This window comes from Canis lupus, chromosome 11, assembly GCF_011100685.1.
Source record: "Canis lupus familiaris isolate Mischka breed German Shepherd chromosome 11, alternate assembly UU_Cfam_GSD_1.0, whole genome shotgun sequence".
Taxonomy (NCBI): domain Eukaryota; kingdom Metazoa; phylum Chordata; class Mammalia; order Carnivora; family Canidae; genus Canis; species Canis lupus.
This window is the reverse complement of record NC_049232.1, coordinates 37,963,175-39,022,020: the sequence shown is the minus strand read 5'-3', so window position 1 is coordinate 39,022,020 and position 1,058,846 is coordinate 37,963,175. Positions and strand designations below refer to the sequence as shown.

General features: G+C 39.0%; 5 protein-coding genes, 5 long non-coding RNA genes, 1 other non-coding gene and 2 pseudogenes across 19 annotated transcripts; 9 read left to right on the top strand and 4 right to left on the bottom strand.

Annotated features, from left to right (window-relative positions):
- Positions 1–4,699: 4,699 nt before the first annotated feature.
- PLIN2 (perilipin 2) lies at positions 4,700–23,583 on the top strand. Of its 3 annotated transcripts, XM_038552494.1 has the most exons (11): positions 4,700–4,824; positions 6,036–6,138; positions 6,281–6,338; positions 6,455–6,650; positions 9,118–9,200; positions 10,286–10,571; positions 10,942–11,123; positions 12,343–12,477; positions 13,157–13,447; positions 14,071–14,160; positions 23,173–23,583. In XM_038552494.1, the coding sequence occupies exons 3-10, from the start codon at positions 6,309–6,311 to the stop codon at positions 14,110–14,112; spliced, it is 1,245 nt and encodes a 414-aa protein (XP_038408422.1). In that variant the 5' UTR covers positions 4,700–4,824; positions 6,036–6,138; positions 6,281–6,308; the 3' UTR covers positions 14,113–14,160; positions 23,173–23,583. The 3 variants fall into 3 exon arrangements, with proteins under 3 accessions (XP_038408422.1, XP_038408420.1, XP_038408421.1); XM_038552492.1 differs by lacking the exon at positions 14,071–14,160 and having other exon boundaries at positions 23,173–23,576; XM_038552493.1 differs by lacking the exons at positions 14,071–14,160; positions 23,173–23,583 and having other exon boundaries at positions 13,157–14,018.
- A 4,626-nt stretch (positions 23,584–28,209) lies between these two features.
- HAUS6 (HAUS augmin like complex subunit 6) lies at positions 28,210–73,734 on the top strand. Of its 5 annotated transcripts, none has more exons than XM_038552486.1 (17): positions 28,210–28,657; positions 33,316–33,411; positions 35,326–35,404; positions 36,222–36,354; positions 38,944–39,091; positions 41,155–41,220; positions 41,492–41,540; positions 44,349–44,519; positions 46,588–46,781; positions 47,646–47,772; positions 48,245–48,347; positions 57,993–58,074; positions 63,887–63,953; positions 64,215–64,397; positions 66,421–66,556; positions 67,663–68,703; positions 69,995–73,734. In XM_038552486.1, the coding sequence occupies exons 1-17, from the start codon at positions 28,530–28,532 to the stop codon at positions 70,054–70,056; spliced, it is 2,865 nt and encodes a 954-aa protein (XP_038408414.1). In that variant the 5' UTR covers positions 28,210–28,529; the 3' UTR covers positions 70,057–73,734. The 5 variants fall into 5 exon arrangements, with proteins under 5 accessions (XP_038408414.1, XP_038408418.1, XP_038408417.1 ...); XM_038552490.1 differs by lacking the exon at positions 28,210–28,657 and adding an exon at positions 28,785–28,810; XM_038552489.1 differs by lacking the exon at positions 28,210–28,657 and adding an exon at positions 28,785–28,813.
- On the top strand, positions 63,666–63,796 carry LOC119874085. The gene has a single exon (XR_005367306.1).
- A 1,347-nt stretch (positions 73,735–75,081) lies between the features above and the next one.
- RRAGA (Ras related GTP binding A) lies at positions 75,082–76,579 on the bottom strand. The gene has a single exon (XM_038552491.1). The coding sequence runs from the start codon at positions 76,477–76,479 to the stop codon at positions 75,538–75,540; it is 942 nt and encodes a 313-aa protein (XP_038408419.1). The 5' UTR covers positions 76,480–76,579; the 3' UTR covers positions 75,082–75,537.
- Positions 76,580–84,664: 8,085 nt separating this feature from the next.
- Positions 84,665–91,639, bottom strand: LOC111098060. Its single transcript, XR_005366802.1, has 2 exons — positions 91,274–91,639; positions 84,665–85,501 (listed from the first exon to the last, which is right to left on the bottom strand). It is a non-coding gene; the product is annotated as an uncharacterized LOC111098060 (long non-coding RNA).
- On the top strand, positions 90,288–192,593 carry SAXO1 (stabilizer of axonemal microtubules 1). 3 transcript variants are annotated; one of them, XM_038552484.1, is made up of 4 exons: positions 90,288–90,418; positions 164,393–164,572; positions 174,598–174,800; positions 191,451–192,593. In XM_038552484.1, the coding sequence occupies exons 2-4, from the start codon at positions 164,550–164,552 to the stop codon at positions 192,452–192,454; spliced, it is 1,230 nt and encodes a 409-aa protein (XP_038408412.1). In that variant the 5' UTR covers positions 90,288–90,418; positions 164,393–164,549; the 3' UTR covers positions 192,455–192,593. The 3 variants fall into 3 exon arrangements, with proteins under 3 accessions (XP_038408412.1, XP_038408413.1, XP_038408411.1); XM_038552485.1 differs by lacking the exon at positions 90,288–90,418 and adding an exon at positions 91,713–92,068; XM_038552483.1 differs by lacking the exon at positions 90,288–90,418 and adding an exon at positions 123,694–123,743.
- LOC106559480 lies at positions 159,140–159,884 on the bottom strand (annotated as a pseudogene).
- LOC119873917 lies at positions 165,903–167,632 on the top strand. The gene is made up of 3 exons (XR_005366805.1): positions 165,903–166,014; positions 166,743–166,802; positions 167,537–167,632. It is a non-coding gene; the product is annotated as an uncharacterized LOC119873917 (long non-coding RNA).
- A 16,856-nt stretch (positions 192,594–209,449) lies between the features above and the next one.
- Positions 209,450–589,656, bottom strand: ADAMTSL1 (ADAMTS like 1). The gene is given in 30 exon segments (XM_038552482.1): positions 209,450–212,020; positions 213,371–213,591; positions 214,581–214,690; positions 239,310–239,517; positions 242,149–242,329; positions 244,173–244,385; positions 283,158–283,292; positions 287,742–287,921; positions 296,402–296,530; positions 314,558–314,685; positions 335,760–336,816; positions 336,819–336,887; positions 337,783–337,936; positions 343,829–344,008; positions 358,949–359,159; positions 391,577–391,706; positions 397,464–397,765; positions 414,835–414,919; positions 417,390–417,537; positions 418,735–418,939; positions 423,462–423,512; positions 436,662–436,800; positions 440,808–440,919; positions 446,388–446,545; positions 449,840–449,914; positions 463,772–463,898; positions 501,823–502,059; positions 533,996–534,041; positions 556,999–557,126; positions 589,456–589,656. Coding segments are annotated over 30 exon segments (5,289 nt in total). The 5' UTR covers positions 589,519–589,656; the 3' UTR covers positions 209,450–211,913.
- Positions 223,309–225,806, top strand: LOC102156079 (annotated as a pseudogene).
- LOC119873916 lies at positions 347,182–355,497 on the top strand. The gene is made up of 3 exons (XR_005366804.1): positions 347,182–347,506; positions 353,240–353,285; positions 355,349–355,497. It is a non-coding gene; the product is annotated as an uncharacterized LOC119873916 (long non-coding RNA).
- Positions 589,657–726,085: 136,429 nt separating the features above from the next.
- On the top strand, positions 726,086–755,986 carry LOC119873915. The gene is made up of 8 exons (XR_005366803.1): positions 726,086–726,260; positions 744,106–744,194; positions 745,387–745,473; positions 746,081–746,405; positions 749,613–749,687; positions 750,371–750,536; positions 752,526–752,681; positions 754,989–755,986. It is a non-coding gene; the product is annotated as an uncharacterized LOC119873915 (long non-coding RNA).
- Positions 755,987–947,710: 191,724 nt separating this feature from the next.
- On the top strand, positions 947,711–952,086 carry LOC111098059. The gene is made up of 4 exons (XR_005366405.1): positions 947,711–947,874; positions 949,224–949,304; positions 950,641–950,796; positions 951,825–952,086. It is a non-coding gene; the product is annotated as an uncharacterized LOC111098059 (long non-coding RNA).
- The last annotated feature ends 106,760 nt before the right edge of the window (positions 952,087–1,058,846 follow it).

Here is a 1,058,846-nt window from a genome sequence, read left to right as displayed (position 1 = left end):
TATTTTAGGAGCTGTTTCTTCATCCTTGTTGAATCACCAAGCTTCTATTGTGAACATTAATTACCTGAGGTGATGATGATAATATAAAAACAGTAAGCTTCATCTTACTTTTTGCCTTATTTTTCTTACTTTTAAAAATGTATTTTTTTTAATACTTTATTTATTCATGAGAAACACAGAGAGAGAGGCAGAGGGAGAAGCAGGCTCCATGCGGGGAGCCCGACGTGGGACTCGATCCCGGGTCTCCAGGCTCATGCCCTGGGCCGAAGGCAGGTGCTAAACCCCTGAGCCACCCGGGCCACCCTAAAAAATGTATTCTTATATTCTATGCATTTTGTGAGGCAATTTAAGTCCTTTGTGTGTGATAGGGAATAAATTGGATATACATAAATAACAAAAACAAGCTATATTATGAATTCATTTAATAATTACATTCGCTTAGGGGTGCCTGGGTGGCTCAGTGGGTTAAGCATACAATTCTTGGTTTCAGCTCAGGTTGTGATTTTTTTTCCTCTTATTTTTTTTAATTAAAAAAAATTTTTTTTTCAGTTTGTGATCTTGAGGTCATGGAATTGAGCCGTATGTGGGGCTCCACACTGAGCATGGAGTCTGCTTGAGGGGAGTAAAAGAAGAATGGCAGAGGATCAAGTTTGGGCATGATTAGGAAAGTAGATTAATTGGGTCATCCAAGAAATTCTTCCTACAAGGGACCAGTTTGCATGGAGTTTGAACTGGTCAAAAGAGAAATCATCTGGCCTCCTGATTCATTACTTGTGAATCATTATTTTTATCTCTGGTCCATGATAAAAGCAGTTCAAGCTCAACTGAAAAGGAGAAATAAACATAGTATATTTCTCCTGTGTTTGGGTGGGGCTGTCTCATGAAAAGGCATCGGCCTAGTTTGGGACAGAGTTTATAGAAAAACACTCTGATGTCATAAAAAAATGTAAAGTATTGTTATTTTTTGGAAGGAACCCTAGATACCTTCTAACTCCCTCATAGAGGCATTGAGGCCTACAAAGGATCAAGTATATTTACTACCTAAGAGCACATACCAAGTAGTGGTGAACAGTACAGATTCTGAAGCCAGACATACGTGGTTTGAGGCTCAGCTCCGCCATTTCCAAGTTTGTGGCCCTGGGGCTGAGGAAGGCCTCACAGAGGAGAGCTGTACTGCACAGAGTGAGTAGAGTTTTCCAGATGGGCAGGTATGCCAGACAGACTGAAGGTATGTCCAAAGAGAGAGGGATGGGAGGGAGAGAAGGCTGCATGGAGGAGTCAATGCAGGTGGAAACAGCTGGAGCACACAGTGCTTACCTCAGAGTTAAGAGAAATAAGCCAGAGAGAAAACTTGTTTCCCTGCCTCTGGAAGAGGAAACTTCATTGCAATTTTTTTTTTTTTTTGCTATTTATTATTACTTTGTATCAGTTATATACTCAAAGGGGGCAGAGTTGCTACTAACTCTAGGATAAGTATCTTTGTCAACAGGGTCTCCCATACTTTGTAGTCCAGGAAGGAAGACTAGGCAGGGCTTGGGATGCTGGTCCCTTGGAACCCCTTCTACTTCCCCTGTGAGCTGAGCTCTCTTCAGCAGTCCAATGCTCAGCATGGCCCTCTTGAACAAAAAGCTCTGGTTATAAAACATTAAGAATAGCTACCATTTCTATGTACCTGGCATTATTCTGTTGAGTGAATGGATTCATTTAGTTTTTGCCAAAATCTTACGAAGTAAGCACAACTATGCCTTTTTCTTTGCTTGACTTTTCAAATCTTATCTAGGGAAGTATAAGATACATGCAAAAAATGTTTAATATATCTTATATATATTAATATTTAAGTTTATATATATAAGTTTAATAAATTTTCACAAATAAGAGCACAAACATGTCACTAGATCTCAGCACAAGAAAAGATTAGCAGTGGGGCACCTGGGTGGTTCAGTTGGTTAAGTGACTCTTGATTTCAGCTCAGGTCATGGTCTCAGGGTCATAAGATTGAGCCCTGGGTCAGGCTCCACACTGTGTGGAGCCCACTTAGGATTCTCTTTCCCTCTCCCTCTGCCCCCCAGGCTTGTGTGCACTCTCAGAAAGAAAGAGAGAGAGAGAGAGAGAGAGAGAGAGAGAGAGAGAGAGAGAGAGAGAGAGAGAGAGAAGAAAGAAAGAAAGAAAGAAAGAAAGAAAGAAAGAAAGAGAAAAAGAAAAATTAGCAGCCATCCAAGGGGCCTTTCATTGCCATATCCAGTCACTAGTCCTCCTTAGCTCTAAAAGCAATTGCCATCTTTACTTCTAGTAGCAGAGCTTAGTTTGTTTTGTACAGTATTACTTGTCTGCAGTTTCTTTCATTTACATTATATTGCATATAATTACAGGTCCATTCATTTTCTTTTATCACTACATTATTTACTCTACCTTGTATCTTGAAACATTTTAAGCCCCAGAAAAGTTGAGAAATGAACAAAGTGAACATCCATATGTCCTTTATTTAAAGCATGAAGGACTATTATTATTTCCACTTGCTAGGTGAGGGAACTAAGGCAAAGAGAAATTAGGTAACCAGCCCAGGTCATGCCTCTAGGATGTAGTGTTATGTAGCTTGCTGCTTAGTCGGCTGTAAGGCTGTGGGCCAATCCTGAAATTTGTCTGAAGCTGTTCCTTCATTAATAAGATGGGTTTCCAGGCTGTTGCAGGCTCAAACATGAAGAAGACGTGAAAGTGCTATGCGCAGACTAAAAGTTCGAATGCTCACTCCCGGGCCTCACTCCCTACAGATCCTGGCTCAGTAGGTCTGGGGTAGGAGGCAAAATGTTTAAGGAGCACCCTAGGCAATTCTGATTGAGGCATGAATTCTCTACCACAGTATGAAAAAAAACGCTTCTGTAAAAACGACTCTCAAATTTCAGAGACCATCAGAATCACCTGGAAAACTTCCTGCAGCTGGTTCCCGGTTCACTGACTCAGGAAGACAAAAGAGGGTTGTAAATGCCGGCTGCTCCATCCTCTTTTGGGCTTAGCCTCAAGATTAGCCCCAGGAGCCCTCTCCCTTACAGGCTGAGAGAAATAAAAGGAAGCTTGCTCCTCCTTAAGGAAGACCAATAACTCAAAAGAAAAAATTGGAGCCCTTTGTAGGTGAAAGGGCAAGAGTGTTCTGTTGCAAAATGAGAGGTCAGATTGGAGGGAAGTAAAAAAAGACCCAACTCCTCCTTATTCAAAATTCAATACATTCCTGACATCTTACATCAGAGCAGGGGTTAGATTAACAACTGGCACACCAAACCTCTGCTTAGAGCCCTAACAAAGCTGGAACACAAAAAAAGAAAAAGAAAAAGAAAAAAAAGAATTTGATCGCTTGAAGTACTGAAAATGTCAACACATTGGGGGGAAACCGAAAAACAAACTCATGACCTTTTTGGACTTTCTAACACTTATCTTATGGTTTGGCATGTGTTTTATTTTGAATCAGATGGTACGAGAGGAAGAAGTACTGTACTTTCTTGCTTAGGGCCTCTAGTTGTATGAATTCGGTCTTGTATAAGGGATACGTTTTTAATGGATCAATTTGGAGCTTTAGATATGATAAACAGTATCTACGTGCACGCGACGTTAGTGAAGTAATTGAGGTCAATGTCTTTGCGGGCTTTCCACCGTTCTAACGCCGCTGCTAGACAAAGCCAGCCTCCAGGCTCCAGCGTCCTCGGGGCCTCCCCGAGATCCGCGCGCGGGAGGCCGAGGGCCAGCGGCTGCCAGCAACCCTGCCACCTGTCCCTTGTTTACCTTCCCTGTGAGAGCGAGAGGGGGCGAAGGCCGGCGGCAGCAGCACGTGGAGATCCCCTGCCGTGGGTCGGGTCGGGGTCAAGCCCACGGAGCCGCCGCCGTTGCACAACTCGTCGTTGGCTCAGATAATCTGGTGCAAGTCCTTGCATTTTATTTTATTTATTTATATTTATTCACGAGACAGAGAGAGAGAGAAAGAGAGACAGCAGAGAAGCAGGCTCCAAGCAGGGAGCCCGACGCGGGACTCGATCCCGGGTCTCCAGGATCACGCCCCGGGCTGAAGGCGGCGCTAAACCGCTGAGCCACCCGGGCTGCCCAAGTCCTTGTATTTTAAGCGAGAAAACGGGCTCACATGTTGGCGATTTAACTTCCTAACGCCCTCGCTTCTAAAAAGCATAACCTACAATTAAAAAAAAAAAAAAAAGGTCATCTTGCATAATAAGCCTAGACAGCTACCATCCTGGAATGGTTTGGGTTTAAGTGTCCCTGAGGAAAAAAGAAGGGGGCCAACGGACCGCATTCCAAGGCACTTCTTGGGGCCACGCGACTCAGCTTGCTCGAAATGCGAACTACATCTGGATGACTTTTAAGACAAGGGAGCAATAAAATCATCTCTACGGGTCCATCACCGGGCTAGAATTTCACAAAACTTTAGAAATGATTTCCTTGCTAAAAAAAAAAAAATAGGTCGAAAAGCCCTGGTTTTCCCTTTTTTACAGGCAGTTCTCCTCTGAGGACTGACGGGAATCAACAGGTCACAGTGGCTCGGTCGTGCGCGCAACTCTGCCGCCGCCTTTTGCAAACCCCGGCTCGCGGCACCCCCCGCCCCCCGCACCTACGGTGCAGCCCGCCCACCTCCGCGGGAGCGCGGCCCCGGGGCGGGGGCGGGGCGGGGCGGGGCCTGGGGCTGCTCCGCGTCCCGGGGGCGGTCACGTGGTGCGGGGCGCGGGGGGCGGGGCGGGGCGGGAGGGCTATATAGCCGGGTCGCGGGTCCGGCTCCTGGAGCGCCGCGCAGGACTCCCGGGACCTTGGCTTCGGCGCCGCGGACGGCAGGTGGGTGCGCGCCGCCTCCGTGCTGGGCGGGGCCGGGGCCGGGCCCGGGGGCGGGCGGGGGCGGGCGGGGGCGGGCTCGGGCTCCTGGGCCTGCGCTTGCCACCTTCGCTGTGGGTGTGGGGTCGGGGTCGGGGTCTCTTCCGCCGGCAGCTTCAGGGCTTGCTGCGGGGTAACAGTATCCATTTGTCCCGAAAGTACGTTCCTGAAAGGGGAATGCGCCAGCAGGTCGGCTCCGGGCGGAATCCTGTTGCGCGGTTCCCAGCCACAGCGAGGCAGTGGGGGCTGCGCCCGACCCGCGCCCGACCTGCGCCTGCGGGGGCCCTTCCTCCCGGCCTGTGGCGCGGGGACCCCGGGCGGCGGGGGGAGGGGGCGGACTCCCCGGGCGGCGGGGGCGGGCCGCGAGCGGACGGTGCGGGTCCGCCCTTCTGGGCCCCGCGGCGCAGCAGCCAGGCCGCCTGCTGTGCGCGCTAGGTCGTGGGGGCCGCTGCGTTTACGTTTCAAAGCCTCCTGGAGGGATCCCCGGGGGCGCAGCGGTTTAGCGCCGCCTTCAGCCCGGGGCCTGATCCTGGGGACCCGGGATCGAGTCCCGCGTCGGGCTCCCTGCCTGGAGCCTGCTTCTCCCTCTGCCTGTGTCTCCGCCTGCCCCCCCTCCCCGTCTCTCTCGTCTCTCATGAATAAATAAGTAAAATATTTTAAGAAGAAAAAGCCTCCTGGAGTACTCGATTCCTCCCAAGGAATAAATCCCCCCAAAGTGCTTCCCCTTGAGAGTCCTGATTGTTAAACATGTATTCGACTTGAAATCTCTTCTAAAAGAAGATTATATATTCGTGAGAGACCCAGAGAGAGGGGCAGGGACTTAAGAGGGAGAGCAGGCGCCTCATAGGGGGCCCGAGGGTGGGAGCCGAGCCCCTACCCGGGTCACGCCCCGAGCGGAAGGCAGATGCTCCACCGCCGAGCCACCGGGCGTCCCGGAAGTGTCTCGTTTTTTAAAGATTTAACTTTTACGTAATTTGTACACCCAACATAGGGCTTAAACTCCCAACTCTCTCCTGCTCCGGCACCCCGGCTCTTTTAGTTTTTAACAGGGATTTTAACTTGGTTTCGATGTTTTTTGTGAACGGATGTTTCTCTACTAAAAGCACTTCTATTATCCGGTGGACAAATAAGACAAATATCTGGATAACACAGCCTCTTTACTTTTCCCCCCACAGACCCTCTTTTCTGTTGGAACTTTACCCATTATTTCTGAAAGGCCGCCTCAGAACGAGTTTGCCTGAAAACTGAAAATTCAGCTGAAAAGCTGAGACTGAGAAGGTATGGGGGAGGGTGGAGAGAAGTGCAGAAAACTATGCTTTACCTCATCTTGAATTTTTCTTTTCTTGAAATTCACATTTACTTGGATGGGGAATGAATCTGAGAGCCTTCTGGCATCCTGAAATAAGTTTCTCTTCCACAGATCTCTTTCTCTTTCTCCAAGAAGAAAAATGGCATCTGTTGCAGTTGATCCACAACCGGTATGAATTTTATTTTATTTTTTATTTTATTTATTTTATTTTATTATTTCATGGTCTTGATTCCTTTCCTTCCACCGTGTGTTTTGAAGGAGTTAACATTTTCTTCTTGATTGCAGAGTGTGGTGACTCGGGTTGCCAACCTGCCCTTGGTGAGCTCCACATACGACCTTGTTTCTGCGGCTTATATCAGTACAAAGGATCAGTATCCGTACTTGAAGTCTGTGTGCGAGATGGCAGAGAAGGGTGTGAAGACCCTCACTTCCGTGGCTGTGATGAGCGCTCTGCCCATCATCCAGAAGCTAGAGCCACAAAGTGAGTTCTGGTTTCTTCCTTGAGATGCAGCCCAAGGGATTGGGTAGGGGTGAGCCAGGAACTGTCTGGAATATGTGGATGCCAGCCTTATGCCCCTGGTACATAGAGGCAATGTCAGGGAATCCTTAATCATTCCTGAGGCACATGCTGCCTTGACTTAGAAACTGCCACATGGCCCTCATTGTCCTAGAAGGCCTGCCTCCTAACAGTAGATGTTCTGTAGAGTTTAAATGTTCCCCCAGAGATGCCCCTGTGGTGACAGCTGAGATCACAAGGGGAGTGAGTGGTGAACTGAAATAAGGACTTCATGAACTATTTTCAAAAGTAACAGTGCTGAGATGTAATTAACACCATGTAGTCCACTCACTTAAGTGGTTTTAAGTTTCTTCACAGAGTTGTGTAAGTATCTCTACAATTGATTTTAAAACCTTGTCATCAAAAATAAATAAATAAATAAAACCTTGTCATCACCTGAGAAAGGAACCTCCTACCAATTCCTGTTTTGGAATTACTGGAAATAATATGATAATTGCACATCTTTGTGAATGAACTTCATGCCACTGAATTATGCATTTAAAAAGGTAAGGTGTAGGGACACCTGAGTGGCTTAGGGCGTGATCCCAGGATCTGGGATGGAGTCCCACATCAGGTTCCCTGTGGGGAGCCTGCTTCTCCCTCTGCCTATGTCTCTGCCCCCCCCACCCCCCCCCCCCCCCCCCCCAATGAATAAATCAAATGAATCATGAGAGAGACAGAGAGGTGGAGAAGCAGGCTCCACGCAGGAAACCTGATGCAGGATCACGTCCTGGGCCGAAGGCAGGCACTAAACCACTGAGCCACCCAGGGATCCCAAATAAAATGAATCTTAAAAAAAAAAAAAAAGAAAAAGAAAAAATGAAGAAGGTAAGGTGTAAAAAAGAACCGGGCAGCCCCGGTAGTGCAGCGCTTTGGCGCCGCCTGTAGAATGGGGTGTGATCCTGGAGACCCGGGATCGAGTCCCACATTGGGCTCCCTGCATGGAGCCTGCTTCTCCTTCTGCCTTTGTCTCTGGCACTCTCTCTCTCTGAATGAATAAAAAAAAAAAAAAAAAAACCATCCCCCCCCCCCGCCCCCCCAAAAGGAAGAAACCTTATATCCATTGGCAATCTCTTCCCCATTCCTTCCAACCCTCTTAGGCAACTACTAATCTCTTTTCTGTTTTTATAGATTTCTCTCTTGGACATTTAATATAAATGGAACCATAAAGAATGTCTCTTCATGACTGGCTTCTTTCACTTAGTGTAATGTGTTCAAGGTTTATTCATATTGTAGTGTCACATCAGTACCTCATTCCTTTTTATTGTGGAATCCTACTCTGTTGTGTGGATAGATAATACTTTATTCATTCATCAAATGATGGACATTTGAGTTGCTTCCATTTTGGAGGATGATGGATAACGAATGCTACTGTGAACATCTGTGTACAAGTTGTTTTTTTTTTTTTTTTTTTTTTTTTTAAGATTTTATTTATTCATGAGAGAGGAGAGGCAGAGACACAGGCAGAGGGAGAAGCAGGCTTCATGCAGGGAGCCTGATGCGGGACTCAATCCCGGGACCCCAGGACCACTCCCTGGGCTGAAGGCAGGTGCTAAACCACTGAGCCACCCAGGGATCCCCTGTGTACAAGTTTTTGTGTGGACATAGGTTCTCAGTTGTCCTGGGTAAAAACCTAGAGGATTGCTGGGAGCTCTAATAACTAAGCTTTGGAGGAACTGCCAGACTGCAAAGCAGCTGCACCATTTTGCATTCCCACCAGCAGCTTTTGAAGGGTCCTATTTCTTTGTGTTATTAACCACCTTTGAATAAAGGTTTAAATCATTCCTCTAAATGGTTAGATCATGGACTTTTGGGACTATAAGGAACCTTTAAAAACTGGTTTTCCAGCTCTGCTCTTTCCCAGATAAATTTGTTATTAGTGCTTGGGTAGGTCACCATTGGAAGGAAAGCTTAGACTAACATCTGGGCTTTGTTGGGCAGATCTGGGGTGCTGTTAGCATAGTTTCCTGGTGATAAGCCAAAATACGCTGTCATTTACTGGATTAAGTGTAGGTGGGGATTAAGTGGAGTGGAAATAATTCTGAGAGTTTTCAAGTTACTTCACTCCTGGAATGAGAGTTCAGGTGAAGCTTGGCTTCTCTTGGCATTAACCCTAGGTGTCAGTTGATGAGGAAGAAGCTTCTTAGCCAGCTTCCTACCTGGCAGGTCACTGCCTCTGCCTGCTTTCCCTTCCACCCCCTTATTTCCCTGTCAGTAGAAGACCATTGTCAGCAACCTGCTGCTGAGCTAGAAACACTAAGCGGTGCATTGTATAATAAATGAAGATCAGCATTCTTGCTATGTTTTGTAATAAAGCCTAAAGTTCAAGGTATAATACTATATATTCATTCTTATGTACACTTAACATTTTCTCCGTTTGTCATTCTTCTAGTTGCGGTTGCCAATACCTATGCTTGTAAGGGGCTAGACAGGATTGAGGAGAAACTGCCTATTCTGAATCAGCCAACAAACCAGGTGAGCTCGGGCAGGAGTGCTAAGGCTTGCTACCTCCTACGTCTTCTGTTTAACACCGGCTGTGCATATCTTAAACAGGAAATATTCTCTCCTCATGGATGTATTTTTGAAAGGCCACTCTTTTCCTGAATTATTGTCAGGTTACGTCTAAAGCAGAGATGAACTAGCCACCTTTGGACTACAGTGCTTTTAGTTTGATCTTTGTTGATTTGTGATTTTTGCCTCTAGGTGATAACGCTCTCACAAATAACTGATTCCCACATAGTATTAGATAAGTGCAGACATGGTGTTTAGACCTTTTTCTCGGGATCCCTGGGTGGCGCAGCGGTTTGGCGCCTGCCTTTGGCCCAGGGCGCGATCCTGGAGACCCGGGATCGAATCCCACGTCGGGCTCCCGGTGCATGGAGTCTGCTTCTCCCTCTGCCTGTGTCTCTGCCTCATTCTCTCTCTCTCTCTCTCTCTCTCTATCACAAATAAATAAAAATTAAAAAAAAAAAAAAAGAAAAGATGAAGAGCGAGTCAAAGCATTTTTTCTAAAGAAAAAAAAAAAAAAAAAAGACCTTTTTCTCATTCAGTGTCTGTGAGCACATCCAGTAGAATGGAGAATGACATCTCTGCCCCTGTGTTGGCCTTCTGGGGCTGTGTGCATAGGGCCAGGTGGGCATGGTATATTTGTCTCCACTCACAGGCATGTGTGAGCTGCTCTCACTAAGCACGTCAATGTGGAAAATACCATTCTTCTCTACAGTACTCTTTGTGCCTTATTACACATTCATCTAGTTTTGTTTTTTTTAAATTCCTTAACAGATTTTGTATCATTTTACCTCCTTTGCTCTTCCAACAACCTTTAACTGATGGCAGATAAGGCAGGTATAACCTGATAAGGAGATTGAGGCTTATTGACTCTTAGAGGATTATTAAAACCTAGAGGATTGCTGGGTCCTCTAATAACACTTAGCAAGTTGCCTAAGACCTAAAGAGAATGAAAAGGCCAGATTCCTTCATTAGCACTTCAGTGGGCTGCCTTACTGAATATTTATGCCTCTGCTTCTGCTCAGCCAAGCAATCTCTTTTTCTATTTGTAGGTTGTTGCCAATGCCAGAGGTGCTATGACTGGGGCAAAAGATGCTGTGACTACTACTGTGACCGGGGCCAAGGACTCCATGGCAAGCACTATCAGTGGGGTGATGGACAAGACCAAAGGAGCGATGACTGGCAGCGTGGAGAAGACTAAGTCTGTGGTCAATGGCAGCATTAACACAGTCTTGGAAAGTCGGATGATGCAGCTGGTGAGCAGCGGAGTAGAAAATGCACTCACCAAATCAGAGTTGCTGGTGGACCAGTACCTCCCTCTCACTGAGAAAGAACTAGGTAATTGGAGTTTTGTCTTGAACTAATGGTTTATATCTTAAAAGCAGTCTTTTAAAACTGCTTCACTGAATTTACATCATATACCATAAAAGTCACCTGTTTGATTCTGAGTTAAGAGTTGCCCAACCATCACCACAATCAAGTGGTACAACCTTTATCACACCAATGTCAGATGCAGTAATATGTATATTTTGGGTGGTCAAGCCCAGCAGCAGACAGGAGCTGTGTTGGGAAAATGAGAGAATAATTGCTTGGTAGGTGGGTAGAATGGACTAAGTGAGATCCAGGTTAGAGGCCAGGCTTCATCAATTTTAGCTGTGATCTCTTATGTTTTTTGTACCCCCCTCCTTTTTTTCCCCCCTAATTTCAGAAAAAGAAGCAAAAAAAGTTGAAGGGTTTGATACAGTTCAGAAACCAAGTTATTACATTAGACTGGGCTCCCTGTCTACCAAGCTCCGCTCACGTGCCTACCAACAGGCTCTCAGCAGGGTTAAAGAAGCCAAGCAAAAAGGCCAAGAGACCATTTCTCAGCTCCATTCCACTGTTAATCTGGTGAGTAAAACTTCATTTAAAGGTAGCTGAAAGTGGGACGCCTGGGTGGCTCAGTGGTTGAATGTCTGCCTTCGATCCCACGGTGTGACCCTGGGATCTGGGGATTGCGTCCCGCATCCGGCTCCCTACAGGGAGCCTGCTTCTCCCCTCTGCCTGTGTCTCTGCCTCTCTCTGTGTGTCTGTTGTGAACAAATAAATAAAAATCTTTAAAAAATCAAGGTAGGTAAAGTGAGTTCATTTATGTCAAGGGATGAGAGTAAATGTCATGAAATCCAAGAAATTTTTTTTTTTTTTTTTAAGATCTTTTTATTCATGAAAGCGAGAAAGAGAGAGGCAGAGACACAGGCAGAGGGAGAAGCAGGTTCCAGACAGGGAGCCTGCTTGGTACTCGATCCGGGGTCTCCAGAATCAGGCCCTGGGCTGAAGGCGGCGCTAAACCGCTGAGCCACCTGGGCTGCCCAAAATCCAATAATTTTAATCTTAATGAAAAACCCGATAGAAAATGGGCAGAGTACAAACAACTCGCAGAAAAGCAAGTTATAAGTAGCTGAATTCTATGAAGCAATGTTAATCTTACTGTGAGGGACCCAATTACAGATGCTTCTCTTGGCCTATCACATTGGCAAAGCTTGACGCCCTGAGTAATGAGGTAGGGAAGAAGGTATGCTTGCACTTATGCACTTCTGGGGGATACAGGGACTATTCTGAGCAAGCCACAAACACCTCTATGCCTTAAGTGGTTTCACTTTTGGAAATGTTTCCTATATCAGCTAGTAGGAAACTAAATTGCTACATCATAAAAGACTATTGTGTAGCCATTGAAAGTTGCCAAATTACGGAACAGTATGTATTGTATTGCCATTAGATTCTGGTTTCTTGAAAGGGGAAAAAGATAGCTGGCAACAGGGAAGAGGATGTTTTAATTATTTTTCCTTTTGTAATTTCATCTTTTATGTATGTACATATTAAGTTTGAGTTACCTATGCTAAACTGGAGGTAAATTTGGAGGCAGTGGTTTAATAGTTAAATAGAGGCAGCGAAGAGCTACAGTTACTTGTTTGATTTACAAAAACCAATAATTAACAAGATAGCAGGGGTCTCTCCTTAAACTCTCATGGGAGTTCTTGTTTTTTATATTGTCTGATATTCTATATCTGAGAACCGGCTAACATGAATACCTGACAAGTTTGTTCCTTTGTGTTATTTCAATGTGCTCCAGATTGAATTTGCCAGAAAGAATGTGCATAGTGCCAACCAGAAAATTCAAGGTGCTCAGGATAAGTTCTACCTCTCCTGGGTGGAGTGGAAAAGAAGCATTGGCTATGATGATACAGATGAATCCCACTGTGCTGAGGTAAGACACTAGGGACAGAGTCTTCCACTACAGTTTCTGAAGATGTTCTTACCAAATTTTCACTTTCCATTTTCCCATTGTTCCTTAGAATACTCTTCTTTATCAAAAGTTTGAAAAATGCTGTGTACATAGGTCAAGTGACAGAAAAGGAAAACACGTAGTAACTTAACCTATAGACACATGTGTTGGCCATAACAGTACTACTAAATGAGAAACATGGCCTTACACTCTTACTGGGTGTAGACAGGACTAACGGGGAATATAAGCATTTTTACTGCTACAGTGCTTTTGGACAGCATAAACAGAGGTGCCATGAGAATACATAAGAAAGGAACCTAACTCAGCCTTTGAGTGAGGATGGTTGAGTCAGATGGCTTCCGGGAAGAGCTTGATGCTAAGCTGCAATCTCCTGGGTGAATAAACTAGGTGAAAGGGCACTAATGTTCCAGACAGAACACTAGCATGCTGTGGTCCTATGAGGTGGTTCTTTGGGTTCCAGAAGTTAGTACGAGTATCCCTGAAAAGTGAATAATACTGCTCTATTCAGGATTCTCAGGATTTTTAAAAGTCAAAGAATCCATGTATGTGCTAGGCGTATAACCAGTTTACTGTAATTGAACTGATTCATAAATAGCACTATGGGATCTATTGCTAATTTTTCAACTTGTTTTGTTTTTAGCTCATTGAGTCACGTACTCTGGCTATTGCCGGCAACCTGACTCAGCAGCTCCAGACCACGTGCCACACCCTGCTGTCCAATATCCAAGGGTTACCACAGAACATCCAAGATCAGGCCAGTCACTTGGGGGTGATGGCTGGTGACATGTACTCAGTGTTCCGCAATGCTGCCTCCTTTAAGGAAGTGTCTGACAGCCTCCTCACTTCCAGCAAGGGGCAGCTGCAGAAAATGAAGGAGTCTTTAGATGATGTGATGGATTATCTTGTTAACAACACACCTCTCAACTGGCTGGTAGGTCCCTTTTATCCTCAGCTGACCGAGTCTCAGAATGCTCAAGACCAAGGTGCACAGAAGGACACAACCAGTCAGGAGGTCCAGCAGCCTAAGAACAGAACACATTAAAGCTGTTCTTGGTGCAGCAGGCCACATGATACTTTTGTTATGTTGAAATTAACCTGCTAGGCAACTCTGAATTGGGGAAGCAGCTAAAGATCCTCAGTTGTAGTCATTTCTAACTGGATTAAGAGCTTTACAATTTTTGGCATTAGCAGATGAATTCTTGTTTACCTGGCTGGTAAGAAAAGAGTGATAGGTTGGTCAGCCTAGCCAGGACTCCCAGAAAGTTTCAATGAATTTATGGCCTCATCCTGTTAACATTGTTGCTGTTTGTTTGTATTGAATAAAAACACCCTCATGTGAGCTGTGGTGTAAACTGGTATCTGTTCCTGTCTGGTCTGAGCAGGCTTCATCTCACTGGTTTGTCTCACAAAGCATGCCTGTATGACTTTAGGGGTTTTGTTTTGTTTTTTTTTTTTTATGAAGGAATGTGCCCTATGAATTCAATAAAATTCACTGCAGAATAGATCAAGTCTATGCTTGTGTGTTCCATGTGCTTTTGTGTGTTGCTTTCATAGAGCTGCTTGGCCTGCATGACGGGTATGAATACACATACATGAATTCCAGTCGACCCTCTGGGGAATTTGGCAGGGTAATAACATTGGAAGGTGAGTGCTAAGAATGGAGTGTTTGATAACAGGTTTTAAACAAAATAAAGCTAATGTGCATACAGGAATTTTTACAAGGTGACAATTAACTACCTTTGTGTCTCCCTATTTACTCAACCTCTGAGAGGGGATTTTTAAGCCAGTGGAAGGCTGCTCATGGCTGACTGCCTTGCTGAAAAGGAAACAAAACTGAAAAAGGAAGCCAGTGAGTGACTCTTGGCATCAGTTTCACGTAAAGGCAGCAGGCATTTCTTGTTAAAGGGCTGTTGAAAGTGTGAGCCCTGAACTGAGACTGGTTGGTATCCATTTTCAACTGGACTGGACTTGCTGTATTGTCACTTTGACAAAAAGTCACTAACACTAGTTGCTGAGATACCTTTTAGAAGAGCCTGTGAAAGTACTTAGACTTTAGACCCTCTGCGGGAAAGGCTGCTTACATCCTCCCTAGGATATTCAGCCCCTCGATGTTGGTCAACTGGGGGAGGAAATCTCATGAGCTGCCTTATAACAAAGCTGCAGGATGCCACACTATTTCAAAAATAACTTAGGACTTGTGAAATAGAGCTACATGCTTCTGTCTTCCTGCTAAAAGGTTAGTAAGGCTGTCCTTTGGCAGAACTGGAGTCTAAGATTATTTGTCTCCCCTTTTCTACCCTGAACAAGGAAGCAGTGCTTACCTACATACATCTTTGATGTGAGACCTCAAAGTTTACAAAGTTACAGAACTAAATTTTCCCCCTTGTAATGCCAGGAATCAGTAACAGGTGAGTTCAATTGAAAGGGAGGGACTCACTGAGATACTTGAAGCCAAGGAGCACCTGGTTTCTGGGAAGGTGGACTGCCAGGTTCCATCCCAGAAGCACATGCCTGCCTGCTCCCAGTAACACATTCTAGAGCAACTGCCTCTTTTTCACTTTCCCTTAAAACTTTTTTTTTAAACTTAATTCAGTTTGGACATGACTTTGCTCCTTTGACCCAAGCCTCCTATCTTGTGGTTTATTCTTATTGGTTGGAAAATTATATACCCACCTTATCCTGAACAAACTTCTGTTTCCCATCATATAAGTTATAGTGCCAACTGAATTGCTTATGAAAATGAGACCATTCTCAAAGCGATTCTTCATGAGCAAGACAATATAAAGACTACTCTTAGCTTCCAGAAGAACACCACTAGCCCTCGTTTTTTGCCATGTGCTGTGCGTACTTGTGGTTTTGTCTGTTCTTGTGTCTCAAGTTTGTGACTACGTGCATTCCCTTCCGTTGTCAACATGTCTCAAAGTTGTGTTCTTGCATCTTACAGCTTTATTGTTGCATAAACTGGCAGTTTTGGTTTAAACAGACTTCCCCCAAGGAGGACAATTCTTGTGAGGAAAAAAAAGTTGACTAAGCATAGTAACTTTGGAATGTTTTTAAACATTTGGCTGCATGAAGGCTGGCGTGGCATGTTTGTTCAAAGATGTTTTTTTCCTTTGCATGTAATAATAATACAGATTCTGGTTAGTTCTGGGTAAAAAAAAAAATCAAAGGAATATGGTGTCCTAGCCATTAATCTCTTAGCCTTAGCTTTCTATCCTGCAATGTAAAATTAGTGATGCTTTCACAGATGGAAGTGAAGTATTTGAGGGTGGGGTGTCTTTTTGTGTTTTGCGCTAGAGGCATGAGGACACCATCTGTAGGGTAGTGACCTACAGTATGTTTAACTTGCCAGTCCAGATGTAAGTATGTAGTAGTATCAGGCCATGATTAGGGAAATATAGCCACTTTGATGAGGCATTATAGATATGGAAAATCTAATGAGTTGAAAAAGGAAAAACAAATTTGATCTAAACTATCCTCTTTATTTTGTTTTTATTTTTTAAAGATTTTTATTTATTTGGCATACGGAGTGAGAATATGGAGCAGGGAGGGGAGAAGCAGGATCCCCACCCAGGAAGGAGCTGCATAGAAGGCTCAATCCCAGAACCCTGGGATTATGACCGAGCTAAAGGCAGATGCTTAAATAACTGAGCCACCCAGGACCCCCTGAGCTCTCTCTTTTAGAATACCATTTAGTTCATGGAGGTGGCTGGTGAGGGAGGAAGGAATACAGAGCAGGGTAGATATTTGTGCATAAATCTTTAAGAAATGAGTCTAAAGAATGAAGAAATGAAGTCTAAATAATGCCTCGGAGAGGAAATGGGGTATGGAAAGGAGGGTCCCTGGCCAGTCTGATCTCCCTGGGTTTTCATGGACTTTGGACTGTGGCCAGCTCCAGGAGGTGACCTAGCACTTAGGTCTGCGTGGATGATGATATTGTGAGATATGTAGGTAGCTACATTATTCTGGATATGTAGCTACATTAAAAAACGATTTAATTCAGTATTTGAGTTTTGTTTTTTTTTTAAAGATTTTATTTATTTATTCATGAGAGATAGAAGCAGAGACACAGACAGAGGGAGAAGCAGGCTCCATGCAGGGAGCCTGATGTGGGACTCGATCCAGGGTCTCCAGGATCACGCCCTGGGCTGAAGGCAGGCGCTAAACCACTGAGCCACCCAGGGATCCCTGTTTTTTTTTTTTTTTTTTAAGATTTTATTTATTCACAAGAGACCTAGGCAGAGGGAGGAGACACAGGCTCCATGCAGGGAGCCTGATGGTGGGACTCAATCCCAGGACTCCAGAATCATACCCTGAGTGGAAGGCAGATGCTTAACCGCTAAGCCACCCAGGTATCCCAGTATTTAAGTTTCTAATGGTATAAGACATGAAGTGTTCCTTGATGAGAATGGAAAGACCAGAAACTTTCCTCAAGAGATGCTTATAGTCTTAGGGGAAGCTTGTTGATGAATATTCAAATGTATCCTAGTTTAGAACACTGTTTGTTCTTTACTCTGGCCCCAGGCTGTTAATTTAAAAATTCTCTACCTTTATTACAAAATTAACCTATGAAATATTACATTTAAGCATAAAGCAGTATAGGAATGGCAGGGTACCTGACTCCCTACTCAGTGGAAAATCTTTCTCCCTTTGCCCCTCTCTCCTGCCCTTCCCCCCCCAACCCCCCACCCTTCTCTTGCTCTCTCTCAAATAAATAAAATCTTAAAAAACAAAACAAAAAACAGTACCCTGTTAAAATGAATGGCAGGGCAACAATTTGGGTTTTCAGTTTTATTGGTCAAAGCAAAAAAGAAACCTAATTTAGGTGAGAATTCCTGTGAGGGGAAGGAAAAGTTCTAATGCCTTCTAGAACTTAAGTGAGGAAAGTAGTGGACAGCATTGTTAACTGACACTTTACAAAAGTCAAGAATAGATTAAATGGTACTTTTATGTAGATAATGATGGAGAAGTAGTTACCAATGTTTTCATTTCTCTTGGGTATATACATGGGAGTGGAACTGTGAGTGGGTCATATAGCCACTGTGTCTAATTGTTTGTGGAACTGCCAAACTTTTGAAAGTGGCTGCACCATCTTGCATGCCCACCAGCAAGGTATGGGGATTCTGGTTTCTCCACACCTTCACCAACAGCTGTTATCTGGCTTTTATTCTAGCCAACCAGTTAAGTCGAAACTTAGCATTAGAAAGAGTAGATGTTGAATAGTGTGAATCAAACACTTGTCCTTTTGTTTTGTCTACTCCACACAGGCTAGAGCACAGGAAAACTTATTAACTAAGGTCGCTGATATCTATCAGACTGACTTTTTTTTTTTTTTTAGATTTATTTATTCATGAGAACCAGAGGTAGAGACATAGGCAGAAAGAAGCAGGTTCCTCTCAGGGGGCCCAATGTGGGACTCAATCCTAGATCCCCGGATCACGCCCTGAGCCAAAAAGGCAGATGCTCTACCACTGAGCTACCCAGGTGTCCCCAGACCAACTTCTTGTATAAAATAGCTCTAGTGAACTCTCTGCACGAATAACATATCTCCTGCCTTCTCTGTCTATGCCAGAGATTATCAACTGTGAAGACTGGTAAAATGCAGATTCCTGGGTTTCACATCCAGTGAATCTATTTGTTAGGATTGGTGGTAATACCAGGCATCTGCACTTTATAAAAGCATCCTTTAAAAACAAACACAAACCAACCTAAAAGCATCCCTTAAAAATAAAAGCATCATCCCTAGTGATTCTACTTCAGGTGATCCACTGAGTATTCTTAGAGAACCAAAGGAAACAAGAAACAGGGATCCCTGGGTGGCGCAGCGGTTTGGCGCCTGCCTTTGGCCCAGGGCATGATCCTGGAGACCCAGGATCGAATCCCACATCAGGCTACCGGTGCATGGAGCCTGCTTCTCCCTCTGCCTATGTCTCTGCCTGTCTCTCTCTCTCTGACTATCATAAATAAAAATTATTAAAAAAAAAAAGGAAACAAATTATTCTAATCAGAGACACAAATAGGACTAAGGTTACCTCTAGGCTCTTTTCTTCAAATAAGACTCTTAGTGTGGGTTCCATTAAGTGTCCTAAGATCTACTCTTGGGTTTCCTGCTCAAATGAATTGAATACATAGGAGCTAACAGTGACTAGTTGAATGTTGTGCCAGGGATACCAAGAATCGCTTTAATTTTGGTGGGATCACTGGCACCCGGCTTCTTACTCTGAGAGTTCTAGTCATTTCCACAGACTTGTTAGCTATGGATAAAGCATCAGGGTGTGAGAGGGTGTTTCCACAGCAGGGAAGGGGATATGTACCAGGGGATAGTACTGTATCAAACTATTCAAGTAAAGCAGAACCAAGATGCTCCCAGCTCCCTAGCCTACAAGCACTTCAACAAGCTACATATGCAATCTGTTATGGATGGTGACATGCTTCTAAATCCAACCCTGAACAGGGTTTTCCTTATGTGTTTGGTGTTAGATCTAATCATTACCTCTTGTAAGACCCTTTCATAGCCCTATTTATCAAATTATTTTTATACAAACAACTTTCAGGTTTTTTTTTTTTTTTTTTTAAGGTTTATCTATTTATTCATGACAGACACAGAGAGGCAGAGACATAGGCAGAGGGAGAAGCAGGCCCCTTGCAGGAAGCCTGATGCGGGACTTCATCCCGGATCCCAGGATCACGCCCTGATCAAAGGCAGACGCTCAACTGCTGAGCCACCCAGGCATCCCTCAAAGTTTAGGTTCCTAAAAAAGATTTTCTTTATTAGAGAGAGAGTGAGCTTGAGAGCATGAGCAGGGGGGAGGAGCAAAAGGAGGGGAAGAAGCAGACTCCCTGATCAGCAGGGAGCCCAATGCAGAACTCAATCCTGGGACTCCAGGATCATGACCTGAGTCGAAGACAGACACAAGTTAAATTCCCAGAGATTTTTTTTTTTCAAGATTTATTTATTTTAAGAGAGAGAAAGAGAGCACAGTGGGGAGGAGCAGAGGGAGGAGGAGAGAGAGAATTTCTAACAGACTCCTGGCTGAGCAGGAAGCTGACCCAGGGCTCAATCCCATTACCCTGAGATCATGACCTGAGCTGAAATCAAGTCAGATGCTTAACTGAGCCACCCAGATGCCCCCATGTTTTTATTTCTGTAATGGTCTCACCTGTACAGGGCCCCAGGCCACCAGCAGCCATCTTTAGGCAAATTAGAAAATGGCATGTATCCTCAATATGTGTAGCACCACCTTCTGGAAAGTTGTTATAGTAAATATGAGAATCATATAGTAAATATGAAAAATATACAAAATATGAAGTCTGTGATATGAAAGATGCCCCCTGAGGTCATATGGTAAGCAACCTGCAAAAGGTACATAGGGTCACAGAAATCCTAGCATGGTCACTTGGTTTTCTTGAGAAGAATGTGTATCTGGTTTCCTGTCTTTTCAGGGAGGGACTATGGTTATCTCATTAATTTCATAATTGGCCTCTATCCCTGAGGGGCATTCTCTGCAAGAGACTCCTTACACTCTATCAGTGGTCCAGGCTACACTTTTCGTGTCAATGAAAAAGGGATTTATTCTATAGATGTGTGAAGTGATTTATCTTGTGCCACATTTGTAAAAACCTTGTGTATATGGTCAGGTACAACCACAACATTTTACATTAAACTCACCGTGGAAACCCGATGGACTGTGACTACCTCTTCGTTGCCCCACCTATTTTTTTTTTAAATTTAATTGTTTATTCATGAGAGATACCGAGAGATAGAGAAGTAGAGACATAGGCAGAGGGAGAAGCAGGCTCCATGCAGGGACCTGATGTGGGACTTCATCCCCAAACTCCAGGATCATGCCCTGGGCTGAAGGCAGAGGCTCAACCCCTGAGCCACCCAGGTGTCCCTCCCCACCCTCTATTTTATTCACAGCCCCCAAGTAGGTTTTGCAGATAGCCAAGAATTTAATGGGAAGGAGACACTCTGGATCTTTCTGGATATATGAAAGGGGAATTATTCATGTGGCTCTTCTAAAGCATCTCAGGTACTAGAGGCATTTTTGTGTGTTTTTGATGATTGCATTGAAAATTTTTCTCCTAAATTTTTCTCCTAAAATTTTGAGTGTGGGATCATCAACCTTCTGCAAAGAATTCTGCTTTAGACCAATAGTTACCTAGCCTATAGGTGACTTTGGGGGTTGTGTGTGTGTGTGTGTGTGTCTTGGCCTTTAGGGAACTAAAGAAAATAAAAGCTACTGTTGAGCACCTTTTACAAGTTAGGCTCATTTTAACCTTCATTCTTCGCCTGTAACCAAATCAGTTAGGTCTTTTCCTCACATGAAAGTTGAGGAAACAGGTTGAAAAAATAGGTAGTATGGTGGGGGTTTAGTTTGATGTCTACTGATGTCAAAGGGCATGTATTTTTTTCTGTTCTAGCACTCTCTAATAGAAGAAAACTACTGCTTGCCTCCTTTTTTGGGGCCCAAAAGATTTCTCTGCCTGAATCTTCTTGTATTGTAGCTTCTTCTATTTTATAGTTGTTTTTTTTTTTTAAAGATTTTATTTATTTATTCATGATAGACATAGAGGGAGAAAGAGGCAGAGACACAAGCAGGCTCCATGCAGGGAGCCTGATGTGGGACTTGATCCTGGGACTCCAGGATCGTGCCCTGGGCCAAAGGCAGGCGCTAAACCGCTGAGCCACCCAGGGATCCCCTATTTTATAGTTGTTAAAAACAAAGTGATATTGGATGTTGAAACATCCAACTAGTAGAGAGAGTTCAGAAGAGAGAGCTAAATAAGATGTATCTTTAATGAATAAAGCTAACATTGCAATAGTTGCTTGCCTGGTTGATGTTCTGAATGAATTTGTATAAGCATTGCTGGCTTTTGTGGGTATCAGGTTGGATCTAATCTTTGCAAAGTGAGCATTTATAAATAGCTAGAAAGCAGTTAGCTCTGCCCAAACTGAGAGCTTCAACAACAAACAGTAGAAGTTCATGCCTCAGACCAGGCAGTTCTCTGAGCACCTGAGTTCTTAGTGGAAAATATGATAAACAAGATTCCCTCTTCTTGTCTGTTTTTCCTCTTGATTTGTTTTTACTATTTCTTAATTGTAAAATATACACAACATCAAATTTACCATTTTAGCCATTAAAAAGAAAGATTTGTTTATTTTGGACAGAGAGAGTGGAGAGTGGTAGTGGCGGTGGGGTGTCCTGAAACAAACATTTCACTGAGCAGAGAGCCCAACTCGAGGCTTGATCCCAGGACCCCGAGATCATGACCTGAGCTAAGATGACCTGAGCTAAAATCAAGCTTAACTGACTGAAGAACCCAAGTGATCCATACTTCAGCCATTCTTGCCACCCACTTTAGCCATTCTTAAGTGCACAGATTCAATGGCCTTAGGTATATTCACCATGTTGTGCCATCATTACCACTTTCTGTTTCTAGAACTTTATCATCCCAAGCATAAACTATACCTATTAGACAAAGACTCCTCTTTTCTTCCTCCCCATCTATCTGTGTTTTGATGGATTTTTGTTGTTAGTGGATTGTGTTAGGATTTTTGTCCCTGTTAGGTGATTAGCTAGCTTTTTTATACCTTACTACTTTTCTGCTTCTAATCTGCTATTGGCCAAGAAACATCACTTAGCTTATCAAAATTGCATGTAAAGTAAGAGTTAATAGAACTTCTTATTCCTAAAAGCCTTTCCTGTGCAGAGATGTACTAGAACTTTGTGATGGTTATTTCAACTATTAAAAGACCTTTTCCTTTCTGAGTTCTTAGGCATTTCTCAAAGGGTTTATATTTGTAAATCAGATTTATGGGAAGGTGGAGCATTACTGTTTTTAAGAGAATAGTAGATTAGGGATGCCTGGGTGGCTCAGTGGTTGAGCACCTCTGCCTTTGGCTCAGGTAGTGATCCTGGGGTCCTGGGATCAAGTCCCACATCAGTCTCTTCTCAGGGAGCCTCTTCTTCCTCTGCCTATGTCTATGCCTCTCTCTGTGTGTCTCTCTGAATAAATAAAATCTTTTAAAAAGAGAGAATAGTAGATTAATAGATGAATAACCAGAAAGGCTTTATATTTTGTATTTTTCAGAAAAAAAAAACTTTCACTCTGTAAGTTCTGCGAGACAGAGAGAGAGAGAGAGAGAGAGAGGCAGAGGGAGAAGCAGGCTCCATGCAGGGAGCCCGACGTGGGACTCGATCCCAGGTCTCCAGGACCACACCCTGGGCCAAAGGTGGCACTAAACCACTGAGCCACCCGGGCTGCCCATTTTTTTTCATTTTTTGAAAAGATTTTATTTATGTATTTGAGAGACCAAGTGGGGGAGAGAGTACAGCAGGGGGAGGGGCAGTGGGAATAGGAGAAGCAGGAGCCCCCGGATTTGGGACTCAATCCCAGGACCCTGGGATCACGACCTGAGATGAAAGCAGACACTTAGCCAATTGAGCCACACAGGTGCCCCTAATTGTTTCCTTTTAAAGAGAAATTTCCTCAGTACTTTTATAATATAAGTGAATTGTGGGTATAAGGCTAGAAGGCATGTCTATGGGGAAAGTAAGGTTCATTCATATGTATTCATGTTTCCATGAGTCCTGGACCTGACAGCGCACTTCATTAGTGTTTGTTTTAATATCCAAGATTCTTCTTTTTCAGGTATTTGACTTCACTGCCATAGACTTGACATCTGAGACTGATGAAATTCCAGATATTATAGCTTTGGAAGAGGAGGATGGATCAGATCATTCACATGATAATGGCCCTGAGTTTTCTCAGGGCAAAATGTTGAATAATTAAAAAGAAAATACTCCTTTTGGCTGAATACACAACTTGTGTCACATTAAACTTCATGCTTGCTCATGTGTTTATTCCTGAGGCTTTGGGGATTAATCTCTTATGGGTTTATCTTTTTTTGTTTGTTTTTGGCTACTTGGTCATAATTGTAATGAAACTGATTGGTTTAAACTTTTGTAAGAGAACTCAGTTCTGTAGCATTTATTATTTCATATAATTCTTCAAAATTTAATCATTGAAATGCCTATAAAGATTATGCTGTATAATCTTGAATCAGAGTGGGGTTTTTTTTCCTTTTGATGTGTGGACGTTTTTCTTTTTGTTTTTGGCCTCCCAGGATGGGGATGTCTCAGTAGGTCTGTAGGTCAGGGTTTTATATATATATTATACCTTTACTTCCTCATCTGTAAAATGGGCATAGTAGTAGGTTTGTTATTTAGAAAAAGCAAATTAGTATTTGTGAAAAGCTTAGAGCAATGCCTGGCATTGAATAAGTATTAAAGAAGTTGGGATGCTTGGGTAGCTCAGCAGTTGATCTTCCTTTGGCTCAGGGCATGATCCTGGGGTTTGGGATCAAGTCCCACCATCAGGCTCCTTGCAGGGAGCCTGCTTCTCCCTCTACCTATGTCTCTGCCTCTCTCTGTGTGTCTCTCATGAATAAATAAAATCTTTTTTAAAAAAAGTATTAAATAAATTGTAGAAACAATGGTTGACCCAGTAATTGTGAGCATCCCTAGTGTCCGAATAGTCATTTTGAAATACCCTTCTCTCTCAAAGAAGTCAGGGCTTCTTGGAGAAATGGCTGATTCCAGATTTTTTTTTTAAGATTTTATTTATTTATTCATGAGAGACAGAGAGAGAGAGAGAGAGAGAGAGAGAGGCAGAAACATAGGCAGAGGGAGAAGCAGGCACCATGCAGGGAGCTCGACGTGGGACTCGATCCTGGGCCTCCAGGATCATGCCCTGGGCCAAAGATGACACTAAACTGCTGAGCCAGCTGGGCTGCCCTGATTCCAGATTTAAGGCAGAAAATATACAAGATAATCCTTGAACTTCTTGCTGTTCCAGATAGCAAAGGAACAAATTTGAAGAGTTTCCCAATGACTACAGATAGGACAATTTGAACTTCAATAATAATAATAATTGCAATAGACTGAACCCCATCAAATATGAACCCTCTTGAATATCCAAATATATCATTACACATACAAAGATTTTTTAAAAAAGTTTATTTGACAGAGAGTAGAGCACATAAGCATGGGGAGCGGCAGGCAAAGGGAGAGAGAGAAGCAGCCTCCCTGCTGAGCAGAGAGCCCCATGTGGGGCTCAATCCCAGGACCCAGGGGCCATGACTTGAGGCAAAGGCAGACACTTAACCTACTGAGCCACGCTGGTGCCCCCATTATACATATAAACAATTTAATTGGTTACCTTCAGGGGATGATAGCAAACCAATTAACCGTAAAAGGGAAAGAATCATCTATCTATCTATCTATCTATCTATCTATCTATCTATCTATCTATCTAAATTTTTTAAGATCTTATTTTAGAGAGGGAGAAAGAGTCTCAAGCAGATTTTACACTGAGTGCGCAGCCCCATGCTGAGCTCCATCTCACAACCCTGAGATCTGACCAGAGCCAAAAACCAAAAGTCAGATGCCTTAAACGATTGAGCCACCCAGGCTCCCTATCCTTCCTTATATTTTTACCACTAGATAAAAGAGTAAATGAGGGAAAATTCCTATTCTAAAAAGAGGAAAAAGAAATAATATTTTGGTCAATTTGGACTTCCATAATAAGTTACCTTAGACTGAGTGGTTTAAACAACACTTCTTTCTCACAGTTTGTTTTTTTTTAAAGATTTTATTTATTTATTCATGAGAGACACAGAGAGAGGCAGAGACACAGGCAGAGGGAGAAGCAGGCTCCATGCGGGGAACTCGATGTGGGACTCGATCCAGAACTCCAGGATCACATCCTGGGCTGAAGGCAGGCGCTAAACTGCTGAGCCACCCAGGCTACCCACATTTCTCATAGTTCTGGAGACTGGGAGTTTGCAATCAGGGTGTCAGTCTGGTTGGGTGAAGACACTTGCAGGTTGCAGAGTCCACTTCCCTTTGGATCCTCAAATGGTGGAAAGAGCAGAGAGTAAGGGCATTAATCTTATTCAGGAAGGTTCCACCCTTAGGACCTCATCTAATCCTAATTACCTTCCAAAGGCTCTACTTTCTAATACCATCACTTTGAGGAGTAGGACTTCAACATAGGAATTGGGAGGGAGGCACAAACATTCAGTTCATAACAAATAATAAATTAGAATTTTAACATTTTAAGATCCCCAGTAAATTACTAGATCTAGGCATTTAGCATCAATCCTTGTTAATGGCATAAACAAAGCTATGTACAGCCTGATGAAACAACATATGCCAACCATCATCTAGACTTGCCAAAGGGATCATAACTGAATCTCATCAATTCTCTGAATCCAGGTGCCAATTTGAAGGAAATACAGAGGACAGAGACAGAAGAACATGTTGAACTATAGCAAAGGTACAATCAGTAAAACCCAGAATAAGGGAAGTTATTCAAGTCAAATAGCCTCAGATCCTCAACAGGAAAGTTGTAAGAAAAAAAGGAGTGGAGGGGGATGGAGGAAAGCCTGTATATTAAATATTATTATTTGAGAAAACAAATCTGGGAAAGACTGAAAAAAACTAATGAAGAAGGCAAGGCAAGTATAAAAAGGGTAAGACTCATAGTGTCTAGAGCAGCACAGATGGTGAAATTATGACAACACAAAGAAGTGATTACTATAAAAGTGAGAATGGTGATTATTTTTTTTTTGGGGGGGGGGATGAGGGATTCCTGGAGTGCTGAAAAAGTTTTATTTCTTGTCCTTGGTGGTAATTATAAGGGCATTCACCTACAATAATATATTAAGCTATTTTTCATTTTATTTTTTAAAATTTTATTTATTCATGAGAGACACACAAAGAGAGAGGCAGAGACACTGGCAGAGGGAGAAGCAGGCTCCCTGCCGGATGTGGGACTAGATCCCTGGCCTCTGGGATCACACCCTGGGCTAAAGGTGGCGCTAAACCGCTGAGACACCTGGGCTGCTCTATTAAGCTATTTTTTAAACTGTAAATTGGATTGCTGGCATATAAATCTTGAGTGGAGTGGCACATGAATTTGGCATTTTCTGAATCTTATTCTCTGGCCTTTCCATTCTTTCTTTATGCTTCTCAATACCCATCAAATAAACCCCGCTTAGAGGCAGTTTTGCTGTTTGCTACTAAAGAACACTAATTGATGTAAGTGGCCTTGGCAAGTTACTATTAGTGGTGGGGTAGGTATAGAACATTTTTGAGAGAAGTTTTTTTTTTTTTTTAAGATTTTATTTATTCATGAAAGAGAGAGAGAGAGAGAGAGGCAGAGACATAGGCAGAGGGTGAAGCAGGCTCCCCATGGGGAGTCTGATGTGGGACACGATCCGGGACTCCAGCATCATGCCCTGGGCCAAAAGCAGGTGCTAAAACGCTGAGCCACCTAGGGATCCCCAAGAGAAGCTTTTTTGCAGTAAGAAATGGAGTAGTAGCTAGAAAGGCATTGGGGTCAAAGAAAATTTTTTTTTTTAAACAATGGGTGATAGCATCGCATGTTTGTGTATTTATGGGAAGAACTGGTGATGGAAGGGAGAATATAGGATAAGCGCTGGAGCAAACTCTTTGAGTAGGAGAAAAGGAATATGACCCATCGAATAAGTCAAAGGACCAATCTTAGGGAGGCATATTTTGACTCACCCAGATAATAGAGAGAGAGGAGGGAAGACTATATGGGCAAAGGTATAGGCAGGTTGGTAAATTGTTGGTAGACAGTCTGTTCTGGAAGCATCCATTAACAAGGATGCAAGACACTGAGAGGAGGGGAAAGAAGTATTGGAATAAGGATGAAAAGATGTATCACTGTATCACTTTTTGGGAAAAACAGAGGGGAGAGGGCAGGCCTAAAAGCCTATTTGATTTGTCATGAATTTTGAGCTACCACAGGCTTCATGATCGTGTTTATGGGCTAAGTTGTAGGCGTGAGTAGGCCGAAAACTGGATTTAACAGAGATTTGGGTTCTGCCAGAGAAATCTGGCAATGAGAGAAAAGGAGCAGAGAGCTGAGAAGAGGTGGAGTAACTGGGAGACCAGGGCACTGAAAGGTCACCTATGGATATAGAAATTACCAAAAATTATCCCAAGAGTAACATCCGGGAACAAGTCTAAGTTTTCTAAAAATGAAGTCCAGCGCCCCACCTTCACCCCTGACCCCCAAAAGCAAGAGTCGTGGGTGAAAGCATAAAATTCAAAGGAGCTGGTTTTAGTGAGGCAGTAACTGCCAGAGGAGGCAATGGGAACTAAGTTAGGATACCCACCACATTTCCAGGCCCTATTGTCTACGGGGTGTGAAAGAGGAAACAGTCGTCAGTGGAGGGGGCCCCAGGGGAAAGCTGCTTAGGGGAGAGCCAGGTTTCTTACAGCCAGAGGATGAAAGAACATTGAGCAGTTGAGGGCTCACAGCAGACCTGGAGCTTAGTGGTTAGTTGTGGGTACATCTCACAGCTACTGAGACAGGTGAGGATGGAACCCGATGCTTTTTCTACTACACTGGGCCACAGTCCTAAATCTACATATTTTTTTTAATCTGACGAAATAGACCTACAAGAGCAAAAGGAACCACAGACACAAAAGACCAGAAAGCGCGAAGCCGTGGGACTACTGCAAGGGGGTGCTGAAGTTACGCGCAAGCGCGAAAGAGCTCGCCGGCAACGCAATGCACTGTGGGTCTTGTAGTTTTTCGGCTGGACCTGACGGGAAGAGATGGAGAACAGGGCGCATTGCACGGCGGGAAACATAGTCGGCCTTGGAAATCCGTCCTCTGCCGGAAGCCAGGCAGCGCCAGCGCTCGCCGCTTTTCCGGAAGCGCGGGAGCCTTGGTTTTTGTTGGCTGGGCTTAGGCGAGTCCGCTGTACCGTAATACCATTAAAGGCTCCATTTCCCCCGAGACTTTACGGTCATTTGAGGCGAAATGGCTCCGGGCGAGAGAGGAAGGTGCGGTGGCGACGGAGGGGCCGCCGCTACCTCCGGCTGCGCGTAGGGAGGGAGCATGAAGGCGCTCTGAGCCGTTGGGGCCTGCGCTGGTTCCCTTTGCAGTGATAACCGCCTGCGGCAAAGATGAGCTCGGCGTGGGTCACCTCTTTCGAGAAGGAGCATCTCTGGATGTATCTGCAGGCGCTCGGGTTCGAGCCAGGCCCGGCCACCGTTGCCTGTGGCAAGATTGTGTCGCACACGCACCTCGGAGTGTAAGGACCGGGGCCGACGGGGCGGGGGTGCCCCAGCCGGGCGCGGACCTCGCGGGCTGGGGAATCGAGTGTCCGGCCGTCACTGTGCGCCAGCACCGTACCAGGCCCCGCGGCCCGAGCCTGCCAGCCTGGCGCTAGTTGGATGCCGCTTCCGTGGTGATGCCGGGGGTGGACTGTGGGGTCGAGGGAGGGGTGGCGAGTGGGCCGTGGAAGGATGTGACGGCGGTATCTTCAACGGCTTTCGGACTCGGGGGAGTCCTGTCTTGTCTTGTCTTTTCTTTCTTTCTTTTCTTTTCTTTCTTTCTTTTCTTTGTCTTGTCTTTTTCTCTTTCTTTCTTTCTTTCTTTCTTTCTTTCTTTCTTTCTTTCTTTCTTTCTTTCTTTTCTTTGTCTTGTCTTTTCTTTTTCTTTCTTTTCTTTCTTTCCTCTTTCTCTTTTCTCTTTTTTCTTTCCTCTTTTCTTTTTTCTTTTCTTTTCTTTTTCTTTTTCTTCTTTTTCTTTTTCTTCTTTCTTTTGATCTTATTTAATTCGTGAGAGACCCAGAAAGGCAGAGACAGAGGCCGAGGGAGACGAGGCTCCCCGCCCCAGGCGGGGCTCCTCCCCGTCCCCCTCCGCCCCCCTCCGAGCCTGGGATCACGACCTGAGGCGGAGGCTGACGCTCAACCGCCAGCCACCCAGGCGGCCTTGAGGGAGCCTTTCAAGGGGGTGGCTCTCCGGATGATGATTTTTACCTTATGAATTTGTAGACCGAGCCGTTCTGTAGTTCGCAAGAAATAGTAGAAAAGGGTACTAAAGTGGAAAGTAAAACCCCCTTCCCTATTTTTGTCACTGATATGATAGTTATGATTCTGAGTCTAAATATTTTGATTGTATTTCTGTGTTCTAAACTTACTTTATTATTATTTTTTTAAAGATCTTATTCATTCGTTCATGAGAGATACAGAGAGGCAGAGACACAGGCGGAGGGAGCCCGCTGTGGGACTCGATCCCGGGTCTCCAGGACCACGCCCCCGGCTGAAGGCAGGGCTACACCGCTGAGCCACCCAGGGATCCGCTAAACTCATCAGCTTTAGAGCATTATCTTTGAGAAATTTGAGATACATTGGCTATTTCCTGTTCTCAGTCTTTAGACTTTTCCAATTGTTATTTAAGTGTTCACTTTGAGTGGCAAGTGTTTTAATAATGTGCTTTAAGACCTCAGTTTCTTGCTGTATCAGTCTCAAAGGATCTCTTGATTCCCCACCAAGTAATTTCACAATGAAGGTAGATGTTATTTATAAGGTAATTAATCAGCTCATCCACACTTCCCTGCCCTCCTCTGCCTTCTTGACTTTTTTCAGATGTATTATAGCTCTTTTACTGACAAGGGTTAGAGCCATGAGTTTTGCTGGTTAACTATTTGTTTTGAAGTTACTATTATTTACGTATAGAAGTGCTTTGTCTCAAAAATTGACAACCAGAGGATAGCATTTATAAGATTATATTTATGTATTAATAAATACTCCAGTTATCTCACATGATTTGATGTCCCATAGTACAGTTTCATTTTCTCCGTTAGTGGCAGAGAAGCTTGAAGCTTCTCCAGGCTTCCACTGAGAATGGTTACTATTGCCACCACATCCTTCTCTCCAGTATTTATTTAGCAGCTTTAGTTTTCTCTACAGTTCCAGTCTGTTTTCTGCCTTTGAAAATTAGTTAAAAATCTGTTAAGTGCTGGTCCAGTGAGAACAGGGCTCCCTCCCTCCCCGTCACTGCCATAGAATATTTTACTCCCTGTCTTTAGAGTCATTTTGGTCGCTTGTTAGGAGGGATCTATCATTTTGAAGCAGATGTCCTCTTTAAAATGCTTCAAGCAGGAACGTACCATCAAAGATACTTAAATTTCAAAAAAATTTTGACTTATGTTTACATATGACAAAGTTTATTCTTTTTTTGAGTGAAGTCCTATGGTTTTCTAATTTCTCTGAGCATGTAGTTCTGTAACCACTTATAAAGTTAAACATACACTTAACATATGTGATCCAGCAATTTCATTCCTATTTGCCCAGAAGATTTGCACTTTGGAAAAACCACTCTGGTTGCAGAATGGGGAAACAGGGCGTTGCAGTTAGGTAGGCCTAAACTAAGGTGGGAGTGGGATGGAAAGAAAAGGTGATTCATTCATTTGCTTATTCAACAGATAACTATTTGAACCCAGTATTGGATCTGGGTAGGCAGTGGTGAACAGAATAGACAAAGTTTTCTCTTGCAGAATTTCAGTCTAGTGGATGAACAGACCTTCAACAAATATCTTATTTAAAATTATAATAAGTGTCAAAGTGAAGACAACAGGATACTATGTGAAAAAATAACAGGTTTGAGAGATAAGAAGGTAGGGACTTCATTTGTGTTTGTTGAGGAATAGAAACATTTCAAGGACAAGAGTTGTTTGACATATGGATAAGCATAGGAACCTTAATCTTAACTCTTTTTCCAACTTGAGAACATAGCTTTATGTTTATAGGGGTACTCACGTATGTTTGTCATGAATTCCAGGGCCTCACAGCTCCTTTTGTAATTGCCTAATTCCTAAGCCAATTTCTTTTTAGAGTCTGAAAATAAGGAATCACCCAATTGAAATATCCCTTCAGATTATTGTTGAAAATGTATTGAACGTGGAAATACCTCAGATCACTGTTCTAAGTATTAAAAATATTTTATATTAGCATATAGAATGTCCTTAGATATAGTCTATTATGTTCTAGTGAGTGTTTTTTCCCTTCTTTTTGATAATGTCTTCAGATTCTTCTGAGACCTTTTGTTTATAGTTGCTGGTTTCTTTTGCTTTTAACTTTTTTTTTGTTTTTTTTAAGATTTTATTTATTTATTCATGACAGACACAGAGAGAGAAGCAGAGACACAGGCAGAGGGAGAAGCAGGCTACATGCAGGGAGCCTGACGGACTCGATCCTGGATCTTCAGGATCACACCCTGGGCTGAAGGGCTGAAGGTGGTGTTAAACCGCTGGGCCACTGGTGCTGCCCTTAACTTCTTTTGATAATCGAGTGGCAAACTATTCCCTTTTGCACCCATACAAATGCCTTTTTATACTACAGTAATGGAAGATTCTCATAATTTTTTATCTGATAACTTTGACAGGTTATTTCTTTTTCCTTCTTGAGTGTAAACTTTAACCTCTTTTGGGATATGTGTTCCATTTTTATTCACTTTTCACTTACCCAGAGAACTTAAATTGCTTTTTTTTTTTTTTTTTTTGCTTCTCATGCTACTCATACTTTACTGCCAGGACTTTGAAAAATGGTTGCTATATCTCTGTGCCAAATTTGACTTGTTTTACCTTGGGAGTTACCAAAGTGTAGTTTAAAATCTTGCAGGTGGGCCATGCGGTGGAACATGATATCTGTGGTGGATCCTTTCCATCAGCCGTTTGTTGCTGTAGATGAAATTCAGAAAACTCTTCTCCTTATGGCTCTGGTAGTCCCAGAAGCCTGAATTTTCTGTGTCTTACCAGACACTAAGGTTTGGGATAGGGTAATGAGGAGTAGACATCCATCTTAGAACAGTGGCTGATGACTGGCCCCATGGTTCCTATACTGCTCTTATGTTAACTCTTGATTCCTCATAGCCTGTGCTGTGGCATTCTTGTGAGGTTTAGTTTGTTGTTGTTGCTGTTATTCTTAACATAATTTTTTTTTTTTTTTTTTTACGCTTTGTCTTGATTAGTTAGGAAAATCAGGACAATCAAAAACTTTAGAACACCTGCTAGAATTATATAAGGGTGGTTCTGTGATTAAAATGTAATAGTAAAGACCCTGGACTCTGGGGTCAGATGACATATTTCAAATCACTGCTCTTCTACTTCCTGATTGTATGATTTTGGATAGTTTTGGCAATTAAGCTAACCTCTCTAAATTTAAAAATTTCTCATCTGTATAATGAGAACAATCAAATTACAATCTAATGTCATTAGAATTAAATAATCCATGGTAAAGCAACTAGCACAGTATTTAATTTCATGATTGTTGAAAATTAGATGAGGGGATCCCACCTGCGGGTGGCGCAGCGGTTTAGCGCCTGCCTTTGGCCCAGGGCGCGATCCTGGAGACCCAGGATCGAATCCCACGTCCGGCTCCCGGTGCATGGAGCCTGCTTCTCCCTCTGCCTATGTCTCTGCCTCTCTCTCTCTCTCTCTATCATAAATAAATAAAAATTTAAAAAAAAAGAAAATTAGATGAGTTATTACCTGTAAAAGACCTAAAATAGTACCTGGGAAATGATAAACTATTAGTAGCTATTTTTATTGTTACTCAGTAAATGTTGGTATATATCATCTTTAGCCCATCATAGGCCATGGTTTTCTCTCAATCTAATTAGGCTTTCCTTTTCTTTATGTGTCCTATTCTCATTGCAGTAAAAAAAAGTTCTACCAGTTTTCTATGTGATCAGTATTTTCAGAATCAGAAAATAAAGGCTTATTGCTTTTCTTATTTATAAAAATGTACATAAATGAGAAATTAGTTTGCCTTGACCTCTTGAAGAGAATGAAAAATACTAATTTGTGTTAAATTGTTACACAGCTTTTGATGATACTTAGTTTTATTAACCATATTCCTTTTTTGTTTTTTTCCCCCCTGCTTCTATTTCTTTTTAAACCACTAGGAACATGTTTGATAAATTGAACCGTGATGCCTTCCAAATCGTTTCTTATTTTTTGTTTCAAACACTGGACCAGTCACTCACCAAAGAAGTTTTCAAGTGAGTCAAGTTACTTTATTTACTTTCTTTTTTTAAATTTATTTCCTTTTTTGTAAGTGGTCAGTCTCAAATTTAAAAGGGGAATATACTCTGATGTAAGCCAGAATCTCAACTTTGGCCTTTGACTATTGTTTTGAATGGTTGTCACAAAAATCAGGTTTGAGTCTTAAAAATTTAGTGCTTAACTTTTATAAATCTGAGTGATTTTTCTTTGGTACTTACCTTAAAATCACTGATTATGTCATAGATAAGATAGATTTTGTTTATAAAATTAGTTCCTAACATTCTTTATAGTCACAGTTGTTGGGCAAAACAGTTAATTGGTACCAATCTGTCTATACAGTTTTGCCTTACTTTTTTAAAATATTTTTTTGCTCATTACTCCCTGCCTTACTCCTTTTCGTATAGGCAATATCACTTGTTTTGTCTATTTTTAATTTTTAGGTCTCTAAATCCTTATTAGTTTAGTCGGTGATATATAAAAGTGTCAAATGCTATAGGTGAAAATCATTTCTATTTAGTTTAATGGTAGATAGTGTGGAATATTGAATAGTTTAAGGAGGAGATAAGAATATGAATAGCACTAAACCTTGGTTCCAAGTTATTTTCCACATCACTTGGGTTTCTACCACCAGAAAAAGTGTTAAAATTTGTTTTAATATTTATATTGTGCTATTATCCTTTTAAATAGAAAAAGTAGAGGGTCTGTTCGAGGATTCTCTTCCCCCCCTTTCCCTCCCACTACTTGTGTGCACCATGTGCACACTCTGTCTCCAAAAGTAAATAAATAAATCTTAAAAAAAAAAAAAAAAAAGAAAAGCAACAAGTAAATCCATTGTTTAGGCATTGTTATTTTTGATAATTTTTTTTTTAAAGATTTTATTTATTTGAGACAGAGAGAATGAGCAGTGGGGAGGGGCAGAGAGAGAAAAGCAGACTCCTTGCTGAGCAGGAAGCCCTATGCAGGGTCCCAACAAGATATAAAAATACTAAAAAGAAAAGTTTTGGGGTGCTTGAGTGGCTCAGTCTGTAAGCGCCTGCTTTCCACTAGGCTATGCTCCCAAGGTCCTGGGTTTGAGCCCCATTTTGGGCTGCCTGCTCAGCAGAGTCTGCTTCTTTCTTTGCCCCTCATGCCACTTGTGCGCTCTCTCTCTCTCTCTCAAATAAATAAACTCTGAAAATTATTTTATGTCTTGTTTATCCACAAAACAGTAGCACATATTGACTGTGTTATGGATTATCTCTAGGAGTCCAAAGCTTTCATGTCATTCCTTCTGTGCTCTTCCTGAGCAGTTATTTATGTTTCTCTCTCTCTCTCTTTCTCTCTCTCTTTCTTTCTTCCAGGCTTAACATACTAATTTATTTATACCATTTTTTTTTGGCATTAGTCCAGTGAATCCATTGAGAGCGTTGTCTTCTTTAGCTGATTTGTAGTAATTTTACTGGTGATTAATTGCTTCATTTAACATATGTATTCACTGATGTGGTAAACTGAACTCAGCCTTTAATTTATAAAGAAAAAGATCCAATTTCTCACAGGTTGGTATCCTTGTTTAGTTGAAATCTACAAATGTTAGTCTTGGTTCATTTAGCATTAATGTTTCTAGTATAGGATGTAAGTTTCGTGTTTTAAAATTTTTATTTTATTTTATTTTTTATTTTTTTAAAGATTTTATTTATTTATTCATAGAGACACAGAGAGAGAGAGAGAGAGAGAGAGAGGCAGAGACACAGGCAGAGGGAGAAGCAGGCTCCATGCAGAGAGCCTGACGTGGGACTCTATCCAGGGTCTCCAGGATCACGCCCTGGGCTGCAGGCGGTTCTATCACTGCGCCACTGGGGCTGCCCTCGTGTTTTAAAATTTTGCTGAGTTTTTAAATTCATGATTCTAATGCTTCTATATATGTTTCTAAGGCTTTGTTGGCCTCCATTTGACCAAAAGAGTGACACTGAATTCCGGAAACATTGCTGTGATTGGTTAAAAAAGATTTCTGTAAGTATTCTCTTTCTGGAAGATACAAACTTTAAGAAGTTAAAAAACTACATTAAATTTTTTTTGGCTTTATTGAAGTATAATTTTACCTTAATTTTTTGGAGGTGAAATCTTTTTAGTGCTTTTATCCTAACAGTATAATAGCAAGGAAATATTTGTTAGGAATAATACTTTTTAATGGTTTTTGGTAAGGATTCTGCATATATCTAGGAAACCAGCTTTGCTGCCTAGATGCATTGGAAATAGGTTACTGAGTTCCTGGGAGGTTATATCATGGTTTTCATTTAAAGAAACCTTTTTTTTTTTCTTATGAAAACATTTTTGATGATAATTTACTTTAGCTTGTGTCCCCAAGTAGTATCAATAATTGTGGCTTTATATTATAATTATTTTTTCTGGCCAAGTCCACCAAGAGTTTACAGGGATTCAAATATTCAACTTCTGGTTCAAATGGAATAATCCTGATCATTCCTGCTATGCTACATAATAGGAATTTTGTCTATTATTATTATTATTATTATTATTATTAGATCTATTATATGGGAGAGAGAAAGAGCATACGCGCTTGCATCTGTGAGTGTGGGGCATGGGAGGGAGGGGCAGAGGAGAAGGAGAGACATATGCTAAGCAGACTCCTAAGCAGACTGCCTGCTGAGCGCTGAGCCAAAAGCCAGGCTGGATCTCAATACCCAGAGCCAAAATCAAGAGTCAGATGTTTAACTAAATACACCAGCCAGATGCCCCAGAATTACGGTTATTATTAATAAGATTATTGTTGATAAGGTCTTCAAATCATCTTATTTCTTTTTTTCCTTAGGCTGAATGTGGAAGTAGTTTTCCTCAAGTTGTTGGATCATTGTTTCTTTCTCCTGGTGGTCCTAAGTTTATTCATCTGATGTATCATTTCGCAAGATTTGTTGCAATAAAATATATAAAAACCCATTCTAAAAGTAAGTTTAATTTTTAGTAGGAATTTTTTTGTTTTGAGTTTTAAATTTTCATTGTTTTTTTATAATTTATAAGTCAAAGAGATTTTAATAAAGCAAGATAAGATAAAAACATTAACTTACCTTACAAGGCATATAGTTAATATTCTACTGGAACTGTAAGTTTGAAAGCCTCTAATGAACATAAGTAACTATTCAGATAATTTTATTACATTCTAATACAGGGGTTGGGAAACATTTTCTATATAAGGCCAGATAGTGAATATCTTAAGCTTTGTGGACTACACAAGATCTCTTTCACATACACATCTCTATGGTTTTTTTTTTTTTTTTTTTTAATACAACCCTTTCAAACCCTGGAAAGGATACCTAGCTTGCTGACCTCACAAAACTATCCAGAGGGCTAAATTAAATTAGACTTGGAGGTTATATGCCTCTACTATATTGTATTAAATGTATTGTGTTAAATGTTGTGTCATGCAAGGTTTACTTTGGCTACTGTCAGTTGGGATTTTTTTGTTAGAAATAGCTGTTTTAAAGGGATTTGATCTGTTTCTTAACTCATAGAAACAATATTTGATTTTAAAGCTAAGACGTAAAAAAAAAATGTTATTTGTAGTTTATTAAATATCCTGTTTTGTTTAATTGGTTTATGCTCATAAAACATGGGCAGCAAATACAGAAAGTCGATGCAGGAAGGTCCCATCCATCTTCCAGTTTCTAGAAACAACCATTGCTGACATTTTGCTTTATTTTCTTTTAGATTTTTTTTTTACACGTAACTATATCCATACTTTTTTAAGTAGGTAATTTTCATGATTCAAAAATCAAAAAGTGAAAAAAATCTTTCACTTCTATTCTCTACTGAGTTTCCTTTTGTAGAAGTAACCAATGTAATTAAGAATACAGGCAAATATATATATATATATTTTTTTCTTTTTTTAAAACCCTAAATGGTGACATACATCAAGTTTCAGATCTTGTGTTTTTCGCACTGGTGTATATTGGAGATCATCTCATATCAGTTCATAGAGCTTTTTTATTTTCTCTCTTTAGAACTGCATATTTGAATTTTTTAACCAGTTTTCTGTTGACAGACATTTGGCTTTCCCCCCACCTTTTTTTTTTTTTTTTTTTGGCTACAAATACAATGCTACAGTGACAAGCTTTATACATGTATGATTTTGTATGTTCAAGTATACATATGTGTGTGTGTGTGTGTATAACTGCTTGGTCAAAGGAATTGTGCAGTTGTAATTTACTAATTATTTTCAGATTATTTCCCGTAGAGATTGAACAATTTATACCTCTGTCATCAGTGTATGGAGAGTTTTGTTTTTCCACAGGCTCAACAACATTGCATGTCAGATATTTTTATCTTTTCAGTCTGATAGGTTAATACAGAATCTCAGGGTAGTTTTAATTTGTATTCCTCTTAATTAGTTAGATTGAAAATTGTTTCATATATTAAAGAGCAGTTTGTATTCTTTTGTACTCTATAACTTTTTCTGTTAAGTTATTGCTCTTTCATTTGTAGCCCTTATTTTTTAGTATACTTTCTCTGTGATGTGATATGTAAACCTTTTTTTCCAGTTTATATTCTGTGCATGGTGTTTAAAAACTTATACATGTGCTCTAGCTGTATAAGTATTTGCATATTTAAAATTTAGTGCAACATAAGCATTGTTACCAGTTTTTCTTTTTGTGGATGGTCTACTTTAACTATGTGTAGCCTAAAATTTATTATATGAAATCTATATGTTTGGATTTAACAGTTTATTGTGCATAAGACTTCTAAGCATGGGTTGTCGTAGTTGTTGTTTAAAGCAATTCCAGTCAACGCATTCAGTCTCTAGATGACTTCTGCATTCAGCAGACTTATCCCCTGTTAAATATTTAGAATCTGTGGTTTCTTTGGGGGTATCACTAGAACCTGGATTAGTAATGTTAAGTGTAGTGGGGTGGTCCCTGTTTTCCAGAATATCCATTTTTATTGTGTTGAGCCATCTTAAAGTAGGACTTATTACAGCTAAAAATCCGGACTCTGAAATGTTGGATGGATTATTCTCAGGGTCTACTTTGATCATTAGTAACACAGCTAAGAATTATTTGGGAAATGGAGACTGGTTTTAATTTGGTTGTCCTATTGGTCTTACTAGGTAGAACAATAAACTGATTGGAGCAAAGGAGGTATTGTGATCTCACCTCATCTCTTTAAATTGGTTTTCTTCTTTTGTTTGTGTTACTATGTATAACAATTTGTTCATGGATGTATCAAGCTGTGATAAGAATTATTTGGGGCATATGGACTCTCAAAAGTTTTTTAGTATGTAAAACAACTCAACTTTAGATACCCTTTTTTAGTTACCTACTTAAAAAAAGGTTTCCTTTCTTTTGTTAAAATTAGTTGTATGTGTTTATGCGACATACCGGTTTTTAAGGAGTTGTTAATCTCTTAAAATTAATAGATTTCAACATTTTTGATATTTATTAGCTGTAAATCTAAGTTTTCTATGATCTTTTTTTTTTTTTATTTTTTTTATCCCCCCCCCCCCCATTCGTTTTCTATGATCTTATTTGTGTTGCATGTAGATTCTTCTATACGTTTTACGGAGACATTTAATGTAAAGCCACAAGATATGCACAAATGCATTGCCAGATGCCATGTAGCACGTAATCGATTTTTACACGTTTTGCAAAGAGAAGATTGTGTTATTCAAAAGTATCAGGAAAATGCACAGTAAGTAATACATTAATAGAAAATGAAAATTCCACGGGTGCCTGAGTGGTGCAGTTAGACATCTGACTCTTGGTTTTGGCTTAGGTCATGATTTCTCAGTCCTTGAGATCAAGCCTACATTGTGGGGCTCTGCACTGGGTGTGGAGCCTGCTTGAGATTCTCTCTCCCTCTCTTTCTGCCCCTCCCTCGCATATGTGTATGTTCTTTCCCTACACCCCCCAAAAAGGAAACAGAAATTCCTTTCTTTTTGAATAAATGTCATCAATGTGCCTTCATTGGCAGTAATCCATGCTTACCTAAAAACTCCTTAGTGTTCGCTTTCCATTTTAAAGCCAGATAACTTCTGGATAAGATATTTTAAAACTATGCATACTAAATGAAATTTCAGAACAAAGGAAAGTATTACTTTGATTTAAAAGTTCAGTACTGGGCAGCCCCGGTGGCGCAGCGGTTTAGCGCCGCATGCAGCCCAGGGCGTGATCCGGTATCGAGTCCCACGTCAGGCTTTCTGTGTGGTGCCTGCTTCTCCCTCTGCCTGTGTCTCTGCCTCTGCCCCCCCTCTCTCTCTCTCTCTCTCTCTCTGTCTCTATGAATAAATAAAATAAAATCTTTTTTTTTTTTTTAAACAAATGTTTTTTTAAATTATTTTATTTATTTATGATAGGCACACAGTGAGAGAGAGAGAGAGAGAGAGAGAGGGGCAGAGGCAGGCTCCATGCACCGGGAGCCCGACGTGGGATTCGATCCCGGGTCTCCAGGATCGCGCCCTGGGCCAAAGGCAGGCGCTAAACCGCTGCGCCACCCAGGGAATCCCCCCATAAAATAAAATCTTTAAAATAAATAAATAAATTAATTAAAAAAAAGTTCAGTACTGGGGCAGCCCGGGGTGGCTCAGCGGTTTAGCTCTGCCTTTGGCCCAGGGTGTGATCCTGGAGACCTGGGATCGAGTCCCACATCGGGCTCCCTGTGTGGAGCAGCTTGCTTCTCCCTCTGCATGTGTCTCTGCCTCTCTCTCTCTCTCTCTCTGTCTCTCCTGAATAAATAAATAAAATCTTAAAAAAAAAAAAAAGTTCAGTACTGGGATGCCTGGGTAGCTCAGTGATTGGGCATCTGCCTTCAGCTCAGGGTGTGATCCTGGAGTTTCAGGATTGAGTCCCGCATTGGGCTCCCTGCATGGAGCCTGCTTCTCCCTCTGCCTGTGTCTCTGCCTCTCACGAGTAAATAAAAATCTTAAATAAAAAAATCAAAAAAATTCAGTATTTTAGAGATTTTTCTTTGATATGGATTTACATTTTTAAGATATAATTATAGTGCTCATTCTATTTTGTATCCTTTTTTCTCATTTCATTCTGTAAGTTTTTCCATATTGCCATAGTATGTTGCTTTTATTTATTTAAAAATTTGAAAATTATTTTTATTTTTAAAATTTTAACATTTTCAAAGTATATTGCTTCTGAAATCTACTTGATAGTCTTTGAGTATCCATTAAATAGATACTGTGAAGTGGGTATTCCATAGTCTTTTTAACCACTTCATATTATGTTATATTTAAGTTTATCTTGTCAGCAAATTTTTATTTGGTTACTTCTATGTGCCAGATATTGTTTAGGCACTGGTCCTACAGCATTAAATAAGATAGGCAAGGTTCCTACTCTCAAGAAATAGCATATTTTTTTTTTTAATCTATTGTGAAAGTTAGAATATCCTTTGAAATCACCTTGAAAATACAACATTGCCTAAGTGTCCTAGGTAACATTTAAATTTATCCCTTAAGTATTTGTGACAAGGATGAGAGCAGAGTAGTCTTACTTCCAACATTTTTATTTGAAGACAGTGTATATGAGCCAAGAAGTCCTGGTCCATCCTAATAGCAATCTATATGTTAGATCACTCCTGTAACTCTTAAAGGAAGTCTAGAGCCCATTACCTGGCTGCTGGGTCTATTTGGAAGAGTAGTTTTCAGTGGCCTTGAGCAAAGATAAGATATGGGGGAAAGCATCAAAGTGGTCCTTATCAGTTAATTGTAATGGAATTATAGTTGTCATTTATATGTTTTCTTACAGATTGTCAGTTAAACAAGTAAGAAATTTGAGATCAGAATGTATGGAACATCAAAACCAAATAAAGAAGTAAGTGACTTTTAAATTAGAGCTGAAAGTTGCCTTAGTTCAACTCCTGCATTTTACCAGTAAGGAAATTGAGAGTCCCATAAGATTAGAACATAATTCTGATTCCTAGTCCAATTCTTCCAATACATTTATTGCTGAGGTAGAATTTTATTTTTGTTTTTAATTAGGATAGTTTTTAATTGGTGGGTTTATAGATCAGTTAGCTCTTTTGGTGGTAAATTATCAGACAATTAAAAAAAATAACTAATGAAATCATTTAATTTTTGACTAGAGTGGAATCCTCTGATGACGAAAGTAATATACAAGAGAAAATCCAGAAGGTAACTTTTTAAGGAACAAATTTAATCTTTCTTACTTTTGTGATGTGCAGTTGGCTTACTTATTTGGACTTTTATTCTCTCTTTTTGTCATTTCTTTTTGTAAATTTTTTTTTTTAACTCAGTAAGTAATATATAAGGGTGCCTCTAAAAAGCATGAATATAATGGAAAAAATTAACTTAAAATTTATTAAGACTAAAAAATACAAAAGCAGGTTTAAATTAATGATAGAAAGTTCAGTTTGTAACTAATAGTATTTATGTAAATAAAGTATGTTAACTGAAGGGAGATGGTAAGCATGGAAGAAAAATGAGAAGTCAGCATTGAGGCTGGCTTGGCAGTTAGGAAGAATCTGGCAGACATAATCTGAGGTTTTCAGAGGTTGGATTTGATGTGAGATTGGAGTGTTTTCTTAGGCCTTTGTGTTGAGATGAAATCTTTCTCAAGCTCTTTGTTCTGATTTTATGATCACTGAGCTGCTTTGCATGTTAACTTGGCGTCCCCAGCAGTTTGTCACTGGAAAAAGTCAGTGCTCTCCTCAGGGAATAATTATTCATCCATCAGTGAATTTTTATTAATCACCTGCCATGTGCTAGGCTTTTTTCTTGATAGTAGAGCTACAGTAGTGAAGGAAAGAGGCAAAGTCATTTCCTTCATGGATCTTCCAACTTTGTGAATATGAATGGATATTCCTATTACTGAACACAGTATCTTTGATTGTAATTTTAATAGGTTGATGTGAAACCTGTTAAAAGTTTTCACATTGATCCCTCCTGAGTTTGGTTAAGGTTCACTTTCCCTGAGCCCTTTACCTTTGGTCAGTTTTTTAGTCATTGACAAGATTAAAGTAAAAATCTGAGAACTTAAAAAAAGAAAAAGAAAAAGAAAAAAAAAATCTGAGAATGAGATCCTGGATCTTTGTCCACCAAGGAAATGCCATCCTGTGAAATCTCTAGATTGCCAATGAGTCCTCTTTGGGGACAACTTTACCTTGTACCATGGGAAGACATAAGCACAAACATGGGTATAATTATTGTATTTCCCTGCCTGCCTCCCACTTTTATAAATTCTTTGAAGGCATAATATATGTACAAAAAGTGATAAAGTCACAAGTGTGTAGCCTGACAAAATTTCACAAAGTGAGTATACCCATGTAACCAGCATACAGTATAAGGAACAGAACATTACCCCAGAAGCTTCAGGTCCCCTTTCATTTAAAACCATTTTCCCCAAGAGTAAATACTCACTTCTTACATTAAAGATTAGTTTGCCTCTTCTTGAACTTTATATACAGGGGACTATATAGAATACATTCCTTTGTGTTTGTCTTTGATGACTCATGCTGTTTTATACATGCTGTTGTGTGTAGGTTGTAGTGTGTTCATTCACAATGTTATGTAGTGTTTTGTTTTATGAATATAGCACAACATACTTTTTTTCTTTACTCTCAGTAGACCTTTGGGTTAATTGCAGTTTTTGACTATTAAAATAGAAATGCTATGAACATTCTTTAAAATTTTTTTTATTATCTTAATTGAAATATAGTTGGCACATAATGTTATGTAAGTTTCAGGTATACAGCGTAGTGATTGGACAATTCTCTTATTTATGCTATGCTCACCACAAGTGTAGCTACCACCTATAAACATTCTTTTTTTTTTTTTTTTTTTTTTTTATTTATGATAGTCACAGAGAGAGAGAGAGAGAGAGGCAGAGACATAGGCAGAGGGAGAAGCAGGCTCCATGCACCGGGAGCCCGATGTGGGATTCGATCCCGGGTCTCCAGGATCGCGCCCTGGGCCAAAGGCAGGCGCCAAACCGCTGCGCCACCCAGGGATCCCACCTATAAACATTCTTACATCTGCATTTTACCGAACATAGATGGATTAGTATATGCCTAAGATTCTTTGCTTTTAAAGAAGCATGGTTTTTCATATTTTAATCTTTTGAAAGAAACTTAAATGGCTCTTAGAATTGATGTGGTTTTTTTTTTTTCCCTTCCTGAAAATCTTTTATTGTTACTCCCTGAAAAGTTTCTGTTTTCTTTGTTTTTAAAGATTTTATTTATTTATTTGAGAAAGCATGAGCAGAGTAGAGGAGCAGAGGGAGAGGGAGAAGCAGACTCTTCTCTGAGCAGGGAGCCCAGTGTGGGGCTTGATCCCAGGACCCTGGGACCATGAACTGAACCGAAGACAGACACTTAACTTAGCTACCCTGGGCCCCATTTTCCTGAAAAGTTTCATTTAGATTCATGGCATGTTTTGAAATGCTAACAATAGATTTTTTTTTTTAATTCATTTTTATAAAATCTGAGCTGGCTGGGAGCATCAGGGAACAGCAACAGCTCAGGGAGGGATGGTATTATCTGCTGGTCCTAGCTTTCCCACATCAGGGAGTAGGTGGTTTCATGGCAACAGTTGCAACTCCTCTTAGCTCCTAATGGATGCTCAGGGCTCAAGCTGGGGAGGGGGTGGACACAGGAAATGCTAATTGCATCTTTGTAGAATGAAGTTTCTTGGATTTGTTTTGAAAATCATGGTGGGCTAAATTAAATTCTCCTGAGAAATTCTTTTTATTTTTTTTAAACTCCTGAGAAATTTTTTAGTTTTATTTATTTTAGATTTTGAAATTCTTTAGTTTTAAAACCCCTTTGGAAGTAATATTAGTGCTTTTAGGCAGTTAATTAATTTTCTCACCAGAAATCATTACAAGAATACTTCATTTGTTCCTGACAGTGAGGATATATTTGTGTTTTACATTTCTTTGATATACATACAAATTACATATAGGCTTGGTCTCTGTTTTCAAAGGTCCGGTCTTTGTGGGCTTCAGTGAATGAAACACTAATATATTTGGAAAAAGAAAAAGAAGTTGTTAATGCAGTCCTTAGTCTTGTTAACCAATATACTTTAGATGGAACTAATGTTGCTATCAACATTCCAAGGCTCTTACTTGACAAAATTGAGAAACAGAGGTGTCAGGTAAGCATCTGATATTAAGTAAACTGCTGAAAGAACTCTGTTCGTGAATTATTATATATAATAATAATAATACATGCCTGTTTAATATACAGTTAATGTATATGTGATATGTAAATAATGTATATTCTTACAATGTCTTCAGAATTTATTTTTGTGAATAAATCTAGTAAAACATTCTTTTGTTAACCATGTATATATTCACATATGTTAGCTTTTATTAATTGTTCATTCCTTTTGTGTGCTGCATACATCATGCAGTGTAGAGAAATGGAGGAGGTTACTTAGTAGGAAGATAATATGGTACTAGTTCTTTATAAATTCTGAAGGAGAGCAGCAGTGATCTAGTTGGCTGAATGTCTTTTTAAAATGTCTGTATCCTATGGTTTCTCTTTCATTTTAATGCTGTTAAGTATTTTAGTCTTTTCTTTCCTTAGCTTTTGTGACCTCAGTATCTTTCGTTTTTTAGACTGCTATTGTCAGTTTTTTATACTGGCTCCTTTCTCTCGAATTTTTAAAAAGATTTTATTTATTTATTTGACAAAGAGAGAGAGAGAGAGCACACAAGCAGGGGAGCAGCAGGCAGAGAGAGGGAGAAGCCTGCTCCCTAGAAGCAGGCTCCTTGCTGAGTAGAGAGCCTGATGTGGAGTTTGATTCCAGGGTCCTGGGATCATGACCTGAGCTGAAGGAAGATCATTGACCCACTGAGCCATCCAGGCACATCGTTTTTCTCTAAATTTCAAATGAAAGTATTTTCCATGGTTCCTTTAATGACTACTTTTCTTTCCCACATTACAGTCATCTTTATTTACTTACTCAATTCTATATTTTCATCAGTAATCCTATACCTAGGATTGGTATTTCCAGTCTCTCTCCTTCAACCCAGACTCCATCAAATTATTTCCAATTGCTTATATGGCATTTTCATCTGGATAGCTTACTTTTTTTTTTTTTCCGTGAACTCCTAATCTATGAAGTATCTCCTATATGCCAGGCATTAATTACAATATAGGGGAATACAAAGGTAAAATAGTGTTGTGACACTGAAGAGCTTTCACTGTAATAGGTAAACCTACCACGCACTTCAAATTCCTAGTACAGAAATATCAAGAGTCTGCAAATTCAGATTCCTACAGAGGCTAGGTAGATAATATTTGCTAATTGTGTGTAACAAAAGGGGTAATGTAGGTAGTGATGAGGTCTTTGGAGAAATAGTAATTTTTATGTGAAATCTAAGATTTTTAGTTGATTGGCAACTAATTCTTTTTTTTTTTTTAAAGATTTTATTTATTCATAGAGACAGAGAGAGGGGCAGAGACACAGGCAGAGGGAGAAGCAGGCTCCATACAGGAAGCCTGATGTGGGACTCGATCCCGGGTCTCCAGGATCACACCCAGGCTGCAGGCGGCGCTAAACCCCTGTGCCACTGGGGCTGCCCGATTGGCAACTAATTCAAATGATTTTAAAGTACTTGAATTGTGCAGGTCAAATAAACGTGTCTAAGTTTGGATTCATCAGTTTGCAACTTCTTTAAAACATGAATTCAGGATCTTTCACTAAACCTGCTCTTTCTCCTCAGTCTTTATTTTGCTTCTCATTTATTTGCTTTCCTTTTATTCTAGTTTGCAATTTTTTTGCATAACATAAAAATATAGCACAGCCGGATAATTCTTTCACAGTAGTTTTCTTTGGACCAAAATTATTTACTTGGTTTCATTTTTGGGTAGACTTTTGGCTTTTTATTTTATTTTATTTATTTTTATTTTTATTTTTTTAAGATTTTAATTATTTATTCATGAGAGACACACACAGAGAGAGAGGCAGAGACACAGGCAGAGGGAGAAGCAGGCTCTATGCATGGAGCCTGATATGGGATTTGATCCTGGGTCTCCAGGATCAGGCCCTGGGCTGAAGGCGGTGCTAAACTGCTGAGCCACCTGGGCTGCCCAACTTGTGGCTTTTTTCACTCTTCTTTAAGGTAACTTTTTATATAATAGTAAAAAAAAAAAAAACACCTATTTATGTAATAGTTTATCTTAAGAACCACTTTTTTTCCCCTCTGAATCCTTAGTTGCACATAGGAAGTGTTTATGAGGCTGGAGAATTGAACCTCTTAACAGTTATTCGGTTATTAAATGAAGCCTTAAAAGTAGTGAAATATGAACGTTGTCAGGCTGACCCAGCAAAACTGAAAATAGATCTTCATTTCCTTGAAAAAGAGACCAAACTTCAGAGAGAAAGATTATCAGATCTGAAGCATATAAGGTACTGTAAAAAGATCTTTTGTTATATTATTGGGGAGGAATAGGGTGGTTTTGATAATTTCTCAGCACAGCTCATATATTTGATAACTCTTTAGCTTTAGCAAACAAATGTGAACATTTCATTAGAACTCAAAAACCTTGTCATTGACTCCCAGAGAGACACATGAAGAAACTACAATTAATGTAGTTTTCTTTTTTGACTAGAATAAATTATTTACCATGAGTGATAATTCTTTGGGAAATAATTTTAACTTTTCTCAAGCTTTTCTTTTGTGGAGTCTACTTAATAAAACTAAGCCTTATTTGTTATTTATTTAGTTTTTAAAATATTTTATTTATTTCAGAGAGAGAGAGAGAGAGAGAGCGCACAGAGCATGAGCAAAGGGAGGGGCAGAGGGAGCAGCAGATGCTCCACTGAGCAGGGAGCCTGATGTGGGGCTTGATCCCAGGATCCCTGGGATCATGACCTTAGCCAGAGGCCGATGTCTAACTGACTGAGCCAACCAGGCACCCCAACCTTATTTGTTATTTGAATGGAGTAACTGGAAGCTATGGGCTGCCTTTAGGAGTGGACAGAGTAGGAGTAGAATTTGGATTCTAGTTTAGAACTAGGAAAAAGTAATAAAGATAAATGGAATAATAGATGCATGACTGCTTTCTGGTCCTAAAAGGAAAAAAAGTACTTTAGGTTCTGAATGTTCATTCACTGTGAGAGTTTATTCGGTGTATATGTGCTATATTGGTTGAACTTCCAGTTACATTTTCTTCCCTTTCTCTACAAACTGTTGTATTCTTAAGTTTTACTCAGTACTCATTTTATATATTCATATTTTGAGTGAAGTTCTTTTTTTTTATGCTATCATAGGTGTAAAATAAAAGAAGATCTCACCAATATAAAACATTCTGTTGTTGAAAAACAAGGAGAATGGTTTAAAAAGTGGAAAGAATTTCTTAGTCTGTCTCCTTTCAGTCTAATTAAAGGTTGCACTCCAGTAAGTAATGTTGACTTGCCTTTTGGAGAGTAGTTTAATATAAGGCAGTCTTTTGATTTATCATGTTATGAATGATCTAGGAATGCTATGCATGTGTAAGTTGTCATCTTTGCATCTGAGTCTAAAGTTTAAATGTTTTGGTTTCTGTAAGTTTTCTAAATACATATAGAGTATTGATCAGGCTGCTTTGTGATTTATAGTTAATATTTTTAGATTCAGAGGATTGTATTAAGAAAATGAGAAATTTCTTTTGCTGTTAGGTAGTATGTTTGAGACACAGTTGGAGGACAGAGTAGTCCCCTTGTTCTAGTATTGTAATCCTTGGTTTAAAATAGTTATAGGATAATTTATATGCTTGGTAATTCTATCTTCATGGGGGGGGGGATCATCCATTCATAGATTAATTTAGTAGTGTTATTGTGGTAAAGAAGTAAATGTGTATATTTCAAAATGATAAATTCTGTGTTTTAAGGCTGTGGATCTTTTACCACCAATGTCTCCTCTTTCATTTGATCCCGCCTCAGAAGAAGTATATGCAAGGAGTATTCTTTTGCAGTATCCTGCTTCACTTCCAGGTTGGTTATTTATTTTTCTCTCTCTTTTTTTTTTTTTTTTTTTTTTAAGATTTTATTTATTTATTCATGAGAGACACAGAGAGAGGCAGAGACACAGGCAGAGGGCGAAGCAGGCTCCTTGCAGGGAGCCCGATGTGGGACTCGATCCCAGGACTCCAGGATCATGCCCTGGGCCGAAGGCAGACGCTCAACTGCTGAGCCACCCAGGCTGCCCTATTTTTCTCTCTTAAACTTTCTCTCATCAGTATTTCTCCCTATGATAGCAGTTTCTTTACATTTTTGTTTTTTTCCCCCAGTTATTTTTTATTGTGATGAAATTGCACATAGCATTTTAGTCATCAAAGTGTACAACTCAGTAGCATTTGGTAAATTCACAAAATTGTGCAACCGTCACTGCTTTTTAGCTCCAGAATATTTTTATGATCTCAAAAGGAAATCCTAGGGTGGCTCAGTTGATTAAGCATTTGACTTTTATTTTTGGCTTAGGTTATGATATCAGGGTCCTGCATCTGTGTCCAGCCTTGGACTCCACACTCAGCACAGAGTTAGTTTGTTCTTCTCCTTCCCCTTTTGCCCCCTCCCCCACACTCTCTTGCTGGATATTTCATATAAATGGAGTCTTATGAGACTTTTTTTTTTTTTTTTTTTAATATGAGGGTTTTTGTCTCTGGTTTCTTTCACTTACAGAATTTTTCACTTTGCATAATATTTTCAAGGTTCATCCAAGTTGTAGCATGTACTTCATTACTTTTTATGATTACATTCTATTGTATGCCTAAACCATATTTTGTTTATCCATTCATCCACCGAGGGACATTTGGGTTGTTTCCACCATTTCACTATTAAGAGTAATGCTGCTATAAACATTTGTTTACAAGTTTTTGTACAGAAGTCCACAACTGTTTAACATGAAAGTACAGTACAATAATTACCTGAATACCACCTGTTTTAACATTAACATCTACTACATTGCTTTATATGTGTATGCATGTATTTTTGCTAAACCAAGTTAGTACTAGACATAGTAACATGTCATTCTTTCAGCATGCATTCCCATAAAAATACTTTTCCTATATAACTACCATAGTAATGCCACATCTAAAAAATTAATAATACTATAATATCTCATTCAGTTTCCTTAACTACTATGCCACTATCACACCTGAAAAATTAATTTCTCTACGATATCTGATAATCCATCTAGTTTTCAGTTTCCTTAGTTGCAGTATTCGTGTATAAGAAATTGTTATTAATTTCAGTAAATGTTAGATAAGAGGAGGAATAAATGCGTTAAAAAAACCTATGAATTATGTAGTGAGACTGGAGCAGGTGATAGATGTAGGCCACAGTGGAGTTCATGGCTGCCAACAGTCATGGCAGTCGTTAGCATAGGACTTAGGAAGAAAAGGGTGAACACAACGGGAATGAATGATTGATTTGGGAGTCAGGTGTACATGGGGAAGACACTAGATAGGAAAGGTCATAGATTAGAGAGCAAGGCTCATTATAGGCACTAGCAAAAGAGTAGACACAGAAAAGACTGCATGGTTTGGTGAATGACCGAGAGCTTCAGATAGAGCATTATTTAGGATGATAGAATGACTCTTAGGGCTCTTGGCATATTTGATTGGCATATGTTTTCACTTCAACTTGGAAAGGGTCGTTGGCATCTAGAAAGACTTAGTTTAGGCCCTGTGAAACCTTGAAATCTGTCTGCATGTCCGTTCGGTGATTTCTATCTGCCTTGAAAATGAGGACATATTTGTAAGTAGGAAGTTCACATTTTAGAAGTGTTTGATAGGTTCTTTGAGGTAATGCTCTCCTTCATATGTTGTAGAATTTGTACTCTTTGAGATTCCCTTTTTTTCCCTAAAGAGGTAGAGAGAGCCTTGATGCTAGCTGGGGAATGTTAACATTATTTTATGCTTTTTTGTAGTAAAACAACTTTTTTTCCTCCCTACACTTTATATATTACATCTTACTTGAAGAAATTTTCTTTTAAATTGTTTTCTTTTTTTTTCTCTTACATTTTTTATTCGTGAGAGACACACACACACACACACACACACACACACACAGACACAGACACAGGCAGAGGGAGAAGCAGGCTCCGTACAGGGAGCCTGATGTGGGACTTGATCTCAGGTCGTCAGGATCATGTCCTGGGCTGAAGGTGGCGCTAAACTGCTGAGCCATCCAGACTGCCCTCTGTTAAATTGTTTTTTAAAAAATATTTCAGTATATTGAAAAGTACAGGGAATAGTAATATAAATAACCTCTTCATCAAACACTCTTGTCAAAGCTTTGCAATAATTTAGATTTTTAAAAAAATATTTTATTTATTTATTAGAGAAAGAGGGAGCATGTGCAGAGTAAGGGGCAGAGGGAGAGACTCAAGCTGACTCTGGGCTGAATGTGGAAACTGTCATGGGGCTCAGTCTTAGGACTCTGAGATCCTGACCTGAGCCGAAGTCAGATGTTTAATTGACTGAGCCTACCCAGGTGTCCCACAATATTTAGATATATATTTTTTAAGTATATATGTCATTAATCCTTGGGGATCTACCTTTCCTTGACTCCATTCTTTCTGCAATTGCAAATGTAACCACTATTCTGAATCTTGTTTCAGCTAGTATATGTTTATAAAAATAATTCTAGGGATGCTTGGGTGGCTCAGAGGTTGAGTGTCTGCCTTCGGCTCAGGTTGTGGTCCCGGGATCCGGGATCAAGTCCCGCATCAGGCTCCCTGCGAGGAGTCTGCTTCTTTCTCTCTCTCAGGGCTGTGTCTCTCATGAATAAATAAATAAATCTTAAAAAAAAAAATTCTAGTACATGTGTATGGATCTAACTGTGTATAAGACTGTTCTGGCATACGAATAAATTCTCTTCTTATACTTCAAAATGTCCTGTATAAATGTTTATATTTTGAACTAGGATCTAAGGAGGGTTCATTCATTGCATTTGGTTGTTTTGTCTTCTTACTTTTATTCTAGAATAATGCCTCTGTCCCCCTTTCTATTATTTTATTTTTTAAAGATTTTATTAATTTATTCATGAGAGTCACAGAGAAAGAGGCAGAGACACAGGCAGAGGGAGAAGCAGGCTCCCCATAGGGAAACCGACATAGGACTCGATCCCTGGACTTATCGTGCCCCAAGCGGAAGGCAGATGCTCAACCGCTGAGCCACCCAGGTGTTCCCCCTTTTTAAATGACATTGTTAGAAATTGTTTTTAACAGTCATTGTGTGTTTAGATTTACCAACACATTTACAGATTTTTTTTTTAATTTTAATTTTTATTTATTTATGATAGTCACACACAGAGAGAGAGAGAGAGAGAGGGGCAGAGACACAGGCAGAGGGAGAAGCAGACTCCATGCACCGGGAGCCTGACGTGGGATTCGATCCCGGGTCTCCAGGATCGCGCCCTGGGCCAAAGGCAGGCGCCAAACCACTGCTCCACCCCAGGGATCCCCCATTTACAGATTTTCTTGTCAAGATTACTACTTGTATTCTCCTTTTCAGAAGTATATTCTTTAATTCTTTTTGTCATGGACGCTGGATAGTCAAATCTCTTAGTTTTTCTGTGAAAATGTCTTTAGTTTCACTAGTTTGTGAATGATAGTTTGAATATAGGATTCTAGATCAATGCTCAGTTTTCTTCTGGCTTTGATGATATAATCTCATTGTTTTCTGCCTTCTATTTCTGAAATCTCTGTTGTCAGCCTTATGGTCATTCATTTGTAGGTAATTTTTAGTCTCTGGTTGCTTTTAAGACTTGTATTTATTTAGTTTTGTATTATGCAGGTTCATTTAGATGTATCTAAATGTGGGTTTATTTTTATTTAACTTTTGGGCCTGTGTGTGCTTATTTAATGTGAAGGCTCACATTTTCTGTTTTGGAAACTTACTAATAGATCTCTTCTAACACTTTCGCAGTCATCCTTTTTTTTTTTTTTTTTTAAAGGATTTTGTTTATTTGAGAGAGTTCACCAGTAGGGGGAGCAGCAAAGGGAGAGGGAGAAGCAGACACCCCGCTGAGCAGGGAGCCCAATGTGGGGCTTGATCCCAGGGTTCTGGGATCATGACCTGAGCTAAAAGCAGACTCCTAGCTGACTGTACCACCCAGGTGTGCAGGTCTCAGTCATTCTTCTGATGCTTTCCTTTTAGAGCTCCTGTTGTTGGGACTTGTAATTCTGTCCTCTATATCTCTTAAACTTTTAATTTGTATTTATAAACTTTTCATTTATGGTTCACTGGCTACCTCTTTAGATGTATTTAATCTTTTTTTTTGACATGTCCAATTAATCTTTAGCTTTTTCGTGGATGTGTTTTTCATTTTTTTTTTTTTTCTTTTGCTTCTCTTTTCAAAAATTGCCTGTTCTTGTTCCTGGTATCATCTTCTTTCATTATAGCTCCTGTTGTTTCTTTGCCAAATATTTTAAACATACTGATTTGATCTTATTCAATTTTTAAAATATCCCTGTGTTTCAGATACTTCTGGTTCTGTGTGTTTTGCGTGGTCATTTTTTATCCTTTTTTTTTTTTTTAAAGATTTTATTTCTTTATTCATGAGAGACACAGAGAGAGAGGCAGACACATAGGCAGAGAGAGAAGTAGGCTCCCTTTGGGGAACTGGACCTCGGGGTCACTCCCTGAGCCAAAGGCAGACACTCAATCGCTGAGCCACCTAGGTGTCCTTGCCTGTTCATTTTCATAGTTGTTTGTTTCCTATTAAAATATTTGATTGTGAGGGTGCCTGACTGGCTCTTTTGGAAAAGTATGTGACTCATAATCTCGGAGTTGTGAGTTCAAGTCCCATGCTGAGTGTAGAGATTATTTAATAATAAAATCTTAAAGGGCTATTTGGGTGGCTCAGTCAGTTGTCTGCCTTTGGCTCATGTCCTGATCAAGCCCTGCATTGGGTTCCCTGCTCAGCAGGGAGCCTGCTTCTCTTTCTTTGCTGCTCCTCATGCTTGTGTTCTTTCTCTTTCTGTCAAACAAACAAACAACAAACAAACAAACTTAAAAAAAAAAAAGACAGAATCTTAAAAAAAAAATTGTTTTTGATTGTGACTTCAGTGGACCCACCCCTGAAGGCATCACATGGGCCCTGGGTTGTAGAATGGTCTCTACATGGTGGCCTAGGGTTCCAGGTATTTCCCTTGCACTAGGCAGTTAATATTTTTGGTTTGGGGTTCCCACAAGTAGCCAATATAATATTGAATTTCATACTTCCCTTTCAGTAGGCTAGGTAGGCTTAAAATTTCTTTTCTCTCCACCTTAAAATTTTTTTTATTTTTATTTTTTAAACCCAAGACTCCAGGTAGACAGCAGACTTCCTTGTTACTTTCCTGGTCCAGTTGTCCAAATATTTATAATATCTTCAGGGGCTGAGTAGCCTTTGCAATGTCCTGGTCTTAGGGCAGTTTCTCAGATCTTAGTCTGAGTGGACCAAGATTTTATTCTTACTTAGGCAGTAAATCCCTATTGTTCAGCCCCAGGAACCCACCATTTAGCCTTTGTGTCTTGATTTGAGCTTAAATGCTTTCTGTCTTTAGTCCTGTCATGTAATGATTTTTATCTGTTCTTCTGGGCATTCCTTTCTCTTAAATTTTATTTTGCAGTTCTAGTGTATTATGGTAAGAGTCATTGTCTGCTACAGCTTTGTTTGCTTTGTTCAAGTGAGTTATTTTGTCTTTACCTCCTTATTACCTTGTTGTGTCTGTCCCCTCTGTTCTCTTCACATCTTAAGTGCTATAGTTTGATTTTCTGTTTCTTGCCTTTAATTGTATTCTAACTAGGTACTTTGCCTCTATAGTCTACCTATTCCATGTTGCAAATGATTATCAGTGATCCTTCTGTAATGCAAATACAAAAATCTGATCCTTTTTATCTCCTGGTGTAATACACATCAGTGACTTCCTGTCACCTTTAGGGAAAAAAAAAGCTTTAGATGACTTTCACTAAGCAACTTTTACCTTAAAAACATTCTTACATACTGGAACACATGTACATCATCGTCTCTACCAATTACCACCAGTGTTTATGGTTGTGCCTAATTATTTTAGTTTATTATTGCCTATTCGTTTTTTGATAAAATTTTTGTACTTATGCTCATTTTTAGAATGTTTTATGAATACCAGTAATTCCATTATCATTAGTAAGTGCAAAAGCATAGAGTACTGAAAATGTTTATAATATAGCATACTATAATGATGGATTAAAAGGAAAAGTTCACATAATATACACATTGGTTTCCAGTAACGCTTTGGACACATGTATAAATTGGAGAAAGTCCTTTAGAAGCTAACATGTTGAGAGAAAAGTTCCTGGAATATCCAGTCCTCTGTAATGGAGCCATGACTTTCTTCACCAATCTTGTTTCCTGCCATGCTTCCACTCAATACACACTATGCTCTAGCATACTGAATTTGTTCCCTGTTCTCTCAGTACCTTTATGTCCTCTTCACATTTCCATCTGGACCAGGTACCTTTTTCCCTCCTTGGATTCTGTGCATATTTCTCTAATAACTATAGCAACATGCCGTAAGTCTCTACTCATCAATAGTCTCTTCCCTAGACTGACTCCTTGAAGCCAACATCTCCAACTTTTTTTTCTCATTGTTACTATAGCAGTGGCATATAATTATTGATGCACTGAGGAATAAATATGTATATTGACTGATGTCATAGATGCTGGGCTGAAATATGCTAAATACATAATTTTTGACCTTGCTGATTTATGTAGTAATTGCATGGTGTGTGTACGAAAACTAGAAGCACAGCTAATATTATGCTGGAGAACTATGTACTGTCACCTTTTTGGAAATTTGGTTTAGTATAAATCTATCATTTAAAAAAATTTTTTAAAACATTTTATTTATTCATGAGAGACACAGAGAGAGGGAGAGAGAGAGTGAGAGAGAGGCAGAGACATAGGCAGAGGGAGGAGAAACAGGCTCCATGCAGGGAGCCCGATGTGGGACTCAATCCCGGGGCTCCGGGATTATGCCCTGAGCCGAAGGCAGATGCTCAATGACTGAGCTACTCAGGCATCCCAAATTTTTTAAAATTTAAATTCAATTTAGTTACATATAGTGTATTATTAGTTTTAGGGGTAGAATTTAGTGATTCATCAGTTGCATATAACACCCAGTGCTCATTATATCAAGTGCCCTCCTTTAATGCTCATCACCTAGTTACCCCCATTCCCCGCCTACCTCTCATCCAGCAACCCCCAGTTTCCTGTAGTTAAATAGTCTCTTATGGTTTGCCTCCTTCTGTTTTTATTTTATTTTTCCTTTCCTTCCCCTATGTTCATCTGTTTTGTTTCTTAAATTGCACCTATGAGTGAAATCATATGGTATTTGTCTTTGATTGACTTATTTCACTTAGCATAATACCCTCTAGTTCCATCCATGTTGTTGCAAATGGCAAGATTTCATTATTTTGATGGCTGAATAATACTCTATTGAATATATATACCACATCTTCTTTATCCATTTATCTGTTGATGGACATCTGGGCTCTTTCCATAATTTGGCAATTCTGGACATTACTGCTATAAAATTGGGGTGCATGTGCCCCTTCAACTCACTGTATCCTTTGGATAAATACCTAGTAGTGCAATTGCTGGGTCATAGGGTAGCTCTGTTTTTAATTTTTTTAAAAAAATTTTATTTATTTATTCATGAGAGACAGAGAGAGAGAGAGGCAGAGACATAGGCAGACAGAGAAGCAGGCTCCATGCAGGGAGCCCGAAACAGGACTTGATCCCGGGTCTCCAGGATCACACTCCGGGCTGCAGGCAGTGCTAAACTGCTGTGCCACCGGGGCTTGCCCTGTTTTTAATTTTTTGAGGAATCTCCATATTGTTTTCCAGAGTAGCTGTACCAGCTTGCATTCCCACAAACAGTATAAGAGGGTTCCCCTTTTTCTGCATCCTCACCAACATCTGTTGTTTCCTGACTTGTAATTTTAGCCATTCTGACTGGTGTGAGGTGGTATAATTGTGGATTTGATTTGTATTTCCCTGATGCCAAGTGATGTGGAGAATTTTTTTCATGTGTTTGTCAGCCATTTGTATATTTTCTTTGGAGAAATGTCTGTTCATGTCTTCTGCCCGTTTCTTGACTGGGCTTTTTTTTTTTTTTTTGGATGTTGTTTGATAAGTTCTTTATAGATTTTGGATACTAGCCCTTTCTCTGATATGTCGTTTGTGAATATCTTCTCCCATTCCATAAGTTGCCTTTTAGTTTTTTTTTTAAATTAAATTAAATTAAATTTTTTAAAAAGATTTTATTTATTTATTCACGAGAGATACAGAGAAAGAGGCAGAGACACAGGCAAAGGGAGAAGCAGGCTCTGTGCAGGGAGCCCAACGAGGGACTCGATCCTGGGACTCCAGGGCCATGCTCTGGGCCGAAGGGAGGCACTAAACCGCTGAGCCATCCGGGGATCCCTTAGTTTTTTTTTTTTTTTTTTAAGATTTGTTTATTTACTTACTTGATTAAAAAAAAGATTTATTATTTATTTGACAGAGTGCACAAGCAGGGAGAGCAGTAGAGGGAAAGGGAGAAGCAGGCTCCCCACAGAGCAGGGAGCCTGATGCAGTGCTCTCTATCTTAGGACCCTGGGATCATGACCTGAGCCAAAGCCAGACACTTAACTGACTGAACCACCCAGGCATCCCTATTTATTTGAGAGAGAGAATGAGCAGAGGAGAGAGAACATGAGCAGGGGGAGGGGCAGAAGAAGAGGGAGAAGCTGACTCCCTGCAGTGCAGGGAGCCTGATGCAGGGCTCCATCCTTTAACTCCAGGATCATGAGCTGAGCCATATGTGGCTGTACCTGCCTTTTAGTTTGTTGATTGTTTCCTTTGCTGTGCAAAACCTTTTTATCTTGATGAAGTTCCAATAGTTCAGTTTTGCCTTTGTTTCCCTTACCTTTGGACCTGTGTCTAGCAAGAAGTTGTTGCGGGCAAGGTCGAAGAGGTTGCTGCCTATGTTTTCTGGGATTTTGATGGATTCCTGTCTCACATTTAGGTCTTTCATCCATTTTGAATTTACTTTTCTGTATGGCATAAGAAAGTGGTCTAGTTTATTCTTCGGCCTGTGGCTGGCCAATTTTCCCAACATCCATTTGTTGAAGAGACTTTTTTCTGTTGGATATTCTTTTCTGCTTTGTTGAGATGAGTTGACCATAGAGTTGAGGGTCCTTTTCTGGGTTCTTTGTTCTGTTCCATTGATCCATGTGTCTGTTTTTGTGCCAGTAACATACTGTCTTGATGATCACAGCTTTGTAATACAGCTGGAAGTCCGGAATTGTGATGCCTCCAGCTTTGATTTTCTTTTTCAACATTCTTCTAGCTATTTGGGATCTTTTCTGGTTCCATACAAATTTTAGAATTGTTTGTTCCAGCTCTGTAACTTATCACTCTTTATATAAGAGCTTATTACTAGATATTCTCTATTTGTCCTGTTTATACACCTAATTGAATAATTGTCTTTTCCTGTTAGCATTCATATTGGTCTGAATTTTCTGTTTTCTTCCTTTTAGAAATCTTTCTAGAATTTCAAGAGATCACTGGATATTAGAATTTGCAAACATAATTAAAGAGTAATTACTATTTATGTTCCTTTAGATACACCTAAGCAACATAACCAAGAAAATGATTGCAGGAGAGCCAGTGATATACCGGAAACTATACATGGTCTAGCCAACAGGTAAAACAAAGGGAATTTTCATACTGATTTTTTCCCCTCCTTCATTAATTTAGTTTCATCTTTACCTAATTCCAAGCTTCCCTACAATGAGGTTGTCTGTAATTTTCTCATAACCAGAGAATATTTTCCCACTGTAGATCCACATTTTCAGGAAAGATATACTACATTTTTTAAAAAAGAAGTTTTAAATTTTTATTTATTTATGATAGTCACAGAGAGAGAGAGAGAGAGAGAGAGAGAGAGGCAGAGACATAGGCAGAGGGAGAAGCAGGCTCCATGCACCGGGAGCCCAATGTGGGATTCAATCCTGGGTCTCCAGGATCGCGCCCTGGGCCAAAGGCAGGCGCTAAACCGCTGCGCCACCCAGGGATCCCAATATACTACATTTTTGATACATAGGCATTTTCCCCCCTTCTTTTGTGTATTTAAATGTTGGGATTCATAGGGGATTATCTAATATCTGAAGATAAAAAGCATGTTTGGAAATTACCTAATGTAGGCTTGGGAATTTTTGCCTTTTTGTGTCTCTGAACTTCTTTGAAACTGCTTGTGCCTGTTGACTAAATCCAAGAGTTTAAGAGCTTTTGATATCATCTACTCTCCTAGTTTTCAGACTGTTCTGCAGCACCCCCTGGTGCTGTGGATGCATCTGATTTAGCCTGTTGCTGCCTCTAGCTTTTTTCCACTTCAACCTGACCAGCTAGTTCTTTTATCTGTGATATATGTTGGGGATTTTGTATGCCATTTGATAAAAAGAGTTCCATGCTTTAAAAAAGAAAAAAGAGAAGACTTCCTGATTTAATCTAATCCCCTAATTTTTAACATATGAGAAAACCAAACCTTAGTTTACTATGATATCCTTCAGGAGTGTTCTTATTTTCTTTATTGTCTGTTTTCTTTATTATCATTTTTTGGCTCTTAGAACAGATGGCTTATTTTGTAAACAGAAATCTCTAGGGGATCCTTGGGTGGCTCAGCAGTTTAGCGCCTGCCTTTGGCCCAGAGCATGGTCCTGGAGTCCAGGGATTGAGTCCTGCGTCGGGCTACCTGCATGGAGCCTGCTTCTCTCTCTCTGCCTGTGTGTCTGCCTCTCTCTCTTTCATGAATAAATAAATAAAATCTTTAAAAACAAAACAAAACAAAAAACCCCCCAAAATCTCTAAATGTATGTAATCTATTTGGGGAATATATATATTCTTTCTTGAAAAGTATTATTAAGTAGCAATCAAGTACAGACATACCGAACAAGGTGTTTTTTTGTTTTTTGTTTTCTGACTACTCTGACCTTATAAATAAGGGTCTTTCAGTCCAACTTCTCCATGTAATTCAGGCACAGATATGGAAATAAATTACTTAAGTAATTCTTTTTTTTTAAGATTTTATTTATTCATGAGAGACCCACAGAGAGAGGCAGAGACATAGGCAGAGGCAGAAGCAGGCTCCCTGTGGGGAGCCTGATGTGGGACTCGATCCTAGGGCCCCGGGATCACGACCTGAGCCATAGCAGATGCTCAACCACTGAGCAACCTAGGTGTCCTACTTGTGGAAGATTTATATTTTTATTCTTATATCTGGATGTTATGTTGATTTTTGGAGTCCCTAAAGAAAAATAGTGAAATCTATTGTGAAAACTTGACATTGAAGAGATAGTGAAGTTACTGGGTTTCACTGTTTATCCTATTATTACTGTTCTTAAAGCATGCTAGAGGGTAATAGTTGATGCTTCCCAACTTCAGTTGTGGTTTTGGTTTGTCTTTCCTTGAGAGAGCAAATGAAATATTTGATTAAGGTCTGCTGCTGGACTAAAGATTGATGGAGGTAGTAGCTTGATTCATAGATCATAGATCAGGTTTTATTTATGAACTTCATTGAGCTTGAAGATTTTTGAAGTAAAATTCTATACTAAGATACACTATCAGAATTCTTTTTTTTTTTTTAAGATTTTATTTATCCATGAGAGACAGAGAGAGAGAGAGAGGGAGAGAGGCAGAGACACAGGCCGAGGGAGAAGCAGGCTCCATGCAGGGAGCCCGACGTGGGATGTGGGACTGGATCCCAGGTCTCCAGGATCACGCCCTGGGTTGAAGGCGGCGCTAATCCACTTAGCCACCCGGGCTGCCCGATGCTATCAGAATTCTACCAGTTTCAGATACTTAGCCCCTAAGAATTTAGCTCAGGTGGAATTTTCTTAGTATAGGAAAACGAAGGTTGTATTAATTATAATTTGATTTCCAGATTTATACTTCTAAGCTTTTAGATCTTTTAATTATTTTCTGATACTTTAATTGTAGGTTTGGGATTTTGAAGAGGGACAGTTTAGCGGAAGGCTGTCGGTGGTGAGGGATAAATAAATGCTCATGGGATATGAATGATTATTGCTGCTTTATAGCAAAACAGAAGAAAGGTGAAGAATTGAGTCATGTGGAAATAAGGTTTTTTCCTCAGAATTCTTTACTGTAAAGATATTTTGTAATAAAATGTTTCATTAGTAATGTGTAATATAGATAGACTATACTGAAAATAATACCTCTTTTTTTAAACATGTAGTTCAGCTGTTATTTGTAATGGTATCTTATATCAGTATCAGTGTAGTTAATTTGGAAATTCGTATGTGGATATGATCAGGACCGCTGTTCACTTAAGAAACATAGAAATAATGTGGTTTTTACAGTGTGTTATTAGCCCTTTCATATGCACTTGTCACTCATAGGTACCAAAATAGAAGTAGTCTTCTCCTTTAGTCTCATGGCAGTTTTTTTTTTTTTTTTTTTTTAAGATTTTATTTATTTATTCATGAGAGATGCAGAGAGAGAGAGAGGGAGAGAGAGGCAGAAACACAGAGGGAGGAGCAGGCTCCACGCAGGGAGCCCGATGTGGGACTCGATCCTTGGACTCCAGGATCACACTCTGGGCCAAAGGCAGGCACTAAACCGCTGAGCCACCCAGGGATCCCCCTCATGGCAGTTTTTGATCAGAGTGAGCTGATGGAGGCTTCACCGCACTTTATGAGACTGACGCGCTGCCTACTGCGCTAACGAGGCACCTTTCACCGCACTTTAAACGAGAATTCAGTGATTGGTGATGCCTTTGCTGTGCACTGTGGGCACTACCCTTCTTTGCAGTGGTTTCTGGCAGGGAGGATTCCCTGATATTTGTAGTGTGGGCGATGCAGTTCTAGACCTTTACCCTTCACAGTTTCTCCTTTATTGTGTTTCAGAGATTGGGCAGTATTATCTTGAGTGCATGCCAACTTAATTTCTTTAGCCTTAGAAATTCTAATCTCATATCTTACTCAAAATTTTTTATAATTTCTGTTTGTTACTTCTTTGTTAATTTTAGGTATATTGGAACAACAAAATAAAAATGAAGAATAATTAGTTAAAATTTCTAGGGCAGCCCAGTGGCCCAGCGGTTTAGCGCCCCTTTGGCCTGGGCCTGATCTCTTGCATGGAGCAAGATCCATGCAAGATCCTCCCTGCATGGAGCCAGATCCCTGCAAGATCCTCCCTGCATTGAGCCTGCTTCTCCCTCTGCCTGTGTCTCTGCCTCTGTCTCTCTCTCTCTCTCTCTGCCTCTCATGAATAAATAAAATAAAACATTAAAAAAAATTTCTAACAAATCACTTATTAGACTTTGCAAGTTGTCTTTTTGGGCTTTATTTACAAACATGTAAATTTAATCCACTTAAAATTTTCTAGACGTCAATATTCGTAAGTACAGTTTTTTGTGTGTGTATGTTTTCTTAACATTATATTACTGATTTTTCCTGATAATGGTTTATGACATTTATTTTTAGATTTTTATGTTTTCCTCAATTTTTTTACTGCTATAAAAAAGTGTTGTTTCTTATTTTATTTTGGATATACTCTTTCCTTAGTGTAAATTTCCATTGTGGGATCAACACCCTCTGTCTTTATCTTTCACAGTGCTAGGATTTTATGGGACTCAATTCTGACATAGTAAGTGGGTAGAGAGTAAGGACTGAGTCAAGGCTGCTTTAAAGTTGGCTTAGATTGAGATGTTAGCAGGGCTAATACCATGTTGCCAATTCAGAAAAGGGAGAGAGGAAGGTAGAGAATATGTTCCCATTTTTTTCTTTTAAAAATGATCTGTAAGGGGATCCCTGGATGGCTCAGCGGTTTAGTGCCTGCCTTCGGCCCCGGGCATGATCCTGGAGTCCCGGGATTGATCGGCTCCCTGCATGGAGCCTGCTTCTCCCTCTGCCTGTGTCTTTGCCTCTCTCCCTCTCTCTGTGTCTCTCATGAATAAATAAATAAGATCTTTAAAAAAAAAAAAAGAAAAAAAGAATGATCTATAAGAATGATCCAAATAGAAAAATTTGGAGCATCCATCTTTTGAACCTCATGCTCAGGTGATGTCTATTTGTTGATTCAGTCAATCCATCAGTTGGTTATAAACATGTATTGCACTGCCAGTACCAGGCACTGAGTTCCTGGTAATAACTAGGAAGTTCAGTCTTTGTTCTCCAGGAACTCACAATCTGATGGTGGCATCATAGATTGCTAGCCCTGTTTCAGAGGGCGCGCTTGCTTTGCTTGCTTGCTTGCTTGCTTGTTTGTTTGTTTGTTTGTTTATTTATTTATTTATTTATTTATTTATTTATTTATTTATTTATTTATTTATTTCAGAGAGAGAGAGGTAGAGACACAGGCAGAGGGAGAAGCAGGCTCCATGCAGGGAGCCCAATGTGGGATTCGATCCCGGGTCTCGATCCCAGGTCTCTAGGATCAGGCCCTGGGCTGAAGGCGGCGCTAAACTGTTAAGCCATCTGGGCTGCCCTGATCATTTTAATGTTACTTTTTGGAGAAATTAAGATAAAGTCAACTAGATGATTAATTTTTTCCTTTGACATCTAAATTATATCCTGTCAAGGCAAAGTTGAGCTTGAGCAGTTTTAGTGATCTTGCATTGTATTTGGAAGGTAGATGATGATTCCAAGGAGTGTGTATTTGAAAAAGTTTGAAAAAGCCTATTTGCTGTTACATAAATGTTTTAAGGCTATTAATTTTATACTTCTGGTTATGAACAGAAAGCAAAGCACCAACATGCTTGATACTGAAAGTGATCTCTGTGGTAATCTTGCCTTTTGTATTACCTGGAGTAGAAAAGCTTTGACCAGTGATAGACCTCATCCATCTATGATTGAATTTGAAAGCTCTTTCAAGATGAAGCTGAAGTTTCATCACTTTGAGGGCTTTAAAAATTTAACCACTTGCTTTGTAATTGATGTGTAAGGTTTTTCTGTTTATCCACAGGAGACAGAGAATCTAAAAGAGTAATGAATGCTATGTGTAGAATGCAGCAGACTTAAACTAAACAACCTTATGACTTTTAACTAACATATGTGCTATTGTGCAAGATTCAGAATAAGAGAAATTGATTTTGAACATGAAAGATCAAAATCTTAAAGTCTCTGTTACAGTTAAATTCTGTGATCTGAAAAGCCTAAGGATGATAAAATTTTAGTTAATTGAATTTGTGTTTACTATGTACTCAAGTTCATCAAGTCATTCAACTTTGTAAAAAAAGTTGTCTTAAAATATATAGTGGTCAAGAAAATATTTACTGTTCGGGAGGCTGATACACAAATGGAGCTGAAGTACTGCTCTGATTGTCACCATACCTCCCTAGAATAAACTGCCTTTTGATGACCGGGACGAATTGAGGGAAATCGTAACGGACAGATACGGGGCAGACAGGTTTTTTTTTTTGTTTTTTGTTATTCAGATATAGCAAGTGAATAGAATTCTTTACTGTATGTAACTCGGATTTGTGATTTTTTTCCTTTTAGAAATGCTTCTTTCCTGTCACAGCCAGTTTCATCGTCAGATAGAAACAGCGTTAGATTACTTGAAAAGGTATATTTTAAAACCATTTTTAATCTTGATCACATTAACTTATGTTAAACTGTTATTTTTGCTGATATCCTAATTAATTTGTATTTACATATTTCCTATTGCTTCTAAACAGAAATATTGGAATTATTTAATTGTTCCAGTGAACATAGAATTTCATAATAATGTTAGCTTTTTATAGGTTTGTGATAACTCAAGAACCTCTAATGAAGATCAGCTACAATGCAATCATTAGTTTTAACATTACATGTTTGTCTTCTTCAGGACATGAAGATAAGAACTCCTAGAAAAGGAAATGAAACACTTTCTAACAAGACACCAAAATTTGAAATGAAAAATTCTACATCGTCAGATACTGCAAGTACAGAGAATACTACATTTGGAGGGTCTCTGCCACCTAAAAATAGGGATCCATTTCAAAAAGAGCAGGATCATTTGGTAGAAGAGGTTAGAAAAATATTGTAATACATACACTGAAATATCTTTTATTTTCTCATTGGCATTGGGATTGTAAGTGAAGTTACAGTTAATTATTGATTAACTGGGGTTAATTTGGGAAAGGAGAGCACAGAAAATGAAAATCATGGTTAAAGCAAAACTGGACTTCCCAGAAAGTAGAAATAGATTTAATATAGATCATGATTTAGAACCGATGTCTGATTCTATAAATATCCAAAAGTATAAAAATAATACTAGTATGATATTTTTGGAATTAACGATTATATAAATTGTTAGATAAATACACCCAGTGATTATGTTCTATTAAAATAATCTTTTTTTTTTTTTTAAGATTTTATTTATTTATTCATGAAAGAGAGAGAGAGAGAGAGAGGCAGAGACACAGGCAGAGGGAGAAGTAGGCTCCATGCAGGGAGCCCAATGCAGGACTCGATCCTGGGACTCCAGGACCACGCCCTGGGCCGAAGGCAGGTGCCAAATTGCTGAGCCACCCAGGGATCCCCAAATAATCTGCTTTTAAAAAAATAATAATGTTTGTTACTTAGCCAAACTTCCTCTTTTTTTGAATATTAAGGACAAAGACTATGTAATATCATATTATCACTAAGCATAGTGTTTGTCCTCCTTTCTAAATATTTAAAAAGCCATTAAATGCATCATTGTTCGTGATTTTGGTTTTCCTGACAAGAGACTTTACACTGGCAAGTAACTACATAATGCTACTATTGCTCGATAGTCAAATTGTACTATTTACTGCAGAAGTGTATACAAATACTCAAGCCATTCTCTAATGTTATTTTTATTAGTCTCCCATAACATCCCTTAGCATTGTTTGAATTTGGGTAAGGAGCCTGAAAATAAATCAGCTACTTCATATTCTTGAGAGACTGAAAGAAAAATTTGGTTTAGTACATACTGATTCAGGTATTGGAGTTCCCTCCTTTATTTCAATCTTGATCAAAGTAAGTGAAAAATGTCCAAATATGAGGGCTGGATATCAGTCATTTTCTTGTTTGTTAACATGAGGAGGTTGGACCCTTTTCTTGGTCTATAAATACTTTAAAATCTCTCAGGTTTATATTATTTCTCTTTATTGGTTGATGGAATCCACGTAAGAGATGGTCAGTCATTCTGTTTTCTTTCCTGATGTGGAAAGAGAGACATTTTCAATTAGAAGAATTTATATTAGCAGTAAAATTGGATGGATTAGAAGAAGAGAGTCATAAAATCTCATATAGCTCTGAAAGTGAAGTGAAATTAATTTTCTTTAATAGTGTCTGTGACAAGAAATATTTAGTGTTTGAATTATAAGAAATCCTATTTTCATAGGGGAGGGTAAGTGGGGGGTCATTTGATTATGGTTGTAGGAAGGTTTTTTTAGTGCTCTTGGGGCAGTTTTTTTTGGGGGGGCAGTTTTTTAAATGTGTATGTTTTTTGTCTTTCAGTTTTATTGAAATTTAATTAATGAAGTTGTTTTTTTGATATTGTATACTTTATCTATTTTAGAATGTATTCCTATGCCTTGTTTACTAATTTTTGTCTGATAATGAGGTTTCTGGCAAAGATATAATGTTGTCAGAGTGTATTTCATTTGTTAATAGAGGTTACTGTGCAAATAGGTTATATTTAAGAGGAATCTGCTTTAAAAGTAGTTATTTTAGCAGATATAGAATTATCAAGTTCACAGATGTGGCGTATAGTAGCTTATGTCACTGTGTCATCAGGACTACCTCTGAATCTTCTCAAGTATTAAGATTTTTACCTTTCCTCTATAATGGGATATCCAGTTAAGATAAGAAGGGAGGAAACAGTTTTGTGTTTAATTTTCCTTCAGAAAATTGTGCCTAGATAGACTATATGGAGTGACTGGGAGCTGTGTTTTTGAGCGGCTTTTTGTGCCATTTGCTGTGGTAGGGACTGCTGACCATCAGGTGCTGATTTGTTCTTATCAGGGCTTTTGTTGCATTCTACCAAGGAGGATGGTAATTTTTGCTTACCTTTTCTATTTTAGGTTGCAAGGGCAGTTTTATCGGATTCACCACAGCCCTCTAATGGAAAAGAAGTAAAATTAGAGGAAATATTTGATTCTCTAGTTTCTAACCCATTCTTAACAAGGAAACAAATTCCCCGAACGCCAGAAAACTTGAGTAAGTTAATGATTTCTATCACTTATTTTTTCTTAGACATTACTACTGTTAGATCTGTGGCCTGACATATCTTCTGGAAACTCAGTTTAAAATTCTTTTTCTCCATCTTTCACTTTAGTGGCAATGTTTTGTTTTGATGTAAGGGACTTTTACTGAAGTATTAATTGTGGGTGTTCTCATAGCTATTGCAGTGTTTAAGCAGTATTATTTTGCCCTGATACTCTGCAATTTTGTTGTTGTTTTACTTGGCTCTTTCTTAGAAAATACTTGAGTTGAGCACTTTTAAGACCCCCTCTGCCTCCACATCTGACCTGTGATCAACATTTATAGAGTATATAGTCTGTGTCCTTACAGTCAGCAGCCAGCAACATTAGCCAAAAATTGTGTGTATAGAAATCTTTTCTACCCCTCCCAAGCTAGCTAGACTGCCCAGTACTTTTTTCTTACAACCTTTAATCTGTGTTGGCAAAATTCTGAAATTGTCCATGTGGCACATCATCCTGGTTTAATTAAATATAATTTCCATTTTGCTGCTAGAAACAACGTATTTGAAGTTAAATTGATTAAATTCAGGTTGAACCTAGCCACAGACTAGATCAGTGGTCAGCAGACAACAGGCTATGAACCAAATCTACCTTGCCCTGTGTGTTTTTGTAAATAAAGTTGTATTGAACATAGCCTTGCTGATTTGTCAGTATATTGTTTATGATTGCTTTCATGTTCCAATGGCAGAGTTGAGTAGTTGCCACAGACTAGTGGCCTGCAAAACCTAAAATATTACCATCTGCTCTTTAGAGAAAAAGTTTGCTGAACTCTGGCTTAGATGAATAAGAAAACATCTTTTCTTGTTCATGTAATTTGTATGTATTGTGTGAAAGTATATGCACATTTCAGGGACAGCTTTTGTTATTTGTGATCAGTTGGAGAAGGAGTTCTTTGATGTTGGTCTTTTGGTTTGTTGTAGAGTCTTGTCATCCAGGGGACATATCTGTGGAACATGTATTGAGTCAGTAGCTTTATGTTGAGCACTTGAAATTAAACTTTTAATTGCATGCTCTGTTTGGGAATATTAGTAAATTGTGTTTTCCTCCCCTTTATTTAATCAGTAAGTGAAATTAGGAGTTCATGGAGAAAAGCTGTTGAATTGGAAGATAACAGAAGTACAGAATCAATTCAGATGGATACTCAACATAGAGAAGTATTGCCAGAATCCTTACCTGTGTTGCATAATCCAAGAGAATTTAGCAAAACCAGCTTTCTCTCAGCAAGCACTGTATCGAATTCTAGCCATTCCCATTTGCCGGAAGAGAAAGTTGTTTCAGATTGCCTCAAGTGTGTGCCTCAGAAACATACAGTGACCAGTCATACAGGTGGACCATCAATACAAAATCAGTCAGATTTGTTAAGTAAGAAAGTAATGTGCAAGCAAGATTTGGAGGGTGCAGCGTTACAGAACAAGCTTTTAGAAACTAGCCGAATAGAGACATTCTCCCCTGCTACAGGTAATAGGAGAGTTGTGATGGGTAGCAGTGAGGAGGAGACTTCCCTTGACCACTTGCAAGCTTCTTATAAGGAACCTTTCATGCATAAAAGTATGTTATGGGACTCTTTTCAAGTATCAAGTGGAATTAGTTCCAGGAGTTTAAAGGATATTGATTTTGGCATATTACATGAAACTCTTCCAGAAGAAGTTGGTAACCTAAGTCTTAATAGCTCCAGTAGTACAGAGGCCAATTTTAAACTGGAACCAAGTAGTCCTTTGCACAGTAGCATTTTTCCAGAAGATGTGGGAGAAAGACCAGCTACTCCAGGATCAGACTGTAATTTACAGGCTATTTGCCGTAGATATGAAGCTCTGAAAAAATCTCTCTCCAAGAAAAGGGAAGAAAGTGGCCTTTCCAATCCTGAAACACTTGGAAGACACAAACCAGAATTGAGTCCTACTCCCACAAACATGCAAACAGATGATATGCTTGACTTTTTAGACAGTCATGATATGCATGTTGACTATACAAAACCATCTTTATGCATGTCCCTTGGTGAAAGAAAACGGTCTCTTTCACCACTAATTAAGTTTTCTCCAGTGGAACAAAGATTGAAAACTATAATACCATGTAGTCTTGGAGAACTTCTACCTAATTTAAAAGGTAAGATTGAATCAGACCTGTGTGTATTGACCTATTGAATTTTTCTCTTAGCCTCTTTTAACAGTAGTATGCTTAAATGCTACATGGTTTTTATTGTTAATGTGACAAAATGTGCTCTTCCTTGACTAAGATGAGAAGAGTGAACCTATCACTTATGTGGGTACTTTTAGAATCTCAAGTGATGATGGCTATATAGTTTACAGTTAGTGTGGGATGGGTAGAAAACAACCAAACCCCTGAAACCTACTGTTTTTATAAATACAGACTATCAAAAGTAAACCTCATCAAAATCTTGGCTAGTGGAAGATGGTTCTAAAAATGGGTTGAGTAACACTATGCATGTTAAATATCATTCTTGTGATAATATTTGTAATTTTTTTTTGAAATAAATTTGAGCATGTTGGGTGACAAAACAAGATAGGTTAGTGTATTAGTTTCCTGGGGCTGCCATACAAAGTATCACAAACCAGGTAGCTTAACACAACAGAAATTTGTTGTCCCTGGAGGCAAGTTCTGAAGGCTAGAATCTAGAATCAAGGTTTTGGCAGGACTGTGGTCCCTCTGAAGCCACCAGAGGAAGATCTTTTTTGCCTTTCCCAGTTTCTAGTAGCCCTAGGTGTTCCTTTGCTTGTAGCACAGCTCTGATTTGTCTCCATCTTCATGTGGCTTTCTCCTCTTGTGTGTCTATATGGTTTCTTTATAAAGCCACCAGTCATACAGGATTAAGTGCCCACCCTAGTTCAGAATGACCTCATCTTAACGGATTATATCTTTAGTGACCCTCTTTCCAAATAAGGCCATATTCTGAGGTACTGGGGTTGGAACTTCACAATATCTTACAGGGGGACCCAGTTCACAGAACAGCATTAATAATTATTATAGCTGGATAATGGATACATTGGGTTAATGATAATTCTCTTTACTTTTCTATGTTGAAAATTTTCATCATAGAGATGAAAAAAAAACCCCTGCTGTTAATGCATGTTAGAGCAAATAAAGATCTGGTGATAAAATTAATTATATATCACTCTGGTTTGCCCATGATAATTAAACACTGGTATGTTGAAAAGTATTCTAAGAGGGGTATATTCTTTGGAGAAAAGATACCTCAGTGAGAATAATGGTAATTTTTATTATAGTTTTATTACAGGTATTTTTCTTATAAATATATAATTGCATGTGAACATTTTTAAGAAGACTGAAATTTGCTACTATTTGGAATCTGTCCTATTTAATTTTTTCTTTGTAATGTTTGATTATCTTTTTCTCTTTTTTAAAATCACCCTTGCAGAAGAAGAAATCTTGAATAAGACCCTTGATGCAAATGAATTTCAGTCGGACTTGAAAAGATGAAGCAGAAACCCAGATAATTTAATGACTATGATGTACTTAAATTTCAAGCAGTGTCACAGGATAAAAACAGACTTATAATTTAAATAAATGTTGAAAGTAAAACTTTTTTTCAAGGTCTAAAATATCCTAAATAATGCCTTTTAGCAAACATTAGTTTTTACGTAGAGAGTATGTTTGGATTTTTTTTTGTATGGATCTGAGGTTAAAATGTGAAGTATTTGGGAAGCAGACATTAGGTTTTGTGAAGACATTTTGATTCCTTGAATAATTTGTAAGCATTAAGTAAATAGCAAAGTATTAGTTTAATTTATTACATTATAATTTCAGTTAACATAAATATAAGTGGTTTTTGATGTACTTTTATTAATTGGTTAACATAATAACCATTGAATACTGATCTTTCATTTTAGGGAAATAATGTAACTTATTGTTTCTTTATGAAACATTATAGTACTAACCAAAAAAAGTGAGGAGAGTAGTACCTTGGGATGTGTAGTCAGGGTGAGTAAGTTTAAGTTTAGGAAAGCTCTATGCAGGCTTAATTATTATTTAAGTATTAAGTTAGTCCTGGAAAATGTGTAATTGAATATGTATGTGATGATAGGTGAAGGACTGGCGCAGAATGAATTTAGAAGAAAGGAAAAAAATGGAAGATGTCTAGATACTTTTAAAAGGAACACTGTCAAACTATAAATCCATTCAATGGGTTGTACAGGTTTATATTTAGTCTAATTTAGACTTTGAGAATTTAACCCTAGTTTTATATTTTAACGAAAAAAAAAGTAAAAATTTATTAGTCTCTTGTTGGTTTAAGGGGGGGGGTTAGGAAAAGCAGTGAATTTTGATTGTTTTACTTTCCTTCTCAAAAAACATCAGTATGCCACTATGAATAGCCTCAAAGTAAGTTGGAGAAAACTGAATTCAGGGTACTTGTTCAGTGTCACAGTTATGTCAGTGGTGAAGCTAGGATTCAATCCTATTTTCCTTCTTTACTATATCACAAGACCTTCTCGAAGTTACTAATAGGCTAGGATAAAGGATATGGCCACAGGAATTGGCCCCCTGTTGACCTTCTGGACTATGTGGAAGTCAGATGTGAGGCCTCACTCTCATGATCCTCGAAGAGAGCTTGTCTCTACCATCCCAGTGTATGCCATTGCTCTGTGTGAACCAGGAGCAATGAGCATGGACTGGAATGGTGGTAGCACCTATGGTACCCCTCTGTCTAGTCCCAGTTTTTACCACCAAAACCTTGTCTGTTTGTCAAGAAACTGGTAAAGAGAGGAGAAAAGTTGAAGGGAAGGGTTCTGGAGGTGGATGGGCTTGATCTTTCTTCACTCCTTTTGGGCTTTTTAAGTTGTCTGATCCCAATTTGAAGGCCAGTCTTCTTGTGAGAAAAAAACAAGAAGAGCACATACACTAACTACCTTATTTGCAGTGGAAAACAAAGAGGACGAACAGTTTCTCCTAGGGGGCTATGTTCGTTTATTAGTTAATACAACAAATCACGAACTGTAGATCTATCTCCTGTAGAAACTATCCTGTACTGTACCATAAGAAAACCCACTAAACCTGTAAATCCAAATTTAATGTATTAGGGAGGAGGTAGGGTTATTAGCATCTACAACGTGTTGGGGCCATTCCTAGAAATTAATACATATTGTTTCATTTAATTGTCCTAACTTTTAAGATAGTGATTATTATATCTATTCTTCAGACAATGATACTGAAGCTAGGGAGGGAGCTTAAATGACTTGTCTAAGAGGGACTCAAGGAATCATTGGAGATATATCCTAAAAACTGTAGATTCTGTAGGTCTAAAATGGGGATTAAAAAATCTATATTTTAAATATGTTTCCCTGATAATTCTTAGGCTCACTTAAGATATTTAGAAACACTGCTAGGGAATACAGTCACATTTAGCTCTGGGGTACCTTAAAGAAGCAAGTATATTATTACATATGTACTGCTTTAGAGGTTAATTGAAAAGGAAGTGCAAGTTCACCATTAAGGGTGGGAAGCCCTTAATTACTGAGAATCAAAAGATCAAAATGTCTATGGACAGTATAGATTTACAAAAACCACATTGTTAAGTGAGTTGTACCTGTGATAGGTTGGGAGTTTTGGCATTCTTTCCTGTCCTTTATATGCCAGTGGTATAAACAAAAATATCTCCTATCTATCATTTTCTCCCAAACCATCATGATTATGACTTAACTGCCTTCTGGCTCTTCCCTCTCCAGTATTGCCTGCATAGTTACCTTTTGACTCTAAGGGACTGTTTTGATCACTTAGTTTAAAAAATTCCAGTAATGGTTTATTGCTAATTCTAGAACAGAGTTAAAATTTAAAGACATACATCGTCCCCTACGTGGAGTCCTCTATTTCTCCTTATACTATTGTCCCCTGCCACCTTTTTAAAACTCAACTGCTTTGGTGAGCGTGGCTCCTTAGAAATCGTAATTCACAATTATAGCTCTTTAGGGCTCAGACCTAATGTTACTTTCTCCTTTTTTTTTCATTCAAAATCAGCAAAAATAAAATTTAATTGTGCGCCGCAGGTGTGGGCAGTCCGTCCTTCCTTGGGAAGGTCCGCCAGCCGTCTTGAGGGAAAGCATCCCTGTTCTTCCTGCAGACGGGCGGGCGCCTCCAGGACCGGGATGGCTGGCCCCTGGGGTGGGCCACCTCAGCCCCCGGGAGGGGGTTGGATCCGAAGAGGCGAGGTGCGCAGTGGGGCCCCGGCACTTTCCTAGGCCCTTGGCTCGCTCCTCGCCGCGGAGGGCTCCAACCTAATCTATCCCTTCCAAACCCATGGACTTACCCCTTCTCTAAGATCTGTAGTTTATCTTTTATTCATTTAGTATTTTTTTCACTTAATGCTTTTACCATATTTTTTCTTGATTGTATGTAATCTTTGCAGTCATACTGATATACATATGGATATATGTGCCTATGTAGATGTGGGAGGTGTGTATCTACCCAACATATTCTCAAAGGTCATGGATCATCTTTAGCAAATACTTAAGTATTGGAATTGTTTTCTTTGACTCCTATGTGATGGGATTAAAATAATGGTAAAGAGTGCTCCTTCATTGCTGTAAATATATTTTTCTCATTACATTCATAGCAGATTATACAGAATGTACCTTGTTTTATTCACTATTTGTTAGATAAAGGTGTGTAAACTGACTTCTGTGTCAACTTGAATGACAAAATGTCCTAATTTTTTGTCCTAATTGTTTTATGTGTTTAAAGAGGACAAGCATGGAATGTTTAACATGAAAAATGTTATCAAGTGGAATAAAGAGTATTTGAGGCTAAAAAAACATTTTGGGGGAATTTAATTGAAAAAAATACAGTATTTTGAAACCATGATCTATGAAATCCATTTTCTCTAAGGGAAAAAAACAGGAATTCTTGAGACCTTTATAAAGGAAACCTTATTTTTTTCCTACTCTTGGAATACTAAATTAAAATGTTTTAAGGACATTTTCCTTAATGTAGAAATACTTGCAAAGGTAAAATTCTCTTTATGTTGCAGATACACAGTTGCTCTTTCTCCTCACACACTGTGCAAGTCAAGTCCACATGCCAACTTTAAAATATTTGTGAGTCCTTTATGGGACTATTTGTAAATATGTTCTATTCACCATAGTCTTGAATAAACATTCAATATTATACCACCTGGCTTTGGAATTTCCTATATAGTATCATAAAGAACCATGCCTTGTAATTTGTAAAATGATCACATATAAAGGTCTACCAGTAACTTGATCAACAAAAGAAATTTGAGAGGTTAAGTGATTCAGGTAAATGTATTTTGTTACTGCTGTTTTAATTAGGTTTACTAAATATGGTATTTTAAAGTGATTTTAAAAAGGAAATCTATCCTTAAGAGTCGTTTTTTTTTTTTTTTTTTTTTATCTGGAGCCTTTAATTTACTGCCAAAGGCCGTGTTTAGGAGAAGTTAATAACTTACATGTGAATAGCTTCTTGCTCTTCAGGGGTAAGGACTTTGTCAATCCATAGCTGCTGCTATAAAAGCCTTGGAAATGCTTAAGCTCTGTTATATTTAATGTCTGTATACAAAGGGGAATTATGTGAAGGATTATACACCTGAAAAGCTAAGGTTTTTATTTTTTTTAATTTTTATTTATTTTTTTAAAATTTATTTATGATAGTCACAGAGAGAGAGAGAGAGGGAGAGACACAGGCAGAGGGAGAAGCAGGCTCCATGCACCAGGAGCCCGATGTGGGACTCGATCCCGGGTCTCCAGGATCGCGCCCTGGGCCAAAGGCAGGTGCTAAACCGCTGCGCCACCCAGGGATCTCCAGCTAAGGTTTTTATGATTAAATTTCCTGTCAATGTTAGAAGTAGTAGGGAGAAGGGAGTAAGGTTAGGAGAGGGGTAGGTCTGTAATTCTACTGCTTAGGTTTAGCTGTAGGACCTTAATAAGGTTTTCTTACCTATTAAAAAATAAAAGTAATCTACTTCAGGTTGTGTGAATTAAATAAGAAAATACACATGAAGCATTTAAGAGTACCTGGCATTTAGTGAGGGTTCAACAGGTTTCAGTCTAGTAATTTGGGAGTAAGCACTTGCAGAGGTGGTGGTGGGAGTTGGGGTGGGGGTGGGTGGGTAGAGGGTGGCGAATGGCTCAGGTAGTGGTATTGATAGCTGATATATAGTACTGAGTATGTGTCAGGCACCATTCTAAATGCTTTCCATTTTTTAATTAAAAAAAAAAAACTGTAGGTAGAGCTACTCTTACTACATTTCATGAATGAGGAAACCATGAAATGAAGTACCTTGCTCAGTTCACAGAGCTAGCAAATGAAGGAAGAATAACTCAGCTCGTCTAGCCTCAGAGCCCTTACTCTTAATCGCTCTGCTTACAGCTGCTGTGAACTATCCATAAGGTGATGGGGGCTAGATCACAAAACTGAAATTTATCAGCTAAGCAATACTTGTGGGCAGAGTCTTTAGGTATTAACCACCTTCAAATCATTTCAAATAAGACCATATTTTAAATTGCTAACAGCAAATGTTTATTCATGATTGAAGCCAAGAAGGATTTATAAATGCATTTTAATACCTTGCTGATAAAATAGTAACATTCCATCTTTGCAATCTTGTAAGGAATACAGGAAGAGACTGTAAAGGCTTTAATGTGTATATCTATTATAACCAGGTCATCAGAACACACACACACACACATACACACACACACACACCACCTACTTTAGTGTTACACCATACCAACTTTTCAGAAAGGCCATCCTGAAGCTCTACTGGATAACTGAGTAAATAGGTTTAAAGTCGGGGGAGGGGGGAGTAGGGAAGAAAGATGGAAGGTAGTAAGCAGCACACATTTCAAAGCTCACTTTTAAGCACACGACATTATTGAAAAAAAAAAAAACAAACAAACGCGGGGGTGGGGAAGGCAATTGAGCATCTTCAGAAAGAGTATTTGGCAATATTCAACGCATCAGGAGGCTGTGCTTGGGGCCATCCACTCTCTCCAGCTTCTCAAAGTGTTTCCTGGCATTGCGAATGTTGATCAGAGTAGCTGCGGAAGGGATCGACGGGTCAGACATAACCACCATCACGTACGTGTTTGAGGTGAAGATGTCGATGAAGGCCGCGAAGTTAGAATTTCGAACTTCCATGCTCTGGAAAGAAGCGGCTAATTTACTGCAGCTCAGCTTGAACTGCTTAATGATGTTGCTGATCTTCTCGAACCGGTGGACATCACGCTGCTCCTTGCACTGGTAATGGGAAATGACCAAGAACGTAGCCCTCTCGAACAGCAGGACTTCGTCGGCCTCAATAATTTGGGCAAAATTCCTGAGGTTCATCTCCAGCTGCTGCACATTGGGAATGAGCTGGTAGACAATACTGGACCAGGCTTTGTAGAGCGTTTCGTCCCAGATGGAGGTTCGAAAACAAGCGCATTCCAGGGGGCGAGACAGACGCCGCAGGTCTTCCTCTCGCTCTTTAAAAATCAGGTCACGCTGATCCTCCTGAACCAGATCCATTTTGTGCACCAGGCAGAAGATTTTGGCATCCGGAGAGTTCTGGAGGATGGCCTCCAGACACGACTGGTAATAATGCATGTCCTTTTCCAGTTCGCGGCTCTCCACGTCAAACACGTAGATCAGCACCTCCACGTTACGGAAGATGTTGTCTCGCTGGCTGGTGAAGTAGTTCTCCATGAAGGTGTCCTGACCGCCGCAGTCCCACAGGTTGAGCACCAGGTTGCCCAGGAATCGGACGTGGGAGTGCTCCACATCGATGGTGGCCCCCAGGCGCCGGGTGTCGCGAGCGATATAGTTCGCAAAGATAATGGACCGCATGCTGGTCTTCCCCGACCCGCTCTTCCCCATCAGCAGCACCTTCTTCTTCATGGCCGTGTTGGGCATCACCCGCCGGGGCCGCCGCGGAATGGGCCTCAGGGCGCGGCCTACCTGCGGCGCGGACGGAGGGCGGGGTCGGGGCGCAGGGGCTCCGCAGGCCCGGCCGTGCAGCCGTGCGGTGCCGGCAGCCGACGGCGGGAGGGCTGGGCCGGAGAGGGCGCGGCGGCGGGAGCTCTCCCTCGGAGGCGAGCGCCCTGGGCGAGGCGGCTGCGAGGCTCCGGGGAACAGCTCGCCTTCCGGGGAGCGCGGCCGCGGCGTCCCGGCTACCACCCACTTCCGGCGGCGGTCTCGCGAGAGCGGCGGGGCCCGGCCCTCGGCCCTCGGCCCTCGGCCGCGCGGGCCCTGAGGAGCTGCCGCTTCGGGGCGCCCGGGGCGGGGCGGGGGCGCCCGAGGGATGGAGCGGAGGGGGACCCGCACCGGGCGGCCCGTTGCCCTCTTCGCGCCGGGGGTGCCGTTGCTAGGTGCACGCGCGCGCTCGCTCGGTTACGAGAATGCTGCCATCTCGTGGCCAGATCCGGCTCCCGCCCCAGCCCGGCCCGGGACGGCCCCGGACAGGACGGGACGGGACAGGACGGGACGGGACGGGACAGGACGGGACGGGACAGGACGGGACGGGACGGGACAGGACGGGACAGGACGGGACGGAACAGGACGGGACGGGACAGCCCAGCCCAGGACAGGACGGGACAGGATGGGACAGTCCGGGACAGGACGGGACGGCACAGCCCGGGACAGGATGGGACAGTCCGGGAACAGGACGGGACGGGACAGGATGGGACGGGACGGGACGGGACAGCCCAGCCCAGGACAGGACAGGACGGGACAGGACAGCCCGGGACAGGACGGGACAGGGACGGGACGGGCCGGGACAGGCCGGGACAGGACAGGACGGGACGGACGGGACAGGACAGGACGGGACAGGACGGGACGGGACAGCCCGGGACAGGCCGGGACAGGACGGGACGGACAGGACGGGACGGACGGGACAGGACGGGACAGGACGGGACGGGACAGCCCGGGGCAACCCAGCCCAGGACAGCCCAGCCCGGGTCGCTTTCAGAGTGCAGTGCACTTAGGTGGGTCTAGGCCGGGCTGCAGGCAGGTGAAGTGGAGGAAGGCCAGGCTCCGCAGCCCGTGAGGCCTCCCCAGATTCCCAGGTGTGCTGCGCGCAAGCACAGCACACAGAGCACTGCAGATGAGGAAGTGAGACTTGGGGAAGTTAAGTGACTGCCCCGTGCTACACAGTGAGATGGTAGTAAACCCCTACTGGGGGATGCACTGACACCGCCCCCCCTTTTCCCCCCCCGCCCCCCCCCCCCCCCCCCCCGTGCTTTCTCCATTTGGAAGCAAGCTCCTTTTCCTTTTCTCAGGCTTTGGAATTTATTGTTGGAATCCCAAAGCTCGAGGAAACTGGTATGGAGCTGTGCTGGAGATCCATCCTCATGATAACTCCATGAATAAATAAATGACCTTATGAATAAATAATCTTATTTTCAAGTGAATAAATCAAAGCTTAGAGGGATTAAGTAATTTTACCAAGTTACACATCTATTAAACAATGCAATGCAATTTGTCTTTTTAAAAATATAAATTATATATATTTAAGGTGTACAACGTGATTTGATAACACACAGTGAAATGATTACCGCAGACTAACCTCATAGTTACTTCTCTGTGTGGTGAGAGCACCTGAAATCCACTCCCAGCAGATTTTCTGTATTCGATATACAGTATTGACTACACTCATCCTGTGGTAGGCTAGCTCTCTACACTTATCCTGCATAACTGCAACTTTATACCCTCTGATTAACATCTCCCCATGACCTCCACCTCCTTGTGCCTGGGAACCCCCATTCTGTTCTCTGCTACTATGGATTTGACTTTTAAAGATTCCACATAAATGAGATCCTGCAAGCTTTTTTCTTTCTTTGTCTAGCTTATTCACTCAGCATAATGTCATCCGGGTTCATTCATGTTGTTGGAAATGACACAATCTCCTTTTAAAAGGCAAGAAAATACTCTACTGTATATATAAATCACCATTTCTTAAAAAATTTTTTTAAAAATTTATTTGAGAGAGAGAGTGAAAGTGTGTGTGTGTGAGAGAGAGAGAGAGAGAGCAGGAGCAGGGAGGAGAGGGAGAAGCAGGCTCCCTGGATCCCAGGACCCTGTGATCCTGACCTAAGCCAAGGGCAGACCGCTTAACAGACTGAGCCACCCAGATGCCTCTCTTTCTTTTAATGGTAAAATTTTATTTTAATTTTATGTTTAAAACTTAAAAAAAAAAAGATTTTATTTATGTATTCATGAGAGACACAGAGAGGCAGAGGCATAGGCAGAGGGAGAAGCAGGCTCCCCATGAGGAGCCAGATGCAGGACTCAATCCCAAAACACCAGGATCCCGCCCTGAGCTGAAGGCAGACCCAGCCAGATGCCCCTAATTTTGTGTTTAAAACTTAACACACTTTCAGTTTATTTGATTTTATTCATGAGAAACACACAGAGAGAGGCAGAGACAAAGAGGAAAAAGTAGGTTCCCTGTGGGGAGCCTGACGCAGGACTCGATCCCAGGACCCCAGGATCATGCCCTGAGCTGAAGGCAGACGCTCAACCAGTGAGCCACCCAGGCATCCCCACACACTTGCAGTTTTATGAGCCACCAAGCATGTTCTCTAACATTATTCAACAAGTAGTTAATTTACATAGATTTTAGCTAAAATATATCAATAGTAGATATTCCTGCCATGCCTTAGGGAAGTTGAACACTCTTTATTTTTAGCATTCATTTTATTTAAATTCTTCTAGTATTTATGTTGGTTGTAGTGATGTTTTTTCCCCATTTTACTGATATGTAACACTGTATTAGTTTTAGGTGTATGACACCTAAAAATTTGATATATTTGATATATGTGTATATTGCCAAATGATTACCACAATAAGTTTAGTTAACATCCATCACCTCAGGTAGTTACAACTTTTTTTCCCCTTTGGCCATGAGAACTATTAAGATCTATACTCTTGGTAAATTTCAAACATATAGTACCGTACCGCTAACTATTGGCACCATGTTGTACATTACATCCCCAGAATTTATCTTATGATTCAAAGTTTGTACCTTGTGACTACCTTCACCCATTTCCCAATCCCTGGCAACCATCCATCTATTCTCTGTATCTCTGTTTGGTTTTTTAGATTCCACATACAAAGGAGATCATACAGTATTTGTCCTTGACTTAGTTCACTTGGCATGCCTTCAAGATCCATTCATGTTGTTGCAAATGGCAGGATTTCCTTCCTTTTTAAATGGGTGAATAATATATATTCTATAATCATAATATAAAAATATATATCATATTTTCTTTCTTCATGTATCCATTGATGGAGACTTAGGTTGTTTCCCTCTCTTGGCTACTGTAAACAATCCTGCAATGAACTGGGTGTGGGTGGGGTGGGAGGAGGACAGATTATCTTTTCCAGATAGTGTTTTCATTTCCTTTGAATATATATATACCCGGAAGTGGGATCATTGAATCATATAGTAACTTCTATTTTTAATTTTTTGAGGAATCTCCATACTGTTTTCCATAGTGGCTGCACCAGTTTACATTCCAACCAACAGTGCACAAAGTTGCCCTCTCTCCCACATGCTCACCAAAGCTTATCTCTTGTCTTTTTGATGACGACAGGCGTGAGGTGATATCTCCTGGTTTGGATACACATTCCCCTGATGTGTAGTGATGGCAAGCGCCTCTTTTCACGTACCTGTTGGCTATTTGTTATGTCTTCTTTGGAAAAATGTCTATTTAGGTCCTCTGCCCATTTTTAAAATCTGATTTTTTCCCTATTGAATTTCAGAAATGTTTATACATTTTGGATATTAATCCCTTATCAGATAAATGATTTGCAAACGTCTTCTCCCATTCCATAGGTTACTTTTTTTGTTCTGTTGGTGTTTTTTTTTCCTTCTATGCAGAAGGTTTTTAGTTTGATGTAGCTCCATTTGTTTATTTTTGATTTTTGTTGCTTGCACATTTGGTGACATATCCAAAAAAACTTTTCCAAGACCAATGTCAAGAACCATTTCCCTATGCTTTTTTCTAGGAGTTTTATGGCTTTAGGTCTTATATTCACATCTTTAATCCATTTTTTAAAAAGATTTATTTATTTATTTATTTATTCATGATAGACATAGGGAGAGAGAGAGGCAGAGACACAGGCAGAGGGAGAAGCAGGCTCCATGCGGGGAGCCCGACGCGGGACTCGATTCCGGGACTCCAGGATCGCGCCCTGGGCCAAAGGCAGGCGCTAAACTGCTGAGCCATCCAGGGATCCCCTTTAATCCATTTTTGAATTGATTTTTGCGTATAGTGTAAGTTAGGGCTCCAGTTTCATTCTTTTGCATGTGGATATCCAGTTTTCCCAGCACCATTTATTAAAGAAACTATCCATTCTCCATTGTTTATTTTTGGCTCTTGTCAAAAATTAGTTGACTATATAAACTTAGATTTATTTCTGGGGTCTCTAGTCTGTCCCATTAGTTTGTATGTCTGTTTTTATGCCATTACCGTACTATTTGATTATACAGCTTTGCAGTATAATTTGAAATCTGGGAGTGTGATACCTTCAGCTTTGTTCTTTTTCAGATTTGCTTTGACCATTCAGAGCCTCTTGTGGTTTCATAAAAATTTTATAGTTGGTTTTCTATTTCTTTGAAAAATGTCATCAGAATTTTGGGTAATATGAACATTTAAACAGTATTAATTCTTTTAATCCATGAACACAGGGTATCCTTCCATTTATTTGTGTCTTCTTTAGTTTCTTCCATCATTGAGTTCTAGCTTTCAGTGTACAGGCTTTCACCTTGTTCAAATTCATTCCTAAATATTTTATTCTTTCTGACACTATTGTAAATGGGATTGTTTTCTTGATTTCCCTTTTGGATGGATTGTTGTTAGTGTAAAGAAGTGCAACTTATTTTTGTAAGTTGATTTTGTATCTTGCAACTTTACTGAATTCATTAGTCCTATTTTTTTTTTGTGTGTGTGTGAAGTCTTTAGGGTTTTCTACATATAGAGAATACTGTCATCTGCAAAGTGATAATTTCACTTCTTCCTTTCTGATTTAGATGCCTTTTATTCCACACCCCTGCCTTTTTTTTCCTTTTTCTTTTTTTTCTGATTGCTCTTGCTAGTACTTGTAATATGTTGAATAGAAGGAGCAAGAGTGAGCATCCTTGCCTTGTACCAGATCTTAGAGGAAAAGCTTTCAGTTTTTCCCTATTGATTATGATGTTAGGTCTGGCTTTTCATAAGTGACCTTTATTGTGTTGAGGAAGTTTCTTCTTGTACCTATTTTGTTGACAGTTTATATCCTGTTTTTTTTTTTTTTTTAAGATGTTATTTATTTATTCATAGAGACACAGAGAGAGAGCGGGGCAGAGGCACAGGCAGAGGGAGAAGCAGGCTCCATGCAGGGAGCCCAACGTGGGACTGGATCCAGCCAGGGTCCTCAGGATCACACCCCAGGCTGTAGGCGGCACTAAACCGCTGTGCCACTGGGGCTGCCCTGTTTTTTTTTTTTTTTTTAAGGTTTATTTATTTATTCATGAGAGACACACACAGAGAGAGGCAGAGACACAGGCAGAGGGAGAAGCAGGCTCCATGCAGGGAGCCTGACATGGGACTCGATCCCAGATTCCAGGATCACACCCTGAGCCAAAGACAGACACTCAACCGCTGAGCCACTCAGGTGTCCCTTATCATAAATTGATGTTGAACTTTATCACATGCTTTTTTGGCACCTATTGAGATGATCATGTGGGTTTACCTTTTATTCTGTTAATGTGTTACCTTTTATTCTGTACTTTGCATCCCAGTAATAAGTCACAGTTGGTTATGGTATATGATTTTTTTTTTAAGATTTTATTTATTTGAGAGAGAGAGACTGAGAGACAGAGAGAGAGACAGAGACAGAGCTTGAGCTGGAGGAGGGGCAGAGGGATAGAGAAAAGCAGACTCCCTGCCAAGCAGAGAGCCCGATGTGAGGGCCCCATCTTAGGACCCTGAGTTCATGACCTGAGCTGACAGCCAGTGCTCAACCAACCAAGCCACCCAGCTGCCCCATCATTTATAATCTTTTTGGTATGTTTTTGAATTTGGTTTGCTAGTATTTTATTGAAGATTTTTGCATCTATGTTTATCAGAGATAATGACTTATAGTTTTTGTTTGTTTGTTTTTCGTAGTTTCCAACTCTAATTTTGTTTTTCCCCCCTATTCTCTATGTGAGTTACTTCTGATCTCTATTATTTCTTTCCTTCTGCTAACTTTGGGCTTAGTTTATTCTTTTTTCTAGTTCCTTGAGGTGTAAAGTTAGGTTATTTCAGATCTTCTTTTTTTTTTTTTTTTTTTTAATTTTTTTTTTTTTATTTATTCATGATAGTTACAGAGAGAGAGAGAGGCAGAGACACAGGCAGAGGGAGAAGCAGGCTCCATGCACCGGGAGCCCGATGTGGGATTCGATCCCGGGTCTCCAGGATCGCGCCCTGGGCCAAAGGCAGGCGCCAAACCGCTGCGCCACCCAGGGATCCCCAGATCTTCTTTTTAAATATAGGTGTTTATCACTATAAACTTCCCTTTTAGTACTGCTTTTGCTGCATTCCATAAGTTTTGGTAAATTGTGTTTTTGCTTTTGTTTGTTTCAAGATAATTTTTGAATTCCCTTTTGATTTCCTGTTTGATCCAGTGTTTATTCAAGAGTGTCTTAGTTTCCATATATTTGTGAATTTTCTGTTTTCTTGCTGTTATTGACGCTTAGTTTCATCTTATTGTGATAAAAAAGATACTTAATTTGATTTTGTTTTTTTGTTTTTGTTTTTTTGTTTTTTATTTGATTTTGATCTTAAATTTATTAAGACTTACTTGTGACCTAACATGTGATCTATCCCAGAAAATGTTCTCTGTGTACTTGAGAAGCATGTGTATTCTTCTGCTGTTGGGAGAACATGTAATACGTATATGTCTGTTATGTCCATAGTGTATATGTCTGTTTGGTCTATAGTGTTGTTCAAGTCCACCGTTTATTGATTTCCTGTCTGGATGTTCTGTTATTACAAGTAGGGTATGAAGCCTACTCATATTGTATTGCTGTCAATTTATCCTTTCAGGTCCACCCATACTTCTTTTACATATTTAGGTGCTTTGATGTTGGATGTGTATGTATTTGTAATTGTTTTACCTACCTGCCTTTTGAGTTGACCCTTTTAGCATTATGTAATAACCTTTGTCTCTAGAAATAGTTTTTTTCTTCTTTTTTTTAAGGGCGGAAGGGGCAGAGGGAGACGGAGAGAGAGAATTTCAAGCAGGCTCCACGCCCAGTGCAGAGCCAATGTGGGGCTTGATCTCACAACCCTGAGATCATGACCTGAGCTGAAACCAACAGTCCCATGCTTAACTGATTGAGCCACCCAGGTGCCCCTCTAGAAAGTTTTTAAATTTTTAACATTAAAAAATATTTTTATTCATTTATTTGAGAGAGAACGAGAGAGAGAGTGAGAGCGCAAGAAAGTACAAGCAGGGGGAGTGGCAGAGGAAAAAGGAGAAGCAGGCTCTCTGGGAGTCTGATGCAAGGCTCGATCTCAGAACCCTGGGACCATGACCTGAGCCAAAGGCATATGCTTAACCGACTGAGCCACCCAGGCACCCTAGAGACAGTTTTTCACCTAAAATCTACTTTGTCTAAGTATAACCATTCCTACTTTCTTTTGACTACCAATTGCATTGAATAGCTTCTTCCATCCTTTCACTTTTAGCTTCTGTGTGTTCTTGAATTTAAAGTGGGTTTCTTAGAGACAGCATACATGATTTTTTATTCTCTTGGCTACTCTTTTTTTGTTCCCTTTTATTAAGGAGTTTAGTTTATTTACATCTAAAGTAATTATTGATAGGGTTCATACATATTGTAGAATGTATCAGTACTTTATTTTTATTGGTAAGTAATAGTCCATTGTACAAATATCCATGACAACATTTTGTTTGTTCATTCTCCAGTTGATGGGAATTGGGGTTGTTTTCACTTTTTACACTGTCACTGTTACGAAAAATGCTACATGAACGTTCATATCAAATTTTTTGTGTAGATATATATTTTCATTTCTCTTGAGTAAATATTGTTAAATAACAAAATTCAACCAAGTAAATGTGAAAATTAATTGGTTTTATTAAACAACTCATGAATTAGGCAGCATCCCATCTAGCAAGTTAGACAGGCACTAACTTGTCTGGAATGGAAGGTTTTTATAGATGGAAGGTGGGGGCCAGAAGATTATTAGCAAAAGAAAAGGATTGTTCCAGATTAGGCTGTTTGTGGGGTTGGGGTGGGGAACAACCTCATCTTTCTTTTTTTTTAATAATAAATTTATTTTTTATTGGTGTTCAATTTGCCAACATACAGAATAACACCAGTGCTCATCCCGTCAAGTGCCCCCCTCAGTGCCCGCCACCCAGTCACCCCCACCCCCCGCCCTCCTCCCCTTCCACCACCTCTAGTTTGTTTCCCAGAGTTAGGAGTCTTCATGTTCTGTCTCCCTCATCTTTCTTTGGGGGATGGAGAGGATCCAGGTGACAGGCTCATTGGTGCTGACAGAAAATTTTTCCTCACTGACCAGTTAAGCCTGCATTTCTGGAGGAGGTTGAAACTGCAGTTAGAATGTGTGGAAAGCCCAGATTTGGGAACTTGGTTTAAGTGATCCTATTTTGAGCCTATGGTTTTCTCTTAACAATTCCCCCCTTTAATCAGGCTCTTAGTTTAACTGAAAGTTGTGATCAAATATGAAGGCATTGATGCCACTCTCAGCTGGGGCTTTCGCAGATCACAGAATTTTGTGCTCCTCTGTGTGGTATTCCTAGGTCATGCCGTTTTTTACTTAGCCTCTGTGATATTCATAGGTCACAGCTTCTGGTTCACATTCTTTGAGTTGGTTATTTTCCTCATTCCAGTCTTAGGGAGATCATTTGCTTGGTTGGTTAGTGGCTGCAAACATACATTTAAAAAGCATTTTAAAAAACGTGCCAGGGAGATTATTATGATTACTATAAGCAGAATAATTCCCAGGTACTTCCCAATAGTTTGAGAATTCCCAACACTTTGGAGCCATCCAATCAAAATAAAAAAAGTCAAAGTCAAAAGACCCTGTGGAAGCAGTCACCCTTTTAAGCCAAGCAGTTTGTACTTATGTAATTGGGTTTTAGCTTCCTCAAAAAGGTTAATCCAGGCATAGCAGGTGGTTTGAACACAGCATAGACACTTCCTTGCTCAGCTAAAAGATAAGCAAAAGCTAATCTATTATTAAGGACAAATTTGGCCTGAGAGTCTACACATTTTTGTTGGGCTGCTATTGTTTTAGCAGATTTTGTAATAAAATAAAAAGTTTACCTTTAATTATAACCTTATTTACATTTATCTTTAATCAAGAAAATAGGGCCTTGCCAAAAGAAGTGTCCATTTTAACTCAACAATGTGAATTTAGGGAAATGACTGATGACATGTCTTATTTTGCTTGTGAAAAGTTAGGGGTACAATGAAGTTTATTTTTTTTATTTTTTAAGCCTGAAATAAGAGAGGTTGACTCCCCACCTCCCCGTAGCAGTGGCCTGGGAGATACAGATGAGGGTGCCATCCTTCTAGGACAGTGCCATAGTAAAGAAAAGGAAAAGAAGGAGAAAGAGTTTTATGGTCAAGTGTGAAGACATGATCTGCCATCTATGTCAGCTACTTCTCTTCCACCTTAATCTGACTTACAGGTCTAGTTAGCAAGGATGCAACAGGAAGTTGCTCTGATCATAGAGCTGAAAGTTATCAGCAAAAGGGAGAAGGGGAAGGAATGTGTTTTGTTTTGCCAAGAAGACATCCAATTAAGTGTTGCATTTTATAGCCCTATGCAAGCTGCGTCTCACTTGATAGCCCCTTACATGAGCTAGTTTGAGCCAGATCAGTGGAACTGAGGACCTGCGTAGAAGGCCCCCTGGGTTGTCCTAAGTTGCCTCTAACGCATTATAATACAAGATCACCTCCTAGGGACAGAGTTTTCTGCCACTTTTTGAATTTATGATGTGTTGGGGAATAAGAATTCCTGTCCCATTCAAGGTCCTTCTAGCTGGCTAAGGATCCATTTGACATGAGACAGATTATCAAGAGGAAATCAAATATAATAGTGTACACATGGGGAACACAGAAACATGGAAATTCCAAAGACAATCAGGAAAAATGATGTATATATGTCATCTAGAGTTAAGGAGAAGTGGGTAGTGGTCTTGGACTTTAGAGGAAACGAATACAGTTTACAGGAAGATGAAAAAGAGTAAATATTTGGTAAATAGATGTTTGCTGGGCCACTCAAACAATGAGGCAAAGAGACTGTGATCCAAGTGGCCTTGCTAGGTTCCCTCTGTCTACCATACCTAGTTCATAGTGTAATGTTAGCAATGGTGATAGTTCTCTTCCGGAGCAGGTCCTCTATCTAAATTCTAAAATTCTTTTTAGGCAGTTGAGGGGGAAGTAAAGAGCTTTTTCTGAAACTACCGAGTTATGAATGCTTTTATAACTCAAAATATTCTTGTGCCAAAGTGGCCCATGTTGAGGTGGCCTGCCCTTGGCCCCTAAAGAGCTATGTACTGGCATGTTGACATGGTAGGTATACCCAACTGAACTGAAATGCTTATTCAAGCTCCCTGCCTTGGCCCCTAATACACCAAATAAAAGCTTTCCATATTAACCCTTTGGAGAGAGAGGGCTTTGGGAGATATCTGTTTCATTACTTATAACAGGGAATAAAAAATTCCTTGCTTTCAATACTTCTTTAGGTCATGTCATGTTCAATTTGGTGCACCCCCAGCAGTGAACACCTTGAGTTTGAAGAGACTTCTAGCCTCTTTTTGTTTTGTAGCAGTGTCTGTAGTCAGGGAGCATTTGGTTAGGATCCTTTTAATGGCATGAGGGCTGTCTTTCTCTGATCATGTTTTAGATACCAAATCACCAGGTTCTAGACTGTCATCAACAGGTTTTTTTGAATTAGGATCCAGGAGATCTTCTTTCAGTTGTTGATAGGTTTGAGCATAAAACTTGGGGATTTATCGTAGTGGTCACACTAGTGTAACCTAACTCCACTCAAATGGGCTCAGGAGGTAGCCTATCTTTAATTAATTAACTTATTAATTTTTTTTATTTTTTAAAGATTTTATTTATTTGAGAGAGAGTGCACATGCATGAGAGCACTAGCAGGGAGAGAGGCAGAAGGAGAGGGAGAAGCAGACTCCCCGCTGAGTGCAGAGCCTGACATGAGGCATGATCTATCTTATCATGACCATCATGAGCTGAGACAGAGTCAGATGCTTAACCAACTGAGCCACCCAGGCACCCCAATAGATAAAATCTTAAAAAAATATAAAATAAAAATTGGACTGTATTATCATGAGTTATGAGTTCTTTGTGTATCCTGGATGCAAGTCCTTTATGAAATAATTGAGATGCAAGTTTTTCTCCCAATCTGTACTGTCTTTTCATTTTCTTAACAGTGTCTTTTGAAGTGTAAATTCTAAGTGTGATGGCATTTGTAGCTTTTTGGCAAAATTTTATTAGGTTGAGGAAATTCCCTTCTTTCCCGAATTTGTTGAGGATTTTTGTCAAGAATGAGTGTTGATTTTATAAAATGCTTTTTCTGAAATTATTAAGAAGGTCAGTTCGTTTTAGTCCTTTATTCAATTGAAGTGGTGCAGGATATTGCTTTTCCCTGTTAAAGTGACTTTGTATTCCTAGGATAGATTGCTCTTGGTCATGTTAAATAATCATTACAGTTTTTTTTCTTAAAAAGATTTTAGTTATCTGAGAGAGTGAGATTGCATATGTGTGGGGTGGAGAGGGACAGAGGGAGAAGAGAATCTTAAGCAGACTCCACGCAGAGCATGGGGCCCCAATGGGAGCTCAATCGCAGGACCCTGCAATCACCATCTGAGCTGAAACCAAGAGTCAAACACTCAACCGTCTGCGCTATCCAGGTGCCCCTATAATCCTTTTTATATGTTGCTGGTTTCAGTTTGCTAATGTAAAAGATTTTTACGTTTATATTCATGAGAGATGATGGTCTGCAGTTTTGTGTGGCAGTTTTGTCTGGCTCTAGAATTAGAGTCATACTGGCCTCACTGAATCCTCTATTTTTTTAAGAGTATGTGTAGAACTGGTTTTCTTTCTTCCTCAAAAAATTGACAGAATTCACCAGGCCCTTCTATTTTTGCTTCCTCACCTTTTGATAGTTTACTGTCATACACTTGAGTGGTATTTTAGTTGCCTGTTCCTTCCTCTATGTTAAGCCGCCATGAGAGCACTGTCCCTGTCTCCAGTACTCAGCACAGTGCCTGGCTTGATGAGCCAGGGGACCAGTACATGTTTGTGATGTTTCTTGTCAATGGCAACATGGAGTAACTAAGTGGCAGGGTGGTAGAGGTTTATGTGTTACAATGGGCTAGTCTTCTGTTAGTGCCAATGACATTTAGCAATTTTAAATATTTAAGGATGTTGAAACAACGTTTTACGAATGTGCTGTGCATTCAAAGGACTAGCCATAGATTTTTTTTCTTTTTTTTAGACAGGGACAGGGAGAGAGAGAGTGCATAGGATTGGAGGGGCAGAGGTAAAGGGAGAGAGAGAATCCCAAGTGCGCATGGAGCCCAACACGGGAGTCGATCTCACAACTCTGAGATCACGACCTGAGCTAAAATCAAGAGTCGGACGCTTACCTGACTGAACCACCCAGGAGCCCCGTAAGCATACCTTTTTAAACAGTGTTCTACAAAGAGTAGGTTTTCAGATGATACAGAATGAGTTTGGGGTTGGGTAAGTTAGTTATAAGGCTACAGAATAAAAAATGTGCAGCTTCACTGAGTGTTAATTTTACAAAAAGATTGTGGGGAAATAGTAAATAAAAATGGTCCTATTAAGGAGCAAATGTAAAATTTTAAGAGAAAATATTGTTTGCAGTGGCCTTTAAGATCTCCAGGTTCCCCATTCGTTCTTTTCCTTTGTCCTTTTCTTGGGTGGAAAAATTTGAAAAGAAAGAGCTAGGTGAGTCTGAATCCCAGTTCTAGTACTTAGCAGCTGTGTAATCTTGCGTTTACCCCCTAGGCTCAGTGTTTTGATTCACAATATGAGTATGATAGATTCTGTCAGTTTTAAGAGAGAGATGAGAGAACTTGTGGGAAAGTATGCAGAAGTGTTTAGTAGATAGCAAGTGATGGTAAATTCTTCACAAGCAAGGGCATTTTGGATCTGGGTTAGGAAGGTATTTAGATGGGGCAGTGTAGAGTTGGCCGGGAACTAACAGAACATGGGCAGTAAGTGTAGACAGCAGGGGCAGGTTGTCCTGTCCTGCACCAGCTCTACAGAAGCACCGGTGTTGAGGCCGTATTATCCACACCACCTTCATCTTTCAAGATCTCCACTCTGTTGAAGGCAGAGATGGGAGAAGTTGGGAGTACTATGGGTTGTTGACAAGATCCATTCACAAGGGTGGTTTGAATGGGAGGTGGTTCTCATTAAAGTCTGGGGGCATGAATGGGGCATCCTTCTTCTGGAAGATTCATGGATAATGTTTAGGCAGCTATTAAGAGATGGCTGGGTCCAGCACTTCAGTTTCTCTGGAAGGATTATGTGCTATTCCCTGTCAATGGCAAGGGAGGCCATGCAGGCTTTGCCTTGGCTTTCAATAGATCCCACCTCTTCATCTGGTCTCTCCCTCACCTCAAAATATTTCTCTCTTTCCCATTAGGGCCCTGACTTCCTACAGGAAGACAAGGAGCAGCTTCACCCTCTACTGTTGAGAAAGAGCATGCTTTCCTTTGGATCTACCTTTTTGTCTTTCAAGATCCAGGGTCGGCAAACTTTGTAAAAAGCCAGATGGTAAATATTTAGTTCTTTTGTGGGCCAATGAGCAAAATCAGGAATATTTCTACAAATTTTTTGCCAAATTTAAAATTTTCCTTATAGACACTGAAATTTGAATTTTATGTTTTGTGGGTCATGTAATAGTCTTAATTTTTCCACTCATTAAAAAATGTAAAAACCATTCTTAGCTTGCTAGCCGTACAGATGGCGAGCTGAATTTGGCCTGCAGGCATTAGTTATCTGACCTTTGTTCAGGAGCCTAACCTGGAAGAACGTAAATCCCCAGAACTTGTGATATTAAGTGTCCTGCAGTTGAAGATGCTCTGATTCACTCACTCATTTACTAGAACGAATGGGAAGAGGTAGCAAGCATGGGAAAGAAGAGCAACATAGGACTGCCCATACTTGAAGCTATTTCCCCTAACCAGGTAGTGATGTCTGATTCCAAACAACTCACCAGAGCAGTGTCTCCTGAGCTTGCTTTATGATCAGAATCACCTGGCTTCCTGCTAAAACTAGAGTCCCAGACCAGAGATGCTGATGCAGGTGGCTCCTGGGCAGGATCTGTAGTGATTCTGGGGATCAGGTTAGCCACGTGCTTGGGGGCGGCTGTTAAAGAGAGCAAAGGAAGGCTCCAAAGCTCTGCTTCGGAAAGTGTGCCCCCCGGCTGGGCAGCATCAGCAGCACTCACACACTTGCTAGGCATACAGATTCTCTACTCACCCCAGACCTACTGAATCAGAAACTCCGGGGTGGGGGTTGGCAATCTGGTGTTTATTAAGCCAGGTGATTCTGATGCCTAGACTTGATCTCTAAAATTGAGAACCACCGCATCACTACTAGCATCTGGAGAAGTGATTAAGCACCCACCTGAGCACTAAAGTCGGAGGCATCATGAAACCGCTTTGTTCTCAGAATGCGAAGTTGATGGGTGGGTGGAGCCAAAGGTATTGATTTCTACAAGGAAGATCTGGAAATGGTATTTGACATTAGCCGTCAGAAAGTGAAAGGATGCCTTTCTATAAGTAGGGGGAGCATCATAGGTCCTAGAGATAGAACATGACGCCGGATGGCACGACCGTGGCGTTTTAGCTCTTTGCACATGTGATCATGGTGTTTGCTGACTTGCACACCAGCAGGTATTCCAAAGGCGTCATGACCTTCACTCTGTTGTTTTTCCTCGGTCCAATAGGAGACCTTTGTCCTGGGCCTGCCAGGTGAGACTCTGGGAGCTTCCTGACCTCACAAGCGGCCCTTGTGACATCACTCCACCCCGAGGTGCCGCTCCCGTCCCTGGTGACGTCACAGAGGCCCCGCAGGTCCCGGGGCAGCTGCTCCAGGCGCGTGGGTCGGCGCCTGCAGAGGCCAGGGCAGCGCGCGCAGGGGGAGGTCACCCGGGCTGGCGCGCAGTCCGCGCTCACTGCTGCTCTTGTGCAAGGCCAGCTCCCGGAAGGGAACACATGACCGGCCTTTGCAAAAGGGCCACTTAAGTTTGCTTTGGAGGAACTATTCGGAGCACTTGCCAAGGCCCTCGAGACTGGTGCACCCGGGAGAGGAGTGTGGGGCCCAGGAGGCGGCGGCTGCAGGGGATGCTCTGCGCGGACATCCAGGCGGCGGGATGGCCCCGCTGAAGAGGAAGTGCATCTGTGACCTGTGCACCTGCGGGTAAGGGGGCCGCGCCCTGGCCCAGGACCCAGGCGCCTGGCTTTTCAGATCCTGAGAGCTGGGCTGAGCCCCCAGCCCATGCTGCGTGATGTAGAAGCACCCCGGTGGGGTCGCCCATTTGTCAACCCTTCTTAGGCTGCAATTTTGGCAGCTAGAGTTTAGTGCAGCCGTGTTGACTCCGTCTGGGTGAGCAGGTCTGTATCCTCAGGACTGTAAATGTGCTCCTTCACCCGGAGCTGCAACAGAGGTTGAAAACCCACCAGGCCCCACCTGTGTGTCCTTCTTTCCTTGCAGCCCAGAAAGGGTCAAAGATAGAAACCCTTGGCCAGGTTGGGAGGCATCTGGCTGCTTTGGTTGGACTCATTTGGAAGGGGATAGAATGGGGCAGAGGAGTCCTTTACTATAACAGACTTCCTCTGAGTGAAATCACTGCCACTTTGTCAGAGAAACATAAGGTATTTAGAAAACCTGTTTCCCACTGGTGCAGAGTTGAACAAGAAGAAGGAAGGGAAATCATTTTGGCACTCTCCTGCTGGCCAGTTCCCTTTAAGGACCAATCCTGGGTGAAGTTCCACAAAGGCAGGTGGTCCCAGGGAGGACCTGAGAGCTTCCCTTAACCTTCTGTGGCTGACCCCTCCTGTGTTTCAAGGGATCTGGCCTGTTCCTTCCACTTGCTTCCCGGACGCAGCTGATAAAAGGCTAGGCCTAGGGCCGGTTCTCCTGGGCTGTGGCTAACGGCGGGATCTTAGCCAGGTGGCTGAACTCCTCTAGGATCCTTAGAGGAGGATTAAATGAGATGACTTGTATGAGTCTCCTGCTACTAGACTCACTTGATCTAGTGTCACATCTTGAAATACCAGAAAGTGCTTGCCCGCTGCAGAGTGCTACATGAATTTGGAGAGGGCTCTGGTAGTGGGGAGAATTAAGGGGAACTCTAAGGACAGGGTTTGAAACCTTCCACATCTCTGGAATCACTAGATGGTCCTCAATTTTGGCTGCTCGTGAGTGTCCCCTGGGGAGCTTGAACACTAGATCAATTGCCCAAGCTGTTAAGCCATCCTCCCTGAGGGTGGGCCCCACGGGCAGTCTTCAGGGAATTCCAATCATTTCTGGGACTGGGAAACACTGATCTGGATCACATCTGTGCATGAGCCTTGCTTGGAAGCATCGTTAGGTGGGACGAGAGCAGTATTTTAGTCTAGGGCTACTTTTGCACATGCCTGAGGCAAAGTCTCTATGGCTCCCCCTCCTCTGGGGGCCCTTGACATCACCCTCCTGCCTCGTCTTGAGGTAGTGAGATCTTCAGGTAGGATTCTTACTGGGGTCTAATGTGCAATGTTGTGGGCATAGGGAATGAAGGTTTATTTTCCTTCTTTGCACAGTACCTCATTGGTTAGGAAGGCAGGAATACTTCTCTAAGAGGTGCAAAGTGCATGCAGTGAGAAGTCTCCCCGTCCCATCCCTGTTGGAGAAGTGCTTCTCTGGATGGTGCTGATGACTCTGTGCTTCTTTTATCCCTGCCAGGGGGCTGTTTGCCATCTGGGGCGGAGTCTGTCCTTGGTTCTCTGCTTCCTCCTCATCCTGTGTCTACCCCTCCACTCTATGGTTTCAGTTGGGGTCTCTTGTCTGCCTCCTGTCTTTCAGTCCCTCTGCTTTTTCCTGTCTTATTTCACTTTGCAGAGTTCTTGTTGACTTACCTGGCTAGCTCATTAACTTCAGTCCTTGAGCATTCCCTGTTGCTCCATTGTCCCAGTATCTGCCCCATTAATGGTGTCAGCAACCTTCCATTTACCCTGGATTGAAAAAATTGGAATCTTCTTCCTCATCCCCAACATTTCATCATTTCCAAAGTCTGGTTTCCTTGTCCTTTGTGGTCTTTAATTGGTCCCTTCTTTTTCTTCCCATTGTTCCCTCCTTGGGTCTCCCATTTTTATGTTTGGAAACTGATCCTGACACACCTTCTCACTTTGTCTTCCATGATTGCCTTACATAAAACCACTCCTCGAATTGGATAGAGCTTCCTGACATTTCCTGAATGGACTTCATGGCCTCCTGCCTCTGTTTCTTGCCCTAGCCTGCCCTCCTCCAAATGCCTGTGTCCCTTCTTCTGGCTGTGTGGCCTTTTATTTATTTATTTTTATTTTATTTTATTTTTTTGTGTGGCCTTTTAAAGTCCTATTTTGGTTGCAAGTCTCCATTAACCCAGCCCTGTAGCTCCTGATCTTGGTTTTAGTTATATGTCTGAATGCTTTATCCCTACTCATTTGATTGTATATACCTGGGAAGCAGAGACCATGTTTACTTTTTGTGTGTGCTATATAATATTAACACAACATTCTCCATTTGATGGTCAAAACATAGCTGTTTCGAGTGACATGATTTTTTGTTTGTTTGTTTGTTTGGATATGCTGAAATGGACCAGGAAGACAAAATCTATAGCTGTGCTGTCCAGTAGGGAAGCCACTAGTCACATGTATACTTTCACCAAAATTAATGAAATAAAATGAAAACTTCAGTTCCTCATTGCACTAGCATAATCTCAAGTGCTCAGTAGCTACCTGTGTGTTGTGGCTACTTTACTGGACAATGCAGATGGGGGTCCTTTTCATCCTTGCAGAAAGTTCTTGGACAGTATTGATGGAACCTCATTATTTGGAAGTCCTCATCCTCCTCACCACCAATTAAATCTGCTCAGAGGTGGGTTGGGATGAAATGAGAGGAATTTTCTAGGTGTTCTCTAAGCTCTAGATTTGATAATTTTTGACTTCCAGCCTGGAGTGATGGGAAAAAATCATGAGAAATCTGGAGGAAAAATGTGTGTGAAGAACAATTCTAGTTGCCGGAGGAGAGAGAGTCTTTAAGTGGGAGAGGAAGACTGGGGTTTCTGACGGAGTCATTTGGTTTCTCTGGGCTCCTATTCTTCCAATTCTTCTGCTTCTCCTCCTCCTCTTCTTTTTTTAAAGACTTACTTATTTGAGAGAGCAAGTGCGTGTGAGAGAGCATGAGCTGGGTGAGGCGCAGAGGGAGAAACAGACTCCCCGCTGAGCAGGGAGCCCAACACGAGGCTCAATCCCGGGGTTCTGGGATCATGACCTGAGCTGAAGGCAGACACCCAACTGACTGAGCCACCCAGACACCCTCCTCCAATTCTTTAAACCAGACTTAGTGAGGTTCTTGTACAGCTAGGGAGGCCCACACCTCTCCTTCCTCTCCCACTTCATCTTCTCCCAAAGACTAGGTTTATGCAGAGAGTTAATTCTTCTTTCAACTGAAATTTCTGAAGACGTGGTTCTTGTTAGTGGGGAGGCTTGAGATGCACAGGGAGCTGGAGAGGAAGGCTTCCTTGCTGCAGGAGCAGCTGTCAGAGGCTCTGGGCGTGGACAGAGCTCTTGAACAAGTTCTTCCTCTTGGCCACAAGATGGCAGCCTTCTCCCAACCAACTTCCACAGCTCCTTCAACCAGAGACCAGCCTAAAAAGGAAAACGAAACCTTGGAGCTTTGGGTTTTCCTTTAATTTTTTATAGATTTACCATATTGTCTTCTAAAATGAGCAGTTAGATTTTAGGGCCAACAGAGCTCAGGAAGTGGTATACCTTGAGGAGTAGATCACAGATTACAAAGTGATTGTGTTTCAAATATCTAAATCTAAAAATTCTAACCACTCAAAAAAAAAAAAAAAATCTTAATGAGCCTTGCTGGGTTTAACAAAGCAGACCTATTTTACTGTATCAAGCTCAAGGCTCTCCACAACAGTCTGCTTGATAGTCAAAATCTGGCAATTGGAATTATTACCCTGAAATTGTATTTTCTTTTCAATACCATCAGTCCCAAATAAATCAAACTGTTGATGAGTTGAAGAAATACAGTAAGGTGAGGAGTTAACATTTTTTCCCCCATCATCCTACAACTTAATTATGCGGACAACAAAGCTCTATTGGGATTGGAGTGATTTTGTATATGAGAGAATAGTATTTCCAATTACATCTGAGTATCGCCAGCGTTTCATGTTATGGAAAAGATGCTACTCTTTACCACCTTACATTTATATAGTGTTTAAAAATTGTAAAAGCACTTTCTCATAAATTATTATCTTTCTAGGGGTCCCTCTACGAGGGAAGTATTGCTTAGTTTGGAAGTTAGATTCCCCGATCTTAGCTTCTGTTCTCCCTGTGGATGCTTTTGGTTTACTGAGCTATGCTCATTCCAAATTATTAAATTTGAAACTGGAGTTGGGGAGGGCTGCAGATGAAGTAAAATGTCAGCTTTTTAAGATTGAATGGGATCTTAATGGTTACTAGCTCTTTTATTTTACAGATAACACAACTGAAGTCTTGCGATTCATCTTAATGAACCAGAACACATTTTGTTGAGTTTTAGACACAATTTAGGTCAATTAAATTTTATTTATCTAGTGTGTATCAGACAGTGTAATAGATATTACAGTTCACAGGGGTGTTCAGCAGTTGAGCATCTGCCTTTGGCTCAGGGCGTTGATCCCAGGATCTGGGATCGAGTCCCCACATCAGGCTCCTTGCAGGGAGCCTGCTTCTCCCTCTGCCTGTGTCCCTGCCTGTGTCCCTGCCTGTGTCCCTGCCTGTGTCCCTGCCTGTGTCTCTGCCTGTGTCTCTGTGTCTCTCATGAATAAATAAATAAAATCTTAAAAAAAAAAGATATTACAGTTCACAGGCCATGGTCTGTTTTCAAGTCACACACTGACACACACACACACACATATATATATAAGAGAGGGAGTGTGTGCGCCTGAGTGTGGAGACCGGAGGAGGGGCAGAGGGAGAGAGAGAGATTCTCAAGCTTGGGTGTGGAACCTGATGCAGGACTCCATCTCACTACCCTAAGATTGTGACCTAAGCAAAAGCCAAGAGCCAGACACTCAAGTACCCCCAGGTCCCCCTCACATTGGGCTATTCTTGACTACAGATTGTAGTATGAAGGCTCCTGTAGAGTTGAGAAATGTTATCTGATATAAAAAGGGTGTAATTCTTAAAGCCATTTAGTCAAGTAATAAAAATAGCGAATCTCTCTCCTGAGATTAAAATGTAATAACGTTTTTTTTCTGAAATTCATGTTAAAAAAAGTTAATCAAGGGGTTGATATAGCTTGCTTTTATATCTGATTATTTTATGGCTTGCCGTGTGCTATTTTAAAAACTTTGTGCAATCTTGCAGAAAATTCCAGGACTGGGTAATGTATCAGGAAATATTTATGTAGCATTGGTAGTATGTGCAGCATTTCATAAAAAAGGTAGTCCCGTAGAGGACTTGTGAGTTGTTGAAAAGGATGTGGATTTGGCCCTTTCACAGAGCTTGGGGAGGAAGGGGATCTCAGGGGCAGTCATGTATCTGCAACTTAACTCAGTTATGTTAACCAGGGAGGAACTTGTTATTTTAATTTTGGAAAATATTTTCTTCACATTGATGGAAATTTCCTTAACCTTAGATTTTATTTTCTTAGAGTCTCTGTTACAAATTAAGAGGAAGGAAAAAAAAATCAAGGAATTGGTTTGATATTACATGTTTCAAGAAGAATTCTTGTTTTTAATTTAAATAAAATTGACTTCATAAATTCTGATTAAGAAAAAAAGGACAAAGAGCAGCTTTTAATAGATGCTTGCTGGTGACTTTTTATCTTTGGCAGAATCCAGATAGAGGAGCCAAGGTGGGGGGGGGGGGGCGGAGAAGAAAAACCTCTTTAACGTTGCTCTAGCATTGAATTATTTTTATTATAGAATTTATGTGCTTTTCATGTAATATGCTCTTTAAAAAGTATGGCATCTTTGTGGTATCAGAATTAATGTTTAATCATCAAAATACAGCTTTTATCTTATGAGTATAATTATGTATAATGAGTCAAATTTCTGATAGGAAATTAGAGCGCAACTTCATAGTAATTCAAATTACAGCAGTTAAAACGATCTACTCAGTCTTACAGTCTACAAATGGATCAGTTTAGAGTTTCGAGTACCCCTGCTCTAATTCCATCTGCTTTGGGCAGTTTTAGACTCCCTTCCCTTTATTGATATTTTGGACTGACCTTCTGATTTATAGTTCATTCATTTAGATGACCTCTCTCCTGGGGCGAAGAGTAGCTAAGCTTCCAATAAGACCAATAAAATAAGTGCTGTAGGATTTCAGAGAGGGGAGAGCTCCCTTTGAGAAGGAGTAGCAGGGGAGGCTGTAGGAAGAGGAAATTACTTGCCCAGGGCATTGGGAAAGCGTTACTTAGTTTCAAGCCCTGGTCCTGCCACTTTGAGCTTGTGCAGGTAGTTTAATCTATGTGTAAAATAGGGATGATGACAACGCCTTATTTGTAGGGTAGGTGTGAGGACTAGTGGGGAGGAGAGCACATACAAGCACTTAGGAGCTCTGAAGGAAAGCTTTGGGGGCAGGACTGTCTATACCAGCTGCAGGGGCATGGCGGCATAGAGATGTGGAATATATCCTATCCACACGCACACTGAAGCCTTGAGAGGGAGGTCATGCCAGAAGCTCCATGGAAGTAATTGCACAGGCCTCCTAAATGTCTAAGAATGTGACCTGGGGCAGCAAGGCAGTCACCGATGGATTTGAGCAGGTGAATAACATAGATAAAACCTTTTTCTCAAAAGAGCAACATCCCTTCTCTCTCCTCCCTGGCGTCTTCGTCTTAAATACCCAATATCTGAAAGTCTGCTGTTTGGTTAAAACTCCCAAATAGGGGCAACCTGGGTGGCTCAGCGGTTTAGTGCTGCCTTCAACCCGGGGCGTAATCCTAGAGACCTGGGATCGAGTCCCATGTCAGGCTCCCTGCATGGAGCCCGCTTCTCCCTCTGCCTGTGTCTCTGCCTCTCTCTCTCTTTATTCATATTTCTCATGAATAAATAAATCTTAAAAAACCCCAAAAACTCCCAAATAGATTTGTAGTTTGCTAATATTTCCTTCAAGGTATCTTCATTCGATTCTTGTCATTTTTCTTTATTCAACAACGTGCTGATGGTTTACTCTGAGTGGGAGGCAGCTGAGTGTAGGAGTTAGGAGCACAGGTCCTGAACCAGACCACCTGGGTTCAAATCCCAGCCTTTGTTCTCCCCAGCTGTGTCTTGTGGGGTCATTTTACTGCAGAGTCTTACCTTCTGTGTGCCCCTTTGTTCCCCCTGATCTGTAAAATGAAGATAATAGACCCTCATGGCGTTCTTGTGCGGTTGGAGTCAGTACCAAATACACAAATAGAATAGTGCCTGGCAGAGGCAGTAAGGCATAGATAAAAGTTATTAAATCACCACAAAGATGCCGGTCTGCGCTCTAGATAATGAGGTCCTGGGAGGAGAGAGCTTGAACACTAGGGAGGGGTATTAATTCTGTTTATTAACTGGCAGGTAATGAAAAATGCTCTGCAGAGAATTCAGACAGGGTGATGTGCTTAAGTGCTTGGGGAATTTGATTAAATTCGGAGGAGAGACATGGTTTGCATTAGACCATCTGCTCCTTACACAAGTGGGAAGGCCCTCTGCCTTCTCAGGGATGCCTCCACTTTAGTCAAGCAATGGTTCTACTTCTCAAGTTCAGACCTTAACATTAAGGTAATGTTTCTAATTCAGTTCAGAGCTTCCAAGTCTTCGGGTGCCTAAGGCATTAAAGGCATCCTCACTGCCTAGCATATATTACTGTTCCATTCTATCCTCTTCCTTCCTGGTTCCTGCAAAATGACTTTGAAGCATCTGTGATGGTCCTTCCCTCTTATTTTTTTTTTTTTTTATTTATGATAGTCACACAGAGAGAGAGAGGCAGAGACACAGGCAGAGGGAGAAGCAGGCTCCATGCACCGGGAGCCTGACGTGGGATTCGATCCCAGGTCTCCAGGATCGCGCCCTGGGCCAAAGGCAGATGCTAAACCGCTGTGCCACCCAGGGATCCCTGGTCCTTCCCTCTTAAAGGGAGGCTGCCAAGTTAGCCACATACCCAGAATGTATGGATCTGTTTGGGTCTCCAGAATATCCCAAAGCCACTCATTCTAATGTTAACAAATTGAGTTAGTGATGTAAGGAAAAAGTTAAATTTCTGCCTGTGCTGTTCAGTTATTTAATTTTAGAAGCCTTGTCCTGTATGTGATTATTAAAAAAAATCGACCCTTTTCCTCCTTGCTGTCCATTTTTTTTCTTTAAGGTAGGATGTATTTCAACTCTGTTCTTCAGATACAGACAATCTATATAATATCTGAATAAGAGCTCAAAATGGAAAGCAGAAGATTAATTGAACATCTTGTTCTCTCTTGCCTCAAATGAATAATGTCTGGGAAAGAACGTGGGACAAGGAGTTAGAATGTTTGAATTCTGGTCCTGGTTTTGATTATTAGGTTTGTGACTTCATTTAGGTTCTTTAACATCTATGGACTTTTAGAAATTATTGATCATCGCTTGTCATTTGTTTTTTTGAGAACAGCCATGATGATAGGTATAAGGTGATATCTTGTGGTTTTAGTTTGCATTTCCCTGATGATTAGTGGCATTGAACAGTTTTTCATGTTCCTGCTGCTGTCTATTTAAGTCCTCAGCTCATTTTATTTTATTTTATTTTATTTTTTTCTCAGCTCATTTTAAACTAGAATTCTTAAGTTATAGGAATTCCTTATATTCCTATATTCTATATATAGGAAGTCTATATTCTAGAGATTAACCTATTATCACATACATAGCTTACAAATATTTTCTGCCACTCTGCAGGTTGCCTTGGGAATTGAGAATGCAAAATGGTATAGCCACTATGGAAAACCATATGGGGATTCCATAAAAAATTGAAAATAGAACTACTCCTATGATCAGATAATTCTGGCTCTGGGTATTTATCTAAAGGAATTCATATAAGGATCCTAAAGAGAAATTAACACCCCCTTGTTTATTGCAGCACTACTTCCAATAGCCAAGGTTTGGAAGAAGGCTAAATATCCATTGATGGATGAATAGATAAATATCCTACATACAATGGAAGGAAATTCTGCAATATGACTGCATGGATAAAACCTTAGGACATTCTGCTAAGGAAAATAAGCCAGTCACAGAAAGATATATATGCATGATTCTACTTACCAGAGTTATCTAAAAAGTTCATAAAATTGATGAGTAGAATGGTGGCTGCCAGGGACGGAGGGGAGGGGTTAAGTGGGGAGTTACTAATGAATAGGCCTAAAATTTCAGTTAAGCAAGAGAGTAAGTTCTAGAGCTCTGCTGTACAATATTGTACCTATCAGCAATACTGTATTGTGTGCTGAATTTTAAGAGGGTAGATCTTTTAAGTATTACCACAATATACAGGGAATGGAGTCAATGGTACTGTAATTAGTGTTGAATGGTGGTAGAGGTAGGTACACTTGTGATGAGCATAGCATAACGTATAGACTTGTTGAATCACTATGTTGAATATCTGACACTAATATAACATTGTGCGCCAAGTAGAATTTTAAAAAAAATCTCACAGGCTCTAAATTTTGAAAGAGGATCCCAGTTTTAAGACCTTCATTGCAGGGAGAAATAGGGGAACGCTTGTCAACCAGGGTCCAGGCACTAGCTTATCAACTTCTTAACACACTAATTTACATGCAGGCTTTCTTATGTCCCCGGGTATATCTAAGACTCACCCTTACACAACATTCCAGTAATTGCTTTGTGGTACATGGGGAACAGAGGCCCAGCACTCACAAATAAACTCAAGAAAGAAACCTATAACTTAAATTTGCAAACAGATCAAAGACACATTTGAAAACAAGGGGAGTCAGGCATCTTTGAGCTCGCTAAGTGAACACTTGGAGCAAAGCTTTACCCTCCCGAGTTAAAAAAATTTATGGACAAAAAATTATCATTAAAATTAAATTGTGGCAGACATGCCCAAGGAATATTGTTTATGAATCTTGTGATAGATGAATGTGCGGAGATGCAGCCAGTGGGCAACAGAACAATATTGGGATGGTGGTAATACGAGGAGCTAGTATCATGTTAGAAGCTTAGAGTATAAACAATGGGTGTGTTCATCAGAAGAAATCAACTGCTTCTACATGTCCCCTGTCCATAGTATCTGATTTACTATGATATCAAAATTAGGTCCTGTGCATTTTCATATTGAAGTTTTTGTTAAATAAACTTTTAGAATAGTAAAAACAAAACAAAACAAAAAACAAACAAACAAAAAAACCAAGAGGAGTCAAGATATCCCAAAGAAGTAAGGGTGGGAGGAATGTTGAAGATGTGTCCAGTAGTCATGATGGTGAGTCAGAGGAATAAAATTCTAAGGATCAAAAAGTTCTTACCACAATAAAGTTAAAATAAAAAATTGATGCTCATCAGACAATGAGATAACCCCTATTCTCTGTAATGGAGCTTTCTGAGCCTAGTAATTTTCATCTCCGGTCTCTGAGATCTTCTAGAACCTCTGTTGGTGACCCTAGAGAAGGGAAGGAAAAGTGGAGATGTGTTGCAGGGGTGAGGAAGGATAGGTGTTCTATTGATTTTTTTTTTTTTCCAAAAATATTGAATGGGTAGTTAGAATGAATGTCTGTCTTAGGCCTCCTAGATTCTTGGGGACTTGGCTGATCCAGTTTCCTCTTGCTGTGCTGAATTTCTCTGCACATCAGCTGTGTGTGGCTGCCCTAGTTCTAACTTTATGCCACTATTTAGGATAACCAAAGAGACTAATATACTATTTTCAAATTTCAAAAGGAAGAGGGGAGCCTATGATGTGGTTCCCCTGGCAGCTAGGGTCCTTTGCCTTGGCTGAGTCAGCTGAGATCTGGAGTCATGAGGTTCCACAGTACAGACTGAGCAGGTGGGGAGGGGGTTATTTGGAATAATAGGAGTTTGGGTAGAAAAAAAATTAGAAGAAGAAACAAAAACAGATATTTGGGGCCCCTTGAGGACTCTTGCCAAGATATTCTTATAGCTGAAGTTCATGAATGATGGATTTGGTGATAATGTAACTAGGTAGATTCCAGCTCCTTGAACAAGTTTGCCCATAGAGCCATCAGTTGATTGGCTTTTTGCCTGCTTGGAACAACATCACTAGCACCATGACACTGGACCCCACCATTAACTTTGTCTTGTTCAATGTTTTTAGCAAAACTTGGATGAAGATGTAGAAGTCCTCCTTATCAAATATACTGAAAACATAAAATGGGAAGAATATAGCAAGTGTGGTAGATGACAGAATCAAGATTCAAAATTATCTTGATAGGCTGGAATGCTGGGCCCCAAACCAAGCTGAAATTTAACAAGAGTAAACATGAAGTTCTACATTGGGATGAAAAATCAATTATACATATTCGTAATGGGAGAAGTTTGTCTTGGCCATAGTTCATGAGAAGGTCTTCGGGTTTTACTTAACCACAATCCTGATGTGATCTGATGATGTGATGTGGCTACTAAGAGACATTAACGTGATTTCGGGCTGAATGGAAGTAGGGTGTCCAGGTCAGAAGAAATAATTATTCATTGAGCTTTGGCTTGGTCATACCACAATGAAGGATGCTTTTCCATTTGAACACTTAATTTTTTTAGAAGGTTTTATTTATTTGAGAGAGCATATAAACTGGGGGAGGGCCAAAGAGAGAGAGAGAGAGACAGACAGACAGACAGACAGACAGGCAGAACCTCAAGCAGTCTCTGAGTGCAGAGCCTGGCTTGGGATTCATTCTTAATGACCCTGAGATCATGACCTGAGCCAAAATCAAAGTTGGACACTTAACTGACTGAGCCACCCAGGTGCCACTGGACACTTCACTTTTTAAAGGCTAACAAGTGACCAGGAGGGCTAGGTTGTGGGGGATGTACTCTGGAAGTGAGGAAAAAATGACAAGATGAGGGGCTGGATAGATAGTTGCCTAGTAACTGAAAGGCTGAATTCTGCAGGGGACGATCTGTACTTGTTATGAGTCAAGAGGGTAGAACTAAGATCACTGAGTGGTCACTTCATGAAAGATGGTGTGAGGTCAATACAAATTAAGAATTCTGCAGCAGGACACTAGAGACTTGAAGTGGACGGCCTTTGGTCCCTGAGCCAGGCATGTGCCTGTTGGGATGCTGTGGAAAGAATTCCTGCATTGGACAGGAGGTTTGACAAAATGATCTCCAGGGTCTCTTTCAACACTGAAAACCCAGATTTCTAAAAAAGGAGAAGAGCATTTATTTTAATATGATGATTGAACTTGAAAGACTATTGCAGAGCAAGGAACTATGGGTGCATGTGATATGAAGGATAAGCTGAGATCCATATGTGCCTGAAAAACCCAGGAAGTTAAGAGGGTTCTAAGGCATTTATAGGTAATGCATTAAGCACATGTGCGGACTCCAGCCTCCCGTCTCCATCCACTGCTCCTACGGAACTGTCTTTTCACTTGGTGCCCCTGCTTTTCTGAGAGCCCTTTAATAGCCTTTGGGTAATGAATAAAAATGCTTCATCTCTTGCTTCCATGACTTTCCCTGATAATGTCCACACGTAGCAGTTTGTGTTTAGGAGGCTTTGGTGGGCTAGCCTGAGATACTAGGCACCACGTGAAGCAATGCTTTTCTGGGAAATGTATTTCACAGTTCCCGCAACCAGTGTATGACTTTTGAAACTGATTCCACTCTAATACAGGGATGACCCATGATGCTCTTTCCTTACAACATTCTACTTCACACCACCTTGGAGCCTTTCTCAACTAGGCTCTGGGCTTGGAAGCCCTACTTGCTGCCAACATGGCAGTTGCTGAAATTCTGACGCTTCCACGAATCAAGGCTTCCTATTTCTCTTCCACTGCTTGCTCTAGAAATGAATTTTATTAAGATGCTTTCTTCTCTAAAAGGAATTTGAGAAATCTTAAATAACATGATACAAGGATGAAAAATCTGGGGCATTGTTTCCGTGTTTTCTTTTTCTTTAACATTTTTTTAAAATTTAAATTCAATTTGCCAACATACAGTATAACATCCAGTGCTCATCCCATCAAGTGCCCTCCTTAGTTCCTGTCACCCAGTTACTCTATCATCCCACCCACTTCCCCTTCTGCAACCCTTTGTTTCCCAGAGTTAGGAGTTTCTCGTGGACAATCATCAATAGTTCTGTGTTTTCTGTCCCAATAGTGTACATGCTCTGAGTCCCCACCACGTGTGGATTGAGGGCTGCTATTTTGCTCTCCCTGCCTTTTCAAGTTTCCAGTCTCTGTATGAGAAGGTGCAGGAACCAACTGCGGATATTTTTCAATGATGATGCTGGTACTTAGGAAAGCTCCCAGAATGGTTCTATTATTCAGAATTCTTGGTTCAAGCAACTGAAATGGACCCTGGCTGGCTTAAGTAGATTTAAACAAATGAAGCAATAGGACGGTTGACAGAATTAGTAGGAAGGCTGGAGAAGCAAGGATGGAGGATGAGAAGCCAGAGCCACAGTCCAGATGACTCTCTGGAGACCATCTGGTGAGGCTCTTGCTAATGGCCCCTTGGGGACTGAGCATGCTACACCTGCAGCTACTACCACTGGACCTGCCAGGGTCCCTGCCCATGAAACAACTTCTTCACTGTTGTCCTAGTTATCTTATTTTTGCAACATTTATTCTACATTAGCATTTCTAGAGCTTCAGGTTTGCTAGGATTTGGTCACATGCTGAGGCCTCGCTGTGGAGCTGGGTGTTGGCTTCTCCAGCGGGAGATGGGCTGTGCCTCTCATAAGGTTGGCATGGTTGGGAATTCCTCAAACAAAGGAAGGGCTTGAGAGGTTAAGCAGCTAAAAAACAAAACAAAACAAAAAAAGGCTTAAAACTAGTGTTTAATTTTCTGTATTCATTTATGAAAATAAAACACTGAACTTAGGTTAGAGCAGTTTCTCAACTGTGGCATAATTTGATGTTTTTGTTTTAGAAGCCTGTCTTGTGCGCTGTGGGATGTTAAGTAGCATTCCTGGCCTCTATTCACTAGATGTCCACGGCACCTATACAGTTCCCTGGAAACATTTTTTATTGTCCTGTTGCCAAAAGTCCTGTGGGTTGTGGGGAGAGCCCTAGTCGGAGAATCACTGGGCTAGAGGCTTTCTCAAACCATGGATTATAATTTGATAGCCTTGCAATAATGGATTTATCACAAGAATGGACCTTATACTCTTGTCCTTGTAGAGAGACCATGCTTTCCCCATGACTGTGCCCTTCCCCTGAATACAGACATCTGAAATTCTAGTATTAAGAATCACCTGGAGAGCTATTTCAAAGATGCAAATCCTGGGCTCTGCCCCCATATAGTTTGACTCTGTGGGTCCTGGGGCCCAGGAATCTGCAAATGTTAACAACCCTGGTGATTCTTTTTTTTTTTTTTAATTTTATATATTTATTAATGAGAGAGACAGAGAGCGGCAGAGACCTAGGCAGTGGGAGAAGCAGGGAGCCTGATGCGGGACTTGATCTCAGGACCCCAGGATCATGACCTGAGTCAAAGACAGATGCTCAACCACTGAGCCACCCAGGCACCCAACCCTGGTGATTCTGATGCAAGGTGGACTATGGACCACATTTTGAAAAAACATGAAGCTACTTCATTGAGTATCAACGCCAGATACTAAAGGCGTATGTTTCTTCAAGGAGAAGAGATGCAATTTTAAGGCTTTCAAACTTTCCAGTCGTTGATGGAAAAAGAAGCCATGTAAAGATGCAGTCTGTTTTACAGGAATTTTTTTGGCCAGGGTTGTTTGGAAGCAACCTTGACAAGTGATGCCGGCGCTCACCAGGGACTCACTCAGGGACTCCTTAACCTCGACAGGTGCAGGGAACACGGTCCCTCAGCCTCACTGCTCTGTATCCTTGTGAGAACCTCCGAGGCTAAGTCCCATGTTCTAACTGCACGAGGCAGAGGAGGCATCTGGCAACATTTGCGGCAAAGTTGCGGCCCTCCTGGGTCTCTCCACCCCTCTCTCAGGAAGGCTGAAATCTAAACAAGCAGGTTCTGTCCACTGACCAAGCATCTTGTAATTTTGTACCGTATTTCAGGGGGCTCACTTGAGCTACAGGGTCCTGTTTTCCTTTCTGCTCTAGCGGGCACTAGTCACAGTGCTAGTTCTGGCAGCCACTACTCTGAACAGCAGATCATGTGGCTTTAATTCAAAGCCTTTGGTAGTTGTCTACTGATCAAAGAACAAACTATACTTGTTTAAGCCCCCACCCTGCCTTTCCAGCTATTTCCTACCATGCATCCTAAAAGTCAGGCTCCCCAAACCGTCCTGACACCATGTAGACTAATTCTACTTGGTATGTGAAGTAGACTAACAGCCTGTATTCCAGACTCACCAGAAGATTCTATGAATCTTCTGATGAATATAAGGTACCCTTATATATAATATATATAAATATATAACTATTTATTTCCTAAAAGATAAAAATGATTGCTCACATTCTGTGAACTCTCCTGATTTTTAAAAGCGTGGGCTTTATTTCTCTTGAAAAACTAAACAATGTGCCGGTACCATGCCCATGTTCCTAAATGGTATTTTCACTCCATAGTGACCTTGGATAAAGTTAAGGGGAAATACCGTGAAACTTCACCTTCCTAGTTCCCACAAGAGGGCAATATAATCTCTAAAAAAAGTAAATGGAACTGAAATTGCCAAAGCTGCTAGCTTGACTTTGTTGCTGAAGTCAACATGTTTGGGAGCCTACCTGCATTTCGCAGGCCAAATGGGCTTCGGGCTCACTGGGAGCTACTGTTATGCACACTTTCACAAACTCCTTCCCTTTGGGCTGGCTCCTCTCCAGCGTCTTAATTCGGTTCCTCTGAAAGCCAGTTTGAGCTAAATGTGTGCAAACAGGGCCTCCAGTTAGTTTCTGGAGCCACCTTTGAGCTTCGATGGAGGTTGTGGAAATGTGGAGGCCTGAGGAGGCAAGGTGCTTGCCAGGGGAATGCTCCATTGATGGGGACAACCTCGCAACCTGCTGCTCCTTGGTTGTGCTTCTTGTTGGCCAGGATCATACTTTGTGTCAGCACCCTGAGCCCAGAGCAGTCACCCTTGGGTGTGCCTTGATACTAACCAGGCCCACAGAGCCAGTGTGTTAACCCCCGTGCCTATTTATTAATTTAGAATGTGACATATCTGCAGAGGGGGCCTAAAGCCTTATTTTTGCTGGCTAGTGTATACTTTCCTTTTAGAAAAATTAACAGTAGAAGCCAAAATATAATCACAGAGTAGCTTGTCTGAGTTCTGAGCAAGGGGAGTGTTAGGATTTGCACATTTGGAGGTCCCACTGTGATTTTCTGGTGCTGCCTCTTGCGGTGAGGGGCTGACTGGGGCACCTTTGTTGGCCCTCCTTATAGAGGGTCAGTGCTGTGGGTGCCTTGACGTGTTTCTTAACTTCAGATCTTGTTGGTAATGCTACTATTTTGGTTTTAGTAATTTTTTTTTTTTTTTTTTTTTTTTGGTTTTAGTAATTTAAGTCAAAGTATTTGGGGAGGGCTAGGGGTAAGGTACCTTAGCACTTCTACTTCTCCCACCCTAAGAAGTCTGAGACATTAGTGAACATAGTGAACAACACTAGCTCTTAAGCCCCATTAGATAACTGAGTGCAGATAAGTGAAAACAAAGTTGCCAAGTCTTACTTTCTCTATTGGTTTTCTTCTCTTGCCTTTGGTTAAGACAACAAAGTAACTCTTCTGCCTCTCACCTTGTGTCCCTCATTGCTTCTTCATCCCTCTTTATGCTGCTAAGATTTGAAATGGTTCAGGAGGCATGTGGAAATACGGAAAATGAGGAAGAGAAAGCAGAAATGGTATAATTGGGTCTTGGGTTTTTGAAAAATTTTTTGTAAATTTTTTTCTGCATCAGTTTGGGTTGAATAATCTATCTATATTCCATTATGGAAAGCCAATACTGAAATATATATACAGTTGATCCTTGAACACGGGTCCACTGACACAGATTTTTTATTTCAATACATAGGTATATTACTATGAATTTTCTCTGATTTTCTTAACATTTTCTTTTCTCTAGCTTTATTGTAAGAATACAGTATACGATACATATAACATACAAAATGTGTTGACTTATCCATAGGGCTTCTGGTCAACAGTCGGTGATTAAGTTTTAGGGGAGTCAAAGTTCCATGTGGATTTTTGACTGCGTGGGGGTTGGCAACCCAAACCCTGCCTTGTTCAAGGATCACTTGAACAAAAGAATCCTTTTTTTTTTTTTTAATTTTTATTTATTTTTTAGTAATGAGAGATACAGAGAGAGAGGCAGAGAGAAGCAGGCTCCATGCAGGAAGCCTGATGTAGGACTCGATCCCGGGTCTCCAGGATTGCGCCCTGGGCCGAAGGCAGGTGCCAAACTGCTGAGCCACCCAGGCATCCCAAGAATCCTTTTTTTTTTTTTTTTAATTTTCTTTTTTTAAAATTTTTATTTATTTATGATAGTCACACACACACACACACACACAGAGGCAGAGACACAGGCAGAGGGAGAAGCAGGCTCCATGCACCGGGAGCCCGACGTGGGATTCGATCCCGGGTCTCCAGGATCGCGCCCTGGGCCAAAGGCAGGCGCCAAACCGCTGCGCCACCCAGGGATCCCCCAAGAGCCCTATTTTTGAAAGGATTTAGGTTCCACTAATTTGTTTATAGTAAAGGATATGGACTCAGACTTGGGTCCTAAAATCTAAGTCTTCACTCTGGGCACACAAGAAATTTAAGGCTTGTCAGGCAAAATTTTTGGTACCTTTTTTTTTTTTTTAAGATTTTATTTATTCATTTATGATAGACATAGAGAGGGGAGGGGCAGAGACACAGGCGGAAGGAGAAGCAGGCTCCATGCCGGGAACCCGATGCGGGACTCGATCCCGGGGCCCCAGGATCACGCCCCGAGCCAAAGGCAGGCGCTAAACCGCTGAGCCACCCAGGGATCCCCAATTTTTGGTAACTTTTAAAATGTACTCCGTTTAGTTGAAAGGGAATCTCCATGTGTTCCAAGGTGTGCCTCCTTCGGTTATATTTTGTTGGTAACATCACCCATGGCGGTGGGGTTCCTAGTGCAGAGCCAAGGAAGTGACACTGTGGTTGAACCCATTTCTGCCTCTCCCACCAGAGAGGGTGGCAATGGGCTCAAATGCCTCATTAGGTAGTTTTATAGGGTTTGGAGAAATAGGATAGTTAAAAAGTTATTTGGTACTGCTGTCTAGTCAGCATGTATTTCAATGCCTTTTTAATACTCTGAACTTCACTTAGATTTCCTGGTGTTATTATAAGTGGAAGACTTAATCCCTATTTTTAAGGAGTTTAAAATCCATGCAGTTGGAATGTGGAGTAACACAATTAGAAAGCAATGCAGGACACCATATTGTAGTGCCTAGGTTAGAGATTCTGGGGTTAGACCTGAATCCTTTTTACCCTTTTGTGTCTTAGTTCCTTTATGTAAAATGGGGAGAGTGTAAAGATTTTATGGGATAATGTATGTAAAATACTTAGCCTAGAGTCTTGGTATGTGGTTGAAAGTTCAGTATTTGGTTAGATGATCATAAATTTAAGTTTCCTTTATACAGTTTTATTGAGAAAGGATTTCCCATCTCACTGCTCAAGTAAATCCCTTTGAAAGAAAATTTCCTAGACTACTACTATATAATATCTTGATTTCTTTAATAAGCTATTTTTTTTTCTTTTTAAAAAGATGTTATCTATTCATGAGACACAGAGAGAGAGAGAGAGAGAGAGAGAGAGAGGCAGAGACATAGGCAGAGGGAGAAGCAGGCTCCCTGTACAGGTAAGACTTACTGTTTTAGAGAGCAAGAAGGGGGGGCGGGGGAGAGCGTGAGCACGTGAGTGAGTGAGCAGGGGTGAGGAGCAGGGGGAGAGGGAGAGAGAGTCTTAAGCAGGCTCTGTGCTCAGCTGGAGCCCTGAAGTGGGCTCCATGTCATTGCCCTCAGATCAGGACCTGAGCTGAAACCAAGAGTCAGATCCTTAACCAATTGCGTCACCCAGGCACCACTGAAGGTATTTTTCTCACAATCAGCGTGCCTGCCTGGAACTGCCCCCCCCCCCCCCCTTTTTTGACTCCTGTTATTTATCAGCTGCTTCTATTCTGGAAAATCAGCTAACTAGATATACATAAAGGGGAAAAGGATCTGCACTTAGGTTAATAATAAGTAAGTGACAACTTCAGTGTTTTGGGTGCTTAGAATCCTTTTGCTCTCATCTTCTTGGCCATATTCTAAAAGATTGGGGTTTCTAGGAATGTGAAACCTGGATATTGCAGTGTTTGTTTAGTAGGACCAGAGGTAGAAACAAACCAAACCAGTGACTAGTGTCTGGCTTATCTTTTTTTTTTTTTTTTAAAGATTTTATTTATTTATTCATGAGAGACACACAGACAGAGAGAGAGAGGCAGAGACACAGGCAGAGGGAGAAGCAGGCTCCATGTAGGGAGCCCGATGTGGGACTGGATCCCCGGTCTCCAGGACCAGGCCCTGAGCCGAAGGCAGGGCCTAAACCACTGAGCCACCCAGGAATCCCCATGGATTATCTTTATTTCCCATCAAAAGAGAACTTGATGAAAAACCCGATTCCTAAGCAGGTGGGAAATGTGGGTTCCAGCCCTGAGAGTGTCGGGGCTGCCCCTGGGTGCCTCAGGGGTCTTCAGAGTCACCGAAGCACTTTAGACCCTCCCAGGAAGAGTAAGGTGCACAACGTGTACCAATGAACTTCGAATTCATGGAAGATTTTTTTCTATGGTGCATAATGTTTATTTGGGTAAAACAAAAACAAAACCTTAAATGGATTTTTGCCTCTTCAGAGAGTATTCTTTTTTGAGGTGATGGAAATTGCATGAGTAAAGGAAAATCTGACTGGCTTTGGTAATGAAAGAGTGTAAGCACGTCGGGATTTCTCACAGCTGTTTTAGTAGGCAGAGTGCTTCCACTTGGGGAATAACACCATGAGAAATCTCCATTTTCCCTGATGTTTGTTCCATTTCATTCTGTGTACTCCTCTCCTCGCAGATTTAAATACCAAATTGCTTCTATTACTTCACAGTTTCCACCTGGGGTCTCAGGAGTTCACACAGAGCCAAAAAAGCATCTGCAGTTTCCCCCTTTTTGCCACATCTTATAGCTGGGGGCTGCTTTTTTAGACTGTTTATGTCATCAGCGCTGTATCTCCGGGTATTCCTGGTTGAGTTTTTAGTTTCAACTGAAACTGTAATCTCAGAAGGGGCATGTCTCCCCCTGCCGAAAAGCCAACACCGCCGTGGAGAGTTTTCTGCTGTGAGGGTTTGGGGTGATTTAATTCTGAAAAATCCTTCCGTACCTCACTCATCTCTGCTGGGATTTTTTTTTTCTTTTAATTTTTAAATTTGGCAGATTGAAAAAAAAAAAAAAACTCTGTAAAGATGATTATTTTTTTGCCCATAGATACAGAAAATAACTTCAGGATCATCTTGTCAGCATTAGGCTTTGATTCTCTAACAGAGGGGAAAAGGTACAGGCCATCCAGAGTCAATTCTGTCTGCCGTTGCTGGCGTGGCACTGATTAAAATGGGGGCATCGTTGTTTATTTGAAGGCAAAATATGGATTTTTGTTTGCAAATAACAGTTGGCTGCATGTATGAATGAATTTAGCCATTTTGACTAGATTGATCCATCAGTGAGCTGGATGATGAATTGCTTTCAGTTCGGGGGTTAATAAATTTTGTGTGCTGTGCTCAGCATTCGCTTAGCTGAGTAACTACGTTGCACAAATGCTCAAAAGTGCTCCAAGAGAACATGCATGTCCTTGCAAAAGTCCCCAGCAGTGGCTGGAACACCAACCCTCTTTTCCTCCTTCGTTTCCCCCACCATGTGTGGGGAAGTTTTTTTTTTTTTTCCTCTCTCTAGCTTTATTGAAGTATAATTGACAAAACTGTGGGATATTTAAGGTGTACATCACAATGGTTTGATAAACATTGTGAACAGATTCTTCCCCTTAACACATCCATCACCTCACATTTATCTTTTCTTACGTGTGTGAGGCATTTAAGTTCTTCTCTGAACAAATTTCAATTCTACAATATCGTGTTCTCAACTATTAGTCACCCTGTCATACATTAGATCCTAGACCTTATTCATATTGTAGCTGAACGTTTGTACCCTTTTACCAGCCTGTCCCTGTTTTTCCCACCTCCAGTATTGTTGAAAATGGTGTAGTTTGCTTCTTTCTCATGGCTGAATAATATTTCATTGTGTGTGTGTATGTGTGTATTTATATAAATATATACATATATATGTATGATTCATCTCTGGTGGACACTTAGGTAATTTGTATATCTTGGCTATTATGAATAATGTTGTAGTGAACATGGAAGTATAACTATCTCTTAAAGATCTGGTTTTCATTTCCTTTTGGTATATACCTCGGAGTGGAGTTGCTGGATCATAGAGTAACTGTATTTTTAACTTTTTGAGGAGCCTCCATACTGTTTTCCACGGTGGCTGTGCCAATTTTCTTTCCCTCTACCCTCACCGCCCCTTCTTGATTTATCCTGCTCTTCACCCTGTGACCTCATGCATGGCCTGAGTGGGGCTGGAGTGACAGCCTGGTGAGAGGTTAAAAGGTCAGCTTGCTGGCATCTCAAGTTGGATGTGAGACTTGGGAAAATCTGTCCCAGATCCCTTTTGGTACTTGTTTCTCTTAAGAAAGCATATCAGCTTTGTACTTCCCATTTCTCCAGAGTTCAGTGTCCTATGACTGACTAAACACCCCCATTGAGACCCCTACTCCTGTGTCCCATACTTCATGATTGCTTCTCCTTCTTTTCCTGACTTTCATACTCCCTTGTGCTGTTGGTAGTTTGGATTTTAGTCATTTGGCTGAATATTTAGGACAGTGGCACCTGGTAGGGTCTTAATACATTTTTGAATGAATAATTTGTCTATTGATGGAAAGCAATCTGACTAAATGAATTAATCCATATGAAAATACAAGGTCCCAAACCTTTCATCATTGCCATTTCAAGTATTACAGGGGATTTAGGCTTGAGCATTTGTACTAGTACTTTATTATTTTTATTTCGGCAAGAGTTGTTTTTTTTTTTAATTTTATTTATTGATTTACTTGATAGAGGATGCACAAGCAGGGGCAAGGGCAGAGATAGAGCCAAGCCCCGAGTCAGGCCCCAACCACACAACCCATGAGATCATGACCTAAGTCGAAACCATGAGTCTGTTGTTTAACTGACTGAGCCACCCAGGTGCCCTCCCTACTTTTTTTTTTTTTTTTTTTAAATGTAGGCTCCATGTCTAGCATGGAGCCCATTGCAGAGCTTGAACTCATTATCAACCCTGAGATCAAGACCTGAACTGAGATCGAAAGTTGGATGCTTAACCAACTGAGCCACCCAGGCACCCCAGCAAGAAAAAACTTTGAGAGGAGATGGCAGTTTATGGTTAAAAAGGTTTAGATAGTCTTCCAGGTTTCTTTACCAAAGACAATCACCGTTCCTGATTTCTTTTTTTTTTCTTTTTTTTTTTTTTTTTTACCGTTCCTGATTTCTTATGTATCTTTTTTGAGACTTTCCATAAGTATACAAATGTATATTTACATATTACACCCCGCTAACATATAAGAGACATGCCTCTTCCTTTTTCTTCCTTTTTTTTTTTTTTTTTTTTACTTTTTGTTAAGATAAGGCCCTAACCAAATGGATCACCTCCCTCTCCCCCCTTAGCTATTCCCAAATAGGCTATATATTTGTCTTAAAAAAAAAAAATCTCATTCCAAATTGTGTATTTCACATTATTTTTTTTACACCACTTTGGTATTTGGATAAAGATTTGACTGTCTATGCCAGAAAATCTAAAATAACAGTGGCTTACACAGGATAAATTTTTTCTTTCACCTAAGACAAGTCTAGGGATGATAGGGCAGCTCACAATGTCAGGGACTCAGGCTCTTTCTAGTGCTTTGCCTCATGATCCAAGATGGCTGCTGAACCTCTAGTCATTCTGTCCATATTCTAGGCAGCAGGAAAGAATGGTTTCTCCTAAGCCCCAAACCATGTGCTCTCTTTGTGGAGACCTCACCAGCAGTATCATACAAGACTTCCTAGCTGGCCCAGCTAAAAATTGGGGATTCTATGGCCACCAAAGAAGAGGAATATAGATATTGGGGTAGATAGCTAGTATTTTCTGCCACCATTACTCACCTCTTCAAATATGACAACCTCCCCTCCCCCATGGACTTTAACAGGACTTTTTGCTTCTCTCAGAAATCTTCAATTGTGCCAACTTGATTTGGTGGGGGGGCGGGGGGAGACAGGTCAGTCCAGTGTGAGAATGGCCATGTTATTCAGAACTTTAAAAAAGTAAGGGTTGTTTTAGCTCAGAGGAAAGTTCAGTGTGGTTTGACACTGCAGTTTAGCCCTTTCTGAGCTGATCATTTAGATCAGGGCTTGGCAAAGCTTTTCTATAAAGGACCAGAGAGTAGGTGTTTTAGGCTTTGCTGGCCATATCCTCTGTGCTATAGCTACTCTAGTCTGCCTTGTGCTGCAAGAGCAGCTGCCGATGATATATAGAAGGATGAGCATGGCCGTGTTCTGATGAAATTTTATTATCATTTTGAAATTAAAGTTACAGATACTTTTATGGTCCTGAAATATTTATCTTGGTTTTTTCAACTATTTTAAAATGTAAGCGCTGTTCTTATAAGCTACACAAAAACATAGGGCCATGGTTTGCTGACTCTGAGTTTAGATGATGCTTGTAGAAATGATAAGCTCTAAGAAAAGAAAGTAATATTTTGCTGCTCTAAGAACAAGTTAGTCAACTAGGCTGAGACTCTGGGCAGAGGGAAGGAGAATCTAAAAATGTTTCAAAGAGTTGACTGTTTTGAGGTCACATACTTTAAAATGCATAGGGATCCCTGGGTGGCGCAGCGGTTTGGCGCCTGCCTTTGGCCCAGGGCGCGATCCTGGAGACCCGGGATCGAATCCCACATCGGGCTCCTGGTGCATGGAGCCTGCTTCTCCCTCTGCCTGTGTCTCTGCCTCTCTCTCTCTCTCTGTGACTATCATAAATAAATAAAAATTAAAAAAAATTTAAAATGCATAAAAATACATTACTAGAAAATACACATTTTTCTTAGTGATACATTTAGTTTTTAAATATGATACAAAATTTACCATTTTAACTAATCTTTAAAAGTACAATTCAGTGCCATTAAGTTCTTTCACAGTATGTGTAGCCATTACCATGATCCATTTCCTAAATGATTTTCTATCATCTGAAACAGAAGCTCTTCCTGTTAAACAGCAGCTCTCCACTACCCCCTCCCCCTACCTCATAGAAACCGCTATTGTCTTTTCTATAAATTTGCCTATTCTCGGTACCACGTAAGTGGAACCATACAGTATTTATCATTTTTAGTCTGGTTTATTCACTTAGCATAATATCGTCCAGGTTCATCAATATTTTGTAGCAGGTGTCAGAATTTTTCCTTTTTAAGGCTGAATAATATTCTATCATTTGTGTATATCATATCCATTTTGTTTATCCATCCATTCATCTGTTGGCAGACATCTGGCTTGTTTGCATCTTTCTGCTACTGTGAATAATGCTGCTTGAGTCCTGCTTTTAATTCTTTTGTGTATATACCTGGAATTACAGCATATGGTAATTCTAGCTTTTTAAGGAACCACCATACTGTTTTCTGCAGAGGCTGCACCATTTTACGTTCCCATGAGCAATGCCCAGAGGTTTCACTTTGAATATGGAATTTAGAGTATGTGGACTGAGAATGTACTCCGTTTTTCTAAACATTTTTAGATTCCTCTTCCCTCTGTTCCTTTCCATAGTCTTACTCTACTTCACCAACATTTAAATAAATACATAAATACATAAATAAATTACTTAATTCTATTTATGAGCGTGTGCAGGGGGAGGGGCAGAGGGTGGGAGAGACTCTCAAGTAAACTCTGGGCTGAATGTGGAGCCTGTCATGAGACTCAATCTCAGGACACTGATATCATGACCTGAGCCAGAAGCAAGAGTTGGCTGCTCAACCGATTGAGCCACTCAGGAACTCCACTACCTGACCAACTTCTATTTAGAAGAGCAAATCATTCCTTTCCTCATTCCTCACCAACACTTACTTAAAAAACCTTTTTTTTTTTTTTGAGATTTTATTTATTTGTTTGAGAGAGAGCGAGAACGAGTGGGAGAGACAGCATGAGTACAGGGACGGAAGGGCAGAGGGAGAGGGGGAAGCAGGCTCCCTACTAAGGAGAAAGCCTGATGTGGGGCTTGATCCTGGAACTCTGGGATCATGACCTGAGCCAAAGGCAGATGCTTAACCAACTGAGCCACCCAAGTGCCCCAATTTTATTAAGTTTTTTAAATATATATTTTTTAATTTTTATTTATTTATGATAGTCACAGAGAGAGAGAGAGAGAGAGAGAGAGAGAGAGAGGCAGAGACACAGGCAGATGGAGAAGCAGGCTCCATGCACCGGGAGCCCGATGTGGGATTCGATCCCAGGCCTCCAGGATCGCGCCCTGGGCTAAAGGCAGGCGCTAAACCGCTGCGCCACCCAGGGATCCCTTATTAAGTTTTTTAAAAGTTTATTTAATTCCTATACTCATAGTGGGACTCAAACTCACAATCCCAAGATCAAGAGTCACATGTTCCTCCAACAGAGCCAGCAAGGTGCCCCAATTTTATTAACTTTTAAAATTTTAATTCCAGTATAGTTAACATACAGTGCTATATTAGTTTCAGGTACAGTGATTCAGTATTTCTATACATTACTCAGTGCTCATCAGGATAAGTGTACTCTTCAATCCCCATCATCCATTTCCCCCCTCACCCCAACCTCACCTCTGGTAACCATCAGTTCTCTATAGTTAAGAGTCTGTTTCTTGGTTTGTCTCTGTTTTTTTTTTTTTTTTTTTTTTCTCCTTTGTTCATTTGTTTTGTTTCTTAAATTCCACATGGGAGTGAAACCATATGTTGTCTTCTAGCTGATTTTGCTTAGCTGCTTAGCTATTATACTCTAATTCCAACCATGTTATTGCAAATGGCAATATTTCATTCTTTTTTATGGCCAAATAATATTCTATTGTGTGTGTGTGTGTGTATATATATATATATCACTTCTTCTTTATTCATTCATCTGTTGATGGACAGTTAAGCTACTTCCATAGTTTGGCTATTGTAAATAATGTTGCAGTAAACATAGGGGTGCACATATCCTTTCAAATTAGTGTTTTTGTATTCTTTGGGTAAACACCCAGTAGTGGGATTACTGGATTATAGGGTAGCTCTATTTATAACTTTTTGAGGAATCTCCGTACTGTTTTCCACAGTGGCTGCACCAGTTTGCATTCCTACCAGCAGTGCAGTCTTCCTCCTTCTCCACATCCTCCACCAGCACTTGTTTCTTGTGTTTTTGATTTTAGTCATTTTGACAAGTGTGAAGGGATATCTTCTTGTAGTTTTGATTTCCATTTCCCTGATGATGAGTGATGTTGAACATCTTTTCATTGTCTGTTGGCCATCTGGATGTCTTCTTTGGAGAAATATCTGCTCATGCCTTCTGCCCATTTTTAAAATTGGCTTATTTGTTACTTATTTGGTAAGTTGTATCAGTTCTTTATGTATTTTGGATACTAACCCTTTATTAGAGATGTTATTTGTAAACACCTTTATCCATTCAGTAGGTTGTCTTAGTTTTGTTGATGGTTCCCTCTTTTGTGCAGAAGCTTTTTATTTTGATATAGTCCTAATAGTTTGTTTGCTTTTGTTTTCCTTGCCTCAGGGAATATTCTAAAAAATGTTGCTATGGCTGCTGTTAGAGAAATTATTGCCTGTGATGTCTTCTAGGATTTTTATGGTTTTAGGTTTCACATTTATGTCTTTAATCCATATTGAGTTTATTTTTGTGTATGGTGTGAGAAAGTGGTCCAGAGTCATTCTTTTGCATGTTGCTATCTAGTTTCCTCAGCACCATTTGTTGAAGAGACTTTTCCCCATAACATATTCTTGCCTTTTTTGTTGAAGATTAATTGACCATATAATTGTGAGTTTGTTTCTGGGCTTAATTCCTGGATTGTTTCTGGATTTTGTCTTCTGTTCTATTGATCTATGTGTCTGTTTTTGTGTCAGTACCATACTGTTTTGATCACTATAGCTCTGTGATATAAGTTGAAGTCCAGAGTTGTGATGCTTCCAGCTTTGATTTTCCTTTTCAAGATTGCATTGGCAATTTGGGATTTTTTTGTGGTTCCACAGATGTGAGAATTGACTGTTCTAGTTCTGTGAAAAATGCTGTTGATATTTTGGTAGGGATTGCATTAAATGTGTAGATTGGTTTGGGTAGTATAGATAGACATTTCTTTTTTTTTTTTTTTTTTTTTTTTAGATAGACATTTCTTAACAGTGTTTTTTCTGCCAGTCCAGGAGCATGGAATGCCTTTCCATTTCTTTGTGTCCTCTTAAACTTCTTTCATCAGTGTTTTGTAGTTTTCAAAATACAGGTCTTTTACCTCTTTGGTTAGGTTTCTTCCTAGATATATTATTATTTTTGATGCAATTGTAAAATGGATTATTTTCTTTTTTAAGATTTTATTTATTCATTCGAGAGAGAGTCAGAGACGTAAGCAGAGGGAGAAGCAGGATTCATGCAGGGAGCCCGATGTGGGACTCGATCCCGAGACTCCAGGATCACACCTTGGGCCAAAGTCAGGCACTAAACTGCTGAGCCACCTAGGTGTCCCTTGGATTGTTGTCTTAATTTCTCTTTCTGTTGCTTCATTTTTGGTGTACGAAATGCAACAGATTTCTGTACATTGATTTTTGTATCCTGTGATGTTACTGAATTTATCAGTTCTAGCTGTTCTTTGATGGAGTCTTTCAGGTTTTTACAGAGAGTGTCATGTCACCTAAAAATAGAGAAAGTTTGATTTCTTCCTTGCTGATTTGGATGCCTTTTATTTCTGTTGTCTGATTGCTGTGACTAAGACTTCTAGTACTGTGTTGAATAAAAGTGGTGAAAGTGGACATCCTTGTCTTGTTCCTCACCTTAGGGAAGAGGCCCTGGAATTTTTCCCCCATTGAGGATGATGCCAGCTGTTGGGTTTTTCACAGAGGGCCTTTCTTATGTTGAGGTGTGTTCCCTCTAAACCTACTTTTTGACGGTTTTTAGCATGAATGAATGTTGTGCCTTGTCAAAAATGCTTTTTCTGTGTCTATTGAAACTGCTCACATGGTTCTTATCCTTTCTCTTATTGAAGTTACGTAACACACGGATTCATTTGTGAATATTAAATTACTCTTACAACCCAGGCATAAATCCCACTTGATTGTGGTAAATGATTTTTTTTTTTAATGTATTGTTGTATTTGGTTTGCTAGTATTTTGTTGAGGAACTTTGCATCTGTGTTCATCAGAGATACTGGCTATAGTTCTCCTTTTTGGTGGTTAGGGTAATGCTGGACTTAGAATGAATTTGGAAGTTTCCCTTTCTTTTCTATTTTTGGTAGCAGTTTGAGAAGAGTAGGTATTAACTCTTTTTTAAATGTTTGGTGGAATTCACCTGTGAAGCTATCTGGTCCTGGACTTTGGTTAATTGGGAGCTTTTTGATTACTGATTCAGCTTCATTGTTCAAATTGTCTAGCTCTTCCTGTTTCAGTTTTGATTGTTTATGTTTCTAGGAATGTATTCATTTCTTTTAGGTTGTCCAATTTGTTGACAGATAATTTTTATAACATTTTATAATATATTATAATTATATTATAATATATAATTATAATTATATTATATATATTATATTTATATTTTATAATTTTTATAATATTCTCTCATAATTGTTAGTATCATAATTGTTTGTATTGTCTATGGTGTTGGTTTTTATTTCTCCTCTCTTGTGATTTTATTAGGATCCTTTCTCTTTTTTTTTGTCTTGATAGATCTTGCTAGAGGTTTATCAATTTTATTGATTTTTTTTTTTTTTTTCGAAGAATCAGCTCCTGGTTTCATTTATCTCTTCTATTGTCTTTTTAGTTTCTATATCACTTATTTCTGCTCTAGTTTTTATTATTTCCTTGTTTCTGCTGGTTTTAGGTTTTGTTTGTTCTTTTTCTAGCTCCTTTAGGTATTAGGTTAAGTTGTTTGAGACTGTTCTTGCTTCTTGAGGTAGGCCTGTACCTGCATTGCTATAAACTTCTCTCTTAGAACCACTTTTGCTGTATCCTAAAGATTTTGAACTATTGTGTTTTTCTTTTTATTTATTTCCATGTACTTTTAAATTTTATTTCCTGGTGACCCATTCATTGTTCAGTAGCATGTTACGTAACTTCTATGTATTTGTGTTCTTTCCAGATTTTTTTCTTGTGGTTGACTTCTAGTTTCATAATGTTGTGGCCAGAAAAGATGCATGGTGTGACTTTGATCTTTTTGTACTTGTTGAGGCTTGTTTTGTGGCATAACATGTGATCTATTCTGGAGAATGTTCCATGTGTACTTGAAAAGAATATGTATTCTGCTGTTTTAGGATGGAATGTTCTGTTCCAGTGTGTCATTCAAAGGCATGATTTCCTTGATGAATTTCTGTTTAGATTATGTGTCTGTTGATATAAGTGGGGTGTTAAAGTCCCCAACTATTATTGTATTATTATCAATGAGTTCCTTTATTTTTATCATTAACTGTTTTACATATCTGTGTGCTCCGGTGTTGGGTGCATAAATATTTATAATTGTATATCTTCTTATTGGAGTGTTCCTTTTATGATTATACTGTGTTCTTCGTCTTTTGTTACAGTCTTGGTTTTAAAGTCTGTTTTGTCCAATATAAGTATTATTACTCCAGCTGTCTTTTGACATCCATTTGCATGATAAATACTTCTCCATTTCCTCACTTTGAGTCTGCAGTTGTCTTAAGGTCTAAAATGAGTGTCTTGTAGGCAGCATATCAATGGCCCTCTTTTTTTTTTTTTTTATCCATCTGTCACCCTATGTCTTTTGATTGGAGTGTTTAGTCCATTTACATTCAAAGTAGTTATTGCTATATATGTATCCTTTGCCATTACTTGTTTTGTGATTGTTTATGAAGATTTTCTCTGATCCTTTCTTGTCTTTCTTTCATGCTTTATTGGCTTTCTTTAGTGATATATTTGGATTTCTTTCTCTTTATTTTTTGCATATTAGTGGTTTTTGATTTGTGGTTAGGTTTGTATATAACATCTTCTGCATATAGCAGTCTATATTAAGTTGATGGTCATTTAAGTTAGGATCCATTCTTTATTCCTCTCCTCCCCATGTTTTAGGCATATGGTATCATATTTTTTTCTATTTTTATTTTAAATTTTTATTTATTTTATTTGAGAGCGTGTGAGCATAAGTGGGGGGAGGGGCAGAGGGAGAAGTAGACTCCCCACTGAGCAGAGAGCCTGACGGTGGGGCTCAATCCCAGAACCCTGAGATTGTGACCTGAGCTGAAGGCAGACACTTAACCAACTGAGCCACTGAGGTGCCTGTATGGTGTCATATTTTATATCCTTTTATTCTGCAAGTTCTTTTTTTTTTTTTTTTTTAGTTCTTTGATTTTTTTTAATAGAAATATTAATTTTTGATGCTTTGTGTTTCCTACTTTTATAATGTCATTTTGATTTTTCCTTTCCACTCAGAGTCCCCTTTAATATTTCTTGCAGGGTTGGTTTAGTGGTCATGAACTCTTTAGTTTTTGTTTGTCTGGGAAACTCTTTATTCTATCCTATCCTGAATGAATGCCTGGCTGGATAGAGTATTCTTGGCTGCAGATTTTTCCCATTTGCACTTTGAATATGTCATGCCACTTCTTTCTGGTTTGGAAAGTTTCTGTTGAAAAAAATCACTGATAGCTTTATAAGGTTTCCTTTGTATGTAACTGTCTTCCTTTGTCTTGCTGCTTTTAATATTTTTTAATCACTATATTTTGCCATTTTATTTTTTTATTTTTTAAAATTTTTATTTATTTATGATAGTCACACACACACACACACACACACACACAGAGAGAGAGAGAGAGAGAGAGAGAGAGAGAGAGGCAGAGACATAGGCAGAGGGAGAAGCAGGCTCCATGCACCGGGAGCCCGATGTGGGATTCGATCCCGGGTCTCCAGGATCGCGCTCTGGGCCAAAGGCAGGCGCCAAACCGCTGCCCCACCCAGGGATCCCTATTTTGCCATTTAAAAGATGTCAGTTTGACACAGAGAGAGCACAAGCAGGGGAGCAACAGGGAGAGGGAGAGGAAGCTTGAAGTGGGGCTCGATTGCAGGACTCCGGGATCATGACCTGAGCTGGAAGGAAGATGCTTAACCTACCAAGCCACCCAGGTGCCCCTATTTTGCCATTTTGATTATAATATGTCTTGGTGTGGATCTGCTTTTGTCAAGTTTGTTGGGGGTTCTCTGTGCCTCCTGGATCTGGATATCTGTTTCCTCAGATTAGGGAAGTTTTCAGCTATTATTCCTTCAAATACATTTTCTGCTCCCTTTTCACTCTTTTCTTTTCTGGAACTCCTATAATATGAATATTATTATGTTTGATGGAGTCACTAATTTCCTTAAATCTATTCTCATGTTGCATAATTCTTGTTTCTCTTTTTTGTTCAGCTTGATTACTTTCCATTACTCTATCTTCTAGGTCATGAATTCAATCCTCTGCTTCTTCCAGCCTGCTGTTTATTCCTTCAGGTATGTTTCTCCTTTTGTTTATTGAGTCCTTTATCTTTGTTATGTTATTATTATTTTTTATCTCTCTGTTAAGGATCTCATTGATATCTTCCACTCTTTTCTCAAGTCCAGTGACTGTCCTTAGGATCATTGCTTTAAATTCTCCATCAGGCATGTGATTTATTTATTTTTTATTTTTTATTTTTTATTTTTTTATTTTTTCAGGCATGTGATTTAAACATCTGTTTCACTTAGATCCTGGCTGTGGCCTTGTCCTGGTCTTTCATTTGGAACATATTCCTCTGTCTTCTCATTTTGTTTAAGTCTCTGTTAGGAAAGTTAGATATGTCTCCTGTTCTTGAGGGTAATGGCTTTCTGAAGAAGAGGTCCTATAGTACCCTGCAACACAGAGTCCCCTGGTCTCCAGGACCTGCTACTTCTGAGAGTGTCTCCAGTGTGTGCTATGTATGGTCTGCTGTTGTGTCCTGACTGCTTTATCCTTCAGGCTGGTTCTCTTCAGGAGCTCTCTTTACCTTTGGTGGGCAGTGTTTGGTCCCTGGCCTGAACATGGTATATTTTAACTAGGTGTGCTCTGATCTCTTTGTGAATGAGACCTATTGCTGCTGCCACTGGAGCTGAGGCCTTGCAAAACTCCTGGATTGGGAGACACAGTGCTGGCAGGGGATTTGGCCAGTCTTCTGCGGGAGAGGGCCCTCTGCACTGGGACTGGGGCCAGCATGACTGGGAGTGTTGGTTCCACCAGAGCATGGGGGGGAGTGGGGCTTGGTGTAAGCAACTTAATGAGTGAGTGTCAGTGCTGGGCTGGTTCCTGCAGGTGGCACTGTGCTTATGCTGAGGGGTGGGGGATAGAACTGGTGTGGCCAGTTCCTTTGTTCCTGGAAGAGGATCTCTGTAAAGGCTGCCTCTCTGGGATGTGCGCTGAAATGACCAAATAATCTCCCCAGTATGTGCACCCGAGGCTCTACAGTTTGCTGTTTCTATGCTGGTCTTTGGATTGTTTGCCTGCCTGTTTTCCAAGAGCAGCCCCAATGTCTCCAGGCTCTCCCCAAGCCAAGCACGCTGACCTTTAAACCACCAGGCTTTCAGCCCCACTGGTTGTAAGAACTCAAGAAATTTGGTCCCTCTTGCTTTCCAAGCCAGCTGCTATGGGGATTCATTGCTCCTTGTGCTCCCCTATGTGTTAGGCTTCTTTCTCCTGTGATCTCTGGGATGACTGCCTCCCCACCACAGTGGCCACCATCTGTTTCTTGTCCAAACCACATCTCTGCACTTCCTATCTTCAATGTGGCCTCTTCTCTGCCTTCAGTTATGGAGTTTGTTCTGCTAGTCTTCAAGTCAATTTCTGGGGGTACTTAGGATGATTTGATAGTTGTCTAATTATATTCATGGGACTAGGTGAGCCTAGTGTCCTACTTTGTAGTCATCTTTTGTCCCTCTCTATTCTTAATTTGAGTTTTTTTTTTTTTTTTTTTAAGATTTTGTTTATTTGACAGAGAGCACAAGTAGGTAGAGCAGCAGGTAGAAGGAGACTGAGGCTGAGCAGGGAGCCCAGTGTGGGGCTCCATCCCAGGAATTCGGGATACATGACCTGAGCCCAAGGCAGATGCTTACTTGTCTGAGCCACCCAGGTGCCCCAAGGCTTTTCTTGTTTTTCTTTTTAACCAAGAAAGGATGTTGAATTTTGTCAAGTGCTGCTTCTGTAGTGATGCATATTAAGAATATACAATGTGATTTCTGAGGTTTATTTTAAACTACTTCAGCAAAGAGAAAAAGGAGGTTTTATGAAGCAAGTATGACAAAATCTGGGTAATTGTGTAGAATGGATGATGCTTTGGGGATTTACTAAACTATTAATGATACTTAATATTAACTATAATAAAAGGAAAAGCTGTCGTTAAAGTATGAATTTTTTTAAATTGTTCTTAAAAATGTCTGATTTAAGTTATTAAGTTATTATTTTGATTACTGTCATTTATTTTCTCTTTGTTACAGGGAATATTGTGCTCATTTGCAACAGCCAACTCTATTATGCTTTTGCTTTTTCCTAAGATAGAAGAAGAATCTGTTTATGATCTTTAAGAGTTTGACTCTGGCCTTCAGTTCTCTTCTTGCCTCTAGAAGTTGGTAAAGTTGATTCTTGTCAATTCTTGAGTGTTGAGTATAAATGTGCAGTAAGTTCTCAGCCTGAATTACTTGAAGGAGCTTTGAGAAAAGTACAGAAATGTAGACAGATTCCCTAGGCCTAGGTAGGGTAGGACTTGCTCCCCAGAAGTGACTAGGATGTGGTCAGATTTGGGAGTCACTAAGTAGGAGCCTTGCACCAGGAAGGGCATGGCAGCCCAATGCTCCCTCCTACCAGCCTGGAGAACATCCTGGATCAGTGGGAGGAGAGCAGAACTTGGAATCAGATGTTCCAGGCCAGGTAGTAGACTTAGAAGACCCTGGTTGAACAGGTGACTTTGCTGTCAGAAAAACGAGACTGAGCTGTGCTACCAGTGAGCTCCCTGAATGAGTTGGTTATTCCATGATGAGATTTTGGTCAGAGTCAGTCTGGGAGAGAGACATTGATGACCAGAATGAGGGGATTAATGTGGCATCCTCCTGTGTCCTGAAGGAGAAGATATTTATGTATCTGTATTAGGTTGATTATGTTTTCAGAAGAATCACCCAAAGAGAATAACCACAAATTCCTGAAGATTGCATGTGTGTGCGTGTGTATGCATGCATGCATAGGTGCGTGCATGTGTATGTGCTGAGGGAGGTAGAGGGGAAAAGTTTGCTTTATTTTTCTGCTTATTTATTTAAGTTAGCGTAAGACATACTATAATTACCTTCTATATTTCTAAAAGAAAAACTCAATCTCCTCTTGGATGGTCTAGTGGAACAGCAACCTTGACAAATTTAATAAAATTAAGCGTTGTATAATGAGCTTTTCTTTTGAGGCCTTTAAGTGTTCAAATATGTCTTGTTAGCTTACTCAAGCCAAATTGGGAGGGTCAAAAAGATGTTGGCAGCCTGAGACTCCAGGCACTGAGATTTAGCCCCAGATCACGTCCAGGGGTTAGTGGGCAACTGCTAACAGATTCTGGTCTTCTAAAAAAAAAATTAAATAAATAAAAAAATCCAGGATTCAGAAGAGATTTGAGGGATTTTTGGTGCTGCCCGCCCTTTTACAGATGACAGAACAGAGCCGGCTCCTGCTGAGCCCAGGCGTTTCCCATTTACTTGGTCTCTCCAAGGATGGCAGCACCTTCAAAACATAGAACACACTTCCCTGCCGGAAGCCACATCTTGCCGTGGTGACACCCGAAAGCAACCCCTGTGGTCTTAGGCTTGTTTTGGAGAGATGCAGCATGACTGCTTTTGTTGTTACAACACTGGGTGGTCTGCCAGTAAGCACGTAGTATAAATAACAACTAATAAATAATTTTACAGCAGGGGTCCTAAATCTTTCCAGATAGTGCACTGGTGCGTGGCTGTCAAATGCCAGACAGATCCTAAGAAAACAGTAACTTTAGCCCATCCATTTTTTACATACATGGCACATTGTTGTCATAAAATTTTCCTGAGGTTTTAATGGCTCAAGGGCAAAAATGTACACATAAAAACACATGTACACAAACACGCCACATATGCATAGCTACCCTAGCCAGCTACATGATGACTTCTGTTTTTAGAAATTGCCACTTTTAATATACATTTCTGGGCTTTTCTTCTAGTTTGGCTACAGTGCATTATTTTATACTGTGATGAATATGAGCAGACTTGATTTCTTTCTTTTTTTTTTAGTAAAATACCTGTGATTTTTGCATGCTGGACCACACTCTTAGAATTGTGTTTGTGTCCAAAATGATGAGAAGGTGAAATGGTTTCACTCATTTTATAGTTTCCTACCTCTTGAGAGCCAGCTACCTGAGTCCTGTGCCGTCTAGAACTTTGGGGTTTCCTTGTGAGCTGGAGTTAGGATTTTGGTCTCTTAATCCCCCTCCCTTCCTCCCACCCTCACTGCAAAATTTCCAGGCTTCAGCTTCTTCACCTGCATATTGGGGATGATAGTACCTATGGTTGGGGTTATTTTAAGGATCGAGTGTGGTGGCTTCCACATGAGCCCTCAGATAGGTTTTCAGTAGGTGTGGATTCACTTCACCTTCTGTATTTACATCTTATACCCTCTTCTGTTGAAATTCTGTCCACGGCAAAACCTGTGCTCTCATGAAGTCCTCTTGTATTGGAAGGAAAGTCACACTGCTCTGTATTTTCATAGTGACTGCTAAGCCTCTCTCCTATTGTCTTTTGGTGTGATGTCCTTCGCTGTGGCGATGACAGCAGCCCATCTGTGTACGGCCTCACCCCCATTCTGGTCAAGCTACTGGGCAGAAGGCAGAGGACAGAGGCTGATGGAGCCCTGCATTTCCTGTGGGACGTTAGCACGTGCTGTGCACACAGCAGGTGCGATTACGGTTAGGCTCTCAACAGATGTGTGGGGCGGTTCTTAAAATAAATCTGTAGAACTGTACGTGCTCATGAGGTGCTTATCTCCCTCATCCTTCTGCTGCCTGGGCCTCTCTCAAACCCTCTGGCTTGGAGGCTCTCCTCTGTCACCGGAGCAGGCTTGGCTTCCCAGGGAGGTCAGGTTCATAGAGTGGTGGTTAATTGGATCCAGCTTGTCTACTTAATAGTTGTGTGTTATGGGTATAATTGTGTCTCCCAAAAGACATTGGAAGTCCTGACCCAGTATCTCAGAATGTGACCTTATTTGGAAGTAGGGTCTTGACAAGGTAGTCACAGTTGCATGAGGTTATTAGAGTGGGTCTTAATCCAACACGACCGATGTCCTTATTAGAAGGGACAGATGCATAGAGGCTGGAGACTATGTGGAGGCACAGAGAAAGCAACTTTTACAAGCCAGGGAATACTTGAGACTTCCCCAAACTAGAAGGAACGTATTCTGCTGACACCTTGATTTTGGACTTCTATCCTCTAAAACTGTCAGGTAATACATTTCCAGTGTGTGATGCTTTGTTATGACAGCCCCAGGGAAATGTAGGTTGTGTGAAGCAGGCAAGTCTGTTCATCTTCTCAGCTTTATTATTTTTTTAAATCTCTGGGATGATATGACCAATCATAACTATCTCCTAGGGTTCTTCCGAGGTTTAAATAGTGACTGGAATTTTGGGAAGACTTTTATTAATGGTGTCCCTTTATGCTTGTTCTGTAGACTCCCAGCCTTCCTCAGCCTGGACCACTTTTAAATTTAGCAATCCCGTTGTTGTGTTTCTCCAGAAGCTGTTCAGCCAGGCTCTGATTTCTGTGACCATGAGATCTAGAAGCCTTAGCCTGAAGTGAATTATCTTTTCCAGCAGGAATCCCGTTCGGTTGGGATTTTCATGTCTTGATGAAGCGCTAAGCCAGTCAAGTAACCTGCAAAGCCGTCCCATCCTATTAGTACTTATTATTATTATTATTTATTATTAATTATTATTAAAGACTATTCACGAGAGAGAGAGAGAGAGAGAGAGAGAGAGAGCAGGGAGCCCAACGTGGGACTCGATCCCGGAACTCTAGGATCACGCCCTGGGCTGAAGGCAGCGCTAAACCGCTGAGCCACCCGGGCTGCCCAGTTAGTACACATTAATAGGCTGAGGCCCCCACCATTTTAACTGAGAGCCTTTGTTATATATGATAACCTTTAAGTACCTATTGATTTCCTTACTTTTTTTTTTTTTTATCTCCTTACTTTTGTTTATTTCAGTTAAGTATAGTTGACAATCCAGTATTAGTTTCAGGCACACAACATGGTAATTTGACACATCTACACATTATAGACTGCTCACCATGATGAGTGTGATACCATCTGTCACCTTACAAAGTTATTACAATACTATCTACATAGTCATCATACTGTAATTTACATCCCTTTGATTTAGGACTAGAAGTTTCCTCTTAATCTCCTTTCCCTATTTTACTCATCCTCCCAATCCCTTCCTTCTGGCATTCTGGCAATCACCAGTTTGTTCTCTATTTCTGAGCCTGTTTTATGTTTTTTTAAATTAAAAAATTTTTTTTTTTAGATTCCACATGTAAGTGAAACAATATAGCATTTGTCTTCCTCTGACTTATCTCACTCAGCACAGTCACATCTAGGTCAGTCCATGTTGTTGCACATGGCAAGATTTCATTACCTTTAATGGCTGAGTAATATTCCATTGTATATTTATACCACATCCTTATCCATTTATCTATTGATGGACACTTACATTGCTTCCAAATCTTAGCCTTATAAATAATGCTGCAGCAAACAGAGGGGTGTGTATATCTTTTCAAATTAATGTTTTTGTTTTCTTTGGGTAATTACCCAGAATAAGAATTGCTGGATCATATGGTGTTTTTATTTTTAATTTTTTGAGAAACCTCCATACAATTTTCCATGGAGATTGCTTTGGTTTGTATTCCCACCATCCAGTACATAAGGGTTCCCTTTTACCCATATCCTTGCCAATGCTTGTTATCTCTTGTCTTTTTGATTTTTTAGCACTCTTCATGTCTTTGGAAAAATGACTGTTCAGGTTTTCTGCCTATTTTTTAACAGAAGTGTGTGTGTGTGTGTGTGTGTGTGTTTTGGTGTGTTGAGTTGTATGAGGTTTTTAAAAACATTTTGGATATTAACCCCTTATGGGAGATACCATTTACAAATATCTCCTCCTATTCAGTAGATTACCTTTCATTTTGTTGGTTTCCTTTGCTGAGCAAACATATTTCAGTTTGACGTAGTCCCAATTATTTATTTTCGCTTTTGCTGCCCTTGTGTGAGGAGACTGAGCCAAAAAAATATTGCTAAGACCGATGTTCAAGAGATTCTGCCCATGGGGGCACCTGGGGGGCTCAGCTGGTTGAGCATCTGACTCTTGATTTCTGCTCAGGTCATGAGGTTGAGCCCCACTCCCCACTGAGTGTGGAGCCTGTTTGAGATTCTCTCTCTCCCTTTCCCTCTGCCCCTCCCCCTGCTCATGCTCTCTCTCAAAAATAAATATGTAAATTTAAATGGAAAAGGTTACTGACTATGTTTTCTTTCAGGATTTTTATGGTTTCAGGTCTTACATTTAGATCTCTAATCCATTTTGAATTTATGGTATAAGAAAGTGGTCCAGTTTAATTCTTTTGTATGCAGCTGTCCAGTTTTTCCAGAGCTATTTATTGAAGAGACTCGCTTTTCCCCATTGTATATTCTTGCCTCTTTTGTTTTTGATTAGTTAATGATATAATCGTGGATTTATTTCTAGACTTTTGATTCTGTTCCCTTGATCTATGCTGTCTATTTTTGTGCCAGTACTATACTGCTTCAATTACTAAAGCTTTGTAGTGTATTTTGAAATTGGCTTTGTTTGTCTTAAGATTGCTTTGGCTCTTTGGGGTCTTTTATGGTTCCCTATAAATTGTAAGGTTGTTTATTGTAGTTCAATGAACAAATGCTATTGGTATTTTGATAGGGATTACATTGAGTCTCTAGTTTGCTTTGGGTAATGCCGACATTTTAATAGTATTGATTCTTCCCAACTCTAAACCTAGAATATCTTTCCATTTATTTGTGTCCTCTCCAATATCTTTCATCAATGTCTTATGTTTTCCAGGGTACAGGCCTTTCATCTCCTTGGTTAAATTTGTTCTTCGGTATTTTAATATTTTTGATGCAGTTGTCAATGGGATTATTGTTCAATTTTCTTTCTATTGGTTATTGTTCAAATTTCTTTCTATTGGTTTGTTATTAGTTATTAGTGATTTCACTTTTTAAAAATTCCTGTTACTAAGGCTACAGGAGGTAGGGCCTGGGTTATTTGGTGGTGGTTAGAAGAAAAATAAAAATCTTTGAATTTACAACTCTGAGTCCTTCTTTGTGGGAGGTGGGTGTCATCTGGAATCAGCTGTGGGTCTCAGTCTGACACTGTACCTGTGTGGCCTTAGGCCAGTTTCTTAATCTTTTTGAGTCCTCTGCTATCTTCTCTGTATAACAAAGATAATGATACCTTCCCATGTGGCTTTTTTAAGGTTTAAATGAGGTAACTTAGGTAAAGCAATGCCTTTTCTGTGTGCTACATACTTGAAAGTTCCTTTTCTCCCATTTCTCTATCTCCCAGCCGTTAAATGGTGGGTGGTTTACGTGTTGGCTTCTTTAGGCATGATGTGGAGGTTACTTTATGATAGGTAAGAGCTTATTGTGCCTCTTAAATTATACTCTGTAGAAAGCTACATGCCACCTGCATGCTGAAAACCTTTGAGTGACATAGTTCAGATTCATAACCTTTTCTCAACATGCTCCAAAGTGAATTTGATAGGCTACTTAAGGTTCTTTTGGTGATAGTGTAGCTTCTGAGTTGTTTAGTACTTTTAGACTTTAAAAAATTTTTTTAAAATAAACATTTGAAGAATGAGATGGGTGTATGTGTGCATGATGGCCAAAAAAGTAAATTTTCCTTTAGCTAATGTTCTTTAATTATAAGTAGGGCATCTCTATAAGTTAAATGTATATTTTTGAAGGTCTTGAAGATAAATCTGCTTTAATAACTATGGTTATTTGAGCACTTAGGGTTCAGATAATATCAATAACCTAAAAATCTCTAAGCTTTTTATAAACATCAACGTAGACTGTATTAATATATAAAACAGGACTGCAGTTTGGGCTTAATTGAATTAGTCATTTGGTATCAGATGAGGAGTCTGCTCTCTAGTTACACTTGAAAAGAATAGAGTAGCAAAGGAAACAGGCATATAATGTTATGTTTCTGCATGAGTTTACTTGTTTTATTAATTTTCTCATTTCAAAGCCATTCTCAGATGATTCCATTAAAAAGAGGGTGGTGGGATATTTGTCATTTTCCATGAAAGTAATGATAGATATTGGGAGAGATTATTCATGCCTTATTGTAATCAGTATAACTTCATTCTATAACTACTTTTGTGTACTTAAAGTCAAATGATCTTATTCCCTTTTAAAAATAAAAAACTTATGAATTCCATAGGGGAAGAGTTCAAAATACCAGAGGTTTTTATACCTTCCTTTAATAATTATTTTCATAAACTATGTTCAGGTCGGACACAAGTCTGAAGGGCTATATGATCTGGAAACCAGCATAAAGTGAATCATCATAAAACAAATCCTATTTTCCCATAGGAGTCTAGTTTTAATTAGGGGTTTTATTCTTGACAAAGTGCTCACCATCATATAAATCATAAATATGGCCATGGATATGTTATAAAAGTAAAGATACAGCAATATACATCATGTAATAATTTAAATAATATCGTACTCCTAGTTATATACAATGAGCATGCATGTAGTGTATACATTATTATCCAAAACCCAAGTGCTTTATAAAATATACATTCAGCATATAAAAATGCACAGCTCTGCCATGGTTTAATGTAAATGGAAGAACTTAATAAAGTATAGATTGCTATACAGATGTAAGCTGAAGTTTTATTAGTCTTGTGCATATAGTCTAACATAATGCATGTGCAATAAGACATTCCTACATGTCTAGTTAGGAATATTTTTGCTGTCCTTAGAATTTGGAAAGACATCTGGGGGTCTGGGTGACTCAGTGACTCATGAGGGTAAGATAGGTAGGGAGGTTTGAACGGGTGCTTTTCTTGTGTTAATACTTCTTTGTGTTTCTATGCTTTGTTTCACAATGTTTTTACATGTGTTTGGTGGCCTTTTAAGATAAGACACCATCATTTGCATTTTGAAGAAGAGGACACTGATGAGCACAGAAGATAAATGACACTTTCAGAGTCACTTTATCACCACAAAGTTGAAAAATGAAACTAAAACCCATTCCTTCTGACTGCTCATTCTGTGTTCCTTCAAATACACCACAAGGACCTGACATTTGTCTCTGTAGTAAGCAGATGCTATCAAAATGTCAGAGAACTTAGGACCAATTGCCTAGAGTAAATTTAAATTTGAGGTCGTTCTCAAGGGAAATTGTTAGAGCATCTGAAAGTGTGGAGTCTCACGGAGGACCTCAGCTGAGATGGTTCACAAAGAAAGAGACTCTTGAATCTGCTCTTCCTTCAGAGAGCCCTGCAGCATTACTGAATGCAGGTGGTCATGGCAGGCTGGGCAGGTGGGCGACCTGAGGAGAGAGAGTGGCAAGGGCAGAAGTTCCCTCCTCTTTGCCTTAGGATATCTGTCAAGTAATTCCCATCAGTGCTGTGGTGGCCAACCCTAAAATCTCACTAGTTATGATGAAGGTGTATCAGTCATATCAGGTCAGAGGCTCTTGGTGTTGCTACAATCCTGCAAATGGGCCACCCTGGAGTTCATTTCTTTCTGGGCGTGAGGAAGAAGGGGTGAAAACATGGGGCCAGCCCTGAGTTTAAGGGTATGGTGTGTGGTCTCATGGTCCCGTTTCTTCTTTGAGCTGAAAATGTCAGCTTCTATAGTGATGGGATTGTGACACTGTCTTTGGTAACATCCTGGTTAGTCACCTGAGCTGAGCACACACCTGGCAATCATCTTGGTGGCTTTTTGCTTATTTAATAAACATTTATGGAGTGCTTGTGTGCAAGACATTGGTTTGGAAATTTGATTCAAAGTAGCAATTCATCCCAATGAATCACTTGAATTGTGTTTCACCCAGTAATCATATGTTCTGTGCCACCGCCACCATTAGCCCATATGAATCCTTCTTGCAAATTAAAAACAGGCAGCCCTTCCCCGATATGTTCTACTTCCATCTGTCAGAAAACTGTCCTGCTAAGCTTATTAGAACAATACCTTCACTACTGTCTCCTGAGAAATTGTCAAAATATACAAATTGACAATATCTCTAAAATGAACAGTTCCCCCTTAGATGGGTCAGTCTGTCATCCTTGTGCAGTACACAACCTGCATAACCGTATGTGGCAACTTCGTTCCCCTTACTTCCTACTACTGAATCTTACTGAATTTTGCAGATATTCCCAGGTAAATTTTTTTTCCAATCTTTATAAACATGGTTGAGAATTCTTTTTTGGAGAAGATGATGCCAGTTCTGTTAAGCCACAGGAAAAAAAAAGTGTCGCTTCTTTTCATAAGGTCGTTTCTATGCCATTTTTCTAAGGCAGATATCAACCATTTACAGTCTGATTTGTTTTAAAATTATATCTGCCTTCCTTCGTTGCTTCTCTGTTCTTTGACCATTTGCTACATTTTGAAAATATGGAGTCACCCTGGTATTACAGTTCTTTTTTTTTAAAGATTTATTTATTTATTTATTATTTATTTATTTATTTATTTATTTATGATAGACAGAGAGAGAGAGAGAGGCAGAGACACAGGAGGAGGGAGAAGGCAGGCTCCATGCCGGGAGCCCGACTTGGGATTCGATCCCAGGACTCCAGGATTGTGCCCTGGGCCAAAGGCAGGCGCTAAACCGCTGAGCCACCCAGGGATCCCCGGTATTACAGTTCTTATTTAAAAATCTTTCATTCAAATAGGACCTTGATAGAATATCCTCAAAGTAGTAAGTTCCTGCCCCAGGGCTAAAAATTAATGCCATTATTAGGAAAGTGGATTTTCTGTTTACCAGCATTTGAAATAGAGCAAACCAACAGGCAATGCTATTATTTGTTAAATGGACAGATGAATGGATTCATTGTGAGGGACATTTATTCTGAACTGTAAACCAGTTGCCTTAAAAAAACCAAAAAAACCTCTTTTATGACTGCATGTTATCACAGAAGGACCCAACAAGCCCAGAGAAGCCTGTTACTATTTCTAGGAGTTAAGGACCCTTGCTAAAAATGAAGGAGCAATCATGTGTGAAGAAAGGATAGTATGTTTTAAAAAAAAAATTCCAGAACTGGTCTAATTGCGCTTTGATTACTCTCTCTAGGGAGTAATTCTTATTCCTTGGTAGGAAACCACGAGCAAGTCTGACCATTTGGTTTTGTGAAAATAAACGTAGTTTAATTTATTGACACGTTACACATACCTGCCAAATTTTCTCATTCTTTTAAGCTGACATGTGTCTTGCCTGATGGAGTCACTGTAATGCAGTCTATGTGTTTTTAAAGAAATTATGTTTTGTTAAGGAATGTATCAAAATTGTTAAACCATGTTGCACCTTGTTCTCATTAGTCTTTGGAATGCGGCTGCCGGAACAGAAAGGGCAAGGGAGACAGAGACAGAGTGTGGTGGCTGAGTACCCCCACCTCCACTGCTCTCAGGAGGCTCTGTGGGCTGCACGTGGAGCTGCAAGGTCTCAGCCTTTCCTTGGGCAGCTGTGCCAAGAGGTGCAGTCAGGGGAGCCCTTGATGCAAGCCCACTGCAGCTCTGTTAGCTGATGAACCAACAAACAAAATGAATCTCGCTTCAGTCTGCAATCCAGCTATAATCACACGGCCGTATGTAATTAAATTTCCAACATCCAGGTTTCCATTGGAAATACTTGCTAAGTGGAGGCTTGCCTGGGTTCGTTAACAGCAGTGAACACCGAAGAGTGGGTAGATGTTCCAAGTCCGGGCAATGTTACCTGCAAACATCTCTCTCATCAGGCCCCATTATCTTCTCCTGACACCCTAACCTGCGTTAGGATCCCATGAATCTTCCTGGAACTGGTACAATACTTACTAACAGCAACCCTGCCCCCCCCCCCCCCCCCCCCCCCACACACACACACCTCTTTCCTCCTTTCTCCAGTCTACCCTTCACATCGTGGCTGGAGTGATCTTTAAAGATGCTTGGTCTTCTCTTCCCTGCTGGGAGCTCATCTGGGGTTCCAGTCACCTATAGCATCCAGTGCAAACTCCTTTGCATGTTGTTGAAGGCCTTTCCAGGCCTGGCCTGTGCCGCCTCGCCTAGCCTAATCTGCAGCTCTTCTCACCTGTTGTTTTATGTGCCAGATATTCTTGTAATTATGGAAGTATACCTCGATCCCTCACGCTTCTGTACCTTTGTTCTTATTTCTTCCTTGGATGTCTTCTCCATCTGGCTAATGGTCCAACTGGCCAGCTCTTAGCCCGAATACCACCTCTTCCTTGGAGCCCTCTCTGATTTCCACCTAATTTAGGCGTTCTGTGTTCCTACTGAGCTTTATATAAAAACAGCCATCAAAGCAGTGGTTGAAGAGCATAAATACTTGTCGATCTTGACTGGACTCTGAGTGCCTTGAGGTTGAGGATCATAGATTTAATTTGTATCTCCATAAACTATCATGGAGTTGGCATATAGAAGGTCAATGAATGAATCAAGGAAAGAATGCCAAGGCACTGCTCAGTGAATGTTCAAAGGCAGTTGTTTGTTTGTTTTTTTAAAGGCCGACCTCTTTAAATCTGTCAAGTTAATGTAACGGAATGGCATGGCTTTGGTGAAAAAAGTTACCTCAGTAGAAAGTCAGCCTTATCCACCTCTGTGCTTATTGCTTTCTCTCCTATGTTGATGTCAGATACTCTTAACTTTAAAAATAAAACTGCCAGTTGTTTTATCAGCAAAATGGGTTTATTTGGGATTAGCAGAGAATTGCAATTCAGGACACACGGGCTATGGTAAAACCATAGATGAGTTCAGAGAACAAAGAGGAAGACTAGCTGTATGTATGTATGTATTTGAGAGACCATGCATGAGTGGAAGGAGGGGCTGAGGGAGAAAGAGAATCTGAAGCAGACTCCATGCTCAGCTTGGAACTCCATCCCAGGACCCCGAGACCATGGCCTGAGCTAAAATCCAGAGTTGGCCACTTAACCAACTGACCTATGCCCACACCCGGAGGAAGGCTGTTTTAGACAGGAAAGAGGGACATTGGAAAGGCTGTTATAAACAAAAAGTCCGTTGGAGTAAACTGGGAGTTTGTTTGAAATGTGGCTTTTCATTGGCCAAGTGTTGTTAGTCTCTCATTGGCTGGGCTGTTGCCAGGCAAGGAGAAAGTCTTTCTTCCTCTTGCTGGGGTAGTAACGATTAGGCTTCTCTCTGTTGGGAATGCAAGCTACTTCTCTTTCTGTTGGTTCTGGAAAGGGCTACAAAGAGTGGTGTGGTGCCAGAGCTTCCCCCTTTTGATTTCTCAACTCTGATGAATTATTATTATTATTATTACTATTATTTTAAAAATTTTTATTTATTTATTTATTCATGAGAGACACAGAGAGGCAGAAACAGGTTGATGGAGAAGCAGGCACACTGTGGGGAGCCTGAGGCGCACTCGATCCCAGGACCTCAGGATCATGACCTGAGTGGAAGGCAGATGATCAACCACTGAGCTACCCAGGTGCCCCACAACTCTAGTGAATTAATTAAGTAAACTCTAAACCCAATATGGGACTCAAATTCATGGTCCTGAGATCAAGACCTGCATGTTCTATGGACTGAGCCAGCAGAGTGCCCCTCAACTCCATTTTAAATGAGGTTTCCTTTAATTCATGGTTTTGTCTTGGTGTATCACGTTACAAGGTTTGTATTTTCTCCTGATTTGGGGGCAGGTTGTATTTTCATCACTAGGACATCTTCCTTTTGTGGCCTGTTTGGGCTGAGCTGGGTGGACAGGGCTCTGTGTCTCCACCCTGCAGGTTGCCCTTGGGAGGGAGAATCTTGAGTCCTCAGAATGCGGCCCTGCCTGCCTCCGTGAGGGTGTAAGGCATGAAGCATGAGGAGGTTTGTCATGCATACTAGCCCCCTGATGGGTTCTCAGAGCCTCAGGGAGCAGGGAGTCTGATGGGGTGGGTATACCCCTCCCCTCATTAGAACAGTCCAGCTTACTCAGCCGTCAGGAGCCAAAGGCCTCTCAACTTTGAGTGTAGCAAAATGTAGAGGCAAGGGTTTGAGAGTCAGGCAAGGCTGGATGAGACTCCTGATTCCAGCACTTGTATAGGAGCCTGGGCCAGCTGCTCAGTTGTTCTTTTAAAACAAATTCTTATAAAAAGAGCCTGTGCTCCTTGCTGTGAGGTTGCTGTGAGGATTAGGTGTGTAGCATTTTGGTGGAGTTCCTGATACATACCGGGTGCTCAAGACTTAGTACTCCCATGCGTGACTATCATTTCTGACAATACATTTGAGGAATACAGGGAGGCAAGAAAGAGAGAAGGGATTTTGTTTTTGTTTGGCAGCCTAGTGAAATGGCTGAAATGACTGAAATGACTGGCCTCCCACTGACTCAGACGGCTCCAGACTCTGTGTGAGGACCTTGAGTCTGGTCCCTTCTTCAGATGGTATGCTCTGGGGGCCCCTTGGGAAAGGGCATAGGGGAGGACACCTGAGTTCCAGTCCTGGCTTTGCCAGCAACTACCTTTATGACCTTAGATGAGTCCCTTGCTTTATATTGCCTCAGTTTCCAGACTTGCTGGGAAATTGGTGTGGACTAGCCTTGCTCACCAGCTAAAGTGGTTGTAGAAATACAATCATCATGTAGATGTGAAAGTGCTGTTAGGAAAATAGTCTAGGGTATTTTATGACTGTGAATGGGGGTGAGGGGATGCTGTCGTCTTTGCTCTTTCCCTGTTTTTCCATTAGCAAGCTATTTAATTATCACAGTCACAAAGAACCGAGAGCATGGAGGAGAAGCATTTCTGTTAAAGTGATTTCTTGTAGATGTCATCATATCCATTTACCAAGGTTCTTGGGAAAGACTTTGAAGTTGGTTTTACACTTTACACCTGCTCTGCTGTCAGGTGTTGGGCTAGCGGCTGGTCAGATTTGAATTTCACGAGTCCATAAGTCCATTTATTCCTCAGCTGTTAGACAATGCTCTACTGGGATAACCACATTTTACAGGTGAAAATCTCTCAACTGTGTTAAAAATGCAGGTGGAAAAAGACTGGAAGGTAATATACCAAAATGTTAACCAATGGATGTGTCATGGAGTCCTGATTTTTTTCTCTTTATACACTTCTGTACTTTCCAACCTTTCAAAAATGGGTTTGGCTTTTGGAATAAAAAGTATACATATACCTCCTCCTACAAATCAAATGTAGTGCTATTAATATTAGAAAAATATGGATTTTAAAAGTTAGTGACTTGCCAGTAAGCTGAAGAGCAGTAGTGTATCTGGAAAATCTTAAAAGGCAAGCTTGGGCCAGCCAGAGTGGAAGCTTTCCTGAGTTCTAGCACAGTGTACCCGTTGCTCTCTTTGCAGCTCAGAGCTGAGAAGCTGGGATCAGACTGGCCTTTACGCCAGGGCTTCCTTGCAAGCTGGATGTTTAGTGAGCCACACATACCAGTTTTGGTGGGTCTGGAGGATTAATGAGCTGTTAAGCCCGACTTTTTCATCTCCTGAAGCTTCCTTTCAAACTACAGATTCCAAATGTGACCTACCACAGCCATGTGCCATGTCCCCCTGTACTCATGATTTGTATGCTTACACTTACTCCCAAGCAAAGCCTCAGTTCCTCCTGTTGATTCTAAAAATTTAAGCCAAAAGGTGCCAGAAAGCAGCTTTATGAATGAGCTCAGCAACCCCAGAACATGAACATGACTCTAGAATAACTCAGTATTGAGGCCTCCCTGAAAATTTGGCTTCATGATTATTCTAATTTGTTAATCCTAAAGTGTAAACGCTTGAGCTGATCAGAATCCATCAATTCAAAAAAACTGACATCCTTCCCTTTCTCAGATTGACCTACCCCCACCCCCACCCCCCTTCAGATACCTTGCCTGGTGAGGTATTTGCTTGCTTTTGTTCCTCTGATCCAGTGTATCACTGAGTCTTGGTGAGATGGCTCTTGAGTTAACCCTTGATTGTCTCCGCGCCTTGTTCAGCATTTCATGACCAGACAATGGCCATTGCTTTCCCTACCTCTAGACTCTTTTCTTCTCTAGGCTGCACATTATTGCCAGATTAATCTTCGTGGAAATAAAGCGGATCAGGTCATTCTGTGAATCCAAAATCCTTCTTTGAGCTCCCCCCATTGCTTTGACTGAACTAAGCAGATAGCTCAGGCCTTCCTAGTGCAATCGCCAGGCCAAGTGCTCTAGCCCACAGAGCAGTAGATTCTCCCATCATGTGCCCTGTCTTGTTCCTCCCTGAGCCTTTGCTCAGATTCCTCTGTTTCCTGTAGATAGCCCTCTTCACTTTTGCCCATCCCTGACATGCCCCAGCCTGCCCATTCTCAGCTCACATGCTGTCTTCTCATGAAGTAGGATCTCAGGCCCCCACCTGCAAAATGTTTATAATATCTGTCTAGGCTGTTGTGTAGACTGTTGGATGATGGGTTGAAGTGTCTAGAACAGTGCCAGGTACCCAGTGGACATGCCCAAAGTGGAATAATGATTATTTTCATAGCCACTGCACATGGTTCAGTTAGAAAGTGGAGCATCTGTAAGTGCAGCTGCAGACAGAAAACCAGCCTGTGTATTTCAAAAGCTCACCTTGCACAATCGCCTTTATTAAAATGTGTGGCTGTTTGTACAGCAGAGGGTTCCTTGCCAGCTGACCCTGAAAATAGAGCTTGTGCTCAGGAAGGGCCAGGTGTGCTTTGCCAGGCCGAGCAGTGCATCTCCTTCCTCCTCAGCTGGCTGGATCTTTAAGCCAGAACAAGCAGATGTCTGGTTTTCTGGGATGAGAAGGCAGGATGAGGTCCCAGTTGCTCTTTCATCACATGTGGCTGTGAAGTGCAATAGTGGGAAAAGCTGGGCTCTGAAGCCATGCTAATGGAGCTCTCATATGTGCCTGGCTTAAGAACAGAGCTTCAGAAAACTTCATCACTCCCATTGCATCCCTATGGGAGGACCAGAGAAGGACCAAGGAAGGACCAGAGAGAACAATTGGGTCGTTTGGATAACCCGTAGTTCAATACCTGTCATGTGCTCAACATGGCTTTTTGGTGCTGGAGACAAGAATGCTAGTGGTGGGGTGCCTGGGTGCCTTAGTTGGTTAAGCGTCTGCCTTTGGCTCAGGTCATGATCCTGGGATCAAGTCCTGGAGTCAGGCTCCCTGCTCAGTGGGGAGCCTGCTTCTTCCTCTGCCTCTCCCCCTGCTTGTGTTTTTTCTCTGTCTCTCAAATAAAATCTTTTTTAAAAAAAGGATGCTAGTGGTGGTACAAAATCTAAAGGTGATAAAAAAAAAAAAAGAACAGATTCTAATAAGTCTTGGACTCTTTTGAGAATATGGTTAAAAGGTTTGGACTTTCTCCAAGGAGAACGTGTACATGCACACACCACATTCAACAACTTCTGGGGGCTCAAGGATCCCCTAAAGTTCATTTACGGACCCTGCAGTTAAGAACCCTTTATTTAGTAACTATAATCTAGTGGAAAATATTAACATGGACATTGGATTCAGAAACAGCTGGTTTAAGTTTGCATTCCATCCCTTACCAGCTATGTATCTCCTGAAATGAGTGAATGACCTTGGATAGCTTACCCTTGCTAAGCCTCAGACACCTCACACAGATGATGAGGTGGAAATAGCAGCAGGGGCATCTCATAGGGCTGTAGAGAAGATGAAGTAAGTTCACAAACATAAAAGCTATTAGCACTCTGCCTGGCATGTGGTAAGTGATCAATAAATGATAACACATTTTTATTAGCCTGCTATAAGGGAGCTGTGGAAGTATAGCAGGAGATTAATTCCTATTAGCAGCTGGGAAGAAAGTATGAACCATAGTTCCCAGTTGAGATCTTGTATATCAAAGAATTGTCAAAAACAACGCAGTGGGGTTTTCCATCTGTATAGACAACAAATTTATGCTGTCTCACTTCTGTTTTTAAAAGAAGGCAACCACAGCGGCATTCATAAATTGCTTCATATATTCCGCTGGAGGGAATAAATCTCTCTCAATGAGTGCTAAACACTAACAAGAGTTAGAATTCATCAACAATAATAAATTATTTCTTCCTTTAATAATAAAGAAAAAGGATAAGATGGTGATAACAATTCAGAGCTCTTGTGGGATTACTGTGTGCCAGGCATTGAGCTAAGTGCTTCACATTGGTGTGGGTTTGTGGTGTCCCTTCTGGTGAAGCTTGAGCACTTCGGAGAGCAGAAGTCTGAGAGATAAAGGGCTTTCCCTGGGTGTAGTTGGAGGTCAGTGGGCTGAGTGGGCGTGCGCATGCGTGTGGGCTAGCAACCAGAGCGTGTCTTATCACCTTGTGCTCATTTGACTGCTTTCTGAGCCATAAGTTTTAACATTTTGGAATGTGCCTGCTGAAAAAAGGTTTATCATGCAGAGTGTAAGATTACAACCACAAGCTTCAGAAAAGTGTTTCTGAGCTTGGGGGAGAGTTACAATTAACCTCGTAAAGAGTGCAGATGAAAGTCTTTCCCACAGTTACAATCAAAGACACTTCAGGCCACTCTTTCCCCAGAGGAATAGTTGCTTTTTATGACACGTTTTAAAGTTTTATTTCAAAAACAGTCTGCATCTTAAAGCAGAATGTTGTCCACTCCCCAGGCTGCCACTCACAATGTGTTTTCAGTTTTCACAATCGTATTACCAAGGGTCTGGATATGATGTGAGTTGCTACCCTCATTGGATCCACTCGGGGAAGGATCTAGCCTGACTTAAATTGTGCTCATTGCAAGATCTCTTGCCCACATCTCCTGATATTTTCCTCTGAGAGGCAAGTTTAGAGTCCTCTCTGTTATGTTGGAAGAGATTGTCTTCAGTCCTCTCCTTTTCGTCAAGGAAACAGAGGCCTGGCAAAGAGGTGGAAACCCATTCTGTGCAGTGCCCCTTATTTCTGCCCAGTGCTCAACAGCTCCTCAAACCAGGTTTCTGCCCAAGTCCTGGGTTAGAAGGCTTCCTAATTGTGTCTCATGTCCCTGTGCACACAGGGCTCTATCTGTGTTTGTGTGTTTGAACTACTTAAATATCACGTATCTTTTCCTAAGATGTGGAAACTGAGACTAATCACCTTTCAATAATCTTTCATTGAGCACCTACTGTTGCGGGGGAAGGACTAGTAGTCAGAGGGCACCTAGGTATTACAGTCCTGCCAGGGATCATTATGCAACCTGTTGACATGGAGTTTCAAGGTTCGTGAAATTCACATCTCTCTCAATTTTAGTATATGTGCTGCCGAAGTGAGCACAGCTTACCTCTCTCTCCGTCTGCTTGCCTCACCCCTGCTCCAGACCGCTCTCCCAGGTCTCACTGGCCCTTCGGCACCGCCTTCAGCTGGCCCTTGGCCCTTGGATTTTATTGTTTGAAGAATGCTTACTTCTATATTAGACAGCATAAGCAGGGGAGAGGGAGAAGCAGATTCTTCACTGAGCAGAGAGCCCGACAGGGCCTTGATCCCAGGACGCCTGGGATCATGACCTGAGCCAAAGGCAGCTGCTTAACCAACTGGGCCGCCCAGGCGCCCAAGAGGAGTGCTTTAAGTGCCCTCTCCACCATCATATGACAGTGACTAGACCAAACTTGGAGTTTGACCCAATTCTAACTTCCTTGGGATGTGTGCCTCCCGTTTATACAGTGGACAGGACTACTGCAGTGGCCTTAACACTGTCGGGGTGCCTGCTGTCTCCTTCTTGATCAACACTCACTGACTGCTTTGCTGGTTGAGCCTGGTCCAGCACGCAGCCACCTGTCACAAACGTTGTGAGCTTCTCACTGCCTGGAGTCGGGAAGGCAAACGATTCCATTTCCAGGTGGTTGGCAGCGAATGACTGAAGTGCATGCCTTAAGTGCTGTGATTGGTAATGTCAGACCCTTGTGGGGAGAAGTGGGGTGTGGGGAATAGGGAGTGGGTGAGGGTGGAGGGGTAGCTGTGGTGTGTCATCTCTAGTCAAAAGGATAAGGTATAAACTTCTAAACCTGGCACACCAGACTCTTCATGATGTGGTTTCTGGCCAGAATCATTTACCGCTCCCAGCCTTCACTTCCCTCCCTGCACTTTCCCCCAGCACCCCTGCCATCACACCACCATGGTTTTGTATCTGCTGAATGTCCACCTGAAATCCCTCGCTTCACGTTTCCCCATTGCCTCCTCATCCTTCAACACTGACACAAGTATTCCTGCCTTTGAAGCCTCCTCACCTTTTTGTCCCCAAGCCAGATTGTACAAAATCACCTCTTTCTCTAGGTTCCCGTGGCATTCGGTATACACATGATATTATTAGCACATTACAATCATTTAATTGTATGTCTGCTCTCCTGCTACACTACTTGGTGGGAAAGTCAATATTGATTGAGCTCCTTCCCAGTGTCCCAGGCACGTTGGGAATTACTGCCCATGCTGGAAGCCCAGCGGAGTAGAAAGAGGGTAGGGTTTTGAAGCAGATTTTCTGGTTTGAGTCTTTCTCTTCTACTACCTGAGAGATGTCCTTTTTTTGAACCTCAGGCTATTCATATGGTAAATTGGGGATCATAATACTTATGCCAGGTTATTGAGTGGTTTAATAGTATTTCTAAAATGTTAGCACATAATACGTCCTCAATAAATGGTTATTACTCTTATTGGTTATCTCTAGACCAATTCTGTAAGGTGCAGTAGGAATTAACTTTTTTTTTTTTTTTAATGCTACAACTGAGACTCAAATTATTTCCGTAGGGTTGTAGATCAAATAAATTACTGGGTTAAGAATTTAAGCTCAGATCAGTATGACTTCAGGGGCATTGGCCTCTTACTATTTTTTTGTAAAAAAAAAAAAAAAAAAAAAAAAAAAGAAATGGTGTAAAACCTACAAAGAAGTTGTCAAAACAGTACAAAGAATTCTGTATATCCTCTTCACCTCACCAAGGTTATTCAATTGTTTTTTAAAAATTTATTTAAGTTCAATTAACGTATAATGTATTATTGGTTTCAGAGGTAGAATCCAGTGACTCATCAGTCTTAAATAATACCCCATGCTCATTACATCACATGACCTCTTTAATGTCCATCACCCCCTTGCCCCATCCCTCTACCATCTCCCTGCCAGCCACTCTCAGTTTGTCTCCTGTGATTAAGAGTCTATTATGATTTGTCTCCCTCTCTGATTTCATCGTTTTATTTTTTCCTCTCTTGCCCTATGATCCTTTGTTTTGTTTTTTAAATATTTTATTTCTTTATGCATGAGAGAGAGAGAGAGACACACACACACACACACACAGGCAGAGGGAGAAGCAGGCTCCATGCAGGGAGCTGGACATGGGACTCGATCCCGGGTCTCCAGGATCCCACCCTGGGCTGAAGGCTGCACTGAACCTCTGAGCCACGGGGGCTGCCTTGTTTTGTTTCTTAAATTCCTCATGGGAGTGAGGTCATATGATAATTATCTTTCTCTGATTGACTTATTTCACTTAGCATGATACTCTCTAGTTCCATCCATTCTGCTACAAATGCAAGATTTCACTTGTTTTGTTTTGTTTTTGCTGTCTGAATAGTATACTGTTGTGTGTGTATACTGCATCTTCTTTATCCATTCATCTGTTGATGGACATCTTGGCTCTTTCCATAGTTTGGCTATTGGGGATGGCTGCTTTAAACATTGGGTGCAGGTGCCCCTTCGGATCACTACATTTGCATCTTTGGGGAAATACCTAGTAGTGCAATTGCTGGGTTGTAAGGTAGCTCTATTTTCAACTTTTTGGGGAATCTTCCAATTGTTAACATTTCACCTCAATGTCTGGTCCTCCTCTCTTTCCCTCTGGGTATGCATGTGGACACCTACCCAACACACATCTTTTTCTGACATGATGACTCATCACCCCTAATACCGCCCCAACCAGGGGCTCTCCTCTTGCATTATGGTACAGCTCTCCCAGTCAGGAGGTTGTGTTTGATAAAATAAACCTATGGCAACTGCCAGTCCCCATTCTGATTCCTCAAGTAGTCAAACAATACCTCTTATTCATTTCTGGTCCAGGATCCTATCTAGGAACATGTTCTGCTTGTAGTTACCACGTTTCATTGGTGTCCTTTAATCTGGAATTGTTTTTCCTCTTTGCCCTGTGTTTCATCCCCTTGATGGGACTTTCATCCTGCAGGCTGTCCTGCCTGAGTCCATCCAGTATCTTCTCATGAGTTGACTTAGTCGAGGCATTTTTGGGAGGAAACCACAGAAATGCTGCTGAGTTCTTCCTGATGCATCTCATCAAGAGACACACAATGACCTATCTTATCACCGGTGGGGATAACCTTGATCATCTGGGATCTGCTAGATGTCTCCACTGAAATCACCATTTTTCCCTTGTAGTTGATGACTATGGGGAGGTATTTTGGTAATATATCACTATCCTGTTCCTCATCAAAACATCACCTATTAGCTTCAGTATCCATGATTACATGGCTATACATGGTAATGTATACATGGTAATGACCCCCACCTGCATCCACCACCACCATGGTTACCACCTAGGGATGATCAGTTTCCCTCATTTCTGTCGTATATATTACTTTCTACTGTAAGAAAGAATATACCTTTCTCAATTTCTATGTATATTTATTTCAAATGGACTCATGGTTCTATTTAATTCAATGGATTATATCATTAACTATCATTTTAATTCCCAAATTTTTCTCAAGTTGAGCTCCCTCAAGCTGGCCCTTTATATAGTCTTGATATATATAATATCATCTGTTAAGTATTTTCTTACTTTCTGATACAAGTTGTTCTAGGTTTATCTTGTATTTTCCTGCCCCAATCCTGAAATCAACTTTTCTTCAAACAGTTGATTCCTTTTAGTGGAGGATGATCTTGAGAAACTGATTGCTGACTGTGTTCATTGCTTCACATACACGTGCCTGCCTGTAAAATGTATGTGTATTATACACATACCCAGAATTAGAGAAAAATAAGCATTTCTATATCTATATATTAAAAACCCATCAGTTCATGCCAATACTTCCAATTCAATCCGACATCTCAGGCATTTTTACAAATTCCTACTCAGTGAAAGAGCAGGTTTCTTTTATTCTCATATATTTACTTATTAGTTCAATGTGACTAGTCTTCCTAACTATTCTGGTGGCCTCTTCTGTCTGCCACCTCCATACACATGGTCACTAATATCGGCACGAGGGGCCCCTTCTCCTGAGCACCAGTGTCAAGAAGTAGACATAGGAAGTAATACATGTGTGTTTTATTAAGAAATATGTACTTTCTCTTTCTAACCTGAACACCCAACACCGTACATGGCATGCAACAGGAGCTTTGTGAATGCGGTATGAATGAATAAATACACAGGAAAATGAACAAATGAAGTAAGTGTACTAACTGTTGTGCAGTGTTTAGTTTGTGAATGTTACGTCAGGATCATTAGAGGATGAGGATAGGATAGGTAAGACCCAATGATCTACTCTATCTAGGAAGTTTCTGTGTTTTTTGTGTCCTTGAAAGGAGTTGTGGAAGGCTTCACAGGGAAGGGACCAGCGTGGGGAAATCAACTCAAGCAGTCAGAGGCACTGAAGAAAACTCTGGTTTTGAGTCAGTTTACAGGATGAGGCTTGTCTGCCTTCAGCACACTGGGCACATGAGGACCCTTCAATCAGCAGGTGAAATGATGAGAACAAGGGCAAGGCACAGTCTGGGCTTTGGCTCCTTCATTTTGTTTGAGGTGTGTGTGTGTGTGTGTGTGTGTGTGTGTGTGTGTTAGAGCTAATACAATGCAATAATCCAGACTAATTAGTTCCCACACATCTATGTGTATTCTGAAATTCCATTTAGCTTGCAGTTTTCCATGACATCCTGCCCAACTCTACTGGAATGTACAACTTTGTGGCAATGATGTTGATTGTTAGTCTAAAGGTGTCAGTGCTTTAGAATCAGTGATTCCTCTTTAATAGTGTAAATACACAGGCATGGTTTTAGTTCGGTGGATACTTAAAAACCTGTTATCCTCCCCATTAGAGTTTTCCATAACCCTTAGCATGGTAACTGCCTGTACTATGGGGACAATACATAAATATACCTTATTTTGTTAGAATCATTTTGAGAACAGATTCTGTTGGGTAGCCCTCAAATTACTGTCCAAACCCCATCTCTCTTGCCTGGTGCCTACCATGGTGTCTGAGAAGCCAGACTCTTTACCTTGCAGCAACCCTTGCCGCTGAGGGGTGGCTTTATGACCTGGTTGCAGTCTGTGAGAAGGCTCCTGGACTGGAATTTTCACTTTTTCTTTGGTTGCGGAGAGCAAAATTACCAGCACCCAGGACTGCTGATACTGTGTTCTCTAGTGAGCTTTGCCTTCTAGAGTGTCCTCTGGGTTGGAAATGGTCTCCACCTTGGATCCTGAAGGCCTCAAGGCTTAGTGTAACGTGAAAACAAAAGGGAGAAAAAGAAACGGAGAAAAGTAGAGGCTGGAGAATATGAGGAAGGATGGAATTTGGTAGAAGCTGGGGGAGGCCTAGCTTTGACCCCTCAGGCTGCTTAGAGGGTCAGAGATGGAGACACAGGTCCTCTTCCTTGGGAATACCCTCGTGTGGCTCTCACATCTGGTCTTCTGTGGCCTCCAGGATCTTTGTGCAGCATTACTCACAACCTCAGGTCTGAAGTGTTTTCTATGCCTTTTGGTCATTGTGAAGATTAAGTGAGATGATATGCATAAAGAGTTAAGATCTGTGCCCAGCACGTAGTGCTTTAACAAATGATAGTGCTTTCTAAATGTTAATGACTCATCTTGTTCTCTTTGAAAGTGCACAAATCTAGTACACATTTTATATGTCTAGGAACAAAAAGCAAAGGTCCCGTGGAGAACATTTGTCAGCTGGTCTGATAGAACTGTATGGTGTTTGTTTCTTCTGTGATGGGAGATGAAAAAAAGATGATTATTGAGAGCCAAGAGTTTTATTTTTGTGAATTTTCTTTTTCTGTAAAGAAGGGGTATCTTCTACCAGAAATCAAGAAGGGACTTAACACCCATCATGTGTGTATATCTGTCTGTTCTCTCCTAACACCTCCTCATTCCCTAGACCTTTGCCAGCATCTGGGAGGTCCACTAAGAAATGCTCTTTAAATCCTCTACATTCTTCCAAAAGCCCAAGGGGTTTAACAAGTTCTGATTTTAGCTAAAACGTATAAATTAAAAAAAAATGATTTCTGCAACTTGGTTCTTTATGCTAGAGATCTTTGTTTGTCAAGTAACAAAGCATAACCTGCATTTTCTGTTATTGTTTATTGGGCAATCGATATAAAGCAAGATATTTCTTCAGAGATAAGCAGGTTGTTGTTAACACATCTGATAACATCGGATTTTATTGAATGAGTGTGTTTCACACAATCCATATAAAGTTCCTAGTAGTAAACTTTAATTGCTGGAGAGAAGAATATATTGAGAGAGTACAGTTGGAAAGAGGCGATTTAAAAATTTTCCCTTTAAGCTAAACATGAGAAATAGAGAAACATCATTAACAAAATCAGAGACCACTTTGACATAATGAATTATGAACACAGCGCAGTGAAATAATTTTGTTGCAGCTGTTCAGTGGTAATAATTAAACTCAAAATTCAGCCTCCTGCTTTTTTTTTTTTTTTTTGGCAGGAGCGGGGTGGGGGTGTCTAGAATAGTGACTTCAGTCTCTAAGAATCAAATGCTTATTTAAAAATATTTATGGTACATGGAGGAATAAATTTAGTGCAATGAGGCAGTTTTTCTACAATCATTCCACTCATTGTTTAAATTACGTTTCTTTCACTTTAATGACATTATAGAAGATTTGGCTCACATTTTGAAAAGCTCCTTAGAGGCAGAGAGAAAAAATGTAGATTAGCAATGTAAATCTTTTTTGATGGAAGATATAACAGCTGTTGAAATTTTGGTATCAGTTGAAATTCCAAAGGTTTTGAGAATTCAAGCAAGCAGCAGTGGGGTGTGGGGAATATGAAGTTAGTGATCAAGTTGGTAGCTAATGAGTGAGTGGTGGAGAAAATCCTCACTGTCGGAAGGAGGCAACAGCTACTAGATTCAGATCTGTGTGCATGTCTTGCTCTGCCACTTGCTGCTTTGAAGGACCAAAGTGTTCCTTTCTGTGGCTACTCAGGTGGAAAGCCTGAGGTTAGGAGAGAACTGATGGAAGCCATCTCTTCTCCATTATCCATAACATGAGACCTGTCCATGTTTAGAGAAAGAAAAGCCCCCAGAGACTTTGACAGAGGGAGCCTTGAGCCTTTGGCGTTGAAAATCTGATGTGGAGGCTAAAGATACCTCAGTTCCAAGTTTTGGGGCTCAAGGCTGTGGGACATCTATAAATACTGTGAAGTACCTGGTAATTCACAGCAATTCATAAGGCACTTGACAGCTCCTAGCCATTTTATAACTTTGTGTAGGACATAAAAACATGATTGTAGCCCAGAGATGGGATGTTGGGGTGCTGTTCTGAAGGAAATGGAAGACAGCTGGGCCTGGAGTCCTGCTCCATGGACCTTTGCTCAAGCTGTTGCCAGTTCACCTGCTGAAACTCAAAGCTAAAATCCAGGGCTGGGGTAGATGCCCATGTCCATAGGTTTAGGTAAAGAGTAGTGGCAGTACACTTCTGCTGATGGCTGGTGTTTTATTTATAGACTCATGCAGGACTTTCAGTTCTTTCCCCAAACTTGAAGCTGAGAGAAAAACAGGAGTCTTTTATGATCTACTGTAGTGTTGGGTAATCTGACCTCGAAGATGACTGCTTCCAAGTAATCCTAGCCAGCCCCTGATCATCTCTAAGAAAGGGGCTGTGAAAACATAGCCCTTCATTGCTATTTATGCAAAATGAAGAAAAGGGCATGTGTGGAGGGAGAAAGTATGATACAAATTAATACATGCATGGTGGTGGATGTCAGCTGGCTAGTGGAAACTGACATAGCGTATAGTAGTAGAACTATTGTCTTTCTACCTTAATTAATTATATGAGACATTTAACATGTTGAAACATCAAGCCAAACATCTGGGGTTTTATGGGTGGTGGCATTTATCCAACTTTAGACTCTCCCTGCTTTCTGAGTAAGATCTGTGCTCACTGGGTACCATTCACTCTTAAACATTGTAAGTCAGAGGCCACCCAACCTCTAACTCTGAGCTCTGCGATTGTGGGAGCAAAAGGGTCCTGGATTCTGAATGATTAATTTGAATTTTCTTCAGAAAGGAACTGGATATGATAAAAGAGCATCTCTTGAGAAGTCAGCAAAACTGGTACTTGTCCTGGTTTTACCACTGATTGTTCTGTGAGATTGACCAAGTCTTGAGCCCCCTGGCATCACTCCCTCATCTGGGAAGTTGCAAGGGGGCTAGTAATTTCTGTCCTGCTTAGCTTGTAGGGCTGTAGGAAGAATAAGACCACGGGGAATAGTTGTTTGAACTCTATGCGTTTTATAAATTGCTCATCTAGTCATCCAAAAACATTTTCGTCAGCATGTAGGTGTTACAAGTCTTGTGCTTAGCTGGTTATAAAATAGTGAACAAGATACCCCTTCTCACCACCCTCTCAAAAAAGGGGAGCCTACTCTGGGCAGCAAATAAACAAGCAGTTTTTATTTTTTTTTAAGACTTTATTTATTTATTAATGAAAGACACACACACAGAGAGAGGCAGAGACACAGGCAGAGGGAGAAGCAGGCTCCATGCAGGGAATCTGATGTGGGACTCGATCCCACGTCTCCAGGATCATGCCCTGGGCCAAAGGCAGTGCTAAACTGCTGAGCTATCTGTGCAGCCCAATAAGCAGTTTTTAATGTTGTGGGACAAATGATATGATAAGAGTGACCACAGAGTGCCAGGCAAGCAAAGTAGTCTTGGGTAGGGGTGAGGTGGTGGTGGGTTGAAGTTGTCATTCTGAGATAGAGATTAAAGAGGCTTTGGTTGTTTTTGCAATGCCTGAAAGAGAGCCTTGGGAAGATTTTTTAAAGCACAGCTGTCTGGTTTCATCCAAAATTCACAGGGTACTTAATAGATTTCTTAAGAAGACAGTGAAACTCCAGTTAAGTATGCGAGCTTGCTGCTTTTTGGCTGGAGGACACTGAAAGGCCATGTGGGAACAAGCCCAGTGCAGCTGACACAAACTTCAGAGTGTGAGAAGGGAAGCTTCCTTTGGTTGTTGGCTCTGCACTTATCATCAGCTTAAATCAAAATCCTGTTTTGTCCCAGGTGGTTGGACTAAAGCCCTATTAGCCTCAAGGGAACTCTTGCTTAAGCAGATACACACTTGTTTCGTGTAGGCTGTACCTCTTAGGGATTTGTTCTAATATTTCTTTAATTAGAAGAATTTAAATCTGAAAAAAAAGAGGAAAAAAAGAAAAAGGATGATCAACCGAACTCTATGTATATATTTCCCAGCATCAGTAATTATCAAGGTTTTGCCACATTTGGTTCATCCAGTTAACAGACATCTTGTCATTTCACCCCTACAGGCTTTATTCACCTCTGAAAGTATGGGTGTTTCTTTATAACCACAATGTTGTGATCACATCTAGAAATCAGGGAATTTGGGGCACCTGGGTGACTCAGTGGTTGGATATTTGCCTTTGGCTTATCATGATCCTGGGGTCCTGGAATCGAGTTCTGCATCACTCCCTCTGCCTATGTCTCTGCCTCTCTCTCTGTGTCTCTCATGAGTAAATAAATAACATCTTTAAAAAAGAATTAGGGAGTTTTAGGGATACCTGGGTGACTCAGTCTGTTGAGCATCTGACTCTTGGTTTTTGGCTCAGGTTGTGAGATTGAGCTCTGCATTGGCTCTGTGCTCAGTGTGGAGTCTGTTTGAGATTCTCTCCCTCTCCCTCCGCCCTCTCCATGCTTTCTCACTCTCAAATATAAATAAATAAAATCTTAAAAAAAAATCAGGTAATTTCAGAAACTTTTCCTTCCCTAACATTTCATTATGAAAAATTTCAATCATCCAACAAAGTTAAAAAGGTTTTAAAGTGAATGGCTATATATCCACTGCCTGGATTCTATCATTAACGTTGACGTAACTTTCCATCTATTCATCTTACTCATCCAGTCATCAATTCATCTTTTTTGATGTATTTCAAAGTAAATCACAGAAATCAGCAAAGTTCTCTCCTATAGTTCAGCATTCCTATCATTAACAGCAGTATTAATATTTTTGTCCTTTTTCTTCCTTTGAGGTAAATTTACAATGAAATTCACAAATCTTGATGTGGTATTTGTTGAGTTTTGACAAATTCCAGTGCCTGTGTAACCCAAATCCAGATCAAATATGAAATACTACCAACACCTCAGAAAATTCCTACATTTCTCTTCCCAGTCAGTTCCTTCTCTTGCTCCCAGTAGTAATCACAGTCTACTGTGATTTTTTTTTTTCCCCCACTAAAGATCAGTTCATCCTGCTCTGGAATTTCACTTAAATGGAATTGTAAAGTTTGTGCTCTTCCGATTGGTTCTTCTTTCACTGAAAATGTTTTTGAGATTTATCTCTGCTGTTCTGTGACTGCAAGTAGTTTGTTCCTTTTTATTGCTCAGTACTATTCCATCAAATGACCGTAACATAGTTTACTTCTATTCCCATCGATGGATGCCTGGACTGTTTCTAGTTTTGGTGAAGTGAGTATACTTCTATGAACATTCTTGACTAACTTTTTGTTTTTTTGTGGATGAGAGATTTTTATTTCTCTCATCCATTTATTTATAAATGCCTAGGAATTGCATTGCTGGATGAGGAGGTAGCCCTACACATAGAAACAACCATACATTAAAAAAAAAGATTTAGTTATTTATTTGAGATAGAGATAGAGATAGATAGAGCTAGAGAGCAAGCAAGCATGAATGAGCACAGGCCAGGGAGGGAGGCAGAGTGAGAGGGAGAGAGAATCCCAAGTAGACTCTATGCCTAGTATGGAGCTTGATGCAAGGATAGATCTCACGTCCTTAAGATCATGACCCAGGTGGAAACCAAGAGTTGGAGGCGCAACCAACTGAACCACCCAGGTGCCCTGAAATTGCTGTACATTTTGCCAAATAGACTTGGCATTCCTACCAACAATGCATGGCAATTCCGGTTGTTTCATTTTTGTCAGTCTGTAATTCCAGCCATTCTGTGTGTGTGTAGTAATATCTAACTGTGGTTTAATGTTTCCTGATGATGTTTTTTCCTGATGATGCATGTTTTCCCTGATGATGCATGATTTTAAGCACTTTTATATAGGTTTATTATCCATTTGCATATCCCTTTATGATGTGCCTGTTCAAATGTTTGGTTGTTGTTTTTGTCTTTATTATTGGGTTATGGTTAATCTTTATATATCCTGGATCTCAGTCTTTTGCTGGATAGCTGTTTTGCAAATATTGTTTCCAAGTATGTGACTTGCTTACTTTTCTAATGATATCTTTGAGTAGGTTTTGACTTTGACAAATATCTAACCAATTCCTTCTTTTATAATTACTACTTTCTTGACTTCTCCAGGAAATCTTTGCGTTCCCTTAAGTTACAAAGATATTCTCTTGTGTGTTCCTCTGAAACCTTTATAATTCTAGATTTCACATCTGGGTTTGTAATTCCGCTCAAAATATGGTGTGTGTGTGTGTGTGTGTGTGTGTGTGTGTGTGTGTGAGAGAGAGAGAGAGAGAGAGAGAGAGAGAGAGAGAGAGAGAGAGAGAGATTTGCCACAGGGCTCAAAGATTTTTTTTAAAAAAGATTTTGTTTATTTATTTGACAGAGAGAACATAAGCAGGGGGAGCAGCAGAGGGAGAGGGAGAAGCAGATTCCCTGCTAAGCAGACAGCCCAACACGGGGCTCAGTCCCAAGACCCTGAGATCATGACCTGACCTGAAAGCAGATGCTTAACTGACTGAGCCACCCAGGTGCCCCCAAAGATTTGTTTTTTAAAACCAATTTCTAGGCTTTGTTTATAGTTTCTCCCAAGGACCACTGGCCCTTGCTGCCTTCCCTTCCGTCCACTGAGCCTGAGTGCTCTTGTCCTGCTAGGGCTCCTTTCCTGCTGTCCCGTAGTTCCTTAGCTTCTCATCTACCAAGCCAGAGCTACCCCCAGAGAGCTGAGCACTGTTCCGGAGAGTCCTGACAGTGACATGGGCCGGCTGGGCCTAGTGTGCCCTGTCTTCAGCTGCACAACTTCTGGAAGCAAGTCTGCATTGTTCTCTAGTGGCTTCTCTGCACACTCAGAGTGTCCAGTGCACACTTTGACTCTCTTCTGGCTGCCATCCCACCTCATCTACTTTCCTTCTCTCTGTGCCCTTGTACTCTGGGTAGAAGCCATCAGACTGATGCTGCTGATTTGCTTCTCATCTTGCCTCTTGAACCTCGTCCACTTTCCTTCCTCAGTCACATCCTCTTTGTAGCCTAGATTCTGGCTCCATCAATTATTTGTGCTCATCAAAGAATCCCTGTCTGCTAATCTGTTCCCTTACCTACAAAGATGATTGGACTTCTAGCCACTGCCTCCTGGTGATGATCACATAGTTCACAGTTCTTATGTACTTCCTGGGTAGTTTCTTGAGCTCAACTTTTCTTGTTACTTTTGCTACCAGATTTTTCAGTGTGGTGGCTTCCCTCCCTCTACTTCCGCAGCTTCAATTCCGTGGCTCCAGTCCCATCACTCTACTAAAGCTGCTTTCTGGTCAACATAGGAGATGTCCTTTTCTCTGCCCTCAGACCTTTTGATTTTTTTCTGTGGCATATAACTTTTGAACACTTAAATCTTTTCTTCATTTGACCTTTATGTCTTTTCTTTTTCTGCCCTGAAACTTTTTTTGTCTTGCTTCCTAAACCTCTGCATTCTTCAAGATTTTGTCCTTGTTTTTATTACTTTCTCTTCTCAGGACTTCATTTATACATTTAAGGCTTTGTTGTCATGCCAGATGTTTTCCAAATGTCTCATTCCAGCAAGGCACCATTTTCAAAGGTGTGTGGGCATTTCCACCAGAATGCCCTTCCTCTCTTTCCTTCCCTTTTGTTGATTGATTGACCCGCTCATCCCCACTTCCCTAGCCTGGCGTCCTTGACAGACATAGGCTACTCAATCAAGATGATCTTTCTCCCTAAACTTGGTTGTGATCTCAGGATCTCTTCACTGTGGCCCCCAAGGTGATGCTGGTTGGTTCATCATTTGCATCTGTCATATTTGTACCAAATGGTCTTCAGGTTGCTTATTCTCCCTCATATATTTAAGGTTTTGGCCTTTCTTTCTGCCATGCAGAATCTGATCCGCTAAAAGATGAGTTGCCACCAAAAAGGTCTAGTTTATAATCCCTGCTCACTTCCCTAGCACCGTGGGCAGAATATAAGCTGAAGTTACTCATACTTTTCACAATGTTGATTCTTTTTTTTCCTTAAGGATATTTATTTATTTATTTATTTTAGAGCATGTGCGTGAGTGAGGCGGAGGTGAGGGAGAGAGAGAAAAATCTCAGGCAGACTCTGCACTGAGCATGGAGCCTGTCACGGGGCTTGATCTCACAACCCTGAGATTGTGACCTGAGCTGAAATCATGAGTCGGAAGCTTAACTAAGCCACTCAGGTGTCCCTGCTCTGATTCTTTTTAAGATCTATAGAGAAGAAGTAGGTAGGGAATATGAATCCTTTGGTCTCAAGATTGGAATGAAATATAAATGGTCCTATGTATCAGTTAATAAAAGCCTTATCCTTTGTCTATTTGCCTCTCTGGGTATATTATAAATACAAGGGAAGAAATTTTGGTAAAAATTTTGAAAGTTTATAAATTACTGCAGATAGATAATATGCGCTTCAGGAAAAGCACTGGCTAGGGAACCCTGGGTGGCGCAGCGGTTTAGCGCCTGCCTTTGGCCCAGAGCGTGATCCTGGAGACCCGGGATCGAATCCCACGTCGGGCTCCCGGTGCATGGAGCCTGCTTCTCCCTCTGCCTATGTCTCTGCCTCTCTCTCTCTCTCTGTGTGACTATCATAAATAAATAAAAATTAAAAAAAAAAAAAGAAAAGAAAGCACTGGCTATATTCTTTCCCAGAAGCTACTTGGTTTGACTTTGTGAGCTGTTCATGTTTGGGGAGAAGACCATTCTAGGAACATGGGTTCTTCTCTGAGAAGACCCTGCCTCTCGGAACTTACAGTTTTTGTTATTCTAGACACTCTGGGCTCTTTATTTCTTTCCTTTTTTAAAATTCCCTGGACTCTTTCTTAACTGTCAGCATGGAATGACTTTTATGACTGGAGGTTTGGTGATCCCTGGCAGCTTCCTCTCTCCTAGACCAAGAATGCATTTTCTGCTCTGTTTTCTTCCCTCACACAGCAGCTGTTACAGGTCACAGGCTCCTAACTACTGGGGAAAAAGGAAAAATGGGCTGCAAATCCTTTAAGAGTGTGAACTTTGAGTGTTAGATTGGATGGTAGCTGGAAGTCCATTACGTGGGAGGTGATGTGGGACCTGGGGTGCAGGCTGCTGCTGACCAGCTGTGTGACCTTAGGCAGTAGTAGCTCAGCATCTCTTGGTCTCAGTGGCCACATCTGCATGATGAAGCTGTGGAGTTGGCTGCTCTCGTGGGGCCTTCTGGATCCGGTGTCTCACATTCTTTGTTTTTCCTGGTTGTTACTGTTATTACTTAAGTGATTTGTTCTTCTTCAGACAATATCGAAGTTCCGTGGGAAGGTCAGAGTTTTACCCTTGATCTTAGCTAAAAGGCCAAGAAGCCATGGAAAGGTCAGAATTTTAAAGCGCATTCGGAATTGTATGTATTTGTTGGTTTGTATTAGGATAGTTTCAGAGTCCTTGGGAGAGAGAGCATATTCTGTCCTGGAAGATTCTGAGTCTAGCGAAGGGGAAGGGGCATGTGTAAGCCCTGCCTGTTAACTGCCTGCCCTTACATCTCCCAGAAGAGCCAGGAAACCGAGGTGTTTGGTGCCGGCTGGCATCCCTGGAAACCACAGAGTATATGTACATGACTAAGGGCATGTGCTTTGGAATCAGGCGGAGGACCTGGGGCATTCGCCCTGATTTCACTGCAGCCTGGCTATGTGGCCTTGAGCAAAAGAACACCTCGTATGTCTCAGTGCCATGTTTCTAAAATGAGGATAATAGTGTCTTGCTCACAGCATTGCTGTGAGGATTAGATGGGATAATATAGAAAACTCTTAGCCCATGTGGTGGATAGTAATTGTTCAATAAACAGCCCATTAATTTCAGTCTGCTTGCCTTGGACTGGGCTAGGCATTTTACCTCCAGTATTTGATTTAATCCACATAATCCTACTAAGTAGAAGTTATCTCCAGATCTGGAAGAAATTGAAGTTCAGAAGGGTTAAGTAACTAAGGGAAAAAAAAATCCTTAACATTATATAAGCAGTCAGCAATAGAGCTAGAGGTGGAAACCAGACCTTCCCGCCTCCAAAGTCCCTCTCTGCCATGTGTGCTGCCTCCCAGAGTGAAAGAGAGCCTTCTTCATTGGCCATGCCAGGCTAGGCTCGGGGGAGCCTGGATAGCCACGGTAGAGGCAAGAGAAGTCCTTGAAATCCATAGATGCTATTCTCTTTACAAACACGTCATGATCTTTTTGTTTTGTTTTGTTTTGTTTTTTGTTTCCCATTTCAAAGTAGTCATTTATTAAGTGACCAGATTACAAAAATAATCATGGTAGTTACCTTAGTTCATCTTTCTAATAAGCCTATTGATCTGGTCTTCCTTGTTGCCAGCATCTCCACCTTCTACAGAATGGGTGGTTTTTTCTTCATTCCCCCGCATGGAGAAGATAATTTGAAGGGCCATAAAAAGTTCTTTGCTTCTTTGAAATGTCTTCCAACAGTATAGATCTTGTGAATCAGATCCTCCACGCGGATGATGCCATATTTACCTAGAGATCGGACAATCAATGTGTTATCTGTCAGGGCAATTCGCTTCTTGTTGATCTTGCTATAATCATGCTTGTAGATCAGTTCATTCACCGACTTCACGTTTAGGTATCCCCATGCTATATACGGTTCCACAATCCTTAGCATGTTAGCTGAAGCCTTGTTGAGCTTAACAAAGGTGCCATAGAGGATCTGGTGAAGGCCAAGAAGCTGCAACACCTTTCGAACCTTTGGGTTCACGCCACTGATAACTCTGATCCTGATGACAAATGCCAACATGGGTTCTGCAGGCACATATAAGTTGGCACCTTTTCTTACCATCCTTGCTGTTCGAATCTCAGTTCTGTACATCTGCCTGTATTCCTTGTAGTAATGCTTAGCTTTTTCATATGTAAGCTTCCTCCTTGCCTTTCAAAGCATCTTCTGGGCAAACTTTTTTCTCAGATGCTTGATCTTCAACTCTGTAAAATTCCTTCACTTTTCTTAAGGGTTTCTGACACAGCAGCAACCTTCTTTTTCTTCTCTTCTGTATCCTCCATGGTTCCAGCCAGACCAAACAGGTTTTGATCTAAAAGACTATTAGAAGTTTCTTTATTTGAGAAGTCCTAAGTTATATTACACTAGCTATTATTCATGCTGCTTGTCAGTGGCAGGAAGAATTGTCCTGCTTTTCAACATGGTAAATATCTGTGTTTGTAGCAATGAGAATTCTTGACCTGAGAGTACATAAGATAGATGCCTGTGCAAGGCAGTATAGAAAGTGTCCTAAAAGAGGGAGGGACACAAAGCCATTCACACTCAGAAGAGAATGAGTCATAGCTGGTGACAGTGCAGTGACATTTTTAGTAGTTTCCTGGGGTGGTGGTAGTGGTGGGTAGGGATGGCTTTCAAGATGAGCCTCAAAGAAGGAGAAGCATTTTGCAAAAGTAGAAGTGGCAGGAAAGAGAGCAGCTCCAGAGAGCATCACAGGTGCATGAAACTGAAGGTTGGCTCTCTGGCGTGAGAAGAATTAGGGAAAATTAAATTTTTCATGTCTTTTAAGGCCTTTGTTTATGTCATAGAAAGGCAGGTCAGAGAGTCCAAGGAGGAGATAAATACAGTATTAATCAAGAAAAATATTTCTAGGTATCTTGTCAAGGTATCCACTTGCAGGGAAAATCAGCAGCCAAGTGCTGGCAGTTCTTTTGTGTGTACCTTCAAATTCTAGATTGTGATCTCCAAATAGAGAATCCATCACCACATGTGGCTATTGAGCTCTTGAAATGTGATATTCTTTTTTTTTTTTTTTCAAAGATCACACACACACACACACACACACACACACACACACACACACCATGCAAGTGTGTGAGCCCAGGGAGGGAAATGGGGGTAGGAGAGGGAGGGAGAGAATCTCAAGCAGACTCTGCACTGAGTGGGGAACTGGATGCGGGGCTTGATCTCAGGACTCTGAGATCATGACTTGGGCTGAAATTAAAAGTTGGATGCTTAACTGACTGGGTCATCCAGGGCCCCAAAATGTGGTATTCCTAATTAAGATATGTTGTCAATGGAAAACACCTGTTGGATTTTAAAGATGTAGTATGAAAGTAAAATATTTTAATTTTTATATTATATGTTGAAATTGAGCATATTAGATTAAATAAAATGTTAAAAATAATTTTACCTCTTTTTACCATTTTAATGTGGCTACTAGAACTTTTAAAATGATGCATGTGGCTCTCCTACATGGCTTGCATTCTATCTCTATCAGGTGGTGCTATGCTAGAGGTACTTGTCATATTTTTAAAAATTCTTTTTTTTTTTTTTTAAAGATTTTATTTATTTATTCATGATAGACACAGAGAGAGAGAGAGGCAGAGACACAGGCAGAGGGAGAAGCAGGCTCCATGCACCGGGAGCCTGATGTGGGATTCGATCCCGGGTCTCCAGGACCGTGCCCTGGGTCAAAGGCAGGCGCTAAACCGCTGCACCACCCAGGGATCCCTATTTTTAAAAATTCTTTCATCCATTCTAGTGTTCCTTGAGACCTAGAGTCAAGAAATGAATCCGGTCATTCAGATATGAAAGAAAACTAGGTTTTGTCCATGGCTGGGCTGTGTACGTCGTTCTCTGGGCTTCTGATTTTTTTCATCAGCATTGTGAGGACATTGGATCAGATATTCTCCACCCTTTTAATTTTAATTTTTAAAACTCTGTGGCTCTAGCTTGGAGCCAATGTTCCGAGTTCAACTATTATTAACCTTTTCTGTATTCTCTTGAAATGTCTCCACTATTCTCTTTACCAAATATCAAAAAAAGTCAGGATTATTTCCTTTTTCTGTGATCCTTTTGTAAATTCTGGAGTGCAAAGACTTGAGGGAAGAGAGTTCTGATAAAGAAACCTCCTCCCCTTTGCCTTCTCTGCCTAGCAGGCCCCATCCACGCTGATCCCAGTATGCACTCCTGGGCAAAGTGACCCCAGCAGCATCTAAAACAATACAAGTATCAGAGATTTTGAGGAGGTCTCCTTTCTTTGGTTCATGACTGTCAGGTCTACTTTCAAATACCCCAAGCATGGTGATTCCACACACGTTCTTTAATCGCTGATTAGGGCCGCTAAAAATTAAGAATTGAAGTGTTTTCCCTTTTAAGAAAGTGGTGGGCAGACCAACAAGGAGATACAGTGCTTGGTGACTTGGTAACCTTTGGGTTACAGGTAAGGAAAAGGAGGTGACCCTAGGAGCAGACAGGTAGTGAAACATTTACTTCCAAATAAGAGTCTTTGATATTCAAAGTGAGATAGATTTTCGTTAACTAGCAGTAAGTCAAATAAAACCCGCCCCTCTCCCCATAGATAGATAACATTGCATTGGAACATCTGTGTCTGGGTGGAAGCTTGTTGCTATATTGAAATCCCCTCTCATGATACCAATCACAATGTAGTATTTTGCCATTAAATTTATTTTTCTTTAGGAATAAGTCTTTTTACTGTAAAGTAAAAGTAACATTATGGAAAGGAGGGGTTATATAAAAACAAAGTTTTACTGGTTTGAAAAACAAGAGTACTGGAGAAAGGGAAAATATTGCTTTGCCTGTGGAGTCGATTTTATTGCAAGTGCCTGAACCGAAGTTATTCTTAATAAAATCTTGACTTTTTTCTCAGGGTGTGGGTGAAAAAATATATCTGCAGGGGTATTTTTGGTAGCCAGTAGTTCTTGGCTTTTGATGTGAGGTTTGTAGGAATCCCAAGATGATAAGGTGCTAATTGGTTCAGATTGAAAACTCAGATAATTGGACTGATTGTGATCATAGAAATGGTAATAATATCTAATGTTTACAGAGCAAGGGGTATGATTATTTTATTTACTATGCAAACATTTGTCTCTTGAGTGGACGGAAGATTAAAGCACTCATCAACTTACATACCTATGATTAGGGCATATTTTATTAAATATATAAAATGTGAAATACATAATCATCTTGGTCCATGAAATGCCAATGATGTGCATTTTAAAAAAGGACAACTCAAGTTTTATGAAATGTTGCCTGGAAAACAGCTTTAGATTAAAACAGTGATGAGTTCTCTCTTTGTTCCTTTCTCTCCATGTGCTGCCCCAGAATACCATGTATTTTAGTTTCTCTAATTAAAATTAGTATAAAAAAGCTAAAAATATGTCATCTTATGCCATTCCTCAATAGAAGGAAGTTGGAAATCACTAATATGCAGTTTTGTTAATGTGTTGGTACCTGAAGACAAGAGACACTCCAGCTGGTTTGTAAGAATTGTATATGGGGGGCAGCCCCTGTGGTGCAGCAGTTTAGCGCCGCTTGCAGCCCAGGGCGTGATCCTGGAGACCCTGGATCGAGTCCCACGTCAGGCTCTCTGTATAATGTCTGCTTCTCCCTCTGCCTGTGTCTCTGCCTCTCTCTCTCTCTCTGTCTCTATGAATAAAAATAAAAAAAAATCTTAAAAAAATTGTATGTGGGCATATGAATGATTGATATACTGCTCAGGTTTTGAAAGCTCAAATAGTTACCCTTTGTCCAGTGTTAAGTATAATAATAAGGTTTATTTATTACCATGTGTGTAAAATCAGAAAGCTCACCATAGATTATAACTTCAAATTATTTTCTATCATCTATTTGTGTAATGAGGCATAACACTTATTTAATAATTTATGCATTTCATCATTTGTTCAGTAATTGTTTATTGATAGCTTGTGGTATATGAGGAGGATAAGGGGCTGTAGCAGTAGGCAAGATAGAAAAGGTACTAAGCTTGATAGGTAAGTCAGACCATGAACAAACTCCCCAACAAACCTGCCAATGACAGCAGTCAGTGATGGGAAAGGCACACATTGGGATGAGAGATCCTCTGTGCTGTGGAGGGCTGGTGGGTGTGCCTTAGGTAGAAGATAGCCAGTGAAGTCTTCCTATGGAGGCAATAGTCGAGGTGAGATCTGAAAGATGAGCCAGGCTTTCAAAGTGAAACAGGTTCACATAGTCAATGGTGTGTAGTGTACTCAGAATTGAGGTAGTTTTGCTCTGTGTGATGCCACTTGTATGGAAGGGTGACATTCTGAATTGACACAGGAACCAGCCACTTAGGAAAGGGTTAGTGCACAGCTGTGCAGCACACTGTCAGGTCAGGTGTTGAACCCTAACTAGTTGGGTGATTGGGAAACCAGCTGGGAGTATCACTCAAAAGGGGTCGTGGCCACAGTGATTTACCCACTATGGTCCAGAAGTATTTCCTGTTTAAACAGGCAGTATGGCATCTATAATGGTTGAACATCAGGCATGCTGGTGTGCAATTTTATGAATTTTATGATTTAAGGAATTCTGATGATTAACCAATTGCCATTATACATCATAAAAAAAAATTCTGGCCACTTCATAGTTTAGTAGAGAAAAGGAAAGTTAAGTTCCTATTTTCATGGCCAGCAGTCTTGAATTTAAAGCCTGGGGTCCCATTTTTGAGGAGGTGGCATTGTCTTATTGGATGTATTCTTCCCAAGAAGGTAGCAGACCTAACTTCATGTCTTCTTTTTTTTTTTTTTTTTAGACGGCATCACTGTCCACATCTCCCTACCAAGATTTATGATAAAATAGAGAAACCATGTCTTCTCTCCGAATATACCGAGAACTACCCTCTCTATCACTCTTACCTGCCCAGAGAATCCTTCAAGCCCAAGCTGGAGTACCAGAAAGGGTCCATCCCCATGGAAGGCCTGACCACATCAAGGTGAGTGCAAGTAGAATAAATATAAGAATATATTGAATAAATATATGCATATGTATATATCCATGTCCAGCGCTAATGTATGAACAATATTAATATAGTATACAGGATTAGTGCATCAATGTACAGTGTCAATGTATGGTGTCAAAGCCTTTTTAAAAAAAAAAAACCATTTTATTCATCAGAGACCCAGAGATATAGATAGGCAGAGGGAGAAGCAGACTCCTTGTGGGGAGCCTGATGTAGGACTTGATCCTGGAATTCTGGGATCACAACCTGAGCCAAAGGCAGATGCTCAACCACTGAGCCACTCAGATGCCCCTGGTACCAAAGCCTTTAATGTCAATATACTGTACCTCAGAAAGGAAATCATGCATTTGTTAGCCTGCTCAGTTTTTCCCAACCTCTTCTTACAGAGAAAAAATGGTTACTTAATAGTCTAGGGGTGAGGAAGGCTAAAATGATCTACATAGCAAAGAGTTGGAGGTTAAGTATAGAGGGATGAAATGGTGACTGGGCTGCTGCTGAAAAGGGAGTTTTGGACTTTGACATCTAAGCTCCAGGTCAGCTTGGGTAGCATAGTGATGGTGGTAGGGGTGAATGGAAACTTGATGATAAAGAGGGAGCTGTTTGGAAATTATGCTGCAGACTTTGAATTGAGATCCCCTTGAATGTTACCCAAGAATGAACAAAGACTAGAGTTGACCTTTAAACAATATGGTTTTGAACTGCATGGGTCCATTTACATGTGGATTTTTTTTGAATAAATATGGTACAGTACTGTAAATATGTTTTCTCTTATGATTTGCTTTATAACATTTTTAGCTTATTTTTTTGTAAGCCTACGGTATATAATACATATCACATATAATATTTGTTAATTGATTGTTATTGGTAAAGCTTCTGGTCAATAGTAGACTATTAGCAGTTTGTCTTGGGGAGTCAAAGTTATATGTGATTTTTGACTGCCTAGGAGGTTAGCATCCCTAACCTCTGCATTGTTCAAGGGTCAGTGGTATTTCCTTTTAAATTGCTCTTGATATGCAAACTCAGATTTCTTTAGAGATTTTAGTTTAGAGACTGAACTACCTGGCTTAGTGTAATAGGGTTGCAGAGGTATCCATATTTAGAGGGTGGGGGAAACTAATCAATTTCGGGTCTGCCCTACGTGTTGCAAGACTAGCAGAATCTGCCACTGACAACTTGGTTAGTGACCTCTGGGTGGTGACCTGTGATTGGTGACTCGGTGGAGTGGAAACATCTTTGAGGCAGTTGAGCGGTGTGCGGGATTGTATACTTAGTCCTCAGATGAGACCTGAGAAGGATGCCTTCTCTGCCTCCACATTCCTCATCCCTACAGGGCTGGATTTCTGGGAGATGGAGATCTTAGAGTATGTAAATTGCTGCAGCACAGCCCTGCACAGCCTTACAGGACTCAAGACCTGGTAAATTTTCTTCCTATTGCTCCCCCTTTGCTCATAATTTTGTGCTTTCCTAGTAAAGGTCCCAGATGATTCAGGTGAAGCAGACCAGCTCTAACTCATTCTGCCTCCAGGGTTTCCCATGATGGGCCTGGATACGTCCTCTTTTGAGATTGTAGGTTGAGGGCATGAAGTATTCCTACAAAAAAGCTGCTATGTTCTAGATCCAAAGGAAGTCCATGTATGAGTTATGAAGCAGAAAGACCGATGAAGAGATAAATGAAGCCAAAGGATTCCTGATTGTGGTGGGAAGCGGTGGGCAGGGACAGCTTGAGGCTGGGGGGTAGTCAAGGGCCTTGTTTGATGCATGACTTGAATCAGATCACTTTTATGCTAGACAGATATCTTACATGATTTGGTTTAAACACATTGTTTCTGAGTATTAAAAACATATTTTATGTAACCTGTTTTCAACCTATAGCTTATAAAATAATATGAGTTTGGGCTTCATGTTACCAAGAAAACAGCACTCTTAGATCCTAAGGTCTGAAGACCACAGGGAGAGACTCCTACCATTCCCAAGCATTGCTTTTCCTTGTAGGATACCATGGTCATTGTTGATGAAGAGTCCACAGCATATGTATAAGAGACATATAATGGGTAGAAAAAGATGAGAGTAGCATTGAGGAATGGCTAGCAAATATCATATTTCAGCCTCTAGGTGCTGGTCTTCTCCTCTCTTCAATTTGCAGGAAATTGAGAGCCACACATGAAATGTGAAGTACAGGACAGCTTCAGATGTCATATTAGGGGTATGTTCTCTGTTCCAGAAATGCAGAAAAGGATGCTTTGAGGGTTGGATGCTGAAGGTTGCTCTTTATTTCTTGCCCACAAGCTTAGGAGTTTGAGGACAAATCCTCTCTGCAGCAGAAGCCCTGCACCGTCACCTAGCTCTGAGGTCCCCAGATGGAGCCCCACATGCCTGCCTGCCTGCCTTCTGATGGTGCTTTGTGAAAACAAAAACTTCCCCTCCGACCTGTCCTCAGTTACCCTTGCCTCATGTCACTTAAAGCCATAAACCTATCACCCAGAAGTTCCCTCTGTCCCTGCCAGAGCCAGGGTAACAATATCATTCATGTCAAAATGTGGCCAGAGTGGAGGACTGCAGACACAAAAAGAATTTCCAAAACAAGTTGTTCGTGACCATAAGCGCCTTAAAAGAAAATGCATAGCAGGATCAAGATCGCCCATGGGAAGGAAGATGAGCAGAAATGCTTCTCTCTTCTCCTTTATGTTCTTCCCCAGAGAGAGAACCCAGGGGGAAAATGAACAGAGGGCATCTCTTCCCTCACCTGTGACAGGTACCTCAGGTTCATCATATCTCAGCCCTATGCCTGCCATTGCAGGCACTAGTTGTCATAGACTGAGAACAAAACTATGTCCCTCTCAGGATTCATTTTTAAAAAAAGTTCTAGTGAGGTTTTATTGAGATAAGTAACAAATACACGATTTTACCAACCATGTTTTTTGAACTGTATAAATTTAGCAGGGACTCTGGCTGGTATACTTGCATATACAGCAGAACTACTCCATATAAAGAAGTCCTCATCTGAGTGCTCCATCAGAGGCTTCTGGGGGAAGGTATGGGTCAGCCCTGTGTTTGCACACTGCCCTAACTGCATGGATTGTCACTTCTCTGCCCTTAGAACCCTTATTACCTGAATATCCCACCCACTTCTATATGTAAAGGGACCCAACTTCGTTTCTGAAATTGGACATGGGGCTGCCACCTGGCGAATGAAAGTCATGTGGCTCAGGGCTTGGCTGGGTCTGGTGATTAAGCTCATACACAAATAACACCTGGTTTCTGGAAAGGTTATCATCCCAGCATGAGGCAGGGATACAGCTGCACACAACTCTTACTGACTGTAAATCTTAGGGATTTACAGCAGGTGCCATGAGGGGAATGCTTGTGATTTTCAGCCCTTCTTCGTATGAAGCAGTTTCTTGCAGCCCTTGTCGATTCTCTTCCATAGGATCTGCCTTTAGTTAGGATAGATGGGAGATCAATTTATGAATAAGAGGTTTGCACCTCAAGCCTCATTTCCCCTTAGGCATGTCACCATGCAAAACACGTGGGCCCCATTCTGGGACATTATTTTGTTAGCTAAGGAAGATCCCTAAGATGGCGGAATGGATAACCTGAGAGGAAAGAAGTAAGTCTTCAAGATGATGTTACATCTTTTTTCTAAGGGGAGTGGGACCATGTGGAGAGTGAACAGGAGGCATTGGAAGCAAGATGGAATGGGGTTCTGATTTGATAGGTTTGGCTCAAAGGCAAAGGGCAGCAAGTTGGCAGCATAGATTTTTCATTTATTGACAAAACTTGTAGTTAAACTATGGAATTGGGGGGCAGAAGGAAGAGCTAAAAGGGAAAAGGCACTTGGAATCCTCTCAAATGCCAGGAATAAAGAAGGAAGGTTGGTAGTGGGCCTACATCTTTCCCTACTCATGAATTTTACACATTTTCTGTTTAAATACATACTTCTCTACCCAGAGCTACACCCCCGGGGGATATATCTACTCCCCTCCTGTAGATTTGGTCCAAGAATCACGAAAAAAATACAGAAAGAAATCTCAGCACTAGACTTGCCTGGGCAATTTCAGAGTCTTTGATATTGTGTATCTTTGATTAAATTTGGAAACATTTTGACCATTATTTCTTCAAATACTTTTTCTGTCTCTGAGACTGTTCATTTCTTTCTGCCAGTCCCTTTTCCTGTTTTTCAAATTGGATAGTTTTTATTCATCTGTCTTCAAGCTCATAGAGTCTTTCCTTCAACTCCATTCTGATATCAAGCCCGCCCAGTGACTATCTTATTTCAGATATTGTATTTTTCAGTTTTAAAAGTTATATTTAGTTATTTTTAGACAGTTTCTATTTCTCTTATGAATTTCCTACATTTTAATTGATTATGACCTTATTTTGCTTTTTATAATTTAGCATAGTTAGAATGGCTGCTTTAAAATTTTTGTTTGCTAATTGTAACATCTGGATCTGCTTGAAGTTGATCTTTAGGATTATTATTATTATTATTAATTTTTTTATTGAGACTGGGTCACATTTTCCTGTATGTATGTCAGTGATTTTAGATTGATCCTGTACATTGTTGAAGTTATGTTGTAACGACTCTGGATTTTTTTTTTTTTACATTCCTCCAAAGACTTTATTAATATTACTATTTTTTTTTAAGGCAGATAGGTGGTAATTTGATTTGATTCAAGATGCAAACTTGTGTCATAGGTGGCAGCTCCAATCTCAGTTCAGGTTTGTTTGTTTATTTATTTATTTATTTATTTTTAATTTCTCTCTCTTTTTCTTTTCTTTTAAGAGAGCACATGAGCAGGGAGAGGAAGAGGGAGAGAGAATCTTAAGTAGGTATTGAGTCCAACCCGGCGCCTGATCTCACAACTCTGAGATCATGACCTGAGCTGAATTCAAGAGTCAGATGCTTAACTGACTGAGCCACCCAGATGCCCCATCATTTCAGTTCTTTATCTTTAGCATGATTGCTTGAAGTCACCTCACACATATAAGGTCAGTGGGAGACCTGGGCCCAGTTTATGTACAGAAGCTAGAGCTTCTTGTCTTGGATTTTTTCCTTTCCAGGATTTCTTCCTTATTTTCCAGCACCTGTGGTTGCCTCAAACTTGGTCCTATGGTTCTTCAGTCAAACATGAGAGGTATTCTGTTCACATTATGGCTGCTTGGATTGGCACAGACTGGAGCCTGCTGCCAGACTAGAAGCTTTTGGAAAAACAATGATTCCACCACAAAATGGAAATTTATACAGAGGCTCATGCAGTACCATTCCCTTCTTCTACTTGTTGGCTTTCCTCCAGAATATGCCTATCTTGGTTGCTCTTTAGTGCTCACAGGTAGTTGTTCTTCATATTTTTGTGCAGAGCCAAAGTGAAGTGGTGACAGATGTTAGTATCAGCTCTAGTGGGCATAGAGTTGATGAGAGAGTAGAGCAGGAGTTAGATACTGTAGTATTTAATTCCTGGAGGCAAGTCCTTAGAATCCTGTCTGTCACAGCACAGACAAGGAGGGCTCAGTGTCCTGATCAGGATCAGGGGCATGAATTAAGCCCTGTGAATCAGCCTTGGGATCTTTCTCAGTGTGCTGGGCTGGGATCCCAGCCTGCCTGTGATGACATAATGGTTTTCTTAGAGGGTGCCTTATAACCTTGGGAAATGTTGGAATTATGTGTGGAAGACATGAAATCAAATCAACTGACAAAAAAAAAAAAAAAAAAAAAACAAATTCTGCAGTGGAGATTGAGAGAGGAGAAATAATGAGGAGGAGAATCACAGAAATTAAGATGAGTCAGAGGATCGTTGTTTTAGGACAGTTCAGAAAGATAATGGCCTGAAGAGCAGTAGACTGGATTTGGAAGCCCAGTGGGACTTAGGGGTCCTGGGCTAGAGTGAAGGGTTAGCAGAACCACATTTGATGGGGGGAGTGGGAGGTGAGGAAGGCAAGTCTGTGTGTAGACAACCCTGTGTGGAAGAGAGAGGAGAGAGGAGTGGGCTCCAGTGAGGGTTGTGTCACTTTGTCACTTTATTTTTTTCCTTTAAAATTGGGAAAAACTGAAGAATGTTTAACTACTGAGAAAAAGGAACCAGGGCAGCCCAGGTGGCCCAGCGGTTTAGTGCCACCTTCAGCCCAGGGGGCCTGATCCTGGAGACCTGGGATCGAGTCCCACGTTGGGCTCCCTGCATGGAGCCTGTCTCTCCCTCTGCCTGTGTCTCTGCCTCTCTCTCTCTCTCTCTCTGTCTGTCTCATGACTAAATAAAATCTTTAAAAAACAAAACAAAACAAAACAAAACAAAAAGGAACCAGTAGGAGGAAAAGGCTAACACATAGACTAGTATACAGACAGGTCCCCGAGAAAGAGGGAGAGAATTTAGGATAAGGGTGAAGACAATGGCATTGGGCAAGAGGAGCAACTCTTTTTATTTTATTTTTTATTTTTTTAGATTTTATTTATTTATTCATGGAGAGACACACCGAGAGAGAGAGAGGCAGAGACATAGCAGAGGGAGAAGCAAGCTCCCTGTGGGGAGCCCAATGCAGGACTCGATCACAGGACCCTGGGATCATGCCTTGAGCCAAAGGCAGACACTCAACCACTGAGCCACCCAAACATCCCACAACTCTTTTTATTTTATTTTATTTTTCACAACTCTTTTTAAAATGGATTTCATTTAATTGATTGATTAATTGGACACACTAACAAGTACTGAACTTTTTGGGGATAAACATTAATAGTTTAAAAAAAAGTATTACCTGGCCTCTTTATCACAGTGAAAATCTGCATTTCCCACTTCCAGTCTCAGGACCCTAGTTGGCCGTTACGTTATTTCTTCATTTGTCAGACTCTGGTCAAACATCTTCCTTCAGCTTCGCCTAACTCTTGGAAGTTAAGTTGTTATGACTTTCCCAGCAGGGCCACTTTAACCTTTGCTTAACTTGAAGTTTAACTCTTGGCCTTCCAGACTAATATAACTTTTATGGCTATGCATCTATAAGAGACTTAACATCTTTGACCAATTTTTTTTCTTGGTTCATAGTCGCAAGGGGTATAGGGACTAGGTAGGGAATGTAACACAGGGAGACAAGGGAGTGTTCTTAAAAAAAAAAAAAGCTACTAAATTTGAGCAATTTCTGGGAAGAATAAAATACTTTTCTCTTACATGACCTTAAAGGCTGTAAGATTATGTGAGATTGGGGACATGCAGTTATGTTGTGGTTAATGGTCGATTTCAGTGAATGTTCTCAGCATAAAAACATAATGAGGAAACATATATTCTGATCAAATTCACTCTTAAGCCACAGTAAATACTTTGGGTGGGGTATAAATGAATTACACTTTTATTTTTTAAAGAGATTTTATTTATTTACTTGACAGAGAGAGAGGGAGAAGACAAGTGGGGGGGGGGGGTGGCAGGCAGAAGAAGAGGGAGAAGCAAGCTCCCCACTCAGCAGGGACCCTTGATTCCAGGGCCCTGGGATCATAACCTGAGCCAAAGGCAGACACTTAACTGACTGAGCCATCCAGGTGCCCCATGAATTACACTTTAAATTTAAAACTTTACCACTCTAGAAATAGATCACCCCCCTACCCCGACCCCAACTCCCACAAAGATCATTTGCTTAATTTGTTGATCAGTAAATACAACCATAAGTGTACTTTCACAAAGAAACTTGAATTTTGTACCAGAAAGGGAGATTTAGTTAACAGTTTCACTTTTTAAACACAGTGAGCAAGGGTTTTGCTTTATCAGTTCTTGTCTTTGAATAACCAACTTCAGGATAGCCCACGGGGCTGGTGAGTTTGGTTGGCATTTACCTACTCTTTTCCTATGGAGATGGCAGGAAATGCATTAAGCAGGTTTTTGTTGTCATTGAGCTTGGTGGGCCTTGTAGAAAGGTTCTTACATCCTCTCTGAGGGGGAATTAGATTCCCTTACTAGCAATAATGGCAGAAAAGGAGGTCTCTGTGCGAAGGGTCCCAAAGCATGGCAGGCCTGTGACTGGAAGGCACTACTGGCCGTTTTGGGGTTGGGAGTACTCTGTAGGGCAGCTTGGACGTTCAACTCTGTTCTTCTTTGCTTGCCTTAGATATCTGTTGATAATCCTCGGAAATGAAGAGGGCTGAACCCTTGAGTTGCCATCAGCGAACACAGGTTTATATGGGGATGTGTGGTCCCAGGCTGTCTCCACCCCTTTTTGGAGTGAGGAGAGCTCACCTCTCCTTGGGAGCACACTTTCTGAGGAAGGCCACCTTGCAGCTCTGCAGCCTACGGCTGTCAGTTCCTAGTTCTCTGCTGCAACTTGTTAAGTATTAAACAGATACCAGCATGAGGCACTTGTACACTCAAAAAGAGTAGAAATATGGAACTGACCCTTGGATTCTTGTTTAGCCTGTTCCCTCCATAAGCCCCAGTTTATACAGAGTCAGCTTCCAGATGTGTCAGGTCACTCAGCTTCCTCTTGCTATTTGCCAACACGGGGCCCATGGGAAGGGAGCCCAGGCCGAAGACCCTATAACTGCTGCTGAGATATATTTTTAAATCTACTCAGAGGGAGTTACTGGGAGTTCAACTGAAGCATCTCCCATTTCCCCCTTAGAGCCCTAGAGAGACCAATTCTCCTGCTTCCTAACTCCCCCCTCCCATCCCACCAAATACTTTGGGCCCTGGTTTGGGTTTATTCACAACCACGTGTATAATTCATGCAAGACAGGTTACAGTGGAGCGTGTTACCTTTGTTAGTCAAGCATGGCTCAGTAATGCTGCTCCAGATTTTGGCAGGGAAGTAGGTTTTATTGGTGTTTGGGCCTGATGTTTTCCTGTCCGGAAACCTCCCCCTTCTCTTGGCGAGGTTGTTTTGGCAAGCACCATCAGGGAAAATCTCCCTTCCACTTGTCCAGTTGGATGAATGGGTTCCAAGCAAAAACAGGCTGTTGTGTAAATCAGAAGCCCTTGAGGGGAAATGTTTGCTTAAAAGAGTTTGCATTTGAACAGTGGGGAGTCAAGACTGCCTTGGGAGACAGTGCAAGCCCAAGCTGAGCCCTGGCTCTACCAGCATCGATGCTGGTGATAGTGCAGTTAGTAGCTTGGAATTTCTGTAACTGTAGGATGTTCTGGGAAGGGAGTACTTCTTGTCTAGTTGAAGACCATCATGCTTTTTTCTGATCTATTGTTTTCATATTCCCTGAAATAATGGGAGCACTGATACCAGAGAGCTGAGACGTGAAAGACTCTGTGTCTTCATCTATTGTGCTGCCCGCTAGGTTTTCTCTAGGATCAAGTAGAGGAAGGCAATCATTATCCACAGGAGAAGCTATTGGGAGTGCAGAAGAGGAGGTGGTAGTACCTTAAAAATAAAAGTTAGCCCCCCAGTCAAGTGACTGGGTGGGGGGGAGAAGGTGGAGAGAGCAGGCACAGACAAGAGGCCTTCTGAGTGGTTCAGTATGTTTGGAGTGGAGTGTAGGCTGGGACGGAGGTGGGAGATGAGGCTGGGGAGGAAGGCAGAGGCAGGTCCAGGAAAGCTTATATACCATGATAGAAAGTCTGGCTTTATCTGGGAGATGTTTTTCAGCTGGAGAGTAAGATGATTTCATTTTGTGATCTCTCTTCAGAGAGTTTATTCTGGCTACGTTATATGGGGATTAATGTAGAAGTGGTGGGAAATGCAGCAGGAAGTCCAGGTAGTAAATTGTCACATGATTCAAGTGAGAAATGGTCAGAGTCTGGACTGAGGGGGAAAGACAAACCAATGAGATGGAGTGGGGGCTGCACTTAGTGAGTGATTATCTGGAGCAGCAACAGGACAGGTCCAGGGTGGCATCTAGGTGTCTGACTTGGGTGAGAGGGGAATGGTGGTACCCTTTGTGAAAGTGGGAAACAGAGGAGGAAGAGCAGTTAGGGGGATAGAGTAGAAGGTGAATTCTCAGCAAACGTCTGTAGAATTGGATTAAATGGAAACCCTTAAGAGCCTTCTCCTGGGTCAATGGTGTGTATTTATTTTCCTTTTAGGAGAGATTTTGGACCTCACAAAGTGTTACCTGTGAAGATCTACCAGCCTGACAAGTTCATCCCAAGTGAAGAGAACATGGATCTGCTCACAACATATAAACAGGATTATAACCCCTACCCTGTCTGTAGAATGGGCTCCATCAAGCCTCGGGACAGTAAATATCCATGTGGTGACAAGATGGAGTGTCTGCCTACTTACAAAGGTGGGGGAGAGTGCTTGAGGGGCAGCTTGGGGAAGGATAGGCTGAGCCTGTGTGCAGGTCAGGAAATGGGTTTTACAGGCACACCCTCTGAGCACAGGGGTTGGGCAAACTGCATCCTGTGGGCCAAATCTGGTCTACAAGCCTGTTTTTTTAGAGCTGGAGAGCTAAGAATGGTTTTTAAATTTTCAAATGATTAAAAAAAAATCAGACTATTATTTTAGGAAATGTGAAAATTACATGAAATCCAAACTTCGGCATTCATAAGTACATTCTGTTGGAGCACAGCCACACTCATTTGTTTACACATTATCCATGGCTGCTTCTGTGCTATAGCAGTGAATCTGAGTGGTTGTGCTGGAGTCTGTATGGCCTTAGACATTTAATATCTGGGTCTTTTATAGAAAAGATGTGCCAACCCCTGCCTTAACTTGCTGTTGGAATTCTACATTGGGGAAGTGTTTCAAGTTTAAGTTAGGTTCCAATTCTGATTGAGTGACTGATTCATTCATCCATTTCAGAAATTATGGAAACATAATGTACATATAGGAAAACATACAGATCTTAATTTTACAGACCAGTGAATTTTGAGTGAACACATTTCTTTAAACAGTGCCTAGATCAAGAAATACAACATTGATCCCATGTAGGATAGAAGGATTATGCTAATAGGCACCATGAATTAGTTTTACCTGTTTTGTATTTCATATTAATGTGGTCAATTCATTCTTTTAAAAAAAGATTTATTTATTTGGGGTGGGGAGGAAGAAAGAGAGAGAGAGAGAGAGAGAGAGAGAGAGAGATGAGAGGAGAGAGAAGATCTCAAGAGACTCCATGCTGTGTGAGGAGCCTGATGCAGGGCTCCATGAGATCATGACCTGAGTGGAAACCAAGAGTTGGATGCTTAACCCGAGCCACCAGGTGTTCCTAATTCGTTCTTTATTGAGCATCTGTTACATCACAGGCCTGGTATTAGGAGCTGTGAAGGAAGCATAATGGCCTGTGCCCTGACTTAATAGTCCTATAGGAGAGATGAGATATGGAGTGGTAGGTACAGTGAAAGCAGTGTGGCAGTCACTCTGTGGAGCACAAGCCACAGGCTGAGACCATGGGAATGGAGGCCAGTTTGTAATCCCCAACTCTTCTGCAATAGGATGCACGAGGGCACATGGTAGCCCTAGGAGTGTATGCTCAACTGCTCATGTAACGTGTTTGTGGATTTCCAAATGACTGTGCTAGTAGTTGCTTTTATTTTGTCAAGCCACACGTTTAGGCAGGTGGAGGTGGGGAGGCATGGGAGGATGTGGGCATCCTCCTGAAGCCCTCCTAGGGGCTCTGAATCCATCATTCCGAAGACACCACACATGGCCGAGCTTCTCTGCTTCTTCCAAGAACTTGGACTCTTGTCATTTTTCCACTGCATCTTTCATATTGTTCTCTTCCATTCTTCCACTGTTACCTTCTGTCAAGCTGCGTTTTGGACATTGTCATACCCTGAAATGGCTCCTCCTTTATGTACCCCAACATCCAGTGCTCCCAGTTTTCTCTCTTAACTATTCCCATCAAGACAGTTTTTGGCCTCATTGGGATCCCCTGTCCACTGGTGCCTCAGCCTCCATCTCCCCGTCAACCCCTCCTGTGTCTGTGCCTCATGTAGCCTATTCTCTGATATATCAGTGCAGCCCGGATTTTACTCCGTCTCTCCTCTGTCCTTTTGTTGCTTCCTGCCAGCGAAGCCCCAAACCTGCCTTCTCCATGTCCACACCTGGCATATACCTGAGCAAGTCTCCAATCCTGTCTGCTTTTATCCATTTTCCACAGAAAGGAACCGAGGAGGTCTTTAAAAAATGGCAGTATGATCTGACCTCTTCTCTGCTTAAAATGCAAATAATTACTATGGTTCTTAGGATAAAATCCCCAATCTTTTCCACCTTCTCTGGTACCTCGCAGATTCTGGTATATCCTCCAGGTGCCCCTCTGCTCTGGCCACAGGACCTTCTCTCACTTTCTTTTCTGCATTTCTTTTCTGTCTCCAGGCACATTGCACATGCTACTCCTCTTTATAGAGACCTCTGCCCTTCCCTTGTCTAGCACTCATCCTTCAATGGACAGCAGAAATATCACACCATTTGAAGCCTTTCTAGATCTTATCCTTTATCAGACTATGTCATCCTTTTAGATGCTCTAAGAGTGCCTTGTACTCCTCTGTTTTGTAATCCATTTTGTAACTTTTTGTTGCTGTTTTGCTTAATGTTTGTCTCCTTGGCCAGGCTGTAATCTCTAGGGTGGCAGGGATCTGTCTTTTTCTTTGCTAGCTACCAGCAATAAGGCAGCTTTACAAAGGAGTCATTGCAACCAGGAGCATGGTGGGGTGGCGTTCTGGCCTCTACAGGACTTCTGCAACTCCCTTTCCATCCAGTGTTTAATGGGAGGCAAGAAAGGGAGTACTGTGGAACCTAAGAAATGGAGGAAGGAGGCACAAACTAGAATGAACCCTTACCTCTGACGGGAAAGGGAGCAGGGACTCTGGTAGGGTTTGTTCAGCTACAAACTCCCCTTTCCTTTACATACTCCTTTGGGTCCCCTTGATTTTATGAATCATGGTGGAGTTTGAGCCTCTTCAGTACAAGTGCTTGCTCAGCTCATTTCCCCCTCTCACCTTGTTCTAGGTGAAGAGAGAGGTCTGGGAGTGAGAAATGCTCTTTGTTTACTTTAGGGTTTGGCAAAGATGGAGTAGCCCAGTGCCATTATTGAAAGAAAACTCCTCTCTATTCCTCCTGACAAAATGCTTACCACTCAAACACACAGAATATAACCCAAAACAATAATTGGATATATTTTATGTTTTAATCTGTCTCCTATTCCTCCCCTTCTCTAAATAGTTACATCTCACATTGCTCCCTGCAAACCAGAGAGTAGTATTCTGCTAAAGCGGAATCATAGTTAACTTTTCCCTACTGATAAAGTTAAAATTGAGAAAATTCAATTTTCTTTTCCATTAAGAAAATTGACAGCTATTAACTGCTTACCTACTTATACAGAATTAATGAACAAATACTAGTTAGTATCAGCAGGACTGCTCAGAACCAGGCATACTCAGATGAGGGAGGAGGTTTGTTCTGGCTACATATGCACTTGGGGTTGGAATTCATAGTTCTCCTCTGAAATTCAGATTTTAAAGCAAGTCAGTATTTACCCAAAGGAAATGCTTCTGTAGTTAGATTTGACCAATAGGCACCAGTTTGCTGTCTTGATAGTCTTTTAGAATAATACTTATCATATTCAATTAATGTACATAGTTTATTTGTTGCATCTCTTCCCTATGATATGATGGCTTCCAAAAGTGGGCTGTGACTGCTCAACATTCCTATCATTTTGCACAGGTGAGAGCACAACAAAGGCATGTTTAGTGAGGAAATAAATGAATGAATAGTCTGGATGGTTGTTTACAAGGCTCCAGGTGACACAGTTTGGCATTAGATTTATACAAATACCCATCCAGTCTATTACTCTGGGTCTTGGCTAGTAGCAGGAGTGAAGCTCAGGGAAGACTCGGGACATTTACTCTGCTCTTGGGTTAGTCCTATAAAACCTCATGCATGTGTGAGGGGGCCTCACCCTTGCCTTATCACTTGGTGTATCACCTCTAAGGAAGTCTTTTTCCATAGCAACCTTCATGGTTTTATGGACATACATTGATTCTCCTTCCAAAGGAGAAGAAACACCAAAGCCCAAGGTCGTTAAATATGTGTATTTCAATGGGTGCCACCTATGTCTCTATGTTCCACTTACTGTAGTTCTACAGGAAAAATATGCAAACTTTTTTCTTCTCTTATGGCCAGCACCTTTACTGGAGTCCAGAAAACCACCATTAAATATGCTCCAGCAGCACAGCAGCATTTGGTTGTAATTTTGACATTTTCAAAACACAGTGCAATTGGAAAGATTGAAAGTGTAATTACTTGATGCTCAGCTTTAGGTTTAGCTAAGCTTTTTTTAAAGACACATTATTGAATGGAATCCCTTCTAAAGAGATTCTTGCCAATTACCCACATGACACCCTGGCCCTGAAGGGCTTTACTGATGGCTTTTCAGGCGTGTACATAGTTTGTCATGTGGAATTCTGAGGTTTTCAGGGTCCTATGGAGGTTTTTTTTGTAATACATGTTGGGTGGAGGAAGTTAGGAGGTTGGATAATTATGTGGTTTTGACTGTATTGTTGGGTATCAGAAATCACATGAGACAACTTCCAGCCTAGGAACCTGTTTTCTTAACACTTCATCCATCACAGAAGAGGGCCAGAAAAGCCCTGTCCTACCCACCCCCACACACCTTGAGGCAGTGTGTAGGCATCTACAGGTAGATGCCCCCATTTTAGTGAGGTCTGAAGTCTGAAAGGGAAACATGTGGTTTATATTCAGCAAGATGGTTCCCTCTAAGGCCCCCTAATGCTTTCAAGATGCTGATAGAGCCATTAATGGCTCTCAGAGAAAGATTAGATTTTCAATTAAAATGAGGCCAATTTAAAATAAATAGTTGGTAGTATTATTGGCCTAAAATAAACTTAAGAGTGTGCCTGGGGGTGGGGATGTCAGGACCTCTGGAGTGGTGGTGGAGTGAGGAGCTTAGTAAATCCTCTTCCTAAAAAGCAACAATAAAACTGGACAAAACAATAAAACCCAACCATTTTAGGGCTCTGGAAATCAACTAAAGGCACACAACATATTGAGAAGCATTTATTCAAGAAAAACTGCTAAACCATCATTATAAAAAGTGGGAGTTTGTGGTGTTTTATCCTAGGGCTGCTTCCATCATGCCACCTCCTAAGTTTGATCTGTGTGGTGGTTCTACCTGGGAAGGCTGGGCTGTAAAAACTAATAGGTCTGCTGCGAGTTGGGAGTAGTGTGCATACCCAGAGGTTTCAGTAAAACAATTGTGATCTCAGTAGCAAAAAAACAAAAAACAAACAAAAAAAACCAGTGAAGACAACTTCTGCAGCTAGTCTGGGGTTGTGGAATTAGTTGGGGAAAACAGCAGACCAGCTAGAAATCTAACAAGGAAATCCAGAGAATGGGAAAGGCCTTGATAAGCTCATACATATTCCTTGTGGTCTAGAAGACTGCATATGGGCCAGGCAGTATATAGGCTCAAGAGAGCTAAGAGACAGGGCCTAGTTATCTACTCATCTTCCCTGGCTGAAGTCCATGCCTGGTGCAGGTACAGAGGAGACACGAGAAATCCCAGAAGAAACTAAAAGCCAAGGCAGAGCTGTAAACTGTTTGATCTTTCACTGTGTTCCCTAACCCACACACAGATTCGTTAGCAAAGGGTGAAAGCCTTTCTGGATTAAGGCGTTTAAACATAACTTGATAATCATTGGCTAATTACTAAACAGTGCTAACACAGGGTGACTTTCAGGAATTTTGGCTTAAAAACAATTAAAAAGAGAACCTAAGCAAAACATCAGTGGCCATACACGGTTGGGGAGACAAGACTCCATTGAATTAGTGCAAGCAAGTCACGAAACAGCAAAAACTGCTCCCAGTGGGGTTGGAATCCAGAGTTGCTATAGCATATTATCTGAGATGCTGAATTTTTTTTTAAAGATTTTATTTATTTATTCATGAGAGAGAGACACAGAGAGGCAGAGAGGTTGACATGGGGAGAAGCAGGCTCCTCACAGGGGGCCTGATGTGGGACTCGATCCCCGGACCAGGATCACGCCCTGAGCCAAAGGCAGAAGCTCAACCACAGAGTCACCCAGGTGTCCCTGTTGAGGTTTTTTAAAAATTTTTTATTTTTAAAATATTTTATTTATTTATTCATGAGAGAGAGAGAGACACAGGCAGAGGGAGAAGCAGGCTCCATGCAGGGAGCCCGATGTGGGACTTGATCCCGGGACTCCAGGATCCTGGGCCTAAGGCAGGCACCAAACCCCTGAGCCACCCAGGGATACCCCCTGTTGAGGTTTTAACAAAAAATTATAAGGCATAAAAAGAAACAGGGAAATATAATCTATGAATAGGGTAAAAAAAGCAGCAATAAAAACTACCTCTGAAAAGGCCCAGATATTAGACCTAGCAGACAATATTTTAAAGTACTTATTATAAATAAAGAACAATAGGAAACCACGTTTATTTTTAATTCTCATTTTTTTAGAGGGAGAGAGAGCATGTACACCTGTGTGAGACTGAGTGGGGATGGATGCTAAGTGATGGAGGCAGAGGGAGAGGCAGAGAATATACTTATTATAAATAAAGAACAATAGGAAACCACGTTTATTTTTAATTCTCATTTTTTTTTAGAGGGAGAGAGAGCATGTACACCTGTGTGAGACTGAGTGGGGATGGATGTTAAGGGATGGAGGCAGAGGGAGAGGCAGAGAGAATCTTAAGGAGGTTTCATGCACAGCACAGAGCCCAGCGCAGGGCTTTATCTCATGACCCTGTGAGATCATGACCTGAGCAGAAATCAACACTCGGACGCTTAACTGATTGAGCCACCCAGGTGCCCCAGGAAACCATGTTTAAAGAAATAAAAATATTATAACAATTTTCCTATCAGAGAATACCAATAAAAGGAAGCCATAAAAATCAAGTGAAAACACTGGAGTTGAAAGGACAAAATAAAAGAATTATAGGGACTTAACACCAGATTTGAACTGGCAGAAGAAAGAATCAGTAAAATTGGGCATAAATCAACGAATATTATCCAATCTGAAGAACTGGAAAAAATTTAAGAAAAATAAAAACTCAGACTTGTGGGATATCATCAGCTATACCAACATACTCATGATGAGAACCCCAGAAGAAGAAAAGGGCAGAAGAAATATTAATCTACATATCCAAGAAGCCTAGTCCAAATAGAATAAATAGAGACCTATATTTAGTCATATAATAGTCAAACTGTTGGAAACCATTCCCAGATAAAGACTAGGAGAATTTGTAGCTAGCTGACTTGTCTTACAAGAAATAAAAAGGAAGTCTTTTGGCCTGGATTAAGTCTGAATGGTAACACAAATCCACATAAAGAAATAAAGAGCACTAGTAAAGGTAATTATGTAGGTAAACATATACTCTTTTTCTATTTTAAAAAATAATGAAAGAACAATCATAAAACCATAGTAAAGGTAATTACGTAGGTAAGCATCTACTTTTTCTATTTTAAAAAACAATGAAAGAACAGATAATTATAAAACCATAAGGATTATACCAGGAATGCAAGGTAGTTTTCACATCAGAAAACCAATTAATATAACACATTAATAAAGGATAAAACAACATGATTAATAGACACATAGAAAATATTTGACAGTATCTGATAACCATACAATCTCTCAACAAGCTAGCATTAGAAGGAAACTTCCTCAGCCTGCTAAAGGGCATCCACAGGAAACCCGATAGTCTATATCATACTTAATGCAGAAAGACTGAATGCTTCCCCCCACCCCAAGACTGGGATCAGTCTAGATGTCAGCTTTCACCCCTTCCATTCAACATTGTACTAGAGATCATAGACAGTTACATAGTGCAAGAAAAATAAATCAATGCATCTAAATTAGGAAGAAACAAAACTGTCTTTATTCTCAGGCAATATAATCCTGTATGCAGATAATCCTAAGGATTAATGTATGTAATGTATTTCTGTATATTAATATTTGCCACCTGAATATGAAACTAAGAAGAAAAAAGTTCTCTTCACAATAGCTTCAAAATTAATAAAATATTTGGGATATTTTTTTGAAAAAGAAGTGTAAGACTCATACAGTGAACTTCAAAAACATTGCTGAGAGAAATACGTAACTAGATGGTGAGACAATCCATGTATATGGGTTAGAAGATACAATACTATTAAAATAGAGTTGCTCCCAAGTTGATCTAAAAATTCAATGCTATTCCTATCAAAGTCCCAACACTGTTCCCACCGCTCAGAAATTGGCAAGCTGATCCTAAAATTTATATATTAAATTGAAATAAACCAATTGCTAGAATTTTGTCTTTTTGCACAAATGATACTGGGACAATTGAATGTCCACATGCAAATAGATGAACTTAGACTTTTATCTCACATCATACTCAAGAATCAGAAATGATCAGAGACCTGAAAATAAGAGCCAAAACTATAAACCTTTTAGACTAAGACAGGAAAAACAATTTCATCTTATAAAAATTTAAAACTTCTGTGTGCTTCAAAAGACACCATTAAGAAAATAAGGCCATAAGTGATAAATGGGGGAAAATACTTATAAATCACTTATCTAGTATAAGATGTGTATCCAGAATATGCAAATAAGACATAACTTAATAGTAAGATGACAATTTAAAAAAATGGGCAAATAACTTGAGAAGACATTTTACCAAAAAAGAACATATGAATGGCTAATAAACACATGCAGAGGTATTCAACATTGTTACTTAAAAATTTTTTTAATGTTAATTGAAGTATACAGTTGATATATAATAAATTAATTTCAGGTGTATAATATAGTGATTCAATAATTATATACATTATAAAATTCTCATCATGGTAAGTATATTATATTATGAACTATATTCCCTACACTATACTTTGCATCCCTGTGACTTATAACTGGAAGTTTGTATTTCTTAATCTCCTTCACCCATTTTCCCAAGTCACTACCCTTTTGGCAACCCACCAGTTCTCTGTATTTAAGAGTCTGGTTTTTGTTGTTTGTTTTGTTTTTCAGATTCCATGTACATGCAAAATCGTATAGTATTGTCTTTGACTTATTTCACTTAGTGAAATATCCTCTAGGTTAATCCATGTTTTCACACGTGGCAGGATTTCATGCTTTTTCATGGGTAGTATTCCACTGTATATATACCCCTGGTATCTTTATTCATTCATCTATAAGCAGACACTTGGGTTGCTTCCATATTTTGGCTATTGTAAGTAAAGCAATAAACATAGGGATGCACATGTCTTTTCAAATTAGTGTTTTTATTTTCTTTGGGTGAATACCCAGGAATGGAATTATTGGATCATGTAATATTTCTATTTAAAAATTTTTGAGGAACCTCCATAATGTTTTCCAGAGTGACTGCATCAATTCACTTAATTTGGTTGAGTTTCCACCAACAGTATACAAAGATACCTTTTTTTCTTTATATCCTCACCAACGTTTGGTTTTTCTTGTATTTTTGATACTAGCCATTCTGACTGGTGTGAGGTAATATCTTATTATGGTTTTGATTTGCGTTTCCCTAATGATTGGTGATGTTGAACAACTTTTCATGTGTCTCTTGGCCATCTATATGTCTTCTTTGGAAAAATGACTATTTAGGTCCTCTGCCCATTTTAAAAATTGAGTTTATTTTGCTATTGAGTTGTATGAGTTCTTTATATATTTTGGATAATAATCTCTTATCAGAAATATGATTTGCAAATATCTTCCCCTATTCTGTATGTCACCATTTCATCTTATTGATGGTCTTCTTTGCTGTACAAAAGCTTTTTAGTTTGATTTTGTCTCAAGAGATTATTTTTGATTTTGTTTCCCTTGCTTGAGGAGACAGATCCAGGAAAATCGTCCTTAATTTGTTCAAGAGATTGCTGCCTATATTTTAGTAGTTCGATGGTTTGAGGTGTCACATTTTGGTGTTTAATCCATTTTGATTTATTTTTGTATATGATTTAAGAAAGTGGTCCAGTTTCATTGTTTTGCATGTAGCTATCCAGGTTTTCCAGAACCATTTATTGGAAAGAGTCTTTTTCCAATTGCATTTTCTTGCCTCCTTTGCCATAGATTAATTCATCATGTATATATATGTCTGGGCTCTGAATTCTGTCTATTGATTTGTGAGTCTATTTTTGTGCAAGTACCAAAATGTTTTGAACACTATAGTGTTGTAGTAATCTTGAAATCTAGAATTGTGATAGATTTAGCCTTTTGTGTGTGTGTGTGTGTGTGTATAAGCAATGAACTTTTTATTTTCAAGTCTTTTCATGTTTCTCTTTTAGCCTTGTGTGTGTGTGTGTGTGTATAAGCAATGAACTTTTTATTTTGTTCAAGTCTTTTCATGTTTCTCTTTTAGCCTTGTGTGTGTGTGTGTGTGTGTGTGTGTGTGTGTGTGTGTGTATAAGCAATGAACTTTTTATTTTGTTCAAGTCTTTTCGTGTTTCTCTGTTTACTAAATGGCATTCGAGTCTGCCTAAGACAAAAATAGTCAATCCAAAGGCAGGCTTAATCACAAACTGTTAACACTATTAAGGGGATCTTGCAATTGTGCTGGATGCAAGATCAGTTATAATAATACATCGCTCAAAATAGAAACAAAAGCTATGAAATATCTGAAAATTAACTATACAAGAATAAAAATACTTGGGATTTCCAAAGACAAAACTTTAAAACTCAAAGGATATTTGAAATCATATGAATAACAGAGAGACAGTCCATGCTTGTAGATTATAACTTAATATGACTATGTTTGTTTTTTTTCCCTAAACTATTCTAAAAATTCATTTCATTCCCAATCAATATTTTGTTAGGTTGAAGATGTCTGATAAGTAAAGGACATTATGGTAAGTTAGTAGACAGCTGACAGAACTGGAGGATATTTGCCATTCCCCAAAACAACAATAAACTAATATTGTCAATGTGTATGCAGATAAGCAGCAAGAAAATATAAGGTAAACCAACAGGAAAATAGGCAGACTGTGGTTTTATACAAGAAAGATAAAGACTAATTAGCATAAGAAAGATGTTCAAAACCTCATGAGTAACCAAACAAGTTCAAATTGAAACAAGAGAACAATTTGTACTTGTTATATTAGCAAACATCAGAAAGCTGGGTCATGTCCAATGCTGTAGCTTCATAACATGTGGTAACAGTGAAGACTGTTACAGCCACTCTTGAAGACTAATCTACCACTTCTTAGGCAAAGTAATAAATTACCTACCTGCATATCTCCTGGGACAGCATTACCAAACCTAGGAAATCACAAAGCAATTCTCTCATAACTTTGTAAAGTGACATACATGTTTACTGCAATGTCATTCATGGCGGCAAGTGGTAGGTTTGGGGGGCAGCCTGGGTGAGACTAGTCCAGAAATCAACTAGTAAACTGTGGAAGGTGTCTTCATGGAGTTCCATACAGCTCTCATAATAAATCAGATGTACATTCAGCAGTGTGAGTAGATCTCAAAATAATAGGCATCTTCATCTTTAGCTCGCCTCTTCTCTTCCCATGTCCACTCTGTCCACTCTGTGCTCTTGTTCTTCGCTCCAACAAGTACTGGGCAGCAACCACGAGCCAGGCACTACCCTCACACACCATGCCTCCACTTCTGGCTGGGTCCCTAGCCTTTTTCTTTCTCAAGATTGCTTTGGCTGTTTGGGTTTGCATTGTGGTTCCCCACAAATTGTGGGATTATTTGTTCTAGTTCTGTGAAAAACGCTATTGGTATTTTGATAGAGATTGTGTTGAATCTGTAGATTACTTTGTGTAATATGGACATCTTAACAATATTCTTCCAATCCATGGAATATCTTTCCATTTGTGTCATTAATTTTTTTCATCAGTATTTTATACTTTTCAGGGTACAGGTCTTTTGTTAAAAGACCTCCTTAGTTAATTTTGTTCCTAGGAATTTTTAAAAAAAGATTTTATTTATTCATGAGAGATAGACGGAGGGAGAAGCAGGCTCCATGCAGGGAGCCCAACATGGGACTTGATCCCGGGTTTCCAGGATCAGGCCCTGGGCTGAAGGTGGCGCTAAACCGCTGAGCCACCCAGGCTGCCCAGGAATTTTATTTGTTTTGGCACACTTGTAAATAATGTTGTTTTAATTTTTCTTTTTCGCTACTTTGTTATTACTGTATAGAAACACAACTGATTTCTGTGTATTAATTTTGTTTTCTCTAACTCTACTGAATTCATTTATTCTAGTAGTTTTGGTGGAATCTAGGATTTTTTTATGTATAGTATTATGTCATCTGCAAATAATGACAATTTAACTTCTTCCTTGCTAATCTGGATACCCTTTATTTCTTTCTCTTGTCTGATTGCTGGGACTAGGGTTTCTAGTACAATGCTGAATAAAAGTGAAAGAGTGGACATCCTTCTCTTATTCCTGGTCTTAGAGGAAAATCTCTCAGGTTTTCACCATTGAAGATGATGTTAACTGTGGATTTTTCATATATAGGCTTTATATATGTATGTATTTATGAGGGAAGTATGTTCCTTCTAAACCCACTTTGTTGAGGTATTTTTTTTTATCATGAATGGATGTTGAATACTGTCAAACGCTTTTTTTAAAAAAAAATCTTTTGAGATGATTATATGGTTTTTATTCTTTTTGTTGATATGGTGTTTCATGTTGATTGATTAGTGAATATTGAATCATCCTTGCATCCTTGGAATAAGTCCCAGTTGATTATGGCAAATGATCCTTTTAACGTATTTTTGAATGTGGCTTGCTAATATTTTGTTCAGGATATTTGTACCTGTGTTCATCAGGGTTTTTTCATAGTGTCTTTGTCTGGTTTTGGTATCAGGGTAATGCTTCATAGAATGTGTTTAGACACTTTTCTTCCTCTTCTATTTTTTTGGAATAGTTTGAGAATAGGTATTAGCTCTTCTTAACTGGTGGAATTCACCTGTGAATCCACTGGTGGTCCTGGGATCTACTTATTGCCATTTTGTTAATTGTTTTCTGGTTGTTTTTGTAATTCCATTCCTTTCTTCTTCTCTTGTGGTTTGTTCTCTTCCCTTGTGGCATGATGGCTTTCTTTCTTTAGTGCTATGCTTGGATTCCTTACTCCTTATTTTTTTTGTGTTATAAGTTTTTGGCTTATGGTTATTATTGGGTCCATATACAACCTCCTCTGTGTATGGCTGGCTATACACCAATTTTAAATTGGTGATCACTTAAGTTTGAATACATTCTAAAAGCACTAAATTTTGCTTCCCCACCTACATTTTATGTACTTGATGTCGTATTTTACACCTTTTTATTTTGTGTATCCCTTGACTAGTATTTTGTGGATATAATTGGTCTTACTACTTTTGTGTTTTAACCTCCATACTGGCATCATAGGTGATTAATATACTACCTTTACTATGTTTCCTTTTACTTGTGAATTTTTTTCCTTTCATAATTTTCTTCTAGTTGTAGCACTTTCTTTCCACTTAAAGAAGTCACTTCAACCTTTCTTGTTAGTCTAGGTTAGTGGTGATGAACTCTTACCTTTTGTTTGTTTGGGAAATTCTTTCTCTCCTTCAGTTCTGAATGATAGCCTTGCTAGGTGGAGTGTTCCTGATTATAGGTTTTATCCCTTTTAGTACTTTGAATATATCATGCCATGCTGGCCTGCAAAGTTTCTGCTGAAAAATCAGCTCACAATCTTATGGGGTTTCCCTGGTATATAACTGATTTCTCTTGCTGCTCTTAAGATTTTTTATCTTTAATCTTTGAGATTTTAACTGTTATATGTCTAGATGTGGACCTCATTGGGTTCATCTCGTTAGGGGCTCTCAGTGCCTCCTGAACCTGGGATGTCTATTTCATCCCCTTGATTAGGAAAACCTTCAGCTATTATTTCTTCAAATAGATTTTCCACCCCCTTATCTCTCTCCCCTTCTCTTGGGACTTCAGTAGTGTTAACTTTATTATGCTCGATGATGTTGCAGATGTTCCTTAACTTATCCTCATTTTTAAATATTCTCTTTTCTCTTTGCGTTTTGCTTTGTTGCTTTCATTACCCTACCTCCCAGATTATTGACCTATAAGAATAAGATACTTATTCTATTGTTGATTACTAATCTGTTGTTGATTACTTTGTGGTATATATATTTTTTAATCTTTTTTTAAAAAAAGATTTTATTTATTCATGAGAGACAGAGAGAGAGAGGCAGAGACATAGGCAGAGGGAGAAGTAGGCTCCCTGTGGGAGCCTGATGTAGGACTCAATCCTAGGACCCTGGGAACACCACCTGGGCCGAAGGCAGATGCTGAATCACTGAGCTGCCCAGGTGCCCCCATGGTATATTTTTAATTTCAGTTATGTATTCAGCTGTGATTGTTTCTTTTTAGTTTTTTAAAAAATATTTTCTGTCTCTTTACTTAAGTTCTCACTGAAAACTCTTCTCTAGGGTCCAGTGAATATCTTTATGACTTCTACTTTGAATTCTCTATCTGACATGTTGCTTATCTCTGTTTTGTTTAGTTCTTTTTTTTTTTTGTGGTTTTTGTCTAGTTCTTTCTTTTGGGACATATTCCTGTGTTTCTTTCTATTACCATCATGAATTATTGGGGAAATGTAAATTAAGCTGCAGTGGGATACCACTAAATGCCTACTATAGTGTCTCTAATGAAAAAAAAAAGTGTTGATAAAGATGTGGAGGAATTAGAACCTTCACAAATTGCTGATGAGAATGTAAAACGGTACATCCACTTTGGAAAAGTTTGTACAATCTTAAAAAGTTAAAAATAGTTTTGCCATATAACCTAGCAATTCTTCTCTTGGTATATACCTAAGAAAAATGAAATATATATTCATACAAAGACCTGGCTATGACTGTTCAGAACAGAAATTTTCCCAATAGCCAACAAGTAGAAACAACCCAAATATTCATCAGTTGTTGAATAAATAAACAAAATTTGGTATATCCATATGATGTAATATGATTCAGCAATAAAAGGAGTGAACTATTACATGCTGCAACAAGGATGAATCTTGATTGTTATGTTACATGAAAAAAGCCAAATGCAAAACACTATATATTGTGCCATTATATTTATATAAAATGTCCAGAAAAGACACACCTATGGAGACCAATAGCAGATTGTGTGGTTGCTGGTGATGGCCCTAAAGATTAACTGTAGGTGGGCTTGGTTGATATTTTTGGGGTAGAAATGTTCTATAACTGGATTTTGGTGATTGTACAACTCTGTAAAAGTTACTGAATAATTAAAAAAATGTAAGATGGTGCATTTTGTGTTATACAGATTAGATCTCAGTAAAGGTGTTTTTTTTAAAAAGTGTACCTATGGACTCCACTGATATTGGCTATATATAACCAAGGCTCCTTAGAAGCTGCTTTTGTTTCTAATGTTTGTAAAGCTGTAAGCAGGAGAACTCCCTTCAGATTCAGAGTGTTTACTAGAATTTCATATTGGTTACTTTTTAGATCTGGTAATTTATGGACACAATGGGGGCAATGTAGGACCTGGGTGGGAGCCCAGCATTATGGAACCAGTATCGAGGTGTTTGGATGGTACAGTTTGCTGATTTTTAGTTTCAAAGCTGTCCTTGGATTTGTGTGGGGAAGTTACTTTAAAAGGATCCTAGTGCAATTTGAAGACAAAACCTCCAGGATTCATGGAGATCATCTTTAGGGAAGATTTTTATTTGGGTACAGGTCTCACATTATCTTGGCCATGCCAGTCCCACAGCAAAGGTTCCCCTCGAGACAGATATCCTCTAGATACATGGACCGATTCTTTACATTCTTTAAATATTCTGAAATTATTCTTCTGCAAAAATTCTCTGATTATTTTTCATTAGTCTTTATTAGTCTTTATTCTCTCTAAATGTATGGTGCTCCTAACTGTATTATAGGCTGCCAGAAGAGCATGACTTTGGAGTCAATCATGTGGTTTAAATCCCAATTCTTAAGTTCCTAGCCATGTGACTTTAAGAAAAATTTCTTAGCCTCTCTGAGTCCTGCTCTTTAAAATCTGTAGAATAGAGATAATTATACTCATCACAAAGGGTTATGGTAAGATGAAACAAGGTCATGTATGGAAATCCCTTAGCACAGTTAGCTGGTATATAGTGTTCTCTGATTGTCAGAATCAGATAGTGGAGTGGGTACAGAGTATGGATTTTGGATCCTGATTTGTAGCCCTTCTTTTTCACTTCTAGCCAAGTGACCTTGGGCAAGTTCCCTAAGTTCTCTGTGTCTCTGCTTCTGCATCTATAAAATGGGCATATTGAAAGCACCTGATTAGACCTGTCCACAGGTTAAATGAGTTAATATAGGAAGTATTAAGAATATTAAGATATTAAGATATCACATGATAATCTCTATGCAGGTGGCAGCTGCTGTTCTCTCACCAGCCAATGCAATGCCTTATTCCCTTGGGGCCAGCATGTTTGATTTATGTGGGTTAAATGTGTGGGTTATAGGGATACAATCATGGTCACCCCAAGGTTGAAAAGAGAGGTCTACTTGGTCTGGCTGGTGGCCCACCAGTGGTGGCTTGTGAATCCCCTTTCTCACTACACCATGTGCATCTTCTCTTTCTGTGCTGATTCAGAGTGGGCACCTCCCCCATAGAGGAACAGAACTATTCTTGGATCAAGGTACACTGGTGGTTGACTCCTCAGCTGGAATCAAATCCTTAGATCCTCCCATAGCTGTGGACTCTCTAAAATCCCTGCATGCAGCATTGTGGGTTATGATGAGACTCCTATAAATATATCTGTTCTGCATACTCACTTGCAAATCCTATAAAGTTGAAGTATGAAGCCCAGTGTTGAGGCAGTGAAGGGATCTACTCTAGTCTTCCTTTGTTTCAAGGACCATCTCCCTGGAGACTGGCTTAAGGCTTTGGGGACCTTTAGAATACATGTAGGTTAAGTGGCCTTGATTTATAAGTAATTACCACTTCTGCTTTATTTTCAGCTGATTACTTACCTTGGAACCAACCAAGACGAGAGCTGCTTCGTCCAGAACACCATTACCGGCCAGCATCAACCAGGTTTGATAGTAGAACTACACACCAGGATGACTATTCTGTAAAGGGCCTAGTGAACACCATGAGCTGTAAGCCTCTGGCCATGCCCAAGCTCTGTAACATACCGCTGGAGGATCTGACTAATTACAAGATGAGCTATGTGGCCCACCCTATGGAGAAGCGCTTTGTGTATGAAGCAGAGAAGTTCAGACCCTGTGAAATCCCCTTTGAAAGCCTTACCACCCACAAAGAATCCTACCGGGGCCTGATGGGAGAGCCAACCAAGAGCTTGAAACCTCCAGCCAGGTCCTGTGGTTTAGACACGACTTTCTCTAACACCACCGAGTTTCGAGATAAGTACCAAGCGTGGCCCACACCCCAGATATTCTCCAAAGTTCCTGTCACTTATGTCCCTCCTGAAGAAAAGATGGACCTTCTGACAACAGTGCAGGCCCATTACACATACCCTAAAGGTGCCCCAGCTCAGTCCTGCCGACCGGTGCTCTCAGTCAAGAAGGGTGGCCACTTTGAAGGCTCCACTACCACCAAGGACGACTACAAGCAGTGGCCTGGCATGCGCACAGAGCTAGTCAAGCCCGTTCCCCAGTTGAACATTCCCACTGAGCCCTTGGATTGTCTGACCACTATGCGGGCCCACTATGTGCCCCACCCACCCATCAATACCAAAAGCTGTAAGCCTTCCTGGGTGGGCCCCCGAGGAAATATCCCTGTGGAGGGCCAGACCACATACACCATCAGCTTTACTCCCAAGGATGTGAGCAGGTGCCTGGCTTCATACGCTGAGCCCCCTGGCTACATCTTTGAGGAAACAGATGCTTTGGGGCACAGGATATACAGGCCAGTTTCCCAGACAGGCTCTCAGCAGGACAGCCGTCTTTCTGTAGATGATTCAGAAAACCCTAACCAGCGGGAATTGGCAGTGTCAGCCTGATATTTAAAAATGGTTACTTAGAAATTGCACAATACTTTTAAAAGCAGGTGATTGAGAGTTATTCATTGGCCAAAAAAGAATTCCCCAAAATGGAAAAAAAAAAAAAAAAAAAAAAAAAAAAGAGTCTTCTTCATCATTTCCAGGACACTTGAATAAAATGAGAATCGCTTGACTCAACGAAAATGACATTTAATCACGGGCTAAGTATTCCCCTTAACCCTCCCTTGGCTTCTTCCCCCACTTTGGTCCCTTACCTTGTGTTGATGGAATCAAAGTTGGTCCCAAGGGTTCTTCTCTGAACCAGAAATATTTTATTGATGTAATCACTGTATGAATTGACATGATAATTAACCCTTGCCAAGTATGAAGTGCTAAAGAATAAATTTTATTTTTGGGGGAATGAATCTTCAGGTCTATGTGTTCACCCTTAAGTGCTGTCTATGGAGGGAAGGGGCTGTGTTCCTTGGGACCTTTGGGGAGATTTCAGACTATAGCCCCCATTGCATCCCAATACTGGTGGGAGTGCCTTGGACCCATTCTGGATTTTGTGTTCTCTCTGCCCAGGGTTGCTTTGTTTGGCTTCTTCCTACCTTTTCACACCATGACATATGAGCAAGATAGTGCTGTCTGAATGAGACTTGAGTTTCTTTAGTCACAGGAAGTGGAGAGAGGAGAAAGAGATCCTACAGCAGTTCCAGGGGAGCATGGATCTATTGGGTCTCTTTACACCCAAACCAGTGCTGGCTCTGATTTCAGGGTGAGGAAGAGGAAAAGGGACCCTTGGCAACTGGGTAGTTGGCAGGCTCCTCCTGGCTATGAGCTCCTCCACCCCTGTGGGTTCTTCTAAGTGTCTGGAGCTGGGAAAAATTGCCCTATACTTCTTCTAAGGCTAGATCTGCTTTTCCTAAAAAGACAGCTGTGACCAGACTTGTGACAAAACTTGATGCAGTGATGAGTTGGACCCCGCCCTGGAGGAAGGGCCGGAAATTTCTCTTTTGGGTCTAAGGCTTGATTCTGAGCCAAAGTAATTTGGTGTGTTTTTTTTTTTTTTTTTTTCCTAATTGGAAAGAATTGAGGAAAGGTTTTGTCCAAGAGGACCTATGCTAGGGTCAGATGGGCTCATGATGTGGGTGAGCCTCACTCAGAGGGGTGCAGCCTGATATCAGGATCACTTACCTCATTTCTGAGTCCACAGAACCCCAAACATACTCCATGGTCTAAAGAAACTTGGGAATGGTGTATAGGGGAGGGAGGAGATTTCAGCTCAAGTCTGGAGACTTGGGTTTAGGCTCAGTGCCTGGTTCATGGGCGAGAAACCTGTATCATTTATTTAGGTCCCATATTTCCAGGACTCTTATTTACCTGGCCCAAACCTCTCAGGTCCCTCTGCCTTGCAGCCTCTCTATGAGGTTGGTTTGTATCACTGGGTTGCGATAAAAATCATTTAATCCTCTTGTTGCTTCTATGGGGTCTGGATACCTGCCTCTATGGGGTAGAGAGGCTCAGAGAGATAACGCACCTTGTCCAAGACCACAGAGCATGGAGAACCAAGGTCAAGATTGGAACCCAGGCCTTCTGATTCAAGATCCAGTGCTCTTCCCATGGCACCAGGTACCTCCCATCTGCTGTCCCAAGTTGCATGGCTCCATAAGCCACATGACACCACATTTTCTCTGAGCTTCTTCCTGGAGTACATTAAGCTAAAGGAGAGCACTAAGGAGGGTAGGTTTTATTACTTTCATTTTGTAATTTTTTTTTCACAAATCAGAGAAATAATGGCAGTTGACTTGAAAAGCCACACAGTGCTAAATGTTTATAAAAATGCCACAGTCTCTTCTATTCTAGCTCTTGGCCTCCCCCATCATTGCTTCCCAGAGAAGAATTTAAAATTATTATATCTGTTTCTGTTACTATTTTCCTTCATATTTCAAAATCATATGCATATACTATTGTCCATTGACTTATTGATTTTAGACATGGTCTGATTTGGTAGATTGGGAATTTTAATTCCCTTACACTGCCTGCTTTTCTCTCCTTCTTCTCAGTGTAGTTATAGGACAGTGCTTGGTATATCAGGACCAATAAGCTTTTCTAATATTTCTGATGAGTGCAAAGAACCTGAAGAAGGATGGATGGACCTGGCTGATTAGAGTGCTAGTTCTCTTGGGGTGAGGAATTTCTTCTGAGTCTTTCCTTTAGGACATGTGTAGGGGTTACTCCATGGTGACCCTGGGCCAGATGAGCCACTTAGAACATCCCTGCCTGCCAACTTCTCCCAGAATTAAGGAATCTACTCTCTCCTCCTATCTGTCCTTTTTGGGTCTCAAAATATCCGTATTATGAAAGTGATAAATGCAGTAAAAAATCCAGAAAACACAGAAACTATATAAAGCTATTATGGGGACTAGTGGAGCCCAGTGGTGAGCAACATGTAAGGAGAAAGTCCAGCAGACCTGGGCTCACTTCCCGGCCCTTGTCACCCACTAACTAGGAGACCTTGGTCAAGTTCTTTAAAATGTGACTAATAACAATATTGGCTCCATGGCTTCATTGTTTGTGTCGAATGATAGAATATATGTCAATCGCTTAGCCCTGGCTTATGGTTAACTCTAATTAAACATAGATGAGGGTGATGGTGATAATGATGATGAAGAAGAAGAGGGAGAAGAAGGAGGAGGAGGAGGAGGACGACGGGGCTGACTTCTGTCTACCTGGATCTATTCATGATTTTATTGGCCATGGTTTACAAGTGTGAAGGTAAGCAGGATTGCTCATTTAATTTACAAAGGAAAAATATTCACTTTTCCCCCATATAGTTATATAATTGTTGTGAGTTGGGGTTGTTCCCTTGTGCTTCCTGGAAATGTCATTTTAGGAAGTAATGGGGGTTGGGAGGAGGGAAACAGGGTGAGCTGAGCAGATGGGGCCTTGGCTCCCCTTCCTTGCTCTGCCACGGCAGCTTCTTGCTAATGAGTTCTGCATATCCGGCTTCCATGTAAGAGTTCGTTGGAAACACCTCTGTTAAAACACTTGTACACATGTGCATATACTACTCTAACACCTGATAGGATTGTGTTTGACAAACCCTAGAGATGAAAGGCTTCAAACACGTGGTCTTCTTTCAGAAATATGGAAGAATTTATAGTTTATATCGTATAATTTTTCACTTGTGATAATGAACTGGGAGCTTCATAATCTACCATGGCCCAGCGTCTCAAGGCTTTATGCATATTAGAAAGAAAAATTACTGGAGAACAAAGAATTTGGAAAAATCTAATGGCCAAGCAGGGAACCTGCTCCAGTGGAGAGCCCAGTATGCTCTAAGGATGAGATTCTCGGGAAGAAAACAGGGACAGGACTTTTGAAGCCAAAGATGGCAAGCTCTGTCTTATCAGAGGAAAGCAGAGTCTCCCAGTGTGGCTGATGGGCTGTGGCTAGTGAGATTTGTTGGTGTGGAAGCCCTGGGCTGGTTGGACAGGCTCTGCTGGTTTGGCGTATGGTGCCCAAACCATGTGGTGTGATGGATATGGCATCTGCTGGGATGAGGACCTCTTGATCACAACGGTGACTTCCTGCCTGTACTGTGCATAGGCAGGTCCTATCCTGTGGTTCACTGGACGGTAGGCTGCCTGCATGAGTCAAGACCCAGCACAGTACTCTCATTTTTTTGGTGATTAGGAACCCCTCTCTAGTTTGCCCTCCAATTATGGTATAAACACAGCACTAAGAACAGGTTAAGGGACCCGGCATTCTGATACTTGTTGCATGTTCACAAGGGCCAATGTCTTTAAGGGCGAGCCTTTTTTCTTTTTTTTTTTTTGGCTTGGCTCTAAGATCTTAGACCAGGTAGGGGCTGGAGGATGGAGATGGTGGGCCCATCCCAAGTGGTTCTTTCTGCCATCCCCATTGTTAGCACCATTTGTCACCCTACTTTCTATGGTAGCTGGTGTTTATGGCTTCAAGCCCCAGCCAGGCTCTGCCATGAAGACCTGCTCCCTATCAGCTCTAGCTGTCCAGGGACAGTTTTGTTTGAAGCTGGGGCTTCCCCTTCTGTGCTTGCAGGTCTTTGTTCCCCATCCACCTCTTGTCTCCTTCAAGTTTCTTGAAGCCCCTTGCCCATGGACGACTGCCCTCCTGTCGTCTTCACTACGGCATCTGATAATTTCCTTATTGCTTTATTACAGCTTAACATGGTGTGTGTGAGTGGGGCAGGAAGGAGACCAGTCCAGGTAGGCCGACTTGACCTCACATAGGTGGAGCTGGGCGAAGGTGATAAAGCATGAATGGGATTTTGATGGCATTTCCTTAACCACAAAGTGTATCTGGAGGGTGACCTTCCCCCTTAACCTAGACAGAAGGGCAAACGTGGGCAGAGTGGGATAAGTACTAGGTCAACTGGTGTGTACAGGTGGAGGGGACCCTGCTGTGAGCCATTAGCTTCAGAACCACAGGCTGTCTCTAAGCCTGTGCAGACGGCATCAGACTGTGCTCCATGCCTCCCTCCCACCCCTACATCCTTGGCCTCACCTATTCTCCCTCCTACCCTTCTCAGATATCACCAGCAGCTTCAGAGAGGGAGGGCCCTGGGGGCTCAGACCCAGCCCTCCACTGAGCAGAGACTGAGCCCAGTTGCGACAGGAGGAGCATCAGTGCTGGGGTGGCTGGGGAAGCAAGCACCGTCTCCTGGTTTTGCTTCCATGCTGTGTCCTCTGAATACCTTTCACTGTAGTCTCCTTGCCATAAACATTTTGGAAATAACATACAGCGTTAGAATAACTGTCCTGCCTGCCCCACTCCAAGCTTTTGCCTCTAAAGCAGAAGCCAAACCTACAGCCCAACTGTACCTTTCCACAAGGACGCACCCTCCTGGGATCTGGTCCCTCAGGGCATAAAGATGACCTGAGAGATCTGTTTCCTCTCAAAGTGCTTTTCTGTTGTGCAGTTGCCAAGAGGAAGTAAGCGGGCCAGGCGGGGGTGTGCACAGGTTTCTAGCAGCAGATTAAATGGCCCCCTGGCTCCTCAGGCCTGCCCTGCCATCCCTCTAGCCCACATCTGGTCAGCAGCCTGGAGGTGGGAAGACATAGGCCCTTCTGGGCAAAAATCCTGGGGGTGGCGGGCAGGCAGGCGTGTTTTCTTTGGCAGGGCAGGCTCAGAATTTCCATGCGGCTGGCTGAGCAGGTGCTTGGCTCCTCCCCACTTTGGGGGTGCAACACGAGCCCTGGAGCCTGTAAACCTTCCAGAACATATGCTCTGGATTCTGGAAAAGGCATCAGGATAGGGCTGGGCTGGGCTGGGCTTTAAGTCCTGCTTCTGCATCACAGGTGCCCCTGGTCCCTGTCTCTGGATCTTTGGACACTGACAAGAGAAGTTCGGATGGCTTTTTCTTGTCAAGACTCTCAGTGTGGCAGCAAACCCAGGTTGATGTTAATCAAAAGGATTCAGCAACTTTCCATTTCCGTGATTGAGTTTAACACTGATGTTCTTGCGCTTTTACCGCCCAGACCAGCCTGCCTGCCTGCCCACCTGCACTCTGCCTACCTGCCCAGGGCCAGGGCTGTGCTTTCACTGGCACAGGGGTAGCTTGGTTACTCCCTCGTCATCCCAATCCCTGTCCATTTCATGTCACAGGATCGTAAACTAGGGGAGCCCACAAATGCCCTTGAAGCAGGCAAGTAGCTACTAGAGAAACACAGGCAGACAGAATGCCTGAAAAATGACTAAAATTTGGCATCTCTGCCAGTGAATGACTTATAAACTAAGAAATGGAATTTTTGGGATGATAGGCTCTCCCAGACTTAAAAAAAAAAAAAAAAAAAAAAAAAAAAAAAGAAAAACCCACAACCCAAACCAACCCACTTTTCATTTTAAAGTTTCTAAGCAGAGTTCAGTGCTTACTATCAATTTGGAGAGGCTCTCTGCTTGGCTCAGCAAAGTTGTAACACCTCCCATATTCGAAGGCCAGTTATTTGGAAACTTCTATGTCCAAAACTGAGGCCAGAGTCTGGACACATGCTGCCTTTAAGTTGCCAAAATCCCTGACAGCCGTTTCATGTATGGAAACTCAGGTACTTTATGCAGTGAACACCCCCTATCCTGGCACTCACTATGCTCATATTGGCTCCTGTCCCTCATTTATTCTTTTTCTTTTCCTTTTCCTTTCTTTTCCTTTTTCTTTTCTTTTCTTTCTTTTCTTTTCTCTTTTCCTTTCTTTTCTCTTTTCTCCTTTCCTTTCCTTTCCCCTTTCCTTTTTTTCTTTTCTTTTCTTTTCTCTCTTTTCTTTCTTTCCTTCCTTCCCCCTTCCCTCAGTACAGTTCCAATGAGCTTCTGAGCTTCAGTACAGTTCCAATGCTGCTTCTCAGAACAGCAGCAGGGGCTTCTGCTAGAACCAGACATCTAAACAGAAGGGAGTGGCTGCTGACAGCTTGGCAGTGGGGCTGGAGACCAAAAAATGGTTTAAAAATGTAGAACTCCAAAGTATGGCAGCTCAGGAATTGTGACCCCAATGTACTAATTAAAAAAAAAAAAAACAGTGTAGGTACACACACATTTGCACATACACACATTTTATTAAGTCTGGAAAAATATGCCATGGTTTATGCTTATGGCCCCAGTTTAATACAAATGATGAATTCTACACTTACATTTTTAAAGTCTGGACAAATGCATGAACAGTGTTGGATAAATGAATTCCCATTTGTCTCATTTATCTATAATTATAAGGGAATGGAGTTTTGGAGTATCTGAATATGAGGTTAACCGACAAACCGACAGGTAACAACTATTAGCTTTTCTGAAGGTGTTTTCTATGGAATAGAAACTGTGATATGGTGTTTTCAAAAAAAGTTCATTGGACATAGAAGTTTGGGAGAGGCTGCAGATTATATCACCCTGTTTGAGATTTGTCCTGCATAATAATATTTTGAAGGCTCTGTGAAACCCTAGAGTAAAGGAACTATGTTACACTTTGTATAGCCTAGTATGTGAATCAGTATGCTAGCAATTATAAGGGCTCAAGCAAAAAAGGGGAATTTTTTGGTTCAGACAGTTGAACAGTCTAGGGCTTTATCTATGGGATTCAGGGCTTTATCTATGGGATTCAGGCAAAGCTGAGTCCAGAGACTCGGAGAAGATGCAATGGGTGCTTGGTCTTTATCTTTTGGCTTTATTTTCTTCTGTCCTGCCTTCTTGGGCAGGCTCTGCCCATGTGGGGGTTTCTAGTGATTTTAAGCATATGATATCCTTCAGTTAAAGAGCTTCTCCTTCCCAGTGGCTCCAATAAAAATCCCTGAAATGAATCTCTCTTGAGTCTTCCTGCTGATCCCTGAACTGATGGCCACGTCCAGGGAGGAAAAAAAAACAAATCCTCCTTGTCCAATACTGAATCAGGGGTCCTCCCCATGGACTGAGTAGTGTGTATGGGTGGGGTCAACCCCATGCAGACTACGTGAGCCCTGGAAGGCTTGGGGTGGGGCGGGTCCCCAAAGGAAGCGGAGGTGTAGTTTCCAGGCAAGGGGAGGGATGAATGCTGAACAGGCAGGAACAACAGTTTCCAATGCTGAAAATAGAGCCCTTTTATTGTGTAAAACCTGTTGGAACACACACGAAGAAAGCCTGCCAAGTGCTCATCATACATTTTTTTGGGAATACGTTTAGAATACAATAAAATTTGCACGCATGCACACATGTGGTTGAACTTTTCTTTGATGATTTAAAAACCTCAGCGGGTCCTGCCCTGCCTCAGGGTCAGCTCTGAGTGTTGAAACATCCTGGTCACTGACTGTTGAAATGGTTTGGCTTCTTGATAAATGGGAGGTTCTTGGCACAGCTAGAGTGCCGGGCACAGGGGGCCTGGGAGAGTTCATTTCCCGGAGAGCGGCCCCGAGTGTTGTTATCTCCAGGGTGGAGCTCCCTTGAGTCCTGACAGCAACAGCACATCACTCCTCAGGGCCTCCACGTGCCTCCTGCTCTGTTGTCTCCCTTTTGGGGCAGGGAATTGAGGCTGAGACAGGTTAAGGAACTGGGGGCAGTGGAGGAAATGATGCTCATAGAAGGAGCTCAGGGAGCGGTGAGATGACACCGTGGATTTGCAAGGGAAGGCTGGAGAGAGGCAGGGGACTGTTGATGTGAAGAGAAAAAACTGAATTTTCAAATGCCTTTGTGGGATCATGCAGTGTGCAGGTGTATGAGCTCCCGAATGGTGACTGTATGTCTGTGAATGACTCTCCACCTTGTGCTCAGCACTCAGACTTAGGAGTTGCTTCTGGATGTGAGCAAATAGATGCAAACACGCTGATTGGGTTGCAACAGGACTTCTTACACAATGCTTGCTTACTGACAGGGCTAATATATAGGAGGGAATGATTATATCCAGAAACTGAAGGTAATTTAAAGGGATCGATCGATCTATCTAAAATATATATTTTGAGAGAGAGAGGGAGAGAGAGTGTAAGCACAAGTGATGGGGGAGGGACAGGGAGAGAGAGAGAGAGAGAGAGAGAGAGAATCTTAAGCAGACTCCACGCCCTGCATGAGCCTTACATGGGGCTCGACCCCATGACCCTGAGATCATGACCAGAGCGCCAAGATCAAGAGTTGGAGATTCAACTGACTGAGCCACTAGGCACCCCTGAAGGGATTTAAAATTTTTTTAAGTTCTTTGTTGGAAAGAGTTAATCACATTAAGAATAGATTCTCTTCATCGTAGAAAAAGATCCTTTGGGCTTTTTCAAGGAAAAAGGCATTTTCATCTTATGATTTGGTAACATGCAGTCACATCTATTATGTTTGTTTCACTATAGTCTCTCAAACAGTGGAATTTAGGGAGGTTTTGCCTCTTGGTTAGCAAGCTCTTGAGGATTCCACAGCTCAGAAGCATGGTATCTCTTACCTTTGCCATCTGCCTTGGGGGCCCATGTGACTCGAGGCTATTGTGGGGTCTTTTCTCAGACTCCTGGGCCTGTGCAGTTCTCACTAACATCTTGCTCTGGGGGTGCCTCCAGAACCTTGGGTCGCAGAGATGAGGCCTGAGTTTGGGGAGGGCTGGCATGGACATCTGAATGCTGGGTGGCCAGCAGGCTGCTGCTGAGAAAGTGGGATGGAGCAGGTCTCTGAGCAGGCTCTGCAGTCAGACTGGCCTGGCACTTCCGCTTACTGCCTTGGTCCCCATTCGTCCCCGGGAAGGGATGCCCAGAGCATCCTGCGATTTCTAGGAACTTTTCCTTTTTCTGTTTCCCCTTTCTGCACTGTGACTCATAGGGAGAAAGGGGTCTTCTCTGAAGTGCATAAGGATTTCCTGAAGTCAGGGTTTCCAGGAACCAGGATTAGACAAGTAGCTGTAATTATGCTGAGTGCCGTGAGGGAGAAGGAGGGCAGGTATCTGCTTGGAGGGTGAGCATGGCTTCCTTGAGACTGTGACCTGCCTCCCCTTTCCTACCTCCATCCCCCTAGTGTCTCCAGCCACAGTCATCTAGGTCTTGTCCCTTAGGATCTCTCATCCTTTTATCACATCATGCAGTTTAGTCTTTTATTGGTCACTTTCTTTTGTATTCCACCCACCATCATCTTTTCAGCAGAACGAAGGTCACTTTTTTGGGATCTAGTTAGAAGAGTGGATATTGTATATATCTTTTCAAATTAGTGTTTCTGTTTTCTTTGGTAAATACCCAGTAGTGAAATTATTGAATCATATAGTGTTTCTTTCTTTAATTTTTTGAGGGATCTCCATACTCTTTTCACAGTGATTGCACTAATCTGTATTCCCACCAGCAGTGCATGAGAATTCTCTTTTCTCCACATCCTCACCAACACTTGTTATTTCTTGTCTTTTTTGGGTAAGATTTTATTTATTTGAGAGAGAGAGAGAAAGAGAGAGAGAAAGAGCATGAGCGGGGGTGAGGAGGAGGGGCAGATGGAGAGAGAGAAGCAGACTCCTCACTGAATAGGGAGCCTGACGTGAGGCTCGATTCCAGGACCCTGAGACTATGACCTGCGCCAAAGGTAGACACTTAACCAACTGAGCCACCCAAGTGCCCCTATTTCTTGTCTTTTTAATACTAGCCATTCTGACAGGTGTGAGGTGATCTCTCCTTGTGGTTTTGATGTGCATTTCCCCAATGACTTGTGGTGTTGAGCATCTTTTCACGTGTCTGTTGGCCATTGGGATATCATCTTTGGAAAAATATCTATTCAGGTCCTCTGACCATTTTTAAATCAGATTTTTGTGTGTGTTGTCCAATTTTATAAAATATTTTGGATATTAACCTCTTATAGGATATAATTTGGAAAATATCTTCTCTCATTTACTATGTTGCCTTTTTGTTTTGTTGACAATTTCCTTTGCTGTGCAAAAGTTTTTTATTTTGGTCTCAATAGTTTGATTTTGCTTTTGTTCCCTTGCCTTAGGAGACATATCCATAAATATTTTGCTAAGCCCAAGAGATTACTGCTTATGTTTTCTTTTATGAGTTTTATGGTTTCAGGTCTCAAATTTAGGTCTTTCATCCATTTTGATTTATTTTTGTGTGGGGTTTAGGAATGTGGCTCAGTTTTATTCTTTTGTGTATAGCTATCCAGGTATTCCCGCACCATTTATGAAAAGACTATCTCTTCCACATTGTATATGCTTGTCTCCTTTGACATAGATTAATTGACCATATATGCACCCCTGTGTCTATTGTGGGATTATTTACAGTAGTCAAAATATGGAAGCAACCCAAGTGTCCAAAGATGAAGATGTGGGGTACGTGTGTATGTGTGTGTGTGTGTGTTTGTATGTGTACACACACATTATGGGTGAATATTACTCAGCCATAAAAAAGAATGAGATCTTGTCATTTGCAACAACTTGGATGGACCTAGAAGGTATTATGCTATGAGAAAATAAGTCAGTCAGAGAAAAACAAATACTGTATGATTTAACTCAAATGTGGGATCTAAAAAACAACCCAACAAACAGATCCTTAAATACAGAGGAAAAACTAGTGGTTGCCAGAGGTAGGTGGTTGGGGGGATGAGTGGAATAAAGGAGACTAATAGGTACAAACTTCCAGTTATAAATTAAATAGGTTACAGAGATGAGAACAGCATTGGGTAATATAGTCAATAATATTGTGATAACATTGTACAGTGACAGATGGTGACTGCATGTAACATGGTGAGCACTAATATATAGAATTGTTGAGTCACTATGTTGTACCCTTGAAACTAATAAACGTTGTATGTCAATTATAGTCTAGTAATAAAAGATGAGGGGATGTTGTAAATAATTGTATTTCTATTTTTCTGCCACAAATCCAAACCTGGCCTTGCAATAAGTGAATATGTGCTACGAGGGAAGAAAAGAGGACCAGAGAGGGAGAGATAGCTTTGTGAACACAGGATTCCCTGCTTTTGCCTTTGCCTTTGGGTCTCAGACTGTATCCATCTCTGTGGGCTGTCAAAGGGCTGAGAGGCCCAGCTTTCCAGTTTTGCTGCAGGGCAGTGAGGGGAAAAAGTTCTAAAATGCAGCAATCTGGAGGAAGCATTATGTTATAAACTTTTTATTTATTTATTTATTTATTTATTTATTTATTTATTGGGTTGCAATTTATAGCTTCCATATTTGCCTGTCCTGGGTTCCAAGAAAGACGTCACAATGGGAGAGTAGGTGGTGGTGCGTGTGGTGGTTAGTATTCCAGGGCTTCTGGGAAGGTAAGAAGGGGAAGGGGAATGGATCATGGAGCTTTCAAGGAACTGAGGCCAGTCACCCAGAGACAGTGACCAGAGATGAGGTTGCAGGGCACCTCAGGACATATTAAGGAGTCCATTCCTTATCTTGACAACAGTGGGACGGTGGAGCAGGTTTTAAAACAGAGGACCGGTATAACCCAAACCATCTTTTGATATGATCTCTTTGTGAATGGATTTAAGCCACTTTGGCTTATCACTGATTTCTGGGTTATCTTGGTAAAATGAGTAGCTCTATCCAGAGAGCCTGGAGCTCTGTGTCTCCACCTATGCAACGTCATTCCCTAAGGTGGTATGTTTCACTGAAAACAATCCCAGCCCACTTTGTGGCATACATGCTAGCAAACTGGCCCAACACAGTCTTATAACCTGCTCTTTGAACTCATTAATAAGTCCTAGTGTCGAACCCTAGACACTCTGACAGTTAGTCCAAGGCAAATGTCCCTATGGTGAGATCAACCCAAAACTTCTCTAGTCAAATTAAACTAAGCATGATGGGGGTGGGGGTGGGACAGAACCAAAGACAATTCTAGACTTTGGGCTCTAGGCTATTGGATTTGCTGGATTCTTAGATTGTTGGTACAGGGGCAGTGGTGCTGTGTACCCTTTCCAGGCCCTTTAGAACCTTTCATTTCATTGGTGTGTAATTAATGAACTTTATTGTAATGAACAAACCCTCTGTGGCAGATTTAGATAACAGTATTTGAAAGGCTTGCAGTGGTCAGTTTTGGAGGGTGGATTTATGATTGGGTAATTAAATGTGAGCTAACTGCCTCTAGGGTGTAGATTTAAGTTAATTTCACATGTGCATCAGCTTACACTGGTATATTTGTAGGCAGTATAATGATAGTTCTAGCTGCTGTGTGGGGAGTGGGTTTATTCCAACAGGATACCTTTGCGAAGTCCCGGTGAGAGACGATTAGGAATAAAAGGAGCAATCCCTGGGTGCTGAGCTGGAGATTTCCCCCAAGCTTGGGATGTCATAGTTAGAGTAGGACATGTTGGCATTTGTGGTGAGAATATGACTACTTTCCTGACTTGACTCTGAGCTCCCTGAAAATGAGGACTTGGCTTTCAGCCCCGTGTCCCCAGGGCCCAGCCTGGGCCCAGCACAGAGTTGGTGCTTAGCAAGAGGTTCTCAGACTGAGGGAAGGGGAAGGTAAGTGATAGGAGAAGAAATCAGGGAGGAGATGAGAAGAAATAAAGGCTTAACTGGCAGGGTGGGGGGTGGGAAGTGAGATGTAGGATGAGGTCCACCAGGACCAGATGAGGATTTGGTGGTTTTCCATCTCAGCAAGACCCTGGTGTAGAGTCTAGACCTTCCCATTGCAGAGGGAATGGAGGGTTGAAATTATGGTGGTTTTGCTCTCCGGTGGTTCCTGTGAGTATCTCCATTCCGATAGGAAGGGCCTCGGAGGTGAAGAAATTCAGCTCAGGAATGGCTGGCCCATCGACCTGGCACCTGCTCTTTGCCCTGGTACTGTGACATGCTGAGCTTTAGCTCTAGGACAGAACGACCTGCATGACCGACCAAACAACCTCACTATTCTTCAAGTGACCTCAGCTAAGTCATTTCCTGGCCTTCATTGTTGTTTAAAAAAATGATGGGGAGGATTGGAGAGCAGAAAATCAAGCCTGTGACACATTTCATCACCATGCTCCTTGCCTTGACCATTAAATATTTCCTGGAGTTGCTCACCTGGTAACTAAGCTGTTCACAGCTTGTCTTCTATCCTTTATGGGATTTGTAACAAGGTCAGCCTTGGCCATCACAAAGACCCGGACGAGGGCTGTTTATGTCATTTTGGAGAAGGAGGCAGGTTTTCCCAGGCATGCTTTCTGGTCTGGATGCTGACCATGCAATCTCTCAGGCCCTCCTAAGCATTCTGCTTAAACAAACATTATTTATGTTCAGCAGGAGAACCATTCCCCACCGTCTGCTTTCTCTTCACTCATATAAAACTGCACATTTAATTTCTGTTTACACATATAAAAACTCCATCTTTAGGAGCAGCCTGGGAAATCTTTGGTTGAAGATGGATTTTGCTTTTGGAAAACACAGAAGTGAGTGACATCTGTATATTGTGTTATCAGAAGCGTGACACATGTGGTTGATTGGGACCAGGTGCTTCACAGAATCCATCTGAGTAAAGCTATAAACCTCTAGTTGACAGGCAAGGTGACAGCCCAGGTCTTGCGAGCAAAGTCTCTGCCTTCCATATTAGAGGTAGCAACAAACAGTTGAAAACCTTGGGGTGCTATGAATTAGAAGCTAGGTTTCAGCCAAAGATAACAATCTCTGAATGGCTTGTATACCTTTGACCTGTAAAAGCATCTCCAAGTGGACAGCACAAGTAGGTGGGGACAGACAATAATTTTGGGTTCATCTTAGTTTTACAGGATAGGTAGATTCATTGAGCATTCAATTCTGTACTGATTAAGGCTTGAGTCCATACCAGTATTTTCCTACTTGGCAGTATGTGATATGGGTAGATAACCTTCCCTGATTTGATTCACATTCAGTGTATTGTGAGTTTGAATCCTGAAGTCCTTAAATCATGGCTTGTTCATTGAACAAAATGAGGGACAGAGAGAGACCAAACCAAGGGGATCTCACCTTGTTTTCCTGATTTATCCTTTCTTGGGTAATTCACCCAACATGTCAGTTTTCATTGGATTATTTCCAAGAGCTTCATCCTTCTCTTCACCCCACAATCTCCTTATCCTTTGTGGATAAATTTGCCTATTTTTTTTTTTGAATTTGCCTATTTTAGGGAGGCCCACAAATAGATTATTGAGCTCTAGCTTGTCTCATTCTAGCTGAGAACTGTTAGTAAATTAGATTATTTTCTTTGAATTTATTGGTAGAAGGAGGTAAGGGGATAGTAGCATGTTGTTTGTGAGGAAGGCTACCACTTGGTAAGTAAAATATCTGTAATTTTAGCTTTTACATTACACGTATGTTTGCTCTTGAATGAACATCCCTCTGTGATTTTTAGTAAATCAAAGGAAATGGCAGCTATGTGTAAATTTGGGTATTCTGAACCAAAACTAAACTGTACATTGGGATTACAAAATGATGTCTGTCCTGGGAAGTATTTCTGAATGTATGTGAACATTTTGGTGAGTTGCTAACATGGGTGGTTCACTAATGCTGCTCTTATTTATGCTATTGTGTAGTATTGGACTTTGAAGGAATGACTGATGTCCTTCTCAGTCAAAAATGGAAATAGAGGCACAGTCTTTCAAAGCTGACAATGAGAACACGAAAGAGGCCAGGCCACCTGGATGGCTCAGTGGTTGAGCGTCTGCCTTAGGCTCAGGTCATGATCCTGGGGTCCTGGGATCGAGTCCCACATTGGGTTCCCCTTAGGGAGCCTGCTTCTCCTTCTGGCTCTCTCTCTCTCTCTCTCTCTCTCTGTCTCTCATGAATAAATACATCTTAAAAAAATATTATAGAGCACAAATGCTGCCGGCTCTGGCTCTCATCTCCCTGTCTTCAAGGTAGCTTGGATGACAATAGTGGCTAACATTTAGTGACACATCAACAATCACAGATTTCCTCAATGTAAATTAACCACTAGTTTTCTTACAGAAACCCTATCCTGTGAGGTATCCTCTTTTTAAATTTATTTATTTATTTAATTTAATTAATTACTTTATTTATTCATGAGAGACACAGAGAGAGGCACAGACCCAGGCAGAGGGAGAAGCAGGCTCCCCACAAGTAGCCTGATGTGGGACTCGATGCTCTATCCTGGGATTAGGACCTGAGCCAAAGGCAGATGCTCAACTGCTGAGCCATCCAGGCATCCCAGTATCCTCTTTTTAAAGGTGAGGAAACTGAGGCATGGATAAGTGTTGGTGATTATTGATCATTCTGGTCTAGATGGGCCCCAGATTCCCCAGGCTCATCTTGTCAAAGGCCTGGAAACTTCAGAGGCCAAGAAGGGGCCACTGGGATGGGGATTTCTAACCCCAGGCCTGGCCTGTGATTGAGATTCCAAACTTTTACACTGTGGTTGGTGGCATCCTTCTAGGAATCTCTCTTTTTCTCCCTTGCTGAGCTCTCTGATTTTGGCTGGAAAAATTTCCATATGTTCTATTTGAGCCCTTCCCACCATTTGAAACTTCCTGGGTTTTTGCTCTGGCATCTCTGACTCATCTCCCCCCCACTCCACCCCCTTCCTCCCCTGGGGTCTCTGTAGGATATTATTTGGTTGTTGGTATGTGAGTATTTATAGTTCTAGTATTGGCTTTTTCTTTAAAGCAAAACCTTAAACTCCTTAGAAAATAATTGGAATTTCAGGAAGAGTTTTCTGGTTTATTTTTATACTGCTTAACAGACTGTGATGATTTGCTAGAAAACTGGCTGGAGTTGGGCTTTGGGGCTGGGGGTCCTCTGAAATGCCTCCCACAAAGGTCCTTGTGTGGACATCCTCTGGGCCTGGGGACCCACTGCCCTTCCACTGGAGCCAGATGATGAAGAACTCTACAATACTACTCAAAGGGCCACAGGCCAGATGGTGCTTTTTTCTGTACTGTAGCTTTGTTTCTATTAAAATGCTTTAAAAATAGGGAGCTTGGGGCCCTACAATGCCATGAGAATTGATTTTAGGGGATGAGAAAGTGACAACTACAAAGCCTCCAAGCAGTAGGAAAGAATGGTGCACATGAAGATAGCCGTGCGTGGTTGGCTCTTATACAGAAGAGCTGGAAACAGCATAGTGGGTAAGAAAAAGGCTCTGGCTAAAAAGCCAGGCTTCTAGGAGTTTGATCCCTCTTCACTGGCTGGCTGGTGCTGGGCTTCTCTGGGCCTCTGTCTATCCATATCCAAATGGCAATAATCCTGGGGCTCATGTGAGGATGAAATGTAGTAATGAGCTATAAATGTCAGCTCCTACTAATGGTGTCCACCCCGAATTGCAGCACACAGCTGCTTTGTACTGTCGCCAGGGAACCTGGCCTGGAGCCACCTGCCCCCAGAGATGCCTATTCTTTTTGAAGGTACCGTGGCTCCCATCTTCCTACTGTGCACGGCCGTAAATGAGATGACGGTCAAGGGCCATACTCAGCCCACATATGTGCACATCCACAAATGTAGCACCTTTGGGTTTCCTTATAGAGCACAGGGCCCCTCAGCTTCCCAGGCAGAGCTGAAAACTGCAATTCTTCTGTGTCAGCCGAGCACACGCAGGTGGCTTGGAACCATCTTCACCCCCTGCGCAGAACAAGACAGGAAGGCCGGGCTTAACAGAGACGCGGACAAGATTTAAATAAATAAGCTGTATTATCTGTACAAAAAATATAAATACAGTTTTGTGTTTTTAGAGGAGGAAGTGCCTCCTGCCACATTGTTCAGCCGCTCTAATAATCTTGTGCTGCCGCTGAGTCACGATTCACAGAACAAACAGTAAATGTACATTCACCTCATGCAAGGAGCGCGCTACTTCCCACCCCAAACCTAGGTCCTCCAGGCTCGCTCTGACACCCACTCCAACCTCTGCAGCCCCCCACGAGGCAGCGCTGGAGGACACCTGCTATTTAGGAAACGTAAATATTGGCCACTGGTTTTCCATGGCTATTGAACTAGAAAAATAACCACATCAGTTAGTAGGATGGAATCTGTCGTCTTCATCCCATGCATAACTATTGTGTCACAAGTGAATCTCCTCTTACTGCCCTGTCCTCCCACGTTAGCTTTACAACCTATTCTGTACACAGTGAATGGATCTGGAATTAAACATCAGGTTCTGTTAAAAATAGGAACAATACAATAATTACCACTGAGTTTACAGGAACATAACCGCAGGAAGTTAATAAAAAGTCCCCCAAATATTCTGTTTTCTGGATGACAATGTACAATTATTAATATTGCACTTTTTTATACAAGAAATCCTAATAAATATTCACAAAAGATATACAGACATAGAAAACATTCTCTTTTATTTTAAATAAAATGACACCGATTTTTAGGAACATGATTTCGTGAGCCCATTGTGGTGAGGAAGAAAGAGTCCCAACCTTAATTGTCCATAGCTCGCCTGGGGAGGACACAGCTTAATACTGTCTTTCCCCCTCTCTCTGACTTCCAGGTGGGCTGGAAAACACAGCCCGGGTATCAGTGGCAGCCCCGGGGTGAGTGGCATTTTGCGAGTTGGTATGGGGGGCACAATTTATCCAAGGGGTGAGTGATGGTGACTATGTTGCCCTGGCTATTGAGTGGTGTTCACTCAGGGGGAGGTGGCCAAAACCACTCACCCAAAGCCCCTCTGTTGAAAGAGCAATTTGCCAAATAGTTCCAGAAATTCAGCTTTGCCACTATACTTGGCTACAGCTGTTTTACTCTAGCTGATGGGCATTTCTAGAAGAGTGTGTGCTGCCTTGCTCACCGAATTACCGAAACTCGTGGATATTAATTCTTAGAATGTTCATAGTATTTCATTATGTGGGGGAAACAGGTTGAAAAGCCTTTGGGGACCCTTTGCAAGCTTTAGTTATCCTATGGCTTTGCCACCACACCCCATCACCCTGCCCCGAGCTGCTGTGTAAATAGGAGGGCAGCTCTCACTGTGCTCCTAGAAAGGCCCACACAAGCCGGCCATCCCACCCCGTGTCCTTGGAAGTGGCTACTAAGACCTGATGGATACTCTGGCAAATTGACCCGAATCCCTGGCCCTTGAGTGGAGTAGCATAGGCCATACAGGCTGAAAACCCAGCCTATTCAAGCCCCAAATCCCCCTGGCCCACATCAGTGGTTATTAATTCTGAGTTGGGGCAGAGGGAGGAGTGGAACTCTTGATTTAGGGAGAGACGCCAGGGTGGCCTGACTGCATAACTAGACCGTGATGTCTTGCTAGCTTTGCTATGGGTGTACAGGCAGAGAGTTAACTGAGACGGCATGGGGAGTGGGGACTCCCCTGCACCCCAAGGAGGGTTTGTCTTCTCCCACGTAGCATGGGCCCCCAGGGCCTGTGCCCTCGGTGATGGTGCGGCGCAGTTCCGAGTGCCCCTTCCCTGAGCCTCCTGCCTGCTCCCTCCTCTTCATCTACCTGTACTTGCCCACTGCGGAGCGTGCACAGGGTTCTTTTTGCTTCTGTCCCCTTCCCCACCCGCAGCTGGCTTTCTGAAGCAGGGTGCTTGCGGCCCACCTGGTTGTCTCCTCCTGACTGCTGGTGTCCATGCTTTGAGTTCCCATTGCTCCCCCACCAGAAGAGCGGAGTCCTGGCCTGGGCACTGCCTCGCTGTGGCGTCCCCCCCTCCCTGCCCGCTCGTCCCAAGGCCGAGGCACAGGACGACCGAATTGGAAGCACGCTCCTTTGTCAACCGTGTGCTGCCGGCAAAGACACGGTTGGCTGTCCCCAGTCTGTATCAGTGGTGCCTTGCGAACGCGGCGGCCCCCCTGCCCTCTCCGCCTGCTCCGGCCTCTGACTCCCCGTTGTCCCCAGGAGCTGGCTTCCCTCTTCCTCGGTCTGTCTGGGACCTGGGTTTGGGACGGCGTCCGCTCTGCAAGCTCCTTTCGGCCTCTTTCCTGGTCTTTCCCCGACCTTCTGTCCTCCAGCTAACTGGGAGAGAGGACGAGGTCCTCACGTCTGGGGGCGGGGGGAGAGGGTGGACGGGTGTGGGGGGGGCGGGGAGGGAAATAAATAAATAAACGAAGAAAGCTTAAGTTCTGTCCGAGGTGGTGGCGGGAGTCCTCTGCGTGGCCAGCGTGGAGCTCTTCCCCGGCGCGTCTTCACGCTTTGCCACAGGTCCCACAGCAGCGAGATTTGAACTGGCTCAGTTGGCAGAGCTTCAGCTGCTTCACCTTCTCGCAGTACCTGGTGGTGTCTCTGCACTCCACTGGGAAACGGACACAGGAAGGGGTGAGCCGGGGCCTTGGGGGGGCTCCCGCGCCGGAGGGGCCGCTGCCATCTAGCACTGGGCCTGCTCTTGCTCTCGGGAACTCCGCCACGTGCCTCCCGGGCTGCCCCCGGCCCCCGCCCCGCTGCCTTGGGGGTGCTGCTCATCCCCCTCTCCTCGGGGCCGCCTTTATCCCTGACGCCTTGGGGCCGCTCCTCGCCCCGCCCCGGAGGACTGAATTCTGTTCCACCGGCATGAGGCGTGCAAGCGCGGCCGGGGTGACGGCCTCATGCCACGCAGTGCCCGCCGCCTGTGCCCCGGGAAGCTTGGCACTCGCGGGCACCTGCGCCAGTCCCCCCCGCCCCCCAGCAGGCTGCACCGGAGCCTGGGCATGCCGCTTCAGAGGGCCACGGGCCAGACGGTGCTTAGATGCTGGTGCTGAGTCGGGCGGTGCGCATCTGCGATTAACATCGTGAGTCGGGGATATTTTGATGGACTGTTAGGATGGATGGTGGTGGGCTCCTGACACAAAGGTGGGTGGGCACCACCCAGAGAACAAAGATCACCTCTCCCCAGTGTATAAGCAAAGGGACAAGGTGCCCCCAGGGCATCTTGGGCAATCCCATGATCGGAGAGGCCCCGGTTAGCGGATAGCTGCATTGCAACATCTTAACATTTCTTACTCTTTGCCTATACTTTCTCTCCTTCCCTTTCCTGCCTTTGTCTCCCCTCCAATTTGTTTTGGGTCCAGAGGAAGGAAAAATACCCAACTGGGATATAAATGCCTGTGTGGGGCGGAGGAGGATCCCGACTGAGGGAGGAGAGAGGGCATGAGTGTCAGATCTGGAGGGCACGGGCTCCTGCACGGTCCCGGTGGGTGCCCGTGCGGCGGGAAGGAGGAGGCGCGGAGGTCCTTGTTCCGTGAGAAGCGGAGCCACGCGGCTGCAGGGCCGGCGGGGCAGGAGGCACTCTGCGTGCTCCTATCGTGCGGACAGCACTTTGTCTCGTGGCCTGGGCCCCAGGAGGCACTGGTGGTCCTCTCCCGGGTACCAGCCAAGTACGGCGGGTGAGCCCGAGGCTGATTTCATTTAGGACTTGGCCAGTAGCACCTGGCTTTGCTCGGTGCCTTGGGGCACACTCAGCCCTCTTTTGTGGCCTGGACACACGTCCTTGTACACGTCTTGGCTTACCTGCATGCACCCTTCTGAAAATACCCAACCCTGGCCCTGGCTCACAATCCTAGGGAAACCCGATCTAGTGCCCTAGGTACAGGGTCGACCCGAGGCATGGCCTTCTGCACCTGATGCCCTGCGGGGACCTGGCAGAAAGCTCCCTGGGGTCGGAACATACTGTTTTCGCATGGGGTGATGTTGCAGCGCTGCCAGTTGGCGGGCCGGGGCCCCCAGGAGCACAGGTGCTCGGGCACCGCCTTGTTGGTGTGGGCATGCACACACTCCACGCGCCGGGCCTGGAAGCCGTAGTTGCCACATGTCGCCGTGCACAGGCTCCACAGGCTGACCCTCCAGTGTACGCTGCAGGCTTCTGACCAGCAGTTCTGAGTGCTCACGGGCCTGCAGGAGGAGGGTGGCAGGGTTAGGGTCTGCCCCTGTGGGCATGGGATCGGGGAACAGATGGGAAAACAGTGTTGCAAACCCAAGGCCGGGCAGCTCCTCAAGAACTGCTGGTGCTCCCAGAGGTGGCTTCTGATCTCTGTTCTGAGATCTCAGAAGGCCGCTTGCTCTAACTGGGCCTCTGTGTGCTCCTCTCCACAAAGTCTGTATCACTGCATGATCCGAGAATGAACTCTCTCCAGGATGGAGGCTGGCAGAGGCTGGGGCCTTGGGTGGGGATGGTAGGCCTGCACCCCAGGGGAACCTCTACAGACAAGTATGACAGGGAATGGGGACAGCCATCTAGCCTGGGCCTGCTCAGTGTATTTTATTTTTTATTTTTAAAATTTTTAAGAAAGATTTTATTTAATTATTCATCAGAGACACAGAGAGAGGCAGAGACATAGGCAGAGGGAGAAGCAGGCTCCCCTGCAGGGAGCCTAATGTGGGTCTCCGATCCCAGGACCCCAGGATCATGACCCGAGCCAAAGGCAGATGCTCAACCACTGAGCCACCTGGGTGCCCCGGAATGATAGGTTTAGACCCAGGGATCAGGGCCTTCACTTCAGCATAACTTTTGTAGAAGGCCAACAAGTGTGAGGGGCTGCTGGAGCCCTTAAGGTGTGATGTCCACCACGTGGACCTCACTTCCTGCCCACCTTGGGGCTCGTGCCAATCTCCTGTGGTATCAGGCCACCCTCGGAGGCACAGCACCGTCTGTACTCTTTATCTCCGAAAGAGGAGAGGTCAGCCTGCCCCATTCACTAAGTGCAAGGCCACCACAAAGCATCTATCTCTAGGGAGAACAGTGGCCTGGGAGAAGGAGGGGAAAGGGAAGGGTATCTGACCACAAGGACCTTGGGATGTTGGAGGAGAAACATCCACTCATGCTATCTTTCCATGCCACTGACCCAGGGGCTTGGGAAAGGAAGTCCATAGCTTTCTCTTACCTCGGAAGAGCGCTGCACTGCTCTGATGGTAAGGTGATGCCATCCCGCGTCTGGCAAAACACTTGTCTGTGTTGCACGGCTAGGTGAGGCCCGATGCAAGGCCCATTGCACTGGGGGGCAGATAAAGGCGACATGGGTAATGTTAGCCAAGTTGGAGGGGGTTGTGTGTGGCTGCAATGCTCAGGCTGCATGGGATGCAGAGTCCTTCTGAGCATTTTGAGGCCTTCAGATCATTCATCTCACCCCTCTTTGTGTTAACTGAAGGACATTCATTGGCACATTTCTCTGTTCTCTGTGCCATGGCGGAATGGTTAGCTTTTCTAGAAGCATTCTGCTAGCAAATGGCTAATGGTAGTAAAGAGCCAGTCAGAGAAGGTCCACTCCCTCCCCAGATGAACCATATCAAAGGTTTCTTGGCATAATGCACAAGAATGTGGCGTGGTAAGCTTTATTTATTTTTTTTTTAATTTTTATTTATTTATTTTATGATAGTCACAGAGAGAGAGAGAGAGAGAGGCAGAGACACAGGCAGAGGGAGAAGCAGGCTCCATGCACCGGGAGCCCGACATGGGATTCGATCCCGGGTCTCCAGGATCCCGCCCTGGGCCAAAGGCAGGTGCCAAACCGCTGCGCCACCCAGGGATCCCCGTGGTAAGCTTTAGAGCAGAAGAACTCTAGGTGCTCCTTCAGTCTACAGGGCAATTTGGTTTGTTTTCTTGCTAAATTCAGGCAAATTAACAAGTCCATCATTTCTTTCCTTTCTTTGGCTTCGTTTTTTTCCAGGTTAAACCCGACACAGCTGAACAGAAGTAGACTGAGGTATGTATAGTTTAGTCCCTGTTCATATTCTCCTGCTAGGTGCTCAGAGATTGTTCAGCTTCTTCCAGAGTTGCCAGAGCCAAACTGTCATGGGAAATCCCATACCAACAACATGTCCGTAAAGCACAAAGGCAGCAGGCCCTTAACCAACATTTGCTATTTGGGTAGAGTAAGGGAACAGACATGCCTTAGAGGTCACTTTGGAGAAAAAGCTCTTGGGGATCTTTGGACTCCAAGGGTCTGCAGGGGGGCTGTTAACCTTCAAAATTATAAGCAGAAATCTTTAAAAAAGCTTTTATTTTTTTCTTTTTGACCCCCTTTACCCATTTCTCTCATCTTCTAATTGCCTGCCTCTGGCAACTACTACCAATCTATTCTGTGCATTGTGTGTGTGTCTGTGTGTATTAGATTCTACATACATATCACATGAAATCTATATATATAATCTATATATTATCTATATACCATACTACATCCATCCATTGTTGGACATTTTGATTTTTTACATTTCTTGTTTATTGTAAATAATGCAAAGAATATAGGAGTATATATGTCTTTTTGAGTTTGTGTTTCCACTTTCTTTGGAGAAATTCTACCCAGAAGTGGAATTGTTGGTTCATATGGTGGTTCTATTTTCCATTTTTTGAGGAACATCCCTACTGTTTTCCATAGTGGCTGCACCAATTTCTATTTTCACCAATGGTGTACAAGGGTTTTCTTTTCTCCATATCCTTGCCAATAATTGTTGTCTTTTTGATAATAGCCATCTTAACAGGTGTGAAGTAATATCTCATTGTGGTTTTGCTGATGATTTGAGATTATGTACCAAGATACATTTTCATGTACCTGTTGGCCATCTGTATATCTTCTTGGGAAAAAGATATTTTCAGAGCTTCTTCTCATTTTAAAAATTGGATTTTTTTTTTTTTTTTTGCTATTGAGTTGCATGAGTTCTTTATATATTTTGGACAGTAGGCCCTTATTAGATTTATGATTAGCAGGTATTTTCTCCTATTTTCATTCTCCCTTTGCATTTTGTTGATGATTTCCTTTGCTGTACAGAAGCTTTTTAGTATGACGTAGTACTGCTTATTTTTACTTTTGTAGCTTTTGCTTTTGGTATCAATAAAAAAAAAAACCCAAACACTGTCAATGCCTATGTCAAAGGACCTTGCTGCTTATGTTTTTGTTTTGTTTTGTTCTGTTTTTGTTTTTTGAGAGAGAGAGCAAGGGAGCATGGGTGAGGGGTGGGGAAAGGGATTGAGAGAGAGAGAGAGAGACAGACAGACAACAGACAGAAACCACTCAGCACGGAGCTCAACACAGGGTTTGATCTCACGACCCTGAGATCATGACCTGAACCCAAATCAAGAGTCGGATGCTTAACTGAGCCACTTAGGTGCCCCTGCCTATGTTTTATGATTTCAGGTTTTATATTCAAGTCTTTAATCTATTTTGAGTTAATTTTTGTGATGAAGATTCTGGTTAATTTTCATTCTTTTGTATGTGGCTGTCTAGTTTTCCCAACCTCATTTATTAAAGAGACAGTCCTTTCCTTACCATATATTCTTGGCTCCTTTGTAGTAAATTAATTGACCATATATACATGAGTTTAATTCTGGGTTTTTATTTTGTTCTATTGACAGATGTCTGTTTTTATGCCAATAGCTTACTCTTTTGATTACTATAGCTTTTTAAAATAGTTTGAAATTAGAGATCATGAGGCCTCCAGCTTTGTTGTTCTTTGCCAAGTTATTTTTTTTTTTGTAGTTCCATACAAATTTTAGGATTATTTATTCTAGTTCTGTGAAAAATGTCATTGGAATTTTGATAGGGATTATATTTAATCCATATATTGCTTTGGGCAATGTGGGCCTTTTATCAATATTTATTCTTCCAATCCATAAGCACAGCATAGCTTTCTATTTATTTGTGTCTTCTTCAATTTCTTTCATAAATGTCTGCTAGTTTTCAATAATCACTTTCTTAAACTTTTTCATAATTTTTCATTTTGATGTAATTATAAATGGGATCATTTTCTTCATTTCTCTTTCTGATAGTTTGGTGCTGGTTTTTGTATATTGATGTTGTATCCTGCAACTTTCTGAATTTGTTTATTATAACAGTTTTTGATAGAGTCCTTAGAGTTTTCTATACATAATAGCGTGTCCACCTGCAAACTATGACACTTTTACTTTTTCTTTTAAATTTGGATGCCTTTTATTTCTTATCTAATTACTTTAGCTAGGACATCTGACACTATGTTAAATAAAGATGGGGAGAGTGGCCATCCTTCTCTCATTTCTGAGCTTAGAAGAAAGGCTTTCATCTTTGTACCACTGAGAATGATGTTAGCTGTGGGCTTTATCATATATGGCCTTTATTATGCTGAGGTACATTCATTCTATGCCCACTTTGTTAAGAGTTTTTTATCATGAATGGGTATTAAATTTTGTTAGATGCTTTTTCTGCATCTATTGAGATAGGATTTTTATTTTTCATTTTGTTGATGTAGTGTATCATGTTGATAATTTGTGGATGTTGAATCATCCTTGCATCTGAGGTAAATTTCATTTATTCATGGTGTGTGATTTTTTTAAGTATGCGCTGTTGAATTTGGTTAGTGAAAATTTTGTTGAGGGCTTTTGCATCTATGTTCAGCAGATATTAGCCTGTAATTTTCTTATGCCTGGCTTCTTTTAGCTAGTGTTTTCATGGCTCATTTATATTGTAGCATGTAGAGAATTTCATTCCTTTTGAAGGCTGGGTAATTTTCTCTTGTGAGTCTATACTAAATTCTGTTTATCCATCCATCTGTCAATGGATATGTTGGTTCTTTGCACCTTTTGGCCACTGTGATGCTCTGTGAACATTAGTGTACATATATTTGTTCATATCTTTTCAATTGTTTTGAGTGTGTACTCAGAGTGGAGTTGCTGGATCATATGGTGATTCCATGTTCAGTATTTTGAGAAACTGCTATACTGTTTTCCATTCCCATCAACAGTGCACAGAGTCCAGTTTTTCCATATTTCCACCAACATTTGTTATCTACTTTTTATTTTTTATTTTTATTTATTTTTTGTTATCTAATTTTTAAATTTAAATTCAATTTGCTAATATATAGAACATCATTAGTTTCAGATATAGTTTCTAATAATTTATTAGTTGCGTATAACATCCTAATGGGTGTGAAGTGGTATCACATTGTGGTTTTATTTTGCATTTCCCTAATTGCTAGTGATGTTGGACATCTTTTCCTGTGTGTATTGTCCATTCATATATCTTCTTTGGAGAAATGTGTATTCTAGGCATTGTGTTTTGTTGGTTAGTTCTAGTTCTCTCTATATTTTGGGTTATTAATCCTTTATCAGATTTATGATCTGCAAGTATTTTCTCCCGTTCTGTGGGTTGTCTCCTCACTCTGGTGATGGTGTCCTTTGATGAAGAAAAGCTTTCAAATTTTTTTTTTAATTAGAAAAGCTTTCAATTTTGATGACATCCAGTTTATCTAATTTTTCTTTGGTTAACTGTGAGTTTAGTGTCCTACCCAAAAAATTACTGCCAATCCAATATTATGAAGCTTTTTCTTTTTGTTTCTTCTAGGAGTTTATACTCTTAAATGTAAGGATAAAGTCTTTGATCCATTTTGAGTTAATTTTCATATATAGTTAAAATAAGGATCCAGCTTCATTCTCTTGCATGTGGTTATCCAGTTTTCCCAGCACCATTTGTTGAAAAGACTATTCTTTCCTCATTGTATAATCTTGGCACACTTCATCTGATATATACAAAAGTTTATTTCTGGGCTCTCTATTCCATTCTTTTGGACCATATGCCAGAATTATACTGTTTTGAATACTGTAGCTTTGTAGTAAGTTTTGGTATCAGGAAGTGTGAAGCCTCCAATTTTGTTCTTTTTCAAGAATTTTTGTGGCTATTCATGATCTCTTGATATGCCATTTGAATTTTAGGTTGGATTTTCTTATTTCTGCAAAAAAGTCCATGGGATTTTGAATCTCTAGATCAATTTGAGCCCTACTAACATTTTAATAATAAGTTTTCTGATCCATGAACACAGGATGTCATTTCATTTTTTTCTTCTTTAATTTCTTTTAGTAATGGTTTATAGTTTTCAATGTACAAGGCTTTCACCTCCGTGGTTAAGTTTATAACTATTTTTTGGTGCTATTATGATATTCTTTTTTTTTTTTTGTTTCTGGCACTTTAGAGTCAAATTTATTCTTTTAAATTTAAATTCTAGTTAGTTGACATACAGCTCAATATTGGTTTCAAGAGTAGAGTTCAGTGGTTCATCATTTACATATAACCACCTTGTTTATCGTAACAAATGTCTTCCTTAATATCCATCACCCATCTATCCCATCCCCCACCCACCTCTATCAACCCTCAGTTTGTTCTCTACAGTTAAGAGTCTCTCATGATTTGTTTCCCTCTCTCTCTCTCCACCACCCCCCGAATGTTCACCTGTTTCTTGAATTCCACATATGAGTGAAATCATATGGTATTTGTCTTTCTCTGATTAACTTATTTCACTTAGCATAATGCACTCTAGCTCCATCCAAATCATTGCAAATGACAACATTTTTCTTTTTGATAGCTGAGTAGTATGATTTTCTTAATTTCCTTTCCAGATTATTTATAATTCATGTATGGGTATGCAACTGATTTCTATTGATTTTTGTACCTTGCAACTATATTGAATCCATTTATTAGCTATAAGAGGTTTATTCTGGTAGTGGTATTGGGATCTTTAGGGTTTTTACATATGAAGTCATGTCCTCTATGAACAGGGATAATTTTACATCTTCCTTTTCAACTTGAATGGCTTTTCTTTTTCTTGACTAATTGAACTTCCAATAGTATGTTAAATGGAAGTGGTGGACATTGCATTCTTGTCATGTACTTCATCTTAGCGAAAAGTTTTCAGTCTTCACTGTTGATTATGGTAGCTATGGGTTCTTTTAGCTGTGGGGTTTTCATATGTGGTCTTTATTATTTTGAGGTAGTTTCTTTTTATTGCTAGTTTGTTGAGTTTTTATCCTAAAAGGATTTTGAATTTCATCAAGTGCTTTTTCCTCATCATTTGAGATCATGTGTATTTTTCCTTTTTTTCTGCTAACATGGTACATTATAGTGGTTAAAAATTATATGTTGAACCATCCTTATAAAAATAAATCCTACCTGAATGTTTATAATCCTTTTAATATGCTGCTATGTTTCATTTGCTAGTATTTTGTTGAGGATTCTGCAGTAATGGAAGGAATGGAGGAGGGGGGCAGGAAGGAAGCCATAAGACATACCAAAGTTGCAAAAGTTAGTCCTTCCTTATCAGTAATTATTTCAAGTGGGGAAAAACTTCCCCAATTAAAGGGCAAATATTAGCTTAATAGGTGAAGAAAATAATCAAACTCTTTGCTATCTACAAGAGACACTGAAAGTAAAAGGATGGAAAAGATACTTCATGCAAAAGTGGTAACCAAAAGAGGGTTGTGGCTATCCTAATATCAGATGAAATAAATTTTAAGTCAAAACTGTTGTAAGAGACAAAGAAGAAAATTATGTATTGATAAAGGCCAAGATATAACAACTACTAGTTGACATATATGCAGAAGCACCAAACCCCCAAAATGCATGAATCAAACACTGACAACAGAAATAGACAGTTCTACAATAATAATTGGCCACTAAAATACTCTACTTTCAATAATGGCTAGGACAACCAAACAAAAGATCAATAAAAAAGAATTTAGCAAGACTAAGTCCAGTTGGATCTAAGGGACCTATACAGAACACTCAACCCAGCCAAAGCAGAAACATTTTTTTTCATGTTAGGCCACAAAACAAGTATTAATAAATTAAAAAAAATGAAATCATACAGAGTATCTTTTCACTACATGAATTTCTGCATCAATAATTAAAAGGGATGTTGGTTTTTAGTTTTCTTGTACTGTCTTCCTCTGGCTTTGCTATCAGGGTAATCTTGGCCTCATGGGATGATTTAGGGAGTGTTAGTATTCTTTCTCTTTCAATTTTTAGGAAGAATAAACTTAGGCATAAATTCTTCTTTAAGTATTAGGTAGAATTCACGAGTGAGGACATCTGGGCCAGGGCTTCTCTTTTATGAGGTCTTTGATTACTGAACAAATCTCCTTATTAGTTATAGGTCTATGCATATTTTTACTTCTTCATGATTTGATCTTGATGGGTTGTATGTTTCTAGGAAATTGTCTATTACATCTAAGTTATCCAATTTGTTGGTGTACAATTGTTCATAGTACAGATTTGGTGTTATCACTTTATTTCAGATTTTAATAATTTGAGTTTTTTGTTTATTTCTCAGGTAGCTAAAAGTTGGTCCATTTTGGAGAAGAAACCAACGTATAGTTTCATAGATTTCTTTTTTTTAAAGGTTTTATTTATTCATGAGAGACACACACACACAGAGGCAGACACATAGGCAGAGGGAGAAGGGAGCCTGATGTGGGACTGGATCCCAGGACCCCGGGATCACAACCTGAGCCAAAGGCAGACACTCAAACACTGAGCCACCCATGTGCCCCGGATTTTTCTGTTTCATTTATCTATAAATAATATATTTATCCACTTTTCTCTTTATTATTTCCTTTCTTCTACTAGCTTTGGGTTTAGTTTGCTCTTGTTGTTTTAGTTCCTTAAGGCCTAAAGTCAGGTTGCTTTTTGAAGTCTTTCTTTTTTAATGTAAGCATTTATAAATATAAATTTTGCTCTGACCACTGTGTTCTCTGCTTCCCCTATTTTCACTTATCTCAGGTATTTTCCAATATTCCAATATTTGTGAATTTTCCTGCTTTTCTCCTTAAATAACATTTGAAAAAACATCTTGCTCAGTTTTTGTATAGGTCTTTCTGCTTGGGCACTCCTTCCCTGATTAGCTGGGTGTGCTCTGAGCCTAAGGATCAGCCTGCAATGAAAACTTAGGCTATGCTCAGGTCTTTTCTGAGTATATATCTTGCCTGGGCCTGCATGTAGCTTTCTCAATTTCCCTGTCCATATATCTGCTTCCTAATGTCTTAATTTCCTAAGGCATCTCATTCCCAAGTTCTCAGGGCCTTTGATGGCCTTTTTAATATCCTTATCTGTAATCTCTTGCCCCAGATGTCTACAGGTCTGTAGTCCCCCTACAACTTTCAGAAGCAGTGGCTGCCTTTCTTCCCCCCAGCTTGAGATCTTAGTTGAGACAGACTATTCATTCAGGTAGTTCCCTGACATGGATTGAAGAGGGGAAATGGACTGCCGATGCCTCTATGCCAAGACTGTGCCATCTGGGGAGAGGGTGGGAAAGCATGAGTGAAAGTGCCACAAAATTTCCTACTTTTTAAAAGGTGGATTTTTATGTGGGTGTTTGCTTTGTCGTTGTAAGCTTTTACTCCTATAGGATTAGTTCAGCCAATTTCTGGTTGTTCTTTGATGTTTCCGTAGGGGAATGGGAACTTAGGGCTACCTAGTCTGTCATTTTACTGATGTCACTGCCCCTTGACCACAGTGGAAATTACTCACTGCTGATTTAAGTGCCCATTGACATACTAACACTGCCCTTCACAGGTCACCAGTAACTGTCTGTCACTCAAGTTCCCCTGGGTACTGGCTAATGTTTACTTTTCCTTGCTTGTTTTTTCTGATACATTTTGATACCTCCGATCCTTCCTTCTTTCTGGAAACTCCTTTGTTACCTTCTGTGAATATACTTTCTTTTTCTACTCATTAGGTTATCTTTTCCCCCCTCCTGTTTCTGCAGATTAATTAGTGCTCCTGAAGGTTCTAACCTGTGCCTTTCTTTATCTCATGCTTTCCCCCTCCTTGAGTTATACTACCCTTTTAAGTGCCAGGTCTACATCCAACAGCTTATTGAAAATATCTAAACAGACTAAACATGTTCAAAAGAATTTCTTAATTAATTCTCTTATTTCTGCATCCCTAATTGTTGAGTCCATTTATAAATGTATCATCTTAGCTTCCTCCTCATCTGTGATAACCAAGCACCACTGAAGCCATGCCATTGCCTTCATTTATATCAGCACCATTTCTCTGTTACGTTAGGTTTCTTTCTCTAGTCTTTCAGTTCTAGTTCTTTCTCTAGTTTTAGTTCAGTACTATACTGCTGAATATATACTCTTAAAAGTGTGAGTTCTCTCCCCCTCCAAACAAGGTGGCATTCATAATAAAATCCAAATTTCTCATAGAGCATACAAGACTCCTCATGATCTAGCACCTGTTTTCATGCAAACATTCTGGGGCTGCTTTCAGTTTCATTCCTTCACACATGCTTTTATGGAACATAGTTGCCACCCAAGACAGGTGCCTCATAAACGTATGTTGGGTTAAAAAAAGAAAGTTGAATTATTACATGAAGCCAGGTTGTTAGAGCTGAGAAAGTGGTCTTAGTTCTACTTAGACTAAAATCAGCATGGTTTCCATAGACTTCAAAGAGGTAGGAACATGAAAGACAGATATCTGCATGACACTGTTCCAAAAGGATTTTCTTGTAAGAAATAATTACCATTTTCATTCTCACAAGAGTGGAATGTGGAGGTGTAGAGGGCATCCATAATTTGAAGCACATTTCAGCACTGTCACCAATAGGAAAATAACAATAGGATTGTGAGATCAAGCAGTACCCTATAATTTGTAATGCCCCAAGTCTTGATACTCTTTAAAGGGTGGCAGTTGGACCAGTAACATTGGTATCACCTTAAAGCTTATAGAAATTCAGCATGGATGACTATAGATAAACATTGTGAGAAACTTCAAAAAGAGATAGAAAGTATAAGAAAGTGCCAGATAGAAGTGAAAGAGCTGAAAGACACAGTAACTGAAACTTATAAAAATACTAGAGGGATTCAACAACAAACTACATGAAGCAGAAGGTTCTGTCACCTCAAAAATAGGGCTCATCCAATTTTAGAGGAACTCATCCAATCAGAGAAAAAAAGGATGAAATAACTGAAGATAGCTTGCAGGATTTACAGGACAGCAACAAATGGACCAACATTTGCATTATAGAGGTCTCAGAAGGAGCAGAGAGAAAAAGGAACAAAAAACTTATTTTAAGAAACAATAGCTAAAAACCTCCCTAATCTGGAGAAGGAAACAGATAATCAGATTCAGGAAACTGAGAAAATGCCAAAGATGAATCCAAAGAGACCCATACCAAAACACATTATAATTAACATGTCAAAAGTTAGAGATAAGGAGAAAATATTAAAAGCAGTAAGAAAAAACCCCAACAACCTGCTACATACAAGGGAACCCTGATAAGACTATCAGCAGATTTTTCTTTGCAAAAACATTGAATATACTGTGTCATTGTCTTCTCACCTGCAACTTTAGCTAGTCACCAACTAAGCTGGAAAACTTCCAACTAGGAATACTCTACCTGGCAAAGTTGTTATTCAGAAGTGAAGGAGAGAGTTTTTTTAGACAGGCAAAAGCTAAAGAATTCACTATCAATTAACAATTAACCAGCCTTAAAACAAATGTTAGGGGAAAGCAGCAGCACCAGATCCAAGATGATGGCCAGCAGGAGGCTGATGAAGGAGCTTGAAGAAATCTGCAAATGTGGAATGAAAAACTTCTGTAACATCAGGTTGATGAAGCTAATTTATTGACTTGGCCAGGGCTTATTGTTCCTGACAACCCTCCGTATGATAAGGGGGCCTTCAGAATTGAAATCAACTTTCCAGCAGAGTACCCATTCAAACCACTGAAGATCACATTTAATTTTTTTAATTTTTATTTATTTATGATAGTCACAGAGAGAGAGAGAGAGAGAGGCAGAGACACAGGCAGAGGGAGAAGCAGGCTCCATGCACCGGGAGCCTGATGTGGGATTCGATCCCGGGTCTCCAGGATCGCGCCCTGGGCCAAAGGCAGGCGCCAAACCGCTGCGCCACCCAGGGATCCCCCGAAGATCACATTTAAAACAAAGATCTATCACCCGAATATCGATGAAAAGGGGCAGGTCTGTCTGCCAGTAATTAGTGCTGAAAACTGGAAACCAGCAACCCTAACCGACCAGGTAATCCAGTCCCTCATAGCACCGGAGCACCCACTTTGGGCTGGCCTAGCTGAAGAATAAAAAATTAGGACCATAAAAAATTCTGTAAGAACACTGAAGAGTTTACAAAGAAATACAGGGAGAAGCAACCTGTGGACTAAACTGCCACCACTCCAGCGACCGTGAGCGTAGACCCCAAGCAGTGCATTCAGACACCCGGCAAAGCAGGACTCTGGAAAATTGACATGTGCTGCCGCCTGGCATTTGCTTGTGTCAGTTACTAACTTTCTACAGTTTTCTTAATCAAAAGTCGTCTAGGTAACCTGTAAAGAAAGGATTAAAAATTTAAGATGTACTAAAAAAAAACCAAAAACAAAACAAAAACAAAACCACAAACAAATGTTAAAAGAGGATATGTTAATTATATTTGAATTAGAAAATAAAAACATCTTCAGTAGCAAAAGAAATCTCACAAGATGATGTTCAATTTTAAAGACATGAAAGAATCTTATGTAAAAAAATATGAACAAAAAATATTAAAGGGTCAGCTTTAAACTAAAAGGGCACTAATTAGTAACTAGGAAACATGAAAGAATAAGCTCATTGGCAAAGCTAAATATATGGAAATAACTCTAACTTTGATAATGGAATGGAATCAAACTTAAGTTGATTAAGTTGATTTCAATTTAGAATAGATTGTTATAGATAGAAGTTGTTATATGATATGTACACCTTATGGTAACCACAAAGCAAGAGCCTATGGTGGATACACAAAAGATAAAGGAATTTAAGCATATCATCAAAGTCATCAAACCAGAAAGGAAGAAGAGATAGGAACTATAAAAAAGTAGTAAGTATACACCTATCAATAATTATGTTAAGTGTAAATCAATTATAAATGCTCTAATCAAAAGACTTAGGGTGACTGAATAGATTAAAAACAAAACAAAACACTACCAAGGCCCATCTAAATGCTTCCTGTAAGAGCCTCATTTCAGATGTAAAGACATACGCTGAAAGTGAAGGGATGGAAAAGATAATACATGTAAATGGAAAGCAAAAGAAAGCAGGGGTAGCTATACTTGTATCAGACAACATACATTTAAGTCTTAAAGACTATAAAAAGTGACAAAGATTAATATTACATAATGATAAAGAGGTCAATCCAACAAGAGGATATGTCATTTGTAAATACTTATACCCCCAAATAGGAGTACCTAAATATTTAAAGCAAATAGTAACAGATCTAAAGGGAGAAATTGACAGTAATACAGTTAATAATAGTAGGGGAAATAGTAAAGTCCCCTATACCAACCCACTTACATTAATGGATAGATAATCCAGACAGAAAATCAATAATGAAACATTGACTTTAAACATGTTAGACCAAATGGACTTAATAAGTATGTGTGTGTGTGTACACACATTCTTCTGAAGTACCCATGAAACATTCTCTAGGATAGATCATATACTAGACCATGAAACAAATTTTAAGAAGGCTACAATTAAATCAAGCACCTTTTCTGACTACAGTGGAATTAAATTAGAAAGTAATTATAAGAAGAAAACTGGAAAATTCACAAATATGTGAAGATTAAACAGTGTGCTTTTGAATAACCAAGGGGTCAAAGAAGAAATTAAAAGAATAAATACTTTTAATGGATGTAGCAGTTTTAAGAGGAAATTTCATAGCAACATAAGCCAACCTCAAGAACCAAAAATCTCAGACAACCTAACTTTACAGTTAACAGAAAAAGAACAAGGGAAGCCCGCAGTTAGCAGGTTGAAGGAAATAACAATGAGCAGAGCAGAAATGGAAAAAATTAATACAAGAGTTGGTTCTTTGAAAAAAATAAAACTGACAAAACTTTAGCTAGAGTCACCAAAAAACAAAGGACTCAAATCAGAAATGAAACCTGTTACAATTGATAACACAAAAAATATAAAGGATCATAAGAGTCTACTATTATTATAGAACTTCAACAAATTGACAATCTAGAAGAAATAAATTTCTAGAAACCAAGACTGATTCATGAAAAAAAGAGAAAAAGCCTGAACAGATTGATTACTAGTAAGGAGACTGAACTAATAATCAAAACCTCCCAATAAGGAAAAGTCCAGGACCAAATAGCTTCATTGGTGAATTCTATCAGACATTCAAAGGAAAATTAATAACAGTCCTCTTCAAACACTTACTAAAAGCATAAGAAAAGGGAATGCTTCCAAACTCATTTTACGAGACCAATACTAATACCAGAAAAGGATACAAGAAAGGAAAATTCAAGGCCAATAGCTCTGTTGAATATAGATGCCAAAATTTTCAACAAGATATTAGTAAATCAAATTCAGCAGTACACTGAAAAGATGATGCCCCACAATCAACTGGGATTTATTCCAAGGATGTAAGTATGGTTCAACATCCACAAATGAATCAGTGAGATACACTATATTGATACACTATATTAACAGAATAAAGGATCAAAATCATATGATCATCTCAATAGAAGCAGAAAAAGTATCTGACAAAATTCAACTTCCCATTTATGATAAAAAGTCTCAACAAAGTGGGCAGAGAAGGGAGAAACACCTGGGCTATAGAGGCTCTTTGTCCTGACTTATCCACAAGGAGTCTGGCTCATGTTCCCTAACAGCAAACCAATGGCTTTGCTACTCTTTTAACTTACTCAGAGTCACAATACAGCAGCGTCTCTTCCCAGGGGGCTTGCCAGATTTGCACCTTTATGAGGACCTGCTGTGTGTCTTGTTTACAAGGCACTCTTGATTTGGAGGTGGTGGAGCAGGAGGATCCTGAGCTCATCTCCTCCCATGGACACATGGGGATTACAACTGCATTTATGCAACTAACTCTGAAAACAACCTGAAGACTGCTCCCACAGCTAGTCATAGAGAGAAGGGCACATCAAAAAGGGTAGGATGGATGATCAGTACCCAAACTCCTAGGGTGACTAACCACAAATGGGGAGGCTATCACAAGCATGGAGAAGTGAGGGGGATCAGACCAGCACTGGAAAGACAAGTTTTCCTTTGAAAATCATCAGGGCTTAGCTCCAGGAGAGCAGGAGGGTGACAGGAAACTGAGCCCCTGTCTTTAAAGAGCCAGCATGCTAAATAATGGCCTAAGACACAGCACAGAAGCAGCAGTTTGAAAAGCACCTGAAGATTTGTTGACTAATCCTAGAACGTGTGCTGGAAGGGTAGGGAATTGCAGGAGATTTAACTGGGAACAAAAGTGCTTGTGGGCACCATTTTTCTTGACATCTTCTAACTGGATGTTTGGGGTCTCCAGCTAACATCCTCTTTACCTTGCTAGCACCAAATGCCCCCACCTTAGCATTCTTCTGCACACCCAACCCACTTGCCAAGACAGGTGTCCTTCTAAAGAGCTTCTGCCCTATTTCACCTGGCAGAGGCAGGGACTGATGCAACTCTAAAGTGAGTTCTATCCTGGAGGAGGGTGGATAGACTACACCAGTGTAGTTTGTGCAGCTGGGGCTCTTAGCTGGTTGCATAGGGAGAAAGCCCGGTCCTGTGGTGTGCCTGTAGCTGTGGCTAAATGCAAAGAGCCAGGCTGAGCATCAGCCCCAGCCACCAGCATGGTCACAGTGACTGCAGCTGAACAGCTTTAATCCTGCCCAGTGGGCTCACATCAGGCAAAGCAGATCATTGTAGATGGCTGACCTGAAGGCCAGTCCTACCCACCAACATGCCCAAAACAATCACAGCTCAGCCACAAGGAGAGGGTGCACACAGCCCCCACAGAGGGGACACACCTGGAATAACTGGTTCTGGTTAGCTGGGGGAATAGTCTTATAGGGCACCACAGTATCTCTTTTATAGAACACCACTACTCTCAAGACCAGGAGATGTAGGTGACCTACCTAATACACAGAAATAAACACAGAGTTAGATAAAATGAGAAGATTATGTGCTAAATGAAAGAACAAGACAAAACCACAGACAAAAAGCTAAATGAAACAGAAATGGGCAGCCCTGGTGGCCCAGTGGTTTAGCGCTGCCTTCGGCCCAGGGTGTGATCCTGGAGACTCGGGATCAAGTCCCACGTTGGGCTCCCTGCATGGAGCCTGCTTCTCCCTCTGCCTGTGTCTCTGCCCTTCTCTCTCTGTGTCTGTCATGAATAAATAAATAAAATCTTAAAAAAAAAAGAAACAGAGATAAGCAATATGTCTGATAAAGATACTTATTAGACATGAGAAAACAGATGAGCTTAGTGGGAATTTCAACAGAGACAGAAAATATAAAAAGAATCCTCAATCACTGAAATGAAAAATACACTAAAGAGAATCAATAGATTAGAATGGTCCAGAGATCTGGAAGAAAGGGTAATGGAAGCAACCAAGCTGAAGAGCAAAAATTATATTTATATATATAAAAGAATAGGTTAAGGATATGAAGAGAGGACAGAAAACTTCCTACACAGCCAGATCTAGGAAGCAGAGAGATCTCCAAATAGGATGAGCCTAAGAAGTTTCACACCCAAGATATGCAATAATTAAAATGGCCAAGATTAGAGAATCTTAAAAGCAGTAAGAGAAAAGCAAACTATTACATACAAGGGAAATCTTATAAGGCTATCAGATGATCTTTTAGCAGAAACTTCATATATTCAAAGTGCTGAAAGGAAAAAATCCACATCAAAGAATACTTGGCAAAGTTATTGTTAAGAATTGAAGGAGAGAAAAATAGTTTTCCAGGCAAAATGTACAAGAGTTCATCACCACTAAGCCAGCCTTACAAGAATTATTTATTTATTTATTTATTTATTTATTTATTTATTTATTTATTTATTTATGATAGTCACAAAGAGAGAGGCAGAGACACAGGCAGAGGGAGAAGCAGGCTCCATGCACCGGGAGCCCGACGTGGGTTTCGATCCCGGGTCCCCAGGATCGCGCCCGGGGCCAAAGGCAGGCGCTAAACCACTGCACCACTCAGGGATCCCCTACAAGAAATATTAAAGAGAATTTTTTAAGTGGGAATAAGGGGTCATACTAGAAAAAAAACTTCACTGGTAAAAATGAACAGATAGTAAAGGTAATAGATAATTACTTAAAAAGCCAGTGTGGAGGTTAAAACAGAAAAGGACAAAATTATAAGTACAAAAATTAGTCAAGGGCTACCCAAAATAAGAAGAGGTAAAATATGACATACATAAAATGTAGAGGAGGAGTAAAGATTTAGTGTTTAGGCTGTGTTTGACCTTAAGTGATCATCAAATTAATAAAGACTACTCTACACCGAGGATGTTATATATGAATTCAATGGTAACTACAAATTAAAAATCTATAATATATATACAAAAATAAAGAGAAAGGAATCTAAGTATAACACTGAAGAAAGCCATCAAATTATAAAGAAAGAGAGCAGAGATGAAGGGAACAGGAAAGAGAAAAACAAAATGGTAGGAAGTACATACCTATCAATAATCACATGTAAAGGGACCAAATGCTCCAATCAAAAGATATAGTGTGATTGAATGGATTGAAAAAAAGTTCCATCTATATGTTGCCTATAAGAGACTCCCTTCAGACCAAAAAACATGGACTGAAAGTGAAGGAATGGAAAAATATATATCAGACAAAATGACTAAAATAAAGAGTGTAGCCAGAGACAAATAAGGGCATCACATAATGATAAAAGGATCAATCCAACAAGAAGATGTGACAATTGTAAATATCTATTCACCCAATATAGGAGCACCTGAATATACAAAGCAAATATTAACAGACATAACAAGAGAAATTGACAGTAATATAATAATAAATAGTAGGGCTCTTTAATACTGCATTACATCAATGGATAGATCATCCAGACCAAAAATCAACAAGGAAACAATGGCTTTGAATGACACATTAGACCAGATGGACCTAACAGATATACAGAACATTCCATTCAAAAACAGAATACACATTCCTTTCAAGTGCACATGGAACATTCTCTGGGACAGATCACATGTTAGGCCACAAAACAAGTCTCAATAAATTTAAAAAGATTAAAATCATATCAAATATCTTTGCCAACCAGAATGGTATGAAGCTAGAAATCGGTATGATAAAAAACCAGAAAAAACACAAACACATCAAGGCTAGACAACATGTTACTAAACATCTAATAGGTCAATGAATAAAGAGAAAAATCAAACGATACATGGAGGTGTATGAAAATGGAAACACAATAGTCCAAAATCTTTGGGACACAGTAAATGCAGTTGTAAGAGGGAAGTTTATAGCAATACTAGCCTATCATAAGAAACAAGAAAAATCTCAATTTAACCTTATACCTCAGGAAACTGGGCTTTGATCTTTTTCTAAAGTTAATAGAGATAAGAATATAATAAACATTGGAGTGGAAATAAGTGGAAACTAATAAAAAAAAAGCAAAACATCTCAACCCCCCCAAACCTAAAAAATCCCCCAAGAGCTGGTTCTTTGAAAAGATAAATGAAATTGATAAACTTTTACTCAGACTCATCAAGAAATAAAAGGACTCAAAATTAGAAACAAAAAAGGAGAAACAACCACTGACACCACCAAAATGCAAAGAATTATAGAGAATACTATGAAAAAGTAGATGCCAACAAATTGGACAACCTAGAAGAAATAAATGGGTAAATTCCCCAAAACATACTGTCTTCCAAAACTGAAACAGGAAGAAATAGAAAATTTGAACAGACTAATTAATAGTAATGAAATTGATCCCCAAAACATACTGTCTTCCAAAACTGAAGCAGAAAGAAATAGAAAATTTGAACAGACCAATTACTAGTAATGAAATTGAATTTGGTAATCAAAAATTCCCCCCCCAAAATTTTCCAGGACCAGAAGGCTTCATAGATGAATTCTACCAAACTTTTAAAGAAGAATTAGTACCTATTCTTCTCATATTATTCCAAAAAATAGAAAGGAAAGCTTCCAAATTTATTTTACAAGGCCAGCATTACTCTGATACCAAAAATAGACAAAAGACACTACAAAAAAAGAAAACTGTAGGCGAACATTCCTGGGAAACATAGATGCAAAAATCCTCAAAATATTAGCAAATTGAATTTAAAACTGTATTAAAAAAGGATCATTCACTATACTCCAGAGGAATTTATTTCAAAGATGCAAGGGTAGTTCAATATTTGCAAATCACCTATGTGATACATCACATTAAAAAGAGGAAGAATAAAAACCATATGATAATCTCAATAGATACAGGAAAAACATTTCATAAAATACAACATCCATGCATGATAAAAGTTTTCAAAGTGCGTTTAGAAGGAATATATGGAACATAGTTCAACATATTAAAGGCTATGTATGAAAAACCCAGTTATCATCATACTCAATGGTAAAAAAATGAAGGCTTTCCCTCTAAGATAAGGAAAAGACAAAAAGTCCACTTTCACCACTTTTATTCAACATAGTATTGGAAGTTCTGGCTATAAGCAATCAGAGAAGAGAAAGAAATAAAATTGGTAAAGAAAAAATAAAACTCTCTATTCACAGATGACATATAATGCTGTATGTAGAAAACCACAAAGACTCCACCAAAAACTCTTAGAATAAATTCAGTAAAGTTGTAGGATATAAAATGAATACTCAGAAATTGGCTGCATTTCTATACACTGTTAATAAAGTAGGAGAAAGAAAAATTAAGAAAACAATAACATTTACAACTTCACCAAAAAAACACCTTGGAATAAATTTAAGGAAGTGAAAGATCTGTACTCTAAAAACTATGATATTGATCAAAGAAATTGAAGATGACATGAACAATTTGAAAGGTATACCATGCTCATAGATTGTAAGAATATTGTTAAAATATCCATACCACCCAAAGCAATCTCCTTATTAAATGCAATCCCTATCAAAATATCAATAGCATTTTTCACAAAACTAGAATATTCCTAAAATTTGTATGGAACCAAAAAAGATCTTGAATATTCAAAGAATACCCAAATCTTAAAAAACAAAAACACACACACACACAAAAATACCCCAAAGAATACCCAAATCTTGAGAGAGAAGAACAAAGCTGGAGGTATTACAATTCCTGATTTCAAGATATGCTACAAAGCTATAATAATCAAAACAATAATCAAAACAGCACTGGCACAAAAACAGACACAAAGATCAGTGGAACAGATAGATTGGAAAGTTTACCACATCTATATAGGTTAATTTACAGAAAGGATGTAATAATATACAACGAGGGAAAGATAGTCTTTTCAATAAATGGTGCTGGAAAAAGTGGACAGCTACGTGAAAAGATTGAAACTGGGCCACTTTCTTATACATAAAAATAAATTCAAAAGGGATTAAAGGCCTAAATTTGAGACTTGAAACTATAAGACTCTTTAAAGAAAACATAGGCAGTAATCTCTTGGACTTCAGCCTTAGGAATGTATTTATGACTAGGTGTCCTTATTCAAAGAAAGGAAAGTAAAAATAAACTACTGAGATTACATCAAAGTAAAAAAGCTTTGTACAGCCGAGGAAACCATCAACAAAATAAAAAGGCAACCTAGTGAATGGAGAAAATATTTGCAAATAATATATCCAATAAGGGTTTATATCCAAAATAACTTATACAATTCAATACATACACACAAAACACATGAAAAAATGGCAGAGAAGCTGAACAGACATTTTGCCAAAGAAGGCATACAGATGCCAACAGACATATGAAAAGATGTTCAACATCATTAATCAGGGACATGCAAATTAAAACCATAATGAGATATCACCTCACACTGGTCAGAATGACTAGTATGAAAAAAGTAAGAAATAACAAGTGTTGGCAAAGATGTGGAGAAAAGGGAGCCCTTGTGCACTGCTGGTGAGAATGTAAATTAGTCTAACTCTTGTAGAAAACAGTATAGGAGATATAAAAAAATTAAAAATAGAAATGCCATATGATCCAGTAATTGCACTACTAGGTATTTACCCAAAGATCAAGAAAACACAAATTCAAAAAGATATATGCACCTCTATATTTATTGCAACATTATTTATGGTAGCTAAAATATGGAGTTAACTCAAGTGTCCACTGATTGATGAATGGATAAAGAAGGTGTGGTATATATCTATACAATGAAATATTACTCAGCCATAAAAAACAACAAAATCTTGCCATTTGCAACAACACAGCCAGACCTAGAGGATATTATGCTAAGTGAAATAAGTGAGAGAAAGACAAATACCATATGATTCAACTTAAATGTGGAATCTAAAAAACAAAACAAAAACCAGACACTTAAATACAGAGAACAAACTATTGGTTGCTTGAGGGGAGGTGAGTGGAATGATGGGCAAAATAGTGAAGGGGATTAAGAAGTACAAACTTTCACTTGTAAAATATAAAAATCATGGACATGAAAAGTTAATCATAAAGAAATATAGTAAATAATACTGTAATGTATGGTGACAGCTGGTAACTATACTTATTGTGGTGAGACTGAGTCATGTATAAAATTGTGGAATCACTATGTTGTACACTTGAAACTCATATAACATTGTGTGTCTTCTATACTTCAATAATAAAAAATAAAGTAGCAAAAAATAGTGGGCATAGAGGGAATGTACCTCAACATAATAAATAATTCCTATGACAAGCCCCTAGGAAACATCATACTCAACGGCGAAGAGCTGAATGCCTTTCCTCCAAGATCAGAAACAAGGCAAGAATGCCCAGTTTTGCCACTTTTATTCAACATAGCATAGGAAGTCCTAGTCAGAGTAACTAGTCAAGAGAAAGAAATAAAAGGCATCCAAATTAGAAGGGAAGAAGTAAAACTGTCACTATGTGCCGATGACATTTTGTATAGAAAATGCTAATGAGCACCAAAAACCTGTTAGAACTAATAAACCAAAGTTATAGGACACACAATCAATACAAAAAGTCTGTTGTATTTCTAGACTAATAATAAACTATAAGAGAAATTAAAGCAATTCTATTTATAATTGTATCAGAAAGAACAAAATATCTAGGAATAAATTTGTTTTATAAACTGAAAACTATGACATTAGTGAAAGAAATTGAGGATTATGCAAGTAGATATTCTGTGTTCATGGATTGGATGAATCAATATTGTTAAAATGTTCACACTACTCAGCAATCTACAGATTAAATGCAATCCCTGTAAAAACTCCAATGGTGTTTTTCACAGAAATAGAAAAATCAATCTTAAAATTGGTATATAACTGCAAGAGATCCCAAATAGCCAAAACAATTGCCAAAAGCTGGAGGTATTATGTACCCTGCTTACAAACTATTAAAAAATTATAGTAATCAAAACAGAGTGGTTTGGCATAAAACTAGACACACAGTTGGAACAGAATAGAGAGCCCAGAATCAGACCCATGCATATATGATTAATTAATTTATGACAAAGGAGCCAAAAATATACAATGGGGAAAGGACAATCTCTTCAATAAATTGTGCTGGGAAAACTGGACAGCCATATGCAAAACAATGAAATTGGCCTACTCTTAAACCATACACAAAATTTAACTCAAAATAGATTAAGGACTTGAACATAATTCTTGAAATCCTAGAAATCAAAGAAAACATAGGCAGTAAGCTCTTGGACATCTTTCTTGGCAATTACATTTTGAATCTGACATGAAAAGCATATGGCAAATCATATTTGGGCTAATATCTAAAATACGAAAAGAACTTTTGCATCTCAATTTCAGAAAACCAAACAATGCAATTTTAAAAAGGCACAGGATCTGAATAGACATTTTCCTCAAGAAGATATACAGATGGCCAACAGGTACATGAAAATGTGCTCAAGACCACCAGGCATCAGTGAAATGCAAATCAAAACCGCAAGGAGATATTACCTCGTACCTATTAGAATAGCTAGTACCAAAAAAAGAAGAAATAACACGTGTTGGTGAGGATGTGGCAAAAAGGGAACCCTTGTGCACTATTGGTGAGCATGTAAAGTGATGCAGCCACTATAAAAAACAGTATGTAGGTTCCTCAAAAATTAAAAATTGAACTACTCTATTAGCCAGCAATTCCATCTCTGAGTATTTACCCAAAAAAATGAAAACACTAACTTCAAAGGATATATGCATCTCCATGTTCATTGCAGCATTATTTTCAAGAGTCAAGATATGGAAACAACCTAAGTATCCATCAGTGGATGAATGTATAAAACGTGGTACATACACACACAAAGGAATATCATTTATCCATAAAAAGGAATGACATCTTGCCATTATTGATAACATGTGTAGACCTTGAAGGCATAAAAGTCAAATAAAGCAGACAAGGACAAGTACTGTGTGATTTCATATGTGGAATCTAAGCAATGACTCCTCCTCCTGGTTAAAGAGGTGGGGGCTGGGGATTGGTGAAATATGTGGAGGGGGTCAAAGGGTAAAAACTTCCAGTTATAAAATAAATATGTCATGGAGATGTAATATATAGTATGGTGACTACAGGTAATAATACCGTATTAACTATTTTAAAGTTAAGAGTCGATCTTAAAATCTTATCACAAGAAAAAATTTATTTCTAATTATGCATAGTAACAGATGTTAATTAGGCTTGTTGTGGGGAATCATTTTGCAGATGTCAAATTATATGTTGTACACCTGAAATTAATATAATGGGTATATGTCAATTATACCTCAATAAAAAAAAATTCATTATCCAAAGCTCTGCTCAAGTCCTGCCATGTCAGATTTTGCATTTTTAACAACATGATTCACATTAAAGCATGAGACATACTTGCCTAGAGGGTTATAGAAGAAAGGAGATAAGAGTGTTATTTGAGGGGAAGGAAGGGAGAAGGACCTTTTTTTTTTTCTCTTTTAGAAAAAGTAATCACTGAGAAATGATCAGCGTGCACAATGTATGTCCCCTTTAGTGACCTCAGTGGTACAACATAGAAACATCTCCCGTGTGTAGCCAGATCTGTTCCCAATTGTAATTTCACAAACTGTCAGTAAGCCTTGAGGGCCTAGAAGCAAAGCTGCCTTGGGCTGAATGAAAGCTAGCAGAAGTGGGCTTTTCCAGGTAAGGGAAAGATGATATCCCCCAGGCATCAGAGCAAAAAGCAGCTCATGCCTCTTTGATTATGAAGCACATACATTAGGTCACTGGAAATAAAGGCGGGGGGAGGGGGGTGGGGGTCGGTGAAGGTGCCAAAAAGGAGCTGGCTGTTGATTGGCCAGCTTTGAGCATTATATCCCCAGACTCACCTGAGACACAAATGGCTTATGGATTGCAAGTGAATTCTGTGGCCAGAGTTCCTCCAAATAACATTTAATCTTCATTAGAGATGGCCACAGTATATTAACCTAACGGGAAAGTTCCAAGTGATTGTTTTCCAAAGAACATACCTCAGGGTGGGGACAGAGGAACGTGAGTGCAGTAATGTGTGGATAGCCAGTTCCAACAAGTTTCGAGTTGCTAGCTGCCCAAAACATCCAGTCACATTAGTTCATATGGTCACACAAAGAATTAAGAGCCTTGTGGTGGTTTTGGGCTGTCCCAGCAGGCCAAGCTTAATGGCATGTTTCAGACACCAATCACACACTCTGCCTGACTGATCAGAATGATCAGCCTACCAATCAGTGCCAGCCTCTGACAAACAAGAGTTGCTACCATATAGCTGGTGGGCTGGGTACTAGCTGGTCATCAGCCCTGGCAGGCAGCTCATAGATGCTGAGTAGGTCCCCAGTAGGTTTTGAACACAGACTTTGAAAGGAATGGAGCATACACAATTATGTCATTTCCCCTAAGCACCACATTGAATTTTTTTTTTTTAAGTGACAACAACATTCTAAAACAGAGAAGTGGTCAGATGAGTAATAAAACTTCTCTTTGTCTAAATAGAGGGTCTATGTATGGGCACTGGGGAAAGCCTAGACCTCTAATTGCAATGTAGATTCCTACCTGGTGCTACCTGGCCCAGAAATGACATGAGAACAACGGGAAGATGCTTCAGTGCCTCCCATCCCTCTGACGCTGCTTTGTCGTGGCATAGTGTCTGTCATTGCTCAGGTTTGCTCTTCCCAGGGAGAATCTTCAGTTTGTGTTAATTCTTAAAATCACAACTAAACAAAATTTCCTTTCCAAATGGAGAGAGTCCTATATACCAAAGAGGCTCCCTCCCTACTGGGGTCTAAGGAGCCCCCATTTCTGCTGTGTATTGAGCTAACCTGGGACTTTTTTGGCTGTCCTCTGGTTGAGAATTGAGAAAGGATTTGGTGGTTTCAAAGTGATCTAGCTAGGTTTCAACTCTTCTTGACTTGGAATAGTGGTTTCTCTCCTCTGGCTGCACACCAGAATCTTCTGTGTAGTTTCTAAAACTTGCCCATGCCCTGATCCCACCCCTGAGCAACTGACTTAGAATCTCAGGGAGGTGCAGCCTTGACATTGGCCTTTTAAAGAAGTTTCTCCAGTGATTCTAATTGTGTAGCCCAGTTGAGAACCCCTCACTCAGCCCCCAAATGGATCTCATCAGAGCTTTAAATCATCAACCATAGGACAGCCAGTGAGAAGAAGTGGCCTTACAGAAAATGAGTCTGAAGAAGGGGTTGTTGAGGATTTGCTGATGATCTGAAAAAGGGATGAGCTTGGGAGGAAGGAAATCAATAGGGAAAGTATAATGGCTGTGGGAGGTAGGTTTGTCTTAGAGAATGATCAGAAACTCTAAGCTTTGGGATGAATACTGGACAGGTGAGTTGATTGACAGATGGGATGTGAAGCATGTGAGATCACAGAGGATTTGGCAGTGGTGGCATTTTACTTCCTACTGCGGCAGGGTCTGTACCTTTAGATTTACCTTTCAAATAAAATCCACTCACCTGGCCCCAGCTGGAGAAGGCCCACTCTACACAGAGCTGTTGGTTACAGGCCTGGGTGTCTACTGGCCGTTTGGCGAGTTGTGTACACAGATCATTGGACACAGGGGTGGAGATCCCAGAGGCTTTTAGCTTCTGGCAGGTCACCCGGCGGGTCTGGACACCTCCCCCACAGCTCCGGGTACAGGCAGACCAGGAGGTCACCATCCACCTGGGGAGAGGAAGAAGAATCAGGGCAGGTGCAAAGGTTCAGGCATACACTCTCAGAAAAAAGAACCTGTGCATCCCCTTGTTCTCACCACACAGGTACTAATTCTGGGGCATGGCCCTTTTCATGGTATACATGGAGTGGAAGGCTGAAAATGGTCCCCCAAAAGATCTACATCAGATCCCCAGAACCTAAGAATGTTACCGTATTTGGACAAATGATCTTTGCTGATATAATTAAGGATTCTGAGATAAGATTATTCTACATTATCTGCCTTCACAAATGTCCTTGTAAGAGAAAGAGAAATTGGAAAAGAGGAGGGGACAGTGTGACCACAGAGGCAGAGGCTAGATTAACATGGCTGCAAGTTGAGGGATGCCTGGAACCAACAGAAGTTGCAGGGTTTGAGAAAGTTGCAAGGGGTGCAGCCCTGCTGACATCATGATTTTGGACTTCCAGCCTTCAAAACTGTGAGAAAATAAATTATCTATTCTTTTCAGCCACCATGTTTGTGGTAATTTGTAATGGTGGCCACAGGAAAAAAATACTCTTTGGAAATTGACTGCACAGGTGCATCTTGAAAAAGCAGTCTGAAGAGGGCCAAGTTCCCTCCGGCTCTGTGGAGCAGTGTCCCACCTCCATGAGTCACAGTGCACAGGTCTGATGCCTCCTAGAGGGCTGCATATGTGGAAAATGTCGTTCTCAGGATGTTAGGTTCCAACTACAAATTTGGATGCTCAGAAGTGAGACTGACCAAGGCTGTGCAAATGGCTTTTCTCATAAAGCCAGGCTGGAACTGGGGAAACACTCCTAAATCCTTGGTCCAGATACAAACCCGGAGGAGTTCCCTGTGCATATCTGCACTGTGGGCTAGTTCTCAAAGAGAAGGGGAAAGGGGGACAGTTTGGGGGAGATAGAAGAGCTTTAGGGCTTTCCAGACATTTTATGCAATCTAGGGAAAAAGATAATTCTTGGGTTTTAATACTTGAGACAAGGTTGATCTAAATGAAATGATTGAATGGCCAGCTGGGTCAAAGCAGGACTTCTCAGACTATTCAGAGACAACCAGGGTGACACCTGTTTGTGTTCAGATAAGGCTGCTGAGGTGCCTGAGAAGCCTGGCAGGGACACACCAGTCAAAGATGAACCTGTGGCCACTTCCCGGTCCAGGAGCACCACATCTGGCTCTTGGGAGAGACAAGTAGCAGAGCCAGGGAGCGAATTCCTTTTGGATCTGGATCTGTGACTTATTTAGTTTGGTGGAACTTCCCTGCTGCATTTGCCCTGGAGAGAGATGACTGCATGCAGATCTCCAACCCACAGGAGCAGAGCCACTTAGGAAGCAGGCATGAGGTGTTACAAAGCTCCTGGGGGCACTGAAATCCAAGCAGACATGGCCATTATTTCATTTGCAGAAGTAAATGAGGCTGATTGACTCTGACCATCACCACGGCAAATCAAAAAGTCCTTGGCATGTCCAAGACTTCGTCTTCATTTCAAATAGCTTGGCGAGGGCAGTCTTCCAGCCCCATATATCCCCGGTGAATGTCAGGCCTGCATTTCAATCAACTTTTATTTCCAAATATACATTTCAGCAATTTTTCAGGAGCTGGGGTGGGGGGTTTGAGAAAGGAGAGGTATGGCTATGTTACAGTTCAGGAAGGGTATAAAAGGACATTAATCATTCCCATGGAAACCTTCCCGTCAGCAAGTCAAACTGCTGATATTAATGAGCGTGTTTCATATTTCATTGAGTCTCTCCTGGTTTCAGCTGCTCCTTATGACTCAGCTGGCAAAACACAAAGCGGTTGCCTAAGTAGTGTAGGAAAGTCCCACGGATGGGTAGGAAGGGGGCACTGCAAGGCCCAGCCAAGTCCCCCCAGGCTCTGGATGCCATACCGGTGCCAACTCTAAGTCCATCCATTATCCCTTTAGCTACTGTCTGCAAAGTGGGGGTAGGGTGCTCTATGGGACACCCGGCTTCTCAAAGCTACAAGAGGCAGACACGGCGGTGGGTGTCACTCTGGGGCCAGAGGCAGAGAATGCATATCCAACATGGAGGCAACTATGGAAAATGAAGATTTATTTTGACTTTAGCAGGATGCAACCCTTTGAAGAAAAAAATTGGACAAGACTTCCTCACCTCAACCAGAGTACCGATTAGCACAATTTTTGAAGTTAGAAGAAAGAGGAGGGACTGGGGTAGAGGCCAGGAACCCCTATCCCCTCAGGACCTCAACTACAAACACAGTTGTCATCTCACAAACAAATCAGAGAGCAAGCTTCTTACTGCAGGATGCGAGCTAGGGCTGGCCAGGGCCTGGGATGCCCCTGCTCCCTGAACAGAACCTCTCAGGCACTTGGGATGCCCCGGGGAAGCCCTTAGCCTGAGTGGTGAGGACAAAAACTGCCCAGGGAGGAGAGCCATTCTGAGGGGTATCTTCTGTAGGGTGGAGAGACCTGACAAGTCTGTGCCTAGAAAAAAGTGCCTTGGATGGCAGGCCCCCTTGCTGGCACAACATGTCTCTTCCTGTGCAGTGCTGGACCAAGGCTAGCCACTGACTTGGCTAAAGGTTGGGGCCAACTTTGGGGCCCAGCTTTGGGGAGGCCTAAGCCAGCATCTGCTACACTCACCGAGAAGGGCAGTCTCTCCGGTTGCAGGCGATGGGCTGCACAGCAGGGCGCACCTTCCCTGCGCAGTGAGTGGGGTTGACCTCTGTGCTGTTCAGGAGACACCTCAGGCGGGGCTGCTGAATGCCCCTGTTACCACAGGAGGCCGAGCAGGTTGCCAGTCTGTCCACAGACCACCAGTAATCTGTCATAGAAGGAGAATCAGAGGTGAAAAGAAGATTGCATTATTGCCTATGTTCTGTGGGCATGAGGAGCTCTTATGAATGAGACTCTGTCCTTGAGTGGGCTTCATTCCCAGCTTAGGCAGGCAAGTGGTATGGTGTCCAGGAGCCTCTGGTGGCTTATCCATAAAGCGAGTACAAAACCCCTACCTTGCAAAGTCGTGAGGGCTGGGTATAATGAAAGCAAGGGCCTAGCCCGGTGCTGGCACATAGAGAGTACTTAATCAGTGGCTGTAGTCCCTATTTTTAAATACATTTCTAAAGTATTTTTTCTTTCTAGTGGGTCACCAGTTGGACTTTCTTTTCCAACAAAGAGCTACAAAAATATCAGATACTTAACAGTCATATTTATATGTGTACATTTGAGTTGGACTTTGTAAATGTTACCAAAAAAAAATAACCAAAAAAACAAAAAACAAAAAACCAAAAACCCCAGCCTACCCAGAGAGTCCTCATTTATATGAGATTATGACGTCAGGAAGAAATTCAATTTCTTAGAATTTTCTATTTGGGGGTCTGGGACTCACTGGTAGGAAAGCTGTTAAAAATAACTGTGGGCTGGTAAACTGGGAGTGCTTATTTGCAAGGTCGTATATTACAAATCTTGCAGATAGGCACTGGCTTCTGGTTTTCAGCAGAGAATGGCTGGTTGGCAAGAAAATGGAACATTTACTTTCCTGTCTGGAAAGCCAAATGGCAGGGGAGGATGCTTAAAGGGAAAATCCATTTGCTCAGAAAAATCTCCCTTCTCATGTGCTACATTGGTGCAAAATTCTGTCCCTTCCCAAAGAATCCTTCATTTTAGAATGCATGCAATAGAATTTTGCTTTCCCTAAAAATAATCATAAATAGGCCACAGGTAGAAATAGCTCATGGAGCGCTTGAAAGCCTCACTTAATTTCTGAAGGAAGGCCCAGTTTGGGTTTGTTTCTTACTGTTTTAGGCCCATTCACAACTCTTTCTTGGTATAGCTAAAGCCAAGTCTCTGCCAAGGGCTTTTTAAAAAATTTTTTTTTTAAATTTAAATTCAATTTGCCAACATACAGTATAATACCCAGTGCTTGTCTCATCCTCTGCCCTCCCTAATGGCTGTCACCCAGTCACCCCATCTCCCACCCACTCTCCTTCTGCAATCCTTTGTTTGTTCCCAGAGTTAGGAGTCTCTCATGGTTTGTCTTCCTTGCTTATTTTTCCTCCCAAGGGCTTTCTCACCTGCCCGTGTTCCTAGAAAGTTAATGCACGAGCCACACAGTCTGTTTTTTGATGGGGTCACAGAAAGGTGCCTGCAAAACACTTAAGCACGTGACTGCAGCTGAAGACTCTTTAGCACGATAAGGAGGTACTGGTACCAGCTTGATTCTCCGGTAGAGGAGGCAATAACCAAGCAATTCAGATCAAGAGGTTTTTTGTTTTTTTTTAGTCAAGCCAACAGAGAAAATGTGTATGCATTAGTTTAATAGGCTACTTTGCACACATGCGTACGTGAAATTCTTATTAAACAAACAAAAATGAAACTCTTTTGGCTTTGATATATCAGTGTTTCCTTGGTCCTCAGTGGCAGCAATGTTATGAAGTAGAAGGAACTGTTTATGAAAGCAGCTCTGATTTTTCCAGAGTCTGCTGGGATGGTGCCTGGTGGCTCTTCTGAAGGGCCTCATCATATGGAAACATGGTTCAGCTTTGATTTTCATGCCCTAGGAACCACTGAAATCAGAAATCACTTTGTTTCATTTGAGAATTAGATTCTCAGGTGGACTTTCTCATTCAAGAAATAAACCCGGCAGCAGAGCCTGAAGGATTTCTTACCTTGGATCACTAAAGAGGCCTTCTGTACGAGTATTCCTGCCTCATTCTGAGCAAGGCAGCTGAATTCCCCTTGAGACCCGCCACTAAGATTTGCAACCTGGAGAATCTGTCCAGCTGCCAAGATATGATGTGTCAGTCCTGGGACAGTGGCAACTGGCTGACCACCATGGAACCAGGTGATATTGGGGGTAGGGTGGCCTTTGATGGGACAGCCTAGAAGGAGAGGAAGAGAGAGAGAAGACATTAATAAAGTGAAACGGGATATACACCTGATGAGTTGTTTTAGTCTCTGTGGCTTAGAAGCCATGCATACAGTGTAGTCTCTACCTATGGCACTTTTTGTATGCTTGCCATTTCCAAGCCAAAGGATGTTTCTACCCAGGAATTTTGGGAAGGTGACTATTATTCATTCAGTTAAGTAAAAATTCTTAGAGTACACAAAGTACCTATTTCTATATCCTCGTACTAACATTTTTAAAAATGAAGGAATTAATATTCACTCACTGAACATTTTTCAAGTTAATTAGTTCCTATACTGTTTTTATACTAAGAGAAATCAGTTCTTCAAATGCAGTGAGTTGGAAAAAAATTCTATGTAGTAATAGTTAAGAATCAAACTTTAATTGGTTAAGGTCTAATATTTGCCACTATTTTACTGTTTATGTGATTTTCAAGCCTAAGTTTTTCAACAGAATCTAGGAAAATACTTGTAAACATTGATTTCATTTTTCTGTCAGTTAAGAACCTTGGCCTTCTAACAACTCTTACCAAGCATTGGACATATACTTATCTTCATAGTCACTGAACATATTTTGATATATTAAAATTCTAAAATATTAAACTTACATACTATGTCTACCCAGGCTTTTTTTTTTTTTTAAGATTTTATTTATTTATTCATGAGAGACACAGAAAGAGAGGGACAGAGACACACACAGGCAGAGGGAGAAGCAGGCTCCATGCAGGGAGCCTGATGTGGGTGGGACTCGATCCCAGTACTCTGGAATCACGCCCTGAGCAAAGGCAGATGCTCAACCACTAAGCCACCTAGGCATCCCTCTACCCAGAATTATTAAAGTAAACTAATTGCAATTGTGAGAAAAAAGTAATTTTCTCTAAATTCAGAGTACTTGCTGAATTTGCTGTTGTGTCTTCCACAACTTATCTTCCACAGAAAATTTATTTGGATGTTTACTTTTTATTTTTTTTTATTTTAAATTTTAGGTAGTTAACATACAGTGCAATATTGGTTTCAGGAGTAGAATTCAGTAATCCATCACTTACATACAATACACAGTGCTCATCATAACAAGTGCCCTCTTTAATACCCATCACTCATCTAGCACATCCCCCACCCACTCCCTCCATCAACCCTCAGTTTGTTCTCTATCATTAAAAGTGTCTTATGGCTTATTTCCCTCTCTCCTTTTTTTCTTCCTCCCTTCTCATATGTTCATCTATTTTCTTTATTAAGTTTCACATGAGTGAGATCATATGGTATTTGTCTTTCTCTGACTTATTTCACTTAGCGTAATATACTCTAGCTCCATCCAAGTCATTGCAAATGGCAAGATTTCATTCCTTTTAATGGCTGAGCAATATTCCATTGTATATATATCACCTCTTCTTTATCCATTCATCAGTAGATAGGCATTTGGGCTCTCTCCATCGTTTGGCTATTGTTGATAATGTTACTATAAACATCGGGGTGTGTTGCCTCCCTTCGAATCTGTATTTTTTGTATCCTTTGGGTAAATACCTATTAAGTAGTGCAATTGCTGGATCATTGGATAGTTCTATTTTTAATATTTTATTTTTTTATTTTTTTTATTTTTAATATTTTGAAGAACCTCTACATTGTTCTCTATAGTGGTTGCACCAGCTTGCACTCCTACAGCAGTGCAAGACGGTTCCTCTTTCTCTGCATCCTTGCCAACACCTGTTTCTTGTGTTGTTAATTTTAGTCATCCTGACAGGTGTAAGATGGTATCTCATAGTGGTTTTGATTTGTATTTCTCTGATGATGAGTGATGTTGTATCTGATAGCCATGTGGATGTCTTTTTTGGAAGTGTCTATTCATGTCTTCTTCTCATTTATTAACTGAGTTATTTATTTTTTGGGTGTTGAGTTTGATAAGTAGCTTTTGGATACTTACTCTTTATCAGATATGTCATTTGCAAATATCTTCTCCCTTTCTGTAGGCTGCCTTTTAGTTTGGTTGATTGTCCTTTTCTGTGCAGAAGGTTTTTATCTTGATGAAGTCCCAATGGTTTATTTTTGCTTATGTTTCCCTTGCCTCTGGAAATGTGTCTAGCAAGAAATTGCTATGGATGAGGTCAAAGAGGTTTCTGCCTTTGTTCTCCTCTAGGATTTTGATGGTTTCCTATCTCACATTAAGGTCTTTCATCCATTTTGAATTTATTTTTGTGCATGGTGTAAGACAGTGGTCCAGTTTTATTCTTCTGCATGTGGCTGTCCAGTTTTCCCAGCACCATTTGTTGAAAAGACTTTTTTCTATTGGATATTCTTTCCTGCTTTGTCAAAGATTAGTTGAACATATAGTTGTGGGTCCATTTCTGGGTTCTTTATTCTGCTCCATTGATCTTTATGTCTTTTTGTGCCAGTACCATACTGTCTTGATGACTACAGCTTTGTAATATAGATTGAAATCTGGAATCATGATGCCTCCACTTTTGTTTTTCTTTTTCAGAATTACTTTGGCTATTCAGGATCTTTTGTGGTTCCACACAAATTTTAGAGTTATTTGTTCTAGCTCTGTGAAAACTGCTGGTGGCATTTTGATTGGGATTGCATTAAATGTGTAAATTGCTTTGGGTGGTACAGACACTGTAGCAATGTTTGCTTTTCTAATCCATGAGCATTTGTGTCCTCTTTAATTTCTTTCCTAGGTATCTTATTATTTTTGGTGCAATTGTAAATGGGATCAATTCCTTTCCTTGATTTCTTTTGCTGCAGCTTTGTTACTGGTGTATAGAAATGCAACAGATTTCTGCACATGGATTTTATATCCTATGACTTTGCTTAATTTATGTATGTGTTCTAGCAATTTTTTGGTGGAGTCTTGGGTTTTCTACATAGAGTGTCATGTCATCTTCAAATAGTGAAAATTTGACTTCTTCCTTGTCAATTCAGTGACCTTTACTTCTTTTTGTTGTCTGATTGCTGAGGCTAAGCCTTCCAGTACTATGTTAAGTAGTAATGGTAAGAGTGGACATTCTTCTTGTCTTGTTCCTGACCATAGGGGAAAGGTTCCTGACCACAGGGGAAGTATCACTGAGGATGGTATTAGCTATGGGTCTTTTGAATATTGGGGGAGACACTGTTAGAATTTGTATAGGATGCAGAATTAACACAGGAAAGGTCCTTAGATATTGTCTAGCCTTGTGAGAAAGGAGGAAACGGAGGCCTTGAGATGTTAAGACACTTCAAGATCAAGTGACATGCCTTCTGATTCCTTACCATGTGTTCTTTTCCTCATGCCTGCTACCTGTTCAGCTGGGCATCAGCAGTTTTACCTAGGCACCTTGTTATCTTCTTCCTTTGTCTGCTCATTCTTTTTGCCCCCCCCCCCCGCCCCGTCTATCCCCCTCCCTTTTTACATTTTCATAGCAATTGTTTCGTTGAAGTGCTTATAGCAGACTACTTTGAAGAAGGGCCCTGGAAAAATAATGCTAAAACTGACTATAAGAAGTTCAGTATGGAATATCATTGTTACAGAACCCTGTTCTTTATTCCTCCCTGTATTTTTTTTTTTTATTCCTCCCTGTATTGACTCACTTTGCCATGTAACTTTGCAGTGGCCTTTGATGATAGGTGGGCTGTACTTTCCCACCTCCTGATTTTGGGTTTGGCCATGTGACTACTTTGGCCAATAAAATAAGTCAGATGTTATACTAATAATATGAAAGAGAAATTAAGAAAACAATTCCATTTATAATAGTATAAAAAAGAATAAAATACTTAAGAATAAATTTAACTGAGGATGGAAAACGTGTACACTGAAAACTATAAAATGTTGCGGAGACTATGTTATATTCATGGATTAGAAAAATTAATATAGTGAAGATGTCAATACCCCAAATGAACTATAGATTCAGTATAATCCCTATTAAAATCTCAATGACTTTTTCCTTTTTTTTTTTCAGAGATAGAATAATCCATCTGTAAGTTTATATGGAATCTCAAGGGATACTGAATAGCCAAAATAATCTTGAAAAAGAAGAACAAACTTGGAGGTTTCATACTTCCTGATTTCAAAACTTAGTATAAATCTACAGTAATTGAAACATTACAGTACTGGCATAAAGACAGATAGACCAATGGAATAAAAGAGCCCTCAAATAAAGTCTTGCTTATATGCTCAAACAACTTCTAACATGGATGCCAGGACCACTTAATGTGCTGGGAAAATGAGATATCTACATGCAAGAAAATGAAGTTGTAGACTTACCTCACACCATTAGGGATCAAAAATTAACTCAAAGTGATCAAAAACTTAAATCTTAGAGTTAAATGTATAAAACTCTTTTTTTAAAAAAATATTTATTTATTCATGAGAGAGAGAGAGAGAGAGAGAGAGGCTGAGACACAGGCAGAGGGCGAAGCAGGGCTCCATGCAGGGAGCCTGATGCGGGACTCATTCCCGGGACTCCAGGATCATGCCCTGGGCAGAAGGCAGGCGCTAAACTGCTGAGCCACCCAGGGATCCCCCAAAACTCTTAAAAGGAAACATAAGCAGAAGCTTCATGATATTGGATTTGGCAATGAGTTCTGGGATATGATAATAAAAGCACAGGGCAACAAAAGACAAACTGGACATCATCAAAATTGAAAGATTTTGTGCATCCAAGGACACTATCACCAGGGTGAAAAGGCAACCCACAGAATGGGAGAAAATATTTGCAAATCATAGATTTGGTAATGGATTAATGTCCAGAATATATAAAGAATTCCTACAACTCAGTAATAAATATAAACAGCCAAACTAAAAAATGGGCAAAAGACTTGAATAGACATTTCTCCAAAGATATAAAAATGGCCAATAAGCACATGAACAGATGCTTAACATCACTAATTGTTATAGAAATGCAAATCAAAACCACAATGAGATATATATCACATCCAGTAGAATGGTTATTTAAAAAAATAAAAATGACAACAGAAAATAACCAGTATTGGTGAAGATGTGGGGAAATTAGAATTCTTGTGCATTGCTGGCGGGAACGTAAAAGGGTGCAGCCACTGTGGGAAACAGTATAGAGGTTCCTCAAAAAATTAAATTACAATTACCATAATGATTCAGTAATTCCACTTCTGGGTATATACCCAAAGGAATTGAAAGCAGGGACTTGAATAGCTATTTGTACAGTAATGTTCATAGCATTATTCACAATGGCCAAAAGGTGAAAACAACCTGAATGTCTATCAGTAGATGGATACATGGATGAACAAATGTGACATGTATGTATGATGGAATATTATTTAGCCTTAAAAAGGAATGAAAGCATGATATGTATGACAACCTGGATGAACCTTGAACCATTAAGTGAAAGAAGCCAGATGCAAAAGGACAACTACTGTATGATTTCACTTATATGAGGTACCTCGTATAGTCCAATTCATAGAAGAAAGAAACCAGAATAGTGATTACCAGGGGCTGGAGGAAGGGGAGCATGGGTAATTTTTTTTTTTTTTTAATGGGTACAGAGTTTCAGTTTGAGATAAAAAGTTCTGGAGATGGAAAGCGTGATGGTTGCACAATGATATGAATATAATTAATGCCATTGAACACTTAAAAATATTGAAAATAGTAAATTTTATGTTATGAGTATTTAACCACAATAAAAGAAATGAGGCAGATGTGCTAGTATACCAGTTCCAAACCTAAACCTCAAGAGGCTGTGTATTTTTGCTTGTGATCATGTGCCTTTGCTATCACTGATAGAATATGCTTGGACTGGCCTGATGATCCCAAGAGGGAGTTGAAAGAAATGTGGAGAACAGCCAAATTCACCCCAGCCAAACTCAGTTTAGATCAGCTAAACTTAAGATCAGTAAGAATAAATTACTGCTATTTTAAGCCACTGAGTCTTATTATTGTTATTATTTCTTAATGTGGTGATAGCTAACTGATATATTTAGGGAGAAGAAATTTCCACAATTCCCGTAGGCCATGGATCCAAGGCTTGGGGTAGGGCAGACTTTCTACCTGTGTGCTGATCACCTGTATCTTCCTATTCAGATACATAGGAGGAGCAGGTTCCCTGCATGCTCCTGGTGGCATCTAGGCATCTCTGTGGTATAAGGTCCATGGTGGTATCATTTTACTCCTGTCACAAAATCGGATAAGAATGACCTTAGGGAGAAGTGTATAGAAATCAGTCGAGGATTTCTTGGGAGCAGCAGTATCCAGCCCCCTCCAAATGTACCAAATGTAGTCTGGAATCAGATGCTGAAATCATTTTCTAATAAGAGGCAGGAAAGCTACATTTATTTAGGCAAATAGCATGATTTAAAAAGTGTAGCTTGAAACCAGTATAGCTTTTCAGACTTACTTAAATAGGCCAATGTATGTCTCAATCACATCTGCTTTGAAGGAAAAAAAAAGGTGTCATATACTGTTAAGATGTTGGTTCCAGGAATCATTCTGTTTGGTCAATGGGGACAAGAACCCTGGTGAGGCTATATTCTAAATTGATAAATAAGAATCTTGCTATTTCCAAGGAAACATGAGATATTTGGCAAGGAAATCTCTTATATTTAGCCCTAATCTTCAATTTTCCAACTCCATTAGGATTGATTTTCTGACAGAGTTTTTAAGCAGAAAAAAGAGCAGTAGCAGCCTCAGGCTGTTTTATATGGCGGATGAAGTTACTTACTGGGAGCCAGGAATCCTAGTCAGCTAAATAAGAGGTTCATTTGCATAACAATTTACATTTATAATCCTCCCTCCTTCTTGGAATCAGAGGCAATAGTAAGCAGCCAGGACATCTCTCTTGGCCTATCTGGATCTTAGGTCTTGGACATGTTCCTAGGGCCTTCCAGCCTGGTGCTCCCAGTGTGAATGAGATGGGGCAGAGTTCCTTCCAAAGCTAGGCATGAGGGCTGCCATGACACGAAATTCCTAAAACTCAACTTGAAAAAGATCTGCGAGGAGCAGTCACTGAAGTGGATGTCTGATCAGCGACCTTCCCAGTAATGCCTCTCATTCTGAAACCTATCGGGATCAAGATCACTTTTGTAGAAAGTTTTAAAAAGAAAAGCAATTTTGTTACTTTCAAATGCATTGACTCAGATTCATTACTCTCAAAGAGAATGCTAGATTTTGATAGGGTTTTCTGGTTTCAGTTTTCTAATCTGTAAGTGAGAGTATTAAATTAGTCAGTGGTTTTGTAACTGATAGTTCTCTGAGGCCCTAAGTGTCTGCAGAAGTATCTGAGGAGGGGCCTTTGAGAGGGAACCTGCATGAAGTAAGGGCTTGGGGGCCTCTCTTACCATTTCAATCACAAAAGAATATATTGGGCTTCTGTGTGAGGAGATTCCACAATTGATAATCACTGAATTAGATGATCTTTAATGTGCTTTTAAGATTCCTAGATTTCTCAATATCATCTTAGACTCATTATCCTCATCCCTCTTCTTCCTGCCCTGAGATAGCCAAATTGCCAAGGGTAAAATAGACCAATCTATATTGCTTTGATCAATGTGTAGTGAAACTGAACTATGCCAATGCAAAGCTCATGGAAGAGATGTTATATATGAAGGCTATTTAGGACTAAGGTAAACTGAGACCAGGCATAGAGAGTAGGAAGGGGAGGGCAGCCTAGAGGAAGCAGTGTGAACAAAGGTACAAAGACAAGAAAACTTGTGTGGCTAGAAGAAAAGACTAGTTGACTTGGCTGAAACATAGAAAACATAATGAGGTTGGCATGGTATGTGGGAGTTGCAATAAAGAGGATCTTGACAGCCAGAATCTAGTCTTTTGGGAGCTCCTGTAGGTTTCTGAAGAGAGGGAGTGATCTAATCTAGGTTGGCTTTAGAAAGGATATTAAGGTAGTTCTTTACAAGATACACTGGCTTGAGAAAAAGATATATAATTCAGTTCAGATGTGGTAAGAAATGAAATATATTTGCAGAGGTAGCTCTGACAGGATGTGAGGAGGAGAGAGATGAAGAAAATGAGGAAAAGCCTTTAAGATTGGAACACTAGTGAGACTATTAACAGAAATAGGTAAGCCAGGAAGAGAAGCTATTGCTTATCTTCACCCCTGGAGATAGAGGAGTTTAGTTTTAAGCATACTGACTTAAAGGTTGTGATGGAACCACAGTATAGAAAAAATCCATCAAGATGGCAAAGATAAAAATGTAAGTAAGTCAGAGATATTAACTAGAAACAAAATTTGGGAACCATTTTCATAGATTTGTATGGATGAAGTCTTCAATGAAAAGAGATCAGGAAAGTCTCAGGACAAAACAGTGGGGGAACTCCAGCATTCAGTGATTAAAGGAGGTATTAAAGTAGTCTGAAAAGAAATGGCCTAAAAGATAAGAGGAAAATTGAGACTATGTGATTTCATGGAAATCCAGAAAGGGGACAGATGAAAGAAACTAGTTGTTAAGAAATAAGCAATTAGTAAGAATTTGTATGTAATGAATGAATAGCTTCATTTGTTTATGAAAATAACTGAATAAACAAACATTTTTCCCACAATCCTCCCAACTCCCTGCTCAGGCAATAGGTAAACTCATTCTAACTAATTAAAGCTAATTAATAAAATCAGAAATAGAATCAATATATCATTCAATGCTATGCACACCCATTTGTTGAATTTAAGAGAAGATTTATCTCTGGGTGTTGAATATTTTTTTTATTATTTTTTTATTTTTTGGTGTTGAATCTTTAGAAGTGAACCAACATCCACAACCTGATAACATGGGTTATTAAGAAGATAAAAAAATTAAAGAGGGTGAATAAGAATGCTTCAAATGTCACAAGAACGGAGTAGATCATGACCAGAAAACTCTTAAAACAACTTGACTGGGATTCTAGCTTCCAGTAATGGTGAATAACTTGGTTGGACTAACCTTCCTACAAATAACAATCATAAAATCTAAACAACAAGCCTCATTAAACATTATAAAAGCACTGAAAAGTGACCAAAACCAGTGACAGAAACAGGAGGGGAGTCTATCCTAGAAACTCAGGAACTGCAACAAGTGTCATTTGCCAGCTTGTAGCTTTCTACCCGAGGAAATTCCTCAAAGCCCACTCAGGGAGTTGGCTTAAAAGGCCAGAGGAGAGTCTGGAGGGTCTTAGAACAGCTGAAAAGTTAAGGGGGAAAATCCTGGAAGAGTCACAGGGAGAATAAACCTCAAAATCTGTATCAATCCTGCCCAAACTGTTAGTAGACAAAATGCAGGGGACCCAGCAAAAGAAGCAGCTAAAAGCTGAAAGAACAGAGTAGAAAATACACTTGTGTTCACTGCAGGGAAGACACAGGTTGGACTTTGAGTTCAGCTAAGTTAACTGTCCACTTGAACAAGAATAAACACTCTTAGGGAACATAACAGAATCCTGAGTCTCTACAATAGACCATTTATAATGTTCTGTATACAATAAACATTAGACAAGAAGAAATGTGACCCATGAATTCTCTGGTGCAAATGTTTCAATGAGTAGAGTGATTTTAAAGCAACTGTGATAAATATGTTAACAGGCTTAAAGGAAAATACACTCATAATAAATGAACAGATAGAGTATTTCAGTGGAGAAGTGGAAACTACAAAGACAAATGCTGGGGCTGAAATGTACAAGAATGAAAAATTCACCAGATGGGCTTAACAGAGAATTGGAGATGGCATGACCGTTAGTGAACTTACAGCCTTTAAGGGTATATTAGTTTCCTAGGGTTGCCATAACAAAGTATCACAAACTAGGTGACAAAACAAATTTATTGTCTCACAGTTTTGGAGGCTAGAAGTCTGAGATCAAAGTGTCAGCAGTGTTAGTTCCTTCTGAGGGCTGTGAGGCATAATCTGTTTTATTCCTCTTTTCTAGCTTCTTGTGCTTTGCTGGCAACCTTTGGTATTCCATGGCTTATAGATGCATCACTCCAATCTCTGCTTTCATGTTCACACGGAGTTCTCTCTTGAGCATCTCTGTGTATAAATTTCCCCTTCTTGTAAGAACACCAGTTAGATTAGAACCCACCCTCATGACCTCATCTTAACACCATCATCTACAAAGACCTTATTTTCTAAAAAAGATTTTATTTATTCATGAGACACACACACACACACAGGCGCAGAGACACAGGCAGAGGAAGAAGCAGGCTCCATGAAGGGAGCCCGACACAGGACTCCATGATCATGCCCTGGGCCGAAGTCGGCACTAAACCGCTGAGCCACCCGGGCTGCCCTACAAAGACTTTATTTCTAAATAAGGTCCCATTTATAGGTTTACAGGCACAGAGGGTTTGGAATTTCAATATCTTTGGGGGGGACATAATTCAAGTCCTAGCAGAGGACTATCCCAAGCAGAGCACAGCAGTCTGGATGAATTGATGAGATAAAGAACAGAGTTGAAGAGGCTGAGGCAGCTGGAAGTTGTTGAGAATTTTGGAGATAAGAGTGCTACATAGAAGAAGTCTGCATATCCAGAAGTCTGCATAAATTCATGCTGATAATTTGCTCAATGAAAGATGTAATGCACAGAGTGAAACTCTCTAAGACTGAACAAAGACCAACTAAGTAGGTAAGCTTAATATTTCCCAAAGCTCAAATAGGGCTGGGAGACCTTCAAGTTCAAGACCAGCTAGATTGGAATATCCTTGATCATCTGGGGCATGCAATAGAGGCCCTAGAAGGGCCCTAGAATAAACACTACTTCAGAGCTGCCCTAATCATGCTTAAATAAGAATCCTCAAAATGATAAAATTAAACGTTGAATAACTTGACCGCTTAACAGAACAATATCCAGCAATCTATAGAAGACAACAAAATCCAGACACTTAATTACACAAATTTACAGTGTCCATCACTGAATCAAATATTACTTGATAAGTCTAGAAGCAGAAAAATGTGATTTATAACCAAGATAAAATTCAATCAGAGGAAACATATCTAGAAATTACAGGGATGACAATTAGTAGAGAAGGATATTAGAGACTTTATTTATTTGAGAGACAGACATAGACAGTGAGAGAGAAAGAGAGCATGAGTGGGGGACAGAGGGTGGGAGGCAGAGGGAGAGAGAGAAGCAGACTCCTCACCGAGCAGGGAGGCTGACACACGGCTTGATCTCCAGATCCTGAGATCATGACCTGAGCCTCAGGCAGACGCTTCATCAACTGAGCCACCCAGGTGCCCCAAGATTTGGGCATTTTAATGTGTATAAGTAAATTATTCCTTTTTTAAAAAAAGATTTTATTTATTAATGAGAGACACAGAGAGAGAGGCAGAGACACAGGCAGAGGGAGAAACAGGCTTCCCATGGGGAGCCCGATGTGGGACTCGATTCCGGAACTCTGGGATCATGCCCTGGATAATTAATTGGGGAGGAGGTGGCGAGGAGGTGGAAGTACAAGAGAAATAGAAATGGCAGCATGTTTATTGAAGCTGGGTGATTTATGCTACTCTGTTTACTTTGCATATATGCAAAATTATCCATAATAAAAAGGAAGATACATATTTGCATTGTCTAAATCATGGATCATCATGAACAACTCAGAGTCTAAAGAGTTGCTTTTCACATATTCTGCTTATTCAGGTTATGCTTTCTTTTTTTCTTTTTCTTTAGAGAAGGAGTCGGGCAGAGAGATAGAGGAAGAGGGAAAGGGAGAGGGAGAGAGAAAACCCTGAGCATGCTTCACACTCAGTGCAGAGCCTGACACAGGGCTTGATGTCATGACCTTGAGATCATGACTTGAGCTGAAATCAAGAGGTGGACACGTAACTGATGAGCCACCCAGGCGTCCCTGTATGCTTTTTCTTTTTTTTTTCCTGTATGCTTTTTCTATGAGTGTTTGGCAAATTTAAAAAAAAAAATTGCTGTTCCAGCCTGCTACTTTCAGATATTTCCTCAAATGCTTTATAATCTGCCCAACTTACAAATTCCTACTGCTGGGTTCACCTTCATTCATTTAGCCCCATTGAAGTCAGAGATCACTTTCATTTGTACTTCTATCACCCCTGATTCCAACCTTTAGTTCAGTTGTTCTGTATGGCTGAAACTGCTAGTGATCCCATCATAAGTGTCCTCTCCTTCCTGGAGTAAAAGAACCCTGAAGTTTGGTTAGGTACATAGCTGCCCAGAATAGAGACTTTTCCCATCACCCCTTGAAATAAGATATAGGACAGACATATGATTGCATTCAGTGAAATGAGAGGGATAGTGATACGTATACTGCCTGGGACATGCTTTTAAAGGAACAAACTTTCTCTTTTTCCTCCTTCCTCCATCCTGTTATTGAGAATATGTATGTAGAACAAACCATCTTGGCCTAGTTGGATAAGGGCAATACTCCAGGATGTCAGAATGATAGGATTTTAAATATTTTTTTGCCTGGGTCCTTAGATGGCGTGGTGGATTGTTAGACCAAGCTTGGAATGCCTTCTGGAACTTTGGTTCTCTGTTTTAGGTTGTTGAATGTATATCCTAACTATGACGATCCTAATTATTCTTTCCTTACTGGGACTGTGTCCTGCTATATGGGTTATTGCATTTTCCTTCACGCCTATATAGGGACCAGAGAGAATGTATTTCTAGTAAGTGTGACTACTCATCTTGAAAATGCTGTTAGGAAAGTCTGCTTTCAATAGTTAAAGTCAAGACCAAAATAAACTAGCTATAACTAAAACAAATGAACAAAATTACTGGCCACCTACCTTTTCTATCACTAAACTTTCAATGCTTTTAACTCAATATATAGCTCCTTCTCCTTAAAAACTTCCTTTGTATCCAGAAATGGTATCTTCCTCTGCACACATGTAGTATAGGCCTCTGTGCTTTTATGTATGTATTTATGTGCATGGCTCTATGTGTACACAGTGGTCTCTGAGGTTTGCCCACCGTGATAGTCAAAATAAGAAATCTAACATGAATTCCCACAGCATATGTTCCCAGTGAATAATTATCCATGTTTCACTGCTAATGAGAAAACCTGGCTTGTAACGGGGGTTCTTTTCTGTCACGGACATTTCTCATTTGTTAAAGTAAAAGAAGTATCAATCATTTCTTGAAGGTGAGCAATCTCTCTGTGTTCCATTTACAAGGACACCCAAATCAAGGGCAAACGTGTTCTACACCTTCTGAGAGACTCAATAATGAACCACTTCCCTGTCCCCTCTGCTTTAGTGAGGACGTTAAACAACGTCTCATGCAGGGGCTAGCATCTCCTTTTATGTTTCTCTCCCAGCTATGTCAATGTTGACCATTTCCAACCTCCCAACTTCAATGCCTACCCAAGGAAACAGTCAATCAGCATGGAATGGCAGTGCTCTCCTTCCTCAGACCTCAGTTATGACAGGTCTTGAGGTGGTTAGGTGTCTGAGGAGGAAGCAGTGCTTGGGAAGCCTGCCTAGCTAATGAGAGTTCTGGCAGCAGAAAGCATCTATCAATCCTTTATAATCAGTGAAAGAAAATATTGCCTTTAGGCCTCCATTCCTTGGTGTACCGTGGCTCTAAATTGAGTCAAAGCCAGGTGTGATTCATACATGTGTGAGGGTTTTTTCTCCCAGTTTCACCTACTTTTTTTTTTTTTTTTAATACATTGACTGGAGAGTGATAAAAGTTTAGAATGAGGGAGATGTGCACAATAAGAAAATCAAATTAAATATGAAATGGCATCCTCTGGGAGTTGTTTAGCTGTAACCCGCCACTAGTTGACATCGCTGATTAAGTCAAATTGACCTCACTGACATTCTTCATCTTTGTCTGTTTCACATTGGTTTCTGTAACCAAAGGAGCCTCACTCAGGAAAACAGGCTGATTCAACAGATGAGGGAAACATGGGGGTAGAAAACGGAGTCCTGGTGGTCCTGGCATCCACTGCCTTGCACCCTTTGGAAGATGCTGGTTTGCTTTAAAGATGGTGAGATAGGGCTGCCTTGGAGGCACCCTGTGGAAAGTGAAAGCGGCTCTGAGCTCACAATGGTCATTAATTAGTGGTATTTTTGTTAAACAGAAGGGCTGAAAATCAGCAGGAGAGCTGGTCTGCTGAGAGGGGCAAGCAGCTTATTTATGTGCTTCTTTGTAGGGTAGATCAAGCCAACTCAGGCATTCATTAGCTGCTCATCACCTGAGGGTGCCACACATCCAGAGTTGAATTCCATGAGCTCTTAGATTCCATGAGAAGATGACAAGAGTTCAGGGTCCATATTATCCCTCTTCTCCTCCCTTTCCAGCCAAATAGCTCAGAAAAAGGCACCTGAGCTTGATAAACCAATTGTACAGAACAAAAAATGTAAATAGACGGACAGAGGCCCATAAGGAAGAATGGTTTGAAAGTGGGGATACGCGATCTAAAAGAGGAGGAGAAAAAAGTAGTTCTGTGGAGGGTTTCACTTATTTAACTGCTATCTAAAGGAAAAGAAAGCCGTGGCAGATCAGGACGTGCTGTGTAAAAATATTAAAGACGTGGCATTATTACTTCATGAGCTGGCTCCAGGCCTGTCAGCATTTCCATTATAATCCTGTATTTTTCACGGAGTTAAAACTTACTATAAAAATGATGTGTGCTGGGATGAAACTTGGCACTTGGTGTAGTCAGTCTGGGAGTCCTTAATTTAATTTTACAAAACTGGAAAACACTCAGCCATTTACATTTATGGAGGGATCTCCATGCTGCGCATGGTACATAGTTTGTACTGGCCTCACTAGAAGGCTGTGGGGTGACGGGCAAGGACAGGGAGGCTGCCCCCACTGCATTTTCTGGGTGCTTCCCCTGATCTAGTCAGGTTCGGTGTCCCCCTGATTTGGAGAGATGGTCTCTAAAGCAGCATGGAACTGGCACTAGGCAGCAGGCTGAGAGACATAATTAATTCATATCGGAAAAAACTCAGTTCCTTACTCCCCATTTGTCAGCTGGACCCCAGAAGGCTGTGGGAGAAGACACACAACTTTAATTTTCACTCCGATCTTTGGGACCTCCCAAAAAGCTGGTCAAATAACCAGGCCAAGACTATTCCCGTGTACATTTGCCCAAAGAAAACGAACTTTAAAACATTCCTGGAAAAAAGGAACTAGACAAGCCCAGTTTCCATTCCCCAAATGTCTTTTTACCCCTAGGGCAAGCTTTGGGTTTCCACTGGCAGGGGGTATGCTAATGTCTCCATGCTCCTGGGCATCTGGTGTAAGAACCTGATCTATTTCTCAGCATGAAAAGTAGCTCCATCCAGATTTATGACTTGATTAAAGACTTGCTTTATCCAAAATAGTTTGGTTATTGCTTGGCTACTGCCCTCATCCATAACCTTAGAATCGGATTATTCTCTTACAGGTAAGGAAGGTAGGTGAATGCTACTTAGAATGTCCTGTCACACACAGTCTTGGCTATAAACATATAATTGCATTGTCTAACTTAGAGTTTGGACAACATGCTTATCCGGGGCTGACTGGGCTACCTGGGGCCCTGGGGGGTGGTGCTCTCAGAAGCCGGTCTAATTTCTTTAAATTCACATTAGTGTTGATGGGGATTGAAACTATCTCAAGTGGATAATACACAGAGTTCCCATGTGTCTGTCTCTGCCAGCAGGCTCTTGGCATAAAACACACCTTTAAAAACACATCAGCATTTTTTTTAAGTTTCAAATTTCTGGGTTTATAAGTCCCTGGTTGACTCTACCCTCAGGCTGCTGGCAGGTGCTACCCGGCCTGCAGGAGGAAAGACTGGGGTGACCCCAGCGGAGGCCTGGCTGGAGGCTGTCTGGAGCAGAGGAAGGGAGTTTCAGTCCACTAGTGAGATGGCCTTTTAATGAACCTCAGAATGTGGATCACGCTTGGGCCATACTATACATTTGTGCAGGGTCCCAAGTCAGAACTCTCCTCTCTGTGTATGTTTATAGGTTACACCCACGAAGTAAAAAATCTGTAAGGAATGAGACTGATGTTAAACCTTTGGTCCAAAAGGGGACAGTATTTCAGGGCTTTTAAGAAGTATTCTGTAATAATCAAGGTGCTACCTGCTGTGACAAAGAAAAGGCAGTTTCAGACTCTGTATATTCTCTTCCCTTGAGGAATATAGCCTTCCTCACCCCCTGGCTCCAGCCAGTGGCGAGGCCAGCTAGAAAACATCCAGATTAGGGAAAAAACAAAAGCCAGGGGCAGCTCAGAGCCAACATGCCTTCATGAACTCAGCCTAGGTTTGGCTCGTTTATGGGCCAGAGCCTTTGCAAAATAAATAAAAACCCACACACGCAAAAAAAAAAAAAAAAAAAAAAAAAAAAGAGCCTTCGCTTGCAGCCCTGTACACACCCCATTTCAGTTCTCCTCTGCTGAACCAAAGCCACAGAACAGCAGTGGATGTGAAGAATGGCTAATATTCATAGCAGGTATCCTTAGAGGCCCGACTGGGGCACGCCACAGAGTTCAGCAGCAAGTCACAGGAAGGAGCAAGGAATTCCAGAGTGAGCGGTAGGGGTGGAGCTGCTAGGGGAGCGGGAGGACTTTGCCTGAATTTATTATTCCCATATAAGCCTCCTGGGTCTTGAGGCTCCAGAAACTCCTCAACAAAGTAAAGAAAATAATAAACAATGTGGGTGAGGTGAATAAGGGGAGGGTTAAGCAGGCAGGCTGAAGCGGGGCTGTGTGCCATGGGGAGGGAGAAAGTAGAGAGAGGGGAGGGGGTCAGTGGAGAGTGTTTGCAAGGACACTGCTGGCTAGCTCTGCTGGTGTCATAATGTGTTCTGGCAGGTGATGTCTGGCCTTTGGCAGCCAGGCCGGAAGAATGTGTAGTTTGCAAAGGGTCCATAAATGGAGATGTCCTATGAAGAGGAGGTCAGACACCTACAACTCTGACTGGAAAGGCCATGACAGCAGTGGGACATGGATCTGAAGGGCAGAGGTGGCTATCCAAATGCCTGCTCTTTGTCTTGCAACATACATTTCTGGTACTGATTTGTTTCGGATTCTAGTCCTTATTGCATTCGGTTCTCAGATCTGCCTTGGTCCTATATAGTCCAGAGACTCCCTTGAAACAGTTAGTGGGCTCCTTGATGGTTTAAGGGAGAAGTGGGGTTCAGATCCTCGGGGCCAATTCTGACCTTGGAAGGAATCATCTGGACTCAGAGTCCCTAAAACCAATGCAATCTCCTTAGGAAACTGGGGATTTTGGGTATACTAGCCCTGGATGAGGCAGAGTGCATGGTGCTTTGCTAGGAACAGACAACTTCTTGATTGAATTCATTATTTATGGGCTTTGCTATTCTCCAAGCACTCACACCAGGTGAAGGTAGAGGGTCTAGACTGAAAGATGCATTTTGAAACAGGGCTGTTTACCTAATCTCTGTACAATTGATGGAAGTGAGAACTAATGTTCCTACTATGCTTTTCAAAGGCATTCCAAGGACATAGATATATGAAATACTAAAGGTCTGTGCTTGAGCAGAGCAAAAACACACAGCATGGGGACAGGTTATGCCTATTATTCTGTATCCTCACTGGGTACCTACACTCCACATTAAAATGTGCATATCCCTAGAGTTTTGTTCCTGGAGCTTTCTAAAGACTAAACCTGCAAAGTTCCAGGAAATGGGAAAAGAATGAACTTTCCATATAGTAATGAGACTTTTTTCCTCCTACAATGCATTTTTGGATTATGTTCTTGCAGGGATGGCATGAAAGAAAAGTGTTACCAATTAGGTGTTCACATGCTGCTATCTCTTTGTCAAAATAATTTCTTAAAAACTGAGCGGCAGAAAGATTCTTTTGTCAATGTTGATAAGAAAATCCAGAGCAAGAGTTGGCAAACTTTTTTTTGTAAAAGGCCACATAATAAATATTTTGGACTTCGTGGGTCATATGGTCTCTGTCCCAACTACTCTAGTCTGCCATTATAAATTGAAAGCAGCCAGAGCCAACATATAAACGAAAAGGGAATGAATTGAGTGTGGCTGTGCCCAACTAAAACCTTATTTACAAATAGGTGGTAATCTAGACTTGGCCCTAGGGCCAACCCCAGTCTAGGCTATGAGATCATTAGAGTTTCTATACACTAAGAACACACAGTGTAGTAAAACTATTAAACAAACACTTATGCAGGATGTATTTTTACCTCCAAAGGCAAAGGCCATTTTCACAAGAGAAGAAAGATGAATTCAATACCTTCTTTGCTAAGTAATTTGTTGTTTTAAAAACATCTAGTGCATGTTCATTATAGATTAGAAGTTCAGAAAAATATGAGAATAAAACAATCCTAATCACTATGAATGTTATTCCTGCCATCTAATCATATATGTGTACAAATATCACTGGATAGGTTGATAAATCTTGCATAGTCTCACCAATAAAGATATAGGTCTACATCATTCTTTTAAATTGCTGCTCAAGATTCTGTATGTGGATGCATGAGAACTTTTTTTTTTTAAGATTTTATTTATTCATGAGACACACGCAGAGAGAGGCAGAGACATAGGCAGAAGGAGAAGCAGGCTCCACCTCGGGAGCCTGATGTGGGGTTTGATCCCAGAACCCTGGGATCACAACCTGAGCTAAAAGCAGATGCTCAACCACTGAGCCACCCAGGTATCCCCAGAACTTTTATTTAATCAATTCTCCATTTATAGATAATTATGTTGTCTCCAATATTTACTAGTATAAACTATGTTATAGTAACTCTCTTAGTATATATAATCTTTGTATCCAAATATCTCCTTAGGTTACATTACTAGGGTGGCATTGCTGGATCAATAAGCATCATTTAAAAATACTGGTATGCATTGCCAAATTGCCCCCCAGAAATGTTATACTAATTTATGTTTTGGGCAACAATGCATGGCAGTACATGCCAACTCATTCTTAGATATTGTGGTTGGTAGGCAGAATAGTGGTCTCCCTAAAGATAACCACATTCTAATTCCTGAAACCTGTGAATTTGTTACCTTGCATGGCAAAAGAGACTTTATGGATGTGATTAAGAAAGGATCTTGAGATGGAACATTATCCTGGATTATCCAGATGGGTACAATGTAATCATAAGAGTCCTTATAATGGGAAAGGCAGAGGGGTCAAAGTCAGAGAGAGATGTAAAGAAGTTGTTAGATGTCAGCCTTGCAGATGGAAGAAGGGCCAAGAGATGTAGGTAGCTTCTAGGTTATGGAATAGGCAAGGAAATAGATTTCCCCATAAAGACTCCAGAAATAACACAGGTTGGCCAACCTTGATTTTAGCCAAATAAGACTTGTTTCAGACTTCTGACTTCTATAACCATAAGAGAGCAAATTTGTGTTGTTTTAAGCCACTAAACTTGTAGAAACTTGTTATAGCAGCAATAGGAAATTAATACACATTTTGTAAATGTTTTTCATCTTTATCAATCCCATCATATTCAATAAATATTATCTAATTTTTATTTGCATTTCTTTATTAGTAAGATTGAATGTTTTTGAGTTTTTATTTTATTTTTTAACGATTTTATTTATTCATATATATATATGAATATATATATATATATATATATATATATATATATAGAGAGAGAGAGAGAGAGAGAGAGAGAGAGAGAGAGAGGCGCAGAGACACAGGCAGAGAGAGAAGCAGGTTCCATGCAGGGAGCCCAACATGGGACTCGATTCCGGGTCTCCAGGATCACACCCCCAGGCTGCAGGCGGCGCTAAACTGCTGTGCCACTGGGGCTGTCCTGTTTTTGAGTTTTTAATGTAAAGCAAATTGTCAATGCTGCTGGGTCATGGATCTCTTTGGGAACCAGAAGAAAATTGTAAGTTCTTACATTCGAGAAAAGTACATTTACACATATGCTAGGGAGCTTATAGCCTCAAAGCTCAAGGGCTCCAGGTTAAGAGCTCCATAAAAAAAGAAGAATAAAAAAGAGCTCCTGTGTTAGACAGCAGGGCTGGAAAGTGTACCAATGATAGATAACACTGTTTTATTCAAAGTCAGAAACATAAAGCATGCTAGCACTCCCCAACCATATAAGACTTGATGTTGTCAAAAGTGCCTTGCTCAGAGGGCAATAAGCAGTGATCTGGCCATGCAGATCTTTCCTGCAACACAGAATACAGAGACCGGATACTGTCCAGAGCCCACTTTTGTTCTCTGGCTCTTTTACCCTCTATCTTCTAAACCTGGAAGCAATTTGGTTTCTGTTCAGAAATTCTTACACCAGCCATTTCTTTCCCTTTTCCCTTCTTTACATAAACAATTCAGTCTAAAAGCCAACAGGTGAAGTGAAAGGCAGCAGCATTCATAGGCAGAGGGTTTTGGGGAGGGTAGTCTTGGTAGACCCTACTGGGGCATTGGGCCTGAGCAGGGTGAAGAGGGTGTCTACATGAGGGTTGTGGTGATGGCTTGGTGAAGGTATTAGAACCAAAATGGGGAGACTGCAACTGCAACTGTGGGGGGTAGAGACAGTAGTGACAGGAGATTAGTTATATTGAGAGGGTCTGATTAAATAAGTAAATATATATATGAGGGTATGGGAGCCAGATTTGCAATAATTGGAAATATTGAAAGGGTAAAATACAGGGTGAATTCTGTAGTGTTGGATAATAATTGGAGATGCAAGGGAGGACTCATGGATCCCAGTGTATAGACATAGAAATACAACAAGTGTGTTTTCACAGGTGTGTATGCATATATGTAAACAGAAGGTCTTTATTTCTCTGCAGTGAAAGGGAATGAGAGCAGTGATACTCCAATAGCAACAGATCTGGGCTATAGAGATCTTGGCTTCTAAATATACTATTCTCCAAGACAAAGTTCAAGATGAGCCAGAGAGTAATGAAGTTATCAAAGATTAATATGGACATATCAATAGGTATAGGAATCACCTTAAAGGAGCTCTAATGGCTGAACCTGGGAAATTTCTTACATCAAAATAAAAGAGGATAGTACTAGATTGTAGCCCATTCAACAAGATAGGAATCTCTGAGTCCATGCATGCAGATATAAATAAGTCAATGAATAAATTGAAAGTTAAATGAGGAATGGAATATTTACCATAGTCTCAAAGAATCTCTTCTCAAAATAAATATTACAAGGGAAGAAAGGAAAACTTTACAATGAAAAAGACTAGCAGATACAACTTTAATCAAGTGATTGGAAGTAACATCAACTGTAATGGTACGATGGCAATCATGATCACGTGATCAGGTATAATGAGAAGAGTCCAGCATCATTTCTGTGATGTTTCTGCCAGAATGCATAACTTGAATCTAATCATGAGGAAGCCTGAGACAAATCCAAATTGAGGAACATATTTTAAAATAACAGGCCCACAGTCTTCAAAAATGGTTAAGGTCATGAAAGTCAAGGAAGCCTGAGGAATGGCTCCACATTGAAGAAGAGTGAACAGACATGAAGGCTAAATGCAGTGTGGGATCTGGGATGGATTCTTTTGCTATTAAGGACATTATTGGAACAACTGGCACAACTTGAAGGAAACGTACCCTGGGTGATGGGGTATTGTGTTGTCAACTCATTTGGATCAGGTAGAAAAAGTTCTTTGTATTTCCAACTTTTTTGTGAAAACAAGATTATGTCAAAGCAAATGTATGGTAATGAAAAAAGCAATTCTTACACCAAACCAAGAAATAAAACATGTGTGAGAGGAAAACCTCTTCCATCTGCCAAGACCTCAGGATTTGGAGGATTGATAAACATGAGTACCCAAAGCAATAAAATTGCCGATGGCTCAGGACATGGGGTCGCTAGAGTTTCACTTCATGTGTGTTTAATCAGATTTTAAGTATTTTTAAAGATTTGAGAAAAAAAATCAGCAGCAGTATTTGAATAAAACAAAGTTACTATGTTCCAGGCTTTGATTTATCTGTAGTGTTTAATGGACAGAATAGACATTTTCAGAGGAGAATCTGGTTGGAGAAAGAGGGAAAATTCTTCAAAAGTTGTGGGACAGGGGCACCTGGGTGGCTCAGTGGTTGAGCGTGTGCCTTTGGCTCAGGTCGTGGTCCCAGGGCCTGGAATCCAGTCCCACATCAGGCTCCCCGCAGGGAGTCTGCTTCTCCCTCTGCTTTTCCCTTTGCCTCTCTGTGTCTCTCATGAACAAATAATAAATAAAATCTCTAAAAAAAAAGTTTTGGGACAGAATGTGGTTTTTGGTTTATTAAATATAAAAAGCTTATATTTAAAACTCTATAAAGCCTTCTTAAGAAAAGTTTTTATTTTACTTCCAATTCAACTTTTCATAATATTTTTTCTCTCGTAACTATACCATTTTGCAAATGATTTCACTGTGTTTCAAAGAAAAATCTTGAGGCCCTTTCTATGTCCCTGACATGCATTCAGAGCTAACTGTGATGAGTCACTCCCTGAATTGTGGCTTCAAGCAAGGATCTGAGATGCCGCAAAAGTTCATTAAAGTTGAGAACAGCAGGATTACAGGAAAAGAATTAATAGGCAGTACAGTCTTTATTGTTCATATAGGAACACTGTGGTCATTTTCTTCTGGGCCTAAATTCTTTTTCTGGGCTCAGGAAGCTGGCAGGACAACAGACAGGCATGTGCTGGCTTATCTCTCTTGATACCATTTCAAAGAGTCACACATTTGATACATGGTCCCTGCCATGTTCCAGAAAGGGCCTTGAATGAATTTTTGGTCTTATCTCCTGGCAACAAAAGTTACAGGGATCTCATTATTTCTGAGCAGGCACTGCCAACAGAGAAATGGAGAATTCCATAATCATAATGGATTTTCACATAAAAAGGTTCTTGACAGAATGATGTTTTTGGAATGAAACTTGTCTTTCTACATACCTTTCAGAGATAAAGTATTAAAGGTGAATGATGAAAGAGTTTGAACTTTTAAATAGATACAGTCATATTACTAGGTTATGCTTCTAGAATAGAGTACAATTATTATTATCATCATCATTTTTTTTTTTGGGGGTGGGGGCTGAACCTACCACTGGCCCAATCTACTTTCTAAGATTTGCTCTGATAGCCTATAGTGGCTGGGGAAGAGTATATGGTCAACAAAATCCTTTTTAAGCTGTATAGGTTTTCAGAGACAGTGCAAATCTTCTTCTGTTTTTAGGAATGTTACTTGCGACGTGGCATGGGGGTATCTTGGCAAAATATCTTTTCCAGGATGCTCATGAAAACAGTGAAACAAAATCAAAACCCAACTATGTACACCTCATTGGGATTTTAAGGGTGTTGAAAGGTTCCAGCTCACTGCCCTGCTCTCCTTTCTATCAGCAAACGGCAGGGTGTTTTCCCAAGTTGTTTGTCCTATGTATCCATAGAATGGGAGACCCAGACCATAAGCTGAGTGATGGTCAAGATATGGAATTCTTGGCAGACAGTAGAGTTGTAAGGAATATTTGTGGAACCAAGCTAGGCTTCCAGTCCAGATTTTATTCATATATTCTTGAATAGTTAGTACATATACTTGATTCAAAATTTAAAGTAACTGAATGGTGTGCTATTCCCCATAAGATACCAATGGTATCTTATCCCCCTTCTGCCTTTCCCCCAGCTACCAGGTTACTCTCCTCACAGGGAACTAGAATTTCCAGTTTCTTGTGTATCTGGAAAGTCTTTTTTTTTTTTTTTTTTTTTGACACACACAAAAAAAGATATTAAAACTGATGCCATGAAAAAAACTGTACTGTCCTCTTTTTTTGTTTTCCTTTCAAGAGCAAAGGGAAATTAAATGGGCTGCTTTAAAAAAAAATGGGTTGCTTTTTTATTTTTAAACTCTAACAGCCTTAAGGTCTAAGGAAACCTTGAAAGTATAAGGTCAAGGCCAACGCCCATGGGCAACCAAGAGAAGTTAAGGAGTGTGTGTGTGTGTGTGTGTGTGTGTGTGTGTGTGTGTGTTGGGAATGAATTCTTATCCAGGAGACAAAAAGGTCTTATAAAGCAGAAGCTGGGTGTTTCTGCTTCACAAAAGATAGAAGAAACTGAAACTAATTCTGGTAAGAGGTTAAACAAACCTGATTTCCATAATATCTGCCAAACTCAGCTTTTCCCAACTTTTCCTGAACTCTCAGCAGGCATAACACATGGGAAGATCAAAGATTGCAAACCTCTACAAGTGGCAACAGGTGACTGATTTAAGACAAGACTCTGGCTCAGTTCTGATTCCATTCCATTTCATTCTGTTTGCACAAAAAACCCACAAGTGAGTCCAGGCATCTGGACTCCATGGGCCAAGCACTGGATGTAGAACGGAACCTTGTCCTCTGCCCCCACGACGGATGCCTAACTCACACCTGTGTTCCTTTCTTGGCCTAATACCATATATCCTTCATGGTGCTGCTCGAGTCCCATTTCTCCATGAAGTCAACTCAGGTGCTGTGAGCCCTCTGTATTTTATGAGCAACACTCTCCAGGAGAGTCCGCATCCTCTCCAAGCTCCCTTAAAAAACCAACAGTGTAATCTACATTCCAGTATGTAGCAAAGAGGAACAAGTAAGGAAACTGCTCTCAGGTGGAAGCAAGGGGTTCACCAATGGTCTAGAATCTCCCCTGAGACTTCACCTTCTCCCTGGGGTCCTAGAAATCCTACCTTTACTACACCACCCTTACCTCTAGCCCCAGGATCAGGCCAGCAACTAGTTTTATAGAGTACTTTAGAGTTTACAAAATGTTTTTACATATTCAATTTCATTTGACTCTCAAATCAGTCCTGAGAGATGGGTTAGCAACCCATTTTACTCATGAGAAAGGAAGAGACAAGGTTATGTGACTCGACCATTGTTCAAGTCCTATTCCAAAGTTCATGCCCTTTTCAAGCTTCTGGTTTGGTAGTGGACACAAACTTTTTCCTCTTTTTGCTTAATTTATCTGAGATAGGTTGAAATTGTCAAAGGCAACTTGACTAAAAAGTATGTTATTTGGTAAATATATAAATTAGCTAGTAAATATATAAAGGAAATATGAATAGCATAAAATGGGTAAGTTAGTGAAAAGGTGGTCCTTGCCTTCAGGACCTGGCTTCCAAGGGCATTTTCTCCCCACTTTTCTGGCTCTTTTGAGATATAATTGACATACACATTGTGTAAGTTTAAGGTGTACAATGTGTTGATTTGACACCCTTATTTATTGCAAAATGACTACCACCATAGCTAACACCTCCACCACCTCACATAATTACCATTTCTGTTTTGTGGAAGACCTGTTAAGATTTATTCTTTTCGCAACTGGCAAGCATATAATACAGTATCCCCAGGGCATCCTTAAGTTTCCTGGTTCCTCCACTTTGAGGAGGGGAGTGTTGGGGCAAGAGCATGTATTGCCAAGATAATAATGACTAGCATTAGCTGAGCATTTACTGTGTGCCAAAGCTCATTCTAAGCACTTTATATGTATTACCTCATTTACTCCTTTCAAAAGCCCTGGAGGTATATGCAGTTATTACCTCCATTTTACAGTCAAAGCCAGAAAGGACTTCCAGAACTTGCTCAGGGTCATACAGCTGTTACCATGTGGCTGAGCCAGGCATTCTGACTCTGGAGTCCGCACTCGGAACCACCGTGCTGTGCAAACTCTAATGTGCATGTGAAGGGTCCCAACAGAAAGCAGGGGATTTCGATGGAGAGATGGGAATAGAGCTTTCAGGAGAAAACTGAAACCTTGGTCTTTTTTTTTTTTGTAAATTCACAGAGCAGCCATTCAGGACTCTTTATTCTTCCTCCTCATCAACTTACACTGCTTTCTTACCATTCTTTCTGTTTTGATGTTTTCTAACTAGATAAGAAGTGCCTTGATGTCAGGGGGCATACATAGTGCTTCTCTCTTCCTACCCAGCGCCTGGCATAGAATGAAGCCTTCAGTAAGGCACCTGTCTCCTGAATGATTTTTAGCCAGTAGTTTACACTTAAAATGGCCACATGTTCTGGTCCTATAAGGAAGAACCTGTGCTAGACAGCACAGTGAAGAAGAGAATAGACTTCTTAGTTCATAGATTCGATGGGGAAGTAAGGGATAGAGGCAAGAACTCAGCATCTCTTAGCATCCACTTTGTACCAAGCACTAACCTGGCCAGGTTGGTTATGATATCTCATCGAACATTTAGTAGAATTAATTCAGCAAGATCGGCATTACTGCTATGGTCTGGATGTTAGGGTCCCCCCAAATCCATATGCTGAAATCCTACTGCATGGTGTGATGGTGTTAGGACAAAGGATCTTTGGGAGGGGTATAGATCATAAAGCAGCACCCTCATGGAAAGGTTAGCGTTCTTATAAAGAGACCCCAGGGAGATCCCTAGCCCTTTCCAGATTGTGAGGACACAGCAAGAAGGTGCTGGCTATGAAACAGGAAGAGGGCCTTCACCAGAATATGACCATGCAGCCACCACGAACCTGGCCTTCCGGTTTCCAGAAATTTGAGAAAGAAATGTCTGTTGTTGGTAAGCCACCCACTCCATAGCATTTGTTATAGCATCCCAAATGGACTGAGATAAATTATTTACAAACAAGGAAGCAGATGCTAAGGATTTAGAAATGGGTCTTCTAGATGAAGTACTAGTATTGTCCTTTCCGCTGAAGGTGGGCTGGGAACCAAGGCAGGGGCCTGTTCCTGTCTTCCCTTCTATCATCTGCCTCTGGGCCCTGGGACCACTGTAGAACTGCCTTTAGTACCACACAGATGCAAGAAGGCGCAGAACCAGAGTTGGTGTTTTCAAAAGCCAGTTCAGGCTGGAGGAAGGATTTATTAGGCAAAGTGTAGAGTTCCTCATTTTCCCACTGATGGACTTTCAATACCTGTCTATTTCTGGGACATCCAATTCATTCACGTCATTCCTGTTAAACATGGCGGGGAGGGCAGATGGGCCTGGGAATTGTGTCCTTGTGCCAGGAAAGGGCAGGGGCAAGTGTAAGTTTCTCAAGGTCCCCTTTTCCTGACTACTTGGAGTCTTAAAATAAGCCTGTGCCTGGATGCTTGCTGTGGCTTGGAACAGTGGCTAGGCAGGGAGATTTACTGCTTTGCTTTCTGTGTCCAACTATTTTAAGTGTCGCTTATGCTCTGGTGTCTTTTTAAATTTATGGATGTTCACTCCAATCTAAAGAACCACAGTACTCTTTCCTGTGGCTTCCTCATAAATGCCCACTGAAATACTGATTTAGTTTTATAGTATATATGCTATAGAGCTTCCTGCCATCCCCATGGGGTCTCTCTTCTCTACTGTGGATTTTATTAAAAAGAAAAGACAAAAGTGCATAAGCATGTGCCATAAACAACCACCAAATACTGACCTTTCTTCTTAATAGCAAAGTATATTCTTTTTGTGGGCAAAGCTATAGCAAATCAAAAGCATTTTCCTTGTGATATAAACCTCAGGCTTTCACTATAAATGAGGAAACAAATGCCAACTTGTGTCCCTTCAAAAAAGGTCAGGGTAAATTTCTCTTCTTTCCTTCTCCTCATCAAGTATGCTAGCCCTCTCCTATTTTTTTTCCCTTTTCTCTGCATCACTTTTCTTGCTGTGTCTGCATTTCTGGTGGGACAGGCTTTCACTGTGGATTCATTTTTACCTAACTGTTGGCCATCAGAACTTGCCATTCCCACAAAGATCTTTAGAGAGGAAACAGTGACGATCTTAGTCTTCCAAACAGTCATATGAAGAGTGGCTTCCCAACAGATGTGGCCTAGGGTACTGACTAACCTTTGGTGTGTAGCTTGTCTCCTAATGGTGGTGCAGGAAGTGCTTGATCCAATCTGTATCAGAATAATCAGGAAGTGTACAGGGTGGGGTGAGGATGGAAGTATGTGGGACAGATGATAAAGTTATAATTATTGTAGAAATGAGATGGAAATGACTCAAGAGGCTTTCTAAGCCAAGGTCCTGCTACGTAATCCTGTTTTAAATAACCTGAGAGTATTTATTCATTTATTTGAGAGAGTGTGAGAGTGAGTGAGTGAGAGAGAGAGAGAGAATGTGTGTGCATATGAGCAAGGGAGGGGCAGAGCAGAGGGAGAGGATCTTAAGCAGACTCCATGCTCAGCATGGGGCCTGATACAGTGCTCAATCTCTACCCTGAGATCATGACATGAACCAAAATCAAGAGTTGGATGCTTAATCGACTGAGCCATCCAGGTATCCCACATCTGAGAATATTTATGTAGCCTCTTTTCTCCTTCTCCCCAGGACCTAAAATCTAGTTGGGAGACATGACACAGATGGGAAATATCTTTAATAATACAAAATGTTGTAGACTTGGTTTCCTATCTGTGGTCTAGAGCATGGGTTGACTAGCTATGGCCTGAGCACCAAACCCAGCCTTGTTTCTGTAAATAAAGTTTTACTGGAGCACAGCTCCACCCCTTTGTTTCTTATTGTCTATGGTTGTTTTACTCTATAACTCAGAGTTGAGTTGCTGCAACAAGTATCTTGCAGCCCTCAACGTGTGAAGTATTTCCTTCCTATATGGTCCTTTACAGAAAAAGATTGTCCAACACTGGTCTGGAGTAGATGTCTCAGGAGGTGAGCAAGGAGGGATCAGTTCAGGCTGGAGCACTGTGAGAAGGCCTCACAGAATGGCTTGAACTGTGCCTTGAGGACTTCCCGGATTTAGCTGGCATTCTAAGCAAGGCAGGCTCAATGCCATGGCGATTACTAGGGAACATTTTAATTGGATTGAGGAATTATTTGAGATAGGAATAAGTTAGAAGGATGAATAGAGAGGCACTTGGGTGGCTCAGTAGTTGAGCATCTGCCTTTGGCTCAGGTCGAGATCCCGGAGTCCTGAGATTGAGTCCCACATGGGGCTCCCCTCAGGGAGCCTGCTTCTCCCTCTGCTTATGTCTCTGCCTCTGTCTCTCATGAATAAATAAATTAAAAAAATAAAATAGCAAGGAGTCTTGAATGTCAGGCTAAAATTTTTTAAATGATAAAGCCTGGGATCCCTGGGTGGCGCAGCGGTTTGGCGCCTGCCTTTGGCCCAGGGCGCGATCCTGGAGACCCCGGATCGAATCCCACGTCAGGCTCCCGGTGCATGGAGCCTGCTTCTCCCTCTGCCTATGTCTCTGCCTCTCTCTCTCTCTCTCTATGTGACTATCATAAATAAAAAAAAAAAAATTAAATGATAAAGCCTACCATTTCCCCACATCAGCCTCAACATGAGAAGAAAAAGATGTCGAAGTGACTTTTAATGCGCATTCAAGCTCTGAGAATCAGTTTTTTAAAGTATTGATGCGGACCTCTACCCCCCAGAGATTCTTAGTTGGCCTCAGGGGGTATTTTTTTAAACTTCTTAGGGGACTCTAGTGCAACTGGGAACCTTTTGCTAGATGAAGGAAATGGCCAGGCACGTGCCTGCAGAAGCCCAGCTCAGGGCCAGGTAGATGTAGCAGGTGCCCAACACATGTGAGTCAAATTAAGTCAGCAATATTGGCTTGTACCAGAGCCAGCCTGATAAACCTCTGTTTTACTAGAGTCAGCTATATAATATTCAGTTGGCCACATGGTTTCCAATAAAAGAAATCACTTCTGCCTGCCGTCGCCTAATCCTGGAAAAGCTCATGATGCTCCATGCGATATTGAGTCTGTTTATAAATTTGGGCATTTATAGTTTTTTTCTCTCAGTGTTATTTTAACATGATCATTTACAAGGCCTTACACAATTTGCCCTCGGCCTTGTTACGCCTCTGATCTTCTCTCTCCCACATACAACCCGAATGACTCCATTCCTACACTAGCTTCTTTGTTGTTCCTTGAACATACTAGGCATGTCCTTGCCATGGCCCTTCCACTGCCTCCTCTCCTCTCCTCTCCTCACCCCTCATACCCCCCTTCTTCTCTTCCTCTAGACACATGCAAGGCCCAACAGCTCATGTTCAAGTTTTTGCTCAAAGACAGCTTTCTTCATGAATCCTGTCTTGCCAGTCGAATTTAAAATTGCATCCTCATTCCCACATAGGCACTATCTATCCTTCCTGCCCTGCTTTATTTTTTCCCGGAACACTTATCTAATATACTATACCTTCCATACCTTCTATACCACTATCATTTACTTCATTGTGTTTACTCTCTATTTCCCTTAGTGCAATGAAAGCTGTGTGAGAGGACGGAATTTTATTTTGTGCTCTGCTGCATCCCTAGCGCCTTCTGTGGTGCCCAGAACAGAGAACAGAACGTGGTGCCCATACTTGCTCAGTATGTGGCTGTTGCATCGGTGCTTGGAATGCTTTTATTCATCACTTCAGACTGAGTTTGCACAGTTCCTCTCCGAAGCCTGCTCTGATTTTCCCTTCACTAGAATAAGGGGTCTTTCCTCCCCTGTTCCCTTTGGCTTTTTCTGCAACTCTTTAGAGCTTTTTCTCACCCGGGACTGTCTTTTCTCTCTCTCCCACTGCTTCTTCTTCTTTTTTTTTTTCTCCCACTGCTTCTGAGCTCCTCCAACGCTGGGAGAGGGCACAGGACCCAGCATCAAGTGGAGACTGGATAGGTGTGTGCTAAGGAAATGAACCAGTACTTAATAACAGAAGCTTTGACTATCCTTTCACAACACTTTCTATAGTTGTACACCTAGGCAGTTCTCCATTTTACTCTACCACATTGACTTGAGTGGTCTGTAATGTGTCATCAGCACATAGGAGGTACATGAGTTTTACAGAAAATTGTATGGGCTACCTTTGCCCCCACCCCAATGTTAAGCTACTTCCTGTTGGTGTTGCAGCCTACACATCCCTGAATTTTTTCACTTCTTTCCATTCTCTCCAGTTCTCTACTCTCACCCATGGTTCTCTCTTACCTGAAATACTTCCTAAATGGTGGACTCTCTCTAGTCTCTTCCCTGGAGCCCATCCCCTGCCCAGTAGCCAGAACAAGACTTTATTTTTTTTTAATTTTAATTTTTTTTTTCAGAACAAGATTTTAAATATACAAATCAAATGATGTCTCTCTCCTGCTTTTAAACCACTTGAAGACTTCCATTTGCAATTAGTGCAAAGTGTGAAAGTCTCACCAGGGCTCACAGAGTGCCAGCTTCTACTTCTCTCTCTACTTTCATCTTAGGCTGTGCTCCCCCTAGCTACTGCTGTGATGCTTCCTTAAATGCTCAAGGCTTTCTTGCTTCCTCTGCCTTCAAAAGCTCTGGGTCTCTGTCTGGAATGCTCTGTCTTCACTTGGGTAACTTCCAGCCTCTCTTTTTATCTCAGCTCAAATATCCCTTCCTCAAGAAACCTTGCCTAAAGTTCAGACCAAGGGTGATGCCCTGTCAGATGTCCCCAAAGCACCAGTTCTTGCTCTTTTGATCACAGTATTCTTGAACAACTCTCTCAACCCGACTCAAAGTGCCTCCACCAGAATTCAAACCACCCAAGGGCAGGGTGCTTGGTCATTATTGTATCTTCAGATCTAGGCCAGTGCCTAATGCATGGTAAGTGCTCAATAATTTTTTTTTTGAGTGAGTGAATGACAGCTAGGTTTGTCTATCTTATTTACTGTTATTCCTGGCCCTAGCATAGTGTCTAGCACATAATAGACACTCAATAAATATTTATTCAATGAGCAAACTGATCTATCTTTGAGGTACTGGCTACTTAGGCCCTTTACTAAGGCTTTCAACTCTGAACATTAATATTTATTCAACTGTTTTCTGAAATATCTTCCTACCCTGAGGGGTTTACATGAGAACAATGATTATAAATTCCACCTTAGACTCCAGACCTGGGTCCTACATATTCTAGCCACAGCTCCTTCATTGGTGTGGTATGATTTGTAGGAACTACATTGATACCAGCCATGCTGTGCAATTCTCAACACTTCAAATGGATAGAGAAAGAAAATGTGCAGGCTGCCCATTTCAGGTGGTCAGAAGGAAAACACCACCACCTGGCTGTGGTGTGTGGGCCTTGGCCTCACTGCCTCGCTTCTCCAGGACTGAAAGGGCTCTGAGAAGTGGAACTGTTACCATGCAGGACTGTGGGGAGCCTGCTGATGCTGCTGAGAGGCTGCTGTGTGTGTTGGCTGTGACCCTTGAGCTCCCGGCTGGGGAGAGGGGCCAGGCACAATAACTTCTTTCATGGAAAAACTTTACTTTGCAAACCCAGCTTTGAATGCCTGAATCTCTCTCTTCTTGGTAAATCACAAGGGACAAGGAAAGGTTTGGGCTGTTTGGTTCTCTGGGGGCACTAGCATGACATGAGGTTCTGATACAGAAGCCAGGAGTCCCTCTGACTGGGGCATCACGGCTTGCTCACTCATGAGGAAGGAGAGTTTGGGACTAAATATAAGGGGGGAGACCAAATCCTGTGGATATATTCTGAGAGACATCCTAATAGGTTCTGGATCTAAATAATATAGGCTGAGATAAGAGACTGAACTGTTTTTTGTAAGCCATATATAATTGTGTGTTTTGTTCCTGGAAGCACCCAAGGTCATCTAATTTTGAAAAAAATCTAGGGATATTTATAATCCAGATTTTCTCTTTCCTGATCTTCCTGAGAAAGATCTCTACTACTATAAATTAGGTTTGTTGCATTGCATTTTTCTTTTAGGCTCTTTTACTTCATGGAGAAAGCCTAATCTGGTGACAGGATAGAGGACAGAGTAGTACGGGGCTGAGTATGGTCCTCCTCAGAAACAGATGTGTGATCACCACTGTAGACCTTGGTATCCTTTTACATAATGAAGTGGATGGATTAGTGATTAGCAAGCATTTTCTGTAAAGGACTAGAAAGGAAATATTTTAGGCTCCTGGGCCATATGGTTTCTGTCACAAGTATTTGACTCTCCCATTATGGAGTGAAAGAAGTCATAGACAATACATAGGTAAATAAATGGGTATGGCTGTATGCCAATAAAATTTTATTTACCAAAATAAGTGGTGATCTAGATTTGGCCCGGGGATTGTAGTTTGCCACCCGGGCATTATCTCTTAAAAGTGTTTATGTAATAATTCTAGAATGTGATTGCCAAATCTGGGTATCAGCTTAGTCTAGGCAAATATAAAACATACACATCATATTTATGTGTGTGTATATATAATTTATATGTATATATACACACATATATATACACATATCTGTATGCCTGTTTCAAAATGGAGTAAGAGACTAAATTTGCTTTTCTGCTTAAAATAATAAAAAAATGAACAAAGTATAAGCAGCAATGGTTTTCAAGACACTGGACATTAGGCAGTGAAGGACACTTCCCTAAGAAATAGGAAACAGAATAATGCTGCTGCAGCTCAGTGCCTTGAGAGCTTCCAGGCTGCAACACAGGGAAACCCAGGTGGTGCCCAGTGGACTCATGAGTTTAGGAGAGGGACCTGAATGCACAGGGAGGACAAGGTGACTCCAGCTTACAGAAAGGAGTATCAGAGAAGAGAGGAATGCACAGAGACAGGAAATGAATAAATGAATTCCTAAAATCTGCAGAAGATCCCCCTTGAGTATTCAGTAAAACGCCCATCTGTGTATGCATGTAAAGGACTATCAGAGGCAGAAAAAAGGGAAAGAATTAGAGGTAGCAGTTTCTGGTGCTCACAGAGGTACAGAATAGCACCTGTTCCTATCAGCCAGGCTGGAAAGCCTCATGATTCATAAGTTGTTGGGCAGAATGTGGTATTGGTGTATAGAGACTATAAATATGTGTGGTATTGGTGTAAAGAGACAAATATATCACTGAAACAGAATGGTCTGGAAATATACCCACACATATAATGACAACTGATTTTCCACAAAGGTGCCAAGGCAATTCAGTGGAGAAAGAATAACCTTTTCAACAAATGGTAGTGGAACACTTTGGGTAACCATATGCATAAGAATGAACTTCAATATATACCTCACATCTTAGGTAAAAACAAACTCAAAGGAAATGATAGCCCTAACTGTTAAACCTAAATCTATACAATATGGATATAAAGCCTCTGGAAGAAAACATGAGAGAAGATCTTTGGTACCTTGGAGTAGGCAAAATTTCCTGAATACAATAGCAAAAGAACCACCTATAAAAGAAAAGAATGAATAGGTTGAACTTCATCAAAATTAAAATATTCTGCTTTTTGAAAGACACTAAAAGAGTAAAAAGACAACCACTGACTGGGACAAAATATTTGGAAATTTATTTATCTGATAAAAGACTTGAATTTAAAGTATATAGAGAACTATCAAAATTCAATATGTAAACAAACAACCCAATTTAAAAAAACAGGGAAAAATTGAATAGACACTTCACCCAACGAGAAATCAGGATGGCAAATAGCACAGGAAAAGATGCTCAACACTATTACTTATCAGGAAAACACAAAATAAAATCACAAAAAGAAACCACTGCAGACCTAACAGAATGTCTAAAATTAAAAAGACTGACTGTAGCAAGTACTTTTGAGAATGTGGAGAAACTAAACTGTCAGACACTGCTGGTGGGAATGTAAAGTAATCCAACTACTTTGGAAAAAGTCTGGAAGACTGTTTGGAAAACAGTCTGGCTGTTTCTTAAAATGTTAAACAAACACCTATTATGTGATCCAGCCATGTCACTTCTAGGTGTTTAATCAAGAGAAATGAAAGTGTAAGTCCATACAAAGATGAGTAGATGAATAACTATAGCAACTTCTTTTGTAACAACCAGAAACTGGAAATGACCATTCTATCCCTCAACAAGTAGGTGATTAAACAAACTGTAGTCCATCTCTACAATGGAACATTAGTTGATAGGAACATGCACTGTTGACGCACGTTACAATATGGATGAATGCCAAAATAATTATCCTGAGTGAAAGAAGCCATTCCTCCCAAAGTATGAGTCCTTGTATAAGACATTCTAGAAATCTAATCTAATTTATCTATGCTGAAAGCAGATTGATGGTTGCTGGGGGGTAGACATGTGGTGGGGCAAGAGTGTGAAGGCATGATTTTTTAAAAAAAGTTATTTATTTATTTATTTATTTATTTATTTATTTATTTATTCATGAAAGACATACAGAGAGAGGCAGAGACATAGGCAGAGGGAGAAGCAGGCTCTCTGTGGGGAGCCTGATGTGGGACTCGATCCCAGGACCTCTGGGATCACGACCTGAGCCAAAGGCAGATGCTCAACCACTGATTCACCCAGTGCCCCAAGGCATGATTTTATAAAAGGGCATTGAGGTAACTTTTGCGGATGATGAATATGTTCATTACATTGACTGTAGTGATGGTTTCATAGGTGTATCCATGTATTAGAACATCAAACTTTAGACTTTAAATATATGTTACTCATTTATGCCAACGCCAATTATTTCTTAGGCTGTTAAAAACCTTTTGTGTCAAATGTATGTCCAACATATATAAATATGTATTGTATCTTATAAATCATTAAAATAAGATAAATACCTATCAATAAATGAACAAAGGAACTGACAGGCAACTCATAAATGAATGCAAATGACTAGCAAACATTAGTTTTTGCATAATACTAATGCTAATGCCCTATAAATGATACTGTGAGTCATTAATTTTGAGTCTTAGAGAACCCCCAAAATTGAACAGAAGGCTGCAAAAGTGTAGGTTTATGGGGAGGCCTGAGATACTGCTGCTCTAAAATTGGAGCCCTGGGACCTAGACTCAGACCATGAAAGGAAGGTGGCATGGACCTTGCCCTCTATAGCAGTTGGCACAGTTCAGGCCTCCCAGCAGGAAGAAAATCTGTAAAATACAGACAGAAAATTAGCACCCATCTTGTCTAGGAAAATGGAAATGGTTAGGTTGGGTCCACTCTGCTTAGTTGAGCCTCCACTGGCTATATTCCATGTCTGTGTCATACAGCAAAGGGTGTGAGAGCAAAAATGGATTCCCTGGTCCCAAGATTTCACTTACAGTTATGGAAAGTGAGGCCTACAGGGCTCTATGCCTGTGTTGCTCGATGTACATTCCTTATTGAAAGTTCCCACAATGGCTTGAAGTGAAATCAATGCCAGAATGTCTGTCAACTAAAACAGTCATTTCTGGAATAAAATCACATAATGGGAATCTCAACACCTGGGTCTTAACAGAGAAGAGTTAGCTTTAATATATGGCTTTAAAAAAATGCCGATCTCCCTTCTTTTCTCTTTTCCACGAAAACATGAGAATCAAGGTCCATGAGTTATTATCCCTACCTGTGCCACAGAATCATGAAGTTCTCTGAATCTGTCACAGCCAACAGATTCCGAGAACTAATCTCATCAATGGGAGAATACACAGGAATGTCACTATTTACTGGCCACAACAGGATTGGCAAATGGCTTTTATCCTATATATTGACTGCCACCATGCTTGGTGGGAATGTTAGAATAAATTCCAAGGCAGCATGTGGGCTAAATGAAAAGATAGTATGATTGATTGGAGATGTATGGGTTGTGGAAGGGGCAATTAACAGTATCATGGCCACCTATTTTCACCCTGGTCTAGAACATCGTTAGGCTCAAAATAGGGCTTCTTCCTTAAATTGCTCCTGCTATTGATTACTCTTACAGAATACCAGATTAATTCTTTCAAATATTACTTTTACTATATCATTCTCCTACTTAAAAACTCCCTAAAGATCTGTCCCACATAGTAAATCTATTTCTCCAGCCTAATAATCAAGGTCCTCCACATTTTGACACTGCTTACCATTCTAAGCTCTCAGCAACCCTACACAGACTTGCCTCCCTGACCTATTTTTGTACCCAGAGCAGGCAACATGGTGTAAAAGGGCTACCAACAGGAGCCAGGCATGGGAACCAGTCCAAAAAGAGCAACCAGACTACCATATCAGGATGAGTCAATAGCTGGGGAGGCTCAAGATGGAGGAGGGTATTAGAATTCTTGGGGTGAGGGTTCAAGCTCAATTGGAGTGGACAAGCTCTGGCCAAGCCTTGTTCCTTCAAATGACTAGTTTCTAACACAGTTTAACTGCCCATCATCACTTTTAAAGCAGTGCTATTTTATAGTTATTTCTGCACAGATGCCTGATATATATCCCACACATTATCAACACCAGGCTGATGGTACCTTCTATTCCCTCAATGCCTATTTCCCTTCCTTGCTGCATATGTGAATCCCACCCAACCTTTTGTGCTCAGCTCCAAAGCATTAGTTAGGCCCTGGTCTGTTTCAAATGACTAACTTCTTAGAGTCTTGATACTTGGCATCATTTCTTAACTCATCTCCACAATTCCATGTAGATCCCTCCTACTTCTACAGTGCTGGTGAAGCATCAACATTTACCACTAGAGTCCATGTTGCCCAAGCAGTTGCATTCAGAGACTTTATGGTTACCGACTCACTGTTGCATTAAAATGGAGCAGTCTGGATGTGAACTAGGGTATTATGATGTCTCTCAACTGTTAGATTTAAATACCAGTCTAAGGTAACAAAGCACTATAAACTAGTGATGGAATGCAGCGGCATAAAGCACAATAAATTCTTATTGCTCATGGCTACAATAAGACAAAATATTATTCCAGAATAAGGGCAAAAGAAAGTAAAACTATCATGGAAAAAATATGAGCAGGTTAATTTTTCCAGCATGCTGAATGGCACCTGAATGACCCAAGAGTTACTGAACTTGAAAATAAACAATTGCTGCACATTCTGTTAGTGACTGGGCTATGATTAATATTTATTACAATTTCTCATAGTGATGAGTCTAAAATAAAAGTTTACAATGCTCACACTTAATTTGGAATAAATTTACCATTTATAAGCCAAAAAAAAAAAACAAACAAACCGCAGTTTGAAACTTCTATGAATTCTGATTAACATGATGTAGAAAAAACTCAACGCCAAGTTTGTTTAAGTTATGGGAGATGGAGTAGGGCTACTTGTCATTATATGTGCCTTATTTTTAGGATCAGATCAGAAATAGAGAAATTATAAGCTTATGCTCATATACTATGAGCATTCTTAATTTTAGATGATAATGAAAACTGAAGTTAATCTTTCTGTTTGTAATCCGAGAGATGCCAATCCTTGTGGCCATGTTGATAAGTATTCACCAGTATGACTAGTACCTTTTTGCCTCTTGCTCTTTGCTGGGTGATGGGGAAGAGAAAAGAGAAACTTTTAGCTTTGAGCCAAGGGAATAATTTTAGTTACCATTACTAACATTTGGCACCACAAAGAGTTAGCATGAAGATTTTCTCCATTTTGTAGACTGGTTTTTGTTTCCAGGCCTTTGAAGGCAGATAATTATTCTCTTTCACCTTGAGGGTTCTGTGGCATCTCCATGATTCTGGTGTGAAGGTATCAGGACATGGATGCTCCTGCAAACCTCTCTCTGCTACCAGTGAGCACCAGCCATGTGGACAATAACTTGGTGAAAGTTCCCATTGACAGATGCCAGGGAAGCTGTACTTGGTAAAGTTATTTAAACACTTGCTTGAGGAGTCCATCTGGGTTGGTTTCAGGCCCTGGATATAGGAAGCTAGCCTAAATCTAGAATTATCTAGCTTTCTCTCGAGAGCTGGTTATAGCTCTAGCTTAGTTGTGAGAAGGTCATGGGGGCATTCTGGGGGTAGGGGTGGCAAGGGGAGAGCAGATAGAGGAGGTATTTTTACTGCTTTGCTCTTTACTTACTGTTCAGTGAGTCAATCTGATTGAGAGGATCTGGACTGTGGCATTAACCCAGGAGGATTCAGAAAGGAGCCATGTTGGAATCTAGACAAACTTGAGTCCAGACTAAGGTCTGCACTCACCTCACATGGAAAGTCAGCCAAGTTTCCACTGGTGAGTCTGGATTCTGTAGGCAATTTAGTGATTTCCTGTTGGCCACCCCCTACTGCTCTCTCCCCCCCACCTGCAAGCAGTCACCCATCCATAAATCCTGTCCAGCCCTGGATTTCTGCCCAATGTTCCAGAGATCTGGACTCACCAACGAGAGCGGAATTCCCAGGATCCAGGACCAGCTGTGCTCCCAGAGGAGATGTCAGCACTGAAGGAAGGTTCGGTCCAGTGGCTGAAAGCAATGCCCTGATGTCTTCCAACTGCGTGGGGACTTGGGGGGGATCTATGGGAAGGCAGATGGGGAGTCAGGCAGATTAAAGCATGAAGGCTGTATTAAGTGGGGAAGGAGAGGTGGGCATGTGTGTAAGGCAGGCATTGTTATGGTTGCCACTCAGCATTGTTTTTTTCCCACAGAGAAGGTGTGCCTATTAAGATGAGTCTGAATTTCAAGCTTAATATTTGATGCCCAAACCAATAAGATCAGTAATAAGAATCAGGCATGTTGATTTTAGGAGTTCCTTACTGTATACCACTTTATACCACAGGACCACTGGGTCCCTATAAATGTGTAGGCAAATTAAACCATATTATAAAAATACTTTTAAAAGCCAATACTTCTTCAGCATTTATTATATGCCAAGTCTTGTGTTAAATAGTTTTCATTTCTTTTTCCATTTAACTCTTATGGCATCCTTTAGAGCACTTTATTATCCCCACAGATATGGATACATCACCATAGGAATTTTTTATTTTAGAGAGAGAGAGCATGTACACGTGTGAGGGTGGAGAGAGAGGCACATGGAAAAAGAGAGGGATAGAGAGAACCTAAAGCAGACTTCATGCCCTGCACAGAGCCCAACATGGGGCTCAATCTCATGACCCCGACTGAGATCATGACCTGAGCCAAAATAAAGAATCAGGTACTTAATCGACTGCACCATCTGGGTGACCCAGAAATTTCTTACTCAATGAGTGGCATTTTCTACAAAGAAAAAGGTTTATTTGTGAAGTTGATGAAGTTAATCTGCTTAGTGGTCTGGATTTTATGCTCAGGTAGGACCAGATAAGCAGGACAGGGATGACTTTTTCTTCCAAATCTTAGAAGGAGTAGTAGGGCTGAAGTCATCAAGGGTCTGGTTAATCAGAGCCCAAAGTGACAAAAATGGGAATTATAGTGGCTTATCATTTTCACTGGACAAATAAAGAGGGAACCTGGTAGTGAGAGGATTCCAGATTCTCTGGGAAAAGGAGAATCCTGTTGCCTGGGCTTCCCATGTCTCACAAGGCAGGCTCCCATCTTTTTCTCTAGAGACTTGTTGGAATCTTAGGGGAAGCAGGAATATTTCTTCAACTGATGGTCATATCATCAGTGTTCAGTGAGGACCTCTTATGTGTCTGTCTCCCTGTCAGATACTTGCAGATACTTGTTAAGGGTGGCAAATAAGTCATGATGACTTCCGAGTCTGCTTCAGAAATATACTTTCTGTTGGGATGCCTGGGTGGCTCAGTGGTTGAATGTCTCCCTTCCGTTTAGGTTGTGATCTTGGGATTCTGGAATCGAATTCCACAGCTGGCTCCCTATGGGGAGCCTGTGTCTTCCTCTGCCTGTGTCTCTGCATCTCTCTGTGTGTCTCTCATGAATAAATAAATAAATCTTAAAAAATATACCTTCCATCTACTCTGCCTTGACTGCAAAAGACCACTGCATACAGAAAACAATGATGAGCTTGAGATTTTAATACATATACGTTTAAAAATTATAAAGACATATATGTTATATATAATTTAAAAATATTCTTTATATGGTATAGGGTGAAAACATCATGTCTGGGCCCAGGGACCCTCTGTTTGAGCTGTGGCTCTGTCATTCATTAGCTTGGGCAAGTCACTTAATTCCTCAGAACCTGTTTCCTTGTCTATAAGAGGATGAGGAAATTCATCATTTCCCAGATCTATTTCTACTCTCAAATACCAAGATTTTAGGAACTGATGGTAGCAGTTTACTCCAACCTAGACTCTCTTCTCATCCTTTTTATTTTTTAAAAACTTAATTAATTAATTTTTAAAATTTAAATTCAAGTTAGCTAACATACAGTGCATTACTGGTTTTAGGAGAATTCTGTGATTCATTACATATACACAAGACCCAGTGCTCATCCCAGTAAGTGCCTTCCTTAATGCCCATCACTCATTTTTTTAATACTGTCTTGAGAATACTGTAATTGAATACAGAATATTCCCTCAAGAATTTTAATTGAAGGGATGCTTGAGTGGTCAGTCGGTTAAGTGTCAGCACTTGTTTCAGTTCAGGTCATGATCTTGGGGTCGTGGGATCCAGCTCCTTGTCAAGCTCCCTGCTCAGTGGGGAGTCTGCTTGAGTTTCTCTCCCTCCCTCTGCCCTTCCCACTTGTGCTCTCTCTCTCTCTCAAATAAATAAAAAATCTTAAAAAAAAGAACATTAAACTCAAGAAAACCTTTGCTTATTTCCTAAAAGCCAAAAAGGGAGGCTATGTCCCATTTTCAAAACCATCAAATCTTCTTGGGCCAAATGTCAGCCTCTCCTAATGCCCTTAGAGCATTAATCATATTGTTTTTCTTTGGTGTATGCCCATTTGATCTTCCAGGGGAAACTGTAAATTCCCCAAGGTCAGAGGTCACCTCTTAAATTTATCCTAATGCTTGAGATGAAACGTAGAGGCAATATGTAATGAATATTCATTCAATGGCTACAGGAATAAAGGAATGAAAGTCTCATTACATTTCAAGTCTCCATGCCACGGGTTAAGTTGGAGAGCTTGGTGTGAAACCTGTTTTATACATGAAGTCCGTCTTTAAAAATTAAGCAACATTTTTGGCTGATTAAAATACAAGAAAAGATTATTTCTGTGTTCATAAGGCATCTAGGAAACTAAAAATACTCGGCTTAATAAACCATGGCTTCTGATGAAGAAAAGCCCTAAACTTAAGAGTCAAACCACAGATTTTTTTTTTTTTTTGCATCACATTTGATGAAAAGGGGAAGGCGTCATGCTCGTCTAGCTCCGTGTTCACAGTCACGCTGTTTTACAGTTGCAGCCCTGCAAGAGCTGGCTGGCAGATCGTGCGCACTTCATTGACAGAGCTACAGTAGCAACTGCACATCCTGGGCTTTCATCTCTGTCAGTGCAGGCACCAAGCAAGGCTTATTATGGAGGAAAAGCCTACAGTAAGCACCATAGCTCAGTGTGGGGCAACAGTGTCCGGGCCCCAGGATCCGGGCTTCAGACTCGCACACAGCTCAGCCAGATGCAACCCAACACAGAACAAATGACGTCCTTCACTGAGCTGCTTTTCTGTGGCTTTCTAAGATGACTGGAGGTTTATGCAGCCACTGGTGAGATGAAAACCCACCTGGGCCTCTCTGAAACCTGAGTGGGCAGGGGCTAGGGACCCTAGGCTTTGGTCTATCATCAATTGGGGGTATAGAAATACAAGTCCAAAGTTTAATTATTTTTCCCCGAGGAGGTCTGTAATGTATGTATGTGTATGTATGTATGGCGTGTGATTCTTCATATTGCTCACAGTTTCCTCTTTTTTTTTTTTTTTCTTAGAATGATAGCTTTCTCTTAGTGAGAAAACTAACATGAGGGATCTAATTGTTGCTTAAAAAAAAAAAAGGTAAGACAAAAACAAGATTTTTTTTACTACATCCCAAAAGTTCCAGACTCTGTGGGGGAAGATAAGCCCAGGGTCCCTATTCCAGGGGATAAAAGGATTACTGTCCCTACACGGCTGAGTCCAGCACTGGGCAACACTGAATACTGGATGGTGTCCCAGTGGTTGTTATTTCTAAAATCTATGTTATGCCAAGAATTGCGTTGGACTCTTTAGTCAAGGGTTCTTATATTTGAGGGTACTATATTTTGAATGTTTATGTCCCTTCAAATTTATATGTGAAGTCCTAACCCCCCAAGGTGATGGGGCCTTTGGGAGATGAAGCAGAGCCTTCACGATTGCAATCAGTGCCCAATAAATGAGACCCCAGGGAGCTGGCTTGTTCCTTCTGCTATGGGAAGACACAGCAAGAAGCCAGCAGTCTGCACCCAGAATAGGGGCTTTACCAGAACTGGCCATGTTGGCATCCTGATCCTGGACTTCTAGCCCTGAGAGTTGCGAGAAATAAAATTCTCTTGTTATAAGCTACCCAGTTTGTGGTATTTGTTTTAGCAGCCTGAATGGACTAAGTCAGGGGAGTGCCTGTGTGGATTTTTATTTTTATTATTTTTTTGAATTTAATTTTAAATTCAATTGCCTGTGTAGACTTTAGGTGGGCTGGACTATGAACTTTATGAAATTATATGAAAAATTTTGTATGTATGAGTTTTTCTGGAGGGGGATGATCTATAACTTTCATCTGATTTTCAAAGAAGTCCCTAACACAGAAGGAATTAAAAATAACTTCTTTAGCTCTAACAACTGCCTCCCCTTAGATAGGGGATCCTTGTCATGCGTCCACATCAAGGCCAGCTTCTAGGGCTTAGTAAAGCTAAGTGAGTCGCCCAAGGTCACGTGGTGAATAAACATTAGAGCCGGTGTTCAAAATGACATCTGCCCGGCCCCCAAGTTTGTGTTTTTCCTACTGGAAGGCCCTCATGTGGGAAGAAGGGAAGGGATATTGCTTTTGTGTACTTCACTGGATTAGGGGAAAAGGGAAGTGGAGTGTGGGTTGGGCAGTGGCCCTCGAGCTGTTTACCTAGGAGCAGCAGCTGCGTGTTCTCGGTCAGCTCTCCATGCAGATTGGCTGCCCTGCAGGAGTACAGGCCCTGATCAGAGGGGGACACATCTGTGAGCAGCAAGGAGCCCTCATGCACATGGTGAGGCGAGCCCAGTTTGCTTTTATTCCTGAACCAAGTGACTTCGGCTTCAGGCACACCTAGGAAGGAAAAAAATATATACATATATTTTTTTATATAAACTCATCAGCTAAACACATTCAGGTGACTCTGGAGAGTTAGAGCCACTCGGCGGACCGTCCCCGGGGCTCCTCTCCAGGAAGCATCTGCCTGGGCATCTCCACCATCCTCTGGCCACACTAAATAATGCCTGTGACGTCTCTGTTGTCTGGAGGTCTTTTACCTTTTAAAACTCACACTGATGAGGTAGGAAGAGAGGCCAATTCACAGCACAGGAAGGGGGCAACTGGTAAAGGGCACTTGCCAAGGTGGAAGGAAAGTACCCAAGTTCTTTGGAGAAAGCTTGGATAAGCCTAAGAACCTGACAACCACATGAAATAAGCACTAAGAAAAGCTAGACACAAAAGACTACATTCTGTATGATCTCATTTCTGTAAGTGAAAAACAAAAACTGATAAGAGAACATCAATCTGTGCTGTTAGCAGCCAGGAAGGTGACTCCTGTGAGAGGGAAGGACAAACAGGGAGGAGTTGTCAGTAGGTGGGGATGAGGCTCTTGGTCTCTGGTAATTCTCTGGTTCTTGACCCGAGGGCTGGTTTGGGGGGGCTTGGCACCTTTATGATATGTATCCTTTTCTATACAGATATTACACTTTAGTAAAAAGTTAAAAGCTACAAACTATTAGTATCTTGTCTAGTATGAACTAGACAAATGAAAGCTGCTGGAACCATACCAGAATTGACATGATACATAGAGAACATGCCTGTATTTTTTGGAGCCTTTGTGCTTTCTTAGAACGAGAGAACAGAGAGCTGTGGTCAGTAGCACCACAGAAAAAGAGACAAAAGAAAGAGACAAAAAGAAAGTAGTCGGCTCTTTCCTCAGTCCATCTTTGTTGTCTGTGGGAGAGAGCTGGGAAGGGTGCGCAGAGTTAGGACTGAGTATCTGTCTTTGGAAGCTGGGCTCTGTCCTCTAGGGGTGTCACTGCTTGAATGTGTTCCTCCCCAAACTCCTGTGTTGAAGTGCTAACCACCTCTAATGGTACAGTATTTGGAGGTAATTAGGTTTAGGTAAGGTCATGAAGGCGGGGTTGTCATGATGGGATCAGTGCCCTCGTAAGAAGAGACCAGAAAGCTAGTGCGCCCTCTCCTCTCTCCTCTCTCCCCTCTCTCCTCCCCTTCTCCTCTCTTTCTCTCTCTCTCTCTCTCTCTCTCTCTCTCAGTCAGTACACATGACTGGCTGCAATCCAGGAAAAGAGCTCTCAGCAGGACCTGCATTGAGCTCGGACTTCTCAGCCTCCAGTAAGATGAGAAATACATTTCAGACATTTAAGCCACCTAGTCCATGGATAATTTGTAATAGCAGCCTCAGTAGGCTAAGACAAGGGGACAGCCTTAATCCTTTAGGTTTCCCTGTGGTTGCCATGCTGGTAAACAAGCCCCGGTTCAGAACAAGCCTTCTAAGAGAGTCTGCATAGGAGGCTCTGTAGCAGGCTGAGCTCTGAGTGAGTTAGGAGACAGAAAATCTGTGGCATCAATTCACAGGTCTCTGGGGAGCAGAAAGCTCCATTCCTCGTACCACCCAGCCTGCTGGTCTAGCTCAAAAAGTTTACTCAGAGCTCTTGGGTGTGTATCCAGGGTATGTTTATAATATCAAATCCTGGCAAATGGGGGTCAAGGCTGGAAGAGTCAAAGGGCTTGGCCTTTGGTCCTGTGCTTTTCTGAACTGGGGCTAGATTCTGTCCTTGGGGCAAGGGCAGTGTTGCCTTTAATGGGCAGCCTGCTGGTGAGGATAGAGCCTGCTGGTGAGGATAGAGGATACTGGTCTCCTACTGGAGACATCTTCAAGGGATTACCTGTGTATCTGTTCCTTTTCTTTGAATCTGATGAACTGAATTTACCAGCAGTCTACTCCGTAACACCCAGCTCAGTAGCAGTTATTATGCCCCCCTGGGCACTTGCTCCTCCTGAGCTCCCAGTAGGAGAAAGTGGGGTGGAGGTGGGAAGGTGGTTTCACACTCCTTCACTAAAGACGAACTGCATTCTGGGAATTCACTGGTTTCCTGGCTGCTCTGCTGCCTCGGGCAGGCCTAGAACAGTGGTGCAACGGGGTGGTGAAAGTGCTTGGCCAATCTGTAGGGCCTTCCTCCCTATTATAAAGAATAGAGGAGTGACTCTCCAGTTTTCTCTTTTATTCCAATTACCAATAATTTAATGAGAATCACTAAGGATCACTAAACTGGCTGGAAGGAGGAGGCAGGGCTACTGAACGGGGTGAAGACTTGGATACTGCGTGCTTGTCACATCGGGGAGAGGCATGTCTCAGGACACCTGTTGCTCAAATGCAGGAGGAGGCCCAGGTTGGCACAGCCTCTGAATATACCTGGACAAAAGATGCAGGTAAGAGGCAGAGAGCTGATTTTTCATTGCAGCACCACTAGGGAGAGCAAGAGCATCACATGCCTGGCCATGCCAGCTTGGACTTAGGAACATGAGCTTAATTTTTATGTAAAAAAAAGAAATCCACAGCATTCAAGAGACAGTCTCTGAAAGGTCAGCTGAAGAAAACACTCCCTGCCATTTCTCTCCTGAAAGCACAAGGAAAAGCGAGGTTCTACAAATTATTTTCCACAAGTATTTCCCTTGCTATGAGTCACTCATGTGCAGCATGTATGTTGGCTCAATCTTTGGAAGAGTGCTGTGGGCAGTGAGCACACAGTCCCCAGTGGGACTGAGGGCTGTTCTAGAGCAAGAGAGGTAGAGTAAGGGAGTTGGACTAAATGGGTCTTCGGTTCCACTAAGCAAACAGGGGATCTAATCTAACACTGTCCACCACTGTGCTGAGGGGGTGGTGTGTGCGTCTCCAGCACCAACACCTGTGAGGATCTCGCAACATGGACATTTCTGCAGCAAGATTTCCTGCTGCTCCCAGCGTGTCCTTCTCTGGAAGGGCCCATGGTCCTGCATGATAGCCAGAGGCAGAGACATGTAGGAGAAGAGAGGAAATGGGGGGGTGGGGGTGGGGGTGGGAAGGTGAGAAACAAGAGGTGGAGGGAGAGAACCCAGGCCCTGAGAGAGACTTGGAGCCATTTCCCAGGAAGTGGGTCCCAGCCTCTTCTGTTCTCTTAATCACTCTGCCTCATGTCCCCCATGAAATAGGAGTGTTTGCCACGGTAAGACAGGGTGCTTACAAAAGGACTGAATTTTCCAGGAGCGGGGTGGGGGGGCTCATGGGAGAAATGCAAACGTTCAGGAGAGCAGAGGGTAGAAGGACATTGCCTCCAGTCTCTGTACAGCTAAAATCAGAGAAATGATGGCAGTGCCAAAGGCAGAGAAATTATGTAGGACTCATTCTTTAATATATTTATTAGCAAACATTTGTCAGGCTCACTCAAGCAGGGACCTGCATCAAAATTCGCTGATGAAGGAGTTGTGTCTGGTGTCACATTTTGGGGGCTTCCTGCTTGGGACTGTGGGCAGAGGATAACACCAACAAGGTGCTTCAGAATAGTTTTAGTCCCTTTCCTGACAGACTCTGACATCTTATAAACATAGAGAAAAGATAGAGGAAAAAGCAGCGAAGCCTCAGAGAGCTCTTTTTTCTTTTTCTCTCAAGAGATGATAATGAGCCTTTAGAAAACATCACCAGCCACTATTTAAGACAGAGTCCCTTGAAAAGGTAGCAGATACCCATGCCCAATGTTGACATTAGAGTACCTGAACCCAGGGAGCACACAAGTCAGGAGCTGTGCAAAATATCCTGAGCATGTCAGGAAAGGAGAAAGAACATTCTGTTATAAGCCAAACATTTTATAAAGATAATTACATTTTTCAAAGAGATTAAAAAAATCTGTCTAAAGTGATGTTAGTTTGGATCCTGGACTGGTGAAGGGGACAGAGCCTCTGTCTCTCCCTACTCCTCATTCCATGGCCAAATCAGTGACCTACAAACGGCAGGGTGGAGATCCAAACTCATATGCCATGGATCTCCATCCTAACCTGTGCCCCACACTGCCTGCCATTGTACCCAACTGCCTCTTCAGAAAAGGTCAGAAAATGCTATACTGTTGTTTCTGAACTGTCAGAGTCTTACTTTCTACTTTGAAAATTAACCTTTCTGCTATAGCTGTAACACCATGATTATTGTTAGGAGGGGTTTCTAGAACCCATATGTGCTGGCTTTGTTAGTTCTTTTCTTGTTGAGAAGCTGGTCAGGGTGTGGGTGGGGTTTTTTTTTTTTTTTTTTTTTTTTTTAGGCTGTTGTGATGTGACCACACATTTTACTGAAAGAAATGTCAGAAAATATACTCTACCAAAGTCCAAAACTGTGCTGTTGACAAGTTACTTGGATAGGCTCCACACTCTGGACTCCCTGGTATGATTTGTGTCTAAAACAGGGGAGGAAAAAACTCTGTTTTTACTTTTCCCCCTTGGTGGCATATCTTATCAACAACACAATGCTCTCTATATTGCTTGAAAGGATCAATAAATGAGTCTGGTCGTAATGGGTTGTAACTTGATAGGATTGTAGGGATTAGTGCCTTTAATCTCCATGGAGCGACCAGGTAGGGTGATGCTATAATATTCTTTTTTAAAATCCCAGACAGGATACTCTTGCTAACCAGCCTGCTTGTTATATTTGGAAGGCTGCTTGCATCCTGGAAGCCTGGCAGCATTTCAAGGTGCAGTATCTTGTGCACCTTGACATGATGCACTTTAGAAGTGTCTTCGATGGCTTGGTGCGAGAAAAGACTATAGTAACTTAAATGTCAGCTTTGGCAATTATTCTAAAGAACCATGGAAGTCTGGAAAGGATGTTTTCAGCTTTCCACATTTCCCCATACTGAATGGGGCAGATACTGATAGCTGTTCACCACCAAACCTGTTTCCTTCTTTTTCCTGGGTGCCCATCTAGGCTACATTGCTCAGTATCCCTTATAGTGGGGAGTGACCATGTGATCAAGAGGGACAGTGAGAAGTGGTAAGTGAGAAACCCCTCCTAACAATAATCATGGTGTTACAGCTATAGCAGAAAGGTTAATTTTCAAAGTAGAAAGTAAGACTCTGACAGTTCAGGAACAACAGTATAGCATTTTCTGACCTTTTCTGAAGTGTGTGTTGCTTCCAGGTGTGGCCCTTAAAAACCTTCCCAACCATCCTCCAAGCTTTATCTTTCCCCTCTTCTGGTTGACAAGTTAGAGATAACCCTTGAGGAGAATTTGGAGGGCACGAGTTTTAAATAATAGATCCACAAGCATTCTGTGACCCTGACTGTGTGGGGCAGCCAGCTCTTTGGACTCTCAGGTAAACAATAATAAACTTCTATTGTGTTTGATCCATGACATATTTGGGGGTCTACTTATTACCATAGTCTAGCCTATGCCAATGAATATACTGCCTGTCACTGATCAACTATTTCTACATCACCAGTCCTGATAATTTTATCTCCTTCCAAAGCTTCCTTCCAAAAGCTTCCTTTGCTCTTAGAACAAAATGTCAAATTGTACCATAATCTATGAGAGTATGCAAGATCTAGCCCTTGTCTGCTCTCCTCCACACTCCAGCCACATGTCATGCTACTTTCTTCTCTGCTATCTATACTACTGCCACCCCAGCCATTTTACTCCTTTAGAGGCAGCCTGCTCTTGCTACCTCAGGCCCTTTGTACATACTGGTCCCAATGACTGAAATACTCCCTCCTCCTCTAACCCTTTATCTCCTACTAGGCCTTTTGAACTCTTCTCAAATAGAGAAAAAGTATGGGAGTGACTGGATTGGATCACCTTTCAAAAAGAATGCTCATCATACTCATGGCTTAATATTTGTTATGTTTAAGGGTTGGGAAGAATTTGTGAGGCTGCATATTACAAGTTGAAAGCACCTATGTACAAAGAGTTATTTAATGAGAAATAGCTAGCAACTCAAATGTATAAGTACATAAGTTACTCTACATAAATTATGTAATATGCTTAATATAGACTATAAAATAGCCAGTAAAATTACACCAAAAGAGAGCAATGAGCCAGTTGTATTTGTAAAAGTAATTCCTACTGCCATTGAGCGTTACAACACTCAGTATTTTGACGGGAGACGTAGCTCAAGGATGATTTCTTTGTTCAGCAAATTCATGACCTACTGTGTAATCAAAAGCAGACTCTTGTCCACCATTTTGAATAAATGTCTTATTTAACAAAAGGCATAATGACAAAGACACCCAGATGTATTTCAGTTAGCCATGATTAACACCAATGATTCTATGAAAAAAAAAAATAAAAATAAAAACTGTACTGTGCATGGCCAGGCCAAAAACTGGGCACGACAACCTGAGATCTCACGAAGCAATCACCAAGAGCAAGTCTCTGGATGAAGTCAAGAAGACAGGGCACCAAATGGCATGAAAGAACTTGGCCAAAGCGAGTTTTAGTGTCCTTGGTTTCCCATGGTAGACACTTTCTCACCTGGATTCTGGGTCTCTCAATCTCCTAATTTAAGTGCCCACTTCCTTGCTCTGCCTCTTGCTCCCCATTCTTTTCCTCCTACCAATCTCAGCACTAAGGAAGAGATCTGGCATGGTCTGTTATACCTCCAGGCAGTGTCTGGTCTCTGAGGCGTGTGTTCACAGTGATTGGGTGGGGAAGGATGGTTCTGCACAAGACGCCTTACCTGTACCAGCAGTCCCTGCACAAAGGGCAGTTCCTTCGAGGGAAGCCCTGTCTGAGGGTTTGTCTGACTCATTATCTGCGAGGGCAGGGCCTGAAGGGATCTGGTGTGGCAGGTTTCACTGATGAGGGTGGATACGCAGGCCAAGGGAAGCTTTACAGAAAGAAGCTAATGTATGATGACAGAGAGAGATTTATGGTTCTGATTTCCTGGAGCTACCAGGATATTTCAGAGAAAACCAGACTGGCAATTCTTTGGAAACAGCGTGCTTTAGATTAAGATCTTCCTCCTATTTATTCTAAACTGAGTTATGTGACCTATAAATCACAAGCAGAGATTTAAGATAAAAGAAAGTCCCAAAGCAGGGGTGCCACTGTCTGTCCACTGGGTATAATCAGGGAAACCAGCTGTGGGTGTGCCACAGGAGGGTATAGCTGATAAGGACAGCAATCAAGGGATTGTAGATGGGCCCTGGCACAATAGCCATTCATTTCTTTGCACTGTGAAAATGAAGACCCTTAGGGTAGATGGCACCCATTAGTGGTCCATAGGAAGGGAGATTTAGCCCCTGGGCTTTGTTTGGCTCTGTGTTGATGACTTTTTGCTTTTTAATTGAAGGTAAATACCTTCTTATTTTTATTTATTTATTTTTAAGATTTTATTTATTTATTCATGAGAGACACACACAGAGAGAGAGAGAGAGAGAGGCAGAGACACAGGCAGAGGGAGAAGCAGGCTCCATGCAGGGAGCCTGATGTGGGACTCGATCCCGGGACTCCAGGATCATGCCCTGGGCCAAAGGCAGGCCCTAAACCACTGAGCCACCCAGGGATCCCCGGTAAATACCCTTTTAAAGAGCATACTACCACCCCCTTTTGTCTACTCCTTCCCCACTTCCCTTTCTGTTCCCTGTAGGCCTCTGAGTTTGCAAGGCCAACTGGGAAGCATTCCTATATCACAACTCCTAATAGCACTGGCTGCTTTTGTTAATGACTCCTACCCACTTCTGATGAGAAGAAGCTCCAGATTCCTGTTGGTCCTATCTCTGTCATCTCTCTGATGTTACTCTACCCTTTACCTTTCCATTACCATTGACCTGAGTTTGGTCCTTCATTATCTCTTCTCTAAACTACTATGACAGGTTTTTTTTTTTTTTTTTTAAGATTTTATTTTTAAGTAATCTCTACACCCAACACGGGGCTTGAGCTCATAACCTTAAGCTCAAGAACATAAAATGTTCTACCCACTGAACCAGGAAGGTGTCCCAACTACTATAACTTCTTAACTGGTCTCTCTGTCCCAGTATTTCCTATTTTCAATCCATTTTACATATTGCTATTGGCTCGCTCTTCTGGAAGGATGGCTCCTCAGTGTCACTCTCTTTCTGCCTTTTTCTGAACTCCTTGGCCAAGCGTTTAAGGTCTTTCATGCCACAGTTGCAACACACCTTACTAAAGTTTAAGCCCCTCCACACCATTTCTATACTCTGGGCTCCTGCCAGACCAAAGCACATACTATTCGCTTACAGTCTTGAGGTTTTCCTACTTCCATGAATTTTTCACATTCTTTTGTCTATTTGGAACACGCTTTGCTTCCACCTTTGCACCTGTAGTATGCAAGGCTGAAATAAGAAACCACCTCTGTCCCAGCCAGAATTTATCTTTCCTCTAAACTTCTGTAGCACTGTCCATTTTCAGGGTGACTGAAATTCTTGGGTTAGCTTTCCTACTACCCCTGAGTCCCGGAGAATAGAATCTATATTTATCTTTGTATCCCCCAGCTTGATACAAGGCTCCATTAATATTTGAACAGATGAATTAACACATGAATATATTTCTCACCTGCAACTTGGCAGTTAATTGTCACATTCACTCCTTGCACTGTTTTGATGGTGCTTCCCACATCAACTGTGATTGCAGGCTCCTCGGTGTTGATCACAGTCGCTCGTGATGTCTTCACTAGTGGTTTTCCTGAAGGTGAGAAGGAATGTGAGATTTTACTAGATGGTGGCTGTGGGCATGAGGTGTTCCCTTGAACCATGGGATGACCCACAATGAACAACTGGTATACCCAGGCTTTTCCCACTAACCATGTTTTCCTTTGAAAAAATTGTTAACTGCATGATATAGAAATCATCCACCTACCCACTCATCCACCATAGAATTGTCAGGAAAAGAACACATATTGAAGAATCTGAGGATGAGCATAGTATATAACAAGCTGGGATGATTTGTGCATTTTATCATTACATTTACAAATGACATTATATCTCCTATTTTTAAGGGCTTATTTTTTAAAAGATTTTATTTATTTATTTTTATTTTTTTAAAAAAGATTTTATTGGGGATCCCTCGGTGGCTCAGCGGTTTGGCGCCTGCCTTTGGCCCAGGGCGCGATCCCGGAGTCTCGGGATCGAATCCCGCGTTGGGCTCCCTGCATGGAGCCTGCTTCTCCCTCCTCCTGTGTCTCTGCCTCTCTCTCTCTCTCTCTATGCCTATCATAAATAAAAATAAGTAAATAAATCTTTAAAAAAATAAAAATAAGAAGTTTTATTCATCCATTCATGAAAGACACACACACACACACACACACACACACACACACACACACAGAGGCAGAGACACCGGCAGAGGGAGAAACAGGCTTGAGGCAAGGAGCCGGACGTGGGACTCTATCCCAGGTCTCTAGGATCATGCCACAGGCTGAAGGCAGGCACCAAACTGCTGAGCCACCTGGGCTGCCCTAAAAGATTTTATTTTTAAATAGTCTCTATACCCACCATGGAATTCAAACTCACAACTCTGAGGTCAAGAAGCACATGCTCCACTGAGCCAGCCAAGCACCCCAGCTTATTATTATTATTTTTAAAGATTTTATTTATTTATTCGAGAGAGAGAGAGAGAGAGAGAGAGAGGCAGGCAGAGACACAGGCAGAGGGAGAAGCAGGCTCCAGGGCAGCCCCGGTGGCGCAGCGGTTTAGTGCCACCTGCAGCCCAGGGTGTGATCCTGGAGACCCTGGATCGAGTCCCACATCGGGCTCTCTGCATGGAGCCTGCTTCTCCCCCTGCTTGTGCTCTTTCTCTCTCTCTCAAATAAATAAAATCTTAAAAAAAAAAAAAAAAAAAGAGAAGCAGGCTCCATGCAGGGAGCCTGATGCGGAACTCGATCCTGGGTCTCCAGGATCATGCCCTGGGCTGAAGGCGGTGCTAAACCGCTGAGCCACCCAGGCTACCCCCGGCTTATTTTTTTAATTAATTTTTTTACTTTGAGATAATTATAGCTTCACATGTGTTTTAAGAAATAACACAGAGCAATCCCGTGTGCTCTCTACCTAGATCCCCCTAATGGTAACATCTTAAAAACTATGGTATCATTATTAGGACACTGACACTGATAAAGTTAAACTACAGAATATTTCCACCACTACAGGAGCCCAAATGCTGTCCCCAACGCTGCCTTAATCCTTTGACAACCATTAATCTCTTCTTGATTTCTATACTTTTGTCATTTTAAGAACATTATAAAAATGGAATCATATAATACTGTAATATTTTTAAAATATTTTTTCCAATCAATAGCTCTCTGGAGATTCTTTGGGGTCACTCATGCTACCATGGTTGTGTCTATCAATAGTTTGTTTCTTTTTATTGCTGAATAGTATTCCATGGTACAGATTGATCATAGTTTCTTTAGCCATTCATTGATTGAAGGATATCTGGGTTGTTTCCAGATTGTATCTATTCAAATAAAACTGCTACAAACATTTTTTGTACAAGTCTTTGTGTGAACATAAGTCTTCATTCTTCTGGGATAATTGCCCAGGAGTGCCACTGCTAGGTCATATTGTAGTTGCATGTTTAATTTTTTAAGAAACTGAACTGTTTTCCAGAGTGGTTGTATCACTTCACATTCTTATCAGTAATATATGTACAATCCAGTTTCTCTTCATCCTTGCCAGCATTTGGTGTTGTCATTAGTTTTAATTTTAGCCATGCTGATAGGTGTATAGCGATACCTCACTGTGGTTTGAGTTCTCATTTCCCTAATGGCTACTGATGTTGGATAGTTTTTCATGTGCTTATTTGCCATCTTTATATCCTCTTGGTTGAAATGTCTCTTCATGTCCTTTGAGGATTTTCTAATTGGATTATTATTTTTTGTTGGGTTTTGAGAATTCTTTATATTCTAGATATTAGTCCTTTGTCAGATATATGGTTTGCAAAAATTTTCTCCCACTTCTGTAGCTTTTCATCATCTTAAACAGGATCTTTCACAGAACAATGGTATTCTTAACTCTGATAAAGTCTCATTTATTAAGTTTTCCTTTCATGGATCTTGCTTTTGATAATAAGTCTAAAAACTATTTATCTAGACCTAGATCATGAAGATTTTCCTATTCCTTTTTGGTAAAAGTTTTATAGTTTTACATTTTACATTGAAGCCTTTGATGCATTTTGAGTTAATTTTTGTACAGGTGTGAGGCTTCAGTCAAACTCCATTTTTTGGCCTATGAGTGTAGTTACTCCACCAAGCTATCTTTCTTCCATCATATTGTTTTGTACCTTTGTCAAAATAGGTTGGGCATATTTTTATGGATCTGTTTCTAGTTCTCTCTTCTGTTCTACTGTTTTGTGCATTTATCCATCTACCAATACCATATAGTCTTAATTATTTTATTTTTTAAAAAGATTTTGTTTATGAGAGAGAGAGAGAGAGAGAGAGAGAGAGAGAGGCAGAGACACAGGCAGAGACAGAAGCAGGCTCCATGCAGGGAGCCTGATGTGGGACTTGATCCCTGGACTACAGGATCACACCCTGAGCCAAAGGCAGATGCTCAACCGCTGAGCCACCCAGGTGTCCCAGTCTAAATTATTTTAACTATATAATTAATCTTACAATTGGGTAGGTTAATTCTTTCCACTTTATTCTTCTTTGCTATTCTAGTTTCTTTGCGCAACGTAGGTTTCCAATAATCTTATTTACAACCATATAAAATCTTGCTGGGATTTTGATAGGAATTAAACTACTATATCAATTTGGGGAGAATTAGTACTTTTTAACTGTGTTGAATATTCCAATTCATGAATACTGTATGTCTATTGATTTAGCTCTCCCTTAATGTCTTTCAGCAGAGTTTTGTGATTTTTAACATATAAGTTCTGTACGCATTTTGTTAGGTTTATATCTATTTTGATTTTATTGAGGGATGGCAAATTATATTGTATTTTCAATATCAGTGTTCAGTGATAGCATATAGATATGCAGTTGATTTTTGTATAAACTGTGGCCTTGTTGAACTTAGATGCTAGTTTTAGGACTTTTTGTGGGTGGATTTTTTGGTATTTTCTAAGTAGGTGATCATTTCATCTGCAAATAGTTTTATTTCTTCCATTCTGATCTGTATGCCTGTCATTTCCTTTTCTTGCATTATTTCACTGGATAGAACTTCCAGCACCAAGTAAGAGTGCTGAAACTGAATAAGAATGTGGAGTAAGAGTGGTGAAAGTGGGTTTGGGGTATGCTGAGTGATTTTCAATTGAAATCTGGACATTTTCAGAGTATGTTATGCAAATCTGGATCTTATTTAAGCCTACTGTTTTAGCTGGCTTACTCTGCAACAGCTAAGGTGGGGGAGCAGGGATGGGCCAACTTATTACCGCCCAGTGGACGTAGATTCTCCACCTGGCCTCCTCTGTTACTCAAGTGGAGGGGCTCCTCATTACTGCCAAGCAGGGGTGGGACTTCTGGCTCCCCACACAGTCTCTAGTGATCCCACCATGGGAGGCACCTTATGGCTACTGGGTGGTAGGTGAAAGTCCTGACCCTCCGAGGGGCCTTCTGTAACACCACCCCAGAGAAAAGGGTAAGGAGGGTGCAGCAGGGTGAGGATGAAATCTGTCTTCTCTGACACCAGGTCTGTGGGGGTACTGCAGAACATCATTTCAGTCTGATGAGGTGGCGTCTAGGTTCCCCATGCAGCTTTTGCTGGTGTGGGTGGCGATGGACTACAGTATATCGTTTTGAAGTAGAGCTTCCCAAAAGTTTTCTGTCTTGTTAGGCCACTCCTTTCCTGGTCCTTGGTTAGCAAGAGCAGTCTCTAGTTGAAACATTCTTTTGTACGTGTTCTTATTACCTTTCCTGATGGCTGGCTTCTTCAGCTACAAGTTTGGGAACTGAAAGGCTAAAAGAAAACCTGAGGAAGGAACAGTTGTGTTGTTACTCAGTTCCCAAAGCCTCTAGCTCTCTTCTCCACTTTTTAGTCTTCTTCAGGTTGTTTCATGTGTAATCTCTGTGGATTTTAGTTGTATTTAGCAAGAAGGATGGGGAAAAGTGGGTCTATGCCATCCTCCCAGGAGTAGAAGTTCTGTATACATTACATTTTAATAGACCTTTATCAGCTGGGGAGAAAAATCCAGCACTTTGTATACATGACCAGAAAATACAATGAAAAGAATCATTTATTGAGCACCCTGGGGAAATAAGGGTCCACATGAAATCATTTTTATATACCTTGTACTTAATTCTTTGTAAGGCAAATGGATTTTGTTTTAACCATTTTATATAAGACACTCTGTGATGGTTTTCATTCTTCTCTGCCTTCATTAACTGTGAAGAAGACCATAATTCAATTCAACCCTTTAACCTGTTTTTTCTACTTTCTACTTTTTGTTTTATCCCTCATCTATTTATCCATTACTCCTGCTTGCACTGTCACACAGCCTCCTGTTACAAGCTGTCCCTCTTTCTTCTCCTCTCCCCTTTTAACTGTGCTCTACGTTATTAGGCTCATTAAAACTATGGTCAAAGGCAGAAACTTGAGTGAGGTTTGACGATGTGCACAGGTTCTCCATATCTGTTTTGACTGTTTAGGGATCTTCCCCTTATTTCACCTATATTCCGTATATTTGAGACTATGTATAACTTGATGTGAAGATGAATGACTTTGTACTACGGTTTCTGAGAGTAATGCAGGGTGATAATAGAGGGACACCGCTGCAATGACACTGATAAATCTTGGGTTTATACCTTACCTCCCTACTGGCAGGAAGCTCTCCAGCTCTAACTGGTAAATATACCCTAAATCTAATCCTGTGATCCCCTCTGTCACTAGGATCTGAAGCTGCTACCTTCTCTGGCTGCACTGCTGCAGAGCCTAATTGGTCTCACTTCCACTTGTCTTTCACTACTTGTGTCAGCTGGAGTGATCCTTCTCAAACACAAATAAGATCATCCATCTAACTGCTTGGGTTCAATTATCTAGTGTGTTATCAGTACAATTAGAACAAAATTTTAAGCTCTTGACCATCTGTGTCCCCTATATGATCATCTGTCAACCTCTTCTACCTCACTGAGGACACAGTCCCTGTCTATCACTGCTCCAGTCACACTGGTCTCTTTTCCCTTCCTCTAAAACATCAGCTCATTTACCATGGCTCTTCCCTTCCCCTGCCATCCTCCAGCTATAGACTTCTACATCACTGTCTTCCTGTGGTTGCTCAGTACAAGTAATACCTCCTAGTGAGGCCTTTCCTAACCACTCCATCTAAAGCACATATCCCCTTATCCCTGGCCAATCATTACGTATCTCACCACCAACTTAATTTTCTTTATAAGCAAAGAATTATCAGAATTTATAATTCATTTGTGTATTTTCTGTCCCCCCATCCCTCATCACGTAGCCTCCATAAAAGATCACATCTCTCTTGTCCTCTTTTTCATTCCTACTACCTAGTCCTGGCAGATGGTAGGCCCTCAATAAATATCTAGTAAGTGAAAATATGTGTGCATATGGTGTGCTACGTGTATTATCTGAATTTGGTTTTGCTCTCATAACAAGGCAGGTAAAATATTTCTTTTATGCAATCAAGAAACTTGGGTTCAGAGAGGCTTCATGGATTGTCCAAAGCCACAGAACTACACTGAGTAGGGCTAAACTTGACCCTAGATTTTTTACCTGAAGTCCAGTGCTTGTTATAGGGGATCTCAAATCATTGCCTGTGGACTGGCTGCCTCAGAACTCCCAGGGTACTTATTAAAAACATAATCTGTCCTGCTCTACTACACATTGCCTCACTGTGTAATAAAAACAACTGTGCCAATGCAGAAAAGTAGGTTAGGGACCAGAGAGTTTCAGACTCACAATTACTAGGTTATTTTTCCTATAGGAATTTTAATAATAATAAAGGTGGTTTTTATAGCTGCAAGTGTATAGCTATAAAATTCAAATGTCATTGAATTAAATCCAGCTCTTAATTAATTATATTGAGCTTTTGCTCAAAAGTAATGGCCTTTTGTCCTATCACTGGAAGGGCTGTCGTTAGCATAGGCTACTTGTATGTTTCTCATTACCTTCATGATCCATTGTTAAGACAAATCACAAAGTTACCCAAGTATTTATAATCAATGGAAATATACAGTGAAAAGAATGCTTTTTAACCACTCAACCTCTTCTATAGATTAGAGAAAACTTGTATCTATTCTTGAGTCCCATTCTGGATCTACTACATTTGAATCTCAGGTGGTTTAAAACCAGTACACAGGGTCACAACTTTGACTTGGGACATGAAGGTTCTCCCTGTCCCAAGAACAAGTCAGCCATGTGAGAGTTTCAAGTGCCTTTTGATTTGCTCCTTCATGGTTGCCAAGAAGATGGTTTCATCCTGTGTATGTAACCATCCCATGCCAGTATGCAGAAGCAGAGGCTTCTCCAGGACAAAGTTCAGACTCCTGATAGAGTCGTCTGTTCTGGGATGGAAGCTACAATCTCTATTTTAAACAAGTTCTTAGGTAATTCTGATACACAGCCAGGTTTGATTATCAACAAATTACACCCTTTTAGTTTTTCTGTAACTGATTTCTCTGATTCCTGGTGAGTTGGAAGATTTCTTCTGAGAGAACACTACTAGTTCTCTATTTGAGATTTCAAGTTGGAGCTCTGATTTTAATGGTCAACTAACAACAACAACAATAACAACAAAAATATGAGCCTATTATAGAACACTTGGATGATGACTTAATAAGTGAATGCTGCTATATGATGCCATGCCTAGGTTTGTGTCTGATTAGAGTCACATTAATGAGTCTGACTTTAATTATGGAGGTTACCTAAGAAGAAAAAAATAGAGATGTAGAGAGAGAGTGAAGTGATAAATTATATGCTTGTGCTGAGGCAGTGCTAAAAAAACACAAAAGGTAATGGCATGCTGTAAGTACCACAAGAGTGGGCTGGGCCTCAAGAGTAGGCTGTGATAGCAGGGCCTCTGCAGTGTGAGCCATACCTGGGCTGTCAGGCCTGTGGGCATGCACTCCTGGTGGCTATTCTCTTCTGCAAGTCAGCTCAGCCTGCAGATTGCATGTGTGCTGCTACCTGATGTGAACTGATAGGGTTTATAGGTGATTATTTCATTTAATCTATGAATTTGTGTTACAGATGAGTAAGAGCTATACAGAAGGAGGTTATGCCTCATTTTATATGCCTAAGAAAAACAAAGAAATGGAAACAGAGGAAAGTGTTTCCATTTATTGGGACTAATATAAGGAATCGAGCCAGGCTGAGAGAGTTGTACCCAGAAATAGAAGCATTAAGAGAATCGTTTTTGTTCAGTTCAGACCTCATACCCCTTAGCTATTGGATTATGGTTCCTGTTAGAAGTAACGTGGAACAGGGGAAATAGAGCCTCACTATTGGTCAGCGAGGGCAGCCCTTGTCCAAAGGGTGAACGTGAGGCGTAGCTAAACCTTGTGTGTCAGTATCCAACAATGTGTTGCATCATGATGCCCTTACAGCAAAGGTGTTTGGGCATCCAGGCACTGTCCTTACCCTGAAGGATGAGACAGGCATGGACAAATGAGCAGCCCAGGAGCAAATGCTCAGAAATACATTCCTGTGTATAATCTGGGCTCTGGCTCATGCCTCTTTCCTGCATGTGTGACTCTGGGTAAAATCAAAACCCAATGGGAAAAAAATCTGAACATATGTGCCTGAAAAATATCTTTGGCCCAGTATAAAGGTGATTGAGAGAGGAGCCAGAGGAGATGGAAGGTTTGTTTTTTGAGTGCAGCCAAGAACAGAGAGCATTGTAAGTAACTTTTTCTCAGGGCCCAAGTCCAGGCCTCTGCTAAGAGGAATTTTGTTTTTAACAGCATGATGCCTTCCATTTTACAATCCATGGCTGATACTGATTTGCTACTAACCAAACTCTTTTCTTCTTCCTGGTCACACAGCTAGGTCATTTCCCAGCCTCTTTGCTGGGAAGGCATAAGCAAGGTACCGAGTTCTAGCTGCTGGGATGTGAGAAGAATGCCACTTCTTGACTCAACCTACAAAATCCCTTTTGAGCACTAATTTACTTAGACTTTATGTGAATAAGAAATAACCTATCATATTTTAGCCATCATTATTTGTGGTTTGATTTGTTATAGTAGTTAGCAAATGTTAATTAACCCCGGCTTAGTGAATATTTATTGACTCATTAAATGAATCAAATGGATTTTCTTTTGATTCTTCTGACATTGAGTCACACATATCACTTGATTGCCATTACTGGCCACTGAAAATGAATCGTGGGACGCCTGGGTGGCTCAGCAGTTAAGCATCTGCCTTTGGCTCAGGGCATGATCCTGGAGTCCCGGGATCGAGTCCCGCATCGGGCTCCCTGCATGAAGCCTGCTTCTTCCTCTGCCTATATCTCTGCCTCGTGCTCTCTCTCTGTGTCTCTCATGAATAAATAAATAAAACCTTAAAAAAAATGAAAATGAATCGTACTTCAAAGACTTGTGATTTTAACTGTGGAGCTGTTAATCTATACTAGGAAGTGTGCACTTGCATGTGTCCCCAGGCAGAGTGAGACATGTCAAGGATGGCTGGGGTACAGGGCTGTAACAAAAACAGGCATAGCAGGTGGCAGGTTTGGAGACTACCAAATAGCAAGGATTGAGATTCTGAAGTGTCAACTAGTGATGTCAGAGTCCTGCTAGGGAACCACTCAGGTACAGATTCTGGGTTACATGCATGAGGACTGGGCAAGTTATTTAATCTCTTCTTGCCTTGGTTTTCTACTTCTGTGGCTGTAGAGAGGAATAAGTACATCCATGCACGTGAAACTGTTAGAGCGATTCCACAGCGCAGTGTGAGGCTGGAATAAATGTTAGTGATCAGTGGTATCAGCTTTGCTAAAACAAAGAAAAAATGTTATGACGGGCGTTGACGAACTAAGAAAACAGAAAGGAAAAATTTAAAGAAAAGAAAGAAGGACAGGAAAAAGGAGAAGGATCAAATCTGTTATTGAGAAGGAGCTCAACTGCTTCTATATCGAAGAACTGTGAAGGTTTCAGGATAATTAGAAGAAGTAAGGATACTCCCGAAACTACCATCAGCATCTGATAGACACAGAGAGCTTAAACATCACCCCAGTGCTGGTCTCATTGGAGATCTCAAGAAAGTAGCTATTTGCAGAGAGGCTGTGAGACCAAGTATGCCAGGCTGACTTGCTGGGGACCTCCACGTCACTATTCAGGAAGCCAGCTGTGATATCCACAGTGGCCCCAAATTTCAACTCAAGAGAAGGTGAATAAGGCAGTGACATCCACTAATGAAAATATTAGAATAAACAGCAATGAGGTGTTACACATTTCACACACTTTCAACATCTAAAACTAAACAAACTGCATTCAATCCAGATTTAATCAACGAATAATGCCTTGTAATAAGTGGGGATATCAAACCAGTTCCTTAAGAGATGCTCACCTATGCAGTTATCATAGGTTTCCCACAATGGCCACTGGCGTTAATCTGCAAAACCCCCCTGAAGTGAGAATTCCCAGTTGAAGAATTTGAGACTCATGAGTTAAATAATGTTTAAGGGATCATGATCAGTGTGATTCCATGAAAGCCTTTATAAAGACCAACAACATCTTATACATCTGAAATGAGTAATGACGATTACTGAGTATTACCAGTCACCATCCCATGCTAGCCAGAAACTTTTCAGGATCTGGCTACCTGGCAATTTTAACAAAAGTTACTTTGTTACAGATAATAGTTATATTGAAATGCATGATTTTTTTTTCTTAGTCTGGTTCTCCTTCCAAATGCCTTTCACATTTTATAGCTCAGGGGTTTTTAACTCCTTTCTATCCTGCTGTCTCTCGTGTAGGGTCTCCTTCACTTCACTTCACTTCGACATCCTGACCTGAGAGTTGGCATCAGACCTTTCAGTCCACTCTGTTGCCTGGTACCCTTTCTCATCACCAGTCCTCTGGGAACCTTTCCTCTTACTTGTTATTTTTCCAAGACATCACTGGCAAAAGCTGTACTTCTTTGCAATTTGGTCATCTAGTCTTCCAAAGATAAAGGAAGTAAATTTGTAAATGTTTGAATTTCAGGTAAGGGGAGTTTATTATAGCTGGTAGTAGTGGTGGCAGAGGGCCTGCTGTTTTTGATTTGTATGTAAGAAATTCATAGAACTTTTAGGTCTTCAAGAGACCTGGTGTGTATCTACTTAAAACCCCTCTGTTTATAATAAGGACATGGATTTATAGTTCTAAATCTGCTTCTAAATTTTGTAATGAGGCAAATACTTTCCTTAGAATCTTACTTGCTCCTTTATTACAATAAGCTTCCTTTTTTGTAATAGTAAAAAATAAATGTTTCTCTTTCATCCAAATCATTACCTGGTTTTAGTTAGTGCAATCTAATAAAATAAATTATTACACTTTGCGTAATACGCTGACTACACTGGGAAATGTGGTGCAATATCTGATCAGAGAATACAGAAAATGGAAGATTTGACCAGAGGGTACTGGCAACCTCCAGGCTATGTTCACAGCACAGACATGTTTAGCCTGAAAATAAGCTTTCACAAGTTTGAATTAGTTGGGCTCAGTTAAAAATGGAGGAATTAAAAATGGTGTGTGTGTGTGTGCGTGCGCGTGCATGTGCGTGCGCCCTTTGGTTTGGCTTCTCTGGAAAAATTAGAAAGTCTATATACATTAAATTTGGATTTTTCTATGGCAACAGTTTGATGAAAATGAGCTGTGCCCTTCAGACAGGGTATGGTAGGCAGAATAATGCTCTGTCCTTCCCAAGATGTCTACAACCTAACTTTTGGAAAAACTGTCTATGTTATGCTACATGGCAAAAAGGAAACTAAGGCTGCTAATCAGCTGACCTTAAAATAGGGAGATTATTTTAAGTATTTAGGTGGGCCCAGCCTATCATATGAGCTCTTAAAATCAGAAGAGGGAGACATAGGAAGTTTGTCAGAAGCAACATGAGAAGGGCTCAGTCCACCATTTCTAGCTTTAAAGATGGATAAAGAGAGCCAAATGCCAAAGAATACAGTAGCCTCTAGAATCTGGGAATGGCACTCAGTTCATAGTCAGTAACGAAACAGGGACCAGAGTCCTAGGTTATAAGGAAGTAAGTATTGCCAACAACCCAACTGAGCAAAAAAAAAAAAAAAAAAAAAAAAAAAAGCATCCTCCCCTAGAGCTTTCAGAAAGGAATGCAAGCTGTTGACATCTTGATTTTATCCTGTGAGACTATACTAACTCTTGACCTAGAGAACTGTCAGATTATATACTTGTGTTGTTTTAACAAAGTTATAACCACAACAAAAAATTATATAAGTGACTAATGAGCACAAAAAAGATACTTGACATCATTAATCATTAGGGAAATATAAATTAAAATCACTGTGAAATATTACTTCTCATTTGTGAGCCTGGTTATAATAGTAATAAAAAAAGGATGATAAGCATTATTGAGGATGTGGAGAAACTGGAACCCTCATACATTGCTAGTGGAAATGTACCATGGTGAAGCTACTTTGGAACACAGTTGGTAATTTCCCAAAAAGTTAAATCCAAATGTGGCCCGTGAGCCAGCAATTCCACTTCCAGGTGGAAGAGGAGGGTATATGGCAGTGGAGGTGGAAGAGAAGGAAAGTATATGTCCATACAAAAACTTGCACATGAATGTTCACTGCAACATTATTCACAATAGCCAAAAAGTAAAAACAATCCAAATATCCATCAAATGATGAATGACTAAAATGTGGTATATTCATACAACAGAATATTATTCCACCATAAAAAATTTAGCATATATGCTACATCGTGGATGATGCTGAAAAACTATGCTAAATGAAAGTTGGTAACAAATGACTAGTGTTGTATGATTCTATTGATGTGAAACATCCAGAACAGGCAGATCAATGGACACATAGTGTATCAGTGGTTGCCTAGAGCAGGGGGAAATGGGAGGATTGGGGACTGATGGCTAAGAGGCTTGGGGTTTATTTTTGGGATAATGAAAATGCTCTAAAAAGAGCATGGTGTTGGATGTACTGGAAGCCATTGAATTGTATACTGTAAACAGCTGACCTGTGTAATATGTGAATTATATCTCAATAAATCTTTTTATCGATTCTTTTTTTATTGATTGATTTTAGAGAGCAGGAGGGGCAGAGGGAGAGGAAGAGAGAATCTCAAGCAGACTCCATGTTTAGCATGGAGCCAGATGTGGGGCTCAATCTCAGGACCCTGAGACCACCATCTGAGCCAAAACCATTGTGACTACTAATTATCTGGCACAAAAAAATGAGAGGGAATTGAAATTTCTTTGGCCTTGCTATCCTTCAGTTGGTGTGACTTTAGCGTAAATATTTCAGGGTCCTTTTGAAAATGGTCATGGCTTAGACTCCTCTTTGGAACATTCCCAGGCTGTATGGCTTCCCTCCCCTCTCTCAATAGTTTTCAATACCATTCTCTAAAGATATCTTTTGCCAATGCCAGCATCCCATGCCACCTCTTCTAATGATTCAGTTGAAGTTGATAATTCCTTGGAAAACTGAGGCAGCAAGTGGTGCTGTCCTCACTTCTTTTACATGTTCCAGTGCAGAATTCTCGACAAAAGGGACCTCATACATAGTACAATCATGTAATGCTGCAGCCTCTCCTAGAAACAACTAACCCAGGATATGCTATATCCCACTATCTCCCCAATCATGCATCCTTCCCTCATTCCTTTGGATAGACATGAGAATCACTTTTTCAGAATCTGAGATGGGCTAGCTTGGATCATTGGTACTTCTTTGTTTCCTTTAGTCTACTGAGGAGCAGAGGAAGTTGGTAGGATTCTCCTGCTATATTCTTATCTATTCTATAAAAGCTAGGGCTCTTTAGTGGGCATGCCTCACATTTGTAGATACTGAACAAAACTTAAGGACATAAAATCCCTTGATGGCAGGCTGGATTAGTCAACGGCCATTACCCTGTTGTTCAGAGCACCATCTGAAATATAGCCAAACTTGTCTACCTTTCCCTTTGATCTAGTGCACTGGAGAAAACCTTCCTTTTTCTGTCTTTGCCACTGGTGACAGGACCCTCTCTGAGTCTAACTGTCTGTGAAGCAAAGTCCACCTCTGGTTAATAGAATTGCTGGATAAAAATTTCAGAAATGCCAATCTGAAATGACTTATGTTATAAGAACCTTAGAAAACTGCTTGCCTTTTATTACAGCTACTAAATCATGATGGGGAGGGTAAAGAAAGAAGAATTTCAAGGACAACTGCCTTTTATTTTTATTTTCCTTTTATTTTATTTTCTGTGATCTCTTTATTAGACACAGTATGTGTCAGCTATTCAACTCATAAAAAAGCAGAAAAGCATGCCAGGAAAGGAGAAATATTTTCTGTCTCTCTCTTCCTGTGAAAACTTCAGATGAGCTCATCTGTATTCTCTCCTTTCAATGAAAGATATGCTCATCCCTCATCTTCTTCTCATTTTCCAGTGATGATGTCAGGCAGGCCTTACAGTATCTCTTTTGTGATCTTATAAAATCAATGACAACCAAAAACGTTTCCCTTATGGCTATGACCTCATCCATGGTCTACACCTGGATAGGACTCATCTGCATTGGTAAGTAGAGCTAACCTCCATGGATCCAGACTGAAACAATTTACCAGGAAACTACTGCTTTCCTTCAAAACCCTGCCTTTGCCATTCAGATGGGAAGGTTTCTGAGCAACCTGGCTGGGTGTTGAATCTGACTAGTCATGATGGCTCTCCCGTCTTTGTGCCCATCTCTGTGCACACCTGAAACCCTCCTTCACCTAGAATCATCTATACCTGGTTTACAGCAATCAATACTTCAAAATGTTAGGGATGTGACATTTTGGGGACATTCTTATACTCCTTCCTACCCCTTATTGCCATCCCATCCACTGTATGTTACTGTCATCTACATTCTGATCAGTGAAAGAGGTATTTAATTAAATCAGTTCAGGACAGGAAGGAATTTTGAGGCCCTGTGTACCTGGGCTGTGAGCTTCCATTCTGAACCAGTGAGGGTGACAAGGAAATGCTGGCCATTTCCAAGCAGAGACACACTAGCAAAATACTTGCAAAGTACTCTCAAATCTCTGAGACTTACAGATAAATCAATATGTAATGGATGAGTGTGGAGGAGAAACAAAAGGATACTAAAGATAATATTTTACAAGCCCAAATATGGAAGACCAAGGAAGGGTTTGGCATGCCTGAAGCTGAATGGTGTTTACATATTTAAAGAAAAATTGTGTACAGAGTAGCGATGGACCTAGAATGAATCTGAGAGGCAGAACTGACAACACAGTCAATCCAGAGGATGGGACAACTCAATGGAAGAGGTCTGGTTGTGGGCCAAGGAGCATACAACAGGGCCATGTGAAATATTCCCTACCACAAGCTGTCCGCCTGGCTCCGAATCCAGGAAGTCTAGCCTTTCACAGATGGTTAATTCAACTTCCCAGGCTGGCATGGAGACATGGAAGGTGAGGCGCTCTACAAAGCGTTTGTGAGCATTCTGGTTTCTGAAAAGGAGTCTCCCCTACTGTAAAAATAACTTGGCTTTTGTTTTGTGCATTATCTTCACAATAATAGTAGCTAACAAATATTGAGTGCACAATTATAAGCATTTTATATGAATGAATGTACTCAAACATCTGAATCAAGTACTACTTCTTTTACCATTTAACAAATGAAGAAGCCAAGTCAGAGAGAGCAAAGAAGTTGCTGGAGATTATACAGTCAGGAAGTGACAGAGCCAGGATTCCAATCCAGACTACAGGCTACTGAGCCCTCAGGCTTAACTGTCTTGCTGTGCCTGCTCTTGTGAATTTTTATGAACAAGTTTCCCCACTTCTGGTCAATCTCAGGCACACTGGAAGACCAAAATTTATACCTTCCTTACAAAATCGTGGAGACACCTGAGTATCTTGAACCTCAAAAAGATTTTTCCCCCTTCTAGTCTAAAATCCATACAGAAGCCAAAGCAAAAACTGCAATGTTTTTGGAAGTACGGAAGCACAGAGATTTACCATGAAGATTAGATTGCAAGTGAGCTGAACTGGTTCCTAAATCCAAACTCGAAAAATTTCAGTGTGAAGACTTCTAATGAAAAATACATGGAAGCCAAGTTGGACTAATGTTTTACACATTTTAGAATTGCTTTCAGGATGTGTTTCATTTTAGAAAAGCTAGAGAAAGAAAACGCAGCGATTATTGAGTGTGAACTACATGCCTGGCATTGGGCTAAGTGCTTTTTTCACACATGCCATCTCATTTAATACACAACAATCCCATAAGATATTATTAATTTCATTTTTATAGATGAGAATGAACACTCAGTGAGGTTATATGGTTTGTTCAAGGGAAGCAGTATAATGGGTAAACAAATTCGGAAATGCTTAACACTCATTTTTCCCTTAAATGTAGTGTATTAAGTGGGTGGTATTTTATACATCACTACACAGGATCTTGAAATATACCTTTGAAGGAAATTATAAGTACCTCCCCATTCTAGGTAGTCCTGTATGCATCTGTTGCCTTCACTAGTCTGTAAGCATCATGGAGCATAAAACTCAGGCCTTAGTTATTGCTAAAGGCCCTTCAGTACTTGGTGGGGGGTGTGTTTAGAATAGGATCTGGGGGCAGCCCCGGTGGCTCAGCGGTTTAGCACCACCTTTGGCCCAGGGTGGGATCCTGGAGACCCGGGATCGAGTTCCACGTCGGGCTCCCTGCATGGAGCCTGCTTCTCACTCTGCCTGTGTCTCTGCCTCCCCCCATCCCCTCTGTCTCTCATGAATAAATATATTAAAAAAAGAAGAAGAAGAATAGGATCTGGTATGCCATGAGTATAGATGATAATCCCAGCTAAAGACACAAATGCAATCTTAAGGCAACTCATTAAAATACATTTTGAAGCTTATTTTTTAGTGGGACTATTAGATTCACCAGCAGACCTAAACAAAGCCCAGCACTGAAATTCAAGGACATAGTCCCATAAGCCCTAAGTGTGGTGGTTGTGATCTACTTCATTGGCCAGCCTCTTCCTCCCATTCCCCAGTGTCTGTTTGGCTGCTCTCTCTTTCTTGGCTTTGAACACTTTGGCAGCCTCCAATAGGGCTTCTTCAAAGAGCTGAAGACAAGTCTGATGTTACAATTGCCTTACTTCATTCCAGACAGGTTTCCATTAATCGTATTAAATTCAGGTGAACAAAGGGTATTTAGTCTGTAATGGAGCTGAACCATATCTGGATAAACATAAACAAGAGACTTAATCCTGTAAAAGCCATTATTTGCCAGCAATTGGAAGGATGTCAGCAGTGCCCCTGCTAAGGCAGGTTGAAGTGTGGAAGGCAGAAGAGATTTTAGGAGATTGGTGCTGAGCATCTGGACTCTGTATAAAGAGGGGAATAAAGACCGTAACTGGAATACATTAGGAGTAAAGCAAATGTTCTACTCACTAAAAAGGGGGGGCATTAATAATATCAGTCTTTAATCCACCCCAGGGTAATCTCAGCTTGCCTTATTCACTGCTGACTTTTATCTTCCCTGGAAAGCCTCCTGCTAAAGGTCCCTTTCCAGAGCAGCCTTAGGTCATGGGGGCAGAAATGCTGTTGCTAAACAGATATGCAAGGGAGTAGCATGTGTGACTAGAGAACAGTGTGACAACATAATCCTAGCATGGACCGATGAGGTCAGTGTGGGGTGACGTTGGCTTTTCTAGCATCTACTGAATCATCTGACGGGAGCAGCAATTGAAAAGAATAAATATGAACACATGCAACATACCGCCAGAAAGACTGTATGGCCCAGATCTGAGTAAAAGGATCGTACTTTGAGAGGATCATTGGGGAAGTGGAGGGAACAATGAGCTGGGATTCAGGAGGCCTCAGTCCCCTTATCTCTACAACTAGCTGAGTGGCTACATGACCTCAGGTGAGCTGGCCTCTAAGAAATGAGGGCACTGGTACAGTTGGTACCTAAGGTCTTTTTTTTAGTTTCAAAGGCAAGGATTGTGTCCTATGTTAAGAGAGGTTTTATAAAGTACATGATGACAAGACCACAACCTCAGGAGGCCCTGTACTCTGCACAGCAGTTTTCTTAAGTCATCATGTGTAGAATGTTTTCTAACCCTATGGATAAAGGGAAAGTATTGGCAGGTGCAGTAGAACAAGAGGTTGAAATAAAACAGAATTGGACAGAACACTCCTGCTCCAATCCTGACCACAGAATTCTAACTACCTGTGAGCCTTAAAGTCTTCTTTGCAACAGGTGTAACACAGAAATGACAGGATCTCAAAAGAGCATTCAATGATCTCAGGTCATGACTCGTGTTCCTTAACATGGAACTTGTACACAACTCCTTTGTTCATGTTGTTCTTCCTGGAATATTTCCCCCATCTCTGCTTATCAAAATCCTCTCATTCTGACTCTAATATATCCCAGATGGAATGAATGTTCTTGCACATTCAGGTTATCATTTATAGTACTTCATTCTCCCTCCTAATATACCTCATCTCCATTTAATTTTAACTATAGGTTATAATCTCTCTGAAGGCAGGGTATGAATCTCATCTATCTATGTGTTCTGGGGCCTGCTGGGCATGTGGTAGGCACACTCTCAATAATGGTTTCATTCTGAATCGAACTACACAAGATTTTCAAGTTACCTGCTAATGTGACGGCAATGGAGACAGAGTCATATCCCAAGGCATTTGTGGCATTACAAGTGTAGAAACCCACATCAGCTTCCACTGGTGCCAGGATCTGTAAGGAATCATCTGGCTGTAGAAGAATCCTGGAGCAACAGAAAAGAAATGGAGACCTGATCAGGTCATTTGACTCCTTTTTGGCATTCAATACTGGTAAGGCGGTAGGCCTTTAAAGCAGGCTCTGTGCCCAGCATGGGGCTTGAACTCATGACCCTTAGATCAAGACCTGAGCTGAGATCAAGAGTCGGACACTTAACGGAGCCACTCAGGTGCTCCTGGAACCCTGTTCTAAAACAGAGACAAACCAGCCACAGTGACACTCAGGAACCCGGGCTTTCTTGCCACTTTGATTGATGTAATTCTGACAGCAACCCCAAATGAGGCTTTTGATTACCTATGCAGCTTGTTGATTATTTTGATCTAAAAATACCAGTTGGAGTCGACAGCATATGTTTGCTGAATATATATAACACCCACATCATGGCTGAGAGGGCACGTTACAATGAATGGTGCAGATGGATTTGGGAAAGGCTTATTAAGGAAAAGGAAAAATCATAAAGGAGGAGTACAGCTTGGTTGGATGGTGGAAAGTAGGCAGGGCTTCCAGACATGGAGTAAGGCATCTGGAGTAAAGGCTTGGAGGTGTGTAAGAGGAAGCCAAGAGTCAAATATTGGTGAGAGGATCCTGGTGTATATATTTGAAGGAAATTGTATGTCTAACTACCTCTCAATTCTCAGTAGTCATATATACATCTATTACCTTCATTAGTCTGTAAACATTATAGGGTATAAAACCCAGATCTTATTGTTTCCCATAATACTTAATAAAGGACCCTTTGTAGAGAAGGTGCCCGATAAAATGAGGGCAAAGCCTGCCCTTCAGGGCAATGGTAGAGAATTCCAGAATAATCACCATCGAGTTCAGACACTTTGCTTTTCCTGAAAAGAATTATAAGAATTACATTGTGAGTAATTCTCATCCTAGCAAGAGCTTCAAAACCTGCTCCAATCTTAGTCTGTTTGTTCTTCTTTGCATGTATGCCATTTCTAAGAACCATCTGCTACATCATGGCAGTTAAGCAGATTAGTGACTAATGATGACTTGAAGCAGATGTTTCAGCGATTTGGTAAGGTTGATGACAACTGGATCGTGTAGGTGGAGGATGACAACTGGATCGTGTAGGTGGAGGATGACAACTGGATCGTGTAGGTGGAGGTGGGAATCCAGAAGGGCAGGGAGGCGGACATGACAGGAAGCTCAGAGATCTAGCGCCCGGACCTGTCAAGGGCCAGCATACGTCAGCAAACCATTCAGTGGCACAGCAATGCCTTACAGGTGGTTTATGGGCTTCTAGAGTCAGTCATTTCCATCTTTGTGATAATTTTCACCTCCCTGGTTTCAAAAGGCCCAAAGATCTGTTCACCTTATATCATGTTAACATCTACCTGCAGGAAGTAAGCTTTAAACAAGGGTCATTTTTTAGGAAAGGTTGGGAGGGAAAGCATGAAAATGTTAGAAGAACTCACGAGACTTGGTGGTAAAATTAAGACTAGGAGTCGGAGCTCCTGCCCCAGCAACATGTTCTCCCCCACTATACAATTCTTTTCTTTCTTCACTATCTCTCCTGTTGGGTCCTCTCCAGACTCTATGGGTATGAGCACTTCGGCAATGCCTCTTGTCAGCTCTTAGTTATTCTCAGGTGGGCAACCAGTCTGGCAATGGACCATGCTTCTCAACTCCATTTTTGGCCTTGGGCCAATTGCATTGCTTATTCTTACCTCTTGTCAGAGGAAAGGCAGGAAAGAGGCAAAGCAAGGCTTATGTGTATCAGTCCTCAATCTACTTCAGTCCTGGTAAAAATGGGGAAGGAAATAGAAAACCTCAGCTAAAGGGAAGTTTCTGGATGGTCTGTGTTTGATTCGGTGCCATTCCACACCATCGCCACAACTGTTGAGGACAGTCACCACAAAAGTGACACTGGACTTTAGCTGGAGTTTTGTGAGGGGTGGGAGGGAGGCCACGAGAGACTGGGGTAGAACACATCCACTCTTTCACTCACACATTCATTAAATGTGAAGTGATTTTTCTCAGATGAGTACATGTTAGTCTGTTTCAAAGAAGCTAATAAGAGAAAGATGACTGTAACACTTCTTATCTTTGATAAACCACATAATATGTAATAACATCACTATCTTAAAAGAGAATCTTAACAGATACAACATATTATGGTCGCTAAATTTCCTCAGGTATTTAGGCTGTTTCAGATTTAAAAAATTAAAAATTTACTTTATGATTTAAATCATTATGATGTCTCAGGAACATGTATGCCTCCATAATGATTTCCAAACAGCAATAATAAAAGCAGGCTTAATAAAATTTCAATAGAACTGACTACTCATAATGATTGAGTTTAGTCCATTGTTATTGTTTTACTGCTCTCAAAAGTCAAGGATTAGAATTTGCTAAATTCCCAAGTCCATTGGGATAGCTGCATCCCTAAAACCATTATCCCCTCTTTCTTCCCTTCAAAAAGGTTTCTTGAATTGAACACTCAGAGCAGGAGGCTAGGACACTGGCCTTCTGAACCTTATTTTGGCCCTGCTATTGTTTAAATAGTCACCACAGGCAAATCCCTTCACCTTCCTACATTTCAGCTTATCAACTTCTAAAATCCAGCTGAAGTAGGTTTTCCCACTCAGCAGTGGAAGCTGTAAAACTAAGGTATATAAGGAAGTTTCAGACCATCTTTTGGCCTTTCCAATGATGCTTTTGTTGGTAATGTTGGACACTCTGAATGAAGAATTAAATGAGAGGAAGGACAGGAGTGGTAAAGATTGTCAGAAAGGGAGGAAAGGGCACATGCTATTAACCAATTCTCTGCAGCCCCCAGACAATTTATTAGATCTTCATATTCAGATCATTTTTTTCCCCATAAAGCTATTCTATCTGCCTGATCTCATGCAGGAGGTACAAAACCCACTGCCAAGCCTGAACCACCCATTTTTAAAGGTGGGTGTACGGGTTAGTAGTTCCTCCAGGCACAGGTACTACTGAGTGAGCCATAATGCTTTCTGAGCAGGTCTGAAGCTTGGAAAATATTCCCACAGAGGTGATGAAGAGGAGGAGAGCCTTCACACCAGGCTAAAAGCCAAACAGGTCTGTATTAGGATGGGAATAGTGGGAGTGGAAAGGAATGAACCTAGACCTTGAGATTTACCATTTGCATGCTTTTTTATTCCATAAAATGTATATACAAAGACAAAGAAGATTAAGTCTTTGCCTTCATAAAAACAGTCTTAAATATTAATTTAAGACAAAACCTACAGGGGACAGAATCTGAACTTATTACATATACTTACAAATTATTTACACTCATAAAACTGAACTCTTTAGCTCAAAGGAGCTACAGAGTTATTTGTTTGCAGAGTTGAATTTGAAATAGAGATTCTTGGTCTAGCACTCTTTTCTTCTTCTTCTTCTTTTTTTTTTTAAATTCAATTTATCAGGTCTTTGGTATGTCCTAAACTTTGGTAGATGGGGGTTTGGAGGCTGCCACCAGGGGGAGCAGCAGTTTTGGAGTGGGTTCCCATAAAGGGCTCTCTAGGAAATACAACAAGGCAAAGGAAAGGGCTTTGCTGTGAAGCCTGAGATCGGTTTTCATCTACTCTATCTAGCCTGGCATCCAGGGAGAGAGATTCCTGGAAAAAAATTTTTTCTTTGTATTTCAGGCGTCTGCTCTATTAATTTAACTTAATTGGTTAGTAGCTGATTTCTGTCAGCTTGAATTTCGTCTTCGGATTTGACAGGCCTGTTTTAGAATGCGCAGACACAGAAACATAGAGCTGCTTTCCAAGCAAAACCAGAAAGATCTCTCTGGGGTTGTTTTGGAATTTAAGGAATCAGAGAATGAGGGGACATGGAATGGGGCATAATTAAGGCCTACACAGAAAATGGTCCTGTGGTCACATTAGGTATATTAATACGAGCTGCTTTTCTCCCATACCCATGCCCCACTTCCCTTTTGGTTTACTGAGCTAAAACTTACTGCTTTATTTCTTTGATCATATAGTTAGCAGGAAAATAAAGGAGTTTTGCTTTTCTGATGGCCTTTACTTGTGAGCCGCTTTGTGACAGCCTGTCTTCCAGAGCATTCTAGCTGCTAAGAGAGTAAAAACAATTGTTTTGTTACATAAGTACGGCCCTTGTCCACCTTGTGAGTAGGACCCAGACAAAGTGTTCATGGGCCAGTCCTACCAAGTCCAAGCTCCTTGAGGTGAGGCTTTCTCCTCTGCATTTGTAATGTACAGTGAGGAAGTGTGCTGAGTTGAAAAAAAGGCAGCTCTGGGTGTCCTAAAGAAAGTCTCTAGCATTCTGTGAGTGAGGCGGCATTGCGATGCCTCCTGAACCCTTGGCTCAACTATGAACACCACTTTCTCGTCTGAGGGCTGTCTCTCAAAGTGACCTCCATGACCAAATGAAGCTGCTGTGGAGAGGAAGGCTTCTGACTTCAATCAGAAGAAACAGAGGCATGTGGAGGTCTTGGGTGAACTTTTCAGCTCTGAGCCTCTGAGTCCTTTCTTCAAATTGAGGATAGTACTGCAGACAGTTTCTATGAGGATCAAATAAAGCAGTAAGACCCATTCTTACTGTTTTCTAAACTAAAAAAAAAAAAAATCAGCTTCAACATCAAATGCAGTGAACAAACTGGTATTTTTTTTTTAATTTTATTTTTTTATTTTTTTTTAAATTTTTATTTATTTATGATAGTCACACAGAGAGAGAGAGGCAGAGACATAGGCAGAGGGAGAAGCAGGCTCCATGCACCGGGAGCCCAACGTGGGACTGGTTCCTGGGTCTCCAGGATCACGCCCTGGGCCAAAGGCAGGCGCTAAACCGCTGCGCCACCCAGGGATCCCCAAACTGGTATTTTTAAAAATGATGTAGGTGGTGCTAACCTATGTTACCATTTTGGAACTCCTCCTTTTCAAGAGGAAATTTTAAAGCTCTGGACACAGAGATACCCATCTGCTACCTGGGTCATCATATTGCACCATCTCAGGCCTTCTGCTCCGACAGGCAAGCATTCTTAAATCCATGTTAGGTCTCAACACAGGACTGGATGCTGGAGATTATAGGAAAATCCTTTCTCTTTAGAATAGTATCTTCCACTCATCTTTGCAAAATTACCTATCCCACATCCCAACACTAACTTGTTTCTCTAGTCAAGATGGCTTCTTTGACTCTCCTTGTCATTAGCTTGGGGATGAATTCATGCTCTTTCTCCTCCCATCTATCCTTCCAAATTCTCCCATTCCATTAAGAATGAGTCAAGTTCTATGTCCTGTGTTACCATGTTCCATGGGATTTCTCCCTTTCCTGATCTTTCAAAGTTGTTCTAAACTGTGCTATAAAACTCTTTCTATTCTATGGCGTTTCTTTAGTTCGATTGGAAATACTGCAAGGGCTGAGACTCTTTTGCTTCTTTCATGATTCCCTCCTCAGTATTCAGTACAGGGCTGGCATGCTGAATAGATACTTGTTGTTATCTTCAGAGAAATGAAGCTAAAAATGTTCCTACTGACAACACAGCATAGTGGTTAAGAGCGCAGATGCTGAAGGCAAACTGCCTAGGTCCCAACTCCAGCTTTACCACTTAGTCACTCTGTAACCTTGGGCAGGTCATGTATCTCTCAGTGTCACAGTTTCTTTATCTGTAGAATGAGGAGAATTATAGCACCTATCTAGGATTGTTGTGTATATGCTACCTGAGCTCAGGTGTTTAAAGAATATAGATGATGGGCTCAGTCACTTAAGCTTCCGACTCTTGGTTTTGGCTCAGGTCATGATTTCAGGGTCATGAGATCGAGCCTGGCTTTAGACTCTGCTCTGGGTGTGGAGCCTGCTTAAGATTCTCTCTCTTTCCCCCTTCTCTTCCCACCACTCCTGCGAGCATTCTCTCTCTCTCTCAAAACATAAATAAAGAATGCAGATGAGTGCCTGATGTGGTAAAACTATTGGAAGCACAGGTTGTGGCTGTTGTGATTGATATGACCATCGCCATTATGATTCATTCTCCAAGTCTGAGCATATGTATTCTGAATGTTGTGATAAACTGTTCTGACAAGGATAAATGACTGAGAAGTGTAGAGCTTTCCAGGAATAAAACATCAATGAGGGGGATCCCTGGGTGGCTCAGCAGTTTAGTGCCTGCCTTCGGCCCAGGGCGTGGTCCTGGAGTCCCAGGATCGAGTCCCACATGGGGCTCCCTGCATGGAGCCTGCTTCTCTCTCTGCCTGTATCTCTCATGAATAAATAAATAAAATCTTAAAAAAAAAAAAAACCATCAATGAGGCGCACAGGGAGGGACAAGGAGTCTGCTGTGTGAGCAAGCAGGGAGTGAGCTGCAGTACCTTTACCTTGGTGGGGGTGGAAAAGAGGAGCAGAGGCTGAGGCCGTATGGCACACTGGGTTGGCAACTGGTTCAGCTTCAGTCTTGACTCAGAAATCTCTAAATAAGTACAACTACATATTTTCATACAGCTATGAACTATATATACTGAAATGTTAGAACATGCAAAAACAAAAAAGATATAGAGAATAAAGGAATGAAATTTGGGAAAAAAGTGAGCTTACAAGCAAATATGTGAGGTGAAAGGCTGTGCAGAGAACATCAGCTCCAAATCCTGGGAGATGCTGCTGAGGACTTTTACTTACCCTGAAATGCAGATTTTTTCCCCCTGCCTTGGAACCTTTAAGATTAGGATCATCAAATCTACCACAAAGGGACAGTAAGGGCTGGTACTTATTACACAGGTATATAAGCTTTCTATAATTTTATTCTCATGGTCATGTGATTAGATTGATATTTTCATCCCTTTTGAGAGAGGAAGCAAAAGCTCAGAGAATTAACTTGTTCAGCTAGTGCATAGTAGAATCAGGAATGAGTAGTGACCTTTGACCTTTTAAAAAAACCATATCCAGGCATCTGCTGGGGCCTAATAGTAAGGCATGTGGTTTGGCTTCATTTTTGGTGGGGGGTAATTTGTGCCAAGGTTTGTAGTTACTCAGGGAAATGGACAATCACTAACAAGAATATTCTGGATTTTAAATAACTGGAAGGCATGTGGTTTGGCCTCATTTTTGGTGGGGGGTAATTTATGCCAAAGTTTGTAGTTACTCAGGGAAATGGATAATCACTAACAAGAATATTCTAGATTTTAAATAGCTTAAAGCTGAAGGAAAAAAAATGCTCTGAGAAGACCTCCTCTGTGAGCAAGAGTTTTTTTTTTTTTTTCCTGAAACCAAAAATTATAGTAGCCTAGAGACTTGCAAGGGAGAGTTTTGATTTGTACAGATATTTTGGGGAACAGATTTGAGGTTCATGAAGAGTTTCATATCACCATTTGGCTAGAGCAGCTTTTTATAACTTTGGTTGTTTTTAATGCAATTGCCAACCAAAATTTATTTGATGCTGGAAGCTTCACGATTGCTCCAGGTGGAAGTATAGAAAATATTCTTGGAATGGGAAAGGCCACCTGACCACACATTCTTTACCCCGTCCTAATACTTTCTGCCAAACTCTTCAACTTCTTTCTCTTTAGCAACTCATGAAATCTTGAATTTGCTAATACTTGCAGTTTTATTTGCTAGCTGGGTAATTCATTTTGAACTATCAACCTCTGCATGAAATGACTCTGACTTGATTTCCTATTTACCTGGGAGAAGGATCAAACTCTGGTCAGCTGCCACCTGCTTTTGTCAATAGAGTTTTATTGGAGCGCCACCATGCCGCTGGAACAGCTTTCTATTACCGCTTTTATGCTACAATGGCAGAAATGAACGGTTGGGACAAAGATAGGATGACCTGCAAAGCCTAAAATGTTTATTATTTGGCCCTTTACAAGAAAAGTTCACTGACCTGGACCTAGAATATGGAAGAATTTTCACTTCTGGTTTGTTTCAGTGCTTCATTTATAGAACAATGTTAACCACCTTTTCAGAACTATGCCTTTTTTTAGGATTGTCTTTTCTTTCTTTCAGGAGGGGGATTTTTCTTCTTTCTAGGGGGGAGGAGGGAGAGGGAGGGAGGGAGGGAGGGAGGAGGGAGGGCGGAGAGGGAGAGAGGAGGGAAGGACAGGAAGGAAGAAGGAAGAAGGAATGAAAGGAAGGAGGCAAGGAAAGGGAAAACCTCCCTCCTCCTCTCTTTAGGTCTTTCTTCTTTCTTTCTTCTTCTTTCTTTCTTTCTTCCTTCCTTCCTTCCTTCATTCCACTTCCTTCCTTCCTTCCTTCCTTCCTTCCTTCCTTCCTTCCTTCCTTCCTTCCTTCCTTTTCTTTTTTTCTTGATTGCTTTTCTAAGAAGAATTAATTAACCACTAGGGGGATCTTTGGAGACCCTCCTAACCTGTAAGGGAATAGTCAGTGCCTCACTTGTGCCACCTGCTTGTCACTGTCTTGTGTCCTCTGATGCTCTGTGACCTTTATATTGACCTTCAACACTCCCCCACCCCAACCCCAGGCCTATGTATTTATTGGGATGGCCCCTTTTCCTCTGACTTGCTATTTGTCCAGTTTTCAACGGGGAAAAACATTTGTCATCCCCACTGCCTTTAGTTCTACAAAGGAAATGAGCCAAACCAAACTGAAACTGATTTCTTCTCTATCTGCCCTGCTTCCAGTTTTTATGGTCATTGCAAACTTGGAAACTGTATTTCATGTGCTTATGACTTTTACATGTAGCGTTATTCACAGCTGTGGTCCTGATATTGACCCTGGAGGCATTTCCCATTTGATTCTCTCTTCCATTCTGAGAAGTTTCCATCTGTAAACACTCTGTGTTGCCCAGGCCGAAGCCTTCCAAATACTCCTTAATTCATCTCCTATTCAACACCACTTTGGAAAGTTGTTCAATACTGTCTGGGAACTATAAGCATAGAGAGCATACAGATTTCTCTCTTTTACCAGAACAGAAACAGTAGCAAAAAAAAAAAAATGTTAGAAGAATATAATAAGCATCCTCTCCTAGTGCTTGGATTTAGGCTAATTATCCATCACACTATGTTTCCTACATACCTTTCTATCTCAACTCCTTGAACAACTGCCAGGTTGTTCCTAGGTTCCTCAAAATGAGAATAAGCCTCCTTATTTTGTGATGTCCTGGAAGATAGTGTGATATAATGACTTTGTATCTATATGCCAACGATTATAGATACTCTATACGAGTGCCTGGCTCTTTATAGATATTATCTGTTCTACACACCATTGCTCTACTGAAGGGCAGGTGTAATTGTCTTAACTTAGCTAATGAGCAAACCAAAGTTCAGAGGGGTTAAAGTGGACTCACATAGACAAGAAGTGGCAGACTGGGAATCCCAGCCTAAGTTGCTCATATCTAGCCCTATTGTCCTTCCGTCACTGTGGGCTGCCCTCTATATGTCATCAGGCTGCTCAGACTGCTCTTCCTAACCAAGAGGGTAGTCAGACATGATGAGCATAAATCAGGCAGACCCAGGATAGAAGGAGAAACAGGGACAGGCTTAGGGGTTAAAAGGCAGAAACTCCCTGGCATTAGCCCTTTCCCTAGGATTCCATGGCTCACAGAATATTACCTGTGAGCCACTTTTCACCCCTAAGAAGGAATCAGTATTTTCTTCAAAGTATCTAGTTTCACACGATTCTTCTTGTTCACCTGCATTTCCTTTGAAAAATCCCATAACCTTTAGGAAAGTCTTGTTTAAATGCTTTAAGCTATTTATTAGCTTATTATTTATTATGCATATTATGTTGACTGGTAGCTCAGTCTTGGGCCAAAGTGTTGAATAGTGAGCCGGGACTTCTCTGCCAGTGTGGGGCTATCAGCAGGATTTAGGTTTTCTTAGGGAAAGGATCGATATTCAACCAGCTTGCCTGCTTGCTTGCTTTTGTTTTTTAAGATTTTATTTTTTTATTTGAGAGCATTAGAAAGACAGAGCAAGCAAAAGTGGGGCGCAGAGGGAGAGGGAAAAGTGGGCTCCCTGCTCAGGAGGGAAATGGGGCTTGATTTCAGGACCCTGGAATCATGATTTGAGCCAAAGACAGATGCTTAACCAACTGAGCCACCCAGGTGCCCCCTCTGCCAACTTTCCTTCCCAATTTGGTAATCTGACTTCCAGTGCCAATTTTAGAGAATTTGGATTTTCTTTTCTATAAGGAAGTCAGCAGGCCCTTACAGGTATTGTTTCTGGACTGGGGTTCAGATGTAGGAATACTGAATGTACACCTGCCCATATTACATGCTAGATGTGGGGAAGAGTTACTTGTGAGACCCTTTGACCAGTGTACATGCAAACCAGAGTTAGCTTCTGCCTGAATCTCAGCTCAGCGTAGTGAAGGGTAGGGGGGCCCAATAAGTGTTCAGTGTTTATGCAGGGTAACTGAAAAGCAAGAAGCAGTTTAGCTTTACCCTGCTTGTGGTGTAGGTCTCTAGATGCACACATGCATGTGTTACAATGCTGTAAACATACACAGAGATGCAAATGCATATGCACAATTACAGGGTTTACTGAGTACCTATTATGTGCCTAGTACTATTCATATTTCTATCTGGGAATGTATGCATAAAGGTAGAGTGATAGAAAATAAAAGAAAGGCTTTCCCTAACACACATGTGCCAAATAAAAACGAAAGCCTCACAGATTGCAAGCCAGCTGGCTAGAAGATAGAATGTTAATTTATGCTAGATCTAGCTGACCCCAGTGACTTCTTTTTAAAACAATGGCCAAGTCCATGGATTCAACTAAGGTTAAAATCAACACAAAGAAATAGTCCCTGGAGCCAGACTTTCTTGAGTTCAAATCCCAGCTCCACTGTTTATTAAGTGTAATACTTTGGGCAAGTTAATCTAACATTTCTGTGTTTCAATTTTAGCATCTGTAAAATTGGGATAGTAACCCCAAAACATTATTGTAAGAATAAACAAACACCTGTAAAACACTTAGAACAGCATCTAGCTCAAAGCAGTTGGTCAATAAATGTTAACAATTATGATGATGATGATTTCTTCATTGGTCTGGATGTGATGGGAGATAGGATACCACAAGGTGTTTATTTTCAGTACTTAGTCATTCTCCAGCAGGGCTTTTCAAATTGTAGTTGTGTGCTACAGAACCTCGGGGTTTCCTGACACTTCTGTAAAGGAGAGTATGTGGGCAGGGCAGGAATGTTTCATTGGGAGTGGGTACCACTCTGGAACTCTGCCATAATTACATGTTAAAGACAAGAAGTTCAGATTATGCAAAATCCATGTAGATTACAGTCTCCAGGAATTAAGAAACTTCCCTGCGAATCACTACAGTTCATTCCTTTATTCATGCATCCCTCAGTTTTATCATCTGTTGAGTGTCTATTGTATTTTTGGAATTGTGGAGAAGTTGACATACATTTTTAAACATTTGCCCTGGAGGAAGATTAACATAATCCAGAAGATTAACATAATCCAGAGTCCAGAAAAACAAATAGTGAATTCTAACACGCAGTGGTAGGATGGGCTGAGATGAGTACAATGTATAAGGGTACTATGTGGGTCGTGGAGGGGGTCATCCTGGGATTCAAATTCTAGCTCTATTATGCCAGTTCAACTGAGCTTTGGGGATATGCTTCTGGTAAGGAAGAGGGTAGGGTGAGGCAGATGTAAGGCCCCGGGCAAATTCATAAACAGCAAATAATTGTGTACTCTGAAAGGCATAGCTCAGAAGGGTGAGGTGGGGGGTATGGTAAGAGATCAAGCAAGTGAGAGAGACAAACGTCAAATGATAGAAGGTATTGCAAGTCATGCTAAGGCACTTGGAACTTATCCTCAAGTGATGGCAAGCCATTAAAAGAATTTTAAGCATGGGAGCAGCATGGACAGGTTTGTTAGAAAGATACTCTGGCAGTAGCATATCAAATGATTCAGAGCAGGAGTCAATACATTTTTTCTATAACAGGACAGATAGTATATATTTTAGTCTTTAGAGGGCCACCTATAGTACCTGTTGTATATTCTATTTCGTGTTTGTTTTAAATAACCCTTCAAATAACCTGGGTTCAAATCCCAGCTCTATCACTTACTGGGTGTGAGACCTCAAGCAAGTTGACTCAATAACTCTGGGCTCAGTTTCAATAGCTCTTACAATAACCCTTTAAAAGCCATTCTTAATAACCCTGTAAAAAATATTAAAGTCACTGACTGTAATTTGCCAACTCCTAATCTAGAAAAGGCAAATACAGAGTTTAGAAGGCTGTTGAAATCATTTAAAGTGAACAAGGGACCAAAGTAGAGGCAAAGAGAACAGAGAAAGGTGGAGGAATGAGAACCACTGAGGGGCAAGAACAGTCTAGAAATATTTTGGTTTGGGAAGCTGGATAGGTGGGAGTACTCTTTCCTGAGATCCTGACTTCAGTTTTAGATATACAGAGTTGACTTCTGTGGGGCATCTGGTAAGGATGTCCTGTAGGCAGCTGTGCAGAAGAGAGGCTTGGGCTGGTGCTGGACACATGAGAATCACTGGCATCTAGGGGAAGTCTGGAATCTTGGGGGTTATTAGTGTATACAGAGTGAGACTCCCAGAGGGTAGATAAGAGGTAGGTAGCAGAAGAGAAATACACAGACTGAGAAAGAATACCAGAGAAGTAGGAAACAAATCAAGTGGGTGGTTTCTAAAGAAGATGTGCTTAGCCTGTATGGGATCCTGATCAGAGTTCAGATTAGGTAAGTGTTTTCAGAGACCATTTTCTTCTTTTGGAACAAACAAGAAACAACTTTTTTATTGGGGGCAGGGAGCTCTTTCCAAGAAAGTATATTGCATGCAGCCTTAGAATATGAGGTGGACAGGATACCATCAAAATCCTAAAGGACAACACAAGGCAGTAACCTCTTTGACATGGGCTGTAGCAACTTCTTATTAGATAGGTCTCCCAAGGCAAGGGAAACAAAAGCAAAAATAAACTATTGGGACTTCATCAAAATAAAAACCTTTTGCACAGCAAAGGAAACAGCAAAACTAAGAGGCAACCTATAGAATGGGAGAAGATACTTGCAAATGACATATCTGATAAAGGATTAATATCCAAAATGCACAAATAACTTATAAAACTCAACACTCAATGGCTCTGTACGTTAAGGGTCTGACTTCAGCTCAGGTCATGATCTCAAGGTTTGGGGATTGAGCCCCATGTGGGGGTTTCATGCTCAGCATGGAGTCTGCTTGTCCCTCTGCCCCTCCCTTGCTCATGCTCACTCTTTCTCTTAAATAAATAAAATCTTAAAAAAACAACACCCCCAAAACAAGTAATCCAGTTAAAAAATGGGCAGAAGACACGAACAAACATTTTTCAAGAAAGACAGAGATGGCTAATAGACACATGAAAAGATACTCAACATCACTCATCATCTGGGAAATATAAATCAAACCACAATGAGGTATCACCTCATACCAGTCAGAATGGCTAAAATTAACAACATGGGAAACAAGAGGTGTTGGCAAGGATTTAGAGAAAGGGGAACCTTCTTATATTTATGATGGGAATGTGAACTGGTGCAGCCACTCTGGAAAACAGTATGGAAGTTCCTCAAAAAGTTAAGAATAAAACTATCCTAAGACCCAGCAACTAGGTATTTACCCAAAGGATACAAAAAATATGGATTCGAAGGGATAATACATGTACCGTGATATTTATAGCAGCACTATCAACAATAGCCAAATTATAGAAAGAACCTAGATGTCCATCAACTGATAAATGAATAAAGATTTTATATATATATATGCATATATGTATATTATATATATATAAATATATAAATACACACATACATACAATGGAATATTACTCAGCTCTAAAAAAGAGTGAAATCTTGGTAGTGTGGATGGAGCTAGAGAATATTATGCTAAATGAAATAAGTCAAAGACAGTGCCATATGATTTCACTCCTATGTGAAATTTAAGAAACAAAACAAATGAGCATAGAGGGAAAAAAAGAGAGGCAACTAAGAAACGGATTCTTACCTATAGAGAACTGAGGGTTACTGGAAGGGAGGTGGCTGGGGGGTGGGTTAAGTGGGTGATGGGAATTAAGGAGTGCACTTGTGATGAGCACTGGACGATGCATGCAAGGGGTGAATCACTCATTTTACATCTGAAACTAATATTACACTGTGTTAACTAACTGGACTTTAAAAATTTGGAGAAAAAAGTAGAGAAGGCACCATATATTTAACTCTTTGAACCACACACACGCACACACACAGACACACACATACACAAAGAGTATGTATGAGGTGGACAGAGAGAAGCCAAATCTATAATAAGCTGAGAGAGAATATTAGGTGGAACTTAAAAAAAATTCATAATTAGCAACCTTGGGGGAGGCAGCTAAAACAGTCTGCTGTATGCAAAATATTTCCAGGGTATGGGCTGGCTACTCTAGGGCTATCGTATTAAGGTTTTCAAGCCACTCAGATACCATTAATGCATGAGACCCCGGAGGTGGGGCTCTAAAATTTCTTTCCTGATGTACTTTGTAGGGCAGCAATATGGTGAAAACAGTCAATTAATTACAGGTTCACAGAGCTATGGGTTCAGCAATGAAGGCAAAGAGAGAAGGAGGCCAAGTTTTCTTGTTTTCTAAATCAAGCGGCATCACAGCCCTGTGAACATAAGTTTCTAACTCACTCCTTTTCTGGCTGAGTTGGAAAGTCTAGTTCTTCTTATTTTCAGGTTGAACCAAGTGGCCGCACTTGCTTATTTTAACCTCTACGCAGTCCAGAATGTTCCCCCCAAACTGACAGATTTGAGGTCTGTTAACTTCCATCATGTCTGCTCTCATCACACCCCAGGCACTTTGTGGTTTGCCTCAAATCCAAGGACCTGTGTGAACTCAATCTAACCCACATGCCGGTGTGTGGGTTGAAGGAAGTATATTAGGGGGAAGGCAGGGAGGAAGGGAAGGTGCCTGGAATTCCTAAGTGTCACCTTCAGGGTGGAGTTCTGTCTCCCACCACTAGGTCTTTTAACAGAACTAATAATAGCAAGTGAGCTTCACTTTCTTCCCCTTTTCTTGCTCAACATGTTTCTTAACAGCAGTCCTCGAATGTCTGGTCTCAGAGTCACCTGTGGTGCTTGTAGGGTGAGAATTATGGGGTACTGCTGTAGAGGGTGTTTCTGGAGTAAGGTAGGATTGTGGGAATCTGCTTTTCTGACAAGTTCCTGGTAATCATTGTGCATACGAGCTTGGGAAGGCCTTTTCTATTCACTTTTAAACGTTTAGAAGTTTTGGGTTTTTTTTTTAAAGGATTTTATTTGTTTATTCATGAGACACAAAGAGAGCCAGAGACATAAGCAGAGGGAGAAGCAGGCTCCCTGCGGGGATGCAGGACTCAATCCTAGGACCCTGGGATCACAACCTAAGCCAAAGGCAGATGCTCAACCACTGAGCCACCCAGGCATCCCTAAACATTTAGAAGTTTTAAGAGAAGTATTTTTTCCACTGGAGTTTAAAAGAAACTCAGGGCTCAAGTTATTTTATTCCATACCAGCCTTTCACTGTTTCTTAGCTTCTAGAGAGCAGAGACTTTGATTTATTGTTTCACGGTCTGGTGCCTACCACTGTCTATAATGCCAAGCATATATTTGTGGAATCGAAGGGGTGATTGCGAAGGATATCTCACTAGACCCCCCACTTCCATTCATGTTCCCCTATAATCCACTTGCCACAAAGTAGACAGTGTGAGTCCGTAAAAATGGAAATTAGATCATTTTACTTTCCTAATATTTTCCAAACTCTCCCTGTGATACTCAGACTAAAAGCTAGATTCCTTCTCTTGGTCTCTATTAACCTCATGGCCTCAGGCCACATCACCTCTACCTTCTACCTACCACAGCCCAGCCAAATGAGTTTCTTTTGGGGTTCCTTCAACACACTGAACTCATTTCACTTTGAGAGTTTCACATTGCTCTTTCCTTATGCAGGAGTGCTCTTCTCCTGATGTCATATTGCTGGACACTGGCCATCATTCCCATCTTGGCTTATAGGTAACCTCCTCAGAATACCCATCTAAAGTGGACACCAAATCATTCCCTATCACCTGTTTCAATTTTCTGTCCAACACTTATCACCACCTGATGCTTGTGCATTTTTCTGTGTTTATTGTCTTGCTTCATTCATTCATTCACTCACTATTTAGTATCTGTTTGGTGCCAGGCACTATTCCCAACAGGGGGATACAGCAATAAAGTCCCTACCCTTATGAACACACAGTCAACAAATAAATATGTATCAGATGGTGGTAAAAGTCTATGAATAAAATAGCAGAGTTAAAGGGATAAAGGGTGATGAGGATTGCTCTTCTAGATAGTGACCAGGGAAGGCCTTTCTGATGCACAAATTTGAGCAGAAATCTAAATGTGTGTAAATTGCATGGGAATACAGACTACTTTTTCATTCACAATAGTCCTTCTTAGTGACTAGGTGTGTGTGTATGGCATATAATAGATAGGTTAATAAATTCTTATGGACTGAATAAATATCCATACTGATTTTTTTTTTAGCGCTTGAACACTGCATTTACTTCTATTGCTTCCACATGAGACTTTGAGTTTCACTGATAGGGAGTGAGTCTTTTTTTCCTCTATCCCCAGTATCTAACTGAGGGTCCGGCTCTGAGGATCCATGGGAATGTTATATGAAATAAAGGAGAAGCAGGGGATTATGATGAACCAGTCTATCATAGTATATTCAATAACATCCCATAAACTATTGCTTGATAAGTTGGCATGTGAATTCATTTCAACTAGTAAATTATATATATGAGGTACACTGGTATTGACTTGATAGTGATTTTTTCATAGAAGCAATTTCTTTCAGATAAAACTTTGGCATACTGAAAAGCCAAAGAAGTAGTAGACTTCTCCTTAGTTACTTTCTTCATCTCTTGACCTATCTGGCTGGCTCAGGTTACTAAGAGTATACTTTAACACATGGCAAAGTCCTACAAACCAATAGCCAGCTGAATCTTGCAGATTCTTTCAGAAAGATGGATTTGGTACTAAGCAAAAACAGACTAACTGAACTACAGCACTGGGCATTTCAGCACATCTCTGTGTGAAAATAAATGAGCATTTCTGAATTGCTACCGGACACAGGAATGATGACAAGCAATGAAACCCAACACAGAGAGGTCACCAATGGCCCATAGCAAAGGAGTCCCAATGGCAGCTCTGTGCTCCTGCATACTCTGTGCAGATATATTCACTCTCTTTTTTTCAACAGGACTTGGAAAACTGTATAGAAAATAAAGCTCCAGTCATATTTCTTTTTGGCTGGCTAAGTTAAATGGAGAAATTATGACATCAGAGATCAGTATCCCAAATCTCATATTTTTCTTTACCGGGTGCCATTAACTTGCATTGGAAAGCTCTGTCAAGGGTAGATCTAGAAAAATCTTGAGAGTGGCAAAAACTGTAAAACTGTTTGCCCATGTGCTTCATGTGCTCTTCCTCTTAATGCTACTCCTAACCCTTGCTGCCACCAATGTCCTTGTGACTGAAGAGCCAGGACTGGCTCTAGTCTAGCACCTTCGGTATCTTTAGCACCTGGCTCCCATGTGTCTTTTTCTAGTAAGATTCCATGGAACCCTCTTCATCTTAAAGACGTTAGAGCTAGACACAGAGTACCCAAGGAGGTGAGAATTAAAAGGTGAAAGTAATGTTTCCTAAGTGGTATTTCAAGAACTCTTGGTATCCTTGAGATGACTAGGGCAAAAAATTGTTCATTGATCAAAGAACTACTTGGAAAATAACGCATACTGCATTATTCACTTGGACAGTCACAACACACATTGGAGTGCTTAAAGGAGTTTAAAAAAATAGAAAAACCAAAATAATTTTCAATTGGGGGATAGTTAAATGCATTCAGGAACAGTAATCAGCCATTAAAAATGGTGACGCAGATCTCTACATACTATAATGAAATGTCTTCTAGACATGTTGTTGAGTAGAAACCACATGAAATTTCTAAACATGAGTAATATTCCATTAAAAAACCCAAGTCATATATGTGTATATGTGTTTTATATATAATGCAATAAAATATATAAAAATTCCAAAAGGATGTATACCAAATTATTAAGAGAGACAGACTCTGGGGAATCGATGTGGGAGGATGAGGGAGACTTACATTTGTACTTTATAGATTTAGGTATTATTTGAATTGCTTTATAGTCCTTTTACTGCTTTTATAATAAAAATGAGAAAAAATATCAAGCACTATATTAAAAAAATAGAAGTAAAATCCAGCAGCAAAGTACATCTGTTCAGCTTTAAGTGAATATGTCCCAAACTCATGCAACTGGTGAACTCCCATTTTGTGGAGGGGGCTCAGAAATAGCTCATGCGACAGAGATTGAAGCTCCTGTGCTCAAGGCTTTCCCCACTCCCCACCAGCATATGGGTTTTTGTCTTCTGTGGCTTTTTGTAAGTGAGTGAAAGAGGTAGAAGGGACCTCAGAGATGAACTGGTACAACCTCCCTGCCACTCCCCTGCTTTTGAAATGAAGGGACTAAGGTCATACCAAGTGAAACAGCATGGGCTAGGGTTGGGCAGACCTGGGTTCGAATCTGCCCTCTTGATTCTGCCTTTTGCGAGCTAACATCATCGAGCTCCCAAACTACTTTGGGCCACAGTTTTCTCATCTCTGAAATCGGGATAGCAGCTCCTATGTTGTACCCTGTGGTGGCCATTAACCAAGGGCGATGGCTATGAAAAAGTTGCTGGCACAGAGCACTGGGTCTGTGGTGAGTCAAGAAACATTAATTCCCATCTTTTCCTGTGTATAGCCAAATGCTATTCCCTTCCATCCCAGTAGCGCAATCCTGGACAAGAGGTCTAGGAATAAAATGGTACCTACACTTGAGAAGCTGACTGGCTGGTGGAGAAGATGACATGATTTGGTCACAGTAGGTAGGACGGTGCACTAATAGGCTTCGAGTGCACCATCCACCCCAGCACCAGGGCACCACTCTTCACCTGCACCCGTCATCCTGGGGGATCTGACACCGGGGCTACCTCTCATCGACTCCGTGACCTCAAGGGGATTTACTCCAACTTCAGCTTGACCCCAAAATCTGTTGTAAAGATTTCTAGGAAGATCTGCAGGAACCCTAGCCATTAGCTGACCAATGAAAGCGTGAGCTGGGGAGAACCAAGCAGCACACAAGAGGAGAGGTTCTTGAGGTGTGCATTTAAAATGCCTGGTGCAATAAATCCTGCATTCAAACCCTGTCTCCGGCACTTCTGTGTGGGTTCCCACATCTGTGTCTCAGCTTTCTCATTGTTGAGAAATATTGTTGTGGTAACAATAATAGTGTTTAAACTATAAGGTTATTTTTGGAGATTAAATAAGATGCCGCCTTTAAAGCACTGATTACCGTGTCTGGCACATAATAAGAGTACGCCGGAAAAATACTACTATTGTTGTTATTAAAGGTATTTGGCCTATAAGTACTAAGGCTGAGAGGCAATATTATTGCCATTTCAAAGGCACAAAAGATGTAGGCAGGCAAGACAAAGTCACATTTGTTCCCCAGTCTCAGAAGAGGAGACCAAATTGGACTCAAACAAACTTGATATGGAATCGTTGGTCTGGCTCTTACTAAAGTGTGATCTTCTTGGGTGAGCTGCTAACCCTTGATTTTCTATGTGAAACTGGAGGATAATGTCAATCTTGTGGACTGTTAGAATAAGAAATGCAGTTACATATAAATATACCTGGCAAAGTGCCTGGCACAATAAATCCTCGCTCCTTTCTTTCCTTTACCCAAAGCTAGCAAGCTAGGTACAAGGATTGCCAAGTAATAGTATTTGGGATTATTCTTAATGAAAATAGCATTCTACATGAATTCAGAGAAGATAAAAATTTAAAACGAGGACTCTATGTGGGAGGACCTTAAAGACCCCTCTCTCATCCAGAGTATATGATTCTTCCCATTGACTGCCTATCTTATTTGTGTCACGTATCTTGGCTCTGCCACCTACTATTAAGATCTTTAGCCAGTTCCTAGGCTTTGTTTTCTCTTCTGTAAAGTGTGGATAAAAACTATACCCACGGGGCACTTGGGTGGCTCAGTGGTTGAGCTCAGGTCATGATCCAGGGGTCCTGGGATCAAGTCCTGCAGACTCCTGGAGGGGAGGCTGCTTCTCCCTCTGCCTATGTCTCTGCCTCTGTGTGTCTCTCATGAATAAATAAAAATAAAATCTTAAAAACAAAAACAAAAACAAAAACCGTACCCACTTCTTAGGGCTTAGTTAGAATTTAACGAAATAAACACACAAAGACCCCATTAGCCTGGCAGATTGTCGCTACTCACTTAATGCTAGCTATTATTGTTGTCAGGGCCACTATAAAGATTAAAAGAGAATATATGCAGGAATTATGGCACGGTTCTTGGCACATAGTGTTCAAAAATATTATTGTTATAACTTCTACCACTACTATTGATTTTACATTATAAATGGCCATGGCCCAAGGAAATCAGTAAGTAATACATGCTGTCATCCTCGTAATGACACATCAAAACAGAGACACCGTGAGATATTAGGATAATTAATCACAGGTCTGACTGGGAATAAAAGCTTTCTGGAACAACCAGCTTTGTCGGGCCCAGACAGAGGATGGGCTCACCCACAGGGAGCAGCAGGTGCTGGCTGCACTCTCTCTCCAGCCCTGAGGGACCACACACGGAGACAGTATTCTGATGGATAAGCTGTTCAGTGGGCCATCTCACAGAGTGGTAATGTAATAATGCCTTGGCCTTGAATGATAGCTTTCTGCCAAAAGTTCAAAGCTATCTGGAGAATATCTCATTAATCTTTGGGACCCTACGGGGACTGGGGTGGATAGGCACTGTTACTGTTACCTTACCAAGAGGACAGCATACAGTTTAGAGAAATCAAGTACTTAGTCTTGGCTCCAGCAGGCCTATTGGTGACTTGCAACTCAGGCTGCCAGGCCCGAGGCCCGGGGTTCTAAGCCCTACCCTTGGAACCACCTGGAAGGAAGAGCCGCGCGAGCACCCCGGCGAGCACCCCGGCGGCGACCTGTGGCCCCTCGCCCGCCCCTCCCCCCCCCAGCCCCGGTGGCTGCCAGGCTCACCTGTCACTGAACTGAACCGCTTCTCCGTTCCTGGCCCAGCTGATGGTAGGCCTCGGGGTGCCTATGGCCTCGCAGTGCAAGAGCACGCTGAGCGTGCCGCTGGCCAGGGCCACCGTCTGCCCGAGGTGCGTGACCACCTCGGAGGCCGACAGCTGCTGGGCGGCCGAGATCTTCCGCAGGATGGTGGGCTTGCGGTGCGGCCGGCGAGGGCCCCCCACGGCCTCCCCCGCGGGGGCCGAGGTCCGCAGCGAGCTGCTGAAGCCGGACACGTGCTTGCGAGGGGGCACGGCCAGCGGGGGGGGCCTCCGCTCCGAGGGCTTGGGCAGCGCGTCCCGGTGCTCCAGGTGGCTGCGGAAGATGTCCTGGGCCAGCTGGGCCACCAGGTGCTTGCGGTGGACGTCCCGGAGCTCCTCGGGCTGCTGGGACAGGTTCCGGAGGATGTCGTCCAGGCGCCTCTGCTCGGTCACCATGGTGAAGGGCAGGGGCCGCGGGGCCTGCTCGGCGTTCTGGTCCTCCTCGGAGGACGCGTTCCTCTCGGCCGAGTCCTGCACCTCCCACGCGGCGAGGAGCTCCCCGGGCCAGCCGCCCTGCTCCAGCAGCCGCGAGACCAGGTCATCGTAGCGGCTCCCCGCGTCCGTGGCGGGGCCGCGCTTCTCGGCCTTGCTGCCGTTGGAGAAGATGCCGTTCTGGTGTTTGTGGGTGTGCAGGGCCTCCTTGGGGCTGGCCTTCCTCCCCGCCGGGGCCTCCTCCTCGCTCCTGGGGCTCAGGGGCCGGGCCACCAGCTTCCGGTTGCCCCCGATGAGCTTGATGACAAACTGCTCCCGGGCGGGCCCCGCCGAGCAGGTGTAGACGCCGGCGTCGGAGGGCTTGAGGCGGTGGATCTTCAGGTAGCCGAACGGGGCCACGGTGACGTGCGCCGAGCTGATGAGGTGGTGGCCGTCCTTCTCCCAGGTGATGAGCGGCTTGCGGAAGCGCCGCGTGGGGCAGCGCAGCACCACCGCCGTCTTGGGGAGCAGGTAGGCGAAGCCCCCCACGACGAAGTGCAGCTTCCTCTGCGGCGGGTCTGGATGTAGACCTTCCTGGCGGCCGCGATGTGGGGGCTGTGCTTGCTGGACGGCCGCCCGGGCCCTGCCGCCGAGGCAGTGGGAGGGGAGCGCACGGAGGGCGGAGGAGAACGAGAGTGAGCGCGGGGCGCGGGCGCGGGCGCGGGCGCGGGGCGCGGGGCGGGGAAGCGAGGGAGCGGGGCGGGGAAGCGAGGGAGCGGACGCACTGGAGCCGAGGAGGGAGACAGGGCTTCAGGGGAGGCGCAAGCCCTAGGCTTTGCGGGGAGGAAGCGGCTGCCAGCTGTGGGCCGTCAGGCTGCCGCCCAGGCTAAGCTCCAACTAATGGGGTGCAGCGGGGGCAACCTGCTATCACCCTGCTGGGGCTTTCTACCCCTAGAAGCTGAGATGCAGGTTCTAGATGGAGGGGGACGCCAGGGGCAGAGGCAGTTCCTCTCATTAGAAGGATTCAAAAAGAAAGAAAACAAGCATCATAAAAACAGGCAGGGGACAAAGGGAAGGGGACTGCTCTCCGTTTCCACATCCCTTCGTGTTCTGCAGAGCACGGGCGGGGGGCGGGGCAGGGTACTTGGGGAGGAGAGCCCAGAGGTGTTACAACTCCAGGGATTAATATTAAACATAACAAATCTGTTTAGGGCATTTTAAAACCCCCGAGTGGACAGCATTAGGCTTCATCGGTAATATGCTGACTCCAGCTTCCAGATCTCTCTGTGCCAGCCAGTGAACTTTGCACTACCCCCTGCAAACTGTTTTTCCAGCAGAGAAGAGAATTCTGCTTGGCCACGTGTAATTAAGATTTCTTTTCCATCTCCAGCTGAGCCCACCAGCCTGCTGCTGTCCTCCAGCCCTACTGCCTGACAGCCTCCCTCTGGTCTTGGGTTTAAGGAAAGCTACCGTGTGGCCACAGCCGCTCCTGGGTGGTGGGTTCGGTCCCCCTGTCCCCAGAGCTCAGACATACTCACGTGCACAGGTTGCCAGCATGCAGGGCCTGATGGATGAAGAGAAGGGCAGGGGAGGGCACAGGGAGGAATTGACAATGGCCGAGACCCCGGTTTTTAGCACCTGCCGGCAAATGGCACTCCGAGTCTGGGTGCCTTCTCCGCAGCTTGTGGAACACTGGTGAGGAAAGAGGGACCACATGTACGTAAATGCAGGAACTAGAGGCTAATGGGTTTTTGTATGGACTCTCAAACTCACCAAAATGCGAGAAAAGTTGCTTAAAAAAGCAACAGTCACTGAAAGAGAGAAACATCAAGTATGCAGCACTTTGGGAAGACACGGCCATATTGTAAACACATCCCAAGATTTCTCTGCTCTCAGGTTTCCTGTAGACACTCTACCTGTTCTACTTATGTGGCCTGGCCTTTAGAGTTACAGAGTCATAGAGCCCTGTGTTCAAATCCCAGCTTGGTATTTTACCAGTTGGCAATTCAGAGTCTGTTTCTACTTTGTACACTTATTTTGCAAGGTAGGGATTTTTTTTTTTTTAAGATTCTATTTATTTATTTGAGTGAGAGAGAGAGCGAGCAAGCATGAGCCGGGGGGAGCTGGAGAAGCAGGCTCCCTGCTGAGCCAGGAGCCCAACGTGGGGCTCAATCCCAGGATCTTGGGACCATGACCTGAGCCAAATGCAGACACTTAACTGACTGAGCCACCCAGGCACCCCAGCAAGGTTGGGAATTAAATGAGATAATATAGTTTGAATTTCACACACAGAAATGACACTCAATGCTAATTATGTTCTTCCTTCCTTCACAAATATAATTTTAATGTTAAGCATCTGATAACTGTCATACATCTACTTTGTCTGAGCTCGGGTGCTAGAAACTCTGGGAAAAAAAGTGCAAGGTGGTTTGTACCTCAAGGGGCTGTCATCAAATGAGTGTGTGGGGGGGAATCTAAATGTGTTTTTAAAATGAAATATCGGGGGATCCCTGGGTGGCGCAGCGGTTTGGCGCCTGCCTTTGGCCCAGGGCGCGATCCTGGAGACCCGGGATCGAGTCCCACGTCAGGCTCCCGGTGCATGGGGCCTGCTTCTCCCTCTGCCTATGTCTCTGCCTCTCTCTCTCTCTCTCTCTGTATGACTATCATAAAAATAAAAAAATAAAAAAAAATGAAATATCGTATTAGGGAGATAGAAATCAAAACCACAATGAGATACCACTTCATATCCCCTGGAATGGCCATAACAAAAACAGACAGTAACAAATGTTATTGTAAATGTAGATGTGTAAAATTAGAACCTTCTTATCTTGTTGGTGGAAATGTAAAATAGTGCAGCCTTCTTGACAACAGCTTGATAGTTTCTTACAAAGATGACCATAAATTTACAGTATGACCCAGCAATTTCACTTGTAGGTATCTACCCAAAAGAAGTGAAAACATCCATTCACACAAAGACTTGAATGAGAATGTTCAACAGAGAAAAATGTGGAAATAACTCAAATGTCCACCAACTGGTAAATGGATAAACAAAAATATGGTATATTTATATAGTGGAATATTATTCTACCATAAAAGGACTGTTGTTCTTTTGGATATGTAGTAAACAGACAAACCTTGAAAACAATGCGAAGTTGAATTTTATAGTATGTACATTATACCTCAATAAAGCTGTTCAGGGTGCCTGGGTGGCTCAGTTGGTTGTGTTTGCCTTTGGCTCAGGTCATGATCCCAGAGTCCTGAGATCAAGTCCCACATCGGGCTCCCCGCTCAGCGGAGAGTGTGCTTCTTCCTCTCCCTCTGCCCCTCTGCTCCTCCTCATGCTCTCTCTCTCACGTGCTCTCTCTTTCTCTCGTATACCCAATCACTCTTGCTCTCTCTCAAATAAATAAATAAAATCTTTTTTTAAATAAAATCTTAAAAAAATAAAGCTGTTCAAAGAATTAGACAGTAATATAAGATTTAGTAGGAATATAAAACTACAAGAGAAGTGAAGTATTACAAAATTAATGCTAACAATGGTTGAATGTTGATGGTGCACAAGTGATTTCCCAGCTGAGGTTCTGAAGGTGAGTAAAGTACAAATGTGTGCAGAAACTAGGGATAAGCACGGGAGGCAGGGGAATATCCAGAGCGACAGTTGAAGAGTTCAGTGCAAGAATCCAAGGCAGGCTTCGAGGAAGAGCTAAACCAGTCTGACTGAACAGAGGGAACAAGTCGAGAGTGTCAGGAGCTCAAGAGGTAGTTTGGGGCCAGACGTTGGAGATTTTTAATTTTCAGACAGAAGGTTTGGAATTGGTCCACTAGGCAGTGAGGAGCCATTGGAGGGAGGAGTGAAATGATGAAAGAGGTGTTTTGAGAAGGTTAATCTGGCAACAGTGTCCGGGAGGGAAGGGAGTAAGAGATGTATGGCAGGCAGGGATGTCAGTTAAGGAGCTGCCACAGTAGTCCAGGCTCGAGATGATAAAGACCTGAACTAGGGTCATGGCAGTGTGCCACGTTAACTTGAAAAATGACACTAAGCCCCAAAATATTATCTTATATTTTCAAGTGTTATATGTTAACCTGCTGAAATGAACTACTCCATGCAATGTGCTGTGATATACGCCACCCTGAAAGACATTTTAGATGCAAAAAAAATGGAGGTAGGAAACCCATTGCTTTTGTTTCCTGATGATGGTGGATTCCAGATTCTACCCATCTCTTATTTTATTGTAAATGACAGCCCCAAATCCTGGGATCAGGTGGGATGGAGGCAAAGAGCCTGGAAAATTTAAAAGCATGGTCAGTTTAGTCCTGCCAAGCAGGAAAATAGACTATATCTCTGAAGATTGGTTTATGATTTTGGTCAAGTCTAGTTCTTTATTGAGGCTCAGTTTCCAGATCTCTAAAAGAAAACTAAGCATGAGGAGGGATTTTCAAACCCTCTTCTATGTTGAGGAAGTGATTCAGAGGCTTTCGGGTGATCTGGAGATCCAACCTATGGAGATCTGGGGCCCTTGACCATACTTCAACCAAAACAGCTCTGATTTTTTTTCTGTTTGAGATTCTTGGCTTTGTAGTAACATTTCAATTGAAAAGAGGCCTCTGTGGCTTTAATTTTTAAAAGAACCACCAGGCTATAGAATCTTCTATGTTCCTTCTAGCTCTAAAATTGACTACTCTGACCTTAATTTCTTTTATATTTTTTGGGGGAAAGTACTTTCATAAAAATATGATTTAAAAATATATGATAGCCATCTCTTTCCAGAGATGCAAGGAATTCTTTTAAAGAAAAGAAGTAAAACCTTTTAAGGGGTCTTATTCTCAGAATAGAATCTGAAAGTAATTTTATTTGAAGTGTCTAAAATTTTGGCTTAATTCTGTCTCTGAGGGATTCTGTGCAGTAACTATAAGATTGAGCCCAGATACTTGAGGATGAAAAACACCCATAGATCATCCAGGTCTTCCTTTCTCCAAGGGGAGTCTTGGGGGCAGGGGATGTGGAATGCGTGTTTCATCTCAATCAGAGCACCAGGGCCAAGGCAAGGGCTGTTGGATGACAGGGCCAATAAGAGCCTCTGTGAACACCCCCGGGAGCACATTTGTATGGCACCAGCTTGAGTTGAATCCCAGTGAACTGGTGATTCCTACCCACCATTCCCAGCCCCTCCCCAATGTTTGGAATTTCTACACATCAGCCCAGATAACCCAGAACCTAAGAACATTCCACGCATAAGGGCTAACCAGTCCTACTTCCCAAAGTGTGACTTTCTCTTCCTAAGAAGACTGGAAGAGCCCGCAGGAAGCCTAGGCCATGACCCTGGGTCTAGCCAGTCCAGGTAAGTGCTTCCTTTTATTTCCTCTCCTCCTGACAATGAGCAGGGATGGAAGAGGACCATAACATTAATAGGGTTAACTTTTACTAAGCACAAAGCTTTATATGCATCATTTATCTAAATCCTCTCAAAAACCATATGAGTGGACATTATTATCTCCAATATTCAGATACACAAAGTGAGGCTCAGACAGGTTAAATAACTAGCCCAAGGTTAGAGAGCCAGTAAGTAGCAGAGTCGGGATGAGAACCTAAATTTGCCTTTGAGTCTCTCTTTCTCTCTCTCTCTCTCTTTTTTGAGAGAGAGAGTGCACACTTGAAAGGCAGAGGGAGAGGGAGAGAGACAATTTTAAGCAGACTTCACATCTGGTGCAGATCTCCACATGGGGCTCAGTCTCATGACCCTGAGATCATGACCTGGGCCGAAATCAAGAGTCAGATGCTTAACCAACTGAGCCACCCAAGTGCCTCTATGAGTCCAACTCCTGAGCACACACGGCAGGGTTCCAAAGGTCTGTGATACTTAAAGGGACTCAGAGCACCTCACTTGAGCAGTCTCCTTTCCTTAGTGCCTAAAAACAAGGGGCCCTGCCTCAAATCTGCAGGCCTGAAAGAATTTTTTCTGAATTCTCTGTGTCCCATGTGCTCAGAGGCCACAAACTCCAGAAACATGGCAGGTCCATGATAATACGCACAAGTCCCTTCCTCAGCATTCCACTCAGGACAACTATCACCGACAGAATTCGTAGAAGGACACCTTTTACCGTATGCCCCTGGAAGGAAGTCTCCATCTAGAGCCACTTACTTCGGTGCACTTTCCTACATGGTTAGTTCTGTTATGATTTTTCTTACATAACACCACACCTCAAATCAACATTCCATGGAAAAACTGGCACTTACATGTTCATGCACATGTGTACACACACACACACACACACACACTTATTTTACATGCTTTTAATCCTTTATCCTATTGAAAGATAATTGTTCTTAAAATTAAAAAAAATAATCATACCTATTTCTCTTCTGGGACATTTGGGGTGAGGCACCAGAAGGCAATTTTATTGCCAAATATAAAACCTGTGGTGAAGTAGGTTACCTCATTCTCGCGATGCCCTTAGTAAACACCACCTGAGTGAACTTTATATCTATAAAGCTCTAGATAAAGCGCAAGAATTCTAAGAACCCAGGTTGAAAGAGGTGGCCTCTTAATCTTCAGAGGCAGCTTTTCCCTCTGTGGAAGCAAGCGTCCTTGTGAGGTGTTTCAACCCCCAGAAGCCCCATCCTGTTGAATACATAGAACATACACATATGCACACAACGATACCAAGAAGGCAATGGGATCAGCAAGCCCAGTGCAAGTGGTTAAATGCAAGAAAGGACAGGGTCTTGAATCTGCTTTTTACACCAAGATTTTCACTTCAGGCCTGGCAATTCTGTTCTTGGTTAAATCTGCATATGAGGCAATACTTTTAGGGGAACTTCTTTATGGAAGACACACATGCCTATGAAGCTGGGAGAGTTGTACACAATTCACAGTAGTGGTAGAGGGGCTGAGAACAAGTCAAAGCTAGGTGTAAATGACTTAATTTAGGCTAGTGTTAGAGTAGGAATTATTTAGAAAAGTTAAGTGAGTTGGGGGTATATCTTAACTTATGAGGTAAGTAAGGAATGGTGGATGCTGATGTAATCATCCCCCCAAATGCAAGCAGCAGGGGAAATCAAGTTCTCTTGCTGGGAAGCTGTTAATGTCCTGGAGCCAGGAAACTGACAGTAAAGAGGCAGGATTTCCCTGGCCTTCTTTTCTTAATAAATCATGTTCCTTATTGTCCAGTAACTTGGAAGGGAATAATGAAAGAGGCTTTGCCCATCCTGAGTAGAGACTAGAAACATCTGGGAGGAGGAGGTGCCGGGAGGTCGGAAAGGTGGGTGTGGATAAAGGTAGAACAACACAGTCTTCTGACAGGAATTCTGGGCCAGACAAAGCTTGGTTTTGTTCCACGAGGAACCTGTTTACAATTCCATGCTTCTGATTGTCGTGTAATGGCTGGCTGCTTACTTCATGTCCATGTAGCCTAGTTAAAAGCTGGTTGCACATTATGGGATAAATGGTTACAAAAATACAGTTCTGAAATGCTAGGAGGATTATTTTGTTCTGTTTTCATCTTCTGTTTGTGTAAATTTGGGGTACCTCCTCTTCTTCCTTATGCTTCTTTTATGATCTCCTTCCAAGGAGCATACATACGTACCTCTGTCCAGTCAGAGAGGAGCCACTCGCTGGGACAGTCATCTTTCTTGCAGGCTTGCTGGGAGGCCAGTTTAGAGGCTGAACAGAAGGTCTCAGGAAGCTCCAGGAAGCTGCCATCAGCCATGCGCTGTTTGCAAAGAACCTCCCGCTTCTGGATGCCCCCTCCACAGGTCCTGGAACACTGGGGAAGGAATAAAAAGTCCATCTAAACGTAGGACAGTGGTATGTTTGTCTGCCAGTACTCATCTTAGCCTTGGGTGAGAAAAGAGTGGGGAAAAAAAAAAACAACAGAAGAAGAAGAAGAAAACTAAGAATCAACCCAAAGGATTTTGCTTCCTTTCTTTGAAATGAAGTTTGTCACAAGATCTACACCCTCCAATCTTAATTTCAAGTATTTAACTAGAGCATCCAGGAATTTCAAGGGCCTTTAAATCATAGAAAGTTGTTCCTAAAGTATATTTGCAGCCACCCAAGACAACTGGTTTAAAAGGTTAGTATAATAGGGTGTTAAACATATTTACGACCCAGTGAAAGTAATCTGTTCAGCCTCCAGAAGGAATAGGAGAGAGCGCCTGCCATCAGTGTAAATCTGCAGGAATTAATCTGCACAGAAGGCAAGACTTTCTCTCCAAGTGTAAACATCCATTCTGCCTCACTACTGGAGGAAGCACATTAGAGGTAAGACCTGGTTTCCTGAAGAACTCCCCTGGAACACTTTTCTTGTAGGACTGTTGATTTCTCAGGGCAGTGGGAACTAGAGTCACTGGAATTGGGATGCAGGAAAATAGTCTTATTTCAGTGGTTTTCAGTGGGATTCCAGTCAAACACACTATTTACATGTAACTGAATAGTTACAATCCAGTCGCATGAGGGGCAAGGGAGGCGATTTCAGGCATAGACTGTTGGCTGTTGTCCCAGTAGTCCCCTCCCTTGCAGTAGCAAAGGAACCCCCAATTTCTAGTTGGGCACATGACTTTCCAGCATACAGACTATATTTGTCAATCTGCTCTGAAGGTGCACCTGGCCTTGTGCCTGAGAGCTGGCCAGTGGGATATACATGGAAGGTGGTGTGCCGTTTCAGGGAAATGACCACAAAATGAGTGTGTGACACCCCACCCCCACCCTGTCCCTTTCTCCTCCTTGCTGGCTGGAATGTGAACATGAAGTCTAAAATTTAAGCCTCCCGTCTTGGACAGTGATAGGCAAACAAATGGAAGTAGCCTATCTTCCCGACTGTGAAGCTACCACATGGACCCTGGATAATCTGGGCTTATACAAGTGAGAAATACTTTTCTCTCTTATTTAAGTCATTGGGTTTTCTGTTATTTTTAGTCGGATCTAAACTTTAGTCATTTTTATTTTTTTTTTATTTTATTTTTTTTGTCTTTTACTTTAGTCATTTTTAGATCAGCAATTGATGACTACTCTGTGCTGGGGATACTTTACTGTCAACATTCTAGAGAGTATTCTGCTTTCTTCCAGAATGGTCCTCTTCTTTCCACCTGCTGCCCTTGGGCTCACTGGGAGGTTAGTGCTGGGTATACAAACCTGAACGTTTTTGCTGAAGGAGTAGCTCCTGCTCTAGCAGTGGTCTCTCAGAGGTGTCTGTGCTCAGTGGGCTTACTTGGACTGCAAGAGGGATTTGTGCTCATGGTCAAGGTTAGGATGGTGATGTAGTGTCCTTGAGTGTGGTCAGAATGCTGCTGTGATCCAACTGTCACTTTCTTTTTGTGTTCCCACCCTGGATGCACTTTAAAATCACTTGGGAGCTTTTAAAATTACTGAAGCCTAGATGAATCCCATCTCAGATCCATTAAATCAGAAATTCTGGGAGGTAGATTTTAGCCCCACTTTACAAATAAAGAAGCTGAAGCTGGAAAGAAGTGATTCAATTAAGGCCACTCAGGGGCAGAAACTGGTTGACTTCCATTCTATGCAACATTCACCTACCTCCTATGGAGCACCTGCTCTGGAGCTAGGGTGGCCCATCCAACTGGAGAGGGAGTCCAAGCACAGCTTCTCTTTCCTGTGGCTATAGGAGCTCCTCTCCCTTTGCAGTGGGAGAGTATTCTGCTGCTGCCTCCTGCTGAGAGCCCCAGGCCCCCTAAGCACCAGCCTGCCAGAACCTGGTCTCAGCCTCTCCTCCACTGGAGGGGTGGTGCTTTGCAATGCAAATTTGCAATTCTAATCCTCAGCCTCCACTCTGTGACTATCTCTGATGGCGTATGTCCATGTTTCAGGTTGGGGACCAACATTCTCAAATAGTTCATCTGGGCACTGTGGTGGCCCTGAAAATGTGTTCTTCCTAGACCTTTTGACTTCGGAGCCAACAGGCTACATTTGAACACAGCTTCTAGGCTATGCCATGAAGCTGAGTGTGTAGGTAGACTGAAGAAGGTGGTCTTCAGCCAGTTGTGACTCATCACAGATCCAAAAAGTTCCTTCCAAGGACTGGTCTAGCTTGCTGTTTAGCCTTATTTGAGGAAAAATCTACAGCCTCAGAGCTAATGCTTCAAGCTGTGAGTGGGCCAGGCCTTTGGCTTCTCTGGCTCATTGTGATGACTCCCTGGCCTTTTCATTTATTGCAGAAGCAAAACTTAATTTTAGCTCTCATTTAGTAGCACTTCAATAAGGTCTCAAAGATTTTATTTCTGCAATGAGTTTTGTACCCACACTGTCTAGCACAGTGCCTTCTGCGAATGTAAATCCTCAATATTTGTAGGAATTGAAGTTGGTGGTTAGGGGAAATTTAAATTGGTGGCTAAGAGTTTCCATATACTTAAAATATGCCTTCTTGTTATACGGACAGCTAAAGGTTTCAATTTGGTTTTATAGTCTTTTGCATGACTTCTTAGGTTTAGCCTTCTTGTCTTTTTATTGAATCCTCACTTCCAACCATCCAGTTATTCTATCATCAGATTAGTTATAACCTTTACTGTTCAGCCTTTCTTCAGGACTCTTTTATAATTATACAACTAACCATGTGCATTACTGATTCCTAAAATCTGCCAAACTTGGGGACTGTGTTTTCCACAATTCTTTCCATTCTATGAATTATTAAAATTCTTCCATGAACTTAATGTAATTTTGTTGAAATTGTACTGTCTAGAAAAAAAAACAAAGCTTGTCCTGGTGAGTCAAAAATTTAAATCTTAGGCTCTGACTTCTCCCCTTTGCTTACTCAGTATGTCCACTTAAATGCAAACAGGTATCTTGACCTAAATATGTCCAAAATGGAACCTGTGATCTTGCCTTCTGTCCTTGCCCCAAATCTTCTCTCCTCTCAGCCTTCCCCCTTTATTTGATGGCTCCATATTCAGGACAGAAATGTCTGAATTCAGTAGGAAACGTCTTGAGTGTTTCCTTTTTCTTGCCATCTCTTCCCTAACACTCAATCTGTGAGCAAATACTTTCAGATATCCCTCCAAAATAAATAAGCTTTACCTCTGCAACAAATAATAAATTATGATATCATCATCTTTGCTTAGACTACCACAAAGCCTCCTAACCAGTCTCTAGTTTTCTCAGTTAGGTCCTAGCAGGATATGGATGGTGTACTCAACTTGAAGACAGCTGCTCTCCTTCTGACAGCCTGCTGAAAATGCCATTGGTTCAACACAACTAGAAGCCAGAAAGTGGAGTCTCTACAGGTCAGCCTCCTGAGACACAGATGGAGAAGGTAAGGTGAATCTACAAGAGCCGTGGAAGATATTTAGCATATCTAAAGTCTACTCTCCACACAGAAGCAAGAATGATGTTTTCAAATCAGATCATATAATTCCCATGGCTTTTCCTTGTGATTAGAATAAAATCCAAACTCTTTTAACCCTGACCTCCAAAGCCTTAAATGTTCTGGTTCCTGCCCTGAAGGAACTTTTGAGACAGCCTGTCTCAAATTTTAACTTCATTTATTCATTTGACAAAAATTTCTTTAGTACCAAGCATGGTTCTAGATTCTTGGTTCTAGCACTGAACAAGAGGAACCTGACACACCTCTGCAATTTCATCTCATACAATTCTCCCTTTTCCCTGCATAAACCAGCCACACTGGTTTTGTGTGTGTATGTGTTGTTCCTCCAACATGCCAAGCTTGTTTTTCCCACAGGACCTTTGCACTTGTTCTTCTCTCCACCCAGCCCCACTCTCCTCTTACTCTTCACATGGCTGAGTGTTTCTAATTATTCAGGTTTAATTTCATTCTTACCTGCATGGAGATTGTATCCTCAACCACCTCGCTAGAATGGCCAAACAGTCTCTAGTCTATTAACCTCTTTTTGTTTATTATTTTTAAATAGCTCTTTTAAATAGCTTTCATCCCTTTGAAAATTATCATCCATTATCCTATTAACTCCATACAGGAAGGAATTTTGGTTCTTGTTGCTCATATTAGTGTTTTAGAATTGCATTCAAAACTTTCCCTCAGGGAAAAATTATGGAAAAGAAGAGAAACCATGAGAGACTCCTTAACTCTGGGAGACAAACAAAAGGTTGCAGAAGGGGAAGTCGGTGGGGGGAATGGGGTAATTGGGTGATGGGCACTGAGGAGGGCACGTGATGAGATGAGCACTGGGTGTTATACTCTATGTGGGCAAATTGAATTTAAATAAAATTTAAAAAAAATTAAAAAAAACCCAAAACCAAAAAACAAAGCCCCAAACTTGCCCCACTGTGATAGTTACATCTCAAATAAGAGACCTTAGGATTGGTTGTCTCCATCTCTAGTTTTCTTCCATACTCTCTCCATTAAAAAAAATATTATTTTTAAAAAATATTTTATTTATTCATGAGACAGAGAGAGAGAGAGAGAGAGAGAGAGAGAGAGGCAGAGGCACAGGCAGAGGGAGAAGCAGGCTCCAAGCAAGAAGCCCGACATGGGACTCCATCCCGGGTCTCCAGGATCATGCCCTGGGCCAAGGCAGGCACTAAACTGCTGAGCCACCCAGGCTGCCCCCATTTTTTTTTTAATTAATGATTTTTTCCTAATAAAAAATGTAATTGTGTATAAGTTAAACAGTAGAGTGACATTTTATAACTGATGCTGGAGGAATGAGACATTTAGGTATGGTGTCTACACTGTAGTGAAAATGCAGTGTATTTTTCTTTGAGAGAAGTAATAGCTGATTCATAAAATCATTATCGCCTAAACCTCAACATTACATCAAACCACTTTTCTTCTACTCCTTTGATTATAATTCACAAATTCCCCATGAGTCCTATTGAGTCTGTGAGGCATAAAAGAACATGCTCTTGAAGTTTCTGTCATCTGGTGACTGACATTTTAGGCACTTCACTAGTGATGTTGGATATTTAGGACTACAGATCTCTTCAATGCTTGATGGCTAAAGTCTTCTTTCCCTAAATATCTAAGAAGGCACATGGGCTTCCATTCAATTTGAATAAATGCTTCCCAAACAGACAGATAGGTGCAACAGAAGAGCTCTCTGATCCAAGCCACTCAGGTAGAGCCTTTTGGTCAATGTGACAATAAGGAGAAATGCAGGTGATTTTTCTCTCTCTTTCAAACTGAGGAAATCTATGGTGAAAACAATTGGTCTTATTTTAAGGGTGGAGATGTAATAAAATTGTGCTCATGAAACATAACCTAGCTGGGTCATCATTTTGCAGATAGCATTGTGATTTAAGGGACAGACCCTCAGGTGATTCCCATCAGTGCTGTGCACAAGTCTGTGACAATATGGTGACAAAGCAGCTACAAGAAAATATAAAGAAAATCAGCTTGTTGTTTGAGAATTTGATCTACACAGAAAACTTTTAGGAAATTCTCAACACCCTGGAGGTTATAAGGCTCAGACTCCTGAGAATGCCCTTGAGAGCCCTTACATTTGGCAGCTCAGCTCAGTCATGTTCTTTGCTGGCCTGCCATGGGGACAATTTGCCCTTCCCTGGGCACATAGATGCCCATTCTGCTCAGGCCTGTGACCACATTGTTCATTCTGTGAGCAATGCCCTTTGCTTCTTTGCCTATCCAGAAACTTTTAAGATACCTTTGAAGGCCCAGTTCAAAGGCTCAAAGAATGAGTCACCTCCTACTCTGCCTTAACCTGGAAGGATACTAAGCGTCTCCTATAAGGGCTAGTTGTTTATGTGCCTGCCAGCTCCTCCCTGCCCCCCCCCACTTCCCGCCTCCCTGCATGCACACAGGATTATGCATCTTTTGAGGAAAGGGAATGCACATCATCCTTCTATTCCCTAGTGCCTAGTGTAGCATCTGGCAAAGAGCATGCACTTCATAAACGTTTGTTGAATTGATGATTAGATGAACAAAAGATCCAAAAATCCAGATGTTTAAAAGACGTGACACAAACAGCCCGCTGATGGGCTGAACATATACCTTTTATCGAACTGTTTTATCATTAACCAGAAGCTGCTTCTAAGTAAGTCAGCAATGGGGGTTTTAGCCAGATGCTGCGTATACTCTGCTGGGTGCTGTGACCTTCCACGTATGGTAGACAACTATCTAGCTAAGTTAATGTTGTCAGGGATTTTGCTCTTAAACAATAGTCCATCTTGGCTCAAAAAATTTCCTTGGTGTGTTTACATTGCCGAAAAGGTGTTCTTAGAAAAATTTAAAAACCATAGATAAAATTTCAAATTATTAAAGTTTCTGAAGTCTGTGACAACTTTGTAAACATGTTGGGATTACCTGATGAGGCTGATAGTTCTGAAGTGAGAAGCAGAATGCAAAGAAAATTTTAAAAATAGAACAGCAAAATAAATTTAATAAAACTAAATGAAAAATGTTTGCTTTTATGAATCATTTAAAATAATATTATGGTATGAAGAGGTAGATCTCTAGTAAGGGGTATTATTTTTAAATATGTGCCATAAATAAAGTACAGAACAAAAAATAGTACTTATGTTGCTTATCTTTGCTGCCATATGTGTTTCACAATTTATGGCCATAGGTTCATTAGTTTTATAAAAAAGTAAAAAATTTACAATGAGGGGAGAACTTATAAGTTATGTTTCTTTTTTTTTTTAATGGTTCATTTATTCTTTTGAGGGGGGGAGGGGCAAGAGAGAGGGAGAGAGAATCCTAAGCTGACTCTGTGCTGAGTATGGATTCCCACCTGAGGCTTGATCTCAAGACTCTGAGATCATGACCTAAACCAAAACCAAGAGTTGGATGATTACTCAACTGAGCCACTCAGGTGGCCCTAAAAGTTATGTTTCTATACAAAATTACAGTGGCCTAAATGTCTTGTATTTTTAAAGATTTTCCCATGATCAGCACACTAATAAATTCTGCCTATATTGACACCTTTGACTTCATGTAGCTCCATTTACGGAGAGGTGAGTTCATTTCCGTGGTCCCTTTAGTCATGTTATTAAGCCCTAACACAAAGTAACATTTATGTTCTTTCTAAGGTCAGCTTCCTAGTTTCAACATAATGTACTCTGCCTGTAGTTTCTAACTCATTACATTCCTTTCTTCATCCACTCATTCATTCTTTCACCAAACACTTACTGAGTACTTCCTGAGTGCCAGGCACCATATTAGGTGCTGGGAGTGTAGGATAACCAAAAACTGGTTACACTAAGCTTCATGTATTTGCAGTCCAGTGAGGGAGAAAAAATTATTATTGAATGTGATCAGTTTTACAAAAGAGGGAATACAGAGGAGAGGTAACTAAAGTCTTCATGGAAAATTGGGGAAGGCTCTACAGAGGGGACACATGAGGGGCTTGCCAGGGAGATAAGGAGTGCTGGCAGAGTCACATTGTGCGTGCACAGACCCTTCATGGTATAAAGGAACATGGCATCTTTGAGGAGACCTGAAAAGGTAGAGCACAGAGTTCATGGGGAAGCTACAGTCAGGAAACCAGACTGAGAAGCCAGGTGAGGGGAACATAGTGAAGGGCCTTGGGTATATTTGGACAAAATCTCAAGACCATAGGGTGTCATTAAAGATTTTACAGTAGAGGGTAACATGATCCAATTTGTAGAAAATGATTCAGGCTATGAAGGCTGATGGGTTCTAAAGAGTACAGCCTTGTGAGATATTAATTGGTATACCAAGGAGAAAAGGTTTCCTGGTCCAGTGAGTCCAAATAACACTCCATACCATCTATTTGGGGGCCCTCAGCATTCATAAATATTTTAAAGGTTCAACAGAGGGCCTGTAGTAAAGAACCACTGATACCAAGTTGGGACACAAAGGATGAGAAATAAGATAATGCAGGGACACCAAGTAAAAGGCTCTTTGCAATGGTTTGGTTTGCCGTGGACTAGAGAACATGCTAGAAGGTGGTGTGACCTAGGAAGGAAGACTGGGTCTGCTGGCAAGGGTGGTGGGTAGCTGTGTTTTGAATTCTGTATCAGATCTTTGTAATTTGAGGTAATTTTGTGATATGTGAGACTGAGAAGATCAAAAGGCAGTTCGAGTCAGTGCTTGGTATACAACAGAGGTCACACTGAGCCCCAGTCAATTAGGGCTCAGAGAAACAAAGAACATGAGGACTGGAATCTCACTCAAAATGATTCAATGAGAACAAAATTTTTACCTTGACCATTTTATGGATTAGAATTACCTTGTTCATCTAATATCAACTGAGCTTCCTCACCCTGAAAGTATAGTGTATCTTCTGGGCTTAATTTTCCTGTTACTCCATGAAACATACGGCTGCACACTCACTAAAATCCAGGGCAATTATTACAAAGAGCGTTCTGCTAATAAGTAAAAATGAAAACACTGCACATGTGAAATTTTACTTCTAATCTCTGTTTTGCTTACATTTATTGTTGGTTCTAAAGGTAGGATCAAGTGTCCATTTCCTTACAAAACACACTACTAAAAATGAGATAAACATCCTAGTAGTTTTTTTTTTTCCTCCTTGGATACAACATGTTAAATAAGCATGGTTTCTAAATTATGAGGATTTATATTTTAGTCACTGGAATGTAACAAAACTGATGACTCAATTGATTGTTTCTGCCAATCTTCAGCCCTCGAATCCAGACCAAAGTCATTCTTTTCTGTGTGTGTGTTTAAATCTAAAAAATGAAAAAAATGAATTGTCAAGCATTTGTAGTTGTCATTAAAATTCCTCTTTTTTCTTCATATTACCAGCAGGGACTGGTAATATACCTTTCTATACAGCTAAACTATAGGCATTTTGTATTGTATCCCTGATTTAGAAAAAAAATTATAAGGAAATGGCCACATAATCAGTATTAAGCAAAGGAGAAAACAGGGACCATGGTGATTGTTTCTCTGCACAGATGTGTGCAATATGTGTGTACAGTTGGGTGGACACAATTCTGATCATAAAACATGCGTAATACAGAGAAATATAAATTATGCTTCAGAGTGGACTCCCTAATTCATTTCAGTTAACCCTTTGAACATCTATCTCTTTTCTTCTTGTTTCTCTTTTCATTTATTTTCTAGAATGAAAATTAATAGAGACTGATGCATACGAAGCTTACAGATAGTGGTGAGTATAGTAGTAGTAGAAGGCAGATTTTAATCTCAAGGATCTTATGCCAATAAAGACTAATGCTTAGTCCACAATCTATGTCCAGACTGTAGTAGGCTGAGCAATGATATCTGTATCAGAATCTCTGGAAACTGTGATATGTTTTCTTACACAGTAAAAGCAATTTAGCAGACGTCATTAAGCATGTAGAGATGGGGGAGATTACCTAGATTATCCAGGTAGGCTCAGTGTTGTCACAATGTTCCTTCTAAGAGGAAAGAAGGAGGATCAGAGTCAGAGAGAATCAGGGGTTGGAGTGAAGTGCTTTGATGATGGAAGATGGGGCCATGAGCCAAGGAAGCAAGCAGCCTCTAGAAGCTGGAAGAAGCAAGGTAACAGATTCTCCCCTAGAGCCTCCAGAAGGAACTTGGGCCTGCCAACCCCTTGATTTTAGCCAAGTAAAACTGATTTCAGACTTCTGACCTCCAAAGCTATAAGATAGTAAATTCTTGTTGTATTAAGCCACTAAAATGTGTGGTAATTTGTTATAGGAGCAACAGGAAACATGCACAGATTAACTGCCCTGGATAAGGCAACAAAGAATGACTTTTATGTAAACTCCTGACTTTAGGGCTGGTGTCAGATTTCCTCACAATTTAATACTTTCAAGCAACTGGTAAAAAAGTCTTAGGGAAGCTGAATTGCAGAGTGGAAAAGAGAATGGGTTTTGAAACTTATAGGCCCCCTTTGCTTTTTATTGGCTATGTGACCTGGGGCAAGGACAACCTCTCTGAGTGTCTTTGCAGGGTTGCTGTAGAGATTAAAAGAGAAAAATGTGGGAAAGAGCTCTGCTATCTGACAATGGAATTCCTGTTAACTTCACGGTGCTCTAAGACCCTCATCTGTGGAATGGGGAGAGCGGTAGGAATCGTCACATAGGATAGTAGGAATGGTCTCATAGAGGATTAAATGAGTTAAATATGTAAAGTACCTAGAACTGTGTTTGAAACATAGTAAGTACTGCTCTTATTAAAATGAGGCGGTCTTGAAATGGGGCAGGTTCTCAATAAATAGACTGGCAGACTTGTCATGCAACTTGCCAGCACCATGTGCTATGCTTTACATACCTGCTCTGATGTTATGGGGTCTCACTGAGACTTGGTCTCCATCTCATTGACCTTATGGTTTAATTCAGAAGTCATGAGAAAGTGCCTGCCTAGGTAGGGTAGTATGTGACTGTACACTGAGCAGCACTGACCATGGATACCATGTGGCTTCAGTGTAGGAGGACAGTGGAGGAGTCCTGGTAAAAGAGGTGCGACTCCCACCCAATTTGACAGAGGGGAAGGGACCTGCCTGTGGGCAGGGAGAAGCACAGGCAGACAGGACTGTACATGCAGGGGTGAGAGAGCAGGGTGGAAGATGGGCAAGAGCAGATGTACAGGGGAACGAAGGCCTGACTAAGCCATTTGGCTTTACTATATGGCAACAGAATGTCACTGAAAAAATTCCAGCAGAATACTGTCATGATCAGTGGCTCAGATTGACTTATGGCATATATAACAATCGTTCTCAGTCATGGTGCTGTAACACACCAGAGGGATATGATCCCTGGTGAGGTGTATATAAAGTAATACATAGCCCATACCAAAGATGATGATGATGATGATGAGTGTGTTTAATAAATCTGAGAAGATCAGGATACCTATGCACTAACTATATGCTTCAAAATTCAAGTAAACACAAACGAACAAGGTACTAAAGCTAAATTGATAAAGATAAATGAGTCGTTCACACAAGATCAGAGATAAAAACCAAGGGATGCAGTGTAAAGTGGTAGCTGAAATAAAGAAGGCCCTCTAAGCCAAAGCTAGAATTAGATTTTTGTTTTGTTTCTACTTATTTCTAATATAAAATTTTAACATATATACCTGGACTGCATGCTAGTCCTCTCCAAACCTGAAGAATGTGTAAATATTGGCTACTTGTCATTTGTCAGGCAAATGCTCTTGCAAAAGACAGAAGAAGTTGCATTTATATCTGGCAATTCATGTCATTTGTGCTTTTTATTTTTTTTCCAGGAAGAAAAGAGGTCAGTGGTCACCCAGGATTCTAAGAGCAAGGAGGAGGAGTTTCTCCTCTCAAAATCCAATGTTCACCAGGTCGTGATGCCTTCCTTTGAATGAAGCATTTGAGACTGTATTTGTTTTTCTTTCATATGAAGGAAGACTATTAGGTGGGTGTTGAAGGATGAGAGACCTCAGAACTATCCTCTAGTAGCTTCAAATAGAAAAAAGCAGATGGGTGCACAGCAGGTTCCTTTGTCCCAACAAGGACTACCCAGGAACCAGAGGGCTAATCAGGCAAATGGACGGTCAACAGCTGGTATCTTTTACTAAGTGGGGTCCTAAGACAATAGCCAATTAGCTTGGAGCCCCCCCAAGTTACTCTTGACTTATTTCACCATATGGCATAAACAATGACTTTCTTTCCTTTAACAAGGGGTTGCCATTAGCTGATTTTATCTAACAAAGCTTAATTAAAGAAGGAGTATTCTAGGAAATCATATAAAAAGAATAGTCTGTGGTTGCTTCTAGGTTTAGAAGGATTCCTAAAAATGACCAAGGATTCTTAAAACAGACCCTGCACATCACTTGCCTAACAAGTTCTCTCTAGAGGATAGAATCACTGGTGGCTCTCACTTTCTATGTTTTTTATTTCTTGTTATGTTTGAATATATTTCATAATTACGATGTATTAGGTATAAAGAAGATACTTCTAAAAGGTCTTAATAAAGTATAGTTAGTAGCTCATTGGATGAACTTCAAAAAGCTGTTTGCTGTTAGTTTCCTGACCTGAAAAATGGACTTAAATCTGACTCAACCTCAAAGGCCTCTCCCTGATGGAAAGAAGTAGAAGTTTCCAAAATAAATTTATATCTTAACAGGCCTAGGAGATGGAAAATGGAAGAATAATTGACTTTTTGGAAATCCACTGTATTAAATAGGGACACTGGGCATGGGGGTGCTGGTGGTAGCAATAGACCAAAAAAGGTCATGTAAATGGATATGCTCAAAAAACTGAAGAAAAAAAAAGTCATAGGTCACTGCTATTATTTAGCAACATGTATGGCTATTAAAAAGACGTTGGGGGCACCTGAGTGTCTCAGTTGCTTGAGCATCTGACTCTTGGTTTCGGCTCAGGTCATGATCTCACAGTTGTGAGATGGAGCACTGCATCGGGCTCTATGTTCAGTGCATAGAGTCTGCTTCAGATTCTCTCTCTCCCTCTCCCTCCTTGCCCTAGTTCCTCCCTCTGCTCTCAGGTGCTTTCCTTTTCTCTAAAATGAATGAATGAATGAATGAATGAATGAATGAATGAATAAGTAAACAAATAAAATCTTAAAAAAATAAAAAAGAAGTTGGTGTTTCATTGAGTTTCACTGCTAGGTCAACATTAGAACCCATAACCATAAAACAAACATATAAGATATAAAGTCAGAATTTTCAGGGGATGTGGATAGTATTCTTGATCTAATTATGCATTTTTTCATTCAATAAACATGTAACCCAGAACTTACTATGTACCTAATAGAGATATGAGTTAATAATACAGTGACTTACTATAGCAGTGGAGGTTGATTTGGGTTGATTCTTCGTCTTGCCTTAGGGTTGGCATTAGTTAGTTAGTGGTGCAGTTTGAGGTCATGGGTTCATTCTGGTTAAAACTAACAGTGTAAGTATACTAGGACCAGGAGACCTTGGGTCTTGACCGGGCTTTATGATCTTGGCAAGGCCATATCTAGGCTGCAGTTACAACGTGTAAAACAAGGGGACTCATATGTAATCCCTGATGGCTCTTTCAGCCATAGTAGTCTCCAACAATGAGGTATGTGGAAATGATCACATAAAACTGGGTTGATGGCCAACCCTAAATTTGCCACCTGTATGAGCCTCAGTTTCCTTAAATCCAAAATGAAGATAATAAAATCTACTTTTCACTGGTTGTTATGAGGATTAACTTCAGTTAGGCGTGTAATAATATTTCTTAACAGAACACTGGTACATAGGCATTCAAAATACATAACATCCTTTGATTTCCACAAACCATCACATAGTAGCATGGTATTTATGAGCTTAGCCACATATATATTTAAGTTCTAATAGGAAACAATTTATTTTTCCAGATGCTTTTATTTTAGAGTTTTTTTTTTTTCACTGATTACTCTTTGATTCTTTGAATGCTTTACTAAATCATAGTCCCAAGATGGGCAGAGAGAAGGAAGGGGCTCTGCCAAGTGACAGTAGAAAAGTGACCTTTGATGCATGGCTGAATAGAAATGGCAGCCCCCTCTCAGCACTAAGGCAAGGGTGTGTAAGCTGCTACGCTCTCTCCTCAATTGGATAATCATATAATTTATCATTTTAATTGAGACACTTAAATTTTTTAAAAAGATTTATTTATTTTGAGAGAGAGAGCGAGCAAGCAAGAACAAATAGAGGGATGGGCAAGGGTAGAGAATCTCCAAGTAGACTCCCCTGAGAGTGGAGCCCAATGTGGAGCTCCATCCCACAACTCATGAGATCATGACCTGAGCTGAAACCAAGAGTCAGACACGTAACTGACTGAGTTACCCAGGCACCCCAATTGGAATAATTTTGAGAGTGAAAAACTGTTTTAGTAAAACTGGGGTGCATGTCCCCCTCACCTTTCAGGATTACTTTTTGTGACCATTGTTGTCACTTTATAGGTACATCTGGTATCCTCATGGAGAAGAAGTGCAAAATAAGTTTCTATCCAAATAATCTAAAATTTCTGGTTTTTTTAGAGGCATGCAAAAAATTATTTAACTGAAGTTTGAGAAATATATATTAATTTGAGATAGAATATTACAAAATGGTTGAGTATTATTATTATGCATGCCTTTCAGTGGAGTCAGTAAAGTTTTTCTGTAAAGGACGGAGTGAATATTTTAGGTATTATAGGCTAAATGGTCTCTGTCACAACCACGTAATTCTGCCCTTCTAGTGCAAAAGCAGCCATGGACAATATATAAAAGAATGGGCATGGCTGTGTTCAAATAAAACTTCATTTACAGTAACTGGTTGTGAGATGGATCTGGCTTTGGGCTGCAGTTTGTCAACCCCTGCTTTAAAACAATAGTTCCTAGACTTTTGGAATTCATAGGACCAGGAAAATTTTTTAAAATTCTGGAATTGATTTGACTTCTAATTTTATTTTGGTAAGTAATAATATTTAAAAGAAAAAAAAAAGAGAGAAAAGTCATTGCCTAGCACCCTGGCCTCTTAGAATCCTAAAACAGCCAAAAACTAGAAAGGGCACAAATTCAGAACAAATTTAGCTATGTGGAAAACCAACCACATTGTCCTTATTTTAACAAATGTTTTCTGAGTTTGGTAAAAACTTTATTATGACTATATTTGGTTTAACAGAAGGATCTTGAATTGCTTTTGGAGGACAATGGTGTGGAACCATAGAAAGAGCACAGTATTTATAATAAAAATATCTGGATTTGAATAAGGTTGAGAGAGTACTAGGAGAGAAGGAGAAGCAGACCTTGAACATTCCTTAAATGGGACAAAACTCCTTGAAGAGAATGTCCCACTGCCTTGAATCAGAGTTATATACACAAACTAGTATTGAGTAACCCCAGAACTCACCGGCTGCCACTGTGCAGGGTACCAGGCAGGGGGGCAGTTGAAGCGGTTACAAGCTTGCACCGTGCTGGGCTTGGGCTGACGACACAGTTCATCAGCCAGGATTACGGTTTCATTCATCTCTCTGGAAAGTAGGTGGGAGCAGAAGACATCTCTGGTCTGTAGGCCTACCCCACAGGTGAGACTGCATGGACTCCACTTGCCAATTTCCCACCTGGGAAGAAATCAGAGAGGACGAGGACATCCTTATACCTGTGCAGAGAACATCATGATGTCAAGTGTTGCTAATAGAGTAGAAACACATACCTTAGGAATGTGGGAATTTTCAGCATACAACTGGCTAGGAATTCTATCCCAAGCCTAGAACACATCCTTTCCAACATGCTTTAGAATTCATTTAGAATGCACAAAGAGGGTGATAAAATACAACCTCCATTTTTACCCACAAGATCACCAAGAATGGTCATAACCATGTCAATTTCGATGAACTATACAAACTTCATCAAAATAAGGCAATATGTTAGATCTGACAGAGGTTTGAGCACAGAAAGGTTTTGGGCACGATGCATTGAATAGTCTTGCTCATAATCTGTCTCGTCCCCATTCTTAGCAAGACTAAAAAATGTGTGCTTGTTTTTCTTTGGCTTCAAAGTGAAAGGTCATTGGCTCCAGCTTCCTTTAAACTTCCAACATAGCATAGAAACGTCTCTGTCTTATGTATAAATATCATCACTGCCTGCGACTGGGGAATGTAACAAAAGTAAAGGTTGCTAAATAGATCAGTCTTCTTGAGGAAAATAAGTGGAGAGAATGGCTCATTATCTGGAAGTAGAAGTCAAATACACAGAGAGGAGTTGAGTGCATAATTGGCCATTCCAAATGGCCAAGTCTTGAGAAGTACATTTACAGTGAGCTGAGAGCCCATAAAATAATACCAGTCCATTTCTCTCTTGATGCAGCCCCCAAAATGGGAATGATAAGGAAAAAGCTCAGTCGCTTGGGCTTCGAGTAGGAAGTATTCTTTAATGATCAGTTTTGGAAAGTTCTATTTACAATGTGAGGCACAAAAATTCTACAAACAGAATTTAGCCAAGAAAAGCATGCCAAGTAGACCCTTCAGTAGCTAGGCCCTCCTAGATTTTGTAGCTAGCCTTGAAAACTGGCCTAAAAATCTTTGGCCTTAACATTTTTCATCAGACCGCAAAACTGAGGACATACTCTTTCAATCTCTTTCTGCTACTCTAATATATAACTACCTTACTAACCCCTATTTCCACTACTTCCTTTTGTCTATCCTGTGTTTAAGTCATATGGGTAGTAAACAACTTCATTATTCTCAACTCATGTCCCCTGGTTCGCCAGCTCTGTTTTCACTCAAGCTGTTACTTGGAATTTGCAATACTTTTTGTCCTTGCCTTATCTATTCTTCAACATGTCTTCTATTCCTACGTATCCAAATTTGATCCATGTTTAAAGGATGTGTACCTGCTCCAGACATGGATCATTTTTTCAATTACATTATAGTTATTCTGCATGTCACGGGCCCCACTGGAACTTATACCTCTTGAAGACAAGCTGTGTCTGTATCTGTTTTGTATCACTCACAATGTTCATTATAGGCCCTTCTAGATAGTTAATGTACATGGTCAATAATTTCCGAATAAATGAGCAAATGGAAGGGACCTACTAGCACAATGGGAGCTTTATACCCATTATCTCATTTAATTACCTCCAGAACAACATGAGATAGGCTCTACTGATTTCACCCACTTCATAACTGAGGAAATTTGAAAATCTAAGAGGTTGACTTGCCCTAAACCCACAATTAGTAAATAGTGAATCCAGGATTCAGACGGGTGTGTTTGGCTCCAAAGGCATTTTCTGTTCTATTGTACCACACTGTCTCCTGGAAATACTTTGAAAATTGTCCTATAAACCTTCACAACATTTTAAGTGAATAGAAGAGGTGAGGCTGGATTGAATATATATTTATTTTAGATCCTTGTGTGAATTTCTATAAACTTATTTTCAGATCCTTAGTTTGAGTAATTCCTAGCTTTAAAATGTCGTGTTTTGAAGTATACCCACACATTCTTTGCCACCTCTCTCTTCTAAAGATGAAGCCTTAAGTCTGGGCTGAACTTAGTTGCTCACTTGTAATGACTAGGATGAGGCAGAAGCAAGGCTACGTGGCCTCTAAGGCTAAATCATTAAAAGGATATAGTTTCCATTTGGCTCTCTCTTTGCCCACTCCAGGGGAAGCCAGCTGTCATGTCGTGAGCACACTCAGACAATCTTCAGGAAAATCCACATGCAAAGAAACTAAAGCTGTTCACCGACAGTTGGCACCAACTCACCAGTCACAGGGCTGAGCTACAGTGCAAGCCGATCTGCCGGACCCAGTCTAGCCTTCAGATGACCGGACCCTCATGAGAGACCTTGAGTCAGAATTGCCTTTCCAAGGAGCTCTCAGATGCCTCACTCATTAAATGGTGAGAGGTAAAAAACATTTATTTTTATTGTGAGCTACTGGGATTTGGGGACATTTGTTACGCAATGACAGACAACTAATACAAGCATACTCTCCCCTCTAAACATGCATATGTTCATCAAAAGATAGATACAAGAATATTCAAAGCAGCACTATTTATAATAGCCCAGATGGGGAACATTCCAAATATCTATCAATAGTTGAGTGGATAAAAAATTATGATATAGTTGTATAAGAACACTGAATGGTGAGAATAAACTATAACAACAAGCAACACAGATGAATCCCACAAACATCAAATTGAGGAAAGCCACAAAAGCAAAAAATTCATCCTGTGCTCTCATTTATATCAAGTTCAAAACCCTAAACTAATCTCTGATGTTAGTAATCAGGATGATGGTTAACTTTGGTGCGCAGTAACTAGAAGAGAGGGACTGAGGGGAAGGGATTCTGGGATGTTATCTTTATCTGGGTGCTAGATCTGGATCCATTTTGTTAAGTCACCAAGCCATATATGTAGGATTTATGCTCTTTTCTCTATGTTTATTGTGCTTCAAAAAAAGGTGTTTCCCCCTAATCCCCGACTTTTAAGTGAAATGTTAAAATGTATGGCTATAAAATAAAATCCAACAACCATGCTCAATGCCGATGACCACAATGTATGTGTCTCATAAAGGAGCTGCCTACACAGTGGATGTTGTCCAAGGTTAAAAGCTGTCACAGTACAGGCTCTGCACTTCCACTGCTCCCACTCCTGCCTCCACCTCTGGCAGAAATTCAGTCACTGGGAACTTGAAGCAGAAGCATTTTGGCAGCCATAAGGTCACTTCAGCACTGTTCATCAAACTCACAAAACAGACATATCTGCTTACCCATGATAAGAGTACATTACCTTCCCAAGGGGGGAGGTCAGCAGAAGCTATCTGAGTATTAAGTACTTTGCTGATTGAAAGTATTTAAATCAACTTAGGCCAAAAGGAAAATAAAAAGGGGGCTAGAAATAGACTTTCCCCTCATTTCCCTGCATAGGGGCTACAACTCTGAGCCTTGGGTCCAGCTGGCTGCTGATAGTACCTTCATACATTCTGTGCCTTTGGCTATTTCTTGAGGCACTGCTGCAGGCCAGGAGGAGTCAGCCTGGGGGCAGGACTGGCTGTGGCTCTCAGCCTGTGAGGCACTTACAGGCCTTCTCTGGAATTCTGGGGGCCTGGCTTCCCCACAAGCTCAGTGATGAGAGCCACATCTCCAAGGAGCTTGGAGAATGCAGGCATTAGTGCTTTTCCCCTACTTTGCCTGGTTGACTTTTACTCATCTTTATGTCTTCATTGACAATGGTACTTCCTCAGGGATGAAGCCCTCAACTGGGTAAAATATACCTACTTTAGGAGTCTCACTAATATATCCCCCTTTGGAAATTCTCAACACTTAAAAAAAAAGTTTATTGTGGTAAGAACATAAGATACCCTCTTAAGTGTACAATATGGTATTGTCATCTATACATACAATGTTGTACAGCAGAGCTCTAGAACTTACTCATCTTGCTTAGCTAGAACTTTATGCCTATTGATGAGTATTCTCATTTCCCTCTCCTTCCAGCCCCTGGCAATCAGCATCCATTCTTTGATTCTATGAATTCGACTCTTTTAGGTATTTCATGTAAGTGGAATCATGCAGTATTTGTTCTTGTATAACTGGCTTATTTCTCTTAGCATAATGTTCTTGAGGTTCATCCATATTGTCAGACATTGTAGACTTATTTTTTAAGGCTGAAGAGTATTCATTGTATGCATATACCACATTTTCTTGATCCATTCAACTGCTCAAGGACATTTAGATTGTTTCCACATGTTGGGTATTGTAAATAGTGCTACACTGAACACACATGGAGTGCTAATATCTCTTTGAGATCCTGACTTCAGTTCCTTTAGATAAATCCTTAGTGCTGGCTCATATGGTAGTTCTATTTTTAATTTTTTGAGGAACCTTCATACTGTTTTCCACAGTGGTTGCACCCACTTTGCATTCCCACCAACAATACACAAGTGTTCCAATTTCTCCACATCCTTGCCAACACTGTATCCTTTTTTGTTTTTTTTTTTTTTAAAAGATTTTATTTATTTATTCATGAGACACACAGAGAGGCAGAAACATAGGCAGAGGAAGAGGCGGGGTCCATGCAGGGAGCCTGATGCAGGACTCAATCCTGGACCACAGAATCACATCCTGAGCTGAAGGCAGATGTTCAACCACTGAGCTACCCAGGTGTCCCTGTAGACCTTTGTTTTATTGATGATAGCCATGCAGACATGAATGAGAGCCATGCAGCAATGAGATAATCTGAGGTGATTATCTCATTGTGGTTTTGATTTGCATTTTCTTTTATTATTTATTATTTAGTTTTTACAGAGAAAGAAGAGAGAGAGCACGAGAAGGGGGAGGTAGAGGGAGAAGGTTAGAGAGAATCTCAAGCAGGCTCTGCCTAGTGTGGAGCCCAATGTGGGGCTCAATCTCGTAACCCTAAGATCATGACCTGAGCCAAAATCAAGAGGCAGATGCTCAACCAACTGAGCCACCCAGGTGCCCCTGATTTGCATTTTCTGATGATTAGTGATGTTAAGCATTTTCTGTATACTGATTGGCCACTGGTATGTCTTTTTTGGAGAAATATCTTTCAAGTCTTGAGCCCATTTTTAAATTGGATTATTAGTTTTTGTTGTTGTTCTTGTTATTGAGTTGTAGGTATTCCTCCTATGTTACGGAGATAAGTTCTTTATCTTTATAAGATAAGTTCTTTATAGATGGTTTACAATTTTTTTTCTTACTGTTACTCTGTTGAGTGTTTTCTTTGCTGTGCTCAATGCATCTGTAATCTGACTACCCTGCTCCACTATTACCTTGATGAGAGCAGGAGGCAATGTTTATTTTGGTTTAGCACTTGTTATGGGTTGAATTATATACCCCTAAAAGGTATGTTGGAGTCTTAACCACCAATAACTTGGAATATGAGTTTATTTGGAATAGGGTCATTGCAGATATAACCATTTAAGGTGAAATCATACTAGAGTAGGGTGGGCCTTTAATCCAGTGTGAATGGTGTTCTCATAAGAAAGGAGATAGACACCCAGGGAGAATGTCATGTAACAACAGAGACAGAGATTGCAGTGATGTATCTATAAGCCAAGGGATGTCAAGAATTGCCAGCATATAGCAGAAGCTAGAAGAGGAAGGAAGGATTTGCTCTCACAGGTTTCAGAAGGAGCATGGCCCTGCTGATACCTTCATGTATGCCTCCAGAACTGTGAGAGAATATGTTTCTATTGTTTTATATTACCCTGTTTGTAGTGCTGTGTTATGGCAGCGCCACGAAACCAGTACATCACTGTAACCTCTGTATGTAGAGTGGTGCCTAGAACATAGATGCTCGGTAAGTTTGAGGTGACTCAAGCCGTGTAGAACCCCAATGAACTGTGTGTGTACCTTTGGTTTAGACACTTGACTGGTCAGTCATTTCAGCTATGTTCACTGAACAACTGCCAGCAGCAATTTCAAAGTCCCTAAATCTCTGAACACCACAAAGTTTTCTTTAGTGTGGTGCAAACTATTTGGTGACAGGACTGAACCTGAATTGACATGATGCCTTTATAGGCTACATCTCACTTAGTGCAAATATTTACACGTTTTACTGCAGGCAATGTTAGACTGCTGGATTATGGCATTTCCCCCTAGAACTTACTAGGGGTAATACATAATTTATGTTACACTAATCCTAACATATTTCTAAAGTATAAAAAATTCTGAATTCCAAAACACATCTGCCCTGATGGTTTTGGCTAAAGAACCCTGGCTCTGTATAAGGAAGATGGTAAACATGATCACTATGTTTTCTTTCAGCTTCCAGGCTTCAGGTGTTTAGCTTCATGGTTAGGCCCTTGGCCAAAATGTTATGGAGACTCTAGTTCTTCCAGCATTCTCTTGCTTTATTGCCTTTTTCACTCTCTGACCTTCTCCATATTCCTGTCCTTTTTGTCAAAACCTGCTTATAGGAAAGGCTCTGGAAGTTGACAGATCACAGCTGATGCCCTGTTGTGTCAGGCTGGACGCTGTCCAACACGTGGTCTCCTGACCAAGGGTAGACAGGAGACAGAGGGTTACCTCCCACCCCTCAAGACTGGGATTAGTCTTCCTGCCCTCTGTCCAACATCAGATGTACTTGGGTAGGCCTGTGTTTATAATTGGATTTAAAATTTTAGCATTGGTTTCTGAATTCCCATTTTGTTTTCCCGTTGGTACTATAGTTCTGCCCAATGTCTAGCCTACTGCATGCTGATCCTGTCACTCTGCCTAGGTCTGGCCAGCCCCTTGCCTTGGCCTGGGCAGATACCCTTTAGCCACAAGCCATAAGCCATGATGTGACAGCCATCTAGCTGACATCACACATTACTGCCAATAACAACAGTAATTCTAACCTTTATACAGAGCTTCAATGAATCAGCTACTGTGCTAGTTGTTGTAAACTCACTGTTTCCTATAATCCTCTCCACAGCTCTGTAAGGGAGGTACTATTATTCTCTGCCTTTTAATAACAAAAAGCTGAGGCCTGGAGAAGTTAAATGATTAATTAGTCGTGGCCTAGAATGCTTATTCTCAGGTCTCCCATAGATGTTAATGCCACATGCATCACATCCAAGTCTACCATGACTTGGACACAAAGGCGCTGAGAATGGAGCTGCTCCCCATCACGGATGCCACCACATGGATTTATAAGCCCCAGCTCTGCATCATCCCAGCTTCTTTCACAGAGGTCCTAGCAGGACTCAGAGATAAGCTCATCCAAGATGTGGGATACATATATGAACTCACTTCTTACTTACATCGACCCTATGAACAAGGTACTATAAGTTCCTCCATTTTACAGGGTGACATAATAGAGATTTTGAAAGGTCAAGTAACTTGTCCAAAGTCACACAGCTAGTAAACAAGAAAATCAAGATTCAAACCCAACTAGCCTGGCTCCTGCATGCTGAAATATTATATTATACTGCCTCAGGGTGAGGATGATGAATAGACCTCTATTACGAATAGACAGTACAACGTTGATCCAAGATGCAAATTCTAGGATCCTTGGTGCTTATAACTTCAGAAATGACAAATGACAGTCTATTCTTAAATAATAGAAACCAACACACTGATGCCAGCCCAGGTTATGAATATATGTGGAGTTGTTATTGCAGTGAAGCAGCAATGGTACTTGGCAACAAATGGGCAAAGGCTGAGTGTGGTCCACTCAAGGATAGGTTTGTTTTTTGTAAAGATGGCCATCAGAGATAATGTGGGCAATCAGAGACCCATAGTGGTTGGCACTTCTTAGCAGTTTATGTTTGTATTAGTTATATAAAAGGAGGAATTTCTTACTTCTTTTGGACAAGGGCTTGTTGTGAGTTGCCAAGGTTTCTCTCCCCTACCCTTTCAGAGAAGGAATTGGCCATTGCCTCCAGCAACTCATTGTTGGTTGCTGGTATAAATGCACATAATTTCTAATGGTAGACTCTCCCCACCCCAACATATGCCCTAAGAACCTTCCCTTACCCTGTTTTTTTGCAGCAAAGTAGGCCTTGTTTCTTTATTCAAAATTTAAAGATGTAGTTATCGAGAGGCAAAACACCATGTAAATTTCAATTATTTGTTAGACGCATTCTTTAAACTTGTGTGCAATCCTTCAACTTGACATTTCTACCTAACATTTCTATCCCATGATTTTTTAAAGTCCCACAAAGATATCTGTTTCCTTTAGAATGTCTCTGAGGTCAGGAGGTAGAAAGCAATTAAGCAATAATAAATCAGACTCCATGGAGCATGGCCAGCTCTGGAAAGCCTAAGGTAGGACAAAGAAAACTCCCTTTCCAACTGGGACCCTGTTTAGGACTAGATGCCCCTTTAAGGTTTTGGGCTATTACTGGTGGCTCCCAGTTTATCTCTATATCTCCCAGTTTCCAATTTATATAGCCCAATGCTTCCAAAATATGAATCTGGCCACTTACTTCCTCCGATTAAAAACCTCAATTGAAGCGTGAGCCAAGCTTCCGTGGGGTGGAGACCAGTATATCCAGGCTCAGCTTTGGTTCAATGTACCCACTGGGGGCGAGGGGACACTATGTGTTTGGAGTTGAATTTTCTAACTGGCTCCCTACCACAACTTTCTTTTTTCTTCCTCTTTTTAGGAACTGAATTTTAGCATGAGGCTTAGTGTGGAGTGGTTCAATGGCATGTGACAGGGCTTAGCACTGGGCCAGGGTCCCTGGAGATCACACATTGAGGGAAGACTGAATGAATACATAAATACATGAAGGAGAATGGGAGGCAGATTTCTTACTGTTGGAGAAAGGAGTTGCAAATATGGCAAGTGGTATGACTAAAATAAGCCTTGTGGAATTGGATTGCTATTGAAAATAGTATGAACTCATAGTTTTTAACAGATGGATTAGTACATAGATGGACACAGTTGTATCAACAGATATAAATGAATGTAAACATACATATATGCATGCAATATTACCTACATCTCTCTGCTGAGAGGCCTAAAACCAAAGACACTTCAGTAAAATCAAGCACACCAAGTGCCCAGATTTTAGATTCTAAACAGCATTCTCTACTGAAGAATCAGTTTCTGTAGAAATGGCTCTGGGGCAGGGGAATTGAAAGTAAAAAGTGAACCGGGAACATCTTGTTGTGCCAGAAAAGTGAGAAGTGCTCAAAGAATGACAGGGTATATGTCAAAAGAATCCAGAAGCCAGTTTGAAGGGGCTCCTACTGGCCATGTCTGGGACAATTTGATAGTAATGGATAAATAAGATGAGAAAGCTCTATCTTCTAGAGTTCCTAGTAATAATCTAGAAGGCCATCAATAATAAAATTAATAAAATTAGATCAATAATCTAAAAGATAGAATTTAGAAGCCTGCTGTTTATCCACTGTAATAATAACTGATTCAGGCAAGAGCCATCAATGAATATAATGCTGGTCAGTAAAAAGGTTGATAAGTAATAGGGTATTTACTTAGTTTCAGGTTATCTCCCCATAAAAACACTTGTTACTTATAATAAGTGCAATGTCCTTATTAAGTTTTTTAAAGATTTTATTTATTTATTCATGAAAGAGAGAGAGAGAGAGAGAGAGAGAGAGAGAGAGAGGCAGAGACACAGGCAGAGGGAGAAGCAGGCTCCATGCAGGGAGCCCAATGTGGGATTCAATCCTGGGTCTCCAGGAATCATGCCCTGGGCTGAAGGCAGGTGCCAAACTGCCAAGCCACCCAGGCTGCCCCTGTCCTTATTAATTTTGCAGTGAAAACCTGGCTGAGATAATCTTAACCAAATAACGAATCAACATCATCAGAAATGAATGGGACACAACATCATTCATGGTCTCTTGATATCATGAACTGAGAAAAATGCAGCATACTTCTGTCAAAAATTTAAAAATCATGAAGAAACATCAAGCAAACTCAAAATGAGTGACATTTTATGAAGTAATTGCACTAGAGTCTTTCAAAAATATCTAGAATATGAAAGACAGGGAAAGACTGTCCCAAATACAGGAAGTCTAAAAAAGACATGACAACCAAATGTAACATGTAGCCCTGGATTGGATCTTGGATCTATAAATATAAAGGACACTGTTGGGACAACTGGTGGATGATGATACCAAATTAATGTCATTCCTTAGTTTGTTTTTTTTTAAGATTTTTTTAAAAATTATTTTTCCATGAGAGACACACAGAGAGAGACAGAAACAGGGAGAAGGAGAAGTAGGCTCCCTGGGGGAAGCCCAATGTGGAACTTGATCCCAGGACCCTGGGATCACACCCTGAGCCAAAGGCAGATGCTCAACCACTGAGCCACCCAGGCATCCCACCATTCCTTAGTTTTGATGGTTATATTGAGGTTATTTAGGAGGGCATCCTTATACTTAGGTAGTAACACTGAAGTTAAAATGCAGTGGTGTATTGCCTGAAATTATTCTCAAATGGTCCCCAAATGTGAATGACTATGGAACCAAGAGAAATGGTAAGAGAGACCTGTCTTCCTATTTTTGTAACTTTTTACAATTTTTATTTATTATTTTTGTAACTTTTTTTAAAAACAAACTATTTTAAAATAAAAGTTATAAAAAACATTTTTTAACTCCCAGTTACTCACAAGCCAGGGTTCAATTCCTTGGCTGGCCTATAGTGTGCTTCACAGGGAGTTTGAATATACCTTTCTGATTAATCTCAGGACGCTGCCAGCTGTTGGGATGCCCCGAACAGAGCCTCAGGCCCCCTGCTCTGCACAGGGTGGTAGGGATCATCTAAGCACAAACGGTCCATCTGGCAGGGCTGGTCCGGGTGAAGCGCTGGAGCAGCATAGAGCAAAAGCACAACTGCCTCGCCCTGCAGGACTGCCATGGGCTTAGGAGAGGTGATGCCACGTGTATATCTACTGCGGGGCCCACGCGCCAAGGCGATCAGAGGGCCAGGGTGTTTGGGGCTGTCCCTGCCCCTTTGTCTGGCCTATAGTGTGCTTCCCAAGGAATTTGAATATACCTTTCTGATTAATCTCAGGTCACCCCTACACTTGGATGAGCACCCATCTTCTCTGGCTGGCAAACTCTTCTGACTCTCAGGTTAGATTCTAAATATCCTCCTCCTCCCAATACTTTTCTGATATGCTTCCTATGAAGCAGAGCTAGACATTTCCTTCTGCAGCATGCTAATGTCTCTTTCCTCCTAAAGGCATTCTTTTCACCCCTTGGACTCACCTTCATTAGGTATTTGTCTACAAGTCCGTCTTTCTAACTAGACTCTGCACTCCACAAAGGTATCAATAGCTGTGTGACCTATAATATCTCCTTAATATCTTCCAGTGCTACGGCAGTGCCCAGCACATCACAGATGCTCAGGGTGGCTTTGTGGCATAATGTAGAAGAGCTTGGGCTCTGTAACTGCATCATCCATGAATGAACTGTACTCTGCCACTCTCTAGTTGTCCAGTGTTGGGTAAGTTACTTAACAGTATGCTCATATTTAAAATAAGAATAATAGCAATATCAACTTCAAATAGTCATCATGAGATTTAAATAAGAACATCTATGGAAAAGGCCTTAAGCACAGTGGCATAGATTAAAGGCTCTCTAAACATTATCTACTGTGAACTGTTTTTATTGGGTGCTCAGCAAATGTTTGTTAAATGCATGGGTGATTATTGTGAGGAGAGAGATTAAATGAGTAGACTGAGGATTCTTCCTGGAGTGAAACAGGTACAGTAGCCATATGTTTTGGACACTGAGGAAAAGGACGTTTGCGACCTGCCCTCATTAACTTACCATTTAAGCCTTCACTGCTCAGCATTATGACAGATCCAGAAGTGGGAAATGTGCTCATGATCTTCAACGTGCTTTCAGCAGAGATGGTGAGAACTGACAAATGCCCAGGAGACATAGCAAACAATGTTGGGTGATATCAATGAGCTAATTGCTAAATGATTTGACTGAACCATGAATACTAGAGAATTTCAGAAGACAGGAAGCATGGAGCTCATAACCACTTACATTTATACGGCTGATTGCAATTCATAAGGTCTGTTCATCTATGTGATCTTGCTTGATCCTCCTACCTTGGAAGTACCCAAAGCAGGCATTACTATCTCCATTTCATAGACAAGCAAGTTGAGGCTCAAAGACACAAGTGATTTCCCCAAAGTTGGGAAGGGAACTCAGCTTAACTTCTACCCTGCTAGAAACAAAGGAGGGTATCGTGAAGGTCACAGACAGGAAGATAGACAGGATTAGAAAAAGTTATACGCCATAGCAGATGGATTTGTATCTGCACATACAACCTCTGTATTTTAGAAAACTCCTTAAAGTGGGCTAGGAAAAGATAAAAGAAAAGATCAAAGGAGGCATTAGGTAATAGGGTGTAAAAATATTTTGAAGGCCAAAAATGAACCAAAAGCATATATGATAAGTAGCACCCTGAGAATCAGGGCTCTCTGTAAAAGAGTAGCTTGCACAGCTCAGGAAACAGGAGATACATCCATGCTTCTCTTGAAGTCAGCTGGTTTGGCATGAGGTTTTGGCTCCATAAAAATATTTATAGTCAGGATTACCAAACACCTGAGATGGCAAAGCACTCATTTCCACTGGAAAATAGTGTGGTCAAAGTGACTACTTAATCTAGGAGGGTTTGCCTTACCTTCCAAATCATGTCTTAAAAGAAAAGGTAAAGAAAAGAAAAAATAGCTGTTAACATTGCAAATAATTCTTGTCAAGTCTTTTTTTTTTAAATTAATGAATAGCCTTAAAAATGCCATTTGCAGCTACATATAGATTTACTATCTCATTACCAGCATGCCATTTGCTTTAAATCTACCTCCTTCATGGAGCATATCAAACAGCAAATGGCACCAAAACGAGGCCCAAATGTATACAGTATCTTCAGCCTTCCCTCCCATACCCCTAACACCTCTATGATATCCCACTGTCAAAGAAATGCCCTTGTGCCTATTTACCTAAAAAGCAGCTTGATTTAGTTAACATCTAAATTCTCCTTCCCATTTTCACCCTGTCTTCTAGGTGATAGCACATTATAATGAGGGAGAATTTCTGCTGGCTGTTTATATAATTCAGATATGAACTTCCTGAGAAACAGGTTGGAAGGGGAGATGATCTGCAAAATCAATTCTGCCCTCGGGAGTTAGAGATTTTAGTTGGCTTGCTTGGAATTCTAGGTGGAAATTTCCTACTAAAAATAATCACAGGGTTGTTGTTCTTCTGGTCAGATCAGAGGAGGATTTACTTAGATCATAAACACAAATGTCATTGTGTTGGTTTTCTTTCTCTTCCTCCAACTATATTTTGGCTTTTATTCCTATTTTTCTCTACTTTATCTTAATTGATTAACATCCTCACACTGAGGGTCTTCTGCTACTAGACGAACTCCCTTCTTTTTTCAGATTACCTCCCTCAGACAGAGTGAGCTTCTGCCAAGCTTAACCATGTGTTGGCTTCCCAATACACCATTTTCCTTTTTTACATCTTTGAATCTGCTTCCATCTTCTGCCTAGAATGCTGTCCATGTTTCTACCCCAAGGTCTGATTCAAGCCCTTCTTTTTCGGGGAAGATTTCTATGCCCATTCCAACCAGTATCAACTGTATTCTCTTTGCCACCTTATCAAATTTACTGTCATTTGACCCATGTCTACATTTCACAACACTGACTACCTGGTGTTGTAAGAAGACTAAGAAGGTAGAGCATCTTATTTGATGTCATTCTATTAGCTTAAATGTTTTTCTCTAGTTATTGTCCCAAGTAGAATATAAGGCTTTTAAGACTTGGGATCAAGGATGTTGGGGTTAAGGGGATTGTTTGACATCCATCAACTCAGGCCATAAAGATCTCCATCTATTTGTTGAGTTGCAGGTGGCATTCCTTACTAAAACTCCTCAATTATGGATTTTCTTCTCCCCAAAAGGTCTGTTGAAATCCTAATTCCCAGTACCTCAGAATGTGACTTTATTTAGAAAGAGAGTATTTATAGAGATAATCATGCTAAAATGAGGTCATAGGGTGAGTCCTAATCCAATATGACTAGTGTCCTTATAACAAGGGGAAATCTGATCACAGAGACAGACAGGTAAATGACCATGTGAAGAAAGTTAGAGATGCATCTACCAGAGGCTGCTGACAAAGTACCCAAAGCTAGAAAGAGGCAAGGCAGGATCCTTCCCCTACAGGATTCAAAGAGACAGAGAGGGAGCTTGGCCCTCCAACACCTTAATTTCAGACTCTAGCCTCCAGAACTGTTGAGAGAATAAATTTCTGCTCTCCTAAGACACTCATCTTGCGGTGCTTTGGTATAGTAGTACAGCAAACTAATACACTCTTTCAAGTCATTTCTTTTGAGCAGTTTAATTTAAAAAATTTTTTTTCAAGACTTTATTTATTCATGAGAGAGAAAGAGAGAGAGAGAGAGAAGGAGAGAGAGAGAGGGAGAGAGAGAGGGAGGCAGAGACACAGGCAGAGGGAGAAGCAGGCTCCATGCAGGGAGCCCAACGTGGGACTCGATCCCGGGTCTTCAGGACCAGGCCCTGGGCTGAAGGTGGCGCTAAACCGCTGAGCCACCCAGGCTGCCCTCTTTTGAGCAGTTTTAATCTATTTATTTATGTTGTAAGCAGAAATTTTTCTGGACCTTTATATTCATGGGCTTGCTCTGCAAGCAAAATGTGGTCAGTCCTTGACATCAGGATCCACAGACCCGATTCTGTTATCCCCAGCAAGATTCGGCCTCTTCTTTCCTCTTATTGTACTTGTTTGGTCAGTTTTATAGACTGAATTTTTTCTTTCACTCACATGTTCAACATTCATGTATGTACGTGTACCTACAGCCACGTATTCACTTGTTGAAAGCATACCGTGTAGTAAGTATTATGCTGAATGATGGGGACACAAAGTTAAAAAAAAATTCTTGATCTTAGGGCTTTCTGAGACAACTACAAGACTCTACCTTATGTGCTATTCATTTAGTTATTCATTCACCTCACGTTTATTAAGCATTTTTTGGGTCCAGGTTCTATGTGAAAGAATAGAACAGTAAACGAGATCAACACAGATTGTATTTCTGCGTGGCTCATGGGAATGAGACAGATAAACATGAGGGATTAAGGAAGTACAATAATAAAGACTGAGAGTCCAGAGGGAAAAGATAGAGTCATCGAAGCTCTTTGGAGGTGGTGATATCTGAGCTGTGGCTTGAAGAGTCAGATGTGGCCAGGCCAAGGCAGAAGTAAAAAGAAGGTACTTTAGGCAGAATGAGGTGTGGGAAAGTACAATGCAGTTGGGAACTCTAATTTATCTACTTCCATGCTTGGGGCTAGAAAGAATATGGAGTAGAAAGTCTAGGAAGTCCTCAGAGAACTTTGGTTCTCACTCCTGTTTTACTTGCTATAAGTATGGGGTGGGTAACAGAGCCTAGGAAACAGAGGCACTGTGGGCAGTCAAAGTCCCAATGACAAAGGTGACTTAAGCTCACTACAGTTCAAACTCACAGCTCCTAGGACACTGCCGAATGATATATGCCTCATCGTGAAGACTGGGTGTCCAGCCTGCTCCCTTCCCATCCACCTTAAGGGTTGCCAGGCTTTGGTGAGAGTTTCAATAGGCCCATGGCACAGGGTAACACAGACACAGTGCTTTAAGCTGGCTCTCCACCATGTTTAATCAGATCACAAATTCAATTCAAACCTAGCTTGGCAGAGGAAAACAAAAGATTGAGCCATTTCCTCTGGAGAGATCTCCCTGTCTCAGTCTCCAGAGTTTGATGTGTGAGGAATCAAGAGAGGATGCAGCTAGCTATTAATGTAGGGTGTGATTAATTCTCTCAGTGCTGGACTGACACAGGGAAAGACAGACAGATGGACAGACACACACACACACACACACACACACACATACAGATGTTCCATCCATAGAACACAGAGAACAGTAGCCCATGCACTTTCCAGCCCTGAAGGCTATTTACTTGAGGAGTAAGAGTGAGGTGTTTCACAAATGTTTTCATAAGAGACCACACAAAAATGACCTAAAATTATTTTTCAAGTTAGGTTCAAAGATCTCTTCACATCAAATGTATGTTTCACTCTTTGATGTTTTGTTATCACAGGGTGAGTTAAAGGGATTATTACCAGGCTAAAGTCTGAATAAATTTAAATCCTCATATTAGGATTTATATTGGCTTATTAAACCCCTCATTTGTTTTTGATTATCCATGATGCTCATTTATTGCTAGCACTTTCATCCCTGGAACACTATTTTTAAACACACTTGGATTTGAATAGCAGTGACGAATTGCCCTAAATCCCTGAGTTATGTTCATCAAGTAGGAGGCACATGAGTATGATGCCAAAGAATCAGTCTGATCCAGACTTTGGATTCCAGCAGACTAGGGTTGGAATGTACTTCCACCTGTGTTTTATAACCCTTTTGCATGTTACCAATTTTGAATGCCAACTGCTTTGTCTGTAAAATGGGACAACAATGACAACAATAGCTTCCAGTAGTAATGGGATGCTTGTTATGTACTATGTACTGTTATAAGAACTTCACATGTTCTAACTCATTTAATCCTCATGGAAACCTGAGACATAGGTACTATTATTATGCATATATGTATATGGATGTATATATGTACTATGTGTATGTGTGTGTATATATACACACACACACACACACATATATATATATGCCAAGATTCCATTCTAAGTGTTCTGTTTCTAGAATTCTTAAGTCTGTTCTTACCTATTAGCCTGTAGTTTGTATAGGTAGTGGGAGCAAAATACCACCTAGCAGCTGCCATCAATATTATTGTTGTCATTATTGTTATAGTATTATTTCTCATACCCAAGAGAGACCAACAGAAAGAATGAGGCTTGTGGTTTCTTGGAATTACTGCTATCACTGTATTCAAACTGGAGGAACTATTTTGCCATTTGGTTGTGCTTGCTTTATCCCACACTTAGAATAATTAAGGGTTTAGCTTCATGCAGCCCAACATTTCCCAGGCCACAGAGAACTTTCTGGCTGCCCTCAGATCCTCAGAGCTTGCCACCCATTTTCCCAGTTAGGAAAAGAGAAATAGTGGGGCAGCCCAGTAACTAAATTCTGAATAGGAACACTGGAATCCATGACTTCCAAAAGACCTTCGAGAGAGTTTCTGCCCCGTGCCACATAGAGGTCAACTGAATTCTTAATTCTTGATTATTATTCATTCATACTAAATTACTAGCAGAATCCTCATGCCCTATGAATGCAGCTATTGTTTTCCTTCTCCATTCATATCCCACCTGAAGCTTTACCTACTGTTCTTCACTCTCAAAGAGGAAGGAATGCTCTTCTTCTTGATTGATATATCTATCTTTGGAAAGGATAAAAGATTTTTTTTACCTGAAGTAACTAGTATCTTCTTAGCTATACATAAAATACTCAATTTATTTCTGTAGTGTTAATGAGATATAGAGAAAAAAAATCTTTCTTAAGAGTATATTATGTCCAATCTGGGTTTCCTATTCTGTCACCTGATTCCATCTCTTCTTTTTTTTAAAGATTTTATTTACATATAAATAAATATAGACACAGAGAGAGAGAGAGAGAGGCAGAGAGATAGGCAGAGGAATAAGCAGGCTCCCGCCAGGGAGCCTGATGTGGAACTCGATCCCAGGACCCTGGGATCACGACCGGAGCCAGACATACACTCAACCATTGAGCCACCCAGGTGCCCCTCTGATTCTATTTCTTTTTTTTTTTTTTTTTTTTTTTGATTCTATTTCTTAGTGCACCTTTAGCACTGGAAAACTCCTAAATGGATGAATCTATTCTTCAATAACCAGGCACTCACATAAGTGCCTTACATATATTAACCTATCAAGGCTGATAGGATATGTCAAGGGTTCTGATACCTCAGAACCCCTGAGGTAGGTATTATTTCATTCCCATCTTACAGGTAAGGAAATGAGAATAGAGAGGGTGTGAAGTGACTTGCTCAAGGACACACAGTTGTTAAGTAGCAGAGTCAGGATTTGAACTTAGGAAATCTGAGTCTAGATCTCAATTATGAGATATACCAATACCAATTTTTGGACTTCACCTGTTTGGAATAAACAATTAAAAGCTGGGAACCATTATTTATCATGCTTTTAGTTTGAGCTCTGCTAGGCATGACTACTTGGTCAAGTCACTTAATATCTTTGGCCTCACTTTCTTCACAGGTAATATAAGGGAATTGGGGCCAAGTTACATTCTGGTATTCTGCAACCCCAGTTACTGAGGGAGACTCATTTATCAAATTTTTAGATTCCAGATGACAAGTTTATCAGCCAATCTCCCTGCCACTCTGTGGCTTTTTTGAGTGTAAAGAACAAAGCCCTATGATATTTGATACTACTAATAGTGCTAATAGAGCAGACTGGGAAGTGATGAGAATTTAATGTCCACCAAGTTCCTCATGTGACCATGATCCTTCAGTCACCAAAAGTGAAAGAATCCAGGTTTCAATAACTGATTGGCAAAATTGGTGGCCATTACAAACATGGATTCCCAATGCTACTTGAAGACTGTGGACTTATGGTGAAGTCTCTTTACCCATCAGCATTACCTGCCAAAGGATTGGAAACCCAACCCATGCTTCATCTTTTCAATTGATTTTTAGATAGAGTTTTTGTGAACAAACGGATACATTTGATGCTCAGAAAATCCATCCACGGGTTTGTCCATTTGGAGGGTTCCAGGTTCTCAAATGTGATAAGTAGCAAACAATTAAACAATTATGGAACTGGCATAAATGTTGGGATAGGCTTAGATTTAGAGTTAACTTATGCTCAGAGAAAAAATTGGAAAGGCAATGTTACACACATGAGTATGAAAAGATGCAGAAAGATATCCTATATCACAGCCAAGTATATAAGATTTCAACACTACCTTTATGTCAAGAGAAAGGAATACAATCCATGGGCCTACATTTTAGACCTAGATAGATACACAGCTGCAGCAAGACCATGTGTGGTGAAAAGTAGTCTACTTCTTGCCAACCTTGCTCTGAAGAACTACCCTCCTGGAGGAGTTAAGTATGCAAGGGTGAGCTGGAAAACAGCACTTTTCTTTTCTAGATCAAGGGAGGGTCAATCCAGCCCACATGTGGTTTCACTTCACTCCACCATGGGTCAGTTATATTGTCAACCTCCATTAAATTAAGGAGAAAGTACATGACAATGCCCATTTTCACATAAGGTGTTTCTAGGTGTGCCTGGGATGTGCCTTCAGAAGGTTCATGGAAGTACCTAACTGGTAACCTAGGATAAAAAGGAGACAAATGGAAGCTTTCCTGGCCCAACTGTCATCTTACTGTCTCCCCCCAGTTGCAAACAAAATGGCCTACCATTAGTGCAAAAAAAAAAAAAAAAATGCCACAAAATTGAGCTTGACAGTGGGGTGCATCTTATGAGGAAGATCTGGCTCCACTATCAGCCTCTCCCCAACATTATAATTCTGGCATCATTTTCCTCACAAAAAGAGCATTGATAAATGGTATCTGTCTAGTTGTGGTGAATTTTACATCAATAAATACCTTGCTCATAACAGTTTCCTTCTGTGATTTTCCATGGCCTAAAAAAGCTTAAAATTGTACACACTGTGGGCATTGCAATCTTTGATTTTTCTGGGTTGCTAGTCTGGGGAAGGAGTCGAGGCAGGATAAGTATGGTGTGGTAGGGGTGGGGGTGCGTAACAGACCACCCGCAGAGATTTTTTTTTAATCCCAGGAAATTTCCCTGGTAAATGCATCAGTGATGTATAAGGTTCGTTTTCTATCATTAGGAACCGCAATTCAACTTCTCAGAGAGCACCCTGGACATATTCAACAATGATCTACAGAGTCCTCCCACATACACTTTTGATTCTAATAAAGGAGAATTCCATATTTGGCATGTGGGCTTTTACCAAGTCCAGGGTATAAATTTCCCTTTTGTTAACTCCTTAAATTGCAAAACAATTTGAGGGTCAGTTCCCAAACTGAGGTTTCTCTGTAATGCTGCTGTCTCTGTGTGCTAAGCAAATCTTCTGATGGCATCTGCACAATAAGCGAGTATTTGGAGGACCGATTGGACAGCGGTGCCCTGAAAACCAACTCTCTGAAATATCTCATATGGCAAGAGATGAAGCAGTGGTTTAAAAGAAGAAATAACAGAGAGTAATAATTTAGTATCTTGTATTTACACAATACCAAGTTGCACAGAACTCAGAGAACTTTGCAAAACTGTCTAATCTAAGGGTTCGTAACCTTGAATTTACAACTGAAAATTGTAATGGGAAATGGCAGGACTATATGAGCCAAACGATACTTCTGTTTTCAAGAGTTCTCCACCACTGCTTGAAGATCCAACACAAATACAATGCCTTATATTCTAGGTCCTTTCTCAGATCTCCTGAGCCATCAAGGCTGTCTGAGGGTAGCATGATACCTAAGAGGACATGGAACTTACAGACAATTAGGCTTCAAGTTGCAGTACTACCCATAGGGACAGTGATTCAATAAAGCTGGTAGTAAATTAATCTGGCCTATTTTAAATAATTGGCTTCATTGCTATTGTATTTTGTGGTTATGGAACATAAATGTATTAGCTCCCTGGTAATTAATTGAGAGCAACTAGAGATACTTTTATAATAGAGAGGAATCAAGCATTTTTAGGCTTATCTGGAAGACTGAAGGGACAGAAAGGCAGGACACAAGATTGCCCCAAAGGCCTTTGAAATACCTGAATTGGGACCTTGGAGGGAGCAGCCAAGTAGTCATGTTTATATCCAAGTACAATTACATGTTTAATTAGAATTTCAGGAAAAAATACTTGAACATCTATTAAGAACAAGAGACTCAGCTCAGAGGTCACCTTTTCTAGGTCCCTTTCCTTGATCTGAATTAGGTAACTCTTATCAATGTTCACAGACAATAACCATTTAATCTCTGCCATGACCATTATGATTGCATAGTAATGATCTGTTTGTATCCTAGCCACCAACAAATGTTAGTGCCTAGCCCCAGGGTCTGTGTCTTAGGTGTGTTTGTTTCTTCAGACCCTACAACACAGCAAGAATTAAACAGATATTTACTGAACTGAGTTGGCTTCTCCCCTAACCAGCAGAAAGTGCCCACTCTCCAGGGGCTAGAGCTTATATAACAAGGTATAATCTGGTATTCTTGGTTTACACTAGGTATCCCCTTGCCTCTGTAACAGAGCTTATCTCTGCATCCTTCAGGAAAAAAGGTGAGAACCCTCATTCTCTAAATATGTACACATATCACCCTCATCCTCCAACCCAAGTACAACTTCTTACAGAGAAAAAAACTCCACAAAAAACATACCTAATACCTGTCACTAATTATTGAGTTCTTAATATGTGCTGAATACTATGCTAAGCACTTAATATACATATCCTCACAACAATTATCCAAGAGTTAAATATACAGTAACTGAAGTTCTGAAAAGTTAAAGCATCTGCCAAGGCCAACGAGTGAGTAAATTGTATGATATTATCTCGGATTTTACACTATCATGTCAATGAGCTTAAAGCTGGAATGAATGACTGGGATCAGTCACTTACACTTCAGGGTGAATTAGCTTAGGTAGTTCTGCTTTCCTAATTCTTAGTTGAGTCGAACTGAATAAATGAGAGGTGGGTGGAAGAAAAAGGGTTAAAAGAACTGAGGCCCTGCACAAGTGGTAGAGAAGAGTCATCTGGGGTTTTGGGTAGTCCAAGGGCAAAGTAATTAGAATTAAGTCTGGGGGAGAGAGAAAAGAGGTGCTAGGAAAGAGTCAGAGAAGACAGTGCTGTAGAAAAGGAGTCAGGGACCAGAGCTGCAGTGAGGAAACAGACGTGTGTGTATGTGCACGAACACACATGTGTAAGAGAGTAATGGTGTTGGTCGTTAACAACATGAACAAACCATCAATTACACATAAACTAACCCAGTGGTTGTTAGTAGCGGCAGAGCAAAAAGGCAAAGCTCTAAGATAGCCACCCAATGGCTTCCAGATTCATGGGCCCAGGCTGCATCTTCCTGGATGACTTAGTATTTCTTCATAAAAATGTTTCTTTGCTTTTTTTGGACCTGAGTGCTTTGCCTAATGACATAGTCTGGATGTTAAGGTATTCACTTTAGGTCTATTCAGTCTCTCTTTTAGCATGGTTCATTTCCTATATATTGGCTTTGATCTGAGAAGCATGTGCCATAATGAATTTTTCACTGTCCCTTAAGCACTGGCGAGTCTACTTCTACCCCAGGCAACTGAGATTATGAGATGAAGGTTATCTGCTGGAGGTAAAGAATGAAGAGCCTGTTAACTTGTTTTGATCTTCACTAGGTTATAAACTTCAGTGGGACTAGAGGACTGGTTCTTTTCACTGTGGTAATTCCCATGCCTAGAAGAGGTAGGGGATGAATGGATGGAGGCATGGAGGGAGGCGTGGTTAAAGGGATGGAGGGGTGGAAGGACAGGATGGAGAATATATAAACATCATTAACAGAGGCAAGGAATGAACCACAAGCTCTTTAGTAATGGCTTTGGAAATAAACAGAGCTTGTTTGAAATCTGAACATGCCACCAGCTAGTTACAGGATCCCTCTTAAGACTCAGTTTCCTCAGGTGTAGTTGGGATAGGAAGAGTAAATCCTCATAAAAATATGAGGAAAATTACATAAAATAATGTATGTAAAGTGATAAACACATTGTGTATTGTAAGCTCCTCAAAATGGAAGCTGTTAGGGAAAGCCTATCTTGCTCAAAGATGGCCTACGAAGGTTAGCAAGGTATGCTCTATACCCTATCTATACCTTGAGTTAGATTTTACTTCTTTCCTTCACTTTTTTTAAAGTTTCTTCCTTCCTCCCTTTCTTTCCTTTCCCACACGTATTTGAGGAGACACTGGTTGGGAATAACATTATTTGTATAAGCTTTCTGATTGCTTCCTGACTCATTAAAGGCTTTTCTGACCATAAGGACACATCTGCTCATTTCCAGTACTCACACCTCCCTTGCCCACAGGTCTTACTTTCTTCACTCATATCATATAGGATATTCACTTTTTAGGAATATTTGGACTCTATCTCCCCTGTTCCCACATCATCGTCATCTTATTATTGCTCTTAGAAAAAACACACCATATTGGATTGGGTGTTAAAGTTAAATGGAATGTCCCAACAACAGCTACCTTTGGTAGGCTTGGTGGAATCCATGAGAACCAGCTGTTCTGATTCTTGTTCCAGAGCTACCTTAGAAACCCAGCAAGGGCTATACAGAAATCTGGCTTGGAGCTAGGTTCTATGTATACCCTCCCCTTTGATCTGCTCTTCTCTAGCTGGTTAAGAAAGTTTAGGAATAAACTGTAACAACTATAAAATAAATACAAAGGCTTTCTTAAATTGTATGGCTTCCTGCATAGGGATCTAAAAGGGATGGAAAACTATTTTTCTGAGTGTCTGTTTCATGAAGTAGGAACTGGCTGAGTTGTTTTACACATATGATCATCTTTACAACCCCTGTCTGTGGTTTGGACAATTATCTTTGTCTTACAGTTAAGGACAAGCCAGCCTTAAAGAGGTTATAGTAGCCAGCCTAATGCCACAAAGCAAATGAGGAGGCCAACAACTGTCTGATCTCAAAAACTTATGATTTCTCCCTTATTCCAGGCAGCCTTCCTCTTCCTGGTGGGGAATACTGAGTTTTGGCATCACCAAGTTTCCTTTTGGTTCTTATCCTGAAATCAAGATCCCATGTGACCAAGATTCCTATTAGGAAAAATATGGTGTCTGATTTAAAAAAAATTATGCTAAGATGATCATGAGCTACCTCTCCCAGAGGCATGTACCAAAGCAAACTATGGCTTTGGTATATAAAACATTATTGATAGTTGAATAAGTATCAGGTTCTACACAGCCAAGGTGAAGGCCCTTTTTGGCTCTTTGAATCACCTGAGGAGCTATCTCTGGCCAGCCAGGAAAGCAGTTATGTCCACCCACTCAGGACCCGCAGTCCATAGCACTGAGTTACAGAGAACACACCACTTTCAGCTGTCCTAGCATGCAGCCTATGGCCTGTGTCCATGTCTGTCTAGGCCTCAAGGACAGTCACTGCACAAGTGAAATAAAAGCTGCATGAGAAAGCAATGAGCATCTTGTGGATCTGGGAGCTCTGTTAATCTAATTCCAATCATTCTAAGCTTCAACGTATCACTAACACAAATATAGAAATTCCTTGAAGCCCTGGTCCTTGAAGACAAAATGATGAAGAAACAAAGGAATGGGAAAATTCAGGTGTTAAGGAAGAACACTGATTCACCACAGGAAAGTTGGCTGGGCTTTGCTCTGTGACAGATCTTTCTGTAACCACGGTAGATAACCTAAGAACTGCCTGACCTTGGGCCAGGGCATGACAAGAATAATGTTTCCAGAAGAATAAACTGTTTTTCAACTATATCCCCCAGGTAATTGGGCACAAACCAGGGCATTCTCTTTTTGGGTCTTTCATTTTTATGTTGCTTAAATATCTTTTTCCTTTTTTAAAAAATATTCCTTTTTTTCTTTATCTGTTTCTTAAGTCTTTTTCCTACTTTGTTTTCCAAGTTTAAGGAACAGAGTAACATAGCAGATTTCTAACACTAAGGTCACAGTAAAGCTCTCCATCTCAAATTGCATATGAGGCCTTCGTTCAAAGTTTCCAAAGAAGGCATCGGGCACACTTAGGCAGCAATAATTCTCATTTCAAAGCATGGGCCAAATTATTGCTTGCCTTTAAATGATTACTTCAGACTTTAGAAACACTGGTTTATAAGAAAAGGCAAAAAAAAAAAAAAACTGAAAAAGATTTACTTTGGGAGTCTCCACTCTACTTCTGTTGATTGATTTGTAAGCTGGAAGGTTTGTGAACTGTAAAACTCCAATGTTTCATCACTATATCTACAACAGGGAGCTATCAGGTGGTGATATTTCCATCCTCATGGTCTTACATGCAATGGGATTGATGACTGGTTCAGATACGTCAGCTCTTGGAGCAGTGAAGAATGTGGGAGGATGTTTAGTTTAATAACTCTGTTTAGAAGGGCAACACTTAAAAGTAGCCATGATAAGAAATATGCAATGGCTTCTTCAGGACCATTACCCAGACTCGGCTTCAGGGAACAAAGTGGGTTTTTTTCATCATTGTATCCTCAGCACAATGCCCAGCACAAAATTGGCATTCAGTAAATTTGCTTAATGGAGGATTGAATAAAGAGAAATTCTAGTTATCTTAAAGGGTACTATAAAATTCTAAACCAAGGGATTCCAATATTTTCTACTCTTTTACACATGGACAGATACCACTGAAATATTTTTAAAATGTTCATCATTTTAGTGTTCTACCATCCTGACTGCCAAGTTTCACTGCTCTTGCCTAATTTTTTCTTATGGAAATCTAAGTCTTATTCCCTATAGACTTCTATGGCTCCTTAATTTATAGTTAAGGCTAGTTCCCCCCGTTTTTATTTATTTATTTATTTATTTTATTTTATTTTATTTTATTTTTGACTAATAGAAGTGTTTTATCTTCAAAACTTAAATTTGACTCAAGGTGTTTTCTTTTTTTTTTTTTTTTTAAAGATTTATTTATTTATGATAGACATAGAGAGAGAGAGAGGCAGAGACACAGGCAGAGGGAGATGGAGAAGCAGGCTCCATGCACCGGGAGCCCGATGTGGGATTCGATCCCTGGTCTCCAGGATCGTGCCCTGGGCCAAAGGCAGGCGCCAAACTGCTGCGCCACCCAGGGATCCCTCAAGATGTTTTCCTAATAGAACTCATCTTTTGGTTTTGAAGAGCTTCAATTCTGTGGATAATTATCATTACCTTCAAAGAATCATACAATGGGGTGCAAGGACTAGGGATCATCCAGCTGCACCTGTCATTGTTTCCTTCATGATACTCTTGCTTGGGGTGTTATCCTCCTGCCAGGAGGATAGGCTGAGTCCACACCATACTGGGCTGATTGTGAGAGTGCTGAAAATGCTAACCTTTTCCAGGCAAGAGATCATTATTACTTTCAGGGAAAATGTAACACTGTGGATCACATAGAACACACTGTTTTGTGACTCTACAGGAAAAAAGGTGCAGATGCCTATCATAAAATACAAGCTAGCCACCGTTAGCACTTCAGTTCTATTGGGTGAGCAGCCAGTCATTTCTTCCAGCACATCTGACTGTTCTGCTCTACCTGTTTAACTCCCTTCAATGGCTCTCCACTGCCTCTAAGATATAAAGTCCAAACAACTTAACCTAGCCTACTGGGATATCCTGGATCTGGCCCCTGCCTACCCTCTAATACCAGCTTCCACTGTTGCCTTTTCTTCCTGCTCATGCCTTCCTTCTGCCTGCAACATCTCTCTTCTTTCTCCTTCACCTTAGGCAACTCCTACTTATGCCTTACGATTCAGCCCAGGCATCGCCTCCTCCAGGAAGCCTTCCCTCAACCTCAGCTTCCACAGAACCGTGTGCTTGCCTCATTTACAGCAGTTATGGTTTGAAATCTTCCTCTTCCACTAACTGGTCACAGATTTTGTTTTCTCTTCATCTCTGAGGGCCAAATACAAGCAGACTGTCGTATCTGATGGTGTACTTTCATTTGTGACTGAATTGAGATATAAAACATTCTCTGCCTTTTTTTTTTTTTTTTTTTTTTTTGTGCAGAAGGTTAACTTCATCAATGGTCTGTATAAGAACTTTCTCAGAGTCCAGGCAGAACTATGTGGTGTAAGGGGCTGTCTAACTATACGGATGTTAAGAAACCAGGGAAATTTCCCTTTCAGGACTTAACTGAAAGGAATTTTCCTAAAGCTGATGTTTCTATCTTTTTAGAATGAGTCATTTGTGTTTTCATGTGACATGATGGGAAGGTAGACTTGATCCCTTGATTTTTTTTTTTTTTTTGCCCCAGATTCATGCAATGACTAAATAAATCTATACACGCAAAAACAATTTCTAATACCATCCAAGCTCACTTCACGGAGGTTGGGGGTTGATGTAACAGGTGATGTGCAAACATGGAAAGGGCTCTCTTCATGAAAAATGGAGATTGAAGCCCTGAGGCAAGCATATATGTGACGTTTATCCTTGTTGATGTCAAAATGCTGCTGGGAATGATTCTGATCACTGGGCCAACACATTCCTGGGGAGAGAAATAAACGAGGCTGCCATTGGGCCAATCAGGTTCAATAGTTAAGAAAAAGGTCTTGGCAGGTTCCTCTATTGTAACTTGTCCATCAATGGAAGAAAAGAGAGACGGTGTAATTATGCATCTGGATTTACCAAGGAGGATGACGATAGTAATAGCATTAACTCTCCAAAGGCGCCTGAATATGGCCCCTAAATCTGGACTCAATTTCTGTGGACGCCAGTGAGCTTTGGTGTGCTTATGCTTGAAGTGCTTAAAAGTTAGCATGGACAGAGCCAAAAGGCAGCATATGGAAACTTTGGGAACACAGCAGAAGATAAACCAATATTTGGAGAGCATGTTGAAACAGTAACCCTTAAAACAAGCTGTCAAAGGGGAAGGTGCCTGCAAAACTTTGAAAGCCCCATCAAATAAATTAAAACGTGGTTGTGTAAAAAGGCAACACCTTCTGCTCTAGCCATTTTAGGCCAATATAAAAGAAAATTAGAAATTGGAAATCATTTGCTGCTAGTACGCATGGATTTTGTTAGTGTATAATAAAATAGGCATTCTGAAGTTTGCTTTTAAAGAGGAGACTCTGTGACCTTTAAGACGTTTTTCTTAACTCTCTCGTCTCAAATAGGGATTCTCAAACTTCTTTTATAGTTCTTGCTGGTTCGAGGTACCACCCTAGGTCTGAGAAAAGAGACTGAGGTTGAGGCGAGGGGCAGAAACCAAGTCCTGTTCCTGGAATTACGGGCTTTTTTTTCCCCCTTCACTGTTTATCTATTCTGCACCACTCAGCTGTTCTCTGTTGCACAGAAATAAAAGTTTAGTTTAAAAAGTATGTTAGAACAAAGCTGCAGAAATTGCCTGGAATTTCCTTCATTTTCAGCCATCTGGCTTTCATTGCTTATTTCTTTCCCCTCCTCCACGTACGTTTACCAAATCTTTTCAACACACACTGGCCAAGCTATCAAATGCTTATAATTAATAACAGTCATGCTCTTTTTTTTTTTTTTTAAAGGTAGTGCTTTCTGGCTCTCTTTGGGCTGTTCATGTCATTGCTAGAATAAACCAGGGAGATAGTCAGTAAAACTTAATAAGACCTAGTTAAATAAGAGAGAAAAATCTAATCAAATTTAAGTCCTAAATACAAAAAATTATGTTTTATTTCAAACTAAAAGTATTGCTCACCAAGAAAGGAAAGAGAGGAAAAAGAGAATTTTTCTGAGTTCCCACTATGATCCTATCTTAGAGATGAAGAATCTGAGGATTCAAAAAGGTATATAGCCTCTTAAAGGTCATGTATGTAGCTAATCATAAGAGAGCAGTATCTGAACACAGATCAAAATTTATCTGCTGGATTTTATTTTGGTGGTCTCAAGGATGGGAGAGATTTTTTTAGTAGACATTATTAAGTGAAAAATCAAGTTTCCAAGTAATATACATAATATGTTCCAATGGGAAGAAAACCTATATATGTATATAAATAGATGTTCATGTTCATATATGTATATAAATTCACAGGAAAAGGTCTGGAAAGGTATATACTAAATCATTAATAGTGGTTTATCTCTGGGGAGAAGAAGGTTCTGGAACTATAGAGTATGGTGGTAAAAAGGGGATATGTGTCTTTCTTCCTTGATTCTGCTGCATTTGACTTTTAAAGAATGAGAATATTCATGTATAATAACTTGCATAATTATAATACTCAGAAAGCTTCCGTATTGGGAAAAGGAGTCCAACCTTTTTCCTAATGACTGATTTTAGTTCCTTTTTGGACATTTCTCCCTTAAACCAGTCTAACTCACCCATGAAGGTGAGCAGGGTGGAGGAGCTTCTCAACACCAATAACTCAGATGGTGGTAAAGGTAACAAAAATAAATTTCCTTCCTTGTAATTATAACCTCTTTGCTATTAACGTTGATGCAATATTCTCATCGTCAGCTCACAAGTAAAAATGGTCCTAATTTCTTCTTACCAATTTTAGGCAAGGTTGTTAAGGGGGGTGTACTACTTTCCGTCTCTCCCAACAATCAAACTATTCCTTGGGTAATGCTAACAATTCACTCAGCCTCCATTATGTCCATTCTTTCCTCTATTAAAGTTTGCTCTCTTATTCTTATCTTGGGGATACTCTGCTATACATGGCTCCTAACATAAAGGATTCCTTATCCTAAGTCTATTTATATATTGAATTGGTATTTAAAGCTTTAAAGTTACAGAAGGGACTCTAATAATAGCACTTTCAGCATCGTCTTGTGGGTGGAAGAGAGGGGATAGGTGGATGGACAGTAGAGATACACAGCACTGGTGTCTTCCCAGCTATCATTAATACTCGGATCTAAATATTACTCCTTATACATTTGGCCCTGTCTGTTATGCCCATGTATTCAATAAACACTAAGCACCTGCTGTGTGTCAGACATAATGCCAACTGCTAGTTTCATAAGAGAGGAAGATTTGGACACAGAGTTGATAGTGAGGACTTTAAAATATAGTCCTCTTTAATAGACAACTACTATTTTTTTTAAAGTGCCCTCAAAATGCTGGCAGTCCATGCTCATGCCCACTCATGTGCGTGCACGCGCGCACGCACACACACACGTATTGGAACTATAAGAAAACCTCCAGCTTGAGAATACCCTTCTTGCTGTGGATAGCTGGGTGTGAGACTGTATTCATCTAAACCTGGAGAAAGTTGGGCACGTGCTTCTGATACCGGCTCTGCTAGCCACACAGACTAAGTCAGGAGAAGGTAAATTTAATCTCAGAAAGACAGCCCAGATGGGACATGCCCTCCAGGTCTATGGCATTCTCTGATCTGATAACTCTGACCACACATAGAGGAAAAGTGGTTCCCTAACCTGCATAGCACTGACAACTGCCTGGGAAAGCTACTTATCTTAACCAGCAGCCACCTCTCAGTGACATAAACCCGGTGAACAAGACTAGAAACATCATTTCTGCATGTCCCAGAGAAAAATGCTACCGTGTTTTGAACACATGGACATCAGTGCAGGCCAAGAGTCCATCAGAGGATACTCTAAAATGTGCAGGGATCACTGATCTGTGCACAAGAAGAATTAAAGATTTAAATGAAACTGAACAGAAGGTGCTCGGGAAAACAACACGCTATTATGTCCCTACCAGACCCATTTTCTCTTCCATGTACGTCTATACCTCTTTTCCGAATGAGAGATTGTTTTCCCCCGACAACATTTTGAAATATCTCATGGGAGATGCATCTCCGTTCATTTCTCCCTTTTTAAGATGAAAATTTGACTTCGGCCCTTTAACACAAGATGAAGAGTGTGAGTCATCTCAGGCCACTGTCTGTTGGCCCTCTCTGTCGTTTTCATTAGCCTCAGTCTTTAAACACTCAACTATGGCTGGTTGGCCCCAAAGCCCCTGGCTGTGCCCTGTAAGAGAGGTCTTGCCTGTCAGTCTGACAATTGGCTGGTAGAAGATCAAAGTACTAAGTTTATCTGGAGCAAATGCAATAAAGTTAAGCCTAACAAGAGTCCTTGTCTGGGAGTCAATATAAAGGTCACAGAGCAAATTAAGCTCATCTAATTTAACCGTGCTCCGTACTTTGAGGATGGGAAGTAACACCTTGTGTCCTATCCCTTCTGCTGCCCGGGGAGGATCGTGTTTAGTGGCTGCAAATCCCACAAGATCTTCAGCTGGGCCCGGGTGCTGACTCCTCAGCCCATCACAGCATTTGGATGTCATTACAGCCCTGGAATGTGGTTAGACACTTAGGCTTGTTTTTAAAGTGACGGTAAATAAGTGGAACAGAAATGACATCAATTACCAGCCCACAGCAGTAGCTGTCCAGTGCGTCTGCCTATAGACTAACAAAGAGTCACGGGATATTTGAGCAGGATGTAGTGACCTCAGATATAGCCTGTTCGTTTTGTAGATGTGGAAACAAAAAGGGCAGACATTTTCCCAATGCCACACAGCTCGTGGGTGACAAAGCTAAGATGAGAACCTCTGGACTTCCTAGCCAAGGCCCTTACAGGCTGTCCATGCCAAAACTACTCTGCTTTTTCCAATTTGGAAAGAATGTAGTCAAATAGAAAGGGTTAATATCCCTTGCCTGTGCAGTTAGGTTTGCCCAACTGGAGAACTGTGAGGTTAGGTTGGAGATGTGTGACTAGGTCGAACAGGGAGAGGAAAGAGGTCTTTCAGGATTTAATGCACTGAATCTAGCTCTTTCTGGGTCTAGCCCTTGAATCTATTTTATTGACTGCTCTTCTTATGGGTGGGGTGCTGCTCCAAGCAATGGCTGACTGCTTTTCTGGTTGCTGTGGAGAAGATGGCACCAGTGGCCCTCCTCACTTTTGTGTTGGAAAAGGGATTGCCAGGTCCCCCATTTAGATCACTATATGAGACATCTCTGTGACCAGAAGAAGTGTCACTATAAGCTTGTGCCCTGATATGACCTATAGTCTGGACCCTTTAAGTTCCAAAGGAAGGCATTTTGCTGAGAAATAAGTCAAGCTGTATCCGCAAATTATCGTCGATTCCTGAAGGCAACACAGTGCTTCTTCCATGTTACTTTGTAGGAAGAGAAGAAATATTGTTCTGAAAAAGCATTCCTCTTTATAGCTAGGATATGACCTTATCTTAGAACATTCTTCATCCCATCAGCAGACCTGAAAATCTGGCTTTGGTTCTTTAAACATCTCTCTTTGAAACCAGAATCATTGATAAAATGGTTTAGCTTCCACAGAGATTTGTTCCAAAGAAGTATCTGCAGGCAAGTCTCTCAAGACACCATAAAATTGTGTGGACTAAACCAGTGATTGGATTGATTAAGACTCAAGGTTGGGTAAAAATGAGACCCAGGCAGGACCGAACAATGAAATGCTTCAATTGATTTTATGCATGTGGAATGACACACATATACTCCAGAGCATGCTATAATGAATCTGCATGCTGTGTGCATACAGATTTCACAGTGGATCAATTATACCACCCAGTCACTTCAGTTTCTTATACTCTGTAATCCATTACTATGGTGTGAGGGTTTGGGACCCAGGCTAAAAATGGCAGAGATCCTGAAGTCTGTGGTTGCTTCAAGTTCCCTTCAGGAGACAACTGCAGTGCAGCACGAGCACATTCCCGTCATGCCATGGGGCTCATTCCAGTGCATAGAGTCTTCTGGACTCTGAGCATGACCACTGGGCTGGAATTCCAAAGTCCTGGTTTCAATTAAATTTAAGTGGATTTGACTAAAAGTTTTAACTGATGCTAATTGGTTTTCAAAACACTGGGTTTTGAACAATAAGCATTCTGGTCTTGCCCACGGACAGATGCACCCTACTCTGAACATGCTCCTGGGTAGCAGGGCAGGCACTGTGCCCCTTACCTGGCGGGGCAGGGATCCAAACTGCAGGATTTGAGGAGCCGTGGGGGCCGGCGGCTGGTCACACACAGGTTCTCATCAGCAGGCTCCCGTGTCTGTTTGTTCAGGCAGCTCACCACAGCCTCCTGGACACCTGCGTACAAATCACACTGTCAGGCCAGAGTGGGCGTGTGTGCAGTGATGAAGTGTAGACAAGGCAGCTGGTGGGAGGCCTCTGTGAATGGTAGGACTCTGGCTGCATGTCAGAGATTGCAGCTTAAAGCCCAGGGCTGCCCATCTTGTCAAGCATCGCTCCATCAGAGAGTAAGGACTCATGAGCTTGTGCCTCTATAAACATGTCTCTTGAGGAGGGCAACCTCCTTAATGGGAAAGCTTGCACCAGTACTGATGAAAAGCTTCAAAAAATGCCACCAAAGTTATAGAGCTGCCAAAGTTGAAATGTGATAATTTAATGCAGGAGAGCAGAGTGACAAGAAAAAATGTCCCTAAGACCTTCACATGTAATATTTTAATCAACTGGCTATTGCTGTATTTGGAAGGGAGGCCAAGAGCTGTGTTTTAATATCTAATATTCTGTAAACTGCTGTTCTCCTGGGGCCTCACACTGGGGACTCCAATCTTTGCTGGTTTCCTTTTGATTCTAGTTCATTTCTTTAGTGACCTGGACAGCTTTGGAAGTTGGAATAGAGAAAGAGAACAAGGTGCACAATGACTAAACCCATGAAATGCAATCTTTTCTACATCTATGGGAAACAATGTTCCCAATGACACTGGCATGTCTCTGACTCGGAGCTAAGAAAACAGGAGTTTGAGCAGTGATTGGCATAGAGTTACTGGCTAGTCTTTCAAGATGGTGTGCAGGACCCCTTATGGAAATCTTCATGGAGCAAGGGAACATTTAGCTTGGTACAGTAATGACCAGAAATTTCATTCTGGTGCCCACAGTCAAAATGAGAGTTGAAATCTATGAGTTGTACATCATGAGCCAGGTGTCAATGCTAAGAGCATGACATGCACCATGCAATTCTCTCCACAACTCCATGAGGTAAGGACTATTTTTATACATGTTTTACAGATAAGGAAACTGAGGCTTAGAAAGCTGGGAAGACTTGCTAAGGTTATGTAGTTGATCAATGGTAGGCAGTTCCTAGACATTTATCTGGGATAATTTCAGCAGAGTCAGTGTAAGGAAGAGGCAAGATAAAAAAAAAAAAAAAAAAAAGAAGAGGCAAGACAACATGTTCTTAATATTCTGCTTTCAGTCATACATAGCTGTGTATATAAAGATATGTGAAACTAAATATATCTATCTGTAGTTAAATATTTGTATATGGTTTTGGCAAAGTATGTCACAACTCACATAGTTTTATATATAAATTTACATTTTCTTGTTCTTATTTCTGTCTTGCTTTATCAATTAGTACCTAATACAGTACCATTGCCTCACACTCACTAGCCTTGCTGCTTCACACTTCCCATCTTCTCCACGTTTCTTCAAGGAATTATGACTCCAGTCAATGGTCTAATGCTTCCTAAGGTGATAGGAGACTGACTGAGGTCATTCAGCAAGACCACCATTTAAAAAGTGACATTTTAGAACCAGAATCTGAATCACCTTTATTTCTTCCCAGAAGTCTGATGAATCAAACATTTTAAAAAATCAGTCACAGTATTTACCTTGAGGCCATGAGGTAAATTTTCTTTTTTCCAATATTTGTATGAGCTTTGAAATGTAATTTAAATCTATCCTGGCCAGTTCAGGGTGGAGCATTTGCGATTTATACTAGACATTTAGGCTGTCCCATCATATTCTGTAATGCTGGTGACAGGGTGTTGCTCTCTTGGTTGCAGCTGGGATGAGCCATTTGAAATTTATGGTATGATGATATAGCAAAACATTTCACAAGAAATTGTTGAAATCATCACTGATACTTCCCTCTGGAATAGTCTGGCATTATTAAGGTAATGACGACAAGGTGCTGGATGAAGCTAACTCTTCCATACAAAACCTAGAGCTGTGGTTATATTAGAAATTAGGTTTTTAGTTCATTTGCCTACCTGGTAATATTCAAGAGATTGTAAATGTTGCTCTAAAATAAAGTATATATATATATTTTTTTTTTTTTTTTTTCCAGCTACGGAACATTTTATGAAACTGAGTCAATGATGTCAGCAGGGAGTGATCATAGGCCTTGTCACCTGTCCTACTTGAAAATGCTTCAGGTGTGGGGATGTGTAGGGGATGTACTCTGTTTCTAGTTTGTGACTTCCTAGTTTGTAGAACTTAGGTTCTTCTAAGACTGCAAAGGACAAGTGTTGCAAGGGCTTGCATTTCTGAAAGGATATCAGTATAGTCCTCTCTTAGATATGTGGAATACCAATTTATATTACCCCAAGCCAATAAATCCTCGCCTAAGATAAAAATCACCTTCGAGGTGGGTAAGTACCAAGATTAATGAGCATTCCAGAGTCACTAAATCTGAATCTAACATTATAAAACAAAATACTAGGCCTCTGACACCATGTTAAATGGCCATTGCCATAGGGGCCAGTTGCCTAGGCATTCTTAGGAGGGGCCTGGGGTGCTGAGGGAAAGTAAGGACAGAGCTCTGTCATAATTAAGGAGTATCTGGGACCAGCCCTGTGGTCAACACACAATACATTTTTGTGGCATGATGAACAAAATGCCTTAAGGGCAGGGCATTCTAAGCATCGTGCTGTTTAGGCCAGAGGAGGTAGTAGAGGCATGCCTGGGGTAAGGAACATGGAGGGAGGGAGCTGCCCTGTAATGGGAGTGTGGGAAGTTGCAGGAGGGAGGGCATGTGAAGACCTCACCTGTGAGATCACAGCATACTTGGCCCAGCGGTGTGGGGCCAGGATGTGAGAAGTTAGCTCATCAAGTGCGTGCTATTTCCAAACAGGCTAGTATATGCACTTAGAGGACATTTTAAACCAACACGGAACACATGTTTAAGTACAGTACTTCACAATTTTGCGTTTTCCTTTCTTGACAGAAGCAAAGGCAGGGGAGCGGCAGGTAGAAGACTTCACCTTTCATTCTTGCTGAAATAAATTTCAAGTTTTCCTTCAGCTCTATTTTAATGTTGATTTTACCATCTAGGAGTTCAACATAGTAAAGCTGTTCAGGTTCAAAGCCACTCTCCTCGACCACACCTATTAGCTGCTCACATACGGGGAAATTAAAATATAACAAGGAGATGATAGTGGGATTCAGGGCACATATCTGAGCAGGTTAGGCTCAATCTTCCAGAAAAAGGGATTTTCAGTGTTTATATCTGCCAGAATAGCATAATTGTTACATGATATTTGATGACAGCTTGGGGAAACACAGCCACCAACTATAGCCTAAATTACTAACTAGTTCCTTCTGGTTGCTACCTCTGCTAGGTGAAAGGTTACTTCTGTGTCTATCCAGTTTCTGCTCTTGAGATAGAGAAGACAATGAAATTAGCTTGACCAGGCTTACAATCCAAAATTGATTTAAAGTCTATCTGTTAATCCTGCATGTTTTTGGTTGGTTTCAGCAAGAATGATTAAAAATATATATAACCTTGTAGGTTGTATTTTGGTGAAAGATCAAAGTTGGTAATACAATGTTACTGCCAAACACTGACTTCAAAATATACATGTCCCACACAGTGAAATGATTTTTTTAGTGCATATGGGCATCATATGGACCATATAACCCAAGCATATTTTCACCACTTTGGAATTTTCAACTCTAACATTTTAGGTGTAAATATATTACCTTGGCACAGTTACATAAGTGTAGGTAAGTGTGCACAGTTGTCGACAGTTAAAGCCATAAGACATTTCAGTAACTTTACCCTGCCTTGGATATAAAGGATGTACAATTTATGTTGTACAAAGATGCTCAGTTCCTACAGGCAGAGATCAATTGTATATCAAATGTCCAAATCTTATTTCCAAATTAGTTATCTTCTGAAAACATTTGAAATGAAAAACATTCCACATGCTCTCTACGCTTTGAGTTTTATACCTCTGGTTGATCAGCAGAGTGTTTAGAATCTCAAAGATAAAGGTATCTGGTTATTTATTATTCCACGACTGTGTCTAGTTTTTCCATCTGCTCATAGAGTTCCAGGCTTGACTTGTAACTGAGAACCATAACTGAGAGACCACAAGTCAATTTTTTTTCCAAAGCACATTCATTTCAGACTAGAGATAATGATCATTCCATTCAGGTGATTGTGGAATTTGGGGATAAACACACACCATCTGAACTCTTGAGTTCCTCATTATATTGGAAAGAAGCCACTGTGGCAATCGGCTGTGGTCCTCCTACCTAACTTCTCAGCTCCTGCCCTGGCTCAGAGATCATCAAAGCTTATTTAACAGTCTCCCTTCGTAAGCATGGAAGAAAAGATGTCCTCAGTGGGCCTGGAGAACCCCTCAAGAACAGAGATTAGCTGAGTTCCAGGAAACTCTTCCAGAATCAGATGGAAAGATTTAGGTTTTAAAAATAACAGGGCCCTCCATTAAAACACTTAAGAATTTCATGGTTTGAAACTGGAAGACTTAGAAACAAACAAGAACCTCAAGGTCAAAACTATTACATGCTTGCTAAAAGATCTGATGGAGAAAAGGGATTCTTTGCTAGTATGTGCTTGTTTCACTATTCATCCCTTTTCAAGTGCTTGTGAACATTTGGGGCACATGTACTTGCACATTCTCTGTAATGACCAAAGACGCCTTTTTAAAAGTTTCCAAAATGTCATGGTTCAAAAAACAGTTTTGGAAAGTAATTTTAATATACTTTTTAAAAAATAACAGTTGAGAAACTTTGCTGGCAATGCAGAACCTTAATGTAGCAAAAGGGGTTACTGATAATCAGTGAGAGGGGTCTGGCAGGAAATTAGCCAGCATTTCCTCACCTATCAAAATCTCTCTTGGGAGTGGATGTGGGAGGCAGTGGCATTATGAACCTGATGTATTTTTTTAGAGTGTAAGAAGGATCATAATCTTAAAGAATTTATTGTTGACTTAGATGCCTTCCTCTTCCCGTATGACCCCTTTATAACACCTGAAATAAAGAATCACTGAGTCTATTGTGATCACCGTGGAATATCCCTAAAGAACCAGGATAATGTACATGGACACATTTATCATTAGTTAAATGATATTCGTGAGGGGAAAGCCTCAGGAATTCTCTAAGTGCTTAAAGAAGTGTCATGCGCTGGAAAGACTCTAGACAGGCGAACAGATCAATAGCAGGCCTAATCGCAGCTGCCCCTCACTAGCTGTGTGATTTCAAGTCACTCAGCTTCTTTAGATCTTCGTTTTCTCATCTGTGAAATGGCAGTGGGGTCAGACTTTAAAGTCCTGTCCGGTTCCAGGTGACCACAGTATTAAGTGCCCTTTGTGGACCCTTTTTTGCTTTGTAAAGGGATATTGCTTTGGGAAATCAGCTGAGTAAATCAGGGGGACTCTAACCTATTCTGGGGAAGAGCAGAATGTTTTGTCATCTTGGGCCTTGGTCCATACCACATGCACTGAAGCAAGGAGATAAATAAAACTGAATGTCGAGAGCACTGCCAGGTCAGTGTCAACTGGGTTCTCAGTCAGATGCACCAGGATACATTGCAAAACATCAGAATGACAAGTGAAAGTAAAAGCATGAGTTGTGTTGGCCACTCACAGCTGACAGCCTGAGCGCCACGCGAGCCCAAAGGGAAATACATCTGGGTTTCATTCCGTGTGCTTTACATTTAGAAGGGCTTCCTCCCCTCCGCCCCCTGCTTATCATTCCTGGGCTAGAGGCAGTCACGTGACACAGTCTCCTGCAGGGAGAGGTTATAGGAAAAGGACAAGAAGATGGAGGGGATCTGGGCCAGAGCCCCCTTCTTACCTCCTCCACACGACTCGGAGCACTTGGTGAAGCCCTCATATTCCCAGTCATACAGCTCGTCGAAGTCCTGTAGGCCACCGAAGAGGCCATCTGTCTCTTCTGGGGTCAACTCAGGAACTTCCCCATGGCATGGTCCTGCGTAACAGGCACGCTGGGAGGCTGGCTTGGGCCCTTCACATTCGTCAACAGGCAGGTCAGCCACGGACTGGGAGAAAGGCAGGAGCACTTGACACCTCACCATTCGCACCTGGGTCCCCACACCACAGGTAACCGTACAGGCCGACCAGGCTTCTGGGATGAACCTGCAGTCAGCAAGCAAGCAAGAGGACAGGATGAGAAGCCCCAGGCAGGAGACCGTGGGGGCTGTGGGGGGCTGCATCCCACCTGTCGCCACTGCCCAGCGCTGTCCTGGGATGTGCTCAGGGCTCTGACACCCTGTCCCGCGATGGGTGCTTCTGTTTAGTTCATGAGCTCGTTTGCCATAGTTTCTGGATTGTTTTTTTTGGGTCATATGAACTCCCAGCTGTAAGACATTCCAGCCACAGACCACCTGTTCTCTCCCTGCTTTGCACCCACAGTGGTAGCTCTTCAAAGCAGGAAATCGGTGGTTTCTTCTCTCTCTCTCTCTTCTCTCTCTCTCTCTCTCTCTCTCTAAATCCCAGCACTTGTGCCTTCCACAAGATGCTGGCTATTCTTACAGCAGACTAATACTGATCCTAAAAACTATCACAAAATAAGCCCTTGGAGATATTTAAGGAAGGTTTTTTAAAAAAAAATTTTTTTTTGGTCTGGATCTCATATTCTGTAACTTTCTTTTGCTTTTCTGTTCAATGTGCTTCCCAAGATTTATTTATATATAGAAAGAGGTTCTTTTTTTGTAAGTTTCCAAGAATGGAGCAGAGTCTTGTTCCTCACACATTCTTTGAATTAGTCTGGACTACAATACTTTTTATATCGTAGAGAAAAGCTGTGCTACAAATTTAAATCCACAGACGTGTCACAGTAAACAAGAAATTCTGCATTCAATTCAAGTTTGTTCAACAGCTTCCTCTCCCCCAACCCCTCAGAGGAGCCACACTAGTGAGAATTTGATTTTCTTCTGAGTTTTCTCTATAATACAGGGCAATATCCAAATTCCAAAAAAAGACTTTCTCTCTCACTAATCTACAATGGCTTTGACTGCAATGACCTTGAGAGAGACCTAGGGAGAAAAGCCCAAGAGGAAACCACTAAGATTTTCAAAAAGTTAGTATAATAATCTGGAAAAAGAACTTTGGAATAAAACGTTTTTATTTTTCCATGATCCTACTGCTTTCTCACAGAGACTCGTGCTGAGGAGGCATGCAAACCTGGTCTCCTAACCTTGACTTTGGCAGAAAACGAAAGAACTGATAAGATTATGGCATTAAATCTTAGCAAGTGCAAATGGTTCATATCTAGTTTAGGGAAATAGAAATTCTAGCAGGAAACCCTATCCAAGTTTTCAAATTGGAAGGATCATAACAAAGATGTTGCCTGAGCCTGGGCTGTGCATGGAGCTGGCCAAGAGAGCCAGACTCCTCCAACCCCCAACAGCTCACGGTGTCGAAGGCCTGGAAGAGCCATCCCCTAGGAGAGAATGAAGGTCACATACAACCTTGTCAGGAAGGTGGATGAGGGAGGAAGAGCCATCCAGAATTATTCCCAAGACATTCTCATTACAATGTTACCTCCCTCTCTTGTTTTTGAATTCTTGATCTATCTTCTGGCACCCAGAGAACTTGGGGGGAAAATAGTATCCTAAAAAACTAAAAAGTCTCCCTCTCTTTAAATAATGCCACCTGTAGGAGCTTTTTATAAATATAAAAGCCAACTCTGCCATCAAAATAATTTTAACCCTCTTATTACACATTCACATATACCTGTCTGTCTGGCTCCTGGAAGAAGAACAGTGAAAAATACACAAACACTGAATGCTACAATCCAGGTGTAGACATAAAGGAAAATGCATATTAAACTATTTTGTGTGTAAGAAAAACCCAAAAGCAAAGGAAAAGTCAGCCAACCTTGATGATAGTGTGTGAATAATGTTTCTTATTTAGTAATGTAGGAATGAATTTTATTTTCAAATAAAAAAGTGACAAGATCTCAAGAAGTACTGCACCCTATTAGCTTTACCTACGCTGGGAAAGTTTCTGTCACCCCCTAATAGCTATCTTCAGAGACCATTATGAGTCAACGAGGATCACCTAGCTTTTTCTGTAAAAGGCCAGATAGAAAATATTTTTGATTTTGTGGGTCATTTCTGGGTCTTTGTTGCTGCAACGACTCTTGCCAACGTGCTGTGAATGCAGTCATAGGCAATATGTATGGAAATGGGTGTGGTTGTGTTCCAATAAAACTTTATTTATTAAAAAAAAGGAGGGAGGAGGCATGCAAACCTAGTCTTGGAACCTGGTTTTTGTTTGTTTGTTTGTTTGTTTGTTTGTTTTAATAAAAAAACCTGGAGGGAGGTTGGTAGGAGAAAGGTATGAATTCGGCCTGTGGACTGTAGTTTCCCAAGTCCTGCTCTAGGACCTTTAGTGGAGATACCAAGCACACTAAGATTCATAAATGATCTTTAAACTTAAGTCTTGGTTTCTCTCTTTTCCACATATATAAGTTTCTAAGAATGAAAAGCAGTTAAATTGATTTATGTTTTATCTTCCAAAGTGAGTTCAAATGAAATCTAGAATCTAAATGATCTACAAACCAAACCCTCTGCTCTCCTTGCCTATCATGTCAATCACTTTGCATTTGGTCTCATTCCAGGATCAGGAAGATAATATACCAAAAGCACACAAAGTAGAAAGGGCACATTTCTGGAGCCTCATGAACCCATTGCAATGCTTGAACCTTATTTTGAAGCAGCATCTAAATGAAAATAAACGTGTGCGTGTGTGGGGCATACACACATGCATTTGTCTGTTTTTTATTATCTGGACCTTTAGGGTTAATAGCAAAAAACAATAAACATCTATTTTATGTCTCCCAAGTGAGAGTCTTATCAAATGTCAAATAGCCTTTCTGGCTTATCTTTCAACCCACTATCCTTAGGTCTTCATCAAGTTCACACCAATTAAAAATGATTTGGCTTTTAAGCAGTGCTGTCTTTTGGCAGGCATCTTAATTTCTCTAGTGCATACACTGTATGATATAATAAATTCCCTCTTGTTGAAGGCAGGAGATCATATTTCAAAAGAAAAATATCTAATAGAGCAAATGGCCAAGTGAATAATAACTGTGTTTCATGCAAAACTTTCCCCCACATCCCTAGATCTCCCAACATTGTGTTTACTATCTTGAGCTTACTGGCCACAAGTGGGAAGAAGCAAGGTCGGTTAGAGGGCAGGCGACTGAGCCAGGAGGTCTCAGTGGAAGGTTTAGGAGACTTGGTTTGATTAGTACTTGCCGAGCTGGAATCCTTAAAGTAGGACCTTTAAGATGGAGTCAGTAGGTTTTTTTTTTTTTTTTTTTAAACAAAGTCATTTTGATGTACAAGTGTTTCATGAAAAAAGCTCTTGTTCTTGAAGTTTAATTTGGGTACTTTTAAATTTCTTTTTGTTAGCAGCACTGTTGTGGGGTGAATGCAGAATCGCTGGATACGTGAGCTCTTGCTGAGATAGGCTCTAACTTCAGAGAAGATCGATAGCATTTCTGCATTCAGTTTTCCCATCTCCAGGAAATTAAAAAAGAAACCTGGCAAATAGATGATTTATGCTTCTGTATGGTCTTCAATTTGCAAGCTTAATCGTTCATGTTTCATTAACAAAAGGCTTACCCTTTAATTGGAGTTATTATCATAGTCCCTTTTATGAAACAGAAAACAGTGATAATCAAATTCACTTGTAAAATCCCAATGTGGTTTAGTTTATATGTGGTTATTATGAAGTCAGAGCATGGACCAAAATAATAAAAACTATCACTTTATTAATGTAGTGCTAAACAGAAACCATCCACTCTTGGTTAATTAATCTCGTGTCACTGCAGATCATAGCCAGCGTTCAGCTCCAGTTTTATGCACATGTGGTCTTTTGACTAAGTTGTTTTTTGTTTTCTTTTAAGTAGGCTCCACACCCAACATAGGGCTTGAACTCACAACCCCAAGATGAAGAGTTGTGTGCTGTACCAAGTAAGCCAGCCAACCACCCCTAGGATTTTTAACTTTATCTTTTCTCTTCTTAGTTTCCTCTCCTCTCTCATATACATGTTTGTTTGTTTAAAAAAATCATTGGGATTCTTCAAAATAAGAATAGCTTTATAGGAGTGTTATCGTAATGCTTCTACCAGCCTCACCTCATTCTCTAGTTTCAAAATGCAAACTAAAACTTGCAGGAAATCACATGAGAAATACTTAATTTTGGTTTTGTTTTCGATCTTACTAAATTTTAGTGAGATGTCTGATAGGCTTTGTGGATTTCTTTGCCGTCTTTCTTTTGGTGTATGCTTGCACATGAGAGTGGTGATACAATTTCAGGGTGAGGAGAGAAGGTGGAATGAACTGAATAGTATAGGCAAAAATCATAAAAGGTGTAACAGTGACCCAAGAGGCTAGTGGGCACCCTGTCCAGTGCATCCTTCCTAGTTATTGCAGTCTCTCATTGACTGGGAGCTATTTTACCACTCTACAAATGACAGAAAATGGATAATGCAAATGATTCTTGCCCACAGAAATGCAGATTAATTGTGGCTAATGGAATGCAATTGAGTGCTGTCCTGTGGACAGACCTATTTTACATCTACTTGTAGATCCATTCCTGCATCTTATTTGCCTAAATATGTATGGTTCTTCGAAATCTCCTTTGAATTGGTCATAACATTTTCCTGATACCCTCATTAATTAATGAGGTAGATGAAATCTTGGACAGAGGTTCAATTTATATATGCACGAGAATCATGGTTTTTCCCTTTCTGAAATTGTATCATTTAACTAGTGGCCACAGAAGGATCTGGAAAATAGTATATTAGAAAAATAAAATACAGTATAAATAATTCTACCCTAAATTAACCGGAGAGTCTTTTACATAAATATATCATTTGGGAGCAAAAAAAGTCACCATACTTTATTGATAAAGATGTTGTTATTCTACATTGCCTCATCTATTTTGAATGCAATCTTCTTTTCTTTATCCTTTTTCTTTAGTTTTGAAAAGTTGGTTCTCCTCCTGGTTCTGAGCAATCCTTGAGACATTAATGGAGTAAGATCTTTAGGAGAAGGTGCAGTTTCCTAAATCAAAGCTTGGCATTTTGACATCTGAACTGAAGAGGTATTTAGAAATGAGAGCGAAAGAAATTGCTGTTGGGTGGGACAAAAACTTGGAAAGTAGAACAGGAGACACCTTCTTTCATCCTTCTCAATTTTATATGAGATCAAAAGACCTCATGTAAACTTCTTTAGTATTTAGTGTCTCTCAAAAAAGTAAAAGATTTTTTTCAAAACCCTCCCAAATAAGTAAACAAACAAAAACCTTTGGAACACTACAAAGGGAAGGTGACTCTTTAATGAATCACTTTAGGGATTTTAGAATTAACTGTAAAGCCCATGACACCAAGACAACTTTCAAAATGATTCTTTAAAAATATAGCTAGGGCAATAAAGTTTTGGGAGAACACTTATCCAAAATAGGCCTCTCCATTCACTTAGAACCACACCTAAATCATTCCAAATAAATAACAATCTAACTTATTGTGAAAGATCTTTAGTCAAGGATACTTGACCTAAATATGGAATTATGAAAATATTTCTCAACTGCTGTTGTTAGCTTACAACTCTCTGGAGCTGCAAGCAATTCATCCTCGTTATGCAACTCATATTAAAGTCTTCAAGCACAATTTTTCAAAGATTTCCAGGACATCGATCCACAAAACATTGATAGCACTGCTTTTTTTCATAGGTTCCTCAAATCCTTAAGTATTATATATGGGTTTTGAGAGTCTTATGTCACTGTAGGGTGATTCATTTGTAAAACCAAGCATAGACGAATTCCAGAAATTAAAATAACAAAACACAATGAGGATTTTGAATCAACCACTAATACATCTATTTGAGAAACAAATTCAGTCACCATCCCATCAGATGTCACTGACCAATAACAAATAAATAAATATGGAGGAAGGACCCAATTTCAAAGAGACTAAGGCAGTGCTGGGAGAACTATATTTAGTGGCCTTTTCCAAGAAGCAAACTTCATTTTCTCATGAGAATGATGCCCTTTTGGGTTCTTTGAGAGGCAGCTGGCCTTTGCAAAAATGCCTCCTTGACTTTCTTGCAGAAACGCACAGTGCTAGAAGTGGGAAAAGAAAGCCTGGCTGCATTAAAGGGCACATTCTCCTTTCAAAGGGACTTTATACTAGAAGGAAATGCTGCGGGGTATCAGAGTTCTCTCAGAGTTCCAATGAGTCAGAGACTAAGGGGCTCTGTCAAAGCTGACAGCCTCATACTTGAGGACTCTGTTAAACTCATCTTGCAGTTCTGACCTATCTTTCTCAACATGGTTCCTGACAAAGTATGACAAAAAGTCTTACTAAAGGAGGTATCTTGTTAACCATCAGGAGTTTGTTCTTCAATAGTAAGAGAAGAGCCAGCAGAAAGACAGGTAATAATCACTTTCTGAAGATCCTGGTCCTAGAGTATCTGCTCTTCCCAACAAATGAGCCCTCAACTATCTTGCTTCCAGTGGCATCCAACACAGCTGACCATGTCATTTTTTCTTGAATTACTTTATCCTCTTGACTTACATGATGACAAACTCTTGGCTTTCTTTTCTTTTCTGGTCAATTCCTTCTCAGTTTCCTTTTCTAGACCTTTCTTCTCTCCTTGAATTCTAAATGTCACAGTGCCTTGGAACTCTGTTGGAGCTGTCTTCTGATGTTTTCAGTGATTCTTGCTTTCACGCACCACCAATGTGTGGGCAACTTCGAAGTATTTCATCTCTAGTCTGGACTTTTTTTTCTGAGCTTTATACCCAAACTCTCTCTCTCTCTCTCTCTTTTTTTTTTTTTTTGGTAAGTTTTGTGCTAGGGAGCCATTATTCTTTCAAAGGAGCAAACACTAATTCAACAAAACTAATTATTTATCAAAAACGTATCTAGTGCTTCTTATGTGCCAGGCACTACTCTAAGTATTTTATAAATAAAAGCTGTTAAGTCCTAATGACAGCTAGATTAAGAACTATTATAATCTCCATTTCATAATTACTATGAATGAGGATATTGAAGTTATTCACACAGCTGGTAGGTTTCATGCTCTTAGCCGTTGCACATTGCTCTCTCTCCTGATTGACATTTTTACTTTGGTATTTCAAAGACATCTCCAACCAAATGACCAAAATGGAACTCTTGATCTCCCTCCTTAGTATCTTATTCCTCTTCCAGTCTTCTCCATCACAGCAAATGACTCTACTGGCCATCCAACTGCTTAAGTACACATTTAGGAGTTATGCTTGACCCCTCGTTTTTCCTTACTTCTCACTACCCAATGGTTCCCCAATTCTTACAATTCTCCCTTAAAAATGTATCTGAAATTCATTTACTTTTCTCCATCTCCACTTGCCACCACCTTGATATAACAACAACAACAGCCAATGTTTACCAATGTACCTTAAGCCTTTCTATACATTAACTCATTATAACATTGCTAGGAGATGGATACTGTCAGAAATGTTGTGAAATGGGCAAAAGAGAACCTTTCAATGGAATGCTGACATTGCCTAGCAGACTTACAGGGTGGGAGGTTGTCTAATTCTATGAGGTATGAGTCTTTGTTTGTCTTTGGCTAGACAGAAGTTTCCTTGTAGAGGGCTGTGATGACACGAATGTTTCCAGTCCATAGTGATGGAAATTTTTTTTTTTTTCCTGTCAATGCAAAGGATTTTTGTCTGGTAGAAAATACACACTTTTTTTTTTTTTTAATACACACTTTTTAAAATCCAATTCTCATTTGAATAAGTTTTAACATCTTACTGGTTCCCTTAATAATTTAGGAGTTAAATAAAAATGTTGACATGCACTCATATGGATCATGATTTTGCCTTTTTGAAAATTATATTTTAACAATACTATTTTCATCCCAATTTCTAGATGGCAAAATTAGGGCACAGAGATTTCTAATACCATATTGCTAAATAAAGGGCAGAATCAGGATTCAAAACCATGACAGGTGACTCCAGAATCCAAGCTCTTCACCATGTCATCATACTGGCTATAGGGTGGCCATATAAGCCAAGATTACTGAAGCTACTGCCTCTCTGCTGGATTACCCCAATAACCATTGGTCTGTTTCCTTTCTCTGTTAGACTTTACCAAGCCATTCTTCACGCTGTAGCTAGGGGGATCTTAAAATGTAAAGTTTTTAACTGTTTCTCAGTACATCCAGAAGTAAAGCCAAACTACTTACAAAGGCTACATTATGTACTTTTCCAGCCAGCTTCATTTCCTGTTCTTCTCCCCCTGGTCACTAGCCTCCAGCCATACTAGTCTATATTCTCTTATTTAAACGTGTGTCATTCTTTCCTGACTCAAGATTTTGGCAGGTGGGTCACTTCCTGGGTGATCTTCCTTGTTTCTCTCAGGTTGGAGTAACTCCCACTCATCCACCAGGCCTCAGTTGACAAGCTCCTTCTCAGAGAAGACTTCCTGACTCCCAGACCTGCTGGGGTTCCTCTTAGACTCTCTTAGAGCACCTCTTCATTTACTCATAGCAGTATCAGTTTCTGAAAATCAAATGTGAGTCTTTAGGTAATAACTATCTTCCTTACTATGCCAAACCTCTGTGAAGGCAGAACTTCATATAGTACATAATCAACAAATATACAATTTTAAATGAGTAAATGAGTAGATACATAGAATGGTGAGAGTTGACATTATGAGTGAGTTGCTTCTGGGTTTGTTCTTGGGTCCAAAGGCTGAAAACAAGCTAAAAAGGCAAGAGTCTTAAAACTCAAAGCAATTAAATCTTACGTCTCCGTTCTAGATATTAGCATGAGCACACAAAAACTTTTTCCTGTTGTGGAAGTTTCTTTTGGTCTTTTAAAAAAAAGTTACTGCGCCCAAATTTAGTAGTTTCTTATAGCTGTACTTAGGCAGTATGTGCTGGTCTTATTTCATCTTGATGGGATATTAGGTTATCATGTAGCTTGAGGCAAGTTTAAATCTTGTGTCTATCACACTTTAATCTCAATAAAAAGGCTGTTTTATAGAAGACTGTTTGGGGGCATCTCTGAGCCAGAGGCTGCCTTCAGTGATTTACACATAATTCTGATCTTATGTTGCCTTATCATACAAGCAGCTACCCCAGGGAAGGCTCTGAGATATTTTGGAGTTGTTCCTATGTCAGGGGAACCCAAAGAAAGCTCCCATTTTTTGTCTCCTCTTTAAAACTCAATATGCACGGAGTTTTAGGAAAAAAAGAAAAGATAGGCCACTAACTGTATGTAGCAGATACAAATGGAGCCAAATTACTCTCTTCACAAATAAAAAATCAGGCTATGACATTTGTTTCAGACCATCTTTCTCTCCTATTGCTTTTCTGACCTATATACACAGAACATAATTTAAAGGTTGGGTCTTCCTTGAGGCAAGTCTGATTATTTAAAAAGTCATGTCCCAGGGACTAACCTACCATTATTGCTTACAATGCTATTAATGCATTTGTAATTCTCAACTTAATACCAGAATGGAGCTTTTAATCCATATCATTTTCCCCGATTTTGATAAAAATCTAAAATATCATAAACTCAGAATACTTTCCGTGAACCATTTTTTTTTCTTCATGTGGAGTGGAATTGGTTTATTTTGCAATTTTGTAAAGGTTTCTTTCCTTTAATTCAACAAGTTTGGCAAGGCTTTCCAATGAAAAGTTCAGTTCATTAAAAATGACCTTAATGGACTTAACATATATTGGTGGTGACAGGGTCCATACTTTATTTTGGCACACACGGATCCCATTAATTTGTCTTTGTCACTCTCTGGGGCTCAGCTGAGCAATAGTTCAGATTTAGCTTTCTGAAAGTAGCTACAGAATGAGCAATAAGTGGAGATGTTGGGAGGGGCTGATAAATTGAGAACTTCTTGGTTTGCAATAAAGGCTTTTCTAATGACTACATAAAAATGGCTCTGTCTGCTCTGTTGAATTTGTTATTGATTTTTCTGTCTTGGTGCACGTTGGGAACAGTCTATGGGGATCGACTGTGTTTAACCTAGAGTTGAGAGAGGATGCTTTTCTACCCAAGCATTTTCTAAACTTTCCTTATTAATTTTTGCAATTCTCTGTAGGTTCCCTTTTTATTCAAATAAAGGTAACTAAGCTTTGTCCTTTAGAATAAATTCTTGGCTACATTCAAAGTGTGATGCTTACAAGTGACTCTGCAAAAAGCCTCAGGAGTACAGAAGAGAGGCAAAATGGTGGTGCTAGCTGGGGAACCACTGGCTGAATTTCAGGTTAAATGGTACTTTTCTCTCACATACCAGTAGATACAACTTCTGCCTCAATTTCTCCATTTGTAAAGAAGTGATTATTACACATTTTTATTAGCTACAGGTTCCCTGGGAAGATGCGTGATGCTGGGAAAAGCCCAATCATAACCCCAGTTAACATGTATGCAGCTTCCTGCATACCAGCTACTTTATATATACTAACTTAATCATTGTAATAACTCTATGATGTAGATGCTGTTATCATGCTCATTTCGCAAATGAGGAAATTGCAGCCAAAAGGTTAAGTGACTTGCCCAGGGTCTCCTGTTACTAGTGCTGGATCCAAGATGAACACCTGGCCAGTCTGTCACTGGAGCCCACAATCCACCACTGCTGGTGCATGTTGCTGCTCTGCATGGAGGGCTGATCAACAATTAAACTACTTTTTTACTTTGATCCCAGCAGGGCTTTGTCCTTGTTTGAGCACACAAATATACAGACTTACCCCTCACCAACTCACATAGTTGACAGCATGGTGTATTGAAAAAAATTTAAATGTTAGGAAATTACCTATGGTTTCTGCACCCTGTTCTCAACGTATAGGTAAGAATCGCTGAGGTACATATGGTGATACAAATATATGATCATTGGCCATATAAAAATATCCAGTAATCCTTCCTCATGAACTGGTTTTTTAGTGAAAGATTCAGATAAGTTCTATCACAATCTGCCAAAGATCCATTCATGTCAACATCCTCCAAATCCTTTCCATGTATATTGCATTCTTCTCTCATTTATGTTCATATTTGTGAATTACCGTGTCCTAGCTTAACCATTGTAGTATTTTAACTCAGAGGAATATACAGTAAGGGAGAGAATTTGGGAATTCAATAAATAATTCCCCTATACTTCTTTTTAAACCAGTAACACTATCACACTGTGCATACTCAGACATCAAATTACATTCTTTAAAATCAAATTGCATTAAAAAAATACAGCTAGCTCATTTGTTCAATCTGTGGATAACTGACCAATATTCAGCATTTTGGACACAATCCTACCATTCCTGTGATAATGAACTTAAGGTTTCTTGAGGGCAAGGACTACCAGGTTTACTTTATCAGTAACTGGCACAAAGTAGGTGACTTATGAGTAAATTTAGCTTCTTTCATTAGGGGGTTTGAACAATTTAGCAGGTCTACTGACTCTCTACAGTCATCTAAAGTACATAAACATCCAGAGAAATTGTATTAAGCATGCTGTTGCAGAGGATATAATGGAGGAGAAGGATCTGGGTATGTGGGAAGGAGGCTAGAGAGGAAGGGGTTACAAGTGAGCAAGGTCATGACCATTGCGGGGTAGGGGCTGATTCAGTCTAGCCAGTATGGGGCTATAGCTTCTCAAAATTAAGAGCTCTTGTGCTTTCTTCATCCTGTAATTCTAATGCTAAACCTTATTCTGCTTGAATATCCCTGAAGTTGGCTTAATGATCTACAGATAGTATTTAAACTGCTTGATCTTAGATGAGATGACTTTTGATTCTTAAGATATATATACATATATATTCCTTTTTATTTTCTGTGGCCTGAGATGCATGAAGAGAAAATAATTCAGGCACCTTGTACTGAGGATATAAACAGCAAAACTATCTGGATCCATTACTGAGGTTTGATTCCTTGAATATTCTTTGGGGGAAAATATAAAAACACATGTCACACAATTAACATTTTAGCCACTTTAAAAAAAATATGAATTCACATTCTTCACCACTGAGTTAAGCCATTCACATTCTCAGACAACTTACTGGGTATAAATATGGACTAATGTAAACAAAAGCTTAAATATTATATATATAAATACTGTTTCCAACAAGGTAAACAAGGCATTTAATGACTACAGGGTCACTATGGCGACTCTTATTGGCTTTTCTTTCTGTATCTAATTCCTTGTGGGTTCTGTTCACACAGATGCATGACAGGAATTTCCCTTTGCTTCTTATTGAATCAGCCCCATCACTAAGCTGATGCCATCTGGCATCCAGATATTACTGCTGCCTTTGGCCTGCTTGCTTTCCTTTTTATTCTTCCTTTTTTAAATGGCTTACACCAAGATTATTTATGGCAATATATTTAAGGCCTGACTATTGTGCTGAAGCACAAAAATGTTTTCTTAACCATGCAATAAAGCTGTTAACTGAATATCTGATGAGATAACCCAAGATTTTTTAAGGGCAAGATCAAGACATAGAGGACCACTCAATCCTGCTTTTGAGAGGATGGCACCATCAAGGCTATCCACCTGGTATGCACCAATGTCTTCAGGAAGGTTGGCTGGTTAAAATAGCTGTGTTGGTCACCTAGTGTCAAAAGTAATCGCCTGTCTCCTAGTGCTTGCTCAGAGCCATCCAAGTACAACTCTTGGCAACTGAAATAAATCTGGGAGAAAACTGGTTTCCCTAGGTACCCAATTAGTTCTTCCTTCCTCTTTCTGGAATGACTTGGTTCAGAGAGCAGAAAGTCTAAAAAGAGAGAGGCCGAGCATCTGGAGCATCTAGGCCATAGCTTTTTCTTATGCCTGCCTCCCTGAAAAGATTACACCTTCCAGAGCATTGAGTGGCCTCTTAGTGGCCTGAAGGAGTTAAGGAAATGAACAATTTCCTTTTCCTTCCTATTCCAAGTTAGGTCAGGCTCATTAGGCAGGCCAACTGATTAACCTCCTGAACAGCAACAGTAGACGGTGCTGCCTTTATGTGTCTTAGAGGACAGTGTAGTATCAAGAAATTAAGCTGTCAAAGTGGTCACTATGTGTACTCGGCTTGAGGTGGTTGTCATGTTTCTGGGTATATATAACTCAACAGAGACTGAAAATAAGCTATATATAGGAGATGGGGAATCAAGTCAGTAATTTACTTAGCTTCCACCTGGTTAATGAACATAATCATACTACCACATTGTAGTTCTGATCCCTTACCAAATAAAAGTAAAATTCTGAGGGCTTAAAAAATACCTAGAAAGCTATTCCTATATATCTGGGGATATACAGGGAAGCAACCAACTGGGCTCAGTCTGACATTTTCAATCCCAGATAAATCAAGAAACAGACCCTTAATTACAGAGAACAAACTGATGGTTCCCAGAGGGGAGGTCGGTGGGAGGATGGGTGAGATAGGTGATGAGGATGAAGGAGTGCACTTGTAATGAGCACTGGGTGTTGTATGGAAGTGTTGAACTGTTGAAACTAATATAACCTGAAACTATTATACACCTGAAACTAATATAGCATTGTAAAAAATAAAAGAAAATGATAAAAGAAAATTCATAACTTATGAAACTTAAGAAAAATAAAATAAATGATGAATCCTAAATGACACTCTCATCAGCTGGAGGCAAATTCAAAAGGACACTTCACATAACAGCAAAAGAGAATTCCATCAGTTATTTTTCCATCTGTCCCTTCCTGGTGCTGGAATGGCATTGCTCTTAACCTCACAAAAATGCAATTCAGACCAGAATCTTATTATTTTTAGAAGTCTCTCTCTAACCATAATGCCTTCTGTGTTAATTGAGTGGCAGGGATTTCTATGATCTGAGCAAGCATCCTCAGAGGCACGTTCACCCTTACTGTATTTATTTATAAGACTGTCTGTGCTTGATCAGCTTTACTGGCTAAAGCCCCACATGACTTAGTACATGGCTGGATCTTGTTCACACTGTCCTGTTCAATGAGGAGAGACAAAGATACCTTGCTTACAGATTCTTGCTGCTGGTTGTCAGAAAAATCTGATAAAAACATGTGCCTGGATCAAGACAAACCATGGCCACTTAGAGGGTATGACTCTCCCAAGTGGGTTAGGAGATACTTTTTTTAATACCACGAAAATATATTCATCACAAAATTCCTACCTTTGCACCATATGAATCAAATACATCATAAATAAACCTGTCTGTTGCTAGAAAAAAAAAAACAACAACAATGTCTAAGAGGATTTCTGAATAAAGCTGCAGCTTTATAGAATGAGTTCAATATATGAAGGGCATTCCCATAAGGTGACCTAATTGCGATACTTATTTTAGGTATTCTATGTGACCGATACCAGCATGTGTATCTTCTGCACGGCATTTGAAAGCTCACTGGCACAGCCATACTGGTACATGCTTCTGTTCTATAAAGTTTTAGTTATTTCTTGGAGGTTCAGTGTTTACTTTTTAATCAGAGTTTTTTTTCTAAACATATGTTAGAGAGGTTACTTTCCACCATATCTTTGGCCAGAGAGCTAACCGATTATTATTATTTTTTTCATTTTGGGGTTACCACAAGCATCTAATATTCAATAACAGTAGCTCCATATGCTAAAGACTTTAAGCTACTGGTTTTCCTATATTATTTAATGAGACAGGCTGTTGATAATACTTTTATATAAGGGGAAATAAATGATATTTACTGTTTTTACTACAAAACTCTATATTAGCTGGGGCCAAAGTGAGAGATAATAGTTCTAGACCACTATTCATGCTTCTCTGAGCAGTTCAGAAGTGATGGCCACAGCTTCTAAACATTACCATTTAATTTAAGCAATGTGAGTCTCTTCGGTTGGGGGGAAGGAAAGACTTGCTGACAGTATATCATTTTTTCATTATACTATGGAGAGTAATTATAGGTTGCTACATACATTTAGGAACTAGTCTATGTGGTTTAAAAAAGAAAGAATTAAGACCATGCAAAATTATGTTTTTTAAATTCAAAATCAATAAAAAAATAATGTGACATGTAGGACCTTTCCTAGGGTTCAGTGCACTAAAGATGTAAAGTGTATTAAGATGTGGAAACCATATACCTTTCATTACATTATTCTACAGCTGTCACTTATTTCATTTTGGTATAAAAGTAATTATTGTTCTGAGCATAATAGTATACATTTCCTTTACCCAGCACCAGTGCTCCAATTACAATCTACTTCAATTCAGATTAATCATGCCAAGATGGCAATTCCATTACACCAAGAGTAAAATTTAATAATCTAATATATGGCTATAGTTTCAATGGTGAAAACTATGTGGTTAACTACTTTAGGGATTTTATTAAGATTAAAGTGAAACATAATGCATCTTAGTCAGACCTTTAGTGCAAGACACTCATTAGAAAACATAGTTAACTATGGTCTATGTAATCCTTCTACACGGGCATTAAACTCCACTTAATACTTTCATTTCAGAGATATCTAATAATGGGAAAGATGTTAAATTATTGATGTAAAATGTTTTGATTTAATTTCAACTTTACCATATTATTTAACATCGGTTATAATGCGATACTGTATGTAGGATTATGCTTTAGACCAAATGACAAAACACTGTGCACCAGAGAGCAGAGTTTATTTAATAAAATAATAGATACCTGGCTTTAAATGTACCTAACCTAAGAATACATATAAGGAACAACCAGCTCCAATTATACAGCATCTTTCTGTGTCTTAAATGGAACCTTAGTAGATAAAGAGTTAATCCCCCTCTAAAATAAACTCCTTACTTCCTCTCCAGCAGCAAGAAGGCCTGTCCAGCCAGGTACTGGCAGGAGACAAACAGAAAGTTTTAAGTCTTCATATACTCATGTAAAGGTTGCACTGTGATATTTAAACACTATCTTTCCTCCAAAGTTCTGCAATGGCTAATTGCTTCTTTAAAAAGTCATTTCTCAAAAAAAGTGGAAAAAAGATACTCTAGTAACTTTATAGTACAAAGATAATTTATGTTTTGCTTATTGTCCTTTAAAGTCAGAAGTGCACTGCCTAATGTGAAACCAAGTGACTGAAAAACAAATTTCATTTTTTTACAAATGAACTTTGGTCATACCAATCTGTATTTAAAAATTTTTTTTTCAATCTTCTGCTGTTTACGTTGTGATTAGGGGTCACAGTTTGTGCTCTGGCACACCATGTCAGATTTAGATTCAAACAGGATGGATCTGAGAAAATTATATATTGCTTTTGAATCTACAGACTACAGTGTTAATTTATACCAATAGTAAAATTTAAACTATGGTTGAATTTGGAAACCTTTTCATATCTACATGCTATACTCTGAGCTCCTGGAGGGTGGGTGATGTGTCTAATGCACCAATATAGAGCCTAGGGCTTCTATTTAACAAATTAACCCAGAAAATCATCACTCTGAGAAACTTCTTTGATTATAAATGAAATAGATCATTAAGGTGCTTTCCCTTATTTTTAAAAATGATGCAGCAGATATACCTATCAGTGTTTTCTAGTACTAAGGATATAGTTACTAATTAATCAATCAGTCTAATCCATGATTGTCTTTAATCCTTGTTTCCTCTTCTGAAGCATCTGGAAAACCTGTGCCTGGTGGTCTTACAAACTTCATGGCCTTGATAAAACTGAGCAGAGGGACTGTGATCAAATGGGGTAATGATTAGTATCCATCTGATCTCAATCGCAGCAAGAAAGGGAAAAGAAAAGCTAATATACTTCTTTTGCCCTCAGATATATTTTGCCTATGCTTTACTTTTTGTGTGTGGCTGTATTGCAAAGCAATATAAGGAATATAAGGATATAAGGAATGTGAAAAGCTGCCCAGACTTTCATATCAAATCTGTATTATATCATCAGAGGGAGTCTGGGCCTTCTCACCTTTAGCCTCTTGGAAAAGAGGAGGTCAGGTTTTGGAGAAGAGGGTAGGCACTTTCCCTTCATTTTCTTACTTTAAAACCAAAAAGTATTTAGAGAGCAAACATGCAATCAAATGTTTTGAGAAACACTTTGAAACTGATAAATCTCTACTTTGACAGCCTGAAAGGCTCATTTGACCCTTGGCAAAAGTATTACACCCAGTTCAAAACCCAGGGAAGCCACATTCAGTGAGAGACTACATTCTTAAGCCCAGTCAGTTTGAAAAGCAAAACATCTTGTGGTTTTAAAACTTACGAGGGCTCTTCTGACACAGCAGCTCCTTCTTCTAGCTCTTGAGCTTGTTTGTACCATGGCAGCTTGGCCTCTACTGGAAGTTTCTCTGAGAATTAAGTGCATGCATACAAAAGAGAAGAGGTTAGAACCAATTTGGAATTTGAGGGAAATTCTTTTATCTCTTCACCAGTTCCTGATTTTGCACTACCTAGAAACTATGTTGATAACTGCAAATGATAAGTTTTTAGGTAAATTTCTGCTTCGAATGATGGTTATATCAAGAAAACAGAATATTTTAGAATATTTAGTAATACCAGTCTACTAGTCTTTATGCTTCACTTTTATCAGTTTGAAGAGCAAAGGAGAGTTTTTTTTAATTAGGAGAGTCATAACTCTAGGAACGCTGGCTCGACATGTACATGAAGAGTCATCAAAGTATTTTTTCACTATTTCCTGTTACAAAGATAGAAAAATATTTATTTTTTAAGACAAACACAAAGTACTATAAATTATACTGTAAGACTTTAATACATTCTGACTTTTCTTTTTCCCTTCGGTGAAGTGTGATCTATGCCATATTGTCAAAAACAAACAAAATTGCCACTCTGAAATTCATAAAATGTTGCTTTAGATCTCTGACTCATTCTGTATCACCCCAAGGCTCACTGACAGTCAGAATATGAGCAGTTTAGGGTCCAGAAGCCATAATTTGACTGTTTTATCTAGCTTTGACCACACGATTCAGGACAAGCTTCCTAACTACTTCCTGGAAAAAAAAAAAAAAACTGTGAAGGAGAAAAAGAAAGAGAGGTTATAACTGCTCCTACAGAAGTAACTGCCAAGATTCCCATTTTGACATATTTATTAGGATCATTTATAGGCATATTTGCCTTTATAGTGTGAGCCAGTGAAGCTCTATCACGATTTTATGACATATAATTGTAAAGATGAAAGAATTATGTCTCTATATGCATACACCATAGAATTATATGGCATTTTAATGATGTTTAGAGAGCCAGATTCACTACTTAGTTGTGAAAATCCAGATTTTATTCTTGATAGTTAACCACAAACTGCTTTTCTTTCTCTGAAGTGGCTTGGTAAAGACAGCTAATAAATAATTGACTATTTTAAGTTAGAGGCATCACTTCTTGTCCTCTACGTGCAGCAATTGTGTCTAGTCAGAAAACGAAGTGAGTGTGAAATATGAAACTGCTAAGACCAGAAGGATTTGCTAACATTTAAACATGGTGACACAGTACCTATGCATATATCATTTTACATTTGGGCCACCTCTTCCAGCTAAGTGATTCAGTCAACAATACCATATCTGACAGTGTGAGCCATTTCTGTTTCAGTGATGAAACATTCAGCCTGGCACTATTAGTAGGCCTGCGATACTTTACTGTCTAATTGAAGTGGTCCTGTCAGAGGTACTGGTGGACATTTCCTCCCATATTTGAGGATGACAAGGATGGTTAGGAGTTGAAGATGACATTTGTGGAGAACTTGCTATATTCCAGGCAGTGAGCTAAGCACCCTGGCTGCACTATATCTCATTTAATACTCACATGATCTCTAAAGTAATTACTACTATTAGCCCCATTCTACAGATGAGGTAACTTAGTCTCAGAAAGAGAAAGAGAAAGAGAGATGTATTTATTACAATTAATCAGGATTTCGGGTATTTTGGGTTTATTTCCATTAAATCATTTAGATTTCATGATGCCATTCACTTCCACCAAGGGCAACCTATAGTATAATAAAGAGCTACACTGTGGCTGATTTTCCAAGAAATGTAATGGTTAAAGAAATAAATTAAGAAGCAAAAGAGAATCATATTTAATATTAATAAATAGGAGGTAGCTTATAATAAGGAGTTCTCTACTTCTGAATGGTTTGCACTTTGGCAGTTTCTATTTTCTTCACACAGATGATGAAAGTATTAGCAAAGGAGTCCAATTAGTCATGCATGCCAATCCGAGAAATTATAATAGGCAATAATAATAAATCTTGCTCACTAAGTAGAATTTTTCTAAAATTTGCTTTTTATAAATTATTTATAGTCTCTGTTAAATCCTGATTCATTCCAGACTTTCATTTCAAATTATGATTCCAGAATCTGGTCTCATATTCATATTTTAATTTTCAGTATAAGCAGCAACACCTTTCTGTTTCAGCAATTTGAAGTATGAAGCCTCCTAATATATTTGATGCTTCACAAAGTAGACATCAAATTCACCACCTTATTTTTAACAGCAAGAAATGTGGCTTGTATATCACACATGTATTTCTCTGATATCTGTATGATAACTCCTTTTAAACAGATGTAGCTGATACTTTTCAGCAACAGTCTTCAAACAGCTTTATGATATATGTAGTACTTACTAACAATTTGCAAGCAAAATGATTTGAAAGATTTTTTGAAAGAGTTAAGCCCATTTAGTAGAGTCTAAGCTACATAAAATAGATAATAGGAACACTTGGGATACTTAAAAATATTCCAAGTAGTTTCAAATGGTTTTCAAAGACACAGAACAATGAAAAGACTGGTGACAGAGCACCTGTTGAGTTACCTTTGGGTTTATAGCAGGGAGTGGGTATGATGCATTCCTCTTTAATGTGGGGCTTGGTTTTGGGGCTACAACCTCCTGTGTGCATTCCGCGATGGTCGATGCAGAGGACCACCCGATACCTGAGGCCCTGGCCACATGTCACCGTGCACTGGAAGGAGAATGCAAGAAAGAAGAGACTCATAGCAAAGCCTTGTTTACTTTGCCTCGTTTCTCACCTGAGACTCTTTAAAGGGCTGTTTCTATATAAGGACTCCCAGTAGATTTGTACCATTTCTTACCATTCATAGAGTCTTTGTTCTATTTGGCTATTTAGGGTGAAGCTGGCTGAAAATTAAATCACTTTCAATTTCTTAGATTTAGATTAGTTAGGCAGCATCCCTTAAGCACCCACTGTGTGCCAAGTCCCAAACCAAGCAGTGAAAAGAAGGAGAAAAGACACTGTAGAATGTGCTCAATTTTGATTACTAACACTGGATTTTAATTTTATTTAGTCACCTTGCTAGCTCCCACATGGACATTAACATTTTGCAAATTGCTATTTTGAATTTATATTGCAGCATGGCTGATCCAATTGATTATACTGACATGGTCAAAAATGTTTCATGGAGCTGGTTGATCCAAAGGTCAGATGCAGATGGCACCTCCAGTGCTTCTAGACACGCCAGGGAGCATAAGTCTAGTCAGAAACATCACAGCTCTGATCCTGCTGCCCCAAAGCCCTATAGTGAAGGGAGAAGTCTTGCCATCTCTTGCTCAGAGCACAGTGGTTTGCCTCCTCAACTTTCTATCTCTTGCCATTTCAAACCTTTTGCATTAGCAGCCGGAAACCCCAAATATCATCTTATTTAAGCTGCTTCAAGTTTCCCTATCATTCTGGAATGTTCTAGGTTTTAATTATCCTACTTTATACCATTCTAATTATTTTGTCATTTCCATTTCATCTTTTTTTTTCAATAAATAGTACATACAGTTCTAATTTAAATATGCTCAGACCCTTTTTGGATATAGACAAAGTATAAGAAATAAAAAATAAAACCAATCTGTGGTCTATCATCAGAGCATCTTCTAGAGATTCAGGATCAGTCATTTGCCTCTCTCTGCCACTTGAAGGAATGTCATAAGTGATAGAGGCTTCTTGCAGTAACTTGAATAAGTTATATATATTTACTCATTTACTTTTGGCTATGCTGTTTTTGGGGCAAGCCTACGTCAGAAGCTAAACTGGTAGGCTTCTAGACACCTCAAGATAAGTGGGAAGCTGCACAGAGTAGCTGGTGGGGTCATGATGATGAGAGGGAAGAGTGGACTTACTCTCCTAACGAACAAAGAAAGAGGGCACAGTTACCGGAGACCACTCCTGTGCCAGCCATTTAGGACAGTCAAAAATGTTGCAGGGCTGCACGATGGGCATCTTAGGGGTGTACATGCATTTCCACTCTTCCACTGAGGTGACATGCCCCTGGATGTCCTCCTCCACACAGGAAACTGCCCGGCTCTGGATGCCCCCCCCACACGAGGAGGAGCACGCGGTCCACGGGGTGGCCTCCCACCTACAGAAGCAAGGGGAGTCATCAGGGCGGACATGCACATTGCCAAACCTCCTCAGTGACCTTTCCGACCAACCCCATTCCCAGTGCCTATTGGGGCAATCAGGTTCTGAGAGGTTCTGGCCAAGAGATCCGAAAGCCACCTAATGCCTAAAATCTGATGAGCAACAGTAAAGTGTTCAATGTTGGCAAAAGTTCTCTGTAAACCCTGAAGCTCTACACAAATGTAAGAAATTACTGTTTTGAGACCTGTCCACAGGGCTATCCGTGCTGTCTGTAACCTACTCAGAAGAGGGGCTGTTCGTCCTTCTCCCTATAGTTTGAATATGTATTCTCTGTATAATATTTGTTACTTTATATTTCATAAATATATATTCTGCATATATATGTCATATATACTTACTAAATCCCATTAAATATCTTTGTCAAGACTAAAACTGGTTATTCAGTTAACACTAATAGTTTGCACCTAGGCTGGTATTTCCTATTTTCAATTCAATACTTTATTACTTAGCTTCTAGATACTTTAATATGAGAAGCTCAAGATAGATCAAGGTAAGTCAAATACTCCCTCTTCCTTGCTTCTATAGTGGATTCAGTACAATTTGGGACTATACAGATTTAGCATAACTCTGATGTTCAAACTATGCCATCATTACACTAAGCAGCAGAAGTAAAAATGTGAGGCATTATCTTCTTTTTCCCTATCGTTTGAGGGTTACTGGCAGTTAGCATTCTCCAAATAAAGCACTGTTGGATTTGGGAAGAAAGTTTGGTTCAGGTTGGAAGGCTGATGGCATTGGAATCTAAAGACAGGATTAAGTAAGAGAAAAAATTACAATATTATCAATAACATTTAAGAGAATTCCATTGATTTTTTAGATCCCTACACAGCTCTGAAGCATTGGGAACCGGATGTAGAGAGAGATCTTTGCCTGATTCTCTTTTCTCCTTCTGCTGATTTAGAGAATGCAGAATTTTTAAAAATTGAAACATTCAGACCAAGCTTGTCTTTCTTACATATATTCTGCTTGTTGATGAGAATTGCTAAGAAACTTTAAGATTTCTCTTAGAATTAGGAGAGATATAATTTTAATGAGAGATAAACAAAATGTCACCAAGTCGATCTACTTGAAAGTTAAATGTAAAAATATTGCATAGGCATACCGTGGAGACATCAATTATTCTATAAGTAGGATTTTATGTACATTGGGAACCTGACTTCTCTTCTGCATGAGGCTGGATAATGTGTGTTTCCCAGTTAATAGAGGATTTCCCTCCACATTTTCTCTGCACTGTTTGAGTCTAGGCAACAATTGTTATCTCTACTGCCAACAGCCTAAACATGCTGCCAAGTACAATATTTCCTATGCATGTTTCCCCAGGAGATGCAAAAGAAAATGGTATTATGGGGAAACTGAGGTTTTTCTGTTTAGCCTGTAGGAGACTTTATGATCCCTTTCAAGAGAACGAAGTAGCTCTGTAGAGGGTCTCTCTTCCAAAAGGGTAAGACCAATTCTCATTTATCTCCATGTAGATCTCTGGAGAGCTTCCCTCTGGATATGGATAAGGGGTCTGATTCAGAATTGAAATTGGGCTGAATATGTAAGTACATATTCACATTAGATTTGATCTGACAGTGAAGTGGGAATATGTTTCTGAATGTATATTTAATCTCTTAGAACATTAAGATGCTCTAAAAAGAGCACACTTTCTAATTGGTACTCTAATGTCCCTAAACTTGACCCTTCTAAAGAAAGAGTGATTAATTTCTGTCTCAACACTTGGTCCTGACCCGTGGTATAATTTGACAAACAGTAATAAGTATCCTTTTCAATGTCAGTGATCACAGAAAGACAAATGATGCTAATATTATTCTAAGAATTTATAGTATGGGCCCATCATACCACTATAGTTCTATATGTGAAAAATTATTGTGTGAATCTTGACATAATAATAGGGTTATGTGGAATTTCAAGGCAAAATATGTCTGAATGCTTTAAAGAAAGTATAATAAAAGCTGAGAAAAAAGCATCAGTTAGAATATCTTAAAACAAGGACCAGGTAAGTGCTTAGGGGAAAAAAAAAACATATCCAAGAATCCTTTCCTTGGAAGAATAAAAAATGAGTTCATATAGCACATATTTTAACTCTGATGGCTTTTCATTTTTTAAATTTAAATTTTTAATTAAAAATTTTTAAACACAGTATTTAAGAGATTGTCAAAATTAAGAGTGATGTGGAAAATTTGTATAAATTAATTCTGAATTAAAGATAATTCATCAGATGACATTCTTATATTAGGTTCAGGTATGTGTTCCAGTCTGAGACTGAAAGCAAGAAAAATAATCTAAAAATTCATTAACTGTGCTTTGTATCTACACTTATGGTCTAAAGCCTATTGAAATAATTTCAATATGTAAAGCCTTCTGCCTTGATCAGAAGGTAGCTGCCATCTGAGAATCATTTTGAGCCTCAGTTCTTAACTATGGGTCATTTTTGAGATTCAATTCTTCTTGTAAAAACATATTTGTAGAAATCGCTTTCATACTAAGACTTTATCAAGTAAGCAGAATCTTTAGCTTTAGAATTAGCTCAGTAACAGAAGTGTAAGGAGGATGAAATGTAGTCTATTTATTTGTGATTGTCCTTTTCCATCGTCATGCATGGACAGGCCAACGCCAATGTGTATATGGGATAACATTAAGGAGGCTTATTTCAATCTGCCTTTGAGAATATGGGGCTTCTGGCATTTGGGGGAAATTAGAACATATAATAAATGAAGTTTATCCTAAGATAGGCATTAGTCATACCAGAGAAATATAAACAAGAGAGATCATAGATATGAAAGAAACTTAGGAGTACTATTACAAGAAAAACATAAACTTGAGTTGCTCAGCCCTGACACCCAACTTTGCTTTTATTGTAAAATATATGGGCTTCACACAAACAGATGTGTGTGTCCTATGGATACTTATTTTACAGATACAGAAACTGAAATTGAATGAAATCTTGGTTCAGTTAATTTAATCTTTTTATATTTTCATTCCATTTTTTAAAGAAGAATTTATTATATAAGTTTGGTTCTGGATCAAATGATAGATCAGTAGCATTCTAAAGTCATTTATCATCTTTATCAATATAGTCATAGAAAAGTGGGAGGGAGCTGACTAATGAGGTAATCCCATAGTGGAAGAACTTTTAAAAAAACCCTTAAACAGCTATATGGAATATAAATCCAATGCCCCTCTCTACATGCTACCATTGGCATGGTGAAAAGCAAATTCTCTACTAGTCAATGGAAGTATTTACGTAGAGGCTGGGTGACAGCTTGCACTGGCGTACATGTATTGTCTAACTATCTGTCTATGTGTACACCCATGTGGGAAGACATATGCACTAAATACACATATATGCATGTTTGTGTAAATATATATGTGTATAATTGTAGGGCGTATGGGTGTGATGGCTGGGAAGGAATAGGACAGGGAAGCATCTCTGGGAACTGAACTCAGTGACCTCAAGGGCTTCTATTTGGATTCCATTTCATGAAGTATTTGGAGATTTTCCATCAAACTTTGTTTTATTTTGCAGTTCAGAATAAAATTATTTTCTGGGATTTGTTTGGTTTGAGATTCAGAAAACTACCATGGATTATTCGCACCATTTGTGATCTGATTGAAACTCTAGGTTCTAAATAGCAGCTGATGCCCTAGAGTCCAAGTGAGCAAAGAGGACAGAGCAGAGTCTTCTCCTAGTCAAGCCCGATTCTACTTTCTGCTGTCTGAGGAGCTGTTTTCAATGTGGCAGACCATACACTTAGTAGCTAGCGTATTTTTCAGCCTCTCCAGTTTTCTTATGAATATATTAATAAAGGGAACAAGTTCTTTTAAAAGTTCATCTGTCAATTTCTTTTTTTTTTCTAGTTAAAAAAAAGACTGTACTTTACAAAAGCAACACAGTATATGGAATTTGATGTTTTGGGGAAAAAAAATGTCCCTGAACAATTATAGGGACAATAAGGATAGGAAAACATTGCCTTTTTGTACATTTGTACAAATTATAATTTCTTTGGAACACAAAGAAGATATTTGAAGCCCCTATGCCGAGTAATACCACATCTGGAATCCCACATTTGCAGTACTGCGATAGTACTTCAGGCAGTGTTTGCTTAACAGTTAGCAACAGGGCTTTAATGATTAGAGTTCAATTGCAGAGAAACAAAAGGACAAAGGGAGTGAAAGAAAGACACAACATAACCCATACACTGTATCTAATCAGAGTGAATTACTGCATCCTCTTCTTCAGTGTAATAGGATCCTATCTTAAAGTGGTTTTTGAATGACAAACTTACAGTCTGAGCAGTCCAGTATTATTCAAAAGCAGAGCTCAGGATGGGTTGCAAAATATACTGTCTACCATCTTACTTTTACAGAAAAATACACAATCTATATCTACATATATATATAAAAGAAGCAGAAGGCTGATTTACTAATTCTAGCATCAGGATGGTTGATTTACGTACCGAGGAAGGGGATGGTAGAGGTCATAAGGCATGATCTGCTTGTATCCGTCACTGTTAGGAACAATAATGCCAACCCTCTGAGTAGAAGGTACACACAATAAAATAAACACTAAATGATTACATTATACAAATTTTGTTAGACAAATGCAAAACAACATTAATAAATTGTCTCTGAAAACAACACTAAAACAGTTCAGTATCTTTATACTAGGGTATACTTGAGGATGGGGCAAGTTCTTCGCAAGGGCACCATTTACTATAATTAGTTCTCTGATCCAAGCAGGAAATACCACTGGAAAGGGTGGTGGCAAGAAAACTTGGCACTTCATCATTAACTATGACACAATAAGCTTGTAAATGTTCTTTAATCCACCAAATTATACATCCTATGAGGTCATTATTATCATCATTATTAATGTTCCTTCCAGATGCTTAGCAAGCAATTACAGTTACTGTCTCACTCCTGATGAAAGAGAGAGCTATGTATTAAGACTATGTACCTGGGAATTGACACAACTCTGTAAAGTACCTTAGCAAATAGGTTTCTTCTCTTAGCATATCTAAAGATTTTAGTTTGTATCTGGAAAGCAGTCACTGAACTATTGTTATAAACGGAGGGAGAACTAGCAGATATAGTAGGCAACTAGCAACAAAAGCAAGTTTCCTACCAAAATAAAGGTAGAGCAGTTAAAATAGATTAAAAAATACAAAAAATTGTTTTTGTGGTCATAAAAATGTAATATTGTGTTAACTGCTATTACAGTGGTGGTTGTGATGGCCATGACTGTTGTTGGTGTACTAGTGCCCTGTTGTTGGTGCTCCTAGTGCCCTGGGAAACATGTGAGATTCAGAGATAGAGCCTAGAGGAGCCATAAGAAATGACATTATAGGCCATATGGCTAAAGGATACATAAGAAATGATATTATAGGCTATTTGAAAGTCCCCAGAGGCCTTACAGACTCTAACAAACTATACTAAATCTACTCCACTGATTTCAACTAAAGCTTCCAATTGGCAAGATTTTCTTGCACAGTCCCCTGGCTTGTAGAAGATTTATGAATAATTGGTCTCAGATAAAAGGGCTAGTGTAATAGACTCTCCATCAAGAGTGGGAGACAGAGAAAGCTTGATACACAGCTGTCGCCCCAGGACAGAATATGGTAGGGCCTGAGCAGAAGATACTTATTCTGCAACTGACAAATGATAGGAAGTCTCTCTTTTGAATACTGAAGGAACTCATTTATTCTCTATGTATCCCTGGGATAGATAGATGCGTGTATATTTATATATCCACATTCACTATAAATGCTGATATTTATATTTAAATAAATACATTAAGGCTTCAGTTTTAATCTCATTCTCTGATATAGGAGGACATAATGCATTCCGTTTAGATGGCTAGCAAATCAAAACTTTTGGGTAAAATGGGTGAGCTTGGTATACTATGGATCAGATAAAAAGCAGCACTGACTATAGATCATCATTAATAAGGAGGAAAGAGGGAGTGATAAAGAAGGTAGTTTCTGAAGAAATTATTGAAAGGTAAGAGGATACACGAGAGAAGTTAACTTTAAAAGATAATGGGAAACAAAGCTCTGAAAGATTTGTTCCCAGGAGAGACAATCATTGGCGTACTAATTCACTTGTTTATCTTACATGACTAAATGCTCTATATTTATCTATATGATTAAAGTTTTCATACTCATTTGCATGGCTAAGTTTTCACTGAATATGGATGTGTATTATCCTAAAATAACAATATTCATGAAACTGGATGCTGCCTTTTCAGGAGGGTCAGAATTCCACAGCTCTAACAGAAAAATGGTGTGAATTCTAACATTAAATTTTTCTCCCTGTTTTTTCAAGTTGGAAAAGAAACTTCCTCTTCTTTCTTGCCTTCTTCTGACAGAAAAATTGAATGTGAAAGACTAATCCTGTCTTTTATTATAATCATATGATCTCTTTCCAATAATTCTTATGTCTAGTAATTAAGAGAATTTTTAAATTTTATTTTTTAATGATTTATTTATTTATTCATGAGAGACAGAGGAAGAGGCAGAGACATAAGCAGAGGGAGAAGCAGGCTACCTGTGGGGAGTCTGATGTGGGACTCAATCTCAGGACCCCGGGATCACACCCTGAGCTGAAGGGAGACGCTCAACCACTGAGCCACCTAGGTGTCCCACGGGAATCTTCTTTTTAAAAAGAGCTATATTTTTAAAGAATTCAACCTTCCAAAGTTCTTCTAGTAACTTTGGATATACATCGAATCATTGAAATTGACTTTGCAGTTATACCTGAGCTAACCCTAGTATTTTTACTCATGCCTACACCACCTTTTTTTTTTTTTACACCACCTTCTAAATAAAAAATAGTTTATCTTCTCTTCTGAAAAATGTTATACTATGATTTATTATCCTCAATCTTGTGAATATCTGCCAATTGATTTATCAGCTGATGATATTTAAAATGGAGGTACTGATATTGAAGAAAACAGGCTAGAAGAGAAGGAGAATAACAGGGGGTGTATACAGTTCAAGATGTTGGGCTTTGCTTTGGACTGATTTTGAAATTGTGTTTTTGTTTGCACAAGGATCTCTAAACCTGGATTCAGCAAAACTATAGCTATATTTGTCTTTCTATGGCATGGGTCATGGTGAAGACTCATAAAATCATTCTATGGCACCTGTGAAAACAGAGATATCAAAACAATGGTGCTCTGTCCAGTCTTATTAATGCATGCTCATGTGCATGAGCTCTGCTCTCTCTAGGGGTTCATGCCATGGCCCTGGTCTTTCACCACACTGTCACAGGAGGGTAGGCACTCTGGCCTAAGTGTAACTTCCTATTGCTTACCTTTAAGACACTTGGTCTTTTTCTTAGGGAAAATGTACATATTGAAGAATGATGAAAAGGATGCCATTTAGGCACTTTAAGAAGCTCTTCCCATGGTTAGGCCCTGGTTTGTGTGTGTCTCTGTGTATGTGTGTATGTGCCTATGCATGCATTCAGACATGACGTGGGGAGTGGTGAAGGAGGCAAAAATAATTTTTAAAAATGATCACAAGGGAAGATGTAAAAAAAAAAAAAGTTGGTTTGGGGTAAAACCACCCATTCTCCATTGCCTTAACTATTCTGATCACTTAATGTACTTCTTACACTGGGCAGTGACCAGACTCCATTGGACTCCCCAACATCAGAGATTGTGGGGAGAAAATGAGAGATGAGGATGAGGTCATTCTGGACTCAAGTGCTGTAAGGAGAAAAAAGACAGTACCTCATTCTCTCACAGTACACACCTGTAGGAGAATGCCTCAATGTTAAGATAGGCTCATGTAATGAAATATTATGTGGTCATAAACATGAAGCCTTTTGAACCATTTTTAATGACATAAAAATGTTCAAATGTAATGTCAAGTGAAAAAACTCAATGCAAAGTAGTTCACATGTCATGTGAGCCACAATACTAAGAAACTTCATGTATTCATTAATCTACATAATCATTTTCATTGTTCATATACATGTGTCTGTGTCAATACATATGTATTTATATATTTATTTATATGTACATTTATTTGCATATTTTATGTATGTTTATAAATACATATATTTATTTATATATATTTACACATACATATGTACACAGAAATATGTTAGGAAAAGACCAAAGACAGTTGTTAGTTCCTGGTGTTTGCCTTTGTATTTTTACATTTTTCTGTTTTCTGAGTTTTGCACAATGTATAATTACAGGAATTAGAATAGTCATGCAAGACAAAATATGAACCTGGGAAAGTATAAGACAGGAACATTTAAAAATACGATATAAATGGATGAAATGAGGCCATCACCTCAAATCCCAGGTGTCGCTTAAAGATTATGGAATCTGTTCTGAAATAACCTCAGAAGCTACTTTAGAACAATATCCCTGACTTTAAATGGCTTTAAGATCAATCCCTATTCAGACTCATACTGTTTAGTAAATCTCTCTCTCCAAGAAAAATCCTAATAGACTCCTAACTCTGGGAAACAAACAAGGGATAGTGGAAGGGGAGGTGGGTGGGGGGATGGGGTGACTGGGTGACAGGCACTGAGTGGGGCACTTGATGGGATGAGCACTGGGTATTATGCTATATGTTGGCAAATCGAACTCCAATAAAAAAATATACGAAAAAAAGAACTAACTCTATAAGAGCCTAATTTGTGGAGTTCTGGGTTCCTTTTATAATGGAAATGAACCACAACAAGTCCTTCTCATAGTGTTAAGGGTCCCTTTCTGTGAGTCTCTAATGACATCTTGCCTCTTCTCCTGAGCTGCAGAGCCTCATTGCTGACTTCCTGACAGCTGGACATGTTCTAGCTTTGTCAAGCTCAATGTGTCCAGATAGTTCATTATCTTCCCCTGAAAACGGTGATCACTGTTAGTGTTCAGAACACGACATTCCTCCCAGCCACCCAGGCTAGACACTCTGGGACATCTATGTTGCTTCTCGATCCCATGCTTCCTACTTGCACACAGCTCTGCCAGTTATGAGGTCTGCCAAGGACATTTCCTTGTGATACAAGTTTTGTTCCTTTTGCAGTGGTCAGCTAACAGATCTCTCTCTGCCTGCAGGCATGGCCTCCTCCAACCCAACTTGCTCCTTGCCATCACAGTAACCAATATTTTACTTCCCAGCTCAAAAGTCTTAAGTGGTTCCATGATGCCCAGTGGAATTTCTTAGTCAAGTGCTATCTCTTCTAAAGCCTGTCTTTTAATTTCCCTCAGGCCAGAAATTCTCTCTTCTTCTTCCAAACATCCATTGCACTAACTCCGCTCATCACTTTTAACTATCTACTAAATTCTAATTATGTTTAAGTTTTCTTTAGTTTAATACCATGGGACAGGATCCATATCAGTTCTCTACTGGATCTCTTAACACCATGCTCTAGGCAGAGGCATTTCATGTATATTCACTCAATGAAGTTATGCTATTGGTATGTAGACACACAGACAAGCAGTACCATCCAGAATCAAAGCAAATAAACCAAACAAGGTCAAAGAAACTCCCAAGCAGACTGTCACTCACTGCACATTTTGAGTCCCACTCCTTGCCCTCCTCTAGCTCTGCCATCTGTGTGAGGAGGCAGATAAATTTGGGAGGGAGTGGAGTTGGCAGTTAAGGAAGGCTACTCTGGTAACAGAGGTGATTGGGCCAACTGAGACGGAGAGATGACAGCTTAATGACACTTGTGCTTCTAGCCTGCTTGGCTTACCTCTGCATCTCTTCCACTGGTTATCTCCCAGAAATAGCCATGACAGCTTGAAAAGATCTTCTCTTTCCTGACTTGTGTGTCTTTCAGATATCATGATGCTCTGTAACTCTGCAAGTCTCTGGCAGTGTTGGGGCCAGATGCTAGTTGATTTTTCTTTGCCTTTGCCATGGTACCAAGCATTGGACCTGGTACAAGTTGGTCAATCAATTAAGAAAAATGAATGAAATTGTGGGTGGTGGAAGGAGCTCTGGCACAGAAGAGAGTATTTCATCTCCTCTTGACAGCTCTGGGGCAACAGAAGCCAATCTTTTCCTAAGTTTTGGATGGGGCAGGAGAAATGTAACTAAAGTTGGAAAAGACTCAAGCTTTCACTTTTTCTTGAGTGGTAGAGCACAAAAGGTCATGGTATAATAAGGAAACACCCCCTGGGGAGCTAGGAGCTGGATAGACAGTTCTCCTCCCTGTCACTCTTTCTCTCTTTCTATGCGATCTTGAGTGCTTCACATTTGAACTTCAACCATATCTAAGTATCAGCTGAAATCAGGAATTTTAAGATGAAGTTACAGTAGGGGCCTGGAAACTCATCTCATGGAGCTCTATCTCACTTGTCTTCTTTCTAGTTACTGCTGAAGGCAGAACTTGCAGCTCTATGGACCACACATTGAAAACTACTGAACTAGGTGATCATCTCAAAATCTTTCCTACTCTGATAATTTGGTGACTTCTTAAAGGACCGTGGGTTCCCCTAAGCAAGATGGGATCCAGCAAATGAGAAACTATTCTGTAAATAGGTCACAATTATTTTGTAAACCACAGCACCTACTAGGCAACATTCATTGACTTTTTGGAACCAGACCAAAAGAATCCTGTTTCATCATCCAGGACTTGAAAACATTTTAAGGCACAGATTCATTTTTTGCTATAAAACCACTGGAGAGTTGTTGATTATTTGACCCCATATATTAATATTTCCTCACATTGATATTTCTGTGGTTAATATTTTTGATATAATTGATACTAATGAATGCAATTTCTGAACTGCTTTTAAGTAAGTGGGACTAATATTTCCTTGGGCTTTGTTTACTCTTCCTCTACTTTCCCGAAGTGATGGGTCACTGTTTGGATTGAGTAAACATCCGTATTTATGCTTATATAAAAGAGGCTTTCTTAACTTGAGTGTGTAGTCATTTTAAAGATGCAGAGGACCAAACATTGCATTGATGTGGTTGTCAGTTCTGTACTGGTTGTGGGGGTCTATGTTGGACTTAAATCAAATATTATGGGGTGCTAAAGGCATCATGAAGAACAAGGTATCCATGACATGAATTGGGTCACTGAGTTTACATAGAAATGGAGGTAACCCTGGAACTAAAAGCACTTAGATTTACAACCCAGCTTTCTTTTGCACAATTTAATCTGGAGCAGATCCTTCAACCTCTTTAGGCCTCAGTTTATTTATCTGGAAATATAGATAGTAATCTCTGTCCTGCTAACCTCCCAGGGATTATAAAACTGAATTGAGATAATGGATGTAAAAGCACTTTATAACTTCATAAAGAAGTAAGGTTGGGCAAGTCATTTTATAGGTTTGGCTCTCAGTTTGATAATGATAGCTGACTTTTGTTGAGTGCTTGGCACTTTGCTGAGAGCTTTATGTGTATTATCTCATTTAATCCTTGCAGCTACTCTCTTACAGGAATATTATACTCATTTTACAAATGGCAAAACTTGAGTCAAAAGAAGCTAAGTAAAGCAGTTACTAGCTAGTAAGCCTAAATGATAGATTGAGGTTAAAATGGAAGAGATGATAATACCTCTTCCATTAACTCACAAGCTAATTAAGAGAATTGCATAAATAATTACACTTTTAAAATGTGTGAGATGTAATATAAAAAGTGATTATCGTTATTAATAGTAATGAGCTGGTTTGGTAGAAGGATTGAATTGCCCCAATAACAGAGTGACAGCTGATTATCTGATGATGATGATGATGATGATGATGATGATGATGTGTGTGTGTGTGTGTGTGTGTGTGTGTGTGTGTGTGTGGCATGACTGTAAACTTAGGAAGGGTATGATCATACATCCTAAGAAGAACCAGAACTCTGCTTTTTTTCCTTCTTATAGATAATAAATGAAAATGGACATGGGGTTTTATAGTAATCTTACTTATTGCTTACTCATTAGCTTCTCAGAGCAATGTATTCAAATGAGGTTGATTAAGAGGAAGTTGTTGCTTTTCTAAATCACTTACCTCTTATACCAAAATAAAAAGACTTCCAAGATTAGGAAAACATTTCATTATACTTTAATTGCTAATGAAGCAAGCATTTTCTAGTCCTTACTTTGAGTTCTCCTTTTTTAGAGACATGGCATTAATCCCATCTAAATTAAATGGCAATGTCTCCCAGTTGGTTATGTGGGGATTATTAGGCAACTGCACACTGCGATTTATGGAGATGCTAATTACCTTAATTTCTCATGGTTGTTGTATTTTAAAAATCTGATACATGTGATTTACTTTGATGAAGATATTTTTTAGGAATTTGTGTCTCTTTCTGTTAACAGCAAACTCTACTTCTAGGCTCATACAGAATTCTGGGGTCCCATCTTTTTCTTTCATGGAGGAGAAAGCTGGTTTCTGGAAACTTTAGCAATTTATCTCTGAGGTAACATCAATATTATCATAATCATGATCTTAGTCATAATAGCTATAGCAACTAACATTCTTGAGTGCTTATCATGTGTCCGACATTCTGCTAAGCTCTTTAAATGTATCAGGGCATTTACTCCTCATGATTACTTCTCATGATGACTCTGTGAGGCAAGTACTGTTATTTTCCTCACTTCACAGGATAAAAAACCGAGACTCATTGAGAACAAGGAACTGGCCAAAGGCTACTCAACTAGAACACAGCTGTAGGACTAGTACAACCAGATTCCCAAGCTGGCCTCTTTGCTCCAAAGCTCCCCTCCTAACCACCAGGCTGTACTGCCATTGAACTAGTTAGTCACCAAGTTAGTGTGACCAGGTTTTTCCATGCCTACTACACATAATGGCTCTCACGATGCAGGTTATTTGTTTCAAGTTGCATTAAGATTCAATCTGAGATTTTGTTCACAATTTGGATCACAGCCAGGGATGACTTAGGCAATTTTCTGTCAAATTAAATGGAGCTGGACAAAATCATCCACTGGAACTCACCAAGCCCTGCCGCTCCAGGCATACAAGTTTGGGCATTTGCTCAGGACTGTTGCTCTGAATTCCTTGAGGGAAGGGGGGAATCTGGATGCAGTTTTGGCTAGAAGAGGATTTGTTTGCTAATGATTGTGACCATGATAGTGTGATGAGTGAGAGCTTTTTTCACTTTTCCAACCCTTGCCAATTTAAGCCCCCTTCATTACTGCCTTGGAGGGAAAACTGGAGATTCATGCCAGAAAAAGTCTGCAAGGTGGTTCTCTGATCTTCTCACAAACAATGTCTTGCACAATTTCCCCCAGACAGCATTAACCGTCATTCCAGTCTCAGAGACTGAGATATATAAGGCCAAATGTAGCATAGTTTACATTTAAAGCTACTCTGGAAATATTAGGTGCTTATTAGCTGAACTAAAACTATGCCTTTTTAGTTGTTGCTGAACCATAGGCATACATTTGGAGGCTTTCTTGCCACATGATGGATCTTACCCTTCACCTGAGAGGCAAAGATCATACAAAGCATTGCACAAACAACAGCGAAAAAGGGATCAAAAAAATTTCTCCGTGGTGTGAGACGGAAGTCATGATTATGGCATGGCAGGCATGAGAGAAGGTTTTACATTTTATTTTATTCTAAATGTTTTAGCTACAAGGGTGATAGGGTTAAATGAACACAGTGGAAAACCAATTAATCATGCAGTAGATCCCTGACTTATAGGAGGGGTATGCCTCTAAACTTCTGGGAGTGCCCAAGTGGGGACTGCCATCAGAACACTGGAGAGAGCATATGATGGGATTCGTGATGTCATAGCTCTGGGTCACCAATGAGAAACATTCTCAATTTTAGCTAAAAGCCATTAAATTTTTAACTTCACTTTCTCTTTCCTTCCATTATAAGTGTTAAGTTTTGGCTTCCTTTTCAAGCCCACTTTTGGCTAGGAAACAAAGTATTTTACCACTTCATAAAAATGACTGCATAAAAGACACCAGCAGAGAGCAACAGAAACTCTCTTGGGATGGAACTTCTGGCAGCCAGGTAGGCTGAAATGTTGGTCTACTAGTACAAGGGACTCATATTCTTGCCTCAGCAAAATGTCAAATTACTACATGTCATGGATATTCAGGCTTCGTTTAGAATAGTGGAAACCAAGAATGCTAAATCACTGAATTACAAGTGTCCATTGCTCACAGTATGATCTCATCTATATAGACTATAGACAAGACTAGAAAGAAATATAGCAAAATCATTAAACTGGTTACCTGTGGGCACTGGAGATTATTAGTGAGGTTTATTGTCTTCATTATAGGCTTTTAACTCATTGACATTTCTTAGTTAGCATTTAAGCATCAGAAAAAAAGGCCGAAAAAACATAAAAATTACTTTGAAGACATGAGCTAGATGCCAACAATCTCTCTGGCTTCAATGAACCAAACCACAACCATGTGAACCAGTGGGTCTTGTCAGTGAGTGAAATGACTAAATAATGTCATTTATTTCACTAGTTCAACTGTAAACATTTAGTTATTAGAAAGTAAATTAGTGCACACAATGAGGCTATTTTGGTAGGCAGAAAAAAATTGGATATCAAGGATTATGGAGAATGGTCACCACAGCCAGGTTATTCTGTTTGTTTTGGTTTTAGATGTGTAGCAATGACAGAATTCCTATTATCACAGAGAAACAGTTGGTAATGGTGGCAGTTTCTATAGCTCACCCTGCAATTTTAGGATGCTTATTTTTCAGTTATGTTGACATGTTGAAGAATTCAAGGATGAGGGCAAAGAGTAGTTACTTTGGTGATATAACATTTTTACAACTGTTACAACAATTCTTCCAATTTAACTGAGCCTGAATAAGTTAAAATTATTTTAATGTGTTTCAGTATATAAACTTCTAGTGAGTTATTGTTTAAAAACACTTCAAAATATATTAAATGAAATTCAGTGAAGCAACTCTGTGGAATAACAGGTTCTGTAGGCAAAGTCTGAAAACCACTAACTTAATGCAACAAACAACCCTCTCATCCCCAATTTGTGGGTGAGAAAACTGAGGTCCAGAAAGGTAAGATAATAAATCTAAGGCTACAGACTAATTATTTAGTGCACTTTTTGCTGTCCATGGTACTTCCCAGCCTTGACAGGCAATAAACTTAGCCATGTGAAAGGGAGTTTGCTTTCAAATAACATATAATAGGCCCCAAATCCTAGTCTCATACAGGTAAAGTAAACCAGTGTCTCAAGGGCTAGATGAAATAAGTTTCTTTTGGAATTCAAAAATATCTGACCCTTGGTACTAAGAACATCTACATTTCTCCCTTTAGGCGGTTTCTAATTTGGGATACAAAGGTGACAGTTTAATGTCATTGTGTCACTCCTGATTTTACAGGCAGTTAAATCTGTAGTCAGAAAGCCATTTCTTAAGGGTTTGCCTCTGCTATGTCTAATGGGAGGGCAGACCTTTGTTATATAGTACCTTCTTCTCTCAGACTATCACTTCTATTTTCTTTCTGAATTTAGAAAAGTTGCCTTGATTCCAGATATGCAAATAAGTGCAATGAATTTCCCAGTGATCCTGAAGTATCTTAACCTTGGAGCAGCAAATCTACATTTCCTAAAGCAGTTTCCTCTTAAATCTCTCCTACTGCAAAGTCTTAATTTTTCCAGCTTTGTTTAATTACCTCTGCAATAAAAAAAAAAAAAAAAACAGCTTCCTGACATTTGCCTCTTACTTTTTCTTTCTCTTTTTCTCCATTTTCTTTCTCTTTTTTTCCATTTTCTTTTTTTTTTTCCTTAATAGCCACCTGTCCCAACATTTATACATGTGCTGTATTAGATGTTTTAAAATAACAAGGATGCAGACAAAGCATAAATTTCACAGGTGAACTTCTTTCATTAGAACATGGCCTTTTGCTTTTGGATAATATGAAATAGGCCACAAATATTACTCCAACAGAGAAGATAGATAAAAATCAGAAGCCAGAAAAAAAAATTGAGTAAATTATCAACATTTTCTTAAAATTGTTAACAAAATGCTTTTGTCTCACAAATGTCTTCCATGGCCATCTCTTTATGGAAGCTTATTCCCCAATTGTGGGAATGAATCCCTCATTTCTCATAGAAATTCACACATAAGTTTTCATGAAAGCATGTAAAGACTTTCAAAGTCTTCCTCCAGCTGAGCGGACCTGTCTGAATTAGGATAACTATGCTTTTCACACACTAGTCTTCTGGTATGGATATAAAGATGTATAATAAGTAAATTAAAAATAGTGTTGAATCACATTGATTATAATTATCTTGGCTAAAAATGCTTCACACTCTTAATATTTTTGAAATTAAAAAAAGTCCAAGCAAAATTTTAATACCTTATTCAGTTTTTATTCCATATCCAATTTTCAATACATAATTTTCTGGTGTAATAGGAACCTAAATTAAACTTCACCTAAATTATATAATTATAAAATATTGATTCTTTGTGTCTTTAATGAAAATTTGTTTAAATTCAGTTTTATGAGCTAAGTATATGAAATAGGCAATATTGCATCACAAGTAGAATTTAGAATTCATGAATGTGAGACAGAGTACAAGAAAATACATTTTAGAAAGTTATCAGCAGAAAACAAAAACTTCAAAAAGAGCAATTTTCATGCACATTGCTCATGTACTATTTCAACTATTTAAATTTGGATTTTATGTTTATATAATTACTAAACTATGATTTAAAAATAATATTGAGGTGCTTCTCAGAAATCCAAGGAGATTGGGAAAGGATTTTTTTTTTAATCTTTTGCTGTTCATGATTAGTTTATAGAAGAATTTTTTGTATCTTCTCTCATATGTTGAGGATAAGGAAGCTAGTAAAGAGATTTACCAGGAAGTGTTGCAACTACAAAGGCAAATGTCCTACCATGAACAGAGACTGCTGACCTGTACTTTTATGACTACTCATCATCTGAGATATTTGTCAGTCTAATTCTCTTCTTTAAAAGATTTTATTTATTCATTTATGAGAGACACACAGAGAGAGGCAGAGACACAGGCAGAGGGAGAAGCAGGCTCCCTATGAGGAGTACAATGTGGGACTTGATCCGAGGACTCTGGGACCATGACCTGAGCCAAAGGCAGATGCTCAATCACTGAGCCATGCAGGTGCCCCATCAGTATGATTCTTAAATCTAATTGAGGGCCAATCATGGTTTCCAAAAAGCAACAATAATGAAAGTGTCAAGTGTCTCTTTAAAGTTCCAAATTTAAAAAGATCTTTTAGAAAAATTTGACCATTGACAATAAATTCTGCTTTCTCTTTAACAAAGGCTAAGTGTGTTAAAATTAGAACTGTTCTAAGTTTCAATTGTAGTTGTTGACCACTCCTGGCTAAAAATGGGTCAGTTGTGATCCTTAAATACGGTCTACTCTGATCATGTCACTGATCAAGGACAGAGTCAAATGGAAAGGATCTTGAGAACATTGTGCCATCGCATGGCCCGGACCTTGTTAAGGAGAGTTAGAAGTACCAGAAGAAAAAGAAATCAGAAGAGAAAATAACTCTGAAGGGTGCTCCACAAGGGGAAAATCTGTAGACCTTGAGAGGGCATCATATAGCTTCAAGAGCAAGGAGCATGGGTACCAAAATGGATGATTAGGAATGGACACTGGACAACAATACTTATTTTTAATTGAAAAATTTAAGAAGCTTGGTTGGAACTCAATTTATGTTTATGATAAATAAACTGGTAAATCTGACTGACCTGGCTGGACAAGGATCCAAGTTGCACTCTTGAAGTTTGGGTTTGGGTTTGATGTTCTCCGGGTAATAGTGACAGTATTGATCAGCAACCACACGATTGCTCCGAAGATCGTAACACTCAGCCGATGTCAGCTGGTAACCTGCAGTGGCAAACCATCCAGGCAAGTTTAAAATGCACATACCACCGTCAAATATAATGCAATATATTTCATTATGCTTTTTGGCCATCCCACATTAATGGAAATTCTTCCCCAACACCTCAGTAATTTCTAGGACAAAAGACAGATAAATGGAAGGCCCATTAAGTTTTACAGACCTCAAATATTATTTTTCCACTCTTATTTTATTTTATTTTATTTTATTTTTTATAGTTTTTTTTTTTAAGACTTTATTTATTCATGAGAGACACACAGAGAGAAGCAGAGAGAGAGAGAGAGAGGCAGAGACACAGGCAGAGGGAGAAGCAGGCTCCATGCAGGAAGCCTGACATGGGACTCCATCCCGGGACTCCAGGATCACACCCTGGGCCGAAGGCAGGCGCTTAACTGCTGAGCCACCCAGGGATCCCCTCCACTCATATTTTAATAATTAAATTATACTATAAGGTTTGAACCACAGAATGGCAGAGCTGGGTGACTAAGACTGTGCTGTAAGTACTATTCTTATTAATTTGCTTTGTATAACCTAAAAGTATAACTCCGATTTCTGTATCCAAAAAAGATGATCAGTATTTATTTGCCAACCATCTCATGCAAGGATGTAAAATTGCCTCCCTTGTATCTAGGGCAAATAAACTCCCAAATCAATCAATAAAATGAACTAAACCCTAATACTGCTCCCCTGGATGAATGGGGGACAATGGAATGCAGCATAAGATCAGGTCTTGCCAGCTGCCTAGGAACATTATTTTTGTCTAAATTAAACCTGAGTTGGTTAGGCTGAGTAAATGGAGAATGAAGATCCTAACAGTAGCCACTAAGGATCCCTCCAGAACAACAACAACAACAACAACAACAACACTCCTCTAATGTTCAATTTCTGCTTCACCTAACATCCTTTGTCATTGCTCCTTAAGTCTCTAGCCGATATTTTTTAGTTTCTGTGCACACATTTCCACTGTTTAGAGAGTTCTTTTAAAAAATAGCATTGCTGAGGACCAAGTCCCACTCATAATGTGTTGTATCTTTCCCATCTGCCTTTCCTGTCCTGTGCATTTTTGGTGAGGTGGTGATGAAGACAGAGATTCTTAGTGTGAAAAATAAATGCACATTGAGAATTTTTTTATTTTAACTTTGGCTTTTATATCATTCTAACCCTAACCAACTTCCAAAATACATTCTCCCTGGCAGGTGGTTGAATATTGCTATTGCTAGATATGGTTAGAAAGTTAGAGTTAGAGTAATTAAAAGACTTGCAAAAGGTTTTAGGAAATCAGAAGGAGGCTTATAAACCAGATTTCCTGGCTTGAGGCTGTGTTCTCAGACCACCCGCAAAAGTTAATTGTTCATTAAAGACCTAAAAAAAGACCTTTTAACAATTTTACTGTAAAGATGAAAAGCATGGAAACTAAGAGGTAAGAACACATGTTCCATTAAGTTTTTTATTTTATAAGAAAATCAAAGAGAAAAATGACATTTTAAATAAGTAAATATACTTTTATTTTTCGATTATACTATACTCTAAAGCAGATAATGTTATGATAAACTAATCATTTTATAATTCAAAATTGTAATTTATAATTTCCATAAAATAATTTCTTTTTTTTTTTTTTAGATTTTATTTATTTATTCATGAGACACACACACACACACACACACACACACACACACAGAGTCAGAGACACAGGCAGAGGGAGAAGCAGGCTCCATGCAGGGGGCCTGATGTGGGACTCGACCCCAGGTCTCCAGGATCACGCCCTGGGTTGAAGGTGGCACTAAACCGCTGGGCGCTAAACAGCTGGGCCACCGGGGCTGCCCTCCATACAATAATTTCTACTCAAGGACAGAATTCTATAGTAGTAGTATTTACTACTAAATATTAAATATTTATTAATGTGGGCATAGGTGATAAGTAAATTATATAACAGATTATGTTTTTTAAAAATCATAATTTGTCAGCTTACAAAGGTTGTTGTCAAGCTATCCAAGAGTGTGTGAAATGAAGGTTTAGAACAAAAATGATATAAATGACCAAAATGGTCAGATAATTGTGTTTTCAAACATTTCACAAAGAAATTGGAATAGCAATTGTTTGTTCACACTTAGCAAAATGGCCAAGCCATTGAATGTGGAACTAGAAACATAAGGAGGAACTTAGAGATCATTTTTTCATTAATATTTTCAAACTGTGGTCCACAAAGTGGGAGGAAGGCTGGTTTCCACATTGCTCATATCTCTATTCTGAGCAATACTCCTTTTATCTGGACTTCCTAGTAAGATTTCCTTTAAAGAAAGGGTTTGATTGCTCAAAACATTTGAAGACCACTAATGCTTCCACTTCTTCACTCAGATGTGAGGAAAATAAGGCTGAGAAGGTTTGGATATATATGAATCCAACATTAGTTGCCTTACTATATAGCAAAGCATCATCAAGATTACTGAAATTATACTCCAAAAGCAGCTCTATGTAAAACTAGCATACAGGGCATAATACTGAATTGTTACTTCTCACAAAATACAGTTTTCATTTAAAAGAAAAGAAGAAAAGTAATTATTTGCTTGGATTTCTTTCTTTGAAACGATTTCTTATGCTAGTCATTAATAGCTGTATCAAAGCAACATATTCTCATGAAACATCAAAGTAATTGGCATTTTATCTTTAAACAAAGTAATTTTCTCTTCAGGACAGATACAGCAAATAGAAACAATATTTTGTTGAAATGCTGAAAATGTTGAATTAATAGTTATTTAACAACCAAGTAAAAGCACTTGAAGGTATTTTTGACTAACTGCTTTTAAGCTAAAATCTAACACTACTCTATAGAATCTCATTTTCAGTGGCTTGTTCACGTTATGCAGATGAAGATGAATTATTTCATATGTTCTTATGGTTTAAAAAATTAATAGATGATAATTTGTCTCATTTTGAGGTGCCATCTTCCTTTTCTCTTGTCAAAATAATCTAGTAATAACCATGTGGATTAGTTATTTAACACCATCCAATTAACAGGCTTCTATGCAGGTGAAGCCAGCATTTATTTAATGTGCTAGTTTTTAAAGGAACATACATACAATTTTATGCTCATTAAATCAGCAAAATTAAACAATTCTTATAATCTGCAAATACTGGTTCAGTTGGCAATGAACTATTCATACACTGCTTATTACATTCTGGAAAGAATTTTGGTAATATATGCCAATAGCCACAAAAATTCTGAAACTCACTCTTGAGAATTTATTCCAAGGAAATAATTTGAAAGGAGAAAAATACTTAGATATTAAGTTATTCATTACATTATAATAGAAAAGTTTAAATGAACTAAATCTTCCATAGGGATATGGCTAAATAAATTATAAAATTATTTAAAGCAATTATTATGTAACCATTGTAATTATTAAAGAAAATGGGGGAAAATATCTTTCCCATGTTCTGCTGTCCATGTTGCCGATGTAATGGAGCAGAGATAGGAATTTGTTTGGTGACTTTTCAGGAAAGATGTGTTTTAATGAATAAAGAAGTCACGTGGCCTTCCATTTACTGCTCAGATGATGGGATAGAACTTCTCAATAACTAAGTTTACAGTGGAGGGGCTTTTTTTTTTTTTTTTTTTTTTTTGTAATAAAGTATTTCCTTTAACTAAATTATTTTCTGATTCTTTTTGGACACATCATGCTTAATAGGCCTGACAAACACTCTCCACTTGACTTCTGAATAGGTAAGTTCTCTTCAACCAGGTGGGAGTAGTTTATTCTCAAAGGAACAGAATAGAGTCAAGACGGTTTCCATTAATGAGACTGAACAGACAGAAAACATTCATGGGGATTCTAGACTGAGGTGTAGGAAGGCTTCAAGATTTGGCCCCTTTGAAAATCAAGAACCTGACCCATCACAGCACTAAATTTCTTCCATGCTGAAGGTACTACTTTCATAAAAGCTAAGTCTTCCTTCACAGAAGCCAACAGTCCATAGGGTAAGTGAACACCATTACCTCCTCCACAGGTTGCTGAGCAAGGAAAGAAATCTGTCTCCCTCCATCGGTGGATGATTGGCTGATAGAAGATGAACTGGACTGTGCTGTCAGCGGGCCCTGAGTTGTGGATCTGCAGGAGATAAAAGAGAGAAACTCAAAAACAACAACAACAACAACAAAAACAAAAACAACCAAAAAACAAAGAGAGAAACTGGTATGACAGGGAGGTGCTTTCTTGGTCTCCTGCAACTTTGGAAAGAATGCACAGTGGTATACATGGTTTTAGAAGATGCATGAAGAACTGTCCTGGGAGAAAAATGGGCATAGCAAATATCATTGATCTTCCCCATCAACCATACACCATCATGACCATCACTTTTCAGTTCTGTTCTCACAGAAGAAGGGATCTCAGTGTCTTTACTTAGGAGTCTAGTAGGATCATTTTCCAGGCCACTTACTCCTTTTCCCTCTTTTATTTCTAACTTCTCTGGTATATAATAGGAAAAATTATGTGGATTTTTATATATATGTATATGGATTTTTTTCTTTATTATTTATTTATTATATTTTAGTTATTTATTGAGAGAGAGAGAGAGCACAAGCAGGGGGAGGGACAGGGAGAAGGAGAGGAAGAAGCATGCTTCTTGCTCAGCAGGGAGCTGGATCTCAGGACCCTGGGATCATGACCTGAGCTGAAGGTAGATGCTCAACCAACTGAGTCACCGAGGAGCCCCTGTATGTGGATTTTTAAATGTAGGTTCAGAAATAGACAATTGGTTCTAAGAAAATTATAAATGGCATACGCTGCAAAAAAGGAAAGATCCTGTCTTCAATTAAGAAAAAAAGAATTAAAGAATTAAATGGCTCTGCCCACTCAGACATGGTGTTTCCTGGCAGTTTAGTGATTCATACATTTTAATGTGCAGAATTACCAATTGGAAGCTTGCTAAAATGCAAATTCCTGGGCTCCTGCAATGCAAGAGCAATGCAAACATTGATAGTCCAAGTACCAAACTTTGAAAAATACCAACTTATTCTATAAAAGCAAGTACTTGGAATACAACAAGTCTTTATGGAAATTACAACTCCTTTGTGTTTTAAGAGAGGGGAAGTGAGGCAATAATCCTTTAATAGTTCTTAAAAGTACAAGGTTGTGAAAACATACTCAATCTAAAAGAGAAGATGAAAATACCCAAACAGGAGCAATGCCTTGATTTCACAAAGACAGAATGACATGTCATATAGCACTGAGACAACTGGACAAGGCTTGGACTATTTATTACATTAACAGAAGTTCCATGAACAACCAAGAGGGCTACCTCTTACTCCAAGACAGTAGGGGAGTATCAGCGCATCATTCGGTCTAAGTTTTTGTTAACATTTTCAAGCCTAACTGTGGTCCCAACTGCCCTCTACCTAGGATATACTGATGGATTTGGCCTTCGGATTTTTTTTTTTTTTTTAAAGACAGCCTATTTTTCTGCTACTGAGTGTAACAACTGGATTAAACATCTAGGAGCACTGGAACACAGGGAGTAAGTGTTAAACTGCAGGCCAGTTTTGGACTTTGGATGAAAATACTGGAAATGTGCCTCAGATAATCTGCAAGAGCTGGAAAAGGAGAAAGAAGGAGAGAGAACTATAGAATATCTTGTATTATGCTGGGATTCTGATCCATGGAACATCAAGATCTTTCCTAATTAGAATAAACGGTGATACAATCCCCTACTTTAAAGCAAAAACAGCTGAAGCAATACAGTGTCTTTCACAAAAGGGGAGCATAGCCTACAGATTAATATTTTTCAATCCTATGTGTCAGATACAGGATACCTAATTGCTTGCTCAGGGATGTAGTATTAATCACATTCTTTGTAAAGGTTTTTTTTTTTTTTTTTTTTTTTTAAGCTTACAAAAGCCTATAGCTCTCTTGGGATGTGTGGTTTCCATGCTGGAAAGGTATTAGAAGAAGACTTTCATTTGAACACTAGCTCCATGAAAAAATAAAAAGACCAGAAGATTTATTTAGGCTTAGAGAGATAGATTCCTTTGCACAGGTCCCTTTTGGGGACCTTGAAATCAGACTAAGTCCTAGGAAAGTGGAGGAAAAAACAAAAAATGAGGAGGATATAACATCAAAATCCTTGGAGAAACTTTGTTCTAGAATATCTGTACAGTGTCTGAGCTTAGTTTTTGATCTGTTAAAAAAGGAAAAAGATGGAACAGTTCAAATTTTCAGCTTGCTAGAAGTTAATGGTAAAAGCACCTTATGCTCTGAGAATAAGGAATGCATGTCAAGAAGTTTTAGTGTTAAGAGGAAGTGTTTGTAAATACTATGTTGAAGAGAAAAAAAAGGAGCTTAGAAAGAATATTGCTCTAAAGAATCCAATGAAATTGATGTACAATGACCGTGAATGCTGAGATTGTATGCCTAAATTTGAAAAGAGATTAGAAATGAACAGTGATATTGTTATTTCAGATAGATAAAAACAGTCATGATGTAGCCAAACTTCTGACCACATAATCTCATTTGATTCTTTCTACACTGATAATATTCCTGGGTCTCTCTTCCCTATAGGCACCTTCTTTTAATAGCAGCCAACAATCACCACAACAACCAGCACTTAATACATTTCTACTGTTTGCAGGGTACATGTTATTTCTAAGAAATCTAATCTTAGAATTACTCTGTATTATCTCCCACATTTACATTACAACGACAGATATAAGTCTCAGAGAGATTAAGTGACTTGCTCAGGGTTGCACAGCAAAGGAATAGCAGAGCTGGGATTTGAATTCAGGTCTGCAGTGGCTTGAAAGCTGCCATTCTTTTCATGATTCCAAGTAATTCTGTTAGTATTAGTGTTGTGAAGACAAAGGTATTTATCTGTAGTAGAGGCCTTTTACTGCTCTTCTTTGTATCTTCTTAATTTTTCATTTTAAAGTAGGAAAACTGTTTAAAATACAGGAGCCAACCTGATGTTCAACTTTGATGGCCTTTGTTGCTTACAGAGATGAGCTGCCATGTTCCTTGTTTCTGGATTTATTAATTCTGGGTGCCTGGGACCTTTGTTATCATTAGCGCTGGAGCTTTATACACCCTAAATCCTCAGACATCAGGTTCTTGTTCTCAAGAGTATGTTGAAAGCTTCAGTTTGACACACTCGAATTTAGTTTTAGGGAGCTAAACACATCTGGCATATGTAATTTTTGCTTCCTTAAGTTAATAAGGAAAAAGAATGTTCTGAAACAAGCTTTTCTTCCTATAATTACAACGATTCAGTGTTTCTAATTTAATATAAGGACTTCTCACACTGAAAAGAAAAGAGAAGACAAAAACTGGTCACTTTCCATAGCAACTGATTGCACTGTCATGATAGAGCCACGGGGCAGGGCAAATGTGTGTGTGGGTAATGGATGAACATTAGGTCCATGCAAAATCACAGGAATCAAGGAGGCATTTCAATTGCATGAAAGATATCAAGTAGCGCCTGCCTTTGGCCCAGGGCGCGATCCTGGAGACCCGGGATCAGATCCCACATCGGGCTCCTGGTGCATGGAGCCTGCTTCTCCCTCTGCCTGTGTCTCTGCCTCTCTCTCTCTCTGTGTGTGACTATCATAAATAAATAAAAATTTTAAAAAATGTTAAAAAAAAAGATATCAAGTACACAAAGTGATCTCCCAGTTGATGCACTACGAAATGCCAATCTTTTTCTTCTCGATTGGGAAAAGGATAATTTGTGAGCCTTAGCTGTTCTTTTCTCTCACTGATGTTGTAGAAACTTTTGCCTCAGACAAGCAGGCATGGGATTGGTAGTCAGGAGGTGTCCTACGTTCCTTGGCTGCTGAATGATGCACAGAATGATGCTCCAGCCTGTTCAGAACAACATATGAACACATTATCTGTGCCTAATACTCTAGTTGATGCAAATGGAAATCACAACCGTTCTACTACTTTGGTGCTTAGGTACTCATTAGTTACTTTTCTCTATGATGTTCTAGATGCTCTAGAGTTCTAGAATGGGCACAAACTGAATAGCTATAGCTATACCTTAGCTGCTTTCAAAAGTAGAGCTAAGCTGGCAGTTCTAGTGAAGGCTGGACCATGACCGAAAAAAGATCCTCTTGTGGCTCAGAAAGTCATTTTCTTTCATTGGGCTGCAGTCTTGGAAGGATGCACATCACATGATCAGGAAAAAAATACAAAGGCCTAATTTAAGATAGTGGAGGCAAGAAGGGACAATAAAAAATGGCCCTGAGATGGCATGAAGGTAGAACTGACAAAGTTTAACAACTATCTAGGGGTGAATAGGAGTACAGGAAATCGGTGTGAATCAAAGCTTTCTGATGTGGCCAGGTCAATAGCATATTATTCCACAAGATAGGAAATGAAGATTTTGTAGGTGTCTGAGGCTAGACAAGTCCAGTTTGGGATACATTGTGCTGGTTGTGCGTATGGGATATCTAAGTGGTGATGTGCAGAAGGCAGCTAGATGTATGAAATGCATTGGTAATGCTGTCAACTCCTGACATGTGAATAATATTACTTGAATTCTAATCTATATATTCAGTATGTATAAGAGTTGCAACTCTAGGGAACTCTTTGCAACTCTAGGGAAATGAATACAAATGGTTTATTCAGCTGCCCTTGAAGGGTTTAAAAAAATAAAGACATCTCTCAGTATTGTACTGGTTTGCATATTTAAATGAAATGATTTAACCACCTATAGCATCATTTCTATTGTGAGCTCTCTCTGCTGGTTTGTAGCTTCTTGTTCATATGAATGTGGCTGGCATCTGGACTGGATTAAAAAGAACTACCATGCAGATGGAGACAGAGAACAGTGTTCTGGAACCCTTCTTCCATCCAACCTCACTGTCGATCCCATTTTCCTATACGCATTCTTACTTCCAGCTGCCATGGGGTCATTGAGTCTTAGCTTAAATCAAATGTCCTCTGGCTCCAGGTCCCATGATGAAAAATTTATGGAGTCCTGGACACATTACAAGTTTTACAGCTTTACAGCTGAAATCCTTCAGGTCCTTCTGACCTACTGAAGGAAAAAATATGTTTTATTTGATTGTGATTCCCAAACATTCTTCTAGTGTGTACATTTCTCCTACAGAATGTATATGTTGCTTCCAGCAGTGTGTTTTATATTACCTTGAAGAGCAGGGAAGCTCTGATAGGAAACAACTTAGTCTTGTTGCCAGGACAAGAGAAAACAGAACTTGCAATTAGAAGTATAACCGAGTGTATGGATCATTCGTTTGTTTTTCTTTTTGACTGAGAACACCTTATATGGGTCAATGACTATATCTTAACTTGTTTTAAAAACAATTTATATCCTCCAACTAATGATGTGTTAGTCTTTGAGTCTTTTTATTAAATGATATATACACACACATAACGATTTTCTTAGGACTTAAAAATATCATATGTTCTTGAAAAGTCCAGGATGTACCTCAACATCCTTGAATTAAACATTTCCAAATCTATGCCCAACCCCTAAGTCTCAGTCTCTCTCTCTCTCTCTCTCCAGGAGATCATAAGTGACAGTTTGGATATGGCTCGAAAACAAGGTACCCAAAGGCACTTACCTTGACAATGAAATCTGCTGTGAGGGGTCCAGTCATTCTCAGTATCTCTTTGTCTGGAAATTTCTGGAAGTCCACACTAGAATTGTCCACAAGAAAGGTTCCTGTCGAGCTGAGAGTGTTTTCACCTTTAGCTCCCTGCAGAGTTTTGGTTTCCAGATCTACACAACCAAACACATGTAAAGGAGAGAAAGATGTTCCCAGGGCTACCAAAGCCCACATACAAGCACATTTCATAAAACGGTCTACAGCTGTGTAAGGGAGAAGTATCGTCCTTTATACTGTTGACACAGTTGAAATTGTGATATAAACAAAATTTATGGGCACCTCTGGATCACAAAGAGTATATGTTGCCCATGAAATTATTTTAAAACTCATTAGCCAAGCATTCAAGGCTCCTGGTCAAAAAATCTTCGACTCCCTGATGGCCTCATTTGGGTATCCCACTTTCCCATAATCCTATTCCTTTAACTAAACTATCTCCAATATCTATCTTATTGATTTCAGCCTCTATGGCTCTCCACCTAGAATAGAATACTCTCTAGTTTTCTTTTTGATCTGTCAGATCCAGGGTGCTTCTCCATTTTCCCTCAGCAGTGTGACTTTATATTCATGCATTACCTTGTGTGTATTTGTACTATCTGGCTTCTTACTGTGTGTCTGTGGCTCTCAATGAAGAAATGATAGTAACGAGGACAAGGAAGTCACTTCTTTTTATCTCTCTTTTAAAATCTTGCAGGGTACCTAATACAGTATTATGTACATATATGATATTTTGTAAGTGCTTAAGAGAGAAAGAAGAACTTCTTGATTCCTGGAGCATTCTGATCTCAATTTGGCCAATGACAAAGGCGATGAAACATCTTTTGTTATAGGAAATCATAGCAAGCAGGAGGTGATGGTAATTATGTCGTGTATCTCAGAGCAGATAAAATTCTCATGTGATTGAGAAACCATTTAGAATAACTCCCCACAGTTGGAAGAGAGATAGACTAGGTCTAATGGCTTCTAAAACTTGCATAAGCACCCTTAGTTTTGCAGTGGTTCTTTAGCAGAAGGACAGAGTGCCAGGTGAGGCTCTGGGTCTCCTATCCCACATTCAATCTGAATCACTCTCCTTTACCACATTTTACAAATTGGGGTTCTGGGACAATTTTAGGACCTCTGGAGGTACTCAAGCACCCATACTAAGTTATTCTAAGTGTTGTCTACTCCAGGTTGGAATACCAACAGGTGAAGCATATTAGTGTCCAATGAAATGGCCACGACCCTCAGACGAAGTCTGTGTGGACTTTTTTCTGGAATGGGTCAGGCTCCATCCCCCTGGCCCTGAGTCCAGAGCTCCTCACAGAAGGACATAAGGCTCATAAGGGAGAACTGGAAGGAAACCACAGCAGTTGTCATCAGGGGAAAGTCAACAGCATGGGCTCTTCTTCTTCTAGCCTTCATTCCTCAAGCTGCCTTCTGTGTATGTGTACTAGTTTGTAGATATATCCCCAACACATAAACCAACTTGGTTTTGGAAAAATCCTGAGGGTCTAAGTCTGATCTGAGCATCTGATTCAATTTTGTCACCAAGCCTCATAGCTTCTGATTGAAGATAAGCTGCAGCTGGACCAGACTGGTCTTGTTCTGGTTTGGCCCTAAACATTTCAGGTTAGTCCCATATCAGACCAGCTTCTGGGAGTTAAGTGGAAAGGATGGCAAGAGAAACAGGATGTCATTTTATTCACATATTAATTTCATATTATATATTACATTGTATTCCACATACACAAACAAAACCAAAAGTTCCTAAGCTACATATATGTTGTCAACAGTATGTCTGTTGTGAAAAAAAAAAAAAAGCAAGTTCCATTTTGCTTTCCATCATTGATAAATATCATCTGCCACTTCATCCATTGAATTCTTGGGACAATTAAACCAAAATGAGGCTCATTCTTTAGCCTCTTTGTGATCACATAATTAGGAAAACTAGGAGACTCAGACATTTATAAAAATCAATTCTTCTTCAATCTATTCCTTTGGGTTCCTTCTTCTGCAATGAGGAGTCAGTACCCTGATCTCTGCCTGGATGTTTTATTCTGAGCAGGCCTGTCACTGCTCAGAAAAATACTGTTTTTGAGTAGGGTTGTTATATGAGCAGTTACCTCTGTCTAATCCTCCAGGGGAAAAGCAAATCATTTGAGTAGTGATAGTGTACACACATACATCATCCCTTGACATGTGAACACTATATTTTGGGGGGTTGTTTAGGGTTAGAAAAGAACTTGGATCCATATAAGGTGCCTTACCAGCATCTTCTGGCTTTGCCTGAACTGTACCTTACTTATTCCTTTCTTTCACATGACCCCTCAAATCCCGCCTCTCCCATGAAACGTATTTATTTTTATTTTTAGAAAGACTATAGCAGGCTATCTGAACTTTCACAGGCTCCAATTTATCTTCCTCTTGTTTGTCTTTCTGGAACTATTTCATTTATAATCCAATTGCCAAAAGATAATGCTTGCTACCTAAATTGGTTTCATAGGCATGTGTGTGGGAGGAGAGAAAGAACAGAAGATGATAGATGGTTCTTTAGGAATCCAGGAACAGTCACAGTGGAGGAGATCCGAAATGCTCAAGGGATCAGCTGAAATGAACTCTTTCAGTGGAACTGAATTTTGTAGAAAATACAATGTATCCTCTTATACCCCTTCCCTGGTTTACAGCCTATAATTTTCTGCTGGTAATTTACAGGTCTACATCTAAACAATACTAAATGCTAAAAATAAAAAAGGAAAGATGTGGCTGTGTACTACAGCCTTGGCATGACTGAAGATATCAATTCTTTCTAAATTCTAGTGGGGCCATGCTCCCATTTGATCTTTGGGGTTTCAATCCTTAACCCTGAGATATTAGGGTTTTAATCCTTAACCGAATTTTCAATATATAAGGGCTTTGTATTGTCTTTAATACATGGGATGTTTAATTATACCGCCATGGTTTTCTTTAAATCCATGGTTAAGGTTGTTTGGTGCTTCTGTGCTCCACTGAATTGATAAAATAATGCAATAAAAGAATAGGAAGAAAGAAAGAATGAAGGACAGGGAGGGAAGGCTGGAAGGAAGAAAGAAAAAAAGAGATGCAAAGCAAGAAAAAGACAGATTATTGGAGAGGATGAAGAGAGAGAATGAGAAATAATAGACACAAAAGCATAAACATATGCTTAACTCATGAAAAACCTATTGGGAGCATCTATTTTGTATTTTTCAGGATGAGTGTGGTTAGAGATAATTACCCTGAGGTTTTTGCTATCTCATCAGGCAGCCAAAAGATAAACAGAAGCACTCAAAATATCATGCTATGACAGAGTAAAAAGATTTGCACTTCTGTATTTGAATCTCTTCTGGGAACAAAAAATAATAATGACTAAAATTCCCAATACCCAAAGGAAAACAACTGAGTTTACTCACACAAGTGATCAGGTCCTTTTAAGACAAGGCGAATATGTCTACTTCCATAGGGAATAGCAACCACAGTATCATCCACTAGAAAGAAACAAGGCGGTATCTTAAAATCACATAATTTGATACAAAATTATTGATTGGTTCCTATGTAAAGGCACTGACTTCTAGACTTCCTCAAATGACAATCTTCTCTTAAGCATCTGAAATAGGAATGCTGATATTTGGGAATCAAAATGTCCATTTTCCTCAGAATAAAGCATGCCAGTGAAGGTGGTCACTAGTTAACTTCTGGGGGATCTGGCCTCTTAAAAATGTATATAAATTTTGATATATTGAGAAATGAAATTTCAAGATTCCATTTCTGATTTTAAAACCTGGTTTCACCTTGCCAAATTTCTCCAGGTTACAAAATGAAAATAAACTCTAATGCTCAAAGGATGACTATATTATATCAAAATCTAAATTTCTTTCTAGCAAAGCAACCATCTTGGATTAGAAGAACAAATAAGAATAGGAGAAAATATGTTTGTTTGCATTTGTTAAATCTCTCAAGGGCAGATATCACGCCTCCCAGTTCTTTAATATCCTTTACTCTATCTACGTCTAATACTATATATAGCAAGTGCCTCCAGAATGGTTAGGAACCTTCCCCTCACCCCATACTCTCTTTGCTTGAAAATTAAAAAAAAAATTATTTTGGGGGTGAATCACGGATAATTTAGAAATGGATTACTTTTATCCTCCTTGCAAACTGAACCTTAATTCATTGGAAGCAGTCCTCAAGCCTACTTTTTTTTTTTTAATTAAGGATATTTTCTATGCATTGCAAACATATCACAGGCATTCTCCCTTGTGACATCTCTGACAGCAATAACTCTCATTTACATGCCACTGAAGTTTCACTTTCTAAATTATACCATTTAAATTCAATTGAATTTAAATTTAAAAAATGAAATAGAAAAATAATGGGGATGAAGAAAAATAAAGAGAACTCAATCAGAATTCATTCTATTCTAAGTCCCTGGGATTTCTTTGGACAGAGTTCTACCTTAGTGATTGATACAGGAGGTAGCTTGCAACAAATGTGTATGTAGTAGTTTGAGCACATCAATACAAAGAAATAGTCTAAAAGTTCAGATTCATTGTTCTGACATTTCACTGATTTGTCATTGCCTTTTGGAGTTTAAATACTACAGACATAAAATATAAATCTTTAAGCTAAAGATTAGCTTTCACCCAAAACTTGTGACATAGGCAAAGAGGATGCTACTATCCCCATTTGATGATGACAAAATGTAGGCTTTGAGAAGTATAATGAGTAGCGTATGGTCAAAAAAGAAGAGGGCATTTCAGAAGACAAGGGAAAAAGCAGGTATTTTTAAAATTCACCAGTATAGTCAGCAGCTCTGTGGGATTCTTTGTTTCACACGTATTTTTAGGATATTATATATTACCATACTCTCATTGGATAAATTTAGTTTCAGTAAGAGTAATCCTAAAAGATACCTGGTGTTTTGAAACTTAACACCATCTTGTCTTTAGGAGAATCTGATTTCAATAAATGAATCTCAGAAGTTCCCTAACCTCTCTGATCCTTAGTTTCCTCATTTGTAAGCCAGGGAAAAACCACACTTACCTCATAATATTGCAATAAAAAGATATAGATATTGGTGTCAATATATAGATGTATAGCCTGGAACACAGGAGGCATTTTGTAAATATCACTTTTGTCCCTCTCTTGCAAATCTCCTTAAGGACAGGAACTGAGAGACTGTTTATTTTTACTATAATTTTAAACCCTCCAAGGCCCCAGCACACAGCCAGTTGAATGAGAAAGAAGAATCATATGCTCTCAATTCTTTCCCTAAAGAAGTTACATTTATCAGGTTCTTTACAATGTTGAATATTCTACTCACACTACAACCTTCTAGCCATTTTTGATGTCATACATTGTTGAAGAAAAGGCTGAATTTCAGATAGCCAAGAGTTTGTGGAATACAAACACAAAGCATGTAAGGGGAATATAGAAAAAGGAACAAAAAAATGTTCAGACTGGGCCCATTGAGTTTTAAATGTCTTGCATAAAGACATGGATTTTTAAGTTTACAAAAGAAACTCAAAGCAGTTAAGACAATGGGATTTCTGGAAATAGAAAGTCTTTGTTTATCCACAGGTCAAATAAAGTGCAAGTAAAGGGGAAGCTTTCTGTTTGGCTCTGCAATGCTCAGCGGCAGACTTCTGACCCACACACTACTCAGGCGGCCTCCCTCTTGTTCTGTTGAGAAGCTACTCACATTCCACATGCTGGGGCATTAACCCTAGCTTCTGGCTGATGCATTAACCTTTGAATGCTCACCAAGGAAGATGGGGAGAAATCCAGAAAGGTGTTAGGGGAAGAAGCTAAGATGGAGACAGTAGATTAGGCAAAAATGGAATGCCTCCTGATGCTCCTCTGCACCTGCTCTGGTCAAAGAGAAATAGGGAGCAACTCAAGCTGGTACAAACTTGAAGAGTCAGCAGCACATGGCACAAGAGGTATGGAGAGTCTTGGTCTGTTCTATGGTTCTGTAAAGGGCTGATGGACAACTGGCAGTCTGCAAATTCATTCCACAAATATTTTTTGAGTGTCTCCTAGTGTCAGGCCCCATCCTAGGTACCAGAGATTCAGTGACAAGAAAGACAAGCAAAGCAGCAGCCCCACAAAATGGTCCAAGAAGAAGAGACCTAAGATAAAATCTGTGTTAAAATATCACATGCTATGTCCATGAAAACTCATAAAGCACACTGGTTTCTTAGAAGCCCTGAACCAAAGAACCTCATTTCATTTGATTTTATCCAGTGTATTCCCCCAAAGTGTTAACCCAGAGAATTTTTTAAAATATATATCATCTGTTAATACCAGATGATACATCTCAAAATATAATTTTAGAAATGGTGACCTTAATTTGACCAAAAAAAGATAAGAAAAAACTAATTTCATATTCTACTTGATAAAAATCCATTCTGAGTTGGATATGTATGGTCTCATTTGGGGATAAATTCTCAATAATTAGGGATGGGCTAGGAGATTCTTCTATTTGGCATCTATTATAGTAGTGAACACAGGATGGTGTTTAAGACATTTGAGAATGTGTAAGCAGGCTTTATCACCTGCCTCCTTGGTGATTAATTCTATAGGTTTGGTTGGTGGGACAGATGGGTACACTGTCTCTCACTGTGCCCTGCCTTCCTCTGGGTGCTCCATTCCACAAAGGCACACTGCTCTATGATCAAATATATCTGGCCTCATCTATTCTGGCTTTTTGAGGAAATCATAATGCCAATCTTCAGGACATATTTCTAGGTTATTAATCAGCAATTCTGAAAGACCTGCTTCAGAGATCAGATAATAACCTCTTTCTCAATTAAATTTATAAACTTTCCATGGAAATCATAAATGCTGTCATTTCACAAATGTGGGTTGGTTACAAATGCCCTTTCTCAAGAAAATTGTTCTAAAGATTGTACCTAAAATATTTCATCAAAAAATCTACAGCTATATGTGTATTCCACAGCTTTCTATTAAAAGTTTTAGATTTATTTTTCAATATCATCATATGTGGACTTCTCCGTGTCATTCACTGCTGTATCAGAGAAAGGTGATAATGATAATTTCTGAGGATTTCCTATTCTGGTATCCAAGTTTGCCTTATTTTTAGACCTGTTGATGTTTATGTTTTTAAGGAGTCTTCCATCTAAGTCTATAAAAGAAACTCAAAGTTTTTAAAACAAAAGAGTCCTCATTAATGTGGTTGGCTACACATAAAAATAGTAGTACATAAAATAGTAGTCTGCTAATCTTGAGGAGGTTTCAGTGGTATATTTTTTATCTTCATGCCAACTTTATTAGTCTTAGAATATAACCAATGAAATAAGGTGAAGCTAAGCATTTGAGCCCTTCACTATCCTCCCTGAGGTTATCAGTAATTACACACTGGAGGACATTCCTGACTGTCAGACAGGTAAAACAAGATGGATCTTTCCTGACTGTTGGGTGAAACAAGATGGATTTTTCCTGACTGTTAGGAACTTCATCCTTACAGTTATTCAGGCCAAAAACTTTAGAGTCATCCTTGACTTCATATATCTAATCAGTTAGAAAGTCCTATTGCCACAGGAGTCAAAATACCATATTTCATGGATTCTAAGAGGAACAATCTCTTACATTTCAATGTATGTGAAATCAGAATGCATCCCACAATCAATAGTGCATGATATTCTTTCTCACCGAGGCAGTAATCCTGCCATAATTATCTTTGCCTGCACACACCAAAACAACCAGTATCAAACTTGCAAAATGGGTGTCAGAAGCTGGGAAGAAAATTCTAAGAAAATAGTGGAACACACTTATTTAGCCTCTTGGAACTAAATAGCTATGGGGGTTGTAGGGAAATGAGAATCCCCACAGTGCTTATAACATTGCCAAAGTAGGAATCAAAAGCTGGCTCTCTGTATGCAGCTGCAAACCTGAGTTAAGAGCCCAGCATCAAGACTTCTGGTGCCTGACAAGATGGAATAAGTGCCCAGACTTAATTATCTGCTTAGAAATCACCAAAACGTCAGAAAGCTACTAAAACACACACACACACACACACACACACACACACACACAACACAACACATGGCTTTTGAGACACTGAATATCAGGTAAAAAGGGCAGCAATCTCGGAGAATCAAGAAACAAGGTAGGTGAGCCTTAGCATTGTCCTGACTTCCTACTTTGAAAGACTTTCCCAGCCGCCTCTCAGGAGGTGAGAACTCCAAGCCTGGAGGATTCCCTGAGTTGAGGAGACCAAGCTAAGAATCCAAGAAGATCAAGGTGGCTAGAGTTTGAATGGCAGATTACCAGAGAGAAAAGGGGATACACAGAGAAACAACTCTAGAGATTTAAGAGCATTCTCCCATCACATTGTACACCTCAAACTTATACAGTGATGTATATCAATCACTTCTCAACAAAACTGGGAAAAATATTTACATTACATAAAAAAATATTTATGTGGCATGCTAATAATATATGCTACTATATAATTAAAAACATTATTCTCTTTGGGTATCCAGCAGCATACCCATGCTAATCAGGACATGCATATAAAGAAACTTGCTGAGGCTGGGGAAATAACCACACAAAAGAATTGTAGAAATGACTACATGGCATGCATATAGGGCTTGGAATTACTATCTTACCCCACCAGCCATCCTAGAAAACTTTATAATTTTGGGACACTGAGCAGTAGAAGGGTCTTGCCTCAGTAGCAGGGGATAATTAGCACCAGCCAGACATGGCTTTGGTCTTGCCAACTAAATTTTAAGACCCAAAAGGATCAAATTTATTCCAAGTAACTTTATTGCCTCTAGAACAAAACTCAAAAACATTTACAGGAATACAAAAATATCTAGTATCCAACAAGATAAAATTTGTAATATCTGGAATCAGGTCAGAAATTACTAGGGATGCAAAGAAGCCAAAAAAATTACAGCCCATGCTGCAGAGAAAAATCCAATCAGTCAAAACACAGGATAGACATTAAAATATTTACTACAACTTTACTCTATGTTCAAAAACTTAAGTACACATACACACAAATTTTCAGGCCCAGAGAATTTTAATGGTGAATGCTACCAAGCATTTAAAGAAGAAATAACAATCTATATGCAGTCTTTTAAAAAAAAACAGAAGAGAAATCATTTCCCAACTCATTGTATGAGGTCAGCATTACACTGCTACCAAAACTAGACAAAGATGGTATAAAAAAAGTATCCTTCAGACAACTATCTCTCATGAATGCAGATGGAAAAAAACCCTCAAACAAAACACTGGTAATTCAAATCCAGTAATCTATATAAAGAATTAATACACTATAACCAAGGAAGGGAAGGCTGGTTCTTTATTTGAAAATCATTAATGTTATCCATCACATAAAAGTCTAAGGAAGAAAAACCATATGATTGTATCACCTTAGGCATAAAAAGCATGACAAAATTCAGTATCAAGTCATTATAACTCTCAGTACATTAGGAATAAAAAAGGACTTCCTTAATGTAATAAAAGGCATTTTCAAAAAAACCTACACCTAACTTCATCCTCAAAGGTGAGAAATTGAATGCTTTTTCTCTTAAGATTGGAAATGAAATAAGGATACCCACTCTTGCCTCTTCTATTCAACATCATATTGGACAACCTTGCCAGTGGAATGGGCCATAAAAATAAATAAGTGGTTTACAATATGAAAAGGAAGAAGTAAAACCATCCTTATTTGTAAAACAAGATGATAGTTTATGTAGGAAATCCAAAAACTCTCAGAACTAGTGAGTTAGCAAGTTTGCAAAATATAGAGCAAACACATAAAAATAAATTAGCAATGTACAGTTGAAAATTAAAATAAAAAATAAAATGCCAATGCAATATGACAAGAAAATAAAGAGGTAAAAATTTAACTAAAATACAAAAAGGCCTAGAAAAGGAATGAGAGAAGACCCAAAGAAATGGATAATCATGCAGTGCTCATAGGTTAAGTGACTTAACATTGTAAAAATGTCAATTTCCCACATATCTATAGAATTAACAAAATTATAAATCACAATTTCAGCAAGATTTTTTATAGATATGGACAAGCAGATTGAAAAATTTACATGGAAAGCAAATAAACTATTATAGAATAGCCAAATGAGTTTGAGAAGAAGGGTAGATTTGGAGGGATCACATTACTTGATTTTAAGAATTCCTTTAAAGCTATAATGACCAAGAGAATGTGGTTTTGGTGAAGGACTGACACATAGATCAGAATAGAGTCCAAGAGACCCATACACAAAGGGCCAGTAGGCTTTTCACATAGTTTTATTTTATTTATTTATTTTTAAAGTATTTATTTATTTATTTATTCATGAAAGAGAGAGAGAGAGAGAGAGAGGCAGAGACACAGGCAGAGGGAGAATCAGGCTCCATGCAGGGAGCCCAATGTGGGACTCGATCCCAGGACTCCAGGATTGCACCCTGGGCCAAAGGCAGGTGCTAAACCGCTGAGCCACCCAGGAATCCCCCCTTCACATAGTTTTAAAGGCAATTCAAGAGAGAAAAAGACATCTTTGTAACAAATGGGGTTGGAAAAGTTAGACATCCTGATAATTTCCCAAATTAAACTATATATATATATATATATATATAATAGTACCAAGATTTAACTTACCATAAATTAACTGAAAATAGGTCATTGATAGTAAAGCTAAAATGTAAAACTTTTAGAAGAAAATATCAGAGAAAATTGGTGACCTGTAATTAGGCAAGGAATTCTTACATACAATGTTAAAGGCATAGTCCTAGTAAGAAAAGAATGGTGACTAGTCTACATCAAAATCAAAAATTTTGGGACACCCGGGTGGCTCAGCAGTTGAGTGTCTGCCTTTGGCTTAGGGTGTGATCCCGGAGTTCCAGAATCTAGTCCCACTTTGGGCTCACTGCATGGAGCCTGCTTCTCCCTCTGCCTATGTCTCTGCCTTTCTCTCTGTGTTTCTCATGAATAAATAAATAAAATCTTTAAAAAAATTAAAAGTTTTGCTCTGTGAAAGCTGATATTAAGCCGTTTTTTTTTGGGGGGGGGAGGTATCTATGGAGAGAAAATATTTTCAAATCACACATCTGACAAAGGACTTGTACCCAGAACTCATAAAGAATTCTCAAAATTAAATGGAAACCAAACCCATTTAAAAACTGGGCAAAGGACTTGAACCCACATGACATCATTTTATTAAAAGATTTATTTATTTATTCATGAGAGACAGAGGTAGAGACACAGGCAGAGGGAGAAGAAGCAGGCTCCTCACAGGGAGCCTGATGTGGGACTTGATCCTGGATCCCAGTATCATGCCCTGAGCGGAAGGCAGACACTGAACTGCTGAGCCACCCAGTACCAGGTGTCCTGAACCCATACCACATGAAAGAAGAAATAAGCACTTCTGTAGTCGGCAGCATAATTTTACCCCCTCGTTCAGTCAAAGATAACCATGTCCTAATTCCCAGAGCCTATGAGTATGTTATGTTACATGGAAAGGGGGAATTAAGATTACTGATGAAATTAAGACGATAATCAGCTGACTTTAAAATAAAGAGATTATCTTGGATTATCTGAATGGGCCCAATGTAATCACAAGGGTTCTTTCTTTCTTTCTTTTTCTTTCTTTCTTTCTTTCTTTCTTTCTTTCTTTCTTTCTTTCTTTCTTTCTTTCTTTCTTTCCTTTCTTTCTTTCTTTCTTTCTTTCTTTCTTTCTTTCTTTCTTTCTTTCTTATTTATTTTTTCACAAGGGTTCTTCAAACTGAGAGAGAGAGAGAGGCAGAAGAGGAGATTGGAGTAGGAGATTTAAAGATTTTACAGGGCAGGCTCTGAAGATAACAAGGAACATAGATAACATAACAGAAGCTAGAAAGGCAAAATCAAAGAAAATGAATTAGCCTCTAGAACTTCCAGAAGGAACATATCCCTGCTTAACATTGTAATTTTATTTTAGCCAGACCCATTTCAGACTTCTGACTCTCCAGAACCATAAAATAATAAATGTATAGCTTTGAGACACTAAATTTATGGTAATCTGATACAGCAGCAACTGGAAACTAATAGAACATGAAAAGACAGTCAACATCATTAGTCATCAGGAAAATGCAAATTAAAACAATGATGGGATATTAATATGAACCAATTAGAATGGCTAAAATAAAAAATACTAACAATATTAAATGATGCCAAGAATGTGGAGCAAATGAAACTCTTACACATTGCTGGTAGAAATGCAAAATAGTGAGCTACTCTGGAAGAAAGTCTAGCAGTTTCTTAAAATGCCAAATATATATCTACCATATGACCTAGCTATTTAGCTACCCAGGAATTTACCCAAGAGATATGAAAGCATATGCCCATATAAAAATGTGAACATGAATGTTCATAGCGGCTTTATTTATAAGACCTCCCAAGTGAAAACAACCCATATGCCTGTCAACAGGTGAATAGATAAACAAACTGTGGTATGTCCATACACCAGAATTACCATACAGCAATAAAATAAAATAAACTATTGATGCATGCTACAATATTAATGAATCTCAATTACGGTGAATGAAAGAAGCTATTTGGACAATAGTTTATATTGTGTAATTCCATTTATGTAAAGTTCTAGAAAATGCAATCAAATCTATAGTGACAAAAAGACCAGTGGTTGCCAGAACACAGGGCCAGGAGAGCAGAAGTAAGGATTATAAGGGGCACAAGAAAACTTTTGGGATAATGGGTATGTTTGGTTTCACAGGTGTATGTGATATGTAAACAAGTTAAAAACTTTAAATATCCAGTTTATTGTGGGTCATTTATACTTCAATATAGCTGCTTTTTTTTTTAAGAGTCCAGTACCAGTGGATTTTATTTCTTTTGCAGATTCATTTTCAAATAGTGTATTACAGGTACCACCATGCCATGTGAAAATTCAGTCCAAAATTATTAAAAAGAAGTTGGAGAAAAAGTTTATTTGAATTTTATTTGCCAATTTATTGATTTATTTCAGGTTCTTTGTATGTATAATACATGGTTTTAAAAAAAAATCTACCTTTAAAGTAGATCTTTTAACTATCATGTAAAAACCCTAAGTGGTCAGGAGGCATTGTGTCATAGTTTCTTAATTTCTATAGCAGGTTTTCTTTCTTTCATAGTTGGGCATAAAATAATGGCACATCTTTCAATCAGTGAGGTCTTAGAGTCAAAGAAATGCAGTAAATTCAGATCAAATCACTCCTTAGCACCTCCACCTCCCTCATGGTCCAAGCCATCATCATTCCAAGGCTGGCTTACTGTAACAGCCTCCTGATTGCTTTTGTACTTCCATAGCTAGATCAATTATAGTCTATTCTCAACACAATAGATAGAGCAATCCTTTTGAAAAAAAAAAAAATCAAGTCATTCCACCGCTCAAAATCCTCCTGTGACTTCTCATCTCATTCTGACTAAAGGCCAAAATCCTTACAAAAGCCTACAATATCTGTGGCATTCTTCATGCCACCTTTCAATCCTCCTGCCTTCATCATCTCCTGTAGGATTTTTTAAACTTACTTTAAGTCACATCAGCTTCTTTGCACTTCAAGAAATATGTCAAGAATGCATTTACCTAAGTAAGGCCTTTGTTCTTGACTTTCTCTATGACTAGAATTCTCTTTCCCTTGACTTTTGCATGGTGACATTAAAACCTGGTACAGATGCCACTTTATCAGTGTGTGCTCTTCTTACTAACCTATCTAGTATTTCAACTCCCTGTAACACTTAATTGGCAGCCCAGCCCTATCTCCTGTTCTTCTTCCCTGCTTTATTTTTTTTTTAAGACTCTTACCACCATATGACAGACAATACATTTTATTTAGTTTTTTGTTTTGTCTGCTTTTTGCTGTCTGCCCCTCAGGAATTTTGGGATATCCAGGTGATTTCAAAACACACAAATTCATACGACAGGTTTGCAAAGCTGGAGACATTAAATTGATAGCAAATAGACTGGCTCTAGTTATAAGTATATTGCATATACTTGGAAAATATGTAATAGGGTACAAGCCAATATAATTTGCAAGAAAGTGAGCCTTTGATTTCAAGAATCAAAAGTTAATGTTAGTTAAATTTATTCTTTTTTTGGGGGGGGCAGGAAGTTGAAAAAAGTGACTAGGAAAAGTGGAAAGATTGAATGCTATCAGTGGACAGCATTTTCCTTTAAAAAGGGAGAAAAATGTGCCTTGATCTAGCTCTCTTTCTTGTCTGTATTTGTATTAGGCAATTACTCTGTCTTTTGATACAAAGATGGTTTCTTTATTATTTGCCAGCAAATGGCAGCCCTTGGATAAGTTCCTCCTACTTCTCGTTTTCCTTCTGGCACTTCCCACCATGGTCTTTCTCCACTCTTCTGTTTTCTCTTTGTTCCCCCAAGGCTTGATAACATTAAAAAAAAAAAGTATTGGATATAAGTTCAGAAGAAAATGAGTTCAATGTGGGGAATCCGACTGCTAGGAGTTTGAAAAGAGCATGTGGCTGGCTTGCAGTGCCTTTTGGCAGAGCGCAGGAGAGAGACCTGGCACCACTCCTCCAGGCCTTCACGGGTGGAGAACTGCTCACCTGGCCAGCACACTGGGCCCCGCAGAGCAGTCTAATCTTCCCTGCCTGTGGGTCACCCCGCAGTCTGTAAATATAGGGTGGAAGGTTCTTCTGGGGTGGAGAAAACATAAACGAGGCAGTTTGTTCAGCATCTGCTATAGATTGTGGTGAGGTGCATGCATATGTTGGGCTTTGTTGATATAAATCATTTTGTCATGAGGCATCATCAGTGCTAAGGTAAATGAATCAATTGCATTTTGTCATTATGGATAATCATCAGGTTGTGTATGATATAATTAACCTATTCTCTGTCTTGAATAGAGCACTTTTCATTGAAATATCTATTTGCAGATCTGGGGATGACTTATGGCTCTTAATTTGCTTCAGTTTGTTCTTTCAGAGCTTCTCCACATTGTTCCAGGGAGTCAAGCCCCAGGGTCCCTGATGACTCCCTAACAGGAGGGTAAGAGGAATATTTATCCAGGCAGACTGTTCAGGCAGAGGGCATGAGTGCGAAAGGAGGGAGGATTCCCTATCCCTAAGCCTGCTATATAGCAGTTGCTACACAAAAGCAGTCATCTCTTTTTTCTGTGCCTAGCAGAAATTCCTAGATTCCTAGATAATGAGCATTGATCAATTACATGACAAATAATTAGCAAGATTTGGGACACCTGGGTGGCTCAGTGGTTGAGCATCCGATGCCTTCGGCTCAGGTTCTAATCCTGGGATCCGGGATCGAGTCCTGCATCAGGCTCCTTGTGGGGAGCCTGCTTCTCCTTTTGCCAATGTCTCTGCCTCTCTCTCTGTATCTCTCATGAATAAATAAATAAAATCTTTAAAAAATAATAATAATTAGCCAGATTTTAGCTCTTCCAGGATTTCTTAGTGTTCTACAAAAGTGTCTTTTTAAATGTAACTTCCTCCCCAAATATCTTACTGTGACTTCAGAAATTTACAAAACAATTGTGCCTCTATCCTCTATTTTTCATCTTCCAAATTTTTAAATTTTTCATCTTATAGAAGAAGCTACCAACACATGAAAGAAAAAAAAATCTCACCTGAATGTACTATATCAATGTCTAACTTACCTCATCCTTCATTCTCTCTGCCAGACTTTCCCCCACCCCCTAATTCACATTTTTCACTGCCAGCAGGGGTGTTAGAATGTAGAGTTCACTAAAGCTGGTACCTCCAATGTTTCTTGTGTTTAAAAGTCCCTAGTCTTTCTTGCTACTACCTCTTCTTCCCAAGAACTGGCTTTGGACAAACTGCCTTTGAACAAACTGCCTTTTCCTAACTTCTGGGAATGTTTCTTTAGTGTATACTGCCTTTCTTCTTGACCTACAAGCCCATTTAAAGCCACAGACTCTGCCAAATGTCAATTGTTTTTTTCCAGCTAGTCAACAAAGAGGGAGAACAAAGCCACATTCAGTAAAAGATATTATTCTCAGTTCCCAAGCTAGGGGAACCATGTGCAAAGACATTCAGTCAAATCTATTAAGGATTCTGGGTAGGGGCAAAATCTGGAGACAGTATGCCAAGCAAGGTCAAATTATTCTAAAAATGTATGTCTTTGAGTACAAGAGTTGCCTTATTTCGATTTTTTTTTTTTCTGATGCAGCACCCAGAGCAGTGATTGTCACAAAGGATAGTGTTTTGTAAAATGATCTGGATCGCTGTGTGACTGCGTGGTTATCTTAGGTATCACCAGAACATGTGCAATCTACCCAAGCAAGACCCAGCTGGGCAGAAATCTGAAGTAACTTGTCTTAATCCATCTAATTGCTTTAAAGTGTCCCACCGTGAAAATAATCAGCAGGGTTGTGGGACAGGCCAGAGAAATGAGTAAGTGCTTAGGCTCTGGAATTGGACTCTGGGCTTGAATCTTGACTCTACTATCTTATAGTTGTGTGACTATGAGCAAGTCACATAATCTGACTAAGCTTCAGTTATCTTATTCATAACATAAGGATAAACAATGCTTTGCAATAAGATTGTTATAAGGATAAAATGATATGATCATGCAAATTTCCCAGCACATATTACAGAGGAAGCATATATTTATTGTGCTAGTATACAGAGTAAGACCTAAGTTAATAAATGGCTTCATATAATCACTGTCCAGGGGATCCCTGGGTGTCGCAGTGGTTTAGCGCCTGCCTTTGGCCCAGGGCGCGATCCTGGAGACCCGGGATCGAATCCCACGTCGGGCTCCCGGTGCATGGAGTCTGCTTCTCCCTCTGCCTGTGTCTCTGCCTCTCTCTCTCTCTCTCTCTCTGTGTGACTATCATAAATAAATAAAAATTTAAAAAAAAATCACCGTCCAATATTAATTCTGAAAGAACCTGTGTTCAGCACCAATCAAAGATCACTCTGTAAATGAAGACAGCATGATTTCATGGTGGTAGAAGTGAATTTGTTTAGATTTACATACTCTCCCTGCTAAATCCCATCAGGCACATCAGACTGAATCAGGCAGAGGCTTGGACTCAGTCTGTCCTCATGTTGGGCAGCAAACTGCATGTCTATGTTTGTAAATAGAGTGTGTTTTGATCCGCGTGTAGTTCACTCCTGCTGCATGACAAAAGAAAGGGTTGCAATGGGTTACCTGACTTGTTCTACCTAAAGTAATACACAAAGCAGGAACATGAAGCTTTCTATAGTATGTTCAGATTCATCTTCATTTTGGTGGTGGCCTCATTCCCAGCTGCTGAGGGGAGCCAGCACTAAACCAGGAGAGATTAATTAGCCAACAAACCCGAAGATGGCCCCATCTCTTGTGGCATCTTACATTTGGTTGCAGAGAGCTGGGATTTATATTGCCCTCGGACCAGCCGGCAGGTGGACCCATCCCCGTTGCAGACTCCACAGTTATCCTCCTTGATGGTGCTTCCCAGCTGGTGATCGCAGCCGACAATCTAATAGGAGAGAGAGATGGGTGATTCAACCAGATGCCTACTGCAGGGATCCATCGCAAGGCCCATCACCACTAAATGACCTCGCTTCATTTTTGAGGAAGCATAAAACATGCTTCCCATAGAGGGGAATGAATTCAGCTGGAATTTCAATCAAGCTAAGGAAGAAAAAGCAGAGCATAGACAAAGATGTTTTTACAGTTCAAATATATAAACAGAAAGAAGGGTGGGGGAGGGAGACAGAGAGAGAGAGAGAATGGAGGCAGGCAGGGGAGAAGGTAAGGGAGAGAGGAAGACCCTGACCTACTGATATCATGGAGCCTTAATTTAAAAGATAACTCCTATGGGACTCGGTTGGTTAAGCGTCTGCTTTTGGCTCAGGTCCTGGGATGGAGCCCCGAGTTGGGCTCCCTGCTCTGTGGGCAGCCTGCTTCTCCCTTTTCCTCTATCCACCTCTCCCCTCCCCACCCCCACTTGTACACTCTCTGTCAAATAAATAAATAAATAAATAAAATCTTGGAAAAAAATCACTCCCACTGTCAATAATTATGTGTCACTAAAATTAAAAAATACACTCATGAAAGGAAAAATTTTGTGGATTATTTTCATGTTCCATATTTTCCCTTAGACTGTAAGCTGTGTAAGAGTAGGGGTTTTGTATGTTAGGTCCACTGATATACCAGGCAACTAGTACAGTGCTTGGCAAACTGTAAGCCCTCAATAGGTATTTGCTGAATGATGATGGCAGGCGAGAATTCTATCACTGAACCACCAATGCTGCTGAATGATAATGAAAATCGCTCCTTTTTTTTTTTTAAGATTTTATTTATTTATTCATGAGAGACACAGAGACAGGCAGAGACACAGGCAGAGGGAGAAGCAGGTTCCCCATGGGGCAGGGAGCCCGTTGTGGGACTCGATCCTGGGATGCCAGGATCAAGCCCTGGGGCGAAGACAGACACTCAACGCTGGGCCACCCAGGCTGCCCTAAAATAGTTCCTTTTCTAGCTAGCACTTCAACTAAGAAAAGAGAAACAATCACAGAATGAGCAAACAGAAGCAAGATTACTGTATGTGTGTGCTGGGGGAGGAGGGTCGATGAGGCAGGCGGCAGAGACCACCAATCCTGAGGCCCTCTTTGCCTGGCTGTGTCCTGCTAGGCACAAGACAAGTACCTTGTTAATTCTGAGAACGATTATGTAAGATAACTCCATTTAAAACCGAGGCCCTAAGTCTTGCCAAGGTCACTTTGATAAAACATGGCTGAGTTCTGAACACATCTAATAAAACATTTATGCTTAGTCCAAATCAGGCTTAACAACAATCACAAGCACTTATCAGGTATGTGGGCCAAGTCTATTTGTACTTTAATCTCTCCTTTCTACTGTTCAAGTTAAAAAAACTCAAATCCAAACTGCATCGGGTTGTACCTCTATAGATGTAGTTAGATCTAATATCGAAAGACTCCACTTGCAAACAACTTCAACTACTGTCTTTGACACAAATAAAATGAGAACTATGGTAACATCTGAAGAGGCTTCTTTCCCAAAAGTCCCTACAATTCACTGTGTCTTTCAAAAATCTAATTGTTAATTGACATTTCTTTGAGGCTTGACTTTCCTTTTTTGTACCTTTAATTAATAATTGCAAATACATGCTTAGGCCAAGGTTTAAAAATTACAATTATTTAGCACTGCATTATATATGTGCTATATTTTTAAATATGGTAATATGTATTTTTTATACACAGGCATATAAGCATTTTTAACATCGATGACAAAGCAGTAACTCCTTCAACAACTATACATTTTTTTGAAATACAAAGATGTCAGGAAAACATAGTACCCAGCTTTTAAGTGGGGAGCAAAGGTGGGCTGGGTCTGTCCTTATGGGCTCATTGTGATCAAGCTGCCATTCACCTCAGTATGCTCACAGGTTGCAGTGAAGTCACTTTAGAATATCACCCAAGTTTCATCCATGCAGAACCAACACATGCTGGCTTAAAATTTCATTGATGTGCTTCTATGTAGCTGTAATAAAATTATTTTCAAAAATTTAATCTGTAGACGAATCCACATACGAGTTGAATAATTCTGCAGTCACTTGTATTCTGAACACAGTGTGAAATGGGGGTGCAGAAGTAACTTATTTACCACCACCAATTATTAAAAAATAATTTAATCCTCTAGCCATCAATGATCAAGATCTGCCATGCGCCAAGCACCGTGCTAGAAGCAAAATCGAAAGGTGAGTTTAAGCACATAAGCACCTACCCTCATGGGACCTAAGAGTCTAGTAGTATCCTCTAGGAGGCATGTATTATTCAAATCATCATACACAAAAAGTGTAAAATGATAATCATGATGCAAACTATAAAGTACAGATAAATGGTACTCTAAGAACATGAAATATGGAGAATTTGGTATAGTTAGAGCCAGAGAAGAGTCTTTTAAGCTGAGATATGGACGAGGTGCCAGAGTTAACTATACAAAAGGGAGGTGTTGCTGTGAGGTGTACTGCACATTTTAGTCAAGTGTGGGTACCAGCTAATTAGAAAGTAATCCAAAACCCAAGTTGACAAAAAACAAAAACAAAAAAAATGTCAGAAGCTAAACCATCTGTTTGGCTTAGCAGGGTCAAGTCCTTTGAAAAAAACATGGTAATATTAGTTTAGGCAGTATGCAAAGAATCAATGACTCATCTGTTGTTCTTTGGGTTTGGAAAGAGATGAATTTAATCTGACAAGATACTCAGCACTATGGAAGGGTGATAGGCAAGGGGCATGGATATTTATACTCTCAGGTATCTCAAATATAACTTGGTTTATTCCTTAAAGAAATTTCGAGTTTCTCAAAGGATTTAACTTTCACTGGAGATTTTTTACTGGTCTCTGATATCTCTAAAGAAGCCAAATAGGAGATTACCATGAAAATCTCTCTAAATCCTAAAGATTTCTTATGGCTCCAAAGCCATTTTAAGAAAAGAACAATCCTGCTTTACAGATCCAAAGTAACAATCTATTAGGGTCAGCTAAATAGAAGGTGACATACTTTAGGGCTCACTTGACCAGACCACCAACTTAGTGCCCTCAATGTAGGTTTATAGACCTCAGGATATGAACCAAGTGGGTTCTAACTAGGCTTTGTTTAACTTCAGAGTTCAAGAGACAAACATCTCCCTGATACACTTTTTTTGCTCCTTTGTATCAATTCCTTTTTAAGATGCCAAAATATTCTAACTCAATTATTTTTAAAACATGGGAATACTTTATCATCAGATAAAATGTTCCTATTTTGGTCTAAATGGAAAACTGTTTGCAGTTATGTCAAGAAAATCCTTATTGACATATCTCAGTCTATCTCAATCTTTTGATCTGGAATAACAGATTAATTAAACTGTTACTTTGAGAGCTATTATTAATAACAAAGAAAAAAAGAAATACAGAAATGGGTTTATTTGGCAGTTATAATGACAGATCTCTGTGCTTTTGCACATACTACTATTTCTGCCTAACGTGCTTTTCCCCAATTCTTTAGTTAGCAAACTCCTATTATTCATCGTTCAAATCCCAAATTAAGTGTCTCCTCCTCAAACATGCCTATCTAGATTCCAGATTTAATGGCTTTATTATTCTGTGCTTCCTCAGCCATTTGTTCAGAACTCCAGAGATTACTGGTTGCCACCCAACATCCATCTTATTTTTCTCAGTAACAGAACTCCAATTTTATTTGGGGTAGCAACATGTCCAGTTAAAAGAATACATTTTTCATTGGCTTTGTGATCAAATTATAATTAGTGAAATAAAAGTGGAAATGTTGTATGCGACTTCTGGGAAAACTACTTAAAAGAAGCTGACTTAGAGGACCCCACCTGCCTGCTACTCTCCTTCCTTCCTGTTGGCTCCAGGTGCTGTTTTGAAAAAGAGACAATCCTGAGAATGGAAGCCCTGCAGTAAGGAGGGCAGAAGAGAAAGAAAGAGCCTGGTTCTTTAACCTTACTTAGACTGATCATATCTTGACTTCTTTTTTTATTTGTGAGAGAGTAATCTTTTATGTGCTTAAACCATTATTGCTTTGGCGTTTCTTTTGTATACACCCAATTCAAATAGTTAAATAACTTATATTGAGTTTAATCTATTAATATGTCTGTTTCTATACCAGATCATGGGCTATTTGAGAGCCCACATTTCATCAATCTTTCCATTTCTGCTGTCTGGCACAGTGTGTGACACTTGACAAGCACGGTGAATGCTGGTGAATCAATGAAACACACAGCAAACATAATGGTTTGTTAACAAAGCCATTGTAGGTTACAGGTAAGCAGCCTTAGACTGCAGTCATTGACACACACGTAGACAAAAATGTGAATATATGTGTATACATGTGCTTGTTTGTATCTGTGTACACAGAGGAACAGGCATATCATAAATGACAACTACTGGTCAAACTGAAACTTCTGTCCTGCTGCATGAACAAGAATTACAGTAAAGGGCTAGTATTTTTAAAAGACTATTTCCCAAGTGCACCTACACTCATTATTAGTGAAATGTCATGGGAGGCAATGTTCAGGTCACTGAGTTCCCAGACCCACCCCGTTCTGGACAAAACATTAAAGTGAGATAATGACCACTCATAACTTTGGCAACTACATAGAATTTTTTTGCAAAGGGTGGAAAACTAGCTGAGTATTTTGGCCTAATGTATTTTATTCATATTCTGCTACTAGGTGTCAACCTGATACAGTGGTCTAACCGCCTCTGTATTCACAGTGATGCTTTTTTTTTTTTTTAAATAAAACTTATCTCAGGTGACATAAAAAGTCAAAGCTCCAAGACATTTTTGCTGCTTAAGCACCACTGCAGACTTCAAGCATGTCATGCAGGTTTTAGGCATCAGGGCTATTCTATGAGCTGATAGGGGGTCTCTCCCTTAGTTTTACAGAACTGACAGCAGGTAAACAGGCAGACTGCAAAACTGAAATTCTCTAGACACTGAAATATGTATAATAAAATGTCTTCACTAGGAGCCACAGGAAAAAGAAAGATTATCATCTGAATAATTTGGAGAATGTAAATAAACATAATGCATGCCCAAACTGACGTGCTTAGATGGGTTCACACTGGCCACATTTCAAATGGTTTCCCAAAAGGACCTCAACTTCTAGCATCAAATACTGAGCCAGTGATGTCAAGCTTTTCTTGATCCAACACCATGAGGTAAGAAACTTTTAAATCCCTTTATTTTCAGCATGGGGAAAGACAAATATGGAAAACTAAATGCTGCAAATCTGATCACAGCTGCTCTTATTTATAATTATTTAATTCAGATAGAACTTTATGGGGAAGAATGTGCTCTTACATGTATTATAACTCATTTACTATTTACATTAATAGGGAAGACAGTGTATCTCCAACCTTATCTTCAAAAGAGTTTACATTGATTGATTTGCTTATGCTTTACCTTTAAAAAAAAAAGATTTTATTTACTTATTCATGAGAGACAGAGAGAGAGAGAGAGAGGCAGAGACACAGGCAGAGGGAGAAGCAGGCTCCATGCAGGGAGCCTGAGGTGGGACTCGATCCTAGGACTCCAGGATCACTCCCTGGGCCGAAGACAGGGGCAAAACCGCTGAGCCACCCAGGGATCCCCATGCTTTACCTTTTTGCAAAAATATTTATAGCACATACATATAATACAAAACAATAAAATAAAAATATGCACAAATGGGAATATGGGGTAAGGAGAAAAATAAGTAAGAAAGATGAGTTAAAGCCAAAAAGGAGAGAATTATACAGAATGCATACCATGAAGTCCTACACATTTGCTAAATGGGGGTTACATATCTGGATATGAGCTTCCTAGAAGAGAGGAAAACATGAACAATTCCAAGAGTTACAGCATTTACTGGATCTTTTAGAAAATGTATAGGATAATGTGTTCCTTGCAGGAGACACTTGATAAATATTTATGTAATGAATAAATGACAAACTGGCTCAGGAGAACCATAATTACTCACAGTATTGAAATCCTAGATATATATCTGCTGTGAGTTTTCTGAAAGACAATGCCATATAACAATGTCCCAATAACAACAGAGCAAATACATACAAGACCTTTCAAAGAACTGGCTCTTCAACAAACTTTGATGGATCCTAATAGTCAGAGAGGATTTGAAAAAAGCAAATTTTAAGTAGCCAAAACAAATCATCCAGATACAGAGCATTGTGACGGTCAGACTTAATCTGCAAATAGACTTTATAACACATAGGGCTGGGTTGACAAAAATTTGGCACGTGTGTAGCTATTTTTCCTGCCAGGACCCATGACAGACATTGCTAATCAACTGTAGCACTCTTTGCCACTGAGATTTTATGTAGCTCCAAATCTTCTACAATACTGTACTCTAGAAGCCAAACTCAATAGACTATGGCTGTCATTGGAGGAGACTATACACCACTTTATTATTCCGGAGTCAGAGAAATGAACTGGCTTTCTTTTGGGTGATGCAATGCAAATATCTCTCTTTTGACCCCTGGATTGACAAAAGGCCACATGTGGCTGCATCCCCACATCCAGGTCCTATATCCTACCGCCACTGCCACCATGCCCAAGAGAAAGGCTGAAGGGGATGCTAAAGGAGATGAAGCCAAGGTGAAGCATGAGCCAAAGAAATCTGCAAGGTTATCTGTTAAACCTGCTCCTCTAAAGCCAGAGCCCAAGCTTAAAAAGACCCCTGCAAAGAAGGGAGAGAAGGTACCCAAAAGGTTAAGAGGAAAGCTGATGCTGGCAAGGATCGGAATAACTCTGTGGAAAACAGAGATGCCAAAACTGATCAGGCACAGAAAGCTGAAGGTGCTGGAGACAGGGATAGTATGAGGATAATATCAGGGATATTTGGAGAATTGAATAATGTTAACTAGTTTACTCTGGTGATCATTTTGAATCTTGATCCAACACCATGAGGTGTGTGTAGTTTTGGTAACTGTGTGACTATACAGTTTGAAATAAGATCTTTTATCAAGTTTTATAAAAATGTAAAACTGTTTTACTTTTTTTCTTAAAGATATGTTGTTAGCACATAGAACATTTAATTGTTGTTTTGGGGGAAGGGCAAATATCACTAATAGAGTATCTCTGAAGCTAGGTTGATACAGGGAAAATACTTTTCCCTTCTAGTTTTGAGGAACTTCCTCATGGTTCCCAGGAGGAGGGATTCCCTGAGGTTGACACATATTAGCCACCTTGGCACAGATACCTTGTGGTATGGAAAAGCTAAAATTCATTTTTATGTCCTCTTCTCCCTCTCTGCCTTCATCATAGCCTTGACTCCCTTAAATCTAGAGACTTATTGGACCCTGACCCCAAGAAGTGGTTCTCAGTATGTCAGGCAATCTAGACTTTAAAGTGTCACCATTGAGACGGCATCCCTCAAAAGAATTCCTTTTTTAGCTTAACAATTCAGATAGATAATTTTGCCATTTTCATTTCATTTCCTGAAAGTCAGGGTTAGCTTATGAAAAGTTGTTAAACAATATGCTAATTATGAAATGTCAACCCTGACTAAACTTTCCTTGTTCAGAGTACCAAATGAAGACTTCATTGGGTTTTGTAGTGCTGTTCTGATTTTGGTAGTCCAATGAAGAAGGGAGTTAGAAAGTTGTTGTATATTGGTAACGATTGCTTGCCAGTGTCCATAATACCATGCTTATGAAAAGTATCTTTAATAAAGCTGAATACTGTATGGCTTGGGAAAAAATTAACATTCTCTTAAGATATGAATGATTTCAAGTACAAATTATAACACTCAGGTTCATAGAAAACAAACAGCTTCCTCCATGGTAACATAGGTAGTAACTAACAAAACCAAAATTCCAACTTGGGATTCCCTACTACAGGTTAAAGTAGGATGTCTTTGAACCATGGAAAGACAAACTATATGATATTTATTATGGCAAAGGTGAATGCTGATAACAAGCTTGACTATTCTTATCAAGATCACTGCCACTAGAGCAGGACTTAGGCACAGGGATGAATAGGTGGCTTCATCTGTGCTATGTGACTTGAAAACACATAAAGGGAGTACGTGAAAAGGTACACCTCCCATCTATACTGTGCTTCACACTTTTTCAGTATGAGAAAACAAAATCCCTGGCCATTCACAAAGGTGCTAATAGTGGTCCATGAGCTATGTTTAGCATTTTCAAAGCCTAATGGAAATATATTTACCTGCAATAAAACCACATAAGGTCCCCCAAACCCCAGCCATCTCATTATACAAATAAGCTGAATCCTGATCTTTATTGCATTTATTTTTCACTTATACTCAGGTCTTTAAGTCATAAAATAGGAAAACAAATTATTATTTAATACATGTAGTGTTTTGAGTAGATGGAAACTTCCAAAACACAAGGCCCATAGGAAAAAAATAATAAAGAACACCTTTGTGTTACAAAGTTGAGAACCATTGGTTTACTCCTTTGTTTGTTGTTCAAATACCCTTGGGAAGAGTAACACATTAAGTTGTTGATTATACTTAAATTAAACCAAACCAACTGAGCATAAGGCATTATGTGGCTCTTATGGTGCTGTGGGGAATACACATAAATAGGCATGGTCCCAATCTAGGGTGAATGGGTTTAATCAGATAATTTCCTCAAAATAGGTGAAACCAGAAAAGGAGTGAGGTCTCTAAGACTGAAGGTCATAGTGATACGGAGGTAGAGAAAGAGGGGAAAGCCACCTAGAGAAGAGAGTAAACTAGTATTTGCCAAACCCTTGCTATATACATCTTGTCACTTAATTCCTTTTTTTATTGAGATATAATTGATACACAAACTTTAGTTTCAGGTATAAAATGTAATGTTTCAATATTTATATATATTTCAAAATGATCACCACAGTAAACTAGTTAACATTATTCAATTCTCCTAATATCCCTGATATTATCCTCATGCTATCCCTGGTTAACTATGGCTATTTTACAAAATAGACGAAACTATTTAATGAAAATAAAACTGAGACTCAGAAAGGTTCAACAACTTGTCCAAGATCACATTATTGGGAATTTGTGTTGCCAGAGTTGAAATCCAAGCTGAGTAACACTATGTCATCAATGAGTGATTCCTCTATTCCATGATGTATTGTGTTCCTCTTGGGGGTTAGAAGGGCAATGAACAGACAGGAAGAATGAGGATGAACACGTCTCTGGCAGCCACAGCTTGTTGCCAAAAGCAACATCAGCCTACAGCCCTAAGTACTAAGATTGAACACCAAGAAAAAAGTAGTGTCTTTGCATTCAGTAGCTTTGAAAATATACTTTCAAGGGGCAGGATTTCTTTTTGGGGGAGAGCAATTGAATTGGTTAAAAAAAATTAGTGCTTTTTTTCAACAGCCACACACATGCCACAGGGAAATACTGGTAAATACCCACAGATTATTAGGCCAAATGGATGAGGTGTAGCACTCTTATGCTCTAATATACCACAATGCAGAAAAAAAATTACATGAAGGCATTAATTCTCTTCTTCCAGGCAAAGATTTTCTGAAGGATCTTCCCAGTACATGACAGTCTCTTCTCTAGGTTTACCAGTCACTGGTGGGATGATTCAATTTCCTCTTGGAATCACCAGAGTCCTTACAATGGCCCACAAGCTCCTGTATTATCTGAGTTACCTCTATGACTTCATCTCCCTCTGGATCATTATCCAGAGTGCTTCGTTGTTCTTCAAACGTAGTAAGCACTTTCTTGTCTTAGGACAGCACTGGTTATTGCCTCTGACTGGAACATTCTTTTGTAGACACCTCTAAAGCCTCCCTTAAGCTGTTGCTGGAAACATTCATCTTCTCAATAAGCCCTACTTTGACCAGACCATCTAAAGCTGCATCCCAGACCCAAGTTCTTAATCCTATGGCACTCTTTTTATAATATAATTTACTTATTAAGTTTATTGTTTATTTTCTATTTCCTACCAGAATATAACACAAGGTCCTATTGTCCAATAATATAACAATTAATAAACATTTGTTGATTTGTTGAATGAATGAATGAATGAATTCTGTATATAGGCAAAGCCACGGGGGAGGAGGATATATTATGGTTTCAAAGAAGCTTCCTCCTTATCCCCTCTAGAACGTAAAAATTGCTTCCACCACTTAAACTCTCTACCACTAATTCCAAAGACCAAAAGAGAGCTCTCTGTCAAAATGAAAAAGATCTTTATGGATGCATCATTATATAGCACTGTAATCTCCACTTTAATTTCCATTTCTTACTTTGCCTGGTATGTCTCTAGTCTTTTATCCACTATTAAAAAATTCAAACTATCCACCCCCAAAATGCCTTGGGGTATAAATGTTTCTTATTTGTGAGTGTGAGTCTCCCTCTTATTTCTTTTCCACCAGGCACAGTGTTCTAGGCTCTATACCACAGCTCTGACACCAACTCTAACCTAGAAGCCCCCTTCATACTTGATCTCCTGAGCACCTGACTTTTTGGTTCTTCTTAAGAGACTTTAGCTTGGATAGTCTTAGGCCTGACTCTTCCCATTACTCTGTGTGGGTTCTAGCCCTTTGGCTGGTCATCTGGCTGGATTAGAACCATAGTCCTTCCCTACCTCCAACCAACCCATCACCCTCATCAAAGGGTAGGGACTTCAACCATCTCTATGGTTAAAGTCTAAAGGAAGACTTACTGCAATTAGATGTGACCAGGTGCTGTTTTTTAAGGGTCCTATTTCTTTCTTTCTTTCTTTCTTTCTTTCTTTCTTTCTTTCTTTCTTTCTTTCTTTCTTTCTTTCTTTCTTTCTTTCGTCTCTCTCTCTCTCTTTCTCTCTTTCTCTCTCTTTCTTTCTTTCTTTCTTTCTTTCTTTCTTTCTTTCTTTCTTTCTTTCTTTCTTTCTTTCTTTCACTATTTGAGCTATAGGTATTTTCCTGTGCTCCTTATCAGCTTGCTTATTCTGTAGTTCTAGAGATGTTGGCAATCACCACTGGTGTTTATCTCTTCATATTATTAAGTAAATGGAAGAAAAAGAACATGTCAATGTTAGAAGTCTGAGACAGCTGATAGAACGAATGGTGAATTTATTAGGTTGCAAATATTTTTAAGAGTTTTCCAGCACTGCCTTTCTTGAGATCAAGAATTTAATCTACTTAATTGCTGGATAAACACACCCTGAAAGGGAAAAAGAGAATGGCTAAGTCTTATTTCCTACATTTATTAAATTTCTTGGGTGCTCCTATCTAATTTATTTTGCTTCTTTCTTATTTATTTCAGGGTCTGGGCCAAATGCTTGTGTAAATTTATTACTAAAAACATCTGGATTTTTTTCTTGCATATCATTTTTAGTTAAATTTGTTTGTCTTGTAGTCCTCAGCAGAAATTCTAGGAATTATCCTAGTACAGACATTTGTGCATACATAGACTAAAATTCATTCTCAGCACATGGTTAGCGGACTTTTCTTTAACAGGCTGTCTTCTTCTCTTCACTGCTTCCAAAATTAGGGTGTCTGGAGAATGTGAAACAAAATTATACAAAGGCGTGACCTCCGGCCTTGCTTCTGTCTCTTAGCCTGTGGAGTACCCAAGAGGGAAAGTGTTGAATTTGGCCTCACTTCACATGGCATTAACTGTAATTCTTTGTGAATTGTGGTGACATCATGGTATACTTTGACATCACTGCTCAGACTCCCTTCTGCTGCTGGGCATACAATACATAGTTTTTGTTCAAACACAAGAGTTCTTTGTTGAGAAAAAAAGATAGCAGCTGGTCTTCTGCCCTGGTACAAATGTGGATCTTACTGGAATGTGTCTGTTCAGTAAGTCGCCACAAAGTAACCATTCTGCTATGATGATTAGAACTTACTCATACACATATTTCTGGAAAACTCTGTGAAATTTTACATCTAAAGAGTTCAACATTTCAGATGTGACCATAATTTAGCAAAATTCTGCATGCAATAAAGTTCTCATTTACATGTTTGGATATTTTATCTGAAGTCAATATTCCCAGAGCAGTAGTATGCTGTTTCTAAGCGTGTGTTAAGAACAGACATGATGGAAAAGGTAAAGAGGGACATATCTTTCTCCCAAAATAGGTCCCTTCCCACTGTCACTTTCCAAGCAACTCAGATCCCCAGCCAGAAAAGCTTCCACCATTCCTTGGTCCTCATATCAATTCCTGGTTACTTCCCAAACTGTATTACTTTATACTAATTTGAAGCTTCTGAATGATACTATTAGTATTCTGATTCAAAGTCAGTAAAAAATGTTCTCAGCTTATATATTTATTTCCTTTTCTTTTCCTGGGTTCTCCATTGCCATTTCTGTCCTAAAATAAAGCCTGATAAAGTTGATCAAAACAGAGTTTATATAAAAACATCATCTGTTAAATACCTCCACATTCTGTCCCATATGGCTGTAATACTTGCACAAGGCAGAAAATTTTCAGATCAGCTTGAGAAACTAAAGGCTGTTAATCTAAGATTATTCCCAGAGGAACAAGTCATATCAGAAAATATTTGGATGGGATAGTAAACTTCTTTTACTGAAAAAAAAAAAAAAAAAGATGATTGTTTTACTCTCTCATGGAACAAATAGGGCCATAACATGATCCTCAGTTCTATCACAAGTTTTATAATTTTTTTTTTTTAAAGATTTTATTTATTTATTCATGAGAGATACAGAGAGAAAGAGAGGCAGAGACACAGGCAGAGGGAGATGCAGGCTCCATGCACCGGGAGCCCGACGTGGGATTCGATCCCGGGTCTCCAGGATCACTCCCTGGGCCAAAGGCAGGCGCTAAACCGCTGCACCACCCAGGGATCCCCAAGTTTTATAATTGTTAAGAGTATTTGTTCCCTCTCTAGAAATTTTATACTTAAGACCAACGGTACCACAGTGCCTCATCTCAGCCTTTTATCCAGACTTTCACCACCCTTCACCATTTCTTACCATGGAACATCATTACTTATATCAAGAATCCACATGTTGTGTACCTCCAAGTCATGAGAGAGGCAGCATGGTATCATCATAGGGGGAATCAAACGACTCAATTTGGATGTGATGATTTATTACCTTTGCTTGAATATATCATACACTCTCAATATGAGATTCAGTTCTCTCTTGACTTATAAGAGGATAATCAGATCTACTTTATATACTTGTTGTAAAGATTTCATACTTATATAAAGAGATTACTAGCCAGTCTGCCATGGAACAACTCTAACTATATATTCTGGAATTTCTGGGACAATTCTATTCTCAAATCTTGTATTTTGTAGTCCTCATAGTTATTGGGCCACATGTGCTAATTACTTTGGGGGGGGTGGATATGTGGTCATTGTGCACATGGGAGGTATTTGCTTCCCTATGTGAAAATGTGTCTGAAGTTGTAAAGGGTACCTTTGTGATCTGAGCACCTGTAGACTGGTTGTCTCACAGCTCTAGGTATAGGGTCAAGGTTGTAAAAGCTCAGGTCCATTTTAGTTCCTCTGGCTTTGAGAAAAGCAAATATAAAGTAAGATAACAACCCCAATCCTGTGGAAGAAATAGACTTGCCTTTAAAGGGCAGACCAGATGAATTTTTTTTTTTAACTTCCCTCTACCTTGTGAAAGTAGCCAATGAAATAGCAGCGAGCTTGGGAGATGAGAATTGGGACTTCTTAAGGATTCTGATAGAAATGTAAAAAGTCTCTCTGGAATTGCTGTGGAGTAGCAAGCCATGTCCTCTACAGCCCACTCAAATGAGAGGAGAATGCTTCAGATTCTTACTGTGAAAATGTGTGCTACCCAGGGCAATTTACACGTTCGATGCAATCCCTATCAAAATACCATGGACTTTCTTCACAAAGTTGGAACAAGTAATCTTAGGATTCTTGAAATATCCTTTCTTAGCTCTCTACTTCTTCACCACTAATCTGGTTTATTTGGGGCCACTTTCAAATATGGATAAGGGAGGGACAATCACTAAATGCATTCAACACAAAGGAGATTTCTCAAGTTTCATCTTCTAAAACCTGAAATCTGGGGAAAATATTTTTTTCAGGGGCTGGAACAAGAGTTGGGGGTCCTGTTTTCTCCATGGGAGCCTGCACCCATATGTTACTGTAACAGCTGAATATAATGAAAGAAAATGAGTACTCAGCAAATCCAATTGTTATAAGAAATACTCAAAATCTGTTTTAATGGGGAACAAACCTGGAATATGAATGTGCAAGCCAAAACAAATCAGTTAAAAAAATCTTTTAAAGGAAAAGTAGCCCACTTGAAACTGGGAATTTGAAGTGTTTCTTCATCAGAATTAGCAATAGACCAATAAAATAGCAGTCATGAAGACCTAAGAGCAGCATGGACTTGCTGATTTTTAATGGGCCCCAAGTTTCCTGAGTCTAATGGAAGGTTAGCTGCTGGGTGTGGTGACTGAATTGGGTGGGAAAAAAGGCTAATGGTTTTGCCCTTGGCCACCCTTTCAAACTCTATCTAGGCTTGTGCATTCATGACAATCAGTTGCATTTTGCTGAATCACTACAGTATGGACTGTGGCAAAAATAAACTGTCCCTTCTTTCATTTTGGACAAAAACAAGTTCACTCAAAGGCCCTGAGATAAAAAAGAAATGACTGCAGACATTTTTTCCCATTAAGAAAATTCCACTAGCCACCCACTCGCACTCATAAAAATGAACTCTTATTCTTTCCTGTAATAGTTCTAGTTTAAAATCAGCTGAAACTATGTATATCAAATTTGCCAGAATTCAATACTCAGTATATGTCTAATTTGAGAATAAACTTAAATTCCCACTTAAATTTAGAAGTATTTTAAAATTCAAGTTTTTGGGTACCTGGGTGGCTCACTGGTTGAGCATCTGCCTGCAGCTCAGGTCATGATCTTGGGGTCCTGGAATCAAGTCTCACAGCAGGCTCCTCCTTTCAGGGAGCCTTCTTCTCCCTCTGCCCATGTCTCTGCCTTTCTCTGTGTGTCTCTCATGAATGAATGAATGAATGAATGAATGAATAATAAATAAAATCTTTTAAAAAATTTCAAGTTTTTATAATGATTATAATTGGTTTTTAGCCAGTATTCTAAAACTACCTGAAAAATAGCACAGAAAGCTTATCTATGTGCTTACCTCCTAACTTCTATAAATATAGCCAATTGCCTGTTTCAGAGTCCTCATCTTATTGCTTCCTGGTACACCATGGGTAAAGAAGAACAGAAATTTTCATGACTCATGCAACAATCACAATTTGGCTATACTAAACAAAATAATGTTTCTTCTGCGTGTATTATGTAGAAGTCACATAAATTTTGGAAAATTGGTTTGTATTTTTAAAATATGCAATGTGTCTTTATCAATTTATCTATGTGAATCTAAAATGAAAAGTCCCTAAATTCTGTAAGGCTGAGTCTATCAAATACCACATTTTCTAGAAAAAACATAATTTAACCACTGATTTTTAAGTTTTTCAAGTCCTATCATGTCAAATGGATCCTTTCCATGGTTTTGACCTCGTTCCATTTTCTGCATTAAAATTCCACTTTTATTAAAGTTAAACTATTTTTCTGTAGGTGCAGGCATGTCACAAGGAATCACTTACTGGATATTTATCAAAGAGTAGACAAAAACAGCTGCTAATATCAGCATGGTAATTTTTAAGAATACAGGGCTGTTCAGAACATGTGGGCATCAAGTTCTCAGATGATCTATAACCTCGATTTTTAAAATTCTTTCTAAGGAAGGTGTCAAGACCATGGACACATGGATTTCCCTTGCTAGCTTGCCTTAGCTAGCTAAAGTCCATGAAGCCTTACATTTTGTAACTAGTGAATGGCAGTTGCATCAGAGTTGACAGGAAGATAGAAAATAAATACTGTTAGCTACCCTTACTCTGAAGAGTGGAAAATTATAGTAAGAAATTGTAGACTGTGGCAAAGGGCACTTTTCACTTATCAAATTTGATGTCAAGAAGAGACAATAATAAATAACTAGTGAAGAGGGAAAGAATCACAATTCCCAGGAAGTGTCTACTATGGGCCAGGTACTGTCAGGTGTTTTGCTGTGTTCACGAATCTTTACACAAACTGACTGCACAGATGACAAATCTGGGCAACTTTCTTTGTGACATTTCTAGAAGATGGCAGACTTGGGGTGCCAACTTTTTTTTTTTTTTAAGATTTTATTCATTTTTTCATGAGACACAGAAAAAGAAAGAGGGAGAGACACAGGCAGAGGGAGAAGCAGGCTCTGCAGGACTTGATCCCAGGACCCCAGTCACAAACTGAGCCAAAGATAGGCGCTCAACCACTGAGTCACCCAGGTGCCCCTCCAACCTCTTTTTAGGACATTATTCCTATCACACTGGGTCACCTAATGCACCAGAGGATGTTTTAAGTCAACAGTGTATATATTCAGAGGGGTAGGGAGGTACCATGTGTATGTGGCAGCAGCTTCCATGAGAATACACTATTTTAAGACCTAGTTTTTCAGCAAAAGTTTGTACCACTCTGTTTTAAAACCTAGCCTACCATGTTATCAATATTCACTCAGTTTATTTCTTAGCCCCAGCTTATTAGGGCATTCAAAAAGGGAAGATGCTTCCCAAGGGCAGTCTCTAGGGAGACCAATAATTCCAAAAAAAGATTCCAAGACTTTTTCCAACAGTATGAAAATAAACCCCCCTGCAAATTTATTTTCAATACTTGCTTGTAGCTTGGCTTTGGCACTAAGTTGGTTATTACCTTAAACAGAGGGTAAAAAAGTCTCCAGTAGCAGTTGGCAAGACAAAGGGGAAGGGGGAAGGTGGGCAGCGAGGAGGGAGAGTATGGAAAGAAACTGAACTCAGCCCAAAACACAGCTCACAGCTGGGCGGCCTAACCCAGCAGAGACCTCACAAGCCCTGCCAGTGACCAGTGAGTATGACCTCCAGGTGAACTTTGGATTTGTACCATGCAGTGTCAGGAAGAAGAAAGCCCAGATGACACACAGGCAATTCTGAGGCACACTGGCTTGAACACCCAGTTCACACAAATGGTAACTGCCTCTGCTTCTTCCACCCAGCCTGGGTCAAAGGCCAACCCATGAGGCAAAAAGGATGCGTTCTGATATCAAAACACTTTGCATGCAGCCCCGACCCTCTCTGTCAAAGGCAAAATAAAAACATTTGAGAAGCATGTGAACAGAGTATTTTCATATTAGTTTTTATTTGACAACCTCATGTAATTCCAAAAAATGGGAACGTTGGCAGCTTTAGCTCCAGAAATGTTCAGGATTCCTGTCGCAGGGGAAGCACAAGTACAAAATGAGGACCATGGGAGGCATTAGTTAGGTGAGAAGCCAGCATCCTCCTTCTGCTTCTGAAAGAGCAGTTCTGTCTCTGGGCCTGAATCAAAAGCTGTCTATCCCATTTCTGTAAAAATTTCCTAAAATGAGGGCAGGATCCCCTACTGAATGGAACCATGCATTGCTTTCAAGTGTGTATATGGTCCAGGTGACATTCCTGGACTTAGTGCTTATCTGATGGTTCCACAAGTCCCCCTTCTCTTGCAATGGGATCAGAACTTCCCTTTAGACGTAACTGCTTCCTCAACTACAATGCTAGTCATTGGGTCTAATTAGATTGCAAGAAAAGGCTCCATTTTTTAAGTGGTCATTTAAATTGCAGACGTGGATTCAGCCTGCCAAACATGTACACACAATCATAAATCAACACCTGCATACACAGCAGGCGGGAGCTCTCTGAAACACCTCATTGGTATGCAAAGAGGCACAGCTCTACTTCTCTTTCTTTCCTGCAAACAGCATCTCACCATTTTCATGGTGATTTTCTGAGCTTGTAAGCTGCAAAGGGAGAAAAGGTAGGGGAAGAACACAGGCTCCGGGAATTCCATGCCCAAACCTTTGTAAATTGCCTAGAGAAGCTGAAGAAGTTTCAGCGCCACGATCTCCATCACAATGAGCAAGTCCTTTACTCCACACCCTTTATGGTACTGTATTGTCCTAGCTGTTGGAAGGTTAACAGCTGAAAAGTCACAGCCATGCTTTAGAGAGCTTTATAAGCTAGAAGCTGGGTGAGAGGGAAGTAGGCAGAGCTGATGAGAATGAAAAGTGGTACAGCTGCTGTGGAAAGCAGTATGGAGATTCCCCAATAAATGGCACACAGAATCACCACATGATCCAGCAGTTCCAGTTCTCGATATAAATACACCTACAAGAACTGAAAGCTAGGACTCGAATAGATATTTGTAGGCATGTGTTTGTAGCAGCATCATTTCCATCCAAGTGACCATCAGCAGATGCATGGATAAACAGAAGTGGTATATATGGTTGAATTAATTAAACGAGGAGGCCATTAGACTGATGGGGCTCTAATGCCATGGGAGCCTACATCAGGAAACCCAAATCTAAGCCTATACATGCCTCAAGGTTACAAAATCAATAATAAGGATAATCAATCACTAAGAGCCAAAGAGGCTTTAAGTTATAGCCAATCAAATAATTTCCTGTCTTTGCTTCTGTACTTTCTTTTTTTATAGCCAATCAAATAATTTCCTGTCTTTGCTTCTATACTTTCTTTAAGTAAGTTTCTTCCCTGGTTCCTGTCGGTGAGTGCTCCCCCTCATGTCCAATGTGCTACCGTTTGATTCTAATCAATAATGCCCAAATAAATGCAATATTTTTAATATGCCTCAGTTTATCTTTTTTCAACAGTTCATACAATGGAACATTATTCAAGCTATAAAAAGTAAGAAATAGGGACGCCTGGGTGGCTCAGTAGTTGAGCGTCTGTCTTCGGCCTAGGGCATGATCCCGGAGTCCCAGGATCGAGTCCCACATCGGGCTCCCTACATGGAGCCTAGTTCTCCCTCTGCCTGTGTCTCTGCCTCTCTCTCTGTGTCTCTCATGAATAACTAAATAAAATCTTTAAAAAAAAGTAAGGAATAGCTGACCCATAATACAATAGGGATGAACCCTGAAGACTTGATGCTAAGTGAACTAAGAGACCAATATTACAAGTATCATATAATTTCTGTTACATGAGAGACCCAGAATAATCAAATTCATAGAGACAGAAAGTGGAAAGATAGTTCTCAGAGACTGAGAGGAGGGGGAATGGAGAATCACTATTTAATGGGTATGGAGTTTCAGCTGGAGAAGATAAAAACATTCAGGGGATGGATGGCGATGATGGTTACACAGCAATGTGTACATACTTAATGTCAATGAACTTGAACTGTAGACCTAAAAATGATCGAAGCACTAAATTTTATGCTATGTATATTTTACCACAGACACACACACACACACACACACACACGAGGTAGAAAAGGACAGGCACAAATACTTAATACAGAGATGAACTGGGTAAATAAATATATGTACATAAGTAAACATATGCTCTGATGTTTGCTTGTAGTTGTTGAGAACACAACTTTGTAGTGGTGTCATTTCTGTAATACCAGCTGGTTCTATTGGTCTTCTTCTATGTGGACATGGACAAAACTCCATGTGTTTGTACTTCCTGTTCTTCCACTGAGCAAGCTTTATATGGACCCTACCATCCCACATTGTTTGGTATAGGATAGTATAATATAATATGGTATCCTATAGGGTAATATGGTACTGTTTAGCGTAGTGTAGTATAGTGCAGTGTAGTGTAGTATAGTGAGGTGTAATGTAGTGTAATATATAGTTACAGGGAAATGTAGTATAGTAATAGGATAGTACAGTATAGTGCAGTATATATACATATGTAACATAGTATAGTACACATACTATAATATGATATAGTATAGGGTAATATAGTATAGTATAGTGTACTCTAGGATAGGACAGTATGATGTGGTGTAGTATAATATAGTATAGGGTAATATAATATGGTGTAGTGTAGTATATAGTACAGAGTATTATAGTGTGGTATAGTGTAGTAGCTTTGGAATCAGAGGGATTTGAATTTGAATGCAAGCTCTGTTACTTATTAGTTGCATGACCTTGCCCATGTTCTCACATCTCTCGATGTCCTGGTTTCTTCTGTAATATGGTTCCAATCACACCTCTACAAGCTTATGAGAATTCATTACAAGAATGTAAAGCTCTTAAAGTTTACCAACAGGAGGAGCTCTCACTACCATAGATTATAACAACAAATATGGCTGTGGAAGCTGAAGAAATGAAAAAGGCCAGAAAGTAGATGTTACTGTGTGTTTTTTAAATGATTCTCTGCTCTTCTTTAAAACTCAAAATGGAGCTCTCATTTTACATAGAAATATTATTATTCATTATTCAAGTGACTTATTTTACTCTCTCTCTATAGTTGCCCACTAGTCTAAGATAAAGAAGGAAGATGGGATTATTCAGAGAGCAGGTATCAAAAACAGAATTCACCACCGTGAACACATTGGTTGTGCCCTTCGTCAACTGCCTATTCTTGCTGTTCTTCAATGTCTGACCTACGTATCTCCATGTGTCAAACACCTCTCTATGAGGAAGAAAAGTCTCGACAGGCTAGATATAATAACAGATTCTCTACAGGAACATACTCCTTTATCAGTGTGGACAACCAAGAATTGTCTGTCTCTATTTGTTTGAATGGGAGAATAAAAGGTCTTATGTACTAGCTTTGGGGTACAGATGGGACTGGTTTCTCATCAGCCTGGGAAGGGTTGATGGAGGAGGTGAGATGTGAGCTGTGAACTAAGGAATGGCAGCACTACTTTGGAACAATAAAGGCAAGCTGCCAAGTCTACCCCCCCACCCCCCCCACCCCCAAATCGGAAGCAGACTAGAAGGCTGGCCTGGGGCTTGAAGCCAGGTGGGTCCTGATTCTAGTGCTGGTACTGTGCTAGACACATTCCTCCAGGCTGCACACCAGAAACTTCTTCCTTAAAGCCCCACAAAAGTCTTGCTGGAATCCATTAAAACATTGTTTGAACCCTGGCGAACTTTTGGCTGAAGAAGAGAGAAGGCTCATGTTTGCAGCAGAAGGTTCATCTTGTCCTAGTACAAAAAGATTTTAGGATGAACCAAGACAGAGGTTTTCCATGGCTTGTCTATCAATATTAACTTCTGAGCATTTCCAGCCCATCAGATTCACCCACTAAAGGATGAAAGATGCACCTCCTGTCCAGGGAACAGAAAAACTCAGGGGGTACCTATTCTCTCACAGGCAGCAGGCAGTAGCAAAATCATATCTATTTATTAACCAGGGAGGACATTTTTTTATGCACGAGCCCACACTGTAGGACCCTGTGAAAATCACTAATAATCATGGAACATGGTAGAATGTTAACGCAACTTACAGAACTATTGCTTTAGTAAATCATTTCCTATTACAGGAAAAGGTCTGGGATATTTCTCAGACTGAATCTCTAAACAACTAAAGTTCTAGACTTTTAACTAAGAGCCTGTGTCAATACTGTCACTATATCTCGCAGAAGCTTCACACACAATAAAATCTACTGTTGTGTAGACTGAATCCCTGACTTAGAGACAAGCAAATAAAAATTTATGAAACTGTCACCACATCCCTAAGAAGCATAGCATCCCTAAGAAGATAGCATCCCTAAGAAGTCCCCAGTGGCCCACGATTGTATTCATTGTTCCATCCCCTAGCCATGGCTTATCTTTTTAATAATAGAATCACCTAGGCTAGACTGGATTGTCTTCCCTGGGATTTAAAAAAAGTGACCAGAACAGAGAAAGACAGAAGTCGTTCTCCAGATCTATGCTGAGGACCTTAAAGCTGCCATAGCTCCTGTGCTTCCTAAAGTCTGGCCCTTGGCTTACCCTTTGATCTTAAATTCTCAGTAACTGGTTTGCAGAATAAATAGTTGATATTTCTATCACTGATCCTATACTTTCAATAATCTCTCTTTTGGATTTTGATTGAACTGAATGCATTTCTATTGCTTGTAACCAAAAGAACAGAGGGATATAGATTTTGCTAGAAGGGGGCATATGTTTTCCTATCCTGAAACTAAGTGTATAGGAGGAAACTTTGTTAAGATGTATATTCGTAACATTTGTAAGAGGGGAGAGAAAAAAAAATCAAAGGAGTTAAAGGTTTTGAGAACTTCCATAGAAAAGAAGTGGAAGTGAAGGAAAATAATGTCAAAGGAAACCAATAGTAAATCAACAACATTCTAGATTTAAAAAGCAGTAAGCTTTAAAGATCATACAAGGGGAAGAAAGAGAACATAAATAAGATATGTAATTTCAAGTATAGGAAATTTCATTTTTTCCTTTTAAAATAACCATCGGAACAGGTTATGTGCGTATTTTCCTATCTTAAGGTTTTAAAACACTTGAGTAGGTCCTCCTTCCTTGTATTCAAATGTTCTTTTTAAAGCCTTTAATGTGGCCTCAAATAAACTTAAAATAAATTTTCCCGAGAGTTCCTTTTATCCAAGAGAATGGCTTCATGCATTAGCATCTGAGCTATTCCTCAGGTGGAGGACAAAAATCAGGGTAGAAGCTTTGCCAGTGAGAACCAAGTTTCTCCCTTTGCCTCTTCCTGACAGAAGCTGGAAAACTAGTGATGCATAGGGCCCCCAATTTTTGGCATCCAGTTGTATATTCTTATAGGTCTGAAATTCAGGAAGGGTTACTTGGGAGGAAGGTATGATTCTGCAAGATGGTTATGATAAAATGAAAAGTACAAGTCTTAAAGTCTGACACATCCCTGTTCAAATCCTAACTCAGCCACTCACAAGTTATATGACCTTAGGGCAGCAAATTAACCCTTTGGGTTATAGATGGTGTCCATGTGAGGTTAAATGGCAGGTCAAGTACTTGGCACAGGGTCTGGCATGGTTTGTGCACAGTATATGGGGTGGATTATTTTATTCTTCTTACAATTACCATGATAATCACTAATTCTTTCCCCTTGCCCTTAGAAACATCTAGACTATGTATCCTTTGGGGGAGAGTCAGAGATACACATAGCTGCAGAGTCTAGCCTATGCAGGTAGAGAAAGGGGATTGGAAATGTCCATGTCATCACAAAGCTGCAGCAACTACTCAGCTTTATCAAATGGTTGTCATGTTGCAGATCTGATTTCTTAAAGGATATGTTGTGAATCAGAAGTTTTATCGGAAATATATTTCCATACTGGCAACGAATTCAAACTTTTACAAAAAAACACGACATGCACTGAATAAAAGTTGTCAGTGGGGGATGTATTTGGCTGAAGGATTGCTAGTTTGCAACCTCTGCTTTAGAGCTACGAAAATCACCTGGGGAGAAAACTAAAACTATACTCCAAATTACAGAGAGAAACCTGGAGAATACTTGGGAAAATACCAGGCTAGATCTACACAGGCCCAATGAAACCATTCTACATACACGCTGCCTAAGAAAGCATGTGTTAAATGATCATAAAAATGTTTCTCTGGATTAAAAAAAAAAAAAGCCTGTGCATGAAGAAACTCAGCGTTCCTCTGATCTGGTAGGATCCTACTTCCTGCTAAGCACATGCCTGTCTCCCCAGGTACATGTGGGGGAAGGAGAGGGCAGAGGCCAGAAGAGCTGCATTCATGTCACCATTGAGTATGTCTTTGCTTTACCAAACCAAATTGTATCCCTTACCCAAGCAAAGCATGCCCTTGCAAACACTCTCCATAAAAAGAAGAAAAAAATCCATCCCTAGCTAGGTCACATAAAAATCTGGAGTGGGGTTCCTGGGTGGCGCAGCGGTTTGGCGCCTGCCTTTGGCCCAGGGCGCGATCCTGGAGACCCGGGATCGAATCCCACATCGGGCTCCCGGTGCATGGAGCCTGCTTCTCTCTCTGCCTGTGTCTCTGCGCCTCTCTCTCCCTCTCTGTGACTATCACAAATAAATAAAATTAAAAAAAAAATCTGGAGTGGAAATGGCTGCACAGACAATGTTACTCAATAAAAAAAACCCTGTTGTATGGATGGGAGAATCAAATTAACAAGTCTTTCTGTTAACCATCAATAATACTGAAGTTTCTGCCTTAGAAGCTGAGAGTCATTCAGAGGAGAGAACTTCTCCCTACCGGGAGAACCCTAGCAGACAAAGAGAAGGACAGTAGTCAAGAATGCAGGAGGTGAGATCTTGGGAAAATGATACACTGGTTACATTCTTTCATTTTAATGTGACTTTGCCACTAGTTCCCAAGCCTCCTTTACCCGCCTGCCCCTCCCCACTCTTACCCTAAAATACTTGTTTCTTTAAATCACCTGTAACTCTGCTGGCAAAAGAAACTAAAGTTGTATTCAAATTAAATCATAAACCTAAGGGCATAAGGGACTAGCCAGTCACCAGGTCCTGGCCACTGTGTGATTGCCATAGCCTGCAGGTGCAGTAGGTTTGCACTTGGCGTTTCTGCAGGAATGGAAGCAGTGTGTGTGAAGTTTTTTTAAAATGTTTATTGTTGGCACGGTTTTCCACTTGTATTTTCTTTTATAGTACAACTATTTTTAAGTGAGTGGAATGTTCTGTGATAATTTGGCCACAAGGGAGAGAAATTTAGCTCAGGGACTGAAATGTACTCAATAATGGTAAAAGAGACCAACAAAATGAATAGTCTAATTCAAAAGAATGCTTTAAACTCTAAAGGTTCTTAAAATCATATGCACAAAAAGAACTTGTACTTAATACGGATTAAAGAGCACTGGACTTGGAGCCAGAAGCCCTCCAAGTTTGAACCACCATCACTTGCCTGTTCGGAGATCTTGGGTAAGTCACATGCCTACTGTGATGCTCGGTATTTTCAAAAACAGAATGAGGAGATTCAGCTGGTGATCTCCAAGCTTCTTTCAAAGCCATTATCACGTGATTAGCTTTTCGTACAGGTTCAAAATATTTCCCAAGGCCTCTGAATTTGTCTTGGCCTCTCTGTTCTATTAACCACACCAATCATTTCTTGCCTTTCTGTCTAGATTTTTCAGATTCTTAAGTGTTCCCTTGGATTGCAAATAGGCATCTCACAGGAAAAACACTTTGTACCTTCTTGATTTGAGCTCCTCAAGGCAGTCTAACCAAAAAGCACTCAAAAGGACAGGTGGGGTATATTACACTAATTTTAGGTGCCTGGGTGGATTTTCCTAATGCTGGCAAGCTGCCCTTCCTAGGAGTGTTCCAAGAGGGTCTTTGGCAACCATGAGTACGTTAAAACTTGGGTAAAATTATGTTCACGGCTCATAATCTGGAAGGTATCTAATGCTTTAAATTGTTTTTATTAAGAATTTTGACAATTAAAGTAGCTACAAGATTTTTTAAAATTATGCCTTTTTCTTGATATTTCCTTGGAAATATGCCAATCAGCCAGCATATAATTACTTACTAATTGCCTTTCATTTTTAAACAATTATAGGAAGTGTCTTCAGACACTCCGTTTCAAAACGGCTTCCTGAATTTTACTTTGCTATTCTGACCTAACTTTTTTTTTTTTTGTAAAACCTAAGGCAAAGTTTCAAATCTTACACATTTCTCATACACTTAAACCTTGCATTTCAAGTTTCTGGGAAGACTAGCATTTTATGACCTAAAACTTATCTATGGAGAGAATTGAACTAATTAAAACTGTGTGTGGAGATCATCTAGCTTAGCCATGGAACATCCTATAGGAGAAAACAATCTCCAGACCTATTTTCTAATATATATCTGGGAAAGAAACTACCTCACACTGGAATCCTGATTGATATTTATGGCCTTTGCATATTGTGAGTTTAATCCCAGGAAAGATCTAAGGGCTTCAGCAATGAGAGTTCATCCAGAGAATCTGGGTGATGTACTAAGCAAATCAACAGTTATGTTGATGGCAAAGGTTCTGGGTAGATATGGGCCATCTCCTAAGCCATGGTAAATAAAGAATGGATGGCAGGAGACCCCAAATTCTAAAGTATTTCTAGCCTAATATCATAAAAAAAATAAACTTACACAAATGGACATTGCTTCACAGCCTGAAGGAAATGAGAACAAGACCCAAATAAATTAAAAGATAAAAAAGACATTTAGAATGAATAATATGTGTGATTTAGGGAGGGTTCGGTCATCAGGAGACAAAAATAGTCAACACAGAGATTTATTGAGTTGTTGATCCGTCCATGCAACTGTCTTATATTGAGCAAATTAATGGCAAAACACAAAGAATGATTTGGATACAGTGTTTGCCAGTCAGTATTGGGGGTGGGGTCTTAATTTAACTGACTAGATGGTCATGATGATTAATATAAAGATAAAGGAAACAAGAGAATAACAGGTGCAAGAGAAGGGAATTAATATTAATTCACCTACAATGTTTCCCTGTAGGACACTGGGTACCAGGGAAGAGGGCAACATGACAAGGGAAATCAAGACCTTCCAACCTCCTCAAAACTGAGATCCACCACTCCTCCTACCTGCTCCCATCGCATTCTGTACACGGAGTATATTGTTTCTAGCAAGATGCCTCACCTTAGATGCTCAATAAATGGAATGAGTCAACAATACTTAATCTCACTAAGCCTCATTTCCTTCCTCCATAAAAATGGTAGCAATATGCACCCCCCACCACCATTGGTTTACGTGAGGATTCAAGGAGATAACATACATAAAGTGCTTGCACAACACAGTGCCCAGCATGTAACTTCCTCAGTAAAAACCAGTTCTTATTAATATTAGGCATTATTATCTCTGTTTTTATGGGTGAGAAAAATGAGGCTTAAAGAACCTAATAAATTACTCCATGATCACACAGATAGTAAAAGTTTAGAAGTCAGACTTCAGACTTGTGTTCGAGTCCAAAACCCAAGTTCTTCCTCCCTCCACATGCTGCTGCTGATTATAATTATTCATGTTTGAGCCTCATCAACTTAAGGCTGTAAGCCTCTTGAAGGCAGGGATCATGAGTGTCTTCATATTCCCATTGAGTATAATTCAGCACCACACGGCAGCCCTAATTAAAAATTTGATTGAACTTCTCTAGATCTCAAATATCTCACACATATAATAGAAGGATCATACTGCAAGATTTTAAATTGTCTTTTCAGTTCCAAACTGCTTTCTGTGAAATCACTCAGTGAATTAAGTAGTAGTGTTAATATCTGATACCCCTAAGCAAACAATGCTTGGTTGAGAATTTACAATGAAAGAAAAAGACCTTAAGTCCAAACTTATTTCCCATAAAAAAGAAAGGAAGGATGTGCAACTTCCAGCTTAAATTTTTTTTAAGATTATATTTATTTATTCATGACAGACAGAGAGAGAGAGAGAGGCAGAGACACAGGCAGAGGCAGAAGCAGGCTCCACACAGGGAGGGAGTCTGATGTGGGACTCCATCCCGGGTCTCCAGGATCACACCCCGGGCCAAAGGTGGCGCTAAACTGCTGGGCCACCAGGGCTGCCCCAACTTCCAGCTTAATATCAGTATCCATTCATTCAGTGTATATTCATTAAAAACCTGTTATGTGCCAGTTTCTAAATCAGTTTTAATACATATAAATACTTAGGGTCAGAAATCACTTCTTAGAACAATAATGAATGAAGGGGACACCCACGTAGACTAATGGATTAGTCATAATAACTCTGCCAAAGAGTTAGATCAGATCACTCTTCAAGATAACAGTCTTTAGATTTAGTCCATAGACTTCTGAATCTTTGTACCATATCTAAAAAACATCTTTCTTGAGGTATAATTCGCATACCATAATATCCATCCATTTAGAGTATACAATTTAATTGTTTTATTTAGTACATTCACAGAATTGTGAAACCATCACTAAAGTCTGTTTAGAACATCCTTATTACCCCCAGAAGAAAGCTCATGCTCATTAGCAGTTGCTCCCCATTATTCTAACCCCCAGCCTTAGGCAACCCCTAATTTAATTTTTGTCTTGATAGAATTGCCTATTCTGGACATTTCATAGAAATGCAATAATAGAATATGTGGCCTTTTGTGACTGGCTTCTTTCACTCAGCATATTGCTCTGAAAGTTCATTCATGTTATAGCATGTATCAGTACTTCATTCCTTTTAACTGTAGAATAATATTCCATATAGACGGACCACATTTAATTTATCCATTCATCAGGTGATGGCCATTTGGGTCGTTTTCTGCTATTTGGCTACTATGAATAATGTTATAAATTACTGAGTACAATTTTTTTGTGTGTTTTTCTCTTGGGTCTGTACCCAAGAGTGGAATTACTTGTTCATATGGTAACTCTGTTGAACATTTTGAGGAACTGCCAGACTGTTTTCCAAGGTAGCTGTACTATTCTTTTGCTGTAACAAACTGTAACTATAACAGCTTTCAATAAGTTCTGTGGGTCTTTACGGTGAATTATCAAACCTGAGGGTAGTCTCAGAGATCCCAAACTTGAAGCTGGTGTGAAAAGTGATGGTAGTCTTGGGGGACCTTGCACTTTATAGTCACTAACAATAGTGAGACACTCTTAAAGATAAGTAGGTAAAATTTAGTACATTTAGTATTTTTGCAAGGAAGTGGTCCAAAGAATCATCTGTGAAACAAGGCATCATAGGATGGATCAAGAAAGTTGCCAGATCCTAGTGGAGCTTTCATTTAATGGAACACAGAATTCCCAGGCCAAAGAGTTCCTTATCTGAGCAATAGACAGTCATACACCTAATAGCAAAGAGGTATCTTTACTGATATTATGCTTCACTGTTAGAATATCTTTTCCCAGAAGATGGAGTGGTATATAATAGAGATGATGGGATTTGAATTGTACCTTTGCCTGTTTCTGGTTGTATGAACTTCTATGAGCCTCAATCCCCTCAGTTATGAAATGGAAATGATAAAGATATCCCAAAGAATTGGCACAAGAAGCACGTGCTGATATGTACAGTGTACTCTGCAGAGTATATAGCACCAAAAAGGATAAAATTTGAATTTTTTTTTTCTACGTTAGATTCACTCTGTCTTCATCTACTTAGCTGAATCTCTTTGGGAAAACAAAATCAATCCTGTCTTTCCCAGCCCATGCTTAATTTCAACGGAAAAATTAAATGGATATAACATTCTAAAAAGCTTTCCTATATATGCTATAGGAAGAAAGGTTTCCCACCTCACAAACTGAATATCAAGATGGAAAAAAATTCCCATATAACAGAGAAATGTTTTCTATGAGTAGACAGGATACATGAATAAAAAAACAGACCTCATTGGGATGGCAGCAAGGAAATATCATGAGATGAATGAGGACCTATGGAATGTTGCTTTAATATCTCTAAGCTCTTCAAAGAGAAAGGATACCTTGAGGAACTTCAAAATGCTACATACACACTAGTTTGACTTCAGTTTTTCCTGAAAGAGACAAACATTTAGTTTGACTAGTCACCTAACTGGTGCATGATCACAGAAAAGGTTAACCTGACAAATTTTTAAACATGCCCAAGTAGGCCGATGACTATACAAACTTAATGGAAACACACCTTTCATTAAGAAAACAGAGTTAAGAGGGAGGGAGGAAGGATGCAAAGTCACTGAGTGAATATCACAGGACAGACAGTACACTGTGCATGCATTTTCTTTGCATCGCTCCTCCCTGTTCTAAACCAATGCGTGACTCTTTTCCTGTGTTTCATTTCAATGAATGGCAGCACCACACGTTGCTCAAACTAGAAAACCAGGCATTATCTTCAGCTCTCAATTTTTCTCTCCTGCTGCATTTAACCAATCACCAAGTCCATGAATTCTAACTCTAATTTGTATTAAAATCTCTCCTCATCCCACTACCAATTTTTGCCCTCTTCCAATCTATTGCTCTCACCAAAGATAGAGTACTCTTTCTGAAATACACATCTTCCCTTATCTTTCACCTGCCTGAATTATTTCAAAGGCACTCTTTTGCACTCAACACTACAAGTCCCCAATCTTCTTACTTTCATGTCTCTTCATGACATAGGCCCTGACATTCTCTTTAGTTCTTTATCCTTTCAGTCTAGGCACTGGTTAGAGCATTTTCAGTTCTCCTCTGGGCATTCTTTGATCTTGTGTCTTGGTTAAATATTCTGCCTATTTACCACAGTCTAAATATCCCTCATTGTGGCTCCTACATGCTATTAAAAATTTATGTATATATGGATATATGTGTATGTATCTATGTAGATGTTTGCACTACTTTCAAATTAACAGGGATGCATGCTATTGTGGGTTGAATTGTGTCTCCCAAAAAGATACATAAGTCTTTCACTGTTCCCTCACCCTGTTACCTGTGAATGTGATCTTATTTGGAAAGAGCCTCTTTGTAGAAACGACCAAATTAAGATGAGGTCATGCTCAATTGGAATGGGCTCTGATCCCATATCTCCGGTGATCTTATAAGAAGCAAAACCAGAGACATCAGGAGAAGGCCATGTAGACAAAGAGGTAGGCAGAGAGAGAAAATGGCCCTGGGAAGATGAAGGCCATCTATTAGAAGCTAGGAAAAGGCAACGAGATTTGACCCAGAGTCTCAGAGGAAGCATGGCTCTGAGGACACATGGATTTTGGAATTCTAGCTTCTAGAACTGTGAGAGACTAAATTTCTGTTGTTGTAAGTGACCCAGTAAAGAAACCCAATATAAGAAATTTGGGTTGGGATGCCTGGGTGGCTCAGTGGTTGAGTATCTATCTTGAGCTCAGGGCATGGTCCCAAGGTCCTTGGATCAAGTCCCACATCAGGCTTCCCGCAGGGAGCCTGCTTCTCCCTCTGCCTATGTCTCTGTCTCTCTTTCTGTGTCTCTCATGAATAAACAAATTAAATATTTTTAAAAAGAAAAGAAAATGTTTTTTTTTTTTTTTTTACCCTGATGCAAAAGAATGCAACTGAAATGATTTGAGCAGATAAGAAATGAAACCAAATCTGTATTTTACAAAGAACACCCTACTTACAGTGAGAATATAGTCTGGTGACTCAAGGGTACTTTTTGTATTCAGAGGACATGTAGTATTGTGATGATAGTGTAATTTTCTGTATTATTTGTCATATCTCTCATCAGAGTGTAAATTCAGAGACTGTTGTTTTTTTTTTTCTCTCTCCATTCATCTATCTTCAGCATCGAGCAAACACACTGGTAATTCCTAAGTAAATATTTGTTAAATTAATGATTTTTTTTTAGAAAAGTAACTGAACTTTTCACAGTAACCCTACAAAGGTATCACTCGGAGAGAAGAGATCTTACTTAACTTTGCATCCTCAGTACCCAACATCTAGTAGTTTTTTGAGAGAAGAAATAAATAATGTTCAGAAACTAAGTAACTTGCCAAAATTTAACTAGTAAGAAGTAAATTTGTATTGTATTCTGCAAAGGGGATAGAAAGAAAGAATGTGCACTTTATCTTTTAAGTAACACCGTGCTTCCACATGGAAGTCGATTTAAAAACACAGAAGGAAAACGGTTAACTCCTTGTTTCTGACATCACCACCTAGAATAACTGGTAGACATTTGATACTAGTGACTTAGGTCACAGACAGAGATGGAGAAATAATCATTCCACTTAATTCACTTCTAACTACTCACCACAGGAGTTATTAAAAATGGAAAGAACTTCTTTGTTAGAAGCACGGCTCATTGTAATGTTGCCATCCATAGTACAGATGTCAAAACTCCATGATCCAATTTACAGCTTATTTTTAAATTGTATTATTCATTTAAAAACAATATTCTATAAGGCATTACTTTAAAAGAAATTATTCTCTTCCTTTTTGAAATGGTTTATTTTCTAACATAGCAATAAGCAATATTATAAATATGTAGATTCATTACAAAAGAGCTGGTTATAATGACATTTTGTCTTTGATATACACATATTAGGTGTCAACTGATGAATTTCATTAATTATAGATATAAAGTACACTTTTATGAATGTGACTTCAAAATAACCTCAAAATTATTTTTAACAGCAGCAGATGTTCTATCTGTAAAGTTATGCTACTCACTTTTATACATTTAAAACAGAAACCAGCTTTGTGCTTTATAGCAAATATAAATGGGGTAATTTGGATAATGAAAATAAATGAATAACAGCAGTACTAATAGAGCTGATCCTATTTGTGATGGCTCATTAACTCTGGACAGGATGCAATTCACTACCCTGGATCAGGAGTTGATAATGGTACAATGTGGAGCTATTAGTAAAAGAAGGTTGCAATAGGAAATTAACAGAAGGTCTGTTCATTCATTGGGAAGTCAGTATCCCCTTTTGTATGTATAACTGCATTAAACCATGCACTCAAAAAGAGAAAAAGTCAATGGCAAGGAGTAATTTGGGTACCACTTACTACTTCTACTACTACTACTACTACTACTACTACTACTACTACTACTACTACTGTGATTACTACACTGCTACTACAGGCTAGGATTTATCAAGCTTATAGTAAGCACTTTAAACATTTGATTACTTAGTCCTCATGGAAGTCCTATCAGGTAGTTACAAATCTTAGCCTCATTTTGCAGATGAGGAAGCTGAGACATAGGAACTTGCTCCAAGTCACATACCGATGAGTTGTGAAGCCTAAATTAGAACCAGGCAGTCTGACTCCAGAGACTTTGCTCCTAACTATTCACAGGATGACAAATGTTGCCCCCCACCGCCCCCCTTCTTGCCCCAGATCTGCCTTATCTCCAACTTCATCTAATTTTGAATGACAACAAGCAAATGAAAATCCCAGTATTTCAGGTGGAGAGGGACAGCAATACGATGATGACCTGTCAGGAACAAGGATCAGATTCTAGGGCAGGAGGGAAAAGGAGAAGTTTGGTTTGAAAAGATATATTCGCTAAACCTGTTTGTTTTCATGTATAAATGATAGTGTTAAAGCTGAACAAAATCTTGGCCCATGGGATATGCTGATGAAATTACACAGGGAGCATAGTCAAAAATGTTGATAAACACTGACATTCTCTGACCTCTAGCCTACCATTAACGGGCTGTAAGATCCTGGGAAAATCATACCTAGTAGCAATATTTCTCTGGGCTGGACTAGATCTCAAAGACAGTGTTTTCCAAATGCTGGTCTGTGAAGCACTGCAACAATTTCTGTGCTCTGGAGGGAAAAAAAAACCTAAGTACAGAGTAGTAACTTTCTCATAAGGCAAAGTATATTCAAATTAAAGTATGGTCCTTGATTCTGAAATCAGGTTCTTACTATGTCCTTGTTAACATTTCAGTTATGAAATGATGATGGTGAAGTACATGATGAAAGTTCTCCTTTGCTTATTTGATGTTCTTAGCAGAGCAAGAATTTGCTTACTTTCTATCCTTCCAGAACCTTTTTGAATTGTTACAGGGTTATGATATATCATAAGGGGAACCACAACTTCAATATATTTTGCAAGTTAAAATGTTCAGGATATTCTGTATTTCCATAGTGCTATACAGTTAAGCATTTTCACATGAATTATCTCAGTGTTCAACAGTCTGCGAGACAATCTTACTTCCCACAGACTGAAAAATAGAATTCAGGAAGGCTGGTCAAGATTATAAAAGAAGAGCCAGATTCTAATCCATGTCCTTTGACTTTAAATCTTGTCTGCTTTTCAACCAATAAGTGGTTCATAAATCTAGTCAAACAAAGGATCATAAGGAGAGTGTTCTATATACAGAAAACTAATAAATCTGAGTTTCTGGGGGATGAGGACTAAGAGTTGGATCTTTTAAGAGCTCTCCAAGTGATTCTGGTATGCAGCCTAGTTTGGGAACCATTGGTGAACATTGGATGGTTCCTGTCCACATAGCTTTATAAGAGGAGCAGGAGCTTTAGAGTCAGACAGAACGTGATGCCTCTGGGCTAGTGCTATAGCAGAGTCTTAGTTCTTTATCTGTGAAATGAAGATGCTGCCTAATATGTAGAGTTGTAAATACAGTTGACCCCGGACAATTCAAACTTTAGAGGTATTCATCCCCTGTGCTGTTGAAAATCCACGTGTAACATTTGACTCTCCAAAAACGTAACTACTTAGAGCCTACTCTTGACTAGAAGCCTTACCAATAATATAAAGTTGATTAACAAATATTTCATGTGTTATATGTATTATGTACTGTATCCCTATAATAAAGTAAGCAAAGGAAAAGGAAATGTTAAAAAAATCATAAGGAAAATCCCTTTTCAGTGCTGTACTGCATTTATCAATATAGTAAGTTTATGTCACCTGTTTATAAGATGAAACGTCTACAACAATATTGCCTTACTGACACAAAACACTGTAGGTGATGTAGGTATTACTAACACTCAACATCAAAAATGAAGAGATATTGTATAATTTGTGTTTGTGTGTATACGTTTTGATAAATTTTAACTTTTATAATAGATTTGTGCCTTAGGTAAGTGATAAAATAGACTTCATTTACAAATATTTCATGCACTCAGGACATAACATTTCCTTAATTTTTTTAATATTTCTAGGCCACCTAATTTATCTGTGAGTTTTTTCAAATGGTTGCAAATCTCCAAAATTTTTCTAATGTATTTATTAGAAAATCCATGTATAAATGGACTCACAGAGTTTGAACCCATGCTGTTTGAGGGTCAATTATATTAGAAAAAAATAGACATAAAATGTCTAGATGTGGTAGTCACTCAAAAATAGAACCTATTTTATGATTAGTATTACCACTACTACTAGAGTGAGTATACTGCCTAATAGGATGCTCTAATATTACTAAGAATAAGATATTATTATAAATGCTGATGATTCTAGAATTTTCCTAATACAAATAACACAACAAAGACAGGCAACCCACTCAATCATGACCTTGGGACAGTTTTCAGTCTCAGTTTTCTTCTCTATGGATTGCTAAGGTATCTCCTGGCTCTAAAGGGCAAGGACCCCACAGTTTTACTTAATAGTTTAATAGTTAAAGGGCAGATTGAGAAAGTGGTTCTTGAGTATTAAGCAATATAACTGAAGTAATTAGTGCTTATAAATGACAAGTCTCTGTTGTTATACAGTCATTTGCTATCAAAGCAAGGCTCTGTCCAAAAGTAGACATTAGCTTCCTTAGAGTTTATAATTTATATCTCTCCAGCATCAAAAATATTTGAAACAGCTTGCCAAAAAAGTTATTTTAAGGCAAAAACATAGCCAGAGAAAGTGCTAAGAATCCCCCAACAAATGTGATAGAAATGGAAGAGAAGGGGAAATAGATCAGAGATGATTTTTTTTTTTTCAGGAAACCAGGAGAAGCTGTTCAATGTGAAAAACTTCACACTTAAGTTAGCAGTGAGACTTGTGACATTTTCAAAAATTAGGAAAATATAGCCTTTTCTTAATGTTTCTTATCAAAGACTGAAAATATGAATCACCAATACATAGATACAAGCTAAATAAAAGAATTTTTTCTAAGTAGAATAGAATGCATGTATTTAAATAGTAATGAGTGCTTTTCTTATCATGACTAACTTTATTCTTGTCCTTTGAAAAATGTATACATTGCATTTAAATATTCCATCTTTATTTCTCTATCATCTTGCTATCATTTGTCCCTTCCTTTTCTTTTTATAAAACTGAAGAAGGCTTTAATCATGAAAATACAGGCTTATCATGGTAATGGCAGCAAGGATCCAGAATTATATCCGTTACAAATTCACATTAAGTTGTAGATTTTGATCCCTTGAGCATGATTAATTTGATTTATTGCTCTCTACCCTCTGTCCTAGTTTTGATCAAAATGAAAACTCCTTCCCGGTTTTAGGCTTAGTTTTCTTACTACTTCCTTGCTGTCACTGCCCTAACCCAGACTCCTACTTCGCCTCACCTTGGCTGCTCTACAGGCCTCCTTTCAGCTGGAGTCCTTGGCTTTAGGACCTACAACTGTAGCTATATTAATCTTTCTAAAGCAGAGCTATGATTATGTCTCTTCTCCTCTAAAACACTTTCTTGGCCACCTACTATTCGCCATAGTCATGTCTGCCATTCAAGCATCCATGATTTTCTCCCAAACTACCTCTCTGTCTTCTTACTGCATTCTGGGGGTGGGGAGTCCCTGATCTCTAGCCAAACTGTGTGTTAGTGCCCAAATGCAACCTGTGTTATTTCATCTCCTGTACCATGCTATTGCTTTTCAGATATTCTTTTCAGATACTCTCTAATTTACATTTATCACCCCACCCCAAATCTAACAAGTCAGACTCCTAAGAATTGAAGTAAAGGAGGTTTGCTTATACTTGTAACCAAATGTCCAGCCTAGTACTCCATATTTACTTATATAAAATTCATTCTTTCACTTCTGAGATACGACTCCCTCTCAGTTGCCAACATATATGAAGCCAGCTGGCAGGATTAGTCTAGGAAAGAAAGAGGCCACGTTGAACTCCCATGCCACAGAAATAAATGAAACCTAATTTGCTGACCTGTCTTGTTTATTTTGGTCCATTCATCAGTGTAATAGAATACAAACAGCTTTGGAGACCAGAAATTTAGTCCCATTTCAAGTTCAATCATGTAACTTTCAGAAAACCATGGAATTACTCTGTTTTGTTTTGTTTTTTTCATTTATAAAATGGAAATCTGTCTGGCTTTACTCCAATAGTAAACACACATAAAGTATTATTATTATCTTATTTGCCATTCCCTACAACACAGCCTCTTTTTTATATGCATTTGCTTTAAATTCTCTATTATTCCCAAAACTTTTACAGATTTCATAATTCCATTTTGATACCACTGAAAATCCCAGAGAAGGAAGCAAGCACCCTATATCACAAGCAATATTCAAATATATGGCTTTTTTAGGATATTGAATAGATAATATCTTAGGCTTTTCCTATATCTAAAATAGTAAGATTCTATATTCATATTTGTATCTGAAATTTACATATCTCTTGTATATAAAGTAATCTGCAGAGATGTATACATTTCTATCCTCCTATCTGAGAAGTGCTTGGACATGCCACAATTTCCCTGTCTCATGATTTTAGATTTTATGAAGGTTTAGCATGTCTGTCTCGTCTCTCATATACATAAAATCATGCAGGACACCTCAAATTTCTTGTAGTAATACACATTACAGTTATTCCTTTTATATCTGAATATAAATATTCAGATAAATAAATATAACATAGGTTTAGGTTTTAAACAAACGTGGATTTGAAACAACAAATTACTGAAATATATTTTATGTTTTTTCTTTTATTGCTAGCTATTAGAGATTCTGAGGAGAGAAAAATTTCAAACAGTATTGTTTTGGGAGAGGCAAAGATCCTCAAAATGTGTACTTAGTGAAATAAAAAAGTATATGGTCAAGTATAGCACACAGGAAATTATAGCAGCTGCTTGCTCCAAAAACTAGGCTAGTCATCCTAATCCAGAGTCGATTTTAATATAAAGCTGGCAAATACATCATATACACCAATTTTCTCTTTTTACTAACCCCACACCTAACTGATAAATTGACACCAGAAATCAAACGTCTTCACTATCCCTATTTTAAAGACTTGCCTGGATGAAATCTGACCTTAACTCACACTGCCATGCCTTTCATTAGTTTGCCCAAGCTTTCAACAAAATTAGAGTTACAATAATGAAGAAATAAGTTTGCCCAGAGTTTACTTGGAGATTTTAGAGTAAATCTTACCCAAGTGATTCAGCAACTCTAAGTAAATGAAAATTGATGCCTCCAATTTCACACAGACACACACATACACCCCACAGGCACATACAAATACATTTCAGTGACAACCAAGGTAGAAGTAATTTCGGAGTCTAATACAAAAGTGACACACATACTCAAGAACTTTTAGCCTTTCATATTCAGCTGAGACTCAAAGGATGAAAAAACAATTCTAGCCCTCTTTTCCTTAACACAAACTATAACATTTATAGTTTCACCTGAAAGTAAACCTCAATTTTCAAATCTATCATCCTTTATAAATTCTAGAAAAAGTAAAGCTGGATGATTGAGATAGCAGGACTATCCAAAGGCTATTTACTCAAAGACACTAGGACCCTCTGGAAAAATAGAATGGAAAGAAGTCAGCACTTACTTGGCACAAACCACTGATACACATATCCAAAGATTCTGTGTAGCAACGAGTCCCATCTAAGACTTTAGGTGCTAGTTCAACAACCAAGGTTGTTCCTTTGGCTTGGCATTTGAGTGAACATGGGTTGTCAGGGTCATTAGACACAGGAAGCCATTCATAAAACTGGCCATGGTGCTTGACATCATTGTGAGCTGAGCATTGCTGAGCTCGGAAATCGCCTGCTTCTGGTGGGCAGTCCTGGAAAAGAAAGGAAGGAGGCACATACAGGTTAAGAGGGTAGCCCAAACAGAAAACTGGAGCAGCTATGTGGGTTGTCAAAATCTTAGACAACAAAACAAATGTCCTGATTGTTACAGATGGACACTCCCATAACATCTGAGAATCAATCATATGATTCTTTGGCTGTGAAAAGTGTAAAGATTTGAGAAAGTAATCACCTTGAAATATATTTTTGGATTGAAATAAATGGAAAAGTCACCAACTTGAGATCGATCTAATTGATATTAGTTGGGAAAGTTGTCAGCCTGAAATATATTTTCTGAAAGATGTTGAATCATCCATGGATCCCTCTACAATGAAATACGATTTTGATTTCCGTGTAACTTAAGCAGAACTTACTGAAGCCAGAGGGTTAGTCGAAAAACATGCCTGTTGCCTTCAGTTCTAATAATGAAACCTATGACAATACTATAGCAACTTGCAGCATAAAGTTATGATAATTTCATTCAAACATTTTTGTAGGACTGTTTGTACAAAACTTTGCACAGCATCTAGAATTAAATATGGGGGGACAAAAAAGAGAAAAGAGCATTTATATCTTAATTTCTTTCGCAACACAGCAGAGCAGAAAGGTTTGGACTTCTCAGATGGGAGCAAGGCTGTGATAGAGGGGTCTCTCTGAGACTAGGTTTCCTTTTGTTCAGATGAGAGGTAATAATACTACTCAGCCCTCAAGGTCACTGTGAGAATTTCCTGGGCTTATGTCAGCTAAATACTGGCATAAGGAAGACAGTACATGGTAGCTATTACTATGATTATTCAATGAAGCCACTGAAGAGAAAAAGCTGGAGAATTATGAGATCCTCTGAATTTAAATTTTAAATCACATTGGCAGAGACCAGTGGAAAATAAAAATGTTTTAAATGTATATTTTATAAAGGGCATTTTAAAATTAAAACTATAACTCATGATGGCTATTATCTAAAGCACATTTTAGTGAAAGCAAATGATACTCAACTTTAAAAAGGCAAGCATCACCTATCCCTCGAAAAGGCTTTTGGATACATTTATTTCATTCTCCACGTGTTCAGATTAGGATTTACTATGGGATATTATAGAATATCTATTTATTGGGACACCTGGATGCCTCAGTCATTTAAGCATTTGCCTTCAGCTCAAGTCATGACCAAGGGTCCTGGGATTGAGCCCCACATAGGGCTCCTTGCTCAGTGGGGATCCTGCTTCTCCCTCTGCCTCTGCCCCTCCTCCTGCTGGTGCTTTCTCTCTCTCTCTCAGATAAATAAATAAAATCTTTTTAAAAAAGAATCCATGTGTTGAAAGGTTTTAACTATAATTTTTAAAAATCTCAAATAGAGGCTTGGATGTGGCCTTTAGCATGTCTTGGTTACTACATCATAATTTTTGAGGGCTCTACATAGAATAAGGTTTCTTTCTCTGAAAACCTCTTTACATTTAAAGAAGCATTGTGAGGATAGTATTACTCTATTTCATAAAATGGAATTCCTGACTTTTTTCCCCCAAACTTTAGTGGTACCATTAAGTAGCATATAAGATTTTAATATTTGGAGCAGCATAAATTCTTTCTAGGCAAGATGGTGGATAAGCACTTAAACACTTACTTAAGATGAACATAAAATAGCTTAAAATATAATATAACATCTCAAAGGTAGTTTACTGCTAGTATCATATATGTTCTTAGAGTGAATGAAAACATAGTATTAAAGAAAAAATAGTTTATAAATATAATACCCATCACTACCCAATGAAGCTTAGGTGATTTCAAATATTGCCTGAGAAAAGTGTAATTAAAATTCATTACTTATTAATTTTGTAAATGATAGGCAACAGTTTAAAATTTTTAAAGATCAATCAATAAGCATGTGTTATACTTTGTCTCTTGTGATAGTTATTCATCATGAGAAATAAAACAAAAACCACACCCTACAAAACTATGTTATGAATCACACAACAGGTTAGTTGTATATTGGTAACACAGATTCTCTGAACTTAAATGTTTTAATACTAGCTCCTTTCAGACCATGTGTTCCAAAATAAGAGTGAAGACAGATTTTTAACAGTCACCTGTCACACGCTCACATTAAAAACAAGACCACAACTTGTTTACAAATCCTACCAGTCTCTGCTTAGACCTCACTTACTTACTTCTGTCTTGAAATAAACCTATGAATGAACATTGTCCGCCAGTCTACACATTCTCTTCCTAAAGTTCCCCCATTTGAGCTACAACAGAGACTGTTAAAATAACCTGCTATCTATGATCAGCATGTTTCCCTGGTGGCCGCTGTATGTGAGCTCCCAGAGCAGAACTGATAGGTTAGTTAATAATGTTTATTTTTTGTTTGTTTTTGAAGGAGAGAAAGCAAGGAAGAGAGAGAGAGAACATGAGTGGGGGAGGCAGGGCAGAGGGAGAAGGAGAGAGGGAATCTCAAGCAGACTCCCCCATGAGTGCAGAATCTGACAGGGAACTTGATCTCATGACCCTGAGATTATGACCTGAGCCAAATTCAAGAGTTGGATGCTCAATCAACTGAGGCACTCCTTATTAATGATGTTGAAGTGTTTTCAGTTGCATCATACCTGTCATCCCAAGAATCACCTGATTTCTCAGTAATACAAAAGAAAGCAGAAAGTTGGGGTAAGTTGTTTAGAATGGTCACCAACCCCTCTCATAATTAACCTTTTCCTCCCTTTTCTAGAAATGAAAGTGAATCAGCTGTAAGGGAATTACAGGGTCAGGCTGAATGATCTCTGCATTAAAGTCATGAGAGTAGTATATAATTAAGAGACCTCTTAGTATGAACCAGAGATCATTTTCTGCATTTATCCAATTCTGAGAGGAGTGTCAGTTATATTTTTAAATTGATGTTACATAGTCTTAGTACAGACATAAAACTGCAGAACCTCTTAGAGTCCCTTCTATTCGACCAAATGTGTTGAGTCTTCCCATCTTTCTAAAATAAATAAGGCTCAAAGGCACTCAAAGGTAAAATAAGTAAAAAGTTAAAATATTAACACTTTTAGGTTTTTTTCTTCTGTGACACAGTCAACAGAGAATCAAGGAGCAGACTGATGGTCCTGTTCTCAACCCACCTTTAGCTAACAGCTGCAAGAATACCTTTTATAGATATTATAAACTTTCACAACTGGAGAAATGTCTCTAAGAAAAATAAATGCTCGGGAATACCTTTATTCATTTTTATCATCACTGTCTTTTCTTCCACCCATATTTTTGTAGAGGTGGGAAAATACATTTTGCTAAATTGAGAATGTACTTAAAACCTGGAGTTCAGAGTTGGAAACTGAACTTGAACCTTTTTAATGTTTTAGTTTATTTGTACTTGGCAAAATGCAACTTCCTGTTTTAAGAAAAAGGACTTAAGAGGACTTATAAAACAGGTTCAGAAAGCTTCTTGGACATCAAATAGCTCTTACAAAATAACATTTTGATGATTTAAGTGTAAATGAATCAGAAACATATGAATCAAATTTCCCTTGAAATACACATGTTTAAAAATTAAGGGAAGAAGGATTTGGCAAAAGCTTCTTTGTTGAACCCAAAACATCTCAAGCATAGTTCAAGACCCTCATTGAACCCCTGATACATCTGGGATCACCCAGCTGCAGGAATGGAAACTCAAGCACAGTCATCACAGCTTCTTGTCCCGCCAGTATGATCATAATAATTGCAACAGAACAGCTCTCATTTGTATAGAGATCCACCGTGTACAAAATTTTTAGTTTTTAATTATAATTTGGTTCAAGAGACCACCATCCTTCCTAATATTCTTAGAAATCAGATTTGGAAACTGATGTCCTAATTGCTTTGGAAAATATTTAATGTCTTATCCTGGTCATCCTCCTTGAAATATTAGCTTCTGGAAATATGCTTTATGATACCATAGGTCATCAGTGCTGCCCATGAGATGTGGTTTTCCTGAATGTAGCATGTATTGGATATATGCAATGTGATTTTGTATATATAAAGCCTTAGTAGTAGAAATCATGAATTTTCAATGGGGATAATTAAAACAAAGAAGAAAACAAATCAATTACTTATATATTTATGCACTGAACCTGGCTTATAGATAGTAATGACACAAACAATGAAAATTACCAAAAATTCTAGTGGCTAACTGAACAAAACACATGCCCCTGGCAAAACACAAGAACCTGGCAAAAAACATGGTGTGAGAAGGATGCACTGGATTAAAGATCCTTCCCTTCCAGCCTCTCTTATGTCTCTAGAAATACCATCTAGTAGAAATGGAGGAAGAAAGAGCAATCGAACACTTTCCCTGGCCTTCTGTCTATTTCCAATTAACTGTCGTATGCTTGTGGATTGACAACTGTGTGTCAGGTTCCTGAGTTAGGACTTCCTCACTCTGAAAAAAGTATATTTTATTTTAAATAGTCAGATGATCCCATGAGTTACTGTATTTAGCCACTAATACAATATAATAGTTTTCCAATTTTTAAGCAGTCACTCTGAACCATAGCAGAGTTTTCTCCTTTAAAAGCACAGAAATATAGTCTGACCTTTTATTTGCTCCCATTATAATTCATAAAGTCCGTGGAGTTCTGCCATAGATGAATCCAATTCAAAACACTTTCTGGTTAATCAACTAGCCAGTGGGAAAGATAAGATGGATCCCAGATGTCCCCTGATGATGATAGGTGGATCAGATTACATTGTGGGATGAAAGAGAGTTAGGCTTTCCAGAGTTTACTCACTGGGTGAAATGTAAAAGATTCTATCTCAGCAGTTAAGGTGGGAACGTCTGAAAGGCCTTTAAAATGGTTTTTGAAAAAATATACAGAAGATATAGATTCAGTGTCAGGAGAAGCATGACTTTTTCTGTATTTTCTCTCTTTTTAAAGAAGACATTTTCTTTCCAGAGGGACATGTCTCTGCTTTACCTCTGTCCTTCATTGGTTGGCCTTCTCTGCTAATTTTTGCTGTTTCAGTGAACATATATGAGTGCCATATTCTGATTCTGTGGTTCTATTTACAGAGACACTATTCATACTTGATAATATCAAGAAAACACTGGAAAGTGTATTTGGGTGGCCACATGAACTGTAGTAATGGAAAAAAAAATCTTTGCTTCCTACTGTACTTCCCTATCTTGCCACTGTTCTTCTGAATCTTTTCTTTCTCCTTCACCCTGCCCTAAGCACTCACTCCTCATGAAAGTTGCTATGCAAGAAAACAGAGTTGCTTAGTTGCATTTGCTCCATTTGCCAGCAATTTGGGACTGCTATTCATGATAAAAACATAGATAGAAATTTCTCAGCTACTTGATGACTTTAGAGAATCTTACTAGTTCTAAGTTTTGCCCTTGAAACATTAGGAATTCTCAAAGTACATGGTAAAATAGAAAAAGATTACAAGTTTCCTTCATAATAAATGGATGGAGGCTCTGGAAAACATACTCCCAAAGCTCTCAAACCTCTTAGCACACTTAAGTAGATGGCAGGCTGCCTCGTTTATATATTTTTGTCTCTATTACTTGGCTTTCTGCTTCTTTTATTCGAAGTTAAGGTGAAAATGGTATCTCCCCTGTCAGGTAAGTATGGAGAGAGCCCAGATGTCTATTGACTGATGAATGGATAAAGGAGTGGTGTGTGTGTGTGTGTGTGTGTACACAATGGAATATTATTCAGCCATGAAAAAGAATGAAATCTTGCCATTTGCAATGATGCAAATGGAGCTAGAGGGTATTATGCTAAGTGAAATAAGTCAGTCAGAGAAAGGCAAATACCATATGACCTCAGTCATGTGTGGAATTTAAGAAAGAAAACAGATGGACATATGGGAAGGGCGGGGAAGGAGAGAGGAAAACAAGTCATAAGTGACTCTTTATGATAGAGAAAAAGCTGAGGGTTGATGGAGAGAGGTGGGTAGGGGATGGGCTAGATGAGTGATAGGTATTAAAGAGGGCACTTATTGTGATGAGCACTGTGTGTTGTATGTAAGTGATAAATCGCTGAATTCTACTCCAGAAACCAATATTGCACTGTATATTAACAAACTTTAAATGAAATAAAATATAAAAATTAAAATTACAAAGATAATCATAAGGAAACACATAAAAAACCCAGAGTTATGATGAAATACCATCAAAAAAAAAAAAAAAGATGAAATACCATCTCACATGGTACTGAAACATAACCAATGTTTCAGTTTTTATTTCCAACTCAGATTCCTCTCCTGAGCTTCAGGCTTTAATATACAAGGGCTTCCTTAGCATCTGGATGTTGAGGACATCACAAACTCCCTATGTCCAAATCTGAACCCCTCATCCTTTTCCTCTGCCCAAATCTGTTCCCTCCCCAGAGCCTGCCCAGTCACAGTCAACTCTACCCTTTTCTCAGGTTCTCAAACTTGAGGATGCATCAGAGTCACCTGGAGGGCTTGTGAAAAACCCAAGATTGCAGAGGCTCACCCTCCAAAGTTTCTGATTTAGTAGATCTCACCCCATGAGGTCCAAGAATATGCATTTCTAACAAGTTCCCTGGTGATTCTGGTGTTACTAGTTTGATGACCACGCTTTATGACCCACTGCCTTAGAGTCAACCTTGACACATCTAATCCATTTGGAAAGATTGGTTATATAGACAAAGTATGAAGAATCTGACCACAACCCAGTGTGAACCACCATCATGTTACCTGCACTACCACCATAGTATCCTAACTAATCACCTGTCTTCTGCCCTTGCTCTCTTAGAGACTTTTGCCAATGCAGCAGCCAGAATGAGCTTATTAAAGCATAAAGCACATTGTGTAAACTTTCTGCTATGACTTTGTAATGGCTCCCCACTTCACTCAGCTAAAAGACAAAATCTTCATCTCGGATGGAGGTGAAGATCTGGCCCCATCACCTCCTATTGTCTTCATTACTCACCTGGCTCCAGCCACACTGGATTCCAGCTCTCTCTTGGACACTACAGGAATGCTCTTACCCTAGGACACAAGCCTTATCTACTCCCTCTGCCTGGCATTTTCTTTGCTCAGATTCCAAATGGATAATTACCTCACCTCCATCAAGTTTTTGCTCACATATCACCTTCTCAAATAGACCTAAACCCAGTACTCTCTGTAAAATTGCAATATCCCCTCCCACTACTGATTCCGATTCCTCTTTCTCCTCTCAACTTTGGTCTTTTTTTTTATCACACTTAATCACATTCAAGTATGCCATATAATTTACTTCTTTATCATGCTCATTTTTAATTGCCTGTCTCATTCCACTAAAGCATAAGTTCCAGAAGGACAGGAATCTTTGACTGGCTCACTCTTATACACGAGGACTCAAGTATATGTTGAAAGAATGAGTGTCTAACATTAAATAAATGGAACAGAGGTGCTATTTTTCATTGTAGAAACTCCACTTCTATTTTTTCAAATCTTGCAGGAAATCTAATTCTTGATAGCTTTCTCATTCATGGGACATCTAATTTTTTTCTTTAAAATACAAATGTACAAGAATACTTGTGCATTTCAGACACTAGGAAAAGTGAGTAGGGATTCTAGCCTGTTTTCTGAATAGGCAGATTGATATTTCCTCCTCCACATAAACAAATTTAACAAGGTAATATTAAGAAACATAAAATGTGCTGAAATTATTTATTATTCAATAAATAGCCAGACATTTGTAAATTTTATATAGCACTCCATGTTATATGCATGCACTATAAAGTGCTAATGTAAAGGTATCAAGCTTTATCCCCCAAATTTTGGCCACCTGCTTATAGTAACATCAACATCGTCATCAAAAGCATTTATTTGTAAAAGACTGTTAGCTGCTACGTAAAATGAAATTAAACAGACATCCCTTCCCTGTCTAGACAGTCTGTATGGAGACAATTCTATTATATTTCAAGAGCATAATATTTAAATCTCTAACACATCATTGTGAGTGCAAAGAACAGAAAATGGGGTCGATTCTGGAGGGTGGTGCTATAGTAGGTAGAGGCCATTCTTGGCTCATTCTTCCTCCTTTTTGAAAATGCCAACAGACTTTCTTGGGACACTAGACTTTCATATATACAAGATATATTTTTAAAGTCCTTGTTTTTGTTCTCTTTTTTTTCCTAGTGTAAAAGATTTGCAGATTTTCTTTATTCTCCTTCCAAACTGTCAACACTCTTGGAAAATCATATATTTAAGGGAAATACATCCCTACAAAAATTAATCATTAACCATTTTAATGCTTTACTATGGATCAGGTTTATGCTCCATAAAATAACATCTTTACAGATTTGTGACCCTGTAAAATAATATGGAACTCTCTAGTTTATTCAAGCTTTGGGTGTGCCCTACTCTATGCCTACTAAGTGAATACTGGTTACAGGTATATAAAATAGCTCTAAACCATTCCAGTGTGTTATTCAGGTCCAGACATAAGAGATTCAAAATGTATGATATAATAAATCATTAACCACACCCTACTTACTTGATTAGAGCTTGTTATCTGAAAACAAATGCTTTGCCTGGCTAGTTTTTAATGACTCCAGGCATCGGAGAGCTGATCTAAGTAAAAACATTTAAAACATTTAGTTTTAAAAGTTCATTTTTTTTCCTTTGGGTAGCTTTTATTTCAGTGCTTTTATTTTTTCTCCTTTGAACAATGCAGACTCTTGGAATCCAATTCCCCAGAGGTATTTGTAGGACTGGTTGTAGTTTGTCATGTTAGACTCTTAAATTCTCTCAATTTTGAAAATATTCATTCCTTGAGGCCTTTTATTATTTTTAGTCCCTTTCTTTGAATTAGCTCCAATTTAGCAGTATCTTTTCTTAAATCAGCATTTCTCCCTTTTTACTATTTTTTATAGTTTAAAATAAATGTCCTCCCCCACCCCTTCTAAATTAGCATATTTGAAGTGGCAATTTGTAATCTTTTTTAGAACATGGCAGACAATTTCATTTTATAAACACACAATTACATAGTTTTTGTTGTTGTTATTTTCAGATGGCATTTACCAAAATATCTGTGGTGGAGAGTCAGATCTAGAGGAAAAACTAGTACAAGGGGAACATTTTAGCAGGTAAATACCTAAACTGTTACTATTGCTCAGGCCTGTTGTGTAACAATTTCACTATGTTTCTATTTATTGCAAAAGGTAATAAAGCTTGACATATTACAAAGGACAAAATATGAAGACCGAAATTGTCTTCTGGAGCATGTGGTGCTTATGCCAGTCACTTGAAAGAAGAATGGAAAAAGACACTGTCTAGAGCAATTCAAAGATAAATTCCATGTTGGACAATTGAGAGGAGACCACCACCCCCCCCCCCCCCCCCACAAAAAAAAAGAGAGGGGAGACCCCAGCATTCTTGCTTCACCTTCTCTTCACAGTCTCTAACAAACCACCTGATGTTGCCTGCCAGCTTTGCTTCATTTTGGCTGTCACTGAATCCTGACAGCTGTCTGGGTTTTCTAGCACTGCATCTAATCATCCAATCCTTTTTGGAGGCAGGTAACACAATACTGTGAACGACTTGATGCCTCTGGGCACTCTTTAGGTAAGGACATAGAAGTTGTTTGCTATCTTTTCCCAGTTCCCTTTCTAAATTTCCTTCCTTTTTCCCTTTCTTTTTTCCTAGGGGCCTAGGACCAACATGTGCCACTAATTATATCTCTGCCCTCTCTCCTATCCCAGGTTCCTTTTTACCCTGCCCAAAAGGACAGGTCCATCATTGCTCTTATAATGATTCTCTTGTCAAATTCCCATTACGGCCATTGATATTGGATTGTTGGGTTCCATTTTTAGAACACAGTGAAAGGAGTCAGCTCCTAAACAAAAGGGAAAGGTTTATCTCTGCCTAGGGTCTCCAGATTTACATTGGTCAAAAGGTGGCTGGTACTGTCATATGATAGTTTTGTGGGTAAATGGGACATAAATGGGTTAATACAAGTAAAACATTTAAATTTATATGGGCTCATAGTAAGTACTCAACAAATGTATGGTATTGCTATTATTCTAATACCACAGAATGAGAAACGATTCATGAGCTACCCAGCTCTGGGGAGCCTTCAGAGGGACCTCAGACTGCTTTTTTTTCATCCAGGTTTGCCTTTCCCATTGTCTTGCTGCCTCTAAAACTACTTTATTCAGTTATTTAAACATCATTTTAATTAAAGTGACTTATCTGAATGCCTTAACATATGAATCTAATCAAACAATATCATGTGCCAAATTTACTGGGTTATAAGTTTAATGGATGACAACACTCAACTTTGTTCCTATGTGCTCATACTTCTTAGTTTGTTGATCTTGGACCATGGACATATTTTAAGAAACCAAAAAGGAATTAGAGAAATATATTTTCTGACCCCTAAAACCTAGTGTTTTCAGGTTGTCCTTTGAAACTTAAAGCATGGTCTCTCAGCACCAGCCTCATCCTGAAGAGCATGTTGCTCCAAAGTGGATTTTCCTGTCCTCTGTCTGTAAAACTTCCATTCTTTCAGTGGGCAGCAATAGGTAAAAGTAAAGAAGGATGCAAATAGATTCAACTTATCTAGAGTAGTTTTGGATGAAAAATGCTGCTTTCTACTTAGTCATTCCCAATGACTATTAATTATGTATATTCAAAAAACATAAAGACACTTGTCAAATACCAGGCTACAGGAAAAAGTCAGATATACTCCCTGCCTTTGTGATGCTTACCATTTAAAGGAGGATGGTAGGTACTGAGGCTATATATCAAGTTATAGGATTACAGGAAGAGTAGCAGACAATTCAGAATTAGAAGATAATTTCTAGACAGAGATGACCACCCTTCCTATTTTGTTTTCCTTTAAAAAAAAAGATTTTATTTATTTATGTGAGAGATGGAGAGAAAGCACCAGCAGGGAAAGAGGGATATGGAAAAGCAGACTCCTTGCTGAGCAGGGAGCCTGATGCAGGGCTCAACCCTGGGACCCCGGGAACAAAGCTTAATTGACTGAGCCACCCAAGTACCCCATATTTTGTTTCCCTTTAAGCCTGAATCTGGACAAGGCAGTGAGGGGAAGAGCCATGGAAATGCTTTCTTACACTGCACACCATCAATATAATTTAGAACTTTTTCAGTCTATTTTTCCTGTTCAGTGTGGTATGGTAATGCCACAAATACCTCAGCAGGTTTCTGCAGGAGCTGACCAAGCTCCACTCTTCTAGAGCTTCAGTTCTACCAATTCTCTCCAACCTCCCAACACTTTACATTTGAATATCCACCATTCCCTCAGTGCTGAGTTCCTTGGCTAAGTTTATTCAATATGGCTTCCATATTCACCTGGCTGACACCTTGAGGCTCAAGTATTGCTTCCTGGTCATCTTCTTCAACAGCTCCCTAATCCTCAGCCTGTGCAAGACAACTCCCTCCGTGATGCTATAGCACCCTGTATGCACTTTCATTCTTGGACTTACCACCTTGTATTTTATTCTTGGTTTACTAAGGGCCTACTGTGAGCCTGGCACAAAATTTATGCCAAATCCCTGATTGGATTAAGGGACTTCTAGATGCAACAACATGGAGTACTAGATACTTTGAGGAAGCTTCCTCCTACAGAACACCTAAAAATACTACAGTTCATAAAAATAAAATTTTAAAAAAATGTCAAATGGACAGCTGAGTTGGCAAGGAGTTTTCCTCAGAGACAAAAACAATGAGAAAGCATGAATCCAGAGAGGAAATTGATGGATATCCTAAAGGGATCTGCTGGTTTCCTGGTGGTTTGGAGCTTTCCACTTCCATAGCCTATAAGAGCAGAGTACAGGGGATAACATCTCTGGACTACAAATTGTGGAAGAGGGTCAAGGTCTCCCTCCAATGCCAAGACCCTAAGACAAAAGCCTCAGAGAAAGAGTAAAGTAGGAAAAGGGGCTGGGGGAACCCATTTAGTTTCTGCAAAAGGCTAAACTATGGAGATAATAAAAAAATCAGTGGTTTCTGGGTTATGAAGAATGGAGTGACGGGTAGAGCATAGGGATTTTTGATGTACTGTAACTTCCCTCTATGATACTACAATGGTAGACATATAAAATTATACATTTGCTCAAACCATAGAATATACAACGTGAAGAGTAAACCATAATGTAAGCTGTGGAACTTTGGGTGATTATATGTCAATGTAGGTAAATTGATTGTAATAAATGCTAAATAAGTAAATAAATAGTAATAAATGCATTCCCACTCCAGTGGAGTATGTTGATAGTTAGGAAGGTTATGCTCATGGTGGGCAGAAGCGCATGGGAAACTTAAGTAATTTCTGCTTAATTTTGCCACAAACCTAAAACTTCTGTGAACAATGGAGTTTATTTTAAAAAAAATAAAATAAAATGGGATGACATCAACAAAACAAAAGCACTCAGCTTCACAGAGAAAAATAATAAGGAATCTTGCCAGTGAGGGATGGGGTAAAGTCTCCTACAGAATTCCTAATAACAGGACTCAAGAGAATTTGGGACACAATTCACACAGAGTGGACCTTGAAGAACTTTGTTTAAAGTTGTCTTGATTCATGCTGATCACCAGCCCATTCCAACTTCATCTCCCTCAAAAGAAAATATAAGTTCTCTCAGGAAGTATACATACTAACCCACACTATAAGAAAAGCTGTCCTAAATTCCAGCAATCATGAAAGCACATAGAAATATCAAAAAACACATGAGGAAACAAGGTGGCAAAAATAGGAGGAGATGAAAAAATAAGAAAGGAGAAAAGGAGATGGTAAAAATAAGAAAACACAAAGAATTCATATGGTAAAATGGTCAGATACAGAATACAAAGTCAAATTTAATATGCTTAAGGAAAATTCTTAAAAAGAATGTTAAAAAGGAATGTACACAAATGAAATATACAGAAAGGCTTTGGAAACTTCATAGATGGAACAAAAAGCGTATTAGAGTAAGGGAGATACATAAGGGAGATACATGTTAAATGAAGGAAGAGTTGAAATGACAGAAGACACAATACAGAGAAGCAAAGATATACAAAGTGTGAGAAAACTACTTTCAAAGAATTTTCTTGGAAAAATAATTTCAAATAACTAAAAATACAAATCCCACACCAGAAAGTCCAATGAAAATCACACAGGATAAATAAGTGGTTATATTAATCAGCTAACTTGAGATTACCAGTGATAAAGGTAAAATTATAAAAGCAGTAACAGAACAGAGGAAGAGCAATTCGAATGACAATTGGCATCTCAACAGCAACTGAAGGTCAACTGAAGGTCACTTCAAAGTGTTAAGGGGAGATCATTATTTTCACAGTAAAAGTAATATTTAAGAGAACTAAATACAGATATTTTACACAAACAACAAGAAAACCAAATTCACTATTTCCATTGAACCCTCTCTGAAAGAACTTATAAAGGATGTACTCCAGACAAAAAAAGATGAGCCTTGAATATCTAGGATTTAAGAAAGAATAGGGATCAAAGAAAATGGAATATTTCAAATATATCTAAATAAACCATGACTATATAAAGCATCTAATCTGTGGTGTTAATAAAGATAGGCTGACTATATAAAGCATTGACTATATAAAACATCTAACCTGTGGGGTTAATAAAAACAGAGCCCAAACATTTGATGACAAAGGCATGGAAATTTGAAGGAGGGTAATTAGAGTTAAAATGTTATAAAAGACCTAAATTGTTTGATAGGCAGGTACAGATACTACTTTAGCCTTTCAGTATGCATATTGAGATTTAGAATAACCACTAAGAATGGCAATGGATATATGACTTTAAAACCAATGGACAGAAAAGTATAATAAAAAAGTCTCAATAGTTCAAAGAAGGCAAAAAAGGAAAAAAAGAAATATTAAAGTGTGGAGGCCGAGAAAAATCAAGGCCATTCCACCTCAAGTTCAGCGTTAGCACTTCCCAGGCCCCTGTGAATAAGAGCTGAAATTTACCTTACTTCAGTTACAGGAAGAAAACAGCTTACAGCTTAACATCCTAGAAAGCCCCATATTAGAATAAGAACAGAGCTCAGTGCCCTTGAAAGCCCCATATCAAAATGTAAACAGAACTTGAGAAATTCCTCCACCCCTTCTGAAAATCCCCTAGACCAGCCTATAAAAAACCCAGCTGTAACCTAGTTCGTGGTCCAAGTCCCTGCTCCTCTGTGTCGGGTATACTTGGACCCAAGCTCGAGCTTGAGATTGCTAATAAACCCTCGTGCGCTTGCATCGGTGTCCGCTCCTTGGTGGTTTCTCAGACTCGCAATCTTGGGCACAACAAAAGTACGAACTAGAGATCCCAAAATCAGTTGATAGAAATAATTCCAATTTTATCAGTAATCATAGTAAATGCAAACAGAGTGAAGAAAGCAAAGATTACCAGATTGCAATAAAAAAAATGTTTGCATGAGATTTTCATAAACTTAACTATAAAGATACATTGAAAGTAAAAGAATAGAAAATGATATATGAAATAAATCTAACATAATGAAAAGTAGACTAGCTGTAACAGTATCAGACAAAACAGATTTTGAGGCAAAAACATTACTACTGATAAATATGGTTACTACATTATGAATAAATGTTAAATTCCCTAGGAAGATAAAACCATTTTAAAATGCTTATATATGTAATAAGACATGTTTGAATTGGTCCAAGCAGATCACAAGGTGAAACTGGCAAATTAACCAATGAAGTAGAATATTACAAAAACCCTTCACTCCAGGTTAAGAAAATCATTAAAATAAAGGATTTGAAAAACACATTCAAAATGCTTGATATATATGGAAGAGATATATATTACATCTCCAGATCAAGGGCTACATATTCTTTCCAACAACACATGGATATTAGTCATAAAGCAAATCTCAACAAACTTCAAAGAAGTTTAGTAAAAAAATTACTTTTAACAAAATTACAATATAATTGTTAGAGAACAATAAAGATGATTTTAAAACTGCCATATATTTGGAAGTAGTAGACTTGTAAATAACTTTCAAATTTCCATTATTTTTGCTTCAGGTTATAAATACCTGGGACTTTATCATGAAATTCCCTTTATTGCACTGTGGGAAGCAACCAGAGCAGTATTTGGTTGAACATTTTATAAAGGAAAAACAAGAGAGTCTGAAACTTAAGATGATGAATATCAAACCTAAGGAATTAGGGAAAATACAATAAAATAAATCCAAAGAAAGCATATGAAATATAAATGATACAAAGATCAATGAAACAGAAAATACAGAAGCCCAACAAAGCCAAAGATTGGCCACTTGAAAAGATGAATAAAATAGATAACTTCTGAAAACTTTATTAAATGGCAAGATGAAGAAAACAGAAATCCCAAACAAACACTATTATAGATCCAAAAAGGGAGAGGGCTGAAGACCCAGTTAAGAGTTAAAAAGATGGTAACAGAAAAGCATGAGCAGCTTCAGGCCACCAAATTTGAAAATTTTGTCTTAGGCAAAAACCATTCAAGAGGGAAAAAAAAAAACATTCAAGAAAAAAGAGAAATAATAACAATAAAAATAAATGCTTATGTAGTATTCACAGTGGACAGAGCACTGTCATATGTGGGTTATGTATATCAACTCATTTAGTCCTCATGACCCTCCTGTGTGTTCCATTTTATAGCTGGGACAACTGAGGCATCCTGAAGTTAAATGTGTTTTACAGAGTTAATAACTCAATGTTGAGACTGATCATGACGAGCATGGCCCCAACGTTCATTCTTTTTACTACCAGGCTCTTCTTCATATACCCTTAAAGAAACTCAATCAATGATTAAAAATCTTCTCACAAAGAAAAAAGTCTTGCTCATGACTTTACAAGCAAAGTCTACTAGACATGAAAGGAACAGACAATCACAGTCTAAAATAAAGTCTTCCAAAGACTAGAAAAAGAGAAAACACTTCCTAATTCATTTTATCAAAACCAGATAAGGATTGTATATGAAAGAAAATTACTCATAAACATACATGCAAAAGACCTGAACAAAACATTAGCAAACCCAAACCAGACGTATGCAAAATGTATAATATATTTGACTGAGTTGGGTATATTCCAGACATACACCCGCAAGATTAGACAAAAGTTAAAGTCATATAATATCAAGCATTGGCAAGGATATGGAACCAAAAGAACATGTGTAATTGTTGTGGGGCTGAGAACTGAAACAATTACTGCAGAAAACTGTGGCATTGCTTTAAGTTTGAACAACCACCATCTTGTTTTGTATTTTCTGCTTACTCTAGCGTTTCTTTACTACCTTTTCCTTTCTTCTCTAATTTAAGTTGGCAGAACTTTATTCTCCTTATTTTCTAGCATTTCTTCTGCTAGTTTGGAAATTATAGATTGTATTTCCATTCTTTTGATGGATTCTTAAATTTTTTTAATAACCAACTTGAATTTTGTAAAATCTCACTTTATTCGGTGTTTCTATCCTCCTTTCAAATACAACAAAGATCTTCATTTATACTAAACACTGCAATGCTGTTAATATAGAAACATTAAATGGAAACAAAGTTGTGTTCAATAGTTGGTTTACTGACTATATTCTCTTTTTTTTTTTTTTAAAGATTTTATGTATTTATTTGAAAAAAAAAAGAGAGCACCAGCAAGGGTGGGAGAGGCAGAGGGAGGAGAGGCACACTTCCTTCTGAGCAGGGAGCTGATGCAGGGCTAGATTCCAGGACCCCAGGATCATGAGGAGACAAAGGCAGATGCTTAACCAACTGAACCACCCAGGCGCTCCATGACTGTATTCAATTTCTATTGCTACCTTAACCATTAACATAAACGTAGGTGTTTTAAAACAGTAATTATCTCACAATTCTGGACAACAGAAGTCCGGGTAGAGTATGGCTGACTGGGCCCCTAGCTTACCTAGAGTTTCTTTCTACAGGCTAAAAAGAAGGTGTTGGAAAGGCTAAATTGCTTTCTGGAGCCAGGAGATGAACCCACTTCTAAGTTCATTCGGGTTTTGAGCCAAATTCAGTTCTTTGGGCTTGTAGGACAGAAGTCCCTCTTTCCTTGCTAGTTGCCAGCTAGAGGCCAACACTCTCCTCGAGGTCTCTCTATGGTCCTTGACCATGGTCCCCTCCATTTCAGAGCCAGTAATAGTGCATGAAAGCCTTCTTCTGCTGGCAGTCTCTCTAACTTCTTTTGTAATATATTTTCTGCCTCCAGATGTTGAAAGTTCTCTGCTTGTAAGGTGTCATGTGATTAGATTAGGCCCACCTGGATAATTCAGGCTACTCTTCTTAAGGTCTATAACCTTAATTACTTTGGTAAATTCCTTTTGCTATTTAATGTAATACATATTCACAAGTTATAGGGATTAGAGCATGGGTCTATTGGGGAACCCTTCTGCCTACCACCACCTTAGTTATAGCTGCCAGGATAGGTTAGATGAATTTTTTTTTTAAGATTTTATTTATTTATTTGAGAAAGAGAGAAAGAATGTGCAAGGGTAAGCACAAGTGGGAGGGGGCAGACGGAATCTCAAGTGGGTTCCTCGCTGAGCAGGGAGCTTGATGCTGGGCTTGTTCCCAGGATCCCGAGATCATGACCTGAGCCAAAGGCAGATGCCTAAATGACTGAGCCACCCAAGTGCCCCAGGTTAGGTGATTCTGAAAATGCAAACTATCTCCAAAATCTATTTGGCTTCCTTCAGCAAAGATTTCCTTCAATATTCATAGAATCTCTGACTCTACACCAGCTGTTATCCATGGGGAGAACTCAATGACCCAAACTGAGAGAGGATGTATTATCTGACAGAACAGTGCTTCTCAAACTTTAATGTACAGACAAGTCATCTGAGGATCCCATTACAATGAAGATTCTGATTCTGCAAACTTGGAATGGAACCTGGGATTCTTCCAGTTCTCACATGAGCCCAGCTGGGGCTGATGCTGCTGATCCCCAAACCACCCTTTGAGAAGAAAGGTTTTGGAACACATGGAAATGACCATGGACACTATGAAACTGACCCTTTATTGCTTCCTCCTGAAAATAATATACATCTCAACTCACATTTCAGTGGCCAAAGCTACTCATATATATGGTCCTGCCTAAATTTGAGGGGTTAGAAAAGTTCAATACTTCCATATGCTCATTAGGAATGGAAAACCAGGAATATTAGTAATGAAACATACATGCATACACAGATGCATTTTCACACCCCTTTGGGCTCATCCCTGTTTTCTTGTATGCTTGTATGATTTCTTAGAGTCCTCCTTTTTCTTTCTGGAATTCATCCTGTAATAATTATTTTAGTGAAAACCCATGGGTAGTGAACTCTCTTGTCTTTGTATTTCAAAACATGTCTTGTTTTTTGCCTATACTCTTGATAGATAGTTGAGGGTACCAAATTCTACACTGACACATCTTTTCCATTAGCACTTTGAAGATATTAACTCATTATATTTTGGACTCCATGTGCTGGAGAAGTTTCTGCCATTAGTCTAATTTTCATCCCTTTATGGGTGATCTGTTTCTCTGATAGCTTTCAATATTTTCCCCTTTCCTTTCATGTCGGACTATTCTTCTGATGTTGGACTATGACATGTGTAGGTGTGTATTTTATTTTTTCTCTTCAGCACTTACATCACAATTCAAGTCTGAGGACTCTTGTCCTCAAAATTTCCTTTCTGGAATATTTGAAATGTCATATCCCCCATTCTCTTCTTTGGAGACTCCTATTACATGTACATAGAGAGTGAATATTTTATCTGTTCTATATCTCTTATCATATCAGGTATCTGGAATTTTGAGCTGTATTTTGGGTAAGTTTCTAACTGTTACCTTCAAATTCACTAGTTATCTCTTTGTGTCCAGTAGGGAATTTATGTCATCTACTGAGATTTTTATTTCAATTACAATATTCTTTTATTGTAAAATTTCTAATAGTTAGTTTCTTTGTTCATCAATCTATTATTTCATTTTTACCTGATTTTCCCTTTCATTTCCTGTTTATTTTCAATAGTTATTTTTTTTAATGTGCTCCTTTTAAACACACACAGTCAATTCTCATTATTCATGGTGTTATTTTCTATCAAGTCAACATAAACACTGAATTAGAAAATACTATCATTGCTCACAGTTCCAATGAATCTTTGGTCACATTTTGGCCAACCAACCAATACATAATCTTGTTATATGTATGTTTCTGTTTAAAGACACCTTATTTAATATCTATTGATTCATTAACATTGAACTCCTAGCCAAGAGCATTATAACTCCTGCCTGAACAAAGCTTATGTAACACATTTTCTCCATAAGGCACATCACAGCCCTCTTATGCTTAGAAATACCAGCACTTCAGCACTATGCTTGGGGGTCATTTTAAAAATCATCATTAAAAAGCACAAAAATGTAAAAAATTTGCATTACGTAGACTGTGAAAAGGACACTTGTTTATAGTATGAGGGCTGAAACAAGAAGGCACCACCTCAGCTGGGAATGTGCTGGCTGGAAAACCGAAATTTTTTGCCACTCTGCACATGTCTGCAAATGACCAGGGATAAACTTTTAAAGAAACGGTGAATTCATGATTATTGGAATCCACAAATAATAAGGATCGGCTCTATCAATTTTAAAGTCTTTGTCAAACTGTTACATTTGTCAACTTTTATTGGGAGGGAATATTAATTTTGTTGACTTTCTTGATATAGTTATCTAATGTGTTTTGGAATTTTCTGAAATTTTGAAATTTGAAATATTTGTAGACTTATTTTTAGGGGAAATATTTTGCTTTTCTTTTTTTCCTCTTTTCTTTGTCTGCTTTAAAAGGTTGTTTGTTTGTTTGTTTTTAAGTTTTTTTATTATCTCCATGTGGTTCATACAGCTCCCAGTTCAGAAGCAGATTGTTCTGCTGGAATTTTGAGTTTTAATCCATAATGAGAAAATTGCAAATCCAGTCAGAGAGCCAAAGTGTCCTTTGGTAGTTTAAGTCCATGATGTCCACTGGCCTCTCTAGATCTACTGTTTCAGATAAAGCTCTCATCCCAGGCAAAATGTCATTCTTTAAAACCAAACCAAAGTTGAGCTTTTGTCCACAAAAGGGGCCATCCAGGCTTCAGACATGAGGTTCTCTACCTGGCTTAGGTGCTCCTTCTCCTGTACAAGTAAATTTAGTCCTGGTTATCCCATAGGAGTTGAGCTAGGGCTAATCTTTGCTTATTTCTAATTATGAAGCCCAAAAGCCTGTGGCATCAGCACTGCTCACCATCTTGCATGTATGTTCCACTTTTGGTCCACGGACATCTTAATCTTGCTTTTGAACTTGGCTATGTCATTGGTTTTATCATTTTATAATTTATCTGACATTGTTACTTGTTTGGAAACAGAGGGAATAATAGCTTGATCTGAAATTCTCTTAGCTGTTTCCCTACATTTTTCTTTCACATTTTATTCTGCATGGATTGTAAATATCTGTATTTTTGTCTTCTTGTCTTCCTGCCTCCAATTTCACTAAAACATTTGAGAATACACTGTCATATACAAATCTTTTTGTTGTCATGTGCTCCTTAGCATAATGCCATGTACAGAGTTAATAACTGAAGTTGAATGAAACTCATAGGAAAGTATATATCAGTTTATAAGAAACTCTTTTGGCAATTAGCTTTGTACACAAATATATATAAGATGGATACATTTCTTCTCTAGAAATAAGCAGAAGCTTGAAGATCTCTTAGGAGGGATATTATGAAGCAGGGGGTTTCATACTCTTATTTTGTGGCAGAGCTATTTTCACTCATCCCCTCCAAGAATCTTATGTAAGATGCTAATCAATAAAGCAAGTAAGAGCAAGTAAGATGCCTTAGGGATGATGTTCATAGAAACCTGGCTGCTTAGCCTTCACCACCCAACAATGAGGTCAAGGTGGCTCCACAGAAAGTCGTCTGAAAATTGTTTCCAAATCCAGTCCTAAGGATCAAGAGGTTTGTCCAAGTTGCATTTCAGGATCTATAACCATTCAAAGTAAATATTTCCTAGCAGTATTTTGAGGAAGAAAAAGAAAAATTAAAAAGTTATAAATTCCACTTTGTGAAATATGGTGATATATGATTTAAAATCTTTGGTTTAGGGGGATACTTGGGTGGTTCAGTGGTTGAACATTTGCCTTTGGCTCAGAGCATGATCCTGGAGTCCCAGGATCGAGTCCTACATTGGGGTCCCTGCATGGAGCCTGCTTCTCCCTCTGCCAATGTCTCTGCTTCTCCCTCTCTCTGTGTCTCTCATGAAGAAGTAAATAAAATCTTTAAAAAAATAAAATCTTCAGTTTGGGGAGGGCAGGAGTTTTGGTAATGAATATATTGCTTGGGCAAAGGACAATGGCACATTATAGGACATTGTTGTTGAATGAGCTCTGAAGCACATTTGTTTGACAACGATGTGAACGCAAAGACACATAATGCTTCCCTTGCCCTTCCTTCTGTGATGACCATATTTCACTCAAGACTTTGAACAGAATTTGAAGCCTCAACTAAATGTATCCTAGGAGCCATGTGTAGCTTTGCTCATTGTAAGATTATAAAGAAAAAATATAGCCAAACCTCCAAGATATCCTCTTTAAATTTCACAATTTCCTTTGAAAAGAAAAGGGATGTTTAAAATGCAGAGAAAAACATATGAAGAAAAGATTCCTAGAAATGCAATACAGTCGGAAAGTGGATTGACTAATTAAATAATGGCCTTAGCTCAGAAGGCTTAGCGCAAAGGTCTGTGAGTGATTTCTCAGAGGAAAGAGTGTAAGAATTTATGTTGCCTGAGTTTCAACACATCTTGGTGTTAATTGGAAGACTTGATGCTGCTTATCATTTCTAGTCTCATGGAAAGCAGGCTGAACACAGACAAGTATTTGCACGTTAGCAACCTATGCATGGCAGCTTGTTTAGTTTCATTCCATGAGGCTCTTTGCCAAGGGAAGAACTGCAGTAGTAATATCTTTCAAAGTCACTGTCAAATCCCTGCTTTGAGCTTCTATCTGGGTCACCAGAGGCCAGCATACATTTTGTGTAATTCAGAAACTAGGACTTGAGAGAGTAGGTTTTGAGAAATATTGACTCAGTAAATTTATATCCTCTTGACAGGAGGAGAAGCTAAAAGAAGAGGGAATTTGGGTTGTTTTCAGTAAGGATACTTAGATTTGCCTTTTCTCTTGCATTTGATTTGCTCATTTAAAATTCTCAACAGTTCATATGCTTCTAGCTTAGAAGAACTATAATTGCTACAGTAAACTTATTTGAGTATCTCTTTTGCTAAAAAAAAAAAAAGCATATGTTGTGAAAATGTTTGAACCTTAACCTTTCTGTATTTTAGTTTTGTTATTTGCTAACCGAGTCACTCTAGATCATTGATTTACCTTCTTGCATTATGCTGAGATAAGCATGGTTTTCAGCATTATACAAACCTAGCAGCATCACTAGATAAAGTATTTTATCTTTTTTAAATTTCAAATTTCTTTATCTTGAAAATCAGGGTAATACTTTTCAAGATGGTGTGAGAATTAAATGAATTAGTCACTAGCACTAGGCCTGGTACCTGGCAGATATCCAAAACGAACACATTCCTTTCTAATTCTAATCTTCTGTAGATCTATGACTTGGCTGGGATCCTTTGAGGTGTATGATCAGTGTTCTAGTCATTTTCTTTTCTTTTTTTTTTTTTTTTTTTTTTTTTTTTGGCTTTTATAATGCAGGGAGCCCGATGCGGGACTCGATCCCTGGTCTCCAGGATCACACCCCAGGCTGTAGGCAGCACCAAACCGCTGCGCTACCGGGGCTGCCCTGTTCTAGTCATTTTCAAAAGAGATGCCAGCACATAGAGGAGAAAGATCTTTGCCAGTGGTTATGGAGCTTGCCGGGAAAGGGACTCATATCAGCTTTTCTGGTCGGATAAATCCCAACAGTAGGAAAATGATAGACAATCCTTCAGTCCCCAGCATCAGGTGAATCAATGAAGGATTTTTCTTCCTTTCAAAAATCTATCAAGCTAGTACTTTACCATGAATAACAAGTCACATACCTGCAAAAGGTCTAGCTGACCTCTTTCCTCAATATGACAAATGATCATGATGATATTGAAGGAAACAAATTCTGGGTTGACCAAAGTAGGCATTCCTGTTCATACCAACAGCCTTAAGAAAGCAGTTGCTTGACATGTAGCTATCAATCCATAGGAAAAAAACATATCTGTTATGTGAGACACTCTGTGTTCTTATCATTTAGCATCATATGTGTGAACTAGAACACATGACTTCAGGGAGTCCAGCTCCTGTCACTAAAAGGCTATTCACAAGTATTGTCAATGCTCCTTCTGACAGTCTCCATGGGATGTCGCTGGCTTAGAATAGACTAACGACGACCAACTTAGGTGGGTAAATCCCCTATGGCCTTTAAATATACCAGAAGGATGCCAATAAGTAGAAATCAGTCATAACAATATATATCCTTTTGTGTTTTCCCCAACGATTTGGAGTTCTTTACGTTATCTTGAGTTAGGAACAAGGGCTAAATCATCCTCCGCTGGGGAATTTAGCTCTTTTGGCAGACCATCACTCACCATCATCTTTGCCATATAAGGTGGCAGAAGGAATGAAAATTCATTGCGTGTCTTCCATGTATTTACATCATTGCATGGATTTTTGTAAAGGAAGCGAACATGCCTCTTATTTCCACTTCATGATTGAGAAAACTGAGGCTGTGAGAAGTCCAAAGAGCTTGCCCAACCACAAAGTGAGCAACAGCAGAACTGCCCAGCCGTGTTCTCTCCATGGAGTCATGTTCCTATCACACCCCTCCCAGAGAGTAAAAAGTTGAGGCAGAGGATAAGAAACACATTAAGAGAACACATTAAGGAGAAAGGAAAAGTAGAGAGACTTCGGAGGGGTCCAATAAAGACATGTCAGAAAAAGCATTAAAAAGAAAAGAAATGTGTGCAGCAGTCAAAAGAAGGCCTAGGGGAGAAGAAAAGCAGAAGGGCCCAATCCACAGGGGAGGAAAAATCCAAAAAAACTTGGCTAGCTGCCTGGCAGCAAGCACTGCAGAGAGATCTATATCCACCAGATCCACCAAATGAAGGAATCTGTGAATCATTAAAAAAATGTTTATTTCTTTATGCCACAAATGATAAAACAGTTAGTCATAAAATATGAGGGCTTTTTTTTCCCCTGGAGTAATTGCTGCAGATATTTTCAACCATTTATTCTAAATGCTTAGTGTTTAACTATTGAAAGAGAAATGATGTGTTTTGAACCAAAATCAACCACGAGTTATCCACATGGCATGCTGTATACTTGCACTTAGAAATTAATTCATTTGCAGGACGGTCAAAGCTTGGTTAGCATTGGTGCTAACAGAGGTCAGACAGGGACTCTGTCTTCAGAGAAATAATACAAGTCACTTATCACTTCTTGCCCCTTAAAAATTATTTTCCTTTGTTACTAATTTCAGCATACATAGAAAGAATTATGGTCCAAGTAAAGAAAATCAAGATGTTCCTGAAAATGCATTCCCTACAGAACATCCCTTTGTTTCAGCAGTAGTTGACTCTCAATACTGAAAGGGAAAACACACACACACACACACACAAACCACAAAGCCCTACAAGTAGTTAAGTTGCCATTCTACATTCATTCTAGCTCTGTGGTAAGTTAGACTTGTTAGGGGGGGGTATTGATTGGTCCCCTGAGATATGTTCCTGAGAATATATAGCAATTCCAACCAAACATTTGTCTGGCCAAAGAAGAGCCAAGCTTTATAGCTGCCAGAGACATAACTGTCCAGCCTAGGGAGTGGGCACTGCATAGAAAGTCTGTTTTCTGGGACGCCTGGGTGGCTCAGTGGGTTAAGCATTAGACTCCTGATTTTGGCTCCGGTCCTGATCTCAGGGTCCTGAGATCGAGCATCGTGTTGTGCTCCCTGCTCAGTAGGGAGTCTGCTGAAGATTCTCCCTCTCTGTCTGCTCCTCCCCTTCCACAGAGCAGTGAATTTTTCATTCCTTCTCCCCCCTTGCTCTCCTCTCTAAAATAAATAAATAAATCTTTTTTTTTTTTTTAAAGGAGGTCTGTTTTCCTATACTTCACCTAAAAGAAGGGGCATTATAAGCCTGCAGTTAGGCCAGAGATGAGGACTAATATTCTTGTTCCAGAGTACCTGGAACCTGTTTATTTGGCAAAAAAAAAAAATCAAGAAAAGTTCTCCATGGCTCCACACAGGCCGACCTTCAGGAATTTAAAGTGATCTAATTTTCACTTTTTATAAATAGTGTATTCTCCTGGAAAGAGTACTTTGCCACAGGAAGGAGGAGTTGAAGAGAAGGACTGAGGGAAGGCAGAGCCAACATTGCTGAGTCAGGCACCATGCTCACTGCTTTTTAGATGCTTCCCCGTCCTCAGAAAAACTCTGTGAGGTGTTTCCTCCTCCCAATGTTTCAAAAATAAATGTATATCCAATGGCTTTCAAAATATTTTGCCCTAACCTTATTTTCTTTTTTATATTTTTAAATTTATACCTGTAAGAGGAGAATCTATGTTTGTTGAAAAAAATCTGAAGTACTACAAAAGTATATAGAGTAAAGAAAAGAAAGTCCTTCTTAAATTACTCAAAATCTCTCTCTGCATAACATACTCACTGTGATCAGTTTGATATGTGCCCTTCAAGACTTCGTGGTATGTCACACACCCAGACGTACCCAATTTGGGGATTTTAAAAACTGACTGAGATCATATTAAAGATATTACTCCGCAATCTGCTTCTTTTACACTTCATATGTCTCAGAGAAGCTTGACAGGCTTATACATACATAAGAGGCTTATTATTTTTTTTTAAGATTTTATTTATTCATGAGAGACACAGAGAGAGAAGCAGAGACATAGGCAGAGGGAGAAGCAGGCTCCCTGCAGGGAGCCCAATGCAGAACTTGATCCCAGGACCCCAGAATTATGACCTGAACCAAAGGCAGACGCTCAATCACCGAGCCAGCCAGGTGCCCCTTGACTTACTCTTCTTAGTGACTATATAGTCTCCATGGTGTGGACATACCACAGTTTATTTAACCAGCCCCCTTCCATTTGTTTCCAATTTTTAAACTACCATAAACATTGTATTAACAAACATTCTTTGGATATATATATGGAGGGTATTTTTATAGGTAAGAACACAGATGAACGAATTTTGTTTCAAAAGCACATAACTACTAAGTGGCTGCCGTACTTAGAGATTACTGTTTTTAATCCTTTGTGTCCACAGGGCTGAAAAATGAAGTGTGTCCTTTAAATCACTCTCACCTCCTAGCCACACATCTTGATGGCCTCTCAGAGACTGCCATTACCAGGCTAAATGCACATGCGTAAGCACAGGAGAGGCTGGCCCCAATTTTGTTATATTAACTTACAATTGGAGACCTAATACAGTTACTTGGAAGAGACATGTGCTGTCAGAGTTTAAAATGAGAGTGCTCTCTTTCTCAAGGAAGATTATAGGAAAAATTCCTGCTTTTCAGCTGGATGGGTCATTAAGAAGGGAATCATGAATGAATCCAGCAGGAAATACCATTCGTAGGTCCGGTGCTACCGAGTCTAGTCAGCCTAGCAGAGGACCACTCTGGATGCCCAGGGAACCCTCTGGAAGCCCCCCTGGAGTAAGGGGAGGGTTTTGAACATTTATTAAGAAGAAATCAACATTCTTTCCCTCAGAATTTCTTTCTCAGGTAAGAAACTTATTACTTGAGGTTAAGAAAACTCCACTTCCTTTCATGTATTTCAGTCTCAGACTAACTGGCTCTGGGCCTAGAAGAGAAATTCACAGAAGGGGTGAGCAACCCCCTTCCTGTCAGCCTTCTGGTCCTCTTGCCAACAATGCCCATCACCCTTACTCAGAGGCTATGAATTCCCCTTGCAGAATAACACTTGGGGGTAAGTTCACATTCCTCAGCACGGGGTGAGTACCTCTTTTTCCAGACCATACCTGGTACCATGCCTCATAAAATGACCTACCAGTGTCTCAGAGAAGCTGGCTTAGAAATGTGGCTTTCCAACCAATTTTAGTCTCATAGATTTTTTTTTTTTTTAAAGAATAGTAAAGTGTGACAGTGAAGCAATAAAACCTTAATAAAGAAGTTAAGAGCACCATCAGCTACCACAGGCACCTTGGCTCTTATGTTGCTCAGTATGGTCTCTGTCTCCTAAACATCAACTCTGGTAAAGATTAAGGATGGTGACAAAGAAACAGTTTATAAGTCATGTGATATTAGTCTAAACACATTGAAAGTCAATTTAAAATGCCTAGTTGAGATCAAGGGTCTCAGATTTGAGATCTAATTTGAATAAACATGAAGATGTGACCTAAGGAAACCTTTTTGAGGGCCCCAGGGAAGACCTGAGACCTAAGTGACCCACTTGAGTGGTTTGCTAATTGACACCTATAGTTTTTCCCATTAGTAGCCTTAGTCTTTCCTTCCAGAAAGAGGCCCCTGCCACTTTTCTAGACAAGAGCAGGGACTGTGAAATCCAAAGTGTTGGATGCACTTTGTCCTTAGAAAAGGAAATAGTCTACTTGGAACAGCTAGAGACAGTAGAAGAAGGTAGCCTGGGGGTGCTTAGTTGGTTAAATGTCTGCCTTCCTCTCAGGTCACAAACTCAGGGTCCTCAGATGGAGCTCCGCATCAGGCTCTCTGCTCAATGGGGAATCTGCTTTTCCCTCTCCCTTTGCCCCCCACCCCAGGCCCCTACTTGTTTGCTCTCTCTCTCATATAAGTAAATAAAATCTTTTAAAAAAAGAAAAGAAGGTAGCATGATTATGAGAACTAGGGAAACGTCATGGGTACTGACACACCCTGTCTGTAGAGTGATGAACAAGAAAACTGTAAAAGGAAGTGAACTGATTTTTCAGGCAATGCAAAAAAACTAGAAAAGTGAGGAGATGCTTTCTCCTCCTCAGCCTCAGATTATAAGAACCCAAAGAAATGTCAGAGGCAGCATTTACAAAGAATAGAAAAAGAGGGTGTATCTTTGGAGAAGTGGTTCAGAAGAGCCCCAAGAAGCTGTCAAAGATTAAGGGCTGACCCTGGAGGCTTAGGTGAAAAGAGATCCTTGAGTTTTTCCAAAACAAGTATTTAAAAGGGGAATATTTAACAACTGAATTGCCCTGAACTTCATAGTTTGAGAAATTGTAATGTGATTATGAAAAGATTCTTTCTTATGAGATTTTTCGTTTATTTTTTTGGCAATGTTGCTTCTGTCGTGGCCAAAAGCCAGAAAAAAAAAATCTTCAAATGATTTGAAGACTTTAGATTCTCATAAAAAACTCAGGGTCAGTTTGATTGTACAAGCTGTAAAGAGTTGGCTCATGTAACGCTATGGGTTTAAAATAAAATTAGGTCAGAGTCTTAGCCTACATCTGTCCACAAAAGTGCTCATAATGATAGCAAAGAAATTGTGGGCTGTTTCTTTTTTTCTTTTTCTTTTTTCTTTTCTTTTCTTTTTTTTTTTTTTTTGTGGGCTGTTTCTGAAGAGCTTTAAGGAAAGGGTAGGCAGACATCTGCTCATGATGCTTTAGGCATTCATCTACTTAGGAGAGTTTGGACCCTTTCCACTCTTTTAAAGGCTATAAAGGACTAGAATGGACATTATGAAGATTTTTAAATAACATCATGGTAGTTAAGAAAAGAACTGATATATAAGATATCACTAAATTAAAAGGGATAGTAAAGAAAATCAATGAGCTAAAGTATATTTCCATTAAACATTTTTTATAAACATTTTTTATACCATTTCTAAAACAAACTCTGTCAGGACCATTTTTTAAAAATTCAAGAACTACAGATTTGATTCTTTTAACCAAACAGCAATTGAACCGTGTGGCACCTAGTGTCCTCAGTGAAAATACAGAAATGAACTAGGCAAAATTTTCCACCAAACCATTACTCTGACTCCCAATGATCATAACTTCTAGTTGCTGGCACTCTCCTTGGTTGTACGTTAAAAATATTTATACTTTTCATTCATCTTGGTTTCTCTCAGCCCATCTCATCTGTACTCTAGTTGTGGGTCATCTCTATACCTGCCCCAGTGCATCACGGTACCACCGGCCTAAGTCCTTATGCCCTTCTGATCTTGTTTGCTGTCAGATCAAGCTTTTTGGCCTCAGCTGAACCGCCTCTTTGCCATCCAACAATTTTTTTATTTTGCTTTGCTGGCTTCCACTTGATTCCCCCAGTAGCTGTTGTAGGTCTTCATGCTGACTACTTCGGGTTCAACTCACCTCCTTCACTTAAATATATATATATATATATATATATATATATATATATATATATATATATATAATTTATTTATTCATGAGAGACACAGAGAGAAAGGCAGAGACATAGGAAGAGGGAGAAGCAGGTTACCCATGGGGAGTCTGATGTGGGACTGGATCACAGGACCCTGGGATCATGATCTGAGCCAAAAGCAGATGCTCAACCACTGAGCCATCCAGGTGTCCCACCAAGATTCCTCTTCTTGTCACCTGCTGTCTCCTTTGGGGCCTGGGACTTCAAGTATCCCTTGACCTCCTCATGTCATCAATCTCTCCTTTTTAGATCAACTTATCTCTCAAGGTCTCCTCAGTACAAACAAACCAACTACCCACCTACCTCTATGTGATTCCCCCGATGATGGAGTCTGTTAATGCTCTGTTAATGTTTCATAAGAATAGCTTATACCCATTAACTCCATGTTCTCATTGATACTTTTTTTTTTTTTTTACCTCCTGTGATCTTGATTTTGTCCCTAGTACACTATAGAAACAGTTGCCCCAGCAGCCCTTTTTTTTGGTGTTCAACCTCTAGGCAACATTCATCCTACTGAACACCTTTAGAAATTCTTATGTCTTCTGCTACTTCTCTCATGATGCCTTGTGTGGTTTACCTGCCTCTCTCGTGTTCTCTCTTTTATTTTTAAGATTTTATTTATTTGTTCATGAGATTGAGAGAGAGAGAGGCAGAGACACAGGCAGAGGGAGAAGCAGGCTCCATGCAGGGAGGGAGCCCTATGTGGGATGCGATCCCAGGTCTCCAGGATCACGCTCTGGGCTGAAGGTGGCGCTAAAACGCTGAGCCACCCGGCTGCCCTCCTGTTCTCTTTCTGTCTGAATACAGACATTCACTGAGGTTCTGCGCTTCTCTCTGGTTAGGATTCTACATGCTCTACCTAAGGAACTATTTCTAAATCTTCAAATGTTATACATCTTATTTGTGTTTTTCTGTGGCTTATGCCTTGATCGCTTTCCTAAGACCAAATCCCCATTGCAATAGTTGAATATACCACCTATACTGGCCTGCAAGTCAAACTCTTTAGTGTTCTTACGTCAAATTGGTCATTTTCCTCTCCCAAACCTCCTACCAACGCTCCTGGTTTTGATAATGGTATCCACCATTCTTCCAGAGGCCCGAGTGTCCATTTTAATTCAGCAAATTTCTATTGTGTGCTTAATATGTGCAAGTCAACATTTCCAGGCATGGGGGATAAAGGGGCGAACATGAGGCATGAGGCTCCTATCCTCATGGAGTTCACATTCTAGAGTGTGGAAACAGAAAACAAGCAAGTAATCAAAGAATATAAACTTTGGTAGAGATTAGTTCTACAAAGAAAGTCAAAGTACTGTAAAGGAGGCAGACTAATTGCTGTGAGAGATGGTGGGACTGGGCAGTGGGACAAGCACATCAGATAAGGTGGTCGAGGAAACTCCTCTGAGGAGCTGGTAGCTGAGCTGAATGGAATGAGGAAAATGTGAATCCCATAGAGGAGAAAAGAGCTCCTCTAACAGAGGATGGGCCAGCCCAAGGGCTCTAAATATGTATACACCTCTCTGTTTCCTTTATTCTCACTTCAACTCATCATTCTAATTTAAATTACTTGTGAAGTCTTGCAAAGTGACCTTAATTTTTATCTGTCAGGTACCTATTTCCTTCTGGTGTAAGCCCTGTTTGTATCTTGCTCCCCACTCATTTCCTGTTCTGGAGTGTCCTTCATATCGTTACAGAATTCATCTGCCTGAAGTGAAATAATATCATTCTCTTGCTCCAAAGCCTCTAGTGATCCCCCATTATTCACTGAATTAATATCAGTTTGGAAGACTAACATTCAAATCTGTTCAAGTTGTAACCTCAGAATATCTTTCAATTATTTTCTTCCATACTGCCAGGCACAATCCTATCCAAATTTGTACACAGAGCACACCTTGAACATTTTCCTCATCCAAAGTTGCCCATTGCGTCCCCTTTACTTGGACTGGCTGTCACCCCCTCACACTCACTGTGGATCATGTCACAGCCCTCTCGGTCCTCTAAGCCCCACCTCAGATCATTTTTCCTTGAAGAGCCTTCAGATGCCTCTCCACTTTTAACCCACAAAGAATTTTATACTTTTCTTATAGCATTTGTCATACTTTGTGCTAGAATGTGGTTATTTGCACATCTATCTTCTCTCTCTGCATCTTACTTTATCACACATGTTTCCAGACAGTGACCACATGTTATTATTCCTTGGACTAGTGTAATGCCTCACACATAGTTGGCACTGAACAGTATTTGTTGAATGAATGAATGAATTTGTCAAATCTGAGTTTGATTAATATCTATTTCACAAGACCCCAGTGGTTTCCCTTTTATCATTCCTCTTCTTGGTTCTCAAGGGACTTAGATGTGAAAAGTCAGAAAGCAGAAAAGAAGTAGAGTCCCTGTTTTGAAATAGTCTAGTTAGTTGAAATCTGGCCAACTCATTGAAAGTTTATATTAAGGAATATTAAAAATATCTATTTTTTTAAGGTTGCATAATCACTATAGTGTGAGATAAATAACTCTTACCGAAACAGTAATTAATTTCTTGTTCAGGATACATAAAACTGCTTAGCATTATTCAGTTGTTTAAAAAATACATGATCACAGTCACAGGAACACAATACTTACCACATTACTGCATGTTCTATATCGGATATTTCTTCCCTCACAGCTCCTACATGACAAAGGAGAAACAAACTCATTACTACCTGTGAAAGGCTCAAAATTGAAACGATTTGCTTATAAAAGCAATTTTCTCTTAATTCTAATGTACAAGTGTTTCTTTCCTTTTCTTCTGAGTAACAATGTTCTTAGAGAAGTTCCTATCAAACACTAAACAGCAGATCTCAAGAAGTTGTACATGCAAACTGATTTTTCCATGAGGGCTGAAACCTAACCTTCGTTTTGCTTCAAAATTTTTTTACAATAAGCACTTACAGTTGGTGCTTATTTAACCAAGTAAGTAAGTCAAGGTTTTCTGAAAGTGAGTCTTCCTAATTATTTCTAGTATAAAACCTGAAGAGATATTTCACTGAAAAAAATGTAGATCTGGAATATGGTAAAAATGAGACTTACTATTCAACATGTCTTAAAATGATACACTTAATACCATGAAAACACATAAATTATTTTTATTTTTAAAATACATGCTCATTGTAGCAGTTTTGGGAAAGAAAGATTATATAAACAAAATCCCCTATAGTTGTGTCATTTAAGGATAATCACTACTATTTTGGTTTTATTGATTTCTTCTCCGTGTGAAGGAAATCACATCACCTATACCATTTTGTAGTTTGGGTTTTTTTTTTCCACTTAAAATTTTTGGAAGCATTTTCCCATACTCTTAAATAACTTTAAAGACATAGCTTTGAGAGCTACATACTATTCCATTAAATAAGGTAACATAATTTGTATAATTATTCTTCCATGACTTGTCATTTAAGTAATTTCCAATTAGGGGCATGATAAATGATAGTGTGATAAACTATGTCCGTGTATATGTTTTATCCAAGTTTCTGACTGTGGCTGTAGGATAGATAAATTTCTAGAAGGGGAATTACTGGACTAAAGGGAATGAACTTTTATAAGGCTTTTGATAAATATTGCCAAATTGCATTCCATAAAAGTTGTACCGTTCCATACTCCCATCAGCACTACATGGGAGTTTCCATTTTACTGAATTTTTGTGAACAAAAACAATTCTTGATTAAATATTCAATGATGACACTTAAAACAAGGACAGCAGTACTTTGCTATTTGCAAAATAAGTCATACTTTTTACAAAACAAGTAAAAATATAACCTAAAATGCTGAGAGAATGGTTATATATAACTAATAGTTATGAAATCCCAGGTACATTTCTAGGTTTGTTATATGTATTAATTTATTTAATCTTAGAAAACTCGGGCAGCCTGGGTAGTTCAGCGGTTTAGCGCCACCTTCAGCCCAAAGCATGATCCTGGAGACCCAGGATCAAGTCCCAGTCAGACTCCCTGCATGGAGCCTGCTTCTTCCTCTGCCTGTGTCTCTGCCTCTCTCTCTCTCTCATTCTCTCTCTCTCTCCCTCCCCACCCACCAGTCTCATGAATAAATAAAATCTTTAAAAATAAATAGAATAAAATAAAATAAAATAAAATAAAATAAAATAAAATAATCTTTTCAAGAACCCTGGGAGATAGGGTACCATTATTATACCTGTTTTATAGATGAGAAAACTACAACTTAGGGATGTTAAGTAACTTGCCAAAATCCCATAAGTATTAAGTAGTAGAGATGAGCTATGAAGTCAGGCAATCCAGCTTCAGAGCTTACACTCATAATCATGATGATTTACTACTTCCTAATTTCCCTGTTTGTTCTGCAAATATCCATTGAGCTTTTATTATGTGCTAGGCTATGCACTTTCTTCTGGAAATACAAAGAAGAATGAATATGATTTTGTCTTTGGTATTAAGAAAACCACTCCTGGAGTTATAATTCAGTGTAGGAAAAACTAGATGGTATTTGTATTAGGTCTTAAGGATTTCATCAAATAGAGAATAGTATCTGAAAATATAATTACACCAAGACTGTCTTAAAGAGATAGAAAGGTCCCAGGCCTCAAGACTTGACTGTGAACAGTCTGACATAATAACACGCATTAGCAATAGAATGTGGGAAAGGAAAGGAAGGGCTGGCCAGGCATTACAATCATAGAAAAGAAGAGAATGACACAGATAAGTGGATGTTAGTGCCCAGCCTAGCAATGTCCCAGGCAAAAGGCCAATGAACTTCATGTCCTCCAGGTCCCATTGGCAAGGCTGTTGCTATCATGATATAGATACCTCATGCTAACTTAGCTGATGCCAATTAATGTTGTATTCATCCCAGGAATACCCCTTGCTACAATGCCACGTTGATCCAGCAACTTGCCAAGTGTGATCTGGTTTCTCGGGACTACTGAGAGGCAGAGTGTGCTTGTTATGCTGACGTGGGTATTTTGGTCCATGTGGTAGTCCTATTTTTCATCATAAGTTAATAAATAAACTAGCATTCTAGTTTGAAACATTAATCTCATGTGTCAAAGCATTGTTGAGTCCACCTTCAAGAAAAGGATCTGTTCTTGGTATGATTGCTGAAAAATACCAGGTTTCTGAGGCTAAAAAGATAACTAGGCTCCAGTTGATGGTAAATTTACAAGGTAATGAATTCTACAACCCACAGGCCTCTGGTCGCATGCCATTTAGACACTGGTCTTGGCTGGATATGATAAGTTTTCAGTTTTGAAATTCTGAGTACATATGTGTCATGGTATAATGGTTAAGAGTACCCACTTTGAAACCAGAATGCTCTTTATGGAATCTTGATTTCTTCTGCAGTTTCAATATCTCAGTTTTATCATCTGTAAAATGGGATAATATTATTTATCTCCTGGGATTATCATGAAGATTAACTGAGTTAATATTTGTGAAGTACTTCCAGTGGTACCTAGCACACAGTAAATATTATGTAGACACTTGATAAATTAATTGCATAATAACTATACAAATATAATAGATATTGAAGAAGTGTTAAGGATATGTGGAGAAGAAACCACAGGCAAAGGCATAGAGGTATAAAAAGATATAGTTTTGCTTTATTGGAATTTGGGGTTTATGTGGGGAATTATAGATGAGAGAAATACCTTCTAATTTTGAACTTGGCAATAGACAAAGGGGAACCACCAAGATTTTAAGACCTTAAAGCTCTATGTTTTTCACCTCCTTTTGTTTTCTTTTCCTAGACTTATCCCCCTGAAAGGAATAATGAAAACAACTCTAAATTAAGAGTTTGAAGATGTAGGTTGTAGACTTTGCATTTCTTGCATAAGCCTGTTGCCCTCTCAGTGTCTAACCCTTCTCAGCTGTCAAATATATGTTGGAATGGTAGGGCACAAAGCTGTGATTACTAGCTGAGATAATTTATAAAAGCTCTGTTCAAATGCCAAGGGGTTATTATCAAGATATCATTTACTAAAAACCAAACCAAAACAAAATAAAAAAGCAGAAAAATACCTGCTTCAATAACTTAAACGAGCCTTTCCCCATGTATTTTCAACTATAAACACATGTTTTAAAAGCATTCTTGAAAAATAGGAGCTATAAGCACATCATAAAAAGATTCTTTAAAATCCTTATTATTTAGAAAAAAAAAAACACAAAAACAAAGAATAACACTTGCTTCAATTTCCAAAAAATATCCTGTAATTGTCTAACACCTCAGATTGATTTGCAAATAATTTTATCTTTCCCCTGAATTAAGCCTTCCCTTTACTATACAGTATTACTTTATTTAGTGAGAGCTTCTTTCTTTGGATTATTTATTTATTTATTTATTTATTTATTTATTTATCTATGAGGGACACAAGGAGAGAGGCAGAGACATAGGCAAAGTGAGAAGCAGGCTCCTGGCGGGGTGCCTGATGCTAGACTGGATTCCAGGATCCCAGGATTAAGATCTGAGCCAAAGGCAGACACTCATCCACTGAGCTACTCAGGTGCTCAAGAGCTTATTTCATTTAACTGACTAACAAATGATATTAAAGCAGTCATGCTGGATTTTGGAAAGGTCCTCATTACCGAAAAACATTATCAAATTGTGGGTAACCACAGTAATTCTAGCCCTTCTGATATATTGAGTGCCTTCTACAGGTATCTGGCCCAGGGTTACATAGTCTGTGTACATTATTAAGAAGCTTCTAACAGCTCTGCAAGTTTTCATCATTCCCATTTAATAGATGAAAAAATTGAGATGAGAGAACCAGGGTCTGGAACCCAGATTTCCCTAACTCTAAAGCATGTAAAACAATAAAAAATGGAACAAGATTTGCTTAAGATGTGTAGAATATTAGTACTAGATGAAATCTGGGAACCAAGATGAGAGTTGGGCGGGGGTTACCTGCACCTAACTGTTACCATATAAATTTATCAGCTGCTCTTCAGTTCTGGTAAATTCACTTCTAGTAAGTAAAGGATACTTAAACACGCATTGTACATCGGGAACATCTCTAAGAGAACCACGGTCCTCTATAAAAAGTAACATGAAAGAGGGGATCCCTGGGTGGCGCAGCGGTTTAGGCGCCTGCCTTTGGCCCAGGGCGCGATCCTGGAGACCCGGGATCAAATCCCACGTCGGGCTCCCGGTGCATGGAGCCTGCTTTTCCCTCTGCCTGTGTCTCTGCCTCTCTCTCTCTCTCTCTCTGTGACTATCATAAATAAATAAAAATTAAAAAAAAAAAAAAGTAACATGAAAGAACTTCGGTGAAGAGAAGCTTATACTTTTTGAAAGTTCAAACTGATTAAACCAAAATATACATTTTATTTAAGTTAATGAAGTCACTATTCCACCACAAGGATTTGATTCATGCCAAGCGTGAATTTCTTCATCCAAGGCATTTATCTAGACACAAAAGCCTCAATTGGGGATCAAGCAGTAAAAAATATTTTCTCCCTTTCTTTAACAGTTTGTTAATATAAAACAGCCAAATGGTTTCCTTCACATTTAAACAAAATAAAATTCACCTCTAGGAATGAAAACAAGCAGAGATTTCAATCCAAAATGGTTTCCGAAGCAAGTTCCATAGCAAGCAATGGGTTCCGAAGCAATCTCTGTTATAACTGATAACAGAGATTTTAAATAAATGCATCCTCTCGATGTAAACTATAGAAGAGTTTCACGACTTAGCTCACCAGTGAGCTAAGAGCTGTGCCAGTTAAGGACTCAGAACTGGTTCAAGTATGAAAGAACAGAACACAAATATTCAAATATATTCCAAACCAGATTTGTATGGAAAGTTCCTTCTATGTGTTTATTTATTTATTTTAGCGCTTTACTTCTAGCCAGTCATGTATTAATTTTGACTTAATTCCTTCTCTCAAAAATGGAAATCATCTCAATGACAAGCTATTCTTTGTGAATTATTCAGACTTTAATTCACTTATAATGAGATTAGTGTAAGCTTGAGGCACACTTTATTGGTCTCTAATTAACACACAACAAACCATCTGAACTCTTCCAGTTCTTAAAATCCTGATATCTTTGTTTCAATTACCATAATTTGACAACCATTGAAGAGATGAATTACCATGGAAAATTAGAAGCTCCCTTTCCAGGCTTTAGCATTTTATTGGCCCCTACTTCCCCATCCTCCCACTTACATAATTTAAGTCTTTAACATAGGGAGGCATATTCAATTTATCCCTCACTAAGAATTTTAAAAATGGGCATAACATCAGTTTTTAAAATTTATTTATTCATGACAATTTTATTTATTTGTTCATGAGAGACAGAGACAGAGACAGAGACAGAGAGACAGGCTCCATGCAGGGATTCTGACACGGGACTCGATCCCAGGTCCCCAGGACCACACCCTGGGCCAAAGGTAGGCACCAAACCACTGAGCCATCCAGGGATCCCATAACATCAATTTTTACCTCAAAATTCTTCTCATCTCCTCCTAAGCCAACAGATTCTTCTGGGGCTATAACCAGACTCATCCTTGGTGTCAGGAAAGTGTTTCAGGAAAGTGTGGTAACCATGTGTTTAAGACTCCAGGATTCTTGGGGCACCTGGGTGGCTCAGTAGTTGAGCATCCACCTTAGGCTCAGGTCGATCCCGGGGTCCCAGGATGGAGTCCTGCATCAAGCTCCCGGCAGGGAGCCTGCTTTTCTCTCTGCTTATGTCTCTGCCTCTCTCTCTCTGTGTCTCTCATGAATAAATAAATAAAATCTTAAAAAAAAAAAGACTCCAGGATTCTTAAATACTGCTCAAGAGTGCTGCTCAGTATGAACCAACCAGGTTATTCTATTTCTTGGAATACATCCTGGTTTTCAATTATGGACACATGGGCAAAGAACTTTAAAATACTACCATTCCTCTGTTCATCTCTCTCTTTTTAGTTATCCAGAAGGAAACCAGAAGCTCTTCACAAGAGGACAGGTATAAAACCACATTGCAGTTGAAGCTGACAGAAGGACTCTGGGGTCCTTCAGACTGTGGATCCTAAAAGGAGCATAGTTGAGACAAGACAAGAAGACTTACAGCTGGAACCAAGGCTCTGGGTAGTATTGGTGCGGGTTTTCCTCCCTTACTTCAATTTGAGCCTCGCAGTATTCACTGGAACTCTCTTGCAGGAGGATGTCCCCAAGGAGCCATTTAAAGCACTTCTACATTTCTGGGATTTTTTTTTTTTTTTAACAAAGTCCTCAAGAGGAATAACAAATTCTGAAAACACTTGAGAAGACCAAGTGCAAATGCACCATTGGGCTGCTTTTCATTTTCCACAGACACATTACTGTAAGAGGAAACAACACTTGATACCAATCAACTTAGCTATTAAAAAGGAAGTTACGTGAACCTCTGGACCCTGTGTGTAAAGCTATCCTCAGATGCTCACTGTCCTCATCCATGGGTCAAACCAGATGATAAAAACTAAGGTTTAGAACGTGGAGTCTATGCATCACAGATGGTTAGTGGTGATCTTGCCTTACAGGGTGTAGAAAAAGGAGTTAGGGGTCATGCCACTGTGGTGGGTTTCCTAAGTCCTGTGTTCTCTTCTTTCCTTTAGCTCTGTTTCACTTGTTTGTTTAAAAAAAGTAATTCTTTAATGCCCTGCATTTTATGTTTATAATATTCATTTATTTAAAAAGATTTTATTTATTTATTCATGAGAGACACACAGAGAGAGGCAGAGACATAGGCAGAGGGAGAAGCAGGCTCCATGCAGGGAGCTGGATGCAGGACTCAATCCCCAGACCCTGGGATTACGCCCTGAGCCAAAGGCAGAGGCTCAACCACTGAGCCACCCAGGCATCCCTATAATAATTATTTAATTCTAATTTAGAATATCTTTCATGAGAATAAAAATGAGCCTTGTTCATGTGGAAATTTTATTTGTGTGGTGCTTAGTCTCAGCAAGAGGAGCAAGTTCAGCACCACCCCTTCTTCAAAACGTATCTACATAAAAACAGAGTAGAATGGTAGCTATCAGGTACTGTGTGTGTGTGTGTGTGTGTGTAGGAATTAGGGAGATGCAGTTTACAAACTTGCAACTAGTAGATAGATAAGTCCTGGAAATCTAATGCACAGTATAGTGATTTAAAAAATACTGTATCATAAGCTTCAAAGTTTCTAAGAGGGATCTTAATTGTTCCAACCATAGAAATGAAATGATTATGTGACATATTAGAGATGTTAGCTAATAAAGAACTAGTAATCATACTGCAATATATAGATGCATCAAATTAACATGTTGTATGCTTTAAAATTTTTATGATATACCTGATATGGAGTTAATATTCAAGATACATAAAGAATTTATACAACAACACCAAAAAAATAAAGGAAAAAGAAAAAAAATCTCACTAAAACATAAGCAGAGAACCCAAATAGCATTTTTCTAAAGAATACATACAGATGGCCCACAGACACATGAAAAGATGCTCAACATTATTAATCATCAGAAAAATGCAAATCAAAACCACCATGAGATATAACCTCATAACCATCAGAATGGCTAAAATAAAAAAGATAAGAAATAACAAGTACTGGTGAGGATGTGGAGAAAAAAGAACTCTTGGGAACATAAATTGGTGTAGCAACTATAGAAAAGAGCAGGAAGTTTCCTCACAAAATTAAAAATAGAAATACCATAAGATCCAATAATTCCACCGCTGGGCATTTACTCAAAGAAAAGGAAAACACCAATTTGAAAAGATATAGGCATCCCTGTGTTTATTGCAGCACTATTTACAATAGCCAAGATACGGAAGCATCCTAAGTATCCACTGATTAGTGAATGGATAAAGAAGATGTGGCATATATATGCAAGGGAATATTATGCAGTCATCACAGAGGATGAAATCTTGCCATTTCGAACAACATGGATGGACCTAGAAGGTATTATGTTAAGAAAAATAAGTCATACCGACAAAGGCAAATACCATATGATTTCACTCATATGTGGAATCTAAAAAACAAAACAAATGAATAAATAGTAGAATCAGACCGATAAATACAGAGAATGAGCTGATGATTGCAAAGGGAAGGGGCTAAGAGATGAGAAAAATGGGAATAAAAACCAACAAATCAACACATCGCATACCTTAAACCTGTACAATGTTATATGTCAGTTATATCTCAATAAAAACCTATCTACAGATAACCATGTTTCTATTATATATTCATTATATACTCCAATTCTGAACAATTGGAGATGTTCTAGTATGCATCGCCAGTGAGTGCTGTATTAATGTTAATAGATTTCAAATAATTTTTTTTTTTTTTTTTTGTGAAAGAGTGAGAAAGAGTGAGAGCAGGGGAGGGGCAAAGAGAGGGGAAGAAAATCTCAAGCTCTGACTCAGGGCTTGATCTCAGGACCCTAAGATCATGACCTGAGCCAAAATCAAGAGTCAAACAATTAACTCTACCCACCTGCAACAGCCATGAGCTCCCAGACCACCACCTAGCTCAAGTAATAAGAAACTTGCTCACTAAATTCTTCATAACAAGTAATGTTTACAGTGCCTGGGTGGCAGTCGTTAAGCAGCTGCCTTTGGCTCAGATCACGATCTCAGGGTCCTGGGATCGAACCCCACATCAGGCTTCCCACTCAGCAGGGAGCCTGCTTTTCCCTCTCCCTCTGCTTCCCCTCCCCTCATGAGCTCTCTCTCTTTATCTCTCTCTCAAATAAATAAATAAAACCTTAAAAAATCAAACAAGTAATACTTAATCTGGTGATACTTGCCAATGAGAAACCAACCTTAAACATTAAAAGGTGTTGGGATGCCTGGGTGGCTCAGTGGTTGAGCATCTACCTTTGGCTCAGGGCAAGATCCTGGGGTCCTGGGATCGAGTCCCACATCTGGCACCCCACAGGAAGCCTGCTTCTCCTTCTGCCTATGTCTCTGCCTCTCTCTGTGTGTCTCTCATGAATAAATAAATAATAAAAACTTTTAAAAAGTTAAAAGATGTCTTTGAAAAAAAAAATAAAAGGTGTCTTTGACCTTTGCAGCAGACAATGTTTTTCCTCTTTGAGGTTAAATCTCCTTCCTTAGACAAAGCCACCAAAATTCTGGAAATAATGCATCTGCAACACATAGAGCCAGCAAGGAAAAGTACCCTTGAAACATGGGAGAGATAGGTCTTTGGTGCTATGGGACTTTCAAAGGCATGCATAAAAAATATCTCTTCTTTTCAGCATTGAGTTGCAAGGTTCCCTAATCTCATGCAGAATGGCCTATTCATTTGGCACTGCCTCTTGTGCATGTGATACATCACGTGGCTCGAACAGATTAGTGCTAAGGGAGAGATTTATTTTTTTTTCTGAGTAGATAGATATACAAGCCAAACTATTATGACAACTTGATAAATGTAGCTTTTGAAAATGCTCTCTGTCGTAATAATACAACAAACAACAAGAAGGCATGCTGCCAGGCATCATCCATCAGTAGGTGAGCTGGCTGGGAATAGACACAGCCCTGGTGTCACACTAGCTCTTCTCAATCTGCCAGAGGCTCTAATGTGGCCTAAGAAGCCAAAAGAATAGTTGGCCTGAAAGCTGAATTTTCTAAGCAATTTTAAACAGAATAGGGGGTAACAGAGGCCCAAATTTTAAAATGGTGCTATAAATGGAGGCCTTGACTTAAAAGTGTTTCTTTGGCATAGGTAACATATTTTTGTAACCTTAGTTTTATAATTCAACACCTCTGCTCTCTACTAATCTCTCATTATAAAAACATTGTGAATGCTGTGCCAGCTTAGAGACCCTGGTTTATGAATATAGAGAGGGGTTACTAAAACTTCATGTAGAGAACAAATTCAGTATGAATGGAAATGATGGAGGTTTGGAGAAAACATTCTGAGAAGACATCCCCTATGTTTGCTTGATCTTCTCTCTACCTTATGAAATTAAGGAAATCTTCATTGACTTTTACAGATTCTCTAGCAGCAGCTAAGAGGCTACAGAATTGTTAAATTAAAATGTAGACTCACATGAGGATATTATACACTGAATTTTGGAGAGTTTCAAGTTGGTTTATTTGTTATTATGAGTGTTTGGGATGTTCTAAATTACAGCTAGAAAAATCTCTGCCAATTTTTTTCCAAACAAGTATGATTTTACATATCTCTGCCTGTTCTTCAAAGACAGACATGCTACAACAAAGCATGAGTTTTCACAAATATGGGCTGAGGTTATGAAAATGAGGAGTACACTCATGCAATCAAAAAAGAAAAAAGCAAGAACAATGACAGTGTAAACCATAATGATCATGCCTAACTTCTAATGAAGCCAGAAACTGCTCCAAGCACGCTGTTCAGAAAATCTAATGAGAAAATGTACAATAAGCAGTCTAACAGTGAAAATGAGCCCCTGTGCAGGGTTTCTGGCTAAGAAGCTTTTGTATAATGCTTTCAGATTTATAGTCATTTAACACATTTATTGAGCCTCTAATCTGAACCAGTACTATGCAAGGTACTGTGGAAAACAAAAATGATGACCTGACTCTTTTGAAGTTATAATTTAGTTGGAAAAAAATACATATGAGTCCACCTAAAACACACAACAGTATACTTCATAGTCAATAGCTAGTGGGTATGATCTGGATACTAAATCCAAAAGGAGCTGGACAAAGGGACAAGCTGGTGAGAGAGAAGGCACCATATTAGGTGCAATGTCCGATATGGGCCATGTGTGTCCCAAGAGTGTGATGCGAGAAGGGGTTACTCAAGAAGGAGCCTACAGTAGGTTCTTGGCCTTAATATTCTATTCAGTAAATTTATCCAACCCTGAACTGGATAGGTACCTACTCTGTGCAAGGCAGGAAGATATAAAGAAAAGAAAGATAAAACCAGTGCCCATAAGCTGATAGTATAGAGGAAGACAGTACTGTCCACATAAACACAACACATGCCAGTTTATGTAATGGTAATTCAAAGTGGTGTGAACAAAAAGGACTTATAAGTATAGCAAAGTGAGACTAAGGGACACTGCTGAGGATGCAACTTTAAAGCACATCAAGAATTTTGTTAGCTGGGCCTGGGCATGGAGGGGCATTGGAGGTAAGTGGCTCATTAGAAGAAGAGGTGGAGAGACTAAAAGCAGTGTGGTCAGCATTTTAAAGGACCAGGACATCCTGCCATTGTCCAGGACCATTTTTCACTTAAAAAAAACCCCATATTTTTGGTTTTTTTAATTTACTCTTCTCCCCCGCACCCTAGATTTTGATCTCTGAACCCCAGTGCCTAGCAAAGTGCTTGGTGTTTGGGTTATACTCCACAAGCATTTCTTGAGAAAAAAAAAAAGAAGGAAGGAGGGAGGGAGAGAGGGAGGGAGGGAGGGAGGGAGGAGGAAGGAAGGAAGGGCAAGTGGGAAGAGAGATGACAGAGAACAGAAGGAAATGCTGTCAGGGGAATTTCAGGCCATGAAGAACTGTTGACTGAGTATTTGCTCTAGGTTTTGAATCTTGAAACCTGATTAGAATCTTTCTACAATAAAATGAAGATGAAAAGTGTAAAATGAAACAAAATAGTTACCAGAGGAAAGAAACTCTGGCTTTTTTCCCCCCAGACTGTTTATTTTCACATATTTACTAAGTTGTATTTGTCACTGCGATGTATTTGCTCCCTCTGGAAGATGGTGGGGTGCAGGGCAGGGGGCTTGCTGCCTTTGGCTCGAGATTCACTAGCAGGAAGGACACGCACTTTATTATACATACACACATGCCATAAGCTTTGCAAATGATCTTACATTTGCTCAGTAGCCAAAAGAGGCGAAGAATGAGAATAAAAACAAATGTGTTTTAGCAACATCAAGTCCAACTTTTCCATCTTCCCCATGAGGAAAATGTATATTATGAAACTCTAGGACTCTCACAACCTCACCCGATACAACCCTGGAGCTGGGAATTTATGAATTATTTTGGCTAGAGACAAAAGTTCTTCAATCCGCCCATATCACCCAGATGTCCATTGCAAGATGGGGGCCTGGAGAATAACAACATTTTTCTTTAAAACCATTCATATTAAGAGCAGCTTTTGTTCCTCTTCCTATCTGGCAGCAAAATGGGTTTTGACTGCATATGTGGAGGAGAAAATCTCTCTGTCTCAGGCTCACACATTCAATTTTAGAGTTGAAGGACATCTTAGACATTTGTTGGATATAAATACTTATTGAACAGCTATTCTGTTCCAGGCACTATCCACTTGACATCATGGATGAACAAACGAAACCCCAGAAAAACTACAAACCCAATCCAGTGTCACATAGCTAGAACATAGTGGCGCTAAGACTCAAAATTATTAGTTTGATAAAAACATAAAGGAGATAGTCTACAAAATAGGTTAAAGGTTCTCAGGGAGGTGGTGAAACACACTATTATGAGAGCCAGGCTCCCAAGCAGTGCCTCTCTCTCACTAGGAAGGGATCTCAATCTTGACCAGTGAGTCCTACCCCAAAACCTAGAGGTAGGATTGGCTGTACAGCTACTTAAGGTTGGCATATGTAGTTATGGGTTGCAGCTAATGATCCCACATGAATATGTGTTACTTAGTATTATATACTTATTCTTTCTGTCTCCAGGTAAAGCATCCTTCCCCCAATGTATGCAATTCTGATGACTCTTATCTTTAGCTCGTCATATCTGGTGTCCCTTTAATTTCTATCAATCTCTCTCTCTCTCCCTTTATCCTTCCTCCCCTTGCCCCTTCCTTCCTGCCAATCCCTTCTGCCCCATTGGTTGAAACTAAACAAAACAGGGTTAGATAAACTCCTCTTTTCTACTGCACAAATTGGGCCCAAGCAGAGATAACAGAACTCAAGTACTCTTAGGGAGCATATTCAGGGTAATGACAGATGCTGATTTGAAGGTAGAAAGTTAAACTCTACTCTATGGATAAGAAATTTCATGAACTGAAGGGAGGTGGATCCCAGAGAATTTGCAAAAAATACTCCAGTCACTGGGCATTAACTTAGTCATTTACTAACAACCTGGAGGCATAAAGGGTCATACTTGTAAGCTTAATAATGGAATGGAAGGCAAGTTGAGAACTTACTTAGTCTATTTGCCAATTTGGGCAGGTTGACCTTGATGAATACTAGACAACTGTGTAACTATTCAGAAAAGGTATTCCCTTGGCTTGCAGAAGGGCAGGAACAATCACTACTTCTATGTCCTGATACGCTGGTGCCCAAGACTTTCCTCCCATGCTACCAATTGGATCATTTCATAGAAACTTGAGTGAGGAATGGAAACAAATACAAATTTATCAGAAAATCCTTCCTCTTCAATAGAGTAGCAGTTTTAACACTGGATATACATTAAAATTATTTGGAGAGCTTTAAAATATTTTATTGTGATTAGGGCTCCACCCCAGAGATTTGAATTTAATTGGTTTTCAGCAGGGCCTAGATTTTTTTTTTTTTTTTTTTTTTTTTAAGATTTCCCAGTGATTCTAAAGTACAGCTAGGGTTAACACCATCGCCACATATGTATTACCTATTTACAGAACTGGGTGAAATTCTCTTCTTAAAATATTTCGCAATTACAATCAGCAGAAACTCAAATAGAAACTTAATAATTTGGTAAATCCCCCAAAGCAGGTGCTGAACCTTTGGGCCTTTTATCCTGAGTTATACCTAGTAACTTGCCTATACAGGGTAGATGTTCAGTAAATATTTATTAGCTGCATGAATGAAAATTGAGAAGATTCACTCTCAGACGGTTTTACATTTTTAAGAATTTACCCATTTCTTCTGGGTTATCCAATTTGTTGGTATGTAATTGTTCATGATAGTCCCTTATGGTCTTCTAACTTATGAGGCATCCACTGTAATGCCTTCTCTTTCATTTCTGATTTTATTTGCATCTTCTCTCTTTTTTTCCCCTTAGTCTAGCCAAAAGTTTGTTGGTTTTGCTTATCACTTCAAAAAAAAACCCAACTCTTAGTTTAGTTGAATTTTTCTAAGCTCTATTTGTTTTTTGTTTTGTTTTGTTTTTAAAGATTTTATTTATTCATGAGAGACACACAGAGAGAGAGAGAGAGAGCGAGAGAGGCAGAGACATAGGCAGAGAGAGAAGCAGGCTCCATGCAGGGAGCCCAATGTGGGACTTGATTCCGGGTCTCCAGGATCACACCCTGGGCCGAAGGCAGGTGCTCAAACCGCTGAGCTACCCAGGCGTCCCTCTAAGCTCTATTTGATTCATTCTGATCTCATCTTTATTATTTCCTTTTTTCTGATAATTGTGGACTTAGTTTGTTCTTCTTTTTCTAGTTCAGCCCAATAAGAAATCAGAAGATTGAATCAAAAATCAAATATTTCCCAACAAAGAAAAGCCAGGACCTAATGGTTTCACCAGTGAATTCTACTAAACATTAAAAAATGATAATACCAATTCTTCTTAAACTTTTCCAAAAAATAGAAGGGGAAACACTTCCAAACTAATCTTATGAAACCAGTATCTCTCTGATACCAAAGCCAGACAAGTATACTGCAAGAAAAGAAAACTATAGGCCAATATCCCTAATGAACATGGTTGCAAAAATCATGAATACAATTCTAGTCACCTGAATTCAATAGCACATTGCAAGGTTTATACACCATGACCAAGTAGGGCTTATCTGTGGGATGTAAGGGTGGTATAACATATATAAATCAGTCAAAGTCATACACCGCCTTAACAGAATGAAATGTAAAAATCATGGTCATCTCAGCAGATGCAGGGAAAAGTTGACAAAATTCAATATCTGCTCATGATAAAAAAAATAAAACCTCTAAAAATAGGTGTAAAAAGAACTTACCTCAACACAATGAAGGTCGTATTTGAACAACCCACAGCTAACATCAAAATAATGGGAAAAAACTGAAAGCTTTTCCTCTAAAATTCAATATACACAAGAATGCCCATTTTAACCACTTCTATTTAATGTAGAGCCAAAAGTCCTAGTTACAGCAATTAGATATGAAATAAGAGGCATCCAAGTCGGAAAAGAAGAAATAAAATATTCTCTGCAGATTACATGGTCATATATGTAGAAAAACTTAAAGATTCAGCAACAACAAAAAACTACGATAAATAATAAATTCAATAAAGCTTCAGGATACAAAGTCAACATAAAAAGTAACAGCATTTCTACACCTTAAGAACAAACTACCAGAAGAGGAAATTAAGAAAATCCCATTTACAACACCATCAAAGAGAATAAAGTGCTTAGAAATAAACTTATCCAATTAGGTGAAAGACTTATACCCTGAAAACTATAAAACAATGATGAAAGAAATTAAAGGCATATATAAATGGAAAGATAACCCATGTTCACAGATTGGAAGAATGTCCGTGATACTCAAAGTGATCAATAGAGTCAATACACTTCCTATCAAAATTCCAATGGCATTATTTACAGAAATAGAGAAACAAAGCTATAATTCATATGGAATTTCAAAAGACCCCAAATAGCCAAAGAAATCCCTAGAGAGAATAAAAAAGTTAGAGGTATCACACTTCCTGATTTCAAACTATATTTCATAAATACAGACATTTAGACCAATGGAGCAAAACAAAGAGCTCAGGGACACCTGGGTGGCTCAGTGATTAAGCGTCCGACGTTGGCTCAGGTTATGATCCTGGAGTCTTGGGATTGAGTCTCACTTCAGGCTCCCTTCATGGAGCCTGCTTCTCTCTCTTCCTATGTCTCTGCCTCTCTCTCTCTCTCTCTGTCTCTCATGAATAAATAAAATCTTTAAAAAAACAAAACAAAACACAAAGAGCTCAGAAGTATATTCACACATATATGGTCAACTAATTTTTGACAAGGGTGCCAAGAACTCACAATGGGGAAAAGATAATCTCTTCAATAGATGATGTTAGGAAAATTGGATATCCACATTTACAAGAATGAAATTGGACACTTATTCTCACAGGAATACAAAAATCAACTCAAAATGGATGAAATACTTAAAAGTAAGACTTGGAACTGTAAAATTGCTAGAAGAAAATAGGAAAAAAGCTTCTTGACATTGGTGTTGGCAATGACTTTTGTCATGACACCAAAACCACATGCAGCAAAAACTAAGGTAAGTGGGACTAGATGAAACTAAAAAGCTTATATACAGCAAAGGAAACAATCAACAACGTTAAAAGGCAATCTACATAATGGGAGAAAATATTTGCAAACTATATACCTGATAAAGGGTTAATATCCAAAATATAAACTCTCACAATCAATTGTTAAAAACCAAATTATCTAACTAAAACTCGGCAAAGAAATTGAACAGACATTTCTCAAAAGAAGATATACAATGGCCAACTGGCACATAAAAAGGTGCTCAACATCACTAATCATCAGGGAACTGCAAATCGAAACCACAGTGAGATATGAGCTCATACCTGTTAGAATGACTATTATCAAAAAGACAAAAGTAACAAGTATTGGTGAGATGTGAAGAAAAGGGAAACTTTGCACATTGTTGATAGGAAGCAAATTGGTAAATTGGTAAAACTATTATGGAAGAATATGGAGATTCCTCAAAAAATAAAAAATACAAACTCTATAGGACACCTGGGTGGCTCAGTGGTTAAGCGTCTGCCTTCAGCTCAGGGCGTGGTCCCGGACTTCCCAGGATCAAGTCCCACATGGGCTCTCTTGGAGGAGCTTGTTTCTCCCTCTGCCTATGTCTCTGCCTCTCTCTCGGAGTCTCTCATCAATAAATAAATAAAATCTTTAAAAAAAAATACAACCACTATATGATTCAGCAATTGCACTTCTAAGTTTATGTATCAAAAGGAAATGAAATCTGGATCTTGAAAAGACAGCCGCACCCATTTTCACTGCAGCATTATTCATAATCACCAAGACATGGGAACAATCTAAATGTCCACTGACAGAGGAATAAGTGGTATACACATGCAATGGAATATTATTTAGTCTTAATAAAGAAGGAAGTTCTGCCATTTGTGACACCATGGAAGAATCTGGAGGATATTATGCTAAGTGAAATAAGCCAGACACAGAAAGACAAACACTGCATGATCTCACTTATAAGTGGAATCTAAAATAGTGAAACTCATAAAAGCAGAGCCTAAGTATAATGGTATTTTACCAGGAGCAGAGGAGAGGGAGAAATGAGGAAGTGTTGGTCAAAGAGTACAAAGTTTCTGTTATGGAAGATGAGTGACTTTGGGAGATTTAATGTATGCATGGTGCTAACAGTTAACAGTTTAGACTGTATTGTATACTTGAAAGTTGAAAGAAGATACCTCTTAAATTTTCTCAGCATATACATGCACATACAGTAATCTATATATTATATAGGTGTGATAGATAAGTTATTTAGCTTCCTTGTGGTGATCTTTTCACAATGTATAAATACATTGAAACATTAAGTTATATACCTTAAATATATGTTCTTTTTATGTCAATGGTATCTTAATAGTTTAAAAAAAAGAAAATTGAAGAGAAATAAAAACTTCCACGGGCTATTGAACTAGCCAAATAAAGAATTTTTAAATAAACAGAAAAAAGACAGCCAAGAGTTACAAATTCCCAATATGGCTAGTAAAGGTTGTGGACATCAAACATAATTGCCAACCATTTTTTATTCTAACAAACAGGTTTATGGGGTAACATAGGCCATAAATTGGTTCCAAACATTCAGTCTTTGGACTTAGTGTATTCTCCTGAAAGGAGATCAGATCTTAGAGAGGGGGGAAAAGCATCCCTCTAAAGATATATGATCTGGATGATTAGAAGTCCTGGTAATACACTGAGATTAGGCTTTAACCTGGAAAGTAAAAGGAAGGCAACCACAAACTCTTAAACATCTGAAGTGTGAAATCTTCCCTAACACAATGAAAAGAGCATCTCATATGAATGACAGAGTAATCAGATCCATTCTGAACTTGTATATCTTTCCTTTAAACAAAAACTCAAGCATTTCCAATGAAAACAAGGCTGATAACATATAACACTAGATGAATAACAGATAAATCTTGCTTTAGGGCTCATTTTAGCTGAAAGTTCTAAAACCTCTTAAAACAAGTACTGTGAACCTTAATTGGATGTTATGATAGAGATGAAATGATTTTAAAAGAAAAAAAATATTTCAGAAGCCAAATCTTAATGTTAAAATTTTTCTTTTGGTATTTATTATTTTATGGTGTAGAAGTTACTTGCTAACTAAAGTTTATATTACTGTAAGTATCAATATTTTTATGGGAGAAAAATTATGTTTGCAATTAAAAATTCTGAGGAGCAGCCCGGGTCGCTCAGCAGTTTAGCACCGCCTTCAGCCCAGGATGTGATCCTGGAGACCCGGGATCGAGTCCCGCGTCGGGCTCCCTGCATGGAGCCTGCTTCTCCCTCTGCCTGTGTCTCTGCCTCTCTCTCTCTCTCTGTGTCTTCATGAATAAATAAATAAAATCTTAAAAAAAAAAATTCTGAGGAGTTAACTTACTTTCCCTTAGCACAATTATGAAATGACAAGTTTGAATGATCTTCCCCATTACTGTGAGATAAGACTCCTTGAGGATGTTTATTTTAATTTTTCCATATTTATATTGACAACATTTTGGCAGCCACATCCCTTTGGAATAATATCATAATCTTCCTTTTTTTAGATACCTCCACAGTGTGATGATATCATAATCTTCTTTTTTTTAGGTACTTCCACAGTGTGATGATTTTTTTTCTTACTCATCTAATAATTTTATTCAGCTCCAAAAATTATATTCAACTAAAAAAATTCAATGCAAAATTTATTAACTCTAAAAAATGCTTTCATCCTTTATAAGCAAGCCATTTTTTTGCTATTTGGATATATATAAATTTGACAAGCCCTTCATTTAATCAGTTGAAATTTAACAAAATATTCTTACTCTTAATATATTAATCTATTAATCCATACTATTTGTTAGTCTGGAGATTAATTTGGCATTTCAGAATGTAAAAAATGTCATAAAAGACCTTTAAGTCTTCTTCAGGCACCAATATAAAGGTTGACACTGCACGTAAGAGCGTCCAGCTATCTGACTCATTGCCATTTCAAATGAACTGCCATTTACCCCTTTGACCTTGGTCTTGGCACAGACGTAGTACAGTGGTACATATGATGTTACACACAGTATTCTTAAGTGCTTTATGCATCTGGAATTCCTTATGGGAAAACTTAAATTAACTGGCTGAAGACAAAGCTAGAGCTCTCAGAGACAGATCTTTAGTATCAAATTTAAAAACTATATGCTTAAGTAATTTAGGCTGAAGAAGGATAGTTTCCACTAAACAAGCCACACTACTAGATCAGTCAGAAAAATGCATTTGTTAAAAATGTTATTTCAGAGTATTTAGTGGGGGAAAGTGAAGAAGTAGAGAAAAGCAGCAGCTTCTCAAGGTAGTTGGTACACTGTTTAATTCACTGAAAATAAAGAACCGTCATAAAGTACAAGTACATATATTCTATTTTCTAATTAGGAAAAAAAAACCCAAACCAGACATTTTGATGCAAAAGTGAAAGCAGAATTAGTGATGTAAGATTAGCGAGAGTCATATATATTCAACTGGGTGTTGAATGTAAGTGATAAATCACTAAATTCTATTCCTGAAACTAATATTACACTACATGTTAACTAACTAGAATTTAAATAAAAATTTGGGGAGAAAAAAAGTTGCATTATCAGAGTTATTCAATGAAACTTAAGTAATCTTATGGAAATTAGTAAAGGTTGTAGAAAGAAAGTTTATATGGTGCCTTCTCTTATTGGTCAAACCAGGGTTGCAAGTAAAGGCAATTATCAATACTCCAATATCAGAGATTGGGGAAATTAAGCCTACCTTATTTTCTGTGAGCCGAGAAAAAGGATAGGGGAAAAGCCAAAGAAAAGATTCTGCTCAGTATCTCCCTGGGTCAAGGCTTTTTCTCCAGCATCAAACACCACCAGTGAGAAGAATGAAGGATTTTATATTTAATGCTTGTCCATATTTTCACTCTGCTTTCCCTCCACTGATTTTTATTTTCCTGAACTCTTCAAAAGATCACTCAGAGAAGATGTTCTCAAACTCAGAAAGTTAACCAAGCCTCTTCACAAGCTCCCCATCCATCACAGAACATAATTAATTCCAGACGTTGAGCAGTTGTCCTTTATTCCATAACATCTGAGTATTTTAACTGCTTTTATAGTTCTATCATATTTGGAATAGAATAATTATTAGCTGATAGACTTAAAAATATCAGAGCTAAAAGAGACCTGTGAGAACATATCACCAGGCTGGAAAATTGGTCTGGCAAATTAATTCAACAGGTGGATAGGATTTATTTGGGCTGAATTTGAATGCTTACCAGTAGACTATAACATGTATTCTACAGGGCCTCTAAGGACATATATATTCATAACCTCTGATCTTTCTCAAGGGTATAAGGTGATCAAATTAAATTTGAATGTCTAAATGTAGAATGGAGATGAAAGAAAATCCATTAAGCTGATTAGCTATTCAAAATGAATATGAAGGCCACAGATGACCATCCACAGAAGGCTGCTGGTCTGCCCTCCCCTCATTGTTTTAGCTTCCTATCCAGCCTAGTATGAGTTTACTTAATATATATATTTTTTCAATATTTGAAAGTCAAATGAAGACATACAGCCTATATGTTTACATTTTTATAATTTACATTTTACTTTTCCAATGCCTTGTGAGTAGATGACAACTGAAATCCTCAATAGTATCTCAATAAAATGCTAACAATTAGAGTATCAATTTACTAGGTGAAAAAGAAGTAATTGTGAATTTCACATAACATCAATATTTGATGCTTTGCTGAATGATAAAATTCTACCTTTTGTTGCACATCAGTCTCTTATTCAGTACAAGAGTCACAATGTGGCATTCACATCAGAGAGCCAGTATGAAAGTTCTCCATACACTCCTTACCAGTTTTGTGAGACACATGTTCTGGATCAACCCTATAGAATATTCAAACATGGCCATTTGAAAAAACTGCATAATAGGAACATTTCAAATTTGTACATTTTGGCTTTGCTGATGTATGTTTGTTATCAGTTATATCTCATGGCACTATCACCATGTAGCATCATGCAGTGCAGATGTAGGAAGTTTCTGATATTTAAGACTAAGAAAAGAGGTGAATCATAAAAGTAAAAGGTCTGTTTTTTCCTAATCAGCTCAGAGATCTGGCTTGATATGAAGCAGGCCTCCAAAGATGACAAACATGCTAGTGGATGCAATCCAATAGCTCCATCTTCTGAGTAGACCCAAACACCAGTGTGGTTAAACAGCAAAATTGATCTGGTTTCTTACAGGATATGCCCTTTGGCCAGGTTTCCCAGGGTACATCATTTCCACTGGGATCTGCCTGGAACCAAAATGGTCTCCAGTTATCAGTGGATTCAGTAAAGGAAGACCTGTCAGATCATGTGCAGGCCTGGATGACACAGAAAGGAATGAGACTCGAACTTTGAATTCAAGAAATTTTTACTCATTAGAGTATGTTAACATTTTTCTGAACCTACATCTTACTACTTTCCACTCTTCATGAAAAATCTAGAAGAATCAGCAGATATATGTATGTTTTTTCCTTCTTCAGTTTCATGTTTTATAATATACGGCAATTTTAATCAAACCTCTTATTTGTCATATATAATACTTTTCAACATCAAATAAAATTCTTTCATTAAAAAATATTACTATTGTGCTTTGTATTTTATAGTTTGGAGAAAAATCTAGTCATAGACCACACAGCTCAAGATACAGTTTTGAATTATTATTCTTCCAAGTACAATGCCTCAGGCCTTTACTTTCAGCTTAGCAACCATTAGCCACTATCCACCTTCACCACTGCTCTCACTCCCATGCCCAATTCCCACAGCAGTTTCTGTTTTTCCAAATCTCCTCATATGCAAAATTCATCATTCACTGAACTGAATAACCTTAGGGAACTTCCACCCATTATGACATCAAAACACCAAACCCACATATCAGTCATTTGCAAAGTGCTTGATAGCAATGGAATCCAACATAAACTCATATGGTGTTAATGTTAAAATGGTTGCTGGTTTTGCCAGTATAATTAAGGCGATTCAATAAGCATAATGTATCATAAAGCTTTAATACATGAGGTCCATTTCTAATTACAAATCCTCTTTCTGGTTCTAACATGACCACAGAGGGACGTCTGGGTGGCTCAGGGGTTAAGCGTCTGCCTTCGGCTCAGGTTGTGATCCTGGGGTCCCAGGATCAAGTCTCATGTCAGACTCCCTGCATGGAGTCTGCTTCTCTCTCTGCCTCTGTCTCTGCCTCTCTCTCTCTCTCTCTCAATTTGTATCTCTCAGGAATAAATAAATAATATCTTTTAAAAAATTAAAAAAAATAACATGACAACAGATAAAATTTGCTTGGTAAATGAGATAAATTCTATATTGCTTAGTACATAGAAGTATATTAATAACTGAGCTATAGATGCATAGATTTAATTCCTGGTAACTTCCTTTCATCTGGATTTATGTGCCACCAAATGCTCTGCATACTCCCAACCACAAAAGTATGCACTGAACCTGTTACTGCTGGGTCTTACAAACTCCCCACTCATCCTAGGGGGGTGCAGGACTTACTTGCTGCTGAGGCAGCGTCTCAAGGAGTAGGAGGCTCCTCCCCCGCAGGTGCGTGAGCACTCACTCCATGGGCCCCACGCATCCCACAGGCCATCCCGGTCCTCTTCAGAGCGTGCTGTCCTGGAGCTCTGTGAGAAAAAAAGGATGGTCAGTATCATGTCCCCAGTGACCCGTGAAATGTGTCCTAAAGTGTGGGTGTTCTGTATGTCTATATATGGTAGCCTTGCTGGAGATGAAAACACTAAGCAGATTCTTTCCAATTTAATAATGTGTGTATGTTTGCAGAGAGGACTATTTGATTTTAAGTTTAAGGACCTAGGGTCATGCCTGAAAGGGACAGAGATTGCATAATGGAGCAACTAAAACAGGGAGCAAGAAATAAGAATCTGGGTAAGGGGTAGATACATCGAAGCCACATTTTGCACTGAAGTCACAATTTTGCCCAAGGAGCATAAGTCTACTCATCTACTACTGCTTCGTGAAAACAGAGAAACTGCTCTCAGAGATGTTTCTGCTCTGAGAAGCTTGAAATGTGTTTATCAGCTTAACCTTCCAAAATTTAACAACTCATACAACTGACACATTTTTTTTTAAGGGAGGAACATCATTTCCAGATTTCAGACTTGTTAATTAGAATAACTACATGAAGTAACCTCAGTAATGCAGGGACTGCCTCTTGACACTCATAGATTTGCTTGTTACTGACAGGCTTCCTAGTGAAATCTGCACCTACTATATAGAAAACTGTTTATGTACCCATCTCCATGTTAAGCCTTACTTTTCTCATAAGAGGCAAAGATAAAATTTGTGCCATAGGCTCTGGAGTTAGAAACTGCCTGGGTTGGTATATGGATTCTGTTTTTACTAAGTGTCCTTGAACAATTAAATTACCACCCGCCTACACTAAAATTTCCCTTTTTATAAAATGGGGATAATATTATAACCATGCTACTACATGCACACACACACACACACACACACACACACACATACATACTCTGTAAGAAGATTGGCTAAATGAACTTAGCCTAGGACTAGTTTCAGAGTAGAACATGAATAAATATTACCCACAATTATGTTATTATAAATCGAGAATGTCATATACATACATGCACAGTCGTATTAGCCTGCTTAAGCTGCCATAGCAAAATACCAGACTGGGTGGATTAAACAATAAAAAATAATTTTCTCATAGTTCTGGATGCCAGCATGGGTGGCTCCTGGTGAGAGCTTTCCCCTTGGGTTGCAGAAGGCAACCTTCTCACTGTGTGCTCACATGGCCTCCACTTTGTATGAGGAGAGAGAGAGAGGAAGAGAGAGAGAGAGAGAACGAGAACAGAGCAAGTTCTCTGGTGTCTCTTCCTCTAAAGACACTAATCCCATCATGAGGATCCCACTTTCATGACCCCCATCCCAACTAATTATCTGCATTGCAATCACACTGGGGATTAGGACTTCAACATATGAATGGTGTGGGGGCCACAATTCAGTCCATAGCAATGGTTCTACAAATAGTGAATGTAAACTGGGGTCAAATTATTTTACTGAGTAAATTAAACATGATATCCAAACATTAAAGATGGCATCTTCTGGTATCAATCAAGGACATAATTATGAAAAACATTAAAGTTCCAAAACTATTTAGATTTGGAAAGATATACATGTTAGACAATATGACAATTTCATCTTCAGTTTTCCCTCTAAGAGAGAGCACAGGCGATGTGCAATAAATACCGTGAAAGGATGGGACATGGAGGCGAAAAGGAGGGTTACCTCTTATGAAGCATTGAGGGAACTTGAGTTAATGTAAGTAAAGTAACCAGGGCATAGTAGGTCTACAAGTGGTAATTCATATTGTTATTGATGTTGTTGTTAATTTTGTTTTTAATCACTCTCTCATGGCCTACCTGTTTATATGCAAAGTGTTATCACACAGAAGAGGCTCCTGAAAAAGGAAAGAACATCCTCTAGCCCCTCAGAAAACTTTATTTTGCAGTAGTAGGCTTCTTTATGGATCAGTTGCTATGGGGCTGCTCTGTTGTCAAATTGACGACTCCTTGGACCTTTTAAAACCTGAACAGGCAAAGCTAGAAACCCCACCTCAGGGTGTTGCATCAAGGCTTGTCTAACTAATATGAGCTTTATTTAGATTCATAGATTCATAAGTCATTTGAAAAGGGCTAGCCCAGGATAGCATGTTGGTTAAGAGCAGGGACTGAAAGACTACTTAGCCCTGTTGCCAGGGCTTCTTATAGGTCACCTCTTTATGCTTCAGATTTTAATCAGCAAATAAGGATAATAAAGACTATTATTATGAGAATTAACAGTTCATATATAAAAGTCACATAAGGCTGAAAACAGCCCGAATGTCCATCAGTGGCTGAGTGCATAACTCAGATATGATATATACACACAAGAGCACATTATTCAGCCTTAAAAGGAAGGACATTCTGACACATGCTACAACATGCATGAGCCCTGAAGGCATCATGCTAAGAGAAATAAGCTTAGCATAAAAGGACAGAAGGAACAAAAATTATATGAGGCACCTCCAGTAGTCGGATGCATAAAGACAAAAAGTGGAATGGTGGTTGCTGGGGGCAGGGGCACGGGAGGCATGGTCAATCGTTTTTTAATGAGCACACAGTTCCAGTTTGGGAAAATGAAGAGAATTCTGGAAATGGACAGTGGTGATGGTTGTACAGCAATGAGAGTACAGCCTTTAGGTGTACCTAATGTCACTGAACAGTGCACCTAAAAATGATTAAAATGGTAAATTTTATACATTTTATCACAATAAAAATACACACATACAGACATCCATCTTTCAGAAGCTAATAGGGCTTAAATTAGCACTGTATACGCATTTGCCCCTTTTATTAACCTTATTTATTGTTAACATTATTTATAAACACATGTGCACTCTGAAAGGTTGTAGAAGGTGCTCTGGGAAGGAACTAGTGTTTTTTTTTTCCTACTAGGTTTAGCTGAGACACTGTACTCCTAAGGCATCAGCTCTCTGAACACCCGGATGTTCCCACAGCAGAACCTCCCAGCCAGCCACCTGCCACATTGGATTTACCTGGTGATATGACCTGTCAGTAGTTCAAGGACCCTATAAAATGTGGAACAGAATGGGCAAAAGAAACACTGGTTACCTCAGAGTCTGTTCTTTCTAAAGGAAGTATTTACTGAGCTCCCAAGCCTGGTTTTTAGGATTAATAAAATCAATCTTTAATCAAGGCAATATGGGGCACTCTGTTTCCAGAACTTAATTATATACTGAGGGAGAAAAGACTCTTTGGCAATGAAGTATACATTGTCCACATATCCATTAAATTCATTCCTCAGATTTTTAACAAGTTTATTGTGCATCTTCTGGCTCCCTTTAAGTTTTCTCTGTGTGACTGGAAGAAGTTCTGTTGAGAGCTATGGTATTTGCTGGATGCAGTAACTATTTGTGACAAACATACATTTGTACAATGTAATGTCCCTCACTTTATTCAAATTAAATAAGTCTGAGATGAAAACCAACATCACAAATGCTAGGATTCATGAAATAATTAAAATGAGTAAGATGAGTGATTACAAATTACGATACTATCCAATGATCACAACTGCATAAAAAGAAAAATCCACACGCAGTATTCACATGTGAACTCCATTTCCATGTGAGATAAGAAAACTAGAATGCCAAAGCCTTGGGAGGTTTCCCTCTGGCCGCTCTCTAAGATGTTTTGGAAATAATGTATAGCTGAGATGTTGTTTTTCTAAAGAAATTGTTTCAAAGTCTATGTTGAGTTGCTTGGTTTATTTTCATGTACCTTGTCCAAAGAAGCACTAAAACGGCTCTCAGGTGAGGTTGTACAGACTAAATCTCTTACCTCATCATAAGTTACAACTTTCAGTACAACTAGACGTACAAACTGCCCATGCTGCTCTGAAACAGATCACACACGAACCCAGAAGTAAGTCATGGGCCTGTTTCTCAAACTGGAAGATTCTCCAAGTTGTCTTTTAGCAAGTGGAATAAACATAATTCATGTCAACTGAATCCATGTTTAATGTTATAGAACGTGGAGTGATTTTACTCCTCTTTAACTGTGCCAGATTTCTACATTTACAACCAGAAACACCAATGCAGCAATGCATTTCAGGTCATTTAAGACCTACCAGCATCAGCTTATTACGGTTTTTAAGAGGGCCTCAGTATAAACAACTTTTGTGCCTGGTCCAGATGGGATTGGAGCTTACTCTCTCTTGTTTGGAAATGTGCGTTCCTCTTTACCACAGTAGCATTTTTTTTTAAGTCTTAACTTTGAATTGCACCTAGCAAGAGAAACTGAGGCAGAAATAATAAGGAACTAGATAATGAGTTGCCTAGAAGCAATGATGGTTGTTTCTGAAACCAAAAGTTTAAGCTTTTAAAATATACCTTGGGCAATCTTTCCAATTGGATTTCTGTCACATAAATATAATATTTTATTTTTTAATTATTTATTTATTTATTTATTTATTTATTTATTTATTTATTTATTTATTTATTATTCATGAGAGACACACAGAGAGAGGCAGAGACACAAGCAGAGGAAGAAGCAGGTTCCCTGTGGGGAGCCCACTGTGGGATCATTACTTGAGCCAAAGGCAGACCCTCAACCACTGAGCTACCCAGGCATCCCTAAATATAATATTTGAATCTCAGTATCTCAGAAACAAGCTCACAGATGCTATACAACACAGTGACCAAGAGATTACTCCTGACCCCACTGCAGGGCATTTCAGCAACAGTGTCAGGTGAGTTGGTGAGCGTTTGCTATGAATTGACCAAGAACGAAATGGCAACCACTAAATTCTGTAAATAAGACTCCAAGTGTCATCAGATTTATCCAAAATGATCAAAACTGCATATGATACTAAACTTGAGGAGAAAATTCATTATAAACCCTACCCTTATTACAGCACTCATTTTACTTTGTAGTGGATGGATGGGTTAAGATGGACAATGGGTGCCTCTTTTGAGCCAGCATTTTAGAAATCCAGCAAATGCTGAGAGAAGAAAGGCCTGCATCTTGGCTCTATAATATTTGAAAATTGAGTATTTGCCTTGAGTTATTCAATTGAGAAAAAATCCAGATCTAGAGTTCTATATCTTTGGTGCCACATGATGACCTTTATATGTAGCATTGATGATGACTGCTAAATCAACTACTTTCTTGTAAGAAAACTCAGCAATCAACTCTCAGCATCCATCCATGCATTGCTCTGGCCAGTTGAGATGTGCTAAGCCTCAGTCAGTGATGACTGCCTAGAATGTAGATCATGTACATCCTAGAAATATTCAAAGATCAGAATAGTTTCTCTGAGTACATTAACCTCAGGATGGTGTCATTTCTTCACCATTGCTGTTTACCCAATCATGATTTTTCAACTGTTTGTTTTGCAGTTGGTTTCAGAGCCAATTGCTTTGAAAGCAATAACCAAGTCTCAGGTGAACAAATTTAAGCCTGATGGCTACAAGTAGTTAAGCACTTGGAGTAACCATGTGAAGTATGCATTCCCTGCATCTCACTGCCCAATAGACACTGAATGGATGTCTATTAGGATGACCTTCTATGGTCATGGGACGGGTTATGCAGGACTTATGAAAAATATTGTAGGATGAAGCACAAATTAGCAGTAAAAAGACTCTGCAGTTCTATTCATGTATATACAGAGGCCTTGGAAAATATTTTTCCCAAATGTTGTAACAAGAGGTCAAGCTATATGGAACGCAATAAAAACAGTGGTAGGAGCTGAGGGAATGGGTGATACAGGTTTTTGTAAAATGGGAGTCACAGAACAGATGAAGTTACATTATAAGCAAAGTGTTTTTCAAACACCAACAGATCTTCAAATGCAGCAAAATGGGTTACGAGACGAGGCAAAGAGCCATTCTTACTATTTCAAGATCAGCAGAAAGGCACCAGAGTCTCTGGTTTTCCTCTCCTCCAAGACAGCATTTAGCTTAAGCCATCTGGAGCTATGCATGTGACTGCACAAATGGATGTCACATTCTTCTAAATTAAAAAGAGGGGGCAACCTCCCCAGTAATGAGAGGACCATTTTTCTGGGGCGAGCCCACGCAAAGTGGAGAAATCTACACACAGAAACATCCTGTCCCTATACCAAGCTTTGAAAATGAATCTGCAGATTCCATTTGTAACTCTCCTACACATATCAGGTCTCTATAAATTTTATCTAATCTGTGGCTTTTTTGACAATTTGGAATACTGGTTCTTTCACCAACTTCACGTGTTAGGGGTTGCGATTCCCTGATTTGAGAGCTCACGGACATTAAGCTGTAACTGGGCTCTTGTAAAAGTCCATTGGCTTTTTGATGTAGTTTCTTAAAGAGCAGAGCATGTGGATACTGAGGCATGCGCTTTCCCAGATATTTGCTGCTGGCTTTGCTTAGGAAATTCAGATCATCTGGTTCTTATCACAGCTGCACTGCTGGGGGATATGATGAACTGCCAGTGACACAGTGCATGGTCTCTCAGAGGCCACTGCATGAAACCTGTCCCCTGCTACTGAGAAGAAAAGTCAATTCTGTAACACGGTGTAAGAGCTATGCAGGCCTCACAAAGACTTTTGGGCACCTGGCTTCCTTTTTCTTCCCCTGTACCTGTTCATGAGTGCACCCTAGCATACACCTTTCCCAATTTTGGGTGGGCACCTAATTGCACCTGAGCCTGGAGGGTTGCTGGTGAGGGGAAAAATGCTGAGATTTACTAAGAACCTATGTGCCAGCAAGTAAGCCAGAATCTACCCAAATTACTGCATTTAATCCTCACAGTGATCCATGTCAGGTTGGATTCCCCCTCCCCTTATTTTACTAACAAGAAGATTGAGGCTCAGAGAGCTTGAACACCCTACATCATCCCACAGGAGAAAGTGCTCAGCTGTGGCTCTCACACTGACCTTACGAGTCATATCCTAGTCGATTTGCCTTCGGATTGTCAGATCTCTTTGACTGAGTTTCTGCAGCTGTAAAAGGGGAACATTGGTACTTCCCGTACTAGGGTGATCACGAAGGTTAACCAAGAGAACATATGTAAAGTACTGGATGTCCTTTCTGGCTTGTTAGTGTTAATTATTTCAACTCTGCTGCGAATATATAAATCCCTCTCGGGACAAGTCACACGGCTAGTATCTGGGTGAGCCAGGTTTTACACCTGTTATCTGATCACCTTTTGTTTTGCTTTGCGTAGCTTGAAATTGTTACCTTTCCATTTGAAGAAGCATTTCTCAGTACATAATTTTTTTAATAGAACTAATGTTTTTCTTTTAAAAAAAATTATTTTTGAGCACAGTAGATTGAGCAGCCAGCTCTAGGTTTCAGCTCAGGTTGTGATCTCTGGGCCATGGGTTTGAGCCCCACATGGAGCTTTGAGTTCAACTCGGAGACTGCTTAGTCAGCAGTAGAGTGTCTGCCTTCAGCTCAGAGCATGATCTCTGGTTCCAGGGATCAAGTGCTGCATCGGGCTCCCTGCATGGAGCCTGCTTCTCCCTCTGCCTGTGTCTCTGCCTCTCTCTGTGTCTCTCATGAACAAATAAATAAAATCTTAAAAAAAAAAAAAGACTCTCTCCCTCTCCCTGCACCCTTCCCCACTAAAATGAATAAATAAATATTTAAAAATTAATTTTGTACTCAGAATTCTTTCTTATTCTGGGAATAACAACTTGGAGATAGAATTGAGACAGCTTTGTTACTTTTTAGGAAACAAAAACCTGCCTCTGCTCAATGTCAAATGCTTCAGTGAGATTTTCATTTCAGAGCTATGGTAACTTGATTTTTTTGTATTCTTTCCAAGGACAAGGCTGGATTACAGCTCATCTAAGAAACTGCTGAGAAACCTCTGGGCATTTTGGAGAGCTCCACCAGAATACAATTTCACAGCCAGCTGAATTAAAATCAGTAATTGCTGATATGAGCAAAGACCAGTATTCAGGAAATTTGCAACTGGTCTGAGTATTTTGAGTCAGCTTATCTTGAGGAAAAGCATAGTAAAATATTCTATCACTGTTGGTTTCTATTCTTCTAAAAGCATACACTTAGCACAGAGAGATACTCTGTTTTAATCCTGATAGAATATTGAAATAAGTATTATTATGCATTCTTTCTAATAGAGATTCCAAATTCTAAGTTTGGATAAAAACTTTTGTATATATACTGCATACATAAACATGTATGTATACAGTGTATGTACATACACGTGTGTGTGTATATATATATATCTTCTAGACTATAATCTTCCAGACCATACATGTGTATAAAGAGATTTTCTACTAGAAAGACCCTGTCAGTCTGGTTTTCTTTTTCCACTATAATAATTTGCTTTAATAGTTTGCTCCTGAACCTCAGGGCTGCGCAATTAGGAGCAGAAGGCTGAAACCAGTAACTCCATTTCTTTCACAAAGGAAAAATGGACAATAGGAGAATTGTATCCTATACAAACTGTAGTAATTTTTAAAAATCATTTATTTCTGGGGTGTCTGGGTGGCTCAGTCAATTAAGCAACCTACTCTTGGTTTCAGGTCAGGTCATGATCTCAAGGTCATGAAATTGAGCTCCATGTCAGACACATGCTCAGTGGGGAGTCTGCTTGTCCCTCTCCCTCTGCTCCTCCCCAGCCCCTGCCCTCCGCTCATGCTCTTTCTAAAATAAATAAATAAAATATTTTAAAAACCCATTTTTCCCCATGTTTGTGCTGACAGTCATCATGTTCTTGGCCCTTTGCACTTGTAGGGATATTTCAAAGCCCTTACGTTATGTCACAAGTGTGAAAAAAGCCATTTTACCTGGAGTTCTGAAAATTAAGCTGCTAATCTTGGTTGATGTTTTTTCTATACTTAGAAAATAAAAAATCCCCAGCGTAAAATAATATGCAGGCCAAGCACCAAGGAAAACAGTGAAGAATCAGCTCTGGGGGCTTCCACACCCTTCCACTCCCCAAAACAGGCATGTTTGAAACACCCCCTGAAATAAAATTCCTTCTCCACTCTTTTTGTGAATTCCTGACTTCCTGGTGAGCCAGTTCGAAGTTTCAGTTTCCGGTTCCATCTCATCTAACTCAAGCCCTGTCCAAACTGTGACTCTAATCAGCCATAGATTCCTTCTGCAGCCCTGGCAAATTCTGTTGGAATGCATTTACAAAACATCTGTAGAACTAACGAAACATCTGAGGCTCTGGAAAGCACATGTTGGGGTTTGGAATCATGGAGAAAGAATTCTTGACAGAAGGCTCACTTTGTGACTTGTTGAGGAAACTAGAAAGTTAGGAAGTTAATATGGCTTGGAGTCCGATGGACAAAAACTCAAACTATAGTTGATAACAGAGAAGCTGCAAAAAAATCACCAGCTAACTTCCTGCCACTATCAAATTTCTGATTTTAGAACTCCCCCAACTCTTCCTGGTTGTTGACCACGGTGTCATCTGGGCCGAGAAAAAAATGTACTGCCTTGATTCTGAATGAAGCTACACATGATTCGGGATGTAATTTAGGTTCCATTCCTATACTCATGATCGGGTGCTTTCTCTCTCAAGAGCCATTTGGATGTTGCAGGATGAATGTTTGGAATTGAAATCCAAAATATTCTCCTTGACTTGATATTATATATTTTTTTCTACTTTTGCTTGCATTCAATTCTTTATGCCCAGAAAAAGTTAAAGAATGATAAACTCTTCATTATCTCAATATCCTGCTTAATCTGCAGTTAGTTGGTATTCCATCCAGGCATTATCAATTTGCAAGAATTAGTATAGAATTAGATTTATTTATTTATTTATTTATTTATTTATTTAATTTTTAAAAAAGATTTTATTTATTCATGACAGAGAGAGAAAGAGAGAGAGAGAGAAAGAGAGAGAGGCAGAGACACAGGCAGAGGGAGAAGCAGGCTCCATGCAGGGAGCCTGACGTGGGACTGCATCCTGGGTCTCCAGAATCAGGCCCTGGGTTGAAGGTGGCACTAAATTGCTGAGCCACCATGGCTGCCCAGAATGAGTTATATTTAAAACAGGACATTGTAGCTCTTTGGGCTTATCATTTTACCCACTAGTTACTGACCAACTGCAATTTTCCCAAGTAGATTGCAAATTCTTCGAAGGCAGGGATTATGCTTGCATTTTTGAGCTACCTCAGTTATCAGTGAAATTATTATACATGTCATTTAGAAGAAAGCGTAAGACATTTGGACATTTAATAGATGGTGAAAGGCTTTGGAAGTATGTTCTGTTTCAAATTCTAGATTACTTGTTTACTTGTTATTTGTTGCTCAAAAATATACATAGGGCATGGCATAAGCATAGGTTGGGGTTGGGAGAGATAAAAGAAGGGGAACAGAGATGGGGGCAGAGGAAGATCTAGTTACTTAAAATTTTCAAGTGATGTGAAATTCTGGGACTTCTTTTCTCCAGTTCAATTATGTGCCCCCCCACACACACAAGGAAATGAATTTTGTCAAAAACACTACACCTGTAGCTCAGAAACATGTTTTAAAAAGCAACTGTTATCTCAACTACCATATCTCTGTATCTTTAGTAGATAAAATTCCCCTCTGGTTTTAACCTGTAGCTAGAGGTAGCAGCTTGAATAACTGGAATAGTTTCACAAGTTCTGCAGTTTGAAAATAAATCAAATTTGAAGAGCTACTTATGGTCCTGAGAATATTTTTCCATAGCCAATGTAAAGCAAACCAACCAAGCGTGCCAGGAATCCAGAAGTATCATAATTGCTTAATATAGACTCATGCTGATAGTCAACAGATCTCTCCTGCATCTATACCCCACTAGAGGCTCTGTGGCAAGGAACTCTTGTAAGGTACAGATGACAACCAGCAAGTTCACTTGCTGCTCTGATATGATGGTTTTCCCTCCCAATTAACAATTTCAGCAGGTCCTTATTTGATTCTCAGTGTCTACTAGCAACTCTCCATCAGCTCCAGAGTCCCACGGACCCTCTGCCTCTTGGTTGGTGGAGGACTTATTTTTCTCTTGAATGTTAAGTCTTAATCCTACGTGCTTATGTCTCTGCTTCTGCTCACTCCTGGGTTGAGCCTGGTACAGCAACACCTTGCAGAGGATTTATAATTTAGTGGGAAGATAAACACAAACAATAACAAAATATTTGATGCTCGACATCCTCTACCATTAATCAGACACCAAGCTATGTCAGTTTCATTTCTGAAATGCTTTTCTTTTCCATTACTACCCTCTCCATCCCTCCTTGCACTGTCTTCATTCTGGGTCTAAGGCCTCATGCCTGGCATTTTGGCTTTTTCATCTGGTGTTTTGACCCCCCACCAGCCTGTCCTACGCACACTGCTGCCAGTTTTTTTTTTCTAGAATACAGAGCTAGACTGTTCAGTCCCTGCTAAGAGACTTTCTATGGTTCCATGTCTACAGCTGGTGGCATCCAGTAATGGATTCCAGATGTGCTATGAGGACTCAGAACTGTATGTGCCATTTTGAGTGTATGTGTGTTATTATCATACTTCTGGAAAGAGGATTCATAGGTTTCATTGGATTCTCGAAAAAAGGGGTAAGAACCACTGGGTATAGGTAAAGGCCAAATTATTAGTGCGGCACACAACACCCTAAATTAACATGCGAGACTCATTTCTGCTGTTTCTGATCACTTTTATCCTCTGTACCCTGGGAACTGGGCACTGTTGCACTGTAAGACAAACTGCTTGGTATTGGTGATATGCTGTTCATGGTCCTGCTATGGCCTAGACCTCCCTCCTCTCTATCTTCCTCACATCTTTTTACTTTCTCCAACTTGTGTATGCATGCTCCTGCTTTGAGATGGAGCCCTGATGCCATCTTCCAGTGAAACGTTCTCTGATCTCCAGTAAAATCAATCACTGCCTTGGTCTGTGTTAACTGGAGCATGCTGCTAGGACTTTATACACACGGCTGTGTTAGCATTTATCAGCCACTGTGCTGTAGTTATTTGTTTACACATCCATCCCCAGGAAGGGACTGTGTGTTTCTTAAGGTCCCTGACAAAGATGAATATGCCTTTGAACTCCCAGTACACAGATATGTAATCAGTCTCAATGCATATTTGTTGAATGAATAATTAACATGAGACAGGCAAGGACAAGTTGTAGTTGAGTGTCTAATTCATAACGGCTGTCAGCTTTTGCACTCATTCATATACATTCAGATTCTTTAAAGACAGAGTGGGAAATGTGTGTGTGTGTGTGTGTGTGTGTGTGTGTGTACACAAAGGCTACAGATAGGCAAGGAAATGGAAGAGGAAAAAAATTAACATGACTCATGTTAAAAAAAGTCAATCACATTTCTGCTGATTCATATGTCTTTTTAGGCCAACTTTAAATGTATCTAAAATGTGTAAAGCTGAAAGATGATGAACCTGTCTCATCTTGCCTTAATCTGGCCAAACCCAAGTCTTAGATATCTATCTGCTAAAGCTGATCATTGAGTACATTATTTTATGGCCCTTCTGCAGGACCTGGACAGCAGTGCTGTGTGAAGGAAGTGTGCCAGGAGGAGGAGGGAATGAGGAATGGTGGGTGAAGGAGTCTTGACTTAAAGGCATAGGCTTTTACCTATAGAAAAGTAAAGGCCATGTATTAAATCATATTTTCAGGAAGGCAAAACTTAGCACACGACAGGTAACCATAGAACTCAGGAAGATTTAATGTTGATGAGAAATAATCAGGCAAAATGATTTCAGAGAAGCAGGTTTTGCTACAATTTTTAAAGTAAGGGTTCCAGACTGCAGAGATCATATTTCCATTAGATTCCATATAATAATAAATCTCAACATTTAGATCATAGAGATCTGATGTTTAAGAGAAATTAATAGAGGCAAATACTGATATGAACCCTTGAAGGCAGGGAATATGTGATATTCAGCCTTACAACCCTAATGTCTAACACAGGGCCAGACACAGATATCCATGTTCAGTGGATGTTTAGTGTTTAACTGTTTTGTTTAGGGTTTTTTTGTTTTTGGTTTTTTTTTTTTTTTTTTTTTTTGGTGAACACTTTTAATTTTAAAATGGTTCAGAGGTTGGATGTGAACAATACTGATGGCAAAACTTCTAAAGAGAGCCACAGGCTGGGATTCAACACTTGGCCATTGTGCTCTTTTGGACATGCTTTGACTTTGCCATTATGGTATTTTAGGCAACTTGGCTCTCTGTGCCACAACCACTTTCACGAGAAATTTTGGTCACTTTCTAAGACATCCAGAGCCTGAAAAAGTCTTTGATTCTAAATTAGACTATCTCATTTAACCATCTTTACAAATCAGTTTTGTAACCTATTAAATGAGACATGAACATTTGCTCCCTTTAACTCATAGGGTTGCTGTCAAGATTAGTTTTTTTCAAGATTAGTTTTAAAGCAAAAGTACTAAAATATGAAAGTGTTGATCAGTACAATTGTTAAACAAAATTAAAGTAGAGATTATCCTACTCCTTCAGCTGTAAGAATTGTTTTATTACAAAGTAACTAATTCTTGAAATAGAGAATCTCTGTTTGGAACTCCTTTTCTTTGCTAATACATTTATTAGCATACGGATCCTCAGCCAAATCCTTAAAGTGATTTCTCGATAATAAAAGAAAAGCTAAATTATACTCTGCACTTTTTAATCATAAATGTATGCTAGTTTTAAAAAAATCAATAAACACATGTAAGCAAAAGTTTCCCAAATGATGAGATAAAAGTTAGCTTTATTTGGCAGTTTGTAGTTTCTGTATTGACTTATCCATCCAAGTGTTAAGGAATGTTTTCTTCTTATAATATTTCTTTACTATAATGACTATTCTTGGCAATTTTCACGACATAGTTTGTATTAGAAGAAAAACTCTCTTATTGTGGTTCTCTACCAGTATAATTCTTAGTGGTTATTATTATTTTTTTAGGTATTTAGATTTACAGATATATTTTCAACATATTAGGTTTTTCATCAAAGCAACAGAGTCAGTTGGTACAGCCTTGGTATGGTTTTGGTTGTAACTACAGCAATCAAGACAAGCATTCTCTAGTTAAATAATCATATATTTTATAAACATAATGGTCTGTAATTTTTCTTTCATATTGTACATAGTAAATTGATTGCAGCAGTGCCTTATTTTAAATCACTGTAAGAAAGACTTGTGTTTTCTAAGAGGCTTTGTCTTTGTCAATTTTAATTTGTCCTTATTATTTGCAAACAGTACAGATCTACTTGTATTGAGATGGAAAATAATATTGGTGATTAGAGACATCTATGCCAGTTGTCTCTTCCTATCTCCTATTCAAGTTCATGACAGGTATTTATAATTTTGAGCTGGCTAAATTCCCTGTCCTGTTAGCATTTTAAAATCATATTTGAAAAATATCATTCAGCATCATACATATGGGAAATAATACAATCTTCCATTCATTTGTAAACTGAGTGACAACATCAAGGAGTCCTTAGCAAAAGCCACTTATTTAAGGTTTATTAGCATATGGGACATAATATATTTTTTTGTGATTCTTGTGAGCCCCTCTCTGACCCTCAAGGCTTAATAAAGCAGAAGCAAACACTGTTTCTCTGAGAATCTGTTAAACTTATTTTTTTGCTTTCAATGTGCAAGCATTTTGAGTCTGTCATGTTTTGGTTTTCGGCAAGGATAATTCTTTCTCCTTCAGCACCATTTATTATTATTTAGTAGTAGAAATACTATGTCTATGTATTGCTTTAGCCATGTTTAGCAATGTGAAAAGTTAATAGACAGATGTCCAAAGAAATGTTCTAATGGCTAAAATGCCTCGGGAATATATTAAAATGGATCTTGGCCACAGACAATACCAAGATTGCTGAGACGCACCACAGGCATCTTTTTTAAAGCCTGTTTTGTAATAAGCACAGAAAGTGAAGGTGCTAAATCATGGTTTACTACCCCATTTGCCTCACAGCCTCCCTGTCTCTGGTGCTGGGCCTCAGAAATCAATTTCACACACGGCTGCTATCAGCATTCTTTGAGCTATAAGACTAAAGCGCTTTCTCTTCTTTTTATTAAAACCAAGCTCACTTTTATCTCACGGCTCCCGCTTTTTGTTTTCTGGCTTTATTTTCCACTGTCAGTGGTGAGAGTTCAACTGTCTCCTGCCTCCTTCTCTTTCACTTCTCAAACTTCTTGAAAGGCTAATCCATGTCCACTGCACCCACTTCCTCAATACCCCCAAATTCCTTAACGCTTTGCAATCTGGCTTCTGCTCCATCACAAGAGTGACGTGGCTCCTCTGAAATTCATCAGGATCCAGGAATTCACCACATCCCCTGGCCCTCTCTCAGACCTTGCTGGGGGATATGCTCCCCTGGCTTCTTTGGCAGTGACTCCTGGCCTGTTCCTCCCCTGCCTTTTCTTACTCATCCTGACTAGTTAATGCTGGAATCCCCACGGTTCTCTCCTCTCTCCTCTCCTGTTGATCTTACCAGCTTCCCTTCTCTTGAACCTTCTTCTCTTTGCACACAGTACAAAAAACCCCTCTACCCTAATCTCCAGGATTGCATTCCCATTTAACCTGGATGCATTATTAGCACCTTAAAGCCAATATGTCCCAAACCAAACTCAGTATCTCAGTCCTCTATCTTCCTCTTAAACACACTTAAATATATAAACCTTTCTATACAACATTTCCCCTCCCTCCAAGCTCTCCGTGCTCTGCCTTGGCCCACACCACCCATGCACACACACACATACCCAGACAATTGCCTGTAGTATATATTTTACTTTGGCAATGTACCTCCTTTCTGATCCCTCTTTCCCATTCCATCAACAGGTACCCTAAATCGGACGTGTCTTACCATCATCTATATGGTACATAGCTGGTGTCTCAGTCAGCTTCCCACTCAGTTCCTCTGTAGCATTGCTCTCAGTGACCCAAAACAGCTAATAGATAAGGTTGGACTGGGAGTCTAGGATGGGGCTTTGAGATCCAGGAGAGGGAATGGTCCTTGAGTAGGCTGACAGCTAAGCCAACGAAGGTTTTCAAGCAGGGCACACTATTATTGGAGTTTTACAGTTTCAAAGTCCTTACACGTATTCATTTGATCTTCATAATAGTCCTATGAGGCACAGAAGATTTGTGGGCATGTTAGGAAAAAACAACTACTAGGGTTGGTGGATGAAAAGTTGCTGTAAAAAGGATTAAAAAGAAATCCACCTAACATCTACTTCCCCAACAGTTAAGAGGCATTTAGAAACTTCATGTCTCATTAAGCAGGATAAGGATGGATAAGTCATCCAGACAGGCGATAAATGTGGCTGTCAGGAGAGCAGTGGAAACAAGATCAAATGCTTACTCTAACATAAAGGGCATCCAGAAAAAGGAAAATAAAGAAAATCAAAAATTAGGTGACTAGTATATGCTGAAGATGAACTGGTATCTGTTTTGTTTCTTCAAATCAGACTCAGGAAGGTTCTAATTTCTAACTTGTATAAAATGTTTATGGTTCCTATTTTTGAATAGTGTATACATTCAAATGGCTGGTAGATGATCCTTCAGATTACACTACATCCTATTACCCAGGAGAGTTCTGGGTCCCTCTATGCATTCTATGTAATGTAACTGGATAATCATCTTCACATTATGCATCACAATTCCCTCTCCCTCTTGCTCTCTCATGCACACATATTTACAACTTATAGAGGGCATTCACATCAATTATATGAATTCTTTGAACTGGTATAGCATCCCTATTTTAGGGAAAAGGGGCTCCTAAGTTTTGTTTTGGGTAAGGAGGTATCCATAAAGCATCTTTTTCTTTAAAAAAAAAAAAAAGATCTTATTTATTTGAGAGAGAGAGAGAACACAAGTGGGGGGAGGGGCAAAGGGAGAAGCAGACTCCCCCCCTGAGCAGGGAGCCCACCATGGGCCTTGATCCCAGGACCTCAGGATCATGACCTGAGCCGAAGGCAGACACTAACCAACTGAGCCACGAAGGCGCCCCAATGCATCTTCAAAGATCAGAGACAAATCCCCTAACAGGTGCAAGGTGTTTAGAGTCTTTAAAATATTCAATTAGATCAGTGGTTATCAAATCTGGTACATTTTAAATTTCCTGGGAACTCAAAAAAACTGCCAATGTCTCTGCCCTTCCTAGACCAATTGAATCTGAATCTCTTCGGGGAGAGAGGCTGGTGGCCCACCCAGCCATTTTTAGGTTCCAAGTTTCCATCGTGACTTTGATGCAGAGGAGGGTTAGAATCCTGAATTAGACAAGTATTTATAGTGAATTCACAGGATGACTTTCTGGAATCAACCTTCATCTTTTTTTCTGTATCAGATTCCCTGGCTTCAGACCACTCATCCTCATCTTTCAACTAAGAGGGACCTTAATTTTTTTCTCAGCCTCTTTCTTTGAGATTGCGAGGGAGATTAGTTACCAGGCAAAGCTATCGGTTGCTTTGGATCCAGGAAAAGAAGAGAATAGTTTCTGGGAGTGAGAGAAAAATTTCAGCCTGTAGGAAGAAAGGAGCCATCACTGCTGATGTTTACTGGGTACTTGCTCTATGTTTGAGGTATTGTGCGAAGTATGTTGCATGAAATGTTTTATTAAACGTCATCATAATCCTTTGAGGTAGATGCTACTGTTGATCACTGTTTTGAGAAGAAAACTAGTATATAAAGTATACTAAATATATAAATATATACTAAATATATAAAGTATATAAGTATAGAAAAAAACAAAACAGAAAGGTCATGATGGTGGAACCAGGATTGATACCAGTTGTCTCAAACTGGTGTATATCAGAATCACCTGGAGAGCTAATAAACTACACGGGCACCCAGACTCACTGGAGGTGGAGGAGTCTGGGCCTTTGTAACTCTAACAAGAGCTCAGCTGCTTCTGGTACTGACCAAACATCAGGAACTGCTACTGCCTTACAGCAGATTGCTTACAGATAAGATCGCTGAGGCCTACCTACACTAGGAAGAAATGAAGACCTAGCCAGGAGATGGTTGTCCTGGTTATGGAATAGAATAGAAGTGAGCTAGCTCAATATGTAAACTCTCAAGTTCTCAGATTGGCAAGCAAAGACAGGAATTATCTGTTTTTGGTGAATGGATGGTGAATGGGAGGAAGGAGGGGAGGGAGGGATCCCTAATCCTATTTCTGCATCTGAGTTCCCAACCTTGCTTTGCTCCCATCAGCTAAGTAGTGGAAAGACCTGAGATGGTATTCCATGGGCTACAATATGATATCGATTGAAGTCACGTGATTGTTTTATGTGCCATTTAGAATAAAACAAGCATTCATGAAACTGTCAACCGCTATCAATTATGAGACGCAACTAAGTTCCTAAAATCAGAAAAGAATTGTGTATCTTAGGATCGATGAAATATGGCACAAGCAATGAACTCTAATGAACTTGGTTCTGAAACTGAAAATCACTCAGCATGTTGGGGGAGGCTCCTGCTGACAGGGTCCAAAAAACAGAGTTCCAACAACATGGAAAATAGTCTGAACTGCAGATTTTATTTATTTACTTATTTTTAAAGTTTGTATTTATTTATTCATGAGAGACACACAGAGGGAGGCAGAGACACAGGCTGAGGGAGAAGCAGGCTCCCTGCAGGGAGCCTGATGCAGGACTTGATCCTAGGACCCCAGGATCGCGATCTGAGCCAAAGGCAGATGCTCAACCACTGAGCCAGCCAGGTGCCTGTGAACTGCAGATTTTAATAGAATTTGCTACAAGAATGAACGTACATACACCAAAAGCAGAGGACTTCAAACCACTCTTTTGGCTTTTATACTCAGATTTCTTATCTGTGACATGAGTTGTGGTAAGGCTTATCTATGTCAACAAATAGCACAGAGCTTGGCACCTAGGAGGAGACTAAAAATCCCCCTTTTCCCCCTTTGCTAAGTCTGAAGAGATTTTTAGCTTGTTTGCAGTCGGTTTTGGGAGGAGGAAGGAAACTAAAAGTGGTAGATGTCCAAAGTTAGAATGAAAGTCAGAAGGGCTGTATGGTCTAAAACAAATACCTGTTTGATGCTATTCCAAAGCAAATCTACTTTATGAGGTGAGGCCAAGCTATAATCAATTTTGTACTAATACTGAGTAAAGAGCTGTGCACACACAGGAGACTCTTCATAATTAGGAAAAGAAGGAATTATAGTCTCATCAGGATTCTAGTGCCTGATTAAAAATCCAATGCCTTAGCAATTGGATTCATAAAGAAAAAAGTATCAAAAATGTACATGACATTTAACTTACACTTTCTTTAATAGAACTTATGGGTTATTTTTTCTCAGTCACAATATGTTTTTGGTGTAAAATGATGAGTTTATGAATTTTAGATATGGCTTATGTTCTGAAGACCACAGTTCATACTTAATCAGGGCAGGTGACTTAAATGTAGATCCCTGGGAACCCTGGATGGCTCAGTGGTTGAGTGTCTGTCTGACTTTGCCTCAGGTTGTGATCCTGAGGTCTTGGTATCGAGTCCCACATCGGGCTCCCCGCAGAGAGCCTGCTCCCTCTGCCTCTCTCTGTGTATCTCATGAATAAATAAAATCTTTAAAAAAATGTACATCCTTAATGCTGCACCTTTTACTGGAATTTCACCTGCTTCCCAAGAGAAGTCCACACGTGGGGCCCACATTCAATAATGTGGAGAGCTACAAGAATTAGGGTGAAGGGATTTGCTGGCTTCCCACAGAGATTTATCATGGTGACATGAATCTGAAGTGTTGAATAGGGCACTGTTTGGTGAGAAAACAGGTAAATACCCACCCACAGGGAAATATTGCTGTCTCTGACTACAAATAATTACCTAAGGTACAAAAGTGATGCCACGTTATTGGCTTCGCACTATGTCAGGGCCACAAAGATTTCAAAAAGCCAGGGGTACCCCTTTTGAAACAGGTTCTACTTATTTGGAAAGGTACACCGAGAACACAGAAAGAGTTGTCAGCACATTGTAGCAATCTCTGCAGAGAGGCTGAGCCTAAATCTCACTCTTTCCTGAGAGAGTGAGGGCAAGTTAACATTTGGGATACTGCTGCATTTGGTGCCTTGGAAGGTCTTCCAGAATCAGGGAGGCCCTGAATGAAATGGTTCACTCTTTCTCGCATTCCTTCAGCACACACTTACGGTGTGTGTGTGGCACACTTACCTATTCAGTGCCAGGCTAAGATCTGTCTGCTGAGCCCTGAGGCCTGAAGAGTCGAGGCACAGCTGAAGCTTTAAGGACCTCTGAGACCTCAAGATGTAAAGCGAAGGGAGACCACAGGTTTTCCTGCCAATACCCAGGCAGCCATACACACCTAGGTGCCTCCACCAACCCTCCCCCGCCCCGACTTTCCTACGGCTGCTGTGGCCTTCACCAGCCTCTCTCCAGGAAAGAAGCAACAGTCTTCCACAGGGGCCAGGCCTCTCTACTCCATGTGTCCACCACACTGCCTTCCTAAAATACAAACTTGAGTCAACGCTCCTGGCCATGGCATTCAAGGCTCTGCATGAACTAGTTATGCTCCAGCCACTGGAATTTACTTCTCCTGTGCCTCTGCCCATGCAGGTCCCTCTGTCTCAAATGCTCCCTTCCCTTCCCTTCCCCTGTCTGCCTGGTGAATTTCCACTGATCCCATAAGACTCACTTTAGATTCCCCTTCTTTTTTTTTAAGTTTTTAAAATTAATTAATTAATTAATTAATTAATGCATTCATTCAGAGAGACTGGGGGGTGCGAGGGGGGAGGGAGAGTGAGAGACAGAATCCCAAGCAGACTCCCCACTGAGAGCAGATCCGACCTATGGCTGGATCCCATGACCCTGAGATCATGACCCGAGCCAAAATCAAGAGTCAGATGCTTGACATGTGTAAAGTGCTTCTCACACTGAAGCAAGTACTCTCTTCATTTATGAAACTCAGGTGACAGAGGTTTATTTTATTGATGGCCTTAACAAAATTAAAAAAAAATAGAAATGTTGTATTAGTTTCCCATACTTCCTATCTACCTGCAAACACATCATTATTTACTTTAGAAATTTTAATGGTCTGCAAAATTCAAAAGTCTGAGAACCACTGTTTTCATTTATCTAGAGCTGAAAAATGGACACAAACCACTGGATGGGTTTCTTAAAATCGAGATCCTGGAGTCCATAGGCAAAACAGTCCCACTGATATGAGTCCCAGCTCCACCAAACTGAAGTTGGCCAAGTAGAACTATCAATGGTAAGAATGCTGCCTTAGATTCATGGTGGGGCTAGTAACAGGAACAGGACAGAAGTATTGGAAAATCAGAACCTCTCCCAGCAGAGAGCTGAGAACTTGCTGATTGGTCACCAGAATGATGCCCAAGGATTTATAAAAGTCCTGCATAACATGGTTTCTGCAGAGCAAGCTAAACCTTTAGAGGAAAAATCTGTCATTAGTGCTCTATATGCTAGTGATTGGCTTTTTATTTACTTGAATGAAGGCCTACTTTAAGCGGAGTTCTAACATGGAGAAGACAATTGATATTTATGTATCAATAAACACAGAGACTAAGTAATATGTGCACTAAGCTTATTTCAGTATGACCAAAAAAAGAGGATTCCAGAAAATAAAAAAAGCATAACTCAAAGAAATGACCTTAAATATAAATCTTTAGAGTTTTAGAGTTTTTCTACACATTCTTTCTGAAATCACAATAAATAATGAATTAATGTGTCTATTTCTTTAGGCAGAGACCCCCTTACATCAGCAATAGTTAAATACACAGTTTAAAGAAAATAATATCATGACAGCAACATAAAACCAATGGAAAGTGCTGGCCAATTCATTCCTGTTCTCCCCGCTCCCCATCTCAATCCTTTCTGACATATTAGGTGGAAAGACCTATCTTTAGAACCATGTTCATTTTGCTCAACACAGTATATATCACCAGGACTTAGCACAGTGCCTGACATACAGCAGGTTCTCAATGAATATGCTAATTTGCACTGAAGGAAGGGAAGGGACCAACATTTTTTGGTGATTTACCATGTGCAAGGTCCCATGTGAAGTTATTTTCACACAGCACCAAATTTTTCACATTTTTTGTTGATACGGAAAGCAAGAGAAATAAAACCCATTGATATGATACAAGTCTAGGGTGAGCAACAAGTTTTACAGACTTCAGTCCCCCACCCCCTTTTTTAAAGATTCTACTTATTTATTCATGAGAGACACACACAGAGAGAGAGAGAGAGAGAGAGAGAGAGAGAGAAGCAGAGACACAGGCAGAGGGAGAAGCAGGCTCCGTGCAGGGAGCCCGATGTTGGACTTGATCCCGGGTCTCTGGGATCATGCCCTGGGCTGAAGGCAGCGCTAAGCTGAGTCACTGGGGCTGCCCTAGTCCCCCCCTTTTCTTGCTAGGTTATCTCAATGTTTATAAACCAACAATGATCCTTAAGTTTTTACTCAAGATTATTTTCCGGCAGCTTCATTGATTGATTACTCAGTTTCTTCTGCATAAGACATTTCAACATTTCAACCCCTTTCTACTATGGCCAGCTTGGCTGACTCCTATCTAAAGGTGCCAGAAGCCATAATAGAAAGAGAATGAACTTTTTTTTCAAAATAGTAAAGACTCTTGGGTGACTCAGTTGGTTAAATGTCTGACTCTTGATTTTGGCTCAAGTTATGATCTCAGGGTTGTGAGATGGAGCCCTGAGTCCAGCTTCACATTGGGCCTCATGCTGAACACTGAGCAAAAAGCATGGAGCCTGCTTAATATTCTCTCTCTCTCTCCCTCTGCCCCCCAATCTCCATTCACATTCTCTTTCTAAAAACAAATCAAAAACAAAGGAGTACAGACTCAAAGGAAAGAGTTCCAGATTCCAGGATCTGGATCCCAGCTTCTAGGTTTTCCTGGCAAATATGTCTCAAATCTCTTTGCAAACATTTATATTTTACATTCAATTATCTGCAAAATCAAAGGGTGGGAATAGGTAGTTAATTCATTCATTCAAACAACAAATTCACATTGAACACTTTGTATATATCAAACTCTTTGGTAAGGGGGATATAAATATATTCCAAGAGAAAATAAAACCAAACTCTTGCCTTCACGATCCCCAGTCAATTAAGATCACATTTTATGCCATCTTAAAGATTTCTTTCAGTTCTAACATGCTACGAATTTGTGTCTTGGGGATGCAAATATCAATGAAATTCACTCTGTAATGGTAATATCAAAGCATGTTTGTTATCTCAGACTGGCTATGAGCCACAAAGTAAGAATAAAAGTGTGGAAATTATATTTGGTCTCAATGACAAACGGTTGTAACAACTATAATGAAAAAACAGACTATTAAAAACAAAAAACCAAAAAAACCTTTCCTCGAAATCTCCCTTCAGCACCTGAACAGTGGGAATTCTCTTATTGTTTCCATTGTGCTTTTTCATTTCTGGATCTGTGCATGAAGTACAATATTTGCACAATACTCTGGCACACTTCATATGGTGACTGAGATGCAGCCGGGAGAGCAGGCTGAGAAACTGGACACCCTACCATACCTTATGATGGGAACCAAGTGAGGTGTATTTATTTTATTGGATACTTTGAATTTATTATAGGTTGCTCATAATTTCCTGTCTCATTTCTTTAGGGCTCTTGGAATTTATGTCAGGATGTCTTAGGTTATCAAACTCCTTCCCTCTTTTGTCCCAACATTTATGCCAACAGACTGAATTGACTTAGAGAAAGTCCCCGGACAAAAATTGAAGGGGAAAAATACCCAAAGCTTTAGTTGGAGAATGGCAGAAGCTTTGGAAAAAAATCTGAAAAAGCAATGAAGATGAAAATGGAAACTCTGTGAAAATTAATGTAGTGTAGAATTGGCGAACATACCACTTATTTCTTTAAACAAATAGAAGAAAGAACCCGCTTATGAGGTGCACCCAAATAATTCACAGGTGGTGAAACTATTAGAGTCTTGCAATTTCTTGCCTCAGAAGTGGAATAAATCTCCTATATTATAAATGGTGTATGCTCACACATGTGATTTTTCTGCTATTCCCTTTATTTCAACTGTCCACCTTTTCCATGCATAAGGCCTTTTTGGTTTTATTATAATTAATCTATTTTTAATAAGACTTATAGAGAAAAATCTGGTGAAGAAGCAAGATACAACCCACTAGAGCAATAGCACTTACAGAAATGTGATCCTAAATGAAATGTTTGTTTTTTACATGGATTTTTTTTTTTTTGGCCATTATAAAGTAAGCACGATGTAGTAGAAATCACATCAGATCGAAGTCTGCCAGCATGATGTCCCCATTATAGTGGGGCAGATAAAAATGCCCTAGATACTGCTCACCTCTAATTAATGGTAATTCTTACGGCTGTAAGAATTTGTTTGGAGGAAAGTTTTTCCCTAAAGAATTTATCTTAACTAAAATCCTGTTCTAGTGTGTTCGGCTACAAAAATTGATATTCTGAACTATGGAAATTGGAAACAAATTTTAATTTCTGAAATCAAATACTGTCTCATAATATCCATACAGATAATATACGTTAATAATCTGTGGGAAGCTATAATTTACAATCAGTGGAAAGCCATAATTTACATTTAATCCTATACATGGATAGAAATAAACAGATAGTGTCTATGCAGGTACAGGAGAGTTCCTTACAAGATGAGGCAATTTGTGGGGCAATTGAAAATAATAGTGCCCATCACAGAACTCTTCCCTACAGAAGACTGTTTTGAACAATTTTAAAAATAACTCTACAACAAAATGTCCAGTGAACTACCAAGCTCCTCATTGCAAAGACTGTATCCCTATCTACCATGGAACCTGGCTCTGTGTTCGGTAGACAGCTGGTGACAGATAAATGCCATGAATGAAAGTAATCACTTGAGGTTTTACAGTACTCTGGAGTTTACAGAACACTTCAACATTTAATGCCGCCTTTGTCTCTCATGACATCCTGGAGAGTTAGGTGAGATAAGCAGGAACAGTTCCTGAATGAGGAAACAGAGCTGAAGTAAATTCTGTGACTAGAGCAAGATCACAGAGATGGAACTGGTGCCACAGCCCAGATGGTAACACTGTAAAACCAATGCTCTTTCATGCCACCTGAGACACCTGCAAGAAAAAAAATCTCCAAGATAGTTGCAACTAGATACATTCAAGAAGTGTGTTTCACACACACACACACACACATACACACAAAGAAGTGTGTTTCACTTTGGATGTTGCTTGTGTGAAACATTTGGGATTTCTGCATTTGTGAGTCTGTTCCCCTTCCTATCACTTGTTCATTCCTTTATCTACTGACATTCTATCTGTAGAGCAGCACTGGTATTATGCCTCAGCTTCTGCTTCTCCATATCTCTTTCTGTTTAATCGACCTTCCCTTTGGGTCTGCATGGTTCTATGTCCTTGGCTGGGTTGATAGGTCCTGCTCTGCTCCAGAAAATTCCAACTATTTACTACAGCCCTGCCTCCATTGGTTCTTTTTCCCATTTTTTATGTGCCACTAATTCCTAAATTCTATGTTTGAAAAATGAGCATGGCTTCATTTTCCTATTTTTCCCACAGTTTTTGTGCTGTACAACTTGTTGCATACCTTAGAGCATGCTAAATACTCGAGGTATGCAGTAGGTTGCACACCACAAAGATTAAATCATCATGAAGATGACATGGCATCTTCTCATTTCAATTTTTCTATATAATCAATGGGAAGTGGAATTAATATTGACTACAAGTGAGTACTAGCATGCATGGCATCTAAATTTGAAGCATATCTTATTTAAAAAGATTTTCAGTATGACAAACAACACCTTGTCTCAAAGGTAAACGAAGGTTTACAAAGGTTTATTTCTTGGTAGTGGGTAAATGAATGTTCAGAAATGGAATTCCGTGAAAGTGACAGTGTGGGGTTCTGCTCCATGAAATAATTCAGGGATCCAGGCCTTCCACTTGGTGGCCCTGTCATTCCCTAATGTCTTGAAGTTCTCTACTGGAGTCTCTGCATCCTGTAGGTGGGTAAAGAGAGACAGTGCTAAGTGCTTGGAGGATTACATGGCAGATGTGAGTCCTAGAAGTCCCACTTGTCACTTCTAACTCTGTTCCACCGACTAAAGTTCAGTCACATGGCATTATCCAATCACAGAGAAGGCTGGGAAGTACAGTTTATCTTTGTGTCCAGTCGTAAAAACGTATGACTTAGTGAATCCATAGTGTTATCTCTGCTAAACTGAGAGTTTATAGCTACCTTCTAGTTTTATAAGACTGTGCCAACTCTAAGCATCATTTTCTAAGAACAAATTTCATAAAAGAAAAAATATTTGAGAACCAAATGGGTTAATGTCCTATCTTTTTTTTTTTTCTTTAAAGATTTTATCTATTTATTCATGAGAGACACAGAGAGAGAGGCAGAGGGAGAAGCAGGCTCCATGCAGGGAGCCTGACGTGGGACTTGATCCAGGGACTCCAGGACCACATCCTGGGCCAAAGGCAGGCACCTCAACCGCTGAGCCACCCAGGGATCCCCGAGAACCAAATGGGTTAAACAAAACATGAAACATGCAAAATTCATTCTATTTATCAACAGCAAAAGAATTGTCATTCACTTGTCCACTATATAGATGTATATGTTTAAGAGAGAGAGAAACAAAATATTTATCTTCTCCTGAGAAATTATTATACTGTTGACTTGGTCTTACCAAAACCAGAACGAGTGGAATGCTTCACTTGTGAAGTGGGTGTTCACATTTTCCCTTCCTATTTGTATTTTACCATCTTCTCACCTTTTCTTGCCAAGTCATTCTTATCCATCCTTTTCTTCATTCACTGAATGACATTCACTGAGATCTAATTTCCAGGCATTCCGACAGAGGTGGGAAGGACAAGTCACTCCTGCTGTCACCCACAATTTTGTGGAGTGAACAGAAATGTAAGCACAGTAGGAGAAGTACAATGACAGAGATAAATGAAAGGAAGCCCAAGAACTAGAAAAAAAATAACATCTTAAAATATTGCAGATTACAATTACTTATTTATGTCTCTGACAAACAATTACTAAATGCTAGCCATACACTGGGAAGATTTGGGGTGGGAGTAGTCAAGTAGAAAATATGGTATTTCTTCTAGAGAACGTTGTAGAAGTTAATGAGATAAGGTATATGTCTATGACTGAAATAGAGACCATTAGTAAATACAGGAAAATATCCAAACTGATTTATAAACACAGCCTCTAGAAATCCAACAAACATCAAGCCAGAGGTCACTGGTGGCCACAGACTACTATCATCAGGACAGCTTTTTGTCATGGCCAGAAAACTCCTAACTGCTCTCTCCATGCTGGGTGCTCCAGTTAGCAAAATCCCCAGGAGGAGAAACCAAAACAGTTAAGCTTTATTCAATGTAGGTTTTAATCTTGAAGTTCGGGAATTGGGGAGATTTAGTCATTTATTTTTGAGCTCATGGAAAGAAGGGGTTGATACCAACAGCTTACCCCAGTTAGCAGGCAGGCTCCCCACACAGCTGTGCTGGCCTATTTCAATTAGGATCCTTTAGGACTTACATCACCTCTGGTATGCCAGTCCTAAGCCGCTCATGAGCCAGTACTGCCAATCAAGCCAAAATTCAACCACATGGTATGGTTTTTATGATGTAGACAGAAAATGACATGAACTTGTCTCATTCTGGTGAAAATACAAAGTTGGAAGCCAGCTCTCTAGAAGAAGAAAATTAGTAAAAACAGCAGGCCTGTAAAACTTGATTTAGACACATTTTCCTGCAATTATCTCAATGCACTTAACTAGTAGGTTATTCATGATGATTCAAGGAATGCTCTTTCTCAAGAAAAGACTAGGGCCCTCATGCTAGGAGAGGTCACTTCTGGGTCGCTCTACTCATGAGACCTCAAGAAATGAGGGAAGGGTAGAATGAAACACTTAGATGAGAGAAATGTAAATAATTAGACCTGGAAACTGAACTAGACCTATTAAAAGCAGAGCTGTCACTTGACCAGAGAAACTGGTCTATACACATGAAGGAAACACCAAGTGTGTGGAGAATCAGCAAACCCAGTAACATCCTCTGTAAGTCCTTTCCTCCCTTAAACTAATTCACAAACAGCTATGATGCCTGTATGCAAAAGGCACTCTAGGGGATCCCTGGGTGGCTCAGCGGTTTAGCGCCTGCCTTTGGCCCAGGGTGCGATCCTGGGGTGCCGGGATCGAGACCCGCGTCAGGCTCCCTATGTGGAGCCCGCTTCTCCCTCTGCCTGTGTCTCTGCCTCTCTCTCTCTATGTCTCTCATGAATGAATAAATAAATAAAATCTTTAAAAAAGGCACTCTACTAGATGCTGCAGGAAATGCAGACATTCAGAGAACACTATATTGTTCCTGAGAGAGTTTAAAATTATATTTTGATTAAGCCATAATAAAGGGGAGAACCAAGTGACCAGGTTGTGTCTCATCCAAATAATTTCTGTGCAAAACGCCAAAACATTAGTGAGGTTTTTTGTTTTGTTTTGTTTTTAATGAGTAACAGGTACAGTGATTAATCATTTTTTACTGATTAAAATTACACAAACCCTGACCTTAATTTTGTTATCATTCGAACTTTGTATAGCATTTAAGTTTGAGTAATAGACTACTCCATGATGTGCTAGGGGACTGCTTTCCACCTTATTCACACATGTAGGTAAAGCAGAATCAATATGTACTAACATTTATATAAATGCACAAATAAATATGCTCACTTATTCACTTTCTATCTTTTTTCTCAAAAGTCTTCAATATCCATGTGGTCTTTGAAGGAAAACTTCCCTGGTGTAATAGAATTCTTTTGTAGTTCACTAGTGACCACTATTGGACACACTTTCCTCAACTTATATGAAGCGATAGAACTGGTTCATATGAAAATAAGAATGGGGGCCAGAAGGTGGTCCTGAATAGACCGAAACACTAAAAACAGGAGTCAGAGGAAGCGAAACTGTAGCTGACTATGTCTAGACAAGAAACTTCACGAAAACATGAAGAAAATCATGTATAAATAAATGTCTCACTGTGTTCTGTAGGTGCAGGTGAAAAATTCTTCAGCTTGATTTAAAGACAATCTAGGCGTGAGAAAAACAAATAGATGTAGAGTGAACAGTTATAGAAAGGTACTTGTGTGTGTGTGTGTGTGTGTGTGTGTGTGCGCGCGCGTGTGCACACCACCCTTTTTGGAGCAGCCCACAATCTGCTGTAAATAAGGGATTTAACATTCATCCCGCAAGTTAATGGTGCTTCTCGCCATCCAAGATAGATCCACTTAGATAATAGTGGAGGACAGTGCCAGAGCGATGAAGGGAATGGGCTATTGTGTTTGACTAGTTTCCATGTATAAATTAGTGCAGAGAAGAAAAAGAAATTCAACAGAAAAACACATGTACTTTATTATAATTCCGAGTGTTACTCTTGCAACTCCCATAATAGCAGGCGAAAGAGCTTAAAACCACTTAAAAGGAACAAAAAGCAAATGCAAATTTGATTAAATGCCTTTCTGACAAGAAGTGATTTGACTTCAAGTTTGGATGGACACATATGTCAATGGCCGGTCATGGTTTTTGCCACATTCCTTTTGAGCTACACAGTTGGGACAAAGGAGGGAGAGTGCAAGAGGGGAACAGGGGGGGAAGAGTGGGGAAGCTGGGTGATGTGATTTAATCTGACCCGAATATCAGGAGGAAATCTCTTGATCATTCATTAGTACTGTCCTGTGCATCCAGAGTAAAAAAGAAGTCTATGATGTATGAGCTTTGCATAAAAATATGATACAGAAGACACAGGGACCTCATTCTCTCAGAAGCAGGCTCCAAGGGGAAAGGATTTTGACAAGACTGAGGGTGAACAGTATTTGCTATTCGCACACCCTCAAGACTCAAGCTGCGATACAGATGATTCAGCGGTCGGTGATAATGAGCGCTGTTTTGAAGTAGAAACTGGACTTGCCACTAAGCAAACAGGATGTTTTCCAATAAAGTTAAAGAGATCTTCAAAAGTTACATGAATTAATTCTAAGAGTGGATAAACTCTTCTAATGTATAAGATGATTATGGGAAAAACAAGCCACCTAGTTCAATTTCTCCATCCAGACCAAAGGTTGAGCAGACACTGTCACACTTCTTGTTCTAAGTCAACTCCAGATGAAGCTCCAGGTCACTTTGTCTTAGGCCAATCATTTAATTTTTGGTTTACGAGCTGAAGGGGGCAGTTAAGGAGCAAACATAACAGGTACCCATAATATTTAACAGGCACGATGAGGCAAAAACCCAAAGTATCTCCAACAAAGACGGTGGACCAATTTACGTCATTGCTTCCATCGCTGCTAAATATTTTACAACCACAGTACAAAGCACACAAGTTATTTTCTCTTCATTATTTGACCTTTGAGTTCAAATATAAGCTTGTTTCCCTCTCTGCGAAATAGGTTTAAAAATGCCTTTTTGCAAGATGATTGTGCAGGTTCCTTGACATGCTTTTCAAACAACTGGCCTGGTGTTTGGCACATGCAGACACATGATCCGTGGAAGGTATGACCATTGCTGTTATTACTCTGCACAGGGATATCTCTTGGCGTGCACCAGTTTTTTTTTCTTGTGACTCTCAGAATCCTAATTCGTTTAAATACAGACCTAAACCAAACCTGGGTTTGATTTTATTTTATTCTCATAATACAATCATTGTGATTTAAACAAAGCATGTTTTGTATTTTAAATCTGATATAAACAAACATTTTTTTTCCCCACATAAGTCTAATTATATGCTCAAGTACATATATGAACATTCAAGATATCAAAGAAGGATATAATGCAGTTACCAAATGGGTAGCAAAACAGTCTATTCCTGAATGGGACAAGTTTTTCCAAAGTATAATGAGATCATATTTCCATATGAAGATACCAAAAAAGAAATGTGTACTGGTAATTGGCTTTATGATGCAATTAAATGGGGGAAGTAACACACACTTTTTAAAAAATCACAAAGAAGGAAAGATGAGGCAAACTAATGGTGTGTATATAAGTAACACGTCCCATATGGAAAAAATGAGACACCTTTCATAAATTGCTTGCTCCCCTAGCCATAAAGCACACCTAAACATTCTGCTTTTCATATTCCTCACAACAGCTAAAACGTGGTCTATTCATGCTTAAAATTCAGTTTGCCTTTAAGTATCTTTGAAAGCCTGAAAATACACTTCTATATTTATAGCATTTGCAGTGCAGCATTATGATTTCTTGGCTACAGTGATGCAAATAAGAAGTGGGAATGTATAAAATATTTAAACATTGTCTGATTACTCTATCTGATGAATCTTTGTGGAGTTTTTCAATTTGTACCAAATGGCTTGCTTCCCTTCTTCAAAATTATAGTGCAGATCAAATTTGTCAGAGTCTAACAGAACAAAACATTCCTTTAGCATCGGCAAATCAATGCAACTTATATATTCATTACGTTTTTACCTTGCGCCCTTCTTGCCTTATTACCTTCTGAGGAAGTGCTGGCATGCCATAAATGTGACAAGGAGAGCTACAATCACATTTGTTTGGAATCGGTGTGTGCAAATTTTGGAACCAAACCTTCAGATGAGGTTTATGAAGCTGCCTGCCCAGAACACTCTGGTTTAAAAAAATGTGCATTGCTATTAATATTTTGAGTGTAGATTTTTTTTGGACAGTAAATGTTCATTTTTTGCCCGTAAAACCAAGTATGAGTCACAACGGAACATTTACTTTGAGTCAAAAATGCAGTGTGTGCTGATGTTAAAGAGCAGAGCATCTTATCACTGTGACTATGGAAAGCAGCCACACAAAAAAGTCAGCATTTTCTTCTTCTTTAAAAGCAGATCTGAGATCAAAGACCATAATCCTCAATTCATAAATACTAGCATTAACTTGTATCCATAGAGGACTTACAGTAATTATGAGCTATAATCTGGGTTGGCTGCAAACAGGCTCTCGTTCCCTCTTTTACCTGGTTCGCTAGCACATGTGCACAGAGGGGGTAGGATTCATAAAAAGGCAGTGGGAGGAAAGCCCCTTACAGCCCACCCTTCAAAAATTCCAGGAACACCACCGTGAGGGAGTTTGATCTCAGGACAACGTCTGTTACCCAAATTCCAAGCATACACACCACCATTTAAATATACAGTCCCCAGCTCACGAACTCTATGCAGCATATCCTAAAGCTCCAGTCTCGATATTATGACATACCTCTCTCTATCCCACGAAGTCCCAAGCAGACTTTATTTTGCTTGGGGCGATGGGGTTAAAGTTCTGAAAGAAGTTTTTCCTTTTTTTTTTTTTTTTTAAATCGGGTAAATTATTTTACCTGGGGTTTGCAGATAAAGATACACATACACACACGAGCCCCCGACAGCACCCAGACTAAGTGGCAATAGCAACGTATTGAAATGAAAAGGCATTTACCAGGAGCAGGAAAGCCAGGAAGAGGAGCGGTGTGCCAGGAGTTGCCCGACGGCAGCATTCCATGCTTGGATCCTTGCCGGAATCCGAATCGGACACTGAATAAGCTGCTAAGTGCTCCTCTGCCTGCTGTCACATCCAGTACTGGTGCTAACACTCCAGCCCTGCCTATCAGCTTCCATCAGCCCCGCTCACATTTCCTGACCGAGGGTGGGTGGGTGGGTGGATGGGTGGGGGGTAAGCTGAATGGAATCTCTCTCGGAGCCGGCAGCCAGCCAATCAGGCTCCTGCTAATCAGACATGCTGAATAACAAAGCCGGGGGGGACAGAGAAAGTGTAACAGTGTGAGCAAAAAAAGAAAAAAGAAAAGAAAAAGAAAATAAAAATAAAAATAAAAATAAAAAAAATAAAAAATAAAAAAGGGGAACGGGACGAAAGAGAAAGGAGAGCAGAGCGCGCACAGCCGAGCCAGAAGAGAAATGCAAAAGATGCAGAGTTGCAAAAGATGAAGCAAAGCCCTCTACTTTTAACTAACCTGGTTGGTTCTTTGTGAGATACCTTTCCATTTGCCATTTGCTTGTGCTGGTGCCTGTTGCTTTGTAAAGTACAGTAGCTGCCTGTGACTCTGTATTGTTCCATTCAGGAGAGAAACTTAATCCCTGTCAATATATAACATATGCCATAAAGGGAAAGAGCCATAGACAAAAACTGACTTAGTGTGCTGTTTCAACGTGTTCTGTACAACTGCTTTATTCCTCTTCTGTAAAGTTCCTCTGTTTTCTCCCCTGACTCGGAAAAGGGAGACTGTGGAAGTTTTTGGGAGTTCCTCACTAAACCTAAATAAGGTGATATAAGTTACTCTGGGTATTAATGACTTGATCTACGGTGGGGGGCGGGAGAGAAAGTTGCTTCTTTGTAAAATGACGATTTAAAATGTCCAGGGTTTACTACACTAAAGGTACAATTAGAAATTTAGATCCCCTGGTTTAAAAAAAAAAAAAATCTGTTTAACAAAGACTCTGGGATGAGTGGGGCTGAAATTTGGGGTTGAGGAACAGCCTGGTTTTGACACACTGCCAACTCTCAACTATCTGCTGTGGCAGGGGGAGGGAAAGACAGGATGAATTAAATCCTCAGTTAATCCCCAAACCTTTTAACCAACCGTTTCAGCCTCCTCCTTATCCGTGTCCTTTATCAGAGCAGCTACAATGCAGCAGCAGAAAGGGCCGAAGTGAGACTACCTCCTCTTCTACTGTTGCAAGAGGCTGGGATGGGAGACACTCTGGAGGAAGTGCTAATGAGCAGTGAAATGAGGACAAGGCCAGCCACAGCAAAGAGAAGGTCAGAAAGCTTCTAAGTCTGGCTAATCCACCAGCAATCAAGATTTGACTCTACTAGAGGAGGATTTTATTACAGTTTTAGGAAAGTGTCAAGTGTCAAACAAGAACGTCTTTCCCCTTATCTGCTAAAAAAACAAAACAAAACAAAACAAAACAAAACAAAAAAAACACTGAGTGTTGGAAAGAATGAACTAGCAAACTTGACCCTCCATTTCCATAGGTGTGTCATGAGGAAGTTTCTCCTTTGTAGATTTCCCGATAGCCCAGAAATACATATGAAGGAGGAAGGAGACGTTCCTCTCATTAATAAAAAATACTAAGAAGAGTCGTGAAACACACAGCTATGGAAAACCTGATCAAGCCATAATGGGCATGTGAATACAGGCAATACAGGCAGGTTTGCCTGTATACATACATACCTGCAGCCCTGCTTTTCAGAAAGGTGAAGAAAAGCAGCTTGTTCAATGTCAGGTTACTTAACTTCCCATGGTATATCATTCAAAGACAAAAGAACTTTAAAATTCCCATTTTTAACCTGTTGGGAAAGTCCGGGAATACAAGGATCCACCTTGTCCCTTACTCAGGAAAATGAATAGTAAAAATTCATAACAAAGAGGTCCTATTTTGAAGTATGTTGTTCCCTTTCAGAGAGACTAGTTTTACAAATCTGAAAAAAAAAAAAAAACAAAACAGCGAATGCTCACAAGCTAAAGAGAACTCATGAGGAGATATAAAAATGCTTGATTGGTGTTACCCGAAATCACAATACTAAAGAAATGGATTGATTGAAATAAACTTTCATTCATAAAGCTATGTTATGTATCTCTCCTTTACACATTGGAGCTTCCTGCTACAGGGTTCTGTCTTCTACCAGTCATTAGCTAAAGAGTTCCAATTAGTTCTATAAAATAGAATATTTTACTGAACATTACTTCCTCCCTCTTCACACATAACCATCACTCAATAGGCAGATCCAAAGGGATAAACAGGTGATGGGAGAAGAAATAGTAGCAACAAGGATAATGATATGATATCATCTGCAGAAGAATAGGGGAAAAAATTGGCATGCTCAGAGAATAACTGGTAGCTACTAGTATACTCATCTAGAATCCTTCCTACCTTGGAAATAGATATTATTTAGATATTTTAAGTCCGAGATGTCTGCCTTGGAGTTTTGATGAACATGTTGATGTATAGCATGATGGGCACTTTCACCTCAGTATAGTCTCTGGATATTATGATATTTTAAAGTCAAGTCCTCAATTATCTGCTGAATGCCTGGAGGATGCCCACCACAATGTCTCATGCTTCTGGTCCCAGTGCTCATAGCATTCCCTTTCCTGTTGGGGATGCCCAGAAAAACTAGGAAAAGCAATTGTAAGGTCAAACATTACACACTGCAGGGTAAACTCCAAGCTCACTGTAATTTTAGGAAAAGGAGAACAAAATCAAGCTGGGTGAAGGTGATTGGGGTGCATTTGGGGGATGAGCTAATTTTGATAATTACTGAAGTTTGTCATATCTTGAAAGGCTGCAAATGGTTTCACATCCACAGTCTCACTTGACCTTTAGGAGTACTCTGTGAAGTTGATTAAGAACTCACCCAATTTTATATATGTGGAAACTGAGGCTCAGGGGGCTTAAATGACTTGCCTCAGGACCCACTGGCTAGTACTGGCCTTCAAATTGGGCCTTCTGACCCTAAATCACTCTCTTTCATATACACACATTTACATATGGATATGCATATCTATGCATATGTTTGTGTGTGTATATCCACCTTCATACTCACACCCTGGCAGTGGTCTCATCTGGGTTGGAGGGTGATGTTTATAGTGAAGGTAAAGGAGCCAAAGGCAGGCTACCCAGCTTTTACTCTGGGTATATGTTACCTGACAACGGAAAGTATCTTATTTTAATCTACAGTTTCTCAGTCTCCCACCTTTGTCATTTCTAAAACTTTTTCCAGTGCCAAGGAAAAATAACATAAAACCCTAGGTGATCTAGATCCTTACTCATGGCGGCCCGGGAAAAGCCCCTTAGCATGGGAGCAGGGCGTTGGCCGAGCTCCTTTTCCCTCTTCAGGTATCTACATTAAAGCCGTCTGCCAGTGTCTGAGCAGCAGCAGTGGCCACAGCTGCCATAATACTGGTTACTGGCTCCCTGTACAATATATTAGGTGAAATGAAAGCAGAAGCAAGAGAGAGAGAGAGTGTCAGGGCTGTCTGAAGCATCATTCCAAATGGTATGGATTTAACAATACTTAATTTAAAAAACACCAGCTTGGACAGGAGCAAGCTGTTAACATTCAGTGTGCTTTATGGCAGGAAAGAGTGAGCTAAACTCTCAGAATTTCTCTCCCTGGGGAGAATGCATTACAGCATTCACGCCAGAACCACCTGTCTCTTCTTGAGGTTGGGCCTCCTCGCTTGGCCCTCCAGTTGCAGTACTTGGAATGGAGAGGGCAGAGAGTCTTCTGGAAAGAACTCAGGGGTGGGGAGCCTTGATGAGCTGGGTAGGACCTCATCTCCCCTTTTGCAGGAGGTGGTAACGGCAGCTCCTGAGCCTTACTATCCTCACAGGCATGCGTGGAAGTTGTTCAATTTCCCTGGCTAATTCTGAAAATTAAAAGGAGGAAAACATGGTGTGGGGATGAATAAGATAAAACTATAGGAAGCCCACTTCTCCTCTCAGGGGCAGAGCGGAATTTGAGCAGGAGTCTGGACCTCTCCAATTTACCTAATATCCATTTAGCACCAAAGCATTTGGAATGTTCGTTATAGCTCCCAATCATCTTTCATGCATGAGCTCATGTGATGTGAGCAGAAACTCCGTAGGGTAGCGAACAGTAATTATCCTCAATTTGTAAGTAGCAAAACTGGAGCTCTTATATGGTAAGTGGATTCATCAACATTGCTTAGTAGCAGGTGGGAATTTGGAGTTATATCTAAAGTCTTCTGTCTGGAACTCGCTGAGATGTTGACTGATGAAAAGAGTTGCATTTACTGAGAGTCTCCTGTGTGCCAGGCACTGTCCTTAAGTACTTTATTATTTCATGTAATCCTCACAACAACCCAATGGGGGAGGTACATTTATTATTCTCAAATGGATAAGATTAACGGTTGATTAGCAGTCAACATTTCTCCCAGTGAGTGCCTTCCTGAAACAGAGAAGCCAGAAACCTAGAAATTACATTTCCCAGACTCCCTTGCAGCTAGGGTACCAGATATAATTTGGATTTGGCAGCCCACAAGATCATGCTCACAAGATTTAAAAGAAGTGAGGCAGAGACCACACTTTGGTTTCTCTGCTTATCAAAATGGCTATAGAGCAATGCAGTTTGCAACCATGCCAACCTGTCACTACCTTTGTGGGTGACAAGAGGCAAACTTGGGCCATGCAGTTCATCAGCTGGATCAGAGAATGTTGTATTTCCAGTCAGCTGGTGATTTACTGGTTATTGAAGAGGCAGCAGCTCCTGTGGCAATCTGTCATTGCAGAGTAGCACAGGAGTCTTCAGAAAGCTCAAACTAGAGTCTTTTTTTCTGTTGTTGGCAATTCCGACTTTTTGGTGAGTTAATTGATTCCTTTATAACATAACACTTGCTGCTTCAATTAGCAAGAGGAAATTATATTCTCTGAATCAGAATCCTTGACTGATATATCCCCTTTACCAGAGTTGAAAACTGAGGCATGGAGAATTCAATAATTTTACACGATCACATATCCTCCAAGGGGAAATGCCAGGATCTCAGAGGCCATCTGTGTTCTTAACCACTAGCTACACTACCTCTTGGTAGAGCAGAGGGCTGCAGGAATTCAGAGAAGGGAGATATTATGGCTAGTTGGAGGACTCCGTAAGGAGGAACAAAAGGGAAAAAACAGAAATCAAAAAAACTCCTTGAGATATACAGAGACTTTAAAGAGATGATAAAAAAGGGGAAAAAGCTTTGCAGGTGAGAAGGACAGAGTAAGCAGAGAGAAAGCAGGAACATGTAAGGCCAAGGCTTTTACTCACTCTGACCCACTATTTTAGGCTGCTTAAAGAGAAAGAAATAAGTTTTTAAATTCTTTGTTCCACAGTCTCAAATCACATTCTCAGCGATCTCTTCCTACAAAGCTTCTAGCACTACATGTTACACAGAGAAAGAACTCAACACATTTTAAAATTTGGTTTGATTCATCTTGAGTTGCCTAATGCCCTAGGAGCCTCAGCTTACATTTCTTTTTATTGTCTATAATGCTTAATTCAGGACTTCTTACACAGTAGATACTCAGCTAGAATCTGTGACCCTGGCCAGTAGCAGAGAGGGGTTTTGGAGGCTACTTAGTACAGTGGAAAGAACCCAGATTTTGGAGCGAGTTCAAGTTTTAGCCATTCCCCTTATTACCAGGAGGGCTTTAAGGATATGTCTTTCAATCTTTCTGTGTGTTTGAAAATTCTAATAATGTTCTGGGAAAAAAATGATAATTTAGATTCTAATTCTAGGACTCTCTTCCCTCACCCCAAGAAAGCAAACAAACATACAAACAAACTCACAGTAGAGCAATGAACCACATTGGGAGGATAGAATTATTCCCCTCCAAACTAGTCACCCTTCTTTCCCCTTTTTCTACATTCCTGGGCTATGTCATGGATCACAGAGCTTTGTTACTGAATTAAATTCAACAAACACTTATTGAGCACCTACTGTGTGCAATGCTTGATAAATATTGTGGAAACAGATAAACTGTCTCTTGTAGCCTTTTTGACATAGAGAGACACCAGTTTAATTGCTGAGGTTTGAATTATGGTTGTAATATCCATGTATTAAACCCAAGTGTAATATATAAATCTGAGGCCCTTGATTCTTAGTTCAGTACTATTTCCATGACATCATTCTTCACAGATAAAATAATTATACCAGAGCCAGACAATAAGGTGAAGGAGTGTTAACAGATTTATAGACAATACAGAAAGAGTAGGAGTAAAAGGCAAAAGCCAAATTCCTCAGCTTGGCATTCAAGGACCTCCCTGATCTGCTTCTAGTCCCAGGATAATAGAAAGTCATGCTCCAGCCCAATTGAAATACCTGATATTATCCCAGCACTCCAAGAGCTTCCACTTCTGCGTATTTGTTCATCCTGTCCCTCCTGCCTGGAAAGTCCTCCCTGCCATCTCTGTCTTGCTGAAATCCTTGTTAACGTTTAAGGTATAGCTCAGATAGCTCCTCTACAAAGCCTTGTACAAAACTGACATTAGATTAATGCTTCTCGAATTAACATGTGAATTGATGAACATATGCTGTCTCTAAAGATATGGCAACAGGAAAAAAAGAAAAGAGAAATAAAAGCAAGCAAGAGAATTGCAAAAGAAATATGATCTCCGAAAACCGAGAAAAATGTAGATTAAAGGCAAAATAAAATCTGAATTTCAGAATAGCGGTAAACCATGGAAAAATCAGTCCTCTTCCTCTAAAATAAAACAAATCATTGTGTAATCTTCAAATTTATTTCCGTTGTATGCTGTTTATATTTGCTAATGCCAACTAGATGAATGGTTTCTCTGTTAAGTTAGAAAGGTTATCTCATATCACAATTGTTTGTTTATTTGTTTGTTTTAATTTTTTATTTATTTATGATAGTCACAGAGAGAGAGAGAGAGAGAGAGGCAGAGACATAGGCAGAGGGAGAAGCAGGCTCCATGCACCGGGAGCCTGATGATATGGGATTCGATCCCGGGTCTCCAGGATGGCGCCCTGGGCCAAAGGCAGGCGCCAAACCGCTGCGCCACCCAGGGATCCCTCACAATTGTTTTTTTAAGATTTTATTTATTTATTCATGAGGGACACAGAGAGAGAGGCAGAGACATGGGCAGAGGGAGAAGCAGGGAGCCCAATGTGGGACTCGATCCCAAGACCCCAGGATCACGCCCAGATGCTCAACCACTGAGCCAAGCAGGTGCCCCTCATACTACAATTGTAAACATAGTCAAAGAAATATCAAAACTATCAAATAACGAAAAGCTGAAAAAGAACCTATAATTTAAAATAATTTATAGTATAGTTTATTTTTTAAGTTTCTGAAAAGGACATGGAGTTTGTGGGTAAAGTTTTATCTTTCCTACTTCAAAATATGGGGGGCCTTTCTTTTTTTATTTAAAATCAATTAATTGACATAGAGTGTACTATTAGTTTCAGAGGTAGAGTTTAGTGATTCCTCAGTTGCATAAAACACCCAGTGCTCATTACATCAAAGCTCTTCCTTAATGCCCATCACCCCATTACCCCATCTTCCCACCCACCTCCTCCAGCAACCCTCAGTTCGTTCCCTAGAGTTAAGCATCTCTTATGGTTTGCCTCCCTCTCTGATTTCATCTTATTTTACTTTTGCCTCCCTTCCCCTATGTTCATCTCTTTTGTTTCTTAAATTTCCCGTATGAGTGAAATCATATATTTGTCTTTCTCTGATTGACTTATTTTGCTTATAGCACAATACACTCTAGTTCTATCCACATCATTGCCAATGGTAAAATTTCATTTTTTGCTGGCTAATATTCCATTATATATATTATATTTATATTTATATATATAAAGCATATCTTCTTTATCCGTTCATCTGTTGATGGACATCTGGGCTCTTTCCATAGTTTGGCTATTGTGGACATTGCTGCTCTAAACATTGGGGTCCAGATGCCCCTTTGAATCACTATATTTATATCCTATGGTGAGCCTTTCTTTTGAAAATACTTTCATGAAGGAGTATGGCAAAAGGAGAAGCATTATTCAGGGTAACAACATAGAGAATTGAATACAAGCCAACAACAACAAAAAATTACCAATCTGCAGGTGCTCTGAGGGGGGAAATGGGATGCAATTAGGAGAAACAGGTAAAAGAAACCAGAGATTTGTCTTTTTTACACGCGTATTTCCTAGGAGTTAAAATCCAACATTGGTTTTCTAGCACAGAAACTAGTAGTTAAAGACTGTGTAGGATTCCAAGGATAATGGAGAGAACCCTATTCCTTAGATATGATTGTAGGGTGGGAGCTAATCACAAAAGCCTTTGGGAGCAGCTGGAGGGGAATGAGTCCTAGGCTTGAGGTTTCTTGCATTTAAGGCCAGCAATATAAATTTGCTGCATGTCATGTGATCATACCTCCAGGAGGACTACATAGGTGGGGGGCATGTCTGTGGTGGGCAAAATAAAGAGGCAGAAAAGTCCAAAGCTCAGGACTGTAAGGATTTTGGCAAAGTCTGTTTTAGAGAGGTTCATCCGTGTCCAAATGGTCATACAGGCCTAGCTTTTGGTTTGTGTGTTTTGTTATATATCTTCTTTTGCCATCACCCCTGCCCCACCTCACCTTCTATGTCCACTTTGCTTTCCTATCACTCAGACTGCGATAAAAATGCTCTTGCCAGCCTCCAATGGCCTTGTAAGTAGAATGTTTACTAAAATCATATGCATCTACTTTTGCTCTCAACAAATAGTTTTTTCAAGTCACACCTACATTTCAAGGGACAAAATTTTAAATAGCACATCTATGGCAGAAATATTAGCTGTCTCCCAATATCTGTTATTCTTTTGCTGCCTTGCTAACAAACATACATGCTCAACCAGAAGAGAGACATTTCCTAGCCTCTCTTGCATCTATATGTGACCACGTAACAAGATTCTCACTAAAGGAACATAAGTGGAGGTATGGATGTATTTCCAAATAACGTCCTTAAAAAGAGGGGCATATCACCCTCACGCTTTCCTCTTCTGTCTGGTGGGAATGATGATATGAAGACTGGAACAGCCATCTTGGACCATGAGGTAATCTGGAGGTGATATTATGCACCAGAAAAAGGGCCCTGGCTGCCTGACACTCTGGAGTATCATCATGCTCCTAGATTGCCTACCTCCCGACTTTCAAGAAAGAAATGTGTTTAATACAACATGTATGTTTTAACATAATATCCTGGTGGCAGGATTATGTGAAACTATTAAGTAATAGGCCAAACTATATAGTCTTCTGTCAGCTTAGTCTCTATGAACAAACATTTCTCTGGCTTTGACTAATGGCTAATATAGAAATGTGTATATGCAATACTCCCGAGATCTAAAATTATCTAGGACAATTTTGCTTATGTAGTTCAATTATATAAGAATTCCTCTGGGAAATCCTTAGAATATAATGGTCAAATACAAAAAAACCATGGCTTTGACAGATGAGTATGTTTCATTTTTTAGGTAATGAGAGCTATATAACTCCTTGAGTTTCTATCTTTGTTACGGCTACTAGGAAACTCAGAACAAAAATTTGTGCTCAGTGTTTAGATCTTTCCTCAGCCTATAGTTTAAAAAAATGTCATCACTCTTTCTTGATTTTTACATTCTGTTATTCCATGTAAGTGGTTTGGTATTTTTCGCATTGCATTTTACTCTAAATAACCTTTCAATTTGTTTAGAAGAAGGTGGAGTGTAAGGGTATAAAATAAAACATTGTAATTGTAAAATGGAAGCCATCTATGGAGCATTTGGAAGGAGATGATGGAATAAGAGAGTGATTTCATGCTGATGTAAACAATGTTTTTCTTCATCCTTATGGTGATTAAACTCATTTTTGTCACCTCTATAATTTATCAAACTTTCCAAGGCTATCCTACCCTTTCTAGGTTCATATTTTGTTATCTTTAGTTATTTGGAGAAACTTTAACATTATTTAGGAACATTTATTCACACTGGATTATTATTTCTTATATGTTACTTCCATTGGTAGAATGCCATTCGAATGGAAAAATTTGTTCCCTTGTAATCAAATTTAATACCTTAGTAGAATTCATATAATACTACTACATTCATTTGTACAGGTTCCATTAATCAAATTTCAGATTCAGCTGAAATGATATTCTCTTGAAGCTACTATTACAGATGATGTATATGGGGGAGGGGTTGGCAATGTCCTGAGTCACCTGACGTATGGGACAATGTACTATTTCCATCTGGTTCTAGTTGTCTGAGTTGCTCAAAGCCTCAAGTGAGTGAAGCTTGGGGTCATGAGGGCACTTTTGCCATATACTGTACAAATATATTACTGGTCTCAAGAAGACTGGGAAAGAGAATTAATGCATCAATGGCAAATCATTACCATCATCAAAAGAACAGTAACAGCAAACTACTCAAACATTAGACCATCAGCTGTGAATGCAGTTTTTGCGTCTTGTCTCTTCATTCCCAACTTTTGGCATGGCTAGCTGGCACACAGTAGGAATCTAACAAGTGTTGGCTTAATGTATAAATAATAAAAGCACAAGTGTGATTCCTCAGAAATTAAACAGAATTATCATAGGATCCAGCAATTCTACTTCTGAATCTATACTCCAAAGAAGTGAAAACAGAGACTCAAACAGGTATTTGCATACCCATGTTCATAACAGCGTTATGAAGCCAAAGGGTACAAGCAGTGCAGGTTTCTATTGACAAATGAATGGATAAGCACATAGGGTATATACACACAACGGGATATGATTTAGCCTTTTAAAAAAAGAGGAAATTCTGGCTTATGCTACAATATGGATGAAACTTGAAGATATGTGTGATTCCATTCACGTGAGGCACCTAGAGCTGCTAAAGTCATGGAGACAAAGTAAAATAGTCATTATCAGGAGCTGGATTGGGGGGATATAGGGAATTCACGTTTAATGGGTATAGAGTTTCAGGTGAGAAAGATGAAAAAGACTGAAGATGAGTGGTAGATGTGAATGTATAATAATTTGAATGTACCTAACAACATAGAACTGTATTCTTATGAATATTTAAAATGATAAATTTTATGTGACATATATTTACTATTATAAAACACTTTTGAAGAAGAGAAAAAGTAATACAAAAAATATTTATTAAAATCTGTACATTTATATATTATGTTTTTTAATTATAAGATTTATTTTGCTTATTCTTTAGGCAACCTTCTTATATTTGATATTCCCTTTGGAGATGAGGTATGGGAAAATAATCAGGACTTGCCTTAAAAGGAACACTTATTAAAAAATTAGATTGTACACATGTATTTAATTTTCCATGCCAAATGACAATGTTTTGATATCTTTAAATGGCCAATATTACTGCTCACATGCCAATAGAAGGTTTTTATGAAGAGTCAGCAAAAGTAACCTGTGGTCCCATTTGCTTTAGGATTCTGTAATAATTTCCCCTTCTTTCAGAGGGGTGATTTCTACGGAAATGTGAGATTCTCATTATAGACGGGTATGTCATCCACTGTGTGCATTACTGTAGAACAGGTCGACTGTGTGGACTTGAGAAGTGTTATCCTGGAGACTTCACGTGGATGACCCAACAGAGTATTTTCACAGGTCTGTTCAAGGAAGAATTTACTTTTCCAAAGAACGAGAGCCATGAAAAGAAGCTGGGGGTAGCGATAGTACCCTCGTGTAAAACCTGCATGTACACCTAGTAAAATTTGGAAATTGAATTCACTCTGCTTCAGATTTCATTTTCCCCCCTATTAAATCAGAGTATGACACAGGCATCACAAAATCTGCCATAAATAATTCTTCACAACCGTCTGCTTCACTTTGAGTGCCCTGGACTCTCTCCAGCCATAAAACCTGGATCTACTTTTACCACTAAAGACGATAGTCCCCCTCCTTGCTGGGGGCTGAAGATACTGAAATTGAAAAGAAGTTTGCTGTTCAGGCAGTTACTCTGCATGCTCCATCTTAGCAAACAAACAGGGGTTTCACCATGGAGCGAGGCAAGTCCTTGAGAATCTTGACAAGCTTTATAAATAAGATGTGTTGTTTATTTATTATTTTAAAAACTTTCCATTGTGTTCTTCTTGGTAATGTAACATGATATATATTTTTGCCAAGAATAGGGTGTGGTTGCTCCGAGGCTTAGTCGATCATGAAATGTCATGCTTAAGACTTGAGTCAGAACATCAAAACAATGCAATTCTGGAAAAAGAGTGCCAACAGTTTCCCCACTTCTGCTAGATCCAACTCTATTTGAATTGTGAGCATTAGTAGGTTTTCTTGTGACTGTGTGTAGTCATGACTCTGAAAATATTATTGGCAAATTTTGAATTTTATACTTGCTTGCTTCATTCTGAGGATATCTTCCTCCCCTGCAGCCTGACCTCTCACATTCCTTCTATCCCTCTCTTCCCTCCTCATTTCTTTGTCAATTGTTGTTGGCTATTAATAATGTATTTGTGGGGATTAAAATCAAATGGAAGAATCTGACTTAGGGATTGTACTTCAAAATACCCAGCAATGCAAGCTACTGAGCTCACAACTTTTTAAATAACCAAATGAATCCAATTTCGTAAACACTTGTCTCCTCAGTGCTACTGGAGATTTTGAAATCAATTTTTGTAAAATTTTACGTAGTTTAATAGTTTCCCAAAGACTCTGGTTAATGCCAGATTGGGGGTTTCCGAGTCACGATGGGCCCCCTTGGTATGTTAAGTTCCCTGAGTACAGAGAATTGATCTTTCCTGTACACTTCTGTAACTCTAGTGTCTATAATAGTGCTTGATATATCTGAGGTAATCAATAAATACTTATTAACAAATAAAATAACTAGTGAGATAGGATCCTGAGTACAACAGAAGAATTGAAATAAAAAAAATCTAGGCCCATACCAAGAAACTAGGATCCAGTGTGGTAGATAAAATATGTTCAATAAAGTACCAATGAAGTTCTGACCAATGAAATACACATTGTTTACAATGTATTATTTCCTGGATAACATAATTTGTAGTATAAGAAACAAGCATTTTATATTTTACTATAAGATGCTTAATAGCAGATACTAGGTTCTCAAATACTATCTGTTGAATGTCTAAATAACGGCAAAATCCATGGCCAAAGGACAACTGGCTCAGGTAGATGTGTAGATCATGCATATGAAGCTTCTACAATTCAGTTATTATGGTGACTTCTAAAATATAGAAATAATACTTCAAGTGTTTCTATAATATTAAAAATTTTTGTCCTGTGTTATTTCTGAAAACATAAAAGTTCTGTTTGTTCAAAATACATCTGCTCATGGCAGCAAATACTGTTTTTAAAAATATTGTTGATAAGGGAATGAGACCCAGGCTCTGACCTTCTCAGAACATGCATGAGAATATTTTTGTCATAAAATCAAAGGGCTGGACTAGATTTCCTAAAGTCTATTTTAGCTCTAAAATTTTATAACTCTGACTTTAAAAACAAATTACCCATGGGGAAGTAGTGTCTTTGTAACTTGCTCAGAATTTTCATTGTCATTGGACAGAGACTCCTCACTGATTCAGCATATTCTGGCTCAAGTCTTGTTTATGTGTATTAACCTTGATCATGTCTTTTTCTTTTAAGGGTCCTCTGAAAATCTTGTGGAAGTCACAGAGAGTCTATCATAATCCATAGCTGTGTTTGGAAATTGATACCCCAATGAGAAAAGACACAGAGAGTTAGGACAAAACCGGCTAAAGTGCTCAGATCTCACATTTGCCATTCTGCAGAATGGCTGAAGCATTATTGTTCAAAGCATTATTGGCTTGATCCACCAGTTGGTCATGAAATCAACATAGTGTGTAACAACCAGAATTGAAAATAAAAGGAAAAAAAAAAAAGGACCAGCCCAGAGAATAGAAAATATTTAATGTAGCTCATATAGTTAGGGTAGCATTGTTTGATAAAACTTATTTCAGAAGCATGTTTGTGTTTCAGTGGCCTGTAAACTGGGTCACCATGTACCATGTATTTCTTCCTGTGGGGCACATTAAAAGAAGTTGGAAAACTATTGGTTTAAATGAAAATAGCCATTCAAAGTCCAATGAAAACAGCCATTCAAAGTTCTTTCAAACTCTGTAATTACTTCTATGAAATCCTGAATATCTCATGAGCATCCTAAGCGTTGTAGCAAGGAGGTAGGGTGTTTTCTTCTTTAAGAAAAGCAGGGCCAAATTCACTCATAGGTCTGAACCCTAGAAGCTGAGATCATTGAACCAGACCTCTTCTAACAGATTTGATTGGAGACAGAGGCAGATCCCTGTTGTCCCTGGTGGAGGGTGGTTGTCAGCTATGCCACTGTGTGATTATATGTGAGCTCAGACAGGCCAAGGGATTCTTCAAAAAACCTTTTAATTGACACGTATTTTGCACACAGAAAAGTGTAACTTTTCCTGAGAGGAAAAGAAAAGCATCATAGCTTTCTTCAGTTCTTCCTTCTCCTTTGGTGTCTTGTATTTCTGTTGAAGATTTCTCAGAACCCATCCTTCTGGAGAACATGGAAGGATATTCTAGAAGTGAAAACACCTCATAAAGAAATTCCTCTCTTCATCTTGGTGTATATCTATAAAACATTCCTGTAATTTGATTTTACTTTAACTGATGAGTCAGTATTTCCATCTCCTTTTATTTCTCAAAACATTTTTTTGGTATTTTTAGAAATAAAACCTCAAAGTTAGCTCAATAACTGGACAGTCCACAGCACTTTAACATACTAGATCATTATGTACATAAAGTACATGGAAAAATAGAAGTTTTTCATAAGGACATGGAGCTTAATGACTGTGAAGTGTAATAAATGTGGGATGAGAGTTTCTTTAAAGATACACATACAAAACATGTTTACTGAGGAGCTGGCATATGGGACGGACTATTTCTAGATGCTATGGGAATGAATGAAACAGCCAGCTAAGATCCCTGATTTTGAGGTGCTGACTCTGATCAGGGAAAAAAAAAATGAAACAGATAAATGAACAGGGTAATTTCAGATTGTGGTAAGTGCTATGACAAAGAGAAAACAGGAGCGGCCTCATGATGGAGTTGGGGTACAAACTGAAATTGGAGTGGTCACTCGGAGGGGGTGACTTTTGAACTAGTATCTCCATGAATAAGGAGGTAGCCAGGGTTTCGAGGGCTATTAAAGTGAGTAAGTGTGAGCACTGGGATTCAGTTCATGGTATTAGAAAATTAAATCTCCCTAACTCAAAAAGAAAATGAAATAGAGATGTGTTAACTGAAGAAAAGAAATCAGGTAGTACAAGTTTTTCATAGGTTGTTTTAAATGGATCAGTTAGGTACTAAGGGAAGGGCCTCCCTTCGCCTTGTTCAGCCAGTAAATAATGCTCTTATTCTGGAAACGCCCGCCTGAATAGCGTGGCTCACAACCTTGGCAGCCAGGTTAAGAGATATCCTGTATCCCAGAAGGAAAATCTAGTAGATCAAACAATCGAGTACCACTGAGGACATCTGCAGCAATTTGTTAGTTTAGAATTTCCAACATGGCAGTACGAGGGTGCATCCACCACAATGAAGACAATGGGTTACACAATGCTTGTTAAACACTGAGCTCATTTACATAGACCTTTGCTACAGCCTGAGGAATAATTATAAGCTCAACAATCTCAGAGGAGTATGGAAAACTTGAAGACTATTCAGAGGAAGTCAACAAAGATGATTAAGAATTGAAAAATGGGGCCTCTGAGAAAAGGTATAGCCAAACTGGAATTACTTAGCTGGGATTATTTATCTTGGTGAGGGACACATCCAAGGTGTGGTTTAATATGGCTTTGAGAATATGAAAGGTAATGGTGACTAGCTGTTTTTTATGACTTCTATGAAGAGAACAAGTCAAAATGGGAGGGCTTTAGTTAAAGATGAGAATTTTTGGATTATGAAGTATCCAAAACAGAGCAATTTACCTAGCAAGCAACTTGGGTCTCTTTCTTTAAACTTAAAAACAGAAGCTATTAAAGATCTTTGGACTCCTTCCACATGGATGGGTTTGGTGATCTTTGTCAAATTTAATGCAACATCTTGTGGGTATATGTACACATGTATACATATATATATATATATATATTTTTTTTTTTTTTCTGGGAAGAGGATCGACAACTATTATTAGATTGGGTTCGTGCCTAAAAATGCTTACAAATCACTGCTTTTGAAAATTGATTATATTCTCATTGGTTTGGATCAGTTTAAGAACATTTTGGTCCAAAAAAGGAGAGTTGACTAGATGTCCTTTCGAGTTTGCCTAGCATCTTATAAGCTGCTTATGAGACTTCGAGACTTGCATGAATGGCTGCTCTAAAGATTAAATATTAAAAAAAATTAGGAGACTAATGTTAGGTTTTAAAAAATTACATTTAAGTGAAAAATGCATTTATGAATATATATAGGGATATTTGCCATAAAACTGGAGGGTAAGAGGTACTCCTTGGGAATAGTACCAGCTTAAAAAACGTTTGCGACATACGAACAAACGGGAGAAAGGTATTCTGTGGAATATTTAAAACATATGGTTTTTGTTTGTATTTCTTCCAAATGTTTGAGAAAAGTGAACAACTTGTACCTGTATACAGTCATGACTATGAATGCACTATTCTGTTTTAACAAAAAATGTATTTATAAGCAAGCAGTAAAACATTGCAAGAAATTATATTGTTAATAAGTAGGAGGCTATCAGGTTCCATATTAAATTTCTCATACCTAAAGCTTATGTTGCAATGAACAGTAATTTTAACTTGATGGATTAAACAGTTTTCAATATAGTATAAATTTCAGAGATCCACAGGAAGTGATATAATAAAAATCCTAATCAATTGGGCATATAGATAGCACTCAACCACTTCCTACGAATTGTGCAAAGGGAGCAAAATTGCAGCATTAGTGCAGTAGATTAAACACAAAATTCTATTTAGCTCTTGCCTCCATGTTTGAAGCATTAATAAAAGACAGTTTAGGAGGCCTAAAAAGCTTATATGTATCTTTGAATACACAACTGGGTGAATTTGCTTGATTTTGCATTAAGTTTGACATCATTTTCCTTATTTGCTCATCAGTAATCAATTTTCATCAAATTTCCATTTTTTTGTGTGTGTAAAACACAATGAAGTTCTAAATTTTCATTAGCGCTGGCTCCATTCCTTGAAAAGGAAGAGAAATAGTACAAGGTACTCGGAAAAAACTGAGAACCAGTGATAATGAGAGATAAAATAGGATTAGAACATTTTTCTCTGGATTCCTGGCCTGGTAGCTTAAAATGTAAACCAGAGTCATCACTGAGAGGGATAGGTGTATATCCCTGAGACGTATTTGAGACACTTACATCAAATCACTGATCTCTCATTTTTACAAACTTGAAAAATTACATGCAATGAAACAACAAGTCCAGATATAGTAAATTAATAACACATGGAGCTGAAATTTGTAAGGTTTCTTTTCTGGGGTAGCTAGATAAACAAATACATTTACACAAGAGCTGTTTGAGTCATACACATTTTAAGCTGGTACTTATGTAAGTGGCGATAGCTTTTCTGAAACTTGCTCAAATAATGGCTTTAATAATGTAACTCCTGTTTTTCACCCGTTCATATCACCATTTCATCAAGAATCTCATTTAGACAGGTAGAGTTGCACTTCATTTTCCAAGTGTAAAATCAAAGGGAAAGTACAGACATAAAATCATCTCTGAACTGATGATGAGCTCAGTTAAATATATATATTTACACAGCATATAATGACAGCAGGTTATTATATTTGGTTCTTCTACCAAAAAAATCGATGTATGAGTTTTATATTCATATTAAGTATGTATGAAGGTACCCAAAGCCTTTCCAGGGAATATGTAAACATGATTGTTGTAAGAAGAAGAATTTCCATATTCTCAACTTGCATATGTGCTTTTTCCTAAAACTGAACTGCAAGAAAATGCAAATACAGGTTTGGTGTTCTAATACCCTCCTCTCCCAGTTCCCCCATTTGAAAGCACATTTATTTGACTTTTTGAAAGTACCTGACACTTACATTGGTGTGTTACTCCAGAGTATAAAACTAGGAGCACCAAACAAAAGAATGATTCGAAATATTGGTTTCAGTGAAACCTCCTTTGATGAAAGTACCATAAACCCACACTTAGAGTTCATATCTTTCCCTGTTTTGTGCAATTTTCTGCAAAAACAAAGTAGGGCTTTAAAAGTGTGATATTTTAGTCTATGTAAAGTTATTCTGAATACAGATGTATTGCATAGTGGGCAATGGGAATCATGATAAGTTTCATTTAACCAAAGTGTGGCTTTAAAAATGTGATATTTTAGTCTATGTAAAGTTATCTGAATCCAGGTGTATTGCATAGTGGGCAATGGGAATCATGATAAGTTTCATTTAACCACCTTGCTTCTTTCATTCTCCAATTATTGTCAAAAAAGGAATCACTATAGAGGGCACAGAGTGACAGCAAAGCAAAGAGAGTTTGATAAGGTAGATCATAGGGGCATCAACTTAATCCAGGTCACATGAAGTTCTTTATGGTCTGTTCTTATGTTTGTATGTATGTAAGTATGTATGGAGTGTGAATGAATGTATGTATTAATCTGTTCTCTTAGAACTAAAAAGTGTTATGTACCTCGGTATTAACACATCTATTTCCATTAAAAAATGAAGTCAGACTGTCTCTGACTTTGATGATTAAGTCATATGGCAAATATTTTCCCATTAATTGAGTTAAATCTGCCAGCTATGAAATGGTTTAGTTTTTTTGGTTCTTGTTTTTAAATATAAGGCTTACAGAGGTATAATTTGTATACAGTAAAACCCACCCATTTTAGGTATATAATTCTGTTAGTTTTAACATATATAAGTTGTATAACCACCATGATAATCAGGACACAGAATTATTTCCATCACCTCATAACATTCCCTTGTGTCTCTTTGTAGTTAATCTTCTCTTTTTAGCATGGAATATACATCCATTGTACGGATGGACCACTTCTCGGTGGACATTTGGGCTGTTTCCACTTTTGGGCGATTATAGATAAAGCTGCTACAGACATTCCTATACAAAGAATTGCCCGGTCATATACTGCCTGGATATATAGCTTCATTTCTCTGGTAAATACCTAGCAATGGGATTGCTGGGTTTTATGGTAAGTGTGTATTTTAGTTTCAGGTAAGCAACTGCCAAACTGTTTTCCAAAGTACCTGTCCCATTTTGTCCTCCCACAATCATGTAAGAGAGTTTCAGTTTCTCTACATTCCTGTCAGCACTTGGTATTGTCAGGTTTTAGAATGTTGGTCATTCTACTGAGCATGAAGTAGTATATCAGTATGGTTTTACTAATGCTGCTGAAACACCTTTTCATGTGCAAATCTGCCACCTGTATTTATTCTCTGGCAAAGTGCCTATTAGATCTTTTGTCCAATTTTTATTGAGTTGTTTGTTTTCCCGTTACTACATTCTGAGAAATCCTCATATATTCTTGTTTACACAAGTCCTTTATCAGATATATCAGATAAAGATATCTGATTATATCAGATATTTGCGATTATAAGGTTTTGATAATAATATATTTAAAACACAGGACGTGATAGTACCATTTTTCAAGATAAATTGTATTAGCAAAGCTATATTAAATTGACTATCTCTCAATTTGCTAATTCTTCCTGAATTTATTAAGTTAAACAAGGTGCCTCTAAGAAAAAGAACAATAAGTATAATTAGTAATCATTGCATAAGTCTTAGTAAAACAGAAACCGAGAAGGTAAGTGGCTTTAGTGTTACAAATTATTTTGCCAGTCAGTCCATTTATAATTCTTTGCTTTTAAATGATATAATTGAGTTGTTATCTGACAAAATATTAAATACAAGTTTAGAAGGTTAATTACTAAGTGATTTTTGGCATCTGACTCAGAAGGATTTCAAAGAATTGAGTCATGTTATTTACAAAATTCCTTCCACTCTCAAATTCATTCTTTTTGTGTAATCAATGTTCTTTAGCACTGATGTGAGTAAATGTGAATAGTAGAAATAGGATTTATGAGTAACCCTGTTTCATTCTAGCAATAAATTATGGTTATCCACTGATAGGTGAACTATTTGGGAAGAGAAAAAGACCGATATATCCCATTTAGAGAAGTATTTTCAATGAAGCATATCAAAATTTGTATTATTTATATTATTGCTAAAGTACTGCTAATAATGGAAATAAGATCACTACCCAGAAAAAACTTTTGTAAACCTTAGAGATCTGTGAACATAGAAAATTTAACAAAAATCAAATTTTGTTTTATATACACATTTCTGTTTTGGCAGAAAATATGATTATTGGTGATTATGCTTTAGTTCTTTTTCATATCATAGAAAGGGGAAAACTTTCAATCATAAGATCCATTACATTAGGATAACATGAGTTGAAAGAGAAAAGAGAATGAAAGAAATGGCGAGTATATATTTTTAACAGATATAAGTCTATTTATAAGTCTAATTGGTATAGTATGAAAAACATCTAGAATTGTCCGTATTTATAATTCTCCAGGTATTACAACTTTCGTAACTATTTTAACTTATGATGGCAAGTTTTAAATACTAACTTCTAAATGTGCCTGTGGTAGATAATTTTTCTAAATTCTTTTTAGGTAGTTTGAAAGTAAAAATTTTGAAAGATAGGTCATGACCTTTATAATTCTTTCCCTTTTCTTCCTGGCAGTGGTGACATTTGGCCCCGGTCTCATTGTTCTAGTTTTCAAGCTTCTCAGTTTGCGATTACAATAGCAATAATTTTCCCTGGACACTGAGTGGATGACTAGCTCATTCAGTGCCCTGTGTCCTTCCCACATCGGCTGGCAGCAGAGCCTTAGCTGTCCATGCCAAACTTCTTTCTCCAGGGCTCTGTCTTGACATTCTTCCTGAGTAGCTCAACAAAAGCATCATAAAAGAACAAAACAGCCAGAGAGATTCTTAACTGGGTATTCAGAAATTTATAAAAGGATTTATTATTGAGGCTTCGGGTTTTGTTTATTAATTGATTTCGGTTCTCTCTTGTTTGCTGGTCCAATACTTTGTGTATATTAGAGGGAAGGAGGAAGAGAGAAAGGGAAAGAAAGAGAGAGAAGACAGTGAGAATGGAAAGCCTCTTGTTGTGCTAGAGTCCTGAAAAGTGTTTTTCAAAGTTTTCAAAGCTTTTGATTGAGGACTCTAAAGTGAACTGAAATGTTCACATCCCACAAGGGCACAACCACGCAGACTTGACACCTGCAATTTTTTATACATCAAAGTTTGGGCTCTTGTGCATTTAAAGGGCTCCTGTCATCAGGCCCCTGAGGGAAGCCAACTCATTTGGCAGAGAGGTGTGTCAGACTCTGAGAAGGAAGGTACTCTCTTTCAAGAAAGAATGTACGGAAAGACATTCAGAAAGTTCCATAAGGGCATATCCACTCCGGGGCCTGCTGAGCCTCTGAACACACACTTAAAATTGTGGGACATTTTGTTCCACATCAGGTGAAACAAACAGCCCAATTCCCCAGTTAATGATCCTCAGGACAATGCCATTTCTTTTCTTTCTTTTAAATACTGAACTGAGGTCTGTGTGGCGTCTCAGGCCCTCCTCTCCTCCCCATAGGTTTGGCGCTCATTTTCCCCATTATTTCAATGAGTAATGACACCAAGGGCAGGAAGCCAATCCTACCAGCGCTTTACACTTTCCCCTTTCTACAAAATAAAGGAGAACCAAACCAAACAGGCTATAGCATTCGGCTTTGGGGGATTGTGACTAATTTCTCAGCTCTCTTTGCTCTGTCGTAAAATGCTGGCTGTCATTCGACATTTGGCTTTTTTTCACAGAGCCCTTGAGCAAACTTTATTTACAGTGCACGCTGACTTTTATTACTACATAATACAGAAAATATTTGCTTCCTTGTGAAGCCAACTGAATATTTATTTTGATTTCTGTTACTTGTGGTAAACAGAGTTCAAAACACTCTCTACTACCATTGTTCCAAACTGGGCAGAAAGTATGTAAACAATCAGCATAGTGATTGTGTGGCCCAGATCTTATGATTGCCTCACCTCCTCTTCCAGCAAAAGGAAAGTTTTGGTAAAAAAATAGTTCATATAAATTTTTAATTAAAACAAATATTTTATTGATTTATTCATGAGAGACACAGAGGGGCAGAGACACAGGCAGAGGGAGAAGCAGGCTCCCTGCGAGGAGCCCGATGTGGGACTTGATCTCAGGACCATGGATCCCAGGATCATGACCTGAGCTGAAGGCAGATCCTCAACCACTGAATCACCCAGGTAACCCTAAATTTTAAATTTTAAAGCAACTTTCACCCCTCAGGACAGTCTTTAGTCTATCCCCGTGGTGGCCTTTTATGGGAAGTCACCTCACAGCGAAGTCTTTTCAAGGTAGTTTTAACTAAATTTTCTCTTTGGATAAAGTCCAAGGTAGGCCTGATTCTAAGACAAACACTATTGCCCCTAACATCAAGAGTGTTATATTTTAGATGACATCAGTTAGAACCTGAGTTGGTCGAAATAGATGTCCGTACTCAGATACATTTGGTCTGTATTTAGATAAATGATTCTGGCTTTGCCGATTCCATTTGCTTCCAGAACCAACCTGCCTGGTGTACCTCAGTGGCTTTGAATGATTGACCAGACTTGGACCCATTTGGCCTTTTGTATGGTCTGGTTTCTTCATATTCACATTATGATAAACATGTTAGTCCAGACTGTCTGCATCTGCGTCCTTGCTCTCGGGCTTTTTGTGATTACCATTTTTTGTAATTTGGTGGACTTTTAAATGATTTTAGTCCCACTTATAACCCCCATACCAGTTTATTTTTTTACATTTTAAAGAAAGAAAAATAAATCCAGAGTAGCAGAACATTTTTAGTTCATATTTTTTAATGCTGGGAAAATCATATATGCTAGCACGAATCCAGACTAATATTTATGTCAACATTTTTCCAACCCTGGATATACCTTCCCACTGAGAATTTGGGAGCGAGATTTAGTTTCTGGCTTACACTTAAGCCCACATCTAGAGTTTCTGAACTTCAATCCTAGCAGATCACTTTGGAGTTGCTTTTTCCTTTCTACACTTTATAGGACATTTATAAAACTTCTGCCTTCCTACTGGAGGTGCTCACAATGGGGCCAATGGGAATGTTCCACAAGAAAAGAAAAAAACTGGGATCAGATCAGGAATCAACCTTGGCTCTATCACCTCCTAGATGCATGATCTTGAGCAAGCTACTAATCTTCCCAAACCACAGTTTCTTCTTTAAAATAAGGGAAATGATACATACCTATATCATAAGATTACTATAAAGGTTAATAAACATAATAATGCCTAAAGAGCATTTGACACAGTGTTATATGTATAGTTTGCATTGGCTCGTTATTCATAGAAAACTATTCTGATATTCTGATAAGAGTAACTTTTTAAAAATTAGGTTTTGAAAAATATTGGACTTTCTACACACATACCAGTTAAGTCAGTCAAAGATATTTTATAAAACTTCAACTGAGGGGAAAAATTTCTAGGATATCTCTAAGTGGGGCATCGAATACTTTCAGTATTTCGTATATGAGTCTCAGCTAGCATTTTATTCTTTGGTATCATTTGGTAAACTGTGTTTATGGCAAATCTTTTAAATCTTCAGTTTTCCCATCAATAAAATGAAATGACAAAACTTGGCTTTAGAATAAAGGAAATACTGAAGATTACTATTAACTGTCCACTTTGTAAATAACAGGGTGTTGAAGAACTATTTTGTATATACTGTGATTAAAAGATGCATCACAAGGTTATCATTTTTATATTTAGGAATATAGATGAATCATGAAGATTTTGTCTTATCATGTTGAACTTGATTTATCTTTTGCATGCTTGAGAAGCATGGTCAAAGTCTTTATTACCTTAATACATTTTTCCTGAAGATAAAACTTATCTTTGATGCATAATGATAGTGACAGGTTGGTGAGGTTTGGAACCAAAGTTTGTATTTTTAGGGGCCACCAAACTGAGCCAATGAAGAGAGAATCTGGTTATCACCATCAGAATAATCCCATAAGGTTGAGCAGGAATCATCCCTACCATGGAAAATGAGTCTGTACATTTAGTTTATTGAATAACAGCACAGAGTTTAAGAACTTGAGCTTTGGCGTTGGATTGGGTATGAATCCTGGATCCAGAACATTCTATTTGATCATAGGCAAGTTACCTAAATTCTCTGCATTTCAGTTTCCTCACCTGTAAAAGGAGGTTAATCATAGAACCTACTCAACTGAATTATTTTGAGAAAATTAAGTAAAAGCAGTAAAGGTTGTAGAGAAGTATCTGGCATAAAGGAAGTGCTTAATAGTACTAGTGGTTGCTGGTATTATTAGGATCTTGGTAAATTCACAGACTTTTTTTTTTTTTAACTGGTAAGAGGTATGACATTAAATATGGCATTTTTGCATTTGGGTTAAAATTTTAAGGACATTTATCTATGCTCACACCTGAGTACACCATTTGGATCCTACTCACACTACTATTATCACCTACATCTGTTATCCTTTTGTTAGTTATTTAGGTAAAGCAAAAGACATATGCTTGTCCTCAAGAAGTGAATATTCTTTCAACAGAGAAAAGGAATGCACAGTTGAAAGACTGGCAATCTGCTTGAAGGCTAAACCTTAAAGCTTGCTTTTCTATCTTTTAAGGCTGAAATTCAAAATAGTGAAGATTAATAGGATTCTACATACACATAATATGCACTTTTTCTCTTCTGTTTGCGTTTAAATCAACATTGGAGGAGCACAAGTTTGGAATCTGAAAGACCGGACATCCCATTTCTCCATTCAGTAGCTGCATGAACTTAGGCAAGTTCATTGGTCACTCTGAGCTCTAATTTCCTCATCCATAAAAGGGAAATAATACCTGTTAGCTCAAAAAATCAATTTGAGGATAAAAAGAAATAGCATTTACAAAGCACCCAGCACAGAGCCTGACTCTTGGTTCATGGTCATTTTCCTTCTCTCATTAAATGCAGTAAAATAAGAAAATGGACATTCTAAAAATTCTCTGAAGTCATGTAGCCATTCTCATGTTTTCTTGATTCCATGGCAAACCCCTGTAAGTTTCTTTAGTCCATTTTTACCTCTACATGAAATGGCTTCCAGGTATACACCCCCACCAGAATAATATCATATCTATAGTAGCGGCCACACAATTGTTCTTTAATTGAATTTGAAAATAATCTACATCATCATTGTTACAACACAAATTGACCTCCCTTTCACAACTATTTATTTATATTCCACAACTAATTAATGAATCGAAGAGTTCGCTACTTTATACTTTAGATTCATTTCTGCTTGTGGCATATAGAGATAATCTATTCAAATAAATTCTGGCAATATTTAAAAATTCATACACAGAGAAAGCCCTAGCTTCTTCCTTCTAATATAGCAGTTTCTATGCTCTGATGATACGGAGCTATAAGCCATGCACACTGAATCCATGAGTTGGGTCACAAGTATATAGCAGCTCTTTCCATACTTTATCAAGAAATGAAAAATCCGTACACACCTAGGCTGAAAAAGAACTTCAAATTAACCAGACCTTTGATTTACCCCAAACTGATTTATGAAGTCATTTGATCAACCGTAATCTCTAGCCTCCGTCTGCTTACCTACCCTCCCTCCAGTCCACCTTGCAACTTCCACCTACCTATAACCTCCACGGCTGATTATGGAGTCAAAGATAAAACCCCAGAAAGAATATCTCACTGGCTTTGCCTTTCAATCTACTTCTAGGAAGATTCCGTTTTCCTTCGCAGATAATTCTACATTTCTATAAGCACTGGTATTCATTATACACTGTAGAAGACAAAAGTAATGTACATTCAGTTAGATCATAAAAAGTTGTCAGCTCATCAGTGACTTCCTATGATGTCATCAGCAACAGTTAAGCTCCACCAATACTGAAGATGAAATTACAACTTCAGTACTGCCTCAGTTATGTGGCCTAGTGTGTACAGCAGAGCTGACTTTAATATATGTTTCCTTATCCCTATAAAAAACATCAAAGGCCAGATTTTCAAAGCCTTGCATGGCTGGCCATTTGGAAAGAGCTATATCCAGGCCCCCAAAGCCTTCATTCTAAGCAGATGGCAGTGGCAGCAGTGAGGATAGAAATTGCAAGCACAGGCATGTCACGACACTTTTTAACACCAGCTCTGACAAGGGAGGGGCTGGCATGAAGAGAGCTGGAACCACCACTAAGTTCTAAAAGCCAGGTATTGTGCTGACTTGTGGCAGGTAGAAGACCTGGTAGAAGCTCAGTGCCAGTTTGCTCTTCCTTGGCCCCGGGACCTGCACTCTTCCTGGCGGACACCACCAACCAAACGACCGGCCCGCCACTAGGTGGCGCCCTCTTGTTCTACCGAATTTCTATGTGATGGCAAAGCCACCTGTCAGGAGCTCCGTGTTATTAAAAGATTTAAAGGGAAAAGAATAAAGTATCAGGTTTTCCTCCTTATCACAGCAGCTGGAGGTAAATTCTTAAACCCATTTTGGAATCCTGTAGTTAGGCTCTTCCTCTGAGACTGTAAAAACAAATATCTAGCACATTTGAAAGCTTTAATATATATTAAAGACTATGATAACACAATTGAGAATTTTTCTTCCTTTCGGGAGTGCACAAGACATACATTCAACTGAGCTGCTAATGTCTGCGGTCATTTGAAAAGGCAACGTCTCCCAACCTTGAATTTTAATAACTCCTTTTGAAAATCTCTGTTGAAGATATGACCTAAGCCTTAAATAATCGCTTGGCACAATATCAGAGAATGGCAAGTTATATTTGTTTTCTCTCTCTCATGTTGTCCTCAAACTTTGGAAATCTTACTACAGGAAGATTGAGGCTTGGAGTTTGCTATGTGGATGAAAATACACATTTATTACACATCCTAACAGGTATAATGTTCTCTGTAAAACCTAAACCAAGCTCTTGGATACAATGGTTCTTTTAGAATAAGACTCTAGCTTATGTCTTCCGAAGGGATTTTAAGTCCTATGTGTGAAGGGTGTTAATGAAGGGGACACTTTTAATACCTGAGGCCAGGGGATCCCTGGGTGGCTCAGCAGTTTGGCTCAGGGCGTGATCCTGGAGTTCCGGGATCAGTCCCACGTTGGGCTCCCTGCAGGGAGCTTGCTTCTCCCTCTGCCTGTGTCTCTGCCCTCTCTCTCTCCACCCCCAACCCCATGAATAAATAAAATATTAAAAGAAATACCCGAGGCCACAGTGAAAAGCCAGTAGCTCTTTTCCTATAGCCAAAACTTTATTGACGATTGGTGTGTGTATCAGCATAATATGCATTATTGGCCAGCCATTCCAAGGTAGCCATTTACCGTATTCAGTTTTTTTTAATCTGGCATCAAAATGTATTATTCTAGTTTTTTGCCTTTTAAATATTTGCATACTTGCATAGCACCAAAAAACTTTGTTAAAAACTGAACTGAGGACCTTTTGTTCCAGGTAACATAGTTCAAAACTTTATGTCCAACCATTTGGAGAAACTGTATTTCAAAATGTTATCCCTCCCAGGCTGAGATCATTACGTTCTAAGCCTCCAGGGACACACATATCTCAAGTTTTTTGTCTCTTTAGCATTTCCTATTATAGAAAAAAAGAGAATTCCTTTCACAAACTCGGCAGGCCTTTGAAGAGGCATCATGCCATTCTTCATCTTCTGTCATGACACATGAGGCTTTAGCTTTGTTTGTATTTTTTGTAGTGAATTCTTTTCCTTCTCATGCCAGCCCATGGTGAATTTCCCAGATCTTCCTTTCTATCCCCAACAGAGGGAGAACACTGGATCTGAAATCCTGTCTTATTTTAAAACTGATTAGAAGTAAGACATGTATAGCAACCTTGTGACTAAGAACTAATATTTGCCAGCTCACATGAGTCTCTCACTCGTCTGGATTTCTCCACAGAGGTTCAGCTATTGGAAGGATGAAGGGAATCAGCATTTCCCCCCTCTTTTTTTCTTTGTTTAAATAGATATAATACACATACCAGAAAATCTACCCTCTTAAAGTGTATAATTCAGTAGTTTTGCCTATGTCCACAAGTTGTGTGACCATCACCACCATCGAATTCCAGACATTTCCATTGCCCCAGAAAGAAGCCTCATAGGCATAAACTCCCCATTCCTTCCTCCTCCCAGCTCCTTACACCAATTAATCCACTGTTTGTCTCTATGTCTTGTAGACATGAAATATAAATTGGATCACATAATATGTTGCCTTTTATGCTTGGTTTCTTTCACTTAGAACATTATCAGGGTTCACCTGTTTTGTAGCATTATCAGCACTGCATTCCTTTTTAGTGCTAGACAATATTCCAACATATTAATTTCTAATTGGCCATGATGAATAATTGCTCACCTTGGGTCTTTGCTCAATTTGGGTCTTTGAGTAGTCATAAAACTAAAATATTTATAAATAAACATTTCTAAAGCTAAAATATTATGTAGTGTAGTCAAATAGATTTTGAAATCAAGAAATTCCTAGTATTCTGGTAAATAAAAATAAAACAAAATTCCTTTTGATTTTTTCCCCTCTTTTGTTTTCACTTCTCAATAGGTACTACTGGAAAACCCTCTAAAATATGATCATCTCTTCAAGGTGGTAAGCATAATAATTTGGGACAATATTAAGGAAAGCCTACATATTATAAGAAAAGAAAGAAATATTTGGCTTTGAAATCAAGAGATATATATTTGGAACAGTCTATTGTTTACTAGTAGAAAATGTCACTTTTATTTACCCTAGAATATTTAACCTAGAATATTTTTTGTGAATTAAGCCCACTAGACTGATAACTGTATCCTAATTCTCAGTGTCCTGCCTGGCCCATAGGAGGTGCTTATTGAATAAATGGACAGGTGGTTGGATGGTAATGATTCAAAAATCAAACCACATGTTTTCTAGCACTGAGTAATCCTTAGTGTTGATATGATATGCATTCCATCATGACTTAATAGTTTATTTTAATTAATACTATATACAAAATCTGAAGCTAAAGGATATATATGAAAAATATACTACTGCCAACTCTTGTAATGACCTCTGAAGCAAGGACTCAAATATTTATCAGAGACAGTTATATAGATGATATATGGTAACATATATAGATACATGGATATGTGTGTGTCCTTTGATGAGATAGGGAAATGCAAACTAATATGATTTGGAAAGGTGCTGAGTTTCAGGCACTGGAGATATGGAAAGTGTTAAGCACTGGGGATTGTGAAAGAAATAAGATAGGTTCTTTGCTTCTCTAATTATTTATTGTCTTTGGGGAGGAAGAGTTCAGCCCTAGCACCATGTTCCTGTACTGCAGGTCAGGGCCTGTGTGATCGGTGGAGGAGTGACATCACAATCATAAGGAGGTTGGCTGGGTGGCCCGTGACTTCCCCAACCCTTGCTGTATGCAAGGTGTGCTCTGCACTGGGCAGTGGTAGAGAGGCCTGCAGTCCAGACAGTGCCCTCATGCTATCTGCTCCATCTTCTTCCTCTCGTCTACTGGGACCCACACTCTGTCGGGAAGTGCTTGTTGCTTCTTCTCCCATCTTGGTGCATTTTGTCTTCTTCTCTATTACGCAGCAGGCTCAGGCCTTCCTCATCTCCCCTTCCATTAAGCTACTTCTCCTTTGTGTTTTAAAGATAAAGTCCTATGTTTTTAGTAGTGTTTGTGAGGGATCAGACACATCTTTTAAATGGGGCTAGTGTTTTTACAGGTTTGTTATTGTTTCTGGGGATGTTCTGTGCCCAAAGTTCCATGGGTGTTGTTGAGTGGCCTGCCCTGAACTATTTTTCTTATAAATCCTGTCAGTTTTACTGTGTATTCTCCAGGATGCAAGGTTTCTCCGAAATGTCTATCGCACTACGGTAGAACTGCCTGTACACATCAAAGCAAACAAACAAAAAACCCATAATAACAAGTATAATGAAAGGAAGGCTATTTGAGGATGTTAAAAGCAAGAGAATTCTAAGCATGATCTGTAGTGGCTGGTTAGTCAATGCTACAGTGATAATATCTCAGGGTTTGAGGGAAGATTTAAAGTTGAATACAAATAGCAAATTACTGGATGGTATGAAGCAGCACAGTAGAATGATGAAGAGCCCGTGCTCAAACCACACTGGGGGGCAGAGGGTCAACCACTTTCTTATTATAGGACCTTGGGCACACAATTTATTCTCTCTACGTCTCCATTTCATTATCAACCAAATGAGAGAACTGTAAGAAGCTGAAATGTGATAATAATGTAAAGTGCTTAGTGTGTTGCCTGGCATTCATTCAGTGAGTACTGATTAAGCGTCTGGGAGCCAGGCATTACTCGAGAGTCTGAGGACACAGCTGCAAACCAAGTACAACATAAATATTCCATTTTCTTTAAAGTTAGCTATTCTGATGATGTTTCTCATTTACTTATATTTGCCATATATTTCTAAAACACTGAATATCTTCGGGAAGGAATGACAATGAAAAAAATGAGTCGTTAGGAAGTTAGGTATTCTTCACTGCCTCGCTGGAACCTATCCCTAAGGGAAAATGAAGACAAAAGGCACCAGGGGTGACCATGTTGCCAGAAGGACGTGGAATTGACCGATGCTGGACTTGCAAGTCCCTGGCAGGTCGGTTGGCGGTGCCCTTTTGAAGAAGACACTGGGCTTCTTAAGATGCTTTCAGAATGAATGCTCAGGGAGCTTCTAAAAGGAACTTTGCGCAAAACGAATATGGATCCATTTAAAAAGAAAAAAAAAAGGCAGAAAAAAGGAAAAGACCTGCCACCCCTTCCCCATGTGCAGCAGGGGAGTGAGACGAGATGGGGGAGGAGGGCACAAGGGCTCTGCAAAGGAGCCGGGCAGCTGCGGCCCGGGTGAGATGCACTGGTGAGATGCGCACTTGGAGAAACGTGCCTATGGGGTCGGGAATGAGACGCGGGGGCTGGGTGCGGGGCGCCCGGAGGGTGCAGCCTCTCCCGGCCTGGCCTGGCTTGTCTGTTGGCGTAAGCGGAGCGCAGGGTCCTCGCTGGCTGCCGAGGAGCTGGCGCCGGGCAGGTGACTCGCAGCCAACAACAGCAAATGGTGGCGGCGAGGAGGAAGCCTGCGGTGCTGCAGCCCCCTCTAGGGTAACATTCAGGAGCTCAAGAAGAAAGCGAATGCAAGAGGGCAGCTCCGAAAGGACAGGCTTGAAACCCGAGCGAGGGGACGGGGCTGGGGCTGGGGCTGGGGGGAGAGGAGGAGGAAGCCAGCCTCAGTTCCAAAGTATTGCCATCAGGTCCTGCTGACACCAAAGCAAAAACATCCCTCGCCACCCCAGGTGCTGGGAGGCCGGGTTCGGGTGTCCGTGGGGTGTTGGCCCTGGCTGCGTTGGGCTCCTAGCAAAAGATCAAAAGGGGGGTTTGCTACTCTGAAAGCAGAACTTGGCGTGCACTTTTCAGAGAGGGGCTCTGGTTTCATCAGAAGCTATTTTTCAGAAATAACAAGCTGGGGATGATAGTCTCCCCCTCTCTCCTTTCTCCTATCATTCATGTCCTAACTCTCTCCCCCTCCTCCTCCTCCTGTCCCCCTGCCCAAGATCCAGACCAGAAATGTGCAAGAATGCTTTCCTGTCACATAAGGCCAATGAAGAGAATTTATATTCTGCTCCATGTTATCTGGCCCGAGGAGGAGAATTACAGAAGACACAGCATCCCAGCACTGAACACATGGTGGCAAGCCTGCCCACTGCCCTCACTGTCTTGGGGGTGCCCTTGTCCCTCTCGTTCCCATGCCAGTGCATAGCCAGGGTCAGCAGGCAGGGCTGCATGAGTGCCCGAGGAATGGCTCCTGGTCTTGGCACTTGGAGTGTATCAGTGTTAGCTGCTGGGTGCCTAAGTCATGCTCAGTAAGGATTTAGTGGCAACATTTGGTCTCCGATGAGCCCAGCTAGGAGCAGCGACTGTCTTCTTGCCAAGGCCAGTCAGCTCAAAAGGTCATGTGACACCCTGGGATTCATTCTGGCATTAATGAAATGCCTTGCTTATCACTGTTCTGGGCCAACGGCTTTGTTTCTGACTGAGAGGAAACCACTTCCAAATATAACATGATCTATTTAGTGTTGTGGATTGCCTTTCTAAACTCGCAAGAATAGTCTCTGTAAGTCAGATTCTGGAGAGCCAGTTAGCTAAGAACAAGCCTTGGGTGACATCCTAAGAAGCTCGGACTTGACCCTGGCACAGTCAGAGGGCTGTTAAAGAAACTTAAGCTTTGACCACAACAGAGGGATAGACTGTAGGCTCTCCTGACTGGAAAGAGGTCCCAATGGGAGAAGCAGGAGGGAGAGATGAGGGTCAGACCAGAGTAGTAGCAGAAATAGAGAGGAGGGGATGATGCAAAAGATATTAATGGAGGCTATCTGGAATTGTGACGTGAGGAAAAGGAGATTGTCTCTGGTCCTAGTAATCCAGTCATGAGGAGGCTGCTGCCACTAACAAAGATGGGGAATTAATAAGTAGGTTGGCAAGAGGATTGGAGTAGAGGTAATAAGGTCAGTTTTGATGTGCAGGGTGTGAGGTGCCCAGAAAAGGCCAATATCTCTCCTTGAGAATCCCTCTTGGCCACAGGGAATTGCCTTGCCCATGATTACAACCCTCTCAGATGGTGGCCCCCAGCCAATGCTTGGCTGATGCCCAGATCCAAAGGCCCAGCCACCAGGCTGCAATGTGGGACAAGGCTTAAGGGATTATTCCAGCTCCAGAGCTCCCTCAGGCTTGGCTACAGCCTCATCTGTGGGTCAGCATTTTTCTCAGCCCACTCCCACCTTCCTCTCTTTCTTCCGGGCGTGCCTCTCAAGGATTCTCCCCAACACACCTTCTTCCAGCAGCTCTCTACCCTGCAGGCTGCTTCCAGAGAACCCTGTGTGAGAATGTGTTAGATGAAAATGATTCCATGCGGATGGCTAAGGAAAGAGAAAAGACATGGTTCTGAAAATTAACAGAGGAGGAAGTTTCTGGGAGCAGGGAGGAGTCAACAGTAAAGATGTAGATTAACATGGGGTCAGAAATGTGTGTGCTGAACAACCAAGAGGTAAACCATGGGTAATCTCGGTAAGAACTGTTCAAGGGAGTAGTACTATAGATGACAATTAGCAGAGGATTGATGCCTTCATGAGCAACACAGGGAAATTCACTCAGTGTAGAAGCTTGTCTGTGGAGACGAAGAGAGAGACAAGGTGGTAGAAGTTCAGGAAGAGTCTCCTGAGTAGAAAAGACTGATTTGCAGTAAAAGAGCCCTAAAGCAAGCAAGAGCATGATGAGGGCACTTGGGTAGCTCAATTGGTTAAACGTCTGGCTCTTGATTCTGGCTCAGGTCATGATCCCAGGGTCCTGGGACTGAGCCCCACATCGGGCTCCACGCTCAGTGGAGACCCTGCTTAAGATTCTCTCTCCCTCCACCCCTCCCTCACTGCTCGTGCACATATGCTCTCTCTCAAATAAATAATTAAATAATTTTTAAAAAATAAAGAAAGGGGATGATGATATTGGGTAAAGAGCAGAACAGTAAGGAGATGAAGTTCTTGGGGGGCTGGGGTGGGGCGATCGGAGCCAAGTCCTTCCCTGACACTGGCTGTAGGGAGGTATGGAGGTGATGGAAGGGGCAGGAATGGCTCTACCATCTCCTATATCAGTCCCTCTATTAGCACGCAAGGTCCTGCCCAATCTTCTTCAACCTCCTTCTGCCCTTATCTGTCACTAATCTTCTTCAGACTTTCAATCCTCAAACCATCCAGATCACTACAAGCCCTCCAAGCTTCCTTCCATTCTACTAAGAAATCTATTATTCTGTCACTGAATTCTGTTACCTTTTATTACCATTTCATTGGCTTGTCTCTTCTGGATTTATCCAAGTTTCTCTATTTTAAAATTTCTACCTATTCTTTAAAGTAGAACGTCAAATATTATCAAAGATGTTCCTCCTTCCTTTCCATCTTGGCCTCACAGACTTCCTCTCAGGTTGAAGTTCACTTCCACGTCTGCCTAGGATACCTCTCTCGCCCAACAGCACCTGCCCTTGGACTTCAATTTTCCTAGCTACCCAAACGGATCAGATTCCCCCGATCCCAACCTCTATTACACATTCTCATAGCAGTATGTTTCTCCATAACACATACCATGCTAGGAGTTATATATTTGAACATTTGACTAAGTCTGGTTTTCCTATTAGACCATAACTTTGTAAAGTCAGGGACTCAATGTGGAGTGGTGTCTGGCACATTTATTTAGTTGGACAAATAAATGAATACTTGCTGTAGTCTACTTTTATCTCATTTATGAAAAGACTGAAGGAGACATAAATTCTATAAGGACAGAGGCCATGCATTTTTACCTTTTTATTTCCTAAAGCATCTAGTACAGGACTTTGCATACAGTAGGTACTCAATATATCTTAGCTGAGATATCATAGCTTTTTTTTTCTTTAGCCATAAAAAGAATCATTAGATTGCATGATCATGGAGCTGGCCAGTATCAGGAACTACTGTGTCACAGTATCCAAGATCCCTGGCTCTACTTTCTCAATGTACGCATGCATTCCAAACATGTACTTAGTATCTACCATGTATCAGAAGTTGTGCCAGGTGATGGAGTGGTGAGCAAAACCAGGTACAGCTCCCGTCTTCATGGAGTTCTCAGTCTAGTAATGGACTCAGACTCTAATCAAAGAGTCGTGCAAATAGATATAAAAAATTTCAATCTATCTTCAAGGAGGAGAATGGATTAGAGATGAGATTCCTCAGAGACTTTTAACTATTCCCCTCATTCTACAGGAACTTCTCAGACGCTGATTGTATCACCCTGGTTTATTTTCATCAAAGCCCTTATTACTGATGAACATTTTCTTTTGTTTTTCAGATTTTCTGTTCTCATCTATCCCATGCTACTTCTCCAGTGGAACACAGGCTCCATGAAAGCCAAAAATCTCATCTTCTTATTCTTCACCATAGAATAGTTCCTGATACATAGTTTAAGTGTCCATAAAAATTTGCCGAAATCGATTTTAAATTTTTATTGTTGTGAAGTGGGACAGAAGGAATGTGTGTTTAGGCTTCTGGAAATACTATCATTTCTTCTTTACCAACTTATCATGGGCTCCATGAAAATGACTTTATAGGACCTTGCCCAAGGTTTGTATAACACTGAACTCTTTTAAATAAGGGGATTTTGAAAACCTCCTAATAGCTCTCTGTCTTGATGGAACAAAGAGAAGGGCTAGGTATAAAAGTGTACCACTCCCTCTGATTGTTCTTTTTTAAGCTGATGAATCCAGGATCTACCAACTACTTTTCCTGAGTTTGGAAGGCTACATAAAGGTTTAGCATTTGCTTGCCAGACAACTTGTCATCATAACCCATCTGTGTGAAACACTAAAATTTATAGTTTCTAACAGTTTTTTTTGGATTGGTGGAAAGATATGAGGATTGCAATTAACATTCCCCTAAACAGCAAAGCATTATGTGGACACATTCCGTGTTGAACCCAGTAGAAATTCCATGTTCTATAAGTCAGGACATACACAAATTATGGACCAGGTCTGTTAGAGTTTTATGGGTTACTCTGTTGAAACTTGTGGAACTATTTGAAAGTTCTTCTAGTCTATTGTTAAGTGTGTAGTTTAGATTCTAGCCAGTACTTAGGCTTAATTAGCTTTGTGTGAATAAACTGAGTTTTCTGTTCAGATCTCTGGGATTAATATAAAATTGGTTATAAAATCATGGCTTCCTTTTCAAATCGTACCTTTAATTTGACCTGTAGGAGTGGTTGCCCAGTTTTTTTCTGAGGTGTATTACCATCTTTACATACATCCAGACCAAGTCTATTAAAAGTGATTTGGCTTCCCTAATTTCAGTGCCATCAAGGAAGTTCAAAACAAAAAAAAAAAATTTAAATGGCAGTATTAAATGAAATCAATTCATTGCAGTCCCTGAGAAATTCTAATAATTTATATTATAGTCCATATGTAAAATTCTCCAGGCAGGGCCAGAGAGAATAAAAAATTATTCTGTTATGTTTCATACCATTTCCCCTGAAAGGACAACAGGGAAAGAAATACAAATGCTGATATCATTTTGATCATAATGGGCTTTCAATAGAGTCTATATGAAGAATCAATTTGTGGTCACTAAAACTGTTCACAACCTTTAAGTGACAAAGCCATACAAATGAAGTTTTTTGGTTTCATTTTCCAGTTGCAGGCAGCATGGTAAGGACCTACAAGGGCCTACTCAGTTATTCTCATTTTGTATGATCTGTGCTTTCTTCTTTTTAAAACAAAATTAACAGAAGGTGTGTTACTTAAAAAAATCTAGCCCGGATTATTTTAAAGATTTCAAATAGTGTATGTGTCCACACTAGATGAGACAGAAATGCCTTATGTGAATACTGGTGCCTTCTAAACAGTGGTGCATGTTTTGAGTAAACACATTAAAAGCCTGAGTTTCGTAGTATAGTGCAGGTACCTAACGCAATGTCAAAGTTGGAAATGAAGGTGGGGACTTCTGGTGGTATCTGAAGACACCAAAACTCCAAAGTGAAGATGCTGGCATTAGTGAGAGCTCACAGAAGAACCATGGGTTGAAAATGCTGCAGATGATGAGCAGCCGCAGCAGAGACAATAAATAAGATGCTCTTTGTAGTATCACTCCTGTAATTTTATACACGCATTGTCGGCCTCACCACCTGCTTTTTAAAAAAGGAATAATATTGGTAGAAGACTCATGAAAAGAAAAGCTTTAGGATTAGAATGAGAATTGTGGGTTAAATACCAGCTAGCTCCAGATCCAGAATGATTGCCTATGAGCATCCTTTGTAAGCACATAAAAAAATAAAGAGCTGATCACTAGCATGCAGTGTGGCTGCATTAAGGACAAATGATGTTAAACTATTTATACCTTTTTTTTTTTTTTTTTTTTTACCTAAGCAATATCAAACTGACTAGTAGATTAGAGCAATGACATAACATAATTACGAGTCCTAACAGTTATGTAGCTAGGACTTGGTAATTTATAGACTATCTTCACATATTTTATTATATTTTGCTCTTTACAATAATTGTATGGGTATCTGGGCAGATAATAGCAATTCCCATGTGGAAACAAAGACTAGGAAAGGTTATCTGAGGCCCACAGCAAACAAGTACTGACATTCGGGTCTACTCATTCAATCTAGTACTCATTTCTAATATATGACTGTTTGATTTTAGCAAAGTATTTAATAATCTTTGGTGATGTGTAATGGGAAAGATAGAACAATATGAGCCACATGAGATTCCAGTTGAAGCATACACAGATGGCTGAAAACCTGTGTAGTCAATTCAACAAATATTTACTGAGCAATTGCTGTGTTCCAGGCTCTCTGCCAGGTCTAGTGAAACTAGTAAATCAATGCCGATATAAGAGAGATGTGAAAGACTCGTCATTTGGCATTTTCATTAATTATTTGATTAAATACATGGAAGATATTTTTTATGTAATCTGTGGGTAGCACTCAGCTAAGATGAGTAGCTAAAAAAAGTCTTGATCTGCTAGGACAACAGGCCAAAGTTAGTGAGCTGGCCTCCTTCAAGGGATATGTTAGATTCTAAATTTATATTAAAAGGAAAAAAATCTATTATCCAATATTGAATGAGGAAGAGACCAGTGTTTTGCCATTTATTGTTTATACAGAAGCATACAGATTTTTGTTTTGTTTTGTTTTCTGTAAACTCAATAAAAGCAGGATCTTGTGGCTAGTGGGAAAAATTTGCAATTTTATGCTTGCCACATGAATAGAAATAAAACTCCAGCTTATCAAGACAACAACAGTTCTGCATCAGCACAGGATTTGATCGCTTATTACAATGTTCAGTTCTGGGGAATCATAGTTTTAGGGTGCTGATAATCTGCTCCTTTGAGTGGGTGAGGGTTGGTCATGGGAATACAAGGAAGAGGAACAGAGGCTATTGTATTGAAGCAGACATGACTTTGGGGGCAGCCGAGAGGTTTTCTTCATCAAGGCAGAAGAAGGTGAAGATTTGTCTTTTACAGTTCCATAGAGCAGAAATTGTACGAAAGGGTAGAAATTTAAGAAGGGCTAGTTTGGGCTCTGTATTTGCGACAATGTCTTAACACTTGGAGTTATCATTGGGGGCTGTGTTGTCTCGAAAAGTGGTATGTTTCCCATCCCTGGAAACGTTCTGGCAGAGTCTGGATGACCATCTGCCAAGGAATGCGGCAGAGAGGATTCCAGCTTTGAGTGGGAGTTTGGACTAATGACCTCTGATGTTGCTTCCAATTCTAAGACTTGGAGTTTCTAGTATGGTGTCCCATACACAAATTCTTATACCCAGTGAAATTTGTTTCAAATCCTAGTAATCTGGAACTTTAAACATCTCAGAGGATGCTTACAATTGTCTCTGAATGAACACACAAGCTTATTCCAAAAGAGACTTGTAAATAATGGGCCACATCAGCACACTTTTAGCTTCTTCCACAAATGGGATATTTTATGGGATTTGCCTCTGACAGTGCTGGATTCTTGCAAGTCATATAACCAGTGCTCCTTTGTGTTTGTATTCTGGACTTATAAACTCAACATCTCAATGAATAAAACACCTCTGGGGCATTTCTGACCCTGAGGTGGTCCCCTAAGTTTGTCTTAATTGAAATCTATTTCCTTGGTATCATCTGGTAGTTGAGTAGTGGCTGGTGGCACAGGTGTGGCACATGTATACCTCTGGCCGAGTACATGTTATAATTGTTCCACATAGCTGCCCCAGTCTACCTGACATGCAGTAATTAGGGCACCCACATTGACAGTTTGGCACCATTTCCTTACCATCTCTGTGGGGACCTAGAATATGCAAATGCAACATGACCCATTCAGTGTGTTATTTTATGTCTATATAGATGATTTATGGCTAAACCATACAGTGCTAACTATTTGAACCCACTTCCTGCCCCAGCGAATAGTTCTTACAAATATTGGTTAATGGTATAAGTCACATTGCCTTCTTGCTCTTCTTATTCAATTACATTCAGCAGACATTTCCCCCTTTGAGGTACACAATTTTCACTTCAGCTGGAGGGGTCTACACTGGTGCAAGAGGGTTTTGGGGGGGACTAGGACAGCCATTGTTCTGGTATTGGCCTTGCTTCAGTATCTCTGGGAGAAAGGAGTTCACAGAGCTGCTTTTATTCTATGATACTTGGAGGTCAGTGAAATAGTCGAGGTCAGTGGGATGAGACTGCCGGAGTCACATCAAACTCACTTAAATGTATGTATCTAAAGCATGTTTTGGTTTTCAGTACACAGCTACAAGATTCCCAAAGTCTGTATGACACTCACGTGGAGAAAGGTGAGAACCAGATCAGTTCCAATTCCCTACAAGGGGCCATTCCTCTGGATTGGCAACCTTTACATACGCAACATGGACTAAGAAATGCTGAACTTGGCATTAGAAGGAGAACTCGGGCATTCCATAGGAAGCCTGTGTGGGTCACAGAAAAACAATGCTATGGATAAACTCTGGTAATAATAAATGCTTAGGATACTGGAAAAGCCTTGTGTTCAGAGTGTCATCTAGCAGCAGAGGCACATCACCTGATGATTGTTAAAAATGTAGACTCTCAGTCTTCATCCCAGCCCTTCAGAATCAGTATGCACAGTTCGAAGACATCCCCAAGTGATTCCTATGTATATAAAACTTTAAGAAGCCCCGCTTTAAAACTTATTACAATTGGATCAATAGAGAGTTAAGATGAAATTTCACTGAATGAAGAAAAAAAAGTTTGCATTGTGAATATAGAAACAAAACTTTTAGATCCCCCTCTCCCTAAAAGGGAATGATGAATTAGTAAGAGAATTACTTATGCCTAATGAATAAAATTAATGATGCTCTGCATTTTAAATTAATGTTAATCTTTTTTCCAGGGTACAAAAACCCCTGAAAGCATTGTTCTGGGTGACTCAACTTAATTTAATTAGTGACTGGAGTAGCAATAGAGTCAAATTTCAGTTTAATTCAAAAACACTCCTTTATGGAACCTCCTAGATTACCCGGTCACACACTAGCACACAAAACACTTTAGCCACATCATGATCCCAACACCAAAGAGGAACCCAAAACATTTTTTAGGGTATGTCGTGAGAAGTGACTTTTTTTTCCCTTAACCACACAGAGCTCTTTTGCAATCACAATAAGGTTTTGCAAAAGCATGGGGTGAAAGCTATAAAAGTTATGAAGTCATATTTAGATTGACTAAGAGGTTATGATTTCCAAGTAAAGAGAGTAATGTTTCCAAAAATAGTGTAGCTGATCTAGTGGCAAAGAATATGCCATTATGAAATATAGAATTTATAGATGTAAATACACGTGTGTGTATGTATATTTATGTATATCTAAAATGTTATGAACTAATGAAAATAGCAATCAGTGGTGGGGTTTGCAAAAATGCTATAATTCAGACACACACCATTTAAAAACTCATTGATAAATCATTGGAACTTATAGCTGACTTCTGATTTATTTTTACGCCGACTGCAGTTGTGACCCGAGGGAGATGTTTATACACCGACAATTTCAGTGAGGAGCAGCAAGAGCTAATCTGCTCAGTTTTTGAGCTCTGAGAGTTATGCTTTGAATTAAAGAAGATTTATGGAGGGAGCAATGGCCTTTTATGGATTACACGCTAAAGATCAGAATGAGTAAGAAAGAAGGCATTCAAAAGAACTGAGGTTTTTTATTTATGCACATTACAGAAAAATACAGTCGAAACGGTCAAAAATCATGTCTATTGCCTCATTTTAATATATAGTATAATCCACCTTCTCCTATTTACATGCTACTGTTTCATTGTGTTCTGATGTATGATGTCTTGCAATTGTTGTATATGATGATTTTTTTTTTCCCACTAAACATAAGAGAGATCCTTACAATCATCAGTAACCATGTTACCTATCTTTTGTATTCTCTTTAGTGCCAAGTACAATGCCAGGTAAATAACAGATTTCATAAAAGGCAGCTGAATTTTGTGCAAAAATTATATAATGGTCTAAAATTGCTTTGCCATGCTTGGATGATGATAAGATGTTGAAAACAAAAGGTAACCTTCAAGAAACAACGTATCTGGGGAACTGGGGGCAGAGTAGGCTGAGAAAGGAGGGTGGCAACCTGCCTGACAGCTCCAACACAGCAGAACTTTGCAACATGAGACATTAAAGACCTGGACTAGGCATGGAAAAAGGATGGGGACTCTACTCTCTGCCATGTATAGAGCGCAGACCACATCCACTTGAACAGTCATGGGAAGAGAGAGGGGACTGTGAGTGGGTTTTATCATCTCTGAATTCATCTTGAATGGCATGGCAGGCCCCATCCCTGCTTTAGAAAGGAGAGCCAACACTTAGACACAAGCTTAAGCAAACTTTTTAGCTAACTGCAAGGTTTTGGAAAATGTAACCTGGAAGGCTTTGTACTTACCTCTGAAGCTTCAAGCCTCAAGGCAGGTCCTGGGCTCCTGCCTGAGCATGAACTTCTGAAAGCCAGTTAGTTACTCTGGTTTAAAGTTAAATTGTGCTAAGAGAAGCAGGTTTGGAATCCAACAGGCATCCAGTAGTGACGGTTTTTAAAAGCCATATATCTTTTTGCTCTATACTATTTGCCTTCTGTTACTTAGTGTCTGTGTATGGTGACTTTTCTTGTTTGCTGTGATATAAATGCCACCTCTAATATTTTAGCAATATATACATAAAATAGCTGGACTACCAGTTTTTGCTCCCTATCAAATTGCTTTCTTTCCAAAGATGCAGGAATCGTTCCTAGAATGATCCATGGAAGCATCTACCAAAAGCATATCTGAGTATACCCTTATTCAGCAATTGAGCAACTCAATTAGTACAAATCTAAACTGAAATCTTACTAACCCAAACTCATGATTACCAAATCCATTCTTAAGTAATCTATTCTTAAGAATTGGGTGCTCTGGGTTTTAGTGAGATTTCTTTAATTCCAAGTTTTTCCAATATGCTCCAAAATAGGTCTTAGACTGGCAGGTGGAAGAAAAGACCATTTGGGAACAATGATCACAGAAGCATTGACATAGCCATTATGCTTAAAGTCTTTTAAGAGAGCTGTAATTTCAGAGCAAGACCTTAGTTGAGATACATACATCAAGTGATAAAAATTTTTCAAGATACCACAATTCTCCAAGCCAAATAATAAAATCTTTTATAATGTCAACCTGATTCATTAAGAAATAGCCTCCCTTGGAAAAAATAAAGAGATAAACTGTTGCCTATTCTTTATTTGCTAAGGGGTTGGGGCTCCTTATTTCAAACTGTTTAGGAAGTTTGGGCCAGAGTATGACTCCAGCTTGCCAAGTGACATCAAGCAAGTAGAAATGTCTCTGGGCCTTAGTTTCCTCACAGGAGACAGAATGACTGTCTGAGATGGTTGAGTATGAGAGTCCTGGGCTTGGAGCTCTATCCTAATCACCACTCCAACCCTTGGCGGGTTACCTCAACTCTCATCGTTTGAGATGTTATTACTGCAGAAGCAGAGAGTGTGTTTAAATGCTTAGAGAAACTCCTAACCATAATAAACAAAAATGGTAGCTGTTATTAGTAGATAGTTTCACAATTATGGTTGCCACTAAAAGTCAAGAAGCTGAATTCCAAAATGCAAAAGAAGTACTGAGTTTTGCATACCCCTTTGACACGGTGTTTTCTTATACTTAGGAGATGATTTGCCAATCTAACTTAAGTTGAACATGTGGGTATTCTGTTAGAGAGGAGAAATAATTCATATGCAAGATGAAAAGTTGCTATCTGACAAGTTGTCTTCTACCCCAGCTCCTCACTGTTAGGGGTTATGGAGATTTCTCAGATATGACATCACCAGCCCATGGACTGACTCCTTGGCAAGGATTCTCCTTCTCATCCCTGGGCTTTTGTTCTTAATCAAGTAGTGCCATAAATAAGGTCATCTCATCTGGTCTATTTATGATTCTGAGAACTTCGGCTTCAGTGCCCCTCCACCAAAGAGTTCTAATTAGGAATTCTGTAACCACACCTTTGGTGGAATAATGGAGTATATTAAGGGGAAAAACACATGCATTATACCCTTGATGTTGACATTCCATCTATCGCAGGTGAGTAAAAATTTTCCTGGGAAAATTTTCATTGAGGGTCTCCTGTTTCAGTAATAACACCTTTCTCCTACCCCCTTTTTAATTTGGCTCTATAAAGTTTTCTTTTTAAACCTACTCAGAAATATTGCTGTGAAACTAAGAACTATACTCAACTAGTGACAGGGCCATAGTGAAGAAAGAAGGTGGCTTTTATTTATTTAATTAAAAAAGTTTGTCAAATTCTCTCGAGATTTAGAAGTTCTCTTGGATATCGTAGCAATGGTTGGGGATTAATAAACTTCTGATGCTTGTCTAAGAGTATGGGAGGCATGCTGGCAGAGCAAAACTCTAAGATAGGGTAGCATATTTGGTTGAGAAATGGCAATGATAAGACTGAATGTGTGCTTTTGATGCACATCTTCCCATGTTGCCAAGTTGTAAAGCAGGTATTATCAATTCCTAATTTCAACCCCCTCTTAGCAGCTTCAGTAATGTTTTTAAAGGTTGCAATTCTTCTTTTTAATAACTTAGAACTGTTTTTGGGGCAGTTGCCAACTAATATCCATACCATAGTGGTCAACCAAATACTTTCTGATGGGTATTTGGATAAGAGGTCAACTGAAGACACAAGGTATAGGTATAACCTTTGAATGGTGGAGAACATGGAGTTTCAAATACCATGACAGTGTGAAAGTATGGTGGGTCAGGAGACCTCTTAAAATCTGAAGATCCCACTTGAAAATAAGCCTCCCCCAACTATTCATGAGCCTAGGTAGGTACATCTAAATGGCTCAACAGAAATCACCACTAGAAGGATGATCTAAAGCATCTCTGCCTAGACTGTGAGCAAATCATCGTAGTTCTTTGTAATGAGCAGGACAATGTGGGTAGGGTTTTTCTCTTGTCATACATATATGTTTGGTGTCTTGGTTCTTCTATTTTTTTTCCAACTTTAAGGTTTGTTATTCAATACCAAATGTCATCATTTCTATGCAAGCTTTCCCAGAGAACTGCCTACTCCGCAGTAATTGTGTCACTTTTCTTATGAGCTGAAGTTAGGTCTTGATTTATGGTAATGTATGCCCATTCCTGCCCCACTAAGCTATGTGTGCTCTCACAGGGACTGCACAAGAGTCATCTTTCCAGTGCCTTAGCTTAGCACAGCGTTTAGCCAAGAGTAAGCACTGAATCGCTGGGCAATGCTTGACTTTTCTCACAGCATGAGTTCAACAGGGCGACTGTTTTCCAGACTCACTTGCTTGTGCTTTCATTGGCTGGGAGGGTCATCAGAGAGTCTTGAAATGGAAGGTCATTAATAGCTCAGCTCTTGTTCAGTCCTTCACCATTAAGCAAGGCCATATCTAAAACATCCCAGACTGAAGGAAATTGATCTTATTTTAGAAGACATGCAGAGATACCAATGAACTAATAATTTCTTTGAGGTTAAATTTAGCGTATCTTTGAACAAGTAGCTCAAATGTTCTCATGTTGAGCTACATTTTTGCCCTTTTCTCAGCAGCATTATCAACATACCGAAACTGTACTCATTAGCCCGTGGGATAAGGACTTGGAGGATAAATGTTATTAAAGGATATGTTTATCTTAACCTTACACTGGAAAACTGAAGATATGAAGTTTGGGACTGAAGATATGTGTACATTTTAAATCTTCAAATTCTTTTAAAAAGCCATGCAAACCATCCTATTTTGTTCTGGCATTGTAAGTAAGACACAGATTTCTTACTTATTTTGGAAGAAGGTTTGATTTCAACATCCAATCTTCTACCAGGCAGCTCACGCAAATGTGCCTTTCCCCACCTGTGACCTCCAAAAGCACATTCCTATACTTCTCACAGGCATAGCACCTTTTAAAATCTTGTTTTAGAAATGTTTCTTATTTTGCCAATTGTGATTCTATTGTCCTCAAGGAACTGGATCCTTCAAAGTGCCTAGTACAGTGCTTACTTTTAACAGGTTTTCAATTTAAATTTGTTGAATGAGTAAATAATGAATTGATGTCAGCTACTTCTCTCTCAAGATATGTTAAAGAAAGAGGGAGAGTGAATACCTGTGTTTACATGTTTAATTATTAATGGGGGTGGGGGTAAGGATCTAAAGGACCTTCAATAGGACCAGAGACTACAAGGTAATCAAGTCTTTGTTGGCATATCTTAAAATGCACATTTCCTACACAGGTGACCTGTGCCATACAACAAGTGTAAAGCCTTCTTTCTAGGTTCTGGTTAATTTATGATTTTTTCCATTATTATCTAAAACATACACAGAAAGAAAATCCAGTTTAAATTGTCCAGAAAGTAATTTCTCTCCCTGAAGCAATAAACCATTTTTAGGCTCAAAGCCAGGTTAGTTCCTACACACGTAATCCCTTGGGGCCTTTAGGTCACTAGCAAAAAGAACTTGGAAAATTTAATTAAAGAGATTTCCAGGAAGGGGAAAGAAATTAAAGAAATTGGCCACCACAACATGAAGGAGTTTTTATATCCTATACAAAGGTCTTAGACACAGGACACACCAAAGTCTGGAAGGCACAAGTGGGACCATCCAGAAGGTTCTACAATTAACAGTAATAACTCAGTGTTCTTGTTAACCTTGAGAAAAATCTTCAGAGGGCAAGGAATCCTACTTGGCCACTCACAGGCGTTAAACATTATCTGTTCTGTGCAAGATGCTGGCATAGGTGTTAGGAATACGAAAAGAAGCAAGATGACGTGGGCAGACAGACAAGAAAGCAATCAACTATCCAACAATATAAGGGCTGATAGAAGCTGTACCAGACACTGTAGAAACAGAGAGGAAGAATGAGTGAATCCATAGGTGAACACCCCGGAAGGCTTCCCAAGGGATGTGTCAGTTGTCTTTCACATAGACAAGGAAAGACATTCTTTGTAGCAGGGCAAGGTGGAAAATGATACAGAGGAAAAAGGGAATGCCACGGTAGCTGGGAGCACAGCATATGTGTGGATGAGAAATGAGCTTCAGGAAATCAGGCGCAAGATCATGGCTTCTTTCACTAAAAAGAAAGATGATACAGAAACCACATAAACACCACAGAAAGGATGGGTCTGAATGCCAATAGAAACATGACTTAGCATTATTCAGAGAGAAGTCCCTGTCTATTTCCCAATCTAGAAGAAAGGGATTCAGTGATGTGTATGCACAACTCACAGGAGATGCTACATAATTAGATCAGAGAGACAGAGTGTTTTGACGTGACTGAAAATGTTAGGGACCTCCCCAAAACTCTGACAATGGCAAATATTCTAAATATACTTTCCAAAGCTTAAGCTTGCTTGTGTGTGTATAAGATTTCATTCACTAGTGAGAATATACTGCACTTTTACCTAAAGAAAACCACCAGGGAGAGTTAATAGGGAGCCAGGGAGGAATGAAATGGAGATGAGCCGGATGCAGTTATACGTTGTCAATTTTATGACATTGTTTAACAGATATAGGCAGTATAACATTTAAATGGCTACCATTACTCTACTTAGTTCTGTATCACAAAGCTATCACCAGTTCCAGCATTCGGCTAATTAATACTAAAACTATTCTGCTGGTATTATGCAGTAAATTCTGATGAAAGAAACATCTTGCAAATATTATATCCTGAAATCCTTGACCATTTATAGTGGTCTACTTCCACAATAAAGTGATACCTCATTGATAGATACTGCATTTGAGCAAGTGTAATACTTGTAATAATTACTATTTATTCCACACCCATTTTATTACACACTTGATTTGTATCACTGTGAAATTCTTGTAAGTTATTATCATTCTACTCTTAACGATGAGAAGAGCCACTCTGAAAGATTAAGAAAGTTGTCCAATAACACACAGCTAGTAATAGTTCAAACCCAGTACTGCAAAGTCCATGTACTTTCTGTGTCACCAGTGGGAATCTGTACTCATAATATTAAACATGTCTAAATCAAAGAAATAAAATAGTGACAGCCATGTTTCCCACCCAGCCCAATGGAAAGATGGCTGGGAATTACAAGAAGGAGCCAGGGAAGGAGTTCAGTAATGTGTGACCTCTCCACATTTCCTCTCCCAGGTGCTCATCCTTCTGGAAGGTTTCAGCTTTCACCTCTGCTGGTAAAGTCCCAGTTCACATCTGACCTCTTCCCCACCCCTGCTTACCCTCCTTGTTTTTTTTAAGAATGTAAAATAAATGGGATCATTTATGAAACTGACTCCTTAAATTCAGCATAACATCTTTGAGATCCATCGGAGTTTTTACATGAATCAATAGTTTGTGTCTATTTACTTCTGATTAATATTCCATGGTACAGATGTACCGGTCTGCTTATCCATTCCTCTGTTGAAGGTATCCTGGACAATTTTGGGGGTAACTATGAACAGAGCTGCTATAAATACTCTTGCACACGTTTCTGTGCAAACACAAGTTTCTATTTCTTCAGAGTAAATTCCCAGCAGTTCTACTAGTACTACGAGAGCAACAAGTTTTAATGGTGATTAAGTCTAATTTATTAATTTTTATTTTTAATAGATTGTGCTTTTGGTATCATGTCTAAGGACTCTTTGCCTAATTGTAGGTCACAGGGATTTTCTTCTGTTTTCTTTCGAAAGCTTTATAGTTTTATATTTTACATTGAGATATACGATCCATTTTTGAGTTAATTTTTATGTAAGGCATAAGGTTTAGGTTAAGGGTTTTTTTAATGTAAGTGTCCAATTTTTTTCAACAGAATATATTGAAAAGATTACTCTGTCTTCATTGAATTGCTTTGCAATTTTGTCAAAAATCAATTGGCCCTATTTGTATAGGTCTAATTTTGGACTTTGCATTCTGTTCCATTGATGTATGTGTCTCTCTCATTGCCAATACCACACTGTCTTGATTACTGCAGCTTTATGGTAAGTATTAAAAACAGGTAATGCAATTTTTTCAACTTCTTTTTCAAGTTGTTTTAGCTATTCTAATTCCTTTGCCTTCCCACATACATTTTAGTGTCATCTTGTCTATGTATTTAAGCAATCCTCCTTGGATTATGACTAAAATTGGATAAAACCTGTGGATCAATTTGGGAAGGATTAACATCTTTACTGTGTTAAGTATTTCCTTCCATGAACAAGCTATGCCTCTCCATCTATGTCGACCTTAACTTGATTTCTTTCATCCACATTTTTTAGTTTTTAGCAAAAAAGACGCCGTACATGTTTTGTTACTTAGCCCTACTTAATTTCCCCCCCCCATTTTATCCCTACTTTAAAAATATTATTAGTTTTCAATTTCAATTTCCAATTTACATGGCTGGCATACGGAGTTACTATTAATTTTTGTGTGCTGCTCTGTGTCCTGTGATCTTGCAAACCTCACTTAAACTTCTAGTAGATTTTGGTACATTTTTTGGGATTTTCTACACAAATGACCATAATTGTGTAGTCTGCAAACAGAGTTAGTTTTGTTCTTCTTCTCTATTCTGTGTGCTTTTTAAAATTTCTTTTTCTTGATTTATCACAGCAGCTAGCACTGCCAGTATAATACTGAATAAGAGTGGTGAGAATAGACATTCTTGCCAGCACTGGGGAGAAAACAGTCAACTTTTCACATTAAGTATAATGTTTCCTGTAGGTTTCTTTTTTTGTTGATGCCCTTTATCAGGTAGATGTTCTCTTTTATTCCTAGTTTGCTGAAAGATTCTGTCATGAATGGATGTTGAATTTTGCTAAATGCCTTGTCTGCACCAACTGATGCTCTTTCTTCTTTATACTATTAAGGCTGATTTTTTTTTTAAATAATGAATCAACCTGGCATTTCCAGGATAAGCTGTAGTTGGTTGTATTATAGTATTCTTTTTCTGTACTGCTGAGTTTGATTTGGTAATACTTTATTGAAGATTTTTGTGTTCTTTAGTGTTCTTTTTTATTTTACTATCTTTATCTGGTTTTGGTAACAGGTTCATTCTGGCTGTATAAAATGAATTGGGTAGTTTTCTTTTCTATCTGCTGGAAGAAATTGTGTAGAATTGGTGGGTTTGGTTTCTTTGTTTTTTTTCTTCTTCTTTAAATGCTTGGTAGAAATTTCCAGATAAACCATCTGGGCCTGGAGATTCCCTTTTGACGGTATTTTAACTATAAAGTCCATTTCTTTCATAGATACAGGACTACTCAGGTTATCTCTTTCGTGTTGGATGAGTTTAGGTAGTTTGGGATTTTCTAGGAATTGTCCATTTTATCTCTGCTGCTGAATTTAGAGGAGCAAAGCTGTTTGTAGTATTCTCTTATCCTTTAAATTTTTGTGCAATATGTGCAGTGTGTTGTAATAGCCCCTTTATCATTCTGATATGGTAATTGAACACTTTTCTTACTTTTCTTTTTTCTTTTGTCAATATTGTCAGATGTTTATCCATTTTATTATTTTTGTATTATTTTTTTATTGATTTTCTCTATTATTGTCTTTAATTTAAATTAATTTCTGCTCTGATCTTATTTCCTTTCCTCTGCTTGTTTTAGGTCTTGCTTAGTCTTAAGTTTGTTTGTAGCTTAAAGTGAAAGCTGAGGTCATTGATTTAAGATCTTTCTTCTTTTCTAACATATGCATGCTGTGCTATTTCTCCTCCCAATTAATGTTTTAGCATCATCCCAGAAATTTCATTATGTTGTGTTTTTGCTTTCTTTCAGTTCAAAATACTTTGTAATTTCCCTTAATTCCTTCTTTCACCAATGACTTACTTAGCAATGGTTATTTCATTTTCAAACATTTTAATAATTCTGCAGAGGTCTTTATGTTATTCATTTCTAATTTAATCACATGCTAATTAGAAAACATACTTTGGGTGACTTGTACCTTTTTTACATTTATTGAGACTTGTTTTATGGTGGAGAATAATGGTCTAACTTGGTAATTGTTTCATCTACAACTGAAAAGAATGTATATTCTGATGAAGTATTATAAATGTCAATTAGGTCAAATTAGTTGCTTTTGTTGTTCAAATCTTCTATATCTTGTCGATTTTCTGTCTACTGGTTTTATCAGTTATTGGAGGTATTTAAATCTCTGAGGGCCACCTAACCCAGGTGCTCTCATTTTGGATCTATTAGTATATCTTTAAATTGACTAATCTTTTCCTTTGTAACATCTAGTCTGTTATTAATCCCATCTAGGGGTTCTTTTATCTTGGATATTACAGTTTTTATCTTTAGAAATCTGATTTGGGGCATGCTTGGGTGGCTCAGAGGTTGAGCGTCTCTGCCTTTGGCTCAAAGTGTGATCCGGGGGTCCTGGGATTGAATCCCGCATTGGGTTACCTGCAGGGAGCCTGTTTCTCCCTCTGCTATGTCTCTGCCTCTCTCCCTGTGTCTCTCATGAATAAGATCTTAAAAAAAAATCTGATTTGGTTCTTTTCATCTTCTGTATCTCTGTTGCATTTTTTGAACACATGAAATACAATTATAAAAATTTTAATATTTTTGTCTGCTAATTCTAGCATGTGTGTTGGTTCTGGGTTGGTTTTGATTGATTTTGCTCCTTTTTTTCATGGGTTGTATTTTCCTCCTTCTTTCTACAACTGTTTATTTTTTATTGGATGCCAGACATTGTGACTTTTACCTTATTGCATACTGGAAATTTTTGTATTTATGTAAACATTTTTAAGCTTTGTTCTAGGTTGCAGTTATTTGGAATCAGTTTGACCCTTCTGGGTCTTGTTTTTAAGGTTCGTTAGTCAGAACCAGAGCTGTGCTTAAGACTAGGGCTAAATGTTCCCTGTTACTAGGTAAGACTTTATTAGCACTCTACCCAAGACCAGCAAATTCTGAGGTTTTTCCAGTCTGGCTTGTGGAAAGAGGCATAATTTCCCATTCTGCAGGAGTGCCAGATATTCAGGTATTCGTCTCTTTAATGCTTTGAGGGAGTTCTTTTCCTGCCAGTGAGTAGTTCTCTCACATGCAGGCACTGATCATGACTCTTCTGGATATTCAGAGGGGACCCTCTGCAGTTCTCCAGATTCTTTCTCTTTGCAGATATCTCTTCACTGGTACTCTGTCCTGTAAACTAAATCTTGGTCTTCCCAATTCAAAAATCATCTTCTCAGCTTCGGGAACTTGCCAGGTTTTGCCCAGGTTCCTATCCTTTGCACCATAGGCTGGACAGTCTCTCAAGGAGGTAAATTGGAGCAGTCACAGAACTTACTTGGTTTACCATCACTGGGAGGTCACTGCCCTTCATTGTCTGATATCCAATATTTTGAAAACTGCTGTTTCATATATTTTGTTTGTTTTGGTTTGTTTCAGGCATGAGAGTAACCTGGCCTCTGTTACTGCATCTTTGCAGAAATGGAAACCCTTATTTCTTTAAAAAAATGACTAATAGAAGCTATTTATGTTGCAAAAAATAATCTATTATATGAATATAATGAACACATTCTCATTTTATTGAAAGGTTATGTTTCCAGTATAGTAACTTTTTAGAACCAATCAATAGGGAGAACATTCTATGTATGCCAGATGTTGATAAATGCATTAATCAGGATATTTTATGTGACATCTCAGATTTAGTTTCTTTGAGGCATAAACCTCTTTTGAAGAATTAGACTTTAAATTGATGAAGTGACAGAATTTTATGATACGAGCTTTGGAAACTTTACTGCACTCATATTTGAATAGGCAGCTGCTGAGAAAATATTTTTTTGTAGAACCAGTTAAAAATGCCAACTGTACCAAACATCCCACTGCCCTTGCTCAACAGGCCTAACTCCTTTTTTTTTTTTTTTTTTTTTTTTTTGCTATTTGCTGTAATGCACCAACAATTCAAATTCTGTAATTTTAAGATTTAGTAACTTTACACAGAATTGTCTCATTTTTAAAATTAGTATCTGAGAAACAACAACAACAAAAAATATAGCCAGGCTATCATACTGTGGCCAATCTTCTATTTTAAAGCTCTGTTGGAAATCTCATAAACATGTCTTAAATAATTCTACCATGATGGAAACCAAGAAAAATGGGACAGGAAGTTGTGTGAGGAAAGAAACTTTACAACCAATACTTTGAAGCCACAACAATTCAACAATAAAAGGGAATGAAGAGTTAGGCTCTGGGGTAATTGAAACTTTTTTTCTTCCATCTCTACCTCACTTAAAAAAAATCATGAGTCAATATGTTGTACCAGATGTGCTGAGATAACTCTACCAATAAAAAACATTTAAAAATGCCATGTAATATATCAAAAATTACTTCTTTTATTAAATCTCAGTTGAGGTGGTGGCAAACCAATTGTTTAAAAAATAGAATCAGTAAATAAACATGTGTTCCTGAGAAGAAATCACCACCTTGAGAAATTTTATAAGGTAAATAAAAACACTTAAAGAATAGCTAGTTCCATTCTTATATCAATTCTTTCAGAGTATAGAAAAAAGAGAAATCATTCCTTAAATTTTCTGTGAGGCTTTACATCACAACAAAACAAGACAAGGCAATGCATGTGTGTGTGTGTGTGTGTGTGTGTGTAAAAGATCAATTTTATTCTTGAACATAGATGCAAAAATTACATACAAAATATTAACACATCTTACCTCATAAGAGGGACCAAAGCTTCTTAGAGAAATGGCTAATGTCATGTCTTGTGAAGGAAATAAATAAGCTTAGCCTGGGAAATCCTGTAGTGTCAGAAAGTAACAGGCTTTTAAAGATCAATGGAATCATGTCAAAGGGCAGAAGATAAAACGTGAAAGGGCTCCTGCTGGCATAATATGGAATTATTTGAGAATGAAAACAGTAACTATATTGGGCTGAAACATCTCAAAAACATAAAATTCAGAAAACCATAGTAACACTGAAAACATCAAAACAAAAACAAAAACACCTCACTGGCCATCAAAGGTGGATGCGAAGACAAAAACCCATAACTTGAAAATGAATAAAAGGAAGAAATGAACATTTATCCTGACATTCCTGTGTGAACTGTGTTTCATTGTACTTTAAATGTTGATGAGAGAAGGTTCTATGAAAAACAATTTAGTTAACAAATGCAACATGAAGGATATATTAGGTCACCATTATTTTGAAACTCTACGTGAAATCATACATGTGGACAATATTCATGAATGTATGTGAAAACCATTAGGTAAAGGATGATGGGGGAACTTGACAATGGAGAAGGCAGGCTGCCCGCATCTGAGTCCACTGATCAATCTTAACATCATTAAGTGAGACAATCAGATACTTTGTACCTCACAATAAGATGCAATAGGAAGGACATAGCACCACCTATGAAGTATTCCTGACTAAAATATTGAACTTAAATTAAATTGTGCTTCTAAATCTCAATTTCAGTTAACAGGATAAGTGGAGGATAGAAGAGTAAGTGAAATGACACCATGAAGAAGCAATGAGCAAACTCCAGAGTGCAGAGCATTCTAGGACAACTAACTCAAATTCCCGAACACATTCACACCCTGAAAAAAAGTATGTGTGTGTGTGTGTGTGTGTGTGTGTGTGTGTGTAGCTGTTACAGAACAGAGAAAACTGGGCAGCCCTGGTGGCTCAGCGGTTTAGCACCTGCCTTCAGCCCAGGGTGTGATCCTGGAGACCCAGGATCGAGTCCCACATCAGTCTCCTTGCATGGAACCTGCTTCTCCCTCTGCCTGTGTTTCTGTCTCTCTCTCTGTGTCTGTCTCAAATAAATAAATAAATAAATAAATAAATAAATAAATAAATAAAATCTTTTTAAAAAAAGAACAGAGAAAACTTATGAAACATAATCACGATACGCAATTTGCAATGTATGGTTCTTATTTAAGTAATAATTTGGAAGGGTACACAATAATGTAAAAAGATACTTTTAAGACTGCTGGGATTATGAATGTAGAATAGGTGTTATATTATAAAAGAATCACCATTAATTTTGTTGGATGCAATAATGGGATACTTGTTACTTGTTTTAACAATATCTTATCATTAATGATGCATCCTGAAATATTTGTAGGTGAAATGATATGAGATTTGCTTTTAAATAATCCACTCTAAGAAAACAAAATAGGGTGACAGAGGGATAAGTAAAGCAAGAATAGCAAAATGTTCATAATTCATAATTCTTAAAGCTAAGTGATAACATTAGGATATATTTTATTTCTCTCTTTTTAGTGATATTTCACCCTTCCTATAATAAAACCAGAAAATTTAAAAGATATTATAATCAAGTTGAACTGACTAAAAAATTATAAGGTTTGATTAACCTTGGAAAACCTACTTGTAATTTAGTACGTGAATAGATTCAAATATCTCATTAGATCTAGGTATAATCATTTAAAAAATTCAATAGCTACTCATAATAAAATACCTCAACTATGTAGAGAAGGAAAATTGTCTAACGTAATAAAGGGCAGCTATAAAAAATTAATTAGCTATTAAACTCATTATTGAAATATTAAAAGTATTATATTTAAATTCAGGGAGGATACCATCAGTACTTTATTATAATATACATTCTAGTAAGTAAAATCTGAAAAGAATAAAAGAAGCAGCATACAGGAATTGGAAAGAAACAAATTCTCATTGTTTATTTGTATATTTTATCTCTGTCTACTTAGAAAACCTTAAATTTGGCTATGTCAGGTAATGAGAGTATAGGAAAAATATGTTAAAACAGGCATGTTGCAGAAAATTGATAATAAATTTTTAACCCTATATCATAAATATCTTCTTGCTTCATTAATCTATAGATTATAGATCTATTAACATTAATAGATTAATGTTTAATGGCAGCTAAATGTGTAAATGGAAGTATTTGATTAGGCTTGTAATTTTTAAAATTAGGTTTGTGGGATCTTAGGCAAGTTCCTCATTTCTCTGACTCTTAGTTTCCATATCTAGAAAATAAATTTATATATTACCTGATCATTAGGATCTCTTATAATTCTAATTTCATGGGATCATTTAATTTAAAGAACTAAAAATATACATTTTGTGCATATCACAGCAAACCCATAGTACTCCTACAAACAGTTTTTTATCCCTCATTTAAACTTAATATGTGATCCTTTATGACATTGTACTCTTGAAAGGTTTAGGTTCTGTTTACACAATTAGTTATAAGCTGCATTACGTCAGAATGCATATCTTCCAAATTCTTGTTTCTTCTTATGCCTAGCCAATTACCTGAAAACATTTGATGCAAAGTACATGGGTGTTGGAGGCAATCTGAATAAAATTAAAAAGCTTTATGGGTAGTAATGAGGATAGTTGTGATATTCCAAAGTCTAAAGGTAGAAACATGACATTGCATATGTAGGAAAGAACTGAACACAAGTATGTTTCAATAATTTTTTAAATATATTTTTTTCCTCTGGTGTCTTTCTTTTCTATTGCACTGTAAGTTTGAGCATGGCAGGGACTATAATTACCTTGCCCACACTGTATCACTAGAACCTAGTACAATGACTGGCACCTGGTAGATACTCAATATATTTCTTAAAGGCTGTACAGCTATCTGTTCCAGCTTTAATTTTAAAAATTTACCATGTTTCTAGAGTTTATTTCTCAACCAGATTCTGTGATAAGTATACTCACATTTTAATTGATAAAACCACCAAGATGTATTTTGTAGAAATTCAACATATTTGCTATGTTTGCTATATATATGTGTGTGTAAAACATAAAAACACATTCCAGTCTTCACCTGAACTGGAAGGTTCCCTACAACAGTTTTATCTTCCCTAGTTCTAGCTGGCTCTTTTCGTAGCCTAGCTGCTAGAAATAGTCAACATTCCCTAATACCCTTGGTACCTTGATTATTCTTCTCCAGCATCCTCTTCTCTTCTCTTAGCTACAGGGAAGCAAATTTTTCACTTCCTGACTGCCTATTCACACCTCCAAATTTTATAATAATGTTTCTACATCTCTTCATTGATCCTCATTAAGATTATTAAGGATCTCTGGGCTTTTAATCCAGTGGGTACATTTAAGTCTTTTTCTTACATGATCTCTTAGCTGTATTTGACTCTGTTTGCCACTCCTTCTTCCTAAAATTCTTTCCTCCAATAATTTAAAAAACATTAGTTTCCTGTTTTTCCACCTACTTCTGGGCTGCTCCTTCTCCTTCTTCATGAGTTTCTCATCCTTACTCTCTCTGAAACCACCCTTATGTCTCATCTTCTCTCACCTTATCTTGCATTCAATTGTTTCCTTTAAAATAGAACTCTATTATAGAGCTCAGCTCTTTTCCCTCAGCTCTGGGTTATAAATGTGCCATGTTCCCTCATGCTTTTGTGTCTGCACACATTCTCTTTCTTCTCCTTGGATCGATTCCCACTGTTCGTTCATTTGACAAAATTTTATTCATCCTTCAAGTTAGTCAAATGCTTATCTCCTCTGTGAAGCTCTTCTCCACTTTCTTAGGCAGGTTTGAGTTTCTTCTTCTTCCCTTCCTGTACTTTGTATACACTTTAATTAAAGCAATTATCTTCTTGTTTAACTGTTTGGATATGGCCTTTTCTGGGTGGCAAAGTGCCATTGAGATGGGTTTCAATTTCCATCTTTTTTGTCTCAGTACTTAAGGCAAACCTTGATATCTAGTAGGAACTCAATAACTATGTTTATTGGGTGAATAAAGAAATCTTTTGTTGTTTTAAACCTGTTTTTCACTTTCATTCTCAGATTCAGTCCTCACAGCCTTCCAAAGGCTGTTATGACTCTTATTTTACAAATGATGAAAAACAAAATGTTCTCATGAACACACCATTATCAAATGGCAGAATAAGGACTTGAACCCAAATCTTTACTCTATGTTTAAGGGTCTAGGCACTGTATTGGGGCAAAATGCATTTAAACAGTTTGACTAGAATGCATCTGATACTAATGTTAACAACACTGATTGCTTAATCAGTTAAAGGCTATTAATTAATAGTAAAAGGTGAATAGTTTTTCACTGAAGTGGAAAACATTCCTAATAACAATGAAGCATGTCATTTTTCTTTTACTTTGGTGAACAAGTCCTTTGAACAGGGTATTCTTCACCCGTAGCTGCAAGATTTCTCTTCTTTCATACTTTTGGAAATGGAAAATGGGATTGTACTTTAGACTTGAACCTTCATCATGAATTGGCAAAGAAAAGATGTACTTGTGGGGGAGTATCTAAAACATGGTTGGATTGTTTTCAATCTGTATGCCTTGCCAATTTGATAATGGATATATAATTTGTTCATAATTTAACATTCCAAACAAGAGCTAAATAATCTGGTTTAAAGATAAATTAGCTGGGTAACTTCTCTGTATGTTTCTCTGCTTATAAAAGCAGAAATATTTTACAAAAATTTTTGTTTTTCAAAAAGGAATAGAGCCAAACCAAGCTATTCAGAGCTATGAAATTGTCAGGTGAGAAATACCCACAAGGTTAAATTAATTGATATGAGCATTATTTTACTTTTCTTTCTGTCACTCCCTTTAAAGTTTCCTTTATCTGAGATTTAAGTCACTGCTAGAAATGATCTTTAAAGTAACTGATACCATTATGCTACTTTTACATAAAATTGAGCCATATGCATTTTTCTATTTTTCTAAGTTTTCTCCTTTCTCCCTCTCAGAAGGGATACTTGCAGGAATACAAAGGTGGCATGACCCTCTCACTTCATCTGAGAAGGAGCTTCCCTTCTCACCTCAGCTTTTGCTTGGTCTAACTAGAATTTGCAATTCTAGTATACAGTGTGGCCCAAGGCCAAATCTGCAGTTAATTCTGGAATTTAAACCATAGATGTTCACAAAGGTTGGGAAAATGCCCCTGCCCTCTGCTGCCTGATTTTCCTTTGTCATCATTATCATCTCTCATTTCCATCCTTTCATGAGACTCAGGGTTTGGAGACAATTGAGTTGTCACCTCTCTAAGCAAATGGAGAAAACACAGAAGCATGTAGAAGGTGAGGAATAGACACTGAAGGGTAGGGAATAGAAGGAGTTTGCTGTAGTTAATGTGACTGGAAAGTCAAGTGATTCTTTGCTTTCAGAAAAAAAAAATTTCTGTTGCTGTTTGAATATAGTTGGAACTCTTTTGTATCATAAGAAAAAGATGGAATCAGGAAAATTGAGCTTTAAACTTAACATCATGAGGCTGGAGAGAGGCAAACATTAAAGGTATGTAGGGGCCGGGGGAAAGTTGGGCTCTGGAAACAAAGTAAGAGGGAGAATCCAGGAAAGTCTAGTTAAGAAGGTTGCTAGCCAGACGTGACGGAAGACTAAATCCAGGGGCCAAAGGGAGAGAAGGAGAGAGATGAATCAAAGGAAATGGGGAGTGGGGTATGTGGAGTGATGGGAAACAATCTGGAAAAGGGGAAATGGAATAAAGAGTGAGTAATGGTTTTCCAATCAAGGGAGTCAGGAATGCTGAAAACACCTAGTTTGTTTAGCTTCTGTAATGGGAGACTTTGTAACTCTCAGTGGTGGCACCTAGAAATCTAATGGAAATCCCACTGATGAGCTTACATGAAAATTTACTCTCTTTCCTCCACTAGGCACAATGCCAGAGTCCTGACAGAAGAGTGACCAGAGGAGAAAAAGTGATTAAGATACTCAGACTATTTGCTGAAAGACTCTTAGGTGGGTTGAGAGAAATGTAGCTGAAAAGGAAAGTCTGGGTGAATTCATCATCTGGCCTGGAACAGATTGAGATTAACAGGGCACCTCCTCAGAGGGTGATAGAAACCTGGTAAACAAAACTGTGATATGATTTAGACCTGCATTCCCATGGGTTCAAAGCAGCTAGAAAACATTAAATCTGCATTCTTTGAGCTATGGGAGAATGGTGCTTCTTAGATTGAAATATTCATAAAATCCTCCACAACTATTAGTTGTTATGATTATACATCATTGTTTAATGAAAAAAGGAGAAAGCCTTTGAAGTATTCCAGAGTTAATTATACCAATTGAAAAATGAATGATGAGGTAAAAAGATGAGAAGTTGCTGTAAAATAGCAACTTAAAAAAGCATCAACTCATCTCAGATACTCAAAATAAAAGTTAGTTGATTTAGATTTAGAGAAAATAGGCTGTGTTGGAATAGAATAGTATCCTTGAAAGAAGTTCCTATGAGAAAAGACAGAATAACCTCTACCCTATGAAAATTATATAGCATTATTTTATTATAGCCCATAAAATGATGGGACAGGAGGCCATAACCTCATCTTTATTTCTTTTTCTTGATCTTTTCATGTAGAGCTGCATTTGAGAAATTCCTTGAAAGTTTGTTCTTACATGAAAGACTCATATATTACAACCATCCTCCCTACCCAAAGAAAAAAATACTCAATACATGTAAAAAAGCATAATAAAATATTAATTAAATGTCTTTGAGTAACATAATAAATATTCTTAAACTTTAGGTAAAGAAAGTAAAATGTCTGAAGCAACTCAAGGTCAAGATTGCCCTGGTTGACAAAGAAACAGACATCTGAGATGGAGGGGACAAGTGTGGTAAGAAGAGAAGAGATGTACCTACTATAAATCTCTATATCTAATAAATCAGTATCATTAGAATGCTGAAGTCATTATTTCATTAATTTATTTTTTCACCACTCAGTGTCACCACTAAACATATTTTTTTAGTTATAGCTCTCAATGTGTTAGGTACTGCTGAGACAGAGAAATTAGGCACATTGTCTTCCCTTGAGGAGCTAGCTCAAAATAAGAAGTTTGGAAGCTGCCATTCCACCCTAACATGTAAAAAGCTGAACAAAGTGAAAAAATCAACAAGTCTTCTTAGATCCATAAGAGAAATTCAGTCATAGGGCAAACTGATCTCTGCCAAATTGGAGAGACAGACAGGTGGATACAGAGAATCAGAACTCACTAGGACAGAAATCCATGAGTCGAAACATCCCTGGAAACCAGCAACAGGGTGGGGAGACCTAAACTGTAATGGACAAATTGCTGAGTCTTCGTGAGAACAACTCTGAGAGTCAAAAACTCCAAGAGGACCTAGTGACAGGTGATCCTCACACTTGAGTTTTACCTGTAGGAACCTAATCAGGTTCCTGAAAGAATAGCAGAAATATCTCCTCATGCTTTTGGCAGGGGGAAGGAAAAAAGAACCATTTTGAAATACACCAGATCATTTTGTTATTCTTAACAAGGCCTGGTTTCAGAAGAAACTTTAACTAGAGCCAAACCTGCTTGGTTTTTTTAGAGCCTAACTGACCTGAAGGAAGGCAATACCCATCTCCAGCCCACTCTAGCATCCTGTCCCATGAAGCAGGGGAGAACTAAGAAGCACTTGTGAAATTCACAGTCCAGAGGCACAGACTCACTAAAAGTAGACCTCATCATAGGTGAATGCCTTCTCCCCTTGCCCCCACATCTTACTACCACATTAACTAAACTCCTATTTACTATAGTCCTTCCCCCAGTGCATCATATCTACCTTTCAACAAAAAATTACAAGGCATACTAAAAGGCAAAAAGACAGTTTGAAGAGACAGAGCGAGTATCGGAACCTGACTAGATATGGAAAGGATACTGGAATGATCAGACCATGAATTTAAAATAATTATGATTAATATGCTAAGAACTCTAATGGATAAAGTAAACAGCATGTAAGAACAGATGAGCAGTGAAAGCAAAGAGATGGAAATTCTATGAAAGAATAAAAAAGAAATGCTGGAGATCAAACATACTAACACAGAAATAAAGAATGCGTTGGGCGGGTATATCACTGGATTGGACAACTGAGAAAAGAATCTTTGAGCTTGAGAATATACATAACTCAGTAGCAACTGCCAAAAGTGCAAAGCATAGAAAAAAATTGAAAAAAAAAAACCCTGAATAGAATATCTAATAACTATGGGATAACTCTAAAGGATGTAACACATGTGTAATGGGAATACCATAAGGACAAGAAGTAAAAGGAAAAGAAACAATATTTGAAGCCATAGTGACTGAGAATTGCTGCAAATTAACATCAGGCACAAAACCACAGATTCAGGAAACTCAGAGAATATCGGGGAGGATAAATGTAAAAACCTACACCTAGGCATATTGTATTTATATTGCAGAAGATCAAAGATAAAGGAAAACTCTTGAAAGAAACCAGAGGGGAAAAAACTTGCCTTATCTATAGTGGAGTGAAGGTAAAAATTGTATTGGACTTCTCCACAGACCATGCAAGTAATAAGAGAGTGATGTGAAATATTTAAAGTGTTGAGAGGAAAGGGCATAACTAGAATCTGTACCCTGAAAAATTATCCTTCAAAAGTGAGGAGAAATAAAGTCTTTCTCAAACCAATATTGAAGGAATTTGTAAAGTTCTTAAGAGAAAAGGAAATATAGGTGAGAAACCCAGTGTGGTACAGGTGAAAGAACAAACAAATAGATCAATGAAACAATGGAAAACTCAGAAATGGATCCATATTAACACACTCAACTGATCTTTGACCAAGGAGCAAAGGCAATACGATAAAGGAAAGATTGTTCATTTAACAAATGGTGTTGGAAGAACTGGACACCAACACGCACAAAAATGAATCCAGAACAGACCTTATGCCCTTCAAAAAAATTAACTCAGAGTGAATTGCAGGCCTGTATGTAAAAACACAAAACTATTAAATTCCTAGAAGATAATGTAGGAGAATATCTAGATGATCTTGGGTTTAGTGATGATATTTTAGATATAACACCAAAGAAAGAAAGAACTGATAAGCTGGACCTCATTAAAATTAAAAACTAAAAAAAAAAAAAAAATTAAATTAAATTAAATTAAATTAAATTAAAAACTTCTGCTCTGTGAAAGATAAGGTCAAGAAAATGAAAAGACAAACCATGTACAGAGCAAAAATATTGCAAAAGTCATATCTGATAAAGGACTGTTATACAAAATACATAAAGAACTCTTAAAACTCAACAGTAAGACCATGAACAACTAAAAATAGGCCAAAGACCTTAGCAGACATCTCACTAAAGCAGATACATGGATGGCAATTAAGCATATGAAAAGATGCTTCAACTCATATATCATTGGGAAAATACAAATTAAAACAACATTGAGGTATCCTTAAACACCTATTGGAATGGCTACAGTCCCAAACATTGAAAACACCAAATGCTAGTGGGGATGTGAAGTAACACAAACTATTATTAACTATTATTTATTGCTGGTAGCTGCGCAAAATGGTAGAGTCACTTTGAAAAACAGTTTGGCAGCTTCTTACAAAACTTAACATATTCTTACCATACAAGCTGGCAATCATGCCCCTTGGTATTTATCCAAAGAGTTGAAAACTTACAAGCACAAAAAAGCCTGCACACAGATTTTTATAGGAGCTTTATTAATAAGTGCCAAAATTTGGAGCATCCAAGATGCCCTTCAGTAGGTAAATGGATGTACTGCGGTATGTCAAAATAACGAAATATTACTCATTACTAAAAAGAAATGAGCTATCAAGCTTAGAAAAGCCAAGAGTGAACCTTAAGGTAAACTTTGGAATTTGGGTGATAATGACATGTCAATGAAAGTTTATCAGTTGTAACAAATGTACCACTATGGTGGAAAATGTTGATAATAGGGGAGTTATGCATGTGTAGGGGCAGAGAGCATACAAGAAATCTCTGTACCTTTCCCTCAATTTTGTTATGGATCTAAAACCTCTCTAAAAAATAAAATGCTCTATTATAAAGACTTTTAAGATGATTATAAGAAAGTGTAATAAATGGGCAGCAGTTAGGCTAAATGTAACAGCATTAGCTTTGGAATCCACTAGATCAACCCAGGCTAAAATCACAGCTCTGACACTTACTGCTTACTAGTAGTATCGTGTTGGTCAAGTTTATTAATCTCACAGAGCCCCAGCTTCCTTTTTCCTCCTCTGTAAATTATAAATTAATGAAATCAATCTTATGACATTTTGTGAGGATTAATGAAGAATGTATATCAAGTACAGAAACTAGCATCCAGTAAATGTCTACTTATTACTGATAATAGCAACAGCAATCCTGCTGGTGATTATAGCCTAATGGCAGCCATGGTCCAGGTAAGCATAGGGAAGGCTGGGAATCTAATTTAGACTGCTGAGGCCTGATGTCAGGATAGGCTTTCTGGAAGGGATGGCACCTGAGTTGAGGGATGGAGGACAAAAAAGTATTTCAGGAGGGGATATCCAAAAGATGCAAAGATCTAGGGAAAAAAAAGAGCACAGCCTATTTAATGGACTGAGAGGCATTAAGAATGCCTGGTAATGTTGGTAAGGGCTGAAAGGCATCCTAACGAAAAAATTTGAACTTCATCCTGAGAAATTCTAAGCAGAGGAAGGGCAAGAAGAGATTCGTGATACAGAGAGATGATTTAGACCAGAAATGAGGGAGGTAAAATGGGTAGTGGAGTGGCCATTTGGAGAGCTGACGCCTTACTTCATCATGATACAATGAGGCCACGTTAGTGACAGTAGCAGCGAGATGGAGAGAAGTGGGTGGGTTTGGGAGATATCCAAACATAAAACTGATACATTTTATTGGCCAATTAAATGAAAAGGGCAATGTACAAGTCAAGTTTAAAGGACTTCTTTGTCCTGGGCAGTGAGCATGAAAGAAAAGTGGTGGTATTCACGTGAGAATAAATAATGGAGCAAAGGCAGATTTGAAATAAGCATGGTTTTAGATGAATGAGCCTTCTGGGTAGATGCATGGAAAACTCATAGGAGGAAGATCTAGGTGCAGGCAAGGATTTGGCAGATGATCTACATGGGAATGACAAGAGAAGAAAATAAACTTACCTATCACCAGACAGCTTGCAATAGTACTGCTTACACTTAGGTGTAACCAACTCTGAAAAATGAGGAATCCTATATTCCATATGCACATGTATTTAAATACTTACTAGAAATGCAAGTCATGGGTCCTTTTTACCCCCAAACCCCTCTATGTAAGAATGATTTTTCCATACCTTTCATTGAGGAAAAGCTCTCAGAAGCATGGCTAAGGTCAGAGAAGCAGTTTCCTCTTCCTGAACACATTTTCCTAAAGTGGTGGATTTATGAGCATTTTAAAGGTAGTCTACCACTGTTGCAATGAAAAAGATTCCTTGTGATGGAAAGACCGTGGGAAACATAGTCATCAAGAGGTGGTATTCTTTAAATGCTCTCTCTACCACAAACCAAGAGAGGCAGATATCACCACCCAGCCAGCTTAGTTCCTGGACTCACTTCCCTACTTTTCCAATGGTAGAACTAGAGGATGTCTCAGGGTTGTCCTATTCAGAGCCTGTTCCCCATTCTCCCCTATCCCTGTCATAGGCAACTGTTCTAGGCATTGGTACTTAAAGCAAAAGGAACCACTTTTGGAGGGAAAAAAGTAAACAGTGAGAAAGGAAGGCTGACAGGCCATAGTAAAAGAAATTTGAAGGTAGAACTGGACTCCATGGGCATCAGCAGAAACTGAGCAAGTGGAAAGCAAGCAATTGAAAATAGTATAGTGCACATAGAAAAAAACCCATCAGTTGGAACCAAGAGGAAAATGAAACTCAGAGGTAATAAGCTAATGAGATTCAAGCTTCAAATTTGTTAACTGTAAGAAGCCCCTCCAAGACCTTGGGCCCCTATGTGTTCATAGGAGCATAAGTTTTACAAAACATTGCAGGAATAAAATATTTAAACCACAGTTGGTTAAGCCTACTGCCTCAATTTCTTTTTCATTGTACCTTCTCTCTGGTCAAGTTTCACTGGAGGGATCAAGAGCTTTTGTGAGACCAGCTGAGAGGGAGTTGAAATTGAAGTAGAGTTAGTCTGTATTTAATGAGGTATATTGATATTGTTTACTCTTTGCTTATTGTTAGCTGTCCTGGTATATGAATGGCTACCAGGCACCCTCAAACTCTCATTCTATTGACCTACTACTCAGTGTCATGACAAGAAGTACAGGGCCAGAGGTCCTACTGAGACTTACTCTGATGTAAGGGTACACACCAGAAGTGTGTGGATAATGAGTAGAAACAAGGTTTGGAATGTATGGAACCAGAAGCTAGTCTGTGGAAAATTCTTCCATTCATTAGACACATAAAAATTTTAAGCTGAGGATTTGGTTTTCATTGACACCAAGTCAAGATGGAAATTCACTCCTGTTAGAAATCTATTCTATATACAATGATAAATGCATCATACATTTTTATGGGGAGCACAAGACAGAATCTGTGAATTCCTGTGTCTGGAGACCACAAACCTACAGAAGTACTACAAACAGCCAGTATTCTGTAAAATAAAGCTTTTCCAAATTTGACAAAAACCCTAAAAACCAACATGACATTACCAATACTGAGAATTGAAGTTAAAAGAAGCTTTTAAAAAATACCAGGAAAAAACTGTTTTGATTAACCATACTGAAAGAAAGGCTGAATTATGTTTCTATGCTTGCTATAAAAATGGTATTACCAAGTTGTTGAAATATATAGAGTGATCAAATATACAGCTCACACATTTAGGAAAAAGTCTTACAGAAATATGTCAATAATTAATAAAATTGTTATTTCTTAAAATTGTCATTCCTGTTATAACTTAAAGGCTTTGGGTTAGATTTAAGTACAAGAACATAGTGGAAAATACCGCCTTGAGACCCAGTAGCTAAAAAACACATTGCCAAGTAAAGCAATGTTTATTTATTTGTTTGTTTGTTTATTCTTTTTTACTTCAGATGTGTTTTTTTAATGCATTCTTACTGATGTCCACTAACTTAGAGTGCTATAGTGCATCTAATCAGATTACTTGGGTTGTTGTTATTTGCGATTCTTTCATGAACAGGGATCCTTCCCCAAGTTATCTCCTAGAATAAGGGAATTTATTGGAAGACCCTGTCTGCACTAGGACCCACACTAGAAATCTGTCAGGAACCGAGACAACCCCAGGAAACCTTGGTCTCTGTCATTAAGCAGACCAACTCCATGGCCCTGGCTTATTTAAATTTTCTTTTTTTAATGCTTTTTAAAATAACCTTTTGATAATAAAATATACTATTTTCTGAAGCTATAGCATAATATATTCTAAAATGGTAACTTAAAAATATTACAGCGGTTACTGGAGAAATTTATGGTCTCCTTCAATCCTTAAGTTTGTGAATTCTCTCAGGGCAAAGAAAAGACAGCTCTGATTTCTTCAGTTCTTGATCTACAAATGTTTCTCACACTTGGCATCAAACGATGTGGCTCTACTCATGAGTTTTGAGGCTCCCCAGCAGCCTGGAGTATAGATCCATCTTTGTAACTCCACGAGTGAACAGCTATCTAGCACTGAAGTGGTACTACAAAGGCTGTGTGTTGAACTGAATTTCCCTACTGTGACTTTTCTCCAATATATTGTCTTAAGCTTCTGACCCTGGGGATGGACATCACCTTACTGGTTTATGTTTTATCATCTACTCTACCACTCAAGTCTCACTCTTCAGCATCTAACATAATGCCTGGCATATAACAGAAACTCATTAAATATTTGTTGAAATAATGAATAAATGAGGCATATCAGATTAGATCGCTCCCTCACAGAAAACTCTTCAGTGGCTTTCCATTAAAACAGTCCATAAGGTCCCAACTAATCCGTCTCCTATCTGTCTCTAATCATAGCTAATAGGGTCAAAATGAATAATGGTGATCTAGATCAGCACCTTAAACCATGTAATGCAAAGTGAGAATAGGTTTTAGGAGAAAGACATGGTGTTATGGCAAAATGACTGTAAAAAGTTGACTAAGTTTCCTTACTATAGGGCTTCCCAGGGCATTTAATACTCAATTGTGTATTGTGACTTTTTAAGCATGGAACAAAGTGTGTAGAATTTTCCAAATTTAATTAACTGTAATTACTAGACTAATATTTTAGAATAGAAAAACCTGATCTAGACCAAAGTACAGGAAAATCTACATATATCTAGTATCTAATGTATACAAGTTTCCAGATCATTCTTAGTATAAAGAGGAACATTTTTAAGTTATTTTAATTCAACATGATCTCATACTTCTATTTTATCATAATGACATTATTTTTTTCTAATACCATGGGAGGACATATGGGTCAGTAATAAAGTAATTCAACCGCACATATGTCACATGAAGCATCAGGGTATTTCTTGAGAGCCAACCATGCAATGTGAATGAGGAGTCTGATCCCACTTAATTGAGAAAATTAGTAAGATGATAGTCTATTGTGTATCTGATGGAAAGAGAGTGTTGAAAATCAATACCACAAAGCCAGCTGTTAGACTAAATATATTTTCAGTGTCATTTTACATCTGACAATTGCATCTTGATGTACACTGCCCTGAGCAGGACAATATTGCATTGCTCCAGGGGTCTTTCAAATGTACACACCTCATTATGGACATTAGCCTCTAAAATGTTCCATCTTTATGGAAGCTAGGAGAAAACATCAAGTTGAACCCAGAGAGGTTTATCCAGTGATAAATGGCCGTAAGACATCTGGAAATCCAGTTTGGAGTAGAACAATGAGGTAAAGATGCTTACCCAAACCTCAGAAGTTAAGAAAATATAGGCAAATCTATAAACAGCACCAACCTCTAAACAATTTTAATTCAGTCCTTTTATTAATTCTAAAACAAACTTCTTTTAAACACATTTCAACATGTCTGAAAATGAGACAGCCCTTGTAAGTTCAATAATCACTTACAATCACTTTTGTGAATTCACACTGCAAACCTGTGTTTGTACTGGGTTTTAGGTCAAATAATCAGGGAAGATTTTTTTCTTCCTCCACTCAGTGTTAATATTGAGAAATAGAAGTTTTCTGGCTGTCCTTTCCAAATGGTGGTTCTGTTGATTTACTTGTCTTTTTGTTTACTCATATAGTAAAGATGTAGCTCTCAAGTACAATAAGCTGTCTTATGTTATTAGGTTCTCCAAGATAGTTAGACTACATTATTATTAAACTCCTCGTCTTCGGCCCTTTTCTTTTCAGGGTGCATGTAAAATAATGGCATATCTTTCATCAAGGCATCATGGACTCAAGAAATGTGATACTTATTAAGCTCAGAGAATTTGCCACTTTCTCCCAGAAAAAGTGATACCAAAAGGCAGGATTTCCTTTTGGGATGATAATATCATACTGGAAAGGAAGCCAGGCACTCTCAACTCAAGCTAGGTTCATAACTTAACTTCATAGACCACTGGGAAATCATTCAAGAACACCATTTGCGGATAAAAGTAAACGAGTGGGGAGAGAGGGGAAATAAACATTAGATAAGAAATCTAAATAAACTTGAGCCCGGTGATAATGCTTAATTTATGCATATGGGTTGAAAACCAAGAGATCACAGGTTCACAGAGAACAGCATGGCATGGAGAGTAAACATTATCAACAGGGATCTTGTTAGAAACTATAAGAGCTAGATCAATATTAATATACAAATAGTACATATAGAACCAATACATGCATTTCTTAGGGCCTCTCTTTAGGAATGTGCTGAGTTCTGATGCATATACTTTAAAACTGACCAAGTGAACTAAAAGAGGGTTTGAAAATATGACAGAATGATTAAACCTTGCCAATTAAGATCGTCACAGCATAAAGGTCTATTTTTGTGTAGGGAGCACAATTTTTAAGTAAGAACCTGTATTCTATTTGCACTAAACAATGTTAAAACTGACAACTGCAGTGGAATAGACTTGGGTTCCACGAGTAATAACAAACTCCAAGGAGTACTAACAAAGCCAGAATCTAATTTTGTGTTGGGCTAGTCCAGGGACTAACCCTAACATTCCAGGATCAGTCAACCCTTTGACCACTTCCATGTTGAGTGAAGTTTTTTCAGCCATGAGAACCAACTGTTGTAGCATCACCTGAGATGGTAGAAAGGCAGAAGCACCGAGAAGCAGGCCCGCCCCTTAACCAGAAGGACAGGAGTGCCTTCAGGACGAAGGACAATCTTGCCCACCTCATGCGATCTAGTAGATGACCTAGGAAAGTCCATCCAAGAGGCAAGATCCAGCCTTAGAAATTGTCAGCCTCAAAGGTCTGATTCAAATGCTGATTAGCATCAAAGATTTCCTTCTAGAGAAAGGCCAGTATAAAAGGGCATCATTTCAGAGACAGAAGACAAGTTTATTAGGAGCTTGCATTTCCTCTTTCAGGTATACATGATCTCTACAGAGAAATGGAACATTTGTAAATTTTAGTGTAGCTTCTGGCATACTACACTCATTCAAAGGCATCTGTGTCATACACACTAAAAAAAATCTAAACTGTGTCCCATTTAAACCAGGCTAAATGAAGACTAGTTAAAGTACACTTGCCTCCCTTGTGCAATTCTAGATACCCAGGCTCAGAGCCCTTTGCTCACTTGCAGTTGAGAAGTAACAAATCTGGGTGAATCCAATTCAGGATGTAATTTGTTCTAGAGCTGCTCCAGAACCTCCAGAAATGATTCTGCATTGCCTCTCCAACTATCCATTTATTTATCTTTGCAAATAAAAGCCCTGTCAGAAAATGGGTCCATTTCCATTATGTCACTTTCAGTGCAAATTCCAAAGTCTTTTTTTGAAGAGGAATAGACCTAATCATGAGTCCTCTTATTAAATATTCTTATTGCTCAGTGGATTAATTTCTGAATAAATCATGGGAATTTAATTCTATCTCGAATGCTATACACCACAGGTCAAGATGTGGCCTAGTGACAGGCTATCCTCATGTTTTTCATTTCTTTACCTCTAGTGAAAAAAGATAGGATTTAAAGGCACTCCTGGTCAAATGTGTACTTCATGTTTTTAAACCTAAGTAAATTCACTCCGACTTCCTGAGAGTACTATTTTGAAATATAGTTTACAATCTTATTGTTGGGGCACCTGGGTGGCTCAGTGGTTGAGCGTCTGCCTTTGGCTCAGGTCATGATTCCGGAGTCCTGGGATAAAGTCCCACATTGGGCCCCCCACAGGGAGCCTGCTTCTCCCTCTCCCTATGTCTCTGCCTCTCTCTCTGTGTCTCTCATGAATAAATAAATAAAATCTTAAAAAAAAATCTTATTGTTGTTTTTCCATGTGTGCAAGCTGAAATAATCTCACACACCTGGAAGTGGCCTATGGCTAAAGCAGGAGTGACGGGGGAATAAGAGGGAACCACCTTGCAGACCCTCCCTAAAAAATGCACTTTTCACCAGGTTGGTACAGCAAACCTTAGACTAAGTGATAAACAGAATTACTTACAACCAACTTTTCAAAGGCCATGAGTTACTCTTTCTGACAAATGCTGATTCAGTACCATTTTATAGAACAACCACAGTCAACAGACACAGGTCCACATCCTTTTGGTTTGCAGATATTTTTCCCACAGCCCTCTTTATAACTTAACAAAATGGGAAGTTCTCCTTTGGCAAAAAAGCTGATTAAGTGTTCCATTTAATAGTGTAATGTAAAGAATGCTTTCTTTTGCTTCAGACCTGCTGTTCTCATATTGTCTCATGCTGTCTAAAACGGAGATTTGCAACGCATTTTCTGGGTTGATTTGCCTTTGTCATGACTATAATCTGGAGATAGAGAATGGATAATTAAAGTCATGTCAAATTTCTTTTCTTTCTTTTTTTTTTTAAAGTTTTTATTTATTTATTTGACAGAGAGATAGCAAGAGAGCACAAGCAGGGGGAACACCAGAGGGAGAGGAAGAAGCAGGCTCCTTGCTGCTTGAGGCTCCACCCCAGGACCCTGAGATCATGACCTGAGCTGAAGGCAGATGCTTAACCAACTGAGCCACCCAGGCACCCCAGTTATTTTGAATTTCTTATCAACTTTCTTATATCTACACTCAAGGCCATTATTTTAGCCTATTGTCTTGAAAATACAAAATGGACTTTCCATGTAAGTTTAAAACAGAATTGCTTATAACAAATATTTTTCTCTCTCACTCTTTCTCACCCAGTCTCATATCTCGAGAGTGTACTTTTTGCTTTAATAAACTTTCCCACTTGTGTTACTCAACTGCTGTGCTGTGTGTCTATCCTTGAAATCCTTCTCATAAGAAGAACAAGAACTTTTGGTGACTCCTTTGGGTCCTGCTGAGTCGAGGCCTCGGGGCTGGGGTTTCCCCAGTTCACCTGGTAACATTCCCACAAGTATACTGTGAGCACTCTAAGATGGGATATATATATCCCTTGCATATAGCAGTTTTCCTGGATTGTCCTAAGTGTTCAGTAAATACTGTCCTGAAATGAGTAGCCAAATGTAAATAAAGATAAACCTTGTTCTTGCCTTGAGTAGCATGTGAACCAGGCCAGATGTAGCCTAAAACTGGCAGAGGCAAAAGTTTTCTTCCTATTGGAAAAGAAATATTGGAAGTGGTTTGCTATTAGAAAAAGGAAGGAGTCGGGCACCAAGGTGCAGATAGGTTAAGAAAAAAAAAAAAAAAGAATAAGAAGGAAAGAAGGCTGATATTTCTCATGTTGATCCATAATTAAGAGGATTAATTTTTTCTTATGCATAGTATCCTTTAAAGTCAAAAATGTGAAAATAAATTTTTTGTATCATTCTACAAGATACATGATGGTTTAATTCAATTAGCCTACTATTTTTTTTTTTTTAAGTTGTAACTTTGTTTTGACAAGTCAACACCAGTAGGCTGAAGGAGAAGCTCAGAATGCAGGGCCAATGATAGAAGTTTCAAAACTAGTGAATAGCAGGGATAACAACAAAAGTAATCGGCATGGATCACTGTTGTCAGCATAGTCTTCGGAGTCTTCAGTCACGGTCTCTTTTGCTGAACCACTCTCCCTTTCTAATGAAAGTTCTTTTTAAGAACTAAAGAAAATTGATTTTTAAGATAGAAATGTACTCCTAAACATTGATTTTGGAAGAGGCATGAGGTATTAGGCATGTGAGTAATTCCTCTGCCAATGAATATGATGGCCAGAGAAGCCCATATTTCAATTATTTATATCTGACTTTTTAATTTGGTTGTCTTGCCAGAATTTTCCAAACATTTTCATTCAAGCCATCCAAGGATGACTTTTCTTTTTGGAAATTTGAGTAAAATCCTGCTAGTAATGAAGTTTGGGAAAGAAATGAAATATTTCCAAGAAAATAGTTCTACTTTTGGTAAAGAAAAAGAGAGCTGGGATTTTAAACTTTTTTCTCAAAGAGAGTGTACACTTGTCTAAAGAGCCATCAAGTCAAAACGTCTAGTAAAACTGGTATGCTGAAAGTTTTCAGCAGCCAATTCCAGTATATATACAATGAATTGCTTTCTATTTGTCTTGTGAAGGTAATTCAATTAACATTTCATTAAAATCATAACAGCAATATGTGAAAGATATATCTTGTTAGTAGTGCCCAATATACAAAATATACCATTTTGTCCATTGAAATGTAAATCAAGTATTAACATTGAATCCTGTAGAAATAATGAGCAAGAATAATTTCTCATAGGGAGTTAAGAAAACCACACTCAGGCTGTCTGCTGAAAAAAAAAAAAAAGAACAACTATACTCTGTAACATCTTGCTCAATACTAGTAATTTTAACAACAGAATTCTAGAGTAAGTAAACATAATGAACAAATTAACAACATTTAGCAAACTGGTAAAAAGGATGTTATTACCAATTTAAAAACATTTTCTCTGCTGATTTGGTAACAATTACACTGAAAAGGTTTTTAAAATCTGAAAGGGCAAAGAGAGCAGATTTTAAAATATCAGAGTTCTGACAGGGAAAGTATTCAGAAAAATGAGTCTAATGTCAAAAGTGCCAACCGTATTTCAGAACCAATAAAATAAATGAGATCCTCATCTGCAGAGCTTGGTTTTGCTGTTATTAATTAGAAATGGTGTGGATCCGCAAGAGACCCAACTCACTCATGACTGCCAGGAAGAAGGGCTCATGTAGATTACTCATTTTACAGCCAAAGCAATCATTTTCACTAGATGACCCCAACATGGAGCCTATAGTTAACAACTATAAACAAATTAACACCTCCAGTTATCTCGGCATACGTTATGCAACTGTTTATCTTGGAGAGTTCCCTAGGACAGGCTTACTTACATTAGTAAAGGTTAAAGTTCTGTGGGTGCTTCATCGTGAATTTTTTGAGGTTTTTATATATTTATCTGTGTGCTCAAGTGAGCTCCAACTTGCATCCCGAGAAAACATTGGTCCTGAACACAAGTATCTTGGTTTTCCTCCATGGGGAAGTGAGGAAGACTTCTCCTTAGGCGTTCTTGTTGGGAGTTTGTCAACACTTCTGAGAGGATGTTGGCCAGACTCAGTGCAGCTGATTGTTACAGTGTGTGGTTCTTCACTATCACTAACAGGGAGGACTAGCTGCGCTCCAGATGCTTACCATGGGGTAAAGAATCTCATGCTTACTGCTGTGCAGTACATAAGCAAAGGCTGACCGAGGGAAATATGTAGGTTGCCTGAAGGATAGTCTGACAAATTCAGATCACTTTAGACCTCAATACTGCAGACTGCCTTTGCTGATTTATGAAGCCACTTGTCTACACTGAAAACCCCTGTGCATCTCATCACAGAATTCACTGGGCTAGTTGTTGAGATTATTGTGCCCTACATTTCAGTGCTTCATGATTAGAGGAAAAATTACTTTCTAGTCTCCATGCCAGAAATGGTATGTTTATCCTGAGCAATTTAAAAAAATCTCATAGATACTATGAATCATATGATGATCCCCTCACTCTCCATCTGCATTAGCTGATAGGAAGTCTAGAGCCACATTTGTATCCCAACTCCAAATAGTTAATACACAGGGCATCATGGCAAATATTTTGCTAAATTCTGGCTTAAATTAAGTAATCTAATTTTTAACTTACCCAAACTTCATTACCTACTTATTTATCATTTCTTTTCTCTCACTGCACATATTCCTTTATATTCTCTTTTAAAAGTCCTTTCTGGAACAATTGAACTACTACATATGAATGGAATATCAGAGCTATTGGTGTGAAGAAGAGATTTGTGCCTCTCTGTGGGAGTCTTCAGCTTTATCTGTCTCTAAATATATGCTCTTACAAACTATGTAATGTAAGATTATAATTTCAATTCTTTTTCTAATGGCATTTACTTATTATCCTAATAGTACTATAGTGCTTATCTATGTCTGTATTTGCAAAGTACTCACTAAAAACTCCTGTGTTCAGAAGTTAATATATTGATGAGAATGTATAATGTGAAATAATTTTTATATGAATGGGCTTGTCAAAGTTTTCTCCCTACATATTGCATATATACTACCAAGACTTAGGACCTAGAACACAGGTGGAACTTCAAGAATTATGGATCTCAAATTCCTAACAAGAATTACAGTTCAATTGGCTGAACTAAGTCAAGGTGAAATTATTTCAGTAATTAGAATGTACGGTACCTATTTTGATGAGATAGAAGAGGAAACCACGTCAGGGTTTCCTTATATACCTCAGTACACTTGGTTCAATACTTGATGCTCAATACAAATTTTTTTTCAATACAAATTTTTAATTTGGTGATTGTATTGAAATTAGGTTATATATGTTAACCAGCTTACATCTAGAAGATACATAAAAAGCAATTCTTGGAATAATTTATTGATGATTATGGTCAATATACAGCCTGGAAGAGGCTTTCAGTAATTACACAAGAAGTTTGAAACTCTGTTCAATTCCTTAAAAAAATAAAAGCAACAAAAGGAAGTAGAGGTGGAAGTGATTGGGGTAAAAAAATCTAAATTGGTTAAAGTGTAGAAATATTAATTATAAACTGATTGAAATCAAATACAGGTGCTAACATCTAATGTTATGCAACAAAAAACTGAGACGGAATATTTAACTTCCAAACAGTAGACGGGGGTGGAGGGGTGGGAGGGTGGAGAATAATGAAAACATAGAAAAAGAAAAAACTAGAAAAGAAGGGGAAAAGAAAATGAAGAAACAATAAAAAAGTCTGTTCAATATGAAACTATAAAGCTCAAATTAATAATGTACAAATAGATATAAATAAGCCATTAATAAAAATAAATGTAAAGACTAGACCTCTTTATTAGGCAGACAAAAATTATTAAATTAGATAAATACAGTAAAATATCAATATCTATTCATAAGAAACATGTAAAACTCAAGAGCATAAAAAGTTGAAAGTGTAGATATGAAAAACTAGTTGGCAAATATTATCCAAAATAAAATAGGCCTACTTATGTTAAACATTAGACAAATTAAACTTAAAGCAAAGAGAAAATCAGTGCATACCAAAAAAAAGGACAAGTCCATCAGAAAAACACAGCAATTCTGAATGTATGTAATAAAAGAGATTCAAAATCCAGAAAGTAAAAATTTCCCAGAATTATAAGAAAAAATTAAAAAAAAACTTTAGGGGAAAAATTTTAAAACATGTCATTAAGAGTAGTTCAAACAAAAATATTAAAGAGAGAAATTGTAAAAAACCAACTGACATCCCTGCACACACCTGCTAGACTCTGAATAGATCCTTTCAAATCTATATTAAATAGTCACAAAAATGATCATGGAATAAGACTCAAAAAAAAAAAAAATCCAAAGAATCATTATCATATAGGTAATGCTCTCTGACCATAATGCAATCAAATCCAAAATCAATAATAAAAAAACAATATAAAAAAGACAATATAAAACACATATAAAGTATAACCAAGAAAATACTGAAAATAAGTCAAATGCTTATCAGGGGGAGAATTGATACATATTAATGTATACAAATATATACATTAGAATATTATACTGCAATGAAAAATGTGGACTAGGACTACCTGTGTTGACATGGATAAATTTCAAAAATATGACTTTAAGAGAAAAAAGCAAGTTCTGAATGTTATGTACTAAGTGAAACAATTTAAATAAAATTTAAATTGTATAATACTACAAATGATCTATAGATACCTATATGTTAGGTAGTAATTTAGAAATGATATATGAGAATGATCAACACATGATAGCCCCCAGGTGAGGAAGGAAGGGGAACAAGATAGCAGAAGCCTGTACAGGTAATTTCAATGATATCATTGCTCTATATCTTTTAAAATGTGTGTCCAATAAATATGGTGAAATAGTAAATCTGAAGAAACTTGAAAGTGGGCACATAGGTGTATGACCATTATATTATTCATTTATTTATATTATGTTTTATCTATGCATTTTATATGTTTAAAATATTTCACAATATAATTATTTTTTATATTGAGTTCTATCCTTACAGGGTTTTCTTTCTATATATTACATTCCAAATATAAAATATGTAATGTGTCCTATGCAAATACATAGAAATGGTACCCTGCTGTAAATGTTACAGAAAATTATTTCTTTAGAAATTATTTCTTCATCTACAATATTTCCTGAACATCCTTTCCACATTAATAAATACATGCCTTCCACATTATTTCTAAGACCTTGGATGCATACCAACAAAATTGCCCTTTTGGACACCTTGATTTTTGCCCATGGAAGCATAGAAAATAGAGGTAACTATGCAATGGAAAGAACTTGGGGCTTCAAAGGAAGGAAAATGAATACTGAAAACATTATTTTAAATAAATTTGACTCATTATACTCAAGAATAGGTCAGAAAGATTGCTGAGAGGAAGTATGAAATAGTAAAGAAATCCTGTGAAGTCGGTTTAAAGAGGCCTGAAGTGTTAAAAGAAAAATATAAAAGAAGGTAGGATGCATGCAGAATACACTATAATCCAAAGGAAAATGCCACAAAGCGAAGAGGAAATGTTGAATTGGATCAGATTATGGGCTATGCTTATAAGAAATAAAGTCAATTTTAGATAAGTTGGAAAAGGAAGGGAAGGAAAGAAGGATGGAAGGGAAGGGAGGGAGTGAAGAAGGGAGGAGGGAAGGAAAAAAGAAGGAAGGAGGGAAGGAAGGAGGAAAGGGAGGAGGGAAGGAAAAAAGAGGGACGGAGGTAGGGAGAGAGGGAGGGAGGAAGGAAGGAAGGGAGGGAGGGAGGGAGGGGGGAGGAAGGAGGGAGGGAGGAAGGGAGGAAGGAGGGAGGAAAGGAGGGAAGACGGGAGGGAGGGAGGACGGAAGAAGGAAGAGAGGAAGATGAAGGCTTTTATTACATCAGGAAAATGTAAAGATTCACTGAAAAGAGAGAAATATTTCTAAATTTTGCATGAGGAAATCTGACAGCAAACTTGTGGGGAGGAACACTGCTACCTTGGAACAGAGAAATAATCTAAACCCGAGTATCCCAGGGTCTTTACTGTGATATAGTCCCTAATTATGCCTGGCTCCAGTAATTACCTCACCACTAACCATCATGGTTGAGAAATCACGGAGGGCTAAAAGGCTGAACCATATCAAATCGAAGATTCAACACTCAGCAATTTGTAATTTTGTTGCCATTATTTTGCAATGGGAGAACCAGTGATCATTTTCCATCAACCAACAGTACATTTTCAACTTTGTTTAAAATAATATTTTTCAGCACTTTTTATCAAACAACTATTTTAGACAATGAATCCTGAAAGAAGACTATTCCTACAACAAAAAAAGAAAGCAGTTCGAACCAAACTAATAATTTTTCACTGATTTTTTAAAAAATATAGTAGTTAAGCACAGATATTATGAATTAATGGCTTTCGGATACTTGTTTTATTATACATTCTTTGACTTCACTGGCATTTATGTGCTGCCATAAAATTATTATTATCATTCTAGCTTGGAATAGAGAGGATGCAGGTGGGGAAACGCTGCTTGAGAAACAAGAATGAGTAACCGACATTCTCACATCATTTAAAACAAATCCTGCCACCAATTGCCTATAACTCCCTTCCTGCACCATGTGTTGCTAGTTTGGGACTATAAATGTGACAAGCGTATAGTGAAACGTCAGCCAAATACTACTGGAATAGGGAAAACCAACAATTCATTATGTATTGAGAATTTAAAAATTAATTTTGTGCTTTTCAAAAAGATGACTAAAATTTTAAAGGTGGATAACTATTCTTTTCAAAGTTGAAATTAAAACTTAACATTCATTTTACAGCTAACAAAAGCTTTTGGGACTCTTGTATGAAAAAGGTATTGTAAAAGGAAGGGCTAGAAAGAAGCTTTCTTTTTCTTATTACATATTGTTCAAATTAAATGTAAATCAACACACAATGCTTTTTTAAAGCAATGTACCTAATTTGTTATTCAAAGTCAATTGAAGGAGTAACATAAAAATAAAGCAAAATCTTTTAAACTCATAAGAAGTAAATTTCTCATTACTTACAGAGAAGACACTTGATTCATTTCACCATGGAATGAATCATACCATCTTTACCCTCAATTGATAGCTGGCAACACTATATCTTGGAGGCGAATGTGGGAATCTGGATAGATGATAAAGCCAGAGGCCCAGGGAATTTTGTCCAAGAAATACAGGCAAGAGGTCAATTCTGAGGAAGGATTTAGGTGGAAAAGTTGTTGGGTCATATTTCCTCCAGTGGGTAAAAGAGAAAAAGAACTCAGTATCTCTACAATAGCATCACTTAAATGGCTTGCCCCTCCAAATTTTGCCTGCAGCCTCTCCCCATGTGACTATGTAGTCCTAAAGGGGAAGATTTATCTCTATATTATCAGTAAGTTTGGCACAATAGGAGGAGTTTAATAAATGACTACTACTGAGTAGATTAAAAAAATTGAGAGATAAAGTTCCAAAGGATAGATTTAGAAGATGTACATGGAGGCGGTTTTCTGCAAAATGGTTTCAAGGAGTGTAGTAAAGGATTCAGGAGGTGGTAGAGAAGATGAAGAGAATAAAAGTGCACATCCAGGAAATCTGGAAGCAGCAACAGAACTCTATAAGCTGAATAATGAATGGAGAATGTTTCCCAAGTACAGAAGTGGCTGATAGTGACAAATGGAGCAGAAATACTAAGAGGGACAACTGGGAAAACTAATCCGATTGGGTTTGACCAGAAGGACAAGAGATATCCAAGTAGATCAGTGGATGGCAGATGTGCTCATAAAATGTCAGGGGGTGAAGGAAGGAGCATGTCCCAGTGGTGGAGGAAATTCATATCTAATGGACATGAGGACATTTAGGGATTCAAGTATCTTCCTGTAAGACTTCCTGGCAAACAATGGCTGAGATGAAGTCACTGAAGGAGGAAGGAGCCCACATTACTTAAGTATCATCTATCATGATCAAGTACCAAGCATTTGGTAACATAAAGCCCTACTACTCAAAGTGTGGGCCACAGAGCAGCAGTACCCACACAATGGGAAATATGTTGGAAATGCAGAATCTAGAGCATCTAGACATCTAGACATCTAGAGCTGTTGAGTCAGCTCTGCATTTAGCCCAGGTGATTCATACCCACACTTTTTTCAGGAGCACGGATTTAAATTTGCATAGAAAGATATTCAGCCATATGGAAATGCAGTTTTCTTAATTGCTCCATACCTGAACTCAGCCTCATCACAAGCTTTGAAATTCCCTCCAATGGCAACAATGACTACTTTACATGTGTCACTTCTAGTTGAGACAGCATCATTCTGTTGAAAACAGTCTTTCTGTGACAAGTATTTTGTTAATTCAAGATTCAACCTTAGTCCAATGGGACAATCAGGGCAGTTCCACTGCCTCAGAAGTCTCATATCTGTTATTTATTGCTAAGTGACAAATGATCCTGGCACTCAGTGACTTAAAAATAGCTATCACTTTCTACAATTTTCTGATAATTTTCTAGGGTCAGTTGGGCAGTTCTGGCTGAGGCTGGCTTGACCGATCTCCATGGCCAACTAATGGCTGCAAGGTCAGAGAAACACTTCTCTTTCGTGGGCCTAGCTCTTGCCAACAAAAATCAGAATTTCAATATGTAGTCAAACATGTAGTCAAAGTAGAAAAAGTCTTTATTCTGGCATGGCTATGCCCTCTTGTGTATGGTCATGTCCTCTCATCAGCCCTCCTCAGCACTCTCTCTACAGCCAAGAGCAGTTGGTACAGAAAGTTCCCTGATGAGTGGCGGAGAGACAATGGATTGAAAAAAGTATGGAAGAACAGCAACATTTTTGATATTTAAATATATTCATTGCATTTGTAACTTAAGTTATTTAATGCTCATACACACAGAAAAAGTCTACAACTCTGTATTACAGGCAAACCAAGCTCATCCCCCTATATTTATGTAACTTCCCACAGGGATAGTAGGTAGATGGTGGGCCCAGAAATTGAATCTTTTCTAGCTGTCCCTTCCTACCTCATTTAAAGAAATGTTAAGGATAGAGCACAGCATTCTCATTCCATATTCACCGTCAGCTATGCTCTCTTTCCTGAGATGCTATTTCCAGTATAGGCCTATTGCAGCTTTCACATCTCCCTCTGTGTTTTTGCCATCCTTCTATTTGGCATCAAATTGTCCTTTGGAAATCCATCCAACAAAGACAGCCAGTCTGGAAGAGCTGTTATTATGTACATCGTTCATCATAAACTAGAACTTTGTTAGTGGGGACCTCTTCTCAATAGATGTTCAGCAAGGCTGGGAGGTAATTTCAAGGAAACCATAAGAAGTACCCTGTGATGTTGTTCATAATCCAATCTTGCACTTATTCAGGATATATCCTGAAGCTCTGGTCTCCTTCCTGCCATTAACGTATCCCTAAACAGGCTCTGGGTTTATGGCTCCTTTGTTTCTTTGGAGATAGTGATATTTCTTTCCTTTCTGTACTGTGAGATTCCATGTGCCTGTAGAGGTTCTCCAAAACAAACATTCCTCCTACTCTTCCCAATCTAAAGCAGCTCTTGCTATTAAAAAAGGAAAAAAAGTCATCTTACCACAGTTGAGAGGGAAAGTAGCTAAATTTAGACATGAGTTTAGAGTCATCTCTCCTGCCAAGATTCTGGCAAAATTAAAATTTCCAACCAATTCTGAATTAGAAAGTCATATGTAAGAAGCCCAAGATATGTGGCAGGTAACTGGCAACTGAGCATGACTGGAGTTCACAGCAGGAAGGTGTCTTCTTCATAAGGTTTTTCAAGACAACAGATCTCTGTATCTGAGCTACCCTTGCCAGCCTTGAAAACACATGCATAATCATGGAAAGGTCTTCATTGTAAGAGCCGATCATTTTCCAAGCCACTTTGCAAGGAAGAGCAAAACTACCTGCCACCTGTCAAATTTCTCTAGTGGCTGAGAATCTACACAATCATTGCATGAATCTGGTTTATCGCCTTTGTACGCCAGCAGTCATTGAAAAAGCAGAAGCCTTCAGGAAGGAGCCAAGATATAGTACAGGAAAAATATTTCATTGAGCTGTCTAGAAACAGTATTTTACAGGCTATGGAAGGGAAAAAGGAAACAACTAAAACCACTACATTTTAAATAAAAGGTGCAAACATTGATGTTTTTTCTTTCATCCTTTGGCTGTCTTTAAAATGGTCCTTACTGATTATGGTAAAATACTTCACCAGGAGAATGGGAAGAGAGTCAAAATCCAATTCTCTCCTCCCCTGCTCCAAATAAGCTCTCAGTGATATACAGTTTTTTAAATGGGCTCAGTTTCTTTCCCCTCTTCCTTACAGAGCCAATGACACCATGGCCCCTCATCAAGTATAAATTCCAGATTTCTGCATGCATTTCATTAAAGGAAACTTCTCATTCTCTGTGGATGTGAAGAACATTTTTTCTTTGGCCCTGTCCTCCCACTATTACCAGACAGCATGAAGTGGAGGAATCAGAATGTCGTGGGTTCAAATATGGCTCTGTTCCAAATAGGCATGTGACCTTGAGTAAGAACCTGAAATTGTCCAAGTTCCAACTTCATAATTTATAAAACAGGGCTAATAGAACTAAGCATAAAATATCCCAAATAGGACCTGGCACAAAGTAAGTACTAAATAGTTGGTAGCTGTTATTAGTCCTACTATTGTACCTTACAAAAACTGATACAAAGACTTAATAATTTTTCACAACAGAAACAAATCTTTAAACTTGAGGGAAAAGATAAATGGGCAAAACAAAATAATAATTTATGAGTTAGCCTAAGTATCTTCTTCCCCATCTTTTTTACATATTAAAACCACTTATGTGAAGGAGGTCTAATTTGCCTTGGGTCAGCCAATGGCCTGCAGGCCAAGCACTAGAGAGTCTAACCACGTTAAACTCAGTGTAAGCTTTCATTATTTGAGTCAAACATATGAAGATTATCATTTCACTCAAATTATTTCCACCCATTCAAATGCATTCCAGTTGCATGATTTCAGTCAGGAGGAGAACTGAGTGGTCTAGAGAAAACAAGAGAAAACCAAATAAATACTTAAATATGCTAGCACACCTTATGGGACAAAGGAGCTGGATGAGCAGGAAGCCACATGCTGTCCACATGAGTTTCCCATCAAGTCCGATGGGGATGTTGTTCTCTGTTTCAGAACAAAGGGTTCTCCTTGGTAGAAACGGGCAACCTCTCTCACTCCATTTTGCAACGGCTCACGCTGCATTTGTTTGTGGTATGTATTCACCTGAAGCACTGTATTAAGTGAGGAAAATAGGATGGCTAGAAATGGAGGTGAATTCAGCCTTAATGAGAAAAACATGAGAATTCTTTTTTGAAAAAATGAAGCGCTAATATATAAAACGTGAACTCTCCAGATTGACTGAGTCATTTGGAATTTTATTCATGAAAATGTGCGCTTTCTTCCTTCCCCAAGTTTTTCATTAAACTGCTCTTTGCCTCATGTAAAAAGTAGCAACTTTTTATGCTCTTTTCCCAGAAGAGATGACCAGAAGAGTAAAGTCAACAAGTAAAAAATTATTTATAACTCAAAAATAGCTCTTAGGGCTATTGGTGGGGGGATGGAGGAAATGCATACAAAATCTAAATTTGCTTTATAGTATCTATTTAAACTATACACATTCCTTAATTTTCTCATTCCCTTATTTCCTCAATATTTTTTTATTTCTACGTTTATCTCATTTCTTCTACTCATTCTGCTTCTCTTCCAATCATGACATATCTTCTATTTTATAAATTGCTTATTCACTCTAATGCTCTCAACTTCTCAGTCTATTTCTTACAATGTTCTGTCTTTTGTAATCTTTCTTCTTCCATATTCTTCTCTCTGAATTCCTATACTAACAAATTCAAGGAAAAAGAGAAGCTTAGGGAATGAATAAATGGAGGAAAGGTTGTGACAGAAATAAATAGTGAGCAATCTTAAGACAGATTCAATGGATAAAGAAAGAAAAACATACAAGGGAAAGGAAACAGCAAAGATTAAACGAAAAATGAGAATAATGCGAAACTAAAGCAATAGTCAGTATTTCTTAACAGCCCCTGGGTACTCCCAAACTTAGCTGTCCCATTCAGTATGTGCTCGATTTCTTTATGTCCGTGGCATGGAAAAACAGGAAGGGACTTTAATGAAAGCATATAATCCCCAACAGGATGGTGGAGTAAAAGAAATGGCCCAAGAACACAAATATGGGCAATGCTGCTCATTTCCTAATTTTCTCACTTACATTTACACCGCCTTATAGTAATTATGCCTTTTCTTTGTTGTCTCATGACAGAGTTTATTTCTTTTCTTGCCTTTAACCCATCTCTCTTTTTTTAAGATTTTTTATTTATGTATTCAAGAGAGAGAGAGAGAGAGAAAGAGAGAGAGAGGCAGACACACAGGCAGAGGGAGAAGCAGGCTCCATGCAAGGAGCCGGATGTGGGAGTTGATCCCGGGTCTCCAAGATCAGGTCCTGAAGGTGGCGCTAAACCGCTGAGCCACCCAGGCTGCCCCTATATCCCATCTTTTATTTTATTTTTATTTTTTATTTTTTTAAAAGATTTTATTTATTTATTTATTTATTCATGAGAGATACAGAGAGAGAGAGAGAAGCAGAGACCCAGACAGAGGGAGAAGCAGGCTCCATGCAGGGAGCCTGATGTGGGACTCGATCCCGCGACTCCAGGATCACGCCCTGGGCCGAAGGCAGGCGCTAAACCACTGAGCCACCCAGGGATCCCTATCCCATCTTTTTAAAAAATATTTTTATCTTCTCATCCCTCATAAAGTCAATTTTTCCCTTTTCCTATTCTTGAGCTTTCGAGGAAGTCTATGGATTCCTCAGCAGCCCCATCAGCTTCCTCTCCATACTACCCACGGGTGTCCTGTTACTTCATCTTATTCCTACCCAACCCTTCACCCCAATGTCCACCATTCTTACTCCCGGAAGATAATCTTATCTCTTTCTTCACAGAAAAAACTAAAGCCATTGGGTCAGGAGCTCCCTCAAGGACTTGACCCTCTCGTGACCATCTGCCACACCACTTACTTTCTGCTTTTCTCTAGTCAGAGAAATCAAGTGTCCTGCAACCCAAAGCTCATTCCTTCACCTAGACTCTCAATCCCACCCTTCACAAGGACTCTGCTACATCAATTATTTTTACTTCCACCGTCGGTCTTGATCCTACTAGCCTTTGTGATGAAAAAAAAAATTGTGAATATGGGATTGGTTAGAGGGTGACCTGACCAGAGAGGAAGAGGAAGGAAGGGCTTAATGAATAAGAGATGAAAGTGATATACATAATAAAGAACGAGGATGAGATAAAGGGAGGAGAAGAAAGGAAAAAACAATTTTAAGAGGAAAGGTAAAGTAGGAGAGAGGTTTGTTCTGAAGAGGCTGGGTAAGAGATGAGATGACCCTAGGGGGTTGATTGAATGTATTTTAGCATCAGAAGAGTCTGGAAAGACACATTTTTTTCTGTTTGGGTGTGTTTCTTTTATTGTGACACAAAACATGAAAATTGTCAGTGTGTGAGATGTGACTTCAATCAAGTTATATCTTCCCGGCTTTGAAATAAAACCAAAACCCAACAAGTAAAAATTTAAAAGCCACCACCTCCCCCCCACTCCTACATCCCTCTCTGGCTATATTGCCAAGATTCTTGAAAGATTTCTTTATTCAAGGTCTCTACTCGCTCACTCTCATTATGCTTTTGAAAAAAACCAGCTCAAAATAGTTACCATTTATTGAGTGTTTACTACGTGCCAGACACCTGAGCTTCATATACAGTACTTCCTTCAGTCCTCAAATAACAGTCCTTGCATTTTAATTTGGCTAAAGACTTCTTCTCTAGGCCAAAGGCAGAGCTAAAAGCAGTCCCTTTCCCTTTAATTTCTGGCCTTACACAGATACTGCAGAACCAGCAGAGATGCAATCTTTCCTGCCTGTTCCCACCTCTCTTATTTTTATTTTTATTTATTTATTTTTTAAAGATTTTATTTATTTATTCATGAAACACACATAGAGATTGAGAGAGAGAGAGAGAGAGAGAGAGAGGCAGAGACAGAGGGAGAAACAGTCTCCAGGATCACGCCCTGGGCTGAAGGCAGCGCTAAACCCCTAAGCCACCTGGGCTGCCCCCACCTCTCTTAGAAAGAGGGAAGGAAAGAAGGTGCTTTCCCTCAGGGAAGAGTCATACTCTAGCCAGTCAGGTGACTCATTGCAGATTGAGTGCCATGATGCTGGTAGCTGTACCCCTCACGGGCTTCAGGATGCTAAGAAATACCTTGCCCACTTCATTTCATGAGCACAGGGATGGAATTCATGGCTAGGATGTCCATGCATACCTCGGTATGGCATGAAGTTGGAAAGAGTACTGAATTTAGACCCCCAATTTCTTCCTTGATTCCAGAAGCTCTCCTGTTGGCAATGCTGAGGTGACTAACAGAAGGTTGCATGGGAGCCCAAGAATTAGCGTGCAGATTTCTGACTCTTCTGCTTGCCCCCTAAAGGCAGAGCTAAACCATCCTGTGTATAGACATTATTTTGCGAAGAAAAGGAGGAGAGAACACATGAAAGGACTGTTGTAAGCTGAAAGGAGATGTTGGGATATTATAAGGTAAGTACAAGTTTCCTCATTATCTATCCAGCAGTGAGGGACTTATTATCAAAGTGAAATGATTTTTTTTTTTTTAAAGATTTTATTTGTTTATTCATGATAGTCACAGAGAGAGAGAGAGAGAGAGAAGCAGAGCGAGAAGCAGGCTCCATGCACCGGGAGCCTGACGTGGGATTCGATCCCGGGTCTCCAGGATCGCGCCCTGGGCCAAAGGCAGGCGCCAAACCGCTGCGCCACCCAGGGATCCCAAAGTGAAATGATTTTATAAAATAATACTACATATCTTTTGCATGTATATACTAGGTTGAATTCCAGAACCCACATGAAATGGAAAGCTGTTTGGATGGTGTTTAGAGTAAATTTTCAATAAAGGGCAGCTGAGACAGTTAATTCAGACATATTCCCATGACATAATGATTAATGATTATTATTTGGGGAAATCGGAGGTTCAACTAAGAGTCATGGGATCCTTGAGTTGTATGGGAATGGATTCTAGAAATAATCCACTTTAATCCTATAATTTTAGAAGTCATAGCAGCAAGTTCCAGAAGACAAAGGATCCTGCCAGGATCATGGGGATATTCCTCAGGCCTTTCCTGACTACCAGGCCACTGTCTCCTGAGGAGCCCCAACATGCTGGGCAGAACTTTATTTATGATGTGCCCCTGGCCCAAGCAAGTGAATAAGTAAGTGAGGTGGTTCTATAGTTTATTACTTTGTCCCATTCTGTTATTTTTTCTATGGTTATGATTTTATTATGATTTCTCCCATATTTCAATCTGGAATCAGGAAGTGGTTGTGTGTATAGAAAGCATATATTTTAGAGAGCCCCACATGTAAGCAAACCCTTCAATACTGTATTATATCTGTAATAAATGGGAACAAGCCTTCAATTAAGAGCCAAACCAAAAGACCTTGATGATAGAGTTTAGAATGTTTGTGTGTGTGTGTGTGTGTGTGTGTGTGTGTGTGTGTGTGTATGTTGGTGAACATGCATGTCATATAGGAAAATGAGACTTGTGAAATCTGGAATTTGCATGTGTGGTAGGGAAAAGGTCCTAAACTCGGGGTCTGAAGACCTCCATTCAAGTCTACTACTAAGACCTTCATCCAAATCTACTACTAAAACCTTGGACCTGGTATTCCTTCTTTCTCTCTCAGTTTTTTCTTAGCAATAAAATATAGACTATTCCTGCTCTACTTCCCATAAGGTGATCATGACAATCACATGAGATACTTACTTGAAAGGGTTTTGTAAGCTGCCACAGCCATTCACATGTACAATGTGATTAATCCAAAAGAGCATGAGCCATGGAATGCTACTTACCCTTCTAATTATCCATTAGTATCCTTACCTATGTCTCTTCTCTCTTCCTTTGGTGATTATATGTAGTGATTTTCTTGATGTCACTAATTAGTCCTGAGAGCTGTCATCTCAAAGTCAGTTGCCAGTTTATTTTATTGTTCTAGATGCTACATTAAAATCAATCTTATTTTCCTACTTCCATGAACCCAGTTTTATCTCTCTAAATCAGTTCTTAGGGATGTATGATTAACAGATTCTCTATTAACTTTTAAGTTGCTTTCTTGTCCAGGCCTATTCTTGCATTGATAAAAGATTCCCATTGTCTATAATGTATAAACAATTTGCCTATCTTACTATTACCTGGAAACTCTTCCCCACTGTGGCGCCTAATGGTGAGAATGGATCATGTACGTTTAGAGATCTAATATCGAAGCTAAGCCCTGATCCCTTGTGGGGAAGAAACTTAGCTTTAATTATACAACATATCCACTCTTTAAGCTCTGGGTTTCATCAAACTGCATGTGGCTCCAGGCAGAAATTTTAAACTAGAGTAAGATTTGCCTCCTCACATTCTAATGCCCACATTTATTTGTGATCATGAAATATATTTTCTAAAATTCAGAACCTCATATAAAAAATGTTGATAATGTTATAGTGCCATGTATTTCATGATTCTAAAACCTTGTTTCATATAAATTTAGTATCCTTTCATGTATAACAATTTATGTTCAAAGAACTACAAAAACCTATCACAACAATAAAAATATTACGCTTCAGCAAACATGTATTTATAAAGCAAATAAAAATACCCAGTAAACCTAAGAGTAACAACTCAGATAATATCAGATTCCATTAAAAGGAAAAACCTCCCTCTTGTGCCTAATATGTTTTTAAGGTTTGGCAATATATGCAGTTTGCAATGTGATATAAGTTTCAGATGCACTCCACCCTTATTAAAATACCAACTGTCGGAGAAAGACATTTGGCGTATAATCATAAAGTATTATTCTAATGATGGAATGCATGATAGCTGTGCTAAGTTTTATATCAAAAAAGCAAACCTAAATCAATCTTTGAACAAGGTCAGAATGGCTAATGCATATACACATAAGGCATAAGAACATGAATCAAAATTCTATGAGAAGAGCAAAGTTAAAGATATTAGTCTGAGACATGTATTGTTTAAAGCAAGTAATTGTTTTCTGAATTCTGATAGGTTGTTCCTCAAGTATAGCTAATAAAAAAAGAATTATACATAAAAATCAATCAAGAATTCCTATAAAAAGCATTCATGTCTTGAGCAATGGTTTTCAAGGTAGCATTTTGTACCAAAAAGAATGAATATATGCCAACTTCTATTAAAATGGCTCTATCTAAAATATTTACATTCTAAATATCTCCCTTAAGTCATATGCTAGCTTTATGAATTGACATAATCATTTGATATTATTAAATCTCAATTTCTCCACTTTAAAAAAAAGGCAAGAACAATATCCTTTGTCTCCATCTACATCCATTTGGTTAGAAAATTATGTCTGCTTCAGACTGGCATTGCTGTATTCAATGTGAAAGTGCTGTGCTTTCTTTAAACTAAAGATATTCTGTAAACACACTTATGTAAGAAATAAACACACCTAGAAAACCCAGTAGAGGGAAATATCATAGTATATAGTCTATCATGCATCTTAGATACATAGTAATGATAAATAAAATGAAGACTATAGCAATTTCTGTTACTTACTTTATCAATATGAATATAAAAACTATTATTTATTGAGCTCTCAGCATATATGAGGCACCCTGCTAAGTGCTGTATATGGGCTATATCACTTAATAGAACAACCCTATGACATAGATACTATTACTATATTCATTTTATAGATGAGAAAAGTAAATTTAATTACCTTGCTCAAGAGCTCATGAATAGTAAGTGATAGAGTTGAGAGTTCAACCATGGCAGTCTGATTCAAGAGCCCAAGCTAACTACCTAGTGAATAGAGTATGAACTTTTCTTACAATGTGAACTCTTCCTTATAGCATAATAAATTTAGCAAATTCCTTTTCTATATGAACACTGTGGTTAATTGACCAGTTTCTAGATTATTCTATAACATTACAGTTCCAAATCCTCTCATTGCCCTACTTAGATATTTTTTCCAAATGAAGAACAGAAACTCTAGAATCAAACTTTTGTTTGGGGTATAAACAAAGTTAATCAAGAGCAAAGCACAAGAAATACATATCAGTTTGAACGATTAGTGAAATATTGCTTTGTGCTTTCCCTGCAACATCTTGGATGAAATTAGTAATACCCTAAGGTCTCAGTAGTAATTTTTTCATCTTGTTCAAAGTCTACAATTGCATTATAGCTGTACTAAACTTTATTATATCTGTTGCCTAAGTGATCACAGCATGGGATTATACACTGATCTCTAATTGAATCAAATATATTTATCACCCAGAATTTCTCACTGTATCTGCAGGCCTGACCCACCACACAAGGCAGCACATAGGTGGGCATAAAGAGTATAAACAAACTTTAGAGGCAGCCAATTCTGTACTCCAGCCAATCCTGCCTCTGCGACCTTGAAAGTTGTGAGACACTGGGCAAGTCTCTTAGCCTTTCTGGGTCTCAATTTCCTCTTGTATAAAATGATGATGATAAAATCTGCCTAAATAAAATATGGAGAAAAATGGTTCCACTGCCAGATATGTTGTTCCTTGGACCATTCCTCTTGTCATGGACTGCAGGTGTCTCCATAAGGACATATTCCCACACCACAGCAGACAGCATGGGACCAGGAGGCCATACCCTGAGAGCATCACTATGAGCCAACATTGTATAAGTAGCATACTCATGGTGATAGTCCTATCAATGGAAGATTATCTGATGTTTCATATCGATGAGACAGAAATGCATATGATTCATATCTATGCCTACTTTTCTGTCCATCCATCCATCCATCCATCCATCCATCCATCCATCCATTTATTGCCTAGAGTCAAAACATGGCTTTGACACTAACTGTGCAACTCTGTGTCCATGAAAGTTATGTACACTCTTTGTGCCTCAATTTCTGCCTCTGTTCAAACTGGGGAGGGGGATCATAATATAACTCTTGGGGTTATTTTGAGGATTAAGAATTAATATATGTAGGGATGCCTGGGTGGCTCAGTGTTTGGACATATGCCTTCTGCTCAGGGCGTGATTCTGGAATTACGGGATCAAGTCCCACATTGGGCTCCCTGCATGGAGTCTGCTTCTACCCCTAACTCTGCCTGTGTCTGTGTCTCTCATGAATAAAGAAATAAAATCTTAAAAAAAGAATTAATATATGTAAAATGCCCAGACAACAATGGCTGCTACCCTGTAGTTACTCATTAAATTGTTAATATTTTAAAGTCAATAGTAATATTTTAAAATAATGTTTACTATTAGAGATTTAGAAACTGATTCAGGGGCAGCCCCAGTGGCCCAGTGGTTTAGCACCGCCTTCAGCCCAGGGCGTGATCCTGGAGTCCCACGTCAGGCTCCCTACATGGAGCCTGCTTCTCCCTCTGCCTATGTCTCTCTGCCTCTCACTCTCTGTGTGTGTGTCATGAATAAATAAAATCTTTAACAAAACAAAACAAAACAAAACAAAACAAAAAAAACCCTAATCTTTTTTTAAAAAAGAAACTGATTCAGATATTATAACTTGCCCAGAATTTCACAGCTAGTAAATAACAACCCTACGGCTCCAGCCCAGGTAGGTTTTTTCATGCCAAATTCCATTTCTTCCCATTATGTAATGTCATTTCTCTGAAAAAAGTCCCATCTGCTATTATCTGAAAGATTCACTTTTCCAAACATACTTCCATTCCAATAACTAAATCATTGTGGTGCATGGTAAATGAATAAGCTTGAACTTCATGCATTCCTGGAGCTGTATGTTAGATGTCTTTCTTTTTTTTTTTTTTTTTTGTGAGATGTCTTTCTTAAACAAAATCCTAATTCATATGTTTATAACCCAACTATTATATCTCAATTTTTTTTGGCTGTTACCTTTGTCAGCTTGGACATTGGTATAAATCTTTAAATAAGTACATTACATTAGTAAGTGAAAAGATAAATATTTTCCAAGTAGAGTAGAATAAACTAGTGACATTTGAAAATGTCAAAAAACAAGGACTGCTTTTACATGGAAATAGTACCATTTTAATATTCAGTGAATCTAGGGAGGGGGACATGTATTTGTTCGCACTTGAATCAGACAAAGGGAAAAGAGTTGATTATTGATTTTTGTATTTTTTTTCACTCTACATGGTTGTCAATTTAAGAGACATCATCAATTTAAAAACACATTTTCTGAAGCTTTTCTTTTTCCTCTGGAGGAGAAAGCACTATACCACAATTAAAACGTGTTAATTATACAATGTCACCAACTTTCTGAAGTTATAATAATGAAAACCCTGTGTGTCTCAGAAACGAGGAAATAGTATGTGATAATACTCAGAATGTATATAAAAATTTTAGTACATAGGAGTAATAAGAAAAGATAATAGAATGGATTTTTAAAAAGAACATGATGAAGTAGGGGACCATAGTGATGATGACTTCAGTCGTGTATATATAAATAATTCATGGAAGTTCAGTTTTTTTCCTACCACAAAACACCTATTCAAAACAAAGACAACAAAGGTAGGCTATAATCCATATAATTTTGAACTGTCTTATTTCTTGATTGGTTACACTCAAAGAAACTTCACTCTGGCATCCAAAATTAAATAAAAAGGAGTTTACATCATCATTACTATCTCTCAAGAAAAATGCCAAGGGGAAATTATACTCAAAATGCATAGCAATACTCTAAATTGACCTCGATTTTCTCTCTCTCTTTCTCGTTCATTTCCCACTTTAAGACTCTCAAATTCTTCCTCTAACTCAGTCGAAGTCTTGTTTCTCTTGCCTCTTCTAATTGCTATTTGCTTTTGCTTATTATTGTGAAATTATCATGCATCCAAAGAATGTATACAATGTGCATATATGATTGAATACAGTTTAAATACTGAACATCTCTGTGTCTCCACTCAGTGTATAGGTTCTGCAAGGTTTTCTTCCACTACACTGAACTTTGTGTTAACCCATGGTTGTTTTTTTAATAAATGTATGAATGCATTCTTAAATAACGTTCTGCTTTTGAAATTTATATTAATAAAAATACCCTTGATACATTTTTCTATGATTTGCCTTTTTGCCTCAGTGTTTTTGATAATAACCTTGTTGATCAGCATTAACTATAATTCATTAATTTTTAAGAGCTCTGACTGTATTTCATTGAATAAATATATCACACTTCACTTATTTAGTCTATTGTTGATGGAAAAGTTAGGTTGATTCCAGTTTGGAGATAGTATAAGAATTGCTGCTATTAATATTCTTTTATATATATCCTGGGGATACATGCCAGTGCCAATCTAAAGTATATCTGGGTCACAGAATATGGATATGTTATTCTGTATCTGATAATTCCAGTCTCTGTAGGCTTCAGGGCTCTGTTTACATTGTTCATTGTTTTTGCTTATTATACTTCATGAAGACATATCTGGGTTTAGTGAGTTTTGATTATAAGCTCAAATTCTTTGGAATTTTCTCTTTCGGGATTCTTTAAGATCAGAGATTAAACTTTATTGTTTGAGAGAGTTAAGGCTTATTTCCACTCCTGGGGCATTATCAGCATGGACCCACCTTAACCCAAATTGTTATCTGAGCCTTATTTGGAGCCCTATGCTTGTGTTGGTGAGCAGACATTGCGTTCTCTCTTTCTCTCTCTTTCACACCCCCCCCCCCCACACACACAGTAGGAATAATTCTTTTTTTCCCATTCTACTCAGAGTCAAGGTAAAGACAAGAAGAATTAAGATATTAATTAAGAATTGCTGCCAAGCAATCTTTCCTACTGAAGGTACTGCCATTTGGGTGGGGGGGGGGGGTTCCTGGATTTGTGTCAGAGTTTCTACTCCCACCTCATGCTCTTCTCTGGTTCTGAGACTGTCTGTCTCTTGTCCCAGTAAATATATGACCATTAGGACTTGGCAGATGGCTCCAGTTCAGGCTTTCCTCTCTGGTTTCATTTTCTCTTCAGTTTTAGGCTCTAAAACTGAGTCTTTACGTTCCAACTCAGATATACTTAAAAAAAAAAAACCACCTGATTTTAATATTTTAGTATCTTCAAATGTTTTGCATCTAGGATGTCTAGACCACAGTGTTGCTAGAAACTAAGATTCTTTTTCTATTTTCAGTGGTTTTAATTTTGTTTCTCCAGAGGACATCTCTGCACTCTTTATTTTATACTTCTATTGTTTACATTTCTTCAGTTATTCCTTCTTTGATTTTCCTTTCTTATTTGTCCTTGAACTCATGGGGCTAGGTATTACTTGGAGGTGTAATACGTTAGAAAGGGGAGCTGTCAGCTCTGATTTCCTCCTTCCTCAAGCATTAATCAGAATGACACTGTTACAATTTGCCTTACCTATCACACAGATTCACCACAAGTACCATAGCAAGATCCTAAAGATCATCTGTAGTAATTGTAGCTGTGTGCCAAGTTCCATATTAAATGGTTCATAAGCATTCCTTACTAAAAAATGAGGAATTATCTATTCTTATTATACAAATGAATAAACTAAACCACAAAAACTGAAGGTAATTTAATTAAAATCACATAGCTTGAAAGAGGCAAATCAAAACTGAATGTCAGTCTGATTTCTAAGGCTAGGTTCTTTCTACGCTGTCTCCCAAAGAATTAATTAATTCCTGTATATGTTGGTCGGCTTATAACAGGCTAATAAGAAATTGGATTGCCTGCACAACTGAGTTTTATGATCGTTTACTTAGGAGAGGCCTCAGAAGAATCATAGTAGCTATTGCCAACAATTTGTGGCAGGATGCCTGACAAGTGAGTTGGTGGGAGTGGTGTAAGTCCCTCAGTCAACACCTCATTGAGACAGAAAGGGTGCTGACTTTCCTGGGAAAGATGGCTAGAGCTCCCACTCAACCAACTGCCTTGGGATATTCTTGATGGGATATTCTCATCATCATTTGCTTCGTCTTCAATAACACTTTCAGGTGTGAGGCTAGAGAGAAAGTTCTGTTATCAACCTATGCACCCCTGGCTAGCTTGAGTCCTTTCATTTTTAAAGAAAGACAGTGTTTAATATGCATGGTAGAGTAAGAGCTGAAATGTCAACATCATGCCTATTTGGGTTATTTTCCTCTGGCTACCTGGTTGGATTTCTTTGCTCATATTAATCTATAGTTTGTTGGGTTTCATTATTTAAGTCGTAATTACTGATAATGCCATAAGCAGGGGACTATTTAAGGTTATGTCCATCTACCAACAAACTCTAGGTCCAGTAGTTTGGTTAATCTAGCCACTGTTGTAGAATCATTCAGAGAAGGAAAAATCACAATTTATTGATAGCGCAACTCCCAGGCTAGCTTTACCTTGCCACCCAGACCTAACTAATGATGGACTCTCATAGCCCAATCTCTGATTATGGATTATGATTATTTGTTCAGGAATCTAATTACTTAGACTGACACATAGTGAACTTGCCAGTAAAATGCCAACTCCTTAAGAATAAGAACACAAAGCAAAGAACATTTTGCTGTTCAGCATACTTCTCTCCAAATAATTAAAACAAATCCAAGTTGGATATATGGAATGTAAGAGAAGTGGACCTCTTTTTCTATGGAAAGAAAAGTTAATTGCTTGAATTTTCATTTCCTGAGTTGGCCTATGTTCAATCAAACAATTATTGTGCATTACTGCAATACTAAAAATATTTGAGATTTCTAGAGATTCATAATATATCTGTTCCAACTTATTAGGCACCTCATCAAATCTGTGAATTTTTTCCCCAACAACCTTCTAAACTGATTTTGCATCCTTCTCTATATTCTGGTGTTAAGTGAGTAGAATAATTTCACGAATCTTAACTCACCTGTGCCAATTATAGCTCAGAGAGAATCAGTGCCCATCAGTGTTGGAATCATCAAAATTTTGTTTGAATAAAAGATTCTTAAAGTGAGGAATCTCAAAAGGTAAACGCAGTTGCCCTCCAATACCTCCTTATTCCTAGATTCTTTGGGCTTGACAATACTTCTACCTCATCTCTTTCTACATGTAATATAACCTTGACCTAAGAGAATTGCTCCCTCTAGGCACAACGAGTATTTTATTCTCCTCCTCAGCCGCAAACAGAGGGCCTCTCCTAAGCAGGGATAGGAAATTGTGCCAAATTGCACATAATTGTGCATAATGAATTTGTGATGCAGGCTAAAACTTGCTGGAAATGCAGCTGAGACCACCAAAATCATCTAGTTGGGTTTGGTTGAAGGCCAATCCTTTATTCACTGAGCTACAAAGTCTCTGGAGCTTTATTTGCTCACAAAAATATCTAAGTCCAGCACTAGAATCTTTCTCTGAACAAAAACTAAATCAGTTTGATGTTGCTTTTCAGAGTTCCACTCCTTGAAGTACTCTAGGGGATTAAAAGTTGGAAAAAAGAAGTGGCTTTGGAGTGAAACACAAACAACTCTAGATGTTGAAGAATTAAATTTTCCTTATTATTTGCTTCAAGGAGCAATACATCGTTAAGTTCAAAGTCATTTAAATGGAAGAATCTACAATATCCCCACCTCCCAAAGCTTATAGCCACAGACATTTATCAAACAATAGCTTCTAATTTCAAAAGGAGTCATGTAAAATTAGATATAATGTTCAGTGAAAAAAATTCTTAGTCAAAAATTAACAATATATCAAGTAAGAAAACACTAAAAGGTAATACCAACATTTTCAGAGTGGTTGTTTTGGGAGTGGAATGATTATATATGAGTTTTCTGTTCTTTTCTCTACTTTCCAAATTTTTTATAATGTGACTTTAATTTTCTTTATAATAGAAAAATACATATTGGAAGATAACCTAGATACATTATGGATGATTTAGTTACTTCTCATGCCATTCAAATACTGCTGTAAAACGTAAACCTGGTGACAATATGATGTGGGTAGGTACCCAAATGCAGGGGAAAAGCAATACCATCTTGTATTTTATGAAACTCAAAACACATTTAAGAAGCCTTATTTTATGACTCCAATTAGTATTTTTCTGAGTTATGTTTCTAAGCAATTATTAATTCCTCAGATTTACCCAGATTAAGATTTATTTATTTATCTGGTGACAAAGAAAACAGAATACGGGAAATGAAAAAAACAAACAGATTTTTCTTGTCCATTTTTCCATGGGGAAAATGGAAAGTTTAGGATTATGCCCAAGACCTGATAGTCACAGAACATAGGTAGGGAACCCTGTCTCTCCCTACTCAAATCTACTTATTTATCAGTGGTCATTAACGTGACTTATTCATGTTAAATGTTAGATTTCAAAACATATTTATAAGGCGCAGTGTTTCTCAACAACAATGCTATTGGCATTTCATATAAGACAATTATCTGTTGTATGGGGCTGTGCCACACCGCAGTGTTGAGGGTCCCTGTTGCTACACTTTAAATTAGCCAGTAGTAGTCTCCCCTCACCAGTCACTCAAATAATCAAAATCTTTCCACTAATTTTATAGTTGTTTCCTTTGCTCATCATTAATATAGAATGTGCCACCTATTTATAGATTCCCAAACATGAAGTGCTAATACCATCAGTTCCATTTTCTAGAAAAGGGAACTGAAGATCAGTGAGTTTAAGATCCCTTCCCTGACTCTTCTATCTAGGAAATGGTAGAAGCAGATTGGAGCCCAGGTGTCTGACTTTCTACAGCCCAGTACATGGAAACCATGAGAGGACTTTTGAAATTGGCTCCTTATTCACTTAACATGTGTTTGTATAGCTCCTGGGTCATATGCCTTCAAGTTACTATTGTTTCAACTTTGCTTTAAATTCAACTCAATTCCATCTGGAGGTAAAACTATGGAGCAAAATAAGCATATAAATGCAGTGGCTTGGGGGTGGGGAAGGCAGAGCATATCCTGGGAAAGCTCTAGCAGACACATGAGTCATCCATGGATAGGTAGGGCCTAGGAAACCACATTCTGTTTTTTTCCTCACTGAAAATAACAGCAATAATAAAAGTTACTACTTATTGGGCACTAATCAAGTGCTAGATACTTTGCTAGATGCTTGAAACTCTAACCTTCATGATAATTCTGAAGGATTTATATTATTATTATTATTTTTTTGGATTTATATTATTATGATGATGGTTTTAGAGCTGAGGAAACAGGCTCAGAGCAGTGAATTAACTTTTCCAAGGTTACACAACAAGGCTTGGGCCCAGGTGTCAACTCAGGATATGTATGATGTGTATGTGTGTGTGGGGGGGAATATTAGCCCTGTCAGATGGGAACTTTTGGTATAATGCCAACACTTTAATGAAGATCACCCTCAGAAAGCTTAAAAATAGTATGAATTGTGCTTAATCTATATCATACATGATCAAAATAGCTAAAGGTACAGAAAAGATGGAAAAAAGACCTAAGAGCATAATTTTGATGCATAGAAAGCAAAGGATATAGTCACCTCACTGATGAAGAGCTGTGAATAGTAAGCCAGGATCCTGATTCAAGTATCTTCCTGGTGAGAAAAATGCCATCATTACTAACCATCTTTTGTGTTAGGCATTAACCTTATTCTTTGTTCTTTCCTGATGTGGAATCATCTTTGGGAAAAGAAATGCATGTTGAATCATACATCACCAGTGAATGATTTCATCACATAACTTTGAATGTGTGATATATAACTGTGTATAGTTATTACAAAAATGGAATGATGACTGAGTTGAAATCAACTAAAATTCATTGATGAATAGCATGACTATATATCTGCTTGTGACAGTACTCTAAAAACTGTACTCTAAAAACTGAAGGGATCAAACTTTCTCATTCTCAAAAATTTAACACATCCCTGGGACTCTGAATGTCTACTTTAGATAATGACAATAATCTCTCCTGCCTAGGCTGTGATACTAGGAGGCAAATTCTTAATGGTTCCAATTTAAAACATGTTCCACACAAAACTTGTGCCTGAATGCTTATAGCAGCATTATTCATAATAGGTAAGACATGGAAACAACCCTAATGTCCACCAAATGATGAATGGAAAAATGTAGTATATACATACAATGGAATATTATTCAGGCACAAAAATGAATGAAGTACTGATACAGGCTATCATGATGATCCCATTATGCTAAATGAAAGAAGCCAGATACAAATGGCCATATATTGTCTGATTCCATGTATATGAAATGTCTAAAATAGGCAAGCCCACAGACACAGAAAGTAGATTAGTGGTTGCCAGGGGGTTGGGGTAGGGGAAGACTTGCTTTAATAGTTATGAGTTTCTTTTTGGGGTGATGAAAATATTCTGGAATTAGTGGGGATGGTTATGCAACATTGTGACTATACTAAAAACCACTGAATTTTACACTTTAAGACGGTGAGTTTTATGTTTTGTGAATTTAATCTCTATAAAAATTGCAAAAAAAAAACCCTACAAGAAACCTTTTAAGGGCTCTAATTATCCCATGGAGGGAACGAAGTACAGAAAAGCCATCGAAGCCGATCATCATTTCTTCCATATTCTATTCAACATGTGGGGAAAAATAGTTCTGAGGTTAATTAGCATTTGTTTACTATTTGTTATGTCAGGCATTGTAAGGTGCCTAATACATTTCTCATTTCTCATATCAACCTTAACTGTGTTCTTGGTATCCTCACTCAACAGATGAGAAAACTGATGAACTGATTTGACCAAGGTCATATGTTTAGTAAATGGAAGAGCCGGCATATGAACTGTTTAGGTCTATTTAGTCCAAAACCTAATGATGCTCTCCTTCACTATTCAGTATAGCTTCCTTGGAAAACCGGGTGAGAGGGAGCTTTAGACTGAGGAACAATAAAGTAAAACATATTCTCCTTTGGCATCTAACCCGTTGTGAGGGGGAAAGGGTGGGTTGTGGTGGGAGGGTTTAGGGTCTAAGTGATAGCAGTATCATTTTACTAGAATATTAACTTTAGAGATGAAGGTTGTGAGATTGTAATGATAACTCTTCATTTTCATGTTTTCTTATTCTAGGTTATGGAAAAACAAATAAAATACATATCCTATCTTATAGCTGGCAATACTTAGTCTATTGATCTTTTGGCATCATGTTCGACTATACTTAGGAACAAATACATAACTAAAGAATAAAATTCAGATGAAGAAAGAGGAATTAGATTCAGATTCTGAAATGTTATCCTTATGGAAACTTGAAATAGTGAAGAAGTCCAGCAATGTCACAGGAACACTTACAGCTAATCTCTGGTTACAAAATACCCCCCAAGAACTCTCAAAAGCATTTGAAGCATTCTCTGGTTAATAAAACCCTGATCTAGAACTCCTTGCCCTCTGGGAATCCATAGGCCATGGGAACTCAGTCCTTATCCTTTTTCAATTTTCTGTTGAAGTAAAATGGAATGTTAATAACACTTCTACCAAAGGGATTACCAATTCTTGGTAATATCAGCATATTTTTAATTAAAGCTCTTAATCAAAACTTTCATTTTTTCAACAGGGCTCTTCTGAATTACTGGGAAAAAAACTGCAACTCTGGGTGGTCCTATTCATATATTCAATCAAGAGCCTCCAAAGGAGGTTTCTGATTAGGGCATATGTTCTCCAGCCCTTTCTATTAAAAAGCATTTCTTTACATATTTTACCCAGTAACTTCTTGTAAATTGAAAGAAAATGTCCTTGTATGGCTGACATACTGGCTTGTGAGATGGGGTCAATGACAAATGTAAGGTCTCTCAGCCTTTATAATTTTGTTTAATATGTGTTCAAAGAGCTCCATGCAAACATTACTGAGAAATTGATAGAGGAATCACCAGGGCAAATTGTGTGGGGAGTGATAGACCTTTAAATTCAGAGTAGATCTCAGCACAGATCTGTGCTGTGAAAATCTGTGAAAATTTTATGCTTTCTGAAACATGAATTAATGGACCACAGATCTTTCTTTCTCTGTGAGCCCAATTAGCAGTTTTGTACAAAATTCTTCATTTGCTTTAGATACCATACCCTCTTCCTATCTTATTCTTCTGATGATGGAGCTTATTTCGTACAGTCTAGTCCTGATATGTGTCAACTTTATTGATTCATTTTAACACCTTCTGGAAAGTAGTGCAAAATGAAGCACAGAAGGTTTTTTGGAAGGGAAAATATGCATTAAGTAGATGCATGAAATTTTTAAGGCAGAGATAGTAAAAATTCTTTAGTAGAAATCACTACTTAGTATAGTTAGGGAAATTTAAAAAAAAATTAAGCTTGATCCAAACAACCCTTTTAATGTCCGGTGTTACAAGGGGAACTGACGGTGGAAACTTAAAGATTTATTGAGTAAGCTCAGGAATGCACCCCTTTTTGTGGGAATACTCACAGACTGGTTGAAAGTCAAACAGATTTTGGGAATCTGTATGCATTTCTTATCAGTATCTTTTCCTCATTATAAAAATATATCAAAATGGGTCTAGAAACATGCTCTCATTTATATTTGAAAAGGAGTTTTACAATTTTAATTATATTTCCTTGTATGGAATAACAACCAACATGGATGCAAACAACACCTCTAATTTTTGAGCCAACTTAATGTTATATTGCTACTCTGAAAATATACATATTAAGACCTGGTAAGTCATTTGATGAAACTATTTTAGGCTTTTAAAATTTTTAAATGTATATATACTTCACATTATACCTTTCTACCATTAAAATATTTCTTCTAGAAGTTCTAGGATCTTCAAACAATTTGTTTGGTTCATTTTTTTCTCTGATATCGCCCAGGAAAGTTGGTAAAGTGCTACCATATCACAAAGAGGAAAAGTAGTGTCAAGAAGGTGAAACAAGTAGGGTAGAGGGAGGGTCTCTAAGGTCTGACTTCTAACCCAGGCATTTCCAAAACTGGTCTTTCCAGAGCTCTGTGGAATCCAGTACGGATATTGCGGCAATATCAAGGTGTTCTGTCTCTTTTCGTACTCTAAATCTCTGTTTACAATCCCTAATCAACTAGACACACAGCACTTCCACCTTCTACATTTGTGTTGCCTCTTCTTTGCACTAGTATCTCTTCAAAAATGGAAGAAAATTGAAATCTTGAATAAGATAGTACATCAATTATCTCATTGTGTCAGCAGGAATAGATTCTCATTTAAAATAAAAAGAAGTGACCATTATAGCAGCAAAATTCCTGAACTATGTCTTCATATGAAGATATAAATTTACTTATAGAATACATGCCTTTTAGTTGTTGAGAACCTAACAACTAACTAGAGATACAGATAAAGATGCATGTATACTGATATTTATTTATATTATCAAAGCATTTACGTCTAGATGTATATCAGTAGATGACTAGTTAAATTATGGTATAACCATACAAGGGAATATGATACAACTATTTTAAAAGGTAATATAAATATTTATTTACAGCAGGAACAGATACACATAATATATTGTATTGTGGAAGGAGAAGTATGTAGTCTGTGATCCTATTCTGGCAAAAGAAGAAAAAATAATATTTATAGGGTATATGCGCTTACAGAAAAAGGTCTGGAAGGATACACACCAAACTGTTAACAATTATTTCCATTCTTGTGAGGTTGTATTATGACTGTTTTTCAATATTTCTTTATAAAAACTCTTCTAAGTTTTCCTGAAATAGGCATATATAACTTTCATAATAAGGAGAAATAAGGTTATTTTCATTTTAGAAGAAAAAGACATTGACTATTACACACACACACACACACACACACAAGGATGCCAACCACTGACTTTATGCCTCTAACCTGCGAAAAGTGGAGCTATGACTATGACCTTCCATTGCCCCCTGGTGGAGCAAATGTAGAATTTTATGGGTATCCTTACTGACTAAATTTAACCCATGAAATATTTGATCCAAAGTCAGCTAAAAGCCAGGTTAAAGATGGAGGGTATGCTTGCCCATTTTTATACTAACCTAATTTGGTGGACTGAGTCAAGAAACATCCCCTTATCCTGAATAAACAATTATGGATGTCCATGAACTTACTTAAAACTTATGTAAAGCTATCAATCCTATTTCCTTAGCAAATTCCTCATAGCAAGCTACATTAGGCCTTCGGGTCTTAAGAGCTCCAGGTTTGATCACTAAAGAGAAAGAACACTTGCGTCTGGGTTTATATTTTATTTTTACTTTAGCTTACATGTCTTAGAAAAGTAAATACTTGGGTTAATGCTTGGTACATAGTGCAGGCTACGTAAGTATTAACCAATTTACCACTACTATTATTTTTACCTCTGCACTAAAGAAGCACTAGAAAGGACAGACCGTAGATAAGAGTATAAAGGAGTTAAGTTCCTTGGTGCCTCCATGTTCCCCTATATAGGCATGTGTGATATTCTGTGGTTAGGGGTGGCCACATAAAGTGGGATATCACTACATCAGAGGAACCCAGAATGGAGGACTTGCTTTTCTGGGAGTTCCTGGTAGACATAGCATGCTAATACTCAAGGGTCTGTGATACTTACCATGTAAGGAATTTTCTGCTTGCTGTATTTTATTTCTTGAAGCATTAAGGGCCTTTGGTAGATTGATCATAGCCTACCAAGTATATGTATTTGTTTATGTGCATATAAAATATCTCTGAGAGATATCCATAAGAAGATATTCAGCACAAGTTGCATCTTGCTAGAGAAATTAGGTGACTGGGGGATAGGAGGATATTTTTTCCTATGTATTCTTTTATAACTTTTATTTTTTGTACCCTGTGTATTTATTACCAATCAAAAATAAAATAACTTTTGATGATATCCTATAAGGAATAAAAAATCAAAACTGCTTAATATGGAATGGTACACACCCAGCATGGAGCCTGATGTAGGGCTTGATCTCATGACCCTGACTGAGATCATGACATGGGCTGAAATCAAGAGTCAGATACTTAACTGATTGAGTTTACCCAGGTACCCCTGGAATTGCCCATTTTTAGATATGGTTGAAAAATAGAATAATATATTAGTGAAGTACAAAGGGACATGACCACTTACACACAGAATTATCTTGAGTCCTGGGCTATAAAGAAAATATAAACATAATCCATTACCTGAAAAAATTTGCAGTTCAGAGAGAAGGTAGACACTGTAAGAGTAATATACCATGTGACAAGGCTAATAGCAAAATGCCAAAGGCGGAATAGATGAAGAATCACCTGACTTAGGACATGTACTCTGAATATGGATTCGGGATTTAGATAGAAGAAAGAAAGAGAACAATATCCTTATAATAAGGTGAGTATTTATAGATCATTTCAAAATATTTTCTGTCTACCTTTTCCCCACCTGATTAGTAAAATCTGTAATCTTATAAAGTTCACTGTGTCTTTCCTCTTCCACTTTTTACCATATTGAAAGAGATCGGTGTTAGCATCAATCTTGATAGTATGCTATTTCTCTATTCAAAGATGCACTAAATATAGCATCATAGAAGATATAGTTGTATTTTAAAATCAGAATAGAGGATAAATCGTTTTATGCATTTTGAACTTGAGATTAAAGAAAAAGGTTTGTTGGGTCTTGCCCCCCACCCCGTTTAGCCTCTCTATGTCTTTTGATGGGGAATTTAATCTACTTACATTAAAAATAATTATTGATAAGGTTAATAGTCCTAGGAAAACTGGACAGCTACATGCAAAAGAATGAAATTGGACCCCTTTCTTACACCATACACAAAAATCAACTCAAAATGGATTAAATCCCTAATCATAAGACCCAAAGCTGTAAAACTCATAGAAGAAAATATAGGGGGAAAGCTTCATGACATTGGTCTTGGCAGTGATTTCATAGATATGTCACCAAAGGCACAGCAATGAAAGCAAAAACAGCCAAGTAAGACTACATCAAAGTAAAATGCTTCTGTGTACAGAAACAATCTGTACACATGGGAAACATCATGGGAAACAATCAAAAGAGTATAAAGAGAACTTACAGAATGGGGGAAATATTTGCAAAACATGTATCTGATAAAGGTTTTCAATTCAATGTATAGTTTATAATATTTTATAAAATGTATTTTAATCTCCAAAATACATAAGGAACTCCTATAACTCCATAGCAAAAAACTAATAATCTGATTTAAATATGGGCTGGAAAAGACATTTCTCCAAAGAAGATACACAAATGGCTAACAAGTACATGAAAAGATGCTCTGTGTCACTAATCATCAGAAATGTAAATCAAAAACTACAATGAAGAATCATGTCACACCTGTCAGGATGGCTGTTATACATGAGAAAATCAAGTGTATACATAAGAAATATACCATGTGACAAGGCCAATAGCAGAATGCCAAGGGCAGAATAGATGAAGAATCACCTGACTTAGGACATGTTCTCTGAATATGGATTTGGGATTTAGATAGAAGAAAGAAAGAGAACAATATCATTATAATAAGGTAGAGTATTTATAGATCATTTCAAGTGTCGGAATGCCTGGGTGGCTCAGTGGTTGAGAGTCTGACTGGCTCACAGCGTGATCCCAGAGTCCTGGGATAGAGTCCCACATCGGGCTCCCTGCGTAAGCATGGAGCCTGCTTCTCCCTCTGCCTATGTCTCTGCCTCTCTCTCTCTCTTTCTCTCTCTCTCTCTCTCTCTGTTTCTCATGAATAAATTAATAAAATCTTTAAAAAAAAGAAGAAAAAAAGCAAGTGTTGACGAGGATGTGGGGAAATTGGAATCTTTGTACATTACTGTCTTAACGGTAATGGAAAATGATGCAACTACTATGGAAAATAGATCAAATGTTCCCCCCAAAATTAAAAATAAACTTCCATATTATCTAGCAATCACACTTCTGGGTATTTATCCAAAAGAATTGAAATCAAGATCTTAAAGTAATGTTAGAATTTCCCATGTTCATTGCAGTACTATTCACAATAGTCAAGATGTGTAAATAACCTAAATGTCCAGTGATGAAGGAATGGATGAAGAAAATGTGATATATCCTTAAATTGGAATACTTACTATTCAGTCTTTAAAAAAAAGAAGGAAATTCTGATATACAACAACATGGATGAGCCTGGAAGACAATGAGCCTTGAGGGCATGATGGTAAGTGAAATATGCCTGTTACAGAAAGACAAGCATTGCATGATTCCACTTATATTTGGTACCTAAAATAGCCGAATTCATAGACTCAAAAAGTAGAATAGTGGTTTCTAGGGGATGAGAGAGGGGAAAAGTACGATCAATGGGCATAAAGTTTCAGTTAAGGAACAAGTGTATGTTCTAGAGCTTTGCTGCACCACTTTGTACCTATCGTCAACAATACTGTATTGTACACTTCAAAATTTTTTGCAAGAGAAGATCTCATGTTAAGTGTTCTTATCATAGTAATAATTTTTAAAAGCTGTTAAATGCTACCAACTACATAGGGCTAGGACAAGAAATCCCATCTATTATTTCTCATAGCTCTCAAAGAAGCTGCAAATTCAGAGTGATTATAACTGAACAACTAGGTGATCTTTGACATTTGAAAATACTGCCTTTGGCCCCTAACTACCAAGAGAAATACAACAGAATATTTATATAAATTTCTTTCCTTAAAAAGTCTAATTTTCTTGTGACAAAATTACCCTTATACTACATTGGCTACTTCAAAGAATGTGGTTCAGGAAGATCAGTGCACATATTTAAAAAAAAATTTTTATTTTTATTTATTTATATAGTCACACACCCACACAGAGAGAGAGAGGCAGAGACATAGGCAGAGGGAGAAGCAGGCTCCATGCACCGGGAGCCCAACGTGGGATTCAATCCCGGGTCTCCAGGATCGCGCCCTGGGCCAAAGGCAGGTGCTAAACCGCTGCGCCACCCAGGGATCCCAGTGCACATATTTGTAATGGAGAATTAACATAGCAAATAATCCTCTTCAGAAGATTTGACTAAGGCACAGGTGAAGTAAGTCTTGTCCAGTAGACCCATTGCAAGTATAGAAGTAGAAATAGACAAGGATGAAGGTCAAACTTAAGCTATCCGGGAGGTCTGACCTGTTCTAGCCAGACAGTTTTTCCCCTTTTGGTCTAAACTTACTAAGTATTTATAATTATATTTTAGAAGTATAATGTGCTGTTACATGCCAACACACCCTTGCCCCTGCTTGAGAACAGGCATTACTAAGTGTAATGCCCTCTCTCATCACATTTCCCAATACTCTTAGACTCAAACACCACTAATAAAGAAAAGTTCTTATTTATGTGTTCCTCAGATGGTCAAAGATTTGACTAATCATGCCTTACAAGTCAATCATTAAAACTTTAAGAAAACTATCACCACACAGCTTAAACACCTTTGGCAAATTGTTTAAAAAAAAAAAAAAAGCAGGGAGGTTTGGACCACACACAGATTTTTTTTTTTTTTTTTTGGTCTTTCATCTTAAAAGTTATTTTTCTCTTCTCTCAAGGAACCTGACCTGCTTTAAATCTTCTTCTGTCAGATGATGTAGTGTCTTGCGTCACCTTATTAATCTAGATGCAAGGCATTTATTTCAAACCAGAAAAATCTGTGTTTAGGTAGACCACTTTTTATTTAATGTCTTTTTACAATTTTAGTTATTTCAGGGCAATGAGTAAAAATGGACTACCAAGTCCCATCCCGTGGATGTGAGATACAATTTGTTTCTCCATTGCCAAAAGGTGCATAGAAGAAACTTATTTTAGGGGCGCCTGGGTGGCTCCAGGCTAAGCCACTGCCTTCAGCTCAGGTCAAGATCTCAGGGTCCTGGATCGATCCCTGTTCAGCAGGGAGTCTGCTGCTCCCTCTCCCTTTGCTCCTGCTTCCTCTCTCTCAAATAAATAAATATTTAAAAAAGAAATTTAATTATATATATATATATTTTCCATATACATGGAATTATTTATATACATATGTATGTATATATATAAAATATGGTGCCCTGCCAATTCTTCTCAGACCAAATTCTATGAAGTTCTCGCCACCTTTCTCCTCATAGAAAAATTTGAGAATATCACAGACTGCATTTTGCCTTGAGACTAGTAAAGTTTTCCTGCCAATTCCATAAAAGAATGAGGTGGAAAACTGTTCTTTCCAATTCACTCGTGTCTCTAATAATGTGAGGTCTCTGTCTGGCCAAAGTAACACATATACCCTCTTCAGGTGAAGGAAAAGTGGAAATTCCAGAATTTACCATCTTGTTATGATGGTTTCCACTGTGAGATAATTAACGCCAAAACAAACTCTCCAGAGCCTTCTTTATTCCTCCAAATCCAGATGTGGAAGATGGAATCCCAACTTTCCGTTCTGGCAACTGTCTTGTATTTCTAGACATAAACTGAGTTTTCGAAGACAAAAGTTTTCTCCCCGCCCCTCTCCTTTCTCAATATGCAGTCAATTCACCTTGACATTTACTTCAGGCTGGGGGTGTACACTGGGGGGACAAGAGGAAAGGACTGGTTTCACATTTTCCCAGTGGGATTTATTTCTTCCTACTTTCTGATTTTATTTTCAATTGGAACCAAAGTCTTCAAAGTACACCATTTCTTTCTTTTCTTTCTTTCTTCTCATTTCTCTTCTTTCCTTGCCTCCTGCAGCAGAGCTCCTTCTGCACTCAGGCCTCTCTTCGGGCACTTGAAAGAATAAAGCCATTGTTCGAGGTGCACAGCCTGGCCTCCCCTGCACGAGTCTGGTCCCCAGCAGCAGCATGAACAGCATTTTGTGGTTCTGACACACCTGGGGACCAGGTGGGGATGTATCAAAACAAACTAGAAGAGGAGAGTGTGTGACGGACCATTTGCCACACTAGTTAAAACTCCTTTCAAACGTGCTCCCCCTCTTCCAACTCTTTGGGGGTATTTTCCATTTCTGGTTGTGCTGGAGCCTAGATTACTGCAGGCTAACTCCCACGTTGTGCTTTTTTGTCCTTAGAAGTCTAGGCTCAAAGAAAGTTAGGAAGCTTCTCTCAGACTAAATTTGGGCCCCACATTCCTCTGAACACCAAATTTACCAAGGAGGTTGTAGGCAGTAATTCTACTTGTTATGTTCAACCCAGTGAGTGGCTCAAGGCCTGCAGTTCTGTGAATAGGGCCTATGCTCAGGAACAACTGAATTTTACTATGAACATATTCCAACCTGAAAGAAATGGGTAAATATGTTGTAAGGCCTAATTTTCTAAAGCTGGTAGGGAAAACTAGAAAAGTGTATCAAATAGTTACTATCTGCACTTTCAGCTAAGGCAGAGGCCTTCTTGGGAGACCTTGGACACACCCAGTAATTGCATTTATGCCTTATTAAATGTAGGCATAATGTAATGTAATACCCCGAGAGTCATCATTATTTTATTTTTTTTAAAGAGATTTATTTATTTATTTGAAAGAGACAGAGAGAGTGTGTGTGCACGCACACAGGAGCTGGGAGAAGGGCAGAAGGGAAGGGAATGAGAAATTCTAAGCAGACTCTGTGCTGAGTGCAGAGCCTGATGTGGGGCTCAATCTCATGAGCGTGAGATCATGACCTGAGCCAAAACCAAGAATCCACCGCTTACCTGACTGCACCACCCAGGTGCCCCGATAGTCATCATTCTTATTTCACAAAATAGGGAAGAGAGGCTCAGCAACAGTAAGGACACAAGATTAGCCATCTAGAAAGACATGGAGGCGGGATTTGAATACAGAGCTTCTGACACCTGAAATCATGATTTTCCTTATGAGCAAGCTATAGCTACCTGTATACTCTGGGCAGATATTTAAATAAATCCATCAATTGTGACAAACGGGACATGGCCGTCTAAGTCTACTTGTGCGTGGTCTTATTGTATTTCAAGTCAGCTGTGGAGACAAGTGTGATAATTATCCATGTGGGTCTCATTTACTCAGGACAATTACTGACGTGCAGTCCACATGGTAGTAAAGAGGGCTAACCCCTGCATTCAAACTGTTTCTGCCATTGGTAAATGTATGACTTGGGCAAATTATTTAAACTCCCTGTCCTTAGCCTGCCTCAACGGTGAGAGATGGGTGTCACAGTAGTACTGACCATGCAGAGTCATTATGAGGATTAAATGAGACAATGTACGTAAGGATTTAGTAGAATGAGTGGCAAACAATATAGCTTCATAAGATGGTTTTTATTTTATTTTATTTTATTTTTTTCAAAGATTTTATTTATTTATTTATTCATGATAATCACAGAAAGAGAGAGAGAGAGAGAGAGAGAGAGAGAGAGGCAGCGACACAGGCAGAGGGAGAAGCAGGCTCCATGCAGGGAGCCCGATGTGGGATTCAATCCCGGGTCTCCAGGATCGCGCCCTAGGGCCAAAGGCAGGCGCCAAACCGCTGCGCCACCCAGGGATCCCGGTTTTTATTTTATAGAGCTGCTGTACATACAACAATAGTATATATACTTTATATACAATAAAATAATTATTTTATAGTAATTAAATTTAAAATAGCCTTATATTATCTATACAGAATGGCTTCAATGGTGAGAAGACAAAGACCTGGGTTCTTACCTTGGCTCTGCAATATATGGGCCCCATGATACTGAGAGAGGCACCCTCCTTTATCCTGTTTGTGTGTGGGTGTGTGTGTGTGTGTGTGTGTAAAATAAAGTAAGCAGTTGGACCTGAGATCATTTTCATAGCTTTCTAAATGTACAATTTAATGTGTCCATGACATATAGAATTTACTTACTATATTGCAAGCATTATACTTTACATCCACTTGCCTTCCTAAATGTTATAAACACATTCCCATTTGATAGGTGACAACGGTGAGGTTAGGGGGCACGGACATTACAGCTGACATTCCCAAGTGGCGGTGCTCAGTCGTCGTGTTCAGGTCTGACTGACTTTGTGTGCTGGCCCTTGTCATTGTGTTCCACTCCCAGACTGCTTGGCGAGGGACTCATTAATAAAATAATAACCATGGTCTCTGTTTTAACCATCCAAGTAAGTAAAAGTCCATTATGAACAGAAAACACTAAATCAGTTCCCTATTAGCAACAATGGCCATTTTCACTCCTAAAAAGATTAATATGTGTGAGAAGCTCAATTTAAATCTACAATTGGCCAGAGATTAAACTAACACAGGTCTGTTTTGGAAGGAAGCTTTTAAAAGGCCAGAACTCAACTTTTCAAGTTAACGGGATTCAAGTTTTCAATGCTTTCCTTTCTCCTTCCCTTTAACTAAATTCAACTTTGTATTTTTCATCTTGTTTTTGGAGTCTTTCCAGGTCACCTCTGTTAAGAAACACAGGGCCCTTGGCACTGAACTTTTGGGAATGTGCCCACATCTGCCTCTGAACGTCTGCTTGCTTACCTCTGATGCTGCATTCAACACCTAGCTTAAAACAAAGCAGGGCTTGAAACAAAAAGCTACTCAGAGTCTGATGGGTCCAGTTCACCAATCAGTGGCCCCAATGATAAATATCATGAGCAAAAAGGCCTGAAAACCCCCAAACAGTCCAATATTTCAAGCCAGGGCCATCTAATTTTCATTCAGGGGAGAAAAAAGAGCAGTGCTACGTTAGAGAGGAAGAAAGGAATAAATGATGGTGACAGCTATGCTGATTCATTGTTTTTTTAAATAATTCTGAAACATTCTAACTATGTCGGTGTCCTGTAGATCCTTCCCTGAGCTAAAGAGATTTTGTTCATATATATATACATTTATTTATAATAAGGTTTTCATTTTGACATGATACTCCAATTTAAAATGTGAAATTCTTCACTTTAGTTCTTTAGAATCAAATATGTCATTCATCATCTTGGTGGTCCCAGTAAAACGCCCTGAAATTCTCATCCCAGTTTTCAATAGTTATGCATCCATCCATATGGTAACAATATTACTACGGCCAAACGCCTGCTACCAGGCACATCAAATAGTCCAACTTTAGCCCCACACCCAGGAATATTTTCTTGTCTCTAAGAAGTAATTTTCAATCTCTAAATTATCAGGAGAGAACAGATGTGATATAAGCTAGAGTAATATGCCCTACCAATGTACCCTCTTGCCCTAGAAGAGAGGAGTGACCACTTACACAAATGGGACAAAAGGAAACTGCAGTGTGTTTCTGTTTTAAACAAGATGACCTTCTACGAAGCTTGGAAGAATTGAGTCAAGAAACCACCATGGTTGTAAGCAGGCAGCAGCAGAGAGGCTTTGTGTGTTTGCCTCTGAACAATAGCTTTCTTATTCTAGAAACCTGATGGGAGAGATCTGAGTTGAGGAGCGGCTTCTACTGGAAAATGAATAGAGTAGAGAATGTCTCTGTTCTGTTCTGACAGATAATCTCCAGTGTCGGGCTCTGGTAGTGTTAGGTTGAGCCCTTCCAGCACATGGGCAATAGCAGAGGGTGGTAATGGTTAAAGACTCATGTAGGAATCAGGTAGCGTTGGTTCTGGAACCCTGCTCTCTTGTTAATTAGCTAGATACCACTGAGAAAATCTAAAGTGTTCTGGGTGTATTCTCCTTATTCAAAAAACCCCCAACAAATAAACGGAAGGAAGGAAGGAAGGAAGGAAGGAAGGAAGGAAGGAAGGAAGAAGAAGAAGAAGAAGAAGAAGAAGAAGAAGAAGAAGAAGAAGAAGAAGAAGAAGAAGAAAGAAAGAAAGAAGAAAGAAAGAAAGAAAGAAAGAAAGAAAGAAAGAAAGAAAGAAAGAAAGAAAGAAAGAAAGAAAGAAAATTGGCCAAAACCTAAGGTCATTTTCACTTCTCAAATTTCTCCCAGGTGCAATTTAATGAAACAGAAGGACTCCTACACTTTTAAAGGAATCAGAAAGAATAACAGTAGCTATCATTTCCTACCTGCTATCTATTCCAGCACCTGTGCTAGACTTTCCCCTATGTGATTTCTAACCCCCCCTCCATAATCCTCCAAGATATATGTGATTCCCATTTTGTAGATGAGAAAACTATAACAGGCCCAGAATCACTCAGCTACCAAGTGGCTGGCCTGGGGATGAAAATCCAAATTGCCCAGCTGCAAGAGCTCTGGTTCTTCTGCTGTCACACAATGATCACTGCCCACCCACGCTGCTCTGAGGGAGCCATTGACAGGGTACTGATAATGCTGACTCTGGCCACACTGGCTCCCCAGGGAGCTGGCCATATGCCAGGTCCCAGAACATGAAGAGCCACAAGGACAAACTCATTTATAAAGTGAGGGAGCAATAGGGTCACCTCTTCTGTGTAGACATTAGTATCTGTAATGTGGTTAGCCTGGTACAGCACATGGTAGTATAATAATCACAGATGTATTCATTAGATTTGATCAAATAAATAAGAAGCTCCAAGAAGTAACCCGAAAAAAAAAAAAAAAAAAAAAAAAAAAAGAAGCTCCAAGAAGTAGAAAGCTAATGGATGTGTAGTCTTCAAGAGCCAAAGGCAAAGTCCATATCAGAGGGGATTGGAAGCTGGGTGTGTCCAGGACTGGGGCAGAAGAAGACAGTAGGAGCCAAGTGAGAGGGCCAGCTAACGGCCATCACGTGGTCTGAAGTCTCTGAGTTGTGCTGTATTTATTTTTTGCTGTATGTGTACTACTTAGATGGGTATCTTTGCTTCTTTCCTCATCACTGATTTTGGGTCTCACCTGCCCCAGGTTTTATGGTAAGGGACCACGTTTGCCGCTCATGGTTCTGTGTAGTGACAGTGAAACTTGCAATGTCGAGCCCAATGGTAGTTTCTATGGAAATAGATTCTCTTACTTCTGAGATGCATGTTCACTAACTTGCGTGTCCTCCTTATTTAGGGTGGCCAATATGCTGTCTGACCCGTGAATGTGCATGACAGGGACCTGGATCCATATAGGGAACTAGATCGGAATGAAGCTGTAGATGAGGAAAGTACAGCATCACCTCTGGGTAAGCAGACCAATCTTCATGGACAGGAGAGGAAGGCCTGAGTCACCCCGCCACTCTCATCATGTCTGTCAAGGTGCCAGAACCATGCTTTTAAGTTTAGTAGAAGCATGTCTACCAGGACCTCAAAAGAGGCCCTCCAGGACAAAAAACAAACAAAAACAAAAACAACAACAACAAAAATGAATTCTGCCTAAAGGATGACAAGAGAGCTTCTGAACTCCCCTGCTGAGCTTCCTCCTGAACCCCTGGGCTCTGAAGTCAGATCAAGTATCAGACTTTGGTTTTCAAGTATGTATTGTGCTTAGACTGGGTGCCTGGTGCTATTGATGTACTTCCTACCTCCAAGTCAGTGTTGCTCACTCACCTACTCCACCTATGCTCTCCCTAAGGTTTTACCTTACTATTGCTGCATTAGTGTTATTGGCCAAAGGGAATGGAGTTCAACAATTCCCCATTCCTCGTCATCTCAAATACCCAAGACTGGTCCCCTCTGTGGGAAATGCCAAAGTTTATTCTATCATTACCATAAACAAAACCTATTTGTAAATCTCACCTGCTCATCATCTCTATAACAGGTTCCAAATTTAAAAGACACATACAGACACGATCCAGGAGATGTCATACAAATTATTAAAATGGTACAAAACAGCAAAAGCTAAGAAAAGTTAGATATACTCCTTTAAGGATCTAAAGAATTATTATGGGAAGGATGCAGGGAACAAATAAAAAATATATCATTAGAGCCTAAGATATTTCAGTTGAACAAAAAAAATTCAGTATGCAGGGGGGAAATCCTAAGTTAAGACATTTTCCACTCTCATGACAAGGAAAGTAGGTTCTAGATTTCATAGACACGCTTTCAGACAATTGTTCAATGTTTCCTCAAAATAGATGAAGTAATCCTGGGGAGAATGTGATAATTGAGTACTCTGTACTAAAGGTGAAAAAATAAAGTTGGACCCCAGCAAGAGGCCTTCCGTAAGACCTTCGCAGAGACTTCCATACAGAGAATTATGAACCTTGTTTCCCAAGAAAGCCAATGTGACTGCCACATTCTTCAGAGGGAAAGCTGTTTTTGTGATAGATTGAACTTGGAGTACCCGCATTAGAGTCAAGGACCTAGTAAATGGAAATTCTTTTCAAGCCTAACTGCACAGAGATCCTGGGCTAGATCAAATGCATCACAGTTTATTACATCTTCTAAGACAAATTCTAAGAAGCTTACGGACCTCAGATGTGTTACCCATTCACTACTGTAACAAAGCTTTGAAATAAGCTTTCATCTCCTCATTCTTTACCCAAACTGTTTACCTGTGGCATAGACATATGAGAAGGTAAAATCCAAGGGAGGATTTAGAATGAAGAACTTTTTACTTCAATTGCACTGACTACCAATGACACAAATATGTTCTCTGGGAGTAATCAATCAGGATTATGTATTCTCTTGGTTTACCGAGGAAGGTTGATTTTAAGCCAAACTGGCTCCTGCTGGATGAGTGCTCGTAATTGATACTCACTTCATTGATCACTGCTGGGTTCAGATGCAGGAGCAGGAAGCCTCAGTTTAAGATATTAACATGCAAAGGAGAGAGGGAGAAAAGAGAAGAAGGAAAGCAAAGAATTACGGCTTAGGACTGGGTTTGAGAAATGAAAGGGAGGGGAAACTTCTTAAGACATCTAGGCAGAGGAAGTTTTCCTAAAAGAGAACTAAAAAGATCTACAAAACCATCCCTCAGCTAATGTACATATTTAAGCAGAAATGCCATTTGAAAAGGATGAGAAATGTTCAGAGTAGTGGGAATTATGCTCTGACTTCCACTAAGCTCGAAGTGTAGCTCCACCAAATAGCTTACTAAACCATAGGCAGCTAGGCAAGCTTTGTTCAAGTTTGAAAGATAAAACGGTAAAGGCTGAAAGCTTGAAGTATATACCTATAATTTACTAACTAAAATGTGATGGTATTTTCTAACATAAATACCTAAGTCAGAGAGTTGCAACTAAACCGAGATGAGCTCCGGAAAGGACCCTCCTCTTGGTCCCGTTTTATCCTATTACTCGGGTTCTTCCTAACCATTTCTGCAGCCCAAATGGATACCACCATTTGATGTGATGTTTGTGAACAGCGTCTGAAACTTAACTACACCAATCAGGAGATGAGAAATAAAAGGAATGACCTACACAGTGCCCCAACAGTTCTGAAGCTTGCTTAACGGATGATCAAGAAAAAGAATCCTGGGCAGCCCCAGTGGCTCGGTGGTTTGGCGCCGCCTTCAGTCCAGGGCATGGTCCTGGAGGCCTGGGATCCAGTCCCATGTTGGGCTTCCTGCCTGGAGTCTGCTTCTCTCTCTGCCTGTGTCTCTGCCTCTCTCTCTCTCTCTGTGTGTGTGTGTGTGTGTGTGTGTCTTTCATGAGTAAATGAATGAAACCTTTAAAAAAAAAAAAAAAGAATCCTGATCTTCCAAGTTATAATTAGCTTGTCATGTCAGTGTGCCTGAGGCTTCTCTCCTCTTTGCACTGGGGACTTGTCTTTGGAATAGATGCTAGAGTAAGAAGACTCATGTAGGATTGGAAGGAATGGGAGCAAAATTGGGCTTGGGCAGTAAGAGGAAAAGTGTGGCAGCATGGAATTTTAGTTAATTCATTATTTTGTCCCATAAAATGTATTTCACACTAAAGAGCTCAGCACTGAGAGAACACAACCTCATGTGGTCTTATGCACCATAAATATTAACTGAACTAAAATGAACATCAGCAAAGTGTATACTTCGCCACATAATTCCCTCATAGCCATAGGTATTTTTTTCATTTAACATAATACTTTGCTCTAATGCACACATAGTTCAGCTCTTTCTCCCTCTCTGTCTTTGGTATATTTTGTTCTATATCTACATAAACCGTGGGGAAACAATTATTCATTAAGGTCCACTGAACTACAAAGTGAAGTTATGCAAAACTGTAATGGATTTAGGGTTTTTAGGTGGTGGATGATAGGTTTAACTGACTTGATTTCTAAAATCATCAGAGAAAATATAAAATGTTATCACTTATGTTATCCAATTAAGTATCTATTTAATAGATACTTATAATAAATACTTATAAGTCATTCATTAAGCCTGATGGGAGAGTTATAATATAGTGTGATAAATGCCATTATACAAGAATTCAAAAGGGTTATGAAAGGCCATTTATTCTGGTGTGGAAGGCCAGAAAATGCTCTCTAAAAGAAGTCATTTGGCATCTGGACCCTGCAGGATGAATAAGAGGAAGACAGAGTATGCAGGAGAGCATTGCAGAGCCAAAGGGGAGATCAGAATTTGTAGCTCAGATAAGAGAAACAGAATGCAACTTTCAAAGATGGAAAGATTTTTAAGTATGGATGGACCACAGAACCTGAGAAAGGAGTACTAAGAATAAGTAGTGGAGAGATGAGCAGGAACTTGCTCATAAAGAGCCTTGCAAATCAGTTAAGGAATCCAGGTTTAATCCAGAGGACAATTTGGAGCCACTACAGTGTTTGAAATAGGACCTGGAGTGATCATTTCTGTGTCTCAGATAGACCATCCTGGCAGAAGAACTGGCAGAGACACCAAGTACAGCAGACTGGTCAGGAGAATGTAATAGTCAGATATTGGGAGATGGTGGGAGCCTGGTGCAGATTAGCAGAGGCAGTGGGTATGAAGAGAAAGTGAACAGATTTGAGTGACAGATAAGTTGACAGATAAGTTGACTTGATAGCTTTTGGTGAATACTTGGGAAATAGGATACACAAGAAGAAGAAAAGGGAAGGAAAAGGTAAGAAAAGATTATGAGTACAGTTAGGGATGTGCAAGTCTGGAGTTCACCTAACTATGAGATAGTTGGACGTATGCTTAGATTTATAATTCAGATCAATACCTGAATCAGAGACATAGATTCAAAACTCATAAGCACACAGATAATAATGAGAGTCTTGATAAAAGTGATATGAAGCAAGTGTGCACAGTGAGAAGAAAAGGTACCCTAAGACAGACTCTGAGCAACTCTGTTATGCCAGAAATGGGTAGAGAAAAAGGTACTTGCCAAAAGGAGGAGAAAAGCCAGAATATAATCAGGAAATCAGTAGTTTGGGAAAGCCTGAGACTTTTCTCTGTTGATGCTATCCTCCAAGATCACTAATATATTTCAAGAAGGAAGTGATCAACAACACGAAGAGAAGATGCACTGAAGTGCTCGCTGTGTTTATCAACCAGGAGGGCATTGCAGACCTAGCTCAGAGGATTTCAGTAATGTGGGAGGGAGAAAATCCAGACTAGACAGTGTTGATGACAGACTGCAAGTAGTGGAGCCCAGGCAGTTGGTAGGACAACTCTCTGAAGATGTTTGATTGTAGACGAGAAACATGGGGCACAAGATGGGGAAGGATGTGATGGGAAAGGAGGGATGGCTTTTCAAATGATGACAGAGTCTTAAACATCTTTACATGCTGGTGGGAAGGAGCCAGAGGAGAGTACAGAAAGATGATATAATGGGAGGATAATCTGTTATGTGAGGTGTCTGGGCAGGCAGAAAGGAGGAGCATCATGAATGGAAGTAGAAAGCCAGGTGCTGACAGGAGGGGGACCGCTGAGGCAGGAAAGGAGCCAAAGGTAGATGCCCATGCAGGAAATGTGTGGCTTCGTGGTATGAGACCAAGGGATTTTCTGGTTGATGGTTACTTTCTCTGTGCAGAAAGCGAGGTGGACAAGTTGGGGTCAGTGGTTTGAAAAGATCAGAAAAAGAACAAAGTTTTCACTGTGGCATGCCAGGGAAAGAAAGACAACTATGAAAAATGGAAGAGTGATAGGGTAGCATTGAGGGCCCCGTTAAGGTAGTCAACCATGCATTTATAGTAAAAATGACTGCATCATTGTATTCACTACTGGGCCTCAGTATCCTGCGGAATCTTTCCTCTTGTGCCCTCATCTTTGCCCCACTCCCAAACCCACCACAGGCTTGTCCACCCCTAAACCTATCAGAGCTATCAGAGTTCTAGAAAGAACTCCGCCCCAGTGGAATATACCTTCCCATCTCACTGGGAAGTACTTTGGCCACTTCCCAAGGTTCAGTAATATATTCAGCACTCTACCAGTCTCTAATGAAGACCCTCTAAGAGACACTCACAGCAGATCATCCAGAGGGAAGGAATTCTACGAACTGCACCACTAGTCATTAGCATCATACTAAAACCTATTTGTTAAATACATTCACCCTATAAAACAAAGAGTCTAAACTTTGGCTCATAGTGTGGTAGCTATGCATGCAGTAGACTCTAGAATTTGCTTGCTTGACTGCGTCTAAATCCTTTATTATTTTTTTAACCACTTTCCAGCAATGTGAACTTGGGTTAACTATGTAAACTCACTGTGCCTCAATTTCCTGATCTGTGAAATGAGGACATTAACAGGGGAGAGATAATGGGGACTCTAAGGCCTGCATTAACTTGTACTTCATAAAAATAAAGGGCTTGGAATAGTGCCTGACACACATGGGACATTTATATAAGTGGTGGAGTTATCATTATTAGGGCTTTGTTGCTCCTACATATTCCCAACAAAATCGACATCTCTACAAATACAGTTATATTTATGTATGAATAGACAAAACTAGGAATCTAACATCTAGTCCAATTTTTGCACTAGCTTGCAAGTCTGGTCAAGTCGCTTCACCTATCTGTAAAACTAGATCTCAGGCTAATTTTTTAAAAAATTAAAATCTCTACCATGTAAAAGGCTATAGCATCTACGAATTTGATATAAACCACATGGTTCTTTTTTTTTTTTAAATATTTAGCCCTGTAGATCATTTCTTAAAGATGGTACTGTTTTTTTTCTCTGACAATTCTAGAACAATTTTCTTACACTTAAAAAAAAAGAAATATCTAAGTATCTTTCTTGAGTAACTTCAAATATTCACACCATTTCCCGCACCTCTCCATTTCCACTTAGATTTATTCACGTGCACAAGGCTGATAGTACTTTAGGTTCAAAAACTGTTGCCTGCAGTAAATGTGTGTGTGTGTGTGTGTGAAATTATTACTTCCTTTTAAAAGCAAAATATTTGAAGATCCTGATAATCCTTGCAAGCTGCTTACAATTTGTCACAGCCTGTTGTAGAGACAAAACAAAACAATACCTCTCCAAAGGCAACTTAAGTTCTTCCTTAGGTCCAGCTATTTGGAGCACAAATTCTTCAGGCATATCACTAGAATTTATTTAAACTCTATGGCATAAGTGTTGAGACAAGGTTTAAGTAAATTGTTCAATTCTACCCAATCATGCTGTGCATCATGCAAAACCACCTGAACTTGTTCACTCAGCTGAGACTGAGCTTTGGAGACTTTCTTCAGGTCCCCTCCGCCAATGCTAGGTTAATTAGTCTCCCCCATCGACTACAGATCTGTAGTCAATTTAGTCATTCCTACAGATGCTAACATCAGGATACCAGAATTTTCTTTTATCTTTGCAGAAAAATTTCTATAAACTTCCCAAATTCAATTGGGTAAACCTTCAAATCTGCATCTTGTTACTCTATGAAAGCCTGAAGGCACTTAAAATTTTTTTTTTAAATATGGAAGATGTCCAAATACTTTGAAAATCTAACACCATTAACATAATTTTAATACCACTTTCCATAGGTATGGCCCACAGAGTTTGGATTTTCATTTTTGAAGGTTTGTTTTTGGAATATTTGGTTCTAAGGTGAGAAAGTATGAGGTTATTTAATAGTGACAGTGAATAATAGTAAGATTGTCTTGCATTGGGCCTTACAACATGCTAAGCGCCTAGGAGGGGTCCAGAATCTATTCTCTTTATTATAGGGTCATCTATCCTCAGCAAACTTGGCTACGTTAACCAAACACGCATAACACCTCTACATGATTACAATATGGGGCAACTCTGTTAGGCAGATTGGAACACACTGCCTTTCCTGTTTCAATAGCCCATAGGTTATTAGTAAACAAAGAACCAGAGCAAAATGAGTTGAATATCTGCTTAGAATATTTTCACTGTCCTATCGTGGGTTGTCTTAATGCAACAAATTTAGGGATATGTTCAAGGCAAAAAAATCAAATATGTAAATATGTGGCTCCTTTCCCATTAGAACCAGAGCCTCATGGATAAGAAGCATATTTCTTCTTCTACAGGTCTGTTATGGCAACCACCCCTTTGCCTGTCATTACACTGAGATACTGCCATAGTTTTGCAATGTGTTATACAATCCTCAGGTTATTAAGGGATCTAAATCATCAAAAGCTCTTATTATATATATAATATATAAATAATTACTTAAGAACCACAGATGGTTATATGCACAAAGATTTGTCTTGGCTACTGGAACAATAGAAACTATTTTATATAAAGAATTAGAAAGGAAAACACTTAATGGTAGTGGCTTTAAATAAGAATAAATTTAAAAAATAAACAAAAGAGACAAGTCATATAATTCTACTGAATTTTTCTTTTTTTTTTTTTTTTAATTCTACTGAATTTCTACCAAGCCTCAGTCTTGTGACCTAAATTGATAACAGATTCTGTTTGCTCAAGATTATTCTGTCTGCCATGTGAATTTGGAAGAAATGCAGAAATTAGCTGAATGAACTGATTTATTTAGTAAATGATTTGTAAGGATGTTAAATGTTGAACAAACAACATGTTGACTGGATGACACCAACTATTAGGACTGAGAACTTTGAATTTACAAAGTAGCCAGTGAAGGAGGGTATCATTTCAGAATTAAAGTGGAAACAGCAGCACTTTAAGCAGGTGGGGTAGGAATCTTTTTTTTTTTTATGATTATGAAGTAATATACCAGGAATAATCCTGTGGGTGGGGCACATATGTATATACATGTGTATATACATTTGCACATAGAGTGTTAGTTATGTTTCTTTTTTTAAATTATTTCCCTTATAATGATTTTTTTTTCCCTTATAATGATTTGAGAGCTTCAGCAAAGTTGCCCAAGGCTTCAGGGGATGGTATGTAGCAAAGCTGGGTCTGAGCCTCAGTGGGTTTCACTTCAAAGCCTAAGAAATCTCCACTAGACACAGTGTCTTCCCTAAGCTGGTGATGAAGCTAGTTGACCTTAGAGTTAAGACCTCCAATCCGGGACCCCACAGACTCTGCATACATCCTGCTGCCTTGGCCAGGCCTACCTATACTACTTGGGGTCTCAGGAGTATGAATTAAGAAAATCGCTTATCATATTAAAATCAAAGGGGCCTGCAAATAGTCCCAGGAAAATTACCAAAATAAGAATGTTTTTTGAATACCAGGCAAAACTGTCTCCTCATATAAATTGTCATCTTCCCTTTTTCTGATAATGGAAGCTACATGTAATCAAAATTTCCAAGGATTTCCTGGCCAATGTTATACTCCATTACAGCAACTGGGTTAGAATATTTGGTCCCTGTTTCCTTATCTTTTTCTATTATCGTTTTATCAAGCTTAGTGCATTTATCTTATTTGAAAAGCTGTCTCAAATCATTTTTGCAAAAGTGGCATGGTATAAATAGATGGCAACATTATAAAAAAAAATCACATTTGAAGCCATTTAAAAGCCTTAGTAACCAGATCCCTTGTTAGGTAATTTGTGAGGTAAGTTTCCTGGCATTCTGTTCACTCCATGCGCAGATAATTATATTCTGAGGTAGAAAAGAGAAAAGAAGATAGGAAAAGGAAAGAAAGGAAAAGAATGTAATATTGAGCTCCTCCAACTATGGGAGCTTTGTGTACATAACCCCATTTTATTCATCCCTTCCTCACAGATGATGAGAGACTCAGATACCAAGCTCATGCAACATCTAAATGCCAGAGGTGGGATCTTAAAATCAGGTATGTCTGGTTCCTAACTTTGTGTTCTTTTCACCCCGACAGCAGCTTCCTTAGAGTCGCCCTGAAAGGTCTTCCAGTGGGCCAGGGCATGCAATGCCTTTTAGCTTCTTCTATGGGAATAGCTGCCTAGGCTCTAATTTAAGATAACTTTACTTACAAATACATAGTCCTCAGCAAACTCCACTCATGCTGCATGTTTACATTGTAGCAAATATTTCTTGGAAAAGAAGAATTGGATTGATACTTAGAAAAAGGACTGCAAGGGAGAGCAAAAGTCAAATCATGTGATAGCAAGGGGCACACAGTTTTTACTGCCACTTGGTTTTGGAGACCTTCAGGATCAGCGTCTCTCTAAGTAACACACTCATCCCTAAATATAAAACCATGAAAATGTTATAGGGCTCACACCCTTCTCCCCAAATATTGTTTGAAGTGTATGTTTACACCTATACAGGATACATAGGCTGGATGAGATCCAGTCAAGAGCATAAAAGTAGAGTGAGGAGTATGCCTTTCGTTGTTATATAATATATTGACTTTGGGCTTGTGCTAGAGGGATTGTTCCTTGCCTCCAGCTCCTGAATTTACTATAGCTGCCAAACACTTCCAAAACCTCTCAGTCTCAATCCTGGGCCTAGAGAAATTCCACACCACTAAGAGATCAAGTTTCGCATCAATATTTTTGTGGGCTCCTTGCCAATGCCTTATCAAGGAAAAATATAATTATAGGCGAGACTGCAGCAAGCTGATTCTATAATATTCTCCCCTCCTGTCTCAGCTGCTAAAATATAATGTAATAAAAGTGATATAAGATACTGTATCTGCCCTTTCCATAATTTTATTTTCATTTTAGTTCCATTGCTGGATTGAGGAAGATTCCGAACCATGCCAGAGCTACTGATGCTTAGCTTCTAAAACTCTAGTGTCTGATTTAGGAAAGTTATGGTTTAAAATAGAACTTATGGTAGAAAAAAATGGCAGTGGGGAGAAAATGTGGGGTTTTTAATGGCAAGTGTGGCTTTCCTGGTTTTCTTTCTAGAACTAGAACTGCTTTAATGGACAGTTCAATCTCTATATCAGAGACAAAATTAGTATAGAGACCTTAATAATTCATTCATATTGCTTAGGTTCCTTGGGGGTGCATTCTTTATCACCATGTGTATTATATTGTAACCCCAAGTCATGTTTCAGGACTAAGGCTCATTGTTCATTTAGATTGGGTTATACCAAGGTTTTACTGATGGCAGATCCAGGAGAAAGGCATGATTTGTTGTTCTTTGGTATCTTAGAAACCATAAGCCAACACAATGGGGTTAAATGACACACAGTCATTGTTTTATTTTTATCTTTTCCAGCCTTAGTGAGATATAGCTGACATGTAACATTGTATAAGTTTAAGGAGTACAATATGATGATATGATATTTGTATATATTGTGAAATGGTTACCACAATGAGGTTAGTTAACATATCCATCACCAGAGTCATTATTTTAGAACAGACTTTTTATGGCTGCCCACTGGTTATAGGCTCACTTCCAGATGCTTTAGTATGGCATCAAAGACATTTCTATCATCTTGCCTCACCCCAGCATACTTCCTTAAGCTCATCTCTCATTTCTCTCCATGAATATTTTGTTCTATGTAGTCACATTCCTTCTTACAGTCTTTTAAAATGACTCCTATATTCACACACTTTTGTCAGGTGTCATGCTATTTATCTTTTATGGACCTTTCCTCTCTCTGCCTGTGAGCATGCGCCACAAAAACCTACATGGAAAATATCCCCTGACTATGCCATCCCCTATCCAGACTGAACTAATGATTTCTTCCTTGCATTCATGATCACCTGTCTATTCTCCCTACATCTGCTTCCTCCTTTATATGAGCACCTTTGGACAAGATCATGCTTATCTATTTGTGTATGCTGAGCATCTAGGACAGTCACTGGCATGCAATTGATGCTTGATAAATATTGGCTAATCACTGATTTTACTAATTTGCTTCAAGGAAAGCCACACATTTCTTGAAATGCAGTTCCTAACAATTTGCTTGCTTGGTGCTACACCTAAGGATTGTATTTCTTTACAACTAATAGTAATTTACCTTGTCTGTAGGGAGGCACTTGATATTGGATTTAGTAGAAAAAGTTCAGATCTTTGTTTCACCACTTTCTACAGTGTGATATGGAGCTAATATTCCACCTGTCTATAAAATGGGGGCGGGGGAGCATTTACCTTGCAGGACTATTGTAGGGATAAAATACTTGTCATATACTCAGTACTCTGCAAATGAACCAAGAGAATTCATTCCTGGAATGATACATTAGACGTCCAGCACCCACACAGAAAGCAGGACCCCAAGGGGGTGGTAGGAGAGACGCTGGTTTTCACTGGTGAAACCAAGAAGGCTACCATGGACTGTGGAATGCTAATGGGTAAGCAATCTGGACCATGGGCTGCAGGTGGTGATTGTAAGGCCAGGAGGTGGCTAACCGGATGCAAGGAATAGCAGAATTACAGAGAAGAGAGGGAGGTAGAAGGAAGATATCTAGAAAGGCCAAAAGTCCTGATACCTGGATTGATACCTGGAAGAGCTCAGAATCCTGAAAATATGAGCCAGCATTTATTCAAGACTGAACTGAGTCAGCTGGTTTTCAAACTCTCTCTGGTCCACAAAAATACTCTGCATGGCAGGCATGATGTGCTGCTTCTTAGAGATGAAAACATTGAGGCCCAGGGAGGTTATGTAAGTTGCCCAAGGAGACCTGGCTAGTATGTGGTGAGGTCTGAAATGAAACTTGGATGTCAGTCTCTGAAAGCCAGGATCTTTGCACCATAGGGGACTGCCTCCTCAAAGCCACGGAACAGTCAACTGCTCCAGCCGCCATCTCTGTTTCTGTTAATTAATTAATTAATCAAATGACAGCCTTCTGATTAAGTTTTTGTACTTGGAAAGAGGATTTCATGTACATTAAGCCTCATTTTATCATGTGAGATAGGGCAGGCCAGTTTTTAACCCTGTTTTATAGATGAGAACAAGACTTAGTAATCACCAAGACATGTTTATGTACTGATGTCACTAGGCTGTAAACTGTTAGAGGTCATGGTCTGAGCCTTTGGGCTCACCACTACCCCCTGCTCTGTGCCAGTCATGACAAACAGGAAGCAAAAGACAGTAAAGTTTCCAAATGAATGAGTGTATACATAAACAAATGAACAAATGAGTGAAAGAACAACATGTTCAAAGGAAAGGCACAAATCTTTGGTTTGGGCCAGAACCCTTGGGGTATATAACTGGATGAGTATTGCTGATAAAGATGGGCCACTGCCTATTTCAGTGAATGGTTTCAAGCACTGCCTTAATTTTGAGTACTGTTTAATTTCCTATGAGAGAAAAATAAAGAAATGTCAGTTACTCTATAAAATGTAAAAGTATAGGCTCTACATACTTGTAGCAGATGCATTTTAGGAGATTGCTTGTCCCCACCCCATTTCCTGGGAACGTGTATCTTTTCTACTCCCAGGACATTTTCTTTCCTTTGTACCCATGAAATTTCTCTTAATACGCTTAATACTTGAGCAAGTTTGAGGGGTTTCTATTTATTGCAAAAAGCTTTGACTAGACAATCATCCATGCTAACATGTAGGCTGTAGCTATGGGAGGGGACGGGGGAGTGACTAAAAGCCTAAGACATCCATGGGTTGGGGACACACTGCCACTTCTGGGGGACATCTTTGTGTTGTGTATCCTTTAGGCTCAAGTGACTCTTCCTGGAGCTGTTCAATTACTATTTGCATGATTACTGATATATCTTTCCAGTAAACTTACAAACACAAAAATTACTCTTCATCCATGTGTTCATCTTTAGGCACCGATGATACTAGATAAGACATGATATTGTGTAGGGATTAACATGGGAGCTTTAGAGCCAGACTACCTGTTTTTACATCCCAGGTCTAACACAAATACCTTCTGGGTATGTTTCTCAAGCTCTCCATGCTTCAGTTCCCTCATCTGTAAATATGGGGATAACACCTATGTTATCAGGTTATTAGGAGGACTAGATGAATTAATATATGGAAAGTTCCTGAAATTTAAAATGATACCTGGCATATAATAAGCTTAATAAATGTTGGTTATTGTTGTCACACTTAGTGTCCTCAGGGTCACAGAGTAGAGAAAGAGAGACAAATAGGAACATAACTGATTACAACCCAATTGTGATCAGTTACAACAGGTAGTTCTGTTGGTTAAACATACACATTCTCAGTAAGAATCATAGCTCATTATAAACTGAGAACACACATGAGTTCTCCACGGAAGTGAAAACTAGCACGTGGGTGCTATTCAGTGGCTCAAATGACACCCAGGCAAGTACTTGTTAAAAACAAGATTCAATTCTTCTTAGATATTCAATTTTCTTCTCAAATTTTGCACTATCATCTTAATGATGATCTTTTGCAAGTTTATTGACTGGTAACACCTCTTTTATATATGTGTTCTGTTATTTGAGCCTTATACCATTATTTAAGTTTTCCAGTGTGTTTATCTTATATCTAGATTGTAAATTACTTTAAAATAGGAAAATCATCTTAAATATCTTTAAACTCCCACAATCTAAAGCCATGCTAAAAATCTTTGCTGAACGAGTGAATGAGAAGCCAACTCGGCTAGGTTGGTAAGCAAGTTATATCTCTTCTTAGCATGTATTTACCTAATTGAATTGCCTTAGAGTTATATGAACTAAAAATGTACCTCTTTCCCCTTATCTTTTAATCTCAAGGTCAGGACATTTTATAATGGTTTTAGCATTAGCCCAAAGGCACTCATATCAACAGATTAGAGTCCGTTTGGCTAGAAAAATGAACATTAGAATACCCAAGCCAGTGTAATTATTGTCTATCTCTGCCTTGTTCTGTGGCCGTAGAACCCCCTGACAGTCTGTTCCTTATTATGTGCATCAATAAAGAAGACAATCCCTGACATATTGTTACCTACTATAGAGAGGAGGAGGAAATGCTTGCATATGCTGATAGACTTTCAGTTCTGCTGAAGAAAGAACGCTTGAAAGTCCCCTGCTTGGAGTTGGAAGGGCAGTTTCTAAATCCCCAAAAGAAAAAGAGAAAGTAGGCTCACAGGGACTGACTCTACATGGGGTCATTAACAGGGTTCTTCAGTTCATTCATTGGAACAGATCATTTAAGTCAAGAATAACACAACCACACCATGACATCATGCCAAACACCCATAAGTCTAATTCTATTTATGTTTCAGTTGATTCTGTAAAATGCAATTCCAGAAGAGCAAAGGTTTTTGCCCAGTCAGTTATTACAGAAACAGGAGCGTCACTGCTGTTTAGAGAGAAGTTGCATGTAATTAAAAATGACCTACTGTGAAACTCAATAAAAGTAAGGATCAGTAATTTGAAGCGTTTCTCAGTTTTTACTAAGTTTTTTTTCTCAACTCCAAACCAAATAACCATTCTTTGTTTGCTAAACAGATCTTAAATATGTAATTTTGTTGGCTCTTTTTTTTCCCTTGGTATTGGCAAAAATAGGGCTTTTGGAAAAAAAATTATTTAACTGGTCTCAATTTTTTGTTCAAGGTTAACTTTGCATTGAAATCTGACTGCAAGCAACAGGTCATATTTCACTTAAATAATGGCAGGTAGCCCTATATTAGAGACATTCTCACATAAAAGTTTCACATTAGGAATAATGCATTCTGGGAAATAATCAACTACCATAAAGAGGTCAAGTAAATGGAAAGTGGAGCTCTGATCTGCAAACCAGACTCAACAGCCTTCATTTACTAAGGCAGAGGGATGAGTGGAACCATGCAGGGCCAATGTGTGAATATGCATTACTCAGAAGAAATGTGCTAACTCTTGAATGTTTCTAAATCAATTTTTGATTAATATATAAGATGCCTTATTTATATTAAGTATCCAATATATAATGAAATGTATTTTATTGTGTCCATAAAATTCAAAGCACACTTGACCTTTTTAAAAATAATCTAGTGACCAGTCTCAAATTGTTGCCTCATTTCCTTTCTTTTTTTTTTTTTTGAGGTAAAAAAAATTACATATAGAAAAAAATGCACACATATTTAATATACAATGAGTTTTGATTAAAAAATGAGTTTTGATAAAAAAAATTCAGCTATATAACCATCACCACAATTGAAACATTTCCATCACCCCAGAGATTCCCCAGTGCCTCCTTCTAGTTAAGCGCTCCTGTTTACCACTGTTCTGATATCTATTACTATAGATTTGATTATTCTTGCAAGTATAGTAGATATTATTTTGTGTCTGACTTCTTTCATTCAACATAATTCTTGAGATTTGCCCATATTGTTGTATGGACTATTAGTTCTTTTTAAATTTGCCCAGTACCATTGCAAAATACGAATAGATCAAAATTTGGTTATCAATTTTACTATTTCTTTAAAGATTTATTTTATTTATTTATTTATGATAGACAGAGAGAGAGAGAGAGGCAGAGACACAAGAGGAGGGAGAAGCAGGCTCCATGCCGGGAGCCCGATGCAGGACTAGACCCCGGGACTCCAGGATCGCGCCCTGGGCCAAAGGCAGGCGCTAAACCGCTGAGCCACTCAATTTTACTATTCATGGACATTTGGGACATCAATTTTACTATTGATGGCCATATTAGGCAAGCTTGAATAAAGTTGGTATGAACATTCTTGCACATGTCTTTTTGTGGATACTATGTTTTCATTTCTCTTGGGTCAATACACAGAAGTAGAATATTTGGGTCATACTGTAGGTGTATGCTTGATTTTATAAAAACATCGTCACCTTTTCCAAAGTGGTTGTACTAATTCACACAGTTATTATCAAAAGATAATGATTCCGATTGCTCCATGTTCTTGCCAACTCTTGGTGTCATCAAAATCTTTAATGTTATCCTTCCTAATTTTCATCTTCCTCAAAAATAATGATTTTGAGAACTTTGTGTGCTTATTGGTCATTTGTATATTGTCCTCTGTGAAGTGTCTATTCAAGTCTTATTGCCCATGACAAAAAAAAATTTGCCTCTTTATTATTGATTTGTAGAAATTCTCTAGATGTTCTAGATACAAGGCTTTTGACATATATGTACTGCAAATATTTCCTCCTACTATATGGCTTGCTTTAACATTTTCTTAATGATGTCTTTTGATGAGAATAAATTATAAATTTTGATAAACTACAATTATTATTTTACATTTAATGCTGTTTGTGTAGAGGGTCTAAGAAGTAGGCTTTGCCTACTTCAAGCAAAAAGACATTCAAGATTTTCTCCTATGTTGTCACTTTTTGCTTTTAGCTTTTCAGGTTAGGCCTATTATTCATTTTGAATTAATTTTTATATGTACCGTGAGGTAAAGATTGAGGTTTATTTCTTCCCATGCATTTATCCAGGTGTTCCAGCATACCTGTTAAAAAGATTTTCCTTTTCCCATTGTGTTGCCTTGGCAATTTTATCAGAAGTCATTATATGAGTGGGTCTATTTCTGGTCCCAATTCTGTTTCATTCATCTATTTGTCTATCTTTACAGCAACACTATACTTCATTATTATGGCCTTAATATAAGTTTTGAAATCAGGTAGTTTGAGTCCTACTTAATTTTTCTCTGCTCTTTCAAAATTCTTTTGGCTTTAGGGCTTTTGGCATTTTTATGCAAATTTCAGAATGACCTTGTCACTGTCTACAAAGAATGATGCTGCAATTTTAAATGGAATTGCATTGAATTTATAGATCAATTTGGAGTAATTTGGCATCTTTAACAATATCGAATCTTCTAATCCATGCTCATAGCATTTCTTTTCACTTACTTAAGACTTATTTGATTTCTCTGAGCAGTGTGTGTGGTTTTCAGTGCAGAGGTTTTGCACATATTTTGTTAAATGTATCCTTTATGCACTTCATATGTTTAATGCTACCTAAAAAAGTATTTTTCAAATTTCAATTTCCAATTATTTGTGACTGGTATATAGAAATGCACTGGATTTGCGTATATTGAATTTGTATCCTGTGACATTGTTAAATTCACTTATGAGGTATTTTATAATGTTTCATAGATTTTTACAATAAGCATCTACATTGCCTGTGAATAAAAAGAATTTTACTTCTTCCTTTCCACTTTTTATCTTTTTCCCCTTGTTTATTGTACTGAATAGATTATATAGTAAAATATGGTACATAGAGGTGCAGAGATCCTTGATTTGCTCCTGACCTAAGGAGGAAAAAAACTTAATGTTTCATGATTAACCATGCTGTTAATTTTCAGTTTCTTACAGATGCCCTTTATTAGATTAAGGAAGTATCCTTCTCTTTGCAATTTGCTGAAAGTTTTTATTATGAACGGATGTTGTATGTTGTCAAATGCTCTTTATGAATCCCTTGGGCTGATTATATAGTTTTTCTTTTTTATTTTGTTACTGTGGTATATTGTACTGAATGATTTTAAATGTCTAATCAACTTTGCACTCCTAGGATAAATTTTCCTCCTAGTATTGCATTAATCTTCCTTAGATATTACTAGATTTGATATGCTAATACATTGTCAGAGAATATTACATCACTGTTTATGAGACACATTTATTTGTGATTTCTTTTTCTTATAAATTTTTTCCAGGTTCTGGTATCAGGATTATGCTGGCCTTGAAACAAATTGGGTCAAGAAGTGATGTCATCAAGATGGCAACATATGTCATTCTTGACTTTTCTCTCCATTCATAAGAAGAACAACTAATAACTGTTCAAGAATAAAAGATTGCTTAGAGAATCCTAAAACATAGGAGGTGAGGCTGAAGCCCCCCCCCCTGCCCCCACAGCTGAGAGACCAAGATAGATGCATTAGAAGGGTAAGAAGAGTGATTATAGGTTGACCAACTCGCCCCTCCCCCAGGAGAGCACGACACCACTCAGAGAGGTCTCCATTTGGCTGTTTCCTCCAGCGGGAAAAGAGAATCCAGGGGAGACAACCTTATCCCCCCTCCAAAATGGGGTTGCTTTGTGGGAGTCTCTGATCTGATGCCACAGGAATTACAGGGGAATATGCAGGACTGAACCACTGGGAACCCGGCTGTGATGAAGGGCCAGGGGAGTTTGTAACAGCCATCACATGGATATTGGCAGATGGAGTTCATACCCATAGTGCCCAAGTAGTAATCCCAACCGGAAGCTTTCCTCATCTGCAGAAACAAGGCAAGGGTGCATTCTGACCAGGTACTTTGGTGGGAGGCACATCTGCCTGATTTGGATACTCAGATGAGAAATTTTACTAGCTCTAAAACAGGATCTTCCCACACTCAAGAAAGAAGCTGCATCACAGCCCCTACCCACTGTGGGGAATGTCTTCATGACCCATCTGACCAGGAGAGCTGGTTGGTGACAATGAGAAGCTGTGTAGCTCAGCAGGACTTAGGCTGATAGGCTGCAAAGCAAAGCCAGTGGCCCTCTTTTGGCCAGGAAACTGGGGATGCAAGTCAGCTTGAGTTAAAACAACAAATAGAACAGAACATAAAATAGCTCATATTGTCTGAATCACTTATTGCATGGTTTGCCTCATGACGTGTGCTTTTACATCAATCTCATCAAAACCTCACAACCAGCCCATGAGGTGTCCATTTGACAGAGAAACAGAGGCTCAGTTAAAGCAAGATAACATGTCCCATGTCTACAGCTGGTAAGTGGCAGAGTCAAGACTGCTCTCTGCTCTACTGCAGTTGGAATCACAGAAAACAAACCTTTTATTCATTCTAAAGAAACCGACTGAATCCTCTTGTCAAGGCACTGGGATTCCAGGAAAATTTAGACCTGGTGTCTGTCCTCAAGAAGTTTACCATCTCACAGGAGAAAGCACGAAGTCCCCAGTGATTCCAACTGTTGTATCAACTGTTTTGACAGAATTATCAATTCTGCAGAGAAGTGCTTCACCCCTCTTGCGGGTTGAAGTATATGGGAAGACTTCCTCAAGAGGGGATTTGGGGAGAATGCTAGAGTAATTAGGTAAAGAAGGGGCTAAAGGCCATCTAACAGGCTTTTAGCCAAACCCTGGATACACATGGAAAATACGTTGGGTGGGGGAGCTTTTTTTTCTTTGAAAGAGAGCATGTGAGTGGAGTGGGGGCAGTAGAGGAGGAGAGAGAGAATCCTAAGCAGGGTCCAAGCCCAGCATGGAGCCCAACACAGGGCTCAGTCTTACCACCTTGAGATCATGACCTGAGAAAGATGATAACTGACTGAGCCTCCCAGGTGCCCCGTGGGTGGGGGTGGGGAGGATGGCTAGGCTTAATTTGATCAGTTGAATCAGAATCTCTGGGAGTATGACCCAAAGATCAATGCTTTAAGAAGCTCACCAAGTGATTCTAATATGCATCCAAAACTGAGAACCACTGCTCTAATTGATTACTAAAATAAATTGTCAGACATAATGATCATGTAACTCAACTGGGGTAAGTTGTTAACAGCCTTTGCTAAATTTTCCTGATGAGTGGAATCACCTAGGCACTTGGGTCAGCGGGGGCCAAAGGATCAACATCGAGGGCCTCTCCCTTGAAGAATTTGTTTCAGTAGGTCAGGTAAATTTGAGATACAAGATGAATGGTTTGCAAAGTGTTTTCCAGGGGATTCTGCAGCATTGCCTGAGAGCCTGCTAAAAATGCAAATTCTTGAGCCCCATGCCAGACCCACTAAATCAGAGGTTCTGGGAGTGTAGCCCAGCAATCTGCATTTTAGAGTTCATAGGATTCTGATACACGCCAAAAATTTGAGAACTACTGGATAGAGAACTGGGTCAGGGCAAAACCAGGGGTTAATCTGCATAAAACAAGTTCCTTTACTTGTCTGCAGCTGTGGATTGTACTTTTAATCCAGGCCTTTGGTTAAAGGCGGTGTGAATGAATCAGTGCCCTGTATTAGTACTCTAAAGAACAGAAGGGCACACTTTGGAGGTCGGTGGCCAGAAGCAGTATATCACTCATTTAAATATCATTAAAAACCCTGTTTCTGCTAGGGACGAAGCTATTAGAGTGACTGCCATTAAAAAAAATCAATCATCCTTGCAGAAAGTTGTACATGGGGTACCTTCAAGAAATTTTAAGATGGGGGGCAGCCCGGGTGGCTCAGCAGTTTTAGCGCTGCCTTCAGCCCAGGGTGTGATCCTGGAGACCCAGGATTCTGTCCCATGTCGGGCTCCCAGCATGGAGCCTGCTTCTCCCTCTGCCTGGGTCTCTGCTTCTCTCACTCTCACTCTCTCTCTCTCTGTCTCTCATGAATAAATAAATAAAATCTTTAAAAAAAAAAGAAATTTTAAGATGGGGAGAGGCTATAGTGGGCAGGGGGTAGACAAGAGTCAACAGATTTGATTCCTCTTTTCAAACTAAGGGTGAAAAATGTGTTCCCAAATTACACATTTTCAGGCTGTGCACAGAAGCCTTGTTTTGCTCCAGGAAAGTTTAAAGTACCCAGAGGGAACATCTTGGCATAGCGTTTGCTGTTATCCATCTGGCTACCTCAGGTGAAGCCATGTGCACACTTGAAGCCACTGGCAGGCAACAGGAATTCAGGTTCAAGTTCAAGGCCAGTGCACAGGGCCACAGCTTCATAGTCTTTTCCTGTGACTTCTGCTCTCACTTTAACTTTTCTCCTCTTTAAATCCCCTTACAAGCAATAATGTAGCATTTTCATACAAACTCAACAGAAGACATGGAATCAGCTCATGGACTTTGGCTCAAGCAAATGCCAGGATGAACACTGTTGAACTTTTAGACACAACATCAGGTTTTAATTTTGTCCATAGGAAGTCATAATCAATCCTGCCCTCCGGAAGCTAAACTGGTTGACAACCCCTGGAACCACCTTACAGGTTAGAGTTCAAGTCCCTTCAGATGGAAACTGGTATCCTCGGCCTCATCTTCACCACTTCCCCTCATTTACAAGAAACCTCTAGCCATTACCTGAACACTGCACATTCTCTCATTACACTAGGATGTGAGTTTTATGGGAACCCGGCCTGGGTTTTAATTGCTGTTTTATCCTTAATGCCCAGGACAACATGCAATAGGTATTTAAACAATATGTAATGTTCTCTGTCTTTTCCACACTCTGCTCTGTCCCTGGGATGTGCTGTGCTCACTCACAAACTTGGCAAATGCTTCCCTGGCCAGTAAGTTACAGTCACAGCCCAACATAGGCAGAGGAAGTTCTTTATTGCAGCTCTCATAATGCTGTCTTAGAAGTATTCACCTTTCAACCTCCTCTAATATATTGTGAGGATCCTGAGGGCAGGAACCAACTCTTTATTAATATGATGACTTCAGTGAATGATTCCAACATGGGATCCCATTAGGATTCTGTGGTCTATGACCTTTCTAGGACTTCAGGCCAATTCTTAACTAGCTCTGTCATTCAGCAATTCAGGTCTGGGGAAACGCTGAGGGTATAGGTCAATACTGGATAAACAGGGTGGAGTTAGACTGGGTCTGAAGTGGAGAGAAGGCCAAAAGCTACCACTTTGATGGCATCCGCTGTTTCCAGGCACTGTGATAGCAACCATATTAGTTATCGCATGCAATTTGATACTCTGGATTGGTAAATGTACAGACCTGATTCCACTAGTTCTGAAAGGAAAAAGAATACTAAAACCGCATTATTCTGAACGATTATACTTTTTAAGCATGCAATTTATGAGGCATAAAAGAAACACTTTTCTCAATCTTTTTGTATAAATACAATTTACAGTGAGACTTCACTAATTTAGACTCATGAGAAAGTCATTTTGGATTAATGCAACTATAAATTACAGAATATGCTTGAAATCCATATGAGTAACACAGGATGTTTTTGGAATCACACTATTTGTAGGAAAAAAAGATTAATAATTGGTATACTAAAGAGCCCCTCTCCTCAAAACACACAAAAATTGTGCTACAAGCTTGTCCAAATTAGCAGCACCAACTGTGTTTATAAGTAGTTTCTTCTCTCATGTAAGTAGTCTGCTTGTGTGTGTGTGTGTGTATATATATATATATATATATATATTTAAGATTTTATTTATTTATTCATGAGTACACACACACACACACACACACAGAGAGAGAGAGAGAGAGAGAGAGGCAGGGACACAGAGGGCAAGCAGGATCCCTGCAGGGAGCCTGATGTGGGGCTAGATCCCGGGACTCCAGGATCACGCCCTGGGCCCAAGGCAGGTGCCAAACCACTAAGCCACCCAGGGATCCCCTGCTTCTATATTTTTTAATGGTGGGTTTTGGAGGAAATCCTTTGCTTCACTAACAGTACAAGATAAGCTGGAGCCTGGGGCGCCTGGGTGGCTCAGTGGTTGAGCATCTGCCTTTGGCTTAGGTCATGATCCTGGGGTCCTGGGATCGAGTCCCGCATCAAATTCCCCGCAGGGGACTTGCTTCTCCCTCTGCCGTGTCTCTGCCTCTCTTTCTGTGTCAAAACAGAAAACAAAACCAAAACGATAAACTGGAACCTCAACCTTTGGGAAGGATTATTGATTCTGAATTTCAGTTGAGGTTTCCCTGTGTTAATATCACATGACAAACACCCCTGGGCACAGCACAGAGGAAATAAGACCTTTGCAGCATTCAGGAGTCAACAGATTCTCTTTTCTTAAAAAAAAAAAAAAAAAAAAAAAGGAGCTTTTACACAGCTCTGCCCCCTGAGGCCCTGCAGGCCTGTGGGAGGTTGGGGTGGGAGAGGTAGAAGCATCCACACCCCTTCTTCCCACCATCACTTCAAGGATTCCTCAGGTTCCTGTTGCTTTACAGACACACCGGCTTGTACGTGAGCAGAGGTTCGAACACGGCATCCTGTGACAGAGAGAGAAAGTTTGAAAGCCACACTGTTTTACAACAACGACGAGACATGCGGAGGACATCTAGGCAGGGGGAAAAAATATTACACTGATGCATAACGAGGCCCCGAGAGAGTGACATCTCCGCAGGCCAAGGCTAAGTGCATTTCACGGGTGTGCAGCAAAGGGGCTGCCTCACGGGGTGGAGGGCCGAGGAGGGGCCGCGGCCCGGGGGTCACCCCTAGGCCGAGCCGGGAAAGGAGAGCAGCGCCGCAGCGCGGGAGACCAGGGCGCGCTCCTCCAAGCCCGGGTCACAGCTGCGAATGGACTCCAGGCTCGTGAAAGGAGTGCAATCTTGCTGCGAAATCCATTAGCGGTCATAAAAACGCCATCCTTCTCCTCATTAGGCAGGACCGTTCTTTATCGTCTTTGGTTTGGGCGGCGTCAGCGATCTCACGCCCGCCCAGCGGCCGCTCTCAGCTCCGTCTTCCTCCCGCGCCTCCCGCCGCTCCCTTGGGGCTCCCGCGCGCCCCCGGCTGGCCGTGTCCGGAAGTGCAGGGCGACTCCCGGGACCCGCGCGGTAGCCGGGCGCGGCCGCACGCGTGGCCAAAAGGGGCAGCCAAGGTTCCCAGGTCCGGGGGGCGGGGGGAGGGGGGGGCATCCCAAACCCGGGAGGCCATGGGCCGGCTCTGAAGGAAAGGAAGGCCTACACCATCCCCCGCAGATGCTGGAAGGCCGAGGAGCTCTGCTCGCTGGGAGCCATGAGAGTCTGGAGAAAGGTCTTTAAGGTAGGCAGCTCAAGTTGAGGTGGGAAGCCTGGCAACGCTCTCAAAAGAAGAAAGTAGCACTTTTTTTTTTTTTTTTTTTTTTTAATCTCCAGTGTTTGCTTTGTAGGTGAATATTCCTTGATCGTTTCTTGATTACTTTAAATGTCAAAACTGGTGCTTGGCCTAGGGACTACCCAGACCATGCTAAAGTCTTCCCATACACCATTCTTTGGCATTGTTTGAGGATGCTTGGTGAGTGGGAAAGACCAAAGTGTGAGTTTCTTTTTCATTTTTTTTAAGGATTTTATTTATTTATTCATGAGAGACACACACAGAGAGAGAGAGAGAGAGAGAGGGAGAGAGAGAGAGGCAGAGACACAGGCAGAGGGAGAGGCAGGCTCCATGCAGGGAACCTGAGGTGGGACTTGATCTCAGGGACTCCAGGATCATGCTTTGGGCCCAAGACGGTGCTAAACCACTGAGCCACCCGGGCCGTCCAAAAGTGTGAGTTTCTATGTTGTCTGTCTTTATGTATTAGGTTACCATTATTAAATGAACTTTTAAAATTTTTTTAAAGATTTATTTATTTATTTATTTATTTATTTATTTATTTATTGGAGAGAGAGAGAGAGAGAGACAGCATGAGCAGGGGAGGAGCAGAGAGAGAGGCAAAGATTAGAGGAAGAAGCCTGCTCCCTGCTGAGTAGGGACTGAGTGCTCAGTGCTCAGTGATCAGGACTAAATCCCAGGACCCTGGGCTCATGACCTGAGCTGAAGGCAGATGCTTAATGGGGCCACTCAGGCACCCTGAGCTTTCTTTAATAGGAACGGTATTCAGATAACTTCAAGCCCAAGACATCTCATTAATGTGGATCTATCTCCTTAATATAAATATATACAAGCTCAACTATAAAAGTGAGAACAAAATACAAACGTTTGGTAAAATTTTAATGTTAAAAATTAAATTGCCTGTTTCAAAGAGCACTTTCTCATTATAAACCTTCCAAGCACAGGATTTATTTTATTTTATTTTATTTTATTTTATTTTATTTTATTTTATTTATTAGCATTGTTCCACTGCCTTCTGGTTTCTAATGCTGCTAATGAGAAGACTGATATAATTCTGATTCCAAGTTCCCTGGAATATTTGAGGACTGTCCCAATTTACCTGGCATTTTGAAGTTTCACCAAACAGTGTGCTTTGGTGTGGATCTTTTTTTCATTTCGTAAGTTCCAGATTTCTGTTCCTCTCTGGCCCTTATCAGCCTCGGCTCTGAGTCCATGGGCCTGCTTTTGCAGCTTCCAGTTATCTGTGACCCCTGCCGATTCTTACACCTAGGCTCTATCGCCCAGGTTTGGCAGCCTCTGCTTTGCAGCCAATTTTGATGCAAGCTAAGAGTTCCAAATTTGAAAAGAGTAGGGCATCCTAATCACTGTCCCATGATTGCCTTCCCAGAGAGAACATGGCAGGACTCAGAATCAAGCCAGTTTCTTGCACTCTGCTCCTGAGATCTCTTTTCTCATCCAGGAGTTCAGTTCTAAGTGACAACTTCTTTAATAACAAGGTTATTAATACCTTTATCTACATAGCAACATTACCTGCCATTCCAATAGTAGTTGTATGGCACTTCTGTAAAACTTTAAAACTGGAACGCCGGAGTGGCTCAGCGGTTTAGCGCCTGCCTTTGGCCCAGGGTGTGATCCTGGAATCCTGGGATCCAGTCCGCATTAGGCTCCCTGCAGGGGGCCTGCTTCTCCCTCTAACTGTGTCTCTGCCTCTCTCTGTGTCTCTCGTGAATAAATAAATAAAATCTTAAAAAATATATAAAACTTTAAAGCTAACTTTAGATATATCAAATGCTCTCTACTAAGTCATTTTCCCTCCCAATGGAGAAGATACAAATAGCCATCGAGGGGAATTTATAGAGGAAAAACTACATATGGAGGCAGAAGTGTGGCAGCTCAGAGGCCAAGCACTGCAGTCAGACCTCCTGGATTTGAATCCTGGCACTCAGGCTTGCTAGCTGCAGGACCTTGTGAAACTTACCTATAACTCCTCCAAGCCTCCATTTCACCATCTATAAAATGGTGATAATAATAGTGCTAATATCACATAGTTATTACAAGGACCAGACAAGATGAGTGTACATATTGCGTAGTAGAAATGACAGCTGGGACTATTGTCCTTGGTTGACACTAAGTGTGGGCCTGAGCAAACTGCTTACCCCAGTCTTGTTTTTTATACTTGGAAAATGAGAATCCTTCAAGTGCTTGCTTCAAGGGTGTTACAAAGAACACATGTTTGCATGATCATAAAGCACCTACCGAGGGCTGGACCCTGTAAGCACTTAATAGAAGTTAGTTAACTATACACACATCCGTGGGCATCACTCTGGAGTCAGATATTCTGAGCTGATCGAACCTGGTTTTCTGAATCAAAACTCAGTGCCTTGAGCTTCACAGTTACTGTTACTGAATTCAGAGCAGCTCCCCACTCCTTTTATTTTAGACCTTTCCTTTTCATCGTTTGATTTTGTTTTCTGGTATCACTTTCAATTAAGAAGGAAGACTCTCTCAAGGACTTGTGGACCATATTTCTTTTTCTTTTTTAAAGATTTCATTTATTTATTCATGATAGACTCAGCGAGGGAGGCAGAGACACAGGCAGAGGGAGAAGCAGGCTCCCTGTGGGGAGCCCGATGTGGGACTTGATTTCAAGACCTGGAGATCACCCCCTGAGCCAAAGGCAGACGCTCAACCACTGAGCTACCCAGGCATCCCCATATTTCTTTATTTTTACACTGCACTGGTCTTGGGCATTTTTCGTATTTGGTCTCTGGCTCCCTATGTGTAATTGCTGAATCCCATGCCCTCCCCTTAATTCTAGCCTCTCCGGAGTTTACTTTTTAGCCTAATCATCATCCTCATCCCACTTGTTACCTCCGCTCTCATTGCTTCCCTGGGAGAGTGTCCTGGCCCGGAGAACCTGGGCCCCCTTTGGAGCCGACTCAGACTCCAATCGAGAAACGATGGCTTAGCTGAGTGGAGGCTAAGTCAGGCCTGCAGGCCTGTTTTTATGATGCTACTTTATCATACGCTGTTAAAGAAAAAGGTAAAATAGGAAGTGGAACTGAATGATAAATGCTACCAATAAAACAATAGCATCAAGTCCCTTGCTCCAAAAGGATACCAAATGACCCCCGAAAGACTTTGACTGAGGTTCAAAGAGCTCCTATTTCTGAAATACCAGGTACAGTATTTTTTAACAGAGTAAATAGAGCCCAAGAGATAGTCATTTAAACATGTCTCTCCCTTTCCCTTCAGTTAAGAGGAGCCAACTTAATATATTTTTCTTCCAATTGAGCTCAGGGGACCCTGTTCACTACCGGGGGGCTATAAAAGGCATTTAGGAGGCCAGCCACCAGCACAAGACAGATGGCAGGTTCCGCCGCAATCACAGGTTCATCTGAGGGATGCTTATTAAGCTCGTGCCATTTTCCAGCGCCTTTTGACACACATCCCTCTTGAATTTGACCCCTTTAATTTTTGTGTGGCAACTCGCAGCTCACAATGCCTTGGGGCTAGTTATAATAAGTTCATGTCTGAGATTACACATCTGATATTTATAAAAACACAACTACTCCAGAACTTTCTCTAGGCAGGAAATGACAAATCTTTGGTAAGCTATTTTCGGGACTTAAAAAAAAGGCGGGGGGGGGGGGGCGGGAAGCTGGTGATGAACTAACCATTGAGAGTACAACGATGTTGCCTTACTGCATATTGAAACCAGTCCCTTCTAACAAAAATGCCAAAAGCCATTATCTATACAATTTAATACTGTGCAGTAAGTCCTTGGCAATCCCCAGTAATCTGCGGCATTACATAGTACTGCACCGGGTGGGACATGAGATAATACGGGCTGACTTAATTAGACTTGGGGATGCCGGGCACATCATGACTCTGTTAGTCCAACTTTGTTAGTTCTCAATGAATTCCAGTTGGAAAATATGATCTCAGGTGATAACATTTCCTTAACTTTTTTGTATCTCCTTTTATTACATCAGAGCAGCCTGGTGGTGGTGGTGGTGGTAGAGATGGTGGCCAGTGGCAGTTCTGGTATGTTTTCTTTTAAAAAGTATTCAACTTCAGTGTTTGCCAGAAAGCATTATTTAAGCCTCGGAGATACAAAGTCTCCCAAAGCAATGCTGTATTTTTAGTTAAAGGCACAGATCTTTAATCACCTCTAGAATGAATGAGAGAAACAAAAAGCTTCACCATGATTTCTTGGTCAATGGTGACCTACTATAAAATGCTCGGTTCTGGCTCTGTGAATTATTCAGACTAGGCAGTCCAGAAAAAAAACCTAAAGTTGATCAAATGCATGACTAAGAACACAACTTTATGCCATACTTTAAAACAGTTTATCTTTAATTCATTTTTTTCTATTTTTATTTTGTAGATTTCAAACATATAAAAAATTGAAAGAATACAGTGCAACATTAAGATTCTGTCATATGTACTTTGTGTTTATATACATCCATGTATAGATCCATATGTAAAAAATATATACAGGGCAGCCCGGGTAGCTCAGCGGTTTAGCGCTGCCTTCACCCCAGGCGTGATCCTGGGGACCTGGGATCGAGTCCCACGTCGGGCTCCCTGCATGGAGCCTGCTTCTCTCTCTGCCTGTGTCTCTGCCTCTCTCTCTCTCTGTGTCTCTCATGAATAAATAAATAAAATCTTAAAAAAATAAAATGTATACAATATAAAAAATTTCTATAAACTTATATATTAAATGCCATTATCACACCTGAGAAAAATAACAATGACTCCTCAATATCATCTAACATCTAGCTTATGTTAAATATTTGTTAACTGTTACCCAAAAACTTTTTAATAGCTTGTTTATTTGAACCAGAATACAGTCAGGGTTTGCACTCGACATTTGATTGTTATGTTCATATAGTTTCTTTTAATCTAGAATAGTCTGTGCAGCTGTTTTGTTTGTTTTTAAAGATCTTAACCGTCTCAAAATACGAAACTAGTTGCTTTGGGGAATGTTCCGCATTTTGAATTTGTCTCATTGTTTCCTTGAAATCAATATCATTTAACTTGGTTTTTTAATTTCCTGGATTTTCTGTCACTTAGGAGTTAGGCCCAAAGACTTTTTTTAGGTATAAGTCAGGGTACTTCACCAACTATGAATTTAACCTTATATTGCATTATTATTGGAAGGTGCCCACTATTAGTGATGCTAAGTTTAATCACTTAATTAAGGTGATAAGGGACAAGTCTCTTCACAGTAAAATATATTTTCTTTTTGTTATTACATTACAAAAAACTATAGCAAATTTGGTGTTACTTAATATATTGCATTTAAATCATTATAGATTCATCTCATTCAAAAATTAACCTCAGATCCATGAGTGAGTTTGGAGTGTGTACATGAACTGTTTAAAGTTGCTTGCAAAATGTTATAGATATGCATATACATAAAGAAGATGAAATTAATGCAGTTTTCAAAAGGGATGAAGATACGAAAGTGACTAAGAACAATGGTTGCAAGTCAAAATGTTCATTCTTGAAGGCTATTTTAAAGATTTATTTCATTTTATTTTTTTAAAGGATTTATTTATTAGAGAGAGAGAGAGAGAGAGAGAGAGAAAGGGGAAGAGCAGAGAGAGAGAGAGAGAGAGAGAATCCTCAAGCTGACTCCCTGCTCAGCAGGGCTCAATCCCAAGAGAACCTGAGATCACGATCTGAGCTGAAATCAAGAGTCAGATGCTCAACCAACTCAGCCACCCAGGTGCCCGTAAGGATTTTATTTTTAAGTAATCTCTACATCCAATGTGGGGTTCAAACTCACAATCCTGAGATTATGCTCTACTGACTGAGGCAACCAGTGCCCTCTTGAATTCAGTTTAATGCCATCCATCTTCTTTCTCCTTACTCTGGCAATTAGGGGACAGAGTAATGAGAATTTAAGTAAATTCTACACCCACCCTGGGGCCCCTCAATAAAGCTGATGATTTTCTGACATGTGGCCTCATTGTCACAATTAATGAACTCATCACCTTTGGATGGTAAAGCTGTATGTATGACCCATTCTTACTGTGACCATGACAACATTTAAAAAGCATTATTGCAACAGGAGCATGGGGGTACCTGGGTGCTTCAGTCGGTTGAGCATTTGCCTTCAGCTCAGGTCATGATCCTAGGGTCCTGGGATAGAGTCCCACAACAGGTTCCCTATTCAGTGGGAGGTCTGCTTCTCCCTATCCCTCTGCCCTGCTCATATGTTTTCTCTCCCTCACTCTCTCTCTTTCAAATAAATAAATAAATAAATAAATAAAATCTTTAAAAAAGCAAAAACATAAAATAGTTATGGCTAAATATAACAAGAAATGTTCAGGACCAAAATTCTGTGGGAGAATAAATTATTAAAAAAAAAAAAAAGAAACAGAAGCATGGCATACACATGTACTAGGGGAAACAAGTGCATGAGAGGAGGTGTGGCAGGGAGAGAGTCAGCTAAATCTGTGATCTAAGCAGATCTTGGTACTGATAAGAGAGAGGAGAGGAAGAGAAGGTAGAGGAAGGGGAAAGGGGGAGGAGGGAAGAGCAAAGAAGGACATAGAAATCTAATATCAACAAGTGAGAAGGAGCATGGCACAACTTCTTCCTTCTTGTATGACCCATGGGAATTCCCATAAAACATTTGTTTAGTTGGCCACCCCCTATTATTGGTATTCTATTGGGTCTTATTTATCACATGACTTCATTGTGCAAAGTTCTGTTCTTGGATAGGGGAGAAGGGGGTGCTGAGCTCAGCTCAGATTGCCCTCTGCACCCTGCTGACTCTTGGGAGATTTTGCTAGAAAGGTCCCAAACATCCCCACACAGCCTTCTCCCTCACCAAGTCCAAGATGGGCCCAGCCTTCTAGCCCTGCCACCAGGTAGCACCACCACCACTAGACTTCGTGGCTCCTTTGTGCAAATGTGGAGAATGGCAACCAGTCTGGGCAGATGAATAAGACAAAGTAACCACCCTGGTCAGACACTCCCAGATTGGCCACCAGAACCTGGCAGGATCTTGGCTCTCCTCACCCACGTGGCTGGGCACTACTACTATTATCTTTAGCACATTAAACAAAAGACCACAATACGTAGATTCAGGACAAACAATTCAAGGAAGAACTTCCTTTTCCTTCTGTTTCCAATATTAGAGAAAACATGAAGAATTCAAGTTTATAAACATACTCCTGCTAAGTATCCCACTCCACTAATAAAGTAGATGCTTTCTGAACTTGAAGAAAAACCACTCCACATCAACCTGGGATTCAGATGATTTTTGGCGTGAAATTTCAGGTTGGCAATTACAGGTATTTCATTCATATTGGTTCATTTATCCCCAATAATGCCTCTGTGTTTTATAATGAAAACCTCAGTGCAGGAACTCTCTCCATAAGCCCATGCAGCTGGATGACAACTTAGATTCATGGTCCTGGGTCTGGTAACTGATTTTTCCTATTAGCTTTAAGGAAATATTTTCTCCGTTATTTCAAGTTTAGTACAATTTAATATGGCTATTACAATATATCACCTCCTCCTTCACTCTACCCCCAACCCACTTTTGGCCGATTAGAAGCACTGTATTCCTTATTTAGTACTTGCAAATCTTTCAGTTGTGTAGTCTATGTAAGTAACTCATGCAGTGTCTAGAACTAAGGCCACTCTCTGGGCCGAAAGTAATGCATCCTGAGAATAACTAGTTAAGCAGAAGTATTTTCCTTCCTATATGGGCCAGAGCCCATATTGCAATCTTGCAAAGAAGAAGAAAAAAAAGACCAAATATCACATGAGGTTCTCAGTATCTGATTTTCCCCGTGATTCTTCCTTTGCTCACTCTGGCACATCCAGAGAATAACGGCAAGGTCAGCAGAGTTCATCTTCATAACCACAGAGCCCTTTTTATGTACCTCTCAGATTAGCCTCTGAACCAGGCACCTGGAGTTCTCTTGTTATCAGTAGCCCCACTACACTGGCCTTGATCCAGGAAGCCTTGTTTTTAAGATGATGGTTGCCTGTCTAGTCAATTAACATGATTTTACAAGTTAACAAGTCTCGAGTTATTAAATACATCTGCCTCCACAGTGGTAGACACTATGAATTTTCTAGATGAACAGATTGTAAGCTGTAACCTGTAGACCAACTCTAGTTTGCAGTTTTCTTTTTGAATAGAGTTTTATTGGAACACTTAGTTATTTGTAAACTGCTTTCACGTTACAAAGGCAGAAATGAGTAGTTGCATCAGACACTGTATCGTATGGCCTGTAAAGCCTGGAATATCTACTTTGCGACCCATTTAACAAAACAGAAATTGCCAACCCTGATCTATACAATAGCAATCTCCTTACTTTTTGGTGTACAGAACCCTCACCATCTGGCATTCTGTTACTGATATATCTTACCTATTAACCTATCTGGGCACTACCTGCCATATCCCAACACAAAGGAATGATTTCAAGGGTAGAAAGTGCAATCATCCTTTAAGGCTTCTGTGATAACCTGACTATAATAAATAACCTGCCTTCTTTGTGACCATACAGTCCTATGAACTTATCCACCGTAAGTGTGATCCAGTCCATTTCTGGATGCCCTTTGCATCTACATAGAATCCACAGGATAGTTATTTCCTGTTTTCATCTTTTTGCAGAATGAAGAAGTGGGGATAATTGGTTCTTCGGAAAGACCTGAATTCTCTTCCAGGCTCTATAATTTTCTGGCTCTGTGACTTTTCGCTTATCCCTAAAGAAAGTGCTTGGCACATTAGTTGTACCATGTTTGGGGAAGAATGTGAATGAAGACAGATCTCACCTTCTTTACAGAGTTGCTGAAAGATAAGTCAGAAGGGATATCCAGCACTTAGTACTCCCTCAGTAAATACACTTTTTCTTCTTGTCCCAGCTAATTCTACTCTAGTCTTGACACCTCCAATTCCTCAATGACCATGACTGGCCTTGAATCCCTAAGGCTGAGAACATGTCTGCTACCCTAATTTCCTTTTAACTGCTTCGCTTACCATTTGATCACACTGCTATATACCCTACTTCTTTCAGGTAACTACTCCCATGATGGCAAATTGGACCAGACTTCTGCTGATTACTTGCTGTCCATCTGCTCTAGCCCTGCCCAGGATCTGAACTTGGTCTAAACATTGTAATTAATGATTCTTGGCAGATACCTGAACCTTTTTTTAGGGATCAATCATCTAAATCCAGATCTTTCTTTGGGTTAATATTCCATTTATCAAATGACCAGTTCCTGACTTAGGTGATGCTTCAGCCAGCTGACCCAGGCTTGACCAGGCTGGTTCATTGATGGCAGACCAAGCCCTGCTTCTGAGTCTCAAACCTATTGTTCTCTTCCATTTGTTCTAGTTTCCCTGGCCCCACAAACTCTAAAAAGTGAGAGAGTGGTAGAACTATATTGCTATATTGCTTTGTGCCCTGCTTTGCTCATACAGTAATAAACATACACTATGACTCTATACCATTACTTATACTGTAAGCATGGCATTTCATTTTATACATAACACTAAAACCTTGTTGTTGGGCATTTGGTTTCTTTCCCATTTTCCACTGTTATAAATGCTGCTTCAATGAGTATGTCCGAAGTTATAATTTTGGTCACATTTTGAATCATTCTTTAAGATAATTCCTGGAAATAGAATAGTAGAATAGCTAGGTCAAAGGGTATTTACAATTTAAAGTTTGTCAAAGTTATGTAACTGTTGTCCAACATTTTTATCCATGGTAGGTATGTGTCTAATGATTATCTAAGAATTTCAAGGAAAGGATAATTTTACTTTACTTTAATTTACTTCATGTTATAAAATAGATCTAGGTCCAGACTATGGGAATGGGCACTGCAAAGAATCTGAGCAATTTCTGTCAATGGAAAATAAGTATGAAAATAGATAAAATTTTTTAAAACAACCATTTTAGGGACTAGGAATAGCCTAAGCTTGCAACAGTTTGATAAGGGTTTATTCATGAAAAACTGCTACTGGGCAGCCCGGGGGGCTCAGCGGTTTAGCGCCGCCTTTAGCCCAGGGCGTGATCCTGGAGACTCAGGATCAAGTCCCACCTCGGGCTCCCTGCATGGGGTCTGCTTCTCCCTCTGCCTGTGTCCCTGCCTCTCCCTCTCTCTCTCTCTCTCTCTAATAAATAAGTAAAATAAAAAAAAAACCTGCTACTATATTTAAGAACTGTGAATTTAGAGCCTTCTCATTATGAGTGTGTTCCCAGCCCTTGCAAACATGGGCGGCAAAAATCTACAGCTTTGTCAGTTGAAGATGATGAACTTGACTTGGGGCCTGTGGCAGAGCAGCTAGAAATATAAGGGAGTAAGGATTTTAGAAGTAAGAGAGTTACAGAAGTACTGTGATAATAAATTCTCCATATATGCCTGGCTGACTGCTAACCTGTATGTGCCTGACAAAAATTAAAAGCCTGGGGACACATAAGAATATGTTATGCCATTAAATGTGTTCTGAACCCACACATAGATTAATAACAAGAATGGAAATTTTATGGACTTGACTGTATGAGTGTACCCTATGCCCTGTTTTTGGTTGTGTGGCCACCAAATTACACTGATGCAAGGAAGATGCTTAGGAACTCATACTAAGAAGAAAAAAGGAAAAAAAAAAAACTGAACAAAGAGAGTAGCATCTGTATATTATGAGGGAAGAATATTTCATTTCAGACATGTTTCAATATAGGAAATTTACTTACTTACAAAGCAAAAGAAAACTGCCACCACCATCACCCTCCTAATATAAAATAGAATTCAGAATTGCTGTAGAATATTATCTACAATGTCCACATTTCAACCAAAAATTTCTAGATATTCAAGGAAAACAAAGAATGACCAGATTCACTTAAAAACTATATTCAATAGAAATGGACTCCAAGCTGGCCCATATGTTGCATTTAGCAAAAACTTTAAAGCAGCTATTATAAATATGTTCAAAGATGTAGAAAAAATATGCTCAAATACCTAAACAAAAAATATACTAAATAAAATAGATAATGCTAACAAAGGGATAAAAATTAGAAAAACAATCTAACAGAAACCATAAACTTGAACTTAAAAATGCTCAATAACAGATTTAAGAAGAAATATGAACCAGTCAACTTGAAGATAAAGCAATATCTAAGTATTCAGCTTGAAGAACAAAAAAGAAAGAAAGAAAGAAAAATGAACATAGACCCAAGGCATTTCAACATGCATGTCATTGGAATCTCAAAAGGAGAGAGATAAAATGGGGCAGAACAATATTTGAAGAAATAATGTCTAAATCTTACCAAATTTATTATCAAATATTAACTAATATAACCAATTTTAAATTAACCAATATTAATTAATGGGCTAGGTTAATTAATATTACCCAAGATGCTCAATAGATCCCAAGGAGGTCATATCAAAGAAAAACACAGTTTGATAAATCAGTTAAAATGCTGAAAGCAAAAATTATGCAATGGTTCTTAAAAGCATCAAGGGAAGAATGACATATCATATACAAGAAACAAGGATATAACTAACAGCTCACTCTTCATCAGACACCAGAGGCCAAAGACACTGGTATTATGCATTCTGAGGGCTTAAAAATAAAACAACTGTCAACCAGGAATTCTATATTCCCTGAATCTATTCTAGAAAGAGGAAAGTGGGGGCAGCCCAGGTGGCTCAGTGGTTTAGTGCCGCCTTCCACCCAGGGCCTGATCCTGGAGACCTGGGATCGAGTCCCATGTCAGGCTCCCTGCATGGAGCCTGCTTCTCCCTCTGCCTGTGTCTCTGTCTCTGTCTCTCTCTCTCTCTCTCTCTCTCTCTCATGAATAAATAAAGTCTTAGAAAAAGAAAACCTTTAAAAAAATAGAGGAAAGTGAAGTACAGACATTTTGAGATAAGATAATTTGTCACTAGCAGATCTATGCTACAAGAAATGTTGAAGCAATTTCTCAAAATGGAAGGAAATGACAACAGACTGTAATTTAGATTCACCAGTAAGAACGAAGAACACCAGAAATGCTGTGTGTGTGCGTACGTATGTATGTATGTGTGTGTATATAATATTTGCTTCTTTCAATTACTTTAAAAGATATGTTTCTGTTTAAATTAATTTAAAATAATTGTAACACTGTATTGGGGGTTATTATTACATTTTCATATCTATTATTATAGATGTAAAAAATGACAAAATAACACAAAGTGGGGGAAAGAGCTATACTAATAAATAGTTACTATATTTTAACAGAAGTCAGTTAACCTCAAGCAGATTATTTTTTAAAATTTTATTTATTTATTCATGAGAGACAGAGAGAGAGAGATTGGCAGAGACACAGGCAGAGGGAGAAGCAGGCCTCATGCAGGGAGCCTGATGTGGGACTCGATCCTGGGACTCCAGGATCATGCCCTGGGCTGATGGCAGTGCTAAACCACTGAGCCACCTGGGCTGCCCAACCTCAAGCAGATTATGGTAAGTGAAGGATATTAACTGCAATTCCTAGAGCAATGAGAAAAACTAAATCAAAGAAATATGGTTAAAATTTCATACTGAAAAATTTTGTCTATAGAAAACAATGTAAAGGCAGGACAGAAATGCAACAAGAAAAGCAAAATGTCATTCTAAACTATCATCATACCAATAACAACATTAAGATGAGAATTGACTAAACAATCCAACCAAAAAGTAGGGATTGTCAGGCTAGATTTTTAAAAAGGAAGATCTAAAAAAACAAAAAACTCCCAAGATCTAAGTATATGTGTAGTCTACAACAGATATATTATATATATTTAAAAAGATATGTTTTAAGTAAAAATATACCATGTAAATGATAAGCACAAGATAGCTGGAGAAGCTGTATTACTTTCATACAAAACAGGTGTTATACAAAAGTACTGATAGAGAAAAAGAGGAACATTTTATAAAGATAAAAGAGTCAACCAAAGATATACCAATTATAAATGTATATGCACCTATGTACCTAACAATAGAACTCCAAAGCAACTGAGGCCAAAATCAGAATTGAAAACAAAAATAGACCAGTCAATAATTATAGATGAAGATTTAAGTTCTCTATAAGCAGTTATTAGGACAGGAAGATTGAAAGTCAGGAAAACTACAGAAATTTTTTAAACCCTATACAGTGTCTGACCTAACTGACATCTATAGAGAACTCCAGGTAATAACAAGTAGATGTTCTTGTCAAGGGCAGATGGTGCATTCACCAGCACAGCTAGGTCATAAAATAAGGTTGAATATATTTACAAGAGTTGAAAATAAGTGTAACAACAACAGAATTTAATGCAAAATCAATGACAGAAATTTAAGAAACATCCATATATTCTCACAATTCAAAATAACACATGGGTTATGTGTGCATAACAAGAGAAATGAAAACACGCCTGCCTCAAGACCTCAAGACCTAATACAAACAGAACAGTTTTATTAGCAATAGTCCCAAACTGGAAACAGCTTCAAATGCCCATGATTTAGAAATGGATTACCAAATTCTGATACACTCATACAATGGAATACTACTCAGCAATAAAAAGGAATATCGGACTTCTCTGATACATACAAGAACACGGATGGCCTTCAAAAACATCATACTATGTGGAAGAAGTCAGAGACACAAGAAATCATATATCATCTGGTTCTACTTAAAGTTCTACAAAAGGCAAATCTATGGTGACAGAGAGAAGAGCAGCAGTTGCCTAGGGCTGGGGTGGCAAACTGCAAATGGACTGAGACAACTTTTTATGGTGATGAAATGGTTCTGAAACTTGATTGTGGCTGGTGGGAGTTGGGAGGTGACATACGTGTACCAAAACGCATAGAAGCATATACTTAAAATGGGTCCATTTTATTTGTATGTAAATTATAGTCAATAAAAACTGTAAAGTAGATGGGTGTCAAATGATGCCAGAGTACCGTGAAGAACAGTTTTTATAAATAGCCATAAAGTAATGTGCACGATAATGGGAGTAAGCGAAAAGCTCTTGCTCACTCTCATTTCACTGCTTTAAACTTCATTGTTAGAGGCAATAACTAAGAGGTCTTTCGAAATTAGTTTTTACTCTTTCTCTAAATACTCCCAACTGAATAGTATTGGTTCCTTCATATAAAATACCAAATACAAATTCTGCCCAGATGGACAAAAGATGTATTGTCTTCAAACCACTGGGTTGGCTCTCTTATAGTTAACTTTTACTTCAGATAGCCAAGCTTAAAAGCAACCAGATGAAGTTTTATGGAATTTTGTAAAGGGAGGGAAAAAAGAAGACTGCGATGAAGAAGAAATAATGAAAACAACTTTTGCTCATGGGAGGAAACTTTCTGTGCCAACTTTTAGTCCAGAATGATCTTTTGTTGGCCAAATTCCAAATTCCTCTGAGTACAGGCTTATAATGGAAGTGCTGACACAATCTCAAATGTAGCGCTACGAACAGGATGATATAATAAATGACAGGTAAATCTACTTACTATCTTTTATGATAGCCTCCTTCCTTTGCAACAATTCAACTCATTTTCATTTTTGTTGTTATTGCAGAATTACACTAGAAAAGTGGCTGAAAATCACATCTTTTCCAAACTCTTGTTTTTAATGTACTCATTATATAATAAAAATTAACCTCTGCTGAAATTTTTCAGACTTTTTTTTCTCCCTACATTGGTATGACAGTTGTTCTTTTTGTTTTGTTTTGTTTTGTTTTGTTTTTGCATCAGGTAAGAGCTTGCTTTTCTTTCACCCATTTCTGTTGTCTTCTTAAATAATTCAAATATTGCAGAATTCCTAGTAAACTACTAGCCCCTTACATAAAGATATCATCAATTTCTGTAATTGAAAAGAATCTAGATGAATAACTGTTATTTATTTTGAGGAAAGAAATATTAGCTCAGTTTGCACATGTGTGCTTTTGTACTCTATTTCATGCTATATGAAGAATTGGCCAACCAAACAATGTTGCATTATTATCATATGTTAATCTGAAGCTTAATGTGTCAGAGGAAAGAACATTAGATAGCATGTATTATTTTTTAAAATGTCTCAAATAAACCATCTAGAGATTGGGTTAATGATTCAAGCTTTTCCATAACTACTTGGAATAATTGGACTAAACTGCTTGCAAGGGAATTCATAGTTCTTGCTTTTGAAATGCAAGTGTGGGATACCGAAAACTCTCTATTCAGAGTTTCTCTTCCACGGACTCATCTTGGACTCACCCTCCAAATTATTTAAGCCTTAATGTTAAACAGGTCTTTCAAATTATGATTTGTGTGCACACAAGGGACATGACTTACATTGTTAAGAGAAGCATACCTGAGAATTTCCTGAATTTAGTGTATATAAAAATCTCTAAGGGTCTTTCTGCACAGTTGACAATGATTAAGATGCAGACATTCGATATTCAACTGTGGACAACTGATCAGTCAAAATTGGGTAGCAGACTGTGGAGCCTTCACATTACATATTGTCCATCGAAATCTAGGTCCCATCCAAGGAACCAGATGGAGTTTACCACATGGCTGGCACCGTGGGTGGAATGAATCTGGTTTCAACTTTCAGGGGTGTTCAACACATAAAACCTGCAATCCTAATGGTGCTGCCATTGACACTCGCTGGTAGAGTAAGAATGATGGCAAGTACTAAATCAGCTAAAAATACATTCTTAAATTTGGAAGATGACTATAACCAGAAGTCTGTGTAGCCAAAATTAGTAAAGACACTGGCATTACTCCTGACCAATTTTCTATTTCTTTGCATATTAATAAATGTCTTAATTTTTGTGGGAAAGTAAAAGGCCCAGTGGCTGCTATATCCCTTCTGGTATATAATATTAAAAGTGCTCCACTATAGAGGTCAACACCATGGTTAGGTATATGTCTTGGACCCTTTTGTCCTCCCTATAATCATTTTGGTAGAAACAAAAGGATAAGTGTGTCTATTTCCATTATCCCAATCCCATTTCCTTAAAAAAAATTCTCTGTTCCTCCATTACCTTACAATTTAGACAAATGATGCCTTACTCAGTAAAAATAATAATGTGAGTGTTCTCACTGGGCAGCATATGAGGTACTACAAAACTCTGTACAGATTTTAATTGCTTTGAGCTCAAAAAAGGAAATGACTCCTTTAGTGATAAGGGAAGGCTTCATAGAGGAAATGGGAACTGGGTGGAAAATGGGTAGGAAAGGGATGGGTAGATTTTATAAAGAGACATGAGCATCTAAGATGGCCTTAACAGTGACCAGGAAAACCATTTTCTGGGAAAAGGAGGATACGAATAGGTCAGCATTCAGGGAATATATGTGCCTTGTACATCTATAAATCCTGCAGCTTTAATATGACTCTCAAAAGATGCCTTCACTTAGATAAATTCTAAACATTTAGCATCAAAGATAATAGGAACAAATCTCCCATTTTATAACGTCTGTTTGGGACATTTTTTACGTCCTATATTTGTTAATGTGATGCTAGGTGCTGGAACTGATAAACTCCCCAAATTCCATTAACACAATAAACATTTATGTCTTACTCCTGATACAGACTTCTACAGATATTCCCAGTTGGGGGCGGGGGCTTCCACTTCCCTACCGCAGAGTCATTCTGAAACTCAGGGTCTGTCTTGTGGCACACCCCTTTCTAGGGTCTTAGAGATCTCATTCAGAAGAACAGGGAACAACACCATGGGGAAGATGCACCTGCCTCTTCAGTACTTCCCAGAAGGACATACATCTCTTTCATCATATTTCCTTTCACTAACCAGTCAGTGTTCTAATTATATACAAGGAGACTGGAAAATGTGGTCCCTCACTAGATAGTTACTTTCCCATGATGACTTAAGATGAAAGTCTGATGGTCAGCTAGCTGTCCCTACTTCACCTCAAAACAGTATATATGTTTTAGGTCCTTATGTCTAAATAATATTGCATTTTTTAATAAAAAGCCCAATAAGGTAATATGTCAACTGCATTATGATAGAAATGTTAATAAGACTTACCTAGGAGTCAATCATTCTTAGATTAATATTCATATTTATTAGCTGGCCTTCATTCCATTCACTTATCACCCTATAAAGACCTTATCAGGGATTCAACTCCCCAACAAAGACTTCCTGGCTCAAGAAAAGGATAATAAGATAATTCTGTCTTTGTGGATGTTTGTATTCCAGTTTAATTGTCCCACTGGAAATTCTTTTGGCTTCTCATGGGAAAGAGTCTAGTACAGACAGCACCAGAACATAAACTCCTAAAAGTTGCTGTTCCAAAATCCTGGTCCCTGAGATTCACTGTGCAGAGCCAGCAACACACCCATGAGAAAGTAGGATATATCTAAATAAGCAGCTGGGAGACATAAATAAAAAAATAAAAGATGAAGTGGAAATAATCTCTCCTCAGAGTTTCCCACTTTGGTTTGTGGTAGCACTTCCCAATTGGTTCAAGTTCTGGGAAAGGTTTAGGGTTTGGCCTTGAACAGCACCCAAACAAAACTGCAAGGGACTTGTCCATACTCTTTTCCAAGCAAGTGGCCCTTTATGGTTCACTACATGTTTCAAATAGGTCAGTTATAAAATGAAAAGAGACATTTTTTGCAAAACCAATTAGTGACCGAGATGATTGTGCTCTAATTATTTCTATGCTTTAATGGAAAATTACTACCAGGTTTATCAATAATGAGAGCACCTTACCCATTCTTAGAAAACTATTATATATCCTCCCTTTGGCGTTTGTTTGTTTGTTTACTGGTGCTTAATTGTCGGGTATTTTTATTTGATGTTTTATGTACTTTCCCAGGACTCGAAGTTTCAAGTTTATTTGAAGAACCTATAGAGAAGGTCTCAAGAAATCCCTGCAGAAGGATCCTAATATTATTCCCTCATTTGGTATGTGTTTATTGAGCACTTATGACATAGAGACCCTATGCTAAGTTCTTTGAAGTATACAATAGTGAATTGACCCCTTCCCTCAAGGAATTTATAATATAGCTAGAGAGATGATATTTATATAAATAACTATAAAACAAGAGGCCAAAAATTGTATTTGGCATGATATCACTTCATATTACCTCATCCTATAGAATATTTTCCATAGCATGAGAAGGGATTATTTATCATTGTTATATAAATGTTGACCAAAAACATTTTAACACATATCTGGTTTTCTCTCTCTCTTATGTCTATGTGATAATATAGGCAGACCAGGATATATATACAATGTTTTATACAGAATCTCAGAATTATAAGAAAAACCATTTTGTAGGTAGACAATCTCTTCTCTATAGGGTCCTTTGAAATTTTAAATACTCCTGAAAGTTTAGCTTAGTGAAGGATATAGGTTCATTTCTGAAGGACCTCAACACTCAATTTTATGTACCACAGCAGAAAAAGAACATAAGAAATTATCCAATGAACTTTCACCCAATTGCTTTGCTTTCCAATGGCAAGAACAGACAAAAGATCTTACTAAGATCTTTTGAAATAGATTTTTTTTATATAAAAAGAAGCTCCTTGAAATGAGCTTTTTTTTTTTTTTTTTTTTTTTTTTTTTTTAAGAAAGGAATCACCCTGTGTGATTTAGAAAGAATCTATTTCAGCTTTCCTCCTTTTAAAATACACACTGACAATGAACTGGTCTGTCAGCTGAAAAGGTATATGGTGATTTACAGAAGACTCTACTGCCTTTCTCTCTTCCTCTTTCTCTCTGGCCAACCCACACTGCTAGAAGAAAGGAAGAACATATTCCCTAGGGCGTAGAGAAATGAATGGAGGCATTGTCCCCCCAGAGAGGACAGGAATGCTTCACCCATGTGTCATAGTTTTTTTGCCAATGTCCCCTCTCTTTCTTTCCCTAAATATTTTTAAATAACTAATATCTTACCAAATGGCATAAAAGAGCAATTCTGGAATCTCATCATATGTAGTTTTGTGGAGCTATTGTGATTTTGTGAGTTAAAATTGATAATGAAATCAAAGTAGAAAGAAACTAGCAAAAGGAAAAAGATCAGTGATGTTTGGACTAATACATATCAAAAGGAGGACATTTTGTTCACAAGTGATGTGTTTGTAATCAATACAGGTACCAGTGACTCCAAACACAAACTTCTGAATATAGGTAACAAGGAAACAAGAGATAATAGAATAAAAACAGTGACCGAAGCACCAGGTAAATTGCATTTCAAATGTTCAGCATAATATTCAGCTTCCAAAGCTTATACTAAAAGACACATAATCTAATGTGGCTAGTGATAGCAACAGAAGGTTCATATCTTCTTGGCTTGTTTTGAAAATTTAATAGAAGTATCTTTAGTATTTTAGTTCTCAGCATAATACTTACATGTTTTAAATTTACACATTTATTTTGTCAAATACAACTTAGAAACTGGTGAATCTAAATGTTTAAAAATAAAGTTGATTCCAGAGTTTATGCTGATAGAGATGAGTGAGATGATGAGAAACTAGACCTCAGAGTAAGAAGACTCCTAAAGAATCTTTCATTCAAAGAGGAATGCATGTATCAAAGGCATCGCAAGAAAATATTTTGGCTTCTGGACTCAGTGTCTTACTTTTATAAGATTAAGATTTTTTTTTAAACAGGGTAAATAGCCTCTGAGTAATCTGAGAAAAGCAAAAGTGCTTATAATTCATAACTTAATTTCCCAGTACTTCTCTAAAAGTAAAATAAAAAACAATACTCAGAAAGATGGTTTAAGAATTGATTTCTTTACATCTAGAATGTTTATAGATTGAATTTTGTCTATTCTTTTCTGTAGCTTTCAGAGTGCTTGCCTCTTAACTAAGAACTCCTGTGGATCTGAATACAATGACAAGTTCATTTCTGTAAGCCATGCGCTGAAGCATGGTAATGCACAAATTTTACATTTCCTGCCATTTGTCCACTCTTCTGGTGGCAAGAAAAATGTGTTTCTGATAAATTTCTGAGTATGAACTAATCTGAATTCAATTTGGCCACTTGCAAGACTCAGGTCTTCTGTTTACCAGCTCTCTCACCTGTAAGAACTATAAAAGATAAAAGCTCAAAATGTTACCTTTTAAATACCATCTGGAACTGAGCTTGGCTGATACCCATACTATGAGGTAAGAAAGCACTGCATGACTGACTATATTGCCTCTGAAAATAGTCCCCAAATGACACTGCACCTAACTTGGCCTTGGGAGCTCAGACATGATTCAAAATAGCTCCAGTGCACTTGGGAGAAGAGTCGTCTAAAGTGATGTCACAAGGTCCTGCATGGTATGCCAGCTAGATGATATTGCAATTCTTTAGTTAGAGCACACAGAAGTCAGATCAAATACAGTAGTGGCAGGATGCTGTGGCCTGCAATACACCATATAGCTGAGCATGCTCGTTCCTGCTGTGCAGTGTCTGCAGGTTGGGAACTAAAAAGATTAGAGGCAATCCGGTTCTATCAGTGAGGACCCAGAAGTGGTCATCTCAAGGAGCTTGGGCCTGGAATGTGATTGCTATTTGGCAAACTCAGGCCCAACCAAGTGAACAATTGATATGAAACACAGACATAGAAAAAGTCCAAAGAGCCAGAAGTTGGTCATGTATACTCAATGGCCAGTAGGGTTAATCACTATGGTCCCTGAAGTGAAACGATCACCATAGTGAAGATGATGGATACAAGTACCTTAGGGACACCTAGATTCTTCTGTGCTAGCTTTATATATATAAAAATGCAACAAACCAAACTTCTGATCCTAGTTTTAACATTCCCAGAGCTCACCCATAGGGAGAATGCCTGACCCTTCCTTGACAGTTTATATGACACCAGGAACCCATAAAGTATCATTCTTTATTATGAGCGAATATCCGTATTCACATCTACTTAAATTGGTTTGGCTGCTAAGTCTCATTCAGTTCTCAGCCAATCCATTCTGGATTATAAAACCATAGTTGTTTTTGGACTGATGACAGACTCCAGTCCATGGTGACTTCCACAAGGTGATGGCCTCCTGGACTCATCCCCCTTGCTGTAATAATCTGCCCACCAAACCACAATTTACCTAGGTGGGAAAGCTATGCTAGCATAGAAATAAAAATGAGAAAATAATCAATGTTTTCTAGGCAGAAGACAAGACAATTAGAAGTGCACAATTAGAGGGGTGGCTTTCACTGTTCTTGGAAATTATATGTTTGGAATATAAATGTGTAATAAGAATAATGCTGTAGTGCTATAAGCTTTTTAAAATTTGAATGTTTTCTTAATAAAGAAATTAGTATATTATTTTTGCTTTCAATTTTAATTGTTTTTTATTCTAAATTTAAATTATTTCACTTTAATGTCAAAAATATTGCTCTAAAAACACAGTGAGTTCCCTAGTGTTCTTGCTGGCAGCTGCTAGGTCTATCTTTCACAGCACGGGTTTCCTTCTGGGTGATGGTTATGGTTCAGGTAACATGGTTGGTTCTGTGCCATATCTGAAAACTCACAATAATATCTGGTAGTTTAACACAGTTTTCTCTTAATTTCATTTTTTTAAACATTTAAGTGTTCTCCTTCCTTTTAGAATTGTACACCATTTATGCATATTGTAGTTTATTTTAATAAGGCATTTTTGTGAAAATCTCTCAATGTCCATATAAATACAACAGCTAGTATATTCTTTTTAAAAAATAGTCAACACTCTTAGCAGATTGTTAAATGAATGTACCATGTTCACAGAGTGCTCAGCATTATGCTGAATATTTTACTATAGCTTATTGATTCAGTCATCCAACAAATATTTACTGAAAATCTATTAGTGCTAGGGAATATAACAGACAAAACTCCCTGGCTTCATGTAGTGGAAGAAAGAGACAAAAGATGAGTAACTAAAATAAACCGTGTGCTAATAATAAGCATTCGAAAGAAGGAATGAATCATCAAGAGGGATCTAAAGCTTTGGTGCTGGGTGGGGTGTTACTGAAATCCAGATGAGGTGATCAGGGTAGGCCTCACTGGGAAAGTGAGCCTTGAGTAAAGACATGGATGAATTAAGAGAGCACGAAAAGCAGATATTTGACAGCAGAGCATCCAGGAAGAAGGAACAGCAAGAGGACAAGCCCTGAGGTCGGACGTGCCTGGTATATTCATGGAGCGAGAGGAAGCTGGCCTGTCTAGAGCCCTAGAATTTTACAGCACTTTTCATTAACACTTTTCTTTAAACAAATCTTTGGAAAATACTATCATTGTGGCTACTGCTAATACCAGCATAAACATTTACTGAGTACTTACTATCAGTCAGACACTGTACTAAGCACTACACCTTACTTAGCCCTTATGACAAGTTTGTAAAGCAAGTTACAAACTATTATAACCATTTAACAGAGAAGCAAAGGTTTGGCAAAATAGTCACTTGCTCGAGGTCACATGGTAAGTAATGGAGCCAGAATTTAAATCGAGAGTCTGGATCTAAATCCAGAGCCTCCAGTATGAAACAATATCCTATACTTCAGTATGTGTGTGCGTCTGTGTGAGAGGGAAAGATAGAGAGGGGGGTTGGGGAAGGAGGGAGAGAGGTTCTTCAAAATTTGCCTACTTCCACCATTTGTATGACAAGGCCGATTTTGGTTTGGATGTTCATTAAGTATGAGGAAATAGGCTATGATAAACATTAAGTCAAATGTCCATCAGTGGATGAGTGGATAAAGACAATGTGGTAATACATATAATGGAACACTATTCAGCCTTAAAAAAAAAGAATATTTTGCCATATGCAACAACATGGATGAACTTTGAGAACACTATGCTAAACGAAATAAGCAAGTCACAGAAAAACAGACACCACATGATTCCACTTCCATGAACTATCTAAAATAGTCAAATTCAGAGAATCAAAGGATAGAACACTGGTTTCCAGGGGCTAGGGGAAGGGAAAATGAAGAGTTGCTCATCACTGGGCTAGAGTTTCAGTTAAGCAAGATGAGTAAGCTGGAGAGCCCTGCTGCACAACATTGTACCTACTGTCACCAATATATTTGTCAAGAGGGTAGCAGTTCTCATGTGAAGTTTCTTACGATTATAAAATACATTTTTTTAAAAAAGAAATGTTAGTAAGGAATTCAGCTTAATAAATTATTAACATTAAAAAAGTGTCATTAAAAAATTGTCATTAAATTAGAAGTAGAAATTTCCCATGCCACTCAAATGCCATACTTCCTAATGTCCTTTGCCTCACTCCTGGTGGCTAACCACTGGGGAATGCTCAGCTTCCTCAGGATCTTTGGTAAGGGTACTTCTTAGGCAGTGCTCCTGGCTTTTGACGTCCTCCACTTCTTTTTGTTACCACCCCTAACAGGTTCTTCTGGATGATATACCTCTTCAGCTGAGGTTTTCCTCTATTGCAACAAGGAATTTAGACTTGGGTGGAAATGTAAGTGTTTAAAAGAGGGCTGGGATATAATCAGATGTTTCAGAACAGTAACTCTCAAGTAAGGTACAAGATGAACTTAAGTCCAGAGGGAATGGGACTTGGAGGTCAATTTAGAGAAATCTCAGGCAAAAATTGATTAAGATCCTGAAACATAGATCGGGCAACCTCTGGATGACAAAGCAAAATACCACAGCCTGGGGGGCTTGAACAATAGACATTTATTTTCTCATGGTTCCAGAGCCTAGAGGTCCATGATCAAGGTGCCAGCAAATTTGGTTTCTGGTGAGAGTTCTCTTTCTGACTTGTAGGCAGCCATTATCTCACAGCCATTATCTCATTGTTGTGCTCACATGGCCTTTCCTCTAGGTGGAGAGAGAGAAAGAGAGAGACTGAGACAGACACAGACAGAGAGACAGAGATGGTGGGGGACAAGGAGGGAGAGAATGAGGGAGATGGAAAGAGAGTAAGCTCTTTGGATTCTCTTCTTGGAGGTACACTAACTTTATGAGATCAAGGACTCACCTTTCTGACCTCATTTAACCTTAATTTCTTCCTTAGAGGTCTGTCTCAAAATACAGCCACATTGATGTCAGGGCTTCAACATATGAATTGGGTAAGGGGATAGACACACCCATTCAGCCCATAACAGTAACTGGAAATTTTATTTTGGAATTTGAGTTCAGGCTGGAATGTAGGGATGTCAACAAATGGCCAGTAAACATTGAGGAGATCACCGAAGAACATCGTAGAAAGAACACTATGGCTCCAGCTAACACCAACATTGAAGAAGCATGTGGAGGAAGCAGCAGGAGCCAGTAGTTTACATTAACGGCGCAGAATCCCAGAAAGGTAAGACCAAGAAAGAAGGATAGTAAGACATTCAAGGAGGGGATAATTGGAGACTGGATAATGTTAAAACTCCTCCCCTGAGTAGTATGTGCACTGACAAGGAGCCATTAAATTTGGTACCAGATGGGTCATTACGAACTTGTGTCCCCTTTGGCATCTCACATGCTATCATGTTGTTATGGTTTCAAATATATTCAGTAATCATTTATTTACTGGACTTCTCATGTGCCAACCACTATGCCGGGGGCAGTGATGTAAAAGATACATAACATATGCCTTCAAAGACCCTAATAGTGAAACAATACTTCACTGACTTTGGAAAGCTCTGAGCTACAAGTCCTGTGCATACTAGTTCCCTGTCTCTTTCATTTAACCATCCTGGCACAGCCTAACTCATTAATCAGATGTGGAACAGGCTGTTACTTATGTTTCACTTGCTAGTTCCAGCTTTTGCTCTTAACCTGCTCAAACACGACATGCTTTTGGTGTGGATCCCAGGTGTGTGCAAGTCAAAAATACTCCGTCCACAGCCACCTACATATCCCATGTGGCCTCTTGCTCTCCTGCTTGCCTAACCCAACCAGGACCAGTTTATATTTTGAGCCCACATACCCTGATGAGTTCTCCTGGGTTTCCTTTCTTCTCCTGTTCGAAATGCTTTTGTTAGACTTGTTATTTGTGAGTCAATGTATTGCCATGGTAGGTGGCATATGTGAATCTCTGGCTTGTACCAAATCACCCTGCACCTCCCCTGGTTCTCAGATTCTCTACAAACTCTCCCTAAAAGCTCCTGTGTTTCATCGCATAAATCGTCACCTTCAAGAGTTAAAAAAAAATTCACTGGCAGCCTATCCATTGAATGTGTCTTGTAGAATATGCTTTCTTTGGCTAACGCAGTGTTGTAAATTTTAAAAAATTAGTTGCTAACATTTAAATATTGGGATATTTACATAAAAATCAGGATTTCCATGTTCTCTTAAAAAATCAGACAGCCTGACCACACCGTGCCTGTAATACTGCCTGAGGAGCACTGGTTAGAGCTGTGGGCACTGCACCCTTTAAAAGGATTATAGGTATCCTGGTTTCCCACAGCTCCCACTCCTCTCTCACATATGGCTCGTGGCTCCTTTATATACCAGCAGTCACTGCTCTCATTTTGTTTCCTATCAGGCTCTTAAACTCTCTAGGATTTTGACCATAACTCTAGAAAGATCCATCTAAAATGAAGTTGTAGGCTTTGCTCCATTGTATCTACCATATGACTCATTAGTCACATTCTCAGTTTCTACAAATTCTGGCATATCTAAAACTACCACATATATTATAACTGCATCTTTCAAGCCAGATGGGAAACCCACATTTTTCAGAGAGTGAATTTCATAGATTTTATGTTGGAGACTCAATAACCCATGTTTCTTTCATGGAGCACTCACATTGACCCCTCATTGGCAAGCTGTTTTATTATCACCCTTGGAAAGTTATTTTTCCTGCGCTTTGAGTTCCATTCTTGATTTTGGGTACCTCCAAAAAAACATATCTTATATCACTGACAGGTATCAGGGTTCTCTTTCTGCTTTTGGTAAAAATGTGTTAGGCTGGGACTGTGGCATAGGCCCCCTGAAGAAGAAGGACAGATGCTGCTCAAACTGCAGTGACATACTGATAGATGGCAGACTTTGGTCGAAAGCCCTGTTAATCCAGCACCTTCCACTGACGAAGGTTAGGCATTTATTCCACCCTAAATCTCCCCAGAATCAAATATTTACTCAAAAAAACATGTGTGCAGAGTTGTAGAGTAAATAAAGACAGGGCGATGTGGCCAGGGGTGCAAGGTCTGAGACTAGAATTCGCATGTTGTGTTCCTAGATGTGTCTATAGCTTCCTGAGGGATGTCAGGAAAATCCCTTAACTCCCCCAATTCCACTGCAGAATGGAATTGTTGTTATTTATCTGCCTTACACTGTACAATCATGCTTGATCTCTGCAAAGCTTTAGACGTGGCAAGATGCAAAGAGATCCCCATGACTTTCTCAGAACCTTGAACTATGCCAAGCAAAACGAAGCACAGAAGGCCTCTCTGAAGCAACCAAAGGTCTATTTTTCCAAAGAAATGTAAGCTCAGGAGGACATCTATCCTGTGGCCATGTAAGTGGGCTTCTCCCTACCCCTGTGTTAGCAGACAGGCTGCCACTGTTCCCTTATTTCTGTTCTAGTCAAACATCAGGTCTCTCTATCTTCACCCTCCCCTCCTCCCCCATTTAATAAGAAACACATTCTCTTTCCTTAGGACACACACACATACACACACACATACAGAAAAAAATAGAGATTTAAGTAGAACAGCAGAATCTCTACCTACACACAACTTGCTAAATATATAGAGCTGAAAATAGCCAGAGCTGAGAGAAAGGAAAAAAAGAAGAGTGTTTTAACAGTAAAGTAAAACCACAACTAATGACTTCAGGAGACAGGAGCTAGGTGGACAAGCAAAGCATTACAGTTTTAAATATATGGGATTTGGCCTCACCTCCCCAGTAAGTGGCCTGGCACCAATTCAAATAGGCTGGTCTGGCACGCTAGTGCCTCTGAAAGGGACCACACTGGCGGATGGAAACGACCACAAAACCCACAGAGAAAGTGCAGGCTTCCAAAGGCAACAAGGAAGCAACCAGACTGGCAGCAAAAGCAATGCCAAGGCCCCGGCATCAGCAGGGAGGGGCCAGCCTCGCCAAGTTGGATTTGCTCTCTCCTTACACTGGGACGGCCAACAGTCAGTGCAGTCGGTGGGAGGATGGGCAGAGAGGGGGCAGGCACTGTGGAGGTCCTGGACCCAGGTAGCCCAAACGTGGTGACAAAGTAGAGAATGCCACAGTGGAAGAGGACAGGGCCTTTTCCCTTCTGGGCGCCATATTGCAGAAAGCTGAGAGAGTCATGCTTGCAGAATATTTCTGTGTATTAAAAAGAAGGCAGTAATTTTTATGGGCTTCTAGTTCTGGAAAATATTTTGCTATACAAACAGTTGTTTTTCATGCCATCAAAGACTGCCAAATGATTTGGTACTTGAAGCATTCTTGCTTTGTCCTGCATGAGAGAGTAAGGAATCTAATTCAGTGGGTGGAAGACACAGCAGGGGGCTTTAATTGGCCAGTCACCATTTTTAGCAAGTATGGTGCTGTCTACACAATGCCAGCATTGCTAGCTGGAAAGCTGAAATGGAATTAAAGCTTCACCCGAGGCTAAACAATACATAATAGTGGGACTATTTGCCCTGAATTGGCTGATTCCTTTGATAACTGCCCAGCCTCAGTTTTCTCCGTTTTTAAAATATGGATTAAAAACTAATTTCCAAGATTTCCAGAGGGGGTGGTATGATCAAATTATTTCCAACTCCTTGAAGAGTTAAAAATGCCAAATAGTCATCAAAAAAAAGATAGCTTATTCTTTCAATAACTAGAAAAGAGCTGTAATTATGGATTTCTATCACGGTTCTGTGTTCCTCTCTTTGCCCGAGTAGACTGGTATAATAATTAAGTGATGAAAATAACAATTGCAACATTTCCCACTTTTCTGAGCATTTTACATTTGTTTCATCTTATAAAAGTTTATGGCTCAGGTGTTGGTAGGCTCCATTTACTGAGAAAACTAGTTTGGCACACTGGGAAATCAGAAGAACATGGTTGCAGGAACTCAGTGAGTTAAAGGTTGGGCAGAAAGGGTAGGGCTATGCTCACTCAGAGTCTTGTACGCTGCATTTGAGGAGCACCCCCAAGTTTGTGAAGCTGGATGAGAAATTTAAATAGAGATGGGTAGTAGGTAGTTTGCCTTTTGGGCCTCATACTCTTAAACAAAGTTTGGGCTGGGATTATGACTTTGATAGGCACACACATGGTGTTTTAAGCCATGAGGGGATGAATTATCTACAGAGTGAAAGTGGAGAGATGACAACATGATATTGAGCCAGGAGAATGTGCAAGAAACAGAAACCAGCAATGAAGACAGAGTGAAGGGCAGCTTTACTGGAAGTGAAGGACAGGAAGTCAACAACTGTGTTGGCTGTTCTTGGCAATTCTGATAAGGAGTCAGAAGTGTTCACTGGGCTCATTGCTGACCTGGGCAGTGGTAATCCAAGTGAATAATCAGGAGAGAAACCAGTTTAGAAGAGCTTACGTGCTGCAAAAAAATTAAGGAAGTGTAGATGGCAAGTGAAGATGTCTGGTTACAAAGGGGAGGAGAATGATGGGAGAGACACCCAGGTGCGTAGAGGACCAGGATAGATTTGTAGATTTTGTTGGTTGGTTTATTTTGAGCAGTCTGAACACACTTGAGTGCTGTTGGAAGAATGCAGGAACAGGCGAGAGATTGATGATGTGGAGAGGATCACTGGGAGTCCAAGGTCCTAAGGAAGGTGTGTGGAGATCCAGGCCACACATGAAACGTTTTTGTCTTTGCCAGGTGGGACCTCTGCTTTAGATGGCAAGAGGCAAGGGTGGACAGATTAAGGGAAGAACAAAGAACCGCCGGGAAAGCTGCAGATGAAAAGCTTACTTGGCAAGTCTCTCCTTGCATTTCCCAACCCCATTCTTTTGCTTGGATATCTGGCACGGGACCCACCTCCTCCACAGTGTTCTTTTGTCGTCCCCAGCTTATTTTCTTTCTCTTCTTTCAGATAATTATAAATTTACCTCCTTTTGCATAGTAGCATACTGCCTTGTCTTCTCATTTAGATATGCATTTTGTTTGGGAAAGAACTCTTGCTTTTTTAAAAAAAATTGTGGTAAAATATACATAATAGGAAATTTACAATTGTAACCATTTTAAGTATACAGTCTAGTGACATTAAGTACATTCATTCACAGGATTGTACAACCATCACCACTACATATTTCCAGAAATTGTTATCACCCCAAACAGAAACTCTGCCCATTAAACACTAATCGCTCCTTGCCACGTCCTACCCAGCCCTAGTAAACTGGATTCTATTTCCATCTCTCTGAATTTGGCTAAGCTAGATACTTCATTTAAGTGGACTCACATTTTTCCTTTCATATTTGGCTTATTTTGCTTAGTGAAATATTTTCATAATTCATCCATATGATAGCATGCATCAAAAATTCATTTCTTGTTATGGCCTAGTAATATTTCATTGTATGTATATACCACATTTTGCTTTTCCATTCAGTCATCTGTTGATGGATACATGGGGTGTTTTCACTTTTCAACTACTGTGAATATCACCGCTGTAAACATAGACATGCATCTGTTTGAATCCCTGCCTTCAATTCTTTTGGGTATATACCTAGGATGGAAACAGCTGGATCCTATGGTAACTCTATGCTTAACTTTCTGAGAAACTGCTAATCTAGTTTTTTCATAGTAGCTGCGCCACTTTACATTCCCACAGCAATGTATGAGGAATGTACATTCCAATTTCTCCATATCCTCACCAAAACCTGTTATTGTTGTTGTTATTATTACTTATTTTGGAAAATAGCCATCATAAGAAGTATAAAATGGTATCTCATTGTGGTTTTTATTTGCATTTCTCTAATGACTAATGGTGTTGTGCATCTTTTCATGGGCTTATTGGCCAGTTACATATCTTCTTTGGAGAATGTCTATTCAAGTCCACTGATCATTTTTGAATCAAGTTATTTGTTTTTTCAAGGAATTCCTTGCCTTTTGCATTATCTTTTTAGATCCCCTTTAGTCCACAGTAGGGGGCTCCTGAAGAATTGCTATTTTGTTGTTGTTGTTTTTTGAAGATGTTTGTATGAAAAATTTCAAACATTCAGTAAATTTGAAAGAATTCCCCAAGTTTCCATTACTAATAATGTGTTATATTTGACTTCTCTCCTACTTACCCATCATCTATTGCAAATTTCTACCTATCAGTCATGTTTATTTTATGGGTGTGTTTCAAAATGAGTTGGAGATATTAAGAAATAATTTTTTAATGGATAAAAAATATAGTCTCAATAAAATGTATAAGTAAGGTTGGGGCAGAGGTACAGCTGTCTCTGGGACTTCTCTGGCAGATAAAGTGTAAGAGCAGAAGAGGCCTAAAAGTCAGTAGGGGTTTAGCTTCCTTACTTTGAACATGCCTTAATGAAATTTCTTGGGAAAATGAATCAAAGAAAATGTTCCCAGGGAACAGGCAGTGCTGACAGGGGGATGTCACCATCACAGCCCCCAGGCTGTATATTTCTACGGTTGCTGGGCAACACTGCTGTCTCATCTGGTACACATGTAAGCAATGAATCCTGGGGCTAGAAGTAAAACTGCCTGAGGCTAGTAGCTTCCAGAATTAGCTCTAACCTTCCCTGTTTCTCTCCTACCTCATCAACTCTCTGGTCTTCCTCTATTCATTTCATTAACCACCTTTTTTTTTTTTTTCCATTATACTACCATCCTCTAGAGTAGTGTTTTAGAGAACATCTGTAGTGAACTTTTAGAAACCTCCTCAAGCACCTGTGTACTCCAGTTCTAGGGCCCATCAGATCCTGCACTCAGATTTCTTTCTTGTACTCGCCTCTGAAGAACTCCAAGCAACCCTGTCAAGACCACAGGGGTCTATGTTGCTCTCCTTCTAATTACAACCAATCCATTGCCTGCCTAGCATTTTCTGTCTTTATCAAACTCCTCATGCTCAGCTAAACCTCCTGGCCAACCTGCTGCCCTTTGACCTTGTCCTAGCACCACAAAAACCATCTTGAGGCCCCTTATGAGGTACCATCAAAACAGAGGTACAGATTGTAGACTATGCCCAAAGGAGTACAGCATCACCAAGGAAGTTTTAAGAAATGAAATCTCATGATAAAAGCAAGAGAAATTATGCTTTGGTTGGAAGCACGTTTTAGAACAGAACAAGGAAAACAGCCAAATAGACATGAAAAATCAAAAACAGGGCCCTTTGATGAAGCAAAAGTCAGTGGCATCTGAGACACAAGACCACGAGCATATTTGGAAACAAATTGTAATCTCTCCTGAGCAGTTTTGTTGTTAAAAAGGCTCTGTGGGTCTTCTGGCAAATAGGGTAGATGGTAGGTAGGCTTATTGAGGACCTACTGGAAATCAGGAAGGAGGCAGGGAGGTGGGAGAAGAGGCCGGGAGATGGTGGGATTTTGACAGAACGATGAATTGCATCCAAATAAATAAGATTTAATAACCGAGTATGAAAAGACAAAGTCCTCATTTTCACCTGTCTCTGGATTTGCAAACATAGATATTTCCTTTAGAGAGGAAACCACAGTATTTATGATTGGTTCATATTTCACACCTTTATTCATACATATCCTGTGATGTAAAAGGCCTATTTCTTATTTCATAGGAAATGCTAAATGCACTGGGGATTCACAGAAAAGCTCAAAGCTTTTCTAGGAGAAGTTCACGTAAGTAGTTAGTCACAGGAGTACAACCTAAAAAACAAAGCCTTCTTTCTGACTCTGCAGAAATTAAGTACTGACATGTGAAACCTGCTGAGAGTTTCATCTGTTTTTACTCTGAAAGCCTCATTCTTTTTGTCTCAGTATGTGCATACACACATCATGCTTTAAGCTGAAAGATGCTAGCCAACTCCTCCTGACGCGCCTGGCACAGGGTAAAGAAGGTAGCAGCGCCCCCTAGTGCTCACTCCCTCCAGTTACAGTCCACAAACGGGCAAGTGGATTGGGACCCTTTTTTATCCCTGGATGGCCAGAACACCAAAATACCAAAAGCCTGGATTTGTTGATGTAATTCCCAACCAAGCTTCAAACACTGTTAAGTTCTATTAAAAGGAAAAATGAACACAAGTCAGAAATATGAATTTTCAGTCAAGCATTTTAATAGCAACTTTCACTATCGAAGATCAATGTAATGTCACTTGCAAGAACAGTAAGGTTACGCTTGGAATATAGGAACAATATATACCCACAGATTATCAGGGGAAGGTGAGTTGGCTTTTGAAAATTGGGTCCCTGGTGTCAGGATAAGGGGAGCTGACTAATTTAATTCTTGTTCGGCATAATGTGACAAATTTAGCTCCTTTATATTGGATTTTAATGTATTAAAGAGCAGATCAAGCTTTCCCCTTCTTGTCACATAGCTGAAGCATTCTATCTTCCCAGTGGTTTGTTTTTATTTTTAAAGTGAGGCATGCTGATAGGATATAAAATGATGCTCTCACATTTCTCTTCTTCCTGTACTTTCTTCTTATTGCAAGTCCATTAATCAGAATGTCAAGCATAGGTGCACAGATACAGCTGTGTAAGATACTAGTAAAAGAAAAGCTGGCTACTTCTCAATGATTGTAGTCCTCAAATGATGATAATGATGATGATGACTAGCATATCATCCATCAAGAGCTTTATAGAGATTATCTCATAACAGACCAGTGATAGAGGCATTATTGTCTACCCCATTTTACAGTGGAGGAAGAGGAGGGGGCCACACAGCTCATGGGAGTAGCTGAGGTAAGATTCAACCCTAGGGAGCCTGACTCTAGAGCTCAAGTTCTGAATCACTGAGAGATACACTGCCGCCCCAATGCAGTAATGCCACAGGGAGTCTCCAGGCGGAAGTTATACAGAGGGGTCAGCACAAGGATTGCCATGCGATTGTGTTGCCAAAGACCCACAATGGGAATGGGGATGTGTTTCAAAGGTTGTATATGAACAGTGGCCTAGAAAAAGGGATGATAATATGCATATCAGCGCTTGCTGCATTCTGACACCTGGGAAGTAGGGCTGTGATTCTTCCCCTAACACTCTGCTTGAAGGAGAAATTCTAGTGGAATGGTTACTCACAGGGAGATCTCTGAAAATTTTGGGACTGCTCTCCTCAGCTAGCATTTTTAAAAAGCATATAATCAGGTTAAAATGGAAATCCTGAACAGTAGTTCCGACTACTGAAATAAGACAGCTGGACCCACGTTGAAAAGACTGAAGCTGTAACTACAGAAAGGCTTGATGGCCTCTGGAAACAGGCCCAGATCATTGAGAATATACTTAAGGTTTTTTTTGGTAAGCCATTTCTATTCTTGCGTTTTAGAGAGAAATAAATGACAGTTCCTTTAGTAATGGAAAAAGTGGGAGCTTTAGCTTTAATTTCAGAAAATACAGGCCTAGGTTTTTATATTATTTTTATAAAATAAAAATTTTATAGTCTTATTTTCTTTAATTTTTAAATTTTTATTACTAAACTCCTACATGGTCATCTTTACCAGTAGAATCATCAAAAGATGTATAAAGGAAAGTGAGTCATCTCCATCCACCTAGAGTTCCCTTTATTCCAAGGTAATATTAACATTCAAAGTCCATCCTTCCATCCACCTTCTCTATACCCATACAGACATGCACACTCACATATAGACATATGCAAAATCTCATTTTTTGAAAATGAAACATACTGCAACTTGGTTTTCTTGCTTATCACTGCATCATGGACACCTCCTCAAGTTGGCAGAGTGCAATAATTTTTTTTTTTTAAATAGCAGTGCAATATTCCCTGGTATGGATGTGACATAATTAATCTCTCCCTGATGGCAAAAGCTGATTTTGTTTCCAGTTTAGAGTGCTGGAAGACATTGAGGCAAATGAGCTGTAACATGCATCTTTACCTCCTGATGCTTGCTTTTCAGAGATCCTCCAAAGTTGGATGGCTGAGTCAAAGCATATGTATATTTTAAATTTTATTTGATATTGCAAAATGACTTTCAGAAATGGTGGCAATCGAATATCCAGCCAGCAATGTGTAAGACTGCCCATTTCCTAACATTCTGACTAGTAATGGATACTTTTATTCTTTTAGTTTTGTCAATGTGATGGTTTTTAAAATATCTCATTTTTAATTCAATTTGCATGTTTTCTAATGACTAGTAAATGAAGTTGAGCATGTGCATGTCTACAGGAAATTTGGATTCCACTTCCATATTCCTTGCCCATTTTTCTATTGAGTTATATGTTTTCTTAAGTTCAAGAAATTCTTTTAATATTAGGAATATTACCCTTTTGTCTTCCATCTGCATTGCAACTTTTCCCCCCAGTCTCTCAGTTTTTTCTTTTTATAGAATCTTTTAACATCCAATTTAAAAAGCTACAGTTTAATGTATTTTTTCTTTTGGCTTCGTGATTTCCTGTCTTGCTTGGAAATTTTTTTCTAATATTTTTATTATTTTGTATTTTATATTTATACTGTTAATTGATCTGGAATTCATTCAGTAATACGGACTGACATTTAGCTTTGTTTTCTTCTATGTTGGATAGTCAATTATGTCAGCAATGCTATCCAATTTTGTCTAGCTGAACCAAACTTTTCCCACTGAACTGCAATTCCATCTTTGTCAAAAGTAATTTCTCACATATGTTTGCATCTATTTCTGGACATTTACTATGTTGCACTAATGTCTCTGTCTGCGCCAGTTCTATTCTTTTGGTTTTCAGTAGCTTTGTAGAAACATTTAATGTCCAGTGAGGCAAGTTTCCTCACACAAGTTTCTTCTCTCATCATTTTCTTGGCTCCTCACACACCCATTTTCCTTGATGTGAGCCTTGAAATCACGTTATCCAGTCCCTTCCTACCAACAAAACCAAACCCCAGCTGACATTCTACTAGAAAATACATTCAATTTAAACAATACTTTTAAACGGATAAGTGCTTATAGAAATCTTCCGCCATAAAGGAACACACCCCTTGTTACTAACCTGCAATTTCTGTTCGGACAACTGTACGATTTCTTTCACCTTCCCTAGAGTTTAGAACGTTACCAGAAAGTGTCAAAACATAGGTCTTCTCTCACGGCTCCATAAACTTCTCTAGTCTAAAGACTCAAAATGTTCAAAATGCTGAAGCTCAGGAAAATTCTTTTTTCTATTATTACTTCTCCTTCATCTACACCCCCATCCCCATTTTTTTTATCCAGAAATTCTCCTATTGCATGTTATGTCTCCTAAATATGTCCTCCAGTCTGCTATCCGTTTTCTCCTGGCTATGGTTTTCTTTATGCCTCCTCTCTATATGGGGTGGGGGTGGGGGTGGGGAGGGATGTCTCTGCCTCCTCCGCATTACAAATTCAGCTCCCTGTAATAAGCATTCTCCTGATCAGGATATTTGTTTTTGATTTTAAAGTCTGCCTTAGTTTAGTTTGGTAGTGCCCTAATTATGTCTTTCTGACAGTTCTCTGGCATTTTTTGGTAGGATCCTCTCTTATTTCTCCCATCAGTTCTACTTCACAGATACCTGCTATTCTAGGGTGTTCACACGGGTTCCCTCTCAGGATTACCTTTCTCTGTAGTGACTCATCATTATTTTCCCCTGACAAGGGTTTTCTGTTCCTTCAGAACTCGTACAATTTAGGTTTTTAAAGCCTTTGAGCAGTGGCAAACCAGCCACAGGTGGTAGACAAGTAGCTTCTTCTACTACTACCTGTCAGTGAATCGGTTTGCGAACTAATAGCTCTCTGGGAAGCATGCAGAACAACCATTAAACTCCTCAGCCTCCCTGGGACAGGAAACCCTGTTTTCCATTAGCAAGGCCTGGGACCACATCTGCCTTCCTATAGGAGTCATCTCTGGTATTAACAACATGGAGCAGTCCCTTCCAGGTCACATGGAGCAACTGGGCAGCATAGGCTCCTACTTGAGGGGAGGGGATCCCTAGGCTTCCTAAGGTTCAAAAGGTAGTTGCTAAGGCTGGGTCTTTGCTTTGTCTTGGGAAAGGACAGTCTCTTCTGCTTCAGGCTCTCCCTGGGCACCAGGAACAACCATGCTCCTACCTGCTTAGTCCCTAGGGGTCTCAAAAGAACTGCATCCTTATCGGTGTCCTCCAGCCCCTCCTTAAGAGGGAGGCAAGGGAGGGCATACCATTGTTTCCCCATAACTCCCATTATTAGGTTTGAATGGAGCATAGATATTAATTTGTGATACTTTTCAGGCACTTAGAATCTGAATGATAATTTATGTAGGCTAAACTGTTAACATTTGTCTACCTCATGATTATTTTACACTTTTACACAACAGGACAGAAGATTGGATAGTAAGTACTTAATATAAATAAATATAGGTATGTCATTTTATTTTCAAGAAGAATATGTTTTTGAGAAGCTTCACAATATATGATCCCATTAGAAAATGGATCAGGGATTCCAAATAGCTCAGCAACTGCCCCTGAGAGAATCCCATCCTTAACAGTGAATCATGTCCTCCCTCGTCAACCACTGAGTCCAGGCCAACCTTTCTGCCCTGAGCTAGTCCTTCCAGAGAATATTTCAGACTAATAGTTTCTGAAGCATGCATTTTGGTTTTGGCTTTTGGTGAAGGGTAACATGAGGAGCCTTGAGAGCTATGCATCCTTAGGGTTTTCAAGAAATATCATGTTTGATTACTCTTGATTCACAGTGCTTTAGCAATACCACATAAGAATTTCCACTGAATAAAAAATCTTCAAACTAGGCATGAAACGTTAGCAGTAGGCCCAACTAGCCTAATTTTTTTTTCTTAAAATCTTGACCTATTAAAAAAAAAACACCTCCAGTAAATATGGTAAAATGCTAACATTCGTTAAATTTAGGGACGGGCACATTGATTTTTGTAATCTCTTTATATTATTCTATACATTTGAAGCATTTTGTATTAAATTCAAAAAACTTCAGGGATGCCTGGGTGGCTCAGTGAGTTGAGTGTTTGTCTTCGACTCGGGTCATGATCCCAGGGTCCTGGGATCAAGCCCCACATTGGGCTCCTGGCTCAGTGGGGAGTCAACGTCTCCATCTCCCTCTGCAGTTCCCCCGCTTCTGTTCCCTCTCTCTCTCTCTCTCTTGATTTCTCTCTCTCTCTGACAAATAAATAAATGAAATCACTTAGAAAAATTCAAAAGACTCCTAATAGCAGAAGTGATACCCTTCTATCAACTCAGGTAAAAAGCTGAGGATCAGACAGTTTAAAAAATGCATTTCTAAGCCACTAATTTTCACTCGGCAAGTCTAGAATGTGCCTTTATGATTTGTGCAAATGGGAATATTTTTAGTATCCTAACTCCATCATTTCTATTTTTTTTGCTTCCAACTTATTCTTCCTATCTCAAGATTAATGAAAAAATCACTTAGTCGACTTCCTTGTTCTGTGTCTGAAGTGAAGGGGGTTAAGTAAGACTCTCTCCTCCAATAGGTCTCTCCAGGGGTACAAACCTCTTTCCTTAAAATATCCAGTTACTTGTGATAGTCCATTATTTCTCAATACACACTAAACTATCCAGAAATCCAGAAACTGGTGATATTAGTATTCAGAGTGTATACATAAAGGTGTCACATTCTTGATTTTTCCTTCATGTGTTACATGGTAATTTCTTTGTCCAAATGTTGAGAATTATGCAACCATGTAGGAAAAAATACATACACGTAACATATTCTCAACTAATCCATTTTTCAGTGAGAACGAGGGAGATATTGAAAAAGAGAAACTGAAGGTGAGAGCGAGAATCTGTCACTCTATAGTGACAAGGCACACAGACCAAAGCAGGGTTATGAGGCCCCCTAATGGAGGATGTTTTTACTGCAGCTCAGAAACTTGATTGAAATAATTGAGTCCAAGTCTTGTAGTAGCTCTGTGATTTTCTGATTGTGATATTTATATCCTACTGCTTTATGATTTTTGCTCTCCTTTTCTTTGATTGAAGAGTTTAGTGGCTACTAAGTCCTTTTTATACTAAAGATCAATGTTGTCAGATAATCAGATCATTACTTAATGTTCAGATTAGCATTTTCAATATCAGATAGAATAGTATTTTGGAAACTGCCTGAGGCTCCTGGACCTGTTGGATATACCTTGGCTTCCTAGTCCCACTGCACTAGGCCAGAATAACAAATGTAGGTAGTTGATCTATTTATATACCATGTAATCCACGGCCGGGGTCTCTCATCTGATGCTGCTTTCAGAGAGAAGAGATGGAGTACATACCAGCCCCCGCCCTTCCAGCTGTTACCACGGCAGCCTGTTGCACAGTCATCATAGGGAGCAATGTTAAGTGCTTGGATTTGCTACTTTTGAAAATACTGAAATGATGGCATCTAGAGATTTTTAAAGTTACATGCTTTAAATTTTATACTCAAGTAAAATAGAGCTCATGGCGCCTGGGTGGCTCAGTCAATTAATTATCTGCCTTTGGGTCAGGTCACGAGCCAAGTATCCTGGGATCTAACCCATCATTGGGCTCCATGCTCAGCGGGGAGTCAGCTTCTCCCCCTGCCTTTGCCCTCGCCCCTGCTCATGCTTGTACTCTCTCTCTCTGAAATAAATAAACAAATAAAATCTTTAAAACAAATAAATACAATAAAGCTTAAATAAGGGAGCTTCTAACTTGTGGCCAGAGTGTACTCGGCCACTATACAAATGAGAAGACTTTGAAATGATCTACTTATAACCATATCAGCTTTGGAGTATCTTCCCCAGGCCATGGAAAAGGAAAATAATTGTCTAGTCTAACAGGTCAATTTGCCCTTTTGCACAAAATACTCTGTCCCCTTCCTCTTTGAACATAAAGTCCCAGTTTCTTAGTAAACCTGCAAGGTCCCACGGGTTCTGACCTTTCTGCCACAGGCCTGTTTTTGATTCTCCAGAACCCTGGATCTCCACTCCCCCAGTCCTGCCCTACCTGCCTCCTCCCAGCCTCGGCCTGGCATCCTCACATTCCTTCCCTCCCTTGCCAGGCCTCTGCTTAGATGTCACTTCATCAGACAGACCTTCCCAAACCACCGCATCAAATCATCCACACTAGTGCTATTTTCATAATAACACTTCCCACCAAATAAATACTAGGTGTTTATTTCCCTTACTCATCCTTCTCTTGAGTAAACTCCATGTGAGAGGGAACTCAGCACTGCTGTGTCCAAAACATGTAGAACATGAGTGCTTGATATATGTATTTGTGCACAAATAAACTAAATATTGTGGGGGGAAATGGATGAATACATGACATTCTATTCCCCTTTCTTCAAAACTTGAGTAAATACGATCATTATTATATCCTGCTTTTCTCATTAGGGTATCTTAATGCATTTTATAAATGTCATAAATGTATAACTACTTTAGCTATAGATGCTCTAGTTGCTCTTAGCGGTTACCTAATAGAAAAACATGGGATGTATTTTGTTATTTATGAAGAAAATACAGCACATCTCATGATTCCAACACTTTCTGCTCTTTATGCTTGTTAATACAGCTGTTTTTAACTTAAGTTGTCACGTATCTCTTTCAGATTATTATTAACTCTGATTAAATTTATGGGATCCTATACTCAGAAAAATACATACATGCCTAAATTCTCTAGAAAATTTGTGCTTTTGTGAATGTTTCTAAGTTTAACCACATCCTAGGTAAGAAGTTTCTATTACTGAGCTTTAGAAAGAGCTACTTACATATTGTCTTGCAGAACTATCAGTTAGAAAGTCTCCCGTCCACAACCAAATATTTGTTATACAGGACCTCCTGAATTACTCATTCCTTTACTGGAGGTATTTAATTTTGATGGTGGTGGCATGTGTGTGTGTGTGTGTGTGTGTGTGTGTGTATGTGTATGTGTTTCTACTAGGACTCACATATTAAAACATACAGAAAAGTAATGGGAGACATTAGTTGACATGTCAGTTATGTCATCTTGCAGCTGTCAATATGCGAGCAAGTAATTAATTTCTCTCATTCATTTTCCTTACCTTTAATAAAGAGGAAAATAATACACATATAAGTTAGAGCACTGTCACAAAAATTAAACAAGAAGACATAGGTAAAGTCTCTTTGGTCCTACATACCTGGCATAGGTAAGCACACAAGAAATGATAACTATTAGTATTTGTTTAGATACCAATTTTCTTTTATCTGATGGTCTCCCCTCCCTCTATTTGGGTATCCTAAGACCAGTCTACCAGATGAATATATTTTAAAAATCATTTTGAGTTTCCATACAGTAATACACATTGGCCTTTGAGTATGCTCTTCTTGTGACTATTTTTCTAAAAATGGAACTAATTCAGAATTTATTGTGGTTCACACAAAATGAAAGATTAAATCACTGTTGGATTACATGCAGAAATTAACCCAATTATTTTTCAAAATGGCAATATATTTGCTGTATAACATCAGTATCATCAAGCGAGAGTAGAAATTACATTACTCTAAATATACACCAGATGGCTCTAGGGTGACATGGTTATTAAAAAAATAAAAGTCCTGATTGTTTACAGTTTCCCCAAGGGCAAAATCTGTGTCTAATCTGTGTCTGAAATTTATCCACAGCAACCAATTGAGGGACACAGGATTGAACTGTATTTTAATTTATGGTAAAAGCAACAACGTGCCATTCTTTTAAGAACAAAATTCTCTGCTAATTTGTCTGAAAAGATTTGAAGATTTCAACAGAGACAAAATGAATGGTGACACTCCATTTCTAAGGTGGGGATGAAACGGTCAAAGGATAAGAAAGAAATGCAATCTTGCTTGCAGGTGCTCAGTGGAAAGTTTAAAAACTCAGAGAGGCAAATCATGCTGCTATCCCAAATATGGTCTGAGTAGGAACTTCAGACCATATTCTTTCCTCTTTAATCTCATTTATTTAATTAAAAAAATGAAAAATAAAAATAAATAATAATTTTTCAAAAGAAGGGCTGTGTTCTGATTTGTGCCTGACTGGTTTAGGTCCTGGGAACTCAAGAGAGAACAAAACAGACATGGACTACCCTCATGGAGGTTATGTTGTCCGTTCCCCTGCAGAGAAGGGTGTAGAGGACAGAAAGGGATATTTGTGAGCCAAAATGAGGGTTTTGTTTTTCCATTTCCCTTAATGAGATTTTACGCTTAATCTTATAGTCATATATAAATATGTATCTGCAACAAAACAAGTGACTTAAGCACAAATATAAATCCTTTTCTTTTTAAAGTAAGCTCTATACCCAAAATGGGGCTTAGCCTCAATCTCAAAATCAAGAATCATATGTTCTACAGACTGAGCCAGCCAGGCAACCCCATAAATCCTTCTTTTAAAATTCAACCAACCAGGCAAACAGTTGGCCAAGTTTCTTTGTAAATATCCTTTGTTCTAAGTTCCCACAAACTTTTCAAATGATCACCTACTGAATTTCTTTAACCTTCCAGTAAAAGGTAGGTGTTGCAGCACTCATGAGCCTGAGACTGGAATCAGTGCTTGGGGTTGGTTTTGTTTCTTGGCTCTCAAAATTTGAATGAGCCGCTTATGTGGTCACTATACCAATTCTGGAAACAATTGTTATGCAAATACTAAGGCTGAGCCTGTGAGACCCCACTGACTTTTCCCACTCTGATTTCCCAACTGAGGTGCCAGTTATAACATGACCCATGTTTTCTCATCTCCTTAATTCCCAGATTCAGAGATCTGAACTCCAGTTTCTGCATGAATCCCATAGTGCCTTTGTTTGGGTGATTCCTAGACCAGCAATGCCCAATAAGGTTAGGTATAAGCCATATGGGTCTATGGAGCACTTGAAATATGACTAGTCCAAGTCAAAATGTGTTGTAAGTATCAAATACACATTAGATTTCTAAAGTTTTACTATGACAAAAAGAATATAAAATATCTCATAATACTTTTGTTTATTGTTTAAATGTCAAAGTGATATTTTTAATATACTAGGTTAAGTAGAATCTATTAAAATTAATTTCACCTGTTCCTTTTTACTTTTTAAAACCACATCAACTAGAAAATTTTAAATTACATATATACTTTGCACTATATTTCCTTTGGACAGCACTGTGCTAGCCTCTCTTAATGACTTTTTGGATTTCAGCTTTCCACATAACTCAAAGCTTTTTGCTTCCCTGTTAGGAACTCCCTGATTCAACTCCTGCCATGCAGGAGTTCACCTGACTTCAGCTTTTCACCCTTACCTTGATGGTCAGGCTTTTTGACAGATATAAGCTCTATTTCAGAACTTCTAAATGAAATGCAAATGAAAGGCAATATATAGAATTATTTTCTAATAGTTCAATGACAGTTCAATCCAATGCCATTATGCAGTAAACTATGCAAGAGAATTCATAAACTGCAAGGAAGCAAGGCGAGGGACAGGTGCAGTTCCTACTGGCAATGAGCTGACAGTCAAGTGGAAGGGAAAGAGCAAGTGAGTGGAGCTGTGAGAGAGAAGGGAGGACATGACTCAGTAGGAAGGAGCAGAGAAGTCCCTTGGGTGTCCTGGTTCTCACATAGCACCCCAATTCATCATCACTACCTGTTTGTAGCAGAGAGTTATAGTGCACCACAGGGATTTAGAAATGAGAGAAAGGGGGATCCCTGGGTGGCTAAGCGGTTTAGCACCTGCCTTTGGCCCAGGGCATGATCCTGGAGACCCAGGTTTGAGTCCCACATCAGGCTCCCTGAATGGAGCCTGCTTCTCCCTCTGCCTGTGTCTCTGCCTCTCTCTCTCTCTCTCTCTGTGTGTGTGTGTCTCTCATGAATAAATAAATAAAATTCTTAAAAAAATAAAAAATAAACTCACACTTTGGTCTTTCTCTCACTGTGTCTCTCATGAATGAATAAATAAAATCTTAAAAAAAAAAAAGAAATGAGAGAAAATCCAGATAGGTGGAGAAATCAGGAAAAGTCTCAAGGGGAAAAAAAGGATAAATGAGTTCACACTTGAGGGTTGAGGTAGAAGAATGAAAGATCCTATATTTTGAGTAAAGTGAAGAAGGCAGGGAGGAGAGGGATGAGTAATTGAGTTTGGCTGCAGAAAAAGAGCCAAAAGTCTGGAGGGGTAGATGGAATTTAGGGCACAGAATGTGAGAATACTGGATTCTGGGCCAGGGAGTTTTTCCCTGATACGGTAGATAGTGGTTAGCCATCATAGCTATGTTTTAGGGAGAATGATCATAATGGTGTATAGTTGCAGTGAAATGAAGGATATGCTAGAAGTGAAAAGACCAATTAGGAAACTCTTGGAATATTCTATGCTAGAGAGACTGTCATTCTCCCTTCCATACTCCTGGTAAATATTGCCAGCTGATCTGGCATTCTTTCTCAAATCCAGCCTCTGAATTCTTAACACAGTGTTTGCAGGATGCCCTAAATTGGCATATGGAAGAAAATTTATTTTCTAATTTTTATTTAGCAAAAGTTCTGAGACCCTTAATCAGGATGGCATCAATATTGGCAAGAGAAAAAATACAAATCGTCTCAGAGGTTGAATACATACATCTGGCCTCTCATTGGAGAGGGAATATGATTGCACTAAGCACCCTTGCTTGCTTGACTAGGATAATACTGGAGGTACTGAGAAGCTTAGGGATACTGTGGTCTTCCTTTGGAAGAGGATGAGTTTCACTGTAGGCATGCTGCATAAGAACCCATGGTGGATAATTTGGGGAGAAAATCCCAGGAAGGTTTGGAATACATGCAGGCCTGGGGCTATGGATAAAAGATAGGTCAGAAGATCTTGATGGGAAATTCTTCTACCCAGAAGTCATAGTTGAAGACATGGGCTTAAGTTTAGAAGATGACATGGAAAGGTCTGAGGAGAGAATTTTAGAGTATGCTTATCACTTGTGTGGTGAGATGAAGGAGAGGGTGCAGTGTACATATGGTCATAAAGGCCCAGTGAGAGCAAAGCTAATAGAATGCCATAGAGATTGAAGGAGGAGAAAATTTTAAGAAGGCCTCTGTTTTGCTTCAGAGTTGTTAGAGATGATAAAAAGATGATCAAATGTGTTAACTGGGGGAATCAATGGTAATCTTTGAGAGAGTCCTCAAAGTTAGAGATGGTGGGGATGGAAGCAAGCTGAAATGAAGTGAGCTGATCATCAAGGACATAGAAACACTGAGCATAGGAAAGAACAGCAGAAGAAGGAATACAAATTCTAATGAATTGCAAGAGAGAAAGTATGCAATTTTATTTATTAAGGCTAGAGAAAACTTGAAATGAGTATATCAATAGGATGAAAAGAAAACTTTGCTGCAAAAATGGCAAGATTACTATAACCTGGAAAAGATACCATTGATGAAGTAAAACAAGAAGTTTAAGAAAATGTAATCAAAGGCATAGGTGGGGTGAAATTAGGAGAGGTCAGAAGACAGGCCTTGTGACCTAATAGTGAAGAAAGAGAGGGTAAATAAAAACATAGAGATATTTATCAATTCAGAGAAGATAGTAAGGAACTTACCACCAGTCACATTTTTACAAGTAAAAACAGACAAGTTTACATGGAGCCTATGGTGTTTCTCTACACCCATTCTGAATTTGGTATCTTGATGTCTTTATTTCTTTTGATCTATTTCTTTTCTTGGTTTGTTCTTTTTCAAGATTTATTTATTTGAGAGAGAGAATGTGTGAGCGGGATGCAGGGCTTGATCCTAGGACCCTGAGATCATGACCTGAGCTGAAATAAGAGATGGGTGCTTAACTGACAGAGCCACCCAGGTGCCCCATAATCTATTTCTCTTCTGCACCTCTTGCAATTCCAATCTTCCTTTGTACAAGAAAGTGAGTCAGAAAGATCCTTACCAACAGTAACACCTTACTGTAAATTAGTTTAATAATGCCCACTAGTATTGTTTCATTTTTAATGTATGTTAAAAAGAGACAATTCTGAGCCAGATTCTCTAACACAAATAACTCTTACACCTAAGGTGGGGAAACAATAGGAAAAAGAGGCCATATCTGGTCTTTTTAAAATCTATAGGGATTGCTAAATAAAATAAAAATAAAATTACAATAAAATAAAATAAAATCTACAAAGATTACCAGTTACACCACTAGGACTCAAGGCAGCTTTAACCAACTTTATTGTAACTGCTTGGCTCCTCTAGAGAGCAGAGAACATACTGATCCATTTTTTAAAAAGTTTGTTTGTTTGAGAGAGAGAGAGAGAGAGAGGGAGAAACAGATTCCCCACCACCACCATACCCCACCCTGCCACTGGGCAGGGAGCCCAATGTATGGCTCGCTCTCAGGACTCTGGGATCATGATCTGAGCTGAAAGCAGACAGTTAACCAACTGAGCCACTCAGACACCTTAAGAACCTACTGAAAACACTAACATTATTACCAATTTATTACCAATGTTCTAAATGTTGTTCTAAATTCAATATGAATATTCCTCTATATTTCCTTTACATTGGACTATTAAGGTTTATTCCTATCAGAAGTTATCTCTATCAAGAATTAAAGTGAATTGTGTTAAAGTTGTAGTCAATTAAGGACTGCCTCCCCAAATATTGCTTAATTATTTTATACCATTTCAATAGTTTGGAAACACAAGTCATTACAAACCAATATTGAGAATTCACATGAATATGCAACAAAAGTTTTCTATCACTTAAGGGAATCACAACCTTTTTCCAAATACTGGCTTCTTGCTGAAACTTCTAGCCCTTGTGATCTCAAAACAATTTTCAAGGTTTCTCCTCAATGGAGGTTATATCATTGTTTTTCTTTTACTCTTCCCTTCTTTGTATAATATGAAGGGATGAGAAGGAATTTTTTTTTTTTTGATACTTGTTACAAGTCAAACACTGTGCTGATATCATCTATCATTCCTGGTAATCCCATTATCCCATTTTACAGGTGAAGAAATATTCAGAGAGACTGGGTCACAGCTAGAGAGGAGAGGCAAGATTCACACCCAAGTGTGGCTCCAAAGCCTAGTTCCTCCCACTGTACTGGGCTGCTAGCACAAAGGGGTTTGGTTCAACTTGCGCAGATCCTCTTCCGTGAGTTATAAATAAATCACTCACTCACTGCAAACCATAGAAATGGAATCACTGTAAATGTAATGACAGGGCACTAGTTCTTTTTTTTCTCTATTGCACTTTACACCATTTTAAATTTTTATGTAAGAATCTTGAGCATCTCAGACAATTTCCACACAATCATAACAATTACTCAGTTAAGATCTCTTAAAGCAGTACGGTATTTATTCCCATAGAGAGCTCTAGTCAACATCTTCTAAAACTCTGAATCTAAATCAGAATTGTAGATGAAAAATGGCTTTCTATGGCTCCTGGGTAGCTCAGTAGATTTTGGCTCAGGTCATGATCCCTGGATCCTGGGATTGGGCCCCACGTTGGGGCTCAGGGAGGAGTCAGCTTCATTCACTCTCTCTGCCCCCAACCCTGCTCATGTTCTCTCTCTCTCTCTCTCTCTTTCTGCTCTCTCTCTCTCAAATAAATAAATACATCTTTAAAAAGTGGCTTTCTTCAGAGAAGTATTTCTTCAGGGAAAGTGACTGAAGCTTCTTCTTTTGGGCTCTAGAGGGCGATAAAGTGCGAGCAATGGCTGAATCTCGGCCTTCCTCCTACTTCCCAGGTATGCTTTTAGGGTGCCTGGCTCATGGCCCAGTACATGAAAGGTTCAAGGAATGAAATAAAGAAACAATCTTAACTTTTTAGTGGAGCAATTCTACTTAATCTTGCTTTGTCTGAACCAAAAGATGCATCAAAGTCTAAAATAATTTGACAAAGGAAGAAACAGTCTATCATTAAGTATGCATGCTCTATATAAAATAGAACAATTTGTTGGAGTTACACAATCTTTTCAAATGCAACAGAGTACAACAAAAAAAGATTCAGTCGATTACTTAAGTTTTTCTAAATACCCACATTTCATTCATATGACAGAGAAGGAAATCAAATATATGTATCTCAGAGGCAGTCAGGCGATCTGTATTAGGTTTCTGACAAGAAGAGTTTCTGTACAAGAAGATATTTTAGTTTTATAGGATTTATATAGTGACTTTCCTCTGAAGAGCTCAAAGAGCTTTTTCCATAACATTTATATAAAAAGTACCAAACACTTCCCAAAATGCCAAAAGAACTCAGGTGACAGTAGAGCACGGAATATGAGAATAGTGGAAAAATAAGAACAGATATATAGATGCAAACAGATCTAAGAGTGCCAACATAGAGTAAATCAATCCTTTCTGCACACAGTGTCTTTAAATACCACTGTCATGTTGTCACTCCTGAGCTAGTAAACAGATATGCCAAGTCACATCACTCCACTTGGGTATATGGTGACACTGAGCAAGGGGTGCCAATTTCAGGGATGGATTTCCAGGGTGGTTCATCTCCCACATTGAAGGGATCGTGGTCTGCCATGGAGGTCATACCTTCGGATACATGACATCTTTGTGGAAGCTGAGGGGTATAAAATTAAAGATTAGCATCAAGTGATATTTGTTTATTACCCAGGTCTGCTTTTACTTGGAGACATAAAAATATGACTAAATATTTAGTAGGCCATTTTAAGATTTATAGGACAAGAGTCAGCCTCTGGAAGAATGATTATCTGTGTAAAGATTCTGCTCCTCACATTGGAGTGAATGTGAAAATTTTAACACATGATTACTTCTGTAATTGTAGATGCACATAAATATGAAATTTTCATGACCATATCCTTTATGGTCCTTTAAGATAAAAGATGTATTACATTATGGGAAACTGAATAGCCCTGGAATGTTACGAGTATCAATTGCTTCTATTGCATTTTGCATTTTCCAAAAGAATATGTATGAATGATATGTGTATTTTTCTCCATAGTCTCCTGAAAATATATCAAAGCTTTAATTTAATTTCTGTACTTCTGAAATAAATTAACTTGATAGATCTAATCTTGGCTGTATGAATACATATTGAATTTAGGAGACAGACTTGTAGCTTCTTATCTCTTTTAGCAACCTAAAAATAACAGTTGGATGGAATGTCTCCCCAACTTTGATGAAAAGTGCAAACACACATTTTCCATCATTATCACAGGAAGGGGAAGTAGGTCTGCTAAGGATGAAATAGCATTTGACATGAACAGTATGAACCTTTTCACTGAGAGGTATTTAACCTGGCCCTGGAATCTGACATGTACAGATGTAGCTAGACGCGTAAGTGTGTCAGTGGCACAACCAAAACACCACTGATGAATGGGGGGTGAGGGTGCTGATTACTTGGAATATAAACAGCAAAGCAGCAATTACTATGAGGGCTTTGGAAAAATCATTTCCATTAGAATCTGAAGAGATTAAAGTTAAAGACTCTGGACTTCTTTTCCAAGAGTTGAAACCTGGCAAAATGCCATCCCACCCACAAATATACTTCTGCTTTAGTTGTGATCATCAACAACAAATGCTAAAAGCAAGGGAACAAAGAACTAAATCCCAAAGACAGGAAGAAACTCCCAGAAGGTTGACAAAGTCTTCAGGGCCCTCAGCTTGGCCTTTCTACTCTGTCATGAGCTCTGCAGAGATCAACAGGAGGCAGAGCATGGGGTCAGCTCCACCCTTGTAAGATAGGCATAGAATCACACCGCTGGAGTAGACAGCTGTGCCACTGTAGGCAAGTTACAAAACCTCTCTGATTGAGTAGGTTTTTTTTCCCCTCACATATAAAATGGAGATATTACTACTACATATGGGGTGGTTTCACGGGAATCCCTTAGTTCTTGCCTGGTGCTTGGCAAGTAGTCAATATTCTATTAATTGTCAAAATCAATACATATGTAGGTATAATAGGTCAGCTCCAGAAGCACATGAAGGAAATCCATGACATTTAAAATATGCCCCATGAGATGGAGGTAGTAACTTTACAGCGAAGAAACCTGGCAAGCACTACCCAAGCCAAATGATCAAAGTTAACATCATGAAGTAATGTCTTGTTGATAGAAAGTATCCTTGACATGACGTTAGGAGGGCATGCCCTTCTGTGGTCTTCCTCCCACAAACTCTAACACCAACCTGGCCATGGACAAAATCATTAGACAATCTCAAATTGCAGAAATTCTACAAAATACCTGACTAGTACTCCTCAACACTGTCAAGGTCATGAAAATCAAGGAAAGTCTGAGAATCTCTCTGAGCCAAGAGGATCCTAAGGATACTTAATGACTAAATACAATGTAGTATCCTGGATGGGATTCTGAACCAGTAAAAGGTATTAGGGGAGAACTTGTGAAATCTGAATAATGTTTAGAATTTAATGAATAATAATGGACTAATACTGGTTTCTTATTTGTGACAAATGTACCATAGTAATATAAGATGTTAGCCATAGGGGAATCTAGGTGTGGGGTTAATGGGAACTCTGCGCTAACTCTGCAATGTTTTTGTGAATCTAAAACAATGCAAAAATAAAGCATTTATTCAAAAATATGGTCCACGGAAAATTTGGTATTTGAGCTATTGTGGTGACGTATTTGACACCTTTCATAGGAGACTGGGAGGTACAGTGATGGGATTGCTTGAGGACAAATCTATTTCTAAATCATGCACAGGTAGACATTTTATAATTTGCTATACTAAATGAGTATGTATACTGCTATATTCTTAAATACTCCTAAAGTATGGTTAATTGAATGTTCATCTAGGCAAGTCTAGCTCAGTTAAATGTTCATCAAATGAGAACAACTGTCAATTTTGGTGCATGGAAACTGGATTTTAGAGCCAGACAAAGTAAGATTCAACTCTTGACCTTGTACCTTCACTATTCACATTTAGGACCACTCTAATTTTTAGTTGCTCTATTAAATAGGTTTACTAATGCCTGGGGAGTGCTAAACCACACATACCCAGTATCTAATTCTTACAGATGCTCAAGAAATATCAGTTTCTTCCTTTTCTACTTCTATTTTCAGCTGCTACCATCAAACTACCTCTCTGACATCTCTGCCTGGATGTCTTCCAAAGATCTCAAATTTAACAGGTTTCAAACTGAACTCCTGATTCATCTTACGCCCCCTCTCACACTCCTTCTCCTGCCAACACGTTTTCCTCCCAGACTTCCCCACTTTAGTAAATGGCACCACCAGCCCACCAGACACCCAGCTGCTCATGCCAGAAATGTAAGAGTCATCCTTGTTTCCTTCCTTTTTCTCACTCTCCATGTCAAATCCTTCAGCAAGTCTTGTCTTCTCCACCTGTGAGATAAGTTCTCAGATCGGTCCATTTCTCTCCATCTGACTTGCCACCAGCCCACTCCAAGGTGTTAGTGCCATTAATGGAGCTTCTCACTTCTGCCCATCACCATCAAGTACAGTTTTAAAGCATTCATTGGGGCATGTCATTTCCATTCTTAACAGATTTCAAGGACTTCTCATAATTTTTAGAATAAAGTCAAATCCCTACACGTAGCATACCACTATTCCTCTCACCCATACAGACCTTTCTCCATCTTTTGTGCCATTCCCTCTTTTGTGAATGCTAGCATGTCCTATAACTGGCTACTTCTTATCCTTTTAGGGTTGATGGCTTCTCTCTCTCATCATTCTTTCTCATATTTTCAAGGGCTGTTTTTCCTTTTTCATTGTTCCTTGTTCATTTTCTTCATAGCAGTTCACATTTTGTAATGCTTTATCTTTGTTTCCTGTCTCACCTCACAATTTTGTAACCTTTCAGGGGAAAGAGAATAAGTCTTTTTATTCACTGAAACAAACCAATGTCTAGCAAAACTGGCATACAGTGGGTACCCAATTTATTGAATGAATGAATGAATCAGTAAATAAGGTCTTTTAATTCTCTTGAAAAGCACCATAAAAATGTAGACTCATAGCATGATTCTAATTTTATTTAAACAACTCCTATGGTAAATACATAGAAATAAGACAAAATTCATCAAAATGTTTATGGTTATTACTTTTACCGATGGAGTTAGAATTTACTTTAATTTTTTCATATTTCTGTAGTTTCCAATTACTCTACCACAAAGGAGTATTGCCTTGATGCTACAAATGAAATTTTATCTTATGTTAAAATATAGAATGGTGAATTCATGATAAAAATAATAAGGTGCTCTTTGGGTTAAGTGGACCTGTGTGTGTGTGTGTGTGTGTGTGTGTCCACGCGTGCATGCGTGTATTTATGTGCTGCAATCTAAGGAGGTTCTTATTGTTTTATTCTGTAAAATACCTGGTTTCTGCAGTCTGAAGTCATTGTTTTAACTGTGGCACCAACCAGCTCTGTGTTCAACAAACAGAAACCTTAAAGTTTCCCTGGATGAGAAACAGAGATGGTAATCATAATGCCTGCCTTAACCTTTGTCTTTGGGGAACTATAAAATATCATAAAAATTTGTCATGATCCTCCTCAAGTCTCATCTGTTTGCTACCAAAACCTTCCAGAAGAGATTAACATATTCTGTTTATAAAATATATTAATATATTGAAATAGGCAAGCAATTTTTCTCTGTAACCAGAGTGGCTTTTCTAACAGGTACTACTATATATACACTTGAGCAAGATGCTGTTTCTCTAAATAAAGATGACAAAAAAACTTTGAGAAAATAGTGGCACTGCTGTCATATAAATTCAGGAAGATAAATAGGCCTGGTGACTCAAACATTGTATTTGACAGGATGATTCAGAGTAGAAATAGAAGGAATGTGAGTCAAACCCTAGAAGTCTGACTATAAATTATATTCCATCCAATTCACTCATTCAGCCAACAAATATTTAGTGAGATTCAACTATATACCAGGCACTTTTCTGGGGCCTACTTATGCACCAGGGGTGGCAGGGAAAGGACAAACAATACCTTCATGTGGAATAAACAAGAAAACTGAATAAATGATACAGAAGTCATAAGTGGAGAAACAGAAGACAAGCAAAGGAGATGGAGAGTTGCAACACAGAATAGGAAATTGTGATTTAAATATAGCAGTCAGAGAGGGGCAAAAAATCAAAAAGGCAACCAAAGAGGATCCGAATTGGGCAAGGGCACAAACTGGATACCTGGGGAAGAGCAGTCTAAATAGAGGGAACAGCAAGCACAAAGGATGAGGCAGGCTTGTTTGGGAACTATGAAAGAAACCAGTGTAGCTAGAGCAGAGTGAATTGGGGAAGAATTCAGGGAGAAAAGTCAGAGAAGAAACAGTAGACTTACCTCCATAGGGCCCTACAGCCACTGTTCCAACATTGGCTTTTACTCTGAGTGAAATGGAGAGCCAAGGGGTGACATGATCTGATTTGTGTTTTCACAACATCACTCTATTACACTCTGACTATTGTCCTGAAAACAAGCTTTTGAGGCAACAGTGAGAATGAAGCCATGGAAATCCATTAGGAGACTATTGTCTCCTGGCAGAGTTGCTGTTGGCTTAGACTGGAGTGGTAGTGGTATGGGTAAAGGGGACAAGATTTAGGATATATGTTGAAGGCAGAACCAACAGAATTTGCTGTAGGCCTCGCCAAGATGAGTCAAATATGACTTGAAGGTTTTTTGGCTTGAGTAATTAGGAGGATAGAGTGGCCACAAACTAGCATGGGGAGAGGGTCAGGAGTTCAATTCAGCTCAGCTGGAGATCCCTCATAGATATCCAAGTGGAACTATCAGGTAGGCAGGTGGATACACCAGTTGGGAATTTAGGGGAGAGGTTGAGAGCAGAGGGAAATTTTATGAGTCTCAGTGTTTTAATCATATTTAAAGCCACGAGACTGGCTGAGATCCCAAAGGCATGCATATAAATAAAGAAACAATCCAAGTTTTGAGCACTGGATTTGAGAAGGAACAAGTAAAAGAAACTTAGAAAGAACAGCCAGAGAAATAGAAGGAAAGCCAAGAGAATGGTTGTTCTGGAAGCCAAGTGCAAAAGGATTCCTTGGAGGGAGGATTATTGGTCAACAGGTCAAATGCTACTGCCAGGTCACAGAATATGCAACTGGCCATAGGGCTTAACATGTGGAAACCACTATCATCTTGATAAAAATAGTTTTGGTGGAATGGTGAGGGGGGAAAGCTAAAATGAGATTAAGGGAGGAAGGGATGAGCAAAAATGGAAATGGTGATACAGAACATGTTTGCAAGATTTGGTTTCAAAGGGTACAGAGAAGCAGACAGTAGGAAGAGTGAGCAATAGTTATTTCTAAGTAGCTCTCCTGAAAGAAAAGCAGAAACATTCCTGGGATTACAAAAAAGACATTAAGGAAGGTAGAGCTGGAGCTGACAAGTCCAGTGTGAGAAAGCTTTGTCCAGTCTGGTGAGGAGGTACAAGAAAGGAAGTGGTACACTAATAAAGTTAAATATGATTGATAAATGGTGTCTGGTTGGAGACGAGGAAAATGCCCCAGAAGAGGAGAATATTAGACACAAGTGTGTATTCCAGATTAGTGAATTTCATCAACACACAAAAATCAATTGATGTCATATTCCACATTAACAGAACGAAGGATAAAACCACACATTTATCACGACAGATGCAGAGAAAGCACTTGATGAAATTCAACACCTCTTCATCATAAAAACTCTCAACAAACTAGGTAGAGAAGGAAATTACCTCAATAGATTAGTAAATTAAAGCATTTTAATTAGAATTTAATACAAACTATATTCCCAGTCACTTGCAAGAGAATCCATGTAATTTTAACATCGATTGCCTACAATTGATGACAAAAGGCTACCACAAGTTCAGTAATCCTTTTATTTGAACTTGCATTTTATTAACCAATCATAATACTGTTTGATGAAAAAAGTAGTGCATATATGTTTGAAACATTCTGTATTATCTTTCCAGTTTGCAGATGACATCTGATAACCATATGGCTCTATGGAGCCCTCTTGCACTAACTCCTCTTTAGATTCTAGGGAATATGGATTTTATGGTCATCTCTATTCAGTCTCATTCATAGGTTCATATATTCATATTTACTGAACACCCATACATGCCAGGACACATTCATCTCTGTTTTCCCCTCTGGATTCTATGTTCCAGTCAGGTGAGGGCACTTCCTCAAGAATGCCATTATCTCTCTGGCTTCCAGATCTTTCCTCACATTGTTCTTTGCCCCAATGGGCCCTTTTTACACACTTCTCCCTGTTGGCTTCCGACTGTCATTCTGAATTCTATGGAGACATCACTATATCTGGAAAGTTTCATTTAGGATGATGGCATATGCCCTTGGCATGGAGAAGAAAAATGCAGATGTAAACCAACAAGAGGCTCTGGTCTCCATCAGCTACTCCTTCTCAAAGCCCTGGAGTTAGTTCTGGTCCTTCTCTTCATATGGGCCCATAATCGACTTTTCTAGAGTTTGAGATCCAGACCGTATTAAGTGTTAAGATCTGGAAGACATTACAAAGGCGGATGACAATGTGGAATATTTTAAGTGTTTTAGATGAATGTAAAGCAGATGCGAGGTCAAAAGGTGAAAATTCCCAGTTACAAAATAAATAAGTCCTAGAGATATAATCATGTACAGCCTGGCAACTAGAGTTAATAATACTGTATTGCATATTTGAATGTTGCTAAGAGAGTCTTAGAAGTTCTCATCAAGAAAAAAATTGTATTGTATGGTGATGGATAACTAGACTTATTGTGGTGATCATTTCACAATATATACAAATAATGAACCATGTTGTACACCTGGAACTAATATAATATGTCAGTTATATTTCAAGAAAAATAAATAGATAATACATAAAGCAGATAAGGGATTAGAGAAAGCTTGGTAGGAAAACAGATTTGTCTAGGAAACTGACAATTTTTTGTGTGTTTTGAAGTAAAGATTAAATGAGATGATACATTTGAAATACTTTACAAAGCACTGGTACCTAATATGTATGTCATGAATGACAGCTTTCTGAAGATAATGCCAACCATGACATAGTGGCATGAGAGGCAGTGGTTAATTTAAATTAAAAAAGACCTATTACAAAGACAGAAGGAGGGATAGACAATCAAGGATGAATATATAAAAAAGACAGGATTTTTTTTTTAAAGATTTTATTTATTTATTCATGATAGTCACAGAGAGAGAGAGAGAGAGAGAGAGAGGCAGAGAGACAGGCAGAGGGAGAAGCAGGCTCCATGCACCGGGAGCCCGACGTGGGATCCGATCCCGGGTCTCCAGGATCGCGCCCTGGGCCAAAGGCAGGCACCAAACCGCTGCGCCACCCAGGGATCCCAAAAAGACAGGATTTTTAAGCACAAAAGGATCGCTAAGATTTGCAAAATGTGCTAAGAATATTCAAAGGTGCTTGTTTGTTATGCTAAGATCAAGGAAGTAGCCCAGTAAGGAGGCAAACACTTGCTGTTTAAAGACAATGATTGAATTTTAAGGGAAACCGAAAAATAAAAATGAAACTATTCAATTCCAACTCTACATCTATTTCCTAAGAGAGACAGAATAGAAGGAATAGAATTTGCCTTCTGTAAGAACACAGATTCAAGCCAACTAAGAGGGCTTGGCTTTTGCCTTGGTCAGGAGTGATAGTGAGGATTGGAAATAGTATATATATATATTTTTAATAAATAGTAGCCTCCTCACTTGAGCTGGGGCTTGAACTCACCAACCTATGACCAAGGAGCAGATGCTCTACCACCTGAGCCAGCCAGGGGTCCGCAATTTTTTTTGTAAATAAAGGAATCTCTAATCTCACTGTTTTCTCCTCCTCAAGGGTCTATTTTTCTGGTCCTTTTAAATCCATGTGCTGATAGCCAACCTTTCTAGAGTTTGGAATCCAAGCCATATAGGTACCATCATCAGATCTTAAGGTCTGTAAGCCTTTTTTTTTTTTTTTCCTACTTCCACCAGCCAGCAGAAGCTGACGCCAATATCCTCTCTCTAAGAAAGAAGATGTGTTATATATTTCACTGATATTTTGAATAACTTCTGCAGAGAAATGTTGTTACTCAATACATGGTTTTTAGGTGGAACATGACTATTGGATTTTACTTCAGTTGTGTTATTGGTTAGTCATTTGTAAACTGGACTAGAAGAGTTAACTCCTCATGCAATGTTTCTATAGTAAAATGGAAAATACGTTCTGAGTTCCAAAAATACTGACTTCATTATTCTTTCAGTGACTTACTTAATAAATATGCCTTGAGCCCCTTTTACAGGCCAGGCTCTGGATTCAAAAATGAAGGAAGACACAGTATCCTCAAGGAATTACCAACCACACCTTTTACTGACTCATTCTGAAATAATTATAATATATTATATTGTATAATACATGCCATATAAACATTCTATGGGAATGGAAAAGATGGAGAAATCTGTGCTACCTGGGGTGTTAGGGAAGGTTTCAAAAGATATTCTAAAGCTAAATTTTTAATAGGAAGCAGAGAACCTCCAGAGTATTTTAGGCATAAACTCTACAAGAAAAAGAGACAGAGGTTTAAATATATAGGCATGTTTGCTGCCCATTTATGGAATAGACCACCACCTTGCATAGGGATGTACATAGTGTGTAAGTGAGCTATGGGCTTAAAAATAATTTGGAACACAGCTTATTTCCAGGTTAAGGGCCATCCCCACATGAAAGAATAAGATAGGCTTACCTCCAATGAGTTTACAATCTACGGGACACCCTGGACATACATCTACTACAGCATTATCATAGGATCATCTAGTAAATTATTTGCTTTCCATATTTCTGCTCCCATTGAGATGAGAATCCGCTGAGAATTGGATGTTTGATTCCTCTTATACTTCTGTATAAAACCTGACGCATAGTAGGTGTTCAGTAAGTCATTACTGAGTTTAAAAATGAATGATAATGTAAAACACATGATTTAGGATACATATAAGATAGATGGGGGGTAGGGAAGATGAGGGAAAATAGCAATTGGTGCTTTTAAGTATAAGTGCGATTTTCTTAAGAAAAATTGGATGGGTTAAGTCTATGACTTCTAGGTACAGAGAATAATAGTAATGAAAATAAGAAAGCATGAAAAGTGTGTGAGGAACAATGAGAAATCTACCAGAATTTAATGTACACAGACAGGGATACATTATTGCTTCCATGGCCCTAGGCACTTTTGCATTTGTAGACCTATTTCTCCATTAGAAACCATATTAAAAATTACATTTTACACCTGTGTTGGTATAAAGCAAAATATATTCAGGCTGAATTCATGATTATTGTCACCATCATGTTCGTTTTTCTTCTAATTTTAAAATACATTAAAATCACAATATTTTCATGAGCCTGAGAGCATCCTGGGCCCCAGGCACTGTGCTGTCATCCCTGGTGAATAAGTTTTCATAGAGCCCTATGGATAAACCAAGTAGGAGGAGATCAATCTGGAAAGAGAGGTGAAGACTGAATGAGGAGAGCCTTACATGCTATGCTAAAGCAGGTGAAGACTTAACAAATAGCAGAGGGACATGGTTAGAATCTTTAGAAGAAAGAATAGAAATGCAAATGTCCAGGATGAAATGGGAAGCTCTTGAAACCAAAGACTAACCATCTAGGAAAGATGGAGAAGACTCTTAGTTGGTAGAAAGCATGAGAAAGGGGAAATGAAGACGCTATAAGAACTGAAGCCAGACTGAATGGGGAGAGGGGAGGCCAGAGAAGAACTGTCATCTCAAACCTCAGTGATCAGAAGAAGGGCAAAGCCAGGAGAAGAAGGACAGGAGGGGGAGTGAATGGGAGATGGGCTACGGGGGTGAAGGGTATGAATATATTTTCAAAATCAGAAACACTATTAAACATAAAGTTACCTCAAAAATGACAATCACTGGACTACACGGTGTTATGATAAGCAAAATAAGTCACACGGAGAACAACAAATACCATATAACTTCATTTATATGTGGAATCTAAAAAACATGAACAAACAAAACAGAAACAGACTCATAAATACATACAACGAATTGGTTGTTGCCAAGGGGAGCAGGGTGGGTGGAATAGGGGAGGGGATTCAAAGGTATAAACTTCCAATTATAAAATAAATGAATCATGAGGATGCCATGTGCAGCACAGGGAATATAGATAATAATGTTGTAACAACCTTGTATGGAGACAGATGGTAGCTAGATTTATAGTGGTGATGTTTCCCAGTGTATGTAAGTGTCAAATTACTATGCTGTACATCTGAAATTTATATAATTTTGTATGTCAACTACAAAAATAAAGATACTCTCTTTAGCTCTCTGCTGCTACTTTGACCTCACTACCATTCTCTTTATAAAAGAGAAAGGGAACGTAGCTGTGTGCCTATCAAACATAAACCTTTATTCTCAAAACATAAATTTTAGCATGAAATCAGTACCCATCTATCTGGGATAGCAAATAATTACAGAGAGAAAAAGAAGATCAATCAGACATAAACATAACTGAAACATATGCCTTCAATTCACAAATATATATTTTAATATATACCCTAGGCAAGAATAAAGCAAGCTAAGTACCTAGGGATTTTAGATAAACTATGCAAAATAATAATTATTCCATAAATGATCATATTTAATTTTAACTGGCCAGGAGTCAAACTCAATTTTTTTCTTTTCTTTTCTTTTTTTTAAGATTTTATTTATTTATTCATGAGAGATACAGAGAGAGAGAGAGGCAGAGACATAGACATAGGCAGAGGGAGAAGCAGGCTCCATGCAGGGAGCCTGATGTGGGACTTGATCCTGGGACTCGATCCTGGGACTCCAGGACCACGCCCTGGGCGGAAGGCAGATGCTTAATTGCTGAGCCATCCAGGGATCCCCAATTCTTTTCTTTTCTGCATTAATTATCCTTAGCACTATTAAAAATGTTTCTGAACAAAGCAGTATTTCTATTGAGCTATTATAGAAACCCAGTAATTAGAATACTTTGAGGATCATCTGAATGGGTCATAGTTCAGCATTTTTTAGTATTCTAGAAAAAATGTGATTTTATTACTTTTAAATACAAAGAATAATTCACACTGTACTAACAAAGAATTGCATAGTAGAAGGTTTTTTTTTATCAAAGATACATCTAATGGATAAATATGTACTTTTTTTAAGCACTAAGTTTTAAAAAGGCTTACTCACATTATTTATTTCCATTATGGAGATACTTGTTAGGACAAGGTAAGTTTTTGCCTAGCAGAATGATATATAAATAATGACTCAATGGAATATTTAAAAAGGAGGTTTTACTTTATGTCTGTGCTTCTTCCAAACTACATTAACAATTTGAGCTATGATACATCCTTTGCTTTTCAAACAGGTCTACAGCAATTTGGTGCCTCATTTTGGGGGAAGGTATTTATTAAGTCATACTCAACATGTAGACCAGCATGGAAGTGGGGTTGAGGAGTAGGGTACAGGAGATAAAATACAAGAGGCTTTTGTGACATCAAAATATCACAGGATGGGCAGGATAAATATATAAAATCTATTAATAACTTATCAAACTCAACATTCAAAAAACAAAAGATCCAGTTAAGAAATGGTCAGATGAACAGATATTTCTTCAAGAAGACATACAAATGGCCAACAGACACATGAAAAAATGTTCAATATCACTCATCATCAGGGAAATGCAAATCAAAACAACGCAACATTGCAAAGCAATAATGACAAAGAGAAAACTTAAAAGCAGAGAGCAAAGAGTTCAGTTAAAATGGCAGCTGTATTCTCAATAGCCACAATTGGTGACTAAACAATGTAGTAAATTCTGGAGAGTACAGAGAGAAAATCACTGTCAACCCATAACTCTATCAAGGAAAACTACTCTTCAAGAATTGGGGTACATTATAAACCTTTGTAGCAAACTAAGGAGGAAAGTATTTATTTCCTGTACCTACTCAATACATAAAATTCTAAACTATTTCATGGAGAATGAAAATGATTCCAGAATTAGGGTTCAAGAAGGAAGAAAGGGTGAAAAGAAGTGGTAAATGAGCATACTGAAATAAACACTGACTGCGGTATATAATACTAATAATAATTAATTCATGGAGTAAAAATAAAATCAAGATAGACTAGGACTAAGATTCTAGACAAAAACAAAACAAATTGGAAGAGGATGCTTGTAGGTAAAGCATTTTAAATGGCCTTGTTTGTGAGGTGATTAAAGATATTTAATAACTCTTGACACAGGGAACTCAGATATGCATATTACAATTTTCAAGATGACAAAATGAATAGAAACCTTAAGTTCCAAAATATTGAAGGAAGACACAGATTACAATATCTGGCTGGCTCAACTGATGGATAGTGGGATTGTGTATCTCAGGGTCCTGAGTTTGAACTCCATGTTGGGTGTAAAGCTTAATTATAAATAAAAAATCTTGAAGGAAGACACAGAATGAAGCAAATATGATAAAGTATGAAAAAAGATAATATTAAGTAATAGGAAAAGAGAAATAATGAAAATTAAATGAATGAAAATGACAATAAGAATAATACAAATAGGCTAATAGCTAAAAGAAAAATTGATCAGACTAGATAAAAACAAAAGCAAAGGCAAAATTAACACACCCTATATGAGGGACACAATTAATGCATAAGGAAACAAAATGTTGAAAGCTAAAGGATGTAAAAGTTTTAACAGGAAAATGCTACAAAGAAATCATAGATAGCTATTTAAATGGGAAATAAAGTAGACTTCAAGGTAAAATTATTATTAGTGGTAAAGAGGGTAGAGAATACTTAGACAAGTTTTAAGATATAATTTTTAAAATTGCATGCATTTAATAATATAGTCCACAATATAAAAAGAAAACATTGAGTAAAACTTGAAAAAGGAAATTATAAATTTTTCATCAGGGTAGGAGATTCCACCAAGCCTGATTGAATTGATAGAGTAGATAAAAATAAAACAAGGATATAAATATAAAAAAATATCAACTATTAAAATAGCATTAATCTAAAGGACATATATATGTAACCCTGTACCAATAACTAGATAGCAGACATAACTGACCTTGTATTAGAACACTAACAAAAAGATAAATATATTTGGAAATTTATAAACTTCTAAATAAGAAGTTCTAAACAAAATCAGAAAATACTTAGAAACAAATCATAATAAAAATATTGAATATTGGGGCACATGGATAGTAGCTCAGTGGGTTAAGCGTCTGCCCTCAGCTCAGGTCATGATTTCAGAGGCTTGGAATATAGCCAAGCATCAAGGTTTCTGCTTCTCCCTCTCTTCCTGCTCCTCCCTGGTGGCTTGTGTACATGCTCCCTCTCTCAAATAAATAAAATCTTTTCAAAAAAATCACATATCAAAACATGTAGAATGTAGCAAAAAAATTATTAGAGGGAAATCTATAGACAACTCTGATATTAAAAAAGATAAACCTAAAAGCAAATGCATGAAGTATTCAGCTTACTTATTTCACTTACAGTGAAATAAAAATAAGAAAAAATAAGCAAATTACGTTAAAATATGTGAAAGATAAATAAGACATTTGGAAGACACATCTAGTGGGAATCCTAGAATAAGAGAATAGAATGAGGAAGACAATATTTGAACACATAATGACTGAGATTTCCCCAGAAGTGAAAAAATTATGGAATCTACATACTGAAGAAACATAATGACTCTTCAACAGATTAAATAAATTTACAGGTGATCACATTGTTATAAATGGCAATAGCAATAATAGTGTCCAGTATGGGAAGCTTAAAAACAAAATGCAATTAAAAGACTAAACAGTGATGAGGCTGAAACTAAGGCACTGTAAGGCTTTTTTAAGAAGAGGGCATACCGGGTGGCGCAGCGGTTTGGCGCCGCCTGCAGCCTGGGGTGTGGTCCTGGAGATCCGGGATCGAGTCCCACATCGGGCTCCCTGCATGGAGCCTGCTTCTCCCTCTGCCTGTGTCTCTGCCCTCTCTCTCTGTGTCTATGAATAAATAAATAAAATCTTAAAAAAGAAATAGAAGAAGAAGAGAGCATAGTATTTACTACCTTAGATTTTCCTTAAAGAAGTATGCATGCCTAAAATGAAGGAGAAATTACTGAAAGGTTGAAGTAGAACATATTGCTGAAAAACAATTAACAGGAAAAGATGGGTAAGGGAAACGATCAAGACAGTAAGAGATAAGAAAGGAGAAAACACATTAAAAATAGGAAGTACAAAATAAGGTGGAGAAAAATAAATCAAAATATGTTAGTAGTCACTAAGGTAACGCAACTAACTTCACCAGTTAAAGAATAAGAGTTTCTCCTATTTGATTTAAAAATAACAGTCAAATAATCCAATATAGTGTCTAGAAATGAGCACATAGGGATACTACATGGTGAAAGTGCTGCAATTGACATCTTACCAATTGAAAAGCTATATAAATATCACATGGTATAGAATTTAAGGAAAACAACTATCCAGCCAACTATCAGAATAACTATCAGGTCACTACTTCATGGTAAAAAGAACAGCCCTTCATGAAGATAAAAAATTCTGAACCTCTTTACACTTAAAAACATACAAAATTTACAAAAGTAAATTCTGAAAAAAGAGGAAAAGAGTCTTACCAAAAGAAATCCATAAATCCATCATTATAAGGAAAGATATCATCAGACCTTAACCAAAAACTGATTGATCAAGCAATGAAATATGAGTAAAGTTATAGAAGACTTCATCTTGACAAATAAAGAATGAAACATTTTAACCTAACAAATGCTCAGAAAACAACTACATAATGGGAAAATACTAAAAGCATCTCCATGAAAATAATAATTGAGGCCAATGTGGCTGGTGGCCCTAACCAATGAAATGAAAATGAGTGAACTACAAAATGAAAGATGGAAAAGGAAAATACAAAACTGTCCTTATTTTCAGTCCTTATATGCTTATATGCTTACCTATATAGAAAATCTAAAAGCAATATATAGAAAAAAAACTAAGTGTTTAACAGGATTGCTAGATATAAGATCATTATAACCACAGTATCAATCAAGTCCTATTTGCCCGAAAACAGTAAAAATCTTAAAAATATATTTTTATAATTATATTACATATTGGAAAAGATAAAATTAGATCTTTATTATCAAATTATTCATTAAATAAATTTCAGATTAATTGAACATCCAACATAAAAACCACTACTTTAAAGTATGGGAAGAAAATTATTGGAGAATATATTAACAAACTAAAACAGAAATTTTTTTTTTTAAGATTTTATTTATTTATTCATGAGAGACACAGAGAGAGAGCCAGAGACATAAACAGAGGGAGAAGTAGGCTCCCGATAGGGAGCCTGATGTGGGACTCAATCCCAGGACCCTGGGATCATGACCCAAGCCAAATACAGATGCCCAACCACTATGCCACCCAGGTGCCCCAAAAAGGCTTTTTAAAGTAAGACATAAAACCACATATCAGAATAGAAAAAACTGACAAATTGAATGCATCAAAAATTTAAAAATTTATATCACCAAATGCTAAAAAGACAAAAATTAAAAATAATCCACAGCCTAAGAGAAGATATCTCCATGCGCAAATGACTGCTTTCCAGAATATATAAAGAGTGCATACAAATCAATAAGATAAAGAAATTCAACCTAATAGAAAATAGGCAAAAGATTCAAGCTACCAATCAACAGAAAAGAAAATCAAAATGTCAAATAAATATACATAAAGATTACTGACATCAGTTGCAATCAAAGAAAGTCTTCACATCTGTATATTTCATTTCATGTCATTCTATAACCTTTTCTAAAAAAGGCAGGAATGATGAACTTTATCATAAAAAATGAAGAAGCACTCAATATATTTGTCAGAATAATGTTTACTAAAATTTAGTGGCTAAATTGCATGGACTTAATATACAAAATTAACTTATACAAAATGCCTTTTTCAAGGTGATGTAAGATAAATTATGTATGTGATTATACAAGAGGTACTAATATTTGGTAGGACTTGTATTTTCTGTAGAGTAGGATATGTTGGGAAAAATGAGGAAATATCTTTTATGATTTGTATCTTCAGCCTATGATTCACTTTATGAACATGACTAATTAATTGTAAGGCAGCCGTTAGCTGGAAAGATTCAAATAAAAAAAAGCATTTGTTTCTCTACTTCCACTAAGCAAGCATTTTGAAAATGTCAGGAGTTAAGATTAAACTTTCTTATTTTGTATTTTTCTTCAAATTATCTTCCTTCTCCCAGTTTAATGATAAGAGCTGATTCTGATTTAACTTGTTGGTGGCTCAAAAGAACTCCAAATTCTAGCCATTAGCAATTATGCCTCCCTGAAGTTGCAGTTCTACATGTGTTTCTTTGCACTGTACATTCTTAGGATACAGGAAAGGAAACCTTCCTGTATCTAAATGAAGAGAAGTTTTTTTCTGTGATGAAGAATTTAGCCAACAGCCACATTTTCCTGGAAATCTTGTCTTTTCTAGTGAAGCCACCATCCATCTTAGCTAAAATCATGAAGCACAATGACCAAAGGGTCAGGTGCAAGTGGCTTTTGTAACTAATAGGAGAGATGATGGAGCAAGAGAGCAAGAGCTGGATGCATATGAACCAACACTACACTTCAAATATCTCCAGTTATGTCTGTGGTTGTCCACACATCTCGTTAGAGACACATGATGGTAAGTATTAGGGAGATGGAGATCAACTAGCTAAGTCTTTTGAAAAGAGCAAGACTTTCAGGCTCTAGAAAGAAGGAAATCCAAGATCCCAATATTTCTAGAGTAAGAGATGGCGGGGAGGAAGTGAAGGTGGTGCAACTCCCTCAGAGCTCAAGAGGCTTTTGCATGAGAGCATCTAGGATGAGGAGCCATGGTGATGTCATAAGAACAACACATGAGCAAAACAATGAACTTCTCTGAGCCTGTTTCCTCATCTAAACTTCACAGGACTGTGACAAAGAACACATGGTGTAAAGACTGCGTCTTATAGACTGCGTCTATACCATGAAAGCATCTTAATAACTAGCATTACCATGGAGTGCAATGACTCAGTTTCTAATTGGGAGAAAAATCAGGCAGTGTGACATGAATATTTCTTTAGACAGATTTCCTACTGGCCCCTTCTTTTTTCTCTTCCCTTAGGGCCCAGATTAAATGCCATTTCCCTAAATAGCCCTCCCTGGTCACCTACCTAGAGTGTCTCTTGGATTTTTATTGGTTTTCCTCATAGCCTTAACTCAACTTTCAACAACCCAATGAAGTGGCACTAATAGTACTCCCATTTTAGAGATGAGAACGTGGAGTCCAAGAAAAATTTAGGCCACCCAGGGAAGAGGGGATAGAGCCAAGTGGGAACGAAGCCAGCATGTTCCAGCATCCTTGCTCTTAACGGCCATGCTATACTACATAATCTAAAATTTCAATGAAAAAATGAAATTAACAAAGACAAAAATATTAATATCTGGATTCATTATTCACCAAGAGGGTGGAGTAGAAGAGAGTGATAAAAGACTAAAGGAAAAAGCAAGAGAATTATGAAATGCTTTTCTTCTTGAGAGAGAAAAAAAAGAGGAGGGCAGGAAGGATTACCACCTGAGGCCATAAGTAATATGTTACTGCTGCGTGCCCAAATCAGTCTGGGGAAGTGCCGGCTCCTGCCTTTACTATCTTTGCTTAGGGGCTTACCTGTCAGAGTGAGCTTGATGTTGCCGCCAACCTTCTAAATAGGGTAGGGTTTGCTCCTCTCATACCTCATGCCTAAATTCTTCTCCTGTTAATACTCTTACATGTGTTTCTTTTGGAAGCATCCAAAGCAAGTGTAAAAGAATTAGTCTTGATGAAAGCCGTCCAATCAACAGCTATAACCTGGCAGGATTTCTACTTCCAGTCACACTTGCAAATTGCTTAAAATGAAATACTATGACAACACCTCATGCTATGCTTCAACCTCAGATTAAAGTCAACCTTTTTCTCGCACTTGAGGGTGTGCAAGGAGTCCTGAAATGGAACAACATACGGTGGATCTCATTTTTTCACTTAGCACAGTTACTTCTTTTTTTTTTTTATGAAGTTGCATTGAGGATTCTTTTATTAAAAAGAGACACACCTTGGTTCAAGTAATCAATAAAATGCATGGAAAAGCATTTATTTAAAAATAAAGTAGAATGTTCTACCAGGAGTAGTAGTATTATAAGAGGAGGGATAGGATCATAGGGCTTTACCACAGAATCTTTGTATTCTATTCTATTGAAGGTATTGAAGGTTTCTGTTCTCATGAATGACTCAGTCAGGAAGAAGAGAATTCACAACCCCGAACATCCAGTGAACTGACAAAACTGACCTTCCGAATCTCACTCTTGGTGGAAGCTGACATGACTGATGTGGACAAATCAGAATTCTTGGTGGGGACAGCAGGTGCTGGTGACCCTGCCTTGGAATCGTGCCCAGAAGCTCCCTCTACAGGTCAGCCCTAGCTTTCACAAGAGCATGTACAAGGGAACACATGGGGCTTCTCACACCACAAATCTAGTTAAAAGGGCATGAATCAAGTTAATAAACCATTTAATAAAATACTCTACCTTCCCACCTTGATGAATAAACCTCCATGACACTAAAATTGAAAAAGAGTAAAGCTGAAGCACCTGTGTGGCAGAGTGGTTGAGGATCTGCCTTTGGCTCAGGTCATGATCTCAGCATCCTGGAATCGAGTCCCGCATGGGGCTTCCCACAAGAAGTCTATTTCTCCCTCTGCCTATGTCTCTGCCTCTCTCTCTCTCTGTGTCTCTCATAAATAAGAAAATAAAATCTTAAAAAAAGAAAAAGATGGGTTTTTATGGGTTTTTCATGAATGATAGTGAGATATCAAAGATGATTAATGTTAATTATTACTATATATGTCTCAGGGTTCTGTTGATAGACCAGCAATGTTTAGATGAGTCATAAAATAAACACATACATAATTCATAGATTTTATGTCTATTCCATAACATTTAATTTTCCTTGCCTTCATTTTGTAAAATAATGGTTCCTATAGTTAAGATTTTCAAAGATTTTCTTACATTGACAACAATGCTGAATTAGATCATATCTCACAGTTCTTATAATTTGACATTACTTTTAATTTAGATAAACTTCTTTTTGTTGAGGCAATAACTACTAGAATTGTTGATGAAATGCTTAAAGATAAACAAACTTAAAAATGATTCATTTTATATATTACTTTAATATTCAAATGTTTAAACATTTGAATTCAAACATTAAACATTACTTTAATGGAGCCACAAAACTTTTTATTTTTTGTAGAGAACAGAACAACATTTAAATCTCATCATTCAAGCCACCATCTCATATTTAACTTCTACTATCTCTTGAAGCAATATCTATAAATATATTTATTTATATTTTCTTTCACATTTTTCAATGCATAGTTATTATAAAGAAAGTCAAAACCAGAAGTATGTTGCTCAATTTGTTAAAATCTTCTTTCAGTCAAGACTATCCCTTGATCCATGGTAGCTAGAAAATAATGTCTCTAGAAATTACTTTCAGGGTTAGATATACATGAATCTTCCCCTTTACAGTGTTCATGACATTTCACAGAATGCCACTTTTCTTGTGTTGCTTCTTTCTTCTTTTTTAGTAAAACAATTTTCTCTAAAACATTTAAGAATATTTTAGGTCCTTTATCAAATAAAATAAGCAAATTTTGATATTTCTGGGTTTTTATGAAATAAAAGTTTTGCAAACATGATTAATAGCCAGCAACAGTACACACCAAATGGCCATCGATAGCACAAATTCAAAATATGTTTCTGCAAAAGACCATGATTCACTTCATTTATGGATTGTTTGTGATATCACATAACTGTTCCAGTGTATTTTTAAAATTAATCTAAATATTTTAATAACACTGGGTTGGCATTTCCAGCCATCAGATGTCCAAAAGTGGTTGTGAGGTGAATTTTGTTATCATCAAAATTTTGTTCCATCAAGATGTTCCATATTTGAACAGATCCAGAAAACATAATGTTTGAATTGCTCAAAAGGATGTTATTGCTAGGGGTGCCCGAGGGGCTCAGTGGTTGAGCATCTGCCTTTGGCTCACAGCATGATCCTGCGGTCCCGGTATCGAGTCCCACATCGGGCTCCCTGCATGGAGCCTGCTTCTCCCTCTGCCTGTGTCTCTGCGCCTTTCTCTCTCTCTCTCTCTCTCTCTCTCTCTCTGTGTCTCTCATGGATAGATAAATAAAATGTTAAAAAAAAAAGGATGTTATTGCTATGAGCACATTATAAGCTACACCTCCCAATAACCAATATCTTAAGTAATTTCCAGTAAGATACTTGAAAAGAAATCACATTTGATTTTGGAATGCCTTTTATGAGAACATGTAGCATAACTATCATATGCATAGCATGATTTTTCATTTTTAAAAAGGAAAAATTTAAATATATTTCATAAATATGATTCTTGTTGATGGATGAACATAATAGAGAAATATGGTTGTTAGAGAAGGAAGAAATATGGGGTGATAGATAATTTCACCATGAAAAATTAGCCTAGAGATCACTAAGAGCTACTTGAGTGTCTTAAAACATTATCTAACTATATTAAATAAATGAAATTTAAAAAATTACAATTAAATTTCCTTGGACCTAGAATCTTTTCCCTCTTTCAGGTACAACTTCCTCTAACCTTGGTGTTCTCATATGTGCTGACTTAAAAATCTCTAAGTTCCTGCAGAGACATAGTGAAGGACTATGTTTTGCTTATTATAATCCCCAAAATAGTGGACACATAATACCCTCATTTTCTATTTATAGATATAGAGTAACAGAAAATAAAAAGACACTCATATGCTTTATTGCCAAATCACTGGACCCAAGAGTTCCATCCTATCTCCTTTTCAGGAAGCACCTTATCAGAGCAGAAGCTTCAGTGATGGCCAAGTTCCCCGGGAAAAGTAACACTAGAGGGCGCTGGCAGTTTGTGACTTAAAGCCTTCGCACCACCCAGGGTCCTGTGTTAACAGACAGTCACTAGAATTCAGTCCCTGAAAATGTCCCTTACCATCAGGGACAAGATCATGAACCTGTAAATGTGTTTTGTCTGAAGTCAGAAGGAAAGAACAAGAACTCGCTGGCTCAGGCAGTGTAATAGCTGATCATGTAACCAAGTGGAAAGGATATTAAGCAGATTGCAATGAGAGCTTCCAGGCAAGAACCAAGCTTGTAGCTTACAGTTTCTTTTGTTTTAGTCATGCAGATTAACACATTTTTGATGTCGGATGTGTGTGAGAATTTCTGCCAAAATATCAAATGCTCACCTTTAAAAATGTTTGCAAATGGTTAAATACTGCATTATTTAAAGTCAGGCTGAGTTGATGTTTTTAGCTACTATTAGCATAAATATATAAGATTCCATTATAACATCTCTAAGGGCAAGGAATGTGTATTTAGGGCCATCAGCTACAAATTTTATTAAAAACGCAAAATTTAAATATAACTTTCAGATGTCATTCTCTCCTAAATCATGTTAGCATTATGATTGATGTGAAAAAAAAAATTGGGGTGGGGAGGGCCTGAATGTAAAGCATGTCTCTCTGGTCTCAGTATTCATGGCCTGACTGAGGGGCATCATCCATGTGACAAAGGTGAAACTTGCTCTACAGCCAGAGATTGTCTTGCCTTCCGATGGAAGATCATTCAAACTCTAACTACATAGTATAGAAAATATGTAATTTAGTAGCCTCTGGTACTTTTGATCTATACACATTTTTTCAAAGACTTACATCAATTTGCATATGTATTTTCTATTGTATATGAAATTACAAAAAGAAGATTGTACTAAGTGATTACAGTAACAACTTTTTAAATTACACTTCTACCCTGATCAATCCATTCTTCATCAAGACCAGCAGGATTTTTGCCTGTTTGACAAAACTGATGGGTAAAATATTACTTCATGAAGTTTTCCTTATTGCTGTTTTTTTTTTTTTTTTGGTTGGTCAACATTAACTAGTCATAAATACAATTGCCAAATATGATCTATACTCATTTTAAAATCTTAGGCACAGTTGGAATTTAGTCATGTTGGTCCAGGAGGTTGAATCATGGCCTCAACACATAGAAATGTCATCACTGAAGGGTGAAAATTATTATTGACAATTTTATAATTCTTGCCTCAATCTTTACTTCCTGCCCAACATTAGACTGATGTGATCTATATATCATTTATTCACTTACTCAACAAAGCCACAGTTACCCAATTAAGAGGTGAACAGTGGTACAGCCCATTTCTGTTTTTTAAGCTCCCACATCTATTTTCAAAAATGAAGAAATATGGAAAGAATAAGGCTAAAATTGTGGTACATTTTAAATCTTTACATTTTATAAATTAATAATTTGAAAACACAATACAGTTGTGCTATTTGTAGATAATGATGGAAAACATGAAAAAATTTATAGTCCCCTCTAGGCCATATGACCAGTAAAAAAACAAAACAAAACAAAACAAAAAAACACACAACAACAACAAAGATCTACAGATACATACGAGGATCTTTCCGTTCTCTTAGTGTATATCTGAGACTGTGTATAGAAATTCCTAGTTGAGGATGATATCATTTGAAGCTCTTTGATCCTGTGAGAGATGGGCCAAGAGGCCTTCATCCTACCCCACTCTCCCATGGTAGTAGCAGATAGATTTGATTATCACCTTTAGGAATCCTGAATTCTTAGCAGGGAGACAGCTTGCCCACAGACATTTAATGTACAAAATTGAGGTGGTCCTGAGGGCCATAGCCATCATAATAGGACAGAACAAGCAACAGAGAAGAACCCCCAAGTCTTGCTGGGAGAGTCTTCTAGGCTGGAACTGAAGGATGGAGTAGGAGTTGTCCAGAGGAATGACAGGGAGAGAGGGTACAGGAGACCAGAAGGGCATGTCCAAAACCCCAAGCATTTGAATAAACATGGAATACTTGGAAACTAAAGCTAAGTTAAAAGGGGGAGGGAACCTTTTTTAACATCAAGTTTAGATATTTGGTACTCGCTTTGGCAGCACATATACTAAAACAGGTTTAGATATTTGGTCTCAGGGTATAAAATTGTGATGTATACCTGAGTGTTTGGTTTAGAAATCCAGGCTTGACCTTGGCAGAAAAATGATCAAGAGATTTTCAACCCCTGAACCAGAGGACAGAGTTCAGGATAAGATTCTAAAGGGGTTTCTGTTTAATTTGCTGCTTTTTAATAAGGCATATGACAGAGATACTAAAACTAAATAAATAAAACTTCTGCTTTTAGAAAAGTACTTTTCAAATTTTACATGGCTGCCCATTTGGCTTATGAAATCAATTTAACAGGTTATGAGACTGGCATCTTTAGGATGAAATAAAACAGGAAAGAAAACAAAACAGAAAAGAGCTGAGACTATCCCACTGTATTAAGGGTGTTACTTTGTGAAATAACTATTTTAGTTTTTGCATATGGAGGGCAGAAGGAACAATGTGCTTCTTACTGTGTGGGTGGTCATGATCACAAATTTTTTTGAATAAATGCTGATCCAGAAGTTAACAATAACAAAAAAGCTACACAATTAGAAAGTTGAAGCCATTTTAAGAATAAAGACATATCAGGTGCCTGGATGGTTTAGTTGGTTAAGTGTCTGCCTTCAGCTCAGGTCATGATCCCAGGGTCCTGGAATCAAGCCCATGTCGTGTTCCCTGCTCAGTAGGGAGCCTGTTTCTCCCTCTCTCTCTGCTTCTCCCCTCTGCTCATATTCTCTCTCTCAAATAAATAAATAAATAAATAAATAAATAAATAAATAAATATTGGTCAAATCAACATTTTGCTGCTTGGGAGAAAAGGAAATAAAAGATGAATTGGAGAGGATTTAAAAACGGGGGACCATCAAATAGCATTCCAGGATTTAGACCTGTAGCTTCTGGATTGATTTATCTAGTCTGTGAAGTTGAGATGTTGTCCTCTCAGTCTCTTCACAGCCAGCTCTGGGTCATCCTAAAAATGGTTTCAATATCATTCCCTCAGACCTCCCTTGTTGCTCCTCTTGTTATAATCTTTCATGCTGCCTTGCACCTTTTCTTTATAGCACTTATCACATTGTATAATTGTATATTCATTTGTGTTTCTTTGTTTCTAAATGGTTTTAAACTCTGTGGTGGCAGGCTTTTCTTCTGCAGTTAACTGTGACATAATGCCTGGCCAGGTACTTGATTAGTATATAAGGAACAGAGTATCAGGAGAAATTGGGAAAGAATTTCAGATGGGCAGGAAGGCTTTTGGGTGTCCTGTCCAGTGCACCCTTCTGGGTTATCTGATCAGTTCACTGAGTGATTTTCAGCTCTGTAAATTGTAGAAAACTGATAGTAAGGCAAATGATTCTTATCCACAGAAATGTATATCGTTTTGGTGAATTTTGCAGTTGATCATTATCCAGTGGATACTAACTAGTTTTGCATCCATTAATAAATTCATCTCAGCATTCCTGGTTGCCCAGATGTGTATATTCTTTGGGTTCTCTTTTAAACAAGTTGTAACATTTTATAGGTTCCTCTCATTAATTAATGAGCTATATAAAATCTTTGATATATATTCATTTTATGTTGTATGGTATATATATACATATATACATGTATATGTATATATATGCCTTAATAGAAGGAAAAAGAAGAGCAAAGAAAGAAAATAGACATTGGCTCGCCAGAAAGTACACAGGCCTATTCTTGAGGACTGGTGTGACCTGGTTGTGGTTATGTTTAGAGAAAGAGGCTGAAAAAGAGAAGAAAAGGCATCAGACAGGCCTATTTTAAAGCTTGAGATGAGATCACAACGTAGCAGTCTTATAAAACAGAATTTGTTGTAAAGAGAGACAAAAACATAAATATAATATGTGGAAATAAATATATATTCTTTCCATATATTCTGTACTAGGAAGGCATTTCCATATTTAGGATCCACAGCCTCGAGAGGCTGACACAGGTTCAGAGAGATAATTCAGAGCAGTTATAATTTTTCCACCATCTATCTACATGCAAGCTGGCAGATGTTTTATGTTAAGTTCCCATCAAAATTACCAACTAACAAAAAGAATTAATTGTCCATTATGCTATGTCACTCAAATAGAGCAAAGGGAAAGTAATAGAGAGAAAAATCAGTATTATCTGGTAAGAAGCAATTGGACATGTGTTAAATGAATGAGAATATCTTTCAATAAGAACAGTTACTAAAAAATAAAAAGAACAATTATATCAGCAAAGCTAAAACTGGCTTTTTTAGAGATCGCCAACCTATTAATTAGAATGGCTTAAAATAATGAAATTGAATTCAAGTGATTTATTTAGATGCAAGAATTAAGTTAATAAGGGCTTCCCTATGGCTTTATAGAATTAAATTCTATTTACTAAATCCCAACACAGAGTTTGAGCAGATTTTGGTTTGGGTTCTATGGTCTAAATATTTATAATGGGTCTCAAATGACTGCTCACATAACTCTGAGTAATAGGTACTAATTCTATAACAAAAAGGCATTATACAAAACATTCCAGCAGTAACATAAAATGCATGAATGTGCCATATTCAGCAGAACAATAGAGAAGTTTCTAGTGATGATGTACGTAATGCATAATAATAAACCCAAGTGGTTTCTTTTAGTCATCACAATCCAGTCTGTCTGGCATGCATTTTATATGAATTTCTATCACAAGCATTTTTTTCCAACTGTAAGCAAACATAACAAATATTTCAAGAGGAAAATAAAAAGGAACTTTACCAGTTACTACAAGTTTGTATGATGCAGATTTGAATTTGCAAACATACACACACATGCACATGCCTTGGAATAATATAAACCTAAATTATATTCAGTAAGTAATACTTCCCTTTGTGTAGCATGTCACAATTCAAAAACATCTTTGAGGACATCATCTTCCTAACACTCTTGTAAGGACATTCATTTTTATCATTCCCATTTTATAGATGAAGAAATCAAGGTCTATTTGTGGCCAGAGACACAAAGTTAAACATCAAGTTTAAGTTTCTAATTTTCATGTTTCATCCTCTAAACATAACTTATCCAGGTAAAAGAAAAGTTATTATGATATGTTATTCATTTATTGCAATGAAATCAATTCCTACCGCCTGATTTAAAGTCACTTACTGACTATGTGATCTTAGTCAAGTTACTTAACCTCTCTGTGTCTGTTTCAATGGCTATAAATTTAGGCTAATAATATCACCTATCTCATAGCACTGTCATAAGGATTAAAATATTTATGAAGCACTTAAAACAGTATCTGGCACACAGTAAATAAAATTCTTCAAATTTCAGCTTGGCAAAGTAACACATTGGCCCCGAGGGGGCTGACTGCCTGGACACGTGGTGATTGCCCTGTATCTGAGGATTCATGGGCTGCAGGTGCACGGGTACAACCCCCACACTTCAGTGAAATGAGCTTCCAGCATAGATGTCCAGTAGTCCTACTGCCAGGGGCATGGGGGCTCCTTTCTCTACATTTTGTTAAGCAGTTTCAGAGCATCTGACCCAAGGTCATGGAGGAACTCTGCCACTTGGAACTCACAACCTCTTCCTAACCTGAGTAATAATTATATTATCAGATTTAAAGAAGTTACAATCTTTTATATTTCAATTTATTGTAAACAATAGCAGCTGCCACTTACTGAGTACCTATTAGATGTAAAACACTGTGCTAAGTATTTTGGGGTTTTGTACTCCTTACAGTTAATAAAGGAGACACTGAGGAGTTAATTTATCCAAAGACATACAGCAAGTTGCAAAACCAGCATTCAGCTGGTTCACAGGTGCTGATTCCAAAACTTATGCCCATGACATCATACAGTGCTTCCTCCTGGGGCCAAATCATGCCCTATTTATTTATCCTACCTCATATTATGCTAAAATAAAACCAAATTTATCCTATTTTGTTTTATACTCTGTATTGTTTCAGAATGGCCTGACACTCACACAAATATGTAAACTGAATAGAAATTTTCAAAGAGGATAAAAATAAAAAGGAACACAGAGCTGAGGCCGGATAAAAAAAAATAAGCCTATGAAACACATGCTATCAGGGTACGCTAAAATGACTAGCACCAGGCTATGAATGCAACTTCTCATTAGCATTAAGGAGTTTAACTTCTATCCTCTCCTAGGGTAGAATCATGTAACGTTAACATTATGCAGGACATATGTAGGCACACACTAATTACTCTTAAATTGAGTGGTATTGAACTATCTAATCTCAATTTGGCCACTAGCTAGGTAATTTTAGGCCAGTTACTGAACTCAAGGCTTAGCTTTAAACACCTGTAAAATAGTACTTATGTCACACAGTTATTGAGAGCACTGAATGAGCTACTGTCCTGTAAAGTATACTATGTGACAACCTAGCAAGAACTCAATAATTGATAGCTATTGTGATTATGACAATATTGTTGTAATCCTGTGTTTCTTTTATTCCTCTCCTCTCCTTTTTTTTCCTCTCTGCCCCTCCTACCTTCTTCCTTTCCTTTCCTTTTGCTTCCTGGCTAGTCACTTCCAGGATTAATTTCAATTCCATCTAGGTCAAAAGATTTCTAGATACTTCAGGGATAAACTCCCAATTACCATCTAAGATAGCCAAGCACCAGCTAAGGAAAAAATAGGGTGCAAAATAAGTAAATATGACTTCTGCTTTTAAGGAGTTCATATTCTTAACAAAGAGTAGACAAATATATTTTTAATGGCTACAAACTAGAGATGTAAGAATAGATAAAGCAAGTTTAAGGGAAGCACTGGTAAACAGATCATTCTGACACTATATGGTGAATGCAAGACTGCAAGACTGGAAGCATACACATTGTTTTAGGAGCATGGAGATGAAAGGGACAACATACAATAATTAGAAAATATAATATTTGAACTTGATGAAATAAAAGAGAACAGAGAAGATTTTTTACTGAGAGCTTCACTAAAGGGAAGCAGCTTGAGAAAGGAGGATAAATGAAATTGAGATAGGAAAAAAGAGAACAAGACAGGACTCAGCCAGCAAACACACTCCAGGACACCCAGCAAACTTGGCTCCATGTCAATCACCTGCACAGCTCTGAGAAAGTAAATTGAATCGTATACCTGGCAAATGCCTCAAATCAAAGAAGTCAGGGGTCAAGGACAAAGAGTATATCAGCCTCTAAAGGACACCTTCCTGGCCTGAGCTTCCAACTTTTGGCTTCTGCAATGAAAGATGATCCTTACTGAGCAATAGGATATCACAAACCTAATGCTGGGATGTTTCCATGTAAAAGTCTGAGAATTGGCTTTTGTGAAGAAGCCTCATGATCCGAAATCTCACGAGACTTACAATTTCAGAAGAGAATGCTAGTATTTACTTGCTCCGGAAAATGTGAATGAATTCACAAGGACAGAAGAACATGGAGTTACGGGGAGAACAGGCTTTGGAATCAGAGAGATCTTAATCTGTTTTTCCCTGTGGGAACTTCATCAGGTTTCCTAACCCCTCTGTGCCTCAGATCTCTCAAAGCTGACCTAAGAATTAAACCCCTAAATTTAAGCAAGTAGGTAAAAGACTTGTACCCTAAAAACTTTAAGACTTTTGATGAAAGAAATTGAAAATGACACAAATAAAAGGAGAAATATACTGTGCTCATGAATTAGAAGAATATTGCTGAATATCGTCTGTACTACTCAAACCAATCTACAGATTCAATGCAATTGCCAGCAAAATACCTCTGGTACTTTTCACACAACTAGAACAAAGAGTTCTGAAATTTGTGTGGAACCACAAAAGACCCAAAGAGCAAAGCAATCATGAGAAAGAAGGACAAAGCTGGAGGTATCACACTTCCTGATTTCAAACTATACTACAAAACCTTAGTAATCAAAATAATATAATACTAGCATGAAAACAGGCAAACAGATCAGTGGAATAGCATAAGGAGCCCAGGAATAGATCCACATATGCATGGTCAATTAATCTATGATGAAGGAGGCAAGAATATACAATGGGGAAATGACAGTCTTTTTAATAAATGGTGCTGGGAAAATGGGACACCTCCATGCAAAGGACTTTTGCTACATGGACCACTTTCTCACACTTTGCATTTCTGGCAGGAATTTAAATTGGTGCAGCCAATTACAAAAAAATAATTGAATATAGAACTACCATACAATCCAGCAATTCTACTTCTGGGTATTTATTCAAAGCAAACAAAATCACCAATTCAAAGACATCTATGCATGCCTGTGTTCATGGAAGCATTATCTATAATAGTCTATATATGGAAGCAATCTAAATGTCCATCAATGGATACACTGATAAAGAAGATGTGATATATGTACACAGTAGAACATTATTCAGCCATATAAAAAGAATGAAAACTTGCCATTTGTGACAGCATGGATGGACCTGGAGGTTATTATGCTAAGTGAAATAAGTCAGAAAAAGACAAATACCATATGATTTCACTTATATGTGGAATCTAAAAAACAAAACCAATAAACAAAACAGAAAAAGACTCACAGGTGTAAGAAACAAACTGTTGGTTACCAGAGGTTGGTCAGAGTTGGGATGGTGTTGGGGTGTGGGCAGGCAAACTATGGGATTTAGAGGCACAAACTTCGACTTACAAAATAGATTAAGTCATGGAGATGTAATGTACAGCATAAGGAACATAGTCAATAATATTATAATAACTTTAATAATAATTTTGAAAAGAATTAAGCCCAGTAACTGTAAAACATCTAATAAAGATGAAATATAAGTGACACTGGACCATTTTTTTTATGGTAACTCAAAATAGAATGAGAGGACGTAAATCCATTATTGTATTTATTTAAAAGTAACAACAATGAAAGATAAATTTGGAAAACAAATTCTAAGAACTGTAAAATCCTATCCTAAGAAATGACTGTGTATTTTCATTTTCAGCTTTCTTAGTTCTGAGATCAATTAAACTGGTAAATCGTGTTTCTAAGAGTACTAGAGTGTATATAATTATACCTGATGCTTAAAATCTTTTGATGACTTTTTAATTGTTTTAAAAGAGTAAAATCAGGGTTTATATACCACCCTAGGCAATAATTCTGTCAGATTTCATTAACAAAACAAGGCTGAACTTGAGCTCTCTTTGGAAGAGAGCTCTGTGATGAGATGCAAGGCATGTCCACAATTCACACTGGTGGCTCCACTGTGGATTTGGTACTACTCTCCTCCATCTGTGAGAACCTTACGAAATGATTTTGGTATAACGATTATGTGGCATTTTACCTATTGTAATGCCTAATTCCAGTATCAACCCAATCACACTCATGACCCCAGTGCTACGGTGTATAGTGGATAAAAATTAGCAGAGAGATGTTCTCATCAGCTTATTCTAGAACAAACAAGTCTGAACAGATGGTGCCTCTCAAGTCCTGTGTTAGAGTTATCATCCAGAGCAGTCAGGCTGCTGGCTTTGGACACTACTTGCTTTATAATAGCCAATAGATTCTCCTTCCTTGTAAATTTCTGGTTAAACCCAAACACAACATGCCGAGGGACAGAAGACTTCTGGCAAATCTGTCTTTAGATATTCAGATGGGTCTCTCTGGAAGCAGTATGAAATAATGGTAACTAAGGAGGCTTAGGAGTCTTATAAATCTGTGTACATCTACTTGCTAGACACAGAAGTCACTAGACTTCTTGATTTTCTCCAGCACATATTGTATCCATTACACAGGGTTATTTAAGGAATACATGGCAAAATCCCAAACAGCGGTTAGCCTGCAGTAGATACTAAATATCATTATTAATATTGCCCTATGTTCTTATTAAAAGATTCAGAGATGGTATTTAGCACCCAGCTCAAGGTGATAAGATCTCAGATTCTCCTGTTTACATCTATTGAATAATTTATTAGGTTCAGTTTTTTCTTCTATTCCCTGCCTCTCTCACAAAATCAATTCTCAATGTTTCTTTGGGATATATGGAAACCATGGAAGACACAGAGGTCTTCTTTTAAGTGCCAATTATAACATATAAATGTAGAACAGAGACTCCTTTTTGACCAGATTCTTTCACTGAGAATGTTTGTCTCTGAAATTCGGGCCAAATCTGAGACACACTTGCATTAACCACCTCTGATCTTGTGGCTTATTTCATCCTCATTTCCTCTAGACTAACCTTTCAAGATAGTCTGTACTCTCCCTGCCCTTGATTTTCAAGAGGGATAAGCAGGTTTCCCTTAGGGAGCCTGATGCAGGGCTCGATCCCTGGACCCTGGGATCATGCCTTGAATCAAAGGCAGACGCTCAACCGCTGAGCCACCCAGGTGTCCCCTCTTATATTTTTCTAACTTTTTAGGTGAACTTGTCAGTTTCCTCATATCTTTTTAAACTTTATATGTGAATAAATATATAATCAAGAGCATTTTATTCTCTTGAGGGCCTAGCTCTAGGACCTTATGTCTTATGAATTCCAATGCTGAAATTTCTGTTCTAATCTAGTATTTATCCTGAGCTTTGGCTTTTTGGTGTGGTTATCTGCCTTCTTTTACAAATTCTTCAATTACATAGATGCTATATTCTTTAATCATTATTTAATAGGCTTAAGAATGCCTTTGTCAAATCAACATTCTCCTTAAAGGAACTTGGAGAAAGCACCAACAGCAGTACTTGATGTAGCATGGAACTCATGTCCAGAAAGAGGTGTGTACTGGTGAATGCAGTTCCTCCCCCATTCTCTCAGCCTCCCCAGAGAGGCATCCTCAGGATGAGGTACACCTGGATGCACTAGGAATGCTAGATTTTAACAATAGGCCTCCAGTTCACTGTCCTCTCTTTATAGAGCAAAAATGGGGATGGCCTTGTGGGACTCATGAGCAGTTTTGGAAACAAAGTCTTAACTTGTATAGAACCTGATCAGGGGCAAGCTGAGAAAGGATGCTACCTGCCACTGGAGATCTTGGCAGTCAAGAGCTTTGTAGCTCATGAAAAAATTGAGTTTGTGTATAACCACTGCTATTGGGAAGCAGTATCTCTGGTTCCATTTAGCTAATTTTTAGGCACTCTAGAAAGATCTCTCATGGTTGTTTATCCAACAATATGCTTATTTCTCTTATCCATCCATCCATCCATCCATCCATCCATCCATCCATCAATTCATCCACCCACTGGACCTACTCAACAAAAAATTGAATGTTTACTCTGTGCCAAGCACTGGCAACAAAACAAACAAAGAGACAAAACAAAACTAGACAAGATATGATCCTGACCTCAAAGGAGTGCAGTTAGTCTTAAAGAGAGAAGTGTATACACAAATGAATAAGGGGGACAAAAGTGTTACAAGTGCTAAATTGTGATGTGTTCAGGGTGTGGTGGAGATGTGGAAGAGGAATCATCCATTCCACAGGCAGTCAGGAAAGCTTTTGTCTGGCTCTTGACAAATAAGAGGGTATCTTCAGATTGGGTATGAAGACAGTTTTGGGAGACAATAATATTCTGGTGGCAGATAGGCTTAAAGCACTAGATGAAGCCCAATGATGGGATCAATTTGAAAGATAATTAAAATATTTCAGGTATCCTCATTTGTAGGACCATGTACTAGCTCCACTGAAGACTGAGTGGATATATTGGAAGGATATTGACATTAACTCAGTTCTACATGATGTCCCAAACACTAGCTTAAGTATTTAACATAGATTGCCCTCAAAACAGTTCTTTGAACTTTATACAGCGTTACCTTTTTTTGTTCTATTAAGTTAAAGAAGCCAAGAAGACTAATTAAATTTCTCTTGGTCAAACAGGTTTAATATCTTAGAAGTACAGTAGTGAAATCTTAAGCTAGTTCTAACTGAATCAACACCAACATTTTTCCTCTATAATATCAGGTTTGTCTGGAAAGTACATGAATTTCATCTATTTATTTATTATAAATGTTTATTTTATCTATCATAAAAATTACTATCACAATCCTGAGTAATACAGTCACAGCAAGTCATACTGAATGATTTTTTAAAATAAAATAGTCTGTTTAGGAAGTGTATCACTTTTATATATGAAATTTGAAAAGAGGACAAACCCATTTTTGATAAATTAATACGTGTCAGATATTACTAAGTGCTTCATCTATATTTTCCACAATGAATTCTTGAAATAAAACAATGATATGAATATTATTATTCCTATTTCACAGATGGAGAAACTAAAGGTAAGTACATTTTATAATATAACCAGAGACATAAAGACAATAAGTTGCAGAGCCAGGATTCATACTGAGGTCTTCAAGATCCCAAGCCCCAGGCGCTTACATATTCCAAATAAGAACAAGACTAGGATAGGATACAATGGTATTCTTCTCATTACTTCATTAGTTTTCATACATAAATCCCAGGCTAGTTCCTTAAATTCCTGCTCTTACCTCGATAAAATAAGATGAAAAGTTTTTGAGTGCATTTTTCCTTCTAAAGACATAATATTGTATAGTCTTTAGTAGGGAAAGAAGAGGCAGAGAAAAAGTAAAAGAGGAATGTTCTTAGGAACCTTCCAAAAATGTTTGGCAAAATCCAACTTGACTCTTATTATTAATGTGAGAATATCAGGAGAATACATGAAAGCAGCTAAAAAATGAATAATGGTGAAAGCAACTTAGCATAACGAAGCATGTTCCCCTTAATCAGAGATAACTCAACATCATCCAACACAGTAGACACACTGGAAGGTACATGCCTAAATCATCAAATTTATTGCTCAAGAAGATTCCCAAATGGATACAGCCAAGCTTTTCCTTTAAAAAGCCAATGTGCTGAATTCATTTCTGGACCAAATTTGACTCTCTGTGGGAAATCAATTTCTTTTCGCAAACTCCAAAACACCATTTGATAAACTGTCTATGCTTTCAGTTAAAAAATCCTGACATCTTAACTTAAAGTATACTAAGAAACAGAGATGAATTTTCAGAGGGACACAATCAGGATTTTTTTTCAGATAAAGTATTTCAGAGGTTTACAAAGTTTTGCAGTATTGCAAAAAGTCAACAGAGGTGCGGACTAGAAGTCCAGCATCAGATAGTATAAATTTCTTTCTAATTAATGCAAATTATATAGTTCTGAGGGCCACCATGTTTATTTATGGAAAATAAGAAAAGCACATTGAAAGAGGACATCATGACTGTTCCTCCTTAATTAGTTCTTCTATCTTATTGACCTTGTTTCTATTGCTAGGATCACATAAAGAAGAGGAAAATGAGGTGATTATTGAACCTATTACTTTTCAACTTAAACATAACTCATTTGGAAACTGTGCCCTAAAGTAGTACTTTAATACTTGTTTCATTTTTCTTTCTGAAGAGTAAAAAGCATGGGAGGCATAACAGGTTACCTGAATGAACAATTACAATAGCATACCATTCAAAGTCGAGTGATGTGTACAACAACCCAAGGTTGCTACCCTAAATTAAGTGACAGTACAGACCAACAAAGGACTTGTTTTCCTTGGTATAACTTTTAGGGGTTTGGGGTTCTTATTTCTTAGGGTAGACGCCTTCCCAGCATAAAATTAACATTTATTATAATATATGAATACCAACCAATATTTAAATGATACTCTGTAGACTTTTTAAAGGTAGCAATTAAAGAGATATTGACCATTGAAGAAATTGAAGCTAAACATGCAGTTATGTTTTGTAATAAGATTTAGCAAAAGCATCTCTAAATCACTCATGCAGATATTTTCCATAGTCTCATATTTCTGCATCCCTGCCCTACGAGGTTGTTTTCTCTAAAATTTTACCAACGAATCTCCAAGGTCGCCCATCTACTCTCGTGGGCTTCAATGGTTGGGTTTCTACAAATGAGCTTGCATACATTTATTCCATTAATATCTCTGAGCTTTCCCAGAAATCCAATTTCAGGAACTCATCTTTTATAATGAGGCAAAGAATAAAACACACAAGTGCACAGACACACACCTCAGAATACAAATAAGCTCACACTATTTCTTAAGCTACTCAAATCAGTAGCTCATCTATTTCCCAGCCAACTGCATTTGTCTTGGGAGGGGGTATGTAGAAGGAAGAATGCAAATCTGGAGAACTTTACACAAGATGTAACAGAACTAAAGCTCTATGCTGTATGTGAGTGGCAAAGTCTGGGATTTGAGTTTTGTTACAAAACTTAGACCAAGGGCAGGTTACATTTAATGTCCTAAAAAACACAAATGTATTTGGTCCCAAATAGAAAATGAAAAGTGATACGGGAATTGATTTTTTCTCCTAAAGTTCAAAAATGTCGTTTTCACTTCTCATGAAATAATGAGAATCAGCTAAAATAGTTTCCAAGAATAAAAAAAGAAATGTATGGAGAAAATCATCCTAGATGGACATCTAACTAACAATTTGTTAAACATCTTACCAAATGAACATATGACTTTCATTTCAGCGAAGAAAATAGAAATAACTTAAAACCTAGGAACCTAAGGTCATCATTTCAGTACCTAAGTTCGATGAGTAGTCTTCTTCTCTTCCCACATATCTCACTTCTTAGCACCTTTCTTTTTCAATTACAATTTAATTACCATACTCACTACCCTCTTCACTAGGTTTATCAATTACTTTTTTTCCCTAGCTAAATACTATGGCTCTTCTCTGCTGTAATTATGGCTGCTATTATGATCCATAGCAATAAGTAGCTAATCATAGAATACTATCAAAGGCAGTATATTGAGTAAAGGGGACAAATACAGAACTATGAAGTATATTGTCCATCATCACAGAAGAAAGATGATGAAACTTGGGTGCAAACAATTTTAATAGAGTAGTTGAAACAGTAAGGGGCTGGGAGGTAAAGAAGAAGGATATTTAGTCTTCCTGGCAAACCCCCCAGGGTTATAGCAGAGAGAGCTGCTTTTCAAATCTCATACTGAGGGGATCAGTCAATGGTAAAAAAAAAAAAAATGTGTAAGTGCCTATATAAGAGGGCTGTCCAAACAGACCCACTTCTTTAATATGTGCGGCAAATTGTAATTCTGACTTTTATCTTTTCACTCTTCTATTTTTTGGATCCTCTTCTGTTTAGTTCTTCTCAACTACATTTGAACATTAGAGTGACATCTAAAATCTAATAGGAAAAAATAAAAGAACAGAAATAGGGTGTAAGAGTGGGGGAGGGCTTCATCCAAGGAAAAGAAGTTTCTCATAGCAGCTCCATTACTGGCTTCTAGGTCTCAGCAAACCAGAACTCCTCATCGCTATTCCTTCTGTCCTGCATAGTCTATGTTCCATATCCCCTTGCTTTGTCTGCCATGACACTGATTCTGTGAGTCTTCCCTATTATCCCAACCCACTGGAGACTAGGTCATAGTTAATTCCTAGTTATCTGTCTTCATCTCACAACTTACAAGATCACCTTCTAAAAACTATTTTCAACAAGTGAAAACCAAGTTCACCTTAAATGACTGGACAAATCTACACTGACTCTTGAGGTTCAAGTACAATCTTGTGACTAGCTTAAATCTACCGGGAATGTGCTCTGAGAGAAAAAGAAAACCCAAACTACAGCCAGCATCTTTATTTATTTTGCCCAACAAGAAACCCTGGAAAAGGCAATTCCAGATCTAGTACAATGATTCCCTGGCCACTGATCTTATTCTTCCTTAATTTCTTTGGCACATGTGGTCTAAATATTTGTTACATCTTTCCTTTTCGTGGTTAGGTAATTCTTGAGCATGTTACATCTAAAATTAAAATAGGAATTATAGAAAGCAGGCATCATCTCCTAAGTGTCTGTGCTTAGTACAGTGTTTGAGGTAAAAACCCCTTAAGAAATGCATACTGAATAAATGAAACCTCTTAGGAATAGAGGTATATAAATAGTCTAAGTTGGTTTTCTACCTTACCTTAAGACTATGTACTGAGTACTTTTCTTTGTTTTCATATTTTCTTGTGTATCAATTCTTCTTAAACACAATCTTCTAAATGTTTTCTTAGCCTACCAAACACATGGTGCTAAACATTAGCTAAGTGATCTGTAAATTATACAAGTAAAAGGAATTTAGAAAAGTCTTCTCCAAAAACCATAGGTCACTATCATTTACCATAGAACAGCACTGGAGAATATTATAGCTTCCAAAATCTTAGTTTTCTCCAAAAAACATTATAAAATTAATTTACAAGAGAATCAGCAAGCTCAATACTTTCCTCAACATTAGACACTCATGATAGGATGAATTTCTGGGCACTCCCCATGATATGTTCAAGGTGTATTACATTTGACCTGTTAATAGTCATAATTCAGACAGTCAACTTGATATAATTTTAGTGCACTCGAAGAAACCAAAATATAAACAGTTCTGGCCCCCACTGTAAAGCAACTCTATTTATTTATTTATTTATTTATTTATTTATTTATTTATTTATTTTATTTTTTAATTAATTAATTTTTTTTTTTTTGCAACTCAATTTAGATTCCAGTCTTCCTGATATGCTCCTAGTGGTAGCCTTTTCTTTCTTTTTCTTTTTCTTCTTCTTTTTTTAAAGATTTTATTTATTAACTTGAGAGAGAAAGTAAATATGAGTGGAGGGAGGAGCAGAGGGAGAAGGACAAGCAGAGTCTGCACTGAGAACAGAATCCCACTCAGGGCTTGATCTCACAACACTGAGATCATGACATGACCTAAATCAAGAGTTGGTCACTTAACCGACTGAGCCACCCAGGCACCCCCAAGTGATGGCCTTTATTTCAATAATAAATTTTAAAGGAACAGGTCTCATGATTTATTAAAATATAGAAGGATGAAATAGAATAAGTCATTGTAAGAGTAGAAAAGGCAACAACCAATCCAAGTATTCCTATTAGAAAAGTTAAACAGACTTAATTAAACATAAAGAGAGCAAGATGAGAAAAAAAATGACCACGAAAAGTGCACCATTTTCAGGAAAGACTAACCCGTCAACATTAAACATCACAACTCTAATACCCAGTTTGCCTCAGCACAAGCAGATCTTAATTGCATTTACCATGAGATTGGTTGTGCAATTATGACTCAAATAACAATAAAGTTTCCATTGCAAGATCCTAACAATCCCTTTTATAACTGTCTTCTTTCAAAGCCTCTCTTTGAATGTGGTATTATAACTTCAAGAAATGGAGAGAGAATATGGGTATAATAAAATATTTCAAGAAAGACAAGTCTCTGGAATAATAATCTTCACAAAGCCCTCTAAGAATTGATGCCAGTTACCACAATTATTTGCAGTCTTAAGTGACATCTTAATAAGCAGGCCTGGAAATTCATGGAAGCTGGTTCTCTGTGCTGGCAACTGCATTTTAAGCTGGTAATTAGATTCAATGAAGAAGTCTTTTTTGCCAAGGCTGGAGTCTTTAAAAAACTTTTTTGAACTCAGGGTTGTGATGCACAACTAAGAGGCCCTGTCCTGTACCAGGTAATAGGCCATTTTGTCCAGGCTGTTGGCTGAAATTGTCAGGCCCCTATACTGAGGTCTGTATCTCAAGGTTAAGGAAAAGAGTAGGCCAGGATGGGTGCTCTCTGTTGGTGGAGATGACACCACTCTTCAAGCCCCATTGTCTGAGCTTCCTAAAAAAAGCAGGCCTGTCCTCCTCAGCCTGGAGGGAAGGAGAGAGCCTGATAATAGCAGGGACTCTGGAACTCTGAGGCACATTAATAGAAGCTCCTACTAGCAATTTTCTGAGGGTCATGGGAGGGAGTGACAAGCACACATGCTGATTTCTTTTCCCCCTCATCCCCATCTGTCAGGACAGATGAGTGCCTGGCCAGCAGCCACCCAGGCAAAATATCAAGGCCTATTCATAAGCATTCCTCACTGAACCCAGTCCCCAACTGGCACTTTCCAGCAGAAATATATGATCTAAATATTTCTTTTGGCGTCCTCTCCTATTCCCCTTACCACTGTAAAAACTATTGTAAGAGGATAATTTTCATCTGCTTATTTGTAACATCAGCCCAGATTTCATGGGGAAATCTGGATTATTTTGACACCTGCAGGAAGGTTAACAAGAAAATGCATGGGCTCTTTTGCCTTAGGGGTATGTTAGAGCACAACCCACTACTCTGGAAAGGCAAAGGCATAGCACCACCTTGTGGTGGGTGGTCGGAACCAGTCTTCCCAGTGTTCCATTTATGAACACTAATGAAAAAGAACAAGCAGTTTGTTAAACCAGAGAGATAGGTTGGGGAAAACCAAATAAAATAAATTAATTTTAAAAATTAATATAAAAATTCTTTTGGTCAAGTTTCAAATAACGATTATAATTCTTCAGCAGTATCCTCACGATTTATTTAACGGACTCAAATCTAGAAAGAACTGTTGCAGATGCAGGGCCAGAAATTAATTCTTATCTGGTAAATAGCTGAATTCTCTCCCTGTTTGGGAACAATCAATAAAAGCCTGGCTTGAACTCAGGCCGAAATAGCCACTCTAATGGACAAAATAAAGGACAAAATTCAGACAAGCATAATACAGCACTCTCTGTAAAGTGCAAGAGTGTGCTGGTCACAATGACAGCTCCTAATCTCCCCCACTGAAAAGTGACTTCCATGGAATAAAGTCAGCTTAGATGGATTTTCCATTTAAATGGTCAAGGATTAAAAGGAGCTGGTCGGACAAGCGTAACTCATTCATATAACATTCCACTTAAAATACACATACACATCATGATATCCTTATGAAAATAAGCTGTCTTCTTATTCACTGGAATTTGAAAGGAAAAGCTGACACTAAACCATTTTGATATATATGACATAGTTGGAAGACTATGCTGCACTTCATTTTCCTGAATTTCTGAGCTTCTGTGACTATTATATCACGTTATACAATTTGCAGTGCTGGATTCCCTCAGAGGTTACTTATACAAAAACAGACATTTCATTTGAAACCTGACCAGGCTCATTCCTATTCTAGCTAAATTCATTATGACAACCTTTAATTGGGCACACTGCCAAAATGCAGCCAGTTAATAGGCCTGTTTAAATATAACACATAGACTAATATGCTTATTTGACATAGTCGTTGAGAATGATTTATTGAATAATACTTGTTAGAGATAGGGTACAAAACTTTTCAAAGGGTGGTTTTTTCGGAAAGCTTAAAAGTCCACAACCTAGCCTGTATAAAAGAAACTTGAGAAGTTAAGAAAATTCATATATTGCCAAACAGTTCTATGATAGAGTAGAAGCCATGTATTAATTCTGAGGGCTTAAAGAGTTACATCCTAACAGAAATTACTTGATATCAGACTTTTACTCTTTACAGTTGTAGGGACATGTGTCCATGGGGAATGAGAAAGATATACCTATATATTATATCATATCTCTAACTTGTGTATTGATTTAAAAAAATAAAATTAGAGGAAAAAAAGTATTCAGTCCTGTCTTTTGAAGTTACTTAAAAAAGACTTCTTAGGTTTGCAGGACTTGGTTCAGTAGAAAGACTTGTATTTGGCTGGCAGTTATCTTAAGAAAAATATTATCTAGACTTCACCTTGCCCACTCTAGAGCAAGCTGAAATCAGCTGGGAAGTTTGCTGCTTTGTAAATTACAATGGCAAAATTTACCTAATAATTATGCTTTGTAAGTTAATGAAATATCAAATCAATCTTCAATATGGTTATTCACAGCCATTTCAAGAGTAATTTCCTCTAGGATCTCGCTTAGAACAATGTTCTTGTGCCAGTCACCCCCCACCTCTGTTGGAGGCAATACACAGCTCAGCCTGGGAACTGTGGAGTGGAACTAATTCCTTCCTCTTAACGCCTGTCTCCAATTAGCTGGTGGGAAACAGAAATGATTTACTTAAGAGACAGCTTTTCCTACTTACTCAAACCTATTACCATTCTCATCCAAGCATCACTCAGCTGCTAATTGTCTTGGGAAGCTGTACTGTGCAGTGGTAAAGAGCACAAAGTTGTTAACATAGTGATGTAAGCGAGTTACTTAACCTTCCTTCGCCTCAGTTTCCTTACTTGTCAAATAGAATTCATTTCAGCTTTATACCTTTATAGCAAATATTAAGTGAAAAAAAGAACTAACAGCACTTAGGGATGCCTGGCTCATAGCAAAGTCCAATGGATTAATCATCATTGTATAATAGGCACATAAACAGATAAATAATTTAAAACAATGACATAAAGAAACCATAAAGGGTATGTACAAGATGCAATGAAAGCACCAAGGGGTTTAGCCCATGAATCTCCTCTATAATATCCCTGACAATTTGTCACCAGAATCCATTAGGACAGCTTTGGCAAAAACAAAAACAAAAACAAAAACAAAACAAAAACAAAAACAAAAAACAAACCAACAGACCTCATGGGGCAGATCTAATTATTGCAGTATTTTCCCTCAAAAATAAGTCTTTAAATTCTCTACAAGTTGTCTGCCACTGATTTTCACCCATTCATCCCTTCTCCTCCAAAGTGAAATTCATCTTCATGTTTTCATGGGCCAGTGAGAAACGTTACAAGTGACAAGCTAAACAGAAAGACCCCAGAGGCTTCAATTTCCCCAGAAGTGTAATTCTATTATAGACATGATGCCCATGCCAGCAAGTCATTAGTGACTGTCCACGTCTAGGGTTGAGAGGGAACCTGAAGGATGTTCTCTCAGGAGCCAAGTGTAACACAGAGACTTTTACAAGGGGTGTGGGGGTGATGGCACAGGTGGTAGGAGTGCCAAGTATTGACCATCCCTGGTAAACAAGCTATGAGCTCTCCTAGGCCTTTTTAATTTTTTTGTTGGGGTTATATTGTGTTCACCCTTGCACCTGGCTGTGAGAACGAATAATTGAATGGCTTTATCCTACACTATACACACTCTACAGTATCCATCAAAATCTCATGTTCTTTAATGTCAGTAATATAAGCAATAGACAGCTCAGAAATGTATAAATGGCATTTAAGCAAATTTATTGAAGTATGGGATGAATATATTGCCTAATTACATAGCATGTATTCTCATTTCTTTCATTATGACAAATAAGATAAATTATATCTATGAGCTAAGCGAGTGCGATCCACGTCAGCTGTAGAATGATTGCTCATTTTCCATCCTTCCTCCCTCTCTCCTTTCCTTTAACCCATATTTCTTATTTTATATTAACTGGATAATTTTAAATTACAAAATTACTATTTGATCCTCATTACAAGTGAAAAAATCCAGCTATATATAAAAAATAAAGTCAGAATGTTCCAACTTTTCTCATATGGTAGCTTCTTTTTTCATGTTTCTCTACATTTATATAAGTGTATACAGATATTTAAGTTTATTTTTATTTTTGGCCCCAAACAGGGGTCATACTTATGTACATTTTTGTGCAAACTTACTATTTTGTTTATTATATTTAGATATTTAAACTCTTCAGATCTTTAAGTAAAGAATTTTAAAAATGAATAATCTGCAATATGAACATATGGACAGGTCATGTTTAAACTTTGTTCTTTGTTTAGAATCTAATAGTTTTTCAGAGAGTAATCATATTTTACATGTGAGCTAATTAGCTTCAGGGCTCCAGAGACTAGGATCAAGACCATGTTTTTACCATCTTCTATGAGGAATGGACTCCACAAATAGGAGTTACTAGAAAGAGGCTGATGACAAGGGCTTCCTTGCTTACCTACAACTCTGCATGGACAGAAAGCAGTTCCCTAGGCCTGCGAGTAGGTTGCAACATCAGTCCAGATGTGAATCCCTAAGTGGGAACATGACACAGCTGCTGATGAAAAGGAAGTGTGGTGACTCAGAAGCATCTTTTTTCTCAGCATAGGACTACTTCTTCTTATAAGTAAGCAAAATCATTCCATCAAAGTCCTCCAGAGACAGAATGGGATTTAGTCAGAAGTGTGGTTTCAGTCCCAGTTCCACCATTCACCAGTTACGGGACACTGGGCAACTCTGTCCTTCAATAATCCATAATGTGTGTGTTTGTGTGTGCACGCTCATACATGAGTGCGCGCACACTACAAAGCAATAAGAAGCACTGCTGACATGACATGCTGATAATATCTACCTCCCAGGATAACCAAGAGGATCAAATGATCATCTGCAATGAAAAGTGCTTTTATAAACTGAAATGCAATCCCATATTCAAATTACATAAAGCGATTCTTTTCAAAACCTTTTATTTTATGGCTTCATAAACCTTTTAGACAGACTCTTCTTTTTTGGAAATTGACACCATTTACAAAATTACTGCAACAAAATTTTCCTACAAAGAGTCTGTCAAAGAGGTTGATAGTATATAATCTACTTTTATGTAGAGACTATTACCCCATTTTACAACTGGTAACTCTAAATCCCAGACAGATAACATGACGGTTGTGTGTTTGAGCTGAAACTAGTTTACAGGCTTCAGATTTCTGCATGGTCCAGCGCATTTCCAACATTTCATACCACCTCTTCCTACTCCAAATCTCATGAGATATATATAGAGAAGACCATGAAAAATAAGCCTCAAGAGGATTTACTGCACAGTTATATAAATATGCATCAAGTTTGGGCCTTTTACGTAAGTATTAGATAGTAGTTGTTCCCCTAACTAGTTCTTCCATAGACCAAGGAACCTCTCTCCCTCTCATATTCTATATGCCAAAGGGAAAACCAACCCATGGTCCACCACCATTATCAGCATTCTTTATTGTTTCTAATTCCAGCTTGGAAACAGAGGCCATGCTGTCTACAGGCTACATGGAAATAAGTGATAGTTTAATTTTAAGCTCAAGTATATATTTGTAACTTAAAATTCTTACTCAATATTCTAATAATCATTATAACATGTCACATTGTGGGAAAGGCACATGTAACTCTTTGATTATAACTATTTTGTTATTTTCCAATCTCTTTGAATTAATCCTAGGATAAATATCAAATTCTCAAATAATGCCAAGATCAAACACATCCAGTGCTATGTCAATGATTACGAAATTTTTTCACAATTGTATTACATAGATCTCTAGCTTCTTGAATAGAATGTTTTACTTGATATGTTGCTGCTTATAAACTCATTGTCATAACGTGAATGCCATTTATTGTTCAATTATGCTTTCAGAGGTTATACTGGTATAAAAGGCTGCTAGTTTCTATGCTACATTGGTTCAGACAGAAATGTGATTTTGAGAGACCCATATCTTTTCTTCTTATATTTTGTATGTTCTATGTTCTCACATCTTTTGTCTCCTTACTTGTCAATTGTTTCTTCTCTTGTTGCTTTCAATACCTCAGCCAAGTACCAATCTCTCTCTTTTATAGTTTAAGAAAGCAGCTATGTTAGTTTGTGGTGCTACATAACAAACTGCCACAAAATTAAAGACTACACAACACACATATTTATTATCTCATAGTTCCTATGCATCAGAGGTCTGACCATGGTTAGCTGGGTCCTCTGCAAGTCTGCAAAGTGCCAACCAGGGCTGGGTTCTCATCTGGATGCTCATTTGGGAAAGAGCTCATTTCATAGCTTTTAAGTTGTTAGATGAATTCACTTCCTGTGTCTGTAAGACTCACAGTAGCTTGTCTCTTCAAAGCCAACAGGAAGAAGAGCAAGCCTCTCAAGTCAGTCTTTTAGAAAGATAGAGTCTTATGTAATGTAATCACTGGAATGACATTCTTTGCCATATTCTGTTGGTTACTGCAAGCCACTGGTCCTACCCAAACTCAAAGGGAAGGAATTATATGAAGCCATAAACACCCAGGAGGTGAGGTTCATGGGGGCTCCCCTAATAGTCTATCAGCCATAGAAATACCAGGTTATCTACTAGGAATTAAATGCAAAGTTAGAGTAATACAGCCATAATGAGAGAACAAAGGGCCTTTGGGAGTTAACTGACACTACTTTTATGACTTACATTTTAATTTCTTTCTGAATCTTGAGCAAGTTTGGGACACTCCAGCTATTCAATATGTGATTTTTAGTTATATGGATGAGTTCTCAAGCCAGAAATCATGACTTTCAAGAAATAATGCTGCTACTTCCTATTTTTCTTTCTTCTCTAGAGAGGTCATAAAAATGCTGGTCAATTTGCTGTCATTCCTACATGAAAAAGGTTTGTTACTGAGTAGGTTGAGTCTATTTCTGTCTGACTACTGTTCAGTTACTAAAGACTGCCTAATCTCCACAGTAGGTCAGAGCTAAGCCTTTGCTATGGTAAAAGTCCCATAACAGTAGGCAAGGTGAAAGTGGGTATCTTCCTTCTCTTCTGGCTCCTGGAAAACAGGAAGCTGATCTTCTGAAGCCTTGTGCTGTTCGACTGCCTATAGAATATTTTGATATTGGTAATTAAAAAAAACAACATGTGAAAGTTCTCTGTAGAAAATACTTGTGGTCCTAGATAAACTTGAACAGAATTGCCACCTCTTTTACTATACCCACCAGTCTAGAACTTGTTTAAATTAGTTTCTTCTTCTAGGCATTAAAAGGTCAGATCTCTGTGTCTTCTTTGGTTTCATGAAGTAGAGATCATTGGCATCATTTTTAGTGTGCAAAACTATTATTTTTAGAGAGGGGGGGAAGGGGACAGAGAGGAGGGGGCAGAGAGAGAGAATTAAGCAGTCTCTATGATCAGCACAAAGCCCAATGTGGGGCTCGACCTCATGACCCTGAGAACATGACTTGAGCCAAATCAAGAGTCAGATGCTCAACCCACTGAGCCACCCGGGTGCCCCCATGCATATCTATTTTAGACCAAAGCTGATATTAGACTTTAAACCCTTTTTGAGCAGTTGCTCAGAGGACAAGAAATGTATGCAGCAAGTGGAATGACCTTTAGAATTCATTCGAAGAATATCAAATGCCTGCCACTTCTGCCAGCATTCATTACTTTGAAGAATTATTCATCAGATGATGAGTCATCTCTCCCTCTTGTAGACATCATTGGGAACACAAGACAACAACTTTACCTTATGACTAAATCCTATCCGAAAAATAGTATTTCTTATTTTAAATCACAATGCAAATGTTTTTCTCCCCTAGTCAAGCTATTTAATTAGCTTGTGCTTGCTACAACTATGTAAAATGTAATTCCATAGTGTAAACTCAAGATAATAGAAAGTTTCATAGTACAGGAATCTTTAAAACTGCAGCTGGAACAATGAGATTACAAGCAAAGTCAACTGATCTGTAAATAAAGCAGGCGTATTCATTTTTGTATAATTGACTGAGTGTTACACATAAATTATTGTGGTAGAGTGATTACTTGAAATATTGATTTTTCTTCCTTTGCTCCACAAAATACAAGTCACCATTATCAGAGAAAGGGAACATCGTGGCCAAAATGTTTATCACTGATAATGCTTGGTGAGTTGGACCTCAAGTATTCTTTTGAGTGGCCACAAATCTCATCTCTGCCAAGAACCAGTGGGATGAATAAGACCCTGAGTAAGGAGCTAGATTACAACCACACACCTTTCCCCTCTTCTCTGTGGTCACATTTGTATATGCTTCCCAGAGAATGGGGATAAGGCAATGGGCACACAACAGAGACAATTCTGTACCCAAATCACTAACTTGTACTAGATTTACCTTATACATCAGGACAAATGGTGCAGAGGGTGATATAAAACACAAAATAAAATGAAACTTGATTATAAAAATCAACCAAAGTCACTCTCTTGCAAACCTGAGTATGTGACTGTCCCGTTTATAGCCACCACATCTATATCTGATGCTATATCTGAGTAGGCAAAATCATAAATTCTGAAATACACACTTTCAAAAATAGTTGTATTTTTTAAAAGATTTTATTTTTGTTGTTTATTCATGAGGGGGGAGTAGAGAGAGGGGGGGGGGCAGAGACACAGGCAGAGGGAGAAACAGGCTCCATGCAGGAAGCCCGACGTGGGATTTGATCCTGGGACTCCAGGATCACACCCTGGACTGAAGGCAGCGCTAAACCGCTGAGCCACCTGGGCTGCCCCTTGTTTTTTTTTTTTTTTTTAAAGATTTTATTTATTTATTCATGAGAGACACACACACACACAGAGAGGCAGAGACACAGGCAGAGAGAGAAGCAGGCTCCATGCAGGGAGCCTGACGTGGGACTCAATCCCAGGTCTCCAAGATCATGCCCTGGGCTGAATGCAGGCGCTAAACCGCTGAGCCATTCAGGGATCCCTCTCAAAAATAGCTTTAAAAGTGTATAATAGTGGATCTATTTCCTTGAAGATAATGGATATTCACTCAGCTTTAAGAAGCCAGGTAAGATTCTTACTGTCTTCCCATTAAAACTATCTTTTTACTGTATTTCTATTAAGATCACATGTCCTTATGTGTGATTCTGATTTTGCAATTAAGAGATTTGGATAATTTTTTTCCAGTGTTGGCCTTAACATAGTCATAGAGTAAAGTAAATGGTGGTGTAGAATCATATATGCTATAAGAACATAAAGACAGGGATGCCTGGGTGGCTCAGCAGTTGAGCATCTGCCTTTGGTTCAGGGCGTGCTCCTGGGGTCCTGGGATGGAGTCCTGTATCAGGATCCTGGTAGGGAGCCTACTTCTCCGTCTGCTCTGTCTCTTTGTCTCTCTGTGTCTCTCATGAACAAATAAATAAAACCTTAAAAAAAAAAAGAACACAAAAACATCGTATTTCATAGGTATTAGGCAGCACCCATCTAAAGAGGACACTCAAATTTATGCTTCTATAAATGTGTAAATTTCTCCAAGTTTTAGTATGTATTGTACATATCACCTTCACTGATTACATACAGAAGAGGTCCATTGTCATACATTTTGAGAGTATTTCTGCTCCAAGGTAGGACTGCCCAAGCTTTGAACTGCGTCAAAAATAAACTCTTCAGATTTTAATTCATTGTTTAATTATAGAAATAAGAGTACAATAAACACCCATACCCCAAGTGCTCAGAAAACTGCAAGCAACTTTGAGTTTTTAAAAAGATGCTTTGCCTTTCAAAAGCAAGCCATATACTTTACAAGGACCATATGAGATCATCTGGAAGAAAGGAAAAATTAAAGAAATTTGTCTTATTGCATCATATTAGGCTTGACAAAGGAAATGTGTGCTTTAAGTATCTAATTAAAAACAAGCCTGGTATAGTAGGTCACCTTCTTCAGTTGTGTGTGTGTCTTGATAATTGCCCTCATGTTCCTAATTAGTTCAGGAGAGCACTGAGTATGAAAATGCATGAGGCAATCCTGACAACAGAAGATATCCTGTGTTAGTTCATAAACTACCTTGGATAACTATAATCAAATTTAATTTTAAATACACATTATAAAGATCACAAAATCCATACAAGAAGGAGAATTCTTGCTTTAACTAGGAGGGATCACTTTTGATAGCAGGAGAAAGCCCCAGAGTGTAGTATAGCAATTAGGAGTGTGGACTGTGAGCCAGACATTGGGATTTGAAATCAGGTTCTACTACATAGCAAGGGTGTGACCCTGACAAGCTTGCTAACCAATATGTGCCTCAGTTTTCTCATAAGTATTATGAGATGTTATCCTGATGTTATCTGAAGTGTTCATTACTTTGATTATTACATACATAATACAGCTAGCCAGCATCTGATAGATAAGTGTTTGCTGTTGCCATACTCATCACTGTCATCATCAGCACTAGCTGCTCCAAAGTTCAACCAGTTATCCTGCATGTCCCTCACACTCCAGCATCAGGCAGAGAGGATGGCCTGGGGGCAGTTCCCCTTCTACCAAAGAGAACCAATGAGCCATGCTGTCATAGCCTTTGCTTTTTCTTTGGAACTACCCTCTTTCCATTCTGGGAAATAAAGATTTTTTTTTGCATCTGTGTCCATTCCTCTTAGATTGAAACTTTACAGACCACAGTAATTGTTGTTTTTTAATTGAGATGTGATTCATATACCATGAAATCCACTCTTTTACAGTATACACTTCAGTGGTTCTTAGTATATTATGCAACCATCACTACTATCTGATTCCAGAACAATTTTACTGCCCCCATGAATCTTGAAGCTACTGCAAAATAAATTTTTTATTCAGTATATATACTAGGGATTCAGTTCCATTATCATTCCACCTAAGTGTATCACTGTGGGAAAGACCACTGGCTTCTCACTCTAAAATGTTTTCTCCCTTCCTCTTTAAACTGGGTATATAGCCAGCCGCCCAGTATAAAGACTGCCAGACCCGGGGCACCAGGGGGCTCAGTCAGTTAAGTGTTTAAGCATCTGCCTTTGGCTCAGGTCATGATCCCAGGGTCCTGGGATCTAGCTTCACATCTGGCTCCCCGCTCAGGGGAGAGCCTGCTTCTCTCTCTCCCTTTGCTGCTCCCCCTACTTGTGCTCTCTTTCTCTGTCAGATAAATAAATTCTTAAAAAAAAAAAAAAAAAAAAAAAAGACTACATGACCCTGAATCCCCTGCACCTAGGCATGGCTATGTAGCTAAGTTCATGCCAGGGAGCTAGCAATTCAGAGGAAATACAAAGTGGTAGCTTCTGGAAAAGCTGTGGGGAGCCAGCCGGTATATACCCTTTCTCCATTAGCACGTTATTTTTTGTCCCTTCCTCCATCTTATTGCCTGAATGATGAGTGACTGGAGCTCTGGGAGCCATTTCTGGATCACAAGACATCCTCAAGATTAGGAGGCAGAGGCTAAGATGATTTAGGAGAACAATGGAAGGAGCCTGGGTCGCTAGCACCTCTGTTCATACTGGCCCTGAAATATCTTCCCTGGAAAATTTCTTTCACATAGAAGAGAAGCAAATGTATGTGCTTATCCCACCATTTGGGGATGTTCAAGGCATACGCAGTGGATCCCAAATTCCCACCGGTGGCATAAATTTTGAATTGCCAAGAAGGTAAGCACTCAATAAGCTAAGACCATTTTTGTTGCTCTTTGTAAGTATTACATCAAATTGGAGTTCAGCACAGAACACCAACCATTGTTTGCAGCAACTTATTTAATACAGCTCCCTAGGTATATTCTCCACACACTCATTCACTCATACTGTGGAACTAATACGTAATACATGAAGATTAATTGTCTCTGTAGAAACTTGGAACACCAACCAGCAATGGTAACGAGTCATACTTGCAAACCAATCTACTTAAATTGTACTTTCACACTGGAGACAAGCAGCCATCTGAACATACATCCACTCAAAGCCATTAAAGAGCAATGGACTGTGCAAAGCAATAATCCTACGAGGGAATCTAATTCAAACTAAAATAAAGTCACCTGAAATTTAGTGTGTTCAGCAGCTCCTTTGAACCTGCTTCATATATAATCAAGTCCAACCCTTAAAAAAAAAAACCAAAATAAATCAAGTAGTATTTCTAAAGACTTTGCTATTAAAAGGATGAGGTATTCTAAAACAATACTCATAATCTTACTACTCTGCCACTACCCTGATGATCTTATTCAAAAAGAAAACATTTCAAGTTTTAATTCTAATACAGTTAGAATTAAAGTGTTGATAGCCTAAACTCCTAGAGAGTAAGGACCATTTAACTCAGCTTTATGTTCCCTGGTAGCACCTAGATGAGTATGTTAAATATAGTAGATACTCAATTAATGGTTGCTGAGATGAATTTGTATTTTTCAAATGTGCATTGCTGTATTCTTTAAAGTGACAAATCAGTTTTGTGACCTTGAGAAAGTTACTTTTCTTTTTCATTTCTTCACCTGTTAGAAGGGGATAGCATCCTCTTCCTAAGATTAATGAGGTATGTGTAGGCAAAGTGCTTTAGGCAGCACCTGATACAGAAGGTGTAGACAATAAATGATAGTTGATATTCTCATTAATGTTATTTTTTTTTTGTCATTGTGTCACTATTATTATTACTCTGCTTAAGATTCTATTCTGTGTGCTGGGAAAAGTATTATAAAACATAGTCCTTGCTAAAAAAATATCCAAAGCAGATGGTCTATACATATGAAAAGATAAGTGGAGATGCAAAGTAGGAGGGGTTCTATGACCAATGGACAATATTCTTGGGATAGGATCCCAGAATTAACTCCTAGTCTGAATTTTCTGATTGCCTTGTACTCCAAACCGCCACTTGCCTTTCCCCTCCCCACTGTCCCTCCACTATACCCACTGAGATTTTATAATTTCCTGCTTTTTTTCCCCAGATTTGCACTAATATTCCCCTGTGGGCAGACCATTCCTGCAGATTAAGATCCTGACAATAGCCTGTCCTGAGGCCTGAGCCAAGGACTCTCCACAGCTTCCTAAAGTCTTCTGGGCAGCCTGAGAAGATAGGGCCCCAGCTGGTCCCAAAAGCAAAGATCATGAATGCTTAGGAGTTCACAGAGACAAGCCTATCTTGAGAGCCGGTTTCCTGGAGCAAGTGAGACTTGAGTTGAGTTAATAAAGAAAAGTCTAGAGAAGAGGGAACAAGGACATGCCAGGCAGAAGAGGCCCTATGAGCAAAGCAATGAGCTGATAATTGCATATGGGAACAAATTGTGGTGTTGACAAGCTGCAGTGAAGAAAGTCTAAATGGACGTTGTCAGAAGCAAAGTTGAAGATCAACAGGAACCATACTAAGGGGTTTTGGCATTAAGCTGTGTGTGAGGAACTCAGCTTTCTTGAACTATATAATTGGCTTTGACATACAAGTACTCATTACATGAAGGGCAAAGTGGAACTTTTGAAATATGTTAGTAGTGGTACATGTAGAATGCACAGGCAGACTGTGGGTATTTATTGAGATTGGGGAAGGAAGGTGAATCTATTATAGCTAGGAAGATCTGACTCTAGAAACACAAAACTGGTTCTGACATGAAAGCGACCTTGAGTAGTCATCAAAAAATATCACCAAATAGCAACTGTGAGGAATTTGAAGTTTCCATCAAATATCTAATTTGAAACACAGTATTCTGCAAAGACATCCAGAGTATATTTTATCTTAAAGGTCAGGAAAATGAGGAAAATGAGGTTGAGTGAGCTGCAAAGACATCCAGAGTATATTTTATCTTAAAGGTCAGGAAAATGAGGTTGAGGAAGACATATGACTTGCCTCAAGTCTCATGGCTAGTTGGAAATAAAGCCTCAACCCAACAACACAAGCCCTCCTCAGGTTTTAGGCTCTGTAAGTGACACTTTTACAACAAATCCCACATTTTTAGTTTTGGTAAAACAATTTAACTGTAGATAAAGATATTTTCACTTAGCAGAAGCTACATATTTATATTTAAGTAATATAAATAACAGATCTTTATTTTTTGGGTATTCGTTTTGCTCTTGTGTCAACATCGAGTTGAAATCAAACTTAAAGTAACACAACGGAAAACGAAAATGTGTTCCTTCCAAAACTTTTGAGTAATAATGCTTTTTTTTTAAGCTGAACAAAAACATGACCTTCTTCTTACTTAGAAGTTCCTATTAACGAAGGTAAAATGGTATACAGAATTTTAAAATCAACATTTAGAGATTACAGCTATTCAACAATATCATGCTAGTAAATAATGTTCTTTTAATGTTTGCTTCCTTGGTCAGCTCAATTATAAACTCAGTTTAAGGGGTGCCTGGGTGGCTCAGCACTTGAGGATCTGCCTTCGGCTCTGGTTGTTAACCCCCGGGGCCCGGGATTGAGTACCGCACTGGGCTTCCCACATGGAGCCTCCTTCTCCCTCTGCCTATGTCTCTGCCTCTCTCTCTGTGTCTCTTATGAATAAATAAATTAAAAAAAATAAAATAAACTCAGTTTAAAGGCCTACATTTCTACCTACTTGGAAATAGCAGCATCGACTCTAAAAAAAATCATGTCTCTCCAATTAGAAGATCATATAAACTCTAAGAGGATGTTATGCATCAAAAGGTCATTTGGCCCCTGCCTGCACCCCACAGTACTCTGTCATATTTTCTTAAATTCAAGTAATAGAATTTGGACTCTCAGTTACAAGACTCCATTAGGCTGTCCTCTGACCGCTCCGATTCTATTCAGCACTTCCCTGTGCAGATGTCTGGTGCCAAGGGACCTTGTCCAGCTGCTGGCGGCATGGGCAACTACCCTTCGTAGCCGCCTTCATCCACTGATGGACAGCACCTCCACCCTCCACGCACAGCTCAGTCATCAACACCCGTTAGAGACAGGCATTGAAACTCTTCATACCTTCTGACAGCTTCAGCACCACCTTAAGAGGCAGCTAAAGAACTTCTTTGAAAGTTGTCTTTTCATGAGATGAATTAGCTCTTTATATTAAGGAAGCAATAAATTATTCCTTGGTGCCCCAAGTGATTTTCTGCAGAGCAATTTAAATCACAGCCCCTGGTTAGTTTATGCTTTTTCGTGAAGTTCCAAAGTCAAGCAGCAAAGAGTCGGCTCCTCACATTTATAACTGTTACTCAAGATATTTGATATTAATTTCAAAGTACTCTGGCTTGCTTTAGGATAACTGTAAGTGGACACTATCTCAGGAATTTACCAGTTTACAGGAACAACATTGGAGTGACCTAGGGAAAATTGGTTTAATACTGAAATTTCACCAGTACTGACAAAGTTTCTTGGGGAAGGATCTCACAGTGTGAAACCTGAAAATGTACTTGAGCAGAGTCCTAAAATTCACACATGTTATTTATAATTTTCTAACTGATGTTAAATTTTTTTAACATTTTATTTGAGAGATTGTTTAGTCTTAAAAATCTGCTCACATGAGAGTTGGGATTTTTAATGCTTCACATTGTATTACTTCTAATGTCTTTGAGATAATTACTCCTGATATCTATTTGTTGTTTGGAATCCTAGCAGGTGGTGGATATCTTATAAACAACAGATAGAAACTATATAAGCTGTAAGGAAATTAAAAATTGAGAAAGAAAAAAAATCTTCCCCCCCCCAGGATAATTTTTTTTTCAGTTAATTCCAAAGGTCAAGTGTAAAGAAATAGTCCCTCTCCTTAAATACTGAGATTCATCATCCTGACATTATTTACTAGAGTTGCAGTTCATGAACTGATAGGAGGTCCCATGATTTTGTATTCTGTTGTCAGACATTTGACTACTCCTTAATTATGCTATGAGGCAAAAATGTGAATAGTGTATATATTAAATCTTGGGCACTGAGCTTTGTCACTTATGTCTCAATGATTGCCAGTTCAACCACTGCTAATAAAAACAGGATTCATTTTGTACTGACTTTGTCAGACATTATCCTAAAGGTTTTATTATGCATGTATTTTAAAATATTCTAAACATAAAAAGTGCAGGGAATAATAAAGTAAACTTTTTTGCAACCACTAGCCATTTAAACACATATTAACATCTTACCATATTCTTTTTTTGAGAAATAAAATATTATAGATATGGTTAAAGTATACCATGCACATGTTCCCAACCTGATCCCATTCTTTACTCTCTATGCAGAAAGTAACCAACATTACAAAGTTGAGGCACATTTTTCCCACCCTTGTTTTTATACATAATCATTTTCTCTAAACATTATCTAATAAATATTTATGTGATACTAAAATTAATATAAATTGTATATTATAAAGTAGTATCATTTTCCCCTCAACATTATATTTTTAAGATTGATCCAACACATATAGATCTAGTTATTTATTTTAACTGCTTCTCTAGTGTTTTATTTTGTGAATAAACCACAAGTAGTTTATCCATTTACCTTCTAATGAATATTTAAGGTTTTCTTTCAATTTTAGGCTATAACATTCAATACTTTGTTGAACATCTGTGTGTTTCTCTAGGGTAGATTTCTAAAATGAGATTGGTGGGATTTAGGATACGCATATACTCAACTTTATAGACATTGGAAGTTGCTCTTTTAAAGTGGCTATACTGATCTGTACCCCAACAGCAATATAGGAGTGGTTCTCACTATTTCTTCCTCACTAATACTGCCTTTGTCAGTTCTTTTAATTTTTTACCAATATGATGGGTATCAAATGCTGTATCTTGTTTTCATTTGTATATCCCTGATGGGTGGTAATATTGAATATATATGTATAGCACGCCATTATTAACATGCCATTAATAAGCTATTCATCTTTGACTTTTTCAATGATATCCCATTTAGATTTTATATCTTTTTCAGAGTTTTGTTCTTATAGTTTTATTACAATTATGAGTGGTATCTTTCAAAAATTACATTTCCAATGGTCATTATCACTGCAAAATGGAGTTATTATTGCCTATCTCAGGTTGTCCTGAGAAATTTGTATAAAATGCCTAGTAAGGTGCTTACTAGAAACCAAATCTAGTCCCTCACTAAGTTTTTGTGGAATAAAGAGAAGAAGGAGTTAACATTTACTTGCAAATGCACACACTCAAGGTGGCACACAGCTTCATAAAGCCTTATTGATTAGTGACCAACACCTTTTTTTTTTAAAGATTTATTTATTTATTTATTTATGATAGAGAGAGAGAGAGAGAGAAGCAGAGACACAGGCAGAGGGAGAAGCAGGCTCCATCCCGGGAGCCCGACGTGGGATTCGATCCCCGGTCTCCAGGATGGCGCCCTGGGCCAAAGGCAGGCGCTAAACCGCTGTGCCACCCAGGGATCCTTTTTTTTTTTTTTTTTTAAAGATTTATTTATTTATTTATTTATGATAGACAGAGAGAGAGAGAGAAGCAGAGACACAGGCAGAGGGAGACAACACCTTTTTTATTAACTGATTTTACGCAGAGAAGAAATGTGCAGTGATACTGAAGAGCCAGGTGTTTTAAAAGTGGAAGTGCATTCCAATTCAATCTGTGATTTTTGTGGCACACTTATAGGTGTAACTTGAATTGGCTATCCTTTGGGAAAATATACTGAGACAGGAAGACAAGATTTGGTTTCTAGTACATTTGCTACTTCAAGTTATATAATATGATATCACCGAGAAAAAATCAGAACACCCTGCAAAGTATATATAATATGTCACCCTGTGAGGGTTTTAAATATTTTATTTGCCTGCATTTGCAAGACTTATCTAATGCATTCTGACTCTACTGATCATGAAGCATTGGGGAAAAAAATACTTTAAACTTTAGTATATGAATATTTTATATGACTTCACATTTTATGATTATTGTTTGGTATCCTAAACTAGTACTCTCCATCATTTCTACATTTCTGTGAGAGCAGAGGAAGCTAGGAGAAGGCCAAATATGCATCAAGCAAAATTGTAGTTTTAGGAAAAGACAACTCTGTCCAGGGTGGGCAGAGTCAGTTCAGGTAGGAAGATGCTAGTGAGAGATGAACAAAGCGAGTCACAGCTCACATTCAGTAACTTAAATGCTTTTGGCACATGGCCACTTCCTTGTGTTTATGTCCCCTAAATACTCAAAAAATAGCAGCCAGTGTAGAAGTACAATTAAGCAAATTAAGTTATTATCTTCAGATGTTAGCAGTTAAATTCCACTGTTTCCTTTCCCTTGGCAGGTTGGGGAGGAGGCTGGTGAACACCTAGGGAACATATGGAAATGGTTATATTCCATTTTATGTAAGTGTTTATGTGTTGGTTGAACTCATTTTTCAGTTCATAGAAATAATACTTGTCCCCACCAGTTCCCCCACCCCAACAAGGAAGAAAAAATAATTTACTTTGAAGCAGAACCGATTTTAATCAATTGTATTTTTTATTTCAATTGAGTTTCGGAGAATTACTGACTTGACCTTAAAAACAAACTCCCTTTTCACATATGACTATTTAAAAAAAAGGGGGGGTCTTTTTGAGGATCCCTCCTGAAACTCACCTCTATTTTAGCAGTCATTAAACGAACACTCTATTGAAATAACTGATGATTTATTTTATAATAAATTATTATTAAATAAGAAATTACTTAAATGATTTCCATTTTCTACCGAGGTACAAGAATGGCTTAAATAACTACTTTGTGAACCACAAAGCTACAGGCAGATTGGGGTTTGCACTAAATTACATACTGAAGGAAATCTCATTCTGTAGTGAATTTCATGTTAATTATCATCATAATTTTGTATCCAGCTGACAACCAAAGCCAACATGACCTGTTTCCCAACTATTCCAATAATGAATAACAGTCTTTGACAAACATCCTATTTCTGCAAACAATGCAAATCACATACATGCAGAGTTTCAGACAATGATTAGAAGTTTAGTTGCCCTGCTGTGGATTCAAGACAAATGGCTCCCTTACACTGCTTTTCAAAGTGAACCCATGGAATTAGCCCTTGGAGAGAAAGCTAACTAGAAAGTTTTCCTAATGCAATGTAAAAGTCAATTTGTGCCAAAGGCCCTAGTTGAGGAAGTGTTATTTAAGGTCAAAAATGACCGAAAGAAGCTTTTAGGTAAAAGAGTTCCACAAATAAGTTATAAGTCAGGCTGTTCTGGTTCTCAAAAATTATTTGCAAGAATAAAGAAAGGGCAGGAGAGAAGAAAAATTAAAGACTTAAAATGAGGATAGCAATCATTTTACCCAACAGTGTGACAATGTGTTTCTTACATCTCATGCCACTTGTGTCCAAAATGTTATACATATTGGGGATAAGTTTATTACTTACACAACTATAAATTTTCAATCTATTTGCATTCATATTCTTTGTTGCAAACCTGCATATGGCTTGAAAAAACATCATGGAAGATAATCCCAAATGTTCTTTCATCACCTCATTAAAAGCTGAAATCATTCATACCATTTTAATAATAATATTTTGCATTTAGAAGGATCTTCACATTTAGTTTTTTAAAGATTTTATTTATTATTTATTTTAGAGATAGAAAGAGCAAGGGGAGGGGACAAGCAGATTTCATGCTGCATACAGAGCCCAATGCAGAGCTCCATCCCTGGACCCTGAGATCATGACCTGAGCTGAAATCAAGAGTTAGATAGTTAATTGAGCCACCCCAGTGCCCCAGATTTTCATTTTATAGGGCCCTTTTCATGCATAGCCTGTAATGGAATTCTTACCATGCTTTCAATATAAAAATGCTAACAATTGGGCCAGAGAGAATAGTCATGATAGGTTTTCTCCATCAACACTTGGCACAACCAAGTGTTTATCATATGCAAGTGCAGGGGTGGGTGCTAGGGAGGTGAGAGTGAACATGCATCCTGATCTCAAGGAGCAGAGCTGCTAATCAGGTAAGAGCAGTGAAATATGAGCATGACTGTCACTGGGCTACTAAAGGAGGACTTGTTAGCAGACAGAACTGGACAAACAGATTATGGCTCAGCTGTTTTTCCTCTCACCCACTTGCCTGTGTGAAGTGGTTTTTGTGACCTATACCAGGAAGTTTTCTCATCGATGATTCCCCCATTGTCCTGCAGAGCTTCCTCACAATGTAGTAGAAACTTAATTTATATAAGCCACAAAAGGAGTTTCAGTGTTCTGGCTATTGATAGAAGTAGCAATTCACGTTTGAACTCTTCCCCTTAAACAAACACAAACACTGCGGTGATTCATCTTTTAATGTTTATTTAGAAAATCAAGTTACACTTTAAAATTTTTATATCTTAGGGGCCAAAAGAAGTCCTCAGATAGAGAGATACATCCTCCAAAGAAATTGTTAGAATTTCATAAATTTGTTCGAAACTGGATTAGCTTCTGGTATTCAGGAAGCTTTGATCTTTTCTCTTCCCTACCATTTTCTTATACAACCCCAGTTCTGACTAGTTGTGCTGGTAAGTAATTCCTCTGTCAGGTTAAATGCCTCCACTCTCTCAATTACTTGTGACCTCAGTGGATTTGAGAAAACTCTGCAGCATGAACAGTTTCCATTATGATGTAAATCAATATTATAATATGTAACAATAATGTTTGTGAAAACTCTCAATGCTTGCCAAGTGACAAAAATTGTTTTTAGTGGCACCACTATGACAATTCCATTATGGCCATAATTAGTTCATATTATTCAATTTCCTTTTTGGTATAAATTATGTAATAATTAGACTTGCTCATGAGGTTTGCATATGGTATCCATGTAGCAGTACTTACCAGGACTTTTCATAAACCAAATCCAAAGTGAGCTAACATATCTCAGATTTTGCATAACATCAAATGGAACAAAATTAAAACATAATTACAAGATAATGTTCTGAGAAAGAAGTAATAAAACTTAGGTGGCAATGTGTATACCATAGTAGATCACACAAAAAGCCTTGAGCAGACAATAAAAGTTTAAAAGGCAGGCTCTGCATTTTCTGAGTTTACTGAGAAATATATGTGTATCTGCATGAACTATCTGAAAATTAATTATTGTACCCTTGGGAACCTTTACCACTGTTCCTGCCCACACTTGGGGCACAAGCTTTGAGAAGAATGTGAATGTCTGTCCAGGAGAAGATGGTGGTCATGAGTGGCCACCATGAGAACTGATTTACTTAGTATTTAAAAGAGAAGTTTATGAGATAAATGTGCCCAAAAGAACCTCTTGAGAGAGGCTGTAAGGAGGCAGGGTAGAGGAGGTAGAAATAAAGCCACTTGCATGTTTGCTTTGAACATGTTCTAAATCAGTATTTTCTGAGTACACAAGAAATCCACTGGGCTCCTTTAATTCTACCGTGAGCACTTCCTAGCACAAGCTCATCACCATGAAGAGCCACACTTGAAACTTTCAGAAGTTATCCTTCCAATTCTCACAATAAAGTACAAATCACAAATAATGGCTTGATTCACAGTTATAGAGAACCCTGAATCCTGACATCTCTGTTCAACTGTGCTACTTGTTTTCATTTCAGAGCTCATTTTGGAGACTTTCAATTTTCTGCTTTTTTTTTTTTTTTCAAAACCACCACCAGAGAAACAAACTTTCATAAAATAAATATGACTAACACTTTGAAGTAAAAATATCCACAAAGAAACCAGTATGGGAAGATGGTGGAATTTCCATTGACTCATAAAACAATTTACATATAAAGCTCCTTTTTTCTTCACTCATTTAAATTATTACCATTTCTTGTTCCAACGCGCTGGCAAAACATCAGTTATTTTCATGTGAATCCTTCACAGGCTGCCCCAAACCAACCAACACTCCAGTGAAAGGTTTGCAGCTTGCCAGACCCAGGAAAGGGTAGAAAGTTGACCCACATATTCTGTCTACTGAACTATCACGTTGCTTCCCTCTTGTCATGGACATGAGGAAATACCATCCAAACCTCTTCACATTTGCTAAAACCAACCATCACCACGAGTCAGAATTAGCGACTTGAACTTCAGTGTTTCTAAGAATAAAGAAAGAGGCACTCTACCGGGTCTTCAGTTTTGTGACTATTCAAGAGGTCAGACAGGAAATCTTCATGAAGGCTCTCTCTCCGAATTAGCGTAAATTCCCTCAGGAAAACAGCCCCCTGGCTTTGGTCTCCGCACACCTAGGGAGATAAGATAGCCAATTAAGCCTTCAGACAGAGCCTGGAGGGAGGGGACACTGAGGAATGAGTCTCTGAGTTGATGAAACTTCTTGGATTCATTTCAAGTCCGATTAGAGCAATCAAAAACAACGCACGCAAATACATATTAATGCGAGAGCCACTAGAATATTCTGGCATGTGGCTCCTTGGATGGATGCCAGGAAAGTCCACTGCTAAGTTGGCACCTCTTAATTGCCTGGTGTACGATGCCAAAATTCAGAGATTGTAAGCTATCTTTGAGGCCAAATCAAGCGTAGATTTATTCTCTTGGGCTACCCCTATGTATGTGGCACCCAGGTACCTCAGACCCACAGGGATCTATCCCTAGTCCCATAGATATGAGCATCTAGGTGGACCCTGATGTTCTATTAAATTATCTATGAGGTAAGGAGAAGCTGGCAGAAGCCCATAACTGACTTCCCGAATTATTCAAGTACTTTAGAACCAGATGCACTTTAGCTACTCTGGAGGAAGGTACTGGAGAACTTTTATCTGGATCTTATCACATACCAGGTTCTTTACACATGTTATCTTGCAGCAGCCCCAGGAGGTGTCTGTTACTAGCCACACTTTGCAAATTAGGAACTGGCAACAGGGTTTCAGGAATTTGGCAAGTTAGTAAGTGTTGAAAGGAGGACTCAGATACAGGTCTGACTCCAAAACCTCTTTCTTTTTATTATCACATTGTTCTACTGAGCTCCTCAAACCTCTGGCGGAGAACAAATTGTTAAGTAACTACTACATATGCAAGGGTCAGTGAATTTACCCAGGCCTCCCACTACCTCTCTGAACCTCAGTTTACTCGTTGTATGGAGTAAACTGGAATGATATTAGCATGAGTGGGCTGCTGAGAAGACAGGAGATAATACATGTAAGGTGCAGAGTACAGCGACTTACCTAGAGGAAGCATTCAACAGATAACAGCCACAGTTATTATCAAAAGCACATTCTACTCAAGGAACAATTAAAAATTTAAGTTTTTAACATACATGAAATTCTTTGACCATATTTATAATATCTGTAATGGATATTATAAATGGGTGTTGTATTATCTTCCTATTAGTTTAACATTTAATTTTTGAACATTTTCAGTTTTATACCTCTTTTATGGTATCGGTAATGTCATTAGGAATATGTGGGTGTTCATGATATTACTTTATGCCTTCTTCAATGTCTCTAATAATTCATAATAAATTAAAATAATTTTAATCCCTAAACACTTTGGAAAGGAATAGAATTTTCTGTAATTTATATCTAAATGGCCTCTGTTATACACAACATAGTATCATGGAGGTAGACAGAATCTTGGGCCCCTTTACTCTCTAGTCTCCTACCTGTGACTATATCATTCAACATGGCAAAGGGACTTTGCAGATGTAATTAAGTTTACTTATGAGCAGACTTCAAAATAGGGTTGTATCCTGGATAATCCAAGTGGGCCCAATGCAATCATCGGAGTCCTTCAAACAGAACATTCTGGGCTGAGGGCAGGAGAGAAAGTCAAAAAGCTTCAAAGTGTGACAAGGACTTGACCTGCCATTTTTGGCTTGAAGATCAAGGGGGGCATGTGGGAAGCTTGAGAGGAAAATATGTTCTGCCAATAACGGAGAGCTTGAAAGAGGACCTTTGCCCTAGTAGAGAACTACATCTTTGGCCAATAGTTAGATTTTAGCCCAGTGGGACTCTAACTAGGGAATCCAGCCATGCCTGCCAGACTTCTGACCTATCGAAATTTTGAGATAATACTTATGTACTGTTTTCAGCCATTAAATCTGTGGTAATTTGTTATGGCAGCAATAGAAAATGGATATTGATATTGATATTTATCAAGAGGCACAGTCAATGAGAGGTTATCTTATTACTTTTCCTGCATGGCTTCATAAGAATTAACCAGTACTGAACAAGGAGAGGTAGAATTACAGACGAATTCTTAGAAATGTAACCTTCTGGTTAACCTAACTTATTCCTGTTACCCTTAAAATTAAATTTCTCATTTCTTTTCTCATCAGAGTCAGTCATTCCTTGAGTCTGTACCTACATACACTTCAAAACCTGTCTTGACCCTGAAACTTCCCTGATCAGGGAAGCTTTCAGGGGTTCTCCACTTCGTGTCAGGTGCATTTCAAATTCATGGGTCTGGTGCTCAGGACTACTCACAGCTTTTCAAGCTCTAGATAAAGAATAGCCACACTTCTGCAACTTTTTCTCAAAAAGATCAGAACCTGAGTTTAAAGTGACCTAGAATTGGTTTATTTTAATGTCACTGTTTTCAAAAGAACTGATGTATGGCTGATTGCTACTAAAGTTCAGATTTCATTAATCATTTCTCCAACAATCCTAGGCTATTGTGAATTCTAACACCAATATGCAAAATGGTGGCCACTTTGTCATGCAATGTCATAGTTTTTAAAAGCTCAAATCTGGGATCCCTGGGTGGCGCAGCGGTTTGGCGCCTGCCTTTGGCCCAGGGCGCGATCCTAGAGACCCGGGATCGAATCCCGCATCGGGCTTCCGGTGCATGGGGCCTGCTTCTCCCTCTGCCTCTCTCTCTCTCTCTCTCTCTGGCTATCATAAATTAAAAAAAAATAAAAAATAAAAGCTCAAATCTGAAGAGACTAATCAACTTATGTGCATTTTCTTTGGGAGAACTTTTGTGCCTGTAAAAGACATGTTTCTTTTGTTAAACTGATTAAAGAAAGAGGCAAAATAACTAAAATATCCTCCAAAAGACAAAGTGAGGTGTCAAACATAAAGACTGAATATGCAATGCTATAAAAAGAAAGTAAAATCACTTTATCCATTTGGTTTATACTTTAATTCTCAATCATAACTGCATATGTGTTTTCAAAAGCATTTCTGCCTGTTTGTATTTCCCAAGAATATTGACATTTGTAAGACTCACAATTCTTACCAAGATACTCAAGTTCCCCAATACTTTTCTGTGATACCAAGGCAGAAGGTCTTAATTAAACTAAAATTCAATTTAATATTGGGAATAGATAAGAACATACAAGCTAGATAAATGTAATTATAACCATTTTCTCCCTATAGATATCTTGTGCATATCTGTTTCTAATTTAACTTCTATTCATGAACACTATTACTAATTAGGCAATGTAAAGTACCCAAATTAATTTGGTCATTATTAAGTTAGTTTTAAATATCTGTATCTAGGGATGCCTGGGTGGCTCAGCGGTTGAGCATCTGCCTTTGGCTCAGGTTGTGAACCCGCAATCATGGGATCGAGTCCCACATGGGCTCTCTCCATGGAGCCTGCTTCACCCTCCACCTCTGTCTCTGCCTCTCTCTCTGTCTCTCATGAATAAATAAATAAAATCTTAAAAAAATTTTTTTAAAAATCTGTATCTATCAAACCATGAATAATAATTATTATATTCTGTGTGAATATAATGAGATACATAAATATATAAAGATATGTAAATATGTAACTCTTACACTTCTATTTCAAGCTGATTTTTAAAATGATTATTTAAATCCAAAGTAGCGGGATGCCTGAGTGGATCAGTGGTGAGCATCTACCTTCCCCTTGGGTCGTGATCCCAGGGTTCTGGGATCAAGTCCCCCATTGGGCTCCCTGTGGGAGTCTGCTTCTCCCTCTGCCTGTCTCTGCCTCCCTGTGTCTCTCAGGAACAAATAAAATCTTTAAAAATCAATCAATCAATCAATCCAATGTAGTATCTTTTACTCATTTTTTTTCATTCACTCATATGTACACATATTTACTCAAGTGCCAGGACCTTTATTAAATAGGACATATTTCTTCCTTTCAGAGCACTCTCTTCTAACGAGTACATGGATATGACAGTCTACTAGACGCTCACCAAAAGCTACCATCTTTTCACCATCACCTAGAGCATCACCTAGAGCACATTTCCTAGCCTCCTTTGCAGTTAGAAGTGACCAAGAGTGAGTTTTAGCTGGTAAAAGTGATAGGTGAAACTCTAGGCCTGGCCATAAAAATCTCCCACATTCCTTCCTCCAGGATCTCTTGCCCTCAGGTCTGTCTGGAATGGAGACAGCCTCAGGGAAACCTTGACATCAATGGTTAAAGGTGTAAGAGGTTCCATTAGGCTGGCTCCCTGAATGACTATACCCAGGAAGGCCAGCCCATGACCTGTTCACTTACCTAACATTGTAAAATGATCAAAAAGTAACAGTCCACTGTGTTGGAATGTGTCCCTGTTAGAGACTATTTGTTACTATGGCAAACAGTGCTCTAATTAATACAATGAAAATTTCTTGGAAAGCAGAGGATGCCAGAGAATACAGAGCAAGGGTGATTACCTCTCCCAAGAAGGATTATGAAAGACTTTAAAGTGGGTTTAAAAGAAGAGTGGGGATTTATTACTTGCTGGACAAGAGGAATGGGAGTAGGGAAGTGAAGATTCTTGTTTTAGGAAGAGGGAAGAGGGGTTAAGGTTGAGATACCTTGTTTTATTTGTGTTTTAAGTAATTTAGCATGGCACGAGTGTGGGGGTACATGAGGCCACAGGATGGGGACAGATGTTGTATAATGCTCTGGGGCCGGGTTATGAATTGTGCTCACTTAAATATGGTAGCGGCCAGTCTTGCTGGGGCTTATGAGTCTGGAAGTGCAATCTGGTGGCTCTGAGGAGGTAAGACCAGAGATGACGTGACTAGTCTCAGATCACTGCAATTATTCTGATGAGACTCATGAAGATGTGAGAAGAGAGGAAAAGACGAGAAGATTTGGTGGCCAACTGAATGAAGATGGTAATTGTCAGGTTAGTCTATATTTTCTGCCTGGATTTGAGCCTAAGAGTGGAGTGGGTAGTAGCTCTTACAGCAAACAGGAAATATAGCAGGAGGAGCAATTATGTGAGTCAGACGCAGATTCTGGTTCCAGAGAAGTGGAGCCTGAGGGGCCTTGGGCAAAGGAAGGTGAGCTTTGTGCACTGGATAGACACTGGTCTAAGGATGATATGTAAGTGTTGGCATCATAGGGGGAGTGGATGATACTTTGGGATGGTTGAGTTTGCCAAGGGAAGAGTATGGAGCATGCGAAGGTATGAGAGCTGAGATAAGAAACATCTGGGGAGCAGTGACACTTACCATGCAACATGGATCTATCTCTAACGTCCCCTTTATGCCAACAGAAAATATTAACAAGGACAATCAAAACATACTTCATTTCATCACCTTTAGGCATGCTTTTATTGCTTTTCCATGAAAATAATTTATGACAACATTGCATTCAACTTATTACATTTAGTTTCTTAAAAACAGCCTATGGCTCTTTGGGCTCTCAATCCCCCAGCCCCTGAATTCAACTAAATGTTGACCAGAACTTGAAAATTTCCAGGATAACTCACATTTAAAAAATTCTATTTCCCAGTGTTGGACCAGGTTTCCCAATTTTTGATTTGAAAAAAAGGTTACTTTACACCTGGATGTCAAAATTCCCCTTACAGTTATAAGGTAGTTAGCATATCATAAAAAATACATCAAAACTGGTGGCCCATTATGTTTTAGATTCAGTGGTGTTAGTTTTGCAGTCAGAAAACAGAAATGTGAGAAGTGGAGGAATTTTACACGTGGCCAGTGGCTATGTTAGGATTAGGAGTCAGAGACAGTGTCTCTAAAAACCTCAAGTCTCTGGTGGATTCAAACCTTGTTATTCATCTACAGGAAGAGGGCAAGAAACAAGTAATCATGACTGAGACACCTATCTGTTTCTACAGGGTTTCTAGATTTCATGAGGACTGCTCCTCAGAAAGCACAAAGACTGTCATGCGCTAGAATTTGTACCCCACGATGAAGATTGCTTCTCCAATTACAGTCTCATTTCCTGCTTCAAACATTGACTCCTCTTTCTGATCCTTGGCACACCAGAGTACTCCTTAGAGAAACCCAGGAATGTAGAAATACCAGCTCCCAGAATAGAGTCTCATTAGATCCAGGAAGGCATGGAAGCAATTTATTGTTGTGGTTTACGTTCTCTGTAAATGGGGCTGAGCGATCAAACATAAAGAGATTTTAGGGAGGTACATAGGTAAATACAGGAAACAAGGGAGTCTTTCAAGTAACTCTCTATTCTCTATACTCTACCCCCGAGAGGGAAAAGGAGGTAAAAGTAGTTTAAAATGAAAAACCAAAATCACTGAATAATAACAAAGGTTTGGTATTTGGCTTTAGGATACAATTAGAAGCTCAAACCATATCTATGTGTACTTTTGTCTTCTAATTCACACTTGCTCCCATCATAACCTGGCACCAACCATTCCCCTGCCTGACCTGACTGACGGTGGTTCCAGAGAATACTGGTTAGTATTCTGACTCCTGATTATTAGCTCACAATGAATGTATTTGGTAGAAGAAAAGATAAGATTCCCCCCTCAGAATGTCCTACTTCTTATAAGTTTGCTCTTAGGGTTGTGACTAGGATTTGGAATATTAAAACACACAGCAACTGGTTCACATTTTGGAATCTCCACCATCATTAAGGAAGAGTTGAAATGTCTCTAGAAGTTGCAATGTTGATGATAGGAGTGGATTATGGCCAGAGCTTTGAAGCAGCCTGTAATGTTCTGGGAGAAGCCTCCATTGACTTCCAGGCTGGGAGGAAGGGATGCAGAAATAATAGAGGTTTAAACAAACAAACATGCCCTCAAATTATCAGTTTATTGTTCTTTTTTCTTCATTTAGTTTTTCTGTGAAAACTGAAATGTAGTCAAGTTTACGTCCCGTGCTTTGGATTTCAGTTTCAATACTACTTATAATAGTGAAAGGGAATATAAGGGAAGGGAGAAGAAATGTGTGGGAAATATCAGAAAGGGAGACAGAACGTAAAGACTGCTAACTCTGGGAAACGAACTAGGGGTGGTAGAAGGGGAGGAGGGCGGGGGGTGGGAGTGAATGGGTGACGGGCACTGGGGGTTATTCTGTATGTTAGTAAATTGAACACCAATAAAAAATAAATTAAAAAAAAATAAAGTGTAGCACTGAAAATCACAGTTACATTTTTTTTCTACCAAAAGGATCTTGTAACATCTATTTGTTCCCCTATTTTGGTTCATAGTTTATTAAGAATTAAGATAGTGAAGCTATAAATTCTAATTAGAATAATCGTCTAAACAAACAACTTAGGTAACTGACTCCTGTGTTGTCTGAATACACATCTGTATTTGAATGCCAATGGACAGTGAAATGATTGGGGCAAGGCTTATGAGTTCTTGGCATAAAAGGGACACTTGAATGCTTATTGAATAAATAACTGAATAGAAAGTTTTCTTGGACACAGAAAATCTCTAGCTCCAGTTCTGAGAATCCCTACCAAGTAATAGGCAGAAATAAGAATATATATGGACTCAAAGAGCCCAAAGGTGGCCCTGCCGCCCAATATCAATACCATCTGATCTCAAAATCAAAGTGATTCAGACACCCAGGGAAAGAAGAGAAAATCTGTTCCCAATATAAAAGTATGAGTAACTTCTGGTTTGAAGGAAATCAAGCCAAAGGATAAATATCCTATCACTAGCCCTTAAAATATTGATACACTAAGCCCAAAATGACAATAGTCCCAAATGAAATCTGGAGACTAAATATACTAATAAGTAGATAGACTCTAAATAAAAATAAATATAGATGTTCCTAACTTTATTAAAGGTCCTGATATTTGGTAACAAAGTGAGTTTGCCTGACATTAATAAATTCCACTTTGCAATAAACAAGGGTCTTTGATTTGGGAAAGGAAATTAATCACTTGAAAACCTATTCCTGTTAGGGCTATTATAGTGGACCCAAATGCAATGGGAAAAAACAATCCTGCCTAATTTCCATTGCAGTGGAAAATAGCTACTTTCCAGTGGCTCCCCTTCTATTAATCTCTATAGCTTCATTTCTGGTTAGAATATTCTAATGTAATAAGATGGGGAAATGAGTAAACAATAATTTGAATGTAAAGGATAGAAACAAATCATCAGCATATAATCTTATTAAAGAAATTTCCTCATTATAATGCAGACGGAGAAGTATTTCAGAGACTTATGAGAATATGTACCAAAATAATAGTATTTATAAATGTCTGCAAATTCATAGTCATCAGTCAGAAGAGGCTCAATCAGCTTATGCTGAGATCAGCAACTCTGTGTGCACATGTTCATAAATGTGTATAGAGAGTGCGGAGGCAGCCTCACTGAATAAACTCCTTTCATCATTGTAAGAGCCCACTTAGAAAACCATCTGCTTATCTTTGAAAGTATTGTTGGTTGTTTTGTTGGTGGGTGACTAAATCTCTTTAGACAGAGACTTTGTGATGCCAACATACCTATCTATACCTACTGCCACAGCAGGCTTGTCTGTGAAAATAAAAAGGTTCTTGAGGTGGCTTCAGGTGTCCCCAGCTAATGGCTGCCAACTATGTGAGCTGATTAGCAGTATTATACTCCCTTAAGGAAAGGCTAAATATGATCCCCAAGAAGATCGGTGGGGGGAGTTAATAAAAACATTCTTATAACCATATTTAAGCCACTGACGTTTATATACCTGGTGTTTGGAGCTTAAAAACATTTCTGTATTCTGTTTGTTCTTTTACCAACTTTAATTACCATTTCTAAGGATTGTAAAGATAATTGCTAAACAGTCAAAGCAGAAAGAAGTGAGATGGAACATACTGGTCCAAAGTGTTCAGCTGGGCCTCATAATTCCTGGTACAGATGTTCGTGCTTAGTTCAGGTCTGATTTAGAGCAACAGCTATAATATGGTTTGAGGCAAGGTGACCAGATGTAGCTGAATTTAAAGATCTGTCCCAGAATGTCAATGAAAAGAAACTCCATTACCCTAGCAAAATAATCTTTATGGTGTGGGGTTAGGGGGGTGGGGAGTAATGCTTAAAAAGATCTACTTTATCTTTAAGGTAGATAGCTACCTTGACAAGGCAAGGAGTCATTAAAACAATATCAACAAAATAAGAAACGAACAAAAACACTATGGAGAAATTTACCCTCACAGAACAATGTGCTAAAAAAAAAAAAGTAGCAGAAGGAAAACCATCAAAGGGTACGCATGCCCTGTGTATAATGTGGGCTTGATCTACAGGTAAGCTGTGGCATTTCCATAACTGATTATAAACATGAGCACTGAAAAGGAAGTGCTAGAAAGAATCTTGGAGACCCTCTTCACTGGCCTCTGATCTTTTCAGATGAGGGGAAACATCCATCGCCTTCTTAGGCATCTGGTAGAGAAAACATGTGGATCTTGAGACATAGCCCTTGACATACATAAGATGGCAAAACAGCCAAATAATTCAAGGAAGGTAGCAACTTTACCAAAATATGCTGAGAATTCTCTTCTTCCTTATCTTCTTCAAACATTTTAAGACACATTATACCCCATTCCTGCCAAGAGGAAAGCAGATAACAATTTCCAAAGTTAGGATACTCGGCTTGAGAAAGCTGGTAACAGCTGTGATTCAGATCTACATTGAGACAGTGAAAGAACATTTATAAAATAGAAAAGATGGGATTCCCTGTGCTCTACTCCTAGGTAGAAGGGCACATTATGGTCACATCTTCTAAAGACAAAGAGAGACAGAGATGGTCTTAAAATCTCTATGTGCTTAAGGATATGTCCTTAAATCTTCCATGTAAAATGAAATACTCATTAATGCCAAGAATTAAGGGAGTTGAGCAGTTAGAGGAGAATTTTAAGATTTAAAAAAAAAGGAAGAACATAAAGATGTCTACAATACACATTGCAGTGGTAGAAATCAATCATCTTTGGTTGTATAGTTGGCAATGTTTATTTACATCAACATTATTATCTTGGCTTTTCTAAAGTTGCTTGGCTACAAGGAGTTGAAAGTGATGGTATCTCTCATAATTCTGAATCAAGATGAAGAGTAATTAGGGCAGAAATTCTTTCTTCATCCTTGCTCAGTTTACATAATCCTCTTGGGTGGCCATAAAGATGTGCGCCTCAGATCTCCTGTTGCAGAAAGCTTAATCGACAGGTGCCCCAAATGTACTCTGAATCCACCTCCTTGTTGCTCCCACCCCAGGGCTGAGCACAGCAGATACCAAAGCAGCTCTATGCTTGAGAGATGTGGAGATCCTCTGACAGGCGACTTCTGCTCCAGGACTTCCCACTGGCTGGCCAAACCTTTCTCAGCACTGCACTGTGGTGACCCTTCCTACCCAACCTTTCTGTCATCTCTTTCCCTCACTAGGGACAGCTGAGTTGCAGTCCAGTCAAAGGCTTCTTCTGGCCTCCTCTGCCTCCCCCATCTTTTTCCCCAGTAAACCTCTCGCATTCCTAATCCTGTCTTGGCATCTGTTTCTGGATTTCAACTAACACAGCTTCTCTTCTTCTGACCCCAAGTGCTATTGGATTGGAACTAATGTTTTCAATTCACCATCCCTATCTATCTACAGCAAAATGGCCACTTGGTCTCCAGGATGCCAAAGAAATGTTGAGGACACTGTTAGGGTTTCTTTATACTCTCTCTGCATTGAAGTCTCAGTTAATTCTCTGCAGTATTAGGAAACAATGCTCAGAATTGGTGGATAAGAGACAGCTCTGATTCTGCCTCCTGGGTCCTCACCCAGGCTGCTTATACCAGCTCCAGGCTCCTCCCTACTCTAGCACACTTCTTTGTCCTGCTACTGAAATGCAGATAGTACATCAGATACTCACTGTATTCAGTTGGCTCAATGGCTGTAATTACACATAAAAGTGTCAAGGTCATAAGTTAAAGTACTTTATGGGCAAATCAGTCTTTCTTGGTGCATGAACTCTAGAAGCTTCTCTATCCCTGGCTAGAAGTCTTATCAACATGTGCCAATATTTCAGAGAAAAAATAGGATAGCATGGACCCAAGTAGATTTATTCCCCCTTTAAAGAAATATTTAAGCACAGCTCTACAGATAGTGCTTTAGTAGTAGTAGTAGTAGTAGTGTAACTCAGATATATGTGAGTTCACCACACCCTCCCCACCCTGCACAGGCATATCCCCTGGCCCAATCTCTTAAGAAATGTAAACACAAAAAATTGGGAGAAATATATATCAGTACTTAAATTGTCTATGTAACCTAAAGAATCTCAAATATTTACTCAGTATCTCAAGAAAATGACCAAGAAATAGGGAGGTTTACAGTTCACACATAGCAAGCGTTCCTTAAATGTCCACTCTTCTCTCCTCACCCTTATCTGTCATTCTCAATGTACTTCACACAGATGGCAGCTGGTTCTTCAAAACTCTTTTGTCTCTCAACTCCCAAGTTATTTCTGAAATTCAGCCCATGCATTTCTTGGGGAAACAGAAGTGGACTCCAGAATAGATTTGTCATATAAATGTATTATTACTGTGTCATATATTAATAATAGTTTGTTCCTATTAAAGAAGCATAATCTTTGTAAGGAAATGAAAGCACTTAATAGGCATGCATGTGTGGGATATTTATGGATGAATGGGTATGTGTGTACGTGTGTAGTAAAAATCTCAATGTGACCCAAAAATGGGAGACCCAAGCATGTCGGATAGATGATGAGTCTATTTGCATGACGTATGGAGGAGCCTCTTGAAAAAGAATTCATTCCAGCTTGGTCTAGACACAGAGCTTTGGATATCAAAGAAAAAAAAAAAGAACAATTCTACATGCAAAATAGTGATTATTACTCAGATTCCACTCAGTGCAGGGAGTCTTTAAGTAAAAAACAAAAAGGTGTGGCACTAAAAACCAAGGATGAAAGGTAACAAAGCATGAAAGCTTTCTTTCCCATTTGACAGGTGGGCACTCTTGGCTTAGCACATCAGTGGCATGGACCAGAAAGAGTGCCCAGCCAGGACAGGGACTATACCAGGGGAGAAAACAGCACCTGCAGAAGGGATAGGAATAGCCAGGAGAAAAAGGGGGCTGTGACAGGAAGTGGATCACCTGTGAGCACTGCAGGTTACATGGTGCTTCTGCTCAAATTCCTAGGCATAGAAGCCTTGATGGTGGATATCACCAAAAGGGCTGGAACAGGAAAGGAAAGAAAATGGTAGCCTTTCCCTGGTAGTATAGAGTACTTGTTCATAGGTACCACCCATGGAAGCAGCCCAAAAGGATAAGGGTTTGCAAGGATCTCAAAGGTCAGTGAAAGGTAGGGCAAAATTAAGTCATATTCATCATTTAAGCTAATTAAAATGTGAATCTTTTATAAATCATTGCCTGAAAAAGCCTTGAGATCATCAATTATATGCCCCCCCCCCCCTGCCATGCACACACACAACCTTTCTTCTTGACCATGAAATTACTATTATATATGTTGCTGAAGCAAGCACTTGACCATGAAATTATTAAAAATAATTTTTTACTGGCAATTTTCACAATCCACATTTGGGTTTATACTAAAAGAAAAATCAGTAGAAGGCCAGCAATAAAATATTTTTCCTTACTTTCTATTCTATGAAAAATGAGCTCAGTGGAGCCAGGTCATGTTCAACTGGGTCTAGGTCTTGATGTTGGCGTCCATTTCCAATACTTCTCACGTGGTAACTATTTTCCAAAATAGTCCCAACTGAACCATGCCTCCTGGAATTAATGAACCTGTTTAGTGTGTTCACCCCCAACTACCCTCCCCCCACCACATACACACTAAATCTGGGTTGGCTCTGTGACTTGCTTTAACCAATAGAATAAGGTAGAAGTGGTGTCATGACAGTTTAGAGCCTAAGAGTGTTGGGACCTAGCAGCTTTCACTTTTGTATTCTGGGGAGTTCTGGATCACCAAATATGAAGTCCAGGCACCCAGCTAAAGAGGCTATGTGAAGTGACCAAATGGAGAGGGCTGTGTGGAATAGGAAAAGTCTTAAGACTATGTGGTGAGACACAGATATTCCAGTGTTCTAGTTGAGCCCAGCCTTCCACTTGTCCCTACTAAGGTACAAGATACGTGACTAAACAATCCTAGACGTTCTAGTCTAATTAAGCTTCCAAATGAGTGCAATCCTAACTGATATCACATGGAGTAGAAGAAGCATCCAGTTGAGCCCCTTTGACCCATGAAATTATGGGAGGTAATAATAACAGAGTTATTGTTTTAAACCACCAGGTTTGGTGTTAATTTATTATATAGCAATAGGTAACTGAAATACCACAGTAGTATTTATTCATTGGAGGGGGAAGGGAGAAATTTATCTCCATAGCCCATGTTTGCTTTCAGAAACACACAAAGTGTGTGTGTGTGTGGGGGGGGGTAGGTTTCCTTCTAGATTGTTCATATCTGGGCAGACCCGGTGGCTCAGTGGTTTAGTGCCATCTTCAGTCTGGGGCTTGATCCTGGAGGCCCTGGGCTCGAGTCCCATGTCGGGCTCCCTGTATGGAGCCTGCTTCTTCCTCTGCCTGTGTCTCCATCTCTCTCTCTGTCTCTCATGGATAAATAAATAAATAAAAATCTTTAGATTGTTCATATCTACTGAAAATTGGAATCTTAAGACAAATGTAGGAATTGACTTACAGTTGATATTCTGGGAAAAAAATAATGATCTTTCAGTAGGTCCCTCTGATTTTGTGACCCATCTTGAAATTTCAAGATTGCCTGATGCTAGATAGAAATTTCTTGTATGCTTCATTAATTTTGTGTTTAGGGTAGATAACATCAAAGCCAGCTAATGATATTGCCATATCACGGATGGTGTTATTAACATCATCTTCTTCAATATAAGTGGCTGTAGTTCCTGTAAATACTAGGTCCTTGGAAAAAGTTTCAGTGTAATACACTTCTAGTATCCTCTTCACTGTGTTTCTTCACAGATAATTTTGATAACTATGAAACGACATAAAATGATTACTTCTTAGTATAATGCCAAGTGGAGGGATTCTATTCTTCATTTTTTAAAGATTTTATTTTATTTTTTTTTGAAAGAGAGAGAGAGAGAGAGAGAAAGCACGAGTAGGGGCAGGGACAGAGAGATAGGCAGACTCGCACACTGAGATCATGACCTGAGCTAAAGTCAGATGCATAATGGACTGAACTACCCAGGTGTCGCTCTCTTCTTCATTTTTGTATTTTGAAAGTCCCCAAGGCCACTGCCCTTCCACACACCTTGTGGGAGGTAATAATTTGAATTATCTGAGTCTTTGCTCTTCATCCATTCTTCCTTGCTTTTTGCCAAGTACTTTTCTGCCTCAAAATGCCACCATGAGTCTGTAAGTCCCAGGGTTCAGAACCATTCTCTCTATATATATGTTGAGTTTTATAAATATCTGAGTAGTAAATCAATGAAGGCAATTTGTTTATCAGTTGTTAATTTTAGAATTTTTAGAGCTAGAAAGAGGTTTAAAAGTCATCCAGTCTAGCTCTCTCTGGAGCCTGGAAAGAAGATAACTGACTTTCCCAAGAGCATATATTTGATGTGTCAAAGTCCAGACTACAATGTAGATTTCCAGATGCCAGTCCCATGCTCTTTCCACCCCAGGGCTCCAGTGTCTGTCTCCCCTGTTTGGGCTGTCTCTCCAAATAGTTGGTAAGTATAGGATGTGGATGACATGGAATCAACAGACTGTAAGCCCAATGCATCAACAGTGAAATGTGGCTAATTAAAATGTGGGCTGCTGTTAAAAACACGGTATAAGAAATACAACATATAATAGCTTTCTTCTACTCTATGCTCAACTGACCACGAACATGGGATGCAGAGTTAATTTTTAGATCCCAAACTTTAAGGACAAATGACAAACTAACAATTTCTAAACGAGAAAATACAATGGTGACTATCTGGAACTAACAATTTCTAAACGAGAAAATACAATGGTGACTATCTGGAAGGCATATGATAATCAATTAATAAGGAATTAATTAATGGTATTTTGCCCGGCAAAGGGAAGAAGATGATTTGAGAGCTGTCTTCAAATACTTGAAAGGCCACTTCTGAGAGAGAGGGAATTTTCTTGCATCAGTCCTCCTCACCCCCTTCCTGATCTTCACTCCTTTCCCATCTACTTGCTTCTTACATTTGGACTTCTGTTGTCACTCCTCTGCTCTTTCCAAGACCACCAAGTTGGTCTTTCATCCTCTTGTCCTCTGTCATCATCCCTAATGATCATATGCTCTCTCCTGAAACCCCCCTCCCCCTTGGTTTATATAATAGTTGGGAATGATTGTAACTCTGGCCATTCCTTTGATTTCTCACTTGGTAGCTCCTCCTGTGCTTCTTATCCACTAACCATAGGTGATCTCAGGGCTCTGTCCATGAGCATCTTTTCTTCCTTTTTTCTTGCCCTAGGATTTTTATTAGCTCTCAGAGAGTCAGCCATCTCTTCTGAACAGATTATTCTCAAACCCATATATGGAGCCTTGGCTCTTAAATGATCATATCCTGCACTTCCTACATCCACAATTTGAATCTTGTCATGCTCTCCACCTAGAATGGCCTCCTTCCATTTCCTCCTACTGAAATTGCATCAGTCCTTAAAGCCCTCTTTCTCTATGTGTCCTCTCCATACCCTTTAAGCACCCATATTTTTTCTTCCACTGAATCCAGAGGTCTTGCTCTTCTAATTGAGACCTGGAGTCATGTGACCTGGATAGCATAGCTCACCTCTTTCCTGTTGGGTAATTTGGGTAAATTACTTAAACCGAGTCTTAGGTTCTTCATGTGCAAATGGGGGAGAATATTACTATTTGCCTTACAGAGTTGTTGGGATGATTACATGAGTTAATATACGAAAAAGTGATTTGTAAACTATAAAGTGCTATACAAACAGAGTTTGGTAGTAACATTACTACCAATGAGGTCTTTTCTTTCTTCCAGCAATATAAGCTAGCAGAGTATGTTCAGTCAAATAAATTAGTATTTCCATCTTGACTGACTCACTTGGCTGGAAAAACATGTGGACATTCCAATGTAAACAGAATTGGGGAGGAGGTGTAGGAGACACATGTCATAATTTATTGAGATATGAGTCCTGGCACCTCATTTTTAAACAAAAAAGTACAACATATTATTACTTCGCTAATGGCATGTATTTTCATCTCTCTTGTGGTCATTTGGGAACTTGTCTTACCTCCCCTACTGGTCTATAAAGATATCAAAGTCAGAGACCCTGACCTATTGATCATCCTGGAAGTCCAAGAATAATACCTTAAACTTAGCATGTGTACAAAATTTGCTGAATGAAAATAAATTTGGCACATCTAGTTTAAGGAAAGTGGAATTCAGCCATAAGTTATCCTGATAAAATAGTTTTCAAACAATTAAATAAAGTGTCCTGAGATGAAGTTGGTTAATTGGTAGATAATGAAGATTCTGGGACTATAAGCATTTGCACAGGACCTGAAGAAAGTATTTATATAAATTCTGAGAGTCTTTCTGACTCCAAATATGTAGATTAATTAGCTAAAGTTATTGCTATTATTTCCACTGTCATTCCCCACTTCCTCTATAAATAGTAGATAAAAATAGATGTCCAGCAATTGGTGCCAACATTTATTTCCTTGAGACCGTAGTCATGCAACAGTCTTTTCGTTTGCTTGTTTTGGGCATCTTTGGAGTACTTTCCAGTTCTTAGGCACCTGAATAATGGCCTCATTGGTCGTGCATTAGAATTACAGATGATAGATTATTCACACACATTTGAATCTGCTTATTAATCAAATAGATGGACTAGGTAATGCAGAAACTACCAAAATACATTTTCTAGACTCAAAAAATCTAACTTGAGTAATTTTAAATACAGCCCTTAAATGCCCACCGCCCCCCCCCACCGCAACCTCTAATTGCATCACAGTCAGCTTTTCCCCTCATTCTCCTTTGGGCCTTAGCAGCTTTCCCTTCTATGTGACTATCATTGTCTCCCATTTCACAGAAAATATTAAGTCCCTTAAATGTGAATATTCTAAAATGACCACATTCCCAAATTACATGTCCCTATCCCCATGCTTCCCTTAGCCCCACACATTAACATATCTTTTCTCTGGCCTAAGGCAAATATCCTCCACCCATACTCTGAATTCTATTCACTAATATTCCTGTTGTGATCTTATTCCATTAATTATTACTCTCTCCTTCCTCCCTATCCACATATTGTCATTATTTATCTATGGTTGACCCTTTTCTGTGTTTACCTCTACATATTTAAAAGAAAAAGAGAGGGGGTGCCTGGGTGGCTCAGTCGGCTGAGCATCTGATTCTCGATTTCAGCTCAGGTCATGATCTCAGGGTCCTGAGATGGAGCCCCGCATTGAACTGTGTTCAGCAAGAAGTCTGCTTGTTTCTGTCCTTGTGCTCCTCCCTCTCCTCCCCACTGCTCACACACTCTCTCTTTCTCTCAAATAAATAAGTAAAATCTTAAAAAATGTCTTAAAAGAAAGGAAGAGAGGAGGAAAAGGAATGAGAGAGACAGAATATAGCTCTATTTTATTCTATGCTCCTGTATCCAACATTTTTCCTTCCTCTTAGCCACTTTTCTAGAAATAAAGCTTCACTACATTTAATGGCACCACAACCTTGACCAGTAGCAACCATGAATTTTGATATCATTATCCAGCTAAAATTCCTCTGTATATGGTCATCAATGACTTCCTAGGTACCAAATATGATAGGCATTTCCCTGTTTTCATCTTACATCCACAAATCATGACTTGGTTAGCCACTATCTTTTGCTTGAAATTATCTTCTGCTTTCCTTAACCATGACACCACTCCTTTCCAAGTTCTTCTTAATCTCTCTCATGGTTTGATATTCGTCTGTCCATCCCTTAAACGCTGGTGTTCTTTGGTGTTCTATCCTTACACAACTTGTTTCTTATTCTATGATTTATTCCTGGAAATTTTTTCCATGACCATGGATTTAGACAGCATTTATAAGATAACACCTTTCAAAAAATATGTATCTGTAGCCCAAATTCTAGATATATGCACCCAGTTACCTATTAAGCATCCACAACCAAAGGTCCCACAGGTACCTCCAAACAAATATTTCAGTATTTCATCATGTCCACCCTTTACAGATATGCTCTTTCCCCCGCAGACTTTATCTATACTGGCAACACATTTTTCCATGTGTCCCAAGCTAGAAATCTTTTAGTGTGTGCCTAGAATCTTTTATCTTCCCCCTACACAATTCAATTGCCAAATTTTGACACTGCTGTCTTCTAAATGTCTTTCCTGCTTTACATTCCCAGATGTAGTTGGCTATCCCCTAGACTACTACAGCACTGGTTTTAGTAGTCTCTCTGTTTATTTGTTTGTTTGTTTTTTCTATTCATGAGAGACACAGAGAGAGGCAGAGACAAAGGCAGAGGGAGAAGCACACTTCCCAGCAGGGAGCCTGATGTGGGACTTGATCCCAGGACCCTGGGATCACACCCTGAGCCAAAGGCAGACACTTAACCACTAAGCCACCCAGGTGCCCCCAGTCACTCTGTTTTTAATCTTATTCCTTCTTTGATCTAATGCCTGTATTGCTGCTGGAGTGAGCTTTCTAAAAAAAATTCCAGCCAAGTCTTTCTCTAGCAGAACACGCTGTAACAATTCTTTACATTTTCATGCAATTCCTCACATTTTAATGTACACCAGAGTCAACTGGACAGTTGACTCATTATAACAGAGATTCTGATTTAGGACATCTGGGTTTGGGCCTGAAATTTGCATTTCTAACGCATTCCCTGAAGATTCTTATGCTGTGGTCCAGCAAGCATACTTTCAGTAGCAAGTTTCTACAGATTATAACCCAACTTCCTTTTAAAGGCCCCCCAAACCTGGGCACCTGCGTGGCTCAGTCGGTTCAGTGTCCAACTCTTGATTTTGGCTCAGGTCATGATCTCAGTGTCCACGCTCAGCATGGAGTCTGCTTGAGATTCTCTCCCTCTGCTCATCCCCATGCTTGCTCTCTCTCTCTCAAAATAAACAAAGAAAATCTTTAAAGGCCCCCCAAGCAGTTTTTTGGCCCTCTACTTATCATTGCATCCTTTTCTCCAACTCTTTCCTCCTTTGCTCTTAATGCTCCAGCATCACTGAATGGTTTGTGAATGTTCAAACACATAGTGATCATCTGCTTCTCTATGCCTATACACTTTCAGTTCCAAATGCCTTGCATGCCCACCTACAGATGTCTATTGGTTAGCTCCTACTCAGCTCACCTCTATCTAGGCAAGTCTGTCTCCCTCCCCACTCCAGAGTATTAGCTCCTTGATAGAAAAGTCTGATTCATCTCCAAGGTCCTAACCTCGTAAAGTACCTTGGCCCAAAGGAGCTAGACTCCAAAGCTTGGTTAACTGTCTACAGGATAACTCCCTTAAAAACTCCCAGTGTTCCTTAAACACTTCCCATGCAAGCTGATAATCATAAAACAGAAACTCCAGTGAAATAAATATAGATGACTTTTCCTTTTTGAGATTAAAACAAATACTAAATTGGGAGTAGATGAGGAAAAGATATATAATGTAAGCACATATTACATACATATACATATAAAGTTATTATATTAATACATATTACATATAAAGTTCTATCTTTAATCAACCGGAATTTAGGCAAATTTATCACTAATAAAAAATGTTTTCATGTTTTTCAAACTGCTTCACCAAACTCTTTTATTTAAATGTGTCCTCTGAGTACATAACTAAATGTGCTAAATGTGTCACCAATTAAAAAATGTGTCACCAATCACAATTAGCTAATAATGAGGATTAGCTAATGAGTCATTAATTTTTAAAGCCTCACTGCCTGGAATCTAACCATCAAGTGTTATCAATATCCTGGGAAAAGTTAAACAACCAAATAAGATAAATAATTATTTACTCAGTAAAAGTAAGATTCTTTAAACTTTATAATTTTCCCTTCTTGTCTTTCCTAGACAGAACCCATGGATGCTTCCACCATTTTGCTTGTTCTTTGTAAATTTTGCATATTTTAAGTATATTTTTGCAAATTCCTATTTAACTCGACTTCAGTATCTAAACTTGACTTCAAGAGACCTTTCTATTTTACAGCTACCAAATAAATTCCTATAGTCTGTTAATAATTTTCTTCTGTCAGTGAAGTATCAGTAACTGAATGTTAAATAAACTTTTTCAAATCCAAGCTGAAAATAGGATGTACCATTTGTTTATACTATGTAAACATTTAAAAATGTGAGCTTTTTCATCTTTTGTTTAAAAAATTCCACTCCTTCCACTTCTAAAACTATATTTTTAACTCTAAAGTTTGTCAGGTTTTCTGTTATAAAAATATTACTAATTTTTAAAGGTTTTTAAGCTTTCTTTACATGAGTGAAGCAGCTTTTGATCTTTTATTACCTTATTTTATTTCAACAAATATTTATTTAGCTTCTACTATACTGTAAGAGCTGTGCTGGAGGGAGTGGACAAAGAAGTAAATATAGTCCCTGGGCACAACAGTCGTATGGTCTCGTAGAAGAATGAGAATGGTAGGTAACCATAAGAGATAGGTGTCTGGTGGTACTTTATTGGTCTTCATTTGCATCTCCTTAAGGTGTAGCAGTAACAAATTGTCAAAATAATAGTATCTGCTACATTATATAGAGATACAAGCTTCTTGCCTTGGATCCATAGAAAGTAGTGGAATCGAGTGGTTGCTCCAAGAATAATGACATGTGCTGTAAGAACTGCAAACCACTCATGTTCATTTTCAAGCCTGCTAATATATATGCCTCAGCCCCCTACCTAACAATTCTCTTGGTTGCCTTGGTCTTTTGGAACAATCTCAGGAATGGATTAATCAACAATTACCAACTGAGTCTCCACTGTGTATAAGTCTCCACTGTCTGGAAAGTCCTATTCTGCTTGCTGGGTGGTTGTGAAAACAAGACTTATAAAAAGTTAAGCACATCCACTTCTTGGGTATTTTCACCAATGTCAACAGCAGTGAGGAAGAGGGAATTCCTAACAATTATACCCTTTCTACAATAATGCAGACAGACTGGCTACAACTCGCTTTCAAGCAATGAATGGGCTGATGGAAAGTAAGGCCATGCCAAACAGGTGCTAAGTGATGGGTCATGCCACCTTCTCACCTTACCACCTACCATCTTTCTTTCTTTTTTTTTTTTCCCCTGAGTTAATGAAATACTTTGGCATCTCTTTATCAATCAGTAGCCACTAATTTCTTCAAGACCATTTATTGGATTCTTAACTTTGTTCTGTTTACAGTAGAAATTTTTCAAAATGCTCACAAATCAATAAGACATTCAGTATTATTTTTATTTCATAGTTGATGAAACTAAGTTTCAAAGTGATTACTACCTTGTCCAATAGTCCAGCTGGAACTTGAATTCAGGGCTATGTTTTCTTAGAAATTAAAACATAATATTCACTTGTATAAATATTATTGGGCACCCGCATACATGAGCAACACTGTAAATAAAAGCTGGAATCAACTCAAAGGTCAGATTTCTGCCCTCAAAGAGTTAGAATCTAAAAGGAGAGGGGGGAAATGGTGGGGTTTTAACCACTTTGAAATATAGAGGAAAAAAAAAGAAAGAAATACAGAGCAGAATTAATTTGCTTTGCATTTGTATTAAATCAAATATCATAAAAAGCTACACACGAAATTTTTTTCTTTTTATATATGTATATAATACATTCTTAAAATTGTTAAATTAAATTTATAAGAATACATTCTTATAAATTGTTTTACTCCCTTTCACCCATTTTGCCCATCCTCCTCAATCTCCTCCCTAGTCATTCCAATAGATGTGTAGTGGTAACTCATTTGCTTTCATTTGCATTTCTCCAGTGATGGATAATGTTGAACACCTTTTCATATGCTTACTTGCCATTTACGTATCTTTTCTGGTGAGGTGTCTATTCAGAGCTATTGCCCATTTGGTTTTTTATTGTTGAGTGTTAAGTGCTCTTTGTATATTTTTTTAATTTTCTAAAAAAGATTTTATTTATTTATTCATGAGAGACACACAGAGAGAGGAAGAGACCTAAGCAGAGGGAGAAGCAGGGTGGGGAGTCCATTGTGGGACTCAATCCCCTACCCCAGGATCATGCCCTGAGCAGAAGGCAGATGCTCAACCGTTGAGCCAACCAGGTGCTCCTCTTTGCATGTTTTAGATATGTTCTTTTTTTTATAGATCTTGCAAATATTTTTTCTCACTCTGTGGCTTGTTTTGTTTTTCATTCTCTTAACAGTGCTTTGGCAGAGCTGAAGAATTTCATTTTCATAAAATCTAGCTTATTGATTTTTTCTTTCATGGATTATACTTTTAGTGCTATGCCTAAAAACTCATCATCAAACACAAGGTTACACAGATTTTTTTATGTTTATTTTTGTATGTTTTAGTCTAAAAATTTAATAGTTTTGCATGTTAGGTCTATGATCCATTATTTTAGTTAATTTTTTTAAAGACTTTATTTATTAATGAGAGACACACACACACACACACACACACACACAGATTTTATTTATTTATTCATGAGAGAGACACAGATAGGGAGAGAGGCAGAGAAACAGGCAGAGGGAGAATCAGGCTCCATGCAGGGAGCCTGATGTGGGACTCCATCCCAGGTCTCCAGGATCAAGCCCTGGGCTGAAGGCAGCGCTAAACCTCTGAGCCACCCAGGCTACCCTGTTTTAGTTAATTTTTGCGAAAGATTTCTCTGTATTTGAGTTCATTGTATTGTTTATGGACAGTTGTTTCAGCACCATAATCATGCAATGAATGAATGGATTGTTGCAAGTTACATAAAGTTACTAATGGATTAATAAATAAAACTAACATGATGATTAAAATGCCTTTGACCTCACACCTTTAGAACGGCTACCATCAAAAAAGATAGGAGACAACAAATGCTAGTGTGGGTGTGCTAAAAAGGGAATTTAGTGGAACTGTAAAGTGGCACAGGCACTATGGAAAATAGTATAGAGAACCCTCAAAAAATTAAAGATAGAACTATCATATGGTCCAGCAGTTCTACTTCTGGGATTATATGCAAAGGAAACAAAAACGCTAACTCAAAAATATATCTGTACCCCCATGTTCATAGTAGCATGATTTATAATAGCCAAAACATGGAAACATGGAAACAACCTAAGAGTCCATTGATGAATAAATGGATAAAGAAACACACACACACACACACACACACACACACACACACACACCCCGGAACATTTTTCAGCCATAAAAAAGGAAATCCTACTGTTTGTGACAACGGATGAATCTTGAAGGCATAATTCTTAATGAAATAAGTCAGAGAAAGATAAATTTATTTCCATTGGTATATGATCTCACTTATATGTAGAATCAAAGAAAAATTAGGGTGGTGTTGGGAAGTGGAATTGGAGGAAGGTGGTCAAAAGGTACAAACTTTCAATCATACAATCAGTAAGTAATAGAAGTGTAATGTACGACATGACTGTAGCTAACTGTGCTGTATAATAAATAGTAAATTTGTTAAAAGATAAAATAAGAGTGCTCATCATGAGGAAAATTTTTCTTTTCTTTTTAATTTTTTTATTTTATCTATATAAGAAGATGGAGATTAGCTGAATTTACTGTGGTAATAATTTCACTGTATATGTAAATCAGACCATCATGCTGTATACCTGAAACTGATACAGTGATATTCATCAATTATTTCTCAAAAAAAAAATGCCGTTCAGTTTATAAAGTGTCAGGAGTCATTAACACGAGTCATTTAGAAGAAACTGAGGTTCAACAGATGTAGTCATTTGCTCAAGGCAACCACTGAAAACAAAACACGATAGTAACTGCACAATACAGTATCCACAGAGTATTATTCAAGAAGGTTCAACTCTTTTTGTTACTACTACACCCTTATGGTTTTTCTTTTCTTTTCTTCTTGGCTACTGGAGTCTCTTCTGTCTTCAATAGTCTACTTTTAATACATCCACACCACTGAGAGCGGCTTCACCTCTTCAGTTGTTAGCATTATCAGGTGCCACCCAAACAACAGCATTGCAGACCCTTCAGAAGAATGATGCTGCCCCGCCTCCCCACCTGGAACAGCTGCTCTTACAGCCACTCTTAGACTCCTCTGTTATCTATGGTTTCACATCTCCCCAAGACAGCCTGCTGACCTCCTGACAGCTCTCAATACTAGGGGAGAAATGTCTCCATCATCATACCGAGTCTGGGTTTGTTTACCTGTAATGCCACAAAAGTCCCAACATTCTGAACACAGAGAATGTCTTCCACCTGGTGTCTTGGGAGGAACACTAACCAAACCAAAGATACTGAGGTACCAGTCTGAGCTGGGCAATCCTGGCCTGGCATTTCATTCTCAAAGGTATCAATTCTCTCATTTTGGTAAAGTTGGCAAATTCTCTGCCACTAAAAAAAAGCTAGTAAATTTGCAAGAATTAGTCTTAATTCAACTAAAAATGAAAGTAAATCATGGGAAAGTACCTGGGGAATCACAGGAAGGCTGAAAGGGGCATGGAACTAGGAAAAAGAAAGTGTTGACAGCCAACGTTGTGCAGGTTTGGCCGCAAGGAGACAGACAGTATTATGAACATGTCAGGTGGCTTCCACAGCTTTCGCAGAAATGCCAGTCTCAAAATGTGCCTCTGTAGTAAGTTTTAGCTCTCAAAAGCAGGAGGAATTCTACTCTTCATCTGCTCCGAAGATAATAAGAAACTGCCACGGAAACACAGGTCCAAATAGCCTTGTCGTTCCCCAGGGAATGTTTTACTCAGTTGTTAAATGTTCCCACCAGAAATCTTTTCGAAAGTCTTAAAACATATTTCATCCCCCCTCCTCCCCATTTTCCTACAGAAACAAAATTAATTGTTCCCTCCATGGCAGTTCCCTCACTTCTTTTAAAACTTTGTGAAGGAAATGTGGCTTTGTGCGGATGATTTTCGTTCCTCTAACATCTATAATGAAAGAGTCTGTTTAATGTGTTCATTGAAAGAATTATGTAAGCTCCAGTTCAGCCCTGCATGATTGCCAGGGATAAAAGAAACAAAAGGTGATTTGCACTTGAGAATTTGCAGCATGAAGTGTCTGTTAAACAAAACCAGCCGCCACCATCCTCTCGAGCAGGCACCAGGCAAGGGACGGGGACCCTTCTATAAAGCACACACACGCCTACACTTGACCCATGGGGTTCGGACAAGGGGGAACGCCAGTATGATTCCATCGGACAGAGTGACAAAAACCCTGGCTTGAGAAACACAAAAGCACATGGCAGCTCTTAGATTCGCTGCTAAGCAACACTGTCCTGCTTCCCCAGCTCCTACCCACTGACCGCCATAAAATATACAGTGAAGGGGAAGCTGGTTGCTGTGGGAAAGGAGGATGTATTCAGGGTGGAGAAGCTGCAGATCTGCTCTTTAACGTCCTTCAGTTAGAGCCAGTTGACCTGAGCTCATAAGGAATTGCTAGGTGATGGAGAGGGGAGTTTGTTCCAACCCCCCCCCCCCCGGGGTTCCTCTGGTTCCCTTCACCTGGATGGTGGCAGAGCGTAGATGGTGGTTAAGCCCTCTGACTGCAAAGTGGATGAACTGCACTTAGCCCTGCCTGATCCAGGCTCAGTGTTGCCCAGTTAGGGGTGGAGTCAAACTGCCACCTGCAGACCACCTTATCCTTGGCACAACAAATGGCTCCTGAGCCTCTTCCTGGATGCCAGAACCGACTGGTGCTCCATGTACCTGATCTCCCTTGATCTTTAAAATCATCCCCAAAGGCAGTATTAGTCCCCCAATTTTATAGATGAGAAAACTGATGCTCAGAGGGAAGAGGTTAAAAGTAGCAGGGGCTGGATTTGAACTCATGCTTGTCTCATTCCAAAGTGTGCAGTCGTTTACGCTCTCATTCACTCCAGCACATACACCTGGTCTTCGTCACTTGTTAGGAAGGTGACTCTGTGATGTGACTCTTGTGGTTTCCTATTGAATGTCATTCTTCCTTTTAGAGATACAGTCCAGTGTCACAGACAAGCATATTAGGCTCCGGACCTCCTTGTGGCAAATCCTAGCTCTGTCTCTTGCCAGCTAAGGAACTTGGGCAAATTATTGACCTTCTTTGTGCCCCACTTTGATCGGCTGCCCCTACTTCATAAGTTGTAGATGAGGCTGGAATGGATTGCTAACTAAGAAGCCAACAGAGGGTTACTTGGCATGGAGAAGGTGCTCGTGAAATGTTTACTATTATTGTTTGCCTCAGATAGGAGTTTGATGAGGAAGGGACATGTCATAGCAAAGCATAGAAAATCACTCCTGACATTCATGGTTTTTTGAGAGAGAAGCATAACATAGTACAAATAAGCAAAGATTTTTATAGAGAAAGATAGGAAATGCCAGCATCAGCTCTTGATCCTGTCATGTCATTGCTCTTAAGGTCTGACGGTTCTGAGCTGTGCTTGTGGACAGAGCCAATCAATTTGGAGTCAGTCAACTGTCCTGCCAATTTTTTTTTTTACGTTGTTGTTAAAACATCTGTTAGTCAAAAATTATTATACAAGAGGTGGAGAAGCGTTCCTGAGAACAAGAGGTTAAGTAACTTGGCTCAGAGGTTAAATCAATAGTTAGACTAAACACAACCCATAATTCTGAATTCTCAGTCCACTCCTCTTGCTCTTGAGTCATGCTTTTCTTTTGACTGCATTCCCAGCTATGTTTAAGAAGTCATTCACTCTTCAAACCATGGGGAAAAAAAGACAACTTTCACATAAAAATATATCTGTTGAGTCAGGATGAACCAAAAGCAAGTCACATCAGTTTTTGTTGTTGTTGTTTTATCGTTACCAGGATAAATGTGCATGTAGCCTCACAGACATTACCAGTTTGGCTTTCTAACTTAGCACTTGTTTCCCTGAGAGTTCCCCACCACACAGCAACTGTGATTTCTCGTAACCATGCTTAAGGATCCAACCTGCTTCTCAAGGTTGTATAAAGAACCGTCGCTGGGCACATTGCTGGATTCTGCCATTCATGAACACCCCAGTCATGGAATAGCTGCTTGTGTGGACAGCAATTGGGAAAACAATTCTTCAGTCTGTCTGGATGAGGGTTAGATTAGTTCATAAGAGAATGCCTCCTTCTAGCTTCAGTATAGAAGAGGGGAATTTGCCAACAATGGCAAGGGCAGCAAGAAATGTCTCCAGAAGGAGAAGGCCACCAGCCTGGAAATGGAGGAGTAATCTTGTCTCACATTTAGATCTTTCATCCATTTTGAGTTTATCTTTGTGTATGGTGAAAGAGAGTGGTCTAGTTTCATTCTTCTGCATGTGGATGTCCAATTTTCCCAGCACCATTTATTGAAGAGACTGTCTTTCTTCCAATGGATAGTCTTTCCTCCGTTATTGAATATTAGTTGACCATAAAGTTGAGGGTCCACTTCTGGGTTTATTCTGTTCCATTGATCTATGTGTCTGTTTTTGTGCCAGTACCACACTGTCTTGATTACCACAGCTTTGTAGTACAACCTGAAATCTGGCATTGTGATGCCCCCCGATATGGTTTTCTTTTTTAAAATTCCCCTGGCTATTCAGGGTCTTTTCTGATTCCACACAAATCTTAAAATAATTTGTTCTAACTCTCTGAAGAAAGTCCATGGTATTTTGATAGGGATTGCCTTAAACGTGTATATTGCCCTGGGTAACATTGACATTTTCACAATATTAATTCTGCCAATCCATGAGCATGGAATATTTTTCCATCTCTTTATGTCTTCCTCAATTTCTTTCAGAAGTGTTCTATAGTTTTGAGGGTATAGATCCTTTACCTCTTTGGTTAGGTTTATTCCTAGGTATCTTATGCTTTTGGGTGCAATTGTAAATGGGATTGACTCCTTAATTTCTCTTTCTTCAGTCTCATTGTTAGTGTATAGAAATGCCACTAATTTCTGGGCATTCAAAATCCTAGAGAAGAACACAGGCAACACCCTTTTTGAACTTGGCCACAGTAACTTCTTGCAAGATACATCCACGAAGGCAAAAGAAACAAAAGCAAAAATGAACTATTGGGACTTCATCAAGATAAGAAGCTTTTGCACAGCAAAGGATACAGTCAACAAAACTTAAAGACAACCTACAGAATGGGAGAAGATATTTGCAAATGACATATCAGATAAAGGGCTAGTTTCCAAGATCTATAAAGAACTTATTAAACTCAACACCAAAGAAACAAACAATCCAATCATGAAATGGGCAAAAAGCATGAACAGAAATCTCACAGAGGAAGACATAGACATGGCCAACATGCACATGAGAAAATGCTCTGCATCACTTGCCATCAGGGAAATACAAATCAAAACCACAATGAGATACCACCTCACACCAGTGAGAATGGGGAACATTAACAAGGCAGGAAACCACAAATGTTGGAGAGGATGCGGAGAAAAGGGAACCCTCTTGCACTGTTGGTGGAAATGTGAACTGGTGCAGCCACTCTGGAAAACTGTGTGGAGGTTCCTCAATGAGTTAAAAATAGACCTGCCCTACGACCCAGCAATTGCACTGTTGGGGATTTACCCCAAAGATACAGATGCAATGAAACGCCGGGACACCTGCACCCCGATGTTTCTAGCAGCAATGTCCACAATAGCCAAACTGTGGAAGGAGCCTCAGTGTCCATCGAAAGATGAGTGGATAAAGAAGATGTGGTTTATGTATACAATGGAATATTACTCAGCTATTAGAAATGACAAATACCCACCATTTGCTTCAACGTGGATGGAACTGGAGGGTATTATGCTGAGTGAAGTAAGTCAGTCAGAGAAGGACAAACATTATATGTTCTCATTCATGTGGGGAATATAAATAATAGTGAAAGGGAATATAAGGGAAGGGAGAAGAAATGTGTGGGAAATATCAGAAAGGGAGACATAACGTAAAGACTGCTAACTCTGGGAAACGAACTAGGGGTGGTAGAAGGGGAGGAGGGCGGGGGTGGGAGTGATTGGGTGACGGGCACTGGGGGTTATTCTGTATGTTGGTAAATTGAACACCAATAAAAAAAAAAAAAGGAAATGGAGGAGTACCTGGAGGAGGTGCTGGCCGCAGTTGTGTGATTGGGCTGCTAGGCACCATGTGCTGCCTCAAGCTGGGTTCTTGGACTGGAGTGAGAGGTCGCCTAGTTTTTCCAACTATGGACCTGGTGTTGGTTTCAATCGCTTTAACCGCAGAACTCATGACTCTCTGTCCTAGAAAGACTGGTCTGGCATTCTAGGGCACAGCATAGCATGTTGATCAAGTCAATTATTTTGATTCAGAGCTGTTTTGTCAGAGCCTTCTTCTCCAGCTTAGAGTTCCCTAGGCTATAAAAGGCACTACTTCCCCAGGGGATCACATTCCCCATAAGCAATGAGAAATCAAATCTTCTCCCTCTGAGCTTCCCCTTCTCTGTGAGCCCAGGGTCATGGAGTTAATATTAAAGAATTGGAATATGCCAATGTTCATATGTGAGCTCTGTGATGTCAGGAACCTGCTCTGACTGGGTCATGCAAGGTGTGCCAGCACCCAGCACAGTGTCTGGCACAAAACACTCAGTGAAACATTGTGAATGTCTAAATGAAACCTCCTTTTGACTTTAGCATACTGGACTCATATGATAAATTTAAATGAATACATAGTCTCCACTCCTTTATTCAGAGCTCACCGTATAGTGTATAGAGATACAGAAATGAAAAGATGAATGATATGATTACATGGAACTCTGCCTTCTTTTGAATGTGTTCCAAGTAGCCCAATTTTGGGCAGCTCTAATCTATGAATGATAAGTAGTTAATTACTCTGGGACCTTTTTTCCATTACTACTTTTTTTGATAATTTTTGATGGTGTACAAAAAATTATCTACCAGCCCAAACACTGCTATCTTTTGAAAGGCCTGCTTACAAGATTGGTCCTCTGCTGGCATCTGAGAACTTGGATTCCCACAGCTGATCAAAGAATAGCTCACTGTGCCTCAAGTGTGTGTACAAACAACATGACTTAGATTGAACACCTGCTTTCCTTCTGGGAGTCTGGAATGTGCTAGGAAGAGGGTCCCTATATGACCAACATCCCTCTCCAATCCTTTGGTGCTGAGTATCAGCTAGCTTCCTTTTTATCCTGTGTGACTCCACCAGGAGAGAGGACCCATAAAAGCTTGCTCCTGGTTTTTTCTGGACTTTGCCACATACACTCTTTCCTTTTGATTTTGCTTTGTTCCATAGCCATGAGTATGACCACATGCTGAGTTCTGTGAGTTCCAGCAAATTATTAAACATTAAGGTGGTCTTGGTGACCCCCAACACATAGAGTAAAGGGAAAAAAAGCTTTTATAAAATCTTAGAAACCTTTCCTGCTACAGATATATTCCTCTTGCAGCCCCAGGTCTTTTTACTTTGTATTTTGGTCCTTTATAGTTAAACCTAACTTCTCTATTAGGCTATTAATTTCTTAAGAATAGGCCAAGACTTAATTCAGCTCTGTTTCATCCAGTGCAGTGCCTTATACAAACAATATACCAGTAATATACTAGTAAATAGTTAGTATATGAATGGGTGAATGCCACTTAGACATTTCTCTCATATACAGTATCAGGCTCAAAATATTATATACTTTTATTTGGCCTGTTTGAATGTGAGATCATTAGGATCTCCTAAACTTCCAGAACCTAAAAATTATAATGTCTGTAGAGAGAAAGAGACCAAGATACAATCTCTTGCAATTGACTAAAGATCATAAGAAACAGATAGGGAAGGATCACATTCCCATTTTGAGGAAGGAATGCAAGATATATTTTTGAAATTTTCTAGGGTGGAATTTCAAACTTCAGTATCCCAGTATCAGTGGGCAAAATTATGATTTCACATGTATAGCTTGTGCTGCCTTGTAAAGTTTATAGATTAAAGTATAATCCACACAGCAATCACACAGGATGGCTATGAGTATTATTTTGAACAAAGGTCATGTAATATGGCATATATTTAGGATCTATTAAGTCGTAATTTTCTGGCCGCCTGAAAGTCGGATGGAACTTGTTTTCTTGAGAGGATTTGAATCCACAGGGGTTGAAAACTTTTCTGTAGATTTTCAAGGGGTTCATCAAAATAGGAAGTTTAGCAGGGAGTAGAATACAGAAGAAGAAACTTGGCTTCCCCTTTCATTGACTCTGTTCTCCATAACCAATTTAGGAAGCTTTTTTCCATCACAAATGAAGACATACTTAATGTTTTAAAATCTTCTGACAAGTGATGTTATTAGTTCTGCCTTAGGTATAGGATACTTTGTAGAATCAGATGTATATGTCCCGAGGCACCAGCCTTGGAAGAGGGCAATGGTGGGTAGAGAATCTAAAGTCTATGCCTTCTGACCACAGAAGCCAGGTTGACAAAAGCTTGTCCTTGAAACACTGAATTTAGAATAAAAATACCATAAATTCTGAGGTTTTTCTGAATGAATCAGTGAGTCAGTTGGTTACAAGACCATAAAACGTTAGAGCATCTTATCCTGCCCTCTATCTTTCATGTGAGAGAAATTCAATTCAGGCAGGGTGAGATGATTTCCCTCAAGTTCTCATAGCTTCTTAGTGACAGAGAGAGTAAGATCTAGGTCTCCTGATTTCCAGTCTTCCTACTGCATGTACTTTGATGCTTATATACTTAAACATGCACTCTCAACTGTACACATACCGTACTCAAGGGGACATACAAGGCTCATGGCTATGGTGCAATTCATGCGAAGCAGAGCATTAGATCTAGTTCTAGACAATTCGACCACCCAAGACAAAATCTATTTTAAATTTCCTAAATAATCTCATAAGAATGCTAGACTCCACCAGAAGTTAATGAAGATGCTACAGAAAGCACAACTCGACCCTCCTTTTTAATCTGGGATTCCTAGAACTAGCTTGCTGTGTCTCTGCAGTGCTTCCTTTCTTCATGTGGGTATTTTAAGAACACTCATAATATGACAACACTTGTTTTCATAAAATTGGTTTTCCACAGGTTGAGTACCACGGGAGAGGCTATGGTTCATATTAGAAGCCATATCCCATGGTAACACACCAGCTTCTTTGTATACTGCAGCAGTGGAAGTTATTGTTTTAAAAAATGCAAATAGCTCATTTTGAAAATGCAAACCACACAAACCTAGAGCCTCCTTACATTCATTATTCCCTAAACTTAGCCTACCCTGTCTTCAAAATGTTAGCTGTTGGCTACACAGATGAAAAAGAAATAATCGGGGAGATAGCTACCTAGAAAACTTGCAAGATAAAACAAAACCAAGTTGTGTTTATGTATGTAACAAAGCCCTAAAATTCTAATAATAATTACAATTATGTAAGCCTTTCTAATTTACAAAGCAGACACATATTTCACAGTTCTGACAATATTCCCATGTGGTGAATTTTATCATCCCTATCTTACAGAGAAGGAAAAAGAGGTTCAGATGATTTAAGTCGGTTGCCTAGGAACATGCAGCCAACAAGGCACGCAGCAAGGACCCAAACCTGGTTCTATGGGATTGCAAGACACAATCAAATGTTTTGCAGGTCAGGACTTGATTGTTGGTTCGGCTCTGCAGTAGGTGATCCCTACCACAAGAAATCCTCCAGCCAGGAAGAACAATCCTCCCTGCCAATCTTTACTTGATGGAGTCTTAGGCCCAGGGTACCTACCTCTTTTGAATGCTTCTCTCTCCACATCTGCCAATGGAATTCATTGCACCCTAGAATGAAGTGCTTCAAAATGGAAATTCTGGTTGCTAAAGGGGCCCTTTAATTATTAAATAGATAGTGAAAGAAAATACAGAACTCTAAAACTAGAGGCATTCCATCATTTCAGGTGGGAATTCCTTATAATTTTTTTTTCTTCCACTGGGTTTTATTTTATACATTGTTTTAGCTTTCTCCAAAGTCATTATATAAACCCCAGTGGAAAAATTCATCTATTGCAGCACCGTAAAATGTTTTCTTAAAAATTCCATCACCCATTTTATTACTGGAAAGCAACTACAGAAAGACTTACATGTTAAGAGATTTAAGTTTGACCAGTGGGACTAATGGAGCTTGGGCTTTCAACATTAGTCTATCAGAAAACATTTAAAAAGGTTTTTTTGTTTTTTTTAAGATCCCCATGTGTTTTTCAAAGATGAATACGGACGGCCCAAGGCTTCCACCAATCCCAATTTAACACGAATAAAATAATAAAAACCATACTTCTCTTTCTATAAATATAATTATTTCAAGAATAAAATTATTTTTTCACCTGTCTTCAAACTGATGTTAACATTTTCTATTTAAAATGATGGGCTGCACCAGTAAAATGGAAAGAAAACCTAGGGTTAGACTGAGCACCTCCAAGGAACCACAGATGTTCCCCCAAAAGCTGGGCTACCATCACTGTCCGTAGGGATCTAGAGATTGTGGTCTCTTCTCTGACTCCTTGCCTCCCCCCATCTCTTTCTGGTGATCTCTCAGATGCGTGTCATAACTCCTTCTCTTTTCTCTATATTCATTTATGCAGCCCTATTGCTTAGCCTCCCACCATCTCCATCCTTCTCCTTCCAACCTCACTCGCTTCAGCCAGCCCTGCACTTCAACCATAGGCGTCCTTTTCAGCTGCAGCCCTCATCTTTCACTGCCTCACTTAAATATGCCAGTGGTCACTGGTTACTCACGCAAGGTCTCACCTCTTACCCCAGTGTGTGAGACCAGCCACATCACACCTCCAAGCTGCTGTCCCAATACCTGTTTTCTTTGCTTTTCATAACCTTTGATCTCACAACCTCCTGCTTGGGACGCCATCCTTCCTTTCTTTTCTTTTCTTTTTTTTCCTTTGTACAGACAGTGCAAAGTCCCACTTACATGTTATACCCCCCTGTGAAGCCTTTGCTGGCTTCCACAAATGGGTGTAGTCCTTCTCTTTCCCACACCATATTGGCGTGATGGTCTTGCCTACCTCTAAGAAAGTACTTTATCTGCACTCTCTGGTTTACCAACCTGTCTCCCCTGACATACTATAATGTCGTGGCTGTTTTCAATATTCATGCTATAGCCCTAAGACCTACATACTTTTTTAATGTAGCCACCTTTTTATTTTTTTTTAGAGAATGCAGCTTATTCTTACCTAAATGCTGGTTTCTGAATGCTGTGTTGACCTTCTACATCAAGATCACCCAGGAGAAACTACGAAAATGACTTTCAAGGTGTACCTTTGACTTCATTTTTTTTAAATTTTGAATATGGTTGATATACAATGTTACATTAGTTTCAGGTGTACAACACAGTGATTCAACTTTTCTATAGTTAGGCAATGCTTACTACAAGTGAAACTACCATCAGTCACCATAAAATGCCATGACAATATCATTGACTCTATTCCCCTTACCGTGCCTTTTATTCCCATGACTTATTGATTCCATAACTGGAAGCCTGTATTCCCACTTCCCGTCACCCATTTTTCCCATGCCCCCAATCACTTCCCTCTGGCAGCCATCAGCTTGTTATATGTATTAATACATCTGATTCTGCTTTTTGTTTGTTTGTTCATTTGTTTTGTTTTTTAGATTCCACATGAGTGAAATCGTATGGTTTTTGTTTTTCTTTGTTTGACTTATTTCAGTTAGCATAAGCTCAGCTGGTAGAGAGGAGGACTGCAGGTGCTATGTCATGGCCAAACACTGACCTACACAATCAGCCTCTCTAAGGATATTCCTTGAAAATCTTTATTTTTTAAATATGCTTCCCACATAATTCTGATGTACAGCCAGATTTGAGGATCACTGTACAACCTCCCTGACTTACTGTCTTATTACTTCCTTCTTCCCCAACTGCTGTGGCCTGAGAGGGAGGCTGTGTAGGGCATGGGTTATAAAGTGAGACACTCTGAAGCTTGTCTCTACATCCTAGCTTCATGATCATGTGGCAAATAAATGAACTAAATAGATTAAGCTTTGTCTTAGGTTTCTTATTTTAAATGAAAGAAATGCTCTTTTTCTTAGGGGACTGTAAGCCCTTAGGATAGCACCCTGTGAATGGAGGGCACTGCTTAAATAGGAAATTGGCTCCTTCTGAAGAAGACAAGACAACATGTCCAAAGTTAGGGAAAGAGAGTAGAAGTCATAACAAAACAATATACCCTTAACATTTTAATGGCAACAAATATGGTAACCCTTTTCAAATGTATTAGATCATCACATTTTGCAGATAACCTTTTAGAAATGTGCTAGTGAATTCATTTCCCTGTATTCTACAATGACTTTGGTAAATCTCAGGCTGTTTGTTTACTTTAAAGAAAAAAGCACCACACCCACTGGCAAGTTTTGAGCACATTACATAGAACAGTACTTCTTCAGTGTCAAATGTGTGCTTAAGTTAAACGTCTAGTACTATGGGAAGAATCTGTAAATGTCAAACATTAGGATAATTACCACTTAACTCATCTCAACAAATTATATAACTGTACTTTTTACAGGGTCCTTAGAGACATTATCCTCTTAGGGCCTCTCTTGCAGCAAAGTTGATCTCGGCTCCTATCCCACCATTTGTCAATAACCAGAATTGAATCTGAAGCCAAAATAGGATAATGTATGCTCCCAAACCATCAGCTTGATGATATTAATAATCAAATGGTGCCCATGATATGCAGCAACAACAAACTTGCCTCTGTAGAAGTTCAAACAAGTAGCAGCACACTGGACGTACTTGTCAGTTCTTACATTCAGAATACTCGCAAATCTTTACACTAAAGCCCTTCAGGTCATAGTCCCTATTTCCTTTCACGATGGATACTTACTTCCATATGTGGAGTTCCTATTGAATGATCAGAATTGTATTGTGCCAAATTAGGCTTGCAAAGATATGGTTTAATGGGAGTTTATTTCAATAATTGCTTGCAAATGTAGGATACTTAAAGTATTACATGCCCCATTTTCATTCCTTAATATTCAACAACACAATGTTGTTACTGTTCCATATTCTCCCAACACTTTCCAACATACCACCCTGCCCACAAATGGCTTTTTATCAATGGATGAAGAAATCACGCATTTGTTGAATCAGATCTAAAGAGATGTAATATTGCATCATGGCTAAGGCCATATTTTTAATTCCAGTCGCCCATTAGAATCATCTAAGGGGCTATTTACCTGTATTTATTTATTTAAAAAATTTGTTTATTTTTTAAAAAGAAAGAAAGCATGAGTGCGAGTGTGGGGAGGGGCAGAGGGAGAGATTTTCAAGCGGACTTCCCGCTGCATGGAATCTGATGAGGAACTCAACCCCCTGACCCATGAGATTATGACCTGAGCCAAAACCAACAGTCAGACCCTCAATCAACTAAACTACCCAGGCACCCCTAGTTTTTTTAAAAAAATATTATAGTTACTTCTTACCCTACCCCCCATCAAAATTCCCCTATAATGCCATTTTACAGATCCACAAGTGACTCTAATCCACAACTAGGGTTGAGAACTCGAATTAAGAGCTTGGGTTTTGAAGCTACATTGGCCTGGGTTTGAATGTAGGTTTCACCATTTACTGGCTGCATGACCTTGAACAAGTTACGTTGCTTCTGGGTCTCATCCCAGGCAAACAGAATCAAAAGCTCAAGGGGTAAAGCGGGAACACTGGTCCTTTTTAACAGCACCGTAGGTGATTTTATTGTGCAGCCAAGATTGAAAATCACTAGTTTAATACTTAGTAGTTAAGTTTGTAAAATATAAATATGAGAATTCAATGAAATACATTATGAAAAGGTTAGTTCAGGCCCTGTCCCACACAAATCAATAATGCTGGTAGATACCGTTATTAAGGCAGAAGACATAGAAGGAGCAGTGGCCAGAGTCAGGCTGGCCATCTGGAGCTAGAGCAAAGCTAACTGAGGTGACCCCTCACTACTGATCTAGTCACTACTTCACTATATTATATGGGCCCTCTGGGAGAGAATCTGAATCCTACCTCTATAATCCTGGGCTATTTCCTGAACCTGTCTGAACCTCACAGGTACCAAAAATAAAGATGTTATAACCACCAAAACAAGTGTGTCTCTAGTGGAAGCAGGTGGGCCACCAACCTGACATAGTAGATGACATGCAGCAAAAATGATGGGCAGTTGATATTTGAGTGAAATGTGACTGTGAACCTTCTGGTTTCTGAGCAGGGAATGGAAGGAAGAAAAGTAAAAGTAGATTCAGTCTTAAGTAATACATGCGATAGATGGGAAACAGGAGTTGTCAGAACCAAAGAAGCAAGCTAGGAGAGTGGTAACATAATACAGAACTACTAGGATGAAGGTAAGTACACAGTGTAACTCAACTGAGTTGTGGTTGCCATATATGACCTATCAAACAGTAGTTGTAGATGATCTTGAATTATTTAGCTCTGACATTCCAAGATGTTCTATCATGTTATTTCAGATGAGGTGTAAAGATATTGTTTAATGAATAAGAGTTTCAGTTTGAGATAATGGAAAAGTTCTGGAGCTGGAAGTGGTGATGACTGCAGACAATGTGGATGAACTTAATGCCAATGAATCATATCGTTAAAAAGGGCTAAAATGGTAAATTCCGTGTTGTATATATTTTACTACATACATACACAGACACACAGTAGACAGGAAGAAATAAACACATGAGATACTTTAAGAGGAAACATGGCAGACTAAGTGACTGATGGCCATAGACAGTAAAGAATGGATAAAAAAAAAAAAAGCCCATAATAATTTAGGCTTGGGTCCCCAGGGAGATCATTTTTAGAAAACAGGGAGTGAAGTAGATCTAGTTTGATGGGAAGATTACATTTGCAATGGTGGGTATTTTGCCCTGGGGGCTGGAAGTACACGTAAGGAAAAATTATCTTCAGTAGATAGAAATGCAGACAGCTTGAGTGACAATCAAAAGTGATTTTATAAATGAGAAATTATCACTGATGTTACAAAATGGAAGTCTAGAGTTGAGGTGCTTTACTTTCCTTCTGAAGAACTCACTGCTACTATGATCATCTGATTTCACCAGCTATTTTTATAGATGGAGAAACCAAGCCCTAGGGAAGTGGGGTGGCTCCTACAAGGTCATGCAGAGAGTGAACTACGCTTTCTGAAACACACCCCAATGGTCTTTCCATTTTGTGTTACTTATTCTGGAGTGATCATCCTAGATCTGGTAAGAACATAAATCCCTTGGGAAAGAGGATTAAGGGAAATGATGAGAGAAATGATGGTTACTCTAAAGAACAGCCATAGTCAACAAGGTCCAGTGGAGGAAGATGAGAAGAAATTAGAAACCCTGGAGAGTCTATGAGTAGGAACTAGGAGAGAGTATTCAAGCAGAGAGTGAACTTGGAAACTCAAAGTAAAGCTCAGAAAAGGACCTCTGAGCTCATTTCTACTGACCCTCTGGGTCACTTGATGTTTGCATCACACAAGAGATTGATCTTCTCCATGAAGCCTTCACAAATAGTTAACTATACTTCTGCCCTAGGATCCCACAGCATTCACAGAATGTGTATGTCAGTAATGCTGTGCTCATGTTCTTGGAGATGTCAGCTCTATTTAAAACAATATTATTCAGGGACAAATTTCCCAAAGATGTATTGGTATAACTGCGCAGTTTGTTCCCAGAGAATCCCCAAATGACTTACTACACTGTAAGATGTGAAGAGAAAAGTTAAAAGTAAAATATCAAAACTTCCTTAGATGACTTAGTCAAAATAAATAAGACCCAAAGACTCAAAGATCGATGCCTTGGGTAGAGTGATATTGTGGAAAGAACACAGGATTTGAAGCCAAAGGACGGTTTTTCTTGAGGCCAGTAGGGTGCTAGGCCAAACTCCCTTTCTAAGACATTTTCTACTTCTAGGATTGGTTACACTTTGGGGACACTGGTTTCTCTGGTTTCTTAACATGCTCTTGAGGCTTCCAGGCCACCCAGGTTTTAGTTTCTGATGGAATTGAGTAAAACCATGAGCCAGGAATGACAGCTACTTTTCAAGAAAGTCCAGAAAAGTTGATGATGGAGACATAAGCTGCCAAACCATAGGGGGACTGCCCTCACTTGTACTGTCTCTGCTCATGTTCAGAGGTTGTGGTAGAGAAACTGATTATTCACTGTACCCTAAGGGATTTGGAGGAGACCACTGTCTGTTGGAAGAAAAATGTTCCTATGTGTCTGGTGGTCATGCTGGGTTTTAGATCTTATTCAGTAGTCTGTATTCTTAATTTGCTCTAAATATTTTGATAATGTATTTTCCTGTCCATTGAAAACACTAAATCAGTGTCCTTTAAAAACTTACTAGCTTTTCTCTGTAGAGATAAATTGTGATATAGGAGAAGTCATGCAATTGGACCTATGAAAGACTTGACCCTCATTTGACAATGGAACAAATGACTCTATTCTAGTCCCTGCCAGTCTGAATCTACCCAGGAAGGCATGACAAATGTGCATGTCCAGTTGGTCAGGCTTTCATAATTAACATCAGCATGACAACTGGTTAAAAGGATCAAGGAAATAAAAGTTGTAAAATAGGAGACTGTAGGGACTGTACTTGTTAAATATTAAATGTTAACTTGTTTGTTTGCCTTGAGATACTTCCTTTCCCCATTTCAAGAAGATGGCTTGATGGCCATGATACTTCCTCCTCTCCAAGAAAAGGTGAAGTAAAGTAAAAACACACCTGTGGCAGAGAGAGGCCAATAGAACAGGAAGAGAATGTAGCTGGGGAGGCTGCTGTGATGGCGAGAAGTTGGCAGAAGGCCAGAAGTTCTACAAGAGCCAATGCCCTGTGGTAGGATGTGAGTGCCTGCAGCTTCACTTGTAGGATTTACTGCCTTGCTCAAGACCTTGGTGTGGGAGACCCAAAGAGGCCAACGAGGGCTCACAAAGGAGAACTCAGAGCAAGGAGTGTGGGAAAAGAACCAGTTACTAGAATCACCTGCCTAGATAAACATTCCCCTGGTTTCCCAGGGGGAAAAGAAACAATTTTTTGACCTCAAACTACTTCCCATGGGCTACAAAGTACATACGAGTTGCCATCCCATACTCTCGCCATTTTGCGGTTCTGAGTCAGAATTAGAGAATCTCAGGGCTGACGAGAAGTTCAACAGCCATCTGCCCTCTATTGTAAAAAGTTGGCACTGTATAAAGGACAAATACTCTACTGTTTGTGATGTGCTTGATATTTTGTTATTTTATTGTCAATATGATTAACTTTATAAACATATGAGCTTAAGAAACATATCCATCCTTATGTCTTATTGCTCATAGGCCCGCCCCTCATCCAAGAATTAATACAAGATAGATACTTGCAGAAAGAGATGAAATTGAAAAGATAATGAGGAAAGAAAAGAGAGGTAAAAGGAGGTCATGTTTGGGGCGGGACAGGGGCTTGAGTTCTTTCAGGAAACTGGTGTCTGGTCTCCAGTTCTGCCCCCAACAAACCATGACCTAGGACAAGCCCTTGTTTACCTCTGGACTACAATGTTCTCATCTTTAAAAGATTGCAAAAATGGTTACAAATTCTGCTCCAGCTCTATCAGTCTATGGCTCTGAATCTTACTCCTGCAATAATATGAACTTCCAGGAAGCCCGTTTGCTTTCAAGAGGCTTTGAGGATTTTACAGTTCAACATCCCTAAGAATTTTGTTCGGAGGGAAAGATATATTTAGCAGGTGGGCTTTCTGTCTCCTTTAATCATAATATTATGTTAGGTTGACCACAGTTTATTTTCCCCAGACATAGATATAAAACAGATTATATCGCTGCTAAAATAATGCATTATTAAAATCAGAAATTTCTGCATGTTATTTGGAAAAAAACAGTAGGGAGATATTTATAATTTACAGTTTATGGTTTTTGTACAAAAGATTTGATAGACTTTTATATTTTTCCTCATGCATGCAAAATATAGCTTCTTCCTTTTTATTTTTTTTATTTTTTTTTTTTTTATTTTTTTTTTTTATAGCTTCTTCCTTTTTAAAAGGTAATAGTTTGGGGCCTTGGTATTTTTTTTTTAAAGAAGTTATTTATTGGCAAAATGAACTCCAATAAAAAATATACAAAAAAATAATATTTAAAAAATTAAACAAATAAAGACGTTATTTATTTATTCATGAGAGACTCATAGAGAGAGAGGCAGAGACATAGGCAGAGGGAGAAAGTCTCTCTGCAGAGAGCCTGATGCAAGACTCAATCCCAGGACCCTGGGATCATGAAACCCTTGAGCCAAAGGCATATGCTCAACCAACCACTGAACTACCCAGGTGCCCCTGGAGTCTTGGTATTCTTGTAATAAGACCCAAGAAACCCTTTCCTGGTTGCCTTCCTTCTACTATAGTTTGTTGGGGTTATCTGTGTATTAGGGTTATCCTCTAGCGTAAACATCTACTTTCTTAGGTATTTGCTAGAGCTGGCTAGGAAAGGGAGGATAAGAATTGGGGGTGGGAAGAAATCATGAATTTCTGTTCATCTGACTTGCTAAGTTTGTAAAATCCTAGTGATTCCCTATTTCATTAAAGACGGTGATTCATGTATCATATTCAGTATTTCCATTCAAATTCTACAACCGACACAGAAGACATTCATGACTATCACTGGTGCTCTGTTTGTAAATAAAATCTCACTACCCTGGAAGCCCCTCAATAGCTTAAGAGGAAATACAAAGCAATTTTCTGATTTCCTATAATCATATTCTTCTAAAATCATAGTCTCATAGAATTCTCCCCAAATTTAAGCTGTATTTGAGACTCTGTATGCTTAAATGTCTTTCTACCTAACTCAAACTCTCCCATGACACAAACCACTTGATAACTTTATATAATGAGTCATCTGATAGACTAAAATTGTACATAAAACTCAGCAGCCATAAGGCGACTTGCCACTTCTTAATGAAAAACATCTAAAATTGACCATCTACTTAAGCTGTAATCTATTTGCAGATGCCTCTTCTAAACAAAGGTAAAGGTCCAATCTTCATATACTGCATTGCCACACTGTTGCCATAGAAACATGAGGGAAACATATGTTAAGATTCCTGCCATGTGGGAAAAAAAGAAAATGAAAAGAAAATGTGCTTGTAGTCTTTGCTTTAAACAGCACTTCTGAGACCATGATGGGTTTCCTGGTGACCATTTCCGACTCTTTGTATACAGCCAAACTGGCATGTACCTCTCCCAGCCAGTCCCGAGGTCGCTAACATGCTCCTCACTGACAGCAAAGACTTCTTTTTTTTTTTTTTTAAAGATTTTATTTATTTATGAGAGACAAAGAGAGGCAGAGACATAGGCAGAGGGAGAAGCAGGGTCCCCACAGGAACCCAATGCAGGACTCGATCTCAGGACCCCAGGATCACGCCCTGAGCGGAAGGCAGATGCCCAACCACTGAGCCACCAGGTGTCCCTGACAGCAAAGACTCTTTAAAAAACAAGGATGACAAAATGTGAAAACTTTCCACGTGCAGCATGCCAAGCATCTAAACTAGACGTATTACGTTTCAGGCCCACCAAGCTAGAGGAACATTTTGGCTCTGGTGAAAATGTTTGTATTCTCCTTCTATTAAAATGTGTGTGTGACTGTACATGCACCCCACACACATCCACACACTCCATTTGTTAAAAATTGCCTTTAATTTTTTTCCCAACCCACTCCCACTCCATTCAAATACACCCACGCCCATTTTACATTGCTATGACATCAGAAACTACTATCTCGGGGATGCAGTGCTGCACAATCATCTGGCAGCCTTGAGAGTGAATCACAAAGTGATTTTTCCCTGTGCTGTGAAGGAAAATGACTTTATCACCTGTTTTCCCCCTACCAGCAGCACAAGCTTCTCTTCAGGTCTAAATGGTCTGGTTCCTCCGCATGCTTTCCCACTAGCTCACCCTGCCTGGCACCAAATGCTCACAGCTGTGCCATGTGTCACACATTATTAACAAGGAGTCCTGGTTATACACTGAAATGCTGTCTTTACAACTCATAGATGCTTCCCCTCTGGCTGTGCCGCATTTGGTGGACACACAGTTTAAAAGATCTCCCTTGTCACTTCTCCTTCCCCACCCAGGTTGGCAAAAGACACTGGCTGCGATCATGCATGTTGCTGACGATAAACTGAAATAGCTCGTGTAGGAAACTCCCTCTATCGTCTCACACAGCAACTATGTGTTGTAATCTGGGTTTTCAGCACACTGCTTTTGCACCCAGAGGCATGACCATGGATGCATTTTTCAAAGATTCGGCGATAACTAATTAAAACCCACATAGAGTTTGTTTGGATAACTGCTTAATATTACATTTGCCCAAACCATGAGTTCACCCAGCCTTCTTCCATTTCTGTGTTATTCTTCCAAACTGCCATTGCTTTAAGTTTTCTAAAATATTATAATAGCTTGAAATTAAATAGTTTTTGTTTCCACAGGCTCAAAATGACATCAGCTGATTTGATTCCCCAAGTGTTTATTGAATGTCTACCATAGGTGGTGGGGATGCTGCTATGTGTGGTGGATTCAACAATTAGTAGGGGAGACAGAAGTACAAGAGATGAGTAAAATACAGTGTGGTAGAGCCTGTCAAAAAATCTTTAGAAAGATATTGTGCTCAAGAGGGATTTCCGGGGAGAAGGTCACGCTGGAACCAAATCTTAAAAAGACCTGGCTGTGTATAGGGAAGGATGATAGAAGCAGTGATAAGAAAGGGTTTGTGGGGAAGATTCTGGGGAGCTTGATCTGGGTGGTGGTTGCCAAGTGTATTCACTTGGCTTTAGTTCATCACACTTGCTGTTAACACTTGTGCATCTTTCTGGGAGTATATTAAAGAAAAAATTATAAAGACCACTGGAGTATCTTATACAATTTAACATCAGTCAGATCCTTATGAATATGTTATAGTAATCTCCATTTTGTGATGAGGAAACTGAGGTTCATTCACTGTTGAATGAATATTTTCTGAATGTGGCAATGTATCAGGCACTGTGCTGAGGCTGGGCTTCTGGTGATGACCAGGTCAGGCAAGGCCCCCAACCATGTGGGGTTCACACTCTAGTTGTAACTGAGCAATTTTGTTACAGGCCATACTTTGATTAAAAGGCAGAGCAAGATTCAAAACTATGCCTATTCCACAGCTCCTGTCCTTCCTACCACACTGAACATAGCGAGATCTAATCATTTTTTATAATCCATTGAAGCCATTGAAGATATTTCAATATCAGGAACACATGATCAAATCTACTGCAGTTTACACCAGGTATTGTATGGAAGTGTTGAATCACTATATTGTACACCTGAAACTAACATTACACTGTATGGTAACTAACTGGAATTTTTTAAAAAAAACTTTTTAAAAATCTACAGTTTAGAATAACCACTGGCAGCAGCATAGAGAAAAGATTCAATAGCGAAAAGCTCCTTACATTTATGGACAACTGATTTATAACAAAGGTGTCAAGACAACTAATGAGGATAAGAACAGTCTCTTCGACAAATGTTGGGATAACTGGATATCCACATGCAAAAGAATGAACTTGTACCCTTACACTATCATATAGAAAATTTAACACAAAAGGATCAAAGATCTAAACTATAAAATTCTTAGAAGAAAAACATAGGTATATACATCTTCATGACCTTAAATTAAGCAGTGAATTATTAGATATAACACTTCAGCACAAGCACCCAAAGAAATAATCAGATGCATTTCTATTATTTTTTTAAACAAGAAATAGAACCTACTCTAAGAATGTGAAACGCTTTCCTCTCCAAGTAATACAAAACTAAGTGAAGGAATCCCTCCAACAAATTCATAAGAAAAGAGAAGATTCTACTTCCTCTTTGCTCAACAGTGTTTCTCACATTGGACAGTAGGAATTTCAAATATATTCAGTACAAAAGAATGTTCCTTTGTGAATATATATATATATATATATATATATATATATATATTCCTTTGTGTGTGTGTGTGTATATATACACACACACACACATTCAATATATTCAGTATATACATTCAATGTATTCAAAGGAGAGAATATTAAGGGAGAGAAACTAAAACCAGAAAACTTTTTTGAAAGCATTAGGAAATGTCTGAACTTACTAAATTGCCTTTTGCATTGCAAAAGAGTCAATAAGCCTTGCTTAAAATGGCTTTCCATTTTTCCCCCTGAAATAACACATCTAGAGCACTCAGAAATTCTATTGAAATAATTACTTTGAAAGGTCTTGAGTATGGCCTTCACTTTCTGTACATGTATGTGTGTCATCCATATGCTATTTCATATACACCAGGCATGTTCAGTTGGAATTCCTAAAAACTGGCCTTATCAAAATCTAAAGTTTAGATATGTTTGTGAAAAGGACATTATCAACAAAGTGAAAAGACAACCCACAGAATAGAAGAAAATATATGCAAATCACTTAACTGATAAGGGGCTAGTCTTCAGGATGTATGGAGAACTATTACAATTCCACAATAAAAAGGCAGATAAAATTGGGCAAAAGGTCTGAATAGACATCGTCCCAATGAAAATATACAAATGGCCAATAAGCACATGAAAAAATGCTCAACATCATTAGTCATTAGAAAAATGCAAATTTCAAAACAATAATGAGATACTACTTCACACTCAGCAGAACAGCTAAAATGAAAAAGACAATAACAAGTCTTGGCAAGAATGTGGAGGAATAGGAACCTCCATACATTACTGTTAGGAATGCAAAGTTGTGCAGTCAGTTTGGAAAACAGTTTGGCAGTTTCTTAAAAAGTTAAATATGGAGGGGTGCCTGACTGGCTCAGTCAGCAGAGCATACAATTCTTAATCTCCGGGTTGTAAGTTCTAGCCCCACATTGGATATAGAGATTACTTAAAAAAACAAAGTCTTTTTTAAAATAAAGTTACATATGGAGTTTAACATGGAGTCTATGTAAACATAGAGTTTAATATGACACATTAGTTATACTTCTAGATATATATACAAAAGAATTGGAAACATATGTGCATACCAAAACTTGTACATGAATGTTCATAGCATTATTATTTATAATAGCCAAAAGAGTGGAAACAATCTATGAACTTATGAATGGATGCACAAAATATGGTATAGCCATACAATGGCATACTATTCAGCCATAAAGAGGAATAAAGTATTGATTCATGGTACAATGTGGATGAACTTTGAAGACATGCCTAGTGAAAGGAAACCTGACATAAAAGATGACATATTACGTGATTCTATTAACATGAAATGTCATAGGCAAATCCATAGAGACAGAAAGTTGGTTAGTGGTTACTTGGGGCTGGCAGTGGGGGCAGGGGTTGGGGGATGGCTGCTAATGTATGTGGTTTCTTTTGGAGGTGGCAAAAATATTCTGAAGAGCTCTAAGACTGATATGGTTGTAAACATTGTGTGTAAAGTCAGTTCAGCGTACAGATGGCAGGAAATGGTCACCTAGACACTCACCAGTTTCACAAGTTCTGTTTACATTATAAAAATACACTAATTTTTTCTTTTTCCTCATAGCAGGAATCTTACATATATATATATATGGCATATGTAGAAAAAGACTATAAGGAATAGGTTAGGGGATCCCTGGGTGGCGCAGCGGTTTGGCGCCTGCCTTTGGCCCAGGGCGTGATCCTGGAGACCTGGATCGAATCCCACATCGGGCTCCAGGTGCATGGAGCCTGCTTCTCCCTCTGCCTGTGTCTCTGCCTCTCTCTCTCTCTGTGACTATCATAAATAAATAAAAATTAAAAAAATTAAAAAAAATAAGGAATAGGTCAAAACATTAATAGACGTTCTCTCTTTTTAAAGTAGTTATCTTTTAGTGGGATTTCGAATAACTTGTTTTCTGTAGTTTTTTGGGGGGGCGGTATTCCTCAAGTGTTTGCCAATGAATTTGCATTACTCTTTTAATCAGAGAAAAAAATATATTCTAGTGGTTGGTTTAATAAGCTGAAGCCTCCATAACTGCTTTTACTACATGGCTTCCCCTTTAGGGACTGACTCTGTAATTAAATAGTGGGTGGGTATGAATCCCGATGCCAACAAGACCAACATAAATTCATTAATACCACAAAAACAAATTAGTTTAAATTTTTGTCTGCCATGGCACTTCAAGCTGTCCCATAAAAGTGGAATCATTTCAAACACATGGCTGAATTTTATACATAGGCCTTCTCTTTACGCAGAATTATCTGTATTTGTTTTAGGCGAGGGGGAAAGAAAGTCCCTGATGACATTTTGCAAATACCAGTTGATGATTTTCAAAACTATTTCTTTTTCCTAGAGCCAACTGTATCCTTTGGAAGTCTAGTCCCATCTGCCATCAATAAAAACAATCCTTATCTCAAAACATGGGTTTTTTGAAATGTCATTGTAGTACTCCACCTATTTTCTTGTGAGGCAAAAAAGAAAAAGCTTTGGTTGATGTTCACATTCTGGAGGGCCAGATTGCATTTCTGTGTAGAGTATGTGTAGGAAAGGAACTAGGGGTTAGGGGAGGGGCAGAGAGAGTAGAGAGTTTGAGTATCAAACATTAATTGAATAGGTAATTTTGTTGGCTCTGTTCCATTGTTAATTTTCAGGTTATATCAATTTTATGAGTGAAAAAGTTTAAAATGCATCCTATATTAGTGTTGCTCAAACAATGTCCTTATTTACTATCTGAGGGTTTGGTCAAAATGTAGATTCTAACCTGTATGTCTGGGCAGGGCTAATATTCTGCATTTCTAATGAGTGTGTACATGTATATGTGTGTGTGTATGTGTGTACTGTACCTTTATACAAAAATGTTATGTATATGTAGATAAAATCACAATGCTTAATGAAGAATACATGCTTTTAGATATAATTTCTGTCATTTATTTTTTTTTAAGTAAACTGTACACCCAATGTGGGGCCTGAACTTAAGATCTAGAGTTCCAGAATCGTTGCTCTACCTACTGAGCCAACTGGGAGCCCTTTGTCATTTTATTTTTAATTCAGACTATTTTATGGCTATAGTGTTATTCATAAAAAGAAGATAAAAATTCCCCTTGAAAAGCTAAATATGGCTGTGGCAGCCAGCCTCAAAGAGAGTGCCGAGTGTCCCAATGCTCCCAGCCTCTAGTACTTACATGGCCAGTAATCCATTTTATACCAGGGTTGGTATGTGATCAATATAATTGAACAAAACTGATGATATATCACCTCTGATATTAAGTTATAAAAAACACAGTGACTTTCCTCTTGGGCTCTCTTACATGCTCTCTAGATCACTCACTCTGTGGAAGGCCAACTGCCATGTTGTGAGCAGTCCTATGGAGAGACCTGTGTGGTGAGGAACTGAGTGAGAGACCTACTATCAAGAGCCATGTGAATAAACTTGGAAGGGGATCCTTCAGGCCAGTCAAGTTCTCAGATGACTACAGCCTCAGTCTACATCTTGGTGATGACCTGAGAATAGCTAAGCTACTCCATAATTTTTGACTCTCATAAACTGTGAGTTCATAAAAGTTTGTTGTTTTAAACTACCAACTTTGGGAGTAAATATATAACAATAGATAAAAAATATGCGGGCAAAGATGATATATATAATAGTGAATCCATGGGAAAGTAGTCTGTTCCTAGAACTCATGAAATTTTTCTAAAAGGATTTATCTGTCACAGCTAAAATAACACACTGTGTAATGGTTTCAAATACCTTATCATGCTCTTTTTGTGAGGGTGGTGTTAGAAGCAGGTGGGAGTGCATCTGGTCCCTCCTCATGTACACACGCCCTGAATGCCACACCTGGCCATGTTATCACTGTATATTTTCCCAGGTCAACAGCCTGGCCTGGACCTCTCTGGAAACCACTGATGTAAATTAGTAGGAAGCAGCACCCCTCCTCATCAGTTTTCCTTCCTTAAGATATGTTACAATCTTATATTAAAGATATTTAGAAAGGCAAGAACTAGTTCTTAGGTATAAATAATCATGTCTAGCCTAAATCAAAAGTAGCAGTATTGGGGCACCTGGGTAGCTCAGTAGGTTAAGCATTTACCTTTGGCCCAGGGTCCTGGAATCCAGCCCCACATTGGGTTCTCTGCTCAGCAGGGAGTCTGCTTCTTTCTCTCCCTCTGCAGCTCCTCCTGCTTGTACTCTAATAAATAAATAAAATCTTTAAAAAAAATTAACTATTGATGATAATAGTTATTCATTGGAATAAAAGCAAATGCTTATATAGTGTTTATTACTACTGTTCTGTCCCCTTTTCATATATTAACTCATGTCATTCTCATGAATTTATGAAGTAGGTGTAATGATTAGTACCATTTTACAGATGAAAAAATTATAAGTTAAGTAACTTGCTCAGAGTCCTACAGCCAGTTTTGTGATGAGACCAGTCTGGCTCCAGAGTCCATGCTCTCAACTCCCCGATACTGGCCTTCATAAGTAACAAATATGTTTATTATATTAAAATACTGTTAATGTAAAAATCGAGGAATTGGCAAGATAGAAGTACCATACTTTATACTATTTAATCTCTTAGTTATGAAATAGGGGGATTCTAGACAGCTTGGGAATGGAGGTACCTCCAAATCAATTACAGTTTTGAATAAAGGCTGATGAGTGTAGGGGGCTTTGGGAGCGATTGTCTTCACTCCCTCAGACCAACAGGGCAGATGACATTGCACCCTTCAGGTCCCACTTAATCCTAACTGCTGAATATAGAGAGATAAAACTGTCCCATCTGCATTTTGTGATTTTAACACTTGGCCATGCTGTTTCTATGTTTATCTTTGTTTTCTGCCTCTTAGTTCCAAAGTTTTCTCCCTCTCCCCCATTAAAGGCGATCTCAGCCTGAAAGCTGGCTGGCCCACTTCTCTAAGCATACCAATCAGATCATGAGTAATGACCGGGCACTTTCATTTAGGGACGTTCCTAACAACAGGATTGAGTCCAGCTGCCATGTGTTGCCTAAACTGAACATTCAAACAAGGTGGAAAACACTAGATCTGTGTCCTTGGATACTGGTAGCTTCAAGAACTGTTTATTGCTTAGCATCTTAAATCAAAATAGAAGGAGATTTCACACTGGGTCCTCTGGTTCCAGTGCACATCTTCTCAGGCAAGGTTGGAATCCTTTTGTAGCAAATCTGTTTTGTAATAAGAATCATTGAGTTAACCAAAATTGTTGTTCATCTTCTGCATTTTCAAATAACATTAATAGTTTTTTTTCTTCCTCTTCTTTTTTAATCAATAGGCAAGTTATCATTTTTTGACTCTCAGAATAGAAAGGCAATTTACAAAACTCATGAAATGATAGCAAATCTAGCCCTACTTGCCAGATGTTTCTCTAGGAGTTTATTTTTTGTGTTTTAGATAATGATACATTCATGATGGGTTTAATTAAAATGGTGGATGCTATTTTTAGGACTGTTTTGTGAGGAGGTATATTAAATGAAGGTTTAAAGAACAAGAGGTTTTAAATAGTCGAGTATTAAAACAAAACACAGTTAGGATAAATCTGTAACACTTGCGGATAACCATGAGGAAATGAAAAAGGAAGACAGCCAAGGATGTTTTCATTAGAGAGGTCCCATGTAACACACATTTTTAAGTTAATTCTTTTGTTTGTGTACTCGGCAAATACTTATTGAGCATCTACTCTGTCAGATGCTATTCTAGACACTTGGGATATTTCAATGAACAAAGCAGACAATGATCCCTGTCCCTGAGAAATATACTTTCTAAATACGGGAAATAAACACTAAAAGATAAATGTCAGAAATAAGTTCTACCAGTTGCTAAATTAGGAGCGTCATGGGAAAAAAAAGGGGGGCGGGGAAGAGGACTGGGAGGAGCAGTCGTCTCATTTTAAATAAGATGGCTAGGGGCAGCCCCGGTGGCTCAGTGGTTTAGCGCCGCCTTCTCTCCAGGGCCTGATCCTGGAGACCGGGATCTAATCCCACGTTAGGCTCCCTGCATGGAGCCTGCTTCTCCCTCTGCCTGTGTCTCTGCCTCTCTCTCTCTCTCTCTTTCTCTGTCTCTCATGAATAAATAAATAAAATCTTTAAAAAAAAAAAAAAGGTGGCCAGCGTGAACAGCTTTAGAAAGTGGCATTTCAGGTAAGATTTAAAAGAAGCTGAAGGAATTCATTATGGGTAGATCTGCAAGAAGAGCTTTCTAGTCAACAGAAGCAGCTGATGCAAAGGCTTGAAGGTAGAAGTGTGCCTGACATATGAGGCAGCAGAGAGCCAGATGGCTGGAGCAGAGAAAAAAGGGTGAAAGTAGTCAGAAAAGAGGCAACAAAGGCCATTTTAAAGGACTTCAAGATCTACTTGGAAGGAAGACCTACCACAGGCTTTTTAGTAGAATAGTGACATTTGTTGACATTTTTTTACTGGATCATTTTAGCTGCTCTAGAGGGACAAGACCACTGCAGCCAAGAAGGAAAAGATGATGGTTCAAATAAATGGTAGCATAAAGCATAAAAAAACTGACTCAATGTTGGACATATCCTACACATGGAGTCAGGATTTGTTGCTGGACTGGATGGAGGGTGTGAGAAAAAGCGAGATGTCATGATGCCTCTAAACTTTAAGGCTTCAGCAATTTGAAGAATTCTCTTCAGTTAAGATGGAGTGAAGTCTGCAGGTAAGAGAATGGTCATTTAGAGATTTTCAGTTTGAGACCTCAATCTGAAGTCTGAGTGGAAATGATGAATAGACGGTCGGATACCAGAGTCTAAGGAGAGAAGTTTAGACTAAGGATGAGGTATTTTAATAAGAATGACCTATTCTTTTGGCTATTAAATACGATGCCTACTGTGTAGAATGCAAGCCCCCTCTATGATGAGCCAAATGATTCTTGGGAGAACAATGATTGGCTGAAAAAAATTGATAAGGAGACTTCATGATAACACATGAAGAACCTCATTTCCAAGCAATGTGTCCATCAAATGGACAGAAATTTGTGCTAAACAAAACCCAGTAATCAAAGTCTTCATGTCAGAAAATCTTTTCCCCCCTAATTTTCCTGAGAAATATTTGACATACATCACTGTATAAGTTTAAGGCATCCAGCATGACGGTTTGATCTACATATGTTGTAAAATGATTACGACAATCAGCTTAGCTGATACCCATTTTCACATATAGACACACTGAAAATAAAAGAAAGAATAAAAACATGATTTTCTTCTTATGATGAGAACTCCTAGGTTTTAATCTCTTAATTTCCCTATTATACAGCAGTGTAGCTATAGTCATCATGTTGTACAATATAGCTCTAGTACTTACTGGTCTCATAACTGGAAGTTTATACCTTTTGATCACTTTCTTCTGATTCCTTCTTCCCCCACCTCCTGCCTCTGGTAACCATAAGTCTGATTTCTTTTCCTATAAATTTGTTGTTGTTATTTGAATATTCCACATATAAGTAAGATCATATAGTATTTGTCTTTCTCTGAGTTATTTCACGTAGCATAATGCCTCCAAGGTCCATCTATGTTATTGCAAATGGCAGGATTTCCTCATTTTTTTATGGCTGAATAACATCCCTCAGTGAGTATGTGTGACAACTTCTTCATTTATTCATCGGTCTATGGACACTTAGGCTGTTGCCATGCCTTGCCTATACTATAAGTAGTGCCTCCATGAACATGAGGGTGTAGATAGCTTCTCAAGTCAGTGAGAAATGTACATCTTATTTGAAATAAACAAAGTACGCCACTGTGGTGATTTTGTTCTAAAAATGTATGTCTCGAGAGAAGAATCCTTTACAGAAGCTATTTACACCTTTTCCCTTCTCATTTTCTCCTTCTCACAATTTCTGGAAGCTAATTCTCTGAAGACAATCCCTTAGAACTATGCGCTCTATAAATTTTCCATAAAGTCTATGTTCACAGTTTATACAGTGGAAATTATTCCTATTTGTAATCTTTCAGCATGTGCTAGAGTTAAGACCTCAGCTGCACTGAGAAGGAAAGCAGCATCACCCACTCTGGAAGAGAGCTGATGCTGTGCCTCTGCTTCCTCTCACAAGGCTGGTCTGGTGTAAGAGATGGCTAGCCCCACAATACTAAAAGAAGCTTTAGTAAGGCATAATGTCCTATAACTAGAATTAAGGAGAAGCCACCCTGTGGGAGAGTCATTCTGAGTATCAGAGATAATAGATTGTTTCTTTTCCTTTCCTTTAAGACAGAGTGGGCATGGTAGCAGAAAGCCAGGACTCTGGAGCCAGGCTCCCCAAGTCTACATCCCAGCTCAGCACCAGCTGTGTGACCACAGGGAAGCTACTTTTCCTCTCTGTGCCATACCACCGCTCCTACCAAATGAGGATGATCACAGTACCCACCTCCTAAGGGTTATCAAGAATATTAAATGTGTTGGGATGCCCAGGTGGCTCAGTGGTTGAGTGTCTGCTTCCAGCTCATGTCGTGATCCCAGGGTCCTGAGATCGAGTCCCACATCGGGCTCCCTAAAGGGAGCCTGCTTCTCCCTCTGCCTATGTCCCTGCCTCTCTCTCTATTTCTCTCATGAATAAATAAAATCTTTAAAAAAATTAAATGAAAAAAAATTAAATGTGTTAAGATTGACATAGTCACTGGAAAAGTACCCGAAACAGGGTAAGTATTGTAAGTATTGGTAAACAGATAAAATGCTGGTTTTTCTATTTTAAAAGTGTGCCTCCTTCTACTTTATTGGTGCATGGTTTTCATATTTTGTATAACTTTTCAGAAACTGCTGTCAGCAGTTAAATATTTTTGAGTTTTATTCTTATAATTGTAGATCCATTCTTCTCTAAAGCTCATCTCTGAGGTAGTTTCTGAGGCAGGCCGGGTCCCTCTGCCTGCCTTCCAGAAATTGCCTGCAGCATGCCTGGTGGGGTTCCAAGTTCTTCACAGTCAGCCAAGTTAGGTTTAGTGTTATTTTTCATCACCTTGACGTCAGTGAGAAATATCACTAAATTAATGCAAAAAAGATGTTCAATAGGATTTCACGAATAACTCAAAGCCCACTGCACATACAGGATTGTCCATGATGTTTTGAATTGATGGAAATCTATCTAGGGATTTCCAGCAATTCATAAACCAATTTCAGCTGACCGATTTAAAGCTTTGTTTTTTAAAACCTGGCAAGTCAGAATGAAAGTGGAGTCTCTCCCAGGCAAAAACACCCTGAATTGATTCAATTATCATTGACAACTAATGAATTCACTGCAAGTATCAGCAAAACTCCCTTACAGAGAGAGTTGACCACAGCATCTTATGTCCAAACTCTCCTGACTTACCTTAAAACACGACCGAAGGAAGAATTGTCTCCACCTCATTAGGGCTGCCTACACTGATTTCTAACTCCCACATTCAACCTTCACCACTGTCTTTGGACATGCTCTTTCCTGCATGTGCAAAAGTCATTCCACTCGTACGCTGAGCTTGAGAACTTTCTCCCACATGTTTCTTGGAGGCTGCCAATACCCATCAGCAAGGGATTTAACATGAATCCTCTTTTTATTCTTGATATTTTGAGCTCCAGAGTCTGAGGTAACACTTTCATTTCTTCATGTATGAACAATAACAAAAGCCAATAATTGGGGTCTCAAAAAAGAATAATTTTGAGAACATCCTAACAGGTTATAAAATCAATTTTCATGTTTTACTATGTTTCTCACTCAGGTTTTCCCTTCTTCCCTCCTTTCTTCCTTCCTTTTTTGGCATTACTGCTGCCTAAAGCTTGCCCATTTGGGCATCAGAGTAGGTAGGTAGCTGCAGCCTCCAGAAAATCTGGCTCATTTTAAACTTCCTCAGATAATATTTGCTGCATGAACTTGTCAGTTCAAACTCATTCTCTGAATGGATTCCTCTAGCTCGGATAAGCTGTTTGGTCTTTATAGCTTTGCCCATAGCTTTCTCCCAACCTCAGAGATTGAGTTGAATGACCAACCGTCATCATTTCATCAAAACTGCTGCTGTTGGGACACCTGGGTGGCTCAGTGGTTGAGCCTTCGGCTCAGGGTGTGATCCCAGAGCCCTGGAATTGAGTCCCACATCGGGCTACCCGCAGGGAGCCTGCTTCTCCCTCTATGTCTCTGCCTCTCTCTGTGTGTCTCTCATGAATAAATAAATTAATTTTAAAAAAGAAACCACTGCTGCTGTTAATGACTATTATTTCCCCAATAACTGCTGTTATTTCCCCATGTGAAATCCAATGAATATCTTCTAGCCTTCTTGTTGCTTGCTCTTTCATTGACATGTGACCCAAGTAATATCTTTTCCTTTCCAATCTCCTAAATTTCCACCTATTCTTAAAATTTCTCTTACCTCTCTTGATGCCCCTGTAAGTCTTAATCAATCTTGGGCTCCAATTCCATTCTTTGCAGTTGGAACACTTGTTTTTTCTTTCTCTGTTCATAAAACTGAGTGAGCCCAGCTCCAGCACTCACTAGTTGTATGACTGTGAGAAAGTTATTTTAGCTCCTTTGTGTCTAAGTTTCCTCCTCTACAAGTGGAATAACAGTATCTCTTAAGGCTGTTGAGTTAGATGCTGAGTTAATATTTACTATCTTAACAGTTAAGAATGGTTATCTTGAGTAAGTAGAGTTATTTAATATCAGTATTTTTAGTATTAGTTAAATAGAGTTAATATAAGTATTCAGAACAGTGATTGGGATCTAGTAAGCAAAATTTAAATATTAAATATTTAATTAAATATTAATAGTTAATATTAAATATTTAATTTTTTTTCATGAACCCTGATGGCTTTAAATTATCAACCACATGTAGACCTACATCTCCAGACATACATTTCCAACAAAGATTTCTCTCTAGAGCCCAGATATCCCCACTTGGATGCTCCATGAGTACCTTAAGATCTATCAGTTCTCATAGTACTATGTTCTTACCTGCTTCATCTCAAGAATTGGCACCAGCCAGGTGCCCATGCCAAGACATTGACTCGAACTCTCTCTTCTAGCTCAGCCTATGCATCTCACTATCAATCTTATTAATTTTCTTAAACATATTTGGAATCTATTCTATGATCGCCAGTCTTAGCCATTCCCAACTATCTTTCTCAATGCACAGAAAACTTTTTTCTAAAATGTAATCAAATATCCTACCAATGAAAACTCTTCCATAAAACTATTGCCCTACTATGACCACTACCACCACTACCACTAGTCAGTGAGAGCCCAAATGCCTTAGTATGGCCTAATATGTCTTCCTGCTTGACCATGACCTATTAGCCTTCATCTCTGTTTTTCCAGCCAACGTTTATGTTTTACAATCCAATTATATTAAAAAAAATGCTTTGTTTCCTCAAGTATACCATAATTGCTCAGAATTTCACCCTAATACATACTTCTTTATCCCTATAACCTTCTAGCCCACTCTTTATCCTTTTAGAGTAGGTTGGGGGAGAAGCCCTGAACTAGACATTAGAACAGGTGTGATTCACTATCATTACTGATTGATTGGCTTTACAAGTTATGTACCTTTCTAAACCTCAGATTTTACTCTGACAAAGAAGGATCATCCATTCAACAAATACATGTTAAGATCTTATATGCCAGACATGTGCTAGGCTCTAAAGATACAGGAGCAAATAGATGGTACCCTTGCCTTCCTAAGGTTTACACTGTAGAGAGGGATGTTGAATCTTTACCAAAAGAAATAACTGGTCGTTGTTCTGCTACTGCCTCTTCTGACTGTGCACACTTCTGTTACATTTCATATCATTATATTGCAAATCCTCTTTTCTTTTTTTGTAACTCCTGGTATTCTTTGTGCTTTAGCGCAGGTTTCTCCAAAAGTGAAACAATAAAACAAGAACTTAGATGCAGGTGGTTTATTTTCCAGATGACCTCAAAATGCCAGATGAGGTAAAGTGAGACAAGAAAAAGAAAAAACCCAATGAGGGATGCGTGAGAGTAGATGGTGGCTATGTGCAACTGGGTCTCAATCCCTCTCAAATGACTAGAAAACTGTGTGGAATGTATCTAAGAATCAACACATCAGATGGCATTGGAGCTGAAGTATCCCATCTGTTAATGGGGTAGCCTTTGGGAAATATTAACTCTACTGAACATCCAGGTTGCACCCGCCTGACAATCAATTCAGATAGGCCAGGGCAAGAATGGCCAAAATCCCAATAACATCTACTACAGTGTCCAATTGCCCTACCAGCCTGAGCATCACCATAAGAATGCATTACCCATCTTCCTATTCATGGGACTTAACAGAGTGCCTGAGGTAGAGTGCCCAGTCAATGAGCATGCTAAATAAATGGACAACTTTCCACCACATCAACAAGATGAAAGAAGTACTTTCAACAGGATCCAGCTGGTTTGTTAACACTGAAGGCTAAGTGGGACAAGTGAGGAAGAAAACACAAAACGATTGGGGAAATAGTTTCCTTGGTGAAATACCAGATTTGAAACTCAATGATTAGATTTCTTTCTTTCTAATCACTGACCATTGCTATGGATGGAATGCTTTTGTCCCACACATCTTCTAATTGATATGTTGAAACCTCAATCCTCAATGTGATTATTATATCTGGAGAGAGGGGCTTTATGGAGGTAATTAAGTTTAAATGAGGGCATAAGGTGGGGGGCTCTGATCCAATAGGATTAATGTCCTTATAAGAAGAGGCACCAGAGCACTCCAGCTTACCTGTGCATGCATTTTCTCTCCCTCCTTCCCTCTCTCCCTCTTTCTGTACACCATGTGAGGATACAGTGAAAAAGCAGTTGTCTGCAAATCAGAAAAAGTCTTTACCAGAAACCAATGCTGTCTTACCTTGGTCTTAGACCTGTGAGCGTCCAGAACTGTGAGGAATAAATTTCTGTTGTTTAAAGCTACTCTGTCTATGGCATTTGCTATGGCAGCTGGAGCAAACTAAGATGATCACATTTGTAGAGATGTGCAGTGCAGGCAAAGTGGGTTCACCAACGCTATCGGTAAAGAGTTGCATGGAAATAGCTAGTGTTTGCTTTTCCTTGGGCTCAGTACTTGACATATATCCTTATGAAGGCCCTGACCCCAAATTCTTTGTTTATACCAGGTGGCTGTATTTAACTATAAAAGCCCCTGACCACACAAGACAGTTTGAAGAGAACAGATATGGGTATTACATCGACTAGCCCAGAACTATTCAGAAATTCCTTGTTCAGATTTTAGGGATTGAAATTTTAGGAATAAATATTTGTTGACAGTGATGGTGATAGACTTCGTGTAGTTTGCTTTCATTTTGGCATAAAATAACTTCCCATTTCATAGGCATATAAAATAAGCACATAAAATGGTTAAAAAGGGTTCTTGGACATCAAATAACTCATACTAAACATACTGATGAGTTAAATGTAAATAAATGAGAAACACATGGATAAAATTTTCCTTAAATACATAAAGCTTTAGCCATTAAGTGAAAAGGAGACTGACAAAACACATCTGGGGTTTTGCCCACTGCAAAAATTATTTTTAGTTTTGGATATTAAAACAAATTACAATTCAATGTGTCTAACTTGAGTATAAGCTCTTGATTTATAAAACAATTCTTGTCATATAATGATTGGGAAGATAGTACAGATAGTTATGAGAACTTGGCCCTGATCGAGGATGGAGAAAATTCTTCAATCTCATTTAAAGGCAAAATGGTCAATTTTCTTGCCCTGTGTGTGTGTGTGTGTGTGTGTGTGTTTAAGCAAGGAAAGCTTGAAGAAACAATTTCTCCACTTCACTCTGAAGAATGAACACATGGAAACAGCATCATTTTAGAGAATGAAATTGTTCATACTTTTTCCACATCAACTAATACCAGATTATGATTTAGAGGTAGATGAGAGAAGTATTTGCTGTACTTGAGTTTATTAAACAAAGTTGATCAAAAACTAAATTTTTATTCCCCCTCCCTCAACTCAACTTGACCATGGGAGGAATGAGATGGATTAACTTATACTGCTTAAGTGTGGCCAGATTCGGTTTGCTCCTATAAGTGGGCAGAGCAAAGTAAGATCCTAAGTGTTCTTAGGTAGCTCTTCCTAGTAAGCAAAAATGGCTGATTTCCATTGAGCCTAGAGTCCTCCTGCCTGTGCTCAAGCTTTGTAGTCACCATGAAAAACATGATCACTTGCAATTCCTCCTACTAGTTTTTTTTTTCCTTTAAGAGATACACAATGAATTACTAGCTCAAATCTGGCCCCCAAAAGCTTCTGGCTCAGGATGTCCCAGTTGGGATTTGTGGCTCTTTCAAAAGACAGTGCAAAGGAAGGAGGTCCCAGGAAATCATCTATCTTCAAGTTTCATGCCTTGAGCTAAATATCTTGATTTTAGTCCTGGACTCTAGTGGCTGGAACTCTGAAAGATTCTCTAAAGCTCTCTAGTCCCATACCTTCCCAACCCACAGCATTCCTTGGGCTACAGGTCTCAGCGCCAGTGCCTTCTTGTGGATCCCCTGATCTACCTGGAATCAATGTGAATTGCATTCTCCTTGATAATCAGTAAACCTCCATCAGTCATAAGAAGCCTGATAGCTGAGAACTAGAAAGTCCATAGCCAACTACCCTCAGATCTAGGTCAAGAACAAACAACAGTTGTCTATGGAAAATAGTCAGATAAATGAAGCCCTTAGGCACCAGTGGGGAGGAATGTGATGTAAGGAAAATTGAGTAACTAAATGTAGTATATAGGAAAAGAGTAAAGCAAAATATTACTGAATAAAGGAAGGGTGTCCCAGGGCTTACTGTCTGCCTTTAATGGCTGAGCATGGTGGGATTTAACCTCCTCTTCTGCCCATATTCCTTCTTTCTGCCTTCTAGATCTCTCTACTCTTTTCACAAAACTAATTTATGCAAAAACAGTGAAAAGTGATAATGCTAATGATAGAAAATAAAGCAGCAGTTTGTCACTCTCTCTCTCTGCTCTTCAGTTTTATAGGCAGGGGCAAGAGGCAGCAGGAGTGTAACTATAAATCATTCTCACACAGATGTCAGAAGACTGCGGGCACTGTATAACAGCAAGAGTAGGATTGTGCTGCCAATAGCCAAGAATTCTCAGGGATCTGGATTCACAGGGCTAAAAATTAGGATATATGTTTTGGGTATAGAGAAAGTAAAAATATTGTCTAGTATAAATTTCAGGTATATGTTCTATTTTTATTATCATCAATCTGTTTTTCCCAGGACTGTAAATTGTAAGACAGGGACATCCTTTTAGTCATACCCTTTGAATTATGAAGACATGGTCAAGAGATCACCTAGATATACCTTAAAATTACCCTCAGGAAAGAGGAAATATTTAAGTCCTAAGCTGAAGCTATATGATAGAAGGCAGGAGGGTGACTCATTGCCTAGGGAGCCTACATTCTTCAGAATGTCCCTGAACTGGCCAACCATATGATCCAAAGAAGCAGTGCAGTCAACTGTGCCCTGAGCTAATGTGCACAGGCTCCAAACTCTTCCTGGATGGCTTGGTATGGGAGAAAACACCAGAATAGTTCTGAGTGATTCCTGGCAGTGCTTTATAGAGCACCAGAGTCTCTCATCACTGCATGTCTGCAGAATCCCCAATCCCTTTACAATGAGAAAGGAAAAGAGAAAATACAGAAGAAAATACAAGACATAGGACTAAACAGATATGAATGAAAGGGAGGGATGATTATAATGAGACTTTATTTTTTCCAACAAACTGTATATTATGTAAGGGATAGAAATTTGTGCAGAGAAATTTTGTATTCAATATACTAAACTTCTGGTATCTATATATGCAGCTGAAAAGAGTCTTTCATGATACTTTCTCTAAAGTCATTGTCTGAACATGATGGTGGGCTGTGATAAAAACTGCAAGATTGGCTAATGCCTATCAATTCATTTTGGCCCTACATTTTTACCAGTTCTATACCATCACCAGGGAAAACAATAAAATGTGTCCCCTTTCCCTCTGTACACACCATTGTTTTCATGGGGAACTGCTGGTGAATTTAAAACTGCAAATTCAGTCTTACAATTTTAATTTAATTTAATTTTTATTTATTTATGATAGTCACAGAGAGAGAGAGAGAGAGAGAGAGAGAGAGAGGCAGAGACATAGGCAGAGGGAGAAGCAGGCTCCATGCACCGGGAGCCCAATGTGGGATTCGATCCTGGGTCTCCAGGATCGCGCCCCGGGCCAAAGGCAGGCACTAAACCGCTGCGCCACCCAGGGATCCCCAATTTTAATTTTAATACCAAAAAGAGTTTTGCTTCAAAAGATAATCATACAATGAAAAAGAAAAAAAAAAGCTAGATAATCTTCTGACCCAAAGTTCATGACAGAGGACATTAGATAGTTTATCCACTGTTTATTAATCTTCAAGTAGATTCTAAGGATAAAATTAAAAACAATTCTAAATACCAAATTTGATATTGAAGATGCATTTTTTTTTAAGTAAATGCAGGAAGCTGCTATGAGCTAACTCTGGGGGCTCTGCTACCTCCTAATTACTAAACACAAACCAGTATTTTTTTAACATTCTCCATGATCTGGCCTCCAACAATCATTAAGATCACCCTACCCCAAACTCTTGCCTTTAATAGTTAATGTGAATACTTTTGCCCACTTCTCTCAAATTTAAGATTCTTGGGCCTTGGAGGAATGTAAACACCACAAATTCTTTCTTCAAAAGAGGCTTTAGCTCTGGAAATCCTTTGCTCTAGTCTAATAAAGACCTATTTTCTAAAACCACTAAGTATAAAGCCACTCCCTCTATGTTTAAAGACAGGGTTCTTTCAGGCCCTGTTTTATTCTATTTGCCCACCAAGAATCAGCAGTGGTTTGGTGGCAGGAAACTGCACTTAAGAGCCTTGGCGCTGTGGGTGTGAAGAGCTGGGCTAGTCCAGACTCACCCTTAAATGGTCAGCATTTAACACCTGGTGGTATAACTTTCTAATCTGTACCAGGTTATATACCTGTCTTCTAGTTACTGTCTTAAGACATGCAGTTGACATCATATTCACAATGATGATTTAGTGTTTGGGAAAAAGGCAGCACATGAAACAGCCGGGACATCATGAATCTTTCTGGTCTGAAGCTCAAGGAAATAGATATTCCTTTTCTTTCTTTTACTTCTTCTTGTTTTTTTTGTTTTTTTTTTTTCCTTGCTTAAATTATTTTCAAGTCTCTAAAATGTTCTTTCTTTCTTCTTTCTGTGAAGGGGGTGGAGAGGTCTATATTCTTCTCAAATCCCAGTGTTTGGCTATGAAAATCATATTATTTCCATATTCATCCAGAATTTCCATGCCTTTTTGCCCAAGTGCTGCCATGTTCAGCACTACAGTAAAATATTCTCATTTAATGGTGTCCCTCATGGTGGATTTCTACTCAAGAAGTTTTGTTTCATCTTTATGCATTTGAGGAAATGATTCTCTCTTTTTAAAAGATTTTATTTATTTATTTGAGAAAAAGAGCAGTGGGGGAGGGGCAGGGGGAGAAGGAGATGCACATTTCCAACTGAGTAGGGAGCTGGATCCTAGGACCCTGAGACCATGACCTGAGCTGAAGGCAGACGCTTAACCAACTGAGCCACCCAGGTACCCCTGAGGAAATGCTTTTAATGCAGAAGTTAGAGGTAAATTCTGGTATTAATATAATTAAAATGTGCATTAATGTTTTAGACATTGCAAAATTTACATACATGAAATCAATATAAAACTGCTGGATTAGGAGCCACCCAGTTCACAGATCATGAAGGGAAATGAAAACTAGCATAACCTTATGTGGATCAATTCTATCCTCAAATCACAAAATAGCTTAGAAATATTGCATCCAACCTCTTCATGCCCCTATGATAGGTGTGATGCTCTAGGTATGCAAGAAAGATTAGATGTAGAGTTAATAAAAGAAGAACAGAGGAACAGAAGATTGGAGAGTACAGAAGGATAATGAAAAAAAACAAGAAATTTTGTTCATACAAGGCTGAAATAAGTTGCATTTAAAAAAAACCCAAATCTATGTAATTTACAATCTATTCTTGTTAGTCAAGAAAGTTTAATGTGGGGATTACTGGATCTTTGTGAAATTACTTCATGAAATTACTGGATCTTCGTGAAATTCTCCACCCTTTAAAAGTGACTATGGCCATCTACACAGTCTATTTGATTATATTCAAATTGGACATGGAGGCTCATTCTTATTATCTAGACTTAGCCCACTTTTACTATTGGCTAGAACCTCCTCCCCAAACTCAAAAGGACAATTGTTGCCACTTGTAGGCTGCTCTGTTGCAAATAACGAAACAAGCGAAGGTGAGGGTGGCATTTTCAATGTCAAGAAGAGATTATGTGGATTCCATTTTAATTTGCCAACACTCTGTCTTTTGATCACAGGTAATTGTGACTTGGCTTTAGTTCAAAGACAGACAGACAGAGATTTTAAACTCATGCGGTCTTTACAAGATTCACAATAGCATGCCCTGCTTATTTGGTCCTTTTCTCCTTCACACAATAAATGTGCACTCAGCAGAGTTGAAACTTGTCCTGAAAAACTCATGGCCTCAGGGGTTCCATTGAGAAATGCTGTGTGGGCAAACAAAGCTCTCTCTTTGCAGCTTTACAAATGATAGGTTTTCACTTTATAAGATGTTTTCACTGCATTCTTAAAGCATCTGCTGATGCAAAACAGCATGGGCCCACAAGCCTGTTTAGCATTGTATGTGAAAACAAATGTCTATTCATGTGAGGTTCATTCTCTTTCTCCTGGTTAGCTGCCTTCATTGAGAAGCTGCGAGAACGGGCACAAGGGAGATGCCAGCCTCCAGCAGTATGCCTCCACTTTCCTCCAAGTGCCTCCCTCTTGATGTAGGAATGAGTTAGGGGCAGATGGGGCTAGGCAGGGAAAGATAAGGAAAAGGCCCCAGAGTCATGCTCCTACCCATCCCAAGAAAACAGAAATAAGAGAGTAAAAATAGAAAAAATAAACCTGGCTCCCTAGCTCCAAAATGTTAGGGAGTATTCCCCTTTAATGGCTACTAAGGAATCACAGAAACTCACCAGACTACAAAGAAATCATATTAAGGTATTATCAATAGTCCCTGCTCAAACCAAGACAGCACAAGAATCTCAAGGCCAAGGGCTACCTGACTAGGCTCACAGAAATCTCAGATGTAGAAAAATGTTATGTAGGAGATATTAACCAGAGAGAAGGGAACCCCTTGTTTGCGCTCATAATATTTACAAGAACATCTTGTTTGTTATTATGATAGTTATAAGTCCACCAGTTTGTTCGGAAATATCCACCCTGATATTAACAAGAAATTTACCAAGTTCCTTGGTCAGTTTCCTATAAAAGATAGACCATAAAAGCCCTTGGAGGCAACTCTGCCAGGACCCCTCTCACTTTTGAGAGCTTTCTTTGTATCTCTGCTTAATAAACTTCTATCGCCTTGCTCACTGTCATCCACGAGATTCATTTTTCAACTCCGTGAGACAAGAACCAAGCTCTCCCATAATCACTCTCACTGCTGGCCAGACTAGTGACTGGGAGGAGAACTTCCACCAAACACTGCAGAAAGCTTCCAGGGAAGAGAGGAGGTGATGAGAGTCACCCTGAGAGCTCTAAGATGAGAAATCTCTGCACAGAGAATAAACAAGGAACCTCCTGACTGATTTTGCAGAGTTGAGCGTGAGTCTGGTTACAGAACTGAACATCCAGCTGCTATAACTCAACCTGTCCCCCAGCCAATTTGTTTGGTGAGCTCCCCTAATTTTTAGAACCCTGACATGGTCCAGATGGCTGTTTCTTGTGGTTGTGTTGTGGTTGTTGTTGTTGTTGTTGTCCTACTCTCCAGGGAGGATTACGTGACTAATTATTCAGTATGGTTTTCCCAAAGGGAGAAATGGCTATGCTGTATAAGATGTCACAAATTTAAATAGAATTATATCTATGTATACATTCTAATGGGTTGTATCTCTCTACAACATCTTCCCCATGGAAACAGCTTGTGTCCTTTATTGCATTTGGCATTACGGGTAAGGTCTGCAAAGAACTCTTTAGGAGGCCAGTTTACTTTCTGCTTTCTTGTTGCTATGTGATTGCTCTCATAGAGTAATACTCTTTCAAGTAACTTTTTTTTTTCCTCTAGCCTAGAATTCTCCAAAAATTAAGAATACTGTCCCTTATAAAATGAAAACTTTAAAAATATACTATCACAAACAATAAGGTGATTTGTATTTTGCCGTATTAAGTGAAAAAAAGTACGTAGCTTGGAATTTGCTAAAAACATGAACTAAGATCCTGCCTTTCCTTCTCTTTCCAAGCCATTCCATCAAGATACTGTCAGTCTGAACAAGTACAGCCAAATCTTGATTATCCTTAGCAATCAAGTCATGGACCATTACCACTCACGGTTCACAGACTCACATAAAGTTAGAGCTAGAAAGGAAGTCAGAGAGCACTTTAGTCCACTGCATTTGTTTTACAGGTGAGGTAACCAAGTCAGAGAAGTCAAGTGTCTTGAACAAATTCACACACCTAACAAGGGTTGAGCCTAGAACTGATTTTCTATTTTTTCCTAAGATTATTTATTATTATTATTATTTTAAAGATTTTATTTATTTACTCATGAGAGACACAGGCAGAGGGAGAAGCAGGCTCCATGCAGGGAGCCAGACATAAGACTCGATCCCGGGACTCCAGGATCACGCCCTGGGCTGAAGGCGGCACTAAACGGCTGAGCCACCCAGGCTGCTCAGATTATTTATTTATTTATTTATTTATTTATTTATTTATTTATTTATTTATTTATTTGAGAGAGTGAGAGAGCGAGTATGCATAGGCAGAAAGGGCAGAGGGAGAGGGAGAAGCAGACTTCCTGCTAAGCCGGAGCCAGATGCGGGCCTGGATCCCAGGATCATGAGCTGAAGGCAGATGCCTTACTGAGCCACCCAGGTGCCCCTAGAACTGAGTTTCTGACTTGTGAGTTCACTTGTCTCTTTTCCACTCTTTACCATGGAATATTTCTACGGGCTTTATTGTTTTGTTTTGTTGTTGTTATTTCTCTATTTTAACATTTAACCTTGACCTCTTTCCCCCAAATGAAAGTCCTTAGGGACAGAAGTGCTGAGTAAACCCTAACTCACCCTTTTAAGATGAAATCACTTTTTACTACTTTGTTCCTGTTTACTCTTACTTGAAGCATCAGGTAAGTGATAAAATGGCAAACAGGCCCAGGAGGATGAAGAAGCATGGGGGGTGCTGGTGAGTCACAAGTGGAATATGCAAAAATGACTAATCCCATTTCAGCAATTACAGGAGCAATCCAATACCTCGACTGCAGGCATATATGCAGGACATAGGAAGCACAGGTGGCATAAAAATGGAGATGATTGAGACTCCAGTCCCTTTCTTGCTAAGCACTATAGAATCTTCGTAATTAGGATAGTTACTTGTTTCTGACTTCATCTTTTTTTAAATTTATTTTTTATTGGTGTTCAATTTACCAACATACAGAATAACCCCCAGTGCCCGTCACCCATTCACTCCCACCCCCCGCCCTCCTCCCCTTCTACCACCCCTAGTTCGTTTCCCAGAGTTAGCCACAGAACGTAAAGACTGCTAACTCTGACTTCATCTTTTTATTTCTATGAAAGGTTTTATCAGTAGAAGCAAAGTTAATAGTAACTAGGGAATAAAAGAAATGGACAGTTACAACAATGCTAATGGTATTTCACATGTGGATCAATGAGGTAATTGAAAAGAGAAGTGGCAATATGGGAATTGGGAAATATGGTCCACAGTTCTGTGAAAAGTCATGTGAACTAGAGTGAATAAAACTCCCTCTTAGTTTCCCATAAAATGAAGAGATTGAACAATTAGTTTCCTAAAGCATCTTCTAAATAATATGAGTTCCACATGAATTTATTGAATGTGTACACATGATACACATACACACACAATCAAATAAGTTTGAGAAACTTTGGGTTATAAAAAGTCAAACCAACTTCATCACTAGGAAAATCCAGAGTCTTCAATATGCTAATAACCATGTGCTTCTCTAAAGTAAGGGGTATGGCATATAGCCCTCAAAAATTATTTTTTTTTTAGATTTTATTTATTTATTAGAGAGAGAGCATAAGCCAGGCAGCAGGAGGCTGAAGAAGAAGCAGACTTGCCGTTGAGCAAGGAGCCCCATGTGGAGCTTGATCCCAGGACTTTGAGATCATGACCTGAGCCGAAGACAGACACCCAACCGACTAAGCCATCTAGGCGCCCAGCTCTCAAAAATTCTTATTTACGGACCACCTGTGGGACAGAACACTGGCCTAGAAGATATCTACTGCTCCTTCTAGCTCTTAAATTCTTAAATATGATTCCATGGAATATAGGTTGAAGGATCTAAATTTCACTTCAAAAAGGTTGCCCAGTTCACATTCACTGTTCTTTTTATAGCAGGTACTCAAATGCTCTGATAAACCAATAATGACAGATACTGTATAGCTGGTAAGCCTAAAATATTCATTTTTACACTATAAAACTATTGATCAAGCAAGGAGCGTAATCCTGTAATGCCTACTTGCCATAGGAACTTGAGATGATTTTGTATTTATTTTCCAGAAATTCATAGTTCTGGCCTGAGGGGAAAGAGGAAAAAAAAAGTTGAGCTCTATTCTCTTGTTTAGATTATTTCTTAAAATAACATTCATGTTCTTGACATCATAAAAATCCTCAGAAAATATTATCATCTCTTAAGAGAACAATAATCATAGGTATCCCTCTGATTTTAAAAATATATATGTAGCATGTAATGAGCTTAGAAAGTCATATGTTTTACTACAAATTGTCCCTAAAATTATCAGTTAGCTTAGTCCTAAGCATGCAAAATATTTACAATGAAAAACCCAGATGTCTTTAATTTTCAGTAAAAAAAAAGTGTTTTCCTGACCTTCCACAATCTAATTTGTTACATATCATTAAAGATCTCTTTATCCTGGAACTTTTGGCATTTCTGCTTATTATGAAATAGCCCAGGAATACAGAGAAGCCATTTCTCAACACACAGTCCACTTTTCAGACAACAGACATAAAAGTGACGTGTGTACACATAAACAGAGGGAGGAGAACGCTAATAGTCAAAGGCATCTGTTTAAACTTAAACAAAACCAATCAACTTCATCATTATCAAGTTCAAAAGTGTTATAACTGTGGGCTCCATAGCTCTGAACAATATCCTCTGACCAACCCTGCGCACAGAATTATCTTCTAGCTCTGATCATGTACATCTATTATTTGAAAACTTCTGGAAGATCCCTTTAATCTACAAAATTAAGTACAGATTCCTCTACCTGAAATTCACCCCCTGATAATTTGCATAAGCTTTCTCAACTAATTCTCACAACTGCCTCATACATATCACATATTCTAGCCAAACTGGTCTATTTGATATTGCCTGAGCAAGGTGCCTTCAGTGCCTTTGTTCAAGCCAGCCCCTCCTGCTGGATGGTCTGCTCTGTTCTTCCTTCATTCCCCACTACCATATCCTGCTGGTCAAAATCATATTGATCAGGGATGCCTGGGGGGCTCAGAGGTGTAGCACCTGCCTTTGGATCAGGGTGTGATCCCAGAGTCCCGGGATCGAGTCCCGCACTGGGCTCCCTCCTTGGAGCCTGCTTCTCCCTCTGCCTACGTCTCTGCCTCTGTGTGTGTGTGTGTGTGTGTGTGTGTGTGTGTGTCTCATGAATAAATAAATATATAATCTTTTAAGAAATCATATTGATCATCTAAGACACTGCTCACTTCTAACTCTTCCACTAATCATTCTATTTCCTTCATGCAGATGTGACCACTAACTAAATGACCCAATACTTCTTCCCTACCTTAACCACTCTTATGAAGCATTCATGATCCGTCATGTTTGTAAATGATGTATAGGAAAAAGACCATGATTATACCATGGCTTTATCTCAGGCACTTGATAATTAGTTTCTAATAGTTTCTTCAGTGTATCTTTAAAAGGATATATTTTATAAAAATGTTAACACCTTTCCCGAAAGGCACTCAATGAATAGGCAAGAGAAACATAAAACACTTCCCAATATTTCCATCCCTATCCTAAATACAGTAAGTTTTGCTTATCACCACTATCTAATCCATACATAGAATCAACCTTTTTACACTAATGTGAGACAAGGAACCCCATCCTCTCTAGAGTCATGATGTATAGCCTTTCATATTGTCACAAGAGCTAAGGGCCTGCGAGGCCTTCCTTTCTTTTTCTGATTAGATAGATTCTCAAGTATGCCTTCTTACTTGAACATAGCACATTTGTTTACTCCAACCTAAAATAACTGTCTTCCTAACTTTATCTCTGCATCTCTTAAACCTCCACCCTCCTGCCCTTATATACAAATTCAGGATGATTCTCCTTCCCAGGACCTATGCTGGACCAGAACAAGAGCCTTGACAAGAGGTTTAACCAGCAGATATTTTGATAAGATTGTGCTATCTAGGGCAAGTGTTTTTCAAACTTTTCAAACAACATTGTTCACATTTCTCGGTATTTTATTTCGCTTAGAATCCATTTTTAAATAACTGTACTATGTGGGAACTCTAGAAAGAGGACAGAAACATGGTGGTCTTAAAAAGACAATGCATCTCGGTGGACGAAAGGGAGAGAAGGAGAGAGGGAGGAAAGAAAGGAAAAAGAAATCACATAGACAACATATATATTAGAAGTAGGTAACAAGGTATCCCCATAACTCCCCAATTATAATCAGATAAGAATAAGCCACCAATGTAAAAAATGCTGGCATGGTATCAATGTTTGTGTGGGAGATGAGTGCAGAGGAAAAAATGGGATATTTGAAACACCAGAGAAGAATCCCAAATATCTAACAGGTATTTACTATAAAATGTAGCCAGCCAATTTCAGAACAAAAGCTGAAACTGACAAGGGTTTCATCAATACAATAATAGGTGAGTACAAGGGGCTGGCTCATGGTAAGGTCTTAGGGAGTAGATCAGACTGGCCCCTATGGACAGCTTCAAAACTAAGCATCCAGGACTCCCTCCCAGGACAGTGCCCCACAGTGAAAAGAAACTATGAGGAGTGGAATCAAAATTGAGCAGGAAAAGGGAAATAGACATGAAAGAAAGAGGTCACCAAAGAAAATGGAGGGAGGCAATAAATAGAATTAGGAAATTTCAGAAAACAAGTTGCTATCTTTATTTTTTAAATTAAACATCTTTCAGTATATGTTTATTGGCTTTCTTAACTGGAAGTCTATCCTTTATGTATTTTTCTTCTTTCCTCATATCTCACAGGAGGAAAATCCCTTCATTTCCTCTTGTTTTCTTTGTTTCTCACTTACCTTCTCTCTTTAGCATCTTTAATTTTTCTCTCTTCACAGATTTTTTTTTCCTCTTGGCTTTCAAACATAATTAGATTACAACTATCTTGGGAAAAAATTTTTTTATTCAACTCTACCATTCACATTGACTCCTCCCTTGTTCTCTCCAACCCTACACTTGTCAAATAAGGGTTTCACACCTGCTACTCTCACCTCCTTGAATCAATCATATCAGTGATTTTACTGAGCCCCAGTTTTACTAACTTGCTTTACATCATTTTAAATCCTGTTGCCATCTCTTTTTAGTCAGAATTTTCTCTTAACTCCCAAGACATCATCCCATTTCTCTTCTTAAATTTGGAATACCTTCTTTCTCAAGCTTGCTTGCTTCCTTTTTTTCATCTTTTGCCAGAAAGTATGGATTTTCAGCAATTTCTGGCTTTGGACCTTTGTATTTTTTCTTCACTTGTTTCTTTGGAAAGCTCATTCATCCCAAATATTTCAGCTATTGCCTCCATATAAATAACTCCCAAATCAGTTTCACTAGTAAAGACGTCTCCTTTATTTTTTTAATTTTTATTTTTTTATTTATGATAGTCATACAGAGAGAGAGAGGCAGAGACCCAGGCAGAGGGAGAAGCAGGCTCCATGCACCGGGAGCCCGATGTGGGATTCGATCCCGGGGTCTCCAGGATCGCGCCCTGGGCCAAACGCAGGCGCCAAACCGCTGCGCCACCCAGGGATCCCAGACGTCTCCTTTAAAAAGCAGTCTTTCACTTGTACTTTTGCCATATTCTTTAATAGCACATAAAAAACAACAGAAGATGGAGTTCTGTAAAATTAGAAAACTACCCTGATGCTCCTTCTATAAGTTCAGGGAAACAAATTTGACATAAAAATGAGTAACATAAAAATATCAAGGTCAACTTCCATGCAAAGTTATTGAATAAAACAGGAGAAAGTGAATGACTCTGTAACAGAGAAAGAAAATATGCCTAAAGTATAACAGAACATAACAGAACAGTTTAAAACTGTTAACATTTAACTAGCTAGGCTATCTATTTAACTAGGCTAAAGTATACTAAGAAAAAGTACAACACACACACAAAAAAGTAGTACAACACACAAAGGGTAACCTGAATGAGAATTAGGAAAACTCAGAAATTAAATATCAGAAGAGAACTAGAATTATAAGAAAAATTATATCAGAAATTAAATTAGAAAGAACACAAACTTATGATGACAAGAGATAAAATATTAATATAAATGCAAGATAAAAAGGAAAGAACTTTTACAATGAAAAAGGAAGGAGGAAAGAAAGAAAAAGAATTCAAGATGAAGTAACAAATATTGAAGATAGGCAAAGAAAATCCAAAATGTGGATGAGTCTCTGAAGAATACCACAAGAAGAAAAAGAAAAAAACAAAAAAACTAAACAATATATTTTTTTAAAGTTCTTGAAATTAAAGGAAACTATGGAAGTTTCCTATTAAAAGAACATACCCCATACAGGGGCAATACTAATCTTCAGAGGAACCAAGACATATTCTAGTGAGATTCTTGGACTTTACATTTAAAAAAAAAATCCACTTAGCATTGAAGAAAAAACAGCCAGTAACGTATATGGGAAAGAAAATTAGATTATCATCATACTTTTTCAAGAGTAACATATTTAAATATTCAAGGACAGAAAATGTGAGCTGAGGATTTCTTTTTTTTTTTTTTTTTTTGAGGTGAGGATTTCATATCCAGAAACACTGACTTTCAAATATAAAGGGCACACATACACAAAATTATCATCGACATGCAAAAACTCATGGAGTGGACTTCTACTTCCAGGCATGATGAATTCAACTAATTAGTCCTCCTACTTTAAGTGATAAAACTGAACAAAATATATAAGGCAACTGTTTTTAGACATTAATCAACAGATAGCATAACACTGTGTGATCCCTGAGATAAGGGAAGCTCACAAAGTGAGCCCCAGAATCGACCTGACTCTTATATAGGGGCATTTCTCAATTCCCTAATATCGTTCAGTGAGTTGGAGTCCTGCAGAGCACTGTGGTCCTGCAGGGATTAGAAGGTATACATCAGGGTTCAAAGTAGGCAAATTGGTTGGAATCTGCAGGACAGAACACCAGAGGAAAGAGAGGCACAAAGAGGTATCCAGAATTCTGTGAGAATGTATGTGTGTTGGGGGAATAGGTCCCTGTTGAGTTCTTGGCAAAGGGCTAAACTGTGCATGAGCAGAGACTATAGGAGGTTTGCCCAGGAAAGTATACCAGGATAGGCCATATGCTGAGTCCTAAAATACGTCTTAATAGATTCTCTGATGACAAAAAAAAAAAAAAAAAGAATTAGAAATCAATAAAAATAAAGTATTTAGAAAACGTTCAAATGTCTGGAAATTAACACACTTTCTACCATGGGTCAAAGCAAAATTCACAAGGGATATTTCACATTATTTCAAACTTAATGAAAATGGAAAATATAAGATTTATGAGACAAAGCTAACATAGTGTGTAGGAAAAAAATACTGCTTTAAGTACTTATATTAGAAAAGAAAGTTTAAAATCAATGATCTCCATGTACACTTTCAAAATTTCTAGTTTAGAAAGTTAGAAAATAAATTTAAAGATCAAAATATAACCAAAAAAAGAAAGAAAAAAGAGTAGAACTCAATAAATGGAAAACAATGCACAAATTTAACAAAACCTAAAGTGAGTCACTTGAAAATATTAATAAAATTAATGATTCTTAGCAAGATTAACCAAGAAAGAAAACATAATACTTTTTAAAAATATCAAGAGCCCTGTTTACTCAAGAAATTGAATTCATAATCAGAGTCCCCCTCCCCCCAAAATCCAGGTCCAGATTATTCCACTGGTGAATTTGATCAAATATTTAAATTTTATGTAAACTCTTCCAGAAAACAGAGAAGGAGGAGGACACATCCTAACACATTTTATGAAGGTAGGAAAACCCTCATACCAAAACCTGAAAAGGATTATTACAAAAAAGGGAAATGTACCGATATTTCTCATGAACATCCCTGCAAAAATTTTCTGAAAAATTAGTAAATAGAATTCAGCATATACAGACAGGACAATCACAATCGAATGAGATCTGTCTCAGGAATTTAAAAAAATCAGTTGAAGTAATTACAAATTAAGGTAATTTGTCATATTACCAGAGTACAAAATAAAGTCCTTAACAGTTATAGAGGAAGAAAATGTAACCAGGGCACCTGGGTGGCTCAGTGATTAAGTGTCTGCCTTTTGCTCAGGTCCTGATCCTGGGGTCCTGGGATCAAGTCCCACAGGGAGCCTGCTTCTCCCTCTATGTCTTTGCCTCTCTCATGAATAAATAAATAAAAATCTTTAAAAAAATGTAACCAAATTCAATGCCTATTTATAAAAAATACTTCAGCAAACTAGGAATAGATAGAAACTTCCTCTATCCTTAAAAATCTACAAAGAAACCAACAACTTCTGCCATACTTCAAGAAATATGAAGTATGCTTTCACCTAAAATAAAGAACAAAGCAAGAAAATCTACTTTCCCCACTATCATTCTACATTGTACTCTGAAGGTTCTAACCAATGCAATAGGGCAAAATATACAAATAGATTTTTTTTAAGTTGTCACACTGTTTGCAGATAATATCATTGTCAACATAAATACACTAAGAAATCTACCAAAATAAGCTATTAGTTTTAATAACTTAATTTAGCAAGACCGCATAAGGTCAATATATACAAATCAATGACATTTCTAGCATGTAACTCTAGAAAATTCAATTTAAAACATAATACCAGGGGCAGCCCTGATGGCTCAGCAGTTTAGCTGCTGCTTTCAGCCCAGGGTATGATCCTGGAGATCTGGGATCAAGTCCCGCGTCAGGCTCCCTCCACGGAGCCTGCTTCTCCCTCTGCCTGTGTCTGTGCCTCTCTCTCTGTGTCTCTCATGAATAAATAAATAAAATCTTAAAAAAAAAAACATGATACCACTTAAAATAATATTTTAAAAGATAAATATTCAAGAATAAATTTATCAAAATATATCCAAGTTGTCTGCGCTGAAAACTACAAAATAATGCTGTGAAAAAATTAAAGAACTCTAAATTAAAGGACAGATTTATCATGTTCGTCAATTGAAAGACCAAAAAGTGTTAGGATTTCCTTTCCCTCTAAATTGATCAATAAATTTAACACAATTCAAATTATAATCTTATCAAGACTTTTGCATAAATTGATGAACTGGTTCTAAACCTCATATGAAAATGCAAAGAACTAGTCAAAATAATCTTGTAAAGGGAAGAACGATATTGAAGAACTTAAACTACCTCATTTCAAGACTTAATATAAGATAGTATTGATCAAGTCAGTGTGATATAAATATAAATGTATAAACAGATATGTTTATAAAGATAAACATAAACAGAACAAAACAAATTCCAGAAATGACCCCACACAACTAATTTTTTACAAAGGTACCAACATAATTCAACGGGGTACTGAATTGTCTTTCTAGTAAATGTTTCTATAAAAATTGGATACTAATCTGGAGAAAAAAATAAACCTCAACCTCTACTTTACATCATATGCAAAAATTAATTGAAAATGGATAACAGATCTAAATCTAAAAACTATATAACTTCTGGAAAAGGCATAAGAGAAATTTTTCACCACTTTGGGAGTCTGCAGAGATTTCTTGGTATACAAAAAATGCAGTAACCTTAAAATATAATAAGCCATAAAAATATATTTGATGAAGGCTCATATCCAGAATATGTAAAGAATTCTTACAACTTAATAATAGGAAGGCAAAAACTAAATTTACAAAGTCTGTAAAAGGCTCACCAAAAAAGACACATGAACAGCAAATACTCATGTGAAAGATGCTCAACATCATCAATCAGGAAAATGCCAACTAAAACCACAATAATATATCACAATATGCCTATTAGATTGATTAAAATTTGAAAAAAAAAATACAAAGTGTCAGTGAGGATGTAGGGCAACCAAACTTTTATACATTTCTGATAAAAGTATAAAATGACCATCACTTTTCGAAAAATAGTCTAGAAGTTTCATATAAAGTGAAATATACAATTATCATCAGACCCAGCAATTGTATTTCTATTTACCCAAAGGAAATGAAAATATATAACTCCAAAATGTACACTGAAGTTTATATCAGTATTACTCATAATAGCCAAACAGTAGAAACAACACAAATATCTATCAACAGGTGAATGGATCAACAAATCATGATATATATCTACCCTAGACTTCCAGAGTAGGTATATATCATTCAAAATTAAATGCTGTACATTCAGAAAAGTTATGCTGTACCAAAGAAGGTAGGCCCAAAAGAGTATGTATCATGTTACTGCATTGATACCAAGCTCTTGAAAAGGCAAATCTAACATAGAGTGACACAGCATATCAGGGTTTGCTTAAAGTAGGGATAGATAACTGACTGGGTAACTGACTAGGAAGGTGGACAAGGGAGTATTTTTTGATGATGGAAATGTTGTATATCTTGATAGTATACCTGATACACAGGTGGATATATTCATCAAAACTCATCAAAATGTTAAAATGGATGCCTTTTATTATATGTACAGTATATCTCAAAAAAGTATATTAAGAAACATGCTAAGTAAAAGAAGTTGACATAAAAGGAGTATATACTATGTTATTCTATTTATATGAAGTTCTAGTTCTATTAGTTTCTACAACTAATAGCAATCAGATCAGTGGTTATTTGGAGCAGGAGTAAGAAGGAATTAATTGGCAAGAAGCAACTTGGGAAGTTTCTGGAGTGATAAAATATTCTGACCTTTTTTTAAAAAAAAAAATATTTTATTTATTCATTCCTGAGAGACACAGAGAGAGGCAGAGACATAGGCAGAGGGAGAAGCAGACTCCATGCAGGGAGCCCGATGTGGGACTCCATCCGAACTTCAGGATCACGCCCTGATCCAAAGGCAGACATTCACCTGCTGAGCCACCCTGGCGTCTCATATTCTGACCTTTGATCTGGGTGGTGATTATATAATATACACATATGTCATAATATATATACATATGTCAAAACCCATTACATGTTTAATATGTTCATTTTATATAAATTATACTTCAGATAAAGATGATTTCTTTAAAAAACCTTGGCAATTACTGTTCCCATAAATAAAATCAGAAATGAAAGAGAAAACATTACAACTGACACCAGAGAAATACAAAGGATCATGAACAATTCTATGTCAACAACTTAGATTCTATTTATTTGAGTATTTTCTACTTTCTTTCATCAGTGTCCTACAGTTTTCAGCATACATGTCCTTCATCTCCTTGGTTAAGAAATAGATTCCTAGAAGAAATTATGTCCTGGAAATATACAACTGGCACAACTGAATCATGGAGAAGCAGAAAATCTGAATAAACCAATAACTAGTAAAGATATTGAATCAGTAATCAAAACCATTCCAACAAAGAAAAACCCAGGACAAGATGGTTTTACTGGTGAATTCTATCCAATGTGTAAAGAACTAATACCAATCCTTTTCAAACTCATCCAAAAAATTTACAGGGACCGAGTACTCCCAAACTCATTTTATAAGGCCAGCATTATCCTGATACCACAGCCAGATAAGGGCATTACAAGAAACTACAGACCAACATTCCTGGTGACTATAAATGCAAAAATTCTGAACAAAATGCTAGCAAACTTAATTTACCATCACATAAAAGGATCATACAGCATAATCAAGTGGCATGTATCCCTGGCATGCGAGAATGACTCAACATACACAAATCGATTAGAAACTTTCAACAAATTGGGTATAGAAGGAATATACTCCTACATAGTAGAGGTTATGCATGACAATCCACAGCTAACATCATACTGAATGATGTACTATGTTGTATACCTGAAACTAATGTAACATCATATGTCAACTATACTAAAAACAATTCTTTTATTTTTTTTATTTTTTTATTTTTAACAATTCTTTTAAAAGAAAACAATAGCATTTATAATAGCACAAAATCAATAAAATATCTAGGAATGAATATAACCAAGGAGGTGAAAGACCTATACACTGAAAATTCTAAGACACTGATGAAACACCTTGAAAAAGACACAAATAAATGGAAAGATAACCATGTTCATAGATCATAAGAATTAATATTGTGAAAATACATATATTATCCAAAGCCACTTAAAGACTCATTCAAATTCCTATCCAATTCCAATGACATTTTTTTTTTTACAAAAGTAGAAAAAAACAATTCTAAAATTTGTATAGAAAATAAAAACCGTCCAAAAGCCAAAGCAATCCTGGGATAGAACTGGCAGCATCACATTTCCTGATTTCAAACGATATACAAGACTATAGTAATCAAAATAATTTGGTTCTGACATAAAGATAGACATATAGACCAGTGGGAAAGAATCAAGAATCCATAAATAATCCCCCACACAGTCACATACAATATTAATAAGGTAGCCAAGAATATTTACTAAGGAAGGGATAATCTCTTCAATAAATGGGAACACTGGATCTTCACATGCAAAAAAAGAGAAAAAGAAAAGAAATTGGACCCCTACCTTATGCCATCACAAAAGTTAACTCAAAATGGATTAGAGACTTAAAGTAATACCTGAGACCATAAAACTAAAAAATACACGGGAAAAGCTTTTTGACATTGGTCTTTCCAATAATATATATTTTTAAAGAATTTATTTATTTATTTATTTATTTATTTATTTATTTATTTATTTATGACACAGAAAGAGAGAGAGAGAGAGGCAGAGACATAGGCAGAGGGAGAAGCAGCCTCCATGCAGGGAGCCCCATGCAGGACTGGATCCTGGATCTCCAGGATCATGCCCTAGGATGAAGGTGGCACGAAACCGCTGAGCCACCTGGGCTGCCCCTCCAATAATTTTTTTGATATGACACCAAAAACAAGTAACACAAGAAAAAAAATGGAACTACATCAAACTAAACAGCTTCTGCACAGCAAAAGAAATATTCAACAAAATGAAAAGGCAACTTATGGAATAGAAGAAAATATTTACAAAACCACATATCTGATAAAGGCTTAATATCCAAAATATACAATAAATTCATACACCTCAATAGCAAATACAATTAAATAAATAAATACACAAAAACTGAAATATAGGTAAAGGAGTTGAACAGACATTTTTCCAAAGAAGACATACAAATGGCCAACAGATATATGAAAACGTGCTCAGTGTTAATCATCAGGAAGTGCAATCTAAAACCACAAGATATCATCTCATACCCATTAGAATGGTTATATTCAAACTGCCAGGAGATAAAAGGTTGTAAATATTTATACATCCAACATGGGAACACCCAATTATATAAAACAGTAAATAATAAACATAAAGTAATTGATGATAATACAATAATTGTAGGGGACTTTAACACCCCACTAACATCAATGGACAGATTATATAGAAAATAAACAAGGAAACAATGGCTTTTAATAACACACTGGACCACATGGACTTAACATATATTCAGAACATTCCATCCTTAAACAGCAGAATACATACTGTTTTCAAGGGCACATGGGATATTTTCCAGAATAGATCATATGTTAGATCACAAATCAGGCTTCAACAAACCCAAAAAGATAATGCATCTTTTCTGACCACAATGGTATGAAACTAGAAGTCAACTACAAGAAAAAATTTGCAAAGAGCATAAACACATGGAACTTAAATAACATGCTACTAAACAATGAATGGGTCAACCAGGAAATCAAAGAATAGACTTAAAAATACATGGAAACAAATGAAAATGAAAAAGTCCAAAACCTTTGGGATGCAACAAAAGTGGTCCTAAGAGGGAAGTTCCTGGCCTCAGTTTCTAACTTCTGAAATCTACTCCAGCTATGTTATCCAATGAAAACTAGCCTCTTAATGTTTTCCAAATGTCTGACAAAATAAAATACTACATCATCTTCCAAACCTGGATTCCAGCTGGGACCTTCTTACCTTTCCATCTACCCTACACAACTTATAATTACATACCTCGTTTTCTTTCCTCTTGGAGTTGTCCCACTGCACAATTAGCTTCCCATATTTCTCTCCCTAGTGAACCCCATCATCTTCCAGTCCCAAGCTCCCAAATACCACCTTCTCCAAGAAGCCCTCTGTGATCTCTTCCTCACTGAACAGTAATTTCTTTCTCTTCCAAGACCAAAGCTCAAATACCATGCTCCTTGCAAAGTCTTATGATACCATTTCCAGGAATGGTTAAAAACTTTACAGCATCTAAAGAATTTGATTAGATTTTGAGTTATATTTATCACTAGGGAACTTAAAGTGACAATATTTATATCTTTCTTATATCTTTTGGCCTACTGACATTAGGAGCAGAAACTTAGACACATGAGAGAACTAATAAAAATTTTATAGACCTAAAAAGAATAGTTGAAACTGATTAATTTTTAGAATTATTTTGTATGCTGCCTTGTATCACTGGAATTTGAACATACCTCATTAATCTTCAACTCCTGGTTCGAACACAAAGTATATTCTACTTAAAACTGCACTACTACTATAAATGTAAATTAGATATCTCTCAGTCAATTAGTTCAATCAGTGGAAGAGCTAACTGAAGAATACAGATAAAAGAAATATAGAACAGAGGCTATAAAGAAAATTTTATTTTTAATTCTGCTCCTTTGAAAAATGCTATAGATTTCATCTTTACTATCTTTCTTCTTCTTCTTTTTTAAGATTTTATTTATTTATTCATGAGATACAGAGAGAGAGAAAAAGAGAGAAAGAGAGAGAGAGGCAGAGACATAGGCAAAGGAAGAAGCAGGCTCCCTGTGGAGACAGAGACAGAGGGAGAAGCAGGCTCCATGCAGGGAGCTTGACGTGGGATTTGATCCCCGGTCTCTAGTATCATAACCCCGCCCTGAAGGTGGCACCAAACTGTTGGGCCATCAGGGCTGTCCAAATTTTTCCCTTTTCTGAGCTACTACCTATGCAGTTCCATTATGAACGGCCATTAGCTGCCAATCTCAGCATTATTAGCATAAGGTCTCTACAAACTCTGTCCCATTGGTCAGTCTGAAAAAAAATGGCACAGCTGCAAAACAATGTCAGTTATGATTCAGCCCTAATTTTCCCTGTCAACGGCCTTGTTCAACTTCCCAGATATTCCTACTTGTTGCCAAGTCCATTTTGTAAACGAAATCTGCTTTTTGAAAATCACCATATGAATATGTCAACAGGTCATGAAATATTTTCATTACAAATCTTAAAGAAAAACTTAGCTCGAAAGAAACAGTTTGGAGAATGTCTATTTCATTAAGTTCAAGTGTGAAATCTTGATGGAAAACATTTATTTTGGCAACTTGCAATTCTGTTGGTGGCCCTAAAGTATCCTGACCAGACTATCTTTGTGGGAGGTGGAATTGGGGGATTCTAGAGCAAATGAAAATTTCCTTACGAGGAGTCCTTTGGACCATGAGCATCGGGGAAAGACTGGGAAAGTCTAAACTGCAAGTGCCAGGTATAAAAGCTTATTCTGGGAGCTCCTGTGTCATTGGAATTGTTTCTCAGTCATCCACAGTAAGAATTAAGTAGTAGAGGTCTAGACCAAGGATAGTAGATAATCCCCAAATTATTCGTGTTTGACTCTGGAACAAATGTACACATGTGCGTGCATGCATACACACATTTCCCTTTCTCAACTGTACCATTTAACCCATTTTCTAAGCCACTGTCATCTGCTTGACACAGTCTACTTATCCTTTTTGACTCAGTACAAATGCCATTTCCTTTGTGAATCCTTCCCTGCCCTCCCCTGAGAGATATTCTCTCTCTCTGCTTTCACATGTGTTATGGCATGTGTTGTGTTGAACTAGAATTGTCTCTTTATGTATTGGTCTCCCCCAAATGTCTGGGGATAAAGCCAATGTCTTATTCATTTCACAGTCCCTACAGCCAAGCCTCAAGCACAGGCAATGCCCAAAAAACATTTTCAATTGATTATTTTCCTAAACAATCCCTATCTGATTGAGGAAGAGGTATGCCAGAAACATGTATAGATAAACAAAAATATCAGGTGAAATATCAAATTGGGCTTAAAAACTGATATAGATCATTCCCAAAGAACTCAATCAGAAGATGATTTCATGAGATACTATCCTTGGACCTTTATGATTTTTTTTTTTTTTTTAGCTCTCCAGCACTCACTATTCACAGTACTTACAGTACTCTGTGACCTCTGTTTTGTCCTTTATTATTTAAGGCACAAGGACTATCTCTGTACTGGATGGAATACACAGGGCAGAGGAAGAGGAAGAGAATATCAAGCAGACTTCCTCCCGCTGAGCATGAAGCTTAGGGGGCATGATCTCATGACCCCGAGATCATGATCAAAGCCCAAATCATGAGTTGGGTGCTCAACTGACTGAGCCACACGGTGCCCCTATAATGTTCCTTTAATTTTTAATACCATGTTGTGTTTACAAATTACTGTTAGACTACTCTATAAGCTCAATGTGGCTGCTACCCTCATATGCTAATGTAAAAACTGAGAATCAATATAATTAAGTGACTTGTATGAAATTACACAGCTAATAAATGAATCCAGGACCATGACTAAAATATCTGTGATTCTCTAATGTCTTAAAAAGTGTCCCCAACACTCTCTGATGATACTACAGCTTATCCTTATGATATAAGGAAGATTCTGATTTCACAGAGAAAAACTCAGGATGAGAGAAGTTAAATGGTGCATTCAAAGATCTTAAGGAAGCATAACCAGAGACAGGGACAGGATTCAAGGCTCCATGTAAGTTTATTAATTCAAAGACTCACATAGTTAATGTTCCTTTTTTAAAAAGACAAAAATGTGGATGATAATGTACTATCATGACACTTCAGTATGACTCTTTACAAAATAGATAATGTTAACAACAATGCAATAGGTAAGACACCATTATATATTCTAGAAGCAACCAGTTTTAAAGTGAAGAATTATGTCTAATACCAAATAAATGTTTTTCAGAAACAGTATAGTGGGGAGAATGGTTGATGATTAATATATTTACCCAACTGACCATTTTGATGTTAGGTATATACACACACACACAGAATGCTACCTACTTAAGAGATTCTCTCCAGCTGGAGAGAAAAGCTTAATGGAGAAGATGTCATTGGGCAGGACCTGGAAAGGTAGGTAGGATGGTGAAGTGACATAAAGGGCATTTCAAGTGTACCCAAGCAGAAGGGTGAGGTGGTTAGGAAGAACAGGAGGAAAACATCTCAACATCCTAGGGACATGAAGGAAAGAAGATAAAGTTGGAAAGGATTTTAAATATCAAGTGGAGTAGAATGGAGTAGGTTTTCTTTTACAACTAACTTTTTCATCGTGATTAAATATACATGACGTAAAATTTACCAACTTAAACATTAAGTGCACAGTTTTGTGGCATTAAGTACATTTACATTGTTGGGCAACCATGATACTGTCTTCAGAATTCCTTTCCTCTTCTCCAACTAAATGCAGCATCTATTCAACACTAACTCCCCAAGTCACTTTCTCCCCAGCCTCTGACAATCACCGTTCTACCACTTTACGGTGTCTATGGATTTGATCAGTCTAACCACCTCATATAAGTAGAATCATACAATATTTGTCATTTTTATCTGGCTTATTTCACCTCGCATTAATGTCTTCAAGTTTTATCCATGTTGTAAAGTGAACAAGAATTTCTTTTCTTTTTAAGGCAGAATAGTATCCCATTGTATGTATATACTGTATTTTCTTTATCCATTCATCCATAAAAGGATACCAGGTTGACTCCACCTTTTGGCTACTCTAATTAATGCTGCTGTGAACATGGGTTTACAAATATCTGAGTCCCTGCTTTCAATTTTTGGGGGTATATACCCCATAAATAGAATTTTTAGATTGCATGGTAATTCTATGTTTAATTTTTTTGATGACTCACCATACCATTTTTCAAAGCAGCTGCACCATTTTACATTCCCATCAACAACTCATAGGGTTCCAGTTTTTCCACATCCCTGCCAACATTTGGGTTTTTTTTCTTTATAATAGCAATCCTAATGGGTGTGAATGAGTAATTTTTAATAACTAAGCATTCAAACTGAAGATCAAAGTACTAATGTTAAAAAATGCCATAAAAATTTCCTAACTATATTTCATCAACCTTAATTTCTATAGGCTAATTATTTTATATAAATAAAAGGGCCTAAAGAGATCAGGAATAGATGGACTGTTATTTCACTGGACTGTTATTTCACTGAAACCTCCTAAGATAGCCAATCATCTTCTGTTCTATCCTGAAGGGAGAGTAGCTGACACTATTTGCATTTTCTACAACTTCTCATTGCAAAAGACTAAGAACATTAGGAAATGAGATATGACACTGATAAAAATTACCTTGTTTCTTTTACTTAAAAGTGAAATTTATATTTCCTCTGCTATTTGCAGAAAACTCAAAATATATTGTCAAGAAAATTACATAAACATCCATCACCTCACCTATCCCAACATGATCTGTTAAATTGCTACATAACTTTCTATATCCTAAACTTAAACATGTCTTCTAATAGAAGACTTCATATTTTTTATCATAAAATCCAAATTTTTTTATCATAAAAGGAAAGTTCTAGGTCTACCGATATGAAAGTATGTTTTATGGAGAGAAATGTAAAAAAATTAATTTATGAGTGTATGGGCTGACTTGCAGAACTCATCACTTTCATATTATTTGACTTTAAATAACCCAGAGGGGAGCCTTGGTGGCTCAGTTGGTTGATCATCAGACTCTTGGTTTCCACTCAGTTCGTGATCTCAGGGTCTTGGGATCAAGTCTGCATACGGCTCTGCACACAGCACAAAGTCAGCTTGAGATTCTCTCCCTCACACCCCCCCCCCCATGGCCTGCCCCTCTTCCCTACTCTCTCTGTAACATAAAAATAAATAAAATATATAATATAAATAAAATAAATATTATATAAATATAAAATATCAATTAAATAAATAACCCAGAATTCCTCATTAAAATCTAGCTAAACACTCCCATTTATAGTCCATCAATTCAAGTATTATTTATGCACAAAACTCAATTGCTTTAAAAATGGACAGTTTATTTCCTCTATAAAATATATCCATTGCTAAATATATTTTGCTAAAACTTTCAAGAAGATAGTGCTTTGATATGAAATTAGCCATGAAAAATTTCTGGTCAAAAGCTTCCACCCTTTTTTTTTTTCTAAGTATTCAGGAAGGGAATAAAAAGAGGGTTATGCCTAAAATTCACTCTAGTATGTGCTAGATGAGAAAAACAAAAGCAAAAAACAAAGTTTATACAACAAAATAGCTATCTAACCCAAGTCAAGCAAAGCGAGAATTAAATGTCTAATAAAATGAACTCAGCCCCATGAGATTTTTGATTGGGAGATGGCTTTACAAAAAGAGTTGATTGTGGAGTTAGATAATAGGCCAATGTCTGAGTCTTCTTAAAATTGCAAGCAATCAGCAATCATAAGTCATCAAAATCAGAAGTCCTGAATATGGAAATCATAAAATGTAAGAAATATATACTCTTTTCAAAGTACTTGAAATTAAGCAGACAAAGCTAATACATGTAAAATTAAAATATAACAGTGGACTTATTCGAGGACCAATGCCCAACTTTATGCCAAAATTATCATGAGCAGAATTTTAATCAACTATAACCATCTTTGTCATTATAAAATTATTTAAAAGTTTTCTAAAGTACACTTAAATCAATTAAACAGAGCAATACAGTTACTAATCACTTAAGATTGTATTTAATATGCTGTGTATCAGAGTGTACAGTCCAAGTTATTATTTTACTGCTTCATAATGTCTGTTTTATTTTTACGACAATAAATCAGAAGGTAGAAGAAAGTAGTTATCATAGTCATGGAACTCAGAGGGGCAGTACTGGGGAGATTCTCATCTAACTTTTAAGAAGATTTAGGATTTTGTGATAGGTCTTAAAGAAATCGATTTGGGCTGTTTATTTTGCTTTTTAAAAGTCATTATAAATTCCTCTATGTGAAGCAAAGGCAATAGATTTCAAGTGGCTGGTCATTCAGTTTTATTTCAGGTTAGGTTCTATTCCTTCAAACTGTAACTTAACTGCCAAATGCTTGCAGGCTTCTCTCCTCTATTTGGTAATCCCTTTCTCTGGGGAGGTCGGCTTCCCCTTAATCTGGACTTCCTCTGATGCTTGCTTTGCTCTATAACAAAGACAATGTCTGCCTAGCCAATGTCACTTAGATGACCAAGGGGCACATCAAACTTAATATGCCTAAATCAGAATTTCTGATTTAAAAAAATAATAATAATTGCCTCACACATATTCTTCCTCCCTTTTGGTAAATGACAGTTTTGAGGGCAAAATTCTGGGAATGCTCTTTGACTCTCCTCTTCCTCTCACACTTCACATCTGATCGGACAGCCATTCTTGTTGATTCTACTTTCCGAACATCTATAATCTGACCATTAATTTTTTTAATATTTTCTTTATTTATTCCTGAGACACACACACACACAGAGAGAGAGAGAGAGAGAGAGAGAGAGAGAGAGGCAGAGACACAGGCAGAGAGGGAGAAGCAGACTCCGTGCAGGAGCCTGACATGGGACTCCATCCCAGGTCTCCAGGATCACAACCTGGCCTGAAGGTGACGCTAAACTGCTGAGCCACCCGGGCTGCCCTCATCTGACCATTTCTCATCACTTCCACTGCACTGCCCAACCCTAGGAAGGTCCAGTTATTATCCCTATTTACAGAGGAGGTAACTGGGGCCCAGAAAGGTTAAGTATTGTGCTGAAGATCACACAGCTGGTATATGGTAAAGGTGGGATTGAAATGCAAACAGTCAAAAAAAAAAAAAAAATGAAATCCAGACAGTCTGGCTATTAGTTCCTCTGTTATTTCCAGAGGGCCCCCATCTTCTTCAGAGTAAAATCAGAGCCTACAAGGTCCTATATAATCTGTCCCTCTTTTATCATGTCTGCTATTGTTTCCTTTCCCCTCTCACTCCAGTCTCACACCTCCTTGCTCTTTCTCAAACATACCAGCATTCTCATGGTTCAGCATATGAACACTTGCTGCTTTCCCAGCTTCGAACACTCTTTCTCCAGATACCCACATGGTTTGCTCAAATGTCAAATTGTTAGCAGAATCTTACCTAATGATCATAGTTAAGACTGCAGTCCTTGTCTCCCTTCATTCATCTCCCCTGCCTGCCAACATGCAATATCACCTGACATTTTAATTGTGTATATTTCTGCCTCACCCCACTATAATGCACATTACATGATGGTAAGGATTTTTATTTGTTTTGTACACTGGGGCCTTCAACATCAAAGAGAGGGAAGGAGAGAGGAAGTCAGCTTGAGCTATTTATTGTAATTGATTGGTTTACTTCACAGCTTTGGATATGCCTATGAATTGAACACTATTGAGAAGCTAGGTTCTCCTTCTTCCATCACCACATCCTAATCTGACTGCAAAGAACAGACCACACTTAGCCTAATTGGTATGTGAAGCAGTAACCCAAGATAAGAGTCTTGAGTTTCACTATGGTAAGGAATTGGAGCACACTCTGTGAAGTGGCTTGGGAATTAGCAAAGTTTGTTTGTAATGGGAAATGGGAGGAGAAAAGTCTTCTTAAGAATTAAAACAAATATTATTTTCCAATCTGAATATTTTAATTGGTCTCTCTTAATTTTCAGAATGCTTTATCTCATCTTTACTGACTTCTATCTAGAATTCTCTGAGTTCAGAGAAAGCAGGAGTGTTGTTTTGTTTTAGGTCTATAGAAATGAAAATTGGGGCAAAGGGTTTTCTAAGGTAGTAATCCAGAAAGAAAGAAAAGAAGGAAGGAAGGAAGGATGGAAGGAAGGAAGGAAGGAAGGAAGGAAGGAAGGAAGGAAGGAAGGGTAGAGAAAGAAGAAAGAAACAAAGAACAGACAAGCACGCCAACTAATCCCGACTAAAGACCGACCTAACGCCCATAACTCCTCCATCCTCCTAACTCCCCCCCTCCACCCCACCCCCTCACCGCACCCGCCTCACCGCCCCCTCCCATGCCCCACCACGACTCCGAACATCAACTACCCCCCCTCACACCCTACTCACTACCCCAATTTTAGGCTAAGCAAGAATGTCATGTTGAAAGTGGGAGAAATAAGCTAACATTAATGTCAGGAATTATATTTACAAGTTATACAGAATATCCAGAACCATTGTTTAAAATTAATGTCTTATGGACAAGGTTATTCACACAATTCCGAATAGCAGGCACAAAAGAGCAAATTGTTCCTCATAAAGAGCCCCGGTTGCACCAGGTTTAGAATTAGAATTCCAGATGACTGCAGGTCTGTCTTTCATATAACTCTTAAGTGCTCTGAGATTTTTCAGAGCTTTACACAAGTGAGGGTTTAAGCCTGAAATTACCTACAGCATTTGAACCTAGCCAAAGGCTAAATATCAACATTAAAACCAGACATAGATTTTTCTTGGGTGATGTATGCCATAGTCAAGCTTATGGGCATTTTTATCCAGAAAAGCCTAGTCTCATTGGCATTGAAAGATTTCCTAACACAATAACTTTCTTCTTCAATGACTTTAGCCCATGTTAGATAAATATCTTGAGATATCATTTCAGTGTTACAGAGTTCTAACCTTCAGACTTGAAGTTATACAAGAAAAATCTGCTTTCCAAGTGCCTGAACCAACACTTAACCACTGACTTTCCAATTCTCCTTGATTTCTCAGACTACCACTGCTCCAATGCCCCTAAAGACCTCGCAAATTGACTTAAAGAGTAGTCAAACCTAAAGACACAAGAGGTAATATTTGGCCCCAAATCCTTAAAAAAAAAAAAAAAACCTTTCTAATTGGTCTCAAATCTTATGTTCCATATGTTGGTCTATGACACTATTGCAATAGACATGCTTTTAATTTCTCCATTTATTTAATCCCTTTCTAACAATATTTTGCTTAGTTATTGTGTCAGGGTGTAAGTTTCTAGCAACATTGGTCACATTGGTTTTCACTTTTAATTATGGGTTTTTCTATCCTGCTTATCAATTTTCTCAATTTTCTTCTTTGTCATGTAAGGATTTTTAGATAATAAGGCCAGACACTCTTCCTTAGTCCCTTTATCCTCTTTTACTTTTTCCTTCTATACCCGGCCCTCACCTTGGTTCCTCTTCCTTCTGCCAGCTTCTTCACAGTAGCTAAGCAGAGGGAGATTGGAGGAACAAGCCTAACTTCTGAGACTACACCAGGAGATCATCTAAAGATAGGCCAGAGGTGCAGGGATTCATGGGCACTCCAGGGGGCCATGTGGTTTGAGGAGGCTTTACAAGTGGGCATATGAAGGGTGATATGTGCCTCAAGTGTCCTTTAGAAGCTAAAATAGGTGGTTGGTCAAGATAGAAAGTAATTGCAAATGTCCACCTTAATTGACCTTTTCTACTCCTTCAAAACCTAATATGGGCACATATTTAGTATGACCCTCTTTATGCTCTATATGTTATTGGACAAAATAAAGGCATTGGTATGCCCTTAAAGAAGCCTGCTGCCCTAAAAAGTGTGAATTCAATGTTCAACATTAAAAATAACTGTAGTTCAAACGTGCTTACTCAGGTTTTGTTTTTATTTAAAAAAATTTCTCCAACAGATGTATTCCAAAAAATGATTCATATCATAAGAAATTAAAATCACTTTAATACATATTAAACTACCAATTTATAACTTTTATAATATTCTTCAATAATCTTAACCTTGTTCTTATGCCCTGAGTGCATCTAAAGAGTTTATTCAGTTTATCTATGCCAAATATATTCTTGTTTCTTCACAGATACACAGATTTTTCTTCAACGTATTCAGACAATTGGTTAAAGTAATGCCAATACCAATTACATACTCTTATATCATGATTTTAAAAAATAAACTATTAAAATTACATCAAAAATACAAAGAAGCATAAATTGGGGTTTCTATTTTTGTTTTTCATCTTGGTATGAACAAACTGAGAAAATTGCTTTCTCAGTCATAAGATTCTATGCCTGATCTTAGTTTCTTCAAGAAGATGAGCTTGAAGGATCCCTGGGTGGCGCAGCAGTTTAGCGCCTGCCTTTGGCCCAGGGCACGATTCTGGAGACCCGGGATCGAATCCCACATTGGGCTCCCGGTGCATGGAGCCTGCTTCTCCCTCTGCCTATATCTCTGCCTCTCTCTCTCTGTGTGACTATCATAAATAAATAAGAATTAAAAAAAAAAAGAAGATGAGCTTGACCAAACAACAAAATCACTGGATTCATGAAAATACGTAAAAATATATCATTCAGATAGACTGATTTTAAAGAGTTTTGCTCTGATCCATGTGCATACAACTTTCATCGAGTCTTGTTAAATGTTTAATAGGACTACTGCGTACTCTCATGTGCAAGGTCAGTTGTGGGATGGTTAACTAGTCTTAAAGATTGGGAATGTTTTATAAAGTGAGAGTAATATAAGGCAGAAAAACAATGGAAAAGAGTTATCTGTGTTACAAGTTTGAAAAAAATATTATTTCACAGTAAAATGTGATGAAATGTGGGGGGAAAAGCAATTAATACATTTAGGGACACACAGCTGTAAGCATGAGATTGGCTGGCATCTCAGTGGCCTTCATTCTCTGCCTACTAAATCTGAGAGACAAGACTTCCAAAAGTCTTCCTTAACACAAAGCTGCAAGCTGCAGAAATATTAGCAGGCTGTACAATGTTTTCCTATTTCCAGGAGAATGATCAGTTCAAGTTACCAAGTAATCTTCATGTGGGAAGCACAACTAGAAATATTTTTTTGGCTTAAACCTATGTATGATGTTGCCAGATAAATCGTTAATAAAAAGATTGACTCACAAATACATAAAATATTAATAGTTTTCAATTTCAGTTAAAAGTATTTTCAAGGCTGACATAATAAGAGAGAAGGGTTTTTTTTTTCTTTTTTCAACTCAAAATACAAATTTTATTGGTCTAGATGGGCATTGCTGTGTCTAGAGTGAAAACAGACAGAATGACCATAGAGTAGAAATGGATGGCGCATGACTTGGACCAGATTATCTACATTCAAGTCCAACCCTGCTGTTTGGGCAAATCACTTAATGCTTCTGGGCCCCAGTTTCCTAATTGCAAAATGGATAAGATAGAGTGTACCAGATAGGGTGGTTATGCCTATAAAATGACAACTTGATTACAAAAGTGCTTTGTAAGCTGCTGGTTCAATGCAGGGTTTTGGCATTCAGGGTTAGGTGACTTGCTGCTCCAGATCCCACAGCCGGTTATTTGTAGAAACAGCATAACTTGTAGTAACCTGGTTTCCTGGCTGCTGACTATGCCCTTTCCAAAACAGCATAACTTTCTTAGGTTGCGTACCTAGGTTCAGAAAAAGGGATATGATCATACTCTGTAATGCATAAGGCATCTTAAAATTTTGATTGAGGCATCTTGTAGGTGTCTTTCTAGGTGGCCCTTCTCACTTCTGCACCACATCTCCCCTTCAGTCTTACAAAAACCACTGCTCCTTTAAGCCTCACACCATCTACATTCTCTACTCTCCACCTCCTATCTCTTTGGCATTTCTACCTACTCTGTGGTCACTATGCCTTTTTCACGCAGGACTTTTACTTTGGGTCTGTCTTCCCATCTGTTCCTAATCCAGGCAGCAGTCACAAACTAGACCATCCTGAAGATGAACCATTCATCACTCTGTCTTCTCACTATTTGACCAACAATTACCATTTCCTCCATTCTATCTCTTCCGTGCTCTCCCATGGTCATTCTTTGGCCCTTTCCATAATCAATAAATAATCTTTTATAACCATCTTTCATCCCTGCCCAGCTCATCCAGCCAGATACCTCCACTACAACATTTTTTAAGCTCATTGTGACTTCTAATCCAACCACTTCCTCACAATCCACCAGTCTTTTTCTTCCTTCAATTATTCTTATGGTCCAGTTGTAACTCTAAGGTCCTTCAATAAAATCATGCCTTTGGGATAACATCCAATTTTCATGTGTCTATACTACTTTCCTGAAAAAAAAAAAACTAAATCTAGATGTCCTCCATAATGGTGCTCCTCAGCTATGTACCAAGGTTTGCTTGAATATACAAATGGGTTTAAAGGATATTAAACTGGAACTTTGACTTGAGGTATCAGAAAATGATAAACACAAAATTCCAACATGAAGTATTAACCAGCATACAAATTTTCAAAGAAAAGACTGAAAATTATTCCATGACATTTACAACTTCCTCAGCTCTGAGGATGGTAGTAAAAGACTCAGGATGCATTTTGAGAAGTGGGGGCTTTGTTTGGTGGGAACTGCCAGAATGCTGAACCTTGTACCCGCCACCAACAGAAGATGTCTAGGGATACCCACTCTCTACAGTGTCAACACTAGCTAGGGCTATTTCTAAGGAACTAGTCAGAGCTCAGTGCATCACACCTGTAGATGACGGCTCAGGGGACAACAGTTCTGAATCCTGTCCCAAAAACCTTGAGGACAGGAGAGAGAAGCTGATAAATCACTTTGATGTAGAAGCCAAGGAGAGGTGACTAAATGGAATGCACAACTCTGTAATTAATTCGAGCAAAGGAAACACTGTTGTTTCTTGAGGTCAGAGATGGCCCATGAAAGAGAGGGCCAGCCTTAAGCCGCTTTGGCTTGTAGGTATTATAGGGGCTAACTGGGAGGGTAATGGGATTCCCACCAAGTGTATCTGTGGACTGGACTCTTGGAAACCTAGGAGCTGAGAGGAGAGGTAGTCACAGGGATGGAATATGATTATATCAGAGGAGCTGCACTTGGAAGGGCTTAGAAGGGGATTCTAGGAAAACCCATAAATGTCCTCCAAAGATGATACAGACTTAAATATATGCCAGGCCCAAAAATATCTACCCATTTACAAGTGCATCTGTCAAGCAGAGGAGAAACCCTCTGAGCTTCCTTTCTTCTCCTTTTTGCCTAAGCACTAACCCAGAAAGAGCCTGAAAATAAGAGTCAGCAAGGCCCTGGCTGGGAGTGGGAACAGAGGAGGCATGGAAAGAAAAGAAATCTTACCTTTGGATGAAGATTGAAGGCTGAAATACAAATATCTAGAACTCAACATTCTAATTTCTGAATCTGTAGTATTTTTTAAAAAAAGATTTTATTTATCTATTCATGAGAGACAGAGAGAGGCAGAGACCTAGGCAGAGGGAGAAGCAGGCTCCCTTTGAGGAACTCGATGTGGGACTTGATCCCAGGACTCTGGGATCACGCCCTGAGTCAAAGGCAGACGCTCAACCACTGAGCCACCCAGGTGTCCCTGAATCTATAGTATTTTTCAACTTTATATATCTGTAGGACCTCCTATTCCCTAGAAGGCATACAGATTATCCAGAGTTGTTTTTTTTTTTTTTTTTGAGGCAAAGAGAAAACTTAAACCACTGCACAATGATAAAAGGGACAATGGGAGAGAAAAATTAAAAATATAAAAAATATTAAAAATTCTAAAAATGTATCCTTATTCTCTATCATGAGTCATGCTTGTAAATATACTGTATACTGTTATAATGGTTTTACTGTAACTCCATATTCACAAGCCCTGCATGAGCTCTCAGCACAGCTCAGCTTTGCTACTATTTTTACTTCTCTAGTAGGCCTGCATTCCCTCTATTCTCCTATATAACTGGTTGACATCTTCTCTCTCTGTTCAAATCTTCTACCTCCCTCCCTTCTTACCACTTTACTTCTAGATGAAAACATCCCATACTTCATGTGGAACCAGAAGCTCCAAAGGGAGGCCCAAACTTCTCACCTACAAAGTTGCCTGAATTAGCCACATCTTCTCTGGCTGCATCCTAAGAAGACTCTTCAGAGACACTAATCCCTTTCCATCCCTTCTCACCTCCTGGGATTATCCCCTTCTCTCCTCGGCAACCTCTGCCTCCTATCAGCATACACATATTTTTAAGGCTTTTTTAAAGAACAGTTTTAAGTTTACAATAAAATCAAGTGAAAGATGCAGAGTTTTCCATATACCTCCTGCTACAACACAAGCATACTGTGCTCTCACCCTAACAGTAAATTTTTACCAAGGATGAACCTAAAGTGACACATCATAATCATCTAAAATCAATGGTTTAACTTAGGGTTCATTTTTGGTGGTGTACATTCTAGGAGTATGGACAAATGCACAATGACATATATTGATCATTATAATACAAGATAGAGTATTTTCACTGCCTAAACATCCTTTGTGCTTCACCTATTCATCTCTTTCCCCCAGTCCCCACCCCACTATACAATTACTGACTTTTTTTTTTTTTTTACTGTTTTTATAGTTTTGTCTTTTCTAGAATGTCTAGAATCATACAGTATGTAGCTTTCTCCACATGGCTTCTCTCACCCAGTAATACACACTTAAATTTCCTTCAAGTCTTGATGGTTCATTTATTTTTATTGCTAAATAATATACCATTGTCTGCATGTACCACAATTTATTTATTCATCCACCTACTGAGGGCAAGCACACATTTAAAAAATCTTCCTTGGGTCCCACAGTACTTCTCAGCTATTCTTCCATTTCTTGACTTTTCTTCACAGTTAATTTTCATTTATATAGTATTTACTTGATGTCTACACTTCTCTGCCTCCCTGTTACTCCTCAGCCACTCCACCGCCCAACAAGATCACTGGTGACTTCACAGTGCTAACCCTGAGGGACCCCTTTTCAGTAATGGGACTCATTATCTCCTTGACTTCCATAACATCACTCTTCTCATTTCTCTCACTCTCTGGCAGCAGTTTCTGTCTCCTTCTCCTCTACTTGACCTTTTAATATGCCCCAGGCCTTCATATCTTTGTCTTTGGCCTTTCTTTCCATGGTTTTAAATGTCATCTCTATGTTGATAACTACCACATTTATATTCCCAGCCCAAAGTTCAGATTTTTATATCCAACTACTTATTTCCATTTGAACATTTCACAAGCATGTGGAATTCTGCTTATCCAAAATAGACCACTCAATCTCTACCCTCTTCCTCCTCCTGGACTGTTTTGCTTTCACACTTTCCATCTCAGTAAATGTCAACATCATGGGATGTCATTCAGTATCCTTCCATATGCCTCATCTCCCGTAGGCAATCTACCAAATGGTAATTTCAAGTTTATCTTGAACCACTCATTTCCATCACTACTGCCATCAAATGGCTCACCTAGACTAGTGCAAAAACCTCCTCGCTAGCCCATTTTTCTCCTACTCTCTGACAACTCACATTCCACATATTATGATAAATGATATTCCAACAATGTACATATCATCCCCAGCTCCTCTCTACACACATAAAGACTCATGATTCACTCAACAAAATTCTGTCTTCCAGCCACTAACTCTAAATCCTTGTAGTTAGGCACATGAGGCAGCCACAGTGACCAACCTCAATAGCCTGTAAAAGCCTCTAAAAGGTCTTGAAATGCTCTGTTCTTTTTGATTGGAATACTCTTCAAAGCACTCCTATCCAAAGACAGGGTGCTTCTAATTCTTTCCCAAGACTCAGTTTAATGCTTAGCTTCTCAGTTCTTTCCTGATCACCCCTTCAAGGCATTATTTTTATCACTGTGTCTTCATCATTTCTGCCATAGCACTTATAACCACATAACCATGCATTTGTTTGCTTACATATCTTTTTCTGCAAGTTTTAAGTTCTTTGAAGATATGAACCATATCAGCATTGTTTACTTATGTCTACCCAACAAGGAAGATGATATCTGGCCCACAGAAGGATCTCAACAATATGTGCAGAATGATACATTAATCTGGTAGCATGTCAAAATGGCCATAACCTAAATTTCATAAAATACTCCAGATATTTCCTATATTGAGCAATGGTTTTATTAGGGCTCAACTACCTACACAAAGTGAACAAAATAAAAGGCCAAACCACAGGAATAGACCTTTGTTTCAAAGGATTTGAGGAAGTTACAATTATTAAATGCCATATTATGTAGGAAAACCAAACAAGGGTCAACCAGGAAATTAAGGAAGAATTAAAAAGATTCATGGAAACTAATGAGAATGAAGATACAACCTTCAAAATCTTTGGGATACAGCAAAAGCAGTCCTGAGGGGGAAATACATCGCAATACAAGCAGCCATCCAAAAACTGGAAAGAACTCAAATATAAAAGCTAACCTTGCACCTAAAGGAGCTAGAGAAAAAACAGCAAATAGATCCTACACCCAGCAGAAGAGAGTTAATAAAGATTCGAGCAGAACTCAATGAAATAGAGACCAGAAGAACTGTGGAACAGATCAACAAAACCAGGAGTTGGTTCTTTGAAAGAATTAATAAGATAGATAAACCATTAGCCAGCCTTATTAAAAAGAAGAGAGAGAAGACTCAAATTAAACCAAGCAAGAGCCCAATAAAAGAGAAAAAAGTAATATCCTCACTCTTTCATTGGGCATTCAATGTGAGATGTTTAAATTGTGCAGCGTTTTTAGTTGCTCATTACTTTGATGAATTTATTTGTATAAACACTATACTATATCCTTTGGAATTCAGATGGACTAAATGCCAGTTTGGGTTCCTGAGGATTTAATAAATAGCTTATCACTAAATATTCAGTCAATACCTTTTACATGCACAGACTACCTCTGGCAGGAACTTCCCAAGATTAGGTCAGCTCTTAGGGAAGAAATACCCCAAAAGCTTGGCCAGGTCTAAGGAGCTGAGGCCTCCTGATAGAGTCACATAGCCTTCCCAAGGTGGGCTCAGGCCAAGGATGTTACTCTCCCTCCCTAATTCATTTTCTTATACTGGCTATGATTTTGTTGCCCTTTCTTCCTCTAGAAATGAACTATTTTCCTTCTTGAATCAATCAATGCAGTCAGTCCAGGTATATGCCAAAACGAAATGATTTTGGTGTGTTATAAAGCAATGTAGTTGACTTTTACAAGACCTTTATATTGAAACTGACTTCATCAAAATATATATATGAAATTCATTTTATTTACATAGTAATCAGAGTTCCATCTCCACAAAGAGTGCAGTGGGGTGGAATGAGTCCTAAGAATACTTCGTGGCTCCCATACGGGAACTACCATGGCTTTTTTGCTTCAAATAAAACTTTTAGACATTGACTGTGACCTCAGACTCAGTGCTTAGTTACAAAAATGCATACAAGTGTACCTTACATACTTCACATTGGAGTTTTAATAACCTGAATAATAGCTATTGCAGTATTGTCATTAGAATAGAAATGATACAAATGTCAATTACCATTATAACACTGCAGTAAAGAAATTTGCATCAGGGCTCAGAGGGAAGTAATTTATTTTCCCCCTCATAGAATTTTTATAAAAGAAAAAAGGAAGGGAAAACAGAAGGGAAGGAAAGAGGGAGGGAGAGAAAGGAGGAGAGGGAAGGATGAGAAGAGGATGAAAGAAAAAGAAGAGGGAGGGAGGAAAACAGGGAGGAAGGGAAAGAGGGAGGGAAATAAGGAACGTACATTCATTTCAAATAAATTTATTCTGAGTGGCTGAATAACATCTCTTTCTGAATAAGAAGAAATCAAAGTTGAGAAATAAATTTACCAAAGAAAGAATGGCCGAAGTGTCAGGCAAAAGAAGCCTTACAGAAGAAGGAAGCAACTGCCACCCTTGAATATTTCTTGTGCAAACACAGCAGACCCATGGAGACCCTTAGGGAATTATAAGTTTTATGCAATGCAAGCAGCAGAGCAGGAATCTCCAGACCTAGCCTCTCTGAACTATTCCAGGGATGAACTCCAGAGCACACAAGTTCAAGGGCAGTGCATGAGACAAGGCCTCTGAAAAGCCAACAGCCCCCTTCACCCCACTTCTACAACTGCTGCTGAACCTTCTCTGTGGTCACTGAGAACAGACAACATCCTCTTTTATCTCTGCTATGTCACATCTATTTGCAGGCATCTCCATACCAAGCACCACATTCTTTGGCATTGCCTGGACATCCTGGATGGAGCTTCCTGCATTGTGTTTACAGTTTTATAAAAGGAAATGACCCTAGAAGCTCTAAAAGATGTTTGTTAAGCCAAAGGGAAGCCTGAATTGCCTGTCATTACAGGAGATATGGCATGCATCAGCTGGTGGGCTCCTTTGGCCAGAACCACAACAGAGAGACATGATTTTTTAACCTCCTGTCCCCAGCTCAAAATTTAGGGACTTTTTGAGGTGCTCCAAGAAACGAGAAATGAATCTAACAACTTATACTATTCACCAAAAAAATTAACTTGCTTCCTCTTGTAACTTCACCCCCATTAATGCAAGAAATTCAGAGTTTCATGAGCCAAGCATAAAACAGGCTAGTGATCTTCTGTGCAAAGTCATCTCTTAGAGCATTAGTTTAAAATAGCTCTTGAGGATGCTCAAGTAGGATTCCTAGTCCCCAAGTGTATTCTGAAGTTATACCTAGCACCACTTTCTTTAGAAAATGATGACATCCTGGCCCCAGATATTAGGTGATTTCCTCAAGGTCACTCACTTAGTGGGAATCAGAACCCATCATTTTTGATATCTTGCCAAGGCTTCTTCAAGTTATGTCTTATCTCCATACAGTTCCATGGGTATCAAAAATGCAGGCAAGTTAAAAAAAAATAACAGCGTGACTTAGTTATTTGTGAAAGTATACTCATTTTCACTCAGGAAAGAGGGCATTCTGTGCTGCTTCTAGACATGCATGATGTCCCTATCAACAGCCTTCAACAATGCCCAGTTGCAAACACCACTGTGACATGTAATCTCCTCTACAAGTGTGTAAATACAAATGAAAACCAGACATAACCCCTTTCGATCCTAATGGTTCTATAAATATCACCTAGATTGATTTCTAGAACAGCTCTTTACAGGAGTTCAAGTGACTAAGTAGAAGGCATCAAAACCAGTTGAGATGTGATGCTTACCAGGCTGGGTACCTATCTGGATTAAATCACTCATCTCCATGTAGACTTATCTTCCCAGTGAACACAATTCAAGTTATGAATTGCTGTCTATCATAGACTTTGGGAGTTACCTTGAAGAGTAGACAGTGGCTATGTTAGATCCATGAGTCCTGGAATTTGGAAGAAAGGAAAACATGTAGTGATGGGCATGGTGTCCCTGTTCTGTACCTCTTATAATGTCCCCAACTTAAGTGTGATTCATTGATGAAGACCATAATTGACAACTCTATGAATCTCCCCAAAGGGAAACTATCTACATATCACCTTCATTATCTCAATTCCGAAATAGGGAACCAACCTGGAACTGAACACCAAATTACCTATACTATTGCCCCTAAGCTGCAAATGTATAACATATAAAATCCCTACTAACAAGGAGCTGTAACATTTTGTCTTTGGGAAAGAGGAGAGATACTGTCTAAGCCAGCAGGTGGTTTTGCATGTCACCTCCTGACAGAGTGAACTGGGGGACTGAGCCATTCATCACTCTTCTCACAGCTCAATAGGTGTGGAAAACTATCGGTCTAATAGCTACTAACCCTTCAAAGAGAAGTGGACCTTCCATAAACATATTGATAAAAAATTACAGGTGGTCCAAGTTTTTTCTTTCCTTTTTTTTTTTTTCCTGGATGAGCAATGCAAACTCTGAGATATCTGCTGATGACCAATCTTTGGCAATACCAATGTTTAAGGTACATTATCTGTCAGGTAGAAAAATAACATTCTCTACTTTAAAAACTAAACCCACTATATCTGAGTTCCTACAAATAGTTCATAGAGTGGACTAGCAAAATATGTTCATTCTGAAGAATGAGTCAAGATCTGTAGGACTTATCAAAACTTTACAAGATGTAGACACTCTCTATTTTTGGGTTGCTCTGTTTTGACTCACTTTTGAGGGTCACATTTACTTTCTTCCTATTGTTACACATCCAGCAACATGACTATCACATGAAATCATGCTTTGCATAACAGTAGTAAGAAACATAAAAGCCAACAGCTGCCACTGAAAGTAATGAAAAATACTCAGAGAGGCCTTCAATCTGTCCATTGTGTGCTTTTGCAACTATCATTTCCCTGAAAAACAAGAAAAAAAAGGACAAATACAGTCCAAAAGTAGGCTCCCCAAGGTCCATGGCTTTGGGACCACCCGGAAAACACAAGCTTGGCCATGTAAAGGGCAATGTTCTTGTTCTAACAGTTGCCAGAAAAGCTAAGAGCTTAAGGAAGTTTCTGGCACTGTCAAGGGCTTGGAACTGTTGAGCTTGTTCTATATTAAAACAGAACTCAGAGTCCTTTCTCTCAAATGGGGATGGAGTTGAGGATCACGTTCTAGCAAGGGGGACACAGAAAGTGAGGCTGATGAATCTCATTATTTAGTCCCTTCATCGGATCTCTCTAGCACTGACATCCAAGCTCCCCAAATTGAGTCATCCTGGAACACACAGTATATCGAATAACTCATTGGCTGTGCTCTGAGGTATTGGCACATGCCTACAACAGTTATCTACTTTTTTAAGGGAACACCCTGATACAGGAAATTTCTCAATCGCACATATTCCTTTCGTATGTTTGCTTGTGCTTTGCTAGATATATGCATAAAAACAGAATACCATTGACAAATGTCATTTCACTTGTGTCTGAAATCAGCTTTGACATTACTGTCCCCTGAATATATTAGCATTCCTTACATTTTTATCATAGTCTAATCAGTACATAGTATTTGTCACACTTGAGAATTTGTAAAACTAACATAACCACTTACTAACCTTTTAACTGAATCCTGAACTACACTTAACTATTTCTTTACTATGGAGATCCTTTTGTATAAGGCAGGAATTCCCAACATTCCAAGTATCTGGTCAGAAGGGAGAATATGCAAACACATACACATACTTCTTGTTATCCAAATAAATTCAAAGGTGCTTACGTGGATAATCTCTGGAATGACCAAATTTTGAAATGTTTTAGACCTGAAAACATCCGGTAACAAACAAAAGATTAGTTTTGTAACTTGAATTATGGTTCCCCGTCCTGCTCACTTGTTTTCAGGAGATTATGATGAACTGAAGCACATGCCATTCTGCACAAAGCCTCTATCTCAGAAAACTGATGTCAAAACCTTACATCCTAACTGCAGGGACACTTGGGTGGTTCAGTAATTTAATGTATGCCTCTGGCTCAGGGCGTGATCCCAGAGTCTGGAACCGAGTCCCATATCAGGCTCCTTGCAGGGAGCCTGCTTCTCCCTCTTCCTATGTCTCTGCCTCAATCTCTCTGTGTGACTCTCATGAATAAATAAATGAAATCTTAAAAAAAAATCTTAACTACAGTGTCCTCTCCTTTCTTCTTTCTCTTTTATTCCAAATCCACTTGATCTTTGACTTCATTAAGATCCTTATTTCCTTGACTCCTTCTCTCTTCTTGCCCTTTTTAGCTCAGGTTCTAAATTTCTGGTAATACTCTGATCCCAAATACACCCACTACCTTTCTTCCTCACCCCTGGACCCAGGCTGATGAGCACTGCTGCTAAAGGGTGGGTCCTGTGTACCCACCAATACCACAAGCTGTACAGTGTCCAATCCCCTGGGGGGGGGTCCTTCTATTCTGCTCAGCAACTCATCACATATCCCCACAACCCTCATTCTCCCCCATTCTCCCTGCTTAATCCTATCCCTTCATTCATTCCATGGCTTCTGGTTCAGCTGTAAGATCTCTTTATCTCCTGAGGGGCTTTTTTTTTTTTTTTCATGAAACTCTCCCATGATTTTCTTCAAATTCTCCCTATTTACTCATTTAGCTTAGCTTATAAAGATACTCAAACCTTTTCCTTCTTAAAATTTAAAAAAACAAAAAAATCCAACAGCCAAAACACTTGCTCAAGGTTGCACTCTCCATTTTCTGCTATTCATCTCTTCATGCATTTTTATTCCAAGATCTCTTTCTCTATCTTTCCTTAATCTTACATTCCCTCCCCAGCCAAAATTCTTGAAAAATTGTATACAGTACATTATCTCTGTTCTTTTTTGGGTAGTTTTTCACCCAACTGCACTATCCTAAGCTTCTATTGGACCATCTTTGATAAACAGCTTCCTAGACCAAATCAGACCAGCTTTTCCCAGTATTTGACTCTCTGTATAATGACTAGCTGTGGGGCTCAGTGGTTGAGCATCTGCCTTTGGCTCAGGGTGTGATCCCAGCTTCCTGGGATCAAGTTCCACATCAGGCTCCCACTGGGAGCCTGCTTCTCCCTCTGCCTGGGTCTCTGCCTCTCTCTCTCTCTCTCTCTCTCTGTGTGTGTCTCTCTTAAATAAATAAATAAAATCTTTTAAAAAAAGAAAAATGACTAGCTGTCCACTCCTCGTTGACACTCTCTCCTTCCCTGGCTTCACTAGATCATGTTCTCCTACTCTATCCTTCTTTGTGGTTCTTCTGGCTTTTCATGTGTTCATATTTCTCAGAATTCAGTCTTCCTCCCTATTCTCTTTTCATCCCACACACCATCCTTGGGTTCTCCAATTTGTACCTGAAGTCTCATATCTAAGCTAAACATTGATGACTTGGCCCAATGGGTAACTACATATCATGCAGATACCTCCAACCAATACGTCTAGACCCAAACTCCTTACATTCCCCAAATCGGCTCTGTCTGTATTACTTATCACTGCAGATGGCACTACCTCCATCTTGCCACTCAAACCAGAAACTAAAGACTATAGACTTTAACACTCTCCTCTCTCACAATCGCCCACCCAATCCCATCTATAGACCTTCAACTAGTTTTTCCCTTAATTTTCACCACTTTTTTACTGATTCTCTTCTCTTTACTGCTAATGCCATGCCCATAGTTTAGAGCCCCCTGATCTTTCCCACTGACTGTTAAAGTGATTTCAGCCCCATGTCTAATTCTGGTCATTTCCTCACTTCTACCCAACTACCTTAAACATGTGAATGGAGTCTAAGGAAAAAATCCAATAGTATTCACAGTTCTGAAAAAAAGCACTTCAGCAAGTAGAAAACAAAGCCCAGATTTGTTGAGAAGATTAAATTTCAGCATTTTTAAAACTATAAGTTGTGTCCCATTAGTAGATGAGTGGATTTTAAGATCAATTTAATGGATTTTAACCAGCAATGAAAGACTATGAAATAGAATAGGATAGTGAATATCAGAAAGTACTGCAAAGCAATGGAGCAAACTTGTAAACATTTTGTTTTGGTTTCTTTGCATGTTTCTATTACGTTTATGCTTATTATGTATATATATGTAATAAGTTGCAGTATATTATATACTTTATATTGTGAATTGCAAACAAAATTTCTGAATCCACTGCTCTACAGTAATCTAATCCATGAATACTTCTCTACCTTCACCTCCCACACTTTGCCTCACTTCCAGGAGAACTTTATATTCTGGACCAGAGCATTCCAACAGAAGTGTAACACAAACTGCCAATGTGAGCCATATAAGTAATTTAAATTTTTCTAGTAACCACATAAAAAAAAAAAAGTAATGCAAAATAGGTGAAATTAGCTTTAATGACATATTTTAACTTAATATATCTATAATATCATTTCAACATGTAGTACATAAAAATTATAGTGAAATATATTTTTTTGTATTCAGTCTTTGAAATCTTTGTGTGTATGTTACACTCACAGCAGATTTTGATTCAGATACCACATTTCAAGTATGTCTTACTAGCCACATGTGGTTAATGACTATTGTACTGGTAGGGCAGCTCTAGACATATAGTTAATTGCCTAAATAAACCATCCTTCCTTATACCTTCATGTGTTTGCACATGCTGTTCCCTGTGCCTGGAATCTCCTTCAGCTTTGTTCTTTTGTTTTGAAATTCATCTGGTAAATCTTACTCATCTTTCTAGATTTATATCAAGGGCCACATCCACTGTAAACTACCCTGACCCAACAAGGCCATGTTAGGCAGTCTCCTCTAGGATCTCAGAGCAAAATGCTCCTAAGGCAACATTATGCTGCACTATAATTGTTTTTTTTTTTTACATCCTGCCTTACCTAGTTAGAGTGTGAGCATCTAGAAGGCAAAGAATATGTCTTACTTGTTTTATATCCTTAGAACTTCACAGTTACTACTACACAGAGTATGTTCAGTGAAAACTTGTTGAATATATTAAAGTTTCTAGATTGACAATTCAGAAAACTTACAGAGGGATCCAGGGGGACACACGGTTAGTCATGGTTCTAGCTGAGAGCTTTCATCTCCAAGACTGAAATGTTTGTGTTTCTACTTAATAAACCTAGATTGCAGTCCTTCCAGGTGGGCTTTATTGTTGGGGGCTACTTACATTTGTGCTGATGGGAAGAGTTGTTATCTTAATAAAGTAGCTATCTCTGAGAACCAGGCCGGCCAGGCCTTTAGTGATTTGTAGAAGGTGCCTTCTATAGCAAAATACCCACTCCTATGCCTCAAGGCAGGACCAGATCAAACCACTTCAAATGATTATTACTAGAACCTTTAGAAAAAACACAGTCTCCCTTTCAAATTATTAAAAAATGTCCTGTTGAAAAGCTTTTCTTACCTACCCTAAATCCTTTGTGTTGCACTGTCAGTCCACCTCCTCCTGTTTGGATCTCAGGAGGACTACAGAGGAGCTTTCCATGAAACTCTAAAAAAGAATCCTCTTATGCTTCAATAACAGCACTAAATCACCCTTAAGTCTTCTCTTCTCCAGGGTAAACAATCCAAATTTCTTTAGCCTTCCTCCATAGATCTTATTTTACAAGCTTTTAATCACTGCGGTGGCACGCCTCCAAACTAGATTCTCCAAGTTCCTATGTCCTACTGCTGTTGTAAAGCTTAGCACCGCCGACAGCTCTATGTGCTGAGTATTACTCCAGCCTTCCTATGAATAATATCCCCTTCGTATTGTGTAATGGCCCCAGGAAGACTTGGAGTAGCATGACAGTAATTCTCAAGCTCAGGAACTTCTTATGCTTAACCTAAGTCACCCACTTACTTATACTTAACTAAAATATAAAATGGAATGACAATGACCATGGTTTCAACGTAGTTGGGTGGCTTTTGTATTTATCTCGTATCATGGCAAAAGGCCATGTAGGGTAATCAGTAGTGGGTAGGAACATTAGCTAATGCTTTTGAATGTTTACTGCATGTGAGGCATTGTTCTAAACATTAGATACCTATATTAACTTTTTAAGTAAAACAAATGAGGCAGACACTGTTATTATTATTATTGTCATGTCACCAACGACAAAACAGGCACAAAAAGATGAAATAGCTTGACCAAAGTTACATGGATACTAAATGGTAGAGCTGGGATTACAATCCAGAGAGTCGGCCACACTCTTAAACACTTTAGTTTCTAAACTAACAGCCTGTTTACTGAACTCACTGTTACTAACCTTATCAGAACCTCAGAGCCATAATGTTTTAAAAATCTCCCCAGAAAGTGCTGTTGAAGTCAAAAGAATAAACATCAGAAAAATATTTCAAGGACAGTAGTCATTCATTACCTAAAAATATATAGGAACAGCATTTCAGTAAAGAGCCAGTCTCATCATAATCATATGCATTCTGTACATGTAGGTACATATTACATAAAGGGACCACATAGTATTTCCAAGAGCATTGGAGTGTAGATACATAAAAAAATAAGAATAAAATCATTATTTTAGGTATTTTAAAGCCACCTTAAAGTTAACCAGGTTTAAATAACCTTATCTTCTGAATCTTAAAGTTATGAACATTTATAACTACCTTTCCCTGTGTAACTCAAAACTAGTTAACTGATGACGCTAGCAGCCCAGTCATATGAGAAATAGATGCTCAACAACTTTGTTATTGCTGCATCAATTTCAGTGCTGAAAGCCTTACTTTATTATACAGCAGTGTTTCCTGAGATGTGGGATGCCTCGCTACTGATGGTACCCAAGATTTTAGGTATATTGAAATTGTTTTCCAGAATACGCAAGAGGATATAAAAGAACATAGTTACACTATATCAAATAACATCATAAGGTCAACAAGCTTATTTCTTTCTGCATCTCATTCAATCATTTTGGTGAAGTGAAGGAGAATGGATCATTGTGGTGGTCCTATTTTTAACTTCTTTTGAAGACTTGATAATCTCCCATTTAACAAGGAGTAAACAGACCTCAACCACAGACCCTTGAACAGACTCCAGTGTATAGACTCTAATGACACTGCTTCGTTTACTTCGTGTGTATGTTTGGTTACCTGTGGCCCATGGCCTGTGTCACTGACTTTACATTTATGGCTGTGATATCAAGTTTACTTTTAAATTAAATGAACTTCAAAAAAAATAATTAATTAATTGAACTTCAAAGTGAGCCAATTTAATGAAACACATGAAGATCACAATGGTACATGAAAATGGCAAGCAGACGTACAAATAAGTGAACTTGGCAAAGGGATTGATAGGTTAACACACTGTAATTAAAGATGAAAACCTAAATCCTTACAGACATGCAGTCTCCTTACTCTATGATTAGAAATTGCCAGCAAAGGCAATAGCTGTTCCATCTCTGTATACAGGAAATCATTGCAGGCACATCCCAACAGAGTTGGGAATCTGTCCCTCTGGGTAAGACATGAGTCAGTACAGTGTTTAAAGCCAGCCTTCATATTTTGGAGCTAACCATGAAAAAGGTTTTATAGGAATTTACTTTCCCAGCTGCAGAGAAGCTCTTGGAAGTTTGAAATTGCTTTTTCCCATGGTACGGAATTCTTCAAAGATATTTACTAAAAATTCATGTCTTTATCAAACCCTCTCCTTGTTTCTAGATTTATTCTGAGCCCACCAACAAGATCTATAGCAAATACAGCTTTATGAATCCATCTTTGAATACCAGCATAATTCTGTTGGGTATGAGCAACAATTCTATTTGTTATTTCTTTCCAATTCTACGACTCAAAGATCTCTCCAGAAAATATGAGGCTACCTAATGCCTCAAAGTTTTCAAAACTATATACAAACTTTGAAATTTAGAATTTACAAACACCCAAAATGAGTATAAGTCTATAAGTTAAAAGAAGCAAAGAAGCCAATGAGATTTCACAGAAATGTAGCCATTGAGCATTAATTTTAAGCTATGTGTGATAATCCTTTCATTGATCCATTTATCCATTCACGAATGTTCAGTTTATGGTTCATGCCATAGGACATGTGAAAACAGAAGAGAATCTCTACTCTCAAAGATCTTATATCTGTATGAGATACCACCTCACACCAGTGAGAATGGGGAACATTAACAAAGCAGGAAACCACAAATGTTAGAGAGGATGTGGAGAAAGGGGAACCCTCTTGCACTGTTGGTGGGAATGTGAACTGGTGCAGCCACTCTGGAAAACTGTGTGGAGGTTCCTCAAAGAGTTAAAAATATACCTGCCCTACAACCCAGCAATTGCACTGCTGGGGATTTACCCCAAAGATACAGATGCAGTGAAATGCCGGGACACCTGCACCCCGATGTTTCTAGCAGCAATGTCCACAATAGCCAAACTGTGGAAGGAGCCTCGGTGTCCATCAAAAGATGAATGGATAAAGAAGATGTGGTTTATGTATACAATGGAATATTCCTCAGCCATTAGAAATGACAAATACCCACCATTTGCTTCGACGTGGATGGAACTGGAGGGTATTATGCTGAGTGAAATAAGTCAATCGGAGAAGGACAAACATTATATGGTCTCATTCATTGGGGGAATATAAAAAATAGTGAAAGGGAATAAAGGGGAAAGGAGAAAAAATGAGTGGGAAATATCAGAAAGGGAGACAGAACATGAGAGACTCCTAACTCTGGGAAACGAACTACGGGTGGTGGAAGGGGAGGTGGGCAGGGGGGGGGGGGTGACTGGGTGATGGGCACTGAGGTGGGCACTTGACGGGATGAGCACAGCGTGTTATTCCATATGTTGGCAAATTGAACACCAATAAAAATAAATTTATAAAAAAATATACTAGATTCTTAAATGTGAATGTAGAAATTATGATCATAGAACTTTGATTTTATGTTCCTCCAGCTAGCCTTTTGGAATTAGTTCAAATAAAATGGGACTCCTAAATTGTGAATGGCAAAAAAAAAAAAAAAAAAAACCAGCCAGAAAGTTCATCTAATCCTGACTTCTCAAATTCCAAGTATCTCTAGGATGCTACTGTAAATTTAAAATTGAATAGGCTGAGAATCATCTGGGATGGTGGAGATTAACATTTTGCAGATTTTTCCCTATGTGTCCCTCCAGACTACATTGATCATTCCACTGCATGCACCCCACCCCCAACACACATATCCTCCCTTTTTTCTCTTTTGAATTAAGAATCCCATCCAGCTGCACATTCCCAGAGGGAAAAGCTTGAGAGAGACAGCTCAGTGCACTTCTTAGATCTACAACTCACTCATTGAGAAAGTGGGTTTCCATATGGAGTTACAGCAGGAGCAACTGTGTTTACCTACTTCTCTCTTTTAACTTTGGAAAAGGGAAAGGATTCATAAAAATATACATGGTCCCATAAATGAAGGGAGAGAAAGGCAATGGAAGGATAAAATGTGAGTCCTGTGATTGCTGATTCTGAACCAGGATGGAAATTGGAGTCCTGGCTCTGGTGTAGAACACCCCCTCGCAAAGGAGGGGCAGAGCCAAATGTCCCTGCAATAGCAAGAGGCAGAATTTGTGAGAAAAGAGGGTGTTTTGTGACAAGGAAACCACTCAGCCCAAAAATGTTATGCATGGACAGACATTCAAAAGATGATTCTAGTTTACTTTGTCCAGTTATTTTATTAAATGTTTACTTTGTCCAATTATTTTTTGAAATGAATGAAATCAGAGCATGCAATCTGTGTGGATTCCCACGAGCTCTTTCCTGTGGCACAATGACTGGGGATTACTGCTCTGTCCTGTGTGATTCCTCCACCATTCTGATGTGTCCCACTCCACTTGACCTTTCCCCTGCATTGGCTCCACTGACAGAAAAAGAGCACTGGAATTATCCCAGTTTTGAACACTCTGAGTCTCTGTGATCTCATCCAGGATTGAAAGTGAATACTTCACAACATGATAGATAAAAGAGAACATGTATTTAAGTTATTCATTTCATAGTAGACTATTTTCCTCCTGGTTTACTAGAGTCTGCCCTTAGCTAACTATCCCAAAATAAAAGGGTGAGCGCCAATTTATTTTTTAAAATATGGAATCTTGTGTAATAGCAATACACTGTATTACTTGAATTTATTTAATAAAGTGATTTTTGTTTTGGCATCATATGCTATGCCAAATGGTTTCTTTTCAACAGCCTATGGAACAAAATGATAGTAAATTTAAGGAAATTTAAGGAGGAACTAATGTGAGCAAGTATCTCTTACTGAGGGGTATCATCAAAGTATCTGGCCACAAATCACAGGAAAAATAGAAATATAATTTTTAACTTGAATTTTGAAAAGCATTAGAATTGTTTTTCTGTGTAATTGCTAAATACCACAAACTGAATGGATAAAATACAATTATTCAGTTAGACATTACACAGTTTTAGAATCTTTAATTCCTTAATTCCAAATATTTATGCTGTAACTCTTCTCCTTACTCATAGATGGTTCAAAATAATATCTTATTCCTCATAAATTTCTGATTTTCTTCCTAAGCTCATTTGCAATTAAGGATAGATGGCTTAAGACACATTAGTTTATAAATGGTAACATACAATAAGTATTTGCTGAATAAAAGGATCATCGATTATTATACAATGTCCCTCATTCATTATAAACTATATTATTTACTCAATAACATCAACAGCATTCATATACATTCTGTGGTATTTTGTAAGCTAGTTTCATGTTCAGTAACTTGATAACTCAATGTTAAATTTGATTGGCCTTTATCTGAAAAGACTGGCATGGAATGAACAGATTTCCTAACATTCACACACAAGCCTACCATGACATTTTTCATTCAGAAAAAAAAAAAAATAGTACAAACTGGAAATGTCCCAGAAATGGTCATTTCTGAAATATTCAGAAAACAAAGATGAAATATTTTATTTTATCCTAAATTACTAGCTTCTCCCTAGGCCTGTCTTAGACATGTCTCTTTAGGGAACCTAGGTGGTTCACAAAATGCCCATTCCTTTTTTATTAATCTGCCACTGTGCACGAAGGTGCCCCAAAGCAGTGATCTGGATTGCCAGGCATCGCTTATGCCTGGCCCCAACTCACTGAGCAGTAACCTATACTACTCAGTCCTATCTCCTGGGAAATGAGGAAGCAAATATTGTACAGCCTTTTCCTGGGCTTCAGATTCTGTGCACAAATGATCGGTCATTTTTCCATTGAAAACTGAAAAAGAATTACCTCTGGGTAATTCAAAGCCTTTCTATTATCTGAGCCTCTGAAACGGCCAATGCATTTTATCAATTGCACAGACTCCACTGGACTGACCACAAACTAATCTCCTTGAAATGAAAAAAAAGAATGAGTCGTAAGAGACTGGCAACTGGAACCGAATTTCAAATGACAGGACACCAACTTCAGACAAGTTCATTTCCAAGGGGTGTGGATGCAGTGAGTACGATGTGTATAGCACAGTTCTAGCTTCTCAGAAGCTGCCCCATCTGATCCTCGGAGAGGAAACAGGAGTGGGTCATGTGAAGCAATCAGATCACATATAAGAAAACAGCATGTTCATTATTTTCTACCTGCAGATACTTTGCAGTATCTCACCCATAGTATCCTTGGTGGGCCCCCACAGCAGTGCCGTGAGAGAGTCAGAGAAAGGGTGAGTAGTATGGCTTTATGGCTTTACACAGAAGCCAAACTGAGGCTCCCAGGATTTGCAGTACAAATAAATGTAACAAAACATCAGAAAAATGAGAAGCCGATGGGAAACAAATGAAGACTGCATGAAAGTAAACATGCCCTCTTTTGCTCAGAGTAGTTGATGATGATCAGAGAGGCTGAATGGCTTGTCTCATGTCACACAACTAGTTAAGTTCAACTATTTCAGTTGGAACAAGACTTTCAGATAAGTCATTTTTCTTTCTTCTATGACTCCCACACCCTGCCTTAGAAGTACAGAATTTGGATGGTCTGAACCAAAAAAAAAAAAAGAAAAAAAAAAAAAGGCCAAAATCTACTCCTAGAATACAGGATACTAAGCATCTCATTACAAAGGATTCTGAGTCACAGAAACATTATTACCACTGTTACAGGCATTCTGCTCTCCTTCAGTTTGAGTCCTTAGGTGACACAGCTGCTTTTTAACTTCTGAGATAAAGAAATGAAAAGGGGAAAAAGAAAATATGTTTCCTCATCACTGACATTTTCTGGTCTAGCGAGGACAAGCCAAAAAGTTAATAGGTAATGTGCGTATATATGAAAGTCATTAGGTAATGCACATATGTACTCAGTGTGGGAGGACAGCATTGAGAATCCTAAGCAAGTAAACACAGGACTTGAGAATTTCTAAAAGCTGGGGTGGGGGTGGTGAGAAGCATCAGTGACTGAAATCAGGAGGGTAGACATGTCAGAGCAAAAATAAAAAATATGTTTTAAGGAGGGAGAATATAATAAGAAATAAATGATAGGTATTTCTTGCTTCTTTGCCAAATTTCTATAGGCGGCTTCCTAAAGTAGTTTTGTGTTTCATCTTGCCCAACGTGTCAGAAACCGAAGCTGGTTAATAAGGTTAATCACAGAGACTGTGACCCTCAATGGACAGAAGCCAGAGTCTTATCCATTTTTTAAATAAAGAAAGCAAAATATTGCACGTGGCTTAGTCCATAGGGTCATTTTACAGATTATGTGAATTGCGTACAACAGTAACTGAACAGACCTGCATCAGACATTCACATGAACCCACAAATGGAAAGTCACTGTAACACAAATATTTGACCCAGGTTAAAGGATTGAACATATACTCTAAAGTGAAAACAGGTGCAGAGTAAGGTATACGGTAAGCCACCACTTGCATTAAAAAAATAATACACACACGTGTATGTACACACACACATACAAAACACATGTGTGTATATGTAAGCATAGGTAAATATAAACTAACCCTGGAAAGATACATAAGTCACAGTCCATAGTGATTAATTCCAAGGAGCTAAACTGGGTGGCGGGGATCAGAGGAAAAAAGACTTATTATATAGTATTTTGTGCCATGTGACTGTATTACTTATTCAATAAATAAAATTGAACTTTTCTTTAAAAAGAAAGGTTTGTTAAGGACTTTTGAGTTAGGAGGAAAAAACACACATAAAGAGAACTTAAAATGGTACCAAAGAAAGATTTATAATACAGGCTGAAAAATCAAGCCAAATTCTGTATTTTTATTTAATTCCAAACTGTAATATTTCAAAATTTAATGAGGTGAGGTAGAAACCCACTTTTATAGCTTAGAAAGTATAAAAAACGGGATACACAAATATCCCTCAGTAAGATTTTACAAGGTCAAGAGCAATCATTCAAGAGTAGACCTTGTATTTGCTTTTATACAGAGGCCTTGAACCTAATGTCATGTTCATATGTGTCTCTGTATAAAACTATTCACTTCTTTATCAGTGTCTATGAGAAAAATATTCTATGTTCCACTAAAGCTTATTAAACTCATATCACAAGTCATATTGTAACATACGCCATATACTTCATAATGTCACTAGGTTTGAACATGCTTGCTTCCATATCACCCAACCCCCTGTATTAAGAGGTGGCAGGTTTATATACATTTTGAAATGTTTATGAAAGAGGGGACATAAAATTAGTATCATAAATAACAACAACAAAAAGATACTCAGTTTAGCTTAATTCTACAAACAGTAACTAAGCATCCTCAAGACACCAGTCACTGTACAGCATTGAGAGTTACAAAGGTGACATGCATCCTCTCTGTGCAAGGAGCAAACAGTCCAGGAGGATAATTAATTTACTCAGGGGAGACTATGTGATGAATGTGACTTCTGACATCAAAAGTTTGTGTTTGTGATACCCTCCAAGCCAATGAAGCACCAAATCTAATGGAAAACCGGGGATATTTTTGAAGACAGGGAGCAAAGGAGGGCAAGATAGGAGACAGGGACAAAGTAGCAGAGGTTAGTCTTAAGTAAACATTAAACACTATGATTCCTTAGGTTTAAATAAGAACATGAGTTTATCATTGGCAAAGTTCATCCCAAAGCTAAAATGCAGGAATCTCCATAAAATTTCCAAGTATTGCAAGCTTTCAACTTGGAAGCTCACGTGGGGCTGGCAGAGTAATTTGTTAGAAATTTAAAACTGGCAGTTACATCTGTGGTTTCTTTTGCTGGAATTGTTCTTGTAAAAGATTTACGAGAGGCAAACGTTCCTCCTTGGCTTATTCATAAAATAAAATGGTGTAGAAATACAATAGATGTACAGACAAAAATGTTTTAATATAGCCTCTCTGTGCATGCCCCACATAAAGACAAAGCAAGTTCTCTGCTTTGGAAAGAATCAGTGAGACCCATTTCATGGGTCAAAGGTGTGGGATTTTACATAGTTTTCCTTAAGTAAGCAATGCCAGCATTTATATTATACCAGTAAAAGTCCATTCATTTCAAAATCCTCATTTATAGTTAAATTCATTGAAAGAGGAGCATGTTCAGAATATTCACAATATTGGAGCATTACTTTTGAAAATACAAAGAATGGCATATATACCAATGAGACACATTATTTTCTCTTCAATGGTTAATCTTATGATTGAACAATGACTAAAGTGAATAGGGCTGTTAGATATTAAACAAGACTCCCAGGAAGACAATGTCCATTTGGTCTCTTCTTTTTGTAGAAATGGTTTTTTTTTTTAGCCTCCCAGAAGATAGATGATCCATTTAGGGATGAGAGGGCTTATCTCCTGATTTTTAATTACGGTGACTGAAGTCAGACTAATAATTAGGTAGAAACAAACAAACAAAAAATTTCTAGGTTACTATTTTAAGCACTTGTATTCTTTCAACCTCTCTTCCATTTATCTATTCTCCCAACCAGCCATTCTTTTACCTTTCCATTTTTCTATCCATTCATTCAGTGAATATTTATTTAGATACTTCTATGTACCATACTCTGTGCTAAGTGCTGAAGACACAATGATGAACCCGGATGAAGAGGAGGTTTCCTTGCTCTTATAACTTACACTCTAGCCAAGCCAAGGAGGCAAGGAAAAATAACCATCCAGATGGCCATGCATTCATGGTTGAGGTAAGTGTTCTAAAAAAGAAATATTGTAGGCAATTACGATGGATAATGTGAGGAAGGTAAATAAGACTAGGGACTCAAAGAAGATGGCCAGCCTGAAAAAAAATGACATTAAAACTCAGTACTCAGGAGTGATGAAAAGTTCAGTAGATCAAGAGTTTCTGGGAAGACCGTCAGGGCCAGAGGGAATGGCATGTGTAAAGGATCTGAGGTAGAGAGGGACTTGGTGGGTCCAGCAGGTAGGACTAGAGCTCAGAGAACATGGTGGTGGTGGCAAAGCATGATTACAGACTGGGTCTGGGTGACCCAAAGTCCATAGACCATTTTGAAAAGATCACACTCACTGATCTGTCCAGAAACTAGGTACTGAATTCACTTATATGAATTCTCCCTCATTTTTAACACTTACTTGAGTCACAAATCCCCATCAGCTTGGGTAAGAAAATTTATAAATGCACCTGGAGCCCATTCTCCCTGGATCTTCAGAGGAATTCTAGAAACACGCTTCCAGCCATGATGTTGGGTGAACATTGCATGATTTTTGCACTTAAAAAAAAAATCCATTCATCTACGATCTCTGTGAAACCATTCCTTAGACTAGCACCATATAACCAATTTCCCAAAAATGGCTTAGACACGGAAATAGTCAAGTCCCCTATTATGATACTTCTAATAGATTTCCCATGATGAGGGGGGAAAACCATCTGATTCAATACTGTGCATCAAGAAAAGTAAGCACAGAGTCATTTCTTATGTGGAGAATTCAAAGTCTATTATGATCTCTGCAGATCTCAGAAAGACTGCTCTCTAGAAGCCACTACCTGCCTACTGAGGGGTGATGGATAGGGTTTGGGGGTCTCTCCTTTAACAGCCATAAAAGTTCTCCTCCACAAAGACAATGTGAAGCCTCGCTGGCTATTTCCAGATGCCCCTTAAGATGTTATGAGAGTCCTGGTTGATGAAAGGGGCAATCGTGCACATCAAAAAGAAATGTTATATTTAGGTTAGTCTCTGGTCTTCCAAGAAGCATGTGCAGGGAGACAAATAAAAGGAAAAGAAGAGACACTGGAGAAAGAGCTAGGGATGACAGCACAAGCAGAAAGGCTGGGAAGAAACCCAGAGGGGTTCCTCTGTGGGGTCCAGAGAATGTGCTAGGTGAAATGCAGCAGGACATTTCCCCCACTGCAGATCCACCTGGAGGGTCTCAGAGATTAGACGTGTGTTTGTGCACTTAAAATTCCTCCTCTTGGCCAGCTACCATGCTCTGAACTGCTTGCCATGTTGAGATTTGTAGTTTTCAACTATCTAAGTCTCTTTTTATTGCCTCTTCTTTTGCTCCCTACCTCCCACAGAAATATACCTTGCCAACAAATACCCTGCTGCCTGCGAGTTGTTTATACTGAGAATGTGTGAGGAAGTGTCACCCTCCGAAGGTGGGATTACTCATCTGCTTTCCACAGCGAGCTATGAGCTACGGCTGACATTAACCTCTACACTGCTGTAGGCAGCTCTGCTGGAGCCAATGCCAGGGTCAAGGTCTGAAAGAAGCTATCAGCCAGCCAGGCATGCCCTCACTGGACCTGAGTCTGTCCCCATGGTCATGATGGCAAATATTCAGAGTTCCTCCTGAAAAACTCTCCTTCCATATCAACATTTCATATCTTTGGGAAAAAAAAAACTTTTTAAGAGACCATTTTATGATATTGGTATTTTAGGAGAAGGGCAAAGGATGAGAAAGGGTTTTGCTTTTGGTGACAGGGAAATAATGTCACCACTCTAAATATCCGCCAGTTCCTAAGGCCCCTTTCACCTTTACAGGGGAGAATGTACAGCAGAGGCCTACAGTCTGTGTAGCCGATACTGGGAAAGTACTTTTGCCATCATTATCTGGTTAATCACTCAGACAGTAAAATTTTCAAAAACTGCATGTTGCAATAGTAGCAATTCAAATTAACGAGTATATTTTTAAACTCTGCAGGAACTAAACATGAAAGCCCAGTTAATATCTGATTACCCTCACTAGGGCTTCAAGCTCGTATCTTGAGTATTAAACCTTGTCAGGATGGCAAAAGAATGCTTGGACTTGTAAAATCTAGGAAATTTAAAACCCAAGCCAGAGCTCCATCCTAATTTACCTTGTTTTTGTTCCCTATCATAAATATTCTAAACTGCCAGAGGCACGTGTAGGTTCAGTGATTTTAGGCACAGCGTGCTCTGAGACACAACACCACAACGATTAGGTGACATCCAGATGAAACATGCATCTAGAATTCCTTGTGGTTGTAACTTTGAAAGACTTGGTGGAGTTTCAGAAGGAAACCCTAGAAAAGCAAAAATCACTTTGGTCTTTGTACCTACATTAAGCATTTAATGTATAGACATTCAAGTAGGTCTTAGGGGCTTATTTTATAGTTTATAGAAGGGTTTTTAGATGAGCCTTTATAGTTTCCATGAGAAAACTTTAATCCACAAAAGCTCAACGAGATTGACCCTACTTTTACACACTTCCTTTCACTGGGGTGTGGCAGCCTTCACCACATGCAGGAGAGGTAACACAAGAAGGACGGTTATAAGCAAGTGCTTCGAAAACAGAACCAATAAAACTGGCCCACGACTGTGAGGCCCAGAGATTTCTATTTTACAACTCAAGTTTGCGAGAATACCTACACAACTACTTTTAACTAAACTGACAATGCAGAGGTACCAAAAGGACACTGTTACTAGTTTAGCATCTTGGTCAAGTCCTGTCATTTTTCCCTGCTTTTTAAGGAAAGCTGCCAAGTGGAGACCATGTGCACACTGGAATCCATTCAAAGGATGCACGATGTAGCATCTGAGCCCTCAGACAAAGAGCCACAGGCCACCCCACTGGGGTATGGTGCCTCACCTGCCAGAAATCCACTCCCTTCTCTCCAGCACAGCCAGGTGGGACCAGGCACATGCCCTTAAGTCAAAATAAATGTCTTTCAGTACTTCGTAAGAAGTTCCAAATAAATAGTTGGGCCAGTTCATTTATATTACAGAAGGATTTGGTTTTGTTTTTTTGTTTTGTTTTGTTTTGTTTTTTAAGTGCTTTTTTAAATCAAAGGAAGGAAAGAAAAAACTTCACATCTTACAAAACAGATCCCCCTATGGCCCCATACCCTCAATAAGAATGATGTCCATTTCTTTTTCTCTCTTCTTTTTTCTTTTGGAAAAAGAAGAGTGCATGCGCACGTGTGGGAGGTGAGGGCAAAGAGAGAGGGAGAAGATCCCAAGCAGGCTCCATGCCCAGAGTGGAGCCTGACTCAGGGCTCAATCTTACAACCTCTGAGATCATGAGTTAAAATCAAGAGTCTGAGGCTCAACCGACTGAACCACTCAGGCGCCCCAACAATGTCAATTTCTAATTTTATCCTCATCCTGCCAAGTATCTAGATACATATGAACTATCTGGATAATAAACAACTCTGATAGAAAGGGTTTTTTAAAAATAATCTTTGTGTGCATGCAACCCCACCTCTTAATAGCTGAGAGACCATGGGTGAGTCAAAGCCCCCTTATCTGTAAATTGGACAAAACACTATTTTCCCACCTCCAAGGGCAGTTATAATTCAATGAGAAAATGTATATACCTAGCATAATAGCACCTAGAATATAAGACTCAAAAAATATTACTTCCACTCCCCAACACCCATATACCACATATATATAGAATAAAACATGTCATACCATAATCTAAAATATTAACAAAGGTTATCTGCTAGATATAGGCTTGCAGGTAATTTTAGTCCCTAGGTTTTTCCATAGTTTCTCAATTTTCTACAATGCATGTGTATGTACATATATACAATGTCTATACATGTACATTTATAGATAAGATGTACCTTGCATAATCAGAAAAATACACTGTGGAAAAGATGTGGACAAGTAATTTCCATTATAAATAAATATCTCTGTCCTTTCATGTCTAGAGTTTTACAGGCTACTGGAACATTATGAAAAAAGAAAGTGGTGTGCCCTCATTCCACACTTTTAACACCATCAGAATGTTGACTAACATGTCATAAACAGTGACAGCTGAACATCAACAGTTAAAGAAAAAATAAAAGACACCTGCACTTCAAAAAACCCTGTCTGATAATTGTTTTGGCTTGCAAGACACAGACCAGAGAAAGCAGAGTCTTGCCGGTGTTTTATCCTTGAAGATTGCATGAGCCTCGTACATCGTTAAGTGCCCAGTAAATATTTGTTCAAAGAACTAATAAATGAATGTAGCATGGGAGTGATGGATAATCATAATGGCTTTCACGGTTTCTATTTTGTTTTGTTCTTTCTTGGTAACAAAAAAGACAAGCAATATTCAAAAAACTATATTCAGAACGAGACAAGACTCACTGACAATTAAGAAGGGTACATTGTGTGATTATTTACATATATAACTTTTCATGAAATCAGAAAATAGCCCATGTTTTTAAAAATTGGGACAGTCTCACACATGAAACATGCTGAGCCAATTTTCTTATACTTTCTGGAAACAAATTCACCTCTTTAATGAAAGAGCATGAAAAATTCTAATTCCCAAGAGGACTTCTGAGGGGGAAAAAAGGGCAATATCAGGCACAATGAAATAGATGTCTCCTCCCTCTCCTGCCCTCTTCATCTCATTGTACATTCTAGTACAAAATCTAGAGTCAACACTATGCTCATCAGAAAGGTGCTGACCCCAGGCACAACTGCCACCCCTCGAAGGCCCTTCTCCATGAAGGTGAGCCTGCATACCCAGGCAACAGTCCTTGAGCTCTGAGATGTCACTTCCACACAGAAGTGCAAGAATAGCACTGCATATTTGGTGTTCCCCTAACTTTATGGGTTTTGGTTTTGCACCAGTACTATCAAGGCAAGAATCAAAGAAATAAAAAGATTCCCTAAAATTTACTCGAAAGATGGAAGAAACCAAAGGGCTAGAGCTTGAAGAAAGATAACCCATTTCACAATTAGATTGCCATGTTCAAACCTGTAAGTTCTGAAAAAGATGGGAGCACGACAGGGTGGTGAAGATTACTTTACTTTAGTTGGGGCTAAGAGTTTTCTACATGTACAGAGGATTTCTGGTAATGATTTCCAATATATGACGCCCACCCCAAGCCCCTTAGTACAAAACACAACTGGATTAACTAAAAAACAACATAAAAAGGCTGCTCAAAGAGTAAACTAATAACTAATGATGACAGTGGCTATGCTTAATACAGCTCCTACTGAGCACAATGGCTTTATGGAATCATCTTTAATCCCTAGAACAACCTTGCAAAGAGGCCCCCCCACATTTATGCTGAAGCAACTGAGACACAAAGAAGGCTGACAACTCGATGGAAGTTCCAAAAACTGCTGAACACAGACCCAGAACCCGAAGTCTAAACCAAGCCCCTCTGACTCCAAATCTCTTAAGACCACCAAATTTGTCTCCCTCAGGCACTTTGCACACATTGGGTCCTCTGAGTGGAACATTCTCCCCCCATCTTTCCATAACTTGTACTCGTCCTTTTATGTCAAGCTTAAATGTCACTGCCTCAGAGAAGCCTTACCCATCCATTCAATCTAAAGTAAGTACCTGCTAGTGTCTTGCTCAGCATCTTCTTTTCTTCAGGGCATTTATCTCGGGGTGACTTTATGTATTCACTTGTGTGCCTGTGTATTTAGTACCTGCTTTCTGATCCAGACTGAAAGCAATGGACAGGCAAAGGCCATGTCTGCAAATGTCATTATTAAATAAATATTTATTGACTGACCAATTCCCTGGCTCTAATGACCAAGTATGACAATGATTTTCAGAAGATGGAGGTGAAGTCACTTGCACTCTGCCTGTTCTAAACATAGGATATGTTCATCTGTTTATATCTTCAACTACCTCGTAAGATATTTAGACAAAGGTTGTTAAAAGAAAAATTGGAAATGACTATACTATTCCATGATGCTTCCCTATATCAACAGATACAGTCAACGAAAGAGGTTTGAGAAAAATCTCCTGAGGCCCACCCAGGATCTGGTGAGGCAGACAAGGTATAGTAAACAAACCAACAGGGAGAGGAAGAGAGTAGCTATCTTAGAATATAGATGTGAATCAAAATCCTGACAAAGTCTCTCTTCTTTCCAAAAATTTCAAGAACCTTTTCTCATCTCTTTTATTTATGTCATTTGTGTCATGGATATTAACTTGATAGGGATATAGGATATACCATTTAAACAGAAAATATAAAATGAATAGCCTAATTGTAATGAAGAAAGACAATTTAATCCAGAAGTTCCCTGTGTATAAAAGACACTCCAAAGGTCGTCTGTATCCTTTTATCTTTTTCACTGTCTGGAGAGAACCCAATTCTGTAGCAGAAGCCAAGTAGCCCAAACTGACACGTGCCACTGGAATAGTTCTTTGGGATCTACCACTAGCCAGATGTTCCAAGTATTTCTGCCCTTCTCTTCATTGATGAATTCCTCCCTGTGATCCAGCAGCTTCCAACCTAGAGTAAATGATCACCAGTCTTTATAGTCTGGATTTTTAAGGGATTCAATAAAGTGATTTCACTAATTAGAATGATTTTTTAAAAGATTTTACTTATTTGAGACAGTGTGGGCAGGAGGAGCAGAGGGACAGGATAAAAGAATTTGAAGCAGACTCTGCACTGAGCATAGAGCCCAATGTGGGGCTTGATCCCATGACCCGGGGATCATGATCTGAGCTGAAACCAAGAGTCAGATGCTTAACCGACTGAGCCACCCAGGTGCCCCTAGAATGATTTTTAAAAGCAGTGAAGTTTCAATGTATAGAAAATAATGACATATCATATTGGTAATAATCATATTACCAACACCAGGATTATAAAACAATTTTCTTATCTTACTAAAGCAAGCTCTTTTACATGCAAACATTGTACCCCAATCATTTTGCTATGATAACATAGCCTTCACCACTCCCTCCCCTTATATGGAGGTGAGTCAGGCTCCTGACCTATGTCACCTGTGACAACATCTCTTTAGATCTTCCTCTGGGCCTCAATAGGTATGACACATCACAAAAAGTTCACACCAATAAAATCAGTAATTAAATCAAATCAGTAAATAGTATCAATACCATCAGTAATAGAAAACAATCAGTCTGAACATCAAAATGGGTGACAGGCACTGGGTGTTATTCTGTATGTTAGTAAATTGAACACCAATAAAAAAAAAAAAAAAAAAAAAAAAAAAAAAAAAAAAAAAAAAAAAAAAAAAATAAATAAATGGTAAAATTGGCCTGAAAATTAGCACTTAGATATATGAAAGTTTAGACTTTCCAGAGCATTTTTTGCAACAATCTGACTTAAAACATAAAGATCCAGTATTATTTCACAGAGGCCTTATTTTGAGGAAATAAGAAGATCCTCTAATGTGGAAGCAACTATATCCTTTTAAGATTTGTCACCTGAATTAATGCTAGAATTTTTCGACAATAAATTTTTTTTTATTCTCCTTGTAAGAGAATTCTTATCATAAAGTCACTTTTGGAAGGTGGCAGATTATTGACTCCCAACTCAAGGATTCAATAATTTGATAGAGATACATGAAACTCAAGTAGTTTACTAAACTCTATACTTGCTTTCAGAAAGGATTACCCACTTATCAGGAAATTGAAAAGTGAACTTAAAGTATTTGTTCTATCAAAATCTACTAGTTAATGTTTAAGAGACTATTTCACCTTCATTTTAATAATTTAAGAATATTTTATACTTCCTATATATATCTTATATATAATGAGATTTTAACTCCTTACAATTTAATTTTTATTCAGTGTCATACTAGGCTATGAGAAAATTCAATCTAAAATTTTCCACTGGATGCCTGAGACCATTAAATTTTGTTGAGAAATATGTAAACATTGATAATGTATCTGTTGTGCTTCTTCTGCCTGCAAGTGACAGAGCCTCCCAAGTCAAGTGCCTTATAAAATAAAGACATTTTGAGGATGCCTGGATGGCTCAGCAGTTGAGCATCTGACTGTTGATTTTGGCTCATGTCATGTTCTCAGCATCATGAGTTGGAGCCCTGTGTCAGTTCCATGCCCAGCAGAAGTCTGCTGAAGATCCTCTCTCTTCCTCTGCCCTTCTTCCTGGTCACTCACTCTAAATTAATTCATTAAATATTTCTTTATAAAGGAAAAAATAAAGACATTTTTGTTCCAGAAAATAAGAAGTCTGAAAATAGGAGGCTTCAGGTATAGTTTCCTGAGGCTTTAATTTTCTCTCTTTGTGACTCTTGGGTCTGCCCTTCTCTATATGATGGTTTTATCATTAGCAAGATCCCCACACAGATAAAAAATAATTGTGTAGTTCTATTCATTATATCTAGACACACCAATGTCCAAAGAAAGAAGAGAAGCCATCTTTACTTTTTTTTTAAGATTTTATTCATTTATTTATTCATGTCTGCTAGAGACACTTTTCTGTTTTTCTAGCCTTAACCATTAATAAAATCTCCTTTTCTAAATAAACTAGAAAAGTTTATTTTAGATTATTTTTATTTACAGAAAAATTGTGAAGCTAGTACAGAGTTGCCATAGACCCCATATTGAATTTCTATTATTAACATCTTATATTAATATATTTGTTACACTTAAGGAATCAATATCCATACATTATTAATTACTGTCCATATTTGTTCAAATTTCCTTAGTTTTTACTTAATATCTTTTCTCTGTTCCAGTATATGGTTGTTACAGTGTGCATAAAACCAATTGGAAATTCACTTATTTTTTATCCCCTTGTAAAATGAAGAAGCTTAATTATAAAAATCATCATGAGGGGCACCTAGGTGGCCCAGTTGATTAAGCATCTGACTCTTGGTTTTGGCTCAGGTCAAGATCTCATGGGTTGTGAGACGGAGCTCCGCTTCAGGCTCTACACCCAGAGGGGAGTCTGCTTGAGATCCTCTCCCTCAGCCCTTCCTCCCACTCAGATGCATGCTTGCTCTCTCTCTCTCTAAAATAAATAAATAAATCTTTAAAAAATAAAAGTCATCATGAAATTTGAGTATTTACACATTTTTGTGTAAAGGAAACATGGGCAGAGTGGGATTACAAAAAAGAGTATGTGTAGGCTACAAACAAAAAGTGAGTGGATGAAAAATTAAATTTTTGTTCAAGAAGAGCCCAGAGACAAAAGCCACTAATGGCCTGGTAAATATAATGATACAAAAGAAAAATCATTATCAGAGATGCAACTTCTCCAGATAAAAAATCTAAAAACACTTCCAAGGTAATGATGCCAGGGGCATGGTGGGTTTGCATCCCAGCCTCGTTCCCAAATAGGTCAAGTCTGACAATTATGCGTCCAATACCCACTGTTTCTCCCTTGCTGATCTCATCTCCTTTCAGGGCTTCATGTCTGACCTCCAGGGGAGGACCCATGCCTTTATATCCATGCCTTACCCTCCAAAGTCCACCTATGGCCTGCTGGATGATTCCACATGGAGGTCAAGAATCTAAAAACTGAACTCGTTTTTTTTTTTTTTTTTTTTTTTTTTTTTTTTTTTTTTTTTACCAAATCCAGTGGCTGGGGCAATACTTCTCTCAGTATGAGTAAGATTGTGCATGAGACCTCAAAGCCATTTTCATCCCTCTTTTCCTGCGCCCCACCCATCTGATTATATACCAATATGCCTACTCTGTCTCTCTGTTCAGCTGGATCCAGTTTGCGTTTTCTCAAGCACTTAGACTCATTCCTCCCTACCCCCTCTGCCTTCAGGCCATGAGCATCAGCTGACCTGTGCCCAACCTCCTCAGGGGTCTATGTCAGAACCACACGGCCCTTTCTCCTAAATTTCAATAATGCCACTCACTTCCCTTTATTTCTGAAGCCATGGGGATGGTCTAGTAGCTGCTTTCTGTAGTCACGACTGCTCCATACCTTAAAGCAGGGTTTTGGGGGGCACCTTGGGTGGCTCAGTAGTTGAGCACCTGTCTTTGGCTCAGAGCATGATCCTGGGGTCCTGGGATTGAGTCCCACATTGGGCTCCCTGCAGGGAACCTGCTTCTCCCTCTCCCTATGTCTCTGCCTCTCTCTCTGTGTCTCTCATGAATAGATGGATAAAATATTTTTAAAAAATAAAATAAATAAAGCTGGGCTTCTCAACCTCAGCAATACTGAACTTAAGGGAAGATTCTTCTTTGTCATTGAGGTTCGTTCTGTACATTTTAAGATGTGCAGCAGCATTTCCTACCTCTACACGCAAGATGCCAATGATTCCTCTCCACAAGTTCCCACAGTCAAGAACGTCTCCTGGCATTACCAAACATCTGGGGGGATGGGCAGACCCATCCTGGGTTGGGGACCACTATATCAGACCTTGCTTTTCAACCCTTTCTTGCTACCTAATTAGTAGTTTCATTCATTCCTCTCTAACACTTCTCATATGAAATTCTCTCGTTCAGGTAGCTGGTGTAGTGTCTGTCTTCTGTGTGGCACCTACAATGTCCCCTAGTAACATCCCCACAGATGTCCAGCATTCTTATTTTCACCCTTGTCAGTTTGGTCTAAGGGCGCATGATCCTACATAGTCAGCTGATAAGCCATTTCCCTGCCTTCCATCCCTCCACTTTGCCATCCACTTTGACCTCCAAACACATTTCTGATTTAAGTTTCATCAAGTTTTCTTCAATTACTGGATATCCTACCAAAGAAAATCCAACCTTTTTATCTTGGCCTTCTGAGATCTCCAGGAATCAGAGAATTTATCTACAATTCCAAAGACGTTTTAGCTATGCATTTTGGAGTACATTGATTTCCTTCTCTGAACCTGTTTGCTTCTAACTGCTTAACTTGTAGAGTTGTTGGAAGATTAGATACAATGTAACATAGAAGTAATGAAGTGGTACAGTTTTGTAAATGGTAGATTTTATTGCTGTTATTACTGTTTTTATCAATATTTATGTAAATAGCTAAGTGCAGAAAATAGGTCTTCAATAAATCTTATTTCCTGTGATAGAGACTGCAGTTATTCTTTTCTACCATTCTAACAACTTTTAGCTGTGCACACTGCCACCAAGCTGAAGACTATATATCCTAGCCTCTCTTCCAGCAAGATGTGACCATGCCACTAGGTTCTAGCCAACTGGATGAGAATAAAAGTGCTAGTGCAACTTATGGGTCATATCCTTAACAAGAAAGAGCTTGCCTACCTCTTTTTCTTTTTCCTGCTGACTGAAATGTGTATGTGATGACCTGGGCAGGAACATTCATTTGAACCACTAGGTGAAAGCCATGCATTGAGGATGGCACAGCAACAAGATAAAAAACAAAACAACCTTATGTCCCTCAAGATTGAAGCACCACCACAGAAGTCTGGGACCATCTAGCCAGACTCTTATGTAAGACATAAAGAAATGGTCATCTTAGATAACTCACTATTGTTTTAGAGTCTCTTCATCACAGCAGCCAAAACTTTATCTTAACTGATACATTTCTTTTAGGATATACGCTTACCATAATTTAGCCTCAACTTGCCATTTCCTTAAAAATCCTTGGTGGTTTAGTTTTGATGGAATTGAACACAGGGAGAAAATTATCCAGGAACCCTCATCCAGGAACAAGATGACTCTCCCCACAATGGCTATGACAGATCTTTTTTCCCCTGAGATTTTAATGGTCTACATTTTAATTACAAATGGCTTCTCTGAAATCTAGCTCTTTTTTTTTCTTGTTCTCTTCTCTTCAGAATAGGGACTTCTTAGTCTCCAAAACTGTTGCATGAGATGAGAATGCTAACATATTTGAATTTACTTATGTCAATATCACACAGAAAATTAAGAGGCCAGGTGAGCATCTAAAAAAATAGGTCCCAGAAACATGTCAGAACCGAGGGTAGGAAAGTCCTAGGCAACCTGAAGAAAATAATGTGAGGTTTAAAAACAGCAACAGATAGCCTGATCCATGAAAAAATGAGGACTACAATGTATGAGGGTAAAGTAGAGTTAAATTCACTGCAGAAAGCTGTGACCTGTCACTATACGTGAGAATTTCTATGGAAGGGCAATGCTTTTGTATTTGGGCAATGAAATTCCCTCTGGAACCTCCCCATTCATCTAATTTAATAAGCATTCATTAATCATGAATGGGTATCTTTGTGGACAGAGTTAAAGCAAAATGCCAAGTTTTCGTCAAAACCATCTCTGCAGATTTTTTCTTTCTTGCTGAATTTGCCTAGAGTCAGCAAAAGAAGGCAAAATCACTTTCTTTGTGCTAAGACTCCAGAGCTACAGTCATCGGTGCCCATTCACTAATGCCAACTCCAACTGCTGATTTAAGAAACACTTGACAAGTAGAATAACCTACCACATCAGTATACATTTAGCAAGAGAATAAATCTTGCGATTCAAACTACATATACTCAGTCATGACACAATCCAACTTTCTGGCAAGTGACACTTCCAACGTGAAAAAAAAAATGAAATTCAGAGCACATAGAGTCAGCACGTTAGTGCACTTCTAATAGAATCTTCTTTCTTTGCAATTGAGAAGCTGAGGCCCACAAAGATCTCAGAACTTGTGTTGGGTGCTGTCAGCCAGCAGAAGGCAGAAGAGCTTGTAGTAAAGCCCAGGGTTCTTCCCACAGCAGGCCCCCTACCTCTGTTTGCCGCTGCTTTACATTCAAGAGCAAGAATGAAATCTAACACGTAAAAATGAGGTGGAATCTTTCAGATTACTCTTTTGAATTAGTTTGACAACTGAAGAAAGGAATATAACTTCCTCATATTGCGTAGTTGAGGAAAGATACACTTCAGAGGAAAGAGTTTTGAAATGGGAGCCAGTCGGTCCCTATTCCAGGCATGAGTCTGCTAATAATTTTCAGAGATGACTTAGTGGATCCAGATAATGTAAAATGAAGGGACTGATTCATATTCTTAAAGGACCCTTCCAAGCTCTGCTTCTAGGATTCTAGGACCTGTTGAAAGATCACTGAACACCCTGACTTGCCTTGGCATTTTAAAATCAAATTTATCCATCTTCCCTGTCTTCTAATCTTTTCATAACTTGGTAATAAGATGTGAAGGAAATAGTGGAGGAATAAAAAGCCAATACAATCAGCTAAATAAATTATTAATATTGTTTTCTGAACCAAAACAGAGGCCAAAAGTTATAAAGCCTACTCCTAATATTCTAGCTCAGAAGGGCTAAAGAGAAACAAAAAAGCCATCCTACCACCTGGACTATTCATTATTTCATAGAGAACCATCAACTTCACTGCCTCTGGGTCTTTGCTGGAAGCCCTCTTCATTTCTAACAACTCAAGTCTTGATATTTCCTTTAAGACCCAACTTGAGCTCCAGCTACTCCATGTAGCATCTGCCCACAAATTATGCCTTTGCAATTACTTTTTTTGACCATTTGTTTGATCCTTAGCCACTTGGCACTTGGTCTCGGTGAATGTCCTCTGTTACAAAACTAGATCAAAGTCCCTTCTCTACAGGAAATGACTTGGACTTATTTTTATACTTCATGCACTAGCCTACACATAGCAGGTGCCAAATAAATATTTGTTGTTGGTCATGATGACAGCAATGGTTCCCAAGGGTGACAAAAGTAGGAAATGATAAAAAGTAAATTATAGGCTAGAAAAAAAAAGTAAATTATATGTGCTCGCTTCGGCAGCACATATACTAAAAAAGTAAATTATAGTGGGGGTTGAAGGGTACATTACATAAGAATAGGCATAATACAGTTATAAAAATTAACTAGAAACTGGATGAAGGGATGCCTGGATGGCTCAGCAGTTGAGCACCTGCCCCTGGCTCAGGGCATGATCCTGCGGTCTTGGGATCAATTCCCACATCAGGCTCCTTGCCTGGAGCCTGCTTCTCCCTCTGCCTACATCTCTGCCTTTCTCTCTGTGTGTCTTTCATGAATAAATAAATAAAATCTTAAAAAAAAAAAAAGGAAACTGGATGAAGGAGGACTAAGGAAACAGATAACCATCAGGTTACTCAGTATTGATATCAGGAAAATTGTTCGCCATCAATAAATGATATTCTTGGGATGCCTGGGTGGCTTAGCAGTTGAGCGTCTGCCTTTGGCTCAGGGCGTGATCCCAAAGACCCAGGATGGAGTTCCGCATCAGGCTCCCTGCATGGAGTCTGCTTCTCCCTCTGCCTGTGTCTCTGCCTCTCTCTCTGTCTCTCAAAAATAAATAAAATCTTTAAAAAATGATATTCTTTCCTTATCTATCATCTTAATATGTACTTTAGGAAAATTCACTAAAATCTGGAATTATTCTTATTTATCCAAATTATCTTCACTTGCCCTAGCACAAGAGGTAGAAAACCTACCTAGCTAGTCCAGAAAGTCTCTCCAGTTGTAATTATCCCAAAAATCTAGACACAATTTTTTTTTAAAGAACTCAACTACTGGGGATCCCTGGGTGGCTCGGTGGTTTGGCGCCTGCCTTTGGCTCAGGGCGCGGTCCTGGAGTCTTGGGATCGAGTCCCACGTCGGGCTCCCGGTGCATGGAGCCTGCTTCTCTCTCTGCCTGTGTCTCTGTCTCTGTCTCTCTCTCTCTCTCTCTCTCTCTGTGTCTATCATGAATAAATAAATAAATAAATAATTTTTTTAAAAAAAACTACTTCCCTGGGGTAATTTTTTCCCAACTAACCAAGTGCAGCAGCTTCCTATTGCTTGAGAATATTCTAGCCTAGTCATTCCTAACCCTGGTTGATCAAAGAATCACCTTCGAGCTCTTAATAACATGCATGAATCCCACTGACAGAGAAATTCAGACACAGTCCTTTTCTGTGGGGCATATGAATATGTACTATTTTAAGAGTCCCAGGTAATTGTGATATGTGATTTATTTTATTTATTTATTCATGAGAGACAGAGACAGAGAGAGAGGCAGAGACAAAGGCAGAAGGAGAAGCAGGCTCCATGCAGGGAGCCTGATGTGGGACTCAATCCCAGGTCTCCAGGATCAGGCCCTGGGCTTAAGGCGGCGCTAAACTGCTGAGCCACCGGGCTGCCCATGAGATAGATTAGATAGATAGATAGATAGATAGATAGATAGATAGATAGATAGATAGATGATAGATTGATTTTTTAAGATTTTATTTATTTATTCATGAGAGAAACAGAGAGAGAGAGAGAGAGAGAGAGGCAAAGGCACAGGCAGAGGGAGAAACAGGCTCCATGCAGGGAGCCCGAGTTGGGACTTGATCCAGGGACTCCAGGGACTCCAGGGTCACGGCGGGGGCTGAAGGTGGTGCTAAAGGCAGAGCCACCCAGGCTGCCCCCATGATATATTTTTAAAAGATTGGTCTATATCACACTGTTTCAGCCAATCAGGTTTTCTAGACTGCACATGTTGTTGTTTCGTGGCTTGCTTTCCCCCTAATTTTTGCCTTGCAGAAAAAAATCCTTATTTAATTAGCTTTATCACTCCCTACCACAAAACATTTCCACTGGTTCCTGGTGGGGTTTTCCTGTGGAAGTCTTGATCACCACAAACTTGGAAGGATATCACCTCACAATCTCACCCTCTGTATTACATATTAACCATGGCTTAAACTGAGCTATTTTACTCTTTTTAAAAATATTTTATTTATTTGGGAGAGAAAAAGAACATGAGTGGGGTGAGGGGCACAGAGGGAGAGGGAGAAGCAGACTCCCCACTAAGCAGGGAGCCAGAGGTGCAGAGCTCAGTCCCAGGAGCCTGAGATCATGACCTGAGCTGAAGGCAAACCCCAACTGACCAAGCCATCCAGGCTCCCCCGAGCTGCAATACTTTTAAGGATATCTTACTAGTTACCCCTTTAACAACTGAAAAGAAATAACTCCAGGATTTCATGAGTTTAATATTCGCAACATATAACTTTCCACTTCAATTGGTGTGCAGAAACATAAACTAAATAAAAGCTATAACAATGAGCCACTGGGATTGTAAGGTCTTTCTTTAATATGATCCCAAATACACAGAAGCAGTAGAGCATAGTAAGTGAAGGGTGGTACTTTCTTATCAAGCATATCTGGTTTCAGATCCCATATATTACTAATGATCTTGAACAAGTCATTTGACTACTCTACCCTGTATGTCTTCAACCAGAAAAGAGCTCATTTTAACCCATCTCAGAGAGCTATCATAAGGATTTAATGAGATTGTCCATGAAAAGTCACTGGCACATAATGAACACTAAGCAATGTTCTTCGTTAGTTTCCGCTGGTAGAAATTTATTGATTTTGCTAAATTCAGGCAGAATTAGAATCCTAATATTTCTAGTATTTGCTATATTAAGCAATTTTTCCTAAATCAAGCTTGGTAGACTTCTGCAAATGAACTGTAACTATTTCTGTGGTCTATAATTTGCATATCATTTAAGATTTCATGGTTTAATTTGTTCAGTACCTTCCATATTTAGGGAGAAATAAATTTCAACTTTTTACTGGTTGCCAGCTTTTCTCCCCCAGTAGTTGCAATTACTAAAAGCTGTGGAGGTAAAAAGTTTAGCATTTTATTTCTTAAATAATTTTATCAAAGACTTTATCCAACTAATTTTAAACAACATATAACCAAAATTTAGAATAGTCCATTATAAAAAAATCCAAAGTGATTATAAAACACTAAAGTTGATATGCAGAGATTCTTCAAAGTTTTAAACATTCCTAATATCTGGTATGTGGACAGCCAAGAGAAATAGGATGTATGACCACACTGAAGTGTTTTGTTCTGTCCTTATATTCAACATCAAAGTTGACTTTGTATATCAATTATCCTAACTCTGTACACACAAAATATTTACAAATTTTGAAAGTTGTAATTCTGATGTCAATTTGACAAATTTCACAATTGGTAAAATACCAGCTTGTTTTGACATAATGATGACTTGCATGCACCCCAACTAATTCCAAGTAATTTTTGCTCTATAGGCTTAATTTAACAAGGCCGTTTTGAAGATGATTCAGTCCTCTACCAACATGTATAATTGTATCATTATGGCAAAAAACAAATAATCTCACATCATGTTTGAATTTTAACAGAATCTACCTTAGCACTTACATTATTTTCAAGTGTTTCATCTTCAACAAAATTAAACTTCAAATATTAACCATTATTCCATAAATTGAATGGAAATAATCAAGCCATTATTGAAATTAGCTTAATTTTTCTATTTGAAGCAGCTGATGACACTGATATAAAATTTACACCATTTAATATTTGCAAAACTCTTCTCCTGCTAACAAAATCAATGCATTAACAAGCCTTCTTGCTTTACTTTTTGCATAAGATAATTCGAAATAAATGAGTTAAATTAACTCAGGGAAACAGCCATTTATTCTCAAAGAAGGGGAAGAGTGATGTTAAAAGCACTTTCTGAAGCTCTGTGCTAAATCTTCTTCTTCACATACAATCTCTTTAACATAATCAATAGCTTCTGAAATAGCTCCTGATGCTCCTTTAGATTTCCATCTAGTTTCATAGTTACTAATATCACTACAGCCCCCCTAGTGGACAGTATATGTCAATAAGAGTTCTCTATGTTTCCCATTATCAATTGTTTGAGAAATGGATATTTTCATTACTGTACACTTAAAACTCATTAGGGTCAAAATGGGTTTATTGTAATATTTTTAATAAAAGTGTTACAAAACAGTAGCACAAATGAGAACTTGAACCAAACCTCAGACTTTCAGGATATCTTATTGGGCACTAAAGAGAAATGAAATCTCCAGACTTTCATAAACATAATCTCCCCCAAATTATTTCCTATTTCACCTGGCTTCCAGAAAGAAACTAGTAACAGTTGAAAATAGTGAACAACTTGGCTTGTAAGAGCTAGCTCTGATAACTCTGAAAAAAATGCTCACTACCTGAGTAAAACAAACACATGGGTGTATAGATGGTACCAGACAGTAAATGAAGTACTCAGATTTGTCTCTATATGCGTCATGACAGGACTGCTCAACTTCTATTTCCCCACACCTATTTCATGTAACCCTAATGTATAATTACTGTTTCCCACTGGCCCTGCATACTTGTGGCTAGGGCTGCAGCCCAGCAAGCTGGAACACCATGTGGCCAGCAGTGCTGCCAGTAACAAGAACTTCTTCCATCACAACTTAAGGCCATGAGTAGTTAACTCTCCCTATCTACTGAGGTCTAAAAGGGCTTATTTTTATCAGAAAGCCTGCAGCTTTTGAAAGTGAGCTGTTACTTACCTTGCTTCTGGAAAGGACTGGGGAAAAGAAGCAGGTTATCACCAGTGGGTTCTCACACTTAATCACAATTTAAACTGTTCACTGCAAATGCATCTCATGCACAACTGAATGAGACTGTGGTAGAACAACGTGGTTTGTTTTCAATATGACGTTGATGATATCACTTAGTTAAAAAATAAAAGATACGTGTGAAACCAGACAGAATAGCAAGACATATGACATAAAGCATGTCTGTCCTGGGGAAACAGGGATATAGGGTAACCCTACCCTTTACATGTATATTTTGTCATAGCAATGTATAGTAGCATATGCCTAAAAAGGAAAATTGCCTATTTCCACATGCCAAGGAGGGAGACAAATCAGATTCAAACATCTGATTAGCTAGTTTACTATATAAACATCCACAGAATCAACCTGCTTTCCTTCTCAAATCTTTAGTTGACTCAGGAACAATGTTAATTTTTTTTATAAATGGGCATCGTAAAATCCTAATTTTAACACCACCCTTCGATCTACGGCAGTCATTAGGAGAAATGGGATGAAACAATCAAGTTTCAAGGAGGGGTGTTTATGTATGCATGTCTCCACAGGGTTAACTTGACAGTTTTCCCAGTCTAAATTTTTTAAATTCCCATCAGTAAAAACCTTGGAAACTAACTCGGTTAGTTCACTCAATGCATTGTAAGAATAAAAGCTCCTTGTGTGAAATGTTTGTTCTACAGAAAGAAACTCCATCTCATAACAAGAAAAGTTCATAAAATAATAATATACTCATGCTAATTCTTGAACCCACCAAAATTATTAGAAGACTCTCTTGACTTATTACAATTCTTTGAGGAAGAAGTTATTTTTTTAAAATAACACATAGGAAGATATTATTCTTCATAAGAATAAACTATAGTAATATCCCATTAATCTGTCAATGTGATGTTCCACATGGTGATTTTTCTAGATAAGTAAAGATAACTATTTATGTCTCCAAATCTTAATCACGTCGTGGTATTATATTATAAAATATATATGCCAAACATAATTCAGTCTTCTGAATAGTCATTCTGTTGACTTTAGCAACACAGTTTGTTCCTAAAATAATGACCCAGACAATTTAGTGTCATATTTTTTTCTGTGAAGTTCTGTCTTAGTTGGTGCTAGCTTTTTCTTGTTGCTGTGATCCCTGAGGTCCTGGGATTCCATTTCCTTTTCACAAATAGCTGGTTAGGCCCTAGGGTTAGTGCTTTGCTACTCCTCTGAAGAGAACTATAGGACTTTTGTAACAGATGATCCATCCATTTTTTTAACTTACTTATGTTATGAATTCACAGCTTTGTCAGTTTGCAGTTGCTGCCAAATCTGACCTTTAGCCATGAGAGAACTTATGGTATTAGGAAAATTTAAGCAATGGTCTCTCCAATAATGTTTTTATTCCTTTGCAAAAAGTGGAACAAACATGTATTTTGCACATAGTTAGGGTTTTCTGATCATTATCTAAATCAAAATCCACGTCAAAAATTAGTGTAAAAGTCAGATAGCTAGGAACCAGTGGAGCTGAGATTCAAACCCAAGTCAAGCAGACTCTAAGCTACTTTCCTCCAGGTCATGCTACTTCATTCAGTTGATTTCTCTCTCTCTTTTCTCCATCCCTCTTTGAAATCCTGTAGGCAAGATATCAAAGTTACAGGTTGAGATAAGACATTAAATTGCCATTAGTTGAAAGCTATTATGATTACCGATGTATTTAATACTTTTGAAATCAGACTTATTTTAAGTGAAAAAGTCTTTCTTTCCACATTGATCTTTCAAGGAGATTAAGGCCTTCTTGATTTCCTAATTAATTGAAATTCTGGCAGGAACTGCTTTGGTTTTGATTTTGGTTTTGGCTTTGGAGTATGGGGAGAATGGACTATTCTAAGATCCCCAGAGGCCCAGAGGGGCAACAGACAAAAATTCCATTTTGAAACGTCCCCAAGCTGCTGTCCCATTAATAGCCACCCTGGAATGAACAACCAAGTCTCACAGAGACAAGTAGCATGAGCAGAAAGTCTACCTGATGACAGAGGTGTGCCTGACACTTCCAGTAATGGATGGGCATAATTAATGGCCATGATGGCGGCAGCCCAGCAGTTGGGTCAGGCCAGGTCACAAACACCCATGGATACCGCCTCTTGTCGGGCCAGGTTTTGAATCACACTCTCCCAAGTGCCCTTTGATTTCACATATCATGATCACTAAAATAAAAGATTGCATCACCCTAAAATACTTTAGATTCTTGGTATATATGCCAGACCAGACAAATCCAAAAGTAGAGTCAGCATTTTGAGGCCTGCTAGAGACATTTTTCCTGGAGAACATGCCTATTTTAATTGTGCACCATTTGTTTTCTTTCTGTAATAAATCTTCAAATGCTATTTCTGTACATTCTATTCAGAGAAGATATATTTCTCTTATATGGAACAATTTTACTTCAGGCAAGTAAGAAGTTATAACTGTGAGTTCTAACTAAATAAATAAAAATATAAGCCGTTAAAATTTTATGCATCAGTATTTGAGTTGCAATAAGCTGGAATTCTTCATTTGAACGGCCACCCTAAATCACATACAAATAAAATCTTGGAACTCTAAAAGGAAGTATTTAAATACCATCTCCTATTTGTGTACACTTTGTAGTTTTGAAATACCCTGATAATCATTTAAAACTTATCTAATATGTTATGGAAAGAAGTACATTTTAGAAAAGAAGGAAAAATAAACAAGCCTCCAAGAAGTTAGGCAACTTACCAGTTTTTGTGACTATTAGGAACCAGAGCTCCTCTACCTATAGCACTAATGTTTTACTCTATGCTACTAAGCAGCTTCACCCCAAATGGGGCAGTCTGTCACAAACAGGAGACAGTAAAGGTCTTGTGAAGTTTTATCATCAAGATAAAACCGACAGGCTTTAGAAATAGACCAAGTATCAGACATGTAAGGATCAAGTTAAAGGGAATACACCCTTTAACTAAAGGGAATGTCCCACTGTGCATTCTTATTTTTTTTTTTTTTTTTGCCTTAGAACAAGATTTCCCCAACTCAGCAGCACTGAAGCTTGTTTCATGAGTATAAATGGATTTAATACCTCCATCATCTATCATGCAAATACTTCTAAGAGAGCTAGTAGGCATAAATGTAGCAGAATGAATGAGCATTATTAGAGATTAATTAACAAATCACCTAGGAAGACCCAAAAGAAATAAGACAGAGAGGAGTAAATTGTGAGGCTGTTGGTGGTAAAGAGCAGAGACTGGTTAGGTGAACCACCAATAATGCCACATAATAACATGGGTAGAGTGTCCTCTAGAAAGTTGCAGGACATTAATGTGTACATACGGAACTCTAAAAAAAGAAAGGAACTACAGGAGAGCATTAAGAGAAAGTTTAAGGCAAATCTCTACCCATGTCAATAACATGATCTGGGCTTTGGCCTATATACTGAAAGCAGGATTTTAACACATATTAATTACAGGAGACCTATATCGCAACAGGTTTTACTAAGAAAGATATCTAATACCTCCTAAAACTATTTTCTTTCCTTTCCCAATATGTGTCACTAATCTGATTACTCTGGAGAATAACATTAAACTGTGCTGTGCTGTGTTAGGCAAAATGTGAGTATCATTTAAACAACAAGCTGTTGGCTAATGCCAAACCAAACATTCCATAGTCAGAATTGTGACTGCTCTATAGCCACAAATACTAAAAATAAAAGTGTGATATTATACCTATTATACTCTGTCCAAATACATGCTTCTTTACAAAGTATTTTTCCAATCCATTGAAGAGCAAAATCAACTGGAAGACATTCATACTCTGAAATCCAACCTATTACACAAGCTAATGGAGTGTGTACTGAGAGAGACCACTGGCCTTTGGGAAAAGTGCGAACTCCTTAGAAGGATTTAAAAAGACCTCTCTAACCTCTTACCTGCTTGTCTTTCCCAATATCAGCCTTCCACTTTCTTTTTTTTTTTTTTTTAAGATTTTATTTATTTATTCATGAGAGATACAGAGAGGGAGACAAGTAGAGACCCAGACAGAGGGAGAAGCAGGCTCCATGCAGGGAGCCTGATGTGGGACTCGATCCCGGGACACCAGGATCATGCCCTGGGCCGAAGGCAGGCGCTAAACCACTGAGCCACCCAGGGATCCCAGCCTTCCACTTTCTATAGGCTAGCCATTTGACTACTTGCAGTTCCTTGAACTAGTAATGCTTAAATATGATGGAAAAAACCTCTTCCTTCTCATTCTTTACTTGGTCAACTCATAATCTCCTCAGTTCTCAGCTTGGTCCTCATCTGTTCAGGGAAGCTTTAATGGCATCCTCCAAAATGTCCCTTGTGCAGCTCAATGTTCTCAAAGCAAAACACTCACCTATTTCATTGTAATATTGGCATAGGCTTTTTCAACTAGGCTCTAAGGTTAGATCAGGGCAAGGACCAACTCTGTTTTGTTTTCCACTGTAGGTCCCCACAATCAGAGCCAGTTCTTAGCCTGTACTCAGCATGACAAAGGTTATTTGATGAATAATTTAACAACTTCTTTGATTCAACACATATTTACTAATCACCTACTATGTGTCAGACATTATCCGAAGATCACTACCATAAGAAAACAGTCAATAACACCTATCCTCATAAAGCTTAAATACTAGCAGGGATAGCAGACAATGAACATAATTTAAAAACTATAAGGAATGTGAGAAGGTGGGGAGATGGATGGGGTAAGCAAAAATAGGCAAGGTAAAGGGGAAATAGAAGTACCCAAGGGAAAAGGTTATAATTTTAAATAAAATGACCAAGATGGGCCTCATTGAGAAGGTGGCCATTTTTTTTTTAAGATTTTATTTATTCATGAGGGACAGAGTGAGAGGCAGAGGCAGAGGGAGAAGCTGCTCCCATGGAGCAGGGAGCCTGATGTTGGACTCAATCCCAGGACCCTGGGATCATGACCTGAGCTGAAGGCAGATGCTTAACCAACTGAGCCACCCAGGTGTCCATAGAAGGTGACCATTTAAACAGACTTGACAACATGGTGAGAAAGTAAATCATACAAGTAACTGGATATTTCAGACAAAATAAATGGCCTGCTTTCCCTGGGATAACTTCTGCTACTACATTTCCTCCCCATACCGCCTCCCCACCGCTGCAATCCCTATAGTACAGGGACATAATCTGGCCTTTCTGCTACTCCACTTGACTATCAAAAGGAAAAGATAGGCCCTGCTCAATTGAAACATACCATTTTTCCTCTCCCTGTCTAAGCTAGGAAACTTGGAACTATAAGAAGAGCTTTGAGATTTTAAAAACCCTCTTTTTTTTTACAGTCCTTTATTTATTACCATGCTAACTTAAACATAATTTTTTCTTTGATAAAATATTAATGGTTTTAATCATTAAAATAATTTTAATCACAGTAAATACCTAAAAGAAACATCCTATATAGTCTAGGAAAATCAACAAGTCTCTGTGATCAAACCTGAAGCAATAATAGAGTACCTAGCTAGAACACAGAATATAGACTAGGTATCATAGGACAGTCAAGTTGACTAGAACATTCTGATTACCAGGCCAAAGAGTTTAAAATGTACTTGTCAGGACATGAGGAAAGACTGAAATTTTTAGAGCAGCAAAGATTACAGCTTTTGTGTTGTTTTATTAAAATAAAATGAGAAGTCACCAGGATGGTGCAAATGGTTAGAAAATAAAGAAAAACAGAAACAAAATTATCTGTGCAATCTTGCTAACAATAGTTCAAGTATGAGTTAAGGACAGACTGAGCCAGGGTAGAGAGACTACAAGTGAAAATGAAGTGATGGAAGAAAAACTATCAGGACTTGATAATTTAGATGAAGAAGAGGAAATTGTCAGAGATGATCCTGATGTTTCAAGCTAAAGTCACTCAAGGAAACATGGCTTTCTTCACGAATGTATAGAAATCAAAGGAAAAAAATTATTTGAGAAAAGGAAAAGAAACTGATGAGTTTATATTTATATATGCTTAAAGTCCAGGTGAGGGGCTCCTGGGTGGCTCAGTTAGTTAAGGGTCCGACTCTTGGTTTCAGCTCAGGTCATGATCTAAGGGTGGTGAAATGGAGCTGCACATTGGACTCTGTGCTGGGTGTGGCCCCTGCTTAAGATCCTCTTCCTCTCCCTCTCCCTCTCCCTTAGCCCCTCCTGTCTCCTTCCCTTCCTCTCTCTTTCCCTCATAAAATAAATAAAATAAAATAAAATAAAATAAAATAAAATAAAATAAAATAAAATAAAATAAATAATAAAATAAATAAAATAAAATATAAAATAAAATAAAATAAAATAAAATAAAAATCCAAGTGAGAAACCCAAACATATATTCCCAGGGGCCAGACAGAAACACAGGTCAGGAGCTTGGTCAAAAATTGTGAGACTGAAATAAAGGTGTAGGAGTTAGTTGTATAAAAGTGAAAGTTGAATCATGTGAGCAAATGAAACAAATAGGAGAAAGTAAGTGGAAAGCAAATAGTAGAAGTGGATAGGACAAGAAGCTTGGAGCATATCCATATTTAAATAACAGAAAGATTAGGTGACAATGACTCAAAGATGGAAAGGTCTATAGAGATAGGATAATTCAAAACAGGACTAGAGACGTCTCTGTGACAGATAAGACAAGAGAGGAGAGCATGAAGAAAGACAGGGGATGTCTTAAAACGGTATAGTTTGGGAATCAGAAAGTCAAGAGTAATGTTCTCAAAGAGTAGATTCAGTAGATCTATGTGGCAGACGCTGAGATGCAAAAGGGTCAGAAAGTCAATGCAAGGTCCTAAGAGATGGGTGGCTGTTTTTTCCAGAAGGTTGATAGTAAAAAGGTTAAAAATAAGAGTGTTCACTCAAAGGGTTAGAGATTCAAAAAAAAGTTTCTGTGGTTTTTCAAGAAGGGAGAGAAAAAAGTATGTTAATGGCGGGGCAGGGTGGGGGTGGGGGGGAGAAGGGCAATAAGGAAACAACTGAAGCAGCAGGAAAGATATAAACTACTAGAAACAGATTCTTCAACTTCAAGTAGGAGTTGCTAGCTTTGGTTTCTATCATCTAACTCAGAGAGGAAAGGAAGGAGGGAAAATACAAGGAGTGAGAACACAAACAAAACATGAGTTAGAGAGCAAGAGTTTATAATTATCTCTGTTGAAATAAAAAGATGAAACCAACCAATACAATCATATTGAGTGTTTATTTTGTTATGTTACATAGGGAATACAGACCATATGTTAAAGACAGCCTTTCTCCTTAATGGAACTTGGGCTAATGGGTATACTCAAGAGGTACAAATGGTAGATGTTTATTCCTATACAAAGAGCAAAGTTGAAACTAAGGTCAATGGATGCGTGAGGCTAAGAGCTAACTGTGGACTATATATGAAACCTGGCTGTCTCAAAGTTCAAGATGGAGACACCACATTGAGAGGTTTTTTCCATTTCTATTTCAGTTAGAGTCATACTTCTAGCCTTATATCCAGGCAACAGGCAAGAAACATTTCTTCCTTAAAATCTCATTTTTTTCATACAATAATATCTCTATTTGAAGTAGACTTTAGACAATTAAAAGAGCTTTGAAAGGAAGTGTAAATGATATGCCAAAATTATACTTATGGCATTTAGCAAACTTGAGCAAGTCATTTATTTTCTTTTTTTTTTTTTAGATTGATTGATTTCAGAGAGACAGCATGCAGTGGGGAGGGGCAGAGGGAGAGAGAATCTTAAATAGACTCCACATGCTGAGCATGGAGCCTGATGCAGGGCTCTACCTCCAGATCTTAAGATCATGACCTGAGACAAAACCAAGAGTCAGATGATTAACTGTTTAACTATACCACCAGGTGCCCCTAGCAGGTCATTTCTTACCTTTGATGTGGTACCATAAGAGTAAATCTATCTTGCTACCAAACCATGGCCTAACTCAAGAGAAGAGTATACCAACTCAATCTGGAATATCATTCACTAATTTTGTAAAGTAATTAGTGAATGTCCTTGGTGAAGGGCTCAAATGGAGAATGGAGAGATCTATTATTGGCTACTGGCCAATAGGACCATAATATGGTCCTGAATATGACCATTTAATAAGTTGAGCTATCTTTAACAATTAAATTTTACCAACTACTTTCTCCTAAAGTCTCTACATTACTGTATATTTGAATGCCTAGATCATTTAGCAAATTTCCCGTTTGCTTTCATTGCCAAAGATTAAACAGCCTTCGAAGAGGCATATGAGCAGTTATTTGGAATTTTTACACAAAGAAACAGAACAAGTACAAACAAACAAACAAACAAAAAGAACAAGTACACAAGTATCCTGAACTGGAATATTATGCACAGATGGACACAATCTACCCAGCAGGAGAAATCTGAAGAGAAGATATACAGTAATACTACTCCATTCCCACCCATGAAAATGAAATTCCTTAGCCAACAGCTACCCTGGCTCCAACAACAGGAATGTAAATTTAAGTGTTAATGAGCCAGATACAGGGCATTTCCTGGAGATTAAGGGCAGTCTGGAGAAAGTGAAAGATCTTAGGGTTCTTAACCCCATCTGGTCTTTCATTCCCCAGAAAATATCCTACCACAAGCTTTTCTTCTTTAATTATTTCACAAAAAGACACACATTAACAAACTGTCCCTAAGATAATATCGTAAGTCAGTAGTTTACAAAGTGTGGTTCCAGGACTGGCAGCATCAGTATCAGCTGGCGCATTATTCAAAAGGCAAATTCATGAGGCCTTCCCTAGACCTACTAAGCAGGTACTCAGGGAGTGGGACCCAGCAATCTCTGGTTTAACAAGCGCTCCAGGTGGTTCCAATGTATTCCACAATTTGAAATCCACTGGGCTAGGTAAATCACTGTCTTTATCTACACATAGTAAATTATCCTGACATAGAGATCTAGAAATCCATGAATGCTAGTAGTAGTTTCAGAAAGCAGTCATTTTAGAATGACTTAACCAGACATACCATTGAGTAACTCAGCTACATGAAAAATGTTAAGAACATAAGAGAGAGGGAGAAGGGAAAGAGGACCAGGGAAGGGGAACAGAAAAAGGGAGAGGAGGCTGAGAGACGGACAATGAGCTGGTGACCTTGATCAATGTCTACTTACCAACAGGGACAGGGGCCAAATCATGCAAGGTAGTGCCAGGATCAAAATAGTCAAATAGTAGCTGCTCAAAAAATATTTTCAGAGTACATATGAATAGAGGAGACAATTCTGGTTCATGTTTACAATGGGAAATAATTTAGCATATATGTATAAATCATGTTTCTATGTATATTTTGGTTACAACGGTTGCTAGCTTTTCTAAAATTCCTTTTGCTTTATGGAACCCCTTAGTAATTAAGGGTCTGTTTCTATGTAATATACTGAAATTCACCTTATATGACACATCAAAATCAGATTCAGGACATATGCAGACTTAATCACACATTCTTCTTCAACTAAAAAAATGTTTTCCTCATGCTACAATGAGGAGGACGAGGTGAGAGAAGCAAGAATTATTGAAGCATTTATGATCCCTACCCACTGTAGTGAGCTTGAAGGGGGGATGTGGTGGCAGTAGCAGGCAAAGATGGTATGTGGTACCCACCTCTGTTAAAGAACAAAGCATCGGTTATCAGTCACAAGATTGATAATGGAAAGGAGACACAGAACAAAATCTCTTGCCTCCTACAAGTTCCTTGCTGCCACATGCCTCCCAGCCAGCTGCTCCAATATTTCTAACTTCCCCTACTCCAAGGTAGAGGTTAGTACCCAAGCCCAAATCTGATCTCATATTCTTTCCTGCTAGTTTATGGCGGTCTTTCCTGCAGGGCCACTGAGAAGGTGCTAAACCAAGCCTAACCAAGTTAGTGATCAGTGCAGGATGGATGGTTTAGGTGCATCCTAGACTCTCTGAAACACTAGGAGAGCAAAACAAGGAAAGAGTGAGTACTGTGACTCATCGAGGCCATGAAGAGCCCTCCTCTCTTTAATCTCCCCATCCCTCCCCCTGCACCCACCCCATGCCTTTTATCACCACTTTTATGGAGCTGTAGATCTAAGCCAATCAGTCCTCATTATGAACATTCTTCAGGACTGTCCCCGATGACCACCTCTGACCTGCTCATTAACTAGCAAGCAAGTTCCTGATTACAGTTTGTCAGAAATGTTTATTATCTTCTTGTTCTGAAGAGACAGGAAAGATTAAGAATGTTCCAGCCTTAATATGAAGCTCTACATCTGCAATAAGCTTAAAATAGTATATAAATGGCAGGATAATTTCCTGGCACAGTTCAACTGACAATTAATGAGAAGTCCCCAGATAGATTAAGAGATATTCATCTTCTTTTAAAGAACGTCATCTGAGAAGTTATATAACTAAATAACTTTTTATCTATAATAAATGGTTATTAGAGCTTGCTAATAATTGTTTTCTAGCGACACTGAAAGTTTATGTTTGTCCCATGGAACCATGACAACAATCACTTGTTTTGTAAAGAAAGGATTTAGGGATAGACATTTCAGTTCTAACACAAATTTAACTTCTGAAGTTGTTACAATTAGTGAAGTTAGCCACATTTGTGTAATGAAAAGAAAAATTAATCTCTAACAGCCAAAATTTACAGGAGGGTCTACCAGGAAAAAGAGTTCTAGGAGAATCAATTTGTTCCATTGAGGCTTTTTCCATCTTTTTAAACGATCCCTTGCAAATTGCATTTCAAATATCACTACTGAACAGAAGAAAAAAAGGGTGTTAAGAAAAAAATTTACCGTAAACAAAGTAACTCTTGCCAAAAGAGCTGAAAAAGTTATATAGGTACCCCCTGCTTTCCCAAGCTTCTTGTTACATCACTTTGCTTTTATGAAAGACCTATATTAGCACTTGCTTTTGCCAAACAAAAGAAATCCAAAGAAGATTTTTACTTTTATGAAAAAAGCCATTACCATACTAATATAAACCTTTTGTAAAAGCAAAGTGGTAATGCAAACTTTCAGAAAGCAGTGGATATGCTTCACTTTATACCACTTCAGTTTATGAAAGGTTTCATATGAAAGCTCTACTTTCAGGGAGCAGGGGAAACCTGGATTTCAGCTTTCAGAAAACTGTGACAATGTTAATCAAACCTATAGTTCAGTCTTACAAGCTTGCTTCTCAAACTTTGGTATGTATAGGAATCACCAATTAAAGCACAGCTTGCTGGGCCTGGCCCTGGAGATCCTGACTAATGAAAGAGACTTGGATAGGGCTTGGGCATTTATAGTTTTAATAAGCTCACAGGTGAAATGGACCCTACCAGTATACAGACCCCCTTTTGAGTGGCACTGGATCCATCCCCTGATCACTAGGCATTTTGAGAAGAAAAGCTGGGTTGAAGTTATACCACAGGAGCACCTATCTCTTTCTCTTTGACATCATCATGGATTTAGAAAAGTGACAGCTCCAGTAAGTTCAAAGTCTTGATGCTTTGCTCACTCTTTCACTAGTAGTTGATCACCAAGCAAACAAAAATGACATCTCAGAAGCATCAACGAGGTGGACATAACATTTCAAGATGCCCGTTTTATGTCAGTCAACACTTAGTCTAAGGAGCTAAAGAAAACAGGCTGACAACTGAAACAGGTCTTTAAAATAACACAGAAGTCTGAAAGGAAAAAAAAAAAAAAAAAAGAAGTCTGAAAGGAACAGCCTTCTATCACTGAGAGCCATATGCCCCCTTACTCCATGTCCTCAAACTTTGCCATCCCCACCCCAGCCCTGTTAGAAGAAAAGAAGAAAAGGTGTCACTATTTACTGAGCTGTGTCTCCAAAATCTTGTCTCCTGGTGGCATTTTGCACACAAAAAGGCAATACACAGAATGTATAGCGAGGTTTGTTAAATTCTTCAAAATGAAGTTATCACCTGGCAGTTTATTGCAGCCCTGGAACCAAAGAGAATATATGTGTCCCAGGCATATTAATACCTGATGAACTGACCGCATTATGTATATGTGATGGCACCATTGGAGGTTTCTCAGTGAGAACTTGGTGATTCGACTTCACTTTTAAAAGGTATTAGGGATCCCTGGGTGGCACAGTGGTTTGGCGCCTGCCTTTGGCCCAGGGCGCGATCCTGGAGACCCGGGATCGAATCCCACATCGGGCTCCCGGTGCATGGAGCCTGCTTCTCCCTCTGCCTGTGTCTCTGCCTCCTCTCTCTCTCTCTCTCTCTCTGTGGCTATCATAAATAAATAAAAAAAAAATTAAAAAAAAAATTAAAGGTATTAGTTGGAGGCTATGCATGTGTAGTGGGGGAGGGAGTCAGAGAATATAAAGGAAATCTTTGTACCTTAATTTTTGCTGTGAATATAAAACTGCTTTAACAAATAAAGTCGAGGGGTACCTGAATGCCTCAATCAGGTGTCTGACTCTTGACTTCAGCTCAGGTTATAATCTCAGGATCCTGGGATCCAGCCCTGCATCAGGTGAAGTCTGCTTCAGGATTCTCTCTCTCTCTCTCTACACACACACACTGGCTCACTTGTGTGTGTGTCTCTCTCTCTAAAATAAATAAATAAATCTTTAAAAATAAATAAAGTCTACTAATAAAATATTTTAAAGGTTCTAAACACAAAAGTGAATAATGCCATGGTTTCTTTTTCTAAGCAGGTCATGCAACATCACAACAACCATCCTTTGCTTGTGCCAAAGTTACTTAAATAAGTGGTTTGAAACCCACATCTTTCTCATAATGTGTACAATGTTATAAATATTAATAGAAGGGGAAACTCAGCTATAGGACTTATTTCATGATTTTAACCTTACTCCCACACATTTTCCCTAAATGTGGAGTACTTGAGACCAAAGACTGTTTCAGGAATTCCCAGGTTGCTGGAGAATGCTAGTTGGGATTTTCAGTCAATACTACTTGACAGAAAAAGAACTCTTTTACAAATATATGCTTGTACCCAGTACCACCTGACAATAAGGTCCCTGGAAGGCACCATCCATACTTTCCAAAGATGTTAATCGTGAATATATCTGTGCATATGTGTGCTTATAAAACCCATATACCCACACCAGCAAAGAGACCCTTAATGCTTACAAACCCCATTCACTCATTCAAGAAATGTACATTCTCATCCATTTTACTTCAGTCTCTTTATGATCTTTGTGATTCAAACAAAGATCTGCAGAATCTGGATCCAGACTGCCTGAGTTCAAATCTGAGCTCCATTCCTCATTAGTGGTATGGCACTGAATAGGTTTCTATATCTCAATTTCTTCCATAAAATGTGGATAATACCTGTACCTATCTGTATTAGTTATTTATTGGTATGTAACAAATTACCCCAAAATTCAGCAATTTAAACAAACATTTATTATCTCACAATTTATCTTTGTTAGAAATCCAGTTGTGGTTAGCTTGGCCTCCAGCTCATGGTCTCTCAGCAGTCAAATTGTTGGCCTGGGATATGCTCTCATCTGAAGGCTTACCTGATGGGGGGGGGGGGAGATCTCCTTCTAGACTCACTCACATGGTTGCTGGCAGGTGTCACCCTTTATACAGGGCTCCTCACCCTAGCTGGCTTTCCCAGAGCAAGCAACACAAAAGACAGTAAGAGGAGAACATCCAGGAGAGCAGCCACAATCTTTTTTATAACTCGTGATTGGAAGTCACATCCCATCACTTCTGCATCACTCTATTTGTTAAAAATGAGTCACTAAATCTTGTTTGCACTCAAGGACATGAATGTCAGTAGATGTGGACACTCTTAGAAGCTGCCTATCACAGTCTTCTGTTTGACTCCCCTCAGTGAGTCACATCCCTTTTACATAGAAAATAGATTCACCTCTTCCAAGGCCCCTAAAAGTTTCATCCAATTACAGCACAAGTCCAGAATCTTGGGATGGAAGTCAGGTCCATTTGCAGATGACTCTCCACACATGTAGTTCCTGAGTATAGCTCTTCAAATAAAGAATCTAGACTTGTGAAACTGAAAATTTCCTCTCCCTATACATACCTAAAATACAGTAGTGAGACAGCATAGGTTGACCACTATACACATTCCCAAATCACATGGGGGTGAACAGGAGGTACAACAGAGTCACAGTCCATAGGAAATCTAAAATCTAGCCAGGAAAATGTTGAAAGCTCCTTGGTTAGGTCTTAAGGCCTGAGAATAATTCTCCATGGCTCTAAACTACATCCTCTGGGCTTATGGCTCTGTTCTCTGAGTCATCTTTCCTTTTATTAATGAAAAGTAGCATTTGTTTGCAGCTGAACAGCTCTCCCAGTCCGCTTCCTGACAGTAGAATCCCTAGTGTACAAAGGCATATCTTCCTTCTGCCCTGTCCCTGTTCCCCTTCTTTCAAGCCTTCATGTGTCTGCCCATGGAACAGTTTATAAGACCTTAGTGAGTCTTCTATGAATCTACTGGAGTTCACTCCATTAAACAAAAGCCACATTTATGGATCTCTTCCAAATTGTCCTTCTGTACCTTGGGTTACTGCTGAGGTGTCTGAGAAACAACAGCCTTAAATTTCCCAGAGGTCTGCTGTGTAATAAGGAGGACATGCGAGATACACCTTTTACTGCCTCAAAGAGCCTTTTGTATGGCTAACTAGTACACTGAGGCACATAGTATCTTTCTGAGTTTTTAAGAACAGGTTTACAGTCAAACCCTCAGCTTCATCTTTAGATTATGTTTCCCTGACAAGACCCTCCACTTGATCTTTGCTTAGAAGCTATTTATTTTAGCATCATTCATCACTCACGGAAAATAATTTTCAAAACCACCAAGGCCTGATTTCTTTTTGTTTGTCCCTCAGTCTCTTTCCTCTCACAGGTTACTGTTATTAGGAAGAAGAAATGAGGTGGCATCTTCAACACTTTGCATGTAAATCAGCCAGTTCATTAGCCCCACTTTCTATTTTCCAAATAACTACAGGCCACTGTGTTGCTAATCTTTCTGCCACTGAGAAAGATCCCCCCTTCTCTTATATTCTTCACTAGCCTGCAATTTCTCACCCTCAGGGCCATTAAAGCCCCCAGTTCTATGAATAATGTGTTCAAGTTACTTTAAGCTTTCATTAATGTCCTCCTAAAAATCTTACATCCTCTCTAGCTTCTGCCCACTATCTGGTTCCAAAGCCACTCCACATTTTATGTATTTGGCATGGCAAAGCTCCACTTCCAGTTGCCAGCATCTGTATTTACCTGTCAATACCTAACAGCTTACCCCAAAACTCAGGACTTTAAACAGTATCTATTTTCTCAGTTTCTACGGGTCAGGAATCTGGATGCAGCATAGGTGACTGCCCCTGGCTCAACATCTCTCATAAGGTCTCTCAGGCAAGTTGTTGGCTGAGGTTGTGGTCTCATCTGAAGGCTCAGTTGGGGTGGAGGGATTTGCTTCCTGGTTCACACATGAGCTTAATTGGCAGGCTTCGGTGGCTTACTACATGAGCATCTCTACATGGCATCTGGCTTCTTCCATGGCAACCCTCAGAAGGAGAAGAAGGAGAGGGAGGGAAGGGGTAAAGAAAGGGAGAGAAAGGAAGGGTGTGAGAGCCCAAGAGAAAATCCAAGGAGGATGCTATAGTCTTTTATAATCTAATCTCAGTAATATCCCATCATCATAGTTTATATCCCATGCTATATTCTGTTAGAAGGAAATAACTATTCATTAGAAAGGAGTCTCTAAATACAGCCCATACATAAGAGGAAGGGTTCACACAAGAGTAAGAATGGCAGAGGCAGGGACTATTGGGCTTACAACAGTCCTTTTACAGTCTTACAGTATTCCTACCACACTATCTTACAGGGTCTCCATGAAGATTAACTGAGTTAAAACATGAAGAATACTTAAGACATTACATAGTAAGCACTAGATAGTGGGTTTTCATTCATACTATCACTATTATTATAATCATCTTAAGCAGGTCTCAGCAAAATTATTATGTAAAAAGGCAAGTTACAAAACATTGTAGACTTTGCAGTCTGTGCTGTATATTCTTGTTTATGTATGTAGTTTGGGTTTTGTTGTTGTAGCAGTTGTTTTACAATGTTTTAAAAATGCTGACCCCATTCTTAGCTCGAGAGCTGTACAAAGAGAGGTCATAGGCTGTACAAAGAGAGGTCATAGGCCCATGAACCACTGTTAGCTACTTCTTGACAGTAAGGCACAATTTTGAGGGCAACAAATATTGGTATTCGTAATGTATTATAAAGCATGCATAACCTATGCACTGATCTAACAAGTGTGATGCCAATTAGCAAAGGGACGTTACTCCACATGCTAGGAAAAGGCACCCTGCTCCTATCAGGAATGCCACAATCTTTCCTTTAATGGGGGGAAAGGAAAAAAGAGAACCACATAAACCAAGTTGGAATTTGGGAGGATGGATATAATTACTAAAGTTGAAGCTTATCCAGTACCCAGAGAGATCACATGACCTTCTAGACACAAGAGAAAATCTGATCATGATTTCATGTTCAGTTATAAAGATAGAACTTCCAACAAAAAATGCTTGCAGCCCATGTGGCTTTGTTGCCAAATGGAAGAGAAGAGCAAGAAGTACCACAGATAGGACTCTATCAGTTGTGCAGAAACTGAGCTCTAATTCCCTTGATGATCGAAGGCCTAATGTGATTTTTTTCAATGGGCTCCTCCAATCTGGGGGGATTATAAAATAAACTGTCAGCACTGAAACAAAGCAGGTGTTAAAAGCAGAGTCTAGGAAAGCAGGATACTCCCTTTGCTGGATTTAGGAACATGAAAGCATATTCAAACAAACAAACAAAAACAAGAAACAAAACAGGTTGCAGTATTTACCTATCATTCAAAAGGAATATGAGGAGCCCTATCATCTTTTATACAATCACCTGCATCTTGTATCCTATAGGGCTTTAAACTTTGAGAACAGCAACATTAACAAGGTAACAAACATGAATATTATTTGCAAACTATAACTTGCTATAATAGGCCTTATCTACAGGGCCAAATCTGATCTATTGGTAGTTGCTGCATAGGTTACTGTGCTGAGAATGTTTCTGAGTGCATGTCTGTGCCTAACCAGAGAAAGAGAAGATAACGTATCATGATCAATTAGGAATGTCCTGCAGGGACATGGGAGCATGCTAAGTATCTGCCATCCAACAAGTATGCAAATATACACCATTGTTATCTCTTTCAATGTATTCATATTTTTAAAAATATTTTTATCATTTCAGTCACAAATTCTTCTATAAAGCCAGCTTCCACAGTTTGAATATACTGATTTTAAACTTGACACAGAGCACTGACAACTTAAACTTAGAACACATTCTGCTAGCCATCTACCAATCTGAAGTAAATTTAACATCACAATTGCTAACACAAATCATTAGGTACTTTTTTTTTTTAACATGACACCTTTTGGGGACTTGAAAGAATCACCTCAGGGAATCTTTAAAAACACAGTTGAGTTCTCTTCTAGAACAGTTTTATCCAAAAATTTTAAAAATCATTTACTAGAGTTGTCTAGAGTTGAGAAGGAGGTCAGGGTAGGAAGGAATAGAAGAAATAGGTTAACCGTAGAATCTCTTTAGTCACGGACCTTGCAAATGTTGCTGGGAGAAATTATCTACCCATAGGATCCTTCATTTCATCATTGTATAAGTCCTAAGTAAAACAGGGTTCATGTCATGCCATGCTGACCATCACTTTGCGGAAGGAAGACTGATACTGGAAACTATGACAAGAATTACCTGTTTTTATTACATCAAGAGTACAGACCCACTGATGCAAGTTCAGGACAATGACAAGACTTTTCTTCTCAGTCCACCTAAGGCTCTTATAAGACTTCCTGGGGACTGGGTACTGTGGTATTCACAGACATAAGTCCCGAACACAACGGTTACTAATTCCATTTATCTACTAGAAGAATGAAGCAGCTCTCAGGATGGACAGACATTTGCTGTACTTCTTCTGACTCTCCTTCTTATGTTCACCTCATACCAGGAAAATTCCTATTCAAATCCTTAAAAGATTAACAGATAATATCAGCTATCAGATACCATTTACCTGGCATATAAGGCTATGCAGAAGAGATCTATTATAGTTAAAACAAACAAACAAAAACCCAAACTAATCATTCAGTCATTGTGCTGTTTAAAGAGATTATTATATCCCATAAACTAGCTTAATCAGTGATGCAGATAGTTCTCAATCTTGACCACTTATTAGAATCCTTTGAGGAGCTTTTGGAAAATACTGAGGCCCAGGTCATCCTGATATTTTTATCTGGTCTGGGGAGAGACCCAGACATTTCTATTTTTTCAAGTCCTAGCTGTTTCAAATAGTAGGTTGAGAAATGCAGGTCATGTCCCATGGGAAGATTGTCAGAGTCAAGCAGCCCTCAGCTCTTATGCCATCCCAGCACTTTATGAGTCCAGAATATTAGGAATATTACTTAAATTGTCTGAAACTTTTTTTATCAACTGCAAAACGGAATACTACCCACCTTGCTGTGTCATAGTGAGGCTCACAGTAATGCCAAATGAGTGTCACAGTCCTTGGGCCACCAGCAGTTTGGAATAAATGGCACTAAATAAGATATGCTCTAGTATCAAAAAGTTTCTGCTCTATGGTTAATAGCCAAGCTTTGGGAGACCCCAAGGTAGTGGCAGGAATATCAGGAAAAGAGGGCTATTATTTTTTTTAAGAGGGCTATTAATTGCTAGAAGCTAGAATTTAATTTAATTTCCATCATCATATGAAATGAGATCATCATGGATTTCATTTCTCAACTTCCTCCATGTTGTTTACCAGCCTTTGGTTAGACCTTTCCCAGCAAGGAAGAGAGAGAACATGAGCATAGACACATCCGGGTTCCAATACTGACTGTTGAGCTCGCTGGCATATTTCCTGGAGCATGCTGCTTCTTTTCTCACTTCCTTAATTCTATAACATCAGAATATTAATACCCACTCCCATAAGGATGTCATAAGAAACGAGTAGCATCTCAGCACACATTCTGCAGTGAAGTAAATATTCAATGCATGCTGCTTATGTTACTATTGATATTATTTCCATTACCATCTACAGACTGTTCCTGATGTCTACACTCTAGATTAATTTTATCATGGGTTTTCTTTACGTTCACTCCACTCGGATTTTAGTCATTAAAAATATAACAGAGAAGGGAAGGCCCTTCTGAGTGGTTAATTTTTCAAAAGCTCCTTAGACTCCTTGAAATGATTCTGAAACTGAGTAAACGGTTCTGGTGTGTTTGGGTGCAACAGCTGATGCCATTCTGGATGATTCAGACCAAAGCCATCATCAGCCTCCACTTCCTTGGCCTCCCTGCTAGTTAGTCCTCTGCAAGGAATTTCCACTGATCCAAATGGTCCTTCAGCACTCACAGCTTTGCTTTGAAACCTACAGTTTAAAAGACTTTACATGCAGAGATGGTTGCATTAAGATTTCAGCCTACAATTTTCTGGGCCTTTCACAAATACCTAGTTTGCACTAAAACTGTTGAGCTTTGAATGAATCATGAATTCATTTCCAGTAGACCATTTTAATACTTTACTGACGGAATAATTCTAGGTTCTGAGCTCTCTCACTAGAGAATTTAAATAGATGCCCTGTAGGAAATTCTGGGAGTGAACAAGAGCCACTGCTATGCTTAACATTTCCTTCATAAGCAAGGCTTCCATTCCCAAATTATGCTTTGATATGACTGTGAATCCATCCTATGAGGTTACTGAAATAGCACTTAATTTCCACATAGCATTGGATTTCAGGTTTTGCATGTGATTTATTAGCCCCACAACTCACCAGCAGAGCACTGGTCCTGCTGAGAAATGGCATCCTTGAAGTGACTCTGAAGTGGAAGTGTGCATAGCCCTGCAGGGTCGAGGTCCTGGGTCGAGGAGGGGCAATAGCATAAATAGGATATGAAGAAATGTATTTAATAAACTTCCTATTTTTAGAATATAATCCTCTATGCAGTTTTACCAAATGAGCTTGACCGTGCCCTTGCCTGGTGGTAATCTGTGGAAGATGGCCTGAGAAAACTCTCTAGGGGCATATATTTCAAACCCTTGAGGAACATGTCTTCCAGTTACTTGATTTTCTCATAGATATGGACTGATGAAAAGTGACCTTTCAAATCTTAGCTTCTAATTCTTAACTGTTTTGTATATGGTGAACTTTATCTCTTGAATCCTAATTAACAGCATCTGAATACCTCTGTGCTCAAGATAAGTTCCCCAACTAGAAATGAGTACTATGTTTAGAACAGCTATAATTAAATGCTTACCTTCCAACTCTTTTATTTTTTTATTTTTTTTAATTTTTTTTTAAATTTTTAAAAATTTATTTATGATAGTCATACAGAGAGAGAGAGAGAGGCAGAGACACAGGCAGAGGGAGAAGCAGGCTCCATGCACTGGAAGCCCGACGTGGGATTCGATCCCGGGTCTCCAGGATCGCACCCTGGGCCAAAGGCAGGCGGCAGGCGCCAAACCACTGCGCCACCCAGGGATCCCAACTCTTTTAATTTGTATAGCCGAAACATGGAATTTTGTCATGGTGCTATGGACTGAACATTTGTGTCCTCCAAAATTTGTATGTTGAAATACTACCCTCTAAAATGATGGTGGTTTTAGGAGGTACACCTTTAGCTTCTAGGAAGTGATTAGGTCAGGAGGGTGGAACCCTCATGTGTGGGACCAGTGCCCTTATAATAGAGACCCCATAGAGCTTTTTTGCCTTTTCCAAGTGGTAACACAGTGAGAAGATAAAAATCTGTGAACCATAGTCTTCACCAGACACCAAATGTTGCTGGCACCTTGATCTTAGACTTCCTGGCCTCTAAAACTATGAGAAATAATTTTTGTTGTTTAAACCATCCAGTGTACAGTATTTTGTTACAGCAGCCCATAGAGACTAAGGAATTGACAGATGCACCATTTGGTTCAACTCCATCATTTTTCAGATGGGGAAATCAAAGTTAAGTGATCTCAATAAAGATATACTGTTTGGTCACCAAAAACAGGGACCAAAAAACTAATTTTTTACTCAAGAATTTCCATATTTAAGGCTTTAGAGTCACTTTGACTTTGGGGGGGGGGGGGCTGGTTTGATTTTGAGTTAGTCTTTACCATTATAAAGCTTCTTCATTTAAAAATTTACAAAACCAAAAAAAAAAAAAAAAAAAAAAAAAAAAAATAAAAATTTACAAAACCTTGTTGCTCTGAAATTTTGCATAAATACTGAAGGCAAGGCTGTACATACCCCCACTTCTCATGATGTATACATATAAAACCAACAACTTTGGTCAGTCAATTCTCTGAACACATAGTTTGGAAATCAAGATATCCTCTTAATCATCAAAAAAGTAGGGCATCCCAGGTGGCTCAGTGGTTTAGCGCTGCCTTCAGCCCAGGGCGTGATCCTGGAGACCTGGGGCTGAATTCCCTGCATGGAGTCTGCTTCTCCCTCTGCCTGCGTCTCTGCCTGCCTCTCTCTCTCTCATAAATAAATAAAATCTTTTTTTAAAAAAAATCATCAAAAAAGTATCTGGTTTGGAGTCAGAAGACCTGGGCTAGAATCAAATTTCCATCAGATATTAGTTGAGAGCCCAAGGACAAGTGCCTCTGTCGGAGGTTCAATTTTCCCAAAGGAAACCATCCAATCTCAACAAATTTTGACAACAATCTTTCAAATTTTGAAATGATACAATATATGTGAAAGTGTTTTGCAAGCCACATACAGAATGCTGCACACGTACAATTGTTATTATAATTATAACCATCACTGGCAGTTATTGATATATTAATATGATTGATTCTGGTCTTTCAATAAGTACAATTCCAGGGGCTGAAGGGATCATGTAATAAAACCCGTAAAGTACTTAGAATATAAGAGTGACAGAAACAAGAAAATGGAAAATTGCAAAGTATATGAGCTAAGATGATAACTGTGTGGGTAGATGATGGTGGTGGTAGACAGCTCAGAAAGAAAGAGAACTCTCTTTCCAAGTCCTAACTGGAAAGGTCCTTTACTGCAAATGCCATTTCAGGGGAAAATTTTTACTATGTACATTGGGTTTCTGTCATTCTTTTTTCCTTTCTTCCTGGGCACAGAAAAGACATGGAACAGCAAGAAAAACAAAGCCCTCACTTCACAACATTTATTCCATCAACCGTGGAAGATGCTATGGAGGATCAAAATATCTCAGAAGTCTCTCAGTCTCTTGGAAGAAATTCATACCCCCACACCTCTCCTCCTAATGCCCACCACAGACATTTGTAAGGGCTCAGGGCTCAGGTCTTTTGCCACCTGTCCCAACATCCCCTATAAATCTATGACTGTTCTCTTTCTTCCCACTTTTAAATTCCTTAGTTGGAAAGCAATGTTCACATATGAGACTTGAGCTCTACTGACATGGAATCGCCTAAGCACCACTTCCAGACCCTCAGCTAATGCTTCATGAAAGAGAGGCTTCGGTGACTCAGTTTGCTGATTGTTTGCCTAGAGGCCATGACCTAAGTGTATTTCTGGTTCCAAGTTCTCCAGATGTTCTTGATCCTGTTTGGAATGCACATGTCAGAAACCCTGGAAAGCAGCAGCCTTTTCATAAAAGTCATTCTGACTTGGTGGTCAGATGGGAGCCATCTGTTAGAACGTACTACCCTTCCCAAAGCCACCTTTCTTACTAGCCACAGAGGCCTGCAGGTCACCCTTCCATGGTGAGGTTCTCTGTGACAAACCAAGGCCAGCTTTTGTGACTGTGGTCCCACAAGAACCTCTGCAATCTTTAGCCCTTTACCAGGCAAACTTGGTTTTTCTTTCCCTTTTTTTTTTTTTTTTTGTTTTTTTTTTTAGAAAGGAACCTTCTTGCCCTGACAGCTGAGGATCCCAATGGGTATTTCAGATTTCTAAATGTTAACACTGGGGACATTTTCTCCAGAATAACTCCTTTGTCTGAAAGGGAGCACACTCTGCCAAAGCTACATACCTAAATCTCTCTTCAATTGCACCCCACCCTTGTAATTCTAGGCTCCTTTCTTCAGATGACTCATGTGTCGTGTCATGGAAAATATACTGGGCTGGAAGTCAAGAGTCTGGCTTTTGTGTTACTCACATGCTGTGTGAGCTTGGGCAAGTCACAGAACCTCTTTTGGCCTTAGATTTCCCATCTATAAAATGAAAGAGTTAGGCTCAGTGACCTTTACCACTCTTGTGAGCTCTGAAACACTGAATCTTAGCTGCTTATCATGTACATTCTCTATCTGAAAACTTCAGTTAGGCCCTGAACTCTGACAGGTTCAGGACCTATCTAGCAAAAGAGTTAAGAGAGGAAGAAGGCAGAGCCAGTGATTTCATATAGACCTGCCTTTCCTAGTTCTGAGAACTTAAATTCCAACCTGCCATCTTCCACTCTTTCTCAAGGGCATGAGAGTGACCTTCACCCTTTGCAAGGAGTAACTACACGATTCTGACCACGCTGGGCATAACAGTTATTTGCCTCTACCACTCCCTGGCTCAGTAAGAGGTTATATAAGTTGTTAAACATTCTTCTGTTAAAATTCTTAGATAATATTTGACTGATTTGATGATTATATTGTGACAATAACTCAAATAAAAGTTAGCTATTATTTTTCATAAACATCAGCTCCCAAATTACCTTCAACTTAACCTCATCATTGGGAAAGATCTTTTCAGACTTCTGTTTTGTCCCAACATCAAACATTAGTTCTAGGCTATCCAGAAAGTATCGAGAACTTTTCAGCACTTTCATATCATTTTTGGAATAGTTTTTTTCATTATTATTCTTACATTTGTTTACCATTCCTAAAATACCTGACACTAGGTTATTAATAAATTTAGTTGTCATTCCACACATGTTCCATGTCTTAAAGAAACTGACTACCTACAGAAATTATAAAATCATCTAAACAAATATGGTACACAAAGTAACTATATATCAAGATACAATAATCACATAAAATTCATGAGCAAGGGCAGCCCGGGTAACTCAGTGGTTTAGTGCCTGCCTTTGGCCCAGGGCATGATCCTAGAGACTGGGGATCGAGTCCCACGTCGGGCTCCCTGCATGGGGGCCTGCTTCTCCCTCTGCCTGTGTCTCTGCCTCTCTCTGTGTCTCTCTTATGAATAAATAAATAAAATCTTAAAAAAAAAAAAAAGAATCTCCTTAGGTCTAGGATTATGCTGACCAAATGGAACAAATCTCAGCCTGGGAGTCCTTGTTGGCTAAGCCAGCTCTCCCACCCTGTTGAGGGTGCACATGTTCCCTGGGCTGAGAAAGCGGAGAAGCAGCCTTGAAGATACTCAAGGGTTTTCTCATCCCAAGCATCCCATGGAATTGACACCTATCCTTCAGCAGATGTGAAGTTTTGGCCTCACAGTTTATTTACTGTGGTTCACAATTAATCTCTCCCAGTTCCGGCTCTGAAGAAAATCAGTACAGGTCCTCACAGTCTGAGTCAAGTATTTTCCAGAATTAGACTGTTTCTGAATCCTTTGGATGTATTCTTTAGCCATGAAATGATTTTCCCTGGTGTTTAATGTTCTAGTAACAATCTCCTCAGACTTCAAAGCATATAATATATATGTAAATAATTGTGAGTGTATGTATGTGTGTTTGTGCATGCATGCTTGTGTGCGTGCGTGTCTGTGTGTGTATGTTTGTGTATGGTACGAAAACTTTCTTTCTGCTTATATGCTATTATTCTCTTGGTTTTCTGGAAATTTTTCTACATAGGCTCAGTGCTAATCCCTAGTGCTTAAACCTTAAGAATCTGCCTTAACAATTGTGTTAATTCTTAGAATTGCTTGAGCTTCATCTGAGAAACTTGGCAAACTGTGGGGCAGAGTTTGAAGATTAGGCCAATGTACAGACTGGTGTTCTCAACTGCCCCCTTGGGTTCTTCACCACACACCATCAATTGTGGAATGAGAAATAAAATTATTCTTACTTTAAGTTTAAATTTCCCATGTGACTGATGGAAAGGTTGAAAGTTTCTTTTGAAGATTGCACAATGAAAAGCAGGAAAAGTTTCTACTATCTCTTCCTTTATTTTCAGTTTTCAGAGAATGAAAATAATGTATTTAAAGCAAGCTGACACATTTGTGTTGAGGAGTTATATTTGCAAGACTGGATTCTAAGAACAAGCAGAATTGTTTAGTGACTTTATGTTCTTAAGGGTCTAGTAAGTTAGAATACTTAACTTTGAATTTTAACTCCGTCTCACAGGCTGCATTTTTTTTAAAATAACTTATTCATGAAAGACACAGAGAGAGAGAGGCAGAAACACAGGCAGAGGGAGAAGCAGGCTCCATGCCAGGAGCCCGATATGGGACTCGATCTCAGGACCCCGGGATCACAACCTGAGCCAAAGGCAGACACTCAACCAATTGTGCCACCCAGGTGCCCCTCACATGCTGCCTTTCAACCTCATTCATGATACCACTAACTTTAGCAGCTAGTTATATTCTCAGCCACTTGAAAATCTAAAATTCATTTTCTGAATCGTCCTCATCAAATACACCAACTAGCCTGGAGTTGGCTCATTTTTTTTTTTTAACTAAATGAAAGTCTAAAAACTAGAGTATAAGGAATTTCTCATATCCATAGCAATGCTAAGTTCTTCACTATAAAGAATCTCTTGTAACTAATTCACTCAAATAGCAAATACTAATTAAGTACTTATTCACTGACTCTCTGCCAGACACTGTACGAGGTACTTGGAGTACAGCAGTGAATTAGAAATGCTTATTTACCCATATCCAAGACAGAGATAGATAAATACGCATGTACAATACAACATGTTACAGTTTGTGTTAGAGATCAGAGAAAGGACTGATAAGCCAGCTTTGTGTGGTGCAGAGAGAAGCCTCCTGAATGAAACAATGGAAAAACTGAGTTATAAAGGAAGAGGGAAGAGGAAGCACAGAAGGGAAGAATATTCTGAGCCTCAGTGTGATGTGGAGGAGGAGGAAGGAAGAGAGAGGAATGAATGAAACAACTGCCTGGGTGAACATCTAGTGACATGATGAAGGGTGTGAAGAGCTAAATAGATGAGGTTTTAATGACATCTGGAGTATAGATCTGTAAGGGAGAGTCAACAACAACAAATCTCAAGCTGGTGGCAGTCATTCGTACTGCTCAGCAGTCTCTAACCCCCTCTCTTCCTCTTGTGATTAGATGAGACCCTACAACTAGTTACGGCCATGAGTTGTGAGCACAAGTGTCACTTAAGGGTCAGAGCACCTAGTCGCTGACATGGGACTCCAGGGCTCTTTTTTCCTCTAATGGAACAACCAGCAATATTCGGTGGAGATGCCCAGGTAGCCCGAGTCCTTGAGTCCCTAAGTGGATCACAATGAGCAAATCCTTGCCGCTTACCTGAGCTGTTCTTGGTGCCTGAGTAATCTGTGTTGTGCTAAACTCCTGAGAGTTGTGTGATACCACAGAATAACTAAAAACCAAAGTAAAGCCCATCCTAACTTATTCAAGAGGAGAGTGGCAGCTCTCCTCTTGAATGGGAAGCATGTTGGGCTTCCCAGCTGGAGTTTGTATCTTATGCTAAGAGCATTGGGACTGCTTTAAAGGGATTCAAAGAAAGTTTTAATCAGATTTGCGTACTAATATCGATCACTCAGACTACAAAGTACAGGATAAATTGGAGGGAGCAACATAAAAATCCCAAATTCTTAAGCAGCAAAGACTTATTCAGCCATTCCTTCCTTCCTCCATCCCACCTTATTATGAAACATCTGTTTGAGACCTATTTCCTAAGAATTGACAGATTCAGTAATGCCTCAGAGAGGCATTGAAGATTTCTATGGAGATATCTGCATATTTTCTAAAAATATGCCAAAAGCTCATGTCTAACATAACCTACATGTCTTACAATGCAGTAAAAGTACCAACCCAGTTGTAAATATCTTCATAATCTTTCTGATAAGAGCAAAACACACTTCTTTGAATTTTAAGCTAAAGAATGAAGGGCTAATTTCTTTGAAATCTGATTACCTTAGGGTCTATGTGAGATGGTCTGGGGCCAAATTATTATGGAAAGAGTAAGGAAACTGAGCCAGAATACTTCATAATTTTCCTTCATTAGCAAGTTTTGCAGGCTTCACTGAATTTAATGAAAGAAGTCCCATGTAAATCAAGTCTATTCTCCCAGGGGATTTTTTTTTTTTATGTTCTCTTGGACCTAAGTGTGGGTCCAAGCACGTGGCTCAACATTCAAACTTTGGAACATTTAGATTAATTAAACTCCTCTCTTGTCCACCACCACCCCACCCCCTACCTCATCCCCTTACTTCTCTGAATGTATTTAAAGTTTTATACCAGAATCCTCCTCATTGCCAGGGTTCCCTGGGCACTGGTGACATGGCTAACATATACATCTGACATGCTGGGGCATACCTAATCCGCCTGCCTCATTTTATAAATAAGGTAAATGGGGTGGCAAATTCTACTGGATATCTTCAGGAAATCTGGAAGAGGTAAAGGTCTTAGTCTTTTTACATTCACTTTGAGGTTACTCTAATACACCATAATTTTTGCTTTTTACTACAGAACAGGTTCATGGATTTGGTAGGATAACACCTGGAAAAGTAGAATTCTAAATTAATCACGGAACACGTGAAACTTTGAAATTGTAAATTATTCAACATATATAAACAAGTAATAAAACCATTTGTTTCTGCTCCAATTCATGATGAGTTATCAGAGAAGCATCAAGAACAGCATGTTCCAAAATGGGTTTCACGGAGCACCAGTATCCCATGAGCTGTTAGTGTGTTTTATAGAGAAAAGGGGCTCTAGGATCAGATGAGTTTCTGACTTAAATGACTTAAACTATGGTAAAGGCTTTATCCTTAGTGTTTATTAGGATCTCCCCTTTAGGGGGTTGGGGTGACTGGGTGATGGGCACTGAGGGGGGCACTTGACGGGATGAGCACTGAGTGTTATGCTATATGTTGGCAAATCGAACTCCAATAAAAAAATATACAAAAAAATTTAAAAAAAATAAAGGATCTCCCTTCAAAGTAAATGCTTAGCAAAATTAACCTTAAGCTCAGTAAATGGGTGATAGACATTAAGGAGGGCACATGATATAATGAGAACTGGGTTTTATCTTAAATTGATGAATCACTGATGTCTACCTCTGAAACCACTAATAAATTATATAAATTAATTGAATTAATTTGTTTTTAATTTTAAAAAATTTAAAATAAGCTCATAGCTCCAGAACATTAGCATTTAAGCTTTATTAAACATCTGAAAGTGAGGACCTTCTGTTTTTCTTTTTCCTATCACTTAAACAGTCAGATTTTTTTCATTAAATCCAAACATGTAAGAGCACACGACAATACCCTGCTAAAGCAAATCTAGACAAATGTTCTAATGATTCAGTAGTAGACAGAAGCAAATTAAGTAGTCTTCATCTCTATTCAAGATAAAGTTCTGAACCTCCCATTCACTTAGGGTTCAAGTCCTAAATGACGTAGTTACAATGTCATCACAATATAAGCATGCAGGTAAGAAAACAGTTGGCACAAGCACAGAATTTGCTTCTGGCCATTAGAACATGTAGAACATGAGAGCTGGGGGGAGCCTAAGGTCAGTCAAAATCATCTTCCAGATGAAGAAGCTGAGACCAAGAGAGGATATGTGATACATCTAAGGTCCATTTCACATTGCAATAGCAACTTGGTTTTACATTTGCATATACTCTTCTTTTCTTATTATTATTCATCATTTATTGATGATCCAAACATCTTTTGCATTCCAGGACATATATTAAGCACTGCAAACACAGTGATGAACACAAAGAGGTTCTTGCCTTAGACGCTTAGGATTCAGTGGTGTGCTGGAGCCAGCTGCCATCTGCTCAGAAGGGCCAATTGTTACATGCTCAGGAATTCTGTGAGCCAACTGGTAAACACACCCATTATTACAAATTAAGTTATATAAATTTGCAATTAAATAAATTATATTGACCTTAATGACAGCCAGTACTCAAAACACAGCACTTGCTAATTATCTTATTACACCAGTAAGCGGCTGAGGTTCTTGACGTCTAGCATGCATGAACGGTGGGAAAAATCAGACACTGCAAACCTCTGACACAGTTCCTTGGGGTCTTCAGTTAGTGACATCATATTACTAGCTTGAAATCAGGGGAGCATTTACACTATGGGAATCAGCAAACACTACAAATTAGCAATTTCTTTCCCCTGAGAACTGGTTGTTCAACATTTACCACCTCACCACTGCACTCAACTGATATATATGGAGTGCACTTTACAAGTAGTGTGTAGTTTACAGAAGGACTAGGAATTTACAAATGCATGATCTCGCACACTCTACAAGCAAGATGGATTTTACAACTCGTAGAAGACACAGACCAATAGAAAACTAACTATAACCCCAAAAAGTCCTAGAGCCCAAAGATGAAGAAAGCAAGAAACAATGAATTCCACATTCATTATGAGTACAAGAGAAGGTAGTGTGGTGTGGATTTAATAAATGCACTTCAAAGTTAAGTGCTACCCTGAAAATCCAAGGGAACAAAGACCTTAGCTTCCAGTATACTCTTGTCATTTTGCTCCTTAGACCGTACACTCCATATACCTATCACTCATTTGTTGAGTGACTATGTACTAGACATGAAACCTTTCCACAGAAAAGATCTGGTATTATTAAAGCTAAAGACCTATTTGGTCTGTGGTTCAAATAGCCATCTTTGGGGAAAAGGTTATTTTGCTTTAAATCTGCAGGAAATGCAAAGGCAAAAGGAACAGCAGTGGTTGAAGCTGGATTCTAGATGGGGTGGGTACAAAGCTGCATGTCCTTGGCCCATTTATTCTCCTTGCAGTTCTCTTTTATTCATCTGTAAAATGAAGGCAAAATCTGTCATATTGAAGATTAAATAGGATAACGTATGGAAAGCACGTGGCTCACAGTAGGTACTCTCATCCTTTGGCTACCTTTCCTGCCCACTCCCCCACTGAGCTGGGCGGTCCTTTGGGCATCCTCCATGTCCTAGTCAGCCTTCTAGGTGTGTTTGTGCTTGCCTATCTTTTCTCCTTCAGTGATCACTGAAGTGCCACACATCTCCTATGATGCCTACACGATGCACTGTAAGCTCAGTTAGGTACTCTTGCCCTCTGTCTCGTTATAGTGTGATTGTCCATCAGAGCACAGAGCAAAGTTCACTGCCAACACTTGCCTGTTGGTCTGAACCCTCCACGAAGTCAGCAAGCACCTTACTTGCCATAGTACGTAAAGAGCCCAGCACCGTGCTTAGCACGTAGTAGGTGCTTTGGAAATATCTGCTAGGTAAACAAATGTGTTCACTAAATCTTTTCAGACAATGGGTTACATTTTTGCATTTCTTCACTTCTTGGGCACCCAGGCTCCTACTTAGTTGTTTTTCTTTAGTCAACACGTTTGTAAACCCCATTGTCTCAGTATGTCTTCTCGTAACAAATGACACTCGTTTCCCAAGAAAATGTAACTTTTCCAGATTCTTATCCTTTGTTATACCACAGAATCTATCAGAAGGATCATTCCACAGCCCCTCTGAGATGGATGAACATTAAAATTCCCACTGGTGATAGAGGCGATGTTGAAAAAATCTAAGCTTCCAGGTTACTAAATTTGGCTTAAAACTGACACCTGTCCTATGGGTTTGAGATAACTGAGCGTAATAGAAACTTTCTTTTTTTTTTTTTAATTTTTTTTTTTTTTTATGATAGTCATACAGAGAGAGAGAGAGAGGCAGAGACACAGGCAGAGGGAGAAGCAGGCTCCATGCACCGGGAGCCCGACGTGGGATTCGATCCCGGGTCTCCAGGATTGTGCCCTGGGCCAAAGGCAGGCGCCAAACCGCTGCGCCACACAGGATTCACTTCTGTGCATCTTTCTGCTGTCTTCTTGGCATGAAGCAAGTCCCCTGCTCTGTTCCCCCATCATTTTGTGCCTTCACTTGCCCTGTGTTTTGTGAGGGTCACATCCATGTGTCAGGTGGCCCTGGCTATCTGTAAGGGATCCTTTTCTGCTTGCAGAAGCAGCTTCCAATGAGCCGCCTGCAGGAGCAGCAGAGGATCCAAAATGAAGCCCCCCGAGAGAGCACCTTCTTCCCCATCCTCCTCTCCTCCTCCTGCCTGCACATCCCCTGTTTAACACTTCTGATGCTTAGGGTTTTCTTTTTTTGCTCCCTCCAGATCCTTCCCATCTTGTAAAACCATTTGATTTGTATATAAAATCCTTTTATTCCTAGCTGAAATAAAACATTTCTTCAGCAGTTGAACTAAAACTGCCCTTCTTTAAGACATTAGTGAATTCAATGGTCTCTATGAACCCTTTCTTTGGTATATTAATGATTACATTAACACTCATTAAAAGAAATATTTTCTTTTTAGGTGTCCAAATATTGACATTCTGCAGCTTAATTGTTTTAAAATACTATTGGAATTCTCCTTTCAATCTCTAATGTTTGACTCGTTAAGTCCATGAAGTGGAAATACATTTTGAATGGAAAGCCTAAGTGTATTTAAATTAAATAAAACCTGACCCCAAAGAACCTCGTTTCTAAATATGGAGAATCTGCTTTTTATATATGTTTTCTTTTATATGGTAAAGCTGGATTTTGCAGAAGGCCCATCCTGTCTCCTAATCCTGTTACGAAGAACAAGGGTAGTCTGAAATACTTTGGATTTGATGCTTAAATACATCTGTCTGCCACACCAAGACACATCAAAGAAAGGTCACGATGTTAGAGAACGTTTGGAACTGCGATTCCCATCAGACTTGCTACAACAGAAACAGGGTCAGACATTTATCATCAAGCATCCATATTACAATCCAAATGGCAAGTCTTTGGGCGATTCCAATGTGCTGAATTGAACTTCAGTAAAACAACTGACTGTACTGATGAGAAAGAAATGCAGCAATGTATCTATAGAGCATGCGCAGATGAGCAGCATCTTTGGAACTGGCCAGATTTCTTTCACTGCATTCACAGAAACATAGTTGCCATTTAGTAGGCATTATGGGATCCTTTCTCTCTCTTAAATATTTGCGACCTCCATCGTGTACTTGTAGAAAAACTCTTGGGCAAATCAAATTTATATTTACCCTTGGATCTCTTCACCTGCATACAGACTGTCAAGAGCTGGAGCTTCAGCAGCAGGTCACAAAGGCAGAACAAAAAGTTGGTTGCCTGGCCCCATAGAGGAGCCTGAAAGCTAATGGTCAAGAACTGACTGAGTATATGATGATGAACAATCATGAGTATGAGTGAGCAGGTACTAAAGGTTGAAGGTAGGTGGTGGGTCACAAGTCATAGTTAATGCCTTGTGTACAAAATGTGGAAAGCCAGGGAATCTGGGTGCTAGGCCCACTCTGCCATTTGTTAGATTCTAGCCCTGGGTAAGCCATTTAACTCTTCTGCACTTTGAGGCCCTCTCTTACAAAAATGCAGATGACAATATACACTGAAGGGTAGTTTTGGAACTTAAATAAAAATCAGAATACCAATAACAGAACTGTCACTGAGTGTTTCATATACATTAATTTATTTGATCCTTACAATAACCCTATGATGTAAATACTATCATCCCCAAGGTCACAGGGCAGATAAGTAGCAGATCTGGGGCCCACTGGCTCTAGACTCAACTCCAAATCAGGGGATCGTGTGTATTATAAAGTAATCCATTAAAGACTATGTTTGTACAAACTTATACGACTACTAATAGATACCATTATGAAGTCCTTATTGGGCATCAGTGACAATACTCAGTGTTTTCATTTAGGGGTAGGGTCTTCAACATCTTTCTTCTATAAATGGAAAAAATGAGGCTTGGAATGGCTAGGTAATTTTCCAGAGGTCCTTGGGCTTTTATGATTTGGGATCAAAATTGGACCCTAGGTTTTCTTAATTCCCGAGTTTGCCTCGTGTTCTCTTGCGGCTATCCACAAAAGCCTCCCCTAATGTCCTCACCAACCCCCCCACCCCCCCAGCCACAGACTTCGGTATATGGACACCCATCCCTAAGTCCTGAGCCCCAGCATCCAAAGACAAGCCATCCCCTCCATGTTAGGTCAACATTTCTTCCTGATATTCTGATCTTTACCCACCCCTCCCCCCCATGTATGCTCAGTCTCTCCCTACCAACCTTGACCCTGCAGCAGGTAAAAGTACAGACATCACTGCTCAGTCCTCATCAGCTCTGAGTCCATCTGTCTTTGCTCCTTTCTCTCCATCTCTCTCCACAGTAGCCTCCTTCACTCCTTTCCCATGAACCTCTAGTTCCCTCCTTGGCACCACACCAGGGTTCCTCCCGCCCTGTTCTATTCACCACCCTTTCCCACCTCACCTCTGGCTTCCTCCCTGCCAAACCTGCAGGCATTTTCCATTCCTGCTACTGGCCCTCTCTAATGTGTTCCTCGACGGCTCTAACGGTGCCTTACAAACCCACCTCTGACTCTGCTCCCTCAAATTCCTTTTCCACAATGTCACCACATATGTTTTATGCTCATGTTGCTTTTGTCCTCCAGCTGGTCTCTCTTCCTAGAATGCCCTTGTCACTCCTGCACCATCCTGTCTACCACAGAAACAGCCCACCCTATGGTTAGGTCTACCTTCTCTGTGTCCCCGTATCAACAGCTTTCTATATTGTCTCAAAATTACTTCTTCCTCCATTAGACTCCCCACTACCCATATGCTCTTGAGCATGGGAGCTTGTTCAACTTGGACTGGCTCCAGTCTCTTGTCTTCTCACTGGGACAAGACAGTGTGATTAGCCATATTTCATGTTTTGGCAGCTATAGTTTTTCGTCTTTGAAAAGGGACTGTTTCCCTTATACACCTTGTGGTATGTGTACATCTGTTCATGTTTGACTCATCATTACAAATTGATATTCATTCTACCATTTGTATCATTATTTTCCTTTCCATAAGTGTTAGCTTTCCTTTACTTATCCATTCTCAAGGCTCGCATGGTGGCTGCCTAACATACTGGTGGGGACAGTGATAAACTATTATTTTTGCCTGATACCCGTTCTCTGTCTCCCAGGAACAGCACCTTACAACTACTCCTCCCACACTGGATGCAACCCCAGGGAGACTGTCAGTCCAGATTTTCTAGATCTTTCCAATTCTATGGATGGCACTGGGTCTCAAATCAATCAGACACTCACTCCTTAGAATTTAAATTTGGGGAAGAGTGATCAGGGGCTGAGGGTGGTTAAAGTTAATTCATCCAGGAAGTGATTTGTCTATAGTCTTTGCCACCTGGATTCTCCTGAATTGCTCTGGCCTATGTCATCTCCAAGCTAGATCCTTCAACTTTTCCATCCATTTTATGGCTACCTCAGAGACTTCCAATATATTCCTTCTTTGTTCAAGATAACCAGATGTTTCAGTTACTCACAAACACCCAGCACTAAGTGATACATAGGCATTCAACAAATTCTCACTGAATGATGACAAATGAATATTTGAATCAAAGGAATGTTTTTCTCGACTTAAAAGGGACCTATAAATTCCTACGAGCATGGAGTTTTGGGAGGAAGTACATTCTCTACAAAGACAATGAACATAGGAAGACCCCTGGGGCGGGAAGAAAGAGCATCTAAGTGGTGGGTGACAAAGGGACTTGGCTCAGGCAGGAGACACCCTTCCCCTTTGGTTCTGAGTTCATGGAAGAGATAGATGAACCTAAAGAAAAGAGCAGATGAGGGTGGCCAGTCTGGGTGACTTGGATTTTTATTAGAGAAGGGGATAATTATGTGCAGGGAAGAACACAAGGGGTTCTTAGGAGACAGGCAAAGTATCTGAAATGGCTAGGGAGGACACTAAGAAATCAAAGACAATAAAGATGCTGGGTGGCTTGAAGACAAGTATCAATACATCATAATCATAATATTAAAACATCAGTGGTAAGCCTTTACCATTGCAAGGATAATAAAGATACTACAAGGACTAACAAAAGTGTTTGTAATAACTAGTAAAAGTATTCTTTGAGAAAAGTAAAGCTATTCTCTTGTATTTCTTACGGAGGAATAATAATTAGCAGCTACCCTATTAAATTCTATAGACAGAAACTTTCCTGGTGGCCTCTGCTACAATAGACTTAACCAGTTCTAGACTCTGACCCCAACACAATGACAAGACAATAAGACCTAGCTATAATTCATATTTTAGACAGTTATAAAACACTTTCAAAGGACTGCTTCTCCTAGTTTAATACTATCTATACAGTATGTGTATTATTATAATCATATATTCAAATCTAGTTCTTTTATCTTTTTTTTTTCTTTTTAGGGATCTTCAGTCAATGTTGCTTTTCTTTACTCATCATACATAATAAAGATGCTATGCAAGGAATAAGAAAGCAGCAGAATGTTTTCCCCAAAGAGAGAGCTTTTCAGATGTGCTCTGTAATTTGTCATCCAGAGGAAAGAGCGTATCATCACCACTTTAAAAAAATAAATGAATTACATCGACTTGATGCACAGCAGGCTCACAGATTTCATGGGGCCTTTGTATTGAACATATGCTTGCTCTCTGTTGTCTTTTCTCAGATTATTCTAGGCATCCAGGAGATAAAACAGGCAGGAAAGCAGCAGACGTCACAGCAAAGAGCCTGATAGGTCACCTCACTTGTAAGATACAAAGTCAGAAACCTACCTCCCAGACAGGAAATTAAATACTAATAAAGAACCCACCAACCCATTCCACAGTCTGACTTTCTAAGACTTTCCCCCTCATTCCCACTTGCTTTTCTGAAGCATTTCCTTCCCCAGATGACCTGGTAATATCCAATTATTAAAAGGAAAAATATATAGCTATACCACTCTAATGCTGTGGAAATCTTCCCAACATACAGAAGCCAGGAATCCTCACTTCACTTCCTTCTTTCTTTCTAGAAAGGCCTCTCCATCAATTTAGCTTTATCTGTGAGCCTATTACCATTCCTACATGCTCTTTGATATCACAGACCTACAGCCTGGGGTTACTTTCATGACCAGCTACTTACGGTTTCTTCAGCCTTTCCCCTGTGTACCTAGCTATGCTACCCAGTCCCCTGACTCCTTTATCATTTTTTACATGTGTATGATAATCATATTTTTTTCAACTTTTCTCATTTTTTACTAGTTTCTGTCTTAGTACTATGCTTTGTCTTCCCTGAAGGCATTGGTTTCCATTAATAAATGACATGGTGCTCGAATTTCCACAAGCATACATATGTGTGTACATATGTGGTCATATATTTGTGAGCATATGTGCATATGTTAAATACGTATTCTTTTAACACGTCTGTTTCTACTTATTGGGTTAAATTGGCTTTTTAAAGAAACTTTTTAATAAGGAAAAGGCTAAGACTAGATGAGATGCCTAAAAGGTCCAATTTTTATTAATGGAAAATGACCCAACTTTTTATTATATTGGTGAATATTATTTTTGTTTTTCTTAAGGGAAGATATACAGTGGTACCAGTGTCTCCAGGTAACATTAAGCCAAAGCTTTCAGTATGGCATTTTCAGTAGGAGATAGTTGGAGGTAGTAGCTAATTTGAATCATCAGGAGCTTAAGTATTATTTTTTTAAAGATTTTTAAAAGTTTATTTTTTTTGTATATTTTTTAATCAGAGTTTCATTTGCCAACATATAGTATAACACCCAGTGCTCATCCCGTCAAGTGCCCCCCCCAGTGCCTGTCACCCAGTCACCCAACCCCCCACCCACCTCCCCTTTCCATCACCCCTTGCTCGTTCCCCAGAGTTAGGTGTCTCTCATGTTCTGTCACCCTCAAGATAAAAAGCTTCTGCACAGCAAAAGAAACAGTCAACAAAACTAAAAGACAACCTACAAAATGGGAGAAGATATTTGCAAATGACCTATCAGATACAAGAGTTTAATGAAAGGCAAGAGATCCAGTATGAAGGATGTGATTTTTCCATGGGCCTCCATTTTCATGGAAAATATGTTTTCTTAAAATACTGACCACCATTTGTGAAATGCTAGCATATATCACATATTGCATGTATGATCTTTAAAAAACCCTTCAGGTTACATATTAGCACTTTTTCTTCAACTGTGCAAAACAATCATGTGTTAATTCAAGAGCCAGCACTTGTTCATAATTTTCAGTGAAGTACAGGCATCGCTGAGCTGAGAGGTCTGCTGAGAAATACTTTTCTTTTCATATAGATACTTGTCTTTAATAAAAGTAGAGCCATTTACACAGAATGAACAAGTAATAAACATTACCAACATATGTGTAAATAAGATTTCCAGTGAATTAATTTCCTGGCTAGAATATTTAGGAGGGACAAGTGTTCTGATTTATAATAGGATACATATGTATTCCCTCACCCATATATATGACATAATACTGCTTCATCACAACCAATGTCAGTCCATTCTTTGTTCAACAAGATAACTGGGCTCTATAAACTTGGAACCAACACCTTAATTTGCTATAGTTAATATCAAAATGCAAGAAAGGTCCTTAATGAAAAACTTCAAATTCTACTTGGGGAATCTATTTTTAGACCAGTTGGCTTGATTTAATTTTTTTCTTTTATATTTGGTACAAGTTTCAGCTAGACTCTAACTGATTGGGATGTATCCAAATCTCTATGCTGCTTTTCGACACACACACTAAAGGCTAATGGCACCTTGGAATGTACACTGCCCTGAGACTCACTATCAAAGAGTCAATTTTTAGGCAAAATGCCTGCTCAGAGGAAAGCTTGGGTAGGTTCTTTATCTGAAGTAGCAAGGAGGCTACTTGAGAAAGTAGCCTCAACTATTTCCAATTAAATGGAATTACGGGTATATTATTTGTAAATAAGGGGTTACTTACCATTTTTCTCTGGCTTATTACCAAAAAGAAAGGCAAAAGTAAATGTGCATTACCCACTGTGGGCTTACACTGCAGAATCACTGCAGTTTCCATAAAAAAAATAAAAAATAAAAAAACAGGGAGTAGTAGCAAGAAGGGAGTAGGGAATGAGATGTGGAGCATAAAGACCTAGAAGGGGAAAGTAGAGGAGATGGGTGGGGGAGAGAGAGAGGGAAAGGAATAGAAAATGTAGAAAATTCGGGGTGGGGGGGAGCAGGGAAGGGGGGTGGAGGGGGTGGGCAGGGGAAGGGCTGGCAGCTAGCAAGCAGCTGAAAGCACTTTGGGATTCAATACAGAAAACAAAACCCAGTACATTAAGAATATTAAGTAGCACCATGATGACCTTTCAAAACTGCTGTGCAGTGTGTTGTAAAGTTCTCCAGGAAAGCACTGCGCCTTGCCCAGGGATCCCTGTGTTTTATCTCCAGCTCTGCTCACATTCTGAACAAGTAACAAAAGAGGCAGTTACTTTACCTGAAAATAACATTGGGGCGCAATCAGTATCATCTTCACCTCTGACTAAAAGGGTCTCTGCTATCCCCAAACCCATCTTGTCTAACATCTTGGCTTGTGAGCCAGGGAAGCAAAAGCCATCAAATGAAAAACAAGTCAAGGTCTGTACTTGTCATTATTAATCCTTTGCCAGGTCCTTTAATGAAGGCTGGGGGTGGGGGTGGGGGGAGGGGCTCCTGGGCAGGTTGTTGGTTGGGACAGAGCAGAACAGGAAGCTTGCAAAGGATTTTTTTTTTTTTAATACCCTGAAACACACTCTGGACACTGGAAATTTAAATTGTGATCACTTAAAAGAGATGAGCCAGGAGAAAGGAACAGATAAGAATTATTAGCAGTATAAGAAGAATAATACTAACTCAGTAGTTACAAGTGACATTGCTGGAGCACCTGCTGTGGGCTGGCCACTATTCTGAGGCACTTTTATTACTTTAGTCCTCACCCCATCCCTGTGCCTTTGGTACACATACTGTTTGAATTTAGGGATGAGGAAAAGAGGCAGAGGTAGGCAAAGTCAGGGTTTAAAGTCCACTGGGGTAGGAGAGAGCCAGGCTTTAAACCTGGATCATCTGATTCCCAAACCAGCACTTCCATCCATATGCCCTACCTAATATAGTATGTTTAAGTTGCTAGCATTCTAACGCCTGTCATATACACATACTACTGATTTTGAATGTATCTCTTCTATTAAGTGAAGTCATCTTGGCAAGCCTTTTCTTGCACACTTTCTCTGATGAAACAATGTGACAAGGAATTAGCAGAATAGAAGGTTAGAATTAGAACAAATTACTACAACCTTTAAAATAATAAAGCCAAAGTTACTTAAAATTTTATCTTTAGTCTTTTCATTCCTGCAGGCCAAACTATTTCAAATTCTTATTGAGGCTTTAGGATCATTTTAACTCTTCACTTCGACCTATCTGCTTTCTCTGGCTGCCTTTCTTTTGCCAGCAGAGAGAATGCAGGATTTTTTTCTTATCATCCATCTGGTCAAAGCAAATACTCAGTTATTTGAGTTATACAAAGTGAGTATTTTCCTATTTCCATTAGAAATAGGATTTCCCGGTGTACCAGGGTGGCTCAGTCAGTTAAGCATCTGACTCTTGGTTTTGGCTCAGGTCATGGTATTGGGGTCTTGAGATACAGCCCTGCAACCCCAACCAGCTCTGCGCTCAGTGGGGAGTCTGCTTGAGGATTCTCTCTCTCCCTCTGCTCCTCTCCCCTGCCTCTCTCAAATAAATAAATAAATTTTTCTTTTTAGATTCTATTTATTTATTCATGAGACACACAGAGAGAGGCAGAGACATAGGCAGAGGAAGAAGCAGGCTCCCTGTGGGGAGCCTGACACAGGACTTAATCCCAGGACCCCAGGATTATGACCTGAGCTAAAGGCAGAGGCTCAACCACTGAGCCACCAAGGTGCCCCTAAATAAAATCTTTTTAAAAATATTTGATTTCCCATGCCTTTGCCAGTCCTAACAGATAATGATGCAATCATTCTGTCAGTAGTTCTCAACTCCCCTTTTTTTGCCCTTCAGAAAGAAGGTGTTGGAAAGAAGCTGAGTCCTGCTGCTTAATGAAGAAAAGGCATATATATATATATACTCTCTCTCTTATATTTATTTATATAAATATAAATATAAATATAAATATAAAATATAAATATATGAACTGCAGCTAAAGGAAAAGATATCACTAGCCCCTAACTTCCACCTCCCTTTCTCTGTTATGTAAGGAAGTAAATGAAGGGGAAAAAGTTCACAATCCCATAGGCGGTGCTAAGCAACACACTGACTATGAGAACGGGTCTCCGGTATAAGAAAGAAAATAAATATACAGATTACATGCCTCTTTAAAAACAGCAAAATGTCTTTCTCTAAGCCTGCTTTCAGCTAAAGGGAATTTTGGTCCTACAAAGGGTGAGTTCTCATCTATTTCCTTTTTGTATAATCTCTCAAGGATCTCACGTACATACAGAAAATACTGACACATCTATCTTAATAAATCACTTTAAAATATTTAAATAAACATTTCTGTCTACCTAGAAGAGCCCATGCCTGGACTTCAGAGGAACATGAAAAATCAGGATTATAAATGAAATGTTTCTTTTGAATCTTTATCCTGGGTTTACCACTGACCTGACAGCACTTAGATTTAATCTCCCTGCTTTGTTAACTTTATCTTAAATAGAGCAGAGTTAACTCATACTTTATGTACAAGTGCTAGGAATTAATATTTGTGAAGTATGCTGCATTTGCAAAAGATGAAACAAGAGTAGAATTGGATACACCAAAAATCTCTGAATTGTGCTGAACTATCTAATGATTACAGGTCCACATGAAAAGGACATGGAAGTGATTTTCTAATTGCTCTTTCATCAGTGTCATTTTAAACGATGATAGCAATGGTCTCTCTGTCAACATTTTCTATGATCTATGATACTGTGCAGTTAGTAAAAAGCAAAAAGACAAAGTTAATCAAGACACATGCTTGACAAATATCCCCCACCAGCAGTCACTCAATCAGAGCACACGGACACAGCCACCCCAGCTGTTTACAGCCATGTCCCTTGTAGCTGGCCAGAGATTTTGTGTCCCTAATAGTGGCTAAATATTTTGAGTATCACTTACACCAACTATATACAATGACAATTTTTTAAAGGGATATTTTTGCTAAGGTGGAAAATAATCTATAATGAGAAGAAGCACAGAAAGTAGTATTATGGGTCTTTAAAAAAGTCAAACTTTAGTTTCTGAAGACCTCTGATATCTCAAGAAATAGACAAAGGTGAGTAAGACAAAGAAGTATGATTTCTATCAGTGTGGAGACTCAGATCTTAAGGAATATCTTAGATGTATCCATTCTTCAACAAAGGGGTAGCCAAATTCCACAAGATATGAGTGCACAATTTTAGTCATGAAGTTCAAGACAACTGCAAATTTGGGGATGCCTGGGTGGCTCAGTGGTTGAACGTCTGAGTTTGGCTCAGGGCATGGTCCCGGAGTTCCAGGATCAAGTCCCACTTCAGGTTCCCCTCAAGGAGCCTGCTTCTCCCTTTGCCTATGTCTCTGCCTCTCACTCTGTGTCTCTCATGAATAAATAAACAAAATCTAAAAAAAAAAAAAAAAAATTAAAAAAAGACAATTGCAAATTTCAAAATGCTAAAGAAAACAAACAAAAATTTGCAGAATGTAATAGTCAATTTCATTAATAAAAGAGATCCAAATTGCATTCTGATTTAGAAAAACTTCAGGGATCAACCACACTCCAACTTAACACCATTAACAAGCACACCCATGTAATTTCTGCAAGAAAAGTAACTAAGGGATCCCTGGGTGGCGCAGCAATTTAGCGCCTGCCTTTGGCCCGGGCACGATCCTGGAGACCCGGGATCAAATCCCACGTCGGGCTCCCGGTGCATGGAGCCTGCTTCTCCCTCTGCCTGTGTCTCTGCCTCTCTCTCTCTCTCTCTCTGTGACTATCATAAATAATAAATAAAAAAAAATTAAAAAAAAAAAGAAAGAAAGAAAAGTGACTAAGATCAAGGATAATGGGGACCACATTGAGATCTCCGAAAATGACGGAACCTTACCAGTTTACATTAGATTGGAAGAGGTTACCCAAAAATGGAAATTTACGACCAATAGACACAAAGGTAAGCACATTCCCAATAGCCAAAGAATTTCTATTTGAATAGAATTCTGTGAGCTGTGACAGCCTCCTATTATGTGATTTATGGGCAATCTGAAAGGCATGACTTTCAGAAATTACTTTCACAATAAATATCCATTTATTCTAGAAAACACACAGTGAGAAAAATCTTAAAAATGAAAGAAATAGTCATGACAAAATATGTAATTTCACATTTGAATAGGAGTGAATGTCACACTTTCCCAAACTTCATAAAAGGCCAGATGGTGCTACACCCTTCTGAATGATTTCATAATTCTTACAACTCCACCCGACGAGATAACCTACCAGTGTTTTTATGATCCTTCTTCTCTTCAATGAAGAGCTGCCATGTAAATCTCTAGAGAACTAGATCCCATGCTGGTAAGAGTGTATTATTTGCCTCTGTCATCTTTTGAATACAGCTTTGGGATAGATTACTTATAACACATAAATTGGCTATTCACTTAGTAAACTTCACATCATATATGAATTCACATAAATTAATAATTTTATCTCCACATTTACCATTTTCCATTCAGTTTGATTTTCAAATTCAATAAAGGGTCATTGATAATTGGGGAAAGCAGCATGGATAATGCACCACGTATGGTTTTAGAAATTACACAAACCTGGTTTTTAATCTCATTTTTACTCCCTAGTTGTGTGACATCTCCATCCTCTACCTCATAAGAGATGGGATACTAACATGTTTTTCCCACAGGTTAAAGAGACCAAGTACAAATATTTTTCTGGAAAGAAACAAAATTAACAAAACCATCATTGGTGAAATTTTTAAAATCATCTAGAACAAAAGGGATAGCAGAAATTAAACAATATGAATGGCATTAAATATAGTTTACAATCAACAATATATTAGAAAGCACCTACTTCTAAAACATGAGAATGGTAGACAATGTAGCAAGTAGGGATAAACTTTCATAGGATGATGGCCTCTAGAAAGGTGCCCATTCCAGCCATGAACTCTGCTCTCCCCTCAATCTCTCCACAGTGGTCTGCTATATAACCAAGGAAAGTTGAATGTGTAGGAAGGGGATCTTCCTTGTTGTCTGCAACGCCACTCTCATGTCCCATGAGCAAGTAGTGTGTCATACCATAGAAAGGGTAAGAATCTGCATCAAGTGGGACAGGAAGCTGGGCAGAGAAAGGCAACACATGTTTTGACCTCTCCTGGAGAAAGAGATTAAGCATGGGGCCCTTGGTGGTTGAGGGTCTCCATCCCAAAGGAGATAAGGGGCAAGGGGGAAGAGAGCAAAGAGATGGTGGCAGAGTACTGGGGATACAGAGACCTGTCTGTGCTCCCAGAGAAGCACCTCCAAAGAGGAAGCAAGAAACATTCATGAGTTAGTCAAATAATTCATTAGACTACTTTTCACTTAGTAAAGGAAGTTGGATGAAAGGCAGACAAGCATGTGAAACAGTCTAATCACAAAATCTGAGGAGTACCCAAATATGAAAGCACCTGGTGGAGGAAGACTTAATGAATGTAAAGTGTTCTTCCCTTCCAGCACAGCCCAAGTTCAGACTATGACATGATGTGAAGCTAACTAGCAAAAGTCACACACGGATGCATGTGTAAGGCGAGGGCAGGGTTGGGGGTAAGGCGATCATAAAACCCAGGAGCTGACGCAGGCTTTCCCAGCTTTTGTACAGAGTGAAACCCTAATCACAGAAATCGAGGTTTTCCAGGTTGCCATTCGTGTTCTCTGTTAAGGGTCTCAGGCACTACAGTGGCAAATTGGAGTTACTCAAACAGGGGCTGCCTGGAGAGGGATCTGGGCGACAGGAGCTTTGCCATGACCATTCACATCTTAGAAGACTGGCTTTTTCAACAGCTGAGAAAAGGTTAAGGTATTTGGGACTGAGTTAACAATAGCAGTTCCACTGGCTCCTGAGGTGCTCCCTCTATTGCCCCTGAACCAGTCAGATACTTAGAATCCTTTCTCCAGGCACTTCTCAGACACACCTGCTGACGTATATAACTACGTTGTGTTTATCACTGCTTTATAAGAATATTGCATTTCTGTCCATTTACATATATCATCCTGGAAAGGGCAAAGGATTGCAGGAACATAGACACTGCTTCCAGACTGGTCAGGAGGTCAAGGTCATGGGGAATTTGATTCCCTCACATTTTAAATAAGGGTGATAATATTATTGTGAAGATAAGTGTACTCAACCCACTCCTAGTGCAGCATCTAACCACATGTGAATTCCATACAACGTTTGACTCTATCCTGTATTAGATTTTAGTATCAAGTCTTCACAAAAGGATGTGGGATTTTCTGCCCAAAGTTAATGTATTCTTGTTTTTATAGTATTATCATCTACTTTATTACTGAGATTTTTGATAAAAGAATCCTAACCATAAAGGGACTGTATCTATCTACCTATAACCTTCCTACCTGCTAATGTTGAGGTAGCAGTCACTATCTCATATGCCAAAGGGCAGAGAACCAATGTCATGGTTTTGAACAAAAATACTACAATGATCAGTCCTTTGATAACATATCATTTCAAAACAACAAACAAACAAATGGTCTTATCCAGAGACATATCTCAGCTTAGAAATAAGAAATGATTTGGGGTCATTTCTTCATATTTCATTTTAAAAAAATCATCTGGCTTTTTGAGTTCTTTTTGTCATTGAAAACAGACAAGAAATAACAAGTGTTGGCAAGATGGAGAGAAAAGGGGATTCTTACATGCACTACTGGTAGAAATGGAAATTGGTGCAGCCAACTATGGAAAACAGCACAGAGTTGCCTCAGAAAACTAAAAGTAGAAGTAACATACCATACACCCAAATACCTCTGGGTATTTATCTGAAGAAAATGAAAACACTAATTTAGAAAGATACAGAGGTGCTTGGGTGGCTCAGTCAAGTGTCTTCCTTCAGCTCAGGTCATGATTCCCGCGTCCTGGGATTGGGCTCTGCATTGGGCTCTCTGCTCAGTGGGGAGTCTGATTCTCCCTTACCACCCCCCTTACTTGTGCTGTCATGCTCTCTCTCACTCTAATAAATAAATCTTTTTAAAAATTTTAGAAAGATACATGCACACCTATTTTTATTACAGTGTTATCTACAATAGCCAAGATATGGAAACAGCCCAAGTGTCCATTGATGGATGAGTAAAGATGTGGTGTATATACACACAATAGAATAACTCACCCATAAAAAAAGAATGAAATCTTGCTATTCATGGCAATATGTGTGGCTAAGTAAAATAAGCCAAAGACAAGTACATATGATTTCACTTATATGTGGAATCTAAAAAACAAAAAAAAAAATCAACAACAACAAAAAAAGCAATACACTCAAATATAGAGGACAAACTGGTGGTTGCCAAAGGGGAGGAGAATGGGTGAACTGGGGAGTAAGAGGCAGAAACTTCCAGCTATTAAAATAAATAAGTCATGGAAATGAAAAAAGGAATCGTCTGGTTTCTGGGTTCTTCTTCTTGTTGAAAACAGGGCTTAGTAATTAATTAAATGTGAGCAGTAAGTTAAGTATAATGATGTCAGCTCAGGTGAAGCCAATAAAATATATGCAATGACATATTTTGATACAAAAATCTACTGTCAGAAAAGTGGGAAAGAATCCCAGATCTTGAAATTCCTCTTGTGGAGTAATGTTCATGGCCACTGAGAGTCTTAGCATAAATTAGTTACTATTTTGTGGCAATGGGCTGATCTAATTCATTGAATCAATAAAGAGAACAAAAAAAAAAATGAAAGAAGTCCAAAAATCTCAGTGATGAAGTATGTAAACTTTCAAGAATCAATAATGTGGATTAAACTACATAAATGGTCAACTACAAAAGTACCAAAACAACTGTTTCTCAAAAGGTCAACCCTGTCACATAAGTAGGCTTACAGATAGATACATGACTCTCTGTACCATGTAAGCAATTTACAAGATGTCTTCTCCTTAGTGAAAGATCACTTATTTTACTAAACCCTAAATCTGTAGGTTGTTCCTGCTTGATCCTCTTAATCTTCTCCTGTCTCCAAAAAGACTCTGTTTAAATACTACCACTTTTGACTTAGCAAGTCAGTATCTTAAATACAAATATTTGTTTTGCCATAATGTAAACTTATATCCAGTCACTGCTTTTCTTTTTACACTGACCTTGTACAAAGCTGAAGAAAAAATCAGATGCTAATATTTTAAGTTCAAAAAAGGCTAACAAGGGGTACCCAGGTGGCTCAGTCAGTTAGGCAGCTGCCTTTGGCTCAAATCATGATCCCAGAGTCCTGGAATCGAGCCCCACATTGGGCTCCCTGCTCCATGAGTGGCCTGCTTCTCCCTCTCTACTGCTTGTTCTCTCTTATGCTTGCTCTCTCTCTCTCTCTCTCAAATAAATAAAATCTTAAGAAAAAAAGAAAAAGGCTAACAAAATAGAGATGGGCAGTAAATACATGAAAAACATACAAACCATCCTTCCTAGAAATAAAGGAAAACTTACTAAAATCAGTGGTTGTACACATCAAAATAAGAAATACTTTAAAAAGTCATAATACTTTTTGTTGTTTAAATTGTTGGAAAATGAATAACCCCAATTACTGCTGGTAGGAATGGAAACTGGTATAAGACTCTTACAAAAAGGTTCTGTGGTGTACATGGCTTTTAATTCTCCTTCTGAAAAATGTTAAGGGATTAATGTGCAAAATGTTTTAGTTACAAGAAAAGTGCAGAGACTTTTTAAATGATTTTCAATCATGCAATGATTTTTAAGACCACTATAATGTCAAACAATAGGGTGTTGATTAAATAAATTATGACAAATCAATGTAACATGAAGTCAGTAAAAATGATATTGTATTAGTCTACTTTTGGCCTAAAAATGATATTTACAGAATATTAAATGAATAAAACAAGTTTAAAAACACTATATACTGTACAGTGTTTTTGTTTGTCTAAGATATACAACATATCAAGATAAGGATTTGCAAGTATGTACATCAATGTTATCAATGACTATCTGATTGGATAAGTTTATTCTTTTTGCTTTGCATTCTGATTTTTCTGCACTGAAAAATTGTTTCATAAGGAATAAGAAAATTTTTAAAATTCCTTTATTATACCTAAGCTCATTTCAAATAAACCATCCATTTTCAGTGAGTGCCTCACTCCCAAGAGGGTGAAAATTCAGTCATGGGACTGTGTATAAAACCCTACACAACAAAGTATTTTTATTCTTAGTATTTAATTTCATGTAGGACAAGGAGAGCCATTAGAGAAAATAGTGTCTAAAAATAAGCTCCTTGGAGGGAAATATGAAAAAAAATTAAGAAACAATGAAGTAGACCAAAATAAAACTTTTACCATGATTCATATAAAGTCATAATTCATAATGAAAACCAAAATCATTTTTCTAACATATATTATCTATGTATATTCTCCTCTGTCAAGAGCAGAGATCTAACTGATAATTGAAAGCAGTAACACACTCATGCTGACATCAGCAGAAGAAAGTTAAATCATTAACAGACCTAATAGCAGATTGGCTACTCTTGGCAGGTGAAGTCAGACATTTTTACTTAAAAATGATGGTACTCTTGGCCACCACCTCCAATAAATTGATTTTTTAAAAGACCGATAAGGGATTTTATAAAAGAATTATGTAACTAATAAAACATGGAATGGTGTGAACACTTGTGATTTTTCACATCAGTATAATAATCCCTAGAGATACTTATGAGCAAAAAAATAAATAAATAAATAAAGAGATGCTTATGAGCTATTCACATAGGAGCCATCTGATTTCTAATTCTGCATTAACTGGTTACTGCTCGTTGTGGGAAAGAATAATTTTGAAGGTTAATCTTTGAAACCCAGTGTTATATTTGTGACTACAACAATGATGTCACTGGAGTACAGCATATGAACTCAGAATCAGGTCACACCATAAACAGGCTTGAACATGTCGGACTTCTCAATTTAGTATTTCTTATGTCACCTTCTGAAAGGAATCTCTAAGAATGAAACAATGCCAATCTAGCTTCACTTTACTCTTTTCTTGTAACTGCCAACTCCTGGTTATAACCACACATGGTTTCCAAGATGAAACACAGCCATAAATGTCAGAATAGTGACAGCGGTGGTCAACATCGGGCAACGCAAAATGACAAACCACAAACTGAAATATGAGTGATTTTTGCAAGTACTCTTTCAGTAGACCAAAACATATTTGTCATAACCTGTGTAACTGAAAGAAAGAGGCAGAAGCAGGCTGGGATCCTGAGGAGGGGGTCTCAGCAAACACAAGGATGCATATCCTGGGTTGTCACAGAAAGATTAACAAGAATACAAGAGCTCTTTCAAGAGCCACTGCCTCAACTCCTGACGACTGAGTCCACACTCGACTCCAAACAGTCAAGCAACACATTTAGGGAACTTGATTCTACTGACCTTTGAAAGGGAGACAAGCAAAGTTTTCAACAGCTCCAAAGCAAAGTCAGGACATTTGGAACCACCACTACATGTTGCTGGCAGACTTAGACAAGGATTTCAGGGTTAATCAATTCTTTCATTAGTAGATGTTTCTACAGGCACACTTCAGGTCATTTCATTGGCCAAGATAGGCTTCCCCTCCCCAGCCCTTTAAAAAGGCTGCTTAGTAACCCATTGCAAACATGCTAATAATTCTACCAGTTCAAAATGACCCAAATATTCCTTCATTCTTAAATATTTCTTTTGGGGTGCCTGGGTGGCTCAGTGGTTGAGCATCCACCTTTGGCTCAGGTCATGATCCCGGGGTCCTGGGATCGAGTCCCACGTCGGGCTCTCTGCATGGAGCCTGCTTCTCCCTCTGCCTACGTCTCTGCCTCTCTCTGTGCGTCTCTCTTGAATAAATAAATAAAATCTTTAAAAAAATAAATAAAATAAAAAACCAAATATTTCCTTTAAATCCTCCTGGCTTTAGCCATACAGATCAGATGTGCATGTCATTTCTCAACCTATGTAATATGACACTGAGGTCAGATTGCTATGGCATTTAATTCCCCTTAGCCCCATTTTGTTACTGATAGTCATCGAATGGCTTCTATTGTTTTCTGTGTTCTGCTTCCTTGGTCCTCCAAAACAAGTGTGATATGGTGCTTACCATCTGGGAACGGACCATCAGGATGGGAAAAATCGACAAGAACGCAAAGACAAAAACACCAATCTCTGTTAAGTGCCTAGTGTGCTCACTACTGCCATCACTTTAGATCTTTCAGTGCAAAAAGACAGTCAGTCATTGGTTCCTCAGTAAAATTTACAGAGATTGAAAGCTCTAAAAGAGACATGACATTAAAGAAGCCATTCTCCTAAGTCCATGAGAGAGACTGTGAGGATCAAATATTCAAAGGATTAGTGGGAACTGTTCCCCTAACAAGCTGTAAATCTGTACCTAATTTCAGGATTTCTATTATCTGACTCATAAAACTCTGAAATGGTTATAACAAGAAAACCCAATTTGCTGAAGAAATAGCATACGTTTACATTTTAGCACATTTTTATTTACCTTTATAATCTGCCCCCCCTCAACTGTGCTAGTGTCAAATGGAGTATGAGGTAATGTTTGCACCTAGTCAACAGTCTTCAATCCCAGACATCTGTAATAAATTTTTTTTAAGGCCAAATACCAGTACTGCATACACACCTGGCGTTTGAAGCAAGTTATTGTGCTGCATGCCTACTCTCGGTTTGGGTTTGTGGTGGGGGCCAAGGGGAGGGCTTACCTGACACCTCCAGCTTCCTTAAGGGCAGTGAGCAGAATGTCAAAAGGATCCCCTGATCCAGTCTCTTTCAATTCAATACAGTCTTCCCTGGGGGCGGGTGTTTTACCCCTGACAAGCACAGGGGACAGAGAATGGAGAAGACCCCAAAACATGGATTTACACAATAAGAGTCTTTCTGATGTTTGTTCACATCAAGTTGTCCACCTCTGTCCACTGTTTTTCACTCACATACATACTCAGGACTATTCTTTTGGTTTTTCCTCCTATAGTTCCTGGACTTGCACCATGTCAGAAAGGGTACTGCTGAATCTGTAGTCAGTGCAGCTGGGCAGTGAGAGAAACACGTGTCTTCTAATGGCCAAGTCACCTGGGGTAGAAATACTGGGAATATGGGACCGGCATCCTAATATTCCTTAAACTACATCCCTAAAAATCTCTCTGCGCTCATGAACTCCAAGAGCCTCGTAGAAATGTCCAAGGATCAACAAAACCGTCTGCAAACAATGCATTCGTTATTTGTTGGCCAATTGTTTTCCCACTTGAATTGATTTTGAATTTTCCTTCTCATATTGAAAAGTTTCAGGCTCAGGGATCCCTGGGTGGCGCAGCGGTTTGGCACCTGCCTTTGGCCCAGGGAGCAATCCTGGAGACCTGGGATCGAATCCCACGTCGGGCTCCCGGTGCATGGAGCCTGCTTCTCCCTCTGCCTGTGTCTCTGCCTCTCTCTCTCTCTCTCTTGTGTGTGACTATCATAAATAAATAAAAAAATTAAAAAAAAGAAAAGTTTCAGGCTGAGAAATAAAGCCTTTATTATTCCTGCCTATTCAGCATGCATGTTGACCAGTGTTATAGGAACACTGGTGTAAGAGTCCCCAGCCTGGATCCTTGTTTGTCACTGCCAATTCATTTCAGATTCTCCAGGTATCAGCTTCCTCTTGCAGAATATGAACATGTGTCTGCAATGCACTCAAACAAAATCCCCAGGGATTTCTTTTGAAAGAAATAAAATATATGTCAAGGCCTTCCTGGATCTCATCTTGATCATTTGTAAAATGAAGGAATTGAACTAGATGATTTCTAAGTTTGCTTCCTAAGTGATACTTAGGGATTGAAGGATCCCATGTATAATTACCTAATTTATGCAATTTATAAATTTATGCAATTTATAAATTATGCAATTTATAAATTTATGTTGCTCATTCAGAGGAAAAATTCTTTTCACTAAGTTGCATCTCCTCAAACTCAATAAGGCAAATGTTTTTGCATCATTTTCTCCCTGTTTTGTATATTGAAAGCTAATTCTCACCTTTATTTCTCAGCCCAGATACCTCTTTGAACAATACTTGGAAGTATACAGTGTTCATCAAGATTTTATTTTCCCTATGATTAAATCCGTCCACTTAAATTTTATGATATGGATACAAAAAGACACATTGTTGTAACTATTTTAAATGGCAATGCTAGTGATCTCTTCAAAGGAAGTTTTAATGTTGTGAAAATGTATTTCAATCATGAAAAACGTACAAGAAGCTTCCATACTAAACAGGATGATCACTTCATTCTATCGAAAATTTTATTAAACATCAGTTACTCAGAAAGAGATGTCAGAGTGAAGTCTCTAGCAGGAGCTGAAAAATTAAATTGTGCCCCATCTCTTATGCAATTCAAAGAGTGATGATACTAGGAGGGACCAACTGAATTCCAATTGTTCATACCCAAGTAGAGAGAAAATTTATATATACTGAGCTCTTCCTGTGTGTTAGGCTCCAATCTACTACTTTCACACAGCCATTCCCTCTTGGAATTGCTTTAAGATAAATATTATCTTCTCTTACAAAATGAGAAAATTGAGAATTTAAGCGACAATTAAAATATCAAAGGTAGCTGGGGTACATGAAGGCTAGGATTTTGATCCAGACATTCAAACTCTTCCCCCTACTATCAACCTAACTCAGAACTAGAGTATAGCCACTAAGTCATTTCAAAAGAAAATGCTCAACTTCTCTCAGAAGAACTGTGTATTTCTATGAATCCTTCAGGCCTGGGGATCATCTAGAGAGCAATTTGGTAATAGGTCCCAAGATTCATAACTCAGAGCAATTTGCTCTTCTAGAAATGATTCCTCTGGAAATAGTCACACATCGGCCTAAAGGTAAAAACTCAAGTATGTCCCTCACAGTTATGTTTATAATGGAAAAGTTGGAAAATGACATTATTAATTGGTACACTGCTCATATAAACTATAGTAAATCCCTATAATGAATACAATGCAATCCTTATAGTTAAAAGTTAAAAGAACAAACAGTCAAAAGAGACTGTCAAAGTAAAAAGGTTATAAAGGAGCACATATAAAATCATCCCATTTAGTCAAATATTAATAGATAGATGACAGAAAGATAAAGATACGTAGATCAGTTAAACTCATCTGTTAGCCAGTTGTTAGAAAGAATACGTCAAACTAACCACCTCAGACTGAGGCTACGAATGTGTTTCCCTTCATTCCTTGCCTCTTACTGCACTCTGAATTGTGTGTCACTTTTATACATAGGAAAAAAAAACTTTATTTTGGGAAGAAAACAGAAAAATTACAATTGTCAAAGTAAGTTTTTGGTATTGTTAAGAATTGTTCTTGAACATTAAAAAAAATACCCTGTGACTACTTTGAAAGTATTCAATCAACTAAAATTATAAATTAAAAATTCTAGTATTCCCCAAGCAATTAAACTTAGAAATTGCATTATCTATTTAGAAACCAAATAACATGTATTTAAAATCACCTTCAAGAGAAAATTTAATTGATATTTGGTCTCATTTATGAAATTAGACTATTAAGCCCCATAAACATTTCAAACTACATTTTAAAATTTAATATATGGGATTTTCTTTTTAAAAAACTTCAAAAGTCTGAATAACAAACAAAATGTTCCTTGGTTATTAATCCTAATAAATCTATTCAGACATAAGTATGGTCTCTCTCTCAAGCTCTTTTAATAGTCCAATTATGTCTATAAATTTAGCCAGATTGCCTTATTACATTTCAAGATCCCAAATCCTAAAACTAATTACACATTTTATTTTAAATATTTTATTTATTTATTCATGAGAGACACAGAGAGAAAGAGGCAGAGACACAGGCAGAGGGAGAAGCAGGCTCCAAGCAGGGAGCCCAACGTGGGGTGCCCTAATTACGCATTTTAAAATGGAATCACAAATAGTCAATTAAATAACATCGAATCCTCTTGAACATTAACAAAAGCCTTAAATACTAACTACATAGAGAATACAGAGCTTATTCTCAAATACAATGCAAAAGTTTAATACAATGTATTTGTTTTCCTTATATTCAATATTAAACTTTTAAGGGTTAAAGGACCTGCATATTCCCTAAGGAAGAGATTCTCAACCCTGGCTATGCATTAAAATCACCAAGGAGGGCAGCCCAGGACCGGGGCAGGTGGGGGGGTGGGGGGGTTGCTCAGCTGTTTAGCGCCGCCTTCAGCCCAGGGCCTGATCCCTGGAGATTCGGGATTGAGTCAGGCTCCCTGCATGTGACTTTTCCCTCTGCCTGTGTCTGTCTCTCTCTCTCTCTGTCTCCCATGAATAAATAAATAAAATCTTTAAAAATAATAATAAAAAATAAAATCACCAAGGAGTCTTTAAAGAAAAAAATAAAATTGAAGCCTAGCTTCATTCTCACCCACTTAGAATCTCTGGAGAATGAGGTGTTTTGTTTTGTTTCCCCAAAGTTATTCAAGTGATAGAAATACACAGCCAGAATTGAGAATCTGTTCGAAGGAAGTAATTATACCAAGAACTGGCTTTACTATTTCAGTAGCAAATGGCAATTCCCTGATACTGCTTATTCTGAAGGAGCTTTAAGGAGTTACCATGAGGCTGAATGACCCTGAAATTTACACAGATGAGTTCCTTTAAATCTTTTATTCCCTACAAATGGAATGGTTTGTCAGCAGGCCACACGTTAACGGATTCTGCCATTTGAGTTGAGTCTGCAATTCTATACAGTGCATGATCCTATCCTGTCCTATCCTATCCTATCCTATCCTGAACTTCTGTTCATAGTTTTCATGTCTGGCAGGGCCACAACTCTAATTAGATGTTTAAATTACTTGACTGCTGTATGATTTTCACGGTTTATCACAAAACTAATATCAGGCCATGCTACATTGATGGTGAACATGTATTCACCAAAAGCTGACTAGCACTGACAGTATACAATCATAAGTATAGGAAAGATATCAGCAAGTAGTGTGCTTTTTCTCTTAAAAGCATCTGGCCACCTCTGCCCCCAGGGCGTGCACTAATACTTCACCCTTTATGCTTCTTGACCCTTAGAATCCCACGCCAACTCATTGCGGAAGGTCTACACACTGATGTATAAGTGCCCCAGGAGCTACATCCTCAGGCAAAACCAAACCCCACTCCACTCCTGTCTGCCTCCAGGGACTAAAGAGAAAGATGGCCTAGTGCCAGGCAGGACAGGAGAAGAAAGCGGACATAAAGAGCCTGTATCTAAGCGTGCGTGGTCACAAACTGGCCGTGGAGGAGATCTGCACCAGGAGTGCTGGTAGCCTAAGTGGACCAGAACAACTCAACCATATGTAGGTGCTTTTACAAGAGAGCGCCCTCAGGTGGCTGGTAGAAGAAAATGCAAAGCCCCTCTGAAGAAGGGCACATTCATCCTAGACCATAAAGTTGGCTCACACCAGCAATTTCCAAGGTTGATGACAAGCAAGTAGTGAAAATTAATGCGGAACACAGGAAACAAGGCCACATGAGCAAGAACGAGCATAAACAACAAACAGAAAGAACTCTGTAGCTGTAGAGACTTTAGATACTAAAATTACCAAAGTAACTATGAGCACCACGTTTAATGAAGTAAATGACAAGCTTGAAAATATCTCCAGGGAATTGGGGAGCCTAAGAAGTGACATGGATGATTTGGGAAAAAAAGAAAGAGAGTCCAGTGGAAGTACTAGAAATGAAAGATCTAACTACAAAAATTAAAATCCATTGGCTGTGTTTGGTGACAGAAGAATTAGCGTATTGAAAGATAGAAAAGGAAAAACAAATATTCTCCACAATGTGGCACACAGAAATGGAAAGATGGAAAATATGGAATAGAGATATGGAGGGTTTAGGGAGAAGGTCTAATCTAATTCTGATTAAAATCCCAAAAGGAAGATGTGCCAAGAATACTCATTCAATTAGGTTTCTTTCCCCATGAAGTAAGAAACAAAAAAAGATGACTTTCTCCTGATTGGTGGTCCATTTAAGTAGTTCAAATTATCGTTTGGATAGGCATAGTCAAGTATGCAGCCAGAAAAATCACTAAGACATAAGTAAATTTTAGAAAATAAAATTGAATAAAAGCCCCATTGAAATTTGTAGAGCTACTTAAATTTGGCCACACTTTAAAAACAGCTGTTGACATGGAAAAAATTACTCTAATAAATAAAGTCATATACTGAACATGTTTACCTTTCCACTTACACCACAGCTATTTTATGGATTAAGGATTTTTCTTTTTAAATTTCATACTCATTGGTTAATTTAATGATAGACCAATTCTAAGACTCCTCAGACCTCTAATTGGCTAAGACCATGTGTACCTTAGATTTAAAAGCCCATTTAAAATTAGAGGTAAATGAGCATTGATAGGTATCGGGCATTTGGAGGTTAGCAAGCCAAACAAACTTAAGGCACATAACTATTCACTAGTTTGGAGATCCTAAGAAATTTGCTCTTGTCAGATGAGAAGACAAGGAATAATTCTTCAAAGCCACAAGCTGGCTTCAGAAAAGAGGTTGTTTTAATGTTAAAATGATACTCGGCAGTTTGTTTGACTACATTTTTTGTATCTTTACCCCATCCCCCCAAAAAAATCAATTGAGGAAAATAGTGTTCTGATGGTACATTTAATTTTCTTATACCTAATTTCCCTTCACAAAACAAACAGCCTTAAGGCCATATTTCAAAAATCAAAGTCTTGATATACAAACAGAATTAGTTATTTATATGTATATGTACATATGTGTAAAAAGATATACATGTACCACTAAGCAAAATTACTAAACAGCAAAGACAGGCACCTGGGGGCTCAGTTGGTTAAGCCTCCAACTCATGAATCTCAGGGTTGTGAGATCAAGCATGCTCTCTCAAAGAAAAAAAAGTTAATAAACAAATAATAAACAGTAAACATATAAATATTCAAGAAAACATCTATTAATCAAAGCATGGCATACTAATAATTGTATATATAATTCAATTTATCATTTTCTAGGGATGCCTGGGTGGCTCAGTGATTGAGCATCTGCCTCCAGCTCAGGATGTGATCCTGGGGTCTGGGAATCAAGTCCCACATCGGGCTCCCTGCAGGGAATCTGCTTCTCCTTCTGCCTATGTCTCTGCCTCTCTGTGTGTTTCATGAATAAATAAATAAAATCTTTTTAAAAAAATTAATCATTTTCTATGCTCCAGGAGCTGTACAAAATGCATTAGACCTGATTCCAACCCTCGAGAAGCATGGAGTATCATGGGGAAGACACATAAGCACATAATTTTTGGCAAATGCAATGCCAGAGGTACACTCAAGTGAGTGCACATGGTGTCAGTGGAATACAGAAGCACCTCATCCAATCTAAGTGGTGGAAGGGAGGGGAACCAGCGACAACATCCTGTAGAAGACACAGGAGCTGAAACTTGAAGGGTGAGAAAGAGCACATCATATAGAGAAGGGGACTGTCATTCTGTTCATTGGAAACAGCACTGGCACAGAGGGCGGTCGGTATGGTAGCTTCAACACCCACATGGCTCAGAATCACCAAAGCATAAAATTAAAGCATGAGGGAAAGTTCACCACGAGGTCTGTCCTCCATAGCTACCCTGAGGACAGTGTCAGTTATACTTGAGTTTTAAACAGGAAAATGGGTGTGAATAATTATTTACATAGGTGTGAATAATTGGCCAGGTGAAGAGGATAGCATCCTGTTCAGAAAAACAGCCAACAACGCAGTCAGAGTAGAATGGAGGAGATGGCTTTGAGGTCTTGTTCGTAGGAAATAATGGGTTAATGTAGCAAGAGTCTAAGATAGCTCCCATGATGTTTGTTGAGGTAACTGGATAGATAGTAAAATATAAATTGAAGTAGAAATACTGATGGTCTAAAACAAAAAATGGGAGCTGGGCAAAGACAATGAAATCACATTAAATAAGAAAAATCATTCCTGAAACCCAAGTGGAAATGTACAACAGGCCTCTGAATACACAATTTGAAGATCAGCCAAGAAATGAAAGCTGAGGAAAGAGGTCAGCCCAGAAGTTCAGGGTTAGGTTACTCACTCAGTGATCCATACCTGTCCCAATTTTTTCATTAGGTAGGCAGATAGATAGGTAGGTAAAAAGGAAGTACTTAAATTTATATTTTAAAAGAATGAGCCACCAGTACCAAACACAGGGACATTTGATACTGAAACCAAGTTAAACCTTAGTGGGCCTTAGAACCTACGGATATAAATCAGCAACTAAAATATAGCCTCTCCTGACTGATCCTAAGAAATATGTTGCTGTGTCATTGACCCTGCATGTAAACCACTTCCAGAACATAGGAGAGAAATGTGGCAAAAATGTCTTCCTTTAACATTGCCCTCCTTGTGGCCAAGAAATTTGGAAAATAAATTTCCAAGAGGACTTAACATTTATTTTATTAGTACAATGTCACATAGGATAATGCCAAGTCACTGAATTTTTTATATGAAGCACACACACACACACTCTTACATACAGTCTATATGAAAATCCCAGTTATATTCCTTTGTTTTCACATGCTCCTCTAAGCCTTCATTTCATTATACAAACAAGAGAGCTGTGTTTTTTTATTATGTATAGTCATTCTGTGGATACTCTAAGTAAGTCCTTGAATTTACATAACATTTCTAAATAGAGGGCATTAAAGAGGACTTTGGTGGAAATAGAAAACCAATAATCTTCTATTTTAAGTAAGTGTATATCTATTCCAAGTACTTTACAATAGTGTAATACAACATAATATGATATGACTACTCTATCATTTTATCTTTTCAAAGGTGCACACACAAAAGTTTATGTGATTGTGCCTTATTTAAAAAAAATAAATAAACCTTGGGTCCTGACCAAATTCTATCTGAAATTATGTAAACTGTCCATGAGGTGAAGTATATGTATATGTATGTATGTGTGTGTATATATATATATATATGTATATACACACACACACATAGTTATATATATGTATATATATGTATATACATATATATATGCTATATATACTGGTTATATATATATACATATATATAACTTTATATACTGATAGCATCATATATTTTCTTTTTTTTAAGGATATTTATTTTTTTTATTTGAGAGAGAAAGAGTAAGCATGAGAGAGTGGGAGAGCACAAGCAGGGGAAGCAGCAGAGGGAGAAGCAGGCTCTCCATTGAGTAGGGAGCCTGATACAGAACTTGATCCCAGGACCCTGAGATCATGATCTGAGCCGAAGGCAGATGCTTAACTGACTGAGCCACCCAGGCACCCAGCATCATATCTTTTCATGTTAGTGTTGTGCTATATGAATTATTTTCATAATTTTACCTTTATTAAGAATTTTATTACGCATTTTTAATTTTTTAAAGATTTTATTTATCTATTTGAGAGAGAGAGAGAACATGACCAGGGCAGGAGCAGAGGGAGAAGTAGACTGCCCACTGAGTAGGGAGCCCGATGTGGGGCTCAATCCAGGACCCTGAGATCATGACCTGAGCTGAAAGTGTCTGAAAGCAGATGCTTAACCAAAAAAGCCACCCAGGTGCCCTTATTACAGACTTTTTAATATAGCAAGCAATATAGATTCTTAACATAAACAAAAGTTTGCTTATAGCTAAAATAACTTCTTCCTTTAGAACATCATTTTCTACTTCACTGTTAAGTTACAAATATTAGACTTCAAAAATTAACTACATACAACTTATTAAAAGCACTATGAATAACTTCATGGGTAGATAAGACATATGTTTTTAATCTACCACTAGGTTTTCTTCCTCATTTCTACCTCACATATTTCTTGTGATCTCCTTTTTAGACAATAAACAGTATTTAATGAGAGAATTTCATGTACAGTTTTTAGCTCTGGATAAAAAGGTAAGATGTGGAAAGGAGAGATTATTACTGCATAAGACCTTAAATCTTTCCAAGGGTGTTGATTTACTATGATTCCTTGTTGTTTATTAACATATGGCTGAACGATGTGTCTGAAACCAGGTACCTCATGAAGGCAAAATTGGCCTCCTCTATCTCAGATCTTCCTTGCTTATAACTCATTCTCATTTAGTATTCCAGAAAAATATTTTATTCCTTGCTGAGGAAAGATAAAAATTTCCCCCAAAATATCATTCTCTAATATCACACATCCCTTCCTCTTTCCTGTAAAGCTTACTCTCCCAGTATAAAGGAGAAATTTGATTTTACCTGGAAGTGTACTTAAACACTCCATTTCTGTTCTATTTATTCTATATTACAATTATATATACACGGAAAGAAAAAATTCTAAGCAGTGGGTAGTATAATTTAATCATGAGGCTATCAGAGGAGGAACAGAGCTTTATCATGCAGAATTCCTTAAGCAGAATTCAGAAAGAGGCTTCAAAAGAAACAAATGGTGAATTACATAAAAAATATCTTAAGAGTCAGTGCAATTAAAAGTCAGTACTAAGAGTACATAGGGCAGACAAAATCCTATATAAAATGTCTCTGAGTTACTTATACATTATTCTGCATTTAAAGAAATTATGTTTGAAACCTCAATGAAGGACGGTCAACATGGTAGAAGTCTTCCAAAAATAACCACTAATCAAAATTCATTTATGGATGTTGGTTTGAAAGTGGCATGGTGCTAGCTCGTGTGTAACACAGCCCTTCCCAATATTAATACTATACTAAAATCTCTATGAAAATCCAGACACAATTAGTACAATGTCACATAGGATAATGCCAAGTCACTGAATTTTTTATATGAAGCCATACACACACACACACACACACACACACACACAGCTCTAGTAAATGAAAAGAACACAATGTGAGAATATGGGAAAAAATTCTGTGAACTACATTACCAGTAGAGGTAAGCAAAGAATCAAGTTTCAGTAGCCCATGTCTGCTTTACCAGCTGAAACAAAGTACACTTGCCTATCTGAAGGGATATAGGGATTTAGTTTCATCTGTCCTGTTTTGCCTAGCCTTTTGTGGAAGACCTAGCATTTGAACTAACCAGAAGGTTGGGCAGCCATACCTCTATAGCATGAATAAGAAATCTGTAAGGTCCAGCATGCTGTTCTCATACCATCCTGTCAGTTCTTCTCTTCTAACATGTATATAGAAACTGCAATACTCAGGAAGAAAACACATACATAGACCACACATGGGCCACACACACACACACACACACACACACAAAGAACCACTAGCAGCAAAGTGGGAAGTGTGGAATCAAGATGTGTAGTACCATGAGATGGTGGAGGACACAGATATGATGAACCCAATATACACTAAGATGTGTAATCTTTGATATAATTAATCAGTTCTGTTTCAGAGAACTGGAGAGTAAGAGAAGATTCCTCCTCAACAACTGAAGCTATATTATACAAATGTTCAACAATATCTGCAGTAAGAGCAGTACATAGCAACTTGCCCTCTAGCTGTGTAACAGAAAATGAGATCTGACAACTCACAGTGGTCAGTGAGCAAGGCCAAGAGCAAGCTACACACCCAGTCTGTTGGCAAATACCAAGTCTGAATAGATTTCTTTTATTGTCCCAGGGTGAAAAAAACAAAGAAAAAAAACCTGGGCAAAATAAGGAACGTTAGACAATATTTGGAGAAAATATAGAAAAGTGTATACATTTAAAACATTTTTGCTAAAGGAACCAAAAGAATATTTCATAAAAACAGTTGATGTCCTCAATAGGACATAAAAAAGACCTGTGTAAAGAAAAAAAAAGCAGACTTAAAAAAAAAAAGTAAACTAAATCAGGTAGACTATGATAAGAAAACTGAAATTTAAAAATTAAAAACTAAAAATTCAATTATAGATTAATTGGAAGTACTTAACCTCCCTACATCCATTTTCATCATTTAAAAAGTCAAACATGTACCTATCTAATTTGGGTTGCTTTGAAGACTGAGTGTAAATGCTATGTAGTGACTCACAGTAGTTGATCAAGAAATGTTAGTAGTTATTGTTGTTATTATTACTATTATTGCCCAACTTTAAGCAATTACAATTATACTAAGGAACTTAGAAATGAATCTAAATTAAGAACATAGAACAGCAAACCATTGCAAATCAGATTGGCAAAAAAGAGTTAAATTAATCATAAAATTATCAATGATGTAACAGTATAAATACAGGTTAGTATAAGTTATCTGGAAAGAATATGGCATACAAACACACACACACATCAAGAACTATAAAGGGGAATATACCACAAATTCCCAGAAATTCCAAATCTAGTAATGAATTCATACCTATGTTTTTGTTAATTTCCCATCTACGTCTACTGAAAGTCCTAGAGACAATGATTAACCTCATAGCAATAAGCTTTCTTTAGGGCCCATATTATGGTCCTGAAATACCATTCTCACAAAAAGTAATCATGGCTTTTGGAGAAGTATCTCAATTAAGTCAATCTTAATTTCAATAATAAAACTTCAATGGACCAACACCATCTACCTTTGAATCCATGAGTTCATAATGAAATTTTAAAATGTTGGTCACTTTCAAAGGATAATTGAAAACTAAGTCATTATCTTGGTAACTGCTAAATAAAAGGAAATACTAAGCACTTTTTTTTTTTTTACAGGAACTGTACAACTACATGATCAAAAAGGACAAGAGGAAATATCTCTTTATTTTTTTAAATTTATTTTTTATTGGTGTTCAATTTACTAACATACAGAATAACCCCCAGTGCCCGTCACCCATTCACTCCCACCCACCGCCCTCCTCCCCTTCTACCACCCCTAGTTCATTTCCCAGAGTTAGCAGTCTTTATGTTCTGTCTCCCTTTCTGATATTTCCCACACATTTCTTCTCCCTTCCCTTATATTCCCTTTCACTATTATTTATATTCCCCAAATGAATGAGAACATATAATGTTTGTCCTTCTCCGACTGACTTACTTCACTCAGCATAATACCCTCCAGTTCCATCCATGTTGAAGCAAATGGTGGGTATTTGTCATTTCTAATAGCTGAGTAATATTCCATTGTGTACATAAACCACATCTTCTTTAAATATCTCTTTAAAATGTAATCCAACTGGGGCACCTGGGTGTCAGTGGTTGATCATCTGCCTTTGGCTCAGGTCATGATCCCAAGGATCCTGGGATTGAGTCCCACATTGGGCTCCCTACAGGGAGCCTGATTCTCCCTCTGCCTATGTCTCTGCCACTCTCTCTCTCTCTTTATCCCTCATGAATAAATAAATAACATCTTAAAAAATAAAATAAAATGTAATCCAACTAATAATTGAAAAGAAATGCTAGAATTAGAATATCACCATTTCAGCCTTCAATGGATAAAGAGATATAAGCATTAAGTATCATTTGCTAAAGTCACAAAAAAGACAAGATGGTGTATGCTACAAGGGATAAAGTCTTGACAAAAAAATAGAACCAGAGTCTCACCCAGTCTCTAGGTTTAATAGACAGTTTGCAGAAATATCAAGGACAGAGGACCATATCAAACTTCACTATGTATGAGTGGGGAATCAACAAAACTTGGGCATAGGTAACTCTACTGGTCAAACAGCCCTCATTCTATGATGGAAAAATGAAAGCAAAAGAAAGAGTGAGGTGGGGGATGGGTGGATTTATAGATTAGAGAAGAAAACCAAAAGGCATATCTTATTTTATAAAGGGCAGGACTAAACCATGTTATTTATGGGTTCACATTTGCACAATCACATTTTGATGGTAAAACACAAGGAGTAAAAATTACTACAAAAGGCAGAATCCAGGTTATTACCAAAGGGAAGGGTTTGTGCCTCATGTGGCTCATGGAAACAGTTCTATTTCTTGACTTGGATAGTTTTCACCTTATAATTCATTAAGCTATATATTTATTTTCTGTGATTTTTTGTGTCTGTGTTTTGTTTTATAGTAAAAGATTAAAACAAAAAGTTAGCAAATCAGTAAATAAACAACATACGTCTTCCATCATAGCATTCCAATGCAGCAAGGTTTATAATCATTCATTCCTTCTCTGTCTTCCCAACAGATTTGTTTGCTAAAGCAGGAACTATGCCTTGAGGTGCTCATTTCATATATTCAGAAGCTCTCCTGAGCCCATCTTTATCTGGAACTATCCTACAAATTGTTGATGGGCCTCTGCATTCTTAAAATGTGTATACTTTAAACTAGTGCTGCAACAATACAACAAATAGCTTTTGTTCCACTAAATTGGTACTCATTAAGAGGAAATCAATTTGCTTCTTTTCACTTGTTCAAAATTTGGCAGGAGAAGAACAAAGAAGATACAATGACTGGACAGGCAGCAATCCCTGGCTAATAGATGTGCAGTCATAAGCAAAAATTAAAAAAAAAAAAAAGCTGCTTGGCTTGACTTCTAGGGTATTGAATTGGCTCCTCTAAGGACCAAAGCTATCTAGCATTCCTGCAGCCTGGAGAAGCAGTCAACCACATGCACTTGGATGGGTACTTGCATACCCTTGGGGCCTCCAACTCTTACAGAACCAATTTTTCAAGCCCCACTCAACTGAAATTATGAAAATAATTTTAGTTGTAGAAACTGTCAAAACCTTGAATACTTGAATTAATTATGTCTAATGGAATTTTCCTTAAGGACACCATAGCAATCTTTACCAGGATTCAGTTGGTTTGCTTTGTCTCCAATGATTAGATAAATTTTAAATAATAAGTGGTGTGATTGTTTTAATTTTTTTAAAAATCAGTCTATATCCAGCACATCAGTTAGTAATTAACATTGATGGAATATTTTTTATTCCACAATACCAAATATTCAGCATTTAATCAATGAGAAATCAATATGCATGCCTTTCTGGTCTATAATACATTGCTCTTTAATGTAAGTATATTCTCTAGAGATACAAAGTATAAAATATGCTAGATTTTAGTTGTATCATATTTCTTCTAATAAATTGTTCACTTCTATTCTGGTATAAAATCATATTCTTCTGTGTACTGTTCATAAGGAAGAAACTGAGCCTGTCCAACAGAAATATGCATCAGAAAATAGAAATAAAAATTACAATGAGATTTTTTAAAATTAAGTTTTACTTTATTGTGATTTCAATTCACTTCCAAGTTGTCCAATATATGTTATTGTAATTGTAAAAATTCTAGATGGAAGAAAAGCTAGATGACATGAACGTGTGAATTCTGTTTTTAAACAAAATTATTTCTCCCAAAGGAGTCATTGAATAAAAGTTCTTACACTTATTTTTATATCATTATAGATTTATATGCAATTGTAAGAAATAATAGAGACATCCCATATGCCCTTCAAACAGTTTATCTTAATGGGAACAAATAGTACAATAGTATACATAACAATAGTACAATATCATAACCAGCATATTATCACTTCTTGGCCTTTTGGCTAAGATCAAGTGTAGCATAACCAGGATATGATATACCTATTTTATTCAGATCTCCATAGGTGCACTTACATTCACTTGGGTGTATATATGTGTTTAGTTTTTTTTTTTTAAATAGATTTTATTTACCTATTCATGAAAGACATGGAGAAGGGCAGAGACATAGGCAGAGGGAGAAGCCAGCTCCCTGCAAGGAACCTGATGTGGGACTCAATTCCAGGACCCCTGGATCGCAACCTGGGCCAAAGGCAGATGCTTAACCACTGCCCCACCCAGGTGTCCCCTCCCCTCCATTTTTTTAAGATTTGTTTATTCATTTGAGAGAGAGGGAGAGAATGTGAGGGGGGGAGGAGCAGAAGGAGGGGGAGACAAGCAGACTACTGGCTGAGCAGGGAACCCAAGACAGGGCTTAGAGGGGAGACTCCATCCCAGGACCCCAGGATCACAACCTAAGACAAAGGCAGATGTTCAACCACTGAGCCACCCAGGTGCTCATTTGTTTAGTTCTGTGCAATATTGTCCTGTATGTTCATGTATCTACCACTACAGTCAATAAACAGAAGAGTTTCATCACCATACAGGATCACTTGTGTTGTCTTCTTTATAACTCTACCCACCTCCTGCCTCTTTCCCTCTTGCTAGCATCCTGAAATCATTAATCAGTTCTCTACCTCTATGATCTTATCAAGAATGTTATATAAATGGAATCATGCAATTGGAATATTCTTTTCAGAGTTTGAAGAATATATGATTCCAGGAAATAAATAGTTAGTTTTAAAGGCAAAGAATCTACACAATGATGACTCTTTCTTTCTTTCTTTCTTTCTTTCTTTCTTTCTTTCTTTCTTTCTTTCTTTCTTTTCTTTCTTTCTATTTATTTTTGAGAGACAGATAAACAGCTGGTATAAGCAGGGGGAGGGGCAGAGAGAGAGGGAGAGAAAATTCCAAGCAGACTCCCAGAGGGAGTACCGAGCCAGAGGCAGGGCTCCATCCCATGATCCTGAGATCACAACTGGAGCCCAAATCAAGAGTTGAGAGTCAAATACTCAACCAACTGACCTACCCAGGCACCCCACAGTGATGACATTTTCTAAACAAGACAGCAGCCATTTTTAACTAAAGCCACCCAGAGCATATAGTGTTACATTAAGATACCAACAGAATACTTTTACTACCCAGAAAGCTATTTTTTCCATGCATAATGTATCACTAATAACAAACCTTGTAAACTTCATCAATTCTCAAAGACCAGGGTGGTTGAAGGGACATGCTTTTCTCACTTTTCAATTTTTTTTTTCATGCTTTGTAAAAGTTTGACTCATTTTTATGGTGTATGTTTGACTAGTTTTTAGTTTTAGTAAACTAAAGACTAGTAGTTTGTGGGACAGGAATCTATTTGATGTCAAAGGCACAGCTAAATGCCATGAAAGGGAATTGAAAAGTGAGAGCCAGCATGACTATGCAAGTCATCATTGAGGATTTTTTTTTAATTTGGCTTTTAAGTAGGAAAATGAACAGACAGGGTATAGAATTCTGTTATTCCTGGGAATCTTTCAACAACAAAATTGAAAGGATCTTCTAACAAAGATTTCTGTTAGGCTAGAGGGATAAAGAGCCGTAACAGTTTTAGTGTCCTTCAATTTGGATCTCAGTCTGGACTACTTGATGTTACATAATGAAGTGACTCATTAGAAAGCAGGAAGCCACCAGAACTTTGCTTCCTGAATTGAATGTCTATCCCTTTGTAGTCAACAACATGCAGACATGAGAGTACACTGATGTCAACAATACTGCTGCCATATTACTTCAACAATAATTATAATAATTGCATTATATTGTTATATTAATATAATACATAATTAACAATAACTGTATTATATTGTTAATTATAACAATTGTATTATATAATCTTTATTATATATTATTAATTAATAATAATTAATATTATTAAATTAAAGAGTATTGTTACTCTTTCTGTAATAAACTATCTTATTGGAGGACTCATAGCTATGCTCTAATTTTCCCCTAAAACTTCCAAATATCTATAGTCTACAGCTAGCCTTCTTCTATATCTAGTGATGCTTAAAAACTCCACCCATATAGAGGGATGAATGAATAAATGTGACAAAGCAAACACAGTAAAGTGTTGTTTGCAGAATCAATGCAGAGGCATATGGATTTTCATAGTAATCTCTCTTATATGTTTGACTTTTGTATGTTTGAAATTTTCCATAATAAAAAGGAGGAAAAAAAACAACCTCAGAAAGGGAGCTGGATAGAATTGGAAAAATCACCATAAATAAAAAATTAAAAAGTACATTAATGGGACTGTTCAAACAGACCTCTTAACCTCATGTACTTATCTCAAGGGCAGTTTGCCAAAAGGTAGCTAATTGCACAGTTCTGGGCCCTGAAGGTCAAAGGGAATCCTATCTTCTGGACCCCTGCCCTGATGCAGGGTGACATCATGAGAAATAGTTTCTATTGATGTGGGTTCTGAAATACCAGCTGACAATTACTTCACCAGGAAACTTGGCAACAAGGATGTGTACTTAGAGTATGACGTCACTGCTGAACCAATGAAATAACGACATGCTGTGCATGGTTGTCTTCAAAGGAAAAAAAAATTCTTAAGAAAAATAGATGAAAACATACTTGAAATTTAGAAAAATATACAATGATATCAGGAATCACTTTTTAATATTAAAATTTTTAAAAAATATCATATGGAGAAAATTATGTAGTTGGTCCAAGGAAAATCCACAAAGATCACAAACAGATCTAGAACTTGAAATCTCTGAACATTAGTATTGCTTTTGCCAGGATCTCATATTTTCCCACTCTGTAACAATTACACCCATTAATGATTCAGATATCATGCTATATAGGAGGTTTTCTTTACACACATTAAGCTGGCCCTGGACTTTGGCTCTAATTCTGGATATATAAGGTAAAGCATAGTACTGATATGGGAGATGTCAGAAAACTCACTCTAACCAGGGTTTACTTCTACAAAGATCATAACACTTGATAGTGAACAAATGATCAGGATGAAAAATGTAAATAGATTGACAGGAGGGACAGCTGGGTGGCTCAGTGGTTGAGTGTCTGCCTTCAGCTCAGGGTCTGATCCTGGGATCCAGGATCAAGTCCCATATCAGGCTCCTTGCAGAAAGCCTGCTTCTCCCTCTGCCTGTGTCTCTGCCTCTCTCTCAGTCTCTCTCTCTCTCTCTCTGTGTCTCTAATGAATGAATAAATAAAATCTTAAAAAAAAAAAAGACTGACAGGAAAGTATTCAGAAAGTATCCTGTGATATACACTGTGAAGCAAATTCATAGTGAAGAGTACATTTCTAGGTCAAGCTTTCCTTACCCTCCCAGTCCTAGAGTGTGGTCTCATGACAGGCCTTCAGGTATCCCCTGAGGCTGGTAAGACCTTGCCTGGGTTTAGTTCCCAATCTGGTCTGTCAGGAGAAGATCAAGACACACCTAATAAAAAGGGACCTGGGAATTAGGACACCTGGATTCAATCCCTAGCTCTGCCCTTCAGTTGGTTTGTAATCTCTGGCTAGCCCAACCTCTACAAAACTCAATTTTTGTCATCTGTATAGTAAGGATAATCAATCTCCCTGCTGCAAGGAGACATGTCCTTACATGATAAAGTTCTGTATAAAAATGAGTTACTTTGGGATCCCTGCGTGGCGCAGCGGTTTAGCGCCTGCCTTTGGCCCAGGGCGCGATCCTGGAGACCCGGGATCGAATCCCACATCGGGCTCCCGGTGCATGGAGCCTGCTTCTCCCTCTGCCTATGTCTCCACCTCTCTCTCTCCCTCAATGTGTGACTATCATAAATAAATAAAAATTTAAAAAATAAAATAAAAAATAAAATCCCCCATGTCTTTAAAAAAAAAATGAGTTACTTTGTTTCTAGCATTAGCATGGGAATTCTATCTTTTGTCCCCAAAGTCCTGAAAAGGAACCCAGATTCATGGAGTTCTCAGGATGGGCTAGAGCCAGGCAACCACATGAATGCTGCTCCACCCTACAGCTCCCTGACACTGGAATTGGCCAGAATGGGCTAGCGTCCAGATTAAAGGGTCACAGGCCAGTATAGTAAGTTCCCCAAGCATGCTCCTTTCTACCACTGGTACTTCACACAAAGGTAAAGGATGCTTGAGAGCAAAATGCATCTGAAGCTGAAATCGAATAAGCCAACTGCATGCAATCATTGAAGAACTGTTGCAACAAAAAGAAGAGAGTGAAAAGTGTAGCACCACCATCCTTCAACATCTCCTTATAAGTAGTTGAAAATTCACGAATGGTTATTATTATACCTATCAGAAGGATAAAAAAACGAGCTCAGAGAAATTGAAAACTTGTCCAAGTTCACATAGTGAAAATTAGCAGAGCCTATATATATACTTAGAACCATTTAATATACAAACGGTCAACAGACACATGAAAAAATGTTCAACATCACTCATCAGGGAAATACAAATCAAAACCACAATGAGATACCACGTCACATTGGTCAGAATGGTTAAAATGTACAACACAGGAAATAACAGATTTTAGTGTGGATGCAGAGAAAGAGGAACCCTGTCGCATTGTTGATGGTAATGCAAACTGGTGCCACCACTCTGGAAAACAGTATGGAGGTTCTTCAAAACATGTTAGAGATAAAGCTACCCGATGACCCAGAAATTGCATTACTAGATATTTATCAAAGGATACAAAAATAGCTATTCAAAAGGGCACATGCACCCCAATGTTTATGGAAGCAATGTCCACAGTAGCCAAACTATGGAAAGGGCCCAGATGTCCATCAACAGATGAATGGATAAAATGGTGTGTGTGTGTGTGTGTGTGTGTGTGTGTGTGTACATACACAATAGGATACTACTCAGCCATCAAAATAATGAAATCTTGCCATTTGCAATGACATGAATAGAACTAGATGGTATTATGCTGAGCAAAATAAGTTCATCAGAAAAAGACAAATACCATATGATTTCACTCATATGTGGAATTTAAGAAACAAAACAGATGAACATAGGGGAATAGAAGGAAAAATAAAATAAGATAAAAACAGAGGCAAGCCATAGAGACTCTTTATCATACAGAAAAAATGGAGGGTACCTGGAGGAGAGGGGGGTTGGGGTAACTGGGTGATGTGCATTAAGGAAGGCACTTGATATAATGAGCACTGGATGTTATATGCAACTGATGATTCACTAAATTCCACCCCTGAAACTAATAATATACTATATATTAACTAACTCCAATTTAAATAAAATCTTAAAAAATAAATAAAATAAATAAAAAGGAACCAAATGAGGCCAAAGTCCCTTTGGTGCTAAGTTGCCTGAAAAGTATGTTTCCAAGGCAATTAGAACATACAAGGGAAAAGTAAAGTTTTTTAAATAAAAAATGTAAAGAGTAAAATGGTGTAAGGTTCACTTTAAAACCACTTTCTGTCCCGACTGAACTATTCATTTCCAGAATGATATTAACTTAGTGAAGACTTGTACAAGTGAACTATAATCATGTTAAATTAGGATCAGGAAAGGAAAAGCATGAACAGTCCAGAAACCCAACATAGCTCCTGTTAGTTGAGCATTTACCACATGCCAACCACTGTGCAAGGTGCTTCCCTATCCACTCCATACTGAGTATGGTGCTGTGCACAAAGCAAAAATCAATTAATGTTTACAAAATAAGTGATGATTAGAAACTGAGACCCAGAGGGGGTCTGAGAGAAAGTTGCACAGTCAGTGGCAGAGTTTGAGACCTTCCCTAAAGCATCTTGACTTTTCTTTCTGTAACAGTGACCAAGACTGCAGCTTATTCCTTGGAATTCTTTCTCTCCTTCTCCCTCAGTAATAGAATCCCAAGTCCCTAGCTGGCCAAATAGCTACCTGGAATAAAAAGACCCCATTTCCATATCTCCCTCAGTTAGGCGTGTCCATATGACTAGGTTTGGACCAATAAGATGCAAGCCAATTGATACATACAGCTTCCCACAAGTGTCCTTCATGGAAAGGGCAAGCCTTCCTTTATCCCTGTGTCTTGCTGGACTGAAAGTAGCCATGACAATGGAATAGGAGCAGCCATCCTGGACCAAACCTAAAAACTGTGTTGAAGACAATACAACAGAGATTCAAGAAAGAGGGAGCCAGGAACCATGAAGCCAGAAGCCAGCCTGGACCATCGATGCTTGATAAGGAAAAGAAATGTATTTTTACATCTTGTTTAAGGCACTGTAATACTTTGGGTACTCTATCACAGCTGAACTTCACCCTAACAAATATGCTACACTTCTTTTCAGTGACTCTTGAGATAGAGCCGAAAGATAAGCAGGACCCAAACCACTGTGAGCAGATGGTCATAAAGACCCATTTTATGGGTTAAGTCAGATCAGACTTGGAAAATCAAACTGAGAACATTGCACTTTTAAACAGGAAGCAGGGGTCAGGGTAGAAGAAAGAGGAAAATATAAGAAAGGAAAACAGGTCAGATTAAAAATTTACCAGGACTGTCATATATTTCAAATACTCCGTGAAGGTGTCGGTGGGGAAAGAAGGGTTACCACTATCATCTATTTCTACAGCATTCATTAAATAATCATACAGAAAAGCCAAAAGTAGCAGAACCTGAAGGCAGCAGATGAAGGGAAAAGTATGACATTAAGGCTTACACTAAATGAAAAATGACATTAATCATATAGCCAAAAGTCTAAATACTGTTCAGCAAAACCCTAGGCACAAAGTCAACTTTCCTTTACCTTCTTCGAGAACTTAAACACATTCAAGATATTTAGAAGTCCTTTCAAGGTTTTCACATTTTAAACCACATACAGAATTTTTGTTGGCATTTGAAATGATAAAGTATGATAGGAGTAATTATTTTTTTAATATTTATTTATTTATTTTAAAGTGATAGCAGGAAGGAGCAGAAGGAGAGGGAAAAGGAAAGAATGACAAGCAGACTACCTGCTGAATGTGGAGCCTGACTCGGGGCTCAACCCAACCACCCTGAGATCATGACATGAGCTGAAAGCAAGAGTCCACTGCTCAACCACTGAGCCACTCAGGTAACCCCCCAAAGAGTAATTTTTTTGAGTTAATATTCCTACAGACAGAAAACTTTAGAATAATTTAAGGAAAGATAATTGATTCAGAAAAATATTTGTAATGTAATCCACTCCATACTTTTAGGGTTCTGGTAAAACTTAAAAAAAAATTACATTTCTGCCTATTCAGAATTTGATTTAGCTCTGATTTTAAATATGACAGTTTTAATACCAAGCTGATATGGGTTTTCTCAACTTCTGCCCAGAATCATGACAAGCCCAAATTTCCCATGGAATTTAACGGCGCTATCTTTTCTATAATAGTACATATTGTTTATATCAGCCAAGATCTCACATGTGCTCAGATGTAATTTTTAAGGCTTACTTTCCTTTTCATTGGCATGGGAGAGATGTGGGTTTTGGTCTGATTTGGGTTTTGGGTTTTGATATACAAATCCAATTTTTAAGTCACCTTACTTGAACTCGCCTGGAATGTGTTACGCACAAAACATACAATGCCACAGAAATTGCAGCTAATTAATGTAATTAAGGACAAACAGAGGAAAAGAACATTTTGTCCAATGCCCAATTAATGAGCCATTCTTCATCTAAGGATAAGCAAATTATTTTGGCTCCAGACCCAGCCTAAGACATTGTTAGCACTCCATGAATTTTACTTGGAAGAAAAACATCAGCTAAAATAATCTTCCTGTAACAGAAATTAATGTGATAAACTTGCTCACAAAACTTGAGCCTTTAATAAACAAGACTGCATTTCCCAAGATAGAGGGAATGTTTCTACAAGTTGCTTCTTTTCCCCATTATCTCATCTGAGTGTCTAATGGAAAAACAGATCTTAACACCATTTATCGCAGCTGTATTGTCTGTGGGGCTGTTCTTAGGCACTAGGAAGAGGGTTTTGTGTGATATGATGGCCCGCCTGTACTCCACCGCTAAAACTTACCCATCCCTTCTGAAATAGCGGTGTTAACTAGGAAGAGGCCAAAGGTCTCAAGACACAAAAAGGAAAAACAAAGGAAGAGGCATTTAGAAGGAAGACTAAAGAGAAAACCAGCTAGAGGAAAGGCAGATAAAGGGTAAGATCAGTGTGTTTTTGGTAGGTGGGTGTATTCATTTCCCATGGCGGCCATAAGTACCACCCACTGAGAGGTTTAAAACAATGGAAATGTATTCCTGTCACATTCTTAGAAGCTAGAAGCTCCAAAATCAAGGTGTGGCCAGGGCCATGCTCCCTCTGAAGAAATCTGGGGGTTGAGGGTGGAGAGAGATCTTTCCTTGCCTCTTCCTAGCTTCTGGTGATTCTCAGTGGCTGGAGTTCCTTGGCTTGTGGGTACATTGCTCCCATCTCTGCCCCTTCTTCATATGGTCTTTCCCTCTTCTTATAGACACCAGTCAATCCCCAATTCAGAATGGTCTCATCTTAATCACATTGCCAAGTAAGGTCACATTCTGAGGTTCCAGGTGGACATGAATTTGATGGGACACTAATCAACTTACTATAATGGGGAACAAAAGCCAGATCACAGTTCTGGCTTCCCCTACCTTTGGAGGTTGACCTCTGGAGAGATAAAAATTAGGCTGGCAAGAGAGCAGTAGCTGGAGAAGTAGAGATGAAGAGACAGCTTGAGGATGAAGGTGTCAGAAGCCCAAAAATCTGGAAGGCCAACATGGAAGCCTTGAAGCCTTGTCCTGGTGGCCATATCTGTCAGAGTCCACTGGTATCAAAAACAGGCTGATCAGCAGTAATAACAGGTGGGGATTAAAGAGAAGAAGCCCCAGGAGTATCTGGAAGGCAGAAAGGGACAGAGGATAGAATTCTAAGGAGATAATAGTGGGCTCCTCTAGGCTCTAATTCTCCAATAGTATTTCTCAAACTGAGGGTGTTTGGGTCTGTGAGTTCTTCTGGAACATTTATTTTCATAGATTTAAAATATAGAGCTATAGATATAGATATATATTCTGTTTTCATTCTCATGAAAATCTAGAAAAATACGAGATATGTTCCAGATGATCTGATCTGATCGCCATGCCATATTAGCATGCATGTTAGTGGTAACTAGTAAGAGGCACCTAAGTAGGATGATTTTAATTGTTGCAAGTTAATGAAAAGAGAAAGAGAGCGAACTCCATACTGAACTTTCCAATTCAAGCCAAGGAAAGAACATCTGCAGTTGGCAACACAGAGAAGGCTTTGGGCAGTCCCAACAGAGAAGGGGAGCACGACATGAAATCATCCTGCAATCACGCAGGCCTGCCAGCACCTAAGCCCACTGAAACTGTTATAGTGAACTGTTTCTCATGAATAAGTTGCTCTACTCTGAAACTTTAGGGTTTTTTTTTTAAAGATTTTATTTATTTATTCATGAGAGACACAGAGAGAGACAGAGACATAGGCAGAGGGAGAAGCAGCTTCCTTGCAGGGAGCCCAATGCAGGACTCAATCCCAGGATCCTGGGATCATGCCCTGAGCCAAAGGCAGATGCTCAACAACTAGCTGCCCAGGTACCTCTGAAACTTTCTTTATTATTTTCAAATCTTTTTTTTCTTTTGCTTAACTCATATTAAACCTCACTAGAGTTTCTAATTGTTTTGTATGGAGAAGAGCACAGCACCAACAATATTGCCAATTATACAATACTACCAATAATCTATATTACCATCAATACTATCAATAGTTTATTACTACCAACACTATTTGTACCAAGCAGCATAGCCCAACAAACGAATGAGATCAGAATTCTTTGTTTAAGCCATTTTTTTATACATAGGATAATTGATTTTAAGACCTGGGTCAACTCTCTGCAAAACACTGATGGCATGTGTCTCCAAGGAAAGTATTATAATCTCTTCAAAAAGCACTAAAAGGTGGGGCACCCAGGTGGCTCTGTGGTTGAGTGTCTGCCTTTGACCCAGGTCATGACCCTGGAGTTCTAGGATTGAGTCCTGGATCAGACTCCCAGCAGGGAGCCTGCCTCTTTCTGTGTCTCTCAAGAATAAATAAAATCTAAAAACAAAACAAAACAAAACAAAACAAAACAAAAAAACAACAACACTAAAGGTAAAATGGGTTCATGAAAAATGCAACTTTCTATCCAATAAAATATTTGATTTACGTAATTCTAGTTTCACGCATAACTGTGCCTATTGAGATTTTTAAAAAATGAAATATTCAGATTTTTCCATGGTATTGGTTGTCATTTATAAGAACTTCATCCAATACTTAAAAAATTCTTTTCTCCTTTGAAAGCTTTCAAAAATTTAAAAAAATATATTTCTTAAAATAAAAATTGAATGAAGAAACATAAAATTAGAAGCCCAAAAGCCATTATAACCACAATCCTAAATTTGGAATTTTTTTAAGAGTCATGTCTCAGCAAACCAAGCAAATTAAAAAAGCAAAAGTCTTCCTTTCCTTTTGCTGACAGTAGAGCCAAAAGAGTCCCTTAATCCACGTCTCAGGAAAGGAGGAGACACTTCGGTCACTCCACAGCCTGAAAGGTTGCCAAGCACTAGAGGACCACAGGAAACAGACCTCTCAGTCTGAGAGGTGGGCTCTTCCACATTATGAGGAGAAAGTCATGGCACGGACATGCAAGGTGGTGGATTAAATCTTTCTCTGACTGTACGTTACCTTTGTCTTTATTATTTTGAACTGAGCTCACACCCATTTGCACCTAGCCCCCGTTTTGCTGGCTGGATGCTCTTTCCACTCCCTAAGGGGGCTCAGAAGTTCAAGAGCAGCCCAGGACCTTTTCACCTTGGGCATGACAGATTCCAGGTCCAGCACCATCAAACGGCTAAACTGGAAGGAATGGGAAGTCAGGAAGTTTAGGGGAAACATGAACCTCTCCTGTACAGAGTGATTTCCACTTTCAGTGAAAACCCTAAACAGGACCTGTGTTCAATCCCTCCCCCCCCCCCCATCTAGAACTTAAAGTTATTAACTTAGACTAAAACTCTGGTCCTCTACTTCCTCTCTTCTCAGGATCTAACCCTTTTATTTGTGCAAGAGAGCAAATGCTTCATGGGTACACTGAGGGATGATTTAAAAAGCTGAGTACAGCACAATTCTATGCCTTCTGAGCTTGTTATGAATGACTATGTTTGGGGGCTGATTTCTAATTAAAAATGTCATACAGATACAATGATTTTTTTTTCAGATTAAACCATTCTGAAAAAAAAAATACAATAAAATATAAGTCTCCCTAATACTCCATACCCTTGAGTCCCTCTCCAGAGGCAATTACTATTAACAAACATCTCATATAACTGAATTTAGATATAGAAACCAAAATAAAGACTATCTTTAACCTACCTTAAAAACAGATTTAAGATTGGAGTACCTGGGTGGCTCAGTCCTTTAAGTGTCTGCCTTCAGCTCAGGTCATGATTCCACGGTCCTGGAATCAAGCCCTGTATGGAGCTCCACATGGAGCCTGGCATTGCTCTGCTTCTCCCTCTCCTTCTGCCCCTCCCCCCGACTCATGTGTGCATGCACACACTCTCTCCCTCTCTCAAATAAATAAATAAAATCTTTAAAAAGAAATAGATTTATGATCAATTAATCACAGATGAAAATTCTTTGCTCATCTACCATTGAGAGGTGGCTTCCCATTTTTAGAATTTGGGCTGGTTTTAGTGACTTGCATTAAGACTAGAATGTGGCAGAAGTAATGTTCTGGAACCTCCAAGGCCAGATTACAGACATCCTTGCAGCTTCCACCTGGGCCTTTCAGAATGCTCACCGTGGGAGAAGCCAGCTGCCTTATTAGAAGCCTTCCTGCTCTGAGATTGTCAGGCTGTGAGGAAGCCAATGCTTCCTACGGGAAGATGCCCCTTGGGGAGAGATGGGAGGGGACAGAGAGTGACTTCTCTGGCTAGCCCTTGATCTTCCAACTACCCTGGCCTAGACACCAGACTTGTGAGTTAAGAAGTCATATTAAATATGGATGTAGTGTGGAAATGAACCAAGAAACCCAATCAACATCCAGACAGATGTCCCCTTCAAGCCATCCAGCCAACTCCAGCCATTCACTCTATCTCAAAGGGAGACCCCAGTTAACTGGAGAAGCAGGAACCCTTCCTAGGTTTGTCTTGTCCAAATTTTTCATGCACAAAGTCAAGAGCATAAAACCTTGGTTGTTTGAAACCACTAAGCTTTGGAGTGGTTTGTTTTGCAACAATAGATAACTAAAACAGTATCCTTCCAGAATTTTTCTATGCACATATAAGCATATCATGTTCCTTTCATGTGTTATTCTGAGACTTAAGAGTTTTGTTTTCAAATTCAATGTTCTATCTTTCTAAATCAGTGCATACAGACTTACTTAATATTGTTGAAATTCACTATTATACCAGTCTCATATGGACATTTTTTTCCTTTGAGAAATCTTTGTAAGGTATATTTCATAAAAATAAAATCATAATTAAATGTCATGCAAAATTTTTTTTAATTTTTATTTATTTATGATAGTCACAGAGAGAGAGAGAGAGAGAGAGGCAGAGACATAGGCAGAGGGAGAAGCAGGCTCCATGCACCGGGAGCCCGACGTGGGATTCGATCCCGAGTCTCCAGGATCGCGCCCTGGGCCAAAGGCAGGCGCTAAACTGCTGCGCCACCCAGGGATCCCCAAATTTTTTATGCATAAACGAAAAACTGTACAATTTATAGTGCATTTTTAAAATATTTTATTTTTAAGTAATTTCTACACCCAACATGGGGCTCAAACTTAAGACCCCGAGATTAAGAACTGCATGTTCTACAAACTGGGCCAGCCAGGCACCCCTTTAGTTTGATTTTTTTCTTTTTTAAATTTTATTTTATTTAAATTCAATTAATTAACATGTAATGTATTGTTAGTTTCAGAGGTAGAGTTCAGTGATTCATCAGTTGTATATAACATCCAGTGCTCATTACATCATGTGCCACCATAATGGACAGTTAAATAGTTTTCATTATTTTGATTTTATGAACAATATTCAATGAAGTAAATCTTTGTGCACATGTACATCAGTAGGACAAATTGCTATAAGTGAAATTCTAGATCAAAAACACTTTGCTTTTATAAAGATAGTTTTTCATTCTCTTCTTGGAAATTTTACTTAACTTTTAACAAGCAAGACCAAGCTCTATTGTTGCCTTTTCTGTGAACTCTCCCAAGATTCTTCCAGGTAGGAAGAATTACTCTTCTTCTCTGGTTTCCCTGACCACATTTTTAAAATATTTCCAGTAAGCATATGAACTGCCCAAGAGTCGGGGGTGTACCACAGTTACCATACAATCTACCCACCCTATAGAGTGCCTTAAGTATGCCCTTTGTTCAATCAAAGGTTATAGGATGAATAAATGAAGGAATGGACAAAGGCATTTGTGTGCCTTGTGACAAATGTACTGCCAACCATCAATAGGAGCAGCAAAAACAACCTGAAATTCCATGGACGTAGTGACCAAGCTTTCTCCTAAGCGCAGCTGTAGTTTATTGGCCAAATCGCCATGCAGCTCGGTGTTAAAAAGGGTACAATCAAAGCAGATGCGGAGGCCCTGAATATACATTTAGGGGAAACACTGAAGTTCACCAGGGATGTCCTTCTATTGTGTTGAGGGAAGGCAGCTCAGTCTATGGGAAGAAGGGCCTGGGTACACAAGAAGGTTCAAAGGCTTCAGAGAAGATGTTGAAGTAACATGTATCCACTAAGGTGTTCTGTTGGCCAATTATGTGCACTCACATCAGGGTCCTGAGAAGAAAGGTACAATAAAGGTACATCTCTTTCAATACTGTTGTGACTTGTAGACTGTCAAATTTCTAATACTTTGTCTTTGATTTTTCTAATGGAGAATTCAGCAAAGTTACTGGATTCATGTATTCACTCGTTCACCAAGTATTTATTAAGAGCCTATCATGTGTCAGCACTGTTCTAGATACTGAAGAAACAGCATTAGGTAAAGCAAAGTCTGCATTGTTGTGGAGGTGACTTATAGTGTGGGGAAGTAGGAAGAGAACCAAGAAATAACAAAATTCCAGTTAGCAATAAGACCTAAGAAGAAAAATAAAGTATAGTAAAGGAGAAAATGAGGAGGCAGAGGATGTTACAGTATATAGATTCATAAAAGGAATAGGGGAGCTAAGGAGATAAACCCAAAAAGGGGTCATGAGACCAGATCACAGTGGGGCTGTACAAGTCACCATAATGACTTTGGATGTTACACTAACTCAGATGGAAAGCCTGTGGAAGACTTTGAGCAAAGAATAACATAATCTGATACAAAAGTAATAAATGAAATGTATAACATTTCTCCTTGGTAATTACATAACATTCTTTCACACTGAAAATGACCAATTAGAAAATATAACAGAAGAAAAAGCTCATTCTCAATAATAACCAGGAATTAACAATGAGGCAATTAGGAAGAAATCCAACCAAAGATGTGCAAGCCTTTCTGAGAAAATTACAAAACTTGATCAAATGGCATGGAAGATCTTAAGTGGAGAAATAACCAAATTCAAGAATGGGATGATTTACTATCATAAAGATTTTATTTCTACCCAAATTAATGTAGGTAATTGGCATAATTCCAATCAAAAATGTTATGAAAATTGACAAATTGATAATTAAATTCATGCAAAAGAACTGAGGTTTGAACACAGTGAAGACATTCTGAAGAATGTCTTTAATATAACATGTTAAATTGTAGTAATTAAAGATTTTTTAATTTATTTTTTGAGAGAGAAAGAATGAGCAGGGGGATGGGCAGAGGGAGAAGCAGACTCCCCAATGAGCAAGGAGCCCAATGTGAGGCTCAATCCCAGGACCTGAGATCATGACCTGAACCGAAGGAAGGCAGATACTTAACCAACTGAGCCACCCCGGTGCCCCTAAATTGTAGTAATTAAAATATGGTTGTATCTATGCAGGAATATTCAAAAAGGATAATGCAGTAGAATAGAAAGCCCAGACAAAATCCTATACTTGTAAGAGAAACAGTATGAGAGAGAAGGCATCATAAATAGAAAAAAAAATGATAGATTAGTCAGTAAATTATATTGGAGTAGTTGAATTTTCAATGGGAAAAGAGTAAGTTAGATGTCTCTCTCACAGGAAACAAAAAGAAATTCCAAATGGGTTAAAGACCTACAAGTAAAAGCAAAACTTTAATAAAAATAAATGATATTGGGGTCAGAAAATTGTTCATAAACAGAAACTAAAATTTAACACAGAAAGAATTGAATATTTAACATGAAAAACATGAATAACTTTATAAAAATGCAAAATATTAGAAGATCATAAAGGAAATTATAAGATAAGCCACATATTCGGAGGAGATATTTGCAACATATATAAGAAGGGAAGGATTAGAATACATATTACATAAAGAATTCTTACAGATCAATGAGAACTAACAACTCAGTAGAAAAATGGGCAATATATATGAATAGTAGAACGCAGAAAAAGAAACTCAAATATCTAATAAAAATAAGCAAAGGTAATCAACCTCGCAGATAACCAGAAAAGGTATGCTCAAAATCCATATTGTGACACCATTTCAAACTCACCATTCTGTCAAAAATAAAATGCCAAGTGCCAGTGAGGACATGGAAAATGGAATTCCTGTGCAGAGCTGGTGAAAATACAACTACTTAGGAGGAAAAAAAAAAGATGGCAATAAGTATGAAATGAAAATCTTCATTTCTTAAGACTAAGTAACTCAATTGCTATACATACACCTAGGAGAAACTCTAGACAGGTGGGTATGGATGCAGGACAAAGATGGCCCCTGAAGCACTGTGTGCAGTAGCAAATTATATGAAACAAAAGTGTGTTCTGTATCTCCTCTTTACCCTCCTAGATCCAGAATCCACCTTCTCCATGATGTCCTCCATTGTGAGAAGTTAATCTTCAAGGACTACAGCAATGACTCCGTTGGCCCTTTCTCTTCCAGTTGTGAGAATGGGGAATCCCAACGAGAATTCAGAGGAATAAAAGAGAATGCATCCCTTTTTGTGAGGGATCACAAGGAAACATGTGGCTGCATCTCTATAAAGGATACAGCTCATGTCAGGCCTCTGTAAACAGCTCTCTCTCTCTCGCTCTCTCTCTCGGAACAACAGCTTTGTGTCATGCATCAGGTGGTCATAGTGCACTTCTGCTTTTGCAGGATACTGTACCCTCCCTTGTTGGATTCTAAAATGTTGCCCACAGAGTTGTAAACAAATCCTTTATTAAAGTGTCCTCAATTACCCAGCATGAGTGCAGCCATCTCTTTTCTGTTGTGACTCTGATGGATATAAACCAAATGTTTATCAACAGAAATGCATAAACTCTGATATATTCATAGAATGGAAATATTTTACAGTGATTAACATTTATGACTAGATCTCCATGTATCAATATGATTAGATCACAAAGCATAGTGTGGCATAAAATAGTTACAAATTGCTTCATGAAGTGTAATATATATAATTTATATAAATGTTTAGAATTTTAAAATACATCCATCTGTATATATGTCATTAAAAGTATAAAAAGAGGGATGAGGGAACTGATGAAATTCATGGTAGCAGGTGTCCCTAGGAAAGAATGGAATTAGGATTGGGAAAAAAAGATTCCAAGAGGACTTTATTGCTATCTGTAATGTATAATATTTTCATAAAGTGAGAAGAAATGTGACAAAATGTAATGCACATTCATTCTAGGTGAAAGGTACAGAAGTATCTTTTATAGCATTATATATGCCATTGTTTTCCTTTTCTGATTTTTAAAGTGTCTCCAAAAAAAAAAAATCCAACACAAACATGATGGTAGCATGTAACAAAATTGGGGGTAGTCATTGTTTTTATGGTGTCAAAACAAGGCATGGTGACCTGTCAGAACCACTTCAGGGAATCACGTCAGAAACTTGACAACCCATGTGGCCATCTCTGCACAGACTGATGCCACACACTGGCTGGTAGTGCTACTGCAGAGTGCGCAGGACATATCTGGACACCAAGCACATCAGGCCTAGAGAAGAGAGATGAGGGATGCCTGGGTGGCTCAGGTGGTGAGGCATTTGCCTTTAGCTCAGGTCATGATCTCAGGGTCTTGGGATCAAGTCCCACATTGGGCTCCCTGCTCAAGGGGAGCCTGGTTCTCCCTCTCCTCCCCACTTGTTCTCTCTCTCTCTCTCTCTAATAAAAAAATAAAATCTTTTAGGGATCCCTGGGTGGCGCAGCGGTTTAGCGCCCGCCTTTGGCCCAGGGTGCGATCCTGGAGACCCGGGATCGAATCCCACGTCGGGCTCCTGGTGCATGGAGCCTGCTTCTCCCTCTGCCTGTGTCTCTGCCTCTCTCTCACTCTCTCTGTGACTATCATAAATAAATAAAAATTAAAATAAAATAAAATAAAATAAAATAAAATAAAATAAAATAAAATAAAATAAAATCTTTTAAAAAAAGAGAGAGCAAGAGAGAAGAGAGGTGACTGAGTCCTCAGGTTACAATTTTCCTGCCCAAGAGGAGTAGGACAGAAACATATCATTTGCCCATGCTCCTGAGAACTAGGTTTGGAGTGGCTGGATTCCAAACAATGAATAAGGGTCTTAGACAGTTACAACACTTGATTAATGAAAAGGAAACACAGAAACAACAGTCAGCCCTCTTCTTAGGGCCCTGGGATGTCTTCCCCATTGAACTATAAATAAAGACTTTCACTCTCGTTCAGAGCCCTGCTTCATGGTAGAAATTATCTAATTAATTTTTCCTTGACCCACTAACCTGCCTTTCCATTCCTACTGGGAAAGACATTATGGCAAACACCTCCATCACTTCTATCCCCTCACTGAGCTTGCTTACACTAGAACATGACTAGGAGTTGCCCTCTCTGGCCCTAGTACATGTTCCCCACTTTTACCACCTGCTCGCAGCATCCTGAAGCCCTCTTTAGAACAATGGTCATAATGTAACCTCTTATGCAACCATCTTATACTCAATATAATGGCTCCACAAGTATGTGCCTTTTAAACATTTAATGCTAGTATCAGATTCCTTGACATTGTACCCTTTCATGGTATACTTAAGGTCCTCAGATACTAAAATGGCAGTGATTTATGGTGGGATAAAAATTCAGAATCATACATATGTACCTAACTAGCTATATGATCCTGCATAAAATGCTTCCACAGCCTGAGCCTCAGTTTCCTCCCATGATAAATATGGGTAATAGAACCAACCTCGTAGAGGATTACATTACAGTCATGGTCTACACCTAATGTCCTGGTACACCATCCAGTTTTGCATTTGTCCTACTATTAGTGCTGTTTTTGTTTTTAAAATATTTTTATTAACATTTACATTAAATTAAACCAAAATTGGGGCATCTGAGTGGCTCAGTTGGTTAAGCATCCAACTCTTGACTTTAGCTCCAGGCTTAATCTCACAACCCTGACCCACATAGGGTTGCATGCTCAGTGGGGGGTCTGAATGAGATTCTCTTTCTCTCTCCCTCTGCCCCTACCCCTTGCCCTCTCTTTCTTCCTCTTTCTCTAAAATAAATAAATTAAATAATTAAGCCAAAATTGTTTAACTAGTTTCTAGTATCTTCTAGTATTGTAGTCTTCTAATATAGACCACATTGTACTTCAAGTTTCTGCCATGGTCTTATCTACTAATATGTGAGACATTTGTGCAGTCAAGAATTCTCACTATTCTACTTAAAATAAACAAAAATTGGAAACAACACGGATGCCCATTAACAGGTGAAAAGTTAAACATATTGTGATATATCCATACTATGGAATACTCCTATGCAATAAAAAGGAATGAAGTAATGATACACGTAACAAGGGTGAATCTTAAAATTACACTGAATGAAAAAAAAAGTATATTGCAGGATTCCATTTTTATGAGACCCTAAAAAATGCAAACTAATCTATGGTTACAGAAAGCAGATCAACGTGGTTGCCTCAAACAGCGTGGGGAAAGATGGGAGGGTCAACAGAGAGAGATTACAAAGGGGTACAAAAAAACTTCTAGGTAGTGATGAATATGATCATTATCTTGATTGTGGTGATAATGTCACCTGTGCAATGTATAAAAATATATCAATTCTATCTGTACATTCTTGAAACATGTACAGTTTATTTGTCAATTATACCTCAATAAAGCTGCTTTAAAAAAAAAAAAGAGTTCTCACTGTAATGCAGGGTTAAATCTAGAGTCACCCAGTATTCAACTGATCCTGTTTTCTAGATGCTTTCTTGTCTTGACACAAATTATACTTCACTTACAAGGACAGTATCCATGGCACTCCCTAATACCATTGGCTTGGGATAGCTACTCCTGCACTCAAATGATGGTGGGAGTACTCTACACTGCTATTCCAGCCAACCACTTGATGAACTATGTATAGGATATAAAGGCTGAGTGGTTCTAAGAACTAGTGAGCACACTGAGGGTAGTCTGAATACTCTGGTTATAGTGGTTTCATCACTTATTGTAGTGGAAAGCTGCAACTATTTAATTTTTTGGTAGTATTGAAATTGAATTTGTAATATTGAAATGAATCCTTTTGACAGCAGTGAGCTCAAAAAAATAAAAACACATAGTAAGAAACAAAGTACAGAGGTTGCATTTCAAAATGTAACTGAGGATGAATAAGTAAATGGAACAGAATGTTTTTCAACCTTTACCACCATGATGAACGTTTGACCTCATGAACACCAGAGATCTCAATGTGTCTCAACAGCATCAACATCTATTTCAAAAATTGTTTTCCCAAGATGGTACCTGAAGATGATGGTACAGCATGTGCAGCTACATAAAGTGTTTATACATGGCTCTGTAATATATAACTTTGAAGCAAAATAGCTGTTTCTCTACTCATTTATTTCAATTCCAAGTTTTCTTGTGCACAAAAGAAAAACAAAGCAATATAATTAACTAAATGCTCCGCTTATTGGCTTTGATTTGCAAGCAGTTAAGTGATGACTGTCAAAGATACTTCAGAGAAGTCAGTTAAGAGAAGGTCTCATATACTGGATTCCTCAAATACTTTCTGGGAAAGAAGCTTTGGGAAGTTTACTCTGTCTTAAGTGAAACAGCTGATAATAGTGTATATCATTGTTATGCAGGGCAAACTCAGTTCAAAGGTCATCATTGAAAATGGAAGTATTTATTTTCATGATGTAAATATAAACACAAATTAAGTAAAGCAGAGCGTACTGGCAAAAAATGTTCTCAGAAAATTAAAAAACATAGAGCAGAAATATACTTGAAATGGTTTAAAATTGTGTCCTGGGGCACCTGGGTGGTTCAGTCAGTTAAGTTTCTAACTCTTGATTACAGCTCAGGTCAGGATCTCAAGAGTTATGATATCGAGCATGGCCACTGGGCTCTGTGCTAAGCATAGAGCCTGCTTAAGATTCTCTCTCTCCCTCTTCCTCTCCCTCTGACCCTCCACCCTCATGTGTGCTCTCAGTCTCAAAAAATATAAAAATAAAATAAAATAGTGCCCAACTGTTATTATAGTCAACCAATCAAAATAGATGTAATTTACAAAATTACCAAGTGTAGTGTATGTATATGCATGTGTGTTACAAGGACAATGCCTTACAATTTTTATTTTAACATGCATATATATTTTATGTATATTTTATAATATACATGCATACACAAACACATATATATACATACACACATGTATAGTTATATTTATAAAGTAACCCAAAAGTTATATGTACCTATCTAATTATATACATATGTATACAGTTTTATAGTTAAGTAACTATAAACTATTTATATAGTTTATGTATACACACACACAGTCAAAGCAACTAGAAACAAAATTTTAGTGGCAAAGCTGATGTTGCTTACACACACTTCCACATGGTAGTAGGTCTTTTCTCCTTGCTCTCAAACATTAATCAGATTTTAGAAAACTCATAAAGTCAACCTTAGTTTCTTACATATGGTATTGACCCTTCATAAAGTCAACCTTAGTTTCTTACAATGGTATTGACCTATTATTGTAAACAAACTCTCTAAATTTTATTGCATTCTGCTAAAAATCCATTAGAAATCTTTAATGGAGTAATAAAAGTATAAATGAAATACCAAGAGTTAGGTTTTTGAAGCTTTGAACAAACTGCTATTCCAAAAGCAAAGCTCTTAAACAGGAAGACATTAAAATTAATTCCTACAAAAGGAAGCAACTGAACTAATTAAATGAGACCTCAGATAGTGTGCAAGATTTAATTTGAAAATCTCTAATTGTACTTTGAATTAGTTTCACTAGTGGGAACATACCTTTGAAGGAATCCAGAATTGCCATCTTTATTTTTTTAAAGATTTTCTTTATTTGACAGAGAGAGCAAAAGTGGGGGCAGGGCGGGGGGTGCAGCAGAGGGAGAGAGAGAAGCAGGCTCTCTACTGAGCAGGCAGTCCGATGCAGGGCTTGACCCGAGGACCCTGGGATCATGACCTGAGCAGAAGGCAGATGCTTAACGGACAAAGCCACCCAGGCATCCCAGAATTGCTATCTTTAGTTGGAAAATTTACATTAAATAGAATGAAAAGAAGAGTATGAGACCTCAAATTTCACAGCACTTAAATTTAACAAAATATTAAAAAGGATCATAGTGGCAAAGTATTTGATGAATTTAGTTTTGTAAACATATTTGTGAAAGAAAAGTCTTATAGATGGAGACTCAAGGAGGATAAGCTCATTCAGGTTAAAATAATTTTACATCTAATTATTTAAAAATATAAAATTGGGAATATATTCTACTTACTAGAATGTTCTCTGACTTACCAGGTACCTGTGTATAAATTGGCAAAATTTTTTATCAAAAATAATAAGGTCTACAGAGAAGAGACATTTCAAGGAGACCACCATTTGAAATTTATTAATTAAAAATGCGAATTGAAAGAAGTTTGGAGGTAACTATTTCTATATAAAAACTATACTTTAATAATGTAATTTTCAGGGACCCCTGGGTGGCTTAGTGGTTTAGCGTCTGCCTTTGGCTCCTAAGGTCCTGGGATCGAGTCCTGCATCAGGCTCCCCACAGGGAGCCTGCTTCTCACTCTGCCTGTCTCTGCCTCTCTCTGTGTGTCTCATGAATAAATAAATAAAATATTTTTAAAAATAAATAATCTTTAGAAGAATACTAACGATATTGGAGAAATGCCAATGTAATTAAGTTGTGTATATATGTTACTTGGATAATTATTCTACTACTCAGAGAATCAACAGAAATTTAAAAATTTTAAGTTAATAAGAAATAATATGAGTTTTCTTTCTTAGATTTTTAAAATATTTTTAAGTACCATTTTATATATAATAAAGCCAACCTGCTGACTACTGTTTTTCAGAGAAATCTATCATTTTACTCTTTACTGCCCACTCTCACACAAGTTCATCTACTTGAATACTAAGTTTTATAATCACTCTGGCAAGAATTTATGTAAAAAGCCTAACATACCTGACTCAATAGATGGTAAGTACTATTAACTGGGCCATGTTGATTTGGCTGTCACAATTGATTTGAACAAGTACTTAATAAATTAGTGACGCTACTTCATTCCATTCTCCTTGTTCACATATACACTGAGCTCATCTTTCAGTACTAAGAATTATAAACACACATAAAAGTTTTCTGTGGTAGAAGCAGATTTTCTAAAGGACGCCCATGAAGTTTAATGCAAAATAGCACAAACAAGAAGCCATATTTCTAGAACCATGATGAAGGTCTCTAAAGAATGATCTGAGGAGCTGTCACAGTTTTCATATTTCTGAAGTGGTTCAAAGAAAGAAGATGCAAAATAAGTGAATCTATGTCCAAATAAAACAGCCAAATGATTTAAAAAGCAATCTTGCCACTATCCTCTCAAGAGGTTCAGAGAAAGATTATTTATGAAAAAAATAATCTCTGCATTAACCCCTTATGAGATAATAATCCTCTTCTATCTCATCTCCAAACCAATAGCAATACCTCTGAACTACCCAAAACCCAAGACTTCAACTTGCCATCTAGATCAAGTCCAGGAAAAATATGTTAAGCTCTAAGAAATAAACCATTATAATCGACTCAGTGAACATTATTCTTGTAAACTCTCTTATATAAAACATCTTGTAGTGAATAACCAAAGTTGACATTGTGATCACATGTACTGGTGGTAAACATAGTAAAAGACTTCGATTCCAATTGGTAAAAAGACATCCTTCATTGAGATTACAAGCTACCTAACTATGCCAGCCATAGAGCAGGTAATGGGCCTTGGAATGGTGCCAGCACAGACGTGAGTCACTTCCAGTGGCTGCTGAAATGTCTTGGAGGTGGCCGCACAAGGACATGTGTGCCTCAGTGTCTGTGAAGGGTAACCAAGGGTGGGTTGGTAGTAACATTCTCCACAGAAGTCAGAGTAATCATTGTTTCCAGGCCATGTGGGAAGGACTGGATTCTAGGTGCATGTCAACCAGTCGTCATTCAGTTGTAACAAAGCACCAGTGACAGGCACCTAACTGACCACTGCTTTAATGGAGAACTTGGAAGAGTTTGATGAGGTATCCTGTGTCATATCAGAGTTCAGACTAAGACATCATATACTAAACAGAAGATCATATTGATAATTTTCTAAGTATCAACAAATAACTTAGATATTATTATACCAATTTGATGAATAAGTTGTGCTACACTCAGTCAGCAATTTTATGATATATATTTATACTTTATCTAGAGAATGCAAGACTTTTTTTTACTGAAGTATAATTAATATAATTAGTTGCAGGTATACAACATTTTGATTCAATAATTCTCTACATTATTTAGTAATCACCATGGTAAATGTAGTCACCATTGGTAGCCATACAACATTGCAATATTATTGACTATATTCTCTATGCTATACTTTTCATTTCTGTAACATTTATTTTGTAATTGGAAGTTTGTACCTCTTAATCTACCCCTTACCTATTTCACTTATTCCCCCACTTGCCCTCCTTCTGGTAACCCCTAGTTCTCTGCATTTAAGGGTCATTTTTTTGTTTCTTTATGTTTTGTTCTTTAGATTCCACATATAAGTAAAATCATATAGTATTTGTCTTTGTCTGACTTATTTCGCTTAGCATAATGCCCTCTATGTCCAACCATGTTAAGGTGTGGTTGAGTGTGTGTGTGTGTGTGTGCATATGTGTGTGTGAAATGGAATATTACTCAGCCATAAAAAAAGAATGGGATCTCGCCATTTGTGAAAAGGGAATATTTTTAAGTGCACAATCAATGTCACTAAGTATATTCACCGTGTTGTGCAGCCATCCTCACTGTTCATTTTCACAACTTTTCCATCATCCCAAACAAAAACTCAGTACCCATTAAATAGCAACTCTCCATTCCTCTCACCCCTTAGTAACTTATGATGTCCCATATCTATGAATTTATCTATTATATATCTCATATAGGTGGATAGAACCATACAATATCCGTAGGCAATATATTTTAAATAAACAAACATTTGCATATTATTATACTAGTTATTGATATTACTCCTGACTCTATCTTGAAATCTCAGTATCTTTGAAAAATGAAGTCTGACATATGCTTGATATTCTCCCTGTTGATTGTATCAACTAAGAAAATGTATTGATTCAATACTGAAATTGCATATAAAGTTGTCTCTTCAATCACGGAATAAATTACAAGTATTCAAAAACTAGATTAGTGCTTAAAGCCTTTTTAAGTAACACTTTCTAACTACCACACTGGCTGTTTTAGTTGGAAATCAAACCAGGAATTTCTATAACTACAAATTAAAAATCACGGACTTTGAGAGTTTCCATGTTGCCCAATGAGATAAGGAGAAGAGCGGGATGATTTCCAAGAGACAACAGCTGCAAAATCACCTGCTTATAATGTCTAAGCCAAGAGAAGTACACTTGGGTTCTTCTTTTTATGATACAAAGACATGGTTGGCCAAAGAACTGCAACTTGAAAATGGAATAAAGAAATTCAATTGTTATCACTCCAAAAGGTCTGAAGTTGAAGCCAAAAATAATAACTCTTATTTTTTACAAAAGAGATCAACATCAAAATCTAGAGCCACAGAGGAGAAAATAATGGAACAATTTGTCAAGAAAATGTGAAAATGGCTAAGAGAAGAGAGTAATGTGAGTATCAACAGTGCTGTCCTAGAGAACTTTAAGTGTCAAGGTGACCTTGAACAACACGGGTTTGAGCTGCTGTGGGTCCACTTACATGGTCCACTTATATGGATTCAGTGAAGTGCTGTAAATGTATTTTCTCCCATGATTTTCTTAATCACTTTTTCTAATTTATTGTAAAAATACAGTATACAATACATATAGCATACAAAATATGTGGTAATTGTTTTCAGTAAGGCTACCAGTCAACAGTAGGCTATTAGTGATTAAGTTTTGGGACAGTCAAAAGTTATATGTGGATTTTTGACTATGGTGGGGAAGGGAGCCAGTACCCACAAACCCCATGTTATTCAAGGGTCAACTGTATATACAAAGTACCTTTTGCAGGCTGTGGAAGTCTAAGGAGATGGCAGGTTGCTATTTCTATTGCCACCTCCCTCTTGGGCACCCACCTCACATCTCCAAATGCCCACGAGGCAGCTCTACTTGATGCCTCCCAGCCAATTCCAACTCAACAATTAAATTACCTACCTGCTCCAAATAGGGATACAGGCAGAAAAGCCAGTCTCACTAAACTCTACTGCCATCCACCCAAGCTGTGCACGTGAGAGTCATCAGCTGTTTCTCCCACTATATCTGGCCCTGAATTCAGTCTGCTACCAAATTCTGTTCATGGAGTTTGTCCTTCTTTTCCATCCTACTGCCACAGCCTCTGCTCAAGCCCTCATTTTCTCTCACCCACGTCCTTGAGAAACTTAAGCTAACTCATTTCCCCAAATGATCTTTTCCCTTCCCAAATCCTTCCTCCACAAGGGTCTAAGGGTTAAATCTTAAAAATAAATAATTTCATCATGCTGAAACACACACACACATACACAAGCATGAAACAACCACCAATAACCCTAGGTTAACATCAAACTCCCTACCACTGTGCTAAGATTTTTCACAAATCTGGTCTAATCTGCCAGTCTGTATTATGTCCTGTTTTTGGCCTTACCACAGTCTACAATTTAACTACACTTACTGTTTTATTCTTACCGCCCTCCCCGCCCCCGCACCTCACACTTCTCATGCCTCGGAAATGCTCTTCTCTATCAATACCCTCATTCTCCACATTCTTCCCTCAGCCAAGAAGACTCGAGTCTGATGTCACTTTATCACTCACACCATCCCTTTCCTGAACTGACTTTATGACTCCCTCCTTCATGAGCCCACAGGATTCAGTTAAACCTCAAAGTATATAGTCTACTGTACTATAACTTATACATGCCTGTCTTCTGCCAATTATGTGCTTTCCAGGTAAGATATTATTCATATTTGTATCCCCGGTGCTTAATGAGAATATGGCGTATGTTCAATACATGGGCTTTAAGTAAGTAAATGATGCAGAACATTAAAAACCAGCTGAAAAAACAGAAATCCCAGCTAGATTCATCACGATCATTATAATCATTCTTTCATTAAATGAACACAGCTTCCCTTGAGGTGGAATTTTATATATCAGAAATCATACATCATTGTTATCAGCCAAATATACTCTATTTTTAAAGAGAATCTTGAAGATTTTTGAGTGAGATGAAGATATTGATGAGGTGAAAAGATATTTTAGACATTGAGGATGGTACAGAGCATAATCACAAGTAAGAAAAGCCATGAATAGGGACCCAAGAAGAGACTAGTTTGAAAAGAACCAAAGAAACGAATTGAAAACTAGATGTTGACTATAAGAGTTAAAAACTATATCTAATGAAGAAAGTCTTTGCAAGATTAAGAAATACTTATGCTGAAAGAAATAGTTTGCCAGCAAAAGGGAATGGACCATGTAAGAAGCAAAAATGGTTTGGAATTGTAGAATTTTCTAAATACTGAAGGAAAATAAGGCAGTCTTTGTGAAATCAGATGACTAAAATTACATACAGAGATACCAAGCCATAAAAATGGAGAGTAAAAGTGGGAACTGATGGTTTTTGTGAGAAAGGAAAAGAAAGATGTTAGGGAGTTCAGTGTGGAGCAAGCATAGGTGTAAGTGTAAGGGATATTTTTCCTCCTAACAGGAGCAGAGGCATTAGGCAGAAAAGCAGCTTAATGAATTGCCAAAACATGGGTCTTCTCCATGTCTAACTTAGGACAGGGGCAATATACCCAACCAGAAATATCAGGAGAAGGTAGTGCATCTCTTTGGGATAAATAGCTTCATAATTTGGAAAACTGTGCTCTCAAAAGTCACCATTACCACAGTTCCTCAAAGATCTCACAAGTACTCCAGTCAACAACAAAGGACCTGGACAAAGAAAGATGACTGGGTGATCTCTTCTAGAACTCATCTCTTGCTACTCAGAAGTTTGCCAGATTGCAGTAAAGTCAAAGTTAAGTCCACATCCATAGGAACACCTGCAGCTAGAACAAATTATAGGCAATACTGGCCTCAATCAAACCTGAAACAATGACCAAAGAAAGTAAAGGAGAATCAGTTGAGCACAAGGTCATGGAGATGACACTCCACTCTTGGCAGAAGGATGGGGAATAAAGATGCCCAGCACAGCACCTGGATATATCCCTTTGAAACTGTTTCCACTTTCACACACAAAGGTTGAGGTAAACCTTATGAAATTTTCAAGAATCAAATTACATGAAATTCATGTTACTCAATACCCAAGAAGCCATGTGAAACGAGTTTGCACATAAGGCCCTTGTGCCTTATGTCATTTTACAGGACTGTTATGCCTCCCTGACAGCAGCTCCACAGAATAGTTTAAATGCTCGACTTATGCACACACCCCATCTCAATTAGAGATGAGTGCACACAACTACTTGCTGGATCCTATGAAAATTTTAAATTATATTTCAAACATTTAGGCTTTAACAAAGAACATTTTTTTCCAAGCATATTTTCCCTTGGTTTTTAAACCCATGTGTATTTTAAGGGGGAAAAAAAGAATCCATCTGTTTCTGATTCATTTATGC

What these genes read in the sequence shown, in the direction of transcription:
- PLIN2 (XM_038552492.1), top strand. Translation starts at nt 6,309, where the DNA reads ATGGCATCTGTTGCAGTTGATCCACAACCG. An exon ending in CCAGAAGCTAGAGCCACAAA is followed by an intron (nt 6,651 to 9,117) that starts GTGAGTTCTGGT and finishes TCATTCTTCTAG; the next exon opens with TTGCGGTTGCCAATACCTAT. An exon ending in ACACACCTCTCAACTGGCTG is followed by an intron (nt 13,448 to 23,172) that starts GTAGGTCCCTTT and finishes CTTCTTTTTCAG; the next exon opens with GTATTTGACTTCACTGCCAT.
- HAUS6 (XM_038552486.1), top strand. Translation starts at nt 28,530, where the DNA reads ATGAGCTCGGCGTGGGTCACCTCTTTCGAGAAGGAGCATCTCTGGATG. An exon ending in AAGTATCAGGAAAATGCACA is followed by an intron (nt 39,092 to 41,154) that starts GTAAGTAATACA and finishes GTTTTCTTACAG; the next exon opens with ATTGTCAGTTAAACAAGTAA. An exon ending in ACTTCTACCTAATTTAAAAG is followed by an intron (nt 68,704 to 69,994) that starts GTAAGATTGAAT and finishes TCACCCTTGCAG; the next exon opens with AAGAAGAAATCTTGAATAAG.
- RRAGA (XM_038552491.1), bottom strand. Translation starts at nt 76,479, where the DNA reads ATGCCCAACACGGCCATGAAGAAGAAGGTGCTGCTGATGGGGAAGAGC.
- SAXO1 (XM_038552485.1), top strand. Translation starts at nt 92,022, where the DNA reads ATGGCCCCGCTGAAGAGGAAGTGCATCTGTGACCTGTGCACCTGCGG. An exon ending in GAAGGCCTGACCACATCAAG is followed by an intron (nt 164,573 to 174,597) that starts GTGAGTGCAAGT and finishes TTTTCCTTTTAG; the next exon opens with GAGAGATTTTGGACCTCACA. An exon ending in GTGTCTGCCTACTTACAAAG is followed by an intron (nt 174,801 to 191,450) that starts GTGGGGGAGAGT and finishes CTTTATTTTCAG; the next exon opens with CTGATTACTTACCTTGGAAC.